The following is a 1,153,433-nucleotide window of genomic DNA, read 5'->3' on the forward strand; positions in this document are numbered from 1 at the left end:
CTGCCGTACGCAAATCAGCTCTGCTCATGCTCAAGCTCCAGTAGGAGCAATCTATCCCAAACTGCCAAGCAAAGTCTTTTCCAAGCAGCAAACACAAGCAACGAAAGTCCAGTTTTGGTTCATTTGGGCCTCTTCAGTCAGTTAGTCAGGTGCAGCTTAGTTCCAGTGGTACAGTGAGAAGAGAACTCACGTCTGGGTATAGCAGTTGCACATTGGGGCCACAGTGAAAAATACAAGAAAAGTAATGGATGGAATGTTTGAATTAATCTCAGTCACTAGTAATTACTCAGCCTTTATCCCAGTCCATTGTTTTTGTGCCCACAATAACACCTCAGAATAAACCCAGTCATATGCAAATCTGCCTTGTTCCTTGTTCCAACAGGAACAGTTCAGCTTGAACTGCCAAGTCAAGTCCTCTCTGGACGACATCCAAGACTCTTGTGGCTTATTCTATCGCCAGGGCTTAGATTAATTCAGGCATGCCACCCATCACCTAGTTGTTTCGTTGCAGCATACAGCAGGGGACAGTGGGTAAGTAGACTTCAGCCATAAGATACCAGTTTTTACAATCCTTGTGTATGTAAAACACCATAATGTTATTGACATCCATATTGTGCCCATATATTTAAAGCAACAGAATAATCGAGTGACTTCCACCTCAGGATCTGCATCACTGCAATCAGACTGTTACTGCCCATAGATAAAGCATCACATGTATGGTAGTATTTGCCCAGTGTAGTCAGCATCACAGCAAGACCTTTTTCTACAAATCCCATTGGGCCAGCATGTAAAGTACCACAACTAAGCGACTGACGTCACAGTCAAGAAGAACCTGAGACTGGAACAAAGTGGGGTGGTTTGGATCACACTTTAATACACATTTCTCAGCTAGGGGAGGTGGATCCACTGTCTCAAGAGTCAGGCCCAGTTTCAGTTGGTTCTCCTACAACTGTCCTTCACAGGCTGTTCTCCAGAGATGGCCTTAGTGTCCGTACATAGCCTTTATTTTAAAGTGATGCTTCTCAGAGCAGGTAGCTCTGGCTCCAAGTAAAAGCACACACAACAAAAGCACAATGAAGTGTGTGAGTTTGTTGCACATAGCTGTCATAAGCCTTCCAGAAGCAGTAATCAGAAATAGCAAAAAGCCAGGCCTGGCCTAGAAACTTCCTCACTACGAACAACAGAACCTGCAGTCCCACCGTTGGCCCCACCATCTACCAAATGTCAGTCATCAGGAAAAACAAATCAGCAACCCTCTGCTTCCTAGGGGCCTGATTTAGAACTCAGCAGATGGGTTACTCCGTCACAACGGTGACGGGTATCCCAACCACTGAAATCTGAATCCCATAGAATATAATGGGATTTAGTTCCACCAAGTTCTAAATCAGGCTCAAAGTCTTTAAGAAATTTCTAAAGATAGATCTATCTCTATCCTCCTCACTTCAGTGACTGGGTCTCCACTCTCCAGCCTTAGTAATGCAGGCAATGCACTTCAACATTACAGGGAAGCTACCCTCAACTTCCATCCTCTGACATACTACATTAAGGGTGTCAGAATCCCTTTTAGAGTGCCACAGGGCAAGCAGGAGCTCCTGAGCCCTATCGCGGAGACCTGACACCTTTACTCCTGATTTCTCAGGCCCTGACCTACTATGAGTACAATGAGTAACTGGGCCAAGTACTAGCCGGTGAAGCACTTGTGTCTCAGTGTTTGTGCAAGTCAAGCAGTCAAAGACTTAACAGGGTAGGTGAGTGCTAGGCATACTCAGGCTCATAACTTAACTCAACACATACACAGTACCATCAACAAGATGATTGTCCAGTATCAAATTCTCAAAAATATGTTATTCCGTTATCAATAAAAAATAAAATATACATATAAAATTTACAGTATATATATATATATCTATATATATATATATAGATATATATATATATACTAACAGTCGTCAGTAGGTAGTTATAGCAAGGACCCTGTTTCTATTGTTTCTATTGAAAAAGCGTTTGTTGACTTGCCTATTTATTTGGCCCTGTTTGACGAACCTTCACCAAATTTTTCCCCCCAAAAAGTGTTCCTGTAAATCATGTTGGACATGGGAAGTTTCGGGGTCATCTGTCAAGTGGATGCCAAGAAAAGGGTGTTAAAAATTCCCATAGGGATTATTAGACACGACTACAGCCCGAATCATTGGATGGAATTATACAAAATTTGGCAGAAAAGTAGCTCTTGGTCCAGAAAGAGTACTTTTTGTTATTTGGTGTAAATTGGTTCAGTACTTTTTGAAATATTAAAAGAAAACTAAATATGGACATCTAGAAACACGAAGGGTTTGCGAATAATAACAAGCTTGTGCAGGGAAATTCAGATCTCTGATTGGCTGCCAAACCTTCACCCAGGAAGTGTTGGCAGCCACCTTGGAAAAAAAGAAGGCAAAAATGCATTTTTTTCATTACATTTTTGCAGCTAATTCTCAGTTGATCAGCAAATTTGCAGCAAAAATTTTAAAAAAACAAGTGCGGGCTTCCCTGCTTGTTTTTAAGAAGCCCCCGGGTGGACCGGGCCCCGGGGCATTTTAAAATAATGAAGGGGGGTGCACAGAGCCCCCTTCCTAGCGAATTTTGATGCCATACACATTAAGGGTTCTAGTCCAGGTGAGTCTGTACTCATTTCTTCCTTTAGTTTCTTTTCAACTATAAATACTTAAGTTACATACTGAAAGGTGATCTCACTGCTTTTAATTGACAAAAACATTTTGCTTTTCAATTTGTCTGGAAATATCTCATTCTAAGAGTATCATTCATCAAAGCCTAAACCGCTCTCAATCTCTCACTTTCTCTCTCTCTCTCTCTCTCTCTCTCTCTCTCTCTCTCTCTCTCTCTTTCACTCACACACTCTCTCTCAGGCTTGGCTGGTTAGGGGGGTTGGCCACCGCAACTGGCCACAGGCCAGACCCTGTGGCTAACCCCACCGTGCATGGCCTAGTAATGAAAATTACTATACGTTAAAAAAACATAGAAATTCACTTTAAAAATAAGGGTTACAGGGACATTATAGTTAGGAATAGAATTTAAAAATACTTAGAAGTTCACTTAAAAACCCAAAGGGTACAGGGACATTATAGTTAGGCACACATTTTAAACGTACAAATCCATAAAAATTCATCTGTTATGGTTACAGTCATCTCAACTAACTGTAACTGGTATCCAAAGGTAACTATAGCTTGCACATTTGCCATGCACTGCTAATTACCCCACAAATTACGGCACTCATGACATCTTTGATAACATAATTGATAATGTTAATGTAATATTTACAGTAACATTTTTTATGAAAAAACTGTGCACGGCGGGGGCACAAATTTTAGTTACTTTAGGGCATGAGATATAGTTCCCTGTTACCTTTGGTTTTTTAAGTGGCTATATATTATATATATGCACTTGCCACTTTGTTCTTTTAATAACTTACTTATATTAACCCAGAGTTCCCTCCCTGCAGAATTTAAACCTCACTCATCTGAATTAGATTTTCAATCTTGGTGTTTTTAAAAGCCCTCATTACACCTTCACTATATGCAAAAGCTAATGCTTTTTGGAGGCTTCAAACAGCTTTGAAGCCAAGTCTGTCATTGAATCAGCATAAATATTGCACGCTTCTATGTCAGATGCCAGAAATGGTTATGTGAGTGTTTACAGAGCCCTTTACAAAGTTTTTCTTGTTTGGGGAGCAGTATTTGTTATCATCTTTGCCACATGCACTGAATTATGCCCGCGTTTATTGGATTGTAGTTCTTAACTCGCCTCTATGAAGATTTTATTCCACACAGTTGCCAAGCGCATTTCCGGTGTGTCATGCATGTTTGTTGTCTGAAGTTTTTATTTTGCAAAGGTCTAATACGCGATCAAGGAGTGACTTAATCACCTTTGTGTAGGGGGTGATTGTGCTTATCTTATTAATCTTAGCATTCTGAGAAGAGGCTTGTGGGAACTATGCTGCACAGATCTATGACTGAGAGAAAAGCAGGCAAGGGTTATCAGAGAATATGGGTTTAAACAAGAAGATACATTACCTTTGCAGGCATCCACATTGGTTTGTTGATTGTTTTATCTACTTAAACAATAGTATGTTGCATTATGGCATTTCTTTATAACTTTATGAGGCTGAGCATGGCTCCTAATCATTTGGGGGTGTTTGTGTAAGAAGCTACTGTGTTTGCTGTGCTTGGTGGAGCAGAGGCTTTTAGACTGGTCTATATGAGAAGTACTTGATCATGTGTGACATTCATAGGTGTGCTCTACTTGTGTCGTGACAAATTTGAAGTTAATAGTGCTGCTGGGATCACTGTGTGTATTGACCGTTCTCAAAGTCAATGTTAAGGTATTACTCTCCCTTCCTCTCTTTCGTCTGGACTTTCAGTTTAAAAAATACAGCCACGACATTGGGAAGCCGGTCCAAAGAGTTCCAAAGAGAAAGCAAGAGGCCAAGGAGACAAAAGAACGACGCTCTGCGCTGAATGTCAGGCTCTTCCTAAAGGAATTCTGAATAGACTTCCTGTAGAACTGCTATAACCTAGTTACCACAAGCAAGTATGGGACCGCTTGAGGAGCCTCTTTCACTAGGGCCTCCGCAAGATAGTTCCTTGCACAAGGTAGGCCTGTTCTATTAACGCACGATAATATCTGGTTTTTAGAGGGGAGTCTGATCTATCTGCATTTTGCATGATGGTTAGGGATCCTATGTCCTGAAGAATGCCCCGAGACCGTCCACGGCTCCCAGTAGAGGGCAGAAACATGTCGGCCAACTTTTAGTGAGTTGACCCAGTGAGTCCTTGTTCTCACCATGGTGTCCCGTCCCGTTTTTAGCCGCACCAGCAGTTACCACCATTAAAGTGTAGACTGCACACAGGTGACTGCCTAGGTGCTTTCATATCCCCGTAGTCTAACTGGATCCCATTATCTCTAGAGAAAATTTATTTACGCACTCCCTCCCGTTCTTTTAGCGGCGTGGTTGAGTCCGCTCAGGTGGTATTATCATACCTGGGTGGGGCTAGGTTGTGAAATGATGAAGCATGACACTATATAGTGTGTGAGACCACCTAGTCCGTAAAAGGAATTCCCTTCCCCCCCGACTTACCACTACACCCACACCACGCATTCTCTGACCCTAACGAGGTCCAAGAGCCCACGGACAGTCTCCCGTATACTGAGCTCTACACCTACCGGTGAACCCCATACTTGCTTGTGGTAACTAGTCTTTCGTTGAGGGATCTAGTATGGGCCGTTTGTCACCTAATATATATTTCTGATCTCCCCCACCACTCTCTTTTAGTGTGGTTGTTGAACTGCTATAACCGTCTCATGTATATCATGAAAGTGAGTTGGATCCTTTGGCATGCTGGAACCATGAAGGTGCCAGATGAGGATATGACTAGCTAATGGACAACCAATATCTCTGCCCCCTCGGTCAATGCATCTCCGTAAACCGCTAGAGCACGGACCCATTCTGTACATGATGCGACTATGTGAATGCTGCTGCCATTAATTTGCTCTTTTACATTGTTACTGCAGCACTGTTGTGAAAGAGTCATTTACAGAAAGTCTTTGTGGAAATGGCAGTGTGGTTTCAAGTTAGCCCACACTCTTTATGTTGGGATGCAGTTTTGTAATGAGTTAAAGCCTTCCCCTTGTTTAAAGTACCTGTCTGATTTCCGAAGTATTGCAACCTTAGTGTTCAGCATGCCTGAGGAGACTGATGATTACTGGGGCTTTGAGAGGTGGCACAATATTGTGTTTGTAGCTGGTGTGTCGGCTGGGCTAGCTGGTGAGATAGCTAACTTGATAAATGCCCCATTCTGTGAATGTGTGTCGAAAAAAGCAGCAATACTTATAACTGGCCTGTTTTGTCTTCCCTTTCAGTCTCCTGAGATAGGAAGGGGGTTCCAGTTGTGACTAGTAATTACATAAAAATGGATTGTGGAATATTCTATTTATGAAGTTCTGTATAGGTATTAATTTAAAATATTTTGGTAAGAGTTGTACACTGATGCTTAAAACAGAAAATGTTGACCCTCTGACCTTTGATCTAGGGGACAAGCATGGATGCCCAGATTAAATACCAGAGGCCCCTGTTGAGGTGTAACGCTGTCTGTTGTCTTTGATCCTCACAATGAGACCTCCTACATGTGGTCGATGGTTTCTTCATGTCCTTTAATCGTCTCTAGCGCTTTCGGCCTGAGCTGGCATCCGAGACAGTGAGCAAATGCATCTTGCCCTTCATTGAGCAAAATCTCACAAACTATTACGAGGTGATGTTAATGGACAAGAAGAAAGCATCTTCATGGTCTAAGAGGTATGGCAATATCAGCATGTTGACAATAAGTGAGAATAAGTGGCAATAGTATACTGCCTGGATATAGTTGGCTGGTGTGGAGGTTTCTCAGGTGTGATATTGGATTTAGGAAACCCAAGTTTCCCAAGTCCATGCATGATGTGCTTCTCCAGTCCAAGCTTTGTCCTTTGAATTCTGGGACTTGTAGTTCTGTTTTATAGTGGCATAAATAAAAACTACAAGTCACAGAATTCAAAGGAAAAACCTGGAATGGAACAGCACATCATGCATGGAACTGGTAAACTTGTCAGGGCTGCAAACCACAATCTCTCAATTTAATTGGCATGTAAAGGTGGTAGCATTCTTCATAATGACTATATGCTGTTGTTACAAAATCACCGATTCTGCTTTCTGAGCCTTACATTAGGGCCGCTACTCGGAATGACCTTATGGAGATGCACTAATTATACTTGTTGAAACCCGATACCCTGGGGATGCGCTATTTTCCATTAAGAGTGAGTACCATGGGTGATACATGGGTGTTCCCTTACAACCCCCATGGGTTTGGATGTAAATCTCTGTTTACTGCTTTACATGTGTGCTGTACTCTACAGCACAAATACTAAATTACTAAAATATTGAAGCATGTTTTTTATACTTGAAAGTCTCCTTCTTGTACAAATCCTATGCTTGCTAGATAGCACTCATCCTTGCACTATGTTGCAAGGTTATCTGCATTGGTGCATGGCAGCCTAAAGTGCGCAAATGCAGTGAGAGAAAAATAGCACCATATTTTTGTAGATTTGGCACTATTCTGCTCTCACCATTTCATGCAATACAGCGCAACAACTTTGGCTGCTGTGCAGTGTTGGGTAAAAAGTTAATAAATCTACCCCATAGTATATACCTCCTATTCTGAGTTTTCTACTTGCAAATGGTGAATAACATGGAGAATTGTTATTTGAAACAATAAATTCTACATGTTTTGCATTTTATACAGGTTTTTTTCCCTGATGTAGTTTGGCAGGTTTGACCAGCCAAAATCCTCCAGGTGGAGACTGAAGCGGTATGAAAACTATCACGCAACTGGTCATTTCAATTCCTGTGCAAACAGCCATGTAGAAATCAGAATTTAGCCCTGAACTTGTAATCGGGCCAGAGACTGTATTGCTGACAGGGATTACTTTAAGGGTTTTAATAGTCATTGTGGAAAAATCAATTTGCCGTTTTTGTCAAATTAAGCACACAATATAGGGCCTGGTAAGGACCCATTTCAAAACTAGCTTATAGTGAACAAACTGAACAAAGGGTGGGTGTTTAATGCTTTAAGTAATTAAAGAGTGCGGTAAATACCACACAGCTCAAAATTTCGATCCCTACAAAGAGGTGCTTGGACAGAAGTAGGGAACAACATATCACATATCTCGCAATTCCCAAACCTGTGCAAACTCTTGTTCTCAATAAGGATCAGAATTTCGTCCTTAGCTTGAAAGGATGGCCTATGTGAATGTTTTGTTTGTTTTTCTAAAAAATCAACTTCGGCGGTGCCTGGATGCTGAAAGAAGGATACATTCCAAATGTGCTCAAACCCACATGGTTTGCTGAAGTGTTAGAATTATGCGTAGTCAATGTCCCATAAGGTATGTGTGCCATCTCTCAAATGGCAGAGGTGCACCATACGTAACGGTGACAAAGTGAGGTAGAAAACAAATGATTCTGCTTTTTGATAACGGTTAACGATGCAGATGCCGCTTGCGTAACGACCTATTTCTGTACAGTTCGTACCAGCTTCATGCATAAGCATATAGCTCCCTCAGTTTCCTGTCAGGAAGAGTCATTTAAAAGTCACTCTTCAAATATTTTGTTATTGCTCCAGGGAGACCACCACATTCTATTCTGAAGTTTACAGAACTTTCTCCGTTTATGCCGAATTGGTTTCCTGTCTAAATACAATAGCCTTTGGGGTGAGTTGTGGGGGCGAGGGAGAGGCCTTAGGCTGAATAGAAGACTCTGTGTAATTACCGCCACCCCCTGGTCACCCACGTGGGATGCTCCACGCCAAGGTGCACATGCCCAATGTCGGCTCTTTGAGGACCCTGTCAATGGCCGGAACCCGTCTTTGAAAACTCCTTTTCCAGCAGAACAATATTATCTCGAGGCGAGACCGCACGAGGCGAACCTCACGGCAGCAGACCCAAACATGTGCAGGACGCTGAGCCCAGGCCAGCTCAGGCAGCCAACTGATGAAAAAAGACGCCAGCAGGACAATGGAAGAAAATACTGAAGAATCAGCCTGGCACGCGATCTGTCCAGCTCCGCCCTCACTCCAAAGGGTTGATGGAAGTAAAGCCGTAGCTCCTGTAGAAGGCAGATAACAATCAACATGACTTCACTAACACAAGCTTTAGTTAGAAACAAAAGGCGGTAGAAATATGGCCCTGAAAGAAAATATTGTTGGTACCTTTGCTGTGGTCCAAGCCCCATGCATTCTTAATGGCTGCAGGGCACCAGCGCACTGAGGGCCTCATTTACGAGGCCGGTGGCGCAGGGCGGCACATCAAGTGCCTTGAGGCGCCCTGCACCATTGGAAAAAGGCAGAAATACACCACATCTACAAAATAGGCACATTCCTGTTCTCTCCCCCTGCGCTGCTGCACAAATTGCTGACTAGCTTCAAGGCAGGCACCCGTTGTGGGGATGATTGTTTTTGTGCAGGAAGGAACACCTTTCTGCACAAAAACAAACACAAGATGTGTTTTCCTCTTTCTGTGTGGGCTGTAGAATGCAGTACACAGAGAAAGAGGAAAAAACAGGGAGAAAGAATGATATTTCTCCCCGTTGTGTTATTCTTATGTGGCATAGGAATGTGACACATTCCCAGACTTGTTAATCTGGCAATGCATCAGATTCCTTCTGGTTCCATGGATACTGTGTGGGCGACCCCAAGCAACACCCATGGAACGTCCGTTTCACGCAGTTTTAAGCATGAAAGGGGTCTATATTTACGGGGCCATGAAAATCTTTGTGTGGTCTTGTAAATATGGGCTAGCACACTGCACCACCAAAGAGTAAAAATAAATGACACTCCGGTGACACAGTGTGCCCCTAGGGCCTTGTAAATGAGGCCCTGAGTCCTTTATATGGCCACCAGTCGTGAACTGGCTACAGTGTGCGACCGGCATCAAGAATGCTTGTCTGATATCCTACTAGAGATTACCAGATAACCCGTAAATGTATGGAGGGTTATCAATCTCGATGACCACTCAAAAAACATCTTTATGTGATAAATCATACACCTGTTTTTAGAGGTTCTCTTTCAAAGAGAAGGAATCAAAGACGTGTATCTTCAATAAGATATGTTTTTATTATATCATAGAGTTTGGTTGGGAAGACCATTTGCTTGAACATAGACTTGCCCCCTGCTCAATCTTCCCAGTCCACAAGCATTATTCAGGGAGTTTGCCAATCAAGGGAATTGGGATTCGAAAAGAGCTTGGAAATGCAGATAGACTGACTACAGAAGTGTTAAACCTTTCTGCTTCGGGAAGGGTCATAACATTTCTGATTTTGGTCATTGTGGCTACTTTATTATATTTGGTTATTCCAAATATACTGCCATTGCTGTCACTACAATTATCTCTGTGTCACTGAACCTTGGTACATTCCAATGAATGGATGAACCAACATTTGTAAAGCGCAAACTTCCACCATTACAAGCATCATGGCGCTATAGTGAAACTCAACTGAAAAATTCCATTACCCCCATCCGTTGCCTAGGGACACATTCTAAAGCCCACCCCAATGCCTTCATTTCCACACCTTTTTTTTGGACAAGCCAACCTTTTAGAATTTTCCTAAAACAAACTAGGTTTGTATTGGCTCTAAGTTCAGCAGGTGAGTTGTTCCATAACTGGACTGCTTTAATCTTGAATTACCTGCCTCCTGCCCTGGCTTCTGAATTTTTGTATCTGGATTGAATTTGCTGTGGCATACCCTAGGGATCTCCTTGGTCTATGATAAATGAATGTATTTTGCAACAGTATTGGTCCAGAACCATTCATGGCTTTGTGTACTATACAGAGAGACTTAGGGCCTCATTTCGAGTGTGGCCATCCGAGGTATGAGGACCCACATGTTCTGCATTTAGGCAGAACTGCATGGGGGTGTCAACATAGCCTGGGGTTACTTCATTTGTGGCATTGGTGGTGATCTACACTTACCTAAAAGAACCAACCCCAGTTTAAGAGCTGAAGACCTCATAACACTACACTCCAAAGCCATTGATTGAGTGCCGCTACCATCCTTTTCTTTTTAAACAAATTAGAGAGAATGTGAGACTTATGAATGATCTGGAAATGACCGGGGTAGGACCATGGAGTTTTGTTTTTATTGAGGTTCGTGTGGACTCTGGCAGAAGGGCCTAAAGTTCCAACCTAGTAGTAGACATCGTACAAAGAACTGGATGCAGAAGTGATTTACAACAGTCTCTCACTTGGTTACTGCAAGAATTCCTTGGACGATTGACCCTATGACCCTATGAAAAGAGCTAGGTTTTCAGGCATGCAAGTCAGGTGCAACAGTGCAGATGATCTACTCCCTTCTCATAATTGAACTCTGATCTAGTATCATCATTCCAAGTTAAACAAAGTGGCACTTTAGAAAACAGTTATGGTTAGACATGCTACTATGGTGAGTCCTCCGTAGAGATGAGTGATGGCACCTTAGGCTGACCAGGATTGAGAGCCAAAGTAGAAATGATCCAGAAAGTAATTTGCATGTCGCTGGATTAGGATGATTACAGAGGTCAAAATTGAGGTAGCACTCCCTGGTGAGGAACTCCACAACATGGTTAAAGGAATCATTAAAGATAAGCTTGAAGTTGAAGACGTCAAAGCGCTCAAGGCATCTATATATCAACTGGTTGGCTCATCAGGGAACTTAAAGGCAGAATCAAGACTGCCACTGTGGGGGGGTGAGGCTGGCTGGTATAACAACTCTCTATTGTTGGCTTTCTAGAAAGGCTCCGCCAGGCCCCTCTTCTGAGTAGTTAATGGAACACTGATTCAGGCCATATCTCTGCAGGATGTATTTGTAGTACAGCAGGCCCCCTGAAGCTGATACCGAAACTCCACCTGGGACCACATACATGCCTCATATTTGTCAAGGTGCTGAAGTATGGAAACCGAGACAGCATTCTAAAGCAGCTCATCACCTGGACCAAGTTATTCAGGAGCCTTCTCACATCTTTCCTGTCCACTTCATATGGCCCAGAAGCAGCACAGGTTTGAAACAGTGAAGAAGAAACTGTGGGAAATGAAAATGGATTACATGCTTTATTACCTTGCAAACCCCAAATAACTTTTCAGTTCAAAAGCAAACTCTTTAGAAATTGACTAATTGGCTTGGGACTGCGCTGTAGAACCTATCTTGAAGTCACTATATGCAACTACAGCTGGAGCTAAGGCTACCATCACAAGAGCTCACTTCAAAAAAGGGAGCAGTGGGCCAATACCCTTACTTACTGTGTCACCCAAATGAGGATTCCATGGAGGAGCTCCCGGCAGTCAGGAAAACCTAGAAATAGAGAACAGACCAGAGTTAGGGAAAAGAAAGGGGGAGGACGAAGACAGGCAAAACCTAAAACTCTAAAAAAAAGAGTACTGCATACAGGAGAAGAGGGGTAGAGCCAACTGGAGAAAAGAAGAACAAGAGATACAAAAGGAGGACATAGACATACAAAAAAATGAAGGAGACGCGGAGGACTGAGGAAGGACACTGGACCATCGAGAGGGACGTGAGGTGACCTTGCAGGAAATCCAATTCAGAAAAAACAGCCGTCCGGGCCTGAACAAGGAGAAATCTTAGACTCAACTGCAGAGTTGGGAAACAGTCATGCAGATGCAAGGAGTGAGGAGGCGTAGGAGGAAGAGGACTGGGCAGAAGTACTGGTAGTTGCTGCCAATGAACGCGGACACCATGGCCATTACCCAGGAGAGTTGTGGCTACCAGGGTGACTGAACGGGGACTGAGCACCAGTGGATACAGAAAATGGGGTCGGGGTCATGTGAAGGCCTATGTCATGGTATTGATTTTTGTGGTACACTAATACTCTGCTATAAATACTACAAGAACGACCATGTGGTATTTCTGCAGGGTGTTAGTGGTGATGGGCTAGTTCTGATGTGCTTTACTCCCTGTGCCAGATCACATGTAGAGGCATAGGCACTGGGCTGATGAGAACTGGGGAGATAAAGAGGGTAATCCTGACCTGAAAGCACCCCAAGTGAAAGTTAAAGGCACCCATAGAAAAGCAGAATCACTGTAGACTGGTGACAGGAGCATGAGACACAACAGGAATAGGATTCTGAGTCATTGTGAGATACCGTGGAAACAAGAGAGGGGACTATCTCTCTATTTTTCAAAAGTTTCAGCCTATTGATTTAATTTTTACAACACTTACCTGGTTATTCTCCTGTTTTACCCGGGGCGTCAGTGGTACCACCTTACCGTCCTAAGAAGAAAGGAAGAGGTTGTTAAAGAAGACATTACCACAAAGCTTAGAGACAAAAAAATAGTGGAGCACACCATAACTTAATTATTAAACATGTGACTGTAAGAGATAAGTAATACAATCAAATTATTTGATATACTGTATAGATATATGAGGAAGTATAATAAGAAATGAATAGCATGAATGTCAGGTGTTTGGTACCCTAATTAATTGGTAACTACAATAATGATATATAAATATATATGATAATTTATTTATATACATATTTATAAATATACAATCCAATACAAATAAATGACACAAACAATATAAAAGACATATAAACAAAACCTATCACATTTCATTCCATATAAAAAATTTAGATCTCAGATGTTCCAATTTTGTAAAACCTCAGCCAGTGGATTTGAACTTCAGCCGACATGTGTTTCGTCCTGTCTCAGGACTTTTTCAAGGCTGATGAAATTGTAATACAAGAAAATTATGTTAAATGGCTTCTTCCATATATCTGATTAACCACAAAAATTTACTAAAAATCAAAATACTGCAAATATCAATACTCGTTTTTCTGACAAATCAATTTAGTAATTGATCCACCAAACTATATATATTCAATGTAGACTTGTCCAATCAGAATCCAATATCTCCAGACACTAAATTCCGATAATTTTTACATTTCAGTATCATGTCTACATGTTCCATCACAATCAGTATCAACTATAATTAATACTTTCTACAACATTATACATATCTATGTATATATTATAAATACAAAGACCTATCCCCAATCTGTCCAAACAATATAGATGAAAGAGTATATAATAAACGCACCCAACCCATCTCGTATATCCGAGAAATTCATTTGTACTTATAAAACAATAGAAGTGTGTGATGCGCTGTCCGATTATGTGCCCCAAGTGTTGGTACATTAGCGTTTTGGCCAACATTATATAATTGAGAAGAGAGAAAGAAAGTAGAAAATAACTCTCTCCAGCTTTAAATGCCTGTGTCACTTAACCTCTATTGGAGATCCCATACCACATTTTTCGTGCATCTGAGCAAACCTGAATTGAAACCCGCACGTCCATTTGTAAGATATCATGTCCAATCAGTTCACACAACATATTTTCTTCTGGTGGAGATATATTGACAACATATTGATGATTTGGACGGGATCAGAACAGTTATTATTGGAATTTTGGAACTACATCAATACAAACAATTTCAATATACAGATGACATATGAGTATAGCAAAAATTGCATACATTTTTGGGATTTGGAAATATTTGCAAAGGGTAATCCAGTCCATACAAAAGTTTTCCGTAAGCCAACTGCATGTAATGCATTTTTGCATGCAGATAGTGCTCAACTTAAGAACCAGATATCAGCTATTCGTTTTGGTGAGATGATCAGAATGAAAAGGAACTGTAGTGAAACGGAAACATGTGAGATTGAATTGGATCGTTTTGAAAATAGGTTCTTGCAAAGAGGCTTTTCGAAGCAAACTATAGGGGCAGCCAGAAAATAGATTAACCAAACATCTAGAACATCTCTATTGAAAAAAACAAAGTAAACTCAAAACCAAATCACTGCAGAAATATGTTTGTTTTTGTACCCCTTTTAGTCACAATAGCCAAGATATCTACAAAATTCTTTCTAAACATTGAAACATCCTACAGATAGACTGTACTCTTTTGAAGATAATGGCGGTCATTACAACATTGGCGGTAAAAGCTGCTTACTGCCGTGCTGAAGACCGCCAACACACCGCCGCGGCTGCGGAATTCCACCACAGCTATTATGACCCACATCTCGGAACCCGCCAAAATTCAGACACCCACACAAGTCCGCCACACCAAAGGTCAGTGATAAACTGGTGAAAACAAAACCTCCACCGTCACGCCAACAGAAATACGCCCACACTATCACGACACACGAATCCACGCAGCGGTCTTTCAACCGCGGTATTCCATTGGCGGTACACACCGCCTCGCTCAAAATACACACACTTTTACAAAACACAGCCACATTGGACAGTTCAAAATACACACACCTGATACACATACACACACTACTCCCACACACCCAATAAAATATAAAACACACACCCACATCACCCACAAACCCCTACAAAAAAAATTGAGGACGAAGCACAGAGAGAGACACCACCAGCAAGTACAACAGCATCCACAGGCACATAACACCATCACCCACACAACTTCCACGCACCTCACACAACACACCACTACATATCACCACACTTATCACCACACACACCACCCCACACATCACCTACACCACCCCATGGCACGGCAAAGACACCCCAGGTTCTCGGAGGAGGAGCTCAGGGTCATGGTGGAGGAAATCGTCCGGGTCGAGCCACAGCTATTTGGATCACAGGTGCAGCACACCTCAATTGCAAGGAAGATGGAGCTATGGAGAAGAATAGTGGACAGGGTCAACGCAGTGGGACAACACCCAAAAAATCGGGAGGACATCAGGAAAAGGTGGAACGACCTATGGGGGAAGGTGCGTTCCGTGGTCTCAAGACACCACCTTGCGGTTCAGCGGACTGGCGGCGGACCCCCACCTCCTCACCCACAACTAACAACATGGGTGGAGCAGGTCTTGGCGATTCTGCATCCTGAGGGCCTCGCAGGAGTAGCTGGAGGAATGGACTCTGGTCAAATCTTAACTATTACATCCCCCACCCTACCTGCATGCTATCACATACCGCCACCCTCGCCCCCACCCCTATAACTCCAACTCCTCACAAATGTACCAATATCACAAACCACACATCCCAACACCAAGCCCTGCATGCAACAACAAAGCATGGACGCCCATCACCAAAGCATGCACACTGCACATAGCCATACACCCCCCTAAGCCATCATCACACAAGCTCCCACACAGGAATGCCAGCACTGGGGTACACGGTCACGCAACCCATTGCACACCATGCCACACACAGATGCAATAATCATGCCTTTCCACCCCTGCAGGACCCCTACCCAATGTCACCAGACAGGAGGGTCCAGACATGTCCACTCCACCCACAGAAGAGGCCCACAGTGATGACAGCACCTCTGTCCAACTGGATCTAGATGACCAGCCCGGACCATTGGGGGCCTCGGGACAGTTGGTTCCCCTCACACAGGCACAGGCCACCACAGACCTTCCCCCCTCTGTAAACACCAGCCCAGCACCCACCCAGCGGGCCCATACCTCCGTCCCCAGGACACGTCAATCAGCTGTGTGTCCACCACTACAGGGAATCCAGGATAACCCACCACCCCAACAACAACAGGGACCTGGGGGCAGTGGGCACACGGTCCAGGGGGCAGAGGCCCAGGAACACAGGGGAACTGGGAGGGCTGCCGTGCGACAGGGGGCAGACAGGCCAAGGGAACCCACTCTCCACGAGACCCTCTCCTCCATCATGGGAGCATACCACCACTCCCAGGAGACGATGGTAACGGTACTGGCCAAGTTTCAGGAGACCCAGCGCGTGCAGGAGGAACAGTATATGGGCTTCAGGGAGGAACTTAGAGCCATCAGCTCCACCCTGGGCACCATCGTAGGGGTGCTGAAGGAACTACCTAACACCAGGAGGGACACTGTGGCACTCCAAGGGGCCCCTGACACTAGCATGGACGATGAACTGTTCACCACCTCCGCCGGCGCTCGTGGACAGGACGCCCCGCCACAGAACCACCACACCAGCACCCCACTCCCTGCAGAAGGAGAACCACCCCGCAAACTGTCCCTGAGATCCAGGAACAAGACAGAGCACGATGCCAAGACCCCCACCAAGAAATGAGACCACCCTGATTGTCATCCCACTGTCCCACTTTGTCACCCTGTCCATAATTAAACTGCCCCAGCTCCACTTCCTATGCCCATATGGGCAATGCACCTGTGAGACTAATAGACTGGACTCTGCCATGGACACTCCTCCGCCATCACCCCTCACCATTTAACTTCCCCCTCCAATATTTTGCATTTAAGTAAACACACCTAAAGCACAAAATGATCTGGAGTCTGTCTGTGATTTCGAAATAGTGTATTTGCAATTACAGTGACCAAATGTTCTTGAAATAGTAATGTCAACATACCTATGTCACACAGCTCTAGTCCATGAGGAATCTAAGCAGATGACACACGTTGGGACCCACATCTGTGAAACCGTAAGGGAAAGTGACAACTCAGTGACCATATACTGGGTGAAAACGACAGACAGTAGAGAGGTAGTAGTGTAAAAGTACATGTAGTAGGCAGGAATGTATTCTCACCTGCGTTTCAGTGGAAATATTGCTGGATCACTGAGTCCCTGTTCTGCATGTCTTCTTCCTCTGCTTCTTCCTCATCACTGTCCACAGGCTCCACAGCTGCCACAACACCGCCATCTGGACCATCCTCCTGCAGAAAAGGCACCTGTCATCGCAAAGCCAAGTTGTGAAGCATACAGCAGCCCACGATGATCTGGCACACCTTCTTTGGTGAGTAGAATAGGGATCCACCTGTCCTGTGGAGGCACCTGAACCTAGCATTCAGGAGGCCGAAGGTCCGCTCGATCACCCTCCTAGTTCACCCATGGGCCTCATTGTAGCATTCCTCTGCCCTGGTCCTGGGGTTCCTCACTGGGGTCAGTATCCATGACAGGTTGGGGTACCCAGAGTCACCTGCAAATGGCGAGGGACAACTGTTAGACACACACTAACCTGTAGGGATAACCCCAGACAACCATTCCCACTGTCTTGCTTCCAGGGGCTCACCTAATAGCCACACACGGTGCCTCTGGAGTTGACCCATCACATAAGGGATGCTGCTATTCCGCAGGATGTAGGCGTCATGCACTGAGCCAGGGAACATGGCATTCACATGGGAGATGTACTGGTCTGCCAAACATACCATCTGTACATTCATCGAATGATAACTCTTCCGGTTTCTGTACACCTGTTCACTCCTGTGGGGGGGGACCAAAGCCACATGGGTCCCATCAATGGCACCTATGATGTTGGGGATATGTCCAAGGGCATAGAAGTCACCTTTCACTGTAGGTAAATCCTCCACCTGAGGGAAAACGATGTATCTCGGCATGTGTTTCAGCAGGGCAGACAACACTCTGGACAATACGTTGGAAAACATAGGCTGGGACATCCCTGATGCCATGGCCACAGTTGTTTAAAAAGACCCACTTGCAAAGAAATGGAGCACTGATAGCACCTGCACTTGATTGGGGATTCCTGTGGGATGGTGGATTGCTGACATCAGGTCTGGCTCCAACTGGGTACACAGTTCCTGGATTGTGGCACGGTCAAACCTGTAGGTGATTATCAAATGTCTTTCCTCCATTGTCGACAGGTCCACCAGCGGTCGGTACACTGGAGGATGCCGCCATCTCCTCACATGTCCCAGCGGACGGTGCCTATGAAGGACAACAGCGACCACAGAGTCAAACAACTCAGAGGTACGTACCCACAGTTTACACAGAACACCAGTCATACACAAAAGGTGGCCTGTATGTGTGTTGAGACTAGGCCTACGTATGTGTGCCGCAGTTGGAAATTAGGCCATGTGGGCCCCTGAAATGACGGCTGCCTGACCTCTAAAGTGGGACAATGGGATGTGAGGTAACTGCGCTGGCGTTGTACACCGTCGCGGTAGGCGGTCGGAGACCGTGGCGCAATGCTGCATTGGTTAACATTGGACCCTATGGGTCCCAGGAGCCAATGCCGATGTACGCCGGCGGTGATGGTACGCACCGCCGCAGACGTGACTGCTGCGGACGTGACCGCCATTTTCTATCTGTTGAATCACTCGATACCTGATCTTCGACAGGAGAGGACCTACACTGCAAGTGCTGCTGTGACCTCAGTCTGGAAGAGACAATGGCTCGTGCGTCTGGGGAAAGGGCCCCTGCCTTCACATCGGAGGAGTTGGAGAAGCTCGTTGATGGGGTCCTCCCCCAGTACACGCTACTCTACGGTCCTCCAGACAAACAGGTAAGTACACAGGGAGCATGTTGTATGGGCTATGCCTGTGTGGAGAGGGCTGGATGTAAGAAGGAAGGGGGCAGAGTTCTGCGTGCATGAAAGACGGTGGGTGCATGTGCCACATGGCAAGGGTAGGGATGGGGGCCACTCACTTTGATGGTGCAGTTGGTAATGGCTTCTCTTCTTCCCCTGTACATTTCATGTAGGTCAGCGCCCACCAGAAGAAAGATGTTTGGCGTGCCATCGGCAAGGACGTCCGGACCCTGGGGGTCTACCACAGATGGAGCACCCACTGCCGGAAAAGATGGGAGGACATTCGCCGCTGGAGCAAGAAGACGGCGGAGGCTCAGCTGGGGATGGCCTCCCAACGTGGGAGGGGTGCCCGTCGAACCATGACCCCCCTGATGTTCAGGATCTTGGCGGTGGCCTACCTGGAGTTGGATGGGCGCTTGAGGGCATCACAGCAGACACAAGGGGGTGAGTACACTCTCATTCAGCTGACTTTGCTCGCAGTGGAGTTGTCTGGGTGGGGGAGGAGGGCTGTGGGTTTCCCTAGGCCAGGACGAGTTCCGTAGGCTAGGCCCCTCCGTAAGGCATTGCCCTGTGGCCCCCCACCCCACCTCTGTAGAGTGCCAAGTACAGCTATTCATGCCCCTGTGTCATCTATGTGTGCAGATGTCGTCCATAGCCTTGTAGGCCATTTCCCTGGAATTGCACTGTAGAGCCCAAGAGCACGGCATAGTGCAGGGGGCTTCTGTGTCTGTCTTGTCCGCCAACGGTAGCGGTAATCCATGCACTCCACATGTCTTTATTCTGTTCCCCCCCCCCTTTTTATGGTCTCCCTGTTCTTGTGTGCATTAGCATCATCAGGCGGAGGAGCAGTAGCACCGGAGCACGAGGGAGCTGCATCCCATATGGCCATGGAGGGCCACACTACGGACTCTGAATTCACCAGTCGGACGGAGGGCGAGGGGAGCTCCACGGCAGGGACAGGAGCTGAGACCAGCGACACGGACTCGTCTTCTGATGGGAGCTCCCTTGTGGTGGCGGCAACATCTGTGCCCCCTGCATCTACAGGTACAGCCGACACCCCCCCTACCAGCACCGCCCTCCCAGCAGCCCCTCAGCCTTCGCCCCGTGCCCGCTCACCCAGGAGGGTGGGCATCACCTTCGCCCCAGGCACCTCAGGGCCTGCCCCAGTCACCCCTGCTGCCCTCAGTGAGGAGGCCATTGACCTCCTAAGGTCCCTCACTGTTGGGCAGTCTACCATTTTGAATGCCATCCAGGGTGTAGAAAGGCAGTTGCAACAAACTAATGCATTCCTGGTGGGCATTCATTCTGGTCAGGTGGCCCTTCACCAAGCCCTTCAAACTCTGGCCTCAGCACTGATGGAAGCCATTGTCCCTGTGTCTAGCCTCCCCCCTCCAACTTCCTCCACCCAGACCCAATCCCCTGTACCTCTGCCTATCCCAAGCACACCATCAGACCAGCCTGCACACACCTCACCACACAAGGGAAGCTCAGGCAAACATAAGCACCACACATCCCACAGGCACTCACGCAAGCATCAGACACATGCAGGCACACCAACATCCACTGCCTCCACTGTGTCCCCCTCGTCGTCGTCTCCCTCCTCCCTCCCAGTCTCGTCTACACACACACCTGCATGCACTACCTCTACAGCCACTACGTCCCTCACCAGCACACCCACCAGCACACCCCGCTCACGTGCAGTCACAACCCCCACTACCATTCACACGTCCCCTGTGTCCTCTCCCAGTGTGTCTGTGACGCCCCCTCCCAAGATACACAAATGCGCACACACCTACGCAACAGCCATCTACCTCACAACAGCCTCCAGCGCATGCACCTGCACCCAAAGTCACCAAACGTACACCTCCTACTACCACCACCTCTTCCTCCACTCCCAAACCCCCTCCAGCTACCCGTCCCAGTGTGTCCAAAAAACTTTTCCTGTCCAGCCTTGACCTTTTTCCCACACCTCCCCCACCCCGTCCATCTCATAGGTCCCGAACTAGCACCTCACCCACGGAGCCACAGCACAGCCAGTCCCCCCCCTGTAAAGCATCAGAAGTTGGCCAGTGCCCGGCGGGAGAGGGGGAAGACTCCAGCCACCATAGCCGCTCCCAGGGGTCCCGGTGGGAGTGTGGACTCAGCTGTGACACCTCCCAAGGTGGGGAAGGGCCACAAGAAACCCGGCAAGTCTGGGAAGAGCAGCACGGTGGAGAAGACCGCCATCATCCCCGCTGCCCAGGAGGGCCCCGCCAGCCCCAGCCCAGCTGCCCCGGAGGGCCCCGCCAGCCCCAGCCCAACTGCCCAGGAGTGCCCCGCCAGCCCCAGCCCAGCTGCCCAGGAGGTCCCCGCCAGCCCCAGCCCAGCTGCCCAGGAGGCCACCGCCAGCACAAGACCCGCTGGGCCATGAAGGACGGACCGCCAGCAGAAGCCCCGTTGGGCCATGAAGGACCGCAAACTCAAGCACCGCTGAACAGGGCACCGCCAAATCAAGCACCGCTGAACAGGGCACAGCCAAATCATGCACCGCTGAACAGGGCACCGCCAACTCAAGCAGGGCTGAACAGGGCACCGCCAACTCAAGCACCGCTGAACAGGGCACCGCCAAATCAAGCACCGCTGAACAGGGCACCGCCAAATCAAGCACCGCTGAACAGGGCACCGCCAAATCAAGCACCGCTAACCCATGAGCGGCAGGGGCGCTGACCCAACTGGGACCGTCACAGGGTGAGTGATGCACTCTGGGCACCAGTCCCCCTCCAGAACCAGTGGAGAGATCCATCCACTACCTCTGTCCTTCACAGGATGAAGCACTCTGGGCACCAGTCCCCCTCCAGAACCAGTGGAGACTGTTATCAACTTGAGAGACCGTGGCTTTGCACTCCCCAGGATTGAACAGTGGGCAAACCACCCACTGGAGAGACTTGAGAGACTGTGGCTTTGCACTCCCCAGGATTGAACAGTGGGCAAACCACCCACTGTAGAGACTTGAGAGACTGTGGCTTTGCACTCCCCAGGATTGAACAGTGGGCATTGAGCCCCCTCGTGGATCTGGCGTCGTGCACTCATCCGGCTGAGGTGCCTCCCTTCCCTTCCCCCTGAGGTGCCTGTTGTATTTCTATCTGACGCCCCTGCAATGTTCTCTCTGTTTTGATCTGGTATCGAGTGTGGGCCTCGCCCATGCATTTTGGGCCCAGTGGTCCACGGACTATATATGGTGCAATACCTGGACTTGTATTATTGGTGTATATATTTGTTTATAGGGTATATATATTTTATAGTACTGTATTTTAATAGATTACAATAGTTAAAATAATTTCCTTTGGTCTTTGCATTCTTCCCGGGGGGTTTGGGGTGTGTAACTATAATGTATAGATATGTATTAGTGTGTGTGTTGTAGCGGGTGAGGGTGGGGGTGGGGGTGATGGTGTTGCATGTGTGTGTCCCTGTATTTTGCCTCCCCCTCCCCTGTTTCGTAGGTGCAGTACTCACCGTGGTCTTCGCAGCCGGCGTTCGTGCTCCTGGTACAGGAGCAGAAAGACTATTGCAGGTAGAATTTGGAGTTCCGGGTCCATGGTGTCCTCATTCCTCGTGGAGTGTGTAGAGGTGAGCGTTTTCACTTCGAAATTCCTGTTTCCGCCGTGTTTTTATCTGCGGTGAATCCGCCCCAGAAAAGGTGGCGGATTGGCCTTTCATAATAGTGTGGGCGGTACATTGTCTTCCACCTGTCTGTTGGCGGTGACCGCTGCACTGTTTGTTTGTACCGCCGTGGCGGTCGGAGTGTTAAGGTGGCTGTCTTTGTTGGCGGTTTCCGCCACGGTCGTAATTGCTAATTTTTTACCGCCGGCCTGTTGCCGGTCTTACCGCCGCATTAACACCGTCCGCCAGGGTTGTAATGAGGGCCAATATCTTCAAAACCCAAAATGATTCATAAGAGGGGGAGATCTATTAGAAATCTGGTCTGCAATAGCTATCTATCTCCTATTAAGGAGAGCAAAACATCTTGGCTCTCGGAAAAAACTAATGGATTTTATAAATGTGGCCATTGCAATATGTGTAGCATAGCATTACATAAGACTCTCAATTTTAGTTTTAATGGGAGTAGTACATACAAAATTGAGACGTTTATAGATTGTAACGTTAAATATATTGTGTATGTATTGCAGTGTGAATGTGGTCAGATTTATGTGGGCAGCACCATCAGGCCCCTTAAAGAGAGAATTCAGTAACACATGCGTTCATTATGGAACAACGATCTTTCCTCTCCTGTAGTACGACACATTAGTAAGATGCATCCTACTTCAGAGTTTCCAGTGATGAAATATATGGGTATTAGTCAAACTCCTGTGCATGCCAGAGGTGGTAATAGAACTTTGGAATTGTAAAGAAATGGGGCAAGATGGATAATCAGATTAAAAACTATAGAACTGGGGATGAATTTAGATGATGAGATGTATAATTTTCTGTAAATCTATAAATAACAAATGGTGAACGATGCATAGGTACATTACATAGTGGATATATATCTTGCAAAGATAACATGATTGTAGAATGAAGATAAATAAGAACGAACAATGGCACAAGTTGACAATGAATAATAATGTTTAATATTTGGTAGACTTCGAATGTTTATGGAAACAATGGGATATACAAATTAATATTTAACAACACTACTAACTTCCTGTGTCCAGTAATTAATAACTTCAACATACGACTAACACACGGATTAAATTATTTTCTTTTTCTTTTCTCTTTTCTAATGACGATGATTAAGACACAATATTGTCTATCATTGTGTTTCTTACTTAAACACATTGTGCTTCTGGAACGTACTGTACGGGTGAACCTTTCAATGGAAATAGACCTAGGGAAAAGGTTTGACGCGTATAGTTGGGAGCATAATTTATCTAAGTGTCAACTGGGATTTTTGTGGATAGTATTGGAGGAATGGTAATGGTATTTTAAATATGAATAAGATGTTATTCCCTTCAATAATGGCACTGTGTAACCGATTCATTTGGTGAATAAAGAAAATGTTACTGTAGGTCGTTGGAACGTAGTGTATGGGTGACTCCCTTACTATAAATAGATCTAGTTAAAAGATTTGGTATGCACTAGCTGGAAATGAAGGATCCATGCTACTCTGTTTTCGAGAATTACGAAGAAAGATGGATAGGTATATCAAATGGCTTTGAGGAGTGCCCCCTCTTCCTCTTTTTTAAAAGGGAGGTATATTTTGCCTCAACATGTTACAGTAGTAATTTGTTGGTATATTAGATATTTTTATAACAAACTAGATAATTGATTATACAGATGACCTTTAAAGGACTTTTGCCTGTTCTAACATGGCCAACGCATGTGTGATTGGTAACGCTGATAATGTTTACCTAAGTGTAAACATATGAACTGTGCCCTGATTGGGCATGTTGTTTTGCAAATGGACGGGTCGGATTGATTTTAGTTCTACTCGTATGCACGGAATCCGGTATTTTTGCGAGAAATTTGATAAATGAAGAGGTAGATAAGTTTTACCTGACTCTTGCATGTACCAACATGGCCGCCGCACTTGTGACTGTTAATGTTTGTTTCTTCTACCTGACTGATAATGCATGAACTGATTGGACATGTTATCTCACAAATGAACGTGCCGGTTTGAATTCAGGTTTGCTCAGATGCACGAAAAATGCAGTATGGGATCTTAAATAGAGGTTAAGCGACACAGGTATTTAAAGCTGGAGAGAGTTATTTTCTACTTTCTTTCTCTCTTCTCAATTATAGAATGTTGATCAAAATGCTAATGTACCAACACTTGGGGCAAATACTCAGACAGCGCATCACACACTTCTATTGTTTTATAAGTGCAAATGAATTTCTTGGATACACAAAATGGACTGGATGCGTTTATTATATACTCTTTCATTGGTATTGTTTGGACAGATTGGGGATAGGTCTTTGTATATATAATATATACATAGATATGTATAATGTTGTTGAAAGTATTAATCATAGTAGATACAGATTGTGATGGAATATGTAGACATGATACTGAAATGTAAAAATTATCGGAATTTAGTGTCTGGAGATATCGGATTCTGATTGGACAAGTCTACATTGGATATGTATATGATGTTTGGTGGATCAATTACTAAATTGATTTGTCAGAAAAACAAGTAATGATATTTGCAGTATTTTGATTTCAATGTAGATTGGGATCTTTCTTCTGCTCATTTTGTCCAGATGCGTGCCACTCATACGGCTATAGGTCACATCTCCTTCAAACCTTGGAGACCCCGTTGTGATAATTTAGAATTGGACCCATGTCGTTTTGGGATCCTTTTGTAATTATTGTGGAGGAATTCGCAAGGTTGGTGTATTTGTGTCCCATGGTCACACATTGGTTAATATACATAAGTAATAATGTGCTAGCTCTTGACGTATTTCTCATTCCCTCTTTTAGCTTTGTGTTTTCGTATTTACGATATACATTGTAAATAAGGTACATTTCGCATATAGGACCTTTGCTTTATGGGACTTTAGGATCTGTGAAGTACTGCCTGTTTCACTGTTGTATATATAAGTATGGTCTATGGAATATATTTTTCATATGGTCTCCTTTTCTGAGCTGCGTTTCTTACTTTGCATGGGTGCATGGGTGTTGGAGCACTTTTTTCTTTATACTTTTGCTTTACAAATATTGCAAAGGAATGATGCTTATAGGACACTGGGTGTTTATCTTTTAAATAAATTATTACAGTGTGTTTTTTGTATTTGGTGATCTTAATGTCAGTATTTTTAGTACATTTTTGTGGTTTATCAGGTTTATGAAAAAAACAGTCTGACATCATTTTCTTGTATTACAATTTCATCAAACTTGAAAAAGTCCTGAGACAGGATGAAACACATGTCAGCCAATATATATATATTCAATAAAATAAAAGCCGCAGCAAACTTGAAAAAGTTAAAAACCATATCGATTTAATTACTCATAAAAAAGTAAACAATTAAAAAAAGTACATTTTACTATATATTATATATTACAAACAAACTATATATATATATATATATATATATATATATTCCTTTCCAAAACGGTCCACGAAGCAGCACACCTGATTTGCCAGTGTTCCTGGGAGGTTGGACCAACTCCAACTATTTTTTTTAACCAAGAATCAGGGAAACACTCCGTAGCAGGCTTTCTGTTTATTAGATTATAAACCGTCAACGCATTTCAACACAACGGTCCTGTTCACGACTGTTAGTCCTACTTTCATGTCATCAATTAATACCTTTTAGTGACCCAAAGCATTCTGGATCTCGTTGTTTAGGTCCATATGTACATGAAAATAACAAAATAACACACAATTTTCTCCAGAACTGAAAATATGTTTTCCATTTCTGCTACATTCTTAGCAGTGGTGAATGCATTGCACCACTCTGTAAATACGACGCAGGGATTTTGGCCTCGCTGGGCCACATTAACGTCAAAACAAATGACGTTAATGTGGCAGAAGGTGGAGCTAGGGGCCTATAAATATGCCCCTAAGAGCCTTATTTAGAGTTATGTTGATTCAGGCATCTGACAAAAAGTGGCAGATGTCCTGTTCATCATATTAAGGGTGCATTTATGTTAATGGGACTCTAAACATGGCAAAACGACATCCGCCACTTTTAAGTGAACGTCCTGGTCTGCCAAACTCTAAGTATGCCTCGAGAGCCCTAAAATTGAAATAAATGCTTTAAATACATTTCTGCAACATACAACATCTTCAAAGGTAATCATTCACACTTCTTTAATGATCCTTGACAAGCATAATACTAGACTGGAAGTCGCAATACTGGAGGCAAGAGGAACACCATGTTGCAGAGCAGATGCTTCCACAGACGGGACTGAGACTTAGATCTTCACCTAAAGTCACTAGGTCGTTTTGATGTGCTTAAGAATGGCATTTTGGCATCAAGTGATTTAGAGGCTCTATCATTCAATGAAAAGTGATTTATATGTTGAATGTATCAACTTACACTGAAATGCAGAGACTGCCACCCATCTAACTAGATGTGAGACTCATATCATGGGCTGTGGTGGCACGTGTTGTGCACACTACACAAGAGTGGTGTACTTATGTATGTACCATGGTCATGCTTCACGTTCTGGACATGTAATGCTGTAAACTAAGGAGGGATACCTGAGAGGCGAGGTGAAGAGCATTAGTCACACTGAAAATTATAAGGTTTGTCCTCTAAGACGCTCCTGTTCCCCGCCAAGTATACCTCCCAAGCTAATGCTGAGTTGGCTAAATTGGGGATGCATTTTGCTCCTTGCTTTACAAGCAGCTTCAAGAAGAAACCCTGCATGCAATGGGGATACTCTAAGTTGCTGTCTTACTAGTTCATTTGTGATGTAGACTACACCCAGCTGTTGTATACTGTGGGAATGGGAAGGGGTGACTAGATATGGGATCCACTGTGTCTTAATGAATTGCTTCCAGGATGGCCATACTCGTGCAAAATCAATGATGCCATTTGGGTGAGTTACAGAAAAGTTGTTGCATAGTGGGAACATATATGTGGGGTCTAAGTTGGAGGAACAAACTCAACTGGGAAGCATTTGGGGGTGACACATGGGATCATACCTAGGACTCTCCTCGACTACTTCTACCATGGCTGATAGAATCCAGCTCCTAATGTAGCATTATAGACACATAATTATATCACGAGCGTGTGTGTGTTACATACCTAATTCTAAAAGTGAGCAAATAAATCGTTAAAAGGCAGATTGTTTCATTGTTTCGCTCATATTACTTCACATATTCCAAGAGAGTTTAGATTTGAAAAGCAAACAAAACCCAGTGTCCATCACTTAAATCTTCCCTTGATCCTAAGCATAGGTACTCGTCGCATTGCTAGGTGGGGTGAATAAACCATCTGCTAACTCATCATCTATGTTGGTAATACTTGTAATTGCATTTTTCCTTGTACTGGCCCAACCGCATACCTTGTACTCTAGGACCCTCAAGATTTGCACAGATTTGAAACTATGTGCTGAATGAACAGTTAAAGAGACACCCATCAGAAAACAACCACATTTAGAGATGTCTTTGCCTAGAGATATACCTGATGTGGAGCTGGTAGAGTTGGGGAGGGAGAGTCTTGTAAGCAAACCCTTTGCTACGTGTGCTCACAAAATTATTTTACTTCTTTGTTTCGACAAACTTTTTCTAGAGTTTCTTGACCGTAGACTGTCATGGAAGGGTACCTTCAGACCACTCAATGCTACAGACAACCTACACATATGGAGTCTGATCAAAACAGTAGTCCTACCTCAAGGTCAAAAGTGGACATGATGTAAGATTTGTTTTTCTCCATGGCCTATGGAAACCGGGGAAAGCACACTGAGACACTTCCAACACAAGAAATAACCGCAATGCACTTTCTTAAACATGTCTGCCTATATTTTTTTACATGATTAATTATAATGTTATATCAACCTGGGGTACGAGGCTCTGTGAGTTTCTTGTTGAGAGAGAGAGGGAGAGAGAGAGAAAGAGAGAGAGAAATAATGGAAGAGACATCGAGAAAAGAATGAACCTTGTGTAAGGCATAAGCGAAAGTGTATTTTAAAGGGAACGCGCTAAGTAATAAAAAATACAATAGATCACTTTTCTGAAATCTGTGTGGGTTTTGTGAAGAACAGGCTAGAGTTAAGACAGGGAATTGTCAACCCTTATGCTACTTGAGACGTCTTCATGTGCAGATTAATTCCTGGGTTTTTCAACTATGCACATTTTATCTGAGGGATAACTATTCTAAACCTCTTTTCACCTTTCAATGTTTCAGTGACTTTTTCACATTGGAAAGAAGGAGGGTGAAAGAGAGAATGCATTCTTTATATAGTGCAGTGCTTTAAGTGAGATTAATAAATTGGGAGAGGGATCTCTAAAAAGGGTATGGTCAAAGAAGTGCAACTAGGAATCTTTCATAAAAGACATAGCTGAGGTAAGTAAGGGCATGGTGAAACATATGAACTAGAATCCTCTTTATCAGGGTGTCTCCATATGTGCTTTCTCTTTCTTTTATGGTATTTGTTTTGCTGAGAGAAGAATAAGATAGTTACGTCTAAATATCCCATCAACACAACAATTACATATTATGGACACCAAGGTTCAATCATAATCTTGTTTAACTAATTACCTTACTTCTGCTCCCGTCAGTCTAAAGGTCCCCATGTTTTGTGAACTTTTCCTGTGCTTCTTACACTTTTGTTATTTAATGACAGCTTCCATCTGATAATAATGTTCACAGCATTGTGCAGTCATAGGTGGATTTTCTCTCCTCAATATCAAGCAATGCATAGTCTAGAGATAATTATTACGATATACAGAGGTGGTTTTGGCTGAGGGCATAGGGGCCCGTTATCTTTCTGCCTCCATCCACATATACATTAAAACATGCCCGCAAAGTGCAAGCACTGTATAGTTTCTGTCTCTCTCTGCCTCAGTACAAGAGGGCCAGGCAACCAGGCAGTTTTCAGAGGGACATGCACTAGTGCCATGTGTTAGCTATGATGGTTTATTTTTTGGGCAGTGGGTGGGTTCTGAGACTTAAGCCAAGGGCTGATCATGCACCAGCCCTGGAGTGCCGTACCCACGGGTGTTGAGGATCCACCCCAAATGGCGTGTGGGCAACATGTCTTTTCATGGCAGACCCGGACACTTAGGACATCAGTCCTGTACTTCATTGGGCTGCATGTCAGTCATTGCTGTCAATAACGTTGCCTCAACACCGCACCCCTTCCCAAGTCATCTGTGACAATTGAGAAAGGGTGTGGTTTTACACATAAACAGAATGCAGACTGGCTTTATATAAGGCATATGGGGCGGAGCAGTCTGTGAGCATATGACCTGATGTCACCGATGACTGTCAAGTCAGGTTACAGGCATGCTCTTAGATACACTGCCTCGCATGTTTATGCTGAAGCACATGTATTTGTTTACAGCATTTGCATTGTTCTGAGCCTCAGACTGGACAGGCTCTGCTCTCCACTGCCAGTACATGCGCCTGCTAAACAGCAGCATTCAGAAATTTGGTCAGAGCAGCTGCACTGAGTACTGAAGCCAGAGGAGTGAGCACACTTAAAGCACAATGCTTCGGGGGTCGTCTACTTGGAGATGGCAATGAGGCCAAGACCTGCCTGGGAAGAAAAGCTCCATGTTGGCCATCAACTCCTCCGAGGCAGCCTTGGTAAGTGACTTCATGTTTTAATGTGTGCCATCCTTGAAACAGCTAACAGGGGCCTTGCCGGGGGAATCTGGGATTCTTGTAGGGTGTGGATATTAAGGGCCAGATGTAGCAAAGGTTTTTACCCATTCTGTGTCTATGGGAAAAAGTGTTCGTACATATGGCCCTAAATACGAGTGAGTCTCAATATCACGAGGGGCCTCTTGTATTCAGAGTCACCGACTCCGTAACTCGCACATAATACATTTATTATTTGTGAATTGGAGGGTGGAGAGGTACGAACGAACAAATTAACAGTCAGCCAATGCACAAGCCTTGAAAATACTTGGCCTATATAAAAATATAAAAAGGTGACGTAAGTTTAGAAAATGTGTATTTCAGTAACATATGGAAGCGATTCACCTCTGTGCATCAGATTACTTAGGAAGTATTCATGAAAAGTGAGAGTTTTAAACATCATCCAAGAAATATTTCTGCCCCCACCCTGAACAAGTGCTACTGGCAAACTAGAAGCCAAATTAGCTGTAATGTGTGCCTTATATGTAGCATAGATTCCAACAATAGCTTGAGCAACATCATATTTATTAAATAAACAATAAAGGTTTTGTACAGCACACAGCCTGAACTCATATTTGAAGGTGCTCTCGTTTGTGTTAATTAACAAAAAGCATGCTTAGTAAAATAAAGTATTTGCTTAGGAACAAACAGCTCAGTCAAGGATAGAATCCGGGATTAATGCTAGATTTTTTGCCTTCACACTGTGTAGTTCAGCCACCAGAGCCATACCTCTTTCTGATATCAAAATTTGATGCTTTGTTCTTAACTCTCGGGGGATGTGATTAGAGAATGGACAATGAGCATAATCCACATTTTATTTTTGGCAGTTCTACATAGCACAAACCTTGCCAAAGCCAATAGTGCTCACCATACTACTTACACGTTTCAATTTTTTCCGCACAGGGAGATTTCCAGGATGCCGAGCCATGCCCAGGATTCAAACGCAGTTCCCCATGTTAATGGTTGGCAGCTGGAGCACCTTCCATGAAAACCTGTCTCCAAGAGCTTAGCCAGAGACATGTCTCTATTTGTGTCAGAAATCTAAGTGTGCTTCTTAGTATTACATTCGTGGAGTCTCTGCCACTGTGAATGATCATTTTCAATTCTACACCTCAACATCATATATTGTGTCTCCTTACTTCACAGGGCGTTTCCGGTACTCTGCCTAGTCATGTCACTCCTCAGCTGCACATCAAAGGGACCTCCTTTAATCAGGGGAGTATCCTGCACTAGGCATGTTTCATGTTTATACCAGGTTCCCCACAAGTAGTATTCTAAAAGGGGTCCTGACTCCAGATATAAAAGAGGGGTGACACCGACTGTGTCCAAGGTAGTGCAGATCTCTCAGGACCTCACACAGCAAGATATTCATGTGTATTCCACATTGACTGTGCCCTTGGGCTGATGGGGGAGGCGGCGATGCTATTTGCGCACCCGAGTGACTTGAGGCATGCTGCAGTCGAACTGCGGCCTGTGCACCATCCCCCAGCCTCGGAAGCCCCACAGTGTTAAGGGCTGTGGGCGGACTTGAGGCACAGGTTGTAGGGTCACATGGTGTGGCTCTGGGCACAGGCCATACGCTGCAGGCCTGCCTCCCCCGTTGCTCGCACATTGCGGGCCAATCAACGGACACCGATTGAAGCTACATCGGGCGGCACACCTGTCCCTCTGCTGGTGTGAGGAGGCGCCCACCCATAGCGGCTGTTGCAGAGGTGGGTTGTCGCTGTCCGCGGCCTGCCCGGGTGCCTGCCAGAGCACAGTGGAATATGGGCGCTGCAGCACCTGCGAGTTACCCTGTTGAACACGCTTCACCTCAAGGTGTTTGGCGCTGATGTGGGCCTCGGACTGCCCCGTGGCTGCTGCCTGTGCACAATAGCAGTGGCGCAGCAGTGTGCTGGGGCTTGCACAGTGGGTGTTGCTGCTGGGTGCGTGCTTTGCGTTGTGCCGCCCTATGCGTCTGGTGCCTGGGGGGCTTGTACCCTTACCCTTGCCTGGCAGCTGACATGCTGCATCCTGTCCCTCTGAGTGCACCTGGTGTTGGTGGGAGTGCGGTCTGGTGGTGAAGCAATACAAGATGAGGAAGAGTGATCCCAGGCAGCGGAAACTTCCTTTTGACAAGTAGAGAAAGACACTGCACCGAGAGCCACTTGACAAAATGGAAATGGATACCCAAGACGGGGGCGACACGGATACATCCATCACCATGGCTATGATCATGATGGAACTCCACGCTGGATTTGAGGCAGTGGACGCCAGATTTGACACCTTGGCTGGCCGCCTCAACTGCATGGGTGAACAAGTGGACAAACAAGACACGCAATTGGAACATGCGGAGGTCCATATTTCAGAGGTGCAGGGTGCCACCTCGGCACTAACCCTTGAGTTGAGGTCCTGGAATCTCGCTTACGAACAGTGGCTATCAAGAATGAGGAACTGCAATCGAGGAGACGATGTAACAATATTTGCATCATCGGGGTACTGGAGTCTACCAACACAGGACGTATAGATTTGTTCGTGGAGCACCTATTCACAGATCTATTTGATTGATCCAATCTCACATCCACATTTGTGGTGGAGCGGGCCTACCGGTCATTGATGCCACGTCCTGTTCCAGGGGCCCCTTTGAGCCCCATTGTCGCCCACCTCTTAAATTTTAGAGACCGTGACACTGTGATTTGCCTAGACCGGGAGAGCCCTCCCCTGCAGTATCAAGGCTCCATGCTCTCCATATACCCTGATTGCACCATAGAAGTGCGGGAAGACAAGCGTAAGTTCCAGGATGCTAAATCCACCCTCCAAAAACTTGGGCTCAGAGATGGCATGCTATATCCCGCCAGACTCTGTGTGGATGTGCAGGGCAAACCACGTTTCATGACAAACCAGCGGATGTGCTTGACTTCTGCAAAACATACAACAGACGATCTCTGTCTGGGAATCCCCCAGAACTGGGCCACTCCCCAGGCTGCACCTCTATTCAGGATCTCTTCTCCTTGCACTGAGATCCTAACAAATGCCCCTCATGTGCTAGATATGTGCTGCATTCCTTATAGATAATGAGGTGAGGGGAGGGGGGTCCCTCCTGGAAGAACACATCTTTCTCATAAAGACACAGAGCTTTTTCATACTCTTCCTCTGGTTGATGTTGCTGTACCGGGCTCCTCTATTGCATATTTCGCATTAGACACATGATTCCGTATTGGGCCCCGCCCACTACAGCATTGTCACCCCTCCATGGTTGACACCATATCCTACTGCATTTTGGGGTTTATTTTGTTATTGTTGTTGTTTCATATTCTCAGCAATATCACCAGTAACTTTTTTGTCAGGTGTAAATGGGGGGATTGGGACTGTTAGTAAGCCATCTGTTGTGATATTACTTTTCCATTTTGTTGATATGTACATCGCCATATTGTTAAACACACAATGCACTTCATAGTTCACACACCAACTGCATATCTGATACTCACTCAACTCTACACCCTGCCTTAGATGTGATGCTCTTATCCTCGAATATACGGCCTAAATAAACCACACAAAGAGAAGTTAGTCCTTCAGAACTTAAACAGGCATGGAATGCAGATTATTTTTCTGAAAGAGACACATTTGCCACCAACGTCACACTGCGGCTTTGCGAAACAATGGTGACCCCACTGCTATGTTTCAAACTATAGCTTCTATTCCTGTGGAGTTTGCACATCAGCGAACTATGACCGACCCAGAAGGTAGATTCCTGCTTATTGGAGGGGTACTTGCCGGGTGGCGTGTGGCCTTGCTCCCAACACCGATTCACCTGAGTTTTTCTGCATCCTTCAGGCACACTCAGACAGAGAACCTACTGAACATTTAATAGTCGGCAGGGATTTCAACCTATTGCGGGGTGAGGCTTTAGGTACCATGTCACTCACCCAACCACTAAAACACACTCCTGGTGAATCCTTAAGAACATTTGTAAGGTGAACTCTTTACGAGACCCCTGGCAGCTGTCCCTGGCATTGGCGCTCTTGTACACTTTTTACTCTGCCCGCACGACGTGTGGTCGTGGATAGACTTTTGGCTATTATTGTCATCGCTGCTTCCGTGGCTGGGCCGCACCACCCATCTTCTGTGTAAACTGTCTGATCATTCTCCTGTCCACCAAACACTCTAAATACACTGCATGGAATACATTGAACGACCTTGGCACTTTCCCGCCATGGCACTCCATGACGATATCTTTCGTGCAAACCTTCGTATGGCCATCATCGAATACTTCACCATAAACACTGCAACAGCGTCCTCTTGGGAGGTACTTTGGGAGGCATTTAAACCATGCATCAGGGGAACCATCATATCTACGCATTCGGGTGTTCTGCAAACCATTTGGCGCGAGATAGGTTGGGTCAAAGATGTGCTGGCCACTCTCAATCGAGAGAATGCTGCCCGATCTGAAGGGGTCTCATTACATGACAGATCCCAGCTACTGGATGAGTTCCAGGTGCTTGCAAACCATGAAATTGAAATTCATGGATAAATATGCAACGGTGAAGACGAATGGCTCGGTCATACACTGGCCGATGTCCTTCAATTCCCCAGGTCACTATCCGATATCCTTGAGCTGCAGCTTCCAAGGGGCAGATTGGTGTTGGGGGCAGCTGGGGTACAGGCTCATCTTCTTGAATACTACTCCTGTCTCTATATCACCCAGACCCCCTCTAACTGTCTTGCCCTGCTAAGCTACCTCGAAGAGGTGGCCATGGTGTGGCTGAGCTCACTGCAACAGCAGTTCCTTGGGGCAACCTTTAGGGAAGAGTAGATCACCGATGCTATAAATGCGCTGGATGGCTCCAAAGTACCGAGACTGGGAGCTTTCATGGGAATCTTCTACAAGACATTAAAAACACTCATAGCTCCTCATCTCCTCAAGATGTACCAGGAGGCCTTGGAGGTGGAAGAGTTGCTGCCCACTCTCCGTGATCCGTGAAGCAGTGTTTACCCTACTGCTGAAATCAGGCAAAGATCCCACACTATGTGGCTCTTACAGGCCATTGCCTCTCTTCAGTTTTGCTAATAAGATACTGGCGAAACTGTTAGCCACCCGACTATCCTTACGAGTAGAAGAAATCTCACCATACTAATCGGGATTTGTGCTGCATAGATCAACGTTCATTAACCTTCTAACTGTTTTTGCCACCCTACCTAGTGTTTTGCCTACCATTCCGGCTGCGATTGCCTTGCTTGATGCAGAGAAGACATTCAACTCCCTAGAATGGCCCTTCCTTCAGGCTGTACTCCATAAAATAGATATGCCCCACGGCTTCTCATCTTTAATTATGCTATTATATTCTTCCCCAAAAGTTCACCTTCGGATAACTGGCACATTAACACCCGCATTTCCAGAAGGATGAGACAAGGTTGCCCCCTTTCCCACTAGCTCTTCATACTTGCATTGGATCCACTTGTACAACATTTACACAACAAACATATTCATCGTGGGCTACAGTTCCAAACAGGCCCCTTGCTGATCTCTCTATATGCGGACAATGTCCTTCTGTTCCTAGGCTATCCTGCGGTCAACCTCACCCCAATGCTGTGAGAAATATCACGCTCAGGATTAACTGGGGTAAATCCGAAGTATTCCTTCTCACAGCGGCTGCTTCCCCTGTCACAAGCGAATACTCACTCTCTTGGTGGGACGACCAGGTCAAATACTTGCGAGTTTTTTATCCATAGAGATCGCAATCAGGTAATATGCCTTAATTACGGTCCAGCATTGGACAAGCTTAATGCAAGGATTGAACGCTAGATTTGCCTCCCCCTATCCATGGTGCGACGCATTGCTTTAATTAAAATGGTTGTGCTCCCACAATTCTTATACTTATTCGAAAATGTTCCATCCCCCCACAAATTCCTTCTTCAAGTCCTTGCAGACCTCCTTGATGCAATTGGTTAGGGCTGGCCAGCGCCAAAACATCCGAGGGGACGTTTTGGTGCTCCCATACGAGCAGGGGGGCTTCGGAGTTTCCCATTTCCTATTATATTATATAATAGCTCAATGCCACTATGCTTATTACTGATATCACACCGATTCATGGCTGCCCTACGCAGTCCCGGAAAAGGGCCCAGTGTTCCCCACTCATCTAAAAACTCTGCTCCTGATGGATGTTCTACTGGAACCCACAGACGTACAGCCCTTAACTATGACTTTCTGAGCGTGGTGCAGGTTGATGCACCTCCTGGGGAGCTCCATGCTCTATTCCCCTGCACTCCCTTGAAGGACAACGCATGGTTGCCATTCATACTTGAAAAATTGGTACACGCTACACATGACACACATACCTTGGTCAATATGGGAGTCCTTATCCCCAAAGACCATGCGGGTCATTACAACCCTGGCGGATGGCGGAGAACCGGCGGTAAGACCGCCAACAGGCTGGCGGTCTTACCTTGGTGTATTATGACCATGGCGGTTACCGCCATGGTCATCCGCCGGTTCTCCGTTCCGCCCGCCAGGGCAGAGACGACCGCCGGGCTGGAGACCTGGGTCTCCAGCCCTGCGGCCGCCAGTATACCGCGGGCGGTATTTGGACCCGGCTTACCTCCGTGGATTTCCAGCAGTTTGAACCGCCATGAAATCCATGGCGGTAAGCACCATCAGTGCCAGGGAATTCCTTCCCTGGCACTGATAGGGGTCTCCCCCACCCCCCACCCCCACCCCGACTCCCTCCCCTACACCCCCTCCACCATCCCTGCCACCCCCCAAAGGTTGCAGGGCCCCCCTCCCCACCCCGACCCCCAACATCACATTACACACACACACCCGACACCCATGCAGGCACCACCAACACACACATGCACACACCCCGACATACATGCCTACATCCACACACACATGCACACCCACATTCAAACATACACGCACACATCCATACAGACATACCCACAGCCATACACGCACTCATTCCCATACACACAACACCACCGCAAGCATACACGCACTCACACACCCCCTCTACATACACACACGCACACCCCCATGCACGCACACAACACACAACACTCCCCCACCCCCCTCCCCTAACGGACAATCAACTTACCTGGTCCGTCGATCGTCTGGGAGGGGACGGGAGCCATGGTGGCAGCTCCGCCGACACCACACCGCCAACAGAACACCGCCACGGCGAATCACAGGATGTGATTCGCTGGGCGGTGTTCTGTTGGCATGGCGGTGGAGGTGGAGCAACCTCCACTTCCCCGCCGGCCGCAAGTATGGCTGTTGGCGGCTCTCCGTCGGAATAACGACGGAGAGCAGCCACAGTCATAATACGCCGAGCGGCAAACCGCCTGCACAGGCGGTCTTCCGCACTGCGGTCCCTCGGCGGTCTTGCAAAAAGACAGCCGAGGTCGTAATGACCCCCCATGTCTTTTCGTGGAGATGCTCGGTTTTATGACGCAACTACGATGGACTACTCCATCCTTAGTCCCCTGTAGAGCACACTGCGAGAATGGATTGCTATTGCCACTTATCCGCTTGCGCCAGGCAACTTTACCCCCCTCACCCTACTGATCACAGGTGACAAGAACAGAAATTTAGGGGGTCATTCTGACTTTGGCGGGCGGCGGAGGCCGCCCGCCAAAGTCCCGCCGGCAGAATACCGCTGCGCGGTCAAAAGACCGCCGCGGTTATTCTGGGTTTCCCGCTGGGCTGGCGGGCGACCGCCAGAAGGCCGCCCGCCAGCCCAGCGGGAAACACCCTTCCATGAGGATGCCGGCTCCGAATGGAGCCGGCAGAGTGGAAGGGGTGCGACGGGTGCAGTAGCACCCGTCGCGATTTTCAGTGTCTGCATGGCAGACACTGAAAATCTTGGTGGGGCCCTGTTACGGGGGCCCCTGCAGTGCCCATGCCATTGGCATGGGCAATGAAGGGGCCCCCAGGGGCCCCACGACACCCCATACCGCCATCTTCTGCCTGGCGGCCAAAACCGCCAGGAACAGGATGGCGGTATGGGGGTCGGAATCCCCATGGCGGCGCAGCAAGCTGCGCCGCCATGGAGGATTCGCCAGGGCAGTGGAGAACCGGCGGTACACCGCCGGTTTTCCGTTTCTGACCGCGGCTGTACCGCCGCGGTCAGAATGCCCAAGGGAGCACCACCAGCCTGTTGGCGGTGCTCCCGCGGTCGTTGGCCCTGGCGGATTTTACCACCAGGGTCAGAATGACCCCCTTAGTCTCCAAACTGTACCGAACCTGTTTTGCTTTACTGCCTGTCCACGACCAAGGAGTGCGGGGCCTGGAAGGTAGACCTGGGGTGGCTGCTGCCAGACACGATGTGGTAACCCTGTTGCTCAATGATCCGCACTATGTCCCCGAACCACAGACATAAATTGCTCCATTACAAATTTATTAACAGAATTTACGTGACCCCCCACTGCACTACCCCCCACTGCAAAATCGATCCATTGTGGTCCCTCACCTGCCTGAAATGTGCTGCAGAAAATGCAGATTTCGTACACATAACATGGGCTTGTCCTTATATCTCGGCATATTGGCACAAAGTATTCACCACCTTGTCCTTCTTGGTTGAAGTCCAGGTCTTGCCAGATCCCCTGCTGGCCCTATTAGGGTATATGGAGTCCATACCTAAGTCTCTATGGTGCTACACAGCCGTGGCGTTGCTGCTGGCTAAATGCCAGCTAGCCGTATACTGGGGCTCCAAGACCCCTCCTCACAAGCTTACTTGGCTCAGAAGCCTTATGTATTGCGACATGACCAGCAAAGTGTATGCCTCTCTGCAACCACCTACTTCCCGTCCTAGAGATGTCCGGCAGCCAGTGTGCACTTACCTCTTGTCTCTTCAGGATGCAGAGCTCCCGGCATGTTCTGATATGGCCACCCCCACCCACCCAGTGCTTAAACACCTTGACATGATATTGTTATGTTTCTGTGCAACCCTGACCGGGTTCATTTCTTCATTGCTGCAATATTGATTCTACATTTATGGTCATTTGCACTTATTGTATTGGCGCACATCCCACGTGTCTGATGTAGTCCGAATTAATGGCATTGTTGTATTGTGAATATACCATTCCAATTATGGTGGTGTTGTGTATAGTTCCTGTATGTTTAAAATTTAATAAAAAGAGTTTCCAAAACAATGTAAGATCAGACTTGTTAATGAAAAGCAAACAGCACACCCATTTAGAAGGACCTTAATAGATCATTGTTAACGGAGTTAGTGCTTCAAGAATTCATGAACAAATCTAAAAATGAATTTCTGGAAATTAAAAACAGAACTGGCAGTTAAACCCTTCTGGGTTGCCTTAAAAGCTTACATAAAGAAAGATGTGCACTATTCAAAGTGTAGCCTGTGAAAGAAAACAGGAGGAAGAGATGGAAAAAGGAAGAATCAATAGAATACATAGATTGGAAGAGGTACATGCTGATGCTATTCAGGATAACATGTACAGTGCGGCAAGACTTTACTAGCAGTTACTAGCAGTAAGTGCAGAACTGGGTAGTAAAATAATACAAAAGGATGCAAAATTATTCTTGGCACACAAAAGGTAAAGAGCTTAAATAGTGGGCAATAAGATGGTTCTGACACATAAGACTAGGGCCAAAAAAAATCGAAATATGAGACTGGAGATTAAGGAAGAGCAAGGGAATTTCAGCAAAAACCCGGATAAAATATGGGAGCAACTCCACGAAATGTATGATAATTTATACAAGAACGACGTGCAAAGTTCACAGAATTATTGTGTTATTTATATGAGAAACCTGCCTACCAATACTAAAATAGGATATGCAAAAAATAATTAGATGAATAATTAAATGTTGCTCAGGTATTGCAAGCAATAAAACACTACCATCTGGCAAAACTGCAGGGGAAGATTGCATACCAATTGAATTCTAGAAAACATTTTTCATACCCTTCCTCCTATAGTTGCCAAGATAGGAATGGGAGTAGATGTTGGGGAAGGAGTACCAATAACATCAAATTTGGATAATATAGCAGTAGTTCCAAAGGAAAATAAGTGAGCAAATGAATCTGGGTCAGTCACATAGGCAAATATCTTTGATAAATGTTGATGCTAAAATATATTTTTATCAGCCTGAATGCAAGTAAACAATTGTTAAATAGGAAGGGGAAATAGAACTTAATAGAACTTAAGGGCATAGGATACCATGTCTCTAGCTTAATCAAGTACACTTCAAAGGTGTCCTATAACCTTGTTGTCTGAAGACTCAATATGATTTTATTGGGTAAACAGAAAAAATTCAATTATGTGTCACGGAGATTCTTATGGGCTATTCTAGAGCCCATGTGCTTCCCTAAATTATTCATTAAATACATACTGATATTAAACACCACACTTAGGGCCAGAATAGTAACCATGGGTTCGGCCTCACAGTGCATCAAAAAGAGTATGCAACAAGGAGCCCCATGTCATCACTTCTTTTAGCTCTCTCTTAAGAGGCATTTAAAAGGAATATATTAGATAATCCACCACTGGAGCTGCTGAAATTGAATGGAGTACAGAACAACGTTTCTACATATATAAATGATGTAGCAGTGTATCCCACTAAGGCTTTGCAAGCCCTTGAGGTTACTGAAGATGTGGCTGAGAAATTTGGGAATGTTACAGGATACAAGTTAAATGTGGGCAAAACGCAACCGCTTATTAATTACACAGAAAAGAAGAATGATCACTGTATCATTAAAGAAACAACATATTTAGGCATTAGAATAAGCAGTCAAATGAATACAGTAATAGGCATCAATTATGAACTTTTAATGAAAGGATGTGAACAGAAATTTCGCACTTAGGAGAGGGTGCCTTTATCAGTGGTTGGTCAGTGTAATATCATCAAAATGATTACACTGCCAACATTTTTCTAATTACTCCGTTCGAATCACCTGTTTGTCCCAAACTCCTTTAAAAAAAATGAAATCTGCTTTACATTAGCTTACATTGAACTAGCAGAAGCCCCGCAAACAACCAGATTTTTAAAATTAGCAAGATAAAGGGGATTGCCAAATCCAGAATTTAAATGTTATATTTGGGCGGCCTGGTTGCAGTGATACTGCTCAGTAGTTTTAGGTACTGAATGTGAAAATTTGCTGTTGTATCCAGTGAGCCTTAGAACTAATGGCAACTGTGCATTACTTGGATATTTTGATCCTGTTATTTTAAAAGGGTTAGATTCAAGGTGATGAAAACTGTACATATTATATGGAATGTCCTACATAAATGACAGATTCTGACCTTTGTGGGGCTCTTCATCATTTCCAGATATTTTTAGGAATACACAATGTCAGTCATAGACTCGTTATGGGATAACCAGGAAAGGTCATACATGTAGTTTATCTGGTATAATGCTGTCTTTTTCTTAATTGCAGAAGGAGGTTTTACTAGATCTAATACTGTCACTGTTTGGATACACTTATTGGAGTTACTGGATGAACAAGTGGGGAAGTTAACTGTAAGATGCATTTTTTTAGTTTTTTTCTGAGCTTTCTCTTATTAATACCTTGTGTATTACATTTCCAGCCACTACAACTACAATAACATTAGTAGAAAGTGGAATATTAAGGCTTCCAAAATTGCAAGGATCACAACAGTGGAACAGCAGTATCACTTATAGTCGTAATTTACGTTAAGACATGCATGTTTTAAATCAACCAAAGGCAGCATTTCACTGGACGGCAACACATAGGATCAATGAACTTTAGAAATATGTCGATTCTGTGATGATATACTTTCCTATATTTCTTCAATATCCTTTTGATTGCAGGGCTAAAGAGTTCTTTTTTACCATTTCACTAGGGCTATGTGATTAGGTAAACTATAGCATTCAGTATTCATTTTATATAAACTAGAAATTCCCCACCTTTCATGACTAGCTCGGTGAGTGGGGCAAACTCTTCCGGTTCATCAGGAAAGAAGGGCCAGCTACCTAAGCGGCATGTTGTAACCGGAGAAGTCTTGCCTGCTTGACCTGTAATTGTTCACAGCGTTCTGTTAGTTCTGCGCACAGTTTGTAATGACTGCATCGATTTTGGGAGTTTTACCGCAGTACTGTTTTTAATTCCCCTCCCTTCAACCTATCCTTCCATGGGGGTACGGCACATGGCTACCTGCCTGTAGTGGCGTAGTCAAGCCCCACGTTAGCAGTTCAAGCTGGAGCTACCTTTGGGCCCGATGGAATGGTGAACGTGGCCCCATTAAAACAATAATTAGCTGTTTATGATGGGCCTCGGTCTGTAGGTCTACAAACAAATTGCTCCATAATCATCACAGTTAGGGAATCCATGATAGATGACAGAGGGGGGTGGGCGATATGCATTGTGAAGGAATAAAAAAAATGAATGATGGAAAAAGTATGCATAAGCAAGAAAAAGGAAACAGGAAAAGCCTGGATGATAGGGCAAAGAAAAAGGGCAGGAGGAAGGAAGGGTGAAAAGAAATAAGGAAACGTGAAGGGCAAGAAGGAAGAAAAAGGTGGACGCTATAATTGAACGGCTTAAGGAAGGTAGTGTGTAAGAATGAATGTATCAAAGAGTAGAAGGATGGATAGGTGGAAGGGTGAAAAGATCGGAAGATGACAGGAAGAATCAATGAAAGGTAAAATTATGGATGTAAGGGTGAAAGGATGGACAGGTGAAAGGATGAATAATAGAAGGATGGAAGAATGAGCAGATAGATGAACGTATGGAGGAAGGTAGAGTGAAGGAGTAGGTTAATCGATTCAAGGATATACTCGGGTGGAATGGTGAAAGGAGAGGTGTTTATACGAAAGGGGAAAGGGTGGCTGGATGAAGAAGATGAAGAAAAGATGGCTGGATGGGCGGCTGGGTGGATGGTTAGATGGAAAGGTGGAGGGATGTATAACTGGTTTGATGATTAGATGGAAATAAGTAATGGATGGAAAGAGGATGTTCAGGTGAAGGGAATGCTTCTAAGAAGGTCAATTTTTGCTAATTTCGCATGATCTCTTCGATTTGAGGTCTGTTCAAATGGGGGGGGCATTTAAACTTTATGGCTACTCCCTTCATCTGTCTGATACCAAAATACTGTCTCGTGGGGTTGTGCAGCGTGATAATATCTTTCAAAAACGGGTATTGCAAAGCCCCTCTATCATAAGGCGGTGTCAGTGTTTCCCGGTTCAACCTTGGATTTCGTCCTCCACATTTCGGGCTAAATAGTAAGGATCTCAAAGTGAAGATTAAAGTTTTGCCCAACGGTATTGAGAGTTATGAGACAAATGAAGAAACCCAGGTAATACTAGTAAATCTAGCTAATATCTAAGTGAATGCTATTCTGTCCTCCATAGATATGGCAGTGTTATGCAGTGTTCAGTCTGGTTGTTTAACTAGTCAAATAAGGAAACATAGGTATTTCGATTCACCAGTTGTCTCTCCCTGTTGAAAATTCCCTAGTATCTGACATCTTCTCACCATCGCAGAGGAGATATGATTTCTGGCTTCTTGGCCGTCTTTGTCAGGGTCAGCATTTTGGATTTTGATCAATTGATGTGGATACCTGACATTTATTCATAGTTTATTATTTCATCCCTGACTGGTTCAATGTTTGTCCCAGGGTCCTTCACAAATAGCATAATGTCATCTGCATGTGATAACAGGATGCATTTGTTTGAAATTGCATGCCTCTATATAGGTGACTCTTTCTTCCCCCCAGATGTCAAGGGCTCCACAGCGAGAGCAAAGAGAAGCGGAGACAGAAGGAATCTCTGGCAAGTGCCCCCATAAACCGGGAACTGTGCAGAAATTAATGAATTGATGACCAAAATCCTGGCCACTGGGCCTGTATATAGTAATTTAACTAGGCCTACCATTGATTCGGGATAGAGTCAGATTCTTTGTAATACAACAAACAGGAAGGGCAATTTTATCCAACTGAAGGTTTCTCAGAATCCAAAACGAATGTGATGGCATTCACTTCAGGTCTAATTTGGTGATTCATAGCAAAGAGGGTTCGCAAGTTGTTAAATGTGTGACTATTGGGTTATATTTTGATAGCTCCAGTAACACCATCGCTCTCTTCAGTGAGTTAAGACTGTTTATAATATTACAAACAATAATTTTATTATCAAGATTCAAAAGAGAAAGGGGTCTATAGGATTGGCATTCCTGAGCGTCCTTCTCCAGTTATAATTTTTGTTCTCTAGTAGTAGGGGCAGTTCTCCTTCATCCACCTCTTCCTGTTAAAGGCCAGCCAGTCGTGGTGCAAGTATTGTTTTACAGGCCTTGTAAAGCTTAGCAGAGAGGCCATCTGACCCTGGAGCTTTGCCCCCGGGCAGACCCTCCATGGTGAGTATGATCTCATGCGACTCTACAGGTTCTTTCAGAAAGGCTCTGGAGCACCCCCCAACCCCTGGCTTCAAGCACGAGATATTCCCTCAAAGTAGTAATCTATTGTAGGGCTTTTTGGTTATTTCTCTTACTGGAATTCCTGAACCATAGCACTTCACCATTGGTTAGTCTGAGAGAGTGGAAAGTATTATGTTGCTGCGCCTTCTTTAAGTGCCATGATAGCATTCTACTAGGCCACTCACCCTCTACATGTTTTTGGGACAGAGTATATTTGGGTGGGTAGCATCTTTCTCTGGTCACTAATTCTCTATAATTTTGGATGGATCTATTTAAATCAAGAAGTGTTTTCGAGACTGCAATCTAATTTGTATTTCTTTTTAAGATCAGTCAATCTTGCCTCTGCTTTTTCCAATTGTGAATTCAGGAGAGAGGAAATATTTAAGAAAACTAAAAGGCATAAGGCAGGGATGGGCAGAATGTTTCAATCTGCCTGTTGACTTGTGGAATTCTGTGACTCCGCGTTGTTCTTGTAACATGACGTTCCGGGCAAATTCCTTCAATCACTGTGTGGCAGAATGTTTTGCCGGGAGGCTCCAGAAATGCGAGCAAGATTTGGTGTTGCCTAGTGCCATTTTCTAATGCAGGCGGTCGTCAGCGGTCATAGTCAGAGGGCTGTTTCTTAAGTAGCGGGGGCTCGAGTAAATTGTGCCATTTGTGCTGATTTTTCAGCACTGCTTGAGCTACTGGTGCTAAATTGCAGCACAAGCGTGCATCATGCATATTTCTGCCCATTGACAAAACTCCACTGAATCTTGCAGAGTATTTATACAACTTCACGGAATTCCACGGAGTGCAACTGCGTTTTCTGCCCACCCCTAGAATAAACATATACAAATGGCCCTGCATGGACTCAAACCAATTTGCTGTATATTCAAAAACAAACAACCGTAATAAATGCAATATTTCCACTGTAAAACCATAGTATTACAATTGGTGGGTGGCCATACAATAAATATCCAATCTGAAATATATATATAAATCCCTTTCACTTTTGTTTACTAGTTTCTCATGTCAAAAAATAAATATTTACAGAATAAACAACAATGAATTGTGTGGCATACACACATTTAAATAGCAAGAACCTTTTACAGAAAAAGGCTATGTTATAACACATCAGTCCAATAACACTGTAGGAAAATAGATTATTATTTGGGGGAGGGGCAGCTGATTCCTCACCTCAAGGAATATTTACAACCCTTGTCAGGGTGAACTCTCAAAGTCAATAAATTGCCCTGGCCCCAGCCCTCTGGTAGCTGTGGCACAGAGCATATAGGCTTAACTTAGGGCAATGTGTACAGTAGTTATACAGTAGCAAAACCAGTAATAAAGCCAAGGTGCAAAACAATAAAAAACCCATAGTGAATCAGTTAAATAAATTAAGCTTTAATAAACAAAATTAGACCAAACTGACAAAAATCCAATAAGGGGAACTAGAGGTATGAATGTTTAAAGTATTCAGTAACAATAGTGCCAAGAAGAACAAAATGGCAATGATAGTCAATTACCACAGTAGACCGGGGCATAGATGCAATTTGATGCTGACTGTGATAAACTGGGCTCATCCTGGTCAAAGATTTTACCCCTAAACTTTATTCCTTTAGGTCCCAATCCACCGTTACAGTACTATTCAAAAAGCACCAAAGACCTTAAGTTAGGCACTTGTAGATTCACAGGGTGTCAGTCAGAGGCCAACCAGCGGGATCTAATCCAGGTGCAGTTGTCACTGATCAGCTCAGCAGTTGCAGGAGAAGGCCTTTGTAGTTTGTTGTGTCCCTTTAGCCTTAACAGAAGGTCAGCCTTATGACCCTTGGAGTCCACTTTTTTGTCTTGTGTACACGATGGTGCAGGTCCAGTACTTCTGGGCTCCTCGCAGTTCACAGATAGCAGGTCCAGTCCTGCCGTGTTCTTCCTCAGGCGCAGAAGTGTTCTGAAGTGGGTGTTTGGAGAAACCACATTTAGCCTGCCATGAGCTAGTGGGTGGGAATGATTCCTGGGCATGCTCTAACCAATGAAGTAAACGTTTTAGGGGCCAACACTACTGATTTGGGCATTTTCAAGCTGGCAAAATTCTTCAGCCGCACTGAACTTGGGCTCTGAGGCCTAGGGGTGTGTGTGTGGGGAGTGTACTATGGTAATCTGTGTGTCCTCCCACATCTAACATTAAGATTCAGTTTGAGGTAGCCTCTCCACACACAATAAACCAAAATACAGAAGTCTGATAGAACAAGGTAGGGTTTCCCAGCAACCAGACAGTAGATACACAAGAATTGTTTTGACGTCCTTTTTTTCTTCATTTCAAGTGCTCCCTCTGTGATATATGTAAAAACCCAGAGACAGAAGTCTGGTAGGACAAATCAAGGTCTTTCAGCAACTAGACAGTGGATACAGAAAAAAATATCTTGGCATCCTGTTCTCTGCTTTTCAATTGTGCCCCAAAGTGTTATATATAAACCCAGCAGACCTGTCAAACAGGCTTTGACAGTCAAACAGGATTGTCAAAAAGGATGCTCATAGATTCCTGCATAGTCTGGTAGGTTTAGAGGAGTCATCTCTGTATATTCAAGTCAGCCTATTGTTTTCTTCCTGGGAAGCATTTCTCACCTTTTTCATTTGAGAGCAAATTGAGGCTGGAAGAAGGTATTTTTGGTAAAGTGATTTTCCCTTAATGCTAATTATTAACCCGACTTCAGCATTGAATTCGATTTTTAATAGCAAATAAAAATAGTTGCTTACTTTATTTCTAGTTACTCCCATTCCAGAGATACAGTTTTAGATTTCTGAATCTGCACCAGCACTCTGGTTTTCTAGATATGGACAGCTTTGCCCATTACAGCGAAAAGTAGCTTTTTAATACCATTCACTGTAAGGACATGTTAATATTACATTTCTACATGTCCAACTTTGCACTTGTGACTACAAGACCTACATAGGGACGACTTATTAATATTTAAACAGGAGGATTTGGCCTGTCAAAAGGGTTTAGTTTGACAGGTCTAGTTGCATTTTTACACTGCTACAGTCAGACTACCCATGGTAAGCCTGAAGCCTTGTTTGCACTATCACTGTAGCGGATGGCACAATAGGTGCTGTATTCCATTGGTGGCATTTAACTTCCAAGCCCTGGGCACACTTTGTACCATATACTACGGACTTAAAAGCAAATTAAATATATTAATGATGAATATGCCAATTCAACAATGTTTACGGGGAGCACAGGTATAATACTATTGATTAGCAAGGGGAAAAGGAGACTGTGTGACAGACTGAATGTTGATGATATAAAATTCAATAGCATATGTAAATCTGTCTTATAAACTATATCTCTAAGGGTGCCAGGTGGTAAGTGCCATAATTTCTGTGCTGATCTCTTATGCCAGGGAGTTTAAGCGTAAGAACTAATGGGGAATAATCAGACAGAAGGCCTGATTACGACCTTGGAGGATGGGACACTCCGTCACAAATATAACGGATATCCGTCCACCGTTTTACAAGTATATTCACATAGGATATAATGCAACTTGTAATACGACTGTCGGAATATCCGTCACTTTTGTGACAGAGTATCCCATCGGCCAAGGTTGTAATCAGGCCCAGAGTTCTAGGTAGATATTCAATGTCTTCTGCGGAGGAGAGTCAGAAATTAATTCATGAGTGTGTGCCATGGACACAGGTGTAGTATGAGTAGGACCTCTATGCTTCTTTCTTTAGCATCCAGAAGTCTCTTAGTCTGTCCTTATCCAACACGTGCTACAGTACTCTCTGTGCATGTGGGTGGTCAATTCTCCCAGGGTTTGTACTGTCCATGGTGTAATGAATAGTCAGATTAAAGTCTCCAGCCCAGATAAGATTGCATGCTTTACATTGACAACACAATGCACTTTCATTCCTCGAAGAACTCCTAGGTGTCAATGTTGGAGGCACATGTATTTATAAAACTCTATCTATCTATCTATCTATCTATCTATCTATCTATCTATCTATCTATCTATCTATCTATATACATATACATTCAATGAAAAAACAAAGGTTGAAGAGAAGGTATGGTTAGGAAAACATAGTTATTTGTATTCAAAACCAATTTTAATATAACTCGCGCCCCTCCATATGTAGTTTTGTCCACTCGCTACGTAGACTAAATGAAATATAACTCAACCCTCTACCATGCACAGCTTACATCCCTTCATATTGCATCAGTTATACCAAGTTAAATTATAGTATTCATAGCAACACTCATAAGATCTCAAATCTGACACTGGTATGTCGCCCTAGATGTTTTTTGGGCAAAAGCGTATGCCTGCAGCACCAGTCTCTGGGGAGCAAGCTGGAAGCAGCACTACCTCATCAGCAGCCCCATTCCAAACTAGACCCATACCCATGACTGGCACAGAGGCAGCTTCTCTAATCACAAGAAGGCCAACGAGCAGTGACATTGAATTGGACTTATGTCTTTCTCAAAGTAGTGCCCAATTGTTACCGGAAACTCAGGCCAGTGGGCAACAATAGCCGCAGCCAGCAATAGTATCCTCAAAGTAGGAGCACATCAGGATGTTGGGTTTCATGCTGAGGAAGCCGAAGAATCCACTCTTTCACAAGATCCACTGTCTTCCAGATCTCCGCCATCTTCTTCTTCACGCCCTCCTTCTGAGGATCAAGACTCCACTGGATGCCACCTCAGTCTGAGACCCGCCAGAAGAAACAAGGAGTGAAATTAAAGGATGAGGAGAGAGATAAGTCTGATGACGAGCCAGTCATCATGGATTTTAGTCCAACCCCAGTGGAATCAAATATTACCCCATCTTCTCAACCTGCTCAGAGGGAGGTGCCACAAATACCACTACCTCCACCAGCTTCCATATTTACAGGGCCCCAGTGGCAACCTACATCCACAGCAACCTGAGTAGAAGAAGGCACTGCAGAGAGGAAAACAACATAAAAATAACATCCACCTACCGCCACTTCTTCAGACATTGGTAGTGTCCCCAGTGTTAGAAAGTTGACCTCCCCAGTTTGAGACTTCTTTATGATGAGTGAAAAGGAGCCAAACATTGCCATATACTCCATTTGCCAAGTAAGTGGTAGACAGGGTAAGCTTGGTACAAACTATGGAACCTGAGGCCAAACAACCCATTTGAGAAAACATCATGCAATCCGCTAGGAGGCGCTCCTTAGTGGCCAAAAGCCTGCAAGTGGTGTTGGTGAAGGTGCGGAAAGCAGGGAATCGGATCTGATCATGGTGTCAGGTGAAGGTGAAGAAGAGGGTGGCTTTTTTTATACAAATCAGCCCTGTCCCCAGCAGTGCAGTAGTATCGTCACCCACATCAGCAACATCGCAATGGGACAGGTAGACTCAGAATCAGGTCGAAACACCAAGGCAAGAACATACAGTGGCTGCCCCTTGAGACACACATTGAGCATACCACCACTTTCTGCTTTGAAGTCACCTGCATCAGTGGCACCAGTAAAGAAAAAAATCCAGGCTACTATTTTTAGGCAGGAGGAACAGTACGAATACAACCACCCAACGGCACATTTGTACAATGGGAAGCTGGCTAAAATGTCAGTGTTTGACCTCTTCCCTTTTTTTGTGGAAGGAGTGAGTTTTCTAGAATTTGTGGTGGCCATCTGCCCAAAATGGAAGGTTTCCAGCTAGGCCTATTTCACCAGAGTTGCTGTACTAGCACTACATCATGATGTGCTGGAATTTGGTTGGACAAGCTTTGCAGCAGAGTGCTGTCTACACAATCCATCTGACAACAGATATGTGGACCAGTTGCAAACCCACTGATTACATGTGCATCACTGCACACTGGCTCTCTTTTGTGGGGTTATAGAAATGATATCTGCAGGTGTTGACACATTTCTAATTGTGCTCATAAACATGCAACAGTAGCTATGTGCGCCATGGAGAAATCCCATACAGCTGCAAACATTTTGGATGACTTTAACAATAAGGTCTTTGAATGGCTGATCCCCAGAGGGCTTAACGTTAGATTTGTTGCCACGGACAGTGGCAGTAATATAGTTGAGGCCATGTCAGATGGTGGCTATTTCAGGGTCCTTTGTATGGCGAACTGCGTAAACATCATTTTACAGGAATTTCTCAAAAAAGAACCCAGAGTCTGCAAATTACTCTCCACAAGCAGAAGAATCTGCAATTATTTTAGCCATTCTTTTAAAGCCCGCTAGCTGTTGAGGATTATCCAGCATGATAATAGAATGCCAGTTAAAGCCCCCATACAGGAGGTGCTAACACGTTGAATTTCTACTTATTATATGTTGCAACATCTGTTTGAGCAGTACAGACCGATCAATGAATATGGATGAAAAAACTGATGCGCAGGAGTTGACGAGAGCTTAATTTTTCACTTACCGAGGCTGCAAAGAAACATTGGCCCCAATTATGACTTTGGTGGTCTTTTTTTACAAGAGGTGGGGGGAGTGGGGTACTGTACCAGGAGGGGTGGGTGGGGTGAGGGGGCACTGTACCTGGAGGGGGGATGGCGCGCTGTACCTGGAAGGGGGTGGGGGGAGGAGGGTTGGGGGTATTGTGCTTTTTTGGGGGGGGGAGTCATCTGCCAGTGACAGGGAGGAAATTCCCTGTCACCAGTACCCTTTCCGCCAGGGTTTTCATGGCAGTGCTAATGCCGTGGAAACCCTGGAGGAAAGGAGGCTCCTAATACCGGCAGCAGTCGGCTGTGGACCGCCAGGTTGGAGATGCTTATCTCCGGCCCAGTGGGTCCGACAACCCTGGCGGTATGATCAGAGATGTGGCGGGTTGGCCTCACTCATAGTGTGGTGGTCTTCACTGCCAGCCTGATGGCGGTAAAACCGCCACCATGGCCCAGGCAGTCATTAGACCGCCAGGGATCATAATGAGGGCCACTGGGTCATCCAAACATTACATGTGTGTCACAATTCTTGACCCACGATACAAACAATTACTGGCTACTTTCATTCCTTTTTCAGATGGGGATGTTTCAACCTACAAGATGTGGATTGCTGAGCAAGCCAGAGACCTAGAAAAAAACAGCTGGAAATTAGAGTCCCACTCACAGGCACAGAGCCTGTAGACAGTACTGTTGGCTCACAGCAGCGAAAATCAACACCAGCAACAACAACAGGAGCAGCAGCCCCAAAATCTGCATTCGATTGGTTTATAAAAGCATGGCTTAAGTCCACTGCAGAGGCAAAGGCTAAAGAAGTTAAGCAAGGTAGAGCACCAATGGTTAGTCCAGGCCTACCTGGATGACCCAATGGAAGTTTACCTGGATCAAAGCCCACTGGTGTATTGGTATGGGAAGAGGCACCCATGGCCAGTGCTCAGCAGGCTGGCAATAAAGTATCTGGTTTGCCCTGTAACCAGTGTGTCTGCTGAGCATGTATTCAGTGCAGCTGGTGCAGTTGTCACAGTGAAAAGGACTAGTCTCTCACACCAAAATATCGAGGGATTGACGATAATCAAAATGAGTCAGCACTTCATACCACCAAATTACAGTATACCTGAAGTACAAAAGGAGGTGGATGAGGGTGATTGGTCAGACTCAGGTCATGGTAGTATATTAGCTGACCAACGTCTGGTTGAACCACCTGAGTTTGAGGACAAACTCTACTTTCCTGACTAGACATGAGGCACCATAGAGCTTTCTACTTTCTTCTATTGATGAGCTGCTTTGAGAAAAAAAGAATACAGCTAGCTGGGGAATCTTATTATTTTATATTGTTTTTTCTGTCCACATGACTAATGAATCCCAACTGTTTTAGGCACATGTATGGCAGGAGTGGAGTTGGACCAGTGTGCATTGAAGAAGCCCCCACCCCCAAAATCACTTCAAGGAGATTTGAGAGACAATCCCTGCCTCCATTCTGTGCCTATTCTTCCTTTTTGTCCCCTAACAGGGCTGCCCCAGATATTTCATTTACAACTCACTGGCCAATGTGTGTTTCATTTCGTGAATTGAAGAGGATCAGCATTGTGCCACTATGTTTGATTGGAACAGGTAAGTAATGCAATATGCCCCAATGAGTCATGTGAGGGATACTTGTTTCAATGTTGAGATGGTTCATGTGACTCATGTCTAGTGGTGGCAGATAGTGAGAGTGGATGTTTAACTATATTATTACGCTTGCTTGTGTTTTTGTCATGATTGATTTACAATGTTGGTGGCATAATGATGGGTGATATTTTTCCTGAAGATGATTTTTTTTCCTTTCCCCTTTGACACTTAGTGAAATTTGTTTGCTGGCGTTTTCACACAGCTTCGTTTTCTGGTGCTTTGTTTTCTGGTACACATTTGTCAAAGAAGATCTGACCAGTCCATTTAGCTAACAAACAACAAGCTAGTCCAGAAAAAAAACACAACTCAACGTTTCTCTTGTTGTTAAACACAGCTATGCTTTACAGGTCACTCTATCTCAATTGGGTCGGGAGACTGCGATTCTCTGGAGCAGTTGGTATAGAGTTAGACATAATAATCTTTAATAAGAGTCTGGAGGATGATGGAAGAAATCAGAGCGTGAATTGACAACTTGAACAAATGCCAGAAGAATGAAGTTATCAGCTTCATAGAAATCAACATGGATGATGATGAGTTAAGAGAGGTCTGCTCCAATCTGTGGACTGGTGGAGAGAGGTGCGTCAATTACTTGATTTGGGAAATACAAAGCTGCTGGCTGGCTCAAATTTGAAACTAAGTGGTTGGGTACAGGGCCTATTCTTGTAGGTAACTGGAGGAGACAGATATGTAATGGATGATGCCACATTATGCACGTGCTCTAGGCTAAATGTTATGATGGTCATGACAGTTTGAGTTGATCATCCCAATATATGCTGCCACTTGTCTGTGATTGTTGGTTGTTGTAATTGCATTCACTTAATTGATCGCACATCAGTCATAAAATCAATGATCACAAAGGTTTTTGCTCTTGCTCTGCCACCTCTGAGTTTTCTTGGTACACTACTCCTCATGAAGCGTACCTTCCATTCAATCTTTCTTGAGTGTACAATATCATGATAATCATTTCTATTTTACAATCTGCAGGACTTCTCTTCTTCTGCACCATAACACTCATGCTTACCTTATCAGACCGCTTCAGGCAGGTACCCAAGAAGATTGACAGGTCAATCCAAGAAGAATGCAGATGCACCACCCAATTTGACAATTCAGACTTGTATCATCTTTCTTTAAATAATCTTTTTTTTTTTAGAACTGTGTGTGTTAGCTTCACCCCAACATTCATTACATGTAATATTTTACAAAAGTAGGTGACAGAACATTTTTTGATATATATTATAAAAACTTGGGTCTCACTGGGGCTGACAGAATGTAAAGTCATCGGTGTCATACATATTAATGTTTTCTATTCCTCCCACAACAGGCTGTGATAATTTCCCAGATGAATATTGTGTTTGTTTAGTGATTGTCTTTTTATCACTCCCCTCCCCAAATCCCTTTCCCTCCATTCATCAAACCCTAATCCTCTTCCCCTGGGCTGTGTGATTTATTGAGGTGTTACTTAATAATTTACAACACTGATTAATCACACACTTGGTGGGACGGATGTGGTAGAAGAAACGCTAACTCAGTGTTCAGGATCTTCATTTGAGTTCACCAAGGTGGAGTGGGAACTCGATTCAATGCCTTCACTGTTAGTGTGCTAGCATGCTACTACTACACAAGTAAGATAATTATGAAGCATAATGGTACCTTTAGTTTAGGCAATATATTTGGAAATGGCAATTTCTCCGCCCCATTCCAATTGGTCAAATTTTGCAGAATGCACTGCAGAGACTATGAGAGTATCAGGACAAGGGTACCTAACCGCATAAATAATTGTCATACACTATCATCAGATTTTAAAACATGCTGTACTAAAGGAATATACTATCAGCAGATTTGAAAAACACACTGCATAAAGGCAGCAGTGCAAAGTAAAACTACCCAAAAAAGATTTTAGGCATAAACAACTATAAATAAATATTTATTCTCCCCGTCCCTAACAAAAAGAATAAATACCCATCTGTTCCACTCACAACTGGCCCACCCATACCCCCAAACAAATGTCCCTTTCCCCAAAGTCCAAAAAAGAACTGTCCAATGTCCATATTACACAAACCAAAGTAGAAAAGTCCCTAGCCCAAAAACCCATTCCCACCCTCTCCACCCACAATTCCTACCCACCAAAATAAAATGTTAAAAAAGGGGCAGAAGAGGGCACTGGAGACAGGCCAGGATTCGTCTGAGGGGCCCCTCCATGCATGCCTGCCAGGCCTCTAATAGCGCCAGCCTTTGGATGCGGCACTGGAAAATGGCGTCGGGGGGGCAGCAGGGATGGTATGACGGCGGGCATCTGCCCTGGAACTGCGGTTCTGGTGTTGCTGGGCTAGAGGTGCTGGGGCCTGGCTGGGACCCAGAGTACTGGCAGCGACTGCTGCTGCCGCCTCCTCCTCCTCGAGGACCAACAGTCATTGATACTCGGCCCGTATGGCCTCCAGCTTCTGCTACCACAGCCAGGTTGCTATTTTCTGCTGTGATGGTGGACCAGCAGGAATAGCTATATCAAGAAACAAAAAAGATAAATTGTAACAATGTTCTGCGCCAAACACTTGTTTAAAATCATCTAGTATAGTGGCACAGTAGCAGTTCATTTGGTGGTCACCTCAGGCTATTCAATTTAAGGGGATTGGAGTCACAGCCATTATGCACTATGAGTAGAAGTATTCTTCTCTTTCCTGTTGTTCTAAATTAATGGTGGCCTTGCTAGCTTATCTGGCACCCTAGTCATACTTCTTACTGTATGCAGCTGGGGCAGCTGTACTAGAAAATTATCTTATTCCAATGGCCCTGTTCTTTTTTGTACCCGGACTACAAGGCAGATGAATACTTAGAATGAACCACGGCACATGATATAATAAAATCAATCATGCAGACATCCTATCTGCCATAAGTAGACAGGAGGAAAAGTGATGCACCACAGTACAGAGAAAGGATTAAGCAATGGGATATATGTATAGATTTTATTTGGCGCTTTCGTCACAGACTATCTCATTCAGGAAAATCAAGGCACTTACTTAGTACCAATTTACTCACTGTCCTCATGACTGTTAGACTTGGCATCATTGACATGGTCTCTTCCAACTTTTTGCCTCTACTTCCCAGGTTGTTTCTGTGTGCTGGACTCTGTTTTTGCTGTTCTTGTTTGCTCTTGACAGTTTACCACTGCTGACCAGTGCTAAAGTGTAAGTGTTCCCTGTATAAATTATATGTATATATTAATGTATCCATGATGGGCCTATTTGATTTACTAGTACGTCCCTAGTAAAGTGCACTAGAGGTGCCCAGGGCCTGTAAATCAAATGCTACTAGTGGGCCTGCAGCACTGGTTGTGCCACCCACATTAGTAGCCCCGTAAACATGACTCAGACCTGTCACTGCAGTGTCTGTGTGTGTATTGTCAAACTGCCAATTCGACTTGGCTAGTGTACCCACTTGCCAGGCCTAAACCTTCCCTTTTTATACATTTAAGACACCCCTAAGGTAGGCCCTAGATAGCCCCATTGGCAGGGTGCTGTATATGTTAAAGGTGGAACATGTACTTATGTGTTTTACATGTCCTGACAGTGAAATACTGCCAAATTTGGTTTTCATTGTTGCAAGGCCTATTTCTCTCATAGGTTAATATTGGGTCTGCCTTTAAATATTATTAAAGCGTAGATTCCCCTTTGGGAGCAGAAAGACATGTGGAGGTTGGGGTCTCTGAACTCACAATTTAAAAATATTTCTTTTAGTGACGTTGGTTTTTAGATTGTGTGTGAAAAAAGCCACTTTTAGAAAGTAGGCATTTTCCTGCTTAAACCATTCTGTGACTCTGCCTGTTTGTGGATTCCCTGTTTGGGTCAGTTTGATAGTTGGGATGTTTGCACCACTCTCTAGACAGTGACACAAAGGGAGCTGGGGTGTAGCCTGCATATCCTGATGAGCCAACTGTGCTGGGTTGGAGGGTAGGAGTGGTCACTTACACCTGGAAAAGCTGTGCCTGCCCTAATACAATGCAGTCTCCAACCCCCTGGTGTGTGTCTGGGGCCTGGCCTGGGCACGGTAGGATCTTGAAAATAACAGAGACTTCTCTATAAGGTAGGCCTACTTCAAAGGCTGAAAGGGATTTAAGAAGGGCACCCACAACTCCTGAGAATTAGATTACTTCTGGAACCAAGAAGAACCTCTGCCAAGGAGAAGAGCTGGAGAAGCTGGAGGAGGAGTACTGCCCCTTTGCCTGTGACTGTGATTTGCCAGGTTGGCTTGCAGTAACTGCTTCTACCTGAGAGAAGACAAAGACTGACCTTTGTGTGACTTCCCACTGGTGAAGAATCTCCAAGGGCTTGAACTGAACTTGCCTCCTGTTGTTGAAGTCCCAGGGACAACAAAGACTTCTCTCTGCCAACACCTGGTCTTTCTGCTGAGAGTCCTGCCCTGCCAAGTGGTGCCCTAACCTGTCTCTGGGCCCTTGAAAGGTGAAGCAAGTGGAAAAGTACAGAAATCCACGCAAAGACCGCTATGCGGAGAAACCTATGCACCACCCGCCTCGCGGCTGATAAATGACACACCGCCGGCCTCACGGCTGTGAGATCGACGCAACACAAGAAATGACGTGCAACACTCACAGTGGCTGCTGTTAACGATGCAAGTCCCTATGCAGCGCGGTTTCTTGACACCGTGCAACCAGATTTCAAAGCAACAACACTGGGCACGGTAAATAACTGCAAAGCCTGCCCAGACCTGAGATGCCTGTCCGGATTGACGCATCGCTTTCTTGTGGGAGAGTAGAAACAATGCACAGGGACCCGACCGGAGAAACGACACACGTTCTCGCTTGCAGATGAGAAATCTATGCTTTGCTGGGCTTTTCCGATGCACGCTAGCCCGTGCAGCTTGATTTTGACACTACCCAGGTACTTTTGAGCAATAACAGCGTTCTCACTGTTTTCTAAGGATTGGGACTCTTATTCTTTTTTAAATTCATAACTTGACTTGTGTGTGTTGGTTTTTTGTCATTTTGGTCTTGTTTAATTTAGATCCATATTATCTATTTTTCTAAACCTGTGTTTTGTCATTTTGTAGTGTTTTCACTGAGTTACTGTGTGTGTTGATAAAAATACTTTACACATTGGTTCTGAAGCTAAGCCTGCCTGATCGTGCCAAGCTTCCAAGGGGGAGAGTGGGGGTTAACTGAGAGTGATTCTCCTATACCCTGAGTAGAGTGAGGGTCCCTGCTTGGACAGGGGGTAACCTAACTGCCAACCAAAGACCCCATTTATAACAAAGACCCTCATCCACCACACTTTGTAATAACTTCTTTTTTCCCTAAAAACACATTTTCTATGCAGTAACGGAAGGAATTTTCTTAACTTACTCAACTAAAGGTTAAGGTAGAGGGGATTAGGAAGGGTAGGTATAGTACATACTTTACTGATCAATCAATTCCTCATCATCATGTGCCTAAGGTTTGGCTAATTATGTGACTCACTATGGTTGGTAAATGTTGAAAGGAAAACATTTGAACAGAAGTAAATCCGTTATGGAAGCCATAATGAATTATATTTATATCACTTGGCTGGAAAAATGTGGCACAAGCAAAGATTGGATTTTTCAAACTATTCAGAAGTCTGGGACAGAGCTTAAGAAAGATTAAAGGAGTGAGTACTAGGAAGCGACTGACCCAGTGGCCACTGGGAGGGAAGGGAAACACATCTTGTTTTTGCATTGCCATGCACTGAAAAGTGTTTGACATATTAACTTAACTTAAGCAGACAGACACACATTGCACAGCCAACATTGCAGTGCAAATTCTGTTGAATTGACCCATGCAGCTGTTAGGTCATCCTGGGTGACACTGGTATCATGGGTAGCACGAGTGAAATGCCATAGCTAGGGAGGAAGGTGATGGTTAATGGATGCTGGGATACATATTACCTGTCTCACTTGAAAAATACTGTGAGTCAAGGGAATATACTGAAATTCCATCCAACTCTTTGAATCAAACCTTTTATTAAAAACCATTCCAAGCAAGAAACGTAGATGACAAGAACCCCCCTACCAAGAAGAGCTACCTTTTTTCTTCATTCCTATCTTTTATCTATTCATCATTGCAAATTTGTTCTTCCAGTGTTCTTATTCTTCAACCTTGGCTTTAATACATACCATTTAGGCTTTACATTTTCTCATCCAGCCCTTCACCATTTATAACCATCCAAATTCCAAACATGGCTCTCTACTAACTTTTCACCAACATCCATTTACCCAATACCCACCCAGGCATCCTTTCACCCATTTACCCATCCAAGAGATCCAACCCACCCGAGGAGTCTGTTCACCCATCCAGGCATGGAATCTTTTCACTCATACCCTTTCACACACCTGGACTGGCATCCTTTCACCCGTATACCTTTTCATCCATCCTTCACCCACCCATGCATCCCATCATCCTCATCACCCACATATATGATTACTATGCACCCTTTCACCAACACATCCTTTCACTCATTTTATATTTCACCCATCCTTTCTCCTTCCACCCATCAATCAATTTCCCAAAACACATCATAGTTCAGGTTTATTTTATGAACCTTAGTCTGCTGAGTTGCAGATCGAAGAAGCCATTAATACTTAACTCGCACTGCATCTGTTAAAGCAGGGTGTTGACGAGTGAGTCAAAAACACTAGTACACCCTTATAGTGACTATGGGTCAGATGTATCAAACAATCTTGCATATTGCAAAATTCCACTGTTTGCGAATGCAAAATAGCCTTCCAGGATTTATGAAAGGCATTCGTAGTACAATTTTAAGGAATTCCTAAAATAGCGATTCCCTAAAAGTGATACTCTATTTAGCGAATCGCAAACTGCGATTCCCTAAACAGTAAATCGCAAATAGAGAATACCTATTTGCGATTACCTATTCACATGTATCATGCATTTCCTAAATGCAAATTAGGCATTTAGGAAATGCAATTACCACCAAATCCAATTTGGTGATAACCATGTGCAATTTTAAAAATGCATTTAAAATGCATTTTTAAAAGTACCATGTAGCGCACACATGACCCTAGGGCATATGTGCGCTTGACATGTGCACCATTTCTTGGGGGGGGGGGGGGGGTGCATCAAAGGGGTACTTAGGAATTTGCAAATTGGGAAATGCAAAACCATTCTCACCTATGGGCCTTAGGCCCATGGGGATGAATAGAGTCCCATTCCCTAACAGCGATTCCCTAATAGCAATTGCGAAAGTTTAAGAAATCGCTATTAGGGATTGGCTATTTTCTTACATCCCATTTTGCATTTCTCAAATAGCGATTTCTTAAAATTTGCTATTTAAGAAATGCGAACCGGGACTTTGATACATCTGGCCCTATATCACTAATTGTCAATGAGCAAGCAATAGGACTAACCACCGCCCACCACTGCGGCGCTGAAACTACCCCCTCATCCACTCTTCCAGCTGAGTCTAAGCTGGCGCTGCTGGCCCCGGTGGTCAGTGCGGGTAGAAACAAAATTACAGAATTTAGACGCCAGATACGCCTCTCCCTGTTGTTGTTTTGTAATAGCAAAATACAACAATAATACATCACTATATTTCGGTTGCAGACTTCTCTTTTATCAAAATATCAGGTGGGCATTTTGTTGGTTGGCAATTTTTTAAAAGTCAGGTAGTCAAGTAAAAAAAAACTATTGGTATGAAGGGGCAGAACTGGCTATTGATAAGTCTGATTTTTGAAAGAGAAATAAAACGGTTCAACAATTGGTCAATAAAGGACATCTGGTCTTGATTGGCTAATGCAATGGGGCCATCCTCCTTATACTTCCAACCATGGTGCACGGTCATCAACTGCTAGTATACTAATAATACATACACAATATTGGAAGGTACAAACAATTACATGACCATGTGCAAAAACACCTTTTTTTAAATGATTGGGCTGGAGCAAGAAAAAGAAAGCCGTCTCACAAAGCATGTATATAATACCTTCCATGGGCATGCATTCTTCATTACATGGGTTCTCTGAGTCTTGCCACCACTCCACAAGATAAGATATATAAGGGGAGAAGGAAAGCTCATTGACAAAGCCGAAGAAAGGAAGCGACAGATAGACTAGTACAGCCAGACATTTTGAAGTGAAGAAACTTGAAATACAGAAAATAAGTAAATAGGATAATGCAGGGATAAGAATAATTTATGAAACAGATAAAATGAAGTGGAGTTGGAAAAAATTAAGAGACAAGCACAGTAAAAAGGTAGAAAATAATTCTAAATGTGGAGCAGTAAAAGTTAGGGAAATAAATATTAGGAGGCAAGCACAGTAAAAAGGTAAAACATAATTCTAAATGTGGAGTGATAAAAGTTAGGGAAATAAATATAAAAAATAACAACAACATGAGGACTTACTGGGGCCAGCAGAGCCATCTGCCCGGCACTTGTAGAGGGGGCACCTTCAGCTCCCTCATCCACCTCACCAGCCCTCTTCCTGCCCCTGGGTGCTGGATTATGTAAGAAAACATTTTACAAAAGATTAGTGGTACTGTTAATACATAATCTCTCCAAGAATATTATTTTTTTAAAGGAAAAGGCAAACACAGTAACATTTCAACATCAGCGGTTCAGAGCGCCTGTATAGTAATAATGCTAGTATCATGGACCACACTATTCCAAATTTCCAAACCCTATTTCACATTTCCTAAACTACATTTTGAAATTACTAATGAATTACAATGAATGATTTCTACAATTCTCATCTCATTCTCAATCTCTCAATGCATAAATTGGATGCATGCATGTAGAACTACCACACATCACTGGTTGCTTGGAAGTTGGCATTGTACGAGCTGCAAAAAATAAAGGCACAGAGAACTGAAAGAACATGCTAAGTCACTAATACTAATAATAACTATGAATATTTTAGTCCGGAGGAGTCTCTGCATTGCTTCTTAATCAGCCCATGCAAGCGCCAAAAACAAGTACAATTAAGTAGCGCCGAGCACCTGTCTAGTTCACGATCACATTTGTAACATAAAGTTAGCTTACCCTTGTGTGACCAGCATGCTTGCTATTTGGGAAGAAACTATTAGCATGGAACACAACTAATAATTAATTATTACTCACGAGCCCTGCAAACTCTACCCCTAGCAGGGCAAGCAGGTCCATTTCACTGTCCAGGATATCAGCTCACCGGTGCATTAGCTGTTGCTGGGCACGCTGGACCCCAGATCTGGGGCGCACAGCCCGGCTCATCCTCTCCCAGCATTGCTGGTGCTCCCGGAGGCCAAACCCGATCCTGCCACCTGCTGCCTAGGTGGAGGGGAGGTGGCGCTATGGTAAGAGATAAGGAAGAAGGAAGGAAAAAAAGAAAGTAAAGCAAAAAAATCAAAAAGTAAAAAGGTTGCAAAAAACAAACATATTAGGAGAAAAGTTAAAATATAGAAACACAAAGAGAAAAGGTAATATAATAAACAGAAATTAGGGGAAAATAGGTTTTAAAAGTGTGTGATGGGATAGATATAGAGGGATATAAAAGTAGGCTCCAGCACCATAACAAGCAAAAAAAACAAGATGACCGTGTCCACGCGAACCACGTGGTGCAGTTTGCGCGAGAATTCCAACACGAGGACGTAATTCGCATTGCCAGTGATGTTAAATGTCATGCGAACTGGCGTGGAAAGAAACTGCGTCCATTAGCGGAACTCCGCGGAACACAACAGAGTTTTTTTTAGACCTCGCTGGGTTCCGCATAGCGCTGCTATGTGAACTCTGCCCAGGCCTACTATAGAGTAGAGATGTGTGAGTTTTTGAAACACTGCTTGGAGCGTGAAGTTATCCAAAAAACTCCACCATCCACACCCGTGGAGCTCACCTGGTGCGCTTGACCTGTGCAGCCCATAACTGGGCTGCAGCATGCACCGGAGCATAGCCAGAGGGAGGCAACCGCTGAAGAAGGCTCGTCGCCATCAGACGAGGAGAAGAGGAGAACTCCCTCGAAGACCCAGGTAAGTCCTTATCTCTTTATTTTGTTGTTGTTTTTTGTGCACACTGGTGCACAAACAAGGACTGAAATGTCAGCTTTCGCTGCCTACAGGCCTAGCCTGAATTCAGGCCAGGGTCATTGGCAGTGAAAGCTGCCGTTTCAGGCCTCTTGTGCAGCGGCCTGTCCCGTCTGCACTGCACACAGGGAGACCGATGCACAGCAGGCCTGGCAGCTTTCACTGCCTACAGCCCTGGCCTAATTTCAGGCTAGGGCCATAGGCAGTGAAAGAAAGCTGCCATTTCAGGCCTCTTGTGCACTGGACTGTCCAGTGTGCACTGCTCACGGGACAGGCTGGTGCACAAGAGGCCTGAAATGGCAGCTTTCACTGCCTACGGCCCTCCTGAATGTACCAGATCTTGGAAGCGCTAAGCAAGGTCAGGCCTGGCTGACCATGCCCAACTCTGCTTAGCGCTTCCGAGATCCGGCGCATTCAGGACTCAACGGATCACGGGCCTCCTCAGAATTCCACAGAGTTTTTTCAACTCTGCAGAATTCCGCAGAGTCAGACTTCGTCAACTCCACCCAGGCCTACTAGAGAGTCCCAGGGTGAAGATCAACTGTTTGTTGGGTATTTGGGGTGAAGAAAGGAAAGGCTGTGCAGAACTGACCGTCTCATGATGGATAGTGCTCTGCATAAAAATATGCTACACATTGGCCAAAAAAGCAACCCCCAAAAAGCAACACCCTTAGAGTTTACATGCTCATTTCAGCAGAGCAAAGGCTGTCACCACTGTGGTAGCTTGCAGACTCTCTGTCCAGGACATCTGTCAGGCAGCATCATGGGTCTCTCTACACGCGTTCACAAAGCACTACCACCTCAGTTCTATCATGATGGGCACTTTGGCTGTTTGATCCTGCAGGACTTTTTGGTCTAGTCTAGTGTGGTCGCAGACCCACCTCCTTCGGGGTATTGCTTGGGTATCTATTTTGAGGTAAGGAATCTGTGGCTAGACGTCTCTAGCAGATGAACAAGTTACATACCTTTGGTAACAACTTATCTGATAAAGAATCTATTTACCTGCAGATTCCTTCCTGACTCTCGCATCCTTCCCACTCTACAAATGCATTTCCACATGGGGTCACCCTTAAGAGGCCTGTAGTGATGCACACTAGTTCATCAGTGTTCTTCATTGCTCTGCACTTCTGGGGTGTAAGGGTCGGAAAATGAAACTGATGTGAGCTTTCTGGGGTGGTGCCTATAGAGGCACCATGCTCATCACTTCTGACATGGACAATGCAGATTTACCAGCACGCAGGGGTACTGTTCAGTCTGACTCCAGGGGGTAATTTTAATGTATGGAGTCTGCAGCTAGATAAGGTCTCTACCAGATAAGGTGTTACTGAAAGTATCTGTTAGAGATGGGGTCTTTGGTTGGAGGTTAGTTTACCCCTGTTCAAGCAAGGACTCTCACTCTAGTCAGGGTAAAGGAGAATCACACCAGTTAAACCCCGCTCACGCCTTGGTAGATTGTCACGAGCAGGCAGGCTTAACTTCAGAAGCAATGTGTAAAGTATTTGTACCAACACGTACAGTAATACAGTGAAAACACTACAAAATGGACACCACACCAGTTTAGAAACATAGGTAATAATTATCTAAATCAAACAAGACCAAAATGACAAAAATCCAACATACACAAGTCAAGATATGAATTTTGGAAAGAATAAGAGTCTTAATCCATAGAAAACAGTGAGAACACTGTTCTTATACAAATTACTTGGTTAGCGTAAAAAATAAAGCCACACAGGTGAGAATGCATTGGAAAAGGCCAGCGTTGCATCGATTCTTCACTCGCGTCGTTCCTTCTCCGATCGGGTCTGCGTGCGTTGTTTTCTGTCTCCGGAAAGAGAGCAATGCATGGATTCCCAGATGGGGACCTTGGGTCCGAGCGGGCTTTGCGTCGATCTTTGACACCCACCGATGTTGCGTTGAAATCCGTTTGCACAGTGCCAGGAAACTGCGCTGCATGGGGTTTACGTCATTATCAGCAGCCGATAGTGGGTGTTGCGCATTGTTTCTCCAGTCGCGATGCATCAATCTTCCAGCCATGAAGCAGGTGGAGCATCATTAATCGGCAGCGTTGCGGATTGTGCATCGAAAATTTACCTGCGTAGCGGTCTTTGCGTGGATTTCAGTCCTTTTCCACCAGCTTCACCCTTCAAGGGCCCAGAGACAGGCTAGAGCACCACTTGGCAGAGCAGGAGCCTCAGCAGAGAGTCCAGGTGCTGGCAGAGAGAAGTCTTTGATGTCCCTGAGACTTCAACAACAGGACGCAAGCTCAGTTCAAGCACTTGGAGATTCTTCACCAGTGTGCAGTCACATAAAAGTCAGTCTTTTTCCTCTCTCAGGCAGAAGCAGCTACTGCAGGCCAAACCAACTAAGCAGAGTCACAGGCAAAGGGGCAGTGCTCCTCCTCCAGCTCTTCTCCTTGGCAGAGGTTCCTCTTTGTTCCAGAAGTTATCTGATTTTCAGGGGTTTGGGGTCCAATAATTATACCTCTTCCTGCCTTTGAAGTTGGCAAACTTCAAAAGGAAGTCTCTCTTATTTGCAGGATCCTGCCTTGCCCAGGCCAGGCTCCAGACTCCAGACTCACACCAGGGGGTTGGAGATTGCATTGTGTTTAGGGCAGGCATAGCCCATTCAGGTGTAAGTGACCACTCCTCCTTTCCCCTCCAGTCCAGATGGCTCATCAGGATATGCAGGCTACACCCCATCTCCCTTTGTGTCACTCTCTAGAGGAGATTCACAAACAGCTCAACTGTCAGTCTGACCCAGACAGGCAATACACAAACAAGCAGAGTCACAGAATGGTTCAAGCAAGAAAATGCCTACATTCTAAAAGTGGCATTTTGAAACTAACAATCTAAAAACCAACTTCACTAAAAGATGTATTTTCAAATTGTTCAGAGACCCTAAACTCCACATTGCTATCTGCTCCCAAAGGGAATATGCACTTTAAAGTTATTTGAAGGCAGCCCCCATGTTAACTTATGAGAGAGATAAGCAACAGTGAAGACTTAATTTAGCAGTATTTTACTGTTAGGACATGTAAAACACATCAGTACATGTCCAACCTTTAACATACACTCCACCCTGCCCATGGGGCTACCTAGGGCCTGCGGTAGGGGTGCCTTACATGTAGAAAAAGGGAAGGTTTAGACCTGGAAAGTTGGTACACTTGCCAGGTCAAATTGGCAGTTTAAAACTGCACACACAGATACTGCAGTGGCAGGTCTGAGCCATGTTTACAAGGCTCCTCATGTGGGTGGCACAACCAGTGCTGCAGGTCCACCAGTGGCATTTGATTTACAGGCCCTAGGCACTTCTAGTGCACTTTACTAGGGACGTACTAGTAAATCAAATATGCCAATCATGGAAAGCCAATTACACATATCATTTATACAGGGAACACTTAGACTTTAGCACTGAACAGCAGTGGTAAAGTGTCCAGAGCTACCAAAACAGCAAAAACAGAGTCCAGCACACAGAAACAACCTGGGAAGCAGAGGCAAAAAGTTAGGGGATACCATGCCAAGGATGCCAAGTCTAACATATATATATATATATGTTTGTATGTATATATATAAATATATATATACATACATACGCATATATATATACATATGTATATATATATATATATATATACTTATATATATATACACACACACATATATATATATATGTGTGTATATGTGTGTGTATGTGTATATATATATACATATATATATATACACACACACACACACACACACACACCACATATATATATATATGTAACCTACTGGAGGTCGCCAATAGTGGTTATAGTTAGGACCTAGATTCTATATAAAAAAGTTTTTTTATATTTGCCTATATCTTTGGCACCACTTGACGAATCTTCACAAAACGTTCCAGAAATATTTGCCACTCCAGTCAGCTGCTGCCTGGAAAGTTACCTACTGGAGGTCGCCAATAGTGGTTATAGTTAGGACCTAGATTCTATATAAAAAAGTTTTTTTATATTTGCCTATATCTTTGGCACCACTTGACGAATCTTCACAAAACGTTCCAGAAATATTTGCCACTCCAGTCAGCTGCTGCCTGGAAAGTTTCAGGGTGATCCATCCTGGGTGGCCGAGTAAAAAGGGGGGAGTCCCAAAACATGTTTTCCCCATTCGTTTTTCTAGAGGGATTTTGAACAGCGATAGCGCAAAAACTACTGGATGGAATTACACCAAAGTTAGCAGAAAGGTAGGTCCTGGTCCAGAAAGTGGTATTTTTTTGTTTTGGTGTAATGTTGTTCAGTTTTTTAGAGAAAATAAATACAATTCAAATTTGTATATATAGGAATGCGAAGGATTTGCGACCCCTCCAGATCTCGTACAGAGATCTGATTGGCTGACAACACTTCAACAACAGAAGCCGTTGAAGTGCTGTTCAAAATCTTGGGACTCGGCTGACGCTGAATCACAAAAAAAAGTATAAATTAAAGAAAGGGGCCAGGTTATGAACACCCTGACCCATTAGCTCTGTTGATGGGGTCCCTAAGGGACCCACAGATATAAAAAGCATTTTTGTTTCATTTTACAAATGGAGTCACTGTGGATCTGGGGGTCTGCCGTAAAATAAAAAAATAAAAACAATGAGGACAATGCGCGGTTCCTGGCGCTTCATTTCTATAAAGCCCCCAGGTGGGCCAAGTCACAGGGGCATTTGTTTACAAATGAAGGGGGCCTACCGCCACTTCCCCGGGCTTATAATTTATATGTGAGAGGGCCACGTGCCTCCTGCTGTCCTGAAGACCACCACTTCTCCAGGGTATTATGCTAATAATGTGCGGGGGAGCCGTGTGCCTGCCTGCTGCCCTGGGACCACCACCTCCCCAGGGCTTTGATTAAATATGCGTGCGCGTGTCACTCGCCCCTCCCCCGCTGCCCCAGGGACCATCACCTCCCTGGGGTGAAGTGTAATTGATTTGCAGGGGGCGCACCCATCCAACCCCTCCCCCCGCTGCCCTTGGGATCACCACCTCTGCAGGGAAATATTTTAGCGGGGGCTAGAGTTATAGTTACCTTAGGGTATGAGTTATTCACAGTAGCGATTACCTAATTGCAATTTTTAGCGAATCGCATTTAAGTCAGCGCTACTGGAATGTATGAAACTCCAGGAGTTTCATACTGCGATTCACAAGGGCTCTCAAATTCACCCACCTCATCAATATTCATGAGGTAGGTCGCAATTCGCGAGCAATTGCGAATGGCTACAATCACAAGGATGGTGGCCTGCTGGGCTCAGCAGACCACCATGTCTGTGATTGCTTTTCAATAAAGCAATCTTTTTTTTTTTAATGCATCCCATTTTTCTTAAAGGAAAACTGGATATGTTTAAAAATTAAAAGTTTTCTTTTCATTTTTGAAGAGTAGGCAGTGGTCCGTGGGACCACTGCCTGCTCTTAAAAAACGTTTTCGCATGCATTCACAAAGGGGAAGGGGTACCTTGAGGACCCCTTCCCCTTTGCGTATGGGTTGCCACCTATTTGAAGTAGGTGGTAACTGCGATTGTTTTGCGACTGCATTCACGGTCACAAAACAATCATACATACCTCTTCGATTCAGTATTAGGAAGGGACGACTTGAGACGCCCCTTCCTAATACCGAATCGGTATGTAGTCGCAAATCCAATTTGCGATTCGGTAACAAGTTAATGAATTGCAAATTGGATTTGATACATACCAAAATGCATTTTTACGATCGCAAACGGCCAAACGCAAAAATGTTTGATACATCTGGCCCACAGTTACTTGAAATAAGTCTAATTATAACTGCTGAATTTCTAAGGTTTTGTACAAGTAAGCTCAGAACCTTACTATAACATCCCTGTAAACTTTGTTTTTATAAGTGAATATATATGTATATATACATATACATAAATTAGCATTTTTTAATACAATTTCTCGCATGTACAAGTATGCCAAGTGCCTTGTGCCCCGAAGTCCTAACGGCAGTGGAGCGTGTACTGGTGAGGGGGCCTGCTTATATAAAAAAACACTTGTTTTTGTCCTTATTGGTTTCCAAAGGGGATGATGCGCACTCTAGTGGTGTGCAAAAAATATTTATTTAATTAATCCAGCCCCCAGATACAGCATATGGGATGGAACAAAAAACACCCTACGCATTTCAGAGTACCTGATGCCTTGCTCACGGATGACAAGTTATTTTTTTTTCTTGAATTTAAAACCACTGAGTGTGGATGTATCAAAATAAAAGTAGGACTTGCAAGTTTAATGTCACCATAACTTTCTATGGTGGCCATCTGAACACTGTGGGGGTCATTCTGACTCCCGCCGGGCGCGGTCACCGCGCGCCCGGCGGGAGCCGCCAAAATACCGTACCGCGGTCGGAAGACCGCGGCGGGTATTTTGAGTTTTCCCCTGGGCTGGCGGGCGGCCTTCAAAAGGCCGCCCGCCAGCCCAGGGGAAAACGACCTTCCCACCATGAAGCCGGCTCGTAATCGAGCCGGCGGAGTGGGAAGGTGCGACGGGTGCTACTGCACCCGTCGCGTATTTCACTGTCTGCAATGCAGACAGTGAAATACAAGCGGGGCACTCTTACGGGGGCCCCTGCAGTGCCCATGCCATTGGCATGGGCACTGGAGGGGCCCCCAGGGGCCCCACGACACCCCCTACCGCCATCCTGTTCCTGGCGGGCGAACCGCCAGGAACAGGATGGCGGTAGGGGGTGTCAGAATCCCCAAGGCGGCGCAGCGAGCTGCGCCGCCTTGGAGGATTCTTAGGGGCAGCGGAAAACCGGCGGGAGACCGCCGGTTTTCCTGCACTGACCGCGGCCAAAGCGCCGCGGTCAGAATGCCCTGTGGGGCACCGCCGGCCTGTCGGCGGTGCTCCCGCCGACCCTGGCCCCGGCGGTCTAAGACCGCCGGGGTCAGAATCACCCCCTGTGTTTTATATCTCAGCACAATAACCCACAATATATAATACCTGACTACACAAATATTTTTGCCCAATAAATCAGTGTCAACATTGTCATAAATCAACATATGTTCTTATTGCATCCAACTGGGCTGTAATCATTCAATAAATAACCAATATCATGGAAAATCAATATACAAAGTACACAAAAAAATACTCTGATTCATTTGGCAGCCTGTTTGTTCTTATATGCTGGTTAGACGTGAGGACATATATATTCAATTTAACTTATATTTATGACAATCTGCATCATTCTATCAGTCAACAGTTCCAAAACATTATTATACAGCATGTAGCTATTATCTAACCCTCAGGTTGTGGCTACTCAAATCCTTTTCCAACAGCCTGGCATAATTCTGCCCCAATGGGTCACATTAAATACTCTATGAGTTCCTAAACATGTATTTGCATCATATAATCTCTCTATGATAAACAAAGTTCTAATTATGTCCATGGTCATTAATCAAAGAAACTTCATTCTGCCCTAGTGGGCACATAATCCAAAATAATAGAACACCTAAAGATCTTAACTTGATGGTCGCCCTACCGTAATATGCTCAACTCTCCTGTATTTCACAGCCCTGTAAGAGAAAAAAGGAAATCATAAGAAACGTGAAAACAGATATGATAAAGGAAATTAAGTGTGCTAATGCAAAAAAAACAGATAAAAAACTGTATACCATGTTACATACAGTCAATAAAGTAAGAAAAAGGACAGATTGCTAGCATAAAAGGTCTGACACCTCAGGGTATACCATCTGCAATCATCCTAAATGGATATGCATTTCTTTGTTCATGTTAAAGCCGCTGGGTGTCTTGTTATTAAGTTCTAAAATGTATTTATATTCTGCCACAGTGACCTCACTCTATCACCCCCTCTTTTGTTTGGTGGCACTGTGTCAATTACAAAGAATGTCAGCTTGGAGGTTTCTCTGTTGTGAAATGTGTTGAAGTGATGGGCTACTGAGCATTGTTGGTCTATGTGTGTGATTGCTCTGCCATGCTACAATATACTTTTCTTGCTGGGATGTGTAGTACTGACACATAACTAAGTCCACATGGACAATTCAGTACGTAAATGGTGAAATCTGAAGTACAAGTGTAGTTCAGGTTTGTTTTCTTTTACCAGACCAGTTAGGGGAGATAGATATTCAGTAACAGCCATGCTGTGTTTACAAACTTTGCAATTGAGGCATGGGAAGAAACCCTTTATGTCTTTGTGTGTGTTTTTTCTTGACAAATGTTTTGCTAAGTCTGTCTTTGAGTGAGGGGCCTTTTCTAAAGGTAACCCCAGGATTTTCATCTATAAACCTGCTCAAACTGGTTTTAATCAATAGTATAAGCCAATGTTTACTCAGAATGGAAGCAGGGGGGGCGGGGCCGCATGGGAAGCAGCGGCTGGAAAGCGGGAAGGCGGGAGGCGGGAGAACGGGGGGCGGGAAGCGTCTGGGGAGAGGAACGGGAGGGAGAAAGAAAAAAGAAAGAGCGCAGCAGGAGAGAAAAAGGAGAGAAAGCGGTCACAACAAGAGAGGCAAAGGAGAGAAAGCGGTCACAACAGGAGAGAAAAAGGAGAGAAGAGCGGTCACAATAGGAGAGAAAAAGGGGAGAAAGCGGTCACAACAAGAGAGGCAAAGGAGAGAAAGCGCGGCAGGAGAGGCAAGGAGAAAGAGGTCACAACAGGAGAGAAAAAGGAGAGCGAGAAGAGCGGTCACAACAAGAGAGGCAAAGGAGAGAAAGCGCTGCAGGAGAGGCAAGGAGAGAGCGGTCACAACAGGAGAGGCAAAGGAGAGAAAGCGGTCACAACAGGGAAGGCAGAGGATAAAAAAAACAGAGTCACAACAGGTAAGGCAAAGGAGGAAGGAGCGAAAAAGGAGAAGGACGGCAACAAGAGAACCTAGAACTTACCAGACCAGTGGCAGGGGCCTGGGTAGGTGGAGCTGCAGCGGCGGGGGAGCGACCTACCCGAGGGTCAAGGGGTGTTCACAGTACAAACATTTTAAATTTCCCCATTCATTTAGTACCCTGGTCCTCCAATTTTGAATGAAAAGTGGGACGCGCATTGCTGGTGCCGGGGCGGAGCCACTTCCAACAGGGCAGGAGCCCTTTGAAAATCTCATCGCACTCCCGCCGTCGCGGGACGCGCATTGCTGGTGCCGGGGGCGGAGCCACTTCCAACAGGGCAGGAGCCCTTTAAAAATCTCGTCGCGCTCCCGCCGTCGCGGGACGCGCATTGCTGGTGACGGGGCGGAGCCACTTCCAACAGGGCAGGAGCCCTTTAAAAATCTCGTTGCGCTTCCGCCGTCGCGGGACGCGCATTGCTGGTGCCGGGGGCGCAGCCACTTCCAACAGGGCAGGAGCCCTTTAAAAATCTCGTCGCGCTTCTGCCGTCGCGGGACGCGCGCGTGTGGCGCCCGGGCAAAGCCCGGGCCAAAGGCGGGCCCGTCCTTCGCCCGTCAGCGCCCGGAAGAGGCTGGGCTGGGCCATACCCATTAATCTCTCGGTCTTTGTGCTGCGTCGACCAGCGGTGACCTGTGGTGCTGAGTAAGCTTCCTTCTTGTTTCTCTTCCCCATTCTCTATTCAGCATGGGAAAGCGCAAGGTTCGCTCTAGTCCTGACCTGGCTATAGCCAAATCCAAAAGCTCTAAATCCAACAGAGCAACGCAATTCCACTCCAATTGCGTCTCTAGAGAAATTGATAACTTAATTGAGGAAGTGGAATCCATCCTCAAGGAAAAAGAGGGCAATGCCTGTAAGAAACTGAAATCAGGATCTTTACTTCCATTTCTAACGACTAGCTCCACTAAACCTATTGACATTCAGCCTCAGAAAACTTTAGCCCAGGTTGCTGTCCCTCCCAGCTCGACTGGTCTGGCTAATTCCCCGCTTTCGCCTGGCACTAGTTCTAATTTGGACATAATCCGTTCTGTTTCTATTGTCAATGGGATTCCATGTACAAATCGGTTTTCTGTCTTGGACCAACCAGAATTAGCAAGTGCCATACAGCCTTCGCTCCCTGTGCCTGTGCCTTTTAAACCCATTTTTGATCCTCCTAGTGATGATGTCTTAGCTCTGGTATCTAGTGTAAAGTCGGGGAATTGAACAGTCTTTTATTTGAGGTCCTTAAATTACTCAAAAAACCTGACCTAACTCCTCAGCTTATCCTGAACTCAGCCACTGCACAAGAGTCTCGGCCATTGGCTCCTGTTGCTCTGCCAGTAGATTCCCCACTGCCACGGGAAACGGTCAAGGGTTCTAGTTATAGTCATCATCATGGAAATCACTCGACTTCTGCTCAAGCGAATTCGCCACTCTTTCCTTTTTATCCGGGCCAATCGGTGGCCCATTCTACTCATGTGCCCAACCGAAATTGCATCGACATGTGTAACGTCCCTCGACTTCCATCTCATACGAGGGAAGACACTTCCTCTCTTATTAACAAGGTGTCGTACTGGATTCGCCACACTAGGGGTTGTGGCTCTATCATCCATGCGGATATTGCATTTGCTTCTCGTGTGCGAGGCCCTGGTGGGCGGGACACTATCAAACTTCATCTTGTCAGCCCCGCTTTAGTTAAAGGGATCTTGCAGATGGAAGCTCGTAATTTATCAAGATCTGACTCTGACATTTTTTTCAGAGAAAGTCGGCCTGCTATGGGTCACAAGATCATGTCCTTGCTTCCACCCGGAGCCAACCCAATTCCTCGAAATGTCTCTGTTTCAACTGTCTCCCCTGGCTTGTTGCCTTTTCCAGGCGACGGGCTGCTTTGGTTTGCAACAACAAAGGTACCTTCATACAAGACCCCGTCACCTCAGGGGATACATCTGATGTGGATTGACTATCTCATTCTAATTCTTGCAAACATAATGTTCCACATGTCTGGGCAACGACACTTACAAGATCTTCACTCGGTTTGGGTGACAATACTATAAGGGCTTTACCCTGCACCACTAATGGGACTTCCAATTCTGCTCCCAATGCCGACTCTTGTATGCCAGCTTGTAGCATTACAAAAAGGAAAATTTTGTCTTGGAATGTGGCTGGCATCAAGAGCAAATTATCTGATCCGGACTGGGGGGCTTATGTTGAATCTTTTTCCATATGTATGTTCCAGAAAACTTGGGCTATGGATTGTGCGTATAGGCAAGGCTATTGTTGTTTCACAAAAAAGGCGACTCCGTCCACTAGGGGAAGGGCGATTGGGGGTCTATGCACTTGGGTCAAGTTGACTGAAGTGGGCAGGGTAAAGGAAATCACTGTTGACTCTTGTGATATCCTTGCAATAGCAATATGGCCTATTACAGGCACTCCGGTGTTATGTATTAATATTTATAATAGGCCAGGTCCATCTAACCGTCAGTCTGGTAATATTCATCTGTTACACAAATTTTTATCCGATCTTTATTCTAAATATTGTGTTATTATTGCAGGTGACCTCAATGCCCAAATTGAATTCGATTCAGCTTTTGTCGAGTCTATCCAGGCCGAAGATGAAGTATGGAATCTTCCCCCGCTTTCAATCCAACCAGTGCCATGTACTCCTCCCCTTAGGGTCATGCAGATAATAGACCTTGTAGTAACTTATGGCCTGCGTATTGGAAATGGCCGTTTTTTAAATGACAACTCTAGACCCACCTTCTACAGAGGCCACTATAGCAGCACTCTGGATTACGTTATTTTTGATCTGCGAGTCTGGCACTTTATAATCAATGTTGAGGTTGGTTCTCGGCACACTAGCGACCATGCCCCCTTACAAATTGAATATAATGCAACTCTTTTTTCAGGGCTCACTCCACCTTATGTTCTGGATGCTCCCAATGATTGGCTGGAATTATCCAGCAATAGGCGTGTGGTGAGATGGTCTTCGTTCTTGAAATCTAACCTGCTTAATGATAAGCTTCATGACCTAGTCTCTTGCCACCAGCTTTTTGCTGACTCTATTGTCTTATCTCCCTCAGAAGTTATGTCCTCTCATGCGACCCTTTTTATGGATCTCAAGGAGCTTTTTACTAAACCCCCCTCAACCCAAAACAATTCCTCCTTGCCCAATTGTAAGTGGTTTGATAAGGAGTGTCGGGAGGCTAAGAGCATTTTGCCCAAAGTTCTAAAGTTAAAGAGCCGGGATGCTATCATACATGCAAGAAGGAACTATGCTTCTACTTGTAAGTCATCTAAACTTAAATACGAAGAAAAATTGTGGGAGCGTCTGCTGGAAGCAGCTAGTGCCTGTGATCTTAAACTTTTTTGGACCCTTGTCTCACGCAGAGACCCCGCCCTTTCATCTACTCCTGAATGTCACATTGATGCAGAATCCTGGCTCTCCCATTTTCGGGAACTTTATGGGTCTTGCCCCAATCCGAACAACTCTCCTATTGATTCTTCACTGTGCGTTTCCCCTGTGTCACCCTTTACCCTAAAAGAAACTGAGCTGGCAATCCGTGCTCAAAGAACAGGGAAGGCTCCTGGCTTAGACAGTGTCCCATCGGACCTGTATAAATCAGATTTATCTGTTTGGACCCGGTACATTAATAGGCTATCGAATACTGTTCTGATAACTCGTTCTTACCCAGATACGTGGAAGGTGGCTATTATCGTCCCCATACATAAAAAAGGAGATAAGAGCTCCCCTGGGAACTACAGACCGATTAGTCTATTAGATAACCTGCAAAAAATATTCTCTTTCCAGTTGTTATCCAGATTAAAACACTGGATAACAAAAAATCAGGTTTTAAGCCATCTCCAGGCTGGTTTCCGGGACAAGGTCAGTACCATCGATCAGGTCTTCCGATTTACTACCATCAAGTGGAAGACCGTAGACGCAGACAAGGGCCATTTATTTGTGGCCTTTGTCGATTTGAAATCTGCGTTTGACCTTGTCCCGCGTGCTAAGCTCTGGGAGGTCTTGAGCAATATTGGAGTTCCAGGTTCTTTGATTAATGTTATCCAAGATCTTTACTCTGACAATTACGCCAGAGTGCGCTGGGGTTCGGCTGGTGACTTGACCCCAGCTTATTCTACAACGCGAGGTGTGAGGCAGGGGTGCGTCCTTGCGCCCACCCTATTCCTATTGTTTATTAACGCTTGCATCCCATACCTCTTAGATTGTTATGGTGATGCCCCGAATTTGGGTGGCCAGAAGTTCCCCTGTCTACTGTTCGCAGACGACACCCTGTTACTCTCGCGAACTGCCATGGGCCTTTCCAGATTGCTATCACGATTTTTGGAGTTTTGCAAAGACCATGGGTTGGAAATCAACACAGCAAAAACAAAGTATATGGTCTTCGGGGACAGTAGGTGTAAAATGAAGAGACCAGTATACCTAGATGGTGCTCCCTTGGAAAGAGTGGGCACTTTTGACTATTTAGGTATCAAACTGGAAGACTCACACCTTTGGCATGCACACCGCCAGAAATCCTTATTGTGCCTGAAGCAAAGGGCGCGTGGCATTGTAAGATTTGCTTCTAGATCTCCCAAGTTTGCAATGTCTCCCGCCCTTGAAATATATAAATCCCAAGCCCGGGCGGGGGGGCCTTATATGGTGCTGAACTTTAGGGCCATTGTAACCTGGTGGATTTGGAAGGGGGGAAAACCAATTTTTGAAATCATTGTTAAAAGTTCCTTCTAGCACTCCATCTCTGCCCATCCGTATGGATTTAAATCTTTTTTCTATTTTGCAGATTGCTGCTTTAAGGCCCTTGCTATATTGGATCCGGCTCTGGATAACAGATACACTTTCTCCATTTCGTTGTGGGCTTCTCAAATTGGTGGGCAGTAACACTATCAGCAAAACGAAATGGTGTACCTATGTCAAAGAATCCTTATTCCATCTAGGTTTTGGGTCCTATTGGTTGGACCCTTCTTCCATTCCTAAAAATGCTGTGCAGCTACTGTAGGATGCTTTTTGGCACAACGCTCAGACTGTGCAATTTACTAAGATTGTTCCGCTGTCAATGTCTAATAATTATTTATTACTCAAATGCCACTATGAATTTGAGCCTTATATGGATATAGCATTATCTCCATTTGCGCGAGCTCTTTTTGTTATTCAGAATAGGGTCCCTCCCTCTGTGTTCCCTAACGTACAATTGGCATTGTTCCACTAATAGTTCCAAGCTCTGCCCGATGGGCTGCCAACGTGAAGAGTCTATTTCGCATGTTCTCTTTTATTGTCATGCATATCACAAACAAAGAGTTTGTTGGATTATCTCGCTTTGCAAATTTATAGACGCCAGGTCTCATTTGTATACTGAGAGAATTTTTAAATCTGATCCATCTGCTGAGGTAGTTTTACCAGTGGCAAAATTCCTCGAATCAATCTGGCGCCTCAGACTAGCAAGTTTAAAGAATAAGACTGGGTGGCTAATTTTTAGATCTATGTATGCACTTTAATTGACTTTTTGATGTCTGATTTTAGTATTTAACTTTTAATATTAAGACACTGTTTTATTGCATTATTGAACACCTATGGGCATAGGGAATAGGGTCCTTGTTGTGTGGTACACTCTAAAATCTAGGAGATATATATTGTGATCATTTTGTTCGAATTTTAACTCTTTATTATCTCTTTTATATTTTTACTGTGCTTATATTTTTTAGTGTTCTACCAATTTCAAAAATTAACAATTTATGATGCTTGTATTGTACTTTTATGGTATGTTTTTACTTACTGAAATAAAGTTAAATGATGATGATGATGAATGAAAAGTACATTAGAGTCTTGTCTGTTGTTATGGTTGGTGGGCTCATAACCTTCAGTGTCACTGAGTTGTCAAAAGCCTTATTTGAAGTATAATTTTTTGCTAAAACAACTACGTTACCTCCCTTGTCTGATCATTATTGTGTTGTCATTCTGTAGGCTTCACAATTCCACCCTTTCGGCTTTGAGTAAATTGTCAGAGTACCAATGGCGTTTCACAGCTAATTTCTTGAAGTCTCATATTACCATAGCCTCAAAAGTGTCAATGGCGTTGTGGAGCAAAAATGAATTTAACTTTGAATTAATCTGGACAACTATTTTCCAAATCAGTTACCATGTCAGCCAAGTTTAGAAGTTTGTCGCCAATACAGATGGACTTAGAATCTAGTTCTGCTAGTGTAAATAATGTGTCAATGTCACTAATGATCACATTGCTGACTTTGTCTTGTTTGTAGAATTTCAGTGTGAGGTTTCCCTTTAGGAAGAACCACTGATGCAATGTTAGTTTCCATGTGAATTGAAATAAGTCAATGCAGCTTTGTGAATAATTCAATTCATTAGTTGGGAAAAACAATAATCCAGGTTTCAATTTCCCCACTTCAGTAGCATAAAGAGCACAGTTGTAGCTTCTTCCACCATGAGCCTGTCTTTTTCCCCTTATTACATTTCCCATTGGGGGATGATGTTCTTATTCTGTCTTTCACTTCTGGTTTTCTTGTGCCCTTGCTTTTGCCTCTGCCTCTTCCTTGTCCTCTTCCTCTGTCCTTACAGTGTTGCTGACTTCTTTCTTTACCAATCAGTCTTAAACTCCTCTCACAAAATTGGCAACTTTTTTGCGCTACTCTCTGATGGGCCACTGGTTGCTTCCTCAGATGTATCGCTTTCGCTAAATTCACTGTTATCGCTTTCTGCTATGGCACTTTAGTGATTGAAGAGTTTGAGAAGTTTTTAAATTTTTCCTCATTTTGCTAAATTTATGGCTGAAGGTTACTACTCTTGCTCTCTCTTAATCTTTTTGGTAATGTATTTTGGGGATATTGTGCTGAGATATGCAACATAGTGTTAAGATAGCCACAATAGAAAGTTACGATGATATTAAACCTGCAAGTCCTTCCTTTATTTTGTTATATTCATACCTGATTGTTTTAAAACCAAAAGAAAAAACAGCTTGTCACCCGTGAGCAAGGCACCAGGCACACCGAAATGTGTAGGTTGTTTTTCGATCCATCCTATATGCTGTCTATGGTGGCTGGATTAATGAGATAAATCTTTTCTGCACACTGCGGGAGTACGTGTCATCTCTTTTGGAAACTGATAAAAACAAAGAGGAGTGTTTTATTAACACACATTTAAATATAAATATATATATATATATATATATATATATATATATATATATATATATATATATATATATATAGTAAATATCACATTCGTATTTATATTTATGTACAAAAGGTATTACATATATTGTGAATGACATATATTTCTAAAGAATAAAATGAATAAAATAAACTATTGCGTGTATGTGTGCATGTGTGTGTGTGTCTATAAGTGTATAGCCATAACCTGCACTTTTTAGAAATGAAAAAGAAAAGGTCACTTGGACCGAGTAATTGCTGTGCCACCTGCATCTTTCTGCCTGCTGAACTAAAGAAAGTATGGTAATTTGGTAAAGGAGACTCAAAATGATAGATACATAAATACGCACACGCACATAAACTTACCTGTGTTCTAAAGCTATCTGAAATTTAATAAAAATACTATTTATTTTTATTTTTACAAAAAGCATCACTTACCTCGCCCCACCACTTCAACTCCCAGTTGGTCCTGCAGGTCCTGCTCGAATATGTCAGCCCAGTAGTGCATCAGTTGGTGCTGGGTGCAGGAGGCTCCGGTGAGGAGGTGCATGCACAGCCACACCTCAGCCGATGCTCCGCTAGGCCATTGCCCCAGCAGGGCCTGCTGCCCAATGTCAGCATGAAAGGGAGGTGAGGCCGCGCATAAAAAGCTAGTGCCACCACCTCTGCCTTGCTAATAATTTGGTGGACATCACCCCTTTTCTGCGGTTAGCCACAGTGGGTGCGTGACTCACCAGCGCTCCTTGTCTCTGCCATAGCTAGGGCGGGGTTGGGTAGGATGGGTACAAAACACCCTAATCGGGAAAATATGTAAAATAAACAGACAGGGAAGTAGGAAACTAATACAATAGTGAATAAATATTAAGAAAAGGGTGATGGGTGGAGCAGAATGGGGTGGACTGGGTTGGGTGGCACTCAGAGAGAAGGAAACACAGGGAGATGGCTAAGCAGGAGCAGGCCTTAGATAACAAAATGGCTATTTAGCTTGAGCATCATAAAATGCCTTGTGTGCTGTTTTTTAGCATCAACCGTGTCACTGGTGTCATTTTCTGAAATAGCGTGCCCAAGACACATCTTGCATAATTCTGTACATTCTTGAAGAAGTTCTGGAAAATTTTGTATGATTACACTACGCGGAATTACGTGAGTTACCTCACCAAAATCACAATTCAAAACTTTTTATATGCACTTCACCTTCTTGATGCAATGTGAAATAATTTTTACAAGCTAATCAATGCCCCATCTTCAGCGCAGCCCAGCACACATCAGTCAAAGAAATGTCGATGTCCTGGAAGCTGAAGCAGTGCAGGCTAAAACATATGATGTGAGGGGGTTGCTGTAGCTGCTTTAGTCCATAGTGCATTGCTTACCTAGTCAAGGATGCCTTTAGGTTTCTTTTTGTAGCCCCATTGTGTGCTTGTCTCATGCTACATCTCCTTCCTCGTCATTGATGACTTTTCTCTCTCCTACTGCAAGTGCTTCTTTCATTCTCCACTCCATCCCCACCCACTTTCTCCATTCATACACACTCCACACCCTGTAAACACTCACAATATGGGGCATATTTAAGTGCCCCTAGTGCTACTGGAGCATCACTTTTAGTGACGCTCCGGTGGTGCTTTGCACTGCACTGTATTTAGAAGGTGGCGTTAAACCACTTTTTGTGGCTTAAGGCCACCTTGTAAATACTGCCCCTTCACACGCAGCACTTTGCGTTCAAGGAGCGTGCAATGGGTGTTGCTGTGGGCCTGCCACAGCAACACCCTTTGCATTTTTAAGCTGCCCCAGATTTACGAGTTTTCGTAAACCTGAAGCAACGCCAAAATCTAATGCCCCCTCAGGGGTGACATTAGCATAGCGCAACGAGGAAAAATGTTTTCATTTCTCCTTGTTTTTTGCTCTTTCTAAGTGTGCTAGAGCAAATCAGCATTTAAGATTGTTTTTGTGCAGGGAGGTTTTCCTTCCTGCACAAAAACAATCTCTCCTTAACACAGCCATCCTTGCACTATGGTGAAAGGGTTGCTGCATTGGCGGATGGCAGCATACTTAGCGCCGGCACAGGGGGAAACAGAGGTGTGTCGTATTTTAGTAAATACGGCCCATCCCTGCATTTTGAAAATAACGGTGCGCGATGCTGCCAAATGTTGCGTAGCGACGTGCACAGTCATTTTTGCTTAAATCTGGCCCTATGTTTTTTGATACTGTCAGTATGTTGACAGCTGTGCACCTGTGTCGCAGACTAAGCATAATTATTAGAAATGTGACCACTAGTCCAAGCACTCTTCAGAGCGGCCAAGAATTTGATGTACATGTCTTCTGCACATCCTTCCAGAGCACTCAATCTCGACCCTCATAAATATCGAGAGGCGACTTCTCAGTTTCAAGACCAATACATTGCACAAAATACATAACTAAATACACTCAACATCTGGGAAAAGTAACACATTTTAAGGATTAGGGGCAGGTAGTTCATGCAACGTGAGGTAAATTTAAGAAATATAGGCAGGGATTGCATCGCTGACTCGGATTTCCTGATTGCTTGAAGGGTGCTTGTATAGGTTGTCGCTGAAGAGGTCACTGGTTTTGTTTTTAAGTTAAAGACAATAGTTTAGGCCCCGGGAGGAGCCCATGTCAGTGTTACTTACTTCACTGCCAACTTTGAATATTGTCAGTATTATCCCCCTTAAATCTCATATCTAGTGGTGAGGTCAGAAGACGAGTCTTACCCAGTGCTTTAAATGGGCAGGTACTGTTCGGTACTGAGTACCAGCACTTGTTTATTTTGAGAAGGAGAGTGCCTGCTGTTGTCAAGAAAAACGTAATACTTTTAATTGGAGAGAACTGGCACTTCTCAGAAACAAGCAGGTACTCTGATACACAGTACCTGCACTTCTATTTTTCCATCCTGGCACAGCCCCCACCCCATGACCCCGAGGCTTCTTCCGCCAAGAGATGATTTTACTAATCTCTTCGGGCCTTTCTTGGTAGAAGTCCTCACCTCGCCCGCTGCCGAGGGGATGGCAGCCACTCCCTTTCCTTTACCGGGATGTTGGCCTCTTGGCCTCGTTCCCAAGAGTGGAAAAGGTGCAGTCGCCCTGCGGACTGCTCGACCCTTATAAGAGCCGGCGCCAGCAGGAGGAGGACTCGCAGCACTATGAGCTCCGGGGTATCGGTGCGGAGAGGCGTCTTCACCGAGGAGCAGTTCTCAAAGCTCTTCAGCGAGCATGGCGACGACAGGCCGCCGGGTGGGAGCCTCCGGGAGCGTGTGAGGCACAGGTGTCGCTGCTCTGCCCAAGAGCTGCACCGCGCGCTGGTGGCGCGGGTGCCCCTGGCCGGGTGGTTACCTCGCTACAAGCTGCGGAAGTGGCTGCTGGGCGACCTCATGGCCGGATTGACGGTGGGCATCGTTCATATCCCGCAAGGTAAGACCGGGAGGTCCGGGGTGCCAGGCAGCCCCTGCTACAGCCGGTGCCCCTAGTTGTGTGACGCCCGGAAGCTCAGAGAAAAATCCAAAATGTACCCTATCCCAGGGGGTGGTTTAGAGGCAAAATAGTACTTCCGCCTGGGCGCCAATATCTCTAAGAGTAGATAGGTGAGATGTCAACAAATGCAAATACAATGGATGAATATATTTACATTGGATACTAGTAACATGAGTTATTTCCAGCGCATAGAGACGCCGAATCTCCAAAGGTACAATATGAGAGGATATATAAAACGAATTATAAAAATAACAGTATTACTTATTAGTATTATTTTATTATTATTATTATTATTATTATCATTACTATTATTATTGATATTATTTATATTATTGCGAGATTGAGTTCTATGGTGGCAAGAGGACACATTTTCAAGGGAAAAGCGGTTTAAAGGCTTAAAGTTGGAAGAAAGATGAAACTTGCCCCAAGAAAGCAAGTCAGGTTTTACTGCACCAGAGAGGAGGGTTAAATTGTCTTCCATTCATTTGCAACAATACTTAGTTTGTAAAATCAAAGCACTTCTCCATTTTGAGAGGTTTTCATTGGTATAGAGTTGTGTTCACAGCAAACTTGCTTGCATGCCCCGTGGAAAACATCACAGCTCAGTTATTATTGGCCACAATTCAGTGAATAATTTACACACGTGTAACCGTTTGCAAAATATAACAAGCATTTACAATGCAACGGGTCTCGCGTTTGCTCATGTTAGAGCTGATCGCGTTGTAACTCCTAACCAGACTTTTCACCTATCGGGCAAAAGTGCATTTATGTACATAACCCGAAAAAGTGAAATTAACTATGTAAAGCGCTCGACTTCTGCCAAGCGAGATCGCGCTCGTAAATTAGAGAAAAAGAAGTCCACGAGCCCGATGGAAAACAGCGAGCCTCGCATGTTTTCTGTACTTGGTCACTGCGCTCGAGGAGGGCTAGCTACCGGATAAGGCATGCCGTATGCGTGCCTTCGAATAATGAAAGCAAGCAGATTTTATTAGGCAAGCCCACGAACCAATAAAAAACACTGACGTGAAGTTGACAGGGCTCCGAGCCCTTTTCTAAATACTAAAGCGTCTCGCTGCGATACGCATGCGGGAGCGCATGCAACGCAGGCTCGACCCTAAAAATGTCTCATTAAGCTTCACCAATTGTTACTTAACTCGGCTGCACGATGTTTCATTGACTTCTGAACGATGGAAGCCAAAGTAATTCCCGCAGACATCGGGACTTGGGACCTGCAGTTTGCACTGACTTGCGACAATGGGATTCAACTCACAAGATTATCCTAAATGCTGAAAGGTGCTGGGCGTTAGTTCTTTCTGGGATACTTGCTCTGCAGGTTATGTGGATGCTAAAAAGAGGCAATATACGTGTGTCCGCTAGTAGTTTCTGCCGTGGTCAGAAGTAATTACATTTAAGGAGGCAAAACAAATAACAATCTTACTATTAGTATTTTTGCGGTGTGCCAGACCACACAGCTATTTGAGCACATAGGGAAGTAAAGCACTCAACACCTTTTCATCCCTCATTTATCTCACCTTTGACTCATCCAAAACCTCTCCTGTTACTATGATCACCCTAACCCTTTCCACAGACTCTCCCCTCTTTCATCTCTCCTTTACTCATCCCAAGCCTCATCCTATTACTATAAACTCACAATAAACACTTCTGGATTCTTCTCTCCGCTATCCCTCCATTACTCTAGTCAATTCATCTAACAAACTCACATATCCACCGCTCAAATTAACTCATAATAATAATAAAACTGTACTCATATTTCCCTATACTAATCCACCACTAATTCCTCTTGGGTTCTGGAGTAGCGTGCTACTCGCAGAAAAACATTTTTACGCCTCGTTAGTGGTAGTAAGCACTATATAAATACAATTACAATTACAATCCTTTGAATTTTGACTAAAAAGAGGCTCATTGACTTGGGTTATTACTGCCACTTTTTACAGCGCTATAAAACCGCCATCTTTGTTTGAAGAGCTTTATCAACGCCTGAAATACTTGAAAAAAACTGATTTTATTAAGAAAAATGATAACTGCAAAGAATAACATGTGAAAGATGTGTGATTGCCACTATCGGAATTCTTATTAGAAGGTGACAGACAAATAAGAAGTTTAATATTTTTTGCTATTTAAAGGAATTACTATACCTCTTACTCTAGGCTGTAGTAACCAAAATTGTGTACAGTTACACTCCTCGCCAAGCACAGCATCAGAGGTGCATTTTGGAACTTATAGTTGTTTCTTCCTATTAGCAGTTTTGAGGTTTTGCCTACTAGAAAGCCCAAGCACTACCAGTTGAGAGAAGCATTGTTAGCTTACCAATGAGTAGCTTCATTATTAGTCTCATTTGCTTGCTTCTTATTCTCTAGCTCGTGTGTGTTTTCCTTCTTCATCTTGTGTTTGTCCTTCACCCTTCACCTATAACAAGGAGGACTACTTGTGTCCTTCAAGTGCCCATTTTTTTAAGTGCTACTTATTTCGTTTTGTTTAAGCACTCTCCATGAGTGTAAGGATTTTCCAGCTGTCTCCTTAGTGTGCTTCTCTTCCCCCATCTTCTCTCTGTTTTGTGCTCTCTTTCTTGCCCATGTGCTTCTCTCCTGCCCACTCCCGTTGCTCTCTCGCCTGCTTACTTTTACCCCCCAAGCACAATGTTACTCTTTCTCCCTGTCAGTTTGTTTAATTTCGGGAATTAAATGTTACTTTTTTGTGAAATTCCTGAAATTAAGCCTTTACACCACCTTGCGTAATTACATGCTGTTAGGAATGGAGTCTCTAGTTGACATAGGTATTCATCTGTGTCCAAGTAGGGACCACAATCCTAGTCAGGGTAAGTCACACACAATCCAAATTATCCTGTGCCCACCGTGTAGTAACTTGGCACTGAGCAGTCACGCTTAACTTAGAAGGTAATGTGTAAAGTGCAATAAATCATACAGTAACACAGTGAAAACACTACAAAAATACACCACACAGGTTTAGAAAATATAAGATTTTTATCTGGTTAAATTAAGATCTAAACAATAAAGGCTCAATAAGCACAAGTTGAAATATCCCTTTTTCAGGATTAAGAAGAGTTAAATCTTAGAAATCAACAGTTGTTTTTTGTTAGTTCAAAGTACCTGGTTTACGTCACAAATAACATGCATGGAAACCGCATAGGAGAAGATGCGTGGAAAACTAGGGTGTGAGTTGGAATTTCTGGTGCGGCACAGGTGATGCGTCATTTCTTTCCACGCTGCAAGGGGCTTGCATTGATTTCCGGCATGAAGGCCTGGCTCCTCACTGCGATGCAGGGATCTTTTGACATCCAGGGACGATGCTGGGAAAAAAACTAGGCCTGCGGGAATAAGTCACAGCAAGAGCTGCATCGAGTCTTCACTCAGGAGGGCAGGCTGCGTCGTTCCAGCAGGTACTGTGCATCTATCCGGTAGAGCTGTGTGTCGAATTTCACGTCACAACGCAGGCACTGCGTCAATCTTTGTTCGGGAAGTCAGGCTGAGTTGTTCCGGTTTGGCTGTGCGGCGATTTTCTCGTCGCAGGACAGGCTGTGCATCGTTTCCGGCAGGCTCTGCGTTGATTTTCGGCCCACAAGGAGTTTCCTTGCAGAGATGAAGGCCCATTTATACTTTTTTAGCGCCGCATTTGCCGCATATGGTCCCCTTTCAGTACAGGTCTGTCTGCCAGGGTCCAAAAAGGGGGATGGCAATCCATTGAGTGAGGGCAGACCACTAGCCTTTGAAATGTAAGTGTAAAAACAACAGATGACGGATAGAATGCAGAACAAATGGAACATTCACCCCCAGTCACAGATCTGGGTTTAACCCGTTCGTTTTTTTGCTTGCCATGCAATTCCAGTTTAGACCCAGCCATATGCAAATCAGTCTTGACCCTGTTCCCCATGGGAACAGTCCAGCCTGAACTGCCAGGCCAGGTCTTCCCTGGACCAGAAACAAGCATCCCGGGACCGGTTTCAGGGTATCACCCTTCATCAGCCAGGCTAGCTTGAATCTGGTGGCATAGCAAGCACGGGACCCACGTCTGGGCATACCCTTCCCACCTAGAGTGACAAATGCAAAAACAACAGATGATGGACGGAATGCAGAACAAATCAAATATTCACCCCCAGTCACAGATCTGGGTTTAATCCATCATTTTTTTGCTTGCCATGCCATTCCTGTATCACCCTTCATCACCCAGGCTAGCTTGAATCTGGTGGCAACCCAGATCTGTGACTGGGGGTGAGTGTTTGAAAAGTTTCAACTCTCCGTCCATCATCCTTTTGTGTTGCTAAAGTTGCCCTAAGTGGGAAGGGTATGCCCAGACGTGGTCCCTTGCTCACTGTGCCACTGGATTCAAACTAGCCTAGCTGATGAAGGGTGATACCTTGAAACCAGTCCAGATGCTTGTTTTCGGTCCAGGGAGAACCTGGCTTGGCAGTTCGGGCTGAACTGTTCCCATGGGGAACAGGGTCAAGACTGATTTGCATTTGGCTGGGTTCAAACTGGGGTGGCATGGTGAGCAACAGAATGATGGATTAAACCCAGATCTGTGACTGGGGGGAGTGTTTGAAAAGTTTCAGGGCACAGTCCGTCATCCTTTTGTGTTTGAAATGTAAGTGTCAGGCCCTCCACCCTCCCAGCCCAGGAAGACCCATTCAGTATGCAGATGAGTGCAGGTGTGACTGAGAATCCTGTGTTTGTGGTTGTCTGGGTGAAATGCACAAGGGATCTGTCAGCCAGCCCAGACCAGACGTGGATTGGGCACAGGCTGTAAGTTACAGATGGATTTTAAGTGCAGAGAAATGCTCACTTTCTAAAAGTGCCATTTCTAAAATAGTAATATAAAATCCAACCTCACTAGTAGGCAGGGTTTTCTATTACCATTCTGGCCATACTAAATATGATCTGGTTACCTATTTTTGATCAGTCTCTACTACTCAAACGGTATATGAGGGTAGCCATAATGCTATCCTATGAAAGGAGCAGGCCTCACAGTTGTGGAAAACTAATTTAGGAGTTTTCCACTACCAGGACATATAAAACACACATGTACATGTCCTGCCTTTTAACTATATAGCAACCTGCCCTCTGGGTTACCTAGGGCCTACCTTAGGGGTGACTTATATGTAGAAACACAGGAGTTTAGGTACTTTGGCAAGTACTTTAAAATGTCAAGTCAAAGTGGCAGTGAAACTGCACATACAGGCCTTGCAATGGCAGGCCTGAGACATTGTTAACGGGCAACTTATTTGGAAGGTACAATCAGAGCTGGAGGCCCACTAGTAACATTTAATTTACAATTCCTGGGCACATGTAGTGCACTTTACTGGCGACTTACAAGTAAATTAAATATGCAAATTGGGTATGAGCCAAAGTTACCATGTTTTTAGAGAGAGAGCACATGCACTTTAACACTGGTTAGCAGTGGTAAAGTGTTCAGAGTCCTAAAGCCAGCAAAAATGAGGTCAGAAAAAGTAGAGGAGGAAGGCAAAAAGTTTGGGTGTGACCCTGCAGAAAGGCCATTTCCAACACATGCCATTTGAGAAAAATGTTACAGTGAACATGCTATTAGCTGTCAAAAGTTACTGTAAACTCATGAGAACAGCGAGCAGCTGTTGTTCAGAGTGTTTTTGGGTTTTTTGCATTTGTTTTTAGCGTGAAATGCATCCTTGCGTCAGACAATTTCTAAAGGGATGCATTTCACGATAAAATATAGCCTGAAATTCTGAATTTGCATTTTACTTAATTACGTGTAATTTCACTTAATTTCACAAATATCGTGCACCCCTTCATTTTACCCATTATAACTCATTGTTCCTTAGTTTCTGTCTGCTATGGACATGGGAATGGCATGCAATTATGGAAGGTGTGGGAGAGGCGTAATTTCAGGAATTTCACAAAAATTTAACATTTAATCCCCGAAATTACAAAATCGTAATTTAAATTTTCCCCAGGCTTAAAAAATGTGGCATACTCTGAGTTTGTGCCGCGGCCTTCATCCTGGAATGAGAAGTCTAGATATTTTGGTTTTACATTTCCACTTTTTCAAGTCGTTTTTACAGCAAAGACAAAAGAAGTGTGTAGGAAAGTGGGTACATTGGAACACTAGGCATAGTTGAGACAAGGATCAAGTAGGACACCCTACGTTAGTCAATACATACCAGCATCTCCACTAGGCTTTGGTTGTAGTAAACCTGTGCTCCCTTATTAATAAAGACCGCTTAAATAAATGCACAGTCCACTTCTATATCCTTACAGTCTTGTAGATGTCCCAGACTGCATTGCGCCCCTACTTTTGCCTTCCCTCTCACTCTACAGTAAAGTACACAGAGACACCTTGTCTCTTTCTTTCGGTGTCCCATTCCAGAAGGCCCACTTAGTTCGGCCCTTTCCCCACTCTTCTGAAATGTCCCAGACTCCTGAGTCGTCTGCACTTTATTTGCTCTGGCACTTGATTACCTTTTACGTACGGAATAGCTAAGCTGTTTGAGGTTGTGAGTTTTTTAACAGTGTACAGTGGATGGTGTACCATCCTACCCGTTCATCCAGATGACCCTACATATCTGAAAGTGCCACTCTATCTCCCTTACTATCTTACTGTCTTACTATATTCCTTACTCTTCCTTGTTTCACCTAATGCTTATGCGCAGCAACACTTTTTCCGGAGCACCAGTGGTGCTCCTCCTTTAAATTCACGCACTTCTTTCCACATAGTCCAACCTTCAAACTTACACTCCATCAATCATACACAACAAACGGGGTAGTCTCTCAGAAGGCCACCAACAACTGTTTTGCGGGTGGAATGTCCTACCTAAATGCTGCAACACCATACAAGGCCGGACATCATCATAGAGGTAAGTATTTGGTTTCCGCTACACTGATGAGCAGAAGGAGAGATGTCTTATTTATTTAGAGAGAGTTGTATACTAGTGTTCAATGGGTGTTTGGCCCCACTCAGGGGAATGTAAACAGGGATGTGATTCTACACTCATTCACAAAACATATACAGTTTTAGCCTGAGCAGAACACAGCCGTGTAGGAACAGGACTCCGACAATAAAAGGTAAATCTCATGTAATATGTCTGTTCACTTTTTCAAAACTTGCTCCCCGAATGTTTGGTGCATGGTTTATTCGCTGTTCATAGGTAGGATTTCTGGAATCCACCCTTTTTTATAAATAATAATGTGACCTTCATCACAATGGCAACAACAGCTAAATATTGATTGTGTATGCATGTGATATTTGTATAGCGCAAACCTATCAAAAAGTGGAGTTCTGAACAGGGTCAAAGGTACGCGTGCAGCAGGTGAGTGATTAGAGAGGTAGCCGGGTTCTGGAAGCGGAAGTGTAGTGTTACGGCATCATGATGCAGTGTTCTGTAGAGAGGCGAGGCTTCAACTCTTTCCTAAAGTGGAGTGGCGCTGGTGCAGTCCTGATGGATATTGTGATGTTGTTTCAGATCCTGGGTGCATAGACAGAAAAGGCCTGCTGCCCTGTTTTTTTCTTTATTTACATTTTTAGGTTCAGCGCACAAGCACTTTGACCTGTTGTAAGAATTGTGGGCTTTAACTTTGCCCACCTCACACCCATCACTTTCATTCGTTTGTGTGCTTGTCTTTCAAAAATCACTTGATGTCATTGGTAAATGCTTTAAATTTTTCCCGCCTTCGGGTGGTTTTGTTACTCCTTCCACACTGCCCTTGTTACATGGATAATTGCACGATTGCTGATATAGTTTGCTGTGAGCGAACTACTTTGTTTTTTGTCCCTCACCTTCGCACATTGTGGCCACAGCACTCACAGCACAAACTCGATCACCGCAATTGACGCACGTTCACTAATTTCTCCTTCAACGCTCACCTGCATCGTAAACTGCTCGCCCCCAAATGATAAATCGACATATAGATTGGTGAGTCAGTACTGAGAGATTTTCAAAAAGAAAAAGTATGAACAACTTGTTCCATTCTGGAACTTTATGTAAGCCTTTTTAATGTGCTGTCTAAAATCTAATCAAACATCATTTAAGGCATGTTTTAGTCTGTCCTCTGGCGAGATGGTCCCTCCTGACTCCTCGCCATGGCAACTGGTGTCGCATTTTAGAAGTGTCATGCCATATCATCATCTTGCTGGCTCACACACTCTCGCCTGACAAGCTCTCCATGCCCCTTGCCACAGCCGTGACAGGCTTATGCTGTTTATTTTCGGTGTCATGCGGGTACCAGCCAACTGAAACGCATATATAAGAATCATGTGGCAGGAAAAGATCGAATTATGAGGCGGGGTTTACGAATTTTTGTGGCAAGTAAAACAAGTTATGAATTTACAACTCCAATAGCGCTAACTCAAACAAATGGGTGACCCAATGCATTGCAAATGCTTGTTTTGTCTTCTTAGACTGCAGCCTTATGGTGTTCTGAAAGCCAATAGAAAGGGTGGGCTTGTCTACAAGATAAGTAGAGGAGTGCTGTTCATGATAGCTCATAAATGACAGCTGGTTTAGAAGATGGCGCAGCTAGCAAAAGGAGCCAATAGAGTTCCATTGGATGGATGGTCCGGGAAGTTGAATAATTTGCACCCTTCACAGGATGTTGACAAGATGTTGAATCTACTCTGAGACCCAAAACCAGGACCGGACTGGGAACCCAACGAGCCTTGGCAATTTTGTCAGTCCGGCCCTTGGGTCTCGAGTGGGGGGGGCTGCAGGGTGACGAAGCACTGCTGTTTTTGTTCTTTTATTACTGGGGAGAGATATTGCAGTACTGTTGCAAAACCGGCCCCCGTTACCAAACCCAGCCGCCTCCCTCCCAGCCAACCAGGAAAACACCCAGGGCCATATTTATACTTTTTGACGCTAAACTGCGCTAACGCAGTTTAGCGGCAAAAGATTTTGCGCCATCTAACGCCATTCTGAAGCGCCATGCGGGCGCCGTATTTATGGAATGGCGTTAGCCGGCGCAAGCGGACCGGCGCTGCCTGGTGTGCGTGGAAAAAAACCACGTAGACCAGGCAGCGCCGGCGTAGGGGGAAAATGGCGTTAGGGCGTCTTAAAATGGGGCAAGTCAGGTTACATCGAAAAAATCGTCGTAACCCGACTTGCGCCATGTTTTTTCGACGCCCATCCCCCATCAACATGACTCCTATCATTGTAAAGATAGGAGTCATGCCCCCTTGCCCAATGGCCATGCCCAGGGGACTTCTGTCCCCTGGGCATGGTCATTGGGCATAGTGGCATGTAGGGGGGCACAAATCAGGCCCCCCTATGCCACAAAAAAATAAAAAAAAAATACTTACCTGAACTTACCTTAATGTCCATGGGATGGGTCCCTCCGTCCTTGGGTGTCCTCCTGGGGTGGGCAAGGGTGGCAGGGGGGGTCCCTGGGGGCAGGGGAGGGCACTCTGGGCTCATTTTGAGCCCACTTGTCCCTTAACGCCATGCCTGACCCAGGCGTTAAAAAGCGGCGCAAAAGCGCCGTTTTTGGTCACGCCCACTCCCGGGCGTCATTTTTGCCCGGGAGTATAAATACCACGTAAAGGCCTGGGAGTCAGTTTTTAAGACGGGAACGCCTCCCTTGCATATCATTAACGCAAGGAAGGGGTTCACGCTAAAAAATGACGCACTCTCCGGGCACTTTGGCGCCCGAAGCGTCTAACGCCATAGTATAAATATGGCGTTAGTTGGCGTTAGTTTAGCGTCGAATTTGCGTCGAAAAAAACGACGCTAATTCGGCGCAAACGGAGTATAAATATGCCCCCCAATGCCCGCTACGGCCAGTCCGGCCCATGCTCAAAACTGGTTCTCATGTTTCAAAGTCTGTTACTCTAGTTCGTTTGCCCTCTGTCTCACAGCGGAGAACTTTAAAAAGTGTGCAACAAGAAGAAGTCGAACACTAGAAAGAGGTGTCAAATCTGTGGGGCTCTTATTGCTACCAAGAGAGTATTTTCGATTGGGAACGCGAAGAGAAGAAATAGCCACGCGTGTGTACATTGAGATCAGTGAGGACCGAGCACCATCTAGAGGAAGTTCAGAATCATGGTGTTCGTGAGGACTATTCTTAGACATTTTAATCATAGATTGGTCGCAGTTTCTAAAGTATTATTTTCGTCCTCCTGGTAGTTGTGTTTTTCTCACAAGCAACACAAAAACTGTGCATAAACACTTTAAGGGCATTACAAGCTTATACAGGCAACCGAATTTTGGCCAATATTCGGTTATATGTAGGGATATACTCACTTGGAAATGTCAGAATGCAGTTGCCAGATGGCTGTGCAAACTGGAGCTGTGAAGTATCCACCAGTGCGCCTTTTCCACTGAATGAAGCGAGAGGGGTTAACAGACATAGGCCCAGATTTATGGTGGCCTAGCGCCATTCCAACGCCACACTAGTGTCATATTTTTGACACTAATGTGGCATTGGAAGGGCAAATACACTGCGACATATTTACAAAGTGGCACAATGCAAGCATTATGCCACTTTGTAAATATGGCAAGGCGTTTTTGCCCTTCTAACGCCACATTAGTGTAAAAAATATGACACTAATGTGGCGTTGGAATGGCGGTAGGCCACCATAAATATGGGCCCAATTGTGCTCAGTGGGCCTGTGGGTGCTTTGCAGGATTAGCGTCATTCATTTTTAACGCTAATCCTGCAAAGGCCATGACTAGGGTAAAAAATTATGACGCTAGTCCACCTGACTAGCGCCATGGTGCGGTCTATTGTAAATACGGCCACACATGTTGGGGGGGGGGGGGGGGGGTGCGGCGCTAAGTCGCGCAAGAAAAGTGGTGCTGCACCAGGTGCAGCGCCACTTAACTTAAATATGCCCCCTTGAGTGAAGTTGAATTTAAAGCACACGCTAAAGCTTTTCTTGCCTTGTGTAAATGCATTCGAATTAATTACATCCACATGTTTTTTTTTAAATAATTTAAGACGGAAATTCAGAACATTGTCCTCCCCTAAGCAGTACTTTTAAGTTCCCTATGTATGCCGAAGATGGGTATCTCTCAAAGTTATTCATCAATCAATCTCAGACACCTTTGCCTTGTTTGCTGTCGCCGGCCTGTTTGGAAATTACTAAAGTCTCGATAGCTGCTTAATTCCTAACAGGTTACCCGATGTTGTGAGCAAGAATAAGGCAAAACAAATTCGATTTTGAGTGCACAATGGCCCATTTTTATACTGTTTGACGCAAACTAGCTTTAGCTCAGGTTTGCGTCAAAAAGTAGAGCGCCGGCTAGCGCCATTCTAGGACGCAAGCCAGGTGCCATATTTTAAGAATGGCTCAAGCCGACGCTAAGGCCTGGTTAGCATCAAAATACAGGACACTAAACGGGTAGAGGAGGCATAGGGAAAACTGAAGTTTGTGCGTGAAAAAAATGGCACTAGTCAGGTTAGAGTCAAAATAATGACTCTAACCTGACTAGCACCATTGTTAGACGCACAACCCCCATGGATATGACTTCTGTCTCAGTAAAGACAGGAGTCATGCCCCCCAGCTCAATGGCCATGCCCAGGGGACTTGAGTCCCCTGGGCATGGCCATTGGGCACAGTGCCATATAGGGGAGCCCAAGTTATCCCATCCAGCCCCCACTATGGCACTTAAAAAAAAAAAAAAACTTACCTGTACTCACCTCTACTTACCTAGGAAGGGGTCCCCCATCCTCCGCTGTCCCTCTGGTGCAGTTGGGAGTGTCCCTGGGGCCTGGGGTGGGCACCTGTGGGCTTATTCCATGGTGTTCCACCTTGGAAATAGGCCCACAGGTCCCCTAACACTTGCCCTGACCCAGGTGTTAAATAATGGTGCTAAGCAAGCCTAGTGCCATTATTTAGGCCCACCTCCCTCCCGTGCATGATTTTTGCACGGGAGGATAAATAAGGGGCTAGGGCCTTAGAGTAATTTTTTGCCTGGAAACGCCTACCTTGCATCTCATTGATGCAAGGTAGTTTTCCGCAGACCAAAAATGACTTTAACTCCATATTTTGCGCCAAAATATAAATATGGGGTAAAGTTTGCGCCCGATTTGCGTAATAAAAAATGACACAAATCCGGTGCCAGCAGAGTATGACTATGGGCCCATAAATCTTGTGTGATCTCGACATTCTTAATATAAAATAAACTAATCTACAGGTTCCACACTCCCACCCTGTGCACGGGCATTTCACCCACACACCAGAAACATGCGCTGATATTTTTCTTAAACTTCACTAGAGCTAAACTTTGTCAGGTTCCTGTGAGAATCAGCAATGTCTAGTAGGGGTGTGCCCCAGCCTGATTGCCAGAATATCCAACCACTATGTAAAAAAATCTCCCTTGGATTTATTTCAAATAAGTGAATCTATCATAGGTAGATATGCTAACGGATTGGCATTGGTCCAGTCTTCGTAGAAAAATGTTGGACCACCTTGGGCCAAATGAATACATCTAATTTGCTTTTTAAAAGCAATGCCAGTCTCGATGATCCAAGTGCTTTGAACCCTTCCAGATACGAGCAAGAGCATATGACAAAATGAAATGGGCCCCATTTGAGACTTTGTTGAGGGTGCCTAAGCGTTCACCTAAGCTGGCTGCTATCCAGGCATACGGAAGCTTTCGGCTGATCGGAGTACACACTTGGGTACAGCCGATGACTTGTTATCCTCCAGAAAATGTCTCCACTTCCAAGGACCCGCCCACCCTACCAATAGAGGCTCTGAATATAGGACTTCCCGGCTGTGCTCCTTTTCCCTTGAAACGCATTCTTTATCCTGCTTGTTGTATGGTTTTCTACGCATGCTTACGCTCATATTTTTGACTAGACGTTTTCGTCGATCTAACGCCAACTTGAAAATCCTCCTTTTTTTAGACCCATTTTCGTTTGGTGTCTTTGTTGTAGGGATTAGCACCGTAGCTGAGGAGGAAGAGGTCAGTCCCAGATTATCAAGATACTTGTAGAGGAAATCCGACATAAATTAGATCTACTTAGGTTCCCACTATGTAAATATACTTTGTGTGGATAGCAGGAGCATATGTTCTGAATCCTGGATCTACTCCGGCACCTCTGCTTTATAGCACTGAAAGCACCTCCTCCATTGTCTGGACCTTCCTTCAGTTCACCTTCAGTCTCCATTGCTATCTCTTCCGCTGCCAATATCTCCTCCTTTTTCCTGTTTCTTATACACAAAACACTTTGGAATGCCGTCCACCTCAATAGATATACAAATAAAATATAATGTCTTTTTTTAATGTTTAGTCTTGATCTTTGGCTTTGAAATGAGGCCAGCTTGATTCTTTTTTTAATCCAGAATCATATCTTTTTTGAGCATTCTACGATTTATCTTAACTGGTAGATGGGTAGGGCAAATTATGGTTTTAAATATGATACTTTTTCATGCAAATGAGGCCGTAATGGTTTTCAGAGTAATCAAATAGCATACATTTGCACTGGTTATGAGGTGGGAGATTAATTCCGATCCAAATGCAAACAAGAGTTTGTACAGGGATCACGTTTTCATGGTGTGCAACAATGATCACATCCCTACTGTTTTTCCATGACAGATTTCTGCAAGTCAAACTTGCCAACGTTTATCATAAGAAAAGGCCTGGACGTAACGGACTTTTGGGAGAATCCAGTCTATTAAATAGTGGGATCACTATTTAATAGACTGGATTCAGTCTATTAAGTGAAGCTCCAAGTGAAAACATGGGGCCTATTTATAAAAAAGTCACACAGTGCAGCAAAGCAAGTCACCTTGCTGCGCTGTAGTGCGCTGCTTGACAGGGAAAGGGCAGGAATGCACCATATTTAGGGCAATACAGCACATTCCTGCCTGTTCATTTGCAGGAGAAGAAACAACTTCCTTCACAAAACAATCCTGAGAGGCATATTCCTCTCTCTCTGTGAGCTGCAGAATGTTTCTCCTCATTATGCCTCTTCTGGAAAGACGGACCTTTTTGGCACATTCCCAGGTTCCCATCAAAATTGTGGGAATTACGTGGGAACACCCATGCAACACCCATGGAATGCCTTCCCAGGGCAGAGTGAGGCAACGCAGTGATTTGTGCTGCATTGCCTTACTCCAGGTTTGTGGAGCCACTCAGGTCCACACTAAGTGGCCTTGAGTGGCTTCATAAATCTGACTTAAGGTTTGGTTTGCTCTTGTGCCATGTTGCGTGGTGCAAGAGCGATGCAAACCAGCTTGTAAATAGGTGCGTGGAGTAGGAGCAGTTTCTCGCACCTGTAACTGCATCACTCCTGGCTAACGGCATTTAAATTGCGGTAAATACTTCCCCTTTTCTAATCTACTCAGAAATAGAGCCTGTCTGGGAGCTGGTAAACTCACAGCAGGAGAATGTATCTTTTCTAGTAGCACACTGCCATCTAGCGGTCTCTCCCTTACGATACTGCTCCATTTATATGGGGCCAGAATAAAAGCCGGGCAGAGCAGTATCCACAGAGGGGAAGGTAGGCAGAAGGGAGGGGTGAGAGGGATTACTGCTCAGCGCGATGACAAATTAACTCGTGTTCCAGCACCTGAAATTATCAGGTGCATGAGCACCAGGGCCAATTACCAGCTGCATAAATCCACCCTGTGAAATTGCTTGTGGGTCGAGCCAGGTAGGGGACTGCTGGCAGAAACACACCTGGCTGCCAACTGACAGCTACACTTGTGCAGAGGAGCACACAGTGTTCGTCCCTGACTGGTAGCAGCCTACTGTGAACTATGCTTGTGCTCACCGCCATTAGCCACGCTTTGGACCGATAGCACCACCTGCCCTATTTTTCAGCAGCTGAAAGGCGGTGAAACATGGGAGTGGAAAAGGTCCCGTTAGTCAGCCCGCAATAATAATGCCATGCGATCGTCACTTAAGCCCCATTCCATTCTGGGAAGAATGAACTTGTAATAACCAGAGTTAAGAGCAGGAATAAGGACCTGAAAAAGTAATTCCTTCTACCCGCTGTCTAAATCCGCTGACTTAGAATCGGTCCCGTGGAGTCTCTTTCCACATGTTGAAGTTAGCCGGCCCGTCCCTTGCGAATGATATATTATTATAGCGCTTACTACCCCTCACCAGGTGTTATTCTTGAAGCGTCATTCAACGTCTTTGTATGAAGCCCTCGCCAGGAATCCCAGTCTCCATCCTGATAATGTTGCTACTTAGTTGTCGGTTGCAGGTCACACATTGTGGTCTAGACAACTGCGGAAGAACAATGTGGCAAGTTTTGTCTTTTTTGCCTCAGACCAAGAACCCGTGTATGCAGCGCACAAGATTTTAAAAGTTATTTTTCACCACCATTAATCAGTGCAAGAAGGACAAGGTGATTATTTTGTGGTCTGATATTTTCAGCTAGCCTTTGTGCTGTTTTTTGACCGAGTCGGATCCTTTTTGACCAATAAATGTTAATTTGCATTGGTCCAGCCGAGAAGTAGCACGACTTACTCTAGGCCCATCTTGTCCTATGTGCTGTGACTTTGCAGTTTGTGCCGGTGGAGATCAGTGTATCTGTCAGTGCCGTAACGAAACTTGAGGGCCCCCTGGAGGGTAAAGGGAGCTCCCCGCTCCGGACTCACGCAGGAACTCTCAGGCAGAGTACTGTGCTGAGGGGCCTCCTGGAGCTCGGTCCCCCCACGCACTGCGGGGGCTGCAGGGGCCTCTGTTATGCCACATTGGTACCTGTCAGTGGCATAACGAAACTGGAGGCCGCACGCTGCACAGAACATGGAGGGGACCTCTCTCTGGACTCACTCAGGCCGGGTGCTGTGCTGATGGGTTCCGTGGAGCCCACCCACACCGCAGGGCTGCAGGGGCTGTGGGGTACTTTGTTTCACCCCTGGTACCTGTTACTGCTTTCGCTTACAAAGGTTGGGAGTTGAGTAAAAAATAACTCTACAATTTCTAACTTTTGTATTTCGAGTGGCAACGGGACCCAATGTTTTGACCACTGAAATTGTAGTTAGTTGTCATGCACTTCAGGGCATATTTACAAGCCCATAGCACCACCGGAGCTACACTTTTTGTGACGCTTCGGTAGAGCTGTGCATTATGCTTATTTACAAGGTAGGGCTAAGCCACTTTTTGTGGCTTAAAGCCGCCTTGTAAATATGGCCCACCAGATGCAGTTTTCTGTGGCAGAGGAGCAATAATGCGTCCATTTCTTACGATAATGGCATTACTCCTAGTCCTACTCCCTCGCCTTCCTTTCAACCAATGAGGCTTCCTGTCTCCTCCTAGACCCTCCCTTCCCCTTTTAAACACCCCCGCCCCCACCACTCCTGTACAAAAACAAGCCCAAGCAGCAACTCAGACGGTCCGTACCGGGGGGGCGGGAGGGAACGGAAAGGAAGGCGAGGGAGTAGGACTAGGAGTAATGCCATTATCGTAAGAAATGGACGCATTACCTCCCATCCCTCCCTCGCCTTCCTTTCAACCAATGAGACATAGCAAGAGAAAAACAGGAAACGTGACTGAGTTGCAAGAAGTTTATTACAATGCACAAAGACCATATCCTATCCCTATTACCTCATAGAGGATAAGACCCGGTGACCCAACACCGACTCCAAACTACCCAAGTCCGTCAGCCTATAATGCCGAACAAATGCTGAAGGAGAGGCCCAAGTGGCGGCCCTGCAAATTTCCACCACTGAAGCCCCCTGAAGCTCAGCCACTGTAGCCGCCATACCCCTGGTAGAACGGCCCTGAGTCCCCTGGGGAGGAACCACCTCTTTCAACGAATACGCCAACAGAATCAAAGATCTCACCCACCAACTTAATGAAGCCGTGGAAGGCTTCTCACCCTTCTGCGCCGGACCGAAATTCACAAAAAGCTAATCACCTTTACGGAATGGAGCCACCACACGCAGATACTCCAACAACGCCCTGCGCACATCCAAAGAATGTAACCGAACCTCCTCATCCGAGGAGGGTTTCGGACAAAATGAAGGAAGGATGACCTCCCGGCGAGCATGGAAAGATGAATTAACTTTCGGAATAAAAGAAGGAACCGGAACAAGTACCACACAATCCGGAAAATCTTTACAAAAAGGAAAAGAACAGGCCAAGGCCCCCAATTCCCCTAAACGGTGGGCCGAAGTAATGGCCACCAAAAAGAACGTCTTCAAAGAAAGATGGCGCAAGTCACAGTCCCCCAGAGGTTCAAAAGGGGCAGCAGTCAATGCATCCAAAACTAATGAAAGATCCCAGGAAGGAAAAGAACGTACAGGGCGAGGAAACAAATTAAGAAGCCCCTGAAAAAATCTAGGCATCAAATGACCCTCATCCGACAGATTACCCAAGGACCCCTAAATGCCTGAATAGCCGCCCACTGCACCCGCAGAGAAGCCACCGACAACCCCAGTTGTGCACCATCCTGTAAAAATTGCATAACATCAAAAATAGAAGTGAAAGTAGGATCCAATTTATGCCGGAAGCACTAAGAAGAAAAAACTTTCCACTGTCTACCATCCGAAATCAAAGTGGAATGCCGCCTTGAAGCCAGCAAGGTAGAACTCAAAGCCACTGGTACCCCCAGACCCGTCAAACCCCGGCATTCAACTTCCAGGCCGTCAAGTGTAACCTCCCCAGCGACCCCTTCGAGAGGCAAGGAAACTCCAGGGGAGACGGACAAAGAGGAAGAGGCCACATCCGACCGGATGCCATAGACTGCAGCAATGGAAACCAATTCGCCCTCGGCCAATGGGGCGCAATCAAGATAACCCTGGCTCCCAGATGCCTCACTCTCAACAGAAAGGACCGGATCAGCTGAAATGGCGGGAAAGCGTACGAAAGGCCCGAGGCCAAGGACACGACATTCCGTCCACCTCCCAAGCCTGAGGACACCGAAACCGGGAGCAGAAGCGACTGAGTTTCGCATTCTCCGGGGACGCAAACACATCCAGCACCGGAAGACCCCAGAGACGAACAAGATGAAGAAACAGCGACCTCCGGAGGGAGAAAAGTTGCGAGGAAGGAATCACCCTGCTTAGCAGATCCGCCCGAACATTGACCACCCCCGAATGTAGGTAGCCCGGAGAGAGGGAACCCATTCCTGAGCCCACACAAAAATCTTCCTGGCCAGACTGAACAAAGCCCTCGACCTGCCCCCCCCGTCGGTTTACTTAAGCCTTGGCTACTAAGTTGTCTGTCCGAATAAGAACCGCAACTCCCTTCAGGGACACCTGGAAATGAATCAGAGCCAACAACACTGCCTTCAACTCGTGCCAATTCGACGATCGGTTGGCCTCCAGCGGGGACCAAATTCCCAGAATCTGTGCCGACCCCATCCAAGCACCCCAACCTGAGAGGCTGGCATCCGTAGTTACCACCACTAGGCTCAGAGGAGACAAAGACACCCCTACCCGAAGATGATTGTACCCCAACCACCATCTCAACTCCCTGTGAATCAACCCTGACCCCGGAATCCGGGTCATCAGAGAGCCAGACCCTGGCGCCCACCTTCTCAGGAACCAGTTCATTAAGCAAAGAAGATGGAATTGCACCCAAGGAACCAGAAATATTACTGACGCCAAATGACCTTGCAGACGTAACCATAGAAGCGCACGGGGGGCAGACTGCGACACAACCTCCCTCACCAGGGACTGGAGTACACCTAATCTCTTTTCCGACACTGTCACCAAACCGAGAAGAGTCCGAAACCGAGCCCCTAGAAAAACCAGATCTTGGGAAGGGACCAAATATGACTTCCCCCAGTTGATCAAAAACCCGTGGTTTTGCAGGACCACCAGTACCCGGGCCACCTGCCTCCACAACAGGCCCTGTGAGTGTGCATGTATTAGGATATCGTATAGATAAGGATGAATAAACACCCCTTCTGAATGTAGCAGAGCCACCAGGGGGGCCAGCACCTTTGTGAAAATCCGGGGAGAAGACTTGAGGCCAAAATCTAGCACACAAAACTGATAAAGTTCCAGGCCTACAGCAAACCTTAGGAACCGCTGAGAAGTCTTTGCCACAGGCACATGTAGGTATGCATCCTGCAGATCCAGCGACGCCATAAAATCCCCCTGACTGACCATCAGAAAAATAGTCTGAATTGACAGCATGCGGAAATGCACCGTCTTGATCCAAGCATTCACTCCTTTCAGATTGAGAACAGGCCGAAAAACCCCTGACACCTTCGGAACTAGAAACAAGACAGAATAAGTGCCCCGGCCCCTTTCTTCTAGAGGAACGCGGGAAATGGCCCCTTTGAAAAGTACGTTCCGGACTCCGTCCAACAACGCCTCTCTCCGTGCCCCGACCGCAGGCAGAGGAGTGGGACGCACCCCTGAATCTGGAGGCACCACATCGAAATCTATGACGTAACCATTGGCCACAATGTCCAGCACCCAATGATCGCTGACACTCTCCTTCCAAGCAGAAAGAAAGTGCCTCAGCCTTCCTCCAACCTGCCCAATGCCAGGCCCACAGTGATTGTCAGGACCCCTCCTTGAACCCACCCCGGTTTGCAGGAGCAGCTTTCTTAGGGGAAAAACGGGGCTGAAAACGACATTTCCTGAAAGAAAAAGATTTTGCATCCATCTTGGGAGAAGAACAGGAATGCTTCTTCCACCCTTTGCAAGAAGCAGAGCCCCCTTTATAAGGTAAGGCATGCTTCCTTTCCTTAAACGCCTTGGAAAGCATTGAAGGCAACTGATCTTCAAACAAGCTATGACCTTCAAAGGGCAGTCTTAGGAGAGCAGACTTCTCCCCAGGATCCGCCTTCCACGACCGCAACCAGAGGGACCTACGGGCCCCAATCAAAGCCCCAGATGCCAGAGCCGAAGTACGGACCACATCCGACGATACGTCCGCCAGCAACCTGGCCTGCTGCTCCATACCAGCCAGAAGTTCGGAGCACTCCGCACCTTCCTGAACAGCAACTGCCAGTTTATCAAAGTCCTGTACCAACGACTGGGCCGCATAAGCAGAATATATACCCACTCTCAGGGCCAGATTCTCTGCCGCAAAAGCCCGCTTGAGACCAGAATCCACCTTACGGTCCGTGGCATCAGTAGGCACGCAATCCTCCGGATTGACGGCCGTCTTGCTAATCAGGGTTGCCAAAATTGAATCCAGACGAACAGAGGGAAGCAGTACATCCTCCCCTTCTAGCAAATAAAGTTTCTGAAGGAACCGTGGAACTTGAGCTTTATCCACATCCTTCCATTCCCGGAACACCATATCCTTCACAGGTCCCTGAAAAGGCATGGCAAACTTAGAAGGCGTCTGATACTGAGGGAACAAGTGGGAGTCAGAGCTCGTAGGCTGAAACACTGGAAAACCTAAATTGTCCCGTACATGTGACATCACCTCCCACATCTCCTCCCTGGAGACATATTCCCCCCAGAGGAGGTAGATGGAGCTTCCCCCTACTCATCATCTGAAGAGGACCTCTCCGCAATAGTAGGTGGATGTGTTGCTTTAGACCGAGTAGGCCTAGCCATCCCTGCCTGGAGAGGCCTAGAAACAGCCACCTCTATCATGTCCTGCACCTCCTCCCTGGACATGAGTGGCGCAGCACCACCACCCGGAACCTGGTGACCCCCAGGTGTAGACATGGCAGCAGTACCCTCCTCCCCTGAGGAGGAGGAAGAAACAATCCTGCGTCGTTTTGCAGGAACCTTCGGCATGTCAGACTCAAATAGCACTGCCACCTCATTGAACCCAACCTCCAAATATACTGGGTACAGGGCCTCCCACAAAAATCATTCAGCCAATCAAAAAATACCAATAATTCAAGATCTCAGTTAAAAATGCGGGCAGAACGCCCGTCCTACCAGTCCTGAAGTCAAAAATGCACACCGGCACCTCCGTGCGGCTCCGCGGGCCGAGGAACCGGAAATGGACGCCCCAGCCGCAAAGAGCCGACCGACCTCATCAGCCGACTCTCAGAACGCGTCTGTCAAGCAGCCCCACCTGCTCACAAAGACGCGACCGGCCAGAGCACACCTCGAGGAGTGAAGCAACGACGACCCCCAGGCCCCGCCGTGGAGGAAAAGTGAAAGGTAAGTCTAGCGGGGGCTAGACAGAAAAAACAGGAGGTGGTGGTGGTGGGGGGGGGGTTTAAAAGGGGAAGGGAGGGTCTAGGGGAGGCAGGAAGCCTCATTGGTTGAAAGGAAGGCGAGGGAGGGACGGGAGGTAATGGGTGTTGCTGTGGGCATTCCACAGCAACACCCATTGCTTTTGATGCTGCCCTAGATTGACAAGAATCTGTAAATCTGTGGCTGCGCCAAATACTAACGCCACCCCTTGGATGGCATTATCATGGCGCAATTAGGAGAAATTCTTTTATTTCTCCTTGTTTTTGCTTTTTCTATGCGTGCTGCACTCTGCAGCACACATAGAAATAGCCAAACCATCATGAATAATTGTTTATGTGCAGGAAGGTGTCCCTTCCTACACAGAAACAATCATTAAATAATGGCAGTTTGGTACTTCTATGTGTGCTGCATTATGCAGCACACATAGAAGCAGCAGATTGCCATTGTAGATTGTTTATGTGCAGGACGGGACACCTTCCTGCACATAAACATCCCTTCAACGCAGACACCCTTGCACTATGGTGCGTTGGTGCTGGCAGGTAAATTTAGCACCAGCATTAGGGGATACACATATGAGCGCCGTATTTTTGTAACTATGGCGTATCCCTGCATTTCAGAACTGACGCAGCGCAGCGTTGCCTATTTTGGCATAGCACCATGCTGCGCCACTTCATTGTAAATATGACAGTTCGTTTTTTGGTCTGTAAAAAAAAAACTAAGCTCACTCATCAATTCAATAAGATGCACTTGTGGCGGGCTTGGATGTCTAGGTGGCAGAAAACTATTGGCAGAAGCACAACTGCTCAACAAACTGTAGACGAAAAAGCAAGGTTAAAGCACTTTGTCCCACAAGTTTTATGGTTGGATTTTTAATATTGTATCAAGTTCTGCGGCGTTGCCTAGGCTAGATTTGCTACATTTAAATGCAATATTTTCAAACAAAAATGTCAGTCAAAAGCATTAAACAGCGTAAAAGTTACATTTTTAGTCCAACGTTTTTAACCAAAAGGTTTCTTGAGACAAACACAAAATGCAAATCATTTCAGTAAGTATAGGTGTTCTTAAGCATACTCTTTTTTCCATATTCCTATTACGTTACAATAAAGATATACAGACAGGACAAATTCAATGAAAGCAATATTGAAAACATTTAGACAGCATTGAGCTCGAGCATATTCATTCGCATAGTTCACATCATGAACACAATTTTCTCTTACCACTGTTGACAAACATACATTGATCACATATGACTGTTAAAAATATAAAAAAATATTTTTTCCAGAGGACCCTTTACTGTACTTCGATTAAAAAATTCAGAGAGTAACAATCACTTTTTATTATGACCTTACCGAGCAGAATGGTTTAGTTGTTGTTGTCTGATAGGCTAAAGAGGGATTGGCTAGGTTGATTTTGTTCAAAAGTTTTGTTGCCAAAATATTTCTTCATTATAGTGAAAAGGGTGTGGTCTGGAGGCCAATCCTCCACACCACATCTGCTCCTATTATCTTACGTGAATGCCTCTAAAGAGCTTAAACTTTAAAACAGGGCTCCTAGTACTTCTAGAAATAGATAACACAACATGGTATTGACTATGGCTAATTGTGAAAATTATCTTCACCCCTATATTTGCGATTAGTGTAAGTTTTGCAGTCAAACATCTGGGGGCATATTTATACTCCGTTTGCGCCGAATTTGCGTCGTTTTTTTCGACGCAAATTCGACGCATAACTAACTCCATATTTATACTTTGGCATTAGACGCGTCTAGCGCCAAAGTTCATGGAGTTAGCGTCATTTTTTTGCGTGAACACCTTCCTTGCGTTAATGATATGCAAGGTAGGCGTTCCCGTGTTAAAAAATGACTCCGATGCATATGCGTCGTATTTATACTCCCGGGCAAAAATGACGCCCGGGAGTGGGCGGGTCTAAAAAACCCGCATTAGCGCCGGATTTTAGCGCCTGGGTCAGGGCAGGCGTTAAGGGACCTGTGGGCTCAGAATGAGCCCAGAGGAGCCCTCCCCTGCCCCCAGGGACACCCCCTGCCACCCTTGCCCACCCCAGGAGGACACCCAAGGATGGAGGGACCCACCCCAGGGACATTAAGGTAAGTTCAGGTAAGTATTTTTTAAAAAAAATTTCTGTGGCATAGGGGGGCCTGATTTGTGCCCCCCTACATGCCACTATGCCCAATGACCATGCCCAGGGGACAGAAGTCCCCTGAGCATGGCCATTGGGCAAGGGGGCATGACTCCTGTCTTTGCTAAGACAGGAGTCATTTCAATGGGGGTTGGGTGTCGTAAAAAAATGGCGCAAATCGGGTTGAGGCGATTTTTTTGCCTCAGCCTGACTTGCACCATTTGTGGACGCCCATACGCCATTTTCCCCCTACGCCGGCGCTGCCTGGTGTACGTCGTTTTTTTTAACGCACACCAGACAGCGCTGGCGGCTAACGCCGGCTAACGTCATTCAATAAATACGGCGCCCGCATGGCGCTTCAGAATGGCGTTAGCCGGCGCTAATTTTTTTGGCGCAAAACTGCGTTGCCGCAGTTTTGCGTCAAAAAGTATAAATATGGCCCCTGGTGTTTTTTGTATAACACGAATTCGTTATGTCAGAAGTAGAATGTTTTCTGACTTATCTGCCTATCTAGCACTGTGTTGGCTCATCAGAAGTTTAGTATTTGTGACTCAGCTAGTCGTGTTTTAGATTGCTGGAAGGGTAGTGTTCTTTGATTTGTGTAGCAGTGTTTTTCGATTGCCTGGAATCTCATATTCAATGAATTATCTGACAGTGTTTTGGATAGCTACCATTCTAATGTTCAATTATTAAAGCTCCAGTGTTCAGAGCATCTGGAGTCTAGTGCTTGAAGATTCATGCAGCACTGCTTTGGATCTCCAGATGTCTTGTGTTTGGTCAGTCATGTAGTAGTGCTTTGGATCCTCGGGTGTTTACAGTTTGCTGAACCATCTAGCAGTGTTTTATATCATTGGTAGTAGAGTGTAAGGTGATTCATGTAGCAGTATTTTGACTTAATTAATCTAGCATTCAGGTAATCATTTATTAGTGTTTTGGATTATTAGAAGTCTAGTGTTCATTGATTGATTCAGCAGTGTTTTGATCATTAAGAGTCTAATATTTGAAAATTTGTGTAGCAATCTTTTCAGTATTCATTCATGATGCACCACTTTTCTAGCGCCCTATTGCATCCCCCTAACAACACCTTGGGCCAGATGTAGGAAACTGTTTGCGACTCGCAAACGGCAAAATTTGCTGTTTGAGACTCGCAAAACGCAGTTTCCTATGCAGAAATGCATTTTGCGAGTCGGAACCGACTCGCAAAATGCATTTCCGACTCGCAAATAGGAAGGGGTGTTCCCTTCCTATTTGCGACTCGCAGTGGGATGCAATACCATTTGCGACCGCGTACGCGGTCGCAAATGGCATCGCAGTTATCATCCGCTTCAAGTGGATGGTAACCCACTCGCAAATTGGAAGGGGTCCCCATGGGACCCCTTCCAGTTTGTGACTGGACCCAAAATTATTTTTTCAGGGCAGGGAGTGGTCCAAGGGACCACTCCCTGCCCTGAAAAAATACCGAAACTAAAGGTTTCGTTTTTTTTTTTAAGTGCACTTAAAAAAAAAAAAACTGCTTTATTTAAAGCAGTCACGAACACGGAGGTCTGCTGACTACAGCAGGCCTCCATGTTTGCGAGTTCCTTGACTCGCTATGGGGCCGCAATTTGCGACCCACCTCATGAATATTCATGAGGTGGGTCATTGCGACCCCATAGCGAGTCGCAGTCGGTGTCTGAGACACCGTACTGCATACCAAATTGCGAGTTGCAATTTGCGAGTCGGATGGACTCGCAAATTGCAACTCGCAATTTGGTTTGTTGCTACATCTGGCCCCTTGTGTGCGCCGTTTATACAGCATGGCTCACCATGACGGTCGTGTCCACATTAGTGTGATAATTTATGGCGTAATGTTGCGCTTTGCTGGATTAGCTCTATAAATTATGGCGTTAATGCAGCAAAGCACCGGGAAACCCTTTGTTTTCAATGGGAGCGTGGGAAATGCCACCTTAATGCCACATTTGCATCAAAAAATGATGCAAATGTAGCGCAAGGTTGTGCTAGGGGCATCATAAATATGCCCCTTAGTAATAGTGATTTGTGTAGCAGTGAAATTAGTCATCAGGGGTTCAGTTCAGTTTTTTTGTTCAGTGATTTTATGAAGCAGTGTTTCGAATTGTCAGGAGTCTAGTGTTTGTTGATTTGAGTAGTAATGTTTTGGAGTCTAATATTCAATGCTTCAGTGGACGTTTTTTGGACCTTACACCTTTGAATGTTTAGTGGTTCATGCAGAAGTGTTGAATATACTTTCCGATCAACAGAAATCCAGATAATTGTAAACCCTGCTATGTTAATGATCAAACAGTTGATTCAGAAAATTATAGCTGCGGAAATCAAAAAACAGTAGATTCTTTGCAACCACAATACTATGATTAACCAAAATAAATCTCTTGAAGAGCCAAATGTACAGCTTCATTAATCACCATACACTTCTGGAAGCTCAAAATACACTGCTGAATGAATCATTAAATACTCAGTTGTGGAAGAACCAAAATACAGCTTTGTGAATCAACAAAACAGAGGCCCTCATTATGTCCCTGACCGCCAGGGTTAATGTGGCAGTGTTACCGCCAACAGGCTGGCGGTACATACCGCCAAATTATGAGATTGGCAGGTTGGCTACAGCCAACCCGCCACTTCTCCACTCATACCGCCATGGCAGTATGAGCCACTGGGCCGAAGATGTCTCTTTCCAGTCCGGCAGCTACCATAGTATCGCCCATGGCATTATGAGCCGGCCTACCACCCTGGTTTTTGTAGCGTTAGCAACGCCACGGAAACCATGGTGGTAGGCCCTACCGGTGACAGGGACTTCCTTCCCTGTCACCGGTAGGCGGCTCCCCCACCCCCCCCAACACTCACCTGACGCCCCCCATCCAAACTCACTCCCACACCCATTTCCCCATACACACACTAACCCCCACCCCGATATACAAACTAACTCCCCACCCCGCTCTGTTCCACTCACTCACCCCTCATCCCCTCTGATACATTCAGACACACCCTCACCCCCCCATAAATGTGCACACCCGCAGACACGCACAAAGGCACCTACAAGCACCACGCATACACCCATTCACTTACACTGGCATACACACATTCATACACACACTGGCATACATGCATTCATACACGCATACTTCCAGACATACTCACACACGTTCTTGCACACAATCACACTGACATGCAGACTGGCACTCACTTCACCATTCTTACATGCATTCACTCACACGCATACTGCCATGCATACAACACAACACACACAGGCAAATTCACACAAACACTGACACATTCATACACACACTCAGACACACACACACACAACACCCCTCCCCCTCTCTCCCCCTCCCTCCCCCTCCCTCCCCCTCCCCTGTCAGATACCCGACTTGCCTTGTCCGGCGAGGAGGTCATCCGGCAGGGAACGGGAAGGGGCACTGCTACCGCCAGCAGTGTTCCGCCAGCAGAACACCGCCAGTCCGTGTTACTGGTCATAATGTGTCTGGCGTCGTTCTACTGGCGTGGCGGTGCTGGTGTTAGAAGCACCAGGTTACCACCTCCCGCCACTATGAACACTTCTGGATTTCCGCACTTATTGTGGCGGAAGTCAGGCAGTGCTCATAATATGGCAGACAGATGGTAGCCACTGTGGCGGTATGTTGGCGGCCGTCCTCGTGGCAGTAGGTGGTATTTACCGCCAATGTAATAATGCGGGCCCTAGTCTCTTGAGAAGTGCCATATGTGGTGATTCTTTGAGCAGTATTTTGTATCTTCAATAGCTGATTGTTCAGTGATTTATTTGGCAGTGCATTTGGAGCCTTCAGCAGGAAATGTGTGGTAACATGCTAGATCATCGAGAATCAATTGTCCTGTGGTTTGTGTAATAGCCTTATAGATCTTTCAAATAGGAATATTTAATGATTCATATAGTATAATTTTGGATCCTCTAGGTGGAAACTTTGGTGATTTGTGCAACTGTAATTTACCTCTTCCAGGGTCAAATAATTAGTAATTTGTGTAGCAGTGTTTTGGTACTCCCAGATCAGAATGTTTGAAGGCTGGTGTAACATTGTAACTGGATTTTCAGAAGTTGCTTAACAAGTTTATCTAACAAAAAAATAGATATCAACTTTGCAATTCAACCAAGTCTCACTTGAAGTTTTAGCCTACAGTACCTGGTATTCCCATATGGGCTCACATTCAGGAATTAACCAGGCTTGACCCCCCCCCCCCCTTAACGTCTGAGATCCGACAAGATTAGGTGCTTTCTGGATTATATGGCTGTAGAAGCTACTTTAGATTCAGTTGGGACAGAATTATTCCCTGGATGATGTCGTGAGCATGCATTCATACCGTGAGTTATCCAACTCCAAGATTCTATGGTACATTGCCATTTTTGTGGCTTATGTATTGACAGCTATATGTGTCCACTGGGATTAGGTTTAGTGCATGGCACTAAAGGCCCACAGCTGGGTTATGTGGTTTGGAGAAATGCAGAAAGTGTACCTTCCATGGAAATGGGACTACTGTCCTCGTGCCCAGTCACACAAGCTTGGCTTCATATGTTTTTATGAGTTATGATTCAATACTATTACTTTTTTTTAGTGTCTTAGTCTACGTTTTGCCTTGAGCGTCATACAATGTTTAGCTGTAGTGTGCTTTTATGTCATTATTGCAGAATAAAGTTTATGAATATGATCATGTGGTGCTTTGGAGCTGTCAGTCATGTGAATTGCTAAAACGGCCACATTCCAAAGTAATTGCACACTAATATTATAGAATTTAGAAAAACATAGATGACTTAACAGACAGAGATAGATCTACCAAGGGACACCACCAGCAGAGACAGACAGCTCTCTAAAATATTTAAAATATTTTCAGTTACACGTGGCCCTGTCCCTCTTAGCGGGTGGTAGGGCCGGGTAAGATAAATTACAAGCTTGGCAAGAATTAGCATGCCCAAACCAAGGGAGATCAGTATGAACCATCTACCCGCAGGTGGTTTTCATGCTGTGTCTAACATCCAAATCAGCAGCTGGAAAGCAAATGTATGTCTTTCTGTGTGGAGACTTTACCCCCCCCTTTTCCCGGTATGAAGTGAAAATCATTTTCCATCGTTCATTGATTTGTTTGGAGTCTGTCTGTAGGAGCTTGTCAGAGGGAATACTAAAGGTGTGACTCATCTAACGTGTAGCATCTTGATGCTACTTAGTGTAATAAACAAAAAGCCTACTTTGAAGTGTAATAAACAAAAAGCCCACTTTGATCTCATGCCAAGCCATCAACTAAACTAAAACTGCTCATCAAAGGGCGATGCCTATACATAGTCACTGCTTGTTTAATATTCTGTGTAGATGGGTAAGTCAAGCTAGTGATACATAGGAAACTTGCTAAAAGGTTTGCATCACAGCTAAAGTAAATAGCATCCTTGTCTTCTAACACACTTCCTGAAATTTAAGCAGTGGTATTTCTGAGTTGGCTTGCACTTTGATGTATCTACCTTTACATCTGTCTTTGTTTTAATGTTCCCACAGGGATGGCATTTGCTCTTTTAACTTCAGTGGCACCCATTTATGGCCTCTATACTTCCTTCTTTCCTGTGGTGCTATACATGATCTTCGGAACTGGAAGACACGTGTCCACTGGTAAGTGTGCGTTTTCATCCTTCAAACCCTTAAAGAGCACAGCAGAGTTTCTATTACTTGGGGAGTGGATCCCAGAATTGTCAATTAGCCTCTTAATGTATTTTTGCAAGCAGCAAGTTCCCAGTCGTATGTTCCTCAAGTGAGACCCCCTTTTCTTGAGAAGGATGCTCATCCATGGAGAGGGGAACCCTCGACCAGTATACTATTTTATGTCTTTTCTTAATATTCACTCTAGTGGTGGTTGATCGGTTTGAGAATGTAAGTAATGCATGGTGAAATATATAGGGACAGGTGGGCTTATGAAGCTATATGTAGCGGTTTTAGTGCCAGTGCTAAAAAGTGAAATGATGGTGCAGAAATAGTTGTTTGTTGTGGAAAAGACTGTCAGAGAGCAAGCAAACAAAAATATTGCTAATGCACACTGAGTAGTATTGCTGGGTGCACAGAGGATTCCACAAACATAACCCCTCAGGTATGTGTTGGACCTTTGTGTGTATGTTCGAAATGTTTAGGTTTACAGTATCAATAACCAATTTTAAAATTGAAATTTATGCTGAAGAGAACTCATGAAAGAGCAGTTTGACTACATGGGTCATCTTTAAGGTGGGCTAGCACAGACTCTGAGAAGATTTCTTTACTCTCAAGGTTTGGCCAATAATGTCCTGTTGAATTTATGACTCTTTTTTTCCTGGATTCTAATCAGATACAACAGTACCCTTATTACCCACGTTTTCTTGTGTCCTCAGGTACATTCGCTATTTTGAGTTTGATGACAGGCTCAGTGGTTGAGCGCCTTGTCCCCAGACCTGTAGATCTAAACTACACCAGCAATGTCTTGGAGGCATTAGAGGAGCAACGCATCGGGGTGGCTGCGGGCATCGCCTTCCTTGTTGGACTCATCATGGTGAGTGTCTCATATCTAATTCAACAATGCCTAAATCAAATACACCTCATTGACTCAATCTGGGGATCTTCAGTTGAGTGTTTTTCCAGGCAGGTTCAAACACTGTCTGTAGTTGAAAAAAGACACACAGGGGGTTATTATGACCCCAGTGGACAGCGTTATTATGGAGGAAAGTACTTCCAACAGGCTGGTGCTACTTTTCTCCATATTAAGACATTGCCGGTTTGGAATGTACCACACTGACTGTCATGGCGGTAACGACCGCTGGGCTGGAGACTTCAGTCTCCAGACCGGTGGCCGTCACTTGCCCGCCTGCGGGATTATAAACCCGCCTACCGCCATGGTTTTTGTGGCAACCTCACCGCCACGAAAACCATGGCAGTAGGCACTATCAGTGACAGGGAATCCCTTCTCTGTCACTGATAGGGGTCTTCCCCACTCCCCTCCCCCTCAGCAGATTCCCCCAACCTCCTCTCCAGACCCTCCACTACATGCACGCACCTTCATACACACACGAACACACACATACACACACTCATACCCACATTCAGCCATGCATGCATACATCCCTTCACACACACATCCACACACACTGACATACATACAAATACACACGCATTCACACAACACAACTTACACACACTCACACATCCATACAGGCACACACATACAACACACATCACACACCTGCATACACGCACGTACAGACATACACACACATATCCCCACACACACACACACAGCACCCCCCATCCCCCTCCCCTGTCAGAGCTCCCGACTTGCCTCATGTCAGGGGGTCCTCCGGCAGGAGACGGGACGGGGCGCTGCTGCCAGCAGCAGTGTCCACCAGCAGAACACCACCAGCCCGTATCATGGGTCATGATACGGTCTGCAGCGGTCTACTGGCGTGGCGCTGCTGCTGGCAGCAGTGCCACCTAACCGCCATCTGCCGGCATGACCACAGCTGGATTTCTGCCAACCTTCTGGTGGAAATCCAGCTGTGGTCATAATAGGGCATACGGCTGGTAGCTGCGGCGATGGTCTTTTAGCGGCTGTCGCCGTGGCGGTAGGCTGTTTTTCCTGCCAATGACATAATGAGGGCCATAATCCTGAGACAGATTACAAATCTCTAATGCCCAAAGGCTGAGATTTCCATGGAGGTAATGTAGGTCAGGAATCTGGGCTTTTCATATAAACCAGTTAAAAAAGGCATTTTTTGCTCAATTTTGTACTGAACTTTTAATTTCACTGAAAATAGCTTGCTTGCTTCTCTCAAAAACAAAGTTGATTTTGAATATTCTTCTCCATTTTTTCTAAATATTTTAGTTTTTTCTTCTAACATCTTAAACGAACATCTGAATACCTATGCCTGAATACATACACCTATCTGTGATTCTACCCTGGGATCCGCACCCAATTTTTAAATCTAATTTCTTAACTCAGCCAAACTTTCTTCCTAGTTATATAATTAACCCTACCACTAATGATAACTAATTTTAGAGACTGACCTGAATTCGATTTATTTAACTCCAGCCATGACCCTAATCTAACCTGGTTTTACCATGCCTCCAACGTATGGCTAGCCCTAATCTTTGATGTTTAATCTTACCCTAATAATAAAGCCTGACAGAAACCTGTACCTTGGTCACTACCCTAATACTAACTCTCACTTTAATCCTAATCCACACCCTGACCCGAATTTAACCCATACCTTTACCCCAAGATTTTCTTATATTTACCTTAAATGTAACATTAATCTAAGCACGTCTCTAATCCTTTCATGTCCCTATCCATTGTTTTATGATAAAGATGGGTGTTGCAAAGGTAAATATATCTTTTATTGGTCCAACACAGGTAATATTAGTTCAAAACAATGTATAACCTCTTGAGGTTCAAGACGACAATCGTTCTGACACAAAGTGTGAACTGCAAGTAACAGAATACAAATTACTTCTTTCATCCAGTTCTCCAGCTCTCAGTTTGAAACCCCTGGGGCTCTTGTTTCGGAAGCATTGTGGGACACCATCCTTGCATGCTCGGTTAACGCTTTGCTCAGCTGCAATGTTTGGCAGGCATTCCCTGCTGCTGGAAATGCATGGATGTGTAGAGAGCTGAACTGATTGTGCTGGTTCCACTTCTCCTCTCAGGTGGCCATGTTCATCCTGCAGCTTGGCTTTCTCTCCACTTACCTGTCAGAGCCCATTGTGAAGGCCTTTACCAACGCCGCCGCTTTCCATGTGATGGTATCTCAGATCCAAAACATGCTTGGACTTCCCCTGCCTCGCTTCACTGGCTCTTTCACCATATTTAAGGTATGTCACCAAAATCCGTACCCGAGTTCCAACAAAAAGACTGAGATACTTTATAGTTTCAACTAAAGAACTGATCTACTTTCTCTGTTTTAAATATTCATGAAAATGTGTTTTTTCAATCACTATGAAATTGAAAGGGGTACAAACCTCACATATTGTGCATGCTTTATTATGGTGTGGGAATGGCATTCATATTGACTTGTAGCACTAACAGGAGTCTAAGGCCCTCATTTTTACATTGGTGGAAAAAAACGCCTACCGCCGCAGTGACGGCTGCCAAAAGATCGTCACCGCGGCTACCAGCCATCTGCCGTATTATGACCAGAGCCGGCTTTCCACCACAAGAAGAGTGGAAATCTGGCTGTGGCCATGCTGGCGGATGGCGGTAAGGTGGCTCTGCTGCCAACAGCAGCGCCTCACCAGTAGACTGCCGCCAGCCATATTATGACCAATAATACAGCCTGGCGGTGTTGGGGTGCTACTGGTGTCAGCAGCACCCCGTCCCATCTCCTGCAGGTAAGTCGGGTCTCCGACAGGGGAGAGGGGTGGGAGGTGTTGTGTGTGTGTGGGTGGGTGTGTGAATGTTTGTGTGTGCGTAGGTGCGGGTGTGTGTTGCGTGTTGAATGCGTGTGTGCATGTATGGAGGTGTGAGTGTGTTTATGTTGTGTTATGTGAATGCGTGTCTGCATGTATGTTTGAAAGTGTGTGCGGATGTTTGTGAATGGATGTATGCATGCGTGGAAGCATGTGGGAGTGGGTGTGTGTATGAATGTGTGTGTGAAGGGGGTGTGAATCTAGGGGGGTGGGGGGTGTTTGGAGAGGTAAGGGGGGTGAGAGGGTACCTGGAGAGAAAGGGGGGAGACCCCTATCAGTGACAGGGAAGGAATTCCCTGTCACTGATATGACCTACTGCCATGGTTTTCGTGGCGTTACGAACACCACGGAAACCATGGTGGTAAGTGGGGTCATAATCCTGTAGGCAGAACAATGATATCTCCAGCCCGGCAGCTGTTACCGCCGTGGCGGTCGGAGTGGTACATTGGCGGATTGGCTTCAGCCAACCCGCCAATGTCATTAAATGGCAGTAAGTACTGCCAGTCTGTTGGCGGTTCTTACTGCCATATTAACGCCAACCGCCGGGGTCGTAATGACCCCCTAAATGTCTTCCAAACCTGGTTTTGAGGATTCCATATCAGAGCTGTGTCCAAATTGTATTGAGTTGGTTTGCATCAATTTCATGCTTCAGTCTGTTGCTCTATTTGATAAATTTGTCATACTCACTTGGTTGTTTGTGATAGTTCTTGGTTTTTGATGGGTGAGGCTGTAGGGCTGTCCTCAGTTGCTTGTGCATCTTCTAGGTTGGTAGGCATGCTCATCGCCCAGCAAATGAAGATGTGTGTAAGGCCACGGGTGGAGGTGAGTGTTGTTGGGTACAGTAATAGCCAGTTCATGAAGTATTTGAGCCATGTTTGAGGTATGTTTTACTAGAACTGTCTTAATGTGGTCTGTTGTAGACTAGTTCTGTTGGGGCATACTCTAATGGTGATTGCTGCTGTAAGCACAGCGATACCCAGCTACATGGCATTTCTGTACCGTGCTGAGTATGTTTACAGTGTTGTACATAATGTGCTCTGTTGGATGATATGAGTTTCAAATGTGTTAGAAATGTTCCGGAGGAGCTGCATGATAGGTTGATTTGTGGCATACATGAGCCGCATTGGGTGTACGAATCGTCTTCTGTCTAGTGTGTGTTTTATATTGTGTATCTTATTTCACAGTGATAAAGGGTCTTTGGGAGCTTTGAGATACCATAGACATGTAAGCAAAAAATTGGACTTAGGTGATATTCTTAGTCCGCTATACTATGTTGAGTGCTGAGTGTCCAGAGTGAATGCTGTGGACCCTGTTTGGGGGCATTAGTTCGGGGGCTGAGACCTCTTTGGCATTCACCAATCCTCGCTGCTAGGGATTACAGCACCCATAACTTCCAGGGCCCGAAGGCCCTGCAGCAAGCAAGGATTGGGGGTCGGGCCAGAACAGCATCACACTCATAGTACGCCCTGACTTCCTGCAGTATGGGACCCTGTTTGAGGGCATCAGTTTGGGGTCTGAAACCCCTTTGGCATTCACTAATCCCCGCTGCTAGGGACTACAGCACCTATAACTTCCAGCTCCTGGAGGCACTGCAACGAGTGAAAAGTAGGAGCAGGGCCAGAACAGCATGGTGCTCATAGCATGGCGCTCATAGCACGCTCCTGCTTACCACAGTGCAGGACATAAGCGGGATGTATGCAGGACATGCCCAGGCAAAGCCTGGGCCAAGGGCAGGCCTGTCTGCACCTGTCAAAGCCAGAAAGGGGCTGGGCGTGTGCCCGTCTTTTGGCTTGGATTTCTTTAAATCCCCAGCGGCTCATCTTTAAACAAGGAGGTGTGCAACCCAATTATCATCACTAGAGACTCAGTAGGTATTCAGTCTTAATTTTGTTTTACTTCCAAAGATGGGCAACCGCGAGGGGAGCTACTTGAGAGCTTGTATGAAAAAGGGGGAAGTTGGCTCCAAATCCATTGCCAGCTATATATCATCTGTTATGGGGGTTAATGAGATGGGGACTGGCTACGTGGAAGCAAGCATGGACTCCACTTTAAGGAAATCCGGTCTCTTTGGAGGCAATTCAGTGGATCTTACTATAGACCTTATTGATCCCACGCAGACTCCTCTAGATAACCTTTCTTTTGATTCTCCACCTACCTCTAATAGATCTACTGTCACTAGTGCTCCAAACTACGCCTGTGTCGCTCAAGACCCACAAATATTGACTATGCTTGAAGCAATAGCTCACACCAGTAGCCCACACCCGAAGAAAAGTAGACAGGAGCCAGCCAACACAAATAATGCCAGACCTACTTTTCCAATATCCAAGTCCGCTTGTTTAGCGATGCAAGGCCAAAGCAGCAATAAGAGTGCAGGGGAAAAGTCTAAAAAAGACTACAGTCAGTGAAACAGATTTATATATTGTTCTGGGGAAAGTACCCAAAGTAGAGACCCAACAATTTGAATCTTATACATTCTTACTGAATAAAGTAATGTATTGGCTGAAAAAGGATTTGGGTGGCTGACTGATTTATCAAAAAAGATTGTTTCTGTAAGGAGAGTTTCCTGGGTTGGCCTGCTGGTTAAATCTTTGCAAGGTGACTGCATAGTAATACATTTCAGGAGACCGGACATAGCGCTAGCCTTGTTAAACTGTCTTTCCCAATCAGTTGCTCTTCCGGAGGGTATTAGAGCACAACCTCTTTGTTTCTTCTACGGCCCAAGAATTTCTCATTCATGCAGCACCATTAACAGGGACCGACAGAATGGCCACATAATTGATAAGACAATAATCCTCCACCAACAGAGTAGCCTCCGCCTTTCTAATAGATTTGAAGCCCTGTCATCACTAGAGCAACCAGAATGACTATCTCACACAGCTGGATGTGCAGAGGACATTATTGGACCAACCACTTCCTTAATGCCTAACCATCGATTAAATAATGATGATAAAGTAGCTCAGAAAATGACTTGGGTGTAATTTCATGGAATGTGTCGGGTCTGCACTCCAAGTCACAAAATCCAGATTAGCCAAGAACAGTGGAGCAGTATTCAATCATTTGTTGCCAAGAGACTTGGCCTTTAGACCCACCCCACATAGATGGTTATATTACCTGCCAAGTTCCAGCTACTCCCTCAAAATGACGTTGGGAAAAAGGAGGTCTGGCGACCTTTATTTTTGTGGCCCTGGCTGCTGTTATAGTGCGGGAAGTTGTTACTATGTCGTATTTTTAAATGCTTTTAGTGCACTTGCAGAAGTCCTTTGATTTGTTATTGATTAATTACTATTATGGTTCAGTTATATTTATTAAAAGTTTACACATACACCTACCTACAACCATTCGCCGTCAGGGACATAGCATGTTTTCATCTGGGTGCCTATGCCAAAACAAAACCAATCCCCCCAAATCCCCCCCACCAACACCGAGTTCAAACCAAAAGTAGGGTATCCCATTTATGTAGCTTGCATATTATAGACACCTAGGGCCAGATGTAGGAAAAATAAAAATTGCGAGTCGCATTTTGCGAGTCAATGCGACTTGCAAAATGCGACTCGCAATTTGGTATGCCAGGAAATAAACCTGTCCGATTTAGCGACTCGCATCCGGACTCGCAACGCTGTGTGCGAGTCCGCAGATTGCGAGGTCGTTGTTTGCGAGTGTGCAAAAAACGAACTCGCAATTAGCGAGTGGGTGACGCAAATTGCGAGTTCCCTCAAAATTGCTTGCAGGTGCAGCAGAACACTCCAGAAAGCACACCAAAACACTCTGGAAACACTTCCTGGCACATGATGATGACATCACAGCCAGGAAGTTAACAAATACACCTGGGAGGAGGCTGGACCACACCCTTTTACAACTGCCAGTCTCCACACTGAGCAAGCTGCAGCAGCCATGGAGGGAACCCCCCGAAAAAGGAAAATGAAATTCTCTGAGAGGGAGCTTGAGGTGCTGACCGAAGAATGTTGTCAGCACCATGATGAGCTCTTTGGGAGAGCAGCCCTCACTGTTCCTGAGGCCACCAAAAAGAAAATCTGGCTGGAAATGCAAGAGAAAATCAATGCCCTGGGGGTGAGCCACAGGACAATTGAGGACATAAGGAAGAGGTGGTATGACCTCCGCTCCCGGACCAAGGAGAGGGTGGCAGAAAGGCTCCGGGAGATGAGAGGCACTGGAGGGGGACCATCATCTGTGCCACCACCCACACCCCTTGAAGACAGGATTGAGGAAACCTTTGAGCCGGAGGCAGTGTGTGGATTTGGGGACCTGGACACCTCAGAGCCCAGCACATCAACCGGTGAGTACCATGTGATAAGCCTGTACCCCTATCAATGTCATACCCCACCCACCATGTACACAGGTGCATGCACAACCAAAATAGCTCCATTTCAGGGTAGAAAAAGCCAGAATGATGCATTATGGGAAATGTAGTCCAAAAGGCAGTGCATAGGCAAATGTTTATTAGGAATTGTGCAAAAGATACTAGACACTGACAGTGTGTTCCCCATGTCCCACAGGTCACCAGCAAGACACCCCCTACACCCCAAGCACCCAGGCCCAGGAGGACACCCCAGGACCCTCCAGCACCCCCACATGCACAGTCAGCAGCATTCCTGCAGTTGTAACGCCTGCTGCACCAACAACGCCAGGAGCTGCCCCAGCAACAGCCAGGGAGGATACAGGTGCGAGGACAGGGCAGCCACCACTGCGCAGGCGTCGCAGGGCAAGAGCGTCTGGATCCCGGATTCATCCTCCAACCAGCAGTGAGGCACATCTGCTGCGGGGTCAGCGCCTGCAGAACACAATATTGGGCAGGATCAGTGGGGTGCTGCACCGCATTGAAAGACACAACCATGCAAGCATGCAGCACCTCAACAGGCGGATGGACCTGATGTGCCAGAACACTGGGGACATTGCCACTGCCATCAGGGAACTGGCGGCCGGACTGCTGGGCCAGGCAGAGGCTGGGCGGCGCAGGGATCGCCAGATTATGTTAAGACTGGACAGGATGGCCACATCAATCGGCAGGCTAGCCATCAACACAACAGGCCTGTCGAGGAGGATAGTTGGCCTGCAAATTGAGATGGGCCATTTTGCTGGGGATGTTGCCAGTGGCCTGGGACGTCTCACACATATCATAGAACTAATGGAGACACGTGAGATGTCGAGGGCCACCGGGGAAACACCCCAAGATAGTGAAGAGGGCTCCACAGTGAGCAGTGTATCTGCCACTGACAGTAGGGTGCTAAGGAGTGGGAGGCAGGGCACCATAGATGCGGCAGGGACCAGCCAGGCTGGCAGGAGGGGCAGGAGAAGTTAGTCAACAGCCCGGACAAACAAATGTGGCACATGGCGTTAATGTGCCACATGAGTGGTTGGCATTTCCCTGCCCATGGACAATTTCATCTTGTATATAGTTCATTCATTACATTATTAAAACGGTTATTTTTCTTCAACTTAACAAAATGAGTGTTTGGTTAATGGGTGAGTATGGTGGGAGTTTACACGTACCGTCCGAAATATTGCGTTGCAATGTGTTCCCGTCTCAGTCTGCCTTGATTAGCTAGACTCCTATCCCCATGATGGCGGTGTGGTTGTTCTTGCTCTTCCTCATCAGGATCTGGGTCTGCAGGGGTGAGAGGTAGCCCACGTCGGGTGGCTATGTTGTGGAGGATGGCGCATGCGACCACAATTTTGAAGGCGGTAATGGGGGTGTATTGGAGGGCGCCTCCGCTGCGGTGGAGGCATCGGAATCTTGCCTTCAGGAGTCCGAAGGTGCGCTCTATCAGGTTCCTGGTCCTCTTATGCGCACTGTTGTATTGCCTCTCTGAATCATTGCTGGGTGTTAAAAATGGAGTCATGATCCATGGCCTTAGAGCATATGCACTGTCACCTGTTGGGCACAAAAAGTACACTGTTAGTAAGTCCAGATAGTCGTGCACAGTGACCTGTGTGTATGTCTACAAGGTGTATGCAGCTCTACCTAGGAGGTATCCGTCTCCAAACTCCCCACGTTCCAGGCGTTGATGTATCCCACTATGCCTAAAAATGTATGAGTCATGGGTACTGCCTGGAAACTTAGCTACGATGTCCGTGATGACGTAATGGGCATCACAAACAACCTGTATGTTGAGTGAGTGGGTACACTTTCTATTGCGGAAAATATGTTCCAGATTAGCGGGGGGCATATTTGAATGTGTGTCCCATCTACACATCCAGTGACATGGGGGAAGTGGGCAATGCGGTAAAAGTCCAGCTTTGTGCTGTTAATTTCTGCCTCATTCCTTGGTAAGTATATGAACTGAGACCTGTGCGCTACTAAGGCATCTAGGAATGCCCTGAGGAACCTTGACACTGCACTTTGGGATACCCCACCTGCCACGGCAATGACCCCCTGATAGCTCCCTGAGGCCAAGAGGTGCAGTGCGCATAGTACTTGCACATGCGTAGGGATGGCGCAGCCACGCAGAGTTTTGTGTTCTAGCTGTGGTTTAAGTAATTCTATTAATTCTAGGATGGCAGCGCTGCTAAGGCGGTATTTATCATAGATCTCCTCTTCAGTTTGCTGGAAAAGGGTCTGCCTTGTTCTATATATCTTCTCCTGTCTGTGGCCCCTCCTCCTCCTCTGCTGGGCTGCGTAGACTCTCCTTCTCACTGCTATCAGGTATATCTCCGCCATCTTGAGTAACCCAGATGCCTTCTGGGTCTCCTTTTATACTTTGGTTAGGTTACCACATGCTCTGAGTTAGTGGTAAATGCGACTTGCAAACTGGGTTTTTTGCGACTAGTCGCAATTTGCGAGTTGCAATTGCATATGGGTTGCGACTCGCAATTTGCGACTCGGACACTGCGGGTCGCAAAAGGGGGTCGCAACGGATGCGACTCGCAAACGGGTCCCATCGCTTTTTGCGAGTCGGAAATGGGCTTTTTGCATCCCATTTCCGATTTTGCACTGTCGCAAATTGCGAATCGGCCCGTTTGCGAGTCGCAAACGTTTGCTACATCTGGCCCTTAATTCTAGTGGGCCTGTTGGCGTACAGAGTGAGATGTGATTAGGGGTCCGTAAGGTAGAGGAGTCTCAAATATTTCAGACAAGTTAGCTCACGAAATTCGGAGGACAGCACGGAGATGAGTAGGCTCACACTTCCTGAAAAGAGGCCGGAGATGCCCTGAGGGACAGTGAAGTTTCTCCATGCCCAGGGTATGCCACAACTGATCCATCCACGTTTTATGAGTTGGAAACCTATCCATCCACCACTGAGAAATGACGCTTGATGTGCAGCCCCTAAGGTGATACATTTTCTATGACCCATGAACGTCCAGAGGGGATAGCTAAGAGGGTTATGTAAGCCTAGTAGTGTGTAGGCCAGGAACATGGGAAGCGTGGTATCCAAGAATGTAGCAATGTCCGTCAGGATGGAGTTCCAAAAGGTTTGTATCTTGGGGCACTCCCAGAGAATGTGGAGCAGAGTCACCACCTGGCCACACTTCCTCCAGCACGCAGGACTACGCCTAAGGTTCCCCCTATGTAGTCTGGATGGTGTGAGGTACCAGTATGTTGTGATCTTTTTTGCCATTTCAATACTAGCCGTGTTGGTGGCTGCATGTTTAATGCGGTAATAGATATCTCCCCATCCCTTTTCAGTTAGTGTTCTGCCCAGTTCCCTCTCCCACCTTTTCTGATTGGAAGCTTTAGTGGGTGGTGGCGGTGGGGAGATTAGAACATAGAGCTCAGATACTATTTTGTTGTTATCTTTTTTGAGAATTAACCATTTTTCAAATTCGGTCATGGGGCGTCCGGCTCCCTGTTTGACCGTAATGTGGGAGCCCAGTGCTGAATTTGAAGATAATGGAGTCTCTCGGCCTCCACCCAGCCTAGGTGTCCTGTTAGTTGCTCAAAGGTCACCCGTCCCTCTTTGTCGAAGAGATGACCAATCGACCGACAATCGGCGTCCAGCCAGCGTTGGAATACTGCCTCATTCAGTCATGGAGTAAAAATCTGTATTCCCGCAGAGAGGTGTTAAGGGGGATGGGAAGGATGTCAAACCTTTGCCCATGGAGACTGCATTCCAGACCTTCATTGTCACCTTTGTAATGGGTAGGAATAGAGTCCCCAAGCCTGCTACGGACGGGACAGGAATGGTATTTTCCACAGTTGGGTAACGTCAATGGCATGATCCATGAAGGGCCAGTGTTTCTCTGACTCTCGTTAGAGCCATTCAACAAGATAGCGCAGCTGAGCCGCCTCATATTATTGTTGAAGGCCCAGACCTCCCTCCCAGGGTTGGCAATAGCTCTGGTGCCTGCTCATACGGGGACCCAACCCCCCCCCCCAAATTAATCCCTGTATGTTGTTCTGGAGGAGTGAAATTGTGCGGGATGAGAGGGGGAACAGGGTAGGGTCTGGAAGAGGTATAGAATACGTGGGAGAATCGCCATCTTTATTACCGCAAACTTACCCAGCCACAAGAGGCGGTGCAGGCATGAGGCATTAAAATTGCAGTAGTTTGCTGATGTAGACTGTTATAATTACAGAGCACCATAGACTCTGCTATTGTGGCCAGTTGTATTTCCAGGTATGTAATTGAATCGTTCTGCCATTAAAAAACAAACTGTTGGGCCAACACAGCCATCTACCCCTTTGGAGTTGTAAGATTGAGGGCCTGAGATTTATGGACATTCACCAGGAAGCCCAAGGCCTCCCCGAAGCATCAGAGCTCTCCGAGTAAGGCTGGGAAGGCTGTGACGGGGCTATCAAGGGTAGCAATCACATCATGGGCACATAAGCAGATTGTATGCTTTTCCCCGCCAAAACGGACCCTAGTAATATCAAGGTTGTCCCTTACTCTTTGCGCGAGAGCCTCCATGTTGAGAGCAAAGAGTAGCAGTGACAGGGGCCAACCCTGGTGCTACCCCTGTTAATAGCAAAAGAGGTAGATGTTACCCCAGTTACACAGACTGAGGCTGTAGGAAGACTATAGTTTCTCAACACCCAGTTGCTAAAGCGGTATCCAAACCCGAATCGCTCCAGGGTGAACGCCAAGTAATACCATTAGACCCTGGCAAACGCCTTCTCGGCATCAACTGAGAACATTGCGATAGATCTGGCGAAGCGATGGGCCTTGTGTAGGATATGCTGCAACCAATTGGTGTTGTCACTACATTGTCAATAGTGGGTGAACCCATACTGTGAGGGGGATTTCATTCTATCCCACAGTAGGGAGATGGAGATTTCGGGACAGTCGTTGTCATCTAGGAAGTTCTTAAGGGTGGTTTGAACCTGTTTCAGGACTTCAGGCTTGCCAAGGAGGGTCTCTCAGAGACCCCATGGCTGATAGGTGCGTGGTCGTGGAGTGATATCTCCACCTCCACCGCAGCATGATCTGAAAGGGATCTCGCCTCTATTTGACAAGACGTGGACAAAGGATAGAGTTCCTTAGAGCCCAGAAAATGGTCAAGCCTTGCATAAGTCATATGAGCATGGCAGTAGAATGTATAATTGCGAGTTGTCAGGTTCTGTTCTCTCCAGAGGTCTCTCAACCACTTGTCTCTAAGCCATCGTTGGCATACTGCAGAGAGTTACCCCGTCCACCAGTGCCTGCAAGCTGAGCAGTCAAGAGCATTATTGAACACTACATTCAGGTCTCCCCCAATAAAGATCTGCCTGTGTGGGGTCGCGAGGACTTCCATCAGGGAGCGGCGGAGGAAAGATTCTTGATCCTTATTAGGGGAGTATATGGTACCCAAGGCCAAAGTACGTCCTTGTATGTGAACTGTGTGGACCAGCAGCCTCCCCTTTATCTCAAGCAGTTTGTCCCCAATGACTCCTCGGAATGTGTGGGCTACAAGGATTGCCACTCCCGCTGTCTTCGTTGTTGCGGAGGAGAAGAGCTGTGTTGGGAATGCCTGGCAACGGAGCCTATGCCAATCCCAGGGCATTTTGTGTCTGCTGTGGAAGGCAAATATCAGCCTCAGACCTATTTAACTATGAGAGTATCCCGGCCTGTACGATTGTTCGTATTCATCTACCTTCGTGGGGTTTCGTCGGTGGGTCCCCCCCCTCTCATTTTTGGTCCCCCCTCCTCCCTTGATTCAAGGGGCAAGCCCAGCTTTACCATCGACCTCCATGATTTAGTCCTCTGGGTCCCCTTGTAGCGATGCAATAACCACTCTGCTCTCCTGCGCCATAGTGTCAGGTTGGGCTACAATTACCTAACTGCGGTCTTGGGGCTCCCCGCCCCGGCCTCCCTCTTGCTTTTGGGTCTCCGGATCCCAGATAGGGGCAGCTCAGTAGTGGCAGAATGAAGCCCTAGTAGTTCACAGACTATCTTAAGTGATCTTATCTGGTGCAGCTTGTCCCCCCAGCAGAAAATGAGGTGAAAAGGGTGCCCCCAGGAGTAGGATATGTTGTTTTCCCAGAGGAAAGTAGTCACCGGGTGTGGGAAAATGGCCCATTTTTTGCAGTACCCCCAATTTTTGCCTGATATCTGATGCTAACTTGACTGTGTGCTGGCATCCTGCAAACCAAGCCCCAGCACCTGTGTTATTTTCCTAAAACTATACGATTGTTCACAATTTGCACACCCTTGGCCCCCAGCTAAGTCCCTTGTAAAAGGTACCAGTAGTACCAAGGGCCCTGTGACCAGGAAGGGTCCCTAAGGGATGCAGCATATATTGTGCCACCCTAAGGGACCCCTTACCAAACACATGCCTGTGGCATAGGTTAGTCAACCATGTAACAGGCCTTACATCCCTAAGGCAGGGTGCACTATCCAACCGGTGAGGGTATAGCTGCATGAGCAAAATGCCCGTGTCCACATGGCTCAACCGACTAGAGCTGGTCTCGAGGCGATTCTGACCTAGTGTCCCCGAAACCTCCTGTCCAACACAACGTTGCCTGCAGCCTAAATCTGGAGGACCCTCGTGACCGCGAGAGAACAGGGCGAAGAAACATGACGCCCAAAGGTACCACTGCACCCGCAACCCCCTGTCCTTGAGGAATCTGACTATTGGTCCAGTGACATCCAGCAGGCGGCCCTCCTTCTTTTCCAGCTGTTGGTTTCCCAGAACCGACCTCCTGGACTAAGTCTGCAGCCACTTATGTGACCCCCTGCCCCCCAATTTGAAAGTATTGGGAGCCCGATGCTGTGTTTACACCCTGCACCCAGCTGCCCCTGTGCTGCTAAGTGTGTGGTTTTGGTGTTGACCTGTGCCCCCCCCCCCCGGTGCTCCTCTAAACCCCAAGGTCTGCCCTCCGAAGACATGGGAATTACATGCAAGCAGGCCTGATTTCTAGTTCACCCAGTCTCCATAGAAGCTGATGTTAAACCAACCTTAACTTTGACCTCTGCACCCGGCCTGACCGTGATGCTGGTGGTGGGTGTTTGGGGTTAACTTGAACCCCAACCTGTGGACATCCTAACCCCCGTAGACTAGAATTGTAAGTCTTGTACTTACCTCAAAACTGTGCTAACATTTCTTCTCCCCATAAATGTCTTTGAAAATTGCACTGTCGACTTTTGAAACAGATTATTGCTTTTTATTCGAAAACCGTATAGCTTGCCAATTTGAAACAAAATGACATTGATACATATGTTGGATACTTACTTGCAAATGTACTTACCTGCGATTTGAAACTTGTGGTTCTAGAAATCATGTAACAAAATATATTTTTGCTATATTAAAACAATTGGCCTGGTGTTAGTCATTAAGTGTGTGCTTCCTTTATTGCCTGTGTGTGTACAACAAATGCTTTGCACAACCCTCTGATAAGCCTAACTGCTTGACCACACTACCACAAAAAAGAGCATTAGTATTATCTACTTTAGCCTCTGTTAAGCCTCAAGGGAACCCCTAGACTCTGTACACACTATGGGGCAGATTTAGGGGAAGTGTTGCTGCACCTAGTGCAGCGCCACAATGCTTGTGCCCCTTAGCACCCCCCTACCGCCACCATGTGTGTGCCGTATTTAAAATACAGTGCACTATGGCGCAGGGTAGGGGGCAATAGCGTCATATTTATTGACACTATTGATGTACTCTGCAGTAGTAGTGCCAAACCTTTGGTGCTACTACTGCAGAGTAAATTGGGCCCATTATAAATAATGATATGTCCACTTTTAACCGCTGCTCTGAGCGGCAGGAAAAGTGCTGTAAAAAATGTCTTAGACTTCCTTGTGCCATTTTTTGGGCCCCCCTAACGGGGGAACCTCTCCTTTGCACTCATTGTGCTTGGCACAGGCATAATGTGGTGCAAGGGTTTGCAAAGTGGCGCAATGCCTGTTTAGCGCCGCCTTAGTGTTGAAAAAATTACGCTATGGCGGTGCTAAGGTGGCGCTAGGGGCTCTTAAATATGCCATCATATCTCATTTTGATAGAGTATATACAGAGCCAGCTTCCTACACCATGCAAAAGTGTTTGCGTTTCCGCAGAGTCAATGTGGATCAGACTTGGTACAATGTGACTAAATGAGCACGGAATTTCAGTGGGTGTTGGTCTCTTGCTTTGCGAAGTATCTGTCCCTTGATGGGAAATTAGTGCACAGAAGCGAGGATATCCGTAGTTCTCAAGGGGCTAAACCTGGTCGAATCCACTCTCTGGATAGGTGTCGGTTCTGTAGCCTGTAGAATCTGTGTAAAAGGGGCCTGTATGTAGGACTCAAGGTTTTCTTCCTCTGCTCCATTGGGGATTCCTCAGATCCTGATGTTGTTGCACCTGGATCAGTTTTCCAGGTCTTCGGCGTGCGCCTGGAGGTCTATCTGCAGTTCCTTAAATCGGAGGATCTCCTGTTGGAGTTGCTCTATCTCTTCATCTCTCGGGGTCTCCCTATCCTCAGCTCCGACATCTCTGTGTGGAGAACCTTCATGTTTTGGGAGAGCTCCTTCTTAACCAATTGGAGACCATCTTGGTTATGCCCCGGTTCATTACTATTATAACCTTTTTGATGCAGCTGTAACTAAGGTGGTGATGGTCTGGAGGAATCCCTACAGAAGGTTCAAAATGACCATAAGAAGGAGCTTTTAATTACTTGTATGGGAGATTTTACTATTCAAATATGGGATGCTAAAGTTATGGTGTCTTGCGGCATTAACGACGAGTTAGAACAACCTCTTACACGTTTCAGACATATCCTATATTGGGACACGTTGAATAGAGTTGTTGTTGCTAATTCCTTGCTATTTGTTCAAGATCTTGCTAGTATAGACATTAGGCAAACACCAACATTTGTGGGGTCAGGCTCAAGTTTTTTAGATTGACTATATATTAATTTTGAAGGAGCTGCTCTAAGTTTTTAAAGGCTGTAAAGTTCTGACAAGTTGTATAAGCGATCATAACCCACAATCAATGGTTTAAAACTGGACCTGGGAAGGAGAACTCATGATGGTGCCCTTCACTATAGGGTAGAACTTAGTAAAAATAAGAGGCTGCACGTCAAGTAGGAAAGATTGAAAAAGATAGTTTACTCAAAGATATTTTCATAAACATCAAAACCTAAATTGCTGGGGTCTTGCTGGATGATGCCAACACCACAGGTATTATACAGGCTTATTCCTCTCTAAATTGCTACTTGGCAGCAAGATTAATGAATGGTTTCACAAAGACCAGCAACAACCCCCAATGGTTTAGAAGCACTTACATGCAGGAAAACAAATCCCTTAAACAGACTCTCAGAACACAGCCGCAAAACCAGGTAGAGGTAAGGATGGCAAGGAAAGCCTACAAAGAAGCAATTGTTGCTAGATAGGGCGAAATAAGGAGAAAAGCCTAGGAAGACCTTAGAATGGCAAGTGCCCTGAAAGACTCTTGAGCCTTCTGGCAGGTTGTCACTTCTTCTAATCTGCTTGAAGATGAAACACCTAAAGTGGAGACTGTTATATTAGCCAAAGATTGTGTGGATTATATCTCTAAAATCTTTGGCCCTGGTGATCAGTCTGGCAGTATTGCAGGGGGTGTTGAAGTCTGCTATTATTTGAATGCTACTATAGCCCTCAGTAGGCCGATTGAGGTTTCAGATGCTATATAAAGTAGCCCCTCAGACAAAGCTCCAGGCCTAGATAGAATTCCATGCAACTTATACAAATCCCTTCTTCAATTTTGGGGCCCACTGATCACTAATGTTATAAGATCTGCAATCGTGGGGCCTTTAGTTAAGACATGGCAGGAGGCTATTATTGTTACTATTTTTAAAAAGGGGGATAAGAACCAGCCCCATTGTTATCGTCCAATCTCTCTATTGGGTAGCATGGTGAAGATTCTGGGCAGGGTAACTTTGGCAACGTTGGAAAACTGGGCAGCAGAGACTCAGCGACTTTCCATGTCCGATTTGGGTTTCATCCGATTCTAGGAACAATTGAGCAGACCTTGAACTTATCCTTTAATGTGCATAAATTCACAAAGGCCAAATAAGGCTGTGTCCATCTGGCAGGCCTTCATGGACTTAACATGTGCCTTTGATACAGCGGATCAATCTAGATTATGGTCTATTAGGGCACAATTAGGGGCTGATAATGCAATCATAGCACTGCTCTGTAGACTCCATGCACACACCAGAGCCTAAGTTCAGATATAGCAAGGAAAGGAATTTAACAGAAGAGCTTCCCTCTGCAGCTGAGGTAAGGCAAGGTTGTGTTTTGGCTCCTTTTCTTTTTTTATATATGGATGGCCTTGAGGACTATCTATACGGTACAGGGAAAGACATTCCAAAAATGAATTCACGTCAAGTCCCTGTACTACTGTACACAGATGATACAGTCCTCATAGTGGGAACAACCAATAGCCTCCAAATTGTGTTGGATGCTTTTAACCATTTTATGAACAACCTGGGCCTCAGGACTAACCAAACAAACGCCCTCATTACAACCCTTGCGGTCGGTGGAGAAATGGCAGTAATACCGCCAACAGGCCGGCGGGAAAAAAATTGCCATTACAAGCATGGAGGTGACCGCCATGCTAAACCGCCACTTCTCCACTCCGACCGCCAGGGTGGTAACGACCGCTGGGCTGGAGACTTCGGTCTCCAGACCAGCAGCTGTCACTACACCACCGGCGGTATCACAATCCCGCATACCGCCATGGATTTCGTGGGGTTCTGTACCGCCACGAAATCCATAGCTGTAGGCACTATCAGTGCCAGGGAATTCCTTCCCTGGCACTGATAGGGGTCTCCCCCACCCCGGAGTCCTCCCCACACATCCCCGACCCCCGTACCACCCCCAAAGGTTGCAGGATCCCCCTCCCCCCCCCCCAACATTGACACACACCCCCCTACACGCACACGGACACTACAACTACACATACCCGCACACATACAGACATTCCAACAGACACACACACAGACATACACGCACACATACATACACGCACACATACTCACAGATATACATTTTCAAAACACACAACACCCCCTCATGCAAACACGCACTCACACATCCCTCTACACACTCACACGCACACCCCCATGCAAGTACACAACACACAACCCCCCCCAACCCCTTCCCCTAACAGATGATCATCTTACCTGGTCCGGTGATCCTCCGGGAGGGAACGGGATCCATGGGGGCTGCTCTGCCGCTAGCTCCTCATCACCAGAACACCGCGACACCCAATCAGGGGACGTGATTCAGTGGGTGGTGTTCTGATGACGTGACGGTGGAGGTGGAGCAGCCTCCACTTCCCCGCCGACCCCCAGTATGCCTGCTGGCGGCTCTCCGTCTGAAAAAGGACAGAGGGCTGCCAGCAGTCATAATATGCTGTGCGGAAAACCGCCTGCACTAGCGGTCTTCAGCATGGCGGTACCTCAGCGGTCTTGCAAAAAGACCGCCGAGGTTAAAATGAGGGCCAAAATCTTTTATAAAGAAATGCGGTCCAAAACTAGCTAAAACTAGGAAATTGATGCTCTGTGGTACAGTGATCATTATAGTCCTCCATTATTCCTATTGAGGTGTGCCTGCTGATGTTGCTTTTAACTGGAAACTTTTACTGAACATTAGAGTTTTACAATTCCAAAGGTCTATCAACATTGTTTGTAGATTTTCTAAAAGGTTGGGGCATAAACAGTGAAAGATTCACTCTGTGTTTTTAGGAGTAAGTGCTTATCCATTGCCTCCTTTGGTACTGGTGTGTGGGGTTATGCCAACAGTAGTTCTCTTTGAACAGTCAAAAATACATTTTAGAGAAGGCTGCTGGCAGTGCCCCAGTCCACCCCATGCCTTTTTGTCTTGAAGAAGCTGGGCTTGGGTTCAAACAAGATCACATCAAATTTCAGCCTTTGTTACTCTGGCTTGGAGTTTGGAAGAACCCAGAGGACCATTTCTGTAGAACACTTCTCTGTGACTGCCTGGTCCTGGATAATGCCCTAGATATCCCATGGCTTATGAGGTAAAAGAGACCTTAACAAATTTGGACATCCCAGAATATTTTTCCAATCCTGGCGGCCTCACTACTAGCTCATTGTGCAGAGTGATAGAGCTTTCTGTAAACATATGTAATCTGTCTGTGTGGCGAACAGGTGTGTTGGGGTGGTAGAGGATTTGCAACAATTTCCATATGCAAATTCACACTCCTCATTGTACCTGCAGATAATTCCAAATGAAAGGCATAAATGTTGGCTGATCAGATTTCACCTTAATTTCATACATTTCTGTTGGCTTTGCCAGATCAGAGCACATGGTTCTCTTCACTGCTTTTTTGCCCCTGCTGTGGCTCTGCACTTCAAAGCACTAACCACTTCATTTCATTTTGCACTTTATATGCCGCACAGAGGAGACAATTCATCTGCCTAGTTTTAGTATAACCTGAGATCAGGTTCGATGAGCTGGCTCTTGCTTCTACAGTTTGGGAAGCACAGATGTTATCTCAGCTATGCTGAACTTCATTTTTAGTGCATTACGGATTTGCAGCAAATACTGAGAATAGTGATCTTATCAATTGTACTCTTTTATGATTTTACTGCAATTTGTATAGTTCTGTATTGTGTTGTATTCGATGCAAACTTTTATGACTCGAAAGAGTAGAACAAAGTATTAATGATGATGAATGATGTGTAAAACACTAAACTATTAGAGTACTTTTTTGAGATTGCAAACAAAGTTACGACATACAGTATATACAACTTTTAAGTGCATTCACAGCAATATCATGAGGAAAAATATTCTGGTAATGCCTCGTGAAACTCGTTTTTTTCTTTTCTTTGTGCTTTACAACTATAACAAATAACAATGCATTGAATGTAATAAAGTGCAGTTGTTTATTTCAATGTATTTGTAAAACGTTCTGCTGGTTTATTTTCTTAAGGTATTTCATTATATTTCAACAATGAGTCTTATTCAGTAAAGTATCTTACTGCATTGAATATGGGTAACTGCTTCCCGATAAAGACCCAGATTAAGGGTAGCTATATATTAGCTGGCAGAGAAAAGCAGCCTCTTCAGGAGGTCAGAAGATGGCCTGGCGATACACATCAATACAAATTTGCCCATTCAGATCTCAGAACACCATGTGGATGAGCCGTGCCTTATGGCTGTGCGCATGGATGGCTGGGCCAAGAATACACACGAACCCCTCATGCTTATAATTGTGTCCATCAATCCGAAGAAGACCATAACAGCTTACAAACTCACTGAACACCTGCTTTGTTTAAAAAATACAAGCTGCTCAGCATACTGGCTTGTCACAGGAGATTTTAATATCAATATAATTCATTTTCCAAATGAGGAGCACACAGAAATAATTGGGTTTGTTCCACCTCAAAGCATGCCACATTACATCAGGATAGACAAAACTGAAGAGAAGTTAATAAAAGCGTGTGAGCTAATTGGCTGGTTTGCCTTGAATGGTTGGGAGCCAGCAGATATCCCCCAGCATGGACAAGAACCTTGGGTGGACCAGTCTCACACGTAGACTACACAATGGTAAACTTCCCACTATTTAAGCAAGTAAGTGACTTTAGAGTATCGCACCATGAGGGGAGTGACCACCACCACCCACAGATAATCATGGCCCAGACAATTGTGCAAAAACAAGAAGCCATAGCAGCCTTCCACGGAGAGATTGACACCAAAATCTTGAAGCTCCTGAAGTGAAGCTCAGGTATGAGCAAGGCTCAAGTAGAGGTGGCAGTGACCAGTCTGGAGTGCATGGCTGTAGAAAGTGCAAACCTGGCATCAGTATGGGAAGTTTTTGCAAAGAAATTAATAAATCAATCTGCTGCCAAAAGAGGGAACAACGGAGACTGTCTTGGGTGCCATAATGGCATAACTATGCCACGATCTGTGCACCTGAGAAAATCCACCTCTGGTATGCTGCTGAGGCAACCTTAGTAAATCCCCTGAGGAGGAAAAGCTATTAAAAAGTCTTCATTAGGAGAGGAAACTATTAAAAATGGATAAATGGTCCTATCAAAAAACTAAACAGGAAACATTGTGAGCCAAACTGCTGTATGCTTCTAACGCAGCTGACTCAAAACTTTTTTAGAAACTCATCAGTAACATTGAAAAAGGTCCAAGAGCTGCCCAAAATGCAAATATAGGCGAAGATGTCTGGGTCGGTCATCTGAAATCTCATTTCAAGGAAAGCACCCTGGATAAAAATGTGCCAGAGCAATCAGAGAGAGACCGTTGGACTACAATGGCACACCCCTCCTTAGCATTCACTCCTACAGAAATATTGAGGATCATTGAAAAATCCCAAATCAACTGTGCCGTTGGCCCCAATAGGCTACCATAAGCAGTGTTTAAATATTCGACATCAAGATGGGCAACCTTCCTGGCAGCAATGTTTAATCATATCCTGGTAACAGGAGTCATCCTGGGTAGATGGAAGAGCTCATTAATCCATCCCATCTACAAGGGAGGTACCGCCTCTTCTCCAAATAATTACTGCTTAATCGCTCTTCTAAATGTAGACCTTAAGTACTTCTCCTTGCGCCTACTTCCAGATCTAGATATATGGGCTGTAGATAATGGCAGACTACCATTAATCAAACCGGCTTCACTAAGAATCAAGGCACACTAACAAATCTCCTGGCATTGGGACTGACCCTCAAGAGAGCCAAGGCCACTGGGACTCTGCTTTACGTGTAATTCATGGACTTTAAGGCAGCTTTTGATTGTCTCCCACGCTGTAGACTCGGAAAATTGCAGCAATGGGGGTTAGCGCCAAACATACTGAGTGCCATTAGGCTACTATATTCCAACACGTAGGTCAAGAAAAAGCTTGGGGAGGGTACCCACCTTTCAAGGGAAGTCAAAACATAAATTGGTCTGAAACAAGGCTGTGTTTTAGCACCACTTCTCTTTAAATTTATACATTGCAGACCTTTCCTCAGATGTAGACGGTCAGACAGCGCATGCACCCAGCCTTGGTGGTCAGTAACTTTCTAACATGCTATATGCAGATGACTTGCTGCTGCTCAGTAATACCAGAATAGATGTGCAAAGATTACTGAGCTGTCTAGGGTCATATGTAAAGAACAATGAGCTGGAAATAAATCGTAATAAAACGAAAGTGATCATCTTAAATCGCCGAATTTCCATCCAGCGCAAATGGCACCATAATGGAAAGATAATAGATGAAACCACTACGTATACATACCTAGGGGTCAAGATAGATGCAAGAGGCACACACACGCCCCAAAGGGAGACGGTAAAGAGAAAAGCTTAGGCCGTCAATCATGCCTTCGTGACACTAGCAAAGACTATTCGAAGGCATAATCTCAAACTGCTGGCATCAGTTATAAAGTCTAAGCTACTACCCATTTCACATGGCACAGAAATTATGATTGGTGTGGAGACTAAACTTCTGGACAAACTAACGGTAAGATCATACAAGCAAGCTTTTCGTCTACCTAGTTCGGCATCGCCTGCCCAAGTCAGACTAGAATTCTCGCTAGTAACACAGTCACTTGCTAGGCCTGCGGCACTTATAAAATGCTGTCACAAACTGCAGCAATCTGCCGAAGGAACACTGGCAAACCTAGTATGGATGGAAATCAGTCTTGAAAGGAGCAATGGTGATTAAAAAAAATATTTGGAAAAAAGTATAGAGATGCTTGAGTTGGGTGATTTGTAGGACCTTAACATTTCCAATCCAGCCTTCTGGAAAGCATTAAACAAATCCATCAAACTGCAAAGTCAGACAGAAGATAAAGAGAAAGTGTCTAAGCGGTTGCATAGGTAGCTGGTTCTAAAATCTTATGAAACCTATAAAGAGTCACTGATCCTGGACGCCTCCTACTCCCAGAAGATAAAGCAGAGATTACTGATGCTAAGATGTGGTGATATCCCAACTCTTGACTTTCAACCAAAGTGGAGGGAAGATGTCCAAAGAGGACACCTGAAATGCAGGTTATGCCATCTGGTTGACCAGACACTACTGCATGTTACTTGTATATGCCCAGCCTTGGCCCCACAGAGAAAAAGCATGCTGAAAAAAGAATTCAACGCATTGGGGATCAGATCTTGTATACTAGCACTTATTGAGTCATTTGACCCAAAGACTATGATGCAGGCTGGTCCAGTTTCTTGAAATCTTTAAATCACTTATCAGGTGATATAGGTGAACAATGAGGAGGACCCCTGACAAAACCTTTTGCGTAAGTCTGGATATAGTAAGCTAGCTAGCAGTCAGCCTGGACAGCTTTTTAAATCTATGATACTATGAACTATGTCTTATTATGATATATGGTTATAAGAGTACATATTGGCTCCTTTGCACAATTGGCATAAATCTGCACATTGTAAACCAACTTGGACAGTTCCTTGATAACCTGATATGTGATATATTGGCTAGTCAGCAAGTACCCTGATATTCACCTTCAAAATTAAGAGTGGTTCACTTGCACCTTTAGCGTAAATTTGCATATTGTACATGTTAGTGAATGTGCCAATATCGATAATCCACAGTGAATTGCACTTGCACTATGGTGGATCGCACAGGACCCTGATCACCAGCCTCCACACCAGGCTTTTTAATATCCTCAAACTGCGATAGCCTGGATAGTTATTTAACATTTTGGTATTCTTCTTAAAATTCAAGATTGGCTTCTTTGCACACTTTGCATAATCTTGCACATTGTATCCTTTAGTGAATGTTTTTTAATGCTGATAATCTGCACTGTATCGTATATAGTTAGTTTGGCTTATTTTTCCTCCTGGAGTTTAAGGTTTTTATTAACTAATAAACAGACCTTACTACTAAAGAGGAGCTATATATAGGTGCGGGGGCACTGTATAGCTAGTAGTAATGTTTCAGATTGGTATGCCCACACCTAAATATAGCTGTTTAGGTTAAATAAACCTGCTTCGACTTCCTGCCTATTCCTCCTGTGATTTTACCAGTTGGATTTTCCAGTTATAACAGGCAGACCCAGATCTACCAGGTTAAAACTTCCTAACCTGAATATCTCAGGTAAGAATATCGTTTTTATGGATACAATATCTTTTTTTAACAATATTACAGTATTTAACATCATTTACTTTAATATAGTTGTAATAAATATATCCTTGTTAATATAATATTTATATTTGTTTACTCTAATTTGATTTCTTAAATGGGTAATTTCTTTTTTATTATAATTATAAATTTATAATTTAGAAGTGGTTTGCTGGGCTTGTATGGCAATAGGGTAGGAAATTAATTAAATTATTCAATATTGTTTGTTAATGTTAATTCCGTTTTTAATGTAAATTGAAATGTAATTGGTTATAATTTATGTGAATCATTTAATTGTTTAATTGCTATTTTATTTTTTTAAGCTTAAATTGTTTTTATAATGTGTTTTTTGTATAGTTTAATTAGTAAATAATATGTTTGCAACAGAGTAGGGTGAGAAGGTATTTAAATTATTATTGTTTTTGTATTGATTTTCTAAGTAGATGCAATATTTAATTATAATTAATTGTGTCAAAATTTAATTGGCTATGTGTTACATAAATTTCTTGTTTTTTAAACAATTCATTAATTGATTGATAAGTGTAAATAATAATATACTTTGTAAAATGTATTTTGTTATTATTATTAGTTTTAATTATATTTGATTTAAGTATTTTAGTTTCATTTTTTTAATTTATAGTTTAATTTATTTTTTTGATGTTTGTAATTTCTTTGAGTAGTAGGTAGGGAGGTGAATTTTATTTACATTTATTTACTCAATTTATTTGATAGTTTAGTTATGTATTATTGTTTTAATTTAATCTTTAATTTATATAGTGCACATATTTTAATATATTTTCTTAAGTTTACATTGTTATATATTTAAATGTTTTTTTAAAAAACAAATAGGAAAGAAATCTGCAGTTTCCGGCCTTTTGTGCACCGGCCTGCCCCCTGTGCACTGCACATGGGACAGGCCGGTGCACAAGAGGCTAGAAATAGCAGCTTTCACTGCCTATGGCCCTCCTGAATTAACCCATCTCGGAAGAGCTAGGCAGTGTCGGTCTGTAGCGTAGGCTCTCATTATTCTAATAAGGCTACTGGATTTGAGTGGCAAATTTCCTGTGGTGTGGGAGACTGAGTCTAACCCACTACAGGTGACACCTGTCGCTCCAATCTGGGTTTCTGGTTCCGGCTAACTAGCAGTACCTCATCTCTACCCAAGAGCAGGGTTGATTGGGCAGCCGAGCGCATGACACAATTGACTCCTCAGGGAAATCGTGGTCACTTAGATCTCATCCGTTTCTCTTAGTTACATTAGTCTCACATATACAAGGACAAGCAGAGGCAGTATATGTTTCAATAAGATTTGAATGAAGCAACTGCATCTTAGATAATAAAGCATGTACTGCAATAACCAGGACGATAAAGCATGACAGGATTAAAATTGTGAGAAGGAGACTGACACATAGAAATAACGGTATCATATTGTCACTAGAGTCAATAGACTAATTCCTACCTAGGCTATATTAGAGCACAGCATGTTAAGCTCTAGTTCTGACCTTCAGGTTCACCTGGGAAGACATCATCCCCCAAACCTGAGCAAGAGGCCTGTAGTCTACACAACCAGCTGTAGCGAAGCCCTCAGCGATCAGCATACAGTTGTGGTCATCTGGCTGGAATCTCCCTCTAACGTGTACGGGACATGGAAGTGTTTTTATAATAAAACAGCTGATATTCTGAGAAAATTTCCCTACGTAAGGATGTGTATGTTTCTATGAATACCAGAGACAAAGCGTTACCATGTTTACCGGCAACCTATCTTACTGCAGCCTTGAGAGAAGCACAGAGTGAAAGAAATGTCTTGTTTAAGAACACAGTGCTGACCTAGGCAAAGGTCAGCTAGATAAAGAGAAATAAAACAAGACAGCAAATGTGCCTATTGTTAAAATAATAAACAAAGCTGAATAAAACATATCAAGGTTAAAGTTCACAGCAGCAGGCCTAGTGTGCTAAAATAATGTGCATGGAGCGATAACTAAAATGGCTACACAACAGGGCCTGGCTGACCAGGCCCGAACCTGCTTAGCGCTTCCGAGATGGACACATTCAGGAGGACTTCACGGGGCACAGAACTCTAGCTTTGAGTAACTCCACCGAGTTTTTTTTAATTCTGTGAAATTACGCGAAGCCAGACTCTGTTTACTCCACCCAGGCCTAGCAAATAGTAAATCTAACTTTTCAAAGACCAATACTTTCCCTACTGTTGCTTTGACTGGTGTGAGAATAGTAAATCTAACCTTTCTGAAGTCCAACAGTTTCACTCCTTTTGGTTACACTGCATGAGAATAGTAAGTGTAATCCATCTACAGAATAACGTCTTTTTTTAGTTATTTTGAAATTTGAGTTAGTTTTCTTATTGTTGTTGTTGTTATTTATTTATATTTGTTGCTATTTTTAATTATTTCTATATTGTAATATGTATACTTTTTCTTAAATGTACTTTTATTTTTAAATTAATTTTTATATTGATGATCTAATTGTGATATATCTTTTTGTTAACACATGGTTTTACTTTTTGCTTATGTTAATATTGTTAATGTGTTTTTAAATTGTTTACATTTTTTAAATATATATTATATATGTATTGCATCTCTATACTTATTTTACAATAGTCATTAAAACAGTTTTATATATATTAATTTTAATATTTCAAGTAGATTGCATATTTCTGTTGGTTATATATACGTTTGCTAATTTGTACTTTTGTGATATTGTTAATATTTTGAATTTAATCCATTTAATAATTGCCTAATGATTGTTTTCATATATTTCTTAAAAATAATGTATTTGTCTATATATATATATTAAAAATGTTATATATATATATATATATATATATGTGTATATATATATATATATATATATATATATATATAACATATAGGTATGTATACATACTGTCAGTCACTTTACAAAGCCGCATTTTACAGAGCCTCCAATGTGGGGGTGGCGCATGGTGCCGGGAGCATGAAGTACATGATGTCCCTAACCCAGCACCCGCCACCATGATGTTACGGGAAATCGTCTGGTGAGATATCGCCAAAGAACTCAGATGCTTGCTCACGGGCAGACGCTGCTGGAGCTGACAGGCAGCTGACCTCGAGGCTGGTGACGCGCACGCACAGTTTGAGGTGACGGACCCAAGAGTAGCGGCAAGGTGGGTGTGCCTTGCCTGACTGTCACCTCAAACCTGTGGGTGCACTGAGACAGCAGGAATTGGGCACATCTGAATCTGGTTCAGAAATGTATTCAGATTTGGAAGAGCTTCCAAGTGTTGGCAATAGGTATGGCGTGCCTCTACCCACCTTGGATGAGTATAATCTTTTATGTCAAAGCCGAGGGCCGTGACACAAACCTTGGCCAGGAGGAAAAGAGGTAGACAACGACAAAGGTGGAAAAATAGGAGAGGTGGAAAAAAGAAACAACACAGAATTGCCACATGGGAAATTAACACGGCACACAAAGAAAATATAATGTGTGAGAGTTCCCTGCCTGACTGGAGTAACACGCTGGCATGCACGTATGGTGAGATATCGCCTAAGAATTCAGAAGCCTACTCACGGGCAGACGCTGCTGGAGCTGACAAGCAGCTGACCTTGAGGCTGGTAACGTGCGCGCACAGGTGTGAGGTGACGGTGAGGTGGGTGTGCCTTGCCTGCCTGTAGTGACACGCTGGCATGCACGGCCTGAGCAGAGCCCGTTCTGCTGATTGACAGTTTTGTCTGCATAGCTGTGCGTTCCATGTCCCAATGTGTGGACCAGGAGGAGCATCATTTCCAGGATGGAGTAGAGAAACCGAGTGGAGCGACCCGAGGTCCATTTATATAAATGGTGATTCTGTCAGTTTATCGTGTTCAGTGTGAAAAATCTGAAAAATCCAGTGACTTTGGCACGTGCTATTATTAGTAGTCTCCCATCAGAAAGTCAGTAAGTACTTTTATAGAGAGTGTACTTTGATGAACTCTAAGAAAACAAAGACATCCTTACATATTGGCAGGGGTTTTCCTCTTTCTTTTTTCATGTACAGTTTGGGCAGCCATGGCTTGTGACTGTGATATTGTAGGATAAGAGTAGTGAATGTGGCCTATTTATTTAGTAAAAGCATTTTTTGAGAGAGGATTACCCCTTCCTCTGTCTGCCTGTTTTATTTATCAAAAAACTTTCTGTAATGGATGAATGGCATTCAAAACAGGTGGAAACAGTGCACAATATTTTTAATGAGGAACAAGAAGATCTGTCTCTCAATGGAGCAACAATGAGTAGCCCTCAAGAACTTTGAAACAACATTTATTTTTATATGAAAAGTTATTGAAAAAGAAAATTAAATCTGGTGGGAGACTACATCTCTGGATAATTATATTGAAGTGGGCAAGGTCCCTAGGGGTTTACATATTCTGATTACCCCCACATACCAAAATCCCAATCTGAAATTGTTGGAGCAGTGGTCAGCTTTATTGGCTTCCACCTGCAAAGGAATGTTGGCCCTGTTATCTAAATACGCAAAGTTGGTACTTGAACAAACGTGTGAAGAGATAGTGAAAATGAAAAAGATTTCAGATCAACATACTGAACAGGATGAAATGTAAAAACAAATTAACAGGTATTGAGCAAAGACTCACTAAATATGAACAGGAAATACAGATGAAGAAAAGGAAGAAATACTTGAGAGACAAATATGATTATGCATTTGGCCAAATCCTTACGTTTGGTAGGAAATATGATAATGCAGTGAGAGTTTTCAAACACGGGGGTGCATTGAGACAGCAGGAATGGGGCACATCTGAATCTGGTGCAGAAATTCATTTGGATTTGGAGGAGCTTCCCAGTGGTGGCAATAGGGATGGTGCGCCTCTACCCACCTTGGATGAGTATCATTTTTTACTTCAAAGCCGAGGCCTGCAAGACAAACCTTGGCCAGGAGGAAAAGACGTAGACAACGACAAAGGTGGAAAAATAGGAGAGGTGGGAAAAAGAAACAACACAGAATTGCCAAATGGGAAACTAACACGGCAAACAAAGAAAATATAATGGGTGAGAACCAATTGACTGTTGTTAATCTATCGTCTCATGAACCTAATCCAGGTGAACACTCTCTTTTGGAGCTAGGCTTATTATTCTGTCCTGTAACTAACATGGATTATTGTAGAACTCGTATTGATGTTTTCTTCTTCTGTAGAAAGCTGAAATTGTTGAAGATTTTCATGCAACAGAGGAATAGACCTTTACAAACTTCTGTTTTAATTCCGGGTGTGGCTCACACTTTTGACAATCTGTGTTTGAGTGACATAGAGGGCCTTAGAACATTCCACGATTTGGAATATGGGTGTAGAGTCTTCTCAATCAGAAAGGGAGTTTCTGGTGTCAATGAATCTAGAGGTGGATAGAACAAGTAGCAACTCATTTAAACCCAAATCTAAGTGTAACACTGATATTCCACATGACAACTTTGACACTTTTCAGGAATTAGTGACAAAGGATTTGCTGAAGATATGGCAGAAAAGTAAGAACCGTTTTGCCGAAAATCTTACTGTATCTCAGAAATTGGCTCTTTAATCGTTAGCAGAAGATTCTAATGTAGTTATTAAACCCTCTGATAAAGGTGGAAATGTAGTCTTATGGGATGTGCAGGAATATTTAAAGGAAGCAGATAGCTTATGAGATCAAGAGATTATGAGATCTGATCATATGAAACCTATAAACAGTCTATAAGATGTTACCATAGTAAACTTGGAGATTGGAGCGAACAAGGTCTTCTCAGTACAGAAGAATTTTGGTTCCTATATGTACAAACACCGGCAGCACTCTATTTTTATATGCTTCCAAAAATCCATAAAAATAAAATCAATCCCCGAGGAAGGCCAGTTATTTTGGCAATGGTAGTCTTTTGGAACTTACCTCCATTTATTTGGATTTTTTCCTGTTACCTTATGTGTTGAACCTTCCTTCCTACTGTAGGGACAGTGCAGATTTTATCTCTAGAATTGAGGAAATACCTTGGCAGTCCACTTATCCTTTGGTTACCATAGATGTAGTGGCTTTATATACATGCATTCATCATACATTGAGAATTGGAGCATGTAGACACTTTTTTTCGTGACAAGGCTATCCAAATGTATGATCATACCATGATGCTATTGGATATGTTGGATTTTTGTCTCAGTCACAATTTTTTTTATCTTCAGCAACAAATGGTATGGACAGGTTACCGGGGTTGCCATGGGAAGTTGCTTTGCTCCAAGTTTCGCTGGCATCTTTACGGCTGGTGGGAGCAACAACATGTTTGGACAGATGAGAACGAGCATTGGACAAGTCATATAGCCCTTTGGACAAAGTACATTGAGAATTTTTTTTTCATCTGGGATGGTTCTGCCAGTCTTTTGCTTAATTTTCTCGAGTAATGAGATACATCTAGCTTTTACTCATCAGTTCCACAGTACTGCAATTGACTTTCTTGATGTTCATGTGGAGATTCAGTAAGGCAAGGTGTGTACTAGACTTCATCGTAAAGAGACAGCAGGTAACAGTCTCCTGCATGCACAAAGTCATCATCTGACCAATTTGAAGTGGAGCATCCCCTACGGCGAATTATTGAGGGCCAGGCATAATTGTAGTGATGTGCATGCATATGAGAAAGAACAGGCCATCATGTTACATAGCTTATAAGTGAGAGGATATTCCCATTGAGGTCTTATGGCGGCTAGAGATAGAGCAAGAAGTGTCCCTAGAAAGAAATCTAGATTTTTCAGCGATGAGGGTAAGGTGAGACTCATTACCTCTTAGAATGCCAAATCAGAAGAGATCAGAAGGATGATCTTGAAACATTGGCATGTGGTAAAATCACATAGTGTAATTGGTGGTAAGGTCCCGCCTTCCCCCTTGATGACTTATCGTGAAGCAAGATCAGTGAGAGACTTTCTGGTCCATAGTGACATGAAGAAGGCTCCCAAACAGGGTAGTTGGCTGACTGAACAGAAAGGCTTCTAGAAGTGTGGCAATTGTAAAGCCTGTAAGAACAGTGTCAATGTTAAGACATATCCAATGCCAAATGGACAGGAGAGAAAGATTAACAAGGCAATCACATGTAATAGTGATTTCTGTGTATATATTTTGGACTGCCCATGTGGCTTACGATACATTGGAAGTACCATTTTTCCTGTCAAGAAGCGTATCCTGGAGCATTTGGGAGCAATTACGAATTGTGATCATAATTATCCAGTGGCGAGACATTGGGAACAAGAACATGCAAAAAATTCCGATATTCTTTCTTTTTTTGGTATTGACAGAGTGGAGGTATTAGAACACAAAGGGCTGATTCTAATGTTGGCGGGCGGCGGGAGCCGCCCGCCAAGCTACCGCCGCTGAATGACCGCACCGCGGTCAAAAGACCGCGGCGGCCATTTAGACATTTCCTCTGGGCCGGCGGGCGCTCTCCAAAAGAGCGCCCGCCGGCCCAGAGGAAATGCCCCTGCAACGAGGACGCCGGCTCAGAATTGAGCCGGCGGAGTTGCAGGGGTGCGACGGGTGCAGTTTGCACCCGTCGCGTATTTCAGTGTCTGCTTAGCAGACACTGAAATACTTTGCGGGGCCCTCTTACGGGGGCCCCTGCGGCACCCCCTACCGCCATCCTGTTCCTGGCGGGCGAACCGCCAGGAACAGGATGGCGGTAGGGGGTGTCAGAATCCCCCATGGCGGCGCAGCAAGCTGCGCCGCCATGGGGGATTCAAAGGGCAGCGGTAAACCGGCGGGAGACCGCCGGTTTGCCTCTTCTGACCGCGGCCGAAGCGCCGCGGTCAGAATGCCCTGCGGGGCACCGCCGGCCTGTCGGCGGTGCTCCCGCCGACCCTGGCCCCGGCGGTCTTAGACCGCCGGGGTCAGAATGACCCCCAAAGTGTGTGGGGGATGTCAAGAACAGGTCTCTTATGGATCAAATCTGTTTATTAGCATCTAAAAGCATAGAAACCAGACACAAAACACTGTGCTGTGACCAAAACAGGCAGAAGCATTGAATACAGACCAGTACCACTGTCATGGATAGTAAAAGACAAACTAGGCATGAGCCGAGGACAAGGCACGCAGAAGTTGTATTCCCTGCAACCCTATCCACTGGCACTGGCACCCATGCCGCATGTGTCCATATGACCAGTCCGTGGTATGCTGGAATGCAGCAAAACATACAAAAACACAGACACAAAACAGTGCTCCCCCATACAACCTTCTGCAATGCCTCTCCCTCTCATCGCCCTCCTCCCCGCGCTCCCCAGGAGGCCCCCCAACCCCATCACTGTCCCGGGCCGCCCATCTGCCCCCCTCCCCCAGACACCTCCAGCAGCCCCAATACCCATAGATAGGAAGGACAGGTCACTTCATTAAATTCTGTGGAAAGGATCTGAATGAAGGGTCACCAAAGTTCAGAGGCCTCCTCTGCCCGCTGCTGCGAAGCTAGTGTTAATTTCTCCATCGCGAGGATTAACCACAGCCTATGGAGCCAGGAGGTGTAAATCGGGACCCTGTCCAAACCCCACAGGGCTAAGATTGCCTGATGTGCTGCATTAAGGGCAAGAGCCATCTGTCGGCCCCTCAGTGAGCGCAGGGGATAAGTGCAGGGATTGGGTAAACCCAGTATAACATATGCCGGAAACCTAGGTATCTCTGAAAGAAAAACTTTGTCCATATCATCAAGAATGCCCTTCCAAAATCTATTTAACTTGGGACAGTGCCAAAGCAGATGTATAAGTGTGCCCGTGTTGCCGCATCCTCTCCAGCAAAGCCGCGTTCTAGAAGGGTCCCACACATGCACCCTGGCCGGCGTATAGTACCAATGTGTTGCCAGCTTATAGGCTGTCTCTGCCCCTGATGTATTGTGTGCTCTATGGTGTGCCCTATAGAGGATACCCTCCCATTCCTCCTCCGTCAGCCCTCGTCCCAACTCCTCCTCCCATTGCTTCTGTCCCGAGGTTTTCGGCGGAGGTGCAACCCCCTGAAAGTCTCTATACAGCTCCGATATCACCCGTTTGTCATCCTTCTTCACCTGCAGCCATCTCTCAAAAGGAGTTAGCACTCTGTCCACCAAGGGCCTAACCGCCGGCTGTAGGGCCCAATGTCGGACCTGATAATATGTCAACCTGTCCGCCTCCATGAGCCCATAATCCTCCCTTATCCGATCGAAAGGGATTATTCCCTCTGTATCAAATAAGCTCCCCACTCTTCTGCAACCCCCTTCATACCAATGACGGAAGCCCTCCGATTGCAGGCCCGGAGCAAAATCCGTGTTCTCACAAATCGGCGACAAGGGAGAGGGGAAGGTCGTCAACCCCTGCCTGACCGCCACTGCATCCCAAACTCGGAGGGTGGCACCCGTAACCGGGGAGGAATACAGCCCATGTGCTCTGTGCCTACGATGAAGCCAGGGCTCCTTCCATATGTGAGACCCAGCCACCGCCTGATCCATAAAGCACCAGTGCTTTTCTGTAAGGGACCGGTTCCACTCCAGTAGAAAGCGTAACTGAGCTGCCTGGTAGTACTTCAACAGACATGGGACTGCCAAACCCCCTTCATCCTTAGGAGAACAGGTCTCTTATGGCCTGTTTAGGTAAAGAGTACGCCGGATATGCGATCTCCTCCATGAACATCTTTGGTTGGGTCTATCGTGCTCCCAGAGGGGGCAAACGTACTACTCCAAAGGCGGCATCTCGTCAATACACCTAAGCGTATATTGCCAACTGGCCAAAATACATGTTTTGTGTATTTACACAATGGTAAGAGAACCTGATGAAAATGTGGTTGTACAAATTGATATTTATATCATGAATATAATTGGTGATTGTATACATTCTGATATGTCTTTCTTCTTGCACTTTGTCAATGGCTCATAATCTTTTTACTGTGTTTAAGGTACTTCAATTGTTTTTAAGGGAGGTGGTGCACATTATTTTTATTGGCTGTGAGGAAGATCTCTGGGACAACGAAATGCGTTGCTATTAAATTTCCTTATCACATAGCAACAAGCCCGTGGAGTGCGTCTTTTAGGTACCGGTGATGGTGGTACCTGGTATCCTTTTTCTGTTTTATTTTATATATATATATATATATATATATGATAGATAGATAGATAGATAGATAGATAGATAGATAGATAGATAGATAGATAGATTACTTACTAAAATCTTTTATGTTAAATTATACATTACTAATTCAAAACTGTATATGCATTACTTACAATTCAATACATATTAAAAATCACCATTCTTAACTTTATTTGGTAATATTCTTTTACACAATATTTTTGACACAATATTTTTGTAGTTTACATACAAAGGCCCTCATTACAAGTTTGGTGGTTTCCGGGCAAGACTGCCACCATACCGCCAGTGTTGGCGGTATAGTGACTGCTGGATTTCGAGTCACAAAACACAAACCGCACAAATTACAGACACAAAACCAAAAATGCCAGGCCAACCCACGGCAAAACAGTGACTGATCAACTGCCGGCCCCACCAAGCCGAGACCATTCCGACCGTCATATTAAAAGGCAACCTCCAGCACAGCAGAACATGCAGTGTAAACAGTTGGCGGTTTACACTGCGGCGGAACAAAAAGGCACAGCGGGAAGTAACCAACACCTCATTGGCTATTTCGAATATCCCACATCTGATAACCTACACACACCACGCACACCTGCACACCCCACTATATAACACACCCCACACACACACACAATCCCTTCCAACAAATACGAGCAGCCACAGCCACACTCGAGACGAAGCACACCCAAAACACAGCAAACAAATATCACACAGCACACATTGCACAACACCACAGCCACCAGAACACACAGCCCAACACCTACACATCACCAAACACCCCACACTGCACCCAACATGCACACCACGTACCCACCCCACAACATGTCACGCTAGAAGCACCCAGAGGTCAACGAGAATGAGTTGCAGGTCATGGTGGACGAGATCATCTGAGTAGAGCCACTGCTCATGGGAGTCCAGGTACAGCAAAAATTCATAGCCAAAAATACAGAGTTATGGCTGAGGATCGTCGACAGGGTCAACACAGTCGGCACATATCCACGCACAAGGAAGGACAGAAGGAAGAGGTGGAACAACCTGGGGGGGGTGGTCTATTCCATGGCATCCAGGCAGAGGATAGTAAGCAACAAGACCGGCAGTGGGCCCCCACCTCCTCCCCTTGAGTTGACATCCTGGGAGGATAAGATTCTGGACATCATGCAACCAGAGGGCCTGACTGGCATCAGCGGAGGGCTCAAATCTGGTAAGTCATCAATACCCCCCAAGCAACAACCACCCCTGGCCAGCATGTCTCCCTACCACTCTCCAACCCACTTCAACCCACCCCACTGCACGTCACAAAAACCCCACGCCACTCCTCTGCATGCCACACCACCCCACTCCCACGATCCCTACTCGCTCACTCCTAATGAACAGATGACAACCACAGTGTGAAGAACCACAGCTCCCACAATCCAATCCAAATCAATGTCTGCAGTCAGCAGCTGTCATTGCCATCACTGGGAAGCAAGTCGAGGCACTGCATACATCACAACAGGGACATAACAACTACAGTCACAAAACTAACATCTACAGTTTCTATCCATAGGTAACCCTGCCACTGACAACCTGCAGAGGATGCCAGGCTCAGACAGCCCTCCCCAGGATGAAGGCCCCACTGGATGTCTGGACGTGGACGTCTTGCCTGGGCCAGCTGGGGCCACTGAGAAGTCTACCAATGGCACACCAACCCTGGACACACTGGACGCCCCTATCCATGTGACAACAACACCACAGCCAGACCCAAACCCTAAACCTGTGTCCCAGGGACCTCTCAATCAGAGGTGTGCCCCATAGTACAGGGGCCAGAGTCAAGGGCACACCCCCCAGACAATGAAGGCCCTGCTGCTACTGGGAGTGGGTACACTGTGCCAGGAGCACAGGCACAGGGGGCCAGGGGTAGTGGGAGGAGAACCGTGGTCAAGGGCTCGGGACAGCCACACCAACTGACTGCCCAGGAGGCCCTCAACCAAGTCCTGGGTGAATACCAGCACACCCAGGACACAGTAGCCCAGATCCTCGCTACTGTGCAGGAGATTCAGCGGCTGCAGGGGCAATACCATCAGGAGGCCATGCAACAGTGGCAGGCCCTCAATACCACCATTGCCTCTATAGTAGGGGTGGTTAAGGACCTGACTACTGTCATGCCTGAGTCCACCACCTATCAGCAGGCCCTCACCACATCCCATCAGAGCCCTCTGCATCAGCAGCAGCCAGTGGCATGGAGGCCCCGCCACAGGACTCACAGGACACCAGCACCACTACCCTGTAGCTGAGGAACCCCCACGCAAGCGAGAACGTCCAAGTAGACATCCAGCTGGACATGATGCCCAGACCATGACCGCCGCCAGGAAGTGACCCTCTCCTGAACATTCTCCCTTGTGTGTGACTGTGACATCCTGTCGAATATCCACTCCCATATCTCTGTCTACCCATGACCAGCAGACTGGACCTAGACTATTTACAGCTGGCCTCACCACTCAGATTATCTACCCCGCCATAACCCCACTCATCACCCTTTACACTTGTCCATCCCAAATAAAAGACAATTGAGCAAGGTTCATGCCTACGAATTTATTTGTCATGAGTACGCATGGAACTGCCAATACCTGTACAACAGGCACCCCATCACCCAGCACATGCTTAGGAGGGTGACAGAGGGGGGAAGCAAAATGCTGGGAGGTCAATCGGGAGCAGCTAGTGGCTGGAGATATGTGTCAAGGGAGGCAACAGGCCAGGAAGGGACCACAGTACACCACTACATTGTCCTGAAAGTAGGGGAAGAAAGGGATAACAATCACTGTAGGAGTCACAGATGCCAACTCCACACAAATGCACTGTAGAAACAGGTATCCAAGGAAGATATGGCAGCCAAGTCCACAACCATATGGCCAGTACCAACACACAAAAACAATGCATACCAACCCAATGGTCCCACCCTCACAGCGCCCTCGCCAGACCTGACCCCATACCCATTGCCACCAACAACAGTGTAGCACTGCCACCCAATGTCGACTCCCAGGATAGATGCTGCACAGATGAAACAACCTTGTGTGGCCACATATGACACTTGAACTGGCAGCTCAGGGAACATTCTACATGCACGTTGATGGCACTAGTGCAGCAGCACAACAGCTGCCTGACTATAGGCCTGACCTGTACACTGTGACTACCTAAGTAATGGGAACATGTGACACCCCCTCCAACCCACCCAGAGCTGCAACCAATATCGTCAGTGGTTACAGACAACAGGTGGCATCAGGGACAAGGCAGACAGTTGTAGAGGACACAGACCACACAGTTTATACATACCTGCATCTCAGCCGAAGTAATGCCAAATCATCTCTGCCCTGGAGTCAGCTGCATCCTCGTCATCCTCTTCTTCATCACTCCCCATGTCCCCTTCATCAACCACTGGTACAGCTACCCCCTCCTCTGCATCCAGCAATGGGATCTGACGCCTCAGGGCCAGATTGTGCAGCATGCAGTAGACCACAATGATCTGGCACACTTTCTGTGGCTTGTAGAGCAGGCACCCCCGGAGACATGCAAACACCGGAACCTGGCCTTCAGCAGGCCGAAGCACCTCTCAGTGACCCATCTGGTACAACCGTGGGCTTCATTGTAATGGTCCTCTGCAGCTGAAGTTGGATGCATCACAGGTGTCAGGAGCCATGGCAGGTTGGGATAGCCAGAGTCACCTGTGTGCATAGAGGAAAGAGGCATGTCAAGACCGGGAGGGTGATACTACAGGGACACAAGGGTGCAGAGAGCTAAGGGGCACACATATGTTGGGGGGTAATACCGATGAACATTATGTGTGGGATGCTGCTGTTCTGCAGGACGAAGGAATCATGCACAGTGACTGGGTACCTGCCCGTCACCTGGGAGATATACTGGTCTGCAAGACACCCCACCTGCAAATTGACCGAATGAAGGTGTTTGCGGTTCCTATACACACCTTTTCACTCCTCCTGGGTGGCACCAAGGCAATGTGGGTCCCATCAATGGCCCCAGTGAGATGTGGGACATGTGCCACATTGTAGAACGCAGCCTTGGCAGTGGGCAATTCGGCACATTGGGGGAACCAGATGTAGCTGCACAGATATTTAAGGAGGGCACATAGTAAATCCCTCATGACGATGCTGAACATGGGCTGTGACATCCCAGCTGCCAAGTCCACTGTGACTTGGAAGGAGCCTGAGGCAAGGTAGTGGAGGACTGACAACACCTGCACTGTGAGAGGGGTGGCATTGGGATGGTGAATGGCAGGCAACAGATCCAGCTGCAACTGGCCATCAATTCCATGATGGTCAAACGGTTCAGGCGATAGGTATGGATGACGTCATGCTTCTCCAGGGTGGCAAGGTCGACTAGGGGCCTGTACACCAGTACATTCCTCATCCTCAACCGCCCTTCGTACCTGGTAACAGGAGAGAGTTGGTATAATATCATGCACCATAGAATGTGTAGAAGGTGTTGATCTCGCTGCAGGCCAGCATATGTCACCCAAGACGCTCTAACTTTCACACACATTCCACATTGGACATGTAAAATGGCAGCCGCCTGTCTGCATGCATTGGACAGGTGGAAGTGATATCATCCTGCTGTCGTAACACGTCATGGCGGTAGGCGGTCACGACCACTGTGCAACTCACCATTGGTTAACACTATTGCCTGTGGGAGGCAGGAGCCAATGGTGATCGCTGCCGGGGGTGACGGTGATGTCCGCGGCAGCTGTGACCAGCATTTCATGTACTCATGCTCACTTGACTCCTGAACCTGGTGCACTGAAGACCCCCACTGCATGTGCTGCTGTGTTCTGACTCTAGTAGCCAAGATGCCACGTCGTGCAGGAGACAGGGCCCCAGCCTTCACCCAGGGTGAGATGGAGCAGCTCGTGGCCGGGGTCCTGCCCCTGTATGGATAGTTGTATGGGGCACCAGAACAGCAGGTGAGCCCAATTTCATTGTCCTGTATGTGATTTGTGTGCATGGGGATGGGGGCCTTGGTAGGTGGCAGTGTGTATGGAGCATGGACATGGGTGAGGGGCCTAAAGCTAGGTTGGGTGAAGACATGTGGGTGTGGAAGTGTGATGTGTGCTGTCCACTGCTGTCCTAGGGATGCCGCTCTACATGACTGTGTTATTCTGTCTGTGTCACCCATGCAGGTCAGCACCCATCAGAAGAAGGGGTTTTGGCATGCCATCGCCAAGCAAGTGTGGACCCTGGGGGTCCATGCCCAGCGGAGCACCAACTGCAGAAAGCGGTGGGAGGACCAGAGATGCTGGGCCCGGAAGACCGCAGAGGCCCAGCTGGGGACGTCCTCCCAATGAGTGAGGGGTGCCCGTCGGACCCTGACCCCACTAATGGCCTTTATTGGCGGTGTCCTACCCTGAGGTGGATGGCCACTTGAGGGCAGCACAGCAGCCACATGGGGGTAAGAACTCACTCTCACTTGCAACATGGTTTGGCATGGTGGCTCTGTGTGGGCACCATTGGGTAGCTGTTGGGTGTGCAGTCCTCTACATGCCTGTCTCACCGGCCATGGGTATTCGGCAAGTACTGGACGGGTGTGGCGGATATGACACTCCTCATGTACATGTTTGCATCAGAGAGACCATCAGCAGTTGACATGTGCATTGTTGCGGTTTCCCCCATGGTGTTCCCAAGTTGTAGGATGTTCAAGGGTGGGCATAGTGTATCATGGCATGGCATCAATTGCTGATGTTCTACCCTGTGTCACTGTTGTGCTGACATTGACTGATTGAATCCCGTCTCTCTCTCCCTCCCTGTCCTCCTCTTTCTTTGTGTGCATCAGCATCATCTGACGAAGGAGAAGAGGCACCGACGAGTGGGGAAACTGCAGCCCACGGGACCCAGGAGGATGACACCAGCAGAGCCGAGGGGACCAGTGGGACGGAGGGCAAGGGGAGTGCCACGGGGGAGACAGAATCAGTGACTACATCTTTAGATCCCTCCTCTGATGGACGCTTCCTGGTGGTGGCGGATCCATCTGGGACCATCCCAGCACCATTCTTGTCTGCCACCCACCTTACCAGTACCGCCCTCCCTGTAGCTCCCCACCTAGTTGCCCGTGCCCACTCACCCAAGAGGGTGGGCATCTCCTTTGCCGCAGGCACCTCTGCCCCTACCCCAGTCAGCCCTGCTGCCTTCAATGAGGAGGCTATTGACCTCCTGAGGTCCATCTCTGTGAAGCAGACAACTATGGTAAATGCCATACAGGGACTGGCATCCTAGATGCAACAGTGCAATGCGTTCCTGGAAGGCATTCATGGTGCCTTGTCTGGCCTACAGAGATCGTTTCAGGCTCTGGCATCCTCCTTGACAGCAGCCAGTGTCCCTTCTACTTCCGTCCCCCCTCCAGCTGCCTGTTCCCATACCCACATCCCATTCCCCTCACCCATCCAGGGCACACCTACTGACCCACATACATTCACAACAACAAACACGGTACGCAAGGACAGACATAAGCACCACAGACGTCACCACCACTATGCACTCACTCAACAGACACATTCAAACATGACAATATCCACACCCTGCACTGACTCCCCCACCACCTTCCCCCACTCAGTTGGCACACCTCTCACACCGCAGTCAACACCACATCAGAGACTGATCCTGCCACATGTGCCCTCACTGCCACCGTCACCACATTCTCTGACCCACATTCAGGCCCCCGATACACCACTGGTGCAGACACCACAACTGTCAACACCCCCACATGCAGTTCGTCCACCCTACCTGCAGATACCACCCCAACATACACTTGCACGTCCCCCTGCCATCACCCTGAATCTCCTCCCCACCTCATCCCAGTACATCTAAATGCCCACACTAACCCACCCAACAGTCCCCCAGCACACACATATCATCCACTCACGCACCTGCACCCAAGGCACCTCCACATACACACCTCACACCATGCCCACTCCCTGCACTCCCAAACGTCCTTCCCTCAACCCCCCTTGTGTCCCCAAGAAACGTTTTCTCTGAGAGTTTTCCTTGTTCCCCACCACTGACCCAGTCCCTGTCCCCCCCAAGTGTCGTGCTACCCTTCCAATGGCCCTGCCTTCCACCTCCCAGTCTGCAACTGCTCCTGGGCATGCCCCTCCACCACCTGCCACTTCTGCCTCGTCACGTCCACTGCTTCTCTTGCCAAACCCAAGCCCACTCCCTCCACTTTCCAAGGAAAAGCCCTACCCCCCCGGCTAAACCCCCTTCAAGGACAAGCCCAAGGACACCCCCATCCAAGTCCACCCCTAGGGATCCCCACTCCAAGCCCTGACCAAAGGACCCCCCTCTAAGCCCAAGGACCCCCCGGCCCCACCTCCCTCATCCCTGAGGTGCCTGCACACTTTGCAGTCAGGAGTCAAGTTGGGGCGTCACCTTGTGCCCAGTGTGCTTGGGGCACTGTGGAGTTTTGGACTGGCCCTTGGGCCTGTGTCTAAATAGTTTTGATTTTTCGAATATACCTTCCGCTGTGGCAGGCCGAATGGTAACTTGGCTGTGTTCTGCAGGTGCCTTCCCAGTACTTGTGATATGGCGGTCTTCATTGCCGGCCCGCGGCAACTCCACCAACTCCACCGCGGCGGAACACTGACAGCCATACTTGTAATGAGGCTTAAAGTATGTAACCTCAATATTTTTGTTGACAATATTTTGACACAATATTTTGTCACCTGATATTGTACTTGATACTGTACCATGCAGCCATGCGTGTCTATAGCAACTGTCAGTCCTGAGCCACTTCTAGGCAGTTCTGGTCCTTTTGCTTATTCCAGGCAAGGGTGCAGTTGCAAGGTGCTAGCAGGATGGTGGGTCTATCTAGGAGCCTACTGTCAGGGGAGAGGCAAGATCATTCTACTACCTGTAAAAATCTGAGAGATAGCCTTTTAACTGAACAATAGGCCATGAAGTTCAGTGGAAACTCCCTAAGCTTTAAAGGAGCCCTCTTCTCTTCTCCACACCCAACAGCCTGACCCACTAAAAAATCCCTGGAATGTCGTGGAGGAACCCTACAATTAACATCTGCTGTGTTGGGCTTTCCTCAACCCTTCAGCTTAAGTAATTTCTGGATGCTGGAGACACAAAGTGGATACTAGAGTGGCAGTTGTCACATGCATCACACATGCTCCACACAAAGAAACCAGCAGTCGGGGTCAGACCTTTTTAATTCTTCAGCAGAATCACCCTTTACAGATCATCAGTTATACTGAAAGTAAAGCATTTGGTCACTGCTTCTGTTGATCATAAGCTGGCTTAGATTCATGTGAAAGTGCCCTTAAAGTCAAAGTAGAGTATGATGACATGCACCAGTGTTTTTGTCATGTGTTTGAAATTATCACAAATTGAGAAATTCTACAGAACTTTTAGGCGTGACAAGGAGAATGATGCCTACAATTGCAAATATGTGTAATGAAGTTGTGAATATGTGCCATGTAAATTTGTAATTTGAGTATGTAAAAGCCACATGTGATGGACAAGGGCATGCATCATCCCCTAAGCCCTTCAAAAACATGTAGAGCACTCTTGCTTCATATATGAAATACCAATATAGTGCTCTCAGGCACAATGTTAACCTTTGTTCTCAAGCAAATATAATTGTTAAGGCATGTGTCCTTTTTCTGCCTTACTCCTTGAGTGATTTACTCACTTAAGTGTATCAAGAAAGAGTAACGTGTTAGGCGTTGCCATCATTTCCATCCACTCATCAAAGGTACTGGAGAACTACCTTGTTTCACAGTGCACAAAACTGCCTTTACTGCCACAACCAAGATGGACAGCCCAGTATTTGTTGAGTTCTAATGCAACATCCAGAGATATCAGTCAGGGCACTGGAGATTCCTCTGGCATGAGTGGTGAAGCACCCTTCACGAATGGAGCATGTGGGATGTGAACAGTTTAGAACAGACAATTGGTTGAATTGGAGGAGATCCTCCACTTTTTCTGTCCCTGAAAAAAATGGAGGTGGGTGTCAACACTTAGATGTCTCCTTTTTGTTATGTGAGTTATGTTACATTACTGTAGTATCCCATTAGGAAACTAAAGGTCACGATTGTGGTGCAAATTCTTCTGTATTAGTTGAAAGATGCTTTAACATATTAGGAGTACATCAGTACATAAATGGATCAAAAACAGCAACATCTTGGTGGGGAGTTCCAGAAGAGCATTCATCCAAATAATTGGTAATCAAGGTTCTTATGCATTCCATATTAAAGACATTCTTTGTGCTTCACAGATGAAAGGCCAGACAACACGTGTTTTGCCCCCTGTGAGTTTAAAGGCCTAGTGCTTTTTCATGGATGGTACTGAACATTTTTGGAGGTGCTCAGCATTAACTACAGTATTGCTTAAACTGGTATAATTGCCATGTTCATTACTGACCACACAGGTGCCACAGCAAACGTGAAATAAATTGTGGGATAATTGTTCAGTTATATGCAGGGTCACTAGAATTATGGAATTGTGCTAGCGCAGTGTTTTTCGCATAATTATAAATTTGCCACATTTGCAACATAATCCATCATCTGCTGCATAATCTGCAGATTTCAACCAAAAAATTGTTTCTAGCTCAGAGGGTTCAAAAGCTACTAAAAATGCAGTTACACATGTTTGCCATATAGTGGAAGGCCCTTTGCAAAGGTTGACTGGTCACCGGTCTCTTGCTTATTGCTAAATGTTAGTGTTAAACTGCTACTAGTGAGGTGCAACCTATGTCCAGATATTGTTAACTAGTGTAAAAATGTCAAAATAGTGAAATAATACTATCACAAAATGTAGCACATTTATCCGCATAATTTTCCTTTTTGTAATGCATAATTTAGGCCATCATTACAAGGCTGGCGGCATTGAGACTGCCAGCCTCACGGTGGCGGTCGGACTGCCACTATCTAGACGGTCTAACTGCCACGCCGTCCCCACTAGGAACATGGTTCCCAGCAGCAGGACGGCGGTCGGAGGCGTGGTCAACCACAGCAGCACTGAGATTTGCATCTGCTACGCTGATCACAAGTCCAGTTTCCACCAGTCTTTCCATGACAGGGACCCCGCCATGTAAAGGTTGGCAAAAACCCAGTGCAGGGGGCCCACTGCACTGCCCACAACCATGTCGTGGGCAGTGCAGCCCCCCCCCGCCCACACCCTCGGAATGCACACTGACTGCTGTGCAGACAATGCACATTCTGAGGGTACCAGAGGCCCTCTCTGTGCAACGGCATTGGCCTTGGCTCCATGTGGAGCCGAAGCCAATGTCACCACACTGTTTCAGCTTGACTGACTGGCGGAAACGTCTGATTTCAGAGGTTTCCCCTGGTCAGCCCAGTGGTAACCTCGTAATGGGGGGGGGTGGGGGGAGGACCACGGCAGTCTCCTCCACAAAAGTTTGGCGGTCGGCTTGTCTGATCGTCAAACTCATAATGAGCCCCTTAGTCAACCTTGCTGCATAATTTTACCCTCTCCTACTTCATAATTCCAGAGCCCTGTTTATATAGGTGAGAAATAAGAAGAAAGTGGTGCAAAATACCTAAAGAGACAAATATTGCTTTGGAGCTAAGTTTGAAAAGAGGAGTGGTTATGTAAAGCAGAGAAACACTATTTCCATATATAGTTTATAAATGTATTTGAGATAGTTATGGAATAAATCCAATTGGTGCTATCACTGCCAATAGTAAATGTCCAATTTGTTTTACTCTAACATTGGGAAGACGAGGATTAATTTGTTAAGTGATTCCAAATTTGCCTTTTACTTGTTAAGTAAAACATATTATTCACAATAGATTATGAACAGGAGAAACAAAGAAATATAGTGATTTGATTTTTGTGAATATATTTATGGATTGTAGTAAGTTTATAATGTTCAATAGATCGAGACAGAAGGATTTGATTAACATATCTCAGAATTTTTATCAAAAACATTAGAATGGCATGTAATGGCTTGGCAATTGGTAAAGTATTAAATCTATTAGTGGTGGAGTAATCCTAAGAATACAGGCATCAATTATTACAGCTAATAAGTATCATTAATACACAATTACCTGTGGCCCTTTTCAGTAAATAGAACCTGAAACGAATGTCACAAAGTATTATTTAGATCCCGCTGAGTAGTATGAAGGTCAAGAATTAAAACATTAAATAAGGCCGAAGCCGATCCCGGTTCCATGTTTAAAGGGTGTCCAGCCCCTTGGCTTACCTCAACAGGTATGGTAAATGGCATAGATTCAGACGTCCGGATTCTTTGGGTGTCATGAGACAAAGCACAGTCTTCCTTCCCTATTTTAATGGATCTCAGAGGATACCAAGTAGTCCAGAACCGGAAATGACAGGACAACCTGTCCATGCAGAAAACGTGAACAGGAAGGTCATCCTGTAAATGCTAATGAGAGCTGCTCGAGAATTAGTACTAAGAGTATTATTAAGCCCTGTAGTGTGTACAGGTAATAGCCTAAAAGAGGGTTACACCATAATATATTGAATTGTCCATTATTAGAAGATTGTTAACATGGCCATTACACTCCAAATAAGAATATCTGGGATGATGGTCCTTGAATCAGATTGTTGGTGGTCGGCCATCTTGAGCTAGCAATGGGGAAGAAATGGTAACAATTTTGAGTTGCTATTAGTGATGGGTAGGATAAGCTGGTTCCCTTGGTTTTTTAGAAAGCTAACTGTGCCATGATGTTTATAGGCTCAAACTTCCTTTATTCTATAAAGGTCATGGCACTTTCCTCAGTGCTAGAGTACCTACATTGACCATTAACTGTTGGCAGTGATATCATCAATTGGATTTATTTCATAACTACCTCAAATACATTTATAAACTGCGTATAGAAATGGTGGCTCCCCGCATTTACAGAACCACTCCTTTTTCCTAACTTAGCTCCAGCTCCATATTTGTCTATTTAAGTATTTTGCACCACTTTTTCTTTTAAACCACACTATTTCTTCTCACCTAGCCACACATAACACTGAACAAATATCCCAGAATGTAGTTCACGTTTTCTGTGACACTTGTATTGTCACTAATGAACCTGGCAATTATAAAAGTTTAAGCAACACTGTAATTAATGCTGCGTACCTCCAAAACTGTTCGGTAACAGCCATGGAGACGCCCCAAGACTGCGAGCCCACAGGCAGCGAAAAGCATTTTTGCTGATATTTATCTGTGTGGCGCAAGAACATATTTAATATGGAATGAATAAGAGCGGTGTTTACAAATTATTTGGATGAACACTCTTCTGGAATTACCTACAACCATTTTGCTACATTCAAACCATTTATGTACTGATGAATGCTTAATATATTAAAACATCTTTCAACTAATAGAGAATAATTTGTACCACAATCACGATCTTTAGTCTTGTATTTAATTTATTGTCATCAATTTAATTGATTGTGATGTGGGATACTATAGATACTGCAACAATAATTTGCATAACAAAAAGGAGTTTTCTAAGTGTTGACACCCTCCTCAATTTATTTTCTTTTAACTATCAGCTGGGTTAGAGGGTAAACTCAGTACGGGAGCCTATCAAAGACAGCACTAAACTTGCTTATATTTATTATTAGGACACTGGAGGTTCCATGGGGTGTGAGGTCCGCCCTCCAATAAATACACATTTTTTGCCCCGTTGATGTTGAGGGAGGGGTCTACCTCACAAGGTTTTCCAGTTTCCTGGGCTGGAAGTGTGGTGTGTGCTGGGTTAGGAGTAGGTGTCTGTGAATTTCACTTACTTTGGATTTGCGTATTTACGCAAAAATTCTGCAAAATTACATGAAGTTACATGTAGCCATGCAAAATGCAAATCTGTCATTTTGCGCAACATTTTAACATGAAATGTATGTTCACGTCTGATGCAAAAATGCATTTCTATGTTAAAAAAAACATAGCATGACAAACACAATTGTCAGGAGCAACAGGTGCTTACATTCTCACTGTTTGTGTTATTACCATGAGCTTGAAAACACAATGTTGCTGCGAAAGTTGGATAATTACACAATGAGGCATAATTTTGTGAATTTGAGTAAGAAGCGTAACCTGAAATTCCCAAAAATGCCTAAAATAGACTGCCATAATTTATAATACGCCCCATCGAATTTTAGAAATGGTGTAGCCAAAGAAGTGGAGCCTACCTGCATCTTGCATACAATAAACAAGTAAATGAAAATATCCATCGGTTGTATTGATCGTGGGTGCTTAGAAAGTAGAGAGAACAGCCACCCCCTTACTCTCCACGTTAGAAAACATGTTCCAATAAATCATGTAAATAACTGCTCGCATACCACTCTACAAACAACGGATTATCAGGAGCCCGTCATTGAAGTCTTCTTTCATTCTGTGCTTGTTAACAGTAAAGAATGTTCCGGCCAGCTGACACGTGGTTCGTCAAGTGGGACTACCTCAATGACATCATCAGGTCTAGGGAAAATACATACAAGCAATACAATAAGTCTTCGATTACATACCCTTGCAAACATGTTTGTATATATTAGTGATTCCCATCACCAAAAAGCGCAGTAACTCTTGGATTCCTGAGGGTGTTTATTAAAGTGCTTCATCAAGAGTAAATGCAGTGAGGTTATTCCACCTGGGTGTGAGAAGGTAATATACATTAGAAGGCTGGTGAGAGCTTTATATGGCGAGCACTCAGTGCCTGGAATCCATTTTGGGTACTTGTTGTATCGGTTACATAGCACACAAATACAGTAGCGGCTGCTTCCAGGAAGGGGTGGGAAAGCGGGAGCAGCGCGCAGAGTTGGGTGGGGGTCATGGGAGGGGCAATAAAAATAATAATAAATAAACTCACCTGCTGCCTCGGTGCTCCGTCACTGCCTCGATCCTTCTTCTCTTCTTCCTCCTTCTCCCCACTCGATCCCAAACGCTTCTCTCGTGCCATTACCAGCATGAGAGAAACGCCGGGATTGGTCTGAGCGGCCAGAAATGCTGTTCAAAGAGGGGGAGTGGAAGCCTGCGCTTGGTCCTTCCACCTGGCTATGCAAGACAGCGGAGTGGAGAGTTCTAAGTGCGCATGTCAGTTTGCCCGGCCTCGGATAGCCAGCCAAACTAACAAGTGCAGTTAGAGGTGCACATACCACTACTTTCTGGTGACGTCGGGGTAGCTGGCTCCGCCCACCCTGACTAAAGCGAAAAATAAAGTGATAATAAAATACTGATATTATCACTTTATTTTTCTGCTTTCAGCCTCGGGTGACGCTCCTCCACCTTAGCCCCTGCACAAATATTCCTAGTTGGTAGTGTCCTCTCCCTGCTAAAATATAGCAAAAACAGATTAACAAAAGCAGATTTATTACTGCCTTGGTATTATTGATAGAAGATCTTTGGGCACTATGTGTATATTGTCATGACTAAAGTTTGATCTAAACAGATAAAAAGAACAGGTATAACCTAAAAAGAGTTCGTTAAAAAAATTCACAGAATGGGGCAGGCTAAAAGGTTATTCAACTTGCTTTCAAATAACAAGACTGGCATTTTGTGCTTTGTACTGCTAATAATATCACATAACGTCATTATTATTTAGGAAGATATTTCAGACAGAGCCCATTTTAAATTGAGTGACTGAAGTAGGATCAAAAGTCGAAGAAAGTGCCATAATGTTGTCAAGATGACTCAGTGAGTTAAACATTTGCCACAAACGTCTTCTATGAACTATAGTTCATGCAGGTGAATCTTGACAAGGCCAGCTCATCATTTCAATTTCGACACACTCAGTAATAGTGAAACCAGTTATTTTCAATGCCTAGAAATGCAGAAGTGTCGTGTGAAGTTCTACACAACAGTCCTTTACTTCCCCAGTGGCTCGAAGTTTCATACTGACCCAGGTCTGTCCTCACACATATTTCTGTATTTAATTCATAATTCTAGCTGCGCACATCTATGAGGTGGCACATCATTTATTTTTAAGCTTCAGATGTATAGTGCATTTGGCACGGTAAGAATTTATGAAACATTGGATGAACTCCTATGGTCAATATCAGACCATTGTAAGTGGCGACCAACAATTAAAGCTTGTCTGTTTTTTAAAAATTAATGTAGCACTCGTGGTTATTACTTGTGGATTGTTAGCATCTAAGGACGTTTGCAATGCGAAATGTGCTCAGTATTGAAGCGAATAAACCAGTGCATGTCCCCTGACACAGCTTTTAAACACCATATAAATTTAAATTCCCACTGATGCACCAGCTTAACTGCCAGCACCGAAGTTGCAGGGCAGAGGCAGCCCTAGCCTCCTCTTGATGACAAGCGAGTCTGGGCGGACCAAGCAAGTACTGGTGTATAAGTGCGGCCCTAACCCTGGCATTCAGTGCTTGTATTTCTACAGAAGTCTGTCTCAATCTGCTCTTCCTCCTCGACAAGTAGGTCTCTCCCACAGGTACTTGATGCAGATTGGACTTCATTTGGTTGCTGGACGTACAGTACAGTAGGGCTCCGGGGGGAACTGCTACGTGACACGTGGTAGTTAAGACTTCAGGAAGACCTTTGGAGTTTGTGTACAGGATTTATATTGAATACTTCCGGTCTCATCTGCCACCACCATATGTAGTCGTGTCTCGCAGGGCTCCCCCTGCCCCCTCCCAGGTAAAAAGGTTGTACATTTCGGAATGGAGAAACCAGAATGTCTACAACCACAAACTCTATCTCTCTCTCTCTTTTTCCAGACCTTGTCCTCGGTCTTCAATGCGCTATCCAGGACAAACATAGCAGAGCTCGTCATTTCCTGCCTCTGCCTGGCGGTGTTGTCACCCATCAAGGAAATCAACACAAGGTTCAGAAGCAAGCTGCGGACACCCATCCCAGGGGAGATTGCGATGGTGGGTGCCACAGCCATGGTCAAAGCTGCACTTCTAGCTAGGATCTCAGAAACATCAATAACCCGCGTGTGATATGCTGTAAACAGCGCCGCAGATAAGTTAACACTCTCTCTTCTTACACTTTAACCCAGGCCTTTGCTCCCAACCAAAACCTTATGTACTGCCAATAAATCCAGTGGTTCAATTCTCGTGTGAGTAATGTAGGCGCTGCTTGTTTTCCTCCTTGCTTTAAGCTGCATAAATCCACTACGTTTTTCATAGTAGTAGCATCAGCAGTGTTGTGAAAAAAGAAAAACAAAAAGTGATGGTTGCAGTGTTTGAATTAATCTCATTCACTGGGCTGCATTCCAGTCTATCATGTTTTGGTCAGTGTTATCACTAGGACTAACCGTAACAAAGTCACACTTGGTCGAATTCCAAAAGTGACCATCCAGCCTGAGTTGCTGGCCCATGTCCCCTTTGAACAGGATCACAAGCAACCCCAGCGGTGTTTCATAGTTGTTGGGCCTTATCAATGAGCTGGAGTTTGCGAGCTACCTGCTGCCCGTACCTGTCCCATTTACAGAGTCTCACTGAAAAATACAAAAAGTGGTTAATTAAATGTTTGAAATAGTCTCAGCTTTTTTAACGACTTTAGCCTACATTCTAGTCTGTTAATATTGTGCGGTACTTATATTGTTCCCTCATCTGAAGATGGCCTGTAAAATCCAACTACATTGTGCAATTTATACTTACTCACAGCTGTAAAGAATTTCTGGCTTCCATTAATAAATACTCACATTTCAAAATATAAATATATTTCAAACTCACCTTAAAGTTCTCAATTTGGTAATCAGTATTAAATAATTGTTATGTCCATAAAGCTTTCTACTAGCTACTTCCAAAATTAGGGAGCAGCATACCCGGGTTTGAAATTCTGGACTGGAGCTCTGATTCTGTGTCAGTATTCAAAGGTTAGGGACTGCTGCCTGACCGCGGGTCTTGCCTACTGTACTCTCAGTTTGACCAAACGGCACACAGCTTCAGTCATTTTCCACTTAAAAATGCGAATTTTCTACCTCAAAGTCACTTTTTGCCACATTTTCAGTATGGAATGTGCACATTTCTGGCCTACTCTAGACCGAGTTTCACATTGTAGGTCTGGAGTTAGCCAGTATCTTTTGACTTGTGTATACATATTCATTCTTACATATATCAGCTTTCCGTCAGGCTTCTTCATTCATTGCTTTGTTGTAGTGTCATTCAAATGTTTCCCTCCACTCATCACAGTTATGAATCAGACTACACCTGCTGTTGATTGCCTAAGCAGAATGTCGCCATTCACACAAAAAACAGTTGCCTGCAGTGCCAGGGACCGGTGCCGCAATGTGTCATTTTTAACATGAAAGAATACAAATCCATTTGTATGTGTGTGTTATTTTAATTTTTTTAATAACTGTATTTATTGACTTTATAAAACAAAACCAACAAAAACAACACAGTGCATATTAATGCAAGGTATCACAGATATCTTCTCTGAGGACAGCATTGATACAAAGTCAAACAATGTGTATCGACAGCAGCCAAATTGGCAACGGTTCACCTCAGCCTCCCCTTCTGGATAATATCCTTATGTAACCACTCCATGTGTACACAATGAGTACCAGGGTTTCAACAGAGCTACAGTTGGTTGCCACCAATATTTCTAACATGTACAATCCATTATTCAATCCTCAGTGTCCATGCTCCATTCAGAAGCCTAAATCCTCTGTGACCGTAAAACGTTCTAATAAACTTCCCCATGCAAGCAAGTCGATTAGTGCCCCCTCCTCCCTTCGTGTTATCCGCATATGTTGTTCCTCTGCAGCTCCCCATTCCAACGTATCTCGTATTCAGTAATGAGTTGATAGGCTCTTAGTGCTCATCCAACTTATGGCCACTCTGCGCTTAGCCAGTACTAGAGTTAGTTGTGTTAGTCTATATGGGGTTTCCGCACCACACCTTAGAGGCTTGTCAACAGGGCTGCCTCGAGCCCCAAATCTGTAACTTTTTCTGTCTTCCCAACCACCTCCCGCCAAAACTGCTGTAGAAAGGAGGTGCACAATTCACCACATCTGGGACACCTGGCCCCTCTAGTTGGGTCTATTTTGTTGAGACGATCAGGCGTAATATATGTAGATGTACTAAATTGAAGTGTAGAAGCTAAAACCTATTATTGCATGAAACTGTGTGCACCAGCAACAGAGCCTTAGCCCAGTCAGTGTCCTCCATTGGTTCCCCTAGTTCCCGCTCCCAAGCCCTCCACGCGACACAGACTACACCTGGTTGATCGCCCCGGAGAGCTCTATAAAACAGGGTAATTAAATGATTCTCATTACCCCAATTTATCAGCCCATTCAGCACCTTCGAGGGCGGTGAGGCAACCAGGAAATCGCACCAGATCTCCTGCACCACACTCTCCATCTTGGCATACTGCAAGAACTGACCCGGTCCCAAACCAATAGTATTTTGAGCTTCTTGAAAGGATATAAACTCCCTATTGGGATATAAGTCCCCCGCTATATTAGAACCTCCGGCTCTCCAGCTTTCCAGAGACATGAAATTATCCATATCCCAAAAGAGAGCCAAGTTCCATATCTTCAGTTCCCTTTCAAAGGGAGCACAACAAATCACTTTCTCAACGACCTGCTCCCAAATCCATGCAGTATTTCTAACGAGATATGGGACAGCTGTTTCCGAGCGACCACCTTTCATCAGTATGTGGGCTAATGTATCTTTGCCCATCAGTCATTAAAATAGTCACTTCTCCCAATTATCTGACTCAGTTATCCACTTAGCAGCATGTTGTAAGTGCACTGCATAGTAATAGTGGCTAATATTAGGGATTGCCAACCTTCCTTCTTCCAGCTCCCTCTGCAGTGTGGACAGCGCCACTCTACTATGACGCCCTGCCCACACCAATGAGATCAGTAAACTGTCCAGACAATTAAAGAGTCGAGCAGTTAAAGGAAATAAAGCATTCTGTACCCAGTACAGACATTCTGGAAAAAACGCCATCTTGGCTGTGGCCGTTCTTCCCATTACTGAAAGGAGCAGCCTATTCCAGAAGGACACAAAGCGCTCAAGTCAAGTCACAACTCTTTCTACGTTAAATATCTCATCTGCTGCCGTGGTGTGGGTAACCCAGATACCTAGGTATTTGAAACTCTCTAGCTCCCACCAAAGCTCCACTACTGGTAAGTCCTCCAGAGGTGCACCATAGAGGAGTGACCTATTCCTATTCACCTTGAGACCAGATACAGCCCTAAACTCCTCCCACAACTGTAACAACAAAGGCACCAAAATCCTCGGCTCTCGAAGATATATCAAAGCATCATCTACGTATAACAAGATGATGTGGGTGGTCTGTCCCACCCAAATGCCCCAGGGGGCCAATTCCTCATGCATTCATACTGCTAGCGGCCCCACTGCTAAGTCAAAAATCAGTGAAAGGGGACACCTTTGTCTAGTTCCCCTGCCAACTACCCAGGATTCTGATAGTTCCCCTCCCACCTGAACACACACTGAGGGTGCAGTATAAAGCAAGCAAACCCATGCACAGAATTGGGGGCCCAACCCCATTCCCCGCAGCACCACCAGAAGATAGCCCCACTCCCACCATATCGAAGGTCTTTTCTAAGACCAACGATGCTAGCACCAATTCGTCCTCTGCACCCATGGTTTCATGCAAGACGTGCGCTAGACGATGTAGGTTATAAATCGTAGTATGGCCAGGTATGAAACCGTCCAGGACAGCCTTCATGGCCTCCTGCTCCATCACTCTGGTGGCTGTAGTACCTCAATTTAGGGCTATGTAATCTTTAATGGTGACTGTCATTTTTTCACAACAGGCAGCATCTGTACAAATTCTGTGGGCATGCGCCAACTACATGGTACCTCGCCCTCCAATCCCCACTGCAGTTGCATCAATACCGGTGCATGATCAGATAGAAACTTCCCCAAATGTTTGATGTCCAACACCTGTGAACAGTTCAGGCGACCGAGGAGGAATAGACCCAGTCGGCTATACATATTGTGTGTCTTGGAGTGAGAGGTGTATTCCCTACTCTCTGGCTGCAGTTCCCTCCACCTGCCCATAATCCTAAATTTTGCATAACCGCTGTGAGGGATCCCGCCATTAATGTTTAGTACCCTGTTTAGATGGGTGACGATCCTTCTCACCGTCAAATATAGAGTTGTAGTCTTTAGCCCATACAATAGGAGACCCCACCCCAGCCCCCAACACCTCAGGTATGTTATCATAGAAACAATGATCATCTGTGTTGGGTGCATAAGTGTTGAGTACAGTAAGGGGTGCCCCATCTAATGTGCCCTGTAGGATTATATATCTCCCCTCTACATCAACTTCTCTGTAGACATGTGTAAACAGCACCCCTGGCACAACCTAAATTGCTACTCTTCTTGCATAAGAGGAAAAGGACAAGGAGAACACTTTGCCCAGCCATTTCTTAGCGAGCTACTGCAACTCCTCCTCCATCATATGCGTTACCTGTAAACAGGTTATTTGAACCTTATGTTGCTGCGGGAAAGAATGCACTGTATAGCGTGTTGTGTAGCTTTTCAGCTCCCTGACGTTCCATGTCAGTATATTGATCTTTTGACCCATATTAATGCTCCATCTTCGACCGCCTCCCCTCACCCCTTACCTGCAGAAGAAAGGCAAATTGAGTACTTATTCCATCTCACATACCACCATGCAATTTTGCTGTAACCATCAAACACATGCAAACATGCACTAAATAAATAATCCCAAACCCCCATTCCCAACCCGGATAAACAGTAAAACAAATACATCAAAGTGTACGGTAGATCCATATGTGTAAATGCTGCCAGGACAACAGCATAAAACACCAACACCCCAATTACAAGAGTCTATCACTGCAGTGGAGGTATCCACCCACCACCCAGTAAGCTAAATACATTGTGCCTGTTTGCCTAATCAATCATGTTTCAATAAGAACAGTTCCCCCCGCCTTAAACTGCAGAGTCAAGGAGCACCCTTTTGTTGCCAGCTTCACTATAGGCCTGGTACTCCTTGCTATTTAGCAATGAACACCCAACATAAGAACATGCCCCACTGAGACAAGTGTTACAATACTATCCACTCGAGTAAAATAAAGTCAACTGTCAACGGAAATCATCTCTACTCCCAGTTCAGGTGCCACAATCAGTCAGGGAGACAAACTAGGGGACACCACCACCATTGTACCATTGTGTTGAATTTCAATTCTGCCATCGTTGCTGGCTCCCCACCCTGCGGTGCTGTCCAACTGGTTCACCTTGTGTTTCCTCCAGTCTGAGCTATCCATACCGGAGACACGACCAGCCACTGAGCCAGCCCTTCCAGATTTACCCGGTGCAACTTTGTCCCACATCTCCAGCCATCTCCAGACCTCCTCGGGTATAAAAAAAAAAGGGATTTGCCTCCTGAGAGCACCTTTAAGTGCACCGGGTACAGCAGTATATATATTGAATTTCATGGCACGGAGCTTGGCTTTCACCTCCAGAAACCCCTTCCTAGAGGTTTGTACCTTGTTTGTATAGTCTGGATAAAGGGAAATTTTGCAATTTTCAAAAACAGCTTTGTCTGTTTCACGTGCAGCCTGTAGGATACAGTCTCAATCCTTATAGTTCAGAAGATGTGCAATGATAGCCCTCGGAGGGGCGCGGGGCCAAGGAGGGGTGCTCAGGGCCCTATGAGCACGCTCCACCACAAACACATTAGAGAGCCCAACAGGCTGTAGTACATCTCTAATCCAGTGCTCCACAAAGACCTCCACAGGAGAACCCTCTGCACACTCCGGGAACCCAAGGACGTGCACATTATTGCATTGGGACCTACCCTCTGCACCTTCCAGTCTCGCCTCCATCACCCCAACTTTAGAAGTGGCCTGAGCCATCTGCTTTCGTAAAGCACCAACTTCTGTCTGCAACTCCAAAATGGACCCCTCTGCAACTTTGACCTTCTCCGAAATGTTCTGGAGGTCCGCTCGGAGAAGATTCACCTCCACAACCACTGTGTCCATCTTCCCTTCAAGGGCCACCCTTGATCCCTGAATTTCCACCAGAAGTTCAGCTTGTGACGGTTCCTCTACAGCAGCTGGTGTGCCCAGATCACCTCCAAGCCCATCCTTCCGCTTCTGGCACTGCCCCAATGGAGCAGGGCTAATGTACTGCTCCATGGTGTTCCCCTGCGACGCAGCCGTCTGCCTGTGCCGCCCAATCTCAACTTAAACCAAAGGTAAGTGGGAGAATAACGTGTAAGGTGCAGGATTAAAGTTTCCTGGGACTACATCACCTTCCAGGCAATTCAGATCAGTCTGGTTGCCCAGCAAAATACCAACTTTGGGACACTATTATATTCACTTATCTGGCCAATCATCCCCCACCTGAGGCGCTATTACCGTTTTAGATATAGTCCACGCCACGGCGCCAGTACACCTTCCTACAATGGTGCCGCACCTGCACTTCAGAATTTGTACCGCTGACATCCAAATATACTCTCACCTCCTCTCTAAATGGTAATTTCTGGTCTCTCCTCCTCAGGCCAGCAACTCACCCCGTCTGGCCACTCCCCAGCCATTGACGTCCACCTGGAACCAAGCTCTGCTCGTCACCGTCTGTCAGCCTCACCCCGTGGTCCAGAACCCAGGCCGACCACCCGGGACAGGGCGCGGGGATAGACCCCCTTCCACTCAGGCTCCACGATCCCCTCTGCCGTCCAGCAGCTGCACAGACCAAACAGCACGGATCATGGACGTCTGGGCTGCCGCGGATCCACACCGCCACTGCAACCGTCAGCCCAGACGCCAACTCGTATCCCGGACAGGGCAGGAAGCCCACCAAAGACGGCCTAGCGGAGGTTGCTCCTCCTCTTCAGCCGGGCTGCTCTCCACGTGGCCCGAGCCAGGCTTCACTCGCTGCCGGGATCGAGGATCCCCCCAACCCCCAGAATGGGGGATGTTTTTGCAACAGGGGTCAGGGAGCTCTCCCCTACCGGGGGAGTGCTCAAAGTCGCAGGCACCTCAGGATTCCTGCAGGATCAGACCAGGATGGCGGAGAGTTTCTTAGAAGCGCGCCCCGCCGGCCATCTTGCTTGGCCATGCCCCGTGTTATTTCAATTTTGGTAGAGCCTAACAGTGCCCAAGAAACTTCTAGGAGACCCCGCTTGCTAAGATTTGAGGCTTGCCTACGCTCACGAGTAAGTGATCGCTATATGAGGCTAGAGGGGTATACTCTCGAGTAAAAGAAGGTAATATGGCATTCGATGAAGCATAGGGGAGTAACAAGGAGTTAGATGATATAAACCTAGATTGGGGAGGCCTAGTTGTAAGCAGTGCATTTTGAGAGATTGTGCACGACTCCAGAGTACAAGGGCACGATGTGAGATTAAAACAATTAGGTGTAAGTGCATGTGATGACAGTTTTAGACTTGTAGAGTCGTAGAAGTAGGGGACCAGGATAGGATGTTGAGGGATGACTCTAGAGTTTGAATTGTGATTTTTTTTGTTTCCATCTTGTGGGCCTGAAAGCCACACAGAATGGATTCACTTGAAGTTTCGGTTGGATAGCTCATGTGAAGCTAGACTGTAGGAAGGATCTCTGTGGTGCAGCCCTCCCAGATTAAACCCATGTACCTATACCTGGAGTGTAACCCTTCCTATCCTCTTCCCCAAGTATTAGGGTGAGTGACTTTTGCAATTGTCATTGCCAAGGGTAGGAAGACCGAGGGTGTTGATTCACCAACATGCCAGGGGTGGCGGAGTTAGCCTCACATAGGCTTTGTCCTTAATGACATCACAGGAAGTGACATCATGTGACCCTTGACCCCGACTTTTTCTGGAAGGCATGTCACATGTTCCTAAGATGACAACAATTAAGGATTTGCTTTGCAAAGCATCCCAATGTAACCCAAAGTTGTGTAGTGACTGTTTTGTGTTATTTTGTATCAAGGGGGAGTTGCATTAGTGCTGCATGAGTGTTCCCATGCAGCCATCCATGGGTTTTGATGCAAATACTGTCTACAATCATTGGTAGACATGAATTTGCTCCAAAATGTAAAGTCTCCTCTAGGCAGTTGTAACAAGGAGAAATGTTTTCATTTCTCCTCATTTTCCCAACTTTGCATGTATGCTGCATTGTACAACATGTGCAAACTAAAAAAAGCATTGTAGCATAGTTTTTGTACTCAAAGGGACTGCTTCTAGTGCAAAACCTATACACTATGGTCTAAGGGTTTGAGTGTTGGCACATGGCTGCCAAAAGTGTGCCAGTGCACGGGGAGAGAAAAAATGCACCACATATTTTTAGGAATGGCACATTTTTTCACAAAGCAGCGCAGCAACTTTGATGCAGCATTGCCTTGCATCAAAGATTAGAAAATCGGTGCCTCAACCTCACCCTATCTCGCTCTTAGCTGTCATGTGATTATCACTCACTTTAACTCATGCACACATGCTTCCACATAAAGACACACTTGCTCACAGATACGCATGTTCTCACTTAAACACACCCTTACTGACAAGCACGCATACAACATACATTTAAAACCATTTTTGCTTACCACAGTTACCACTGAACGTTCTAAAGTGTGCTCAATTTTCTTTAAACTAATAGCGAGTAATAGAATATTATTCACTATTAATATAAGCGAAAACAGTCAGATAAACATGAATATGGAGCCACCCTGGTGTACTTGGCACTTATTTTGCCATCTCCGATGTCAGGGATCCCAAAGGCAGTGCCAGGGGTTGCAAGGGGCAAGCCAGTGGTCATAGCTGCAGCCTCTGGCAGCCCTTAAATGACATCCATGTGGATGAGTGACATTTAAAGTTATACATACAGTGGTCTCATTTAGAAGCAAATCATCCTCACAACAGGAGACTAACAGGAGAGACAATCAGGAGTATCACTCAGAATATGTTTTCACTGACAAGGTAATCAATGCAATGGAAAAGAAAAGGTGCAGCTATTAGTGTTGCCACTGGTGGAGTGGTACTGTGTCCCACAGGTGGGATGGGGGTTCAGCCTGCCCTGCAGCAGGCTACAGTTATTTGAGAGGCCACTGTTAAAAATGTATAAAACACAGCTAATCTGGAGCCTCACTCTATGAGTACTGTTCAGGGAGGTTGAGTGAGATACAAGTGGAGAAGAGAACAAGAGTGGAAAGGGAAAGGGAAAGGGATGAAAGCATGGGTGAAGGGAATAACGAGGAACAAGGAGAGAAAAAGAGAAATGAGATGAGAAGTAAAAGGAAGAGAACAGGCCACAATTAAGTATGCCAGGAAGGAGATAATATTGAGTAAGGGACAGAAAAGCGAAGCAAGCCACAGGGTAAGGGGGAAGAGGATAGGAAAGTTCCTAGCTCAATGTCCCACTTCGTTTCCGTCTCAGTTCCCTCTTCTGTTAAACATAGTGTTCGATGTTCTTTATTCTTTACCTGACTCTTAGGAATCATCTGTTACCATCGGTCTACCCCAACTTCTAAACTCTCATCCTAATGCCTCTCTTATGTATACATTTATTTTATTTGCACATGTATTTAGGCCCAAATCTAACTTCGAATTTCTCTGGAAGACGGACTTTGGTCTTAATTGGCAAGTGTCTTTTTGGGAAAAACTCTGGCTAAAAAAATACAAAAACCTCTAGGACAGCCACTACCACTCAAACATTGTTCTTTATTTATAATGGGCTTCATATCACTCACTTCATGTCCGCTAAATATTCTCAAGTAACCACGAATAATCGTTGATCTCGGGACGAATCTAATAATGATTTATTGCATAAGTTATTTTGGTATCCACCTACTTTAGCATTTTGGCATAGAGTGTGGAATCAAGTCTAGATGGTTTTCCATAATTTGTTCTCTTTTAGTATCACTAACTGTTTTGTGGTAGTCTCGCTGATCCCAATGATACGATCTTATTTCACAATAAGTTGTTATATTTTTTATAGGCAATTGCTTTCCAGCAAATAACAACCAATTAGAAGTGCTTTTTTGAATATGTCATTTAAAGCTTTGTGGTATGTGATTTGCTGTCATCATAGATTGGATAGATTGTGGGGTCCTCAACATTGCAGTCAAATGAGAAATATTTTTTACTCCAAAAACAACCTTTTTATATACTGTTTGTAAAAATGTTTTGCATATATCTACAGTTACCTAAGAAACTTTCACACCACCTTGAACATATACTGCCTCTCTCCATATGCATTATTTACATTGTCATTCAATTATGTGTCTGCATTCTTTCTTTATTAATTGATATGACCTCTTCTCACTATTTTTGCTACCACTGTTTCTACCTGGTTTTCACTATGCAGTTCTGTTGTTTTCTATTTTCTTTTCTGTATATTTCTTTTTCATGTTATGTTTTTTTTCTAATAAAAGTAAAAAAGAAAGCTTAGGATGCTACTTTTTAATACAGTTGTACCTACAATGTACATCTTTATACCCCATTATTTTACTGCTTTCAATCGTTGCTATATGTTGCATTATTGTTCTTGTAATTTCTGAGTAGTGTGTTATCGATTAACTAAAGCTTTTACATTACGTATATAGCGACCCAAAATTGTCGGTGGGCAGATACCCATTCTAAGCCACTGGGTAAAAGTCCTCCTGTGGAGGAGAGCAGTGGCGTGACGAAACTTAAAGGGGCCCCTGCAAAGTACCTGTCGGGGGCCACCCCCGCCCCCGCACTGCGGGGCCTGCGGGGACCTTTAATAGGCCCCTGGAGGGGAGTGTGATCCACACAGAGTAAAAAACGCCAACAGCTTTTACCATAGGTAAACTGGGGCAACGACCCACGGTAACCCAGTTCTAGCAAAGACAAAAAAAATACATTTAACTAGTTTCTCTGTCCTCTTGTGACATCAAAAATATGCTTATGAAGAGGACAGTACAGTGGAAGAAGGCAGCAGAGCCCTTCCTGTTGCCTTTTCAGCTGCGGTTAATGTAAATGTCAACAAATTAGAACGAACATTATTGAAATTATTGTAGGGTGCTTTGCTGATGGGGAATTTGCCTGTGTGCGCAAAGAGAACCCCCTTAAAGTACAATTAAAGGGGCTGTACGTTAGTCACGACACCAGGCAAACATTGTCATTGCAAAACCTCGGCGATGACTGTATGACGGCGCATGATAAATACATTTCAACACCGGAGCTGGCAGCATCTGTTCTGGGGTCTTTTCATCATACTCAGCTCTTCGGTGATCCAAGGGTTCGTCACCCTGGGCTCAAACGTGAAGTATTACTATTTATGAAGGGAAGGGGTGTTCTGGGCGCTGCACTTTTTTGGTGACCTCTGATCTGAGAGGTCACGCAATATTCAGAGCTCTGTTTAGCGCCCAGAAGTGATCTGTATTCTATGAGGCACTGTGTCAGTGAAATACCCACTCACCCACTCTATCGCTCTCTTGTGCCCTTCCCGCCCACAGGTCCTGTTGGCGACTGGGATCACCTTTGCCTCGAATCTCGAAAGCCGTTTCGATATTCAGATCGTGGGGCAGCTGCCGGCAGGGTAAGAAGTACTGGACAGAGGGTGTCTGTGACCAGGATCTTGGTGTCAACAGTTGTGTTTATGTAGATAAGGCTTCTGCAGCCCCTGGGTTTGGGTCAGGTACACAGTGACAGGTACCATTAATGCCACTTGCAGAGGTCATGTCTAGAGGCTGTTCTGAAGCTATGGTTTGTTGGGTCCTGGAGTCTGGTCATTGGTCAAGGTAGGGAGGGAAGGTTTATGGAACCCTAATGCTTGTCGGTAATGCCACTCATGCAGCTGTGTACTCTGGTGCACGCCATGGCAGATACGTAGCTGTGTTTGCATGAATGAGTATGAGGAAACGCCACCCTTGGTCTGAACCTCTGGGACAGAGCTTTAAGTTGCTGTTTTTTAGTGTCTGTGCCTTTTGACTGTTTCATTGAAGGGTGCAATCAGGCATCTCCCCTCTTTTTCATCCAGATTCCCCGGCCCCACACTCCCTTCCATGGAGGTCCTGCCAGACGTCCTGGCTGACACGGTGGCCATCACATTCGTGGGATACGCAGTCTCTGTCTCACTGGCCATGATCTATGCAGAGAAGCACAGGTACACCATTGATCCCAACCAGGTAGGAAATTAGTGTGTATTTGTGACAAAGAAGGGTTGAGATGAAATGTGGGTTCAGATGCAGTGGGGAACTTTCAGCTTATATCCCAGGCCAAACCTCACTGCTGTGCTTTGGGGGAGGATGTGCACGGAACCAGGGAGCAAACAACGGCACTAGAATGTGGGCACAATTTGCAGAGCGGAGATTTAGGTCATAGTGGCAGTGAAGCAGGTGCAATGGATGGAGGAGCAGATTCACTGCCCTCATTCAGGTGAGTCATAGAGTCTCACTTGTTCCTATTACTTCACTGTTCCTTCACATGCATATTTAACCCCATTTTTATTTTCTAATGGATCACTTCATATATGTATGTTTCATTTGACTACTTACTATTTTTAAAAATAGAGAAAATGTTTTGCCTTCATCTATGCCTTATTTTTAATAATTAGAGAGATTTATTTATGTGAGCTAATTAAGCGTTCTCAGATCCTTCACTATGGCAAAGACAATCAGTAATTTTTAATTTAATAAAAATACCCGTAATGGTGAACTGATGTTACAGGAAACTCATTTTCACATTTGCAGCATTATTAAAGAGTTCTTAACGTGTGGCTGTGGACCCATGTTCTCTGCATACTCCTGACACCTAGGGCCAGATGTATCAAAGGGTTTTATCCATTCTGTGTCTATGGGAAAATGCTTTATTACAAATGGCCCCTAGTGTCTGGCCCAGTAGTTCGCAATTTGTTTTTTTCGAAGAAGTTTCGCCTGTTGTGACTCCTCCCAGTGCAATGCAGCAGGGCAAAACTCCACCTCAGCTTGATTTCTTCTGCCACAAGGTTCTTACGTTTGCGTGTCAGCATGCTTCGCTGCTTTCTTTGGGAACAGCTTTCGATTCTTCAAACACAGCAACTGTGTAAAAATAATCCCTGGCTAACCGCTCTTCCCTGTCGCTAAGGCACAATTTTCACACACAGCGCTTGATGAATTCTTAATGATTTGCAACACACACTGAACCCACAACTGGCATCAACAGGACTTTGACATATTTCAGGATGTATTCGGGAGAATAAGTGTGCGGGGTGTCATGGAATGGACACTTTTCCATTATGCCCCAGATGCAACTCCAGGTACCCCCGTTAAGACCAACATGGTGTATTTCACCTGTGCTTGTCGTCGAAACAATGCAAAGCTTCCTCCCACACATGCAGGGCTTATTGTTGTAAGTAAACCAACTTAATACAATGCCAAGCCTCCCTGAGACCGTCGACACCGTTGGGCCAGAAGATTTGTTCAATCCTGTGGAGGAAGAAGCAGGCCTGGCCAGCCCTCCAGCAACCAATTGTGTGGTGAGAATCCAGAAGTGGTGAAACTCTGAAACCTTCAACATTGAGCAGTAAGAGGCTGAGCACGCAGCCCCAAAGCACTTGTGACTTAAGGTCAGGTCCATGCCAAGGGCTGCAGTCTTGCTTCAGACGCAACAAAATCAGCCATCTCAACCTCCAAAGCATACTCAGACCAAGGTACACTGATTTTCCTGAAGGAGTTGAATATCGAGCCCCAAGTCCAGCTTGAAAAGTAACTGACCTTCAGGTCCACATCGACCAGCAGACACCGCTCAACCCTGAGAACCACTGCTGAGCAAGCCCCTACCAAAGGGTGCTGTGCCAAGTCACCCAAGGATGCCCCCTCGACAATGAGGTGTTGAATGCCCAGTGTGAGAGCCAAAGTTGATGCCAAATGGCCTGCCTAGACCCAACAACGATATCTGCCACCACTGAGGGGTTGATCATGGTACAGCTGTCCGAGGTCCTTGACAGGAGCCAACAAAAAAAAAAGAAAAACAAGACAAGTAAAAAACTTACATCTAGCCCTCTTTAGGGAAGATCCTCACAAGTATCCCACCAACACACTGTTACGTAGTCCTAAGAAGCAGAAGTTGACATCTGAGAGGAGTTACCCTTTATACTTTTTACACCTCCTTTGCCTAAGAGCGTTCGGGACAATGCCACAAACCCACCACCACCTTCCCCTGCCCCTAGGCATTTCCCTTCATCACTGCCAGTCGCACTCCCTCACACACCTCAACAGCTTTACTCTCCACAATCCCCTCCTGAGTCTTCTCACACAGATTCAGACCCTGGTAGCCCAAATCCCTCTCTAGACCCCTAATGTGTCCCCTACAATGAGCCCTTAGCACCCGGGAAAGGATCGAACTGTGGGAGCACTATTATGTTGATCCCAGTGACAAACCAGATCCAGACTCTTACTCTACCAAGGCCCCCCCACATGATGACACCACCATTTACCACGTGGTAATTCAAAGGATCATCCGCCATCCACACGCGAAGATGCATGTAGTGCATGAAAAGAGTGATTTCCTTGTAGAGACCCTGTCAAATACTGATGGTCACAGTGCCTCCCCCATGCTCATGTTGAAAACTCCTGCTAAAAATGTCTGGGAACCAGCGTTGGCAAGAGTCATCACTCTAAAAATGGAGATGGCCCTGTGTACATCTTAGGTCAGGTTCCTTCCGACTTACTGGTGGTACATGCACACAGACAAAGAAAGGTAACTGATTGACACTGCTGGCAAGAATGTGGCAGTAGTGACTGCCATACGTTAATTAATTGTGAAGTTCAAAGGCCTACACTAAAAGGAAATGGAAGAACCGATCAAAAACCTCCCTGAGGTGCACAAGAAAAGAGGATTGCTGGTCTCAGAAAGAGAGGTCATATCTAATGCTAATATTAAATGTGTCTTGGAAGCCGCTTACACTGCCTCCAGATCCATTAATACTAGCAACCTCATACTACACCACACTTGGCTCTACATTTCTGGTTTGCTGCCTTTTGATGAGGATCATCTCTTCGGCCTTTAGGTTGATGAGGTACTGGAAAAGATCAAAAGGGACACAGCAAAACGAATTAGTGAGGTTCATTCTTCCACCACAAGGTCCTCCTTTCAGGAGCACCTGACTAGAAGTGGCTTCAGAGCTCAAAGATCCACACAATGGCTAGGCTACCAGCACTACATGCCCTATTAGATAGGACAGTAGCTGAAAGGCAATGTAGTCTACATAGGTGTAGCCGCATGATGTCCTCTTGAAGAATGTGTGACTACAGAGGACAACATCTCCTCCCAGACTAGGGAGCTAATTGTCCTAGCTAATAGAGTACAAGTGTATGCATTTTCACGTAGGATTCACCTAGGTGCCTTTTTCTTTATTGCTTCAGGTAATTTGGCCAATCCATTAGGGATCCTTGCCCCTGACGAATGTCCAAGACCAGTTAGGCTACCATAGTGGAGGAAACTATTTGCCTAAGGTGATGGTCTGAGTCATTGCTCTCCTCGACCATCCCAACACTTTCCACAAGGTATTTTTAGTTTCTTCTGGATCCCAACATTTGTTCAGTCAAACTTTATATAAGAACTTCCTTCTTCCTTTCCATCCTACAGGAGGTTGAGTCTGCCCTGGTGGTATTGTCCTACCAGCCTGGGGAGAGGTTGCTAAGGATGAAGCATGTATTTTTCAAACAGGACATCCTCTTACTATAAGAATGGTAATGAAGTTGCTGAGGGTGAAGGCTTCATACATTGTCATTGTCCCACATGCCAGGCTGCACATGCGCAACACTTCAAGATTGCCTTGTGAGGCAATGATCTCCAGCAGCGGGTCAATGGAAGGATTTAGTGTAGGTAAAGGTCAAAACTCAACCTACTTTCGTATGATGGAATAGCAACAACTTGTTGTTCAACAGGCCTTTCCTCAACTGTCTGTATTGGGTGCACATTACCTAGGACGCCTCATAAGGTGCGGAGCTCACCTCCACCACATGACTGTTCAAGGAATCTGGAAAGCACAATGCTAATGGAGTCACCTCAACTACTTGGAGCGCTTGACTATTTAGCTTGCCCTAACAGCTTTCTGCAAGTTTATCAGAGGCAAGATAGTGCTTACAAAGAAAGACAACAGGAGGGCCATTGAGAAACAGGGGGGTCCTGCTTCCACTAGCTGTCTGCACTTGTCCAGTACATTTGGCATTGGGCTATTTGCAACAACATTCATCTGTTAGTGGAGCATTTGTCAGGGTGGACAATGACTTTGTGAATTTGCAAAGCAGGATACATTAACAAGCCCACAAATAAGAACTGAACCCGCCACTAAACTGAATCCAAAGGTACTCCATCAAGTGAGGCAGTTTACCACCCCTGAAAGTGCAAAATGCTAAAACCTTGCCCTCAGGTACTTGCATCCACTGTCAATGGGCAATGCTCTATGGGTGAAATGGTTAGAGATATCTGCTTATGTTTTTCCTCCTCTCTCTCATTCCATCTGTGGTGAGGAAAATTAGACAGTATCCTTGACCCTCACCTTAGTGACGCCGATCTAGTAATTCTGGTATTCAACGCTCCTGGAAATGTTGGTTAGGCCAAACAAGAAACTCCCAGTGAGGCTAGACATTCTCACTCAGCACCAAGGTCATCTCAGATGCCCAAAGCTCAAACAGATCAACACAATGATTTAGCTCCCAAGGTCCTAGAGCTTGAATACTTTAGGATCCGAGAGGAGTGTATGCTCATTCTGTATGAGGTGCGCCAGACCACTATGTCCACCTGCAAAGCAGAAAAGTAAAAAAGGCTTGTCAACTACTGCATCTGATAGATGTACTTGTTACATCTCCAGAAGGCAGGTTTAGCACACACTTCTATCCATCTATATCTGGCTGCAGTTCATCTATATCAGGCTGCAGTTGTAGCTAATACATGCAGAACAATAAACATGTATCCCTGTTCAAATCTATATCGTTAAGGCCTTCATGGGGGGCCTCAAGACAGTTATACCTCCCAAAATGCTTCCAGCTCCTATGTGGAACTTGAAAGTAGTTCTTACATGGCTCGTGGTTTCACCCCTCCAAACACTACATGCTAGTGATCTGCAATTCTTGTTATGGAAGGTGGCCTTCTTTATAGCAATTATCTTCCCCGGACGCCCAGGTGAATTATAAGCTTTTAGCCTAGAAATACCTTTCATTCAGGCCCACAGAGACAGGGTGGTCTTTAGAACCAGTCCCAAATGCTTGCCAAAGGTAGTCTCACCCTTTCCCATTAATCAAGCTATCAAGCTGTCTATCTTCTTCCCACACTCAGACTCCTTAGCAGAAAAAACTTTGCATACACTAGTTGAGTGGGGCCCTCATGTACTACATAGACAGACGTGTGTACTTTCCTAAGACAAAGCAACTTTTTGTAGCATTTGCTAAACCTCACATCTGACACCCCATCTCCAAGTCAGGCATTGTGGGGTGCATCCTTAAATGCGTACAACCCTGTTATGCCAAAGCCAGACACACACTGTCTTTGCCTGCTAGAACATATTGCACATGTAAAAAAAGGAGTCAATATGGAATTTTTCTGTAACATCTCTTCAGGAGACATCTGTAAAGCTGCCACCTGATCAACACTAGGGGTGGGCAGAGTTTGCAGAGTTTTTCGCAATCCACACTAGGCTTAGAGCGCAGAGCAGAGCAGAGTTTTTTCCTCGTTCATGCTCGCCAATGTTAAGTTGGCGACTGCAAGCGAGGAAAATCTTACTTCAGACCACCTCACGGCAAGATTTCTCAATGCGGGCAGTCACAGATGGTCACTAGCACTTGCGTTAAGAACCCTTGAGTTCAGGTTGAGGAAGCTGCCGCTCGAGTAGAAAATATTCTCGAGCGGCAGAAAAGAAGCAGCACCCTCTAGCGTTGCGCAAGGTGCCATTCGCGCTGATTTTTACTGTACTGGACAAACACCCGACACTAAAAATCAACGTGAACAGGGTGACCTAACGCACTCCACCACTTGCGGAATTCCACGTAGCGTGGTGTAGTTTTTTGGTCACTTTGCGGCATTCCGCGTAGCAGAACTCCGTGAACTCCGCCCAGGCCTAATCAACACCACACACATTCACTATACACTTTTCTTTGTTAATTCCAGCCAATCTTCTGGCTTTAGTTGGCTTGACTGTGTTAAAATCTTTTCCCCAGACGTCTCCATTTTCTACTCCTTAGGCACCCCTTTGGGGAGATACTGCTTTTCAGTCTACATAGACCATGTGTATCTACAGCCACACATGCTGTGAATGGAAAGTGCTATCCTATAACCATCTGTTTTTAGTGTGTACAGCTGTCGAAGCAAAGGCTGTATATTCACAGGTTGTAGGAAAGTCCTCCTTTTTGCCCTGGTCACCCCCAAATGTTTTGGACAGATACTGGTGATTCCTGACTGTTGGCTGTGACCTGGGTACTGCTAACCAGTCCCAGGGCCGGTGCTTTGTGTAAAGTGGAAATGCAAATTAGTCTAATTATAATTGGCAGTATCAACCTACCTAAATGTCCCTAGTATATGATAGGGCATGTAGGTTTAGGTACTCCAGAATAGGTACTGCACACATAGGTGCACTGCTGAGGTGCCCAGTGTCATTTTAAAGGCAGGCCTGCCTTGCTGGCTGCTTTTAAATTAAAGTTACCTTCAAATTCGACTTTGGAATTAAAAGTACTCCCAAAATCTTAAACTACCTTATTTATACATATAGGTCACCCCTAACGTGTGCCCTAGGTGCCCGCAGGGTTAGATGCAGTGTAACTATAAGAGGGAACCTTATAAAATATGTTTTGTAAGCCCTGGTGAGGAAAAATAGCCACATTCGGTTTTCCCTTATTGTAGTGAATGGGCTCCATAGGCTAAAATGGGCAGACTTTATTTTAAATCAATAAAGTCCCAAAAGGAGCTAAATATTCCAAGTTTGGTATCAAACTCATTGTTATAATAAATCAAACAACTTGCCATTGTTGAATTTAATTTATCTAGCTCAGGGAAAGAGTTTTAGAACTCTAACTGAAAGTTGCCAGACTTTCAGGATTTCACCGGGTGCTCCTGGAAAGACAATCCAATGACGTCGACTTGCAATCGGCTTGCTGTGGAGGGCCGTCAGCCGTCGGAGAGAAAAAGCTCCAAAAAACAAAAAAGTCAGAACGTAAAAAGTTACCCGGGACTTCCTATCCAAGGAGGACTCCAGGCACATTGGATCCAAATTCAACGCTGGTCCGTATGAAGATTTCCATCCTGAAAAATCATCTAAAGGTAGAATCCTTCACGAGGTCTCCTGCAACGCTTATCTGAAGAGGGCTCCAGGGAGATCAGATCGTATTGGTGACATTGTCCCTGTGAGAAAAATCTTCAAGAAAAAGACTAAGGCCCTCATTATGAACACGGCGGTGTTACCGCCGTGTTCATTCTGGCGGTCATTTAACTGACCGCCAGTCCTCCTGGGACCCCGCCAGCCGTATTATGTACATTCTGCTGGGCCGTCAATGCCTCTGTGCGGCGGGTGCAACTGCACCCGTCGCGCAGATCAGTGCCTGGAAATCACGCAGTGACCTGCGCAATGGGGCACGGCACAGGGGCCCCTGTACTGCCCATGCCAAGTGCATGGGCAGTGCAGGGGCCCCCAGGGGGACCTCGGATCACCCCTTCCGCCAGCCTTTCCCAGCCAGGGAAAGGCTAGTGGTAGTAGGGATCATTATCCGAGGGGCAGCAGCGCTGCCCTGTCGGATAATGATTCCTTCCACCGTCAGGCTGCCTGTCGGAGGCAGCCTGGCCGTGGAGGAGGGCCGCCTATAGCGGTCTCGATGTGTTCTTTATATGGCGGGTCAGCCCGCCATGCCGGTGGTGGTCTTTTCACCCGCCGCCGGCATGGTGGGCTGAACCGCCAGGGATCATAATGACCCCTAAGTCCAACTGTAGACTTTTGACCGAGGCCTTCTGCTTGCTGTAGCCGAGCAGGGCTCCATCGTGGTTGGCCTCAAACTTTGACTTTGTCCCGGTCGAGGTGCGACCAGATACCCTGAGCAGTGCTTTAAGTTTCTATGTGCTAAAAAACATGAGTTATTTAAAAATTCATATCTCTAATTCCTCTTATCCGATTCTATTTGTTTTGGTGTCAAATTAAAGGTAGAAATATTTCCTATTATTATAAATTGGTTTTGGATTTGTCAACTATTTCCTGTGTTTTCTTTTATTACTGTTTTGTGATATTTGAATGCTTTACTCACTTTAGCCCTCATTTTGGCTTCGGCGGTCTTTTTGAAAGACCGTCAAAGCCACTGCCGCCAACAGACTGCCAGTGCTGGTGGTCTGCTAACCGCCATATTAGGAGTAGTTGGATGACTTCTGCCCACTTATGGGTGGAAGTCCGACTCCAAAGAGGCGGTTGCATCGCCAGCACCGCCAAACCAGCAAGACTCCGCCCGCCCTATTACGAGTCGTAATACAGCTTGGTGGAGTCTTGCTGGCGTGGTGGTGCTGGCGGTGCAAAACCGCCAGGACCCATCCCCTCTCCGACGACCAGCTCACCGGATAAGGTAAGGTGATTGTCCGAAAGGGAGGGGGGAGGAGTGTTGGGTGCATGTGTGTGGTGTGTGTGTGTGTGCGAATGGGGGTGTATGAGTGCATGTTTGTGAGCGAGTGAGTGGGGGTGTCTGTGTGCAAGTCTGCGAGTGAGTGGGGGTGCATGTGTGTTAATGTATGCATGTGTGGAGTGGGTGGGGGTGTGAATGAATGTGGATGTGGGTGTGTGTGTGAGTGATTGTTTGTGGATAGGGAGGAGGAAGGGGTGTTTGTTGGTGGGTGCATGTGCATGTGTCTGTGTAAGTGGACAGGGAGGGGGTGCGTGTTTGTGTGAGTGAACAGGGAGAGCGGGTGAGTGTATGCATGTGGTGCAGGGGAAGTGAGTGTATGTATGCAGTGCAGGGGTGCGGGGAGAGTGAGTATGTATGCAGTGCAGGAGGAGTGAGTGTATGTATGCGGTGCAGGGGGAGGGTGGGTGGGGGTGTTTTGATGGATGTGTATGGTTGGGGGGTGTATGTAAGTGTGTGGACAGGTGGGGGGCTGTATGTAAGTGTGCAGATGGGTGGGGGGTGCATGGAGGTGTGGGGACATGTGTGCATGTCTGTGCTGGTGACAGGAATGAGGATTCCTATCGCCGGGTGCGTTACCGCCAGCGTTTTTGTGGGGGTGGGGGGCCACCATGGAAAGCCTGGCGGTCTGCAGTCTTGTAATCCGGCTGGTAGGCTGGGACCTGCCGCCGGGCTGGAGGTGCTCACCTCCGGTCCCGTCGGTGCTACCACAGCGGCAGGCCAGGCGGCATTGTGGCTGTTTGTCTTCTGCCAAACCCCACAACTTATAATGCTGCAATCTTTACCGCCGGGTTGACGGCAGTAAGACCGCCACACCGAGACTGGCAGTCGAATGACCGCCACCCTTGTAATAAGGGCCTTTTTCCCCTAAGTTAAGCCTTGTTTCTCGTTGCCAAGCTACCAAGGGTTGAGCTGGGATTAGTTTATTGAGACCTAAATGGACCTAGTGGGGGTTAGTGGCCTATTGCTAAGCATCGGTACTTACCTGTCCTTACCAATAATCCACTTTCCAACACAGGCTTGCATCCTACTCCCAGGAAGTCAGCAGTGATCAGAGATATTTTTCGCTTTCTTTCCAACTTAAAATTAAAAATACACAGTACACTACACTACACTTATACAACTCTCATGCTGAGTGCAAAACAATATCTAAGTTGAAATCTTTGTCTAAATTGTACTGTGTACTAAGAGAGGAGCCACAACAGATCTGATGATTAAAAACCTCTTTAAAGAAAAACAATTTGCAAACATCCGGCCTAACACTAGGTGGCAGGGGTACACAGAGAATATGAACCTAAACCACAATACACTTTCAACAGATGTGAACAGGGTAATATTTTCTTTATGTTTCACATTATTTGGCAATATTGTCAAGCTGAAATGGCATTTTATATTATTAGGTATTTGAATAAAATAGCAAATCATTTGAAAAATACTGACTTTAAAAAAAGAAAGAATAGTTCACAAACTCCACATGTAGCATACAAAATAGTATTCACTTAAATGTACAGATGCCATGCGAATCTTGCAATTTACTGTGTGCCTCTTGTGTTCTGAATGTGAAGGCTATGTTTTACATAATAGATATTAGCATCACTTAGGAGAGATTAGCACGTCTTGTAAGACTAAGAAGAGCTATTAACATATGAAGGATAATCAAGTAACTTTTGTATGGTGCCAGATGCAACAGTGTCTTTTTAGTAATAAAATTTATGAACAGCGACATGCTTTGCTGAAACCAAAATATGCAACAGTTGATCAATTATGTGGCAACTGCCCAAAATCCCAAAATATACATATTTTAATTGCTGCAAGATTACAGTTGCCTCACTATTGCAAATGTTAAAAAGGTGAAAAGGTGGAGAGTTGGAGCAAATATGTAGATAGATAGATATAAATATAGATATATATACATATATATATATATATTCACTTAAAAAACAAAGGTTACAGGGACGTTATAGTTAGGCTCACATCTTGAACTTACAAAACCATAGAAATTCACCTGTTATAGTTAGAGTTATAACACGTGCCCCTGCCATGCACAGTGTTTTCATCAAAAATGTTACTCAAATATTACATTGGTCTTATCAATGATGTTATCAAATATGTCATGAGTGCCCTAATTTGTGGAATAATTAGCAGTGACTAACTTTAACATCCCTATGGACTTAGGTTTTTTAAGCAAATGTTCATGTTTTTTTTATTTAATTTCCTAACTATACCACCCCTGTCTCCTTTGTTTTTTCAGTGAATTTCTATATTTTTTAATTTATAGTAATGTTAATTACTATATGTTAATCTAGCCACCGCCATGCATAGCCTTCAGTCGTGCATGGCCTTCAGTCGTGCATAACAGCAGTTGATATCAGGGCCTGGCCCGTGGCCAACCTCCTATAACCTCCCAAATTTGTGCCACGCATGCCTTCAGCTGTGCACAGTGGGGTTGGCTGCAGGGCCTGGCCTGCGACCAGTTCCTCTGGCCAACCCCCCTAACCCTGAGAGAGAGAGAGAGAGAGAGTGAGAGAGAGAGAAAGTGAGAGATTGAGAGTGAGAGTAAATTCGGCTATGGTGAATGATATATTTAAATGAGATATTTCCAGACAAATTGAAAAGAAAAGAAAAATGTGTTTGTCAATTAAGTGTACGCGTGAGATCACCTTTCAGTATGTTACTTAAATATTTACAGTTGAAAAGAAAATAAAGCAGTGAATGACCACAGACTCACCTAGACTAGAACCCTTAACTTTTAGGGTGCATATCTGAGACCTTATCTGCTAGGCCATAGGTGACTCATTACTTTGTATTCTCCAGACTTATCTATAACATTCAGCCCACAGATTTTGAGGGTAAAAAAACTTCAATGTTCCATCTGTAGAAATGTTAACAGAGGAAACACTAGAAAATAAACAGAGGAAACACTAGAAAATAAACAGACACACTACCAAGCAATACTAGGATTTGGAGTCAAGAGCACAAAAAAGGAAAAATGCTTGTAGAATAACTGAAATTGGTTGATCTATCAAATGTGGTCTGTCCATCCAGTTGAGGAACATTTCTATAAATGTTATGCTGCTGAGTCTTCAACACTAGAGCACCTTTAGCAGCCTTAACCTCTGAGGCACACACAAATTTCACAGTTCTGCGTGTTTCCCACTCCACCTATTCTTTGTCAAATTCTTGCAAAGGTTTAGCAGACCTTTTAATCAGAATCAGATCATGTTATTGTTTACTTCCTGTTGAAAATCTTGGTACTAAACTGTGTGTCAAAGCTGCATTATAAGTCTCTCAGTTCTTCCCTCCAACTTCTCCTGATTGGTTTTCCCAAATCTTTTCAAAGTTATAATGTTACTTTATGGAAACTTGAAATATGAAAATATGCTACTGGAGTCTCATGTCATTAGTACCGAAACATTTAAAGATTGGTCATTGAACCAAGCCTCATCCTTAAAAACAAATTATCAAACCCTCCCCTTTGCTATCAAAGCAAAGCCTCTGATACCCTGAGTCTTTGGAAGCCTCTTCAGTTGCTATGTACCATGTCTTAGATTCTGTGATTTTGTCTCTTGACAGGAGCTGCTAGCTCATGGGATCTCCAACTTTATTTCCTCTATGTTCAAGTGCTTTCCCAATTCAGCAACACTGGCTACTACCAATATCTTAGAAAGTGCTGGTGCCAACACCCAGGTAAGTAGACAGAAAGCCAGAAAAGATTTTCTCCATTCTTGTCCACAGAATTGTTCTAAAAAAGAGATTGATTGGCCTAAAGGAAAGTTGAGACAATTTTTACAAACAGTGCTGAATATGAAAGGTCATTTGGACTGACCTAAACCCTAGTAAGCTTTCAGACCCACTGGCGTTTTTTAAATTATCCCGATGATCCAACATTCCAGTTGTACTCTCCTCACTGGCTTTGTAAGTGCTGGGCTCTGAGTACCTTCTCAGTATTAATGTATTTTCTTATTTCCTCAGCTTTCAGGGTTCTTCACGGCTATAGTGGTCCTCGTGGTGCTTCTGTGGGTCGGTCCTCTCTTTTACTATCTTCCCAAGGTAAGCCATACTCCCCCAATCCATCTCCTCATTCAGTTAAGTTTGGGTAGCTACAGAATAGCATGAATAAGACCAGTGGAGGTTCCTCCATAGGAGTTTAGGAATGTCACCCCTCATACACACACATCTGCAGAAAGCATGAATTATTTTACTACCATTTTATTTTTTACTCCGTCTGCCGAACGGAGTGTGGGGGCAGGGCTAGTGCATCATTGCTGTTGTTTGGCAGCAGTTTGGCCACCATGAGGAGTGGCCTATTCCGTTTGAAGTGCACATGTTGGTTTGGCCGGCTGTCTTTCTACGGCCAGCCCGACATTGACAATTCAAGCCTTGGAGAGCAAGCACAAGCCTCCAGTACCTTTCGGAGCTCTGACCCGGCCTGCTCTAGCCAATCCAGATGCTTCACTCTTGCTGATTACTACTATTATTAGCCGCATGCTTGAAGCTCCTGGATTGGTTAGTTTAGGAAGTGGTCAACAAGCGTGTTTTAAGTGCCTTTGAGTGCGCATGCTGTTCCCTGCACCTCTAATATGGAGAGCCCACTCTGACGAATTGTCTCCTATGTCAGCCACTCTTTGCTATCATTTTCACAGTCTGCTTCTCGTACATCGTTTCCTCATCGGGCAGATCATCCGCATTTTCAAGTTGGCTTCTAAAGCTCCCAGGCTGCATGACTTTTGGGATAAGAAGAATAGATCAAACACTTTTGTTGGGGCCAGCTCAGCTATGCAGGTTTTGATTTCCATCATGTGGGTCAGTCTCACCCCTCCTCAGCCGGTGGCTGATTATAATAAGTTTGACAACCAGATTATTTTTAAATGTTGCCAAGAGCAGCTCCGTAGGCTCCCTGCTGGAGACTGTGAACATCATCGGCTTGCTCAGCATGTTCTGCTTCATCTATAAGGGAGAGTACATAATGCCTGTCATGTCATCGCCATCCTGTGCAGTCTTGTGGCATCTTGAGTGAATGGATAAGTAAATTAAAACTAATAGTGCCACAGTACTAATGAGAAATAGCTCACTATATATGCACTATAATTAGTGAAATGCTTGGGAGCATAAAACAAGTTCAGCGCATTTGTCTACAGTGAGTGGAATGTCAATTATGAACCAGTAATGCAGAAAGTTTTCTCCACAAGAGGTTCATTTTCTCTCTCTAGTCACGCAATGAGATTGCTCATAACTGTCGAAGTGGGTTAGGCTACAGTAACAGAATGCATCTGACAACATTTTCCATTTTAATTCCGCAAGTTTGAAAAAGGAGAATGCGGTAGGCGTCAGAGTGGTTTGTTAAATTTGCATAACAAATAACAGATGTAGGATAGAAATGTCCTTTTTATGACTAGGAAATGATTCATCTTGTTTTCGTAAGAGAAAATTGAGCATCGAGAACTCAGGCAGGATGTGCAGTTTTTCGTGGCATAGCAAAAAATAAAAAAGACTGACTTCTCTTCACATTCATTTTTAGTGTCAATAGGAAAATATTTAAAGTGACAATCCTTGTACATGAAATATTAAACAAATAAGTGGATTGCTAAAACAAACATCAAAAGAATTCAGTTGCCAAAATGTGATTTTAGGAAATAGAGCTGATGAAAAACAACCGAATAAAAAGTGCTTGGAAACTACCAGATCAAATGTTCTAAATGTGAGCAGATGACAAACACTTTCTCGTTAGTATTAGTAATTGAGTCCCACCATTTGAGAGCTTTGGAGCTGAGTCTGAGGGCACTCCGAGTTTCTCTCAGTGCCTTTGTGTGAGTTAGAAAGGTGTTCAGAAATCTTGTTGGCCATCCAATCCTGTGCCTCTCTGCAGAGCGCACAGGGCAGTGGCCATGTGTTTCAGTTGTATTTGTGATTTTGTGCATATGCCTTTGATGGGGGTACACTTTTTTTTCAAAATAATGACAGAAAAAGCTAAAGAAAATTTAGCTCTCACTCGCTACTTATACGTCATCCCTAACGTTTACGCCCTACCACTTTCAAATGTCACCAGCTGCTACTGAATACGCCATAAATGGTATCTCACAAATTTAGTAGAGGTTTGGGGGAAGCTCCACTCCGCTGTCAGAGATAACAGAATTTTTGAAACTCTGCGCTCCGCTTTGCTTCGAGAGCGGAGTTATCCAAAGACTCTTCTAGCCCCGCTAGCGGAGTGGAGCTCACCCGGTGCACTCTGCACCCAGGTATGGGATGCACAGCACAAGCGCAGACAATGTGTGTTCTCACCGAGTAGCCCATAACTTGGCTGCAGCGCAGTGCAGCATAGGCAGCTGCTGAAGACTCGTCGCCGTCGGATGACGAGGAGAGGAGGATCCCCTGGAAGACCCAGGTAAATCCTCATCTCTTTCTTTTGTTGTTGTTGTTGTTTGTGCACACTGATGCACAAACAAGGACTAAATTCAGGCTTGGGTCGTAGGCAGCGAAAGAAAGCTGCTGTGTCAGGCCTCTTGTGCACCGGCCTGCCCCATGCTCACTGCACAAGGGACAGGCCTGTGCACAAAAGGCTTGAAACAGCAGCTTTCACTGCTTACGCCCCTCTCCTGAATTTGCCCGATCTCGGAAGCGCTGAGTAGGGTTGGGCCTGGCTGCCTCAGCGGGTAACGGAACTCAGCCTTCGTGAAATTCCACAGAGTTTTTTTCAACTCTGCTGAATTCTACGGAGTCGGACACCGTGATCTCCGCCCAGGCCTAGAATTTATGGGGAAAGTTCATTTAGTTGGTACAGAGATGCAAAAGACCCAACACTGAGGCCCTCATTATGACTTTGGCGGTCTTTACCGAAGACCGCTGTGTTGACGGCCCCCAAACGACCACCGTGGAGGCGGCAATCCGCCCACCGTATCATGACCCACAGAGACAAAACTGCCAGAAAGCATCCATAAGTACAACACCACCAGAGCCAACAAAGGCGGGAGAGATTTGGTCACACCACCCACACTGCCACGCCTACAAGAAACCGGCCTCCCAATTACAACCCACGAATCACCACATCCGTCCCTCAACAGCGACAAACATTTGGCGGAGCGGACCGCAGTGGTCGATTTGAACACTCCACAACAACAGAAGCCAACATTGGCCAAATTGAAAAACCCACACCTGATACACATACATACACCGTACACACCCACCAACAGCACTATAAAATGCACCCCCACACAACCTACAATTCTTTGCAAAAGCCAAAAATCTGCAACACGTTTCCAACCCACATATCACCAGAACTGCATACACAAAACACAGCCACCTATACACCCTACACGCATCACACACCACACATCATACCAGTACAACAAACACACACAATACACTCAGTCAGTACGTTACGGCATCCCACATACTCACACACCCTGCACCCCCACCAAACATTCCACCCTTTGCAAAACACACACATTACACAACCACACAATCAGCATGTCCCCACAAAAGAACCCCCGTTTCACTTATGAGGAGTTGCGAGTCATGGTAGACAAAATCGGTAGGGTAGAGCCACACCTGTTCGGTGCACAGGTCCAGTAGATCTCCATTGCCAGGAAGATGGACCTACGGCAGAGAATCGTGGACATGGTGTACTCTGTGGAAACCAATCCATGCACAAGGGACGACATAAGGAAGATGTGGAAAAACCTACAGGGGATGGTGCATGCAATGGCATCCAGGCACCACATTGCCATCATGAAGACTGGCGGTGGACCCCCACCACCTCCCCCACTGTTGACAACATGGGAGGAGAAGGTCTTGGCTGTCCAACATCCAGAGGGTCTAACTGGAATAACTGGAGGGCTGGACACTGGTAAGGTACCATTACTTCCCTACCACCTCAGACACCTGCATGGCATGTCTCCCCGTCACCCTATCTCCATTCAACCCACTCCATCCCAAACCCAGAACCACCCCCATAACCACCCTCAACAATTTCCCCCTGTATGCCGAACTCACTGTCAGCACATCTCTCCGAGGTCATCAGTCACACACCTGAGTAATGCATGGTCAGCATGAAGCACTACCAATCCCACAATGCATCACCAATCACAAACAACAGTTGGAGAACTGTCACCCATTTGGTAACTCATAAATGCAGAGTATCTATCTGAGGATTAAGTATACAACTATCTTACATTACCACATGTATCCCAGCCAATGTCAGTCGGCTGCATGTGCCTTGTCAACACAGTCCACCACCAGAAGAAGGCCCCAGGGATGACAGCTACTCTGCATGTCTGTATCAGGAAGATATCCCTGGCTCATCTGGTACCACTGGTCAGTCGGACAATCTACCCCAGAGCACCCCACAACAGACTCCACGACAACAGCAGCCACCCAATGTCCCCAAACCTCTGCCCCAGGACACGTCAATCAACAGGGATCGGAGCCAACACCTCCCAGGCAAGACAAATAAGGTCCTGGTGTCAGTGGGAGTAGGCACACAGTTCAGGGGACACAGGCACAGGGGGTCAGGGCCAATGGGAGGATATATGTGTGCCAAGGGGTTGGCCAAACCAGGGAACCGACTGCCCAGGAGGCACTGCCACATGTCCTGGGAGCATACCAGAAATCCCAGTACAGGATGGCCCAGGCACTTACCATCTTGCAGGAGAACCAGAGGCTGCTGGAACACCACCAGGAGGTCATGCAGCAGTTGCACACCTACAATGCCACCATGGACTCCACTGAGGGATGCTCAGTGAAATGGCCACCATCATGCATGAGTACACAACACACCAGCGGGCCCCTTCCACTAGCCAGTGTACTGACTAGTCCTTCACATCTGCTACAGCTAGTTGACAGGAGGACCTGCCACAGAAATCACAGACCACCAGCACTCCTACCTTTGTAGCAGAAGAACAACCCTGCAAAAGTTCCCTGCGAGCCAGACATCCTCCAGGGACTGTAGCCAAGACCAAAAACACTGCCAAGAAGTGAGCCTCTCCTACATGTCTCCCTTGTGTGCCAATGAGACACCTTGTACACTTTTAACTGCCACTGCTCCTTTGTCCCATGGCCCCATGGATACTGAACCTGTGATATAAACTAACTGGGCCACTACACTGAAGATTTCATCCACCATCGCCCCACTCTATTACACTATCCATTCATATTTGTAAATTCAATAAACACACTTAAACACAACTGAAGGTTTTGTGCTTTTATACTATCAAAATGCATTATCTTGACCCTTATAATCCTGTGCAAATATAATGTAATGTGGAATCCATCGAATATACAGTCAGCTTGGGGTACACATTACCAGTGTAAGTCCTTGCCACAAGTCACAATCCACCAAACTGGTTGAAAGCAGTCTGTAGGCATTCCATGATTTCACTGTAGTGACCACACCAGCATTTGAAATAAGGGAAACCATTTGTCACATACCAATTAGCAGTAAAGAGAAGGAAAGCAACATGAGCCTTTGTAGGACAAGGCACCACAGTTTTCTCCAGGCCATGTTGTCAGTATGCCAATCGTTCCTCTGGTACACCTAGACCAGGCCAAACTGTCAGGGACAATGAAGTCACAGAGCTTTTGTGTAAGCACATTGAAACTCACACTACCTAGCAACAAATGCAAAGTACTGTATGTAACGAGGCCACATGTTGCCATGGGCATATATTTGACACTGCAAAACAGCTGGCACAGTGCATAGGCTAAATCAGCTTTTTCTTAATCATCATACCACTGGCATGACTTACCACAGATGGTACAGTGTCAGGGTACAGATTACACACATTTGAGTTTGGTACATCATAACTGCCACACTTCATTGACATGGTGGTATAGACAGAACTACAGTCTTACCTGACTGTCATTGGAAGTACTTGTGTATAAGATGTGTCCTGGTGTCTACATCCTCCTCCCCATCTCTATCACTGTCTTCAGTTTCCTCTGCTGCCACAGGTGCATTGTCTCTCCCCTCCTCCTGCAGAAATAGCACATGCCGTCTGAGGGCCAAATTGTGAAGCATGCAGAAGGTCAGTGCAATCTGGCAGACTTTTCCAGGGGAGTAGAGTAGGGATCCACCTGAAATATGGAGGCACCTGAACCTGGCTTTCAGTAGGCCAAAAGTTATTTTGATTACTCCTCTGCTCCATCCATGTGCCTCATTGTATTGATTATCTTCCCCTGTCTTCGGATTCCTCACTGGTGTCAACAGTCAGGATTGGTTTGGGTAGCTGTAGTCACCTGGAAATAGTGAGAAACTCACATTATACGTGTACAATAGCAGAGAGAACAACTCCAGGTAACCTACTGCGACATGCATAGTGTGAATCATCATGCTCACCAATGAGCCAGACTCTCTCTCTCTCACTGTAGTTGTGCCATCTATGGGATACTGCTGTTCCTCTTAACATAGGCATCATGTATAGATCCTGGAAACTTGGCAGTAACATGAGAAATATACTGATCAGCAAGGCACACCTTGCACATTTATAGAATGGTAACTCTTACTATTTCAGAACACCTGCTCATTTATCCTGGGAGGAACCAAAGCAATATGGATCCCGTCAATGGCCCCAATTACATGTGGAATGTGTCCTACTAAATAGAAAGCAGCCTTAACAGTGAGCAAATCATCACTTTGGAGGAATGTAATATAGCTGCTCATGTGTTTCAGCAAGGCTGTTAAAACTCTACTTAGCACATTAGAAAACATTGGTTGTGACATACCTGCAGCCAAGCCCACTGTCAATTGAAATGATCCACTGGCCAGGAAGTGGAGCACGGACAGCACCTGTACTGTACAAGGTGTGGTAATAGGACTACGAAGAGCAAGAGTGAGATACGGCTCCAGTTGTTGACACAGTTCAGTGACTGGGGCTGTCTAGACGATAGGTGAGTAGTATATGACGTTCCTCCAGTGTAGCCAAGCCAACTAGGGTTCTGTACAGGGGTGCATGCCTCCTCCTCCGCAGTTGTTGATATGTGTACACACAAAACATCACAAGTGTGTGATAGCAGGAAGGATAGGAACATACAACATCACAGTAAATAGAGCTGTCTCATACATTTCAGCCAACTAATAATTGGGATCTCCTCTGGTGAACTCTAAATGCAAACGGACTTCTGATACCATATATTCTCATTAATCTGTCATACTGCTACACAGATGTCGTCGCAGTTGTGAGACGTGATAACTACCATCACATTTTACATGTTTTGTCAACTACTCTTCTGCAAGCAGTGCACCCACAATGGCCTGTGCTACAGGGGATAGGGCTCCAGCTTTCACATTCGAAGAACTGGAGAAGCTCGTGGATGGGGTCCTACCCCTGTATGGACAGTTGTATGGGCCTCCAGATCAACAGGTGAGCACCTTTTAGGTAATTTGGATGCAACATGGCTATATGTTGATGGTTTATTTTGTTGGAGGAAACAACTGTGGATTTAATCCTGTTTAAAATAATATTTTGATTCAGTATAGTAGAAGGAACAACCAACAGGCTGCTATTCAGTCTTTTAAGTGTTTCTTGGATTGGTGTAATGGGAGATTTATTATCCTCTCTTCTTTCTTGAATCACAAGCACTTGTTTCATTTGCACTTTGTTCTGTCCTTTTTCTTTTTTTGTCATGATGGGGGATGTATATAGTGTGTACATATATGAAGAAAGTATATATTTTGTTTAAATAATAAAGGATGTTCTCCTAAGTGCTGCATATGTTAATATGAATGTTGGGATTGTTCCTGGTTATAAGTGATCCCTAAGGGGTCTTTGTTGATTTGTCAACTGGCAGACATTGATTAGTGAGTCACAGTAGGTGTGCAGATGGTAGTTTTTACTGAGTTCTTTACAGCTGTTGATCCCAGGCAATGATGTGGTTTTGTGGTTGTTATTGAATAGTGTTATATACCAGTGAGTTATTGTGATATGTTTGCCTTATGTGCTGTTACTGCTGTTTTTGACCCTGTGCTCCCTTTCTTTCTCCACCACCCTCCCTCCTTTTCTTTTCCTCTCCTTGTGTGCATTAGCATCATGTGGTGAAGGGGCAGGGGCCGCAGTGAGTCGGGGAGCTGCAGCCTACGGGACCGAGGAGGCAGTGACCCCCGATGCCAAGGGGACCAGTGGGTTGAAGGGCGAGGGGAGCACCACGGGGGAGACAGGAGCTGATACTACCGCCTCTGATTCCTCCTCCAATGGGAACTCCTTGGTGGTGGTGGACCCCTCTGGAACCACCCCGGCTACATCATCTTCTGCCACCTCCCGTTCCAGCACTGCCCTCCCAGTAGCCCCCCACCCAGTTACCCGTGCCCACTCACCCAGGAGGATGGACATCTCCTTCGCCCCAGGCACCTCAGCCCCTGTCCCAGTCAGCCCTGCTGCTCTCAATGAGGAGGCTATTGACCTCCTGAGATCCACCTCTGTAGGGCAGTCAACCATCGTGAATGTCATCCAGGGGCTGGCATCCCAGATGCCGGAATGCAATGCCTACCTGGAGGGCATTCACGTTGGCTGGCCTAAAGAGATAGTTTTAGACTCTGACCTCCTCTGTGAGGGCAGCCAGTGTCCCTAGTTCTTCTGTCCCCCCCTCCAACTACCTGTAGCCAGGCCTAGAGCCCTCTACCCCACCCATCACAAGCACACATTCAGACGAGCATGCATCCAAGACAAGAGACCGGACACGCAAATCAAGCACAAGCAGCACAGATCACACCACAAGCATACACACAGCCAACACACAGGAGCACACACAACAACAGCCACTGCCTCCACTGTCTTCCCCTCCACCTCCTCCATCACAGTCACATTAGCACTCACACCTGCAAGCACTGCACCCTCATTCCCCGATCCTGCCACCTGTTCAGCCTTGCCCACAGTCACCACAACAGCAGACACGCAGACTAGCACCCCATTCACCACATGCGCAGTCACCATCACAACCACATGCAGCACACCCACCTCACATGCAGACACCACCCCAACATACATGCACACGACATGTTTGTCCTCTCCCTCCCTGTCTTCCCACTCTACTCCCAAAACAAATAAACGCTCCCACTCAGACACTCAACAGTCATCCACCTTACACACGCACACTTTGCATGCACTTCCAACCCATGCCAGCACACCTAAACATCCTACGACCACTTCCTTTACTTCCACTCCCAAACCGCCTCCCACAGTCCGCCCCACTGTACCTAAGAAACTTTTCCTTGCCCGTCTTGACCTCTTCCCTCGTCCTGACCCAACCTGTGTTGCCCCTAAATGAAAAGTCCAGCTCCCCGAGTGCAGTCCCTCCAACTCCTAGTCCTCCCATGGCTCTCCTAGTGTTTCCAATGTCCTACCTCCTGCTAAGAAGGCTTCCTCTCTGGGACACAAGGCAGCCAGTCCCACCCCCGCAGACCCACTCCCTAGCCCCCCAAACAGAGGAGCAAGAGCACACCCCCTTCAAAAACCCAAGTCAAAGGTCCCCCTTCCAAGTCAAAACTCCCCCACCCACCCAAGCCCTGCCCCCTGAGATGCCTGCCCCCAACATTGATGTCCCTTTGCTGTCAGGAGTCTAGTTGGGCCTCTCACATTGACCTGTGTAGTGGCATGGACACTTTTGTACTGGCCAATGGCCCTTTGTTTATATGTTGTGTTTTGCTGTGGGTGATATTCCCGGCCTATTACAGTGTTTGCCTCACAGGTATTTGTCCTGACTTTTTTTCATAGGGCTTATATGGATGTTGTATTCCTCAGCGGATTGTTCTCCTTGTGTGGTATGTGTGTATTGTGTGTGCTGTGCATGTATCACTCTCCCCTCTCTCCCTGGTGTAAAAGCGGCTGTACTCACCATCGTCGTCTTCGTCGACGTCGCTGCTCCTGGACTCCCATTGCATGGTACAACATCAGCAGGACTTCCAGTTCGGGGTCCATGGCGGCCGCAGATCCCTCAGTGTCCCTGGAAGTGAGTGTCTCCTTTCATATGGGTCGTTTCCGCCAGACTTTTCTTGGCGGTGGTCCAGCCCTGGAAATCCTGGCGGTCTGGTATGTCATAATGTGGCGGCCGGTGAATGGTGTTCCTCCGGGCTGAAGATGGCAACCTCCGCAGTCGGTGGCTGGACCACACTGGTGGTTCAAGCGGTCCATTGGCTGTATATGGGAGGGATTACCACCGTGGTCATAATATGGCGGTCTTCACCGTCGGCCTGGCGGCTGTACTACCGCCTTCGCCGGCGTGGTTTTCAGCTGACTGCCAAAATCATAATGAGGGCTTGAGTCTTCTTGACCTCAAAATGGTATCTGCAATCATTCAGCAACATTCCAACTCCCAATATTTTCCAACATTATCCTGAAATCAGTTCAAGTTATATAGCTGTATCACGTAGTCCACTGCCGCCGAACCACAAGAAACACATGGTGCTGTTAGTCTGGATGGTTATCTTTTTTTCTAGTCAGAGAACCAAAATACTTCTTCTACAGACCCACTAATGCCAGGTCAGAGCACAACGGCAAATTTATAATACAGTACTGCCTAACAAATGGCAATATACTCTCTTACCACACTGCAAAGCTATTTTCTTTATTTAGTGATTTCAGCATTTAAAGTAACAAATCATTAAATATTTCCAAGAACAATACATTGCACTATAGTAGAGAATGTATGTGGTAGAAAATATAATCAGTTGATCATATTGGCTAAGAAGAGACAATATCAGCCTGCGAAAGCTACATCTGTGCGGACTGACCAACACCACAGAACATCGCCAGACACAACAAGAATACACATAACAATGCATTTCGTATTAATGTAAATTCAGCGCAAAATAGTATCAGGACCCCTTCTGGACCTGAGGGGTGGCTTTAATGTTCAGGAGGAGTTTAGCAAATATCTTTGAGTCAGTGTATATAAGCGAGAGTGGCCTGTAAGAATCTGGATACTGTGGTTGCTTACCAGGTTTTAACAGTGTAATTAGGATTGCCTCCTGAAAGAAAGGAGGGAGAGTATCTTTCTCTAATGCTCCAGCAAATAGAAGATGAAATCTAGGTGCCAATATATTACCATAGGCTTTGTAAAATTCAGACGTGAATCCATCACCACCAGGTGACTCGCCCGTGGGAAGGCCCATTAAGCCAAGCTGGTGTAACTTGGGCAAAGTAAGTTGGGTAGTCTGCTGAAGGGGTACAACTGTGTGTTGCATACAAATTGGTGTAGTGTTCTACAAATTCCTGTACAGTCCCTTCTTATTCCTGTAGAATAGTGCCACCTTCAATTTTAGCTGTGTCACCACAGGGGAACCCATGCTCTGCCCCAACAGCAGGGCCAGAGTTCTGCCTGAGCGATCCACCTAACCATATGCCCCGTCAGTGGTGAATCTATACATGTGTTTGATCTCCCTTTCTGCCTCTTGATTAAACTAATCTAACTTGGTGTGGATGTCTGTTTCTGTGATGAGGTTACTGTGGTACTGTTGCTCTAGGGTATGCAATTCCATCTCTAAGGCATTTAGCCTATTACAGATTTGCTTTACACACTCCATGTTGTTTTGCTATGCATATCCCTCGTGTGTAGGCTTTAAAAACCCTAATTCAAGTCAATACAAAAACCTAAGGGCCTGATTTAGATTTTGTCGGATAGGTTACTCCGTCACAACTGTGAAGGATATGCCATCCGCTGACATATATATCCCACAGGAAATAATAACCCATCTGTCGAAATCTAAATCAGGCCCTAAGAGTCAAACTCAGGAGGAAAATGGAAAGTGTCCCTGAAAAGGGGGGAACAGTGGAACCAATCTCAAGATCCGGAGATTTTTATAGACAATTCACACAAGCTATTGATAGATTCTGTGAATTCAGCATGGTATGATCATTGTTGGGGTCGCATTGGCAAAACAGAAACAGCAGCCTAATGTTTCAAATCTTTAGTACTAACCCATCTCTTAAGGTAAGAGAATTCTTCTCCCTCCTCCCTCAGCAAATGCACTTTCGAGATGTATGAAGACAAAAGAAAACATTTCCTAAACAATGGCTCGTAGAATTAGCACAGCTACAGCAGAACTTCCAGTGGAAGTCCTTGAAAATGATACCTTAAGTACACAATGGAAGCTTCATTCACAATACACACTTCCTAACACAGTTCCCATCTTTAAATCTTTTACATTGTTCACTTGGTGCTCCACGGAAATGAGGGGAGAGATGGCTTGCACCAGAACACTGATTGGCAGGAGGTATGAGCAGGAGCATGATGAGCAGAACACCAGACACTGCATCTTTTTTAAAAGAAATGGTGTTTTACATGAAAATGTGGCATAACTACTTTACAGTATTAATTACAATACAAAGTGACATAGCAAATTTGTTACAAGGGCAACATTGTTAATACATTAGTTACGACCTTATACATCATTAAAATCATTCATTTTGTTTAAATAATTGTCACATGATATTTCCACATTTTAAAAAAAGCTACTACAAATTCCCACCTCTGAATAATTTTTAAATAATCACAAAAAACTCTGTTAGTAACTTTATTAATCAGCCATTAGTCTTTTGAAGTCTTCTTATTCTTCTTTTTCTTCTTATTTCACTAAGCAACAATAAAAAAACAATTTAAAAAAAGAGCAATTAGAATTCACTTTTCAGTTCTTGTAAAAGGGAAAAAATCAAAAAGGGCTTCTTCAAAATGGGACTAGACTCTGTATGTCATTCTTTTCAGTTGTTTCAGTCTTTGAGCAAATTTCCCCTGTCTATGTTTTGTGATTTTCATCAAAACTCAGTATTCAAAGTCTCTAGTTCACTCTGAAGGTGGTTCTTCTTTAGTGTCACTCTTTAGATTTGATCCACTCTCAAAAGTATTATGGCACTTATTCATCTGAAAGTAATCCTCTTCATTTGTGTCATCCTCTGATACTGTAGCTAGATACATCCACCTTGGTGAGCCACATTTCTGATTTGGAACTCAGCTGGCCTTCTAGCACTCTCATCAGTTTCCCAGTTTAAATGCCTCTTTAGACTTTTCTCTGGCTGAAAGTGTTTCTATTTGCAAGTTCTTTTTCTGGGTATCTCGTTAACCCTTTCTTTTTCAGTGATAGCTTTTTGTTTTCTGTGTTTCTCAAGACTTTGACTCAAACCTGAGCTTATAGTGGGCTCAGGCTCTCTTCCCGCTGCTCTTTCCAAAGCAAATTTCCTTCTTCCAAATGAGGTCTTTTTGACTCTGATTTTCAATGGTAACTTGTTACTGCCTTGATCAGAAACTCCTTCTCTTTGCTGCCACCCACGCTTTGCTCTTTCGCACTGCAATAGCTCTTTACTCTGAACATTTCATAACTGGAAGTTAGAAGTTTCAGGCTCTTCATCTTAACTTTGGGTCACTTTAAACAATTGCCTTCGACTTTCTACTTAATCTTCACTAATTACAGAAAAATCTTCACCCCTCCACCCCCTCTCAATTCACGCTGTGAACTTGGATTTGGCTGTGATCTTCTTCATCAGACTGTGCATTTTGATCATCTGTTCTTGTCTCATCCACTCCTTCAACTACACTCACTCTTTGTGTGAGCAGTGTGTATTTGCTAGGCACTCATGCACACTTAAATGCACTATGGTAGTAAATATAACTTGAAAAGACTCATTCTAGTGCTCGTCGGGGGTAGCCCTTGCAAACCTTATTCCAGATAAATACCCAGTCTCTGGAGCTCAAACCATGGCAGGGCGTGTACTTGTAGTTTTCTGTGGCTGCATTCATCTAGTAAGAGACAAATTTCACCACATAAGCCAGTCCTTTACAATATCCCAGAACAGTGCCATCAGTTATTGAAACTAATGCAGGTGAAGGTACATGTGCAAGTCTCATTGCTCTGCTTATGATCTCCTTGTGGGGTGATAGGCCTGTATTACTGTTTGGAGTACTTCTCATATTCATTCACACAAGGGGAAGTGTGTCAAGCTACTTTAAACATGTTGAAGCACAAACATTTGCTAGTTTATTCTCTTGAGTGTTTTTCATCCGCTCCACTTCACTTGAGGATTATGGTCAATACCTCCAATGGAATCTTTGCTTTACTTTAAAAGTTGCAAAGGTTATCGACAACACTTCAATTGTGAAGTGCATCCCACAATCAGTCTCAAAAGAAGTCAGGAGCCCAAATCTTTGATGAATTCCGTCAACAACAATTATGCAACTGTAAGGCTATCTGCTCTACTGGTGAGAAATGCTTTGACTCATTTTGAGAGAAGGCAGACTATTACTAGGATATACCTCTGACCATTGCAATGTGGCATCTCAATAAAGTCTGATTGTATTCTTGTAAATGGGTCCTCTGATCTGCCAATGTGATTCATGATGGCAACAGTTTTCTTATCCTGATTATTTAAATGTCAAACTAGATTACAACTACATAAAATCTTCAACAACACGTCAACATCCTGTGTTCTCCTAACATTTCTTAACAGAACCAAATTATTTCTTACTGCATGGGTTTGATTATGCAAATATTTACACATACGTTGAAACATTGAGGACCTCATTTTGAGTTTGGTAGGTGGCAGAGGCTGCCCACCGAACTCTTTAGAACGGAAAATCACCACTTCGGGTTTCCACCTGCTGGCCCTATTATGAGTTTCACGCTGGGCCAGCAAGCGGAAACAACTTTTCTGCCCCCTGGCCCAGCCAGGAAATTCAACACAACATTGACGCCGGGTCATAATTGAGCCAGCTGCAATATTGTGGTGCATTGGGTACAACAGCACCCGAAAGCACGACAGGCTGTCCATGGGGGTCCCTCACTGCCCATGCCAGGTACATGGGCAGTGCAGGGGCCCCCATGGGGCCCCGGTGCCCGGTGTCCACCAGCCTTTGCATTGCAGTGGAACCAGCATGCAAAAGCTGGCAGAGAGGGGACTCATAATCCCCAGCGCAGCGCTGCCCTTGCGGATTAAGACCGCCGGCACCTCCAGGCTGTCGACCGGTGGCAACCTGCTGGTGCCAGCGGTCAGACCATGACGCCTTTGCCACGTCGTAATGTGGAGGCCGGACTGCTGATTTGGCGGCGGTCCGACAGCCATCGCGAGTCTGGCAGTCCCATGACCACCAGACTTGTAATAAGGGCCTGCGTCTAGCTTAATATATTTTTCCTCTACATTTACATACATCCCATGTGCCCTATTTTGACTGGAACATTTGCTGAAACTTGATTAACAATTTATTTATTACTGAACTCTACAATTTGGACTTATTTTCCTGAGAGGGGTAAGTTTGGGATTTCTACAGAACAAACTGTTGAATGAGTAGCTCAGGTATCAACCAGGAATGAAACAGAATGGCCATTCACTTCTCTGTCAACTTGTGGGCCACTTTGGTCTACCTCCAGAACAGTTCCAATTCAGCAATTATTCTCCCTCTTCAGGCACTGTCATTGTGAATTGCTTTTTGCCATCTCATCAACAGAGGAACAGATCCCAAGACCCAGGGATTTGTATACACTGTTCATGAAAGTTATCAATAGATTCTGTAAATTCAGCATGGTGTCATCATGTTTATGGTTGCGTCGGCAAATCAGAAACAAAAACATAGGGGCATATTTAAGAGCCCCTAGCGCCATGTTAGCACCGCCATAGCCTAATTTCTTTGGACACTAAGGTGGTGCTAAAGTGGCTTTTGCCACACAGCACTTTGTAACCCCTTGCTCCACATTGTGCTAGCACCAGGCATAATGTACGCAAGGGGGGCTTTCCCCCATTAGGGGGGGCTGAAAAAACAGCGCAAAGAAGTCTAAAAGATTTATTTGCGCCATTTCTTCAGCATTTTTTATGCCTGCACAGAGCAGGCGTTAACATGATGGCTCCCATTGTTCTCAAAGGGCCTCTAGGTGCTTTGCAGGATTAAACAATTTTTTATGCTAGTCTGGCAGAGCGTAAAAAATGTTGCTGCTAGTTCCCTAACTACCACTGTGGTGCGCTGTATGTTAAATATGGCACACACTTGGTGGCTTTAGGGGGCGCGAAGAGGTGCAACTTTTCTTAAATATACCCCATAATGTTTTAAATCTTTAGCGCTAGCTCATTTCTTAAAGTAAGAGAAATCTTCCCTCTGCCCCCTCACCAACTGCATTATGAGATGTACATCTCAAAAGGAAACATTTCTTAAACATTGGCTCATATTATTAGCACGCCTACAATCAAACTTCCAGTGAAAGTTCTATTAATGATACTTTGGGTACACAATGAAGGCTTCATTCACAATACACGCTTTCTAAACACAGTTGTCTATCCTTTAATCTTTGATGTCCTTCACTTGGTGCTCCTCAGAAAAGAGGTGAGAGATGGTTTGCAGCAGGACACTCAGTGGAAGAGGGATGAGCAAGAACACAATGAGAAGAACAACAGAAACTGCATCCAATTTAAAATAAATAGTGTCTCACATGAAAATGTGGCATAACTACTTCACACTATTAATTACAGACCCAAGGGACACAGCAAATTCTAAACATTTTTATAAACACTAAAAGCAGTTGATTTCCATCACACAAACATGAGGCTTAGCAGAATTGTTTTTACAGTATTATGTAGATCAAACGTGTCCCAAGAGCATTAGAGTGCTATTTATGAGAGACAGGTTTTCTTGCACATTTTTTAGACATGGGGATGATTTGTCCAGAATCACAGGATGTGGAGGAGAGGTCTGGATTCAAATCTGACTCCCCAGTTCCAAATTCAGCAGCTCTAGCCGTTAGTCCACATCTCCTCCCCAAGATTCTCTCCATGATGCTCTACAAATCTGAGAATTAAAAAGAATGTAGACAAGCCAATCACATTTGTAAGAGTTGTTGTATGAGAAAACACAGCAGAGGATCTCAGGGAGATGTTCTTGGGAAAAATGGCTGTCAGGTAATTTAAAAATCTTTGTATGACTTTACCCTTACAATGATGTTCAAAACACACTCACCACATTCTTTGGAGGTTTCTGAAGTTTTGGCTCCTATGATTAGACATTCTCTGGATTTTGCTAGGTATTAAAATCAGGCAAAAAAGACACTGCTGAAGCAATACCAGCTCACTTCACACTGCACTGCTCATAATGCTACCCCTGTTCTTCTTCGCAGGCAGTTCTTGCGTGCATCAATGTGGTGAGTCTGCGGCAAATGTTTCTGCAGTTCCAGGATCTGCCACAACTCTGGAGGATCAGCAGAATAGACTTTGTGAGTTCCTCCTTTATCTGACACACCTGTCTACTTCATCATGTAACCATCCTGTGAAGAACATCCATATCTAAGCGTAATTTATAAAGGTTTTTCAAGCAATCCCAGTAAAGGTGTGGAATACCCATCCGGCAGTAGAGGTGGCTTTAAATCAGTAAAGTTTAAAAGGTATTGAGATAAGCACAGGGGAATAATTATAGTGTAGAGTAAGTCAGAGGTATACAAAAATGCTCTAATTACGAGTGGTGATATTCCACATGGATAAGTAACTCCAGGTGCAATTTCACCACTCAGCATTTTGAGCTGCCCAGTGTCTCCGGGTCTGGAATCACCGGGTCCATAAATTTCACATGCAGTAATCCTCAGTCCCCAAACTTCTGACTCAGTAATTCCAGACCTGGTGACACTAAACCCGGTTTGGTGGGACAATGGCTGAGGGTCACAGCACAACCTGGCCCCCACCTAGCCCCTGCAGCACAATAAAAGATTCATAGAACGGTCCCCGCAGTTAGGCCCAGACTCTTCCTGGATCCCTCTCCCACACCCCTGCAAAGCAGCATGGCCAGGTAAAAGTGCACACTCAGTCACATTCAGAGCCCTAGCCAGATGCTGTGGTCCGGTCCCCCACTTGTCCCAACACCTATACCTGGGGAGCAGATTACACTTTTTCAAGCAGACCCAGGGCCCCTCCAACTTCTCATTATAGGAACAAAATATGTAATTACTAGTCAAACGTTGTAATTACTAGTTTTAGGTGTTGATATATAGTCTGGAGTAAGAGTTTCTGCCACCCTATCCTCCGATATCCATTCATCAACATCCACAGTACTCTTAGTTACAGCAGAACAGCAAAGTGGAAAGCTGTCACTCTACCAAGCAGGTAAGTACCACACTTAGGCCCTCATTATAACCCTTGTGGTCGGTGACCGCCAGGGCTATTGTAGCGGTAGTACCGCCAACAGGCTGGCAGTATTACGACTGTGGCGCTTCAGCCACGGTCATACCACCGGGACCAGCGGTCATAATCCTCCAGGGCAGCGCTGCAAGCAGTGCTGCCCTGGGGATTTCAACTCACTTTAACGCCAGCCTGTCCATGGCCAAGTCACATCAACATTGCAGTCGGCTCGTAATACAGCCGGCGGCAAAGCTGATGTGCAGCGGGTGCAGTAGCACCCATCACGCATTTCACTGCCCGAAATTCGGGCAGTGAAATGCGCGACTGGGCTGTGCCTGGGGGCCCCTGCACTGCCCATGCCAAGTGCTTGGGCAGTGCAGGGTCCCCAGGGGCACCCCGAGTCCCCTTACCACCAGCCTTCCCATGGCGGTGTATACCGCCATGGACAGGCTGGCGGTAAGGGGAGTCGAAATCCCCAGGGCAGCGCTGCTTGCAGCGCTGCCCTGGCGGATTACGACCGCCGGGACCACCATGGCTGGTATACCGCCAGTCTGGCGGTATGACTGTGGCGGAAGCGCCATGGTCGTGATAAGGCTGTCAATATTGCCAGCCTGTTGGTGGTACTACCACCACAATAGCCCTGGCAGTCACCGACCGCCAGGGTTATAATGAGGGCCATAATTTGTATGTTATTTATAAAGTTGTTTAGGTGTGGGAAGGCGTAAAGGAAGGCAAGGATATTTTAGGGTTTGGATGGGTAGAGTTAAAGCGAGGTAGGAGTTATTCTAGAGTTTAGGGATTGGTAGAGGTAAAAGGAGGTAAGGGTGATTTAAGAACTAAAGACTTGGTAGAGGTAAAGGGAGGCAAAATTGATTTTAGCACTTATGTGTGAGCAAAGGTAAAGGAAGGGAAGGGTGATTTTAAGGGCATACGGTTGAGTAGAGGTAAATGGAGGTAAGCACGGTTTTAGGGAATATAGGTTTGTGTTGAGGTAAAGTTAAGGGTGATTTTAGGGTTTACGGATGGGTAGAGGTAAAGGGAGGTAAGGGTAATTTTATGGTTTTGGGGATGGTTACCTGTAAAGGGAAATAAGGATAATGTTCAGGTTTAATGGTGGAAGTAAAGGTAAATTTGAGGTTCCATGGTTGAGGTAAAGGGAGGCAAGGTCAATTTTAGTATTAAGGGGAGGTAGAGGCAAAGGGTAGTATGTACTAAGCCACTATGTAGTTATAGTTAGGATGGGTAACCAGATATAGAGATTTTTTGTTTTTTTGTCCCTTTATAACTTTGCATCAGTTTGACAAATGGGTGTGAAACTTTGCAGACCTGCTGGCCCCATGAAATGTTGGCGGTACTGAAAGTTTTGAGACATTTGGTCAAGGAGGTGCAAAGAAAATAGGGGGTCCCAAAACAAGCTTCAAATCCAATGCATTTTCCATAGACTCAAATCTTGCAAAAGAAGTCAGTTGGATTTTTATGAAATTTGGCAGTATTACAAATTGGGGGAGGGAGGGCAGATGATCCTGTGGGATAAAGCAGGCAAGTACAGTAAGTAAATGTTAAGTTATAAGGGCTCATATTTATACTATTTTAGTGCCGCATTTGCGTCATTTTTAAAGCAAAAGCGGCGCACACTTACAAAATACAGTTGTATTTTGTAAGTGTGCGTCGCTTTGCATCGAAAAGCGGTGCAAATGCGGCGCTAAAAAAGTATAAATATGGGCTTAGGTTTTTCAACTTAGGGACATTCTGAGGCACAATACTACTAAAGGTAGCAAGGACGCCCAAAAAATAAACCAGACTGCATATTTAAAATTTCATATTTACTACATGAACAAATGAAAGACCCATTTATGGTCACATGCTAGTGGAAACCTATAAACAAATACATAACAATAGAATACATCTTAGTCTGAATACGTTTTCATTGCATGCTCTGTGGCTGACAAAATAAAACTGTGCCCAACAAGCCAAAAAAAAAACCACCTTCTTTATGTACTCCTGTGCAACAAAATGGAATAGTGGCCTAACAGTGATCTACACAAACTACTATATGGAGGGCATGATAATTGGCCATTAGGAAATAAAAATAATGATCTTTATTTTTATAACAACAATGATGGCTTTCATTCACTTTGGGCTTCATATGTACCAATATCCTACTAAAAGTAGCAAAGCCCAAAATATAAATTAAGCTGCATATGTAAAGTTTCAGAATTACTACATGAACAACTAAAATACACATTTATGGTCAAATGATTATGTAAACCAATAAACAAATATAGAACCAACATGCATTCTGATTGCCACTCTGTAGTTATAGTTAGTATTCCCAACGATAGGAATTCCAAGGATATTACCTCCCTAATAACTTTTCACCCGTTTGGCAAATCACAACAGAACTTTCCGTACCTATATCATTGTCTTCATTTTGAGATGATGTACATTTTTGTAGTGAATTGGTAAGGTTGTTCGAAGATAAAATGGGGTCCGAAAACATTTTACCAATGCATTTTCCATAGACTATTGCATTTGATGTAGCTCAAAAACAGCTGAATGGATTTACATGAAATTTGGCAGGATTATACATTATGGGGCAGAGATTATGCTGTTTGGGTATTGCAGTTAAGTAGAGTATTTTTAAGTTTTAAGGCATCTAAACTTATGACATCTGTCATTGGAGTACCATAGTGGAATTTCACTAAATTTTGTGAAACTACTGCTGTACATGTAAACCTATTTAACATATATCAAAATATATAAATAAACTTTCCTCCTTATTATGATTTAAAAAAAGGTGGTAATGGATTGGGACCTACTACTTACCTCTATATAAGGCCCTAACACTGAACACAGTCAAAGTGTAGTAAAAACAATTTGGCTGCCTTTTCATTCTAAAAAAACAGCCATTACCCAAATATATACTGGTTTGTCATCGCAATGTACCCCAGTACACTGCAATGTTTTCACGGGATACCATGGCACAAAAGATAACTAAGTCCTAGCTGTATTATTGGCTTGTGGTACCCTTGCGTCACTCATGGTGTCACATGGGCAATGCAATACTTAAGACAGCTTTACAAAGGAACGCAAGGCCACATTGCTTGGCCTTGCATTGATTGGTAAATCTGGGGAAATGCAAGGCAGCACAATTTGCTGTTTTGCATTTCTCTGAACACAATAATGTACATTGCTGCTACATTTCACCTACATTTGTAGGCAAATCCATTGTAGCCACATCACTATATGGTATTCTACTCTACGCAACACCACTGTATGTCGCCCCAGTCTACGTCACTCCACAGTAAGAAATTCCACTGGGCACATCTCCACTATATTCTACATCACTCTACGCAATTACAGGGAATGCCACTCCCCTGTATTCTACTTCTCTCTGCACCACCCCAATGTACGGCACTCCACTCTATGCCAGTTCATTCTACTCTATTCAATTGGACCTCACTCCGGTGTACCCCATTCCACTGTATACTATTACACTCTACCGAACGCCACCATACTCCACTCCAGTCTACACCACTCCCTTATATGTCACCCCACTGTACGCTACTCCACTATACACTATTACTCTCTATGCCGCTCCACTTTACAACACTCTGCTTTACACCACTCCACTCTATACTATTACACTGTACACATCTCCATTCTATTCCAGTCCACTCTATGCTATTGCACTGTATTCAACTCTACTATATGCCTCTTCAGTGTACGCCACTCCAGTGTATGCTAATCTACTATACGGTACTACATACTATTCCACTGTACATCATTGCACTGTATGTCACTCCACTGTATGCTATTCCACTGTGTGTCACTCCACTGTACGCTACTTCACTCTATGCCACTTCATTCAACGTCATTTGATGGTTTTCCACTCCATGCGACACTCCACTGCATGCTATTACACTCTACCTCACACCATTGCACACCTCTTCAGTTTGCACCACTCCACTATACGCAACTCCACTGTATGGTACTCCACTATACACTATTACACTGTACGTCACCCCAATGTACAACAAGTGACTCTACGCCACTCCACTCTACGCTATTTCATTGTACATAACTTCACTCTATGCTAGTACACTCTACACTATTGTACTGTGTGCAGCTCCACTCTATGCTTCTTCAGTGTATGCCACTTCACTGTATGCCACTCCACTAAATGGTATTCCAGTACATGCTGTTCCATTCTACACCACTCCACTTTATGCCACTCCACTCTATGCTATTCCACTGTATGCCACTCCACTGTATGCTACTTCACTCTATGCCAACCGACTGTATGCCACTACACTCTACCGCATTCCATTCTACGCTATTCCATTGGATGCGTCTCCACTTTACACAATTCCGCTGTATGCTATTACACTCTACCCTGTTCCAGTGTACACCACTCCAGTCTGCACCAATTCACTGCTCACCACTACACTGCTCATTACTCCACTATACAATGTTCCAGTCCATGCCACTCTACTGTACACCTCTCCAATCTATGCTGTTGCACTGTATACCATTCCACTATATGCTGCTCCAAGCTGCGCCACTTCAGTGTACACCACTCCACTCTACGCCACTCTGTTCTACACTATATCCATGGATGCTACTCCACTTTACGCCGCTCCACTATATGTTATTCCACTCCACCCACTCTAGTGTACACTACTCTGGTGTACACCACTCCAGTGTACGTCACTCCACTCAAAGCTATTGTGTTCTACGCTATTTCACTCTACACTGTTCTACTCTTAGCCACTGCACTGTTCTTCACTCTATGCTACTCAACTGTATGCCACTCCATTCTACCTTATTACATTGTACATAACTTCAATCTTTCCCTCCTTACTGTATTGAATTCCACTCTACCCCACACCACTGTATGCCACTCCACTGTGTGCTACTCTATTCTGCGCCACTCCAGTGTATGGCATTCCACTCTACGCCAGTTCACTCTAAGCTATTCCATTGGACCTCACTCCAATGTACTCCACTCCACTGTAAGATATAACACTCTACCCCATGGCACAGTACCCCACTCCAGTCTACACAACTCTATTATATGTCTCTCCACTTTACGCTACTCCATTGTACTCTATTACACTCTATGCCATTCCATTTTACAACACTCTGCTCTACACCACTCCACTCTGTGCTATTACACTGTACACCTCTCCACTCTATGCCAGTCCACTCTATGCTATTGCACTGAATTCAACTCTACTCTATGCCTCTTCAGTGTACGCCACTCCAGTGTATGCCAATCCACTATACGCTACTACATACTATTCCACTGTACATCATTCCAGTGTATGCCACTCCACTGTATGCTATTTCACTGTGTCCCTCCACTGTACGCTACTCCACTCTACGCCACTTCATTCTACGCCATTTGATTTTTTCCCACTCCATGCAACACTCCATTGCATGCTATTACACTCTACCCCACACCATTGCACACCACTTCAGTCTGCACCACTCCATTATACACAACTCCACTGTACGGTACTCCACTATACACTATTACACTCTATGTCACTCCAATGTACAACAAGTGACTCTACGCCACTCCACTCCACGCTATTACATGGTACACAACTCCACTCTACACCAGTCCACTCTACATTATTGCACTGTATGCAGCTCCGCTCTATGCTTATTCAGTGTATGCCACTCCACTATATGGTACTCAGGTATATGCTATTCCACTCTACACATTCCACTTTATGCCACTCAACTCTATGTTATTCCACTGTATGCCACTCCACTGTCTGCTACTTCACTCTATGCCACTCCACTGTATGCCACTCCACTCTACACCATTCCATTCCATGCTACTCCATTGGATGCCACTCCGCTGTCCGCAAATCCACTGTATGCTATTACACTCTACCCCATTCCAGTGTACACCACTCCAGTCTACACCACTTCACTGCTCACCACTGTACTGCCCGTTACTCCACTATATGATGCTCCAGTCCATGCCACTCTACTGTACACCACTCCAATCTACACTGTTCCACTGTATTCCACTACACTATATGCTACTCCACTCTACGCCACTCCAGTGTACACCACTCCACTCTGAGCCACTCCATTCTATGCTAGTCCAATGGAAACCATTCCACGCTATGCAACACCACTCCACTATATACTATTCCACTCTACCCACTCCAGTGTATACTACTCCGGTGCATACCAGTCCAGTATACGCCACTCCACTCTTCACTATTGTATTCTATACTATTCCACTATAAGCTGTTCTGGCCTAAGCCACTCCACTGTTCTCCACTCTACGCTATTCCACTGTACGCCACTCCATTCTACCTTATTACATTGTACATAACTTCAATCTTTCCCCCCTACTGTATTGTATTCCACTCTATCCCACACCACTGTATGCCACTCCACTGCATGCTATTACATTCTACCCCACCAGACAATACACAACTCCAGTCTAAACACTGCACTGTACACCACTCCACTGTATGCTTCTACACTATTATACTGTACACCACTCCACTGTACATTACTACACTATTACACTCTACGCCACTCCAATGTATGCCATTCCAGTGTACGCTACTCCACACTACGCTATTCCACGTTATACCACTCCACTGTGCGTTACTCCACTCTACAACAGTCCACTGCACTCTCCTCCATTCTCTATAACTCCACTCTACAACACTCTACTACACTACATGCCACTCTACTAGACTCTACCCCACTCTATCCCCATACACTCCACTGTCCAAATTTGCACTTAGCTCTATGCCTGTGTATTCTATTGTACAACACTCTACTCAACTCTCCGACAGTTTCCAGCACTGTTTGACACAGAACTCCACTCTATTGTGAGACGTCACTCCAGTTTATAACAGTTTCATCAACTCTATTCTACACCATTTCAATGGATGCCAACCCACTCTACGCTAATCCACTGTACTCCACTCCACTCTACGCCACTCCACTGTACATCATTCCACTCTATGCCAGTCCACTCTTCTACTCTCCATTGTACCGTATTCTAGTGAATGCCATTCCACTGTATGCTACTCAAATTTACGGTAATCCACTCTACGCTACTCTACTATATGCCTCTCCATTGTATGACACTCTCCTCCACTCTAGGTAGCTCCACTCTATAAAAATCTACCACACTTCATGGCACCCTATGACATTCTACACCACTCTATTCCCATACCCTCCATTGTCCAACTGTATACTCCACTCTATGCCCGTACACTCCAATGTACAACACTCTATTTCACTATGTAACACTTTTCTATACAATGCAACACTCCACTCTACTATACTAGATCCCACTCCAATTTATAACAGTTTATTACCTACAGTACATCACCACACTCCACTCCATACCACCCTGGTATATGATACGCTAATACTCTCTATTATACTTTACTCCTCTAGTCTATACTCCACTGTATGAGACTGTACCCCACTCTATGCAACTATACAACAATCCACTCCATGCAGCTTGATTGTTTCACACACTACTGTACTCAGTGCAACTCCACTCAATAACACTGTACTACACTGTATCCCACTCTCCACCACTTTACTCCTGTCTATACCGCTTCACTCCACTGGTCAACACTATACCCTCTGCCACCGTAAACACTGTACTCCACTTTACAATACCCTAGTAGATTGTACAACAGTTACACAACTCTTTGTTTGCCATTTTATCCCACTTTGCTCCTCTGTACTTTGACACAGTACTCTACTCTACTCTACCACTCCACCTTACGCCACTCTCTGTATGTCACTCAATGCCATTGTTCTCTATAGCACTGTCTTCCAATCTGCTGTACCACATTCTACAACACTGTACTGTACACCAATCCACTCTACAAGAATCAACTATACTGTATGCCACTCTATTCTTCTGTAATATGCATCACCTTCCAATACTGTATTACACCCCAATCTGCTGTACAACACGTACTCCAATTTATGACACTTTACTCAACTGTATGCTACACCATTCACTCTACTGCACTCCATGCCACTATAGTATGTGACACCCCACTCCACTCTATGACACTTAACCCTTCTTTACACTACCTCACTCCAGTGTACTCCATTCTACTATACTCCACTCTACTACACTTTATCCCACGCCACTATACTATACTCCACTCTGTGTCACTCCACTGTCCTACACTCTACTCCACTGTATGCAACACCACTGTACAACACTATACTACACTCTATGCCACTCTACTCCACTCTATGCCCATCCACTCTACGACACTGTACTACTCTGTATGACATTCGATGACAGGCCATTCAACTTCTCTCTACATTATGCTACTCCATTATATGACAGGAACCTCCACTCAACAACACTCTCCTCCACTGTACTTTACCACACTCCACTTGATGATACTCCACTCTATGTACACTCTACTTCACCGTAACCCTTCTAAAACACTCTACTCCACTCAATGACAGTATACGACACCCTGCTCTATTGTTTGACACACCATTCCACTGTACAAGTTGCTGCACCAGTCTACGATACTTGTCTCCACTATATGAGACAACACTTTACTGAACTGTACGATACACCACAACACTGTACTTCATTTAGTTCCAATCTACAATACTCCAGTCTATGACAATAGACTTTACAGCACTCTCCTTCATAGTACTGTATGACATTCCACATAACAATTCTCCACTTGCCACATTGGACTCTAGGATTTGAAACACATTTTTACTAAAAATTAAGAAAAACATATTTAAATTCAATGAAAAAAAATGTTAAATCTTAGTTATAGTTAGTAAAACTTATTTTCCTGTACAAACCAAGTTACCACACAAATTAAACATTTTAAAGTTATAGTTATAGCTTTGATTTACAATGTATCTACTAACTTCAAATTATAATAGGTAGTGGCTTTTGCAACAAACTTGATTCAGCTTGCTAACCAGGCAGCACTAATTATAACTCACCACTCTTCCATGCACTGTGTCTCACAAATAATGATACTCCACTGTACAACACCACACTGTACAAGAATCTCCTTCACTCTACTACATGACACTACACTCAACAAAACTGAACTACACAGCACTCTACTCCACTGAACTCCACTCTATGCCACTCCACTTTACAAAACTCTGCTACACTCGATGCCACTCTATAACACTCTACTCAATGACACTCCACTCCACCATGTTCCATTTTATGATTTTCCAGTCAACGGCACTCCACTGTACAACACTCAACTCTACTGTTCAACAAGCCACTACACTGTACAATACACTGCTCCACTCTATGATACGACACACGATGGCAATTAACTGTATAGTACTTTAATCCACTGTACACTACGTCACCCCACCTACTCGACTCCACTCTATTCTACATTACAATGATCCACTCTATGACACTATACTCTATGACACTCTCCTCCACTGTACTGTACTACACACCACTTTATGACACTCCAATCAATGACACTCTACACTGCGATTTAAAACTCATTTTTAGTAAAAAATAAAAACCATTGACATACAATGAAAACAACAAAGGTTAAGGATAATTTATGGTTAGAAATACCAAATGTATTCTTTCTACATAATCTCAACTTAAAATACTCAAATGCCTAAAATTGTATAAGTTATAAGTATAACTTCAATTTAAAATTTACGCACCACCTTCAAATTACTATAATTCATGCACCTCCGAACACCCTCTTGTCATCTAACTCACCACAATACATTAACTATACCTCATGCCTTTTCCTTGCCCCATTTATACCCTTGCATACTACATCACTTATAGCATGTGAAATCATAGCATTCATAACAACACTTCTCAGATTACATTATTTGTCACAACACAGTGCCTGGTAGAGTGGTGAGTTATAGTTAGTGTTGTCTGGTTAGCGAGATGAAAAGAGTGTTTAACAAGGTCCACAACTTATAATAATTTGAAAGCGGCGAATAAATTGTGAATGAAAGTTACAAGTATAACTTTAAAATTTTTTACGTTTGTTTAGTTTAAACTTCATTTGCATAGGGAAAGTACATTTTCATAACTATAACTAAGCTTTAACGTTTGCTTTTTTTCATTCAATATTTAACTATAAAAATAGGTGGAAAACTCCACAATGTAATGCCCTTGTTGTAACGGTCAATACATGGTGTTACATGCATTGTAAAGGCATGCATGGTAATGTCATATAACCATCTAGAAGTATTCCATCCCACTCAGAGCTCAAGCTTGGTCTTTAGAGAGGTTACTGCTTTATGAGGCTGGTACAAAGCACAGGTAATCTCAGGCTGCAGATAACCCATGTAAGTATTTCTGCATCAAGATCCCCCAGGCACTCCTTATAGTGAGTGCTATTCTGTCTCTACATGAAAACCCTGGGTAGCTGTCAATATTTATCCCTCCAACTTCTGTAACTTCATGCCATGTTGACATTTCTGAAAGCATGGTCTTCATCCAGTATTAAAATGCAATAGGTGTGGATGACCCTCACCTATCCCTTGCTCTTGAATGTCCAATGCAGGCTGGTGCCTACCAGAAATGGATGCATGTATTTACGTATGTATGTGGCATTTCTATAGCGTGAACCTAGCCAAAAGGCACTGAGGGTCAAAGACAAGCATAGCCAACAATTAATAGGAGAGAAAGATAGGTTGTGGATGGTTAATGCCTCTACCTTCTGCCCTGGAGGTTTCTTCTCATAGTTTACCCCAATGTATGCAAGCAGCTAATGTCCAACCTAGATGTTACACAAATAAGAGCTACAAGACTCACCTTTGACCTGAAAATCACAAGCACCTCTCTGGAGAGTGCTCTCTACTTTGAAATGGGCACTCATCAAATCACAAATCAAAGTGAACATTCATCATCAAGCACTTATTATCTCGTCAACCTCTTTCCATTGGCTAAATCGTAAAGATATCAACGTTACACTGGAACCTGAACCTGAGAGTTGCCAAATGGCACCAAAATAGTTGGGCCGAAAATGACTGTCAACACAAGAGCAGTTTTGTGGAATTAACTATCCCAGTCCTGTAGAAACACTACCAACCCAATGTGCTTCAAAACAGCAACAGGAAAGTACTTCTTTTAAAACTAACTTGGGCAACTCACAAGCACTCGAATTCTAAGTTGTTTCTATCAAATATGAACAGCTTTACCTTTCTCACTACTCATGGTATATTTCTGTCCTTCTTGGTTGTCCCCCATCGCTGTGTTTTTCTACTTATTATTTATTATGTATTTTGGGGCCACGAAACTCGCTTCTCTTCCGGCAAATTATGGACCTGCTTCACAAGGGTAAACTTAAACCAAAAGTCTAAGTTTGGACCTAAAGTCTAGCTTTAGTCATCATAAAGTTTCACTTTTGGTCTAAGTTCGGTCTAAACTTAGACCAAAAGTCTAACTTTACTTGTAGTAAAGCTACACATTTGGTCTAAGTTTAGACTTTTGGTCTAAACTTAGACCAAAAGGCTAAATTAAGACCAAGAGGCTGATTTAAGAAATGTGGTGCTGCACCCAGTGCAGCTCCACTTTCCTTGTGCCCCTTAGCCCCCCACCACCACCACCATGTGTGCACAGTATTTAAAGTACAGCACACCATGGCACAGGGTAGGAGGCAATAGCGCCAGAATCCCTAAAGCTATTGATGCACCCTGCAGGAGTAGCACCAAAATATTGGCGCTACTCCTGCAGAGCACACAGGGGCCCATTGTATTCAATGGCATGCCCCCTTTTAACACCTTCTCTAAGCAGGCGTTAAAAGTGCCGAAAAAATGGCTCAAGGAAATCTCTTAGATTTCCTGTGCCATTTATTCGGCTCCCTAACAGGGAAATGCCCCCTTGTATACATTATACCTGATGCAGGCATAATGTGGTGGAAGGGTTTGCAAAGTGGCACATAGCATGCATTATGCCACTTTATAAATATGGCGCATGTAGAAAGCCACTTTGGTGCCACCTTAGTGTAAAAAACAAATGACGGCACTAAGGCCTTTTAAATCAACCCCCAAAAAAGTCTAACTTTACTCATAGTAAAGTTAGACTTTTGGTCTAAACTTAGACTTTTGGTCTAAGTTTACCTGTGTGAATTGGGCCCATTTCGTTTTCTAAATAAATACAAAAATCATATACAACTTGACTTAAAGTCACATTCTTTCACTTTGTCTCGATAGCACGCCTAAATGGCAATATTGTTTGAGGTCACTACATTGACACTGATGAGAGATGCAAGACACCTGGATGGGCCTGCAGGACCAGCTGATCCCAACTGGAAAGCCCTGCCTAGGTCTCCTGTTGGGGGAATGTTTTTAGTTTAGGGATGTGCAGAGTTGGTCCAGGAAGGAGAATCCACGTCACATTTTCAGAAAAAACTACTTACTCTATAAATTATTACATTTCAGATTTAATATATGTATGCTTATGTTGGGGATACCTTAAAATCTTAAATGATCTGGCAATCCCGACCCAGTGTTGACATCTCCAGTTTTAGATTAACAACTGCTGTCTCTTCCTAAATGGAACATCTCATTTTTGGTATTAGACAGCCACCAGAATATTCTACACTACACTATCCTTGACAAGCAGCCTTCACCACCAATGTGGCTTGAAAAAGATCTTGTGCAACCGGTATCCAATGATGGTCCATGAGGACCAAACTCCTTACACAATTTCCAGGATGTCCACGTGGAATAAATGTGCATGAAGTGAATTAAAATAGGAATCCTTAAAATTTGGCATGGCTGTGGCTACTGTGGCAGATATCTGGACACAGCTGTGATGTGATCAGAAGCAGATATAAGTCCCTCAAGGCACGAGCTGGGTTCTTGCTCTCCTTATCCATCTTTCTGTTCTCACGTTTGGAATCCCTCTCTTCTTTTAGGCGGTGTGGGTCATCACCTGGCTGGCTGTGATTGTCCTGAATGTGGAGCTGGGGTTGGCAGTAGGTGTGCTGTTCTCCATGATGACGGTCATCTGCCGGACGCAGAGGTACAGAGCTGACAAACTGACTAAATATAAGTAATTGTATTGCTCAGGGATCTGGTTTCAGGTCTAGGGTACTTTTGAAACGATTTTGAGTTTTAATTTTAAATACCTGACATAAACAAAAATACTGCAAAATAACAAATGACCAACGTCTCAAAGAAATGGACATCCCTACCAAAATCGCATGAAAGGATCCAATGTTGCCTTGCGGGTTAACATTTTTCAGAACTTAGGGCCATATGTACGAACCTATGCTACAAATGGCCCTTAGAAACACTGTCACGATAACATGGGCTCCAAATATACTGCCAGTGAAATAACACCCCAAATAGTGTGCCATGCCAGTATAAAATTATTTTAAAAAAAACACAGCATGCAAAATGTAGGGTCGTGAAGCTTTCAACAGTGCTTAAGTTAAAAATGTGCAATTGAGGTTAGAATTCCACTGTCCCACTTAAATTGACAAATAATTTACCATGTGAAAACAGAGTTCAAGATTTTCGAAGTATGTAAGCAAAAACAGTGTGCCAAAACGAAGGCAGGCATAATATAGATGTATCAATGAGAAATATTTAGCATTATTTAAAAACATGCAACCATGATTTGTGTGCAAAATACAGAAAAAAGCAAACCAGAATAATTTACTCATACAGAAGTATGCAGCTGGGTGTAGAATGCACCATATAGATAGAAGCAATTCTGAATGGCATGCTGAACTAGAAAGATGTAGTTATTTCATTGCACGCCAACAGAGTAATATGCTGTCATGAACAGTGTGTTAATATACATGTATACAAGCAGACATGATCTGCCAATATATAAAAAGTTGTGTCATTTAGTTTTAAACTCAGCCTTCAACCCGGAAGATTTCTGGATGCTCCAAATACAGAAAAGAAAAAGGTAAAGCATCTATAGTGGAAAATAAATACTAATACTATTAGAACCTAGTAAAATGTAAAGGTAAAAGAATAAAAATACAAATACAGAAACAATAATAGTTCTTAAAAAGTTACTCATTTAAAAAGTCTAGAATTACTAATGTTAATAAAGGTGTTTTAAAAGCTTTACAAAATATAATAGAGGAAACACAAATGTCCCAGGATCGAGGTACTGCTGTCAGAGAAAACTAAGTGGAAGAAAATGCACGTACAAAAAATGTAAGGCTATCCAAGGGAACCAAATACCTCGCTCTTAGTATTCCTAAAATCTTCAGTGGTTTTACTTCCAAACACACGGAACAATGTGCAAATATATACATATACATTTACTATTAGTGTGTTAATAAAGTAATATGTACTTAAGAGTAGAGAGAGCAAAAATAGTGTGCAAATGCAGACATATGCAATCTGTAATAGTTTTTAATTTAAGAATATGCAACCAGGTATATGCCCAGAATTACTAAGAGTTCACACAGCACAGGGCAGCTAGCAGTGTTTCTGTGCTGCGTTGTGTGAAGTGGAGAGAACAGAACTGTGTCATATCTACAAAGAAATAGTGCAAATCTGCTCACTCCCTGTGCTGGCACACTTTGGGCTGCCGGGGGCCAACACACAGACCACCTTAGTGCAAGTGATGTAGAAACAATGATGAAGAAAATAAGGTAAAATTCAAAATAGGTGTGTCAGAATATAAATCCAAATTGAAACAAACTAAAAGGACCTATACTGATAATACAATTCTAGAAGCTTCTAATAAAAAGAAACATTCAAGTTAATGAATTAACTTGTCTTCTCTTAAAGGGTAACTAGTACCATCAATCCTTCAAAAAAACGTTGTCATTGTTTTAATTTTTTTTATAGATAAAGGGAATTAAATAGAACATCATTATTAGGGTAGGTGATAGTGCACAGTGTGAGGTGGATAACAGTACCCAGTACCTCACCTTTTTCTCGATTAGATAAATAGGTTTAAAGATAACAAAACCCAGGCCTGGCTCACCATTGAACCCCATGTCCACCAGCAGTCATTGCAGATCTACTCATGAGTATGTGGACCTCTCTAATGAATTTGTTGAATCTGTCCTCAGATCAGGGGAATGATCCAAAGGCATTTAACAGTGTGGTGATTATACCTTTGTTGTAAAACGTCAGAACTGATCCTACCATCTTAAAAAAGCTTCCATCTACCATCATTGCGTCCTTGCCCTTGAAGCCTATGTTGCCTGTGAAATCTGAAACTATCCACAGTGTGTATACAGTCTTCCTTTCGTCCTGGCCATAGTATAGAATCAGTCACCTTGTCAGTGGTGGACGATCTGAGTTTATATGGGGATGCAGGAAGGACCAGATTGTTAGTACTATTGTATCCCTCCACAGCCTTTGGGATGGTGGACCATACTATCCTTTCAAACTGCATGAATGCTGTGAGGATCCACAATACAGCACTAAATTGGTTTACATCCTCTTAGAAAATCAGGTCCAAGTGATACAGCTCAAACCATTCCTAGCAGAGGCCTTACTTATTAATTGTAGTGTATCCCAAGGATCTTCCTTGGTACCACACTTGTTAATCATCTATAGCAGACAACTAATAAAGGAATTAACTGCCGGAGGCTACAGATTATACAGTTATGCAGACAGCTCACAACTGCTTTTTCATTTCCACAGCTCACTTGCTGCTCAGTCTGACGAGCAGTGATCACTTGAAATTGAATGCTACAAGATGGAAATAGTATTTCTTAACAACAAAGTCCACCTTTGGCATAAACTCTGCTGGCCTGTTGAATTGGGCACACCCCTTCACCAAACACTACATCTAAAAGTCTTCTGATGGTTTTAGATGGTCTCTTTTCAATGGTATCTCATACAGGAGCTGTTGCATCTAATTGCACTAATCTATTAGAGATGATAAAGAATATAGTTTGTCTTCTTCCTATGAATGCTCTAAATATATCATTAAGGAAGTCATTACCTCAATGCTTGCCTACTCTGATGCAGTTTCCCTAATAATGCCATTCAACAATTGCAAGTTGTTCAAAATGAGGCAGCACCTAATTTTTCATTTGTTGTGCAATACATGTGTAATCTCTAACTTGACACAGCTCCGTTGGTTGCCCATTAGACAAAGAATACAGTTTAAGATCTGCTATATCACCTTTAAGCATTAAATAGCATGACTCCTCACTTTGTGACTAAGGGACTTAGGATATACATTCCTAGTCCTAAAATCATCAAATTATAATATTTTGGCAAACCCTAAATACAATAAGAATGCCTAGGAGGCTGTAGCTTCTCTGCCCAAGCTTCAGTGCTATGGAATTCCCTTCCAGATCATTTTGGACAGGAAAATATCTTTACTTGTTTAAGAAATTATAAAGAAAATGTGGTTGTTTAACCAGACACACCACTGTTGATTTTTTTTCTTCTCATTTTTCTCATTTCCCCGACTTCTCAGCCCCAAAATAACAGTGGTGAGCGTACGCTATAATAATATATATAATATAACATAACATAGCTTAACATAACATACCACAACATAAAACAACAGAAGAAAACATAATATAAAGTAATGTGCAAAACATGAAACATGCATTTGGTAATGACGTATATGAAATGAAAATGAGCAGTCAGAAAATGTGCATCAATGTTGGAATAAGCAATCAGGAATAGTATACAAAACATGTATTATGCATTGAGGAATGATGTTCAAAATATAACGTGTGCTTTCAAAATTAGATCATAGCAAGCCTTAATCTGTTCAAAAAGAAATTAAAGAAAAATATCGCTGGGACCTAAAACATTTTCAAGGAGAGTGTCACTCATTGCCTGTGTTGGTACCTTGCGCTTCCATCACTAGCACCCTAGTCTATAATTAAAACAAACAACCTCTACTGTAATTACTCGAGGCTGCATTGCAAGTCATATGCAAATCAGTCTTGGTGCTTCTCCAATAGGAACAGTCCATCCTAAACTGTCCCACAAGATCCTTTTAAGGTGAGACCACAAGCAACCCCAGACCATTTTCTGTCTGCTTAGGCATCATCAGTGAGGTCTAGCTCTATATGTCATCACGCTCTATAATTAAGTCATACGTTCTAGGTACACCTGGACCAAGATACATGTTTGTCGCTTAATGCTTTACAGGATCCACCAGGCACCTGTACACTGCAGTAGCTCAGCTGCCAAATGAATAATTACTGATGATTCCTTCAATCCCCTCATCAGCTGTTTCCACCCATTTGCTCAAAAAACTCTGGCTGTCAAATAATGAGTGCAAGTGCCCACAACCTGCAACCACCTGCAGAAATGAAGCATTGCCAATACCACCCATGTGTGCTGTTTATTGAGAATTTTACTTTTGGGAACAGGGAATAACCACAGGGTTCTTTTGCATACACATTCCCTCATATTTCCCTATATTCTGGACCCAGTCATGCACACATATTTCATTAGGGTTTTCCTTTACAGCTTAATCAAGATTATCACCTTTCTCATAAAGAGGGCTCAAGTATTAATGGAGGGTTTGTTTGCAGTTTCCATGTGTAAGCAATAGGTAATGTTTAGCACTAAAAATCATATAAGTTCCATGTTCATTTGCACTTCACAATAAGCTCACAAAACATCATAAGTGTACTGCACGCTTGGAATATTTGTGCCCATTTGTCTGTTGTCAAGACTTCCGTCCAGGAAAAATTAGATTCTCTGCACAAAACTGCAACAGATTGCCCATTTAACTACATTCGCTTCAACATAACCTGAAGATACAGTCAAATACCTGAAGTAAAATCTTGAGTGATAGATAGAATGTTTGCAAAATTATCAGCCACTGGCAGGTACAGAGGGCCACATTTCAATACATAGTTTTTTTGCCCTTCATACAGCTTTCAGACAGAGGCCAGTCATATGCAGATCATACTTGATCCTGCATCAATAAGAACATCCCAAGCAGAATTGCCAGACCAGGTACCTTCTGAATCACAGGCAACCCCAGACCAGTTTTAGTCTGTTTAGGCCTCGCCACTGAGATATAGTTAAGTTCTGTGGCACATCAAGCAAAGGGCCAACATCTGGAAGTACCTATTACATTTAGGGAATCTCACTGAGGAAAACACAAAGGTGATGCTTGCAAAAGTCTCAGGCACTGCAATCACTACGGCCATATTCCAGTCCATCATGCTATTTCCAAACAGACCAGCCATATGCAAATCATCTTTGTGAAGTGTTTAATACGAGTAGTCCAGCCCAAACTACCACAACAGATCCACTCTGAAGCAGAACACAAGCAGCCACACAACAGTGGATGATATTGATTCAAGCATTCTACCCATCAACATTTCCTCAGGGTGATTCCCTAAGTGCAACGGCTGCATGGAAGTAGATCTTGGTTGGAGTAGCACTGTTGGCAAAACGTATGGACTACAATGTGACATATTGTCACTACTAGTAACTGAGATTAATTCAAGCATTCCACTCATCATCTTTTTTGTCACCTTAGTATATCATAACCAGCTTACTAGGAGTTACATAAGAGTATTAACATAGCTTGTATGTCTTTGTATATAGTATGATGTTTCCTCTGGTCTGTAAGATATGTTGCACCAAGAATCTAGCTGCATTTCCATTGCAGTTCCTCAAATATTCTGTTTGTGTGTTTTCCAGGGCTGAATGTGCTGTACTGGGAAGGGCAAGCAACACTGAAATCTACAGACCAATGCAGCAGAATGGAAAGGTGACTTCTGCTGATGGTATATTGGGGCTCTGCTATGGTCTCAGGGTTTATTATGCGCAAATACTTGCATGTGTATATTACTCGGCAAATTGCAGATTCTTTCAAACAACAAATGATTTGGCCAAACAAATGTTAGCAAAACCTTGCACCGTCACAGAGCTCTCATGCCACTCTCTGCCAGTAGAGCTGAGGCATTCTTTGTAATCCAATGGGACACAGGCTCTAGCGTTTATTTAAGTCCATTCTCTGTAACGTTCCTAAACCACTTTAGCATCTTGTACATCTTGTTTCAATGTCACAATTGATGGATAAGCTCATCTATGAGTGTTCAATCCTTTCTTTACCATCTGCCTGCAGTGCTCTGAGATCCCTGGCCTGAAGATTCTCTCTTACAATGCCCCTGTATACTACGGCAACAGGAACTTCTTCAAAGAAGCTGTGAGCGGCCTGTTGGGCTTAACCCAGGAGAAGATCAGAAAGCGGGAGAAGGCCCTGAAATGCCTGGAAAAGGGGAGAGCAGCAGACATCAGCATAATTGTAAGGCCCTGGACCCCTGAGAAGATCCTTTAGATTACACTGGTGTTGCTGTAATTCAGATAACTAATGGTCAATCACTGGTGCTACCAGCACTGCAGTTTACTGCATAGGAAGAGTGCAGGGTGCTCTAAAGCTACTCTAAAGCTGAATGACCTGAAGGAAAATCGCACATACCTGATATGTGACTCAACCCAATTAACAGCAGCTATTTCCAACTGGATAGGGAAATATGACTTTTAGGGCCCGATGTACAAAGCATTTTTGTGTCACGTTTGCAAATGCAAAAAGGCTTTTTTGAAATGTACAGAGCCCAATTTGTGATTCAGTAACCTATTACTGAATCGCATATTGGGCTTGAGATTTGGTATTAGAAAGGGGAGTGGTTAGGGCATCCCTTCCTAATACCAAATTGCAGTGGTATGTGTGAATATTCTGCAACCAAAATGCGGTCGCAAAACATTTGCCTTTTACCACCAACTTCAAGTTAGTGGTAACCCACTTGCAAATTAGAAGGGATCCCCAAGGGACCTTTCCCATTGAGAATAGTTGTAAAAACATTTCTTAAGAGCAGGCTGAGGTCCTATGGACCACTGCTTACCATTAAAAAATTAATTAAAAGGAACTTTTCATTTTTCTTTGTGAAGCACAGCTTTCCTTTAAGGAAAACAGGCTGCATGAAAAAAAGATTGCTTTATTGAAAAGCAATCACAGACATGGTGGTCTGCCTACCCCAGAAGGCCACCATCTCTATGTTTTTTGCTATTCCCAGTGGGTCGCAAACCAATGCCTACTTCATTAATATTCATGAGGTAGGTCTATTCGTAACCCACTGGGACTCGCAACATTTGTAAAACACACATTTGTACATGGGTGTTTACGATTACCAAATAGGGATTTGCAAAAATGTGCTATTTGGTAATCTCAAACGATTACCTATGTACATCTGGCCCAAGACCCCATCCCATTTTTGTACAATATATAGACAATGAACCATGTTGTCTCTTTCTGCTTCTTGTCCCTGATTCGTACTTTTGCTGAACATATTATGTAGGCAAATAACAGTAGTAATCACATACATTTAGGAATTCTCACTGGCTGACAGATTTTTAGCATTCTGTATCGGATACTAATTTGAATGGTTCTATGTGATGATAAAGATGGGCAAGACCAATTAATCTTTTAACACGACCTAAAACTCAAGACACCAATATTACAAAGTCATGGTCTGATTTCGAATTTTGTGGACAGGTTACTCCACCATAAATGTGATGGATAACCCATCCGCCTTTATACAAGTGGATTATATCCTATAGAACTTGTGATAGGTTAGATGGGATATACAGTTCCTTTGTGACAGAGTACCCCTCCACCAAGCTCTAAATCAGGTACTTAGGGCCTCATTTGCAAGACCTTTGTGCCACTGTTGGGTCATTTTTTTATGCAACAGTGGCACAAGCAGTGCTTCACACTGCTCCACATTTACAAACTGACACATTTGGCCCAATGCGTCAGTTTGTAAAGCCTTGCATCACATTATACCTGCGCCAGGTATAATTTATGCAAGGTAGGCGTTCCCTCAGGAAAAGCCACGCAGAAACACGCAGTGAAATTTACCACATTTCACTGCATCATTCTATGACTTCACTGTGTCAAAATTGTAATGCCTGCTCAGAGCAGGCGTTACACTGATGCAGGGCTTTTCTCTATGAGAACCTTCCTCGCGTTGCCGGAGTAGCGTCACATTTTTACTCTAGTCCAGCAATGCGTCAGTTTAGCACTGTGAAAGTGTGCGCCATGAAGCTCTGTATTGTACAGTGCATCCATGGCGTCTGTAGGGGATCGTAGGGCAGTGCAAGAAATCTGATCCATCTGAGCCGATGCCTCAGATTCTTGTAAATGAGGCCTTTAGTTTCTTTCTATTGGAAGTGTTCAAAATATGAACCGCTAATAACAAACAGATAAAATTACATAAAATAAAACAGGTACAATTACATACAGTAACATTGCAATTTTTCAATACTTTTTGATACAATTTTTTTGTTTTTTGGGGAGGGAACCGTTCAATGTTTTTCCCTCCTCAGCAACACCACCTCTTCACTTCTTTGCCGTTTTCAAATTTTCTAGCCTTTTTCAGTGAGTAACCCTAAACATCTTCTCAACCCTCTTCTTTCCTGCCCCTACTCCCAAAGACTCTTTGATTTGTCTCGTTTTACCCCTACCCAATATAAATCATCATTTATTATTTCCGCAGGGCCATTCAGAGTAGCGAAAAACAGTTTCCTTTTCACAGTTCTGGTCACTAACAATCATAAGTATTCAGCATTCTAGAATGTTGATTTTTTTGAAGATGTCAGCTGGGGTTTTGATACGTATTGTGGTATAATTCACTGAACGGCTGTTTTAATTTTGTGTAGTGTTTCTTCTTATTTGGCATTTTTTATTGTTTACTTAATTTTGTTAGTATGCCATTATAACAAATAGTTTGTTAAATTGTTTAATCATATTATATTGCATATTATAATGCATTATAGCAACGATGATTTAGATAGTCCCCTTTATTGAACTATGAAGAAATGACTCGTGTATTTCCAGTGTTTAATATTTAACTTTATTATTACACTTTGAAAATGATGGCTATGGATTTTCTTTGTGTCTTCGTGAGTATGGGTTTCCTGTTTTTTGATTAGAGATTTTCACATATCTCCCTTTTTCCAGTGGAAATTTAAGTAGGAAAATAAATGTGATTCAATTTGTCACAAGACCATTACCAACATTTTCCACACATTTACCTATAATTATCACTTTACTCAGGTTTAATATTGATCTTAAGCCTCAGAAATAGCCCAATTCAACTTAACGTTTATCTTTTATTACATGAAAGATGTATAAGATACCTGTTGCAAAAACAAACCCTTGAAAGGGATTCATTGTTTTCTCTCTCTGTAGGAAAATGGAATAACCAATCCAGTGTACCTTCCAGATAGAAACGTCTTGGACTCAGATTCAGGTGCCCATTATGCCTTTATTGATCTATTATCTTATGCAGTATCTTTCCTCCATTTAGGAGAAACAATTAAAAGACTTTCCACCAGCAGACCTCAATAGCAAAACTGACTTGACTTTAAGGGAGAAATTAGTAATTCAAAAGCTCAAACCTTTTGATCTTCATGTATCCAACCAGATTTATCACACGCTCGATCAAGACGGCATACATGGTGCTCACATGTATAATGAGAGCTGGCTAGGGTATAGCAGTTAGTGGAGTAGCCAGGGGCTCAAGGACCCTAGTGCAAGCAGAGGAACTAGGCAGCTCAGCCAGTATTAACAAATTGCTATAAGTGAGGTGCACCCTCACCTCATCACACTCCTGGACCCCAGAATCACTGCACCTGCTGCACTAATGTAGTTTACTGGTCTCCAAGTTCCTCGTTATATTCGTCTTTCCTTCTTGCCTCCCTATCTCCTCCTTCATCCATTTAATGCTCTCCTCTCTAACCCATTCCTCAGTCACTCTCTTCCCCTCTTCGGTCTCTCACTTATCCTCATCACCTTCCTACCGTCTCTCCTTATTTCAGGTTCCTTTCTCTTTTTTCCTTTCCCGCTTTGCTTATCCTTTTCGCCTTTCTCTTTCTCACCAAACTCTGTTTTCTTCTCCTATTCTGTCATAGTTTCCTACTGTCTTCCTCGTTCTTTTTTCCTTCACCATCTCCTTTTCTTTCACCATTTGTTCTTTCATCTTTCCGTATCCTAAACTCTCTCTGTACTCCTTCTTGTACTGAAAGGTAAATACAGCCAAACCACTGGCACGCACTGTGTCTAAAAAAATCAGAACAGGTAGCCTCTGGAATAACATCAACTGGTGCAGAACAACCTGGGCCCGCTGCCACCTCTGGGCCCAGGTGCACCAATGGTAGATACCCTCAGTTAGCAGTCACAATGACTTTTGGAGTTGCTTTTGATTACAGGACCTGCTAAAAATATAACTATAACCTCTATGTGCTACATCACCACTTTTTCCTACTTAAGATCTTTGCTGTTCCTTGAAAAATACTATCATGGAGGCATAATGGTGTCTTTCATCTTAACCTAGCAAAGTATATTAAACAATTGAAAGTCAACTGATGCAAAATATACTACATCAGCATCAACATTTTTCCACCTATGACCTTGGGTTTCTGCATTTGTTTTTATAGGTACTGTGAGAGCCTGTTTCTTTTCTGAGAAACGGAATTCTAGATTTCAAGGATGTGTTATAAAGGAATGAAAGTGGGTGAGCATCCCCATCATTGCTCCCCAACTCCGTATGATCATCAATAGCTCCTTCAAGACCGCCACCTTCCCTGGGAGCTGGAAACACGCCGAAGTCAATGCCCTTCTGAAGAAACCCAAAGCGGACCCCAAAGACCTCAAGAATTACTGACCCATCTCCCTCCTCCCCTTCCCTGCAAAGGTCATCGAGAAGATCATCAACGGCCAACTGACCCGCTTCCTGGAAGACAACAACATGCTGGACATCTCCCAATCAGGATTCTGGAGGAACCACAGCACCGAGACCGCCCTCATCGCCACAACCAACAACATCAGGACAAAGGTCGACAAGGGCGAAACCGCGGCCCTCATCCTCCTGGACCTCTCGGCTGCTTTTGACACCGTCTGCCACCACACCCTCTGCACTCGCCTCTACGACGCAGGGATCCACCACAAAACTCTTGTCTGGATCACGTCCTTCCTGTTTGGCTGAACGCAGAGAGTCCGCCTTCCTCTCTTCCTGTCGTGTGCCACTAAAACCACCTGCGCGTTCCCCAAGGATCTTCTCTCAGCCCAACTCTTTTTAACATATACATGGCACCGCTCGCCAACATCGTCTGATCCCACAACCTCAACATCGTCTCCTACACTGACGATACCCAGCTGATCCTCTCACTCACCAAGGACCGCGCCACCGCCAAAACCATCCTCCACGATGGACTGCACGCCATCGCCACCTGGATGGAGGAAAGCCACCTCAAACTTAACTCTGACAAGACAGAGGTCCTCATCCTCGGCTCCAACCGCTCAGCATGGGACGACTCCTGGTGGCCAGCCACCCTAGGAACCGCACCAACACCCACCACCCATGCACGCAATCTAGGCTTCACCCTAGACTCATCGCTCACCATGACCCAGCAGGCCAACGCCGTCTCATCTTTCTGCTTTAACACCCTCTGCATGCTTCGCAAGATCTTCAGATGGATCCCCACCGGAACAAGAAGGATCATCACCCACGCTCTTGTCAGCAGCAGACTGGACTACAACAACATGCTCTACGCAGGGACCACAGCCAACCTCCAGAAGAAACTACAATGGACACAGAATGCCTCTGCATGCCTCATCCTCAACATCCCTCGCCACGACCACATCTCAGCCCACCTCAGAGACCTGCACTGGCTCCCTGTCACCAAGAGGATCACCTTCAAACTCCTCATCCATGCTCACAAAGCCCTTCACAACACAGGCCCGGCATACCTCAACAAGCAACTCACCTTCCACACTCCCACCCGCCAACTCCGCTTCGCCAACCTTGCCCTCGCCGCCGTCCCTCGCATCCATCGAACTACAGCCGGCGGCAGATCCTTCTCCTACCTCGCCGCCAAGACGTGGAACACCCTCCCCACCCACCTTCGACAAGCCCAGGACCTGGCTATTCGAACAGTAGCAGTCCTCCCCTCCCCCCCCCCCAGTGCCTTGAGACCCTAGCGGGTAAGTAGTGCGCTGTACAAATGTTTGATTGATTGATCTGTGCAACAGATCTATGATTCTGAGCATGTTACATGAGCTGCTGATTGGCAGAAGGGACAGTCGTTGAGAACTCCACAGATCAGGTCTTAGATCCATATTTCCTTTCCCCACCCTTCCCTTCACTCCCCTCGCACGCCCACATACATGTGGGGGCTAGATAGCTTCAGAACATTATGACAAACCAACTTTTATAGTGGCAATTAACAGGGATTAAAAGAGTATTTGGACCCACGTCTGGGAATTGGTGTTTCTGCACAAATTCCCATAGGGTTTCCCCTTGTCTTTCACATGGAGATATCTCCATGTGAAAAACAACAATTTGTAAATTCCTGTGGGCCCAATAACTCCTCGTACGGGCCCATCGGAAGCATAGCGCCACTTGTAATTGAGGCCCAAGTAGAGGTGATTTTGAACAGATGCATCTTTTCTGCACTGAAGAGATGCGGTTGAGATTTTGTTTTCTTGCAGTCCGGCAGTACAGCATTTTAGTGAAAATGGTCTTCAGCTGTCAGTGTTCACTCTTTAATTCTCTGTTTCCAGAAAAAGTGCTGAGAATTTCGGATGCAGTCTATGTTAAGAAGAGAAAGTCAGCTACACTTGATCGGAAACTGACATACGTTCCCCTAAGAGTTCTAGAAGGAGTTAGCAAAATATTGTTTGGAAGATCAAAAACACGTACACGTTTGTCATCAATAACAAACTCCCTAAAGTAAATTTACAGCATTTTAGAGAATGTATCAATGCCTAAGTTATGAAAAACGTACTACAAGCCACAGAATATCAGAGACAAAACTTATTGCAACTTGTATTTCAAAAACTGTAAAATTTGTAACACAATTGCTTTTAAAATCAGGGAGAATCACTCAGTGAGTTCAGCACTCGACACTGAAAAGTATGTTGTTTTAAATGACGTGACTTAAAGTCCGGCAAGGCAGACTCAGCCGCTCATCCTTCTGAAGTCAAAAAAGTGAGTATTTTAAATTGTCTAATAGTAACACCTTTTCCATATTATTTAGCTGGATCCACAGAAATCATTTATGACTTTCTTCAACCCAGGGCCTCAGGAGGAAATATCCAAGCTATGCCCTCGTTATGTGTGCCCCATTTATTTTGGGGTCTGTAACAAAAATTGCCGGGCTCAGCCAAATTATAAATTTTGGTGTTTTGAAAGGACATTTCAGATACAGGAATCGGACAGAAACACCAATTTCCACATGGTATTCCCCCCAAAACATGTAATCCCTTTTATTTCTCAGCTCATGGATTGTTAGCTCCAAGCATCTACTTTGCTTGTGGAATCATCTTGCATGAAAAAAGGTTTTTCCTTTCTTACCAGCAACATAAATACATGAATTCCTTTTTCCCTACCTGATCCCACATTGCTTAGTTTATGTGGCTACAACATATCAGCCTATCCTTGGAGCAAAGGGCTTGACTTATATCTTGGCAGAGAGGGAATTACATTGCAATGGTGACAGAGTTCTCTCCCCGCCAAGACTATTGTCCGCCTTCCTGATTTAAATAACGGCGGACCATAGTTAAATGATGGCAGATACTACCCTGTCCCCACTGTGGTCATACTCATCCGATGGCCTGACAGAGTAGGGGCCATTGGAGGTGTGGCTATATGTCAGACCATCTAATTTAGATGGGCGGACATGTAGTCGTTTTTCCGTGCCAGTTACCACCAGGAAAAGCCTGGAAGAAAAGGGGCACTGAAAAGCCATCAATACCCCCGTCCCCCTGGGAGGAAACTCCCATGTAACTTTGACGTGCGGTTCTGGTTCTGTCATGTTTGATGGGGCGGTCCATCAAGGTTCCAAAGAACTGGCAGAAACCATGGTGATGGTGGTTTTTCTCAATGCTTGAAATGTCTGCTGAGCCAGCAGACATTTTATAATTTGGCAGACGGCAACTCGGTTGGGGTGATGGAGTCATTTACTCTGTCACCCTGGTGGAGGATGGACGATCTGACAAATTATAAATCAGACCCTGACTGTGGAACCTCTGGATCACCAAGTCAGAGCTGGGCCAAGCCACTTCCTATTCAGGAGACTTTTTGAAACCAAACCTTTCATTGCTACATTTGCCTACATTCACCTGCTGATCAATTGAACATTACAATAAACAAAATGTTGCTCATTACCAGGAATCTAGCTCCTGGTGACTGTGTATGGTTCATCGTGCTCTGACGTCTGCACAAAAAACACAAATGTGCTACAAGTCATCACAAGATGATATATGCCTCTTTACAAATTATCTAAACAAATTACTAAAGAAATAATTTCCGGACACAAACTGTGTTCATTTGGGGGACATGTTTACATGTTTCCCTCTATTGGAAGCGACACTTTCTCCAGAAGAAGAATTGGTCAGTATTATAAATGGGGTCTCTAGTTGGCAGTGGTTTGCATCCAGTCCAATTAGGGACCCTCACTCTAGTCAATGTGAGTGAGCCATACAACTAAGAAAACCCCTGCTCACCCCCTTGGTAGCCTGGCAAGAGCAGTTAGGCTTATCTCAGAGACAATGTGTAAAGTATTTGTGCACACACACAGGACCACAGTAAAAATACCACAAAAGTACTCCACACCAGTTTAGAAAAATAGCCAATATTTATCTGAATAACACAAGACCAGGACAGCAAAAATTCCAACAACAAGGAAAGATATGAATTTTCAAAGATTAAAGTTCAGTATAGCGCTTAGAAACACAATAGCTCCAACTGGGGCTATCATGACGTAGCTGACGGAGTCATTCCCAACAGTCCAATGCCACTCACAAGGGAGTGCGGGCCGGTCATGGAGTTGCACTGACCCCAGGTACAGTACCTTTGAAAATGATTAAACAAAGACGTTGCATGGAATTGGGGAGGTGATGCATGGCTGGAGACAGAGAATCGGACAGCGGTGCCGGTTCCGAAGTCACACTGGAGTCGATGTACTTGGTTTCTTCTTGGTTTCACCAGAACTCACTCCCAGGGGCCCAGGAACTGGATTTGGCACCACTGGGCGTGTCTGGACTCCCAGCAAGAGAGCCCATGTGCTGGCAGATGAAGTCTTTGATGTCCCTGAGACTTCTAACTGGAGGCAAACTCTGTCCAAGCCCTTGGAGAACCTTTGGAAGCAGGATGTAAAAAGCAAAGTTCAGTCCTTTCACTCCCAGGACAGAAGCAGCAAGCAGCAGGCCAGCACAGCAAAGCAACAGGCAGAATGGCAGTCCCTCCTACAGCATCCATCTCGTTTCTGAGAAGTTAAAGAAAATCCAAATGTGTATATATAGGGAGGCAAAGTCTCCACAAACCCTCCAGATCTCGTGCTGAGATCTGATTGAATGCCAACACTTCGACAAGGAAGTGTTGGCAGCCATCTTGGGACTTGGCTTCAGCTGAGTCCCAGAAAAAAAAAGATGAAAAAGAACAAGAGGGGACAGGGTAGGAACACATTGACCCCTTAGCTCCTGTTCTGGGGTCCCAGAGGTAACCCCCTCCCCACCCCTAGCAAAAAAAGGATTTAAAAAACAGATTTTGGCGGAAGTCACAGTGGATCTGGCGAAATTTAAAAGAAACAAACAAGTGCGGGCTCCTGCTTTTGTTTGTGTGAGGCCCTCGGGTGGGCCCGGTCCCAGGGGAATTAAAATGATCAAAGGGGAGGCTGCCCCAGCCCCTCGCAGCCCCGGGGACCACCATCTCCCCAGGGCAGAACTTTAAATGGAATGTAGGAGGGGCCGTCTGCCCCCCCACAACCCTGGGGACCACCACCTCCCCGGGACACATCTTTAAATGGAATGTGGGGGGCACCTGCCCCCCCCGCAGCCCCAGGGACGAACACCTCCCCAGGTCAGAAATTTAAATGGAATGTGTGGTGGCTTCCCAGCCCCCCCGCAGCACCAGGAACCTCTATCTACCCGGAATGTGGGGGGCCTCGTGGTCCCTCTGCAGCCCGAGGACTGCCACCTCCCCGGGGATCATTTTAAAAAAGATAGGGGTGTCTGTTTTGGATCCCCAGGCCCCCACCTCACCAGGGCTGTTTTTTGGAGGGGGCCGTGCGGCCCCTCTCTTGGTGCCACTGATGGCCCTTGGGACCACCTCCACAGGGCCAGTTCCTGCTATGTCCGGTGGTGCTTTGACAGCTGCTGCCAAGTCAGAGTAAATCAGCAGCTTGCAGCAACAGAGAGCTGTCAAACAGCTCTCACTTGCTGTGAGCTGAGATTTTCGCTGCCTGCAAAGATGCAGGCAGAGAAACAAAGGTAACATTGCTCTCACAGAGAGGGAGGTCCCTCTCTGTGATAGCAATGCGGGTCCCACAGGAGGTGGGGAGCCGGCTAGGACCATGGGTGTCTTCAGGCTCCCCCTGCGGGCCCCAACATTGTCACTGGGTGCCAGGGGGGTACCCAGGTCACATTGCTGGGCCCAGGGAAATGGGGTCCCTGAGGACAAGATCGGCTTGGGGAGGGGGGCTGTGCAACCTCCCCCATTTTTTTTTTACATATTTAGGCCTGGAGAGGGAGCCCCGCGGCCCCATCCCCAAAACAAAAATACATATTTAGGCCACAACCTGGGTGATTGATGGGGTCCCCGGGGCGGAAGTTGGCCCAGAGGGGGGCCACAGAGCCCCTCTCCCCACCAAACAATCAATACATCAACACCAGGCCCTGGGCGATGGGATTCCTGAGGCTGAAATCGGCCAGGGGAATGGGGCCACACAGCCCCCCTTCCCAAACAAAAAAAATATTTTAAAAGGATGGGTCCAGGGAATAGGATCCCCAGGGCCAAAATCGGACAGGGGAGGAGGGGCCACGCAGACCCATGGCCACCTCCTGCTGCAAAGGCAGCGTGGGGTTGGGTGATTCGGGTGGTTGGCCGCAGGAACAGGCCGCAGGCCACACCCTGGGGACAACCACACCGTGTGTGGTGCAAACTTTGCGGATTATAGGGGGTTGGCCCCAGAACCTGGCTGCGGGCCAGCCCTGCGGCCAACTGTGGTTGGATTAACATATAGTAATGAAAATTACTTTACGTTAAAAAAAACATAGAAATTCACTGAAAAAACAAAGATTACAGGAACGTTATAGTCAGGAAATAGAATTTAAAAAAATAGAAGTTCACTGAAAAAAACAGAGCTTACAGGGACGTATAGTTAGGCTCACATTTTAAATGTACGAAACCATAGAAGTTCACCTTTTATAGTTAGAGTTATCTAAAGTAGCTATAACTCGTGCCCTAAGGTATAACTCACGCCTTTGCCATGCACTGCTAATTACCAAACAAATTATGGCACTCGTGACATCTTTGATAACATCACTGATAATATCAATGTAATATTTGCACTACAATTTCTGACAAAAAACTGCAATGCGGGAACGCGAGTTATAGTTATCTTAAGGTACCGGTTATAGTTACTCGGACTACCACACTTGTAATGAGGCCCTAAGTATGATTCATTCATAGAAATTCAGGAGTCAGTCAAACCTTAAGCAGGAATAATTGTAAGGTGCAACTACTCAAAGATACAGCTTTGTGAATCGGGGGCACAGGGCTGGTCTTAAAGTTCCTCATGGGGCAAATGCAACGGCGCCAAACTCTCGCCCATATACAGTTCTCACAACACAATGAATACATTTTTTATGAGGTTGTGGTTCCTTAGATTGAACCTTACTCCTGGAGATGTCCTGACTGGTTTGGTCATGATAAGATGGATTGTCCCAACCACATTAATGATGATTCTATTCTAATCCAGACTCTGAAGACATCAAATCTGTCATTGTCAACTGCAGCGGCATCATCTTTATTGACGTGGCTGGCGCCAGGCTATTCCTTCAGGTAATATACTGATATTTACGGAACATTGTATCACTAGAATTTGCTGCGAATAAGAAAGTCTGCTGATGGTTCACTAGTTGATTTTCAGTGCATTCTGTTTCTTTGAGGCTACTCACTGGAGTATTGTAATATGCAGATTCTGGAACTAAAAAGGCCAAACAAATCAACACAACTGTTTCAAAATTAAGTCTAGGTATCATTTGTGGAATTTTACTCTTTTATGCCTTTACCCAGAACCAGCTACCCTTTCACAGGTATTATCCTTCTCTTGGGAAACATCCTTGTTTCAACTGCCCCGAGGTGATCATATATTTATATTTTTCCTATATTCAGTGAACACTTTCCTTATGTTAAGAATCATCAGCGTTTTAAGACATTTAGGGCCTCAATACGAGTTTGGCGGTCTACTCATGATGGCGTTCAGAACACCACACTCCTGACGGTCCAACTGCCAGATCACAACCCTGGTGATCAGACCGACACCACTGCCAAGATCATGGATCCTGATGGGGTAGTGGCAGTCGGAGCCATGGCCAGCCACGGTGGGGCCCATGGCAGTACTGCCGTGCTAATCACAAGTCTACTTTCGGCCAGCATTTCCATGACAGTTTAACTACCATCGAAAGACTGGTGGAAGGCCAGTGCTGGGGGCCACCATGCCAGCACCCTTCAAATGTACACTGTATGCTCTGCAGATAGTGCGCATTCCAAGGGTGCTGCTGTGCGAAGACATTGGACTCGGCTCTCTTAAGGGATCTAAGGCCAATGCTGTGGCAGTGTTTACGCGGGCTTACCGGCAGAAACTTCGTAATACAATGTTTCTGCCGGTCAGCCAGGTGGAAACATCATAATACGAAGGAGGGTGAGGCAGTCAGTATGATAGTGGTCTCATTCCCTGTCTTTGGCGGTCCGTGTGTCGGACAGCCAAAGTCATAATGAGGCCCTTAGACTGGGAATGCTCTGTGTCATAAACTAAACAGGATGCACGTTACGGCTCAGGCCCTACTCCTTTTTTTTTAAAGAGACATTTTTCAGTACCGTTCTGTTAAAGGCAGAACAATGTATCAATTATATCAAGCACCCATGTAAACCAATAGACAAAATAGACTGAAGCCAGTGATGGGATTCGAGTGGACGCAGAAGATAGTCATACTACCCATCTGGGGCCTGTCGTACCCTGTAGGATATTAAGAAAATTAAAAAATCCTGTGGTGCCTGTAATATGTTGATGTAGGTAATGCAATGGTTTATATTTACTGTAATGGGGAGCTCGTGCTTGTATGATGTCACTTGCATCAGGAAGGTGTCTTGAGGGTTCTTAGAACTTCTGGTCATTTGACCTGGAGTCCTTGGAATCAGCTGGTCACTTCCTGGTTGTGGGTTTGTTACTTTGGATTCTTCTTCAATAAATATAATCACTTTTATATATTTATTCCTTGTGGGATTTCTTCCGTTCTACAAACCATCCCACTACAGTACCCTAAGGAGGTATGAACTCAAGCATTTAAAAAGATCCTACATTGTCTACAGTGGTTATGGATTTCTCCACCAGGCATGTTCAAGAATCCTAACATACACTGAGGGGCAAAACAGGTAACCTGCAGGACATTTTAAGCAAAAAATAATAAGAAAAAGGCACAATACACTTGGGCCCATATTTATACTTTCTTTGTGCCGTATTTGCGTCATTCCTTTATGCAAAAGCAGCGCAAACTTACAAAATACAATTATATTTTGTAAGTTTGCGCCGCTTTTGCATCAAAAAATGACCCAAATGCGGCGCAAAAAAAGTATAAATATGGGCCTTGGGATCTGGAATTTCAAAAGGTTTGGAAGGCCTATACATTTCTTAATCAGTTTCATGTTTAGGTAATTTGAAATTCCGACAAAAGGTTCACTTAGGATTCATGGTGGCACAGTGGTATGTCCTTCCTCCTTCATTACTGCCCGTGTTCTCTCTTTTGCAGATGTGCATTGAATGCAATAAGGCTGGTATTCATCTTTACTTAGCTGGCTGTAACGGTAAGAAAATCTTAATTATTATAAACTAGCTAACTTCTTCAATTATTATTATAGGTTTTTTTTATAGGGCAACCAACTCCTGATATGGTAACAAGATGCCATTTGCAGAGGTGTATCAAAGACATACGCAAGCTTTTTTTATTGTCCTTCATATAAAGGAACCAGGGGAAGTATACTGATTATCCCCTTTAGGGAACCGCAGTATTGAGGATGTCAAAGGCCTCTTAAGAATACAAGCTAGTGTGAATAGGTCAACAACTCTTGAGTAAAAATCGATTAAAGCGAAAATCCGAACAAGACCCAAAAGATGAAAACCCAATGAAGAATCCAAATTTAGATCGGCCCCTACAAGGTTTTTGTTTTCTCAATTAGGTCACCTTGAATTCTTGACTGTAGGTTAGACTATTGAGTCTATCTTCATGGGTTGATTTCTCGATCCTAGTAGGATTCTTTGATGAATTTTAACCATTTAGTGTAAGATGATTTGTTCTAAACAGTTTGACCTTTTAACTCTAGACATTATTGTCTCTTGGCTTTTCACCTACTGTCCCAGATTCAGCTTTTCAGGCCTTTACATTTCTCAACCCCGTAAAGATGCTAAATGTGTTGAGAACCTGGTAATTCAGGTTTCTCTGCCTTTGATTTTTAACGTCTTGGAAAAACAAGCTATCGATCTTGCAGGCCTTTGACTTCTTAATTAATTGCAGCACATCAATGGCCTTTCACCTTTCAACTCTATGTGAAGCTCTTTCAATACTTTCATACTTTTGCACATACCATGCCTAGGACATTTTCACAAAAAGGTGATTTACCTTACAGTTAAACATTGTTCTATCGTGAAGATTACCCAAAGAAGTAAATCAACGTTTCAGCTGTGGATGCAGATAGAGATGTATAAATGGTGCAACTAACGTTTTGCTGACATTATGTAATCTTTTTCCTTAACATACCAACTCATTCTCTGTTCCTTTAGACAGTGTCCTGAAGACCCTGAAATGCAGCGGACTCATGGAGCACCTTAGTGCCCAACAGGTCTTTGTGACGGTTCATGATGCTGTTGTGTATGTAGAACATGCCGCGGTAAGTGAGAACAATAGGACCACTATAGCTCAGTTCAGGAAGCCCCCAGACAAACATAGAAAATTATAACCCATAAAATATGCCCCTTTAAACATGAATATGCAAAATATGTCATTGTTTTTTTTCAAATTACCCAATAAGCTTACTTTTAGTTTCTGGATACATTTTGGGAAGGCTTTTTTACCTTTAATTTTTCAACACAACCTGATCTGTGACAACCTAAAATAATTAGTCCGTTGTTAAGTAGCAATATTTTTGATTGACATTTTTATAAGTAAATGTTGAAAGTGGTGGCTAGTAAAACAACATTACATTTTAATAATCGCTCATTTCCATGATTTTATTTATTTTGTACTTTTATACAACAGTGTCCCAAAACACATTCAGCAGAAATTAGGCCACACAAGATCATATAAAGGTATAAAACAAAATAAACAAAACAAAACAATTAAGGTCACCTTATACTAAAATATACCAGTGAAGAATAACAAAATAAACCAGTGCAGAGTAGTAAGATGGGTATGTATGGGTATATTCAGACATTTCACAAACTTAGAAGGTGTGTCACATTCATTTACCTAATATGTTTGTTCGCGACTGCGAGTACTAGTCTACAAGACATGCCCCTGGTTGAATTCATTGTGACAACTGCTTCAGAGCATGGGGAGACGAGCAGTTCCAAGTAAGACCGGTGGAGAGAGGATAGGGTTTAAACGTTTCAAAATGTGTGAATCAGAAATTCAAAAGTGGTATGGAGTGACAGCGCCGATGTGGTGTGAGTAGTCATTAGGAGCATCAACGGTGCCTATACTGGAGCGTGCGCTGGTAGGGATGATGGGACACCTGGACTGTTAGACTTTAGGTGGACGTGAAATCAAAAGTGTTGATTCTTAGACTGACCTGGAACTGTGAAAAGATTGTAGCATAGGCTGTAGTACAGAAACTCACTGAAAAACAGATAACCAGAGGGAGGAAACATAATTCTCTTAAGGGCCAATTCCTTATCATCTATTTGTATTACAGGCATGAATGGGTGGCTAAGATTTCTACTATCTATTTAGGGACCTAGTCACAAACTGAATATTGTATTACTACTAACATACTACAAAATGCTATTCACAAACCTTCTTGCTGAGATCTCCCCATCAGCGGCAGACATCTCTGCAATTGTATGCTTACATTTTATAGTGAATCTAGTAGGGACAGCAGAGTAGCTGGAATATGCAGAATACATGCTGCTAAATGGGAGTGGTAATGGAGAGTTAACAAGGGGTTGATAAGGAAGGAGTTCAGGAAGGGACATGCACCCAGCCAGATAAGCAAGCCCATTACTATTCCCAAACTGCCCTTCTATAGTTATTACAGCGAAAAATAATCGAAATCTGTAGTAAATGTACTCCAGCTCTGAGCTGGAGTAATTACAGCACCATCCATCGCCAAACCCTGGTACTGCAACACCCTCTAGTAGAAAATAATGAAGAAAGGGACTAAACAAAAACCATATGGGAAATAATGTCTAAATAAATAATACAATATATTTAAAATTGTAGATAGATTCTTTTTAATGTTAAGACAATTGTCCATAAATAAAACATAATTATTATTTTATTTTAAAATATTTATTGACTTGTTTTTCATTTAAAACCTAATGTAACATTAATATTTATTAAAAATGATATATATATATATATATATATATATATATATATATATATATATATATATATATATATATATTATTGACTTTTTGTGGGAATTTTGTCTTAATTTACACTTCAGATTTTATTAATTTATTATTTTTAATTTAAAATCAAGTTACTGCTGAAACAATTTTCAATAATTTTCTACATCAAAAAACATCATATTATAATATATTATTATTATATACAGTTATGTAATATTCCTATATAACATAAAACTGTTTTTTTCTATGTTTTAAAAAAGTTTTGTAAGCTTGTTCCTGTACTATACAATAAGGAGATCACTGCCCCGGTTACGAAGGTCTCCAGTGTGCAGAACATCAAATATGGTCATAACGTCAGTATTAACAAGCATTGGCTTAGCCAATGGGTCTCGCTTGTGCAGCAATCCGCGAGCTATTGGCATTGTCAATGTCAATGTCTTTTAGCCGTGGGTTATGGAGTGGAGTGGATGTATGTGGTGTGGAGTGGAATTATGTGGGTTGTATTGTAATTGTTTGTTGTGGAATTGTGTGGCATGGAACTGTGTGTTGTTGAGGAGAGTTATATGTAGTGGAATTATGTGGCATTCTGTGCATTGGAATTATGTGGATAGTAATTATGTAGTATTGAGTGTACTTGAATTATGTGGAGTGGAATTGTGTGACTTGGAGTGTAATTATGTGTAGAGGTATTGTGTGTCATGGAGTGGCATGTAGTAGAGTGGAATTAAGTGGTTAGGTGGTGAAAATTATGGCATAATATGTAATATTGTTGTGGATTGGATATATGTGGTGTGGAGTGGAATTTTGTTGTGGAGGGGAATTATGTTGTTTGGTGTGGAATTGTGTGGTGTGGAATTGAATTGTGCGGAGTCCAAATGTGAGGCGTGGAACTGTGTGAAATTCAGTGAAATTATTTTGAGTTGAATTATGTGACATGGTGTGAAATGTATTTATGTGGTTTGTTGTTATGTGGCATTGAGTTGATATATGTGGGGTATATTTATGTAGTACTGAGTAGAGTGTAATTATGTGGCGTTCAATTATGTGGTGTTGAGTAGTATTATGTGGAGTGTAAATATGTTGTGTGGTATGGAATTGTGTGGCACTGAATTGTGCGTTGTAGATTTGTGTGGTATGTGGAATTATGTGGCATGTGTGGAGTGGAATTATGTGGAGTTTAATTATGTGGCATGGCGTAGAATGGTATGTGGTGTGGAAGTACGTGGCATGGGGCAAATATTCATTTTGTGAAGTTTAAGTATGTGCTTTGGAGATGGGTGGATATATGTGAAGTGTAAATATGTGGCAAGAAGAGGAATTATATGGTTGGAGTGGGATTATATGTAGTGGAATTATCTAGAATTGAATTGTGTTGTGTGGAGTCTAATTATATGGTTTGGAGTGGAGTGAAATTATGTTGCGTTGAGTGGTATTATGTGGCATAGAGTGGATTGCAATTATGTGGCATGAAGTGGAATGATGTGGAGTCGAAGTTTGTGTAGCTGAATTGTGATGTGTGTAAATATAAGATGTTTAAATGTGTAGTTGAAGTATGCAGCGAGGATTTGTGAGTTGTGGCACTGTGTGGCAAATCGTGTGGTGTTGAAATATGTGAAGTTGAATGCTTGCTGTTCATCTACTGCAGTGCATGGGAGTGCATGCTTATGGGAGGTGAGATGTTGTTGTTTCCCTTTTCTAACCTGAAACTAGCATTCAGCAGCTGTTCCGGGCCAACCACCAGCCTCACACCCCCCTCACAACCACACTCCCCCCCCCCCCCACCCCCGTGAGAGCGCTTGAGTTTTGAGCTGCTTGCAGCTTCAAGCGGTTAGATTTATCACCGCTTTGAGGTTTTACCTTGGGCTCTGCTGGTGGAGGGGCATGGTGATAAAAGGTGAGGTAAGTTCTTTGGGTCTGTGTTGAATGAGGCATGCCTTGTTTTAGGATCCTGTATTGGTAAAGTCAAACCTGATTGCCCTTTGTTTAAACAGGGCTTAAGAGGCGGTGGTGCAAATATCCACGTGCAAGCTCTGAAAAGGCCAGGCAGCCTTTGTTTCTGCTGACTTTGTTGTGAAATAGCGCTTCATAAAGTATCTAGGCCTTTAGTAAACAACTACAAAGCAGGCAAAAGCAAACACAGATTTAGGGTCAGCCGTAGTAAAATACCGCACTTATTGCAGAACGGGCATGGTTTGGGAATTTGCATTATTTGCTAGGAGGAATCAGAAAAGCAGTTCTAAGGAAGGGCACATTTCTAATAAAATATCAGATATTTTTTATTATAAAACATTTCAGGGGAAATAATGTGGCGCAGCTGCTAGAGCCGCTGACCTTGGAACTGGGAAACCACCTTTTTATTTATTGTTTCAGCTACAAGCCTTACAATAATATAAAACAGTATACATAAAACAATAAAAACATAGCATATATAAAAACAAGTAATCATTAGATAAAAAAGCAACAGCGAAAGAGCAGCTCCACACAAGGCAGTTCACTGATTCATAAAACCACACCTTGCACATGTATATACAAATGCAGTACCGCCATCTACGACTACAAAGGCCAACCCCCATCTAGGAACTTTGAAAGGGGGACTGAGGGAAAAAGTGCTTGTACATATAATTGTTATCGACAAGACATTGAAAAAAAGAAATTACTGGGGCCAACACTCGTTGTACGGAAGATATTAAAAAGGAGATACAAGGCGAAGGTGCTTGTGCATACAACAGTTACCTACCGCATGACATTAAATGTAACTGCTGAGGCTGGCCACATATATACAGGACTACTTCCATCACACAGAAACGAAAAAGTTGGGGGCTTATAGAAATCTTACGATTCAGTCAACCTCAGCTTCGCTGGTAACTCCCTCAAGCAGGACCAGGCAGCCAATATATGAGGCTATCGAGTTATGTGCACTAATGTTGGTGGGCCTTACATAAAGTGCTAGTGCAGCTTCGACACAGTTTGCCCCTCTAGATTTAAAAATAGAGTAAAGCCACTCTTGCCGAGCCACATCAATTTTTTTGCAAAACAAGGTGAAGTGGGCAACATTGTCTACCTCTTCAAGGCTACAATTACAATACTCTAGTCCAGCCACTAGCCTAGGAGTATGGTCTAGATAACCTCTTAGTGGCAGTATTGCCAACTTATATTTTATAAACAGAGAGCACTTCATTTCAGGGTATGGCAGGTCCAGGTAATCTAAAGGGGCAGGATCAAAGCGTTATTAAACTAGTATCTTGTAATTGATTCAGGCCTAAGTTCCTGATATATCCTTGTCTTATTGAATGTGCGGAACTGGTCCTTGAAACGGCCTGAAGGGTCCTGTCCGACTCTGCTGGGTTCCCCCCACAAAGCCTCTAGATGAAGGTTTCCTGAGACCTTTTTAACATGAGACCCCCACGAATGCCCCCTAAATCTGCCACTCGAAGTGACTTCTTCGAGAATTTCCAGATGCACTACTGCCTTTAGAGTTACATACTAACCTTACCCAGTATGATACTGGCCTTAAGGCTGCTAATTCTGACAGGCTAAGCTCGGCAAAGAGTGCCTTCAAGGAGGTTCCCGGCCCTCACCCCAAAAAAGATCTTAGAAAATTATTCTCAACTACTTGTAGGCCACTGGTGTTTGCATATCCCCAAAGCTCCGCCCCATAGAGTGCTGCTGCTACTGCCTTTTGGGCGTATATTTCCAAGATGGTACTGATACTTCTGGCGCCAGCCTTGTGTCTAAACTTTAATATTACCTCAGCTGCTTACTTTAGGACTATAGCCGCCTTCTGTACATTTCTGTCCCAATTTAAGTTATCCAAAACCCGCACACCGAGGTAGTCAAAATGCTTGGTAGCATCAATTGGTTCACCATCAGTCACTAGTTTTCTCCTAAGGCTAGGAGATGGCCACAAGGCCATACTCATAGCCTTACTACAGTTAATAGTCCGTGATTTTTCCTCGCAATACGTTGCGAAGCAACCAAGTAGCCTGTGGGTTGCATTTTCTGTACCCACCATAAGCACAGCCTCATCCGCAAATAATAATATTGCGACCCTCCTACGGCAATGATAGGAACATATAGCTGCTCTTCTAGGAGATAGTCAACCACATCATTCAGAAAAAGGCTAAAAAGTAATAGCGCCAAGTTACAGCCTTGCCAGATGCTCTTTTGAACCTGGAAGGGGGCTGTACACTCCCCATCCGTCCTGTATCTCATTCTGGCCATATTACCCAAGTGCAGTGCCGCTATAGCTTTAACTAGGGAAACATCAACCCCTAAGCCTAGCAGTGACCTCCATAGTTTGTCCGTATCCACTGAATCGAAGGTCGCTTTTAGGACTATAAATACCAAGTACAGCGAAGACCTACTGATTACTGTAAATTGATGTGAAATCATATAGAGGCGAATAACCTGATCAATAGTTCCTATAGGGGCCCTGAAGCCAGCTTGCACTTCTGTCATAGCATCCTGGGCATCTACCCATCCCTCCAGGTGGTTAAGTAAGACTCTCCCTAAAACTTTCTCAGCTCCATCGAGGAGGGAGATCAGCCGATAGTTAGCAGGACAGCCTTGATCGCTGTTCTTGTGAATCGGGACAGTAGTGGCAGATCACCAGGACAAAGGCACTTCATTCCCCCCGAGGGCTGCATTAAACACTTTGGTGAGGAGACTAGCCCAATAATAGGGCACCTCACAATAACACGGGCACCAAATCAGGGCCAGGAGCCATATGCTTCTTCATAGCACCCAGTGCTCTGATTACTTCAGAATTAGTATTTCTATTACATTAGGACAGGGGGCAGGACATCTCGCATCAACATGGGATCCAAGGGGCCAACCGAAGTACTACTATGTAAGGTACTAAAATGGTGAACCCAAACAGATGGACCAATGCAAGTTTCTACAGCATTTACAGATGGACCAATGCAAGTTTCTACAGCATTTACCATCCCTTTCCCACCCTAGCTACCAATTCATAGAATTTATTGGAATTATTCTCAGCTGCGTCCTCCCTCAATTCTGCCCATAGAACCTTTTGGTAAAACAATTTCTTGGCGGCTAGAAGACACTTGTAGTCTCTTCTACACTCTTTAAATTTCTCTTCGCTAGTGCAGCTATCATGGCACTGTGCTAAGACATAGGAAACATCTCTTTACATCCTTGCACACTCCTTGTCGTACCAACCCTTCCACCCCAGCCGCTCCCCTCTGTTAATACTGACTACCTTAGATGCTGCAGGCTTAGACTACAAGGCTCTCAACTTGCTTACCATCTTGTCAGATGTTGCTAGGATCGGGGGCTATCACTGGTCAAAGTGTCAATAGTTGGTGGTCCATAGTAGGCCACTATATTTTTGAGTTGATTGCGTTCTTGCAGATACTTCTCACCATTCCACCTTATTCTCCTTCTACAATTGGATGGGACAATCTCACACCCATAATTCCTCTGCCTTGTCGCGCTTTCCAATGACGATCATCCTCATACTAAGGACAAGTGGGTTGTGATCACTCTCCACTCTATTAATCACAACCCTGTCAAGGATGGATTCCCAGGCTTCCACATTAACAATTGCATAATAAGTCCCTGAAGAACTTCTCCCATTGTTTAAGGTTGCCTTGGCAGCACCATCCGACTTGGTGCGGCCATTTACAAAGCGGAGTTGATAATTTAACAAGAGATCAGTGAATGTCTCAGCCTTTCTTGTGCCCATAAGGTGACTTATAGCTGACTCAGGGATTCCTAGGCTTTGATAATCTGTCAGGATTTCATTATTATTGATGGCATTGCAGGGTTGTGTCTTAACATTTCCACAGATCAGCATCAGATTCTTGACTCTTTTACCCCCCCCCATTAGTTTGTCATCTATCGCAGCCTGTATAACACTTCCAATATATGCAGAACAGTCATTCCAGAGCGCCTGAACCTCCGGCGACCAGCCTGGTGGGATATATATATTCAGGATGTCAACCCACTCTTATATCTCCCCCAGGCCTAAGTCTCACATGCTGGATATTAGCAGAAAGCGACAGAGATAACAGATCGACTTGCTCTACTTTACAGTTTAGCTTACACAAAACCCATACTGAGAGACCACCAGATGGCCGCCCTTTCCTAGAACGGGCAGCCATTATGTCAAACCCCAAGAACCCATGTACACTTATTTCACCCAAGGGCCCAGGTTTCTTGGAAGAAACAAATATTGTGTAAGCTGACAAATTCTAACCAGTCATTATCCTCAATTTTGCTAGCGAGGCTTGCTATGTTCCAAGACAAAATTTGTATTCATTCCCCTTCCAAGTTATTACAAGGGAAAGCTTTAGAAACGGTATATGCAGGGGAAATGGCAGATTAGAGGGAGGAATCCTTCTTTACTCAGTCAAATCTCACTCTAGTAGGGGCTCCTGTGTCTCTAGCCAGTGCTGCCTCTATCCGTGACCAGTCTGCACAGTTGTTTCCAAGTTTTTTCTCGCCATGGTTGGAAATCTGGCTTTGCCTACTGTTTTTTCAGTAGTAATCGTGAGGGTCTCAGGCACTCTATTTACATCAGCCGAGGACCCCCTCATTGTTCCCATTGCTGCAGATCCATAGCCGTATGGGCTGCCAGTGAGCTGGGAAACCAGATTTGACTATCGTCATCGGGTTAACATCCTGTGATTTTAGGCAAATCACATAATCTCCCCGGTGCTTACCAAAAACAAAAGTGTCCTTCTGTAACATACCGGTTGCTCATGTAAAGCACTCCAATACCTTCAGATCAAGTTTGAGCTACATAAAAAACTGCACCAAAAAAAATGTACCCCTAAAACATATAAAGCAAACACTATGAAGCTTTAGCAACAAGGCAACATAAAAATAAATCACCTGGAACAATGTGGCACCAGTCTAGAACAAGCCTGAGCACAAATTAGGCCAAATTCAAATAATACAGCATTATAAGGGAGGAAGTCTGTTCTGAAAAGCATGGCAGGGAACTATGTGACATTTCATCGGACATAGCACTGTACCTTCAAGAGCGCTTTTCAGCTGTGTATGTTCATGGCTGCAAGGAGGCTAAAAAGACTAGTGTTTAGTATGTTGCTAAGCTAGACAGGAGGCAGGGTTTCATGGAGGCAGGTTGCTCGGCAAGGAGCTCGGAAAGGAGAGGACAGCAGTCACCCACAAAAGTCAGGCAGGGTTTTGTGCAAAGGGGCACATGCAGGGGACTCTTGCTAGGTTTAGTACAGGGGCGACCTTGCCAAGTACCTGGAGGACTACATGTTGAAGCTGCCAATGTCCAACAGACAAATCTTGGAAAACAGGATGCCATTCACGAAGAGGCATGGAGGACAGCTAGTCCAGTTAAAAATGCACGCATAATTTGAATTTATTCTGCTTAATTATCATAAATGCCTTAAGTTGGAGAGAAAGAGGCGTTCGGACCCCAGCGGGGTGGATGGCAGCTAGTTTGAGGGCAGACCAAACTGGCAGTCCTCAGAAACAGTTTTTTTTTCTAATCCAACTCCTGGCATCCTTGGGCAATTAAAAGAGAATCATCCCTCCTCCTGCTGCTGCTATGTCACCCTACAGGAAGCTTGGACTCACAGCTCCGGGAGACAAAGTTGAAACAAACCAATTGTGGTAAGCACTTTGCAACTAAGAAAAAAGTAGGTTCAAAACCCATGTAGTAAGAGTGAACAGTGTATTTATCTAGTACTTGCTTCATGCTCTCGGGGAAGAGTAAAAACAGGAAAAGAATGACAAATGCATGCCATCTGCAACTTGTCCTCCTCCGTATTCCCCTCTAATTCACATAACTCATATGCCAGCAGACTCCACTTGACCACAAATGATGATTTTGCCCCCTGGACGGAGGTGAGGATGGCAACACTGGGGGACTTCTTCGGCAATGGTACCTTTATGTCCTACGCCGACATTACAGTGCTTTCCTCCTTGAGCCCGGGTCATTTCTTGACTTATCATGCTATTTGCCGATTAATCCGGTATACCTAAGGCACCGGAAATGCGGAGCCTTTGCAATGGCCCATCCTTAATACATTATTATCAAATATTGGCCAGATAAAGGCAATAACAGTCTTGTACAGAACCCTATCAGAGTCCGCTACCGCGAATATGGAGGTGGCACTTATTAGATGGAAATCCGTTCTTCCACAATCACTGACACCAAAAACATGGATGGGGGCTCTCCAACAGCTGAAGATGGTCTCTCGTAATCCCAGGGTTCTCTTCACACAGTTTAATTTCATTCATCAGGCCTACTTATCCCCACAGCACATTAAACACGTGTTTCCTGCCTCTACCTCTAGATGTCCAAGATGCCAATTAGACGATGCAGGATTCTACCATATGATGTGGGACTGCCCCGGCTGCTGAATGCATGGCAGTGTCACAGGTCAAGTGTCCAAAATAACAGAACACTTATTGGCTCGTACCCAAGAATCATGCTTATTGGGAATTCATCCCAGAGCCAAAGGAAACAAACATCTTCACAGATTGTTGGCTTAGCATTTATTTTGTATAAAAGTCAAAATGCTATGCAGTGAAAGGCACCCCTACCAGAGGAGATCTCCAGATAGCTTCAATTGGTACTAAAATTGGCAAGGGCAGAGTTTTCGTAAACCTGAGGCAGCGTCATCATTTAACGCCACCTCAGGGGTGGCATTAGCATGGCGCAACAAGCAAAAATGCTTTCATTGCTCCTCTTTTTTTGCTCCTTCTATGAGCCAGATTTACAAGGCCCTAGCACCACTGGAGTGACGCTCCGGTGGTGCTATTCACTGCACCATATTTACAAGGAGGTGTAAAGGCAGTTTTTGTGTCTTAACACCTCCTTGAAAATATGGGCCCCTCCAACGGACTTTTCTGTGGCAGAGGGGCATGCAATGGCTGCAGCTGTCGGCATTCCACCACAAAACCCATTGCTTTTGGCGCTGCCCCAGATTCACGAGAAATTGTAAATCTGTGGCAGAGCCAAAAACGAACACCAATCCAGGGGTTGCGTTCGTATGGCGGAACATGGAGGAATACTTTTATTTCTCCCCGTTTTTGCTTTTTCCCTGTGTGCTGCATTGTGAAGCACACATAGAAAGAGCAAAAGGTCATGAATGATTGTTTATGTGTAGGAAGGTGTCCCTTCCCGCACAAAAACAATCTCCCCCACAGCTCAGTCATCCTTGTACCACAGCGCAAGGGTGGCTGCATTGGTGCTCGGCAGCAAATTTAGCGCAGGGGGTCACGCAGTGGTGTGCTGTATTCTATTAAATATAGTGCATCCCTTTGTTTCGAAAATGATGGAGCGTGGCATAGCCAAATGTGGCACAATGGCTCTGTCATTTTCTTTTAAATCTGGGCCTATTATATTTCCTTCACTCAAAATATTGGAATTTTTTTTATCATTCCTTCAGTCAAAATATTGAAAAGAGAATTCGCTAGATGATGTCAAGGGTGAAGGTGTTAAAGAAGACACTTTGCCTTTCCAGGAAATATTAACCAAGCATTAGTGGTTGCAAGAGCATGTTTTTAGGCAAAGAAAGACATAAGGTTGCATGCTTAAAATCATTCAATTGGAAGTATAAATACTCTGATTCCCAAAATGTGGGAACAAATGCCTTCCTCAACAAAAGTGGAAGTAAAATGTGGGTGATGTCCCAGGAGGAATCTTTCTGATTTACTTTCTTATTTTTACTTTAGAGAGCAAAGCTGAAGAGAGAGCAGCAAGTAGTAGGGGTAAGGTCTTAGGAAGAAATGGAGGAAATAAAACTGGGTTTCTATCAGTTTCAGAATGCTTCTCAAGTTTAAAATATTTAATTCAAAATTTAAACACAATACTATCTATGCAAGTCTTTCACTTCCCGGCTAGTGTTTTTAGAGCTTTTAATCTTTTTGTAGCTTAAAAAATATACAAAAAGGCATATTTATAGCACCTGTTGTAACTTCACATTCATTCATTACCATATGTTGATCCTAAAACAAAATGCCATCTGCCTCTGTTTTTAGTAGTATGAAAAGAGCTCTGTAGTGGTCTGCTGTCACCTTGACCTCAGAATAACACAGGAGTAGCCTATGTTGAGGACTTTGTCTCCTCCCTGGTTAAATGAACATTTAATTCCCTCAGTGTGGAGAGAATACCACTCAGATTTCAGAACAATAGGATTCCAAATTGGTAGAATATCACTATTCAGTTATTTTTGTCCTTCTTTTTTAGTTCTGATGAAAGCACTCAACATGATGTGTGATGGAGCGCTGGGCCATTCTTGCTCTCAATTTTTGAAATTTCAGTTACCTAATGGAACTTTCTTGTTAAGTCAAAGGGTGAAGGGAGCATTAATCACAACAATTTCCAATTAATAGTGTAGCATATTAGGATACACAATGAGGATCAGGAATCAAGAATAAAATTAAGGAGTTTTATTACACGTTAACAGTCAGGTTGATGTACCTCAATCTCGAAAACATGCTATAGAGATACAGGATTAGAAAAGGATAATCAAATTTTTGAAGTTTAGGCAAATCAGCATAAGGCAAACCAAAAGTTCAGTTACAGCAATACAGAAAATTAACAACAACATCTGATGCTCAAGGAAAAGTCTTTGATCTTCTTTCTTCAACACGAGAAATAGCTAAGATCATCCAGCTTATGACCTTAATTAATCTGAACAACTTTAGCAGGAAAAATCTCAAAGATCATGTAAAAAGGTGAAAAAGGAGAAACATCTATATGCACTTGCATATCAGGAAAGGTGTCATCATTTTAGAAGCTCGGGCAAGAGTGTTCTAAAGAAAAATTAATATTAGCTAAGGGGCAAAAAGAGAGAAAGCATAGAGGTCTGCACCTCTCAAAGTCCAAAGGAATATTGTCCTCCCAGCAACCTGTGAGAGCACTAGTTAATACCACAAGAATTGTCTAAGTAACACCCCTCATTTAAGCCAACAGGGATTTTATTGTTTTCTCCATTCTCACATGTGAACTGCAACATTTGTGGACTCTCCCAGACCAGTCCTGTGAACAATGTCGACCTTAATCACCTGTGACATTTGATACATTACTGAATAGAGACTGTCAGTTAATACTCCATTTCTCCATGTTCCTCTTCAAGGTTTCTTTCTCAGGCTCTCTGTCACTTGGACAGTGTAGCATCCAGTGGTGGCCGGCAGCTTTAGGAGAGGGGGGGGGGGCGGGAAGTACACACACACACTCTCATTCTTTCACACACAGACATGCACACATGCACGCACATCCATTAACAACACTCATACCATTCAAACATGCGCGCACGCACCCAACATTCATTTTAAAACATCACTCACACTCATTCTTTCACACATGCACATCCATTAACACGCATAACATTCAAACATGCACACATGCACCAAACATTCATTTTAAAAGATCACACACTCATTCTTTCACACGCACGCACGCACATCCATTGACAACACTCATAACACTCAAACATGCACGTGCGCACCAAACATTCAATTTAAAACATCACACAAACACACACACACACACTTACCTTCAGCCTCCAGGTCCCAGGAGGGTTGGGACTGCTGCCTTCCCTCATTGGCTTCCCTCATTAGGTCAGCCAATGAGGGAAGGCAGCAGTCCCAGCCTCGTCACAGAGTGGGATGGGGTCAGTGAGACTGCTGACCCCACCCCACTCTGTGACGAAGTGTCACTGATTGACACTCGCCCTGGGCGCTTCTGGGCTTAACCTGAAGCGCCCAGGGCGAGTGTCAATGGGTGACGCCTTCCTCGTCACCCAGGGGAGGGCCTCGAGGCACTTTTGCTGAGCCGAGGAGGTCACGCCCATAGGAGCTGTGACCTCCTCCGCCCAGCAAAGTTCAGCTCAGGCAGCCTGGAGTCTGCGCAAATCGCGCATGGCTCACTCCTGACTGTCTGAGCTGAAAATGAAGAGTGTCTGTCAGGCTGGCCTTTGTTCAGCCTGACAGACACTCTTCATGAGGGGCAAAAGGTGGGGGGGGCGTGGCCCCTCTGCCCTAAAGGACGGCCGCTACTGGTAGCATCTATTCTCAAACTAACAATTTCATGTCGAAAGAAATTCAGGCCTGGTCATGTCAAGTTTAAACGTATAAATCAATGGTGCCCATTTAATATGTGTCAGTTGTGCACATATAACTACAAATATATGAAAATGCCAGTACATGAATTCAATTTAAGCCGAGATAACAGTTTTAGATAAAAGCAATGCAACTTTTGAATAAATGAGTGTAAATGCAACTGCAAATTATATTTTAAATGCAATGTGAAAACATTAGTGCACACGTTTACATGAACTCCTCTAGTTAGTAGCCTAAATACATTTCATTAATGTGAGGATGGTTTCTATCTCATTTCAAATTACTACATTTCATTTAATAAGGTTAAGGCACACAGAGTATATGATGTTCTAGTTCTATAGTGAATGCACACCAGTATTGTGTTCAAGGGCAACACTTTACATTAATAATGTTAGATCACACAAAATATGTAGCGTTAAATGCACATATATATTGCGTATTTTGTGACATGTAAAGATGGAGCCACAATTATGCTGCTCCAGGTGCCCCTCTGATCGTGAATCAAGTCGTCACATCATGATTTGTGTTTCTTATCAGATATACCAGTCAAAATGTTATAGGCGTGTTTAAAAATATTTGTCTGGATTTCTCCAGCTGCTTCATGTCATCGTAGTATCTGCACTGTCTGTTTTCTAATTCTATGTCTGCTCTTCTCCTCTTTACTCCTTTCTTCACCTGTGAACATTTGTACCCCTTATAAACGCCAAACAAAAATATTCCAACAAGAGCAATTATCAATATAGGTCTCAAGAGGGAAACATCCTGAACAACTAGGTCCTAAACAACTGGTTGCCTAAACCACTACTTCTAAACAACTAAAAAGTCTCTACAACGAAGTACTGAACAAATACTGTCTAAACAACGATCTTGCCTGAATAACGATTGCCTGAACAATGAATTTTAAGGGAAGTTTTTTTTTTTGTTTTTTTTTAATGGTCTATTAGTTGTTTGGAATTTATATATATATATATATATATAAGTTGTTTAGAATTGATATATATATCTATCAATTCTAAACAACTAATAAACCATAAAAAAAGAAAAACTTACCTTAAAATTTGTTGTTCAGGCAATTGTTATTCAGGCAAAATCGTTTTGCTCACCATGCCACCCCAGTTTAGACCCAGCCATATGCAAATCAGTCTTGACCCTGTTCCCCATGGGAACAGTCCAGACCGAACCGTCCATCATCCTTTTGTGTTGCTAAAGTTGGCTTAAGTGGGAAGGGTATGCCCAGACGTGGGTCCCTTGCTCACTGTGCCACTGGATTCAAGCTAGCCTGGCTGATGAAGGATGATACTCTGAAACCAGTCCCAGGATGCTTGTTTCCGGTACAGGGAGGACCTGGCCTGGCAGTGGGGGCTGGACTGTTCCCATGAGGAACAGGGTCAAGACTGATTTGCATATGGCTGGGTCCAAACTGGGTTGGCATGGTGAGCCAAAGAACGATGGATTAAACCCAGATCTGTGACTGGGGATGAGTGTTTGCATTGTTCAGCACTCCGTCCATCATCCTTTTGTGTTGCTAAAGTTGCCCTAAGTGGGAAGGGTATGCCCGGTTGTGGGTCCCTTGCTCACTGTTCCCCTGGATTCAAGCTAGCCTGGCTGATACCCTGAAACTGATCCCAGGATGCTTGTTTCCGGTCCAGGGAGGACCTTGCTTGGTAGTGCAGGCTGGACTGTTCCCATGAGGGACAGGGTCAAGACTGCTTTGCATATGGCTGGGTAAAAGCTGGGGTGGCACGTGAGCAAAAAAGATTGATTAAACCCAGATCTGTGACTGGGGGTGAGTGTTTGCATTGTTCAACACTCCGTCATCATCCTTTTGTGTTGCCTAAGTTGCTCTAAGTGGGAAGGGTATGCCCAGACGTGGGTCCCTCGCTCACTGTGCTGCTGGATATAAGCTAGCCTGGCTGATGAAGGGTGATACCCTGAAACCGGTCCGAGGATGCTTGTTTCCGGTCCAGGGAGGACCTGGCTTGGCACTTCGGGCTGGACTGTTCCCATGAGGAACAGGGTCAAGACTGAGTTGTATAGGACTGAGTCCAAACTGGGGTGGCATGGTAAGCAAAAGAACGATGGATTAACCCCAGATCTGTGACTGGGGTTGAGTGTTTGCATTGTTCAGCACTCCGTCCATCATCCTTTTGTGTTGGTAGTGAACAAGATAACCTGGTACAGACCACTTTACAGAGGCTCCAAGCAAGTTTTACGTATGTGTTTCTTCACCATAAGCCAGTCACTGGGACTAAGGTCATGACACTGCTCCTGTTGAGGCACAGCTGTAGCCTCTCCAAACTGATGAGACAGAAGGCACCACTACAGCCAGTCCTTTGCAGTAATCAAGAACCATGTCATCTGTAATGTCTGCAAGCGCATTTGCAAACACAGCTGGCAACCTCATGGCTCTGCCCATGATTATTTTATTGGGTGACAATCATGTCCTCCTATCAGGAGTACTGCAAAGACTCATCATACACAGGGCACTGCATCAGGCCATTTCAAAGAAGTGGATGCACACACTTTAGCCAGTCTGGATTTCAGCATCTCATTGACTTGTTCAACAAGACCTGAAATCTCTGGTTGATAACTGCAATGTATCCTCTGCTCCACTTACAATGCTACATACAATACACATTCAGTAGGTCACACCCTGGATAGCATTTTTACTAGCAATTCAGACCTTAAGCTAGATGCTGTACTCCCGCCCACGTGGTCTGACCATAACACTATTAGTTTCTCCCTCAAACTTTCTACCCCACGTGTCAGGTCAAGCTCAATTATACCGGTTATTAAAAGTGGAGCTTGAAATAAACTGAACAAAATGGAACTCATAGCATCTTTGGAAGTTTCAAAACCTTCTTTTACTGGTGACTCTTGTCTAGTTTCAAATATTTATTTTAACTGGATCAATATAGCAGCTACTGATTTAGTCCCTGTTAAACCTTTTAAAAACTTTAGAAATCAACCCACTGCTTCATGGTTTTCATCCAAGTTAAGAGGTCTGAAGCAAAAAATGCCATAGGCTGGAAAGAACATGGAGGGATATATTTGTCCTGCTGAGAGAAACATCTATAAGCAAATTTTGCAAAATATAAAAAATTTATAATTTTAGAAAAAAAACTATTATATTACGGATAAAATTACCTCCATAAAAAACTACACTAAAGATCTTTTTACCACAGTTAAAATTCTTTCCCATTCGAATATACCAAATCTATGACTCCTAGTCAATCCCTTTGTGATAATTTTGTGAATTTATTTCAAACTAAAGTAGAGGAAATATACTCTGAATTTGATTCTTGTGCAAAAATCATCCTATCAGGTCAGTTTCTGAATTACCAGGCACTAGGAAGAATCTGCTTAGGGAGTTCTCTCTTCCGGTGGAAGATGAAGTGATTAAATTAGTCGAAATCCTCAAGTCTGGGGCACCTTTTGATCCCTGCCCCCCCCCAAAATCCTTAATGAGATAGCAGCTACGATAGTAGACCCTCTTACCAAGTTACTGAATGGTATTATTTCGAGCAGCCTTTTTCCCAAGGCTTGGAAAAAATAATCTATCCTTCCATTGTTAAAAAACCCCTCTCTTGACCCCAATGAGGCCAAAAGCTATTGTCCCATTTCACGTCCTCTAATGGCAGCTAAAATCCTGGAGAGATATCTTAACTCAGAATTATCTATCTTCCTAGACAAAAACAATGTACTGGATAACACGCAATATGGCTTCTGGAGAAGCCATAGCTCTTAGTCAGCACCCATAGTTGCCTCTGAAGAAACTAGGTCAATCATTGACAATGGTAGAAAGGCTGCAGTGATCCTGTTGGATCTAGCCACAGCTTTTGATACAGTCAGTCATGCAGTGTTAATAGATCGACTCAAAGCCATGGGTATTGAAGGATCTCTCCTCAAACTGTTGCATTCATTTCTTTCAGAGAGAGAACAATTTGTATCACATGCTGATTTTAGATCAAATTCTTTCTCACTGCCATGTCGGGTTCCTCAGGGCTCTTCCTTGAGTCCCACCCTTTTCAATATTTATGTTGTTCCCCTGGACAGGCTGATTCGTTTCTTCGGCTTCTCCACAACCTTGTATGCGGGTGACACACAAAGTGTGGTGTCAATCTCAACAGGATGTGAGGCACACTGCTAAACAGTAGTTTGCTGGATGAGAGTCATCTGTCTTAAATTAAATTCAGAGAAGACATAGGTCCATCTGTTTGGAAAAGACACATCCTTTTTGGATATATCCTGGTGACCTTAACATCTGGGCCCTCTCCCAGCGCCGGTCGACAAGGTCCAAAACCTGGGAGTTATCTTTGAAGCATTAACATTAGTATGCTTATTTTCTAGAGTTACATAATCATCTCCCTTGCGATGTGTAGAGCAATTCACAATGGCAGTCTGATCAGGTCACTGTAATGCGTTTAAAAGATTATGCACAATTTCTCAAATTTTAATTAGTGAACCTTAAGAGGTCATAAAACTTCATTGTGACCATAACTGTCCAGTCGTGGACGACAACAAATCCATACTGACTATCTGTGTAAATGGTCACTTTCAGTTGGTCTGAAACACAGCATGCTCTAGGAAAAGTGACCAATTCAGCCACTTGTGCAGAAAACATTCCTTGAAGCCAGGAGGCTTCGTCCACACCTGAAAATGTACAGACTGCACAAGCAGCTCTCAGGCTTCCTTGATGTTCTCGTAAATAGGAGTCATCAATAAACCTCACATGGTCTGATTCTGATAGTAGCACATTTTGTATGTTAGGTCTTGGCTTGGTGCACAGTTCAGTAACATATAGATAGCCATGCAACTTTGTCGGAAATACTTTATGTCCATTCTCAGTTAAGTGGTTCATTAGGGAAAAGGTATCATGCTTCCAAGCTTCCAATTTGACGCCACCAATAGGTTGTCAATATGCTGGGCAAAGACTGAATGAAAAAGCATTTCCAATAGCTTCAGATTCTTTTTACGGGTCTGGTTCACAATAAAGGGACTCTTGCTATCACCCTGTGGGACTCGGTACCATGTCAAAATATGACTGCCTAACTGAAATGCTAAGAGGAACTGACTGTCCTCATGCAACCATATGGAAAATAAGGCTTGGCAAAGATCAGTCACAGGGAACCACTCGGCCTCTCATGCAATCTGAAACAATATCACAGCTGGATTCGTTACTACAGGACAGCAAGAAACTTCAATGCAATTAATCTTTCTCAAATCTTGCACAATGTGGTACTTGTCATTGGGTTTCTAGAGACTCATTATCGGTGTATTGCATGGACACCCTATAATCTCTTGCCTATGCTTTGCTGAATCATTGATTCAGTCACAGGAGTAATCCCAGCAATAGTTTCAGGGGTCAAATTATATTGCGGCGTTCTCAGCTACTCAGCATTAGGTTTTAATGTTATGCGAATAGGTTCAGCACTTTTGATGAGACCTATGTCTTTTCCTTAAAACTCCCAGACTTCAAGTAAACTGTGTCTCTCAGCTCTTGGGGCAAATCATCACTTATCAATATGGGGTACAATCTGATATCTGAATTCTGGCTTACAAGTTTAAATGAAATATCCTCATCATGAGTTTGGAACCCAATTACTTTTGGAGTACAATAGATGGAACAATAGAACTTGCACAAAAGGTCACATCGAAGTAGACTCACTGGACTCGAATCACACACCACAAACTGGTGATTCTCTTCAAAGGACCCTATTTTAACAGGTGCAGCTTCTGTAACAGGGTTAGTCAACTGTTTATTGGCAACTCCTACAGCTTGGATTCTTTTTCCTGAGAGTGGTAGGTTGGATTGATACTGGTGCTACCAGCTCGGCTGTTCTTGCAGTAGAGCGGGTAGCACCAGTATGAATCAAGAATTATACAGGGTGGCCATTTACTTCACCATCCATGAATGGACCACTCTAGTCTACCTCTGAGGTTGTGCCAAGAACGCAATTCTCATCCCCTTTCAGGCATCATCATTATGACAGGTCTGAATTGTAATCTTCTTCTGTTTGTACCATAGAGTGTTGTCGAGATATATGCTTATTCACAAAAGGATTTTTGTTTGCATTATGGGCCTGATTCATATTAGGTCTGGAAGCTTTGCATTATGTTGTGGCACTGGGCCTGTGGAACCTGCATTATCTGAGTTTGGAAAAGATGGACATTTTGAGTTCCCTGTCTCTGTACGTGTTGTGTCTGAGTTGAATTATTAGTGATCTCAGGTTGTACAAATCCACCACTTTGAACCTGGTTCTTATTCATCATGTTGCCAGCATTAAAAATGCATTATTGCTTCCCGTGCCCCATCCTGCCACAGATGTGGCAAGGATTCATTCTCTTCAAAGCAGCCACGCCAATCCCTGTACTCAGATCAATTGGGACACCACAACCTCTGCTCTGTTGTGGGTATATATTACTACCTTGCCTCACTGAAGCTCCCTGTTCATATACTAACTGCATAGAGTCAGCATTCCTTACAAACTGTTGATTCTGACTTTGTTGTGCAGCATTCATTTGTGCCATCATCAGTTTTTCTTTCAATTTCCTCTGCTTCATTTCAAATTAATTACTACAGTATTTGGCATGCCTCAATTTCTCAACAATGGACTTACTCAGTCAACAAATCAAATTCTTCTGAATCATCGTGCTAATATCAGATCTCAATCCATACACAAACCTGAACACAAAATGTCCAATACCTTTGGTCTCAAGCGTCTCTGTACAACCTTACTGTTTAATCACCTGCAGCAATCTTTCATAAATAAGAGTGTATCAACTCTTTGGTCTCTTAAGTCATTCTGTCAGTCTTGACCAATCAATGTCTTTAGGAGACACCTTTGATTTCAAGAATATAATTTACCTGATGACACTTCCTCTTCACCACCGGAGACGGAACCTTAGTTGCGGGATGTCTCATAGGTTCTTTGCAGGCCATTCCACAGTTATTTGCATTCAGCCCACAAATCACTTGGAACTACCATCTCAAACAAGGTATTCAAATCAAATCAAAAGACCTTTGATATTTTCACAAACCTGTCAACTTGTCCATACCATTCCACTGGTTTTTGCCTCAATTTTAGGAAAGCATTTGTGAATGACACAATATCACTTCCACTCCAGAGCATGTGTATGTAACCTCCACCAGGTAATTCCCGCATTGGGAGAATTTATATATCTTCCTCTTCCTCTTCTGTTCCAACTGAAGGCGGTACTAATCTTACTTTGTTTGGTTCCTTCTGTTTTACCCATCTGCTTCATTTATGAAATCCTCATCTGAATTGCTATTACTGTCCTCCCTTCTGTTCTTGATATCATCTATCTCTTCCTTCTTTTTCTTTTCCTTTTGTTTACCTTTCCTTTCTTCCTCACTCATTAATGCAGGTTACAGTCTAGTTTATTCAACCACATCAGTTCTCCATGTGTTTGTTCTGTGTCCCACCTAGCATGCACACAAGTGTATATTGCTTTCTTGACCTTTTCTTGGTAATTTTCCTTCTGGTGAGCTATTTGCTTCCAAGCATTAAGTTCTTCATATTGTGCAAGTCCAGGAGGTGGTTTTGTGTCATACAACACCCTCCTTAAATGTTCAATGATCCTCCATTTATGTGTGTCAGCTTGGAAATGTCAGTGCACCCTCTTTCTCAATGATTTTATGCCATTGTTCGAGCCAAATACATGCGTGGAGACCCAGATTTATGATCATAAAATGACCTGGCTTACCTTCTGGAGGTGCTTCTTTTCCATTCTAACAGTTTGTAGGAAAGTACCATCTTGCCTGGCATGTTACCCCCATTTTTCACTGTATATATGTTGTTTTAGTTGTATGTGTCACTGGGACCCTGTCATCCAGGGCCCCAGTGCTCATAAGTGTGCCTGAATGTGTTACCTGTGTAGTGACTAACTGTCTCACTGAGGCTCTGCTAATCAGAACCTCAGTGGTTATGCTCTCTCATTTCTTTCAAATTGTCACTAACAGGCTAGTGACCAATTTTACCAATCTACATTGGCTTACTGGAACACCCTTATAATTCCCTAGTATATGGCACTGAGGTACCCAGGGTATTGGGGTTCCAGGAGATCCCTATGGGCTGCAGCATTTCTTTTGCCACCCATAGGGAGCTCTGACAATTCTTACACAGGCCTGTCACTGCAGCCTGAGTGAAATAACGTCCACATTATTTCACAGCCATTTTACACTGCACTTAAGTAACTTATAAGTCACCTATATGTCTAACCTTTAGCTGGTAAAGGTTAGGTGCAAAGTTAATTAGTGTGAGGGCACCCTGGCACTAGCCAAGGTGCCCCCACATTGTTCAGGGCCAATTCCCCGGACTTTGTGAGTGCGGGGACACCATTACACGCATGCACTACATATAGGTCACTACCTATATGTAGCTTCACAATGGTAACTCCGAATATGGCCATGTAACATGTCTATGATCATGGAATTGCCCCCTCTATGCCATCCTGGCATAGTTGGCACAATCCCATGATCCCAGTGGTCTGTAGCACAGACCCTGGTACTGCCAAACTGCCTTTCCTGGGGTTTCAATGCAGCTGCTGCTGCTGCCAATCCCTCAGACAGCCTTCTGCCCTCCTGGGGTCCAGCCAGGCCTGGCCCAGGATGGCAGAACAAAGAACTTCCTCTGAGAGAGGGTGTTACACCCTCTCCCTTTGGAAAATGGTGTGAAGGCAGGGGAGGAATAGCCTCCCCCAGCCTCTGGAAATGCTTTCATGGGCACTTTTGGTGCCCATTTCTGCATAAGCCAGTCTACACCGGTTCAGGGACCCCTTAGCCCTGCTCTGGCACGAAACTGGACCAAGGAAAGGGGAGTGACCACTCCCCTGACCTGCACCTCCCCTGGGAGGTGTCCAGAGCTCCTCCAGTGTGCTCCAGACCTCTGCCATCTTGGAAACAGAGGTGCTGCTGGCACACTGGACTGCTCTGAGTGGCCAGTGCCACCAGGTGACGTCAGAGACTCCTTCTGATAGGCTCCTTCAGGTGTTGCTAGCCTATCCTCTCTCCTAGGTAGCCAAACCCTCTTTTCTGGCTATTTAGGGTCTCTGTCTCTGGGGAAACTTTAGATAACGAATGCAAGAGCTCATCCGAGTTCCTCTGCATCTCTCTCTTCACCTTCTGCCAAGGAATCGACTGCTGACCGCGCTGGAAGCCTGCAAAACTGCAACATAGTAGCAAAGATGACTACTGCAACTCTGTAACGCTGATCCTGCCGCCTTCGCGACTGTTTTCCTGGTGGTGCATGCTGTGGGGGTAGTCTGCCTCCTCTCTGCACTAGAAGCTCCGAAGAAATCTCCCGTGGGTCGACGGAATCGTCCCCCTGCAACCGCAGGCACCAAAAAGCTGCATTACCGGTCCCTTGGGTCTCCTCTCAGCACAACGAGCGAGGTCCCTCGAATCCAGCAACTCTGTCCAAGTGACTCCCACAGTCCAGTGACTCTTCAGTCCAAGTTTGGTGGAGGTAAGTCCTTGCCTCCCCACGCCAGACTGCATTGCTGGGAACCGCGACTTTTGCAGCTACTCCGGCCTCCGTGCACTTCTGGCGGAAATCCTTTGTGCACAGTCCAGCCTGGGTCCACGGCACTCTAACCTGCATTGCACGACCTCCTAAGTTGTTCTCCGGCGACGTGGGACTCCTTTGTGCGACTTCGGGTGAGCACCGTTTCACGCATCCTTGTAGTGCCTGTTTCTGGCACTTCTCCGGGTGCTACCTGCTGCTGAGAGGGCTCCTTGTCTTGCTCGACGTCCCCTCTGTCTCCTGACGCAATTTGCGACATCCTGGTCCCTCCTAGGCCACAGCAGCGTCCAAAAACCCTTACCGCACGATTTGCAGCTAGCAAGGCTTGTTGGCGGTCTTTCGGCAGGAAAATACTTCTGCACGACTCTCCATGGCGTGCGGGATCCGTCCTCCAAAGGGGAAGTCTCTAGCCCTTGTCGTTCCTGCAGAAACCTAAGCTTCTACAGTCCAGTAGCAGCTTCTTTGCACCCGCAGCTGGCATTTCCTGGGCATCTGCCCATCTCCGACTTGCTTGTGACTTTTGGACTTGGTCCCCTTGTTCCACAGATACCCTCGACTGGAAATCCATCGTTGTTGCATTGCTGGTTTGTGTCTTTCCTGCAGTATTCCCCTATCACGACTTCTTTGTCCTTTGGGGAACTTTAGTGCACTTTGCACTCACTTTTCAGGGTCTTGGGGTGGGCTATTTTTCTAACCCTCACAATTTTCTAATAGTCCCAGCGACCCTCTACACGGTCACATAGGTTTGGGGTCCATTCGTGGTTCGCATTCCACTTTTGGAGTATATGGTTTGTGTTGCCCCTATCCCTATGTGTCTCTATTGCATCCTATTGTAACTATACATTGTTTGCACTGTTTTCTAAGACTATTACTGCATATTTTGGTATTGTGTATATATATCTTGTGTATATTTCCTATCCTCTCACTGAGGGTACACTCTGAGATACTTTGGCATATTGTCATAAAAATAAAGTACCTTTATTTTTAGTATAACTGTGTATTGTGTTTTCTTGTGATATTGTGCATATGACACTAAGTGGTACTGTAGGAGCTTCACTCGTCTCCTAGTTCAGCCTAAGCTGCTCTGCTAAGCTACCATTATCTATCAGCCTATGCTGCTAGACACCCTATACACTAATAAGGGATAACTGGGCCTGGTGCAAGGTGCAAGTACCCCTTGGTACTCACTACAAGCCAGTCCAGCCTCCTACATTGGTTGTGCAGCGGTGGGATAAGTGCTTTGAGACTACTTACCACTCTTGTCATTGTACTTTTCATAAGAGAAAAATATACAAAACAAGTTCAGTGTATATACACATAACCAAAAAGTTTAGCATTTCCTCTTTTCACTCTTTTCTAAGTGCTGAAAAGTACTTCTAACTTTCTAAAAAGTTCTAAAAAGTTTAAAAAGTTTTTTTTTCTGTCTTTCTAAAAGTTCTAAAAACTTTTTTCTCTTTTTCTATCACTTTAACTCTCTCTAAAAATGTCTGGCACAGGCCAAAATGTTGATCTGTCCAAACTTGCATATGATCACCTTAGCTGGAAAGGAGCAAGGAGTCTCTGCATAGAGAGAGGTTTGAGTGTAGGGAAGAATCCTTCCTTGGAATTGTTACTTAACATGCTTAGAGAACAAGATAAGGCTAAAAGTGCCCCATCTGTTGAAAAAGTAGCTAATGGTTTCCAATCTGATCCAGGGACTCCCCCAGGAAAAGATTCAGGAAAGAAACTTCTTAGCCTGCCCATTACTAGACAGTCTAGAATAGTTGGTACTGAGGTAGAGTCACATCATACAGATGGTGTGCTCTCACATTACACTGTCAGCGCCAAGCTGGTAGGGTGCCCTCTGTAAGGGACAGGTCTCCTTCTGTTCATTCTCATCATACTTCTGTGTCTAGGAATGTCCGTCCCACCCACCCTGATGACAGATTGTTAGAAAGGGAGCTCAATAGATTGAGAGTGGAACAAACCAGACTGAAGCTCAAGAAGCAACAGCTGGATTTGGATAGACAGACCTTAGAAGTAGAGAAGGAGAGACAGAAACTGGGTTTAGAAACCCATGGTGGCAGCAGCAGCATTCCCCATAGTCATCCTGCAAAAGAGCATGATTCCAGAAATCTGCACAAGATAGTTCCCCCTTATAAGGAGGGGGATGACATTAACAAGTGGTTTGCTGCACTTGAGAGGGCCTGTGCTGTACAGGATGTCCCTCAAAGGCAGTGGGCTGCTATCCTATGGCTATCATTTAGTGGAAAAGGTAGGGATAGGCTCCTTACTGTGAAAGAAAATGAAGCTAATGATTACAAAGTTCTTAAGAATGCACTCCTGGATGGTTATGGCTTAACCACTGAACAATACAGGATAAAGTTCAGAGAGACCAAAAAGGAGTCTTCACAAGACTGGGTTGATTTCATTGACCATTCAGTGAAGGCCTTGGAGGGGTGGTTACATGGCAGTAAAGTTACTGATTATGACAGCCTGTATAACTTGATCCTGAGAGAGCATATTCTTAATAATTGTGTGTCTGATTTGTTACACCAGTACTTGGTGGACACTGATCTGACCTCTCCCCAAGAATTGGGAAAGAAGGCAGACAAATGGGTCAGAACAAGGGTGAACAGAAAAGTTCATACAGGGGGTGACAAAGATGGCAACAAGAAGAAGGATGGTAAGTCTTCTGACAAGGGTGGGGACAAATCTAAAAATGAGTCTTCATCAGGCCCACAAAAACACTCTGGTGGGGGTGGTGGGCCCAAATCCTCTTCTAATCAAAACAAGGAAAAGAAACCATGGTGCTATTTATGTAAAATAAAAGGCCATTGGACAACAGATCCCAATTGTCCAAAGAAAAGCACCAAGCCTCCTGCCACTACAACCCCTACTGCTACACCTAGTGTCCCTACTAATAGCAGTGGTGGTGGGAGCAAACCTACTAATAGCCAATCCAAGGGAGTAGCTAGGTTCACTATTGGTAACTTAGTTGGGGTTGGTCTTGTTAGGGAGACCACAGAGGCTATATTAGTCTCTGAGGGGGCTATTGATTTAGCCACCTTAGTTGCTTGTCCCCTTAATATGGATAAGTACAAGCAGCTACCCCGAATAAATGGTGTTGAGGTTCAGGCCTACAGGGACACTGGAGCCAGTGTGACTATGGTCATAGAGAAACGGGTCCACCCTGAACAACACCTACTTGGTCACCAGTACCAAGTAACCAATGCTCACAACAACACACTTAGCCACCCCATGGCTGTTGTAAATCTCAACTGGGGGGGGGGTTACTGGTCCAAAGAAAGTTGTGGTAGCCACAGATTTACCTGTAGACTGTCTACTAGGAAATGATTTGGAGACATCAGCTTGGTCAGATGTGGAGTTGGAGGCCCATGCAGCAATGCTGGGCATCCCAGGGCATATTTTTGCTTTAACCAGGGCTCAGGCCAAAAAGCAAAAAGGACAGGGAAGCTTGGATCCTGGAACAATGGACCAAGTGCTCCCTAAAGCTAGGGCTAGTAGAAGTAAAGCACTTCCTACTATCCCTCCCTGTACAGTGGATTCTACTTCTGAGGAAGAAGAATTTCCACCCTGTGCAGTACCTACACCAGAGGAGCTGGAAGCAGACACTGCTGAGCTTTTGGGTGAAGGGGGGCCTGCCAGGGAGGAGCTGAGTGTGGCACAGCAAACCTGTCCCACACTAGAGGGTCTAAGACAGCAAGCTGTCAAACAGGCTAATGGGGATGTCAGTGACTCTCACAGAGTTTACTGGGAGGACAACCTCTTGTACACTGAAGCAAGGGATCCTAAACCTGGAACTGCCAGGAGGTTAGTGATTCCTCAGGAGTACAGAAAGTTCCTCCTAACTCTAGCCCACGACATTCCCCTAGCCGGACATCTGGGGCAAATGAAAACTTGGGACAGGCTTGTTCCCCTGTTTCATTGGCCTAGGATGTCTGAGGACACAAAGGAATTTTGTAAGTCCTGTGAAACCTGTCAAGCCAGTGGCAAGACAGGTGGCACTCCAAAGGCACCCCTTATTCCACTGCCTGTGGTTGGGGTTCCCTTTGAAAGGGTAGGGGTTGACATAGTTGGCCCCCTTGACCCTCCTACTGCTTCAGGAAATAGGTTTATCTTGGTGGTAGTGGACCATGCCACAAGATATCCTGAAGCAATTCCTTTAAGGACCACTACAGCACCTGCAGTGGCAAAGGCCCTCCTGGGAATATTTTCCAGGGTGGGCTTCCCAAAGGAAGTAGTATCAGACAGGGGAAGCAATTTCATGTCTGCTTACTTAAAGGCCATGTGGAAGGAGTGTGGTGTGACTTATAAGTTCACTACACGCTATCATCCACAAATAAATGGACTGGTGGAGAGATTTAACAAAACTCTCAAAGGCATGATTATGGGTCTCCCTGAAAAAGTCCGCAGGAGATGGGATATCCTGTTACCATGCCTCCTTTTTGCCTACAGGGAGGTACCCCAGAAAGGAGTGGGCTTCAGCCCCTTTGAACTCCTCTTTGGTCACCCTGTTAGGGGTCCACTAACACTTGTCAAGGAGGGTTGGGAACAACCTTTAAAAGCTCCAAAGCAAGATATTGTGGATTATGTGCTTGGCCTCAGATCAAGAATGGCTGAGTATATTAAAAAGGCCAGTAAAAACCTTCAGGCCAGCCAAGAGCTCCAAAAGCAATGGCATGACCAGAAGGCTGTTTTGGTTCAGTACAAACCAGGGCAGAAAGTGTGGGTCTTGGAGCCTGTGGCCCCAAGAGCACTCCAAGATAAATGGAGTGGACCCCACACAATTGTTGAGAAAAAGGGTGAAGTCACCTATTTAGTTGACTTAGGCACTGCCAGGAGTCCCCTTAGGGTGCTCCATGTCAACCGCCTGAAACCCTACTATGACAGGGCTGATCTCACCCTGCTCATGGCAACTGATGAGGGACAGGAAGAGGACAGTGATCCTCTACCTGATCTCTTCTCTTCCACAGAACAAGATGCTCTGGTGGAAGGTGTAGTTTTGGCTGATTGTCTTACTGCTGAGCAGAGAGATCATTGCATAAATCTCCTGGGTCAGTTTTCTGAACTCTTCTCTACTGTGCCAGGTACCACTTCTTGGTGTGAGCACACTATAGATACTGGAGACAGTTTACCTGTCAAAAGTAAGATCTATAGGCAGCCTGACCATGTCAGGGACTGCATAAAGCAAGAGGTGCAGAAAATGCTAAAACTGGGAGTGGTTGAGCACTCTGAAAGTCCATGGGCTTCTCCTGTGGTACTTGTACCAAAACCCCATTCCAAAGATGGAAAGAAGGAAATGCGGTTTTGTGTAGACTACAGAGGTCTCAACCAGGTAACCAAAACTGATGCTCACCCTATACCCAGGGCAGATGAGCTCATAGATACACTGGCATCTGCCAAGTATCTAAGCACTTTTGATTTGACTGCAGGGTATTGGCAGATCAAATTATCAGAAGATGCTAAACCTAAAACTGCATTTTCAACCATTGGAGGCCATTACCAGTTCACAGTAATGCCTTTTGGATTGAAAAATGCACCTGCCACTTTTCAGAGGTTGGTGAACACAGTCCTGCAAGGGCTGGAAGCTTTTAGTGCAGCATATCTGGACGATATAGCTGTCTTTAGCTCCAGCTGGGATGATCACCTGGTCCACCTATGGAAAGTTTTAGAGGCCCTGCAAAAGGCAGGCCTCACTATCAAGGCTTCAAAGTGCCAGATAGGGCAGGGTAAGGTGGTTTATCTGGGACACCTTGTTGGTGGGGAACAGATTGCACCACTTCAGGGGAAAATCCAAACAATTATTGATTGGGTTCCCCCTACTACTCAGACTCAGGTAAGAGCCTTCCTAGGCCTCACTGGGTATTACAGGAGGTTCATTAAGAACTATGGCTCCATTGCAGCCCCTCTTAATGACCTCACATCCAAGAAAATGCCTAAAAAGGTATTATGGACAGCAAACTGTCAGAAAGCTTTTGAGGAGCTGAAGCAGGCCATGTGCTCTGCACCTGTCCTGAAAAGAAAGCCCTTGTTACTCTAAAAAATTCTATGTCCAAACTGATGCATCTGAATTAGGAGTAGGGGCAGTCCTATCACAACTTAATTCTGAGGGCCAGGATCAACCTGTTGCTTTTATTAGTAGGAGGTTGACCCCTAGAGAAAAGTGTTGGTCTGCCATAGAGAGGGAGGCCTTTGCTGTGGTCTGGGCTCTGAAGAAGTTGAGGCCATACCTGTTTCGCACTCACTTCATTGTTCAGACAGACCACAAACCTCTACTTTGGCTAAAACAAATGAAAGGTGAAAATCCTAAATTGTTGAGGTGGTCCATATCCCTACAGGGAATGGACTATACAGTGGAACATAGACCTGGGAGTAGCCACTCCAATGCAGATGGACTCTCCAGATATTTCCACTTAGACAATGAAGACTCTACAGGTCATGGCTAGTCTTATTGTCCTTCGTTTGGGGGGGGGGGGTTGTGTAGGAAAGTACCATCTTGCCTGGCATGTTACCCCCATTTTTCAGTGTATATATGTTGTTTTAGTTGTATGTGTCACTGGGACCCTGTCATCCAGGGCCCCAGTGCTCATAAGTGTGCCTGAATGTGTTACCTGTGTAGTGACTAACTGTCTCACTGAGGCTCTGCTAATCAGAACCTCAGTGGTTATGCTCTCTCATTTCTTTCAAATTGTCACTAACAGGCTAGTGACCAATTTTACCAATCTACATTGGCTTACTGGAACACCCTTATAATTCCCTAGTATATGGTACTGAGGTACCCAGGGTATTGGGGTTCCAGGAGATCCCTATGGGCTGCAGCATTTCTTTTGCCACCCATAGGGAGCTCTGACAATTCTTACACAGGCCTGCCACTGCAGCCTGAGTGAAATAACGTCCACGTTATTTCACAGCCATTTTACACTGCACTTAAGTAACTTATAAGTCACCTATATGTCTAACCTTTACCTGGTAAAGGTTAGGTGCAAAGTTACTTAGTGTGAGGGCACCCTGGCACTAGCCAAGGTGCCCCCACATTGTTCAGGGCCAATTCCCCGGACTTTGTGAGTGCGGGGACACCATTACACGCGTGCACTACATATAGGTCACTACCTATATGTAGCTTCACAATGGTAACTCCGAATATGGCCGTGTAACATGTCTATGATCATGGAATTGCCCCCTCTATGCCATTCTGGCATAGTTGGCACAATCCCATGATCCCAGTGGTCTGTAGCACAGACCCTGGTACTGCCAAACTGCCTTTCCTGGGGTTTCAATGCAGCTGCTGCTGCTGCCAACCCCTCAGACAGCCTTCTGACCTCCTGGGGTCCAGCCAGGCCTGGCCCAGGATGGCAGAACAAAGAACTTCCTCTGAGAGAGGGTGTTACACCCTCTCCCTTTGGAAAATGGTGTGAAGGCAGGGGAGGAGTAGCCTCCCCCAGCCTCTGGAAATGCTTTCATGGGCACTTTTGGTGCCCATTTCTGCATAAGCCAGTCTACACCGGTTCAGGGACCCCTTAGCCCTGCTCTGGCGCGAAACTGGACAAAGGAAAGGGGAGTGACCACTCCCCTGACCTGCACCTCCCCTGGGAGGTGTCCAGAGCTCCTCCAGTGTGCTCCAGACCTCTGCCATCTTGGAAACAGAGGTGCTGCTGGCACACTGGACTGCTCTGAGTGGCCAGTGCCACCAGGTGACGTCAGAGACTCCTTCTGATAGGCTCCTTCAGGTGTTGCTAGCCTATCCTCTCTCCTAGGTAGCCAAACCCTCTTTTCTGGCTATTTAGGGTCTCTGTCTCTGGGGAAACTTTAGATAACGAATGCAAGAGCTCATCTGAGTTCCTCTGCATCTCTCTCTTCACCTTCTGCCAAGGAATCGACTGCTGACCGCGCTGGAAGCCTGCAAAACTGCAACATATAGCAAAGACGACTACTGCAACTCTGTAACGCTGATCCTGCTGCCTTCTCGACTGTTTTCCTGGTGGTGCATGCTGTGGGGGTAGTCTGTCTCCTCTCTGCACTAGAAGCTCCGAAGAAATCTCCCGTGGGTCGACGGAATCGTCCCCCTGCAACCGCAGGCACCAAAAAGCTGCATTACCGGTCCCTTGGGTCTCCTCTCAGCACGACGAGTGAGGTCCCTCGAATCCAGCAACTCTGTTCAAGTGACTCCCACAGTCCAGTGACTCTTCAGTCCAAGTTTGGTGGAGGTAAGTCCTTGCCTCCCCACGCCAGACTGCATTGCTGGGAACCGCGACTTTTGCAGCTACTCCGGCCTCCGTGCACTTCCGGTGGAAATCCTTTGTGCACAGTCCAGCCTGGGTCCACGGCACTCTAACCTGCATTGCACGACCTCCTAAGTTGTTCTCCGGTGACGTGGGACTCCTTTGTGCGACTTCGGGTGAGCACCGTTTCACACATCCTCTTAGTGCCTGTTTCTGGCACTTCTCCGGGTGCTACCTGCTGCTGAGAGGGCTCCTTGCCTTGCACGACGTCCCCTCTGTCTCTTGACGCAATTTGCGACATCTTGGTCCCTCCTGGGCCACAGCAGCGTCCAAAAACCCTTACCGCACGATTTGCAGCTAGCAAGGCTTGTTGGCGGTCTTTTGGCGGGAAAACACTTCTGCACGACTCTCCACGGCGTGCGGGATCCTTCCTCCAAAGGGGAAGTCTCTAGCCCTTGTCGTTCCTGCAGAAACCTAAGCTTCTACAGTCCAGTAGCAGCTTCTTTGCACCCGCAGCTGGCATTTCCTGGGCATCTGCCCATCTCCGACTTGCTTGTGACTTTTGGACTTGGTCCCCTTGTTCCACAGGTACCCTCGACTGGAAATCCATTGTTGTTGCATTGCTGGTTTGTGTCTTTCCTGCAGTATTCCCCTATCACAACTTCTTTGTCCTTTGGGGAACTTTAGTGCACTTTGCACTCACTTTTCAGGGTCTTGGGGTGGGCTATTTTTCTAACCCTCACAATTTTCTAATAGTCCCAGCGACCCTCTACAAGGTCACATAGGTTTGGGGTCCATTCGTGGTTCGCATTCCACTTTTGGAGTATATGGTTTGTGTTGCCCCTATCCCTATGTGTCTCTATTGCATCCTATTGTAACTATACATTGTTTGCACTGTTTTCTAAGACTATTACTGCATATTTTGGTATTGTGTATATATATCTTGTGTATATTTCCTATCCTCTCACTGAGGGTACACTCTGAGATACTTTGGCATATTGTCATAAAAATAAAGTACCTTTATTTTTAGTATAACTGTGTATTGTGTTTTCTTATGATATTGTGCATATGACACTAAGTGGTACTGTAGGAGCTTCACTCGTCTCCTAGTTCAGCCTAAGCTGCTCTGCTAAGCTGCCATTATCTATCAGCCTATGCTGCTAGACACCCTATACACTAATAAGGGATAACTGGGCCTGGTGCAAGGTGCAAGTACCCCTTGGTACTCACTACAAGCCAGTCCTGCCTCCTACACAGTTGTAGTCACATCTCCTTTCATTAGACTTCGTAGTGTTTTAAAGAATTTAATTTTCAAGCAAAATATGCAGATTTCACAAATAACTTTCTGTTCAAACCAGAAAATTATCTTTCACCCACAATTCTCTGTTCGGCGTCCACAACCAATACCAGTGCAATTCTCTATGACTATCCAACCAATGCCAGTGCAGGTTAACACCAAACAACCAATACCAACGCGGCACCCTGTGACGTCAACGTCACTTCTTGCAGAAGCACACTCTCCTTTACAATTTTCCACGAACACACTCTCTCTCCTCAATCAATCCACAAAACCAAATGTAAGTAATTTCATCAACTAACTTTGCCTGCTCCCCTAAAGAAATTAAAGGATTCAACCACTTCAAGAAATGGTCTAGAGTAATGCTCTCTGAACTACCTAACTCACCCTCAAATGAAACCTCGACCAGTTGGATCCCACATGGATATATACAGTTCCTCCCCTTGCACTGAGATTTGCTATACCAACCACACCTCACAATCACGCAAAGATAAGGTCCCTATCCAATTGTGCTGTTGATGATGTCTCACGACTAGCACCACAACACAAGAGACAACTACAACACAGTGTATTCTACACTTTTCTCATATCATATCCCAGGATTTTTAGCCCATGACGGACCAAATACCCACTTCAACTTCTTTCCATTAAGCGTCACATTCACACTGCAATCTAAAACAGTCACTGCAAAACACCACAAGCTAAGCATAAGCAATTGCAACACAACCCTATTAATGCTCACACCTCCGCTGTCACAACTGAACCAGTCGAACTCTGTCAGTCCTCCAAATGAACCATGGGCTTTGGACATTTGTGCTGGGTTGGGACAGTTTCTGAATTGGACACCCTAACGCCTTCACTTCGCTGACAAACCATCCAACAATGGTACCATTTTGATGGAGTGCTGGGCCATTCTTTCTCCCAACTTTTAAATTTCCGTTCGGCAATGGGCCTTTCTTGTTGAATCAAGGGGTGAAGGGAGTTAGCATTAATCACAACAATTTCCAATTACCAGTGTAACACATTAGGCTACACAATGAGGACCAGGAATCAAGAATACAATTAAGGAGTTTTTATTGCAAGTCAAAAGTCAGGTTAATGTAAATCAATCTCAAAAACATGTTTCAGAGTTACAAGACTATAACTGGATAATCAAATCTCCTGAAGAAGTTTAGGCTGGTCAGCAGAAGGCAAACCAAAAGTTCAGTTATACCAATACAGAAAATTAGCAGTAAAATCTTATGCTCAGAGAAAAGTCATTGATCTTCTCTCCTCAACATGAGTAATATCTAAAGTCATCTAGCTTAGGACCTAAATTATTCTAAATAAGTAAATCAGGAAAAATCTCAAATGTCTGGGAAATTTTGAAGAAGGAGAAAAATCAATATGCACTTGCGTATCACGGAAGGTGTCAGCATTTTAGAAGCTTGCTCAAGAGAAAAATGAATACTAGCTTAGGGGCAAAAAATAGAGAAAAGCCCAATTAAAGTAGTCTCCTCCCAGCAACCTGTGAGAGCATTAGTTAATACCACACAAATCTTCTAAGTGACACCCCTCAGTCACACCATCAGGGATTCCATTGTTTTCTCCATTTTTATGTGTGAGCTGAAACATTTGTGGATTCTCCCTCACCAGTCCCAAGAACGATGTTTGCCTTGATCATCTGTGACATTCCAGACATTACTGAATAGAGACTGTCAGTTAACACTCCGTTTCTCCATGTTTCTCATCAAGGTCTTTTTCTCAGGCTCTCTATCACTTGTACAGTGTAACTTCTATTCTCAAACTAACAATTCATGTGAATTCTCCAGCAAAGAAAAGACATACAAGCAGAGATGGAAAAATACTACTTCATGTCAAAATAAATTCAGGCCTAGTCATGTCAAGTGTGAACGAATAATTCAATGGTGAATATTTAATATGTGTCAGTTGTGCAAATATAACTACAAATATTTCAAAACATCAGTTCATGAATTCAAATTTAAACTCACATGACAGTTTTAGAAATACAAGTGTAAATACAATGTGAAAAAAATGCCCATGTTTACATGAACGTTTCTAGTTTCTATTGTAAATACACTTCATTAATGTAAGGATGGTTTCTATCACATTTCAAGTTACTACATTTCATTTCATAAGGTTAGGACTCCCAGAGTATATGGTTTTCTAGTTCTGTAGTAAATGCACTCCAGTATAGTGTTCATGTTTAACACTTTATATTAATAACATTAGATCACACAAAGCACGTAATATTAAATGCACATATATTGTGTATATTGTGACGTGTAAAGGTGTAGCCAAATATTTCTCTTCTCCATGTGCAAGTCAGGTGCTGAAACTAGTCAGCGTTTGATATGAGTACTTATAAGATAGATAATGTCAGGAGTGAGCACATGCTTTTAAGCACTAAGAGACTGCACATGCTGTCTTTTGTTAAAATACTGACCGTGGGTGTGTCAAGGACCTATAGTGGTTACATAGTCACTTTCATTTGCTTGCTTCTTATCCATTGGCCTGCTTGCCTTATTCTTCTTGTGGTCTGTAGTCCAACACTTTTCCTACTATTGTGTACATTGATGTGTGCATAGTAAATCTAACCCATGTGGAGTCCAGCACATTTGTTACTGTTGTGTAGTATGGAGTGGTAATAGTAAATCTAAGCCCTCCAAAATCAAATACTTACCCTACTGTTAAGTAAACTGGAGTGTAATTAGTAAATCTAAACGTCCCCAAAGTCGAATAGTACATCTAACCCCTCGGAAGTCCAACTCTTACTTACTGTTTTATAGGAAGGAGTAGTAATAGTAAAATAGTTCTTTGTAGCATAAATACTGTAAGTATTGTTCAATAACCTGCATTCATAGTATTTGTTTTAGTGCTGTTTAATATTGTATGTTTATGTTTTTATATTATTTTAATTGTTTAGGGTTCATATTATTTAAATGTTTTTTCTAACTTTATTATGTTAGTTTAATGAGTTTTTCTATTCTTTTTTCCTTCTTGTTTTCATGCATATATATATTATGGCCCTCATTACAACCCTGGCGGACGGTGTTAAAGCGGCGGTAAGACCGCCAACAGGCTGGCGGTAAAAAAATTGCAATTACGATCGTGGCGGAAACCGCCAACAAAGACAGCCACTTTAACACTCCGACCGCCACGCCGGTACAAACAAACAGCTTGGCGGTCACCGCCAACAGACAGGCGGGAGACAATGTACCGCCCACACTATTATGACAGGCCAATCCGCCACCTTTTCCGGGGCGGATTCACCGCGGATAAAAACACGGCGGAAACAGGAATTTCGAAGGGAAAACGCTCACCTCTACACACCCCACGAGGAACGAGGACACCATGGATCAGAAACTCCAAATTCTACCTGCGATAGTCTTCCTGCTCCTCTACCAGGAGCACAAACGCCAGCGGCGAAGACCAAGGTGAGTACTACACCTACGACACAGGGGAGGGGGGAGGCAAAATACAGGGACACACACACGCAACACCCCCACCCCCATCCACTACAACACACACACTAATACATGTTGATACATTACAGTTACACCCCTCAAGCCCCCCGGAAGAATGCAAAGACAAAAGGAAATTAATGTAACCATTGTAATATATTAAAATCCAGTACTCCAAAATATATATACACTATAAACAAATATATACACCAATAATACAAGTCCAGGTATTGCACCATTTATAGTCCGTGGACCACTGGGCCCAAAATGCATGGGTGAGGCCCACACAAGATACCCGATCAAAACAGAGAGAACACTGCAGGGGCATCAGATGGAAATACTCAGGGGGAAGGAAAGGGGGGGCACCTCAGCCGGATGAGTGCACAATGCCAGATCCACGAGGGGGCTCAATGCCCACTGTTCAGTCCTGGGGAGTGCAAAGCCACAGTCTCTCAAGTCTCTACAGTGGGTGGTTTGCCCACTGTTCAATCCTGGGGAGTGCAAAGCCACAGTCTCTCAAGTCTCTACAGTGGGTGGTTTGCCCACTGCTTTATCCTGGGGAGTGCAAAGCCACAGTCTCTCAAGTCTCTCCAGTGGGTGGTTTGCCCACTGCTGCATCCTGGGGAGTGCAAAGCCACAGTCTCTCAAGTCTATCCAGTGGGTGGTTTGCCCACTGCTGCATCCTGGGGAGTGCAAAGCCACAGTCTCTTAAGTCTCTCCAGTGGGTGGTTTGCCCACTGCTGCATCCTGGGGAGTGCAAAGCCACAGTCTCTCAAGTCTCTACAGTGGGTGGGTTGCCCACTGCCATATCCTGGGGAGTGCAAAGCCACAGTCTCTCAAGTGGATAACAGTCTCCACTGGTTCTGGAGGGGACTGGTGCCCAGAGTGCTTCATCCTGTGTAGGACAGAGGTAGTGGATGGATGTCTCCACTGGTTCTGGAGGGGGACTGGTGCCCAGAGTGCTTCATCCTGTGTAGGACAGAGGTAGTGGATGGATGTCTCCACTGGTTCTGGAGGGGGACTGGTGCCCAGAGTGCATCACTCACCCCGTGACGGACCCAGTTGCGTCAGTGCCCCTGCCGCTCATGGGCTAACGGTGCTTGATTTGGCAGTGCCCTGTTCAGCAGTGCTTGATTTGGCAGTGCCCTGTTCAGCGGTGCTTGATTTGGCGGTGCCCTGTTCAGCGGTGCTTGATTTGGCGGTTCCCTGTTCAGCGGTGCTTGATTTGGCGGTGCCCTGTTCAGCAGTGCTTGATTTGGCGGTGCCCTGTTCAGCGGTGCTTGATTTGGCGGTGCCCTGTTCAGCGGTGCTTGATTTGGCGGTGCCCTGTTCAGCGGTGCTTGAGTTGGCGGTGTCCTGTTCAGCGGTGCTTGATTTGGCGTGCCCTGTTCAGCGGTGCTTGAGTTGGCGGTGCCCTGTTCAGCGTTGCTTGATTTGGCGGTGCCCTGTTCAGCGGTGCTTGAATTGGCGGTGCCCTGTTCAGCAGTGCTTGAGTTGGGGGTGCTCTGTTCAGCGGTGCTTGATTTGGCAGTGCCCTGTTCAGCGGTGCTTGAGTTGGCGGTGCCCTGTTCAGCGGTGCTTGAGTTGGTGGTGTGCTTTTCAGCGGTGCTTGAGTTGGCGGTGCCCTGTTCAGCGGTGCTTGAGTTGGCGGTGCCCTGTTCAGCGGTTCTGGAGTTGGCGGTGCCCTGTTCACCGGTGCTTGATTTGGCGGTGCCCTGTTCAGCGGTGCTTGAGTTGGCGGTGCCCAGTTCAGCGGTGCTTGAGTTGGCGGTGCCCTGTTCAGCGGTGCTTGTGCTGGCGGTCCTTCATGGCCCAGCGGTGCTTGTGCTGGCGGTGGCCTCCTGGGCAGCGGGGCTTGTGCTGGCGGTCCTTCATTGCCCAGCGGGGCTTGTGCTGGCGGTGGCCTCCTGGGCAGCGGGGCTTGTGCTGGCAGTGGCCTCCTGGGCAGCAGGGCTTGTGCTGGCGGTCCTTCATGGCCAAGCGGGGCTTGTGCTGGCGGTGGCCTCCTGGGCAGCTGGGCTGGGGCTGGCGGTGGCCTCCTGGGCAGCTGGGCTGGCGTGGCCCTCCTGGGCAGCTGGGCTGGCGTGGCCCTCCTGGGCAGCTGGGCTGGGGCTGGCGGTGGCCTCCTGGGCAGCTAGGCTGAGGCTGGCGGGGCCCTCCTGGGCAGCTGGGCTGGGGCTGGCGGTGGCCTCCTGGGCAGCTGGGCTGGGGCTGTCGGGGCCCTCCTGGGCAGCAGGGCTGGGGCTGGCGGGGCCCTCCTGGGCAGCTGGGCTGGGGCTGGCGGTGGCCTCCTAGGCAGCTGGGCTGGGGCTGGCGGTGGCCTCCTGGGCAGCTGGGCTGGGGCTGGAGGGGCCTCCTGGGCAGCAGGGCTTGTGCTGGCGGTCCTTCATGGCCAAGCGGGGCTTGTGCTGGCGGTGGCCTCCTGGGCAGCTGGGCTGGGGCTGGCGGTGGCCTCCTGGGCAGCTGGGCTGGCGTGGCCCTCCTGGGCAGCTGGGCTGGCGTGGCCCTCCTGGGCAGCTGGGCTGGGGCTGGCGGTGGCCTCCTGGGCAGCTAGGCTGAGGCTGGCGGGGCCCTCCTGGGCAGCTGGGCTGGGGCTGGCGGTGGCCTCCTGGGCAGCTGGGCTGGGGCTGTCGGGGCCCTCCTGGGCAGCAGGGCTGGGGCTGGCGGGGCCCTCCTGGGCAGCTGGGCTGGGGCTGGTGGTGGCCTCCTGGACAGCTGGGCTGGGGCTGGCGGTGGCCTCCTGGGCAGCTGGGCTGGGGCTGGTGGGACCCTCCTGGGCAGCGGGGATGATGGCGGTCTTCTCCGCCGTGCTGCTCTTCCCAGATTTGCCGGATTTCTTGTGGCCCTTCCCCACCTTGGGAGGTGTAACAGCTGACTCCACACTCCCACCGGGACCCCTGGGAGCGGCTTTGGTGGCTGGAGTCTTCCCCCTCTCCCGACGGACACTGGCCAACTTCTGATGCTTCACAGGGGGGGGACTGGCTGTGCTGTGGCTCCGTGCCACACTGGCTGTCCTGGTGGCCGGTGCACTCCACATACCTGTGACTACAGGCACCACTGGTCCCGGAGATGTTGTGGCTGAGGTGCTACTTCGGGACCTATGAGATGGACGGGGTGGGGGAGGTGTGGGAAAAAGGTCAAGGCTGGACAGGAAAATTCTTTTGGACACACTGGGACGGGTAGCCAGAGGGGGTTTGGGAGTGAAGGAAGAGGTGGTGGTAGTAGGAGGTGTACGTTTGGTGACTTTGGGTGCAGGTGCATGCGCTGGAGGCTGTCGTGAGGTGGATGGCTGTTGGGTGGGTGTGTGCCTGCGTTTGTGTATCTTCGGAGGGGGCGTCACAGACACACTGGGAGAGGACACAGGGGACGTGTGAATGGTAGTGGGGGTGGTGACTGCACGTGAGCGGGGTGTGCTGGTGGGTGTGCTGGTGAGGGACGTAGTGGCTGTAGAGGTAGTGCAGGTGTGTGTGTAGACGAGACTGGGAGGGAGGAAGGAGACGACGAGCAGGGGGACACAGTGTAGGCAGCGGATGTTGGTGTGTCTGCATGTGTGTGATGCTTGCGTGAGTGCCTGTGGGATGTGTGGTGCTTATGTTTGCCTGAGCTTCCCTCGTGTGGTGAGGTGTGTGCAGGCTGGTCTGATGGTGTGCTTGGGATAGGCAGAGGTACAGGGGATTGGGTCTGGGTGGAGGAAGCTGGAGGGGGGAGGCTAGAGACGGGGACAATGGCTGCCATCAGTGCTGAGGCCAGAGTTTGAAAAGCTCGGTGAAGGGCCGCCTGATCAGAATGAATGCCCTCCAGGAATGCATTAGTTTGTTGCAACTGCCTTTCTACACCCTGGATGGCATTCAAAATGGTAGACTGCCCAACAGTGAGGGACCTGAGGAGGTCAATGGCCTCCTCACTGAGGACAGCAGGGGTGACTGGGGCAGGGCCTGAGGTGCCTGGGGTGAAGGTGATGCCCACCCTCCTGGGTGAGCGGGCACAGGGCGAAGGCTGAGGGGCTGCTGGGAGGGCGGTGCTGGTAGGGGGGTGGCGGCTGTACCTGTAGATGCGGGGGCACAGATGTTGCCGCCACCACAAGGGAGCTCCCATCAGAGGACGAGTCCGTGTCGCTGGTCTCAGCTCCTGTCCCCGCTGTGGAGCTCCCTTCGCCTTCCGTCCCACTGGTGAATTCAGAGTCCGTAGTCTCGCCCTCCAGGGCCATGTGGGATGCAGCTCCCTCGTGCTCCGGTGCCACTGCTCCTCCGCCTGATGATGCTAATGCACACAAGAACAGGAAGACCACAAAAAGGGGGGTGAAAGACATGTTGAGTGCATGGATTACCGCTACCGTTGGTGGACAAGACAGACACAGAAGCCCCCTGCACTACGCCGCGCTCTTGGGCTCTACAGGGCAATTCCTGGGAAATGGCCTACTAGGCTATGGACGACATCTGCACACATAGATGACGCAGGGGCATGAATAGGTGTACTTGGCACTCTACAGAGGTGGGGTGGGGGGCCACAGGGCCATGCCTTACGGAGGGGCCTAGCCTACGGAACTTGCCCTGGCCTAGGGAAACCCACAGCCCTCCTCCCCCACCCAGACAACTCCACTGCGTGCGCGCAAAGTCAGCTGAATGGGAGTGTACTCATCCCCTTGTGTCTGCTGTGATGCCCTCAAGCGCCCATCCAACTCCGGGTAGGCCACCGCCAGGATCCTGAACATCAGGGGGGTCATGGTTCGACGGGCACCCCTCCCACGTTAGGAGGCCATCCCCATCTGAGCCTCCGCCGTCTTCTTGCTCCAGCGCCGAATGTCCTCCCATCTTTTCCGGCAGTGGGTGCTCCGTCTGTGGTAGACCCCCAGGGTCCAGACGTCCTTGACGATGGCACGCCAAATATCTTTCTTCTGGTGGGCGCTGACCTACATGAAATGTACAGGGGAAGAAGGGAAGTCATTACCAACTGCATCGTCAAAGTGAGAGGCCCCCATCCCTACCCTTGCCATGTGGCACATGCACTCACCGTCTTTCATGCACGCAGCACTCTGCCCCCTTCTTTCTTACATCCAGCCCTCTCCACACAGGCATAGCCCATACAACATGCTCCCTGTGTACTTACCCGTTTGTCTGGAGGACCGTAGAGTAGCGGGTACTGGGGGAGGACCCCATCTACGAGCTTCTCCAACTCCTCCGATGTGAAGGCAGGGGCCCTTTCCCCAGACGCACGAGCCATTGTCTCTTCCAGACTGAGGTCACAGCAGCCCTTGCAGTGTAGGTCCTCTCCTGTCGAAAATCAGGTATCGAGTGATTGAAGTTATAGAAAATGGCGGTCACGTCCGCGGTGGTCACGTCCGCGGCGGTGCGTAACATCACCGCCGGCGTACATCGTCATTGGCTCCTGGGACCCATAGGGTCCAATGTTAACCAATGCAGCATTGCGACGCGGTCTCCGACCGCCTACCGCGACGGTGTACAACGCCAGCGCAGTTACCTCACATCCCATTGTCCCACTTTAGAGGTCAGGCAGCCGCCATTTCAGGGGCCCACATGGCCTCATTTTAAACCGCGTCACACATACCTAGGCCTAGTCTCAACACACATGCAGGCCACCTTTTGTGTATGATTGGTGTTCTGTGTAAACTGTGGGTACGTACCTCTGAGTTGTTTGACTCTGTCGTCGCTGTTGTCCTTCATAGGCACCGTCCGCTGGAACATGTGAGGAGATGGCAGCATCCTCCGGTGTACCGACCGTTGGTGGACCTGTCGACAATGGAGGAGCGACATTTGATAATCACCTACAGGTTTGACTGTGCCACAATCCAGGAACTGTGTACCCAGTTGGAGCCAGACCTGATGTCAGCAATCCGCCATCCCACAGGAATCCCCCCTCAAGTGCAGGTGCTGTCAGTGCTCCATTTCCTTGCAAGTGGGTCTTTTCAAACAACTGTGGCCATGGCATCAGGGATGTCCCAGCCTATGTTTTCCAACGTATTATCCAGAGTGTTGTCTGCCCTTCTGAAACACATGCGGAGCTACATCGTTTTCCCTCAGGTGGAGGATTTGCCTACAGTGAAAGGTGATTTCTATGCTCTGGGACATATCCCCAACATCATAGGTGCCATTGATGGGACCCATGTGGCTTTGGTCCCCCCCCACAGGAGTGAACAGGTGTACAGAAACCGGAAGAGTTATCATTCCATGAATGTACAAATGGTATGTTTGGCAGACCAGTTAATCTCCCATGTGAATGCCATGTTCCCTGGCTCAGTGCATGACGCTTACATCCTGCGGAATAGCAGTATCCCTTATGTGATGGGTCAACTCCAGAGGCACCGTGTGTGGCTATTAGGTGAGCTCCTGGAAGCAAGACAGTGGGAATGGTTGTCTGGGGTTATCCCTACAGGTTAGTGTGTGTCTAACTGTTGTCCCTCGCCATTTGCAGGTGACTCTGGGTACCCCAACCTGTCATGGCTACTGACCACAGTGAGGAATCCCAGGACCAGGGCAGAGGAACGCTACAATGAGGCCCATGGGCGAACTAGGAGGGTGATCGAGCGGACCTTCGGCCTCCTGAAGGCCAGGTTCAGGTGCCTCCATATGACAGGTGGATCCCTATTCTACTCAACAAAGAAGGTGTGCCAGATCATCGTGGCCTGCTGTATGCTTCACAACTTGGCTTTGCGACGACAGGTGCCTTTTCTGCAGGAGGATGGTCCAGATGGCAGTGTTGTTGCAGCTGTGGAGCCTGGGGACAGTGATGAGGAAGCAGAGGAATAAGACATGCAGAACAGGGACTCAGTGATCCAGCAATATTTCCAGTGAAACACAGGTGAGAATACAATCCTGCCTACTACATGTACTTTTACACTACTACCTCTATCCTGTCTGTCGTTTTCACCCAGTGTATGGTCACTGAGTTGTCACTTTCCCTTACGGTTTCACAGATGTGGGTCCCACTGTGTGTCATCTGCTTAAATTCCTCATGGACTAGAGCTGTGTGACATAGGTATGTTGACATTACTATTTCAAGAACATTTTGTCACTGTAATTGCAAATACACTATTTCGAAATCACAGACAGACTCCAGATCATTTTGTGCTTTAGATGTGTTTATTTAAATGCAAAATATTGGAGGGGGAAGTTAAATGGTGAGGTGTGATGGCGGAGGAGTGTCCATGGCAGAGTCCAGTCTATTAGTCTCACAGGTGCATTGCCCATATGGGCATAGGAAGTGGAGCTGGGGCAGTTTAATTATGGACAGGGTGACAAAGTGGGACAGTGGGATGACAATCAGGGTGGTCTCATTTCTTGGCGGGGGTCTTGGCATCGTTCTCTGTCTTGTTCCTGGATCTCAGGGACCGTTTGTGGGGTTGTTCTCCATCTGCAGGGGGTAGGTGCTGGTGTGGTGGTCCTGTGGCGGGGCTTCCTGTCCACTAGCGCCAGCGGAGGTGGTGGGCAGTTCATTGTCCATGCTAGTGTCAGGGGCCCCTTGGAGTGCCACAGTGTCCCTCCTGGTGTTGAGTAGTTCTTTCAGCACCCTTACGATGGTGCCCATGGAGGAGTTGATGGTTCTGAGTTCCTCCCTGAAGCCCATATACTGTTCCTCCTGCATGCGCTGGGTCTCCTGAAACTTGGCCAGTACCGTTGCCATTGTCTCCTGGGAGTGGTGGTATGCTCCCATGATGGAGGAGAGGTCCTCGTGGAGAGTGGGTTCCCTTGGCCTGTCCGCCCCCTGTCGATCGGCAGCCCTCCCAGTTCCCCTGTGTTCCTGGGCCTCCGTCCCCTGGACCGTGTGCCCACTGCCACTGCCCCCAGGTCCCTGTTGTTGTTGGGGTGGTGGGTTATCCTGGGTTCCCTGTAGTGGTGGACACACAGCTGATTGACGTGTCCTGGGGACGGAGGTATGGGCCTGCTGGGTGGGTGCTGTGCTGGTGTTTCCAGAGGGGGAAAGGTCTGTGGTGGCCTGTGCCTGTGTGAGGGGAACCGACTGTCCAGAGGTCCCCGATGGTCCGGGCTGGTCATCTAGATCCATTTGGACAGAGGTGCTGTCATCACTGTGGGCCTCTTCTCTGGGTGGAGTGGACATGTCTGGACCCTCCTGTCTGGTGACGTTGGGTAGGGGTCCTGCAGGGGTGGAAAGGCATGATTATTGCATCTGTGTGTGTCATGGTGTGCAATGGGTGGGTGACCGTGTACCCCAGTGCTGGCATTCCTGTGTGGGACCTTGTGTGATGATGGTTTAGGGGGTGTATGGGTATGTGCAGTGTGCATGCTTTGGTGATGGGTGTCCATGCTTTGTTGTTGCATGCAGGGCTTGGTGTTGGGATGGGTGGTTTGTGATATTGGTACATTTGTGAGGAGTTGGTGTGATAGGGGTGAGGGCGAGGGAGGGGGTATGTGATAGCATGCAGGTAGGGTGGGGGATGTAATAGTTAAGATTTGACTTACCAGAGTCCATTCCTCCAGCTACTCCTGCGAGGCCGTCAGGCTGCAGAATCGCGAAGTCCTGCTCCTCTCATGTTGTTAGTTGTGGGGGGGGAGGTAGGGGTCCGGCGCCAGTCCGCTGAACCGCCAGGTGGTGTCTTGAGACCACGGAACACACCTTCCCCCGTAGGTCATGCCACCTTTTCCTGATGTCCTCCGGATTTCTTGGGTGCTGTCCCACTGCGTTGACCCTGTCCACTATTCTTCGCCATAGCTCCATCTTCCTTGCAATGGAGGTGTGCTGCACCTGTGATCTAAATGGCTGTGTCTCTACCCGGACGATTTCCTCCACCATGTCCCTGAGCTCCTCCTCCGAGAACCTGGGGTGTCTTTGCCGTGCCATGGGGTGGTGTAGGTGATGTGTGGGGTGGAGTGTGTGGTGATAAGTGTGGTGATATGTAGTGGTGTGTTGTGTGAGGTGCGTGGAAGTTGTGTGGGTGATGGTGTTATGTGCCTGTGGATGCTGTTGTACTTGCTGGTGGTGTCTCTCTCTGGCCTTCGTTCTCAATTTTTGTCGTAGGGGTTTGTGGGTGATGTGGGTGTGTGTTTTATATTGTATTGGGTGTGTGGGAGTGGTGTGTGTATGTGTCTCAGGTGTGTGTATTTTGAATCGTCCAATGTGGCTGTGTTTTGTAAATGTGTGTGTATTTTGAGCGCGGCGGTGTGTACCGCCAATGGAATACCGTGGTTGAAAGACCACTGCGTGGATTCGTGTGTCGTGATAGTGTGGGCGTATTTCTGTTGGCGTGACGGTGGAGGTTTTGTTTTCGCCAGTTTATCACTGACCTTTGGTGTGGCGGACTTGTGTGGGTGTCTGAATTTTGGCGGGTTCCGAGATGTGGGTCATAATAGCTGTGGCGGAATGCCGCGGCCGCGGCGGTGTGTTGGCGGTCTTCTGCACGGCGGTAAGCGGCTTTTACCGCCAATGTTGTAATGAGGGCCTATATGTTTTAAGTTGTGTACATTTTTAAAATGTTTAAATTAACTTTACTGTTACCATGTTACATTTAAATTTGAAATATATATATGTATTAAAACTATGTTGTTTGCATTGTGTTATATTTAGCTATACTAAAAAGTTACATATATTCCTTGACAGTTTAAATATATATTCAATAAATCAATATTCTAACCTTGTTTTGGGTGATAATCGCTTCCACAATATTTTAGTCACTATATTTTTGTCATTATTATAAGGATAGGATAGTACTATTAATGTAAGCAATATTTTTAACACAATATTTATGTGCCTTGATCATTTTCACCAGAATATTTTTTCATGGAACCATCAGGAGATCACAAATCAGATGGACATGAATTTATATGATGGGGACAAACTTATCCTAGATGTTACTTATTAACTAATATCAAAAGACTTCCAGGTAGACTTACAGGATATTAAGATACTTTGAATAAAATACCCAAGATGCTGAGAGGATTTGGAAATCTTTGGGGATATTTATAAAGCACATGATCCCAGAGCATCAGAACAAATCTAACCATTGAAAACAGACAACTCGCCAATGATTGAGAGATGAACAGCACTCACTTCCCTCAAGCAGTGCCTTTCCAGCAATGACTATATATAAATAGAACATGCACAGGGTCTCTTCAAATGAAATGTGGGCAAATATAGTGTGCAAAATCTTAAAGAAAGTAAGAAACACTCTATTGTGTACTCTGTAGGCTCTCCTCTGCACTCTTGTTTCAGAAAAGGGCCTGCTTTGTGAAGTCTATTGATTCCTAAAAGCAGGATGAGTAGCAAATGTTTCTCAGTGTTGTAAACCAGCCTCTGCGATCTGTTATGACTCACTATTTTAATCAAAGATCTTATCTACCACCAACTGAATAAATATGGTGAGCTACACTTTTTTCCCAAACATATTTTTATTGCTTTCAGAAAACAATATGCAGTGCATTACGAGGTAGGGCCTAAAGTATTCCGTTGTTATGCAATAGTAGCATAGACATATCAGATCTGGCACATTCAACATTGTAAAAGCAGTATAGTATTAATTGTACAATGTTTAGTGGTCACCTCGATTTGTGCACATTAAACAATCCTACTAACTCCTAATCAAACACTCTCCCTCCCCCATCCCCAACCATTCACAAGGGGCAGTGCTGTGTATCCTGCCTACACAGCGGTGGGCTGCTCCCAGCATTGATGCCATGAACTCCAACATCTAGGGCTTTCCCCACCCACCCCTGCAATATTCAGTCATGGTACAACTGGGTCTTGAGCAGAAATATGGGAACTGTCAGGGGAATCAGTATTTGGGTCTTTCAGGCAGTCTAACAAGGCATCCCGGGCCCTAGCTATATCTATTGTGCTTTGGACCCTCCTCAACTCATGGTATATCACTGCTCCCTCATATCCTGCCAATAAATTGAGAGGCTTCTATTTCTATACCTGGGGGCTCGTAGTGACTTTCCACTTCATTGTAATTTCACATTTTGCAAGGATTAATGCAGGTCTGCAAATCTAGTTGTTAACTAATGTTTGGCTGGTCGTCGGAACCCCCCAATAGACAAACCAGTGGAGTGCAGGGAAGTGTCCTACCTGTTACCTCGTTTATACATATTATCACTCCCTCCCAGCAACCCTGCAAAACAGGGAAACTCCAGACCAAATGGAGCATTTCAGCTCCCTGCTCCCCACATCTAGGGCAACCCACAGCCTGTGCCCCATAGGTGTGCATGTTTTTTCCTTGGTGTAAAGTATGCCCTGTGTAAAAAGTAATAATTCATTAACTTAAATTTGGCATTGCATAATACCGTGTAAATGCTGGTGAGGATTGTGGCCCAGTGTATATCCATAATGGGGAGTGCTACATCGTCTACCCGTTTCTGGTGCAATTCATCTAGCGGTGTCGTGATATCTGCCCTGAGCACTTGGTATATGAGTGATATTACCCAAGTTTTACCCACTGTGGTACATAGTATGTAGCTATACTGGTGAGCTGGAGGTTTTATCATCCTGGCACCCCAAAGTCATTGCACAGCCAGCCCCCCCACGTGATGTAGTAAACCGTTTCGGAGGCAACTCAAATATCTGTGATAGGTCCTAAAAGGACAACAACTTGCCATCTCTGTAGAGGTCATTTATTCGTGTTACGCCATAAGTTGCCCATTCTTGTACTCCCCGCTGCATCCTAGTTTCACTTATAGCTACCAGAGCCTGTAATGGCAAGTCTGAGAGTAAAGCAGGTGGGGCTGGGTGCACTGCAGGCAATGCTGCTAGCAATGGTGAATTGTTTTTTGTTCCCCAGGACTGCCAATAACCGGCTATTTAGGTTTCAGGAGGAACTGGAGAGGGATATTGAGTACCGGGGTTCCTCTCAGGGCCTTCCCCTCAGGGTGCAGCCATTGATTAAGCCATTGGATTTGGACCACAAAGTAGTGGAGCTCAAATCAGGTGCTGCTAGCCCCCCATCTATGATGGGTCTGAGCAGTTTGGACTTTGCCACCCTTTGTCTACCCACTCCCAAGTGAGTTCCACCATCAGTGAGTTTAACTCTATAAACAATTTGCGGGGTATTACTATTGGTAATTTAGCAAAAAAGGTAAAGTAAACGGGGAGTGCTACCATCTTTGCTACTGCTATTTGTCCTGTTACAGACAGGGGGGAGAGTCTTCCAGAACCCCACATTCGCGCAAAGTGCCCGAACAGCTGTTCCAATGTTAACCTCTAGGAAGTCTTTGGAATTATGGTACACTCTGACACCCAGGTATTTCATGCAGGATCCCCCCCATGTGAGCCAGTGTAAGTCTCAGGTTATTGGCAATTGTCGGCATAGGGGAAACACTAGCGATTTCTGTCAGTTTATACAAAGGCCAGAGATACTGCAGGATTTTCCAGTAGTGAGATTGCCCCCAGTGGATCCCTCTCCGCATTGGCTTGGAAGAGGATCATGTGATCCGCATACTGTGGGATACTGTGGGAGGTGCCTCAACGGCCCAACCTCTGGTACAATGTCCCCTGTATGTGCTCTGCTAGTCAGGGGATCAACAGCGATAACAACAAGCAGAGGTGAGAGGGGGCAGCTCTGCCTGGTTCCCCTCCCAAGCACAAATGAATCATAAATGATCCTATTAGTGTACACCCATGCTGAGGATCCTGTGTAGAGGAGCTTCACCCAGTGAATGAATCTCGTTCCCAATCCCAGTCCTTCCATCACCTGGTAAAAGTAATCACAGCATAGGCTATTGAACGCCTTTTCTATATCAGTCAAGACAATCCCTGCTTAATCTTCCTCTTGGGCACACTGTTTCCTTGAAAGAGAACAATCTACGTATATTCTGGCCTGTATTCTTTCCTTGGATAGACCTATTTTGGTCAGGGTGTATAAGTGTGGGCCTGTATGGGAGGAGGCGGGAAGCCAAAAATGAGACTCAGAATTTTATAGGCCATATTGAGCATGGAAAGTGGACGATATGCTCCAACATCCTGGGACAGTCGCCCTAGTTTCAGCAAGGGGATCCCCCCTTTGCATGTGGTAGTAGGCAGTCGACCAGCAGCATGGGCCGGGACATACAGTTTCACTAGTTTGAGTGCTAGTTCCTCCATGAAAGTGGCATTAAACTGCACAGGGAAGCCGTCGGTCCCAAGCACCTTTCCCCGGGCAATGACTTTGATAGCAGTAACCACCTCCTACAGAGTTACAGGACCTTCCAAGTCTTCAGTGCCATCTCCCATAGATTGACGAACTGTAGGGTCATCTAGCGCTTCCACACGTAGGCACCTATCTGGAAATCAGGGACATTCCTCGTGCCAGTTCAGTGCTAACAGTATCGAATTGTGTCCCAAGACCATGCAGGAGAAGTATTATGCATGCTTCACTGTTCTATGCACTTCCGTGGAGCAAAAGAAAGTATCCAACTGTACCTGTAGGTCCTGCATATTTGAATAAAAGGAGTAGTCCCTAGTTCCCGGGTGCAGTTTCCACCAGGAGTCTATTAGCCCCCATTTCTGCTGCCAGTTTTGGAATGTGTGTGCTAGCCTTATCACATGGGATTCACTCAAGGATGGTGATGCTATACTTATTAGAAAACCAATATATTAAGATACCAAAATGATATCTCTATATAACACAAAGTATTTATACAATTGAGTGATTGTAAGTGCATGCTGCTTATTGGAGACTTCTACCAAGGCCCGGATTTATAATGCTCTTTCTCTGCAGTTTATGATGTTCTCTGTTGATACAAAATAGTTTACTCATATTTTATTTATTTATTTATTTATTGGACAGAAGACTTCAACGGTTTGGGTATGAAACTTAAAGTGTAGTTTACCACTGTGGCAGGCATTGGGTTCCCGGTGCCTGTCAGAAGCATACATCTCAGCAGCACAAAAGGAGGACCATTCCAGACAAGGTTTTTGCCGAATCCAGCATGCAGTCGGGACAGTGCTATACCTGAGAAACCTTGCAAAGTTTAAAAGACTGGAACTCCAACGACAAGCTCAAGTTTGGGTGCAATGCCTTCTACTGGACATGAAATGGAAAAGGTTATTTAATATGTGAGAATTTAAATTCTAGCTCAAAAACACAAGGTTGAAAGATTCTGGTGATTCACAAACATCAGAATTTCTTTTAATTCTTGTATTTGTCAGGAACTGCTCATTCTTGTTTGCACTGTTTTCAGATTTCACCCCCAGATTCCTTTCTGTTTTCCTAACAGTTTTGTGTCATTTCTTCTCAAACTAGATGGATGAAATAACTCCCTCTGACAAAAAATGTGCATCCATCTTTCCGCTGCTGTCTCTCTCCATAAGTCCTAGTGGATTTTTCAAAATAACAGACAGTGTAGGAAATCGTCTTACTGCCATGTAGATTCAAGCACATGTACTAACTTAAATTTATCCTAAGCCAGACATCTAGAGTTTAGTACTCGGTATTGGAATTAAAAATGTGTGAAGTCTGAAGGAGTCTCCTGGTGGTTTGTGAATTTAAGACACAATCTTTGTCCCCAATTAAAATGACCCATTAAACTTGCTTTCAGCTCAAGTTAATTGTGGTATCCTCTCCATGTTGGAGAGGAATGAGAAATCATTTGGCCCTGGGTATACATGTGTAGCATCGCCTGACAATAGAATGTGATAACATCATAGTGCACATGGAACACATACTCTAGGTTTCTGTGGAGCTAGAAGACCATTGCGAGAGGAGAGCAGTTGGCAAGCAGAGACATGTGCGGTGGCTGAGGTGTTTGACTTCTACTTAAATAAAGATCATTGGATTTAACCTGTCAACGCCTTCCTACTTCATTTCAATGGTGATGACTTGGAGAAGGCCACCCTGTCATCTGTCATCTCAACTCACACTTTGCAGTGGACTGCACCTCAGTTCAACTGTATATATGTTCGATGGCTTCAACCCAGGTGAACTAATTTTCAGGTTTGTCACATCGGAAAAATAGGTGAGTGACAGCCAGAGGTACAGTCTGCTGTGTGGTTTAATGCTCGCAATATACACTTTCCTGATCAAGCAGTAGTTTGCCATTATGGGGATTAAAGGCCTCGTGGGACATTTAACTTAAGACGACCCTTTGATCGTTTCACCTTTTACAGTATCTGTGTAAAACATATAGCAAATCCCTGTTAACATTGACTCATGCCTGCCCAATGGTATTTGTGCAAGATAGTCTTAGACAGGCAGCATCTGCCTTCTCAAGCACTCTCGCCTCAAGCACGCATTACCTATTTCTTCAGTGCAGACTTGTGGAGCCCACCCATTGTTGCCATTGACACGTCTCACCATTCTCCACATGTGTCAGTCAGAACGTTGCCTTCAAGCTCTACTTCCTAAAGAAACCAGCATACTTTCAACATGCTTCAAATACAAGACCCATTGGTTATAGAAACTTACATGCCTACGTTACTGGGTGCCATCTTAACCAGTTGGGCTGCTCGCTATTTACTACAGTAGCAGTGCAAGTATAAAGTGCTTGGTGATGGGCACACCCCTCTCTTTCACATCAATAGGATTCCTCTTAACAAGCATCAAACACAGTTAAAGAAACAAAGACCCCTATGTTAATGAGCACCGTTTTCTTAGGTTGGGCAGCTCACCATTCTCTTTCAATAAGAGTGTGTGCTTCACACATCTTTTATCTTCACCATGCTGTGTACTGTGTGCTCGGTGACAGGCACACATATCAAACAACGCAACTAGTGCTCGGTGGTGGGCACACCAATATATTGACAAGTTAAAGGTATTTGCTTATTATATGTGGTATCCATTGTGCCTAACCTTGGGAGTAGTGCTCACAACACAACTAGTGTTCGGTGAAGGGCACACCAATATATTGACAAACTGAAGGTCAAGTCTTTGGTGGTATCCATTGTTCCATACATCAGGAAGAGTGCTCGTTGAAAGGCAGATCATTGGATAAAACTATTTTAATGTACTGCTCAGTGATGGGCACACCAATAAATATTAATCTGGTACAGAAGACACACCTAAGGTGGTTTAAATTGAATATTGGCACATTTAAGTTCTTTTAGTTTGTTCATAATGCAGAATGTAACTGTCCATTTTTTCTCAAGAGCCCTGGGGAACGACCAATACCTTGGAGAAAATTGAAATCTGTGTTTGCACATTATGCGAGAGCGTGTGGCACTTCCTTGGGTGTAGAGGGTAAAATGTGCCTATTAATGCATTGTTTGGGTTCTGAGGGCCAAGAAGTATTTGAGAATTTACCTGATCTCACTTCTGATGAAATTATTGGGTTGAATGACTATGAAATTTACCTGAAGAAACTAGATTTACACTATTTGCCCAAAACGTCTACAGTTTTGGAAACGTATCAATTTGGCAAATGTTACAAAGATAGGGAGAGTCTGTATTACAGAAGTTAGCCTCAAAATGCAATTTTGGGGAAAACAAAGGGGACAGCTTGAGGGATCAATTCATGTTAGGATGTAATCTAGAGAAGGCAAAAGAGTAATTTTGGCAAAAGGAGAATCCCTTGCTCCCTGAGGTTGTTACTATTGCCAAAGCTTGTGAACATAGCTTGGCATGTGTGGAAAAGATAAAAAAGTGAGGTATGAGTGAAAAGGAAAGTACAGTACAACCAGTTAGTCAATATAAAAAGGATGATCAAAGTACAGTCAGAAAACCAGAAAGGTTCCTGGAAAAGAGGCGAAAAATATAAAGAAAAATCAAAGGTGATGCTTCAGGTGTGGTGAATTTGATCATTTTGCAAATTACAAAGATTGTGTGGGATGAAAAGCTACTTATAAAAATTGTGGTAGAAAGGGACATGTTACTAAGTGCTGAAGGAGTTCTAACTTAATGAAAAAGAAAGTTTGTGAAGTTGCGTATGATGAAGACAATTATTCATGTGAGGAGATAATTTTACAAGTCAAGGAAGGCAATAGTCCCATAGAGACTGTACTAATTGAAGGGGAGTCAGTCTCCATGTTGTTTAATTCAGGGAGCAGAGATAGCACTAGTTCCCAGAGAAATGTTTGAGGAAAATTTAGTGGGCAAGGTCAAACTGTTTAAGCCTGACATAAGTCAGAAAGGCTAAGGAGGGGAGCCTATCAAGTTGCTTGCTTATTTTAATGGATCAATACTATTCAAGGACAGGTTAGTAGGAAAACTTTACGTCTCCATGAGGGGTTACTCTCTCATTAGATGGTTCCACCAAAGAGATTTGATGGTGTATCTAGACCCCAGCGAGAATCCCTCTGTAAGATTCAACCAAGTAGAACAAGTTGAGACTGTGAACAACAATAGGCTATTAGAACAAGTTGAGACTGTGAACAACAGTGGGCCAGAATATGAACAAGAATTTCCCATGGTGTTTCAAGATAAAATAAGCTGTTGAAGAATTACATACACAAAATCAAAATAAAGAAAAGGATGACACCAGTGGTGAGCAAAGGGATGGGTGTACCTTTGGTTGCTAAAGATAAGATGAAAACTGAGTTGGAGAAATTGATAGAGAAAAAAAACAATGGCGATGTCTGGCTCTTTGTGGACTTATGGGAGCTGAACAAATGTGTGATAGTTGACCATCATCCATTACCAAATATTAATGAGATGCTATCCATGCTAAAGGGAGCAAGGTGTGTCTAATATGTTGATTTAACCTCTGCTTATCATCAGGTGTGGTTACCTAAAGATACACAAGAATTGACAGTTTTTGTCACCCCTTTCAGTACATACAAGTTTATCCACATGCCATTTGGCCTGATATCAGCTGCAGCAGTATTTCAAAATGTGATGGGCGGTGTACTTAAATGGGTGCGTGGCATCAAGATATTCTGTTGTATGGACTGAATAAAGGAGAGCATAATGAGCATGAGTGTGAGGTTCTCCAGAGACTGAAAGAGAGTGGTCTGACTTTAAAAGAGAAGTGTTGGTTTAACTTAAGTGAAATCAATTACTTAGGACACAAAATAACTTCAGAGGGCATTGAACCTAAAAAAGAGTTTTAGATACATTGACAATTTAGTTAGTCTAGAATCTAAGGCGGAAGTGATTACGTTTGTTTGTATGATGGAGTTCTACAATACACTTGTGAGCAATTTTGCAGAAAATTCAAAGAACAAGAGATTGTTAGTGAAAAAGGGTGTCACTTTCAGGTGGACAGAAGCATGTGAAAAATAATTCATAGAAATGAAACAGAACCTAAGGAAAGCTTCATGTTTACAAAGTTTTGGACCCTGCCAAGAAACTGTTATAATGTCAGATGCCAGTGAAAAAGGGCTTGGAGCGGTTTTATCACAGAAACATAATAGTGTAGAGAGGACAGTTCTTTTTATTTCAAGAAGACTGAAAGGAGCAGAGTTAAATTACTCCGTCATAGAGAAGGAGGCATTGATGGTGTTTTAGGCAGTACAGGAGATAAGGAAGTTTGTCTGGAGCAGCAAAGTTCAGATAAAAACTGACCACAAGCCTCTAAAATAGATTTTTTTTAAAAAGGATTATATGCTATGTCTGGGAGACTTAGACATTGGGTTGTTGTCTTGCAGGAATTTGAATTTGCTGTGTGGTATGTACCTGGAATGAAAAATAATGTAGCTGATTGCTGTTTGCAATTCGTGGACAAAGTTGGTGCTGCTGAGCAAAAGAACATTGAATTGGAGGCGGAGAACTTTAAGGTGTGTCTGATCAGAGAATGAATTATCAAAAAGAAGAATGGTTGGAAGAATTAGGAAAGGATGAGGTGATACAGGAAGTGACAAACAAAATTAAAAAAAGGTTGGAATGGGCAAAAGAAGAATCATGACCATGTATGGGGATTTTGGAGAGTTAAAGATGAATTATGTCTACAGGGAGAATTGGTTTTGAGAGGGACCAGGTTAGTTCCCCAGCATCTTTAAGAGAAGGACTAGTATCTTTAGTGCATAAGAGCCATCCTGGAATATCAAAAACAAAGGAGAGACTCAGGCTAATGTATTGGTGGCTAAGGACAGACATTTAAGTTACGAGATGTGTAAGAGAATGTATGGAATGTGCCAATGTTGATACAACACTCAAATGCAGAGTTCAACCGATGAAGGTGAGAGAACTAGAAAAAGAACCCTGACAAGAGGTGGCTGTGGACATATTGGGCCCGATAAGACACCCTAATATGTATTCAAGGTGGACTGAGGTGGGCCCGATAAGGCACTTTAATATGTTATCAAGGTAGCCTGAGGGGGGAATAACTAACTCAGTGGAAACACGTGATGTGATAAATTTTCTGGAACAAGTGATTGAAAGAGAGGGATTTACTACCCCCACTCTAACAGATAATGGGGTACAATTCGGGTCTCATGATATGGAAAAGTATTTCGGGGACAGAGCTATCAAGCACAGAAAGTCAGCACTCTATCATCCCGAGACAAATGGCATGGTGGAGAGGCTAAACAGGATATTGACGGAAACTATACAAAGGGCAATAGCAAGTAATGGGTGTTGGAAGCGAGAATTATCATGTAAGATAAAGAATTATAGGTTGACACCTCACACTACTACAGGTATCTCACAGTTTGAATTATTCAAGAGAAGAAAAGCTAAGACAGCTGTTTGCCCTGCTGGGTAAATGACAAGACGGGGCAGGAATTGTGTCTAAATCACAATAAAAGAATAAAAAAAGTGAGAGAACAAAAGAGTTCATCTGAGAGAAAGATCATGTATGATAGTCGCAAAGCAGTGAAGAAAATAGTGATTCAGGTTGGAGATGTGATTAGTATTAAGAATTCCCGGTTGGGACTCTCAAAATCCCAGTCCAAATATTCTGCCCCTCTAAAAGTGATTAAGGTGTAAGGAATGCTGTGAAGACTGAAGATCACAAGATGTGGAATATGGGGAGAGTGATGAAAGTCAAGAGTGGGTTGGACACATCTAAGGAAAATAAGTAACTTGGAAATGATGAGTATGAAGAAAAAAGAGAAAATGTAGATAAACATGAGTTAAAGAGAAGTTCATGGGCTTCTAATAGACCACAATTTCTGTAAGAATTTGTTCAAAACACGTGTATTTTCTTTCAATTTTATGTCTTTCTTAACAAATACGTTCATTAGACAACTTTTGTCTTCATGTTTGTTTCCTGTTATATATTACATACCTTTATTACTTCAAATTAATTGATTGTGTTAAGAAGAGGGAGGTGTGTGGTATCCTCTCCATGTTGAAGAGGAATAAGAAACCCATTTGTCCCTGGGTATACATGTCTACCATCTCCTGACAGTAGAATGTGATACCATCATAGAGCACATAGAACACTCTAGGGCCCATATTTATACTCTGTTTGCGCCTGATTTATGTAATTTTTTTTTAACTCAAATTAGTCGCAAACTTAACCCTCTATTTATACTTTGGCGCGAAACCCGTCCAGCACCAAAGTTATGGAGTTTGAGTCATTTTCTGCACGTGAAAACCTACCTTGCACTAATGACATGCAAGGTAGGCGTTCCCGTGCAAAAAATGACTCTAAGGCATGTGCGCCTTATTTATCCTCTGGCGTCAAAATTACACACATGAGAAGGCGGGCCCTAAAACAAGGCGCCCAGCCGGATTTGCACCGTTTTTTAACACCTGGGTCAGGGCAGGTGTTAAGGGACCTGTGGGCTCATTTCCATGGTGGGAGACCATGGAAGCAGTCCACAGGTGCCCTTCCCTGCACCCAGGGACACCCCCTGCCACCCTGGCCCACCCCTGGAGGACACCCATGGATGGGGGGACCTATCCATGGTGAGTGCAGGTAAGTGCAGGTAAGTATATATATATTTTTTAAAGTGGCATGGGGGCCTAACTTGGGCCCCCCTACATGCCACTGTGCCCAATGGCCATGCCCAGGGGACAGAAGTCCCCTGGGCATGGCCATTGGGCAGGGGGGCATGACTCCTGTCTTTACTAAGACAGGAGTCATTTCCATGGGGGTTGTGTGTCAAAAAATGGCGCTAGTCAGGTTAGAGCCAATATTTTTGACTCTAATCTGACTTGCACCATTCTTTGGCGCACAACCCCCAGCCTTCCCTTCGCCTCCGCTGCCCGGTTACCGTCATTTGTTTTGACGCAAACCAGGCTGCAGCACCGGCTAACGTCATTCCATGAATAAGGCGCCCGGCTGGCGCGTTGGAATGGAGTTAGCCGGCGGTAAACTTTTTGACACAAATCTTCCCTGCATTGATTTGCACCAAAAAGTATAAATATGGGCCTAGGTTTCCATGGAGCTAGAAGAGCATTGCGAGAGGAGAGCAGTTGGCAAGCAGAAGCAAGTGTGGTGGCTGAGGTGTTTGACATCTACTTAAATAAAGATCATTAGATTTGACCCATCAACGCCTTCCTACTTCATTTCATTAATCATCATTTTGGTTTGAGGAGCATAAAGTGGGAAACAATATAAGCTGCAGGGGAAATCCAAAAGCAGTGTAATCCATTTGCAGAGCTGAACACGTTGAGTCAACCTAACTGAACGAACAGTGGTTGAACGACCTGTGGTTTCCTTTTACCAAAATATTTGGAATAATGCAGTTAATTTCACTTGTCCTTTGACTGCCTCAATGACATTACAGTAAGTAACATGTAAAGACAGGCTAGGTTACTTTTTCATATCAATATTTTATTTGAAATAGGGGTTGCAAAATGTTAATAAATAGGATTTCGGTCAGAAGCTAACGAACCAACCTCTGAAACTAGAAAAAAGCTCAAAGCAAACGTGATACAGTGGACTCTTAAGCAAATTATTTCTCCTTAAAAGCCACATAAAGCTCTGTGTGGTGATCGGAATGTTGGATAGCTACAATGGTAGTAGAATGTGGGGATGGAATGGTTGGGAAAGGAGAATGTTGTGTGCGGCAGTTGCTGGAGGATGTCGAGTTGGCGTTGCTCCCTTACGACGAACCTTGTTTTTTATTAAATTGATAGGAACAAATTCGTCTTGGTGATACCTTCTTTTCTCCACACTCTGTTTGACAATTGTCTGGCTCTACTTTAGCCAATAAATTGGCACACTCATAATTGATTTTGATATGAAGGATGGTTGACATTTTGTTCTTCCTCTGAACAACATCTTATTTGTATCCTAATGGTGTTGTGTTGGGATGTACTGTATCGTGGGTTGGAATGCACGAGAGGGTGGAATGTACGGGAGTCATGGGAACACCACGAGAGGGAGGGGGAACGCGGTGGTAACGGGAGTGGGAGACGGTTGAGAAGGGCAGAGAAGGAATGACTTGTTCTTGCTTACGGCTTGCTAATAAAAGGAAAATACCACTTACGAAGTTGCTGTCTGTGTCCTGGATCGAAGGAGCACAACAAAGAAAGTGGCGACGAGCGTGGGATCGAATTCCAGCGTAATCCAGCGTTTCCAATCTGCTGACGAACGCCGAGGATCTTCGTGGAAACGGGCTAATCATTGCAGTGAGTCGGGCTTGTGAGGGTGGAGTAGCAGTGCTACAGTACAAAGTTTGACATAATAAGCGGCACGCGCGACGTCCGTTGGGTGCTTGAGACAAGTTTCTTATACGCACGCCTTTGCTGGCGCGTGCGTTGCTACGAGCTCAACGTTAATGCGGCATGACGCACTGTGTGTTGACGGACGTTGTCTAGGCAACTACATAAACTGTCCAGGACGTTGCCAAGCTATATATATTTTTTTCTCTTTACATGACATCGCAATGAATTGAGCTACTTTGTTTCCAAGAGGTTCCCTTACTAGTGTGCTGAGTCGAACAAGTTATTAAAGAACAGAACAGTAAAGAACAGGTCATTCCTAATGGCACAACAGAATTTTAGCATAAGCCCACCACATGCATTTTGGGTTTCAGGTACTGAACCCTCAATCAAATGGACAGAATGGAAGGATTACTTTACTAATTACATTGAGGCTATAGACGAAGAAAAAAAAATGTCTCCAGAACAGAAAAAAAGAATCCTGTTACATTCGCTTGGTCTAGTAGGATTAAAAACGTATAGTAGAATGCAGAAAAATGTACCTATGGGAGATGGAAACATTTTTGATGCAGCATTAATGGATCTTGACAAGTATTTCGCACCAAAAGTATGCATTGGCATCACACGTTTCAAATTTTTTCAACGCAAACAGCATAAAGAAGAAGAGGTAGATGATTATGTAGCGGAATTGAAGAAGTTAGCCATTGATTGTAAATTTGGCATTTTACATGATGATCTCATTAGAGATCAATTAGTCATGCATGCTCATAATCAGTCCATACAAGAACGCCTATGGATAAATGGCGATGCACCACTGGAAGATGTTCTAGCGATTATTCGTAAAGCTGAGATTTCAGGAAGGTGTGCGACAGAATTGAAATCTTCAGATAAAGAGGACTGTAGTGTTTTCAAAATAAATATTCGCAAATCAACATCTAACTACAAAGAGAGAGAATCAGAAAAAACTCCAACGTTCAACTACAAGGAGAAGGTAGAACACAGAGATAAAAGGTGTTATCGTTGTGGCAGTAAAGAACACTTGGCATTTTCAAAATCGTGTCCTGCTGCGAAACAAAGGTGCAACAACTGTGGTGTAATTGGACATTTTGGGAAAGTATGTCAAAAGAAAAGAAATAGCGTCAAATGCGTGTATGAGAACAATGTCAACAGTGATACAGAAGATGAATGTGGAAGTATTAACATGATCAAGAATGTACAGAACAAATTCGTATTGAACATTAATGGAAGTTATTTGTCAAAAAAACCAATGTGCGAAATGAAGATTGGAGGGATAGATATTAATATTCATGCTGATTCGGGTTCGCCATTTACCATAATTAACGAGAACATGTGGGAAAATAAATTTTTACCAAAAGTAGGGAAACATTTATTCCCTCCTGACATTGAACCAGAGAGTTATACGGGCAAAAAAATCAATGTACTTGGGTACAGATGGTTAGTTTTTCAATTCAAAGGAAGGAGTGCCAGAGGCAAATTATATGTAGCAAAAAAAGGACCTTCAGTCCTAGGTTGGCAAGACCAAGGTAAATTACATATGATTTTAGATCCCAACAGTGAGGATAAAGTACTTCTGGCAGATTTAGGAAATTCAATGGAAGAGGAACTGGAAAAGAAGTTTCCTAAAGTCTTTAACAAACAACTCGGGAAACTATGCGGGTTTGAGCATGAGATTGTGTTGAAACATGATGCACATCCTAAAGTACATAAACTACGACCTGTACCTATAATGGTAAGAGAAGAAGTGTCGAACGAATTGGAGAAATTGGTACAATTGAACGTAATTGAGCCCATCGAGAGCTCGGAATGGGTTTCACCGGTGGTCGTAGCACGGCGCAGTAATGGGAAGATCCGTCTTTGTGTGGATTTGCGTCACCTCAACAATAACATTGTCATAGACCAATTTCCGTTGCCAAAAATTACTGAAATGGTATCCAGTCTTAAAGGCGCTACTTGGTTTTCTAGTATTGACTTATCAGCGGCGTACCATCAGATTCCTCTGTCACTACAATCGAGGAAATTAACAGCCTTTATCACTCATATAGGGTGTTTTCAATTTAAAAGAATGCCTTTCGGTTTGGCATCTGCCGCTGCTGTTTTCCAGCGTTTGATGCACAAACTATTTGGAAAGGAAAAAGGAGTAATGTTCTTTCAGGACGACATCCTTGTGTTTGGAAACAGAAGAGAATGTCACGATGATAGAGTGCAACGTGTGTTACGTATTTTGGAAAACAATGGATTGACTGTTGAAATGAGTAAGTGCAAGTTTGCAGAGAGAAGTGTGACATATTTGGGGCACGTTATTAGTGGCGAGGGAGTTAAACCTAAGCCATCTTTAGTAAGCACTATTAAGGAAATGTCACCGCCATCATGTAAGGATGACGTTAGGTCATTCTTGGGCATGGCAGAATTTTGTGCAAAGTTTATTCCAAATTTTGCAGAGAAAGTATTTAACATAAGACAACTGCTTAAAAAAAATGCAAGATTTGATTGGAACTCAGAGTGTGACGTGGAATTCAAAAACATCAAAGAATATTTGTGCGAGGTCCCTAATTTGAGTGGTTTTGATCCACTACTCCAGTGCTACTTGACCACAGATGCGAGCGATAAAGGTCTGGGTGCAGTGTTGTCACAAAAGGAAGATTGTGGTAAGAACATTATCCTGTTTGCATCTAGATCTTTAACATCAGCTGAGGAAAAATATCCCATTATTGAAAGAGAGGCGCTTGCTTGTGCGTGGGGTTTGGAGCATTTTCGTTCATTTGTGTGGGGTAGGAGTGTCATCATCCAATGTGATCATAAACCACTAATGAAACTTTTGTCTTCAGAGGGTAGCGTTGTAGCATCGCCGAGAATTGCGAGGATTTCTATGAGAATGAGTGAGTACATTTACAAGATGGTGTACGTACCAGGGAAGAAGAATGTGTTGGCTGACTGTTTCTCTAGGATGCCATGTCCTTTAGAAGAATGTGTGGAGGACCCTTGGGATCAGTGTAAAATTGCATTTATTTTTGATTCCGGCTTACCTGCTTTAAGTAAGGACAGGTGGGAAGTGGAACAAAAAAAGGATGAGGAATTGCAAAGTGTGCTAACATTTTTGCGGGTAGGGTGGCCCAAAAAAGATTTATTGTCCGAGGGGAGTAAACATTTTTGGGAACTCAGAGCGGAACTATCTATAGAGAATGATTTAATTTTGAGGGGCAATAGGTTTGTTCCTCCTAAGAACTTACGTGCAAGCATCATAGAATTATGCCATGAGGGTCATTTTGGGATAGTACGTACTAAAACAATTGTTAAAGAATATTTTTGGTGGCCAGGTATTGATACCGCAGTGGAGAGATTTGTGCGTAATTGCCATGTGTGTGCATCTGCTGACAAAACTTTACACACTTTGAGACCACCTATGGATCAGAAATTAGTTCCAGTGGTACCTTGGGAATGTGTGGCCATAGACTTAATGGGGCCTATTGGAGAACAGCAGGAGTATTTGGTGGTCATCATGGACCTTTTTTCAAAATGGCCTGTGGTTAAAGTAGTTAAAAAGGCGGATACTGCATCTGTGTTGGAATGTTTGGACCAAACATTTTGTTCGGAAGGCATTCCAGCTTTACTCTTAAGTGACAATGGGGTACAATTTGTATCAAACATGGCTAAGGTTTATTTCGATAGAGTTGGAGTTTCACACAAAACCACTTCATTGTACAACCCTAGTGGTAATGGTTGTGTTGAGAGGTTTAACAGAGTGTTAAAGGGAGTCATTCAAGCAGCTATGAGAAAACACTACGATTGGCATACGGCTGTTTGGAAAGCGGTTTGGGCATATAGGGTAACAGAAAACGAAGTTACTGGCATTAGTACATTTGTTGCCATGAGGGGTAGAAAGCCTAGGTGCAAGTTTAATCCAGCATGGTTATACAAATGTGGTATGGATTTTTGGTCTGTGAATGATGTACGTAAGAGGATGGAAAAAACGCAGGATAGAAGCAAATCATATTTTGATAAGGCTCATGGTGTGAAAAAAACCCAGGTCAAGGTTGGAGATTGGGTAAGAATTAAAAAACCTTTCAAAGTAGTCAAAGGTGAGAGCCAATATTTTGGACCGGAACAAGTAAAGGAGGTTTTACACAATGCTGTGAAGTTACAAAATGGAAAAGTGTGGAATTTGAAACGAATTGCATTATGTCCAGTAGTACATGAAAGTGAGGATGTGGAGAATCTAGAAAATAAGATGAATGACCCTTTTGGAGCGGATGATGGTGAGACTTATAACCCAGGCACACCAAATTTGAGAGACAGTAATTGTGGTACGTTTGGAAGTTCGTATAACGATTCAACCAGCGAAACGAACGGTGGCGATGATATGGAAGGAATTGGTGAAGCAAGGGATCAAATTCAGAGTAAACAAGAGTCACAATTGGTTTCACAAGAGTTGGAACACAACCAGATTTTGGACACTGATAAGAGAAGAAGAAATTTACCCCTGTGGCTAAAAGACTTTGTTTTAGATTAAGGATTTCACTATTCAATAGTTCTTCATTTGTATTTCCTTTTTGGGGTTCTTTTGTTCTATGTATTATTTTTTTTTTTTTTTTTTCTCTCTTTGATTGTATTAAGGAAGGGGGGTGTGTTGGAATGTAAGTCTTAGTCAAATCTTAGTGAACCAAGTCTTATTAAGGAAGGGGGATGTGTTGTGTTGGGATGTACTGTATCGTGGGTTGGAATGCACGAGAGGGTGGAATGTACGGGAGTCATGGGAACACCACGAGAGGGAGGTGGAACGCGGTGGTAACGGGAGTGGGAGACGGTTGAGAAGGGCAGAGAAGGAATGACTTGTTCTTGCTTACGGCTTGCTAATAAAAGGAAAATACCACTTACGAAGTTGCTGTCTGTGTCCTGGATCGAAGGAGCACAACAAATGGTAAGTCTTGTTTTCATCTTTATCAAAACAGGATGCTTCAATCTGACTTGTAAAATATATGTTTGTATCATGGCTCACGATTTTTCCAGTGAATGGAAGACATCTAGGTAATACTTTCTTAATTTTTAGAAGTTGTTTTTCGCACGCTTTTCAGAAGGATATTGTAGAAAATATGAAACACTCAAGGGAAAGGTGTGGCTCAGAGCATTAAAATCGTTTTAAAATGTACTATGCGGCAGCAGTGAATATCTACAACAGCTACAACTTGAGTGTTACATTTTTTTGTAATAGCCTTGTCAGTATCCTTTGAAAATCAGGACAGGTGAGAAAGAGGGTACAAGTTCCCTGACTGTAGGATGATGAGTAGGAGGCAAGAGAGCACGAGAACCATGAAACAAATGCTTTGCATTAAGAAATGATATTACCAGAATTTCGTTTGTTGAACAGCAGCATGCGAATTGTAAATCAAATTATTCTCCGAAATTTTAAATCCAGACAATGTTTCAGGCTGACCAATAAATATGCAGAGGACCTTTAAGGAAATTCATTAAATGTAAATTTCCATTATACATATCGAAGTCTGATTGGGTTTCACTATTGGTAGCCTCATCTAGCAGACCTGATAACGCACCCAAGTGCATTCATGTACGTTTAGTACTTAAAGCTTGAGTTTGTGTACTTGTAGTGCTTAAAGATTGCTACCTACCACCAGGCTGCTACTCATAAATAAGGTGTTGTGTTATGTTATGTAATGTCATGTTATATTCTGGTATGTTATCTAGTATTTCTATGGTATGCAGTTTCCATTATTGTGGTAGTGAATCATCCAAAACTTTCCAGAGTGATTATAGGTAGACCTGCATGAGACCTGCCAATTTCTGAATTTTTTTGCCATCTGAGTTGGGGTGGGGGCTTTGAAAAAGGGTAGTGCTTTGTGCCAAGCGCTAGCAAAAACACTTTAACTAGCCCCCCACACCAAAAAAACAAATAACTGGACATTGCCTGTTTAGACCCTCCAGATAATTGCTGCAGTGGTTTCCAGTTGTTTGTGTGCATTCTGTGAGATATCAACTCCTTACTGGGTGATCTTGAGAAGGGTGCCAATATTGTGTGAAACATGGTGACAGCAAGTGAGCTGGAAAGTCTGCTATATGTTTGGTGGGTGAATGCATGGTTGAAATATGTCCTGGCATCTAAACTGGATGGGGCACAGCAAATTTCTCTCAGCCTGTATGAATGCCAGTGCAATAGACATATGTAGGATGAACCAGGTAGTATATATATTTATAGATTACCTACTGGTGGTCGCCAGCAGGTAGTTATACTAAGGACCTAATCCCCATAGACAAAGCGTTTTTTGTTTTGCTTATAACTTTGGCATGTTTGACAAATTTTCCCTAAATTTTCAAAAGTAGTGGGCTGGTCACTTCTGCTGCTGTCTGAAAAGAATCGGGGTGATCCTTAACGTGAGGGCTCGGGAAAAAGGGAGGTCCCACAATGTGTTTTCCCCATGCAATTTCCCATAGGGATTTTGACTATGACTACAACCCGAACTGCTGAACAGAATTACACTAAAGCTGGCAGAAAGCTAGCTCTTGGCCTAGAAAGAGCCCTTTTTGTGATTTGCTGTAAATATGTTCAGCAGTTTTAGAGATATTAAAGAAAAAAGAAATATAGATATCTAGAGACACAGATCCTTCACGGATCCACCTGCGAGGATCCGCAGATGGTAGGGAAAAGCAAGGCCCTGATTGACTGGCTGAACCTGACAGAAACGTTGTGGCCACCATTTTCTTTGTCACTCGGCATGGGGAAGGGCAAACATATTGTGTAAAAACACATAGGGGGGCTGGATAGAGGTACGCTGATCCCATAAGACACATGCAGGGGTCTCTGAGGGATGCACAATGTGCAAAACATTGTCCAATTTGTTTTTTGCCTGAACTGCAGATTCGCAGACCCTCCACAGGACTCGGGGAACCCTCAGTGTAAATTTGTGATGGATCTGAAATGCAATGGAAAAAAAAAAACACCGACTTACACACCAAACACCCACTGCGCACAGCCGAAGGCTGTGCGCAGCATTAGCTTGGGTGTATGCAGAGGGTTTGGCAGCAGGGGCTGGTAGTGGTGGTTGTAATAATGTACGGTGATAATATAGGGCCAGATGTACCAAACACTTTGCGACTCGCAAACGGCGAAAATCGCCGTTTGCGAGTCGCAAATGCTTGTTTGCCATGTAGAAATGCATTTTGCGAGTCTGAACCAACTCGCAAAATGCATTTCCGAGTCGCAAATAGGAAGGGGTGTTCCCTTCCTATTTGCGAGTCGCAGTGGTATGCAATTCCATTTGCGACCGCGTACGCGGTCGCAAATGGAGTCGCAGTTACCATCCACTTGAAGTGGATGGCAACCCACTCGCAAACGGGAAGGGGTCCCCATGGGACCCTTTCCCCTTTGTGACTGGACCCAAAAATATTTTTTCAGATAAGGCAGTGGTCCAAGGGACCACTGCCGGCCCTGAAAAAATCCGAAACTAAAGGTTTCGTTTTTTTTTTTCTAAGTGCAGCTCGTTTTCCTTTAAGGAAAACGGGCTACACTTGGAAAAAAAAACCTGCTTTATTTAAAAGCAGTCACGGACATGGAGGTCTGCTGTTCCGAGCAGGCCTCCATCCCCGTGAGTGCCCAGAGTCGCTATGGGGGCGCAAATTGCGACCCACCTCATGAATATTAATGAGGTGGATCTTTGCGACCCCATAGCGACTCGCAGAAGGTGTCTGAGACACCTTTCTGCATCCCAAATTGCGACTTGCAATTTGCGAGTCGCAGGGACTCGCAAATTGCAAGTCGCAATTTGGGAATTTGCTACATCTGGCCCCTTCTCCTTTACATTAGAAAAACCATAGAAATTGATGGAAAAAACAACAATGGTTACAGAAACATTATAGTTAGGTTCACGTTTTATGCACATAAAACCATAGAAATTAAGCAGTTATAGTTATACTTATCTGAAGAAGCTATTACTTGTGCCATAAAATAACATTAGGCTATGAGTTATAGTTTCTTAACATAAGTATAATATTAGTATAACTATAACTGCTGAATTTCTATAGTATTTTGTGCGCAAAACGTGAACCTAATTATAACATCTCTATAACCTTTGTGTATATATATATATATATATATATATAGGTACCATATAACTTATTTAATGTTACACAAGACTGTGCATAATGTTTGAAAGCCGGCTTAATTATTTTAAAGTATCACAAAGCACAGAGAGTGTATTGGGGCCTGCTTCAGAAAGAAACAATTAATACTAAGGAAATTGCACATCATACATTTAAAATAATTAAAGTGAAACTGGAGTAGTGGCTTGGAGAAGTATTTTACCATGTTGTTTGTAACTAACTCACATGCAAAGAATATATATTAAATTAAGCACGGTGTCTCTTAGTTGATAAAGGCATTATAATCAGCCGAAATGCATTCTGAATTGGAGACAGTTCTTGCAAGAAGGATTGATTTAAAATTTGGCGCTACTATGAAATATAGGACACTGCTGAATGATTGAATAATAACGCTGCATCCTAGTTCAAGTGCAGGTGTTTTTCTGGATTGAGACGAATGAAAGTTTTGATGTTTAAAGTGCGTTGGCAGTAGCGCTTTACCATGCACCACCATCAGTTTAGAAGCACACAAAAGCCAAAGGTTACAGGGATGTTTTATTTAGGCTTACATATGGAAGGTACAAAACCATAAAAATTCTGTGCCCTAAGGTAACTATAACTCACAACCCACCATGCACAGTTATTCTCAATAATTGTACTGCAAATGTTACATCAATATTACCAATGATGTTATCAAAGATGTCATGATTGTTGCAGTATGCGGGGTAATTAGAAGTGCATGACGAAGGCGTGACTTATAGTTACCTTAAGGCACAAGTTATAGTTACTTGAAATAACTCTAACTATAACTGCTGAATTTCTATGGCTTTGTATGTTTCAATTGTGAGCCTAACTATAATGCTCATGTAACCTTTGTTTTTTATGTGAATTTTTATGTTTTTTAAAATTCTGTTTCCCAACTATAACATCCCTGTAATCTCTTTTTTTTCAGTGAATTTCCATGTTTTTTTTAACATAAAGTACATTTAATTACTATACGTTAAGCCAACAACTGCCGTGCACAGCCTTTGGGCGTGCACTGCGAAGGTTGGCTGCAGGGCCTGGACAGCCTCCAGGCCTTGCGTCCACCCCCCTATAGTCACCCAACCCTGTGTTCATACAGGCCTTTCGCCGTATGCAGCCAAGTTTGGCCACTGGGCCTGGCCTGCAGCCAGGCTTTGCAACCCACCTCCTATAGCTACCCAACCCTGCACCACGCACGGCCTTTAGCTGTGGGCTGTGGCAGTTGGCCACAAAGCCTGCACTGTGGCCAGGCACTGCAGACAACCCCCTTTAAGCTCCAAACCTGTGCCATTCACAGCCAAAGGGGTTTGGAGCTTAAAGGGGGCAACATTAAATGCATATATATTCAGGTGAGCCTCACAGGATGCCTAGGGCCCCAGGGACCACCACCTCCCAAGGGCTACAAATGCACCTCCCTGGGACAACACTAAAAACATATTTGCCTCTGCCACCTCCCTCTTGCACACAATGACCGTTGTGCTGCCACTAACCCTCCTTCTTGTGATGCATGGTCATGTGTGCAGGCACAGCCTCTCCTACCTGCCCTGTGTGGTCAGCTTGCAGCCCCTAACCCCCTCCCACCTTTCCTCTGTTGTCTGTGTGTATACTATTATAGTCCCACTGTTGCCCTCCATGGTGTGTTGTGCTTCAAGTGCCCACCCCGCCTAGTCTCCATGGTCAGCTTGCTGCTGTAGCAACGCTCCCTTGTCCCTTCTCCTCTGTTTTCCATGTGCAGGCCTCTAGCCCCTCCCTCCTTCCATGTCTGGTCCGTTGTCGTGCCCTAGTCCCCTCCCTCCTGCCCTCCATGGTTTATTATGCTGCAACTCTCCCTCTTGTTTGATCAGCTTGCTGCCCTTGCCTCTTTTCCCTCTGCTCTCTGTTGTCCATGTGCCCTGCCTCCTACCTATTGCAGGGCTAGAGCAGCAAGCTGAACATGTCCGTTGTGCTGCCCTGCCGTCTCGTTTGCCCTGTGTGGTACATTGTGCTGCTGAAACCCCTGACTCCTGCCCTGTAAGGTCAGTTTGGTGCTGCTGCCCATGTCCCCCTGCTCTCTATTATACTACTCCATGTCACTACCCCTTTCCACCTTCTGTCAGTGATCCAGTGTACCATACTTGCCAACAACTTGAACTTGGTAAGAGGGAGATTTTGAAAAAAAGAGAATTGATTTTCCCCATTGACTTACATTGAAAAAGAAGCGATGATCAACTTGTTGCCTCTATTGCCTCCTCCCTGCCCTCAATTATCCAAGTCCGTGACCCTGACATCTGCCTCCCCACAGTATCCTAATGAACAACTAGATTTCTAACATTCTATATTAATTACAAAAGTGTGGCAGGCCTGACATCATTTTAATGTAATCAAAACTGTAATACCTAAAGCATTTTCTTTATAAATTATAAAAATGAAAGGGTCTTAGTCCCATAGAAATTATGGTTAATGCTATAAAAAACCCAAATAAGTACACTTTTTTTGAGTTCGCAAATTCGCAACAATGCACTTTTAAGTTATTTGCTATCCTGATGTTTTTTAATCCAGTTCATCACTTGATTATATGTTGCACCTAGGGTAGAGAATGCGGCGTTATTGCCAGCGCTGCAGACTTTGCAAATGGGGAACCAGTTTTGAGTTTCCGCGTCAGCTCAACATCCTGTGATCCTGGGCAAATCCCTAAACCTCCAAAAGGAATGTGTCCTTATGTAATGTAACTGATGCTCATGTAGAGCACTCCAATACCTTAGGGTCAAGTCTGCGCTATCTAAAACTGCAAAAAAACAAAAAAATAAAGGCATGTATATACTGTTTGGTGCAAAACTGCTCTAACGCAGTTTTGCATCAAAAAGTGGTGCACCTGCTCCCACCATTCCTGAGCGCCAGCCAGGCACCATATTTATGCAATGGTGCAAGCCGGCGCAAAGGGTAGGCTAGCATAAAAAAATTGACGTCAGCCGGGTGGGAGTGGGAGTATGGGAGTTTTGTATTTTTTTGCACCAAAAAATGACGTTAGGCAGGTTAGAGTAAAAAAATGACTCTAACCAGCCTAGTGTCATTTTCTGATGCAAAACCATCCATACCACATGACTCCTGTCTTCGAAAAGACAGGAGTCACGCCCACCACCCCACCACTGGCCAGCACAGGAGACCAGGGTCCCCTGGGCATGGCCATTGCACCCAGTGCCATGTAGAGGGAGCCCATTTCAGAGCCCCCAATGGCACTTAAAAAAAATACTTACCTGTACTTACCTATACCTACCTGGGATGGGGTCCCCCATCCTCCGCTGTCCCTCTGGTGTGGGTGGGGGTGTCCCTGGGGCCTGGGGAGGACACCCTGTGTGCTTATTCCATGGTGTTCCACCATGGAAATAGGCTCACAGGTCCACTAACGCCTGCCCTGACCCAGGCATTAAATAATGGTGCAAAGCAAGCTTTGCACCATAATTTGACCCCTCCTCCCCCAGTGCGTGATTTTAGCATGGGGGAGTAATATGACGTTAAGACCATAGAGTCATTTTTTGCATGGGAACATCTACCTTGCATCTCATTGATGCAAGGTAGGTTTCCACGTTTCAAAAATGACTTTATCTCCATAAATTTGGTGGTAGACAGGTCTAGTGCCAAAGTATAAATATGGAGTTAGGTTTGCACTGAATTTGCGTAAAGAAAAAATTACGCAAATTTGGCGCAAAATAAGTATAAATATGCCCCTAAGTGTTCTGCACACTTCTGTCATTGGTCTATTCTTGGGCTACATTTGGACTCTTTTTTCTCTGGTGGCCATCTTGGGAGACTTATTTGATATGAAGCTCCCTAACCTCCTCATTTACTGCAGTATCCTCAGTAGAAAATGCTTTCAGTTTGCCACTTTGATTCCATCAAGATGGTGGTCAGATGTGCCACACGTTTGGCGTGAATTCAGAAGGTTAGCTCTCTAGTTACTCATTAGAACACATTAGTAAACTGACAGTCTGCTGGTGTTTAAAGTGCATGTTTCAGGTTGTCAGAATTTTTTTATTAAATAGAAGAGGAAGATATTTGAGAACTCACTTATAACATGTCCTGATTTTTCTTTCTACAGCACTAACCATAATTCCTATGACAAAATTAATTCCCTCATTTTGTTCCTTTGTAAATTAAGGCCCTGATTTATACTGTTTGTTGCAGAACTGCACTAACGCAGTTTTGCACCAAAAAGTTTAGCACCGGCTTGCACCAGCGGGGCACCATATTTATTGTCAGAGTCACCAGATCCTCGGGGTCTGTGCACGTTCCCAACACCTCCACCACAAGACAGCTCCAATACTCTGATTAGATTGTCACAGAGTCTAAGAGAGTCCATGTGGGGAAAAGGGGATTAGGAAGGGAACAGCTGGGAAGGAGACCTATAGGAAGCAAAAGGTTAAAACACACAGGGGGTCATTCTGACCCCGGCGGGCGGCGGGAGCCGCCCGCCTGGAGGGAACCGCCAGAATACCGCTGCGCGGTCAAAAGACCGCCGCGGGTATTCTGGGTTTCCCACTGGGCTGGCGGGCGACCGCCAACAGGCCGCCCGCCAGCCCAGTGGGAAACACCCCTCCATAAGGATGCCGGCTCCGAATGGAGCCAGCGGAGTGGAGGATGTGCGACGGGTGCAGTAGCACCCGTCGCAAATTTCAGTGTCTGCTGAGCAGACACTGAAATTCAGGGTGGGGCCCCCAGGGGCCCCAGGACACCCCATACCGCCATCCTGTTCCTGGCGGCCGAAGCCGCCAGGAACAGGATGGCGGTATGGGGGTCAGAATCCCCATGGCGGCGCAGCAAGCTGCGCCGCCATGGAGGATTCTACAGGGCAGCGGAAAACCGGCGGGAGACGGCCGGTTTTCCCTTTCTGGCCGCGGCTGAACCGCCACGGTCTGAATACCCTGTGGAGCACCGCCAGCCTGTTGGCGGTGCTCCCGCCGACCCCGGCTGACCCCCACAATATCAAGATTATATCATATTAATCATTACTAGGCTATGACTGTAAGCATTGTCATACTGGAGACATGGATAACTTAAGCATGGACTGAAATAACTAGGCCTCAAGATCGCTGGATACCTGAGAGGGAATCAAGAAAGATTAATACAACTTTTCCAATGGACCACTTAATGAAATGTTACACAAGAATTAGAGACATCAGAACCTTCTAGAGTTACGCTTTCAAATTCAAGTATAGTCTTTAGCATGAGGATCGGGAAATAATCTGAATGATTTCTATAACACCATATGAATTGAACTTGAGGGAATTATTATACACATACAATATAACATTTAGATTTCTAACACTTTAGTTTTCTTAAAATGCAGGAACATGAATTGCGCACATTGCAGATTTTCACAAAGGTTTGTAAATGCCAATGAAATTATTGTGCACAATGAATAACATGAGTTAGACTCGAGAAATGAATTGCGCGTCTTGCCGATTCGAAGGCCACCAAGTAAATGCCATGAAGTGGTAGCGCACAATGAACATCGTGATTTAAACACAAGAAATTAATTGCGCGTATTGCCGATTCGAGTACCACCAAATGAATGCCATGAAATGGTAGCGCACAATGAGTAGCATGGGTTCAGCACAAGAAATTAATCGCGTGTTCTGCCGATTCGAATGTCACCACGTAAATGCCATAAAATGGTAACACACAATGCATATCATGAATTAGACACAAGAAATTACATTTATAGCATTTATCCATAAAAACAACCACAAGAGGGCCTTGTACTCCAGCTGAAGAGCATGGAGCTCTATGTTAAGTTGTCCTGGGGTCATGGATTTCATGACCCTGGGGCTTTACTGTTTTTTATTATGTTGCTAGTGGGCTACTGCACTCCCTGTATCATCCACAACATTAAATGCATTGTGGTGTCCCTACCCATTATAGGGACATCACCAAGCTGAAAAATAAAGTTTAAAGAGCCCTTGCAGGGCATTTGTCTCCTGACGCTCATATATTGTTCCTTTTTTAAAATTTTAGGTTCCCAGGTGCCTTCCTGCGACACCCTTTTTCTAATAATTATTGTGGAGGGGGAGTGCAGCCCCCTCCCTGACTCTTTACCGGCTCTAGGGACCCCACAACCCAGGGACACACTCATTTCTTTATTGGAGGGGGTTTGTGGCCCCCTTCCCAAGCATCTATGGGCCCTGTGGGCCCTACCCCTGTGGCCATTTACTGTTTTATGGAAAGTGAAGTGCATGGCCCCATCCCACAATGTCTATATGCCCCCAGGACACCTCCCTTGAGTCTCTTTGTAATAAGGGGAATGTGGCACGTAGCCCTCTCCCCTAGCCACTATAGGCCCCTGAGACCCTAACCCCTAGTACTTTTTTTGAGAGGAGGAGGTGCTCAGTCCCTCTCCCAAGGCACTATAGGCACCGAGGAACTCATCGCCCAGGGATCTTTTTTTATTAAGGGGAGGGGGCATTTGCCACCCCCCCTCCATGAGACTCTACGGCCCCAGAAGCCCCATCCCCCGTGGCCTTAGGTGGGCACCCACTAAACACTATGCTAGGGTTCATGGGAGGAGCAGCCAGGGCTCCCGAGCCCCCAGATAACTCCCAACATGCATCCATCTTGGGAAATAGGGGGAGTCATCATTGCTCCCACCTGGCAGAAGCAAGTGTTTTTCACTGTTCCTGTCAGGTGGGAGCAATCTGAGTTTCCCTGCCTACAAGAACATGGACAGGGACACAAATGTTTGCTCCCAGTCAGCAGGAGCATTTATGCAGCTCCTACCCATGTGGGAGAAGACAAGTGTTCCATGTTCGTGCTTTTGTGGGCAGGGAAATGGGGAGTGGTGAGCTCCCTGGGGCACCACAGAGGAGCCAGCCCCACTAGCTAGGGTACACAGGGCCTTAAGAGACTCAGGGAGGTGGATTGTGTGCCCCTCTGAGACAGTCATTACCTCAGGGAGGTGGGGTGATGCTCCCCCTTCCCTTCACTATTTATGCCAGGTCCTGGAGATGGGTTCCCAATGCCATGACCAGCTCGAGGAGTAGGGCTGTGCACCCACCTCCCCATTGAATATTATGGAAAGGTTGGGAGTACCCAGGGTGTTGATTGGTTGTCATACTGTGCCTGGACTGGTACAATACTATTGTCATTTTTAAGTCGAGCATAAGTGTACGACCTCTTGTATATTTTTAGGTATACTTCTTCTGTGGGCTTCCAGCTATTTCATTTGTTAGTTTCAGTGTCATTTAACAATCTTTGCTTGCTAGTAGTCTGTCATGCCTCTGTGTCCCTCCTTCTTCTGTGTGGGAGCAGGAACCAACTACAGAATAATTATGCTTTGTCCTGTTTATCTGGTTTGTAGGGGACTTTTTTTTACTTTGTTCCCTGCTCCTGTCCAGGGAACCTTCCCTTTTCATTTGCAAAGCATTCTTCCTCTGAGCTTAGTTGTAACCAAGGATATGAATCAGGCTGTTATCTTGATCACATTTGGTCTTTGTGGGCTCTCTGCACCCTCTCTCAGCTGCCTGGCTTCCGCCCTTCCTTGGCTTGGATTTTCTTTACCAAGTGTACCTGCCTGTGTGCTGAGAACAAGGGGGAGGATCGCTTGTAATTGCTTACAGCCTAGGCACAGCAGCTCCACAAAGGCTCAGCAATCCTTAGAGACAGTGCCCACTTCTGCTCCATACTGGGATCCCACTCGCAGCTCCATCAGTGCACTTCAGTTCACACACTCCAAGCCCTCAGCCGTGCCAGTGCCAGGAACCCCACACATGCTGTCTGTCAGAGCACCTCAGTTCTTGCAGTCAGTACACTCTGCTGCTCCAGTACTGGGACCTCAGGCACAGCTCCATAAGTGCACCTATGCTCTACCCCGGCAATGTCACTTCCTTTCCTATACTGGGACCCCAATCACAAACAGTTTCATTACAGCAGCTCAGTTCTAATATTCAGTCCCACTGCAAAGCCAGTACTGGATCCAAAAGAGCAAAACACAGCTCGGCCAGTGCACCTCAAGTCTAACATGCAATGCCACTGTTGATGGGAACCACCACAGCGCTCAGGATCCATCAATTCTAACATTCACTGCACATTTCTTCTCATTACTAAGGTTCACACACATGCTCTTAAGGACTCCTCGCTTCTGTGGTTCAGAGGCAATGACAATCCCATACTGGGCCCCACTCTCTGCTTCACCAGGGCACCTCCAGGCTAACACTCGGCACACTAATACTAGGTTCCACATATAACTCCATTAACATACCTCACTTCTGACCTTGTGTGCCGGTCACTATTCCAGCACTGCAGCCCACATACAACTCTGTCAACCCTAACCTACAGCGCCCCATTATTCCAATAGCAGGAATTATGAGGCGCTCTGTTTCTCATTCCTCACCTGCTGACTTTCTGTTATTCCAGCACTAGGCCGAGACACAGCTTTGTCTTTACCCCCAATCCTGATCTGAAGCACCCCAATATTGCTGTTTTGGGGTTTACAAGGAACTCTTCTAATGCACCTCCTGCTGTTCTGCAGTGACCCCTGCTGTTCTGGGGGGTCTGTTTCACATATCTCATTCTGTTCTTTCCTTTACTCTGTTAACTCTCAATGTTTCCTTTCTCCCCCACTTTTCTCCTGATAGCTCTTAAAATCCACGCATAAACAGTTTTGTTCTTTCTTTCAACTGTTTATTTCTACTCCCCTCCCTTTTTTATTTCTCTCTTTCTCTTGCTACCTTATCTATCAAACTCGTTATTTCTCTCTGTTTCATTTCCTCTCTTTTTCCTTCATCAAGCGTTCATTCTTTCACTATTTTTTTCTCTTCACTTCATTATTTCTTTGTCTTTTTATTTGCTGTTTCTTTTGACTGGGTATGCGTCCTTTCACTTTTTTTTTTTAGATCGTTCTTCCTTCCTTTCTCTGGTGTTTTTCTTACCTTTATCTGTCATTTCATGCTTTACTATAAATCCCTCTTTTTCCTGTCTGTTTGTGGGACCCTGTCAGGACCTGAACTGTCAAAGTGGTTTTCCCATTTGTGTCAGTGCAAACTTGACCTGGTTCTGTCACTGCTTGTTTCTCTTACCATCTCTCTTTTTTAAATCCAATGTTAATTTTTCTCTTTCTTTTCACACTTCTTTCATTATTTTTATTTTCTCCTCTTGATCTTTTGTTCCTTAGCTTTCTTCCCTTTATTATTTTGTCTCACACATTTTCTCTTTTTCTTCTCTTAGTTGTGTTTTCATTTTCTCTTTCTTTCTTTGCCTTCTTTCTTTTATTTCTTTGTGACCCCTTATCTTTCTTCCTTTTGTCTGTTGTATTCCTTTCACCTCTTTTTTTCTACCCCATCCGGTTTCTCTCCTCAGGCCTAGTTATCAAAGGAGCAACAGGTGCAGTGACACTGGGGCCCAGAGTCCTATGGACCTCACTCAACTCTAATTACTGCTGTATTTTCCTACCAAAGTTCCAGTCAACCATTTTCCTTTCTTACTCTGGTTCCCATGACACCATTACTACGCCACTTGTCCTCTCCAGCTTTACTCACAGCTCCCTCTTTCCTTTCACCCTTTAAACCGTCCCAAATGATATTTTTCTTATGGTGTTTTTGGCATTCCACTCTAATGCCGAAAGTGTATTTCTGATATGATATATGATAATTGTGTATGTTTTAAGATAGAGGAAGAAGGTAATTTAATTAAATACTGGATACTGGAATTATATGGCAGGAAAAAACAAAATTATGAGGCAGGGTTGACCAATTTATGTGGAAAGAAAAGTCTAGTTATGAATTTACAATGCCAATAGCTCTAATTCAAGAAAATGCGAGACCTATTGCATTGCAAATGCTTGTTTAGCTTGACGTGGATTGCACTTCCTAATCCTGTTCTTGAAGACATTGTGTAAAAATGACAAAAGGCTTTGTCACTGTAGATCAGCAAGGGTGACACTGTGCTAATACTGTGATTAAAAACTCTCTAGAGAAACAGTTGAGGTAAGTCAGTTCAGAATATCAATGGTGTTGTAGAGTGCCCGGCATAAATGAGTTGCTTCCATCTAAGCTTCGGGACTTCTCAGAGTTCCCTGTTTCCTTTTTTGCATTATATATGTATATATATATATATATACATATATATATATATATATATACATAGTTGTGTGTGTGTGCATGCATGTGTGGTCATAGGTATGACCTAGTTACCATAGGAAATGATATTTGTGGTTTGATAAAAACCATGGTGCTGATGACGAATCTTCATGAAACCTTCCAAAAAAACCCTCATCCACCTCAGCTCTTTTCTCAAACATTTTGTAGTGATCCGTCAAGCGGGTGCCGAGAAATAGGGGAGGGGCAAAACACAAATTCTACATGCAATGTCCATAGAGAATTTCAGACACCACTACAGCCATAACAGCTGAACAGAATTACAGCAAATATGTCAAAAAGCTAGATCTTCAGTCAGAAAGTCTGTTTTTTTGTGAATTAGGGCCTGATTACGAGTTGGGTGGTTGAACTGCCACAACTCCAATATGGGATTGGTGAGGCAGCTGTCAAGGCGGCAGCATCACCACCATTGTTTTCGAAGTTTCCATAGGGCTGACCGGTGGAAACATCATATTACGATGTTCCCACCCATCAACCCGCTACAAACAGTGCGGCGGCATTGGCCTTTGCTCCCTCAGGGAACCAGTCTAATGCCATTTCACACAGAACCCTCGGAGTGCGCACTGTCTTCCATGGCAAACAGTGCGCAATTTGAGGGTAATGGCAGAGGGGCCCCTGCACTGCCCATATTGTGGTCGCTCATGGGCAGTGCAAGGACCCCCCCGTGGCACCCAACTCTGCCCTTCCGTCAGCCTTTTCATGGCAGGGACCCCGCCATGAAAACGCTTGCTGAAATGAAAGTTGTGATCAGCACAGCGGTGCCGTATGTGGCTCCACCATGGCTGACCATGACTTTGGCAGCCGCCAACCCATTGGGATCCCCGATCCTGGCAGAGGCAGCATTCTTCTGGCAGTCCAACTGCCATGATCTTAAACTGGTGATCGGACTGCCAGGATTGTGCCAGTCTGACCGCCACCGCAAGTTTCGAGGTCCTAGGACCGCCAAACTCATAATGGCACCTTACTTAAACGTAAACATGAGGATAGATCAAATGTACTTTTCATCATGTTGTTTTAGTCTGGTAAGACAGTGTCTCTGAGCTCTCTTTTATTTTGAAACATGAAATAGAATCAGTGGTCAAACGCTATGCAAACCCCAGGATTTGATCATTGATTACACAAGTACAGAATGAGCACGGAGCTGTACCACCTCTGGATTTAGGGATGAAATTAATGGGGAATTTTGAAACAGCTTCCTCAATCATTCTGAGCAACACCCACAGAGAAGCAGCAGCTTCGGCCATTCACCAGAGTTTTGGAGCAGTTCCTGCTCAGGAGCATGAATGGGAATTTCCAAAAATAATTTCTGAAAGATATACCTCTGAGGGTCATGACACCTTGGGATCATGAGCTAGCAAACCAAACACCAACATTCAGGTAAAGAAAAAAACAACACCTGAAACTAAAAAGAAACAATGGGTGAAACAGAAAAAACAGGCTGGATCTCCTTCCATTCTGGAATCCAGCAGGGTGATTACAATTTGAGGGGCTGTGATAAAATTAATCTGCTGAATCACTATCAATATGTTGATAGCCATTCTTCCCATTCTTTTTAGGATTCTGGCAGTAAAAGGAAAGGCTGACTAATGAAAGAAAGACAACTATAGCAAGCACAAAGGTGAATCAAGAAGTGAAGCCAAGGTTAGAGTAAAAAAGAAGAGAAAGGTCCCGATTCCAAGACACTCTTTAAAAAGATTAAAGTAACTGAACAAGCTAAGAAACATGCTGTGCAAACTACAGATACTTCTGCGGAACATGAGTTGGGTGACAAACCTCCAAGACAGCACAGCAGAACAGACTCTCTAGGAATTTCTGGTGGTCAATCTGTCTGCTGAATGTATATAGGTTAAGACATTTAAATCCTGCAGACATGGTTTATAAAAAATTTTTTAAATGGTGGGTGGCACACTGTGCCAAATTAAATCAGTATTCTGACTGCATCATTTTTCTGCTGCTTAGGACATCATTCTTGCAGGGGCACTTGCCCCTAGTCTGTTATAGGGACGCACCTCATGGTGAGGAGATAATAAAAATTACATTTTCCTCCTTTGTACCTGAAGATGTCAGAGGAATATATGCATGAGAGTGGGCTTTGAAACAAGCTCCACCCAAACCAATTCCATATTCCATATGTCATTCCTTTAAGGACTGAGCCCCAAATACAGGCTCAACAACCTCTGAAGCAAAGTGCACCATAAAAGCTATTTTAGATCAGCTACAGTATCAAGGCATATAAGTGTCTTGTATAGTTCAACAATGAATACACCTCTTTTGCCCTCTTGAAACCCAATAGATCATATGGAAAAGTCTTAGACTATAGAAATTTAAACTCATATACACATTTGTACGCAGTTCAAAATGTCCACCGCACAGGTCTCGTGATAAAACAACGTTGGACATTTCCAATAGATATTTTTAGTCAAGCCATTGCATCTAAAAAGGATGATTTAACTGCTTTTTTTAATGGGCAGTCGAAACATTAGCTATGGGATATAAGAATAGTCCTGGCTTATTTTCTGCACACATTATGGAGCACGTACGACCAACTCCTGCGGCACTATTTTACATTGATGAAATCAACATTACAGATGATGATTTAAACACACACTTGACCAGGGTGAACTGGATAGTGACACTACTGAAATCACACAATTACAAAATTAACTGAATGAATTTAAAATTGCTTACTTAAATTTCTGTAATGGCATGCAAAACAATGGACTGAAAAACACAGCTATATTGCATACACTCCAAGGAGACCTGCTACAGTCAAAATATTTACAGACTAGAGATAACAAGAGAATCCTAGTTATCTGAATTGTCCCTAGCACCTCAGGCCATAGTAACAGAGCATTCTTTGGCGCTGAGAAAACTATTTATATTTACTCCGATTACTGCACTAGAAATGGCAACAATCTTATGCTCATGCTCTATACCCACATTGGGTGCAGTGGACCTCTTAGTTCGATACAGATAATTTAACATTTGAATTTGATCCAGCTCTACACACATTGGAATTCATCCAATATCCACAAAACATACCAAAAAACTCCTAACAGCCTACCCATTGAGTCTTTTTAGAGTCTGTTTTATATAAACAGCTATGCTTGATTTTCGCACTAAGCAAAGGTACTCTGCTGCTTGCACTGTAGTGCAGGGGATGTTTGAACCTGGCAAATTCAAGAGACTGCACACAGAACCTAAACTTTACATGTGTGCACTGCACAATTAGTTGAAAGCCATTCCTTACTACTTGCTCTAGAGATGGGTGATCCAACAATTCCCACACTGATAGTGTTGGATTCATCATTCGGTGTGCAGGGCTACAGTGTTGAGATAGCACATTGGTGTTCGGACAGATTCAAGGATTCAAAACAGAAATCAACAAAGAATAACCAGCTCTGGGGAAAGGGGGCTGTCTTACCAGACAAGCGTCTGTTTATCCATGTGCAAGACTTAATGGTCCATAAAAGTGAAGCAATTCACTCCAAAGCGAGCTATGCAGCTGACTTATCCATAAAGGCAGCAGTTTAAATGTTTAAAGTAGCAGAGGTAACTAGATCGCAAATATAGGTTGACATAGACATTTTGGCAGCTATACAAGCAACAGCCAATGGTAAATACTCCTACACCCTTAATTCAGATAACACTCCTTTGGTATCTTTTGGGAAATAGAGTGATACCTAATGAGCAAGTTATATTATTAAATATAATAAATGCAGCTGATGAGAGGTTTTCCTCTGCCCGCTGGTATGAGTGCCACAGTAACCATGCTACAGCAGAGAGACTGGTTGCTGTCCTTACATAAGCAAGCTAAAAACTATGTGAGACAATTAAATATTTGCCAACAAATTAAACACTCTACTGTGAAAAGACCAGTGCAGGCTCTTCTTACTATTTCTAATCACCCACTTGGCATCTTTTATATTGATTATACTGGACCAATTTAATCTGCCAATCAATAGAAATATATTATGGTTGTGATTGAACAGTGCTTCTGATTTTCCTAGGTCTGGCCACAAAGTAATGCTGATGCTCAAGTGGTCATTAAAGATTTGCAGGGCTTAGTATTTGTGAGCACTGTTCATACTTTTCATTCAGACAATGGTCCTGTGTGTGCTGCAAAGGCTTTTACAAATGCTGTTCTGGGAGTATGTCTATAATACTTGCTCCTGTTTCATGTGGAGAGGAATGGCTTAATGGAGTGTATCAACAGTGTGGTTAATCAAGGCTTGACTGTTAGGATGTTAAGTTCAAGACTATGTTGGTTCCATAATCTGTACAGGTTCCAGAAATCCTTTAACTTGTCACCCGAACTTCTTGAAGAAATTCCACTATTTCAACAGTGCTAACAGGGCAGATACTTCTGCTTTCTACCATTCTCAGAAACCTGAATGGTTTTAGAAGAATCTCATTATTATTAATGTCTAATCTGTTCCCCTCAATCTAGGAAAAATCTTGCCATAAACAAAGTGTTGTTGAGAGAAGTATCTGTGGTACACATTTTAGCAGAGTCAATGTAAAAAAAAGCCCTGTTTAGAGCATGTATGGTATCTAAGGGTGGGCAGAATGTTTCATTGGCAACTCCACATTGCTTTTTTAACACCGAGTTCTAGCCAAATTCTTCCTTTTGCTGTGTGGCATAATTTTTTTCCACAAGGCTCCAGAAATGCGAGTAAAGATTTGGTGTCCCATAGAGCAATTTTTCAACACTGGTGGTCGTGAGCGCTCACAGTGAGAGGGCTAAATCTTGGACAGCTTTGTTGCCACTTTAATAGATTTTCTACTTGAGCGACAGCAAAATCAATTTGAATGGCCATGTGCTCTTTCTCTCTATGTGGTGCCATTTGATTTTTTAGCTCTTCTCATGCTACTGACACTAATTTGCAGCGTGGCGTGCATGGTTTCTGCCTGAATCGCACAGAGATTTTACAGACCTCCCCGGAATTCCACAGAGTGAAACTCCACAAGTTCTGGCCACCCCTAATATTAACCTGAGAAATAATCTTTTTCAGCAAAATAATTCAACAGACCACTTCTCTCAGACTCGGATTCATGAAGGATTTAAAACACTCTTGGGCTTATTTACAACTGCTCGTGGTGCAGGGCCCCTGCCCTGCTCCACAGGGAAAGGACAGAAATGGACCCTATCTACAAGATACAGTGCATTTCTGTCCTCTCCCTCTGCGTTGGTGGTAAGATTAGGTGCATAGCGTCAACACAGGCCACCCTGCACCATAGTGGAAGGGTGCCTGCGTTGCAGTGAATGATTGGTTATGTGCAGGAAGGTGTCCCTTCCTGCACCTACACAATCAGTAATGGCGATTTGTTACTTCTATGTGCGCTGCAGCATTCAGCACACATAGAAGCAGCAAATCGTCATTATTAAATAATTGTTCATGTGCAGGAAGGGATACCTTCCTGTACATACACATTCTTTAATGCGTTTTGCTTTTTCTATTTTCAAATTGGTGGATGAAAGATAATATCATTGATATTTATTTGAATGACATGGTCCAAAATGAAAATGGAACTTGCCAATGTTACACATTGAAGGTGTAGCATTATGACCCTTTAATATTGGCATATGCATGAATACATTTTATTTCTAAGACTTCTAGTCCTATAGTTAATCACCCAGACCCCAGATATAACTTTTACCATATACATTGTAGGTAAGCTGTGCCTTTGATGGGTAGCACGTCCCAGCTTAACAGCTGTGAACGAGCATTTGTTCAGAATTGGTTAAAACGGGGATTTCTCTGGTTTCCTTCCAGATCCAAGCCTAGCTAAAATGAAACATGTCATAACTACAGCAGATTATACAAAATATAATGAGATGCAAACATATTTAGCTAAAAAGGCTGCTAAAAGAATTAGACTAGCTGACAGAGAAATTTTACAGATTACATTTAAACTTATAGACAATGGTATGCAAACCTATTAAAGAGTGTATTCTTTAGATAACATAATCTCTTCAGCCCTTCACCTTCTAAAAGAAGACGTAAACACCTGATTTAGATGTCAGCGGTGGGGAATATGCCGTCACAAATGTGACAGATATCCTGTCTTCTGAATTACGATCCCATTTTATCCTATGGGGATCATAATGAGGCAGGCGGAATATCCGTCATGTTTGTGATGGAGAATTCCCTCTGCCGACATCTAAATCAGGCCCTAAGTCTTCTCTAATAAAGCACAGGCTCTTTTGCGAGCAATTACATAGCTAAATTGTGCCCTACAAACACTACAGTCCAGGAAAGTATAGTGGCAACTCATAACTGAAAGCACTGTGTTTGCATCATACAATTTGCCTTCAAAGTGAAAAACTATAGCCGAAAAGAAGCTACTTATACCCTATTATGCATAGAACAAATGGACGAAGCCCCATTCTCCACAGCAGAAAATCCACCTATCACTTCACTCCACCATAGAGTGATTTCCCTTTACTCCAGCATGGAGTGATTTCCCTTCTTATTGCCACTTTCTACAAATGTTGAAATACAAATCGTTAGGCTAAAAGAGCACATAACATATTTTCTCACCACATGAACAAGTTTAAATTCTCCTGCCTTATTCAAGACAATCCTACATTCTTGAGCACATCTGGATGCACATATCCTCTAGGTCATTCTTTCCTATGCAATTCAATAACTTTGCTTGTAGCTTGTAACCCTTTAAAACCAGGTCTGAGCTGCACATTACCAGTTGCACCCATTTCAACCATCCCAGCCCATCACACACTATTGAATAATGGTCCTATTTAATACTCACTAATGAAATTTGCTGTGACATGGCCCAACGCCACCCATATTTGTTAACTGTATCAATGATAGTGAAACAATTTGAAATACCTTTGTATCCCCCTCCTCGAAGAGTACTTGAAAATATACCTTGGCTACAAATTGAGACAGATAAATATGCTTTTTGATGGGTTAAATAAACTAGCTGCAATTTTAGAACAAAGAGTGGCTCCTTTGACTTTAGCTGCAGACACATTTGACTTACAAACAGCCCATTCTGCGTCAGAAATTCTTAATCTCCTGTGGACACAGCAACCTTCTCCTTTTAACGACTTTGTGTACAGTCCCTTCAACTCATCACACACCAGTGGAATACCTCACTTTATCAAAAACATTGAATTACTGGCTGTGGCATTTTTATTTTTCTCATAGTAAAGAAATAAACCAGTCCATCTGACAACATGAATTTCAATTACCCATCAGGGAAAAAATACACAAAAACCCTGCCATTCTATTTTGACTTTAAGTGGCTGTTAGTCTTAAATGAGCACTGTACTCTATATGTCCACAGAGTGACTGCTTCACAAGTGAGACCTGCTTTGTGGTGCATAACGTCCATGCAGGAAATCATTTTGGCATTGCCACTGGAAGCATCTCTTATGGCTTCCATCACCATGAAATAACTCCTATGGCCACTGAAGTTGCACTAAGCATATTGTCAAGATCTGAACTTACCCATTATGAAGTACCTTCAAAATAGTGGACAAATCTTAATGTTCAAGATAACAACAGCTGCAATGCTTGATCAACCTGTTTATACAGGAATTGGTGCACAAGCAGTGTAATCATTCCTGAGTGTTTCCGAACTGTAGGATCTGTTCCAATGCATCTGTTCATCACCTTCACTAGCAGTTGTGGCCAAGGCAAAGGGAAAAGGTTCCTGCATTGAACATTCAGTGCATTCAAATGAGAATACTCCACTCCCTGTGGCAACAGCATCTGAATACTAAGGAGAATATATGCACTGTCACTGATTGGTAAAAAATGGGTGCAATGCCTAATCATGTTTCAACAGGAAAATTACAAAGACCTGAGTCTCCGAGACAGAATGACGAGAAACGTACTTGTACAGTTTGTACCCTTTTCTATTTTTTTTTTATTTTTTTTTATCTTTTTGCACCTCGCGACATTAATTAGAAATAAAACATATTGCCTGGTTTGCTTTTTTATCAGCACTCATATATTATTCAAGTATTTTCTTTATAAAATAGTTTATGCTTTTATATGTAACCATTTCATATAGTGATTCATATAGGTATGTTTAATCATTTCATTAATATTTTTTATATTAACGTCTTTTATGCAAACCTAATCATGAAATTCTTTTTGGGCGTTTGCATTTAAAATTCTCCTTGTCTTTTTGTGAAACACCTAGTTTTACTATATGTCTCAAAGTATGTTATATCTAACCCACAATCCAGGAATGTTGTGATCACCATGATAATCTCAGCTTATTTGGCCTATTGCTCGTTCACGCTTTGCCTTCAGTCTGTTTCCTGTACTATACAATATGAAGTTCCCAAATGGCACACAAAAAGTGATGAGTTCATCAGGGCTGCTCACTGCTGCTGCATGTTTTGTCACTTTTCTCATCAACAACATGGCACCTTATTTGGACGTGGCTAGATCGGACATACTTTCCGTCATGTCCATTTATTCTGGTTACAGTGCCCCTGAGACTCATTTTATTTTGAAAACATAGGAGAAAATCAGTGGTCAAACCCTATTTAAACCCCAGGATTTGACGACTGAATAGGAGAGATCTTTGCCCTAGAATTATCAGCAGAGGTCACACCAGTTTGCTGATCTAGCCGCTTTCAGTCTGAGAGCTGACTTCTGCCAGGCTGAAGGTGTCCCTGACTGAATGCACACATTCTTGCTCCCTCAGCTGACCTCTGACAAGGAACGCTGAACTAACTGTTCAATGGGATGATGTGCAAAAGGTAGATTTGCTATTTAATGCTGCAACTACAGCTTAGCAAAGCTCCTAGAAATAGCATTAGGGTGTTAGGTTGCTAGGACCCGCTCACTAAAATGCTAATATTAATAAAGTCATAAAACCAGTCAAATAAGTGTTTTATGTCTATTGGGATGGAAGAATGGAAAATTGTATGCAGGATATCAGCAAAATGAGTTGGAAACTGATTTTTTCAACCTTTGCTGTTCGTAAGGCAAATGTCTCCGCCGCTGTGAGGAAAGACACCTCTTACTGCATTTATATAATATATCAAGAAGCATATTTACCATATCTATTTTCAACCTTGGAATACTTTCAAACAACCTTAGTGGAGAAGAAAACAAAGCGATACCACAACAATTTACTGTCCTTCCCACAGTTAACGTATAGGCAAACTCAGCTGCTATTCATCAGCATGTTTCATTTGTCCTTATAAGATAAAAACTATTACTTAGAAGTATGTGACAAGAAGGAATAAATGGGGCAGGTGTTGCTAATAACTTGCAATTTAAACCTGAGATCACAGAGTTACAGGCTCCATGCAGAATAACAGAGTTGCGGAGTCGTGACTGACCTAGAGGGTTAGTGCACCAAGTTGTATTTATGAATACAGGATTGTCTCTAGAGTAGCAATTGAATTTAAACAGAAATACCCATGAGTGATATAGGAATGCATTATGTATTTTTTCATACATCCCAAAAACGTGTAGTTTGAAAATCATGGAAGTCAAAGACAGCAGTGGCTTTCGAGGTACATGACGTGGATCTTATACTATATAAAATGGTGTACTTTCTGTCTTCTTAATACTTATAAAAATGTACGTAGCTTCCGTTTTTGCAATAGTTTTCTGGGTTGTGGTTAAATTATAGGGTTTAAACACATCTTTTTCATATATAATTTACCATGTCAATTTACCGCATGTAAGTGTTTTAATGCCCAATTTAGTTGTGTGAAAGTTAGCATCTTAGCCTGTCCATGTTGTAAAACATGGATATCTTCTTTAAGAAGATTAAGGGATGTTGACATAATAGCAGTGCTAATTGTGTACACTCTTTGTGACAGTGTTTGTAAGCCATTATTGATAACCTCAAATGTAAACTACATTATTTCCTTATCAGACTTTATAATTCTTTCTGCACCTTCTTATTTCTTTGAGTGTTCCTGCTTTCCTTTATTAATGGCATACATTAGCAAATGTACAAAGCATTTATTTCCTATAGGGAAAGCATTAAAATCCAGTTATTCACTAATTGTGTCATATTTCTAATACAGTCAAATCCCATGCAGGTGGTCTGATGTACCGTGTTATTTAGGAAAATAATTTCTCTAGGTATTATTCATGCTCTAAGAAAAACTTCTATAACTTGAACATCCCAAAACTGAGTTCCCCCAATACTTGTTTTCATGAATATTTTCTTTTCTAGAAGTACAGCCTCATAAAGCAAGATTCTCAATGAATTATGCAGATGATATGAGTTTGTAATTAGATTTTTCTGGGGGTTTTCTGGTCTTTGGATGTAGTAAAAGGCAGAATGGTCTGATGCTATTGAAAACAGACATTATCTCTGACAATTTTGTTTTTTTACTATTGATGGGGGGGCTTCACAATGCTCCCACTGTGTGTATTTGGGCACTTGATAAGAACTACTGCTTCTGTGAATGTTGTGATGATGATAATGATGAAAATAGAACAGTTCTTTGTGATTATCACCATTTAAATGTGACTCTTCTTTACCACGTGTGGTACAAGCAAATAAACCTGCTTAGCAGCATCAATTTCCCATGAATCTGAAAAAAATGATCTAATGGTACTTTCAAAACACAGGGATTCTACATAATCTCTGTTGGTCTCATGATCTGAAAAGGAACATTTTTACAAACGTTATCATACTGCGTAGGATACTCATTGATATTCATAACATGATAATCCTGGCGTGCTCTTTAAGAAGAAGAATGAGGTCACAGTTCTAAACCACAGGAAGAAGCACAATTCCATCAGGAATAAAGGTCTTATTTATTACCTGAAAAATCCTTATCAACATAATATTCCACATAAAAAGGTAAACAAGCATCCCAACAATAGGACCATGGTGGCAAAAGATATCTGCCATGAAGCTGCAGCAAGCAGAAAGAAGGCATTTGTGGCATTGAAGAATTGTAAAATGTGTTGTTAACGTTCTCATTGAAAAATCAGTATCAAACTCACTCTTGTATAGGGCAATTTCTTGCAGTGGCACTATTTCATTTGGTGTTGATTCATTTGGTGCCTAATAATCTACAGTACTAATTGGATTTGTATGAATTGTTAAAATTACAGCATCAGGTTCCTCAATGAAAACTGGTAGTTGGTGTGAAGCTAGAGACACAGCAGGCTCTGCAGTACCCAGAATGGGGCTCTAAGGTTTAGCATGGCTTTACTGTTCAGGAGGGTAATTCTTGCAGAGTAAGGAGAGGATCTGCGGTACTAATCAAAAGGCAAAATTGAGTCAAGTGGGTCTTCTAAACAGAATCAGCCACACAATGCTTTTTGATGTGATTGATGAACACCTTCCTATTTTTCTTTGAACCAGGCAATGGGCCAAGATTCCCGTCTAAGTGACTTCTACCTCTAGAGCTGTAACAGGTTGTCTGTAAGATGAATGGAAAATTGTTTATCTGGGATCTTTTCTTGAACCAACATTCCCACTTTTGGGAGCAACCCTTTACTAGTTGTAGAAACCTTACCTACGCTGGTGGCAGAAACACAATACTTCACATTAGATAATTTGGTTCTGACATCTTAGACATTCTGCAATAAACTGAAATTAGTCTCTGGAGCATCGCCTATTGCTTCTGACACTTTTCCAGGGATATTAAAATTAGGCACATATATAGATACTCCATTATTCATCTCATATGGAGTGTGATAACCTAATACTCTTCTATGCAGGTTTAATTCCCTCTGGATTCTATACAAATTATGCAGCCAACTCAATCCTGTACACAATACTGTAATGGACAAGGCATGTTTAATTGTACTTTTGACTCACACTATGACACCATTACTTTCTGGGCAGAAAGGGTGCAAGTACAGAATACATGCTCCCACAGCAAACAAAGGCCCCCATTACAAGTGTGGTGGCCTCAAGACCGCCACACTTGCGATGGCGGTCAAACCACCGCAGACAGGGCGGTCCGACCGCCCTATTATGACCGTATCAGATGGGCCACAGTCCGACCGCCGGTACCGAGAGGTTGCCGGCTATCGACAGCCTGACGGTCTCGGCGGTTACAATCTGCCAGGATTACAAGTCCCCTTTCTGCCAGCCTTCGCATGGAGATCTCACCACCATGCAAAGGCTGGAGGAAAGGTGGCATCAGGCATGTACTTGGCATGGGCCGTGCAGGGACCCCCGTGGACAGCCCTGTCACGCATTTCACTGCCCGAATTACGAGCAGTGAAATGTGCGACCAGTGCTGTCGCCCCGAAGCACCACAACATTGCTGCCACTGTTGCTGGCTGTAGCGGTCCATAATGAGACCCATAGTATTCCTGAATGCCTTAGCAGTAAACACAGGACCATTGTCTGACTAAAAGTTATGAACTACTCCGATTGCTACTAAGGACTACAAGTCTTTTATAACCACTTAGCATTAGCATTTCTTTGTTGCCAAGCCTATAAGAACCTGGAGCAGGAGCCAACAGCAACCAATATATATTTATCTCAGTTTAAATTTGTAATTGGCCCAACAGGGTTGAGGAGAAATTCTAAGGGAAGTCTTTGCTGGTTTTTCAACAGTAGAATGTTTTATCAGTTGATAAAGATTGCATTGCAGCATATATGTTTTTGTTTGTTTTAGAAAGTACAGTCACCAATCTCTTTGATGTAGCATTGATATGGTAGCTCCTATGCCAGCATCTGCAGGCACTATGGGAGTGTAGAATTCACTTAATTTTCTTTTGAAAAAATATGCAAAATTAGGGCAAAATTGTGCACAATTATGCATAATTATCCTAACTCCAAATCCATCACTTTGCACAAAATCAATCCTTGGGTCACTTTTTAGGTAGAGCACGCAAGCGCTCTGACGTGTTGTAATCTATCTGGGCTTTTAACCATGTCCACCGCCCTCTCATCACTATTACTTGTTCATGGGCTTGCCTTTCAAAATCCTTTGTTATCATTGGTAAATGCTTTACATTTGTCCCCACAGGAGGCAGTTTTGTTTCCACCTTGGCCATTGACCCTGTTACATGGATAATTGTACTTTTTGCCAATACGTTTGACTGTGAGCAAACTTCTTTTTCCTTTTGTGTCTCTACTTCGTGCTCAAGCTCATGGCAGACATGGCGGTTTGAATCAGCTCGCTTATGTCAACTGTTTTACTTTTCATATTCAATTTATGTGGCAAGAAAAGTTCAGCTAGGAATTTATGATGCTAATAGTTCTAACTCGAGCAAATGCGAGACCCATTACATTGCAAATGCTTGTTTGGCATGAGGGCACATTTGATCAAAAGCAATGCAATCATTACCTGCTTGTGTTATGTTGCTTGTGTGCACTCACACTAAATTTTTACTTCCAATAGAGCTGTTTGCCCTAAATTCTTACTGCTAATGGAGCATAAATATGCAAAGTGGCCTAAGGGCATAGATAGAAAATCATTTTACAAGTTGAGGGGGTAAAAGCCCCATTCAAACAGAAACTATAATTACTGTCATGCTGAAACTTAAGCAAACCCCAAATTAACCTGTGCCTATCCCTCTGGTAGCTTCGCACAAAAGCAGTCAGGGTTAATTTAGAGGCTATATGTAAAGCACTAAGCAGTACGTCAAACAGTAATAAAGTGAAAACACATCACAAAGAAAACCCACACCAATTTAGAAAAATAGTGTATGTTTTAATAAATTATTTGACACTAAAATGACAAACACACGGCACATAAAACTACATTCATAGTTTGTGAATATCAAAAAAATAAAGTGTAAGTTTACCTATGTGAATAAGACCCTTTTGGCCACATTTGCTGCAAAAACATTTCATAAATGTGACACTAACAGGCCACTACCATAACACCATAATTACAAGGTGGTGCAAACCAGATTTGTGCCACCTTGTAAACCCTTTGACCCACATCATGAATAATATATTCATGATGTATGCAAAGGCGGCATTCCCTTGTTAGAGGGTCGCTAACATGGTGCAATGGAATTTACAAGATTCCATGAAGGCATCTCTAGCATCATTTTTAATGCCTGCTTAAAGCATGCATTAAAATGAGGCTCCCATTGATTTCAATGAGCCTCTTAACACTATACTGGATTAGCATCATTTTTTTATGCTAATCCTGGATAGCGTTACAATAGTATTAACAAAATGACGCTATTGTCCATAACATGTGCCATGGTGCGCCGTATTGTAAATATGGCGCTACCGTGGTGGTGTTAGGGGACGCAAGTGGGGCTGCAAGAAAAGTGGCACATCACCAGTGATGCACCACTTTCCTGGAAATATGGCCCTTAGTCTCTAACATGTCTCTTGAATGTCTACATATAGTCCACATAAGATAACTATGTGTTTTTCCGTCCACTATTTTTAAAAAAATATTGGAGGAATCAAATCATATAAAGGGTTCAATTGCACAACATAGGCAAGTAAGCTCTACTAAAGTTAAGAATTCCACTTTTAATGTTCTTAACATATTTGGAGACTGCACAGTAGAACACTTGTGTAGAGAGTCAGTTGACAACCCTTGACCCACACTAGATATCTCATATCCAAGAAATATAGGGCCTCATTAAGACCCCGGCAGCCGACGGTAAAACCGCCAACAGGCTGGCGGTGTTCCGCCAGCTATTATGACCATGGCGCAATAGCCACGGCCATACCGCCGGCCCCTCCAACATACCTCCAGGGCAGCGGTGCAAGCACCGCTGCCCTGGGGATTATGAGTCCCCGACCGCCATCCTGGCCACAGCGGTAAACACCACCATGGAAAGGCTGGCGGTAAGGGGGACTCGGGGTGCCCCAGGGGGCCCCTGCACTGCCCATGCGCTTGGCATGGGCAGTGCAGGTGCCCCCAGGCACATCCTCATCGCGCATTTCACTGCCCGAATTTCAGGCAGTGAAATGGGCGATGGGTGCTACTGCACCCGCTGCAGATCAACATTGCCGCCGGCTCTATTACCAGTCGGCTGCAATGTTGATGTGACTTTTCCGCTGGGCCAGCGGAAAAGTCATAATAGGGAGCCAGATATACCACCAGCGGTATACTGGCGCCCGCAGCTTCAGTGATCTTGGAGAAAGACCACGGAAGTTGTAATAAGGGGGTATTATTTAAATATGCAATTTGGGATTTTTTAAGTTGATTTTGTGTCAGTATGTACTTTTTAATGCCACTATTCTGTCCTCCCTAGTCAGGTGTTCAGTCAAGTCATCATGTGTGATGTAAATGTCATCAATGTTAGATAGCTTCTCAGGATCTTCTTGTAAGATCTTCATGGTTCTTTCAGAAAATAGACCAGGACTACTTTTATAACCCATAGGAAGTCTCGTATAGGAATACTGAAATCACTTGAACAGAAAGGCAGTTAGACACTGGATTTCAGGTGCTATATTTTGGCTGAAACCCCATTGGAAATGTCCAGGGTAATTTTACATTTTTTCCACATGGTTTTTCAGTAGTCCAGTGCTTTGAGATTTTATACAGCATGCATGTGTGTATGCGCGTTTAAATTCCATTATCTAAAATGATTAAAATGAGCTGTTGGGTTTTACAACTGGAAGAAGAGATGTGTTCATTGTGGAACTGCTAATCCGTATAACGCATTTACACTGTAGTTGACCTAAAACAGCTTCTATATTGTGTTTAGCTTTTGACTGTAGAGAATAGTGAGCCTTCCCTTGGAGCTCACTTCTTAGGAAATGACATGTGGAACTCATTCTTTGCCCTAGTTAGTCTTGTTCTGTACAAGGCTGAAGCTTGTTTTGAAGCCCATTCGGTTGCATATTTTTCTCTGAGCTCTTCAGTTACTAAGGGGGAAACACCTTGCATTGTTGCCTTCTGATATCAAGGCTCATCCCTTATAGAAACTGGAATCCAATCATCTTCAGCAACAATGATACCATAAGCTTTCGATAAGTGTTGCTAGAATATTGCTTTTATTCTGCACAGTATGTCTCTCTCAATCTGTATCTCCACATTATAAATCCTAACTGGAGTATTTGAATGTCCATCTAGTGTCTTAACCTGTAGATACTTTACAGTTGGAGTCACCATCAGATGCTCTTTGAGTTTGGCAAAATATTGTCACTTCTGCTGCGCTGTCCAGTAGTGCTGTTGCCCAAGTCCCGTTCTGCATAAGTATATAAAGCTTGCAGGGTATATTTCTTAGTCGGTCCAGATACTTTTTTCTTTTTATGAGTCTTGGAGTCAGAACCTTTCTCCTCCTTCTTTATACTAACTTCAAAGCCATGTCCTGATTCACCTTTCAGCTTGATATACTCCTTTCCTATGGTATGTAGTCCATCCATTCCTTTCTGCTTTTTTACTGTCTATGCCCTTAGAATGAGAAGAGCATCTATCAGAATACTGATATCGATCCAGCTTTTCAATTTTATCACAGTCCTTCAGACTGCACGGCTTTCTCATTTTTGGAACCCTCAGTCTAGTCTTTCACGTTGAAATGCAGTTTATTGGCTCATGAACCTAAGGTATCACTATGCACACATGTAGAAACATCTGAAATAATTTTTGGTAGTTCCTGTTCGCAGTCCTGAACAGGAGCGGTTGCCATACTCTGGCGTACTGCCAGGGCAGATGCTTCTTTGCAATGTTACTCAAAAACAAATGTGGAAACAGTTTCAAACTTTCCCATTAATGTTACACCTAATTCAAGAGCAGGTGTAGCTCAAGAGATGTGCATCTCATTTACACATTTGGTAGCACAGCTAATAAGGGCGTGCCATGCGTAGTAGTGTAGATACTTGCAAATACACTTCCCCAGGTGCTGGACTCCTCTGTGAGTGGCACCATCCTAAGGAGAAGACACATAGCCAAATGTATGCTTATCTTGGGATATTGTATGGGAATAGACTGTTTCCAACTGCTTCATCTTGCAGGAATCCAGAATGGAATCTCACCTAATTACAAGGGTGCTTTGCTCATGATAGCATTTATAGTCTGTGAACAAATTGCTTGTATAGCCACCTGACTTGTTGTGTCAGTTCAACAGGAACTGCACTGGATATTGCTGCTTGAAGTACATATTGTTTAAGTCACCTATGTCACTTAGGGGCATATTTATGAGCCCTCTATCACCACCAGAGCATCACTTTTCGTGACGTTCCAGAGGTGTTATGTCCTGCGCCGTATTTACAAGGTGGCGTAAAGCCATTTCTTGTGACTTAAAGCCACCTGTACATGAGATCTCTTACACGCAGCCCTTTGCGTGGAAGGGACGTGCAATGGGTGTAGCTGTGGGTGTGCCACAGCAACACCCATTGCAATTTGATGCTACCTCAGCTTTACGAGTTTTCGTAAACATGAGGCAGCGCCAAAAATTAACGCCACCCTATGGGTGGCATTAGCAAGGTGCAACAAGGAGGAATACTTTAATTCCTCCTCGTTTTTTGCTTTTTCTATGTTTGCTGCATTCTGCAGCGCACATAGAAAGAGAAAAATGACAGAAATTATTGCTTAGGTGCGGAAAGGTGTCCCTTCCTGCACATACACAACCGTTTGAAAATAACGCTTTGGCACTTCTGTGTGTGCTGGATTCTGCAGCACACACAGAAGTGCCAAATCGCCATTAGCTATGGTTTATGTGCAGGAAGAGACACCTTCCTGCACATAAACAATCAGACCCCTCAATGCAGGCATCCTTGCATGATGGTGCAAGGATGTCTGCGCTGATGCTGGCAGCTAAATTTGGCCCCAGCACAGGGGACAACACAGGGGTGCACCATATTCAATTAAATATGGCACATCCCTGTATTGTGAAAATTAGGGAGTGCAGCGCTGCCAATTTGGGTGCAGCGTCGAGCTCCGTCATTTTCCTATAAATAGGGGTCTTAGTATCTGATATAATAGTTGTACTACTTCTGCAGCTCAAAGATTTCCTGCCTCAGGATATTGTGTTTAACCAGCCAGTATAGGGGACCCATTCTAAAATTCTGATGTAAATGGGGTAAATGACCTCCAAACCAATCTTGATGTTCCTCGTAAGTTAAAGAGAGTTCCTAATCCAAGTGGGGTTGATAATGTGGCACTCATGCAGATCTGTAAGTATCGAAGTACCCCATATTGGAACATACATCTTAAAACTCCACCCATGACCAATATTTCAAGTGCTGCTCTGCAAGTGCATTTGTAACGAATGACACCACACCCCTGTGTTAGGAACGCCCCTATTAAGTAGATGTGTGAGTGGTACTCTGAGGTTAACTCCTATCACAAGAGGAGCTGCCTATGCCATTATTATATAACAGAGTTATAAAAACATGAGATTTAAAACACAGAAATAAAAAAAAGGGGGAACAACATTTTACAAGCCAAGCTTGACAAACCTTTAACCTATGTGCTCCCTACATTAGGCTGAAGAGGGTAACCAACATTACAAACGATGTCTCCCCTAAACTGTAATAATCGGTTCTTTGAGTGTGTCATAAAAAACTACTCAAAGATCTAGATTAATCTGGACTCCATGGCTGGTGCCAAAATGTTCTCTCTGACTTCTTACAATTGCAGGGCTTAGTTTTCTGACCACAGTCAATGTGCCAAACCTAATCAGAAATCCAGCTGAACTGCAAGCAATACACAGCCCACTGAGCCCTGTTTGGGTAAGAAGTGATTTAGTGACCAGTCAGTCCTATAAGATGAGTCAGGGACAGTTAGTGGACACCCAAACCCTCTTTCTTAATTGAATGACATACTTGAAAACTACCAGGGAAAAGAATATGTATTAAAATGTTTATTTGTAATACCTTTCGCCAGATTATGCTTGTGCCAGGCACAATGTTTGCAGGGGGGGGGGTGTTTCCCTGTAGTGGGAACCGCAAAAATGGTGCAATGAAATCTAAGAGATTCCACTGCGTCATTTTTTTGCAGATACTTTTATCAAGGGGCACAGAATTGTTTTAAATGGGCCCCTATGTACTGTGCAGGATAAACACCAACGCAGGCCGTGACCATGCACGTGTTACCACACTTGTCCTGAACCACGCAAATGCGTGGTTAAGGCACCATGCATTTGCGTGCTTCAGGGACACAGGAGGAACAGCCAGAAGACTAATGCGGCGCCGGATCAGTGAGGCTGGGGCAGGTAGGGGAATTTTTAAGGACAGGGTGGGGTAGGTTTTAGAGTTCAGGACGGGGAGGGGTTCGGGGTAGTTTTTAGTACAGGGTGGGGTAGGTTTTAGAGCTCAGGGTGGGGGGTCAAGGTAGTTTTTAGGACAGGGCAGGATAGTTTTTAGGACAGGTGGGAAGGTTGTAGGGTTTAGGGTGGGGTGGGGTGGGTAGTCAGGGTCGTTTGTGGGACAGGGCAGGGTAGGCTTAGGGCAGGGGTTTGGGGTAGTTTCAGGACATGGGGGTAGTTTTAGGACAGGGTAAATTGCAGAGATTAGGGTGATTGTGGGGTCGGGTAGTTTTAAGGACAGGGTGGGGTAGGTTTTAGGGTTTAGGCTAGGGGTTGGGGTCGTTTTTAGGACAGGGTGGGGGAGTTTTTAGGACAGGGTAGGTTTTAGGGTTTAGGGCAGGGGTCGGGTAGTTTTTAGGACAGGTCGGATAGTTTTTAGGAGGGTGAGATAGGTTTTAGGGATCAGGGCGGGGGTCAGGGTAGTTTTTTAGACAGGGCAGGGTAGGTTTTAGGGTTAAGTGCGGGGCAGAGGGTCGGGGTAGTTTTGAGGACAGGGTGGGGTAGATTTTAGGGTTTAGGACAGGGTAGGTTTGGGGTTTACGGTGGGGCGTGGTGGTCGGGGTAGTTTTTAGGACTGTGTAGGGTAGGTTTTAGGGTTTAGGTTCGGGCAGGAGGTCAGGGTAGTTTTTAGGACAGGCTGAGGGAGTTTTTGGGACAGGATAGGTTTTCAGGAGGGGTGGTGGTTGTGGTAGTTTTTAGGACATGGTGGGGTAGGTTTTAGGGTTCAGGGCTGTGGTCAGGGTCATTTTTAGGACAAGGTGGGGTAGCTTTTAGGCCAGGGTAGATTGTAGGGATTAGGGTGATTGTGGGGTCGGGTAGTTTTAAGGACAGGGTGGGGTAGGTTTTAGGGTTTAGTGTAGGGTTCGGGGTAGTTTTTAGGACAGGGTGAGGTCATTTTTAGGACAGGGAAGATTTCAGGGTTTAGGGTGGGGGCAAGGGGGGTTGTATGACACAACCACGCATGGCATTACCAAATATACCATTGCTAAGCAAACTTTTACAATGAAATTTGTCAGAAAGGCATGCGTCGAGGTTCCTCCCGCGTTAAGCTATGTGTTGTTCTGCCATGCATTGTTCTGTCACACAACACTCAAGCTTAGATGTTTAAAGAATCATTTATGTATTTTTGATTATACCCATTTCATGACATATTTTCAGAACATACGAATATGCTAGAAATGTGCATTTAATGGAATCACAGTTATTCACTAGATAAAATCATTTGCATGACACGCATTACCCATCATTGGTTAACGTCTAGCCTTTGCATCGAATGTGGATAATTCTACACATCTTTGAGAGAATTCAAGGCATTATTCACACCATTGGTACAATGCTCTACCCAGCACAATGGGGGCCATTCATGCAATCTTGTCAGCATCCATGCATAGTGCCCATGGTTGGTAGAATGCTGGTTCTAATTCTCAACAGTGGTCGGGCATCTTGATGGTCCTTGGACATTGGTCGTAATTCTTGGCACATTTTGAGAATCCATGTTATGATGATGATGTCACCTCGACTCATACTAGTGGATCTGGCATAATGGCAGTAATCTTGAAATATTCTTCGACTTTCCATGAATATTCAAATAGACAGGCTGTCCAAATCAAATGTCTGCAATGAACACACTCAGGTGCATCTTTGCACACCTTGTATTTCCTCAAAAGGTATTAGTAACAACATTACTCATCCTCTCCAAATTTGATTATGATATCGGACTGTACCACGGCACTCCACACTCATCTATCAGAAGTATACAAATAATCCTAAACTCATTAGGGGTACTACTTCTAAATGCAAAAATATACAAACCTGCATCTCCCAGTCCTAAATGCTCTACATGGACTCTTGAGTATAAGAAGATTGTCTTTGAAGCTGTTATTCCATGCACATTAAGCAATAAATGGTAAAGAGTCAAAATTCATTCAACCAAAAAAATCCAAATACTCTCAACTCAGAAATATTTGTTCCAGGCTAGCATAATGCTTAAGAATTCCTACTTACTGGAAGAAACCTACTGGTGGCACTACCGTCCCCATTTAAGCCCCCTACATGCAGGGATCAGAACCATTGAGAATCATTTAGAGTTCAGAAGAATGACTAAGACGTGGTTATTGCCAACACAATCTCAATTCCAGGCTTCTCAACCTAGAGACACTTTCTAAGATCAAGTAAGAACCACATCAGGGGGATACCCTGTCCAACAATTCCTTACTAATTATAGGGAGAACCTCATCCCTTTAGAAGCACGCCACCTATATATCCAACTCATACTCATTCAGAACAGAATAATATAATTAAAATCCAAGAGCAGACTCAGCCCTCCAAATCTTACCAAACAAATTGTAAATGATCAGCTATCCATACACACCACACATCTCTGTACCTCATAGTACAATAAGTCAAGTACAAAGTCAAAAGAATTAAACAATCTACATTCAGTAAAATGGACAGACTTTGGCAACACCATCAACAGCCAAATGAAACAACCAAAGAAGCAATTACATGTATTAGGTCACCACAGGCAACTATCATCAATCATTCTTACTGCTCTTTATAGATCCTCAGATTGCATCCTACCTCGAAAACCGACTCCCACCCTACTTCTAAATTGCTGGATGAAAACCCAACTTGCTTACATATCTAATTATTATGCTCTGTATCCTTTTACTTTATAGAATTAGCCTCTTCTCACACTCCATCTTCTGCATTCCTTAATGCATCTGAATGTAACCAACTTTGACACTTGCCTGTCCACTTCAATCTATACTATATTTCAGCAACTTAACCATACCTCCTCTTACAAATCACAAAGTCACCTTCTGAGTCGCTTTTTCTTGTAGTCTAACAATATTTCACCTTGTTTAGCATATCCATGCTTCCACTTTGATTCATCACCCATCACAAATCACAAACTCTCCTTCTTTGTCACCTCTCCGTACTCTCTATCATTATTTGAACACGTCTAGCCTATTTACCCCATTTTCAACTTGAATGAACACTCACCAAAATTCTCATCTAACTCCTACTAACAATCTATCACAAGAAGCGAGAGGAAATGCCTCTAACAATATCCCCGAGCGCACATCTAACCTAATAACCAACAATATACATCAATACATAATAATCACTGGATTAACCACTAATTTTGAGATACAAAGTAGCATGCTACACACCATAAATTGTTCCAGTGATTCATAATGCCTGGTAAACAATATAAATATCTAATTACAATTAGAATTCTGGGAGTAATCTGGACATGCAAGGCAGAATGGTTGTGGTAATTCCTGACATATTTTGTGCTTCCATAGTATGATGGTGACTATTTATTTCACAGTGGTGTCCTGGGCAGGGCAGCATGGTATTAATTTGTCATCTAATGTTGGTAAGCACTGCATGATGGTACCCCCCCTGGCATAATACTGCCCTGGCTTGATGGCAGTATTTTTTAGGATATTGTAGACAGTGAAGGTATGATGGCCCAAGGCTTTCAATACATTAAAGTGAGAGAACCAGAAAAGAGGGGAACCAGCCAGGGCAAGTGAATTTATGTAAGGCATATACAATTGTACATGCTTAACCAACAGTGCATCCAATTCATCCAAAAAATAAGACAGATACATATCTACAAATGCACAGACTTTGGATTGAAGTTCACATTTGTAACTACTTTTTAAAATTAAAGTAGATCACAATTTGCAGACTACAAAATGAAGTCTCTCCTGGCTTGTTGCAGGGACCCTGCTTAGTTGTTCTTTTCAATGCTCTTGCAAAGATTTGTTTTCCTTCTTCCAGCTGCTTCCTCTGGTGCGTAGCCAAAAAAGCTTTTATAACTTAAGAAAATTGAGAGGGAGGTTAAGGAAGCTTTGATGTTAAGTAGGAGAGTTTTGTCATCCACAAGTACAAACATCTGATGTAAACTGTTCTGTGATTGGGGGCTGGTAAGCTGGGTCTCATCTGTTTGAATGGTCTTGTGGTCTCAACATAGTCTATTGTATGACCACTTGTAAATGCAGGGTGTGACTCTGTGCTACAGAATGTCAGAATGAGCACTATTCTTAATATGTTCCATCATTAACTCACCACTTCCAACTAGGCCTCGGCAAAATTTAAATAACAGTGGCATAATTAGGTTAATTTTATGAATTTCCTGTTGTGTTTATTACACAAAATTCCCAAAATTACTCCATTACACCATGTAACGTAAACAAGAATGTGTTCAAAATGTTATCAAAATGAATAGGCCCAGTTAATTCATTATAATACAGAGACTGAAAGACAGCAGTAGAGCAGTAACCGTATCAACAACTTCATTGCGAGTATATGCATTATGTGATCTCAGTCTAGTTTCTGCAAGCCACAGTGCATGAAAGCAGGACGTGACATGACAACTTCTAGTGACAAGCATTGGCAAAGCTGACAGGTCTTGGCAATGTCTTTGTGCCTTGTGGTAGAAACTGGTGGATTAGTTACAAACATTAATTATTACAAATTTGCATTACATGTCAGCAAAAATCAACAAAGCTCAAAATGTGGTCAGAAAGTCCATAGGAAGCTGTGAAACCCTCAAAAGGACAGCAATGGTAAATTACTTTTTTTTTTGTTGCGATCACCATCCCTATTTATTAGTTAGCAGCTCAGTACATGGCTGCAGGATTCCAAAAACAACCGCAGTGATAAAGTAGCTTCCATCCTTTGACACTCCTGGCCTGATTTAAAGCTTGGTGATGGTTTACTCTCATTAATGTGATGGATATCCCGTCCACCGTGTTATGATCTCCATAGGCTTAAATGGATAATACGATGGACGGACGGTATATCTGCCATGTTTGTGATGGAGTAACCCCATCCGCCAAACTCTAAATCGGGCCCTTAGACATGGATATTTTTGTAATCTCCGTGTGACTTGCGGCTCCGTACATGGAACTATTTTTTTTATTTAAAAGAGCTGCGTGTTTTCTTAGTCAGCAACTTCGTACAAGTTTAGGGAGCTTCGGAAAGCACCACAATGTTAATTTTCTTGACAGTATTTGCATTACGTGTCAACAAAACTCAAAATGCGATCAGCAACTCCATATGAAGCTACGAACCCCTCTAAAGAACATCAGTGGTAAATTACTGTTCTTTTTTTAAATCTTCATCCATATTTGTTAGTTGGCAGCTCTGTACGAGGCTGCAGCATTTCAAGCAGTAAGAAATGACTTCCATCTTTCAACACTTACTCATAGGTGTTTAATCTCAGTGCAATTTGCTGCTCTGTGCATGGCGCATTATTTATGTAAAAGCGCTGCTGCATGTTTTGTTAGTCAGCAACTTAGTATGATATTAGGGATCCTTGGAAAACACCACAATGATAAATTGCTTTGGTTGTGTAACACTTGGTCATGTAATTTAGCCTGCATATCAGAATTGGGTTGAGAAACTCCAGAATGAACAGCAATGGTCAATTACTTTCATTTTATGTTGTCTAACACTCGGTTATAGATGTATAAATGACCCCAATACAAGTAAAGGCGGCATACACAAGGCTATTTTATTAAAAATGCTGTATCAAATTAGTAGTCTGCAGCTCTAAAAACGAGGGGGATGGGTGTATGTGTAAGCAAGGACACCGGCATGATAGAAAATGAAACCAACATCTGGCACAAATCTGTGTCAGTATGAGCTGAATGAAGGGCCCTCTTGCTGCAGTGCAGCCACAAACATATAGGGAGCTGTACACAGAAAAAGCAACAAGCAATGATGGGGGCAGGGAAGGAGGATCAATGACAGGGATGTAGAAATTATAAACAATTATACACAGAAAAAACAACAAGCAACAATGGGGGTGTGGGAGGGACAGCTGACGGCAAGGATGCTGTAATAATAGAAAAGCAACACCGGGACCTTAATTTAAAATTCAAAAAAAGAAATCCTCTCACTTTGAAGTCTAAGAAAAGTAAACAGGTGCCATCTGACAACAGCACCTGACTTTTGACCTCGGTCTGTAAATGCACAGCAACTGTGATGAGATGACAGGATTTACAGGCCTGTTTACAGAAACCGAGCTCTGAGCGAGAGAAAACACGAGCGGTCATGTGAAGTGCTCTTCAACAAAGAAAAAAGTAGTTCCTAAAACAGTTACTAAGTTGGAAGCAGTGGATGGATAATAGTTGTTGGTCCATGCCCTCTGGGAAGGAAAAACATAGGGAGGGGCATGATGCATGCATGTCATAGACAAATTGGGAGAATGAATATGAGAGTGACGATGAAGCCAGCAAATGGGAAGCCTAAGGGCAGGCTGAAGCCCACATATTAAAAACAACAGTCTCTTGAGACAGCACATTCACAGTCTAGCCAAGACCTAAAATTAAAAGGAAAATGAAAGCTTCTATAAAACATCCTCACCTCGTCTGAAAATCAGCTAAGAAAACGGAGGTTACATAATAGCTTTAAGTGAGGGAAAAGGACAAAAGGGATAAGACAGTGAAACCTAGCAGCCTACTGCCAATCAGCATAGTGAGGTGTCTCTTGGGAACAACTCACATTCCCACATCAAGAGTTTATCACATGCATGTAGGAATAGCATAAATGGCCAAAATGTGAACCACTGTTGGTCATGCCACTTGTGTTTTTCGTCCTATATTCATTTACTGAACTATATTCCTTGCATTAAATATTGAAGAGAATACTTGCATTTAGTGCAATTATGTGTAGTTGTCCCAAGGTTTCACAGAATTCCTCGAAGACAAACTATACAAATTTCACGCACTCCTACTTTCAGAGAGTTCACAGCAAATCAAAAATATCCTGCATCAAATCAATCCTGAAAAGCATGAACTTGAGCAACCACACCTGACAAATTATTGATTTAAGTCAAATGGAGTTAAAGCTCATTCAGATGCAGTTTTTGCTCAAACTCCAACTTTCTGCAGCAAAATAACCTCCTCTCAGACAGACACAGACAGAATTCCAACTCTGAAGAGATATTGAGTCTACATTAGTTGGGGCCTGGTATGACTTCAAGAACACTGTTGATTTTGATGCATTAACTCCTCTCCTTCTATTCAAACTACCATCAGTTTGACATTTGCAGAATCCCAACTACTATTAACTAAGTGACACAGGAATTCAGGACAAGGACCTTAACTGGGTTAAGTTCTAACTTGCTTACAGAGGCCAAATCGTCACTCTACCACCACTCTATTGTTCACCAATAACCGATTGGGCCGATGCCTCTCAAGATTCCACAATCATTCACTTTCTCTTCAGCCTATACCCGTCCCCACTCCTAAAACTCATTTTACCCCTAAAACTAGAAAAGTCCTTGGACCAGGAGATGTCAGGACTGAGTTGATACCTACAGGCAATTGATCACTGGATGCTACATCACTACTTGAGCCTGAATCCCTGAATATGATAAACCTTATCTGTGAAATATATAAAAAAATATGACGTAACCACACTTGGCCTAAGGAGAATCGATCACCCCAACCCACATGACATAAATAAAGAATCTGAGTATGATCTTAGGCACTTACCTCCTAATACGTAAATTTTATGCCTCAAATCTAGGTGTTATACGGAGAGAATCATTCAGTATGTAAATTTATCTAAAGAACACTTTAAAACTGTTCAGTTTTTGGCTAAGCTCAGTTCTTTGACTGGTCTCCCCAGTCAGTTCTTTTGTGATAAACCTGTGACCTATTTCAAAGACAAAGTCGAATCAGTCTATGACAAATTGGACCTTACTAGAACTTCTCATGTTCGGACGAAGGATGTTGAGGTCGCATGAGCTGTACAGCTTCCCTCCTCTGACAGAAAACCAGGTGGTCAAACTTATCCTGCACACCAAGGCCCATATTTATACTTTTTGAAGCAAAACTGCGCCAACGCAGTTTTGCGTCAAAAATATTACTGCCGGCAAACGCCATTTCTTTGCGCCGTGCGGGCAGCAAATTTATACTTTGACGCACAGCGGCGCAAACCACAGGTGTGAGTCTTTTTTTTTTACTCAAACCACTGCGTCACGTCGTAAAGGAAAACAACGTTAACGTGGCGAAAATGACTGTGAGCTGGTTTACGACGTCGCAAACCGGATACATGTCGTTTTTTGACGCAATTGCATCGAAAAGCGCCGCAAACACTGCAAAATGTGCATAGGAGAGCCAAAATGGATCCCAGATGCTTGTACAGACCCCAGGAAGATGAAAACAAACCAGGAACCAGCCAGGAGTACCCACACAAGACCCAGGACAGGGAGAAGAAGAAAAGAAAGTGTTGCTTCAGTGCAGAGGAGCAGGAAATTCTGGTTAAAGAGGTGACGGAACGCCAGCACCAACTGTTTGTCACCTCAAAGTTGCCAATCAGTAGGAGAGAGGCAATATGGCAACAAATTGTTGACAAGATCAACAGTGTGGTAGAAGTTAGGAGAACAGTCATCGAGTGCAAGAAACGCTGGCATGACTGCAAGCGCAGGACCAAGGAAAAGATGGTCAGGAACAGGAAGGCAGCACTGCAGACTGGAGGTGGGAGTCCAGCACTGCAGGAGGCCTTGGACTACATGGAGGAGATAGTCGCAGCCGTCATCCCTGAGGAGATCGTCACAGGGATTCAAGGACAGGACAGAGAAGACTACCAGGAGACAATGCACATGCAGGGTAAGTCGCATGGGGAATTAACATGCACAAATGTTAACTGTAAGCAGGGGGGTTGGACATACCTACTGCATAATGCATGTAAGTCATGATATTCAGGGAGTGGAATGGGTAAAGGGGCACGGCACGGGGGCATGGCCCATTCTGAGGAAACCTGGGGCACACTACTACACAACGCCAACAACCTTTGCATGGGGGTATGCTGCCATGCCAAGGATGTTGCAAAGGTAAAGCCAGGCCAGGAGGGCAGGGTACAACGTAATACTGGCAGCCCGTCACACGTCAGCCAGTATTCTCCCTACATGAACTAGGGCCCAATTAACAACCTCTCGCCATACCTGCAAGTGGAATGTAACATTGACAACAGTTGCCACTACCACCTCTGCTGTGTGTGCAGGTCAAGTAGGTAATGGCAGTAACGTCCCCATGGATCAAACACACCAAAATTAGAGGGTTCAGGATGCCAACGTTATCAATCCCCTGAAATCAAGACAAATATCCTAATCCAGTCAAATGTGATTGTCCAAAGTTGCTACAAACATCAGCCATTGTCATTAACATTAGGAGTTACACAGCACTAATGCCATACCCATGCTGCATATGTCAGGGTCCACCCTGTGCCTGGGTCACAATAGCTCCAATGACACCATGCAACATCCCAAATGTCATACTGCTCAGACAACAGCATTGAGGGGGAGGACATGTAACTGGTTACAGAAATACACCTGCACAGTCAGAGGAGGAAATAGAACACTGCTACAACTATCAGTGCAATCCAATGTACCACACACTCCCCAACATCAGCAGTACACATTACCAATGCTGACATCCATATTGTGCCATAACAAAGCTAGACATAGTATATGCTACATCTCAACTACATATAGGTGGGTGTGAAAGATCAGAGACGGGGGCAGGTCCAGATTGTTAAAGTGTGGTGCCAGTGCCATCAGAGCACCCACAGCCAGTGAAAGGCCTCACCATGAGAATGGAAATAGACGGAGGGTTGAGTAGGACAAGAAGGTGGCAATTCACAATTTGGCCTGAACCAACACCTAGAGGATGTGATGCTGACAAGTCCACAAACTGGCCACAATACATGTGACATGCAGGTGGGGCATAGGCCTGGGAGAATGCTAATATTATAGACATGAACAATGAACAGGAACAAGATCACAATGTTAAAATAATCGGAAGGCAGCATGTAACATTACAAAGCCCACAACACAGACACACTAATTGTACCGTATCTCATTGCAGAGGACGATGGCTCTCCTGCGGATATGCCTGTCCAGGACTACCCTGATGACATGGATGATGAGCTGACAAACATCAGCCAGCAGACCCTCCAAGATGTCCTTGGAACCCTCCAGGCCCCCCCTTCAGTCACAAGGAGGAGCCTCGAACTAGCAGCCATCACAGAGGACCCGCCCACCACCCCAATTGTATGACCTGCCAGCTCCAACACAGCTGAGGACTCTGACGACCCTGGCACCAGCTTTGAGCGAACTGTAGTTGGAGTACAGCGGGAGCTGTCCAAGGAGGTGCGGGTGGGGATGCAAACTATGGCAGCCAGCCTAGAGGGGGTGCGTTCGTGCATGATGTCAACTGAAGAACAGGCAGCAGCTCTGCAAGGGCGAACAACAATCTTAGAGGAAGTTGAAAAAAGGTTGAAGGAAATCAGCACAGCTGTAATAGAGTTGACCCAAAGCGTGCACAAATGTAATATTGAACCCCTCAGGGCCGACCTGGCTGCCTACCACTGTGATGTGGCTGCTATTCTTAAGAACCAGCAGCTCCTCCTTGCTACAGTACTGCCCTTAAGACCCCCACAGTTAGCAGCTACCGGGATGTCTGACTCCACGTCTTCAAACACTGAGGTGTGTGTTGCCCCTTCACAACCACCACCACCAAGGGCAGAGGAGACTACACACACATCAGAAGATGAAGACGTGGAACAGATCACCTTCAACCGTAAGAGTACCCAGTAGCACTAGTCCCTGCCACATGGCCACCTATTACCAAGGTCCTGTGCTTTGTAACATGCCAGTCTTGGAACAACTGTACTCAAGCACTTTTCTTCAACCCACTGTTTATCTTGTCACCCTGCCCTGTGATTGTCTCTCACTAACTGATTGGCAAATCCTGTCCCTTTGCACTGTCTGACATTTCACCCCAGCATGTCCAATGACATGTCCTTTAGCACTTGTGTAGGATCACAATGGAAGATGTCACACTAATGGACTCACAATCATGAACAATGTACATATAGTACTACAGCACTTTTAAATAAATAGCACTTACACAACAACTTTGTATCTGTGTAATGTGACACATCAACCAGTGATGTTAACCTCAGGTCAAGGATCATTGATTGTCTGTACACCTGACCTGAACAAATCTTGGCTGATAACTATGCACAGTGGCCTGGATTGTACCATCATCTGCCCTCCCTGAGGGTTATTTCTGAGGAAAATATAAACTATACACCAAAATGCTGTGTTGTACAGAATAACGTCTCCTCAAGGGATGTCTAAGCCAGAAAATAGTGCCTTCGATTGTTACTGAAAGTCAAGACTTACGTATGTGACATTTTTTCCAATTGTTACCTAACACACACCAAACAGCATGAAGGGATGTGTACGAGTTTTCATACAAATAAGTAACCATGCTGAATATTGTAACAAATGATATGTGTGAGTTATGTATACCATACTACATGAGAGCATACTACCACTCACCTTATGAGGATTTGCTTGGACATCAGGCTGCAGGCAGACTTAACACAGTGTCCCCAATACCAAATCTGGTAGCAAAGAATGTGACATTGAAAACATACATCACAAAATGACCACACTTTGGGATCCATAGTAACCGTGAGTGGTGGGTGCAATGGATCTTAGCTAAGTAGCTTTGGTGTAGCTGCCAATGTAACAGCTCAGTTGGGATATGTTTGCAGCATGGGACACAAAAGCTAATACAATAGAGACACTGTTCACTCATGGAAAAGCCCTGATCTACAAGCATTTGACACATACTGTAAAGGGTTACGTAGATATTTATTAAACAGTAAAAACAGTAGCTAAAACCAGGGGAAACACCTTACCTAACCTAATCTACACTAACTACACATTACCCACAACTGTCCCTAACTAACCTAAGATAAACTTACTTATCACATTTAACGAAACAATCTAAACATCAACCCCCCCACCCTCCTTATAAGACGGGACATGTGGAGGACAACAGATACTAACCTAAACACATACTATCTAATACCAACAAATATATATTTTTGGGGATTTTAGTTTTTTGTATTTTCTTTTTTTTTAACACAAAAACCCCAACATTGCCCCCACCCAACCCCTCACACACATAATAAAAAACAGTAGAAAAAAAGTATGAAACCCCCACCCCCCACCCACTACTACTAACTAAACTAACAGCCTATACTAACCTAACACTAAGCCCCCTAAACCCACTAAGTTAAAGAACCAGGAAAGATGAGGGAGGGGAGGGAATCATGTCTGAGTATAGGCCAACAAGTTGGCCCTCCTCAGGGTCTTTTTGATGGCACGCACCCTCCGGTTAACTTGTGCCACCTCCTGCTGCAGTCTGGTCATGTTCCTTTGCATCTGTGCAAAAGCTGCAGGGTCTATGGCTGCAGCAGGGGTGGTCTGGGTGCCAGTGGATGAAGTATGGACCCTTGTCGGTGCCATGTCTGTAGGCTGAGGTGCAGGTGGTGCTGTGACTGGTCCTGGAGCTGTTGCTGTAGATGGTCCAGCAAAGTTCCCAGCTACTGTTGGTGCCATCTGGGTGGTAGTGGTGGTGCTGGTGGTGGTGGCTGTGGTGGACACGGAAGGGCCACATTCGGCAAGTGCCCTCCACACTCCGGTGGCTCTTTCATGGCAATATCGTCTTGCCATGTTGCGGTACCCAGACTCCACATCCAGAATGTGGCGGTAACGCATAGCCCTGTGCTGAAACTCTTGAATCTGGATGGGAGTCATATTGGCAGCTGTTAAGGCAAATCGAAAACCAAACATTATGTACTTCATTGTGTGTAATGGCTCAAGAAGTAAATCAGACAATACATCTAATGTACCTTAAACACCCCATATCATAATACAGATCACTGATAGTCCCTGAGGAATATATGGCAAGCCAGCCTACACATGCCCTATCATCAAACAGCACATCCAAACCCTACAAGATGGGTAACAACTGGAATGACTTTGGCATTATTGTTCTGCCACTTGTCAGGTAAAAATGATGCTGCAAATCCTCCACCACTGACAGGCCAACAAATTTCTATGTTCTGGATGGCAATCTAGGGCCACAAGATCTGGGAGTTTTAAATGGAATTGCCAGTACAGAATGCTTGTGCTAATCATGAGTGGGTATCCTAGGTTTGTACAAGTGATTTACTGATTTACATGTCTGTGTACCAAACATGGATCATCAGTCCTAGGTACACTATTCACAACCCTACGCCTGTGTCTGGGGGAGGTGGACAAGCAACTAATAATTTCTAACAACAAGGACACCCAGGAAGCTTTAGAAAGCTGTACATGGGGTTGGCCAGCACACCACAGGTAAGGAGGAACTCCAAATAGGATACACCCAAACCTTGGACAATCCCATCAACACTTATCTTTGGAAATGCAGACCATTGTCAACATCATTTCCTACCAGTAACCCATGACTTACAACAGATAGATGCAAGCACACCTCTGGCCATGAGTTGCATGCACACCTAGGCCATTGTACTCAAGTGCCTCATACTTGTAGCACAACATGTGGAGCTACATGCTGTTAGGAAGTTAAACATACCGTCAAACATGTTCATTAGTGAATAGGGAAGCTGAAGTCTGTGGGTAAGACATTGGCATCCCTATTCTGGGAGAATGAGGATCTGACTGGCTGACTAATTCACTAATATGGTCCACTGCTACATTTTCTGATTTCAAGTTTTATCCACATAACTCATCCCTATTCACATTGCCGTGCCTACAGGACTGACCTACAATCCCCAAATATGACAATACATTAAGGATTGGTCAACTCAAAGATGGGGAAAAATGATACTCCACTCAAGGAACAAAACAGATGATTGACCAGTGCATCACACCTTGCTATGTGTCCAACACACAGGAGTCAATCATACATCATCAGCAAACACAACACAGAACAGAAATATCAGCACTTACTGGAGATGTCTGGGTCCGCAAATCGAGCCACCTCTCCAATAGTGTAGGGTGCAGGTCCACCTGTAAGGCATGGAAGAGAGAAATGTGCTCAATGTCTGTGCACTGTACAACACTTCAAAATACAAATACTATGAGTAATAATATTAACTCAGAAAGTAAAGCCTCTCAGACTTGATGATACTGCATCCTACATACCACTGCAGACATGTACAGACCCGGCACTCCAGTGAGTGATACACACATATCCGCACACATGCAGTGGCCCTAACTATCATGTGGTGGCAAACATGCTCCTTCATTAGTGAGCAGACAAAATCATGGAGTGTATTCCTCTCATCATGTGTATCCATGAGATACATGCAAAGCTGCTTTCCGTGAGGACTGCAATACCAGTCACCCAGCTATTGTGGTTAAGACCAATTTTAGACACACAGGTACAGAGGGCCAGGGACAGTTCTTAGCCCTCAATTTGTATCATTTTCTTCATTTGATGTGCCACAGCTATGGTGAGTTGCACCAACCATAGAGATATGAACCCATGTGCATACTTTTTGCCAGCCATCCCTAATTGAAATGTGGCACTACAAACTCCAAGTATCAGTCTAAGATGTTACCTGAGGTAAGCTATAACTTGTTACGTATGTGTCAGAATCCAGTTCAGACAAGTATCCGAAAACAATTGAGGGACACAATATTTCTGGAAAAATTCTGGATTTCCAAGATATGTTTCCTGATACACTCACCGACCACACATGAAACATATGTTTGAGCCACATTGCCATCATCAATTGACGTGAAGCCAGCACAAATTCTCAGGCTCCTGTTGTATTTAGAAAGTTAGCCTAGCTGTGGCGTCAACAAATGACGGTAATGTGTAGGAAATTTGTATACCTCACAGGCAACTGTGGCCCATATCTATACATATTTTGCAGTGCATTTGTGTTGCTGTTTGACACAAAGGCGGCGCAAACTTACAAAATACATTTGTATTTTATAAGTTTGCTCCGCTCTTGCTTCAAAACAGGTCGCAATTGTGGTGCTAACAAAGTAGAAATATGGCCATGTATGTTTCACTAGCATTCCACACGTTCAAAAACATTGACGGCAGAACATAAAAAAATCAGCTACTGTCACTACAGAGCATTTAAATGTGCCCATTACTCTGATTTGTACTCACCAACAGGGCCACCAATGACAATCCCCAGGTGGTCCAGCAGGCCTTGCTCCCTGGAAACAAGGTCAGCCCAGCAGTGCTTCAGCTGGTGGTCATTTCCCGGTGTGTTGTATATTCTCTGCAGATGGTACAACACCTTTGCCCACCGGAGCCTCCTTGCCTCTGTGTGATAGCCTTGGATCACACAACCACCTGCCTCTATCATCAGGGGTAGGAAGTGGCACACCAGCCAAATAATCCCACCCAGCTCCTCCTCTCCCATCCTGCCAAGACGAGGCCTACACAACGTAATTGCACCAAAAATAAAGAGGGGATAAAGGGGTACAAAGGAGAATAGAGGGAAAGTAGGACAGGAAAATTCAAAATAACTACGAACACATCCCAACTATACCCAAACTACCACTATCCACAACAGACTCCCAACACAACAAAGACAAATGTTGACAACACAAATGCCCCCAAAAAACTCAGACAGGATACCACAGTCAGTTATTATACACAAAAAGACAAATACCACACTGGAGACAAAATCACAAAATGCACAAAGAAACAAGTCTAAACACAGCCACACAGTCAGGAAATATCACAGACTGCAAAGTGAATGTGAAAGTACACCCACTGGACCAGATCTGTAAACAGGATATCCTATTACATCACTTCCTGCCTCAAATGCGGTGCGTTTTTCTTGTTGTGCATCAAAATATTATGACGCTTACAGTCTGTGCGTCATTTTTTTACGCACATGATAAGAAATAGCCCTGCATCCATACTGTTAAATATGTTTCATACTTAACCAATTTCCGGGGGTACAGTGTGGGAATTACCAGTCAGGGCCAATGGATGTTTCAGGGCATTGTGCGTCATTTTTAGATGCATGTGCGTTTTTTGTTTTACGCGTATGCATCAACATTTCTGTCATTAACTGGGTTCTGGGTAATTTCTAATTTTTAATGGGACATGACAGTTGTGACAATACAGAGATAGGCTGATTGCACCCACATTGGGCATTACGGTGTATGGGCACATGTGACAGATCATACTACTGCTGACCATGATCCTCTACTTGGTGTTCCGGATTTTCACTCTTCACTGACGCAATAGATGGCCAAACGTGTGGGACACAATTATGTATTACCCAGTTTGGGCATGTTTTGCATCAAGAGAGGATAGCAAGGCGATGCAACTCACTACAATAACTCAATGCCTATGGGTCAATGTGTGTGATTTGGCTACTACTATTGTTGTTGACACACTGTGTGAACATCATAAGATGAATTTTTGCAAATATGCTCGTATGCATGTGGAGTCAATGTGTCCAACCCTCAGATGCAAGTCAGTGTGGAAATGAGAGAGGACATGTGTTAGTCATACACATAGCAACAACTGTTGTGTGCACTTCCTAGGTTTTTTGGAACATAAACACCACCAATGACAAAGCATGCACTGGATAGATAGCAGACAGTTGTTCATGTCAATGTTCCAAAACTTTGCCATCACATGTCCTGGAATGTTGGATACTACTTCCTAGGCACTTGTTTGTTAACCCACCATGAGTCAGGCATGGGATCATACTACGTGGGTACCGTGTTTGTGACATGGAGTCCCAAATATAATACACAATTGTAATGTTACGCCACAGTTGGAGTCATATAACTGAGCCATGTCTCTCCTCTGGCAGTGGAGGACCAGCAGACCAAGCAGCACGTGTTCACATATTTCCAGTGGTAAAATGCACAGAGGTGTCTGGTTCATGTGTGTGGGCCAATGTTTAGCCTGTATAATTATTGGGGTCTATGTTGTCACAGTTACGTGCAGGTTTAGTCATGAGTCTGTGGAGCCATTTCCTGTATCTACAAAGTATCCTTCGCAGATCAACAGGAGGAAAGCCAATGAGGATGTGAGAACACACATGGGGATGGTCCAACCCTGTCACTGCATGCATGTTATGAGACTGTCAACAGGGCAACCTTGGTGTGCTGACAAAGTTAATGTCTCAGGATTATTATACCGGCAGGTTTACTCACAACATTTGTACACAGGTTGGCCTCTAAAATTCCCACAGCATCTGGGAACATCAGTGCCTCTGTGCTGAATAATCTCACAGCTATTCACCACACGAGCCCAATATGTTGGGATCAATGTGAATCAGCGTATGGACTGTCAGGGTCCTGACGTGTGTAGAAATATCATGCACATTATCTAACATTGTTTGTTGTGCTGGAGGCACCGTACTCAATCCATGCATACAGCCATGGTACACTGTCACAATTTGTCAATCATGCATAAATGAGACCCAGACAAGGGATAGGCCATGATTTGGCTATTTGGAGACAAGTTCACCCCCATGGTACAATAAATAAATTGATCATGCTATACAATGTATTTGAGTATGCATTGTAGACCCACCTGACACAATACCCCAGGAGGAATATGAGGGTTGGGAAAGCAACTATGATACAAATGTAGGCCCAAGGAACCTTTAGGGTAAGGCAAAGACAGGAGCCAGTCAGGCTAACAGGATGCAGGGTCAATCAGGATCCAATTATTTCACAAGGTAAATACACAGTGGTCAGACTGAGAGTGGTCAAAGGAGGAACAAGACAGTGGAAACGGAAAACTGCGTTTGTCCTGTTTGTTGGAACGTAACACATTAACCCAAGGGCTGTGTTACACGGCAAGGCATAACAGTGTTATAGATAAAATGGCTGCTTCTATGCTGTTCCAAGCAGCTGCAAGGGAAGTGCATGTTCAAATGGCTGGTCTCCATGGAGGTGCTCACAGGTGTGTGCTGCATCAGTCTCTCACAAGTCCTGTAGGTGAGATTGAAGTTCAATGGGCCAACAGTACCTTTCACATAACAAGCAATGTACAGGTGATAACAGGTCTTAGAGACTACAAGCCAGTGCATTATTTAACCTGACGTCCATGCAGACAGAAGTACAATGACTATGTCATACCATATTAAAGAGGGAAGCACACTGGATTTACATTGTGAGTCTGGGAGTGTGTAGAGGAGGAATTATCTGGGGACACATATTACCATTCCACGGACCTCTGAAGAAGGGTAGGGTGAGACCGGGAAAATGGGTGTGTCTGGACTTAGGACATGGGCTGCCATGTGCAGGGAATGTCATGTGAGCAATGCTAGTCATACCTGGGGCATACAGCGACCCTTGATCCTAGGGTAGGTCGCTTCCCCGCCGCTGCAGCTCCACCTGCCCAGGCTCCTGCCTCCTCCAGTAGGCCGTAAGAGCTCCTTTGCGCTCTCTCTTGTCCAGTTCTTCGTTTTCTCCTCTCCTCTTGGCTCTCCTCTTGGCTCTCTCCTGTCCAGTTCCTCGATTTTCTTCTCTCCTCTTGGCTTTCCTCTTGGCTTTCCTCTTGGCTCTCTCTCGTCCAGTTCCTCGTTTTTCTCCTCTCCTCTTGGCTCTCTCCTGTCCAGTTCCTCATTTTTCTCCTCTCCTCTTGGCTCTCCTCTTGGCTCTCTCTCGTCCAGTTCCTCGTATTTCTCCTCTCCTCTTGGCTCTCTCTCATCCAGTTCCTCGTTTTTCTCCTCTCCTCTTGGCTCTCCCCTCTTCCCTTGTGAATTTCCCGTTCTTCACTCTGCCACTGCGTTTTCTACCCCCGTCTATCTCGCCCTTTTTCCCCCCTCTGACTCTTTCTACTTTCTGATTTCTCCTGCCATCCTCGCCTTTCTTTCCCACTTTTTCTCTTTTTTCTGCCTCCCCGCTACCCGCTCTCTGCTTTCCCGCCGCTGCCACCCCTGCGGCCCCGCCCCCGCTCCCATTCGTCACCCTCCCTCCTGCCTCCCACCCCCAGCTGAACCCTCCTCCCCCCCCTCTTATGGCGGCCGCTGCGCGGCAGAGACAGCGACCCTTGACTCTAGGGTAGGTCGCTTCCCCGCCGCTGCAGCTCCACCTGCCCAGGCTCCTGCCTCCTCCAGTAGGCCGTAAGTGCTCCTTTGCGCTCTCTCTTGTCCAGTTCTTCGTTTTCTCCTCTCCTCTTGGCTCTCCTCTTGGCTCTCTCTCGTCAAGTTCCTCGTTTTTCTCCTCTCCTCTTGGCTCTCACCTGTCCAGTTCAGCGTTTTTCTCCTCTCCTCTTGGCTCTCCTCTTGGCTTTCTCTCGTCCAGTTCCTCGTTTTTCTCCTCTCCTCTTGGCTCTCTCTCGTCCAGTTCCTCGTTTTTCTCCTCTCCTTTTGGCTCTCCCCTCTTCCCTCGTAAATTTCCCATTCTTCACTCTGCCACTGTGTTTTCTACCCCCGTCTATCTCACCCTTTTCCCCCCTCTGACTCTTTCTACTTTCTGATTTCTCCTGCCATCCTCGCCTTTCTTTCCCACTTTTTCTCTTTTTTCTGCCTCCCCGCCTCCCGCTCCCTGCTTTCCCGCCGCTGCCACCCCTGCGGCCCGCCCCCCCTGCTCCCATTCGTCGCCCTCCCTCCCACCTCCCGCCCCCAGCTGACCCCTCCTCCCTCCCTCCCTCTTATGGCGAACTCTGCGCGGCAGAGACAGCGACCCTTGACCCTAGGGTAGGTCGTTTCCCCGCCGCTGCAGCTCCACCTGCCCAGGCTCCTGCCTCCTCCAGTAGGCCGTAAGTGCTCCTTTGAGCTCTCTCTTGTCCAGTTCTTGTCCAGTTCTTCGTTTTCTCCTCTCCTCTTGGCTCTCCTCTTGGCTCTCTCCTGTCCAGTTCCTCGATTTTCTCCTCTCCTCTTGGCTCTCCTCTTGGCTCTCCTCTTGGCTCTCCTCTTGGCTCTCTCTCGTCCAGTTCCTCGTTTTTCTCCTCTCCTTTTGGCTCTCTCCTGTCCAGTTCCTCGTTTTTCTCCTCTCCTCTTGGCTCTCTCTCGTCCAGTTCCTCGTTTTTCTCCTCTCCTCTTGGCTCTCTCTCGTCCAGCTCCTCGTTTTTCTCCTCTCCTCTTGGCTCTCCCCTCTTCCCTCGTGAATTTCCCGTTCTTCACTCTGCCACTGCGTTTTCTACCCCCTTCTATCTCGCCCTTTTTCCCCCCTCTGACTCTTTCTACTTTCTGATTTCTCCTGCCATCCTTGCCTTTCTTTCCCACTTTTTCTCTTTTTTCTGCCTCCCCGCCTCGCGCTCTCTGCTTTCCCACCGCTGCCACCCCTGTGGCCCCGCCCCCCTGCTCCCATTCGTCGCCCTCCCTCCCGCCTCCCGCCCCCAGCTGACCTCTCCTCCCCGTTCCCCCCTCCCCCCTCCCTCTTATGGCGGCCGCTGTGCGGCTGCGCCGCTGGCGCGCCAAAGGCGCGCCAAAGGCAAGCCCGTCTGTGGCCGTCCGCGCCTGGACCGCGCCCAGCGCCAGAACCCCTGGCCCCCAGCGCTCCCAAAACCCCCAGCACAGCTACGATGCCGCCTCCCTCCACGCACTCAACCCGGGACGTACTACCACCTGCTACCAAGCCAGCCCGAAACGCACACATGGACCCTTCGCCTGTCAAACCTGCAAACATACCTTCCACCGCGACTGCATCCCGTCCACCAGCCCACGCTCCAACAACCACCTCAAGTGCATCCTCATCAACGCATGCTCCGTCCACAAGCACGCCATTGAACTATGGGACCTCCTGGACTCTACCGCACCGGACGTCGCCTTCATCACTGAAACCTGGATGAAAGCTTCATTGGCCCCCGACATCGCCATAGCCATCCCAGACTGCTACAAGATTACCAGGAAAGACCGCACCAACCAAGTCGGAGGAGGAATCGCCATCATATACAAGAGCTCCATCAACATCACTACCTCCACCGAAGACACCCTCCTCGCCGCCGAACACATGCACTTCCAGATCCACACCGACCCCAGGACCACCCTCAGAGGAACTCTTGTCTACAGGCCCCCTGGACCACGCGCCCTATTCAGCGAATCCATCACAGACTTCATCTTCCCGCACGCCCTAGCCTCACCAGACTACATCCTCCTCGGAGACCTGAACTTCCACCTGGAGCAGAACAACAACACCAACACCACCACCCTGCTCAACAACCTCGCCAACCTCGGTCTCAAGCAACTGGTGAACACGCCCACACACATCGCTGGACACACGCTCGACTCCATCTTCTCCGCCAGCAACCACGTATCCTTCAGCCACTCTACCGAGATACACTGGACCGACCACAGATGTGTCCACTTCACCTTCAGACGCAAGTCTCACCACCCGCGCACACAACCTATCGCCTGCAGACCTTGGAACAAAATCTCCACAGAACAGCTACTCTCCACCCTCAACCTCAACCAACCTGCCATCACCTCCGACGCCAACAACGCAGCCCTCAGCCTCACACAATGGATCACCAACTGCGCGGACAACCTCGCCCCCCTCAGACGCCACCCTAGTCAGACCAACGCCAGAAAACCCCAATGGTTCACAGACGCCCTCAAAGACTCCAAGAGGACCTGCCGGACCCTCGAAAAAACCTGGCGCAAAGAACACACCGCAGAAAATATGTCAGCCCTCAAAAATGCCATCCGCGAACACCACCAACTGATCCGCGCCACCAAAACGAAAGACTGGACAAGAACACCCACAACAGCAAAGAACTCTTCAACATCGTCAAAGAACTCTCCAATCCCAACGCCAGCTCCAACTCCATCATGCCCTCACAAGAACTCTGCAACTCCCTCGCTACCTTCTTCCATCGAATAGGTCACCGACCTGCACGACAGCTTTAGTCCACAGATCCCGCCGACCACCACGGAACTCACAGCCCCAGACGTCACCCTCAACGCCTGGACACCCATCAGTGCCGAAGAGACCAAAATCACCATGAACACCATCCACTCCGGTGCCCCATCGGACCCCTGCCCACACTACATCTTCAACAAAGCCGATGCCAGCATCGCCCCCTATCTCCAGACCATCATCAACAGCTCGTTTGCATCTGCCACCTTCCCCGAGAGCTGGAAACACGCGGAAGTCAACGCTCTCCTGAAAAAACCTACGGTGGACCCAAACGACCTGAAGAACTTCCGCCCCATTTCGCTCCTCCCCTTCCCGGACAAAGTCATCTAGAAGACCGTCAACAAACAACTGACCAACTTCCTCGAAGACAACAACCTGCCCGACCCCTCCCAGTCCGGTTTTCAAGGCCAACCACAGCACGGAAACCGCCCTCATCGCAGTCACCGACGACATCCGAACCCTACTGGACAACAGAGAAACAACCGCCCTCATCCTCCTCGACCTCTCGGCTGCTTTCGACACCGTCTGCCACCGCACCCTAATAACTCGCCTCCGCTCAACCGATATCCTAGGACAGGCCCTGGACTGGATCATCTCTTTCCTCTCGGACTGTTCCCAAAGAGTCTACCTCCCGCCTTTCCGCTCGAAACCCACCGAGATCATCTGCGGCGTCCCACAAGGTTCCTCGCTCAGCCCTACTCTCTTCAATGTCTACATGAGTCCCCTCGCCGACATCGCACGCAAACACAACATCAACATCATCTCCTACGCCGACGACACCCAGCTGATACTCTCCCTCACCAAAGACCCAGCCACCCCCAAAACCAACCTGCATGATGGAATGAAAGATGTCGCAGAATGGATGAAACTCAGCCGCCTGAAACTGAACTCAGACAAGACGGAAGTCCTCATCCTCGGAAACTCCCCGTCCGCCTGGGACGATTCCTGGTGGCCCACGGCCCTGGGCACCGCACCGACTCCCTCAGACCACGCACGCAACCTTGGATTCATCCTGGACCCCCACCTCACCATGGCCAAGCAAGTCAACGCCATCTCGTCCTCTTGCTTCCTCACTCTTCGCATGCTCCGAAAGATCTTCCGCTGGATCCCCGCCGACACCAGAAGAATTGTGACCCACGCCCTCGTCACAAGCCGCCTGGACTACGGAAACACCCTATACGCAGGAACCACCGGAAAACTTCAGAAACGTCTTCAGCGCATACAAAACGCCTCGGCACGCCTCATCCTCGATGTACCCTGCCACAGCCACATCTCCGCCCACCTGAGACACCTGCACTGGCTACCTGTCAACAAAAGGATCACCTTCAGGCTCCTCACCCACGCACACAAAGCCCTCCACAACAAGGGACCCGAATACCTCAACCGTCACCTCACCTTCTACACGCCCACCCACCAGCTTCGCTCCACCAGCCTCGCCCTCGCCGCCGTCCACCGCATCCGCTGAACCAACGCAGGAGGGAAATCCTTCTCCTTCCTGGTGGCCAAGACATGGAATTCCCTCCCCACCCACCTCAGGACCACCCAGGACCACCTCGCCTTCCAGAGACATCTCAAGACCTGGCTTTTCGAGCAGCAGTGACCCGCCCCCCAGCGCCTTGAGACCCTCACGGGTGAGTAGCGCACTGTATAAATACCGTGATTGATTGATTGATTGGGGCACTTGTGCTATGAATTTGCTGCTTATATGGAAATCTAGTCACACACAGTCCTTGCAAAGATAGGTGATGTAACACTTACTGTTGTCAAGGGCCTGGTCATACATTCCTATTACCAATGCAATAGCACATCCACTGCCTCTTGTATGGGGCATTTTTTTACCTTATTGACTGATGGTGTCTTAGCTGTGTGCCATATGCTGCGATGAACCATGTTGCAAACATGTATGTGTGAAATAGGTGTGGTCCTCTGCTATTGCCCTTCAAATGTGAAATGTACAGGATATATGTCATTTACTGTGTGAGTGAATGTGGTTGTACATTCATACGCATCAAACTAGTTTAGGAATTTTCTGTGTCCTAATCGGGATTTCAGCAATGCTCCATGAGGCTACACCGTGATTCTGATAGTTAGAGATAATGTTATGCAAAAATGATTACCGAGACCATGATATAGTGATTAGTATAGGTGTTTATTTACATATGGTTAGACAGTGGTGATGGGTGAGTAGAGTTAAAAGAAATTTTGGCCAATATGTTGTCTCCGACGCAATCCTGCAGCTGTGTTTGGATGGTCCCCCTCATGTTGATGGACAGCATCCTCCTCTTCCTCCTCTTCAGGCATTTGTGGGTCGGGTTCATATAGGGGAATGTTCACATATGTTGTGCAGGATGGCACAGGTCAAAATTATTTTGCATACCATTTCTGGTGAGTATAGGAGGCTGGCTGCCTCCGGTGATGTCGAGGCACCTGAATCTTGACTTCAGGATGCCAAAGGTCCTCTCGACTATAGTGTGTGTCCTCCTATGTGCCTCATTATAGGCACGTTCTGCTGCAGTGCTTGGGTTTGCAAATGGGGTCATGGATCCCATACCCCTGATCAGCTGAAAGAGAAAATGAGTGAGAACATGTTGATGTAGCTTGCACCATATATATCACTTTGCAAGGCAGTTGTTCTCTTGTGTTGTCTGTGACTCATTGGTGTTTGTGTTATTGTGTGGATTCCTAGGCTTCTAGGATGTACTATCAGCATTGAGTTGTTTCCTTATCTGAACGGGTGTTTGGCTGTTGACCGGATGTCAGCTGTATTTTTGTAGAGTTGCAGTACAGTGTGTACTCCCTTGCATTGTGACTTGTGAAATAGGTGTCCCTGTGTCTTAACTGTGAGTGAGATGATACTTCCATACACCGAAAAAATTCGACAGTGGTGGTAACACGGTTGCATCTATATACCCTGGACATCCCATACAATTTCACATATGCAATAGAATAATTTAACCATCAGTGAGACCCTTAGATTTTGCAAGGTGACAATGTGCAAAACATCTCCGTACGTTGTGAGCACTGACGTGTTAACAATTGACTATGCACTAATTTCACATGTGTGACAAGTTCACTGCAGACCTATTTCTCTGCCCTTGCCAAGTTGACTCAGGTTGTAACGTGTACCTATACTACTGAACATGTTCTAGTTCAGATGGATAACTTGGTTGTGAGGTTGTCATTTGGAGTTTCAGAAGGTCCGTATGCCAGTACATCTGTTGTGTGTGTGTTAATTTGTTGCAATGCGTATGTGTAGGAATGTGCACTTTCAATATTGTCCCATCAATATGTGTTCTTCGCACAGTCCACTTGCTTCTTGGTAGTGGGCAATGTGAGAGCAGGAGTGATGTGAGATATTGGTACAGCCTCAATGATCGCACGTGACCTTCATTGTAGTCATCAACATGCTATGTGTGTCATGGTGTTTGATCTGCAGCAAAACTCATTACACACCCCCTTACACAGTACGTATTGGTTTGAAGGGTGTTGGATTGAGTGTTATTGATGTGATATTGAAAGATTAATCTTCCCAAATGTACTGCCAGTTGGGGCCATGTCTTTGTCATTGTGTTGTTTTACATTTTTCCCTTGTGTCCGTGGAGTGACATCTGTTGTTATTTGGAACTGTCATTTGTCCCTAGGTGTGTCTCCAATTGGGTGAGGATATCAAACATGCCTAGCAGTGTCACAACCTCAGTATGTTCCTGTCAACGTGTCAATGTCGTGGTGTACATGTTGTGTGTCCTAGATGGTTGCGGTGCAGTGTGTATATAAGTAGGTTTCTGTACTTACCAACAAGTATGCCATTTCCATAACGTCCATCCTGGAAGTGTTGATTGATGGTGCAGTGACGGAAGATGAATGAATCATGTACACTCCCAGGATACTTTGCCACGATGTTGGTGATCAAACCCCGGTGATCGACAATGGCCTCCACATTAATGAAATGTGTGTGCTTCCTGTTGCAGTATAGATGTTCGGTTGCAGCAGGTGGCACAATGCGTACATGTGTGCAGTCAATGGCACCAAGGACGTGTGGGAAGCCATTAATTTGGTAAAACCCCTGTTTTGTCTCCTGCTGCTTCTGCTGTGTGTTGGGGAAGCTGAGGTGGCGGGGTGTGAGGGAGATGATGGCATCCAGTACCTTGGGTAGGAAGGCGGAGAATGATGCCTGTGAGATCCCGGCAACCAGGGTGCCAGTGGTTTGAAAGGAGCCAATTGCCAACATGTGTAGTACAGCTAGCAGCTTGGTTTCTGGTGGAATGGTGTGGGGTGTCTGCAAGCTGGGTGCCAACTATGGCTCAATGTTGCGCAGCAGCTGCTGAATGGCTTGCCAGTTAAGCCTGTACCTCTGAATGATGTCTTGTTGGCGGACTCCCAGAAGGGTTGTCCTGATGCGGAATATCCTATCCTGCCTTCTGCGTTGCCTTTGGGGTCCCTGCTGGTGTTGTGGAAGCTGCTGTTGTTGATCCTGTGCTCTGCGTCTGCGTGCATGCTGGATGAAAAGCACCTCCATGTCTTCCTTTTGGAGCTCTGCTATTGCTTCTGTGTGTTTTCATTAAGTACAGGTGTGTTTGCCCCATTTTAACGCCTGCCCTGACCCAGGCGTTATTTTTTTATGCAAATCGGGTTGTGCGTCATTTTACGCCTCCGCCTCCCGGCCGTGCGTCATTTTTGTGCGGTTGCATAAATAAGGCGCACAGGCGTTTAAGTCATTTTTTGGACGGGAACGCCTACCTTGCATGTGATTAACATAAGGCGTTTCCCCCATCCAGAAAATGACGCACACGGCATGATTTTGGCGTTCGCGGGTTCTGGTGTCAAAATTTAAATATGGTGCACGGTTTGCGCCGATAGTGCGTCAAAATTTTGACGCACAATCGGCGCAAACAGAGTATAAATATGCCCCCAAATCTGATGCTCCCTCAGACCTATTACCGCCTAAAGTAGTGCACGAAGTGGCTTACAAGATAGCACCTCCTATTACAAACGTATTTAACAAGGTGCTGAAAAAAGGATGTTTTCCTTTGGAGTGGGAAAAATACCTCGTTTTACCATTGCCTAAAAACTCTTTCCTTGATCCAGCGATGGAGCATAGTTCTCATCCAATATCTTCTCTTCATTTGCCTGCTAAGGTTATTGAAAAACACATTAATAAAACTTTTTCAGACTTTCTGGATAAAAATAAAATTCTGAGTGAGTCACAATTTGGTTTCAGATCTGGCCAAAGTACTAACACTGCTTTAGTTGCAGTGGCAGAAGAAATCAAACTCATTATACGATCACCGGTTCTGTTTATGGCCTGGTCTCCTTGTTTCTAGAAGATCGTGAGCGGAGGGTGACTCTAGGGGACATTAGTTCTAGAGCTTTTACTCTGCCTTGTGGGGTCCCTCAAGGGTCTTCTCTCAGCCCTACACTGTTCAATTTATATGTGGCTTCTCATTTATTAGTTTGGGTTCACCATTGTAGCCCATGATACTCAGATCGTAGTTTCGATCACTGGCAATACCAAAGAAGTGGCATACCTGTTCAACACCTGAATGCAGGCTATTGTAAATTAGCCAAAAAGTAATTGTTTACAATTAAATTCACAAAAAACAGATGTTCTTTTATTTGGAAAAGATTGCGCTTTCTGCAATCAATCCTGTTGGCTTCAGTCCTTGGGTTGTCCCCCGTGCTAGTTCTGAAAGTTAGGAACTTAGGTATTATTTATGATGCAGAATTATCTTTTGTGGATCAGATAAACAAACTGTCATCACCTTGTTTCTTTGTTCCAAAAATGTTAAGGAAAATGTTACCTTTTATTCCATCGGAGTTGCAAAAATTGGTCATCATATCACTAGTGTTATCTAAGTTATGCCATATTACATTAATCAGAGAACATTAAATAAGCATCAGTTATTGCAAAATTCTGCTTGTCGTTTGCTTATGAGACTGCCAAAGCATCATTTAGTTACGGAAGCTTTAGTGGCTCTTCACTGGTTCCCTGTCAGAAAGAGAATTGCGTTTCAAGCACTATAGGGCACATTTAAGAACCCCTAGCACCACTGGAGCATCACTTTACGTGACGTTCAAGTGGCACTAACTTCTCCTTTATATTTACAAGGAGGTGTGATGCCACTTTTTGTGGCGTTACGCCTCCTTGTAAATATGAGCCCCTTTGACACCGTTTTCTGCGTCAGAGGGGCGTGCAATGGGTGTTGCTATTGGCGTACCACAGCAACACCCATTGCATTTTGATGCAGCATCAAATTTATGAGATTTCGTAAATCGGAGGCAACGCCAAAATCTAACGCCACCCCAGGGGTGGGGTTAGCAAGGCCCAACCATGAGGAATACTTTTATTCCTCCTAATTTTTTGCATTTTCTATGTGTGCTGCTGCAGCACGCATAAAATGAGCAAAATGCCAGAAATTATTGTTTATGTGCAGGAAGGTGTTCCTTCCTGCACATAAACAATCATTTGAAAATGATGCTTTGGCACTTCTGTGTGTTCTGCATTCTGCAGCACAAATAGAAGTGCAAAATCACCATTAGTGATTGTTTATGTGCGGGAAGGGACACCTTCCTGCACATAAACAATCACACTCCTCAACGCAGACATCCTTGCACGATGGTGCAAGGGTGCCTGCGTTGACATTGGCAGCTAAATTCAGCGCAGGGGACAGCACAGGGGTGCGCCATATTCAACTATATACAGGGTAGCTCTGCGTTGTGAAAATGACTGCCAATTTTGGCACAGCATCGCGCTCTGCCATTTTCCTATAAATATGGGCCTCTGTTTGGCACATAAAGCTCTCTGTGGAAAAGGTCCTGAGTACCTCAAAAAGAAATGTACGTGATATATGCCACCAAGACCACTCATATTTGCCACAGCAAGAACAATTCAGATTCCTACGATCAAAAAAGCTACCTGGGGAGGTAGTAGTTTTGTTAATATTACCAGTCACCTTTGGAATAGACTGTCTCTGCCTCTTAAATGGGAAGAACATGTAGTCTGCTTTCGTAAGCAGTTGAAAACATGGCTGTTCGCAGAATCTTTTTAACTTCGGTATTTCAGATACATTTTTTGTTGCTGTTGGACAAGTTAGGTTGCTAGAGCCAAGACGCTCTAGGGCATTTGTGCGCTTTATAAATTAAAAAATCAAATCAAAGCTCCTACCCTCAATTCAGGTCAGTAAAGCAACCAAAAGTGTTTTCCTTACCAGACGATCACTAAGCCATATATTATCTGATATGGATCTTTCTCCAGGGGCCCTAATGCTATTGCTGCCTGACTGTGCCAATGGACCTTCATAGGGTTCCTGAGTACTCTGATCAGCAAACTACAACAAATCCAGAATGAAGCAATTAGACGAGTTCTAATGCTATTGTTGCAAGAATATTTTTTTCCAAAGCTCTCTGCATCATCTAGTGGGCCACTTGTGGGATGGGACTTATCTTCTAACAGTAAAAACTCATACTCTACTATCAAATGAGGAGCCTCCGATCCAGAATGGGTCCATGCTTGATCATTCCTCTTTTCAAAGCAACCTGGATAAGGTAAGTGTTCCTTTTCCAAACAATTATAAAAAGCCCTGGAACACAATTTTGAAGAAAATAACACTAATTAGCAATTATCTATAGTTCAGTAACCAAACAAAGACCTTGCTGTTCTCCAAAATGTGATTTCACTGGTCAACGCCTATATGCAAACCGAGTTCCTATTCTTCAAACTCTTTCACTTTTCACCTCATATAATACTGTACTGATACATGCATGCCACGCCATGATAAAAAAAAAATCCCTGAATCTCATGTAGGTCACACTTCAACCAACAGTCTTTCAATCATGCATAACAAATGGAATAGCTAGTTCCTCAATTATATAAAACCCCTTTGGGCCTTGTCAAAAAGTATTTAACAAAGGCCAATGTAACACAACATATCCATAAGGTCCTCCTTACAGGGGTTGCATACCTGTGTTGGTAAGAAGAGATATTGCATCTGACAGGCACCCATACATCACCTTTTTGAACATTCTGTGGTCAGATATTTTAGTATTATAACAGATCTTTCTTCTGCTACCACAACTCTATTGCTGCTCAGGCCAGGTATGACTTTCCCGCCTAGCTGTGACACTGTTGTGAAGTGTGGCACGCAGCCCGTAAATCTCTCCTAGCAGTCAAGAAAAAGCATAAGCAAGGAGTGGCCATTCTAATATGGTGTCACCTCCACAAAAGTGGTGGGGTAGGGGAGATGCAGAAATCTTGGTGTGCCAATCAGAACACTATGGGGCATATTTATACTCTGTTTGCGCCGAATGTGCGTAAACATTTTTGACGCTCATTCGGCGCAAACACTGCCCCATATTTATACTTTGACGTCCGACCCCGCGGGCGTCAAAGTTCCACCATGTGCGTCATTTTTTAGAAGGGGGAACCAGCCTTGCGTTAATTATATGCAAGGTAGGCGTTCCCTTCCAAAAAATGACTTTAAGGCCTGTGCCCCATATTTATACTGTGATGTCATTTTGACGCACAGGAGGGGGCAGGCCCTAAAAAACGGCGCCCAGCCTGATGGGTGCCGTTTTTTAACGCCTGGGTCAGGGCAGGCGTTAAGGGACCTGTGGGCTCAGAAGGAGCCCAGAGGTGCCCTCCCATGCCCCCAGGGACACCCCCTGCCACCCTTGCCCACCCCAACAGGACACCCAAGGATGGAGGGACCCATCCCAGGGAAGTTAAGGTAAGTTCAGGTAAGTATTTTTTTTCGGTTTTTTTTTGTGGCATAGGGGGGCCTGATTTGTGTCCCCCTACATGCCACTATGCCCAATGACCATGCCCAGGGGACGTCCCCTGGGCATGGCCATTGGGCAGGGGGGCATGACTCCTGTCTTTGCTAAGACAGGAGTCATTTCAATGGGGGTTGGGTGTAAAAAAAAATGGCGCAAATCGGGTTGAGGCCAAAATTTTGCCTCAGACCTGACTTGCGCAATTTTTTGACGCCCAAGCTCCATTTTCCCCTACGCCGGCGCTGCCTGGTGTGAGTCATTTTTTGTGACGCACACCAGTCCGCAGCGCCGGCTAACGTCTTCCAATAAATAAGGCGCCCGCATGGCGCTTTGGAATGGCGTTAGCCGTCGTTAAAATTTTTGACGCACAACTGCATTGGCGAAGTTGTGCGTCAAAAAGTATAAATATGGGCCAATATGCTTGTACACATGGGATGATGAGAATAAGGGGGTCATTCCAACCCTGGCGGTCATCGACCGCCAGGGTGGATGACCACGGAAGCACCGCCAACAGGCTGGCGGTGCTTCATTTGGGATTCCAACCGCGGCTGTAAAGCCGCGGTCGCCCAGCCGGGTCCGGCGGTTTCCCGCCGGATTTCCCCCGGCTGGGAGAATCCTCCTGCAAGCAGCGCCGCCATGGGGATTCCGACCCCCTTCCCGCCAGCCTGATGGCGGGAACGGGTGTCGTGGGGCCCCTGGGGGCCCCTGCACTGCCCATGCCACTGGCATGGGCAGTGCAGGGGCCCCCTAACAGGGCCCCAGCATGATTTTCACTGTCTGCATAGCAGACAGTGAAAATCGCGACGGGTGCAACTGCACCCGTCGCACCCCTGCAACACCGCCGGCTCCAATCGGAGCCGGCTTCAATGTTCCAGGGCCTTTCCCGCTGCGCCGGCGGGCGCTCCCTTGGCAGGCGCCCGCCGGCCCAGCGGGAAAGTCTGAATGGCCCCCGCGGTTTTCTGACCGCGGAGCGGTCATTTGACGGGGTAAGTTTGGCGGGCGGCAACCGCCGCACGCCAAACTTGGAATGACCCCCTAAGTCTTGTGTTTGATTTGTGACCATACAGCATTGAATACCCCTGGCACTCTGACTAGTTTGCTGCAGGACACCTTCTCCGCTCACTATCTTTGAGAAGTTTTCGGCATTAGCATTTTCTGGATCCATCCGTACCTAGATTTATTTTAGTTGGAAGAGAGGTAATTTATTATCGTTTCTTTTTTTCGAGCTGTTGTATGTACCAACTTTGACGTCCATAATTTCACATTACATTTTTTCATATTATTGATTTTGGTTTACCTGTAGGTCGACCTGCTATGTGCCTACACATTTATTTTTCCAACCTGTATTGTAAATGCTACTTATTGTTTTTTGTATTTAATATTAAATTTAATTAATGTCATGTTAACCCTAAACCTCGTAAACCTAACAGATACATTTTTACTCATTTCCTTTATGTATTTTAAATATGTATATATAAATGTTAACAGAAGGCAATCACCACTGAGTAGTTATGGTTCAGACACATATTCTATTGAAAAGACATTTGTTAATTTGCTTATAACTTTTGATCCCATGCGCACCCCCTCCAAAATGGTCTCACATACCTGTTTTGCTGAAGATCTGTGCAAGAGGAAAGTGTTAACTGAGGTGAAAAAAGTTGTGCTTTCCCATATTAGGTCCCATACAAAATTTAGCTTGTGCCTTCAAAAATACGCTATATGTATTTACAGTACACTTGACATGAAAGTAGAACTTTACTTGAAAAATGTGTCTTCATTAGTCCATTCAGAGATTTTAGAGGTATAACCACCACCCCCACCGCAAAATTAGGGCAGATGAGCATCGCCCCCCTGCTGCCGATTCAGCAAAAGTGAAAAATAAAATGATAATAAAATGAATTACCATTTTATTTTTCACTGCTTCCAACCTGAGCGGGAGGATTCTCACTGATTGCAATCAAGACCAAACAAGGTAAGTTTGTTTTTCATTTTTCTTTTTACCTTTTACACTCACTGACAGGCACTGTGAGAAACTCGCGTTGCCTTCAGCTTTAATTCCAGAGCTCTCAGTCATAGCCCGTTATAAAATACGTTAACAAGCAATGATTGAGAGCTTTTGAATTTGAGTCTATTGGCATTGTTGATTTATTACAGTGCCTGCCACCAGGTTTAGGGCTTGGCTCGACAACCCTCCACTGTTGAGGGTCACTGCCCACCACTGGGTATAATCCTTTAAAAATGTTGCATGGTGGGCCTGAAAAGTATAATTCTTTTATCTATCTTTGCCCTTTAACATCATAATACAAAAATATGGTGACGTCAATCAATACCATTTGAATTTTTGGGCAGGTATGATTGGCTTGAGAAGAACTGAAAAATTATTTTTGGGGGCCATTTTGAAACTCAGGATTTTTTTTAAAAAAGTTCTTAGTTTTGATCTGTGAAAAAAAACTTCCACAACCTTGGAGTGCTCCATTATAGATGCCTAACTCCAGGGGAGTGCTGGGAGGCACTGAGAAACATGGAAGAACATACCAAAAACTGTTTTTGACTTGAACATCATGGTTTAATTAAAATTGTGAGTCAAAAGCAGCCATTTTGTGAAAAGCTAAAGGGCATTATTTTCTGCTGAAATTCACAATTTTTAATAAAATTGTGAATTTTCACCACCCAAAATGGGGAAATATTTAGGCCATATTTATACTTTTTTAGCGCCGCATTTGCGTCGTTTTTTGGCGCAAAATCGGCACAAACTTACAAAATACAATTGCATTTTAAAAGTTTGCGCTGCTTTTGCGTAAAAAAAATGACGCAAATGCGGCGCTAAATAAGTATAAATATGGGCATTAATTTATTTTCCAATAAAAAACAGCAGGGTACAGCCAACAAAGAATGTGCGCAGCAGGGATTAGCCACCCATGGCGTGTTGGGTGCGGGGTTGGGGCTGCCAAGGCGCAGCAGGCTAGGTGCAGACCCTGCAGTGCACCTATCTGAAGAAAAACATTAAATTTGCTGAAAACATAACAGTTAGAAGTGAGTTATGGCCTTGGCTGAAACACCCAAAACTATTAAAAATCACCATGTGACTATCTGTAATGCACATGACACACACCATATCTTACACCAGCTGTTATGCTCAAAACAACAATTGAGTGACTGCACAGAAACTAAAAAAGAGGTAACAATTCAACAACATGGTGGCATAAATGCTTAGTGTTTGTAAGGTTGGGTTGCCTGGATGCCGGCTAACTTAGAGGGCAAATACAGCAGCCTTTGCCTGTGGCAAGTGGGAGGAAATTGGAATTTCTCTGGGCATAGTTTTGGCATATGGTCTAGCGGAGAGGAAATAAATGTCATTCTGCTTCCCCGTGGAGCACAATTACTGTTGTTTGCACAGTGCTGTGGCCCGGTATCTAGAAAGTCCAGTGTCCCACATCATTCATTTTCTTATTTTTTCTCTGGTTGTCTGGTGGAATTTCAGTCCCTTTCAGTGAGCACACTGGGACATTTCCCACCTATCTGCCCATTCCGGTGGGTGGAGGGGACTTGGAAAATCAGCAAGCCCACCAGACCATCAGGGAAAAAAAGAGAACAGAATAGGGTGTGGGCTTGCCCATCCTACCATTGAACTGCATCTCCAAACCCCAAGAACCAGAATGTCTTTTTCCCCCTTAAGGGGAAAGATTACCACAATCTTCCTGCCTGAGGGGGTGGAAAGCCCACTAGGCCCAGGGATTGATGCCTAAAAAGGAGCAGTGTGGGTTGCTGATCGCTCTTGGGATCTTGTTCGTATCCTCAGCACCAGATAGTCTTTTGGCACCTGGGTGAGGCAGAATGGGGAGGATTATCATATCTCATCTCCATATCTCAAAACGATGCCAAAAAGAATTACAATTTCCTCTCACTTGCCATTTGGATGGCTGCAGTATTCGGGTTCTAGGCCCCTATGGGGCAGAAGGAATGAGCTCAAGAGGTGGGAGTGGTGGCCTGATGCCAAAAGAAACCAGACATACCCCATTCTTTTTATTTAAAAAATAATTCCTGGGTCCTAATTACACATCAAACACATGTTCACAGTTTGCACCACAGTGCACCCTTAATTAGGTATGCCTGGTGCAGACCAGGGCAAGGCTCCTGATTATAAAACAAAATATCATCTGGACAGGAACAAATTCTGACAATTCTCTTCTGCACTGAGGAGACAGCATTAGAGAAAGACAGGGCTTCAAGTTAAAGAACTTGTTGTGTTTTTTCCTTGGAGGTGGGCTGACAACTCTGAAGTGTGCGGAAAGTCACCCGCCTGTAGGGGACAAGAAGAATGCACAAGGCCAGGAGCCCAAGAAGCCTCTGAACTATCCACAACAAGGACTAGGACTGAGGCTGAAACATCAGGATTATCTTGTAAATGTCTCAGACTCGCTGAGGTGGTGGAAAGGCTTTCAACTCTACCTGGTCCAGCACAGCTCAAATGAAGGGAGTGTGCATTGCGCTCAGGAGGGACTACAAACTTGTTGATGGAAAACCCCGTGGAGATCAAAAACCTGGTCTTTTGTTAAGAGGTTGTCTGTGACTGACTGTGGTGAAACTACCACGAACAGCCATTCTTCAAGGTGCAGGCATATAGGTATCACTGAACTTTGAAGATGAGTTGTGACCACTGCCGTCATTTTTTGTGAACACCTGAGGGCAGAGGTAAGGCTGAAGCACAGCAAACTAAAAGTGTTCCGACACCACTGTGAACCATAGGTAGCTTCTGTGGGACTGCAGACTGGATGTCTGAAAATATGTGCCCTGGAAGTCCAAGGAGACCATCCAGTCCCCTGAATCCAGAGCAGAAAGATTCTGAGTCAGACTGGGTATTTTTAATTTGTCCTTTTTAAGAATGGCTAGAGGTTCAGTAAAGTTCTGAGGTTGCCGTCCTTCATCACAAAGAAGTAGCACAAGTAATTACCCTCACCCCACTTCAAGTCCGGTGCCCACTCAGTGATGACTTTGGCCAGCAGGAGATTGACTTCTTGCATCAAGATAGATGGAGGGCCCAATGAAATTTGATCTGCTGTGGGGGAAATAAAAGGAGGGAACGAAATGAAAAGCAGGGTTTAGGCCCTTTGAACAATTTGCAAAACCAGTCAGTCTAATGGATTTCCAGCAGTGGAGGAGATATCATATCCAGCAACCCAGTGGTCAATCATGGGCTTGAAAGGTCAAATCAGAGTAGCTTAGGGACTGCTGCTTCGGGGGAGGAAAAACGGAAAGACTGCTGGAGTGAACAACTTCGACTGCCACTACCCCTTCTGTCCGAAACAGGTGAGTTTTCTGTTGCACAGGCTGGCAAGGTTGAAGCTGTGTAGTGTAATCCAAGACACTGGAAGCTGTTTCCAAACTCCTTTATTAGAAGTTTTCTTCATAAAAGCCAACACCTCTATTTCCTTTCAACCCCAGCTCTGTACTACCTCCCCCACATTCTATTCAGTCATAACATTTTCTCTTACCTCACACATTCTCTCCTACCTCACTACATTCTTTCCCATCTAAACCCTAATCTACATTTCACATAATACATAACACGCTGCCATTAAGCTAAGCCTCTATAATTGCCTTTAAACTTTATATACTCCTGATGGAATTGTTAGTCAACTGGGAATAACCCAATGGATTGAGCGGTGCTGGGACTATATTTAAACTGCTCCAGCACCAAGTCACCTTTCTCTCTGGCCAGTCTACATTCGTTGAAGGGTCAGTAAGAGAAGACATCTCCTGAACACCCTTTTGATCATAATCAGGCAAGCCTGCAAAGCACTACACTGGTGTCAAGAGCACAGCCTATGCATTCAATGGTGTTCAGGCCTGCTTGCAACAAATACTTTGCAGTGTCTTATCCGTCTTGCATAATTTTGGAGAAAGAGGTCCTGAGGTGCTCCAGAACTGCTGGCAAGATTTTGTTGGTCATGCCCCATAAGACACGGATGTACCCGCCAATAGGCACTTCCCATTCAAACAGCTTAAAGCCAGGCTAGCTGAGAAGAACATTTTCTTTACAGCTGCATCAATGTTTTTTAACTCCCACTCTGGGGGATACAAAGGAAAAACATTCACATTAACTTTTCTTGTGGGTGCCTGCCCCACAAGGCTTTCAAGCGTTGGGTATCATGTCAAAATGTTAGGGTCACATGGAGCTGGTCTATGCTGTCTGGACACAAGTTAACTGACTGAAGGAGCTGTGAAGGCATAGACTAAGTGGCCATGATGGTGTCCATAACAGGCTCATTAAATACCAGCATCCCTAACGATCTTATTTCATAACAGTGGATCAGATGAAGTATAATCTGGTTAAGGAATTTCAGTCAATAAATTGACTTTGGCTTCTAAGGTAGGCAATTGCAAGTCTAGCACTTCTGCTGCTCTTTGCCCTACTATAGTAAAAGAGGTACTTTCCTCCACTGGAACTCCAGCTCCAGTGAGGTATTTATCCCACTGGCTTTTTGCAAGTCTAAGTACAGCCTTTTATAAGTGTAATGAGAGGGTAAAGCAGGTTGTTCACCTTTTCGTCATTATGTATATTGTGAAGAACACAAGGTATTCCCTGGGCCGTCAGACTCAGAATGAAAAATATCCTCAGTCTTCTTATAGTACTAGTGTTGAGGGAGGCCAAGGATGAAGGTCTGGCTGTTCAAACACTGGTTGCCTTAGTTATGCTATAGCTTGACACAACCTGGAGCAAGCTGACATGGGTCCGAGGTCAGAGACTGGTATCTCAATTAGATCCCTTACTGGTGCCGGTGGAGTCAACATCGGTGCTTGCATGGTAGGAACCATCCGATATCCCAGAGCCGGACTGGAAATCCAGACCAACTTCAGAATGGGTCAGGAATGGGATGCCAGGGAGTATCGGGGGAGGGCCTTCAGGTAGATATCCAACTGGGGCCTCCTTCCACTCTGTGGGGCCTCAAGTCACTTGCATCTGGACAATTTACAGCATGACCTTCTTGAAGGATCTTTACTGTGGGATTGATGACAACCTGGGAAACTTATCCTGTTTTGGGACCTAAAGCAGGACCCAATTGGGTTTAAAAGGCACCAGACCCTTTGTGTGGTGGTTTTCCAGCTTCTTGACAGACTACGAATCACAGGATGGTGACATGTCCTGCTTGGCTTTACTGCCATTATGACAGTTTTTAGACTTTCCTGAAGTTTGTGAAGAGGAATGGGATTTAGTGCAGGACAGACCTCATGACAGAGATTTCCCATGTAATATGGAGTGGGAGCAAGACCTCTGTATGGAATGCAACGCCTTCTTAAACTCTAAAATATAAAGCTTCATCTACTGTTCCCTGATTGCCTTTGAGTGCACGGGGATGCATCAATCGCACGACACTGAGGTGTGACTGGAGACCAAACACCAGATGTCTGGGAGCAATATGTGTTTCCTGCAGTCGCACAACAGCTTGAATCCTGTTGTTTTCCAGTGACATATCTTCCATGGTGCACTGTCTATGGTAAATTCTTCATTGTAAATTATAAGCAGCTCCGCTCTGTCATTCCTGAGCCAATATGAAGTCACCACTGAGCCACACATAGTCATATACTAGCACGTTGAAATATTGCTGAAAAAATCCCCACATCCAGTCTGGTGCTTTGGTATATTCTAAAGGGGAAGAATCAGCGGTTAGAAGTATCAAGCAGAAAGAGCACCACCTGCTTAACAATGTTTAAATTCAGACGTCTCATGCATTTTCCACAAATGGTTGCCTTTAGCTGTGTGCGCACTGCTGCCCAAGGAACGGGGGAGCTGGGCTTCTGGGAGAACTGTAGCCATCAGTAGAATTATGCATGGTCTTTAATAATGGTTTAAGAAGTTAATATGGTAAGGGTCCAGTTAGCAGGAGTGCCTGAGCTTGAAATGGAAAATTCTAAGGGTATTCATTCGCTGTCTTGGGACCACTGCTTTCTGATCGGAAGAAACAGTACTCTATCTCTGAAAATGAGACAGGGACAATTGTAAGGCTAACTCTAGCACCCAATTTCCAACCTAATACAACACAACTGACGGTGGAATGTCCTCAACTCTGTTCTTTATTTCTCATTAATGTTTGCTCAAAAACCTTTTCCATTGGTTATTATTTAACACCATCACTTATGTTCGAAGGCATGTCCTTGTATATGGGTATATATATATATATATATATATATATATATATATATATATATATATATATATATATAGTAATATGAGTGAATTAACTTTAGTTAATATACACAGGTGCTATAAAAAAAATTACGATGATTGAGGGAAGTGTTTAAGCACAATTTTATTTATTTTCCACTTATATACCTAAGGTGAATAGTATGGGGAGTGTTATATGAAATTGGATTCCACTTACTTGTGGATTTAAATTGGAAAATTTCTTTCCCCATAGAATACCGAGTGTGTTGATGAACTAATGAGCAACTAACAGCACAATTTAATTAGCCTCCTGATCAGAGGACAGGTAGGTTTTTCTTTATAATAGGGGGACAGGGCGAAGGTCCTGATGAAGGGCGCATGACTCTTAAGGGCATTTAAAAGAGGCCGAAACATGTTGACCCTTCTCAGATATTGGGGTGTACAGGTGATTAGTTCCTAAAACACCACCAACAATATTTTATTCCTGTCCAGGCAACACCAGAATAAATTAGTGAAGTGATTAGCCTGAGTCAAGTTTTAGATATTTTTCCGGTTGTTCGTCTGTGATCCCTGTACCATAATTGTTGGTCTTGTCTTTTGTGCTTATATGTTACCCCACCCTTACTGCTCCAATCCAAAGGGGATTCATTATTTGGAGTGTGTTAGCAGGGCCCTATGATGAAGCATGCCACAATTTGTGGGCGAGGGCCGTTTTTTCCAAATATTATTGATTTTTGTCGGAGTTTACCATATTTCTTGTCCTTTTTGTGTGATGACTTATTGGTTTAGGGAGGCTGGCAGGGAATTCCTCTCACCCCTTCATAGTGTTTTGATGTCATTGTATTTACTATACTTTCAGGAAGTACTTTGTCACGCTGGTACTGCTCATTTCCTAAAGAAGTCTTATTTTATTATCCTTCAATTCACACAAGAATTGCACTCAAATATACTCACCATGCCATGTTTAAAAATACATATAACAATTCCAATGACTTAAGTCATAGCTGAGTTATTCTGTATGCACTGTTGCCAAACATGTTCACAAATGATAAACTATTTTGGATTCTATTAATAGTAGCATTCCTGTAAAGGTGCACGTTTGGGTATCAGTTCTACCATGGATGAAAAGCTATTAACATGCCAGGGAAGGGAAGGTGGCATCAGCAAGTACAGATCCATAACCTAAATGTGCTTATACAGCACCATGTGCTACAAATGTTCAAGTTACATCAGGAAAGTCTGCCCTAATCTCTGAAAAATGTGTTTTAAGATCTGTTATTATAGATCAATGCAACTGTCGAGTGTGTTACATAGCGCACCATTTGCCCATAATTGCGCCATGAAACAAGAATCCTAAATTTCAAACCATACTGAAGTGAAGGACCATTGTTTATTAAGGTTCAGCATTGGCCATTCAAACTAAAAAAAACAAATGCAACATTTCCTTTAGGGAGACTCTTTTATCCCTCATCACCATCAGAAAAATTACTCACAATATTATGCAATCTACTATAACCGTGAGTCCCCTCAAGTTCTGAATGTGACACACACATGACCCCACTGTTCAAATTGTTAGCACCGCCAATGTTTGGGTGTATTTGCATCTCTAAGTAAGTTTGTACATATATATTCACTGAAAAAAAAGTTTAAAAGTGAGTTCTGATTCTCGTTCAAACACGACAAAACACTGAAACCCACCAGTTAATGTTACCAGTGAACTCAGCAGATGCCATAACTAGTCCCCTTGCCATGCACAAAACACCATTTTGCCAACAGAAATATAAACCATGCAAGCAAGAAAGTAACATGGAGCTTGGCGCTAATTATGGCATGTTTTGTTTGCATCAATAACAATAACTGGCACACTTCAGTTGATTTTGTGTTTAAGCCAGAACCATAATAGCTTTGTACCGCGTGCACATCAACAATTGCCTCTGTGCCCGAGGCAGCCTTTAGATAGTTAGAAGAACTAGGTATTTCTTTAGATGATCCTTGTCCCAGTAATTTGAAGCCAAAGTCTACATTTTTACTGGCGATTCAATGTGATGCTATCAATGTATTTGAATGTGAGGTCATCAAACACTTGAAAAGAATGAGATACAAGGGGAGAGATGGCAAAATGAATCTATCAAAAGTACAGTGGAAAGCTCTTCAAGAATTAAAAAAAGATCGTACTATTGTCATCCGACAGTCTGATAAGGGTGGCAATGTAGTGGTTCAGGATGTTAGTAAATATGTGGCTGAAGGTTTAAGACAGTTAAATTTGAGCGAGTGTTATAAACAAATTCACCATGAGAATATTAAAATGATGAATGGTGAGTACTATGGTATGTTGGTTGACTGGAGGGAGAAAGGTTTAATAGATTGGGATGAATTCTTGTTCCTTAAATGTGACCATCCCAGGATTCCAGTATTATGCCTCCTACCCAAGGTCCACAAGGATAGGGAAAAACCCCAGGTAGACCGATAGTTTCGGCCATGGGTTCTCTCTTAGAGAATACATCAAAGTATATAGACTACTTTCTACGTCCTTTTGTTGAGGCATTACCATCTTATTTGAAGGATACAATGCACTTTCTTAAGATCATTGAAGGCATCCAGTGGGAGGATGATTATCTCTTGTTAACATTAGATGTTACCAGCTTGTATACCTGTATAGATCATGATGTAGGGGTGAATGCCACCAAACATTTTTTAAGGGCAAGATCATTGTCATTGTTTTTTCATTCAGAAATGCTGTGTGATATGATGAAGTTCTGCCTTAAGAACAATTTATTTATTTTTGACAATAAGCTGTACAAACAGTTGCAGGGCACAGCAATGGGTACGTGTTTTGCCCCTAGCTACGCAAATGTATTCATGGGCTGGTGGGAGGAACAGGTATCTGCAACAATGACAGAATTTGATAAGAATGTAATTTTATGGTGTCGTTTTATAGATGACATCTTTGTGATCTGGAAGGGGGATGAGAAGTCAGCAGTGCATTTTGTACAGAAACTGAATAAAAATGAGTACAATTTGAGATTTACAAAACATTTACATCCTAAACATGCAGAGTTTTTAGATGTGGAAATTACAGCAACCACAGAAGGTCTGATTTCAAAATTACATAGGAAGGAAACAGCTGGTAACAGTCTACTGGATGCTCGTAGTGCACATCCGAGGAGCCTGATACAGAGTATTCCTTATGGGGAGTTACTAAGAGCCCGTAGGAACTGTGGTAATGAGTTGGATTTTCACAAGAATGTGACAAGATGTGTGAGAGATTCAAAGAGAGGGGTTATGGGTCTAAGACTATTGAATTAGCTAGATGCAAGGTGGATAAATTGAGGAGGGAAAATCTACTTTACCATGTTGATAAGAACAGAAACAAAAGTGAGGATAAAGTTAGATTTGTAACAACCTTCAGCAATCTAGCCTATGAGGTACCGGAGGTATTTAACAAGAGCTGGCATATTTTACAAACTGATCCACTACTGGATAAGTGCATTGAAGAAAAACCACAAATAACATTTAGGAGAAGCAGGTCCCTTAGGGATGACCTATGCAAAAAAGAAATAGTAAGTGAGAGTGATACTAGAGTCAACCTAGGAAATGGATTTTCATGTTGTATGAAGTGCAAAGCTTGTAAGACGAGTAACAACTGTAAAAAGTTGCAAATACCAGGGAGAGATGAGGCCTTTATTATTAAAGGAAGCTACAGTTGTGTGACAAGTTACTGTGTGTATTGCCTAATATGTCCATGCAACAAATTATATGTAGGAAGCACAATACATACTGCTAAGAAGCGTGTGTTGGAACATAGGAGGGCAATTAAAAATCAGGATAAGAGTTATCCAGTGGCGAAGCATTTCTTCAGCCACCATGAGGGCAATAAGAATCTCCTGAAGTTGTGGTTATTTACCAGGTTAATCAGAGTAAAAGGGGAGGTAACAGAGAACGGAAGTTGAGGATATTGGAGTCATGTTATATTATAGACCTTGAGACATGGGACCCTATGGGGCTGAACTCCAGTGAGGAACTAAGTACACATTTGGGATGAATAAGGAAGATTGAAGGTGGATTTACATTCCTTTAAAATTTAGATGTGGGTTGAGTTTTTTAATTTTTTTGAGGACTATATTAGATCTGAGAAGTAGAGGAAGGTGTGAAAAAGAAAAAAAGAAAAAACAAAAGAAGGAGGAAAAGAAATATTAGGCAGAGAACAGTAATATGGTAAAGCAATCATGCCCACTTGGGCAGAGTTACATTATGTATAGATTTATTGAATGTGTATCTAGGTATACCATTAGTAATAATATTGGAAGTTTTGTGCAATAGGAAATATACCATGTAGTGAATTGTTAGGAATTGAAGTGTTTTGATAACAATGGTATTGCAAATGATTGAATTATAAAGGTATATTTCTTCAAAGAAGTTCTTTAGTAGGCAAATATAAGTACACCAAAATGGCCACCATTGGCAAGAATCGAACTAGACCTCTTTTTATGTTTATGTATTAGGATATTTAAATGAGATGGAGGAATGTTGCTCTATCCGTGATCAAGACTGATTGCCGAAACACATTGGATTTCATTTGTGGGTTTCATTTGTTTGCTGTGAATAAAATTTGGAGCAGTATACGGAGGTGTCCTGGCTCTCTTTGGAATTAACAAAGAGCTTCGTGGTATGATATATATATATATATATATATATATATGTATATAAGCACATATTAATAAAAAAAAAACAAAGGTTACACCGACGTTACAGTTAGGCTCACATTTTAAATGTACAAACCATAGAAATTCAGTTGTTATAGATAGAGTTATTTCAAGTAGCTATAACTCGTGCCCTAAGGTAACTATAACTGAGCCCTCGCCGTACACTGCTAATTACCCCAGATGTTACAACACTTATGACATCTTTGATAACATAATTGATAGTATCACTGTAACATTTGCAATAACATTATTGACATGAAAACTGTTAATGGTGGGGGTGAAATTATTGTTACTTTAGGACACAAGTTATAGTTACTTTAAATAACTCTAACAACAACTGCTGAATTTCTATGGTTTTGTGCAAGTAAATTCAAAACCTAACATAACGTCCCTGTAACCTTTGGTTTTTAAGCGAATTTCTATGTTTATTTTAATTCTATTTCCTAACTATAACTTCCCTGTAACCTTTTTTTTCAGTGAATTACTATGTGTTTTTTAACATAAAGTAATTTTAATTACTTTACGGTAATCCAACAATCGCCGCGCACATTTGCGTCGGGGCTTGGTCATAGGGCCTGCAGCTAACGCCCTATAACCACCCAACCCTGCACCATGCAGGCCTTTGGCCGTATGTGGTGAGAATTTCAGACCAGGTCCTGTGGCCAACCCCCTATAATCACCTAATTGTATGCCACGCATGGCCTTGGGTCTGTGAGTGTGTGCATGAGTACCTCAGTCGATCTGTAGGTGGGTGCATGAGTCTCTGAGTGGGTCTCTGAATGGGGGCATGAGTCTCTGAGTCCATGAGTGCATGCATGAGTCTCTGAGTGGGTCTGTGAGTGTGTGCATGAGTACCTCAGTGGGCCTGTGAATGGGTGCATGAGTCTCTGAGTGGGGCTGTAAGTAGGCGCATGAGTCTATGACTGTGTGAAAAAGTCTTTGAGTGGGTCTCTGAGTGTATGCATGGGTACCTCAGTGGGTCTAAGAGTGGGTGCATGAGTACCTTAGTGTGTCTGTGAGTGGGTACATGAGTGTCTGAGTGGGTCTGTGAGTGTCTGAATGGGTCTGTTACTGGGTACATGAGTGTCTGAGTGGGTCAGTGAGTGGGTGCATGAGTACCTGAGTGAAACTGTGAGTGGATGCATGAGTGCTTGAGTAGGTCAGTAAATGAGTGCATTACTATCTGAGTGAGTGTTAACCTTTTTTTCTTTTTTTTTGCCAATATTCATCAAATTGTTGCAACTAGACACAGGGGCTGTGCTGAGCATTGCGACATATTCCTGAATATCGCATGTGGTAAAAAAAAAATCTGATGTTTTGAACACATAATATGACTGTCAAACACCCCTATATCCCACCCCTGGGTTAAGGGTACCTCCACCCTGACCCCTTACACCACTTTTCTTCATAATTTGCAGCCCCAGAGACCATGTTTCATTACATAAAATGTCTGCCACAACTTTCTGCTCAGCTTGCAGCCAGCCCATCATGGCATTCCTGCGGGCGAATGTATTCATGAATTCGTCATGAAGTATTTGCGCTTCTAGATATACAAATAAGGATTTCCTTTAATATCGTGAAAACTACTGAACAGATTTACCCCAAATAACGAGTGTGATCTTTGGACTAAAAGCTACCTTTCTGCCAAATTTGGTGTAATTACGTCCAGTGGTTGGGGCTGCAGACGTGTCTAAAGATTCTATGGGAATTAATATGGGAAACACACTTTTTTGCCCACCCGCCCTCTTTATCTCTGTCCCCGCATGGTGGATCACCCAAAACTTTCCATGCACAGCAAGACCCAACTTGACAGTTTTTTGGGAAATTATCATGAAGATTCATCAAACAGCACTAAAAATATAGCCAAGTCAAAAACTACTTTTTCTATGGAAACTAGTTCCTAACTATAACTACCTACTGGTAACTGCTGGTAGGTAATACACACACACACACACATATATATATAGTTATATATATATATATATATATATATATATATATACATACATATAAATATATATATATATATATATGCTACTTCCTGTCACTCTGAATTCACTTTGGCAAAAAACACAAACAAACACTCCACAGAGTGCAAGGCATTCACATTGAATTTATATTTATTTACTTACCAGATATGTAGATTATTCAAAAAAAAAAATCAACTCAAATGAGTAAAAGGAATAGTGCCAGAAAATATGCCACATTATTTGATCCTTAGTGCTGCATAATCCTAATCCAGTTCACACACATACACAAATACTGTCACACATATGTGCATGTGCCCAGACTATAATATGCTATTTATTTATCATATTGGGTGTGAGGAGAGTCTATGATTCACTACAGGCTTGATTAATAAGCAAAGACTAAAAGAGTTAGGTTAATGCATGCATATGAAACCTATATAAGACTGATAAATCATTGTTGATTGTGTGAAGGGTCCATGATTCCCAAAATGTGAAGTCTCATGTGGTCATGATGCCCCTTGCTTCGTACAACAATGGTAAGAATAGAATGATGCTCTTTATGGATTATCCCAGAACACAAGGCGTTAAATCCATGTAATAAGATAAAATCACAATGGCTAGGTCTTGTGAATATGGCAACTGGTGTTATCTTCCGCACTGTGATTGTGGAATGTATTCTGTGAGGCATTAATTACTGTTTCCTCAAATCACTTTCACTATATATATATATATATATATATATATATATATATATATATATATATATATATATATATATATTGTACTCTACCTATTTACATATCTACATGTACGCTCACTGGTATGGATGGAAATGTGTCATCTGAAATTAGTTGATCCAAAATTGTTACAAATTTGATATTAGGTATTCAAAGTAAATGCTTTTCAAAACTGTGTTTTCAAGACTTTAGGGAGTACATGCAGCAAAACACCAGAAGAATCATGAGATGTGAGGCTCCGGTTCTGCCTGAATAAGTCTGGTGCAATGGATTTAAGTTATCAGGAGAAGCAGGGGTCAGTTGAAACAAGACTGTGGAGAGAGTTTATCCAATCAGGACTTTCTTTAGACCAGTTGATGCCAGAAAAGATGTTAAAGGCCTTATGGAGGATCAATTAATTAAGTTCTTCTTCATCAAGATATATCCGCTGTCAAAACACGCTTTGTATTTTATGCTACTCTGTCATGCCCATAACACTCCAAAACTCTCCTTACAGAATTCTTGGAAGCTTTAACTGACCTTCACAGTCTTCACCTTTTATTCTCAGGGATTTTAATATCCATTTGGACTACTTAGATGATCCTCATGCTTACTTATCTTATCTACATATCTTCTCCCCTCTATTTTTGCTCTTGCTAAGTTTCTAAAAAGCTGCTTCTCATGCAGTGGGGCATACTTTAGACCTATTTATTGGCTATGAAGACAGTCTGAATTACAAGTGCTACCTAGTAGTTGTTTGACTACCACTTACTAATCAGTTACATCCATCACTAAAGCTCATCGAGGACACCACCTCCTCAGAGGAGACAAGAGCATGGATTTAGGGGACTCTTGACTTGATGAAACCTCTCTTTATCAACAGTTTAGCCCAAAGACAATGTGCCTCGACTCTTTCAAATTGATACACCATCTACTGTTCCTCAATTACCTCTGCTCATGACATGGTCCCTCCAATAAAAACACATGCATGTGCCTTGTAAATCCACTTCTTGTTTTTCTGAGGCCTTCCGTTCTCTAAAGTTGACCTCTAAAAAAGCAGCAAGAAGAAGAATATGTTCTTTGGTACTCATGACAAGAAACTTTATAAGACAGAAATGTATAAATACATAGGGGCCTTTACATTTTCAAAACTATCCAATTTTACTTATAGAACACCTTTAGCTGCCAACAAAGGAAAGGAACTATTTATTCTCAATCTTAAACGAACTAGCTGACACTGAACCCCCTTTGTGCTACTAACAGTCTTTTTGTGAGTAGTTAGATAATTTTTGGTAAGTAAATTTTCTCAAATCAGAGAGTCTATTATCTGCTTTGGCCCAGCTACATAGCTTGCCATACAATGTTCCTCCCCTTCTCACAATGATGGTCTGATTTTGAACTTTTAGACTTCCCTGCTTCCCATTCTCTGTTAACATAGTGCAAAATAGGTTTGATTTTGGGTCCTATTCCTATTAAACGTATTTCAAAACTGTAATTTCTGGATATTATTAATTGCTCTCTATGCAAAGGCACTGTCCTGATCTCTTTAAAAAGTGGCATTGAGTTACCTCGTTTAGAAAAAACGACCTGGATCTCAAGAGCTTTGTAGCTGCAAAACTCAACATCTTCCTTGAATCCCACAACATTCTAGATGACTATCAGGCTGGTTTCCGACCTACCTACAGGACCAAGCTCAATCTGTTGGCTGTGCTGGATGATCTTTAACTTCCTGGCAATACAAATGAAATGAGAACCATCATCTAATTGTCAGTAAGTAAGTGAGTAATCTTTAATTGTGTGATTAATTGAAACGGTTGCAATAAAAGGTAAACAGGTCTAATTACACGTATTAGACAGCCCTAGATAATAAAAAAAACGTTATGTAAAAGATTCCAGTTGAATCACTTTTATCAGCCTGCTAGCTGCAGGTAAAATTTCTAGATGGGCATTGGATCCGGTGTGGTGCATAAAATCCAAATAACAGGCTATTAATGTACATTTCATTGTATAATTGACAGACCGATGGTTGTGCGATCAGCGTCTGTTATGAAAAGTCACTAGTAGAAGCTTGTAAAATACTTTGATACAGGCCTAGCTAGTTCTTGATAGTCCAATGATTGCCCTTGTTAGTTGTCTTCTCAGTCTTACAGCGCCAATGTGCAGAGGGAACCCTCCTGCAGAGTTGGCAGTACTTTAATATTCCTGTTACACTGACTATGTCTATTAAATAAGAGCACGCCCCTTATGTGGTTTGATTAGAAGCAGACAATGTGCATAGTAACTGTATTTGCTGTTCATAAATGCTTAAAAAAATGACAAGTCAGCAGGTCAGTTGAATGTCTTCACCGGCAAAAAATGCTATCACTGCCCCTCTGCATGTTCTTATTCCTTTTCATTAAAAAGTGGCTTTAGCAGCAATTTACGTTTGTGTCTGAGACCTTTGTATATACATAATAAGTGCAACATATACTCTTTCGCTGCCCTTCATAGTCGACAACTGTTGTACACCTGAGATCGTTCCATGGGGGTAGGTGGAGCAGAACAGGGAGGATGCTGAGCCAATACCGGAGATACTTATCCTTGGATCTTTTCATGAATGATACTCCTAAGAAGGATTGTGGTGAGCCAGTGACGTAGCTCTGCAGAGTGAGCCGACCATGGGCTCTTCCTGAAAGTTATGCTTTATCTTCCAGCAGCAAGAACCTTATGACGGCTTTAGCTGCAAGTTTTTTAAAGCTATTGTATGTCCCTGGGATATCCAGGAGGCCATTAAGACCCAATAGCTTTATTGACTCTTGTAGGTATTTGTTGCTGCACCTGCATCTTTGGTTATTACTTCGTTCCACAGGTGAGCATTTAGGGACCCTGGCTCTGCACTCTTGATCTTATACCAGCTTTTTGCATAGGTACCTCTGCACGCAAATTGTTGCAACTGTAAGCCAAATTCTAATCTTATTTGTGCTGATAAAGTGTAACTTGGTAGGCTGAAAATCATCCTTAAGGCCTTTGCTTTAATGCCATTCAGGGTGCAAGCATCTCTGCCCCTCACACATTCGCTCCCATAGGTGATAGTCGGGTGAGTTTTGCTTTTATTACCTGAATGATTCGGGTGAAGCTTGGTATGGCAGTTTATTCTGGGGATTTTTAATGCAAAAGCCACTGCCAATCCTCTTTGTCTCTTTATGAGTGGTGAACGTACCTTCGCTGTCTATTATTACCCCCAAGTATTCGTATAAAGTGTTTCCATCCTTTGATCTGACAGGTGCCAGCAGTGCTTCTGATTTATCTTGCTGTGATTCCGCTGCATGACTTTTGTTTAACAAGTTTATCTTCAACCGTTTTTTTACAGGGTAGTCATGGGTTGTGCCAAGAGGACGTTGGAGACCAACCGCAGTTCCGCTGATTAGTACAAGGTCATCTGCTATAATAAGTCCAAGAAGTTGAGCCCGCCCAACCTAGGTGCGTGGGAGTTGCATGCGTCTAATTCTGTGGATAAGTCTGCCATGATGAGATTGAACAGGATCGGGGCTAGTACGCAGCCTTGTTTCAGCCCCTTGGTGGTTGGGATCTTTTTTGTCAGGTATTCACCAGACTCTAGCTTCACTTAATCCCAGGTGTCTGTATGTAGCAGGATCAACTGCTTCAAGAGTCCAGACGGGATGTCTTTTTTTGCTAGTTTGTCCCACAGTGTCTCCCCGTCTATATGGTCAAATGCTGAAGCATAATAAATGAAGCAGAGGTACAGCAGGAGTTTGGCTGCCTTGATGGCGTCAATCAGCAGAGAGAGAGTTAGCATGTTTGTAGTATGTCCTTGCTGAATCCGATTTGATTGAGGGGGATTATTGCGTTTTATGTTGCCCAGTCCTTTAGTTCTTCCAGAATGAGCCCAGCAAAGTATTTGGCATAGTTGTCTATTAAGGCAACCAGCCTATAGATTTTGGGTCGGCTCTTGTCTCCTTTCCTAAAGATTGACCTCCTCCAGGATGCTAGAATTATTCCTGTTTGGAGGACTTCTTCAAATACCGGTTTCAATGCTTCGTGGAAGTAATCTGGGTCTAGTTTGAATAAGACTTGAGGAATCCCATTAGGTACAGAGGATCCATCTCTCGTACCCTTGGCTATCCGATCTACAGAGATTGTAATTGTTTTAGTGCAGTTAAGATCTTGTATAGCTCCTTCATCCACACAGTCTAGTTCCATTCTTCCTTGCTTGCATCCAGAATGGGCCGATTAAAATGTAACCCATGACTCCTCTGTCAAGTGGGAGTTTACTCCATGACTGCAGGGTTCAGTAAGTTGTTTATTGTTCTTCAAAATCTTGTGCTGTTGTTACTGTTTAAATCATGGGGAAGCTCTGCCCAGAATGTCTCCTTGGATTCCTTCTTTACTTGCCAAGTTATTTTTTTCTTACTTGCTTTTAATTCCCTCAGTTCCTCTAGGGTATTCTTGTTTGTGCCAGGTAGATGAAGGCTCCTTAGTGCCATGTTTATTGATTTTTTAAGGTCTTGAATTTGTCTGTTTTGTGAGATAAGGAGCACGGCAGGGGGCATAGTTTTAATTGTGGCAGAGTTTTCATTATAAGTTCTTCCTCTTGAAGTTATTCAAGGTCTTTTGAATGATTAATTCATTTCGCCCAATAATCTAATGGAGTTTTCCCAGCTGTTTGTTGCTTTTGAACCACCCTTGTGCTGTTCTTCCCAGAGCTGCCAGCAGTAGGTCTGGGTGTCGTGTTTTACACTTGATTATTTTGTTATTTACTGAGTAGGTGAAGCTAGCAACCTCAGCTGGGCAACTTAAGACAGCTCCTTGTTTACTCATTTAGGTGTCTTATGGTAGATGGTCACAGAGGCCACTTGCCATAAAACCTTAAAATCTAGATTTTACAGACCAGGGGATGTGTTATAAAGGTGTAATCTATTGTAGTGCTGACTGATATGATGTGAAAAGAGGCTGCTGGGGGCAATCCCCTGAGAACCATCCATTTTAGGTGCAGAGACTCAGATGTTCCAGATCCCTGCACAGATTTTGCCCTAATTTATCAGCTTCCCCCATTTCCCACTTTCCTGATGTGGAATATTCCATATAGAAAATTGCTCATCCAGAAATTAATCATATTCTGCAAGGCCCAGCAGGTGCAAGTTGAAGTCTCCTGATAAATTGAAGTTTGGCGTGACCTCTTTTGTTAGTAGCCTTGTTAGTTCCTCCCTCAGCAGTTTTGTTCCCTTGATCTTGTTGCGTGGGTGCAGGTACAAATTTATGAGTACTAGTTGTAGATTGTCATTGTCACCTCTTATTTACACTTGGAGTGCTAATATGACATTGGTTGAGGTTTTCTTCATGTTCAGTACCTTGGCTGCATAGATACTTTTTGTTGAGGTATATATAACCAGGCCACCTTTTGAGTGACCAAATTTGGCACTTTTTACCACTGGAAGGTGGTGGTTTGTGAAACCTAGTAGATGTAATGGTTGTTCTAACTAGGTTTCTTGTAGCAGTATGAGGTAGAAGTTTTGGAAGTACTGAAGCAATTGGGTGTCCATTGTTTTGCTACCAAAGCTGTTGATGTTCCAGGAGCACAGTCGCAGTGTGGTGCTCTTTGCTTGAGTGGTTTCTCTTTTGAGTCATCCGCTATTGTCCCGAGCATTTAGAGTTTGTGCTAACCAGCCCCAATAGTGAGTAGTTGAGATGACGTTCCTGGTTTTACTCTTCCTCGAAATGTCGCAGGCCTCTTTTGGTCTTGCAGTTGTACTGTGAGCCCCTCTGAGAACCGATTGTGTCCTCGTTGTAGTATACCTCTGACTTGGATTTGTCTGTTGTCTGTGGTTTGAGAGCATGGGTTCTGAGTAGATAGCCTTGTGGAGGGGCATCACTTTCATCTTTGTTCTTGCTCATCCATGATCCACTGTCCAAATAGTGGTGTTGCCCAGGTTGCCAGTGTTGTCTCATTCTGTGATAGAAATCTGTACTATTTAAATTTAATTGCTTCCAAGCCACAGGATCTCAAATACGTGAGCCTGCTGAGTGATGTTAGCAATCGGATAATGCTCCCTGTTTTGAGGATGTCTCCCTGGCTTCTGGACATGTACTCTGGGATGAACAGGATGACTTTAGATTCTGGCTGCAGATTGCTAACAGAGTGGCTTTGCATGTCAATACTTCCTTTTCCAGCGTGGTTGGCGGCCATCCCTCCCAGATTCAAAGGCTTCTCTTGTGGTTAGAGTTAGCCTTCGGGTTGCCTCAGCGTGACTGCTAATGCCTCTTCTGTTCTATCTGTTCTTTGGACGTTTTGACTTTTCTCACCCCTGCCCCCTTGGGTCTCTTCTATTATTTCGGGGTTTGCCCCTGACTTATTTAGAGCATTCTACGTACAATTATCTTCCCTTTTGCTGGTTCCTTCGCCAGATTCCTCCTCTGCTTTGCAACCTGTCTCCGCTGTTGAGGGGCATGTGTGGAAGAACACATCATCTAATTGGATTTTGTGTGCAGTATTCAAGCAATTGGCTGCGCTTTACACAATGGCCATCTCCATATTACTGACATCAGAGGCTCAGTCCTCAATTGATTTATCTCCTTTCTTTCAGGCAGGCATCACCATTGATGTTGGGTCCTCAATACTGCTCAGCTACTTGCAGAGTTCTTCAAGCCTCGTCCCTCTCTCCCTACAAATTCCACATTTATCTGAGACCTCTGGCAGCCATTGTTCATTCTTATAGTCTGATACTGTACTACTACATAGACCATACCTAATTAATATTTCAACTTAATTATTTTGCTATTGACATCCCCCCTCCCACAACTCCTCACGCATCCAGAACTGTTATGTTTTTATGTTTGTGCCTATATTGGTTTAAATTAAATATTGAGAAAACAAAATTTCTTATTTCTAAACTTGATTCTCAGGTAGTCATCTTTTTGGCCTGCGTCTTTCAGCTTCTGTTTCAGCCCCACAAAACTTGTTAAAAGTCTTGGCGTGAAAACTGTCTCCGCAGTTCATTTGGATGCACAGGTTTCAACCATCGTTTCCTCCTGCCCTTCCCATCGCCACCTATTTCGTTCACTTATTCCCTATATATGACTGGACAGCAGACAAATGATGGCCTCAGCTAATGTTGGTTCTAGAAAGGAGTATTGTCATAGCATTTACTTTAACATAAAATCTGACCTCTCACCCTTTGCTAGCCATTCAAAGGTAGCTAGAGCTGTTGTCGCCCCCCCTCGTGATAACTCTGCCTCTCTCATTCAGCACACTTCATCTCTCACCTTGCAGTCAGACATCTGATTTTATCACTAAGGGCCAGGTGTATCAAAGCTTTTTGCATTTGCAAACGGTGCGAACGGCCGTTTGCGAATGCGAAAATGCCTTTCAGTATGTATGAAAGGCATTCGCTATGCAATTTTAAGGAATAGCTAAAATAGCAATTCCTGAAAAATTGCGACCCCGTTTAGAGTATCGCAAATTGCGATTCTCTAAATAAGAAATCGCAAATAAGGAATCCTTATTTGCGATTTCTTAAGCACATGTATCAAGCTTTTCCTTAATGCAAATTGGGCATTAAGGAATCGCGATTACCACCAAATACAATTTGGTGGTAACCATGTGCAAATTTTAAAAATGCATTAAAAATGCATTTTTTAAATTGACATGTAACGCGCACATGCCCCTTTGGCATGTGTGTGCATTACATGTCCTAAAATAATTTTGGGGGGTGCAGCAGAGGGGGCCTTAGGCCCCCAGCACCCTGGGGTTTGCATTTCTGAAATTGCAAAATCCAGTTAGGAACTTGCAATTTCGGAAATGCAAAAAATTTGAAATATGGGCCTACAGGCCCATTGGTGCGAATGGGGTCAGAATCGCTATTTGCGATTCGGTAATAGCATTTGCGATTTTTAAGAAATCGCTATTACAGAATTGCAAATATGATACATACCATTTTGCGACTGTGAAATAGGGATTTCTTAAAAATCGCTATTTGAGAATCGCAAAATGGATTCTTGATACATCTGGCACTAAGGTGGTCATTACAACCCTGGCGGACGGTGTTAAAGCAGCGGTAAAACCGCCAACAGGCCGGCGGTAAAAAAATTGCAATTACGACCGTGGCAGAAACCGCCAACAAAGACAGCCACTTTAACACTCCGACCGCCACGGCGGTACAAACAAACAGCTCGGCAGTCACTGCCACCAGACAAGCTGGAGACAATGTACCGCCCACAGTATCACAACCTACCAATCCGCCACCTTTTCCAGATAAAAACACAGCGGAAACAGGAATTTCGAAGGGAAAATGCTCACCTCTACACACCCCACGAGGAACGAGAACACAATGGACCCGGATCTCCAAATTCTCCCTGCGATTGTCTTCCTGCTCCTCTACCGGGAGCACAAACGCCAGCGGCGAAGTCCACGGTGAGTACTGCACCTACGACACAGGGGAGGGGGGAGGCAAAAAACAGGGACACACAAACGCAACACCCCCACCCTCACCCACTACAACACACACAAATGCAAATCTATACATCACAGTAACACCCCCTAAACCCCCCGGAAGAATGCAAAGACAATAGAAAATTAGTGTAACCATTGTAATATATTAAAAACAAGTAGACAGAAATATATACATACACCATGTACAAAATATATACCAAGCATAGTAGTCCAGGTAGTGCACTAAGATAGTCCGTGGAACACTGGGACCACATGGTATGGGCGAGGCCCACACAAGATCCCCGACCATGACGGAGAGAACACTGCAGGGGCATTAGAGAGCAAGAAAACAGGCACCTCAGAGGGAAGCGAAAGGGGGGGCACCTCAGCTGGTTGAGTGCACAGTGCCAAATCCACGAGCGGGCCACATGCCCACTGTTCCATCCTGGGGAGTGCAAAGCCACAGTCTCTCAAGTCTCTACAGTGGGTGGGTTGCCCACTGTTCCATCCTGGGGAGTGCAAAGCCACAGTCTCTCAAGTCTCTACAGTGGGTGGGTTGCCCACTGTTCAATCCTGGGGAGTGCAAAGCCACAGTCTCTCAAGTCTCTACAGTGGGTGGGTTGCCCACTGTTCCATCCTGGGGAGTGCAAAGCCACAGACTCTCAAGTCTCTACAGTGGGTGGGCTGCCCACTGTTCAATCCTGGGGAGTGCAAAGCCACAGTCTCTCAAGTCTCTAGAGTGGGTGGGTTGCCCACTGTTCAATCCTGGGGAGTGCAAAGCCACAGTCTCTCAAGTTTCTACAGTGGGTGGGTTGCCCACTGTTCAATCCTGGGGAGTGCAAAGGCACAGTCTCACAAGTGGATGACAGTCTTCACTGGTTCGGGAGGGGGCATGGTGTCCAGAGTGCTTCATCCTGTTAAGGACAGAGATAGTGGATGGATCTCTCCACTGGTTCTGGAGGGGGCATGGTGCCCAGAGTGCTTCATCCTGCTAAGGACAGAGGTAGTGGATGGCAGTCTCCACTGGTTCTGGAGAGAGCATGGTGCCCAGAGTGCTTCATCCTGTTAAGGACCGAGGTAGTGGATGCCTTTCTCCACTGGTTCTGGAGGGGGCTTTGTGCCCAGAGTGCTTCATCCTGTTAAGGACAGAGGTAGTGGATGGCAGTCTCCACTGGTTCTGGAGGGGGCATGGTGCCCAGAGTGCATCATTCACCCCGTGACGGACTCAGCTGTGTCAGTGCCCCTGCCGCTCATGGGATAGCAGTGCTTCAGATGGCGGTGCCCTGTTCAGCGGTGCCTCAGATGGCGGTCTCCATTGCAGGGTCTCAGCTGCTGGCAGTCCTTCATGGCCCAGTGGGGCTGGCGTTGGCGCTGGCAGTCCTTCATGGCCCAACGGGCCTTTTGCTGGCGGTCCTTCATGGCCCAGCTGGGCTTGTGCTGGCGGTGGTTTCTTGGGCAGCTGGGCTGGTGCTGGCGGTGGCCTCCTGGGCAGCTGGGCTGGTGCTAGCGGTGGCCTCCTGCATGCAGGTGTGAGTGTAGACGAGACTGGGAGGGAGGAGGGAGACAAGGAGGAGGGGGACACAGTGGAGGCAGTGGATGTTGGTGTGTCTGCATGTGTGTGATGCTTGCGTGAGTGCCTGTGTGATGTGTGGTGCTTATGTTTGCCTGAGCTTCCCTTGTGTGTTGACGTGTGCATGTTGGTCTGTAGGTGTGCTTGGGATAGGCTGAGGTACAGGGGATTGGGTCGGGGTTAAGGAAGTTGGAGGGGGAGGGGGGAGGCTAGAGACCGGGATAATGGCTGCCATCAGTGCTGAGGCCAGAGTCTGAAAAGATCGGTGAAGGGCCGCCTGACCAGAATGAATGCCCTCCAGGAATGCATTGGTTTGTTGCAACTGTCTCTCTACACCCTGGATGGCATTCAAAATGGTAGACTGCCCAACAGTGAGGGACCTGAGGAGGTCAATGGCCTCCTCACTGAGGGCAGCAGGGGTGACTGGGGCAGGGCCTGATGGGCACAGGGCAAAGGCTGAGGGGCTGCTGGGAGGGTGGTGCTGGTAGGGGGGTGGCGGCTGTACCTGTAGATGAGGGGGGCACAGATGTTGCCGCCACCACAAGGGAGCTCCCATCAGAGGACGAGTCCGTGTCACTGGTGTCAGCTCCTGTCCCCACCGTGGAGCTCCCCTCGCCCTCTGTCCCACTGGTGAATTCAGACTCCGTAGTGTGGCCCCCCAGGGCCATGTGGGATGCAGCTCCCTCGTGCTCTGTTGCCACTGCTCCTCTGCCTGATGATGCTAATGCACACAAGAACAGGGAGACCACAAAAAGGGGTGGGGAGACAGAAGAAAGACATGTTGAGTGCATGCATTACCGCTACTGTTGGCGGACACGACAGACACAGAAGCCCCCTGCACTACGCCGCGCTCTTGGGCTCCACTGTTCACTTTCTGGGAAATGGCCTACAAAGCTATGGACGACCTCTGCACACATAGATGACACAGGGGCATGACTACCTGTACTTGGCACTCTACAGAGGTGGACTGGGGTGCCACATGGCCTGACATACGGAGGGGCCTTGCCTACGGAACTCGCCCTGGCCTAGGGAAACCCACAGCCCTCCTCCCTCACCCAGACACCTCCGCTGCGCGCAAAGTCAGCAGAATGAGAGTGTACTCATCCCCTTGTGTCTGCTGTGATGCCCTCAAGCGCCCATCCAACTCCGGGTAGGCCACCGCCAGAATCCTGAACATCAGGGGGGTAATGGTGCGACGGGCACCCCTCACACTTTGGATGGCCATCCCCAGCTGAGCCTCCGCCGTATTCTTGCTCCAGCAGCGAATGTCCTCCCGTCTTTTCCGGCAGTAGGTGCTCCGTCAGTGGTAGACCCCCGGGGTCCGGACGTCCTTGGCGATGGCACGCCAAATATCTTTCTTCTGGTGGGCGCTGACCTACATGAAATGTACAGGGGAAAAAGAGAAGTTATTACCAACTGCACCGTTGAAGTGATTGGTCCCCATCCCTACCCTTGCCATGTGGCACATGCATTCACCATCTTTCATGCATGCAGCACTCTCCCCCCTTCCTTCTTACATCCAGCCCTCTCCACACAGGCATAGCCCATACAGCATGCTCCCAGTGTACTTACCTGTTTGTCTGGAGGACTGTAGAGTAGCGTGTACTGCGGGAGGACCCCATCCACGAGTTTCTCCAACTCCTCCGATGTGAAGGCAGGGGCCATTTCCACAGACACTCAAGCCATTTTCTCTTCCAGACCGAGGTCACCGCAGCACTTGCAGTGTAGGTCCTCTCCTGTCGAAGATCAGGTATCGAGTGATTGAAGTGATAGAAAATGGCAGTCACGTCCGCAGCGGTGTGTACCGTCACCGCCGGTGTACATCGCCATTGGCTCCTGGGAACCATAGGGTCCAATGTTAACCAATGCAGCATTGCGCCGCTGTCTTCGACCGCCTATCGCGACGGTGTACAACGCCAGCGCAGTTACCTCACATCCCATTGACCCACTTTACAGGTCAGGAAGCCGCCATTTCAGGGGCCCACATGGCTTCATTTCTAACTGCGTCACTCATACCTAGGCCTAGACTCAACACACATACAGGCCAACTTTTGTGTATGATAGGTGTTCTGTGTAAACTGTGGGTACACACCTCTGAGTTGTTTGACTCTGTGATCGCTGTTGTCCTTCATAGGCACCGTCCGCTGGGACATGTGAGGAGATGGCGGCATCCTCTGGTGTACCGACCGTTGGTGGACCTGTCGACAATGGAGGAGCGACATTTGATTATCTCCTACAGGCTTGACCATGCCACAATCTAGTAACTGTGTACCCAGTTGAAGCCAGACCTGATGTCAGCAATCCGCCATCCCACAGGAATCCCCCCTCAAGTGCAGGTGCTGTCAGTGCTCCATTTCCTTGCAAGTGGTTCCTTTCAGACAACAGTGGCCATGGCATCAGGGATGTCCCAGCCTATGTTTTACAACATATTGTCCCGAGTGTTGTCTGCCCTGCTGAAACACATGCGGAGCTACATTGTTTTCCCTCAGGTGGAGGATTTGCCTACAGCGAAAGGTGATTTTTATGCCCTGGGACACATCCCCAACATCATAGGTGCCATTGATGGGACACATGTGGCTTTGTTCACCCCCCCCACAGGAGTGAACAAGTGTACAGAAACCAGAAGAGTTATCATTCTATGAATGTACAGATGGTATGTTTGGCAGACCAGTACATCTCCCATGTGAATGCCAAGTTCCCTGGCTCAGTGCATGACGCCAAAATCCTGCGGAATAGCAGCATCCCTTATGTGATGGGTCAATTCCAGAGGCACCGTGTGTGGCTATTAGGTGAGCACCTGGAAGCAAGTCAGTGGGAATGGTTGTCTGGGTCTGGGGATATCCCTCCAGGTTAGTGCGTGTCTAACAGTTGTCCCTCACCATGCAGGTGACTCTGGTTACCCCAACCTGTCATGGCTACTGACCCCAGTGAGGAATCCCAGGACAAAGGCAGAGGAACGCTACAATGAGGCCCATGGGCGAACTAGGAGGGTGATTGAGCGGACCTTCGGCCTCCTGTAGGCCAGGTTCAGGTGCCTCCATATGACAGGTGGATCCCTATTCTATTCACCAAAGGTGTGCCAGATGATTGTGGCCTGCTGTATGCTTCATAACTTGGCTTTGCGACGACAGGTGCCTTTTCTGCAGGAGGATGGTCCAGATGGCGGTGTTGTTGCAGCTGTGGAGCCAGTGGACAGTGAAGACGAGGAAGCAGGGGAAGAAGACATGCACAACAGGGACCCAGTGATCCAGCAATATTTCCAGTGAGACACAGGTAAGAATACAGAGCTGCCTACTACATGTACTTTAACACTACTACCTCTCTACTGTCTGTCGTTTTCACCCAGTGTATGGTCACTGAGTTGTCACTTTCCCTTATGATTTCACAGATGTGGATCCCACTGTGTGACATCTGCTTAGATTCCTCATGGACTAGAGCTGTGTGACATAGGTATGTTGACATTCAACTTGAAAGAGCATTTTGTCACTGTAATTGCTAATACACTATTTCGAAATCACAGACAGACTCCAAATTGTTTTGTGCTTTAAGTGTGTTTATTTAAGTGCTCAATATTGGAGGGGGTAGTGAAATGGTGAGGGGTGATGGTGGAGGAATGTCCATGGCAGAGTCCAGTCTATTAGTCTCACAGGTGCATTGCCCATATGGGCATTGGAAGTGGAGCTGGGGCAGTTTCAGTATGGACAGGGTGACAAAGTGGGACAATAGGATGACAATCAGGGTGGTCTCATTTCTTGGCGGGGGTCTTGGCATTGTGCTCTGTCCTGGATCTCAGGGACCGTTTTCAGTGTGGTTCTCCCTCTGCAGGGGGTGGGGTGCTGGTGTGGTGGTCCTGTGGCGGTGCCTCCTGTCCACTAGCGCCGGCGGAGGTGGTGGCCAGTTCATCATCCATGCTAGTGTCAGGGGCCTCTTGTAGTGCCACATTGTCCCTCCTGGTGTTCACAATTTCCTTCAGCACCCCTACAATGGTGCCCAGGGTGGATCTGATGTTTCTGAGTTCCTCCCTGAAGCACATATACTGTTCCTCCTGCAGGCGCTGGGTCTCCTGAAACTTAGCCAGTTCTGTTGCCATCGTCTCCTGGGAGTGGTGGTAGGCTCCCATTATGGAGGAGAGGGCCTCGTGGAGAGTGGGTTCCCTTGGCCTGTCCGTCCCCTGTCGCACATCAGCCCTCACAGTTCCCCTGTGTTGCTGGGCCTCCGTCCCCTGGACCGTGTGCCCACTACCACTGCCCCCAGGTCCCTGTTGTTGTTGGGGTGGTGGGTTATCCTGGGTTCCCTGTAGTGGTGGACACACAGCTGATTGACGTGTCCTGGGGACGGAGGTATGGGCACGCTGGATAGGGTGCTGTGCTGGTGTTTCCAGAGGGTGGAAGGTCTGTAGTGGCCTGTGACTGGGTGATGGGAACCGACTGTTCCGAGGTCCCCAATGGGCCGGGCTGGTCATCTAGATCCAGTTGGACAGAGGTGCTGTCATAACTGTGGGCCTCTTCTGTTGGTGGTGTGGACATGTGTGGACCTCCTGTCCGGTGACGTTGGGTAGGGGTCCTGCAGGGGTATAAAAGGATGGTTATTACATCTGTGTGTGTCATGGTGTGCAATGGGTGGGTGACCATGTACCCCAGTGCTTGCATTCCTGTGTGAGACCTTGTGTGAGGATGGTTTAGGGGGTTGTATGGGTACGTGCAGTGGCCATGCTTTGGTGATGGGTGTCCATGCTTTGTTGTCGCATGCAGGGCTTGGTGTTGGGATGTGTGGTTTGTGATATTGGGACATATGTGAGGAGTTAGGGTGCTGGGGGTGACGGTGAGGGTGGAGGTATGTGATAGCATGCAGGTAGGGTGAGGGTTGTAATAGTTAAGATTTGACTTACCGGAGTCCATTTCTCCACCTACTCCTGCGAGGCCCTCAGGATGCAGAATCTCCAAGACCTGCTCCTCCCATGTTGTTAGTTGTGGGGGAGGAGGTGGGGGTCCGCCGCCAGTCCGTTGAACCGCCAGGTGGTGTCTTGAGACCATGGAACGCACCTTCCCCCGTAGGTCGTTCCACCTATTCCTGATGTCCTCCCTATTTCTTGGGTGCTGTCCCACTGCGTTGACCCTGTCCACTATTCTTCGCCATAGCGTCATCTTCCTTGCAATGGAGGTGTGCTGCACCTGAACTCCGAATAGCTGTGGCTCTACCCGGACAATTTCCTCCACCATGACCCTGAGCTCCTCCTCCGAGAACCTGGGGAGTCTTTGCTGTGCCATGGGGTGGTGTAGGTGATGTGTGGGGTGGAGTGTGTGGTGATATGTGTGCTGATATGTAGTGGTGTGTTGTGTGAGGTGCGTGGAAGTTCTGTTGGTGATGGTGTTGTGTTCCTGTGGATGCTGTTGTTTTTGCTGGTGCTCTCTCTCTGGCCTTCTCTCTGTAATTGTGGTCGTAGGGGTTTGTGGGTGATGTGGGTGTGTGTTTTATATTGTATTGGGTGTGTGGGAGTGGTGTGTGTATGTGTATCAGGTGTGTGTATTTCAAATTGTCCAATGCAGTAGTGTTTTGTAAGAGTGTGTGTATTTTGAGCGCGACGGTGTGTACCGCCAATGGAATACCACAGTTGAAAGACCGCCGCGTGGATTCGTGGGTCGTGATAGTGTGGGCGTATTTATGTTGGCGTGACAGTGGAGGTTTTGTTTTCGCCAGTTTATCACTGACATTTGGTGTGGCGGACTTGTGTGGGTGTCTGAATTTTGACGGATTCCGAAATGTGGGTCATAATAGCTGTGGCGGAATTCCGCGGCGGTGTGTTGGCGGTCTTCTGCACGGCAGTATGCGGCTTTTACTGCCAATGTTGTAATGACCGCCTAAATGTCTTATGAGACAACTTCATTGCAGAAACGAGCAATTCACAAAGCTCCAGCTCTTCCAAATCCCATGATATTGAAAAGCCCGTAGAGGGCGCCGTTTTTACTTTATTTGTGCTCAAAGGTTGTGGTATAATGTTCCAATGAAACGCCAGAGGTGCTCTAAACCCTCCTATATCAAAAATACTGTGAAACCTCTGTGCTTCTGTTAAACTTTTGGGAATTTTACAGTAGCTAACCTTTAGTTTCTGACTCTGCCTTTACTTTTTAGCACTGGGAGACCCTTTTAGTGAACGAGCGTTTATAAATTATATTAACATATAAGATAAAACAGCACATTGAAGTACAGATCAAAGCTTGGCTGGTGTAGCTAGCTTGTGCTAGGTTTGTGACCAGGTTGACCTGTCCACGTTTACCAGGTGCCAACTAACTCTATAGGTACTTGGCATGCACTCCCATATCCATCACTCACACACCCAGACTTAAAGATGGCTCTCATACACCCCAGACATCAAGTGGCCGATCCCCCACCACATTATGGCGGAACCCCACCTCCTAGCGTAAAAGACTCGGCAAATGAAATACACGTGTACATCTTTTCTTCCCTGTTTAAATGAAAGAATACAAAAAAGCAGCTAATAGTTATTTAAAAGTTTGTTTTTTATTTTGAGACAGAGGACACAAAGCATTGAGGCTGCCAGAAAGATTGGAAACCATGAAAAAGTTACTAAATTCAATATGGCACAAGAGATGTACCGGAAGAAAGAAAGGAAAGAAAATTTGCTCAGAGGGTGCACTCAAGGCAACGGCTGACTGAGAATTAGATTGTGGGGTACAATGGGCAATACCTCTACAAAGACGATGGTTGAAGAGCATTTAATAAGCGAAAATACAATCACAATGAAACACAATCCTGTAGCAGAACAGGAGCTTGTGCAGAGAAAGAGCTGTGTAAACTTAGAATGGCATTGTCAAACGTTCCCCCTCGGGGACACTAACTTGGCTCCCTTTAAGGGATCTAGTCTAGCAAAGTGACTCAAAACCTCATCTTGGTCTTATACAAATAAGTAAAAGTCAAATGTAAGTTGGTTTCTCGTCTTTAGGGTTGTCTGTTGGTGTTTGGGAGTGCTTCTTTCATCCCCTCAACCATCCTGAAATACCTTGTAAATGTCACACCCCTCTGTCAACTTAATAATAAAAACAGATAAGATGTTGAGACAGGGAGTCATTTTAACAGAACATTTATTCCACAGCACTAAGCAAGCTGTGGTACAGTTGATACTGCCCATACTGAGGTAACTTTTGTACTGTTCAAAATGAGCAGTTGACCTTTGGCTCATTTGTTAATTATAATGAACAGAACTTGGCTATTCCGACAGCGCCCACCTCAAATTGAGTAGTCAGTTAATTAATATTATCCAACTTAATGGTGATGAGCGTGAGAGAATCAGAGGCTGAGTCCGCCCCGCAAGCACGTTTGCCACGCTCATCAGTCTTGCTGGTTATAACACAGATGGATGCTCCAAAGGCTATTGAGCGTTCATCAGTGGGAAGGTGCTCTGAACAGCCTGAACAGCAATGCTGCAAAGAAAGACTTTAAAAACATGCTGTACAATTATCAGATTTATTAAGAAGGTTCTGGAGGAGGTTAGGAAAAATGTGTCCTGTGCACAAATGTCAAGTTGTTTTCTCAGTTTTATAAGACCTGTAAAACTCACATACATATATTATTTTAAACAAACAGCGCTTGCAGGTATATAGGCATATTTGCACAAACAAGGTTTTGTTACTTCCTGAAAACCTCAGTGAAATCACCGTTATGGGCCGTGATAGTGAGAAGAAAGAGGCCAGGGCCATGCCAGAATTTTAGGACATTCTACATGTAAAAGAAGGCCCACAAAATCTGCCACAAATTGTTCCTTCTTTTTGAGGTCTCAAACGCAAGGCACTTGATTTGACAACTGAACATTCTACTACTTTCTATTAATTCACCATTTGATATTAGCACTCTAGGGACTCCTCCTTATCTCTCCTGGTAACATGGGGCAATTTTAGTTTCAAAGTCTATATATGTTTTCTTTAACACGTAGACATATGCTGTGTACCCAAGCATAAAATCAGTAAATAGTTTGTGCCCGCCACCTACATGATTTCGTTTTCTCCAAATTTTGAAGATACAGTAAAATATATCACCAATCGCAATTTACATTATACATAGTTTTTATAGGGCAATTATGTACTGACACTAGGCCTCCACTAATTCACTATGACCCAGTTTGTATTTACCATACCCTACTGAGTTTGGGGGAGCTGTGTTACCATCAAATATGTTGTTATTGTTGTTTGTTCAATGGTCCACAATACTTGTGAACACACTTGAGGCCTAGTGTCCATCCACAGTTGTTTTTAAACACTTAGAGACAGATTTTCAAGGGCCTTGCGCCACATTAGTGTCATTTTTTTACGCTAATGTGTGGTTAGGAAGGCATTTCTGACACGCCATATTTACAAAGCGGTGCAATGCTAGCATTGCGCCACCTTGTAACCTCTTGTGTCACACTATGCCTGAGCCAGGCATAATGTATGCAACAGGGGATGTTCCCCCGCAGAGAGGTCGCAAAAATGGCACAGTTAAATCTAAAAAAAATTACTGCGTCATTTTTTCTGTGATTTTTAATCCCTGCACATTGCAGGCGTTAAAGTAACGGGCCCTTAACAACCTGTGGGCTTTCCTAGTGCTTTGATGAAATAGCGCCGTAATTAAAGGAGCTAATCCTGCAATGCACCACAACAGCGTCATAAATTCTGATGCTATTGTGCTTACGTGCGCCATGGTCTGCTGTACTATAAATGGAGCAATACCATGGTGATGTTAGGGGGACTAAGGGCGGCGTAAGAAAAGTGCCGAACCAGGACTGATGCGTCACTTTCTTGTAGATCTGAACCTCTGTGTGTTGCATATAATGAAATGTGAGTTATATTAAGTTATCTGTTTAACACATACATTCAACAGTAGTTTAACATACCGTCTTTTATAATTCTGAAATGCTGGAAGCTTTCTTTCAACGTTCAGACGCCTGCAGGTCATTTCTGTTGTCTCCTCTTTGGAACCACCAATCCCTTACTGTAGAAAAAATAACATAGAAATGACCACCCTCAATAACACCAACTTTCTGGTGGAAATTGACCCGGGGCTGTATGTTGGAGGGGCCCTTGGTCAAAGGATTCCAGCGTGGAGCCTGCAAGGTCTCAACCTGGTGCTTGGGTCAACAGAAAATGGCATTTTTGGCAGATGCTCAGCATCTGTCGAACTCTAAATACCCTTTTATGTATTGATTTTATGATTGTGTAAACAGGACAGTTGTATGTGTTGAAAAATCACACAAAAATACAAAATTGCTAATATAATTGCCAGTGCAAATGCTGTGCTCAAGTGTGCTCTAATAAACGGTGAAATAATTGAAAGTTAAAAACACACAAATCAAGTCACCTGTACTTCCTTCCCAAAAAAGAACAATTTGCAACTGATTCTGAGATGCACACGTGTGTGTATGATATCCACAAAGGATACATTTAAATAGAAAGAATGTAAATAGGAATTATGTGCTTAAAAAGAGGTGATCATGAAAATCTGGTGCATCTCCAAGCCCACTTGATCCTACTTTTGACACATGTGCCCCAACTAGTGCTAATGGACATTGTGTTGACACTTTTAACTTCATAAATCCTGAACTAATCACTTTGTCACTCTACTGTGCACTTCAGTGCCTACTCTACTGTGCACCCCAGTGTCCTACACTTCAGTGCACTGCATGGTTTTCGGATTGCACAATGTCCCAGTGGAGAAACTCAAAGCGCATCCCGTTGGTCTTCGATATTTTGACTTTTTGAGGTGAGATGACCTCTCGCTTTGTAACTCCATACATGCTGAGTAGACGTTTAGTTCGAGGGCTGTGCATTACACAAGGTAGTGGAGAATTAGCCAATTTCCACAAAGATTTGCGAATGTGTGTACTTTTTCATGGCTCTTGACAGCTATTTGGACACCGAATCCACGTACACTTTGCGAGCTGCCGCATGCCAAACAATTCACAGTTTATCCTGACAGAGGTATGCAGGTGCCAAACGGAAGCTGCGCATTACAAAAAGACACATTATTGGGGATTCCCTTTTGTTTTCACCCATGCCGACATAGCTATATTTTTAGGCAAGCACATGCATGGACAATCCGCGGGAGTGCACCCTCAGTGCAAATTGCACCCAATCTCCATCGTCTGAATCAAATAGTTACTCCAAAGATTCGGCCATCTTTTTGCTCTGGTTCCGTCGCTAAGGAACTCCAAAGCCTTTCGGAGTGTAAAATGGTTTCTTCCCTGAGACCACCAAGGCACCAGCTCCTTCGCGCAAATGCGCGAGTAAACAGTGGTGCGGCGCAACCAATTGCGTTTTTTAAATGAACAAGGAAGATCAAAAAAAATTCTTTAAAAAAACAGAAGACAGTTAATTCTTTGAATGTGCTGTTGCCTATAAAAAAGGTCCATCCTCACTTAATTTTTCCATAAAAGGTCCATATAAATAAAAAGTGCAAAACGATATTTTTCCTTCACCGTACGCTTCGGTTTCTTAATTTTGGCAGCCGGAGTCTCTAATTCCCTGTCATGCACTGGAAACGGTTCTTAAAGTAAAAAAGCCCATGCCTCAGGGTGACAGTGTTATCCTTCGGGTAACGGAACTTGCTGTATTCTTTGCCTTTCTCATCAGTCTTCCATGGCAGCTTGATCTTGGATGCGTGGTCCACGATGACGTCATCACAGGAGCCCACGTGCAAGAGGCCCAGGCCGTCGATGAAAAACTCTTGAAACAGAAACAGAAAATAATATAAAAAGAGGAACAAGGTAAAAAACAGCTGTTACCCCTAGACACATGCGCACTAAGTCTACTATTACCTGCCATCATAATTTCGTTCAATAAAGGTAGATAACCAAGCACAGTGCCTCTGTTTTCTTCATGCCTCTGCCGTTAAAACTAGCTTGCAGGGAAAGAATAATAATGTCTACATTCTGACTGACTGAGCCACTCTATGTATGCAGAGTGCAAATATTTAATGAGCCCCTCTAACAACTTATTTAGAATGGCCTTAGGTAGTATCCAAGGCTGGGACCCTGTGCCTCTGTGATGGATTCTGTTGTCTTGGGCATAAACAGAGTCCACCTGGCACTGGCTGGCACACAATGTATGGTAGAACTTCCCTTGTATGAATAAGAAAGAGAAAAATCACAATTTCCATAGGAAAGGGAACATACTATTTTGTATCAACAAACTTCAAGAGTAAATTCTTCCTTGATTTGAGGGGAATTTAGTCCTAGTAGTATTCTTAATTGGGACCCGTTAATTTCTTATACACAAATGTATTTATTTTTGGGTTAGAGTAATAATTGCAAAGGTACCAAATGCATTAGGAAAGAAAGGGAAAGCAAGCAATAAAATATGTTGGCACTATTTCTAACCAAGGTGAGAAATAGTGTACCTGTGATGTGCCAGGTGTCCATGAACTAAAATAGTCTATTTTTCTCAAAGTGTAAAGTTGTGTAATATAAAATGTACCATGTACAGATCAAAATGTGGGTAACACTAGGTGATTTTAGATAGATCATCAAGTTTCTCCAGTGTTCAGCTGGTATTGTATGTATGATATTAGGCCCTCTTCAGGACAAAGCATGCAACAACCTACACTGACAGATTTCAGTCTTATAACAAAATCAGGTTATGTAGATTCAAATCTCACCAATTCGGAACGTGGAGTCAGAAGTAACATCATATTTACTCACAATCAACATCATCTGAAGTATTGTTCTCATAGACGCATAGGTGAATGTGCTGCATCGGACTCTATAGGAAGTTGAAGAATACTCCTTCCTCCCTAATATTTATGTGACGTCTACTCACGTCCTTAATTGGGCCTAGTGGGTATAATACAATGTTCTGTTTCAGTACTGCCACCTCTAGGAGACTTCTCTAATGAGTGTTTAGAAACTTAAGTTATTATTAATTAAATTATTATTTTAAAAGTAATACAATTGCCAATAAGCTACACACAGTACATTTATAATACTAACACTTGAAGAACATTTTCTTTTGGAAAAAGTTATAAAAAATAAAAATTAAAGGTAGTAAACCGAAGGCTGGAAATTTTATTTAATGCCAAGGAAAACTCTTGTTCCTTGTTTTTAGTGACCCACAAAAGGATAATCGGTGTGTAAATGCCACTGGAACCACTTTCCAAGTCATGTATGCATTTCCCCCAGAACAACAAGCAAGTGTATATGATAATAATGAGATTTCCATACTTTGAGGCCAAGTTAGTCTTGCTTCTCAGTCTGCCTATGCCATCAGAAATATTAAGTTTGCATGGCCTCATTTTCAACCAGGCAAATTTATCTGCAGGAGAAAGGCAATCAATATACTGGCACAATGCAAAATCTTACTGACCTTTTCAAAGTTTTGTGAGGGCCCCCTAAAATTTCATTTATATTAACCATTTCGTAGATGTAAAAGGACTGCCACGTGGTTGTTTGTAGATTGAACCCCACTGCACCACTGGATCTGCACAAGTCCACTTAATGCCCCTGGATGCAGATGCTTCATTACTAAAGTTATATGACCAACGTTTATGGCACCTACAACTATCCTGGCATGCAACGTCTGCCTTTAGAGGCAAGAGGTGAATTTGAAGCACACTAGCAAGAATGGCATGTCCGTGTGGAGTGAAGGTAAAAGGAAAGCTTTTACAAGTAGAAAATGTGTAGGGCTGGTGAAGGGTGAGAAGGGGTGGCAATTAATCACCTTTATCATCTGATTAATGTGGGTTTTCAGAGAGCTATTCAGCTCTAAGCAGAATCAAGGGACTTATCAGAAGAATCGTGAAACTTCAAACTATGGCTGTCCGTCTGCACTGTGACGCTCTGAAGAAATCTCTTTTAACCAATGATGGCACCTGTCTGTACTTATAGTGGCGCATTATCCACATACTGACATATGCAGACACCAGCTTCTCCAACAGGGTACCCAGGGGCTCCAAGTAAACCATGAAGGCCATGATCATCAATGGGAAGCAAAGTGGCACTCAAGTTTGTAGTAAATATGAGCTATATATTTTTGCTCCCAAACCAACAAGGTCATTCAGAGGACTCTATAAAAGCAAAACAAAATAAATGTACACAAGGCAGGATGGGATACCTGGACAGTGCTTACCTAAGTGTGCCACACGGCTAAGGCGAGGGTCAAATCCAACTTGCAGTACCTTCTCAGTCCGGGCGAGGAAGAAGTTCACCACACCATCTGTGACCACGCAGTGTGGAAACCCCTCAATCTTGTGGTGGAAGCCACGGCGAATGCGCAGGCAGTCCCCCTGCTCACCGCCAGGCTGTATGCTGATCTGTTGCCGATATGTTGTGGAGTAGCCCGTGATCTCTCGTACAGCGCCCCCAACCTGCAGCACAGAAGGGGAGAACGAGAGGCAAAAAATGTAAGGGAGCCCTCAAAGGCATTGCAGGTTCAAACAGTCACACGCGCACTCACAAAACAAGACAAGCTTTGACACTGTGATTTTTTAAATACAAAGCATTGTTTTTTTGTCTCATCAATCAAGGAAAAGAAAAAAAGGAATTAAGATCAAGAAATAACATCCTTCAAAAGGGATGCTAAGAATAAATACACTCATAAATTCGTAAAACGAGCGATACATAAGGGATGGCATTAACAATTATCTATCTTGAAAAAATTAGTCAATGAAATTCTTCTCGGTTAGCTATAGGATGAAATACAAATCGATAAGCTGATAACGCCTGGCTGTGGGTTTTCATGCATTTTTCTATATCTAACATGCTTTGAAAAAAACTACTGTTCGTTTTTAAAAACATTTAGCATACTTTGAACTTTTTAGCAAGATTGTGTAATTTAAAAAAAGAGCTTTACAGGGCTGTGGAGGAAGGAACTTCGCATTATCGCACACCCCTAGGGTAGTGGAGGAAGGAACTTCGCATTATCGCACGCCCCTAGGGTAGTGGAGGAAGGAACTTCGCATTATCGCACGCCCCTAGGGTAGTGGAGGAAGGAACTTCGCATTATCGCACGCCCCTAGGGTAGTGGAGGAAGGGACTTCGCATTATCGCACGCCCCTAGGGTAGTGGAGGAAGGGACTTCGCATTATCGCACGCCCCTAGGGTAGTGGAGGAAGGGACTTCGCATTATCGCACGCCCCTAGGGTAGTGGAGGAAGGGACTTCGCATTATCGCACGCCCCTAGGGTAGTGGAGGAAGGGACTTCGCATTATCGCACACCCCTAGGGTAGTGGAGGAAGGGACTTCGCATTATAGCACACCCCTATGCTGCCCCCTCGTTGCATTTTGGACTGTCTGCAGCTCCGATGGCTAGAATCTTGTTTGCCTACCATAAAGGAGGGTTACTACAGTTGAGCACGTGAAAGTGATGAGTGGTGCTTCAGTTTTATGGTAGCTTAGAAGGAGAGGAGGATTTAGTTTGCTTCGCCATTTCATTTACCGAAAATAAAACGAGTTAATGAATTTATTCTTATGCATTAGTAGTACAACCGGGACTCTAAATGACCCACAGGGACTTACAATGCGGTTTCATTTCTGCAGTAAAAGGGAACTGCAGTTATGCAGATTGTGTGATGAACTAGAAGCTAAGGATGTGCAAAACCGCAAAAGCATTGAAACTTTAAAACATTTTTTTCAAACCGTTGCAAGATTCGCTAACTTTTCGAAGGTATGGAAGTGTACATTGCAACAAGAAATATCCCAAAGTGCAGATTTTGCAGAAACAAAAACTGAGCAAAAACTTACCTTTAATGGTAGAATTCTATCCCAATACTTTGTTTGCTCCACAAGTCAAAATTTTGCAACCTTTGTGACGTTTGCAGGTGAAATTACATGTTGTCCAGCCCTTCGTGTGATTCTTATCTCTGACAGCGAGTAGAGGGCATTCTTACCAGGCAGGGGAGGGAAGTGGCTGGAGTGGCATTTTTCTTTCTTTCGAACACAGACGTTCAAACCCAGAAACAGGGTATGAGCTATGTGAGTGGCAGTGTGTGAGAGGTGTATTGCACCTACATTATGGCTGTCTCTTACAACTTCACCGGGCAGGAAGAACATGGATCAATTTTTCTTGCAAATGGATAATTGCACCATTGTTATGCCACTGCCTATAGTATTAGTTACACACGAAAATGTGACAGAGAAAATCAATAGGCAAATATCAGTTAACCAAGGTGTTGGATTTTTTTTTAGGAACCCCAGGGCAGAGGTATTACGAGGTTCAGATTGTGACAGAGGCAGTTACTACTGGTTCCCAGAAGCCTAGGGCCAGATGTAGCAAGATCCGATTTTGCGAATCGGAAATTGCGAGTCGATGTGACTCGCACTTTCCGATTCGCAAAATCATATGCAGAATGGTGTCTCAGACACCTTCTGCGAATCCAAGGGGGTCGCAAAGACCCACTTCATTCATATTAATGAGGTGGGTCGCAATTTGCGACCCCCCTGCGATTCCCTGCACTCAAAGGGATGGTGGCCTGCTGGAGACAGTAGACCTCCATGTCTGTGACTGCTTTTTCAATAAAGCAGTTTTTTTTTTTTGTAATGCAGCCCGTTTTCCTTAAAAGAAAACGAGTTGCATTACAAAAGAAAAAATGAAACCATTTGGTTTCGTTTTTTCAGAGTAGGCAGTGGTCCATTGGACCACTGCCTGCTCTGAAAAAATATTTTTGCCGACATTCACAAAGGGGAAGGGGTCCCATGGGGACCCTCCCTTTTGCAAATGAGTTAGCACCTACTTGACATGGGTGCTAACTGCGAATTGCTTTGCGAACAAAGCAATTCTGCATCGCGGTGCGAATCGCAAATAGGACGGGAACACCCCTTCCTATTTGCAAGTCAGTGCATCACTCTGCCTGTTTTGCATGGCGCAAACTGCGAATTTTCGCAGTTTGCACCATGCAAAACGGTTTGTACATCTGGGCCCTAATCTAGCCAGTAAGCTCAAACTGAATATTAGGTACTCTTCTTCAGCACTTGACCCTAGCAGTCCCAGGTTTAGTCCAGGAGGTGGTGCAGGATTAGAGACAAGAGCTCTACCTAATACAAAATAATATATCTACCTTCAATGTATTGATTTAAAAGAGAAAGTACTTTACTGTTTGCACACAACACATTACTGTACATAGATATCAGAGGGCACTGTTTACTATTCTGTACACAACTAGTATACTAGCTCTTCCTGGGTGACATCTTGGGCTGCTCCCGTGTGATAACAGTTATCAATAGTACCCTTCTTGGAAAGGAAAATCAATCTCTGGAACTCTCCTGGGTGGGTCCTGGATGCCCTAGAGGAGGCTGATCTGGTCCATGCTGCTGCTGGTGAATGCCCCTAGACAATATGAGCTTCTTTCCATTTGCACAACGCAGTCGCCACCTACAGTTTTCATTGGTCGGAGGGGGTAGTGCTAGTCTGCATGCAGTACGCATGACCGTTTGAGTGAGAATTACAGTGTCTCTATCCTGGTCCAGCCGACAGTGTCATTGCCTGCGACTAGTGTGCAAGCGTGCTCAGGTAAGTACCAACACAGCCAATTCCGCATGAAAAGGATGTTGCACTTGGGACACAATGCTTATGTTCCAATGGATTTTGCCACTTGGGTTCTTCCTCAGACTCAGTCATAAAACTCACAACTTTAACAAGGTAAGTGCCCACCTTGTGACGCATCAGCTGGTATTTAGGATTGATTGAAGTCCCATTTGCTGGTGCAGTACCACCTCCACACTGCTTCTTTCCCAGAAAACCAAGAGAAACATTGGAATGCCTGACCATCCAAGATGTGCTGCAACTACTGGCATCACCTTGGTGAAGACCTGAGATGTTGATATCAAGCCGACTGGCAGCAATGGGTGGAGCCCACCACAAAAAAAACAAGTACTTTTGGTGTGACTGCAGTACCTGAATGTGAAAGCAGGTGTCCTGCAAATCATGTGAGACAACCAGTCTCCTGCTTCCAGTGCCAACAGGATCTAAGCTAGGGTCAGCATCTTGCGCTTTTCCTTCCTGCGATAAAAGTTTAGAATGCTGAGGTCTAGGATTGGACATAGACCACCATCCTTCCTGGAAACGAGGAAGTATCGAGAATAACATTCTTGTCCAATTTTCTGCTCTGGCACCAGCTCCCTTGCTCCCTTCAGGAGCAGCACTACCATCTCCTGCTGCATGATGGAAACATGATCTTCAGACAGTGGGAAAGGTCAGGTGGGCAAGGGCGGATGAGCTTGTAAGAAGGGTAGGGCATACCCTCTTTCTACTACATATATGTCCAATTGGTCTGAAGTAACTGTCTGACAAGCCAGTAGAAAGGAGGACGCCAAACCTCCTGCAGGCTCCTGGTGCTCTGGTAGGAGCAAACAAGGACTGCTTTGCCAGTGTTGAAGAGGAGGATGAGCAGGAGAAGGAGACTGGATGCTGCAACCCTTGACCTTTACTTCTGCTTCTGCACCTATGTTGTCTCCCCAAGGGAGTTTGCTGCTGCTGTGACTGTGGATGAGTGGACTGTTGCAGACAAACACTGAAGTCTTTCAAGAAGCCCTGATAGTGCTGAAATTGCCTATTATCCCACTGAAGCTGTTGATGTTGAAGGCCTAGGGACCTAGCTGTATCTCTACTAGCCTTAATCCTCTCAAAGCAAATCTGTCATCTCCAATTAACCTGGTGCCATCAAAAGAGATGTCCATGAGAGTGGCTTTCCATCAGTTGAGAACCCCAACGTATATACCATGACAGGAGACCCCATAAAGTGAGCAACTAAGTTTCGGATATCCAGGCCTGACTTGATGATGTGCTATGAGGCATCCTGGCAACCCTTAATGACCTCTGAAACAGAAGCCTTGAGGTCACCTGGGACAAGCGGGTCCACTGGTTGAGCCATGTCCCATAGGGCATCGGTATATGTTGCCAAAATACAGGGGGCCTTCAAAGATTCCAAATCCATACTCCTAACAGAGAAATCTTTCTTTCCTCAGGCCTCCTTGTGCTTAGACGCCCTGTCTGATAGAGTTGATGGGAAAGTTCCTGAAATTTGTCCAGAAGAGCAAGAAGATTAAATGACCAAACTCTCTGGAAAATGATGAGTGCATAGGATGGGAAGGGGGCACAAGGAGAGGTCGGGAGCACCTTTGCACCAGTCTATTTACTGACGGTGCAGAAGCAGGTTATTCCCATGCTGACAGTACTGGCACTAATAAGGCACAATTAAAGAGGAGCAATGGTTCAGACGTTGGGGCAGAAGGCAGGAAGATCTCAGTGGGCACATTAGTTGTGATGTCAACAGAGGACAAACGTAACTCTAGGACCTTTGCTGCTTTCCTCACCACCATTAGGAAAAGATGCAACTTCAGTCTGAGGAGGTGGCACTGAAGTAGATTCTATCTCCACTTCAGATGAGGAATCCAGACAATTGGCTAAAGTGATGCTGCAAATTCCACAGCTGGATCTAAAGGGGCCTAGTCAAGTCCTTCTCCAGTCCTATGAAGACTGAAGGGATCAGAATCAGAACTGGGAAGCTCATGGAGTGGATGGTTATAGGAGAGGGATGTTTCCTGCTGGTACGCATCTTCTTCCAAGCGTCTTTGAGCCTCTCTCTTTGATCTTGCAGCAAGGCATACACAGACGGTGCTGGCAGTAGGACTAGCAGTGGTAAACTCTGCACCAGAGGAGTTGAGGATAGCTGGTGAGGTTGCATCAGTAGCCTCTGGAGTGGAGTCATCTATGGCACAGGAGGCAGAGGCAGTGCCATATTCCTTTGTACCAGTGCAGAGAGTGGAACCTAACCAGCATCTGGAATCAAAGGTGCAGCTCTGAACAACACTGTAGCTGGGGAAAAGTGCATGGGCATGCCATACTAGCCTATGAGGTCTGAAGGCACATCAGAGAGGGCTGCTGCCCCAGTGGGCATGATAAAAAATGGCATTAAGGAATAGTGATGCATCTGACCCTAGGTCCAGGAAATAAGGGTAGGGCGGTAGCAGCGCTGGAGGCTGCCGGGCTGGATTGGATTAAGTGCTTGTGCTGGGGATGAATCAGCCAGCACAGCCAGATCGGGAGGCAGTATGATGACTAACTCCAGCTCTGAGGATGAAAATCCTTTGGGAGTCAGAGGGCACATAGCAACATACCTGTAGATGAATGCTTCTGGTGTGTTTTGTGCTTTTTCTCTTCCACTTGGAGAGGGAAAAAGGATACCTCGAGTGAGCCTAGGACCGATTCTGCCTCTTTTGTTCATCATGAACCCATACCATGAACAGTTTTGTCTCTTGCTCTTTGATTATACTGAGGCACGGCTCACATGACTTAGGGTCATGATCCGACCTCAAACACCACAGGTAGACAGAGTGATGGTTAGTCATGAACATCTGGCCCTTGCAGTCCCCACAAAGCCTGAAGCCTGAATGCTTCATGGAAATGTTCTTTAGCGTTACACGTGTTTTTTGTGTAATTGTTTCTTTCAAGAAGATGCAAAAGCTCTCTCAGAGACAACAAGCTCCAGATCTGCATCATGGGTATAGCAAAAAGGGAATAGAAGTTGTTGCATAGGGGTGAGGGCTTTATGTCTTTGGCGCCATCACCGGGTGTAACTTCCACCTCCAACATGAAGCCAGGGCCCCTTTCCAGAATCAAAGAGCTGTGAAGTTGGCAGATCTTGTATGAAGCCTGGGATTGTTCAACAGGTGAGGAATCTGCAGTTAAAAGTATCTATCAGAACAGTGCATTTGAAGCTCAAGTAACTGAGCTCAAGCTCTATTGCTTATTGAGATCAGGCACACCTGGTATCTCAGAATTTTTATATTTGAGGCAGGGCATAAATAATTTTTCACAGCACCTGCTGTCCTAATCACTGCATCAGGAATGAAAGGCTAAGTAGCAAGATTTGAACTTGCAAAACCACAAATGGTAGAAACATCTCAGCACCATGTGCATTTGTTCCCTATATTGGCTTATCAGTTTAGGACCCAAGGAGTTACAGTGCTATAATCCATTTCTATCTACTCATGTGACATAAAGACATAGGGGGTTATTCTAACTTTGGAGGAGTGTTAATCCGTCCCAAAAGTGACGGTAAAGTGACGGATATACCACCAGCCGTATTACGAGTTCCATAGGATATAATGGACTCGTAATACGGCTGGTGGTAAATCCGTCACTTTTCCGTCACTTTTGGGACGGATTAACACCTCCTCCAAAGTTAGAATAACCCCCATAATTTGTTGGGAAAGAATAAATCCACAGTGACCAGCTAATTATATGAACAGGCTCAATCTTCTGCAAGCACCTCACAGAGTTTGAAAGTATGCAGGACAGTGGCAGCATGTATTGCCAGTGGTGTCACATTGTAAAGCACCAATTCTGTTCTTTGTGTAATGGGAACTACCACTGCCCCTACTGTATCAGTGTTGTGTTAATGAAACCTGTTTTCATTGCAGAAAAGTCGAAACATTTCTCACTTGCAGTGTTTTTTTCTTGAAGGGCCGTAAGTTAAGAATAGCATCACAATAGGAGACAAACAAACTACTACTAAGACATAACCTCATTGTATGCTCATTTTAATTACTTAAAAAAATAAAATAGTCTCATTGTTTCAGCGCATTACTGTTTTTGTATCTTAATTACTGCATTTTTGGAACTTTCAGCCTCTTTTGATATAAATTGTCACAGATACCTCTGCTGTTTACATGTGCATATTAATAGCTACCACCCCCACTGACACACTAAATGCAATGGTGACAGAGAAACATCTAGGCTGAGAAAGCAAGGCTACAGGCTCACTTGATTAATTACAACAATAACAATAGATGGGGTGGTTTTTGAATGAGCCTTGGGTGGGCTATGGGGCTAACTTTGGAGGAGAGGCGAGAGCCTGCCTTCCCGCCACCCTCTTCCACACCCTACAATCTGGCCTGGTACTCTCTTTGTAGTGCAATAGTGAAGAAGCTGGATTTGTGGCCAGACCAAATGACTAGAGTGGGGGTTTATGTTGCAGACATTTATGCAATGTTGGACGATCCTATCCGGGCTATGCCTTTAAGTCTGAGTAGTACTTATCAACATGATTTTCAGGTCTAGGCTCTTGCGAAGGTCAGGGAATTCTTTTCAGGGGGAGTTTAAACCATCTTTTAGCTAGTACTTAAAGTTCCAGATAAGAAAATAGTATCTGGGTGTGAGGAAGATGTATATGAGTAGAGCTGAGCAGAGTCCCAGTGGTGGAGTGCAGGAGAACATGTTGTAGATGGTGGTGAGAGAGGTGCTAGCGCTAAGTCCTATGATTTTAAATGTCATTGGTGGGAGGTTGTGGTGTTTATATTTTTTTTGCGCATATGGCTATGCCTCACTCATGCTGCAGTGCCTGTTCTGGTGTGTTACTGTGCTGTTTAAAGGAGGGAGCGGAGGTGTCTTTGAACCAGTTTTCGGTGATGATTATGAAGTCAAGGATGTTGCACGTGATAAGGTCATGGTCCTACTTGATGGCTCAGTTAGCATGTATCCGGTAGGAGCCCAAAAAAATCCAAAAACTGACACTATGCATCCCAAAATAAGTTCTACCAGACCTCAGGGGGCCACAACAATGGGGAGGCTGTCTAGTGCTGTTCCAACTGGGCGACACTAAATACACCTGCATAGAGGGGGAACGTAGCGCCCACCCCTCACTAGGAGACTTGTTTGGTCAGACTGAGGTTATGTCAGTGGTGAGGGCATAAAACGGGAAGAGGAAGAACAGTGGGGTCTTCTAGACAGAGTGTGCATGACGTATAAATAAAGGAGTGCAAGCCCGAACTGGCCTCCGTGTGCTCTATGTGAGGCCCACACTACATTGGCGCAAAAGGTGGGCCATGCATTTGCCACCGCTTGTTACTGACACCTGCTGTACCCCGGCCTGAGCTGCGCTATCGAGAGCGGCCCGTCCGACTGAGAGGGACGGGCTCATGGAGCTTCACCCCGGTGCCTCTAACCATGCCTCTCATCATCCCCCAGTACAACTGCCCCACCCTGCAATGAGAGCCGTGCCAGTCCTGAGTCGAGCCGCATCTCTCCCGGCCCACGCCAGAACATGAGAAACCATACCTGAAGCTGCAGCTCTCTTCACCCACTGTGGAACGCTCCTGTCCATGTGCTTCCCCGAAGAAGACCTTGTGCAGCAGACCGCCTGCAAGCTGCCATGCCTTCCAGGCTGCTCAGCCACATTCCACAAGGCATAGTAAATTGCTAGCTCGCCACAAAAAGCAGATTCTACTCACCTCTGAACTGTAAAAAAAACAAAACTGCTGCCCTTCCACGGGCCCCAAGCTCCCAGGTGCCATGTTCGGTTTGGCAGCCCATCCTCAACTGCTTCAGGGGAAATAAGACTGCCTGTTTCCAGCTCCCCAGTGCCGGCTGCCACAAAGGCCCAGAGACATCAACCTACTGTGCACCCCCATTACACTGAGAACAATGTGCAACCCTACAAGATAACCAGAATTTGAGGAGACTTACTGATTTCACTGAGAACTTAAAACAGTGAAGGGCACCCAGCGCTTAGTGGCACTTCCATCCACATTCTGCTTGTCCACCCAGGTGGTCATTCCATCCACCAGCGACCCACAATGTCCAGCATTCCTGGCATACAACCCTTTTTGACTATAGGGGCCCCACCCTCTCAGGAAGCCCAATGGAAAGCCTAGGTTGAACGCCTCAAACCTACTTTGAGGCCCTCGGCATAGAGGATGAAAGGAAGCACTGACTTTTCCTGCACCTGGGAGGAGCGGACACTGACAAAATCTCCAAAATAGTTGTTGAGACAACACCCCACATGTATACCTCCCTCTAAGAATGCCATCACAGCACATTTTGAACCCTATGCCAATCCCGACTACGAGAGGTTCCTACTGCGACAAGCACACCAGAAAGCAGGAGAGTCAGTGGACATTTTTTATGCCTACTTATAAGAACTAGCCAGCATGTGCACATTACCAGATGAAGAGGTTGAAGTAAGAGCTCAATTCATCCAAGGGTGTGCTTCTTTGAAGCTTCGCAGGTGCATCCTCCAGGAGCCGAACATGAGCATGAGGTACATCCTTAGTCTAAAGAGCTGTCAAAGGCACATGCAACACACATGGAGCAGAAACCATTTATCCAGTTTAAAATAGAGCCAGTCAACCCCATCCTCAAGGAAGCCACCAAAGCCAAGACTGAGCGACCCAAACCAAGGGTGAGGAACTGATTCTGCAGGTGGTGCAGAGGCCCTTTATCCCACCCAGGTGAATGCCCAGAGAGAGGAAAGACTTGCAGTGCTTGTGATAAACTGAATATTTTTTCGAAGGTATGTCATTCGACACCCAGAGCATTGCCAACTAGTTCCAAAAAGCCAGTCAGGACCATTGCTACTCTCTCTACCACGTCTTCAGACAGTGACATGGATAATGACAAAGAGGTGGTTCACATGGTGATGACAGTAGGCTCCACCAGGCTTAGTCAATGAAAATTGCACACTAGTGCATGTACACCCCATTTTAGGTCTAATCGCCACAGGGACCTCAATCAACCTCATTGCCCCAGAGGTGTATCGCAGTCTGTTTAACACTCCCACCCTTCGAAAAAGCAGGGTTCAAGTATTCACCTTTGGAAATGCTCAACCGCTACAAATGGCCGGCGTCTTCACGATGGATGTTACCCACGAGACCACGAGCCTCACTACAAAAGTATATGTCTCAAAAGAAGGATCTGGATTTTTAATTGGCAGCCAGACCATGCAAAGCTTAAACTTAGTCCAATTTGCGTTCAGTGTCCATACCTGCAACTTGGAAGAGTTTGCAGTCCTCTTCAAAGGCACTGGGTGCCTGTGGGCCCTACTGCACATTAATGAACTTGTCACCACGGTTCCCCTGAGACACCGACAGATTGCTTTCCACCTCCGCCAGTAAATAGAAAAGGAACTACAACTCCTGGAGCAGTCAGGAGTCATTGAGAAGGTGTCTGGGCCCATGCCATGAATATCCCCAATAGTTGTCGCCAGAAAGCTGAAATAGCCTGAAGCAGTGCGCATCTGTGTGGACATCAGGCTACAGAATCGGGCCATTGAGTGTGAGTGACAGCTGGCCCCGACCATCAATGACATCATCGGGAGCTTTTTGGCTCAAGATGGTTATTGGAGATGTACCTTGGGTTTAGCTATCACCAATTCCTGTTGCACCCCAACTCCCGGCCAATCGTGACCTCTTCAGGCCAGGCCTCTGGAGATACATCCGCTTGAACCTTGGCATTTCTAGTGCCACAGAAATTTTCAACACACCATCAGAGAAGTCCTAAATGGTATCCCAGGAGTCTTAAATGGCAGCAATGACATCTTGGTGCATGCCCCCACCCTAGAAAGTCATGTAACTCGACTACAAACTCTCTTCATCAGGCTGAAGGAATGTGGCCTGACTCTACATCGAGAAAAGTATGAATTCCTGAGGATGGACATTAGCTTCTTCAGATACAGGTTTTCGGAGAGAGGAATCGGCCCTGACCCTGCCAAGATGAAAGACATTCAGGAAGCTCCAGACCCAACATCCGTGTCAGGAGTGCTGAGTGTTTTAGGCATGGTAACGCACTGAAGGCATTTAATGAAAAACCCATCTGACGTCACCGGCTCTTCGAGAGACCTGACGAAGACCAATAATCCCTGGTTGTGGGGGGAGGACAAAGAATGCGCTTTCCAAAATACCAAAGATGCTGTCTCAGTGAACAAAATGCTTGTATATTTTGACTACAGCGGGAGTTTCAACTGCCCATCAATGCTAGCCACACCGGGTTATGTGCTGTGCTAGCCCAGAAACAGGACTGTGGCGAGTGAGCACTAGTGGCCGTTGCCAGCAGGACTTTGACACCTGCTGAACAGCGATATTCCAAGCTAGAAAGAGAAGCTATTGCCATCCACTGGGTCATCCTCCAAACCACCCCTGAGGACAGAAAAATGGATCTTGGAACTACAAGAATTTAATTTCATAGTTGTGTACCAATCCGGAACACATAACCCTGCTGGCTCTCTCTCGCGACATGCACGCCCAGCCACGCTGCTGGAAACTAAAGAGGCATGTGACACTGAAGAATAAGTCCTGAATGGACCATGCAAGACCACTTCCCATACCCCTCACAGAAATAATAGAGGCCACAAAACAAGATGACAGGTCATCCCGTCAAGTGATTGGCGACCTTCGCAACATCCGGCAACCCTCCGCACAGCCGAAATGGGTCTACCCTCCAGGCCTTCTACCATGCCCAGCATGAACTCTCCTTAGTGAGGATGGTTGCCTTCCGCAAGGATCTCGTCTAGTACTTCCTGCAAGCTCGAGGTCCTGCATTGTCCTGCTCGCCCAGGGTGCCCACCAAGGCACTGTGAAATCGAAGACCAGCTTTCGAGCAAAGTATTGTTCCCTGGCCTTAACCAACAAGTGGAAGAGGTCATCAAGGGCTATCTGGTGTGCCAAGCCAGCGGACAACCTGACCCGCCAGTGCCTGTCGTCACCGACGATGGTCCAGCTTCCCTGTGGCAGTGAGTGAACGCTGATATCTGGAGCCTCCCAGATGGCTCCTATATCCTGATTGGATAACTACTCCCGGTATCTGGAGGTAGGAATTGTTTCAACTACATCTGCAGCTGAAGTCATTCTGAAGGTAGAGGAGATGCTGGCCACCCACAGCCTATTTGGAGAGGCTCACACCGATAATGGACCCCCATTTAATAGCCATGAGTGGGATGAATTCCTACAGTCCCAGAACGTCAAACAATGATGTATCACGTCCCGGTGGCCCCAAGCAAAAGAGGAAGTGGAACGGTTTGTGAGAACTCTTTCCAAAACCATCCGAATCGCAGTGACTGATTCCATACCTCACCATCCATCATGGACCACCCAGCTGAATCCCACAAACCGACTAAAGGAACAAGATCCCATAACAATGATTATACGTCAAGAAAGAGAAGAGCCAAGAAGTGCACCATTCAAGCAGGCGACCAGTTGCTATGTGAAAGACCGCCACCTAGGTGGGAGAAACCGTTTGCCTTTTGAAATGGAGCCCTGGATCATAGCTGGTGTCAAAGGCACCATGGTGATGGCTGAAAGGAGAGGCGATGTTGTCACGAGAAATGTGTCTCATTTTAAGACAATGCCCACCTCCCTAGTCACTGAGGGACAAGGAAAAAGTTTATTGGGTGATCATCAGTGGGACAATGTCCCATCTGCAGACTCCTCCGCGGACCGTTCGACTAACAGGTCCCCCAATTCAGGAGTAGCACCCATGTCTGTGTCGCAAACTCCCTCAGAGGCCCCTACATTAGGTGCCTGTGGGCCAAGCCTGCCGCCAGCAGAGGTACCTTCAAAAAGTGGGGTACTGTGAAATCCTCGGGGAGAGCGGGAGCAGAATGTTACCAACTTAGATAAAATCCGAATCCCTCTAGGCGATATGCTGCCTTTCTGACTGAGTGAATCAGTACCTCGGCACTTCGCTGCTGAGATTCAGTCTTCATATAGTGCCTGTGCATATTTCAGTAATGCAGTTATGATGAATTTATATTTTGTTGCGTTCCTTTCATAGCTATGATTGTTTGTTCTTTTTCTTTCTGGTGGGGAGGGATGTAGTGTTGTCCCTACTCGACGACACTAAGTTACACATGAATAGAGGGGAAACATTGGCCCTCATTACGACCCTGGCGGTATAGAACCGCCAGGGCCGCGGCACGCGGGAGCACCGCCGACAGGCCGGCGGTGCCCCGCGGGGCATTCTGACCGCGGCGGCTTAGCCGCGGTCAGAGAAGGGAAACCGGCGGTCTCCCGCCGGTTTCCCGCTGCCCCCAAGGAATCCTCCAAGCCGGCGCAGCTTGCTGCGCCGGCTTGGGGATTCCGACTCCCCCTCCCGCCATCCAGTTCCTGGCGGTTCTCCCGCCGGGAACCGGATGGCGGGAGGGGGAGTCGCGGGGCCCCTGGGGGCCCCTGCAGTGACCATGCCAACGGCATGGGCACTGCAGGGGCCCCCGTAAGAGGGCCCCAAAATGTATTTCACTGTCTGCATAGCAGACAGTGAAATACGCGACGGGTGCAGTAGCACCCGTCGCACCTTCCCACTCCGCCGGCTCGATTACGAGCCGGCTTCATGGTGGGAAGGTCGTTTTCCCCTGGGCTGGCGGGCGGCCTTTCGGCGGCCGCCCGCCAGCCCAGGGGAAAACTCTGAATACCCGCCGCGGTCTTCCGACCGCAGTGCGGTATTCACGACGCGCAACTTTGGCGGGCGGCCTCCGCCGCCCGCCAAAGTTGTAATGAGGGCCATAGTGCCGAGCCCCTCACAAGGAGACCCGTTTGGTCTGACAGATTTATATCAGTGGTGAGGGCATAACACTGGAGAAGGAAGAACAGGCTGGTTTTTCTAGGCAGTGTATGCATGCCGAATAAATAAAGCTGTGAAAACCCCAACTGGCCTCCATGTGCTCTATGTGAGGCCACACTACATGCTCCACCTTTCTTGCTTGCCTGTGAGAACTCACATTCCCTTTATTCAACAACAATTGAAGCTGAGGAGAATATGGTTAGGAAGGTTTCTGAGTTATCCAAGGAAGGAAAACCCAGAAGGAAGAAAGGATTTAGGGTTCGATTTATTTTATTTTGCCAGTGGGGGGACTATCTGGTGAATGAGATGCGGTTCTACCTTATTCTGGAAGAAGTAGATTGAGGGTGTGAGGAGGTAAAGTTTTTCACCTTATCATGCTCACCAACTGGCCACTAGAGCTCCCCCGTGAAACAAATATAACTCGGTTCTGTAGCATGGCTACCTCACCAAGCTGTGTCAGAACAGTGAAACATTAATAATGTAAACTTGCGGAAATATATGAAATGGAGCTTGAAATCATTTCATCCCATCCTTTTTTTTAAAGCTAAACAATAAAACACATTAGTAAGTTATTTGTTTACTTGAGAGTCCCACTCAATATAATATAGTTTTACAGAGACTTGGATTTCTGATGGCAGTTTGGGGTTAAGGAGGGGTGAAGGGTTAATACGGTGTTTTATGCTTTGTTTTTCTTTCACTAATTCATCTTCCTGTTTCCCTACATAAAGCCAATGTATCGTCTGGAGTATATCTATTACGTTGTACATTATACACGAATGCTTGTAGAAGATGCCCACTACCTCTGATTACTTACAATCAGAACACCATATGGCTATATTTGAAATGTATGCGTTTCTTGTTTCAGAAAATGCAATAAAATATGTTGTAAAAATATTATTTCTTTACTTGTCTATTAAAAAATGTCATTAGGCGCTACAAGTGTCATTCAATTAGGCCTGGGTGTAGTTTGTGAAGTTCTGCTACGCAGAACTCCAAAAAGTGCAAAAATTGCTGATATCCACACACTGCGCTGTGTGGATATCAGCGAGAGGCAGAGTTTGGGTACGTAGCGCTGCTCACCCTGATTTTCAGCCCCAGAATTTTCTCCGGCGCTGTGAAATCAGCACGAACAGCATCATGCGGAGCGCCAGAGGGAGCTAACTTCTTTCTGCCGCTCGAGCAGATTTTCTCCTCATTTTCTACAACGCGAGGAGCAGCTTTCTCATCGTGAGCAGTCGCGGCTGTCAGGGCCTCTCACGTTCAGAAATCTCACTTGCCAACTTAGACATTTCTCTTACTTGCGCTCGCCAACTTATCATTGTGAAGCACAAGCCAGAGAAAAAACTTTGCTCCGCTTCACTATGCAGAGTTTTTCGGAACTGTGCCGAGATCAGAGTGGAGAAAACTCTGCGAACTTCACCAGAGGAGCAGAATTCTTCACACACTCCTACATTCATTCACTTGAGGATGCTACTTATCAGTAGAACGTTCCCTCCCTCAGCAAATCAGTACTTAAACAGTGGCTAACAATATAGTGCTCTTTAGTCTAAATCAAGAGGACATCGCAAAAAGTGGAGTTAGGTCGCTTTCTGCCAGTATACACCCCTCCCCTCCCCTCCCCCAGAAGTCAGAAACACATTTAGGGGCCAGATGTATCAAAAAAAGAAATTGCATTTCTTAAATAGCAAATTTTAAGAAATCGCTATTTAAGAAATGCAAAATGGTAAGCATGAATTTTGCGATTCGGTAATAGCGATTTCTTAAAGTTCGCAAATGCTATTACCGAAGCGCAAATAGAGAATCGGACCCCATTTGCACGGAAGGGCCTGTTGCGAATGTTTTTGCATTTCCTAAATTGCTAATTCCAGTTAGGAATTCGCAATTTAGGAAATGCAAATCCCATGGTGCTGGGGCTTAAGGCCCCCTCTGCTGCACCCCAAAAATATTTTTACGGACATGTGAAGCACACACATGCCTTAGGGGCATGTGTGCACTACATGTCAATTTTAAAAATGCATTTAAAATGCATTTTTTAAATTTGCACATGGTTACCACCAAACGGGCAAGAAACCATCTCTTAAGGAATCTAAAATAAGGAATTGACTACAAAACCTTTCATCACACCTTTACCTTGGCACCAACCCTCAACATGTTTCAAATTTCATGAATAAACTGCAAGAGTGGAAGACTTCCTCCTCATTAGCAGAAACCATGACAACCATAGTCAATGAAAAGCCACCGAGTTTACTTGTACAGCACTCTGAACTTTTTGCAAGACTCTGGGAAGAAGCGATATCAGAGGAAATGTAAGAGAATGCCTGATGGCCACATCAACGACAGTGCATTAACTACCCACAGATCCTGATGCAAGAACTCAAAACAAAATGTTAGTAGAAGGTTATTGCTCGGGGAGACAAACAAATCAAACCACGGACTGCCAAACATGTCAGCTGGAAGGACTGCCTGGTCAAACGATATGAGATTGAGGTCAGACGATTGTGCCTCACTCTGTCTGTGTGAATAGTTTTGACCCTACCAATATACGTCACATTAGTGCCAATAGGTGACATTCTGTCAATGCAAAACGCTATGACCACTTTTGCCAGGCCCTGTTTCTTGTACAGCCTTGCCTTTTCAAGTAAGATTTTGTTACTTAATTGGCTGTCCTGACCAGAACCGAGGAAAACTCTGGGTGGGGAACAATACTCTAAAGGGCATACCATATCACAATTAACTCTTTCGAACTGGAGGAGCACACCTTATTTCTCACTGACCAATTTCCTTTTTTTACAGACCCTCATTAGAGGCATTCTCCTCATTAAGCCACCACTGTAAATGGTCTTTCAACTCGCCTGCAATAAGCTTCTCGTATTACTGTGTCACTGGGGACCGATGATCTAGCAAAAGGTACACCACTAGCTTCAAATTATTTCAAGCACGAGGGGCCACTGCCATTGTTGCTGATGTCAGGCCCTAAATCTTCATCAAGTGCCTAGCTGTTGCTCCCTGCAGTGACACTAATTAAGCTACTTGTGTTTCCAAAGAATGAATGTTGTTTTCTCTGAGGAACATTGGCCCCCTTTGTATGTTGTTACAAATGGGGTCTCCAGTTGGCAGTGGTTTGCACCCTGTTCAAGAAGGGGCCCTCACTTTAGTCAGGGTAAGGGAGTAACACAGCTAAGATGACCCCTGCTCAGCCCCTTGGTAGCTTGGCTCAATCAGTTAGGCTTATCTCAGAGGCAATGTGAAAAGTATGTGCACATACACACACACACACACACAGTTACACAGTTAAAACACCACAAAAGTACTCCACACCCATTTAGAAGAATAGCCAATACTTATCTGAGTAAAACACGACTAAAATGTCAAAAAATCAACATACACAAGTAAAGATACAAATTTTCACAAATTAAATGTAGTATAGCTCTTAGAAACATAATAGCTCCAACTGCGGTTATCCTACCGGCTTGATGGAGTCGCTTCCAACAGTCTGGCGCCACCCACAAAGGAGCACAGTGGGCTATGGAGTCGTGTAGACCCTGGCTACAGTACCTTGGAAAATGATGAGGAAGCAAAGACTTTGCACGGAGTGGGGGAGGTGAGGCGTCGCTGGAGCCAGTGTGGCATTGGTTCCTTCCTGCCACTGGGGAGGTGAGGGGTCAGTTCCTTACTGCTAGGCGCTGGTGGTGAGGCGTAAGTTCCTTATGACAAGGCAGGGTCGATGAATCCAGCAGGTCAAAATAGGAGGCGTCAACTTTGCGGTATTGGGATCACACCACGGGGCCACCGGTGCTGTGGCGGGGTAAATGTCAGGTGCCATGGACACCGGTAACACAGCACTCTGGACTCATGCTGTGGTGGGACATTGGAGGTGCTGTGGTGGCATTATAGGTCGCAGTCGTTGAACTCAGCGGGGACCACGGCTCCGGTGCAGGCAGTGGCGGTGGTTCTGAAGTCGTTTTGGAAGTTGATGCACTAGTTTCTTCCTTTTTGTACCAGAACTCACTCCCAAGGACCCATAAACTGAATTTGTCACCACTTGGCAAGTCAAGACTGAGCAGGAGAGCCCAGGTGCTGGTAGGTGAAGTCTATGATGTCCCTGAGACTTCTTAACAAGAGGCAAACACAGTCCAGGACCTCGGAAAAACTTTGGCAGTAGGATGTAGAAAGCCTAGTCCAGCACTTTCACTCCCAGGGCAGAAGCAGCAAGCAAGCACAACAAAGCAACAGGCAGAGTGGCAGTCCCTCCTACAGCATCCATCTCTCTCCTTCCTGGCAGAATCTCCTCAGTCCAGAAGGATTCTGACTACATGGTGTCAGAGGTCCAGTACTTATACTCATTTCTGTCTTTGAAGTAGGCAAACTTCACAGAGAAGTCTTTGCAGTGCACAAGACCCTGACTTTCTCTGCCCTCACCCCAGACACACTACAGGGGTTTGGAGACTGCTTTGTGTGAGGACAGGCACAGCCCTATTCAGGTGCAAGTGTCAGTTTCTCCCAACATTCTAGCTCAGGAAAACCCATCAGGATATGCTCCCTTTGTGTGACTGTCTAGAATGAATGCACAAACAGCCCAACTGTTATCTTGACCCAGAAATGTATTCAGCAGGGGAAACAGACATTTCTACATGGCCAGAGCAATGCGTAGCGTAGCCACGCAAGCGTTACCACACTTGCCTGAACCACACATGTGCCTGAACCAAATGTGTGGTTCGGGCACACAGCAGGAACAGTCGGGAGAGCAACGCAGCAGCCGGGTAAGTAGGGCTGGGTTGGTGGTTGTATTTTTAAGAGTTCAGGGCGAGGAAGTCGTGGTAGTTTTTAGGACAGGGTGGGGTATTTTTTAGGGCTTGGGGGGAATCAGGGTAGTTTTTATGACAGGGTTTGGTAGGTTTTAGGGTTAAAGGCGGGGGCGGGTGGTCTGGGTAGTTTTTAGGAAAGGGTAGGTTTTAGAGTTCAGGGCAGGGCCAAGGGGTCAGGGTAGTTTTTAGGACAGGGCAGGGTAGTTTTTAGAATAGGGTGGGGTAGGTTTTAGGGTTTAAGACAGGGAGGGAGTCAGGGTAGTTTTTAGGACAGGACAGGGAAGATTTTAGGTTTTAGGGTGGGGGTCGGGACAGTTTGTAGTACAGGGTGGGGTAGATTTTAGGACACGGTAGGTTTTAGGGTGGGTCAGGGTAGTTTTTATGGCACAGTGGGGTAGTTTTTAGGACAGGGTAGGTTTTAGGGTTTAGGGCAGGGTGGGGTAGTTTTTAGGACAGGGTGGGGTAATTTTAGGACAGGGTAGGTTTTAATGTTTAGGGTGAGGCGGGGGTCAGGGTAGATTGTAGGGTAGGGTAGTTATTAGGACAGGGTAGGTTTTAAGGTTTAGGGTGGGGAGTCGTGGTAGTTTTTAGGAGATGGTGGGGTATATTTTAGGGTTTAGGGTGGAGCAGATGGTCAGGGTAGTCTTTAGGACAGGATAGGTTTTAGGGATTAGAGCAGGGGAGAGAGAGTTGGGGGGGGTTGTGTCACACAACCACGCATAGCGCCACCACATATACCTTTGCTAAGCATGCTTTTGCAACACAATTTGCTGTAAATGCATACGTGGTAAATGCATGTGTGGTAAAGATGCGGTCGTGGTTCTGACCGCATTGTTAAGCCATGCGTGGTTCTGCCATGCATGGTTTTGCCATACAGTCATTCAGCAGACAGGCAGAGGGGCAGGATGATTAAGCAACAAAATGCCCTCTTTCTAAAAGTGGCATTTTCAAACTCACAGTTCAAAAACAAACTTCACCAAAAGATGTATTTTTAAATTGTAGTTCAGAGACCCCAAACTCCATATCTTGATCTGCTCCCAATGGGAAATTACACAGATATTTCAAGGTAATCTCCAAGTTATCCTATGGGAGAAGTAGGCCTTGCAATAGTGAAAAACAAATTTAGCATTATTTCACTATCAGGACTTGTAAAGCACACTAGTACACGTTCTACCTTTTAAATACACTACACCCTGTCCATGGGGTTGCCTTGGGCCTACTTTTGGGTGACTTACATACAGTAAAAGCAGAGATCTGTGCCTGACAAGTGGGTGTACTTGGAAGGTCGAAATTACAATTTAAGAAAGCGCACACAGACACTGCAATGGCAGGTCTCAGACATGTTTACATGCTACTCATATGGGTGGCACAAACAGTGCTGGAGGCTCACCAGTAGCATTTGATTTCCAGGCACAGGGGACATATAGTGCACTTTACTAAGGACTTACTAGTAAATCAAATATGTCAGTTGTGGATAAACCAATAAAGGACACAATTTAGACAGGGAGCACTTGCACTTTAGCACTAGTAAGAAGTGGTAAAGTGCCCAGAGTCCTCAAGCCAGCAAAAACAAAGCTCAGCACAAAGTAAACAATAGGAAGTCAGAGGCAAAAAGTTTGGGGATAACCCTCCAAAAAGGGCCATTCCCAACATATGCCTATAAATCAGATTAAGCAGCACAAAAGAAAACTCTCTACCAGTGCCAGATGCCATGTATAATCCCGAGCATGTGCTTTAACTGAGCCACCCGTCGGGACCCGGAACCAACTCATGCAGCTCTCACACTACACAGAGCCCGCTGCTACCCACCCCATTCCAGCACATAGGCAGGAAGGATGGGGCCCCACATTGCCAAGGATGCCACCAGCCGAGGTGGTCACATCCCACAACATAATTTAAATTACAGCAAAAATGACATTCAACTTACTTTCACCAAGATTCATGGAATGCCAACAAGGACTATGCAAGAAGTGCCCAGAGAGAGGAAGAGAATTATATAATAGCCTTTGAAACAAGAGAAGTACTAAGATTACTTGGCAGAAAATGATGCAGGAAGACACTGGCAGGGGCAGAGCCTCTCAGGTGATGACTGATATGAGAAGCGACAATGAGGAGGCACCAAGATGTTTGAGATCTGAGGACTCTATAAGTAAACTGCAGTGTAATGGAATACGCAAACAAACCCCAGTGTGAAAGTGCTCTTGGCCAAAATGTTAGGACAGTCCAAAGGTGTCACGCTGTACACGTGGCCAATTTGCGGCAGTGTGATGAGTTGAACATACTTGTGATCAGATTCTGTTAACTTAACAACTGTCCAGGACACTGCAGTGGGAGATGTGACCAAATACATTACACATTACAGTGTATCATTATTTTTTTGCCTAAACTGCGGACCAGCAGCTTTACTTTTCCCAGAATTGGAGAAGCATGTCCTGATCTACCACAAGGTGGCATCCATCCAAATAGGATAGCCATGCTAGTACTGGTGCACATTCAGGGCCATATTTGTGGAGATTTGGCATAGGGCAAGTCACCTTGCTGCGCTGCCCTACACCTAAGTGAAAGGGCAGGAATGCATTTTATTTATGTGATACTGTGCATTCCTGTTCCTTTCCCCTGCACTGGCGCGGTTAGCAGCCTAGCGCCAACGCAGGCACCCTTGCACCATAGTGCAAGGGTACTTGTGTTGTCGCAGGATTGTTTTTGTGCAGGAAGGGACACCTTCTTGCACAGAAACAATCCAAAGAGATGTTTTCCTCTTTCTATGAGTGCTGCAAAATGCAGCACACATGGAAAGAACAAAAAGACGAGGGGAAATTAAAATATTTCTTCCGTTACAACTACTTTGGCAAGGTGTAAGATATTTACGGATTCCCAGGTTTACAGTCCTAGTAAATCTGGGAATGCATCAAAACCCACGGGATTTGGGTGGGAAAACTCACTGCAATGCCCATAGCGCGCCTCCCTGTGCAGAGCAGGGCAGCTTAGCGACTTGCGCTGCCTTGCCTTACTCCGTATCTATGAGGCAATTCAAAGCCACCCAAAGTGGCCTAATAGATATGGTTGAGAGGTTTGCACCGCCGCTGTGTCACTAAAAATGACATAAGGACAGCAAAAGCCTCTCATACACGTGCCTCTTAATATTTAACACACATATTCATTTGCACCAAACTATTTCTCACGTTTTATAGTTGAAAGCAATTAACATTCTTTATCATGCAGGAACTAGGGCAAGTGAACATTTGAAAATGTCACTGAAAATAAAGTACAACACTTTTAGTCCACAAGTTTGTGGGTAGGTGTAGCAAATATTTCATTCTTAAGACAGTATTTAGAGAATTGTGGCGTATTTGTGGGATCTCAATAAATTGGTAATTACTTTCGGCACCCCACAATAAGAATGTTCATTAAATTGATTTTTAAATGGGGAATAACATGCGGAAGTAGTGTTTTCCTGGGCGTACTGCCTTACTAAACTTTGAGCTAGGACCATAATTTCTCTTGTGATAATGGGCACGACGTTCACCTGCACTAAAGTGTTTTTAACCCAGTGCCCATATAATGAATAAGATGTTTCGAGTAGGAAGTTCCTCGGAGGCTAAGATGAGAAAAGACATGGGACAATATCAATTGAAGTCTGGAAAATCGCAGAGTTTTGAAGGCGCTCTGCCCAGGAAATTAGGAAGTCAGAAGACTACGGGCCAAATGTACAAAGCCCTTTTACATTTCATAACGGTCCAAATTGGTATTTCTGGCCGTTAAGAAATACAAAGTGGTCTTTTTTATGTAAAAAGGACCTTGAGGAATCACAAATTGAAATTTCTACCTTGTAGAAATCGCACAACTTGCAAATAGGGATTCCTATTCTGATGTACAAAGCATTTGCTAGATACAACATGGGCATTTCTGAGATGCAATTAACACCGACTTGAAGTGGAGGTAACCAGGTGCAATTTAAAAAAAGCACCCAAAGGTGCTTTTTTTAAAAATGCAATAAAGCCCACACATTCCCCTTAGGTATATGTGTGCTCTACAGGTGCACCCCTATTTTTGAGTAAAAATCAATGGGATTTCTTAATACCGATTTCCTAATAGTGATTCCAACTTTGTACGAATCGCCATTAGGTAATCGGTATCCCTGTACCTAGAATTTTGCGCTTCTTAAATAGCGATTACTACGAAGTCGCTATTTAAAAAAATGCAAAATTGCATTTTTGTACATATGGCCTTACATGTTAAGATCAACTACTTAATTTTCTCTTCTGTCATGCTTTGCAAAAGGGATAAACTGATTGCAAAGTATTTCTTAAATACTTAAATTGCTCCATTTATATATTATGTGGGAGTGATTCAAAACGTTTGATCCCATGTATACTGTTGAACAATGTTAGAATTTTCTTCGACTAAAGCAGTCATTCTAACTAAAGCCCACATTCTCTATGTTGCCTTTAACAGAGAGAAAGGTATTCTGGCAATAAAAAGAACGTTAAAAATGTTGTTAAGCAGGAAGATTATGTTTAACAACAACCAGAGCAAGACATGGCAGCCACTACATGGTCACAGCAAGAGGGAGTCCAGTCTCTAGGGATCTGATAAAACCCTACCTGCATCCTCCACAGCCACCTGGCATTTATCAAGGAGAAAACCGATTGTGGGATGTAAGGATTCTTCTACCTAAATACCCCCTTAGTAGATAATAAAACAATTGTTTGTGTAAGCTTTGGGGACCAGCAGGCCCATCAACAGAGATCAATGAACTACAACTTTTCCTACAAAAAAGCCTTTCTTTGTGGTCCAGGAAATCGAAAATTACTATATACATACATACATAGGCACTTTATATAATATCATCCGTTTATTATTTTTATTTACTTTATATTGTCAGTGTTACTTGTTCTATAGATAGTGAAGAGGAACGAAGAGACTTTTTGGAAGTCTGACCAACTCTTCCATTCTATGATGATCATCAGCATGAAGTGTAACTCACCAGGTCTAGTGAGGTTTTCTCCAGGATGTCCACCAACTTCTCCAACTTGGTTCGGGGGCAGAAGATAAAGTCATCATCAACCCATAAGACGTATTTAGTCGTGACTTGAGAAATTGCCAGGTTACGCCCAGCAAACCACCCCTATAAGATGGAGAGAGAAAACAGAACATTTAGAATAGTAGCCAATTGCTATCCTCCTATCAATGTGTTGTTGCCTCAAGGTTATAGCTGTGTATCTGGGCCAGGCTGAAGCAGCAGCAAAATACAAAAGCTACTCGCACTTTCACCAGGAGTATGTTATTTCCAAACGTTTCAGAAATGTATTCACCCGGGCAAGATCACTTACAATGTGAGATCAGCAGGGATCCCCTGCTTAACGCCTGATGCCCCCCTCCTCCCATAGATATTCCATGTAATTGGACTGTATTGAAACTTTTGCTAGTTTACAATTGTTATCAATAAGTGTCCTGGATACCTGTATTATTCTGTGTGTAACTGATCAGTAGCAGCTAAGCACTCCTTTAACCCCAGCAGCTAGAGCAGCATAAGATTTTGTTTTACCTATGTCTTTAGATCTGGGTTGTAACAAGGCCAAAAGAGTTATTACAGTGTCAGTAGAATTAGTACTGGTGGTCTCTACGGGAAGGAGGCTATCTATTCTTATACTGAATCTAGTTCCGATTTTCCTATGATTCATTTTGATACAACTAATGACTTATTTGTAATGACAAAAGCAATAAAAATAGTAATAATAAGCACAACAGTAATAATAATATAATGATGATGATAATAATAACCGTTTAACTATATGGAATTAATTTTACCTTTAGTGGTGATATTAAGACTCTATAATGTGTGGGAGACTACAATTTGTATATATTGTACTGTTCTTTCTTTCTTATTTTTAAGTGCCCCATGCTATATGGAAGGTAAGTGGGGGCATCATACTGAAAGATAAATGACAAAAGGCCGTCACCCACCTTTAGGTGTCATGCTTCGTCATTGGGCCAGTCCTTACACTAGCACAGATCATGATGGGGCAAGATACTACTCTAATAAAGGGGAGCTCTTGAGGTGCTTCCATAAAGCAGGCCAGGAAGGCATCTTGTCTCAGAGGTGCGGGTGTATGTAATAGGTTGTGTAATGAAAGAAATGCAAAGGGGATGTGTGTAGTAAAAACCAGGAACTTTATTTGCATCCAAAAATGGTAGATTAAAAAGGAAAATAGAGTTAATTCGACCTGTCCTGAGAGGTCAACATGTTTCTGTCCAACGGAGACCCTTAAATGAGGCGCAAGACATTTTTTCAGGACTGCATATTTTTCTCTGCTAATGGTCCTAATTTATGGTAAGGGGAGTGAAAAAGTGTAAATTAATACAATCAGTAGTCAAATGTGCCTTTAGGTTGGTCCAAGTGGTAGTATGACTAAATTATGAGATCTGTTGTCACAGAGCGAGGAACCGCTCTTGTTAAGGCAGCACACTCGGGAGAGGCACAAGTAATCGAGACCCGTGGTCGGGCTTGACTACGGAGTCAGGGACTTTTGCATTTGATGTTAGGTCATACTACCACTCTGATCAATCTGAAGACGCATTTAACCACTAGTTGTATTCATTTAATTCCCTTTATCAAATGACATAAAATTCCCCCTTGCTTTACATTACAGATGATGGCATTCCAGGCACTCGACCTGCAGCATCAAGGCGCTATATGGTCACAAATTCCTATGTGACTTATACATGCTCATAATGTACAGAAGCAGCGCTTTATCCCCTATACATACATCAGAGCCTGCAATCCATGTTTAAAAGCCCATCTTTCTTTTCCCAACTACATGCGACTTGTGATGTTTCTAGTCACACGGACTAAACAAATGCGGTAACCGCTCAACTGCAATAACTTATTACAGTTGAAATCTGATGTCACAATGCTTTCTGCCAAAGCCAGCAGCTAAGATCAAAGGCAGAGCACAATTGCAGCAAAGGTTTATAGAATGAAAACGGGAGCTGCATGTTCCTTCTTCTGGTAAGTTTTTCTAAAATTAAATGTATTTAGCAGAAAGAGGTACTTATTGCAACATATTTATTTATAGTTCATTATAGGAAAGATAAAAACTCTGCAACATTTTTAATTTAATTTACAAAACTTATCCTAATATCTTTTGGCAAAAAATACTAACTGGGTATTAAATTTTGCCGTTCCCACTTCTCCTTTTTGTTCTTCGTATCTGCAACAAACATGAAAGAGCAAGACACTAAAGATTTAAGCAGTTGTGTGAAGGATATTATAAGGAATAAAATATCCTCGACTATACATTAAAAAAATACTGCAAGTCTCCTCAGAGTTCCATGATCTTTTAAAGGAACTCAGCCTTCAGCCTCATTCCTCTATCTAGTCACGGAACTCCCAGTGGTTTGTAATATCTTTATAATATATGGCAGGGTGTTCTTTATCCCATATATTACTAACATTTATTAGTCATGATATCCGTAATCTGATGGTTTCTTGTTATTGACATTAATAATGTTATCATTAATATTATCACTAGCATGATTTATACCTTTACGTAGTAAAGGCATTATAAAACACGGCCTTAACTAAAATTATTGTTACTGTTACTGATAATGTTATTAGTGATATTGTATTATGATTGGTATTAATAGTGTTGAATAATATTGGATATATTAATGATTGTGTTGTAGTTGCTGCCATTATCAATTTTATTAGTATAAGTAGTATTACATCTATTACTATTATAATCATTAGTCATTGTATCAAGCGTGTTTTTTATTATTTCAATTATTGATGACTTATTTTTAATTGGTACTAGTAGAATTAGTGACGGTAGTATCTAATCTGATTTTGTTTTGGCTCACTCTCTCTTTACTATTTATTTCTGACTCAATGACACTTACATGCATTTAGGAGAATTAGTCTGTGATGTATGCTTTAGTCATAGATTGCGTGTGTCAAAGTCAGGTTCCAGAAATTTCCCAAAGCACACTGAATTTAAATCATGTGTGCATCTATTGAATTATGCCAGGAGATGAAAAATGCAGAACAGGAGAGTGGATGGCAGCTCTCCAGTAGCAAGGCTCAACAAGAATGTCAGATTAAACAAGTGAGGGGAACCAGATGAATAGTTTTAGAATAACATTGTTTCCCAGCAAAGTATCACCAATCATACTCTGTTATTTTACAAAACGTTTCTGGTCTCTATGTGAAGATGACCGCCTGTACGCTACTTCGGGGCAAGTGGAATGATGGTAGAGACTGACAGTCAGTACACATTTATAAGTCTGTTCATTGTAGTCATGCCTAGGATATGTGTAATATAACAGATTTTATTTGGTAGGTGAGGATCTATCCATGATCACACAAACCATAAATTGTGCCCCTTATGATGATGATGATTATTGTTAATAATACTACTACTACTACCACTTCTTCTTCTAATAATAATGTTTATTACTGTTTTTCAAGAGGAAATCCATAGACCTCTGAAATTATAGGAGTGTTTGGAAATGTTTCACACTCTATTTTTGAATATACTTATTATTTTTTTTACCCTACATTTAAGTGAGCAAACTGGGTCTGACTACCTACTGGGAAAGTTTGTGAATACCAAAAATATTAGGACTTTTTGTAATCTAATCACAGTTTTAAATTGACCAGCCACCCAACACACAACTCCTTCAACCCCCTGTGTTGCTCTTCTCCACCGAACTCTTATTTCCTCACTCATATCTCTAAACTTCCAAAGAAATTATGTCATACTTTCTGATTTTATGCCAGAATAACTTCCATCTTTACGTGTAAATGTTCACAAATCCTACTTCTATTACCAGGATGCAATACTTGCGCTTTTAAATTACAGTCTGGATTGGGGAACTGAAACTGAGGTGCACAAAAAGTTTTGAAAGTTTTAAACATACATTTTATCTTGCTCCAAGAACCTCTAACATTGTATTTCCAAAGGAAGCATCTCCGAAGACACACTTTTTAAACCCCTCAATTGAGGAACTATTATGCCATAATGGAATGTATGCACATCTCCATATACCACCTTTGGAATATTACTTTTTAAAATTACTTCGACAATTTAATATGTTTTATTTATGCAGTTTTCACACAGACATGAGTCAAGTGAAAAAATGAAAATGTTTGATTTACTCACAATAATAGACAAATGTTTGACTACTAAAAGTTATTTTGTATAACATGAAAAAAGCGATAATTAACACTTGAATGTTGACTGTCACCACCATGTGTCATATCTTAACTGATAATTTTAAAACCAATCCTGCACTAAACCCAAAAACTAAAATACACCTTTACGATTGATTAAAGGAGCATTATTTGAATAGTAAAGAAAAAACAACAAAAGCTCACTGGCCTAAATTACTGCAGCTTTTCTCGAGAGCTATGTTACAGGGGAGCTTGTACTCTGCTTTCTATTGTTTGTAGGATACAGAGTGCAGAAGGGCTTCCACAGACCAAAGCATTTGTGATGGTCTGTGACTCTGACCCTTCTAAACTAGCATCACCAAGCTGTCTCAAATGTTTTATTATACAACTCTATCTTTTTAGGATGGTAGGAAACTATGGAGTTCACTTTTACAAATGTCATCAAATTGTATGAAAAATATGATTTCATTTCACAAAATTTGATAAAACTTTTAGGTCACACTTTGAGACAGTTTTAGCTGTGTGTCCTTAAAATACCTACTTTGTATAATACCATTTAATACAGTGGGCTGTAGGCCTGTGCATTGGTTATAATTGGTTAGCTTTCTTGTGAATCTCATTTGCTTGCTTCTTTGTCAATTACCTTTCTTCAATTTCTTGTGTTCCTCCCTCTTTCTTAACCATCCATTTGATTGGATGACTTGTGTTCTTCTACTGCTTACATTCAGGAAACTACATTTTTCTTTTGTGTGCATCACTGATATGTAAATGTAAATTCATACGTGTAAAGCGCACTCCGACTCTAAGGTATCGAGGCGCTGGACGCATACCGCTGTGGAACCCCTCCTGGCTTTTTCCCTGTGAGGTGCCCACTCCTGGGCAACCCCCAAGGTGAAGCCAGGCATCCCAGCACTGTTGGGGCCATTGTGGAGATTAAGCAAGTTATTGCCCAGAGTTGCAGAGGGAGACCCATGAATTAGATTAGGCACCGAGGCGAGAAATATCCTGTCCAGGGAAATGGAGCCCAAGAACCGCTGAGGCAGGAATTGAACCCTGGTCCCAGGCTAGATCTGTGCATCAGGGTCTGCCTCTCTAACCATTGTGCCACACTTCTCCACTACAATATGATTTGCATGTGTTTTCTTGATCCCTCTCTTCTTCCCTATGAGCTGCTTCGCCATTCAAACCCCATGCCATCCCATTTTATTTATTCAATTTTTTAACTTTTAGAGGACAGCTGCAATTCACTTGATGGTTACCTCCTTTTCTTCAGATGTTCTTTTGTTTTTAATTTACCACTTTCAGTTGGCTGCTGTGTCATGATGTATACATCTGCATGCATGGTGACACATAGACATTGCATATATAATGAAGCTTGAACCAAAACTCAAAATGGCCACCACGTCAGCACCAACAACAAGCATTTTTCTTCTTTTTGCTGATGTGAGTAGGCACTGATAACTAGAATCAACAAATTCAAACGGTTGGCTAATGCCTTTCAAAAGCAAGACCGATTATCTTTGCCAATGCTTGTTTTAAAATAGTAACAGTCGGCAACAATAGGTGAGAAAAAACCCTGAAAGTTTAATTCAGCTTTTTTTGAGCAAAATATTTTACTGAAAAAAACTCAAGTTGATGTTGTGCAGAACGTTTCTACGCAAATGAAAAAAGTCACTAGAAGCATCATTGTAAAAAAGGCATTTTCATAAACCTGCATACAAATGACTTTTCTTCGGTTACATTTGAAGAAAAATAATTTGATAACCCCCTACTTTTCCCAAACTTTAATAAACTTATAGTAAGAGGGAAAAGCTGTGCTTTCCTACTGAAGACTCCGCAAGGGGATTTGTGCCAATGACTGATACAAAAACTGGAGAACACATTTGAATCAAATTTGGAAGGCAAATTACATTTGGCTCCATTCATCACCTTTAGAATATATGTTGAAAATCCCTTCAAAGGTTTTAACTAGATTCAGCATAAAAGGTGACAAAAAAGCACTTCCTTGTTACACACACTAACAGCAATTAGTAGTAACTGCCATTTAGGATTTCAAAATAGGTGCCATAAAAAAGATGGCAGTACCTTTGAAAACCTTGAAATACAATTTAAAAGCTATCACTGAGGGATGTTAAAGCCACAGAGCTTCAAATGTCATTGCATTTGCTAGTGAAAGTAAAAACAAAAATTAAATCAACTTTTCTGGGTGCACTTACCAATGGGGTACATCATCTACACACAGGTTGGCTAGTGAGAAGATGTGAGTTCCTAAAAGGGATGATTTTGTGATGTTTAAGGCTTTCACTCCTTAGCTCACTTAGGGATTGTTTTAGACTTTGGTGGATGGGATACTCCATCACAAACGTGCCGGATATCCTGTATGTTGTGTTACAAGTACATTATATCCTATGGCACTTGTAATACCCTGGACAGGAAATCCGTCGCGTTTGTGATTGAGTATCCCATCTGCCACACTCTAAACCAAGCCTATTATCGTTTACAAGATAAAAATGGTAAATTACCATCATTAACCGATAGGGCTTATATCTTGGCGGAGAGGGAAATCTGTTGAAATGGCAATGGAGTTCCATCCCCCCACAGACTATGGTCCATCTGCAGGATTAAAATTCGGGCAGACCATAGTTTGACAATGGGGGAGACTCCTCTGCCTCTGCTGTGGTCAAACTGATCCAATGTCTCGAAGGAGTAAGGGCCATCTGAGGCTTGGCTATATGCCTGCCCACCTAATATACATGGGCAGAGATATAGCTGGTTTTCAATGCCCATCACCAGTAGAAAAAAACATGGCAGTAAGGGGCACTGAAAAGTGCTCAATGCGCCCTTTTCATGGGAGGAAGCTCCTATTGCTAGGAGGGGTATTTTTTGTTGTTGTTGTTTTCAAAAAGAAAATCCCGTGTTGGGATTTTATTTTTGAAACTAAAAAAAAGGTAACTATATTGTACAGCTTTGTCATGTTTGACAGAGCTGTCCATCAAAGTTGTAATGCACTGGCAGAAACCATTGCCACAGAGGACATTGCGTAATTTGGAAGACAGCACCTCCATCAGGGCAATGGAGTAATTTACTCCATTACACTGGCAGAGGATCAGCCCCTAAATGCTTTAAGAGTTTTTGTACCAAATCAGAAAGGTGTCCACAGTTTCTACACGCCGCTTTCTTTGGCCTTCATAGCTTTGCATGCTGCACATGAATGAAAATGTCAGAAATTGAAAGCTTATGTTGGCATATATATATATATATATATACAGCATTCCATTGTGACATAAAACAAATTGTTCCCCTGTTTGCAAGATTTACACACCACTAGGTCCAAATGGGCCTCATCGGTGACAGATTTTCAACCTAACCTCCCGCTACATAAAATTTCAGGCTCAAGGTTATCTTATTTTAACAAACCTCCTGTGAATGTCCTGAAAATATGGCATGGGTTATTTTCTCATGTTCAAATGTGGAACAACCATGCTATATGGAGTCCCAGAGCAACGAACTGTCAACCCCCCTCCGTCTGTACATTCAGTAGTTTTAAGCACACCTGAAGAGGGCTATAAAGCAAGCCCCTACAGCCCCTGTGGCGTAGGAGGTTCGCAACATTTCAAGGGTTCCCCACTCTTGAGGGAGTCACCTTACAGAGCGAGGCCTAGGAGTATCAGTGGGATATGGAAGAGTGAGGGGCCTCTCTTCACAATCTGCAGCGGGCCCTATCATTTTGTGTTACATCACTACACACGAAGGTAGGCGTTCCTCACAATCAGCAAGTTAGATGTTGCTGTGGAGTTGGTTCCCAACTGCTTTAAAGGTGTCTGACTCATTGTCATGCATAAATGTTTCTTTCCTTTAGCTGCGAGCGCTCTTGTTCTTCAGAAGACAGGGGTGCCTCTGGCAGTCAGCTTCCGGCAGTGATCCAGGAATCCTTTGAGTGACAAGATAACAAAGCTTTCACTTTACCATTTAAAACCTAACCGGTTTATCCAGAAGCACCCCTTCAATGAAATGCGACGCTGTTCCTGGTAAGTGATTCACAGGTCTTAAAAGAGCACCAAGCATGCTTTCGATGGCTCTGCAAATTTCGCAAACATTATCTTTCATGCATCGTATAGACTTTTTGTAAAATAATTTTTATTACAATTCAAAAAATCACAGCAATAAAATGCGAAGTTCGCAAATTGCAGTATAGGTCCAAGTAAACGCATCATAAGATAAAACAGTGGCGAAGGCGAGCAGAGAAGGTAGAGTCCCATGTGTGCCAGAGAGGGCTTCAAAAGCAGCTTTCAGTAGGAGCATCTGGTGGATAACGACACAAATCAAACATCCCACACCTGTTGCCATATGTATTTACAGGACAGGTATTCATTGCATTCAATAAGTGCCCTAAAGTTCCAGGGCACTCCGAGTTGGCGGCCTGACAAAGTAGGTCGTTTTTTTATTGTTTAGTTATCATTTTCCAAAAACAGCAGGTTGCCCAGTGAAGTATATACACAGAGAGTCCTTATAGTAGGATCTTTGACCAAACCCATTATTAACACCAAATTGCTTAATTTGATATTACTATTGGAAAGGTACAATCCTGACGTGTACCCAGTCTATTCACGGCAGGAGGCTTCTACCAACTATCACGGAACGTGACAGAGGTGAGGTGGATGTCTGATGTCTGAAGTGGGCCTAAGAGGCCGCTGGCGTGGAAGGGAGGACAGTCACAGAATGCTTTACAACACGTCTACGTAGAGCAGCAAACAGCAGGTGGACATCAGCATCTTGGAGAGTACGGCAGAGCAGGTCAGATGGCTGATGTTAAGTGATGGTATTTCAGGCGGCCCCGACTGTCTCTGGGCCTACAAGACGACAGCATTAGCTCTGTAAGAAGTTCCATTGCTTCATTACAATATATCAAAAAGTTTAGCCATTGTTTGACATTCGGGCATCATCCCCAAACCCAACAGCAAGACTCCTCCTTCTTGGCCAGCGAAGGTGCAAGCGCAATAGTTCTTTTGTGTAGTGAGACAGTCTCCAACCCAGCCCAGCAATCTTAGTACCCAATTGTATTTCATAGTCTATCATGTGTGATAGCGCGGTCTGCACCTCACGCCAATATGAGAGAACTCCATTTCATGGCCAAGTCCTACAGCGCCACCCATTGCACTGGCCGTTGTTCTTGGTCGGGTGGTGTCTTGCCAAGCAGGGATGGAAGCAGTACAGGTGCTGCTTCATCTAGCTCGACCCCAATGTGCAGCATGTAAGGGGCGGAATGAAATCAGTAATGGGCAAAATGCACCTAATAGTTACTCCAGATAGGTTGCCAAATGTAAGTATTCCTTCCTGATCCAGGTAAGGCATTCCCTTAGATTTCTAATGCATAGAGTCATATTGTCCGCACACAGAGATAGCAGGATATGACAGCTAGTGTATCTCAGACCATATGTAGAGTAGTGCTGTCTGAGCCTAGCGGTCAGTGGCCCCAGTGCTAGTGCAAATAGGGCAGGTAAAAGAGGTCAGCACCGTTGCATCCTGCTGGAGCTATCAATAGCCCTTGAGGTGACACCATTGATAGGGACTCAGGCTACCAGGATGTATATAATAATCAAACCCAATCTATAAATGCCAAGGGTCTACCCATTCTATTTGATATAGTGAGGAAAAACTCCCACTCTAGGAGTCAAACGCGTCCAAGAAGATGGCTGTGGCATCCAGATCTGGGTTTAAGTCATTTAATATGTCATAAAAGAGTACTTGATTATGAGGTTTTGAGCTGTAAAATAGATAGCTTCTTAGTGTACTCCAGATGTATCAGGACCGTGAAGAGGAGGGTAGCAATTCTTCATACATTTCGAGCTGTTCATTGCAGAATACAGGGCCTATGAACCAATTGTCTTGGGTCGATATTCATCCGGGCCTCAATGCACGGCTTCCTGTAGTTTTTTTGAGCAGCAGTTCTAGGGCGACAAGCTTCCTACTGCCCACTGGAACAGACGTTGGGGTCTGATGTGATGGGGTGCCCTATAACTGAGACTGACTGATCACCTTAGTAACTGTTTTCCAGTATTTATTAATCTGCGGAGAGTCCCCGCTAAATGTAGGAAATTAGAGTCCATAGCCGTACTTCTATAGCAGAGAGCATTTTCCCTGAGGCCACTCTTCATTAGGCTAAGTAGGAAGTGATGTATTTAATGCAAACATTTGAGGTGTATAATACGTAGCCTCCTGTGGGGTGACAGTGCTCCGCTCTGTAAACAAGGGGAGGCCCAGTCAGCTTCAGAAATAGGATTATTTTTCAAGCATGCAGTCTTTTTTATCTCGAGAATGGTTTGAGGATAGGAGCTTCAGCTTGCACAGAGCTGGTCAGGCTGTGGTAAGACCCCTAGGGGATTTGGCAGAGAAAAGCAATATTAGAGTTGTGATGTGAGGGGCTCTTAAGTAGGAACTTGATGAACGAGCAAAGGCCGCCCCCAAAGGGGGCATTACGGGCCTGCGCCATAACAGCCACCTTGGACCCGTAAGGTACCGGTCTAACCGGTTTTCAGGAATCTCACGCCCGCCCAGAAGGGGCACCCTCCCACCTCCAAAAAAAAACACAAAAAAAACAACAAGCTGGGGGAGAGGGCGCGAAGAGCCGGATGGCCAATGGCCAAACCCCCAAATTAGGAAACAAGGTAACACCGGAAAGGGGCTGAGGGGGGACATTTAAGGAGCGCTCTGTCCTGGGGAAGGACAGACAGACGACCCAGGACGACGCGCTGGAAGGACCATAGAAAAACCACCCTGACAGCAACGCATCCAGTCGCGATGCAGGACAGACAGAAGGGAAGAAGGGGCAAGCGGAAAGTAAAGGAGGTTTTGCCAAAATTGACGGTAAGCACACCGAGTAAGGCGGTGTGCAAAGGGAAGGCCACACACCTGGGGATGCCTTATGGCAGGGTGAAAGGAGGCCGGATAAGGGGAGTAAGCGGAACATGCCACTCACAGCCCAGACCCGCCAGGTCGGATGGCAGGGCATAGGTACACGACAGGTAGCAGTTGGGCCTAATCCAAAACTATAGGCTACCCCCTCGGAGAAACATGGTAAAACAAACCCTATGGACTGAGCCCCCTCCAAAAACGAAATGTGGGATTGCCCATGGACATAATGGGTCAAAGAGACATGACAAACAGAGGCCAGGACTCAAAGGCCGATCAGTCACTGCAGTTTCTTTAATCCTATTTTGAAATCAGTTAAAATCTTTTGTTATTGAGTAATGAGACCACCAAACTAAGTGTGATGATATTATTTACAGAATTGTGATTGAATTAGCAGTGAAGTTAATGCTTAACGAATCCATTGAATGTAAGAAACTTACGGGCAATTACACATTTGTCTATGTCAATAAAAGCGGCCAATTTTATCCACTGTTAAGTTTTGCATAGCGCTTGGTCTGTTCAAACGCCGCTTGCATTATTGGGGCAATGTTGACAAGTGCGGGAGTTAGTAGCCCTGCGGGTGTCACGTAGTCTCTTCGCATGTCAAAGTGAGTCCTGTGTGGGACAGAAGGCCGGGCGATTAAGGCAGCCTCAACCGGGACCTAGAGCACATGTTCCCCACGCAGATGTCCAACAGCCAACAGTATCGATTTTAGAACGTCTGCTTGCGTTTTTTTTAAAGCATGAGAGGGGCTCGTGATGCGCTGTCTCCCGCTCTCTCTATTGCCAAATGAGGTAAGAATGTTCCCGGATAGAACCAGAATAGGGCACATTGCACATGGGCACAAAGACAGGAGAGCCCCAGGTCCGGCGCTGCACATCTACCCTCATGATAGGGCAAGGGAAGAATTTTTCATTTGATCATGTGTGTTTGCCGAACCAGGCCAGGTTATTAATCAGTAACAAGTGGAAGTGAAAAAGTGTCTGGATAGTGACAGCAGGTGATGTAATAACTCTAGGCGAACTTTGGAAAAACAATCATCTTTATGAGGGCAATCATGTCTGCCAACCATAAAGATAAAACAGCTTGGCAATTTATCTGAGCCTCTAGATTAATCATTGCCAGACAATAGTTTACTTTGACATGGTGTCAGGATCACAATTGAGCCATACACCAAGGTATGTTACAGACTATGTGAATCACTCGATTGGGAAATTGTGTGGGGAATTTCTGACTTATGGGCTTAATAGGGAAGACAAGTGCCTTTCTCTATTTTATGTTCACGTCAGAGAGGCAGCCAAACTTTATATATTCGCTTATAAAATACATTGAAAGTTGTCTCTGGGGTCTTAAATATAGATCACAATGTCGTCTGCGTATAATGATATGAGTAGTTTCCGGTATGTGAAGCTTAGAGCACACTTTTAGTAGTGTTGCCTTACCCTGCAAGCGAGAGGCTATAGTCTAGTACAAGGGCACACAAAATTGCAGATAAAGCCGATGCCTGCCTAGTGCCACACGTACTTGTCACAAGGTTACAAGAGGACTGCCGCCACCTCCAGGCATGGATCCAGTTGTCTGAATTCAAGTGAAAATTGTAAACAAGATTTGGTATGTAGATATTGTAGAGAGAAAACCTGATCAGTTAGGTGGCACAGGTCAGGATTTTAGCAGGTATTTTAGTATTACTATTAATAAGTGACAATTGCTTGTTTGGTTCAGAGAGACTTGTTGGTTTGTCAATTAAAGAAGAGTGACCAAGAGAGCCACTCTCTTATTGATGTAGAGAGAAAGCTTTTCTCCTCAAAAAGCACCAGCTTCAGGCCAAAATAGAAGTGTATTCTTTATCGAATTTACCCGGCAACTGCTTGTGTGATGAGGATTTGTATAGCACATAAATCACCTGAGGGGGTATCCAGGCATTAGGGCAGATGTGTAGGCTGGTCAGAGCTCTTAGTTGAACAATCAGATCTTAAGAGTCTTGCAGAACTAGAATAGAGATGTGGAGGTCCTGGCGTGATGGGGAACGTTGTTCCAGGGTTTGGCAGCAATGTAGGAAAAAGAGTATTCTCCTGTTTTGAGTCTGTGGATGTGTGGTATCTGTGTGAGCCCAGGTGTGGCTGAGCGAAGTTGCCTAGTTGGATGATGGTGGGTTAGGAAGTCAGGTCCAGTGTTGTGGAGGGCTTTGTAGGCATGGATGAGTGGTTTGAATCGGAAGCACTTTAGGATGGGTAGCCAGCATAGCTCTTTGAAGTGGGGCGTGGTGTGTGTGCTGCTTGGGATGTCGGGGATGAGTCTGGAGGCGGTATTCTGGGTAGTCTGTAGTCTTCGTATGAGCTGGTTCAAGATACAGGTATAGCGTGCATTGCCGTAGTACAGTCTGCTGGTGATGAGAGCCTGGGTGACAGCGCGTCTGGTGTTTATGGGGAGACACCTGAATATCTTGCAGAGCATACGTAGGATGAGGAAGCAGGAAGAGGTTTTGGTGTTCACCCGTTTGGACATCGTGAGTTAGTCGTCCAAGATAATTTTGAGGTTTCTGGTGTGGTCTGTGGAGGTGGGCTTGAGTCCCAGTTTGTGTGGCCATCAGGAGAAGTCTCATGGAGAACTCTTATTTCTGAAAATCAGGACTTCCATTTTGTCAGTGTTGAGTTTTAAGCTAATTCTGTTCATCCAGTTTGCCACATTGACATGAAGGTTTGAAGTTGATCCTGGTGGTGTGGTTGTTATCTGTGAAAGAGAGGATGAGCTGAGTGTCATCTGCGTAGGAGAAAATGTTGATTCTCTGGGATCTTATGATGTGGGCGAGTGGTGTATGTTGATGCTGAAGAGGGTAGGGCTCAGCAATGACCTTTGAGGGACTCCGTAGATAAGGTTCTTGGGTTCGTTGGTGGACAGTGGGAGTCTGACTGATTGCGTTCTATCAGGGAGGAAGGAGGCAAGTCCTCTCAGGGTGGGTCCTTGTATTCTGGAGTTGTGGAGTTTTAAGATGAGCGTGTCATGGAAAACTGTGCCAAATATGATGGAGAGGTCAAGTAGGATGAGAGCTGCTGTTTCCCCTTTGTCGATGATGGTCTGGTTGTCATCAGTTGCTGCGACGAGGGTGGTCTCCGTGCTGTGGTTGCCGTGGAAACCTGACGGAGTAACGTCCACGAGATAGTGCTGTTCTAGATGGTTAGAGAGTTGCCTGTTGATTGCATTTCCATAAACTTTGGATGGGAAGGGCAGGAGCCAGGTGGGTCTGTAGTTGCTGAACTCTTCCGGGTTTTCTGAAGGTTTCTTCAGGAGAGCAGTGACCTGTGCGTGTTTCCAGTTGTCTGCGAAGGTTCCGCTATGGATGGAGGCATTGATGATGGTGGTGAGGTTGGAATTAATCAGGATTTCTCTTAGGTTGTCCGTGCCAGGAGCTTATTACCCAGCAAACTTTGCATAGTTGCTACTATCTCTTCCATAGTTATAGGCTCCATAAGAAACTCCTGGTGACCATCACCCAACCAGGCAAAAGTGATGTTATCCAGATAGTATAATGTCTGACATACTACCGCTTGGGTTTTAGTTATATGCAAGTCTGTGTAGAAGGCAGAAAGTCCCAGAGTATACTCTCAGATTCATGACAGTATGGTCCTTCTTCTGAGAATATTTAAGTTATATCACTGGTAGCCACATGTGTTTCAGGGTGTCTGCTAGGGTCTTGCCTTGTCTCTCTCCTTCCACATAACCATATACTGTTACTCCCTGGTTAGGTGCTTACTCTCCCCTTCTACAACGACATTATATTCTTTTTGATTTTGTTTTGTTGAATGTCAGCTAATAGGACGTGGTTGGTGCTTGTCATATGCTTTATTTCTAGTTCATAGATTTCTTGTTCTAATCTCCTCATGTGGGCTGTGAGTGTTTAAAGTATTGCATTCTGTTTGGCTATGTAAACTCCCCTAATGACCACCTTGAAGGCTTCCTTCATTGTGCTTATGCTATTAGCAGAACAAATATTAGTACTAAAGTACTCTATGATTTCCTGTCTAAGGTCATCTCGGAACACAGCATCAGACAGCACCACAGGCATAGCCTCCATGAGAATAAAGCATGGTGGAAGTCAGAGAATTTCTGACACAACAGGGCGGTGGAGTGTTACACAACCAGTGAGCATTTACCAAGGTCCTTGTGGGCGAATAGCCCAGCCTGGACCAAGAATTATGTACAGAGGACAGGGATATGCCCTCCTGCGTCATGTGGTGCCTAGTTCTTCATTAGCTATCTGGTAGTGCACCCTAAGTATATCACTGAGTGCTGCAGAGTCCACCGTTTCTGTTTGACATGTCCTCTGCAGGGTATAGTACTATGCTGAACCCCCCTTCAAAAGGATCACCCAAGGGAACAGAGCAAGCACTTTGTTTTATAGTTAAGAGTCATCAATATTAGGGACATATGTGTTAACTAATGGAAAGAATTTTCCACAGAGTGCCCTGCACTACAACAAACTTACCTTGGTCATGTGATATTGAGCATTGAAGGTGAAATTTCCCACCCCCCAACTAAGATAATCGCTCCCTGAGAGTATAATGTTGCAAAACTAAACATGGTCCTTTGGGCTATTGACCCCGCCAATAACCTTGTAGGTGAGTTTCTTGAGTATGGCAATCTTCGCCTGTCAAAATACGCCAACATCTATCTAGTCTTACAAGGATTTTTAATCCTCTGCCATTCTACGTGATATATTTAGCAGACATACAACCTATGAGATTTGTGTTGCAATGAGTTAGGCAAAGAATGGTGTTCTTAGTGCCCACATTAAACAATAGTAAAATGCATCCCTTTGTGTGAGGTATGTGAAGAAATTGAACAGAGCAAAAAACAACCCAGATTAATCCACCCCACCTATACTGATATCCTAATCATGTCAGTGAGCAGCAAGAACCCCGCCCCTCAAAACAGAGATCAACAGATCCTTATTTGTGCAGAACAAACTTCCCATGCAGGTATTTCTATGGGGTGCACTCTGTGGTGAGAAAGCACATCCACCAAAGGGTGGAAGTAGGCAGAAGGGGAAAGGGGTAGCAGCGTTTTTATAATATACCCACAGGAAGGTGAATGGCACCTGCCCCTTAGTCACTGTGTTGTGGCATGAAGAATTATGCAAAGTAGTATGTAGACATTTTTACTACTGGCCAACTACGCTCAATATCAGCATGTAGGCAATATGCACACTTAAGTATCAACCAGGATAACTGATATTATTCAGTATTAGTTGGGTGAGCAGCTACAGATGTCCTGTTAGCAAGTGCGAGGAATCCAAATTTTAATAAACCTCTTTTAACAGGGAGGGCGTCTGATGAGGCTTGGAGAAGACATGCGGTTTTCTCTGGGGAGATAACTTTAGTTGGGCAGGAGATAACATAGCATATGCTATCCCAGTCTGCTGCAGCTGAATAGGAGGCCTTTTTAAGACAGGTCTTTTTTCTCCATTGCTGGCAGGAAACCTGTGTCTCTGTCTCTGAAATTGAGGAGATGGATGATCATGGGGTACGAAATGAGGCCCTGAAGGAGCCTGAAGTATGACACAACAATGTGCGCGCTCAGGGTCGGACTGGCCTACAAGGTAATCAGGTATCCCCTGATGGGCTGGTCTGAACAGCAAGTGTGTGGGACATTTTTTGGGCTCTTGTGAGCCTGTTTTATTTTCTTGTGGGCCAGTTTTTACTGTTTATGTAGCTGATATTACCACAAATATTGCCTACAGCGAGCACAAATACATAGATTTCCAGATACCTTGCTTAACACTTATATAGAGTGTCATTACAAGTTCAAAACTGCACCAATTTGCAATTTGAGCTGCTTTTTACCCATCTGATGTGCTACTGGTGGCTACTTTCATTTTGGTGCTTGCGCCTATTTCCTGTCTCAGCTCGACCTTATGTGCGATCTATCACAAATAGAGGTGAGTGTCCGCTCTAAAGAAGTTAATATGTCTTCTCCATAGGGTGTCTAGCACATCAAGGATGCCTTCAAATCTTCATTTTTAGACTTAATCAAATTCCGGACCTTGCCCATAGGAGTTTTTCATTCCATCCTCGACATCAGAAATACATTGGCCTGCCTCTATCAGATAGTGTTCTTGTTTATCCATTTTTGAATTCATGAGTTCCATCGTAGATGTGAGTGGATTAATTTTACTATACATGGATGAAGGCCTTTGCTGCATCACTTTGAAGAGTGATTTTACATCTTAGTTTTATCATCTACACTAGTCTACTGCAAGCCATGTCTACTCATTGCAGCATCTGTAGTCTGTCATTTTTGTGGATTTTGAGATTTAAAAGGCAACTTGAAGTCCTTATTGTCGTTTGTGCCCTTGGCTATGTTTTGAGTGTGTGTGTGTGTGTATGAAGGGTGGGGGGCTGGGGGCTAAAGCCAACGTACTACCAAACATGATGTAATACTAACAAAAGGAGATGATTGTGCTCAAGTCACAGGTCCCTTGACCCACACCACAGAGGAAATAGGACTATGAAGGCTATCCCAGACAATGCACAAAGGTCCATGCTTAATAGGCTTCAGCACAGGGGCAGGCCACCAGTGTTTCCACACACTGGAACTAAGAATCACTACAACCAGGGCCACCACTAGGGGGTCTCATCTATGGACTATCTACAAATGCGAAGAAGTCTGACAGCGAAGCCAGTGAAGCTTTAACACAGGGTGATTGTAAATATGTGCTTAATGGGCTGCAACAGTTAAGATAATGATGAGAAATGTTCTACCAAATCCAAAATAATCAACCGTATAGCTATGCACTGAGTGTACCCTGACCAAGGAGGCAGCACAGATCCCACCCTCGACTCTCAGCAGCGCCGCAGGACACCCCACTTCCTGGGCAGCACACTTGCTGTGCCCCAGGAATATGTGGGCAGGGAGGAGCCTGCTTCACTACACACCCCATTCAGCAGATATCAACAGTGTCACGACTCTGTCCCAGGGCGCCAGTCCTGTGTGGGCTGTCCAACTGCAGCTCCGGACCACTGCAGGGTACACTCTCACCCAGGTTCAGCCCTGGATTACTTGGCATCTGGTGGTCTTTACAGCACCATGGAAGCGAGGAGCAAGGTAGCACCATCCCCTTGGCCCCCCAAAAACCTACTTTTATACTCGCTAAGCCACTCTGCCAGCACCTCAGCAGCCATGCCCAGACAGGTCCAGAGCCAAGCAGTACTTGTGGAAAGGCCTGGCCCAGCTGCATCAAGATGCTGGAGAGCACCAAGAGCACAGAAGGGCAGAATTGCAGCTCCCCTGTGTGATAGTGCACACACAAAATGTATTCCAATATTGTCTTTTGTAAATGAAAATATTGTGGAAGACTGTACTGTCTAACCTCCAGGGCCTTACTAAAGAGCAGCCATCTTGGAGTACAGCACTTTGGTGCCTCCGCACTTTATAGTCATAGAATCACCAAGTAGGCCACATTGATCTCACACAATCCAGTCTTTCTTCACAGATTTAGCTACGAGAATGTCCATAACTTTGCACTTAAGTCTATCAGTGGCAAGAACAATCAATTCCAAGGTTGGAGTGAGTGTTCAACAAGTCTAGAGAGCTGTACCCCTCCATGCGACTGTGTGTTAGGCATATAAGAGATTATAAAAAGCATAAGGGGGTGAAGTGGCTGCCTCAGATCAGATACTTGCACCAGCTCCAGTGATCATTTATGCATCAATTACGTAAATTGGACTCCAAAACACAACACTGCTTTACCCTCTGCAAAAGAGGAAGCTTGTTGCAATGCTGGCCATTATTGCAATGCCTCAATCCTACAAAGTTCAGCATGTCATTGAAATGTTTGAATAAGCACCCAGAACCAATAAATGCTCCACCTGCCTTTGCCTATCTCTGATGACGCTCTGAAAAACCACTGAAAATTCACCATTTATGGAGTTTTGTGTCACGCTCAATAAGTGAGATAAGTACATGTTGACATTGTAAATGTGTTTACCAGACTGGCCAGTGCTGTCATAAGGACCTTGTCCCCCTCTGTGTCAGATACGGTTGAGTAAGTAGGTTCTTATTAAAAAGGGTCGTGGGGGGTCATGTCATAAAAGGATCAGCAAAAGAGAGAGAGACGTTTTATACACACTCATGACCAAGCACCGGAACGGAGAGGGTGGAATTACTCCCGAGGCCGATATAACGTTAAACACTAACCAAGAAATGAAAGTCCATTAGCGTATGTTCCCTAGAAAAATGCCTCTATGAATCATGTCGAGCACAGGAACATTTCTCGCACCTATAAAGGTATGTTGTCCTTAATATCCGGTGTAGTGTGCACGAGGGACACCGGGGAGGAATTAGAAGGTTGTACAGTTTGTTAAAATGTGGTCAAATTCTGCAATTGATCCCTCTTAAAAGGCGACTGGTTCTTGTTTCTAGGTTTTAACCCAGCGTCACCCCAGGCATGCAAAGGGGTACACTTTCGGATGAGCTAGGGGTTGCCATGGCTGTGTCTATTTTTGTGCTATGCCTATACTGCTGCTCCTATCCTGTTTTGTAAATCCTATTAGTCACTCTAAATGTAATCTTTTAAAAGTAGGAGTTATTTCCTAGTTGAACTGGCGTGCGTTTTCTCCGCTTAAAATCTTAAGGGTCACCTTCAAGTATGTAGTCATTGCGCAGAGGTCACGTTACTGTGAAGGCACATGGACAAAGCAGCGATGACACAAGATGTAAAGCTTGATTACTGGTTCTGGAAAGTATTTCTCTGCATACCACCGTCTCAAACAGATGTTTCAAGCTCTCTTAACATTACTACACATTTGGCCAGATGTGTGGCTGGCTCATTGGTACTTCTACCAAGAAACTGACATGTAACTAATAATGTCCGGGCCGTACCAGTCTTTCAAAGGCACAGGCCTTTGGGAAAATGATCAGTGTTTCTACAGCTAGACCTGTTTTCCTCATACAAAAAGACTAAACGCAGCATATTACTAGCTAGCCCGATGATTCCATGGAATCAGGGACACCATACCGAATTCTAGTTTTCTATTCTATAAACCTATGAAATTCAGAGCTTTAGTCTAGTTGTTCAATTGGAGTGAGTCATGACTACAGTAATCGTCTGCACTGGGTTGTTATCTCAAAGCCTGGGATTTCAACAGGTCGCCGCTGATGGCATGGAGTTATGTGGTAATCCTAATCGAGAATCAATCTGTGTTTGCGAAGCTAAGGGCTCACCCAGGATTCACACAGTTGGGCCTTCACCTAAACTCTGTGTGAGCAAAACATCAACCAATGACTTCTTGAATGCGGCAGCTCACCTTGTCACTCACTCATGTAGAGATCCTACTAGGACCACCAAAGCACCTCAGACTGGTTCAAAGACATAGATAAGTGAACACATTGTTTTGGTGGGTCATTACATCAGCTAATCAGAGTCAATGGTGCAGGAAAAAAAGATCTAGTCATGAGAGTGCCTTACAGTCAGTCCTGGTGTTTCAGCCAATGGAATACTGGGATTTGTAGTTTCACTTTTCAATTTATGGAAATAATTCCACAAGCCCCAACATTCTTAATGTTGTTCACTAGAAAAACATCACTGGCTGAAAGTTCCCTTAATTTGGCCACTGAACAGATGTGAATAAAATAAATGGACTTCCTCTATGATAAACAATTGCATCCAATCACCATCCATTCCACATTTTACTATTGTATTATTTTCATCCACTCTGTGCCATGCCAAACAGGACTATATATTCTGAAAACACTGTTTAGGAGCAGGAGCCCTCACACACCCCAAGGGGTGTCATGCTTCATCATCAGGTAGCTCCACCTTGGGCCGGCGTTGCAATGCCCAACGGGCCCCACTGGGGGGCTCTTTGCCAGAGATCTGTTCTGGTTGCCGATGTGAATGGTGAGGTGCAGTCGGTGTGGTGTTATGAGAGTGAGTAGATTGGTGCAGGAAAAGGTAAATTAAAAATGAATAGGGGAGATCCAAAATCAGTTTATTGTGTAGGAGTCCCTATCATGATTAAAAACAAAAGAGCAAGTCAGTAATGGGACTACACCTTCTTCTCCCATTCCCATCACACATACTCTCGGCTCAATTATACCTTTATAAGTCAGTCCCTCACATACTCTATCCTGAATTCCGAATTCCACCCAGTATCTCTTTCGGACCATGCTCCTGTAGCTATGACCCTGGAGTGGACCCTCCCAGCTCCAAAATACCGTAGATGTTTTTTGCCAAGCCCCTTAGTAAGAAACTGTCTCCTTAGGGATGACCTGGATAAAAACATTAGAGAATTTTACTAGGAGAATGGTCCACATGATACTGATCCGTCCAACAATTGGGACGCCTTCAGAAAAGTCATCAGAGGGAGATTAATTTCTCTCAAGTCCACCTTGACTAAGCAAACAACCCAAGAAAGTGTGGCACTAGAATCGGAACTACAGATAGCTGAATGGGCTCATAAAGACTCCCCCTCATTACAGGCCCAACGGAAAGTAACGGTGCTCAGGGGGAAACTAAGCGCCATATATAATATTAGGGCACAGCTTACCTTACTCCGCCTTAAATATGGGGCGTACAAACAGGGAAATAGGAGAGGTAGCCGTTTGGCATGCCAGCTAAAGGTTAGACATGAAAAATATATATTGTTCATGTTAATTTAGAAGATAGAGGGGTGGCAACTTCAGACATAGACAAGGCAAGCACCTTCAGGAATTTGAACAAACAATTATATATATAGCTGACCACCCAGAAGCCCCAGATCAACTCCAATATACCTCAGGAGATTAACCTCCCCACAGGTCACCAATGACCAAAATGAAGCTCTAAGCAGTCAAATTGAAGACGAGGAGGTTCGAGCAACTATTGCCACCATTAGGAACCACAAAATTACCTGGGTCAGATGGCTTCACAGCCCAATTCAATATAACCTTCAGTTCGGATTTGACACCACACCTGACTAAACTGTTTAAGTATATAGCCAATACATGTGGGGTTACAAACTCAATGAGCGAAGCCTTAATATCTGTCATCCCAAAACCAGGGAAAGACCCACATTATTGCACATCATATAGACCCATCGTCCTACTAAAGTTAGATGCCAAACATCACTTGTGGCTTTACAATAGGAGGTGGCTAAGTTTGAGGGTGTGGCGGGATATCACATCAACCTCCATAAATCATATCTCCTAAATTTGACTCTTTCTCCAGGTAGATTGAGACACTGGCCCTAACTACACCCTTCCACTGGGTCAAAAAAGACCTCACCTACTCGGAGATCAAAATTACCCCTAAAAATCTCTGATTTGTATAAAGCCAACTATCTCCGCTCCTTCAACAACTTATGACAGACATTAAGCAGTGGGCCTCTATTTATCTTTCTTGGCTAAGGCGCAATCATGCCAGTAACATGAAGGTATTACCATGATTCTTATATTTATTCCAGGAGCTTCCAATCGAATTGGAGAGTTTTTTTCAAAGCTGCGCACAATCCTGATTAAGTTTATTTGGCAGAATTGAAGAGCCCGGCTTCCTTATAGTCCTTACTACTCTGATGGTCTAAAGATGGGGACCTCGCTCTCCCAGACTTTTTCTCTTATTATAAGGCAGCCCAAATGAGAGTGATCACAAAGTGGTTCCTGTGCGAGTCAGACAAACAATGGCTCCATTTGGACCGGCGGTGGTGGGCCAATATATCTGGGACCTCTTTTGGAAGCCCAAATTGGACCCACCCATCAACACTTACCTAAGCACACCAACAAGAACGACTCTGAAAATCTGGGATGATGTGAACCATGCGGCATCCTACGCCACATTTCCCTTACCATTTACACCTATCCATTTCAACTCAGCATTCCTCGCTGCACTCTCTCAGGGGCCCTTTGATCAGTGGAGAAAAGAGAGCTGTCTTATGATTTTGGAACAATTTCATTGATTGTATATCCTTACCTTTGAAAATTGCCAAATAAATTTTGGGCTACCACATTCAGAGCGATAACACTACACATAATTTAACATTGGGAACTCCACCCTGATGTGTGGGAGGCCGCTACGAGGGACCTCTTCCCAATTAAAATATTTGTTAGACACCCAAGGGGAACAAAGGAAGCTACCTCCTTTTTATGCTCTTTTGATAGACACCTCCACTAGTACCCAACCCCGACTTATGGAATTCTTGTCCATTTTACAGGGGAAGACAATTCCTGAAGCTCAATATCCCACGGTTTAAGCACTCTACGGGAATGAGGGACAATCACTATAAAGTTTTATATGATTGCATCTTTATTCTAGCAAACTCAAGAGATTTTTCCCCAACACTTCAGATATGTGCTGGAGGGTTAGTGGGTTGCTTGGGGACTTCTGTCATATCTGGTGGGACTGCCCCAAGATCCTCCCTTATTGGTCTGACATTCTAGCACAAATCAAAGAGATTTTGGGTTATCACGTACCTGCTACACTCTGGGTTTACTCTCTTGGGACAGGTCTGTTAAATGCCAAACCTCAAGTGATCCCTCGATGATTTGGTTGTGTCTGAGAGCCGCTAAAACTGCCCTAAATTCAGCATTGATAAAAACTGATGTGCCCTCAATCACTCAGTGGCATGCCAGGCTATGGCAGGCTTTGACAATGGAACATATGGTGGAGATACTCCTGGATAATTTTAAAAATGTTGAATATACGTGGGGTCCTCTGGTGTCCTTCTTGACCAAGGGGTTTCTCCTCACAGCCTACCCACACACACTCAAGCACTTCACCTGTTACAGATATAGATGCCGGAGGGGGTTGGGATGGTCTTGAAGACTGCCAAAACTTGAAGGGCGAGCCCCTCTGGCCGGATCACATCATGCTCCACACAATATACAGCTCTATACAATTCACTCATGACGTTTATTAATTTTATTACAAGACCGGAGGCTCCTATTATGCAGTCTTTTCTTGCTTTAATTACGAACAGCAGCCAAGCAAGAACTACAGTATCCAGAAACAAAAGAACTACAAAATGACCTCATAGTGTAGTAACCAATGGGATATCACAATGCACTACTAATATCTTATCTGCGAGCAACAAGTCCTCTTTTCTTGCTGCTCGCAGTCAAGATAAGTACCTGCATTACTTGCTCGGTTGTTTATTGTGTTTTTCTATATTACCATTGCATTGTGAAACTTGTGTGTTTAGCGCGCGGTTATTATAAGGGAACGCGCGTCCTTTTTTCTGTCCTTCCGACACAGCGTCTCTCAAAGGCCGTCTTCGGCCGTTGAGGACGCGCGCTCGAGCGCGTCGCATTCCTTTCAGCGCGCGCGTAGCATTCCTCACATTCTTTGGGCCGGCATACCTTGTCAGCTGATACTCGCGTCGCGTCTTTATTTCCGACCGGGTTTGCTTACTATTTGAGCATAATTGGCTCACTTTGTCTCGTTTGGTATTCTCAACTCCTGCCCACGTCTGTCAGTCGACTTCGACTGCATTGAACCGCCTCCCTTGGCTCGGTCCCGCCCCTTCAGACACTCCTATTTCTTTTACCTCAAAAAATTAACCCTTCGGTGACCAGTGTGTTTTTACATTATGGCTGGGGAAGAGGATTCCCAGGTGTTTCAGGAGAGTTTGAAGTCCTTCATAAGGGACTCTGTACAGCAGGCAGTCTCAGTTTCCATGTCTGAGGTTACCAAAAATTTTGAAGCCTCGGTTTCAAAGATGATGTCTTCTTCCAAGTTGCCTCTTAATAAGAGCAGGAAACGTGCGACCACTCTCCCAATGACGTCCAAAGGCGTTTCCTCTGGTCCTTCCACCCGAGAGGTCTATAAATCGGGTCCCCCTCCTTCTCCTTTATATATTTCGCAGTTAAGAGACACGGATGACGATGATAATGTTTCCAGCCATGAGGGCGATGTGGAAGGATCAGAAGATCCAGTTTCTTATGGGCCTCTGGAGAAAAGGCATAGAATTTCTCCTCCTGACGGTGGTGACGTACACCTAGTGTCTCACGATTTAGTCGACCATGCTGGTGAACCCTTATTTGATCCCTCCTTCATGGTCCATCCAAATTCAAAGGAGTGGTACCCATCAGAGCATGTGGCGGATTATGTTTCTTTCTTTTTACGTCACCCTCTGGATAAGGCCGCTCGTAATAAACTCAAGTCAGAGTGTCCTCGTCCCTCTCTTCCGGATAATATAACAGCAACTCCGGTAATTGATCCTAACATGCTGATGTTCTTCTCAAAATTCGGCAAGGATCCCAAAAAGGGCGTGGATAGAGCCTGGTCGGGTTGCCAGGACAAGCTTCTTGATTTGGTGGGCCCTCTCACCAGAATTTTTGATTTGGCGGAAGAAGCAAAAATGGATAGTAACCCTATTGATCCGGAGGTCCTTTCAAACTGGGCGCAACGTGCTATTTGTATGCTGGGGAACGCCAACACTCAACTTTCGATTGAAAGGAGGAAGAGTCTGCTTTTAAAGATCGATCCCAAATTAACTTCTCTGGCCTCAAAAGATGAGGGTCCTTTGGCCAAAGGCCTGTTATTTGGAGATTCTTTTATTAAAGATTTGGGCAAATATGTGTCCACCTTTGCCTCTCTGGATAAGGCCCAGCTTTCGATGAAGAAATTTTTTTCGTCTCGGGTTTTTGCCAGGGCCGGCAAAGGCAGGAGTCGCTTTGCCGGCCGCTCCATCAGGAATCAATATTCCAACAGAGACTCCTTCAACCAGCAATCTCAACCTGAATTATATTCAGGATACAAACCGAAGTTCTATCCCCGTCGTTCAAGAGGCTACCGGTCCAGAGGTTACTCCAGCAGGGGAGACCAAACCTCCGGTAAGTATTTCCGCTTCTGGCCTTCCTCCTGTAGGGGGCAGATTAGCTCTGTGTCTCGATTCATGGCGTTCTCTCACCTCAGATCCCTGGGTGATTCAATCTGTTCAAGGGTACCAGTTAGAATTCTATCAGATGCCAGTTCAGAGTCGCGTCCCTATACCCCTAGTTTTTTCCCAAGAGCAAAACGAGCTTTTGCGCGTCGAAATCCAATCTCTCCTGGCCAAGTGCGCAATAGAGCCTGTTCAATTCGACTCTTCGGGCTTCCTCAGCACCATCTTTCTAGTTCAGAAGAAGAATCACAAATTTCGTCTGGTGTTGAATCTCAAGGCTTTCAACAATTTTATAATCTATCGTCACTTCAAGATGGAGACTATTCTCCATCTCAGGGACATTCTGCTTCACCGAGATTGGCTAGTCAGACTGGATCTGCAAGACGCCTATCTCACAGTCCCAATTCATCATTCACACAGGAAGTTTCTTCAATTCCAATGGCAGGACTCTTTTTACCACTTTCGAGTTCTTCCCTTCGGCCTTTCTTCCGCTCCTTGGTGTTTCACCAAGATTCTCAAACCCGTCGCAGCCTTTCTCCGGTCTCACGGGGTGCGTTTAATTCTCTATTTGGACGACTTCCTTTTGATGGCACAGTACAAAAATCTACTTCTAGATCATCTTCAACTGTGTCTAAACCTCCTTCGCGATTTAGGTTTTCTCATCAATGTGCAAAAGTCGGTTTTAGTTCCGACTCAATCTTTGGAGTTTCTCGGTTTTCGAATAGATACCACTCTATCGGTGTTGCAGCTCCCGCAACACAAGGTTTCATTGATCAAGAAGGAGATTCGCCACTCCCTTTCCCTTCCGCAGATCTCTCTCAGAAATCTGGCACGCCTGGTAGGTCTGTTAGCTTCTTCCATTCAAGCAATCTTCCCAGGTCCTTTACATTATCGAGCCCTGCAACGGCTCAAAATACGTCATCTTCACAAGGGTCTCGCTTATTCGGATCCCTTGGTCTTAGATGCCGAATCCAAAGAAGAGCTTCAGTGGTGGCTAACCCATCTAGATGCCTGGAACGGCAGAACTATCTTCTCTGCCGCCCCAGATCTTGTATTAGAATCCGATGCAAGTCGGACGGGTTGGGGCGCGAGATGTGGTCAGTTCTTGACTGGGGCGCATGGTCTCTGAAGGAGTCCTTCTTGCACATCAACAGTTTAGAGATGCTTGCAGGTTCCTTTGCCATCCGCACTTTTGCAAAGAACAGGGTAAGTTGCACCATCCTTCTCAGGATGGACAATTTGTCCGCGGTCAGATACATCAATCACCTAGGAGGTACCAGGTCAAAGATACTCTCCTCTCTGGCAAAACATCTTTGGGAATATTGTCTGCCTCGTCGGATTTCTGTCAAGGCGGTTTTCCTGCCAGGCAGATTCAATACAGTAGCGGATTGGTATTCCAGACACCTTCACGATTCCAGCGATTGGCAACTGCACCCTTCAGTGTTCAGTCACCTTTCTTTTGTCTTTGGAGAAATGTCTATAGATCTGTTTGCTTCTCGCCTCAATTCTCACCTTCCTTCATATTTCAGTTGGAGGCCAGATCCACAAGCCCTGGCCACAGATGCCTTTCTTCAGATTTGGCCGACTTCCCTTCTATATGCTTTTCCCCCTTTCCTTCTCATCCCCAGAGTCCTCGCTCAGGTGCGCAGGCAACGGTCGATTCTGGTGATTGTAACTCCTTTCTGGCAGACCCAACCGTGGTATCCGACTCTATTAGAGCTGGCGATCGCTCCGCCTCTTTGGCTGCCCCAATTTCCCGATCTCCTCTTGAATCCTCAGGGCCATCAACATCAGTTGATTCTCGACGGATCCCTGTTCCTCATAGCTTGGAAAGTTTCGGGTCGTCCTGGGGAGTCTCAGGAATTTCGGAGGACGCTGTTAAATTTATCCAGCAGGCCAGAGCCCCGGGAACTTCCAGGGCCTATAAGTCAGCTTGGTCCCTTTGGTGCAGCTGGTGCCTGGACAGGAATTCAGATCCCTTTTCAGCGAATGTAGTATTAATTATAAATTTTTTGGCTTCTTTGGCTTCTCAAGGTAAGGCTTATCGCACTATTAATTTGTATAGATCTGCCATTTCTGCGGAGCATCAAAGAGTTGATGGTAGGCCAGTTGGAGAGCATCCCCTGGTCTGTCAATTGTTAAAGGGAGTAAGATACGTTAATACACCGTCTCCTAAATATAATGTTATGTGGGATGTTACTCTGGTGTTGCGTTTTCTTACCTCGTGGCCTGATAATGAATTATTATCTCTCAAACAGCTTTCGGCTAAGTTAACCATGCTTTTATGTTTAGTTTCTATCAAGCGGATCTCAGATGTTAGAGCACTGGATGTTACTTCCTTTTTCTTTTCTCCCCTTGGTGTTTCGTTTCAGATCAAAAAACGTACGAAAACCAACTTGTCTAGTATTAATTATCCATATTTTCCCTCTCAACCCAATATATGTGTTGCAAATTGCTTAAAAACTTATGTAACCCGTACTGCAGATTTGAGATCGTCCTCTTCATCCCAACTACTTATTTCCTTTCAGAAACCTCACCTTCCTGTGTCTTCCCCTACCCTGGCTCGTTGGGTTAAATGGGTTATGTCCCTTGCTGGCATTGATATTAGTGCCTTTGGTGCCCATTCGGCCAGGGGGGCTATGGCCTCTCGTGCTTTTTGGGCAGGTTCCTCTTTACAGGATATTCTCAGATCTGCAGACTGGTCGAATGAAAATACGTTTAGAACTTTTTATTGTAAACCGATTTCTCATGTCTCAGATTCTGTGATTGCAATGCTTTGAACATGCATAATAGGAGCCTCCGGTCTTGTAATAAAATTGAGATTTTCCTAGCCTTGGTGTCTGAAAGGCTAGATTTTATTAAAGACACGGAGGCGAGTATTATCCCACCACGATTTAACCCGCCCTGTTTCTCTCTTTCAGTACCAACTCCCTCTTCCGGTGTTGGCTCAGCGTGATACACACCAACGTCTCTTACCAAGCTTGGATTTGTGCGACATCGACTATGCCTTCCAGTCGTCCTTCGGTCTCCGTCATCTTCGAGATGGTTGCATGGACTTTATGACTTTGGTTTTTATGTTCTATGTGATTGTTTTGGTTACTTCTCCTCTTTAGTTCGCATCAAGAAAAGAGGACTTGTTGCTCGCAGATAAGATATTAGTAGTGCATTGTGATATCCCATTGGTTACTACACTATGAGGTCATTTTGTAGTTCTTTTGTTTCTGGATACTGTAGTTCTTGCTTGGCTGCTGTTCGTAATTAAAGCAAGAAAAGACTGCATAATACTCGCCTCCGTGTCTTTAATAAAATCTAGCCTTTCAGACACCAAGGCTAGGAAAATCTCAATTCTGTTTACAGAATTTTATGGGGGGGAGAGCTGAAGGCAGTGATGTTATTGTCAGAATTACATGATGTGATGATAGTGCATTTGTTGAACTATTCACTTGCAAGATGGACGAAGCCCCATATTGAAACTGTGTAAATTGCTAGCACTTAGAAGTGTTATGCTGATGTCTACCTATGTGAACTGTTGACAGTGCCTGATGTTTTGTTATGAAAACTCATAAGGAACATTTTACTGAAATGTATGTGGAAAATGGGTTTACTTAATGGGCCTGTGTTGCGTACTTACTGTAAAATTCTATGTTTTAGTGACGTTTTTTACCATTAGGGTTCATTTAAAATTAAGGGTTGAAAATTGGCCCTAGACATGTGAACTTTAAGAAACAGGAAGGGAATAAGAATGTTGTTCAAGACTGGGTCTAACCTCACTCGTCACCATCTTATGAAATATATCCTCTTGCCTTTGTCAAAGGAAGACATTGTTGTCTAGCACATAACTACCCCTACTAGGGTCTAGAAGCACTTTGTCAGTCACACAGTGGCTATTTACATTTTCAAGGAACCCAGGAGACCTTGACAAGGGTGTATGGTCCCAAGGCGTGGGGAGGAGGAAGATCCGTTTTGGATTCTGTCCAGGGTTCTGAATGATAGTCTTCAATTTGTTGTGAAGTGTGCCCTTGTGAAGTGTGTTGCTGAGGTTACTGTACATCAGTGCACTAAAAGAGAGAGTTCATCATGATATAGAAGACAAAGGAGTGCGGCTACCCTGTTACTGGGTTTTGCCACCATAGGCTGTCCAGTAGCAACATTGCATAGTTGTACCAGGACAGGTAGGCTGTTTGTTGCGTAGAATAAAAGGCATACAACCATTTTCACATAAATGAAACACTGCATAGAGTCTGGATGGAGTGATTCCTATGGCAGAAAAAAACAGGTGTTATGTGTGGTGGTGCACAAAGTGTCACTGGCCAATTTGTGGAGCAATATGTTGCACAGGGAAATACATTAATAGCTAGCCATGTGTAGAGATGAAGAAATTAATAGTGCAAACATGGATTCCAAGATTTCTTCTGTCAAGATGGGTGATACATTGTGCAGCCCAGGAAGCCTCACTTGCTCCACAACCAAAAGACAGATGCATCTGTCACAGAGGACTGTGTGCTCAGAATCCCTTTTTAGTGGGTTGGCACAAACAAAACAGGTAATTTGCGTGCAAGAAATGTTTGAACAGCTTGACCTGTGGTTGCAGAAAGGGACATAATATGACCTCTTTTTAGACGTCTGGGCTTTAGGATCTAAAATGTGAACACCCGACAAAACACACTCTGTCCGTTCTAAGTTGAAAGCCCAAGTCTTTGTTAGTGCTATTCTGAGCAGAAAATGGGCGTACTGGCAATAACAAAGATTTGCAAAAGTTACAAATGAGAGACGTTTGTTAAGCAGGAAGCTCTTCTTTGGAGAAACATAAAGCAGGGAGGAACAGCTGCACCAGGGAGCAGCCATCTTGCTTACAGAAGAAAACACTCCCAACACATTCCCACGCTCAATAACCTGCTCCCCACTCGCCTTCTTCGGCACCTTCACAGATGGAAGAGGGTTCTGGAGACGACTGCAGATATTTCTGTGTTGAGAAGAATAATTAGTTTGCCTGTTTAGACCGTCTCTAAAGGTTACATGGCGTAGGGGAGGCTGCCTTGAGACAGTAGCCACAAGTTACATCTCTCTGAATCTCTTCTCGAGCACACCGAGTGATCTTGGGAAAATTGCTCACCTGTGAATTGGTAGTGCTAAGAATGATGACTGCCCGTGTTAAGAGGATCTAACTGTATCATGTTGTGAGATTATATCTGGGAGCACTCTTTTCTGAAGACGTATAATAACGCTGCAGGGGCCTTGAACTTGCAGCTCTGCCAATGCACCTCAGACAAAATCACAACTCTCCCTTTATCTTAAGTACAGATAAACCCAGCTCACTCCTGACAAGCAATGCGTCCTGGTATTCAAGTACTGGGGCCCTTACACAGCTGAACAATGCACCTAAATCATGACAGTCAGCATCACTGCTTTACAAGTATATGGATGTGAGCACGGCTTTGCAAGTGTACCTTCAGTTGTCATCAGCTGCACACTGTCGACAAACTGGGATCCATACACGGCTCTGGAAAGTAGCGTCCCCCCCACTCCCCAGCTCCACCGGTAGCAGAACTCACAACACCACTACTGGGGCAATTGAACCCTGCCCTTCAAAACCCTGCTATCCCAAAATCGAAAAGCTCCCAAACCTCGATGACTTGGGTTAGGTCAAATAGCAGGACTGTCTTGACTTTCATGACAACTGTTGGCAAAAAGGTGAAAAAACCATCTTCTGGGAGAAAAAAAGTCATATCTTTTGTATGGAGTTGCCTTCTGAAAAACATAATTTGGAGTGATTTTGTCACTTATTAAACTGGAACAAAATGGAAAGGAATTTTCCCACAAAATGTTATTGCACAAGAACTTCTGAAGCGTGAGTATACAAAAACACTATCATTTCAGGAAGTGCAATCACTACGAATTTCATCCAATTTCGCTTGTGGAATAAATATTTTGCAGACCCCCGAATAGATGCAGTTTTTCATGATTTTCTTGTGTTAAAAAAGGTAACTGCACAACTTTGTGCCCTGCAGAAATGTTGAATTTCTTAAAGTTTGTACTCACTGTACCCTGCTCCCCTTAGGCCACCAGTGACCAGTTTATTGTACTTCCTCCAGGTGCTTTAAATGGAAATATAGAAGTGCAGGTACTCACTTTTTAGAGTACCTGTCTGCTCCTGAGAAGGGACGGTACTCTCACTAAATTTATGACAGCAGGTACTCCCCCTCTCAATTTAAAGAAGTGAGGGTACTCAGTACCGGACAGTACCGGCCCATTTAAAGCACTGCTTCCTCCATGGGCCTCTTTTTCAGCACTAACAGCAATAACCCTGCGGAATACCCTGCCCACGGTAGGGCTGTGCGCTCAATGACGTAATCTAAGGATCGCCAGGGGTCGCTACTGCCTTTGCGACCCTTGGCCTCAGAGGAGGTGAAATGAGTGCGTGTAACACAGGGGTTGCTCGTCCTAATGGGCGTCGGTTGGGGGTTCCACGTTCCTGGTCTTACGCCAACTGTTTTGCTACGCAAGGAGTGAATAATAATATTCACTATTTGTGTAATACATCATGGAGTGCAATTAACTGGAATATGTCCCTCTCTGGCAGCTGAGTTTTTTTTTTTTAATGTATGTTGTATGAGCGCTTGCTGGTGAGTGTGTGTTTATGTGAGAGTGTGTGAATGTGTATGTGTACGTATGTGTGAATGCAAGTAAAAGTCAAGTGGCGTGTGAAGTCAATTGCACTACCCCTGACATTTTGAATTGACGTCCATGTGTGTGCTATTGATACTTTCTTTTCCGTGAATAATACATGCATCGCTGCAAGAAGTATAGACTTTTGAGTGTATTAAGATGGGAACGGTATCAATTTTAAAATAATAGGTAGCATGGAGCTATGCGCTTGCAAACAAAATCAAGAGAACATTGCTAGCCCCCCTCAAGTGGCTGCATCAAACATCTAGCTGCATAATTCCTGCACGCTATTCTCTGTACAAAATCTTTTGTGACAGGAAATTGCACGGTTGGCATAAGTGCATGGTAAAAATTAATTCTGCATGATAAATTTAGCCCAGTAATCGGTCTTTACCCAAGATTACCTCTGGTGATAAAAAAAAATCATTACGCACAAATCTAGCCCGTTCTGCCTCTGTGGGCCTTTGTGGTAACTGGAAACTCGCCCGCTGAGCACTAGAAACTCTCTGATTTCTAGCCGGAAAGCATTAGAAAGACTTACGCTGCTTTGCTATGCGTAGACTCTGTAAAATATATTGTTTGAGCGCATTGGTCATATTGGTGTTAGAGCAACGAGCAGGTTCTACCCACCCTAATCAGTGTGATGTACTAAGGCTTAAGCTAAATTATCCTTCTCGTTTTCTACTCATCCTCCCTGACTCTATCTGCAGAGGTGTCAGCACCACAAACCCTTCTCGCTATTTTACGAAATATTAATTTCCTCTTTTTGGAGCCAGTAGGATGGGATGGCGGAGGTCACATATTTCTATTCGGCTAACTCGGTGCAATGTTCACAAAAGTGTGCCAACTAATGAACAATGTACTACATGTTCTCTCACCGAGCACTAGAAACTAAGCAACAACTGACATTTTACTGCACTTAGAAATGTCAAAAACTGCATATAAGACTAAGCAACATAAATGTCATGGAGATATGATGATATAATTTATAATAGTACCACGGATAACCTGGCATGGTGTCCTGGCACTGGGAGACTGAAAAGATACAAGAACAGAGTATTTGGCCAGCCATGCCTTTAGACATGTGCAGAACCTAAGATGGTTACTTTCGCCTCTCTGGTCAATGGGAGGACCTTCCAGAGGTTAGGGCCCAGGAGTCACAGGTATCTCCCACTCTTCCGAACAAAATGAATCCGGGAGACTATGAACAAAAGACACTGGCAGAACCTAAATGTCCACAGGGGAGGTATTTCTGAAATGTATCTGATATGGTTTCCGGGCCCTGTTTATAGAAGGCTCTTTGGGCCAAACAAGCAAATTCAATCATAAATCTTTGCAGACAGGCAGCCAGTGCAGCTTTTTAGGTTCAGCATAGCAGCGCACAAGCTCTGCTTCCTGACGTGTTGTAATCTCTTCTGTGGGCTTTAACCACGCCCATCACTTATATTTAGTCCTGGGCTTGCCATTTAAAAATCCCTGGATGTTGTTGGTAAATGTTTAACGTTTGTCCCGCCTTGGGGTGGTTTTGTTACCGCATTGGGGACCGACCCTGTTACATGAATAGTTACATGATTGACAATATTTTTTACAGTAGGCAAACTACTTTTTTATTCTGTCTCTCTCCTTCACGCTCATGCTCATGGCGGATATGGTGCTTAGAAGTTTCATACAGCGTAAACTCGATCGGCGGTATTGGTGCGTCTTGCATGTCTATCAGGTACGTCACATTATTTATTTTGTGTCTGCGCTACGTGGAGGGCATGCCTATTTAAAGTTTCAAAGAGCGCAAAAGTGTTTGTGCTCCACACGATCCATGGGCAGACACAGCGCGCGTGTTCCACCAACTGTCAGCAGCTTCTTTCCTGCTGGACTAGCAGATTAGGGAGGTCGCAGAGAGCTGTTTTTCAGCGGCATGCACACTGACTTATTTTGGTGATTTCTACACATTTGGAATGCAGCGGGAGCCGGCAGGTTTATGGTGAGTGAGGGAGGCGTGACTGCCTGTGGGTGGCTGCATCTGTGCCTCCTCCCTTCACTCTTCTAGGATGCCTGGGACGAGGTTTGCTGTGCCTGCCTCTGGCCGGCTGGGGATTGTCTTGGTTGCCGTGGTACAGAGGGCTCCTTGGCAACCACCAACACTGGCTGTTCTGGGCTTAATTTCGATGCTTTCGCCCGGCCGGAGGTCTGAGGTGCCTTTTTCCGGCCAGGGTGAGCATGTCTGGGTTGTCACTTTGCAGTGCTTCTCGGCACCCAGCTGTTCAGGCCACTGAAATTATGTAGCACAAAGGACCAAAATATGCGGCAGGGATGACCAATTAATGTTTGAAAAATAAGTCCAGTTATAAATTTACAATGCAAATGGCTCCAACTCAAGTGAATGTGAGACTTACTGCATTGTGAATGCTTTTTAGTACTGGTGTCACTGTCTCAAGATGCTTATAGCCCACTAAGGGTCTCACCGTCTAATTTTGGAGTCCCCGTAGCTGTGTTATTGTTTTCATAGTTAGTCCTGAACAAAGGGCATTATAGTCCAGGTGAGATAAAATTGTAGCCTAGATATTTCTCTTGTGAGTTTGTTTTGGTTGCATTGGGAGCTCTTTGTGTAGCATCCTCAAAGGCATAAAACAGGAGGCAGAGTCCCTGTTTATTTACTTATTCATTGTAAGATGCTTGTTGACCATAACACCAAGATTTATTGCTGCAGGTAGTGAAGAAGGGACATCTCCATGTTATGTGGGCCACCAGTTTGGAGAGTGGTTAATTACCAGTGGCCCAAAACACAGCAGCTCCATTTTGTCCTCTTTTAATTTTCAGGGCGTTGCCACACATCCACTTTCTCAGTGAAGCCACACATTCAGGAAAGTTGGCAGCCACTTCCTATTTGTCAACCACAGAGACCAGACAATAGAATTTGGGTATCATCAGCAAATAATATGAGGAATAAACCACATTTTTATCAGCATAGCCAGCGCAGAGACATAGACATTAAACAGTGTGGGGCTCTGAATAGAGCCTTTCGGTACCCTGCGTAATAGAACTCTACTGTTTGAGGAGAACATTTACATCCTAACCATTTGCCTCCGGTTGACTAAAAAGGAGAAAGACAGTGTAAAGCTTTTCTTTGCATGGCCTGTGCACGCATGCAGTGCACCAGAAGGAATTGGGAGACGGTTTCAAATGCAGTTGCAAGATCTAATAGGATCTGTACTCCATTGCAACCTCCATCCAATAACATTCTAATATCATCCATGGTTGAAACTACAGCAGTCTCTGTGCAGTGGGACGATCTGAATTCCATTTGGTTTTTTTGTCAATCAGTTTTATTAGTCTCCAAGTGACTTTTCAGTTGAATATCAATGCTTCTTTCCAGAATTTCTGCAACAAAACGCAAACTCAAAATGGGTCTATGTAGTCTGATTGTTAGAGAACGTCGTGTGAAGGTTTTTGTTTTAGAATACGGATCCTTCCACTGTTGGGGGCAGACAGCTGAGTTACTTGACACATTACACAGATTTGTAAACATTGGTGGCAGAGTGTCCACCACCAGGTGGAAACAGGAGGCAGGACAAGGATCCATTGGCTACTCCAATTCTATTGCTGGGATTGATGATTTTACTGTGTTAATTTGTAATGGTTCAAAACATGACGGTGTCGAATAAGGAGGTGCCTGGGAGTTTATAAGAGTCATCTCCCCAAAGTTATCACAGTTGAAATGTTTACTGTTATTTATTGTCTCATAGAAGAAGACTGCAAAAGCTTCGCACATGTCTACAGATGCCACAGTCTCTGTTCTGGAGAAGGAGGGAAAAGATAGGTCTTTTACACCTCTAAATACTTCATGATCAAAGTTCTGAGCCTCTGAAATTCTATTTGAGCAGTACGTTTTCTTACTTGACCTGCAAAGTTCTCAGTTCAAGTTTATAATTATTTTTATCTTCCTTGGAAAATGGTATTCAACTTCACTCTAAATTTTGTTATGGTGTGTAGTAGATACCAAGTCTGTAGTATACCAGAGGATTAGGTAGTGCGTCTTTTAGTTGCTCTTCAATTTCTGTGGGGTGATAGATTCTAGTGCATCAGTAATCCATCTATCAGTCTACTTTGCCAGCTGGATTACATCCCCAGTGTTCTCACTCCACAAGTGAAGGAGGTCATTCAGGCCTTCATTAAAAGCATACGCCGTGACTTTTGTCCATGAGCGTCCAATTGCCTGGGGTCTTGTAAAGCCTCCTGGACTATGTAGTATTTTATCTTCCAGTTGGAAGGTATCCCATAGTAATCCAACCATAGCAGGTTAATCAGAATTCCCACTTTCACTGAGTCGTTCCCTGTAAAAATAGGGTCAATTAGATGTCCTTTCTTGAGAATGGGAGGAAGCACTTGTTACTGGGAGTTTAATGCTGACATGAAATTATGCAAATCCTTCAGATCACAATGTATGCTCATGCCCTGTCAAATATTAAAATTCCCCATAATACACAGGTTAGATGACTTTACTAGATGCGGGCTAACAAAATCTGTTAAGTTACTTCCAAAACTGGAGCAGTAAGTAGGTGGTTGATATATTAATAGGCAAGTCGTAGTTTCTTCCTCTGAGGCTTTTACAGAGAAAAGCAGTGTTGGAGGTGGAGCATACAGGTTGGCTGAGGCTGGGCCCTAGCCAGGCAGAACTCACAACTCCCATCAGGGGTGGGTGATTACAATCACTGTACAACCTGCGCTTACCCTTGGGTAGCTTGGCACAGAGCAGTCAAGCATATCACAGGGGCAATGTGTAAAGCAATGGCACAGCAATACCACTCAACAATTACACTGACCGTCACAAAAGTGACTTCACACGAGGTGTATGTAAATAAGTTTTGTATTCAATACACACTTTAATAAACACAGCATGAATAACATGTAACTCTGGGCAGGAATCACCATTTGAAACAACACTAGCAGTACTAGGCTCAACTGTGTTAAAACAACATTAGCAGTATTTACACGTGAGAAAAATATTTCAAACCCTCCTGGCACCCACAGGAAGTGCCAAACATTGTCAGCATGAGACCCACCCTAACGACAACCCAATTCAATTATACTCAGTCCTAGGGTGCATCCTGGCTCACAACGATAGCAGCAATATGTACATACAGAGCAAATTAGCTCTGCGGCCTGGGCTGCACATACAATCTAATATCAACCTTATAAGTCCTCTGGCAAGGATTAACCTGACTGGCAACATGACTGTACAGTGTAATAATCACCCGCAATTACTCCCACACACTCACTCCATACCGCCAAGCGGTGCCACAGGTATCAGGAGGCTCATAAATTACGCACATACATACCTTTTCTCCAAGCACCCTAATGCGGTGCACTGATATTCAGCAGGTTAGCTGCCACTGTGCTCGCAGACTCGCCCTTTCCTTCACCCTTCAACTGGCCCTACTACCCCGCAACCCACTAGCTGAAGATGTGAACAGCCTTTCCCCCGGGTGCTAGGGCACACACGGCCGGAGTCCCACTTGTTCAGGCACTCAGGCACAATATTGGAGGCAAGGAAGAAATACCAGCGGAGCAGATAATAGTCAACAAAGTGAGGTTTGGCCACCACTCGGGAAGTTCACTGAGATGTCTACGCACCATGTGTTCCGGCATGGACTCATGCCTGCAAAGCATGCTGGAGGGTCATTGGGGGACAAACACTGGTCACAGTGGTGCCCAGGCAAGCACTCTAATACACAACAGTTATCAAATCCTGCACCTCCCTGGGAGGAGGTGCAATGCCTGGGGCGCGATGACTTGAGAAGCCCCAGATGGTTCTGGTGGCACATGAAGACATACTGATCCGCTTTTCCCTGGATGGAGGCGCTTTGTCGGGTGTGCAATGGAGTCACACAGGACGATTCCAATCACAACCACATTTACTACAGTGGCCCACCAGTAGCCAAGGTTGTACCTGCCCCAGGTATGTGGTGTACCTTTTTACAAGGCACTCCTGGGTACAGCACCTCAACAGCCCACATACAAGCCCCTTCCTGGCCCATGTAGGAAGGGTGCAAGCACTTTCACATTGCAGTATGGTGGAAAAGTACCCAGAGTTCTAAGGCTATGCCAAAAGAGTCAGCAAAAAGCCGGGAGGAAAAAGCAAAACATTTCAGGGAAATCCACTTAACAAGGCCATATCCAACAAGCAGTGTTTCTGCCTCCTTAAAATCTGTGAAATCTCCATTTGAGATTTTTAGGTGTGACCAGTAAATTACTGCTAGGCCCCTGCCTGCCCCTATTTCTTTGTCTATCCTAGTCACTTTGTACCTCACAGGGATTGCAGCATGAAAGCCTGGCCCTGACCGTCCCGTGAGCCCTGCTTCTATTAAGTATTAAGGGGGTTATTACAATTTTGGAGGAGGTGTTAATCCGTCCCAAAAGTGACGGTAAAGTGACGGATATACCACCAGCCGTATTACGAGTCCATTATATCCTATGGAACTCGTAATACAGCTGGTGGTATATCCGTCACATTTGAGACGGATTAACACCTCCTCCAAAGTTGTAATAACCCCCTAAGTGTCTAGATTCTATGACTCAAGGAGGAGAGCAATCTCATCTGCATGCTGAGTCATTAAGCAGCAGTTAAGTAACATGCCCTTTAATCTCAGGTCTGCTGTTACACTACAAGTCTCGGCTTATATTCTAATTTGGCACTCTGGGGGTCATTACGACCCTGGCGGCCGGCGGTAAGCTGGCGGTAACACCGCCAACAGGCTGGCGGTGTTCCGCCAGCTATTATGACCGTGGCGCAATAGCCACGGCCATACCGCCGGCCCCTCCAACATACCGCCAGGCGGCATAATCCCCAGGGCAGCGGGCCTGTCCGTGGCGGTAAACACCACCATAGAAAGGCTGGCGGTAAGGGGACTTGAGGTGCCCCTGGGGGCCCCTGCACTGCCCATGCACTTGGCATGGGCAGTGCAGGGGCCCCCAGGCATAGCCCCGTCGTGCATTTCACTGCCCGAATTTCGGGCAGTGAAATGCGCGACGGGTGCTACTGCACCCGCTGCACATCAGCATTGCCGTCGGCTCTATTACGAGCCGGCAGCAATGTTGATGTGACTTTGCCGCTGGGCCAGCGGACGGTAACACTGTTACCGTCCACTGGCCCAGCGGAAAAGTCATAATAGGGAGCCAGGAATACCGCCGGCAATGGCGGTATTCTGGCTCCCGCAGCCTCGGCGGTTGAGGTTGTAATGAGGCCCTCTGTCTGCTTATTACTCCATTTAGCTCGCTCAATTTCTAATACATTTCTAATCTTTGGTAATTCCTCTCATAAATACCTGATAGGAAGGCTCAAATGGGAAGCATGTCTGGCGTCTTGCGCTTTTGAAAAACTGACGGATGCAGACAAGTTTGTCTCTGGCACAATTTCCACACGCCATTGGCTTGCTCACTGCAGGAATGCAGAGGGGAAGCCCCTGAATAGTGAAATGGTGGCAACACAAGGAATACTAGCCCACCGGAGACCTTCTCCTACAAGATGCCAGGGTTACCAAAAGAGCCCAACAGCTAAAGCTGGAGAGTGGATTTGGTCACCACTTGTGTGCTTCTTACATCCACCTTGGGCTCCTCAGAAAGATAAAGTGTGAAGTGCAACGTGCAAAGGGAAAGGTTACCAACTCATAAAACTTTCCTTCAACCTATTGCTTTGTCATAGATTGTTACCTGATCATAAATTATCTTCCCTTTCCGCACAAGTTAAAAAGTTAACACACACACCCTCACGGTTTTAAAGAAAGGCAGAAAATCCATACTACATAACATGTGAATGTGTCATATCTTACATTTAAGCTCTATTTTCCAAGAGGGGTGTTGAATTCTGCTATGTGGGGTAACACATTTTATCAGGTGCATTAAAGATCCCTCTCCTACGCAGGGTACTCGAAATTGAGCTCTTAATACCCAAAGGTCCCCACAAATATGCCTGTACCCAGGGCCCCCACGAACCTCATCACGGTTCTGGTTTATACATGCCCCCATTTATGTGATCTTGGACCACGCCGGGGGAGTTGTAGTTTCACTCCTCCTACAATTTTGTTATGTTCTCTCACTCTCAAGACTCGCATATATTCAAAAGGAACAGATTTTCTTAATGCTCCTTGTTATGAGTTTTGTAAAGTGCAACATTACTTAAGCTCTCAGCTCTGCTTCACAAGGAAGTCATATTCTATTTCTATATTTCCTCCTCTATCTTGAACCAAATCTGCCCCTCTGTCTTTACTGTCTGCAAATACACATTTTGCATCTATTGCTTGCCAGTGGCCTAGCACTGAACAATAGGAATATATTACCAAGGGTGAAGCTTCGGGGTTGTGGGGTCAGTGGATTTTAGGTGTTACACCCCTCTAATAAATATATTTTCTGATAGATAGTTGGGTTCAGGTGCTTTCAGTCCAGTATGGTGAGATGTCTGTCAGATTTCACCAGGAATGTTTCCATACACACAGACAAAAATGCAAACACACTCACTCTCTGTCTTGAAAGTCCACAAAAATAATAGCTATTTTACCAAATGTTTTCTCTTTGTATTCCTGCCCATCCACATTCCTCTCCCTTTCCACTTCCCCTTAGCCCCCTCTTACCCACCCTGATTTTCCTATAATGTATTTTAAGATTATATGCCAACCTGATTGTTTAAAAAACTGATGCTCACCCCTCCCCTGCACCCCGCATATTACTGACCAAGCTACGCCCCTGCACTTTGGACCCAACTGATCAGACCTTTTGAGCATTTGAGGCCTTTTTAAGTGTACAGGCCTGTACTGTGTATGGAGATACGGTCCCAACCATTCCCATATTTTCTCGGGGTGTAAGAGGGAATTCCCTACAAAGAAAATGTCTATGCATATGGAGAAAAAAAACATATGTTTACCTCAAAGCTATGCCTGCAGATAGCATGGCTGCTAAAAATCAACAAAGATAATAAAGTCCAGGGGAACAGATGGTTTCCCCAAACTTGATAAATTATTAGTTTTCAGTACCTACTTTAGGCTTAATGAAAATTCCCGGAAATTAGTAAATGTACAAAAATAGTAGGCCTCAGGCTGCTTATGTGTTTGAGAATCGGGATGTTGTCTCTATTTGCCCAATGGCTAAATGTGATTCTTTCGCAAAGTGCAAGTAGTTTTCTGCAAGGCTTAAATGTATTCAATTTCTCTCTACGTTTCCTCAGCCAAGGCAAGGGCTAACATGCACCCTACCTTCCCAAAAGGCATGAAGTACTGCTCGATGTGAGGGCCCTCCACCTTCTCTGGCTTCTCGCTGTCATCCGCAATGATAATCTTGACCGCAGGATAAAATTTCCGGATACTGTCTATCAACGTCCGCAACTTGTCGTAGCGAAGGAATGTTTTTGTGGCAATTGTAACCAGCGTGCTGATGTTATATTCCACTGGAAATGGGTAGGAAATAAAAGAGAAAGCGCCTGAGAACCACAAAGGCCATAAGGGGTGGGAAAGGCATATTTTACATTAGGAAAAGGCCTCCTTTCAAAAACCTGCACCTCCGATTTACCCTGATACTTAGGCCCATATTTATACTTTTTAGCGCCGTCTTTTGACACAAAAGAGGCGCAAACTTACAAAACACAATTGTATTTTGTAAGTTTGCGCTGCTTTTGCATCAAAAAATGACACAAATGCGGCGCTAAAAAAGTATAAATATGGGCCTTAGAGTTGGAATGGCCGATGCGAACATAAGAGGCTTCCCCAACATGTTTGAGCTCTGCATGCACGACTGGGGCAGGATTAGTCACTAGTGGATGACTCTGTGCCAATCCTTCTGTACTTGGAGAGGCACCAACTCATCTGGGAATCCCTCAGAGTTAGCCTATGAAACAGCTCCTAATTTTTAAATCAGGGGAATATAGCTTTCATTTCTAAAAACAATATCGTTATAATGGAGGTTTTTCATATTCTAGGGGACCAGCTTCTTTTCATAGGAGCATTCATTTACTCTCCAAAAACTCTCAGACTTTCGGATCTGCCCTTCTCCTGTCACAGAATTAAAAAAAAGTTAAGCAACAGCGCCTGAGATCTTACGTCGCTGGTTAAAACTTACAGCTGGAGGATCCTGGATTATACAGCTTTGGTGTGGCAGGATTCCGTATTCGGATGCTGAAGGCTGTCTGATGATTCTCAGTCTCAAACTGCACTGGAAAACAAGAAAGCACAAGAAGTGGATATGAAGGTACTCTAGACCGACAAGCGCCATCCAGTGAACTGATTTAGGGTTTGACGGCAGAGTAGTGTACATCGGGGTGGTAGAGGACAATTACCTCCACCATCCCGCCAGTACTCCGTCCCCCAAATTTAGAGATGAACACGGCCCAGCAATAAACTCTGTACATCAAAAAGAACTGTGATAATGTCAGCTCTTTTCATTGTAGTAAAGTTTGGTGGACAGTCGCCATTGGTTTTAACAGCTGTCCACCAAAATGTTAACATTTTTTTCTTTTTCAGAAACAAGTGCCCAAAGCTGGGGGTTTGTTTCTGATAAACAAAAAAGTAATGACACCCATACCCTGGGGGGTTTCTACCTGGGCGTGGGGGTCATTATTATTTTTAGATTGAGCTTCCAAGAACTCTTTTATATACTTTTGTATATATTTCTTTGTGGGCTTACTGCTTTTCATCTGTTTGTTTCATTGTCTTTTAAAAATCCTTGCTCGCTAGTGGTCAATCTTTGCTATTTGTCCTTTTTTTCAATCTATGGAGCAGTGCCCCAGTACTTGTACCCTTCCACTTGTCCCATTGTAGCATGCATTTAGGGACTACTTTTCCTTTTCTCTAAGAGCATTAGACCAGAGTGCTTGATTTCTTCCCTGCTCCTGTTACTGTTTGCCTGTGCTTGACTTCTGTTTATGTAAACAGGGCTGTAATTCACGTAATCTTCACACATTTGCTGTGCCTTCAAAGACAGGACATCAACTGCCAGGCTCAAGGTAATTTTCTTTCTCCAAAGTGAGAGGATTTTCCCAGTCCCCCAAGCCCCTCTACTTTGCTGCTTGTCGTTGTCGTGTTTGCCTGACTCCCCACAATGTCTGGTGCCTGCCCCTTTAACAATCTGCATGCTTCACTTTGCCTTTGACTCAGCTGTTGTGCTCCGATCGGCAAGTATAAATAGGATGATGCATTTTTGCAAAGCATATGCCTTGTGGTCCATAGCTGGATTATTAAAATATAACTTGATAGCTGATCTCTGAATTATTTGATTTCCCTCCTCAATAAGAAATTTTGTATTTATAGCTATATTTTATCACTATTTCAATTTAACCTTTGCACTAACAATCTACCATTTTAATGCGTCCATTCATTTTTCAATCTTATTTTACCTAAACATTTATTGTAGTGAAACATTTTTGCAGTTCTACTCCTGTAACTGTTCTTTCCGAGTCTTTTTTGTAAATGTTTTGAATGGCATTTCACCATAGTATCTTATTTGTAAAATGCGCACTGTCAGTATGATCACAAATTGACCTTTCGTCTGCGTGTGAACTCATTTTTGGGCTCCAGAAAGGCCCACAGGACAGCAGCAAATGTATATTATTAGCAGTCCTTGTTTGCTCTAACAGTTCGGTGTTGCTCTTTTCACCCGTTTGCTCTTCTCCAGCCCGCACCAATCGTTACCCCACCACCGTACACATGGCAGCAAATCGTCTGGCCAAAGCGGGCGAAGTAGCAGTCATAAAAGAAAACATTGAACGGATGATAGCACGAGCGGTCCTCTGCACATGGTATAGTGGTGTTTTTGTGCTTGGCTAAACATTTAGGGGCATATTTATACTTTTTGTTGCAAAACTCCACTAATGCAGTTTTGCAGCAAAAAGTTTAGCACCGGCTTGCACCACTTCTGAGCACCAGCCAGGCACCATATTTATGAAATGGTGCAAGCCGGTGCAAAGGGTAGGCTAGCGTTAGAAAAAATTATGTTAGCCAGGTGGGGCTAACAGTATGGGAAAACGGGATTTTGCACCAAAAAATGACGTTAGGCAGGCTAGAGTAAAAAAAAAAACACTCTAACCAGCCTAGCGTCATTTTCTGATGTAAAACCATCCATACTACATGACTCCTGTCTTAGAAAAGACAGGAGTCATGCCCACCACACCAATGGCCAGCAGGGAGGACCAGAGTCCCCTGGGCATGGCCATTGCACCCAGTGCCATGTATGGGGGCCCATGTCAGGGTCCCCAATGGCACTTAAAAAAATATATACTTACCAGTACTTACCTATACTTACCTGGGATGGGGTCCCCCATCCTCCACTGTCCCTCCGGTGTGGGTGGGGGTGTCCCTGGGGCCTGCGGAGGGCACCTGTGGGCTTATTCCATGGTGTTCCACCATTGAAATAGGCCCACCAATCCCCTAACGCCTGCCCTGACCCGGTCGTTAAATAATGGTGCAAAGCAAGCTTTTCACCCTTATTTTACCCCTCCTCCCCCGTGCCTGATTTACGCATGGGGGGATAAATATGGCGCTAGGGTCATAGAGTCATTTTTTGCACGAGAAAGCCTATCTTGCATCTCATTAAGGCAAGGTAGGTTTCCACGTCCAAAAAATTACTTTAACTACATAAATTTGGCGCTAGATGGGTCTAGCGCCAAAGTATAAATATGGAGTTAGTTTTGCACTGAATTTGCGTAAACAAATGACGCAAATTCGGCGCAAAACAAGTTTAAATATGCCCCTTAGTCTGTCAGAAATTGCTAGCATTAGACCTTTTCTTCATTTCCCAGTGTGACTGAGTATTTGTGGTGGGTGTGACTGAGTATTCGTGGTGAGCACAACATCAATAAGCATTTTCTTCGGGCTAGTAAACTAAGTATAAAAATGGATTTATGCGCAGCTTCAAAACATCAGTTGAGAAGCAATTGTGACACTTTTTCCATGGCTTGAATTTGTTACAGAAGTGATTGTTTTGAAGGCCTTGTGTTGGTTATTTTCTTTCTTACTGTGGGAGCAGAGAATACAGTAAGTGCACCACATGCCGAATTAATCATGTTTGTATGATTTAATGTATGCTAATAGCCGGACCTAAACTATTTCAAGTTCAGTTTTCAATTTTAAAATTTAAATACTGTCGTAATTTTTTAAAAACGTGGTGGTGACTGTCTTGGCAGTTCAAATTTTTAATATTTTATGTGGGTTAATATATTTTTAAAATGTTCTTTTTTTTTTTAATTCACATGAACACTGCAGTTAAAATTTAAATGCTTCAAATTTACTGTTAATGTTGTTGCTTTGAATTTTTTTTGTGAAGAATCTTGTCTGAAAATGTGTTCCTTGCCATGTTTTTCTTCTGTAACTTAAACTGTGTGCCCTGTGAATTTCTGGGGACTCAGTTTGAAAATGTTCCTGCCAACTGTTCATGGCCTGGTGCATTATCTGAATGCCCAAGTATCCCCCTGCTAAATGATTCCATTACGTGTTCTGCCCTGAATTCACACTGGTATGTTTGCACGCAATACCATTTTGCTGCAGTCTCTAATTCTGCCTATTAGTGATTTTTCTTGTCAATCTCCGCAGGAACCAGCATTTCTATGGCAGCCTTCTTACAATAGCTTCTCTCCTCTGGTAGGTGGAACCTTCTGCCTCTTTCTTTCTGTGGTAATTCTTTCTTTTGCCTCTGTGGCTACTCCATCCTGCCCATACACATAATGACAAGGAGCACCATAAAGGCTCCACTTATGTGTCCAAACATCAGTTTTCAATTTTTTGTAAATCCAAAGCTCCAACCTTTTTTGTTTTTTTTCACACCGAAAATACAAAGCTGTCCACACAGTTCCATGCCACACAATTCAACTCCACACATTACCAATCCACACCACATAATTCAACGCCAAACCACATAAATAAACTCAACAAAACAATCACACGCCACATATTTAATCCACTACACACAATTCCACATCACACCATATAATCAACCTCCACAATGCTTATTTAGGGGTGTGAAATCCCTGACACCTGATGCCCAGGACATATTGTTTGGGGTCAAAGACAAGTTCTCATGTCAATTTTGTTCTTGGGACAAGTAGGCCCAACCCTTGGCAGCATCAACCCTTTGGCTGCCAGTTTACAGCACCACACCATGGATCAGGGAAGGGCAGTTAAGGTAGTATTTGTGTCTGTAAGTTAGTACTGTTCAAACTTGTATTTATGGTTCATTAATGCAAAGCCTTTATTATTAGGGAGGGCAGTCTTAAGACAATACTCTAAGCTCGCTCTGCACTACTGACAGTGGTTCCAGTACAAAAATTTGATAGGCCCATTTACAAGGTTTAACAATCAGAGACTATGTATAATGCTCCCAGAATGCTCTCTGGGTAGATGCAAATATTTGCAAAAGCTTGAAAGCAAGAGTGATTCTTTGCTTTCAATATGAAATGCTCACTAAAAATGCAACTAGGAAAAAAGGTATGCTGAACTACTATGAAATTGTAACTGCCACTGCGTTGAAACATCATTTAGTCAAATGTGTTCATGCATGCTAGTATTTCCCAAAAATATTCTAAATGGAAAAAGTAGTGTAACCTGTTTCAACAAGATTATGGGAAACATGAAATTAAACAAGCATTGGCAAAGCCAAAAGATCTGACATTCGTGATCAGCCTTTTGCTTTTTTCAATGTGTGTCTTGTTTTGACATGGTGTTTGTGAAATATGTTTGTTGTGGGAGGTGCCGGGTCCTCACCATCATAATAAACACAGGCAAAAGGCAAAAATATTTATTGGGTCTCAAAAAGCACACATTGCCACAGTAGTTCCTGTAACTGAATAAAATGACTTTATGTGCCAATATGCTCCTTGGCTTGGTAAAGAGGTGAATGCTGTCACTCAAGGTGAAGCCAGTTGAAAAATAGAGAGAGATTTAATAAAAACAAAAGGTCTTGGATAACCAATTAGGTGCCCAATTCTTAATGAAAATCACAAAAGTGCGCCCATGGTATATGTCCTTGTATTAATGCAGATTTACAACTTTCATGAATTCACAAGAATTCACAGACATAGGCTTAGATATCGTACTCCTAGAAAATGTTTGTGAATTACATTTTATCACAGGCAAATATGCATAAGTAGATTTACTCACGCGAAAATCTGTTGAGCGATTGCAGGTTCACTTTCTCTCCTACCACTTTTTCCCAACCCTGGAAGAAGTTTTATTTCTGCCCACATAGGAAGTGAATGACCTATCTTTCTCAGAATAGGAAAGATTAGAGAAGAGCTGGTGAAAATCCCTAAAGGATGCAAGTTAGCAGGTTTGTACAGAGTCCAAAGGGCATTCCAACCTGTAACTATTGATTATCCTATCTCCAGCCCCAGTATGAAAATCTGCTGAAAGGTGCAAAATAAGTGATTTGCCTGTATTCAAACCCTACAATAGTATGAGCGCTGGCATAATCAGAGCGGCTATTATCTGAGTTCTTACATAATGAGATTGCTGCCATAATTTGTTAACCGAATTACATGGCAACAACAGGACAAGTAGATTTATGAAGCAACCTGTCCCATGGACAAGTAGATAGTTTATAAAATTCAACAACCCTGCCATTCCACATAATTACACTCCATAACACACAATCCCAGTGCACATAATTCCAGTGCACTCAATACCACATAATTACTAACCACATAATTCAAAAGCTCACCACCACATAATTCCACTCCACACCATTCCATTACACATAATTCCACAACTAATCCAATCCAACTCACATTATTTCTACTACACACCACATACATGCACTCCATAAAACATAGGTAAACGCCATTGACACATAATTCCACAACTAATCCAATCCAACTCACATTATTTCTACTACACACCACATACATGCACTCCATAAAACATAGGTAAACGCCATTGCCATTTACAATGCCAATAGCTCTAACTCAAACAAAAGCGAGACCTATTGCATTTCTAGTGCTTGTTTTCCTCTCCCTTATCACCAGTTTTTTCTTGGCAGTGACAGACTGGAAAAAAAGGTATGTTACACCATACATCCTAAACAGGGGGGCATCTAATATCCTCCCTACGACGGCCCCGTTCGTCAGGCCATCAGGGGAATTAATACTTAAGGACCTCCCATTTCTATATCAGGCTGGCGTAGCGAGTTTGTGACAGGCACAGTACTCTGTTGCTTTTGCCACGAAGTACCCTGTCTGCCAAACTCTAAATCGCTGTCATGGATTCTAATCCTGGCGTCCCCAAATAGACCAAAATGAGTGATCCTGGCAAATCCATTTTTCAGTTTTTGCTCACCCCTCTTATTTGCCAAAACTGGGATAGTTATTTTACACAACGAGTGCACCTGCACCCGCTGGTAGAGCTAGGGAGATCGCGCTCTCTGAACATTTTTTATTATGTGTCAAGGGTAATAAGTTTGTTAGCACTAGCTTGCAGGCAAAAAGAAATCTGCGGCTGTGTGTAACTCCTGGCTAAATACATCTTATTTTCTCGCCCGTCAACCTTTACTCTACGAGGGCGAGGCCTCACCCCGGAGACTGGCACGTCCCTTATCTTCAAAGCAGAACACACTTAGGGGGGATATTAATAGTCCCCTAGCACCACCTTGCGCCACATTAATGTAATTATTTATGACATTAATGTGGCCCAACGAGGCCTAAATCTCGGCGCTGTATTTACAGGGTGGCGCAATGCATGTATTGCACCACCCTGTAAACCTTTGTGCTACATTATGCCTGCGCCAGGCATAATGTATGCAAAGGGGGCATTGCCCCGTTAGGCGAGCCAGAAAAATGGCGTAAGGAAATCTATGAGGTTTCCTTGCGCCATTTTTATGGCACTTTTAACGCCTGCTCAAGAGCAGACGTTAAAAGGGGGCTTCCATTCTTCAGAATGGAGCCCTTGGTACTCTGTAGGAGTAGCGCCAATATTGTGGCGCTACTCCTGCACAGTACATCAATAGCGTAATGAGAAATGATGCTATTGCCCCCTACCCTGCGCCATGGTGCACCGAATTTTAAATACGGTGCACACATGGTGGCGGTAGGTGGGGGGGTGCTAATGGGCGCAGGGAAAGTGGCGCTGCACTCAGTCAGTGCAGCGCCACTTTCCATAAATCTGCCCCTTATTTCCTAGAACTAAAGGCAATTTTTAGTGAATTTACTTCCATTCCGTTCTCTCGCCACACGAGCCACCCACAACCTTTATATTTCGTTTTATGTAGCGTTAGCTTGATAAGATGGTTTTGGAGCGCGTTACATGCGCAGCAGTTCCAGTTACAATACACAAGGACACGTTTATTTTTTAGGCATGGAGCGATTAAGTGATTTGCCAATAATTGCAGGATGTGGATGTTGATATTGAACCGCCTGTTCCCCATGACCCTGTTGGTGTTGCCCTGACCCTGTATGTTTTTTCATCAGTCCTTTCCTCAGTGAATGAATGACCATTCTCCTGTCTGGCACTCCCCAGAGGGCTGGGGGCATTGGAGGCAGGCTGCTTTGGAAGGTCCGAGGCCACCTCAGTCACTTGCTCTCGTACCCCCGGGCTTATTGCAGCAGTCAAGGGGAGGAAGGTTTCATACGGAGAGACACAGAGAGGAAACAGAGAGAGGGGAGGGGATGCGAATGAACTGATAGAAAGTGAAAGGGGAGGAAGGGAGCGGTGTGGGTTGAACATTTTTGCTAGGGATGCTTTTGGTTCCCAATACGCTCCTTCCCACGATGGACGAGTGCTGTACTACTTGCCTGTCAGGGCTTCCAGTTGGGGTGAAGTAGACATGGCAATTTTGACATGTGATTCTCACGTTACTCGTCCTCTTGGTGTTTGGCTCTCTCCTCTCTCGGCTGCTCGTACTATCTGCTGTCCCTTTGGCAACGCTTAATTTGTAACATGATGAGTGCCGGTGCCAACAGCACTGCTCATAAGCAGTGGCCGGTGCTGTTAAATGTCCCCGCATCAAATACCAAGGTTGTGTAGTCCTGAGTTCACCTTATGACTCTTCAGACCATGCCAGACACTCCTTCCTCCTTTATTTTTTCACTCTGCAGGTTTCTGCTTTCCCCCTTGTTGACAGTTTTCCGTCTTATCTTCCCGTTTCTTTCCTCTTTCTTGCTCTCTGAGAATGTCTGTAAAGAAAAAATAAGTGCCGGTGGGACCCACCCACCGACAACCACCGGGTCAAATTAAGCACTGCCTTCTGGGCTGGTAATCTGGAGAAATGATTCACAGGCAGTGGCTTATGTGGGGAGTGTTGGACGGAGGGTTTTGTTACCGGATTATGGTGCTGTCCCATGTTGTGCAGGTTTTTCTGCTCTGCACTCCTGTTCTGTGTTCTTTCACATGAAAACTTGCATTATGCCTCGAGGGGTTCGTCCCTGACATACAGCCTTCTTGAGGGGCCCAAGGGCCTGTCTGTTCGTGCTTCCAAAGATTTCAGGACTCATTCACTGTAAATGACTCTCATCCATCAGATGGCCAGCTTAAGCTCAGAATACCAGAAAGTTAAATGTCCGACCTGATGAGAAGGAATAGCAACTGAACTCTGAATATGGTTCTCTTCAGAGCTCGGCTTTGTGAAGGACAGCGCCTAGAAGTGGTAAAGACTTCAGGATGAGACCACGTCAAATGGGGGCCCAGCACCTGATGTCTTAAATTGATTGGTGGAATTGCTTTGAACATATCACAGTGCCGCTTTGCTACTTTTCTAAGCCACACTTCTGTTTTGGTGTTATCCTATAAAATTTACCTTCATTATTATTTTTTTATTTTTACTGCTTGTGTTGCGTTGTGTTGTCATTAATGTCATTGATGCAAAGTAGTTCTCCCTCACCAGAATTTTCCTAACCTGAGACCTCACGATCTTAGGAGGTTCTAGGCCAGGGCCTTCCATAGTACAGGTGTCCTATGTGTTCCCCACAGGTTGGTAGACCCGGACAACCTCAGGTCCTTGTGGTCCATCAGTATGCTAACATTTATTAGCTAGTCAGTTCTCAAGGCTGCTTGGCATTTGGTTTGGTGGCGTCAGGCACTGTGGTGCTCCTCTTTCAGGATAGGTCAGTTGTGATTTTTGCTTCTGTTGTGAACAGTCATGGCCTCTCTGCCTTCAGAGGTTAGTTAGAGGCAGTCACTCATGCTCTGGCGGTTCAGCTCTCTGCTTCTTGATTTCAGGGCTTCAAGTGCTGTTCACAATGTTATTTCTGAATCTTTTCTTGTCAGCATTATTAATAGCTCCACCTGGGATAATCCTCTACTTAGAATACAGTCAACAACCATAGGCTCTTGTTAGCTTCTCTTCAATTTTAGTAGGTGATGACTCGGAATTGTCTTTCCTAATTGCTCTGCTGTGTACCTTTTCTGACTGCTTCAAGGATTTTTGTGTACCAGTCTCTCTTCCTCACATGGTGAGGCTCTGTGTCCTGCCTGGCATCACCATGAGATGACTGTATGTCCGGTGGGTTAAACAGGGGCGGCTCCTCCGTTAAGACTGAGGAGTGTCGCCCCGCTGGATTTTCCAAAAAGGAAAAATAAAATGATAATAACATACATTACGTTATTATCACTTTATTTTTCCTTGTAGTAAGGGGGGGGCGGGGCAGGGCTGGGCAGGAAGGAGGAGCCGGAGGAGGGCTATGCACTACAATAAGTGCAATAAGTGCTCATGTCTGCTTGGCTGGCCGTGTTGGGCCGGCCAAACAGACATGCGCACTTTGCATGTTCTCTACCTGCCTGTATTGCACAGCTGACTGGAGAACACACCCAGGCTCCCATTCCCAGTCTGAGCGGCAAAGCAAGCCACTCAGATCAATCACTTTCTTTACCATACAGCGTTACCACACGCACGCCGCATTTCTCTTTCCTCCCTGCCTCTAGGGACCGGTGAGAGGTCAGGTGTGGGCTTATCAGGGCCCTCACACGTACCATCCCTTAATTTTTGGATGCCTTTGGTTTATACAGTCCTTACATCTTCAAGGACCATTACTTCCCTGCGCAATAAAGGACATCTCTGGACACTCTTGTCTTCAACCATCTTTATGCCTTGAAAAAGTCTGTGTGGACGAAATACGTGTTGGCTGTCTCTGAACACTGATGTGATTTTTCTCAAACATGAGGATATGGCTATCTCTGAACATTGATTTGATATTTCTCAATACAAAGGAATAAAGAAATCTGCAACTTTCTTCATCGTGGACCTATTACTCGGAGTGCCCTGGTTTTGTTTTGTTCTCAATCACAATGCTGCTGTCATGCTGGTGACTGCAGGGTTGTGATTGAGTGAGTTTGAGAAACAGAATAAAAAATCCCAATCTCAGATGGTTTGCGTAATTCAACATTCCAACTTGAATGAAAAAATCAGAAGGATAATCCTCTCCAATTGGAACATCCTTAATAGTAACCCTAATCAGGTTTCATTGGAACGCCCTCTCCTAGCTTTTAGGAAAAATCAAAATATTTCCAACAAACTAGTGAGAGCTCTTCCACCGAGAAATGAGAACTTCTGTCAGAAATCCATCTGTGGGAACCAACCAATCATGGGTAACCATAAATGTGGCAATTGTAAGGCTTGTCCTAGAGCGATAGTGGGAGACTCCTTCCATTGGAAACATAGAAACTACAAATTCACTGATATGACCAATTGCAGAACAGCCAATTGTATTTATTTGATCTGCTGCCCCTGTCCCCTACTATATGTCTGCGAAACAGGGAGAGAAGTTAAAATAAGAATATTGGAACATATGTCCAACATACGTAATGACAAGGAGAGTGCCCCACTAGTCCAACACTGGAAACAACATGGACATAAAGTTGATGATCTCACTTGGACCGTATTGGAAAAGATTAAGAAATCAGGACAGATTGAGGATAATAAAATCAGGAAGAAACGGGAGGTCATTTGGATCTTCACCTTGGATAGCTGCGAAAAGGGGCTGAATCAATTTCCTTGGGAAAATGCCATTATATAATTGGTGTCATATATATCTTTTATTCACTCCTAGTGAACCATGGTGTTTCTTCATTTTATTATTCCTGTGTAGTCATCTGATGAAATACTGTTCTCTTTTTTTTCAGCTTTTTTACCTTGAAGATACCAGAATAATCACTTGCATGATACCAATAGTAGTATATATCCAAACTATTCTGAATATTCCTTAATATTTACTCTTAAGTGTTGAAATACCGAATAAAATATATTTTGGCTCACTGCTATATAAACTCTCTTCTTATATTTAAAAAAACCTCTCTAATCCAGTAAGTAATATGTAACTCTGTCCATTCCAACATTGGCGACTATTTGACCTCCATCTATTTTCTTTGTATTCACGGTCTAATCTAACATGTCATCTAAAATAGCTTATCAAATATAGTTTATTCTTTCACAGTTTTAATGCCTGCTATTCGTATATAGTTCATCCGCGTCAGTCTCCTCCGACACTCACGTTGTCTTCTGCTCTTCTTTTCGAGCAAGGCTCCGTTTTCCCCGGGTAATCCAATATGGCGGCCGCTGTGGATCGGCATGCCCCACTCTCCAAATGCGGTTTAGAGCTCTTTTGAGCCCACTAATTAGATCAAGGATAAAACTGAACGAAGCCGGCGGCCGCCGACAGTAATTATCGATTGCCAAGCAGTCCTGCACGCAGGTAAGCACTAGGCATTTCTCTTTGTTTCGAGAGACCTACTTGTAATTCTTTATATCAATAGATCGCTCTACATTAATTTGAGATTCCTTCCTTAAAAGCTACTTGTGACATTTTTTCTTTATCCTGTTCAGCTTTCCTATTTAAAACATATACCGTGGAATCGCTATGGGACCCAATCCGAGTTTGAGGATTTTTTAACGACCGTAGAACGAAACTTGCAAGCCTGTTCCATCTAACTGAGTCTCAGGTGATCTTTAGCTTTTTTGTATATAAAAAACGTTTTACATATTGGCTAAGCTTGTAATTTATCACTAACTGCAACAGTATATTACTATACTGTCACTCTGCATCTGAGTTTTTTTATTGATTAGAGTGTTTTTCTCCCACCTGTATGTTTCCCCCTATTGACAACAAAAGGTTTCTTCACGCCATATCATGAGAATGGAACAGCTTTATGTGAGTCATATTGTATAGACTGGTACAACAGGTACCACAAAGAAGAATAAAAATACTAATCTACTATAACTATTTTCACTATACACCTGGGTGCATCGTTTTTAGACTTGGGAATGGTAGTAGAGGCAGCACTGAATAAGGCACCTCTATATATAAGTTGATTGATTACTAGACTTTCTATCTTTATACCAAATTATTCATCTCAATAATTTCTAAAAAAAGTTTTTTATCTTTGTACTTCTTACTAACTCTACAATTGAATGCCAACTTTTGACTGTCCCAATACTTTCCCTAAGAGAGAACCATGTTTCTCCTCCATATAACTGGCCTATAACTTATTAACACTTGGTCTATCGCACGATAAAGTAAGGACCTACTATAGGTCCAAAAAATTCTATTCTCCAATAAGAACTTTTTTTCTCTGTTTTATAAAAATCAAAATTAGCGATTTCCAGGACTCTAGCATTATGGGGGTCATTATGACCCTGGCCGAAGGCAGAGAACCGGCGGTAAGACCGCCAACAGGCTGGCGGTCTTACCTTGTGGAATTATGTCACCGCCATGGTCATCCGCCGGTTCTCCGTTCCGCCTGCCAGGGCGGAGACGACCGCCGGGCTGGAGACCTGGGTCTCCAGCCTGGCGGCCGTCACTATACCGCCAGCGGTATTTGGACCCGGCTTACCGCTGTGGATTTCCAGCGGTTTGAACCGCCATGAAATCCATGGCGGTAAGCACTATCAGTGCCAGGGAATTCCTTCCCTGGCACTGATAGGGGGCTCCCCCACCCCTCACCCCCACCCGACTCCCTCCCCTACACCCCCTACCACTCCTGACACCCCCCAAAGGCCCCACTCCCCACCACGACCCCCAACATCACATAACTCACACACACCCGACACGCATGCAGGCACCACCAACACACACACGCACACACCCTGACATACATGCCAACATCCACACACACAGTCAGACACGCACACCCACATTAAAACATACACACACACATCCATACAGACATACCCACAGACATACACGCACTCATTCCCAAACATGAATCACCCCCGCAAGCATACACGCACTCACACACCCCCTCTACATACTCAGAGGCACACCCCCATGCATGCACACAACACACAACACACCCCCACCCCGCTCCCCTAACGGATGATCGACTTACCTGGTCCGTCGATCCTCTGGCAGGACGGGAGCCATGGGGGCAGCTCCGCCGACACCACACCGCCAACAGAACACCGCCACGGCGAATCACAGGACGTGATTCGCTGGGCGGTGTTCTCTTGGTGTGGCGGTGGAGGTGGAGCAACCTCCACTTCCCCGCCGCCCGCCTGTATGGCTGTTGGCGGCTCTCCATCCGTAAAGGGACGGAGAGCTGCCAACGGTCATAATAGGCCGAGCGGCAAACCGCCTGCACTGGCGGTCTTCCGCACGGCTGTCCCGAGGTCAAAATGACCCCCTATATCTTTATATATATATATATATATATATATACTTCTTCATTAGACATCATTCATGTATATCCAGGACTTACCATAAAAATGACCAGGACGCTCGGCTGCTAAGATTAGATTATTCTTGGACTGTAATATTGGGAATGGCCCTGAAGAAGGTGACCTTTAAAACTGAGGAACACCGAAACGCGCATAGGCCCTGTCCCTACAGTACCTCTCTGACAAAGCAATTTCATCATCGTTCTTTTCTAATTATGGATTCTGTTTGTATCAGAGGATAAATTGTTTTTGTATTTTCTTAGATCAATACACTTCTGTCTTTGCATTGATTTGTCATTTTTGCTTCTCAGGTCTTGTTTGTTATTATGTCAATTTCAGTATATATTGTGTGTAGTTTTTACTTGTGTATCTTCCACTTCATCTGCCTTTAGTTCAGTATGAGCGGGGTATGTCTGAGTCAGGTACCTAGTATTTTGTCTTCTTATATCCAGTTTTATGTCTTTCATGTATTTTAGCATTTTGTAAAATCATTTAATAAAATTATATTTTGGTGATAAAATACCTTCATTTGCTATTTCAAATCCATGTTCAGCCGTCCTGTTCTTCTATCAGTTATTGTTAGTTCTCGACATACCATGTTATAGTTATCCATATCTATAGCGATTTGTACCTGAGGATTATTTTTCCTACAGGTTTATTGTTGTAGCTCGTTTCGTAGATTTTCTCTACTTTAGTTACTTCCCTGCTTGAGCTACGCTCATCCAATCAAGGAACCCCCTTTGGTTATTTACCTTTGTGATTGAGTGGAAGCCTGTGCAGCCGGGAAGAGGACAGAGGGGAGACGAATGCATTTGCCCTCAAAGGTAACTGTTTTTGTCCAGTTGTCTCATCAATAATTTTATTGCAAATGCTGCAGTGATAATATGAAAGATGGGATAGAAGATGTCATAAATGATATGATATGTGGAATAATTAGATGTGCATGGCAGGGTACGAGCTATAGTTACCTTAGGGCATGAGTTATAGTTACTTGAAAGAACTCTAACTATAACTGATGAATTTCTATGGTTTTGTACGAGTAAGTTCAGAACCTAACTTGCACTGTGCACAGCCTTCTCCCATGCTCAGGTGAGGTTGCCAGCATGGGCTGGCCTGCAGCCAGTCCCTGCTGCCAACCCCCCTAACCACCCAACCCCATGCTGTGCACGGCCCTTTGCGCATGCATGGTGGAAGTTTACCTCGGCCTCTCTTGGTGTGAGAATAGGTGTGGGAGGCTGTATCTGGGGGTGAGAGTGGCTGTCAGAGTGTCTGGGTGTGACAGTGTGTACATCAGTGTTTTAGTGGTTGCGTCAGTATGTCGTGGGTCTGTGAGTGGCTGCATGAGGGTGTAAATGTGTCTGTGAGTGGGTGTGTGACAGTCAGAGTAAGTGTGTGAGTGGATGTGTAACTGTCTGAGTGGGTCTGTGTGTGGGTGTGTGGGTGTCTGACTTGGGCTGTGAGTAAGTGCATGAGGGTCTGAGTGGGTCTGTGAGTGGGTGTGTGAGTGGGAGAAATTGATTGAAAGAGAGACAGAAAGAGAGAAAGAAAGTTAGAGGGAGAGAGATAGAGAGTTTTCAGGCTTTGATGTCTGATATACTTATAATGAAAAATTTGTGTACAATTTTAAATAAAAAATGGAGTTCTAATTTAATTTTTTTTTAATAATGTGTACTTTATTTTTTTAAAAAGAGGGTAATGTGTCCCACCGGACTCAAACCCCCAATGCTCAATGTGAAGTTCTGAAATCTTAACACCGAGCTATGGCTTTTTTTTTATTTTTACTTTTTTGAACCCCTTATGGGCTATCTGGGTCCACGAGGGAGCTCTCAAGGGCTCCCCCATGGTCCCTACATATAGTTATTTATGTATTTATTTTTTAATGTAATTTAATTTTTACAAAATGCCCTTTATGGCTATCTCACACTGCAGAGGAAGCCTCATGGTGCCTTTGCTTCAGCAAGAAGGGAGCTGCTTTAACAGCAGCTCCCTGCCTCCTAAAGCATTTCATCTCTGTTCCCTGCACACATCAGGGGACAGAGATGAAAGATCCGCTCTTTGACAGTGGGACCTGCTTGACAGGTCCCGGTGTCAAACAGCGGAATGTTTGCTTTGGCTTGGCTGCAGCTTCAGATCTGTAGCCAAGAGACAACAAACAGCTATGTCCCAGGGGTGGGCACCCCAGGACATAGCAGGAGCCAGCCATGGGGGTTGTTGTGGTCCCCAGGGACATCTATGGCTCCATGCGGCCCCACTGCATTTATAATAATTAAAGCCCCAGGGAGGTGGCGGTCCCCGGGGCTGTGGGGGAGGCCAACGGGCCTTCCCCACACAGCTAAATCGATCTGTCCTAGGGAGGTGATGGTCCCAAGGGTTTAGGGGGGCCACGGGCCCCCCGCATGTATTGCAAAACTCGCCCCGGGGAGGTGGTGGTACCTGGTGCTGAGGGGAGGCCAGGACCCCCCCCCCTAACCACAAAATGATAAATGCCCCCAGGACCTGGCCCTCCCGGGGGCCTATCAAAAATAAGTGCGGGAGCCTGAGCTTGTTTTTTTAAAATTGTTTTGCCACAAATTTGTGAATATCATGATTTCACAGCAAACAAATAATTTAAAAAATGATTTTTTGCTTTGGGAGGGTCCCTTTGGGACCCGCCACCAGAGCTAAGGGGTCAGGGTGTCCTTATCCTGGCCCCTTTTTTTGTTTTTGTTTTTTACTTTTTTACTGGGACTTGGCTGAGGCTGAGTCCCAAGATGGCTGTCAATACTTCCTGGTTGGAAGTGTTGGCAGACAATCAGATCTGTGCATTGCCCTGCACAAGCTTGACTTTTCATGCAAATACTTGATGGCCAGAGATATACAAATTTGGATTTCCCTAAATTTCTCAAGCTGGCAAGCCAGCTTAAATTAGACTCATGTGCAGCTGCAGCATATTTCAAGTAAATTATCGAAAAAGGTTGGAAGACAAAAGCTTCTCTGCACATTATGCACCAGAGAAGTCTAAGCATCGAGCAGTTGGGTTCTACAGTGCCCATGACTAGCACACAAACTCCTGGCGTCGAGCCTGTCTTTCAAAGGACACCCACCTACATCTGCAGTGTTTGGGTGGAAGATGGTGTTGGTATAAGTGACGAACTGCAGCTGCCGGTTCAGATTGTCAAGGAAGGGGCTGGACACCACCAGGCGCATCTCTCCACTACCGCGGACCTCCACTTCATCCACAAGTGCGGCCACATCGAATGTCCCCATGGTTGCCGACAGGTTCACCTTGAAGAGTACGCAAAACAACAAATGTCTGTCAGTGTACATGTTAAATGACTACAAAATCAAGTGGTGGTTTTAGTAAACATGCTTAAACCACATTCATTGCATTAGCCAATCGGACGCAGCCTCTTCTAATTCCAGTATCCTATTTTGTGCCCAGGACTTGCTGTCTTCTCAATCAGTATATTCTAATGCATGTCGCTCCTTTGCAGTTAATCTTATACACAGCATCTCACAACACACATCAGACAATTATTATACTGGGAAGGTGGTTCTTCCGCAAAGAAATCATATTTTTTCCAAATATTGTAGAAGGTTTTCCATGTTTACAGAACGGAGCTCAAATGATTAAACCAATCACCTCAAGGGCAAACATTTCCAGGCAATAAACATCACCTCCTCATCTTTTCCTTGTCCCATTCCTTACTTATTTCAGTTCTGGCGAGGAACGCTCACCAAAGTCCCTTGTAGCAAGCACATCCAAAGGCAAAACATAAGCCCATCCCCATTTAACTATTAAAAGAGACAGACCTGCTGCACATCCTTTTCTTTTTGGTGCACGCCTTTGCGATCACACACTTGCACAGTGCAATGGCCTGCGTGTACTTTATTTGGACAGTCTGTGGTTGGCCAGCTGTCCTTTTCGTCACATAATACTTATTGGTTAGGAAAGATTTGGTCTGTTTCCTGATTTTTAATTTAAGTCGACTGAATAAGTCCCCATACGTTTCCCTCACTTTTTGGAGTCTCCGTGCCTTGCTGTGACTGCACTTTTCCAGCTGGCAGGAGAACAAGCAGGTATGTATTTTTATTTTGTTGTAGTGCAATGGACTGCAGTATATTAAGCTTTTCAATTGCTCTGTGCAAAGACCTGTCGGCTTTATGAACACCATTAATATTTTTCTGCAGGGCCTGTTTTATTTCAGATGACAGGTGGTGTTTTGAATTGGCTTACAGCACACATCTAGTCCTGTTTAGTGTATGAAAAGTGTTATGTAAGCATTTATTCTCATGGTGTGGATCAAGAGAATAATGCTATTTACCTTTATTTTGCTTGCAAGTCTGAATGTTGTTTCTGGGTTCAAACCAGTGGTAATGCATTATTTTGGTTGTATCATCATACGTTAAAGTAGTGACATAATAATGTAATTGACAATGCATATATCATTTGCTTTAACGTTAATAATGTAAAGTGGAATATCAAAATTGTATTACTGAGGACAAACTTGCAGTAGAGGATTAGAAATTCATATATATATATATATATATATATATATATATATATATATATATATATATATATATGTATTCTAATGGTTGATTTTAACATGCTGAAATGTAGTACTAATGCACATTTATATTTGTGTACTCTGATTATGGTGAAATTGCATGAAATCACATTTGATTTATAATTCTTGTTTCATTTATAATTGCAAGATGTACTTATAATAATGTATTTCAAATGTGCATTCAATTTCTTATTAAGTTAGCATAACCAAAGGCCTAAAGCATTTGATTTCCTGGGTTTAACCTTCAACGTGGAGTATGCTTGCGTTGCAATATTCATTCTTTGCAGGTGTGTCCGTGCGAGTCCACAGTTAATTAAAGGCCTATTGTGTATTGAAGAGAGTGGGGTAAGGGAGAATACTTTGGCAAGGACAAGGAGCACTAACGGACTGACAAGAAAAAACTGCTGTTTGAGTACCAGACACCGAGAAGCCTTCAAGGTCATTCTGATGTTTGTTTAGTGGGATGAGAATTTGAGGGGAGTTGCCAATCTCAGCTGTGCAGGGAAGATGGAAAATTACTGGTGTGGATGACATAGCTTTCTCGCAGATTCTGTAGGTTTAATTGGGATTCATCTAGTTAGACACGAGCAGATTCCCTTGAGACTTGGAGAGGTACGGACCTCTCTAACCTTTAGTCTTTTGTGTGGCTTTAAGCTATGCATCACCTCTCTATCAGAACTTCTACTGAGGTTTCTCCTAGTATGACCCTTTCCTACATTTCTTGAGACTTAATTGGGATTTAATTTGTCTTAGCTTAGGGTATTCAAATTAATTTATATTGTCCAATGATTAGACAAGAGGACCACAACTTTTATACAGATCATCAGAATCTATCTTCATTCAATGCTTTACTTCACATTTGGTGATTGATTTACTTATATAGCATGTTCTTGAGATTCATATACATCAGTTTGGCCCTCAATTTGTAAGAAAATTTAAACTTTATCCTCCGCCTCTTGGATTTAATGTGTGACCAAACAAGTTACACTTTTAATAGATTTGAAAGGTTTATTTTAACTCTCCTTTACTTCTCTAGCATCCTAAAAAGGTCAGTTGGAAGAAAAGCAATAAAATATAATTGGCCCAGAGCATCATCAGATGGTAGCAAAGTGAGGACTGTTTGGGACTAAAAGTATGGAGAGTTAGAACCACTTGTTTCTTTATTCTAGATTAGTTAGTCCCTAAAGCCCTGTCCCAAGCGCCCATGTCCAGAATTTGGAAGACTGGCGGAGTTATGGAGATTCCAAAGAGGGCTGTATCAGTGGGGGAGTGGGGGTCAATAGAGTTATGGGTTGCAGTTGCTCAAGCTTAGCTTGTGGTGTTTTGTGGAGTTTGGATGGTGCTTTGCAGATGTTTTGAATGTTGTGTGAGTGTAGTGTTTATCAAAAGAAGTTGAAGCTGTCATTGGGTTCAACAAAACCTAAGATCCTGGGATAGTATTAAAAAGTGGAGAAGACACTATATTGAAATTGTCTGCAAAGTTTGGCGGTGCTTGTTGTGAGATGTCATCAATGGCACAAGTGAGATAAGGACATTTATATTTGCATGAATGTGAGGTGTGGTTGGTATAGTGGATCCTAATGCACAGGATGAATCTGTACCAATCTGAATGATGCCCCGCAGGTCGAGGTTTTGTTAGAAGTGCTTGATTACTTTGACTATTCTGCTATTAGATATTGTCAGTTTCTTTAGTGGAGCAGACAAAAATTATTTGTATTGCATTTTGTACCACAATTTTGATGCAAAGAAGAGTGAGTGCGTGCAGATTGTAAAGCAGGGTAAACAGCTGCAAGGAGCGAGATTGAAATCACAGCGTTCCATGCTGGTATTGATCGGTAGGTATAGTGCCACGCTGGTATTGGCTGTCAACATCACAAGGGGATGCGCTGCGATTGGTTGTTGCTATTGAACGAGGAGTTATTTCCTGGTCCAGAACAAAAATGTTATCTGTAAATATTGATATTTGATTGTAAAATGAATTTTTCTAAAGACAGACAAGGCTTGTTTAGAGAAGAGGAGATGTGCCTGTGAGTATTAGAGAGGGGAAGAGGCACCACCCGAAGATACCCCAGGTCATATATGGCATAAGAACACAGAAAAAGAAGGTGCACTGAGGTTTCCACGTTATGGCACATTTAATCTGAGATTTATTGAAAACTTGAGAAGGGTATTGTATGAGATGAAACCAACTCCTAGACATACACAATATAAGGCGCTAAATGGTTGGGCATGTGCTGCTCATGCTACAGATCAGTGTGAGGTAAAAGCTCCAGAGGCTGTGTGTGCTGATGCAGATGCTAGATGCTGAACAAAAGAGATGGTGAACTGACAGGATAGAGGGAGTTAGATTGTACCCAGCCTTACCGAGTGAAGCATTCGAGAGAGAGAAGGAAAAGAAAATGACAAGGAAATGAAGGATGGAAAGCAAAAGGAGGCAGATTATGCGAGTGAGTTCAGTGACAATGATTCGGGTGATAGCTTTCTAGATGTATTATTGTCAGAGCTTCCACCTCTGTACAATGAGACCTAAGAAGAGGGAGGAAAAAGCCCTAGTGGTGGTGGGAATCTTGGATTACCTGCTGACCCAAAAAACTTGAATTTTGTTTCAGTGGGGCTTATTTTGGTGAATGTGCATTGTGAACTGATGGGAGACAGTTGAGGAACTCGAATTCCTGCTTACCCTACTATCCAAAATACTGCTGATACTCTTACTGTTCCATTTAGTATTGGTCGTGTGGTCCCCATGTATAAGCCTGTTTTCCCAGGGAAGGTAACTTATAATTTGGCGTTCCCCAGCGCACCAGGTTCTTCACATAATGTGGCAGCAAGTCCCTATATGAGAGGATTTGTTCCTCTAGTGCCAACACATACAAGCTCTGCATGAGTAGCAAGTGCTGATGCGACTTTGAATCTTACAGGGGGCAATGACCTGTTTAGGCTCCCACCAAGAAAATTAGCTTGTGTTCATGTGTAAAGATGTTACCAGATGTGCAGCACAAGTATATGACAAACGTTCTGACTTAACTTAAAAATATGAGATTGACTTGAACAAGACTAAAACTTTACAGAGGAGTTACCCCATATGCTTTAATGAAGAAGACATAGCCTGTATGAGAACTTCAGGGATGGAAATACAAATTAAAGAGCTAATTCAGAACATTCAGAAATGTAATGAGTTAGACAAATAGGAAGTCAATGGGTGAGAAAGAAAATACCAAAGAAACAGGGGGAACCATCTCCTCCTGTTGAAGGAGGGGCAAGCACATCAAATTTCACGCTGAGAGAAGTGCCAGGTAGAAGTTATGTTCATGTGCCTTGGAGCAGAAGTTATCTTGCATCATTCACTAATGACTTCCTGATGCTGAGGTAAAAGCCAGTAGAGTGGTATGAGCAGGATGAAGGATTTGTGAAGATTTCAAAAGTATTGTGGGTCAATTTGAATACTTTGTTTGACATTGTGATCCTGAGTGATTTGTGGGCAGAATGTAAGATACCCATTGAATGGCCTGAGTCAGAACTGCCGAAGAGCCTTGTGACAACAGGCCCTTCGGCATTGGTAATGAAGAAGTATCAGCAAAGTGACGACATTGTTAAAGTTAAAGGTGTCACCCAAAAATACTGATTGGACCAAAATTGTCAGAATGACTCAAGAACCTAGAGTCGATTTATGCCCATTATGAGAGATTGTTGCAGGCGTTCAAGCAGTACAGTGGAATGGAGACGCTCGAAACCAAGGATGTGGGACATTTTGTGTTGAGGTTTGTGACAGGATTAAGACCTGAAGTTAGCATGAGGATTCAGCAGCATTTGATTTGTTGGCAAAATAAATCAGTTTTGACAGTTTAGTCAGGGATGAGAGAGAGCAAAGAGAGCCTGAAACAGCACATACTCGGTCTGAGGGGAATCTGGAGAGATCAACAGTTGAAGCTGAGACGGAAAAGTCTCATCCTACAGTGGCGAATGAGTCGACTTGAGATTCAGACCCTGACAAAGGACTTAGGCCCATATTTATACTTTTTTAGCGCCGCATTTGGGCCGCTTTTTTTCAAAAAATGACGCAAATGCGGCGCTAAAAAAGTATGAATATGGGCCTTAGTGCTGTGAGAAAGCGAGTGGAAGCTGAAGGCCAGTGGCCCAAAAGGCAAGAAAAAAATACCTAAGGAGCATGTGCCTCAATTCCAGAGAACACTGAAAACTCTGATCTTAGTGAAAGTGAAAACAATAGACTGGCACTGAAGAGGCCTTATAGGACTAGACTGACCTGTTGAAGGCATTTTTCACCTGAATGGACATACGTTACTGCAAATTATGGCGAAAGAAAGATTTTGGAATTTTGGGATAACACTGCAGATCCAAATGAACCTTCTTGAACTGAACATTGTGCTTGAGACATTTCACACTGGGTGTGATTATTAGAGAATTTTAACTGTGCCTTATGTAGTGACTTTCCATTGACCTTTTTAGGGAATTAAGAAGAGTACTGAGGCCTGAGTCTACAGAAGAAGAGAGGCCTGTCCTTCAGAAGAACACAGAGTAGGGCTTATGAAGTCTCACACAGATCTTTGTGAATACATCTGTTGCAATTTATCACATGGACTTTGTTTTGCTGTTCTGTACAAGTGAAACTTAAGCAAACCATTCCTTCTGCTGCTTCATTTCACTAAAACAGGTCAGAAGTTAGAGCAAACATACAATGCCATTAGTGAATGTAGATACATACTTACAGTTTTGTTATTTGCAACATTTATAGTAATAATCGCTTTGCTTATAAGGTTGTGCTTACCTACACAGTCTAGTATAGAGGATTAGTTCTACAAGTGTCCATAAGATCCCATTTTCTACTGATGAAAGAATGCACTCACTAAATGAGAAAGATTTGTTAGTAGACACTTCTAAAAGAGATCTGTCACCAAATTTTTATCATTAGCTGCTTTGTGAGTGTACTGACACTATGGATGAAGGGGATTGCTACATTTGTACACAATCACCTGTTTCATTTTCACAAGGAAACACTTATCATCACAATCCTTTTACTTATGGAGTTTCTTGTAGGCTTTTATTGTGTCTATTTTGTAGACCGGGTAGTTTTTAATATTAGTTTAAACACTTGAAAATATTCTTTGTTTCAACAGTGCAGAAATAGCAGGTAAAGACACTGCATTTGCACAAAGACATAACCTGACTTGTGACGTGACAGAAGTAGAGAAGACATTTTAGAATCTAGTGAAAGACAGAAGAAGGGATCTAGCGTCTAAGCCTGAAACAGATAAAGACCTTAAAAGACAGTACAGGTGGAAAACAGAAGAAATTGAACACCAAGTGAAGGGAAACTGGCCAGCACTAGATTTAGATTGGCAGTATAAGGGAAAGTTGTGCATACAGATTGACCAAAGTTATTTGGATCCTCTATTTATGGGGAAGACAGAATGTGAACACATCTTTGAGGTTAGAGGAAAGAGTGAATTCTTTTTAGATGGAAAGGATCCTGTGATCCCCGGAGTATACTTTATTTATAGAAGGAATGCTTATTTTAAATTTCCCAAGGGATGGTGTGCTAAATGTTATTTAGGTATAGTATTTCCGAAGATTTATCATATGGAACATTTTGATGATCCTGTATGGGAAATGAAGACTAGAACTGGGAGACGTGTTAGTGCTGGGGAAGTAGTGGGAGATGTTTTTGGTGCATTGATTCCATCTGTAGCTGTGATTCTGAATGACTTGAAAATCAAGAAGTTGAACCTTGGGGGAACCTCCTACTCCAGAGCTGGGAGTCAGCTGGGGTAAATAGCGGGTAGAGGCACAGTCAACCCCAGTTTTTACCTAAAGCTACCAGTTTCCATAAAAAAACAGATCAGGTTCTAGTCCTGCTTAGGAGATGTTCTTGGGGCCTTGAGAGATATTCAAGATGTTAACGAGTAGCATAGTGAGTAGTTCTTTCCTTTGTATTCTAGAACTTGTAATCTTACATTTAGCACATCCGCCAATACCAACATAGGGTCTTTTATCTGGGCCTTGGTTTTGGGGGTCAGCAGAGGTTAATGAACATGATCCGTGTTGGATAATATAATTTACCACTGTTGTCTAGGGGCAGTCAATAAGTTTGCACTGCAGCTGGATTAACCATTTACTACTTTGTACTTCTGACTCTAGCTGTAGGTCAATAATTATTTCCGAGAGTAGTAATTGGTCTGGAACACCAATACAATAGACATGGTACTCACACAAAACAAAAATCAGTGTCCATCCAGAGCTATATTTCACAAATGTGAAAAAACAAAAAGGCCTTTCTTTTCGAAGTAAGGTACTATAATCATATTATAAGTAGAGGCTGTATGCAGTGTTTTCTGGAGCTGAGGGATCATTAATGCTACTGTAATCTCTGGAGCCCGCGGGTCTTAGTTCCAGCATTCAAGTCAATGCAATCTTGTGAAAATGCTTCAGCATGTGCAACCAAACCAACTATCGGACAGCCCAAAGTGTAATGGATACCCTAATTGATAGGGATTCGGACTACTTGTTAGCACAGGGATGCAACAAATGCTCACTGATAAACTTGCCACTGGATGTGAGGTGATAAGCCTCCGTGCTGATGAGGTGGCTAACTGACACCATTAAGGGGACGAGTAGTGACTCAATAGGTCCCAACTGCAGTTTAGATTCCAGTGGGCTCTCTAAACGAGGGAAGCACCTCAGAGTTGGGAGTTGGTACTCAAAGGTGTCCACAAGCATCAAGAGCCTATGTATCCAAAATTGCCAAGCTTTACCTTGTCAGAAGAACCCAGGAATCTAGAGACCATGTGGCACCTAAAAGGAAGGCAAACACCCTTGTGTTATGAGTAGGGAGTTGTTTAAAATTGTAACCTTTATAAAAGGGGACCATTAGGTCACAGGATGATGGTACAAACTGTTACAAGTTCATCATGACTAGCTTCACCTGTTGACATATACCTCAAAGGAACTGCCTGCAAATCAAGTAGAAAGCCTTTGCATTCCTCTCAGGCTCAAGAACAGAATGAATGTGGAGCCAGCAATCAAAGGGAACTGAAGTTACTTTCCATGGCCACATTACCAGTGCACTAGTGGAGATGGGCCTGGACACACACTCTTCTGTTTGAGAGCTGGTACATGGGGTAGGTAAATGGTGCAGAGAAGTCTTTCCACAGGGACATCCTTTTATACCTCTAACATATTCTTGCTCTTTTCAAAATTTAGGTTTAGTACCTAGCTTTAGTCAGCTGATCTCCAGATTATTGTGTCTCTAGAGCAGACTTTCAACTGGAACCAATGAACATCTCAGTCAACTGGTCCTTGGCTCTGTCCACCGTTGATGAGAGCAGTCCCCATCCTTTTCAAAACGCACAGCCCTTCCAAGAAACATTGGCACATAAGCTGTATTGCCCTTTAGTCGTAGGCTTAATCCCGTCAAAGTGGGACCCAGCAATGGTCTTTCCAGTTTTTGGCTCATCATCCCCATCAGCTGATGTAAGAGAGCATTCCCAAAAAGCAAAACTATGCCACATCTCATGGGAAACTGAGAGCACTGGTACAAAGAGGAGGGTCTAACCTACGAAGTCCAACTGCAATGCAACCAGTCTAGGGCCACCTTTGTTGGTATTTTCCTAGTCTTTCTATACTGGAAGGAGGAAAATCAACAAATGGTCCGTGGGATGTGGACTAGAGAGGCTAACATCATACATTGCACCAGTCGCCATTATAGTGCCCACTTTGGCCTAATGTTGGGATAGGAATGTCCTTAGCACGAAGTAGTCATTTTCATCTGCTCTGAGTGCCTGCCTTGGCTATCTGTATCCAGGTTTTTGATCTTGACCTAAGACTCACATTAGTTTAGTGTGTGTACAAAGGCTCAGGCCTTTCCCTTGGCACACGGGAGGTCCTGGACCTGCCCATTCACCTGAAAGGGAACGTAAAGCGTGTCCTAATTGCACTGACTGTGGGCTACCATCCATGTCATGGGTCTAGTACACAGAGCAGTGGTGGAAATGTACTGTGTTTTGTGAATCCATTTGTATGATTAAACTTTTTATCTGTTTCACTGGAGTGGAAAAAGGGACCGCTTATGTGAGGCCAGCCTTTTGTCTTTCCCATTCTCACTCTTCTGTGTGGCTGAAGTCAGGGGCAGAAATCTCACACCTCTTTGTGTCTCTGTTGTGGGTGCTCCAGGATGGAGTCCATCATGCTGTGGGGAACAGCACTCTACCTAGTGGCTGTGGCTGGTAAGCAGGTTGAAAAGGACACTTGAAAGGAGAACCATGGTACACCGGTTCTAAAAGTTAAGACAGTAGATCCACATCTATTGTCTATTTTGACTGTATAGAAGTCGAACTCGCTTGTTATCCTAGTTTCATGCTCTCAATGACCACAGAACAGAGTGCTCTGAAGAATGCTCAGACGATTGCTGTGCAACCAGAGCTAATGTCAGTCTGACAGCCAACATCCTAGAGGTGAGGAGTCATCATATGAGTCTGTCCCTTTCAGGTTGAAGCTGTTCCCCTGACTTGAAGTTCCTGAAAGCCAGCCTGCCTTCGGAGAGATGGAAGGCTTACCAATCTTGAAGGAGCACTGGTGGTCCAGGAGGAGCCAAGGGCAGTGTGATCCGTGTGTTAATGGAGTTTGTCAGAAGAGGAGAATGGAAATCAGTCTGTGTATCCAGATGTCACCAGGTATTATTATAGTTCCAGAAGTGAACCCTGAAAAGACGCTGCTTTACCTGCACCACTGTGACCAGAAGAGAGATGAGGATTGATCAACGCTGCTGCAACTAGGAAGAACATTGCGTCTTGATCTGTACTATTGAGACCAGAAGAACATTGCGGATGAACTACACTGCTGTGCCCAAAAGAAAAGTGCAGCCTGGCCTGAGCCACCCGCAGAAAGAAATGGGGCCTATGGGTTGCCTTACTACCTCTCAAAGTTTACCTGTGCGTGGGTACCTCGAAAGCGACTGTGGAAGGCCTCCTCGAGAGTGACTGCGGAAGTTCACCACAAACACAGGACACCTGCCCACATTTCCCAGTAGTGATATAAAATATGCAAAGACCACTGCTATTACCATTGAGATTGGCATCAGCACTCTTGCTGGAGATGTGACCGCAGTGCAAGTCCTCAGAGGTCGATGAAGCATCACCAGAGTTGCTGGTGAACTCACCCTCCCAGGAGAGAAGTGGTTCAGGAAAAAATTCAGGCAGACGCTTGACCATGCTGGGAGCATGACAAACTGATCACCAGTCCTTAGTGAGTGAGAACAAACCTGGTACTGTAAAAAAAAGTGCGCTTTCAATATAATTTGGGTAAACTACTCCTGAGCCTAATCACACTATGGCTTTATCCCTCAGGGAACTGCCTACACTGGAATTGGAGGACAGCAGGGGTAAATAGCTAGTAGAGGCACAGTCAACCCCAGAACCCGGACACTAAATTGCATCTTGCCCATATTGGGTGAGCAGTATCTAGTTATTGTGTGCACTGAAGTACTCTTCTTCTTCAAAGTAAAGCACAGGATTGCACAACTTGTTATTGCACTGCTGTATGATCGGGGAGTACTAAGTTTGAGCACCCCCACAAAACCTCACTGAAAAGCCTGTGCTTGCTCAATTTTGCTACTGCTGAGAGTCAAATGCAGAAGGGGTTATACTTGCCCAGTTTTGAATCGTAGGCTGGAACCTGGGACATCAGAGACAAATTAACCGAACCCTCACAGATGAGACCCAGTAACCCCTGTTTGCCTTTTCTCTCTCCCTCCCCATCAGCTTCCCCCAATGGGGTCTGACACCTAAACAATGAAGGAGGGAGAATGCAGGTACTGGGTTGGGCAAAGCTCTTCTTAACAAAATTCAAACTGGTCCATCCATCTAAGAGTGCTGTGGAGCTTCCAAGGTGCAGGATGCCAAACACATAGAAACAAAGGCCCTCATTCCAACCCTGGCGGTCTCTGACCGCCAGGGCGGAGGGCAGCGGAAGCACCGCCAACAGGCTGGCGGTGCTTCCAGGGCTATTCTGACCGCGGCGATAAAGCCGCGGTCAGAAAAGGGGGACCGGCGGTTTCCCGCCGGTTTTCCCCTGGCCCAGGGAATCCTCCATGGCTGCGCTGCTTGCAGCGCCGCCATGGGGATTCCGACCCCCTTCCCGCCAGCCTGTTTCTGGCGGTTTCCACCGCCAGAACCAGGATGGCGGGAACGGGTGTCGTGGGTCCCCTGGGGGCCCCTGCATTGCCCATGCACTGCATGCCACTGCACCCGTCGCAACCCTGCAACTCGGAGCCGGCTTCCTCGTTGCAGGGGCTTTCCCGCTGGGCCGGTGGGCGGCCTTTTGGCGGTCCCCCGCCGGCCCAGCGGGAAAACCAGAATGGCATCCGCGGTCTCCTGACCGCGGAGCGGCCATTTGGCGGTGACCGCATGGCGGCCGTCGACTGCCGCCCGCCGCGGTCAGAATGACCGCCAAAGTCTTTCTGAAATGGATTCTCCATCTTGTGATGCAGTCATAGTATTGGCTCGCTCACAAGTATAATGTGATCATAACAAACACGCAACACGCAAGGGAAGTGAAGAACCCCATTCTGGGGAACTGAACTGTTTTTACCAACTAGGGTTCCTTGGCTGCATTTCGGGAGAGTGCTGATAAAAATGGCTTGTGACTCTGAGTGGAATCATTGATATCAAATGCTACCCACTTCTCTGCCCGAATATGATAACATTTTGGTAAGAAATGTTTGCATACATTGAGTACAAATTGCCAGTTTCCATCCCCCACAATTCAATGCTAGCAGTTTCCGGGTACTCATATCATGCGGACAAATATCACAAGAGCGTTAAGCAGTTCATTTTTGTTTCAGTGCTAGTGGCAAGATCTTTGATCACATCCCATTAGAACTCACACTATGCCCTCAGTTTACTGAATGGCTTAACAAAATAGCAAAAGTATGTAACAGAGAAAAAATATATGTGGACAGAAGAGGCGCAATAAGAACTTTGAATTATTATGAGATGAATTCATGAAGAATTGGGTCGAATTGATTTTTTTGTATTTTAATTGTATTGATAAATTGTATATATCATATGAAGACTTTTTGTGCATATTTATGATACAGGTTTTAAAGTATTTAGGATGAACTTGATTGTTTGATGGCCCTATACCCTCCAACGAAAATTTACAACAACAAAAAAGCAAGGGATGGATGGCGGAATCTCCACAGAGTACTAATAAAAAAAAAAAAATTGACCTTGAGTGGAATCACAGATATCAAACCACCATCCACTTCAATGCCCGAGTGAGAGGATATTAACTACCTTTGGCTGTGCTTGAAGGTATACATTGAGTGCACTTCAGTATAGAAAAGCTTAGTGCTCTGCTGGCAGAGGAAATAAAACATGTGACCTCCCTTCGGTGGACTAGCAGATGACCAAGTCACTACTGGAAAACAGGTTCAATCAGAAAAGCCAAAAAAAGAAAGGATTGCACATCTGGGGACCTTTACCATCCTCCAAGCAAGCTCCGTTCTCTCTTGGACTGTCTCAGTGTGTTTATAAAATTAAAGACCCACATCTTCCCAAAATGCTTCGTCCTTAAATTTCCATCACACGTTCTTAACAAACTTCCAAAATACCAGCCCCAGGCACCCAAACTACAACACAATCGATGGACTAAAGACTAACAATAAGCTGCAACTACTAGTCGGGCACTGAGTGACCCACCTGAGGACATATCTGAAATTAGTTATCCATCTCAACGCCATTCAAAAAGGTTCTCTGGCATACTCCCAAGATATGCAATTGAAAGGTGCTTTTCTTATTTTCAAAGGTTTTCCAGCTGGACCTCTGTGCAAAGCTGTTATTAGGCTAGAGGAATTTGCAGCTTTGAGGGGAATGAATGAATAAGTATCCCAGTGTCCTCCAAACATGGATGGAGCTAAAAAAGGTGGGTTAAACAATAACTAAAATCTAGCGAAACGACCTGAAATGGCTGTGAGCACCTTAAATGTGGCTTGTATTTAAAATAGCCTTTAGCCAGCAATGCGTGTGTATTTTACTTGTTTGACAGAGATAGAGGCTTCCAAAAAATAAAGAAAATCATAGGATTTCTTACCGTATACTCTTTCCTTTGTGCAGCATCTTGTAGACTTAAACCTTGCAAGGCAAGATAACACGAAATGTCAGAGGTGAAAATACGTTCTAGAATATGTAAACAGGTGAAAAATGCAGATCTGAGTTTCGGGAATAAATGCTACATTTGACTAAGTGTGTTATAAAATCACATATTACTTTTTTTTATTTCTACAAATAGTAATTTCTGATTTTTTAATGGTTATAAATGTTTTTAGTTTGCTGCTGTGCTCAATATTTCCACAGAACAGCAATCAGTATGAGCATTTTGAAGGAAAAGCGGCTCAGCCAGGCACTGTGGTGTTTATGGTGGTTTGGTATTTCCAGATTACTTCAAAATATGTATTTAACAAGCATTTGCAATGCAACGGGTCTCGCGTTTGCTCACGTTAGAGCTGATACCGTTGTAAACTCCTAACCCGACTTTTCACCTATCGGCAAAAGTGCTTTTATGTACGTAAGCCGAAAAAGTGCATTTAACTATGTAAAGCGCTCGACTTATGCCAAGCGAAATCGAGCTAGTAAATTAGAGAACTAGTCCAGGAGCCGGACAGAAAACAGCGAGCCTCGCATGTTTTCTGTACTTGGTCGCTGCGCTCGAGGAGGGCTAGCCACCGGAAAAGGCATGACGTATGCATGCCTTCGACTAATGAAAGCAAGCAGGTTTTAATAGGCAAGCCCACTAACCAATGAAAAACACTGACGTGACGTCGACAGGGCTCCGAGCCCTTTTCTAAACCCTAAAGCGTCTCGCTGTGATACGCATGCGCAAGCGCATGCAACGCAGGCTCGACCCTAAAAAAGGAACAGCGAGTTATGAGTGTTAGCTGGGTGGGGTGAGTGGGAGTAGTGGGTTCCCGTATGCTAAACAAAAACTTGTACTATTTTGGTGAGGAGGCATGGAAAGCAGGAGAGGCATGGAAATCAATCGGTTCCTCTCACTTGATTTTAAACTGCTTATGCAGAACTCAAAGTTGAAACTGCGAGGGACAGAGGGATGTTTTGGTGGTGGTGTGGTAGGGGTGTTTCCTTCTGTTTGAAATTTGAAAAGTCATTTAAAGTGGGCATGTTAGTAGTAGGAGGCCCACAGAGAGACCAGGAGATTCGGGGTTGAATCTGATAAAGGAAGGGTTTCAATACATGAATGATTTCATGGGGCGATTTTTTTCTAAGGACTTTAATGCAATTTGCCCCTAATTTTGAGGCTCATCAGAATAATGAGGTAAGAAAACACTGCAGGTCTGCATTGTTTCTTCGGTACTTCCAGCGTTGAAATGAGCCACAATTCGAGCGGAAATGCAGGGAGGAAGGGGGATTAGAAGATGAATCGGACTCCGGATTACCAATTCACTTTGTAATTCCCCATTTTTCAGTGAAACCTCACGGTTCGATACCTGCGAAATCTTCACATACAGAATTATTGGGACCTTAAGTAATATTAACTCCTGGGGTGCAGAGTTGAGGGTGCAAGGTTCCAAATCACTCATAATGAGGTCCATCCACTTAACACATATGTGCATTTTCCACCTATTGACAGATTAAGCTGTTTGTGAAGCCTCATTAGAAGTTCTTAAAAAAATACATTAGGAAGTAATGTGACATAAGACATAGCTGCTAATTGCAAGCTGTAGTGTTCTTTGATGTATTTACTTAGCTGACAGATTTTTTTTGCCTTACAGTTTTTTTGTTTAGGGTGTTAAACTCTTTAGATGGTTAATCTGTCAAAAAGTAACAGTAGAATTAATTAATCACTCCTGCAAATTCGTTTTCTTTATTTTGCTGTCATGATAACAAGATGTCCAATTTACTTCCTTGTCCACAAAGTAAAAGCGTGCACATAGATATGCTTTCTTAAAAAAACACTACATCTTTATCAAAAGTATGTACAGTGCCAGATTTTGCTGACCATGGGACTGATTTAGAGTTTGGTGGACGGGTTACTCCGTCATAAACATGACAGATATTTCGTCCACGTATTACGATCTCCATAGGCTGTAATGGGATTATAATAGGGAGAAAGCATATCCGTCACGTTTGTGATGGAGTAGCCTCATCTGTCAAACTCTAAATCAGGACCCATGTCTTTTAAGTTCACTCTTTAAAAGGCTAACTTGACTGATGTACTCCTTGTCTTAATGCTCTTTTTGGTGGTACAACTTACTTTCCACGTTGTACCTTTGAGTTTTGATTCATAATGGCATTATCTTTCTAAGACAGCTGGAGGCAAACAAAGTTGTTTAACTATAAACAAACACTTCTCCTAAGAAAAGACCAAACTTAATGGCTTTGCAAATGGTTAGGCTCACATTAAGCCTTTCAAACAAATTCAAATACTTTGCCCTTTTAATGTTGAATTTAACACTTTTATTCTTTCAACCTTATTCTTTCAAACACACAGTATTTTGCATTAATTCATGTAACAGAAAGTGATCTGAATTGGAATACATAGGATTGGAGTGACTTCCTCGTTTGTAGGGCATTTGAAAGGGTCAGAAGAAATGGCAGAGTCAGTCACAAGACAGGCTTAACCTGGCATCCAATTCACTATGTACCAGTCATCACTGGCCTCTGATGCACTGGCCTGTGGGAAATATCTCTTGATTTTTCTACAAGCATTGAACCTCGGGCAATGTATTGCTAATTGCTACTGCTGTCGGCCATTTGTATGGGCAAAATCTGGCATTATTATGGCCTTGTAGCGCCTTTCTGTAGGCCAGGGTCTAAATTCACTAATGTTTTAATTGCAGACCAGGGTCTGATTTCCGTTTAGTGGAGGTATTGTCATAGCTAGCTGTACAAAAACATTCAAGGCATAAAAAGTCTTGTTTCGGTCCTCACCTGGCAGGAGGATGGTGGCAAGTGGGCGAACCTCCACACCTTGAACCGGGTATTCCAAGGGAGAGTTGGCTTTGGCGATGAGAAGTCGGTCTGCTGGAGACTGGGACCTGGAGACAAGAAACAAAGATACTGTTGATGATGTGGCTTGGGTGGTGTGATGGCTTTGGCGACAGCATAAAGAGGAATGTCCGTCCTGAAGGCATCATGAGTAAAAGGAATACTACTTATCACTCACTTTCAGACAAGACCCTCTGCAGAGAAAAAATGACTATGGCGACAAACCGTGATTTAATTCTGATCCCTGTACAAGCAGGTTCGTACACAAGGATAGGAATTCCGAGTTGTGTCAGAAGTATCACACCCACTATTTCCACCTGACGAATTTTGGCAAGTAAAACCTGCCAAAGGTAATATCGTATGCGGTAAATACTAATTCCGCATGTCATACCACCGGTGGTGTTTACTGCATTCAGTAAATAACCCCCCAGGTAATTGTATTTACCGTGTGCTACCTCAACCTTTTCCGACCTCCTTGGCATCTGGGTTTTTGCATTACGCACAAAAAAATACAGTGAGGTATAATTACAAATAACGACACCACACCAAGCAAAAAAATAGTACAAACAGGAGCGAACCAGACTCAGAACCCCTACAACTCTGAGAGTAATGCCCGTGATCAAATCACAAAATCCTTTGCTTCTCTAAGGGTTTCCAGATTGTTCAAGTCTGCATGAACCTAGATTTCAAGTCTTAAGCTTTCCTTTCAAAAGTTAGTGTTTTCGGTTGTTTCAGCCTAATCTTTTGATTGAATTCAAGCACGAGGGCAGCTCCCAGGAGGCACAGAGCCATAATATTGTGGCCTAAGTATTGTTTGACTTAAATATAGTATGCTAAATATAATTTATATCCACAATGGAGTTAAAACTAGAAAACCTCTAACAAATGCAGCAATATTTTTGTACACGATATTTAAACCACAATATTTGTGTCAGATTATATTTTCTTTATCAGTGCGCTGACACACACAGCCTCACAGAATGATAGACTAAGCGAGGAAGCATGGTATCTTGCCAACAGGGAGAAATCTGGTAACCAAATTTGTACCAGATTTGCACTGGACATTTTAAACTAGCACGGATTTGCTACAAGCAATAACTTTCAGCAATATCCTTTTAGTGAACCGCCCATGCAATTATAGCCACCGACCCTCCAATGGAAACATATCCAGTTTTAACACACAAATAAAAACAAGCCCGCAGATGTGCGAAGACTCTTAAACCATGTTCAAATCTCCCCTTCCATATGGAAGTTCCAGAACACAATGGCACCTCTCACTCCAGTATTATGTAGTAGCGACCTCCATGGCACTAGGCAATGCACTTGCCCCAAACTCAACATGCAATCAGCGTCATAGGCGATAGGGCAAGAGGCATCACCAGATGGGGAGCTAGCATGTTTTTAGGTCTGTCCACTCAAAATGTTCCTTGAACGCTGTGTGCTGCCACTGCAGCAAGACAGCACGTAACAAGTGTACTGCCCACTGCTATTGCGGTTTTGCAGAATGCTCCAGGCCCAGGTTCCCTGGTGGTCGACTTTTGGAGGCACAAAAGACTCAATAGGCAAAGGTCTGACCAGAGTCACTGGGCTTATGTGCTTTATACATACTGTTTGTCCCTCAATAGTCCTTCAACTCCTCCTACCCACTCCTTCCAAGATCAGAGCCCCCACAGCCCCAAGATGCACCAGTCTGCTTTCTGTAGTTGGCTGCCTCACTGAGCTAGCTGCACACCTTTTGAAATTAAACCTCATTCTAGCTCTTGATGGATAGCTCTCACGCAACCCTTATCCTGTCAGACCCAGGAGCAACACCTGATACCGTAAACCACAGCGAATGCTATCAAGCCCAATTATCCATGGGAATAAATGACAGTAAGTTATTCTTTGTAGAACCAATCCTCCCAAACAGTTGCCAATATGCCTAGTGTTTTTTAACTAATAGCAACCAAAAGTACCAAAGTTACCCTCGGTTCAAGACTGCAACCCTCCTTTTTAAGTCAACGTCTACCAGAAGGCATAGCTGTTTGGTTGCTAAAGGACATTCTGAAAGTTAACCTAAGAATCAAATTCACCCATGGCTTACCATTGACTTGGTGGTTTGTAACTCACATTTGCTTGCTTTTTATTTGCTGGCTTTATTTGTTTTAGGCTGTCCAGAATGTCCCTCCAGGGAACATAGCCTGTTTACTGCAGTCTTCCATGAGTGCTCGCTTTCTGTAAACAGGCTTTTCAATTCACATTTGCTGTCCATTCAAAGACAAGGGTCAATATCAGGTCCTGTCTTATGAGAGAGCTTGGGGTTTACTTTTCTTTCTCTGACTTCACGGTGAGAGGATTTATCTGGAAATATGGGAGTGTGAAATGAAAAGCTTTTTTCTAGCACACAACACAATTTAAATGTCCACAGGAGTAAGATAAAGGGGCAGGAACTGTAGGCAGGTGGATGAAAGGGGCATGAGGCAGAACCTAGACCAGGCAACGTTGGTATTTAGCAGCACTGGCAGTGGGCTCCTAAGAAAAAATGTAGGCCCCTGCACTTGTTTTCAGAAAATGTTCATTCAGTGGATAAATGCTACCACTGCAAACACAATATTTAGAGTAAGATCGATGCTGCTTTCTTTTTGACAGTGCAGAGTTCTGTACAGAACATTGTGACTTTTAGCATGGCAATGATGATTTCTAAAACGCATGTTATAGTGGGTAAGCAGATGTCTGAAAGCTGTAAACCGTTGTGAAAAGCACGAGAAGACTCTCCTGGCATGTCTGTATCTTCCGAGGTTGGCCACCTTACTTGTGACATCAATGACATCACAGAAGGAAAGGCTACCGATATACAAGCAAGCGAGGCAATTAAGGCTGAGTGATAAGCATCCCATCCCACGCTAAACATGCATTCTTGTTGTGCAGTTAGTTCCCACCTGCTGCACTCCCTAAAAATGTAAAAAGGTAAATGAATAATTTAAATTTGGTGGAGCGGGACATCTGCAAAAAAATGTTGGACATTCCGTTTGCCTGCATAGGGCCTGATTACGAGTGGGTTGTTGTTTTTAATTATGATTTGAGTACTATTTAACATAGCCGATAATTATTGGATGCATTAAATACCTCAACCTTCATTACAATTTGGCAGGTCAGACCTGTCCAAATTTAACAAGGGAAAAGCTTACTGTATTTACTGTATCATGCAGATTTTGGTGCGTTAACACCAAAATCTGCATGTTATCCCCCAGAAACTCGCAGTAGGTGCTCTTTAGTGCACCCAGTAGATAATGTACCCCGTGGTACTGTTTTTTATCGTGTGTGATACATAGTACCTACACTTGCAATCAGACCCCTAGAGTGCCTTTAACAATAATGCAATCAAAATACGCCAGAAGGAACTTCACCCATTTTTTGGAAAATGTCCCACACCTGCCAAATATTGAATAATCACTGAATATCAGATGTCTCTTTGGCGTGATTGGTCAGAAGAGCGATAAACCACTAAAATCCAGTTAAACTCCTTTGCTTTTATATGACAACCTAATGCATTCTGGGTGTTTCCAGTCGTGTTTTGCCCACTCCACTAATTAAACTAACTTGCCCAATGATAATGAGTTGTAGGATAAAAACGGAGGACTGGAAGCTGTGATGATAGGGCAGGAGGTGGTCACACTGCTGCAGACTCTCCTGTGCCCCCGGGTCATTCACTGTACATAAAAAAATGGAAACCATGCACCTGGCAGGCAATGGGTCCATCACTGAGAACCACTCTTACCAGGTCGAGGGACCTCAGGAGCATTGCTAGTCAGCAATACAACTGAATTTCACAAGTAGGCACTTCTGCTGCGCTAGGCGAGTGCTCAGCCTGCCTCGTGTTGTCCACGTACTGTTGCTGCAGGTCTTTTCTTCTGCCCTGCTCTGAAAAGTGGATACTCTAAACTTCTGATTTCTCCAGGACGCTGGGAGCTCCTTGTTTATGAAGAGGATTCCTGGGAACATGAAAGAAGCAAGTGATCAACAAACAGTGGTAGGGGTGGCTCCTCCACAGAGGCGGAGGGGCATCACCCCCCTGGTTGAGCCAGAAGATGAAAAATCATTTTATTTTTAATAGGGCCAGGGCTGGGCCACGGGAGGCAAGAGTGGGGAAGAGAGGAGAGTGCACTAAGTGCGCACATGTGTTCGGCCGGCTGTCTGAGGCCAGTAAAACACACATGCACACCTAGGTTTCTCCAACCCCGCTGTTTACAAAGCCAGGCTGTAAAAACAGCACAGGCCCCAGGTTTGCGTCTGAGCAGCAGTCACTACTGCTCAGACCAATCCCGATGCTGTTTACATGCTATGTTTAGCATGTGAGAAGCGCCAGGAATGATGAGGAGCCTGTGCTGGTGTCCCAGTGAATGTTGGGACACCACAAGAGGAGCAAGGTGGTAGGGGGCAGCGGGAGACGGCGGCACGAGAGAAAGGGTAAGTGTTTTCTTTTATTTTTTAAATCTTGTTTCCCCCGTCGCCCACCCCCCCCTTGATCCATACGCTGTATGAGCATTGGGGTCTCTGTAGAAGAGAGAGTATATTTCACAACAGAGGAGACTAAGCTTTTAGTTTTGCTAAGGAGCCTTGGATTTTCATGCCACTTTTGCCTGGGTCAGTAGGATGTCATTGCAATCAGAAGGAATAGTGATACCACTCTGGTCTGAGTGTACTGGAATGTAACTATGGTCACAGCGTGGGGTAACTGTGATGTGACAATGGGCGTTTATGATAACGGCATATGTATGGTCACTGGACAATGAGAAATTGTGGTGTCACTGTGGCCAGAGAGACTGTGATGTCACAGAACAGTGTAGCCATTTGATGTCACCGTGCCCATGGCTGTGACATCACAAGACAATGAGGGATTGTAACGCCACTACAATAATTGGATGGGAGTGTGATTTTGCTACAGTTGGAGTTCTGGTGAAGGTGATACCTCTGTGGATAACAAAGGGTTATGATAGCACTGTGGGGAGAGGGGATTGTGTCATTATGACAGTGATGTCCCTGTTGTCAGGCATGTGGAATTACGTTCCACGATAAATAGTTATCTCAGTGTGGTTGGTTTGTGTATCACAGTGTTCATGGAGAGATAATGTGATACGCTGTGGTCAGAGAAGGAGCAGTTGATTTATATAATGGAATTCAACATAGTCCTCTACACACATTTTCTAAGAGGTGTGAATACCACCCCTCCTCTCTCTTAACCACTGACTAGGCGAGGAGTTTAAACTTGATTCCAGTCCCTTTAAAAGAATCTCCTAATGGCCACATATATTGCATATCACCCGGCTTCAATTGCGTGCCAATGCCAACTGATTAGGTCTGGGAGGATGAAGCAAAACCTATTACTGAGTTTTCCACATGCCATCACCAGGATCATTGAGGACTTTGAGATAACGGATAGCAATACAATATAGCAAGCAAGTTGGTAGCACACAGATATTCACTCCCTTGAGGATTGTATGACAGAAAATCGACTACAGAAACATTCTCTGGTATATAGTGTACTAGTTTACAAAATATAATTCCATTAGGTGTAGATAGTCTATTATTTACTACAATGGGCGCTATTTCTGTGAACAAAATGTAGGACATAATCATTTATGACAGACAATAAGGATAATCCAGTACAACACAGCCCTTGAGTTCATCAAGCTGTCATTAAATCTTTCATGTTCTGTGTTGAATACCTCTGATAGGTCTACTGCACTAAGAAGACATGTCCCTCTTTTGCCAGGATGCACAGTTGCATCATCTATAACTTGTCAGTAGGCTGCCTTAGTGCAAGAGCCTACTCTGAGAACTGACCAATGGTCTTTCGGCAGGGTGTTTGCAGAAATGTGCCAGCTGAAATGTGCGCCAACACTACTTTCATCAGTTTCTCCTAGGAATCAACATTTGTTAAAAGACGTACGTTATGAATCTCTGATGCATCTGATTTTTTTTTAGCTGCGATCTAAATGTTGTTTTGGTTCTCATGGAATTTCCCCTAAACCCACCATCTACTATCAAGGTGTGACTCAGTAAAAGACAAACACCAAAATGAATACCGAGTCTAAACTGGCCTCTGGCTCCCTAAACACGATCCTCACTCCCACCCATTTCAGATGGGCATAAACCCTCCTAGAATCCTGAAAAGGGTAGACTGCACTGTCATGAGTCGTGCAAGAAGCTGGTTCTAGTGTTAAGGGCTGCGGCACGAGGGCTTCTACTTCGCTACTTTTACAAGAACCGAATTCTCCAAAGTCTCTTGTGGTGAGGAAACTCCTTCACCTTTGTTAAAGTGTCAAAATGTATTATATATCACAAATGAATTATAACAGGGATTCACAACAGCAGAAACCGTCTCATAATTTAGGAAAAAGAAAACCTTTTGGTGATAAAGTTTGTGTTTTGTATTGTTTGTATTGTCTTTAGTTGAAATTGTGAGGTTTTTTCAATTTTTATGCCTGGCTGTGTTTATTTTCAATAATTATTTTATTACAAACTATGTTTTCAAGATACTCACTTAAAACCTAGGTGGATTCACCATAGGAAGGCCACGAGTTCACTACTGATGGGGAATTTCTTTTACACTCCTCTGTGCACAGTTTGAGTGGAGAAGTGCTGGGCAAGGCAGTCCGCAGGAGGATGATGAGTGAAGTAGCTTCTTTCATCAAAAAGTTTGTTCTCCACAATCAACAAACTGGAATGGTATTTACGGAGATCTGCCTGCTAGAACAGCGGTAAAAGTTCAACAAGCATGAAAGCATGCAGACTATCTCATTGATGGCAAGAAGTGTACACATTCTATTTGACTTGTGGTGGTTTGACCTCATTTGGACCTGGAATGGCAAACCATCAACCATTTGCACAACCTTCCATTTCATGGTTGAACACTTGTATGCCTTCCAACATAATGATTCCGTACTAGCCAGCACAAGACCTTAGGTCATCCAGCCAGGAAAGGCCCTCCATCCACTCAGTGAGATACACAGTTTTGAAAGAAGAAGTTGTGTCTACAAGACTGATATTTCAGAAAGGATTGAATAATCATCTGTTCCACCAGCTAAAAGGTGACAGCAGCTACACTGGCTCCCTGACTGCTCCGGGAACCAGTGATCACTATTTGACATTATAATACAAAGTCACACACAGCCTATGGCTTTCAAACAAAAGCTTTTGACACTTGTATTCTGGCTATATTTCCAATTCTCCATCAGGTTTTCAACTTTGTAGCTTTCGGTCTGCAAGGAGTTTCCACCCATTTCAGTGCATAAGACTTTAAGAAACGACAGGTCGAAACTGGAGGCTTTGAATTCAGTGTTCTGTATGACTGCCCTCCTTGAAAGTATAAAATGTCATTATCCACTACGGAATCTGCACTGTGTTTGGTGTCACTGGTGGTGATGGCTGAGTCTACCTTTACAAATGTCTCTTTGGAGTCTTCTTCTGTTCTGCTGGTGCCAAGACTAACTATCTACGGGAAAAAAATCCTCTGGAGTCCTCCCATTTCTAGACAACGAATACAGTGACGTGAATAATTTGTCACCACCCTCTTGACTTTAATATCATCTTTCTGGCCGTCTTTTAGCAGGTAGGATGACAAGATACATCCCTGAAGATGGAATTTCCATTATCTGTTGGTTGATCCTCGAAGGAACGACCTCACGGTGTCTCTGTGATCAGTAAGGTAGATGAGATACAAATCACACATTTGCATTTGGAACAGACAAAATTCTCTTTGTTTAAACTGATTTCAGAGAAGGCCCTCCCATTCATTTATGCCCTTAGTGAGTAGGTAATGGAAGTTCAGTCAAAACTTTAGGTCGCCAGAGGAGTAAGAAGGAAATACTGTGCTATTCCTTCAACTCCACATTATCTGTTTGCACATCTCCCCAGAGATTATTATAGTCCAAGCATATCCGTGCAAATGTAAACAACATGCAATTCCATCTAATCTAGTTGACTGGAATCAAAAAAGTTAAATGCTTTGGGAAAAAAATGAGTTTGCTGTGGGCAGTCTGACATTAGGTGCATCCAAGATGAATTTAAGACCAACTGTGTCAAGTGAAGGTATGACCATGCCCTCTGGGAAGTAGCTCCTACTACTGGCCTGGTTCTGTGGGCTCAGGAGTAGTATGTCACTATCAGATATGGCTGGGTTTTCAAAAGGCAATCTCAACTCCTCGACGTGCCCATTGATATTAAGTAGCAACTTCTAAGAAGTCTGAGCATTTTCACAGTATGGACCACAAGACAGAAGTGGGATGTCGAGTGGTTTCTGCTTTTTGGAAAATGGAAGAATATTACCACCAACAATTGGGTCTTACAAGTTGTCGGAAAAAAAATTATGCCGTGCCATTTTAGAAGAAATCTCCACCTACTTTGTTTCAGCTAACTACCTCCTTCCCCCCAAATATCTTTAAATTGCTTTGCTTCCGCCCAAAAAGGCAATAGATGGGGCTCTGCAGTTGGAAAGAGGGATAGGTTCCACATGTTTTCTTATACTCAAGAAAGGTATACGGTTATATAACTTTTCATAGATTTTTGATTTAATTTCTTTAGGCTCAGTACTGCATACTGTTCCTAGATCTTCAGGATGCCTGTTATTACATTTAGAAACATTTAAGTTTTACAGATTTTTGATGGGACATCTTAATTTACAATTTACAGCTCTTCCCCAAGGTGTAGCGTGCTTCAAGAGGCATTTTCTATGTACCCTTAGCTCGATGACTGGTTCAGTTTTTTATCAATCTGAAGATATGTCATTCTCTTCACAGAAAATATAGTAGATTTGTGCTGTACTGCAAACTCCACTTATTAAACATTTCTGCCTGTGGAAAGAGTGCACAACATTAAGTGACTGATTGCAAAGTTTGAGTACTACTCTGTCCAACCAACAAGATCAGTATTAAGACTTTTGGGGTTAATGGTATATTGCCTCTTCCACATACTTCAACTGTTGCTGCTCATAATGCTCTTAAACACATACTACACCTCCTGTGGAACCAGTCTTATGGGAGTTTGAGGGGCATAATTGTTATTGCTCCACTTTTTCTCCCTTTGTGAAAGGAGAACTGATTCATCCCACTTATCCAGAATTGACAATGATTAGGGATATCTTACTGTAGGGCTGGGCAGCCTATCAAGGTACCTCACATTCAATGTTTTAAGGTACAGAAGGGTTATCACTCTCCTTGCCAACTTTTTGGAGCTTATGATAGTGGGCCCCTAAAAGTCCTTTTTTAACCATCTACAAGGAAGGCAGAAGCAGCCTTATGGACGCCACAATCATCATGTTCTTCCTGCACAAGCAAGTGAAGGAAGGTTTGCAACAGGTATGCTAGGATGCTTCACAGCTAACACATTGGCCTTCCAAAAGCTCATGTAGCGGTGATGGAGGAGACAACAAAGGACTTCCTCTGCAGGCTCTTTCAGCAAACCACAAATGGCAGCTTTGTATACAGGTTTCTAAGATGATCAACCAAGTTTTGGGGCACATAGGACATAGACCTGTTTACCATCTATCAGTGTGGGGGGAGTCATAGCCACACAAGATGGCCAACAGGACGCGCGTCTGAGGAGCTCCCGCATGGCCTTGATTAATCCTTCATTATCCTGCCATCATCAGGGACTTTCTGACCTAACCTACCAACCCGGCTACCCTGAGCTGCATCGGAGCCCAGGGCATGTGATGACAGGGTGGACTGTGGCAGCGAAGGGTTGTTTGCTCCCCCACCCACTGGTTCTGGTCTACGGTGTTCCCTGGGGCTGCAGACGAGCTCCAATTGAATCCCTGCGCCCAGGGGGGCCTGCAGAGCTGCTCTGGGGACTAATACGCACATCGCCGGTGCCTGGAGGGATCATTACAGGTGGCGGATGTGGTTCCTGACTGAGGCGCTGATCGGTCGCTAAAGCAAGGAGGCCTCCTGCTCCTGGCGAGGGACATCGTGGCTTGCCTTGGGCCGTGGGGCAGCATTGGGGCTGCGCTGCTTCCCGGGCCGGCCCGTGAGTGACTGAACTGGATCAGGCGACCCCTTCCCCCCGGAGGACTTACCATCAGGGGCTGGTCTGGCCTTTGACACCCCTGAAGCTGTGCTGTCGCCTGGCTGGAAACCTGCCCCCAACCAGGCTGCAGGGTGGGTCTGCTCGGTGGTAGCTGCTGATGGTGTTGCTGCATTCACAGCAGCTGGGATGCCGATCTATATGCCGTCCCGACTGGAGTAGTGGCCTGAACCGACCTCCCTCTGTCTGTGAATGGTGGTCTTCAGAGGGGCACCCATGCGGTGAGTGATCGTCAGGGGCCCTCCTGGAGCCATCACCTGACTGTGGCTGCTGCTGGGCCTCACAAAGCCCTCATGAGTCATCATGCTGCGGACCCTTGCAGCTGCTGCTTGGGATGACTGGGTGCTCTGGTTGGTGTTGCTGGGGGCCCCCCTCTGGGATGATTCTGTAGACTTGGCTCAGCATCCTGGGGCTTCACTGGCCTCGGTCTGAGGTGACTGGGGAAGAAGTGGATAGGCCCATTGTTCTCAGCCATGTTCTCATCATATGCTTGAGGGGTGGCCATCTGGATTGCACCCGGAGTCCCATTTAAGCACACCTATAGTGAGGCAGATATCGAGGGCCATCCCGTACTTTAAGGTGTGCCGCATGGCAAGGATAATATGAATTTGACCGTCTATGCCCCCAATGTCGATGCAAATATTTATTTGAATAAATGCAGGGTCTCCTAGAGGCCCCAATGATCATGGCAGGGGATTATAACTGTGTCCTTGATGGTCATTGGGATCACTGTCCACCTAAGCAGGGCAGTAAACCTTTGTTGACCTCCTCCCTCTACATGGTCATGTGCATTTTGGGGTTCAGTTGGCGTGTGCTGCATCCTGGGGATCGGGAATACACTTGGCCGTATACGTGCAGAATTTGGTCGGGGTCACATACTTGGGGCAGTTCCTCTTCGACCAGCAGCCAGTGCTGCTTTGGATGCGGTTTAACAGTGTTGGATGCCGAGCTCGTACCTGGAGCATGCCCACTGACCTCCTATCAGATGCAGAGTGTTTGGATGCATTGGCAACTTCTCTGACTATTTAGATACTAATTAGGGAGCTGCGTCCTCTAGGGCTACAGATTGGGAAGCCCTCAAGGCAGTTATGAGGGGAGCATGCATTGTAACCACTTGTGAGGTCCGCCGATAGCTAGAGGCAGAACTTCTGGTGCAGGAATGCCATTTGGTGCACCTTCAGTGCTCAGAGATCTCCTCTGTGGAGGCACGTGTGGGAGTCCTTCGGGCCCATTGGGATATGTACAAGATCTGGAATAATTTAAATAAATGCACCATTCGGATGTACAAACAGCACCTGCATAGGGAGGGTGATAAGGTAGGTAAACTGCTTGCATGGATTCTTCAGTGGGAGCAGAAGATACCCTCTATACTACATATTTGTGCCCCTAGTGGCGCCCTAATAACTAGATGTCAGGATATCCTGAGTGTATTCGTAGAGCACTTTCAGAAGGTGTTCAGTGTGGGAGTGATGGGCACCCAGTAGCTTGGAGGAATTCTTGTTGGGCGTAGGACTGCTGGTTCTGTCACCAGACATGGCAGGACCTGGAGGGTGAGATCACTGGCAAGGAGCTGGGGGAAGCAGTGGGATCCCTCAATGGATCCAAGGCTCATGGTAGGGATGAGTTCCCCATTGAGATTTATCAAACCTACTCCACGTCACTTAAAGAAATGTTACTAGAAGTTCTTTGTGAGGTGCAGAAGAGTGGAAGTCTCCTGCCTACCATGAGGAAAGAAAAATATGTCTAATGTTGAAACCGAGGGGTGATGTGGCTGACCCCTCCTCATACAGACCTCTTACTATGTTAAATTCTGATGTAAAAATATTGTGTAAAATCTTAGCAACCAGACTGGGAAGGGTGATTGGTGAGTTGGTACATGAGGACCAGTGTGGCTTTTTGCCAGCCCAGAGCACAACACTTAACCTAAGACAGCCCACTCATGTGATGCATGAAACAATGGGGAATGAGCGTGAATCGGCCCTAGTTTCCCTTGATCTGGAGAAAACATTTGATATAATGCAATGGGCCAATCTGATGACAGTGTTGAGAGGGCTGGGTTTTGGGGACATCATTAGTGGCTGTTTTCTCCTATTGTATACTAACCCCATGGTTCGCATGAAAACAGGGGGGGACCTCACGGAAGAGTGGTTGGTCAGAAGGGGAACCAGGCAGAGATGTCCCCGCTCTCCACTCCTTTTCGCCCTGGTGATTGAGCCACTGGCTCTGTTGTTGCGCAAAGGGTTGGAGTCTTGGGAGATTCAAGTGGGAGGCGGGAACCATATAATACCCTTATACGCTGATGTCGCACTGGTATATGTCAACTACCTGCGATAGGTCGGTGTTGGGAGACGGAGGGATTCTGATACATGGGTATGCAGATCATGCATACAGAGTTGTCACACAAATGTCTGAATGTTGTTAGAGTGGTGAATGGCTTGGAGGGATCTATACAATTCTGGAGCATGCTCCCCCTGTCCATCATAGAAAGGGGCGCAGAGACCAAAATGTTTTTTCTCTACCGCTGTATCTATCGTATTCAAAACGCAATGTTCCCACTGGATCCTCCATTCGTTTGTAAGCTGGATAGCTTGTTGACATCATTGATAGCTAGGTAACGCTGTGAGTTCTTAAGCACGATATGGAGCAGGGGGGCTTTGCTCGCCCAGAAATGCGATTTTACTACTTTGTGGTGACTGTACAGCACGCTGCACGTTGGCTAACTCACAGTGACAACTGTGAAAAACGATTATACACAGATATGCTTGGAGATTATACCCTGGCATGTCTACTGATGCAGGGGGCGATCAGATTGTCCCATCCCTTACCTGGCGAGGCAGATGACAGCGCTCTGGGAAGAAGTTGTTGGGAAGGTGCTATATAGGGCTCCATTTGACAGGGCAATCAAACTCTGGTACCTGGCACTGTTCAAGGCACTGGATGTGGACGTGTTCATGGATCGATGGATGGCAGGAGGGGGTCTGGTGGCAGGCAACTTGTCCCCTGGAGACATTGTTATTACTTTTCAAGAGGTGTAGGAAACCTTTAGGGTTGGACTGGGCCAATTTCCCCATTATGTCAGGTTGGAGCGCACTGCCAGGGAGATGTGGACTGGGTTTCCCGCAGCACCACAGCCCTATGGAGTATTAGATGGTCTAATTCAGTGGGGTTATGGGAGGCACCTAATCACCTTATTTAATAAAGGTCTCCATGAAGAAACGGTGAGTGCTCCCTATGTAGCGCATAGGAATTGTGAGAGGGAATTAGAAGTACTCATCACAGATGCTGATTCGGCACATACTGTTCCTCAAGGGTCTTACTGAAGTCCCCTATCCATTGTTGTAACTGCTATTGTTGCTACATGCATCACCACGACATGTGATAATGGTATATTTCCTACATTGTACTTAGGAACTTGCAATGCTCAAAGTTTAGCACGTATGTTTTGATGAAACTGAATAAAATAAAGTTTTACCATCTATCAACAATTTCATCTTTGTAGGTTGGCAGGTTTCTCTTCAATTGGCTTTCCATCTACTGTGTGTTTACAGTTATACCATTAAATGCAAAAGGTGAGACTGAAGATCCAAACTCAGAAAGCACGTGTGATTCTTATTGGTCCAGAATGGATTCATTGTCGATGGTACCCACACCTTCTTCAACTGAGCTTCGCTCCTCCAGTGGCCATTTCCCAAGAGAAAAACTTAGAAAACCAGGAAAGGTGTTGTTTATTTCCACACAGATAAAGGAACCAACATTTTCATTCTTCGAACTTGATAGGTCATTTCTCTCTTTAACACCAACCAGGAGCAAATGTATTCTCAGATCCAGTCTGGGTTCTTGGAACGTGGGTCGCTTAAACATTTGCGAGAGGTCTGATCCTTCAGTAAGAATGTTGCCAATGGCAAATGACTTGAACTTTTCATTGATTCACTGTTCAAACTACAAATCAATAAAGTGTTACAACACCTCCTCATCTAAATATTTGAAACATTTCCATACCATAAGCCACGAATAATTCCGTAAACCAAATTCTATCTTTTTGTTCCAGTGTTAGAGCTTTTCTAATCCTTCTATCATGGTTCACATAACTTGCCATGTTTATACTGACCTTAACTAAATCAGTTAATCTTAGAAGATCATAGCCATCACCTGTGAAACTTCATCATACACCCGTATTGTTGAAGGTAATTGGAACTGACTTACGTAACATAGCTTCATAATTTTTTAAGTTTATCATATTATACATTTTCCCCTTGTGTAGTGTGTTACATTACATTACGTTTCAAAGTTACATGTTTTATTATCGTTGAGCTCCACTTGCACACCATCGCTCTCGACTCCATGTCCAGGCACCTCTCTACCAGCAAAGCGACCGGTACCGGGTTCGGTTTGAGTCCTTCACTCCTGGCAAAAGTGTGATGAAGCAGATTACTGCACACTTGTGCCTTCATATCAAACTCGTAATTATGATGTAAAGCCGCACCGCATCATAGAAATCCTTTGACTGGTTACTACCGGCAAAAGGCTGAAGTAGACAAAGTGCATATCAATGTGGAACATGTTGCAACACACTTATCTGAATGATATTAAAATCCAGGTATTATACCATGCGCTTTGTTACTGCCAACCTAAAGTATTATCCTTGACTTATTATGGGACGGTACATGAGTTTTTGGATGTTTAAGTACCACAACAGATTTCGTGGTTGCTGTATCTGCCATGAGATTTAGCTAAATCAACCCTCAGCCCAACTCAAAAAGTGAATAGCCTAAATGATTGAAGTCGAGGGCAACCAGAGAGATCTCATCTACCATTTCCGTTCGAGAGGTGTTCTGTTGGGTGGAGTGCTTTAGTAAATTAACGATGACCCATCTAATGTAACTGGACCACCTTTCATCAGATTTGCCCTTCTCAGTGGCACGCCTCTCATTACACATTGTTAAAATGTGTTAGCTCAGCCATCATAGCAAACAGCTGGCTGAGGTGTAATAAAAGTGACTAATACAAATCAAATTTCTGAAAAAAACAGTACCCCTAATGCAAATATTGCTTATCAGCTTAACTTCATCTTAACTACTCCTGACGGGAAGCATCCAGCCTCCTTGAGTTTACCTTGGAGATCTTCCAAAAATAGGATATTTGGGACTGCGGTTAGCACACCATCCTGTAATGTTGGGTCATCTAAAGACTCCATGTCCTAAGGTCACCTTATTCCTAGATCTGAGATTTTCCTAGCAGACCAAAGGATTCAACAAACCTAAACCAAGAGAGCAGGTCCCAGAATGCACAGATGTGGTGAACGGAACCCTACGACTGGTTATGAGGTGCACTTGTGATATGAAGTCATGTGGTAATCCTAGCTTCAGTTTGTTGTTTAAGGGATGCGGGCTGTGACCTCATTCTCTTTCACTGCTTAATGTGAATCCACCCGCTCCTGAATGTCAGTGACCTGAACACCAAAGCTGTCTAGTCTTGATTTCACTTCATGTCTCGTTCATCCATCACCCTAAGCTCCCTCCCTTTCCATCTCACTTTTGCAGGTTAGTTTTTAGCCCTGCTTTTTCATGTGTTTACTGTTTTCTGTCTTTACCTTTATCCTTTCTCCCTTTACTAATTTTCTCTCTTTTGTTCTGGAAAAAAGGCTGATGATGACAAAAATGCTCATCTTCATAAAAAGAATGCTGGGTAGTCCCACCTGCAACCACCGGGTCAAATTAAGAACTTTCCTCAGTACCCATTAATATCAGGGGACAGGGGTTCCCATGTATTTCTCTAATTAAGTTCAGCAATCAGTAAACAAATGAATCTACTTTCTTTGTACAGTTTGTTTGGGATACTACAGATGTCTGTGAAAAATTGTTATTATAGCTCATTTGTATGTTGGGTGAAGTGCTTACAGAAGATAGATATATTTTGTGGTGGATTGGTGTAGGTTGTAATGAACTTCGGGGCTTATTTACGTGCCCCTCTAGTTGCCGGAATGTCACTTTTAGTGATGGTACGGTGGTGCACATTGCAGGGCCATATTTACTAGGCCACGTAAGGCCACATTGAGTAGCTTTTCATGGCCTTGTAGATATGGACTGAGGCAATGCAGTGCAAATTGCTGCGTTTACTCACCCTGTGACACGGAGGCATGCCACGGGCATTAGGGTGGGTGTTCCCACGTAACACCTATGGCATTTGACACATTCCCAGATGTATGAGGTTTCATAAAGCTGGGAATGCATCAAAAGCCTACATCGCCCCCATCTTTATTTCTTCTTGTTTTTCCTTTTTCTATGTGTGCTGCATTTTGCAGCACACATAGAAAGAGGAAAATGCCTCTTATGATTGTTTTTGGGTGTCCCTTCCTGCACAAAATAATCATCCCTGCAATGCAGAAACCCTTGCACCATGGTGCAAAGGTGCCTGTGTTTGAGCGTTGCAGCCCTTTGTGCGCCAGCACAAGGGAAAAGGACAGGAATACAATGTATCTCATAGCTACGGCACATTCCTGCCCCTTTCTTTTGACGCAGGGCAGCACAGCAAGAAGGTTTGTAGTGTTGTCTTGCACTGAAAACTTGTAAATATGGCCCTTCATGTTTTGGCTTTTTAAAATGCTTGGAGTACAGATCCATTTGTTTTAGTTCCTGATTGCTCCTGATTGAGCATGCTGAATTCACTTTGAGGATCTCATATGATCAGGTTGCATGGTGCACACAATACAGCACAGGTTGAGTGCCTCATCTGGCATGGAAGACGTTGCATCATGTCCTAGTGGGTGTGATGCTGCAGGCAGTGGAGCTCTAATAGGATCATACGTGAAAAGCCACCTGACCCACAATGGCTGCTGCACACATACCTTTCCCAAGTCACAGTCCCCAACTCTAGCTACCTCTAGCCATGAGAGCGCTAAATGTAATACCAATGAATGTCCATTGCCAAATCCCCCCAGAGGCGCTAGCAGTGGCGTATTACCTGGGTAGTCTGTTAATGTCTTGGTTGTGGGAGTCTCACACACATTGGCGGCATTCTGAAGAAGTTCACCAAAGGCTGACCACGTTTTTCACCACCCAACTTGCAGATGGCAGGGCCACTTTTCTATCCCAGCCTAACACGTTTAATGTTAACTGCTTGAGCATAGGGCAGTGCTACATACAGTACACCAACCTGTGCCGGACTTTCCTCGTACTCTAGTTGAGACGCATTTCCCTTGCTTTTTTATGTCCCTTTCGTCTTTGATTACTGATTTACTGTAAGTGTAACCCCCTTTTCTTTCCCCCAAATATGTATCTGGTATGTATGTGGTATTTGTACCTTTATCTGAAACAAATACCCAACATTTATTTCAAATCTTTGCTCGCAAGCGTCTATATTTTCTCTAACATAGTTCAGTGTATTCATTTTTTCCCTTCTAAGGTTTTTTTTCTTATCAATCATTTTGAACATTTTCCCTTGCTAAAGCACACCCGGCATAATATTTCTTTCCTTGTAATTCGGGTTTCTTAATAGCACACGTCTGTTCCCTGCCCTCATTGTTAACGGGAACTTGTTGGGGCCTGCTTGAATGTCAATCACAAAACCAAGCTAATTGTTCTGCTTTTATAATAACCTAATTGATTGTGTCTTTCTTACCTTTAATGACAAACGGCAGTTTAGCTGGGTTGCATCTTAGCAACGAAAGACTACCAATGCGATGAAATACTACACTATGCATTATCACCTGAAACGGCAGAAAATTGGGTGGGGTGGGAATTTACCAATTACTACACAGGCACTGGCAACGCCAATAGGTTGCGCTTAAAACTGAATGGTTCTCCTTATTGACTGATAAGATAAAGCATTCAACCACTCCTCAAGCTTGCACTCTGTCCTTCATTCTTCCACTCCATCTCTCTCTCCCTCTCTGCCTCTCTCTGTCTCTCTCTCTCTCTCTCTGTCTCTTTCCCTCTCTGCCTCTCTCTGTTTCTCTCTCTCTCCCTCTCTGCCTCTCTCTGTCTCTCTCTGTCTCTCTCCCTCTCTGCCTCTCTCTGTCTCTCTTGCTCTCCCTCTCTGCCTCTCTCTCTCTCTCTCTCTCTCTCTCTCTCCCTCTATGCCTCTCTCTGTTTCTCACTCTCCCCCTCTCTGCCTCACTCTGTCTCTCTCTCTCTCTATCTCCTTTTCTCACACAGACAGACAGACACATACACACACAATAGATAATTAATGCCATTTTCTCTTGTTATACCTACCGTCGGGAACTGTATAAAAACTGAAATATTTTCCAATACCACTCCTGCAAAGGTTGAATAATGTAGCGTCCTCCCAGGGGTATTCGTAAAGGGCTACACAACACACAGAGTTTGGTCTTGCACGTCTCTACTGCTCTGATAGGGTAACTGCAAACTCACTATTCTAAACATGAAATCTATTCACCCCACCCAAACAGTTATGTCACAGTTCCACGGAATCCATCAGGAAACAAATCTGTCCTGTCATCGCTAACTCACAAGACACTAAAAAAGGTTGCAACAAAAAATGTCCTCATCATTCAGACAAACATAAAACATGCTTCAGAGCAAAAGAGAACAATGTCTTTCAACATCTTAAAAGAGAAATAAAAAAAGACACTGTTGTAGCAGTGAGCAAACATTCTATCATTTAAAGCAGTGGTTCCCAACCTGTGGTCCAGGGACCCCTGGGGTCTGTGAAAGCTCCTCCACGGGTCTGTGAAAGCTCCTCCGCGGGTCCGTGAAAGCTCCTCCGCGGGTCTGTGAATGCTTAGAAAATTAAGTAATATTAACAGATTAGGTCCGCAGCTTTCAGTAATGACTTTTTGAGGGGATCCCGGATTCCAATAATGATTCAGTGTGGGTCCCTGAGTTCCAGTAATGAAAATGGGGGGGCCACAAAAGTCAAAAGGTTGGGAACCACTGATTTAAAGAGTTAAAGAAAAAAACTGTGTAAAATTGGTAAAAACCTGAAAAGTGTTGCCGTTTGCAGGTTTAACATTGATATGAATATCTAATTGTTTCAAACTGTTGTTTTTCTGATGTATTTTGTTCAATAAGAGTGGACCAGTCCACCGTTCAAGGCTCGCCATCATGCTTATCTGTTGTAGCCATGCCTAGTATTCATGCCTAGTATTCAAATACTACAAGCAGACTACATTTCCAAAAAAGAACCTAAAGATCTGCTATTTTTGTTTACTGCACTACATCTCTTAACTTTTCCTGTCTTCCTCAGTAGAGAAAATACAAATAACATTGAAGACGAGAAACTACATTATGAAATCACAATAAGCATCCTTCCCTAAGATTCTGCAAATGCTTCCTTCATGTTGTAATTTTGGGCCACACCGTTCCCATATAGCATGTGCTGGAAAGATTTTATCAACCATACTGGACCCAAAACACACTGTTCGTCTGGCACTATTGTACCATGCATTGAAATCACCACATTTTAATATGTTTATAATATCATTGTTATTTTTAAAAATATGTTATTTTGTTCTGAATGGTAACCTCTACACTTCAAGATGAACAAAGCACTAAGGGCGTCATTACGATTGTGGCGGTCTTCAGACCACCACACTTGTGGTAGCAGTCAGGACCACTGATGTTGCGGCAGTCCCACCGCCCGTTAAAATCCTGGCAATCAGACTGCCTGGGTTTGCCAGCACCTCCATGATCCACGGTCCCGGTGGCCTGGCGGTGACAGAGATCATAATGTGCTAAGGCAGCACTGCATGCAGCACTGTCCTACTGATTATGACCTTATTCTCCACCAGCCTGCATTTGGTGATAACACCTCCATGAAAAAGCTGGCAGATAACAGATGAATGGGGCCACATAGGGGCCCCTGCCCATGCACTTGGCCTGGGCAGTGCAGGGGCCCCCCTGCCCAGCACCGTTGTAATGTTCACTGTCTGCTTTGCAGACAGATAACATTGTGAGGGTGCCAGAGACAATGCTATAGCCTGTTTCCCACTAGGTCGGTGGGAGTAACTGAGGTTTATGCCCAAGGTGGTGGCCACCCGTCGGGAGTTTGGCAGACAGAGCTGTGTAATATATGGGCTAATTAACCCTCTGTAGTACATTATATGGATATTGCAAGTCACTGAGGAGTTTTATGACCACATAAAAGAATGAGGCTGAAGGCTGAGCACCTTTATAAGGTTATGGAACTCCGAGGTGACTTGCAATATCCTTATCATGTACAACACAGAGTACTTTATTCCTTATAATACATGATCACTTCATCACCTTTCACACAAATCACTTCAACTGTTAATGCACAGCGCTTTCATATGAAAGATTAAGCATGTTTGCAAACATGAAGAATAAAACTGAATCTGTGATGCAAAATTAAACACATCAAAAAAGCTGTTAGATGGTTGTAAAAATATATAAGAATCAGTTTATTGCAAGTAAGATTTTTAAAACAAATGTGTGGAAACATGCAGAAAGATTCCAACTTTTCTACAATTACCTAAGAAGTGCAAAAAATAAACATGTTGCACTAAATTTTAAACAGCATTTATAGGAAGTGTTGTGACTGCGGATCCTTCCAATGTTTTGAAAATTACCACTGGCTTTGCAGTCATCTCTAAATTTAGCGGATGGAGTAGTCTTGGCCTGGCAGATGGTAAGTCCTGCTACAGGCCAACGGAGATTACGGCTTTTGCCAAAACCTATATCTGGCCCTTAGGCCAGAGTGACTGTATTTGGCTGATGAATCTGACCTTCCTCAATTTCACCTCCTGAGCTCAACTTTTGGTGTGCCCCTGAGGACTTTGAGCAATCCTTTCCGTGCACTACAGACATATGCTAGGCAAATGAAATGAAGACAGGGCCTCCATCACACTCATGCATCCCACACAGGGCAGTAGGTATTGTAAATCTGTGAAGTACTTAATCCAAACATTTCAGAAGACACAGATTTAACACGCATTTGCAATGCAACAGGTCTCGCATTTTGTCGAGTTAGAGCTAGTAGCGTTGTAAACTCGTAACCAGACTTTTCTTGCCACATTAAATAGAGAAAAAAAAATGAGCACGATCGTGCTGTGTAAAACACAGCGCAATCGCGCTGCGAAATAGAGAGAAAAAGCAGTCCAGAAACCATACGGAAATCATGGAGCCTTGTATGTTTCCGGTAGTTGGTCGGTGCACTCGAGGAGGGCTAAACACCAGAAAAGACATGACGCATGCATGCCTTAAACTAATGAAAACAAGCAGATTTTAAAAGGCAAGCCCACAAACCAATGTAAGGGAGTGACGTGACATGGGCGTAGTTAAAAGCTAAAAGAGAGATTACATCAGGGGACGGAGCACTTTGCGCACACCCCTAAAAAGTCTACCCCACAAACATAAACTCCCTGCCAGCATTGCCTTCAAAGATTATAATCTTGAAAATTTACTTGGCTAAAATATGAACATTTCCCTCAAAATGAAACACTGCTGGTGGAGTCCATAGTGAAAAAAGAGCCCTTCTGTTAAAATTGCCCAGTAATTCTGTCCTCAAAAGTTCACTGTAATCAGCCATACTAACAGAGGCGTAAGGGCCTCGTGGCCTGCAGATGCCACACATGCCGGTGGCAGGGGTATGAACCTTGGGAACTACAGGCAGACATCTCTTACAAATGTTTATATCCTGCCCTCTTTTGAGTGGCAGTAAGGTACGACGAATCAACTTAAACACCATGAGGGTCTGGGTACGAGGGGCCATATATGAAGTCTTTTTTTCTCTTAAAAAGTGTCTTTGTTCCTTTTAGAAATGTAAGAATTTTGTCAGTATGCTTTTATGGTATTGTTTTACCGAAATAAAGCTGAAACTAACATATATGAATCCCTTTCATTTAAACAAAGAGTCTGCAAATGCTGTTTACCGGCGTTTTTCCAAGAGATGCTTACGGCCTAATTTGACAGTAATCAGTTTACTTTGAATGGACGAAGGGCCTTGTGGGAACTTGACATTAGGTAAGCAGATCACTGCCTCTGTTTGCAGCAGGTGCAGGACAACCAGAGCAATCCTGTTTGTATCGCATCACTCTCCAGATGTACATAGCAGTATAGACACACTACTTGTTTGCCATGAAAAGGCGGCTGTCAAGGGAAATTATTGTTTAGAAGTTAAAATGACTATACTGTAGACACTATGATCAGGAGATGACTACATTTACCTATACATGCAAGGTGTACCATCCGGACAGCATGTACTAGGAAGCATGATTTATGTTGCTAGGTAGCTCTCTTAGAGAAGCAGCAACCGAATGCGTACCCAACACGCTGAAAACTATAATCATTAGTAAATAACACGCTAAAGATTGTAATCATTACTAAATAGTGTAAGTGTGATATTTACATATTTTTCATCAACTTTGGATAAAGAAGGTATTTATCACATCAAGCTTTTATCTAGGGAGGGGGGGCGTGGCCAAGATGGTGGCCAGAGCGGCAGCTTAATCGTAGAGCTCCGCTCTCGGCCCACCGTTTCATCAAAATCCTGTGCCCTGCTGTGACCCAAAGCGCCTGGGATCACAGCGCAATCACTGCCAGGTATAAACAGAAGTTCTGGGAGAACGGTGCCCCGGAAGGCGCGGCCATCACGGAGGACCCGGTGATCTCAGATCGAAGCGTCCGCCATTGCGGAGGATCGCGGCCATCGCTAGAGCGCGTTGCGCGCTGAACAAAGAGGAGGTAGGGAGAGTGCCCGGCCCCCTCGCCCCTCGACGAGCGTCCCCGTCCCGACGATTGGACCGAGGAGCGGGAGGCGCTCCTCATTCCAGAGTGAGCGCCCCAACCGGGCTGGGCCCGGCCGCACGACCCCGAGGAACGATAGGTGCAGTGGATGCCAGCACCAGACGCTCAGGGCCCATCCTGCCCCAACGCGGGACCTTCGCTCGAGCACATAGTGCGCCGAAACAAGAGGAGGTAGGGAGAGCGCCCGGCCACCTCGTCCCTTGACGAGCTTCCCCCGACCCGCAGCCCGGATTGGGGAACAGGAGACGCCCTTCGTCCCTGAGAGGGCGCCCCACCCGGGCTGGTCCCCGTGGGATGATCGATAGTGATTGATGCCTACACTGAATGCCCGGGGCCTATCCAGCTACCTACGAGGGGAGAAACATCGTTCCCCACCACGGCACCACATGAGAGCCCTAGACCCAATGCGCATGGACTAAATCTCCCAAATGAGGGAGGCCTAAGGCACGGCCTCCCACGGCCTACAGATATCATCGTTGGAGCGCACAGTAATCATAGCTGCGGGTTTCCCCGTGGCCTCGGTTCATGAACAGCCCCCCCCCCCCCGGCGCAGGGCACCGTACGGTGTGCCGGATCCAGCTGAGGCCTCCATACGGGCCGTGGGGCCCGCTGCCGCACTGCAGGGGCATTTATGAAACAAACAGGGCCCCAGCCCACGGAGGCGCAAGAAACTTAAAAAAAACATCAAAATGAACACTAATAATAGCATGAGCAATGGAACCCCAAATTAATTTAGAAAGCAGATGAAACGAATATCGTGTTGGGTAGAAACCGGAGGTATAAGTGGACCCTCTCAGCAAATACCTGTCCACTAATCCCAGTGGAACGATTCAGTGCAAGACATCAAGGAAACATGGTCAAACCAAAACACCCCAAGACAGGGCCGATAGGAGATGGTGATCCTCCCCCGCCAACTGGACACCCAGACAAGCAATTGGCCACTTCCCTACAACTCACTGAAACACTCCGCACGCATTCCCTCCAATTCGATAAAGTAATGCAAGCAATAATGGACACTAAATCCTCGCTGGAAGGGAAAATTGACGCCGCAGTACTGGAAGTCTCACTGCTACGCGCTGACCACCGCAAATTAACAGAAAGGGTCCATGACACTGAAACGACCCTGAAAACCGTCCAACCATAAGTATTGGATATGAAAACTAAAATGCAACAAATGGAACTGGACATAGCTCAATTACAACGCAGAGCGGAAGAAGCTGAAGGACGCTCCAGACGCAATAACATCAGATTCCTTGGAATCCCGGAGCATATGGAATCCCCTAAGGCAGAGGTGTTTTTGGAGTCCTGGTTGAAAAACATACTCAAAGAACAGTCCCCTGGTACAACGCCAGTGATTGAAAGGGCGCACAGAATTCCGAGCAACCCACCGCGCCCTGGGGCTCCACCTCAACCACTAATAGCACGCTTCCTGAATTATAGGGACAGAGACCTGGTGCTCCAATGCTTCAGATCGTCAAACCAGATCCAGCTGGAAAATAGCAGGGTCACAGCTTACCCTGACTACACCATGGAGGTACAGCGCAGAAGAGGGGCGTATAACAAGGTCAAACAGTTGCTGCGTGAAAAAGGCATTACCTACTCCCTCATGTTTCCAGCACGACTACGCATAGTAATGGACGAGACAACCCTAATGTTCCCCACACCTGACGATGCATGGACATGGATTCACGCAAAGGGATTGGTAGACCCAACCAAAGAAGGCACACCAACTGAGGAATGGACTACCGCTTGCCCCAGAAAGAAAAGGAAAAAACCTAAAACGTCCTCTCGCCCCACAAAAGCGCAAATGGCGTTAGACCAAGCACAAACACTGAAAGACACTAACTCTTTTGCCCGTGCGATGATGGGCCTTAGGAGCCAATCGGACACTAACGACACTACCTCACATGGGGGCGACACAAGCCCTACTCCCTCCCCACTGCTAGTGAGCCCAGACCTTACCCCACGATCGGCAGACGAACTTTAAAAGGAAAAGATCGGCGTCCGCGGTCGCCCCCGGGCAGTGGCGACAACTGAGGTGCAACCCGCCTTCGCCATTGGGGCTCTCTCCTTGGAATCTTCAGCGGACAACAGCCCTCAACTTAAGAAACAATGATTGAATCTTTGATAAACCGAACAAATGCGCTTGGTACAGCAGAGGCAGAGACATATCCTGGCGGTGGGCCTCCCAAGGGCCCGACCTCGTCCATCCACGACCCCCTAAACCTGAACGGTTTCCGAATGGACCTGACTTCCCTGGAAGTCATCTTAGGCACCGGTTGTGCAACTTTGTTTACCGAACGGACATTGTCCGTAATATCCTTTTGGTTGGAATATTTTCTTCTTTATCTTTCTCGCTTAACCCACTATGGGATTCTTTTTCCTCTGCGACGCGCAGGAGATGGTTGGGCATTGGATGGGGTTGGTTGGGGCGGGTGGGTGCGGGCGAGACGGGGGGGGGGCCCCGAGGGATGGGGAGGTTTGAGCTGACACTGATTAGATAGCACCCACCAATTCCCACACAACGCAATGAACAAGGAACCTATATATAACTTAATAACTTGGAATGTGAAGGGCATGGCTGGTGCCAGTAAACGTCATAGAGTACATGCATATCTAAAGCGCCACCATACACATAGCAATATTGCAGGTAACGCACATTACAACTGCGGAGGCTGCCCGGTTGGAAAAATACTGGTCGGGCTCAATATATAGCGCTGGCGACTCATCCTTTGCTAGAGGGGTGCTGGTCTGGATAGCCCCGGGGTCCCCTTCACAGTACAACACAGCATAAAAGACAAGGACGGTAGGTTTATACAATTAAAAGGGCTACTGGACGGGGAGGAGCTCGCGATAAATTGACTATATGTCCCGAATATCAAGCAAGGTGAATTCTTACAAACAACAATATCACAACTAACCAACAACTTAACTACATCATGCATCTGGGGAGGGGACATGAACTGCGTTCCACACGTTGATAAAGATAGATCTCATCCCCCATTAGTGGCCACCCTCCCAATGAAAAATTCCCAAGCTTTAGATACTTGGATAGAAGAGCGAAGGCTGACAGATATATGCAGGCACTTGCATCCACATAAAAGAGAATATTCTTATTATTCCCCAGTACACCAATTGTATACCCGGATAGACCTCATCCTTACCTCAAAGAACATAACACATAAAATAATGAATGCAGAGTACTCTGCCAGGGTACTTTCGGATCACTGTCCACTCAAAGCACAAATCCGATGGGGCAAGCCCTGCTCATGTATCCCAACTTGGCGGCTGCAAACGCAATTATTACAAGACCCGCAATTCAGGAAGGACATAGCCATGCATATATCAGCATATTTTAGGTCGAACGCTGGGACAACTAGCTCTAGAGCTGTTGAATGGGACGCACATAAGACAGTTATAAGGGGGGGTATGTATCTCAACCACAGTCGGAGTACGTCAGACTTTAGTGCGCAATCTCCGAGCATTGGAACAAGAGATCCAAACCTCTGAATGCGAACTTGCTAAAGGCACCACAACTCTAGCGAAAATCACTGATATGCGCTCTAAATGGACTGACGTAGATAGCCGCCTCAGGCATTACGACTATCATCACTATTTAGCTCGTACACACGCTGAAGGCGACAGATCCGGCAAATTATTAGCATGGCTTATAAACAATGAACGCTGGAATCTCCCCATTGGGGCTATTCGCCTGGAATCTGGGTTGATAGTGAACACGCAGGCAGAGATAAATAATGCTTTCTGAGAGTACTATAGCTCACTGTATCAACCACGACCACCTCCCACTAACACGCAACTAAAAGACTTCTTCAGTGGTATTACCCTGACTCGTTTATCTGCCGCCCATGCGACAGAGTTAGACAGCCCAATAGAGATAGCTGAAATTCAGCGTGCACTACAACAGTTAACGCATGGCAAAGCACCTGGCAGTGATGGTATTCCCATCGAATACTACACCACGTTTCAACCCCAGATTTTGACACCATACCTAATAATGTTAAGGGAGGCTCTAGAGCGAAACCAGCTCCCCGACACATGCCGGGAAGCACTGATAGCGGTACTGCCGAAGGCGGGCCGCGATCCACTAGATGTTCGCTCATATAGGCCATTATCACTGCTAAATACTGATTGTAAATTACTCTGCAAGATTTTAGCCAACCGCCTGCTTCCAAGCATAGCTGAACTGGTCCATCAGGATCAGGCAGGCTTCATACCCGGGCGCAGCACCTTCAGCAACATCAGGAATTTGTTACACCTTATGGTAACTCCCCAGCAAATGATGAGCTGCAAGTTGCAGTCTCACTGGACATCGAAAAGGCGTTCGATACACTGGGATGGCCTTTCCTAATAGAAACACTCAATCGAATGGGCTTTGGGCGAACATACATCGGCTGGGTGGAAACACTATACGCTGGCCCAGTGGCCAGGGTCAAGACTGGAGACACGATTTCAGAAAAATTCAACATCGGAGGAGGCACCAGACAAGGATGTCCACTATCCCCACTTTTATTCGCGCTAGCCATCGAGCCCCTGGCCGCCCATCTCCGTGTAATGGCTCCCATATGGGGCATCCTTGATGGCCAGTCGCACCAGATAGTTTCCTTATATGCAGATAATGCGCTGATTTTTCTACGTGACCATGCTATGGCCATCACGGGCCTGCTGGAACTCCTTAAAAAATACAGCGCGGTAGCCGGGCTAACAGTTAACTGGGCAAAATCCTGTATATTCCCCTTGAGCCCGGTCCCCGAGACTCTCAGTACGCAATCAAGCCTGGGTGGCTTGAAATGGTGTTATACCACATTCAAATACCTAGGTGTAAATATATTTCACGACAATCAAGACCTAAGAGATGGCAACCTTGGTCAAGTGATCAGATCAACGAGGGGCTCCTTGCCCACCTGGTGCTCACTCCCATTGTCTCCCATGGGCAGAATTGCCATCGCAAAGATGATAGTGCTCCCACACCTCCTCTATTATTTCAGGGCATTGCCCCTAACACTGCCGAGCTCCTTTTTTAAACAACTGAATAGCCTATTAACAGACCTAATATGGGGCAAGGGACGCAGACGCGTCGCATTAGCAAAAATAACCCAGCCACTTAAACTAGGGGGGCTGGGCGCCCCCAAGTTTGAAGCGTACTATGCAGCCTCCCAGATACAATGGATAACCACCTGGATTGGAAATCCCACCGGCGCGGAAGCACAGAAGGCGCTGGCTGATCTTGACGGAACGGAAGTACTGGAATACCTCATGAATCGGACAAACCCTAGACACACAAGTAATATGCTACTGACCACTGCACACTGGGCCTGGGGACGCTATGCACTGCGAAACAGTAAAGACCCGCAGTACTCCCCCAGGATACCACTACTGGCACACCTGACGCTGGCAAATATTGCGGTCACGCTGGGTCTGAACACCTGGGTCAGGAGAGGTATACACACACTTGGAGACATTTACCAAGAAGGGCAACTTCAATCATATGGATCATTAGCCGATAAACACGAATTGGGTCAGGGGGGTTTTGTAGCCTACGGCGCAATCAGACAGGTAATGCGAGAGTCCTGGAGAAAAGGCAGCTCGGAACCAGAGTTCTCCCCCTTGCTCCATGAGCTACTGGGGAACATCAACGTTTCATCGAGCATTTCAAATATATATTGCATCCTCACCACCCAAAACGAACACAAACAGGAACAAGCGAAGAACAGATGGGATAGTGTGCTACCGGAGCCCTTAACACTTAACTTATGGGAACAGGCGATGAGAATGACACGCGAGGTCTCGCGCAATCCCCGCTTTCGATATACTCAGTTTAACTATGTACATCAGACTTATTTAGCACCACACCGTATTACACGCATGTTCCCCCTTTCACCTCAGACATGCCCCAGATGCAATACAGAAGAAGCCACCTTTTATCACATGACTTGGGAATGTCTCCTGGTTAGGAACACTTGGATAGCCATAACATCGTTATTGACTGAATGGACGAACATCACACTATCCCCCACTCCTGAAGTATGCTTACTGGGTATAACATCCCTCTCCAAGAAATACAAACGATCATATAAATGCCTCTCCCTGGCCTTGGTGTTATATAGACGCCTTATTGCCATGCACTGGAAGGCCCCGGGAGCCCCTACGATCGCCCAATGGCGAGAAGAGGTAATACGCTGGGCCAAAGCAGAAACACAGACCCTACAAAATATGCTCGAGAAGGGTATTCCGGTAAAAGGCCTAGAGGTATGGAATACATTTGTGATAGCTGCAGAAAACAAAGACGACGTTCGTCCTCCCTAAAACAACACAATAACACAACCCCCGTTACTTCTGCAGCAAATGGAATCATTACTACAAAGATTGACCGAAACGTTCGGTGAAAGAGATACACCAACACAGAATCCGTAATAACCTGCGAAGAAACCCCCAGTCAGTTCGCTGGAGATGCGGAAAATGAGCAGCGCTACCTCTCCCCCTCCCGACATCTAACTCACGCCGCTGCTGCCTCCCTCCCCCGTCTGCCCCCTCGCCCCCCTCTCTGACTGTACCTGCCGTGCCCACTCTGTCTCTCTGTTTAATCCCCTTTGCTATATTTCTCTGTTTATCTATTAACGTTACACATACTAAACTACTGTATGTCTTAAAAATATAATCTGTAATGCCCAAACTGGGCTGCGGCTGAACTGAGACATGTAGTATGTGCGAATAACGACAGTCATGAACAACGCGTCTCAAATATACTGTAATCTCGGTTATTTTATTTGTAAGTTGCCACTTGGCTGATAAAACAATAAAAATATATTTAAAAAAAAAAAAAAAAGCTTTTATATAGGGAGGCAGTTCTGCGGCATCTCAGGTTGCTACAGGAAAACTGAAAATACATTTGATGCCTAGTACATACCCAGCTAATGTCATTCCTTAAATGTGCAAGGTTAGTAATGCTTTAAACTGGCGACCTTCTGCAAATTAATTTTGAGGCAATCAAATTAAAATGTTACTAGTTTACCCAACATCCAGTCCGTCGCCATCATAAATTGATTGCCCCACTGAAAGAAAAGGTCTAGTGATGGTCTGGTAGGTGGACTTTATGTTTCATACGAGGTTCGCACGGAAAGGTAAATGAGAACCAAAATCCATGATGCTGGATAAGCAACTAGTTAGAGGTGACACATTCCAAACTAGGTGGGCAGAATTAGAGGTCTACCTCTGACATCTCCTACTCCACAAGGCTGTGAAAGGGGTTTAAACACAGTGAAAATGAAAGAGTCTCCACTGTGAATAAACAAGTGTTCTGTCTGCATCTAAATTAGGCGGGCGGAAACATTATGTTGGTGGTAAGCATACTCCGTGGCACTGACACGAATGCTTACAGCCAACATATACATCTGGCCTTTAATCTGGTTCACTTTTTCCTATTAGCACATTAATTCTCTGGATGAAGGACTTGCCTCGTCTGGAGAAAAAGAACTAGAGGAAGAAGAATCATCCTAAACGATAAAAGGGATGTTTAAAACTTTCACCTATTTCTCTTTGCCTCCAATGCTCTGGATACTGCTTCGTCTATAAAACAGAAGTCTGCTGTAGCACAGCTCCTAGCAGAGAGCACATATGTTAACAGATGTAGATCTTCTACATGCACTAAGTCCTCTATAGCTCTCTTCCCCTGAGAACAACTGCTTCGGGTGCCTGTGTTTTCCCTCTCTTCTTCTCCATGGCTCTTCTCCCACTAACATCATGATAGATAAAAATCACATACACTGGCACAAAACTGCTCATCATTTTATTGGTGATTTAACGTGACATTAATTTCACATTACACCCCCTGGACAGAATAAAAACCCTCACATTGTGTAGGTGTTTTGAAACACACAAGTAGAAGACCATGCCACTGAAATCCAGCTCCTGGGCCCCAACAAATACAAAAAAGAAAACAAGACTATCTGTAACGTTCGCTACTTGATTAGGCCATCCTCTTCTTTTCTTACATATATTTTTTTTTTACAATTCATCACTTTAATTCTTTACTTTCATTATTTAAAATAGGCCACCTGCACAATACTTACATTTGCACAGGTGACCTACCTAAACTTATGTTGCTGCCTCAGTTCTTGTTCTCAGTGCCACTCACTTCTGTTTTCCCCTCTTAAGCTGGAATTGCGGCACCCGACTCCTACAACACAGCCACATAGTGGGCAGTTGAAGCGGAGTACATGGGCAGGGCGCGTAGCGTGCGCCAGTCTGCACATCAGTAGCCACAGATCGCTGCACCACTGAGGTGGACTCCATGCCATCCAGGCTGCCATCATCGTAACACAGACGCTGCATGCTGCTCTTTCCTCGGACAACCCCTCCTTCCCCCTCGAAGACCCTCACAGTGCAGCAAGGGGGTCTATGTGAAAAACACTAGATTGTACCTGCAAACCAAAGTACAAAATAAAAAATAACTTAAATGAAAACAAAAATAGAACCTTTCTTAGCCACCTACTCAGAAAAGGGTCTGTCGAAGACATACTAACAAAAAAAGGAAGTGAATCTTGGGACAGCCCATTTATTTGGGGGGTGGGGGTTTCCAGCTTGTTTTTTTTTCAATTAAAAATAAAGATAGAACAAGAAGTCTTTTGGAGGAGATGAACTACTCAATATATAATGATTGGAAGAAGAAGTAAATGAGGAGCCAATATAACATAATCAGTGAACACTGGATACGCAGTACCACAGTCCAAGAGGAAAGTCCTGCCTCAGGCAGCAGCACAATCACTTATCTTCCCACTGTCTGATTCAGCCAGATCGGGAAAAGCTGGCCTCAGCAAGCTGCACTTAGAGTAGCCCGGGGGCAGAGGGTGGACACGAGCTCAAGATTGCCAGAGCGACACCATGGCCGAAGGGGTGTCTGCCCAGGCAGGGATACCACATGGTTAAGGCATGCAAGGCATGCCCAAAGACCCAATGGGTACATGTAATGCCAAGGCCCAGAGTGTTAAGTGTTTAACAAATTATTGTCTACTGTAAAATCTGTTGGTGGGGTTAGAGGGAAGGAGAGAAGGTGGTGGGCAAAGTTTGATAGTCCTTGCCTGTCATGCGCACACAACACCTGGAGTCAGGAGCACACGGTGTGCTGCCCCTTGGTGCCAAAGAGGCTGGAGCTCACACTAAAGCAGAGTCTGCTCCCCGGTCTCGCATTAATTGTGTGCAATTTCTGTTAGTGCCACAGCTTGGGCTGGGGGACATCAATGCACTGCCGTTCACTGACACAACAACGGTGAGTCTGCTCAGAGCAGGACAGCAGCTGACCCTGACGCTGCAAAGAGGCATTAACGCACTCAAAATATCACTAAGAAACAGGAGAGGTACTTTAAAATGTTTATTTTAAAATCCTAGTCTCTTAAATAAAATAAGAACAGGAAACACAAAGACTGCAAAAAGAAATGCAGCAAACCATGCCATTACCAGGAAAAACAGCAAGAACATTTCTGACACCATCAGAGAGTTCTTAACACCCTACAGCTATTTCTAGGTACTATGCTTAATTGTAGCAGATGCAGTAATTCCCAGGCCTGTATTTCCAGTTTCTTAAAATAGATCGCACAACAAACCTGTTTTCTCTAGAAATATAGCAGCGCAGCTATTCTCTATCATAGTGCTTTCCAGAAAATGACAATCAGTGCTAGGCTGAATAGTGAATATTTTCTGCCCTGCTCCCTTGGTAGCCACCGACTGGGTTTGGCTGGCACAACAAACCAGCATGACCTCTGGCCTGATATCCAAGAATGAGGTCTCTCCACGGTCAGATACCTGGGTTTTTTAGTATCTGATTACCAATCTTATATTTATAAAACAAAGCTGCACTTGCAGACACTGGACTATCAACATGGCCATAAATATGACATGATTCACAACTCTTATAACTAAAACAAGAAAAATATGTCTGTTGCTATAGCGTACATCAATGATTTTATGGCAGTGACGATAGCCAAAAACAATACGTCACTCTAGATAGTAAGCAGACATGATGCCATCATTTCTGTGTGCCTCTAGAGCTTCACACTGTCTAAAGAGTTCAAAGACTCTGAAAACAGGAATAGGGTAAAAACAGAAGCAACAAATGTGAACTGACGTGGTGCTCATGACAACATGAGGCAAGGCAGCAACCTTCCTGCAGCCAGGCACGCATCATATACGATGTTGCTGCACTCCCACAGGGGAGGACCTCTGCTGGTTGCTCATGAGGGACTTGGGCACTCATTATGAACATGGCGGTCTGGACCGCAATGCCGGCGGTGGCGGTAATTGCCCCCACGGCATGGCGGTCCAGACTGCCATATAATAAACATGGCTGAACTGCCACGTTTGAAACGCCGCCACTGCCAGGCTTCTGCCACCAGATAGCATGGCGGTGGTGGCGTTTCTGATCGGACTGGGCAGCGCTGCCCATGATGAGTCAGATTCCATCAGCCTGAAAGGCTTGTGGAATGAATGACTCAAGGCCCCCCTGAGGGCCCATGCACTTGGCATTGGCAGTGCAGGGGCCCCCATGCACAGCCCATCGCGCATTTCACTGCCCGATTTACGGACAGTGAAATGCGTGAAGGGTGCTGCTGCACCTGCCGCACTCCTACATTGCCACCGGCTCCAAAAGGAGCCGGCGTCAATGTTCAGGTCTTGCATCCAGCTGGGTTGACAGGCAGAAACACTGTTTCCACCCACCGACCCAGCTGGATGCTTATTATGTGGTCGGCAGGGGGTTCTGTGCACTGGGGGTCTTCTGTTGACCATCAGCACCAATCTCAGCGGATTTCCACACCGAGATCGTAATGACCCCCTTGGTTCGGTTCTAATAGCAGTGTGTCTGAATGTAGACAATGCACAGTCCCGGCACAAAGATAATATTTCTTAAAGACTGTGCCTCCAGACTTGCTCGGTTGATCACAGCGATGGGTGAAATTCATAAGCATGCAGACCTGGGATGCAGATCAAAGACAGGGCAGCGTGTGCTATATCATTCAGTCACTTTCCCATGTCACCACATTAATAAGTTTGAACATAGTGACCATCCTAGGTGGGGGAAACCCTGAATCAGTCATTAGGCTGCAACAAGCACTCTTCTTCAGATCAAGAACACAATATCTGCCCAATGAAATGGTGTGCTTATTCTAATCAACATTTGCTGGCAGCAAGCTCAGTAGTGCTTAATTAAGATAGTTTCCATTGATCACACAAGGTGTAGCAATAACTGCTCTGTTAGAGCCACACTTAAAATATCACCCAGGACTGGGAGTCATCAAGGTCAACATTTGATAGGACATTTCAAACTCCCCCTATGACAACTGGCATCCTAAACTATTTTACCTTAACTTAGATAAGTCATTTTCTAGTTCACCTGTTAATCCCACCCTGCTCTCGTTGACTGCTGTTCAGTTCCGAGACAATCAAGTTCTCAAAGTTTCATCTTCTGTTTATAGATTTGCCTTTTAACCTCATCAGAATACTCAAACAAGAGAATGTGACATGTCTTGCTAGACTGAAAGAATAGTTCTCTTGCTGTTTACTGGGAATAATAAGAAAAGCCTATTGCCACTGATAGAGGATCTGCTGGCGTTCCACCAACATTGCGCTGTGGCCTATTCCCCTTCACTGAGATCCTTATTAACACGGGTCTACAACATAGGATTGCGAAGGTTTGATCCATTACATACTTTCAGGATATTTACTGAGACCCGGATTCACAAAGATCCTCCACACACGAGTGCAGAGGCTCTTGGTGATTCGGGGCTTGGCTATGTAAATTATTTGGCACCACCGTGTGCACATTTATCTCTTGTAAGTAATTACTCTGAAATCAGGAGTGAATCCTGCTACTATCAACCATATCAACCAGTATTGGATAACTGTGCCCTACAGATGACACACTGCCTGAGTTACCAGGATACAACATTATAAATCTGCGGTGTCCAGCTTAGATCTGGGAGGGCTACAGCCATGCCAGATTTTCAGGCTAACCACTGGGTATGTAAAAAAAAAAATGTACATTCTTTGCATATAAAGGTCCCTTATCTGGATTGACTGGAAAACAGGTATGCATCCAGCCCTCTAATGTTTTATTCAGGACTGCGACTTAGGGTGCCTAAGCTCATAGGCCCCCTTTTAATTGCCTCCACTGGGGTGATGGCACAAATGAATTGTTTGGGACTGTATAGCTTCTGGCCAGGTTCTAGTCTGATGTCTCATTTGATCTTCTTTGGTCGCCTGCCATGGTTTCCATTGCTTTGCTGGCTGACACGTGGCACATGTGGATAAAGAAATGGGAATTGAATGGTGGTCACAGATCTCTCATCAACCACATGTGCATACTGGGTCCTAAACCTTTTAGCCCAGAGTTTTATTTTGTCTGTCCGCAGCCAGGTCTTTTTTTGCTTGTTATGCTCTCCAGGGGATATGTGAGGAAAGATGTCCTTTTATTAGCCATACTTATGGCCAGAGAGTCGTATTTTCAGACAAGTCCTAGTTCCAGCAGTATCCTTCACAACAGCCCCCAAGCACAACTATGCTATCTCTAGTGGCAGATAAATCTTTTTTAAGATGTGTGGCTGGACCTTATTCAAGGTGACTTGTTTTTCAACATTGTGAAATATGAATATTTTATCAAGTCAAACAACCTTCCAGTCAAATCTTGCTGCAGTCTGACCTTGTTGTCCTGGTCCCTGGTATGCCACCAGAACCTATTGCAGGGGTTATTTACTCCACTTCAGGCAGCATTTCCCGTGTTCCCCTGCTTCAGGCAGTCTCTGTGTGTGCTGCTGCAAAGTCATCTCAGGGCTTCCATCCCATCCTGAATCTGAAAGATGTCAACGGGTTAATTATTCTCATTGTTTTCAAGATAGTCAAGCTTCAGTCTAGGGGACTTTTTGATGAATTTCTAACTGCAAAAAGTCTACCTTCATGTCATAATCCATCCAGATAGTAATGTTTCCTGACATCTGGATTGGGGACCAACCACATCAAGCTCCCTGTCCTAAATTTCAGCCTGCCAGTTGTTCCCTGTGTTGTTTTCTCCAAGAAATTGGCCTTTGCCTTGGTTTATGTCCAGTTGAAGGGTGATAAGTATTCCCTTACATGAATGAGTCTGACACAAAGAAGATCAGTGATCACTTGGAGAGTCTTAACTTCCTCCTGAATCTGGGGAAGTCTCAATAAGTCCATGCTGGAGAATGCCTTTATTCTTAGTGCCTTATTCTGGACAAACTATCGGTCTGTCTTTCTGTCCAAATGGAGGAGGGTCTGTTTGCAGGGCAATGTGAAGGTTTGGTTGATAGACAGACAGCTTTAGCCAGGCATAGGCACAGGGTTTTAGACATCACAGCTTCCACCATGGCTATGGTTCTCAGTGTGCAATGTCACCTCAAGCCTTTGGTGCAACTCAATCTGTCACACTGTTATTTGGAAAGACAGGATGACAGATGCCTAGCTCCAGTGATGCCTGAGATAGGGTAGGGTATGACCTGGTAGTTGATCCCTGCACATCTGCAGTTCGGAGGTACCTATTTTGCCATCAGAACCTGTAGTTTGCACATTGGACACAAGCCACTAAGTTTTCTGGTCCACCCCAGAAGGTCTGAATTGTTGGGCCATTAGTCATGCATTGAGACTTACCAATCCTCAAGTTACAGGAGCTTTAAGTCATTCTCCAGGCTCTTCTGGACTTTCCCTCTTAACTTTGCAGGCTCACTGTTTTAGTTGATTTAGACAACCATGTGTCAAAAACCTGCACAAATCGCAAGTACAGCATACAGTAGCTGACATTTGCATAAGCTGCACAGGAGAGTGCCTTGTACCTCCTGGTTCGAACCATCTAGGAAGGGGTTTTTCGACCTCAGTTGGATACTATTTTTCCCGGCTGGGTTATCAGGGGCTATCAGTAAGCTCTGACCTCCCCTGGTAAGATCTTCTTCCTTCTACAAACAATGCACCTGTCTCCAGTTTTACATGGCAAGGCTGAGCTCAGAGGCTTGTGTGGATGCTTCTCCTTTTCCGTGGCCACCTATGCTGTCTCTCACATTCTCCTCCTCCTGCGGGTGCTTTAGGAGATTTAGGGGGAAAAGTGATATTGACTGTCATGGCCCATCTTTGCACTTGTCAAACCTTGCTTTATGGCTCTCCTCAGGTTTGACTGTGATGGTTCTTTTCCATCTTTGAGTTCATGCTTCATCCGTGATGTCAACTGTCGGTCACCTGCTGTTTCTCATCTTGCTTCAGCTCAAAGCTTGGATATTTGAAAGGGTGGAGTTGTAGAGGCAGCCATGCTCCTGAGAAGTGACCCTTTTTATTTAGAGGTCCTGGCACCCGTCTACTATGGTGTTGTAAACAAACCACTGGTTACAGTGTGAGTTCTGGTGCAGAGGAGGTTCACTGACATAATATTGAAACCATAAATATTGTACTGCCAAAATATCAGTCAAAAATATTGATCTAAAAAATATAGTTTTTCTATACATATAAAGATACGTGCACAAATATCTAAAAAAATATTGTTTTACACTAATAACGAAAAAATGTATATACATAATATATACATAGTTAAAAATAGTAAATATTAAATATTTTAACTTGTAGCATTAATATAATGGTATTTATATATGTTTAAATAATATTTAAAGATATATATAAACATATACTTTTTTAAATACACACTTGCCTATATATGTATGTGTGTATGTGTAGCTACACATAAAGTAAAACTATAATTACAAATATTAATTTCAATTGATACTATGATTTTCAATGTTTTCAAATTCACCAATATAAAAAAGTATGTATATATAAAAACTATAACAAATACATTAGAAAAAACTTTTAAAAACATTGCCAATTTAATATACATCAAAAGTAAGTAAAAAATCTGTTTTTCAAACATATCTGAAAAAATAACATGCATTTCTATATATAAAAAAATATAAAATTAAATACACAAACACAACATAATAATATATATTTAAACAATATTAACAAAACAATTACATTCTAGAAATGATAAATATACTATTCCCACTCCAGTCAGTGCAACAGTAGGGAACGGGTTAGCCTGCGTAGGGGTAAAATTTACTATTCCCACTCCAGCTGGTGCACCAGCAGGGAAAGTACTTCACTTCAAACACATACCATAGTTTAATACATGTATTAATTTAATAAAAATATATAAAGTAGTAATATAAAAATTACATATATATATATATATATATTGATTTTTTAAAAATTTAACAATTTACATAATTTTACAGTTTTTAATAATTACAATGAAATAAACATTGCTATTAATTAATTATTTAATTACATTTCCACAATATACTCCCAAATACCCAGCTGCCCAAATTTAAAATATAATTAAAATACAAAATGATAACACAATTAGCATATTAGATAATACATTATAAAAATAAATGAATAATGAATTATTAATTAATTATCACTTAACTTCCAACCCTATCCCCAGAACACAACACACACCTAATATATACCACAAAATATATATTCATTAAATAATTTGCATAAATATAAATAAATTACATATGTAATCAAAATGATTAATTAATTAAAATGTAATATTTACTTAATTAACTTTCCACCCTTCACTCCTACAGACCAATAACACACACTTAGAATATAAGTTAAAAATATAATTACAAAATTTAAATAATTATTTATCAATTAAATAATAATAACAATTACTTATTAAATAATTATGAATCAACTAGTACTTAGTTAACTTCCCACCCTATACCCCTACAAACCAGTGGCGTCATGAAACTTGAGGGATCCACCCTGCAAAATACATGAAGAAGGCCCCACACGCAGGGTTGACTTAGCGCTCATGGCACCTGGTGCATTAGTCTTTTTTTGCAACCCGCTCCCATGACCTCCTTCTCCACTAATTCCCTCTCTACGACTCTGCAACAGTGCCCCTCACCTCTCAATAGCCCCTCTGACACACATTTCTTTCTCTTTTTTGAAGCGCTACTTATAGTTCACTCACAGTTTTGTGATATGCATGGTACACGTTCTTTGTAGCAGGCACATTATACCTCTGTGATATTTTATGATGAGTATAAACTGCCACTAGACATAATTCGAATCTCTCACCAGCAGTTACATTAATTAACAGAGTTATATAGACAATTTGATTGTTGCCTAAAAACTGCTGGATGTACAAGCACATTTACGTGCTTCTAAACCCTTAAGTTATTTTTAAACACAGCACCCGCACCGGTTGTACCACACACTCCAGACCCAGTCAGGAGCCCTCAGGCCAGAGGCCAGTGCAAAGTGCCTGGGGGCCCCCTGGAGCTTAGGGGCCCGCAACACAGTGCTGCGTGGCCTATTGTTACACCACTGCTTCAACCCCAACAACCTGCATCTAAAATATAGCTTAATAAATAATAATTACAGAACTTATACAATTAATAATAAATTAAATAATAATAATAAATCAATAATTAAGAAATTATTCATTAACTACACCCTATGTCCTTACAAATCCAACAACCCACACCTAAAATATAACTTAAAAAATAATATTTGTACAATTTAAATAATTAATTATCAATTAAATAATTAATATTCACTAAAAATAATTTTTAAATAATTATACCTAATTAACTTCCCATCCTGTACCCCTACAAACCTCACACCCGCTACAACACAAAAAAATTACTATTAACAATTAAATTAAAATGATAAATAACTTAAAATTATAAATTATGTTTGAAAACATTAACAACAATTATACAAACAATATATAACATATACAATTAAAATATTATTTAAAAACATAAAGATCATTTAAAAATGATACTTTTTACAATGGCATTATTGTAAACGGTATTAACAACTATATTCTTGAAAACGATATTACTATTTTTATAACTCTGTTTTTATTGATTTTATAATACAGAACCAACAAAAACAAGACAGTGTTTATCAATGTGAGTCATCACAAATATCTCCTTTGAGGACAGAGTACAGACACAGTCAGGAATATGCTTTAACAGCGACCAATGCAGTAATATTGCCTCTCAGCTTCCTTTGCTAGTTAACATCCTCATGTAACCGATCCTTATGTACACTATAAGTACCAGAAGTGCAACAGAGGCACAGTTGGTGGTCACTATTATATCCAACATATCCAACTCATTATTCAATCATCATCGTTAGTGCTCCATTCAGAGCTTGAATCCTCCGTTAGAGTGAAATGTTTAATAGTGTTCCCCATACAATCAGGTCAGTTAGTGCCCCCTCCTCCCTGCGTGATATTCGCATAGAAAAAAAATTACTCACCTTAAAAAAAAAATATATTTATGTCAACGATCTTCCTGCATCTTGATATTTCTGTGACACAATATTAAAAATGTAATATTGGTGTCTCTCAATATTTATGACTCAATATTTTGTCCAAGTACCACAGAGAATCGGGGCTTCCCCCTAATTCCTGTGAGCTGTTTTGCATTTTGGATTTCCTATGTGATGGTACAGTTAAAGTGCTGGTTCACTACTCATTAAGGGACAGGGGGTTGCCAAACAGTGTTTCTGGGAACTTTGAGTTTGGTAGCTGAAATAGTTCCATTAGCAACAGTGTTGCTTCATAGCTTCCATAATCTCCACCCTGATCTTGACACCTTGATCCCTTCATAAGATCTTCCCTTGTTCTATAGTACATGCACTTCTAGTTTTTCTAATTTGGCAATCAGCTATGGTTGCTTTTCTGATATCTGTGACTTCAGCCCATAACCTCAGTGAATTAGGTTCCTTGGTGATGACTGTCCTTTACTTGAGTTCTTTCTTTACAGGGTTGTTCTGTGATATGGCCCGAATTTCACTCACAAGGTTATCGCCTAGTTATTTATCTTCCAATAAATTGTTTAGGTGACATTCTGTCTCTCTCCTTCATTGCATAGGGCAGGGTTTGCATTCCACTGACTTTCACAATGCTCTGCTCTGTTTTTTGGCTAGAACACTGGATTTCAAATGCACTGATTCTGTTGTTGCTTACAGTCTATCTGAATAGTGTAAGGCATTTGCAACTGCTACGCTGAGAAGGCGGGCTAGGTTGGCTATCATATAGGTCTGTTTGAGCTTGGGGATTAAGGCCCTGGTTTAGGGTAGGGGTACTTGACTACTGGCTTGGTAACCTTAAGGCCCGAAGTCAGTGGGGTTACTTTGCATGAAATTTATAGGGCTACAACTTGGATGGCCTATACTTCGTTTCTTCGATTTCACATTATCAGCTATATATTCAGGTGTCACGGGTAAGCTCTTTTGGTACTACAGTGGCACAAAGGTGTGCAGCTGTAGGTTTTTATGATAACTCTTCTTTTGTACTGTGTCCAGTGTCCCACTGTGGTTTAAGTTTCCAGAAGGGCACATCCTTACATATATAAGGACAGGGTCGAGTGCGGTGTAATGCCTTGATTACTTACCTTTAATCTTCAATGCTCTGAGTTCTACACCTTGGTCATAGTCCTCTTGGTCACCCCCAACCTGCCTGGGTCCTCCTCTAGCACGCCTCGTCATGCTGGTTGTTCTCTGTAGTTGTTGGTGTTCTCAGATAGTGCGCTGGGAATGGAATGTTGCTATGGTAATGGGAGTGGAGCCTCAGAACTAAAAAGAGAAGAAAATCTTATCTACAAACTTAAAACGGTCAAAAATCATCTTTCCATTCATGGGATAAGGGCTCACCTTTCTGAAGATGAGGATTTACACCACATACATGAGGTTATTGACTATGGTCCTGATTACGAGTTTGGCGGGAAGGAACACCCGTCTGCCAAACTCCCAACAGGGTGGCCGTCACTGTAGTAAGAACCTCCCCACCAGCCCCATTATGAGTTTTCCACTGTGCTGACTGGCAGAAACCAAGGTTTCTGCGGGTCAGTCAAGTGGGCAAGTGGCAGCAGTATTGTCGCCAGCTGGTAATAGAGTCAGAGGCAATGCTGCCTCCCGCAGGGGGCATCAGCACCAATGCAATGCGCATTGTCTGCACAGCAGACAGTGCCCATTATGAGGGTGCTGGGCAGGGGGACCCCTGCACTGCCTACGCCAAGGCACGGGAAGTGCAGGGGCCCCACTTTGGCCCTCTGCACCTGTACTCCACCAACCTTTTCATGGTATTGAAACCATCATGAAAAGGCTGGCAGTGTACCAGGTTGTAATCAGCAGGGTGGTGCTGTGTTGTGTCGCCCTAGCGGATTACAACCTGCACCTGACGTCAGCCCATTGGGATCGAAGTTCCTGGTGGGTGCAGTGGTGGTTGGCAGGGCTGCCCGCCAACCTCGTAACGTAGCGGTCGGACTGCCACAACCTCGGGGTCTGGCAACCACCGCAAGTGTGGTGGTCGGAGGCCCACAACACTCGTAATTAGGCTCTACGATAATGAAGATTAAAACTCAAAGTAATGTGCATTGATTACTTTTAAATAATTAACACATTCCCCACTGCTGGAATTTGCAGATTTCCAACTGTGGAGAATGTAAAGCATGTGGCTTGTCAGGAAGCATAGGTGGGGTGGTAAGCCATCCTATCGAGTGAACTTGCTGCTGTGCGTGGTGGAGGAAGCATTTCCACTGTTGCACACATCCCCTTTTTGTGAAATGAGCACATAAAAAAAAAAAGTACACTAAGGGCCTGATTACGATTTCGGCAGACGGGATGACCTCTCCACCGAACTACTGACAGGGAGGTTCTGCCATAGTGGCTACCTCCCCTCTGGGCACATTACGACTTTCCAACTGGGCTGACGGGCGGAAACCAAGGTTTCCACATGTCAGCTCAGCAGGAAAGTGGAGGTAGCATTGTCGCTGGCTCGAATCGATTCGGCGGCAATGCTGCTGTCTGCAAGGTGCACCAGCACCCTCTCAATGCTCACTGTCTGCAAAGCAGACAGTGAGCATTGTGAGGGTGCTGGCCAGGGAGACCCCTGCACTGCCCATGCCAAGTTCATGGGCAGTGCAGGACCCCCCCTGTGGCCCACTGCACCTGTTCTCCACCAGCCTTTTCATGGCATTGAAACCACCATGAAAAGGCTGGCGGAGAACAAGGTCATAATCAGCATAGTCGGTGCAGGGGTTCCTCGGCCCAGCACCCTTGAAATGCCCACTGTCTGCTGTGCAGACAGGTTGTATTTCAAGGGTGCTAGTGCACCCTGTGTGCAGCAACATTTCTGCCGGCTCAATTATGAGCTGGTAACAATGCTGCTGCACCATTCTCACTGGGCTGACCGTGGAAACTTTGGCTTCCGCCGGTCAGCCCAGTGGGAAAGTTGTAATAGTGCCGGTGGGGAGACTGCCAGCATCGCGGCAGTCTCCTTTGCGGGTGTTTGGCATATGTTTTTTCTGTCCGCCAAACTCCTAATGACACCCTTAGTGATGTGGCCTACCCCAGCCAGTTACTGTTTGCTGTTAATTATTCTTAAAAACTAATAAAGACATTTATAAAAAATATATGTATATATTCATTATTGGAATGCTTCCTCAACTCACTTATCTCCCTTCTCCCTCAAAGTTATAGCGTTCCGATATCCCAAAACACCAGTTGCAGTTGGTTGCCTGTAGAAGTAGTGGAACTGGCACACATGCACACTGCAACTTACACCCACCCACGAGTACACAAGTGCACACACATTCTTACATCCACCCATTTACCAGTACAAGCACACACACTCACACCCACCCTTTTACAAGCACATAATGCACACACTTTGACTCACCCAGTCACACAACAAACACTCATAAATACACACATGCACCCAAACATTCATTAGGGCACTTACCGAGCCCTAGCAGTGATGACAAGATAAACGGGTGGCAAGATGGAGATGCTTCACATCTCATGAAGTGCTGAAGGTTTATCATAAAACAGATGATCATACCAGCTTCTCTCACTGGCTAACCTTGTTGAAAGTTGGCCAATGAGAGAAGGACCTATCCTCGCTCGTCACACTATGGGGTTTGGTCAGTGAGCCTTTCTGATACCACCCCACTCCGGTGGTGTAAAGAACACCTATGGGTCCCCCTCAAATGTATTGTGAGAGGCCCTCTCATATACAATCACCCGAACACCTTATCCCTGCAATCTACTTTCAAGATATTTCAGGAGTTTCATTTATCTAAGTAGCTTCTAGGAGCCCATCATACTCTGCCATGAGGGTAACAACTATGGTATACCCTGTGTGATGCCATCCATGTGCCACTGATAAGCACTCTCAGCCTTGGATAGGATATTGCCTTATTGCTAAAGGGCTGAGGACCATTGCTAACAATATCCCAAATTCAGAGATCCTAGGAAGGTCCCAGTAGCTCCCTGTATCTTGGTTGCCTCATGTGCCAAAATGCTTAAGCTGTACAAACTGTTCTAAATAGTTGCTTATTCCAACACAATAGAGTGTGCCACAGCAACCAGAGGCAGTATGTCCCTGCATTAACAAATCACAAAAACATATTTTCAAAATGTTGTGTATCGATTGACAGGGTACACAAAAAACAAATATTTGTATTTGGGAAGAAGCAGAAATTGCTCCCATGTGTCCATTACTGCTTTCTTGGATGATGTTTGGCCATCAAAATGTGTGTTTTGAAGTATAGTACTAGCAAATCTAGTAGTGTTTTACTTTCTAGCATACAAGTTTATGCATACATTAAAACATGCCAAGGTACTCCCAATATGCAGTACTACCAGTATAGCAGGATGCTGTTCAGATTTTCAGAAGTGCTACTCTTAACATAATGATCAGTCTTTCAGACAGTCTGTGAAGGGTCACTCACAATTGACAAAGTGATGCTGAGTGTACCAATGGCAGTACTGCGAAATGTTTTGACTGCTTATGGTGCCTGGGTCTGCTCAAAGGTCCATGGTTATTTACTGTCACATAGTGCTGTTGTGCTACAGATCTTGCCAGGTCTAAACAGTTTTATCTCTGGATTACAGCTAATACAATGATGCCATTCTGCACATTGCCCATATTCCCTTACAAGCTATCTATTGCGGAATTATGTGCAAAGGGAGCAAAACTAGGGATGTCTAAGACATGTAATAAGCTTGTAGCCAGACACATAACAAAGTTAGGAAGAGTTTCAACTAGATATTTACATGGTCACTTGTAAAAAGCACAACATGTCTCTTCACAGACCTGAAGGGAGTACCTGCAAAGAGAAACCATTTTTAATATACCTCTTTGACAGCAGTGGATCAAGCCAAGCTCAATATTGAAGCACATGCTTAGAAGTGCTTCAAAAGAAGAAATATTTGCTGAGAGGTAGAGATCCCAGTGTACAGACATAGGGCAGTTAGCATATCAAAGATGACGGTGGGCAAAAGTTGTGTCATTCCTGCTATGGACAAGTACATTTGCAATGCATCAATACAGCTTGTGACTCATGCTCTCCCTTAGTTCTGTCTTCAACCTTTCCAAGTCTACCCTTAGTCTTTAGCTCTCATTCCTCCATCACTTTTTCTCCTCCAATTCTATCATCCATTCGCTCATTCTTCCACTTTTTCTAATGTCACCAAAGCACTCAAGCCCCCCTTGCAACGACACTGTGGTCTTCTTCCTCTATCATTCTAATATCTATCATTTCCAGTGTTTAATTCTCCACATCCTCTTCTCCTCCCTCTTCCAGTTCCTCTCTTAACTCCATCTTTGTCCTTTTATTAGATTGTTCTCTTCCTAGACCCTTTCACACTGAAATGTATTTCTCTCATTATCAAGCTCCTATTATGCTCATGCCCACCTTTCCTTCTGATTCGCACACATTGGTGACTAATATGTCTTGCATTTGCCTCCAAACCTCTCACGTTTCTTTGCATCTCCATCACCATTGTTTACCCTAACGCTTCCAGGTGGCTGGCTTCCTCCAACCATTGTTAAATTTAAAAAAAAAGTAAATGCCGGTTCCCAAAATTAGGGAGCCAGGTCTTACCTTCCTCACTTGTAATCAGCAGCTACCAAACCTCTATTGGCTGGAGCCCTTCATCACCACTGATAGCTGCAGCTTGTCGGCTTGGCAAGGACACTGTCCAGGAGTGTGAGAAACAGTCCTTCTTTTATTTCCACTAGGGTTTGTAGAAAAGGAGCAAGAGCAGCCGATACAATAAATGGAGATCATTGTATTGGTGTTCCTTCCTCGGTTTCAAAGACCGAAGTAAAAATATAATAGGGATTGACGATTTGCTGTCTTTTACTGCTCTGGAGATCAAGACAATGACAGTGTGAAAGGTGCCAAGGAATCCCTGTCACCTGAAATGAGTGCTAGTGGCGCCCACTTGCAATCACCAGCAAAAATGAAGTACTGCCTCCAACTCTCCAACTCTCCATTCTTAACTCTCTCGCTGCCTATCCCGCACTAACATCTATCTCTCCAATGTTCAAGCACACCCGCCTTCTTCCTGCCCATGCACCTTCAACCTATACACCTCACACGCTTTCATTTCTTAACAATCTACTCTCCCTGGCACATTCAACCCACCTTTGACCACTTCTCTTCAGTTCACCTCTTACTTCAAAGTGCATTCCTCTCATACTCTTGTCATCATCACTAAACACTACTCCCACCTCTTGCTTTTGCATCTCCCATTTCTCCACCTTACCCCTCCTTTGCCCCCTCTCGCTTTCATTTTCTGACTTTCTGACTACCGCTTTGGTTTCCTTCACTTCCATTTTTTTCTTTCCAGCACAGGCCTCTTCCTTTATCAGGCTGACACTGTAATACCCCATGATTTCTTTTTGATTTGGTAATTCCCAATATTTGTTTTAGGTCAGTAAACGTCCTGTTTCTTCCCTTAATGCATCTCCCTGTTTACTTCCACGTTTTACACACATCACTCACCTCTGTGTCATCCTTTTATCATTCCATCACTCCTCTTATCCTGCTATGTTCATGTCCACCCTGTCTCAGCTCCTTACTCATGTTGTAATGGATAGCTCCAGCTATTTTGCTTTCTCAATTGCCTTCTGCGTTGGTGTCCTGCTCAGGGTCTCCTGCTTGTGTTCTTTTTGCCACTATTCGACCTTTCTCTTACATTCTCTTTCCTTTCTCAAAAATGCTTTCTTTTTAATCTAATTTCTGTTTTTATTCAGATAGTTATTTTTTTCTATGCATCTATCTGCACCTTCCACTCTCCATTTTTGCTGTTTCTTCACCAGTCACATGACTTGATTATTTTTCCCCTTTGTCATATATCTCTATTGCTCTTGCTATAACATGTAATTTTCTTCTTCTATCACTCACCTTCTTTCTTTGCTCTTTTAGCTCTTCTGATCCCTCTAGTTTGAGCCCTATAGGGTGTTTTTGCTCTTGTTTCTTTCCATCCCCTTCTCATGTTTTCATTCGCCTTTCACATTCTCTACCTTTCCCTGTCCTCCACTGTTTTCGTTTCGGCCGTTCCTTCATTTTACTTTGCCTTATAATTTTGCTTGTTTTCCATCTGACCATGTGGAATCCTAACTCTACTGCAGCTGCTATAGTCAGTGGCTGTCAGTAATTGGAGGGGGGGGGCAATCCACACATGCACACACATCCACCCACCATTCACAAACATGCACACACCCATTCACAGCACGCACATAAGAATACACATGTAGTCATTCAATTACACACAATAGCGCACATACAAAACATTTAAAAAAGAACAGCTTAATGGTTGTAATGGTTGCAGTGGTGATCTCGGGAGGTGGGAGAGAAGTCTCAGTGGTTTCTAAAGGATTGAGCTGCCGCATCCTCTGATACGGGTCAGCCAAAAAAGGAGAAGGTAGTCATTACTCGTCACAGAGTGGGATGGAGTCTGTAAGACTGCTGATCCCACTTCTCTCTGTAACAAGCGTCACTGAGGACATTTGGCCCTGGGTACTTCAAGGCTTAAAACCAAAGCACCTAGGTCCAAGTCTATCAGTGACGCCCCCCCCTCATCATGAGGGGGAAGAGCTCCAATCACTCTGATGGGCTGAGGAGGTCACGTCCACAGGGCTGTGAAATTTTCAGTCCAGCAAAGTTCAGGCAGCCAGGCACCTTTGCATTTAGCGCATGTTTAGCACCAGGCTGTCTGACCTGAACTTAAAGACTTGAAGAGTATCAGTCAGGGAGGCCTTTGCACAGCCTGACAGAAACTCTTCATGTTTGCAAAAAGGTAGGGTCACAGGCTAATTCGCCCTTAGGGATTGGGCTGCTGATAGCTATACCCTCTATCAAAGTGTTGAGGTCACAGACGGCGGACAAATGATTCATTCAACACTTGCATTAGAGAGCATTACCAATAGTTGCAACAGACCAAGAATCACTCACAGAGCGAACAGGCAAGCCATGAATGACAGCTGTGTCGAATTCCCCCCTAAAAAAGAGAGCAGCATGGACTGCAGCTCGGAAAATCACTCTCAAACACACAACTGCTTTACAGTTAGCAGTAGCACAAGCCTCCCTAACAAAATGTGTCCAGCATGGGAAGGCGTCCAAGCTTCTCACACAAAACATGAAAACTCTGGGCAGCAGCTGAAGTCTCCTTCATGAAGCAAATACCTCACATGAGTCAAAGAGCAGAGCACACATCCGTAAGAAAATTGTTACTTTGGAAGCAAAGAAATTAGTGCCTCTTTCGCAAGCTAGGTGGAGTATTAGCAGCAGCTGTGCAAGTATCTCGCACCAAAACAGCAGCAGAGCGAGTGTACCCCACAAAACATATGATGCTTGAGCTGTGTGAAGGGACAGGTGTGCACAGCTCTGAAATGGCCAGTGTTTAATTTGTAAATAAAAAGGTGCCGGTGCTCAAAGCTCTCCTCTTAAACACTCGTCTGCTGCAATTAAAATTGCGAGCACATAATACAGAGGCAGCGTAATCCTGAAGCCACCTCGGGCCTCTTCAGTCCATTTATAGACACTCTCTGCCCCTTCAGGTCACTCTTGCAGCTTCCTGCTTTTCCCCTTTCTGACGCTTTTTTGTTTTTCTCTTCCTCCGTCTATCCCACGTGTCTTATGGTGGCAGTAAATGCTTGAGACAGAAAACTAAGTGCCGGTCCTCAGAAATAAGTGCCGGTGCTCCGCACCGGAAACAACAAGCACAAATTAAGAACTGGAAATGGCACTATGTTACTTGTAACACCATCAGCCAACTAGCTCCTTATCCAAAAGCACTGTGCAACCAGGAATGCCATAATCTTTGTTTAGAAAGGCAAACACAAGAATACGAGTACCAGAGAGCACAGTGATGTTAAAAAAAAAAAGAACTGAAGTGCCCCACATAACATGTAACGTGTGCGTCTGTACCTGTGTGTGAATTATTGTTTATATAACTCTGTCAGATGGACGTGGAAAAAATAGTACTGATAAATCTGCTGCAATGAGTAGCTGATCTAAAAATTGGCATCAGGTACAGTTGAATTACACCCTTTGAGACGCATGTTTTGATTTTAATAGGAGAGATCTGAGAGCTTTAATCAAGGCCACTGGAATTATGCGACAGAGGAACCCCAGATTATGCAGCGGGGTTGACTAAATTATGCAGCTAGAAAAGCCAAATGATGTGGCATAATGAAGACCTATTTTTTACATAGTAACACTGTGTGGGAAAAGGCTTCATCTCAATAGTACCAGTTTAACAAACAAATTGAAGAATAGGCTGGTGACCGGTCAGCCTTGGAGAATGGACTTCCACTGCACGCAGTCTCATGTAGCCATGTTTTTAGTAATTTTTGATCTAGAAGCAAATTCTTTTTTGTTCAGGTCTGCAGATCATGCAGCAGATGGTGGATTAGGTGGCAAACGCTGCGAATTCCTTTGAAAAAAAGATGCAGTCGCTGAATCATAATTCCAGTGGGCATGCCTATAATGTACAGGTTTTATGGATCCCTGCAGGGTCGATCTAACATGCGTTTTAAAGATCTATTTTTATGTTACTGATGTGTGCGATTCACGTCACCGTGCAATCACAGACTACCTGTGAAAGCGTCCCTATAGCCCTTAATGGATTGTCCCAGGTCATTTTATAGAAGTTAATCTACTGTTTTTGGTCAAAGGTCATTTAAATCAAAGATTAAAATAAATGCACAGCCATCACAATAAAGAGTTTGACTGGAGTCCTCGGGGGACCACGCTGACCTCTGGATGTGTCCCATGGATGAGTAATTAGCACTGTCTCCCATTTTCTTAATCCAATGCTCTGGTCAGATGCACTGCATGTGTGAATCAAAGAAGCAGTGAGGAAAATATAACTAACTTTCTGCTGCACATCATATGATCTGTGCAACTGAGCTGTTAGGCCCATCTAGCTCTCCTATTTCACTCATCTGTGCTGAATAAGCGCATTGAGTCCTGCTGTGCGAGTGGAATATCTGCCATCTTCGCACCAAAGACATCAGCCGGCCTTGCTGCAACTCCCAAATTGCTCTTTTTGTTTCTCCGGAAATGTGGAACTGGTTCCGTGGGGTCCCCTCTGACATGGGGGGCATGGGGGGGCACACTGCACGGGCTGCGGCACCCTCAGTTATGTGCCTACCCCATTCTGTGATGAATTAGAGAAGGGTGATGTCAGGCGTCACTGATAAACAGGCACGCCTGAGCTCTTCGGAGCTTTAATCTGAAGTGCACTGGACTCACTCTATCAGCGATGGTCCCCATTGTTACAAGGGGAAGGATCCTCGTAGGCCTTTGGCGGGGAGACAATGTAAACTGTCCTCAGAGCCCTGAGATCTTCAGCCCAGCAAAATTTGGATCAGGATGCCATGCGTCTGCGCAGTAGCGCATGTAAAGCAGCTGGCTGTCTCACCCTGACTTAGTGAGTGCCTGTCATACTGACCTTTTGCTCGGCCTGACAGGCACTCACCATGCTTTGAAAAAGAGGTGGGACTAGGGTTGGGATTTGGGGTGTCAGAACCTCTGTGCCCACACTGACAGGCCACCGCTAAAAATCACTAGCGTTTATAACTGCCACATTGAGAGGTGTTGGCAGCCAGGGAAGATTCCTCAGAAAGTTCAGCATCTGCAGCATATATTTATGTGTCACGTGTCACATGTTCTTACCCACAAAAGTAGCTCATGGGTTTTTGTTTTTTGCAGTGAATTTCATACGTTTTTAATGAAGTACTTAATTTCAAATCGCTGCTGAACAAGCCTTTGATCCGACATAGCAGCAGTTAGCTACAGGGCCTGTATCCAACATACCATGAACAGATGGCCCCCGCAGTTCATGGCCATCAGCCAACACCGTAGTACAAGGCCTCTGGACATGCTGCTGTAACACTCTGCCATCTGCCAAGCTCCTTTTGCACATAGTCAAGTACAGTGGAGGCCTTGTTCCAGCCCCATATTATCAGCCTTTGGCCATGTGCAGCAGGGGTTGAGCGCAGGGTCAGCCTATAGCCAGGCCCTCTGCCCAACCCTCGGCTATTAGCTAACCCGCGCTGTGCTTTGCCTTTGGCCATGCACAGCGGGGGATTGTCATCGGGCCAGGCCTGCAGCTAGGCCCTACACCACACCCCTGCCAACTAACCCCTACTGAACACAGCCAAAAACATTCTGCTGTGCAGAGTAAGAGATAGGTGGAGAGCTTGGCTTGCAGCCAGGCATTCCACAACCCTCTGCAGTGGGCAAGTTATGGTTTGCATGGCTCTTGTGCGAGATATGGATCATGGTCCTAACTATAGTTAGGAAACTTTTGTGTTTTTGAGTTTTAATTTGTAATATAACTGCACTTTAACTGTGTTTTTAAAGTGAATCTCTAAAGTTTATAAAACAATGATAATTTGCTCTAAGCAGAACTTACCAAACTTTTCCTTTATTATTTGATTTCTTCAGTGAATTTTGTATATTCTTTCATCATATATCACAACCAACAGTTATGTGTGCCCAAACAACCATGAGCAGCCTGCCCCGCTGTGCATTGTCCTTGGCTGTGCACACTGGAAGATGGCCGCATTAACTGGTCTGTGGCCAAGCCCAGTGCCCATTTCTGCACAGGCCTTCAACTCCCACTGTTCAAGACTTTTGATCATGCAAAGTGGCAATGGGCTTCAAATTCTGGCATATGCCCAGACCCAGCGTATAATCCTTTGCAAGAGGCCAACTGTCACTGCACTTGAATTTAGCTTGCACAATGAGGAATGGGCTGTAGGCCGCCTGGTCGTGACTCCAACTTGCAGCATGTGGTTAACCCTGCTGCACCTGGTCTTCAGCTGTATGCAGCAGAGTTGGTCCAGCGCACCATGGATGGGCAATTCCAGCGGCCTTTTGCACTGGGCCATGGAGGCTGGCACCAGGGACCTAACAGTGGCTAGGCCCTGCTCCTAATGTGCTTCCCCCACCTTGTGTGGCTGCTACCCATTCATTTTTCCCTTTTTTTCAGGATTAGCTGAATTTGCAAATCATAGAGACTCTCTTTGTCTGTGGACCCGGGGAGGGTCCAGGATTAGCAAATCCAGCATAGGATTTGTGACTCCTGCAATAAAAATATTTTTAAATATTTATTTTATTGCCCACGATCCCTTTGCAGCTCCACACATGGGCCAGATGGTCAGGGTAAGTCAGGGTAGGTTCACCCTGTCCCGTTTTGACTTTTTTCTTTTTCCAAACATGGTGCTTGTTGCACTGTGTTGGGTAAAGGTATTAGAACTGAATTTTTTCTGTGACAGCCTGACTCATTCACAAATTTACAGCCAGAATCAAAAATCAAAAATCTTCAAGGCAGTAAGGAAGAAATAGCGCATCTGTCCAATGGTGTGCCAATAATTATTTAAGGGATTCACAAACTTTTCCTGCATTTGCGAAACTGCAGACAGTCCACGCATTAGCAGTCCAGACATTTCCAAAATGTAACCTATTAGTGCCCAGACCTGAACACATTAAAAACAATAATTTCTCCAAAACTACTGAACAGATGTACACCAAAGGAAAGGAACTTCATTGAGTAAAGTTGTATTTGCATACCATGTTTAGGGATCCACCCTATTTTTAAGGTCCTGGTTGATGGTTCTGCACAAATTGTGTCATGAAAAATCTAACACCGTTGTACTTTTTTTTAGAAAGTTTCTTGGTGATTCATCAAACATTACCAAAGCTATTAAGAAAACAAAAATGTTTTTTTAGTGGGAACTCTTACATAACCGTAACGACAAATCAATTATTGCCTACTCAGTAAAACATATATGTAATATGATAACGTGTGCAGGCGCATGCATACACACACACGCACACAATAACAGCATTGCAATTGAATTAATAAATACATCCATTACAATTTACTAACAAACTAAAACTATTAACCAACCTCTAAAAATGAAAACACTAAGGGCCTAATTATGAGTTGGCAGACGGGAGCACCCGTCCACCAAACTCCCTACGGGATGGTTGCTACTGTGCTGGCTACCTCCCACCAACCGTATTAAGACTTTCCCACTGGGCTGACTGCCAGAAACCGGTCAGCCAAGTGGGAAAGTGGTGGCAGCACCGTTTATACAGAGCTCCGCCATCGACATATCGGCCGGGACACGGAGCGGGCCGCCTAAATGTCATTCCTCGTCAGAACTGGGGGGGGCATAGCAGGGAGAGACACATGAACCTGTGTTGGGCTCCCGATGGGGCTGAGCAGCGAGGAGAGGTGCTGACTGCGGGATCGGGCCCATGCAGCTGAGGAGTGCTGAAAACATGGTGGCCACCTGATGAGCGAAGTCCTGGGGTGCGGTGAGCCCAGATGGGGGCCTGAGGTGTTGCCCTGAGCGGAGGCAGCAGCGTGGGACGAGCACGCAGGCGGTGGATCCCTGCTCTCTGGTGCCTGCGACTCGGAACGCGGTGCCGAAGTGAGAGTGCAGGCCACAGGCTGCTCGTGCTCAGGATCTTGCGTAGCACCAGGATAGGCTGCGCTGGTGGTCCTGGGCATAGGGGAGTGGCCTGAACTGACATAAAGAGAGCCTGTAGCACTATAGAGGCTGTGGCGGGCACAGAGGTCCTTTGCTGATGCCTGGCCCCTCTCCCTGGGGGAACAGAGAGCCGGGACCTGCTCATGGTATTGGTGGACTGAGCCGGGTGTCCCAGTGTGTGTGCTGTGGAGAAGTGTGGGGTGCGGAGCACCTGCTGTGCCTAGCAAACGCCCTTCCTCGTGGTTGGCAGACCCAGCGTGGGGGGAAGAGGGCCATAAGTGGAGCGGGCCCAGATGATGGTACCACCCCTATAACAAAGGCCTTCCTGGAACCGCTGTTCGGGGTACTGTTTGAAGAATTTGCCACTCTCAAGCAGGAAATCGCAGCAGATGTTAAAGATCTAAAAAGGTAGATAGTGGAATTCAGGCAGCGAATGGACATGGTAGAAAGCACTCATGATACCCAGGAGGAGGAAATAAACCAGCACAGGAGGGAGATTCTAGATCTGCAAGACAGCAACAGAAATCTGCAGTATCGCCTGGAAGGTTTGGAAAATAGATCGAGGTGCAGGCGATTACCGGGAAGTTGGAGGACTTTGTGATCCGTCTCTTTCGCCATGTCGCTCCAGCACTCAAAGATCATGATATCCTGTTAGACCCCACACATAGGGCAGGTCGACCTGCCTAATCCCCAGGGCAAACCCAAGATATACTTATATGCCTACATCACTATCATCAGCGAGAAATCATCTTAGCAGCAACCAGAGAACAAAAGGCGATTGAATTTGAAGGGCATAGACTGTACTTGTTCCAGGACCTTTCGCCCTTGAACCTGCAGCAACGCCGTGCCCTTAGGTCGGTAACAAAAATCCTCAGAGATAAAGGGATTAGTTATAAATGATAAATGGGGCCATCCTTTCTGAATGAAGTTTGTTTGGCAAAATGAAACGTGCAACATCCGCACCCCGGAGGAAGCTACCTCCCTGCCAGACATGAATGTTGCCCAAGGGGAGTCTTCAACCCCAATCCTGAATCACACCCTGGCGACTCCCACAGAAGGCCGGCACCACAGGAACAAACAGCGAAAAGGGAAGCCGCACAAACCCTCCGAACATGAGAGCAGACAGGAGAGAGCGCCGCTGACCAGGGAGCGAGGGGAGTGAGTCTGAGGTGGCCACGGATGCCTAGTACTGGCACAGAGGACTGTTGTCTGTGCTGCAGTCAAAGCCCACGGAGCAGGCCATCAAGAGACTGTGGGCCTGATTCCATCCTTGGCAGATGGGATACCCCCTCACAAACGTGATGGATATCCTACCCGCCGTATTACAAGTTCCATTATGGAACTTGTAAAACAGTGGGGGGGATATCCGTTACATTTGTGACGGACTATCTCATCCACCCAGGCCGTACTCAGGTCCTGTGTCTTCTCTACTGTCGCTGTGGGTTTGAGGATCGAAGGGCAGTGGTGACCCAGTATGAGAAGATGGTGGAGCTCCATCCTCGGTGGATGGACGTGGAGATACAGACATCTTGGTGCACAATGCTCTACCCTGGAGTTGGACCTTGTGTTATTCCTGGGCAGGGAACTAGTTGGCTTAAATGTTGTTTGTTTGTTTTTTCTTTGTCAATGATGCACTTCTGGGAAACAGAATACATGGACATGTCCCCAACAGATCCACTAGTCGATAGTACGGACTGCACCCCACATGGACGGAAAGGACATTACCAGACTGCTGTGTAGTTCATAAATGACGATCACCGTACTTAGTCTTAATGTAAGCGGACTTAATGCACCAGTGAAGATGCTGGCTCTAATTTCACTCCTTACGGAATCCAAGTGCAGCATCTGCCTGTTGCAAGAAACACACCTAGTTGGGGCAGACTGGAAGAGATTTAGATCTGAATGATTTTATAGGCAGTACCACTCTTCAGGCCCTGGGCAGAGGGAGGGAATAGTGATACTGGGGCCACATATTTCCCGGGGAGGGTGCTGGGCACACAGGCTGAAAGAAAAGGAAGGCTGCTGGCATTAATGATGGGCATGCAGAAGTTTAGATTCACGTTAGCGAGCATTTTTGGCCCTAATAATCACCAAGAACAATTTCTTAGAGAAGCAATTGGTCAGGTACTCTCCACACCCGATAAGGACATACTCATAGGGGGGACTACAATATCGTCCTGGACACCCATCTAGATATATCAGCTCAGCGGCACGGCGAGGTCGGAGCCTTCTAAACTGTTTTTCGGGAACGGGTGGAGGGGGCAGGGTTGATAGATGTGTGGCATGTGAAAAACCTTGCAGTTAGAGGATATACCTATTTTTCATATTCGGACACCACCAGAAGACGATAGAGGCATACCTTGTTGTTAACGTCACCTTGAAAACCCCAGGGCAAGATGGCCCTGTGGCGGAATTTTACAAGTCCTTCGGGGTCCTCCTAGCGCCTATTCTGGCTCAACTATACAATGGGTTTGCTGTATCTGGCAAGCTCACTCCTACGATACAATTAGGCATGATTATAGTGATTCCTAAGCCAGGGAAAGACCCCCAGCTGTGCGCATCTTATGGACCGATCACGCTGTTAAATACGGACGCTAAGCTCTTTACGGGCATTTTGCCATCCAGGTTGAGGCCCTATATGCAGGGCCTGCTGGACCCTGATCAAACCAGGTTTATTCCAGAACATACACATTTTGATAATACTAGAAGGCTATGCCACATCCTGGACAAGACCCAGCATGCCAAGAGGCCTTCTCTGCTTCTATCGATAGATGTGGAGAAGGCTTTCAATTGAGTACATTGGAGATTCTTGAGTGCAATCCTACACCTGTATGGGCTCGGACCGCTGTTTTGTCACTGGATCTTGTGCAATTATAATTCCCCACAGGCAATAGTGAGCATGAATGGCTCTGTGTCCAAGCCAATTCCCATCTTCAGAGACACAGGACAGGGTTGCCCCCTGTAGCTGCTACTCTTTGATCTGTAAATAGAGCCATTTTCTGAACGAGTGTGCCAAAACGTGCATATACCTGGAGTTCCAATGGGCAGTAGGTCCCACAAAATAGCACTTTACGCGGATGACATGTTACTCTATGTGTCTCACCCACAACATTCACTCCTGGTGTTTATGGAGGAGTTGACAGCATTTAGAGCAGTGGCAGGGTTCTAAATGAACTTAACCAAGTCCTCTATCACCTGGAAACGGACTAGGCACAGCTTCTGAAAGTCCTGCCCTTCGCATGGGCGGTGCAGGGGTTGAACTATCGGGGCCTACAGATCCGTCTTACGCTGATAGATATAGCTAATAGCAACTACTCTGCGTTGCTAAATAGTGCACGTACTATGCTATTGCCAAATGTGCCTTTTCTTATGAAAACCCTCCTGTTGCAGCCACCTTCTGGATTTTTAAATAAACTGCAGAACTTAATCTGGGAGTTCATCTGGGTTGGGAAAAAGGTGAGAATGGCAAAGGCACAGGCCTATTTATCGGTGTTCGAGGGTGGTCCAGGGGTGCCTCACCTGCTGAGCTAGTATCAGCAGCCCAACTGCAAAATTTGGTAGAATGGTCACAGGCACGCACAGAGAAGCACTGGTGCTTAATTATTCAGGTAGTGGCAGGGCAACATATTTGGAAAACCCCTTGGCTACCTAGGGCATCTCGACCCCGAGGGTCTATATATCCCCCAATTTGTGAGCCACAATGGAGGCGTCGGACAAGGTGTATGTGAAAAAGGGCTTATCCACTCCTATATCTCCATAAACCCCACTCATTGGCAACCCAGACTTTCTTCTGGCACTCACTGGATCCTCGTTCCAGATCTGGCAGGATTCTAACTGTAAGAGAGTTGGGGATTTTTTTTACGTTGCCGGTGTTGTGGAGTTCCCACAGCTCCAGGAGGATTTTGGTATATCATTGATGGTGTACTGGAAATATCTGGCAATGTGCCACTGGGTGATTTCAGCAGTGATCTACCGGCATGCAAGCAGACATGTTACCCCCTTCGAGTGCTGGTTACTTACTCACATAACCGATAAAAAGCTTACCTTAGATCTCTATGATTTTTTGGTGAGGCCTCCTCTCTTGGCGAAAACCATGGCAAGACGCAGGTGGGAGAGGTAGTGTGGCTGTGTCTCCTCGGATAATGAAAGACGAGATGTCCTGCACAGGCCTGTAACATGAATACCAAGAACCTTTCCTAAAAATAGCTCATTATTGGTATTATACACCGGAGCGGATTGCCGCTTGCAGGTTGGGTACCACTGATCAGTGCTGGCGCCAAAGCAGCCAAATGGGTACGTTAATATATTTTATGACACTGCCCTAAAATAGCCTCCTTCTGGGACTCCGTACTACAGGCTATAGATGGCATCCATGAAACTACCATCCCAAGGCTACCAAGCTACGTCCTACTGGGGCTTCCAAACCCCCTGACATATCCTCCTAAATCCCAGAAGGAGAGAGCTATCACACTGGTGACAGGGGCCGCTAAACATTTGCTACTGTCTGGTGGCACTCAAGTGACATCCCTAAGCACATGGTCTGGCTTCATAAATTAGGGGATATTTTCGGCATGGAAAAGATCACAGCAAGGGCTGCAGGAGTGATGCTGCTGTTTGCTAGGACATGGGGCCCTTGCATCAACTACTTCTCCGACGATTTTAGGGAGCTGACCTGCCCACATTACCTCTGCATACTACACTTGACAGCTCACAACACCACCTGGCCAAAACGGCACTCACCCTCATTGAGTTTCACAGCTAGCCCCTATTTGTCCTTGTTTTAGGATCTGTTGGTAGGACCCAGAATAGATATAGGCATCTTATGTTGTTTTGTTTAGCTCTACCCCTGTTTATTTCCCTCCCTTTAGATAATTGGTGGCCACCAGATGAGGATGGTTTGAGAAGTTATTGTATTTGGCCTATTATCTGACCTTAATAAAAAGATCTTAATCCATACAAACTTGATGAAATGCTTAATTAAAAGCGATTTTCACCTGGACATTAAGAGGGTCATTCTGACCCTGGCGGCCGGTGGCCGCCAGGGCCACCGACCACAGGAGCACCGCCGACAGGCTGGCAGTGCTCCAATGAGCATTCTGACCGCGGCGGTTCAGCCGCGGTCAGAAGCGGAAAGTCAGCGGTCTCCCGCTGACTTTCCGCTGCTCATTGGAATCCTCCATGGCCGCAGCCATGGGGATTCTGACCCCCCCTACCGCCATCCAGTTCATGGCGGGAAAGCCGCCATGAACAGGATGGCGGTAGGGGGGGGTCGCGGGGCCCCTGGGGGCCCCTGCCGTGCCCATGCCAATGGCATGGGCACGGCAGGGGCCCCCGTAAGAGGGCCCCAAAATGTATTTCACTGTCTGCCTTGCAGACAGTGAAATACGCGACGGGTGCAGTAGCACCCGTCGCACCTTCCCACTCCGCCGGCTCGATTACGAGCCGGCATCCTCGTGGGAAGGTCGTTTTCCCCTGGGCTGGCGGGCGGTTTAACTGGAACCGCCCGCCAGCCCAGGGGAAAACTCGTAATACCCGCCGCGGTCTTTTGACCGCGGCGCAGTAATTTGGAGGGCGGGATCCTGGCGGGCGGCCTCCGCCGCCCGCCAGGGTCATAATGAGGCCCTAAGTGTAACAAGATAGAAGGGTTACCAAAGAGCGCACTGAACATTTAAGTTTAAAAGAAAAATGTGCGTCCCTGCGCTCTGAGAAGTTTTCTTTTTTTGCTACATTTTTATGTAGCCCAAATATTTGGAGTGCTTTACGTGAGCACCAGTTATACTACACAAGGATGAATTCACTGTTTCTTGTAGGCACAAGGAGCTAAAGTGATTTGCCCAGAATCACAGGATGTTGAGCGATGACAAGATTCAAACACAGTTGGCAGTTCTAAAGTCGATATCGCTGGCCATTAACTAACAGTAAAGTTCTGAAATGATTGCTACACAATATGTATATAAATGATGAAAAGTTTAATTTGAAAAGCAATGAGCACATTCAAATTTTCATTACTGCCTTGAAAAGAGAATTAATATTTCTGCTGTTAGTGAGATGTTAAAGAGGTCACTGGCTAAAGTGTTCAATAAAGCATAAGTAAAGCATAATGCAAGGTTAAATTAAGATTGCATAAACCCTTTTATCTTTGACAAAAGTAGTAGATATGATGCAGGTTGTAAGTTGAGTGAGAATAAATAAGTGGAACTAAGCCCATTGTGAAAGCTGAATTATTTGCTAATAAATTTGCATTGATTAATAGCTAAGACGTTACATGAATTATGCTAACATAGAGAAATCGAGTGTCTTTGAAAATGTGCCCACTGAAGTGACCACCAGACCATTTACAACATTAATAAAGAATTGATATTAATAGTTTAAATAATGTGCACATGTAGAATAAAATGTACTAGTGGTCCATACTAATGTCCTAACGGTATGTATTTGCTTAAAAATATTAGGCATAGAGTAATTATGAGATTTTGGGCCTATTCAACAAAGCCTTACATTAAGCTTCATGGCATAAATAAATGTTCGTAAATGTTTTTGTAAAAGCAGAGATTCATCACTTGCTCATTGTTCGTGCAGTGCTGACCAAACAGATTTGTAACCTTGCAATGTTAAACAACTTGATGTCATAAACTTTTTTGAGTGAAATGTAGTGTACTACCTACAGATACAATTGTATCCTTGATGTGTGAGAAGCAAATGTTCTCAGGTCTTAACAATAGCTTCACTGACTGGAGCTATGATTGCAACTGAAAAGTTACTCAACGAAACTGGTGATGGTAACAGGAGTAGAGGAGCCAATCATCGACATGTGAAAGAATGTCTAGTTATACCATACATTTAGAAATAAATGTTTATTGGTTCTACAGTGAACACATGAAATTCTGACCAGTGGCAATGTGAGGAAATACTTTATGGATTTTTGTTTAATCTCGACTACATGGCGAACAGGAACACAGTTGGTAGTAGTAGCATGCAGTATGCAGCTTAGCACTTAGTTGATTCTTTATTAGCCCCGTCTAAAGAGGAGCAGAGCAGTTTCTGCTGTCTTCCTAACTTTAGCCTCATCACGCAATTGTGTTTAATGCTATTGATGCTGTTTCCTTAGCTTGATGCCCTTTCTAAGTTGGTTCCGTTAACTTAGAGCCCAACCGTGGCTGAGCCAATCCCTTTCACTGTCCTTTGCTGAAGCTGACCAGACAGATGTCCAACTGACAAAGAAATCACAGTTTGCTGATCCACTCAGGGGAGGTATAACAAAATGTTATTGTTTCTGTTATTTTCTTTTAAGTACCAACCCCTATTTTGATAGAGCCCTAGTTAGATGTTTCACAAATTAACTTTTGATTAAATTGCTTTTGCATGAAGCCCAAACATGCTATTTATAATTGGAGGGTTAGTTAGTGTGCCATGTGTTAACAAATGTTATTAACAAATAATTGATTTTGTCCAACTGTTGAATGGATGTATGCCATCTCTATTTTTCAGTTATTTATGTTATTAATTTGTATGGTAACTTTTGAATGTTTAATGATAAATGTCTTGGTTACATTGAGATTCTTCCGTCGCTTTGGTCAGCCTGTGTTGTATATGCTTATCATTTGGTCTTGAGATTAATTTACGTGATATTAGCATTGCTAGCATAGGGTAATACACTTTCTAACTTTACTAAAAGATGAAGTTCTACATGACCACCTGTGTTATGGTGTGTAAAGATTAATGACTCAAAGTGTCTGGTGATTGATTTGTTAAACATGTTAGGTTGTTGTTGGTTAGGTCATGAGTACATTTTGTTCCCATGGTGGAATCACTCTAAGCGTAGTCAAAAAGTCAATCGAACCCCTAACACATCCCCTTATAAATAAAGTAATAAAGCCCAAATAAGGCCAGAAGCGCTCACAGAAATTGGTAGCAGAGATGGATGGTTACATCTCCTTAAGAGGCCACCACGATTTCCCAGAAATAGGTATGGAATGTATGGTTATGTCATCCTAAGAGGCCACTATAATTTTCCAGGTATAGGTAAGAAACAAATGATTATGTCTCCCTGAGAGGCTGTTGTGACGTCCCAGTCGTAGATAGTAAAGGGTTATGTCTCCCTAAGAGCCTACTATGACTTTCCCCAAACCCTAGACTTTGCCAAGGCTTGTTTCAAGATTTTCTCAGCATTCCTAGTGAGAGTCTGCATGGAATAGATTTTGCGCTTGCAAGGCTTAAGCAAATCGAAGGTGAATTTTGAGTAAATAAGGAGTTTGCATACTCCAATGAAGTTGTTTAAGGAGTTTGCATACTCCAATGAGATTTTTTAGGGAGTTTGTGTACTTCAAAGAGTGTGTGTGTAGGGAAGTCATCAAACTTGACATGTGTGTGGCGCTTTGTGCTAACAAAATTGCCCACGATGATGTTGTTGTCATACGGACTCTGCATGGTCTAAGACTCTGGAGTATTGTTTAAGTGCAGAAGACTCTTGGTTTATGTTGTAATTTGTCTGTTTAATAGGTCAATCAAGCTTGGTTGACAAACTCAGAGTGTGTGTTAAAGTGAATGTTAGTTTCAATGGAGATTTGGTGAATCTTAAGTGCACCAGGAGAATCTGATGATCAGTTGAGGGTAAAATTTTCTGGTCGAATTTTGCTTGCGAGTCAGGGAAACTGAGAGTGAAGGAGTACCTGTTAGAGCTAAAAGCCGCAGCTGAAAATTCAGTAAGGTTTCCGAAGCAATTGTGTTACCTACCTGTAGTAAATAGATAAGTTTGTGTATTTATTTTTATTTAGTGCATACATTATTTGCATTTAGTTTGGTGCAAATCTGAGTTGAGGAAGACAAGCCGGCGGGCTTTGTCAGCTGCTGTACATGTGAGTGCGGTGTCACTAGAGCCGCGCTGGGATAGGTTGGCTGGTGAAAAAGGCTGCAGATTGGTGGACAAGGCGTGAAGTGTTATTGGTTGAGAAGGCAAGCAAAAAGGATTTTGGGATTGAAATTTCTTCCTGATTTGATTAAAGGATAGCTTAAATACAGAAATAAAAATTTTCAAAGCATTATTCAGTGCCCTAAGGGGATATGCGTTCATTCCAGTTAGAGTAGGAGAAATTACACCATTAGAAGGTACATCCGCATATATTGTATTCTAAGAACAAGGTGCTGCACCATGTCTTTGGTTAAAACTATGGTGCAAAGACAAAGGAAGGGAGCTTATTGTTTCCTGCCCATGGAACCTTTATTTTGAGAATATTAGAGAATTTAAAGAGAGTACTGTATGATTCAAAACCTCCTCCAAGACCTGAACAATTTGAAGCATTAGCTATTTGGGAGTTAGTGGCCAGACAGCAACAGAAATTTGAGAGAAGAATGAGAAAAGCCGAGAAAACTTTAGCTGAGGCAAAATGGGATAGTGAACAGAAATTTTGGAGAACTGAGACTTTACAGGGAAGAAAGGTGTTTCATGCAATTACACGAGAAAATGAGAGCAATACCAAACAGAATACCAAGAAGAAGGGTTTGTACCCTTCTGAGGAAAAGGAGCAGAAGTTGACAGAGTCTAGAAAGTCTTTGACTTACAATGAAGGCTCAGATGATGATGAATTTATTTTGCAATTATTGAGAAATCGTTCCACACCTTATGCAACACATGAGACAGGCCAAAGTACTAGTGCAGATCCTGTTGCTCCAATACCCATTGAATCTGTACAAAGACAGGTACAGGTTAGCCATATTGTCCAAAACAGCTCCACAATTCAGACATCTATGCCGCAGGTTGACCAACATAGAATTTATCCAGATGTCCCTATTGTAAATTCCACACCAAGCCTAATAATGCCAACAGGACAAGTTCCACAGATGAGACAGGTTTATCAGAAGGTGACACTGATCCAGATAGAGACTACACCTAACTTAATACCTTCGATGCAAGCCCAGACAATCCCAAGATACACCCCGTAACAGTGTCACAGACAAATACCTCTGCATTGCCAAGTCAGAATACAGGAGTCATGTACCCTAGAGATCAAAATGTCCAACCGAGTCCAGACTCTGTGTCAGTACCCGTTAATATTGGTCCAGTCATACCACTGTTTGCTCAAGGAAATAATAAGAGTAATGAACAGAAAATTTTGAATTCAAGTGTAGAAATGGAGAGATTGAATGTGAACACAGGGGTCATGACTCCGATGAAACAGATATTTGATATGGCAGGTACATTAATTGAATTGAGTTATTCCAGGACTCCACCAAACAATCCAGGGAAAATAGACATAGGTCCTACCCCATTTTTCATGATCCCAGAGACTCCGTGTCTAATGTTACAACAAGTGCCCAATGTAAGTAATAATAATAGTAATAATAATATCTTGTTACAAGGTTTGACAGCCCAGCAATTAACTCAATGGCTGGAAAGGCTGAATAGCACACCAGGAGATTCAGATGGAGGAAGCCCATTGAATTTGACCAGACTTAAATTAGAAATAGAGGAATTAATTACGGGAACAATTGGACTAAGCAGAATTGACGCATACAGTGAAGATGAATTGCACGTCTTGTACAAACTAATTACCAACAAAGCTGGGTTGGTACACCAGAAATTAGTAGACCTGGCAGATTAGTAAACAAACCATTTGAGAAGCAGCTATAGATTTGAATTTGACTCAAAAGATATTGAAAACATGAGAATACCGGGAATGAAAATTCACATCAGGGAATTGATCCAGAGCATTCAGACATGGGGAGCCTTAGATAAATGGGAAGGCAGATGAGTAAAGAAACCAGACAAGATAAAAGGGATTCTGTGAATTTAACTGCTAGTGCGCAGCAGACTGATAATCCAGTAAAAATGTTACCGATTAGAGAAATTCCAAAAGGAACTTTTGTACATGTCCCTTGGAGCAGAAGAGACATTTTGTCATTTACAAATGACTACCCAAGATTGAGAGAGAAGCCACTGGAATGGTACCAGCAAACAGACATGTTCGTGAAGCTTGCAAAATGCCTGTGGGAAGATTTGAATACCCTATTAGAAATAGTAGTTCCAGCCGACTTATGGACTGAATGCAAAAGGAGTGTAAATTGGCCAACAAGAGAGACTCCACGAGATCTGGCTACCGGTGCACCATCTCCAGGGGTAATGAAACACTATTGCAAAGTGATTGAATTTTTTAAATCACAAATTTCTCCTAAGAATATTGATTGGCAGACAATAGACAGGGCAGCTCAAGAAGGAAAGGAGTCCATACATGCGTAATATGAGAGATTGTTACAAGTATTTAAACATTACAGTGGTACAGAAACAATTGAGCCGAAAGACATCATTCATTTTGTGTTACATTTGTTGAAGAATTGAGACCGGAAATTAGCCAGATGATTAAGAGTCATTTGATTTGTTGGCAAGCAAAGCCGATTGATGAACTATTGCAATATGCCAAGTACTTTAGTGATGAGACTGAATTGAAGCAGAGAAAGTTGAAAGAGAAAGCAATAGTGATGCTGATTAAAGCAGCACAATCAGGAATGCAAGGGAGTTTTCTGCAGCAGCAGCTGGGAAACATGTGGTTTCAGAACCTTGCAAAAGGTAGAGGTCGGGCTGGAAATGGAAATGTGAGTCGCGGTGTTGACTTGAATACTGTAGTTATCCAGAATGATATGCAGACTATGAAAAGGACATTAGCTTGTCACGCTTGCAGATGCCTTGGAGATTGGAAGCGGGAGTGTCCAGTGCTAAAACAGGAAGATGTTGCACCACAGATAAATTAAATCAATCCTTTTCCAAACATGAGAGGACCAAGAATGAGGGGTCAAAATGTTAATTTCCAAAATATGGTGAATCAAGTGCAAGGTCCTCAGCCCATGCAACAGATTCAAATGCCACGTTTGCAGATGCCACAGTCAGAGCAAATGCAACTCCAAGCTCAAATGGTACCTAGACAACAAATTCAGATTCCTCAGGCTCCAATGGAATAGCAGCAGGTGATGCTTACTCAGCAGGGCACAGGTCAACAGTTTAACACAAGTGAGAACACATTACATCAATACCCATTACACAGTGAGGATGAATCGAATGATGAATAGGCGAGTGAGACTTCAGATGAAGAAGAGTGCGTGTTAGCAGCTTCATTAGAAGTAGACCAGAAAGGTCCACACATGAAGGGAAAGGTAATGGGTCATTTTTAGTGAATACAGGAGCTACACGCTCTACTGTGAGGACTGCAGAAGTTCCCAACTTACCTCTTTCAGGGAAAACAGTACAGATTGTAGGAGTTTCAAACCAGTATTTGACAAACCCGATCACAGAGCCAGTTCCAGATAAAATTGGAAATTTCAAAGGACTGCACCAATTTGGGGTTTGTGACTCTATTCCGGTTCCCTTACTAGGAAGGGGCTTGCTATGTAAAACGAGATGGTCAATTACCTGTTCAAATAATGGGATTGCCACCCAGACAAATAATAATGATGAAGATGACCAGTCTGAGACAACTGATTGTAACTGAGTAAATGAGGAGTACCCCTTGATCCGTTTCTTTCCTGTTTTCACAATATGAGATCTTCCTTCTGACTTACAGGGAACAGTTAAGGTGAAAGTATGGGATTTGTCAGGGAAGGGCATTGGTCTAGTCAAAGGAGTTGAGCCATTTAGAGTCCCAGTCAAGCCAAACACAGTTTTCCCCAAGATTCCTCAATATCACATGACACAGGATACTACTGAAGGACTGCACCTATAATTGCAGAATTTGTAAGACAAGGTCTTCTAAAAGAAGTATTGAGCAGCCCATGTAACTCACCTATCATGGAACTGCAAAAACCCTGTGGGAAATTTCGGATTGTTCAGGATTTGAGAAAAATCAATGATATTGTGATTAAATGTTGTCCAGTGCTGTCAAATCCAGCAGTGATATTATTTCAGATCCCATGCAATGCTGAGTAGTTCATGGTAGCGGACCCATCACAAGCATTCTTTTTTGTGCCTCTTCACAAGGATAGCCAGTTTCTTTTCTGCTTTAAATTCCTTGATTGCGTATATTGTTGGTGCAGAATTCCTGAAGGTTTTTCAGAGTCCCTGTCCATTTTCATCAGATATTAAAAAATAATTTGGAGGCCTTGGAAATACCATCCCAATCGACACTGGTTCAGTACATTGATGATTTGTTGGTTGCTTCAAAAACAAAGGAAGCATGAAGGCAAGATACTATTGCCTTACTAAATCATTTGGCAAAGAACAGAACTAAAGTGCCCCCAGCAAAATTACAGTACTGTCAGAAAGAAGTGAAATATTTGGGACACTAAATTTAAAAGGAAGCTAGAAAGATTTCCAGAGAGAGAGTCACTGCCATATGGCAGATGAATCCCCCTGTTACTCAAAGAGATGTCAGAATGTTTCTGGGAACGGTGAGCTGTTGTCTCCAGTAAATTCCCAATTTTTTAATAATTTCAAAACCGTTGCAGAAGCTGACTCACAAAGAGGTTACTGATCCCCTAGAGTTAGACCAAGCTTGTATGAAAGCCTTTACTTAGTTGAGAGAAAGTCTGTGTAAAGCTCCGGCTTTGGGAATGCCTGACTACACAAAACCATTCATGTTGTTTTATCATAAGCATGATGCATGTTCCTTATCTGTTTTGACCCAGGTACATGGTTTGTAAACCGCCTGTAGCATATTTTTCAGCTACTTTGGACCCAGTCGCAGCAGCATTTCCTGGCTGTTTGCGAACTGTGGCAGCGGTTGGATTGAGCCTCACTCAGAGTGAGAGCATTGTGATGGGACATTCCTTAACTGTTTTGGTCCCTCACTCCAATGAAGTTTTGCTTACCCGAACAAAGACACAACATTTAACAAACGCTAGGTTGACCATATATGAAACTGTAATTTTGGGTTCTCCAAATGTTACTCTGAAAAGGTGTACAGTGCTTAACCCAGCAACTTTGCTTCCAAAGGAAAATGTTGAAATTGATAAATTGAAAGATGTTGAACATGACTGTCTTGAAGTAACTGAATTGTGTGCAAAACCTAGGCCTGATATTCGAGATACACAATTGGATGAAAATGACCAAATTATCTTTATTGATGGTTTCTGTTTAAGAGATAACATGGGAACACGAAAAGCAGGATCTGCTGTGTGCACAACTTCTGGTATACTCAAAGCTTCCTGGCTTTGGGAAGTGTATTCAGCACAAGTAGCTGAATTGGTGGCTCTTACTAGAGCATGCCATGTTTGTACACAGCTTAAAGTTACCATTTATACAGACAGTCAGTATGGATTTGGAATAGTGCGCGATTTGGCCAGCTATAGACACAGAGAGGTTTCATGACTTCCTCTGGTTCACCAGTTTGAAATGGTGAAAGAATACATGATTTGTTACAAGCTTTACAAATGCCTGAAAAGATTACTGTGGTAAAATGCAGTACACACCAGAGATCACAATATTTTGTGTCTATGGGAAATGTATATGCAGATCAAGTCACAAGGGTTTGTGCATTGAATTGTATATATGTCAAAGACTAATGGGAACTGTTGCCTGAAGAAGAAATTTGCTAATTGCGTTTTGACTGTAGTAGATACCTGGGAAGAGCTAAAAAGCCCCCATGAAAATGTTGACGAAGAAGAAAAGAAAATGTGGGTTAAATTGAAATGTGTACAGAGGGATGACAACATATGGGTGTCAGGGCAAGGCCAAGTAGTCATGCCTAATTGCCTGCTGACTCAAATGTCTAGATTTTATCATGGTCAAGTACATGTTGGGAGGGATGCCATGATTCGCACCTTTAAGGAGACTTGGTTCAATCCAAGGTTAGACAGGTTGCCGAAGCAGCTTGCCACAGTCCTATCATCTGCCAACAGATGAATGTGGGTAAAAGAACAGTCATCAACATGAGCCACACTGGGAGAATGGGAGGTCTATTTATACAAAATGCAAATGGATTTCATTGAAATGCCTGTGTGTGGGGATTGAGATATGTGCTGGTGATTGCATTTTTAGTAATTGGATTGAAGCATACCCCACATGTAGGAATGACAGACTTACCGTAGCAAAGTTATTGCTTAGGGAACTAATACCACATTTTGGTTTTCCTGTCTCTTTAGAATCAGATAGAGGAAGTCACTTCAATAATAAAGTAATAAAATTACTATGTTCAACCTTAAACATTGACCAGAAGTTGCCCTGCAGCTACCATCCGGAAGCCTCAGGACCCATAGAACAGATTAATGGAACCCTGAAGTCATGACTTGCAAAAATATGTACGTCCACAAATTTGAAATGGCCGGATGTGCTACCATTATTTCCAATGAGAAACACAAGCGACAGGAAAACTAGACTGTTGCCCAGTTGTACTGGGTACTACTACAGCTATGCAGAAGTTCCAAACAGGATACATGCCAGTCACACCTGAAAAGTACCCTGTCCTTTGGACAATGAAGAAAAGTTGTTGAGAATACCAGCAACCTCCAGACGAACTCCAGAAACAGAGAAGGAAACTGGAGAATCAGAAACAGACTCTGAGCAGACAGAAGAAAATCCAGGTACTCCTGTAGGAGTCGAAACACAGGACTTACAGGAAAGTGACATTGAACTAGCCTCAACTGAGGCAGCAGGAGAGTCTTGTCAGAGGAGGGCTCTCCCAGAAGCAGACAATCTCGAAAAGCAGACAGAGAAAACCCACAGATCGGGTAGAGAGGGTTGAGTTGGATCAAAGTCAAACCAATCTGACTCCTCCAAGAACAATCGCAGGTACTTCAAGTCAAAATCTTGCAGAACAAGGAGAAGCTGAAAGTCCAGCCCTGAAAAGAGCATAAGCCAAGGGAACACTGAAAGGAGACAAGTGGCCAGGATCACAAGCTAAGAGGAAAGAATCAATCATGGTATCCACAATCAAAGAGGAAGTAGACACCACAAGAAAAGAAAACTTGAGTGGTGGAGAATTAAATGGAGATCGAAGACTGAAAAGAAAACGAATCGCAAATCGAAACACAAAAACATGCTGACTAGTTTTTCAGGAGCCATGGTCTTAATGGACACGGAAATGGCTGTTGTACGTTCTATGACTTTTCAGAACTGCCTTGCGTTAGACATCCTTTTAGCAAAGGAAGGTGGAGTCAGTAAAATGCTGAAATCGCAACATTGTTGCACATATATTCCTGACAAAAGTAGAGAAATGAAAAGCTTTATTAACAATCTGACGAATATTAAGTCTGACCTAAAAATTCTAAAAGAACCTGCAGTTTGGGAAAAGGTTGGCAAATGTTTTGCTTCTGTGGGAAATTGGCTGGCCAACCTAGGGAAAGGTATAAGTGGGAATATATAACAAGTAATATTGATTATTATGATGTGTATCATTGGCTTATGGGGAGTTCATAAAGTATATACTGTAATTAAAAGGCAGAAAATGAAAAATGACCAGAGGAGGGAAGAAATTCAATTAGAAATGATGAGTAGGTATTTCGATGAAAATTGGAGAAAGAAAAGAAATGTCAAACATAATCATGAAACAAAATTTTAGATTAACAAAAATTGTGTTAAATGATGTAATGTGTGATGACACATTTAGTCATCACAGGAGGGACTGTGAAAGCTGATTTCATTACTAATAAATTTGCATTGATTAATAGCTAAGAATTTACATGAATTATGCTAACATAGAGAAATCTAGTGTCTTGAAAAATGTGCCCACTGAAGTGGCCACCATAACATGTACCACATTAATAAAGAACTGACATTAATAGTTTAAATAATGTGCACATGTAGAATAAAATGCACTAGTGGTTCATACTAATGTATTAATGATATGTATTTGCTTAAAAATATTAGGCATAGAGTAATTACGAGATTTTGGGCCTAGTTGGCAAAGCCTCATGTAAGCTTCATGGCATAAATAAATGTTCGTAAATGTTTTTGCAAAGGTAGAGAATTAACACTTGCTCACTGTTCACACAGTGCTGATCAAATATATTTGTAACCTTGCAATGTTAAACATGTTGATGTCTTAAAGTTTCTTTTCAGAACTGTCTGCTGAAATGTAGTGTATTACCTACGGATACAATTGTATCCTTGATGCGTGAGAAGCAAATGTTCTCAGGCCTTAACAATGGCTTCACTGACTTGAGCTATGATTGCAACTAAAAAGTTACTCGACGAAACTGGTGAAGGGAACGAGAGAAGAGGAGCCAATCATCGACATCTGAAAGACTGTCTAGGTATACCATACATTTAGAAATTAATGTTTATTGGTTCTACTGTGAACACATGATATTCTGACCAATAGCGATGTGAGAGAATACTTTATGGATTTTAGTTTAACCCCGACTACGTGGAGAACAGGAACACACATAATTGACAGTCGACAGTTAGTAGTAGTAGCATGCAGTATGCAGTTTAGTGGTTACTTGATTCTTCACCTGCCCAGTCCGAGGAGCAGAGCAGTTTCTGATGTCTTCCTAACTTAATTGTGTTTAATGCTATTGATGCTGTTTCTTAGCTTGATACCCTTTCTAAATTGGTTCAGTTAACTTAGAGCCCACCAGTGGCTGAGCCAATCCCTTTCACTGTCCTTTCCAGACAGATGTTCAACTGACGAAGAAATCTCAGTTTGCTGATCCATTCAGGAGAGGTATAACAAAATGCTATTGTTTCTGTTATAGACTTTTGTTCTTTTCTTTTAAGTACCAACCGCTATTTTGTTAGAGCCCTAGTTAGATGTTTCCCAAATTAACTTTTGACTAAATTAATTTAGCATGAAGCCGAAACATGCTATTATAATTGGAGGCTTAGCTAGTATGCCATGTGTTAACAAATGTTATTAACAAATAATATATTTTGTTCATCTGTTGAATTGATGTATGTATGCCATCTTTAGTTTTCAGTTATTTCTGTTATTAATTTGTACAGTAGCACTTGAATGTTTATTGATAAATGTCTTGAGTAAATTGAGATTTTTCCGCCGCTTTGGTCAGCCTGGGTTGTTTGTATATGCATATCATTTGGTCTTGAGATTAATTTACGTGATATTAGCATTGTCAATATTGGGAAATAAACTTTCTAACTTTACTAAAAGGTGGTGTTAATCATGGCCACATGGGTCATGGTGTGTAAAGATTACTGACTTGAAGTCTCTGATGATTGATTTGTTAAACATGTTATATTGTTGTTGGTTAGGTCATGAGTACATTTTGTGCCCATGGTGGAATCACTCTAAGTATAGTCAAAAGGTCCATCGAACCTCTAACATGTCCCCTTATAAATAAATGACCAAAGGCCAAATAAGGCCAGACACGCTCACACCCATCGAGGATCTTCTGAAATTAAACTTGACATAATTAAAAAAAACACTGAATAATCTGTGCCATCACTGCAACTTTCAATTAGAGCGTCACTTGAAAAATACAAACAAAATGTTAATGGATCGAAAGCTCAAATGCTTTAAATGGCCAAACGAGATAATTAAAATGGCATGCATAGCAAGGCTATAATCGTACAAATAATACTCTTAGATATACCTGCTCTAAAGCGTGTAGTCCATGCTAAATACTCTGTGCATCTTTTCACAATCCCCGGTAACTCCACCCTTTCTGAGCTTGCCACAGGGTGGGGTCAGTGATGCTTGTAGACCCCACTCTGTGACAACTTGTTAAAGAGGGGGTGTTTGTTTTTAGCCTGTGATTGACAACCAGCCCAGGGAAATACAGGGCGGATGACCGAAAAGCCTGGGGCAGATTTGAAACTTGACGCTATTGCACGTCATTAGAGGGTAGTCTCTTAAGACCCCCGAGAATGGAAGGCAAGGGCTGGCACTAGATCAGCCGGCCCTGCTGAAGTTAAAAATATATAAACTTAGCACATGTGCACCACCGCAAGAGCCTCAACAGAAAGTGCCTGGCTGCCTGTCCTGTCTCTCGTGTCAGTGAGGATGAGAGAAAGAAAAGGGAGCCAGGCTCTGAGGGCATCAACCAGCACAGACTTCGTTTTATTACCAATATTGAAAGTTATGTGGATGGATGGTAATTTCTCTGAGCACTTACCATTTTGCTCTAAACCATTGGCATCTGCATAACTTTCAAAGATGGGTGGGCGGAGCCCGACGCTCTCACCCAGGAGCCGCTGATTTTTCCATGCAACCTGCCACCTTTTATGATGCAAAGCCTTATCAACCAAAAGTGTGAGACAGGGTTTTGAGTAACAAAGTAGCACCTTATTCGGCTTTGCATGTGTGTTGCACTGTACAGCACACATGCAAAGTAAGAAGAGTTTTCAAAGTTGTCTAGGCATAGTATTTTGCGCTGGAAGGGAAGCCTTTGATTACAAACCCTATGCTAGACACACACACACCTTTGCACTATGGTGTAAAGCTGTGTGTGTGGCGCACTGCAGCAAAATTCTACACCACCCTTGGATAAAGGTGCGGAGACAGCTATATCTCTGTAGATATAGCACTCTCCTCCTCCCTTCCTGTCACACAACGCAGTGCAGCATTTTTGGCTGCTATGCTGCATTGGGTGACAGTTTAGCAAATCTGCCCCAAATTCTGTAGATATTGTAGGTCCTGTTGCCTGCGTGGCTGATAACAAAGCAAGTTCTAAATGAAGGAGAAGGGTTTAATAAAACAAATGTGTTTTATGTGCTACACAAAACTTTGGTACAAGACCCTTCTTATAGCTAGTTGCAGTCCAATCACTAATTAGAAGACAGGCAGGCAAAATGTGCAGATTTAATATAATTTAATTAAAACGTTATTAATCTTTTTGCAGGTTCTTTAGGAAAAGGACCACTTCTAGTCATTCATGTGAGGAGTGTGCAGCAGGAAATGCCCAGCACACTCTTTTGTACACAAGATTTTACTTGCTGACCTGTTCTTATTCTAATGGCCATCTACTTTAGTCTGAAATCACAAATTTCATTGGTATAAAGCACATCAGTAAGCAGGCAAAGTGCAAAATTAGCTTCGGAAATATTGAGTACTCACAATTGCTACTGTCGATGAGTCCAGAGGGTTTTCCTCATTTAGTCTGACTGGCAAGTTCAGATCTATAATGGAAGTCCTTCTCGAGAAGATGCTGCCATCTCTCATGACGAGAAGTATCCCAGAAACAGAAATCATAACCACATCATTGGTAGATTAGGGATATCTACTAGATATGGAGCCATCAATTAATTAGCATTGAGGAAGTGTATTATTTCTTACCTAATAAGCTTCATTATACTTTGGCTTACGATCTGGATGCAAGTTAGGAACTGCCATTAATAACTCACCTTTCAGGTTTTTTTCCGCACATGCCCCATACATAGGAGAGGCTCCTCCATAAGGGCAGAGGACTGTCGCCCCCCCCCCCCCCCCCAGCAGCGGCAGCTGCAAAACTTTTCTCAAAAAATGATGATAAACACTGTTTATTATCATTTTTTCTGAAAAGGGGCGGGGCCACGGAGATGACAAGCAATGAGGGGGAGTGTACAGAACTCCCCCTCAGAGCGCATGTGTGTTTAGCTAGCAGTCTCAGGCTGGCCAAACATACATGCGCACAGAGCTCTCTCCAGCTCAGCAACACAGTTGCCTGCCTGCAGCGAGGAGACAGACGGAGGAGCGGAGCAGCACGAGGCGGGAAGCTAAGTGGGTATTTTTATTTTTTATTATTTTTAATTTAATTTCCCCCACCCCTGTGTGCCACCCGTCCCTTCTGCTTCACGTGAACCGCAACTACCCATACAGGTCCAAAAGCACTCCAGGGAGGTGCAGCTTTTATTAGGCCAGCTGCCTACACATAGTTTGTAAATTTTATCATGAAGGGACACCGACCAAAGGTCAGTGAGTGCTTACATTTACAGCTGCACTGAACAGCCCGGCTCATAATAAAAGTATATAGCCAGTTTTAAGGACAAATAAGTTATGTAAACAAACAGCAAAACTAAACAAAATCTGAAGATCATCTCGCCAGACAGTCAACAAACATCACTACCCAAGGGGCCAGATAAAACCATGGTGTCCTTTTACACAACCACTACCTTTACTCCTCTGCAATAGAAGAAAGGGAGTTTATGCCATAGTGCAAATGTGTGTCTAGCATAGGCTTTGATATAGAAAGCTTCCCTTCCATTGCAAAATACTGTGACTGACTAAAAGCAAGAAAACACACAAAACGGAAAGAAAGAGAAAGACTGAAAACTGTGACAAAGGGAGGAAGCGGGGATGAGAAAGAACCTGCAAAAACGAGATAAAAGGGGCAGAGAGTGGCTAGTGGTGGATTAAAGAGGCATGAGGAAGAAGCAAGGGTAACGAAACTTTGGTATTAGGCATGCTGACATTTAATAGCACCTGCCACAGACTTCTGAGTAAATCGTTGGACTCTGACACTTATTCTTTTACAAATTAAGTACTAGCAACAACCTGTTCAGCCTAAGGATTGATCTGGAGTACAGAGCATTACAAGAGTCAATGCAAGGCAAAGATCCCTCCCTGATCAGCAGAGGTCTCCAATCAATACTGAGTGAGTATTCTGATTTACTGCGAAGATTATTTACTTGTTATTGCTTACAACTTGGAATCAAAAACACCGCCTATTGATAATTTTTAGTGTCCAATTCTCGACAACACTTAGAAGTAGTTGCAGGCTTAGGGAAGACGGTTCTTCGGTTATAGAACTGATGACAGCGTTGGAACCTGCCCAGTCTGTGAACTTACTTTGGACAATTGCCACTCGAGAAACATGTTTCCCAAATGGTCATTTGACAGTGTTGTAGTTCTACACAATGGACATATTACGAGCATTTTGCTGTGCCTGGATAACTCCTGGTGCCCTCTTCTGGGATTTCTCACCACCTGCGGAAAAAGCACCAATTAAGCATGATACCTGGTACCTCTACAAATGTGATTCCCACCTTTGCCGGTGGCTTCTGTACTCCTCCTCCCGTCTCCGGTGCAATTCCATGAGCTCAGTGGGATCGAAGGTGGTGGAGAAATCAATGGAATACGCTGGACTGATGAAGTGCTTCTGGAGCGGCAGGTTAAGGCTTGGCTCCACCTCACACTTGCAGTTGTTCTGAGGCAGTAATCTGGAAAAAAACAGAGAAAGGCCTGGTTAGGGCAGCACAGCTGAGATTACATAAACTTCTATGGAGTAACAGGCTAAGGAGTACATTGATCTAAGCACTGCCAAAGCATATATAGCCACACCCAAGTTTTGAATGGTCTATTGTTTTGTTGACCTCTCGCTTTCACCATATTGAGTGTTCCTCGCTGTTTTCATTTAGAAGAAGGTAATTAAGGCTCGTGGAGTAAGCCTAGGACGCCAAGGGCCAGACAATTTGACAAAGTGGCAGACACTAACATTAGAACTTGGGTCTAGTGCTTCAGATCAACAATATAGCCATTAGATCACATTTTATCTGCTAATGATATTTATTTAAATATTGATAACTGGCCTTCCATTTCACTCTTCTCCTGACACAGGGAAATGCCAATATTCTGTATGTGTGTTTTCTTTGTCATATTTTCACCTCCGTTTTGCATTTTGACAGTGTCAGTCATGTCACTTTCTTGTGTAAAGCTGGAAGATCAAATAATTTGCTCTTTGATATTTTTTTTCACATGGAAGATTCATAAACAACACAAACCACAGGATATGTCAAGGGGCACAAGTCAGGAATTTCTATTTATTACTGTTAATATTTCGATGCAGCACAAATGTAACATAAACTTGCATCAGAGAACTGTGCAAGATGGGGTATGTAAAAAAAAATCATAAAACTAATGCGAAAAACAACCGCTGAGAGAAGAAAGCAAAGTAAAACAGTGGTTTATAAAAGACAAACATTTGGGGAACAGTATTATAAACAAGGAATAATACGTCTTAGAATACTGGAATACTGTGAACTACATTGGGGGCGGGAGATGCCAGACAAATAACGATTGGTACAGGCTTCTGCCCCACCATCCCAGCGCTTGTCTGTTAATGGGCTTGCCTTTCAAAAATCCTTTATCATTGGTAAATGCTTTGTTGTCCCTCTTTATGGCAGTTTGGTTACCGCCTCGCAAACCGGCACTGTTACATGGATAATTGTACGTTTGCCAATATGTTTGACTGCAGCTAACTTCTTTTTCCTTTTGTGTCTGTCCTTCGCACTCATGCTCATGGTGGCCGTGGCGCTTTGAATTAACTTGCTTATGTCAACTGTTTTACTTTTCATTTTCAATTTAAGTGGCAAAAAAAGTCCAGTTAGGAATTTACAATGCTAATAGCTCTAACTCGAGCAAACATGAGACCCGTTGCATTGCAAATTCTTGTTTCCAATTGTCTGTCCCCAGATACAGTGTGTCATCAAGATATCACTTTGTGCTACTTTGTTATGCCCCAATCTTAACGCTCTCCCAATGGTTCCCTGTGAAGCCTTTAACTTGAATGCTTCCCAGGGATTGTGAACCGGAGTGTTTGTGAGGCTTTGCACAGCCAGTGCATACCTTAAAATAGACCTCATTCATCTCATGTAGAGTAGTTACTATTTTTGCTATTCTACACTTTTTTTTAGTAAATGAGAGGCCATATTTTGTGAATCACATGGGATCAGGTCCGCTTGACTACACTAAAAACCATCACATAACTGTTTATTAGTTAATGGGCTTAATAAAGACAATGGGCCTGATTTGAGAAAAGTGGCGCTGCATCCAATGCAGCACTACTTTCCTTAGAATCCTTAGCACCCCCCTACCACCACTATGTGTGCCCCGTATTTAATATATGGTGCACCATAGCGCAGGGTTGGGGCAATAGTGTCAACATTTTTGACGCTATTGATGTACTGTGTTGGATTAGCACCAACATTTTGGGGCTAATCCTGTACAGTACATAGAGGCTCCTTGAAAGCAATGGTGGCCCCCCTTTTACCACCAGCTCAGTTCAGGCGTTAAAAGTGGCCCCAAAAAATGATGTAGTAGAATCTCTTAGATACCACTGCAACATTTTTGCAGTCCCCTTAAAGGGAGAACACCTCCCCTGCTTACATTATGACTGGCGCAGGCATAATGTGGCGCAAGGAGTTATAAAGTGGCGCAATACATGTATTGCACCACTTTGTAAATATGGTGCAGCGATTTTGGCCTCAATGGGCCACATTTGCATTAAAAAAATGATGCTAATGTGGTGCAAGGAGGCGGTAGGCCCTCTTATATCTGGGCCAATCTTTTTTAAAGTAAAACCCTGGATTGAGCTTTGACTTTATCTGTCTGTTATAAAGTGTGTTATAGTCTATTTGTTGCCAACCTTCAAGGCACCTCCTTTGTATTTGGCCTTGTCACCTTGCACATTTTCACCCCTGGATACTAAAGTAAGCTAGAGCCATGGCTAACAAATGAAGAGTTAGTGTCCTGAATGTAAGACACTAGGAAGGACACACAACCTTTATTATGGCGCTGTTACTTGGTTCCTAATACCAGCAGAATCAGAAGCGAGCCACCTCTGCCTCTCCTGTATGTGTGGTTTAGCAGATTTGCTCTCTGTCTGACCTATACCTTTGATTTAAGAAAAAAGCCTGCTCTGACTGTCCTGTTTAAAATGTGATGTTCATGGAGACTCTGTGGATTAGGAAAGATTGTTCTACCTTATGTAAGATTGCTCTTGTTGACCTAAATGGGAAGTATGCCTTACTTGCCCTGCAGCTCAGGGAACTCTGATGGTCTGTCCTGCATTTAAGGCAAAGTGCACCTCACATTCTGTGTTTTTCTTCGTGGCCATTCCACCCTGCCTACATCATGCACAACAAGCATTGGTAAATATTAGGTCTCGCCTCTAGGATTGATAATAAGTTAAGAGGTGTGGAAGCAGTGTATGAGTGCAGGGTGAGTGGTGCATGAATAAATGTTGAAAAGTGTTCTTAATGCTTCTAAAACCCTCAAAATGTGGGCTGAATTCAGAAATATAAAATAGTTATACACTTGTGTCATCATTTTGTTAGGCAGACCATTACTCTTGGGTGATCAGCCGTGCTCTATAAATTCGAGTTGATTGAATGATTGAGAAGAGAAGCCGAACACAGAGTAAGGTGAATTATTTTGTAGTCCAGTGAAGGATAATTTAGCAGGTTTTATCAGATTATTCTGTTAATAAATAGCATTTGATTCCTCTTAGTTCTTTGTGCCTGTATTACTATGTTGGGCCCAGGGAAAGGTGTCTTATAATTACTACTAATATCATTGTCTGTTTCATTTTGTTTGCCCGAAGATCAATTATGAACCTGTGACAAAAAAAACCTTGCCAAAGCTAAAACCCCGTTTTTCTCTTGCAGAGAGCCACACAAAATCAAAGAATCAGGGAAATAAGTCTGAGGCTGTCCAATACAGAAGGGCAAGTTTCACATCTCCCAGGGGTCTGTTCTCATTCAAATAGTTTGTGTAAGATAATGTCAGAGTACAAATAAACCACGAAGCATGGCCACAAAAACAGAAAGTGGCAAGAACAGAGTTATAGGTCATGAGCAAGTATCTCTGCAATCAATCCGCTGTCGGCAGGAAGCAGTAGCATAGTCAGACATGAGGCAAAGACCGGTAGCTACTATAATGCAACTTTAAGTGTTAAAACAAAGGTTTAACTATCACATTTTGCAACTTAGCACCCCATGACGTGATTTTGAACGGCACAGCTGATGTATTCTGCAAGGGAAGAGCATAACAAGTGGGGATGTAGCCCGGCCCGGGTTCAATCTCCGGCATCGCCGTTTCTTTTTAACTGTTTATTTTATTTAACTGTTTATTCCTTTCCTACATGCATCTTTTTTGTGCATACACGTGCATCTTTCTTTTTGAATAAAGTACACTGGAGCCAAGTTCGCTATTTAGGAGAGGCTCGCGCTGAACAGTAAAATGGTCTTAGTGTCTGGCACCACATTTGCAGCGAAGGTTTGAAATGGGGGGAGCTGTCCTATTTCACAGCTATTCCGTCTAACCTGCACTTCCACCACAGGGTGACATGGAAAAGGACACACCATCACACACGTGACAGTATCGAGCCAAATGAAAAACACCTAAAAGGGGAGGAAATGTTACCAAGTAAGCAAATACACTGAAACATAGCTGCAAGGGTTTTTTTTTTGGAACAAGAATCAGTGGAAGACATGGCACATGAAATTTCAGCTAGGGGATGTAGCTCAGTGGTAGAGAGCATGTATGAAGCCACGGGTTCAATCCCTATTTTCTCTAGAGCAGGAAATATGTTGATACCAAGTTATTTTACAAATTTAATATAAATCACCGCATTTCTTTCCTGAGCTTGCACAAGTTATCCAATCTCCCCTCGCACAGCCATAAATAGTGTTTCACATCCATCTGCACTATGATGTCATGGTGCTGGACACGAGAGTTGCGCATGCGCCATGCACTCTTGCCGACGGCGTCGTGTCTGGCAAAAGGGATGAACCAAACATGGGATTAGTTGAACAGCCATGAGTAGCTGTGGATGCTGGCTGAAATGGAAATATAGAACCCCTCTCTGGTATATATTCAATGCTTTTTTTTTTTTTTTTTAGGAATAAAGACGCTTCATTGTTAAGACTATCAGAAGGCATAGACCTCTCCAGCGGGGTATAATACCCCACTGAATTCTGGGGTTTGTACTGTGTTGCACTTTAGGTGTTCCAGTAGATTTAATAAAACTGAAAGGGATCTTCAAAAAAATCCCACACAGTAGGAAACAGTACTTGGTCGAGAGGATAGTGATAAGAGAACCACATGAGGAACACCACAAGGAAGAACAGGAAACAGTATGCTGCAGGCAATAGAAATGGAGGAAAAGGGGCAAGCACAGGAACAAATGAAATGCAAGGAAAGCAACTGGTCGGGTTGTAACCCCTGTTAAGATTTATATTAAATACAATAGATTTCACAAGCACAGTGCAAGCGCTGTGCAGGTGAAACCTAAGAAAGGATCTTTGGTCCCTGGCTCAAACGCTGACTCTGAGTACTGTTACAGACAGTAACAGTGTGTGTTGGAAGGCATGACCGGCAGAATCTCATAAAACAGGAGCTGAAGAGGGATAAGAAGACACAGGCTTACTCTCCACTCAAAAATCAATCACAATAAAAAAAAACTGATGCTATTCACACCAGTATTTCTCATAGTAGAGCACTCAAAATACAGGCCCTATAACATATACTTAGGGCTCAGTTTTGCTCTGGTACAACTCAGAAGCAGACCTTGTGTCATGGTGTAATTGTTAAAAACCAGAGAATAGTTCCGAAAGACCCCATATGTATAAGGGAAAAAAAATAAAAAAATTATAGGAAGTGCCTCACATCACCATCAGCCCGTTGGCTGGTATATGTACCCCTGAGATGCTGATTATTAGTTATACAAACTTAGCATCAATAGTGACATTCATTGTGATTGTTCCTCCTGCCACTAAAGGAAAGTGCTGACGATGATACAGCAAACGAATTGGTGATTATGAGCAAACAGGCTCATGGTGGTCGCACACATGTGGCACCGCCTGTAATTGCTTGTATATTTTTTCTATGCACATGGGGTCCCTATTCACCATACACTGCTATTTAAAAATCACACAATGACACAGGGTCTACCTCTGGGTTGTACCAGAGGAGTATTGAGCCCTAAGTATGACATATGTTATAGGGCTTGGATTATGAGTGCTCTTCTATAAGAAGTACTGGTGTGAATGACACTAGGGGCTTTTGTTGTGGATGATTGGCACAATGCCAGGCACAGGCTGTAAAGTCTTGGATATGCATGCTGCCTGTTCCATATTCACTGTACGATAGTACTCGAGCTGCACTCACTGATGCCCACTACAACAAAACCATTCTGAGTTATTTGTGTTCCCGTTCAGAGGAGACCTGGCTTGCAGGTGTGTGCTGGACTATTTGATTTGGAGCAGGATCAACACTGATGTGCATATAGATATTCTCTGTCTGGGGTGGCATAGTGGGCGAAAAATTATGGCACTGGAACTAGTGGCTGAGACTTGTTGCTAGCATTCCACCAAACACCTTTGTGTTTTCCGCCATGCAATGCCCTAAGAGATGGGTATGCCCAGATGTTGGTGCTGCGCTCACTGTGCCATAGGTCTTAAGCTATAACTCACTGAAGGGACCCAAGTCGGGCGAAACACATGTGGAGTTACTTATGTTCCTGTTAAGATGGGACTCGGCATGACAGTTTAGGCTGAATTTTTCATACTAGAGCAGGATCAAGGATAATTTGCCTATAGATAAAAGCCTATCTGTCTCCAGCCCCACTACTCTGTCAATCTCCCTGAACCTCCTCCTTGCTTTCTCTTCTGTGAGTATCACTGAAAGCTCCCACCATCTCACTCCTGCTTTAAAGGTATAACGGGTTGAAGCCATATCCGAGCGCTCTCATGAATAGCTGTGAGTGGGCACAGGGGGGACAGGCCTATATGAGGAACACCCCGTTTCACGACATCCAGAGCATCCGAAGTGCTGGTATGGCCGGGAAAAGCCATTTACATGACTTTCAGGACCAACATACTGTCTGTACGTTTTGTTTTCATTTTACTGTTTAGGCAGGGGAGTTGCTATCACAAGTGCATGAGGTGCAGTGGCACCAAGGCTGGGGTGTACGAGGAGCTCGCGCATCCCTAGTTACATGTATCCTCTACTACCCAGCTAAAGGGCCTAGGAAGCTGTTCTTGCTTGCACCGAGGGGGGTCATGGCACCCTTGCTACGCCGCTGCTGAGACCAGCCACATACTACTTAGATTGTAAACGTGTCAGTCCTTTTCTTTTATAAAACAAATCACTTGCTCCTACATGAAATTCCGTTAGGGGGTTCCTCCGTGTTTTGACTGCAAGTAGTTTGCGTGCCCAGTTGCCTGCTGTATTTTTTCTTCCAGAGATAGAAGCTATTCGAATGTTCTCTGCCCGGCTGTTGCAGGGCTGTGCGTCTCTTTACAGCGACGCCCTCTCCAACAACGGTTTCAATGTACATATGAAAAGCTTTTTTTTCTATTATGTCCCTGGATTTTCCAGGGATGGTTGGCCCTGGTACCCCAAACTCTTCCTGTGCCATTGTTTCATCTTCCCGGCAATTCATGCACTCGTTTGTTTTTAAGTGTTTGCTTTTCCTTTTGTCTGCTTACATGCTATTTATTGCACTTTTCTTTTCAGCATTATCAGAGTGGAGTCTGTTCCCTTGGAAACATTTTCCACAACTCCCACAACGTCTTTCTTCTTTGTTTGCTCCACTAGCAAACTCACCACCACGTGCATGCGCACATCAGAATGCCACACCTTGGATGGGTGGCAGTCACTTCTTGGTGTTGTGGACCATTCGCACAGTAGGTACTGCCCTTATGCTCATAGCGTGTGTGCGTCTTCTCTTCACTTGTGCTCCTGTTAACATGCGTGACCTTCTTCCGAGTGCGTGCAGTTACACACCTTCCTTGCCAGCGGCCTAGGTCTTAGTTTCTGTTTCTAATTTTGGCCCACCGTACACATTCTTTGCATTAGGCCTCACTCAAAAACCTCTGTTTTGAATGGACATGCTTGTTTTATCTGCACCTGCCTCAGTCCGCGTGCTGTCTGCCACCGGTGAACTCGCCTGAGGATGCCTGATGGCAGATTGGAGTGTAGGTTCTTTTAACACAAAAATTTAATAGAACGCATACTATATTGAAGCCAGCGTTGCAGTTATCTTAATAGGTGTACGTCTTAGAAAATGGCACTTTAACAGCAGTCAGCTGCCATCTGACATAACCGCCTTACAATATATCGCCCCCCCCCACCCAACATTCCAGGAGCCTACACCAGGGTCAGACTAGTTTATAAGGCAGTCAGGCTGTATGGACTGGCTGGTTTGACAGGTCAGTGTTTGGGTCGGTGTTATGGCTATTTGTGGGCTTGTTTTATGGACTGCTATGCCAGTTTTTACTGTTGATTTCCTTGATCTTAAAACAAACATTGGTTGTGGCAAGCTTAAGTCCATGCAATCTTCCATACCTCACAAAACATGTATGCAGCATCTTTGCAAGTTCAAAACTGCCCCAATTTGCAAACATGGGCCACATTTTTTTTAGCTATCTGAGTCACTAGTGCCGGCACTTTATTTTGGTCTCCGAGCCTATTTGTTTTCCAGTCTGAGCCTGCACACAACTCCCAAACCATATGTTCGCACAACCCCTCCACACTCCAGTAGCAAGACGTGCATCATTACACATTCCACTTCTTTACGACTCTCTGCTAATGAATAAACAAGCACTGCAAATTACTTCTCATATCTCTTAGTACTTATGTAAGTTGGAAACGCCTGAAAAGGAATGTGTCAAAGACCTGGAAGTACAGAGAGAGAGTGGCGGCTCCTCCGCTATGGCGGAGGAGCATCTCTCCCCCGCCAGCAGCAGAAGCTGCAAACCTTTCACAACGAAAGGATACTAAACTATGTTTATTATCCTTTCATTGTAAAAGGGGCGGGCATTGGAGGTGACGAGAAGTGAGGGGAGTGCATTGTGCACTCCCCTCAGAGTGCATGTATGTCTGGTCTTCCGTCCCGGGCCGGCCAAACACACATGCGCAGTATGCTCTCTCCAGCCCGGCACTGTGTTGCCAGGCTGCAGAAAACACGCACAGGCTCCCAGTCTGTCTGGGAGCGCCCAGCTGCTTTGAGCAGACTCAGGATTGGCTGCAGGGCAGGCTGGGAGCCTTTGCCTGACTGCTGGGGAGACGACGAAGGATCGGCGGCGCGGAGGTAAGTTTTTAAAAATGTTTTTTCATTTTATTAATCCCCCTGACACCCCTCTGTGCGCCGCCTGCCCCCTGAAAGTCCCGTGAGCAGCGACTGCAGAGAGCCCTTGGAAAGGTAGTGCCATGATAGAGCACCTTTAGTGATGTGAGTGACCAAAAGCAGAGCTTACTTTAAAACAAACGGAAAATGAGGTGGAAATAGACTTGCAAAGATCATTTGTAATTAAGACCCTATAATATTTGGCTTTACATAACAGCAACTATTTTGGGATGGAGGAGGAACCTAAGAACATAAATAAAAGTAGAGGAATGCAATCCAGGCACCCAGACATATTGGTCTCCCTAGAGGGAGTCACACTTTCTGGTACTAAATAAAGTTATAAGCCAAAGAGATGTCTGAATTTGCCATTATGGGCAAAATTTTAGTCAGTTACTGTAGAATCAGATTGAAGTCACACTCTCTGTAATCTGTGCACAGACTCCACATCCTTGGTCTAACAATTAAAACAACAAATACAAATAAGTTTTGTGGAAACTGAACAACATGGATCTGTAACTGCTGCCTGGAGGTCAACAAGCATTGGAAAAGCCAATAGGTCTTGCCTCTGCGAAAGCTATTGGCTTTGCCAATAGCTTATAACCTTGTTATAGACCAGCATGGCTGCTGTTCAGCATGAGTAAAAATCACTTGCATAGAGGAAAGTGTTGTGTCGTAGAGTGGAGTGTTGAGCCATAGACTGGAGTGTTGTATTATGGACTGGAGTGTTGTGTCGTGTAATAAAGTGGAGTGTCGTGTCGTAAAGTGGAGTGTTGTGCTGCATGGTAGAGTGGAGTGTCATGTCATAGAGTATAGTGGAGTGGAGTACCATGTCGCATAGTGGAGTGCAGTGTTGTGCCGTAAAGAGTGGAATGTCATAGAGTAGAGTGCTGTGGAGTGAAGTGTCTTAGAGTAGTGAGGTGTGGAGTGCTGCGTTGTGTCCTAGAGTGTCATGGAGTGTAGTGGAGTGGACGTGAGTGGAGCGTTGTGTCGTAGAGTGCAGCCGAGTGGAATAGAGTGGAGTAGAGTGGAGTGGAGTGTCCTGGAATGGTACGGAGTGTAGTGGAGTGTCATGGAGTGGATTGGAGTGTTGTGGAGTTTTGTGTCAAAGAGTGGAGCAGAGTGTCATGGAGAGGAGTGTTGTGGGGTGGATGGAGTGTTGTCTGGTGTAGTAGATGGTTTCATGGAGTGGAGTGTTGTGGAGTCAAGTCGAGTGTTGTGCCTTAGAGTGGAGTGTCATGTCGTGTCTTAGAATGCAGTAGAGTATCATATCATAGAGTGGAGTGGAGTGAAGTAGACGGGAGTGCTGTGTCATAAAGTATAATGGAGTGCAATCGAGTGTCAAGGAGTAGAGTGTCATAGAGTGGACTGTCATGGAATGAAGTGTTGTGGAGTGGATTGTCGTGGAGTGTTGTTGAGTGGAGTGCTGTGTCATGGAGTGTTGTTTCCTAGAATGTCTTGGAGTGCAACGGACTGTTATGGAGTTGACTGTCAAGGAGTGCAGTGTTGTAGAATGGAGTGTGGAATATTGTGAAGCGGAGTGTCATGGCATGGAGTGTGGTGGAGTAGAGTGGAGCCGATTGTTGTGTTGTAGAGTGTCGTGGAGTGTCATGGAATGAAGTGTCATAGAGTGGAGTGTCACAGAGTGGAGTTCAGAATTGTAAAGGGTCGTAGAGTGCAGTAAAGTGGATTGTTGTAGTGTGAAGTGGCAAAGAGTAGTGTACGGTATCATGGAGTGGAGTGGCATACAGCTGCATAGGGTGCTGTTGTGTGGAGTGTCATAGAGTGGAGTGTCATAGAGTGTTGTGGCATAGAAAAGAGTAGAGTGTCAGGGATAGAGTGGAGTACAGTGTCATAGACAGTAATGGAGTAGAGTGTCATAGAGTGGAGTATCGTGGAGTAGAGTGGAGTGGAGTGTTGGAGAGTGTTGTATCACAGAGTGGAATGTCACAGAGTGGCCTAGAGTGAAGTGGCATAGAGTGGAAATGCTTGTCATAGAGGGGCATAGAGAGGAGTAAAGTTGAGTGGCATATAATGGAGTATAGTGTGGTAGAGTAGAGCAGAGTGTCATAGAACAGAGTATCATATAGTGGAGTGACAAAGAGTGGCGTGGCGTAGAGTGGCATAGAGTGGAGTGGCATAGGGAGGAGTAGAGTAGAGTGGCGTCGAGTGAGTAGCGTGGCATGGAGTGGAGTAGAGGGTCGTAGAGTGGAGTGGCATGCAGTGGCATGGAATGTCATAGAGTGGAGTGGAGTGGAGTGTTGTGGACTGGAGTCAAGTGTCATGGAGTAGAGTGTCATGGGGTGGTATGTTGTGGAGGGAGTGTTGTGTCATAGAATTGAGTGGACTTGAGTGAAGTAGACTGAAGTGGAATGTTATGGAATAGAGTGGAGTGGAGTGTTGTAGCTTATTATAGAGTGGTGTTGAGTGGAGTAGAGTGTCGAAGAGTGGAGTGTCATGGAGTGAAAAATTGCAGATTGTTGTATCATCAAGTATTGTGACGTGGAGTGTCACGAAGTAGAGTGGGTTAGAGTGGAGTGTTGTAAAGTAGAGTATTGTAGAGTGGAGTGTCACAGAGAGGAGAAGAGTGGAGTACAGAGCAGTAGAGTGGAGTGTTGTAGAGCTGAGTGGCACAGAGTGGCATAAAGTGGCACAGGGTGGAGTGGCATAAAGTGCTACAAAGTGGAGTGTCGTAGAGTGGATTGGCTTAGGGTGTGGTAGAGTGTTGTGATGTACAGTGGAGTAAAATGTCATAGAGATGAATGGAGTAGAGTGGTGTAGATTGCCATAGAGTGACATAGGGTGAAGTGGCATAGAGTGGAATAGAGTGTTGTGGCGTGGAATACAGTGTCATAGAGTGGAGTATTGGAGAGTGGAGTGGCATAAAGTGGCATAGAGCGGTGTACAGTGGCATAGAGTGGAGTAGATTAGATGGGCGTAGAGTGGAGTATAGTAGAGTGGCGTGGAGTGGAGTAGAGTGTTATGGAGTGGAGTAAAGAGTCATTGAGTGGAGTGTCATGGAGTGGAGTGCAGCGATGTAGAGTGGAGTGGCATTGCATAGAGGGTAGTAGAGTGTTGTAGTATGTTGTATAGTAGAGTTTTGTACAATGGACTGGCATAGAGTGAATTAGAGTTCTGTAGAGTGGAGTTGTGTAGTGTGGAGTATGCATGGTGTGGTAGCACACTGCCATTAAATACAATACAGTTTCAACTGAAATGACCATTACATATGCACAGACATAGTTTTACTGATAAAACTGTACAGCACACAAAACATAACGTGTGGAAATGCATCACCAAGTGAATTGATTTGTTTTGATTGTTTTAAAATATTGGTTTCCAGCACATTTCAGAATTACAAAAAAATGATTTAATTTGTGTTTTCCTAATCCTGATATATTCTGAAATATTTGCACAGTTCATTTACAGACATTTAAATTGTGCTGTGTGCTAGAAAAAAACACTCTACAGCCTTTCCTCTCGCATGGGAACGCAGCAGGATTGTCACATAAATCCTCTCACTTTGAGATCAGAGGCAGAAAAATAAGCACCAAGCTTCCTCAGGTATACAGAGCCTGACATTTGAGTTCAGTCTTCAAATGCCCAGCAAACGTGACAAGATAAGAACAACATTTTAAGACCTAGTTACAGAAAGCGAGCACCTGTAGAAGAGCACAAAGAGCAATGGTGAACAGGCTATGCACCAAAGTAGGAACAAAGACTGCTACACAGCCTAAAACAAATAAACAGAACAAATAGAAATTAAGAAAATGTGAGTTACAAATCCCAGGGCCCATTGTAAGCAATGGCCGGAATGCATTCCTAGGGAAGCTTTCAAAATGTCACCAAGATGTCTTTGCAAACCAGACAGCTGTTAAAAGAGATATTGCTATCCTTCTCCTGGAATGAGGTATGAAGTCTTCCTCTCATGACTTTTATTTACTTTTTTTAGCTACCCTGGCCAATGTAAGAGCCTCACTCTGGTCATGCTGCACTTCATCACTCCATAATGGGCACTTAAACGCTATAGCAATGCTGTACTCTCTAGGAAAATGTATTGGTTGGACATTGTGTCGATGTGATCTGTTTTGGGACTGTGCAAAGACTATAAATTCCTAAACGCATATTAATTGGATGTGACTGTGGCCATGATGCATGGGATTCCGTTTTGAAAACAACCAATCGTGTTGGAAAGAGATTATATAATTTCCCCTTTGCTTGTTATATTAACATTTGGCTGAACGGCACTGCCGACCCAACGTAGTAAGGGCCTCGGGGTCAAAGGTTTTACAGCCGAAAATTATAAGAAATTGAGAGGTAAAGGCCAAATGGAAACTGAAAACCGAGGCATGGGTTGCAGAAACCATCTTTCCGTTAGAGAGTGTACCGTTTAAGGTGCGAAACATAGCAGGGCTTTGTTAAAAACGAGGTGCATTCTTGACTGCTGTGATTACTCTGTGTATACTGAGACAGACATGTGATATCGACATGATCGCAAATAAAGACACCTGAATCATTCATTCTGAGGTTGCTGGCTTATTTCCTTTATTACTATTTTTCGCTATCTCTCGTACACTTGCATTTAATAGTTTTTTGTAATCAGTTTTATGTCTTTTCTTTTTTGTTTATTTAATTATGTATCTTCTCATACAATTGTGTATTTTTTATTTGAATAAACATTGCAGCTTTAAAGGATTTAGATAGTGAGTATTCCTACGACAGGAATCTCCCTAATTTAATTTTTAAAAGTCATGAACCATCTTAAGAAAGGAGAGATGGGAAGACACTTAATAAGTAGCAACCTTGTGCAACCTGCATTGTTCTCCGCGGTTAAGGATAAGCAAGGTTAAACACATTTGATGAGACAAAAAAAATAACACCAACAAATACAGCACCTAATCAAAAATTAGGCAGATCTGTTTCTTGAACGAAATTAGTCGAAAACAGAAACTGAATGGAAGCAATGGAAAACAGTGGTTGCCAAACCGTACAAGTTAGAAGTAATAAGGAAGGTGGAACATGTTTGAGATACAAAGAAGAATACACCAGGAACACTAAAAAAACACCATAACTGCTCCACACGTGGTGCCCAGTCTTAATGAACAAGGTGTGACTGGTGGAGTGGGGCACTGGTGAACATATGTGGGCAGGGGCATGGAATTATATAAAATATGGACTTGACCACAAATACAGGATGCTTCATAAATCTACTTATCCTGTAGAAAAGTCAGCTTGTCCATTTCGCAGCCATGCACTGAGTGAGAAACTCAGGCAGCATTATCTTTATATAAGATCTCTGATCACTCCCGCACTTATGATGTTAGGGCTCGTATTATATTAAGTTTTAGATTCTAGCCACCCTATTATTTTGCCACCTTACTGCAAATCTGCACACATGGGCTGGAAGTAGACAGGGAGTGTGAGATCCAGTGAAGATGGAATGCCCTATGAGTTTGTGAACACTAACACATTATCATTTTTAAGAGTATTAACCAACCCTCTCCAATTTCTCCCTAACTGGGAAAGGGTGGAAATTAACTAATGGAAAAGGCAAGAGTAAATTATTTTCAGGGTGGGATTAAAAGTGGATGTGGGAAAAGTGACACTGAAATTGCGTAGCAGATTCTCGCATGAGCAAGTACACGTGTAAATTTTTTGATGAGAAGATGTAATTTACAAATGTTTGCTAGCAATACAATTTAGGGGCCTACCTCTATAAACTATTATGAAGACATTAAATTAAAAATCTGTCTAGAATGGTACACAAGGGCAGGAAGTTCTGGGGAATTCTATTGACTTGTTACCTTCCATTCTCAGTGGGATCACGATTGAAATTAGCAATAGCTCCTGCCTTGCTCCTGATGACTCCCCTGTGTCATTCACTAAACTTGCCTCCTTGAACCTTGCAGTGTTAGCCTCAAATCTTCCCAGTGTAGATGGGTGCAAGAGTATTGACAAATTTGACATTTGTCTCTTTCAGGAAACCTAGGCTTTGTCCCATCTGTTCCACCCTGGTTTTGTTAATTTCATTCAGGCTGCAACTTCCTCTGGAAAGGGGCGAACATCGGGTGGGCTGACCATGTGGGTAAAAATCACTCTGTCCTGTCAGGCAAAGGAGATTCCCATGGGTTCACCTGTTGTCCAATGTGTCTGCATGCGGTTCCCTGGCAAGGTGACTTATTACATTTTTAATGTGTATTGCAGGCCTAGGCACAGTAGTTCAGAATTAAGCTCTATAAATATTGTAGACTCCCATATAGCAGGCCTCTCTGTTGACGCCTATAAAATCGTAGCTGGCAATTTTATTTGTAAATTTGAGAACTGAGAATTCACCCTAAGGGTCTGACTATTGACAAAGGTCAGGCTTGGTCAGCTCCTTGGCTTGTACTTCACCCTGTAAAGAAATGGACTGCTGCTATAGTCCAGTTAAGCCACCTTACACTGAACCAAGGCCTTTGAGCCTGCAATGGGCGAACAATTTCTAATGAAGAGGGAGGCATACGTTCAATTGTTCACAAAACATTAGTCTAATTGACTGCACCCTGTTGGATATTAGACTTTGGCCCAAATTGGTGGATATGAGTGTTAAATCTCAGCATGATAGTGATCACAATGCTCTAGATCTTAAGCTGAGTTAATTAGGAATTGGCCAATCCAGCACCCTCACGGAACCCTTCAATAGATCAATAGAAGGCTCAGACCCTCCAATAATTGGAGTACGCTAGCATGGAGCTCAATTGTAGAATCCCCATTGGCTCCGAGGGAGGTTACTAACACAGTAGCTGATGGGTTTGAAGCTGTGCAGAACATAGAAGCACCCTCAGATCATTTTGATGCCCTGAAGGCTATTAACACTATTCACAACTCTATGTCTATTGCCCTTAGGAATATTTTTTATGTTGAGTCATAGACACTTGGAAAAAGGAAAACCCAGGCACCGGGGTCTAACAAATCCCGTAGAGTAGCCAGACATTTACTATCCAAAGCTATTTAAGACCAGGATAGGCAGTTAATTCAAGAAGCCAGGATGTTTTACAAAGCAAAAGTTTTATGTACCAGGTGAGACTGGACATATACAGAATGGGAATCTATGCTTTGTGCCATTAAAGAGAAGGACCATTGTTCCTTCTGTCACATTCCTGCAAACAGTGGCATGGACGATCACTGTTTAATTGATAATATTTCTTCAGTTGACTGGGTCATCCATTTTTCTGAGCTTTACTCCACTGTCACAGAGCTGGGCACTTCCCAGAGGAGGGGATTAGTGCAGACGGCCACTGGGTGTGGTGCAAGTAGAGCTGGGACAGTAGCCTCCACATTATAGTCATTTGTGCATGATTCAACCCCATTTCACAGTTCCGAAATTAGGAAAGCTTTAGGCTGAAAAGGACATTTGGTACCCGTACTTCTAATTGCTTTTCAGTTCCATACTGAATGAGCACCTATGCCCCCAACTTGGACAGCGACTGAGATTATTCTGATCTTTAAGAAAGGCTCCAGGTCACATCCATAAAATTATAGGCCTTATCAATAGTAGCCTGAAAATATTTTACAGATAATTCAATCCCTGTGCATTTACTAGAACCAATCCAACACTAAGGGGGTCATTCTAAGCGGGAACCGCCAGAAGACCGTACCGCGGTCAAAAGACCGCAGCGGTCATTCTGGGTTTCCCACTGGGCTGGCGGGCGACTGCCAAAAGGCCGCCCGCCAGCCCAGTGGGAAACACCCCTCCACGAGGAAGCCGGCTCCGAATGGAGCCAGCGGAGTGGAAGGTGTGCGACGGGTGCAGTAGCACCCGTCGCAAATTTCAGTGTCTGCTAAGCAGACACTGAAATTCAAAGTGGGGCCCTCTTACGGGGGCCCCTGCAGTGCCCATGCCATTGGCATGGGCCCCCAGGGGCCCCACGACACCCCTCACCACCATCCTGTTCCTGGCGGTCGAAACCGCCAGGAACAGGATGGCGGTGAGGGGGTCAGAATCCCCATGGCGGCGCAGCAAGCTGCGCCGCCATGGAGGATTCCCCTGGGCAGCGGAAAGTCGACGGTACACCGCCGACTTTCCGTTTCTGGCCACGGCTGTACAGCCGCGGTCAGAATGCCCAAAGGAGCACCGCCAGCCTGTTGGCGGTGCTCCCGCGGACCCCGGCCCTGGCGGTATTTACCACCAGGGTCGGAATCACCCCCTAAATGGACTCCCATTAGACGAGTTCAAGTATTGAACTATTCAGGGGTTACACTCACCGAGTATTTTGAATAGACAACCCATTTTGTGAAGCATAGGTTAAAACTATAACAGTACTTTATGGGAACAGAGAGGTCACAGAGGGGTTCATAATTCACCCCATTTCTCCAGCCCTTCAGGTGTATAATCTGCAATTTAGACACACCTGGAGCCTGAACTGATGGACGGAATTACACCAAATTTGGCAGAAAGTTATGTTTTGGTTCGCAGATGAGCCTTTTATTTATTTGGTGTTAATTCATTCAGTAGTTTAGGAGGAATAAAAGGAAATCCAAATTTGTATATCTAGGGTTATGACAAATTTATGAATACTGCTGATCTCGTGCAGAGACCTGATTGGCTGCAGACACTTCAACCAGGAAGTGTTGGCAACCATTTTGATACTTGGATGCAGCTTTTTTTTAAAAGCAAGTGCTATCTCCCGGCCATATCCCAGGGACATTGCTGGCAAAATAGGAGGGGGAGCATGAAGCCCCCCTCCTAGGTCTTAGAGAAGCCACAGGGACCACCACCTAACTGGGGCTATATGCTAAAAATATGCAGGTGGGCCATGTGGCCCCCACACCCCGGGGACCACCACCAACCCGGGGCTTATTCACTAAAAATATAATACGGATCTCCCCAGGCCCCAGGGAGTGCCACCTTTCTGGGGCTATAGAATTATTTAGACAGGGGGTGCATCATGGACCCCCAGAGACCACCACCTTCCTGGGGAAAGATGAAAAATATAGAGGGGGCTGCACAGCCTCCCTAGTGGCGCCATGCATGGCCCTGGGGACGCCCACCTCAGAGGGCCAACTCTTCCTACCTCCCAAGGTGCCCATCTTTAGGAGGTAGCTGTTTGCTCTTGCTTGGTGGGAACTGACAGCTCCCGCCAAGCAAAGCAAACATGCTCTGCTTTCAGCAAGCGGAGCTGTCAAACAGCTTCTACTTGCTGAAGTGGAGTTTTCATCTCCTTCTGGCCAACCCCTGTCATGCATGGCTGGAGGTTGGGAGGTTATAGGGGGTTGGCCACAGGCCGTGCGTGGCATGGGGTTGGGTGGTTGTAGGGGGTTGCCCCAAGGGCCTGGCCACATGCCAGGCTCTGCGGCCATACTCTGCCTGGCAGGCCCAAAGGTAAATTACTTTGCTTAAAAGAACGTAGAAATTCACTGGAAAAAACAAAGGTTACAGGAATGTTATAGAAAAGAAATATAATTTTTTTTAAAGCATAGAAATTTGCTTAAAAAACCAAAGGTTGCCTGGATGCTATAGTTAGGATCACATTTTAAATGTACAAAACCATAAAAATTCACCTGTTAAGAGTTATTTCAAGTAACTATAACTTGTGCCCTAAGGTAACAATGACTCACACCCTCACCATGCACTGCTAATTACTCCAGATACTGTAGCACTCATTACATTTTTTATAATATCATTGATAATATCACTGCAACATTTGCTGTAAAATTATTCATGTGAAAACTGTGCATAGCGGGAGGAAACAGCCATTACAACTCTGTCATTACTATGCATGACTGCTACCACAGAGCAATAACAACGCATGCTACAAATATACCTTTACCCTGCAACAAATTTCATTGTGAAGGCATGAATGGTATATGCATTGTAAAGGTTTTAAAGGTAAGTAGAGTAAGTGTTTTAAGTGTTTCATGTATATATATATCTATCTATATATATATATATATATATATATATATATATATATTCGGGTGGGTATGTGTTTTGGGGATGGAAGGGCATTTTTAGGTTTTAAGATGGGTACAGGGTTTTGGGTGGTAGGGGCATTTTTAGGTTTTAGGGTGGATATGGGTTTTGGGGTGGTAAGGAATATTTAGGCTATAGGGTGGATATATGTTTTTGGGTGGTAAGGAGTGTTTAGGTTTAGGGGTGGTTATGGGTTTTTGAGTGGTAATGGCATTTTTAGGTTTTTAGGGTGGGTATGGGTTTTTAGGTGGGAAGGTTTTTTAGGGTTTAGGGTGGGTATGGGATTTAGAGTGGTAAGGAGGTTTTAGGCTTTAGGGTGGGTATGGGTTTTTGAGTAGTAAGGCCATTTTTAGGTTTTAAGGTGGGCATGGTTTTTTGGGTGGTAATAGTTTTTTAAGGTTTAGGGTGGGTATTGATTTTTGGGTGGTAAGGGGTGTTTAAGGTTTAGGATTGGTATGGGCCACGCCGCCCATCTCTCCAGGCCGATCTCAGCCCCAGGGACTGCCCTCCTGGGCCACGCCTAAATATGTTTTCTTTTTTTGGGGGGAGGAGGGCCCCCCCTCCCAAGGCTGCTCTCGGCCCAGGGGCCCCATCCCCCAGGCCCTGGCCATGTGACCTGGGTGCCCCCCAGAATTTTGTAAAGTGCCCAGGCTTCAAGGAAGGAGCACCATGTTAGTGATTGCTACTCTGCCATTCTGAAAATGTCACTTTTAGAAGTTGGCATTTTCTTGTCCTAACCATTTGTTGCCTGCCACCTGTGCCTGGGTCGCATGACTACGTGCAGATGGCAGTTGGCCACTGTATATTCCTCCCAGACTATAAGTCAAAAGAGGACTAACTGTTGGCAGAATGGGCCATCCTGACTTGACAGGAGGGGGTATAGTTGTCCCCTCCTCCATTTACATTTCAAAGGGCCTACCTCTAACACACTCCAAAAGAACTTCACATCAGTCCAGATGGGCATCTTTCAGATCTGCTGCCTCCGTGGTCAATATGTTGATCGAGTTGTCATTCCTCAGCGCTCTTTCATTGACCTATCAAAGGTCTGCCCTTAGGCGAATTATTCATCGGAAATAGAGTAAAGCTTATTTACCAGAGTTTGTCTAGATCTTTCTATTGCTGCCAGTAGGGGAGTGCCTGATGAGTGCAGAGAACCTACTGCGACCTGGAAACCCACCATGTCTATCTGCATTGTAGGCCTTTCTTTATACTGTTTGAATCTCGTGTGCTGCAATGCCTTTGATGACCTGTCCCGCCTCAAACCTGCTTGCTATTTCTCAGGTTAACCCCTGAAGTGAAGAATGAAAGGCAGCATCCCCTCGCGTATCCAATGCTATCCCAGAACTGTGGATTTTTCAGTAGCCACTTCTATGACTTTGCTCAGAAATGCATGCCTTATTGTAGTCTAAATCAGCTATGAGTAGTTCACTACAATGCGATGTGGTCTCTACATCACTTCCTAGTACTTTGCACTCCAAATCTTTATGTTCACCATTCCCCAGCAGGCCAGTGCATTTGTGCTGTGATTTACCCAATACTGACCACTGCCAATGCATGTTTGTGCAGTAATGCTTCTCATGCATAGCTCCAGTGATGTACTGTGGATGGGGTTCTTATAAAGCCAAGAGTTTGGGTTTTTCCTTTGTATCTGCGACTTGGGCCTCGCGTTTCTCGGGGGTGGGGTGAGATATAACTGCACTGTCAAATCACTCATATTTGTCTTCACTGCTGGGCACCTTATTTTCGGTGCAGCGGGCCCTCCATGCTTATGAGATATGCTGCTGACGGTTTCCTAAGCACAACTTCGCACCCGCAGCACACCAAAAGGTGCCACTCAGGATAAGTGACTGGACGTTGCCTACTGGGTCACTAATGTCAGGCTCACCAAGTCAGGGGCCACTCTGGCTTCGGGAAGACTCTTGTCTACTTGTCGCAGTCTTTATGCCCAGGACCAGACCGTGCCCTGTCCTTGCCCCGGGAGCTGATACTTCTGTCTTCTTTGCATTGCTCCCAGACAAAGACACCACTGTTGTAATTCACTAATAGGTACGCGTCGCTGTACCTTTCGCGAGGTGTTCGTATGCACCGGGGTAGGCCTACCACAGCCTCAACCAATAGCTCTACAGCCTCTGAACTCAAACAGATTCCAGGCCGCTGACCATCATCTTAGAGTACGGAGCTCAGCCTGGCACCTGGAACTATACTTCAGGGCACAGCATGGAGGGGACAAATCTAACTCTGTGTAAGTCATGATTTTTCTGGATTAAACTGAGGCACCTTGGAGACACGTGCTATTGGCCACCTTGTCAGAAAACACTCTCGCTTTCACAAGTTGTTATTGTTAGTTTCAAAGGTAGATTAGTTAGAAATAGCAAGTATGACAGGGGGACTAGCATGTAGCATTGCTTGTGGTTGTTTTGGATCACACTGTTTCATAAGATCCCGCTGTGTTCCATAGGAAACGCTTGCTCATTTTGTGCTGTGGAGAGAATGTATAACAAGCAGCTATAGTTTTATACCAAATAACTTCAGCTTAGTCCACAACAGTTCATGTTGAAGTGAGTCAAATGCAGGGCAGAAGTCAACAAACAAGGCTAATACATTTTCGCCTTTGGCCAGCTTCACTTCTGTGCTATGGACCCCAAAGCAACTATTTTAGCAACAGTGCTGAGGCCTGATTGAAATTCTTCCTCTTTTGAAAATTATTCTACTTCCAATTTTCATGTGCCTCAAGCACTATCTTCCCCCAAAATATATTCTGATTAAATGAGTAGAAATATCAGCCTCTATGCTGCCAGGTCACGGTGTTTCCCTACTTTAAAAGTTGCTTTCCATAACTAGGACATTTCACATGTATTAGCTAGCCTACATGTCTAAATAATGGTAGCTACATTTGAACCGAAAGAATGGATTTACTTTAACCAAAAATATAGCACTCCTTTGGGCCTGGGGATTTATTCCTAGTAATGGCTTTGGTAACATAATCTACTTTTCACAGCTAAATACCCTAACATATCTGCATTTTTTTCTGCCACCATTTCAACCTACAACAATCTAAATCGTACTCTAATGACCCTACATAGAGTCTATCCAGGTGGTTCCTCCGGCTGTTGTATCATGTTGAAGGAGTTATAAGAGATTTTAAATCCCTCTGACATTAGGGCCTAATATTTTACATCTTCTTTGATATTATTACCTTCTTTTTTTGCCAAGAATACTTAGCTATATATTATTTTTTCCTTTTCAATCAGGTCTCCAGTTTTAATGTCGAGAGCACAAGTGCTTTTACCTGTTGTAAATACTGTTGGCTTTTAACCACGCCCCTGTCACGCCCATCACTTTCACTCGTTTGTGGGCTTGCCTTTCAAAAATCACTTGATGTCATTGGTAAAGGCTTTACCTTGCAGACTGCCACTCTTACATGGATTAATGCACGATTGCCGATATATTTCAGATGGATGAACTATTTCTTTTGTCTCTACCCTGCGTGCTGCGTGGCGGCCATGGCGGTCACAGCACAAACAGGCACAACAGCGTGAACTCGATGGACGGCATTAGAGCACTAGTCATATTGTTCACAGTTACCTAATCTACCATCATTCATTATCTTTTTAAGCTTTCTTATGGCTGAAAATTTTGTTTTATGGTTGACAGAAGTTATATTTTATGTGCCTTGTTTGTAATATCATTGCAATAGTTCACTAGTCTTGAAAATGTGTAACACATTATGTTCTCTAGGGGCTAAATATATAGTTATTCTGCGTTGCTTTCTGCCATTCTTTTTTGATGTGGTTGTGCTCTCTCAGGGCTGTCTGCAAGGTTACATGACCATGCTTCTTCTAAATGCTATTTTTATTGTAGTGTCCTCTAGGGGCTGTTCTGAGCATTGTGGTCAACATACTATAATATTTAAGGCACGAAAACCTGCCCCATAATGCTTTGTAGGGAATGACTTCTACAAAACATTTTTACTAATAACTCAGCCTGTGGTGGCCCTAGGACAAATGGACCACCTTTAAAATTTTCTTTCTGTCTAGATCATCTCTGGGTCCCCACACTAGGTTAGTGAGTAAGCCAAAAATATTAACCCCTCCCACCATGCACTGTCTTTTATGTTTTTCATGGCTGCAACTCTTGCATTACAACTGGGAGAAGATTTGTTTCTAAAGGCCTTGTGTGTAATTTCATTGTAGTAGACATGCTAGCCCTAAAAATTTCCTCTACGGGCCAGGTATACGGCTACACTGCATTACTTTCACCTGTATTTTTTTCATGGGGTTATTTCCTCTTGGGGCTAACAATATAGTTACATGACCATGTGTCTTACAAATGATATTTTTGTTAAGGTGCCCTCTAGGGGCTGTTTTGAGCATTACAGTCTAATGCCAAAAGTTTATTTTTGATAAAGGTTTACATGATAATTGTATATGTTTTAATAATCTCTCTTTATTAAAATGATGCCCATAATTCAGGCCAACTCAACATCCTTATTACACTATGACTGTTTGAATACTCTTGATAGGTTTGGGTGTGGCTTCTAAATTATTTCTCTTGTCACTCCTCCGTGGCTGCCGTATGTCCTTTTTTGGGGAATTGTGTTAGCCAGCCAGCAACTCTGATGCTGGGGTGCTGAAAGTGTCATTCTATTGCAATTAGCATGGCAGATTTAAATTAGGATGCTAAATGGCAACATTATCGTTTTTTGCTGCAGATAGAGGAAGAAGGTAAACGGAAGTGCTTTCGTTATATGTAGGGCCACTGGAATTATATGACAGGAAAATACGAAATTATGAGGCAGAGTTTACCAATTTATGAGGCAAGAAAAGTCCAGTTGAGAATTTACAACGTCAATAGTTCTAATTCAAGCAAATGCGAGACCCAATGCATTGTGAATGCTTGTTAAATTAACCTTATATCTTTATCCTTATATTCCTCATCAAATCATATATTACTTTTGTGCACTTTAATGTATTTTAAAGCACCACTCTAATTATTTCTTTGTAGTACTGAATAACCTTATTTTTGATATTGGTCAGTGTAATTTTAAACTGAGGCTCCACATTCTCCCAATTCAAAACAGTGCTACCCACATACTTATCTTATGACCCTTATTATCAAAACCTTGAGATCTCACACCCTTGGACTTCATTGCTCTCCATCAAACTGACTGTTTAGTTTCTTTACAGAGTGAAAGCACCCAGGTAATATCAAAGAAACATTTAGCCATGTTTCCCGGAATAATTCCTGTTCTTATTCGTATTGTAGAAGTTCAACTTTTAGTAGAAGTTGTGTGCCCTTTCTAGAAATATAGGCCCAAGATGATGATTGTGTTATACCTGAAAGTATGATGAAGCAGTGTCATGATAGTTCAGAAGACAGCCAGTTCAGACTGGCACTAACTTTGTGAGTGGTTGAAGTAAACTTGTTTGAAGAGCTATGCTAAAGCTGAAATTAAAAAAAGTAGAGATTGTGTACGCAAAAGTGTAGTTGCTTTATAATTATGTTGCACTGGATCCCAGCAGGCTTAACAATAACGTTATAAGTTGCCCAAACGTTTAGAGGTTGCCAGTTGTCCAGACTACAACTTCAAAACTTTGGTGGTCCTGCGTGTGAGCAAAATTCAAATAAGTTGAAAACAGAATACCCTAAGCAGAGTCATCTTAAGGCCTTTGGGGTATCGGACAAGACATATTTTAGGGGCCCCTGTATGGAGAAAATATTAATTTTATTACCCATTGCCTGATAATTCATACCCCCATGATGTCAAGCAATGCTTTAACAGGGTTACGTAACAACAGTTGAAATATGTCATTCCTGGAACACCAACTATTCTAAAGATGACACTTGATAGAGAGACTCAGGGGGATCATTAGGAGTTTGGTATGCAGAAAAACCGTCCTCCAAACTCCTGATGAGGAGACCGCCACGGTGCTGGCGGTCTCCCCACCGGCCAATCGCAACTTTCCCACTGGGCTGACTGGGGAAAACCAAGGTTTCCACTGGTCAGCTCAATTGGAAAGGTACGGCAGCATTGTTCCTTACTCACAATTGAGCCGGCGACAATGCTGCCACATGCAGGGTGTTCTAGCTCCATTTCAATGTATACTGTCTGTATGCCAGACAGTGTGCATTTCAAGGGTGATGGGCAGGGGACTCCTGCACTGCCCATGCCATTGGCAGTGGCATGGGTGGTGCAGGGGCTCCCCTGTGGCCCCCTCCACCAAGCTTTTTCATGGCAATCAGAACTCCAGCACTGCCGTTGCTGATTACAACCACGACCGCCATCATCACATCGTGTTCACTGATCCTGGCGGAGACGAAGGTCTTTTGCCAGTTCGACAGCCAAACTCTTAATTTGACGGTCCGACCGTCAAACCCAATGCGAAACAGATCGCCACGGCAAGTCTGGTGGTCTAGTGACTGTTAGGGCCTGATTCAGAGTAAAAGAGAGAGAGAGACTGAGTCAGTGAGAGGTACAGACAGAGCAAAAGAAAAGAGATAGAGAGAGAGAATAGATAAAGGTCAAATGGAGAGAATATTTACTTTGCCAGACCTTGAAAGTTTGGGGCGTGGGCAATTTTCCACTTTCTATATGCATTAAAACATCTCTGCTAAGCACTGCATTAACAATGACTGTCATTAGAGAAATGCAAACAGACTATTTCCTTCCCAAAATCTGGCAAACCCCTTCAAGATAAGGTCAATCAGACCAACCTCAAAAGCAACTTTGTCTCCTAAATGGAAATGGGATCTTTAGAACAGAGGGAATGTGTAATGAAAGGGGGGGAGTTGAGTAATAGACAAAAAGCAAATATCAGAAATTGATATGCTTCATGGTCCCATGTCTCAGAATACATGTGCTATTTTTCCAAGTCACAGACCATGATTAAATATATGTAAAGACGCCCATTGACAAATAAAGTACAAAAAATATGCATTTCATCCAACAGGACCACATAAAAACAAAGACTATTGACCAAGAAACTACAGATCCCCCAAAGACACCCCTCTACTCAGCTGCTATGGAAGCCCTGGCATACGTCTGACAGGCTTACCCCAGCACATCTGTTCTTAGCTTGAATGAGATGTGGGCATATTTCTTGGAAGGCACCAGCACTCCATAGTCCAGCAGGTCCTCAGGGGGGACCCGATTACTGATGTCCACCACACTGTATAGGCGAGAGGTCCAGATGTGAAGGCAGAGCACCGCGAGGGACACTGCGACGACTGAGATGAAACACAGCGATCTCCGGACAAGACGTATCCTGCAAGATACAGACAAGTAAGGTTTTTACCAAGCTCCAGGACGTTCCTCATATGCTAATGCTGCTTCGTGTGTTTTTTGGTTTTCGAAATAAACATTAAAGAAAACCATAATTTGGAAGCAGGCTGCATGGCCCAGACATATTCTGGAATACATATCTAAACAGAAGTTCTAAAAACCAAAGCACGAGGCAGTTTAAGATTTGCTGTGTTCATAGTAAATCAGTGTGGAAAATGGTGTGTTAATTTCACTACTTTTGAGAATGATGACTTTATGTTGTGTGTCTTTTTACCTAATTACGCCTTTTGGCGTAATCAAACAAAAAAGGTCGAGTCTTCCTACACAAAACAGTCAAAGACATAATGAATCTTTTTTAAGTTGCACAAAACCAACTCTTAGCAGCACTGCAACACAAAGCACATAAACAGTGCAACAAATCAGTATATATTATCTATCAGGAAATCCTACTGTATTTTCGATTGATTTATTTCCTGTTATTCCAGAATCTTTCAAAACAGATGCTGCAAGTTGGGGAATTTGAAGCAAGTGCGATTTCAGCATTTTAAGTCCCTCATAAGTCAAGCAGAGTGGTATCTTCTGTATCATCGGGGGGGATACCACTCGACTTGATCACGACGTTTTCCCATTCCTTCCCCTTCCCTCCCTTCACCTCCACCTCGCACCTGACCCCAGCTCACATTTACTACCTGCTTAGTGCAGGTGGTAAACATAAGCAATAATCCCCACAAACAGGGGAACCATGCAGAAGAGCGAAATTGAGTAATATTTTGGAACTCTGCAGTGAAATTCATGGCAGCTCCTTTTTTAAATTCAATAGGGGCGTTCTGTAATAATCCACACAACCTGGAGGATAATCACATCACTCTTAAGCAATAGGTCTAGAGCACTTAGGACCTGATTTATTAAATGTTTGTGCCGCATTTGTGTCAGTTTTTGACTCAAAAGCAGCGCAAACTTACAAAATACAATTATATTTACATCAAAAAAAGACACAAAGGCAGCATACATTTTCATAAATCAGGCCCTTAGAGCCAGATGTACTAATTTGTTGTAAAATACAAACACTGGATACAAATTGCGACCGCTATTTCTGCGACTAGTGTGGTATTTTTCACCCGACCTATGTACTAATGGTTTGCAAAATACTAAATCGTAGTAGTTCACAATTCGACCTACATGCTTGCAACCCACTTCAGTTCATATTCTTCACAGGGATCATGGCCTGCCAGGGTCAGCAGACTACCATGTCTGCTATTGCTTTTAAATAAAGCAAGCAATTTTTTTTTAAATGCAGCCCATTTTACTTAAAGTTTAACTAACATTTCTCTGGTGTAGACAGTGGCCCCTCGAAACACTGCCTACTCTTAAAAATGTTTTTTTCAACATTCACAAAGTGGAAGTAGTCCCTAGGGGACCCTTCCCATTTTCAATGGATTACACTACCTCTGTGTAGTCGGTAATATACTAATGCTTTGCAATTGGATTGTGGTTGCAAAACATTAATTCGTCTTACCAAATCACAATTTATGTTTGCTTGTTACACACCAAAAAAGCTTTTTTATGGTCACAAATGGACTCCTTGAGAGAATTCTTTGCATCTTGACTTTCAAGTCACAGCTGCCTCTCTATTCTCTTGAAAGACTGCATTATCATTAGCAATTCCCTGTCTGCATCTTTTTGGACTTCAAAGGCAAAATTGCTGCCTTTGTTATTTTAATTCAACTGCTTTGCTGGTTTTAATATACATTTCTCCTTCTGAGCAGCAACCATTCGGAGTCAGGTTGCCAAGGACATGCTCCACCCAGCACTGTCACCTCTAGCAGCCATCTTTCCTCTGGGGCTATTTCAGGCGTATGCCTGTATTTCATTCCCTCCTGTTACTTTCAACTCTAAGTACAGTCATGTCAGATAGTTTTACCAATTTTCCACCTGCCTACAAATATGTTGTAGTCTCCAATGCTTCATTTCATATTTCATCTCATCTCCATCGTACTTTGGCAGATGCTACCAGCTGAGCATGCTGAAAAGCCTACATTTTTAGTCTTTGCTTTTCTCTTTTACGGGTTTTAGTCAACACTAGTTTAATGACTACAAATTCTGTTGAAATCCATGGTTTGTCAAGGGCTGGGCACTAATGTTGTTTACAATTCCAGGTTTGGTCTGTCTCAGGTAAGGATGATTCCTTCAAGAAGATACTGGGGGTGATTCTGACCCCGGCGGTTCCTTACCGCCGGGGCCAGGGTCGGCGGGAGCACCGCCAACAGGCTGGCGGTGCCCCGCAGGGCATTCTGACCGCGGCGGTTCAGCCGCGGTCAGAAGAGGAAAACCGGCGGTCTCCCGCCGGTTTTCCGCTGCCCTGGGAATCCCCCATGGCGGCGCAGCTTGCTGCGCCGCCATGGGGGATTCTGACAGCCCATACCGCCATCCTGTTCCTGGCGGTTCTCCCACCGGGAACAGGATGGCGGTATGGGTTGTCGTGGGGCCCTTGGGGGCCCCTGCAGTGCCCATGCCAATGGCATGGGCACTGCAGGGGCCCCCGTAAGAGGGCCCCACTTTGTATTTCAGTGTCTGCATTGCAGACACTGAAATACGCGACGGGTGCCACTGCACCCGTCGCACCTTCCCACTCCGCCGGCTCAATTCTGAGCCGGCGTCCTAGTGGGAAGGGTTTTTGCACTGGGCTGGCGGGCGGCCTTTTGGCGGTCGCCCGCCAGCCCAGTGCAAAAGCCAAAATACCCTCAGCGGTCTTGCGACCGCGGAGCGGTATTTTGGAGGGGGGAAGTCTGGCGGGCGGCCTCTGCCGCCCACCAGACTTAGAATGACCCCCACTGTGTCTTCCCCAGGGGTGGCTCCTCCATGAGGGCGGAGGAGCGTTGTCTCCCCACCAGCAGCAGCAGCTGCAAAACATTTATAAGGAAACAATAATAAACTGTTTATTATTGTTTCCTTGTACAGGGGCAGGGCCACGGGGGTGACGAGTGTGAGGGGAAGTGCTCAGCACTCTCCCTCAGAGCACATGTGTGTTTGGCAGCCATCTTGGTCTGGCCAAACACACAAGGGCACAGAGCTCTCTCCAGCCCAGCAACACATTTGCTGGGCTGGAGAGAGCCTGCACAGGCTCCCAGTCTGCTTGGGAGCACCCAGCCAGGGCTTTCCCAGCCAATCCTGAAGCAGCTCTGAGCAGCACCAGGACTGGCCGCAGGGCAGGCTGGGAGCCTGTGCCTGTCTGCAGCCAGCAGAGCAGCAGGATGCGGCACGGCTTTTAGGTAAATCAGGTAAGTTAATTTTTTTATGTAATTTTTATTATGTTCCCCCCGCCACCCCCCTGCTCCCCCCTCCCGCACGCCACCCTGCCCCCTTTAACACCGCAAGCCGTAACTAGTCTTCCCACATTATGAATAACTTGTGGAAGACAGAAAATGCCAAAATTTGAGGAAGAGTCAACATCACAAAGACTTCCAGGAAGTTTGAAGCTGGAGATAGAGGATCCTGAGTACAATGAAGAGGGAAGTTGCAAATGGAAGCAGATTAGAGATTGATCCAGATCTCCAAGGGACAAAAATCAGGGAGAAAAATGCAAGACAGAAGGGCTGACCTCCCTTATGAAAAATAATGAGGCTGCATTGAAATGCAGTGAACGATAGGGAAGGTTATCCTAAAATAGTGTACTAACAGGAGGAGGAAATGACACAGAAATCAAAGGAGCTCAGGCATAATGGACTGGGAAATAGGAATACATAAAACTGTGCACTTCAATCTTGGAATTACAAGGCAAAACATGTAACACCTGGACTGGATTTTAATCTTTAAAAGGATTCTATAGTCCTTCAGACAAGTGATAGCCCTCCTTCCCCAAGAAGGCTATATGACTGCTGGTGAGTATCGACTCCCAGAGAAGTTGAACTCCAAGATGGAGCAGACACGAAGCTGACCGAAGAGCTCCTGCCAGGAAAGCAGAAGCAGAAGCAGAATAGGACTCAACCTCTTTGGCCCGCAGGTAAGTGTGGACCCCAACGCCACTAAATCAACTCTTGCGGGAGCCTGTCGGTACCCCAAGCCTCCCACAGAAACCGGCTGGTACAGTGCCCTTCCAGCAAAAACCCTCTACTCTTGGGAATGTCGCCAGTGAGCGGTTACAGACGCAACATGATTTTATTATCGATTACAGCTTGATATGATTTTTAGGAGTGAGACATGTTTAAGAGATCAGTCGAATTCAGACATTGCTCATGCCTTATCAGATGGATTTAAGATAATATGGGAAAACCACCCCTTCCAACTTGGTGATGGATTTGCAGTCATTAGCAAATGTTTTTATATATATTTTTTTTAAATGAAAGCTTTTTGTTTTAGAAATTAGTCTTTAACGTTGGTTAATTTAATTTAATTTAAAAAAGCAAATTTTAATTCATTGTTATATGTTTTATTTTTCAATTTGTTTACTGCAATAAGTGATATATTTTTTATGCTTATTGTTTAATAATACATATTTTCTACAAAGTTTGTTATTTTGAATTGAGAATACGTCTTTTATTTACGTCAATTATTTTCACCAATATTGCTTAGTTTGAAATGGGAAAAGCAAATTTGATCCACCCAGACTTGAACACTGTCCCCAATGTTGCTTAGTTTGAAATGGGTGTAGGAAATCTTTTGTTTTGTAATATAAAATATATATGTTGTTAAAATAACAATTGCAAAATAAATCAATTTTAAGTATATAACCTATATTATTGAAAGTACTGCCAGTTTTTCAAAATTTAAATTGACTTTAATTAAATACAAGTCATATTTTTAAATTATGTTAATAATATTTTTTACACTATACCTTAGTTTTTTACATGTTTGTTAATTTTAACATCACTGCAGGTCCACTATCACATGACTCCCTGGCCATAGGTAAGAGGCTTATCTGGGTCTTCATGGCTTCACTGGGCAAACATTTTGGAATCAGAATACATAATCATGTACTTCTGTAACCTAACAGAGGAAGGTCGCATACTAGCATTTTGGGCATATTCAGGTCTTTTTGCTCTATATAAGGATATGAGGATAACCATTTTCTGATCTTACTGGATACCATAATTTGTGTTTTTTCAACCTTGATAAAGTCCATGGGACGAAACACCTGTCAGCTGCTGCTGTGAAAAGAATGTACCTACATCTGCTTTGATGCCTGAATAAAAGTTTGTCATAAGCAACACTTTTGGACTGGGACTTTCATTACTTATGTACAGTGTGCTTTTTGGGTATCTTACCTATTAATTTTAAAAATTCAATGTTACTGTAATCTATATTTTTTGTGTCAGATATTTTCCAAATTTAGGCACAGCTCCCACACCTCCCCTGCTTCCCTGGAGCTGGAGTGTCCCCCGCCTAACTCAAGGTGTTTTAAGAGGCTATGCACTTCATACTTGGGTGTCCAGAACCCTCTGGAGCATCTTCAAACCCACAAGTTTAGGAAGTGCACCGACTGGGTCTCCACCAGCGTATTGCCTTCAGCACCAATCGGGCCCTCTGAATTTTTTTCCTGGACCCAGTCTGCTCCAGAGGGTTCTGGACACAGCCTTCACCGGAGTTCAGTCCATTGGTACCAAAGCCATCATAATCCTGACTCTAAGATGGATCCGGACTGGCATCATCCGATGTCTCCCTCAGCACTGGCTAGATCTAGACCTGCCAGTTTGGAGGCAGTGCCTTCCTTTCCTGACAGGTCCAGTGAGGAATATGAATGGGTGGATCTGAGGATCTCTTTGGATACTCTGAGCCCCTAGTGTTGGCTGAAGACAACCGATATGAGGACCTGGCTGAAGCCAGTGCTCTGAACACGTCACCAGACATTGGTCTGGTCTCTTCTCTTGGTGTGGCTAAGAGGTAGGGGCCTCATTTGCTATAGTGATGAGGAGGGCAGCTGGGGTCATAGATCTTATGCTGCTCTCACTGGAGGTGAAGACCAATGTCTGTTCAATGAAGCCCTAACCAATGTAGTGTGTTGTCCTGGGCCAAAATCTGCACAGGTGCTCCGATGCTCAGGACAATCACCCGTTGCCACTGCCACACTCCTGAGGACCCAAGTTTCCTCACCCAGAACTCCACCCCAGAGAGCCTAGTGGTGCAGGCCTCAACATCTAAAGATCAACATGGTGCCTTCCCTACCATTCCACCAGACAGGGAATCGAAGAGGATGGACTCTTTTTGTAAGAGGATATTTTCTTCCACCAGTGGTCAGTAAACATCACATGCCTCTTTTGGTAGTACAGCCGCACAGTGTGGGAATAAGTTGTACAAGTTACAACTTGCAAGAGGGCCAAGCCCTCCTGACCAAGACTATTGCCGATGGCAGGAATGCATCAAAGTTCACAATATGATGTACACTGAGTACAACAGGCCAGCTGGGCAGAGCCATTGTTTCATTGGTAGTTGACAGTCACAACACATGGCTGAGATTGACTGGCATCTCGGGGGAACTCCAAGCATCCCTTATGGACATTCCCTAAAACGGCACTCGCCCATTCGGCGACACAGCTGACTCAGCGCTTAGGTGCTATAAAGAGAGTAAGACCACACCCTTTCATTGGGACTCTCCATGGACCCACTTTTCCTTTTGTTCCTTCCATGGCTATGTTAGGGGTGACCAGCCATATCCTCTCTCACCCAGCCACCATGGCCAGCAGGCTTGTAGGAACTGTACCTACAGCTTCTCCATGGCTGTAGGTACAGTTCCCACAAGCCTTGTGTGACCCAAGACCGGAGATCTGCCCCATCCTCAAACCAACCCGCAGCCATAGCCTCAAAACCCCTTTAGTATATCCTCACAACAACACAGGCACCCTGTTGGAGGTGGGATCGAGCACTACCTGCCCTAATGGCAAGCCACATCTTCGGTCAAGTGAGTGTTCCAAATTGATTGGCTCAGTTACGCATTACCATTCACAGAAACCCCTTCCTACTACTGTCCTTGGATCAGCTTATGAAGGACTATCTCTCCCTGCTGTGTTAGGAAGTGCAGGCTCTTTTGGCCAAAGAAGCTTTCATTAGGGTGCCGACATCAGAAGTAGGTCATGGTTGCTGTTCCTGTACTCCTTGGTGCCAAAGAAGGACGGAGGCCTCTGCCCTGTAATAGATCTGCGCTCCTTAACTACTTCCTATAAAAGGTGAAATTCAAAATGCTCACTTTGGCTTAGGTCCTGGCTGCCCTGGATCCTGGAGACTTGATGATAGTGTTGGACTTTCAGGATGCATATTTCCACATCCCTGTCCTGTCGGCCCATAGACGTTACCTGCGGTTCACAGTGGGCCACAAGCACTTTGCTCCCCTTTGGCTTTACCAGCACCCATCCGGAGTAAACGAAAGTGATGGCAGTGGTTGCAGCCCATCAGGGATTCCAGTCTTCCCCTACCTTGACACCTTGCTGTTGATGGCGAGCTTGCCCCAGGCACTTGTCACTCACTTCCAGATCTCTTGCATTTGTCGGAGTTCACTATAAATGTGCCAAAGTCACACCTGACTCCCTCTCAGATGCTCCCGTCCATCTGAGCCATTCTGGACTTCCTTGCAATTCCATGCCTATCCTCCAGAGTGGCAAGATAGGGTTATTCAAGCTATAATCCAGATGTTTCAGACTCAATCCTGGATTTTGGTGAGACAGACACTGAGACTTCTGGGTCTGATGGCCTCCTACATCCTGCTGTGAAGTACGCTCATTGGCATATGTAGGCTCTGCAGTCCCAGTGGGTGCAGCTCCAAGGGAATCTCTCCAACCCTGTCTAGATATTGGAGGGCAATGTGAAAAATCTGCAGTGATGGCTAATGAACCGGGATTGGGTCAGGAGCAGACCACTTTCCCTTTCCCACCCAGATGCATTATTCCTGGGTTGGGGTGACCAGGTGGGAGAGATGGAGATCAGAGGACTCTGGCCTTCAGTGGCGTCTCAGCTATACATCAATTTGTTGGAGTTGAGAGGAATTTGTTTTGCATCCATCAAGGGAAGGCTGGTTCAGGTGTTCATGGACAACACTACCGCCATGTGGTACTGCAACAAACAAGGCGGAGTGGGGTCATAAACCCTGTGCCGGGAGACCCTGCACCTCTGGACATGGATGGAACATCAGGACATTTACCTCATCATACAACACCTGACGAGCTCTCCAAATGTCAGGGTGAACAAACTGAGCCATTGATGCCTTGTGGATCACAAATGGTGTCTCCATCCAAAGGTGGTGCAAGTTCTCTTCCGCAACTGGGGAGAACTCTGGTTAGAACTGTTTTCCACCGTAGAAAACGAGCAATGTCAGCACTTCTGCACATTGGAGTTTCAAAGTTGGTGCTCACTCAGAGACACATTTCATCTTGAGTGAGACTTTGGACTCCTGTATTCCCTTCTGTGCATACCACTTCGGCCCGAGTACTGAAAAAGATCAGGACCAACCAGGCCCAGGTCATTCTAATTGTCCGGTTAGGGCATGGAGAGTATGGTATCCACAACTCCTGAGCATGAGCATCGATCTTCAAATCAGGCTGCCCCTTTGGGAGGATCTACAAACGCAACAGGGCAGGGTCCAACACCTGAACTTATGCACATTTCACTTTCATGCATGGAGAGTATTCAATCTCCCTTCCGAAGTATGTGATGGTACATTGGCAGTCAGGCATCCATTGACAAAAACTTGTTACACATGCCATTGGTACAAGTTTGTGGCTTGGTGCAATGAAAAAAACATGTTGACCCATTTTCTGTACCCTTGTCTGAAGTGTTGCTGTTTTCTCGTTCTTTGCCTGGCAAGGACTTGTTCAGGGCACAGGTAACAGATAACTTTCAGCCATCTCTGTTTCTTGCAGTTGTTGGGCCAACCTTTTGGTATGCTCAAATGAGATCTTAATTTAGTTTTAAAGCATCTGATATGCTCCACTTTGAACCAATGCATAGCTGCCCTCCAAGACTTCTGACCATCAAGGCAGTCTTCTTGATGGCCATCACATTAGCTAGAAGACTCAGCGAGCTACAGGCTCTTTCTATTCACCCACCATACATCAGCTTCTTCCCAGACAAATTGGTTCTCTGAACCCATGCCACTTTTCTGCTAAAGCTGGTGATGCCTTTCAATTTCGGTAAACCATCACACTGCTGACCATCTGTCAGGATTCTATGTGTGCTTCTCCGCACACGTTTACTGAACACTACTGCCATGACAGTCAGGTCTGTCGTAATGGGTACTTTGCTCGTTCAGTCCTTCAGGACAATTTATCTGAGCCAGTTTACAGACCCACCTCCTGGGAAGTACTGCTTTGGCATCTATTCCAAGGTGAAGAATCAGCAGCTAGAAGCATCGATCAGATGAACATGTTACTTACCTTCAGTATCGCCTTATATGGTACAGACTCTATCTAGTTAGTTGCATAGTCTTTAACAACCCTCCCATCCTCCTGCTCTGCAAACTGGACCTTTCAACCTAAAAAAGCCCATGTAGGCTCTTACAATCTGCACATTGGTTTCACCGCCTTCTGATTTAGCCTTGTGCTTCTGGCGTGGAAATAGTAATGTAAAGAAACTGACCTGTGCATGCTGGGGTTGTGCCTATAGAGGCACGACCCACATCACATCCGGTGTGGACAACATCTATGATACTAATGCAGAGCCGATCGGTGCCACCTACCGTTGTGCAGAGTTACTGCACAAGATTTTCTGAATCCAATCTGATGCCTTGGGAATAGTCTAAGGTACGAAATTTGCAGCTAGATAGAGGGTGTTATTCTAACTTTGGAGGAGGTGTTAATCCGTCCCAAAAGTGACGGAAAAGTGACGGATTTACCACCAGCCGTATTACGAGTCCATTATATCCTATGGAACTCGTAATACGGCTGGTGGTATATCCGTCACTTTACCGTCACTTTTGGGACGGATTAACACTCCTCCAAAGTTAGAATAACCCCCAGAGTCTCTACCAGTTAATGTGTTTCCAAAGGCAAGTAACTCGTTCATAAGGTTTACTATATTTTTTTGTAATCAATTATCTTGACATCAATATTTTAATTGGTCAATATTTTTGAGGCTAGGATTGCAAGACTACAATCCTCATGGTTCAAATTTGCATACTTGGTCCAGCCTTTATGCTTAAAAATGCCTTCTATCCATGATTCCTCTGCTTTTAATATAGCTACAGTCTCTTCCCTTCTTGGATACTGACATAAATGGTTATGCCATCTCTTTTAGCAACCATATTTCTGTGGCACCTTAGGCCATCATCCCTCTTGCACCCACTAAATCCCATGGATGGATGCTTTCTGCCCCTCAGCTTTACAGAGGAAGTGGTAGAATGAAAAGGGTTCTAAAAAGGCATTGAAAGACACTGGTAAGCTACCTTAGAAGGCACCTGTATCTAAAGGGAGCAGAGACACAAGTACAAAACAATTCTCTGATTGTCAGGGCATGCTTTTATCAAACTTTTGTTGAGAATGCAGATAAACCTATGAGGGATGTCTTCTCTAACGTTGTCCCCTTTCCCATCCAGTAGCTGGCAGTTATGCTGTCCTGTCTTCACAACAACTATGTTCAGACCTGACCAACTATTTTCATTCTAAAATTGATAACAACTTGAAACCCTCCTCCTCTACTGCCCCTTCTTCTACTAATGGAGAATGCTTGGTGAGTGCTAAGAAGCATTTAGATATGTTCTCACTACTCTTTTTTGCTACAGCCACTGACCACCTGATTTTATCAAAACTTGCTTCAATCTCCTCAGCTCCCCCTTGTGCCCATGCCCTGTGAAAACTACACTTTTACTTCTTCCAAGCAACACCACTCTTGCTACTTGATTAGTACCCAATAACTGATAAAGGCTATTGTCACATCCTTACTAAATAAACCTAATGGTGACAGCAAAGTATTGACCAACCACAGGCTAATTATGTTGCCATGGATCCCACAGTTATTTTTAAATCAACATTTTTATTAGCATTCAATATGTTGGCATGGTACAACCTGTGGTACATTTATAGAAGAGCAGAATATAATATAAGCCTTTGGGTTATGGCACCCTACAGTGCAGCCATTATCACACAGTATCTAATATCCAAGGTGCAGAACTGCTTTCCACATGGTTAGCGCAACAATCGTCCAACAGGTGTAAAAAGTCTGCCTGTGTACCACCCATGCAGTTGAGTGACGGTCTACCTACCACTCATCGAATCGAGATGTCTATTCCTCTCTGCTCGTTTAGCAGATGACCCATCTGAATGTGTTTGAGGCAACCATCTACCCCTCTCTGAAGCATCCATTAACTTGCAGACATCATTTAGTACCAACAAAGTATCAGTGGCACCTAGTGTACCTCTCTTAGCAGCGCACCCACCACCTATTCCGCCCAAAGTAGAAGGTCAGCCCTCCTGCACTCCACTCTGGGGCCTCCGGCATGCTTCTAGTGAATCGTGATTCATCTACTGGTGAGCACCAGTGCTAAGTCAATGAACCGTGATGTGACTTTTTGTTTAGCTGGACGGGGGATAAAGGAACAGCAAGCACAGCCTGAGGGAGGGGATCAAAAACATTCTGTGAAATTCTGGGAAATAAATTTTAGGTTTCTGGGGTATGAGTTAAGCCCAATGTAAAATATAATAGTGAATAAGCTTGAAACGAGCATTGTGGGATGTCTTAGGTTCAACCTCCTTCATTTGAGTCCAGTCCCCATCTGTCAAAGGTGATATCAGATCAGTCTCCCACTGTTCCTGCAGTTGTGTGAGAAGGGAGAGCACATCCGCATGCAGCGCCCCTTAGAGCCCCAACACCAACCTCTACCAACTTCGAGTATTAATCACAGGAATTGTGAACTATGAAGAGGCCATGGCTCTACCACTCGTCACCCCCACGTCCTACGCACCGCTGCAGTCAGTGTCCCATATAACAGGAACTACCCTGCTGGGAGGTCAAACTCCACACTCAGGTCATCAAAAGGGAGTAGTCTGACATCTATGCAGAGTGCACCTACTGTGTCCAGGCCCGCTGTCACCAAATCCTGCAGACAACCCCCTTCAACCTTTCCAAGCTGCATTAGCACGGCTTGAAGGGTGAGTCCCAGGGAATATGGGGACCACAGCTGTGCCTGGTGGACCACCCTCAGCCAGCAGTTATGAAGCACCACCAGGTCTTGCCGTCCCACAACAAAGACCCATTTAGGATTAAGCAAAACTGTCGCCAACAGGGTGGCTGGACATCCTAACGCACCCAGATTCTCTCATCCCCAAAACCACCCCATACACCACTGCAACTATGTAACTAAGTAGTAGAATTCAAAATCAAGAGCATTAATCCCCCCATTAGCAGATGGGTGCTGCAACTTAGCAAGCGCAACTCACCATAGGCCCTTGCCCCAGATCAAGTAAATCAGAATTGTGACCAAATCCCTAAAGACCATGAAAAAATAAAAAATGCAAGGTAACACAATCATTTTAGGTATGGCAATCTGGCCTGCCACCGGTAGCGGCAGTGTCCTCCAGAAACCCACTATAGCCCAGAAAGCTGCCACTGCTGCCCCAATATTACCCTCCAGTAATTTGTGAACTGTGCAGTACCTCCATGTACTGAACCACTTCTCATTCCAATCTAATGCCACAGAAATCAGGGGCATGCCCCGTCCTTCCTCAGAACAGAAACAGACTAGTTCTCAGACAGTTTATAAGCAGGCTGGAGGCCTCCCCAAAGGCTGTGAGGAGACGCACCACCCTCTCAGGTTACGTGCACTTGTCACCAAGGTAGGGCACCATATCATTGGCATAAAGGGAGAAGTAATATGTGGTCCGACGGGTATAAAGCATTCCACTACAGGCCCTGCTCACCAGTGTCTCTACTGCAATGGCAAAGAACAGGGGAGACAGCAGGCACCCCTTTCAGGTGCCCCGCTCAACCCTACATTGCCCAGATATCATCTGCCCTGTACCAATCCGTGCCACAGGATTCACATGCAGCAAGGAAGTGCACACCACAAATCGATGCCCCAATCCCATACAAGTCATGACAGTGCTGAGGAAGTCCCAGTCGAAACTATCAAAAGCTTTTTTGATATCGACAAACATGAAGCCAGACGGGGCCATCTCACAAAACTGTCAACAGGCACCATATATTGAGTGTTGTGCTATGGCCAAGGAAAAACCCCAACTGGTCAGCATGGCATTGGGGGGGCAATAAGGGCCTCTGCTTCAGGTTTGATCAGGGGCAATAAGGGCCTCTCGCAAAAAAGGTGACAAGACACGAGCTTCCAGCACCTACTGCTACAAAGTTGCCAGGTGAGGAGAAAACAGATCAATGTAAGCAGCATACAACTCCACAGGGAGGCCATCTTTCCCTGGGATTTTTCCTTTGGGCCATCTGCCACACCTCTCCTTGGATTTCCTCTTCTGTGATGTCCTCTCCCAATGCCTCTACCTCTCCTGGAGCCAGTCTGCAAAGTGGAATGTCAGTTAGCTAATTGGGTATGTTCTGTTTCCAAGCCTTGTCTTCGATATCATACAGCCTGGCATACTATTGGGCAAAGGATGATTTATTTTTTCCTCCACAGAGAGTCTAATCACCTCAGCCGTAATCAACTTTAGGGTCGGCGAACCATGCCTAGCAGGGTTGGCCAGCCACACCAGCAGTGTCCCCATGTTGTCTCTCTCAGGATGCGCATGAACCATTTATGCTTTGTAGTAGAAACAGCTGAGGTGCTCCACATGTTCTGCCACCTTTCCCTTGGCCTCCAGTAGGTTCTTTTGGAGGTCTGGTATCTCTGGCTTCAATCTCTCCAAATCCTGAAGGGCTTGCACATAGGTAATGAGCTCACTCAAGAGCATTTGCCGCACTCCTGCTGATTCTTCTATGCAATTCTCCCGGAGGACAACCTTGAAGGCCTCCCATTCTGTAAGCAGAGGAGAGGTAGTACCCTCATTTTCGACAAAGTAGCACAGGATCCCCTCCCTGATGGTCCAACGGAACGCCGGGTCATCCAAACTGGCAGCTTTCAGTCACCAACTCTGTATACATGCACGAGTGTCACCGCACCATAACGTTAAGAGAAGGTGATTGTGATCTAAAATAGGTCTAGCCAAGTACTCTAGTTCCGTAATTGCCCCCAGCATATCGGGTGAGCACAAATGGTATTGAGGTGGACATGGAGCAAGTGTACGGCTGAGTGAAAAGAATAGTCACACACCTGCGGGTGGTGATGTCGCCATCCATCTACCAGTCCCCAATGGCACTGCCAGACAGATAATCTCCCAGCTATTCAGATGGCTGGAGAGTCCCTAGGTCAATATCAGCAACACAATTAAAGTCTCTACCAATAAGAAGTGTCTGAGCAGTAGAGGAGCCAGAATGTGGGACAGTGTATCAAGAAACAGGAGCTGGTCAATACTGAGTGCATGAACAGTGACAATATAAATATCTCAGCCCTCCAAATGGCCTGTGAGAATGGAGTTGCATCCCTCCGTATCCACTTTCTTGCTGGGCATTTAAAAGGGGACGCCCGGTCTCACCCATATGAGTGTCCATCTAGCAAAGGCTGAGAACGTAGCCATAGCTTTCATAGTGCTTCCCTCTCCTGGGCATTCAGGTGAGTCTCTTGCAAAAACACTAAATGAACCCCTCGTCGCCACAAGAATGCCTGAACCTTATAATGTTTAAACAAGTTATTCAAGTCCTGCACATTCCAGGAGAGAATTCTGCAGGCATTAATACTTCCCCCACTGCAATCTCAACATCCAACTACCACCGCACCAGCCTTGTACAAGCAGATGATTGTGCCACTTCCACATTCAATATAGATCAAATAAAGAGCAGACATCCGATAAAACCCAACAATCAACACCCTAGCTCCCCTTCCCCAAGACAGCAAGGCAACATCCCTCCAAATATCAAAAACACTCCACCAAACAAAGCGGTAGGCCAAGGAATGACTTAGTCCACTCTCTGTGGTGTATCAGAAGAAGATCAGACCAAAGGAGCAAGCCCCCCAATTGTCCATCCAGGAAAAGGAAAAGAGTACGACTCTGCTGCATGGGCCCCCTTGGCAGTCGGCATGGATAGTCATTACAGGATGTGGAATCAAAGCGCCCCCCACATTGCCCTCCCAAAGTGTCTTCATTCACTCAAAGGGTCAGTGGATATTTTCTGCTGTTTGTGGGGTGAAATGGGGCAGGTCCCCACTCCGGGCAGTCCCACGCGTGGAGTTAGAATCAGGTCCAGAGTCTGAATCTCTGGCTATATCCCTGATTGCCATAGGTGCCACTCAGAGTCTAAAGTCATGATTTTGGCAGCTATGTCCACTGCATCCTGCTGGCAATGCTGTGCCTGTGCTATCGGAGGACCAACACCCCTCACCTGCTCGTTCAAGAGGAGAGTTTGAGGAAGTTATGTGCTCTTCCTCTCTCCCAAACTCATTTCAAGCGAGTCCCAGACTTTGCGCAGCTCTGAGCAGAACTTGGTCCCCTGGGCCATATTAACCAGAAGGTGCACGTGATACAGCATAGCATCTTTGATTTCAAGGTTGCAGAACTTCCGCTTCACCTCTAGAAATTAGGTCCTCTGCTTCCGGATTGTCAGGGTAAAGTCAGGGAAAATCAATACTGTACTGTTTTCAACACATAATTACTCCAGTTCTCGGGTGCACTTCAAGATGTGTTCCAGATCTTGCAAGAGCAGAAGGTGTACCACAATAAGAGGACAGGCCCACCAGGGCCACCACACGTCTACACCAGTCCTTCAGAAAAGCCAACATGTCTGTGCCCTTCATTTGTTCAGGCAGGTAGGGCCCTCTGCCACAGCCACAGGACCTTCCTCCAATAGCCTTGATCCTGCATGTTCCCTGGTGTGGGAAATGTAGGGACAACACTGGGTTCTTGAGTGGGAAGCAATGGGTGACAGCTACAACCCAATAAGGTCCCACAGGGAAGCCCCTCTCAGGGCCACATACAGCTCACGACCCAGGATGGGCCCACAGTTCAATGTCACAATGGAGAGTCACATAGGGCAGCAGGGGCCACAGCAATTGTCAGTGCAATATAAGGCACCCCACAAAGGCACACGGGAAGGAGGCTGAGACCCTCCCTATCAGCAGGGCCAAGAAGCAGCAGTTGCCAGAGGGCACAGCAGGCCAGCTCACATGTCCCCCACAGTGCCAGCTGATGACCACAATCACAAGAAGGTGCAGCAGGGCTTGAGCGTTGAGGGCTGTTGTCAATCACTTCCACCAATTCCTCCAGCAGGGACACAAGAGGGTCCACCAGGTTTTGCCCCAAGGGCAAGCAGGCAAGAGAGTCTCGGCTGCAGGAGAGGGCTCCTTCCACAATGCCACCGGGATGACCCTGCCACACTCTTTCATCACCCGCACAAAGCACAGTTCGGGACAGCCTGAGGAGCCTCCAAATGTCTACACCTGCTAGTAGTGTTCAAGCACCGAAGGGGAGACCGCCTCAGTGCCCACTCATGTGCACACGGTTCCTAGGCTCCACCTCCACTCAAAGTCCCCAGGGCCCTGTGCCACATGCATCATCAGAGGGGGACCATACCGTTTCCCGGGCCATGCATGAAGCCGTGCCTCAGTGGCCTTGCATGGCTTGCCCTGCTGTATCTTGGTCATCTGGCTCTTCAGGCCTCACTGCACTTCTCACTCCACGGGCGTCATACAGCTCACCTTGGAACTCCTCAGCAGTGATACACCTCAGGGGACGCCTCCCCTGTCTCTCAAGTGCACCCCCACAGCCCTCATACCGCCAGCCAAGGTGACGCGGACTTCAGGTCAGTAGCTGCTGGGCTCCGGAGGCATTGTCGTTGTCTGGACCTTACCACACAGTCCAGGTCTGACTATCAACGCAGGCTAGGGAAACCCACTCCAGCCACTTCACGTGATCAGAAAGGTGCACAGGAGGGCACCAGAGCCACCAGGAACCCGTATGCAGCGGGGGCAGCAAGGTACATCAGGATAAGGCTGAATGTGGGAGTCCCACCGGGAGCTCCTGCGATCCACATCCTTGAGCCATTGCAAAGAAGATGTACGGCAGTCCGCTCAACTTTAATACTGCTAAAGCAAGGCGATTGTCTTTGGGAATTCCATCGATCTGGCCCACTATATGGCGGCCTTAAGATATGGTTCTCCAAAATCCTGTACTCTTGTTAGATTTTCTAGATACCTTGGTGTTTTATTTTTCATAGTTCTAAACAAATGTATTGGTATTTTAAAACATCACAAAAAAAGGCTCCCCACGCACAATACAGTAAAACAGTTATTATCCATTGGTCATGCACAGGGAAGCGACATTAGGCATAATGTTAATAGATGGGCAAATATATGGTAAAGTAAACAACTCTTAATGACTGTAAAAAAAAACATACATTGCAGGCAAGATTATTCACAGCTTTCTTTCAACGCTTGCATTGTTACACTGACTTCTGCTGTCTTCTTATAGTAAGGGAGAATAAAAAATCATCCACATCCGTCCAGAACATATTCAGAAAAGTTTAGTTCAACCTTCCTACCTGTCTCATTTACACTACTGGAAAGTGAGCTCTATTTCAGTCTTCCTGCTTATGCTCTTGCCAATTCTTAATGCATTCAGAATGCAACTACATGCCTCCTTCGGGGACTGAACCGACGTTTGTACATTTCCAACCATCTAAAATCGTTAAAGTTACTTCCTATTCAAAAGAGTGGATTCTTCAAAACCCCGTGTTTTTGTCATAAGACATTGCTATCCACTCCAGACAACTCACGTCAAAGGGCAAGTGCTATACATTCCAGCTCATCCAATCTTTAGGCTATTCCCAGATATCATAGGTCATGCATGGGCGTCCCAGAATTATCTGTTATCAGCACTAAGGCCTCAAATTCACTTGTGCCTTACTTAAGATCAACCACTTGCGTTACTACATTTCGCAAATAGCTGAAACTCACTTACTTTCTTGATAATGTTTCCAACTTTCTCTCACCCTAGAAAATCCCTATCCTGAGTAAATGTGTGTTTCATAAAACGGTTTAATGCATTAATTCATTCAAAATCAGAAACATGTCCTTCTGAAAGGTCTCTTTTCTCGATTTTCAAGTTTCATTTTGCATAAGACATCTCATCCGTTTGTCACAAAACTCAAAACCAGGAGCTTACCTCTTTTTGTTTCTAGAAATGAACATCTTTTTCTAAATTTGCACAGCATTAACCATGTTCTTCGGTGACCTCACCTCCACCAGGTCACATTAATGAAGGAGGGATTTCCTACCTGTGATAGTAGCTCTAGTACAGGGGTAACTCCATTGAAATCTTAAGCTCTGAAAACTTCCGCCCACATGCGGGGATCTCAGAGCACTTTTTCAAAGTCACATTTTGTGTCACACCTTTGCCTTATTTTGGAAAGGCCAGGCAGTACATGCCATGCAAGTGCATAATTTGGCAGTCTAAAAAGGCTATATTGCCAATTCCATTATTGCCAGTTTCATATATTGCCATTTCCTGATTAATTTAAAATCAGGGAAAATTACACAGTCCTCAAATGACTCTTGAAAGGAAGAAAAGTGACATTTTAAAAGCATCATTCACAAATCCTTTTTTATCTTCTTTTCAAGTGAACCAAAGGGAAGGACAGGGCAAAGTAGCTCCATATGCTGCAACTTTTACAGAGTAAAAACGGCTACTATTCCCTGACCTGAAGGAAGCACTTACTTCAAATATTTTTTACACTGTAAATACATTTTAAGTGTATGTCGAATTGTATCTCTTCTATATGAGGGCATGGGAGGACTGCTTATGTTTTTAATAGAGATTCCATTAAAGTAGGAATACAGGTAAAAAAAAAACTTCTGCAGGGGATCTCAATACATATTTATAAGCAGAGTAGAATGGCAGGCTTGTTCCATAAGTCTCAATTAAGAGACAAGAATAATAGACTTAAGTAAAGAGACTTTTCTAGGAGGTTTGACCTACTTGTTCTTGAATCTTAATCCAGACAACAATGTCTTGTGAAGATCTGAACTCTATGTTGTTGCCTTGCAGATCTCAGAAATTGGGGCATTTCTCAGTAAAGTAGCAGTAGCTGCTTTACCTCTCATTGACTGAGATTTTGTTTTAATGGTAAGACTTTATTTGCTTTTTGGTAGCACTGGAGAATGCAAGAATATATCCACCTAGACAGAGATTGTTACAGTGTGGTAAACCCTGTGCTTAATAAACCAAAGTTGACAAACAACTGTATCGATTTTCTTGAGTCTTTGGTCTTTTCTAGATAAAACATTAACACTCCACTCACATCAAGTGAGTGTGGGACTGCTCTGCAATACACAAAAGGATTCTGAAAAAATGTTAGGTAAGATTTGATAAATAGGAAAATCAGTACAAAACACTGTAGTAAGGTGATTCCTCAATACTATCCTATTACTATGAAATGTGTAAGGTTCAGGGTAACCTAGAGCCCGTTTCTCACTAATCCTGTGTGTAGAACTTATGAAGACAAGTAAGGCAGCTTTCCAGAAAAAGATGTTGTAAAGAAGCCTTATGTATAGGTTCAAAAAAGAAGGGCTAACAAGACGTGAAATGACAATATTCAATTTCCATGGAGGAGAAGGACTCTGGAGAGGAGGTAACTTTTTTAATGTAAAAAAGGAAACTTTTAAAGGACATTTTCTGCAAACAGTGATTATTGGAAGGTGGATTTTAACAAACGAAAATGGCAGCTTTGACCTGGTCAAATGTAGTAGATAAGGAAGGACTGATTTTTCTTAGCAGGTGGTAGGGGTAAAATTGTCCTGTGCACACTAGATACAGACTCTCTTCCACTTAGAGTAGTTGGAAGCTTTTGTAGATGGTTTTCTGGCTTCCTTTAACATATTCATGTGTTCCTGAGGAATATTTAAGACCATATTATATGAGTTTAGGAGCTAGGCTGTTAAGTTCAAGGATTGGAGATTAGGGTGCAGTATCTGGCTTCCAAACGTATAAAGAGGTTCCGGTCTGCATTGAAGCGTCCTGTTTGGTAATTTTGATAAATGGAAGAGATCTGTGAACCACTACTGATGAGGCTACTCCAGAGCAATAAGAATCATTCTGGCCTTTGAGTAAGTCAGCTTGATAATTATTGCTGGCAAAAGAGCATGGGATGCATGGCGTCAATAACTTTGCCTGACCAACCAATACATAAGGCAATCCGAAATGTGCCTCTATGTGCCTCATTGGAAAACCCTTGAGGCAAAGGTTCGGCATTGCTTGTTTCTCCTTTGCAAAGAGGTCTATTTGAGGGAAACTCAATTGCAAAAGACTCCTTGGAAAGGGTCTAACACAAAGACTTCATTTATGATTCCTTTCTGGTTCTATTGGGTGGTTCTGCTCAAAGAGTTTATTTGAACATTATTTTGGATACTTGGCAAATGAACTGTTGTAATCCTGAACTTTCTACATGCTAGATATCCCCAGATTGTTTGAGTCTCCAGGGATAAGGTTCCTGATCCCCTTTCTCCCTGCTTGCTGTACTGTCTGCCTGAACAAGCAGAGATTTTGCCTTGAAAGATGGAAGAAAAGCCTTTGGGGCTAGATGCACCACATGTTGTTTTCATCAGACTGTGCCATTTCTAAAAGGTATATAATTTCTCTCTGGAAAGGGGTTTGTCATGATTGGCATGCAAGCTGAATCAGTTGATTGTGGCAATCACAATCTGGTAATGATGATTGTTGATTGCTGAAATACTGAATCCTTGATCAGACAATCATCTAGGTAGAGACAGATGAACATTTTCAACTCCCTGAGATTTGCTGTAATGACCATCAAGCATTTTGAAAATATCCTGGGAGCAGACGTCTACATGAAAGGGAAAACATTTTACTGGTAATGGTTGCTTCCCAATGTTTTTTGTGTATTGTTATATGAAATCAAACATCTTGAAGATATATGGAGCATAGCCAATTCCTCTGATGGGCCCAGGGATAGACAGAAAGCAGAGCCAACATCCTGAAATTCACTTGTTTGCTGTCTTGAGCTCAATAATTGGTCTCAATTTGATCATTGGCCCTTCTTTCTTCCAAAGAAAATAACAGGAATACATTCTTATACCGTTGTGAGGAGGAGAGATCTTTTCCACAGCCTGTTTTCATAAGAGGATGCAGACTTCTTGCTGAAGATGTTCTTGATGTAAAGTGGATTACTTCTTTGGAGGAATGGCTGGTGGGAGGGTATTTGAACCTGAGACTATCCATTTTGCACAATATTCAGAACCCATGTGTCCCTGGTTAAGGATTTCCACTCTTCCAGGTAAGACAATGTACTTCCCCCTGCTGGAATGGCTAAGGGAAGAGAGGGAAGTGAGAACTCATTGCTTGCGGGTAGGGGTGAGTTTAGTGCCTGGGTAGAAGCTGGTGACCAACTCTGCCTTTGGATTGGTGCCTCTAGTGTTGCTATTAACCTTGAGGATACTGAGGGGTTTGTGCCCTGTGAGAGCAATAATGTTGGCAGTATGGTTTGTAGGAGTGTTTCCTATACTCCTTTCTTTTCTCCAAACCAGCTGCTCACAAAGTCTTCAATTCAGCCTTCATCTTATCATCTGCATGTGACCCAAATATGTGCTCCCTAAAAAAGGGGGGTTCAAAGTTCTGTGTTGTTTGAGAGTCTTATGGAACCCATGAAGGAGCTCTATATGGAGAAAGCTCTGCAAGAATTACTGGTGGAGGAGGCAGTGGTGGATGGGTTATCATAGACATCTAGGGAGGTTGAGGCAGAGGAGGAGGTTTTGCTGGCAGAGAAGAAAGCACATCCAGTAAATGGACTGGAGCAGCCGGATTGATGGTGAGTACGCTCTAGAATACTCAGAATCTGATTCAAAAGGATGTTTTTGTGCCTTCATCCTTGTAAGTCACTCTGCTGTCTTCTGTTCAGAGCATGATGATGTCACAAAATTGATGAAGGAAGCTGCAGTGACGGCATCTTTTGGGGTTCTCAGATTGCTGCAGGCGTGGGATACAGATCCAGTAGGTATTTGTTTTAACCATGTTTTTGCCCCATTCTGGACATTTCGGAAAAAGGGTTGGACATTTTGATAAAAAAAGATATTTCTTCTGTCAGGAACAAACAACAAAATACTCCCAGTTCTTAAGGACGTAGAGTGAACCAATTTTAAATCAGTACTGAAATGTTTTAGATACACAAAAAAACCTTCAAAAAAGACTCAGTGCTATATAGTGCTATAAGATCCTGTCAGCAAGAGCCAGAAAAAAACACCTGAGGAAACCGCTACCTACATAGCTTGGTGGGACACTGGAGGTCTAGGTGCCCTTAAAGGCACAGTGTCCATTTTTGCACTTACATAACTGCAGCCTACAGAACTACTTTGCCATGTCCTTACCTTTTATTCACTTAAAAACAAAATAGAAAGTGTGTGTGAAGGATGTTCTAAGATGCTGCTTTGCCTACTTTCTAGTGACATTTCAGGACTTATTGTATTTTTTCTAGCTTTTAAAGTAAATTAATGGAATTAGCAATACAGTATTTTTAAACTGCCAAATTATGCATTTGCTGCACTTGTTCTTCCTGGTCTTTCCGAAGTAAGATAAAGACTTTACACAAAAAGTGATTTTGGAAAAGGTGTTACAGGATACCTACACATCGGGGGGATTACTGAGTGCTGATTGTCAGTGGAGATCTCTTGAAAGAGAAGTGTTATTTATTATGTGAAGAAATGGATTGCACATTTGTGAGACATTAAACCATAACATGCAGTTTTACTTGTCAAAGAAGTTAAAAAAACAAAAATGGTAACAATTGTAAAGGGTGTCATAAATATAGCTAGTTTTAAAATCTCATAAGTGTTGATTGTTTTTACAGATAGCTCATATTTCGAGAATACCCTCTATAAAGTTTAATATATATACAAATACAATATTTAATATTACAGATCCAGTCTTTTAATGACTAAGGGTCTTATTTATACTTGGGTGGACGGATTAAGTATCATCGTCATGGCAGAATATTTACTTTCGTCATGGTTAGGGTAATCAGTCCACCAAAATTAGAGATGTCCAGCGCACATCTCTGGTATTTACACAAACCACCGTCAACATGATGGAGCCATACGTCAAACTTTCATATTATTTTATCTTAAAAAAAGGAAATCCCAAAGTGATATTTTCTCTTTAGAAGTAAACAATTACCAACTCTCCATAGGAGATTTCTCTCATGAGGTGGGGGTAATTTTTAAGTTTTCACAATCAGTTACCGCTTGGTTTTATCTGGGGGTGACGAGCAGTGAAAACTGGCCATGCATTTACCCACTCTAAAGAGGGCAGGTGAACACATGGCTAAACCTCCAGAAGCCTTAACTCCATTGGGCCATCAGAGGGAGACAGAGTAGTCTTTGCCATCTATTTACTGAAGTTCCGCCGAATTCTAAATGAGCCAGACAAACTTCACTTTGACGGAGAGACTATTCCCTCCTCTCGGTGAAACTCTAAATCAGGCCCTAGGAGAGAGATCTCTGTTTTTGACATATGTGAAGCTAAATGGATCTGTATTATAGGAGTTAAAACTGTATTAATTAAAAACACCTGCTGCAAAAGCTTCTGAGATGCACTTTTTGCATGGAATGGCCAAAAAAAGGATTCTTTATTAACAGTGGTTGTGTGAGGGTAATCTATTAAGAAAGATATTACAATGAATGAATCATTTGGTTGGAGAAACAAAACTGATTCAAATTCAATTTGAGAAACAGTAATGTATTTGTATTAAAATGCAAGTGATCTGGATCAATTAGTTTGCACTTTTTATTTTCATTGTGGCTGTCCCTTTTCATCTCATTTATTCAAACTTTTCCTCCTCTCCAGCCACATTTCTTTTTTCATCCCTTTACCTGCCATATATCCATCAATTGTTGTGTTATTTCACTTCTTTGGTGTGTCAATATCTATTACAGTGGGTATTGCCTCCTGCAGATACCTTCCCTAAACCCTCTTATCAATGGCTTGGCCAGCTCTGTAATTTCTCACTCAGTATCTTGCACTAGGGACAGGTAGAACTGAAGAGTATCATTACTGGACTCACAGAGAACACTTGACACAATGTCAGAAGCATGAATAAAATGGCACAGTAGCTGATGGTGTCAGTTCCTTTTATCCTGTTCTTCTTCAGACACAACACCTGAAGCCTACTGATTTTGTCCCGTCTTTTCACTTATTTGAGGTATATTTTTCCAAACTACTTTGTGAGATAACCATTCAACAGAACAATGGATCAAGGCCCTAAATGAGGAAATGTAAAATATCATGCTATACTAACAATGTTTTGCTTTTCTTAAAACTAGATCCAGTTGTTGTAGTTACACTACAACAGGCCGTGTGATAGATCCTCAGTCCTGGAAGCAGTATAATATCTTCTCCTATAAGGCCTTGAGAGGTGTCAACTTTAAGAGGATGTTTTTTTTCTCCAAATTGGATGCTTTACTATACTCCTCTGCAGCTCAGCAAGATGTTTCCGTTGAGTAAATACTTTAGATGCCATTGTGATGTTGGGGATTGGCCTCATAACTGCCCCCTATCCTGTCATCACCAATTTCTGGGACAAAATCTTTAGTCGATTAGTGAGCAACTCCAGGTACCGTTTGTACCAGAACCTACTGGGCCCCTGTTTGGCATATCTAGTTATCCTGTGTTGTCAATAGAATCAAAGCATTTTTTTTCATTGCATCTTTAATTGCAAAATCTTTGAACTTGCAGCAATGGAGAACACCCTTGCCTCCGTCATATGAGCGAGGATACAAAATGAAATTGTTCCAATCTAAAGAACCAGTTTCTGCTAAAAAAAATCGGGCCACTTGGAAATATTATCGTATATGGGATAATAATGTACTAATTTCAAGATAAATAGGATAAAGAGAGGTTCTAGGGAATAGATGCTCAAAAAACAAAGTGCAAAAAAAAAGTGGTATTTAATTGCAAGGAATTACATTGGAAGCGCTTATGATTATTTTAAGGTTTGGATCTGTAATTTTGATGTATCATTATTTATGCCTGCACTAATATGCACATTGAATTAAAATGTGAAAAAATACCAAACTAGATCCAGATGTCCAGAGTAACGTTCTCAAAGCGTTTTCATGATTTCAAGAGCTTGGTGAGTATGAGATCAATAAAACCGACACTTTTCTTGAAAAATGATTTAGGAAACCCAAATCCAAAAAGTTATTTACGGATATAAGATCAATGGTGGAGGATTTACGCCTCTTATTGATAAGTTCAAATCCTTATTTAGTGAATGGAACACACTCCAAATTTTGATCATATGCAGAGTAGCTCTAGTCCAGACAGTGGTTTTACAACTTTTTAACTTCTTATTCTTTTCACTTCCATGTTTTGTTCACATGTAATTTTGTAAGCAAATAGAAAGTTTGATCTCGTCTTTCACCTGGGCTCATAAAACACCACAGTTAGCACTTGATGTATTGTATAAACTAACCGTAAGGGGTGCCTTTGGTCTTCCAGATCTAAAATAGTATTATTTTGTACATTTGCACATTTCACCTCTCATTTTTATGATAGAAACCCCACACGTGATAATTCAAAAAATGTTTTTATTAATCAAATGTTATCTTAATACATCTCAGATTTTATGCTTCTAGTGAAGTCATCAAAAAAGTAAGAAATAAAACTCTGTTCTGAGCCTCGAAAAGAAAGGATCAATTATTTCAAGAATTCTCTATACCTTATCAGAATTCCTCTACTTGGCTGAGAGATGCTATGCTGATAGACCAGCCACTTCCCGAGCTTCATATTGTCTAAAGATGGGTTTTAAATGGTTTTATTACTCTGGCAGATTTTCTTAATCAAGATAGGTAGAAATGTTGAATGAAGGTAAATCCACAGATTGATCACTTGAAGGCCTCCATTATCTTGTCATTTAATTGAGTGCATGTGTTATTAAAGAGACTTAATCCCAAAACAATCAAGGCTAGTTCAGTTCAGAGTTGGTTGAAGATCTGGAGGGAACATCACAACCAAATCTATAAATTACTGGAAAGCCAGATTAGATTATGTCAAAAAAACAAATTGTTCCCAAAATAGCAGATAAGTGGCATACATCTGAGGGAATTACCCTATCTCAGGAATCCTGGAACAGGATTAATTGTTGCAACTTTTCTGCATTAACTGAAGCAAACTTTTGCAGTAAGCAGTTTTTTACAAAATGGCTGTTATACAGGATTCCTCCTTCAATTCATAAAATTTCTCCTCAAGCACCAATTCACTGATTTAGATATTCGAAATGGAAGGTAACTGGACTCATTATTTTTACATGTCCAAATTTGCAAGGATATTAGAATGGAGTATCTCAGTTTTGCCAACCTTGATTGGGCATCACCCTCTTAGAGGAACCTCAGTTAATACGTTTTGGTCTTGAGCCTGGATTGAGCTAAAAACAATAAAAGGACTTTTATAATAACTTTAGTTGCCCAATCATTAATTTTGCATAATTGGAGAACTCCTGCTGTGCTCTTGTTAGATCAATGGAAATCTAACATGATAAGAATTAAAGTTTGGGAGAAGCTATATGTGTTGAGGTCTGGCTCAATGGTTAATATATGTTGAACTGTGGGGGGATCTTGTATAAATATCACTTGACGTCAGAAATTTAAAGGGAAAGGCAAAGAAAATCAAATTTTTTGCAGATGATTCAAGGAATTTGATGTGCTCTCAAAATAATGAAATTGTGGGGAAGAAAGTGATTTGGTAATTTCAGCTGTATGCTTATGAATTGGGAATTTAGGGCCACATATAGGAACGCTTTTTCCCATAGACACAGAATGGGTGCAATCCTTTGGTACATCTGGCCCTTAGATTTTTATTGTGCAATCAAATCGTGTAATATATTTCTAAATGTATGGACTTTGATTTATACGAAAAAAAACTAAATTAAGCCGCAGATATCTCCCCCAAAGTCCCTGGGCTGCAAGCCATGCAAGAGGTGCAGGAATCAGTTGGAATTTACAGAACTCTCACAAGTACTAAATCTGGTGTCTTGGTCTGTCACATAAGGCTTCTACCTGTGACGAGTGTGCGATGATGTACTCAAAAATCCACGAGGCTACGGTCAGCAGTGCCCTTCTGATGGATAGGTATTAGTCTCTATCAATGTCACCTCATTCCAGCATGCACCGTCTGTTATAGAAAGTACAAATGCAAGAGTTCTTCCTCCTTCACACAAGGAGAAAAAGAAGCACACAAGGTACGTGGAAAACGTCCATGCACTCTATCTTCAGCCTGTCCAAAAACTGGTAAGTATCCCCATACCTGGTGCCTCTCACATAGAAAGTCATGCTTTTCATAAAGCCATGCAGCAAGAACCTCTGTGGCATACCTACCCAAGTCACCATCAGACCCACTGCACTGAACACAACCTCTGTTTCCACTGCTTCACTGTCTACTTTGGCCCGACCCATGGACTTAACCTCAAAACCGAGCCTAATGAAGCTGGTCTCTTTCACTCCAGCCATACTGCGACTTCTACCAAACATTGGTGATCAAAATAACTTTCCTTTCTCCTGAACCACCCCACTTAAAAACATAAAAACACATATATTGTTTTGGTCATCATTCACAAATATCGGTTCTTCTTTCCCATTCAAACCACATTTAATCTGCAATGCAAGTTCTTAAATGCTTGTTCATTACCCAAACACAAAATGGAAATTGCTCCAGTCTATGAAGCCATCCTCCTCCACATCCCAATCAGTGGAGAGGTGTGTCTATTATTTATAAAGCTTTTTTTGAACTTTTTCTAAACTGGACCTACCTTGATGTTTTCAATCACCCTTAATTACTATGTTTTTTAAACTTGTATCTCTCTTGCCTGTACTCGTATGATTGTTCATTAGCCAAACACACAATGGAAATTGTGGACTACACTGTAGGCAATAAATTAGATATCTTCATTATCACTGAAGACCCATAAATGTTCTAATCCTGACGTGCTATAGCTTTGCCTCCAGGCTATGAACCTACCCATGTCCACATCCTAATCAGAGGAGAGGCGTGGTTACTATATGTGAAGCTTTATAATATTTTCTAATCTGGACCTCGATGCCTTCAATCTCCCTGAATTACTAGTCTTTAAAATGTGTATCTCTCATGCCTGTACTCTTATGAGAGCGCTGCTGTATTGCCCTCCAGGCCCAATTACCACATTTGCGGGATCTCTTGCTGATCTTTTAACTCCCGGCATGAGTATGTTCACTAACTTTACAGCCCTGAGCAACTTTGATGCCCGGGTGGACTGCCCTACCAAACCCAAGGCCTGTAACCTCACTGACTTTTCTTAGGCCCTTGGACCCTTCTAGCTAGTAACATTCCCTACATAAACTTCACACCATATTTTGACCTTGTTTTCACAAATAAGTTAAAATGAGAGATGTTATTATCACAGCAGTCTCATGGGTAGATCACTCAACTACGCTTCTGTGGTCAATTCCTGGCTTTACTGCACAACATATCAATCCTATTATGCTTAAGAGACATTTGGCAGTACAGAACAGCAACACTTCCAGGGCCGTTGATTCTAGCCCTTTCAGTAGTGCAAATGAAGAACACTACCTGCCATAGATTTGATTCTTAAATCTGTGCATCTCTCATCAAAATTAATCTTTTGAAAAGAGTTGACAACCCACCTGCATCTTCATTGGTGTACATCAGAGCTGAAAACTAAACAAACAGTGCTGTAAGAGGTCTTAATACTCTTGGAGAGGGGGCAATTCCTCAAACAAGAGACCAAACCAACAAGAAGCCTTAGGAGACGACAGTAAGTTGGTCATATGCTCTCAGGCTGAATGAAGATTTCACCATTAAATCCCATTGTCCTTCAAAATAATTTTTCAAAATTGTTAAATCTTCAGTGGATCACAGGTGTTGTAGTTTTTCTGTGGCATCTGATCAATCACTCTGCGAACCTCTTGCTGAACATTTTCCCCACAAGGTCACAAACTGTTGCAGTTTCCTTACATAGCCCCCCTTACCATTTAACACACCAGTACAACTTAGGTGGGACAGCCCATGTATGTGTAACCCTTCGTATTAACAATCTGAAGTCTGTTGCCCTTACAATAAAGTCTGAGTCCCTTCTCAATCCTTGACCAGGAAAGGTCTTTCACCTTAGTATAGAACCAAGTGTCCATACTGACATTTGTGATCTTTCTATTACCACAGCTAGAGTTAGACAAATGTTGAAACATTCACCTGTTGTTCCTTTGTTGTAAAAAAATCTAACACAGACTCCTCAGTACTAAGTACTTCTGTCTTATTCCACTCTTACTTTTCCTATCACAATTCTAGAGGAAGTTATTAATAGCCAACTATTGAATTTTTTATTCGACAAAATGATATTCTTTACCCATCCCAATCCGGCTTTGAGAGGCCTTCACACCAAAACAGATTATGGGCCTGATTACAACCTTGGTGGATGGGATACTCTGTCACAAAAGTAAAGGATATCCCATCCACTGTATTACAAGTTCCATTATATCCTATGGAACTTGTAAAATGGCAGGCGAGATATCCATTACATTTGTGACAGAGTATCTCCATCCACCAAGGTCCCAGCAAACATAGGTGAACAGCCACTTCCATCTGTATCTATCCAAATTCTTGTTTTTTATTGAGATCATACCCTTTGGAGGAGCAAGATAACCTCTGTTAGTTAGAAAAGCAGCTCCTTGTTTTGCTTTTAGAAATGTGACAGCAGATAGGATTATTAGGAAGTTGTGATTTAAACTGTGTGTGGGGATGAGGAAGATCCTCCTGAATCATGTAGTCCAGACCCATGATCCATCCAAAGATATGCAGCTGCATGCGCTTTTGTTCGATGAGAGGAAGGATGGGAGTTTACCTGTTCCAAGGAGATGGTGCAACCTGATTGCTTCCATTTCAGGGAAGTTGAGGGGAAGATGTTCTGGAGAAGGAATGCAATGTTTTAATTGTGTGTCTTATAATGGCTGTTATGAGATCCTAGCTTGACTTTGCTGAGGGAAGACCTTTCCCTAACTCTGCTGAGATTTCATATTCCCAGTTCGTGAGTTAGACTTTTGAACTCTTATGCCACATATCGACGCTGAATCTCAACTTGGTTCACTTCAGAATGGCACTTTCTACTTAGGATTTTCCCTTTCTTAGGTTGAGCGTGCAAGCGTTCTGACGTGTTGTAATCTATCTGGGGGCTTTTAACCACTGCCACCGCACGCCCACCACCATCACTCGTTCACGGGCTTGCCTTTCAAAAATCCTTTATCATCATTGCTAAACACTTTATGTTTGTCCCTTATTGAGGCAATTTTGTTACTGCCTTGGCCATCAACCCTGTTACATGGACTCGTTTGCCAATACTTTTGACTACAAGCGAACTTCTATTACCTTTTGTGTCTCTCCTTTGCTCTCATGCTCATGGCAGCTGTGGAACTTTGAATCAGCTCGCTTATGTCAACTGTTTTACTTTTCATTTTCAATTTATTCGGCAAGAAAAGTCAAGTTAGGAATTTACAACGCTAATAACTCTAGTTGAGCAAACGCGACACCCATTGCATTGCAAATGATATTTATCTTTAGTTGCTTTCTTTAGATTTGGAAAGTTCCTATATGGAATCAATACTTGTATGCTTAATCTGAGAAAATATTAATTAAATGAACAAAGCCCTGCAACGATGACTAATCTGTCAATAAACCTTCATGGTTTGGAAACCATCCTCTATGTCATTCTTGTGGAGCCAAATGGGTTTCAGTGAAATTTGACTTGCAATGATGTCACCTTCCAGAATACACTCCCAGCTGGTTTCTAAAGGTGCATAGGGCCAGTGGAGCAAAGTGTTTGGTTACACCAGAGGCCGCATGTATAGTAAATTGAGCTGCATCACAGTTCATTGCATAAAATGTGAGAACGAATAGGCAACATCCAAATCAAAGGTCTTTTTGTGGAAAAACGTTCAAGAGTGCTCTATACAACAAATTGAATGAAAATATTAAATGCTCCACAGAAACCCCTTATATCATAAAAAAGTTAGATAACTGCAAAAAAAGAAGAGTTTACGCAGCTTCTTAATGAGAATCAGCAATCAATGTGGATATTGTGATCCTCTTTATGACTTTCATGCTTGAAAGCATCATCCAAACGATGAACTCACCCTACATCTGTGAAGGAGAGAAGTAAATGCATGTATGCAGCAAATAACCAATGTTTATAATCCAAGCACATGCAGCACTAACGAACATCTGACAAATTATTTAACTTCCGTGTTTACTTCAAAAACTGTCTTGGTCTGGCCCTTGCCACTTCCTCACATACCCTGCAATGAATCTTAAATGTAAGGGTTGTTTTATCATGTGTTTTCTGTTATTAGCTGTATGTGTTTTTGAAATCTAATCCGAGGCTTCCATCTTGATCTGCTCAATGCTTAATCTATCTACCTCAGTTTTGTGATAAGTGTCACCAGGACATATTCATTTGCATCACGAGCTGTGCACGCTTTCATGCACACAGAAGGAGAGCACAGACGGCGGGAGGGCGTCTTTCACTCACACAACTAGCACACGACATTGGCGGAGCATTGCGTGGTTCCCATCGCTTGCAGAACAAGGGCAGGTTGAGAAACAGCACAAGCGGTGCAGTCTGTTTTACACACATGACAGGAACTACACAAGCAGCATGCATCTGTAGTGTAAACCTCTTTTACACAGGAGATGCACAAGAACGGCAGCAGAAATGGAAGATTCGCTCATACGAAGAGGTACAGAGCATAACACAACCCAATAATCTGCAGCATGCACACTTCTTCAAATGCAATATTAAAAACTTGGAATCCCTATTATTAGGCTGTGTGAAGTTATGCAAAGTTCTATGAAATTTGTCAGGAGTGTTGCACAGCTTTACACCTTATCACATCTGCACGGAAAGTGTCATTAGTGTGACAATTTATATCGTAAAACATAAATTTGCAGAGAAAACATGCAGAGAGCTACCACTGGGCATAGAAATATGCTGCAAAACGTAAAGCCGCAGAGAAAAAGCAACAGTTATTTTTAGGGTCGAGCCTGCGTTGCATGCGCTCGCGCATGCGTATCGCAGCGAGACGCTTTAGTATTTAGAAAAGGGCTCGGAGCCCTGTCAACTTCACGTCAGTGTTTTTTATTGGTTCGTGGGCTTGCCTAATAAAATCTGCTTGCTTTCATTAGTCGAAGGCACGCATAAGTCATGCCTTTTCCGGTGGCTAGCCCTCCTCGAGCGCAGCGACCAAGTACAGAAAACATGCGAGGCTCGCTGTTTTCCATTGGGCTCGTGGACTTCTTTTGCTCTAATTTACGAGCGCAATCTCGCTTGGCAGAAGTGGAGCGCTTTACATAGTTAATTTCACTTTTTCGGGTTATGTACATAAATGCACTTTTGGCAGATCGGTGAAAAGTCGAGTTAGGAGTTTACAACGCGATCAGCTCTAACATGAGCAAACGCGAGACCCGTTGCATTGTAAATGCTTGTTTCATCTTGAGTGCGTTCGATTAGAGTGAAAACGTATCTTGTAAGGCAGTGAGTGAAAAGTATGTCACAATCCACATATTACTTTGCAGAAGCAAGAATTTAAATGGAAAAGCATTTGCAAACTCCACAAAAGGTGAATATTATGATTTTAACAGAACCTCGCTGGTGGAAAAAATACAGCACTGCTATGTGAGTGTACCTACCTTCACGCTGCACCCTATTCTCTCAGTGGCATCCCCTTTAGTCCCAAACTATGTTTAGAGGGAGATTATGGTATTCTGTGTAACGCTCAGATATCCTTGCTGTGGCACCAAAACGTCATGTCATCACAAGCTGCACCCTCATTAAAAATATCCAAGTTTGACAGGAAAATAGAGCATAAAGCTTATGTGACCTATTTGAACAATTCAGTGGTGGTTCACTCCAGAGGAAACAGAACACTGTTTATAGCCCAAGTTACAAGACAGATGTAGAAAGAAAAGAATCTCTCTAGAACTATAGATTATTAAAATTGTCAGAAACACAGACTCTTAGCTCATTTGGCAAACACATCCCAGAGGTAAATCACACATTTCTAGTCCCTCCCCAGTGCTACAGAAAAGTAGAACCTTGGGTGTGCTTTGCAATACCAGTAGAGGTCTAGTCAGGCTACATCCCCAACACTTAGTAACCAGAAGACCTGCAAAGCCAGTTGTAAATTATCACCAGAATCAGTGCTGAAAATGAAACAAATCTACTCTGGGTTCCCCGGAAAGGGGGTGGAGTCATGAGGGGGAGGAGCTTGAAAAGCACTGTCTGACCGTCAACTTATACATTTATGTTTTTAAGACTTTGCCCCAAACAACTGCCAACAAGTACACAGGTGAAAGTAAATATGTTTCAGGTTTACATCATACATCACTGATACCCCCCCATTTGAAAATATCTTAAAGGTTAAATCACCTGCTAAAAAAAACAGTGGGTATTAAGTAATTCCTTGAATAGGATAAATGGTATCATAACTCCATTGGTTAATGCAGGTGCCGGAGAGCTTTATCTACATTATAGTCACAGGCTGGACTCATCCTAAAATATCACTGGGGGTCAATGTGCCTGCTGCCAAGCACAACTTATAAAATGCAGGTCAGTGACTTGTACTTTATGCACGTAACTCACATGGTTATTCATTTTGTCGATTTCATGTGTTACCTGCAAATCATAAGTTACAATCCTTATAATTCGGTACAGTTAATTATGAACTAGCAACAAGGAGCTACGCATGCACGGCAATGCATACGTTTAGAACCTTACTGTTTTTATTTGCAATCTTTCATTATAATTACTAAGGCTTCTAAAAAGGGTTCCCTGTGGTACTAATAAAGACTAATTTGTACAGGCAAACCCAGCCACTTGAGAACATTTTAAACCCTGTTAGATAAAATACTCAACTGTTATGTCTACCAGTATGGATAATATGTGACTCCTGCATCTTGTTACCCTCATTGTCTAATGTAACACTTCCTGTTTGTGACCTGCAGACTTGTATGTTTCATTGCCTCTGAATTATAGCTGTGGGATATAAAGCACTGACACCCTACACTGGGCTTAGTAGTGCTATATAAGATGTTTAATACAAAATAAATTAACAGGTGAATAAATTAACCCATCCTACTCATACGGACAGATACATCTGACATCCTCACAGTGCATGCACAACTCTTAGATGTCACGTTTCGAAAAGTTAAAACCTGCCTCCAAATTATGCTTTGCATCTTATGTACTTTTGATGTGACAACAAGCAGAGTGTATTTGTTTCCCTCCATGGTGTCACAGTACTAGCTTTCAGCAGGATCAGGTTTTAGCAGCAGTGGCACCCAATTTCTTTATCGACCTCAGGTGCAAATTTAGGTTTTGAATAATGCAGTGCTGACTATTTTCATCATGCTACCCTCTGGGGTGCCTCTGGGAACCGCCAGATGAGTTCTGATCCTTTAGCTTTGACTATGCCATGTCGAAGTTGGCAAGTTCTTCCCCACTTAAAGCTCTTCTGCAGGGAATGTTTGCGACCTATTGCCATGATCTTTAGACAAGCATCAGGCTAGTTCATTTTAAATCCCCAGAACACCTTTGCTCCAACTCAAAAATGTCTCCCTGTAAGAGTATTCGAACATTACTTGCTACCTGATTATGTCTGTGTTTTCTCTACATAACAAGACTTGTTGACACTTCCAATTTTTTTTCAAACTTTGAAACGGGTCACAGGAGAAATGACCTCCAGCTGCTTTTCAAATTCTGGATTTATTTAATTTCATCCTTTAATGGAGCTCCTTCTGAATTATAGTATTCTTGTCACCAGCAGTTCCTCACATTTTAGAATACACTTCCGTGAGCAATAATGTGTGCGCTTTAGGAGATTCCATGATATACAAATCCAGTCATTTCTACCAAAAGTATACAAAAAGTGATGAATGGAATACTTGAATTAATCTCGGCCATTGTTAATTACTCAGGCTGCATCCAAATAGATCGTTATTTTGCACACCATGCCACCTCAGTTTTGACCCAGCTATATGCAAATCAGTCTTGACCCTGCTCCAGGCAGACCAGATGAGCCTGAACTGCTCCCCAGGTCCTCCCTGAACCGGAAACAAGCAACACAGGACCAGTTTCTACTAAAAGTAGCATAAGATTCTCATGTCACCCAGGTAATACTGTTATCAGACTTTTTTTATTCCACCTCACCCATCCCAAGACAGACAAAGATTTCATAAGCTGGATCCCAGAAGAGCAATAAGTTGCTACAATTTCGCATGGATGATACTGTGTTAGTGAGCTTAGAAGACAACAAGTTCAGGAAACATCTCTAAATCGATTTCTCCGTTGGCTAAACATTGCAAACAAGCAGCCACTTAGAACTTCCATTTTCACTTTAAGAGAAACATGGATATGATTTCCGTCCTGTTATCAGCTCAGAAGATCTATGAAGAAGCTATCTGGGCTTTTGTGTATTCTTATATAAAGAACTATAGTATGTAGATAGACAAAAGAGACCATCTCAGTTTTGTGGAATGGTCCTTAACTATTTTCTGTTTTAAATTACTCTATGAATGTCACCCTGGAAGGATTCTTTGAGGCGGTTCATGCAGTAATCTTTAGGAGTCAACATGGATTAGAAGACCAAGGCACTCAATGGTAGGTTGTCATCGTGGTATTCTATAACATTGTTTACCCATAGATAGTTGATGAAAGAGCGGAAATAATGGCAGTGCAATGTGGAAGACATTAAAACGTGAAGAACAAGGGAATTAAAGTAGATAAACACAAAGTAAAATAAGACCAGCAAACTAGAACAAGTACAACATATACAAACTCCATGACATGATGCTTACTTCAATCAATCATAGGGTCCTGAAGATAAGCTGCTTTTTAAATCCATCTTCTGGTACTCCTACAATCACCACCTATTGACTCTTGAACTTCACCATGGAAATCCACTATGCTCTTTTTTTAGTAAACCATTCCTTCGGTTCACACTTATTTCTCTTCTCTTGTCTACTGTAGGTTTCACATCCAACTCGACTTTTCTTCTATATCCCACTATCTTTAGTTTTGACAGTGTTCTTTGAAGAGTTTATCCACTTCCATCACATTTGTGAATTTAGACAATTCACAGCAGCCTGCTGGAGCCTTAAATCTGACAAAACCTCCAACCTTGTTTTTAGTGCACAACACAAATTTTGTTCAGTCAAAACTCAATTTTCGCTTAGAATTTTGAAGCTCCTCTCTTGGACGCCATATGCAAATCCCATGGTTAAGCACCCCTTTGTTCCAAATCATTCACCCAGGCCCCATGGTGGTATATGGTATGGGTCCCTTTAACATTTTGAATGGGGATTTACCTGTATGGCTGTGAGAGGAAATACGATACACTGAAATGTGTTCTTGCATATTGTTCTCCAGTTCAAACCATTTGCCCTGGCCAACTGGATGCCTTGTGTAAGGAAATGCCTCCTTGGCATGGTTAACCCATGACTTTTTGCCTTTTGCTGATGCCAGTTATGATTGAAAGTGTGCTGGGACCCTGCTAACCAGTCCCCAGCACCAGTGTTCTTTCCCTAAACTGTACCTTTGTTTCCACATTTGGCACAGCCCTGGCACCCAGATAAGTCCCTTGTAAATTGTACCCCTGGTACCAAGGGCCCTGATGCCAGGGAAGGTCTCTAAGGGCTGCAGCATGTCTTATGCCACCCTGGGGACCCCTCACTCAGCACATGCACACTGCCTCACAGCCTGTGTGTGCTGGTGGGGAGAAAATGACTAAGTCGACATGGCACTCCCCTCAGAGTGCCATGCCAACCTCACACTGCCTGTGGCATAGGTAAGTCACCCCTCTAGCAGGCCTTATAGCCCTAAGGCAGGGTGCACTATACCACAGGTGAGGGCATGTGTGCATGAGCACTATGCCCCTACAGTGTCTAAGCAAAACCTTAGACATTGTAAGTGCAGGGTAGCCATAAAGAGTATATGGTCTGGGAGTTGATCAAACACAAACTCCACAGTTCCATTATGGCTACACTGAAATCTGGGAAGTTTGGTATCAAACTTCTCAGCACAATAAATGCACACTGATGCCAGTGTGTAATTTATTGACAAATGCACCAAGAGGGCATCTTAGAGATGCCCCCAGAATACCAGTCCGACTCCTAGTGCTAGGCTGACCAGTTTCTGCCAGCCTGCCACAACCAGACAAGTTGCTGGCCACATGGGGAGAGTGCCTTTGTCACTCTGTGGCCAGGAACAAAGACTGTACTGGGTGGAGGTGCTTCTCACCTCCCCCTGCAGGAACTGTAACACCTGGCGGTGAGCCTCAGAGGCTCATGCCTTTTGTTACAGCACCCCAGGGCATCCCAGCTAGTGGAGATGCCTGCCCCTCCGGCCACTGCCCCCACTTTTGGTGGCAAGGCTGGAGGAGATAATGAGAAAAACAAGGAGGAGTCACCCACCAGTCAGGACAGCCCCTAAGGTGCCCTGAGCTGAGGTGACCACTGCCTTTAGAAATCCTCCATCTTGAGATTGGAGGATTCCCACAATAGAATTAGGGATGTGCCCCCCTCCCCTCAGGGAGGAGGCACAAAGAGGGTGTAGCCACCCTCCAGGACAGTAGCCATTGGCTACTGCCCTCCTGACCTAAACACATCCCTACATTTAGTATTTAGGGGCACCCCAGAACCCAGGAAATCAGATTCCTGCAACCTGAAACAAGAAGAAGGACTGCTGACCTGAAAGCCCTGCAGAGACGACGGAGACAACAACTGCTTTGGCCCCAACCCTACCGGCCTGTTTCCTAACTCAAAGAAAACTGCAACAGCGACGCATCCGACAGGGACCAGCGACCTCTGAAGCCTCAGAGGACTGCCCTGAAACCGAAGGGCCAAGAAACTACTGAGAACAGCGGCACTGTTCACCCACAGCAACATCTTTACAACAAAAAAGCAACTTTTAAAGAACTCACTCTTCCCGCCGGAAGCGTGAGACTTCACTCTCTGCACCCAACGCTCCCGGCTCGAGGACCAGAGAACCAACACTACAGGGAGGACTCCCAGGCGACTGCGACCTCGTGAGTAACCCGAGATGACCCCCCAGCACCCCCACAGCGACGCATGCATAGAGAATCCAGAGGCTCCCCCTGACCGCGACTGCCTGAAACAAGGAACCCGATGCCTGAACAAGCACTGCACCCGCAGCCCCCAGGACCAGAAGGAACCGAACTTCAGTGCAGCAGTGACCACCAGGCGACCCTCTGCCTAGTCCAGTCGGTGGCTGGCCAGAGAAGCCCCCCTGTGCCCTGCCTGCACCACTAGAGTGACCCCTGGGTCCCTCCATTGATTCTAATACAAAACCCGACACCTGCTTTGCACACTGCACCCGGCCGCCCCTGTGCCACTGAGGGTGTGTTTTGTGTGCCTACTTGTGTCCCCCCAGTGCTCTACAAAACCCCCCTGGTCTGCCCTCCGAAGACGCAGGTACTTACCTGTTGGCAGACTGGAACCGGAGCACCCCTGTTCTCCATAGGTGCCTATGTGTTTTGGGCCCCTCTTTGACCTCTGCACCTGACTGGCCCTGTGCTGCTGGTGTAGTAACTTTGGGGTTGCCTTGAACCCCCAAAGGTGGGCTGCCTATGCCCAGGAACTTGTAAGTGCTTTACTTACCTGACAAACTAACCATTACTTACCTCCCCAGGAACTGTTGATTTTTTGCACTGTGTCCACTTTTAAAATAGCTTATTGCCATTTTAACTAAAACTGTGTATGTTATTGCTCCAATTCAAAGTTCCTAACTTACCTGTGGGGAGTACCTTGCAATTTTTTTATGTATTTACTTCAAATCTTAAATCTTGTGGTTCTAAAATAAATTAAGAAAATATGTTTTTCTGTATAAAAGCTATTGGCCTGGAGTTAAGTCTTTGAGTGTGTGTTCCTCATTTATTGCCTGTATGTGTACAAAAAATGCTTAACACTACCCTCTGATAAGCATACTGCTCGACCACAGTACCACAAAATAGAGCATTAGAATGATCTATTTCTGCCACTATCTTACCTCTAAGGGGAACCCTTGGACTCTGTGCACACTATCTCTTACTTTGCGATAGTATATACAGAGCCAACTTCCTGCACCTTGCTTAAGTGTTGTGTTTACCTATTCCACTGCCCTTTTCATCTCAGGGTGATGATACAAATACCTCCATTTGTGAACAGTTCCCCAAGACTTCAAAAACGTTTCTGTAACACTTGACAAAACTGAACTCTGTTATCAGAAAGTAGGCTCTTAGGATAGCTCTCATGTTTAAATACATTTCCCAAAAACCTAATAATGTCATATTTGGAAATATCTTTAACATATGAAACCTCCACACATCTTGAATACAAGCCTATCAGCAGCTTGAGATATTGAGTGGCATGCTCACTTCTTATTGGACCTACCAGGTATATGTTAACTTCCTCCTCCAGTTAATTCAGCAAATATTTCTACACACTAATGATGCCTCTCACTCTTAAACCTTTGTCACAATTGTTGTATTACAGGCAATACCTCACAATCTGCTGGACCTCCTCGTCAAAACCTGGGCACTGATAATCTGTTTCAGTCTCTTTTTTGTGTTTTGCCATCCTTAAATGTCCTTCAGCTCTAAGAATGTCTTGCGGACACCCTCTGGTTGTATCAGTTTACAGTCTCTTGACAAAATGCTTTTATCAGCGGATACTCATTTGACACCATCCATCAAGTCCTTCCTAGGTCATGTCCCAACTTGATCGGACACTTGTCCTCTTCTGAGGCTGAACTAACTTGCACAAGGTAGTATCTTTAAACCTCTCATTTTGGCATTCTTCTTCATTAATTGCACCCAAAATCACAGAGAAAAAATTTAGCACATCCTCTGCCACGTTTTCAAATGATCCACACCCTTGATCAACACCAACCAGACAAACATTCTGCTGTCCTGTTACAGGCAACAGGTGTGCATTCAGTGGCAAAGCTAAATCATTGAAGCAAACAGCCCATCTTATTGGCCTACATGATATCGAATCCAAACCTTCTTAAGAGATTGGTGATCATTACATACCTTGAATTTCAGACCTCTAATCAAGGTCCTGCGTTTATTCAGTGTCCACTAAACGGCTAGAGTCTCTTTTCCAAGTTTCCTAAAGTTTGTGATGCACAAGTAATTAACTGCTATTTACCATTCTCCATTTTTATCAATACAGCCCTACCATTTTGAAATGGACGTCTGTGATTATGTAACTTCATCTGGAGCAAAAGCATACAAACAATGTACCCTCTTTAGCTCTAGAATTACACGTTTCATGTCTCGGAGTTAGGCTCCCATTAGTTTCGCCCAAACATCTATCACCCACTCATCATGGTGAGTTTTGGTTCTTCCATATATCAAAAGGTCGTTTTGGTAGCACATCACTCCTGAAACACCCTTCACGACTGGGTCTTTGAAAGACTGACATAGCTGAGATCAGACCAAATGGCATCCTTTTACAGTCAAAAGTAATAAACAATCAGTGTTAATAACTCACCTTTTCCCCTCATCATCATGCCTCAACCTAATCCCAAAGAAACTGTATCAACTAACTCCTACCCACTCCTTCACCCGTAACTAACCACTGTGTAGAACGAAAAGAAAACGTCTTTGTTTTAAAAAGCTTTGAAGTGACCTAAATAAATATGTATACAGGCATGCCCCACTGAGGGTGTGTGTCTCTCTGTGCGCTCGTGCATGTATGCGTAGAGTTTACGTTAGAGTCAACAGCGAAAACAAGCCATAAATCAAAACAGATTACAATCAAACAACTTATCCGTACTCGCCTTCTATAGCACAAAAGTGTGGATACCTACCTACAGTTGTGGTATTTTTATGGCAACCCTATAGGTCCGGTTAACAAAGATGTTTGCAAGCCTGATATTTAGTTGTGGAAATAGTGGCATTTAGGAGGGCACGTTCAGTACTGTCATTCTCCAATATTAACATCCACCTATAAGTAGATTTACTTTCACGTAAAATAAACGACAGTGGCCTACAGTTGAAAGCAAAATGGAAAAGCGATGGTGTTGAAAAACATCGGACATGGTTACTCACAGTCACTGATTAGACGCTAACTTCACCTCAAACGATCACATTTACTCCATACCAGTCAGCACTGTCAAGTTATCAACTGAAAACACATAGCCCCTGACAACAATCCTAATAAATAAATGAATAAATAAATAAAAGTGGTGAACAGCCACAAACTTGCAATTTTGTAAGTATTCACGTTTTTTCATATAGTTTCCCACCTTGAAAATGGGATGGGATTTACTGTCAAATGAGTCACTGTTATTTTCTAAATGGGAACAGGGAAGACACATCCTGACACCAAATTGATAGAACTGAGGGGAAGGGATTTCTGCACAGGGAAATGTTATAGTTTACGCACTTATGCGTAACATTTATCCACTCGGAAATATACATATGTTGCATTCTGAATATTATTCCGCCTATGTTACTAAAAGCGCAGCTCAGGCATACTCTTGGAATTCCTTAAGAATTCCTAGAAATTTAAAATGTTTCTGAAAAGTTTAAGGAACCCCCGGGGAACAAACTTCCACTTTCTTTGTGAACTACTCTCAAGTACACCATTCCTCCCGCTCACATTTACCCTCCTCCTCTCTTGTATATCTTAGTTGATTTGAGCATATTTCCTATATTTTGCATCTTACAGTGTAACTATGGACACAATGCAAGCATTTTTGGCGGCCGAGGGAAACTAAAAAAAATTCTAATGTGATGCTTTGAGGAGAAATATGCTGTTTCTTGTACGTGGCACAAAAGGAGGCTTCCTGGTATTGTCTTGAAATACTTCATTTATGGTGGTGCTTGCAGTTGGGGGGCACTGGCACTTATTTTTCTCGACCTGGAATGTTGTCATCATCAGCTTTTGACAAAGAGCTGGACAGAGAAAGGCAAGAAGAGAGAAAGGAGGATGAACAGAAAAATAGGAAAACAACGACAAATGGAGAAAGCAAGGATGAAAAAAAACAAAAAAAATTGTAATGTAAAGTGACTGGCACTGAAGCCTGGTAGACAGTGGCATTCCGATGGTGCTTGGCAGGAAGGTCCCTGTACTGCTGCCCACAAGATGGTTGTGGGTAGTGCAGGGACCCCCCTGTGACCACCTGCACTACCTTTCCTTTGCGGGGTCCCAGCCATGAAACGGCTGGCAGAAAGGGGGGGTTTGTAATCACCATGGTAGTGCTGAGTTCAGGGCTGCCATGGCTGGTTACAAGCACGACCACCGTCATGCCATCGGGAACCATGATCCCGGCAGGGACAGCCAAAGTCGTAATTTGGCGGTCGGACCACCGCAAGTCTGGCGGTCTGTAGACCGCCAGATTCGTAATGAGACCCTAAGGGCCTGATTACCACCTTGGTGGAGGGGATTACTCTGTCTCAAACGTGACGGATATTCCGCCCACCCTATTACAAGTCCCATTATATCCTATGGAATATGTAATATGGCGGACGATATATCCGTCACATTTGTGACAGAGTAATCCCCTCCGCCAAGATCGTAATCAGGCCCTAAGTCTTTGGTGTGTATATGCGCTTGGCGTATGAACGCTTAGGTGTTTAAAATTAGCAACAAATGTTAACAAATATATTGTGCCTTAGGTGATTGCAGACAGCATCCTGTAAGTCACACGTGTTGCAATACTATGAACAGAATTTATTTGAACGAAATGGCAGAAATACTATTGTATTTTCCTGTATAAAGGAGCTTGATTCTCTTGACATGCGGCACTCAGACTCATTGCGTAGGTCTAGAAAGAGTGTCATGAGGGCATAGTAGGAGCTTTCACTGAGCTACAGGCACTATTGATGCTGTGAATAACAGAAAGACTGAAGAGGGTGAGGACTTGGTGAGGACTTGGTGAAGTGCAGTTTGTTTTAAGGGCCCTGCATACATAAATAAGTGGGAGCGTGAAAAGAGGAGCAGAAGAGAGGAAGGAGGGATAGATTAAATGTCGTCAACTCTTGCTAAGTAAAGGCAAAGCGTCTCAAGAGGCGCGTGTCTGTCTTTGCTCTCCCTGGATGGTATGAACGCTGGTAAAAAGACTGGGGCTGCTCCCAGGGCACCCCCTAACCCCCAATGCAGATACATTTTTTGGACTGGTGGATGAATGAACGAAAAGGTGGCTGTATGAAGTGAGGGAGGGCAGATGGGTGGATGGATAGACGGATGGACGAACAGGTAGTAGTATGAATTGATGGTGGGAATGTGGATGGATCGATGGATGGATATATGGACGGACTCTGCTTATCTATTGAGATGGAAAGAGAGCATCAACATCAACCTGTCTGTATATCAGTTCGCTGTTCTTATTGCCTCCCTTTCATTTCTGACGTTTCTTTGGCATTATGTTGTCTAGAATTTTGATAGCCCAAATGGTAGTGTATTATAGCCTGTTTTCTCTTAATATTTTTGAACGTGTACCCATAAAAACACTAGCATGTGTGAATGAAGAACAATATTGTGTAGCGAGCGGAATTTGAAACTCCTGAAAACACTATAGTATTACCCTTTATAAAATGCTACCTTTCTCCTGACTGCAAGCACTCCAACCACATTCGCTGCTCTATAAAGAGACTTTGAATGGAGGTCGTCAGGCTCCTGCCGAGTTACAAACATTCCTACTTCGTAAAATGAAAAGCAAGCATTGGCATAGCCAATAGGCCTCGGCAATGCGGAAGCTCTTGGCTTTGTCAATGTTAAGTGATGTGCCCAGAAAGACAGGATGTTGGACCTATGCTGAGACTCGAACCTAGTTCCACAGTTCCAAATTCGGAAGCTTCAATCATAATGCCGCACCTTAGGTAGAAGGAGGGAATGAGGCAGGCAGTGGCTCGAGAAACAAAAGCATTTTAGGAGCAGCTGCTTACTGCAGAAAACAAAGGACCATCAAGCGACCAGCAACCCCACCCACTCTTCTCCCTGCATGAGGGAGGATGTTGCTCTGAACGTCACTGTGTCTGATTTCTTCATACACAACAGTAAGGTGCTCTCAATGAGCCTGTGTCTACTCAAAGTGTACACAACCAAGCACATATTTATGTGTTATAGGCATGTGCATCAGAGTACACCGCCCCATTAGTACTCATTGAGCTTACACTGGAAAAAAAGAGGTGCAATATATGAGTGCTGTGGTAGGGAGTGATGTGTGTGGTCTGTGCACTTAATCGGACATCTACTTACAAGTATTTATGCACTGGATATATATATATATGTATATATATATATTATACATATACACATCTATCATGGGCATAACAGACATAGAAACACACAATCAAAACACAAATTAAGGAATCTCAGAGGTATGGGGTTGTGAGGGCTCAGTGTGGAGGGCAGGCATCATTTATAAAACAGGGAGTGGGCGGACAGGGGCGGAGAAGAAACGGACTGGGACAAAGGGGATAACACAACCACTCATGTGGAGTGCTGAAGCAAAAAAAAGTAGTTGCCCCCCAAAAAAAACAATGGAAAAACACAAGTACTTGGTCCATCCTCCAGGGGAGGGACAAACACAAGAAGAGGACGTTACGCAGGCATGGCTTGGCAAACAGGAATGACTCAACGAGAACGAGGCAGGAGTGAACCAGTGTTAAACAAAGGGCGGGCTGTAAGCCCACTGTGTATAAACAACATGTCTCAAAGAGACAGCACAAGTGTGGTCAAGCCAAGACCTAAAAACTGTATACAGCAAGATGTGGAGTGCCGTAGACTGCCATTGCCCTGAAAAAGCAAAGGAGCGAAGCAAGATTGTGAAAAGGGGAGAAGACGATCGAGGGATTGAAAGAATGCTATCACATTTGTGTTAAGTGAAAGTAGGAATGGCAGAGGGAACCATGTTTGCCTCCTCCATCCCAGTTAGTCTGTGTCTGCTAGCTGCCAAAGTGCAATGTCAGTCCCATAAATGTGCTTCATGCATTTAAAAGCAACACATTTTCTCTTGACTTCACAGGCTCAACCAGGGCCGGCTTTAGGGCAGTGCGACCAGTGCAGTCAGTGTGTGGCCAAGCTGGTGTGAGGGGCTGAGGGCTGGGACGACACTATGTTTTGGAGTATTTTTGTTTTAAACGCACCTGCTACATAGTTCCTTGTGTGCCAACAATTTCCAGACAATAATAAAAATGTCACAATATCTCCAAGCGATCAATACGAGGCCATCTCCTTCTATTGTGACCCCCTCATAATGGCCAATGCAAGGCCTGTCTGACCGCACGGTGCGGCGTACAGCAAAATAGACGTGCTTATGGCTGGTGAATGTGCTGTGCCCTGCTGTTGGAATATGCCAAATGCCATCCCACATGCGGTGAGCCATTTTACATGCAATCACTTGTTTTCATCTATTTGCTGGTGTACCAGTTGCTGGTTTGAGGGTTGGGCCCCATTTTTCTTGATGGAGGAAGCAGAAGGAGTCTGCTGGAAGTAGAGGAACTGTGGCCAGTTTGCTAAGCAGTGAGAGAGGAGAAAGACGCTCGGTGGTGTCTCCTGTGGCATTTCTCCTTGTAGTAAAAACTGGGCACAACTGGGCCCTGTGGTTCCTCTGCGGTTCTTGTCTAACTGTCGTTCCCACAACTTGATATCTGCTTAATGCCTGTTGTCCATTAAAACCCATTAAGCCAGTGGAACAGTGCAAGAGAGTTGCAGTAGGGATAGGTAGTGGTAGCAGCATTGGGGTACTGTCTGTGTGGTTGAGCCTGGTAGATGCAGAGGTGGCCTGCTAGGATTCTGTGCAGCTTGCACATTTCCATTGCGCTCCGCCTGCTTGCTGTGCTGTCTTTCTCTTGCTACCAGATCAAGGACCATACAAAAAAGACTCAGCAATCACTCTTCTACCACATAGAAGCTGGGGTGGGACTTCGTCCCACATCAGCCACCATCCAGGCTAGAACGAGGAGGAGCAGCTTGCAAACCTTGTTTTTTTAAGCGCTTTGTAACTCCTGCTTGGGAGAAGATCTGGCCAAGATCGGGCACGTCTGCTCCCATCTGAGCCCGGGCAAGATTGGACCAGGCCCTCTTCTAAGGTATCCTTTCTTTGATGTTCGTGAAGAGCTAAATGGAAAGCAACTGTTGGGACAGGAACTTCACTGGCAAAAAACACAGAAATGTCTAAGCCTCTTCTGGTAAGTTTAGTATTTTATCCTTTTTGTCCTCAATGGTGGGGGCCCTAAATGACAAGATTACTAATGTGGAGCAAAAGCTGCCCTACAGGGACAGGTGGAGCAGGAAACAATTAATCAAGGTGTGTCTTCTCCCTCTTGCAACAATTCTAACACAACAGGCCTACTGTCTGTGAGTGATCCTGTTTCCACGATTGTTCCAGCAAGCACTAGGGACAAGGGCTTATACTGTAAAACCAGGCCTGTGCAAATTAAAGCAATAGTTCACCAGGCATGTTTTGAGGATGTTTCTTTACAAGAGGAATTAGTGACAGAAATCATGACAGACACTCTACCCCCAAGTCGAAACAGGAAAAAGAGAGATTGCTTTGCTCCGAAAGTAAATCTGCCTACAGGTTGGTCGAAGGAAGTCGATAATAGAGCTGACCCTTTGGAGACCATGGTTAGTAAATAGGTCCAAGTTTTTGTGAATGAGCTTTACTTTAAACTTAAGTTGCTCATTAAGGGCTCTTTGAAACTTACGATCATCGTCTCGGCAATTTTGAGCAGTCAATCATGTCCATAAAAAGGGAATAAAAACACTTGTTTGGCCACAGCCACAGCCAGACCAAACATCTTACATTATAGAGACACCTTATGAGGATTCTGATAAGAATAAATCCAATAAGGGAGTCAGCAAGGTGCCACGTAAGGTGAGGCAAATGGATGAGGAGAGGGTGTTGAATCCCGCTTCAGAACATAATGAATCACATGCCAGCTCTGATGACGCAGGGAGTGGCTTTCAGTCACAGAATTTTCAAGGGTATATAAATAGATTTGAGCATCTTCCGTGGAACTCCCTGAGGCAGCCAACAAGAGATGTTGCTTTCTCAAAAACAGAGTCTACCAGTGCCAGTCTTCATTAGTTTAACCTTGATCAATCATCCAATGTGAATGCAGGGGTTGTTATTAACTTCCCCCTGAAGTTACTCCCTATGTGTTGGTCTTAGGAAATGTACAACCTTTGAAAGAAAATGTACCAGATAGTTACACACAACTTAAACGTAAGGTCACTCACTGGAGAGAGTTGCAATCTAATTTACAATCCAACATCTATCTGCGCATCAACATGGTAATAAGGGTAAGTTGTATGGCGAAAGGCTTGAAAATGTTTGAGACAAATGTGTGGTGATACATTTTAACAAGCCTATGGAAGCGGCACAGGTTTTAGCTTTTACTGGTTTCTCTAAAACCAGCAAACACTCTTCTTTACACACCCTTCGTTAGGTCATTTTTACAGGCCTGAGGGGATATCTCCATCTTGGAAGCTAGTAAATCACCATGGCAGCGTCCTTAGGAGAGGGCCTCCCCCTTCCCTTTATTGAAGATCTCTAACACATATGCACCTTTGAGATTCTTGGATTTGTGTGACTGACTGAATTTGCCTGAATCCTATGATAATGCCATTCAGAAGTCTGTAATTTGTCTTCCCTTGAAGGTCCTTATGTTGGTCCATCTGTATTTAACTTTCATTAACTTCAACTAAAAAGTTGGAACATTGCAGGCCTTAATTCTACGTTTCAGGAAACAAATTGCCTCAATAGCAGTTAATGTCAAAATTTATGAATTCTGCACTGGAATGTCTGTATGACAGGAATTTCCCTTTCAGGCATTGCAATATTAACCTTGTTGAATGTGTTCAATGTGAAAACTTTGTTAAATAATGTGACTAACGTCCACAAATTGAGCTCCTTTATCAGTAAGCTAGAGGGAAGGAGGAAGGGCGTGGCCAACTTAACTGTGGTTGGGGATCTTAATATTCATCTATACAAGAGCACCCTGGATGTTTTAAGCAAGCCCCTAAGGTATATGATTTCGGAAGATCTACACATCGAACACTCTATTGAGGGGAAATTGTTAAATGTTACTTTGAATAGGATTAATCTTGTTTTCTCCATTGATAAGTTGGTCACTTCCATATCACCGCATGTTCATCCAACCTTTACTTGCAAGGGCTGTGCCTCTATATTAGATTTTATTTTTGTTTCACCCTCCCTGCTTTTTTTGATCTCTCATAGAGAAGCAAAGTCTGTACAGTGATCACAATCTGGTTTGCCCACCATTGAGCTGGTCGCAACCCATTGTTAGGAGATCACAAGGGGACCAGGGTCAGTGGACAGCAGCCAACCAGCATAGAAGACTTAGATGGACCCAAGTGAAGCACAAGTGTTTTAAACAGTCCCTGTTTCCTAGTTGTGTACAGGACTTCTCCATTTGTTTAGACACCAAATCCTCCAACAAGGTGATCTTAGGCGCCTTTAAAAGTATTTCCCATAAACTGGCAGATCTCCTGCATTTGCCTATAGTAACCCAAACTTTTTCCGCATGTAAATGGTTTGACATGGGCTAGAACCAGGCTTTAAAAAGATTAAAGCAAACCTTGAAATCTGTACCTAGCGATACTGCCTGTATAGTTGCTTATTGTACTAAGTATACATTTTAACAAGCTCAAAAATGTCTTAAGAGAAATAGGGGGTTATTCTAACTTTGGAGGAGTGTTAATCCGTCCCAAAAGTGACGGTAAAGTGACGGATATACCACCAGCCGTATTACGAGTTCCATAGGATATAATGGACTCGTAATACGGCTGGTGGTAAATCCGTCACTTTTCCGTCACTTTTGGGACGGATTAACACCTCCTCCAAAGTTAGAATAACCCCCATAGTCAAGGACAACTTAATGCAAGCTAGTTGTCAGAAAAATAGTTTAAAAAATTGAGGCATTATCAATCTACCTCACTTCACTCAAGAGAATGCTCCTGTATTATGTCATAATATCACCGCTGACTCTTGGGTAGCTCATTTTGAAGGGATATACACCTCTGTATCCTCTTCAGTTGTTCATAAGGCATGGCAATCTATAGAGAGGATATCGAACCCAGTATTTATGTTAGGTGAAGTTAAGCAGGGTATTTTTAGGTCTGCCAAAACCATGGCCCGGGTCCTGATAGGATCCCTCCAGATTTGTATATATTCGATATTGAGTTATGGGGTAAAATTTTACCTCAGACCTTAAATGCTGAGGTCAGGTAGGGACCTCCTTCTTCCTAGGCTACCATCGTCATTGTACTGTTTAAAAAAAAAAAGAGATAAGAATAACCTGCAATATTATAGGCCTCTATCTTTGATTGACCCAGTTTTAAAGATCTTGGAGTGGGTACTGTTACACAGATTACCCTCTTGGGCAGATGAGAACGACATACTATCCAAATCAGGGCCGGTAGGTCCACTATGGAACAGTGTCCGAACCTGTACATGGTTACCAACAATTATACAGTGGCCCTCTCCAAATCCATCCATTTGGCCTTTTTGGATCTTACCTCGCTCTTCAATAGAGTGAACCAGGATAAATTGTGGTGAATCCTTTTGTCGATCGGGGCGGATGCGGATATTGTTTGAGGGTTCTCCATGCTAATACAGCAGTGGCAGATCAATATACCATTAACTGTGCCTGTACTCCATTTTTTAGAACTAGAAGGGAGGTCTGACGGGGTGTATTTTAGCCTTTTTTATATTTATTTTATACATAAAGAGGCTTGAACAGGTATTAGTTGCTACCAACATGGATTGCCCTCAAATAGGTGCATGTTTGCTTCCAATTCGGCTTTATGCAGACAATGCAGGTTTGAAGGCAAGGCCCACAAAAGGTTTACATACATTATTGAATACCCTTAATGGTGTTTATGGATGAGCTGGATTTATCAGTTATTTTCAATGAATCCTTTTTTATTGTGGTGGGTCCCCACTCAACCATGTCCAAAACATTTATGGTGGGGAGTCAAACTTTATCCAAGGTAAAGGCCTGCCCATACCTGGGGATCCTGTTTAATTCAAGTTTAAGTTGGAAAAAAGACGAGTTTATGAGGGCTAACTCGGCCGTGTTAGTTTTGCCTCGAAACTGGGGGAAAGACAGATACAGGCATTAGTGAAGGTTTATCACGCCAAATGTATTTCTAGGATTTTATCTGGCTGTGACGTTTGGGGTTACGTAGAAAATTAACAGCTTCAGATAATAGAAAATAAAAGTTTAAGGTGCCTTTTATGTGTTCCCCAAAGTACCCCTTCTTTCTGTGTCCGCAAAAAATTGGGTGTTAATGATTATACTGATCTGTGAGCCCTTTGTCCACTTCTTTGTTGAATTAAGGATTGGACAAGTGTGGAAGTGAAGCTAAACAAAGATATTTTAAGGGATTGTATTTTCCTCGATCATGCACTCAATATCCCATGGCTTAAATATATAAAGGAGTCATTTCAAAGTAATGGGGAGATATAGATATTTACTAACCTTGTAGATATGCTAAATGCTGACCGAAAATGGGTGAAAGAACATTTTTTAAAGGTGAAGGGTGTTGGATAGGGAACAGAAGGAATTACTAAAACCAACAGTCTGTAGGTATGTTTTGTTAAACACATCTCAGTTGATCGAACTCTATCTTATGTTTATGCCAAATAACATAGAGCCCTTCTTGCTTACCAGATTCAGATGTAATTTGTTGCATTTGTCATTAGCATCTCCAAGAGGGTGGGAGAGTTGAGTTAACTGGGTCCGTCCTTGCGAATGCGACCAGGTGCCTCTACATAATACAGTACACTTTATAATGTTTTATAGGTTTTATGATGAGCCCAGGAAAGATTTTATTGTTCCTTTACTGAATGCTATGACATTTTCACAAGTTTGACCAACTCTCATGTTCTTACATTTATTATCAGACGAATTTGTTATTTTTGATGTTGCTTGTTTTTAAGAGGTGCCATGAGATTGGGGCATACAGGGAAATATTGATTGTGCTATACATTGGAACTGTATTGAAGGATCATAGATTATTGTTTTAATATTGTGTTTTTATGGTTTTAAATGAAGCTGAATAAAGCTTGATTTGATTGACTGAGCTTCTGTGGTTATTGTACTTGCCGGAGGAACATCCGGTTTTGTCTAGTGGAAGTTTTGACTCATCATAAATTAGAACAGAGGGTTAATATGCCTCCTGCAGCGAATGTCTACCATGCAGTTCAAAGAATTGTATTTTATTTGGATATCTCAGTAGGATACTGCTTTTGCTACAGTTCATTTTGTTACTTGAAGTTCCTAACTTACAATCAATTCAATTCTCTTTATTCGGTCAAAATTTAGACCATTAGAGTGCAGTCAACCATACATCAGTACATAAAAAAAACAAAAAGAAAATATAAAAATAAATGGTAAAACTCTTAGTAAACACTAAAAGCAAGAACAACCATTCTAATCTAATCTATTATCCTAAGGAAAGACACATTTTAAGGCCAGAACCACTCGTATTAAAAATAGTTCTAGTACTGACAGTCTAAAGTGGAGTGTGCTGGCATACAGTGAGTAAATTTGTAAATAAATGCTATATCTCGACCGTAAATCATAAGAACTGTTCTGGTACTAACAGTCTAAAGTGCAGAGTAATGTTATACAGTAAATAGATTGATAAATAAATATGGTAGCTCAACCATTGATCATAAAAGCTATACAAAGAATATTAAAAGCAAATACTTTTGTTATCATAATATTAACACTTTAAATTATAATAAAATTTGGTATGAGAATATCATCTCTAAATCCATTGAATAAAAACAGGAAAAAGGGGAAGATCCATTCAAAAGTCATAAGCATCTATTGTTCCCCACTATTCCTACTATATGGCTCAACATTAAAAATCTGACACTAAGGTGGCCCTGTGACCAATGGACCAAGCTGCTGTCAAAAATTTGGTGACCGCACTTACTACCAGTGTAGACGAATCATATTTACAAATTCTATAGGCATTAGCTCGATCATATAATAGCAAAGCTTTGCACAATGGGATAATCCATTTTTCCCTAGAGGACGAAAAAACAGAACATGTTCAATTGATTCCTCATATGTATTGCAGTTTGAGCACTTGTTGGCCTCAGAACTATTCTTCGACCATCGAGCAGTAAAACTATTAACTGGTAAGGTTCCATATCTAAACTGGAGGAATGAAACACGGGCATATGCAGATATTGGGAGATCAAAACATTGCTCAGGGCGTGGTTCTTGTTTGGCAAGCAGGAACTCAGATGTTAGTCAGCCCACCCCGTTAATATGGAGGATGTCCTCATTATCCTTCTCCCAGTATCTTTGTTTAACTGGTGAGGTAGCATTGGTGGGGGTCGACTCAGGTCTCTCCCAGAAATGGGGGAAAGCCAGTTCGTCCCAGACCAATTTCATCTCTCTCAACCAGCTGACCTTTTTCCAGCTACACTGGGTCTTTATAAGATCATTAATTGCCGCACAAAAGGGTTCCAGTTCTTCCATTTTCCATAAGCGGATCCAACTTTCAATCCTAATGCAGCACAATGACGTATGAAATGTCAACCAAAAGCTGCATGCAAACTGCAGGGTATAGATTAGAACATTAGTTTTTTCCCAGTCTTTCATTATCCTAATGTTGCTAAAAAGGACTCATTTGAGTATAAATGCATTCTAATTAGTAAAGCCAACCACAGTGTTACGTTTTAAATCCTGTGTTTGTGCTTCTCCGGACCATGCACTCCTAACATATACTGCCTACTAGTGTGGATGGCATGTGACTCTTACACCTTGTAGTCCCATTGCCTTATGTAACATTTCTAATACACTGACTCACACATGTATAATTCATTGTCTCTGAGTAATGTGTGTGTGACTCCATAAACTGTGTGAGTAATGCTATAAACAAAATGAAATGTGTGATAGAGGGGCTATAGAGAGGTGAGGGGCACAATTAGAGGCTGGTAGTGAGGGAATCCATGAAGAAGGAGGAAGTCATGTGGGGCGGGTGCCAACAAAGGTTGGCGCACCTGGTGCCACTGGCTCTAAAGCTGGCTCTGGGCTCATCAATCATTCTGGTCTACTGTGCGGAGTACTTATACAGAAGTGCCATGGAAGTGTAAAACCTGTGCTTTGGTAGGACAATTCACGGTACACTGGGGCAGTTTCACTTGAGACAACAGAGAACAGCAAATATTGCTCTTTACTAGAGAAAGCCGGCCATACTGCTGCACTCTGTATTTTGGTTGAAAATGGGGGTGCAAATGCTAAAATGGTAAAGAAGCATTAGCTGGCATTGAATGAGCAGCTGTTGTGGTGTTTGGGTGATGTACCCTCAGATTTCAGTATTCGTCGGTGAGTGTGAGAATTATTGGGCACATGGACTAAGGTAGTTTAATCGCAATGGCTTGTAAAATTGATGCAGTCCATATACCAAATTTGTGAAGGCCTTACAGAACAAAAGATATGTGTAAATGATATCAGCAGCAAGCCAATAAGTGTCAGGCTGAAATGCAAGTCCTGAGGATGGTCCTAGTAAATGCATAAAAAGACCGAAACAGCGACTATTGCTATTACTGACTGGACTATAAATTTGATGTGATCAAATACATAATTTCCTACAGGGAATGTGTAAATAAGTCTAGCAGTGACTTATTTTCCCTTATACGCATAGCGGTTATTTGCAGTTTGTGTGTATAACCGATTTCACTTTTGTAATTAGCCACACATTGTGTGATATATGATATTTTGAAAATTCATAAATTCAGATATTTTATAACTAGCCCTACAGAGTTATTCAAATGAATATGTGTGGTGAAGTCATTCCTTCAGGTTTTCTGTGTGTTGTAGACCTAAAAAGACGGCACAATCAGAATCCGACATATCCCAAAAAGAAAAATCATTTGTCCTCTTTACTTTTAGCATCTTCTTTCTGATGCTCCTGATTCCATACTTTGCCAGAGAGCCGCCAGTGTGCCTGGGAGCCACAGCAGGAGTTTATTATCCTTCAACAAAGTCTAGTGACAAGACAAACCACCCGTGATCACCCATGTGCTCTGCAATAGAGCTCTATGTATTGTACATGTTTTTCACGGTTGCACTCCAGGGTAATTCTGTGAGACCCTTATTTAATGAGTACAGTACCACAACATTTTCCTATGACACTGCTACTATATTGGTTAACCAGAAGGGAGGCATCTATTAGAAAAGGTAACCCAAACAAGCAAGGAGCATCACTATAACATGCCTTTCTTTTTAAACCACATACCTACTATGCGTACCCAACGAATACATCAATCAACAGAACGCATGGATCAAGCAAGGATGGCTGAGTTCTCTTAAAGCATCAGAAAGTTAGAAGGAAATCCAAAGCTTACAGCAAAGACCATGTCAGACAACAACCACTTCAGACTAAGAAGCATGCATGAACTACTACACGTGGATCCCTTGCCTAAAGGTGAAGGTAACTGATGCAAAACAAAAGACAATAATCTCAGCATGCAGCTTTATGAAGAACAGCATTTTTGTGGGGCTAATCATGAATAAAACAATTTATGAGGAGAGCATTTCCGTAAACTATTCTGCTGAGCAGCAAAGTTAGAACAAGGGTGACAAGGAATATCTGTGGGACAAGGAAAGTTAAAAACTCCGTTCTGGAGGAGCTAAGACAGTTTGTGTAGAGCCATTCAGACACAGATCTGCTCAACCAAGATGTTTTACGATTGTCAATGAAGTTGGTCCTGGGATAAAGTCTGAGTGTTGGTGGTGTTCTTGTCAAAGTTAATGTCAGTGTCATTCAAGCAGTTCTCCAGTCACCCGCATGTACATTTAATGATAAGGGTGTAAGTATGTAGGTATACTGTTCAATGGAGTGGCATGGAGAAGAACATCAGTTGCTCCTATGGGCTTCAGTTTTTGGTTGTTGAGATACGTGGAGCATCAAGGACAGAGTTATCATCAGCAGAGTTGAATGCTGAGCAGACATCTAGCAGGACTAAGAGGCATGGCTCTCAACAGTCTAGGATTTTGGCGACATAATCTGCTAACTAGAGCAAAGTAGTTTATTAGCCTACACCTAAAACCTAATTGTATATCACAAAGTAGTCTATTTTCTCAGATGTATTTTTCCAGTTGCCTTGCCACACAGTGTTCAAAGAGTTTGGCAAGAAATGGAAAACTTGTGATGGGTTGCTAGCTATTCGGATTATGTGTTGCTCCTGTGTTCTCTTAAAAAGGCCGGATATTACCTATTTTAATTAGCATTGAAGAAGATTTTGCTTCACAGCAGACCACATTCCTGATAGAACCCAAAATGACCACAGTGACCACCTCATGTCTAAACCTAAGCAGACTTGACAGAGGATAATTCAATTTCCAGACACCCCTGAGATCCATTCCAATGAGACTCTAAGGACAACATTCTCCAGTTCGCAGATTCATACTTCCAGTCAAGTATCAATGGATTGGAGGCTGAGCTAGATCACCAGTGACTGAGACTTTGAAGGCCTCTCCAACGCCCCAGACAGTAAAGAACAACCTTAGGACTGCCAGAACAACTCAATTGAACCAATACTTAATAACATTAAGCCTAAAAAAAAAACAGGCCTGCGCACCAGTCGGGCATAACAGGTGTTGGCTGTCCAGATACTAAGAATATGCATAACATGGGACATAATACATAAAATACTGTTTCAGTCTTCCAATTATGTTTTTCCTTCACTGTACTGAGCTTATATTATTCTAAATCAACTAACAAAGGACCTTTACGGTACAAATTAAGTGTGATAGAATTCTTCTATAAAGATGGCGTCCTTCATGCAGGCACTGATAGTTACCATAGTTCACTTAGTTGATGGCAGCTTCTTTCAATCAACAGGCAGGAATGGTGTTGTCATTACACTAATGTTTCATTATTAGCTATGGTTCCATTTAGAAAGACATGGGCATGTCTTGCACGCGCAGACTACGTGCTGTCCTCAAACACTAAAAATGATCCAATGCTGTACAAATCCCTTAATGGACCTCCGCTTCTGCTCATGATACTGAAATATGCGATGTGCATTCATGACACTTCACCAAACCCATACAAAACTGTCATAGGCAGTGGTCTAAGGAGGCCGGATCAATTAGTAACAAAATTCCCCATCTTTTTTTTTTGTTTTACAAAAACAGTTCCCTTTTCGTTAAAAGAACAACCGTTGCCCATAGTTTACCGTCAACCTTGAGGTTGCCTCTTGCTGAAAGGGAAATCGAAACAGAGAGCTAAATAAGAAACAAGCGTTCTCACCAGACTGCCTAATACCTGAAAGAAATGTAAATCCAAACCCGCCAACTCATAGGATGCCACCGTGGAACCCACTACACTGGCTCCCATCACAGGCTCACCCGGTGAGGAACCAGTATCACATGGTGGAAGGGAAAACGCTGTAAACAGTGGGTTTCCGTTCATTTTCAGAGGCTTTGAATTGCCAACGTCCATTATTGGGTGTGAAACACCCAGGACATCAGCAGCAGCCTCAGCAAGCCTTTTTTCTGCAGGAGGACGGGGGGTTTGGAGGCAGGATGGGGGCAAAAGTGTGATTTAGGTATTTCTTGTGAGAAGGTCCCGCCCCCTCCTCACAGGGTGAGATTGTATTTCCAGTTGGCAGGTCTGGTAAATGTGTGCATTAGGTTAATGAACACATCTGAGAGCTTCTCATGAGCCAGTGTGTGGCTTTAAATGATGGAGTCACTTAAAGCTTCCTGTCAAAGTGATGTAGGGATGATGTGTTCTGTTCTTTATCAACGTGCCTGTACGTAAATGATCTTTTAAAGGTCACACTTGGTGGCTGTCATGGGCTTATAAATGATCTTTGAACTCAGAGCGCTTGCTTCATGGTTTTGGTAATTGGGCGGAGTCCATCACATTGCAAGCTATTTGCTTCCACGTGTCTGTTACATTTTCATACAAATGTTCACGCAATGCAATGTTATTAAGATTAAGGACAAGATGTGGTGTTACACAATCATAACTGGGAGACTGTCCATGCTGGCCGTTGCACGGGTTGGGCAACGCTTTCCTTTCAGGTTGGCTCCAGGAGGGGCTTGCACCACTCTTGTGCAACATAACTACACTTTGCCACCACTTCTGCAATAAATCAGATGAATCACCACTTCCCCAATGAGCCACTATTCAGATGAACTGCCAAACTCCTGATGAAAGCGAGTATTTTGTCAGTGAGCTCCGCACTGTGAATCTGCTACTATTACCAGGCCACTGGAATTATGGGGCAGGGAAGGCCAAATTGTGCAGCAGGGTTTAGTAAGTTATGCATCAAGAAAAGGTAAATTTTGTTTTGTTAAAATGTGAAGATTATGCCAAAGATGGTGCATTATGTAGTAAATGCAAAAAAACACTGCAGTCGCACAATTCCAGTGGCCTTGGCTATTACCAATTAGAATAACAGCAGTAAATCCAACACATACACAGTTCTGCATGGGCTTGGGGTTACCATAGGGCCCGAGAACCTATATCTGTTCATTTCATTGTTTTTTTTTTTTTAAAAAAGCCTAATCCGGTAACTGGCAATGAAGCACGTTAGAGCACAATATTTGAGAGGTAGGGAGAGTGGATACTCAACGATCTCGCTGTATTGATTAACAGGTTGATTTGTACATTTTATGGTCTGACTTAGAGTTTGGCAGATGGGTTACTCCGTCACATAGTGACAGATATCCTGTCTACTGTATTATAATGTCCACAGGATATAATGGAATCGTAATACGGCGGATGGGATAACCTTCACGTTTGTAACAAAATAAACCCATCCACCAAACGCCAATTAGTTATATCTTTGACTTTGAAATACGGTACAGCTAGGGCTAAGTCAGCCACATGTCAGGCAATAACCAGTTGGTAAGTATCCAATTTTCCTAATACTTTGTTGCCCATCTGAGAAAAGTGTTCTGATCCCTGCTCAACCAGAAATGTTTTAAAGTATGGCAAAAGTGTACAATTTCCTAGAACCCCCACCTTCTAAGGGCCATCGGAAAGTGAACTGTCTTTCTATTTACTCTTAGTTTAACCTCTGTCTATCCAATTTCTTTATCTAAAGTGCTCTCCCTTTCTGCCTACCACTACCTCTGAATCTGTCACTCTACCCTGTATCATTTTAAGGATGCTTGGGGTCCCAAGCAAGACAAGGCAACTTTTTTTTTTAACCATGTTCATGTTTAACATATAATTTAGTATTGTTTGGTATCATGCAGGACTCAATTAGCAGGAAATAGGTAATAAAATAAAATGTTGTTCCAGAGAGGGGCCCTTACAATCCTCAAGATGACACTAGGCTCCACGTGTCATCTGTAGCTGAACATAATTTCTGCTGCACTTGCTGCCCTGGAGACTGAAATTGTACAGTGCCATGTCCTACTTACATCGGAAGGTGCATTCATGAATAAAAGTGGGATGTTGACTTAGTTAGCTCACCATCACTCCACAGCTCAGCAAAAGATCTTTTGAGCATGTCATGAGGGAAAGTAGAATAAAGAGCAGGGCTGTGGTGCAGACAGGAGCAGGAACGGGCCTAACAAACCAACATCACTGTAGGAACCTCCACAATACCATGTCCTGTAAAGAATGTGCTCAAGTTCCAACAGTAAGAGGCCCAGTTGTAATTTGTCAGTCCAGCTCACCTCACAGGCCTATAATTGAACAACAGTGGCCGATGGCGGGGTTTGAAGGTGGTGGGATGCCTTGAAATACATGAGCTCAAGATATGCACTATACAAAAATGTTTTCTTTTATATTGTGCCCACCATTTCAGTATTCTCTCATATTTGCAGTAACTGCATTAGCATTATATGCATTATATGAGAACGTTTTGCTAAAATAATTATTGTTTTTGTTTTGAACCTAACTGTGATGTACTTGACCCCTAAATGGGTCCCGAATTGTGTGATCATAGGCAAATATTTTATTTTACAGTCGCCTTTTTCTTTATTCTCACATGGGAGCACCTTCAAGTGTGTGAGTTCAGCATTTCTGCTGTACAAGTAAACCTCTTTTGTTTGATTAAATAGACTAAACATTTGGCCCATGTATAATAAGAATCTAACTCACATATAGGGTACACATGATTCAAGACTTGCCCCTTAGTTTACTAAAAGCATTGCCATAAGGGCCGGAGTGTTTCTCAGTTTATGTTTAAACACTCACTTTTAATAAATATATTACTAAAGCTTGATGTGGTAGCACACTATCATTTACAGACAGTAAAATTCCAAGAAATGTCCAAAAAAACTACCCACTAACTTGCAGCTTTACTGATAAAACCATATAGTGTATTAACAATAATCTGTGAATATTAGGTTTTAGAAAACATACTTATAATTTGCATATCACCAGGTAAAGTGTTCTGATCTATTTAAATCTTATTAAAATATTTTTTTCATCACACAGAAGTACAAAAACTGGGCTTTCATAACTACTGAAATATATTTTGAAATGTTTGCACAGTTGACTTAGCTATTTAAATGTTGTGTGTTGGGAAAAACCTGACACCCGACAGCCTTTCATTTCACACATTTTGTACAGCAGGTGAGACAGTTCACCTTAGAAAATACTGGAACTCTACAGTCAGAAGGAAAAATAATTGTAAGAAGGCAAACTGACTTTTAAAAAAACCTCTGTCTTTGAACACAGGGCAACTGCGACAAGATAATAACAAGATTTAAGGGTGTATTTATTGTTCCTGCACTTTCTGACTGAACAGAACACCTGTTCTTTGTAAACTCACCAGGAGGCGAGCGGGTCTTTTAAATAGCTAGACCTAATAAAATGGGACTCACCACTCAGTAGATTTATCAAGGCCTGCTTTAGGCTGGATGAGAAGATGTCAGAATCCAGCCTCAAGGCCGAAAAGAAACACCAAACAAGTAGACTAGCAGGAGGCACAAAGTGAGGGAGTAAGATCTGATCCAGGCTTACCTGCAGATCCTGCTCTGATCTGGTCTTGATAAAGGCACTGCTGGGACACACGTAGGAACCATTTTGGAATCCCACCTTTTCTCAAGTTGTCACAGGGTGGGTGAGAATGTGATGCTTGCTGACCGCACCTCTTTCCTGTGATAACTTGGACAATGGAGGGTGTTTCATACAGCCTGCATGATTCACAAGCAGGCCCAGGAAACACAGGCTTATGCCCTAGATGCTCGGGAGGCTTTAAAATATGACGCTGCTGAGCATCATCAGTGGGTGGTCTCTTGAGACACTGAGAATTGCGGGCCAGAGTTGGCGCTAGGTATCAAAATCTTTAAAAAATCATGCTTATTCAATTCAAACCTATAGAGTGACATGAAAGTGTAAGGAGTTATCTAAGTGCCTGCCCTACATATCTCCTGTAGAAACATCCCGGCTGACTCCATCCATAATGTAGAAACTTGCATGGTAGAGTGCCCTCAAAAACCTTCTGGGACAAAAAATCCAGCTGAAGAATAAGCCTGAGAGACAGAGGCCCTCATTCTGACCCTGGCGGTCGGCGGAGAGACGGCGGTCGGACCGCGAACAGACCGGCGGTATTAAAAATGGCATTCTGACCGCGCCGGTCCCCGCCGCGACCGACCGCCACTTCTCCACTCCGACCGCCGCGGCGGTCATGACCGCGGGGCTGGAGTTTGCGCACTCCGGCCCGGCGGTCGTCCCAAGACCGCCAAGGGTATTATGACCCTGCCTACCGCCGCGGTTTCTTGCGGGCGGGAACCGCCGTGCGAACCATGGCGGTAAGCACTATCGGGGCCAGGGAATTCCTTCCCTGGCACTGATAGGGGTCTCCCCCACCCCCCACTACCCACCCGAGTCCTCCCCCCACACCCTCCACCCCCCTGCCACCCCCCAGAGGTGGTACGAACCCCCTCCCCACCCCCACCCCGACATGCACATACATGCACCCCGACATGCACACACCCCCAACATGCACATATACACACCCCCTACACACACATACACAACGGGGACACATACCCGCACACATACATGCCGACATGCACACCCGCCGAACTAAACACATTGCCCATAGGCACAGCAGCACTCCCCGCCCGCATGCACGCACTCACACACCCCCTCTACACACTCACACGCACACCCCCATGCACGGACACATCACACAACACCCCCCCACCTCCTCCCCTCACGGACGATCAACTTACCTTGTGCGTTGGTCCTCCGGGAGGTGACAGGAGCCATGGGGAGGTGACCGCCAACAGAAGACCGCCAACAGAAGACCGCCACACAGAAATGTGGGTCGTAATTCTGTGGGCGGGGTTCTGCTGGCGTGGCGGTGGAGGTTGACCAGTCTCCACTTTCCCGCCGACCGCCAGTGTGGCTGCTGGCGGTTTTCCGGCGGAACGCTCCCAGCGGTCAGAATGCGCACAGCGGCATACCGCCGCGGTCGGCGGTCTTCACCGCGGCGGTAACTCGGCGGTCTTGCGAAAAGACCGCCAAGGTCAGAATGAGGGCCAGAGTGTTTTATCCACCTATTCTAAGTCCCTGTTTCCTGTTTGCTGTATTTGAGGCCCTATGAGCTACAAATAATGTATTCAAAGAACAAAACTCTTTTGTGCTGGATAAACAAATCACCACAACTCTCCTGATGTCTAATGACTCAGGAAATCTCAGGTTTACCCCATTATCTACAACTGGCAGGACATTCTCCAACAAACAGTGAAACTGCTTCTGGACCTTAGGCCTGAACTTAGGATCAGGTCACCACACTATTCTGTTCAGAAGGAATTTTAGGTATGGATAGCTAATAACCAATGCATCTAGCTCCCCCAATCTCTTGTTGGTGATACTGCTAAAAAATAAAGGAAACCTTTGCCCAGACCAAAGCCATGTCTGCATAATCTAGTGGTTCAAATGGCTTCTGCTGCAAACCCTTAAGAACCACGCACAAGTCCTAGGTAGCCACAGGAGAATGGGTCAGTGGTCTTTTCAACTTGAAACTCCCCGAAAGCTTGAAAACAAAGTTATCAATCTTAAAAAAATATTTTCAGATGGTTCTCTGAAACCTCAAACTGCTGCCTAGGGGGCTGACAGTCAAAGGTGATAGGCATAAAACAAAAACATTTAGAAAATCGAAAATAAGGAATTGGTCACAAGACCTTCAATCTCCCCCCTTCTTTTGGCTCTAATATTTTATATTTCTGCATTGCTGGGCATGCGCCACATAAGGTGAATGCTTCTTACATGACTGAATATCATTTGTTACCTCTTTTTGTTACACCCTATGCCCTGGAGGGCTTACTATTCAAAGTCCAAGCCGTGAGATGCAGATATTCAACTGTGCTACTGACAGTGATGGAGACTGAAAAGGTAAGGGTTGAAGAAAAAGCTGAAGATATTGGCGGACTTTCTGCTAACATGGCAGGCAGTGGGAAATAATGATGACTGGGCCAAACCGAGTTATCAGAATTACTTGTACCAGCTCACTCCGAATCTTTTGCAGTATCCTCAGAAGGGGCGGTATTGGAGGTAATGCAAACAAAATCCATGATGACCACTGAAATAACACTGTCTAGCCAGAGCACCCCCAACCTCTTCACTATCAACTGAAAATTATCTCTGTTCAAATGGTATGAGATTGAGGTTGGAAGAATGTTCTCCACACTAGGAATGTGCATTGCTCTCAATTCTAACAGGTGACTCATTGCCAATGTGAAAATATTCATGACCACCAGACTTCTGTTCCTTGTGCATCCCTGTCTGTTTCGGTAAGCTTTCACTTCCTGGCAGTTGGTATCTACACACCAAGGCATTCTTTATGTGGGGTACAAAAATCCGAAGAGTATACCACACTGCCATCAACTGCTTCCTGTTCAATGGGGTCAGCTTTTCTCACACTGACCAACTTCCCTTTTCTTCTCACCGTTTCAGAGTGCCCCACTTCACCGTGTGCTTGTGTCAGATGTTATTCTCTTAGGCTTGGGTAATGAAAGCAAACCCACTTCCTCAAGTTTAACGGATTCAGCCACAGCTGCTAGTGATACTTAAACTTTCTTGGGTCACTGACAACCAATGGCCTAGTACATGATACACCATTGGTTTCAAATGGTGAAGTGCCGAAGAGACCAGAGCTATTGCTGACGACACTGACCCCTGACTCGTCAACCACTGTCTGGCCATGCTACCCGGGCAACCTTTGTCCGTATTGATTGAATACTGCTCTCTGGCACAAGCATTTGCCCCTTCAATGTGTCCATGAGTGCCCCAGTGAATGTTTTAAACTGTTCTGGTGTTAGACTGGACTTCAAATAGTTGACTATGAATCCCAAATCCTTGAGACAGGAACACACCATCTTTACACGTGACTCCACCTTCAAAGAAGAAGAGTCAGAAATCAATCATTCATCAAGGTGAGACAGCTCAATACCTGTTTAAAATAAACGACTGCCACAAGTACTGTTGTGAAAACCTTTGGGGGTAAGGCCAACCAAAGGGGAGTGCTCTGAACTGAAAAATGGTGTTCCTTAATTACAAACCTCAGGAAATGCTGTCTTCCCTTATCGGACACTGAACTATGCATCCCGCAGGTCCAGAGACTCTAGAAAGTCATGTTTTGACAGGATTGGAATACCTATATCTAGCATAGGCACCCTGAAGAGTGTGTACTGCACAAACATGTTGAGACGCTTTAAGTCCAGAATGGGCTTGTATTTTTCACCTGCTTTTGGTACCAGAAAAATGATTGGGTAACCAACTCACACTTTCTGTAGTATGCTACCTGCACTACGCCACCCTTTGTGAGCAGTGTCTGTACTTCCAGTGTTTTTATCGCATCCTTTGGCACCACAGTACTCCCAAAAATAGTGTCTAGGGGGTTGGCTTGAAAACTCTATGGCACAACCCTCTTATTACCCCAAGATCCTCTGGTCTGACACTACTCCAAACATTCTGGATAAAACTCCCTAAGCACAGCTCCTACTACCTTCCCCATATGGACAGGATTTACCAGGCTAGTGATTGTCATACTGTGATCTGGATTCTGAAAAGAGTCCAAACCATCCCCCCCCAATCTCAGGCCCTGCTTCTAAAGTGTGTCTTTTCCCCCCTGCAAAGTTTGCCCTGGTTTCTTATGAAACATTTACTTATTTGCGAGAGTGGCTAAAAAAGGAAAGTGCATCCTCCTCTCAGTGCTTAATTCATGCTGGTGCCTTCCGGTGCGCTGCACCGGCACCTATTTTTGAGGGCTGGTACTTTTTGTCTGCCTCAAGCATTTACTATGAGCAAAAGCTTTATATAGAAAGACGGAGGAAGAATAAAATGAAAAAGCATCACAAATGAAGAAGGGAAAAAACAGCAAGAGTGAGCTGAAGGGGCAGGGAGTGGCTGTAAATGGTTTAAAGAGGCCCGAAATGCCTTCAGGATTGCACAGCCTCAGTATTCTGTGCTCGCACACTTAATTGCAGCAGCTGCTTGTTCAGAGAAGAGCTTTCGGCACCGGCACAATTTTATTTACAAATTAAGCACTGCCTCCCCTCCTCTGCTGATTTCTTAGCCATTTCATCAAGTTGTGAATCAAAGAATTTGTCACCCAAACAAACTTGATGAACCAAATACCTGTGACTGTTCTGTCTTCCAAAGTTTATGCCACAGCAACCTTCTGCTAGCCATCAAAGTTCCTGAAGCTGTAGATGCAGGCCACAAGGAGCCAAAACAGTGCCTGACAAGAACTGTGCAAGAAGTTCAATTTTTACTAAAATCTCAGTTGTATCTTTTCCTTCTCGCAAACAGTCAAAGGGTAACTGAACGTCTTTTGGCAACACTTGCGAAGCAATTGCAGCATAGGTATTAGCTTGCATGGCAAAATGGGATGCCAAATTATTCCCTTTGAAGGCACTCTCTATTTTTTGACCCGAAAGAAGATTCTTCCAAAGCCAGAAATGAATTAGGTGACATGCTGGTCAAAATGGTATTCACATTTGGCACCTGAGGAAAGTTCACATCAAGCTAGTCCAGAGGATCTCTTTTTGGTATAAACCTCTGGAAAGGTCATTTCTCCATATACTTCCAACCTCTTAGACCCATAGCTTTAACAACCTCATGAAAGGAGAGCACATCCGCTTGTGGAGCAGCAAACTGTGCTAAGAAGCCTTCCACATCTTGTTGAGACTTTTCCTGACACTTTTACATGTCCCTAATTTGAGTAGTTATCTCTGCCAGCTGACACGCTTGAATATTTTTTCCTTTAGGTCTCTCATCCATGTCCTCCTCAGAGACCACCTTTGTTCCGCTTGTCACATGGCTCAGTTACCACACTACATAAAATAAAAGCACCTTCTCAGATTCTGCCTTAACAGGAGGTTCCTGATAATTTTTCTTCTGAGCACTTTTCTTATGCTTCATTATGACCTGCAGATACTGCTCCATAACACAAAATCAAACTGCAATCTCTGCAAGTGCACATAAGTACTTTATTAGCTATCTCATTAACTCATCAATGAAAAACTCAGGTCAATAAATAAGACCTTCTTAGAGGGCTTTCGTCTCTTTTTCTTATATAAGTACTAGAAGACATGCTGCTTGTAGGAATTGGGTTATTTGTAGAGCAGAATGCTTTAGGATGTCCAGATTGAGTTTGTCCCTCCCGTTGCCCAAACCTTGTTTACTGTTTTCTTCCACAAACTCTCTTTATGTAAACAGGCCTTTAAATCGTGTTCTCATCTTATCACATTTGATGTGCATTTAAAGACAGAGGTCAGATGTCAAGCTCCCTCTTCCCAGGGAGCTAAGTGTTTACTTATCTTTCTCAGACTTCAAAATGTGATAATTTATGTGAAATTTATGCTGAGTAGCCATGTAAGAGGAGAGGGTGTAAGATTTTGATTTCTAGCACACAAAAAATCAACTATGCTGATGATTCAGAATATATCAGGATTAGTATAAATGAAGCAGTTTTTTTGCAATTCTGAAATGTGGCGGAAACAAATATTAGAAAACGATCAAAAAACATTAATATCCTAGCAGGTGATGAAATTTCCACCCATCCTCGCTTGTGTGTGGTAAAACTGTATTTTGGTGCAACTATAATGGTCATTTCAATTGCAGTGCACAACCACACCAGGCATACTCCACACTACGCCACTCCACTCTATGCCCTTCCACTCTATGCCACCCCACTCCATTCTATGACACTCTGGGCCTGATTACAACTTTGGAGGACGGTGTTAAACCGTCCCAAAAGTGGCGGATATACCACCTACCGTATTACGAGTCCATTATTTCCTATGGAACTCGTAATACGGTAGGTGGTATATCCGTCACTTTTGGGACGGTTTAACACCGTCCTCCAAAGTTGTAATCAGGCCCTCTATGCTAAGACACTCTATGACATGCAACTCAACCCCACGCCACTCCAATCTATGCGACTCACTCTATGACACAACACCCCACTCCACTCTATGCCCCTCGACTTCACACCACTTACCCTAATCCACTCTACCCCACTCCAGTCTACCCCACTGCACTCCAATCTACCCCACTCTAATCTACCCCACTCGAATCTACCCATCCCAGTTTACCCACCCACCCCAATCTACACTATCTCACTCCACTCTACCCACTTCAATCTACCCCACTTTGAACTACCCTACTCTAACTCAATCTGCCCCACTCCACTACAATCTACCTCAATCCACTAGGATCCAGTCTACCCCCCTCCACTATAGTCTACCCCACTCCAATATACCCAATCCACTCAGTCTACCCCAGTCTACCTCACTCCACTCCAGTCTACCCCACTCCACTCCAATCTACCCCTCTACACTCAGGCTAACCTAGTCCACCCCACTGCGCTCCAGTTTTCCCCACTATACCCCAGTCTACTGCACTCCACTCAGATCTACCCCACTCTGCTCCAATCTGCCTCAGTGTAACCCACTCCACTCAATCTAGTCCCATTTACCCCAATCCATTCCAACTCCAATGCACTCCAGTTCAGCCCATTCCACTCAATCTTCCCAACTCCACTCCAATCTAAGCCACCCTACTCTAATCTGCCCCGGTCCACTTTACCCCACTCCATTCCAATCTACCCTACTCCACTCCAAACTCCATTGCAATCTATTCAATAACTCTCCACTCTAATCTACCCCACTCCACCACAGTCTATGCCACTCCACTCTACAACAATCTACCCCACTCCAGTCTACTACATTGTGGTCTACCTTATTCCACTTTAATCTACCCCACTCAACTTTACCAAAGTCCACTCTTCCCAAGTCTAACCCACTCCACTTCACTCCAATCTACCCCACTCCAGCCTACTCCACTCCAATATACCCTCTCTAATCTTCCTCACTCAAATCTACTCTACCCACTCCAATCTACCCACCTCCACCCCAGTCTATCCCACTCCAATCTACCCCTATCTGCTCCACTCCAATTTACTCCATTTCACTCCAGTCTACCCCTGATCTACCCCACTCCACCACACCCTACTGCAATCTATCCACTCCAAAGCAATCCAACCCATCACTCTCCAAACCAAGCCACTCCACTTCAGTCCACCCCACTCCACTCCAATCTTCCCCACTTCAAACTACCCCACTACAATCACCCCTCTTCATTCTACCCCACTACAATCTACAGCACTCCATTAAGGCTATCCTAATCTAATCACCAAACGTACCCCATTCCATTCCACTTCAATTTACCCACTCCACTCAACTCTTCCCCGCTCAACCTCACTCCACCTCCCTCCACTCTACTCTATCCCAAATTAGCACACTCTACTCTACACACTCCAATACACCCAATCTACCCCTCTCCACTCTACCCCAATCGACCACACTCAGTTTGATGCTAACCAATCTACATCACTCCACTTCACTCTAGTCTACCACATGTGACCCAGATCTATCCTAATCTAGTCAAGTCTAACTCATTCCACCAAACTCCTCACCACTTCAATCTACCCTACCCCACTTCATCCCAAACTACCCTATTCGAAATTACCACATCAATCCACCCCACTCCAATCTACCCCAATCTACTTCACTCCAATGTACCCCACCCTAACCCAATCCACCCCACTCCAGTCTACCCTACCCCATTCCAATCTACCGCACAGCATTCTATCCAACTCCACTTGTCTACTCCACTCTGCTCTGATCTACCCGACTCCAAACTACCACACTCCTATCTATCTCACTTCAGTCTACCCTTCTCTACTCCAAACTCCCTCACTCCACTTCAACCTACCACAATCCACCCAATAAGAAAAATATTGCAAACTTTTAAGGACTCTCCCAATGAACGTCATAACATATTAAACACACAAAATAACTTGCAAAATAGGTAGTGGCCTTGAGATATAAGTTAAGAAGATGAGTTAGAGAATCATGCACTTGGGCATTTTTAAAGTTAATTGGGAGAATCTTTACTGTTTTGTGATCATTTTCCTATGGCTACTAAAAAAAACCATCCTTCTAGTAATAATTTTTATAAATTGTTGTTTTTATAGAACAAATGTTCTCTCAGTGACCATTATATGAGTATATTATATTGATTCTGTGATAAGGGAAGATTTTAGCCCTTCCAAGATGGCCACTAACTTTTTGCAAGCTATTTTGTGTGTTTACTATAGTTAGGATACAATATCTGACGGATTGTCTTGAAATGGGTTGGGAAAGCAATATGGTGCTCAGTGGAAACACAACCACATTTGTGTGCTACTATTTCAGTTATGAGGTAAGAAGACAAGTTAGAAAAGCATATAATTGTGCAATTTTATAGTTCATTGGCAGAATCCTTAATTTTTTGTGATATTTTTCTTATGGTAATAAACCCCCATCCTTTTGGCGATTATTTTTATAATTAGTTTTTTTGCAAGTTCTGCTCTAGTAGGAATCTTGACTGGAGTGGCTGTGCCGATGTGCATTTGCTAACACGGTTTAGGTATTTGCATTATGTTGCCATTGTCGGAGGATTTGGTTGTGGCGATGATATTGTGGGATGTTTCATGTGATGCCGAGAATTCAGTGATCATGATGACTGTCAGCAACAATGGTGGTAGGCACTGGCTTTGAAATGGTGTTGCTATACTTCTTTTTGTCATCTTCTTTTGAGCTCGTGTTTACAGCACAATTTGAGGAGACACCTTGACCTGCTGCACAGGTGCAATTTGCTAGCCCAACATATTGCGTGTATATCTAATTTGTTTTGGATGGGTTAAGCAGTAAGACCAATGTCTAACCTGTAGATATTACAGTTATCGTGCTGTTAAACATTTGTCCATTTGTCTGGGTGAGATTGAGATGATGTGAGTGGTTACTTAGATGTGCTAATCTCATTTGTGGGTTTATGTATTTCTTTGTTATAACTAAATATTGAATATGGGAATGTTTGCATTACAGTGGACTCTCGCAACAATCATAATTGATGATAACTGTTTTCTTATAAAAAATATAATCAAGAAGGTTTTCTTTGAATTTAATAACATGTTCTAATATATATATTTATGTATTATATTTTGAGACTCATAGAAAATAGAAGACACATTTATATTCTCAGAACAATATGATTTAAGGGACAAGTTCAACATAACGCCTTTCATCTTTAGAATTTCAAGACAACCAATTTTGTCTTGTCATCTTGTTACAATTTAATATTTTAGGAATTATTTTCCGTTGTATCCTAGGCCATGTGTAATTAGACTATAAATATTATCATTTATCCTAACCACACAGTGGATTTAATTGGGAGAATAAATGTGTTTAATAGAATGGATATTTATAGATTTTATAGCCCATGTAGTTTGTGAAATTTGATCACAAATTATGAAACAGAAAGACTAGTTATTTTGTTTCATACATGTTGTGTGTTCCATAGTGCAATTATGAAGAACTTCATTGTTGTTTTATGTCCTTATATCAGTGGCTGTTATGTGTATATTGTATAATTTCCATTTTTATCAGTATATGTTTTAAGGATGACTTGTTCTTTTCTGTTTTGTGTATATGTCTGCATGGTACTGTATTTTAGCTTCTTATTTATTGTCTCGTTTATTTTTTCCTATCAGCCGTGAAGAAGTCCCAGTATCTCTGGGATGAAACAATGTTGACTATGTCCATGTGTTATGTGAACCTGACGAGATGAGAATAAAGGATAAAGGTTTAATCATATATGAAGGGTTGTCCGTTGTGGAAATTAAAATAATTGGAAAAAAGACAGTGTGGTTTTATTCGGAAAAATCTAAATTTTGGGAAACTATTTACTGGTGCTTCTCCCTTCATGCTTTTTGTGCACTCTAATTATGGTTGACGTTCTAATTATAGTTGAACCAACACAGAAGTCTGTTAAATCAAGCAAACGACAGGTGTTTGTAGAGCCCACATCCGTTACTCATGTATTTGAAGATACTCTCATGTGTAATAATAAACAAAAAGGAGGCTCGGGTAAATAAATTATTTGCCTAAAATCACAACATGTGGTCAAGCAGGGAAACAGGGATTGACCCCACTTATTGAAGTTTTACATTGTGCAAATCAGCCACCAGGTGGGTTTCTCTTTCTGACATCAACAGTTAATGCTTCATCCTTAATTCTTGGAGGATGAGATTAGAACGTGGGTCACAGGCAGAATCCACATTTTATTTCACAGTTTTACATAGCACAGAGTTTTCATAAGGACATAAGAGTGCTTCACAACACACACACAATGTTACAAGTGTTTTGTTTGACACAGAGAGATTTGCTGGGCTGGGCGAGCCAACACCAGGATCTGGACAATATTACATGGTCATTGGCAGTGGCCAGTAGGCCACACCGCCTCCATGAAAACTAGGCTTGTTTTGGACTTGAGGTTCAAACTGGCCCTTGAGCTGAACCAGAGCCAGGCACCCTGGCTCAAGTTTCCAGTGGCTCACCTATCTCTAGAGTCACTACGACTACAAAGAAGTAGTGGGGAGGCCTCTGGGCCACGTAGTCTAAGTAGCTCCCTGCACATAGGTGTGAGGAGTGAGCTGCGTGTGTGAAGACCGTGGTGTGGCACACTTAATGTGTGCCACACGCACCCTGACACCAGCTGCGGTTTCAGCGAGTAAATAAAAAGGACCTGGATGCACGTGTGTGTCTTGTGATCATGGAATCAGGGTGTGGGAGAGAGTAGGGGGGAAAATAAGGGAGACACACAGCCAGAATCAAAGACAAAACCCCATAAAGCAGCGACTGCTTGACTAAAATTGGTTTACTAATATACACCAACCGCTGCTGTTTTATCACACCTTCACATTTCAGCACAGTGGCCATATTGAGCAAGGGAAATCCCGCTAAGTGAATAGGATTACAACAGTTTTCCTAAGCCGCAGGTCATTATCTTTGAATAAAGTGGCCATGAAAGTTGAGGGAAAAAGCCTCAAAGCCAATACTAGTGTATTAAGCACTCTTTCCGAAGGAAGCATACAAATTCTGCCCAATTAAATACTTTACTCTGAGTAACCAACATGTGGGCCGAGCCACAGCTCCTCTTTCTCTAGTACTCCTGCAGGCTTTTTTTTTTTTAAGTTGATCACATAAGGTAGATAGATGACAGCTGCGCTGTCAAGCCAGACATAAAAACGAAGCAAATGTATGTCTCCATTTGGTCAGCTTTACTAACTTGTTTAAACCAGCAAGCTAACTTTATTTAAAAGGGAAAAAGCTGACATCTATATGGGCACTTGATTAGTTAGTTCTCCAAATCATGGGCTAGTCACAAATCGCAGCTTTGACAGAAGATATTAAAGTGGCCTCAGGGTGTGGGAAGTACCCAGTGCTTAATTTGTAAATTAGGAGGTGCCGGTGCTCAAAGCCCTTCTCTTAAAGACGAGGATGCTGTAATTAAATCTGCCAGCACAGAATACTGAGGCAGCGTAATCCTGAAGCCATCTCGGGCCTCTTCAATCCATTTACGGCCACCACCGCCCCTTCAGCTCATCCTGCAACTTTCTACTTTCTCCCTTTATGACGCTTTTTAGTTTTTCCTTCTTCCGCCTTTCCCATACGTGTCTTTTGCTCGCAGCAAATGCTTGAGGCATAAGAATAAGCCCCGACCCTCACAAATAAGTGCTGGTGCTCAGCACCGGAAACAACAAGCACAAATTAAGCACTGGAAGTACCCCATGAACCGTTGTACTCACCTAGATCCAAGCCTAAGGGTCATTTTCTTCAATGCAGTTTTCATTCTTTACTCATCAGGCTGCCCCTGAGGAAATAAAATAGGCAGAATCAGGGATTTGTTACAGTACAAATAGGATACTTCCGTTTTCATATTCTGTTACTTTAAACTTGTAAAGTTTCATTTTTGATTAAACTTTTCTTTCTTAGCATTGAGACATCCCTTCCTTTCCACCACCATCTCTCAAATCACATCTATAACATGTATACTATTAGTAAAACTATATGAATCGTACTTGGTGAATACCCACACAAGTCTCAAAATGTTGTTATTTCTCAGTCTTGGTGGACAATCCAAGTTATCCCCAAAAAAACGTACCTGATTGTAAATTTACCTATATCCTGACATAATTACATACGAACAAATGTGATTTGTGATGACAAAATTTAATTTTCGATTCTCAAGATAAATAATGTTTTTTTTCCCTTCACAAATGGTCTATAAATTCCTAATGTGAGGTATTGCTCAAAACTTTTAAGGATCGGGGCCCAGGACTCCCGATCTGGTATCCCTCTGAATACAGGCTGCCTGCATTCATATAATGTGTTCTTGGGAGCCCATATGGAAGAAGAAATGCTTAAGGATATGCAACACTGATTCGTAACAAACTGTGTTTCTGATTCACATTACCTGCTCCGCTCTGATGAAATACACCTATGTGACACTGGGCACTGGGTTTAAAGCGTGTCCTACATCCAAGCACCGTCTTGGGAGGAATGAAGCCAAACGTGTAGGCAGTTCTTAGTGAGTTTCTGATGCACTTGTGTTGTTGTTCTAGGGTAAAATGCTTTGAAGAAGAGCATTGTGCAGCATGGTGTTTATCACGCGCTACGCTTATTTCCTTAAGTGCCGGATGTGAAACCTCTCGAGTTCTGCCAATTAGTCCTCATTCGACCCCGGGCCTCAGGCACGGCTTCCGGTGGGCGAATGTGTGAGCTGGTTGCCACTGAAGGCAGTGCCTGGGAGCTGAAGCTGACCATCGGCTTTGCCTAGTTTATTATTTCAGGATAGAATCGGAATTCTGCGACAAGTCTTTAGAGAATGTTGAACTTATTGAAAGTCCATCCAACGCTGACAAAGGCACAGTTTTATGTTGTGCTTTTTTTGCTTGAAACAGCCATTCTAATTCTCAGTTGTGAAATTGCTTTCAATTGTGTGAGTTTAGGCACTTTCGTACATTGAAATCCCTTCCATTATCTAATGCTGAACTGTGGTTCTTTTTGCATTTTGTGCACTTGGCACATTGGCGAAACAACTCTCTTTATTCACTTCATGCAATACACCAGACGACGCCTCTAAGCTAGACACGGTACTCTGGGTGAGGCCTCTAAAAGTAAACCTGTTTTCCAGTTAAAGCCCCCAAAACAAGACATAAAAACCCTAGATAAAGTTTCTAGAACAGGAGAAAGAACTCCAGATGTGACATCCGGAACTGAACACAATATTCCAGATGTGTCCGCACCAGACCGACAGGAAGTGTTAATCTAAAGGTTATTGTTTCATGATGTTTCTGTTTGGAACACTTGGTTTACGTGACTGTTACCTTCTGAAAACACTATGTTGGAGCAGATTGCTTACAGTGTGTCCTATTCAGTTTTGTAAACCAAAGTGATTTGATTTGACTGGTCATCGCACGAACAATACCTTCAAATTTTCAGCATTGGGTAGGCAAATATGAATGCCTTCGGACGAATGTTGCCAAAGCTTCAGTCCATTTGACTGGTCAGAGCTGTATACCATTAGAGCACCGAGATTCGCCTGCTTTCTGTAGGGTCAACTGAGTTTCATGCTTCAATTTTAGACCGAATATCTACGTGTGATCTATTTCCTTCAAACAGTGTGTTGTCTGCATTGATATTTGCAGCTTGGTATATTATGTGACCCACTTGGCACCCATATACTCTTTTATTTTATTTACTTGTCTAAAATGTTTAATTGAATGCAGCCCTAAATCTGGAATTTAAATGGGCGTCGTACGAAAAACAATCTCAACAATAGAGGGCATAGCCTAAACATACACAGTGAATAAGAACAACCACTTAGGCAGTTCATCAATTTAGGAAGAGACTTATGGAAATAAGAATAACAGCAGCAGAGAAGGCGGCTCGAGAGCGTAGCGCTGCTCGCACCAGTGACCTGCATAGTGATAAGGAGAGTCAAGGAGTGCCTGGGGGAGGCACGAACACTGCACACGCCCATGAGCATCCACAAGTACATGTAGGGGCCAAGAACTCGATATATCCTGCGTGCAGCAAAGGCTTAAAGTCAGGGGTGACTCCTCCGCTATGCTTGAAGAGCGTCGCACCCCGCCATAAACTATGTTTATCATGGTTTTACTGTAAAAGGGGTGGGCCATGGGGCGTGACAGGGACAGAGGGGGAGTGCACAGCACTCCCCTTTAGTGCGCATGTATGTTTGGCAGGCTGTCTCGGGACAGTCAAACATACATGTGCACTAGACTCTCTCTAACTCAGCACTGTGTTGCCGAGTTGGGGTGAGCAGGCAGAGGCTCTCACTCAGCTTCGGAGTGCCCTGGCTCGGTGCTCCGTTCAATCCTAATGCTGGTTTCCTGCTGGCAGATGCACGAAAGCAGCTTTAGGATTGGACTCAGGGCAGGCTGGGAGCCTGTGTCTGCAGTGGAGGATCAGAGCGTATCAGAGCGGCGAGAAAGGACATTTTTTTTTATTATTATATTTTTTTGTCCTCCCCCCCACTGTTAACACTGAAATTTTACTAATGAATATTCATGTATTTTTAGTGCTGAATCTGCATAAAAAAATGAGTTAACATAGAAAATATGGCTATTTGAGTGACCAGCAATAATCACAAAGTGTACTTATTAACAACTTATTAATGTAAAATGTCGAACTTATGTTTGGATTAATGTAGTATGATGTCATATTAATGGCCATGTATTATGTACTTGCTTTATGAATCATATGCCTTAAGTGAGCGAGGTCTTGTGCCTAGTTGCACGGCCTCATGTCAAGCTGCATTGCTTAGGCGACTTATGAAATGGCTGCTTAAGAGAATTAAATTGCGATTTTCCATTGCATGGACCGAATGTTAGTAACTAGAATTCTTTCCCAGGAGAACTGCTTCCTAGAATTTGTTGTACTAGCTGAAGATACTTTGTATAATTTATTGTGTGTAAAGGCGACTTTCCCAGGAGCAGACAATGGATGCACTGACTGGAGTATAAACTGTTACAAATTCTTTATATGACGAGCCCAACGACGGGAACAGCAGGAGAAGAGGAGACAATCATCAACATGTGAAGTGTGGTCTAGTAAATTCTTAGATTTGGGTTTCTACTTTCACTGGACTAAATGTAAACGTATGATTCTTTGACCAATAGCAATGTGGGAAGTAGTTTTAGGGAATCTAAATTAGCCAGACTGCACCAAAAGGAGAGAGGCCATTCTCTCCGTTTCTTCTTGAGCGCTTAGATATTACTCTTTCCAAACTGTATAAAGAGACTTTGCTTTCCTGATCTTTAATGCTGAATTCCGATGCCTTGCTGACCGAACAGATGTCCAATTGACGAAGACTGTCACAGCTTCTTGAACCATACCGAGGCAAGGTATAAGACAATGTTTCTAATTGTTATGTATATTTGCTTTTTTCCCCAGGTACCAACCGCTAATTTTGATAGAGCCATAGTTAGATGTTTTCCAAATTTGTGTTGACTAAATTGTTTTGCATGAAGCCCAAACAAGCTATTCTAATCTGAAGGTTAGTTAGGATACTCACTGATAATGCTCGCTACATGTAATAATAGTTGATGTCTTTTCTTTGCTGAATCTAAATGTATGCCATTTCTCTTGTGCAGCCAGTATTGTTTCTGTATGCTTATCATTTGATTTTGAGACTAAGTTACGTGATATTAGCATTGTTAATATAGGGAAATAAACATTTTAACTTTTACATAAGGTGTGGTTATTCATAGCCAAGAGGTCATGGTGCGTGGACATTACTTACTCCTAAGATTTCTTGATGTTATTGATTGTCATTGCTATCGATTTATGTTGGTACTGAGTCTTATGGTGGGAACTACCCTAAGTGCAGTCAAAAGGTCCACCGGACCTCTAACGCGTCTCCTTATAGACTAATTGTTAGAAATGGGGTCTTTGGTTGCCAGTCAGGTTACTCCCTGTCCAAGCAAGTACCCTCACTCTAGTCTCGATAAAGGAGAATCACACTCAGTTAACCCCGGCTCACCCCCTTGGTAGCTTGGCACGAGCACGCAGGCTTAACTTCAGAAGTTATGTGAAAAGTATTTGTACCAACACACTCAGTAACTCAGTGGAAACACTACAAAATGACACAACACAGGTTTAGAAAAATAGATCATATTTATCTAAACAAAACAAGAAAAAAACAACAAAAACCCAACATACACAAGTCAAGTTAGGAATTTTTAAAGATTAAACTCAAAAATAGGGCTTAGAAACACAAAATGCTTAGATGAGGTGATAACACGGCATTGTGACGGAGTGATTCCCAATAATCCAATGCCAGCGGCGCCGGGTATTGAATAATGCATACCCCCAGGTACAGCACCTTAGTAAAATGTGAAAACAAGCCTGTTAGACCTGACAGCCTTAGGGTGGTCACCCCTAACCTTTTGTCTGCCTCCCTCCACTTTTTGGATACTGTTTTTGCTGGTTTTTAGACTCTGCGCACTTTGCCACTGCTAACCAGTGCTAAAGTGCATATGCTGTCTCCCTTTAAACATGGTAACAATTGATCTTAAACAATTGGACTATTTAATTTACCTATAAGTCCCTAGTAGAGTGCACTATGGGTGCCCAGGGCCTGTAGATTAAATTCTACTAGTGGACCTGCAGCACTGATTGTGCCACTCACTTATGTAGCTCCTTAACCTTGTCTCAGGCCTGCCATTGCAAGGCCTGTGTTGCAGTTTCACTGCCAATCCAACTTGGCATTTAAAGGTGCTTCCCAAGCCTACAACTTCCCTTTTTCTACATATAAGACACCCCTAAGGTATGCCCTAGGTACCCCATAGGGCAGGCTGTTGCGTAGGCAAAAGGCAGGACAGGTACCTATGTAGTTTACATGTCCTGGTATTGTAAAACTCCTAAATTAGTTTTTACACTGCTGTGAGGCCTGCTCCCTTCGTAGGCCAACATTGGGGCTGCCCTCATACATTGTTTGAGTGGTAGCTCCTGATCTGAAAGGAGTAGGAAAGTCATTTTTAGTATGGCCAGAATGGTAATATAAAATCCTGGTGACTGGTGAAGTTGGATTAGATATTACTATTTTAGAAATGGCACTTTTAGAAAGTGAGCATTTCTCTGCACTTGAATCTTTCTGTGCCTTACAATCCACGTCTGGCTGGGTTTAGTTGACCGCTCCTTGTGCATTCACTCAGACACACCCCAAACACAGGATACTCAGCCTCACTTGCATACATCTGCATTTTGAAGGGGTCTTCCTGGGCTGGGAGGGTGGAGGGCCTGCTCTCACACAAAGGACTGCCACACCCACTACTGGGACCCTGGCAGACAGGATTGAACTGGAAGGGGACCTGGTGCACTTCTAAGCCACTCCTTGAAGTCTCCCCCACTTCAAAGGCACATATGGATATATAAACAGGGCCTCTGCCCCTACCAACTCAGACACTTCCTGGAGATTAAACTTGTAACCAGAACCTGCATCCTGCCAAAAAGAACTGCCTGGCTGCCCAAAGAACTCACCTGATTGCTTTCTGTGAAAGACTGCTGCGATGCTGTTGCCCTGCTGCCTTGCCGCTCTTTGGCTGAGGTGAAGAAGTGCTCTTGAAGGGCTTGGGTAGAGCTCCCTCCTGTTCCCTGAAGTTTCAGGACCAAATAGACTTAATCTCTTCAAGAAGGACTCATTGTGCGGCGAAATTCGACGCATAGCCTGTCAGAAACGATGCATAGCCTGCACAGCGGTGAAACTTTCCACGCATGCCGAACCAGAATGACGCAGCCTGACTTCGCAACAAGAAGATCGATGCAGCGCTAGCGTAGCGACCGGAAATTCGACACACTGCCCACTGGATCGCCGCATAGCCGAGCCGGAATGATGCAACCCGACTTCCAGAGAGGAATCAACGCAGCGGCTGCCGTGCTCTAAAAATTTTACGCAATACCCACTGGATCGACACAGCTCCTGTGACTTTGTCCTGCCAGTGCAGAAAATCCACGGGGCGTCTAAAAACCCCGCAACCCGAAGAGGATCCACGACCGAGCGCCAGAAATCGAAGCACAGCCGCCCCTGCATGGAAACTAAACAACGCTTCGCCGTGTGCGGCCCGCTGCAGAGATTTTTCACGCAAACCAGGTACTTTGGGCTTGAAAGAGACTTTGTTTGCTTTATAAAGACTTAAGACACTTTATATCACTTTTCAGTGATATTCCTACATTTACTTATTGCATTTATCCAGATAAATATTATATATTTTTCTAAACACTGTGTGGTGTATTTTTGCGGTGCTATATGGTGTTATTGTATGATTTATTGCACAAATACTTTACACATTGCCTTCTAAGTTAAGCCTGACTGCTCAGTGCCCAGCTGCCTGAGGGTGGGCACAGGATAATTTGGATGGTGTGTGACTTACCCTGACTAGAGTGAGTGTCCTTGCTTGTACGGGGGTAATCTGATTGCCCACCAAAGACCCCATTTCTAACAAAGCTAGTGTGCAAAGTTGGGGATTGGGGCGGCCCTGGATCCGAGGCTGTGTTGGTTCTGGTGCTGCGGGGCTAAGGAGCAGAGGCGTCACGAAGAGGCGTCGGGTCTTTGCTGCGGTGCGGTGCAGGTGAGGCAGAATCGGTGCGAAGCATTGAATCCGTGCACTTTGGGCAGAGTCGATATCCGGGGGTCACGACGTGGTCCGGCGACTTCCACGGAGTCGCGGACTTCGGCGGTGCTGCAGCGATGTCTGGCCTGCGAGGGTCGTCGCACTCCAGCAAGGACCATGCAGTCAGTTGCAGGCGGCGTCACAGGATTCGGCAGCAGCTTCGGTCCAGAGTCGTCCGAAGTTAGTTTTCTTGGATTTGCACCAGCATCTCCTTTCAAGGGCCCAGGGACTGGATAGGGCACCACTTGTCAGGGCAGGAGCCTCAGCAGAGAGTCCAGGTGCTGGTAGGGGAAGTCTTTGATGGCCCTGAGACTTCAGAACAGGGGGCAAGCTCAGTCCAAGCCCTTGGAGATTCTTCTCAAACAGGAATATACCACAAAGTCCAGTCTTTGTCCCCTTTCACAGACAGAAGAAGCAACTTTAGGATAGCCCAACAAAGCACAGTCACAGGCAGGAGCAGCACTTCTCCTCAGCTCTTCAGCTTTTCTCCTTGGCAGAGGTTCCTCTTGATTCCAGAAGTGATCTAATTTTCATGGGTTTTGGGTGCTCTTCTTATACCCCATTCTGCCTTTGAAGTAGGCCTACTTAAAAGGAAAGTCTCTCTAGTTTGTGAGATCCTGCCTTGCCCAGGCCAGGCCCCAGACACACACCAGGGGGTTGGAGACTGCATTGTGTGAGGGCAGGCATAGCCATTTCAGGTGTGAGTGACCACTCCTCCCCTCCCTCCCAGCACAAATGGCTCATCAGGGTATGCAGGCTACACCCGAGTTCCCTTTGTGTCATTGAATAGAGAGAGAGTTGCAAACAGCCCAAATGTCAAACTGACCCAGACAGGGAATCCACAAACAGGCAGAGTCACAGAATGGTTTTAGCAAGAAAATGCCTACTTTCTGAAAGTGGCATTTTCAAACACACAATCTAAAAACCAACTTCACTAAAAGATGCATTTTTAAATTGTGAGCTCAGAGACCCTTATCTCCATATTTCTATCTGCACCCTAAGGGAATCTGCACTTTAATAATACTTAAAGGCAGCTCCCATGTTAACCTATGAGAGAGATGGGCCTTGCAATAGGGAAAACCGAATTTGGCAGTATTTCACTGCTAAGACATGTAAAACACATAGGTACATGTCCCTTAACATACACTGCACCCATCCTCTGGGGCTGCCTAGGGCTTACATTAGGGGTGCCTAATGTGTATAATAAGGGAAGGTTTAGGCTTGCCAAGTGGGTACACTTGCAGAGTCGAATTGGCAGTTTAAAACTGCACACACAGACACTGCAGGGGCAGGTCTGAGCCATATTTACAGGGCTACTTATATAGGTGGCACAACCAGTGCTGCAGGCACACTAGTAGCATTTGATTTACATGCCCTGGGCACCTCTAGTGCACTTTACTAGGGACTTACTAGTAAATCAAATATGCCAATAATGGAAAGTCCATTGTAAATATATTTTACATAGGAGCACTTGCACTTTAGCACTGGGTAGCCGTGGTAAAGTGCCCACAGTCAAAACAGCAAAAACAGAGTCCTGCACGTATCAACAACCTGGGAAACAGGCAAAATGTTAGGAGAGACCACGCCTAGGATGCCAAGTCTAACACTAACGATTAATAACCAAATAAGGTCTGACCCACTAACACCGCCTCGCATCGCGCCTCACCTTTTTCGTCCTGCGAGCCATGACTGCTTAATGTTGACTTCTCAAGAGCACTGTGCAAACTGCTTTTTACCAATGGTGTGGAGTGCCATAAAAAAAGCAAGAATAAGCAGATGTTTACGCATACAAACATCATGACACTTGTACACATATCCCTCATGATGATACAGCGACCAAGTGTAATTATTTGCACATGCATAACAATGCCTGCAACTGCATACAGCATGACACTGCCACCATTTTGTGCATGTGCTTTTTTTTCATTTACAGTTTTTAACAAGGCAGGCCCCAATCTTAGAGCAGTAAAATTTTAAAAATCCACATAAATGTGCCCAAGCTCGTGCTTTGAAAAAAGAAACATCCCAGCAGCAAATTGTAGCTGCTGAGCCTCGAAATAATTTAGAAAAAACTCATTACTTTAGTACTTAAAGACTGTAACTGGAAGCTACTTAGGAGCAGCATGGGGGGGGGGCTGAGAGTTAACTTGAACGAGGGAGAAATGGGGTGATATATAAAGGGAAAATGCTGAGTCGGTGGGTAAGCAATGGATGAACAGCAAAGAGCCCACGCTGGGGAGGCTATGCGAGGGTGGAAGCTGCACAAGAAGACAACAGGAAAATACATGTACTCCCATGGAGTATTGAAAGGAAAGATAACAAGCTTTGACAAAGCCAGTAGGTGTCACCCTTGCAAGAGATACTGGCTGTGCGAATGTGTTTTAGCCATGTTGTGCACCAGCGTGGCTGCTGCTGCTCAGCATGGCCAAAATACAGTGGTATGGAGTGTCACAGAGTGGAATGGCAAAGAAAAGAGTAGATTGTCATAGAGTGGAGTGGCATAGAGTGTTATCTATTGCATTGGTACAGATTGGAGTGCATTGAGTTGCGTACAGTGGAGTGGCTTAGAGTAGAGTGGACTGGTGTAGAGTGCATTGGCACATAGTGTTGCATAGTAGATTGCCATGGCATAGAGTGCAGTGGTGCAGAGTGGAGTGGCATTGAGTGGTGCCAAGTATCGTGCCATACAGTGCAGTGGTCTAGAGTGGATTGATGCAAAGAAGAGTGCAGTGTTGTAAGATGCTTTGACAGAAAATGAGGTAGAGTGGCATGGAGTTCAGTGGTGGAAAGTGCAGTGTTGCAGTGTGTCACATACTGCAATGGTGCAGAGTGGCATATAGTGTAGTGGCATCGAGCACAGTGGTGTAGAGAAGAGCATTGTAGAGTTCAATGGCATTGAGTACAGTAAGGCAGAGTAGATTCCAGTGGCACAGTGTGGGATATTGTGGGGTGGAGTGACAGAGAGTAGAGTAGAGTGGACTGGCGTAGAGTGCATTGTCATAGTGTGTTACCAAGCATAGTGGTCTAGGTTCAGTGACACAGAATTCAGCAGCGTACAAGGCAGAGTCTCAGAATGCAGTGGCATAGATTAGAGTGGTGCTTAGTAGACTGCAGTGGCATACAGTGAAGTGGTGCAGAATGGAGTGGTGCGGAGTACAGTGGCATAGACTGCAGTGGCATACAGTGAAGTGGTGCAGAATGGAGTGGTGCAGAGTACAGTGGCATAGACTGCAGTGACACAGAATACAGTGATGCAGAGTTGAGAGGCATAGAATGCAGTGGTGTAGAGAACAGTGGTGCATAGTAATGTATAGGGGTGTGGGGTGCAGTAGTGCAGAGTAGAGTGTAGTGGTATAGAGAGCAGTGGCATAGACTACAGCAGTGCAGTGGCATAGAGTACATTGTTTCAGAGTAGAGTGAAGTGGCATAGAGTGAGGTGGCATAGAGTACAGTGGCATAGAGTACAGTGGTGCAGACTAGAATATGGTTGCATGGAGTGGCATAGAGTGGAGTGCTGAAGAGTGCAGTGGAGTAGAGTGCAGAGGTGCAGAGTAGAGTGGTGTAGAATTCTGTGGCAGAGAATACAGTGTTATAGAGTGTAATTGTGAAGAGAGGTGTAGAGAGCAGTGGCATAGACTACAGTGGTGCACAGTAGAGGTCAGTGGTGTAGAGTACAGTGGTGTAGAGTGGAGTGGTGCAGAATGGCGTAGAGTGCAGTGGCATAGAGTAGATTGTTTCAGAGTAGAGTGAAGTGGTTTAGAGTGGAGTGGTGCGGATCAGAGTACAGTGACAGAGTGCAGTGTGGCAGAGTAGATTTGAGTGGCATACAGTGGATTTGGCATAGAGTTCAGGGGTCAGAGCGGAGTAGTACAGAGTAGAGTGCACAGTAGAATGGAGTGGGCTAGACTGGAGTTGCAAAGAATGCAGTGATGCAGAGTAGAGTGGCATAGAGTGCAGAGGCATAGAGTAGAGTGGTGTAGAGTGCAGAGTCATAAAGCAGTGCAGAGTAGAGTGGCATAGGGTGCAGTGGCATAGAGTGGCGTAGAGTGCAGTGGTATAGACCTGTGGTGCAGAGTAAAGTGCAGTGGTGTAAAGTGCAGAGTCATGTAGTACTGATGTGTGGCATAGAGTGGCTTGAGAGTTGAGTGACCCAGAGCGGTGTGGAGTGCAAGAGTGTAGTGGCTTAGAGTGGAGTAGAGTGCAAGGGTGCAGTGGCTTAGAATGGAATAGAGTGCTAGAGTGCAGTGGCACAGAGTGGAGTACAGTGCAAGAGTGCAGGGGCTTGGAGTTGAGTGGCACAGAGTAGAGTGCAAGAGTGCAGTGACACAGAATGGAGTAGAGAACAAGATTGCAGTGGAACACATCTGAGTGGTGCAGGGTGGATTAGAGTGCAAGAGTGCAATGGCTTAGGTTTGAGTGGAGTAGACTGCAAGAATGCAGTGGTGTATAGTAGATTGTTTCAGAGTAGAATGAAGTGGTATAGAGTGGAGTAGTGCAGGGTATAGTGCAGTGTTGCAGAATGGCAAAAAGGTAAGTGATGCAGGGTACAGTGAAGTGGAAGAGAGTGAAGTGACAGACAGTGTAGTGGTGTGGGGTAGAGTGCTGTGACACAGAGTGGAGGGGTGCAGGGTAGAGTGCAGTGTTGCAGAATGGCGTAGAGAGGAGTGGTGAAGAGTTGAGTGGCTTACAGTGCAGTGACGTAAAATACAGTGGGGTAGAATGCAGTGGTGCACAGTAGAGCAGAGGGGCGTAGAGTGCAGTGGTGCAGAGTGGAGTGCTGCAGAGTGCAGTGGCAAAGAGTGCAGTAGTGTAGAGCAGCATGGTGTAGAGTCTGATGACGTAGAGTGGAATGCTGCAGAGTGCAGTAGTGCAGAGTGGAGTGGCATTGAGTGGAGTGCTGTAGAGTGCAATGGCAAAGAGTGCAGTAGTGTAGAGCAGCATGGTGTAGAGTCTGATGGTGTAGAGTTGAATGCTGCTGAGTGCAGTAGTGCAGAGTAGAGTGGCATAGAGTGGAGTGCTGTAGAGTGCAGTGGCAAAAGTGCAGTAATACAGAGTAGAGTGGCATAGAGTGTGATGGCATAAAGTGGAGTGCTGCAGAGTGCAGTAGTGCAGAGGAGAGTAGCATAGAGTACAATGGCATAGAGAAGAGTGCCATGGCATAAAGTGCAGTAATGCAGAGTAGAGTGGCATAGAGTGCAATCAGGTAGAGTGGAGTGTTGCAGAGTGTAGTAGTGCAGAGTAGAGTGGTATAGAATGCAGTTGCATAGAGTCCAGTTGCTTAGAGTAGAGTGTAGTGGCATAGAGTGCAGTGGCATTGAGTGGAGGGGCACTTAGTGGAGTAGAGTGGTGCAAAGTGCAGTGGCATAGAGTAAATTGTTTTAGAGTAGAGTTAAGTGACATAGAGTGGGATGGTGCAGGGTACAGTGAAGTAGCATGGACTGGAGTGGTGCAGCGTAGTGTGCAGCGGCGTAGAGTAATGGCATAAAGTGGTATAGAGTGCAGTGACAAAGAGCAGTGATGCAGACAAGATTAGAGAGTGGACTGGCATAGGGTGCAGGGGTGGAGAGTGAAGTGGTACAGAGCAGAGTGTATTAGCATGGAGTGCAGTGGCATGGAGTGCATTTGAATAGGATACCATGGTGCAGAGTAAATTAGAGAGATAAAGTATAGTGGTATAGAGTGGAGTGGTGCAGAGTGGAGTTGCGTGCAAGGCATGTTGTAAAGTTGAGTGGTGCAGAGTAGAGTGCAGTGGTATGGAGAGGTGTAGACTGGAGAGGGGTAGAGTGAAGTATACATGATGTGGTAGCACACTGTCTTTCAGACAGTACATTTTCATTTGAAATCACTGTTACATTTGCACAGGTGTACAGTTTAAATAATAAAACTATATAGCACACAAACAATAATGTGTGGAAATTGCATCACCTAGTGCAGTTGTTCCAAACCTTTTGACTTCTGTGGACCCCCACTTTATCATTACTGGAACTCAGGGACCCCCACTAAATCATTGTTGGAATCTGCCCCCCCCCCACTGAGTCATTACTGAAAGCTGGGGACCTAATCTGTTAATATTATTTAATTTTCTAAGCAGTTGCGGACCCCATGAGGATGCTCCGCAGACCCCTATGGGTCCCCGGACCACAAGCTGGGAACCACTGACCTAGTGTATTGATTTGTTTTGATGGAATTAAAGTATTTGTTTCCAACACACCTCAGAATTAACAAAAACATGTGCATCATTTGTGCTTTTCTAATTCTCAACTACTTGCACAGTTCAGTTAAATGTTGTTATGTGCTAGAAAAAAAGCTTACATCTACCCCCAGTATCCAGAATGATTGCGACATAAATCCTCTCTCCTTGAAGTCAGAGAAAGAACAGTAAACACCAAGCTCCCTCGGAAGACAGAGCCTGATATTTGACCTCTGTCTTTCAATGCACAGCACATGTGACAAGATAAGAACAAGATTTACAGGACTTGTTACAGAAAGCAGCACTCCTGGAAGAATGCAAGGAGAGGTAGTGTGAAAAGTATTTGCTCCTTGGGGTGAACAAACTGAACCGCAAGAGCCTAAAGCAAATAAAGCCAGCAAACAGAAAGTCAGAAACTGTGAGTTGCAAACCACAAAGCCAATGGTCAGCAACTGGGGGAATGCACGGCCAGGGAAGCTTTCTGAATGTCCCCCAAATGTCTTTAGGTGTCAGGTAGGCTTCGACCTGAAAAATGATTCCCTGAATGTGAGCAGTGGAAAGGTACAAGCTATTCAGTCAAAAGGATGGTAAAGCAGATGTGTTCAAGGAAAGGGACAAACATTAGGCAACAAATGAAAGCCACCAAATAAGAAGAAAGGAAATGAGCCTGACAGAAAAAACAACCAACTGTAAGCAGTGGGCTGACCAAAGCCCACTGTAAGTATTGGTATTGTCTACCTCTAAAAGTAATCCAGCTCAATAAGGCCCAGTGCTGCCTCTTTAACAGTACTACACCTTTCAAGTAAAGTGCTAATACTGACCTTTGAAAAATACAAGAGAGCTATGGAGAAGAGATGCTACTGTTCTTTTAAAACTGTTACAGTCCTACGGAGAGGTACTGGTATTATCTTTTTAAAATACAGTTCTTCTGCGAAGTGATGGAACAAACTTTTACGGTTATTACAGTTCAACTGAGAAGAGTTTCTATATATTACAGCTACACAAAGGAGTGTCAGTACGAGCCCTTCAAAAATATTACTTGTACTGTAAAACGTTTGTACTTTCCTTCTAAATGTGTAATGATCCTGCAGCTGAATGCAAGAATGCTCCCTTGCTACCAGATGCCAAAGAAGTAATAAAGGATTTTGAGACAGCACATAATGATAATTCCCACTTGTTTAAGCAACAAACTAAGCAGTATTTATGGCTAGCTGTAATATGCAATTTTTTGGTCGTAAGCTCTTTGATGTGCCAAAATCACAGGTTTACAACCACAAAACCCCTTTATGTACTGCATTAACCCAATTTTGTGGCTCAGAGAAGTTTTTCCGAATTGCAAAATTGGGTTTCTCACCCCTACTCAAGCGTAGTTTCTAGGGAGCTTATTTTGAGATTCCAAATTGCGAGTCAGTATGGTATGTGTCAATGGTTTGCAACAACAATTGCGGTTGCAAGCCATTAATCGTTTGCTGACTCGCAACCTGTGCTGGTTATCTAGTTCACAAAGGGGAAGGGGTCCTCTTGGGATCCTTGTCCCCTTGGGATTAGGGTGGCAACTACGTTAGGGGTAGGCAGTAGTTTAACTGGCCACTATCAGCTCTTATTGAAGTCTTCCAATATTATTATTATTTTTTTTTTTAAAGCAGCCCTGTTTCCTTTGAGGAATTTAGACTGCTTTAAAAAACAAATTCTATTTTGAAATGCCATTACATAAATAATATTAATTAGACAAGTAATTCTGTGGCCCTTTGAATACACAGGCTGGTTCACAAGATCAGACTGAATTTGCAAAACTTCAGTGAGCAATTTGCAACTGTTTTTTGTTAATTTAGTCTCGGTTGTCTGACAGAATATCGAAGTGAAAAATATCATGTGGGCAATATATTGTGTCAAAATTAGCGGGGGCCAAAATATCGAAAAGGTACGTTTAAATAGGCTATTGTAGATTTACTATTCTTAACACCACTTCTATGTACCTTGAAGATACATATCGTCATCATATGTATGTGTGGAATTAACTGTGCTTTCCCATAAAAAATTTGCCTTCATTATATTTTTGCCCTTAATATTCTAAACGCGATATTCTATTCACATGATCCTTTTTCTTCAATATTTTGTCCAAACACCCAAATCTCAGTACATCTCGCTCCTAATTTATTGTTGCATCATAATAGAATAATTTATCGCATATAAAAGTGCACAAGTGTAACAAACCAGCACAAAGTATTATAACTGTAATGGGTTCTATGAGCATTTCCAGAGAGCAGTTTGTTGCAAAATATTTTACGCAAAACACCATTCTTAATAAACCTTTGGTAAAGTTTGCTGTATAGTGCAATTATGGTATGATAATTATGATGTAGAACTGCAGATAGAACAGTTTTGGATACCTTTGCATGAAGTGCTGGAGATAAAAATCAAAACGTACCTGTCTTATTTACTAAGGCCTGCCTGGCTCTCCACTCCCTGTAAGCAATGTACAATACTTATTGCAAGAGGGCTGAGCCAACTGGTGATGTTTAACCCATGTCGGTTGCTCCAATAGATGAGACACAGAGCACTTCTGTCACACTAACCATGATACTTCTTCCAGACTAGGTCAATCAATTGCCTATGCTTCTTCTAAGATGGCAGACCTAATAAGCCAGGCATCTTCCAGGGCAGTCAATCCAAAAAGTGATACTTAATCCTCAATGATCTATCCAATGTGTGATGCTTTCCCCTCAATGGTCGATACAGCAGACAATGATTATGATTATGTGATGATGATCTATTCAAAAGATGTTGCTTAATAGACGTTATCCAATAACCAAAGAAATAGGTGACATTTATCACACAGTGGGTGATCCACTTAGTGAAGCAAAGTTGGATCTAACAAGACATGTTTGTCGAATAGTGATTGATCCAATGGGTAACTTTTATTGCATGATGATCAATAGATAATGGTTAGCACAAACCATGGTAGATGAAACCGGCGAAGCTTACCAAGCAGTAGTCGACCAAGCAAGTGATGTTTATTACACAATGGTGCTTCTGTGGATGAAGTTGACTGTGCAAGATCCATTAAAAAGACTTCTCACTAGAAGGCCGATCCACCTAAGAATGATTAAAGCTTGATCTAATAACTGTCAGTGGACAACGCATGCGGAAATCCAACCCTACTTTTCGCTTTCCACACACATTGACAAACAAATTGTTTTCCTGTGGTCACCCCTTTGCAACACAAGCATGTTTTGTAAACCTAAATATTTCTTGCAGGTTTGTAACCTTGACAACATGGGAAGTTATGAAAGAGTTTAATCTCTTGGAATCCCAGGTAGGCTCTCATGCTCAGAAGAAGTGTAATGGGTGGTAGTGTCACAATCAAGTTCCCGTTATCTACAGAAAGTTATGTTGTGCTGTCTCCTGAAGGAAACCACTGTTGCAGCCAATGCTAAAGCAGTCTAAGGGAGTACCAACCTAAACGTTATTCAAGGCTCCCCCTTGGTAGGAGTTGAAAATAAAGATATGGGGTGCACCCTTGCTAATTATCTCCCTGTCCCCTTCTCTGCATGTGTCAACATGCTTCATCTCTTTATCTTTGCCCCTCGTGGTTACTGGGCCTTCGTAAGAATAATTGATTCCTTACCTTGAGAGACCCCTTACTATTTCTATACCTTCTCTGTCGGGTGGATCTGGTAGTTCTGGCTGTATACGACCTATTTCCCTGTAACACCTTGGTTAATCCTGTGAAGGGAATAAGGGGCATATTTAACCCATTGCGCCACATTAACGTCATTTATCATGATGTTAATGTGACCCAACAAGGTCAAATTCCCCACACTGTATTTACAGGGTGGCAACCCTTTGCGCCACATTATATCTGAGCCAGGCAGAATGTATGCAAAGGGGGCGTGCCCCTGTTAGGGGAGCCGGAAAAATGGAGTAAGGAAATCTATGAGATTTCCTTATGCCATTTTTTACGGTACTTTTAACACCTGTTCAAGAGTAGGTGTTAAAAGGGGCCTTCCTTTCTTTAGAATGGGGCCCTATGTACTCTGCAGGAGTAGTGCCAATATTTTGGCACTACTCTTGCAGAGTACATCAATAGCGTCATGAAAGATGATGCTATTTCCCCCTACCCTGCGCCATGGTGCGCCATATTTTAAATATGGCACACACATGGTGGCGGTAGGGGAGTGCTAAGGGGTGCAGGGAAAGTGGCGCTGTGCTCTGTGCAGTGCCACTTTCCATAAATCTGCCCCTAAGTGTATTTTAATACGCTGTTTATGCTCGCTTGAGAGTACAAAAAAGTTAAACATTTAATACAGGTTCCATGCTCAACCCCCAAGTACACCTCACATACATAGTGAATCTAGAAGACACACTGTCCCCTTTGTGAGAACTACATATTTAATCATTTGAATCTTCACTCTTACCAGAGGTTCACATTCATTTCTCCAAAACTGGGGTAATAGTGGGAGCGTCACCCTGTAGTCACACTCTGTACAGACATTTAAGGTGATATGATTAGTTTATTCACATCCCTATATTAGCACTTGCACACATCTTATATTCCTAATGAAGGCCCAGTGGATCCCTTCAGGAGACAGGGTATTGAACCCTTGCGTACACACTCCTTGCTCCACTCTGAGTGTTGGTTTGCACCAGGGTGTTGTAGCATGTCCTTTGATGAAGCATGACACTATTTAGTGATTTCTAACAAAAGACAAGAAAAGACAAAATTAGGAAGGATTACTTCACATTGCCTCTCTCCTGTCTAATCTTTGTGCTTTGAAGTTTAATTGGAGGATAAGGGAAGAGGAAGACTTCTCGCCCCCTCTGATGGGTTGATAATATGATACCATAGCCAGCCTATGCTTTTCGGGCATCAGCTTGTTGCATTGTGGAGCATGTAGTTTTACTTTAAGACTTTTGTTATGGGCTCAAAATACCAGCATGCAAAGTGCTGTAGGCTAAATGTTAGAACTGGCTGCATTTGCCATATATGACATGGAGCAACGTCTAGTCCTTTTGAGAAAACTGCTGTTTCACATGTAAATCCAAAAGTAATCTAACTCACATTGTTTTTTAAGGTTCACTCTTTCTCTCACATCCCACACTAAAACAAGCTTTGGTAATTTGAGTATTTATTTTCTTTTGTGCTGTGGAAAGGTTTAAACCGAGCTTCACAATACAGTAAAGGTACGGCATGGACAGCAGAAGTGCAACCATCCCTAACACAAAGAATAAGTAAAAGACAAATGGCAGTAATAGAAGGAACATCACAGGAATCTCTCACACATTCAGGACAGGTACAACACAGGTGTAACATAGTAAAGAGGCAGTGAGGTGAGTTAAAGGACTGTTGTATGATTTTTGTAAACAGACATAAATATACAAGAAGTACAAAACTAATGGAAGAAACAGTCAAACATCTTATGGAATTACCATACATTCATGTCTTACCTTCAATAATGCCTTATCTGATAGAGACAATATCTAGCCTCAGATTCCTTACCAACCCACCCATCCTCCCCGCTCTGCAGACAGATTTCTAGGGTCAAGGATGATCCCTTTCAGTAACTGATGTCAGCATGCCAAGGTGGCGCCTGTATAGGTGAAGTGGACCTCACTTCCAGCGCCGACGATGTCACTGCCACCGTGCAGAGCCAACTGACATCACCTACCGGCCCAAAGGGGTGTTCACAAAATATCTTCTGAGTCCAGACTGATGCCTTGGGAGAATTCAAAGGGAAGCAAGGTAAGGAATCTGCGACCTGATATTGTCTCTACCAGATAAGGCGGTACTGAAAGTAAGTAACATGTTTGTTAAAAGGATCCACTGCAGAACTCATGGGGTGACACCTTCACATTACCTCTCAACAACAAAAAGGCCCTCATTATATCTTTGGCGGTAACTGCCACTTACCGCCACAGTGGCGGCCGCCAACATGCCGCCACCTTGGCTACCAGCTGTCTACATGTATTATGACCGTCGACGGTATTCTGCCAGAAGGATGGCGGAATACCGCAGACAGTCAAGGCTGCGGACAGCGGTAAGGCAGCTCTGCTGACAGCAGCACTGCCACGGCAGCAAAACACCGCCGAACATATCATGACCAATGATACTGTCTGGCGGTGTTTTGCTGGTGGACGCTGATGCTGACAACAGCGCCCCGGCCCGTCTCCAGCCAAAGGACCCTCTGCAAGTAGGTAAGTTGGGTTCTCTGACAGGAGAGAGGGGTAAGGGGTGTTGTGTGTATGTGGGTGTGTGTGTATGTGGTGGGGAGTGTGTGTATGTTTTGGTATGCATGCATGCGGGTGTGAGTCGCGTTGAATGAGTGCGTGAATAACTGAATGTAAGGGTATGTTTTGTGTTGTGAATGCATGTGTGTGACAAAGTATGTTGGTGTGTGTTGTGGTGTGTGGGTATGTATGTGGGCATGCATGGGTGGATGTGGGTACGCGTGTGTGCAAGTGTGTAAATGGGTGCGCGTGTGGGTGTGTACATATGCAGGGGGATGGGAGAGGGAAGGGGGTGGGGAAGGCCCTGGGGTGGAGGGTGGGGGAGACCCCTATCAGTGCCAGGGAAGGGGTTCCCTGGCACTGATAGTGCCTACCACCATGAATTTCGTGGCGGTAAGGTTGGCACGAAAACCATGGCGGTAGGCTGGGTCGTAATCCCGAGGATGGAATTGTGACGGGTGACGGGCTGGAGACCGAAGTCTCCATCCCAGCGGCCGTTACCACCCTGGCAGTCGGTGTGTTAAAGTGGCTGTCTGTGATGGCGTTTACCGCCAGGGTCAAATGCCCTTTTTTTTTTACTGCCGGCCTGTTGGCGGTAATAACGCCACTTTAACACCGACCGCCAGGGTTGTAATGAGGGCTAAAATCTTTTTTAATGTGGAACTGCAAGAGACTCCACCAGCTAAAGTCTATACTAGCCCCAAACAGTCTTTATATTTGGTGATTAATAAATTGTATACATTTTCCTTCCAGGTAGCAGGCATCCTGGTGAGAAGGCTCTTTTCTTCTTCTGTTTTCTGGATCCTCCCAAACTACCCTCCGCACTTTTTACTTTCAGACAGAGGCATCACAAGATCAGCCTTAACCTTTAAGGTATGCTTGTTTTTGGTTTTATAAAAAGATGAAAGCAGGTAGTTGCAGGGAGGAGGCTGGCAGGCTAGCATTCAGATGCAGTGCCCAGACACCCCACGTCACCAGAGCCCAGAGTAATGGCCCAGGAGAAATGAGAAAGGAGCCAGATCCATGGATTGTGTCAAATAGATGTTGGGAGCTCATTTATTGTTTACAAATTAACAGAGACGCCTTCCCCTGAGAGATGCCCATAGGTATGGGTGGTGTTAAATCTATTGTTTTTTTTTGGAGGGCCATCACTATGAATAGTGCAGCCGGTGCTGTGGGACTGATGCCAGGGTTGTAAGTGGCCACTGCACACCAGCTTTGGTTGTCGCACTACGAAAAGGGGAGCAGCCTCATTTGCTAGTATTAGTACATAAGTCTCTCTTGCTGTACTTTGAACAGTCCCAAGTAAGGAAGGAGGCCTCAACATAATCTTCTACACAGATGACGCCCAACTTATCCTCTCGCTTATCGATGACCCAATCACCACCAAAACCAACTTCCACAGAACAAGCGTCGCTGACTGGATGAACGAAAACTGCCTGCAGCTAAACACAGACAAGACTGAATCTCTGATCTTAGACAAGAGCAACAACACATGGAATGACTCCTGATGGCCTTCAGAGCTAGGACCAGCACCCACCTCCTCCGAACATGCCAGAAACCTTTCAATCTTCATTGACAACAGGAGCACCATGGAATCACAGATTAACACAGTGTACTCCACCTGCTTCTTCACTCTGAGAATGTTACATAAGATATTCAAGTGGCTACCCCTGCACATGAGCCGCACCGTGATACAGGTCATCATCACCAGTTGAATAGACTACGGCACCACCCTCTACGTAGGAATCGCCTTGCAGCTCCTACAAAGTCTTCAGGCCATACAGAACGCCACAGCCAGACTCAACTTCATCCTTTCCCAATGATCCCACATCACACCACACCTCAGACAAGTCCACTGGCTTCCCGTGCAGAAGAGGAGCGTATTCAAGCTGCTGACCCACACACACAAAACTCTACAGAACCAAGGACTGGCCTACATTAACCACCACCTGAAATTCCAACAACCATCAAGAAGATTCTGCTCTGCCTCCCTATCGCTTGCCCATACTCCACGCATCCACTAAAGCAGAAGTGAAGGATTTGCCTTCTCCCACAAAAACCTGGAACAGCCTCCCCACGCATCTCCGGACCATCATCTCTCATCCAGAATTCTATACAGCCCTCAAGATCTGGGTATTCAAATTAGCCTTTAAGACCTGCAAGCACCTGGATACTCTCGTGGGTGATTATTCGCGCTTTACAAATCCTGTTTGGTTGATTGATTGAGGATGAGGTATGAGGCATTTTTCCTTTTTTCATTTTATTTTACACAAAGGAGCAAAAAGGCTAATTTGTGACTCAGGCCCGGGAGTGATTACCAAGTGGAGAAGGCAGGGCAAATAGCCTGCTTCTCAGAGGTATGGATGGTGCTGTAGATGCAGTGGCACCTGGGACCAGCAGCATAAGGACCCAACTAAACCCAGCATCTGTTTTACTATTGTTGCTTGCTTGCATTATGGCCCAGTGCCTACTTGCTATGCCGGTGTTGCTCTAAACCTTGGAGTAATAGTTTGGGGGGAGAATTAAAGCAGAGGAGATACCTTTCTTTGGTCATCAAAGAGATGCAGTCAGGAGGTTGGGGTAAGATGGGAGCCCATGTTTTTAACAAAGGGCAGAGGCAAGGCAGTAGCTATTGCCAGTGAAGTAGGTGCAGCATCACTGAGTTCCAGGTGCCTAAGGGGCCCACTGCATTATAATTCTGTCTGCCTTTAATAAAAAGTATGGGGCTCATTTTCCTTGCTATCTTTAGGATAGGGCACCTTTGCTGCAAAAGGAAAGCCAATACGTGGGAGCTCATTTTTGTCTGAAAGGGAGGAGTTGTGTCTAATGGTGAGAGCTGCTGCCTTTGAAGCTGGAGTACTAGGTTCAAGTTCCAGCGTTGGCTCAACATTCTGTGATTCTCAGCATATCACTTAATCTCTCCGAGCCTTAAAAAAAAAAAGGACCTTGTGTATTTTATGTAACTGGTGCTCATTTATGGAACTCCAATGCCCTTAGGCTGAGTTTGCACTATTTAGAACTCACAAGAAAAAGATAAAAAGGGAGAGTGAGCCTGTTGCAAGATTGGAAGGATGATCAGGCATGGTGGTGAGGGGGTTGAAAGAGACAGAGGAAACTGCTTGCTACACAGGGCCGTAGCTATCATTAGTGCAGCAGGTGATGTTGCACCGGGACCAAGGAGTGTGACAGGCTCTCAAGACCCCAATAATGGAGAATAGAGTATTTTTGTAAATTTCTGTAAAAGTCTCCTTGAAATTATCTAATAAACCCTACCCCCTGTTCTCACCTCTGACCCTCCAGCTCCCCTACTCCTTGCCATAAACGTCTAGAGGAATGCACTGACTTCAAACCATTTTTGTGGAAATCATAGAGCAAAATAGTTTGAAGACCTCTGTTTTAGGTGGATGAATGACTAAATATTCGAGTCCTGACACCATTCTGAGTTTACCCTCCACATCAGCACCTGAAAGTCCTGCTGCTGTCACTTCAAAGGCTGCGTTTTGTGTTGACTCTTTCATTTTCAACATAAGACTTATCCATTACCTAGTAGGTCATTGCATTTTTGGAGGTGCCTAGCTGCAGCCTAAATACCTGTGCTCTAGAAAGTCACACTGGTTACAACACCTCTTCGAAAAGACTTTAAATGCATGCGCGCCAGGTTCTATGCATCTCAGCCTGTTCGAAATGTTGAGGGCCTCCAGTGGCGAGGAGGCACCTGTTACTCATCTAATGCTCATATTAAGAAATGTTAGCATTTCTTGTCCTTTGCAATCCTAGAAAAGCAGTTCATTGCCACACCTTGTCATGTTACTGGTTGTTTGGACACCTATTTCACCAGGGGACACGGATTAAGAAGCAAACCACTCTAGGCAGTATCTTCAGCCTGCGACTATACTAAGTAGAACTACCAGAAGATGACTCGTATGTGTGTATGGCATTGCTTAGTTTTACATTGTGAAATTTCACTACATTTATTTAAAACTTTCAAAAATAATACTGTTACAGCAAAATGTGCATTACCAGTATATTTTGTGTCATCTTTTTTATGCAAGTAATCCCAGTGCCTAATTTGTAAACACAAAGGTGCCGGTGCCCAAAGTCCTCCTCTTAAACATGCGGCTTCTGTAATTAAATGTGTGAACATGGAATACTGAGGCGGCGTAATCCTGAAGCCATCTCGGGCCTCTTCAATCCATATGAAGCCACTCACGGCACCTTCAGCTCACTCTTGCAGATATTTACTTTCTCCCTTTGTGACTCTTTTTGGTTTTTCCTTTCATCCTTCTTTTCTATATGTGTCCTTGCTCGCAGCAAATGCTTGAGGCATACGAATAAGACCCAACCCTCAAAAATAAGTGCTGGTGCTCAGCACCGGGAGCAACAACCACAAATTAAGCACTGAGTATGCCCCTCACACAAAAAGTCTTGCGAGATACGAGCAAGAATGTCTTCTGGAGAGTAGGTTTCTGTGTGAACTAGCCTCAAGCTGGTAACCTACAAGACTTTTTTTTACAGGAGGTGCATCTTAACTTTTAAAAAATGGCAAAAAATACTTCTGCCAAAACTTCTCGAAATTTTGTGGAATTTGTTTGCCAAGAGAATTTCGTCCTGCCTAATTAAAATTGTGTACATCCCTAGTAATGCCCAGGTATATTGTGTGTTGTGAAAGATAGAACAGATATGGTTTTTAAGCCAAACAAAGTTGTGAACGCTTATGCATTCCAAAGCAGAGAAACACTATTCACTTGATGGCATACATTTGTTAGGCGAGGATAGCATAGTATAACAAAATACAATTTCACTGGAAGTTGCCTGGTAAAGCATTAGGCAAACCTTTCTTGTATGTACCACTTCAAGCGCTCGAGGTACTCACTTTGACAGGATTTGCTATGCCAGTAATGTATTTTGGCAACACAAAAGTATGATGAAAGAGTGCTGAAACGTTTCAAACACTCAGCCCTAGTCACAAATCTGGGTTTAATCTATTGTTCTTTTGCTCACCACGCCAACCAAGTTTGGACCCATTCATATGCAAATCAGTCTTAGCCTTGATCCCCATGGGAACAGTCCAGCCAAAATACCAGGCCAGATCCTCCCTGGACTGGAAACAAGGATCCTGGGACCAGTTTCAGGGTATCACCCTTCATCAGCCAGGCTAGCTTAAATCCAGTGCCACAGTGAGCCCGGCACCCACGTCTGGGCATATTCTTCCCACTTACGGCGACAAATGCAAAAAGTCAGAGAAAGAAAAGTAAATAAGCGCCCTCAGAAGACAGCACCTGACATTTGTCCTTAGTCTTTGAATGCACAGCAAATGTGATGAGATAAGAACAAGATTTACAGATCCGTTGACAGAAAGGGATCACTCAGAAGAATACTGTAAATAAGGTTTTGGTAAGGGAAGATATGCGCTCAAGCTCGACAGCCTAAAACAAATAAAGTCGGCAAATGGAAAGCAAGAAAATGTGAGCTACAAACCACAAAGCCAATGGCAGGCAACGGACAGAATGTATTCCTAGGTCAGCTTTCTGAATGTCCCCAAGCTGTCTTTATCAAACCAGACAGCTGTACTGTCTGGTATGCTGTGGCCTAAAAGGAGGCCTGATACTGCACACCATGTTCGCCAAGAGTTCTGACTCTGGGCTATAAGTACAGGGACCACACCAGAGAGGGAGCTTGGAGAGCTGTGGCTAGCTCCTGAGAAATACCAGGCAAGATGGCACTAGCCTATCCAGGTGCTAGCCTATCCAGGTGCAGGCCTTCATGCATGGACGGGCGGCTACTCTTCTAACTGGAATAAGCTGCTGCTGATCAAAAACCCAGAGCAGCTAGGAAAACAAGAAGCCCCATCTAGAGCTTCCTCTCACTCGTCTCCTCCTCAGCTGTGGGCACGTGAAGTTGGGGCAACAGGAGAGACCTGGCTGTAGTTATTATGGAGAGCAAGAGTCGGATTTCCTGTACTCCCTGGGCTCTCTCGCTGGTCTCTCTTTTCAATCTCTGTCATGCACTCATCCTCTCTGTGTGAAACCCCTGCCCTCTGACCTCTACCTCAATCCCTCTACTGTTCTCAGCTATCTACTCCTGATCCCCTACCTATTATCACTCCTGCTTCCTGCCTCATCCCAGGGGCATAGATTTAGGGGGGGGGGCTGTTTGGGGTGTCACAATGCCCAAATAAATGCATTTTTTGATTGGTAGTTGGCCTGGAGGGGCTGAGTTGTGTCTTCTATGCCTGTGTTGTTTTTCTTTTTTGCCCCCATTTCACCAAGTGGTTTTAACTTGGTCATTTTGGGGGATTTGGAGATTAATTATATATAGTGATTGGCTCATCAAAAAAGTAAATCTGCACATATAGAAGGACTCCTTGAATGGATGCAAATTAACTAATGTTTGGAATTCACAAGCATTTTCAGTAGTAGGCTTGGAAAACTGTCCCAGTCGTAGGTTTCCAGGACTACTACTGTCAAACAAACACCCAAAAGAACAAGTTACTTACCTTCGGTAATGCTTTTTCTGGTGGATACACTAGCTACCTGTGGATTCCTCACCTTATGAATTCGTCCTTGCGCCAGCATCCGATGGAAAGTCTTCTTCCTAGCTGTCCACATCGACGAGGACGTCATAATGGCACGGCTCCACATGACTCCGTCTGACGTCACCGTGCCAATAAGAGGTCCTCGTCGGCGTGCTGACGTCAGTTTCACTTCATTTTTTTCGTGGCTTTGAGGTGAACAGGTGAGAACAGACCCATAAAAAACGTAAAGAAAAATACATATACACAAGAACACTTCCCATTATCGCATATATTCACATGAAACATAAGTATTATTATATAAATACATATATGTATATATACATAAACAAATATAAACCTTTTGCAAGATATCCATGCCATCAGGCAGGCAACGGGGAGGCGGGAGGGACCGTGAGGAATCCACAGGTAGCTAGTGTATCCACCAGAAAAAGCATTACCGAAGGCAAGTAACTTGTCTTCTGATGGAACAACTACCTGTGGATTCCTCACCTTATGAATAGAGTCCCAAAGCCGTACCGCACTCGGTGGGGGGTGCCCGCCTGATTACACCAAGAAATCCTGTAATACCGAGCGAGCAAAATGACCGTCCCTCCTCAATTCAGAGTCCAAACAATAATGTTTTACGAAGGTATGGAGGGACGCCCAAGTTGCCGCTTTACAAATGTCCACTAATGGAACTCCTCTCGCTAGGGCCAAAGAGGCGGCCTTAGCCCTAGTAGAATGGGCCCTGATACCTTCAGGAGGAACTTTCTTCGCCAGAGAGTAACAAACTTTTATACACAGGATGACCCACCTGGAGATCGTTCGTTTCTGGACCGCTCTGCCCTTCCGCTGTCCAACATACCCAACGAACAGCTGATCATCCAGACGAAAGTCTTATGTTCTCTCTAGGTAGAAACTCAAAGCCCTCTTAGGATCCAACCGATGGAGCCTCTCTTCATCCTTAGATGGGTGGGGAGGAGGGTAGAACGAGGAAAGGGTAATAGCCTGACCCATATGAAAAGGAGTGACAACTTTTGGCAGAAAAGCTGCCCTGGCTTTCAACACCACTTTATCAGGGAAAAACATGGTAAATTGAGGATTAACAGAAAGGGCCTGAAGTTCCCCAACCCTTCTAGCAGAAGTAATCGCAATCAAGAAAACAGTCTTTAGGACTAAATATCTCAATGGACATGAATGCATAGGCTCGAAAGGCGAACCCATCCGAAATGTCAGCACCAGATTCAGGTCCCACTGAGGCATATGAAAGGGCCTGGGAGGAAACCTATTAACTAAACCCTTAATGAACCTATTCACAATCAGAGATTTAAATAAAGAAGGCTGGTCCGGAAGGCAAAGAAAAGCCGACAGAGCCGCCAAATAACCTTTAACTGTAGCTACCGTACAGCCTTTCTTTGCTAAATCAAGAGTACATCTGAAAGGGGGGCCTTTAAGGGATCTTTGTGATTCTCTCCACACCAAACCACAAATTTTGCCCACCTACCGGCATAAATGGATTTAGTGGAGTGTCGCCTGGACGATAGAATAACATCCACTACATCCGGTGGGAGAGAAAAGGATTTCAGGTTGCCCCGTTCAATCTCCAGGCATGAAGGTGCAGGCTCTGGAGGTGGTGGTGTAGAACCTGCCCCTGCAACTGTGAGAGGAGGTCTGCCCTGAGCAGGAGACGGAGCGGAGGGCACTGAGAGAGTTGAAGCAGGTCTGTATACCATACCCTTCTCGGCCAGCCCCGTGCCACCAAGATGACCTGGGCCCGGTCTTGACGAACCTCCCTCAGAACCCGAGGAATCATGGGTATGGGGGGAAATGCGTAAAGCAACTGGCCGCTCCAGGACATCTGAAACGCATCCCCCAATGCTCCTTGCAACGGATACTGGAGGCTGCAGAACAGCGGACAGTGTGCGTTCTCCCGAGTGGCGAATAGATCCACCTGAGGCATACCCCACATTCCGAAGATGTAGAGGACCAGGTCCGGATGGAGACGCCACTCGTGATCTACAGAGAAGTGACGACTGAGACCGTCCGCACGTACATTCAGTGCTCCGGCCAAATGATTCGCTATTAAGCAAATCTGATGGTCCTGAACCCAGGACCAGAACCGGAGAGCCTGAAGAGAAGGTACTACCCTACTCCCACCTGCTTGTTTATATACCACATCGCAGTATTGTTGTCCGTCAGGACCTGAACCGACCGACCGCGAAGGGAAGGGAGGAAGGCCTTGAGTGCCAAACGTATCGCCCGCAACTCCAACAGATTGATATGCAACACTGAAGACCAATGACCCTTGATCTCCAGGTCCCCCAGATGAGCTCCCCACCCTAGAGTGGAAGCATCCGATATTACTGTGGCCACAGGAGGTGGTAGTGAAAACGGTTTTCCTTGGGAAAAGTTGCCGTCCACCGTCCACCAATGAAGATCCGCAACAGCGTCCCTGGAGATCTTTATCGAATCTCCGAGATCTTCTTTGTGCTGGAACCACTGCCTGCGGAGGCACCACTGAAGAGCCCTCATATGCCAGCATGCGTGAGTGACCAACAGAATGCAAGAAGCAAACAGACCTAGCAGGCGTAAGACCTTGAGGACTGGAACTGCCGCTCCAATTTGAAACATTGGAATCAGCGCTTTAATGTCCCGGACCCGCTGAGGCAGGGGGTAGGCCCGAAACAATGTTGTGTCCAGAACTGCCCCGATGAACAGGAGGCGTTGAGAGGGCTCCAGGTGAGATTTGGGTACATTTACTGAAAAACCCAGATCGAACAACAACTGGGTTGTCATTCGCAGATGAGACAACACAAGCTCTGGAGTCTTGGCTTTGATCAACCAATCGTCCAGGTAGGGAAAAACCGCTACTTCCCTCCTTCTGAGATGTGCTGCAACAACTGCCATCACCTTCGTAAAAACTCGAGGTGCTGAAGTAAGTCCAAACGGAAGGACCGCAAACTGGTAGTGTTGCGTCTCGAACACAAACCGGAGATAATTCCTGTGCGACTTGATTACTGGAATGTGAAAGTACGCATCCTGCAAGTCGACAGACACCATCCAGTCTCCTTCATTCAACGCCAATAGTACCTGCCTAGGGTCAGCATTTTGAATTTCTCCTGTTTGAGGAAGAAATTCGAAATCCTCAAGTCTAGGATCGGTCTTAGACGACCGTCCGCTTTGGGAATCAGGAAATATCTTGAATAACACCCCTGACCCCTTTCCTGCAACGGCACCAACTCCATTGCGCCCTTTGACAACATGGTCAAAACCTCCTGTTGCAACAACAGAAGATGGTCTTCTGAACAAAATGAGGGACGGGGGGAAGGGAGAAGGGTACTCCTGAAAAGGGAGCGCATAACCTTTTTCCACAATTCTTAACACCCACAAGTCCGTTGTAATCGACTCCCACTTGCGGAGAAAAGAACTCAACCTTCCCCCTACAGGAGAAGTATGGACGATAAAGTGGGGAAAACTAGGGCTGCTTCTGCTGTTGTCCACCGGAGGAGGAGGATGAAGATGAAGGCTGCTAGACTGGCCCTCTAGCTCTACCCCTACCCCGCCCTCTAAAGCACGATAGGGCGGATTGGCAGGTTGCTGGGCCAAGTATTGGGATCTCCGAAAGGCAGAACCACGAGTAAACCCCCTGAACCTGCAAAAAGGTCTATAAGATGCAGTAGTAGCAGTCTGTAAGCCCAAAGACTTAGCTGTTGCCCGACTGTCCTTAAACCTTTCCAAGGCAGAATCTGCATCAAACGGCAGATCTAATAAGGTGGATTGAACGTCCGATGAAAATCCAGAGGACCTTAACCAGGCATGCCTCCTAGAAGCCACAGATGTTCCCATGGCCCTGGCTACCGAATCAGACGTGTCCAGGCTAGACTGTAAAATTTGTTGTGCAGCCGCCTGCGCATCCGTAAAAAGAGACCCAAAGGACCTTTGCGCCTCCTTTGGCAGATCTTTGGCCATCTCTTTAGTGGAGTCCATAAGGGCGTGGATATACCTGCCCAGCACACAGGTGGAATTAGTAGCCTTGAGCGCCATGCTGCAGGATGAAAAGATCTTCTTCGAAGACTGCTCCATCCTCTTGGACTCCCAATCAGTTGGGACTCCAGGGAATGTTCCAGGAGCAGACTTCTGAACTACTAAACTTTCAGGAGTCGGATGACGTGATAGGAAAATCGGATCTCCTGGTGTGCCTCTATGCATCCTCGCTACTGCCCTGTTCACTGCAGGAGTCGTAACTGGCTTCCCCCACAAATCCAATATAGGCTCAGTTAAAGCCTCATTGAAGGGCAGCAAAGGATCAGTACTGGACGCAGAAGGATGCAACACCTCCGTGAGCAGGTTAGTCTTCATCTCTGCCACAGATAATGGCAAGTCCAGAAACTCTGCTGCCTTCCTGACCACCGTATGGAAGGATGCGGCTTCTTCTGTAAACTCCCCTGGAGACGCAATGTCCCACTCCGGGGAAGAATCCAGCCCGCTTGCAGTGGCCAGACCTTGGAATTCATCCGAAGGCTCAATCTCACCTTCCTCCAACTGTCTATACTCTTCCTCCTCCAAAAGTCATAAAGCCTTTCTACGAGACCGAAGATGTGTCTCCAAAGCCGGCGTCGATAATGAATCCATCGTCGCCGAAGACTTCGAATCTCGAAAAGGCCCAGGAAGTGATGGGTGACTCGTAGCATCACCCGGCGCCGACACGGACTCCAACGATGACCTCCGCAGAGTCGGCTGGCAGGAAGGCAATGGAGCCGGCCTGGAAGGAGACATCATCGACGCCGAATGGTGCGGCGATGGCATCGGCTGACGCGATGGTGGAGCCACCGTCACAGGTGGTGAACTCCCACAAGGAAATATCCGATCCGACACTCTCCGCCGGACAAAAGGGCAGGAATGGAGCCGCCTTATACGGCGCCGGAGATCCCAAATCAAATGCCAATGGCCCCGTGGGACCCACCGGTGCACCAGCAGGGGCCATGGACTGAAACACGGCATACATTGCATTAAAAAATGCAGCCGGATGCGCCCCTGGAGCCGGGAAATCAGGATATTGCCGAGTAGATGACTGCTGTACATCAGGCTCCCTCGACGCCGGTGAAAACTGAGGGCTATGATGAGCAACCTCAAAGACCGACGGCGCCGGCAATAACTCCGGACTCCTGGGCTGAGGCGTCACAGTAGGGCTCATCTCCCATGTCTTCTGGCGTCGAGAAGACCTCGACCTCGATCTGCTCTGCTCAGACCTGCGCCGAGAGTCATGACGGCGCCGTGAATCATGACGACGACGCTTCTTATGCTTCTTTGGTGAAGCATGGGAGGAATCCCTCTTATGGCCCTTCTTTTTCGCTTTCGCCGGAAAAAGCTTCGCTTCACGCTCTTTAAGAGCCTTAGGGTTCATGCTCTGGCACGACAAGCATCCTTCAACATCATGCTCAGAACTAAGGCACCAAATACAGTCGGAATGTGAATCGGTCACTGACATTCAACCCCCACATTCTCTACATGGCTTAAAACTGGACTTCTTTGGAGGCGACATTGTAACCACCAAGAAACGCAATAGTAATCAACGAGCCAGGAAGAAAAACCTTTGGCGTCGAAGGCACGGAAAAAAGGAAAACTGACGTCAGCACGCCGACGAGGACCTCTTATTGGCACAGTGACGTCAGACGGAGTCACGTGAAGCTGTGCCATTATGACGTCCTCGTCGACGTGGACAGCTAGGAAGAAGACTTTCCATCGGATGCTGGCGCAAGTACGAATTCATAAGGTAAGGAATCCACAGGTAGTTGTATCCATCAGAAGGTGGTGGGACAGGTGCCTGAAAAATAGTTTAAAGTTTGGCAATCACTAGGGGTAGCATTTCAGGTCATCATTTTTAGCTAACTGTTCCACTCTAGGCCGTGGCCCACCTAATGAACTGATGCTCTTCCTCAAGGGAACAGTCCTTCTCGAACCTTGGACATCTCACCAGGGACGGCTCCTCCATAGGGCTGGAGGAGCGTCGCACCCCATCCCCCACCCCCACCCAGCAGAGGCGCTGAAAACTTTTTCTGAAAAAATGATCATAAACTACGTTTATGAGCGTTTTGGGGGGAAAAGGGGCGGGCCACGGATGTGTCTCGGGCCGGCCAAACACATATGTGTACAGGGCTCTCTCCAGGTAGAGAGAGCCTGCACACGCTACCAGTCTGCCTGGGAGCGCCCAGCCAGGGCGCTCCGAAATAATTCAGACGCACCGTTCCATTAAGCACGACCCGCGACTGCATCTCACCCCATCAATCTTGAGCTCACCACTTTTAAGTGCGGAATTGTGAGCTTCACATCCCCGACTATCAGTGACTAAACTACGTCCTTTCCTCCTGCCTCGCGACCCGCAACCTAAGCCCACCTTTCTGTTCTGTGAGGTAGTAGGTTTCATGAAAGTCCACTCCATTCCAAAGTTCCCCCCGGTTTTATGCTGTACCCGCTATTAGTCTCTCCTGCACCCTCTTTTCCATCTCTACTCCCTGCTTCCCCGGAGTTTTTCATCAACCCTAGTGTGGCCCAACATAACATCATCGCGTAACATACACACAACATTTATAACATAACTTACATAACATATGTAACATAAAGTAACATATGCAACATTACGTAACATATATAACAACATAACATATCTAACATAACCTATATAACATATGTAACATATAAGATAAGGTAACATGTAACATAACTTATATAGCAAATGTAGCATAACATGAAACATATGTAACATATATAAAGTGTAACATGTTTAACGTAACACTAATCCCTGGGGATGGAGCTGGCTGTTTTTTGCTCTCAGTTTGTGTTGAGGGAGCATCGCCCTTCCACCTAAGGTAGTAGTAGCCAAGGAATGCCAGGGGCTGGATGTCCTTCAGGCTTCCGGTGTCTGGGCTCTCTGCTTGACCACATATAACGCTTCTGACAAGGGGGGAGGCGGCCAAGTCGCTACATCATCATCTCGTTGGAGAGGAGACAGGTTCTGTTCCTGCCTACCTACTTGACACTGATTCTGGGCAAATCGTGTCTCTGAACCCCTGTACCATCTCTGGCAGCACCTTCATCAGGCATTGCCTGTTTGAACGCACTGTAATCGTTGACTAATCAGTTAATGTATTTGATTTATTTAGGTACGTTTTATATTTTTCTGCCTTTTTATCACTTTACAAATGAATGGGCTAGAGGGCACGGGGGAAAGAAGAAATAAATTAACCTTACGTAAAGGTACACTGTAGCAGGAATCTGAACCAGGATTAATGTTAATTCTCCCCTCCCTCGTGCCTGGCCCCGGTTTTTATGAATTAAACCCCCCACCCGTTCTCCCCGTTTACATTTAGAGCCTCTCCTCCTCAGAGGGCTCGTTCTACATAGAAAACACCAGTTCACTTTTCAAGGATTGCGCTCTCCCAAAGTCTTTAGCAATCTATTGACGTCTATAAACAAACGCTGTACTCCAGAGGTGGCCGTAGAACTCGGTTTGAACATCAGGAGAGCGCACCGTACCTTAATACTACGTTGCAGACATGGCCTTCAGAACTGGGCACAATAATCAAGGCCTGGCGTCTGGGACCGGATATGATCCTGCAGAAGAGGTCACATCACCAGAATGGGACACAATACTCTAGAAAGTGTATCCCGGAAAAGACACAGGCAGATTTCAAAAGCTAACAGAACTGGTAACATTATTCCCGATGTGACCTCGAGAAATGTACATAAGACTCCAAATGGGGTTTCAAAACCGGACAGAATCATCGTGCTTTGTTTTCAAGAAATGTACACAATGCTGAAGATGTGGCCTCCAGTAATGGGCTCACTGATCTACTTGTGGCCTTTAGAACTGGCAACAGTGCGACATAGAGACATTTGAAAATTGACAGGATACTATATACAGGCCCTCCAGCTTCACTAATCAATACCAAGTAACACTTTTGAAACATACAGACATATTAGTCCTTTGATGTACACACAGGCTTTGCAACCCAGCACATCTTCCATGCACAGGCAGCCCAAACTTTATTACATCCCACTTACCACATCATATATTAAACGCATTGTACAGACATTGTACCGCATGCTGATGAGTGTCCGATGAATGGCCATTCTCAAACAATGAACAGAGCAGAGAACACCAACCTTCTCACTGCAAAACAACAGGATGCCTATTTTCTTACACAGGCATTTTTCATGACAATTTTAACACACGTCACATATATGTGCCCTGGACTCTCAATACTACAACATTCAGCTAATTGAGCAGCTGAACAGGTTGAGGTATCCTGCCTCCTCATCTTGCTCAACACTTTCTGCAGCCTACAGCACCACTTACCACCAAATTTGGCCTCAGCACCATCACATCATAAATGGGCTTCATCAACCTCCAAGAGGTAGCTAGAGATGAGAGTCCATGAGCTGGGACACTCCCCATCGCTGAGTCCTATCTACATCCTCCTTGAATTTGTAAATGGAGCCCTTGGGACTTCAGCTGGTCATCCAGGTCAGAGTCCACCGATACATGATTGAAACACAACTTTATCTCAAATTGTGGTCAAAGTCAGTAACTCCAAACAAAAATAAGTAAAAAGCTGGCTGTCCAAGATTAATCTTGATGGCTTCACTTTTTAACACGTTGAAACTAGGCTTTTGCATTGGTTGCAACCACAAGTTCATGACCTGCATTTCATAAAAATTGCATAATGCATGCATCTGCTGTCCTCACCAAAGGTCTTTTTGATACAACAGGATCACATCCCCCATCTGAGAACTCCCCTGACTTCTGCTACCCACATCATGCTTGAAGTCCTGCTTCACCACCTAAAAGGCCACCTTGGCACTCTGCCGTAACAAGCAATCAACATAAAGGTTTCTGAGGAAGCTCGTAAGACATGCAGCAGCATCAACAGAGAGGGAATCAGGGAACGCAGCCAGTAGACGATGAGACAACAAGAGTACTATGATATGCTCCTGAACTGAAAAGCCATCAATGCAAGCAACACTATCATAGGGTACCCACATATTGATTCTCACTCCTGTAGAGTTCCCACTTCTTCCCAGCGCGTTATTGCTAGGTTTTTGTTAAATAAATTACAAGCATACATATCTATTTAAATACAGGGTGATTTTTATTGTCTTTTACAAAGTGTGATGTCCTTCTTTTGGTTTCAGTAAAATGTCACACTGGTTACGCTATATAATAAGGACATTAATTATCTTGAACGCTGATGACCAAAATGCCATACTTCCTTTAATAAGTTAACAATTGACTCCTTTAGGGATTCCAATTGAAAAGCTAAATTTGGCTTTCCTCAACTAAACTTAGGATGCCAAAATTCGTTTTCTGGAAGTTTTAAGCAGAACTGTTCAGTGATGGTCAGGTTGTAGACCAGACACATTGATTCAAAAACAGAATTACCTGCCCTATAGAGATCGTATGGATCCCATAACTGTAATGCTCCTCTGAAAAAGAAGGATCCCATGTGGCACGGCCTTACTGATGCTGAAGTCTACCATTAAGCATGGACCACCTGATGGTCTACCGAATTTACACAATGACGGGGACCGTTTGAAGATAGGATCAATACGGAGAACAGTCTTACATGATAACAGAGTCTCCACTTGTGACAAGGTTAGGGTATTAGCTAGGTCTACCCTGATGACCAAGCCCAACTAATGCAAAAGTCTACCTAAAGACAAGGTCTATTTGACGAAGAACTTAACCTAATGGGGTGTTCTAGTTGATAAAGATGTCTTGTGTAAACACAGGAAGTTTTAATCAATTCACAAAACACAAACGTTGGGTTTCCTTTGTGTAAATCATAGTAAACAAATGATTTAGTTTTATGTTGGACATAGAAAAGCTCACTCTAAGTAGCTTTACTGATTTCTGTGAAATTGCAGCATTCGTAGTTATAAGTCGTAGTTTCTATGCAGCCAAACCTACCTGTCAATATTTCGGGGGTGTGGGGCTGCATAAGAGTTTTTATAGACTAAATAACCAGCTTTCGTGCATAAAAGAGTGCACCGGCAGCTTGTGTGAAATTTTCCAGAACGGTATTACATAGTCCAACGTTTTACACATTAATTATCCCTAATATTCGAGAATCCCTGGCGTTTACTGTTAAAATTATTTTGGTTTGTTGGTATGATGGCAATCGTTGTAACCTGCTGGAGGAAGTGTGCCTGGTATGAATTACCCTGCAACAGTGTTTTGGAGCGAACATTAAATTACTCCTCTCAATAGATCGTAACTTCCTCGCATGCCTATCGCACTAAGTGGTGCTATCATAGTAATCAAACAACACAAGTAGAGTTCAAACCACCTCCAGTGATTCTTTACTCTCCCCTATTGACACAGCTCCTTGCTTTAGATGGAAGAGAATCCGCCCGTCAACCAGGTGGGTTGAGAATAATTCGAGTTTAAGGCTTCATAACATTTTATTTATAATTTCCCTCATGCTTACACACATTGTAACCCTATCTACGCACAACGGTCTTGTTTCCTTTGCGTTGCATTACTGTGGTGATATTGTGATACACAGTTGCTGTCGTCTGCGTATTGATGAAAGTGACACCCGCCCCTTCCCCTTCTGTGTTGCTTTGTAATCTAAAGCGTATTTATATTTGCCTTTGTATGCTCTGAATGTAAATGTGTGTGCGTGACGTGCGCGTGAGAGTAGTTTTTGTGCACACATAGCCTTCTATGTAGAATAAGGTCTGTTCTGCTGCTGCCGCGCTCCAATTCTGGTTCTTTCCCCAGTAATCTACACCCGGTCACACCTGTCATGTCGCGTGCAACACCGTCATCGTAAAATACGTCGCGAGGGCAGCTTAACCGCCTCATCTTTCGTTGACGGCCTGGTTTCTGGACATGCGGCCCGGAATGGAAGTCCTCTGTCACTTACTTTCTGTGTCAGACAGCAGGCATGGAATGAGTGTTTGCCGCCCACCTCTGACGAGCTTCTTCCCCCTGTGCTCCGGGCAATGGTCTTCAAACTGGGGGGCCTCAAATGATCCAGGGGGAGGGGCGGGGTGGGTGTTACAAGGCTCTAGCCAAGACAGGCATTACGCTGATAACAAGGCTTTGTTTTAAACAAAAAAAAACATGAGCAGCAGTAAACTGCTCGGTAATGGGCAATCATTAACATGCTTCCACATTTACATCCAAGCTGGGAGGATGTGTCAAATGGGAAGGGACTCCAAATACTCTTCAAATCCTCCACTCCACATTTGCTTCTAATAATCACACCGTGGATACTTTTACACATTACTAAGCCCTGCCTGACCAGAATATTATGTGTGGCATCACGCATTTATTTGCATTTTTAAAACAGTAACAGTTCATAACTGCAAAGTTTAAGTAAGTCTAGACATGTTTATACATTGACATTTCAATAAGATAATTGTGGAAAATTCATAGGGGGCCCAATGATTTTGATTTTGTTACTGTGGGACACATTAAAAGGTTTGAAGACCACTGCCTTGGGGCATGTACTGAAATGTGCATAATGTCTTAGAGAAATGTCCCAGCACTTGTAACGCACACTGTAATCACCAGATCACATGCTCAGGCCTGGGGTGACTTGGGTAAAGCGCCCCCCCAAAGTGGGAGTAGGGTGACCACCTGGCATTGAGGCAAATTCTGGACAGGACTGTAAAAAATTCAGGACAAAGGGTCGAAATTCAGGACAAAAATTCAAGACAAAGGGTCAAAATTCAGGACAAAAATTCAAGAACAAACGTCAGTTTTACAGACACACGCAAGAGAGGCCATGCCTCACTATGTTGTCAGTGCATTTATGTACTCTTTTTTAACACAGCACAATTTATTCACTGTGGACCTTTTGTGATTGCCTCCTGGTGTGCTACATTTAGGTGTCACATTACGTCCTTGTTCAGTAGTAAATTAATCCCCTTCACGGCAAGGCCATCACCCCTACCCAAATCTACCCGATCTTTCCTGCAGAGAAAGTAACAGCAACATTTTGATTATGTTTCTGAACATTTCAAAACCCCTGGCAAACAGTTTGGGAAACATTAAGGTAATTAACCTTATGCTAGTTTAAACAAATTGAACAAAAACATCTGGCTTACCCCAACCGCCCATGGACTTTCAACCTAATTTTTTTTAAAGAGGCAGGGCAGATGGTGTGGCTGATAGTCTCACACCTAATGACAGGATGTGATGTACCCATAACTTGTCTGTAGTCTCACTGCACTAGAGTGTATGTTTGGGACTCAACATTTATCTCAGAAATTGGAGCCCGGACTACCAATCAAAGATAATAAGAGTAGGATGAAATCGAGATCAAATGGGAGATCCACGGCAAGTAATTCAAAGGGTTGTTGCTAACAACTGGATAAATAAAGAAGAGAAGAACAAGGTGGGACAATTCCTAAAATCAGACAAGATGGGTCCACCAAGACTACTTGAAGGTATTGGGTGCCTGGGGAGTTGTCTGCACACAGGAGCGAAACAGAAGGGGCACTGTCAAGTGGCTGAACAATCAACACCCATCCACCTTGGCAAACTCTTCTGGTGCAATGGTTCGCTGTTAGTGCTTGTGAAGGGTGAGCAGGGGCCAGACCCCTTGCAAGGTTGTGCAAGGCGATTGCCCGCTTAGTCCATGTCTTTATATGGTTTTGAAATTGAGCAAAAGACAAACTAGAGATCTGGGTTATCCCTAAGTGTCAAGTACACATACAATCTTAAAAATATTTGGGATGTAAATTGCACAAACAAAATTTACAAATTTTAAAATTGAATTAGTGTTTCTTTAACATATGGCACTGTTTTCGCCTTCATACACAATTAGATCTCAGATTGAAATGGGAACCAGTTACCTTTTGATACCTAGTGATTAATATCTACCATTCTTACACTGATTTCCAGGAGGAAAATCTCGGCAGAGCGAACGGTCCCTCCAAGCCCAGTTTGCTTTTTGGTCTTCTCTTCTGCTTTCTGTAGAGGCCATGTGGCACTAGGGAAGATGGTGTGCTATCCCAATGATAGTATTATTTTGCAAACCTTCTCCTGCTCGTCCTTCATTCCTTCTTCAGACAGGCCACACATCTGATTTGGTCGCTGCGGCGCCATCGGGAGCTCTTTCCACTCTGAAGCTAACTGTGACTGCGGGTGGATTAGATCTTCTGGACTTAGAATTCTTTTATTCAGCTGCAGATGTCCAATGGGTGGCTTTCTGCCCACCTCCCTGCATGAGATGGGGTTTACCAGTAAAGACTTTTAAGGAAGGCTTAATGCACTGCTCATCGTTTCCTACTGACCATTCTATGGATCACCATCCGGGGTTATCATGCATGGCTTTCTCTTGCCTTGCCAGAACCTGTAAACTCACTTTCACAAAGAAACCCTATGCTCCTGCACTACCTTTGCTAAGCCTTCCTACTTGCACAGGATGGCTGTGCTCAGAGCAACTCCATCAGTGGCATGTTGCAGGTGTCTTAAAATTGGGGACTTTGTTTCTGAACAGTGAGCTACTAAATTTCCAAACCCTTGTGGCAGACTACCATCTTCACCCCGGTCAACTCCTTACTTACAACCACCTTAAATAATCATTAAATGCGCTATTTCATGTCTGCTACCTAGCACTAACCCTACAAGAGGTGTGCCAGAAGCTCTGTACCGTAGGAAATGGTGGCAAACTGATAGAATGGGTGTACAGACCTATCCTGCAACATGGAAACCACTCCAGGCCTTCTTGTCATACTGCCTGGGTGATTGATGTAGCCAAACCTCTGCAAGATATGGACTAAAATACTGGACTTTCCCCACAAAGTACCCACAGCTGTCACTTTAAGTAAATTCATAGTGCTTCCTTGTGAATGCATTCTGCCCGTCGCTTGCTATTGGCCTTGTGGTTTGTAACTCCCAATTTGTTGCTCTCAATTTGCTGGCTTTATTTGTTTTAGGCTATGCAGCTTGAATTCGTCCCTTCCCTTGCCGAAACCTTATTTACAGTATCCTGCCGAGTGCTCCCTTTCTGTAAACAGCCCTGTAAATCTTGTTCTTATCTTATCATATTTGCTGTGCATTAAAAAACAAAGTAAAATGTCAGGCTCTATCTTCGGTGGGAACTTAGTGTTTACTTTCCTTTCTCTGACTTCAAAGTGAGAGGATTTATGCAACAATCTTGCTGGATACTGGGGTTAGGATAGAGTTTTTTCTATCACATGACAACATTTAAATAGACTTCAGAATATATCAGAATTGCACCCTACTCTGTATCACTCCACTTTACGCCACTCCATGCCACTGTTCTCTTCTCCATTCGGAACCACTCCACATTATGCCACTGCTCTCTATGCTACTTCACACTATGCCTCTCTACTCTACTCTGTACTGCTCTACTCTAAGCCACTGCACTTTGTGCCTCTCTACACCACTACGCTCTGCTCGTCTGCACGCCATACCACTCCAGTCTAGGCAACACCAATCTAATCCGCACAACTCCACTCTCTGCCACTCTGCAATGCTGCACTGTACGCCACTGCACTCTAAGCTAATACACTCTATGCTAATGCACTTTACTCTGTAACACTCAACTCTATGCCCCTGCACTCTACATCATTACACTGTACATCATTCTAATCTACTCTGCACCTCTGCACTCTATACCACGGCACTCTACACTACTTTACTCTATGCCATCACACTCTATGCCACTTTATGCAACGCCACTCTAACCTGCACTTTTCCACTCTAAGCCACCTCACTCTACTGTGAAATAACCTACTTTATGCCACTGCACTCTGTGCCACTGCATTCTATGCCACTGCACTCTACCCTGCACCTCTCCACTCTATGCAACTGCACTCTACTCTGAAACAATCTATTCTACGCCACTGTACTCTATACCACTCTGACCACTGAACTCTAGTTCAGTGCACTCTACACCACTGCAAGCTGACACTCTGCAACACTGCTCTGGCCGCCCCTATACTCTACACCACTCTGCCCTGTACTACTGCATTTTGCACCAATATACTCTATTCCACTGCATTCTATGCCACTCTACTCTGCCCAATGCCACTCTATGCAACTGCACTCTACACCAGTGCACTCTAAACAACTGCACTGCCCTTTACTCTGCACCACTGTACTCTATGCCACTGTTCTCTGTACCACTCTACACCACTGCACTGACACTCTACTCTGCAACTCTGCATTCTACACCACTCTACTCTATGCCACTGCACTCTAGACACTATACTCTACTCTACAATACTCCACTCTGCACCACTCTACACCACTACACTCCATGCCACATGAGTCTACTCTGCACTCTATGACACTGCACCACTCTTCATTACTCCACTCTCTGCTACTCTATTGTATGCCACTCTACTCCACTCTATGTAACTCTACCCCATGCCACTCTATGCCACTGCACTCTGCGCCAATGCACTCTAAACAACTGCTCTGTACGCCACTGCCCTCTACTCTGTACCACTGTACTCTACGCCACTGCTCTGTGCCACTCTACTCCACTCTACATCACTGCACTGACACTCTACTCTGCAGTGTTGCACTCTCCACCACCATACTATACACCAATGTAATATGTACTACTGCATTCTATGCCACTGCACTCTATGCCACTCTACTCTGCATCACTCTACAGCACTTTATCCCTACTCTGCACCACTCTACACCACTGCACTCCCTGCAATGTGAGTCTACTCTGCAATCTATGCCACTGCACCACTCTACACTACTGCTCTTTCTGCTACTCTATTCTATGCCACTCTACTCCACTGCACTCTATGCCACTCTACTCTGTCCCATGCCACTCCATGCTACTGCACTCTAAACCACTGCACTCTACACTAACACACTCTAAACAACTGCACTGTACCCCACTGCACTGTACTTTGCACCACTGGGCTCTACGCCACTGCTCCTATGCTACTCTACTCCACTCCACACCACTATGCCACTAGCTTTAAGCCGTGCTGAACAGCAGCTACTCTGGTGTATAACATGGCTAATGGCTAAAACACATTAGCAAAGCCAATAACGCTTTCGTAGATGAGACCTATTGGCTTTGCCAATGTTTGTTAGTACTATGAGGTACCGAGGCACCTGAAAGAATTGTGAAACATACAATTACATCATAATAAAGGCTGCTACAAAATGCGCAAATAAATTTCGGTTAAATTTAAAAAAAAGTGTTTCTCAAATACAGATTTGAATAATATACAGTTTATACCTAGTGATAAAAAAAATTATAACACTCCATTAAAACCACACACTCCACAGCTCACCTTGGAACACCATTAAAATACCTCTCTCAAAGAAATATCTTTGCCACCAGAAAACTTCAAGTGACTCCTTTTAGTAAAGTCAATGCAGGTTTTCAAGCCCCTTTGTATTTGCAGATTTACCAGTTGCCCACATTTGCATGTCTTTAGGGAAGGAGACTCCCTGGCAAGAAGGTCTTTTCTTATCTGCCCCTCCCTCCCTCAGAGCACAGGAGACCCCCTGCCTTCCAGCCCAACTGGGGAAACTCCTCTGCCCATATTTTCGCCCTGCCTCCCTTGCCCTTTAGGTGAAAGGCTAAAATTACGGACAAATGCCGTCCGTTAAAGCTTTCATCACGAACAACGGACAGCAGGGCGAAATTACAGACAGTCCGTGAAATTTACAGACGGGTGGTCACCCTAAGTGGGAGGTGCGGCCCGTTAGGGGACGGGGCATCCGAGGCCCAACGCTCCCCTTACGCACCGGTGGTGCGCAGGACTGGCCGGGGCTTCTGCCCCCACGTCTTGCGAGGTGTGGGGGCGGAAGTACTTGGGAAGGCATCGTTGCGGCGACGTTGGCGGCCGGCTGGATCCGGCTGCAGCAGACCAGTGGGGGGCTATTTAAGAACCCCCCAAGAAGGCTTCTTCTTCGTCTGCGGTCGCCGGGTTCGCACTGAGCCCAAAGTTATTGCGTGCCTCTCCAGGATTCGTCAGAGGATCGGCTGCTGGTCCGGACCTGAATCTGCTCTTTTCCTTCGTCGACGGTTGTTGGGGCGTCCTCTGCTTCTAGGACCTGGATCGGGTGCTGCTCTCGTAGGCTTCGTTCTTTGGGCAGCAAGTTTGTAAGTATCCACTCGCATTAGTTGTAGAGTGCCGGGGTTAATTAATTTTGTATTGTTGCGCTTGGAACCCTTTCGCAGTAAAATGCGGGGTTGCTTTATTGTTAGTGGCTAAACACGGCTCTCTGCATCGGCGTGCTTCATGCGCCAGGGCGCCGGTAAGAAAAAACACGCATTGTATTATTATATACGTGTAACTTTTAAATATCATTCTCCCTTTGGTGTCCTTCGCGCGCCAAGCTCCCCCCTTTAACGAAACCCTCGCTCATGGTTTGAAAGTGCCATTATTTACAGGCTTAGAGCCTGGTTGCTAATTTTTTCCACAGGCAGGGAATAGAGAAAAAAAACCACGCATTGTATTATTTTATACGTGTAACTTTTAAACATCATTCTCCCTTTGGTGTCCTTCGCGCGCCAAGCCCCTCCCCCTTTAATGAAACCCTCGCTCATGGTTTGAAAGTGCCTTTATTTACGGGCAGAGAGCCTGGTGGCTAGTTTTTTCCACAGGCAGGGAATAATTCTTGTAGGGGCATCACTGAGCTCAGCGCGCAAGGGGGAGAGCTCTTCAGTTATTGCAATTTAGTTCTCTCCAGGACAGCTATGCTTAGCAAGTATATAATTCAAAAAGCATACTGTTCGTACTTTGTTTATTGGGGCAAGTTAATAAATGTGAAAGTGTACCATTTGTGCTTCATCTTTTGCAGGAAGCCGCTAACTAATAATAGTATTCATGCTTAGGTGACTGTACGCTATATGGCCATGTGTTAAGGCTAGTGCCTTGGTTGACTTGTTATTTAACACAACTATATATTGTTTGATTTACAGGGTCATCATCATCACCTCTCATTAAAAAACAACAAAAAAAAAAAACCTTACTTCATTGCTGAGTAGTTTTTTGGTATTTCATTTGCACCATGCCACCTAGCAAGGCTAGTGCTGCCAAGAGGAAAGGGAGGGACCCAGAATTGTCACAGTTATTAAAAATGGTGTTGGAGAAACTAGGAAATGGTGACGCGGACAGAAGTGAGACGGCATCTGATAATGAAGTTTGTGGGGAAATAGCCAGCCGTCCGCGGCTGTCCCACGTAGCCCCTCGTGCCGCGTTTCCTCCAGTCAAGCGTAGGAAGAATGGGAAGACAGCGTCCCCCGCACCCACTAGTCAGGTTTCATCGGGTCCCCCTAGTCAGGTTTCACCTGCAGTGGTCATTTCTCCGGTGCAGGTTGCCCCTAGAGTGACTCCAGTACCCGAGGTAGCGACTCCACCCGCGCAGCAGGGCCCAAGTGTAGGCGCACCCATAGCTCCGGCGCTAGGAGTAGAGGAGGTCTTAGCGAATATTCGTAATTCATTGGCTTCCTTGTCACCCGCAGGGTGGTCAGGGCCCCCTTCAGCCTCCCTACCTGGGGTGGCGTCGCCTGTGGCCCCACCTTTGCCTCCCCCACGCCCCCCTTTGCCTCCCCCCACGCCCCAGGCCCCGGAGCAACAGGCGCAGGTACATGACTCGTCCAGGCAGGCCTTATTAGAGGTATCCAGACTTTTAGCCAGCATTAGCAGCCCTGCCAGCACACCCCTGCCCACTACTCCCTGGGTTGCTAATGATTCCTTACAAAATTCATTATTGGAACTGAAACGCCAAGTGGACGCGTTGTCGGCAGTGCATCCCTCAAGTTCATCACAGGCACCATCAAACAGTCCGTGTGTCGCCCCGACACTGTGCACTGTAGTTACTGCACCCCCTGTACTTTCAAATGTGCTGCCCAGTACCAGCAACAATCCAGTCCTGGCTAATTCTGCAAAGGAAGGGTCAACTGATGCATTACTATCCAGACCAGGTAAGCTGGCAGCACACGTTAGTACAGAGGTAAAAGAAAACATTTGGAAAGGGGAGTTTGTAGATGTATTTTCATTAATTAGAGCAAGGAGAAGGGAGGTGGATTATAAAGATAAGGAGGCTAAGCCTTCTTCTTATGGGGACAGGAAGCCAAAAGTAGAGGAGAATATTACAAACAGATTATTTGGTTTTAATGTATTCATGTCGGTATTGTTAGAAAAGAAGCCAGAGTTGGGCACCGCTTTGATTTACTATACAAACAAGATATTGAAGGCTCAGCACACTTATGGGGGAACTGCCTGGTTAGAATATGACAGGGACTTCCGCTGGGCAAAAGTGGAAGACCCCTCCATAGGTTGGGATCAGACAGAAGTTAATGTTTGGTTGTAGTGCGTTCATAACAAAATCCCGGGGAGGCAGCCCTTTTGTGCGCAATTCTCAGGTAATAAGAAGGGATCATGCTGGGCATTCAACAGGAAGGTGTATTCGCGCCCCGCTGGGTCCTGCAAGTTCAGGCATAACTGCTCCTTCTGTGGACACCCTTCCCACCCAGAATTCAAATGCATCAAGAAATCAAAAGAAAGGGGTAGAGATCCAATTAAGCCCTCTAACTGACCCCCCCCTTGCCATCCCCTATTAAGTTGGTCACCTTACTCCCATGGCTACAGGCTTACCTGGCTTCTGTTTCTGCAAAGACACTTCTTCAGGGTTTTTCTTCTGGTTTTAGGATCCCAGCATTTAACATTCCACCGGTGAATCACTGCAAAAACGTAGTCTCCGCTTCACGGAACCCGCGCGTAGTGGCCAAGAAGTTAGCAAAAGAATGCGCGCTTGGTAGATTGGCGGGCCCCTTTCAGGGCCCCCCCCTGGTAAGTTTCGTTTGCTCTCCATTGGGTGTGGTTCCTAAGAGGGAACCAGGCCAGTTCAGACTGATTCATAATCTATCTGCCCCGCGGGGGGCATCAGTAAATGATGCCATTGATCCCCAGCTATGCTCTGTTCATTATGCAACTGTTGACAATACCCTAGAAAAGGTCAGGGCCTTAGGCCTTGGGGCCCTGTTAGCCAAAACTGATATTGAGTCCGCTTTTAGGCTTCTTCCCATTCACCCTGAGGACTACCACCTACTAGGTTTCCAATTTCAGGGGGAGTATTTCTATGATAAATGCATGCCCATGGGTTGTAGTATATCATGCAGTTACTTTGAGCAGTTCAGCACCTTCCTGCAATGGGTTTTTTCACTCCGCACAGGGCACCCAACATTATCCATTACTTGGATGATTTCTTGGTTCTGGGCCCTCCTAGGTCTGACAAATGCGGGTGGGCACTACAGGCATTGATCACAATGTTTAAAGATTTTGGGGCCCATTTGGCCCCAGACAAAACCACCGCCCCCTCTACTTGCATCACCGTTTTGGTAATTGAAATTGATTCTGTAGCAGGGGAGTGTCGTTTACCGCAGGATAAGCTACAGGTGTTCAAGGAGTCCATTCAAGCAATGCTATCGCAAAAAAAAGCTACCCTCCACCAGCTTCAGGTGCTGCTGAGGCAGTTGAATTTTGCGCTCAGGATCATTCCCATGGCTGACCCCTTTTCTAGATCTATTGCTCGGGCAATGGCCGGGCTTTCAGAAAAACATCACCACACCCGGTTGTCTGGGAAGATTTAAGGTTGTGGCAGTTTTTTCTGCGGGATTTCAATGGGGCTGTCATATGGCCTCACCAGGCAATTTCCAGCCCTGCCCTGGGCCTGTTCACTGACTCGGCGGGTAGCTTGGGTTTTGGCACAATTTTGGGTCCCCTGTGGTGCAGGGCAGACTGGCCAGCGGAATGGGCAAACTGTGGGTGGATGAAGAACCCCATTGTCCCCATTGTCGTTGCAGTAAATATATGGGCAAACAAATAGAAAAATAGAGTGGTAATCTTTTGGTCTGATAACATGGCAGTAGTTGAAGTCATTAATCGCCAACGGGCTACTTGCCCTCTAGTCCTACGCCTGTTGAAGAGTTTACTTCTGTCTTGCTTGCAACACAACATTACCTTTAGGGCTAAACATGTGCCAGGGGTTCATAACAACGCCGCTGACGCCCTATCTCGCTCATTGATGCAGGACTTTCTGCGGTACCACCCTCGGGCGATGGAGAAGATGACGGAGTTCCCAGAATCTCTGTGGAAACTTGGTGCCCCACCCTCCCAGATTTAGTAGCCACATCTCTAGCGCCACGTACTAGGATGGCATATGAGAACGATTTCTACCCTTACAGGCGTTTTTTACATGCGCAGCATATTTCTGAAATATTCCCTGAGGCAGCAGTCTGCGCTTTTCTACAGCACCTAAAAACCTTGGGACGCCCGGTGTCTCGTGCTAAGGCCTTCCTGTCTGCATTACGCTTCTTCGCTAGGATCAGGAGCCTGGAGGCACCCTTGAACTCTTTTATTGTAAAATGAGCCATAGCGGGCTGGGCCAGGTCGGCTCATGTTAGCGCGGGCTCTAAGGGTCCTCTATCCCCCCCCCGCTGGAGAGTCTTCTGCGCACACTCCCATCAGTCTGCTCCTCCCAGGCTGAGTCAGCGCTTTTTTCAGCGGCATTTTCTGTAGCTTTTTACGGGGCCTTCCGCATCAGCGAACTGGTAGGCTCCTCCAGGGGCGACCGTGCAGGAGGATTGCAGAGGGAAGACGTGTCAGTCAGCGCTGGATTTATAACAATAGTCCTTAGGAAATCAAAAACAGATCAGGTTAAAAGAGGGGTGTGCATCACACTTAGGTCTGCGATCGGCTCCCCCCTTTGCCCGGTCACTCTGATGAGTGCTTACCTCTCGGTTCGCCCTCTGTCGGGCTCCTCTGCCTTGTCCATTCATTCTAACGGGGACTGCCTCTCACGCTACCAATTCTTGGGGGTGTTCAAGTTAGCGCTGATGGCATTAGGGGTTGACCAAATAGGGTACTCCTCTCATTCCTTTCGCATTGGGGTAGCAACACTGGCAGCGACCGCAGGCCTGCCAGTGTCCACGGTGAAGGGTATCGGGCGTTGGTCTTCAGAGTGCTATAGGCGTTACATTCGGCCAGAACTAGCATGATGTCAGCATGTTATTCTGTATGTGTTTTCCTCACGCTGTGTTCTTTTAATTCAGTGCAATGTCTCAGCGTGTTGTTTGGGTTTTGGGGCACTCTTTTGTTCGACGGGCGGCATACCGGGTGCAACAGCTCTGTGGGTCAAATCCGGCGATGGCGCAAGGCGTGTCTTTCCGTTGGTGTGGAATTGGAGGAGTGGAATTGGTCAATGTAGCGAAGGGTTTTGGGGGGCTCCAGTCCCCGGATCTTATCATCATCCACTTAGGAGCAATGACTTGGTGCAGTTGGGTCGAAAGGCACTAAGAGAAACTATATTCTTGGAGATCACAAGGTTAGCAAAACAATTCCCTAAGGCAGGAATTGCCTGGTCTCACATGGTTCCTCGGCGCAGGTGGGGAGAGGGGATCAAATCAAGGACAATCAATGTTTCAGTACGCCGTCTGAACGCCGAGATGGCCAAACTTTGCCCGGGCCCAGGAAGGTTATGGAATATCCCCCACAACCTCTTAAAAGGCCCACACATGTTTCACAAGGACCAGGTGCATCTGTCAGATGAGGGCACTGACCAATTCATCCATGACATGTGGTATTTTGCTCGTAGTCTTTTTAAGGGTGGAGAGGGCGAAGGACCTTTTGGGCCCTGGTCGCCCTCATGGCGGAAGTTGAGGTATAAAAGTGACTAGAAATAACAGGGGGGTCCCCATGGTTGGGGCCCCAGGAGGACACCAGGGATAGGATCCTGAAGTTCTGAGCCAACCGGCGGACGTACACACCAGATCAAGGGGTAAGGGAGTTCAGATCGCTTGGGGGGGGGCCCATGGGGCACCCAGCTCTTGGCCGCCCCGGTACACCCCACGTTTGATTGATGTTTGGAGGGGGGGGCGGAACCCAGGGCGTGAGGACAAGGAACGGCGTAGTCAGGGTAACCGTCCCTCCTACGGATACAGGTGAGATATGGGTCACCTGTGTGGTCCAATGGTGGTTCAGGACAGGAAGGGATCCTGTCAAAGAAAGATTGATGGTCACTAATTAACTGGATTTGTAATTATTGTGAATATTTTTGCAAGGCTCTTTATGCTTGATTTATCAATGTGTTTGTTTTAAAGAATTAATTGGTGTTTAAATAAAACCTCTTCCAACAAATTAAGTTTGTCGGTCTGTGTGTTGCTGGTGGGGGGAGCGTGGGCTACCTGGAGGCCTCCGGATCCTAACAATTGGACGCATCACAAAGATTGTAACCTGCTGAGTTCAGCAGACCTCCATATCCGTGGTCACATTTACATAGAGTAAACTTTTTTATGCAGCCCATATTCCTTGACAGAAACGGGACTGAATTAAAAAAGAAACGTTTTTTAAAAAGTTTGTTTGAGAAGTTCCTTGTACCACAGTGTACTCTCCAACATAAACTTTTTTACACATTCAAAAAGGGGAGTAGTCCCAACGGTAACCTGCTACAATTTCTGCTTGGATTAAGAAAGGAAAACATTGATGCATACCATACCACATTGCTATTTGGATGGAATGCCATGAACAAGACCCTTCCAAACAGCAATACATTATGCTTTTAAACCCATTCGGCAATTTGTGACATTTACATGTAAAAAAGCCATTTTGAGATTACGAACTCTGTGATTTCGTGAAATGCAAGCTTTGCGCAGCTAAATGGCTTTGTATGTAAGACCCTTGCCCCTTCATCTCTCTTGATCTTTTTGAACTCATCCATCTGCTATTCTCACATCTGTTTCCTCTTCGCACATGATTCCAGTCATTTGCCACACTTCACTGTCCTCGTCCACACAAACCCATCCACTTACCTGTAACCAGTGAATTTGATTTTTCCTTTTGCGCTGTTAATATTTTGCCAGTCATGTCCCCCCTTCGCATACTTTTCCGTAGAATAGCAATTAAAATGGGTAATCATGTGACCAAACCTGTGTGTGCTCTGGAGAGAGGCCAATGAGTGGAAGAACATTTAATCTGACTATGTTAACCTCCCACAGACAAGCACTGTGAGAAACTCCCACTGCCTTCAGCCTCACTGCTGCACCTGAAGGACTGGAAAAGATGTGATTTTCTTTATATGGAATCTTGTAGTAACTAAGGGCCAGATGTACGTAGCCTTTTGCGCCTCGCAAACGGCAAAAAACGCCATTTGCAAGGCGCAAAAGGCCTCACACGATGCAGAAACACATTTTGCGAGTCGGTACCGACTCCCAAAATGTGTTTCCGACTCGCAAATAGGAAGGGGTGTTCCTTTCCTATTTGCGATTCGCACCGCGATGTAGAGTTGATTTGTGACCACGAAAGCGGTCGCAAATCAACTCGCAGTTACCATCCACTTGAAGTGGATGGTAACTCATTCGCAAACAGGAAGGGGTCCCCATGGGACCCCTTCCCCTTTGTGAATGCTCACAAACTTATTTTTTCAGAGCAGGCAGTGGTCCTATGGACCACTGCCTACTCTGAAAAAAACCGAAACAAAAAGGTTTCAGTATTTTTTTCTATTTGCAGCTCGTTTTCCTTTAAGGAAAACGGGCTGCAAAGAGAAAAAAAAACTGCTTCATTTAAAAGCAGTCACGGACATGGTGGTCTGCTGTCTCCAGCAGGCCACCTTCCCCGTGAGTGCCTAGACTCGCTATGGGGTCGCAAAACTGCGACCCACCTCATAAATATTTATGAGATGGGTCTTTGCGACCCCATAGCCAGTCGCAGAAGGTGTCTGAAACACCTTTCTGCATCGCGAATTGCGAGTTGCAATTTGCGAGTCGCTTTGACTCTCAAATTTCAAGTCGCAATTTGTGACTTACCTACATCTGGCCCTAAGAGTGAGTTAAGTCGCAACTTTTTATTGCATCCTTTGCGAAGGTCGATCGAAAGCCCTGCAAGTTCACAGGGGTTGTACAGTTTTTCACTTTGTCATATTTGCATGAAATAAGGAACATTGACAATTTAAGTGAGAGGTATCCTTATTTAAGCTAGAATATGGAGGACTGGGAGCCATGCTGTGTATTGGCTTGGCTACACCCCACCTAGCTTGGGGACTGCAGCCTCTCTTAGGGGTAGGTGAAGCAACAGATTCCTAGCAGCGGAGCCTATGGTCTGCTATTGGAAACCTTTGCCTCAGCGGCCTGCCCTCTGCACAGCCTTCCCTCAAGGTAGGTCAGAAGCACCACCCAACTTATGCTAGTCTTTCCAATATACATTTATCCTGTTCAGGACTGACAAACAAGCCTGGTGACTCAGAACAGGAAACCTTACAAATAATCCCTAGATGCAACAATAAAACTTACAGCACACAAGGACTATTTTATTTGTTTTCAAAAACCAACTTCAGTTTCAGAGATCTGTTGCTGAAAAAGACTAAAAATATGTCTAATTGGTGCCAACAATTAGGCGTCTACTCTGAATACTTCTTTAGGTCGACCACCACTCAGGCATATTAACAAAAGTGAGGGAAACCCTCACCCCACCAGGCAGTCGCAGTGACCTCTCCTCAGCGGGAGGAGCAGAGCCCATGACCTCTGCCAAGATCTTAGGACTCGGAAGTCGCCAGTGGGCCCTTACCCCCAACACCGGTCATACACCAACCGACAAGACAATTTAGTTTGATGGAAGAAGTATTTATTTTTATATATACTTTCATTAAAAATCATAGAAACAATTTATGCAAGTCATCCTATGCACATTACTCTAATAAAAACATTTCACTGCAAATTTAATATATACTGTTACAGAAGATACTTTTTCATTTGTAACCATTAATTATTTTGACAGGATCCCTTCCTGTCCTGAACCTCCTTTGGACCACACAAGGACTGGTCGTCACCTGTATCCCTAGGGGGGGCGGTACCCCTGCTTCCTCTGTTCCTTGCCCCATGCTCAGGGTTCCGACCCCTCTCCAAACACCAATCAGCCAAGGGGTGTACCGGGGCGGCCCAGGGCATGAGCCCCGTGACCACCCCCAGTGATCTGGGCTCCCTACCCCCAATCAGGTGTGTCCATCCGCAGGTTGGTCCAGGACTTCAGGATCCTATCTCTGTTGTTATACCGGGGCCCCACCCTTGGGATCCCCTCTGTTTACTTTATTCTCTCTTCCTCCTGCCTAATAATAAGGAGAGGGTGGGTGGGTTTCAGCAACAGGCCTGTCCGTTCGGGGGGGGTGGCGCTTTTATGCCCCCCCACTGGCTTGTGGCGGCCCAAACAGGTCCGGCACTGCAGCCGACCAACAACGTCATGAGTGCGGCATTACTTCCGCTCGGCATGCGAGTGGAAGCCACAGGCCAGCCCGCGCACAACTAGTGCGAGGGCCAGGCCCCCGGCGTCCCCGACCCCTAAGGGGCCGCGCTCCCCCCATGTTGGGGGGGGGGGTGCTTTTCCAAACTGCCCACCATCATTCTCTTCTCCAGCACAGGACACATCTGAACAAATGGAATCACTACAAAATGTAAACTTGCAGGAAAAACTCTACAAACATGCAGACAAATGTCTGTATGATTTGCAGTTTGTCGATTATAGGGAAAATATCTTAAAAGCCAGTGAAAATAGCTCTCAAAGCCTAGAAAGGTAATGCACGGGGAGAAGGTAAAGGTAAATCAGTAAACTTCTTAAGGTTCACAAAGGGTGAATCTCAGCAACTAGGCAACCGTTCAACTGCAGAAAAAAACGTCCTTGTTTTATGTAAACCGAATAGAGTCAACTGCAGGCTGAAGTGAAGGGGGGAAGCAATACCAAACCACCCCAGTAATAATGTCAGGGTCAAATTGGGGCGAGGCATCCGTGGTTGATACCGTCAAAATGAGTCCTCCGTTGTGAATATCATGCACTGCCACAACTGTGCGGCAGAGCTTTATCCAGGGGCAGAACCCTGGAATGACGTCAGATATGCACAGACTCATCTCACTCTAGGGCTGCTCAGCTTCCACTGACATCAGAACACTGCATACACAGAATTAGGCGAAGGTGTCCTTCAGTGGTCTAGAAGGACTGTAGCCACTCCGTTTCTTTAAGAAAACCACTGACTTTGTGAATGATTCCCATTTAGAGTCACTTTCATGCAAACTCAGCCCATCTGGAAATCCAGAAAATATGGAAGGAAGACACCGGGCATCAACAGTGCAACGAACATATTTTGGAATATGATCGATGCCTTTGAGAAAAAATTGAGTAAAATTTGCACTAGTGTGCAACTGTCTGTGCAGATAGATACTCCTGGGACCTCTTGTCTGGTATTTTGGGGTGTATCATGCTAGCTACTTCTTTGGATTTTTGGGGTTGCGGAGCATAGCAGTACCTTAGTAAATAATACTATGTCAGCAATGGAAGACTGGAAACGGGTAAAAATACATTTTGCTTATTGTTTTCTGAACTGATTTCCTGTGTTTAACCTGTTTTGTGAAAGGGTGGCCACATTAAAAGAATAGCCCCCAAATGTGAAAAACAAAAAACACTAATTCTCTTTAAAAAATAAAGGTGCTCACATGCGGAGAAGGTCTGAAGGCAAAGATGCTCACTCATCCTTTTATTTTTACAAGGCCAGTGACATAAAGTTCAAAATACAGGAGAAGTTACAGTTCTTCAAAGACATAAGCAGGGGCGTGGCTTAGTGAATATTAGGTGGGGTGAGCCTGGGATTTCCCGACAAGCACCAGTGTGTATCCAACTAATTAGAACAGGCAGTGGACAGTGGCGTGGGTTCGAAGGGAATAATGATCTGAAACAAAGGTGGGGCGTGGCTGAAACAAGATGGTGGGAGATGCCGATCCATGGCTAAAAACTTCCATTCCCTGCACTGTAGTAAAGGGCCCCTTAAGCAGTCGCAAATCGACAGGAGGTCAGAATTACCGAAAGGGTTCTGATGTGATCAATGGCATTTGGCGGTAGAACCACTCCCTCAGCAGCTGAAAATGTTGGCTGAGAACTTGTTCGTAAAGTGTACATTTATTCCTTGAAGAATTTTGATGCAGCCTGGAAGTTATTACACAACTCACTGTTACTCATGTTATCGACTTCAGAAGGTTGAAAGGCTAAGTGGGCTTTGTAGCTAAGACCAATAAATCAAGAACATATTATTGGATGCATTAGGCCACTAGGCCACTGAGCAACCACACCACCACCACCCACCCTGCTGCCCAAACATCTAGCAAGGACAAGCTAAGTGTGGTAAGGGCCTGCTCTCATTGCTCAGCTATCCTGGGGTAGTGGGGGTGAGTAGAGGAGAGCCAGTGTAGCAGCGGAGATCTCACCTAACTGGTTTGACCTGGCTTCCACGGGCTCTCTGAATCGGCGTCTGTCCGGAGTCCCAAAGCCAGAAGCACTACTTTTGAAAATAATCTGCGGCGTGCACAGCTCGGACTTGAGGCGTAGAGTATGTTTTATCGTAGGTTCGGCGTTCCACGTTCAATGCTGCCAGTATCAGTCTTTAGAACGCCTTATCCTTCTGGTTACGGACTTACAGAATGATACACACTACTCCACACATCAGCTGCAAATCTACACAAAGCTTCTGATGTAAGTTTGAGAACCGGATACGCTACAAAGAAGGCCATCAAAGCGGTAAACTACTGCTAAGTATCACCAGAACAACACTCCGGGGCCACAAAAGGGAGAATCCCACCCTAGTCTCAGCCATAAATGTCACCAGAGGCCTGCTGAGCTACGTCACGGAGTCTCTGCCGCCCAAATGTTTGCATGCATGAGCACAGGCATCGGATGGGCCTGACCCAAATGTAAAATGCGATGGGTGGGGTAGGCAGGGTTCCACCCCATAAACCCCCACGAAGATACACCCCTGGACGCAAGCATGTGGCAATGAGAACACAATATATACTCAATATTATTATTTGCTGGCCTACTGTCCAGACACCCAATAGCCGATGACACCCATGAGCTAGAACACCTGAAAGCAAATACCAAAGTAAACTTGCAACATGTCTATGTCAGAAGTGTAAAATGCGCACCACGGTAGATGGGCTGTGGTAAGGGGCAGCGCGTTTTACACTCTGGGACGTTGACTGACCAAAATGCCAGGCGTGGTGGAAATAACATCACACATATTTTTATCACAGTGGCTATAAAACACGTGGTATTCGGTGCACAATGGATTATAGATCAAACAACAAGTTTCTTAGGAAGCCAATCTGTAACTTCTTTTCACATCAGGTGGCATTTACTCACCCATCTTTCATTACTTTTTTTTTTTTTTTATCAATGATACGTTTCCAGCTACCACCTATAAAAACAACCTCAAGTAACATTAAGACACATTAAAGTTACTTTTTATTATGTGTAAATAAGCACGCAGCTTGTACTGAGTAAACCTAAGCTGTCACCCAACAGTTTGAACACAAGCACAACAGTAAAAATGTATAGAACGAAAATACAGTCTTTACAATGTTTCAATCAGTTCAATTCATAACATTTTTTTCGGTCCCTCATGTGACCATAAAAGCACATAAAAACAACAATCATTACTGTACTCACAATATACACCAATAGCTAAACCTTTTAAAAAATATGACATGTAAAAAACATTTTGAGCAAACATCCTTAAAAATACAGATCTAGGTACCATATGGTTTCCTAGTTTAATAGCAACCCTAATGTAACTCACAACAGAGAAACACATTTCCGGCGTAGCAGCAGATTGCAAATATCTTAATCCATCTTTGTGAAGTATAAAGTGCGCATGCTTTCATATAAAGCAAAGAAAGTCAGCCCGGGACACTGAATACAGTTTGCAAAAAAGCATAAAGGGCAGAGCTGACTGTGTTGATACCCCATCACAAGGGCAATGAGGAAAGAAAGGCTACTCTCGAGGGCGCTATAGGGAAAGCAACTAAATTGTGTATTAAATCCAACCTTAGCCTTTTAAGGTAAAATCTATGTTGAGGATTAGTTAACCATGTCAGGCACCCATTCATGCCCAAGCTGTTAGTGAGCTGCATAAGGTTTAGAAAAGAAACCATCTTAATGGACCTTACCATATGACCTTCATCTTTGTGGGACAGACAACATTTTTTAATAATATCCTTCAGTTGAGGCTGTTTCCCTTCGGGAAACTCAAAAAGTTGCTTCATCCAGAGCGTGCACAAATTGCTTTTAACTTAGGCTAACCATGGAATAGCGTGCCAATTATCCAAATTCAGACAAATCCACAATTACCTTCTGAGAGAATGCCGCCTTAGGAATACTCCAAATTTTGTCCCAAAGCAACAGAGGAGCCATGCCAACACAATCTTCCAAGTAATCCATTCCAAGTTCAAAGTGGGAAATAAAGCTTGCTGTACTTTGTGGTATTGCTAAAAGACGACTAAGGAACTTATTCCTAATTACTTGCAGTTTACCAGGCACAACATAACCCAATACACCTGCTCCATAGACACCAAGTGATAAGCATTTTCTCTTATACAACTGGATCAATTCCTTAATCAGTTTACAGCAAAACCGATTTGCAAATCTAAACAGCGCGTCACAGGCTACCACCATTTTTAATGCTCTTTGGGCAATCAGCCTCTACCATGAACACATGCATCAAATAATATGCCAAAATAGCTAAAAAAGGGAAGTCTCAAAACACAGGTTCCTCCTATCTGAAAATATTTGGTCTTAGTCGATTTAGGGCCACAGGTTTGAACAAATTATTTCTGATGATTGACCTTAAGGTTTAAATTCCTCATAAAATCATCAACCAGTTAATAGATTTTGAAGACCATTAGCAGTTAGTGCCACAAGAACAGCGTCTTCTGCATAGAGGAGGACTCGCACTGCACGCATGCCAACTTGTGTAATGTCTTTAATATAGGACTCTAGAAAGTTGCCTAAAGAGTTGATATATAATAAAACCAGAAACTGGGCTAAGATACATCCGTGTCTTGCGTCTCTTAATACCGCAAAAGGTTTGTACACTCTCCAGCAACAGTGTAACACACCTTGGTAGATGTATTCATATGTAAATGCTGTACCAGCGTCACCAGTGTGAGATCAATCCCTGCCTGGCCCAGTAACATTAAGTCCCACAATATTCCACAGTCCACTAAGACAAAAGCACAGAAGAGGTCCATAAAAGCCATGTGAAGGGCACCTCTCCTGACCTTGACATATTTATCCCAAATGAGAGTCAGGTTTAAGACCTGTTCGACCATCCCCAAACTGGGTGTAAATCCACATTGTAGTGGGAAAAAAAGGATGATGATTCAGCCCAGGTCTTTAGTTTTTCTAAAATAACCCTTCCCAAAATCTTTACTGTAGAGTCGTCAGCATCGAGGCCCAGAGATCGATATTGTGTTTAAACAGGTCAATAAGTACACCATTTGGACCCGAGCTTTGCCATTGGCTGCACCCTGGATTGCTTTAACAAATGCTGCATAGTCCACGAGGTCAGCTAGCCATTCCTCACTAACCACAGGAGGGGCAGAACCTGAAACATCTCTTTGAATACTAAAACATCCTCAGAGTTAAAAATAGCTGTGAAATGATCCATCCATTCCTAGGCACTAATCTAACATTAATTTCCAGAGAAGAAATCATTAGTAAAAAGGAGTTGATTAACAACTCCAAACAGGATGTACTATACCTTAGTGCTGCTGCTTTTTCTAAGTCCTCTCAGGCCTTGTTTCCTTTTTAATAGGGCTTGCTTGTGAACTTCTCTAGCCCTTCTCATAGCTACTGGGTTGCACAGAGTGTTGGAAGTGGTCTTTTTTAGTGCCTTAAGCGCTGTAGTGAAATCATGGCGAAACCAAGATATTATTGGGCGCTCTTTAACGCTTTATTTACCAGGGCTTGTGAATTATAGCTGGGTTGATTCCCATCCTTGCCATTATCCCTCTGAGCTTGGATCTGTTAACTATGTATAAGGCTGAGGTGAGGTCCATAAACGCTAGGTGAATGGAACCTCTCCTTGTCTTGACATACTTGCCAGTGACCAGAAAGAGATTCAAGCATTGCTCAACTGTCCCCAAGCCTGGGCAAAACCCATATTTGTCTCTGGATAAGGATGCAGTTTCCTTCAGCCAATCCTCCTGTGCTTTTGTTAAAATTCTGCTATGGGCCTTGAGGGAGCTGTCTAGGAGGGAAGTAGATTGGTAGCAGCGGGGATCATGCTGGTCCCTTTTATAAAAGATGGGGACCACTACCAATACCTTTCACATGTTTATAAGGTCCCCACTAATGGAAGCTTTGAAAACATTTGTCAAAATAGGGGCCAACAGCACAATGTTATCTTTGAAGAGATCTAGGGGGACACCACTGGGGCCGGGCGATTTCCTCGTCATGCTATGCCTAAGGGCGATGATTACAGCCTTGAATCTAAGTGGGCAAGATTGGAATACAGTTCTGGGTTACCATAAACTGTCTTTTCACACTCTTGAGTAGGGGCTCTATTATCTGGATTATAAATAATATTGTAGTGGGCAACCCATGCCTCCACTGGGATGAAAGTATCTATGGAGGGTTCCTCAAAATCTGAAAAGGAAGGCCGATTAACAACCTTCCAGAACAGTGCTTGGTTCTTCAAGGCAGAGGCTTCAGACAGCTCCTTCCAAGATTCTTTTAAACTTTAGACTGTCTCAACTCCTGGTCCACTGCAGAACATGAATTTCGAAAAGCATTAGAGATATTGTCTGGTGTCCCCTCCTCCCAGGTAACTTAGTTACTAAGAATGCCTCACTAGTCTCACACACAAGTTTACCCAGAAAGGCATCCGTGTCTACCCTCTCCCATTTCATCTGGACACCCCATGTTGTGATTAAGATTTACAGGTCAGCGAGCCGTGACTGCAGTTCTCTAACGGGGATATGGCCTAAGAATCCTTTCCAAGAGTTGTGGTGTATATAAATAACATCGCGGATTAAAACATGTAAACTAAAATCTGTGCTTCCCGCAGCACCACCCAGCCAGGATTTTGGTGCCCTCTGTGATTGTTCAGTTCTTGCACCCAGATGTATCACACAGTAACGGGGATGCACCTAAAACAAGCGAAATCTATTGGCTTAGTCAATGCTTGACCGCAGTATCAGAACAGTTAGTAACAACACTTTTGTTGTGAATAATTAGAAATAAAACATTTTGATTTTGAAAATGTGAGACTGTGAATAAACCATTAGAAGGCCTGTGGAAGGGGTAGTCATGGTCAGGATGGCTCAATCACGCACTCTCCCTCCATTTACCTCACTTTCCTCCGCAGCCTGTCTGTTAGACGCCCCCTGCCCATTTACTCCGCTTCTTGTTCTGTGATCCTCATCTGCTCATCTCACACCTTATTTATTACTTCAACACTTTTTTCATTCTCTCCTACATTTGCTTCCTTGCATCTCCTTCATTTCATCACGCCACATTACACACACCACACCCTCACCTGTAAGGACTGCATTCTCTTTGACTTTCGCCCTGTTAGTATTTGGCATGTTGTGTACCTCCTACATACACTTTGACACAGAATCGAGAGTACAATTGTCTTAATGATCATTGCTTTGTGCGGCCCGCAAAGAGGCCAATGAGTGCATGAACATGTATGCTGGCAACTTCTATGAGCCACCGACAGGCTCTGTGAGAAAGTCGCACTGCCTTTGGCTTGAACTTCAGAGTTCTCAGTTGTGCCCTATAGAAACACCAACCCACAACATGAACTGATACTTCGAGATGACTCAGTTCATAGTACTCACTAAGCTACAGTGAAATGCCGCACAAAAAAATACAGAAACTCATCTCGGAAAAAGCAAACACTCCTGGGGAATGCAAGATTAAGTAACAATATAAAATGTAAAAAGGAACTAAATCGATGACATAGATCACCATGGTTTTTACAGTCACTGTGTAGAAATCGATCAGTTTTTGTCTGTAAAGGACAAGAATACAGTGCCCGATGGGAACCCGTTTCAATGTCTGTGTTTAATTACTGGTGGGTGTGAGACCTGGACGCACCCTCCCCACTTAAAGCCATGTATAACACCACCTGCATGTGGTAACAGCATTACACAGCACTAACACATGTCACGTGACATACGGATTAACGCCTGTCCATCCTTGTGGGTTCCACACTGGGCAGACACCACAGATGACTCTCCGTTTTAAAATTAGCCCCTCGCCCCCTTGATTCGATTTAAGTTGATTTCTTCACTTATAGAGTGCATTGTCACTTTCAAAGGAGTATCCTGTCGCTTAGGCGGAACCAAGAAAATGAGAGGTAGTGCTATAAGGGCTGAGCAAGGATGCTTAAGGTGTCACAAAAAGAGATGACTTACAAGATGTAGGAGTAGCAGAGGGAGTCAGTCATCGTGTAGATCCAAGTCTTAAGGTGCTTTCTGAAAATAGTTTCACACTCAATGAGTCTGAAATGTCTGGGGAGGGAATTCCAGGCCTCGATCCCTAAAACAGTGAAAGCTTTCCCACCTTTAGTTTTAAGCCTAAAATGGAATGGCTGTAGTAGATTATCATGTGAGGATTTGAGTTTTCCGCTTGTGTGGTAGGGTATAAATCTTGGTGCTATTAGTTTTGTATCCGTATTATTATAAGCTCTGAAAATGAACATAAGCCTTTTGAACAATACTCTCTTATGGATAGGTAGCCAGTGTAAGCTCTTAAGTGCGGCAGAGGCTGATGTTCTCGTTGATAGTTTAAGTACTGCCTTTACTGCTGCATGTTGGACTACTTGGAGTTATTGAAGAACTTGTTTAGAGGAGCCGGCATAAAGACTGTTGCAATATTCCAGCCTTGAAGTAATTAGAGCACATGCTACTGACTTCCTAGCTACGGGAGGTAGAAGTTTGAAGATTTTTTTTTAAAGATTTTATGAGGTTAAAACAGGATCCTGCAATAGTCAAAGCATGTGGCATAAAGGATAAACAGAGTTAAACTTGACTCCCAGATTCCTGACTACTTCTACCGTGGCTGGAGGAAGCAGAGTATCTTCTGGCCACCAGAGAGAGGGAACAAAATTGTTCACCTTTCCGAATAACATGATCTGTGTTTTGGTGGGATTGCATTTTAGATGGTTCGCCTGCATCCATTTTATGACAGCACACAGACAGTTTTTAAAGTTGATTTCCGACCCCAAAGAAGATTTCTCTAAGGATAGAATCAGTCATGTATCATCGGCATAAGAGATGGTATTGATTCTGAAAGATGTTATGAGGGACACCGACAGTGTCAAATAGATGTTACATAGGACAGGGCTTAAAGAAGAGCCCTAAGGGACACCAGTGGCTATTGTGTTTTCCTTTGATGTATAAGGACCTGGCTTCACCATCTGCTTTCTGTCTGAGATAAACAATTTTAACCAGAGGTAGGTGGATCCTCCAATTCCACACTCTCTGATATGCTGAAGGAGGATTTCATGGGAGATGGTATCAAATGTCGCTAACATGTCTAGAAAGATCACAACAGCGTTCTGCCCTGCATCTAATGTTAATTTTGGTGTGTCAGCAACCTGCAACAAAGCGGTTTCGGTTGAATGTTTAGAATGGGAGCCTGATTGAAGAAAATGGAGCACATTATTTACTTCAAGATAGGAGTTTAGTTGATGGTTGACCAATTTCTCTATGATTTTACTTAAGGCTGTCAGGAGAGAGATTTGTTGATAGTTAGATAAAATGGTGGGGTTGGCAAGAGGCATTTTCTTTAGTGGTTTCACAACCGCCACCTTCCAGGCTTTCGGGATCTCTGCTGAGTTCAAAGTGTTGTTCAAGATTTGGTTGACTACTGGATTAACAATGTCAACCGGTTAATGTAAAATTATAGGAGGACACGAATCGTTAGTGGAGCTGAACTGACAAGCCAAAATGGCTTGATGTGACTGATCTACAGAAATCGGTTGAAAAGTCGACATTGTGTTTGTGGTATTCCCAGACACTATTTCTGTTCCGAGATTAGTTTCAGGGGGAACTGGTGAAACAACATTTTTACAAATTAATTGTATTTTTTCAGTAAAGTAGAGAGAGATCTCATCACATAAGACTTGGGATGGAGGAATCTGACTCTCTAGTGCCTTGGGTTTCAGGAATGAATTTGTGATTTTAAAAATAGCTTTTTGATCAGATTTAGCTACTTCTATTTGAGAATGGTAGTAAACCCTTTTTGCTGGCCTAGTACATTTGTGGTATGATTTTAAAAGATGCTCTGAACTTAACTAAGTCATCTGTTTTGTAGGTCTTCCGCCATTTTCTTTCAGATTGTTTACAGACCAAATGTTGCTCTTTCAGACCTGCGTCATACCAAGGAGCTGAAAGGTGCAGTTTGAAATTCCTCCTGGCTGGAGCTTTAGAAGAAAGCCTGTCAACGGTCTGGGTTGTCCATCTATTAAAGAGCTCCACATCATTACTAACATGCCCAGTTAGATGGGGCGATGAATTTACGAAAACCTGCACAAACTTAGGATCAGATGCCAACTTTCCCCATCTATGGGTGATTGAAACCCAGCAAAAAAGTGCCCGTACATGTGCCCTTTTTTAGTCTCTTGGTAAAGAAGGAATGGGATGAATAATGATCGGTTCAGCTCAACGGGGTGTAATTCTCAACAATCAGAGCTGGGTTACTGGTGCAGATACCATCAAGGGTGTGCCCTCCCTGTGTGGCCTGATACCAGAATGTATAGTCCCAGGAGATTTATGGTGTCCAAAAAATAGCTATCTCGGGCTTCCCTTTGCATTCTAAGCGGAGATTAATGTCGCCAAGCAAAGTAAAATTGGTGTTTTGAAGGACCAAAAGAGTAAGTTGTTCCCCCAGTGAGGCCAGGATTTGGGAACTAGGCCCAGGAGGTGGGGGGGACAATAAATCAAGAACCCAGAAGAGGATTGTGAGGGATTAATCCTAAAGCAGAATTCCAGACATTCCACTCTTCCAATGGGCTGGAATTTAGGAAATCCAACTGCAGAAAGTCTCTACAATGATAGTAAGACCTCCACCTTGATGGTTAGGTCTACCCTGTCTAGTAATTAGGTAGCCTGTAGGTAACGCCACTGCAATAACAGGGTTAGACCAATCTCTTAGCCAGGAGTCCGTAACAAGTAGGAAGTAAGGGTGGAATTCATAGATAAGGTCATGAATTTCTTGGGCATGTTTGCTTAAAGAATGTGCATTAAATAATCCACACTGCAGTCTACGCGTCCCCAATGACGAATGCCTGACTGGGGGAAAGGTCTATTATGCCAAGACAAAGCCTACATTCTCTGCAGGAGACAGGACCTTCTAGTTTGCTCAGGGGTAGGGTCAATGTCAAAATGGCCCAACTCTAGCCCATTCTTTTAGTGTAGTTATAAAATAAAAAATAAATGGTGCCGAAGAAGCAGCATGGATGGTCACGTACAGCTCGGCGGACGGGTGCAGACAGACTTGCCTTAGGTGCCTCTTCATTATTGGGCTGCTTAAGTATCAGCCAACTAAACCATGACGCTGCAAAAGACTAGAGCGCGTGAGAAAAAAGAAAAAATGGCGTCTGGAAATGACCCACCAAGGAATGAGGAAGTGGGTATGGAAGGAAAAGTGTGAGTGCAGCAAGTTAAAAATAGATAAAATCAGTATCAATGCCTCAAATCTCCTATTCACAGTGAAAGGAATTTATTAAAATTTTAAGAGTATTTTAAGTGGTCACAAGTTCCACACAACGCAACAGCGGCAGCACACCAAAAAGTACTGTCCGCTGCATGCCAGCATCATGGGGCTGTTTAAGTAACAGCCAACCAGACCCTGACGCGGCAAAAGACTAAAGCGCGTGAGAAAAGACAAAAAATGGTGTCTGGAAATGGTTCACCAAGAAATGAGGAAGTGGGTGTGAAGGAAAAGTGCGAGTTCAGCAGGGTAAAAATAGATCAAATTAGTATCAATGCCACAAATCACAAATTCCCAGTGATAGGAATGTATGGCATTTTTAAGAGTATTTTAAGCAGTCACAAATCCCCCACAATGCAACAGTGGCAGCACACCAAAAACTTACTTTCCGGTCCCTTGAAGGACCAGGAGGACTGCTCTCCATCAGCAAGCGCCTTATCCTATCTCAATAAGGCAAGGCACTTCTCGATGCTCCGCTCCTGCTTCCAGGGTGGGCATTACTAATATATTGTATCTTTAGTCTCCATGTAATTTTTTTTCGGGGGGCGCGAGGTGCAAATTAATTTAGAGCAGGGGTCTTCAAACTGGGGGTCGGGCCCCCCTATGTGGGCCTCCAGTGATCCCAGGGGGAGCGCCAGACTCTGGCCAAAAGAAGCATTATGCAGATAACCATGCTTTGTTTTAAGCAGAAAACAATGTATTGCATTTTAAAACTGAACTGCAATGTTTATATTCATCTAGACATGTTTAAACATTGCCAACTTAATAAAATAATTGTGAAAAATTCTGAGTGGGACCAATGATGTTTTTTCCCGCCACTGGATGGGCGAGGCATTACAAAGTTTGAAAACCACTGGTTTAGAGTCTTTCTGTAGGGTGAATAATCAGATCACGCACCCTGCACGTGCACACTAAGAACTGGACAAACTATCAATAAAGAATCTACTTTACGCAGCAGTGTCGGCGGATCTGGTTGGCTACTGAAATCTGTCGTGTATTTTTTCTGGGCGGGGGGAGGGGGGTTATGGGGGGTTGACGGCTCCCTGGTGAATCACATATATTTTGCATGCTAAATTATTATAACACCACCACAGAGCCCCACCTCCCACTTCTGCACATGCGCACGGAGGATGGGACATACTTATTAGTCTGTCAAGGTGGTATTCTCCTCGTTACCATTAATATAATGTGATTCTGACGACCCAAACAGGGAGGTGTCCTGAAATGAGGTTAATTGATAACCTGTATAAGACTATAAAAGTTATGTGAGAGGAAGTACTCAAAATTTCAGCCTCTCGTGCTTCAAAGTTCAGTAATTTGAGCCATGTAAATTCAATTATGTGGCTGGGGCGGGGAGGGGGACGGACATAGTCCTTTTACAAAAACAAGTGGGTCTTGTCAGTAGCGTAACGAAACTTGGAGGGGGGGCTGCAAACTACAAAGATCCCCCCTCCCGGCTCAGTCAGGAGCTCTCGAGACTGTGCCAAGGGGGCCCCATGGCGCTCGGGGGGAGGGGGGAGCACCCGTTCACCGCGGGGCAGCGGGGGCCTATGTTACGCCACTGGCTCTTGTTTTTATTGACATCTTTTGGCTGCTGGGATCTGTCTGCGGTGTCGGTGTAGTCAGTCTTCTACGCCGCTCCCATTTAGGGGTGCGTAATGTAGACAGCAAGCTGCTAGCTTTGAGTCCCGGCCACTTCATTCAATGCCTGCATTTCCCGCTTTACAAACGTGTGATCCTGTGCAAACCAGTTCCTTTCCCTGAGCTCCAGTCCCTACATCAATGACAGATGCTCTGCTAAATGCTGGTAAACATACATGTTGCACAATTGCAAAACGTCCCTTTTGTGTTTGCTAAAATGATGGCCATTCACTACATTTAACAATAATGCATTATTGTTCATAGTGCTTATGAAACAACAAAATCTGCGGACTCTTGAAAATGCCAGTTATGTTATTATCAATTGTACTGTTTTAATATTATTGGGTATATCGCAGGGCGCATACTGAAAGCAGAATCGTGAGTTTGTAGTCCGAATACCCGATTTGTACTCACCTTGAGAAAGTCTCGACAGTGCGTCTATCCAGAAAGCGCCTCAGTGCGCTGTTGGTGGTAATGCGGATAAAAGCTGGGAGCCTCGGCGCTAGCCGGCGCAGCGGACCCAGCAGCTCGCCTCGAGGACAGCCGGGCCCCACCGGGGGGCAGGAAGGGTGCGCTTGGGGCAGAAGAGTCCAATGCTCCAGAAGCCGCGCACCTGTCACTGCTGGAGGCAGGAGCACCTGCGGCCAAGAGGACATCTGTGCGGCTCTGGGCGTGGCCTGAGTGAAAGGTACACACCCCTAAGTGTCCTCGTGCTAACTCACTCCAAGAAGTGCCTTATTTCCAGGGACACTAGAATTATGCGGTCGGAGAGGGACAAATTATGCGGCAGGGTTCAGTAAATTATGCTGCAGGAAAATGCAAAATATGCGGCACAACGCGGAACAATTTGTAATAGTATTTCCTCATGATTTCATAATTTGTAAGCTTGGTAACACTGGGCATTGGCTGTCCCTCATTAGTTCGAGTTAAATACCAAAATATAACAAGCAACAGGAAAGTGAACAGTCTAGCTATACAAAGGGTCTCACATAGCGTGGCAAGACATGTCACTGCATTTTAAATAACCTTTGAACCGTTAGAGTCAAAAACATTTTTTGTGTGAAATCTGCAGATTATACAACAGATGATGCCTTATGTGTCAACTGCGGCAAATCTATAATTATGCGAAAATCGCCGCGGCTGACAGCAATCACATAATTCAAGTGGCCTTGCTTATTTCTAGGGTCTCGGAATGGTTGAGTAGGACCCACTCATAGAAACAAGCTTTTCGATCCAGACCACAACCGAGGCATGATTGCTGGAGCTGAGCTAAATTTCCACTATGTAAATGGATTCCTTTTAAAACAACTGTAGGCTAATTTCGCTCCTGGTAAGATTCTGGAAATGTTGCATGTCTTCCGCCATCTCAAAAAAATGCAGGGCAAAGGCAGCGCAGACTGAAAATACTTCACATGCAGATTTCATTGTTTCAAAAGAAGGGAAGTTAACCGGAAATCACAAGAGAGCTTGGTTGCCCCGCAGGAGCTCCAGCGTAGGACACATGCGGAAAATACCTCTATGTATCCCCAAACAATCACCATGTATGAAACACGATAATCTAAAACGTTTAACACAAACTATATAAAACGTGTTATGTAACACGCACAACGCAATGTGTGTAACGAACCATCTATAACCTGATCATGCATATTATATAACATGTTAGAATGCAATAATATGCATAGATAACTTGCACACTGAAACGTGTAAAATGAAAATATTCCTAGCTAATTTAAAGGAAAGTTTCAATTCTATGAAGGGAAGGGAGTCGAGGATTATGCATTTCTTTTTAAACTTTTTATTATTCAGCAGGTGCAAAGGTCAAAAGTAACACTGTGAACACTACATAGCCCATGAAGCAAAGAACGTGTCCATGACAACCATAAACCAATCATACTGCAGGTCGCATGTCCTATAAATCCATGCCCCACGAAGTCCTTCCTCTTCTTCATTGTAGGAGTTAAGTTCAAGCAGCCTCCATTAGTCTGGGAATCAGTGCTTAAGCAGTGCCTTATTTATAAAACAATGTGTCGGTGCCCAAAGCGCTGCTAAAACACAAGCGACTGGCACTATAAACTGTCAGCTTGCTGAATACCAAGGGTGAGCAGTACTAAATCCCTCAGGCATCTTTAATTCAGTGCCTGGCACTCCCTGCCCAGTTATCTCACTCTTACAGGTTTGTGCTTTCTCCCTTGGTGACTTATTATCTGTATTTCTCTTCCTCAGTCTTTCGGTTTAGATTGGTCTTCCCTCTGTTTGTCTTGGAGAATGTCTGATGAAGAGAAATAAATGCTGGTCCCCAAAAATAAGTGCTGGTGCCTGCCATTGGCAACCACCGTCTCAAATTGAGCACTGAGCCTAAGAATGAAACAAAGTCTATTAAACACTGTTCAATATCAGATTAGGCAACTCGTTTACATTATCACATCAACAGAATGACATTTTAAGTCTTGTAGAGAAATCACACGCTTGGAATAATCCCAAAATATAATCATATTTCATTAAAAAAAACATTATTATCTTTATAGCCATGGCTCTCCATGTGTGATACTACCTGTAATTCAAAACTGTTCCGAAACGAGTAGACAGCAGTATATCAAATATATACTGTGTATGCCCAGAAAGATGGGAGGGAAATCATGTTGCCAATATGTTAAATGTGGGATAATCCTTGCCTCCGTGTCCCTTAATAGAATTGAAACTTTCCTTTATTTTAGCTAGAAATGTTTTCATTTTATGTCAGGACCCAAGGCGAGGATTATGCATGTTTAAGTTTACTCACGACCAACCATGTGGCTCCATGGATTGGTCTGAAATAAAATCTTTTGAATGTGCATTGCAAAGGCCAATCGGTCACATTCATAATGTCTTCCAGCCTGCCACCTACCTGTACGGCCTTGGATGCCATAGCACCCATGATCGAGTGGACTCCAAAAAAGGTGAGTATCGATCCCAGCCTCCTCCATGATCCATCTTACCTACCTGGCAATGGAAGGGGATGCAACCGCCTTGTACGGTTTCTTGATGGCAATCAACAATTGTATCTCACCTGGCGGTCTTAACTCCATCGACATCTCCTTGTAAGCCTTAAGGCACCGTACCACACAAAGTTTAGGATGACTTTCAAACATTAGATAAGTTACTGTCCTGGTACTTGTTTTGGTTCTTCTACATACAGTGAAGGAACCCATTCCACTGTAAAAACTCTTGCCGTGATGTCCAAAGCCCTGACTTCCGAAACGTTCTTACAGGATGTAAGGCACAATAACATAGCCAACTTCATTGAGATCTCCTTCCCAGAGAGATATTGATTGTCTTGCTAATCTGAGAGAAGATGAAGAGTCTGATTGACATCCTATACCCCATAATATCTGGGTTCCGGGGATCTAGACATTCTGAAGCCTTTAGCAGTTTACACACCCTCAGGTGTATCCCTACCGGGATGTCATTGATCGACTGATGTCCCGCTGAAACTGTTGATAGGAAATAATTCACTGTCAAATAGGCAAGCCCCGACCTAGACAGCTCTGCAAGAAAATTCAATATGTCTATAACCGTGGACCCCACGGGATCCAGGTGTCTCTCTACACACCAACTAGCCCATCTTCTCCAGGCCAATCTGTACCACTTGGCTGTCCTGGGGCCCAAGCTTGCTGTACAAGTCTCTGAGCTTCTTCCAAAAGTCTGCAATTTTGCCATCGTTGCCTAAAATCCTCCAAGCCATGAGTGTTAGGTGACCCTATAGAACCAGTGAATGTGGACGGCCGCTGGGATCTCGAAAGATCCCTTGGAACTATTTCAGCTGCACTAGTGCCATCCACTACAGTTCCAATAGTGAGGGAAACCATGCCATCTTCAGAATGGAGTTATAAGGATCAATGACCCTCTCTGTTGCTGGACTTGAGCTGCTACTCTGGGAATTGGAAGAAAAGGTGGAAACTCATAGGCCTGACCTAAATCCCAATCTTGCAGGAAAGCATCTACCGCCGATGCTCCTGGATCTGGTCTCCAACTGACATTCTTGAGGAGTCGGGCATTCAGTCTGTAGGTGAACAGATCCATGGTGCAGAGACCCTACTGGTCCATCAGAGCCTGGAAGGTCGCTGGATCCAGTTGTTGGAATCCTTAAAAATGTCTAGAGTTCCAGTCCACCACTGTGTTCTGGGACCCCAGAAGATATTCCACTGTCACCGGGATTTGATGTTTAAGGCAATAGTGCCAAAAGTCTTTGGCCAGTTCCGCCAGTGCCTTTGAAAGGGTACCTTCCAGACGATTGAATACTGGACTGCTGCCGTATGGTGCATCCACAGAAGAACACAGCATGAGACCTTTCCCCGTGTCAGGGAGCGAATCGCAAACCATCCTGCAAGAAGTTTCAGGCAGTTGATGTGTAGATTCAACTCCTCCTCTGTCCACTGACCACCCATGGAGATTGTGCCACCCATGGCAGCCCAGCCCTGGCATCCGATTCTCTTATTAGGTCCGGCAGAGATACAAAGATTGCCCATCCGTTCCACGCCTCCATATGGTCTATCCACTGCTGAAGTTCTATCCTGACTTCCGTTGTGAAAGACACAAGTTCTGAGTAAGTGAGGCCCCTCCATAAATGGGTCGCTTTCAGTCGTTGCAAGGCCTTGCAATGCAGGGGACCCAGAAATATAGCTTGAATCAAGGAAGATAATAATCCAAATATCCTGGCTAGTTGCCTGAGGGAGATCCAGTCTCTCCTCAGGACTTTGTTCAGCTCCTTCTTGATCTTCGGGATTATCTGTTCTGGTAGCCTCAGCGTAACTGATTTTGTGTCTATCAGGAAGCCCAAGAAGGTCATGGCCTATGATAGGATAAGCTCTGAGTCCTGTCCATTGATGACGAACCCCAGCTTCTGTAGGAGCGCAATACTCGTGTTCAAATGGGACAACAACTGTTGCAATATTGATTCATCTGGAGGTTATCATTGAGGTAAATAATCAACCTGACCCCCTGCATCCACAAGGCCTCCACTTCAGGCGTGAGAAGCTTTGTGAAGCAGCATGGTGCTGATGAAAGGCTGAACAGGAGAGACTGAAACTAAAAAATCTGATACTGCCACTCAAATTGCAGAAAGTGGCAATGAGGGAGAAAAATGGAGACCACAGGGTAGGCATCCTTGAGCTCAAGGCGTACTAACCTGTGTCCTGTAGTAGAAGATCTCTCAGGAGGTGGATGCCCTCCATCTTGAAAAGGCGGTAAACCTGCTACTCGTTGAATCCTCTCAGGTTTATTACTGGAAGGAACCCTTTGTCCTTCTTTTCTACTAAGAAAAGATTGCTGTTGAGCCCACCGAGGATGAAGAATTGACCTCCAAATAGCAGCCTTGGAGAGTAAATCCTGTGCCTCGGGGTCTATCAAGCTTGTGTCTTGCTCCAAAAAGGTCAATGGTCATGGTCTTAGCGTTTGAAGTGGAGTTCCGTAGAACTCTATGTGGAAACCTTTCTCTGTCTCCAGTACCCAAGAATCTGAAGTGATCTCTGCCCAACTGTGATCCAAGAATCTCAACCTCCCTCCCAGTCTTTGTGGGAAGGAAAGAGTACTGCTTACCATAAAGTCCTCTGGGTGCATTAGCCCCTCCTCTGGCTGTGTGGTTGGCTATGCCTTTTACGCATCCCAAGCTTAGGAGAAAGGTATGCTGCCGGCCATCATTCCTTCCATTGTTCCAGCAGGTTTGGCCTCTGGTGGGGCCTTCTGGGAGAGAGTGGCCAGAGGAGGGACCCCTGCCTCTTCCAGCCCCATAGAAATTCTTACCAGGGAAGATCTTTTGATTGATGTTTGTACCCTGTCCAGCACTGAGAAAGTGGCCACGATTTGCCCAAGCTTCTTGCCAAAGGGTCTCCAAACAAATTACTGTGTTCTACTGGCTTGGCCTCTGACGATGACAACTCCTCAAGTTTACGGTCCATTTTTATCAATAGAGAACATCGTCTTTCAGGGGATAATGCGCAGTTGGCATTGCCTAAAAGGCACAATGTTCTCTGCACCCAACACGCTACAATTTCAGTGGGTAAGGGGGTTCCCGATTTCCTTGCCTTGCCTGTTCTGCTGTTTCTATGATTTTGGTCAGGGGCCCGAAGGCATCTACATGTTTATACTGACAACCCTCCAGAAGCGGTCACTCCCCTTCTTAGGGTCCTTCACATACTTGGCGTAAAAGGTACATAGTTTTGGGTCTATATCTAGGGTGGCAACTATCTTGCCTTCAAGGGCTGGTCTAGGGCACTCAGCCCGCAAGCGGGCATGCACCTCCTTCTAGGGGATGGCAAATCTTGCCAAGACACATATTCAGCAATGGTTTGGTGAGGGAGCTATTACAATGCTCTTGGGTGATAAATGCCATCAGGCTCAAACATATCAGTACTGGTGAAATCCCCTTTCAAGGATCCTGAGACACCCAAGCCTGGGTGCCACAGTCTGCCCGAATTGCGCCCCTCATCCAAAGAACCATCGTCCTCTGTGTCAACCTCCCCAAGTTGGGCTGAACCCCTCTTTGGGGCCAGAATCGGTTGCAACAGCATTGCCAATCTTCCAGGGGAAAACATCCTTCCGTTAGAGTAAATTCTGTAAATTGCGTGCACTTTCACAGAAGGCTTCTCTTAGTCAATCGAAGCCTTCCAGGTGCCCCGTGTCACATTTCTGGGCATTTGTGGAACCCACATCAGATAAGCTGCTAGACCATGCTCCCATGTCTCCACGTATCCTAGAGCCAGTGGAAACGTAGGACATGAGCTCCACACTCTCCTGCAGTGGTGTCAGTGCTAGGCAATGGCTTGTGATAGGGGCTTATCAATCCATTCAGAAAGGTGGCGCTGAGGGGGCCATTCCTCTTCAGAGGCCAAATTAGGTGAACATTCTATAATCCTTATAGGAATCCATTAGTTGGGGTGAGAGCACTACAATTGTTTAAAAATGTTTGCCCTGTGATAAATAAGGAAGGGCAGCCCCCTCTCATGTGCTCAAAATTTGACAGAAGGAGCCACAAGGTGGCACAGCGTGAGAAGGCCTGAGGGCCTGGAATAATCTTACAGTGTTCTTGGTGTGTCAGTGAGGGTTGGTAGGGAGCGTTTACCACAGGGTACCCAATTGCTGAATTAGGACATTTCCGCCTTCTTCCTAGAGCGTGTCCCGTGCCTGTAGAGTGCTGTGGAAGTGCACTGCAAATGGGGTCTCAAAGTGGCAGGATCCTCCAATGGTGGGAAACAGCACCACCTAAGGGACCTGTACAGAGTCAAATGTGCTCAGACCGAAACCTGCTGCGTAGATGTAGATAGCACAAGCTGAAAACAGTTTGAGAACAGAACACTGTTGAGATAATGTTCAGTAGAATGTCAGTAATGCTCTAAACCCCTGATAGCTCAGAACAACCCAGAGTTGATAAGGAAGTGAGGGACTTAACTGACTAGCAGCAGTGAAGAAAGAGGAAGGACTTAGTGGGGCATGAATTTATATGGACATTCAGACTGTATTATGATTGGTTCATGGTTTTCATGGACACGTTCTTTGATTCATGGGATATGTGGTGTTCACAGTTACACTTTTGATCTATAAACCTGCTGAATAATAAAAAGTGAAGAAAGAAATGCATCATCCTTGCCTCCAGTCCTGCAAAATTACATGCAAACGGAACATAACAATACTAGCTAACATACTGCAATCGTCATAGTGCAGCATGCATAAAAATGAGCATATCATTACCTGCCTGAGACAAATTAACCTGCGTAAAGTACTCTGTATAAGGAGTAACACATCACATTTCATAAAATAATAAGCAAAACGAAACATGCATAATGTAACAAGCCTGGCATAAATACTGTGCATATCATATCATCCACAACATAACCTCCACATAGTAACATTCCTGAAATAACAGGTAAAATGCATAACGTAACCTAACCCATGCAATACAACATGTGTAAAATAATGCAATATGCATATGAACAACATAATGCTATATGAACCACACATTTTATGATGTAACCTGCATAACAGAACATGTATCACATGATATACCAGACATAATATATACTGTGGTATGCATTCTGTAACATACATAAGGTACCTCATCATTCATAAAGTGACATGTAGAACATTGTAACATTTATAATCTAACCTACATAACATCCATAGGAAAACATGCAGAAAATAACCTACCAAGCACAGTATGTATGATATCATGTGTGTGGCACTTCAAGGAAAATCTATATCCTACTCAGGTTCAGGGTTTCTATTCCCTTTATTTACATATTTTGCCCTTGTTAATGAAGTCAGTCCTCTTACAGCTGTAACTGAATCACCCTTCAGAAGCACATGTGTTCTTTACGTGCAGGGCAGCAGAAGTCAGGTATGATCAGAGCAAATTATTATGTGTAAGCATTGTGGGTATTCATGCACATTACCTCTTGTTGCCACTTTGTTGTTCCAGCCCTTACATCCACCTTCCCAGAAGGGATGGGTTTCATCGCCATGCTATTTTCTTTATTGATACTGGGTCTGCTAGGAAGGGTCCTAAGCCTTCTGTGCCTTCTCTTACCACATGCGTCTGATCTGGTATTTTCACAAGGGGGCAATCTATCTCTTGGGCTGCAGTTTAAGGTGCCTGTGTGTTTGATGTCTGCAGGGTTCCCCTTGGACCATACTTTTCACTTGCATCCTCTATCATCCCTGTAGGAAAGTACCATCTTGCCTGGCATGTTATCCCCATATTTCACTGTATATATGTTGTTTTAGTGTATGTGTCACTGGGACCCTGCCAGGCAGGGCCCCAGTGCTCATAAGTATGTGCACTGTATGTGTTCCCTGTGTGATGCCTAACTGTCTCACTGAGGCTCTGCTAACCAAAACCTCAGTGGTTATGCTCTCTTTGCTTTCCAAATTTGTCACTAACAGGCTAGTGACTAAATTTACCAATTCACATTGGCATACTAGTACACCCATATAATTCCCTAGTATATGGTACTGAGGTACCCAGGGTATTGGGGTTCCAGGAGATCCCTATGGGCTGCAGTATTTCTTTTGCCACCCATAGGGAGCTCTGACAATTCTTACACAGGCCTGCCAGTGCAGCCTGAGTGAAATAACGTCCACGGTATTTCACAGCCATTTACCACTGCACTTAAGTAACTTATAAGTCACCTATATGTCTAACCTTCACCTGGTGAAGGTTGGGTGCAAAGTTACTTAGTGTGTGGGCACCCTGGCACTAGCCAAGGTGCCCCCACATCGTTCAGGGCAAATTCCCCGGACTTTGTGAGTGCGGGGACACCATTACACGAGTGCACTGTACATAGGTCACTACCTATGTACATCGTCACAATGGTAACTCCGAACATGGCCATGTAACATGTCTAAGATCATGGAATTATCACCCCAATGCCATTCTGGCTTTGGGGGGACAATTCCATGATCCCCCGGGTCTCTAGCACAGAACCCTGGTACTGCCAAACTGCCTTTCCGGGGTCTCCACTGCAGCCGCTGCTGCTGCCAACCCCTCAGACAGGTTTCTGCCCTCCAGGGGTCCAAGCAGCCCTGGCCCAGGAAGGCAGAACAAAGGATTTACTCTGAGAGAGGGTGTAACACCCTCTCCCTTTGGAAATAGGTGTGAAGGCTGGGGAGGAGTAGCCTCCCCCAGCCTCTGGAAATGCTTTGATGGGCACAGATGGTGCCCATCTCTGCATAAGCCAGTCTTCACCGGTTTAGGGATCCCCCAGCCCTGCTCTGGCGCGAAACTGGACAAAGGAAAGGGGAGTGACCACTCCCCTGCACCTCCCAGGGGAGGTGCCCAGAGCTCCTCCAGTGTGTCCCAGACCTCTGCCATCTTGGAAACAGAGGTGTTTGTGGCACACTGGACTGCTCTGAGTGGCCAGTGCCAACAGGTGATGTCAGAGGCTCCTTCTGATAGGCTCTTACCTCTCTTGGTAGCCAATCCTCCTTCCTAGGTAGCCAAACCTCCTTTTCTGGCTATTTAGGGTCTCTGCTTTGGGGGTCTCACCAGATAACGAATGCAAGAGCTCATCAGAGTTCCTCTGCTCTCCCTCTTCACCTTCTACCAAAGGATCGACTGCTGACTGCTCAGGACGCCTGCAAAACCGCAACAAAGTAGCAAGACGACTACTAGCAACCTTGTATCGCTTCATCCTGCCGGCTTTCTCGACTGTTTCCAGGTGGTGCATGCTCTGGAGGTAGCCTGCCTCCTCTATGCACCAGGAGCTCTGAAGAAATCTCCCGTGGGTCGACGGAATCTTCCCCCTGCAACTGCAGGCAACAAAAGACTGCATCACCGGTCCTCTGGGTCCCCTCTCAGCACAACGAGCGTGGTCCCTGGAACTCAGCAACTCTGTCCAAGTGACTCCCACAGTCCAGTGACTCTTCAGTCCAAGTTTGGTGGAGGTAAGTCCTTGCCTCCCCACGCTAGACTACATTGCTGGGTACCGCGTGATTTGCAGCTGCTCCGGCTCCTGTGCACTCTTCCAGGATTTCCTTCGTGCACAGCCAAGCCTGGGTCCCCAACACTCTAACCTGCAGTGCACAACCTTCTGAGTTGTCCTCCGGCATCGTGGGACTCCCTTTTGTGTCTTCGGGTGGACTCCGGTTCACTCCTCTTCCAAGTGCCTGTTCTGGTACTTCTGCGGGTGCTGCCTGCTTCTGTGAGGGCTCCCAGACTTGCTGGGCGCCCCCTCTGTCTCCTCATCCAAGTGGCGACATCCTGGTCCCTCCTGGGCCACAGCAGCATCCAAAAACCCTAACTGCGACCCTTGCAGCTAGCAAGGCTTGTTTGCGGTCTTTCTGCGTGGGAACACCTCTGCAAGCTTCTTCACGATGTGAGACATCCATCCTCCAAAGGGGAAGTTCCTAGTCCTCATCGTTCTTGCAGAACACCAAGCTTCTTCCAACAGGTGACAGCTTCCTTGCACTCTCAGCTGGCATTTCTTGGGCTCTTGCTCACTCTCGACACTGTTGTGACTCTTGGACTTGGTCCCCTTGTCTTACAAGGTACTCAGGTCTGGAAATCCACTGTTGTTGCATTGCTGGTGTTTGTTCTTCCTGCAGAATCCCCCTATCACGACTTCTGTGCTCTCTGGGGGTAGTAGGTGCACTTTACACGTATCTTTCAGGGTCTTGGGGTGGGCTATTTTTCTAACCCTCACTGTTTTCTTACAGTCCCAGCGACCCTCTACAAGCTCACATAGGTTTGGGATCCATTCGTGGTTCGCATTCCACTTTTGGTGTATATGGTTTGTGTTGCCCCTATACCTATGTGCACCTATTGCAATCTACTGTAACTTTACATTGCTTGCATTACTTCCTTTTGCTATTATCTGCATAATTTTGGTTTGTGTACATATATCTTGTGCATATAACTTATCCTCATACTGAGGGTACTCACTGAGATACTTTTGGCATATTGTCATAAAAATAAAGTATCTTTATTTTTAGTACATCTGTGTATTGTGTTTTCTTATGATATTTTGCATATGACACCAGTGGTATAGTAGGAGCTTTACATGTCTCCTAGTTCAGCCTAAGCTGCTTTTCCATAGCTACCTTCTATCAGCCTAGCTGCTTGAAATACCTCTTCTACACTAATAAGGGATAACTGGACCTGGCACAAGGTGTAAGTACCTCTGGTACCCACTACACGCCAGGCCAGCCTCCTACAATCCCCATGTGGGTAACAGTGGGAAGTTGGAGTTATATTCCAAGTTGTTATCCTTAGTGTCCTCTTGTTGAGAGTTGATCATCTACTATGAATTCTTGGTTACATTTTCATGTGTATTTGCAGAATCTCATGTGCTGTTTTTGTTTCAGTATTTATGAGTTTCCGGTCAGCTGCTTTGGAATGGCACATCCACATGACGTAAGTAAAGAGACAAGGAAGTGACCCTAGGAAGGAGTGGTTAAATTACTTATCTGAAACATTCATTACACCTCGATATGGGTATCTGTGCATGGTTTCTTAAAATCTCTTCTCTCTCTCCCAGTGTACCTGCCCTCCGGCTATATTGGTTGGCTTGATGACTGCTGGAAGTGATTCGCAAGGGTATTCTTGTTATTGATTTTCTCCACATTGAAAGGTTTTTTAGAAGGTGTTCAAAAAAGGGGTTGTTGAGATGCCTTTGTGAGGGAGGCCTTATCCTCATCAAGTAAAGAATGTGGATGACCATAGGAGTATGAGAGAGCAAAACTTGGCTGTGCCATTATGCGTTCCTGCATTCCAGAAAGGAGATCACATGCATTTGACCATAATATATAGCAGGTATTTAAATGTATTCATGTAAATGAAGAGGACTGAAAGTTGTGAACTGAAATGGGTTTATAATGAGAAATATAGAATGATCATATATAAAGCACGTGTATGCAGTATTATTCCATGTATGAATATTATGATTTCCTATTTAATCAACATTTTTATAGTTATTCCTTATTTATTTTATTAAAGTGAAAGGCATGTATAACCATGTATCCGAATGTGCATTGAGGTTGATGATAAATTGGCTACAGTTAAGGCCTTGAGTGTTTTTACTGTGTTTAATTTTTAACATGAACGTTTTCTATTGTTGTGTATTTATCTGCAGGTGTGTCAACAGAAGCCTTCTTTTAATGAAAAACGTATTATTAGTTAAAGATAAGTGGGTATGAGAAGACAGGTTGGCAAGGATGGGAGTGTTAATGAGGAGGTATGAAGGAGAATTTCCCTCTGGATTCCTGAAACAAGAAAAGATCCAAGGTCATCCTGATGGCTGAACCAAGAGATGAAAGCCTAATTAAAAGGATTCCATTCACGACTGTGCTCAGACTATGGAAAGTTGTTGGCAGTGATGTCAACTATCTGAAGTTTGAGGAGATAAGAGTGCTTTAACTAGTTAGAGATTTAGACCCTTTTTGCCCTTTGTCTAGAGCAGGCCTTAGAGAAGCTTAGAGAGGTTCAGATCTCTGTTTTTCCTTTGCTTGGCTGATGTGCTCTATGCTACACACATTTCTCTTGCAGGAACTTCTACTGAGGCTTCTGTAGAGCTGAAACTTTGTTAGATCTCTATTATTTTAGGTTAGAACATTTTAGGGTTTCCTGTATCTCACCAGAGTAGTTAGAAATATATAGGTTCAATGGTTAGGCAGGAGAATCACAGCTTGAACCTGAGAATCAAGTATTATTCATTATTTTCTGTAATGTGGCTACTGAAGTTTTTGTGTGTCTTATGACTTTCAATTTCATTTGACACTTTAACTCACCTTTGGTAATCTTGCACTTGTATAGCATGGTTTTGAGACTCATTTACATAAGTTTGGCTTTGAATTTGTAATAAATCTTTGGAACTTTAATTTTTGCCTCCGAGTTTTAATGTGTGACCAAATGGGTTACATTGAATTTTAAATTGAATTGATTAGTGTGTTTCTTTTCACCCCTCAGAACTTAGGAAAAGATCCATTGGGTCTAGGAAATCAGAAGTAGTGCCAGACATCAGATCGCTTATTTAAGATTATAATTCAGTAAATGAATCAGACATGTTTCAACTGTTAATGTCAGCGTTCAAGTCATTTGCCTATTTGTTTCAAAGTTTGACAGAGTGTCTTTGTGCCAAGTACCATTTTGTAAAGTGTGGAGACAGTTTCGCTATGATCACCTATGTCAACTGTCTCCTATGTATATTTTATTCCTAAATATTGAACATTTCTTAGATTCACAACATCTTGTTTCCGGCTAATTCTTCCTATTCACAATAGACTCCCATATAGCAGGAAGTGTCTTGGTTGTACATTGAATTCTTCCACGATGAATGACTTTTTTTAGCATAAAAATGGTGGTAGTTTCCTCCTCAACCCCTCTATATCCATACGAGGACAAAACATAGCAATCTACAAACCTAGATGATGTAAATCTGTTTTTCATAGAATCTCTAACTTGCATGGACCTTCACCAAGTTCAGCTGAAGTTTCAGAAAGAACACCACTCCCACTTTCACACCTTGCACCCTCCTCTTCTTCGAGTGAGATCTATCCTCAGAACCAGGGTTAATTGCATAAATAAATGTGCAGTATTGACGGTACTGAGAAATCAGTGAAGAACAGAATCACAATGGCACTGATGGTAATGAACAGTGTGACATCTGGTGTAATGGCTTTGATATCAAAATTCATATATTTCTTTGAAAAGCATCCATCTGCGTCCGAATTGGAGCATCATTAAGTACTTCAGTTAAATATCCATCAGAATTTGTGGAAAAAGGAGAAAAGAGGGATGGTTTTGACCACAGTCATGCCGTTCAAAAGGAGCTTTAGAACTCTACTACTCAACTGCTCCTTATAACACACTGTGAAGTGGGTCTGAAAATGGTTGCAAAATGTTTTGGCAAGTTTGTCCCCACCAGGGAATGTGGAATATGATGACAACAGCAGAGCCCAGACATGAGCAACACTGACCACAAGTGGCACAGTGATTAAACATATCCAGCCACAGTGTTTAAGTAGCTAGCAGTGAATATAACCTGCATAGCACTCAGGTGCCTCCAACAGAAATGCAATATGATGCAACAATTGTTAGGGACAAAAAACTCAGGCTGTTTCTGAGGATCAGGGAAAAGTTCAATATCTAGTCTTGTCCTTCAATGTGTTTGAATACAGAGAACGGAAAGGGGAGAAATGGGGAACAATGCTATGTGAACCCAAGGAAACTAAGGAAACTTTAGAACTTAAGACAGGACTGAACAAAGCCTTGGTGGGCATAATTGGCAGTATGGGAACTGTCTCAAACAATTGACAAGACTTTGCGGGACACAAAGGCCCTCATTTCGACCTCGGCGGTCTTTTTCAATGACCGCCGAGGTCCCGCCGGACAGAAGACCGCCAACCATATTATGACTGGTGGCGACCCTCCGCCATTTCTTTGACGGAGTGCCGCCAGCAGCCATACTGGCTATCGGTGGTGTAGCGGAGGCTGCTCCTCCATCACCGTTACGTCATCAGAACACCGCCCACCGAATTACGTTCCAGTATTCGGCGTGGTGGTGTTCTGGTGATGGAGTGCTGGCGCGGAGCAGCCCCCATGGACCCCGTTCCCTCCCAGAGGACCACCAAAGCAGGTAAGGTGATCGTCCAACAGGGGAGCGGGGTGGGGGTGGTGTGTGCGTGAATGGGGGTGTGAGTGTGAGTGTTTAGAGGGGGTGTGTGGGTGCGTATATGTTTGCGGGGGTGTGATGTGTGTAGTTGGGATGTAACGTGTATGTATGTGTGCATGTGTGCATGTATGTGCACGTGTATGTGTGTAAGTGGTGTGTGCCTACGTGAGTGGGGGGTGGGGGGTATGTCTGGAGGGCCCATGGAGGTCGGGGTGGGGGAGGAGGAGACCCCAATCAGTGCCAGGGGACGAATTCCCTGGCACTGATGGTACTTACCGCCATGGATTTCGTGGTGGTTCAAAAACCACGAAATCCATGGTGGTATGTGGGGTCATGATCCCACAGGCGGACTAGTAATGGCCGCCGGGCTGGAGACCATGGTCTCCAGCTTGGTGGTCGTTACCGCTGTGGTGGACGGTGTGGGACTTTGGCGGTTTGGCATGTGCCAAATCACCAATGTCAAAACGGGGCGGTAATTACCGCCAGCCTGTTTGCAGTCCTACCGCCGACATTGCACTGTCCGCCAGGGTTGTAATGAGGGCCAAAGTCATTTGTGTCTCAAGGTTAGAAACAAATGAGCAAATAATGTGAATACTGGAATTCTGAGTTAGGGTGTTTGTGTGCATGAACGAAGCACATACAGTCTACAGTGATAGTCTGAAACGGATTCAACTCAATTGGCACGGATCGCATCAAACTCCCAAGTGTATTATATGAGGTGAACACACCAGCTTTGGAAAGATGTGCACGGTACAGCTGTCAGAGGGCTAGTTTAATGAGTCTGTGGCAACGAGCAGCAGTGCAGACCTTCAGACAACAGGGCACAGGAAAAACTATGGCCCAAATTTACGAAGGCCTAGTGCCACATTAGAGTAATTTTTTTAATGCTAATGTGACATTAGGCTTGCAAAATCTCTGCGCCATATCTACAAAGTGGCGCAATGCGTGCATTGAGCCACTTTGGGACCTTTTGCGCCACGTTATGCAAGTGCCATGCATAATGTATGCAAAAGGAGCATTCCGGCGGAAGGAGGCCCGCAAAAATGGCGCAATTAAATCTACAAGACTTCATTGCGCCATTGTGGGCATCATTTTTAACATCTGCTGAAAGCAGGCATTAAAAGGACGCACACATTGGAATCAATGGGTCTCCTTGGACTTTGCTCCACTAGCGCCAACACTTTTAATGCTAGTGGAGCAAAGCGCCACAATAGCTCCAAAAATGTTGATGCTATCCTTCCTAATACTGCCATGGTGCGCCGTTTCATAAATACAGCACACGCATAGTGGCATTAGGAGGAATCAGGAGGGGCGCGAGAAGAGTGTTGCTGCATTGCATGCAGCACCACTTTTCTTAAATTCGGCCCTATGTATGTATGTGTTGGGATACCTGGTAACGCGTAGATTAATCTATTGGGATAGTTTACCAACATGCAGGGAGACTAATAGAAGGAAAAAAAATCCTAGGCTTAGCATTGCCACAGGTGAAGAGAAATACAGTTAAAGGAGGGAAGGGGCAGACCCATCTCTCAAAAAGGCCACTTCACCTTCAGAGCTAGGAACAGGCAACCCGACCTATCCTGTCGGAACTGAAAGTGTTGCTGCTTTCGACCGAGACAGCAGAGAGGAATCCTGCCGAACAGGCTTTCTCACTCTCCAAAGTCGAAGTCGGAATTTGTAGACAAAATAGGAAGATGATGGAGACGACAATGTGACTGAGGGCATTATGGAGTCAGACTCACACACAAGGCCGGCTCTAGGGCCGTGCGACCGGTGCCATTGCACCGGGAGCTCACTTGTGGTGGGGGTGCTTTGTTGCAAATATACTATGGTTTTAAAAGCACCAGCTGCCTGTTCCTTGCCTCCAGAAATTTTCAGGCCACAATAAAAATGTCAAAATTACTACGATTATTAATGTTCTTCCTGAAGAGAGACGGAGTTTTGTCTAGTAGAAGTTTTGACTTATCCTACGGTAGGGCAAAGGGTTAATATGCCTGCTGAAGAGAAGGTATACCATGCAGATCACAAAGTACATATACTGTGAAAAGGTCAGTGGGTTACTGCTTTTGTCAAAGTGATCTTTTTGTTACTTGCAGTTTGTAAGTTAAAATCTTAATATAAAGCAGTGAGCTATTAACTGTCATCAAAGAGCAGCTTGCAAACTTCAAGGTAAAGATTAGTGTTATGATTTTTCCAAGTCTTTCATTATCCTAATGTTGCATAAAAGGTTAATTTGGGGATAAATCAATTCTTATTATTAAAGAGAACTCTCAACCTTGGTGTTACATTTTAAATACTGAGTTATGGCTTCTCCAGACCAAGCACTCTTAAACTATACTGCCTACCAGTATGGTTGACGTGACTGGTACACCTTTTGGTCCTCTGTCTTAAGTAACATTTCCTATACACTGATTTACACATTTATGATTGATTGTCTCTGTGTGATGGGTGTGTGAAGTAAAATGCTCTAACACCTTACACTGGTATGAGTGGCACCATAACACTAATTAAAAGCATCTGAGAGAGAGTGGTTATGGAGACTTGAGGGGTACCGTTCAAGGGTGGGACTGAGGGAATCTGTGGTGGACATGGTCATTAGAAGGAGTGCCAACAAACATTGTCGCACTGGGCAACATCAGTGTTAAAGCCAGCCCTGCTTAAACTGAGTAAACTTTGTTCTTATGAACATGTTCTTGTTCTTATTTTCCATCCCTATGGATGAAGGCCTCGGTATTCCCACTCCTAAAGAAAGATATTCTAGACCCCAAAGATCCAAACAACTATCACCCCATCTCTTGTCTACCTCTACCAGCTAAAGTAGCAGAATAAAATCATGAACTCTCAGATTGTTGAGTGCATTAACCGTAACAACATTCTAGACTCCACCCAATTTGGCTTCTGGAATGACCATAGCACAGAGACGGCACTGATCAAGGCTACCGAAGAGATTAGGATAGCTGTCGACCAGGGGAAAGGAGGAGGGACCCTTATCCTGCTCGATCTCTCAGAAGCCTTTTGTACCGTTAACCATGGGTTACTACTGGGCCTCCTAGCAAATATTGGGATCATTGGCTCAGCCTTGTCACTATTGAAATCCTTCCTCCTGGGCCGCGAGCAGTTGGTCCACCTGGGTGATTTTACCTCACACTGCTTTTCTCTTCCATGTGGAGTCCACAGGGTTCCTTGCTCAGCCTGATCCTTTTTAATATTTATGTCACCCCTCCGGCTGACCTGATAAAAACTTTTGGTTTTTCTCTGACCTCGTATGCAGATGATACCCAGATCGCCTTCTCCGTAACTTACGATGTTGAGGGTAAAGGGTCCAGATTTTGCGGTTGCATGCAGGCAGTTAACTCCTGGATGGGCGAGAACTGCCAAAAGCTCAACTCAGGAAAGACTGAGGCCTTACTGTTCAGAGCTCAAACCTCCTTACTGACTCCCGTTAGAAAGACTCGCAACCTTGGAGTTTTGCTGGACGATAAACTTATCAATATTGAGCATGTCAATGCAGTGACCTCCTCCGCTTGCTTTACTCTGAAGATCATAAAAAAGATTTTACCTTTCATTCCAATGCACCTCCAAAAACACTTGTCACGTCATTGGTTATGGCAAAGCTGGACTATTGCAGTGGCCTATTTCTCATGGCCCCCCAATACTCAGTGAACAAACTGAAAACTTTGCAAAATGCAGCGCCAGACTACTTTTTAAGCTTCCTAAATACCATTCAGCTGCCAGTTCTATAAAAAACTGTACTGGCATCCTATAAGACACAGGAGTACTTTCAAAGCACTCTGCATTGCCTACAAAGCAATTCATGGCTTGGGCCCAGCTTTCCAACAAAACAGTTCCAGAACACCCCAGACAGGGCCCTATGCTCATCCACAGCCAAATTCACAGTGCTCCCTAGGTTTAAGAGAGCAGCCTAGGGAGGCAAGAGCTTTGTTTTGGGAGCCACAAAAGCGTGGAACATGGTCCTGTTGCATAATAAGAAGCCACCAAATCTTCTAGCCTTCAGGAACACTCTGAAAACCTGACTATTTAACACACTGTAGTTCATTGGTCCTTTCTCCTCACTGCATGTCTTTAAAGCCTTAATCGAACGCTTTAGAAAACCATTTAACATAACATAACATGAATTGCACTGGCTCATGTTACAATTGTTAATGTCAAAACCTAGGATGAAGCTATTTTACGGAGGTGTAGTTGAGACCTCTCCCCAAAGGGAATCACAAATTTTCTCATTCAAATACTTCCACCCCCTTGACAAATTTGAACAAGGCATGGAGGAAACAGACTTTACAATTCAGTCTGATGGGGCTCCATGTTTGGAGCAAATTGGTCAAAGAGATCAAAACGTATCAGGGGGTTTCCATTGAACTTAAGAATGATCTAAGAAGAAAATGAAGAAAATGACCGTAATTCCCTCTATAACTGCTGAAAGGAACTGCACCAAATTTGTGTAGCACAGTTGACTTTCAGTCATTTGGTGGCTTTTCTTGGTTTGATGAATTTTCATCCCATCGCTTTGGCACTGTTAAACAAAAAACAGAGTCTCCGTTGCATAAATCGCCATGATCACCAAATAAAATACCTAATCTGTGGTGGCAATGGCTATCCTCCAGTTGTGCTATCTCCACTCCTAGTTGGCCATCATGCACTGGAACACAGGGAGAAATAACAAATAGTGCTGACCTATGCCAGTTTTGTGAAAGCGGCATACTTTGGGACTATATAGAATTTGGATTTTTTTTCTCTCCCAGTAGTCACAACCACCAGAGATTAAAACAAAAACAAACAAAGCACCTTTTGCGTCATTCCTTTAAGGTATAACTGTTCTGTTGAGAAGAATAGCCAGATAAATTCATTTTCTTTTAAAGAGCGTTATGTTTGTTTAAAGTCTAAAAGGGATTGGTAAACCAATTTATCTATTTTTCCAGTTCTCCCTGAACCTTCCCAGCATTGCCCAATGGCAGGTAGATCAAAGGTGCTGTCTCCACAACCCTGGCAAAGAGCTCAAAGCCTGCCCACTTTGGCGTAATGCATCGTCCGGTTTTCCTGAGGGCAGCTTCTTATTCCTTTGTTTTTTTTCCTCCTAATATTAATGGAGATGTGGTTTTGCTTACAAATGGGTGGCTTACCCTCTATAAAATAATACCAGACACCACAGGCACCATTCTTTATAGGAGTAGCATGTATTGCATGTGTTACTTTACCTGATTTGATTTGTGAGTATGATAATGTTTGTGATTAAATGTGATATAAGATGAAAACGTAAAATGTTTAGAGGGATTTCTGTAAACTGTGCACTGCGCTGTTCGTGAACACTGATAACATTGAGCCAATCTAAAGACTTGTTTTTAGGTCGAGCCAAGGCAGCACGCACACACTGTCTACAATACCTGCTGTATTCAGTAAAGAGACTTTGGTCCCGCCTGCTGCTTACCATAGGTTGACTCCACTGTCGCTCTTCTTTGCTGCCTCCTAACTAGTGAATGCAGCTGATAAGTCACTTCCGTTCTCAGCTGAGGAGCACTGGCCAAGTACAGATGAATTCCTCTTGATTAGTGTCCCTCCGCGCGATGCAGGTCCTATTGAGGTGGATTTGGTGGGCAAATCGTTTTATGCACCGGTACATGAGAAATAAACTCTCTACATAGCCTTTCCTGTTACACGCAAAACAGACGGGCTATTTTAATGTGCTTTAGGGGCAGGCTTGTGCGATAAGATTTTATCATCCTTTGTGTTTTGTTTAGCTATTACATTTCTTTTAATTGCACTATATGAGTGTCAAGAGTATGGAGGAAAATATGTATTTTTGGGGGATTGCTGAATGGTATGGGAGGTCTGCAGAATGGTCCTTTTTGGGGAACACTAAGGCAGTTGACCCCTCTGTCCCTTAGGCATGTATCCACTTCAGTGCTTCGTTAGGGCCATGCCCTCACCATCTCATTTTGACGCTCTCTGCCGAATACCTATTCACTAACCCCGCCGCTATATACTGCAACAAAAGGGGACACTCAAATACAGTGGGTCACCATTTTAGAATGTATTTTTCAGCCTGCTCGCGGGTTGACATTAGATTGGTGCATAGTGTGCCACGAGGCAAGCAGAAAGTACAAATGATTTCCTCGAAGAGGGTCTGTTAGTCCCCTTGGGGTGTGATATGATGGATAATTTATCTCATAAACTGATCTCTTGTGGTGAAGCTTTCCATCTGTTAATGCCCCTTAAGAGTTTGATGATGACAGCTTGTGTTACAGCGTACAAGGTAAAACCCAAGAAAGGCCAACTAACCCCTTCAGCCTTCAAAGGTCGACATACTGAATACTGAGACATTTGGTAATAATAACATCTGATCCTTTAGAAATGTATTTATTTTCTACACCTAGTTCCTTTATCTGGCTAAACTAGTAGCGCTTTCATATTGCTAAATGCCGATATTGGGAGCTACATATTAATTGCCCTTTTAATAAGGGGACACCAGGGATAATTGTTCGTTTAGGCAAACAGTCACAACTGGAATTCCAGACTAGTTATATTTTTCTTTACATTCAGCACCACCTTGTAGCCAAAATATTATTTTCTCATACAACTACTGTATAATTGTACTTGGTTGTGAGCACCTGCGAGAGGGCTGCCCTTATTAGGTCTTCAGAGTAATTTTTAGGGTCGAGCCTGCATTGCATGCGCTTGCGCATGCATATCGCAGGGAGACGCTTTAGTATTTAGAAAAGGGCTCGGAGCCCTGTCAACTTCCCGTCAGTGTTTTTTATTGGTTCGTGGGCTTGCCTAATAAAATCTGCTTGCTTTCATTAGTCGAAGGCATGAATACGTCATGCCTTTTCCGGTGGCTAGCCCTCCTCGAGCGCAGCAACCAAGTACAGAAAACATGCGAGGCTCGCTGTTTTCCATCGGGCTCGTGGACTTCTTTTTCTCTAATTTACGAGCACGATCTCGCTTGGCAGAAGTCGAGCGCTTTACATAGTTAATTTCACTTTTTCGGGTTACGTACATAAATGCACTTTTGCCCGATAGGTGAAAAGTCGGGTTAGGAGTTTACAACGCGATCAGGTCTAACATGAGCAAACGCGAGACCCGTTGCATTGTAAATGCTTGTTTTAATTGGTGCTACCACCCTCTTTGCAATGAATCAGTCTACTGATCATAAATATTCATCCTTTCAGGATGAGAAAGAAGAATGTCCCCCCTCAAAACTTACCCGCAAGTGTAGATCAGCCACTTTCTTTTGCAATTTCCAGGGCATTAGCCCCCTTAAAGACCCTTTTGATAAGCTTGACAAAAGCATTCCGTTTTTTTTTTTCTCAACCTAATTTTTCTGAACCGGGCCCAAGCATTTCTGTTAAAGGGGAAAAGAAGGCCTATAAGCATGACGCAGGGCACCTGGATTTCAATAAATTATCGGAAACCTTCCGTAAAAGTGCACACATGCTTAATCACGCACCCTGCCGGGAGGATGTTCTCCCCAGAGAAAATAGCGATTCTGTCACCCTAAATTGTGACCTCAATTATGGGGTCCCCTTTAGGGGAGAGAATGATTCAGATGGAGATATTTCCTCTGATAACAATCAAGACACTAAGGGATTATGGCGTCCTGGATCCATTTCTTTGAAATCTTCTGAAGGGGACATAATTCAATCAGATATGTTTGACTCATCCACTATATATCACCCTCATTCTTCTGAGTGGATTACTGACCAAAAAGTGGCAGACTGTTTCCAGTAAATTATAACAACCTTTAGAGAAAGAGGTCAGGGCTAGGTTTAGGGCAGAGTGCCCCAGACCATCTTTACAAGGGAAAGTTGCAGTCACACCTGACATAGATCCAAAGTTATGTACTTTCTTTATTATGAGGAACCCCAAAAAAGGCATAGCTAGTTCCTGCAGGAATTGCCAAGATAAACCTCTTGATGTTGTTGACTCTCTTACCCAGATATTTTTGCAGTGCAATCTAAACCAACAGGCACTCCTTTATCTGCTAAGATTATTACTGGTTGGGCACAAAGAGCTATCTGTTCAGGGTTTTCACATCAAATTTTATGGATCCTAAATCCACAAAATTTGTCTGATACTTCTAATTTTCCCCAGTGATGAATCAATCCTCATCAATTCAGAGGTGCAAGATCCGTTACAGAAAGGAGACATTTGCAGGTCAGCACTTCACCCGCACGGGATCTTAAGCAATATATTTCTGGTACAAAAGAAGGACAAGGGCTTCAGGTCTGTAATAAACTTAAAATAATTCAAGGAGTGGTTAGTCTATTGTACCTTTAAAATGGAAGGCATACATCTCTTGAGAGACATTCTTCTGACAGGAGATTGGATGGTCAGGTTGGATCACAAAGATGCTTAGCTCACCGTTCCTATCTTCCCTCCTCACCAGAGATTTTCTCCAGTTTTTATGGAAAGACCAGGTGTAAGAATTTCGAGCTCTCACCTTTGGTCTATCCTCAGCCCCAAGGTGCTTTACCAAGCTCCTAAGACTGGTGGTGGAGATTCCTTGTACAATGCGTTTCTGATGATCATCTATTTAGACAACATGCTTCTAATGCACCAATCCCCTCAACATCTCAAATCCAACTTGAACATGACTATAACTCTCCTCCAGGACCACGGTTTTATCATCAACCAATAGAAGTCAGAACTCATTCCAACTCACCGGATTACATTCCTGTGCTTCCTTATCGACTCACTGAAAGCTTCCCTAAGTCTTCCTCCATCGAAAGTCACAAAAATTCGGAAACTCTCCGGACAGTTCTTCGGCGAGACAGAATATCCCTACATCAAGTGGCCAGATTGTTGGTCTTCTCTCATCGTCCATCCAGGTCATCTTCCCAGGACCCCTACACTGTCGAGCCCTTCAAAGGTTAAAAGCCACTCACTTACACAAAGGTTTAACATACTCACAACTGATCTTGTTGACTTTGGAAGCCAGGGTGGAACTCCACAGTCTTAGCCAGGTCATTTGCAATAAAATCTCTCACCAAGGACAAAGTGTCATGCTGAATCCTGATGCCGATGGACAACATCTTGGAGGTTCAATAAATCAATCACCTGAGATATTATTAGCAGACCTAGCCAAGGATTTCTGGCAATATTGCCTATAGAAACAGATTTCGGTGACGGCAGAATATCTACTGGTGACACAGAACACGATATCGGACTGGAACTTCAGGAACTTCTCACACAACAGCGATTGGCAATTAAACTGCTCTACTTTCCAAGCCCTCATAGAAAGGTGGGGTCATTGTGATTTGGACCTTTTAGCCTCTCGCTTGAATCATCAACTCCCTAAATATGTGAGCTGGAGACCAGACCTCGATGCAGCAGCAGTGGATGCTTTCCTTCAGGATTGGTTGATAAATCATCCATATGCCTTCCCACCTTTTCTAATGATTCCCAGGGTGGTGGCTCAAGTCAGATGACAAGCAGCATCCCTAGTACTAGTAATGCCGATCTGGAAATTGCAAGCCTGGTTGCTTGCACCCGATGATCCTTCAAGGTCATCTTTCCTTCATGGAATGGAGGATTTCAAGGGATGCTGGAAAAACAAACAACTTTCAGCAGATGCTGCTAACTTCATGCAACAAGCTTGGGCTTCGGGCACCACCAAGAGGTATCAATCGTCTTGGAGAAAATAGAATAGTTGGTGTGAAGAAAAACATCTGGCAGAAGTTCCTCATATAATAAATTTCTTAGCAGAATTAGCCGAAGCTGGTTAAGCCTACCATACAATAAGCTCCTTCAGATCAGCTATTTCTTCAGGACATAATACAGCTGACAGCAAACCTGTTGGTGAGCATCCTTCGATTTGTAAATTAATGAGAAGTATTCGACTCTCAAGACCTCCTGAACCCAGATATTCCAGTTTGTGGGAAGTTCATATAGTATTACAATTTTTATTAAATTGGCAAGATAATCAATATTTTGCTCGAAAGGAACTATCAGCTAAATTAGCCATCTTACTTTGTCGTATATCATGTAAAAGAGTCTTGGATAACCGAGCATTAGACATTTCAGCCAGAAGTTTCACCCCTGAAGGGGTCATATTTACTATACCCAGATTAACTAAGACTAATATCAGATTGGTAACCTATCAAACATTTCCTGATCAACCTAAATTGTGCGTGGTAAGATGCATCAAAGCATATGATGACATGACAATGGAGGTGAGGCCTCCGGGAGAAAAACAACTGCTCATTGCCTTGCAGAAACCATTCAAGGCAGTTTTATCTCCAACAATTGCCCGGTGGGTGCGATGGATCATGTTGGGAGCCATTGTTGATATTCATAAATGTGGTACTCACTCCACAAGAGGAGCATGACTTCTAAGGCCATCCAGGTAAGCGGCACTTTGGAGGACATCATGAATGCGGCAGATTGGTCATCAGAATCGGCTTTTAAAAAATTCTGTTTTAAACCTATCTCAGAATTCGCACCTCTAATGGTAAGTAAGCTTTGAACATGCATTATCCTCGCATCCGTTTCTGACACAGAATGAAATTTTTTGTAGCTAATGAGAAGGAAAGTTTAAATTCTATTAAGGACAAGGAGGTGAGGATTATCCCACTCTCAGGCATCAAACCCTGATTCCCTGACCCTCCCTATAACTTCGTAATTAGTAAGAAAGGTTCTTAATCAACATTATTTTCTAATGTTTTTTCTTGCAAGATATACAGCTATACATGTTTCCTGTTTTTATGAATATAGTAATGTAACATACTTTTCTTGGTGTGACAATAAATTGTACTCTACAATAGCTTTAAAACATGCATTATCTTTTATTGCATAGGGAATGATCAAAGGTTTGAATAGGATGGTCACTAAAGGCTTAACTTCCTCCAGTGAAGAAGAGGAACAGGAAGGGACATCAAGTTATTATATACATGAGACTGTGTTATGCTAGGGCTTTGGTTACTATGGACACATAGATCCCTAGGCTTCATGGGACTTGTAGTTCTGATGTTGTCATGTATTTTTTCTTTAGTAAATGCTTTGAAACTTCTGTTCTATTATATTAAAGCAAAGAAGGAAATGCATAATCCTCGCCTCTTTGTCCTTAATAGAATTGAAACTTTCCTTCTCTTTACCTAGGACATTTTTCATTGTGTTTCATAATTTAGTGCATCAGCAGTCCTTCTTCTTTTTTCATGAAAAACAGTTGCATAGAAGATGGACTGTTGCTGTTCTCCCAGAGGGTATGCAAGCTGCACACTGGCCTGGATGACTGCAATCCAGGGATGGACTGCTGACAGAGGTGGTCTGAGGCTCTATGTGGTAGCTACGCGCCAGCAGAATGTAAGGCCGGCCTACAAGAATCACTTATCCTGCTCAATAAAGTTTTGAGAAACAACATTTATTTTAATATATATAAATTAAGCACTGCCCTAAATTAACATCTCTGTGTCTGGTGACATTGACAAATCACGTTCCTTTGGCAATGTAGTTCACAAGGTCAATAGAGCATGTTAATTGTAGAACAATTAGCTTGAAAATCTTGTTTTTCTTCAATCAAAAATGCTTTTTGAAAACAATCCTACATATCTGACATATAAACAGAAAACATTTGGCTGCAGTAACATGAAAATGCTTAACAGACACAACAGACACATAGGGCCTGATTATGACCTTGGTGGAGGGGATTACTCCATCACAAACGTGATGAATATCTCGCCCGCCGTATCGCAAGTTCCATAGCACATCATGGAACTTGAAAATCAGCGGGCGGAATATCCGTCATGTTTGTGACGGACTAATCCGGTCCTCCAAGGTCGTAATCAGGCCCATAGTTTGTATTACAGTTACCACAAAATAACAATTTTGTCTTTTTTGATATGTTTTACTTTTTATTGCTCCGATTTTTATATTATATACTATCATGTTTCCACACCATTTTCTGATTATTATATTTTTCAGATATAGGGGGTTATTACAACTTTGGAGGAAGTGTTAATCCTTCCCAAAAGTGACGGTAAAGTGGCGGATTTACCATCAGCCGTATTACGAGTCCATTATATCCTATGGAACTCGTAATACGGCTGGTGGTATATCCGTCACATTTGGGACGGATTAACACCTCCTCCAAAGTTGTAATAACCCCCATAATGTACTTTCTAGTGTCTGACTGATTGCTTTTTGATATTTTTTTCATTTATGCAGATTTAGTATTCCATACCAGCTGATTGCCTCCTTCTCATGTGTGACACATTCAAATAATCTTGCCTTTCCGGGCAGGTTGGTATTTTTGATCCTATACTTAACAATATTAATAATAACAATGAAACCTATTTCCCAGGATACGGTCCTGAGTTGATTTAATTCATGATTAGCTGAAGGTGTAGCACAATATATGTGGGATTTGGTAGCTACAACAGTGTTGGACTGTACTTTAATATTGTTTGGCCTCGACTAGAGGCAGCTTTTAGCCATCTGTTGTTGTTGGCTTATCGTGGACAATACCAGTACTTACAGTGGGTTTGGGTCACCCCATTGCTTACCGCTGGTTGCCTTTTTGTCAGTCTCATTTGCTTGCTTCTTATTCAATGACTTTCCTTCCTCTTCTCGTGTTTTCCTTCACCTACAGCATAGGTCCCTTACGATCTTTTTGACGGTATGACTAGTGTCCTTCTGCTGCTTATTTCCATGGAACTACTTATCTAAATTTTTAGTTTTTACTCCAAGTGAGTGGTTGTGTTTTCTTTCTCTCTTGTGCGCCGTTTTCCCTCACAAATCCTCTCTCCACGCCCTCTGTGTTGTTCTCCACATACCCCAGCTCCTTCATTCCTTGCCTTGCTTCTCTCAATCCCCATTTAGTTTTGTCTCTTTTTTATTTTACATGTACACCCACCTTCTTGGTGACTGCCCCCACTGCTCCCATTGCTCATCAGTGCTTGCATCTTTTCCTGCCCCCTATCTGCTTCACAGTTGCTCCACAGTCCCTGTATCAATCGTTTTTCAATTTCTTTTTTGGAGGGCCCTGTGGATGCAATCGGCTGCCAGATCACCACTTTCAAAACAAATGTGCTTTGGCACGTTTTTTTCACGTTATATTTACTGCTCGAAGATAGGTCTCCACTGTTTTGGAATGGTAAGTAAAAACAAAAAAGAAAATGGGCGCTGAATAATGATACACACATGGGTATGCTTTGTCATCACTGCATCATGTCACATACAGCTTTGGAAGCGCTGACAGACCTCCTTTAAGCCTTTATCTTGAATTTACCACTTTCCCTTTGTTCATTCCTACTTTAAATTGTGTTTTTTTTTGTATATCTCCATTTATTGGGAATAAAAACATTTCATTGCAGTCCAAAAAATGATTCATGGAAATGACTTCTTTGCCATAATATATGGGTTTTATAACTACTGGCAAACATTAAAGCAAACAGGCACATCATGATATGTGTGGAGGATGTCAATTGGCAGAAGTGCAGAGTATAATGTGTTGAATATTACAATTGCTAAGTGTGGGGAGGAGCCATGATTCACAAGAGGCAAAACCTATATTCCTGTGTTTGTCTGTGGGTGTGTATTTATATATAATAAAATTAACATACACTTTTACTTACCGTACTCAAGCACAAAATATAAATTATTTCTCATGGAGATTAAACCTATGTACACATAAAGCAGGATTAGTTAGTTAGGAGTGGGTGTCTAGGTGCAAACTTACACCACTAGTTATGGTTTGTACATTTGTAATCTGGGACATTGCTGGGACACTACTCATTCAGGCACGGATTTATGATGAATGTGTTATAGTACATTACAACATCACAAAACAAAATAAAATGATGGACAGAGTGTTGAAACTTTTCAAGCACTCATCCCCAGTCACAGATCTGGGTTTAATCCATCATTATTTTACTTGCCATGTCACTACAGTTTGGACCCAGACATATGCAAATCAGTCTTGACCATGTTCCCCATGGGAACAGTCTAGCCTGAACTGCCAGGCCAGGTCCTCCCGGACAGGAAACAAGCTTTGTGGTACTAGTTTCAGGGTATCACCCTTTATCAGCCAGGCTAGGGTATGCCCAGCGTGGGCCCCTTGCTCACTACGCCACGGGATTCAAGCTAGCCTGGCTGAGGAAGACTGATTTGCATGTAGCTGGGTCCAAACTGGGGTAGCGTGGTGAGCAAAAAACAATGGAATAAACCCATATCTTCACTGGGGGTGAATGTTTGCATTGTTCAGCATTCCATCCATCGTCTGCTCTTTTTGCATTTACTGTACATTACTACAGCATAATTTCCCAATTAACTGTCCTGTGTGTGTGGCTTGATAGCATAGCTATTGCCAACCCTATGTAAAGAATCTTATAAAGAGATTTAATGTGTATAACAGAGAGGGGCTTTGGTTCCACCCACATGTTGGTGGACAGGAGTATGTGATTTATTTGAGCAGATGTGTGCTTTCACAGGAAAAGTGCTTATTCTCCAACAGCTGTAATCATTTGTTCATTGTCATGTGCACCAGAACGTATTTTCAAGTCCAGCTGTAGTGTTACAACAGAGCTTAACTTATAAACAAATGAAACAGCAAAACGATAAGTCGCCTAGGAAAATTAGATAATTATTAAGTTAGCTCTTCTCTAGATGTGGTTGAGGAATTCAACCAGGTGGAATGTGTTGCTGTGCTGCAGACACAACCACCTTCACCTTCTGCTTGTATCATAAATTTCAGAGTCACGTTAACTTTGCACTCCCTGAGAAAATTGGGTTTTGACTTTCCAATTCCTAGTTTTAAGATTTGTGGGCAGAAGAAACATTCCTTAAGCTCCTCGGCTCCCAAAAGTTAATTTAATTATTTTGTTAAAAATGAATTACTTATATTGTTTTTAACTTACTTCGCACTGAATGTGTGTATAATATAAAGGAAACTAATTTACTTAATTAATATACTGTAATTTTAAGTTACCCTTCCCTGTATTCTAAAAACCCCTTGCTACCCTTTAACACTAGGATTCCCTGAACAATACAAACTCCTAGCTACCCCATAACACTACCCTTTGCTGAACATTGAAAACCCTTACTATTCCTTAACACTAACCTTCCCTGAATGCTACAAGCCACTCAACACTACCCTCCCCTGAACCACTGTAACCCCTTCTGATCACTTAATGGTACCCATTCACGAACCCTAAAAATCCTAACTACTCATTAACTCTACCCAATGTGAACCCTAAAAACCTCTCCTAACCCCTTAAGGGTATGCATCCCTGAACCCTAAAAACCTAAACCACTCCTTAAGACCATCGTTCCTAAAAACTGTAAAAAAAAAACCTTGCTACCACTTAACACTACCCTTCCCTGAACCCTAAAAAATCCATATTACCTCTTCATGATACACTTCTGCAAACCCTAAAATCACATACTACCCACTAACACTACCTATCCCTGAACCCATAAAAACCCTTATCACCCCTTATATTTACCCATCCCTGAATCCCCAAAAAACCCTTACTACTCCTTGGTGCTACCCTTCCCCGAACCCTAAAAATCAGTACTACCCCAAATTGATACACATTCCTAAATCCAAGAAACCCTTACTACCACTTAAAGCTACCCTTTGCTGAGTGCCGCTTCTATCAATCAATCAATATTCTATTTATTCGATCACTTAAAAGCTGATCATAACATTTCACAAAATCATTTAGTAAACAATATAAAAAACATAAAAATATCTAATACATCATTTCATAAAAGCATAACATGTGATAACTGATAAAAATACAAATATATAGAGATTCACGAAAATAAAACCAAGTGAAAAATGCTAGATTAAACAATAAATTATAAAATACACTCTACGCCCGGAGCCCTTTATGAAAGTACAGGTCAGAAAATTAACGAGCTACGAAGGCGGATGGTGGCTTTTGAAGAGACCTACACTTCAACATACTTCAGGACAGTCTATTAATTGGAGATAAATCACAGCCTTGGAAAATTTGATCCTCCTAATAATTGGCACTAGAAATCGTTTTTCAATAGGCTGATAACATATACAAAAAAATCTAAAATGTACTAACGTCTGGGAGAAAACTTAGTAACAAGGGCTAGATGTCTTGTGTTGTTCTTGAGGAAAGCTAAGTATCTACGTAATAGACTGCAGTCTGAATCTGGCTAGCAGCACCCGTTACCAAGAGCTGGAGACCAGGTCCAGATAGGGCTCCACCCCAAAGAGGTTTTGATCAGGCAGTATTCCCATACAACTAGTTTCACTAATTCCATTTTGTTTTGCCTTTCGTTCCTTCAGCCAATGAAGAAATACTCCCTTATCCTTCCTTTATCCTTCTTATTTAATACAGAGGCGTTGTTGAAGATAGAAGGCCATGCAAAATGAAGGGTGGTTTCCCTAATGTACTGAAGCCAGGGAATCCTGTCACCTAAAACACTAGAGAGAAAACCATAAATTATCTCGTTAGTTAAAGAGGCTTGGTTATTACTCCAAATCAAGCACCAGAATTGTAAAAGAGCATATTTTATGTGATCCACAACATACTCTAGTCCCAATACGTCATGTAGCATAGAGTGTGAACTGCTCAATGGGACACCCAACAGGCATTTACGAACCCTGTTTTCTTCTACTTGAACACAGGCAATATCCATATAACCCCAAATACCTGCTCCACATGTCAAAATGGGAAAACATTCTCTCTTGTATATTTCTAATAAGGGGCTAACAGTCTCTTTCCCAGTGTTAGAGGCTAGAGTGAAAATGGTTCAGACTACTTGCAGAAAATGAGGCCCATATTTATACTTTTTGATGCAAAACTGGTCTAGTGTCAAAATATAAATATAGAGTTAAGTTTGCGTTGAATTTGCGTAAAAAAATGACGTAAATTTGCCACAAAAATACTATAAATATGCCCTTGAGTCTTCCTGTTTGAGATGCAGGGGGCCCCAAACACAAGATGTATCAAACATTACACCCAGAGATGGAACCTGATTAACTATGGTTATAGGCCTGCCCTTAACATTCAAGCAACCGGTCTTAACGTTTTAGGGTCACATGCCATAATACATGTTTTGACATAATTAGAGTCCAGGTTCAAAATCCACTAAACCAAAGAAAGGCATCAAGCAGTATTTTATGCAGATCGGAGCTTTTGCAAGCAAGACTGCATAGTCAGAATACAAGAGCACCGAAATGGGCTTATTGTTCAAAACTGGAACATCCTTCCCCTTCCTAACCAACACAGATTCCAGAGCATTACCATAAAGCAAAAACAAAATTGGTGCCAACACGCAGCCCTGGCGGACACACCGTGATAAAGAGAAAGGGTCAGTACCTTCGCCCCCTCCCTGTACCTATCAGAGGCAGTAAAATTGGCATGTAGGGCGTGCAAAAAATCTACCAGCCCTGCCTCAAGGCCCATCGCAGTTTGGATTTCCCATAACTTTGGCCTGTTGGCAATGTCAACCACACAGGAAAGATCCATGAAGGCTAACTGAAGCAAAGTACGTTTAGCAATGTTATAGGTGCTAACCAGCAAATGCAAATTAATTACTTTGCTCAAGTGTTCTTAATCCTTTTCTGAAACGATATAGGACCTCAGATAAGATATTATTCTCCTAGTTTCACAGCAACAACCTGTCCAAGCCGGTCCATCCAGTTATTTCTTACAGTGGAATCTATTAAGGATATTGTGCAATGGTATTTTTGTTCCTGAATGTTCCCCTTTTCAAAAACAGGGTTTATTATTGCCAATGGCTGGGAACACGAGAGCCCATATTTACACGCAGTGTTAATGCTATTGGTGAGGAGAGGTACCCAAAACTCCAAATTGCCCATACAGCGGTCCATAGGACTCTATCTGCCCTATCGCCTTTTTAGATGGACTATTATTTATGGCATCCATTACCACATCTAAATAAAATGAGATATCTATTGGGAAAGGAGTGAGATATGCACCAAAAGAATCTCTAGCACAATCAGGGGGGCATTAAATGGTACAAAAATGATTAACCCCTTATCAGACTCGATATTCACGATCAAACTATTCTTAGGGGTTCTAGGAGATATGTTAAAGGTAACTAAGCTAAAAAATGCCTGTGCATCTTTTAGTTTACATGGTTAAGTCAGCTTTTGCTCAGTCTCATTCTTCAGATCCACCTTCGTAGTTTTTTTACGCCAAGTGTGTACTCCCTTCTGCGTAGCACTATAGCATCTCTATTCCTCAGTTTGCACTTCAACTCCTTCCGCAGGAAGACACCTGGAGTTTGCACCTCTACATGCCTCTTCAAACCATGACAAGTCAGTTGGTTGACAGAAGAACACATGGACCAGTGGTTGTTTTAAGCCTTCTCTTACGAATAACAAGCAAAAAAACTAGAGGATTGTGGTAACTATACACATTCTCTTCTACGTCCCCATTTGATATATAACTCAGCAGGTTGATGTTACAAAAAATGTAATAAGTAGAGGAACAACATCCATACCAGTAAACTTAGGAAAAGCTTGCTCTGCATGGGGCAGAGCACTTTGAAAGTCATATAACAGTAAATATATAACATATGTCCCTTAACATCCTGAAACTTGAGTCCTGATCATGGTTCTCAAGCTTAGAAATGGAGTATGAATGCAACAAAGAAGTAGCTGACTTAGCAATAAAATCCCCTACTAGCGAGTGATTGAACCTTGTGTCCAGGTTGGTATACCTATCAACATCATTATCCCCAAAATCGAAAAGGTTAATCCCCTCAACACTACCCTTCTCTAACCCTGAAAACCACTCACTACCCATTAACGCTGTCCATCCCTGAGTCCAACAACCCCTCCCCAACACTGCAGTTCCCTGAATCTTACAAGCCCCTTACTACCACTTAATGTTACACATTTATTTTTCCTAAAAAAGGCTACTGCTTAAAAGTACACCTCCCTAAACCCTAAAATCTCTTTACTAACAATTAATGCTACTTTCCCCTGAACCCTAAACATGTTACTATCCCTTAAGGTTACCGATCCTTGAATGCTAAAACAAACCCCATACGTCAATATCCCTTAAAGCTAGCCATTCCTGAAACCCAAAAAACCCCTTACTACCGTTTACCACTACAAACCCTTACTACTTGTTAACACTACCCATCCTGGAACTCTAAAGACCCTTACTAGCCATTAATGTTTCCCACCCCTCACCATAATAACCCAATGATACCTCTTAACACTATTCTTCCATGCACCCTAAGAATGCCGAACTACCCCTTAATGCTACCTTCCCTGAACCCTAAAAGCTCCTTACTATCCCTGACACTAACGTTCCCTGAACCCTAAAACCCTCTTACTACACTTCCCTGAACAATATTAACCCTTAATGCCACCCTTACCACTTCCCTACTCAAAAATCTGTATGTGCCCCTTAAAGCAATCCTTCCTTAAACCATAAAGACTCCTTACTATCTATTATCAGTACCCACCCCTGAACCTTATAAACTATTGCTGCCCTAACACTACCTTTCTCTGAACCCTAGAAACATCTCAACACCCCGTATTGCTACTTGTTCACATACCCTAAAAACTCCTTAGTACCCTGTAATGCTATTTTTTTCTGAACCCTAAAACGTCTTACTATCCCTTAAAGCTATGTTTTTCTGATCCCTACAAACTCCTTGCTACTCTCTAATGCTACTCTTTCCTGAACTCTAAAAATCTTTACTACACCTTAAAGCACTAAAACACTAAGGGGCATATTTATAATCCCCTAACTCGACCTTGTGCCACATTAGCGTCATTGTTTTTTTACGTTAATGTGGCCCAACGAAGCAGAAATCCTTGCACCGTATTTACAGAGTGGCGCAATGCATGCATTGCCCCACTCTGTAACCCTTTGCGCTACATTATGCCTGTGCCAAGCATAATGTATGCAAAGGGGGTGTTCCCCCGTTAAGGGGGCTGACAAAATGTTGCAAGGAAATCTATAAGATTTCCTTGCACCATTTTTACAGCACTTTTAAAGCCTGCTCAGAGCAGGCATTACAAGGGGGCTTCCATTATTTAGAATGGGCCCCTATGTACTCTGCAGGAGTACATCAATAGTGTCACATTGAATGACGCTATTGCCCCCTACCCTGTGCCACGGTGTGTCGTACTTTAAATATGGCGCACACATGGTGGTGGTAGGGGGGCGCTAAGGGGTGCAGGGAAAGTGGTGCTGCACTCGGTGTAGTGCCACTTTCCATAAATCTGCCCCTAAATCTCAAACAATCCCTTAAAGCTACCCTTTCCTTAACCGAAAAAGCTTAATACACCTTAATGCTTCCCATTCCTGAATCCCAAAATATCTGTACTACTATTTTATGCTACTCATGACCGAACCCTAAAAACCCTTACTACCCCATAATGCTATCCTTCCATGATCCCTAAAAAGTCCCACTATCCCTTAACACTGCCATTTTTTGAACCCTAAAAAAACCCTTATAACCTCATAACATTAATCTTCTCTGAACCCCACAAACCCCTACTATCCCTTGATGCTGCTCATCCCTGAACCATAAAGACCCTTGCTACCCTTTAATGCTACCTATCTCTGAATCCTAAAAACCCTTACTACCCTGTAATGTTACCCTTCCCTGACCCCTTAAGTCCCTTACTACCTAATAATGCTACCAGTCTCAGAAATCTAAATTCCCTTACTACCTCTTAATATTACCTGTCTCTGAACCTTAAAACCCTTTACTACCTCTTAACCATACCCTTCTCTGAACCCTAAAAGCCAAACACCCCTTACTATTTGTTAACAATACCTTTCCCTGACATGACAAACTCTTTAACAGTACCCTTCGCTGAACCCTATTGACCCCTTTTTTATCCTCCGTACAGCAATACATTTCTTTGACACTGCTAGCCCCAGTTCCAATAATGTTTCTGCATATGTTGTGTTTTTAGCCCGTTTCACCAAGCCCAATAGGCATAGTTGGATTGTGGGCCTCAGTATGAGGCCTGTCAGGTCCTTGAGCACTTTTCTCACTTCCTCTCAGTATCACCTCACCCCCGGCAGAGCCACCACATGGGTATGTAATTCCATGTTGATAACTTGCATTTGGGACTGTGTTCTGCTTTAGAGTGGTCTATCCTATGCATCCATTGTGGTGTGACATAGTCACTGTGTACACACTTGTAATGTATTAGCTTTAGCCTCACATTACGTGTCACTCCCCTACAATTGCCTAGTATAGATACCCTGTTGCGGTTCTGTGTTCCTTCCCCTATGTCATTCTCCCATTGCAATTTCAGTGTGTCCATGTGAGAAGCAGTATGTGGCAACAGCAATGCATGTAAACGTGGAATCAGTTTGCCTTCTCCTCCCATGTCTGGTTTAGTATGTGAGTGTTTGGTTCCTCAGGAAACCCCACGCCGCCTTACGAATTGCTGCTGCAAAGCCCACACAGGCCAGAAAGCAGTCCCTCATCCTTTCCCATCTAATGCAAAAGGTTGCGAACCCGATCATACAGCGATCTTCATACAGGTCCCCCAAGGTCTGTGGCACCACTCAATCCCTGCATTCCTGCAGGAATAGGGGTACCATTGGGCTGATCCCAGTACACCAGGGGACCAGTTGTTGGGCATAGATATATTTTCCCCCTATTTCCGGGAAGCTTGTCCCCACACATTCAGGATGGTCCTAACCTGCAATGGCAACAGCACCCTTTTCTTCCTATGGACCAAAGTTTGTCCCAAGAGCTTGTGCGGTTGTAATCAATTTGTCCGCAAGCGTAGCCACCAGGTCAGTATCCCTCTCCAGGAACCAAGTCACAACATACTGTAAGTGATATGCCCAATAGTATGTATAGTGCCCAATAGTTCCGAGCCTGCAACCCTCCTCCATCCCAGGGCAATCTTAGGACCTCTAAACGTATGTGCGCCCTCCTAGCACCCCAATATAGCAGTTGGAGGAGTTCACCTAATCGTAAAATGCAGCTGTCTGAAATAAGAGTCAGTATATGTTATAGTATATATAGTACTCTAGGTTACATAGGGGGTCATTCCTAGATTGGCGGGCGGCGGTCGCCGCCCGCCAAGCAGGAACCGCCAGAAGACCGTACCGCCGTCAAAAGACCGCGGCGGTCATTCTGAGTTTCCCGCTGGGCTGGCGGGCGACCGCCAGAAGGCCGCCCGCCCGCCCAGCGGGAAACCCCCTTCCACGAGGATGCCAGCTCCGAATGGAGCCGGCGGAGTTGAAGGGGTGCGACGGGTGCAGTGGTACCCGTCGCGATTTTCAGTGTCTGCAAAGCAGACACTGAAAATCTTTATGGGGCCCTGTTAGGGGGCCCCTGCACTGCCCATGCCAGTGGCATGGGCAGTGCAGGGGCCCCCAGGGGCCCCACGACACCCGTTACCGCCATCCTGTTCCTGGCGGTGAAAACCACCAGGAACAGGATGGCGGTAAGGGGGTTGGAATCCCCATGGCGGCGCTGCAAGCAGCGCCGCCGTGGAGGATTCCCTGGGGCAGCGGGAAACCGGCGGGACACCGCCGGTTTCCCGTTTCTGACCGCGGCTTTACCGCCGCGGTCAGAATGCCCCCGGAAGCACTGCCAGCCTGTTGGCGGTGCTTCCTCCATCACCTACCCTGGCGGTCTATGACCGCCAGGGTAGGAATGACCCCCATAATCATTTTACTCAGTGCCATGCGTCCTATCAACGACTTCATGAATTATGGCCATCTGCGTACACTCTTTTCTAGCAAATCAAGTATAAGGCCCATGTTTGACTCATAAAAATCCATCAGATCCAAACTTAAATACATACCTAAATATTTAATAATAAGAGTTGTTTGCAGTTTTATGTTGAGCACATCTACGTTCAGCACTCGGCCATGTCCCATGGGGTACAGCACTCATTTATCCGTGTTGATTTTAAACCCCAAGTGCGTCCCCACTGGTGTAATTGCATAGTAAACTGCCTGCCAGGTAACCTCTGGGTTCCAATTAGTCAGCAAACTGTCATTTGCATACAGAGAAATTATTTCCATTTTGCCTCCCACCATCACCCCACCTGTTTCATGCTCGATCCGACAATGCGTGACAGTGGTTTAATATGATAGGGGAGACCTCTGTTGGGTCGGCCTCTCCACCTGCCAGCTGTCTGATACCCTGTTATCCACTTTCACCCTTTCTCTGCTACGGGTGTACAGTAGGTTGACCCATTTTAGATAATCCCCTCCCAGATTATATTGTTGTAGCACTTGGTCCATTCTCTGCTATTCGTATACAATAGGTGGACCCATTTTAGATAATCCCCTCCCAGATTATATTGTTGTAGCACTTAATCCATGAACACCCAGTCTACTGTATCAAAGAATTCATGAGCATCCAGGATCACCAGTGCACATGCCTTTCTCCCCTTCTCTATCTGCTCCATTATCAGAAATGTATCCTAGTGTTAGTGGTAGCCGTGCGGCCCCCTACAAATCCAGCCTGGTCCGAGTGTATGACATTTCCCACTACCTTGGATAAGCAATGGGCTAATAACTTTCCTAGAATCTTAGGGGCATATTTATACTTGGTTTGCACCATTTTAGCATCATATTTATTTGACTAGACCAGGTGTTAGGGTACCTGTGGAACCATTTCCATGGCTAATGGGTCCATAGGTACATATTCTATTATTGTTTATTTACCCTTTTTATTCCTGTGCCATTGGGCTCCCTTACATGGGGTCCCCTGTCTGGAACTGGAAATCATTGGAGTAGTGGGCATTACTCCTTCCTTTACTGAGACAGGAGTCATTGTTGGGTGCTAGAGTCAGAAAATGACACTAGGCTGGTTAGCGGCATATTTCTTGCCGTTAACCAGCCTAGAGTCATTTCTGACCCACTAGCGCATTCTCGCCTACTGCCACCCCGCTAGCATCTTTTTCACAAACACTAGCCTGTCCTTTGTGCCTGTCCTTTAATATGGCACGTGGCTGGCGCTATGGAATGGCGCTAGCATGAGCTATGGATTTTGCCTCAAAACTGTGTTAGCGCAGTTTTGCAGCAAAATACATAAATATGGGCCTTACTGTCTATATTGATCAACTGTAAAGAGCAGTATGATTCACATTCAGCTGGATCCCTGTCCGCCTTAGGGAGGACCACTATGGAAGCTTCCCTTAGGGACTCCAAGAACACCCAGTCTCAAATGCCTCCTTATACATCACTAAATGTGGTGCACATAGTAATTCCACATATTCCTGGTAGAACTCCACTGATAGTCCATCATTCCTAGGAGCCTTCCCTGTGTCCATTTGCTTAATAGCCTATCTGACATCTGACTCATCTATTGGGGTATTCTGTGCTTCTCTCATTGCATCCTTTACCTGAAGCAGTTGTGCCTCATTTAAGAATTCAGTTATACTTGCTAAGTCTTTTTGGCCTTGTTTCCCATATAATACAGAGTAAAACTGTGCAAAATGTCACAGAATGTCCTCCTGTGCCATGAGAGTCATCCCGTCTGCATCCTTTATTGTCACTACTGCCTTCCCTCCCCTCTCCCTGTTGATCAACCATGTGACCAGCCTGCCCAGTGTGCCCCCTTGCTCATGTTGGATTTCCATATATGTTTTGTAATCATATTTGCCAAGGGTGTTTCATACGTCCTCCAATTCTGCTTAAAATCTGTGTCTGTCCTCTCAAACCACTTCTGTCTGCGGTGTCTGCCTGTCTGTCACCTATTTGATGTTTGAGGTGTGTCACTGTGTTTGTTAAGGACCTACGAACTCCATAGATGGTGGCTATACCTTTGCCCCTTACAGTTACCTTAAACGATTCCCATAGTACCCCAGCAGAGGAACAGATCCTGTTTTGAGAGCGACTCTAATTTCTTCCCTGTACACTTGGTTCCCCCTGTGCAGGGGTTGAAATTTCGACTGCGGTATTGGTGGTGCGTATACGGGCCTCTTAACTCCACCACCAATGGGGCATGATCCAATAATGTGTGATCTAGATATCTAATCTCGCCAAAATCCACCACCTGTTCCGGGTGTACAAATAAGTAATCCATGCTAGGAAATGTACCATGTGGGTGTGATTAAAACAATTATCCCCTTGTGTTTCCATGTGTTGCGCCCCACAGCTCTAGGAGATTCATTGTGTCCATGCCTGTTATTAGTGCCCCTGAGGCCCTGCCCAACAGTGTAGCAGTCTGCCTGGAACTATCTAGTTCTTTATCCAGTACGCAATTGTAATCTCCCATCCACAACACATTGCAGTGGCCATGGGGTATCATCAAGGTCACCACCTTTTCAAAGAAGTCCGGAGTACCAACATTAGGAGCATATGTATTTAGCAGAATTGTGGGTATACCACCAACCTCTCCCACCACTGCAGCATATTGGCCATCAGCTGCTTTCAGTTTTATATCCACCCGTAAGGGAACACTAGCATCTACCCACAATAGTACTCCACAGGCTATGGACTAAAACTAGTATACCACAGTCTGCCTCATTTTTTTAATGCAATTTCTCGTTCTCCTGTGGTAGTAGGTGTGAATCCTGAAGCATCACTAGCTTAGCTCTTTGTTTTTGCACATAAGACCATATAGTTTGTCGCTTGATGGGATTATGAATCCCCTTTACATTCTAGGATAAGATTGTTACCCTCATGCGCATTTGTCATTAATCCATCCATGTCCGTGTACTGTTTTAGCTATCAAATCAGTATGTCTCCAATTGAGTGCACCCCCTCTTCTTGGGTTAATAACATACACATCCCCCTCCCCTCTCCCGTGTGGCCTATCCCAACCTAACCATCACAAATGACACATGTAGTGTCTGTCCCTCCCTCCCTAACATCAAAAATTACTTTCCCCGTCACTGTCCCCTCAGACTCCCTGAAAGGGGGCATCCCAGGGACAGCGTCATCATGAACCATGCACAAAATAAGGAGCAACAAGCTACTTACGTTTCACCTCCTCCTGACAGACATTTGTAACATACTCAATCAACTGTAATGTACCCCCCTTGGCTAAAACAATACTACTATAGTTAATTTTCTCCACCCATTATCAGAAACAAATGTACAACATAAATGTCCCTATTGCACAGCTAGTAACTCTCATTGACATATATATAAAGCTACTCAGCCAGCCTGTTCATGATTCTCCAGAAACTGCATGGCTTTTTCAGCTTGTTAAAAAAAATGCATTTTCCCTGGAAGTCAACTCTGAGTAGTGCTGGTGGTAGTAAGGCACATGCCCAGCTGTTTTCTCTATCGGTGTGGTCTCCATGTCCTCCGGTACCTCCAACATGCACACATTATTCCTGGGTGATCTGTCTTCAAGATCAGCCATTTTAGCTTCCTGCTGTTTCAAGCACCACTCCTGGTCTGCCAGTCGACTAGTGTGTGCTCCCAGAATCTCCTTTGCGCTGTCTGTTCTGATGCCCAGGTCCTTCACCCGTTCTCTCATTTTCTCCATATCCTGGTGCATTAATGCTACAGTGATGTCCAAACCATCTATTTTTTCAGTTATGGCATTGTTCCCTTCCAGTATCAAACTCTTGATGTCTAGCGTTGTCGGCGGCACTGTTTCTCCCATCTGCATCGCCTCCCTGCACCATTCTTGCGATGCCCTCTTCTATGGTGTGTCATGATTTGGAAGCCACCCTGGGGCCACCCTTAAGTTTTAGAGGCATTCTCAACTAGCTCTGTCGCATTGCAGGTTCGACAGCCTGGGTCTTCAAGACTCCCCCTTTCACACTCAGATACCAGCAAGTGGCCAGTCACAGTTCGGGAAGTGCTCCCCTGACCTTTCCCGCACTCATTTTGCCTATGTCGTCAGTCCTGCTTTAATGTCTCCAATGGAGGAGGGGCGAGGTGCAACCAGAGTGCATAAGCCAATGAGTCACATCAGTCCTAGAAGGGTTTTCTCCCCTTCGGCGTGCCACTAGTCATCCCCAGCCTGCAGATCCCCTGTGCTGCAACTGATAGGACCCAACAGCCCCATCTCACGCTGGATGTAAGCCTTCAAAGGCACCGGGTCTTTGTCTCACCCTCCAAAGTGCCAGTCTCCGCGCTACTTTTTTCTCAGTGGGGTGCCAGCCCCCACATGTAGTTGCGTGTATTTCAGCAGGGGGGTGTTTTACTGTTCCTTGCCCCCACACTGGCCCCAATCGAGCATGGCCTTCCGTCCTCGTGCGCAGCCCTCCTCAGTCCAAAGATCTGCTCAGCCACGCTTCTCACCCGTCGACCGCCTCTCTTCATGGCATCAGCCGTGAATTGCGTCCGCTGATCAGGCAGCTACTGCTGCCCGGCTCCCTGGCTCTCCAGGCACCAGCACCCATCTCTGTTTCCTGGTGCCGCACCCTCTGTTACAGTGCTGTGCCACATGGCTACTTCCTCTGGCAACCTCTGACAGCCTCACAAACACCATGCGGAGGCTCTATTTATAACTCCCACAGGCCGGTGCCTCCCAATCATATAGGGGCGCATCATCTCCTGTGTTGGGGAGCTCAGTTATAGTTGATGGGAGCTGGGGAGGATGGGGGGACTCAGCAGATATAGCCTGTGGGAGCTCCGTTCACCAGCACCCAATCAGTCAGCCATCTTGGCTCCTCTCCTTGGTTTGGCCACTGTACTGGAAAATTACATCACTAGTAGCCACAAGATCCAGGAACACACGTATTTAGCGACAACATCTAAACCAATGCACAATACTTAAGGAAAAGACCATACATGGTAGAGAAAGGTAAGAGAAGTAATTCAGAAGGACTCAATCCATATTTCGACCAAAGGTTCTCAGGCTCTTGCTCACAGGCATCGGTCAGTAAGTCAAATGCACTACCTCACATAACTGTAGTCACTAGAGTCTGCAGTTCGCCTGTTCACTAAGCAGTCCAGACTGAACACTCATCGTCACCAAGATAACATCAAAGAGACCTGAACTTTCATTGTGCAAATGTTTGCATTCTGGTTTTGATTCTCTTACTTGAGCCATTTGCGCCAATCAAGTGAACGCAGCTTGTAGCAATGACGAGTAAAAGTTGAAGACAGGAATGCACGGATGTTCTCTTACAGGTGTGGGGCAATCTGGCAATCCTGATTACTAATCTTCAGCACAGGGTTTGATGTTTCTCTGGTCACTGGCCTCTGCATGCATCCCCAACAAGGGGAAAGAGTCAGACTTTGGTGCATGTCCTACCCTAGAACGACACTGCGTTACAGTCCTGACACTTAACCCATTAACATTTCCCTGATTTTGGGTACCGATAAGTGGCTGCAAACAAAAATTCTGCTGGGGTATGTAAACCTACTCTGAGAAGCCCAAGAATGCTTAGGTTTTAGTCAGGGAATCCTATGGATTGATGGTAAGCCACACATGGTAGGGGAAAATGAATGTGGCCACAAGACTGAAAAGCATTAATCTATCGTCTTGGAGTTAATGGGAAATTCCAATTTAAGGCTTGCGAAGCACAGTGACATGTAGTGGAATTTCATTCTGATGCCACGCCAGGCACAGTGCTTTTAAGCATCTGCTTTCGTGTTTCATCATTGTGTTTATACATTGAGCAATAAATATGAATGAGGCTGTATTAATCTTATGTGTCTATGGTACAGGGAAAAAATACTTGCCAATCACTTGAGAATTCAGAATGGCAATGACACAATCTGGGCCTAATCCGCAGGTCTCATTTTTTATGGAGCCCTAACTGTTTACTGTTTGTATCGATAAGGTATTTATAAAGAGCTAACCTAGAAAAAATGCTGCGTAGTATTGTACATGATCAAAGACAATCATATAGTCACCCAATAAGAGGAGAGGAAGCTAAGTTGTAGATGGTTAATGCATTGTAATGTAGTGTTCCTTAAAGAGGTGAGACTTCAACTCTTTTCTAAAACTATTTCTCGATTTTTTTGTTTTCCATACCTTTTGGGTTTCCTTCCCTAGCATAATTTTAGGGCACTTTTCACAAAATGCTGCACACACTACCGTTCAGCCTGTTGCATTAAGCACCTTAAGGTCATCACCCACTCCGTACATCTATGGCTACGGTGCACGTCTACCGTGTCATACATCGCTCTATGATTTCATTTGCAAATTGTTCTTCTTATATAGAGTGTGGATTGAATGAGTTGCTTTTTCGTTAACACTTATTTATCCCCCCACCTCGTGGACAGAGAGGACTGGAGCTGTGGAGAACATCCTCACCTTCCTCACCTAGTAGAGACCTTCCTCACAAGTGCTCCTCGGTGACATCAAATAAATTTCACTGGATGTAGGCACTTTGCTCAGGTTCACACTCCTGCACGTAAAAAGATTGCACTGGGGCACAATGCCAAGTTGAAGACTACAACTGGCAGCCAGAGACAGCTACATTTGCAGGGGAATGGCCACTACTCATACTCACAAAGGTAAAACAAAATGGTGAGATACTCTATAATATAATCCATGTACATGGGAAATAGGCTTTACTCTGCTAGCAGCTCTCATGTTGGTGCTGGCCGCTGTTAAAGTGATCTACTTATTGAAGATTCCTTATTTCCTGTATAATACGAAACTCAATGAGCTTTTGATTTCGCTGCTCCTGTGCTCCCTGTCCCACTTTCGAGATAGGTGCTGGGTGGGGAAGAAGATCGTGGAAAGCAAAGTGCATTCAAGTTTTCACTGCTCGTGGCTTGTTCTGTGTGTCGCATGGCCAAAATATGCAGAATTTGTCATGAGCGCAGGTCACTGTGGTTGTCTTTTTGTCACTGAGCCATAGTTTCATATATGGAAGGGCTCATTGTTCAAGTGCCCCATCCCAGTAGGCGCCTAATGTATGTCCAAAAGGATACACAGGAAGGAGGGTGGGAGGGTAGCAGCTGGTTTTAGATCTAGTTTAAAGGTCTCAGTTTCTCTTCCTATCCATTTGTACTCAGGGAATAATATCTCGACTCTAAAAATGGTCAAACAAGTAAAACCTTTGGATTTTTTAAAAAAGTCCTCCCGGGGAATGATGGGTAATTTGTTTGCGGCCCATGATTAACCACTGGGTATCTGGCCCTGCTCATCATGGATTTCAATTTACATAAGAATACAACTCCACACAACATAAAGTGGCCTGGAATCGCGCATTACTTCATAAAATAACTAAAAGTCTAGTGATGTCTAAAACTGGAGCATACGGGTAAATAACTACGTATCCAACGATACATTATAATGTTGCATAGGCATACACCAAAGAAACACATTTATGCTAGGTCATCCTGTTTAGGGAAACGCTCTAATGTATTCAGATATCGTTAATACAAAAAGGTTAAAATATATTATATCATTATAAATGTAAAATTCATATACAGTATAATCAAACAATGGCAACCAATGTATATGTACGATATATTCAAATATACATGAAAAAACAAATAGCATAATACACAAAAATCATTAAACGTGATATCTGTAGAAAATAGATCCCACTAAACATAAAATGAAACATTATGCAATGCTATTTCCATTTCCATTAAATTATTTTGCTGAAAGACATCAACAAAACGTCAATTCAGTAGCGTAACCAAACTTGAGCTCCCCCTCCCCCTCCTGCGAAATACATGTAGGTGGGGCCCCCACGTTCCAGACTCAGGCCAGGGGCCTGCCGTCTGTGCTCGGCGCCGGGGGGGGGGGGGATCTGTAGCTGTGGCCCCCACACCACGGGGGCTGCAGGGGCTATTGTTACGCCCCCTCATCAAATTCTAACAGAGAGAATACTAGATCCAGACGAAAACTGTCCCTCAACTTTTTTTTATAAATGCAAAAAGGTGAGATTTTACAGAGTCATTAAACCTTATGAGGGCTTTATCTTAAAGCGCCTGCACTCTACTTCTCGACAGATTGTCGAACCCTGTACACATACTGTGCTTGGGAACGCTTCGTTTGTTGTTATTGATATACAGTGTGCTGCCAGATGGCAACTAATCCGCGGACCGGAAAAATGGAAGTAACATTTTTTAGGATTTTGTAATTGAAATTCCATTTTGTGATATTGGGAAATAAAAAAAAATAAGATCTATTTAGCAGTTAGTGCTCCTTTTTGTGAAGGTTGTGTACGATTTGTCCTGTTTACGTGCAAGTGTATGTTGGAGAAGGTGCGACACTCTCGTAATTTCACACACATCTCTCACCTCACAGCAATGGGCTGTGCTGTCTCCATTACGTTCTAATCCATTTTCCCACGTTTCTAGAGAGATAAAGCCACTATAATAAAAACACATATTAATTCGAAATTTTATTATGAAAATATCATCTACTTTCACGTCCCTGAAAAATCCTACACTACTCTAAAATCCTAGAGCAGTTCAAACAATTCAAATTAATTTTGTCTTCAGAAACTCGTTACAACAAATTCCTTTAGCACACATGCAATTAAACACATTGATGTTTGCAATGCGTTACATTACATTGTAGACCTTCAGTAATCATAATTGTAGTAATATATATGTCCTCTGGCCATTGTCTTTATGCAAGTAAGAGGCACTTCGACAATTGAGTGATGTGAACTGCTATTGTAGGTCTAACAGAGCAGAGGTGCAAAGTGTGCAATCAACATATTATATCAAGCTTGATGAATAGCATGGGTTGGAGCTGTTGAGCCAGGAAGAATATGCATACTTGAAGGTTGACTTCCCAGTTATACCAATATTTTTACCTTATACCCAAAGTGCTCGAAGATATTAATGTTCCGCCTGGTTGGCCAATAATATCAGCCATAGGAGGTTTGTTTGAGAACACATCCAGATACATTGATTTCTTCCTAGAGGAGCATGTACAAAACTTATCTTCATGTATCCAAGACACTGGTGATTTCTTAAGACACATCTATGATGTGGCACAAGAAGATAATTTCATTCTCATTGCCATGGGTGTAATTGCACTTTACACTAGTATTTCTCACCAAGATGGCCTACACGTCGTACAATACTTTATAGGTGCTAGACCTATCACATTTTTCAAGCACACTCAAATGGTCCTAACGATGATTCATTGGTGTTTACACAGCAATTTATTTTTGTTTGACAAAACTGTTAACAGACAAGTCAGAGGAATAGCGATGGGCAACTGCTTCCTCCCCAGCTATACAAATTTGCATATGGACTGGTGGGTGAAGTAGGTGCTCACATCAAAGTTTGCCACGGAATGGATTGATAAAGTGGTTCTGTGGACCTGCTTCATTGACAACTTGTTCGTCATTTGGAGAGGTACAGAGGCTGATGCAAAAGTATTCACTAACAAATTGAATTATAGCATTTCAATTTGAATTTGCATTTTACTTCCACCATTAGCCGCACAGAGGTCCACTTCTTAGACCCAACCGTATTCATGAAGAAAGGGGAGATCAATATGAAAGTATACAGAAAACTGACTGCGGTCAATTCAGTTTTGCATGCCCAAAACTAAAGCTCAGTAAACCTTATGCAGAAAATCCGAAAATGAAGCATTACTGTAATGATGAGAACCAACTGAAGGAGGCCCAGGAGGAGCTGGGTCAGCGATTCTTGCAAAGAGGGTATGGACAGGAGGTGATCAGCATAGCAAACACACAAAGTTAGTATGGTGAAGAGGGAGGCTCGTCTGTTCACAAGACAAGGCATGCAATAAATGTCTGACCATGATCTGAGAATGACCACAGGGTACTACAGGGAACATCATAGTATTAGAAACATCTTGACACAACACTGACATCTTATTAGAAGTGACCACGGTGATAGAACACACATTACATAATAGGCCACTGGTGACATTTTGCAGAGCAAGATTAATGCAACAAGATTTAGGGCCTGATTACGACTCTGGCAGACTCAAGACCTCAAGACTTGCGATGGCGGCCAAACTGTCACATTACCACCCTGAGAAGCCCTTCTACCGGAGTTGATTATAATCCCAGGGACCCCATCCTCTAGGGCCCAACATATCCATAAAAAAGGAGGGGCCTGCTGTCCCTCTCCCTCAGCTGATGACAGCCTGGGGACCCCATCCATCGGGGCCAACTCACTCGCTGTGTCCCAAGGAGCCCACCCAGGACACTGTTTCCCTGCCCGCAAGAATGCAGCAGGGAAGATTGCTACCACCTCCTTGGACACCCTGCCCCTCCCTGGTGGCAGCAGTGAAAAATAGCTGCTCCTGCCAGGCGGGAGCAATTCTGGCTTCTTCTGCACCCAGGATGGGTGCATGTTGGGAGCTGATGGTGCTGCAGAGGCTGTGGGGCTCCCATCGCAGGCCCCAACATTGAGTTTTGTGGGTGCCCATGGCACCCGGGCACCCACATTAGGCCCTGGGGGATGGGGTCCCTGAGGTCGTAAAGGTTCAGGGAGAGGGGCTCTACACTAACTCAACTTAAACAAAAAGGCCCCAGGGGGCTGTGTATCCCCTCCACTTTAAAAACAATTTGGCCCAAGGGAGAAGGTACCGGGAGCTTGTAAAGGCTCAGAGAGGGGTGCCCCATGACCCCTTATCTTAAAAAACAATACGGCCCTAGGGGATGGAGCCACCCGCCCCTCCCTCCTCAATAATTATAAAAAATGGGTGTCCCAGGTAGGCACTGGGACGTCCAAAAAAATAATAAACAAAAGAAAAGGAATAATAAATGATTTACAGTTCGCTGCTCCTTGCCAGTAGTGCCCCACAATGCCCTGCAGGGGCTTTTAGACAGTGTTTTTCAGCTTGGTGGTGCTCCTACAAGGCACAGGGGCACCATCTAGAATGTCTTTAATGTTGTGGGTGGCAGCAGGGAGTACTGCAGCTCTCCAGCAACATTAAAAAAAAGTATGTCTTCTTGATCACTGAATCCGTGACTATTTTTGAAGCACCCCTAGCTTAGCTCTATGCTCTTCAGCTAAAGTGCAAGACAATCCTCTGGTTGCTTTTATGATTGTATTTTGTGGGCTGAAAAATGTTAAAAGAAAGACTTCGAGACACGTTGGTTTTATTTTTATTTTTTTAAACAGTATGCCTCTGAGTATTTCTTTTAACATTTTTCAGACCAAAAACGACAATATTAAAAACATTTAATTGTGTGAATTACTAAAATATACATATGATTAAAAATATTGGTAATTTTGGAAGAAAGATTATAGTTTTGCTTTATGTATATTGGTAAAAACAAAGATTAAAGTTATCTTTGTAAGGTGCAAGTCTTAGTTACTTTAAGACACAAGTTATGGTTACTAAAGATAACTATAACTGACAAGTTTCAGGTTTTTCTAGTTTAAAACATTACGTTGTCACTGAAATGTTCACCATAACCTTTTTTTCCAGTGAAATTTTAAGTTTTTTCCATTTTTATCATGTTTATGTTCTTTTTCCTCCCGGTATTAAGAGCAGAGGACACCACACAGCATGCTATGAAAATGTATCTGTTTATTTAATTATTAATTTTTAAATGAAAAATGTCCGTTGGACCCTACAGACCACCTTGTGCAGATAGTCTTTTTTAAAGTGTTTGTGAATCACAAGGTCCTTCCACCATGGTAGTCAAAAATAACCAGACTGCTGGCTTCCTTTTATCCTGAGAGCTAAATTTCAATGCCTTTTTTTCACAGAGTCTTGTATTGCTATCAAATATATGTATTTGTTATTCCTCTATGTTTGGTAATCATTATTATTGGAGTATTCCAAATTATTTTCATTTCTTTAAGTTGTTATTGTTTATTTTCTGCATTTCTTATCACAACAGTTGTCCTCCTTTTGAAGTGTAGCCATTCATGGCTCACTGATTCAACTCCTGTTGATTTTGTATCAAGGCAAGAAAATAACAATTTCCGAGAATTTATAATTTTATATTTATTTTTCGTTTCGTATCATACCGTATGCTTAAATTTAAAAGCACTGACTGTCAAGTCTATATTAATTTCTATTAAGGTTTATTGTGCCAATATTAATATTTAATAACCTTAACACTGTTTCCCCTTTCATACTGAGGGATAAATCTGATCATTCTTTGTTCCCTAACTTATCAGCTGGTGGTAAATTCATAGTATTTTCTGTGAAGTACTTGATTGATCATTCTCATTTTTCATATTCTACTTAAAAAGATAAAGGACAGATTTACAAGCCCCTAGCGCCCCCTTAGTGTGATTTTTACAACGCTGAGGCTGCGTTAAATCGGCCATTCCTTACACCATGTATACAAAGTGGCACAATGCATGCATTGCGCCTCTTTGCAACCCCTTGCACCACATTATGCCTGTGCCAGGCATGATGTATGCAAGGGGCGTTCCCACGCAAGGAGGCCTGCAAAAATGGTGCAGTGAAATGTACAAGATTTCACTGCGCCATTTTTGCTGTCATATTTATGCCAGCTCAGGGCAGGTGTTAAAGTAACGCACCCACTAGGGGCCTACCTGTGTTTTGCTACACTAGAGGCAAACATTTTTACACTAGTGCAGCAAAGCGCCACAACAGCATCAAAAATTTTGAGGCTGCTGTGGTAACGACCGCCATGGTGCACCGTACTGGAAATACGGCGCAACCATGGTATCGTTAGAAGGGGGCAGAGGGGCACAAGAAAAGCAGCACATTGTGACTGATGCGCCACTTTCTTGTCAATCTGCCCCCTAATTCTTAAAGTGTCATGTGCAGAAAAGGTCATCCATGATGTGATAATGAAGTCATGATGTGTCTTTATAGCTTCCTTCTATCATCATAAATAATTACTGAAATGTTGTGTGCAAGGATGATAATCCATATCATTCTATTAAAAGCACAATGTGTTTCTTAGGTTTATTTATGTAATGTTCTTTTAAAATAAGAGGCCTCCATATAAGTTGAAATATTTCTTCCTATTGATATACCAAGAGTTCTACATCTTTTTTGTGGCCCCAAGATTCCTCTGTGCCCTTTAAGATGATCATTCTTGATTACACGTTCCTCAGTTTTACTTCTTGATTACTTCCTCTCTGTGGTTTCTCAATATGTTGTATTCCAAAGTACTTGTATATGGTGCTATTCCCTGCATGTTTCTCCCAAAAATGTTTTGCAATTGCGTAGATGAAATCTTTATTTGCTATGGCTATTAAGTGTTGCAATAGTTTTAGTTTCACTTTATTTGTGGTGCTTCCCACATATTTGTTCTTGCAGGTACACTGTAATACATACACCACATGGTCTGTACACTCACTGTATGTTCTTCAATTGCTTTTTTTCCATTAGCTAACTTAAGGGGGTTGTGTTGATTCCACTTTTGCATGCTTTGCATGTTGAGCACTTCCAGAACCCATTTTTGTTCCATCTGGTTAACCAATTAGATGGTTAATTTTGTGAAGTTTTAAATCAATAGATGTTCACATAGCCGCTAAAATTGCTACTGTACGATATGTGATTTGTGGGTTTTGTGATAATTTATTTCTCAGGTCTCCATCCATTAGTAATATTTTCCAATTCTTTTTCAGTACTTTTTGATCTTTTTATGTGATAGGTCATAATGCAGGATGAACCTTCAGCTTGATTCTTTCTCTGGATTCGTTTTTTGCAAGCCACTAATTTCTCTTTTCCTTTGTTTCTAGATCTTTAAAGAGCACTTTGGAGACAGATTCTGGGTATCCTCTCTCTGCAAAGCGTCATATAATCATCTGCACTTCCTTTTCAAATTCACTGTCCTCTGGGAATTACTCCTTGCTCTTAGTAACTCATATGGGATGATTCACTCGAGGGCCTTTGGATGCTCACTGTTGGCATGGGCGATAGAACTGTTTGCTGTGATTTTTTCATGTATTTTCCTACAAATCTTTTCATTTTGGATGTAGCCTTGAATATCCAGATAAATTATACCCTTGTCACCAATATAATAACTGTTCTGATTAATCCCTACAATCTTCTAGGAATGTTTTACTTCCCTTTCAGAGCAAGAACAAGTCATCACTATATATAACCCACCTTTTGACCAGTTTCATTGCTGATTCATTCTCTTCTGCCCTCATCACTTCATATTTCCAGAGTCCCGACAACAGATTTGCATTTGTTGAAGGAAAAGATGTACCCATGGTGGTACCCTGTTTTTTTATATAATATTTTTGATCAAAAGTGAAAACATTATGTCTCAAGTAAAATTGCTGCATTACCTTGTTCATTTCTGTATGACACAACAGACTGATGGACCTAGATCCCAAGAAGTGGTTGCAAGCATTTATTCTGCCCCCATGTTGGATTTAGTAAGTAGTTGCTCTCACAAAAAAAATTGTTTATTCTTGATTAGAAATCCATAAAGGCAATGTAGTTACATAACAGAAGAGAAACAGGTCAATGAATCTGGATGTGTTTTCTAGTAGTAATCCAAAGGAGATTACTGTAAACCTACTAGGTGGGTCATTCCTGTTCTTATGAATTTTCAACAAAAAGTATATTACTGGTGTAATGGCATCTTCATTTTTCAAAACAAAACATTTGTCATGGTCCAGTAGCGCCATTTTGACAATTTTACACTATATTCTGAGGCAATGTTTTAGGCGATCTGAGTGTTGCTTCTCAGGATGAATTTCATTATGCAGTTGTTTAATAGCTCCCTTGGTATTATGGCATCTGCCATTAACACAATACTTCCACCCTTATCAGATGCCTTCATTACTGTGTTGTGATCTTTACATAATTCATTGACAGCTTTCCACTCATTAATTGTCATAGTTGACTTTCTGATCTTCCCGAAAGGTTTCGCTTCCTATCAGAGGTCTTAAATGACAACCTCTTCGAATAAATTAATTTTGCTTCCAGTCAGTAATTGTGGCCGAACCTTTAATTTTAATTTACAACCATTTGTCTGAGTCGCATTTGTATTTATTCCACTTTAATGACATATTTCTAGATCTGTCATTCCCCGAGCTTTATCCTCTTGCTCTTGTGATGTCAACAATACTTACAGCATGACATTTCTCTGATATTTAAGTTTGACATTTCTGATCTTTGTTCCTTAGTTTCATTTCCAGGATGTTTTATGAAACATTTCTTCTAATTTAATTTTCTTGTTGATTCATATATATATATATTCTTAAAGATAGATAGATAGATAGATAGATAGATAGATAGATAGATAGATAGATAGATAGATAGATAGATAGATAGATAGATAGAAAGATAGATAGATTTTGTGGGTAGAAATGCCCAAACTCTCCTTTTTAACTCCTAACCTCTCTTTACTGCTCCCCTTCCTGAACCCTAGATTTACCCTTACCTCACTTTACTTCTAAACACGCCAAACCCTAAATTAATCATTTCCGCCCTTTACCTATACCCATCCCTAAACCCTAAAATTACCCTTAATTCTCTTTACAACTACCCCCAAGCCCTAATACAACCAATTCCCCCCTTTACCTCTACCCACATCTTTACCTCCTTATTTTCACATAGCATCAAAAAATTATGTTATTTTAAAAATTACTTACCAGTGTGGTAAAGTACTGCATGGTAAAACATGCTTGGTAAAAGTAAAAACCTATACCTTATTCTCACCTACGTGGTACTTACCTGTGTGGTGAAAACTGTGTGGTAAAGCATGATAAAGTCACCATTGTAAAGGCTGTATACCCTATTAGAGGCGCTAGTGAACAGAGTAAGAGATGGCTTTGTGCATGTCCCTGTGTCTCTACCATTCTATTTTTGTCTGCAAGTCCTTCAATACCTGTTTGCTGGCCTTTAACGTACTGAGATATATTACCCAGAGTACTCAAGCAACCCTGTTTTAGGTCAAAGTCTACTAAACAACACAGCTGTCTGCTTTTCAAAGACATGAGTGGGACATCATAAAAGATTCTCAAGAATGCATTCCGCCATTACTTATGATTGGTTTTGTGTTTTGTAAGTCATATTTGCTTGCTTTCAATTTGCTTGCTTTACTTTTTTTGGGGGGGCTCTTCAGCTTGAGATCGTCCTTCCAGTGGAGCCAGTATATTCACCATATTCTTCAACTACTGCTCGCCTTCTGTAAACTGGCCTTTAAATCTTGTTCTTATCTTGTTACAACTGCTGTGAATTCAAAGATAGAGGTCAAATGTCAGGTTCTGTCTTCTGAGGGAGCTTGGTGTTTACTTTTCTTGCTCTGACTTTAAAGTGAGAGGATTTAAATGACAATTTTGCTGTGAAAGCAAAGGCTTTTTTCTACCACTCTACAAAATGTAAATGACTGTAAATGAATTGTGCATATTTTTCAGAATATATCAGAATTAGCAAAGCACAAATGAAGCACATTATTTTGTAAATCTGAAGTATGGTGGAAATAAATATTTTAATATGATCAAATGAAATCAACACAAGGGGTAACACTTTCGCATATTATGTGTATGCTGTGCATTTTTATCAGTAAAACTGCATGGCTCAGCAAAGGTAATGGTCATTTCAGTTGAAAATGTGTTGTCTGTACTGACTGTGCAGTACCACATCATAGATATTCCACACTACTCCATCCACTGTACACTAATTCTCTCTATACCACTCTGCTTCACTCTTGCTTCTCCACTCTATACCATACCATTTTACAACATGCCAGGCTATTCTATGATTCTCCAGTCTACTCTACGACGTGCCACTCCACTCTGACACTCCACTGCATGTCACTCCTTTCCACTCTAAGCCACTTCACTCTGTGCCACTCCACTCTACAACACTCTATGACATGTCACTCTACTCTACAATATGCCACTCCACTTTACGACACGCCACACCACTCCTCGACATGCCACTCCACTCTAGGCCACTCTACTCTACGCTCTTCACTCTAAGACACTCTTTTACATGCCACTTCACTCTACTCCATGACTTGCCACTCCATTCCACTCTACAACATGCCACTCTACCCTGTGCCACTCCACTCAACTCTACACACACAAGTCCACTCTACACCACTCACTTTATGCCCACTCTATGACATGCTGCTCACCTTTACATTCCTCCATGCTATGCCCCCACCACTTTATGCCCTTCCTCTTTATGCCACTCTTTTCTATAATGTGACACTCTACGACACACAATTCCACTCTATGACACTTTACTCATCTCTATGCTATACCACTCCACTCCACTGTACTCTACTCCACTTTACAATACTTTAGTCCACTCTGAGACACTCTGGCCCGTATTTATACTCCGTTTGCGCCAAATTAGCGTCGTTTTTTTCGACGCAAATTCGGCGCAAAATGAACGCCATATTTATACTTTGGCGTTAGACGCGTCTAGCGCCAAAGTATGGGCAAATAGCGTCATTTTTTTGCGTGAACGCCTTCCTTGCGTTAATGAGATGCAAGGAAGGCGTTCCCGTCTAAAAAAACGACAGCGACGCAAATGCGTCGTATTTATACTCCCGGGCAAAAATCACGCCCGGGAGATGGCGGGTCAAAAAACCCCGCATTTGCGCCACTATTTAACGCCTGGGTCAGGGTAGGCGTTAAGGGGCCTGTGGGCTCAAAATGAGCCCACAGGTGCCCTCCCCTGCCCCCAGGGACCCCCCCTGCCACCCCTGCCCACCCCAGGAGGACACCCTAGGATGGAGGGACCCACCCCAGGGACATTCAGGTAAGTTCAGGTAAGTATAATTTTTTATTTTTTTTAAATAAAATTGGGTGGCATAGGGGGGCCTTATTTGTGCCCCCCTACATGCCACTATGCCCAATGACCATGCCCAGGGGACAGAAGTCCCCTGGGCATGGCCATTGGGCAAGGGGGCATGACTCCTGTCTTTACTAAGACAGGAGTCATTTAAATGGCGTCTGGGCGTCGAAAATAATGGCGCAAATCGGGTTGAGGCGCTTTTTTTGCCTCAACCTGACTTGCCCCATTTTAAGACGCCCTAACGCCATTTTCCCCCTACGCCGGCGCTGCCTGGCCTACGTGGTTTTTTTCCACGCACACCAGGCAGCGCCGGTCTGCTAGCGCCGGCTAACGCCATTCCATAAATACGGCGCCCGCATGGCGCTTCAGAATGGCGTTAGACGGCGCTAAATTTTTTGACGCTAAACTGCGTTAGCGCAGTTTAGCGTCAAAAAGTATAAATATGGGCCTCTGTGACACTCTATGCCACTCCACTGTACAATGCTCTGCTCCATTCAGTGCCACTCTGTGCCACTCTGTTATACTCTATGCAACTCCCTCTGAGCCAGTCCACGCGGCTGAACTCCACTCTACTCTATGACACACTACTTCCCTCTAATCCTCTATTCCACTCTTTGTCACTCCACTCCACTCTATGACACTCTACTCCACTCTATGCCATGACATTTACCCCACTCTATTAGTCAAACTTTTCGACAGCATACCCTACTCTACATCACTCTAATCTACAACACTCTACATACTCTCACTATGCCACTCCATGCCAATTTACTCAACTCTGTGCCAATCCACTCTACTCCACAACACTTTACTCAACTCTACACCTCTTCACTCAATACCCCTCCACTCCACTCCATTGTGCAACACTTTTCTCCCTCAATGACAACCTATGCCACTCCACTCCACTTTACTCTACAACGTTCTACTCCACTCTAAGCCACCCAACCATACGACACTTGACTCCTCTCTTCAACACTTTATGCCACTCCACTGTATGGCACTCTACTCTATGCCCCAACATATTATGTACTTCCATTATATGCCTGTCGACTTTACTCCACTCCTCTCAACCCCTCCATGACTCTCCATGCCACTCTACACCACTATGCTTTACGCCACACTGTGCCACTCCACACCACTCCACTCTGTGCCACTCCAAGACACTCTATGCCACTGCATTCCCTGACACTCTACTCCACTGCATGTCACTCCACTGTACGTCCCTCTAATCTATTCCCTTCCACTAGACTACACTCCTTCAATGACACTCCATAACATTCTATGCCACTCCACTCTATTCTGTATGTCACTCCATGACACTCCACTCTACGCCACTCCATGACACTCTTCTTCACTCTATGCCACCTCATGGCACTCTACGCCACTCTATTTCACTTTGTTCTACTACACTCTACACCACAAAACCCCATGACACCATTTGCCACTCCACAGCACTCCACTCTATGACACTCAACTGCACTCCACACCACTATCCTCTATGCCACTAACGTCCACCATGCTGAACAGCTGCCGCGCTGGTATAAAACACAGCTAAAACACATTAGCAAAGCCAATAGCTATTGCATAGGTGAGACCTATTGGCTTTGCCAATATGTATACTAGATTTTAGAATGATGATGACGCTAAGATTTTAGAATGACGATGCTCTAAAGATTGGAAACCTATGGAGCAGATTGGCTGCAGTGGGTGTAAGGTGCATCGGATTGAAGCAAATCAGAATCCAACTTCCGTTCACGGTGGGCCATGTTGTTTTCTCTGCACCGTAGGCTGAGATCAATAATCTGTGGACTTCATTTAACGTACCACAATCGCTATCAGCAGGACCACCAGACAAAAGTGATGGGAAGCTACAACACTTAGGCCCTCATTCTGACCTTGGCGGGCGGCGGAGGCCGCCCGCCAAAGTCCCGCCGTCAGGTTACCATTCCGCGGTCGAAAGACCGCGGCGGTAATTCTGACTTTCCCGCTGGGCTGGCGGGCGGTCGCCTTCAGACCGCCAGCCAGCCCAGCGGGAAAGAGGCTTCCACGATGAAGCCGGCTCGGAATCGAGCCGGCGGAGTGGAAGCTGTGCGACGGGTGCAGTTGCACCCGTCGCGTATTTCACTGTCTGCGCAGCAGACAGTGAAATACATGTAGGGGCCCTCTTACGGGGGCCCCTGCAATGCCCATGCCAGTGGCATGGGCACTGCAGGGGCCCCCAGGGGCCCCGCGACCCCCCCTACCGCCATCCGGATCTCGGCGGTCCGACCGCCGGGATCTGGATGGCGGTAGGGGGGGTCGGAATCCCCGCGGCGGTGCAGCAAGCAGCGCCGCCGCGGAGGATTCAATGGGGCCGCGGTACACTGGCGGGACCCCGCCAGTGGTGCCGGTCCGACCGCGGCTTTACCGCCGCGGTCGGAATCCCCATTGGAGCACCGCCGGCCTGTCGGTGGTGCTCCCGCGGTCCTCCGCCCTGGCGGTCAAAGACCGCCAGGGTCAGAATGACCACCTTATTGTGTAAATATGGATTTTACTCACAACATAATCCAACCTCATCTGCATAATTTACAGATTTCAAAAAAATGAGTTTCTGCTTTAAAAAGGATAAAGGTTATTAAAATTGCTGAACAATTGGTGCAGCACCACGCCAGACACTTTACAAAGGTTAACTGTTTGCCTTTCAACTCTGCAATGCTGTAAGCAAGCTCTAATGAGGTGATCATTTAGATTTGATAGTACAAAATGTTATCCTAAAATTGCAAAATAGTGACCTATTTATGTCACTGAGGGGCATATTTATACTCCATTTGCACTGAATTTGTGTCATTTATTTACGCACATTTGGTGCGAAACTAACTCCATATTTTGACGTTAGACACATCTAACGCCAAAATATTGGCGTTTGCACCATTTTTTAGATGCATGAACCTACCTTGCGTCAATGAGATGCAAGGTAGGCTTTCCCATCTAAAAAATGGTGCTAACCCCAAGGCCCCATATTTATCCCCCTGTGCTAAAATGACGCATGAGTGGGAGGAGCGGCTAAATAATGGGGCAAAGCTTGCTTTGCAACATCATTTAACGCCTGGGTCAGACCAGGTGTTAGGGGACCTGTGGACCCATTTCTATGGTTAAACACCATTGAATGGGCCCACAGGTGCCCTCGTCAAGCCCCAGGAACAACCACACCCACACCAGAGGGACACCGGAGGAAGCGGGACCCCATCCCAGGCAAGTATAGGTAAGTATTTTTATTTTTTTTAACTTAAAGTGCCATCTGGGGCCCAACATGGGCCCCCCTGCATGGCACAGGGTGCAATGGCCATGCCCAGGGGACACTGGTCCCCTGTACTGGCCATTGGGGTGGTGGGCATGACTCCTGTCTTTCCTAAGACAAGTGTCATGTTGTATGGACAGTTTTGCATCAGAAAATGACGCTAGGCTGGTTAGAGGCATTTTTTTGCCTCTAACCAGCCTAATGCCATTTTTTGGTGCAAAACCCCCTTCTCCCATACCGCCACCCCCACTAACGTCATTTATTTTTACTCTACCTCACCCTTTGCACCGGCTTGCACCATTCCATAAATATGGCGCCCAGATGGCGCTCAGAAATGGCGCAAGCCGGTGCTAAACTCTTTGATGCAAAATTGAGTTAGTGCAGTTTTGCATCAAAAAGTATAAATATGCCCCTGAACGTGCCAGATAAAGGTACATAATTTGCTGCTTCTTCCACGTAGTTTGGCCAACGTTATGGCATAAATGTTTCCTGAGCTGCTGCATAAATCCAGTGGGCCTGAATATCAAGCAATATGTTTTAAGAGGGTTTCGCCTTCTTATGGCCAATACGGCCACTGTTTTCAGTCTTCGGGTACAACCAAGGCAGAAAGCAGGTCATAGGCTGCGACAAGACAATCTTATTTATTAGAATGTGAGAAATGTGACTGCCCTGGACCCTGAGCTGCATGTGCATGCCGAGCAGGGATTACATATTAAAGAATGTCGCCCTGCCATAAACTGGCCATTAGCTCTGGTGGTATCAGCACCTTTTATCTTGAACTCAAGGGATATTTTACAAGGGCACACAAATATACCCGCACTTTGAAAGGCTAATTTAAACAAGCAGAAGTAGGTGGTTTCTTCTGAGAAACGACTGAGTTTTAAACTGGTCCAGGACAAGAACCTGAAGCTGACTGTTCCGCCGCCCGCAGTTCCTCTGTAGTCCTCCCTTCGCCAGAGCACAGAAATACTAGGGCAGCATTCCAGATCTCTCCCAGTTCCCATCCGTCCCCCTACACTCCCCTGTCTGTTGAGGTATACTCAAACCCCCTACTCTACACCCCAAGTCTACAGAGAGCCACCCTGGCGGCACGTTTAAAGGGTGACAACCGTGAAGGAACTGGTGCTTGGCCTGGTACCTTCCCCAACTAATCTGCAGCAATGTCCCAGGAGTTGAGTCAAAGGTCCTGCAACTAAGAGACACTCCTTTTAATTCAATTTACCAATGATGTGGCCATATCTTGTGATCCTGGCCTGCTCACTTTAGGCCTACACCTCGGTTTCCCAAGGATGTGATTGTGAAAATTCTTAAGTTTTGCTTGGCAAGATCTGGAGGGCGTGAAATGTGCTTCCCTCGCCTTGAGTGCCACTGAGTGCGAGGCCTGCCTTAAGAAGGAATTAATGATGCACCTTTTCTCTTCCAACTTACTCTGAGTGGTTGCTGTGATCTTAGCTGACTACCGCTGGGACACTCCTTTGGAATAGCTGCGTGTTAAATTCATTCATTCATTCATTATTCCCTTATCTGACAAAATTTCGCATGCCCGATCCAAGATAAACACTAGTAATTATCTTACTTTAACAATCTGGATATGTAAGGTTACCTTCTAAGTCTGTAACAGAGAGATTCGAAAGTGATACAACAAAAGTTACTCGGCTTAAGTTCTGCTTGAGATAGCTTATCCTCTAACCATATAAAGGGGTACCCCACGTGTACTTTAAAGTTCATGGGAAGGGGTATTGCAACGACAACAAAAAGTAAATACTCCTGTTCAGCCGGTATTGCTTCTATTTTTGCATCACATCACAAGATCGCGCCACAAACTGCAACATGCAAATTCATAGTTTTTATTCATTTTAACATCTTCTCTCCAACATTTTTTTACATCTCAGATCCTTGACTCTTTAACAAATATTAAAAAATTAAAAAATATATATAACTTCAAAATATTCGTTATCAAAAAACTTTATCAAAAGCACCCCGACTTCGTTCGCTCATACATTCACAATCATTTATTACACTAATGAAATAGCAAAGGGTCCAGACAACATCACCAACTTCCTCAGGACTAACCTCCAATTGATCCGACCTGTAACAAATAAGACAGTGCGGGTAGGATTGAGGGATGCTTTTGATACTGTTTTTTTTTTTTACAATGATTATTGTGAAATATAGTTTTGATATTTCAATATTTATTTAAGAGTCAGGGATCTGGGATGTACATTCACTGTTGAAGAAAAGATGGCAAAATGAATTAAAATATGAATTGACGTTGCACTTTGTGTAAGAGGTATTGAGATGTGAGGTAAAAACAGAAGCAAGGCGAGTTGGGCGGGAGTTTAATTTATGTTGTTATTGTAGAGAAGCCACCGACCATCGTGCATAATGGGCCCGGCACTTTCTTTGAGAACCTAATGAATCATGAGTCCAAAAGCCCTGGTTTGCTACAAATGAACTAGTAGACTACCACACCTGATAGCAATGATTCCTAAGTGGAAAGTAAATTACTGAAAACACGATGTCCATTATAGCACTGAGTAAGGTGGCCTACTTGAGGCCCATCATGAGGGCTACTATCACTGCTGTTCAATAGGTCACAGTCGCAATTCTACCTTGGCACTTTTGCTGCTTTGGGCAGACTCTTCTCTCCTGTTTCTGTGTACGTCTGAATAGGGGATGGTATTTACCGTACCCAGTAAATGATTGCATCCCAGGGTGAGGTATTTACTGAGTGCAGTAAATGCCTCCCATTTCTTCCCATTATTGTGAGGGTCTAGGAAGCTGATGAAAGTCCCCCGCTCCCGGCGAGTGGTGGATGTTACTTCTACAGGGTTGGATTGGTATCATAATTAGGCCCGGGCAGTCCCAAAAAAAGTGGCCCACATTCCAGGATGGTGCACTTTCATGAAATACTATTTGCTTCCTCTCATTAGACTATTTTTTAGAAAAATGTTTTGGAAAATAGGCACCTTAAAGCTGATGGAGCAACTAACAAGGGTGCAAACTAGTTGCACTGTATTTTAGCAGGGTGGACGAGGTGAAAAAACGCAGTCAAAGAGCCACAACACCTGATGAGTCTAGGGTTGCCACCTGGCAACATTATCAGTATTTTAATGTCCTGGCTGGTTGAAAATAAAGAAAATCACCCAAAGTAGGCATTTTTCCTTTGGTCATTGTGTACTTTAAACAGTAGCCGTAAGGCAAAAGCACTTAAAATGTTTTTATGCTGTCTTATGACTAATAGTTAAACTAAACAAAGACATAAAATCCTTGTTATAAAGAAATTTAGATGCTTTTGTATAAAAAGTCCTCTTTAGTTATCATGCTCTGGTCTCTACAGAATCTTAAAACATGGTCAACTTGCATTTTATTTATTTTTGTAGTTTTATATAGCCTGAATGCAGCCCAAGGGCACAGGAGCTATTGACTAGTTACATTACACAAGACCAAATTATTTTTTATTTAAGGTTTGGAATGATTTAACCAGATTCACAGGATGTTCAGCTGAAGCTAGGACTCCTGGAACATGGCTCCCAGTTCGAAAAGCTCTGACCTTAACACCACATGCTATCTATTTGTTTTCCTTCTGGGAAACCTGGTGTGGCAGCAGGTCTGTGCAAACTCCTCCCCTAAAAGACACTAGGGCCAAGGTGACAGAGGTGGTGTTCAGTTGAAGCACACAGCTGCTATTGCTTCGGCAATAGGAAGGTGGAGGCCAAAGGCCACAAAATCACCTAGCCCCAGTCGTCTTCTTTCATCCCACCAAAGCCACAGGGCGATCACCTGGCAGGGAAGGGGTTAAGAAAACCACATAGCTGCTACTCCGCTGGGCTGATGTGAAGATGATCCAATGGTCACAAAATCGTCTGCCCGCCACCTCTCCCCAGTGAGGCCCTGCATACAACCATGCCTTGAATGTAATGGCCCAGTGGGGAGTGGGGAGTGGGGTTTGAGAATAGAAACTGCTTCTCGGCAAGGCCAGTCCCATGGGGGGGCAGAGGTGAGATTGGCCCAATGACCAGAGCAACACCTGCCGAAGGCCAAATCTCAGACTCAACCCCTCCCTCACCCATCATATCCAGAAGAGAGTTGGCCTGGCAGGGGAGAAATGAAGCAAAGGGCATGCCATGGGCCGACAGACAGAGGCACTAAAGAATCACGGCCCATAAGTGCACCGATCCGACTCTGTAGTTCTAATATGTGACAGCAACGCAGTGACTCTGATTAATCTTGCTCTTACAGAAATACAATCATTACTACCATTTTCACATGTAAGATCCTGTTGCGTGAGATATTCTCACTGAGCCATTGTTACAATATCATGCTACCATGCCAACTGAGTCCAATGCCAAGAGTTGCCGTTGCTCCAAGACAGAACATTCTGTTCAGAGTTGCCAAAACAAGCATCCACTATGTTCAGTCAGCCCAAGAGCAGATGTCATGTGAACAAAACGGGATTTGTGGGCTATTAAAAGGAAGTTCTGGCAGATGGGCATAATAGCGACCAAAAGCAACACCACAAAAGCATATAATACCATGCCATTTTGCAGCTAGATACCAAATCTGACAATCTCTATGTGGGTGATTGATCAATTTCTGCCCAAGTACTGCTACAGTAGCCCGAAGGAATATTTCCCCCTGGCAACAAATCATTCATACAGAAAGAGATGTGTATTCCAAACTTAAATGAAAATGGACCCGAAGATGTGTAGGGTAATTCCAATATATGAGTGTGGCACAAACGTCCCATATTGTGCCTGTTTATGTGAGTCAAACAAAAGAAGAGAGTATTCTACTATGCCAAAGGGGACAAGGTTATAGTATCAACAAACAAAAAATAGTTTCCCTATTGTGCTTATTTTCATATCAAGTCCTTATCATACAAATAAAAAAAACATTCCTTCTGTTAATGCATTTAAAACATCTAAACAGAATATAACGTCACTTTCTGTCTTTTTACACTTAAAAAATCATTTGTTTATTTGAAAATCATATTACACTTAAAAACGTTACCACGGCAATAAATAAAAATGTATACAACTCTAATATGTCAAATACACAGCTCATTGTATAGTCATGTTATATACACAAACTTTCGTCAAAATTCATATTCCTACTCCTATTATACATAAAATCAGTAAATACAATTCTTGCTGATGCAGCGTTTGGGTGGGCTTGAGAACAACACTTCGTGTCCATCCTCTAGGCACACAGAGGTGCTGAATAGCAGTCCTTCCCTGTGGGAGTGATTCCCACTAAACCACCCAAAACAATATTGTTCCTTTCCTGTGTTTCTCAAAAGCTTTCCTGGTCCAAGCATCCCTCAGACACAAAGCATCATCAGTATTTGTATTCTCCCATTCATTTTAGGGTGATATGAGCTCTCTCCAAATGCACTTTCCTAATACATTCCCCTCACCATCTTCAAGGAAAAGTAGGGACTAGGGGCCAGATGTATCAAAGGGTTTTTCCCATTCTGTGTCAATGTCAAAATGTGTTCGTAGATATGGCCCAAGATCTCCTGCTCAGCCTTGACAGCGGGTTTCATCTTTAGAATACACCAAAACACATTGTTTGTCTTCCACAGGCACCGACAGGAGAAGAACTCGTTGCCCGTTTCATATTTATCGATTCCTGTTCTCTAGGTGAACTTAGCCCCGGTTAATGTTCACACTGAGTGTACAGCCGTGAGCCTGTTTCCTTATTGCCCCCGCCGCCCTCTCTGGCTCGCACTCTCAGGCACTCCGGGGAACAGAAAGGCACAAAAAGAGATCTGTATATGCCCGATCTCTTTATAAATATTGCAAAGTCGCTCTGATTAAATTAGGTGACCATTCCTAATAGGTTGGCACTCCCCAGGGCGTTACACAACGGTTCACACTCACTTTGCTTGGTGTGTTTGGCAGAAAAAAACCCTTGTCGCGTACTTTCCTTTTAACCTGGAGCCAAATCCTTGTAATGGATTCCCCGGAATGCCTGAGAGTGCGAGCCAGAGAGGGCGGCGGGGGCAATAAGGAAACAGGCTCACGGCTGTACACTCAGTGTGAACATTAACCGGGGCTAAGTTCACCTAGAGGAAAGGAATTGATAAATATGAAACGGGCAACGAGTTCTTCCCCTGTCGGGGCCTGTGGAAGAGAAACAGTGTTTAGTGTAATCTAATGATTAAACCCGCTGTCGAGGCTGAGCAGGAGATCTAGTCCCTACTTTTCCTTGATGATGAGGGAAATGCATTAGGAGAGTGCATTGGAAAGAGCTCATATCACCCTAAAATGAATGGGAGAATACAAATACTGATGATGCTGTGTGTCTGAGGGATGCTTGGACCAGAAAAGAGTTAAAGAAACACAGGAAAGGAACAATATTGTTTTGGGTGGTTTAGTGGGAATCACTCCCACAGGGAAGGTCTGCTATTCAGCACCTCTGTGTGCCTAGAGGATGGACACGAAGTGTTGTTGTCAAGAAGGAATATGCTGAAAAAATAATGTAGAGCAACTTCCTATCTGAGATCATCGATGTGATGTGATAAATGAGCGGTTTACTACCAAAATAATTAAATATAATCGTGTTTTCTGTCTTATTATTTGCTGTTTCTAGCGTTATGTCCTCACGAAAGTGGTGTGAACCATGCTTAAGTCCACTGAAACGCCGCATCAACAGGAATTTAGTTTAATGATTTTATGTATAATTAGGAATATGGATATAAATGTTGACAAAAAAAGATTTTGTGTATAACATGAATATACAATGAGCTGTGTGTCTTTGACGTATGAGAATTGTGTGAAAAAATGCTCTACTGCTGTGGTAACATGTTTTTAAAGTGTACATGATTTTTTTTAAATTGAGTATAAATAAACTAAATTATTGTTTAACTATTAAGAGACAGAAAATGAAGTTATATTTGGTTTTGACGTTTTAGCTGCATTAACAGAAAGAGTGTTTTTTTTTGCATAATATGGACTTGATATGAGAATAAGCAAAGAGGGAAATTATTTTTTGCCTATTTATGTTAGGGCACTGCTGAAGGATTCCTGATTGCTGCTGATAATATGAAGCTCAGTGTAGCTGCCTGACTGGGACCCCGCACACATATGTCAGAATATTGCTCGAGGTGCCATTCTAAGCAAATAATTACTGGCCATTCTGCCAGAGGATGACTCGGGTCTCCGAGCTGCTCTCCAGGGTGCTAGGAGGGTGCGAGTTACTTGTTATCGCTAAATTACCGGTGTTACAGAGTCGGGCCCCAGCGAGGGAAGTTATCCATCCGAATACAAATACTGTCATGGTGGCAGCATCTATCGAGAAAGGGAATTATCCTCAGAATGTAACACACCGACGTCATGCCACTGTTCACGGTGCCCCTGTAAGTGAAGACTCAATGACATGCCTCGTTCCATATTGTGCAAAACGCAAGGTAACTGCTTGTAATAACTGCTTTCAGTTTTCAAAGCACAACTTCCGGTCCCTGCAGGTGCCTCGTAAAACAATTTCTGGAGGCTCGCGCCTGTACTGCTGGAGGTCTTTAAAGCACCGAGTCCCTGCAGGGATTGACAACGCAGCAGAAGTATGGCGTCCTTCCAGAACTGTCGTCCGCATGCAAATTCTGCTCCTACTTTGCTTCCCTCCTATCACCACCTGGCGCCGGTCACGTCTCCCTTTTCCACTGTGTGTGTGTGTGTGTGTGTGTGTGTGTGTGGTGGGGGTAGCGAAAGACATACATAAAATCCCTAGTCTAGTAGATAGCGCTGAAGAACCAACCTGACAACTGTAGTTTACGTCAGATGGTGTAAAATGGCAGCACCCCTTACTGAACCCGACTCCAAATAAATAAATATGTGTCAACGAGATGAGCATTTTTCAATGATGTATGTTACCCTTTTAATGTAATCATTTCAACCTCCCTATCCATGCATCATACAAGCACTCTCTCACTCCCCTGTTTCCTGTTTATGTCCCAGCTTGTCACTCTTTATGAGTGTCCCTCCCATGGACCAACGCCTCCTTACCTTCACTTTGATTGACCCACATTTCTACTTCCTCTGCCTGCTGTTCAAGCACTATTTTTTTCATTTGTGTTGAGCACTCCATGAGAGGGCAAGTGTTTTTGATGTCTCCTTGTGTACTTTCCTACCTTTGCGTGTTTCTGTCTGGGGCCTGAGTGCTTCTCCCTTTTCTACCCCACCCCCCTACACACACACACCTGTTGCACTGAAGCGTGTGCTGAGTGCTTCTGCCCATTCATTCTCGGCTCCCTCAGCCTGCCCCAACTCCTGCATCCTCCGTGTTTCTTTGCAACAAACTCCGTTGCTTCTGTTCCTCCTACACCCCCGTCAATTTTAAAAGGAAAATAGAAAATATGTTGTATGCTTTTTATCTTTGTACTTACACAGCACTGGGCTGCTCGGTGGAAGTGGCATTTTGTGGTCCTTGCCAATCCCAAATCCCAGCGTCAGTCTGCCCTGCGGCTGTGTAGATGGACAGCTGATGACACGAGGCTCTCTTACAAAAGCGCTCCAGCCCTTTCTGAAAAGTAAAACTAAACACATATCCCCCACCCACACAGTAATGAGTAGAAAACATAAAAATCTGCTCTGAGAGTCGAGACACATCTATTCAAGCGCCGAGGGTCGCACACTTCAATGTGTCGCACGTTGTTTTTGTTTTTTTTGTTTTTTTTCAGCTCTGCCAGTGTACTTCAGAGGACCCATTCCAATCTAAAAGGGCTGGCTTGGCCTTTCGTCTTTGAGTCGGGTGCTCATATCACACATTTAGGCACTTCGATACAAAGGAGCTCGAGGTGTGGGCGCTAGACCGAGGGGCAATCCTATATCACTATAAGCCTAGTATAATCAGCATAACATTGAACTGCAACATGCTCCGTCTCTAAAGAATGATAGCGCTGAGCTGATACACACTCTCTGCTATCCTCGGACAGGGCCTTGTGTGACACAGTGGTCACCAGTGGTTCACTTACATTCTCCACAATCTGCGCAAACACGACACTTCTCGCAGAGCATCGTGGACTCTGTGGGGATAGTCCATGCTCCACTTCCAATGAAATGCTGCTAGCTGGGGCGCTGCCCTTATGCTGAGACTCCAATTCTGCTTTTGAAAATGCTCAAAGTGCCTTGAAGAGACCAACTTGACAGAACGGCTCTCTGTCAGGGGCGTAGCTTGTTCAGTAAGATTAGGGGGTGCGAGCTTCAGATTTTCAGACAATCATGTTGGCACATCATGTGTAAATACATTATATGACAAGCAGAGTGCTTGAGTGGGGGCCTAAGGGCAGGGCACAAGTCCTAAAAAAGAAGTGGGGGTATTAACCAAGTTAGGCAGTATGCAAACGACATCACTGCACGTGACCTTGCCCGTGGCATTACAGGACGTGACATCATAAGAAGTGACTTCAGATCTTAGGACCTCACGCATATGTTTAGCAGGCCTATCATAAGTACAGTTAAGTGCATTACTAATATAAGGGCAAAGACTCCCGATATAGACAAAACACTCACTTTTTGTAAGCTATACATATTACAATGTTGGCTTCTGGCAGCGTATAGCTTCCTTTCCCAAGGACTGAACAAACTATCCCACCAGGCATAACAGTCCATATGCAGTACATTTTCATGTAGATGAAATTCCTTTAGCTGCCTGCACATGTAACGCCTACCCGACGCAAAGTAACGCAACACAGGCAATAGGCTGCCTCGCTTTTGTGTTTTTTTTTTTAACAAATCAACGCAACCGGGATTTGTGTGGCGCTGTAAACCCCAAAATAGATTTTGCATGAGGGCTGTGCCAGAAAAGTAACACAAATCTGATGCAAAATCAGCACCTCAATTTATACCTTTTGGGGCATATTTATGAGTGGGTTGCACCATGCTTGCACCATGCAATGTGGTAGATGCATGGCATAAACCACAAAGTCGTATTTTTGAAGCCACGCAAAGCCACTTTGCATGGCTTTGAATGGCTTAAAAACTATAGAGTAAGGCAACGCAGCGCAAAGCGCTGCGTTTTCTTACTCTGTCCTGGGTAGGCGCTCCATGGGTGTTACGGTGGGTGTTCCTGTGCGCCTCCCATGGATTTTGATGCATTCTCAGATTTACAAGGTCTTGTAAACCTGGGAATGTGCTAAAACCTTACATCTACCTAGGAGAGGCGTAACAAAGAGAAATATCTTTATTTCTCTTTGTTTTTTCCTCTTTCTATGTGTGCTGCATTCTGCATCATACATAGAAAGAGGAAAACCCCTCCCAAGATTGTTTTTGTGCAGGAAGGTGCCCCTTCCTGCAGAAAAACAATTCTGCATGCAACGCAGACACCCTTGCACCATGGTGCTAGGGTCCCTGCATTGGCGCTAGGCTTCCAAAAGTGCGCCAGCTCAGGGAGAAAGGACAGGAATGCCCTGTACTGGATAAATATGGTGCATTCCTGTCCTTTCCCTGTGATGCAGGGCAGAGCAGCAAGGTGACTTGCTGCGCAGGGTGCTGCGCTGCCCTGCGCAGCAAAAGCCCATAAATATGGGGATTAAATTGCTATTTAGCGTAAATACTAGGACAGACCAACACATGTGACATTCTTACAGTGCATGCATATCTCTCATGTACAGGGACTGAACAAAGTCAAAAGTGCACCTCTTAAGTACATGTAAAGCGCTGACAAACTGTGTGCCTTTGTTTCCCCTCCGCTGCATTTGCATCTAGGTGAGAGGCTCCAGATCACTTCCTGAACAAGGGCACACCAACAAGAGGAGGCCTGATGGCCCCTTAAATTCAGCCTTTGTTATGGGCCCAGCTGGAGTCTTGAGTTGGAGAAAAGCCCTCCCCGTCTACATGTCTCTGCTCTCATCAAAAGCAGACAACCTGCATGTGCTGCTGAAAGTGTCCCAGAGTCTGAAAATCACACCAGGACGAATTCAGCATTTTACAATTGGGCCAAACGTCTTGGCAGGAAAATAGTGGGTGGACGCCGTCCACCCGCCTGTACCCCGACTTGTGCCCTGCCTATGGGACAGTGGAACGGGACAGCAATATGGTTTGGTGTGAGTACTAAAAGAGAAAATCACAATATTCTGTAAATATAACCAATATTTGTTATGACTTTCCTCAGAGTGTATTTGTGTTTTTTTGTCTGTGTGTATAGGTAAGAAATCCCTGCGGAAATCTGACTATCTCACAATACCCAAATTAAAGCAATATTAACCCAACTTTTTATATAATACATTTATTCGAGAGGTGTAACGCCCCAGACATCTCCAACCCCCTCCCCCCGCTCCCCCGTCCCCGCAGTTACGCTCCTACCCCTTATACAGTAAAAACCAATCGCAATAATATTGTAAGAAAATGCTGGTGGGACTGACGCCCTTTTCATGGTCTCTCGGTCTTTGCAGATAAGTGTACGAGGGTACAAGGGACACAGTTTGGAAGAAACAAATCAGAGGAGCTGCGTGGCACTATACACTTAGACTACCTGTGCTGTGCACCGATTGCTGCGTGCCTGGGCGCTATACTAGTAAACAGCACGTGGATTAAGACTCTGCCGCGGAGAAATGAGTCCAGGCCCGGCCTTAAATCCTTCCGCGGTAGATCCAACGCAACCCTATAACCGCCAGGCAGCCGGCCTCTGCATCCCATTACACATCTACCTCCGCCCCTCCCTTGGTGTAATGGCAGCTCTCCTTGAGATGCATAAACAGCGTTGAGCTGTATTTGTGCATTAATGAGTGTCTAGCCAGCAGTGACCATGTGCACAAGTCATGATGTGCAGAGACGTTTAAAGTCACGGGCAAAGTGGGCAATGGCCCAAGGCCCCAACCTTTGAGGGTCTCTGTCCTGCAGAGTGTCTTGGCCGGAGAACCTTGAATAATTATTAAACAGATTGATTTAAATACCGTTTACCTTCACTTTAGTTTTTATTGAGTGTGATGTGTGAGAGTCTGTTACAGGCATTTTGCAGAGAATTGTGCATGTTTCAAGCAACATCCATAAAAAATGTTCCCTTTAGATCAAAACAGGTCCTCATATATTAGAGATGAGAGGGTCTCACAGAAATTATATGCATTAATATTAGTGAGCTACTGTTGTGTTACAATATCGGAAAGACACATCATTATCCCTGAAAATGAGATGTCAACACAATTAGAATTTGGACAAATGTGTCTGTGCACTGGCCGCGATCTGGCCAAAGAGGGCATGAAAGAGCTGAAACTCGATAATAAATTCAAAGCTGTTCCGATCAGGCCCCCCTCAAAATACATTCGGCCCAGGACCCCCCAAACCCTTAAGATGTCCCTGGTGATTCGTCCAGGGGCCTGGTCTAAAATAACAGACACACAACATGAAACAAGCAGATCTGGGACAGCTCGGGCGCTGCACACTCTTCTGCGAGACCCCACACCGAATCAGCTGCCCAAAAGATGTGTTTGCGCCCGCAGCGGCTGCTTCGAGCATGCATGAGCGTGGATGAAAGGAAGGCCATCGAGCTCGGTAAGTATAGCAGATGGTACCAACCACAGAGACCTATGGCACTATACTTATCAGCGTAATTCACTGTGTAATATGCATCGTTGGTATTGTTATCACTTTGTTGACAGCATGAAGATGCATAGCTGCGGGGTATTTAAAGATACGTTAATAGGAGCCTTACTGCAGTCGCAGCTCATGTTTTCTTGGCTACACAGGGGTGCGCTTGTAAAGCGCCAAGTACAATCACGCTGCCACGCGCATCTTCGGTGCAGGATGCGCGTACAAACATTTGATTCCGGGCTAAAGGCTAAAGGGCACAGTGCATATGTTGATAGGAAGTGCTGAACTTTCTGCAGAACTTGTCCACGTGCTGCTGTAGTAACGGATGCGGTCACCCCCCCAGAGACGAAGAATGAAGATGGGGCTCCTATTAGAAATGTAGTGAGGGATTGTTAAGGGAGGGACTGCTGACTGTTCCTCTCAAGCACTGAAGGTTTGTTAGATGGTAAGTGAGGGGTGGGACTGCTGGATCTGTGGTTCAGGTAAGGAAGTTTCTAGGCAGGGATTTTCTTTTTGTGTGTTTGGTTAATGTTACAGGAAGGCTGAACTACAGATGCAAGTTGTTGCACTTCATTGTATCTATGATATGGGTACTCTAAATTTGGGCAAAAAGAACAGACGATGGACGGAGTGCAGAGCAAATCAAACATTCACCCCCAGTCACCAAGATCTGGGTTTAATCCATCATTTTTTTGCTCACCACGCCACCCCAGTTTGGACGCAGCCATATGCAAATCAGTCTTGACCCTGTTCCTCATGGGAACAGTCCAGCCGAACTGCCAAGCCTGTGACTGGGGGTGAATATTTGATTTGTTCTGCATTCCGTCCATCATCTGTTGTTTTTGAATTTGGAGACAGCCTCAGTGTTGCCCGCCCTAAGATCCATTACTTTACACAAATTCACTAAAAAAGACTCTGTTCATCTTTATCCCGCCCTGATCATCAGAGGGAAATGGGAAGAGCACCTCTAGCACAAGCATTTAAAATACAGCGCTCCTCTCTTCATGGTTTGCTTCCATTGGATTTAATGGAAAATGAAACCATATTTAGTTTAATTCTATACCTGTGGGTAATGGTGGTGTGGGTGTGTGCTGATGTTCTTATAGCCTGCATAGATATTGCAACACATGCAAATAATGTTGTATCTTTCTACAGTTTTGCATATAATCCCAAAAGCCTCCACAATGGTCCTAAAGACTAGGCCTGGGTGAAATTTTAACTATGCCTAAGTAACCGAGGTAGTTTCGGTAATTTGATGTTACTTGAAGCAAAATTACTGAGGATTAAGCGAATACGCACTTTCACATAATTATGAGTTATATGGCACAAAATCCTACTGCAGGAGCATGGAACAATAAACTTAATGAGCACAAGCGGTTGCTGGCTGCTGCTGTTTTGCGTGCTGTTGCATTTAGTACTATTTTCTTAGGTCAAAATGCATCCTCAGGTCCATTTTTGATGCATGAGTGCATTTAACACTACGAAAATATCACTAAATAGTGGGTTTCGTTCCTCACATAATTCAACATAATCTTGTGCAATTGTGCAGTAATTTCATGTAATTACACTACCGCAAATTACGCAAATTACGCCCACCTCTACTAAAATCCCGGCGTAAAACACTGACTCTGATTTAAAACCTCTGATTGTCAATGCTCCTTTTTCTTCTGAATGACTCTCTTGTTCCTTCCCATCTTTTGCATTTCTCATCTCTGAGGACAGCCTTCTTGGAGTCACATGCACATTTACCTCAATCCCTATTATTATATCTCTGCAAATTGGCCACAACTAATTTCCAAGATCACAACCTCTTCTTTAAAAGTCATATCCCTGCAACCTAACAATACCTAATCTCCCGTAGCTCATCTAGGAATGCCACCAACAAATACATTATTTCATAACATAAAACTGATAACGGAGCACTTATTGTATCCAGGTCACAAGTGTTTTGTCCCACTATGGACTTTTTCAAGGCTATGTCCATAGAGTGTAGAGCCTGGAAGAGTTGCGTTTAAGCCTAATAAGTAAATCCTTCTGGAGATTAAGGATAAATAAGAGCAGGATGCAGTCTTCCCAACTCAGGCTCTTCCTTAAAGTGACATTAGTAAGCACTGGTCCAAGTGGACTATCTTCCTCAACAATTGGCTACTTCACTTGACAGTCATTCCAGACAGTGAAGACGATAAAGCAGCCACGTGACCAGAAGTTCATGCTCAGTCTGTGTAGTGTAAGGAAGGAGATACCATGCTCCTGAGCTCTTCTTCTGAAGACCTGGATCCTATCCTCAATCCTCCACTTGAAGCCTAAAGAGTGACTAGGAGGGACATTACTTGACTCACCATTCCACGAGGGTGGCCACCGGCCTCTCTGCACACCCTGCCCTTGCAGTACATGTTCTTCTACATTGTCAATAAGTTTATAAGGCTAGTGCACAAAGACTCTATGTCCATTCCTTTCCACCACACATGCTAGAAAGATCCTAGCCCAAGGGAGGAGGCAGGACAGGCCACCCAAAGTAGGATCTACCATTGATATACACATGGGGGCCAGATAAGTGCCTGATCACATGAAAAAGAGTTAGGTCTTGGTATCCCTCCTGGTTAAAGGCAAAATATGAAAATAGTTGAAACGAAAGTTTGGGTCAGTGTGTGTGATGTGTTTTGTTCATCCATGGTCCTTGTTATTTGGATCTCCCCTCTTTCAGATAAGGAGCTGGCATTATGCACTCCATTGTCTATTCTGTAAGTGAGCCATAGTGCCAGTCCTGGATACATCACATTTAGAAATTAAAACCTCTCCTCTGACTTATTGTTTTTTTTTTGGAAGATTATCAAATTATTCCATGTCATCAGGGACACCAATTGCTTTTATTTTAGCAACCTATTGAATTCTGGAAATCATAGCCTTTGTTACTTTCAAATGAAGCAATTGAATTAACATACCCAGAAACACTGATTTGTAAAAGTGACGTGGAGAAATTGAAAGTGGTATTCCTGATGTCATGGAGTCATTTGGTATCTTCAGGGCCTGATTTATGAAAAGTTAGCACAGCCTTTACGTCATTTTTGTGACACAAAAGCGGTGCAAACTTACAAAATATAATTATATTTTGTAAGTTTGCACCGTTTTTGCATCAAAAAATGACGTGAAGACGGCACTAACTTTTCATAAATCAGGCCCTTTGCGTTTCTTTACAAAAACTCAAAACATGCAGGAGCCTGGATTAAGGAATTATAAAAACTCTATGTAATACGCTTCACAGAGGCAAACACAGGGGCATATCTCCAGGGGGGTGCTTGGGGGTGTTACACCCCCGCCTAATAAATATATTCATAAATAGTTGAATCCAGGTGCTTTTAGACGGGTATGGTGAGGTGTCTGTCGGATTTCACCAGGAATTTTTACACACAGACAACACATGCACACAAGGCTTCAAATATGTTGATTATTTCACAAAATAATTTGCTTTCTCTCACTTAGTACCCCTACCAATCCTCATTCCTCTGCCTTTCTGCTGCCCCGTGTGCCCCTCTCATGCTCTCTGCTTATCATATAGTGTTTTTTAACATTATGTGCCACCCAATCATACTGACCAAGCTACACCTCTGGGCAAACAGCCCCACTACACACCAGCATGACCCTGGGTATATGATGGTGTTCTGGTTCACGCTTGGAACTTCTTGAACTGCACTGTTTTTGTTTTGAAGTGTCTGCTTTTCCGATTGTACTGTATACAATCAAAGGCCCTCCGGTGTGTTGTCCGTGCAAGCAGCCAGCGGCATACGCGCGGCCGGCTTTGTTTTTTTTCGCTTTTCTAGGTTTACACGTTCATTGTGCGAAAGCTCCGGTTAGACTTCTGTCCTGGACAGTGGGGGTGGGGTGGGGCCTGGACAGAGTTCTTGGAAGCCTGGAGCCGGTGTACAGCTGCCAGGTAAAGTTATTCTAAATATCCTCTGCATAGTTGCAACTGGGCACAGGTCACGAGGATTACCTTCGGTCAAACCTGTTTTCAGCCAACAGAACTAAGCATGTGAGATTTAGAGTTTCACATAGTCATTGTAAATAATTGGTGGCGCAGAAACTCTTCTTCATGTAAACTGAATTACACCAGTGTCGAGATAAATCCGTTGGGGTTTAGGAAAAAACTACCAAAAATAAATACTATATTTTTCGGAACAGCTGTGCCACTACTAGTCAAGAAACAGTTCCTACAACTAATTCATTTCGCAGAGAAGCAGCAGCAATGTCCTTTTTAATTTTTTTTTATCCAATCTGTTTTTTTATTTTTGTATGAATTTATTTTTGTGCCGAGGGCATGCCAAGTCCCGGAGGCCTCAGAGCACTGTACATGCATTTGCAAAATGCAAAGGCAAAATCTAATCTGGTCAAATAACGGTGGGAGATAACGTAGAGGTATCGTGTTACGTCATAAAAAGACGGCAACGTGAAAGTCATTATGGAGAATTTTCTTCAAGAAAAAACTGTTTTGAACTACTCAAGAAAGTCTCTTCAAGCACACCTCATTGCAGTGTAACTACCCTAGTTACTGGAACCGACCTTCATGAATCCGCATGGGTAACCTTAAAACCCTCTACTGGCCTCGTTCCACAACACACTCCTGCCATCCCACTGATCCCAACCTTCCCTCCGTCCCACGTTGATCCCTCCCCTTCCGCTTCAAGTCTACCATGGCATCTTTTGATGCATTGTTGGCCCAACCACAAGGGTGTAGCTCCCATTGGTGCATTATGTGCAGTAGCACAGGGGCCCATAGGCCGGGCCCCAAAATAAAAGTACCCACATAGCAAATTTGCTGACTAAAAAAGTGCCCCACATTTCCAAATAGGGGTCTTTTTTAACTTGTAAGGTATTTGGGAACACATGTATTGCTGCTTGCTGCAGGCAATGTTTATAGTAATATCAGGGACATCAACAACAAAAACTATCCCAGCCGACCATAAAGTATGCCCACAAACAACAAGCCCACATACTGACCTTTCAGACCAGCCCATCAGCACAAAATCCATAACACATACAAAACGGAAGTAATAAGGAGAAATACATATATTTCCCCTTGTTATGCCTGGGTATAGGAGGCGTACCATTTTGATACATTGCCAGGTTTGCAATTCTTTGTAGATCTGGGAACGTGTCAAAGTCCATGGGTGGATGCGTGGGAACACTCACGCTCCACCTATGGAATGCCTCCCTGCCGCAAGATAAAGCAAAATGCAAAACAGCAAAATGCGCTGCCTTGCGCTACCTTGGATTTACTAAAGTTGGCTTTGTCTGGCTTAGTAAATCACAGTTAAGGGTATGCACTGCCTTGCGACACTGTCCCATAGGCAAGACCTATTGGTTTTCAATGCTTGTTGTAAGTGAGCCTGTGAGCTTTCCCCACTCACCACCCCCAAACAGTGGCCAGTACTCCATTGAGCTCCTGTTGGTCTAACAGTGGTCAGCAATACTGATATTCATAACTACACAGTCAATGCTTCCTATTTAAGCTAACTATATGTACCTAAATCTATTAGGATCACACAATGTGGTCAATGGGAAGCTGGGACTTATGCTAGGTTTTGCATTGTGCAATTCGGGCACTACACGGTTAACTCTTTTTCTCTCCCATTTTAGATCAATGTTTTAGGGCTTTGTGTTTCATTCTTTGAGGTGCTCAATCAGTGCATTGTTCAAAAACTAGCAGGCTATCGAAGTTTCATAAGTCTTGGTGGTGGTAGAGTTTGGGGAGTGCAAAATATTAATGCAGAAGCTAAAATGAAAACCAGATGACCCACCCTTAGTCGGTGCATTGAAGCTATTGGCTCGATGTAGCTAAAAGTGCTTATTGCTATCCATTCTTGTTGGAAGTGACAGATTGTAACCATGAGCTACGAAATATTCATGCTCCCACCTTGACTACCATGGTGACGGTGCTGTTGGTGAACCTGCAGGAGGGCTGTCTGTAGTCTCCTGTGCGTGGTTTGGAGTGAGGCTGTGGATGAAGTAACATTATGGGCTTTTGCTTTTGTGCTGTGCACACTCCAAACTAATGTGTTTCAAAGTGCTTTCATGTGGTGATGAAGAGAGGACGGCACTGTGGGAGGGGAAATTGCCTAGGATCATACAGTGTGCTCCGATGGGGGGCAGAATTGATCTAGGCGGAGGTGGTCCTCCATAGGGTCGAGACTAGGAGACAAAAGCCTACTACAAATACCCAATTATAACAGTACAAAAATTATGGTTATGTCTACTCTCTCCTTCAGAAATATTGTGTTAAGGAAATGCTATGAATGGAGATTTGTTGATGATCCATATTTAAGCAGTCTCTCTCAAGGCTGGTGAGTTTTGCGGTGTCTCCAAACATTTAGGTATGTAGTCTTTTACTGCTTGTAGGCAAGGTTGGGTTGTGTTGGTGTCCCTAGAGTTTCAGTGGTCCCGGCAGATTTGTGCGACTTGTCCTAACATCCAGTATGGATATAGCGTCCATGGGGCAACTTCAGCAAAATGGTTTGCAGTGGGGCTATGCGTAACGGTTTTTCCAGTTTGTCCCTGCATGGCCTCCTGCCGTACCGGCAAACAGAAACAGTTAAACCAATTGTGCACATGTAGGAAACTGTGACACATGATAAGAAGATGCTCTTGTCCTGTTATCATGCTTACTTGGAATTAAAGCACATCCACTGACTCCTTCCATGAATTATAGGTGGGGCCAAAACTGCAGTAGCCCCTGAAACCTGGGACATGTGGACTGGTTAGTCTGAGGGGCGCATTGCTTTAACTCTACTTCACTGAAATGCATTGTGCGGGACTGCTGCCCAACATTAAGACTAGTGGCCCAGTGATTTCTGGGATCCTGTGTCTTATTTGGATTTTAATTAACTTTTCATTCTGGGCAGCTGTAAAATAAATATTGTGCTTTGCTTTCAGATTGGTTTGGTATGTCAGTCAAATTTTATGTGGGTTTAGCCTCACGGTTCAGTCATATTAGCCACCCTACTTGACTCACACCATAGGCTCTCTGTATACACACTAGAACCAATTACTTTGGAGTTGTGTGTGCCAGAGCTCTTGATACAAAGTTGTGGTGAAAGCCACTTCATCACCCAAAGACTGATACAGAAGATTTTGGATCTGATAGGGGACCTACCTGAAAAGTAGGGATCCTGGTAAATAATTGCAAGTCTTATAGATTTACTGAACAAAGAATCATATCTTTAACCGTGATAATCAATCTGAAAAATTGAAAACATATATTATAATACCTTTCCTTTAAAATACAAATAATATTATTTGAGAGATTTCATAAAAATATTAAAAAAAAGTCTTTAACTTCATATTATATGCAACCACATGTACAGTTATAAACATCTTACAAGTTAGTTAAAACACATATCGCAACCCATCCGTGTTGGTTGGGTGGGATAATGCTAACTTCGTTGTCTTTAATAAAATCCTGATTCTTTGTTCAGTAAATCTATAAGAATTGCAATTTTATGTCAAGACAGGAGGCCAGCATTATGTATGTTCAAAGCCCGGTAAAGCACATTTTGAAACATGCTTAACTTCTTTGAAATGAAACTTTCAAAATGTCTTCCAAAGAACCTTCCAAGATGCATTCCTTACTTGCCATTGCACCTCTTATCAAATGTGCTGTAAACCTTGTCAAATCCACCCCAGCACCATTCATAACTGTCTGAATCCATCTAGCAAATGTCACATTTGCCACAGGTTAAAAGGTTTCACATATGAAATTAATAATTGAGTATCACCTGCTCTCCTGTTCTCAGACACACTAACTTCATACTCATTGAAACATCTCACCACACACAGTCTCAGAAAGTCATCAAACCTTAGATAGAATATTGATTAAGTCAAAGACTTGGTTCTTCTATAAGCTTCAAACATAACTCCTTCTGCTTGCAAATATTTATGTGCTATCTCCAAATCTCGCACATCTGAAACTCTCCTAAAAGATATTAAACTTAACAAAGTTGCCAACTTCATAGATAACTCCCTAATTTCCAGAAACCTGTTATCTGGCCAGGAACTGAAATATTGTAAAACCAGATCAACATCCCACATTGGCTGATATTTAGCTCTTGGAGGTCTCCTCAACCGAATCCCTTTCATAAATCTACACAATAATGGATTCCTTCCAATTGACAATCCCTGTTGCAAAGAATAACCAGCTGCAATTGTGGGTCTATAACAATTGACCGTTCTATAAGATAGACCGTTTTCAAACAACTCGGCCAAAAAATTTGCCAGCTCTACATCATCAACTTTCATGTGATCCAAATCCCTCTCCAAGCACCAACATGTCCATACTCTCCATGTGCCCCTAAACTTCTTCCTAGTTCCTGGTGCCCATGATTCATGGACTAATTCACAAGCTGTTCCCAAAAGGTCTGTGAATCTTCTGGAACACCTGATATCTTCCATACTAGAAGGTTCATACAACCTGCTTCCACCAATGGATGTCCCTTTCCTTCTGCCTCCACAGGAAGACCTTTGCAAGAGTATATAAGATACAGAATTTATACAGCCATTTCCTTAACTGTTGGAAACCTTACTTGAGTCTTCTGAAAAGGAGTGACAAGAACCAAAAGACATCTCTGTTTCCTCACCTGAACTAACACCCTCTGTACCATTGAAAAAGGAGGGAATGCGTAACCTTTCGTTGTTGACCAATCCTGACTGAACGCATCTATAGCGACTGCACCCGGGCCTGGCCCACAACTGATATAATTCTGCAACTGATAAAAACATCTGAATCCTCCTGAACAAGTCTTCCTCCAGTTTCCAGTCACTGAAATCCCTTATATTGCGCGAATACCAGTATGCCCTCACATTGAGAATCCCTTAAAAATACGCTGCCTTCAATCCTATCTTGTGATCTAAACAAAACTCCCAGATTTCTTGTGCCAATTCTGTCAACCTCCTGGACCTGCTGCCTCCCAACCTGTTTACGTATGTTACCGCTGTCACACAGTATACTTTTAGTAATACTGAGCTCCCCATCAAAAACTTCCTTTAACTACGAGTTGCAAAGAACTCCGCTTGAATCGCTAGACAATGTATGTGTTCTGATCTCTCTGACAAACTCCATCTTCCACCTGTCTCCTGATCCAAACAAGCTTCACCCCATCCTAGGAAAATGGCAAATGCGGTTTAGTTCCAAAACTTGCATGGCCATTCCAACCCTCTAAATTCTCCTTCTACCAACACAACTCTTCTCTTACTTCCTCTAACATTGTCCCTGTATCTTCATACCACAGACCTCTCCTCAGACCCGAAACCTTCAAACATTGAAGAGCTTTGTAATGTAAGGGTCTCGGAAATACTGCTTGAATGGAAGAGGACAACAGGCCTATTACTCGAGCCTTTCTCAACATTACTTTAACCTCCTCTCTAATCTTTTGTACTTTCTTGTCTGGTAATAGTAACTGACTTATATCCGTATCTACTGTAAACCCCCAAAATTCTAATCTTCTTATACAGAATACAATGGATTTTTCTGTGTTTATTACGAAACCCAAATCTGAAACAATTACATCACCATCCTCAACTGCTGCTGGCTCTTTAACATCTTGATTCATTACCACCACATCATCCAAATAAACAATCAACATTACTCTTCTTTCTCTTAAATACCCCACAATTAGTCTCACAACTTTTGTAAAACACCATGGTGCTGACGATAACCCGAAGGTTAGCCAAAGACATTGATATAACGTTTTTTTCCACTGGAATTGTAAAACATTCTGACTTTCCTTTGCTATTGGAACCCTGAAATATGCATCTTTGAGATCCAATTTCACCATCCAATCCAGATCATGAAGAACATCTCGTAGCAAATGTATCCCTTCCATTTTGAAGTGATGTAATGATACAAACTGATTCAACTCCCTCAGGTTTATAACATGTCTCCAGCCCTTGTCTTTCTTCTCCACCAAGAATAAAGTGCTCACATAACCCTTTTCTGTTTCTTCTACTTCCACAATAGCTTTTTTTCTCTAACATTTCTTTCTGCACAATGCTTTCCAACTCTGTTTGAAACACAAACTCTTCTGGCTCTTGTTTTTGGAGATGTTCTTTATCAAACTCTATACAGTAACCCTGTATTGTCTGCAAAACCCACATATCTTGGGTTATCTTCTCCCATTCTTTCTTGAAAAACTTCAATCTTTCTCCCTGAAGAAAGAGAAACTTGTAGAGATAAAAGTGGAAAAGATCTTCGTACTCATCTTGTCCTTGAGTTTGGGTAGCTCTCTGTCCTCTACCTCTGTTTGATCTACCTAGTCCTCTCCCTTTCTGGGGATAGAATTGAGTACCACTCTGGTTCCTAAATTAACCATATGATTGGTTTCCCAATTTAAACAAACAGGTGATCAAATCAGGGTCCAAGTTAGGAGTAATCATTAACCTTCTCATCATTTACCGGTCAAGAGCATCCAGCCCTCATTACATTTCTCTCCTCTTTCTCTAAAGGTTTTCACAACTTTGACTTACTATAGTCTGACACATGCTCAAAGGGCTACCGCTCCTTGCCTCTTGAATGACGTATGTCTTTGGGATCAAACAGATGCTCCCCAAATGGGCCAACAACAGCACTCTCTTTTTTATTTCAACTTTTACTTCAACATCCAAATCATCTTTATATTCTAAATCTAGCACATATTAATCTAAATCTGACTGTCTACTGTGTGATCCCAAATCATCCAAAGAATCACTTTTATCGTCAGTATGTAACTGATTTTTTTTATGCCGCATTGGACATCTTTTTTGTTTGAATTGCTTTAGGTTCCTTTCTTACTTTGAGTTTCATTCACATGCTTACGATTTTTATACATTTTCCATTTGGACCCCTATTTAATTCGTCCTCATCTGATACTGAATAATATTCTTTTTCTTCAAAGTTCTTTTCTCTCTATTCTGATTAAATACCTGCTGAATAGTGTTCTGAACTACATACTCTAGCTCCTTAATTCGAATTTTGATTATAATTTCCTCTTGTGAATTATTTTCCTCACTAGGTTCACTCATAATGGCAGCCTTGCACTAACGGTGTTTTTCCATCTTAATTCTATAGCAGGACCGGAGGCGAGGATTATACAGATCTTTCTTCACTTTTTATTAAATAGCAAGTTCAAAGTTAAACAAAACATGAACAAACAAAAAAACTACAAGTTCCATGAGTCCGCCGCCATGGTAACCAGTATCCAATGAGGTTCCCTCCTTAACGTCGGTATAAATATCCCCCAAATGCGTCACACTTCCTCTTTCTTCACTGCTCCGAACGTCAGATAAGTGCCTTTCTGCCTCCGGTTACAGTCTCTCACAGTGTTTTCTGTTGCTTGGCGCGTTGCTGCATTTGAATTGTCCTGTGTATCAACGAGCGTTGCTACGAGCGTATTCAGCTCGGAACGGGCGTTCCGCTCGAGCGCTCTCTTTGTTTTCTAAATACACGTCGGGCCCGACAGAGGGCGCGCGCTGTGTTTTTCGAAGTTTTTGAGCGCTCGTGTGTTTAAACACTCGGCGCTCGTTTGTAATGTTAGTTTGATGTTACTTTATGTTTCTTTTCAGTTTTTCTCTCACAATATTGTGTTTTTTTCGTTCCCTACCCCGTGACACCTAATGTGGGTAAGAATTACCCCCTTGGGGAAGAATTTTTGGCTTTCAATAGCTTCTGCGTGACAGAGGGGGTAGGGAATTACCCTTTATATATATATATTTTTTATAGGGTGTACTCTCTGTCGCTCTGTGGAGTCCTCAGCATGCAATCCTCTCAGGAACATGAGCCTTTTACCAACATGTCCCCAGGTGAGGGTCCCTCTCACCGTACCCTTCCCCCTGGGATGGACGCTTTGTTCTCGCAGGCGATTTCTCACGCCTTGGCCCCTCTTAGGGATACAGTAGCTAAACTCACGGAACAGGTGTCCAAGGTTACGGGCATGTTTGGTGTGACGGGAGCGGAGGGTGATACCTCTACCCTTTCGGCTCCCAGGAAAATGTGCAAGCGCGACGCGGGGCACCTGGAGGATAGCGATTTTTTATCTAACTCCAAGAGTGCGCGCGCGCATAAGCGCTTACCCTCCCGGGAGGGTCGCTTGCCCGGGGTAATGGGTGACATGCTTCACCACCTATGGAACCCTGATTTGGGGTCACCTAAAGGTATCATGGGAGGTTCAGACGAGGACTCCTCATCTTTGGATGATGACTCAGGTCGCCCTTGGCGTCCTGGTGCTACCCTGCCGGATCCTTTTGACTAGGGGGATTCTGACTCCGATATGTTTGAACCAGAGGGTATCTACCATCCGCGTTCCTCGGAGTGGCGTCCAGACCACAAGGTGGCTGAATATGTCGCCAGTAAAATTAGACAACCTCTGGACAAAGAGGTGCGTGCTCGTTTACGGGCGGAGTGCCCACGCCCGTCTTTATCAGATAAGGTCGCTTTCACACCTGATATAGACCCTAAAATGTGTACTTTTTTTGCTAAATACACCAAAGATCCCAAGAAGGGGATCGATCGATCCTGGAGGGAATGCCAGGATAAACTTCTCGATGTGTTGGGACCCCTCACACAGATAATTCAATTGGCGGAACGTGCCAAGCAAGCAAACACTCCCCTTCAGACAGACATTGTAGCAGGTTGGGCCCAGAGAGCTGTCTGTCTCCTGGGCAACGCGAACTGTGCCATTTCTGCTGAAAGGCGCAGGTCTTTATTAATAAAAATAGACCCCAAACTAGGGGAGCTTTCTAACTCGGAGGCAGGGGCTGTTGCCCAAGGCAATTTATTTGGTGACCCTTTTGTAAAAGAGTTGGGTAAATTCGTGGCTACTTTTTCGGCTCTCGATAAAGCCCAATCATCCATCAAAAGGATTTTCCCCAATAAGGTTTTTGGCGGGCCGGACGAGGCAGGGGTCGCTCTTCCGGCCGTCCCTACCAGCAAGGCCCCGGTTCTTTCCAAAACAACGGTTGGCGAGATGGCAGACAGGGAACTTTCTTCCCCAACAGAGGCAGGGGGAAAGGCAGGACTTCCAGGAATGCACGAGGAGCATCTAATGCCCTAGGAGGTCCCTCTGGTAAGGCTTATCCCTTTTTCCCCTCAAAATTTCGGAGGGAGATTGCGTTTTTTCAGGACCAATTGGGAGCGCATCACCTCCGACGCATGGGTTCTACAAACAGTTTCAGGTTTTCAGATAGAATTCTGGGGTACCCCGCTTCAAGAAAACCTGCCACCGCCACTAGTGTTCTCGGCAGCAGACTCCGAGCTCATAGACTTAGAAGTTCAGGCTCTTCTTCACAAAGGCGCCATTTCCTTCACATCCCTTCATCCCACAGGTTTCGTATGCAACATCTTCTTGGTAGAAAAGAAGGACAAGGGGTTTCGACCTGTTATCAATCTTCGTGCATTCAACGAATGGGTTGTTTACAGGCATTTCAAAATGGAGGGTATTCATATGCTCCGCGACCTCCTCTTACAAGGGGACTGGATGGTTCGTCTGGATCTCAAGGACGCATACCTCAACGTCCCTATTTTATCTCCCCATCGCAGATTCCTGCAATTCATATGGAACGACCAGGTATTTGAATTCACCACTCTCCCCTTCGGTCTTTCGTCGGCACCATGGTGCTTCACAAAACTCCTCAAACCAGTGGTGGAAGCACTGAGGTTGCGAGGCATACGCCTCATCATTTACCTGGACGACATCCTTCTAATGGATCAATCCAGGTCTCAACTGTTATCCAATTTGAACACAACTATTGCTCTTTTCCAGGATCTGGGGTTCGTGATCAACCAACAGAAGTCGGAACTTACTCCGACCCAATCGTTAATCTTCCTCGGGTTTCTCATAGATTGGCGATCGGCATCCCTCAGTCTTCCGACGACGAAGATATCCAAGATAAAGAAGGAACTGAGAAAAGTCCTTCGGCTCGACAAGATTTCGCTGCGTCAGTTAGCCAGAGTGGTCGGCCTGCTTTCCTCCTCAATTCAGGCCATCTTTCCAGGTCCCCTACACTACAGAGCCCTGCAGCGCCTGAAGGCTTTTCACCTTCGCCGAGGGGTGACGTATTCCGAGCTGATCTCCCTGTCTCAGGAGGCAAGGACGGAATTATTTTGGTGGCTGGACCACATGGAAGCATGGAATGGCAGGGCCATTTTCGGAGCCGCCCCGGATCTGGTGATAGAGTCAGACGCCAGTCGCCAGGGATGGGGGGCTCGATGCGGGGACATCTCGTTTGGGGGACGCTGGACCCCGCAGGAGCTCACCATGCATATCAATTGCCTGGAACTCCTGGCGGGATCGTTTGCGATCAAGTCTCTAACGAGAGACAAAGTCTCATGTGTAGTACTACTACGGATGGACAATGTGTCGGCGGTACAATACATAAATCGTTTAGGGGGGACGCGATCAAGGGCCTTAGCGGAACTAGCAAAGGATTTTTGGCATTTTTGCCTTCAACACCAAATCTCGGTCACAGCAGAGTATCTTCCGGGAGCCCAGAATATCTGGGCGGACTGGAATTCCCGTTTTCTCAAGGATTCCAGCGATTGGCAACTACATCGCTCGGTTTTTCAGGCAATCATGGCTCGTTGGGGTCCCTGCTCAGTGGATCTGTTTGCGTCCAGATGGAATGCTCATCTTCCCCTATACTTCAGCTGGCGCCCGGATCCGGGAGCTGCGGCAGTGGATGCGTTTCTCCAGCACTGGGGGACGCTTCAAGGTTATGCTTTTCCCCCGTTCCTTCTTATCCCGCGGGTCGCAGCACAGGTTCGCCGCCAAGAGGCGACAGTGATTCTAATAACCCCCTGGTGGAGGTCTCAGGCGTGGTTCCCGACTCTGCTGGAACTCTCTTGCGAGTGTCCTCTTCGTCTCCCGGTCTTTCCCTCGATACTCCGGGACCCGTCGGGATTTTATCACCCCCTGGTCCTTCAAGGTCATCTTTCTCTCATAGCTTGGAAGATTTCAGGCATCGTTGGCAAGACGGACGACTTTCGCAGGAAGCTAAAAACTTCATTGCACAGGCCTGGGCCCCTGGTACATGCAAGCGATATAGATCAGCATGGAATAGATGGTCTCGCTGGTGTGTGGGCAAACACTGCGATCCCATGGGGGCCAGTATTACCGACATCATCAATTTCCTTGCAGAATTAGCGGAATCCGGTCTGGCTTATTGTACGATCAATTCTTGTCGTTCAGCCATCTCCGCGGGTCACCCCCCTATGAACAACCATCTGATCAGCAAGCATCCCTGGATATGTAAACTTCTCAAGGGTATTAGACTCTCCAGACCTCCACAGCCCAGATATGCAGAACTCTGGGATGTAAACATAGTTCTTAATCTCTTAACCTCTTGGCAGGATAACCAGTATTTGTCGAGAAAGGAGTTGTCAGCCAAATTAGTCATGCTTTTGTGCCTCATTTCATGTAAACGGGTGTCAGATATCAGAGCACTGGATGTATCAGCTCGAGTCTTTACTCCAGAAGGAGTCACGTTTACTATTTCGAGGAGAACGAAGAATAATACCAGGTCAGTATCCTACCCAGCTTTTCCTCATTCCCCCAAATTATGCGTCATTAGATGTCTCAAGGTCTATGAGGACGTGACCGTGAATCTTAGACCTCCAGGTGAAAATCAATTGTTGATTTCCATAAGGAAACCGTTTAAGGCGGTTTCTTCTCCTTCCATTGCCAGATGGGTCAGATGGATTCTGTCCGAAGCAGGTATCAATATTCAGGTGTTTGGCGCCCATTCTACTCGGGGAGCCATGGCTTCAAAAGCCATACAGGTGGGGGGTAGATTAGAAGACATCATGCATGCTGCTGATTGGTCTTCTGAATCTACTTTTAAAAAGTTTTACTTTAAACCAATTCATGAAGCAGCCTCACTGGTGGTGGGTAAGCTTTGAACTTGCATAATCCTCGCCTCCGGTCCTGCTATAGAATGCGAAATTTCCTAGCTATAGTGAAGGAAAGTTTCAATTCTATTAAGGACACGGAGGCGAGGATTATCCCACCCACATACTACTCACTAGTTTGTTCCCACCTGAACACCTCTATCTTCGTATTGAGGTAGTATGCTTGCATTTCTCCCTTTATTTGTTATCATTGCTCATATTCTATTTTACATTAGGCAGAGTTGATTACTGTTATGCTTGCATTTATGATTCAAAAATTTTTACATTCGTATGTTCTTTCGATTATTGACATTGGAATGAGACATTGTCCTATCGGTTTAGCCTCTAATTACACCAGTTTTTGTAGGTGCCGAAACTACAATCAATTGACTCTACCAGGATTCTTTCCGCAGTGAAGTCGAAGAAGTGTAACGCATTTGGGGGATATTTATACCGACGTTAAGGAGGGAACCTCATTGGATACTGGTTACCATGGCGGCGGACTCATGGAACTTGTAGTTTTTTTGTTTGTTCATGTTTTGTTTAACTTTGAACTTGATATTTAATAAAAAGTGAAGAAAGATCTGCATAATCCTCGCCTCCGTGTCCTTAATAGAATTGAAACTTTCCTTCACGATAGCTAGGAAATTTCGCATTATAGCTAAATAGGCAATGTCCTAAATATATTTATAACTCTTACTCTCGCTGATGCTCTGTTGTGAGAAGTGCGGTTGAAATCGTAACCGATTGCAAACTGCTACTACTGTTCCCATGTAAACTGGCTTTAACCCCGATTTCCTAAAGAAAACCTCTTTCCTGTTCAAAATGAGCCCATCTCCTTCTGAAAAAGATGTATGTGGCACAGCATATCCGACGTAAAAAAATCAAGCTTTTTCACCTTCAAAAAGAGGCCCGAAAGACTTGTTCCCTTGAAAATGACGATGTTGTCTTTTACACTCACTACACACTTTGCCCTCATGTGATGATAGAATGCGAGCACAGGACTTGTATGCTCAATAATGGTAATTTCCTTTTTTCATGAATTAAACAAATCCTACATTATAAATGGCCATAACATTTGTGTTTCCTTACCTTATTAATACTTTTCAACGAAACCTATCAAGAATATAAAACCTCTAATATCTACACTTGAAAATGATCAAATCTAAAGAACAGTGAAACTCCTTATACACATTACCCATAAATTGGGTATGAAGAACAGCTATACAATCTATCACAAGTATATATTACCAAACCTTATAATTACACATGCTTTAATACTAAATATAAGAAGAGTAACAAAAGAGGGAGAAAATGGTGGACAAGCTATGTTTATGGGACTCAAAATTCTATTCCTCTGTGATATATGTGTACAGTCTACTACACGATTTTAAAGGTGCTGCTCAGAAGTAGTGAATAAAAGGTTATGCAGAATGCTAGTCTCCGGTCTTGACATAAAATTTGTTTAACAGACTTTTGGTTAGGAACCCCTCGGGGCAAAAGGGACAGAAGTTGGCCCAGCATGGCTCTATGAGAACCAAATCCATACCATATTATCAATATAGACACTTTCTTTGCGAATTATTTGATTTAAATAATTTATATGAAAATGCTTCCCATATATTTTATTTGTATCAAAATGTATCCCATTTGGATAGCCCAGAAATCTGGCACACATCTTGCCAGCTTGGACTAACTTTGTTCGCCACTGCTCTATTTTGCACTTCACAACTTTCAATAGGACTTAGGTATGTATGGAGTTTAAGTAATGTAGTGAAGAATCAGAACTTGAATAAGAGAGCTCGGATTTGAGTTGCCAAATAGGTGGGATACTTTTTCAGCACGAGTGGATTGTTGCCCACTAGAAAGATGCTCTTTCAAAAGAATTCCACATTTGAGTGAAACAGCTGCTGTCAAGGGGATACAAACGCCTAAACGAGGAGAGATGTGGGAATTAATCTTTTTTCCCCTTATGGCTGGGTCAGTTAATAAGTGCAATAATATAAAATCGTACTTGTAGGCGAGATTGTGCTTAATTATATATTTAAATGTTTGAATAACTCGAAAAAGTTCAAATATTGCTTAAATGAGGGCCGTCTTTGGCCTCTAGCCTGGGTCAGAGATCCTGCCTTACCGACGGACACCCTGTCTTCTCAAACTCCTCCTGATTTGCCCAGTTTAAGTAACAGCTTCGAGCAGGAAGAAATGTTGATTTAAGATGTTACACTCATTGATGTGCGTTTTGTCCTTCCTCTTTGTCTATTGTTTGCGTAAACAATGTGGGACTCGATTTCACTCTGCGTATCTTTCTTGTTTAAGATGACTAACTAGGCAGAGGGAGGAGGCGGGTGCCAATATACTGGGGACGGAATATTCAAGAATCGGCTGTCCAGCAACTAACAATGAGGACAAATCATCCAGTGCTACTGGAGGCTGTGGGATTGTTTATGTAGAACTCATAGTAAAAATGCAGCCGATCAGAAGAGTCTCCAGGCATTAAGAAAGTAATTGCTCTCCCCAACCCTGCACCTCACTTGTAGTGCACATTGTCAATTTCCATACTTATTTAACTCCTTCACTCTTCATGATTCCGGAATCTAAAGCTCCCTTTTTGGTGGAAGCCTACCAGACAGCACAGCTGTCTGGTTGTGAAAAGACTTCTTTTGGGCATTCTGAAAGTTTCCACGGGAATGCCTTCTGCCCATTACTTACCATTGGCTTTGTGCTTTGTAACTCACATGGTCTGGCTTCCTATTTGCTGGCTAAATTTGTTTTAAGCTGTCTAGCATGTCTTCGTCCCTCCCAAGAGTCAAAGCTTGTTCACAATTACTCCTGGTATTCTCCCACAAGTCCTCACTTTCTGCAAACAGGCCTTTAAATTTTGCTCTTATCTTGTCACATTTGCTGTGCATTCAAAGACAGAGGTCAAATGTCAAGCTCTGTCTTCTGAGGGAGCTTGGTGTTTATTTTTCATTCTCTGACTTCAAATTTAGAGGATTATTTGACAATCTTGCTAGTACTGGGAGAGAAAATGTTTTTTTTAGCCAATAATAAAATTGAGATGTCTGTAAATGAACTGTGCAAATATTTCAGAATATATAAAAATAAAGCACAAATGGAGCACATTTTTTTGTAATTCAGAAGTGTGGTGGGAAGAAATATTTTAATACGATCAAAACAAATCAGTACTCTAGGTGATGACATTGAAACATTTTATCATGTGTGTGCTGCATAGTTTTATTAGCAAAACTGTATTTGCACATGGATGATCATTTCAAATGATAATATGATGTTTGTAATGGCAGTGCACTACCACACCATGCATTCTCCACACTACTCCACTCCACCTTATGACACTCCACTCTACAACAGTCTACTAAATGACACTCCACTCTACGATATGACAATCCACTCCACTCATCTCTTTGCTATTCTTTGCCACTCCTCTCTATGCCACTCCATGTATGCCACTCCCTGTACACACTCCACAACACTCCATGCCACTGCCACTCTACTCCACTCTACCACACTCTATGCCACCTTACGCCATTCTATGCCGGATCATTCTACCCCACTCCACTCTGACACTTTACTGCACTCTATGCTACAGTACTCCACCCTCTACCACTCCATGTCACTCTATAACATTTCACTCTTCGCCACTCCACTCTACTCCACTCCTCTTCACCCTACTCCACTCTACATCCATCCAGTGTAACCCCCTCCACTCTGACACTCTACTTTACTCCACTTTCCTCCATTTTATGCCACTCTCTCTATGACACTTTAAGCCAGCTAATCCACTGTATGCCACTCCACTCTATGCCACTTCACTCTAGGCCACTCTACGCCAATCTAAGCCACTCCATTCTACACCACTCCACTCTAGGACTCTACTCCACTCTACACTACTCCAGTCTATGACTCGACTCCACTCTATGACTCTACTACAATCAACACCACCCTAGAAACTCCACTCTTCAAAACTTCACTCTGCAACACTGTACTTCTCTCACGCCCCTGCTCTATGCTCCATTCCTCAACACTCCAGTCCATAACACTTCTTGACACTCCACTCTTTGCCACTTTACTCCCCTCTTGACCACTCTACACCACTCTATGCCACTATACACCACTTCAATCTATGCCACTTCAGTCTAGGCCACTCCACATCACTCTATGCCACTTGATTGTACTCTGCTCCACTCCACTCTACGACTCTACTGCTCTCAATGCCACACCACTATCTGACTCTGCTCCACTTTACAACTCTGTGCCACTACAGGTCACTCTGCGGCACTTCACTCTATGACACTAAATTTCCAACACTCAACTCTATTGTTCGCCAGTCTACGCCACTCTTCACCACTCTACTCCCTGTTCACCACTCCATTCTATGACACTCCACTCTACACCAATCTACTGTACACAACTAGCATTTAGCCATGGGGAACAGCAGCCATGCTGGTTTACAACATGGGTAAAACACATTGACAAAGCCAATAGCTCTTGCATAGGCTAGACCTATTGGCTTTGCCAGTGCTTGTTTAACGGGGTGCTGAACCAAAGTGGGTTGAGCACCTAGAACACATTGCTGAGGAAAGACAGTGGTAGTCATTTCTGGAGCTGTCGTAGGCCCTCAGCAGTGACAAAATGGTGCTGTCCTGCTCAGAAAGGCCTTCCATTATGTATAACGAGATAGGGCAAAAAAACACAAAAACATTAGAAATAAGTTGCTATCTAAATCAGATCAAATACAAGTACTTAGAAGTTACTGAAAGTTTGTCCTCAAGTGAGCTTCACTTCCACTAAAGTTAGATAATACATTTTGTAGGGATAATCGAAAACTAACATTTCTCAAAATTGGCACTTCATAGAGTTTGCCAGTTTTGTATACTTCAGAAGGCCTGATAGGCTTACCAGCATAAATACCTATAAACGGCCCACCTCCACTCTCAAAAAACAACTTCCCCTCCAATCACTTATAGACTGTTTACTTGTCTTTAACCCTGTATAGTAGTCCACTGACTTTTGGCTAGGTTTATGATGTACAAAAACCACAATTGTGCATATCATGTCAGTTTTTTACAGAAAAGGCAATAAACTAATAACAAGCATTTGCAAAGCCAATAGGTCTCATCTATACAAGAGCCATTGGCTTGGCAATGTGTTTTTGCCATGTACACCCCAACAGGCACTTCCTCCCACTTACACAAGTCACACTTCTTGCCATGAAGCTTGGGGAGAAAAGAGCTATTGAAAAATTGCGCTGATCTGTGATCTTTAACCAACATTTCCCTCAGGGACGCATTTTAGGGGAAGGTAAGGGGAGCACGTTCTCCCTTAAGTGTGATGTCTTCAATGCCTCTGGACTCCTGTGAAACCGTTGTGAGTTAACCAATCTGACTACTAACGTATTTCTAGAAGTGTATTAGTTGCACATGTCATAACCGAGGCCTGCGATTGTGCTGCCGCGGCAATTTTCGCATAAGTACAGACTTGTCCCATTTGCCACACAATCCATGACAGCTGTTTATGAACGCATTACACACCCTGGCGCTTTCAAGAAAGCCAGTTTAAAAAAGAAAGCGGCGATCAGGAGGGGTCACGGTCAGTTTGTCACTGCTTGTGATGTCACAAGTGACCCATACGACGCGCAATGACACCGCCAATACCCTGCCGGGTAGTTTTATTTACATTTGTTATTATTGATAATGACGGCAGGATCGTTTCTTTTATACGTTGATATTTTAACAGAGTCAGCTCACTGATGCTGCTGCTGGGCACTATGAGCTGAAGTGAAATTTAATTAAAAAATCAAAGACGGAAAAGAGATAAGTAGCTGGTTTATAGTTGTATGCCATTTGTTATATTTTTGATGAAACTAAAATGGTGAACAAAGCCTGTTTTAAATGGCTGTGACTATTGTTCCCAAGAAGCAGGCCAAGACTAATACCTGACAGAATGTCACATGCCAGTAAAAAATGATGTTAAAGAGATTACATTTTATTGAAACCCCTTACAGGAAGTCTGACAAATATCAACCAAGGAAAAGTCCCCCTCCGGTTCTCTTAGTAATCGCCACAGCATACTTTTCCCCACGGAATGTCGCACCTTCTTTTGTCTTTCTTGTGGTAGTTTGTAAGGTGCTAGTGCTATCAGGGTCGGACTGGCCTTTAGGGCAATACAGGTCTGATAGGTGTGTGTGTGTTTGTGCGTGTCCGCTGTTTGTAAGCCTGTTTTATAGTCTGGTGGGTCGGGTTTAACTGCTGATTGACCTGATAGTACCACAAACATTTCCTTCAGTCGGCTCACATCTACGCAACCTTCCATGTCTTGCACAACACTTATGCAATGTGTCTTTACAAGTTCAAAACTGCCACAATATCTAATATGGAGCACTACTTTCTGCTCTCCAATAGATTAACGAGGGCCACATTTATTTCGGTGCCCAGGCCAGTTTTTTTGTCCCAGTCCGACCTTGAGTACTATTGCGTTAATGGAAAGTGGTGATAGGTATCTCGCTGTGAACGGGCCTGTGTGGCTGATGTTGATGCCTGTGGGAGACTAGAATGCCCTTATGAGCTATACACCCATCCACAGATCTGGTAAGAGGGATGCAGGCCCGTGCGGAAAGGTGTCACTTCTCTTTGTGGGAGACTTCTGTGAGTTGCAGGACGACAGAACCTCCTTGAAAGGATTCTCAAAACCATGATGCAATGTGGTACCTTTAAAAAGACTGACATGTTGGCATGTTAAGTGCTGGGGACAGTCTTTTTTAAGCTTCTCAACTCTCCTACACTTTAAATAATAAGCTTCAGTTTCAACTTATATTTACTTTTTTCATGACCTCATAAGAGGTCTACACAAGAGAAAGACATTATACTTATCACAGAAGAATTAACTAATAAAAATTCAATACAAGGGTTAGAGCAGTTTACAATACTGAAAACACTATAGCAATTCGCAATTGAGGAAGTGGGCCGTAATAAAATAAAGTCGTAGTGGCAGTCTGTAACTCATTCCTAATAAATATCGGACGTAGTAGGTTAAAAACAGCAATTTACAAGTCAGGGCATTTGAATAGGACATGTATAAGGTCCTGGAGCCAGTCTTTGCATGTTGGGCATGTCCATTATTTAATGTTCAACCCTTCCCACTTACCACTGAGAGATTTAAGAGGCGTGCCTCCCATCCTAAGTAGAAAATACAATCTATGCCCAACTTTCTAATATATTCTTAAGGTTTATTAAGGAGTCCTGTTTCAGCAACTATTTTATAGCCGCGTGTAATGCACAGAATTCACGAAAAAAATGCTCTTTCTAATCTTTGCTTTTAAAATCAATATCATTTGAATTTGAAATATAAAAGCTCAAGTTAAATGCAATTAAAGGACTGATCCAGGTTTTGTAGTACAAAGGCAAGATTAGTAAGAATTTGGAAGAAGTGCTCTTGATCTACAGCAGTTCTTCTCTGCCCAGTTAAGGAAGGGAGCTGCCAAGAACATTGCATATCCGATAACACCACTGTATGATTGCCACAAGTGATTTCTACTAGAAGATTCTGGCTCTAGTTCCAGACAGATGGGCTTCACCACTACTAATTGCCTGAGCCGATTATCTTGTTCAATATTTTGTCCTCAGTTCCGTTGACAAACAAAACAAGCTAACATTTACATATTCTGCCACATTCAATAATGTTAATTGGATTTTTAGGTCATACGCAATTAAAAAGTGTAAGATGTGTCCTCAGTCTTGGTCTGCCTCTGTATGGAATTTGTTTTTAAATTGTTCTAATTTGGTAAGCATACTTGATCCTCCTGTGTTAAGCAAATATTATTGGTCTGTTCCAGTTGGGTAAAGGGGGGGGGGGGGGTCAGGAATTGTTGATCTGTTCCTAATGAATAAGTATTCTTAATAAGCATGGTAAACAAACCATAATAATCATTCAGCACTCAGATGTTTCTAAGGGCTGTAAATACCAGTTGTTATTTTCCAGTTTAGTGATACTCTAATTATTGACGCTGGAAAGATGGAAGACTGAGCGGGCCCTGCCAGGATTCTAGCCCAGGGTCTGCAAATTACAGCAGTTGTGAGCTGCAAGTATTTTCCTTGTTGAGACATCTTGCCTTAGCATGGTTTTGCAAGGTCAAGTGTTGTCTCCCACTGTGTAAAAAAAAAAAAAAAATCCTGTTCTGTTATTGGGCAAACTGTTTCAGACTTCAGTTGTGTAGGCATTATTGGGCTGATTCTGTAAAGCCTGCTTCCATGGTTGAGTGTTATTGGTCTGTTTAAGTGACTTATATTTCTTCCTGTCCAGTAAACCTTTATGATTTGCTTCAGTGGGATAAACGATTGAAGACTTTACCTCCAACTCCTTGTATGTGAATAGTACTTACATAATAACAAAATATTTATAGTTTTGCTCAGAAGAAAACAAAGTTTGCATGATTACAGTTGTCTGCTTGTCACACTCTTGGCAATTTTGTTTCTGTGATAAAAAATATGGAGGCTCGTGTGAAATGCTTGCAATTTTTAACAAGGAAAAAAAACATTTCTTAATTCCTGACCCCAATAACGCTTGATTAGAACACTAGGACAGCCTCTTACAGATATTTGCAAGCTAGAAAGTAGATCAAAAAAAGAATACCCAGATGGTAATGTGAGAACTTATCCAAGCTGGCTTCAACATTAACACGGACAGCGGTATCTGCAGGGATACTGGTCTGAATGTAGAGTTAAAGAAGACAAATGGACAGATATACCAAAATACAGTACAAACGTCCTCACAAATTCCACACTGAGCTTGTGCTATCTGCTTCTGATTTCATGATGTGACCCCTGTACTAATAGGCCCCACTGCAAAATCTATGAGCTGACTGATGAACTGATGAATATTATTTACACTAGTCCCAGTTTGCCACCTCTGCCCCCCCACACCAATCTAGGCATCAAAGGGAGAGTTGGTGGCTTACAATTAATAGCATGTCACCTTCTGCATGTCTGCATTACCAAATGTGAAAGTTGTATTTTTTGAAGCAGCCCGTGTCTATTGAAGGAACCGGTACTGCATAAAAAAGTTACCCGTTTGGTCTGTATGTATGTACTGCAATACCAGATGCTAAATCTTCCCTTTTGCTGTTTACTTTGCACATCTTACAGTATAAAACTAACAGCTTGAAGTAACTCACGAGTCTGCACACCCACTTCCACCCTTTCTGTCCCATCTTTTCAGGTCCACTTCATAACCTGTACTTAGGCTCTTTTCACTGAATACGCCAATCACACAGAATACCATTCCAGAGTGTCTAAGTGGCCATGATGCATTTAAGGCTAATCAAAATTCAGCAGCTTTTGCCCCAGAAGTGGACAGTTCCTAGAGGCATACGTCAAAGCTATCATGTATGGTATAAGTACTCAGTGGCAACGGCGCATGGTGTCCCGGGCCTTACCTCCAGGTGTGATGTACCCGCCTCGAGCCCTGATTCATACCCCAGCTTGCCTTTGTACTTCAGTTTGGGGTCAGGACTGCATCTTTGAGTAGGGGCTGGTACCTTGCCAATGCACGCTTTTGTTTGTCTACGGTGGTCCAAGATTCACAGCATGCCAGTCTCCTCAGGGGCTGTTGTCAAAAGTCAGCCTCCTCGGCTACAAACTGTTGCGCAGTAGATGTGAACGCTGGCCTCTGGGTGAGGTAGCGTGTGTTTGAAGATTAGTAGTGGTGGCCTACTGCTGTCCCTCCTTCCCAAGCACTGTATGCTCTGGGGCCTCTTGGTGTCTCATGACTCAATTGAGACATAATATGCCAGGGCTGCCCCAGCTCCCTCCCTTCTCCTTCGTGGTTTTACATGGAGAACTTCCACTTAGAAACCGCCTGCCTGTTATCTGACCCTTCAGTAAGTCATGATGGGCTTGGCTTTTCTTATTGGCTCCTGGCAGCCCTGATACAGCCTGTGTTATCGAAAACATGAGCCCTTGGCCGCCTCTCCCCACCAAGGCATGACATGCACCCGAGCAGCCCTGTCAGAACAGTTCCCCAGCTAGGGCCTGGCTGCCAAATAGTGGAGGAGCTACTACAGAGGTATGAGGGCTCATTTCACCCCAATTAAGGTCGTCGCTTACAATCAACATGCAAAGTGCATCGATAAAATTACAGGAACCGTGATCCCGAGTACAACATTTTCTGCAACTGTTTTGCTGCCTTGCATTTACAAGTAACAGTATATTAATGATGATGTCCACACTTTAAATGAAAACTAAATGCAGCTTACATTTACCTTGGAAAATGTATTTTTCAGGTAGGAAAACTGGTTTGTAAATGTGATCACTTCAGATGTCGGTGGGTATTACAGGACATCACCGATTTGAATGCTGGTTGATGCACTGGGGAAAAAGTGACATGAATGTATAGTGCTGAGGTCCAAGCCTGTGGCAGAAAGCAATGAGAATGGCATACGTAAACAAAATGTATTACACGCAGTAAAGAAAAGCTGCACTCAGTATAAATAGGCTGTGATAACGAGTGTAAAAAGATTGTGTTTAATTGTTCACGGTGCTTTCAAAACGTTATGTCTCAGTAATGCTCCTAGTGTACCTAGTGCAAATTCTTTTCTGGTTTTCATTAAAATGACACATCATGAATATATCCATTAAAAGCCTGTACTGGCTCCCAAAACAGCTTTAAGAAGTGCTGATTTAGCATCTGCACAAGTTTACACTTCGTTCCAGTAGCAGACACCCCAGAGGTAAGTCTTGTTTCTTTTCTGTCTTTCACTTCACAGCAGAGGAGATCCTTCTTCTCCCCCTTTCAGCCTGGAAGCCAACCAATCAGGAACAGTTGGTGTTTTGTTTAAAAAAGTATGGGAACTGTTTTGATCAGATTAACAAAGGGTGGGACCATCGTTCCCTGTTGTCTGGCCCACTTAGACCTCTGCTTCCCCGTTACTTGTTAGGTGATTGTACTGTGCTTGCATTAGGGCCCATATTTATACTTTTTTAATCACCGCATTTACGTCGTTTTTTGACGCAAAATCGGCGCAAACTTACAAAATACAATTGTATTTTGTAAGTTTGCGCCGATTTTGCGTCAAAAAACGACCCAAATGCAGCGCTAAAAAAGTATAAATACGGGCCTCATTTCCCATGACACACTACTGTTTACCAGTGACCTTTTGATAAAGGAGGCCTGGGTATGAATGAATTCCGAACATGTGCTTGGTTTTCATCACACAGGAGCCGCTGTTTAATACCCCATCTTGTTTTCAAATTGGAAAACGTGTTAAAAAAAAAGACAAAAAAAACAAAAACTGGCAAGACTAATTCTGAATAGTGGCAAACACTCTAGTGAGCGGATATTTTCCTAATTAACAGATGGTGTTTGTATTTTCTTGGCTAAGACTTATTTACTTGAACCTGTACTTTTTTATGTTCCATTTTAACCTCTCTAGAATTAGGAAATCCTCTGACCATCCTCCCGCCCCTCACCTTGAACATCTGCATCTTTTGAATCTGTTGCTCTGAAGAAGCTCTATGTCTGGTTTAGTTTGCAAGATTCCTTTCGACCTCTGGTCAACCATACATGACGGTTTTGCACAGCACAGTTGCATAATTTTACTCACAGAGCTTCATCAGATCACACCTTGCAATGAGTTTGTAGAACAGGAGCTGTATCTTGTAAATACAGTGCATTTCTGTCCTTTCGAATTGGCGTAGGGTAGTGCAGCCAAAAGACTTGCAGCACTGCCCTATGGCAGTTTCTTGAAAATATGCCCCTTAGTTTTGTTTTAAGATTGTGAGTGTGGGCAAGTATTACTGGCTGGTGGTGTCACATATGAAAGGTATAACCGTGCCAAGGGCCATTGAAATTATGAAGCAAAGAAGCCCAACATTATGGGGGTCATTCTGACCCCGGCGGTCTCAGACCGCCGGGGCCAGGGTCGGCGGGAGCACCGCCGACAGACCGGCGGTGCCCCGCAGGGCATTCTGACCGCGGCGGTTCGGCCGCGGTCAGACTAGGAAAACCGGCGGTCTCCCACCGGTTTTCCGCTGCCCTACAGAATCCTCCATGGCGGCGGAGCGCGCTCCGCCGCCATGGGGATTCTGACACCCCCTACCGCCATCCTGTTCCTGGCGGGTCTCCCGCCAGGAACAGGATGGCGGTAGGGGGTGCTGCGGGGCCCCTGGGGGCCCCTGCAGTGCCCATGCCAATGCCAATGGCATGGGCACTGCAGGGGCCCCCGTAAGAGGGCCCCACTTTGTATTTCAGTGTCTGCTTTGCAGACACTGAAATACGCGACGGGTGCCACTGCACCCGTCGCACCTTCCCACTACGCCGGCTCAATTCTGAGCCGGCGTCCTCGTGGGAAGGTTGATTTGCCCTGGGCTGGCGGGCGGCCTTTTGGCATCCCAAAATACCCTCAGCGGTCTTTCGACCGCGGAGCGGTATTTTGGTGGGGGAAGTCTGGCGGGCGGCCTCCGCCACCCGCCGGACTTAGAATCACCCCCTATGTGTTAGGAATGACTAAATTATGTGGCAAGAAAAAGTGAATTATGCAACACAATGCAGCACGTTCTATGGCAGCTTCTTTCACTATTTTTGTTAATACACATTAATGCTGTCTGGACAATCTTTTCAACTAGAACACTTCCCAGAAAATGTTCTATTGGACAACAGAAGGTCAGTGAAGGGGACGCCGGAGATCTTTGCTAGATTGGCATCGGTTTTCATTAATGAATTAGCGGATGACTTCAAGTGTACACTTTTCAACAAGGAAAGGTGACAAAGGAATAATGTTGATCCTTTTTGAGCAAGTGGCAAGAAAAGCATCTGACTGTTGGGCTACCTACAAACCCCTCAAGGTAAAAGAATCAGTAGCCGGCATGAGTGGTTTGTTGTGGAGTGCTGGTAAAAGAAATGCAAGCTTCCACAAGCCTGGGTGACCCTGTATTCCTGTGAAATTAGCAAAGCAACACGCATCGAACTAGGGAAGAAGCGCCAGACACTAACAGTTGGAAAGAAATCTGCAGCCCAACAAAGACTGAAGTAAAATAACACAGGCAGCTAACAAATGGAATGTAAAACAAGCATTTGCAATGCAACCGGTCTCGCGTTTGCTAGAGTTAGAGCTATTAGCATTGTAAACTCCTAACAGGACTTTTCTAGCCACATAAATTGAAAGAAAAAAAACAAGCGCAATCGCGCTATGTGAAGCCCAGTACGATCGCGCTGAAATTGAAAAACAAAAAACTGAGCGAGATTGCGCTATGTAAAACCCAGCACGATCGCGCTTCGTGGAAAATAAATAGATAAAGTAGTGCAGAAACCAGGCTGAAAACATGGAGCCTTGTATGTTTTCAGTAGTTGGCCTGTGCGCTCGAGGAGGGCTAAACACTGTAAAAGGAATGACGTATGCATACATTTTACTAATGAAAGCAAGCGGATTCTAAAAGGCAAGCCCACGAACCAATGAAAGTGACAGGCGTGACATGGGCGTGGTGAAAATCCCAAAGAGAGATTACAACAGGGACGGAGCACTTATGCGCTCGACTCAAAAATGTTGTATCCTCTGGCTTTCGTGGAGAGAAACTCAAATGAGTATTATTCTGGTGTCCATCAATTCACTTCTCATTTCAAACAACTGCGCCTTTGATGTCAATTCACCAAAATGCGAGGGGTAGAGGAAGTGACACCATATACCATTTGACCTTAATGATGCCATAGGAGGTTGCATTATATGACCTTTGGCTGTGAAAACGGTTCACAAAAAGGACTGTGCTAGAGATGTAACACCTGCCAGAAAGAACGTTAGTGAAGTAAAGTACCTTTTTTCTTTTATAACCAGTGCTTTAAATGGAAAAATGGAAGTGCAGGTACTCTGTAATAGAGTACCTGCTTGTTTCTGAGAAGTGCCGGTACTCTCCAATTAAAAGTACTACGTTTTGCTCGAGATATGCCGGTACTCTCCCTCTCAAAATAAAAAAGTGCCGGTACTCAGTACCGGAGATTACCGGCCCATTTAAAGCACTGTTTATAACCATTACGAAGACACCAGCACAATCTAACATACTGCTGCTTAATGTAATTTTGTACCCTAACGCTCTTAACTTGCTGGAAGGCAACATGCTAGAACTCTGTATAACTTGATTAAGAAATAAACTATGCCAAATATGTGGAAATAAAAGTGATGGATTCATGATTCATTACAACTAAAGGCGGTATCTGTTTTCTACTGTTCAAGGCTGGATTGCTTCTCTCTGTTACAAAAGGCTCTTTATCTGCACATAAGCACTCTGTGTCATGAGACACACTATTTCTTCCCTCTCAGCTAAAACTGAACATTGTGGGACACAAAACTAAAGCGACAAGCCAGCCAGCCGCCCTTACACAGATTCTCGTGATCCACCCACCTCCACGCTTCCTAAGCGCACGGTGGGCAAGGCGTAGGACTGCCAAGCTGTATCAAGTCAGCTGAACATAGTGTTTCCAGTCCTCAACATTTCTGTCAAAAATTATTGTTTTCAGATGCCTTGTTGCCATTGATTTATTGAAGTGAATGGGATGGTGGTTGCATTTGCTCCTTGGGTTGTCATGTGGTGTGGGCTGAGGTTTCAACGGTTGCACCTGCCCTGTCCACCCCTTTGATTCAGGACTGTGACCCTCGCTCTACCACTTGTGCACTTACTCGAGTGCTAATGGCACAGCAGTAGCACTAGTAGGCGTGGCATCTGGACACACATTCATTACAGTAGTGATTGCTTTGTGTGGTTCACAGGAGGTTCCTATTTTCCCGTGAAGCAGTCAGGAAGGTGTTCTCTGGGGTTGCACTTCGGTTGCTGGTGGGGTGTATAGGAGGCAACGTTTTTCCCTAAAGTTGCAGTTTGAGGATGGGGTGTATTTCTTGCTCACAGAGACGATTGTCTCTTTCTTCATGCAATCATAGCAGCTGTGGGTGAGTCCATTATGGCTTGTTGGCAGCCCAGTTCTTCCTATCAAGCGTTTCTTTCTTTCAGACTATAATCATCAGTGGGTCTACTGAAAGGGCCGCAATGCCACTGTGATGGCAGACTGTGTGCTATGTACATGGGGAGCACCACACACTCCTCCACTGTATTGACCTTCTAAGCCATCTGATTCTATGCTCCAGGATACCTCCTTCTGCTCTGGTTCTTTCATGCGAGTCCAAACTAATAGCAATCTTTGCAGACCTGGCCGATCCACCGTTGCCATTTCCTGTGTCATTATTACATTCCTGCTCCAGCATCCCTTTGCCCCTTAACACTTCACTGCTGTGGTGACTAGTTGAAAGCTTTAGTCTGCTGCTTTAGTCTAATATTTTCAGGCCTTGAGCGCACCGTGTGCATGAACTGGCCCAGTCAAATGGCCTAGCACCCAGAAGGGGTCTTAAGCATTTGTAGCATTTTCCTTCTGTTGCATTTTGACATTACTTTCCAGGAGACATCTATATGTAATCTGTGCTATGTGCCTTCATTGAGAAGTTACCCTTAGAGTGTGCAAGCGAGGTCCCCTGCTTCCAGATATTAGACTCCCTCAAATGCAGGTGCGGCTCCTCCTCTAGAGCGGTGGAGTGTCGCCCCCCCACCAGCAACAGCAGCTGCAAACCTTTTAATGTAAAACAATAGAACCTACATTTGTTATTGTTTTATAGTAAAAGTTCAGCGCTACGGGCTATGACGGGGATGGAGGGTGAGTGCACAGCACTTCCCCTCAGTGTGCATGTATGTTTGGCCAGCTGTCTCGGGCCGGCAAAACACACATGCACACTGGGCTCTCTCTGAAACCCAGCACTGTGTTGCCGAGTTGAAAGGAGCAGGCAGAGACTTTCACTGTGCCTCGGAGTACCCTGGCTGGGCGCTCCGGCCGATCCAAACGCTGCTGTCATGCTGCCAATAGCATGACAGCAGCGTACGGATTGGCCGCAGGGAAGGCTGGGAGCCTGTGCCTGTGCCTGCAGCTGCAGCAGAGGAGCAGCATGGTGGTGGGAGCTAGAAAGGTGTTTTTTTCTAATTAAATCCTCCCTCCCTGCATGCGCTGCCCATGCCTTCAAAGCACCACAAGCCACTCCTGCTTAGATGATCTCAAAGTACTGGCGACTTCAGGGCTCTAATAAAAGAGTCCTATATAGGAAATGTGGTGTACGCATACCTGTGTGTGCACCAGGTTAAGGAAAATACTGCATCATCGTAGCCTTGGACCTGTAAGTCCCCTGACAAGAAGCAGCATATTCCGTCCCACCTGTGAGATCCTGGACCATTGTCTTGGAGGTGTTGGGGGTCACCAGGAATGATCATTCATGAAACAGGTCCAAGACCATACCCAAACCATAATTAATCTGCAGTTTCTAAATTCTCTCCTGCAATGTTGGAATTGTAAAGGCAACCAAAGACTGGACATGTGCAATCACACTGAACCTAATGAGTATCCCACGCAAATGTGAAGCATTTCCATTTGCCTTGAGTAGGGATCTTAATTCACCTGTGATAGCAGATGGAATGTCACATACCCTCGAACTTCTATGAATGTTGCAGCATTAATCCCTCGACCCATGGTTAGCCTGTTAAAAGTCTACTGTAAGTGGCTGAGGCGCTAGATCAAGGGCATGGCGTGGAAATTACCAGATGTAAGCAGGGCTCTTGGGTCTCTGTTTGACTTTTCCTGCCTTTATGAACCATGTAGACAGCAAGGGAAGTAAGTGTCAAGGTTACCAAAACGTAAGTTATCTCTAAACGACCTTCATGGGCTTGATCAAGCTTCCTACCTGGAATCCTTCCAGTTATAAGTTTGCAAGAAGGCACCTCGCACGGCGTTTCGGACAGCCTAATTACAGTGGGGCTAACAATACCGATTTGGGTTCAAACTCTCACTTATGGCCAAATCTGTATAAGGCACCAGACATAAATTATTCCTAACTATGGTGCTAGCTCCTGTATTTTTAGCAGGTAAAACCTATTGCAAACGATGGGAGGAAATAGCTCGCATGCAACATTTATTGCACTATAGTACGTCATTTCCCATTCTTTTCCCATACAAAGGTCTCAGATTCCCTGTACTAATGCAAATTAACGGCTGCCCAATCTGTAATAAAATGCAACTTTTTTCAATGGATGGCACATTTTACACCTGGAAATACGTGAGTAAGTCAAAGCAACGCTTCGAGAAGTCCGCAGCATGGCTCTGGAGTGCATGCATCCATTCCACTAGCAGGGGCAGGGATTCGTGCAAAATGTTACTCAAAGGGACACTAGTTAGATGTTCCATCTAGTTTCAGACATGATGCCTATATAGTTACACCCAGCCATAACATATATTTGAATTCCTTTATTGCATAAAAAACAGAGGCTTCAAAACTCATGTTTCAAAGGGACGTGGTGTTATTTTGCATATATGACATCATTCTCTTCAAATATGGGTTTCACATTCCCTCGATCTATTTAGGCTCCATTGAGTGCAGATCCACCTGGAAACTCCTCGATCCTCACAGGTTTGGGTGGATTCAGATGGATCCGCAGATCCAGACCCCAATTCAAACAAATACACCAACTCACAGATCCACACTCCTAGTCACATGCTCACACACTCACCCACTTACACACACAACCATACATACCCACTCAGACACCTATTCAGCCACTCACACCTCCACTTCCAGACCCATAATACCACTCATACACCCACTCACAGCACTCACACAACCACTTACACACTCACTCACAAACCCATACAGCCACTTACACACCCACTCACAGCCCCACACAGCCACTCACAACTGACTCACACCCACTTCCACACTCACACAACCACTCACACCCATACAGCTACTCACACAGCCACACACAGACCCACAAAAACACTCACACATCCACCACACACTCACACACCCACTTAGAAACCCACACATCCACTCACGCACCCAGGTAACAGGGATGTTATAGTTAGGAAATAGCATTAAACCATAGAAATTCACTGAAAAAAACAAAGCTTGCAGGAATGCTACAGTTAGGAAATACAATTTTTTTAAAACTGAGAAATTCACTGAATAAAACACATTTTACAAATACATTAGTTAGGTTCAGATTTCCCATACACAACCATAAAAATTCAACAGTTATAGTTATCTCAAGTATCTATAACTTTGTGCCCTAAGGTAGCTATAGCTCGCACCCTCGCAATGCACTGCTAATTACCTCACACATTACATCACTCATGAAATCTTCTATGCCATCATTGATGATATCTCTGTAACATTTGCAGTGCAATTATTGACGAGAAAACTGTGCATAGTGGGGGTGCGAGCTATAATTACCTTGGGGCACAAGTTATAGTTACTTGAGATAACTATAACTACTGAAATTTCATGGTTTTGTGCGTGTAAAATCTGAAGCTAACTAGAACATCCCTGTAAACTTTGTTTTTTTCCAGTGAATATATATATATAAGGTATTGAGTAGTAAGGACGTTTTTAGGGTTTAGGGGTGGTTAAGGGTATTGGGTGGTAAGCGAGATTTTAGGGTTTAGGGACGAGTAAGGGTATTGGGTGGTAAGGGTGTTTTTAGGGTATAGGGGTGGGCAAGAGTATTGGGTGGTAAAGGTGATTTTAGGATTTAGGAGTGGGTAAAGGGTATTTGGTGGTAAGGGTGTTTTTAGAGGGTGTTTTTAGAGTTTTAAGAGTTTAGGGGTGGGTAAGGGTATTGAGTGGTGAGAGTATTTTTAGGGATGAGTGATTTTATTGTAAAGGCATGAGTGGTAAAGGCAGGTGTGTGGTAAAGGCAGTACGTGGTAAATGCATTGCTTGGTAAAGGCATTCATTGTAAAGCCATGCAACCCATATAAAAAATAACCCTAGGCCTCATGGATTCGAAAGTTAACATAGCTCCTCCACATAAATAAATAGGACCACATTACACAGTAACCGAGTAGGCATATATCTCCGGAGAGAAAAAGCTGCAAAAGCTCTCTTCATTTAGGGATGAAGATCTTATTTAAAAAAAAAAAAAGCATAAGTGCAGACTGGTCGGAGAGCTGCTGTCATACCTTATTTCGCACTGAAGTGCCTTTTGCCATGGATTCACTGCTCACTTCAACAGAGAAATGGCTGTCCGGTGGATGTTCTAAAACTTTGGAAGGCTCCTTGTGCTCTAGTGGCAGAGGTGATGCTTATTTTTAACTATGAAACTCACATAATGCAAGGAATAACTATAATCAACAGAAAGCTGGTTGTGTCAGTGTGAGTAAACACATGCATACACATACATTAGATATATGTGTGTGTGCATGTATATAAATATCAAAATATACATATAGTCAATCAATCAATCAATCAAAGGCATTTGTATAGCGCACTGCTCACCTGGAGGGTCTCAAGGCGCTGGGGGGGGGGGGAACGCTACTGCTCGAACAGCCAGGTTTTGAGTTGCTTCCTGAAGGCGAGATGGTCTTGCGTTGTCCGGAGGTGGATGGGGAGGGAGTTCCATGTCTTGGCTGCCAGGTAGGAGAAGGATCTTCCTCCGGCGGTGGCTCTGCGGATGCGGGGGACGGTGGCGAGAGCGAGGCTGGCGGAGCTGGCGGGTGGGCTTGTGGAAGGTCAGGCGGCTGTTGAGGAACTTGGGGCCCAGGTCGTGGAGGGCCTTGTGTGCGTGGGTGAGGAGTCGGAACGTGATTCTTTTGTTGACGGGGAGCCAGTGCAGGTCTCTCAGGTGTTCGGAGATGTGGCTGTGTCGGGGGATGTCCAGGATGAGTCGTGCTGAGGCGTTCTGGATCCGTTGGAGTTTCTTCTGGAGTTTGGCGGCGGTGCCGGCGTAGTGGGCGTTCCCGTAGTCCAGCCGACTGGTGACGAGGGCCTGGGTGACCGTCTTCCTGGTCTCGGTGGGGATCCACCGGAAGATCTTTCGAAGCATGCGCAGGGTGTTGAAGCATGAAGATGAGACGGCGTTGACTTGTCTGGTCATCGAGAGGGAGGAGTCCAGGATGAAGCCTAGGTTGCGAGCGTGGTCCGTTGGCTTGGGGGTGGCTCCCAGGGCGGGGGCCACCAGGAGTCGTCCCAGGCGGATGGTGATGATCCCAAGATGAGGACCTCCGTCTTGTCTGAGTTCAGTTTCAGGCGGCTGTTCTTCATCCATTCGGCGACGTCTTTCATCCCTTCGTGTAGGCTGGCTCTGGCGGCGTCCGGGTCGCTGGTGAGGGAGAGGATCAGCTGGGTGTCGTCGGCGTAGGTGATGATCTTGAGGTTGTGTTGACGTGCGATGGTTGCGAGGGGGCTCATATAGACGTTGAAGAGGGTGGGGCTGAGCGATGACCCTTGTGGAACTCCGCAGATGACTTTGGTGGCCGCTGACCGGAACGGGGGGAGGCGGACTCTCTGGGTTCTTCCGGCGAAGAATGAGGTGATCCACTCCAGGGCCTTCTCCTGGATGCCGGTGTTGTTCAGGCGCTGTACCAGGGTGCGGTGGCAGACAGTGTCGAACGCTGCGGAGAGGTCCAGGAGGATGAGGGCCGCAGTTTCCCCATTGTCCATTAGGGATCTGATGTCGTCTGTGGCTGCGATGAGGGCGGTCTCCGTGCTGTGGTTGGCTCGGAAGCCGGATTGCGAGTGGTCGAGGGATCCGTTGGTCTCGAGGAAGGCGGCTAGCTGTCTGTTGACGGTCTTCTCGATGACTTTGGCAGGAAACGGGAGGAGCGAGATGGGGCGGTAGTTCTTGAGGTCGGAGGGGTCTGCAGTTGGTTTCTTCAGCAGGGCACTGATCTCGGCGTGTTTCCAGCACTCCGGGAAGGTGGCGGTGTTGAAGGAGGCGTTGACGATGTCACGGAGGTGGGGTGCGATGATGTGGTCTGCCGTGTTGAAGATGTGGTGTGGGCAGGGGTCCGTAGGGGATCCGGAGTGGATGGTGTTCATTGTGCGTGTTGTGTCTTCGGTGCTGACTGGGGTCCAGGTGCGGAGGGTGGCGGTGGGGGGCATCGGTTCGGTGGTGGGGTTTGTGGTTGGTGGGCCGAAGCTGTTGTGAATGTTGGCGATCTTGTCGTGGAAGAAGGCTGCGAGGGAGTCGCAGAGGTCTTGCGAGGGAGTGATGTCATTGTTTCCGGCGTCGGGGTTGGAGAGCTCTTTGACGATGCTGAAGAGTTCCTTGCTGTTGTGGGTGTTGTTGTCCAGTCGTTCCTTGAAGGCTGTCTTCTTTGTGGCGCGGATCAGTTGGTGGTGTTTGCGGGTGGCGTGTTTGAGGGCCGTCATGTTGTCTGTGGTCTGGTTGGTGCGCCAGGTGTTCTCCAGGGAGCAGCAGTTCTTCTTGGAGGTGATGAGCTCGTCGGTGAACCAGGAGGCTTTCTTGCTGCTGCGTCTGCTGGGGGGGTTCTTCTTCAGTGGTGCGAGGGCGTCTGCGCAGTTGGTGATCCACTGTGTGAGGTTGTTGGCGGCTTCGTTGGGGTCCGTTGAGCTGGTGGGGGGGTTCTGGCTGAGGAAGGTGGTGAGCTGGTCGCCGGTGATCTTGTTCCAGCTCCTGCGGGGGGTTTGTTGAGGGTGGTGGTGGGTCGTCGTTTTACTGAAGCTGAAGTGGACGCAGCTGTGGTCAGTCCACTGGAGATTGGTGGAGTGGCTGAAGGTGACATATTTGCTGGATGAGAAGACTGGGTCAAGCGTGTGGCCGGCGTGGTGGGTAGGGGTGGTTACCAGTTGCTTGAGTCCGAGGTTGGCCAGGTTGGCCAGTAGAGCAGTGGTGTTGCGGTCCTTGTCGTCCTCCAGGTGGAAGTTGAGGTCCCCCAGGAGGATGTAGTCGGTGGAATTGATGGCGTGGGGGCTGACGAAGTCTGTGATGTCTTCGCTGAACTGTGTGCATGGTCCCGTGGTCTGTAGATGAGGGTGCCTCTGAGCGTGGTCTTGGGGTTGGTGTGTATCTGGAAGTGGAGGTGTTCGGCGGAGGTGAAGGTGTCATCGGAGTTGGTCGTGATGCGGATGGTGTTCTTGTGGATGATGGCGATGCCTCCTCCTGTCTGGTTGACGCGGTCCCTCCTGGTGATTTTGTAGCCTTCTGGGACGGCGATGGCGACGTCAGGTGCTGAGGAGGCGTTCATCCAGGTTTCCGTCAGGAAGGCGATGTCTGGTGCTGTCGAGTCGAGGAGGTTCCAGAGTTCGACGGCATGCCTGTGAACGGAGCGGGTGTTGAGCAGGATGCACATCAGGTGTTTGTTGCTGGGGCTCGGTTTAGTAGGTGCAGTGTTGGGTCGTAGGCTGGTGAAGCGGCAGGTCAGGCAGGTGAAGGGTCCGTGGGTGCGTCTCGGGGTGGCTCGGTAGCAGGTGGTGTTTCGGCCGGCGTTGAGTGCGTGGAGGGTTTTGGCATCGTAGCTGTGCAGGGTGTGCTGGCGAGGGCGAGGACCAGGGGGTCTGGCGCTGGGCGCGGTCCAGGCGCGGACGGGCGCAGACGGGCTTACCTTTGGCGCACCTTTGGCGCTCAGTCGGTGCTCCCGCTGCGCGCGTCCGCTGCGCGGTCGCTCTGGGGGCGTCATAAGTAAGGAGCCGGGAGGGAGGAGCAGCTGGGTGGCGGGAGCGGTCCGGCGAATGGAATCACAGGGGGGCGGGGCCGCAGGGAGGCAGCGGCGGGAAATCCCAGGAGCAGCGAGCGAAGGAATCTGCAGGCAGGAGGCGGCAAAGGCAGGCAGGAGCGGCAGCAGTGAGTGGGGCGACCAAGCCCTGTGGTGGATAGTATTATGTACATATACGTACACACACATGTACTTGTGTATAAGCACAGCAACATGTCAGTTTGTGAATGTATATATACACACATATTTATGTAAGTGTGTGTGTTTGGGCCATTTTGTCGGTTCTAGACTAGGGGTGTGCAGGGTGCTCCGCCCCGCTGGCGGAGCTAAGGGAGTTTTTGGAACTCTGTGCTCTGCTTGGAGCGAGTAGTAGTCCAAACAAATTTGCTGGTCCCGACATCGGTGCGGGGCTCCTCTGGTGCGCACTGCAGTCCAGTTGGGCTGCACAGCGCAATTGCAGACAGTCTGCACTTGCGCTGTGCAGCCCATAACTGGGCTGCAGCATGCACCAGAGCGGAGGAGGGAGGCAGACGCTGGCGAGGAGTACCCCCTGGGAAGACCCATGTAAGCCCTCTACGCCTCTTCTCTTTTTTTGGTTGTTGTTTGTGCACACTGGTGCACAAATAAGGACTGAAATGACAGGTTTCATTGCCTATGGCCTCGGCCTGAATTCAGGCCAGGGCTGTAGCCAGTGAAAGCTACTGTTACAGGCCTATAGTGTGCCAGACTGTCCTGTATGCAGTGCACAAGAGGCCTGGCAACTTTCACTGCCTATGGCCCTGACCTGAATTCAAGCCAGCGCCGTAGGCAGTGAAAACTGCAGTTTCAGGCCTCTTATGCACCAGCCTGTCCTATGTACATTGCACACAGGACAGGACGCTGCACAGGAGGCCTGAAAGGACAGTTTTTACTGCCAAGGCCCTCTCCTGAATGTGCCCAATCTCCAAAGCGCTGGCCGACCAGGCATTACCCTGCTTAGCGCTTCCGAGGACTCTGCGGGTCACGGATCTCTGCTTCCAAGTTTTTTTCAACGCCGCGGTATTCCAGAGTCGGACTCCGTGAACGCCACCCATGCCTATTCTAGACACTGTGACTGTCTCACTGCCTGGATTTAAAGACTTAAGCTCTGGGTTCAGTTATTCAGCATTGTGTTGAACTATTTCACATGAAAGCACAGCATGACATAAACATACATGCATATCCACTGAATGTAGTGTACACACACATGCACTTGTGTATATGCACTAGAACATGTCATTTTGTGTATGTAAATACACAGAAATATTTATGTAACTGTGTGTGTGTGTGTGTGTGTGGGTGTGTTTGTTAGTCAGTCCTAGTCACTGTGACTCTGTCTAACTGCCTGGATTTAAATACTTGAGCTGTGTTTTTAGTTACACAGCATTGTGAACAGAGGGGGTCTGGGTTTCAAGGATCCCGTCCCTATTCCCGTAAATTAAATTTTGGGGTAAATCAGTGGCAAATATTACATTTATGAGTAAAGTAAGCAAGTAAAGTAGAGCAAAGCGTGACGTAATTTAACAACAGATTAAGAAGGTCTTGATAGTTCTTCCTAATGATGTTCGCCTAAATTAAATGGCAAATTCTGCATGTTACAGCAAATAGGTCATTAACATTGGTTAAAATCTGATACGATTTGAGGACCAGTCTACAGAAGGTGTTGTGGGGTTTCCAGCTGTAAGCGTTTTTGATGAATAGGCAACTTCTCTGTAGCAACTTGGACCTCAGTGGCAGCGGTAAACACTGGGCGCCAACATTGCCTCTTATGCCTGTGTTGACCAAAGCTACCACTTTTGCCAGGACCAGGCATGACTCTGAAGGTGGGCCATGGTCGGGAGCCCTTCCCAGTCTTCACTGTAGGGAAGCAGATTGTACTTTTTGACGGATATGTGGTAAAGAAAAGTACAAAAAGACTGATTAAAATATGTCTGTGTCAGTAGGCAGGTTTCCTTGTAGAAATCCCCTCCCTTGTCAGCCATCACTATGGTTTCTTACATTGCAGCTATGAATTTCCCAGGATGCAACATTATGTTGGATAATGGACTCCACCGGTGACTGAAGCGGTCATACACAATAGGGTGTGAATTGGCAACTGTGACTACTACTTAATATGTTATCTCATATAGCCTTAGCTCAAGTGCCCCTGCAACAAGATTGGTATCAAGGGGCCACGCCCTGACCATTTAGCTAACCAGTGCTTAATTTGTAAATAAAAACGTGCCAGTGCCCAAAGCCCTCTTCTTAAACACGCGGCTGCTGCAATTAAATGTGGGAACACGGAATACTGAGGCGGCGTAATCCTAAAGCTATCTGGGGCCTCATCAATCGATATAAAGCCTCTCCCTGCCCCTTCAGCTTACTCTTGAAGCTTTCTACTTTCTCCCTTTGTGACGCTTTTTCGTTTTTTGCCTTCTTCTGTCTTTCCCATATGTGTCTTTTGCTCGCAGCAAATGCTTGAGACAGAAGAATAAGCCCCGGCCCTAAAAAATAAGTGCCGGTGCTCAGCACTGGAAACAACAAGCACAAATTAAGCACTGGAGCTAACAACAAATCTGACTGCCATACTTCCAATATAAGTATCAAAACAGCATCCCTGGATCCAGGGAGTTAGTGACTAACATGACAAGGACAGCTATACAAGAAACACACATGAAACAGACATAGCCTGTACGCTATTTATAATGTGCAGAAGCCAACAGTTGTTTACACCCTGGGGAGAGGATGTGGCGTAACAGTCTGAGAAGCCAACCTTGGATCTTGGAAACCAACTTCGAGCTTCGACTCAACATCATGTGATTCTGGGGAAATCACCTTAATCTCCTAGTCCCTCTCAAAAATGAAGCTGTCCTTGTGCAATGGAACCGGTGCTCATGTAAAGAACTGCAATACCTTTGGGTCGAGTTTGCCCTATATATTACAGCGGGGGAAATAAAATACCTGCAGGCAGGGACAGCTTTGGCCCTGGTGGTGCCCGGTGCAACAGTTGTGTTGAGTGCCTACCCCATGACCTTCTTCTCAACCAATCCCCTCACTACCACCCTCTAACAGTGCCGTCCATCGCTCCATAGCCCCTCTGTGACATGCATCTCAAATTTTATAGCGCTACTCATAGTTCACATACTTATTTCTGTGACCTGCATTGTACACATTCTTTGCAGGGTGCATATTGACCGCTGGCTACTTTCTAATGAGTCAAAATTGCCACTATTCACAACTCTGTTCTCTCTCCAGCAGAAACATTAATTACTAGAGCTATCTTGAAATTTTTAATGTTGCCTGCATACTGTCTGACACACAAGAAACTCAGGGGCGCAGGGGGATGGGGTGAGCTTCAGATTTCCCAACAATCAGGCTGGCATATAATGTTAAAATACATTATATAACAAGCATGGTGCATGAGAGAGGCCTAAGAGGCAGCGGAAAAGGAAAGGTATGCAACATGAGAGAGTTAAGTGAGAGAAACACAATATTTTGTAAAATAATTAACATTTCGAGTGTGTGTGTTTTTCTCAGTACCTGTGTGCATAAACACCAGGTCAAATCAGAGAGACACCCCACCGTACCCTACTGAAATCACCTGTTCCAACTATTCTTCAAAAACTTCATTTAATAAAGGGGTGTAACACCAACAAACAACCCCCTGAAGCTACATCCCTGAAGAAACTCTGCAGTCTGCTTTTAAACCCATAAGTAAACACAGTGCCACCGCACCTCCCCCCCCCCCCCCCCCTTTTTAAGCTGGCCCTGCCTCCAGGAATAACAAAGAATAAAATCTTGGTGGAGGAAAGCAGCAAGTTAAACCTGTACCACTAGTTTGCAGATGAAGCATCAGCCCTGCCAAGTATCACGCATCAGGCGTGAGTCTAAAACATTTCAGTGTGTTGGTCTGCATTACCGCACTGCAATGGAAAATCACGCATTACAGTGCCTCCTCACCTGTTAAGAGGAGCACGCTATTGTGCATAAATCAACTGTGAGCTGCCTACTGGGCTGAGTGCGCAGTGCGCTGCCTACTCCCGGCAGGCTAAGGGTTGCTGGCTAGCTACGCTTGCAGATGAGTATACACTCTGTGTCGTGTTTCAATGAATCTAAAGTGAAGTTAGTGTAAACAGAGATGCAGTGACACCCCACCCCTGCCGCCTAGCGGCCTGGCCGACACACACGCATTACGAAACTGACGTCACTGTTAGTGAGCTTTCAATGGTCAGACAGTAGTTACTGAGCTTCTGCCATGTTGATTTGAGCTGCCTACATTTTGTTTTGCAGCAACTTCAAAGAAGTTTATGCTGCATTGCCTCTGTGCAGACCGAATCCTTCTCTGACCTCCTCCTTCACCTTAGCAGGCCCAGATGGCGGCCAGCAGTGGTGGGTGGTGTGAACCACAGTCGGAACCGCCAGTCAGATCAGTTTCAGTGGGAAATTAATGATCAATTATTAGCCCTCGACCCACCAGCAGGGGCCCGTCACTCTGGCTGACTCTGGTCTGGGGTGCTGTGGGTGGCCAGCTCAGCTCAGAGCTGGCCCTGGCCCAGCCGGACTGGCTGTGCTGAATTAGCAGCTTTAACACGGCTGTGGCCCCAGGAGAAAATATGTTGCCCCACGATGATTCATTGATTCCTGCCAAACTCCCTCCGCACAACACTCATCTCCTGACCCCGGTAGTGGCCAGCGGAGAGACTGGCCAACACTGATTTCGGAGTCAGTAAGTGCCCTTTTATCTCTGGCATGTTACAGCAAATTTAAGTTCTCCTTAGAGTTTCCCTTTGCTCAAATGGGTGTAATATCTGATATTTATATGTTTACCTCGTTTTCATTGCTTGATTCTGCTCGCGAGAAAGTGTCACTCATAGTCATTAAATTGTCACTTATAATTACACTGAGATTACGAAAATGTCACACATACCAGTCTGAAACCTTGACAGCTATGAAGAAACGTACATGGATGGCTTGCTGAACTGGAGTGCATGTTTTATTACATTGTGTATAAGTGAGTTGTAATTTGTTTAATAGCCCTGTCATTCTGAGGGACCACACCCACAGACTCAGTTTCAGTTTCTTACAGAGCCCACCTTGCTATGACACAGGGACTGTTCCGTCACTTACACTTAGGGGGTCATTATGACCCCGGCGGTCGGCGTTAATGTGGCAGTAGAACCGCCAACAGGCTGGCGGTACTTACCACCACATTATGACATTGGCGGGTTGGCACTGACCGATATGGCAGTAGAAGCCACTGGGCTGGAGATAACCATCTCCAGCCCGGCGGCTGCCATTGTGCAGCCGGCGGAATTATGACCCTGCCTACCGCCATGGTTTTCAAACCATGGCGGTAGTCCCTATCAGTGACAGAGAATTCCTTTCCTGTCACTGATAGGAGGCCCACCCCCCACTACCTCTCTAAACATCCCCCAACCCCCGACATCCACACCCCCTTCACACACACACACACACACACAGACATACATGCATGTATTCATCCATTCACACATACATCCGCACACACTTCAAAACATACACGCAGACATGGATTCCGAATTCCATACATTCATGCTCTTGCACTTCAATACATTCACGCACTCACACTTCAATACATTCACGCACTCACACTTCAATACAGTCACGCACGCAATCAACACTAAACACACACCCGCATTCATGCACACACTCACACACACCCACACACATACACACACAACACCCCCACCCCCCTCTCCTGTCGGAGAACCGACTTACCTGGATCCAGGGGGTCTTCCGGCAGGAGACGGGACGGGGTGCTGCTATTTTCATAATACGGCTGACAGTGGTCTACTGGCATGGCCACAGCTGGATTTCTGCCCTTCTTGTGGCGGGAATAAAGCTGTTGTCATAATATGGCGGACGGCTGGTAGCCGCGGTGATAGTCTTTTGGCGGCCATCACCGCGGCAGTAGGTGGTTTTAACACTGATGTCAAAATGAGGGCCTTAATTCTTCACCCACATTCTGCAGTATTGCTTGCATTCGAGTTGTAAACGTACATACTCTCCAATTAAAGTGCTCAATTACAATGCTGATTTGCATATCTGAGGCATTAATAACTACAAGTGCAGTCAATTCCAATCCTCCCACCTGTCACAGATTCTCAAGCAAGACTAGGGCCTCCCACCACACTGAAGGGAAAGCTCGGAAATAGCACCTTGCATCACGTAAGTTAGGATGAGCTCTGCCATGAAGTGTGTACTGCAGGGCTCTGCTTAGTGATGGTGGCCAGATAAGGCCTTGTGTCTGGGCCCAGTCAGTGGCGTAACAAAGGCCCCCACAGTGCAGGAGAGGAGGGGGGCAGTGCTCCAGGGGCCCTCCTCAGCCCAGCACCAGCACTGAGTGAGTCCTGAGGAGGAACCCCCCTCAATTGTTCTGTATATGGGGTACCCCCTCCAGTTTGGTACGCCGCTGGGCCCAATTGCATCATCAGTCTGATAAAACAAGGTATGCGTGGCTAGCCGGCTATCATGGCGGACGCGTAGCGCTTCTGCTCTGCGTTGGCCCAAAATAAATCCTGCCTACAGTACCACCATCAGGCACTATTCCTCACCCTTTTTGGACTGCAGTGGAGAGCAGAGCAAGAGAGGTGTTGGGCCTAACCCACTAGTGGCAGGGAGGATGCGGCTGGCTGTGTTTGTGCGTGGAGTCATCGTAAGAGGCATGGCGCCGACGGAGAGGCCCTTGCCGAACATGCGGCTGTGGCACTGGTTGAGTGCTGCCAGAGGGCACCAGGAGCACGGCTGGAGAGGACCCTGCTGGCCAGCGCGACAAAAGAACCTACTGACCTGGGCAGAATGCAACTCATTGGAGCCACGGTTGTGCGTGCGTCCCAGCGGCCCCCTTGGGAAATGGAGAGGCCTGGGCTGGGGAGGAGCTTGAAGCGGCACCTCGGGGAGATGGCAGTGATTCCCCCTGTTCCTGAGACTAAGGATGGACAGGTGGAGGTGTGGGGGGCCTCCCTGTTGCCTGATGCAGCCTGTGTGCGGCACTGAGGGCATTGCTGACTGGGCCCACCCCATGGACACTGGGGGACTGAGGCAGCCATGCCGTGGCCTTCCTGTTCTGTGTACCAGAGAAGATCCACGAATGCAGCCGACAGGCCATAAGCGCCACACAAGGAGGGACCCCTGATAAACTGCACGCCGGGGCCCGCACTGTCGACACAGCAATGGAGTAGCTGGGCAGCGCCGAGGCCTCCTCAGCTGGGGGCATGTGGGCCTGGCAGGAGAGTACAGTCAACGGCCGCAACCTGGGTAAGTGTTGGTGCGCTTCCCTGCCAATTGAATCAGGCATAGAACAGGGGATCACTGATCTGGCCTGCCTGGAGCCCCACCCCGCATGGGTCATACTTGGAAGTTGGAGCAGACAGGGGCTAGCTGACACTTGAGGCGAGTCCCCGGTGAGATGTGGGAATGCATAGCGCTGCCATCCAGCTGCCCAACACCCAATGCAACTCTTTACCTGATCCACCTGGCAGCCCAGTGGGGGCCCTCTGACTTGGAAGGCTTAAAGGTAAGGAGGGCAGAACAGGCCGAGCCCGCACAGAGCATCATCGGGCCCTGAGATCGGGCAGGGCCAGCTTTTACATAGTCTGCCTGCCCCTTGCCTGTGCATCAGTGCAGACCTGGCACCCGGGAGGCCAGCAAGTCTACATTGGTGGCAGGCGCCCGCCCCCCCTCTAGGTGGATGGAGTGGCTAGCGTTGGTTGCAAGAGCCCGCACCCCCTCCTGACTGACCACTTACCTGCTCCTAATTGAGCTCTGGACAATATGTACATTGAACTTGGCGCCGCATGCTGAAACCGTGACTGAAGAGGGTGGTCGACACACCAAGACCTCTCCCATTGAGTGCGCCTGTGTCCCCAGAGGAGGCTGGACTGGGGGACCTGCGGGGTGCTCCAACTTGCTTCACTGATGACTACCAAGGGTAAGGCGCAGGCTAAATCCCAAGGACAGTGCCAGGTGAATGTGACAGACCAGTTCGCCGTCGTGGACTGGATTCCTCCCGAGGTCCCCAACAGGCCTCTCTACAGTGTACCCTGGATAAGATCCTAGAGACCATCGAAGACTCCAAAACGACACTCTAGCTCAAAATCAGCCAAGTATCCATCGAACTGGGCCTGCCGACAGCAGACCACCAGAAACTGACAGGATTCAGAATACCGAAAATGCCATAGCAGACCTGAATCCTTCCCACCAAGCTATGAAACTCATCTTACGCAGCTGACCATGTCCACGGGTTGGAGCGCAGGGCAGAGGATGTAGAAGGCTGAAGTTGCCGCAATAATGTGTGCATAGTTGGCCTCCCGGAAAGTACCGAAGGAGCAAACATGGTGACCTACTTGGAGCAGTGTTTGAAGGAGGCAGTGGCACTGACACAACCTACCCCTTTCTTCGCATTGGAGTGAGCACACCAAGTACCAGCCAAGTCTACGGCTCCAGGCCACCCACCCCGACCAGTGGTGGCAAAGCTCCTGCACTACAGAAACAGAGACGTATTGCTGCAGCAAGCAAGAGAGTCTGGCCCCTTCCGGGTGGTTAATGGACAAGTTACTCTATTCCCAGATTTCACAGCTGAAGCCCAAACCCGATGGGCCTCGTACATGGAGGTGAAGCAAATACTCAGAGAGGAGGGTATCCAGTACTCGCTCCCGTTTCCCAGCCAAGCTATAGGTGATATTAGATGATCACAACCACTTCTACCAAACATCCGAGGATGTCTGGGTTGGCTGGAGACGTGCAAATCAGGCACAGATGGCCCTTCACGGATGGAGAGGGGGTCTTTGCAGAGCTGTAAAAAGTGCCACAAATCGCACAGCCGACCCTGCCCCCAATGGGTTTCCAAGGCCACCCCCTGCAGTGCTGGTAGAGGGGCCAAATATATACCACTACATATTTGCAATTGCACGGGGCACACTGATATGGGTGAGGGCAGGGGTCCCTTTTGAGGTCATCACTACAGAGATAGATGAAGAAGTTCGCTCCGTCCTCATGGAGGGCAGGCTCCATGGTAGACATGTGACCCTGGCTTGCATATACGCACCAAACAAGGACCAAGTCCCATTCCTACATACTCTCTTTGGCCGGCTGGCTTGACCGTCGGGAGGGCTGCTGCTATTGGGTGGGGACGTTAATTGCACACTAGACGCAGTTCAAGACCACTCCATGCTTCCATTGCCTGGGTCTGTAGCCCACAAAACGGCGAAGGGACTGATTGACTGGGTTGACCATTGGGGTAGGGAGGAACCCTGGCGCGTCCAGCAGCCCTAGGATAGGGACTATTCCTACTACTCGGGACTCCACCATCTCCACACCAGAATAGATCAATTTGTGTGCACTAAACCTCTCAGCTCTAAAATTGTATATACCAAATACTTGGCGTGCACCCTGTCGGACCATAGCCCATTAATGTTGACCTGGCGCTGTGCGGATGATAGACCCCTGATATCCGCATGGCTGCTTACGCTGATGACCTGGAGGACGTCGCCTTCAGAGACTTCCTTAAAGCCCACTTACTGGAATACATTAACATCAACTCCAAAGCCACTGTGACCCTTAGTACAGAGTAGGAAGCCCTTAAGGTGGTGGTGCTGGGACACTTCATGGGCCAGACTGTAGGTATCAGACTGACCCTAAAAGGAGATCTTACATAATTAGAGGCTGAGATCCATCAAAGAGAAAATGAGCAGGGAACAAGCCAAGAGGCATTGCAGCAACTGCTAGATGCGCGTGAGGCATATAATCTGACCTAGGAAAGGTTGCAATGCCATGACTAGCAGACATATCTGAACACGGTACATGAGGAAGGTGGCTAGTTAGGCAGATTGCTGGCCTGGCTGGTCTGTTCTGGCAATGAGAACACTCCTGTCACTAGCTTACGTATGGTGGATGGGACACATCTGTACTCCCCTCAAAGTATAAACACTGCATTTAAGGACTACTATATGTCCTTTTACTGACAGCCAGAGGATGCATTGCCAACAACATTAGATTGTCTCCTAGAGACACTGCCGTGCCGATCTCTTGGGCCAGAGGCAGGGAACCCCTTAAGTGAACCGATTACCATTGAGGAGGTCAAGACAGCCATTAAGCCGCTGGCAAGTGGCAAAACACAGGATTCCAATGGGCTCCCCAGTGAGTTCTATAAGACCTTTGCTGACATACTGGCACCTAAACTAGGAGACTTGTACGCAGAGGCATATGAGAGCGACATACTACCGGAGACAATAAGAGAGGCTCTAGTGCTCCCCTTGCCCAAAACTAAATCTAAGGAGGCCACAGTGACTTATTACCGACCATTATCCGTGCTGAATTGCGACTTTAAGATACTGAGTGAGATCATGGCTAACCGAATACTACCCCACAGGCACCAGCTCATGCATGAAGACCTAAACGGCTTCATTTCTACTCGCAACACCTCCCTTAATCTCCGGCAACTGTACTCACTCCTATTTGCCCCAAAAGACCCACAGTATCCCAATGCAATGCTATTGTTAGTTGACTTAGAGAAAGCATTTGATTCCTTGCAGCGGGATTACCTGAAGGCAGTGATTATCTGTGTCGGACTATGCGTTCAATGGGTGTGATGGGTGGACCTACTGTACAACCAACCCATGGCGAGGGTGAGGACGGGGATAATGATCTCTGATGTCTGTGAAATCATTCAGCGCTAGGGCTGCTCCCTCTCGCACCTCTTTTTTTGCATAGCCATTGAACCCCTCGCAGCACAGTTCCACATGCATGGCCGAGACCGGGGTGGTGAGTGGTGATGCCAACCACATCATCTCTTTGTACGTGGATGACTTGTTGGTTTATTTACGTGATGAGGTAACAGGGACCTACAACTACTTGAAGAATTTGGCAGCTCCTCAGGCTTGAAGGTGAACAGAAATAAAATGTACCTGGTCCCACTGCTTGCACACTCTGCCCACCCTACTGCCTGCCCCCCAATATAGCCTGGCCCCAACATACATTTAAATATTTGGGTATACAAATATTCTATGACCTGGTGGACCTCCGTGACGGAAACCTGGGTAAAGCTCTGAGATCCCTGAAATTCAGTGTAGTGTTCTGGCACTCTCTCAAGCTCCATACAATGGCACGGTGTTGGACCTGGCCCTTTTTACAGGATCATCCCCAAACTTCTTGCCTTCCTCCTCCTATTTTGTCTGACCCTTTTTTCTGATGTTAGCACTCTGGGCACTTTACCACTGCTGATCAGTGCTAAAGTGCATGCGCTCTCCCTTCTAAACTTATTATGATTGACTTACACCTGATTTCCACCTTTAATTTACCTGTAAGTCCCTAGTACAGTAATATCCATGTACCAGGGCCTGTAAATGCTACTAGTGGGAATGGAGGGCAGCTTGAGCCACCCACAGAAGTAGACTCTTAAACCTGTCTCAGGCCTGCTACCGCAGGGCCTGCATGCACAATTTACTGTCACAGGTACCTGGCATCTAAATTGACTTGCCAGGCCTGGAACTCCCCTTTTTCTACATATATGTCACTCCTAAGGTATGTCCTATTTAGCCCTATTGCCCATAGGTGCTGGGTATGTAAAAGGTAAGACATATGTCTTTATGTACTATTTGTCCTGGTAGGGACAAACAGCCTATTTGGTTCCTTGCTACTGTGGGTGTTGCCTCACACATAGGACTGCATTGGTAATTGTAGGAAAGTACCCTCTTTTTGGCATGGTTACCCCAACTTTTTGCCTGTAGTCAGTATGCTTTGACTGTTTTCATTGGGATCTTGCTAACCAAGACCCCAGTGATTGTGCTCTCTCCCTCTAAATGTGGTTGCCTAGGACTTTGCACACCCCTCAATTTGCATACTGGCACCCCCTTATAAGTCCCTAGTATATGGTACTTTGGTACCCAGGGCATTGGGGCACCAGGGGTTCCCCATGGGCTGCAGCATGTATTGTGGCACCCATGGGAGACCATGCAAAATGTGTCTGTAGGCCTGCCATTGCAGCCTGTGTGAAAAGGTGCATGCACCCTTTCACTACAGTTCACTGCACCAGGTCACTGTAAGTCACCCCTATGGTAGACCCTCCGTGCCCAAAGGGCACAGTGCAGGTACCTGTGTGTGAGGGCACCCCTGCATTAGCAGAGGTGCCCCCATGAACACCAGCTCCATTACACTGGACTTCGTAAGTGCAGGGAAGACATTTTACCAGTGTACTGGACGCAGGTCCAGCTGTGTCCAGCTAGATAATGGTAACTCCGAACCTGGACATGTTTGGTATCAACAATGTCAAAATCATACAAAAGTAATGTTGCCGGTATTGGTTGTATGATTCCATGCACTCTGGGGGCTCTTTAGAGGGCCCCCAGCATTGCTCCTACCAGTCTCCTAGGGTTTTCCGGACACCCTGTGCTACTGCCACCCCTTGGACAGGTTTCCGACCTCCTGCTGCTTGACCAGCTCAGGCAGAGGAAGACAGAACAAAGGATTTATTGTGGGATAGGGAGGTAACACCCTATCCCTTGGAAATAGGTGTTACATGGCTTGGGAGGGGTAGCCTCCCCAAGCCACCGGTATGCTTTGAAGGGCACTTTTGGTGCCCTCCTTGCATAAACTTGTTTGCACTAATACAGGGACCCCCAGTCCCTGCTATGCCCCAAAACTGGACAAAGGAAAGTGGAGTGACCACTCCCCTGTCCATCATCACCCTAGGGGTGGTGCCAAGAGCTCTTCCAGGTGGCCACTTGATTCTGCCATCTTGAATCCATGGTATCCATGGTGGGCAGAGGCCCCTGGGGGTATCTGAATGGTCTGGTAAGGTAGGTGACATCACCCCCCCTCCTGATAGGTGGCTACCCTGTTTAGTGACCAATCCCCCTTCCCAGGCTATTTAGGGTCTCCCTCTTGGGTGGGTCACCAGATTTGATGTGCAAGATTCCAGCAGGACTCCTCTGCATCCTTTACTTCATCTTCTGGCCACTGGGAACTGCAACTGGACCCTCCAAGAACTGAAAATCTGCAACCACAGAGATGACTCCACTCTGCAACATTGTTTCTCCGGCTCCTTCCAGCAACTGCAACATTTCCCTGGCTGTGCATCCTCTGAGGGTGGCACTTCTTCAGTCTGCACAAGAAGTAAGAAGGAATCTGCCTGAAGGAGTCACTCCCCTGCACCCGCAGCACCAAATGCAACGATGATCAGCTGCGTGGATCCTCTCTCCCTCAGAACTGCGTGGATCCTGCATCATAGGTGGTGGTCTGGAGTGGCCCCTTGGTCCTTTCTATTAGCTGTCCAACTTGGGAGATTGTAAGCCCTTGCTACAAGGCCTGTTTGTTCCTTCTCCATGGGATCTTCAGGCTCCATGTAGCCCTGGCCTCCAACACTCTTGCCTGCTGCTCCAGCGACGTGGGACTCCTCTTCAGGTGTGCTGAGTGGGCCTCACTGCAACTCCTGTGCCTGCTGCCAGTTGGTTGCCTGTGAGGGCTGCTGCCTCTTCTTGTGACTTTCCCAGCAGCTTAGGGGTCACCCCGGACTCCCCTCCTTGGGTCGAGTCCCCTGGACCTTGCTGGTCCGCTTCAGCCTTGCAAAACCTTCTTCTCCAACTCTTGCGTTTGCAAAGGCTTGTTGGTGATTTTCCAGCACTACTGACTGACTGCATCACAACCGCCGACATGGGACATTACTTTCATCACTTCTGGGACTCCTCATTAGCTCCTGTGCTGCACTGCTGACTTTCTTCATCAACCACATGGACCTGGTCCTGCATCCACATAACAGTGGTGGCTGCTGCCACAACCAGACACTCCAACACAAACTAGACTTGGTCCCCTTCCTTTGCAGATCCTCTTTTGTCAGGATCCATCTTTGGGTCCCTCCAGTCTTGTCTGGGTCTTGCACAATCCCCTACCAAAGCCCTCCTGTCGGTTCTGGGGAAAACCAGGCACTTAACTCAGGTCACCTGGTTGCTGGGGGCCACTCTGGTACTCACCTGTTGGGGTTCCTAGTTCCTCCAGCTCCCTTCTACTGACTCCACTTCTTTGGGAGGGAGATTGCCTTTCACATTCTAGTTTTTTAGTATATGGTTTGGCCCTCCCCTAGGGCCCTCACTATTTGCTATTGCTTTTACCAATTGCTTTCTATGCTATTTACTGACTGCTAATGTGTATATAATAGTGTGTTTACTTACCTCCAGATAGGGTATTGCCTGGGTAGTCCTTTCATGTGTGTAAGTGCTATGTGACTGTAGTAGTATTACGTAAGATTTGCAGGTCTCCTAGATAAGTCTTGGCTGCTCATCCACGGTTACCTCTAGAGAGCCCTGGCTTCCTAGACACTGCCTACACTTCACTAATAGGAAATATCTGGAACTGGTATAAGGTGATAACACCATAGGTGCTTACCACCCACCAAGTCAGCTTCCTGCAGTAGTGACCCAACATATGTTTAAGTGGTATTGTCTGATCTATGAGGGGCAGCGTAGACATGTTTGGTATCGTTGTAATGGTAGTGACAAATTCTGCTGACTGGTGTAGGTGGATTTTTTTATTACCATTATAGAAATGCTACTTTTAGAAAATAGGCATTTCTCTGTGCTTATGACTCTGGTGTTTTGCAGCTTGACTCCAATTCACGTCCGGGGCAGATTGACAGCTAGACTGCATACCTTTCATGCAGCCTATAAACAGGGAGGGTGGAGGTGTCACAAGAGTGCATCTGCATAATGGTCTTCCTGGGCTGGGAGAGGCGGGGCACACCTGCATTTGTAAAGGCTGTGCTCTGGCCTCACACAAAGGGCTTCTTTACCTCCCACTGATGTCTGAAGCCAGTGCTTGAGGAGAAAGGGGGCACTCGTATAACCGGTTAGTACTGTTTGGAACACCTTCTCCCCCTTTTGTGGAGGCTCCACAAAATGAGTATAAGTAATGGGGTCTTCCCCTACATTTTTGGACGCTAATGGACTACTGAAGTGGACACTGAATGCAGCTGGAAGGACTCACCAGGAACGGCCTTGGGACTGCTCTGCTGTTGAGCTGACCTGTGACTTACTAGGTCACTGAGAGGGACTACCACTGCCTGTGAACCCTTGAGCTGGCCTGTTTGCTTGGGCCCTGCAGTCGTGGGCTCCCAGTGCTGTCTCCAGGGGATGGGTGGTGTGCCCTTCCCCCCCCGGTTTGGATTACTTTGGTGCAGAAGGAGCGCCTCAGTATTCCCCTGCTTGAGCGTGGGGAAGAGTGCTCTCTGTTTTCCTTTTTCAGCGTGTGAGGAGCGCTTTATTATTGATTTCAGCACCTGTGTGGAGCACGAGGAAGTGCTCATGTGTCCCCGTGTGTGAGGCCCCCCCCTTCCTTGTCGGAAGAGAGGCCGTGAGGAACCTCTGTGTTGGGGCACTCGCCAGCACCTCCTTGGGAGAAATCACAGCCACGACCCAGGTGAAACAAAAGTGCAACCAAGGGAAAGCTACTGCCACGCACCAGAGCTACCACACTGCTGGTTTGAACAAGGCAGCAGCTCCATAAAACAGAGGGGAGCGTCCCAGGAGGCCCTGAAGGGATCCGGGCGCAAGCCCTCCCAAAGCTTGAGTGGCTGGATGAAAAGCCACAGAAGTGTGTGTCTGCATAGTGTGGACACGGGCAGCCACTCAATCAACCCAAGCGCCCACCGAGCCTGGTGGGAGTGCCGGGTTACACTTCCCTGAGCATAGGAGGGCTCCGGATGCCTGGAACTGGAAGGCAGTGTTGTGGTGCACCCCCCCCCCCCCTTTGGTCTCTGCACAGGTTTGGGGGTACTTGGTGCAGCCCGAGAAGTAGTTCCAGCTTCACGAGGAGAGACCTCATCAGAGGCCCCTGAGTGAACCTCATGTAATTACCTTTTTCGGCACAACATAGATGGTGTAGTGAGTAGGACGGGGTGATGACCTTCGATGACGGTCCCCAATCCTGCTAAAGTGATTATGTACTGTACCGTATTACCTGCAATAGGTGCACAGGAGTGCTACATTCTGTGTAATATAATCATCCGAGGTTCATGTGTTCCCCTGATTCATGGTGGTATGATATGTGGTGTGCACTACGGGTGGGATACTGAGAAATGTATAGAGGGTAATGTTTCCTATGACCTCTGCCTATAGGGATGTTTCCCTGATAGGTGCATCCAGAGTGATGTCTGGGTATTCATGATAATGTGTTTTCTATTATGTGCATTTATGGTAATAATGGCAACCTGACTGCTGCTTGTGTTGCAGAACTCCAGTAACCTATATGTTTTATCTGACTACTGCTTGCTTTTGCAGAGTACTAGTAACCTATGTGATGTTCTGGCAACTGCTTGTGTAGCAGGGTATGGCTGATACATGTTGTGTAGTGTAATGATGTTTTATGCAATGCAGTTTATTTTTAAATAATTGGGTGTTGTGTTTCCTTTGTGGTGTATTTATTGTGTCACATGTGCTGTGTGTTGTGCAAACACTTTACACATGACCTCTGGCATAAGTCTGACTGCTCGTGCCAAGCTACGAAAGGGGGTGAGCAGGGGTTATCTTGGGTCTGTAACTCCCTCGCCCTGACTGGAGTGGTGGGTTCGGCCTGTCTTAGGTGCATACCTTAGCCAACCAGAAACCCCATTTGTAACATTGGTGATCAGCGGTGATCATGGGACTTGTGCTTGCACAATACCATTGTGACTCATTACTGCACTACAAACTGCAAATAGACCATTACGTGTTTTACTTTTGCTGATTCTCTCATTTAGTCATTTTTCCTGTGTCAGCGCTTGCACTTGGGACTCTTGCTGTTTTACACTTGTATTTCACCTTGTCAAAATGGAATCTACCTTTGATCCTGGTAACCTGTTGTTCTACAATGAGGGGGAGTTAGAGGGATTCTGCAGGGAGAGGGGCATACCTATAAAGGAGGAAGCTGATATAGCGGACCTCCGGAGAGCCCTGTTTAATTTTGAAGTGGGACACTTAGTAACCACAGTAAAGGAGGACCAGGTGGGTTTGAGGAAGACCCTGAGGAGGACCCCAAGATTTGTGAGGACTCTTAGTGGGAGGGTTCTCAGTTCACACCCCAGGGGGGCAGTGACCCCGGTGAGTTCGAGGCAGAGGGAGAAGATGACTGGGCAGGACCCCACATAGATAGGAAGTCCCTTAATGGGTCCTGCCCTAAGAGCAGGATAGACAGGAGATTCTGCCAGCTAATTGAGCAAGAGCGGGAGGACATTCCCCATGTTCTATGCTTGTATAGTTCTCTTCTGGTGGAATGGTGCACGCTTCTGCACAGGAAATGGAAAGAAAGAGGAATAAGGTCTGTAGGGAGGCACTGATGTCCTGTTTTGAACCAACTGACCCCAAACTGAACTGTGCAATGGTGACATTTCTTCGGAGGTTTGGGAGACAGGCTGTGGCTAAGGATCATAAGGATGCAGTGGAAGCGGCAACTAGTTCTTACTGTCCAGCGGCCTGCAGAACTGGCAGCACTATCGTACAATTAGACACCGTAGTGCCAAGGACCATCTTAGCTCAATTTTAACTAGCACAGGGGAACATTTTGTGGGGGAGTATAGGGTGTGCATGTTGGGGAAGGTACAAGCACTTTAAGACACTTTTGCTTATGACTTTGAGGAAGGTCTATTAGAAAGTTATCTTGCGGCCAACTCAGAACTTGCAGAGAGCACTCGCCCCTCAACTCCCACTCTGTCCAAAGCTTTTTGGGTGGTATTATGGGGTGTGCATGTTGGAGAAGGCACAAGCACTTTAAGACATTTTTGCTTTGACTCTAAGGAAGGACCATTAGAACACCGTCTTGCAGCCAACTTGGAACTCGTAATGTGCATTTGCACCTTACACTCCCACACTGCCCTATGCATGTTGTAGGAGAGTACAGGGTGCACATGTTTGGGAAGGCATAAGCACCTTAAGACACATTTGCTTTTGACTCTCTTCATCTTTATGGCCGTGGGAAAGGGACAATAGCTCAAATAGCTAATTTCCACTGTTTTGTGGCCTTTCAACAGGAGCACTGCTGACGAACAGGACACTATAGAGCCTTGGGGCAGTCCAAGCTTAAGGTATAGGGGAACATTCTGCAGGGGGTGTACAGGATGTGCATGTTGGGGGAGGCACAAGCACTTTAGGACTCTTTTGCTTATGCACTTTAAATGGACAATTATTAGAACGTGACTTGAGAGCAGCATATCTAGAGTCTACATCATAAGGTATGGGTGCTGTACAGATCACCATGGCATTTCAGTGCTCTCATTTAACTGCTAAACATTATGGGGTGAGCATTTCTAGATTCAGGCAAAGTATGGCTTTGGGCTTCAGGGCACTCCTATTCACCAAGGGTTGTAGCTGGAAGGAGTGATTGTATCTTCGTTTCTTTTTTAGATATCGTTTGTTTTTAATGACGAGGAGAGACAACTCAAATTGGTTTTTAGTATACTGTCTGTTGGTCTAGTATTTTAGGATAACATATAGAATAGAGGGAAATGGACAGCTCGGTACATGTTTGATCGTCCTGCTCCTATTCACTTCTCCTAAATTACCTGGTAGGCGTCAGTGTATAAATGTTTTTTCTGGCCAACTATACTGAGTATGCCAAAGAACTCTAGCCTTGGGTCAGTTAGGTATATAGAAGGGTCGCTCACAATTTATTTAACGTTTTTAAGGATAAAAGGTTCATACGTCTTGCTTTGTTTATTGAATGTGGTATTTTGAATGGAATTACAGATGGAAAGTTTTGCAATGCATTTAAACAAACACTGACTTGATGAGAATTTTTTATGTGTTGTGTTTGTATTGTGCATTATATTGCAATGGTTGTAATTAATCAAGCAATATATTATATTCGATTGTATTTGATTTGACTATTACAGGCTCAGTGCGTGGAGCACAATTTACCTCAACCTTTCCAAAGCCGAATCTGAAGGAGACACAAAAAAAACCCTGTAAAGTGTTTTAAGTTATCTTCGATTTGGGCATCGTATGCCTTCCAGATTTTTGTTTTGAACCCGAGACTTGTAGTCCTATTTATGCGATAAAATCAGGTCAACAAGTTTTAGAATTCAAAAAACCTAGATTGGATAAGATACTGACATATAGACTTAGAAATAATTGAGCCTTAAAGTGCACTGCTCTTCTGCAACTTGGAAAATAATAAAAAAATAAAGCTTCCATTGGTAGCACTATGGGACATCAACAGTGTACCCAGATCGAATGTCAGACAAATGTCAGACACGCTGGTCTGTAAAAAGACAAGAATTAACACCTATTGGCTGCAATGTGCATTATGGTAGCTTCTGACATCACCAATAGTTTTCTAATCTTAGATTCCGCATTTTTATTAGTATGGTGTCAAAAGCAGCTGTGCTGAAAGAGCTCTGAAGTGTGCTGATGTTTCATAAGGGCAAACAGATGCAAATATAATGCAAATTTACAAGTTGTGTAGCCGAAGACAGGTGTTTTAGAGTGTTGCAAATTATTTATTTCCAGTTCACTGAGGTGTCCACAGAACAGTAAAAAGACACCACATTTTTACTGTTCTGTGGACACTTAAGGTTCTTGACTTATCATGATCATTACTGCATCAGGGACTACTATGTGCCTTTGCTGCATGAATTAGTGACCGTTTTTTCTCTCTACCTCCTGGTTACATTTTGCAATAGTGAGACATTGGAGTGCTCTTACCAACGGGCACAATTATGCTATCATGACTCATACTTCCTTTACCTAACTAGCCTTGAAAAAGTCACGATTGTGACAAAACACGTGTTGCCTGCGATTGTGGAACCATACTCATCTTGCCACATTGATGTTCATACCTACAAATAAATGGAGCCTACTACAACCAAACTCATCTGGATGACTTGTTGATTATGAACTATTTGGGAGTGCTGCAGTATCTTTAAGAACAAAGATGATTATAACTCACCAACAAAAAGTTGCAACCAGAAGCGCTGTAAGGCAGAGATCAGCCTGGGGTGAAAAGATTGACTGAAAATAAGATCAATCAAATACATAAATGGATCATCTGCTTACCTGAACCAATTTAACAGAATCCTCATCCTATGCCTGAGGGTGGCTCCAAGAGCAAAAGGTGTCCGGGGTTGTGCCTAAAGAGCTGCCCATTCCTGCAGCTGCAAGAAAGTTGGTTGAAGGTCATTCTGTCAATGGAGCCCATCAAGGACAACCCTGAGGCTGGCCCATCGCAAGGTCAGGGTAGGGGCATGAATGGAACAGACCTTAATTTCCAGCAAGAGGAGCTAGAGAGAGCTCCAGTCGCAATGTCAGCCAATACAGTTACAATGCGGCTGCTTTCCTAAAACCACCACCACCTTTCAATACCACCAAAAAGCAAAATATTGGTGACAGATGGACTGATGGATAGAGACGTGAAGATCTAATTGATACACTTGAAGAGTCTGATAACAGAAGGATTACCAAATATCTCAAAAATCTTGCTGGTGATGGTGTGAAAGAAGTCATGAAAAATGCGTAAAACTGACGAAGGAGTCACGTACCATTAGATAGAAAATGCTTTGAATCTCAAGTTCAATGCAGTATCAAATGTTGATCATGAATGATACGTTTTCAGTCAAGAACGTCAAAAAGTTGGTGAATCTATTGATGAGTTTGTGGAAAGACTCGATGCACTTCTCGATGAATTTAGTGATGAAAAATCTATGTGGCTTAGAGTTATTGATGGATGCTTGTCCAAATCACTCAGATGACGAATGCTGAGAGAAACTCTTGGTCTGGAGCGAGTGCTGATGGGTGCCAGAACTGAGGAATGTGCTGAGAGACAAGCCGATGACATGGAGGCTGGAGGTGCCCAGAGCAAATCAGCCATGAGTGTGAAAAGTAAACTGAAGCAAAAGACTGAAGGACACTAAGTGATGTCCACACATATAAAGAAGTTTTGTTTTAGATGTGCATTTTCGTTTCCACAAGAAGGAAAGTGTTTTGCCATTAGGCAGATATGTAAAGGTTCTGGGAAAGAGAATCATTTTGTGACGATGTGTAAAGCAAAGGAAAAAAGTAAGTATGTCATAGCGCGAAGACAAAATTGGCGCCAGAATGTTCCAGAAGCAACATTCGACGCACACCCACAAGGTCGAGCATCGACATCAGTTGAGACAAACTGATAATAAACAAAGTCTGTTGTCATCCTAATTGTTATCAAACAGTTAATCTGCCTAAATAATAAGGGAAAGTGAAGAAAGTGATTGTGCCATGTCGCTGTTCATCTCAAAGAAACATGCACATGTTGGATTGGTCACATGTGAAGAAAGATGTCAGTCAAAGAAAGATCGCCATACCAAAGCAGCAGATTCATACAAACACTGTCCAAAGATTACGTTGAAAATAAATTGTTGTTCTATACCTTTCATTATCAACAGTGGTGCAATGATAAACATAATGCCTGAAGAGAAATACAATGAATTGTCATCATTACCGCAGCTTACGCCATTGAATACCAAAGTGTATACTTGGGCTGCATCAACACCCATAAAAAATCAAGGTTCATTTGTAGGTACAGTGAAACGCGAGAAAACAAAGGTACAAGCACCAATCCATATGCTTCAGGGTGCAGTGTCATGTGCCTGTTTATTCAGCTTCAATACGGCTGCTGATATGGGACTAATTTCTGTGAATTACAACATGACGCTCATCACAAAATAGTAAATCAATTCCCTTTGTTATTTCATGGTTTAGGAAAGCTTGAGACTATGAAAGTAAAACTGCATATTAATGAAGCTGTCCATCATGTTGCCCAGAGACATAGACAAATTGCTTTTTATTTACAAGAAGCTGTTGAAAAAGAACTTGAATCGTTACTCAAGCATGATATTATTCAATGTTTCACAGATCCAACACCATGGGTTTCTCCCATCATAGTAGTGCCTAAAAAGGACAGTGAAGCAGCTATATGCATATGCCTTGACATGTGTCAGGCAAATAAAGCACTTGAATAAGAACAACAACCAGGTCCACACATTGCTGACATGATAACATTATTGAATGGTGCAAAGGTTTTCTCTCAACTTGATTTAAATAACGGTTATCATCAGTTAGAACTTGAAGAAAGCTGCAGGTACATTAGAACATTTTTTACACATGTTCACATGTTGGTTTCTTTAGATACAAGAGACGTAGGCCCAGATTTAAGAGGGCCTAGTGCCATTCCAACGCCACATTAGCGTCTTTTTTTTTTACACTAATGTGGCGTTTGAAGGCCAAAAACACCGCACCATATTCACAAAGTGGTGCCACTTTGTAACCCCTTGCGCCACATCATGTGCCAGGCATAATGATTGCAAGAGGGGTGTTCTGGTGATGGGGGGTGGAAAGGAATGGTGCAAAAAAATCTAAGAGATTTCTTGGCGTCATTTTTTTGGGGCATTTTTAACTCCTGCTAAGAGCAGCTGTTATTAGGGAGGCTCCCATTGTTTTCAATGGGCCTCTGGGTGCTTTGCAGGATTAGTGTCAACATTTTAGGTACTAATCCTGCAAAGCATCAGACTAGCGTAAAAAATGATGATGCTAGTCCCCCTGACTACCACCATGGTGCACCGTATGTTAAATACGGTGCACACAGAGCGACGTTAGGACGCACTAATGGGGCGCAAGAAAAGTGGCGCTGCACTATGTGCAGATAAACCTTTAATAAAGCTGCCTCTTAGTTTTGGTGTGTCATTGGCTGCAGAACTTTTCCAAGATGTCTTTCAACATATCATACTGCCTATTGTGAATGCACTCAATTATAGCGATGACATATTGCAATGACATATTCGTTTTCGGAGCTACACAGAAGGAGCATGAAAGAGCTCTCACACAAGTATGTTGTTTACTCAAAGATGCAGTTTTGACTTTGAATGCGACAAGTGTGAGTCCAACAAGACAAAACTAAACTTATTTGGCAGTAGATTTCCTTGCACCATATTTTCAACCCCTTTAACAAGGGAATGCTCCCCTTGCATACATTATGCCTGGCGCAGTTATAATGTAGAAGTTTCCACATATGCCTAGAGAAAGACACGACCACTCAAAGATAATGCTTTTTAAATCAGAACTCAATAATGAGGTGTATTTTATTTTTAAGAGTAAGAACTATTCCTGGAAAGGGTTTTGTGAATCCAGCCCTCTTTGTTTAGTCACCAACAGAGAGCTCCATAGCTTTATGGGGGGAACAATGGCTTGCAGTGGGTACAGAACCATGAAACTAAATAATACATTCAGCATAGGAACCCACCAGCCTCCATGTCTTCCCAGAAACTAGTGCTAAAGTTGAAGATTATTTTATAAAGTTCAGCATGACTGAATATTGTTTTTAAATTTTTGTTGCACTGGACTTATGACACACATATGAGTGAAACTGCTGAAGCTCAGCTGAGAAATTTGTGTTCAAGTCCTCTGGGTAAGCATTAATTAGCTTTTGACAACACTGAGAATACCTTTCAATTTCAGTAGACGATGAAGTGAAATTATGTAGCACATCAAATGGAAAAGAATATCTGTCCGCTATTTCTTTGTCTATCTCTCCTTACCTTGTCATCTCAGTTTCAAGTTTGTCAACAATTGTGTAAAAGGTGGTGATACAAAATTTATCTCTGACATTCAGCTATACTTCTACTGCTGCATCTTAGTCATTGGGTAGATTCTTTCTGATACATTTGTGAGTTGGAGCTGCGTTGTAATCAACATCTGGTAGCATTTCCATTGTAACTACTTCATAGATTTCAAATTAATCTCGGAAGTGCAAGGAGGGTCAGCTAACGATCCATAAAGATGTGCACCTGTTTTTAAGTTCACACCGTGTGACAGTCACCAGATTCAAATTTTGTTGTATTCCGAAGATTAATGTATATCATTAACCTCTATTATTACTATTATTATTTTTATTATTGTATATATATATATATATATATATATATATATATATATATATATATATATATATATATATATATATATATATATATATATATATATGTATTTTTTTCATTTATTATGGGACCCCCTTTTTTTGTGGAACCTGGTTCAGCTGCACCATTTGCAGTTTTGTACCATATGGTCCATAGCAAATCCGGCAATTAAACATTTTGGTGGTGCCCCCCCTTCCCTTGATGCCCTAAGCATGTGCTTATTTTGCTTGACTTACACAGACATAGACCCTCATAATTGTGCTTGGTGTTACTAAGGTCTGCTATAACAAAATCTGATCATCAACAATGCTGAAAGCATTCCATGAGGGGCTTGTAACTGATGTGGGGCAGCCTGCTATGTACTCCAGAGTAGTGTTTTTTTTAAATGCTATAACGAAAGGATTTGAGGTGCGGGGTTCTCATAAATTAAACATCCAAAAGAGCAAGTTTCTAAACTGTGATAAAGAACAGCAAAGCGCATTCTACGAATAATCATGTTTTTGATTTGTACATGTCGTCAAGGACAGGGGGATGGTGGGTGGGGCAGCCCTTGGCATGGGCATAGGAAGTGTGGGGGACGTGGAGGATTTATCCACCCCCCTCCCCAGATTTTGGAGTGGAGGTGACACAAGGGACAAGTGTTGGGGACACGGGACAAAAAATATCCCCTCTGTACTTCCACTGTTTGCAGGGCCATTGGAGCATTAAAACGCTACCTATGACAGCCCTTCTTTTGACCTGATAACCTGCCTTCAGTCAGGGTTGAATTAAGAAGGCAGATATTCACCCGTGTCTGAGGACAAATTCCTGAGACCAGATATAGGCTTTTTGTTTAGGTTTGGGGCAGGCTCACCACCTAGCACTAACTATTGGCCAGTTATTGTCATTCTATATAGAATAATGATAATCAGCTGGAGCAGGCACAGCATGTGGTGCACCTCCTCCTGTCCTGGTCTAAGGGCACAGTAGGGAGGCCTCTGCTGCTACTTCTGAATAGCAGAGTTCACACATCCCTGGCAAGGGAAAGTTCCATGGTTACAGAAGGAGTTCTTTGATCCCCAAAGTAGATGGCTACCCCCACATTCATGATGGTCAGGTGAGGTATTTTCTATGCAACCCACTTCAAATACAGAAATAAACAGGAAATCCAACCTGTTCCTTACCTGTTTATTGTAGATTTGCCACTTAATGGAAGTGCATTGCTAACAAATGTCCTGTACCTTAAGGCTACTGCTGTATAGCCTTAACATTATTTTAGTCCAACAAGAGGCCCCCAAGGAAGCATTTCAGATTTATCAAACAGATAGAATGTTTGATTATGCACTCCTTTTTGAGGAAATAAGCTCTTTCAAACCAAAAAAGTGAAACAGAAAGTGTTATGACCTGAGGTTTAATAGTTAAGACATCACTCTGATTTAAGTACTTTCTGCTCTGGTGTGTTGGCAAGGTCGGACTGGACTGTAGGCAATCTGGCAGTGCTAGAATGGCTGGTCCGACAGCTCAGTGTGTCAGTGTTTTTTGGCTGTTTGTCGGCCAGTTTTATGGTCTGTAGGCTGGTTTTTAGTGTTGATTTCCCTGATATTACCACAAACATTGCATGTAGCAAATGAACATGCATGCAGTCTTCTGTACCCAGGGCCACTGGAATCATGTGATTGTGCAACCACCGTATTTTTCGCACAATTATTGATTTGCCATATTTGCCACACAATCCATCATTCGCTGCATAATCTGCAGATTGATTTTAACGAAAAAAATGTTTCTAGCTCATATGGTTCAAAGGATACTAAAAACAAAGCAACATATGTTGCTGCACAGTGGAAAGCCCTTTGCAAAAGTTTACTGATCACCTTTCTGTTGCTTATTGCTGTATTTTAAAACTGAATATTAAACTGGGACTAATGAGGTGAAACCGATGCCCGGAGAGGGTTAACAAGTGTAAAAATGACAAAATAATGAATACTATTAAAAATGTGCTGTATTACACTGCATAATTTGCTGTTTCCTAACACATAATTTACTCAATCCTACCACATTATCTGGCCCTCCCCTCCTTGCAAAACACCTACTCTGTGTCTTTACAAGTTTGATCCTGCCCCAATTTGCAAATGTGGGGAACTTTTTTAGCGATCTGATTTGCTAACAGGGCCACTTTTCTTTTGGTGCCTGGGCCTAGTTTCTGTCTCAGTCCGACCCTGCTTCAAGTACTTATGACCACTTTGCAGGTCACACAATAAAGCTGGTATCACCAAGGTCCCTTCCAATTTTGTGCATATGAAAACTATGGGAAATTTGATCCTGAGTACAATGGAGGTTAGATTAGAGATGTGACAATAAAGGGCTTGCTACCTATTTCGACAGCACCCGAGAAAACCAGGCACTTTCAACCCTACAACTTCCCTGGACCTCCTACTGTACTTCAGTGATGCATTTTGTATCTTCACAAGCCCAGGGCTAGCCCCACTGCTGTTCAGCAACCTTTGAAGAAATAAGCAGATGGGCCCAAGCATCTTCACTCTTCTTTACCAACACACACCCTGGCAACTTTGTCAGACCAGCACCTGGGGGGTGGACTGAGAGGTGGGGGTGTGGGAATGGGTTGGGTGATCAAGTATGAAGCACTGCTGCTTTTGTTACTGAGGCCTGATATCACAGCAAAACCGGCCTCCAGTAATAAAGCCGGCCCCCAGTGCTGTAAAACCGCCTCCACCCTTCCAGCCTCCAGGGAAAACGTCTGATGCCCATTACGGCCAGTCTGGCCATGCATTCCTGGCTGCTCCACTCCGTTTGTTGTAGACTTTTGAGCAACATCAGGTGCTTGATTCTCTGATTGTCCCAGTCTGTGAGAAAAAAAAGACCACAAGAAGGAGAAAATATATCTGCTTCAGGACTCCCAAATCCAGGACTGGCTCAGACACATTTTGAGGGGTCTCTGTCTTCCTCTGTTGCCTCTCAGCTTTGAGCCATATTTAGTATATGTTTTGTTTAGTATCCAACTAGTCTATGCAGCCACTTCAGAGCACTTTGACATAATAAATTTTGAGTATTAGCGTACCATAAAGCAAGTTAAATTTATTTTCATGATCATAAATCCAGTTAGGAGAGCTACCTCCTTCCCAAAATACATTTCATTGTATTTTGTCTAACAGATAGGATGTGGCATTATGGCCAGAGATGTAAATTTAGGAACTGGGGAACCAGGTTCAAGTCTCGATGTTGGCTCAACATCCTGTGATTCTGAGCAAATCACATAATTTTTCTGTGCCAAAAAAAATGAATATGATCTTGTGTAATGTAAAAGGTGCCCATGTAAGGTCTCGAGTACCTTTGGGTCGAGTTCCTGCTATATAAAACTGCAAAACAAACAAGCATTGGCAATGCCAGTAGGTCTCTCCTATACAAGACCTATTGTCTATGGCAATGTGTCTTTGCCATATTGTACACCAGTGTGGCTGCTTTACAGCATGGTTAAAAGTTTGTGGTGTGGAGGGTCGTACAGTGGAGTGGGGAAGTAGATTGGAGTAGGGGGAGTAGAGTGTCATAGAACTGAGTAGAGGAGAATTCAGTGGTTCAGTGGCAGAGAGTGGAATAGGGTGGAGTGGGTTGGAGTGGATTGAGGTGGTGGATTGAATTGGAGTAGAGTGGGGTGGATTGGACTGGAGTAGACAGGGGTGTATTGAATGGAGTGGAATGGATTGGAGTGGGGTGTATTGAAATGGGTGAGGTGGATTGGAGTGGGCTGTTCAGATTGGATTGGGGTAGGTGTATTGGACTAAAGTTATAGGACTAGGCTGAGGTGGATTGGATTGGGGTGGTTTTGAGTGGTATGAACTGGAGTGGGGTAGATTAGAGTGGACTGGAGTGGGATGAGTTGGATGTGACTGAACTGAGGTTGATTTGATTAATTGGACTGTAGTGGGATGGATTAGGCAGGAGTGGGGTGAATTGGAATGGAGTGGTGTGGACTGGATGTTTTGAAGTGGAGTGGATTGAATTGAAGTGGGGAGAAATGTCGTGGGGTGTGCTGGATGGATTGGAGTGGGGTGGACTGCACTAGGGTGGGATGGGGTGGGGTGGATTGGATTGGATCGGGGAAGAGTGGGGTGGATTGGACTAGAGTGGAGTGGGTGGCCTGGAGTGATGTTGACTGGATTGGATTGAGGTGGGGTTGGGTGGGCTGGAGTGGGGAGGATTGGATTGGATTGGAGTCGGGTTGGACTGAACTGGAGTGGAGTGGATTGGATTTGGGTAAAGTGGGGTGGGATGAGGTAGAGTGGGGAAGGGTGGACTGGAGTAAAGTGGAGTGTGGGTGGATAGAAGAAAAGTGGGGTGGATTTGAGTAGAGTAGAGTGGATTGGAGTGAAGTGGATTGGAGTGGGGTGGATTGGATGGGGTGAACTGGAGTCAGTGGATTGGACTGGAATGGGTTGTATTGGAGTGCGATGGATTGGACTGGTGTGGAGTGGATTAAGATGGTGTGGGGTGAATTGGATTGGAGTGTGATGAATTAAGGTGAACTGGCTTGGACTGTGGAGAATTAGGGTGTATTGGAATGCGATGGACTGGAGTGAGGTGGGTGGACTTGGTTGCAATGGATTGGATGGGAGTGGGATGTAATGGAGTAGGTTGAACTGGGGTGGGGTGGAGTGGGTTGGACAGGAGTGGAGTGGGGTGGACTATGGTGGATTGGATTGGATTGGAGTGGGGTAGATTTGATAGGATTGGAGCACAGTAGATTGAATTGGGCTGGATTGGGGAGGATTGGATTAGGCTGGATTGTGGTGGAATGGACTGGGGTGGATTGGTGTAGGGTGGATTGTGGTGAATTGGAATGGAGTGATCTGGGATGGAGATGGATGGATTGGATTGGGATGAGATGGTCTAGATTCGAGTAGGGCAGACTGGAGTGGGGCAGATTGTTTTGGATTGGAGTGAGACAGGTTGGAGTTGGGGCAGATTGTTTTGGATTGGAGTGGGGCAGATTGTTTTGGATTGGGGTGGGGCAGATTGTTGTGGATTGGAGTGGGGCAGGTTGTTTTGGATTGCTGTATCGGAATGTGAAAGATTGTTTTGGATTGGAGTTGGGCAGATTGACGTAGAGTGGGTGGGTTGGGAGGATTGGAGTGTGGTGGATTGGGATGAAGTGAGGTGGACTGGAGTGGAGAGGACTGGACTGGAATGGGGCGGATTGGTGTGGGGCAGATTGTTTTGGATTGGAGTGGGGCAGATTGTTTTGGACTGGAGTGGGGGGAATAGGTTTAGATCTGAGTGGGGCAGGTTGGAGTGGGGCAGATTGTTTTGTAATGGAGTGTGGCAGGTTGGTTTGGATTAGGGTGGGGCAGATTGTTGTGGATTGAAGTAGGGCAGATTGTTTTGGATTGCTGAATTGGGGTGTGGTAGATTGCTTTGGATTGGAGTGGGGCAGATTGGAATGGAGTGGGGTGGGATAGGAGGATTGGAGTGTGGTGGATTGGGATGGAGTGAGGTGGACTGGCATGGAGAGGACTGGACTGCAATGGGGAGGGGTGGGGAAGATTGTTTTGGATTGAAGTGGGGCAGATTGTTTTGGATTGAGTGGGGCAGATTGGATTGGGGCAGATTGTTTTGAATTGAGTGGGGTAGCTTGTTTTGAACTGGGGGCAGATTGTTTTGGGTTGGAGTGGGGCAAATGTTTTTGGATTGGGGTGGAGCAGATAGTTGTGGATTGGAGTGGGGCATATTGTTTCGGATTGCTGTATTGGAGGGGCAGATTTTTTTAACTGGAGTGGGACAGACTATTTTGGATTGGAGTGGGACAGATTCAAGTGGGGTGGGCTGGGCTGGGAGGATTGCAGTGTGGTGGATTGTGATGAGTGGTTTGGATTGGAGTGGGTGGATTGAATTGGAGTGGGGTGAATTTGGGTATAGTGCACGATTATGTGTTAAAGTATGTTTCAAAAATTACACATAAGAAAGAAACAATGTCAGTTTTCAATATTTAGAACAAGATAAGTCATCTTTTGAGAACAGCACCCACAAGCAAAAATAAAACACAACATGAGCGAAAAATGAGAATAGAAGACTTGGCAAAATAAAAAAAAATTAACTATAGAGAATACAACTTTTCAATTTTGTTTGTCCTGTTGGGCAAGTTTTTGCCAGTCACATGCCTCATGTTTGCTGGGCACTAGAAGTGAAAAAGAACAAAACAGTACCTCAGTCACGCCTGGAGCAGCGGACTGACACTGATTAAGGTGAATCAATCAGTGCTTGGTCCCTGCTCCGCAGACAGGACAGGAAATGATGCTAGGCCTTTAGTGAGTAATTACGATGCTGTAAAAAAGAGTGCCACCAGGCCAACAGATGGTAAGTAACTGACGGGCTTCAAGCACTTTTTAGTGTCTAGAGTCTGGCAAGCGAGACGCATGTGCTAGCGCATGCTATCGCAGGCTCAACCCTAAAAACACCAGAGACCTGCCTCTGCTTATGAAGCACTTCCAGCCATGTTCTCTCTGCCTCATAGAAAATAAATATATAGGGGTAAATATCATATCAACTAAGTAGCACTCATGTTATGAACCTTGGAAGGATGAAAAGCAGATCCTGCAGAGTCTCAAACCTGTGACCTCCAGGTTGCTTGGACTTTTTGTAGCAGAAGCCTTGACTCCCTGAGCTACCGTACATTAGGCTGTGTTTGATAAAACTACATCTGAACTTTGTATAACAAATAGTGTATTTTAATATTGCTATTTCACTTCAAACCTCTGTGATTGTACAGGTTTATTGGAGTCAGCCATGTAAAGTCTACAGGGAATTTGCACTGGGGCCCCGAGGCTGACCATGTCCCCCTCAGACATTGGCTCCTACACTCCAGTCTTGAGGGGACCCACATACAGCCACACAACTATAAAAATGTGTAAGCTACTGAAGACTGGGGGGTCCATTATCACATTCTGCATTGGGGGTTGCATCATTTTGTATTACGCCACTTTACATACATTGTTATTTACATTCTGAATGCTTACAGTCACGATTCCAGTTTGACAGGCAGAACCGAGGCACAGGGAGAGAGGAAGTTATTTGCCAAGGAGCACACAATGTGGCTAAGGAATTTCGGATTCCAACTTGGGTTCCCCACTTTCATTATTGAATATTAGATACCCGATCATATCTTGTTGGTTACAATGTACTGTCCTCATCTATTCATGAATCCTAACCATCTACAACCTGAGATGGTTCCATGCAGTGTAGCGGAGCTGTCTGGTCTGAAAGTGTAACAGACTCAGGCCTTCATTCTGAGATTGCCGGTAAAAAATGCCTATCGCCACGGCGACGGCCGCCAAAAGACCGTTGCCGCGGCTACCAACCCTCCACCGTATTATGACCACAGATGGATTTTTGCCACAAGAAGGGCGGAAATCCGGCTGTGGCCATGCTGGCCATGCTAGTGGATGGCGGTAAGGTGGCGCTGCTGCCACCAGCAGCGCCACGCCAGTAGACCGCCGCCAGCCACATTATGACCAATAATACGACCTGGCGGTGTTCTCCTGACAGGCTCTGCTGGTGGCAGCAGCGCCCCTTACTGTCTCCTGCCGGAGGACACCCTGAACACAGGTAAATCGGGTCTCTAACAGGGGAGGGGGGGTGAGCAGGTGGGGTGTTGTGTGTGTGTGTGGGGGGGCTGAATGTTTGTGTGTGCGTGGATGCGGTTGTGTGTTGCGTGATGAGTGCGTGTGCATGTATTGAGGTGTGAGTGCATGTATGTTATGTTATGTGAATGCATGCCTGCGTATATGTGTGAAAGTCTGTATGGATGTGTGTGTGAATGGATGTATGCATGCGTGGATGCATATGGGAATGGGTGTGTGTATACGTGTGTGTGTGTGTTTGAAGGGGGTTGTGAATGTAGGGTGGGTGAGGGGTTTGGGGAGGTAGGGGGTTGGGGGGCTAACTGGAAAGGGATGGGGGAGACCCCTATCAGTGACAGGGAAGGAATTCCCTGTCACTGATAGTGCCCACCACCATGGTTTCCGTGGCAGTAAGAAAGCCACGGAAACCAGGGCGGTAGGCGGGGTCATAATCTTGCAGGCGGGACAATGACGGCCGCCCGGATGGAGATGGATTTCTCCAGCCCTGCGGCTGTTACCGCCGTGGCAGCCGGAGTGGTACATTGGCAGGTTGGCTTCAGCAAACCCGCCAATGTCATAATATGGCGGTAAGTACCGCAAGCCTGTTGGCAGTACCATATTAACGCTGACCGCCAGGGTCGTAATGACCCCCTCAATGTGCATTTCAAAATCAAGGCGATTGGGAAGAAACATAAGCAGCCGTTTGCCGTTTCCAACGACCGGCATAATCTTGCTCGTGCCAAAACAGAGAAAATAATTTTGATTACCTTTGACAACAGGACGTTAGATTTCGCAGGCATTGCTCCCCGATTACGCACTAGTTCTTGGACATGGCGACCGTGGACAGGACGTCTTCACTGTCTCACTCTTGGGCCACCGGTGCTCGCCTCCTGGGGCACGTGGAGGTACATGCTTCACACCGATTGTTCTTCTCGTGTTACAAACAACTCTGCAGATCCTGAGAATACAAAAAACAGGAAGACCGTGAGACACTCTTTCCGGCCAAAGACTTTGTTCACCCAAACCAGGGACTTTCAGCGCTGGCCGTAAAGGGCCAGATCCAAGCCAGATTTCCAACATATCCTCTGGCTATGAAACCAGCGGTGTTCACGATGGTCCACTGATTATAATTACATAAGAAGCAAGTATATGTGGCGTTAAGAGGCGTAAGTATGCACGTACCTATATACTTGCCTTCATGTATTGTGGTAGTTAATGTTTTGGATACAATATTTTTGTTAAACAGCATTTAAAACTGAATATTCTCGTGAAATACCAATCCCCATCTCTAACTCTTCTGTACCCGTAGCCCTGTTTACTTCCTTTAACTGCATTATGGTCTGGGCTCATCAACCCGCCGAATTGCAAAACATAATTGTGTGGTCAAAAACACCTGCAAATATGTAAATGATCTCAGATGAAAAGTACTGCAGGTTAATAAACCCCATAAAAGTTCCCTATGGATGTCCTGAAAACCAAACAGGATTTTTCTATGCACTCGGACATAATGGTAAGAAAAATGCTATGTGTTTCTATATATTTTTTTACGCATTTAGGTAAAATGAATCATTATTACTTATCTTCGCTTTGTCCTCATTTTAGGTTTCATATTTGTTTTTATTTTCGCTTCCTTGATTCTCTGTTCATTATTCCTAATGGCTGCCACATATTCAACTGGTTTCCAGCTGCTAAATCTTTTTTCTGAGCACCTGAATTACAGCCTCACTTCCGACATAGTAGGCATATGTGAAAGCGACTCCTGCAAGCCTCTTTCAAATGTGGAAATCCCCAGTTGATGTATACAATCTTGTCCCGTCCCCCAACAACCCTCATTATTGTACAGCACAGACGTGGCCAGAGAAGATGGCGGCAGAGGCGTAAGACTCCGAAGCCTGTCAAACAATCCCCTTAATATCTGGCAAGCCATGCAACAAAAATTCCCCCTCCTCAAGGGAAAAATTGTACACCTCAAGATCCCAGAGGGTGCTGCTGTGAAGATCTTCTGAAAGGAAGTCCAGCCCATGGAGAAAGAAAGAATGCTGCCTAGGTGACCAGTGAAGCCACTCAGGCCATTGATGCACGCCAGGTGGCCGGAGCCGGCATGCAGAGATCTTGTTGCCCAGCGAGACTGTGTGCCCATGGCCGGGTGACAGAGAACACATATGCAGTGAGACAGACCAAGGATGCGGCCTACGTGGATTCGGGCTTATGCAAATGCCAGCAGCCTGGAGTGGGAGGTCACACAGGTTGTGAGACCCTCAGGGCATGTGGCAGTGGAGTTCACCCCAAACTAGACAAAAAGTGAAGCAGAGACTGTGGTGCCACGCACAAGCACCACCACTCCTGCAAGCACCAGCAGCCCAACACAGGAGGACAGATGGGTGGTGAGAACCTTGGGAAATGGAGCAGTGAATTTTGCCCACTGGAAAAGTAAAGTAGAAGAGAGGACGGGGCCCGGCCTACATGGTCTCTGGATATCAAGAGCACTAGCAGTCTGATGGCTTCTACCATCCAGAAGAGGCACCCAGGGAAGGCTTCCCACCTGAGAAAACTGGTGGGAGGCGGTAGCGGATGTCGCTTGATACCCGTTTTGACACATCAGACACCCACTGCTGGGGTCACCATCCGGAGAGAGCTCCGGGCTCCAGCTGGATTACTAGAAGTGGTTGCGGACACAGAAGTGGTAGTATACCCTCACATCAAATAGAAGACCCACAGAGTATTGCAAAACCTATAGCATGAAGATGAGAACACACTGATGCTAAGGAGGAGAGCTGGCCTTGAAGTAGGCACAAATGCCTCTGCTAGGCATTGAAGCAGGATTCCTGTTAAGGTGGCAGCTGGGTGGCCGAGAGTGAGTAAAGAGGAAGAGCCAAGACATATGTAGTACTAGTCATGACTTAGCATGTGGTGGCATAGTCCACTGAGAGTCGATGAAGGATTACACTGGGACACATTCTGGTGCAGGAGGTGTAAGAGAGCCAGACTGGAAGTGATTGCAGTCAGGGAGAAAGAAGTGAGGAGAGAACAGGGAAAACAGTTAGGCCACAAAAGAGGCCCAGAGTGGCTGGGAAGCGTACCAACCCCTGTTGGTAGATTGTGGAGGTTACCTTTCCCCAAATCTGCAGAGGATCAAGAAATCTGAAGCGAATATTCAAATAGATAGGTGGTATGCAGGGAGACATCCCATAAATGGAGGGTGAATAAAAGACTGGCACCTTGGCTCGAACAACAAGATGGGATAAGACAAAGCTGGGAGATCGTCACAGCAAAACAAGGTTGGCAGATATACCTTCTTTCGAAAAAAGAGCATGGATGAGGAGGATAAATTGGGAAGACAGCTCCAAGGGGTTGCAAAGATGATGCAGAACCACACTGAAAGACATCACAGCAGCAGATATGTATGTGTCTGTTATGACTAGGGATAAACCTGCATTGATCTTGGTGTATTAACTGTGGTAAATAAGGTAAGAGTCTGTTTGCTAATATCTTCCCGAGTATGTTGTATGCTATGGCCAGTAAAAAAAGCAGCCTGAAGGAACGGCCTTCTAAAGGGTGTCTGCAAGATTTAGACAAAAATGGCTTCTCTTGGGAAGTCTCGAGCAGCTCTACTCACAGTGCCTCATTGCACATTTGAAGTAAAATAGGGGCCAATTTGGACTGATAAGATGTGTAGAACTGGGCAGGTAGTCCATACACCCTGGCGTCTTCCCTCACCCTAGCTGGTCCACAGCCATGTGCACTTCTTGCAGCTCTAGGTCTACCACCAAGGCCTTGGTATGTGCTGGGGTGAGTCTCGGCATCCAGTCTCACTGGAAAAATTGTGTGATGAGGTAGATCTGTGGGGTCTCTGTGGTTGAGTAGAGTGATTGGTAATATTTCACAAATGTGTGAATATTGTCTCCCTGAGTTCTGACTATATGTATGTCCCTCACACTTATTGACAGCACCTAAACAGTTTATGAGGAGTCTCTGGCCGCAACCGCCATGCCAGTATGTGACCTGCACCGTCCTCCTCCCTGTGTTGGCGCATGAGGTATTCTCTATAGTGAAAGCAGTGCAAGGGTTCTATGAGTGATTGGTGTGTTTTGCTTGTTCCAGCAGGCTCAGTCTGTCTCACAGGTGCTCTACCACTATCTGTTCTAGGTCCCTGCATCTATGTTCTCCATCTAGGAGTTCTCTTGTTAGTGCTGTCTTAACCCATTTGGAGGTCTTATTGCAAATTCCTCCTATGACTACCTTGAAAGCATCACATTCTATGTTGGGCTGTGAAGCCATGCCATCATTCTCCTTAAAAAAAATATCTATTGCCTCTCCTATAGGTTCCAGGAATGTGGTTCCAACAATGCCTCGGGCTACAAATACCATGTAAGGATAGCTGTCGGGGTTTCCATCAGTAGTGTCACCAGGAGATGGTGGTGATCTGTGGCAGTACGACTGAATTACATACCCACGCTATCAGCTCAGAGGAGCCCAGTATCTTGTCCTGAAGTGTGTAGATACAGTGGACAATTAAACAGTAGGAATGCTCATGATTTGTGGGATGTAGTTCATGCTAGATGTCTGACAGACCCCCAACTCATATTCCATCGCTCAAAGCCATGGACTAAAGTTGCATCTGGAACAGATGGCAGGGGTGGCACTGAAAGGTCTAGGAGACAGTCTAGGGCCAGGTTATATTCACCTTCCCACACCCTGTGCATGTCAATGTTCCTGGTGAGATAGGAGGTTAGGGTGTCTAGGAGTTGTCTGGTGCTGGGATGTGTATGCTAGCTATAGAGAGGTCTGTCCCATCCAGCGCCCCTCCAGTATTGTGACCTGCCCTCTGCATCTCTCTCAGTAAGGTGTGGTACCAGTGGCACTCTGGGTGCCATCCATTTCTTTCTCACTATCTTAGTCTTGGGACACTAGTAGTAAGTTGGGGTGTTGGGGTGACAGTTTCCCTATGAATTGGGGAAGCAAGCAGTTAAAGCCTGGCAGCACAGGGCGGCGGAGAGGTAGGAGGTAAATTGGGATGGGAGTTGTTGTTTGCAATCTCTATAGAGATGAGGTGCAGAGCTAAATTAGGTTATGTGAGAATGATGGAAAGCGCAACACCAGGAGACACAGACAATAAATGGCAGGACCCAAGAGACATAGTTCATAGCATTTGAATTTGGGCCTTCCATCCTGGCCTGGGTGGTCAGATGAAAAGTAAGTGGTTCACCAATATTTTCAAAGGCATAAACCACAAACAATTTTCCTACAGGAAACTCTCTTGAGAGGGGCGAATTGCAAAGTATTTGATAGTGGTGGATAAATGGTGATGGTGCATTCGAGATTCATGGTTGACTCACGAGGAATGGCAGTATTAGTAAGGGAAACAATATCCTTCATAGAAAAGATAAAATGAACTGACCCACTAGGGTGATATTAGGAGGTGTTTGCAACCTGGAATGGGAACTAATTTGGTGGCATGGGAGTTAATTTGTTGTGGGTATATTTGCCGCCCAAACTGTAACAGATGACACTGAGAGACATAGGACAACTGGTGTGCCAGTGCAGAAGGAGATCCTGATACCAGGAGGGAATCTACATTTGACACATTAACCTGATACCAATAGACATGGTCAAGGAAGAAAGAATGAGGGGGCACAGCTAAGAAGGTTTCTTTAAGCCTTTGGCCTGGTAGAATTCTGGTTGGCTCAATATCTACCAGATAAACAATACTCCTTCTAATTAGCGGCATACCAGACCTTCTCGCATATCAGTTGGGTTGTCACACAAAGACAACCCCTGGGTAGATTTATCACTCCTCCTTATCCAGGGCCAGACTGGCCATGGCGAGCATCGGGTTGTTCCTGGTGGGCCAAAAGGGTGGGGGGTAGTTTGCAGTGCTGCAATATCGGCCCCCAGCAACCGAAAAACAAAAGCAGTAGTGCTTTGTTCTCCCCCCATGGCCACCCCGACCAGGGGGCTGATCTGACAAAACTGGCAGGGCTGTCTTGGGCTCCCAATCGGGCCCTGTCCTTATCTGACCAGGGGAATATTTGACCACTCACCACTGAGGGTATATCTAAAAGAGGGAAATATGTTTGTACAGTTGAAGGAACCTTGATGCTTGGTTGTTGAAAGATAGAGGCCTAATGCAGCAATTGAGGGAAAGTTCTGAGTTATACTTTAAAGAAAACAGTGCAGCAGTAGAATCTTAGGTGAGAATGTGGATGGCATACAAGGCAGTCATCAGGGGGCAGGTGATACCTCTGATGGCTGCAAAAAACAAACCTAAAAGGGAGGAAGCTTCCCTCATAGAGGGGGAAATCTTACAGTTGGAAGCCAGATACATTAAGGGGGGAGACGAACAAACTAGGCACTTACTCACAATGAAACAGGAAGACTACCAAAACACAGTAACACATACAACCGGGAATAATTTTCTAGACAACTCAAAGCCAATATTCCCTATCTGATCGTAGGAAATCATTGCTGAAAGCATGAGAAAATATTATTAGATACCTAAAATGGGAAGGGATTCCAGCAAATAATACCCCAATATGGGGCTGCGCTATACTAAGGGTGATAGGCACTCTGAAAGGGTCAAAAATGGGACTTGATCGCAACACTTGTGCATGCCCGAAGGAAAGAAGGACCCATAACACTTGAAAGGCTAAGAGGACAATTATGAACTTGCAGACACTGAACTATATAAATACATACAACTCTGGCATGCTCTAGCAGCTCGTGTTCCGGAAGGCACACAGCTAGTGGATTCCACTCTTTTAGAAACAAGCATTTGCAATGGGTCTCGCATTTGCTCGAGTTAGAGCTATTAGCATTGTAAATTCCTAACTTGACTTTTCTTGCCACATAAATTGAAAATGGAAAGTAAAGCATTTGACATAAGTAAGTCAATTTAAAACCCCATGGTCGCCGTGAGTGAGAAGGGAAGATACAAAAGGAAGAAGAAGCTTTCTTGCAGTCAAACATATCGGCACTCATGCAATTATCCATGTAACAGGGTCGATGGCCAAGGCGGTAACAAAACTGCTCCAAGGAGGGACAAACGCAAAGCATTTACCAATGATAACAAAGGATTTTTGAAACGAAGCCCATGAACGAGTTATAGTGATGGATGTGCGGTGGGCGTGGTTAAAAGCCCACTCAGATACCAACACATCTGAATAGCAGCGCTTGCACGCTTCTATGCTGAACCTAAAAAGGAGCCTATAGGAGCCACTCCCCGAAAAAGCAATATCCCTCATATACAAAAACATGAGAAATAATTCACTGGACCTGCTTAAAAAATGAAACAAAGAACTGGGAAAGAGATGTAGGAATCATTAAAGGATAGAGAATGAAAGAGATGATCAGTTTACCAAAGGAGGTGTCAATAAGAACATAAGTTAGCATACCTCACTAGGGAGTTTCATACACACTATGTGGGAATTACCCCATCAGGCATCTTTTTAGAACTGAGTGCCTGAGTTGGCTCACAGATTTTGATGGGGATTTCTGTCCCAAATTGTTTGTTTTGGACACCTGGGAGGATGTCTCTTTCCAAGGGTGCTCGAAAATATTCTATAGTTGGGAACTTGTAATAGCAAGACAGAATATAGCTGACAATGTGATAATCACCATTGACTGGTATATGCTATCGGAGAAGTTCATATCTGAAGGAAGCGGATGTCCGAAGAAATGGGAAAAAATGCAAACTCAGTAGAAAACCTGGTGTGGGATTCTGTGGCAAGCACAGACATGGAAATTATAAGGGTGTTAAGAATATATACAGATCATCCATGAGGCGCTGAAGAGAAAGTGGATATTGTAGCACAAATCTGTGTTTTGCCAGGTGGTCCTGCTAAGACATTTGTGGCAAATTACCTAGTGTGCCTGCATCACTATGTGCTTCGTTAGTATGTTAAAAACCATTAAATTATATTTAAAAAGCAAATGTATAGAACTCTATTGTTCCCAAGCTGGCTTCACAATATGTAATTCTAATTTATCTCATTAATATTGATTCAGCTTGGCCTATGTACAACAAACCTAAAAAAACTGGATTATCAGGAGCCAAATGGTTAGAAAAAATAGTATGTAACAACTTGAAATATTCCTCTCACTCTAAAACTATAGTTTGTTAATAACTCATACCTTAAATTTAATATTTTATATAACGTGATGTCATATGTAGGAAATGCTTGGTAGATAGAACCTTTAAAAGGGACATACTAAAGGATCATTTGGGACGATGGCTCAGAGCTCCTCTACTGTTGGTGTTCTAAAAGTTGAGTGTATTCCTAAAGCTGCTTGTTCAGGACACTTGTGCAGCCATCCTCCCTGACAGTTACCACTATAAGGGTGGCTTACCTCACACGAGCACTTCTACAGTGCGAGGCGTGGTGTGAGGGACATCCAGCCTGGAAAATACTAAATAATTCACAATTTGTAAAGCACTGAAAATCACCCGTGAGGGTCTCAAGGTGTTGAATTGTAGGCAGTGGTAGATTAAGTGATTTGCCCAGAATCACAGGATGTTGAGCTGACGCTGAGACTTGAACCTGGTTCCCCCATCTCTGAAGTGGCCAGCTCAGGCCCTTACGCCACCTCCTCTCTCAGCTTCCAAGTATGCCCACAAGAGATATCTCCACAACCCAAATCAACTTGTAAGCCTGCAATGATCACAAGCCCAGAAAGCATGTTCAGTGCCCCCAGCTCCTACCCCCCAGCAAAACTGGCTCTTCACAGAAGAGGAGGTGGGTGCTATAGAGTTGGGTAAATATGGCCTCCTTCATCAAAGTACCCGCCGTCTTGTGCGAAGCTCTTAGAGTCATAATTTACGAGATCCTACTCCTTTAGCAATATTTATTTGCCTTTATTTTTTTTAATAGTTGATATAAGACTGGTCTTTTTCCTTGTCACTTGGCATACTAAAATGATGGCGCACAGCTACATAAGAGTAGGATTCCGTTGCATGAGGGTTGCACAATTGTATCCTCTCTGCCTGCTGGATTAGTTCACCTGAGCTTAAAGCACAATGTCACCATAGTAATACCTGAGGGAGCACATTCGGAACTCCACCCATAAACCATTATTCAAGTACCAACACATAAAAGAAGTCAAATACATGAAGAAGCAGAACCACAATAGTGAATGGTTATATCACAAGACAAACAGTCAGATGTGCGCTAGAAAAGAGGAATTTGTAATGTAGCAAAATTGGTGGTTAACTTGGTATCAGAAAACCCAGTGATCACATGTCTCATTGGGCAAAGCCAAAGCATTGTTTGGGTGCAATTATACAGTACCAGACAAGAAGTCCAATTGCACTGCGCACGCCAAAGCAGTGCAGCTTTCTCTGGTTTCTGCGTTCATCGTAATCCTGTAAGTGCTCTGCATTCGCCCAGGTGCCCATGAGAGTTGATAAAATAATTAAATTACCAGGGGTATTGGATATTAGGCACAACATATCCTCCACCTAATACATGATAGTCATTTAATAAATATCACCGGTGACCAAGCAAATTTTTGCACCACAGAAATTGCTGGAACACATGAGGCTCTTTCTTAAACAAAAGAAACATAAATATCATCATGAAACTCCCCTTTTTAAACTACTACAAAATTGCAGAAAATATAGAAGAAACTTGACCCAAAGGTTGCTTTACCAGATCACCGGATACATTATACATGGTCATATGCACTGCAGGGGTGGCTCCTTTTCTAGGGCAGAGGAATGTCGCCTCCCCACCACCCCCCGATAGCAGCAGGAGCTGCAAAACTTTTATAGTAAAAACATAATAAACACAGTTTATTATGTTTTTATTATAAAAGTGAGCGAGGCCATGGATGTGCAGGGGACGGAGTGCGCATGTATGTGTGGCCAGCCATCTCGGGCTGGCCAAACACACATGTGCAGTAGGCTCTCTCCAACACAGTTGCCGGGCTGGAGAGAGCAGGCACAGGCTCCCAGTCTGACTGGGAGTGCTCTGAGGAGCATCAGGATTGGCCGCAGGGCAGGCTGGGAGCCTGTGCTTGCAGCGATGGAGCAGAGCAGAGGGGATGGAGCAGCACAGCACAGAAAAAAGATCTGTTTTGTTTTTTAAACTTTTTTGGGGTTATACCCCCACCCTCTCCACCACGCGCCACACCACCCCTTTTCCCTCCTGCGAGTCGCGTGTGACGCATTGTTTACAGCTATGTGGCGATTACATGATTTGCCAAAATCACATGATGTTGAGCCGATGCAGCGATTTCATAATAAAATCCTTTAAATTTAGAAACGGGCCGAAAGTGTTTGACCCCGCAATTGCACAGTGTCTTGCATGCCAATTACATGGTATTTCGCAACACACTGGTTAACAAGGCTGTAATAGTCTCGTAAAAGAATTCCTAACAATTTTGTGTTATTGTCACATAGGAAGAATCATGCCATAAATCTCAACTGTACAAGAATCAATAAAGATGCTGCACTTTGTAATCCAAGTTGCAAAATCGCTGGCATTGCCATTTGGATTTTTCCCTCACTGGTAGTTTGAATATGCAGTGGTTCACAGATCTTCTGAAGTCTTTAGTTGTCTCACCCACTTTCTTCACTCGGTGCTCCTGCTTCACCCTCAATTTCTGCTCAGCATCCTTTGTCGCCCTTTCAGCACCAGCCCCTCCACAGCAGTCTCGCTCATTCACAGACCCATTCATTACAACTTTATCAGACCCTCTCCTTACCCTTTCACCATCCACCTCCTCACACCTCTCTTCACCTACCTCTCTCCAAACCCACTCAATACCTCTCACCTTATTTTTCTGTTAGTAACACACCATCCTTGTCCTAACCCCTCAATTAGTTCCTCTCTTTACCCCTCACCATACTTCATCTGTAAGTGGATCAATCTCCTTGTACTGACCCCTCACCTTGTCCCTCTATTTGCCCATCACTCAGTGCTTTTATTTCACTGCTTACCTTACTTGTTCTGTTAGTGGTTCACCCTCCTTCTTGTGACCCCCTCCCAATTCTTTACCAGTCACTCGCCGGAGATTGGCTAAAGCTCACTATAGGGGCTTTTATCCCTTACTACCAGCCCCTCTCCTCGCCTTTGTCTCCCGATCCTCTCCACACCCCCAAACTCACCCACTGTCTCCCAAACCTCACTTCCAAACTACCCCCTAATTGTTGTTTACCTAAGTGTTTCCCATCTCCTCTACCCTCTTCTGTTGCTGCCCCTCTGTTTATCCTTATTTAATAAGGTCCTTTAATCACTGCTCACCTTTCTAAATAGTCCCAACATCTTCCATTGTCCCCATATTACTTCTCCCCACTGGCACTCATTTGAGGGGCACAATATCAAACTGGGTGTAATTACACTCTTTTCTCCCACCCTCTCTTACATCCCTTGCTACCTATATCTTTCCATCCCTTATTCCGCTCCTCCTGTATCGCCGACTACTTTTTTCCTCTCTTCCCCTCTTCGCTCTTCGATCTGTTCGGCACTCTCCTTTTCATCACCTTGTTGTTGCCCTTCATTCATGCGCCTCTCTGGAGGAGATGTGTGCCTGTGTGTGGATGTGCCAGAAACGATTTATCCCAGTGTACACTGGCATGCAAGGACTTGTGTGTCGCTGAGGGTGACACCATGTGAGTGGTTGCGAGTATATCTGTATATTTGTGTTGAGAACACATTCGGCCATGTGTGCATTGAAGGGTATGTGTGCACGCCTGTGTGTGTGTCTGCTGAAGCAGGTGTCTTAACTAGAAATAATTAATGAGTGTTTATGTGTTTTGAATAATGAATCATGTAGAAAATGAATAACGTAGAAAAATAATGCACATGTTTGAAAAATCTGACCTCGGGGAATGGCCACCAATGTTCACGAAATGTACTAACTAATGAATAATACCTATGAAATATTGCAAATGTATTAGATTAATGTAGTAATATGTCATAATAAGGGTTATGAAGCATGCTTTAGCGTAATTAATTGTAGGCCTTAACTTAGCAAGTGTCTTGGCCTAGTTTTGTCAGGCCTCATGCAGAAGCTGTATTTCTTAGCGTTTAATACAATGCTGACAGAGTGAACTAAACTGTGAAATATCCATTGTGTTGTTTAAAAAAGTGCTTAACCGAAGCTTTCTGTGATAAACCAACGGATAGGAGACAATGTTCCTAGTAATGTAACAAAATGTGTGTGAGATATACTTTCCCAGGACGCAAACAATGAAGACACTGACTGGAGAGGAAGACGCAACAAATTTGTTACCTGACGAGCCACATGATGAGGACATCGTAAAATGGACCAATCAACTTCGAGTGAAGAGCAAAATATTAGAATTCATAGATTTGGTATAGAAATATTATTGGGTAGTGTATAAACGTATGATTAATTGACCAATAGGGAATTAGGGGATAGTTTAGGTGACTTTGATATAACAACGCGACAGAGGAGAATTACTCAGAAATACTTTAGGAGATTTTAGGGAATTACTGCGATATTGAGAGAAGAAGAGACTTTAGAAGAGATTTAATACTCTCTGACTGAGAGCCTGATGCCGTGCTGATCGATTGATGACCTGAGGACAAAGACTGATTCTGCTTGCAGACCCATACCGTGGATAGGGAGATATGACAATGTGACTGAATTGCATCTGTGACTTTTCTTTCTAGGTACCAACTGCGCTGTCTTGATAGTTTCCCTAGCTAGATGTTTTTCTAAATTTGTGCTCTAAATTGTTTTGCCTGAAGCCCAACATGCTGATGCTAATCTGGGTTAAATGAGGGTATTCACATAATGACGGACGAATTACAAGGACAAATCTTTGACAAGTTATCTTGCTGAATTCTAGGTATCACATATCTTTATTGCAGCTGACTCTGCTTTTGATTTGCACTGTTGCCTTAGAATATGTTGTGATTCAAGCTTTGATTAGATTGGGTTTCTTCTGTCGTTTTGGTCAACCAGTATTGTTCCTATATGTGTTTCATTTGATTTTGAGATTAATCTACATGAATTTAGCATTGTTAATATAAAGGAAATAAAAGTACTAAACTTTTACTAAAGGTGTGGTTATTCATGGCTGAAAGGTCATGGTGCATGATATATACTGACTCCATTGATTATTGATTTTGACTAATGATTACTGATTATTGTGTATTGAGTATATTATTGTTCATGTATTGGGGCTATGGCAAGAACATCTTAAACGAGTCAAAAGGTTCACTGGCATATTCGCTTCCCCTTGTAAGTTTACTTATTAAGGTCAGACGCGCTAACATGTCTACTGTGTATGCATTCAAAGATGGGAGTGTGTGTGTGTATATTTTAAGATATGTGTGAGGGTGTGTTAACCAATCTCTGTGTATGCATACAAGAATCCGTCTGTATGTGTTTCGTGTTTGCGAAGCATCTTCTTATGATAGTGTTATCTGCATGCTTCTTTTTGTGTATCCATGCAAAGATTGAGTTGGGTGTTTTTCTTTGAATGCAAGAATGTATCTTTGTTTTATGTGTGTGTATCAGTCCGGAAGTTTTGTATGTTGTGTGTAGCGCATATGACAATTGATCTGTTCAATTATGTTGTCTCACTTACATTTGTGTAACATAGATATGCCTTACGTATGCCTTGTGAAGATGTAGCCTGTCTTGACTGTCCATTTCCCCAGTGCTTTTGCATACTGAGCAGATCGATTTTGTTGCAGTTGCTCTGTCTAATACACTGTGGGTCTGATTTATGAAAAGTTAGTGCCACCTTTACATCATTTTTTTACGCAAACGCAGCGCAAACTTTTCATAAATCAGGCCCCATGTGTATTTTATCAGGGACAAATAAGAGCCATGAGTCGTTCGTTATGTGAGGTCCTCTCGAGATTGCAATCTGTATAGAAGGAATAGTATGTCATTCAGCGACACAATAATTATTATTACAGCTTGATAAATACTGTTAATGAGACGATGGGCACCATTTAGATTTAACAGAGCTGGAACCTCATTAAGAGTGAAGAAAACACCAGGCTTGCAGCGTTAGAGCCTCCGCTGGCTGTGCCTGCATAAACATCTGACCTAATGAGCCACTAAGCCACCTGGTCGCAGTGATGGTCACCTCTCCCTACTGCTGACCTGCTCTACATTACCATATCCTGGACAGCCAGTCAAAGAATGGCGGTCTGGGGCAGATCAATCAAGCAATGACTTGATGCATTGGGGCCTTTTTTTGTTTTCAAGAAACATACTCATACTTTGGGAGCTTGTTTCTTGGAAACATTATTTTCCGAGGTAAAGCAACAAACATGGCAGTTGCTCAGTAATGTTCAATACCTTCAAAGGTCTACTAAAGGCACAGAGGTCCTCCACCATAGAAGCGGAGGCCATACCCTCCAATGACCGATGGGCGATTGAACTACCCTCTGGGGTATAAATGGCATTTACATTTTCATGCAACACACTATGCTTCCATGATGAAAAATATCACCACTGATATAGGCGGTCATTACAACATTGGCGGTAAAAGCCGCTTACCGCCATGCAGAAGACCGCCAACACACCGCCACGGCCGTGGAATTCCATCACAGCTATTATGACCCACAGTTCGGAATCCGCCAAAATTCAGACACCCACACAAGTCCGCCACACCAAAGATCAGTGATAAACTGGCAAAAACAAAACCTCCACCATCACGCCAACAGAAATACGCCCACACTATCACGACCCACGAATCCACGTGGTGGTCTTTCAGCTGCGGTATTCCATTGGCGGTACACACCGCCGCACTCAAAATACACACGCATTTACAAAACACCACCACATTGGACAATTCCAAATACACACACCTGATACACATACACACACCAATCCCACACACCCAATATAATATAAAACACACACCCACAACACCCACAAACCCCCACGACAAAAGAGAGAGCACCAGCAAGAACAACAGCAACCACAGGCACACAACACCATCACCCACATAACTTCCACGCACCTCACACAACACACCACTACATATCAGCACACATATCACCACACACTCCACCCCACACATCACCTACACCACCCCATGGCACGGCAAAGACACCCCAGGTTCTCGGAGGAGGAGCTCAGGGTCATGGTAGAGGAAATCGTCCGGGTAGAGCCACAGCTATTCGGAGCACAGGTGCAGCACACCTCCATTGCAAGGAAGATGGAGCTATGGTGAAGAATAGTGGACAGGGTCAACGCAGTGGGACAGCACCCAAGAAATAGGGAGGACATCAGGAAGAGGTGGAACGACCTACGGGGGAAGGTGCGTTCCGTGGTCTCAAGACACCACCTGGCGGTTCAGTGGACTGGCGGCGGACCCCCACCTCCTCCCCCACAACTAACAACATGGGAGGAGCAGGTCTTGGAGATTCTGCATCCTGAGGGCCCCGCAGGAGTAGGTGGAGGAATGGACTCTCGTAAGTCAAATCTTAACTATTACAACCCCCACCCTACCTGCATGCTATCACATACTCCCACCCTCACCCTCACCCCCAGCACCCCAACTCCTCACATATGTCCCAATATCACAAACCACCCATCCCAACACCAAGCCCTGCATGCAACAACAAAGCATGGACACCCATCACTAAAGCATGCCCACTGCACATACCCATACGACCCCCTAAACCATCCTCACACAAGGTCTCACACAGGAATGCAAGCACTGGGGTACACGGTCACCCACCCATTGCACACCATGACACACACAGATGTAATAACCATCCTTTTATACCCCTGCAGGACCCCTACCCAACATCACCGCACAGGAGGGTCCACAAATGTCCACAGTGATGACAGCACCTCTGTCCAACTGGATCTAGATGACCAGCCTGGCCCATCGGGGACCCCGGGACAGTCGGTTCCTATCACCCAGTCACAGGCCACTACAGACTTTCCACCCTCTGGAAACACCAGCACAGCACCCACCCAGCGGGCCCATACCTCTGTCCCCAGGACACGTCAATCAGATGTGTGTCCACCACTACAGGGAACCCAGGATAACCCACCACCCCAACAACAACAGGGACCTGGGGGCAGTGGTAGTGGGCACACGGTCCAGGGGACAGAGGCCCAGGAACACAGGGGAACTGGGAGGGCTGCTGTGCGACAGGGGGCGGACAGGCCAAGGGAACCCACTCTCCACGAGGCCCTCTCCTCCATCATGGGAGCCTACCACCACTCCCAGGAGACGATGGAAACGGTACTGGCCAAGTTTCAGGAGACCCAGCGCCTGCAGGAGGAACAGTATATGGGCTTCAGGGAGGAACTCAGAACCATCAGCTCCACCCTGGACACCATCGTAGGGGTGCTGAAGGAACTTGTGAACACCAGGAGGGACACTGTGGCACTACAAGGGGCCCCTGACACTAGCATGGACGATGAACTGCCCACCACCTCCGCCGGCGCTAGTGGACAGGACGCCCCACCAAAGGACCACCACACCAGCACCCCACCCCCTGCAGAGGGAGAACCACCCCGCAAACGATCCCTAAGATCCAGGACAAAGACAGAGCACGATGCCAAGAACCCCGCCAAGAAATGAGACCACCCTGATTGTCATCCTACTGTCCCACTTTGTCACCCTGTCCATACTGAAACTGCCCCAGCTCCACTTCCTATGCCCATATGGCCAATGCACCTGTGAGACTAATAGACTGCACTCTGCCGTGGACATTCATCCGCCATCACCCCTCACCAATGCACTACACCCTCCAATATTGAGCACTTAAATAAACACACTTAAAGCACAAAACAATCTGGAGTGTGTTTGTGATTTCGAAAAAGTGTATTAGCAATTACAGTGACAAAATGCTCTTTCAAGTTTAATGTCAACATACCTATGTCACACAGCTCTAGTCCATGAGGAATCTAAGCAGACGTCACACAGTGGGACCCACATCTGTGAAATTGTAAGAGAACGTGACAACTCAGTGACCATACACTGGGGGAAAACGACACACAGTAGAGAGGTAGTAGTGTTAAATTACATGTAGTAGGCAGGTTTGTATTCTTACCTGTGTCTCACTGGAAATATTGCTGGATCAGTGAGTTCCTTTTGTCCATGTCTTCTTCCCCTGCTTCCTCGTCTTCACTGTCCACAGGCTCCACAACTGCAACAACACCGCCATCTGGACCATCCTCCTGCAGAAAAGGCACATGTCGTCGCAAAGCCAAGTTATGAAGCATACAGCAGGCCACGATGATCTGGCACACCTTCTTTGGTGAGTAGAATAGGGATCCACCTGTTATATGATGGCACCTGCACCTGGCCTTTAGGAGGCCGAAGGTCCGCTCGATCAGCCTCCTAGTTCGCCCATGGGCCTCATTGTAGCGTTCCTCTGCCCTTGTCCTGGGATTCCTCACTGGGGTCAGTAGCCATGACAGGTTGGGGTAACCAGAGTCACCTGCAAATGGTGAGGGGCAACTGTTAGACACGCACTAACCTGGAGGGATATCCCCAGACCCAGACAACCATTCCCACTGACTTGCTTCCAGGTGCTCACCTAATAGCCACAAACAGTGCCTCTGGAGTTGACCCATCACATAAGGGATGCTGCTATTCCGCAGGATGTAGGCGTCATGCACTGAGCCAGGGAACTTGGCATTCACATGGGAGATGTACTGGTCTGCCAAACATACCATATGTACATTCATAGAATGATAACTCTTCCGGTTTATGTACACCTGTTCACTCCTGTGGGGGGGGGGTACCAAAGCCACATGTGTCCCATCATTGGCACCTATGATGTTGGGGATGTACCCCAGGGCATAGAAATCCCCTTTCACTGTAGGCAAATCCTCCACCTGAGGGAAAACAATGTTGCTCCGCATGTGTTTCAGAAGGGCAGACAACACTCTGGACAATACGTTGGAAAACATAGGCTGGGACATCCCTGATGCCATGGCCACTGTTGTCTGAAAGGAACCACTTGCAAGGAAATGGAGCACTGACAGCACCTGCACTTGAGGGGGGATTCCTGTGGGATGGCGGATTGCGGACATCAGGTCTGGCTCCAACTGGGTACACAGTTCCTGGATTGTGGCACGGTCAAGCCTGTATGTGATAATCAAATGTCGCTCCTCCATTGTCGACAGGTCCACCAGCGGTCGGTACACCGGAGGATGCCGCCATCTCCTCACATGTCCCAGCGGACGGTGCCTATGAAGGACAACAGCGAGCACAGAGTCAAACAACTCAGAGGTACGTACCCACAGTTTACACAGAACACCTATCATACACAAAATGTGGCCTGTATGTGTGTTGAGTCTAGGCCTAGGTATGAGTGACGCATTTGGAAATGAAGCCATGTGGGCCCCTGAAATGGCGGCTGCCTGACCTGTAAAGTGGGACAATGGGATGTGAGGTAACTGTGCTGCCGTTGTACACCGTCGCAGTAGGCGGTCGAAGACCGCGGCGCAATGCTGCATTGGTTAACATTGGACCCTATGGGTCCCAGGAGCCAATGGTGATGTACGCCGGCGGTGACGGTACGCACCGCTGCGGACGTGACCGCCATTTTCTATCACTTCAATCACTCGATACCTGATCTTCGACAGGAGAGGACCTACACTGCAAGTGCTGCTGTGACCTCGGTCTGGAAGAGACAATGGCTGGAGTGTCTGGGGAAAGGGCCCCTGCCTTCACATCGGAGGAGCTGGAGAAACTCGTGGATGGGGTCATCCCCCAGTACACGCTACTCTACGGTCCTCCAGACAAACAGGTAAGTACACTGGGAGCATGCTGTATGGGCCTGTGTGGAGAGGGCTGGATATAAGAAGGAAGGGGGGAGAGTGCTGCATACATGAAATACAGTGAATGCATGTGCCACATGGCAAGGGTAGGGATGGGGGCCAATCACTTCGACGGTGCAGTTGGTAATAACTTCTCCTTTTCCCCGGTACATTTCATGTAGGTCAGCGCCCACCAGAAGAAAGATATTTGGCGTGCCATCGCCAAAGACGTCCGGACCCTGGGGGTCTACCACAGACGGAGCACCCACTGCCGGAAAAGATGGGAGGACATTCGCCGCTGTAGCAAGAAGACGGCGGAGGCTTAGCTGGGGATGGCCTCCCAACGTGGGAGGGTGCCCGTCGCACCATGACCCCCCTGATGTTCAGGATCCTGGCGGTGGCCTACCCGGAGTTGGATGGGCACTTGAGGGCATCACAGCAGCCACAAGGGGGTGAGTACACTCTCATTCTGCTGACTTTGCGCGCAGTGGAGGTGTCTGGGTGGGGGAGGAGGGCTGTGGGTTTCCCTAGGCCAGGGCGAGTTCCGTAGGCAAGGCCCCTCCGTATGTCAGGCCATGTGGCACCCCACCCCACCTCTGTAGAGTGCCAAGTACAGCTACTCATGCCCCTGTGTCATCTATGTGTGCAGATGTCGTCCATAGCCTTGTAGGCCATTTCCCATAAATTGAACAGTGGAGCCCAAGAGCGCGGCGTAGTGCAGGGGGCTTCTGTGTCTGTCGTGTCCGCCAACGGTAGCGGTAATGCATGCACTCAACATGTCTTTCTTTTGTCGTTCCCCCCCTTTTTGTGGTCTCCCTGTTCTTGTGTGCATTAGCATCATCAGGCGGAGGAGCAGTGGCAACGGAGCACGAGGGAGCTGCATCCCACATGGCCCTGGAGGGCGACACTACGGAGTCTGAATTCACCAGTGGGACGGAGGGCGAGGGGAGCTCCACGGCAGGGACAGGAGCTGACACCAGCGACACGGACTCGTCCTTTGATGGGAGCTCCCTTGTGGTGGTGGCAACATCTGTTCCCCCCGCATCTACAGGTACAGCCGCCACCCCCCCTACCAGCACCGCCCTCCCAGCACCCCCTCAGCCTCTGCCCCGTGCCTGCTCACCTAGGAGGGAGGGCATCACCTTCGCCCCAGGCACATCAGGCCCTGCCCCAGTCACCCCTGCTGCCCTCAGTGAGGAGGCCATTGACCTCCTCAGGTCCCTCACTGTTGGGCAGTCTATCATTTTGAATGCCATCCAGGGCGTAGAGAGGCAGTTGCAACAAACCATTGCATTCCTGGAGGGCATTCATTCTGGTCAGGCGGCCCTTCACCGAGCTTTTCAGACTCTGGCCTCAGCACTGATGGCAGCCATTGTCCCCGTCTCTAGCCTCCCCCCTCCAACTTCCTCAACCCCGACCCAATCCCCTGTTCCTCAGCCTATCCCAAGCACACCTACAGACCAACATGCACACACGTCAACACCCAAGGGAAGCTCAGGCAAACATAAGCACCACACATCCCACAGGCACTCACGCAAGCATCACACACATGCAGACACATCAACATCCACTGCCTCCACTGTGTCCCCCTCCTCCTCATCTCCCTCCTCCCTCCCAGTCCGTCTACACTCACACCTGCATGCACTACCTCTACAGCCACTACGTCCCTCTCCAGCACACCCACCACCACACCCCGCTCACGTGCAGTCACCACCCCCACTACCATTCACACGTCCCATGTGTCCTCTCCCAAGATACACAAACACAGGCACACACCCACCCAACAGTCATCCACCTCACAACAGCCTCCAGCACATGCACCTTCACCCAAAGTCACCAAACGTACACCTCTTACATCCACCACCTCTTCCTTCACTCCCAAACCCCAAGCTACCCATCCCAGTGTGTCCCAAAAACTTTTCCTGTCCAACCTTGACCTCTTTCCCACACCTCCCCCACCCCGTCCGTATCATAGGTCACGAACTAGCACCTCAGCCACAACATCTCCGGGACCAGTGGTGCCTGTAGTCACCGGAACCTGGAGTGCACCGGCCACCAGGGCAGCCACTGTGGCACGGAGCCACAGCACAGACAGTCCTCCACCTGTGAAGCATCAGAAGTTGGACAGTGCCCGCCAGGAGAGGGGGAAGACTCCAGCTACCAAAGCCGCTCCCAGGGGTCCCGTTGGGAGTGTGGAGTCAGCTGTGACACCTTCCAAGGTGGGGAAGGGCCACAAGAAACCCGGCAAGTCTGAGAAGAGCTGCACGGCTGAGAAGACCGCCATCATCCCCGCTGCCCAGGACGCCACCGCCAGCACAAGCCCAGCTGCCCAGGGGGCCACCGCCAGCACAAGCCCAGCTGCCCAGGAGGCCACCGCCAGCACAAGCCCAGCTGGGCCATGAAGGACCGCCAGCAAAAGGCCAGTTGGGCCATGAAGGACTGCCAGCAAAAGGCCCGTTGGGCCATGAAGGACCGCCAGCAGCTGAGACCCTGCAATGGAGACCCCCATCTGAAGCACCGCTGAACAGAGCACCACCATCTCAAGCACCGCTGAACAGGGCACCGCCATCTCAAGCACCGCTGAACATGGCACCGCCATCTCAGGCACAGCTGAACAGGGCACTGCCATCTGAAGCACCGCTGAACAGGGCACCGCCATCTCAATCACCGCTGAACAGGGCACCGCCATCTCAAGCACCACTGAACAGGGCACTGCCATTGCTAGCCCATGAGCGGCAGGGGCACTGACGCAACTGAGTCCGTCACAGGGTGAATGATGCACTCTGGGCACCATGCCCCCTCCAGAACCAGTGGAGTGCAGTGAGCATGCCTTCAAAGTGAAACAGCAGCTATTTCATGACTTTTTTGGTGGGGAGGTTTAGTCGTTTTTGTCATACTGCACAGTAGCCACAATGCTCTGCAGTATGACTAAAAAGAGGGACACTAAGGTAAAAAGAAGTTTGCTCACAGTCAAACATATCGGCAAACGTGCAATTATCCATGTAACAGGTTCGATGGGCAAGGTGGTAGCACAACTGCCACAAGGAGGGACAAATGTAAAGCATTTACCAATGATAATAAAGGATTTTTGAATGGCAAGCCCACGAACGAGTGATAGTAATGGGCGTGCGATGGGCGTGCGATGGGCGTGGATAAAAGTCCACATAGATACCAACACGTCAGAAAAGCAGAGCTGGCGCGCTGCTATGCTCCCCCTAAAAAAGTGAAAGGACACCATATTTATATTGTGAATGTACGTGTAAATCGGCAACGTGTATCCAGCTTAAAGAGTTTACTTATCTGGCAATGTTTAGTTGTAAGATTTGAACATGGAGAAAAGAACAAGGAAAAAAGAAAGATGAAAAAGGTTCCTATGCGTTTGTTTATTTCTTTTTTTTTCTTTCAGTGCTCAGGATATAGCCAAGAGCAATGCTAAAATAATTTGAAAATCTCTTAATTCCACTTCAGGTGTGTGAGCAGACTTAGTGCATGTTTACACCCCAGAAACAAGTGGTGCCGCTCGCATGTTATCAATCCCATGACTTAAAAAATAAAGCAGGCAGCGTGCTGAGTGCGATCGGTGACTGAATATACAATGGTCCCTAAGTATTCTGGAGACAGCTTGCAAACATTTGGAGCGAAAGTATTTATGAACTGCAATTGGAAACACCCAAACACTTCACAAACAAGGTGAAGGTTTGCGTGGGGTTTTGCATTTCGGCTTTCATTTATATGCTGCACAGCCCGTGTAGCCAACAGTCAGCCATATATTGTCATTACACATTTTCTCAGCTATCCGCCACCAGGAAATCGCTTTTGTGGGGTCCATATAAAGTCAAAGTCCCCTTTGCAGCAATATTATGAAAGTCCTTAGCTTTTTATACTGTTTGTTGTATAAACACATTTCACACAAATAAAACAAAATGTTTAGGGGCTGAGGCTGGAACTGTAACAGCAATTTGTGAGCACATCCAATCCAACATGTAATGTGTGATGATATTTTCTCCAATCCCTCGATCCTTTTCTAATTCAATTCACTTACCTTTTTATATCGAGCGTAAGCATTCAACCTTGAGTATACTTTTTGTACACTTCTTATGGTTTAAACCAATTTAATTTGTTGGTTGCAGTGACCTTTAAAAATTCTCGCTCGCTAGTGGTCAGTTCTGTCTTTTTCTCCCTCCTTTTTCTGTTTTAGTGCAGTTGGCAACTACTGTATTATTCCACTTTGGTTTCTTGATCCATTGTTGTGACAGACTATTTTTATCATTTGTTTGGTGCTCCCCTTTTACTGTGGGTGGTTTAGGCTGGTAGCTGCCTGCGCTTTATTACAGCATTCTGTTCCTCCCACCTCTTCCCATGTCACTTACATTTGTTTTGGCTTTATTCCAGTGCTGTCCTTGTTTACCTCTGGCTCCTAAAATAAGCTTATTTTACAAAAGAAACATCGGGTTGTTTAGCTCACTGCTCACAAAATATGCCCTTTCTGGTAGAATGTAGCTAAACCTAGAAGCAATGATGTGAAACTTACTGAACCTGGCACTGCAAATCGAGTCTCACTTTCCAGGGCCCCTCCCTGCCAGCACTCATGTCATTGCTTATCTCCTCTGTAAGGGCCATAAATCTTCTCAGGTTGCGCTCCTCCTTGAAATGCAAGGCAAGAATGCTTGCAAGACTTTTCATTCTGTTAAAATTAAAATAAAACACTTTTCCAGCCTTATTTTCCAATTTTTGTTCAGATTTCTGATGTCAGTAGCTGCCATTGATCACCAAAACATGGCAGGAAAAAACTAAATTATGAGACAGGGTTGACCGATTTATGTGGCAAGAAAAGTCCAGTTCAGAATTTACGATGCCAATAGCTCTAACTCAAGAAAATGCAAGACCTATTGCATTGCAAATGCTTGTTAAACTTGGCAACACTCTCTGAGCATTGGTTGCACCTCATTAGTACCAGTTTAACACCCAAATAAAGTAGTAAGTAACAGAAAGATAACCAGCCCATCTTTGCAAATGGAGTTCCACTGTGCAGCGACAGTGTTGTTGCATTTTTAGTCATTTATGAACCATTTTAGCTAGAAAGATTTTTTTTTTCTTCAAATTATTATGCGGCAGGTAGATTGATTGTGTGGCAAATGTGACAAATCTATATTCATGCAAAAATCGCCACAGCCACACAATTGTATAATTCCAGTGGCCCTGATTATAGCTCAATGAGTTGAACGTTCAGTGCTGGCAAAATGTAGTAATTGGCAAGTTACGAGTTGAAATCCCAGCAAGGCTGTCTCAGCTTTCCATTCTCTTGAAGGTTGGCATATTGAGTATAACCAGCTGGGTGGTGGTGACATCTGTTATTAAGAGTGCTTAGAAATTGCAGAAGAGCGATATAAAGCACTACATTATTATAGAACTGATGCAGAAAATCCGCTCGTTGAAGTAGCATTTTTGCATTCTGCTGCAACTAGCCTCTTCATCTGTGGTGCTTAGGATGAACAAAATACTTTCACCGATAAGCGTCTGTTCGCCAGAACCTGGAAACGACCTGCCTCATGAATATTAAAAAGAGACAATGCTAGGATGGATGTGTGCATGGTGAGCAGACCTCCACCCTAGCATTCACATTCACGGTGTGTCTGCACTGCGACACACGAGGGAGAGAATGCAGTGTTCTGGGCCTGGCAGCAGGCAGACAACATTTCAAGGGGTGTATCTTACGTAAGAGACAAGCTCGAGGCCCGGACTGCATCCACCCTCAAGGGGAACTTCTGACCCCCACAGGGCCCCCCCTGAGGACCTCCGTCCCCCCTCACAAATGGTGTGGAGACATGCTGATTGTAAAGCACTTTCTGGGGAAAGCACTTCCATACACGTTCTTTCCGTCTTTCTGCTTGCAATATTGTAATACATATTTTGCTTCGTTTGACCTGTCACATCTCCTTTGCAGCCTCAAGTTATGAAAAGAAAGGCGCAAACTCCCATTTCAAGTATTCCTTCCTGAAAAATCCCACCTCAGAATTGTTCAATGAAGTGGACATTTAAGAACAATTTTCCAGTTTGTGACATAGTCGGCATGCTTTCTTTTCGACTAAAATTACCATTGTTGGTCACCAACTGATGGGCACTAGCCCGCTATCAAACGATTCTGTAATCACCAGAAGTGATCTGGAAATATTTTGCGCCAAAAATTCCAGAGTTTGGAGTGCTTTCACTTTACCTTTTAAGTGCCTTGCAAGCTGTACACAAGCATCTTTACATCGCATCTAAATACCGTCCTTAAGGAGGGTGTGTCAGTGCTTAATTTGTAAATAAAAACGTACCGGTGCCCAAAGCGTCTCTGAAACACGCGGCTGCTGCAATTAAATGCACAAGCACAGAATACTGGGGCAGCGTAATCCTGAAGCCATCTCGGGCCTCTTTAATCCATTCACAGCCACTCCCTGCCCCTCCCGCTCACTCTTGCAGCTTTCTGCTTTCTCTCTTTGTTACGGTTTTTCGTTTTTCTCTTCTAAGTGTCTTTTGCTCACAGTAATGCTTGAGGCAGAAAAATAAGTGCCGGCTTTCAAACATAAGTGCCGGTGCCGAGCACCGGAAACCACCAACACAAATTAAGCACTGGGGTCTGTAGGCATGCCAGTTTGTGTTCTATACTTTAGAAATCAGGGCACGAACTGATAAGCCGAATGATAATATCACTCATACAAGATGCACTCCAACAGACTTCCTGCTTCAGAGCGCTGTAAACCGCAGGTGTTTTTCGGATGACGCCCCACCAAAGGACTGTCTGCATCGTTCTCAGTCCTTTCAGTCTTTCACAAGCAGTTGCCTTTCAGTAAACATCTCCATTTTTCTGCAGGTTGGTCCTCCCCTGATTTGTTTCTAGCAACGGCGAATCCCCCACACGTTCACCCTTTTTTTTTATCTACCTTTCAAGCCCAGGACAAAAGCGTTATGTACGAAATACCCGTGTGTTTGGGGAGAGTCCCTGCTCACCACGAAGAACATCCATGGTTCATGGTGACAGAGTATGTGTGTAGGCGGCTCATGGCTGGTGCAGATGGGAAAGGTCAACCTTCAAAAGTACTTCTCTGGTTTCAGGCCCATAAAACGCACATTCTGCAATACTGTCAGGTGTCCCGCCCGGGTCTTGGCAGTGCCGACTCCTTTACACTTGGGAATTGCATACTAGTGTGAGTATGCATCTCGGTGCGTGTTGGCAAGGCCAGCGCCACCGCCTGGTAATTAAAGGGTATCACCAACTAGGGGCATCAAATTGCTCATATAAGCATCAAATATTGTCCCATTGTATGGGCAACATAATGTAAGTTTACATAGGGTGCTAAAAATATAACATTGGCCTGTGTCCTATTAGTTATGGGACATGAACTTCGCTGGGTGCCATATAGCTATGAATCAAGGGGGTGGCAGACAATTCAAGATCGTGCACATCAACTTGGGGAGGTCATAGAGAGTTGATAACTGTGTTTAGTATTTCTAACATTACAAAAGAGGCCCAGCTAAAAGAATTACCACAGGATGGACATGACATTTTTTTTCCTGTTAGAAAAACCCTCACCCACCAGGGTTACCCCTTGGTGGCATGCTTCATCATTGGGTTTCTTACTGTTCCGCTACGGAGCGGGTGTGCTACGACCTGCGGGATACGTAGGAACACTGATGTAGTCTTGCCAATGTGAATCACAGGAGGGATAGGAGTGGTGGTGTGTTAAGTGAGTTAAAAATACCTGTCTCCTAGTAATTCCAGTGATTACATAGATCTCTTGGAGGCGGTATGATTAAAAAGTGGCTAAGGAAGAGGGGGATGTAATGTACCTGACTTGCTACTGGTCTACATGTTTCAGAGCCTTACCCCTAGGCTTTTACTTGTTGGATTTTTGTTCTTTTTGTGTAAATGTATTTATTAAATTATTCTCTATTTTTTCTAAGTTGGTTTGGGATTTTTCTTCTGCTTTGGTTTCACTTTATTACTGTTTGAGTGCTGCATAAATACTTTACGCATTGCCCCTAAATTCAGCCTGGCTGCTTTGCGCCAAGCTACCAGAGGGCTAATCACAGGTTTATTTAGAGACTTTGGTTGTTCATCGTGACAAGGATTGTGATTGTTATCTAAAGTGGGTTCTCTCTTTCTTCAAGAAAAAATACAAATTGTTACAGTTACTATTAAGCTTTTTCTCAAAACCTTCAGTTCATGGAAGTGGACTGACACAACTAAATTTACTTGCGCTTCAACTGAAGGCTCCTTAGTCAATCAGAATCCAGATTCTTGTACTATGCTGTCCGAGAGTAGGGGAATTAGAGTGAAATGGTTTGGGTGGTTGCAGAACAGAGTTTACTAGGCCAAAAATGTACACTCTATAAGTAATCTGGCCCATAGATTGGACGATCGTCATTAGGGTGGACCAGTCTGAAAAGGTGCTTGGCATAATGTACTTAAGATATGCAGTCAAGACCAAAAGATTGGATGGTATTAATGAGTGGTCGTATATATATAAATGTCTGCACAATCGCCTGAACAATTTTCCTTATGCACTTGTCAATGTATTCTTCCATGTACTGCAAAAGGGGAACAAAGCCCCAGATTTAACAAGCTCTAGCACCACATTAGCATCATTGTTTTATGCTAATGTGGCATTAGGCTTAAAAAATCACTGCACCAGATTTATAAAGTGGTGCAATACATGCATTGCATCACTTTGTTACCCCTTTCATCACATTATCTTGGCACCAGGAATAATGTATGCATGGGGGACATTCCTTAGGGGGGCTGAAAAAATGGTACAAAGAAATCTAAAAGATTTAATTGTAGCATTTTTAACACCTGCAAAGAGCAGGCATTGGAAGGCATTGGACTTATTTATAATGGTCACGGTGCTTTGCAGGATTAGTGTCACAGCAAAAAATTTTGACGCTAATCCTGCAAAGCGCCAAAGTAGTGTAAAAATGTTGATGTTAGTTCCCTAACTACAGCCATGGTGCACCGTATCTTAAATACGGTGCACATATGGTGGTATTGGGGTGGTGCTAAAGGGCGCAAGGAAAGTGGCGCTGAATCCAATGCAATCCAATTTTCTTAAATCTGTCCCTTAGTGTAAGAGGTTGTAGTAACAAGGCCTGGGTGGAGTTCACGGAGTCCGAATCTGCGGAATTCCACGAAGTTGATTAAAAACTCTGTGGAATTCCGCCGGGGTGGAGTTCAGTGACCCGCGGAGTCCTGAATGCAACCTATCTCAGAAGTGCTAAGCAGGGTCGGGCCTGGTATCCAGGCCCAACCCAGCTCAGCACTTACGAGATCGGGTGCATTCAGGAGAGGGCCATAGGCAGTGAAAGCTTCCGTTTGAGGCCACTTGTGCACCGGCCTGAACCCTGTGCAATGAGGCCTCAAACAGCAGCTTTCCTCCGCTGCCTATGCCCCTAGCCTGAATTCAGGCCAGGGCTGTAAGCAGCAAAAACTGCCAGGCCTCCTGTGCACCGACCTCCCCAGTAGCATGAACAATAAAAAAAAAAGAAAATAGGGTACGAGGACTTACCTGGGTCTTAGTCATCCTTCCTCCAGCGGCCTGGCTCTCTCTCTGCCTCCCTCTGCCTCCTGCTCCGCTGCTGGCAGAGGGAGGCCTGGCCCTTCTTGGATCTGTTGCCGGTTCGCACTGCAGCCCAGTTATGAGCTACACAGCACAAGCGCAGACTGGGCTGCAGGGTGCACCGGTTGAGCCGGCTTTCCTGGCAGGGCTAACATAGTTTTTGGGGAACTCCAAGCAGAGCGCGGAGTTCCAAAAACTCTGTTAGCTCTGCCAGCAGAGCTGCCCGCCCACCCCTGGTAGTAAAAAACTGACTAAAAGGGCTTTGTGGGCCTTCTGTTCTCTTTGCCTTTCTTGGCTACCACTAATGCAGCCTCTGGGTAGACAGTGAAGTCAAGATTTCCTGTCTGGCATCAGCTGGTTCTGTGGTTTTGTCCATCTTGCTGTACACAAGATCTGACGCAGCCCTGCTGTGGTAAAAGATGCACCATGTCATTTGTGAGGTGGACAAAGCAAATCACAGTACATCTCCTCCAGAGAACTTTGAGGACAGCTGTCCTTTTTCACATGCAGCACACACATTCTGAGGTAGATACGGCTTCCATTCTAGTACTCAAACACTAAAACTTAGCAATGCCTCATTCCGGGACTGTAGAACTCTTAGAGCCTTCTAGAACTGAGACAACACATAGTTTTCCACAACAGTTCAATCTCAACCCATCAACCCACTGCGCCTGGGCCACCCCATTACACAGTTCACTGCTGCTCAATCCTGACCAGAAACACCTACTATTATTACTATTATTACTAAGACTCTGCCAATGCACATCAGTCATTCAAATCAAATCAAATCAAATCATTAACATTTATAAAGCGCGCTACTCACCCGTGCGGGTCTCAAAGCGCTAGGGGAAAAAGGGGGGTTATCGCTGCTCGAACAGCCAGGTCTTTAGGAGTCTCCGGAAAGCGGAGTGGTCCTCGGTGGTCCTGAGGCTGGTGGGGAGGGAGTTCCAGGTTTTGGCCGCCAGGAAGGAGAAAGATCTCCCACCCGCCGTGGAGCGGCGGATGCGAGGGACAGCAGCGAGTGCGAGGCCAGAGGAGCGGAGGAGGCGGGTGGGGACGTAGAAGCTGAGGCGTCTGTTGAGGTATTCCGGTCCCTTGTCGTGGAGGGCTTTGTGTGCGTGGGTGAGAAGTTGGAAGGTGATCCTTTTGCTGACTGGGAGCCAATGCAGGTGTCTCAGGTGTGCGGAGATGTGGCTGCTGCGGGGTACGTTGAGGATGAGGCGGGCCGAGGCGTTTTGAATGCGTTGCAGGCGATTTTGGAGTTTGGCTGTGGTCCCGGCGTACAGGGTGTTGCCGTAGTCCAGGCGGCTCGTGATGAGGGCGTGGGTCACGGTTTTTCTGGTGTCGGCGGGATCCAGCAGAAGATCTTGCAGAGCATGCGGAGGGTGAGGAAGCAGGCGGAGGACACGGCGTTGACTTGCTTGGTCATGGTGAGAAGAGGGTCCAAGATGAAGCCGAGGTTGCGGGCGTGGTCTGTGGGGGTCGGTGCGGTGCCGAGGGCCGTGGGCCACCAGGAGTCGTCCCAGGCGGACGGGGTGTTGCCGAGGATGAGGACTTCCGTTTTTTCAGAGTTCAGCTTTAGGCGGCTGAGCCTCATCCAATCTGCGACGTCCTTCATACCCTCTTGTAGGTTGGTCTTGGCGCTAGCGGGGTCCTTGGTGAGGGAGAGTATAAGTTGGGTGTCGTCGGCGTAGGAGGTGATGATGATGTCGTGCTTGCGTACGATGTTGGCGAGGGGGCTCATGTAGACATTGAAGAGTGTCGGGCTGAGCGATGAGCCTTGAGGTACGCCGCAGATGATCTCGGTGGGTTCTGAGCGAAACGGAGGGAGGTAAACTCTTTGGGAACGGTTTGCGAGGAAGGAGGCGATCCAGTCCAGGGCCTGGCCTTGGATCCCGGTGGAGCGGAGGCGGGTGATTAGGGTGCGGTGACAGACGGTGTCAAAGGCAGCCGAGAGGTCGAGAAGGATGAGGGCGACTGTTTCACCGTTGTCCATCAGGGTTCTGATGTCGTCTGTGACTGAGATGAGGGCGGTGTCAGTGCTGTGGTTGGTTCGGAATCCGGTTTGTGAGGGGTCGAGCAGGTTGTTGTCTTCCAGGAAGGTGGTCAGCTGTTTGTTGACGGTCTTCTCTATTACTTTGGCTGGGAAAGGCAGAAGAGAGATGGGGCGGAAGTTTTTCATGTCGCTCGGGTCAGCCGTAGGTTTCTTTAGTAGAGCGTTGACTTCGGCGTGTTTCCAGCATTCGGGGAAGGTAGCAGAAGAAAAAGAAGAGTTGATGACGGTCTGGAGGTGCGGGCGATGATGTCGTCGGCTTTGTTAAAGATGAAGTGCGGGCATGGGTCCGAAGGGGCGCCGGAGTGGATAGAGTTCATGATGGATTTGGTTTCTTCCGTGTTGATGTGGGTCCAGTTGTTGAGGGTGATGGCCGGGGATGCGGGTTCGGTGGTGTTTGGTTGGGTCTGGTGTCCGAAGCTGTCCTGTAGGTCGCTGATCTTGCGATGGAAGAAAGTGGCGAGGGATTCGCACAAATCCTGTGAGGGCGTGACAGCGTTGGCGTTGGCGCTGGGGTTGGGGAACTCCTTGACGATGCTGAAGAGTTCTCTGCTGTTGTGGCTGTTTTTGTCCAGTCTGTCGGTGAAAAAGTTCCTTTTGGCAGCGCGGATCAGGTGGTGGTGTTCGCGGGTAGCGTTCTTGAGGGCGGTCATGTTGTCAGCGGTGTGGTCCTTGCGCCAGGCTTTCTCAAGGGCGCCACAAGTTTTCTTAGATTCTTTGAGGGTGTCAGAGAACCAGAGAGGTTTTTTGGTGTTGGTCTGTCGAAGCGTGCGTTTGAGGGGAGCAAGGTTGTCTGCGCAGTTGGAGATCCAGTTTGTGAGGTTGAGGGCTGCGTCGTTGGGGTCGGTGGTGAGGGTGGGTTGGTTGGCGGCGAGTGCGGAGAGGAGTTGCTCTTCAGGGATCTTGTTCCACTGTCGACGAGGGATGGGTTGAGTGCGGAGGTGGCGGGTCTCGCGTCGGAATGTGAAGTGGACGCAGCTGTGGTCGGTCCAGTGTAGGGCGGAGGTGTGGCTGAAGAAGACGTGTTTGCTGGCGGAGAAGATAGGGTCGAGCGTGTGTCCGGCGATGTGGGTGGCTGCAGTACCTGTACTGTTACCAAAAAGAGGCCGCACATAGAGCTACTCTGCCATTGCATCCATTCCCTTTGCTGCAGCAGTCCACATATTCCAGAAATGAGACCCACTTCCAGTGCTTTTGGTACATTTTTGCCGAGCCTGCAGCAGCACCAGGCATTCTCCTTTTGAGCTAACATACCTCACAGCTGAGCTAACATACCTCACTTCTCTGTAGCACGTTTTACAAAAACTGAGCCTCACACACTTTATAGTCTGCACAGCTCTCTGGTTGGTTTTCATTTCAATCAGTTCACCAAGAGAGTCTCTGGACAAACGGATGTGTCTAATTTCGGATGGAGGAACATGTTTCCCAATGACGCAAAACATAGCATGAAGATGCCCCTATTTCCTGCATCACTTCCTAGTAAACAGTAACCAAGGCACATTTCACTCTTGCTGCCGCTACACCCTGGTTTTAGCCTCCATCATATTTTTGACTGCTACTCTTTGATGCCCTGGTTTATGGGAGGTGTTCTCAGATATTCATATGGCTCCCAATCAGCAATCGGAATATGGTCATGTATGGCCTGGTCAGAAGCAAGCTGGCTATAACACCCTCCACGTGGGGATCAACAAAAAAACTCAGCAGAAGGATGCCGACTATTAAGAATTCCTCTGCCAGAATCACTCTGAATCCTCCACCCCACACTCACATCACACCAACACTCAAGGAGCTCCATTGCCTCTCCATTCACAAATGAACACAATTCAAACTCCTCACCCACACTTTCAATACACTACTTAACAATGACCCGGCATACCTTAACAATCACACTTGCTTTCATAAACCTTCCAGACACCTCTGCTCATCCACACCTATGGAAAGTCAGATCCGGCAGTAAAGTCTTCTCCTAAATTGTTCCTAAAGCATGGAATGGCCTGTCACTACACATAAGAGCCTACTCACTTCTTGGATTCCGTAAGACTTGGAAGACCTGGCTTTTCAAGTAGTCTCACTGGATCCTAGGTGTGGTTAGACTCACACATGCTCAGCTCCAGGATGCCCTCCGAGGGACAGCGCGCTATAAAAATTGCCAAAACAAAGATTGCTTCTCCTAGCAGAGGTGCTACACTTGAGGAGTGATCCCAGTCACCAAAGAACACGGAGGAGCTGCCTTGTCGGAAATGCAACTACCCAAAAAGGCCTGAGATTGTTCGGCTAATGTTCACTCAGAAGTGGGAGAGTAGGCAAGCAGAGGAGGAGCCCGTCAGCAACCCAAGTGCGGGAGACCAAACATGGGCTGAGAAACCTTGCATTTTGAAATAAGGTAAATTGTGAGAGAGACTGTGCTTCATTTAATTTGGGTAGTATTTAGTTCTAGTGTGCAGGAAAGCACTGGGGAGGGTAATCCTTTATTGTGCTTATGTTTTTTGCTGCGTGCTGAGCTACTTCCCTGACATGCCTGTGGCTGATTACCATCACTACCACCGAAAGCAGGAGCTCCTTGGCAGCTTAAGCAGGGTCTATGTCTCTGGGTAATTATGTGTATCATACAATATTTAAGTTCTCATGTATGGCTTCTTTAACTTGGATCAGAGACTCTGGTCTCCTTGAATCTATAATAAAAACAACCTCTTATGGTCAAAGAAGGAAGACTGGAACGGTGAAAAGATGAGAGTAGGATGGAGTAGCGTAGCTGTCTGGTTTGCTAACGTCTTGGGGACATTTGGTAAGCTTCTCTGGGAATGCATTCCGCCTGTATTTTTATCCAGCACATAACACAATTAAAATGTCTGTAAATGAACTGTGCAGATATTTCAGAATTAGAAAAGCCCAAAGTGAAGCACATTTTCTGGTAATTCTGAAGTGTGGTGGAAACAAATATTTTAAAATGATCAAAACAAATCAATACACTAGGTAATGACATTTCCACACATTATCGTTTGTGCGCTGTATGCCTTTATTAGTGAAACTGTGTGTCTGTGCAAATGGAATCATGATTTCAATTGAAGACGTGTTGTCTGTAATGGAATGCTACCACACCATGCATATTCCACTGTACGCCACTCCACGCTAGTCTGCACCACTCCAATTTACACCTCACCACTGCACTCTACTCCACTCTGCCCTATTCCATTCTACTGCACTGCAGTCTACACCACTTCACTCTACTCTGCATCACCCCATGCCACTGCAATCTTCAGCACTGCAATCTACACCACTCCAGTTTAGGCCACTCCATCCTACTCTGTACAAATCCATTTTACATCTCTATGCTACACTTGTCTCTATGCCACCGGTACTCTATGTCAATACACTCTTTGCCAATGCACACTACTCTGTACCACTCCACTTTATGCCCCTGCACTCTATGCCAATCCACAGTACGCCACTCTAATCTACTCTACACAACTGCACTCTGTGCCACTACCCTCTACACCACTTTTCACCATTACTCTACGGCACTCTATTTTATGCCACTGCACTCTACCCTGTACCACTCCATGCCAACTCACTCTACTATGCACCACTCCACTCTATGCCACTTCACTCTACTCTGAAACAATCTACTCTATGCCACTGCACTCTATTTCACTGCACTCTACTCTGCACCACTGCAATCTATGCCACTCTACTCTATGCCACTGCATTCTATGCGAATGCACTGTATGCCACTTAACGCCACTGCACTCTACAACACTCTACAGTGCAACTCTATGCCACTCTACTCTACACTACTGCATTCTTTGATAATGCGCCCTACGCCACTCCACTCTATGACACTCTACTTACATCACTCTACACCACTTCACTCTGCAGCATTCCACTCTATTCCACTGCACTGTATGCAACTGCTCCCTATGGCACTATACTCTACTCTGCACCACTCTATGCCACTGCACCCTATGCCACTGTATTCTGCACCATTGCACTCTACGCTGCACTAATGCACTCCGCACCACTGAACTTTACTATGCAACACTGTAATCTACACCACTGCCTTCCATGGTGCTTCATTGAACACTGTTGAATTATATGCTGCTGCCCTCTACGCCACTACACTCTACACCACTTTACTCTGCAACACTCTACGCCAATGCACACTACACCAGTCCACTCTACTCTATGCAACTCTACTGTATGCCATGCTACACAACTCCCATCACCTTTTGTGTGTTTCATGTACCTCCCTTAGTGGCATGGGTATGCAGGACATGGGTCCGATGTTCACTGTGTCACTGGAACCAAGTTGTACCCAGCTGATGAGCCCATAACTAGAGCGAAGCTGGTCCTGGGTTGCTTGTGTTCTGGTTCAGGGAGGACCTGGCTTGGTAGTTTGTGCTGGACTGTTCCCATGAGGAACAGGGTCTAGACTGATTTGCATATGGCTGGGTCCAAACTGAGGTGGAATGGTGAGCAAAAGAACAATGGGTTGGAGTGCTACCCTGAGTGAATGCCAGTGATTAAACATATTGCAAGCAACCTCACATCTCCTTCTGTGTATGCCATGCTGCATGTCGCCAGTCTATGCCACTCCAATACACAACACTCTATTCCACTCCACTCTACTTCACTCTTCGCCATTCCACTGTGACACTCCATGTCACTCTCCTCTACGCCACTATGTTTTAGCCATGCTGAACTACAGCCACACTGGTGTACACAAAGCCAATAGCTCTTGTTTATTTTGTTGCTATTCCCTCTTAACATACCCACCAGCCTAACTATATTCTGCTGCAAACCTTTGCTTTAAATGTTCACCAAATGCTCTTATATTCGTTAATTTGTTTTTTAAATGTTTCCATATTAGATTTCTCTTCCAAGTGTCATGCTGCATTAGACTCTTTCTGACTCTGTGTCCTCGGACTTATTGCTGAGTCTTTCATTTCCCTTAATTCTCTATAAAATGTCAGAAACAGCTTTACATGCCCAGATTGAGACTTACAGGCATATCTGAAGTCTCACGTGCCATTGTATTTCCTCTTATACCTGGCTAGCCACACTTGACGAACGAATTACATATTGTCATTCGATTTCCACATTTACATGCTCATTTCATATTTCCCCATGAATCTTCATGAATCTTTGTGAGCTATTTTGATTTCATGATGTACAATTTTTTGCTATGAAGTAAGATGATGAAGTTATGATTTGGCCCTGAGAATTTAAAAAGCAATGCTGGAATAAAACATTTGATGCAGCGATGGTGTGTACAACATTGCCAGCTTTTTGCATTTAGTATATCCACCCAAGAACCCTTTGTGATATTAGTTGTATATGAATATAATAAAATTACCTTGTCCTTTGGAAACCTCTCTGTGATATGAATCTAGACTTTTACAGCGTGCATATTTGTTATAACAGAACTAATAACAAACTGCAAAAACTGGGCAGATTGTGTTTTTTTGCTTATTGCAATGTTTGTCTCTGCATCTACGCAAGCGCCTCCACACACACACATGTTGATTTTCAGCTTTAGCTCAGTGCAATCCATGCAACGATTAATCCTTTTGCAGCAGATGCTCTGAGGTTCTCCTCTCTGCCTCCCCTCACAGCCTCTAGGTGTTTTCATATATGTGTGGTAAATATCACTTATGTTTCCTCGCCATGGCGATATAGATACACCAGAGACTGACCTAAAGACCTTATCCTGTCTCATGCTGACGTGTTTCAAAGGAGCAGGCACTCCAGATGGCACTCAAGAAAGAGGCTGTTTGCTAATAAGACAGTGCGGCAAACGCCAGAGTTTGGCGAAGGTCCAGAGTGTCCCACTCCAATGCAAAACATTCTGCCCACTCCATTCAGCCCCCACTCCAATCCAAAACAATCGGCCCACTCCAATCCACCCCAATCCAATCCACCTCACCCTATTTCAATTCGCCCCACTCCAATCCAATCCAATCCACCCATCCACTCAAATCTAACCAACTGCACCCTAATCCAATCCACCAACTACCTCTATCCACTCCAAACCACTCCACCCTATTCCACCCTACTCCATGCCACTCTATGACACAGTACTTCACAACACCCTCTGCCACTCACTTCTGCTCACCTCTACTCAACCCTGTGACACTCTACTCCCCCTGCTCCACTCTATGACACACTACTGCAACAAATCCAGTCTACAACACTCTACTCATCCCAATCCACTCAATGACACTGGCAACTGCACATAGTAAAACACCACATAAATACACTCCACATTATGTCACATAATTCCAATCCGCATAATTTCAGTCAGCACTGCACAGTTCCACACAACACAATTCCCCTCCACACATTTCCATTCCACATCACCTAGTTCTGCAACAAACCACATAATTCAACTCAACACACTCACACAACACACCACATACATCCAATCCACACCACAGAACATGCCATCATGCCACAAAGGTTAACGCCACGCCACATAATTAAACCCCACAAGATACCACTGCAAAACACAAAATACAATTCCACATAATTACACTCCATGACAACCAATTCCACTCCACGTAATTCGAGGACACTCAAAACCACATAATTACTATCTATATAAATCCACTTCACACCATGCCACATATTTCCACTACACACATCCACTCCACACCACACAATTCCACAAGTAACAATTCCAATCCAACTCACATAATTCCACTCCACACCACATACAGCCACTCCCCTCCATAACACATGGGTAAAAGACATTGTCATTTGCAAGGCCAATAGCTCTAACTCTCGCAAATGCGAGACCTGTTGGCATTGCCAATGCTTGTTTGGATTGAAAGATTGTTGTCGTTTCCAGACTGAATATTCTAGATTGTCATTCTATTACTGCTCATATCCTCGTAGGAGCGAGAGAACTTTCCTTATATTTTTTCTAGAGCTTGTATCAGTCAGGTGTTAAATTGGTATGGATATCTAGGCTAGAAGAGTGTTTTTCAACATGTTGTTACTGGAGCACCCATTATATTAAGATTTACTTCATTAACCCGCTTTGATGAACTTTTGTGGATTTAGGTTATGGCTTGCTGCTGTTTACTGCAATTGCTTTGATGCACTGCAGTCTCAGTTTTCCGAGTTCTTTTTAGTTGGTCTTTCCATGTTCCTTTACTTAAAGTATTGTGCATATTCCAGGACGAAAATGTTATTCGCCTGATGAGCGATATTTGCCAAATAGAAGAATAAATTTACCTGTAACGCTCTTTGCAACGCTACGTCTACCTGGTTGCCTAGGAAACATACACTTATGATGTAGGCTTTCTCAGTACGCAGTTCGTCACCGCTCTACATTCAAAAGCCATTTTATACAACTCGATTATGTGACAAATTTGAGATTGTTAAATTAGCAACGAACACATTAGCACTTTCGCTCGCACACACTCATATACACACACTCAGGCTTACACGAAGGCAGCAGGGGCGTAGCTCGGTCAGTAAGATGGGGGGGGGGGGTGGGCTTCAGATTTTCCGACAGACTGTCATTTCATGTTTAAATGCATTATATGACAAGCAGGTGCATGAGTGGGGCCTAAGGGGTAGTGGAAAGGGAGGGGAATGCGGTTTGGTAAAATTACTAAGAGAGAAAACATAATATTCTGTAAAATAACCAATATTTTGGATGAGTGCGTTTGTGTTTTTTGTCTGTGTGTATGTAGAAATACCTGCTCAAATCCGACTGATATCTCACAACACCCTACTGAAAGCACCTGTAACCAACTATTTAAAAGAAAATACATTTATTGGGGAGGGTGGGGTTTAACACCCCCAAACAATTCCCTGAAAATACATCCTCTGTAGGCAGAGGCTCACACCGCATCACTTCTCACATACACCAACTACACATATAAATACCAAAAAGTCACAGTGTACTCCCAACCATAAACTGTGTGTACTAAGGACAGACCTCGCGCAGCATGTAACAGCTGTTTTTATGTGTGTTTGGCCAAATGTCTGTTTGTACACATACACATTTGTGTCCATACTCAGTTTTTGTGCCATTGTGTAAAGGGTACATGTGTGCCTGTCTTTCACGTGTTTGTGCACACGTGTGTGTTTAATTACAGGGACTCACTCTATGAGAGATTAGAGAGAGCACAGAAAACTTAATGCCTCATTTACAAGAATTTTTGTGCTTCAGCTCTGATGCGTTAGATTTCTTGTGCTGCCCTGCGATCCACTAATGAAGCATGTATTAACAACACAGAGCTCCATGGAGCAGATTTTCACAGATGCATCAGAAATTATGACGCATCTGTGGCCCCAAAGTCACACATTGCTGGACTAGCATAAAATAATGACGATACTCCAGCAATTCGAGGAGTCTCGCATAAACAAAAGCCCTGCCTCACTTTTACCACCTGCTCTGAACAGGCAGTAAAATTCTGACGTAATAAAGCTGCAAAATGACGCAGTGAAATGCTGTAAATTTCGCTGCATCAGTTCTGTGTGGCTTTTTTCCTGGGAATGTCTAACTTGTATATCATTGCCAGTAGCTGGCGCCCAGGGGTGAAAGTGACACTAGAGGCCTATAGCGTCACTTTGTAGATTTAGAGTTGTCTTAGCGCCGCCGCAGCATAAAAACAATTATGCTGCGGCAGCGCAAGGGCCTTGTAAATGAAGCCCATAGAGTGCCACCCAGCCCACTGCGCTGTGTAGTCATATATTGCAGTGTAATCGTTTACAGAGTGTAAGTACCAGATTCTCTGTAGCACATTGACACCTTTGCCTTTTCAGTTGGAGAACAAGGTAACGTTATACCAAAAGTAGCTGGCAGTCCATGGGTACAGTGAGCTGACAAGTCACTAAAGAAGGAAGGAGGCTGCCTCTGAACAGGTTAGCTTTGGAGCCTCTAGAAGTGCAGGCAATGTTAGGATGAAGAACAGGAAAATCTACTTAAAATAGGTCAGCTCTGCTGCCAACTAACCCCGTCCCTGCAATACACAGTGTTAGAATTGAGTGGGAACCAGCCAGTTTCCGGTACTGGCAGCTATTCGAGCCAGAACCTGGTTCTGGGCTGGCTCTAGTGATTTATTCCGAATGTGTCCTAAATCTGCGTGCAGTGACTGGGAGGTTTAGCGGTCTCGTTCACATTCAATTCGCTTAGATTACCAATGGGCTCTTCTTTTCCCTGCCTCTCTTCGTTAAATGATTGACTTTGTGGTTCTGTTTGCCCAGGGTGTGTGTCCTGTTGTGTCTAATGAATGACAACTGGAACTTTGCTTCGAAATCCAACAAAAAATCTGCACTTCAGTGCAGCCGCACTAGGCTGCAAGAGATGAAGTGAGATTTAAGTGTTTTGTCACTCAAGCTCTCCCTATAATTAAGAGTGTGAGCTTTGTAAGCATGTCGGGTATGTCTGTATCTGTAAGTAGCACAATACATTCATACAGCACATGATAAAAGAGGAATGCTTTTCACCATTCATAACATAGATACTGGGCTATCTTATATAGGGTAGACCTCTGTGAGGTGCATATTGTATTTAATTCCCTGTAACAGACACTTCACCATCTAAGCACGTTAATGATTCTAACCTATGGATGGATACCTGTCAACTCAACCTCATTTGGCAGGTGTCACCCTCGCTACAGACATTCAGCCTCCTAGAGAAATGCTTCCAGGTTTCTATGGGGACATCCTCTTTTCACACCTACATCATCCTTCAAAAACATTTTAAACCACTGAGTTCATCCTCATTTAAGACTCATCTAATTAGGAGGTATGCCCAGATGGGATAATACTATAGGCCAACCTCTCCAGCAAGTGCATCAAACATCTCCGAGTTATCCTATTAGTGTGACCCCTGTGGCTTGCTTTAAATAGGAGGCAAATGGGCTTACGTTGACTAGTAGCTGCTACATTGCAAACGTTAAGCAAAAGCTGGGGCTGCCAGAGTTGTACAACACATCATCTCATATCCAGGATCACTGGAATTATGCGATTCTGCGACAGTGGCATTTTTCGCATAATTGTGGATTTACCACATTTGTTATACAATCCATCATCTGCTGCATATTTTGGAGATTTAAAAAAATGTTTCTCGCTCAAGAGGATCAAAAGTTACTAAAAATGCGGCAACGCTTGCTGCTGTGCTGAGGAAGGCACTTTACAAAGGATGACTGTTCACCTTTCAGTTGCATATTGCTGTATTTGGGTGTTAAACTAGTACTAATAAGTGAAACCTTTGTCAGGCAGTGTTAACATGTGTAAAGATGACAAAATGAAGATCTGGTGGTATCACAACAAGGGGTGCACCATGCCATATAATTTGCATATTCTTGCTGCTTAACTTAGTAAACGCTGGCACATAATGTGGTCCTCGCTTGCTGCATAATTCCACTGGCCCTGCCCATAACAAGGCACACCCACTGAACTATATCTGATACCAACGTTAACCTGTCAGATATCTCATCTAATACAACACCAACTACACCATGATACACCACAATCACCAAAGTGCCCCTATCCTCGTCAAGAAGATGAGCTAAAGTAGGCCCAGTTATACAGAAAAGGACGCTCGCCGACTATCAATACCATCTCAGTTGCAGACCTAACCAAGAGTGACACAGCAAATCAATAGAAAATAATGAAAACACAAAGTGGTTGTGGACACTAGGAGACAAACAGGCATTGGTAAAACTAATGTCTCCTCTAAGCAAGAGCTTTTGGCTTTAGCAATCTATTTTAACCATGTTGTACATCAGTGTGGCAGCTGTTCAGTATGTCTAAATGTTAGTGACGTGAAGTGGGGTAAGACTGGAGTGTGATAGATTGGGGTAGAGTAGATTGGAGTGGGTTAGGTTGAAGTGGGGTAGGCTGTACTGGAGGCGGGTAGACTGGAGGGGGTTGGGGTAAACTGGGTAAATTGGAATGGAGTAAGGTAGACTGAAGTGGAGTGGAGTGGGGTAGAGGAGATTGCAGTAGGGTAGATTAGAGTAGAGTGGTCTAGACTGGGGTCGAATGGGGTGAATTGGGGTAGACTGAAGTGGAGTGGAGTACATTGGAGTGGGGTAGAGTGAAGTGGAGTAAACTGGAGTGGGGTAGAGTAGAGTTGAGTGGAGCAGACTGAAGTGGAGTGGGGTGACTGGGGTAGACTGGAGTGGAATAGGGTAGACTGGACTGGGGTGGGGTTGATTGGGTTAGATTGTAGTGAAGTGGTGTAGACTGAGGTAGAGTGGAGGGACATAGAGTAGAGTGGTGAGGAGTGGCATGGCATGTTGTTGGTTGTCATACAGTGTCTTAGAGTGGGGGGGGTAGAGTGGAGTGGCATGTTGTAGAGTACAGTGTCGTGGAGTGGAGTGGCATGTAGTGTGGTAGAATGGAGTAGAATATCGTAGAGTCGAGATTCATAGAATGGAGTGGCATAAGGCAGAGTGGAGAGCCATACAGTGCAGTAGAGAGTTTTGAAGTGGTGAATAGTGAAGTGGCATAGTTTGGAGTATGCAGGGTGTGGTAGAACACTGCCATTAAATTCACCTACGGTACTGATGGGTTTTGATCATATTCAAATATTTGTTTCCACCACACTTAAGAGTTACAGAAAATAAACTAAATATATACTTTGCTAAATATGATATATTCTGAAATATCTGCACAGTTCATATTTTTGTGTGCTGGAAAAAAAGCCTTTCATTTCCCAGCAGGATTGTCATATAAATTCTCTACCTTTAAAGTAGGAGAAGAAAAGTAAACACCAACCTCCCTCTAAAGACAGAGTCTGACATTTGACCTCTGTCTTTGAATGCACAGCAAGTGTGACAACATAATAACAATATTTAAAGGCCTGTTTACAGAAAAACAAGCACTCAGAAGGATACAGTAAACAAGCAGTTCTGTGCTGAATGGGCAAACTCAAGCTGGACAGCCTAAAACAAATAAATCCAGACAATTGAAAGCAAGCAAAGGTGTGTACGTAACCACAAAGCTAATGGTAACCAGTGGACATAATACATTCCCTGGGAACCTTTCAGAATGCCCAGAAGAGGTCGTTAGCAAACCAGATAGCTGTTCTGACTGGTAGGTTTAGACCTAAAAAGGACCAATGAATGTCCACCATGATTCTCCAAGAGGTTAAAGTTTATGTCAGATGGAGTGTCCTAATACACTAAATGCAGCACAGATGAGACCTACAAGCAAACCATTTAAACAGAGAGCAATGGGATGACATAGAGTCCTGTTGAAACAAAGGCGTTTTGAATATTTTCGAAATCTGCTGTAGTGGGTGATATCTCTTGGAGGCCTGCAGTAAGGGTTTTCCAGCCCTGGGCTCCTGTAGCACTCAGTAGCCAGCCTCCTGATCCCTTTGTGAGTCATTTAGTTATAAGAGGTTATAATATGGTGCCAAATATGGGGTTCAACTAGCGACATATCTCAGAATGTGTTAATGTCCTCTTTCTCACAATGCATGGTGGGCCAACAAGAATATCCTAAGAAGCAATGGTGCACAAAGCTGCAACTGGTGTAAACCACTGAGTGCTGCTTGGATGCGATCTCTGAGTCTCATGATAAAAACCGAACCTGGCAATCTTATTCTCTGCTTTTTGCTAGGCAGCGGTGGCTCTGGCATGGGTGAACTTAAAGTGTTTACCCTGGAAAGTGCAAACTTATAGCCTTTTTAGTTGTTATAATGGTTGATGAACAATCGACCCCCACACATGATAGTAGCATTGATAAATGGACCAGTTTAGCCACAAAGGTGCTGGGCCTTTGATGAGAAACTAACCGTAAGCTTTGTTTATTGCAATCTCGTAGTCTATATTATCAGTGAGACCAGGCACATCCAAACGCATCAAGCCTGCCTGAAGCCAGCTATGTTAAGTGCGAAGCTCCTTCCAAGTATTTACAGTTGTGTGCCTATCCCCTGCAGTAAGGGTCCTACTTCACTATGGGTCAGATTTATCATGTATTTTTACAGTCGCAAATAACCCGATTGGGCCGTTTACGACTAACATGTTACCGAATTGCAATTTGGAATTGCGAATACATACTGATTTGGTATTGGGAAGGGGCATGTCAAGGGCGACACTTCCTAATACCAAATTGCAGCGGTATATAGGAATGTTTTGTGACCGAAATGCGGTCACAAAACATTCGCATTTTACTATCTACTTAAAGTAGGTGGTAACCCATTCGCAAACTGGAACGTTTTTTAAGGGAAGGCCATGCTCCAGTGGACCACGGCCTGCTCTTAAAAAAGGAAAAGAAAACTTTACCTTTTTTTTTGTTTGTTTTTTAAAATGCATCCCATTTTTCTTCAAGGAAAACGGACTGCATTTAAAAAAATTAAAAAAAGAAGAATCACAGACAGGGTGGTCTGTTGAGCCCATCAGACCACCATCTCTGTGATTTTAGCATTTCCTAATGGGCCACAAATTGAGACCTACCTACCTCATGAATATTGATGAGATAGGTCGATTTACAGCCATTAGAAAACGCTAAATGAAACTCATTGAGTTTCGTACATTCAAATAGCGATCACAATTGTAATTTGCAGAGAATCATAATTAGGCAATCGCTATACAAAATAATGATACATCTGGCCCAAAATCTTATGGCAATACAATCGCATCCACAACATTGATCTATTGCTACTTTATAAGTATTTATTTACTGTTCCTAATTCTACTTATACTTTAAATGCCCAAAATAATTACAGCTAGAGCTAAGACTAGTAAATGGAAAACGTTACTTACCTGTAACTTTCGTTTTTCAGCTTTTAGTGTTCTGTTCACATGCTTGCACTCTTCTGCCATCTAGTGCTGGGCATAGATTTTGCAACTTGTTTTTATTCGAAGAAATCAGATTAACATAACCTTTCCGAATACACATTTCTATCCATCTAACAGGACCTGCTGTGGAAATTGGTTGGTGCGGTTGGACAAATATGAATTAACTTCATACAATCAATACAGTACATAATGCGTCTTCTAACATCTAAACTATGTAAAGCTCTTCCTCTAAGTGATTTCACTTGAGGGAAGTAAGAAGGTAGTTTGATGGACTGATTAAGGGAGACGCCACTTTTGTATCTTCTAAGCACAGCTTTGTTCTGGTACCAATTGGGTTCTTATATTGCACAAGGATGTGCATGCTGCTATGAAAACCGATTTCTATGAAAAAAGGCACAAATGTGCGGCTCAGAGAGAGGCCCCATAACAGCCCCAATTAACAGAAATATTTCGATCCCATGGCTGTAAAGGAGATTGTTAGTACCCGACCTAATCCTTTCATGAAGGTTTTGGATACTGGAATCTAAAAAATAGATTTGATGTTGTATATTTTGTAGATACACAGCTTTTGCCACTAGTTGTACGTGTACAGATGTGTAGCTAAGGCCTGACTTTTGTAAATGTACTGAGTAGTTTGGACCCTGACATTTAAATGCTGCAAGTTTAAGCTTTCGGACAGTAAAAGAGTCCTTTACCTGCATAACAAATCTATCTAGTTGCATAACATGCCCTAGTTTATGGTTTTCTAGCCTCCTTTAGTATTTACATATATTCTGCAGGAAGCTCCCTATGATTCAAATGCCTTAAATTACCCCACTGTTGAGTAAGCATGGCAATAGCCTCTCAAGTGTATAAACTGATATTTCCAGTAGCAACAAGAACTATGCTTGTTGTGCCCAGACTGGCGCTATAAGGATGCGTCGCACTGAAGTTAGATCATTTACTTGATAATATAAGATAGCAGTGCTAGGTGGGGGGGAGGAGATAAGCAAATATTCCTGACTTGTTGATCCATAAGTCATTGCCTAGGGACCGCTGGTGAAATACATGGATGTGAAGCTTAGGCATTTTGCTTTCTTGTTTGTTACAAACAGGTTGACTTTAGGTGTGCTCCAACACTTGAAGTAAGACTTTAGCATCTGATTGCTAATTTCCCACTTGCAGGATTGATTATAGCTTCTTTTCTGGAGAGCTGCACATCATTGTTTACTACAGGGATGTGGTCAGTTAACAAGTGTATATGGCGGCGGAAGGCCCACTCCCAAATGCAAATGATTTGTGTCGAGAATAATACAGACGTGGCAATTGCATTGTGTGTGCCTTCCTACTTTTGAATTTAGTGCACTGTTGTCATGTTGACTGGACAAATCAGCACTACGTTGTTATGGCTATGCTTTTAAAAATGATAGGTGCACTGTTTAGACCCTGCAAATTGATATCAGCAGATGTGGTTGTGCTAACCGCTTGCACTGAACTGTTAATGTGTTCATGTGTGCTCCCCATCCCATTGGAGATGAGTTTCTATTGATGGTCACTTGAGGTTGAGGGATGAGGAACAATCTGCCCAGTTAGAAGATGTTCCACAATTCCACCATTTGAGTTTGTGCTGAACATTTGGCTCTATGAACACTAAATCCTCCCAGTTTCCAATCTCTTGAGATTACAGTCTTGCCAGGCACTTCTAAAAAGGGCAGATACGTAGCCTTGCCTTGGTAACTGTGCAGTAAATGACACTATCATTTCAATATCACCCTCACTGTGAGATGAGGTGACTTCTGGTCAAGATGAAGCAATCTTTTAAATGCAAGTAGGCTCTTTTTACTCAGGCAGTCTTTGCTTGTCTAAGCATGGATCCCATGAATACCGACATTTGATTTTGGCAAAGAGAGAATTTTGTTTTCATTTAGCAGGAAGCCCACTTTGTGAAGGAGACAGACAAGTGTTTCCATGTGTGCTAGACATTGTGTGAGGCTGTTTCCTTTGATCAGCCAGTCTGAATACAGGAAGATGTGAATGTGACTGCGCCATATATGTGCCACCACTAAAGAAAGGCATGTTGTTGACACTTTCTGGGCTGTCGTCACCCAAAATTGTAGAATTTTGCATTGGCAATGAACTCCACATAACGCAAACCACAGGTGCTGGCGAACAACAGAATAAATGGGTTTGGATATGTGGAAACAGGATCCTTCAGGCCAAAGCTCATCATAAAGTCTCCCACTGTGGGACAGCATCCAGGGCACTTATTTTTTTAAGTAGTTTTATGTGCTGTAGCTTTTGAGAGCTTGAAGATTGTCTATTGGCAGCAAAGTTCCACAATTTTCGGATGTAAGGAAGTACAGGGAATAGATCCCATGTACGTTTGATGTAGTGGGACATTTTGTACAGCTCCTTTGGACATCAGTACCAGGACTTCCTCCATCAAGACTGTGCAAAGCATCTGGATGATGTTTGTGGGAGAGGTGGGATGCTGGATGTGGTTGTGTGGAATTCTAAGCAATGCCCATGGGCATTTGTGGAAATTATCCACTGTTCTGAGGTTAATTCCTCCCATTGTAGAAGGTACAACCTCATTCTTCCCTGATAGGTGTTTGGTGGTCACAGGGGCGGTAATAAGGTCATTGCTTGGTAGTGAAGGTGCTTCTAATTTGCACCCCTGCCTTTGCCTCAATTGTTACCTCTAAATACATTACAGGCATACTGTTCCTGTTTGGCATGCTGATGACCTTCCTGAAATCGCTTCCACTGATGCTGCGACCTTCCAGGTGTGATTTGCAGCTTTTACTGCTGCACGTGTCTGTGGCCAGTCAAAGCCTTTTTTTTGCTGTTGATGTTTTAAAATGCCCATGACTCTGGGGGGTAGCTGTGCCCCTTTTGATTTTTTGAAACATTTTGCTCATTTGGAAGACAAAAAGATGTTGTCCATCAAAGCGTGAAACTATGAGATATTGTTGGTCTGAAACTAGACACTGAAACCACGCATGACAATGGAGTAACACACTGGTGTTACCTTGCCTTTGAGGCACTGTTGGGGGTATCTGAGGCACGGCAAATAAGTGCATTAGAAATGATTTCCCCCTGAGCTAATTTCCTTAGCCCTTTTCTTATGTGTATCAGGGAGATACTGTTGTATATCCTTTGCTTCTCGCACTGATCTCTATCATAGCAAGATAGTAGAGCCATTGAGCTTCAAGGCACTATTGTGTTCACGTACCCAATGACACATGTTTCCCAGAGCATGAATGGGTGGTGGAGATTCCTTTGTCCTTTCATTGGCACTTTCTTCCTTGCTGCTTGCCCTACAAACTAGCCTGGACCCTTACCTACAGCAGGTCTTGTGGTGCTGGTCTGTACTTCTTTTTAATTCTTGCGTAACAACTCTACATTTGAAGGGGTGTCTAAGGTTTTCATTTGCACATTCTAACATTATTTTCAACATGGGCAGGAATTGAGTAGTGTTTTCTGTTTTGGAGAGTGTCTTTATTAAGAATTTCTCTTCCTATAATCCACATGAAATGGAACCAAGTGAAGTCCTGCTGCTCTTTGACTGCATTGTGGGGATGTGGCATCTAGTGAGGATGCTCTCACTTGATATGGCTCCAGAGTGAGGTCATCCTTTAGAGTCCCTCAATAGGCATACCTGACAAGCTCTTGTTGATCAGAAATGCAGGGTTATCATATAGCTGCAAAGGGTCAGTACTTGTATTGAAATCCGAACCACTAGGTATGACGTGAGCTGGAAGAATGTTTGGAGGGATACATCCTCCTCCGTTGTCAGGTGCAGATGTTGTCCCTACCTCTTTTTTCTTTGGGAGGGAATATGAGCCATAGTCATTGAAGATTGCCTCCTTGAATATTGATCCATGCTTTTTATGTAGTGCCTTGGTGTTGGAAGGATGTCTCTGTTATTAGATCACTGTATATAGAGCATTGTCTGTGGTCCGGTTGATCTTCCGCCTCTGTGCCAGGCGTCGAGGTTTGGTTAGCGTCATCTTCAGGGTCAAAGTTAGCTCCATATCTGCTCACTTTTAAAGCTATGTTTCTCGACTCTAATTTCGTTGCAAAGGATGGGGTGCTCAGCCCTTCATGTCTGCCCTGGAACTTCAAGGTGTCTTGTCGATCCTTTCGAACTGATGCAGGTTTTGGTGGGGACTTTGGAGATTACCAAACTTCATAATTGGAGTTGTTGGTCCTCTGGGGGTACCAGATTGACCTGCCCTATCATTTTCACAATTGATTCCTTTAATGTCTTCAGTGACTGGGGTAGAGGAGACTTGTAAAGTCTAGGGGGCAGATTTATGAAACGGGGTGCTGCACATAGTGCAGCGCCTTTTATCTTTCACCCTTTAGAGCCCTCTAACGCCTCCATGTGCACGCCGTATTTAAAATACGGCGCACCACGGAGGAAGTCAGAGGTACTAGCATCATAATTTTTTACACTAGTCCGGCACTTTGCTAGATTAGCGTCAAAAACATTGACGCTAATCTTGCAAACACCCAGAGACCCTTTGAAAACAATGGGAGCCTCCCTCTAACGCCTGCTCTTAGCAGGCGTTAAAAATGCTGATAAAAATTATACAAAGAAATATCTTAGATTTCTTTGTGCCATTGTTTCGGCCCCACTAGCTCCGGAACATCCCCCTTGCATACATTATGCCTGGTGCAGGCACAATGTGGCGCAAGGGGTTACAAAGTGGGGCAATACAAGCATTGGCGTTCCATTTTTGGCCTTACAATGCCACATTAGCGTAACAAAATGACGCTAATGTGGTGTTGAAATGGGCTAGGCCCTTTTAAATCTGGGCCTTGGTTCTTCATGGTGGAACAGTGTCAAAGTCAAAAGTCAAATATTTTATTATGTTTCGGCCTTCCAAAGAGGGCCACATAAATACAACCTAAAGAGGACTATACAAAAGCCAATAAAACAAAACTAACGGGGAGGGTGTCCTGCAAGTTGGCCGACTAGTCTCACTCACCGTGAGCTCTTCCAGCCCACAAGTAATCCTGCAATAATCCTGGCTCAGCTTAGACATCCAACCACGAACTGGGTACCCCTGGTCTGCCAGCGATGTACTCTAGAGCCACTGGGCACTGAAGCGGCTGCCTGAGCCCCGTGGAGGCAGCAGGGGCACTGCAGAGGTGACACAGCACAGGGCGTTATTATGGTGACGAGACACCCGGCATTTAACCACCCTGACTATCGGTTCTGATAGTGGCTGGTGGTGCCGGTGCCCCTGGCCGAAAACAGGCCCCTGGGTCGGCACGGTGTGGCATGTAGGGGACGGGGCCAAGAACATGCATGATGTGGCCTGTCTGGAGGTGAGTGCCCCCTGCCCCCATCAGACAGGCCGGGAGTGGGACCTGTGCCAGCAGAAAACCTGGGCCGCAGACCACAGCTCCTCTACAACTGCTGGATTCCCATCCGCCATGATGGGGGCACGTTCACTGCGCACCTGTGATGAACACTGAGGAAGAGGTGGGCAGCCTGCGTGCAAAGACGACTGAGGCCAGCAACCACGTACACTGCGGCTGTTTGGTGCTGACTCCCCTGCCCCTCTGGGTGAAACTGGGGGCAGAACTGCCCGACGGGGAGACCTGAGCGTCAGGCCGCGGCTCTGTTGTAACTGAGGGGACAGTCGTGGTCCCAAGGACTGCCCCTCCCTCTCCCTTCACCTGCATCTGCTGAACACCGGCCTGCCCCAGATGCCTGGATGCTCTGTGAGGGGGAAAGGAGCCTCTGGGGATTGATCCGGCAGGTGTGGGCTGGGAGCCGCATCGGCTGGGTGCGGCCTGCCTGATCTGACCGGCACTGCTGGGAGTGCCCACTGAGGACCCCAGGATGCCTCCCAAGGGCCTAATTGACTGGCGTGTGTCGTTGGGCCCATGGCAAAGGGGCCACCAGAAATCTCCTAGTGCAGGCTCCCCGTGTTTAAAACTTCTCCCTTCCTGGAATGACTGCCTCCTGCCCATGGGGCCTTCAAACTCCTATATGTGGCATGTACTGACAACACTATCATTTGAGCCCAGGTCAGACTATGGACCCAGCCTGCTGTCCCTTCCACCTGTCACACCGCTACACCAATTTCACTATTCTCCTCTGGGCCATTGCTATCATTTTGTTGTGCCTGATCGAGGCAACCGGGCAGAGGGGTACCAGAATTCCTGAGAGAGGGGCGAGTGAACCCTGAGTGGCACAGAGACCAATTCAGTGATGCTATGTACTACACAGGTGAAGCAGGAATCGAGAAAGACCACTGGTCTTATAAAGTGCTGACCCACTGCTCTCCCCTGCAGCAACACACCCAGAAACAGTGGGACCCCCCCCTATATTTTTCGGGGCACTGTCCAACAACTTCTATACTACCTCCTCCATGTGGTGGGAGACCCCATCGGGGGCCTCTCAAGGGGGAGACTAGAAACTTTGTTGCCCACCCCATCCTCTGCCTGTAAAACAGTGGCAAAAAACAAGGACACCAAAACCTCCTGGCAGGGGAAAATGAACCACCGCACTAAGACATTAGCTCCACAGGGAGATCCAAAAGAACATGTGTCACCCATGCCGGACAACGCTGCACTCCTGCTGGCAAGTCAATCCTCCCGAGAGGCGATGGAGGGAAGAATTGGGGAGTTACGATCGGAAGTCACCCTCCTTCCTACGCAGTGTTTTGGAGAGGGTCGAAGCAGCCGAACATAACATTTCTGAGGTGAAGGATACTACCTGGGGCCACAGAGAGGAAGTGAAAGGCCTCAGCACTACTATGAAGGAACTGGTCTGGAGAGTCGATGATGCAGAAAATCACCCAAGAAGGAACAACTAGCGTTTTGTGCATTTTCCAGAGGGTGTCGAGGGATCTAACATGGGCTCATTTCTGTAGGGCTGGCTGAAAGACACTCTCCCTCTGGGCCAGTTCTCAATCTGTTTTGTTATAGAACATGCCCGCAGGGCCCTAGCCACTAAACTCCCCACCTCTTCACACTTGACCCTAGCGGGAGATACGTGGGAGTACAGGGGTTCTGGGGCTGAACTGAAATGACCCTGGTGAGTGTTCATGCTCCACCCAGACTGCAAACTCTGACACTGGCCAAGCTCATGGGTATCCTTCTGGAATCCACCTCAGAACTGCCTGTGGTGGGGGAGACTTTAATCATATTGTGGAAATGGCTCATGACTGTTCGGGCCCCCAATTGGCACCTCATCAGACAACTGCACTTTCAAAATTCATGTGCCATATGGGTCTGAAAGACACATGGCGTACCCTACACCCTTCGGTCAGGGCATATTCCTACTTCTCAGGTGCCCACAGGGTCTACTCCAGACTTGATTATGTCCTCATACTTAGGGACGAAGTGGGTGAAATTACCAGGACCGAATATCTGGCGCTGGACTTATCAAACCATTTACTCTTGCTGGTCCGCCTGGGTAGATTCGGAGACGGTAACGCCACTAGGTGGAAAATGAACGCATGGAATCTAAAAGATCATGCAGTGGCCTGGGGCCTACGAGTAGACTCTGGATTGTACTTTAGTGAAAAGGAGCACCCAATCACTTCTAAGATAACATTATTGGAGGCATTTAAGACACTGCTTACAATATTACAAAGGAGACTCCCCCCTCTCTTATGGACCGAGACATGATTGACGGAAATCTCAAAACTCCAGGGTTTCAAGTCATGGAACACTAAAGGCATTTTCAACATCAGGGACATCCTTGACGGGGGAAATATGTCCTTTTCCGCTGCCCAAATTACCTATGATCTTACCCCATCCCAATATCTTAAGTATGCACAGCTCCGACACGCATGGCGAGTAGAGGGATTACATGAGATGGAATTCCCAGAATACGCCCGGCTGGAGGGTCGCCTACTAATGAGGACCTGGGTGGTAAAGCAATATCCCAGATATACCGCACCATTAACAGTATGCCGGACTCCATTTCCGGGTTGCGACAAAGATTGGAATGTGATCTGGGTGAATTTGGAGGACCTCGACTGGGAGGCTGCCCTGATGCACCCTCATGAAGTTGCTATTGAGGCTCAATTCCTTCTCCCCATACAATTCAAAATCCTCCATAGGATTTATTTTGATCGTAGCAGACCATTCAAGATTGGCAAAGCTGCTTCCTTGAACTGCCTTGCTGTGCCACGGCTAAAGGATGCTTCCTGTACACACTATGGGAATGTCCTCACACACAGACCTTCTGGACCAGAACTACACAGGAGCTCTACCGAATACTCAAAGTCCAGATTCCGCTTGATCGTAAATTTGTTCTGTTAGGTATCCGAAATGATGTTGACCTCACCAGATATAAACTCCTGTTTAGTACATTGGGACTCGTGGTGGCCAAAAGGGACATTGCGAGACACTGGGATGCAAATGAGGCTCCCTCTATAGCTGAGTGGAGAAACGGAATGGACCTTTACATGGCAGCTGCAAAGGTGACAAATTGGAGTAGGGGGCTTTCATTTTACAAGGTCTGTGGCTGGTGGAGGGCCTGGAATCTACCAGGGCTGATTAAGGATTGCCGACTGACAATACCCCCTGGTGAGTTTTGGGAAGAGGAGAAACATAGCCTATGGCTGCCATTGCTTTGTCCTGCTCATATTTGTTTTTTTAGTGCTCAGATACTAGGTGCATGGATGATAGGCCTACTGTGTATGCTGCGTTACTTGTGCTGCTGTATCAGAAAAAGTTCTGACATTGGCAACTGTTGCATTAGACCATGGATACTCAAAGTACGGCCCTGGGGCCGCATGCGGCCCCCCTGCCCTTTAAATGCGGCCCCCTGGGCAACAGGAGTACAGGGCTGCTGTTCACTGGATTCAGCTCTAAAAATAAAAAATCTTAAATATTTTGTGGTTAACTGGTGGAAAGGAAGTAACTAGACAGTCCTTAGCTTCACTTAAGAAACAGGTTCATTTTTAAAGACATCTTGCCAGAAAAGTGTAAAAATATAACAGTTGCTTCAAAATTCAAAAAGTTTATTAAGTTAACATGATGAACCTTTCAACCTAAGTATAAGTTATTATATCATTGCAATGAGAAGTATTAATTTACAAGTGATAGCTTTCAAAATTGAATTCAGAAACATTAATTCTTACCCTACCCACAAAAATATGCCAATAGTGTATTAAAGAGGCAAGTCAGATGTTCTGTGCACGTTTTGAGTGGCCTGGGCTACTACTGTACATGGACAATATTATAGTTTTTAAATCAAACACAGGAGCATCTTTTTACAGTGTAGATGCTGAACTTTTGCTGTCCTCATATGTGATAATGACAAAAAGGAGGGAAAGTGAAAGTAAGCAATTGTCTAGGATCACACAATTTAGAAAAGTGGGGAAGACGAGATTCATCTCAGGTTTCCTAGTTTCATATTGCTCAAATCAGTCACTAGGCTATATCCTTCACTTCGCCTACCCACACCTAGCAGCCAATCCCCCTAATTCCCTCACTCAGCCACCATTCCTCTGGCATCGATGCAGCCCTCGGGCACATCACAGACCAACCTTTTTGGCCCCTGTGAAATGTTTGTGAGTACCCATGCATTAGACAGTCAATCTGTCAATGTTTTGTTGAAAATAAAAATAAAAATAAAAAACACTAACAATAAAATAATACAAGTTTATAAAATACTGAGAGGGTCATGCAGGCTCTTGCCTTACTTGGCAATAAAGACTCAAATGCGAGAAAAGTGTGAATGCAAAAATGTCAAATCAATAATGAAATGCAAAACTTAAACAATACAATGAACGATGCATCCTTAATACAATATCAAGATAAACAATACAACTTAGGCATAGTACACCCAGCATTCCTCGTACTAATCGAACATCCAGCTTAAAACATAACATATGAGATATCCTTACGAAGAGCAATTGCAAAGGGTCTATGCTACCCTCATCAAGCAAATACAAAACCACAAAGCAATTAATAAAAAATATATATATTTTTACAATACATGAACTCATTAAAACAAATGTTTAAAAAGTGATGAAAAATGAAAATATTTTTGTGCAGTCTGTTTCCATTCAAGGGGCAAATAAGCATTGGCGAGCTTCCACTGCAGAAGTTATATTATACTTTATAAACAGTGGTCTTAACAATTGGCGACAGAGTGAGTGAAGGAAGTTACATACAAATATCACTGTACTTAGCTCTTGGACATAACTCAGGCAAAGATCACATAGCCTCTCATCCCTAGGTATACACTCCTGAGGTCCAGTAACAACTTGTAGCGGAAGCAAATACAACCTTAATAATAAAATTAATTCTACTCACACCATGAAGAACGTTCCATAAAACATAAGGTTGAGGTTTTTCACAAATGCTGCTCTCTACAATGATTTCTGTGGGTGCTGAACACAAAGCAGAATATCACGTTTCTGACTCACTTCATAGATGGATTTTTTAATGAAGTTTTTAAATGAAGTTTGGGCAGAGGTGTCATTTCATTCTTACCAATTTCAAATACATCAAAAGCATTCGAATAATTTGAAAAGAGGATACTCATTTCTTTCAAGCTGTAGAATATTTCATATTTTAATGCTGCACGGATGGAATCCGGATCACTATTCAATATGTTGTTCCCCCACCTCCGAACAGCTGCCACAGCAAGCACAGTTGGAGAAAGAAGACCAAATTCAAGCCGGAGGGTGAAAGGGGTAGCCAGATGGTTCAAATTACAAATTTGGCACCAAATACACCTTTCAACCTTCTCGCAAAAGGACGAATACCTCTTCTTTCCTCTCTGTTACTTCACAAGCATAATTCAGTGAGGGGGGTATATTATTCTTCTAGACTTTAAGAACATGGGTAAAGTGCCTTTACCTGCAACACTTATATAGTCTAACAATAGCTGAGGCCTGGGACATTACCTTACTTCTACACCCACTAATATGATCTTTATTTAGATAATTCCAAGAGAAAATTAAAACCATAAATGTGCTCTTAAAAATGTTTATTTTTAGGAAATTCATCAGCGTAATTTTTTAGCACAGCAAGATGCCTCTGTACACCTATTGGGGTTAAATCCAAAATGACAATGCCATCAGCATAAAGTAGACAACTAACATTCATGAATCCCAATTTAGGCGGATCTCCTTTTGTTTGCTCAAATCTACAAGGTGAATCGTGAATATAAAGAAAAGAAGGGGCACAAGTAAGCACCCTTGCTTCAAGACATTATGTATCTCCACTTTACTGGAAAAACCCTGATTCCCTTCCATCAGCACTGGAGTCCAAGTGGAAGAGTGCAGAGTAACGATTAGCCGAAGAAGATGAGCCGGATTCCCCAGGTCAGACAATTTCCTCCACAGCGTCTCACGGTCAACCCTATCGAACGGTGTGGAGAAATCAATAAAGGCAGAGTATAAAGTCATGCCCTTTCCCACAGGATACTTTTCAGTCAGCATTTGGAGAGCTGTAATATTATCTAGGGTTCCACAGTTCTTACAAAAAACCAGCCTGCTAAGCGGCAATGATGTTGTTACCAAAAGCCCATTCCTAGAAATGAAAAAGAATACTTTTGGCAAACAATTTCCCAATCTGCCTAGAACTGGTGGTAGAGGTTTTGGGACCTTTTTTGTAGAAGGGTACAACAACACTTCCCTTTCAAGAGGATGGTCTGACCTCAGTCCGATAACAATAGTGAAACACAGGACACAAAAAAAGGAGCTCATGCAGAGACTTCTTGTTTAATTAGAGATATCTGAAGCTCACCAAGGCCCATTGCCTCTGAGGACCTTGCTCCTTTAATAATATCCTCTATCTCCTTGGGACCGTAAGTATTCAGTGAGTCACCCTCAACTTTAAACTCCAGCTCAACATTACAGCTAGAATTAAAGGCATATAATTGTGAGATATATTAAGTCCACTCTTCATCAGAAATGTGAATGGCCTCGGCCTTAACTCTAGAATCACAGTACTGGGCAATTAAAGTCCAATATCCAGATGAATCACAAGAGTAGGCAGCTTTTCTCAAATTAATCCATTCCTGATCCTCCTCCTTCCTACATTCAGTCACCTTCAATCTAGATCTTACGCGCTTCAACCGATTGATTTCTATTTGCCTCAATACTGACAGCAACGGTTTCCTTACCAAGGAATTGATTTCACGATTCACCTCTTTTACCATCCAAGGAATAATCACAAGTGGCTTAGCTCTAATACTTTCAACTTTACTCCCAAAAGTACGAAAAAGGGGCGTCTGATTTTCAGACCAAGGAATAGGATTATCTGAAGAGGTATCAAATGAGCCTAAAGTCACTGTCTTTATACAAGAAGCCAAATTCCGTATATTACTACTAGACCAAAAGGTACACCCATTTGTTTTATTATAAACTACAGCACCTTTCCTGAAATTCCAGGAATCAAGAGCCTTGAACTCTATATCAATGGCCACCGAAAGAATACCATGATTACTTAAGTCTATCCTCGTTACCTGAAACTGGGTACAGGCTCCAAACATTTGGAAAGATACCACCATATAATCAATTAATAATTGCCCTTGAGAGGAATAAAAAGTAAAAGAAGCTGGGGAATCCTTAGGGAATATACTATTTAGGGAAATATTTTCATTTGATCTCTGGGTCTCTAAAAAAACATATACCCTGCCTATATGGTCTAGTTTTTCCCGAAAGAATAGCCTCAGAGATACACCTTACCTCTTCCAGCTCGAAATTTCCAAAGGTCACACACGCAGAGTTCGAAATGTTAGCATTAAAGTTCCCCACAATGATAATCGGGGAATGATCTCCCAAAACACTAATATTGTGTATGAAAGAGAGCATAGAAGGGTATCGTAAAACCTCCCAGGGGGGGTGTTTATCAACAGAAAACTTGAATACGGCCCACCTGTCACACTGGACAAAGCTAACTGTAAGCAAAGGCATAGTTTTGAAGGATGAACACTTTAGGATTCTAATTTGTGTCACTTCTCAATAAAATAGCAATACCTACACTGGCATGGCCTTTTACCAAAGGTATTGTTTTGCAGGAATAGATAAAATAAGTCTCATACTTAAGATCAGCATATAACCAGGTTTCCTGCAAGCAAACAATCAACGGACTGAGGCGCATTATAAAATATAATTTAAGAATTAGACTGTTCCAGTCCTGCCATATCTCAGGAAAGAATTTTGCCCCAAGGTGTAACAATGTGTCCAGAGTCTATCCATTTGGTACTGAATAGTCTTATGCTGTAAAATGCAAAAAGACAACCTCATTGTGGTCACACAGTATTCAGAGGTTACAGACCTGATTCTTGCCTGACCATGAAAATGTGCTGTTATTTGAGGGGCAACAATTAATTGGTCGGATCCTCATACCCTTGCTCCAGCCGAAATATTCCCATATGACTTTGCCCTAGCCTCATCTCATCAAAAGGCTAATCTTCAATGTGGTCACTGAGGGTTGGTTCCTTGGTGTTTTCTGTTGAATGCTGCTTGTCTCTTTGCTAAGAGGTACTCCAGTTATCCCGTGCCCAGATTAATGCTTTTTCCATGCACAGTCGTCAGCTCTGGAAACAATCTGAACCAGTTGGTGAAAAATCAACAGCCTTAGGTGAGGTCTGTGTCCTGGTGCATTGTGGGTTTCATGCGAGGTATCAAAAGTCACCTCGAAACAAAAGGTATTTCTTCAGAGAAAAAACAAATTACAACATCTAGGTTCAACATCCGATTACAGGAATGTGCACAGCATGTGACTTGCAATTAGCACATACTGCAAATATACATTTTTTTATCTTACAATATATTAGTAGGTGGCTGGAGTGGTGAATGGAATATTATTCCGGGTCAATATTACCTCCTTCGATGTAGCGCCCATAGCCTCTGGAGAGTCAGTGTTTAATTTGTGCTTTTTGTTTTCGGTGCGGAGCACCGTCACTTATTATAATTTTCTGCCTCAAGCATTTACTGCGAGCAAAAGACACATATGGGAAAGATGGAGGAAGAGAAAAACGACAAAGCGTCACAAAGGGAGAAAGCAGAAAGCTGCAGGAGTGAGCTTATGGGGCAGGGAGTGGCTGTAAACGGATTGAAGAGGCCCGAGATGGCTTCAGGATTATGATGCCTCAGTCTTCCTCACTTGCACATTTAATTGCACCAGCCGCGTGTTTAAGAAGAGCGCTGTGGGCACCGGCAGGCTTTTATTGACAAATTAAGCACTGCGGAGAGTGATACCCGACTGATAACTGACTCATTACTAAACTTTAAATTATTGTTGTCGTAAAGACGGGGCTCTAATTAGACTGAGGTTTGAGAGCTGAGATGCAGATTCTACAAAAAGGTGGTACAGTAATGGAAGAGCGCACGCGTGACCTTCTATATCTTGAGAGCTTGTCCTCCTCACGGGAGCAACATGGGGGTTTTAGAGGGTAGTTGGATTGGCCACAGTGACCAGTTACAGAACAATACCGTGCAAGGGGAAGCTGACGGGACTAATTTATACCTGATTCCAGGTGAATCCTCCCTAATGATAAGCACAGTACTCAGCAATATTAGACATTATGGGGGTTATTCTAACTTTGGAGGAGGTGTTAATCCGTCCCAAAAGTGACGGAAAAGTGACGGATTTACCACCAGCCGTATTACGAGTCCATTATATCCTATGGAACTCGTAATACAGCTGGTGGTATATCCGTCACTTTACCGTCACTTTTGGGACGGATTAACACTCCTCCAAAGTTAGAATAACCCCCTATATTCTCTCTGAGTTGTCATTATTGAAGGAAACATTACTCCTGGTGTGGTCTCTCCTAGGATTCCCCATAATATTGCAGAGGTCTCACTAATCACAGATACTTCAGCTGAGGTATCACTAGAGACTACAATATGCCAGGTGACGTTTCACGAATATGTAAATACAAAACTCTAGCTGGGATCTTGTTGGTGGACACAATGCTACAAGTGAGGTTAGATAATCAAATACTCTGGGCAATGAGGTCTCAGAGTGAGAGACAAAACACTGGTGCTGTGATTTCACTAATGAGTGGGCACGTTACTCCAGATGTGGTCTCACCAGTATGTGGATTCAAGGCGCTAGTTGACATTATGCTAAAGCTTCAGTTTTTGTGCAGCCCTTTTTTCTGGTATGGTCTCACCAAGGACTGATTAGGATTCTCTCTCTGCAGTATCACAAGTGAGTCCTATTATGCTCTGAGGTTCCATTAATGATGGTTAATTTACTCCAGATAGGATCTCCTTAATGAGTGGACGCAGTACTCCAGGTCAGGATCTTTTTTACTGAAACACTCTGGCTGAGGTTTCGTGAATGACAGACACAACGCTTTGGATGGAGTCTCACTATGAGTGAACAAATTCTCCAGATGTGGTGTCACTGATACTTGTCAATCTTCCCAGGGTGAGGTGGCCTCACTAACATGTGGATTTTATAATCTGTTGCGATCTCCCTAGTAAATGATTGCAGTTCTCTAATTGATGTCTCATTAAAGAGTGTATTCAGTTTTACCAATGAGGTACACCAATGAGTGGACACAACACTCAAGGTCAAGATTCACTAATAAAATATAAGTGAACATCCAGGCGAACTCAACCTCACATATTATTCTCTGGCTCACGTTCGTCATGAGGTCTCACCAATGATGGTTTGCAATATTCTGTCTGAGCCTCACTAGTGACAGACACAGTATTCTCTGGCGAGTTCACAATAATGAGAGGATTCAACACCGAAGCTGAGACCTCACTGTGTGGATGCACTAGTGCAGCTGAGGTCTTTCGAATGAGAGACACAATAAAAAGGATTATGTCTCACTACTAAGTATTCTAGATGAGGTCTCAAAAAATGACCAACATCGTAGACTGGCTGAAGCCTCCAAATAGATCAAATACAATGGCTTTGGTCTCACTAGTGAGTCGACACCGTACTGCAGGTGCGACCCCCTTAATGATAGACATTATAAAGTGGTAAGATTGCATTACTGATGGGCTCTGTGATCTTGGTGAGGCCCTATGATTGGTAAACCTTTTAACTTTCAGTAATGATACTGGTGAGGACTCACCATGGATTGTTCACAATACTTTGACTAAAGACCCACCAAGGATAAAGATGATCCTCTGAGAGAGGTATCATTGTTGATAGACACTTTACTCATGGTGAGGTCTCGCCAAGAATTGCTCACCATACTCGAGCAGAGATTATATAAATGAGTAAATTCAAGAATCCAGTGGAGGACTCACTAATGAGTGGACACGGTTGTGAAAGTGGGGTCCGCTAATGATTGGATTCAGTACTCTATGGGAGATAAAAGTACTGAATGAATGCAAAACTCGAGGGGACGCCTGACTAACGGTAGACACTATAATCTGGATTATGTTTCAGTAGGGAGGAGGAGCACTTCGAAGGGTTGCTCACAATGCCCTGAGGTCGTAGTAATGAAAAACACAGTACTCCAACTGAGCTCTCACAAACGATTACATATGGTACTACTGGTGAGGTCTCACCAATGAGTGGCTTCAGTGCAACAAGGTAAGTCTCACTACCGGTGGGATACAATATGTCAGGAGCGGTCTCACTAATGTGCAGATTCAGTACTACGGCTGATGTGTCACCGAGGATTGTCCAAAGTCCTCCTGCTGAGGTCTCCCTACTCTGGATGAAGCCTAACTGGTGACAGACACGTACTCCGGAAGAGATATCACTAACGAGAGAATGCAGCACTCCATATGTGGCCTTGATAATGATAGACACAATCGTCTGGCTGGGGCCATTCTCCGTATAAGCACAGTATCCTGCCCCAGGCTTCACCAGTGATACACGCTGCACTCACCGTGAGGTTTCAGTTTTGGTGGATACTTTACTCCAGATGGGGCCTCACTAGCGAATGAGTGCAATAATGCAGGTGCGGTCTCATTTTTTATAGACACTATACTTTGTATGGTTTCCATTGGCGATAGCCACGGCACTCCTGAAGAAATATCCCAGAAGAATGTTCACGATGGCTTGGCCTAGGCCTCACTTATGACAGGCATTACGCTCTGGGCACGGTTTCATTGCTGATTGACTCTTTACTGCTCTTGAGGTCTCACTAAGGGTTGGTTGTTCTCCTCTAGCTGAAGCTTCACCAACCAGCGGACACAATACAGTAACTGAAGCCTCAGCAATGATATGAGTCGACACAATGCTCATGGTGCGGTCACACCGGTGAGCTGACACAGTACTTGAGGTTTGGTATCTCCAGTGAGCGGACGCAGTACTCTAGCTGTAGCCTCAGCAATGAGATGAGTGGAAACAATACCCGTGGTGCAGTCTCACCAAGGAGTGGCACAATACTTTAACTGAAGTCTCACCAATGAGCACACACAATACCCAAGGTGTGGCCTCAACAAAGAGCAAACACAATTCTCCAAATTGAAGTCCCCACAATGATCGGACACAATACCTGTGAGGTCTTATCAGTGAGTGAACACAATACTCCAGCAGAAGCCTCACCAATGAGTGGACACAATATTCACCGTGAGGTCTCATCAATGAGCAGACAGTAATGTCAATGAACAATGAGCGGTCACAGTACCCAAGCCGAAGCCTCATCGATGACTGGACACAATATTCACTGTGAGGTCTCACTAATGAGTGGACACAATATTCCAGCTGAAGCCTCACCAATGACGAGACACAATACTTGCAGAGAGGTTTCAACCATGAGCAGACACAATACTCTAGCTGGAGTCATCAGTGAGTGGACACAATACTTGTGGTGAGATCTCATCAGTGATTGAGTTACTCCAGCTGAAGCCTCAGGAATGAGCACACACAATACCCAAGGTTAGGTTGCACTAATGAGAGGGCACACTACTCCAGCTGAAGTCTCACCAACGAGAGGTCACAATATTCAAATGCAGTCAAACCACTGAGTGGCACAATACTCCTGTTGAAGCTTCAGCAAAGAGCGGAAACAGTGCTCATGGTGTGTTCTCACCAATGAGTGAATACAGTTCTTCAGCTGAAGCCTCACCAATGAACAGGCACAAGACTTGTGGTGAGGTCTCATCAGTGAGCAAGTGCAGTACTCTAGCTGAAGCCTCGCCAATGAGCAAACACTTTACCAGAGGTGAGGTCGCACTACAGTGTGTGGCCAAAATACTCCACCAGAAGCCTCACGAATGTGTGGGGTCAATGCTCGAGGTGGCTTCTGAACAATGAGCAAACACAGTACCTCAACTGAAGCTTCACCAGTAAGTGGACACCAGTGCTTAATTTGAGCCGTTGGAGGGCAACAGCAGTGGTTTTTTTAGACTTGCACTTTTTTTTCCCCATCATTTATTTACCGAACGCAAGTGAGGGAAATTGCACAGATCCGAAAGACAGAGGAAGAGAAAGATAGCAAAACCTTCACAAAAGGTGGAGCCTGCAGAAGTAAGTTAAAGAGAGGGGGAGTGTCTGGCAGTAGATTTAAGAGCTATGGGCTAGTTTTAAAACTACCAGCCTTGATATTCTGTGCACCAACCTTTAAATAAATCAGGCTTCTGAGCAGAGTTTCAGGCACCAGAAATCATTTTTTTACAAATTAAGCACAGCTGGGCACAATACTCGAGATGCAGTCTCATCAGTGAGCGGGCACAACTCTCCTGGTGCGGTCTCACCAGTGAGATGCACAATACTCCTACTGAAGCCTTAGCAATGAACAGACACAATACTCCTGGTGCAGTCTCACCAGTGAGATGCACAATGCTCTAACTGAAGCCTTAGCGATGAACAGACACAATACTCCTGGTGCAGTCTCACCAATGAGTGTCACAATACTTGTGGTAAGGTCTAAGTATGAGCAAACACAATACCCCAGCTGAGTTCTCATGAATAATTACAGTATGCCAGGTGAGTCCTCTCTACTGACTGATATCTCATTTGTTTTAGATACATTTCCCCATTGATATGTGTCTAATGACGAGTTCTTACTTACCATGGTCCTGAAGATCGTGTAGTAACTGAATATAGTGCTCCAGGTGTTGTGTTTCTAATTAGTTCTGGCTGCAGTTGTCACCCTCTACAGTCGCCAAGATTATGACTTTCTTGTTTCTTGTTTCAAGGCTGTGGTTGTGTCAGGGGCGGTGACCCCCCACACTGCATGCCACTACACTCCTGGCCTTTTTCTTTAAAAAAAAAAAAAAAGACCATATTAAAATACTTTCTCCCAGTACCACGCATCATTCATTGGTTATTAATGGGGGTGGGGCCGCCACAGAGCTGTCTCTCCCAGCAGTGGGAGTGGTTAGTTGGGACAACCATCTGAGGCTGTGTAACCGAACCTCGACTGTCAGAATGACCAGTATTTTGCTGTGGCCAGCCTGTCATGCACAGCCCAGGCTTCCAAGCGCAGTAGCGACAGGGAGCTGGTGAAGCAGGGACACAATCCCAGCAGTCTTGGGTGAAGCTCTGTGTTCGCCTGTCTCAGCCAATCCTGACACTGCTCTTATACTTATGTGGTGCTTAGTTTAGGCGGGCCTTGCAGGCATTCCATTGCAGCCAGGCGTAGAGGAAGAGGTGTATTTTGGCTCTCAGCTGCGTAACATTTCAAAGAAGAAGATTGTCGAGGTATTATTGTATTTACTTCTAGGCTATGGACTCAATCCACAAACACCTCTACGCCCTTCACAGTCACCTCAGTAAGTGGCTACTTTTCAATTGACACTGACATATCTGTACAAAATGAAAACACACAAGGGCACCTTAACAAAGAGTGTGGTGCTGAGGCACATACGAAAAGGCACAACATGGCACACTTTGTGAAATAATTTGTAGCAACTCCAATGTGTGTGACTGATTACTCAAGCTGCCCATTTCTAAGTAACAAAAACACATGGCCCAGAGTGGCCCCCACTGCCCCACACATTCTGCAGTGAGCTCTCCTCTAAACACAGTGTGCACCTGTTGGCCAGACTAACAAATAAACGTACTGGTACAAGTCTGCAACTTCCAATTGCAAGCTTCAACAAATATTTAGCAGTCAATATTTGACCCAAAAAATCATAAAGAGCTTTTGTTCTTCACTCTAAACTACAGATAGCTTTAATAAAATGCAAGAAAAAGAAAACAAACGGTACTTTATGGATGAGGAAATGTTCGGTGCACATAGATGCAGGTGAGGCAGCACCTACCTTGTTAATTTCGTTTTGTTTATAGTTTGGAGTCAGTTTGGAGTCAGTGCTCATTGTACTTGTGATATCAAGCATGGCCAGTGTATTCGTATTAAAATATGCAAACAGTTGTTTCGCAAGTTCTCTTGCTCGCAAACATTCTAATGCTTCCCCGCCCCAATGCACCTGTGCCCACAACAACAGCTGCACAGGCCGGCCCGAATTTACACACAGCTATTTGTGGATCCACATTTTGCGCGTTTTTCATTGTAATTTGTGGTTTTATTCTTACACAGACACGCAGCAGGCGCATGACTTTTTAGGTCTCTGAACAGGTGCTGATGTTTTATCACTCTATCAAAACGCAAACCAAAGACAAAATTCATTCCTACGGCTCCCACACAGGGGAGGTCAGTCAGTCATTTATCTGAGAAGTATACACGTTTTATAAGTCACACTAGAGCCCTACATCACTCCTGATAGCACAGCAACTTCCCAGGCTGGGCTTTCCTTTTACAAAGCAATTTGAACAGGTTTGTATGTCCAACTGCTTCATTTTAAGTTTAGTAGGTGGCTAACTCCCAGATTGCACTGATAGTGAAAGGAAAGCTATGGACAGAAATATTAGTGAAGCGCTGGTAATTCTAAAGGTTGATTAAAAAAATTACACAATACAAATTAAAATTGCAGTTTCCTTATCATTAGTTATTGGATCCTGAGAGTTTGGAATGCCATATGCGAAGACAGTAATTTTTGTATTTTGATTCATAATTATTGATTGGTTCGATTGCTCAATGCGTATGCGAACCGATCTCAGATTGGTTTGTGATTGAAATCATTGCAAACGTTTTGTTATTGGTAACACACTTTGTTTCTAACAGGTGCAATAAATAATGTTACCATGAATTCCCAATTATTTTATTTTACCTAGCTGTGAAGGAGACTACTACAGTGCATATAATTATAACAGTTTCAGTTTGATGATCACATTTATGGTGCACTTTTTAATGCCACAGTCTGGTGTAGTGAGCATTGTTTTAAAGGGTAAGCCAATCATATTCTCTTTACTATAATAGCTTACAATTTACTTTGATAACTATACTCCTTCTTCTAATACCCTTTAGTCAGCACACTCCAAAGAGATGTTCTCTCCATTTGCATAGTATTACACGAGTACATTTGTGAACAAAATATGTTGAAATGGAATTCAGATCTATACATCTGCAGCCCATGTGCGCAATTTTGTTTACTTCCATCCATTTTGCAGTGTGTTTTTTCTCATATCCCTGACAGAGTGGCTGCTCGGTGATGGAATTTGGGCATGAATGTTGATATGCAGAAAACTGACTTCCATGCAATCAGAAATCTCCTATGGCAAAATGGTGCAGTTTTATATGAATGTGAAAGATGTGCTTCACATATACAGAGCAATATCATTTAATGAGGAGAACCCTTTCCTGATTAAGACAATAGGCACATTGAAAATATTTAGTGCCACAAGACATAGACACCATCTTCTTTCCAGTTTTCAAATATTTACAGGAGACACTCTAAGAATTGCCTTATAAACCTTACCATTTTTAAACCAAATTCTTTACCACTTTTTTCTCCTAATGTCCAATTTGGCCATCCATTTTCAAAAATGTTGAGGTAGAACACCTATGACTGTCCCTTATGATAATGTAACTTGCTAATTTCACACAGTTCATGCGTCAGTCATCACCAACTTTTACACCCCACCACTTTCAAAAGCCACCAGCCTCCACTGGGCTGTGCATGAAAAGAACACTCTTTCCATTCCAATCGCTGTCTTCATTCAGATACGGGAAGGGTTTACTATATTTTTCAAAGTGGAAACCCTAAAAACACTTGATTGTGTGGGCCCAGGAATGCAGCATGGGGGGATGCTGAAGTTTATGCTTGAAGTCTATTAGCATAGCTGAGTGTGAATCCCAAGACTGGAGCAGGTCATGTTTGGGGTGCATTATCAGAACCTTGTATGGGCCCAGAACTGGAGCATTAGTGTATCCTGCAGGCCAGGCTTGGGGTGCTGTGGCAGAGCTGTGTGTAGGCCATGAGTCTGGAACAGCAAGAGGTTTGGCTTGGCGCAAAGGCAGAGCTGTGTTTGTCCCAGTTCTGGAATAGTTATGTGTGCACAGGTAAGGTTTTGGTACTTTGTCAGCAATGTGTGTGGGACCCAAACCTGGATTAGCAGGAGGTGGTGAAAATCAGTATTAGAGTAATTTGTGGGGCTAAGTGTAAGTCCCAATACTGGAACAATAGGGATGCAGTTCCGGGTTAAGCTGCACTTCCGGAGCTCAATACCCCCCAGGACTTGAATGGCAGTGTCTTGTGCAGGTCACTATCAAGGTTGAGTTGCAGTGCGGTGTGTGGCTTTGGTAGTTGAATAGCAGTGATGCTGTAGATCAGGATTTTGGTGCATTTGTGACACTGAATTGCGAACCCAATGTTGCAATACTCAGTGTTTTCAGTTCTGATTGAGCTGCTTTGGCAGAGCGCCACCAGAGTCCCATCCCTGGAATAACAGAAGAAGTACTTTCAAGTAAAGATGGGGCAGGGAGTGTGTTGGCACAGCCGGGATGCAGGTCACCATTGATTATAAAAAAAAATCTGTAAATATTTAATAATGTAGCAAGCCTTTGAATAATGGAGAAATGCAGTATATCGCTAGGCATGTCATCGTTTCCAGCGCTGCAGAGAGGTACAGCAAGCCAAGGTTGATGCACAGTGGGTAAGTGCATTAAATTGATGCAGATGTGCCTTGGCAGAGCCCTAGCAGCTGATTGCCAGAGTACTATAGACACTGAGGGTGGACTGAGATACACACACCATTTTTTTTAAAATATATTGCGCAAATGTGACCCTGAGGCATTGAAGCACTTTACAGGGTAAATTGCAAAAGGACACATTCAGCTGTCAGCAGCCAATTATGTGACCATCACTAGGAAGGGACTTTGGCTCCGCCCAAGTGTTGGGAGCCAGGAGTACGGGTTTTCTTTGAGCAGAAGCTGTGTGATTCCACAAAAAAAGTGCTTGCCCTTCACACAGCTGTGATCATTTCTTTATTTATGCAGCTGTCTGAGCTTGAACTTTCACAAGCACATGCATGACACTGTAATGCTATTGAAGCACCTTAGATAGCTAGATTATTTATGATATTTTTCTCTGGCAGCAGCACAAATGGGATGAAGTCAGCCATTAGCCTACATGGATGTTTAGGTCTGGGCTGACAGTACAACTGCTAGCTGACCTTTTAACCTGCACCAATATTACTCCTATCATATTTACAGGCAATGCTTCACATTACTAAACAAGATTCCTTTAAAAGCTAGACCTATTGGCATTGCCAATGCTTGTTGTTTTCAGGCAAGGTTGATTAAGTGATGTGTCCAGAATCACAGGATGTTGAGTTGATACGATACTGAAACTGGAACTTAGTTCCCCGGCGGAAAAGTCAGCAGCTCTGGCCTAAGACCACAACCTCTCCCCGGTCTGTCTGCGGTGGATCAGTCAGGCCACCCTGGTGCTGGAGTGATGCCAAAACGTCGACAGCAACTGGAACTGTGACAGGGCTTTACAGTAAAGCAGATAATTCAGGCAAAAGGGGAATTTTATTAATTCCTAGCTCTCATAAAACACCAGCCAAACACAAACATGAATGAGTGGATTTAAGAGGCTCCCTGGGTAGCGGGCAAATCACAATTGAGAAAAGTGCGGCTGTGTATGTGAAGATTGAGAGCGAGTGCAGATGTGTTCCAGTGGCGTATCTGAAAAAGGGTGACACCTCCCCCTCAAAGACTGTTGTGTGGGCCCTTGACACTCCCATATGGTACAGCTCCTGGGTTCAATGAGAGTGGGCCTGACGGGTGCCCGGCCAGTGGGGAGGCGGGGGGGCTGTTAGGCACCTGTAATGGTTGTTCTACCGCTCTCGGTACTGAGAAAGCCACGGCTCCGATGGTCCGGCCGCGGTGCATCGCCAGAGCTGCGTGTGGTTCCCCTGCATTAAAAGCAGAGGGTGCTGCTGGGCCGCGGCGCACTGGCACCAGCGCGCGTGGCCCGGGTGGGAAGCCGTAGTATTTCAGAGTGAGGTGCGAGTCCCATTACTGGAAGTCTGGGAGAGCAGCGATCGGGGCCGGGGCGGAGGAGACCGAGAGGATTATAGGAGCAGGGGGTGTCACGGGTCATTGGCAGAGCGGAGTGTGAGTCCCATTGTTGGAGCGCAGGGATGTGGCGGATGAGGACCGGGGTGGGTGGTGGGGGCAGAGAGAGTATTGCAGGGTGTCATGGTTGAGATGCACTGGAAGAGCTGCGAGCCCCCCCTGTCTTTAATAGCAGGAGACGGCCTGTGAAGGAGCCAATCACCCAACCACACACCGCAATGCATTTCTGGCAGAGGGACATCGTTGTTCACGTTCAGTAAACAGCCCCTGATCTCAGAAAACATAAGATAGCTAAGGTACGGAAAATACAAATGATTTGGCTGTGGCTGCCTAATAGCTACGAAATCTTAGCTCTGATCTCAGCCCCCTCCCCCAGTTTTTACACAAAGCCCGTCGCATGCACATAGCCTGCGCTCACATCCTGCGGACCACGCAGCCATCTGCCGTCTTCCTGCAGCCCGGGGAGGGGGCTTCCCTTCTAGCCCTCGTGCTGCAGAGGGCCGGAGTCGGGGGGTTAATGTAGCGGAAATCAAGGCTCGGAACGGCGCAAGCTTCACTGGGCCACTGAAGCTACAACGTAGGCGGCTAAGCCTGAGCGGGCACAAATATGGGCTAAAGAGGATAGCCTCCCCCTCAAAGAAAGTGTTCCGGGGAGTACCCGTTCACCCTCACTCCCTTACCAGCCCCTCCCTTGTCCCCTCTAAACAAGGGACAATGGAGGGGCGCCCCTTCTTTTCAACGCAGCGAACACAGACCTCGATACACTCGAGCAACAATGGCGAAGTCAAATCTTACACCCGATATAGTTACTGGAAAGGCCCTAACTAACACATACAAATGGGGTCCACGGGTGGGGCATGGGTTACCTCGCAGAGCGTCGGAGAAGCATCCAGGCGCTAGCCAGTCGCTCACCCCCCAGCTGTTGGGGGTCTTCTCAGACCCCGGCAGGTGAAGTCCCTCGGATGCTCAGGGTGGGCGACGCTCTCGGATGCCAACTAGGCACAGCCCTCCTCTGCTACGATAAAGGGGGATAACGTCAGAGCTACGGTGCGGCAGCACTTCGTGCCCGGTGAGTGTGGGGATGGGGGCTGTCAGGCCCCAGGTAGTGTCACCCCTCTAGTCCCCTGCTGCTTTCTCGGCACGGGGTGATGCGGGATGCTCTGGCCATTGCAGCCTGCCGAACGCTGTTGTTAAGGTACCGATCTGAAGGCCACAGCTCCACCTAGTGGCCGCCCTGGGAAAGCCTGCGCCGTCTACTCTAGGCCAGCAGAAGGCGGGGACGCGGAAGGTGACGAGGACCAAGGAACGCTGGGCTGGAAAACGGGATCTCGGATGCGAAGAGCAAGAAATGATAGGAAGGGAAGAAGGGTGTTTAGATAAAGGAAGAACGTTAAGGAGAAAACTCGTCTGCGGTGTAGAAATGTTGAATGTGATTGGCCACGTAGAGAAATGTAAATGAGAAAATTTAATTCAGAATATTAATTTATCATTTCATGTATTTATTTCGAAGAACTGCAACAATCTACGCGTTCTCCTCCGGTTACTTCAGAGCTCTGTACGCCCAGGCGCCCATCTGCAACTAACTACCGTTTTTATGGTAACTGTGGCATGCAAATACGTGTTTTCCCTCTAGTGTTTTTCTACGCGTAAGAAATAATTCCCATTCTTTGTCCTGTTGCTTGCTTGTAAAGGAATACATGTATTCCCGCGGCTGCCTAACTTAAGGTCCACTCATGTTCTTAGAAATAAAGAGATGCTTTTTCTGTGAAGCAAGGAATGGCAATACTTCTTGCTCTAGCAACACAAAAAGATGATGGACGGAGTGCTGAACAATGCAAGCACTCACCCCCAGTCACAGATCTGGGTTTAATCCATTGTTCTTTTGCCCACCATGCCACCCCAGTTTGGACCTAGCCATGTGCAAATCAGTCTTGACCCTGTTCCTCATGGGAACAGTCCAGCCCGAACTGCCAGGCCAGGTCCTCCCTGGACCGGATACAAGTATTCTGGGACCAGTTTCAGGGTATCGCCATTCATGAGCCAGGCTAGCTTGAATCCAGTGGTTGTTTGGGCGCAGACAATATTTTTTGCTCACCTGCTTTTCAATTTGGCACAAAAGGATTTTCAGAATAGGGCACAGGGATAGATAGAATTTCTCAGAGGCTGAAAGAATGCTATGAAGAGGAATAGTTTGATCTGGACAGAAACAGCGTGGTAGAGAAAAAAAAGAGAAGGCGACGCAGCAGAGCAAAAGTAAGATTTCTCATACAAAAGCAGAATGTGACAGAAAAAAATAAAACATGGCAGAAAATTGGACGTGGAAACAAAACAAGGATGGATAACAACGGAAAATGACGTGAATCAGAATATGATATTGAAAAGGAAATGTTTCAAGAAAAAGTTGAATGTGATGAGGGAAATAAATTGGGAGGTTGCAGAAGCATATTGAATTCAAGAGCTAGCCCTTTGTCCGCACTACTCCTCACAACACAGGCCCGGCCTGCCCTCCCAGGTTACCTTCACTCTGCATCTCAGAAGCTTCGCTCCACGCCTGATGTGGTAGAAAACAAAAAGCCGATGGTCTTTCCTGGGCAGAACTCTTCCCTATGGCACCCTCGTTCCCTCACTATCCTTTCTGAAGAAAACCACATGGTTTTCAAAAAAAGTTTTAAACATAGCTCTTTCCTGGCAAAGATCCAGTCCTGACCGAACAGATCATTTTACATGCTCTGGAAGCAGAATTCAGATTGTGTCTTGGGGTGTCAGTTGACAGCATTAGAGCGGAGAGAAATATATGAATAGAGCCAAATGGATGGACCTGTCATGGATGCCTATGGTAGAGAGATGGCGGGGAAGGAGATAATGGGTAACAGTGTCTGTGGCCACAGAGATCCAGCAGGATCCCAGCCTGTCCAAAGAGAGCAGGGAGATCTAGGACGCTCCTGACGCATCCAAGAACATTTCAGTTTAGTCCATTAGCAGACAGATTAAATGTACCAGCTGATACATAGGAAATTCTACTTTACAACAGCGCAGGTGGAGTTCATTCAAATGTGGGCAAAGTAGGAATCCATTTCTGTTTTGGTTGGCCTTTTGGGTCCACCCATATTGGGAACAGATTGACCCATAGTAATTTGCATTATACCCCAATTTTTAGTCTGTGTCTGTCCAGGAGTGTAGGATGAGGTTTCCTAGGTTGACTGGCTGCCAGTAGCATGGCCAATGAAGTGTGGCCTGCGGGTGCCAATGAAGGAAGTGAGGGCACGGGTAGTCATAGCAGTAATGCACAAGGTCAGACTTGGCTATAGGGTAATCAAACGGTGCCCAATGGGCTGATCTGACAAGTTAGTGTTTGGGCCGTTTTGGGCTGTTTGTGGGCCTGTTTTATGGTCTGCCAAGATGGATATTACTATTGATTTCCCTGATGTTAAAGCATACAGTGCAGTAAGCTGAAATTCATGCAGTCTTCCAAACTTTGCAAAACATTTTCACACCCTGTCTTTACAAGTTCAAAACTGCCCCAGTCTACAAACAATGATCATTTCTTTAGTTGGTTCATTCACTAATGGGGGCCACTTTTATTTTGGTGCCTGGGCCTATTTCCTGTCTCATTCCAACCCTGGAACACAAGTTACACCTCAGTGGAAATGTTTACCCTGCCCAGAGTACAGACAATCCAAGACTACATTTGATTCAGACAAGGTTTAAACTTTGATCAATTAATTGATGAAATAATAGTGGGACAGCTAGTTACATTTTAGGGTACTGGTGCAGTGCATAATAACATGAACATAAAATACTATTTCAGTTCACGTGGGCTGCAAACAGTGTGGTTTTGTTTGGCAACTGAGTACCACAATTCCGTGTTATGCCATTGGCGTGATTTACTGAGCTTTTAGAGATGGTAGCTGCCTGTTTGAGAATGGGTTAGCACCAGTTTGAAACTCATGCTAGATGCGATTGTTTTGCTACTGCATTTGCGGTCACAAAACAATCATACATACCATCTGGATTCAGTATTAGGAAGGGACGCCCTTGTCACGCCCTTTCCTAATACCGAATCACAAAACCCAAACTGCGATTCGGTAACAAGTTACCGAATTGCAGTTTGGGCTTTGTACCTCCCAAAGAGCATTTTTCAAGTCGCAAACGGCCTGATTTGCCATTTGCGACTTGAAAAATGCTTCCTATATCTGGCCCTTAGTGCCTTGTCTTTGGTACCAGTAAGTGTTATAATGCTCATCTTGTGTTATTTTTATTGTACTGAGACCCCTTGTCACGCTAACCTCCCCCATGTGACACCCCAGGCCCTGGCTGCAGATGGCTAGCTCCTTTAGAAGTGGAGCTGGTGTATTTATTCCTCATGAAACTGTTCCAAAAGATGAGCAGAGTTTTTGCTCGCTTGCAAAATGGATCCAAATATCCAAGTCATGCGCAAGGGGAGAAATACCTCCTTACAGCAAGGGCAGTTATCTGCTGTATGGCATTAAAACTGGCCATATATTGACACCCTTAACATTAATACCAGAAACATGGATTTATATGCAAGCAACGAATGTTAAAATGTGTGTAAGGTGTGTCAGCCATTTAGTTCCTCTTATTGCACACGTTTTACTTAATGTATTTCCTGAGAGAGTTAGCTGTTTCATCATACTGTGTTTCTGTGCAGTGTATTACTCTTACAAAGTCTATGCTTTGACTTGTGCCAGGTGTTTATGAGGGGCTTTGATTGAGAGCAGTGATTCTGAGGCTGAAGGCACAACAAAGTGCCTGACAGTGGGATGGCCTCTCTGCAGAGCACACAGAACAATGGTCATGTATTCCAGTTGCAAATGAAATTCAGTTTAAGTGTGTGTGTGTGAAGGGGTGCCTAGAGGTCAAATTATTTAGAAGGCAAAAACAAAACAAAATGTGCTTAAATGTGAATGAATGCTGTGTATTTTTGAGGTGGCAAAATGAGGGAGATGTGAGGGAGTGCATTCAGAGGAAAGGGAAAAGAGTGTGCTGAAAAGGAAAGAGAGGAAGTTGAACATGTGTAGATGGATGAGATGTGAAGAGAAAAAGGGCATACATATCTAAAGTAAAGCACACATAACTGAAGGCCATACCCCTTCCAGAGGCCTCAATAATATTTAATTCACAGTCTCACAATTTAGGAATTGAAACATTTCCAATGTCAATTATTTATAACTAATAATTATTGTTACTCATTTATTTAGACAGCTAACAACCATTGACAAAGTCAATAATACTGACAGGTTAAAGGTGTATGTCACGAGTTATATTTCTGGATGCAATAACATCTCAGAGAGAAACCAAAATACAGTCCCGGTGGCACACTATGGGAATCATAGAAATTTATTTTACATTTTCCCTTTTAGAGAGGCCCCAACTTTTTCATCCCACTTAAATACCTGCCAGCACATATTTCCGTATGATTGATTTCAGCCAGAAGCTGTGGGTGCTTCCTGATGCCTGGTTAGAGCATTGTTTTCCATAGTTGATGCTGCATGCTGTGCAAGACACTGGGCAAGCACACGCTTGAAAGGGCCTGAAGTTGTTGCGTTGTACAATTTGCACGCTAAAGTAACTGTAGAACGTATTAAAGATATGGTACTAAAGATATGGGACAGCTGTTAATGAGTTTAGTATTTCAAGACTATACATTCCCATTGCTTTCTCACTAAATTAATTTGCTTTCAAATGCACCACTTGTCAATCTTTTTTCAATTTCTTCTTGGGAGGAGGACTCACCCTGGACCCCACGTTTGTCCATTATGCCTGCTCGCTTGACTCACTACATAAAAGTCATACCCAACTTTTGCGCCCCAGCACTTTCAAATGTCATATGCTTGGATAATGAAAGAAATATGACAGTGGTCTAGTTCTGATCTAATGAGATTGTTAGAGGTTTCAGCATTTAGGATGACTTGAGTGGCATCTGAATAACTGCTGGGCTCAGGTAGACACTCAATGGACTTAAGTTACACATTCCTTGATGCTTAACGGCTCCCAAGTTAGAACAATGATGCTTGATCTGTGGGAAAGAAGGAAGGAGCTTTAGTCCAGAGTAATTCCTGTTTTGCAAAGCTCTTCCAGTCTTTCTAGAAGGGTGCTGTGGTGGTTAACTGTGTTGAATCAACCGATCCAGTAGCAGAACTGCAGCAATGCCGTTTCTATCCACTGTTGTCTTCCAGTCATCCCCAGTGGAGATTAAGCTCTTACTGTATTTCATTCATTTTGCAGGGAGGAACCAGGTTTATTGGCCTGAGAACAGTTTGTATTTTCCAGGAAAACAAATAAAAGAATGAATGCTGTTTTCCAAGACACAGACCAGTTAAAATTGGTCAATTACTGTTCCAGACCATTGCACCAAAATTGCTGTTCTTGATCCATGGTTGTATGTGCTATGCCTTGAGTTGTTTCGGAAAGGGACTTGCTGAGGGTACAAGTCCCTGGGGTTGTAGCCTTCGTTGATTGATGGATGTTTGTGAGAATTCCAGAGTGGGCAGACGTCTGAAGGGTAAGTCGCAGGTACATTGGCCTAAACAAGTTCTTGAATTCGGAACTTGAGAGTCACTTAAAGTATGCAAGTGGTGGATGTCTATTGTGTGGCATAGTCCTTTTGCCTGTGATTACTGTGAGTTTGGTGTCTTTTTGTGTTGAAATGAAGCTCTAGAATGGATCTTTGGCCACAAAATGACCTATGATGGAGTTACAAATTCTTGGGACTGAGGAGTCTTTGTGGATCTGCAGTACAGGGTCTGAAATTCTGTGAGAATCCTGTGGAGTTCCCTATTTAGACACATGGTCCTGGATATCCTGACTGAAAATGGTCCATTCTTGACAGAGGCTTCGTAGATCCTCTGGAGGTGGATTTTTTCAAGTCTGCTTCTGGATTTCTTGTATTCTTATTAGGTCACCCTCTCCCAGAATTCTGCTGCTTCATTCCAGTGCAGGCTTTCTCATTGTTTAGGGTGCACGGATATTTTCAGAGGGATGAGCTATCCAAACGCTTTAGCTATCCAGTTGTACAGTTGGTTGACATCTTAGAGCAGTGTGAGATAAGCCCAGAGAGATGAGTGTCGAGTTCCTGAGAGGTCTTAGGACTTAATGTATTGTTTGGCACATGGGCCAGCTGAGGCCATAAACCACCCACCTTAGCAGAGGTCCACTCACAGTTTCAGAGATCCCCACTTACCTGGCACAGATCTCTATGGTACAGATTCTTCTGCCGGATGCACTTTCATCACTATTAATCACCTATTCACTGTCAAGTCGGTCATCATGGTTTCTGGTCAGCTCAACATTTTTCTTTGTTTTTTTAGCATCAACCCTCAAATAAGTTTCACGGAAGGCATAGCAGTTCCTGGTTCGTCCATGAAGCCATGAATGGTTTTCGCTTGACGTTTAGCCCATCCATTGAACTCTCCTGCAGAGGGACATGCTCCGATCCTAATATAGGACAAAAGTGGCAATGGAGTGCATTGATCCTTCTCCTGTACGTTAGCCACACTGCACTGAACCTCTCAGCCATGTCTTCACTGATGGCAAGGAATGAAGAATCCATGTTGGGGTCTGTAATATTATCCTGTACATTGTTCCCAAAGGGATGGGTATGATGATAGACCATTTCTCAGGAAAAGAAGCTCTTCATCCATGCACCAGGTGGGGGATGTAAAGGGTCCCCTCAAGAGGGACGTCTCTTACATATCGAAGAACCTCACTAGCAGGTGAAGGAATTCCTGCAATGTTCATATGAACTTCTCTGGTGTGCTAGATGCGAGTTCCATAATCAACCTTCGGGGCCTCTAGAGAATGTTATTTACCTGGAGTCTTTCTCAGTGTAAAATTAGTTGCATATATTACTCAAATCACCTCAGAATGTGTAGAAAATTCATTGTTTTCTAGGTTCCGTGCTGACTTTTATAGCTTTTTAATTTACTATGTGGTTTTATGGATGCAGCACATCAGCTTTCTATTACTGAAGAGCACTGTAGTTGAGCAAAAACACTACAATGTGAGAGAAAAAGGAGGCGGTTACATTCCGATCAGTATAGAGGAGACAACAGTCATATCCTTCAATCGATATCACTGAATGGATGGAGATCAGTTCTCAGCAAGTCAAAACGGTTGAGTTTCAGCCTTTCCCTGATTTTTCCATGTTTTTTTCAGCTTGCCGGATTTGGCTTCATGACATTCCAAGCCCTGGAATTCACAGAAACCTGTCTTCATTTTGTATTTGTCTGATGACTCTTTGGGTGATCAGATGTGAAGTGGTTAGATCTTTTTCCACAGGAAAAGATTTTTCCATATAGAGAAACAATTTTCTAGATTTTCAGGGTTTTTGACACGAAAATATCTCCGTTTTATATGTTTACTAAGTGAAAGGGAATTAAAACCATCCTGGGTTATACCTTGTAACCATGTTGTGAGGTGTGATCTGGACCACGTTTACGAGTTATATGAAGTGAGAAATCTGCCCCCGCACGAGGTCGGAAATGTAAGCGGGCAGGTTTCCGACTTTTGTGCTGATGATGAAATGTAGCGTGGCCAGTGTCATGGGTCCTAATGTAAGGAAGGAAATGGACCCCATGGCTGCTGTTTGATCTATAAAAAAACAGCAATAATCAGGGTTCATTAGGCCCCGCAGGCTTCTGGGTCCCGGTGCCACTGCCCCTGCTGCTTCAATGGAAGCTACGCCCGTACCACCGCCAATTCACCTGACACAGTTCTAGGGTGACCAGACATCCCGGATTTGCCAGGACAGTCCCAGGTTTTTCACCTGCTGTCCCGGCAGATTCAGGCAAATTTGACTCATGTTCCGGTTTTTGGCGAGAGTTGGCGAAAACTAGAGGTAGTTATTTCTTTGTGCGTTACAAAGCAGGGCTACTTAGCAGCTGTTATTAGAGAATAATTTAATTAAAACGTATCTTGCTCGGTTTAAAAATGCATTTTATTTACCTTATTAGTAGCTCCTATGTGATTTTAGGTTGACGAGTGCTGTCATTCGATGTTGCTTGGTTGATTTCAAATGGTAGTCTCTCTTTTATTTTTGTGAAAAGTCCCGTTTTTTAAAATTCAAAATCTGGTCACCCTACACAGTTCTCTCTCGGGTTCCTCCCTGCTACTGCCTGTAAGTTAACAGGGACCTGAAAGAGTCAACCTCATAATACACTCTGAATGAGTTCCCAACGGAGAGAGAGAGCCCGAGTGCCATAACCACAGCAAAGAGAGCAGCATCTGCTGTGGTTCCCATGGGGCCCCAGGAACGGCTTCTAATACTCGCTGCAGCACACAAGAAATTAATAACTTTTACAGATCCATCTAAATCATCTCACGGGCGTCACACTTAGCCAGGGCCGCAATGTTACCAACATTTCTGTATCAGCATCCTTTGTGATTTACCTATTATATTTTAAAATATTAGCCTATGCTAAGTTGTTTTTAAGGAGTGCGTGGACAACGTTGTGTGTTTGTTTTTTGTTGTTGTTGTTGTTGCAAGGCTTGCAACGGATCGCTGTCTTAATGCACAGAGTAACATGTCTTAACCTCATCCTGTAACAAACATATTTTTTTACTTATTCATTTGTTTATTAATCTGTTGTGAGATCAGTTGACTTCTGGTTAAAACGTGTGACATCCATGTGTTATCTGTCTCATTGGTCGGTTGGTTGTGCAGAATAATAACTCAAGGGATCATTGATTCCTTAACCTAGCTGCCACGTGCCTTCATAGAATAATGGTCTGGGGTGCGTCATAGAGTAAATACCAGTGACTGACATTAGTTCAAGCCTGCCATTAATTTTTGTTTTCCTCTGTGCTAATCCTTAAGTGTGACAGGTTTGCCCAGACATTGGCCTTGTGCTCACTGTGCCATAGCACTCATATTATATCCGTACTGAAAAAAAACCACGTAGGCTGAAACAATAACAGGGTTGCTTGTGTTCCGGTTGGAGGAGGCCTGGCGGTTTGGGTTGGATTGCTCTTATTGAAGCAGGACCAACGCTGATTTCCACACAGACTTCTACACTCTGAGGTGGCATGGTGGGTGCAAAATGTTGGAATGGTATACGGCGCAGGAAATTTGCAATGGCTGTGATTAATTCAAGCATCCCACCCTTTACTTTATGTTTCCGAGGTGTACTGCACCAAGTGCTAAAGGTGGGCTTAGATGTGAGTCCTGTGCCCTCTGCGCTACTAGAACCAAGCTGCACCCTATCTGCGGTTGCTTCATAGGGGACCAGTGGCTGAGATCAATTTATGTATTCCACCTATCACTTTTTGGTTTTCTCTACAACACGAGTCACATTATTTCTTAATCCCAAACCTCACTTTGCAATCTAGGACTTGTATTTATTTCTTCTTTACAATACAAACCCAGAGCTGGAACTCCCTAAATACAAACTGCTGGTGGGGGAAAAGTAAAAGCGTCATCACTAGTGCCTGGAGGTAGTGTCAGAGTAGACGCTACGCTGGCCCAACTCTATGGATCACAGCTTATTTCTTACACAGTTTTTTAACATGTTGAACAAACTACTATATACTTGTTCCACATAAACAAGTCTAGCTTAAAGTGCAACATAGCTTAAATGGTACAACACTATTCATTTTATTGAACTTGCCTTGTTTAATGTACATTTTCAGAAAGTACCCAACCTTCTTTGTAACAGGATAGATAAACGCTGAGAAAAACCCTGGTGACACATGAGGGACAAGACCAACCACAAATGACTGCAGGGGAAGAAGGAAAACATATTGTCAATATTCTGGGGTCATTGGTAATATAACAAATGTTAGCAAAGCTAATACATGCAAAAACAGACATTAAAAATATTGTTGTTTACATGAGTTGCATACACAAATGCATTAAAGTCAGACCTAGAGGATTTACACATGCTGGGGAAAAAGAAGGGAGCAAAGTTTGATTTTTATAGAATGCATATAGGAACTTAAATAACTGACTGTGGCAAACTGTGTGAAAACTGAATGTTGTTTTTCGATGTAAAAGAATCATGCATGAACTCCAATGGAAGCACTTCTTAAAATGTTGACCTGATACACAAACAGCCAATGGCATGCAGTGAAAAAGAATGCCCAATAGAGGTGGAGCCAAAGCCATGTTTATGTATGTATTAAATAATTAGTAACAATAGGATGGTAGACATCTGCGCTGTCAAGCCTGTTCTAAAAACTGGACAATACGCCTCAAGATACAACTATTTTCTATAGCTACAAAATTTGAGCACAGATGTACACACCCCCTCTCTCAGAGAGTATAGAGAAACTGACAATTTCATGAATTGGTCTGTGATTATTCTGCTTAAAGTATGAAAAGCGAGCTGATGAGAGATCAGAATGATATTTTTTTCCTTTTTACATCGAACCTATTAGACAGCAAAAGTTGAGTGTTTGCAAAAGACCTATTGTGGGCTTACCGAGAACTGACATGGGCTTAGCTTACAGCCCACCCATTGCCTACCACTCTTATTTGCCTGCTTCTTATTCTTTAGCTTTCCTTTACCCAGGTTGGCAATGTTGTGTTTGTCCCTCCCTCGGAACATAGGGCCAGATGTAGCAAAGGTTTTTCCCCATTCTGTGTCTATGGGAAAAAGTGTTCGTACATATGGTCCATAGTCTCTTTACCATCTCTCTGATTGGCTGTCTTTTTCTTTTTTTTCTGCTAAGCAGTCGATGATAGTGCATGCATTGTCCATCTGTCTCCTACTCACAATGAATACCCCCTCTGCACTGTTTCTCTGTCCTGTTCTATAACCACCACCACCTTGTGCTGCATGTTGTTCTTACCCTCATGTGCTTCTTCCCCACTTCCTTGTGTTGCTGTCACTTTCTTATGCTTTTTGTTCTCTTGCTTGCTTCTTGCTCTCGCCCGCGCTCCATGTTCTTATCTACCCGTCCCAGAGTTCTCATCTCTCCATGTGTCTTTCTGCCCCACCCCTCGTGTTGCTGCCTCCTTCATGCTATGCTTTTTCTCTCCTCGCCCGTCTGCTGCCCCCATTCACTCTTGTTACACCTGCATTCCAGTGATCCCTTTTCTTAAAAAAATATGTACTTTCATGCTAAAACAATCTTGAATTGTTATATACAAAATTGAAGAAAGTGGTGCCAGCGTCATCTCTCTGGTGTGCTCATGCATTCTTGCAAATAATTGCGCACGCGTCATAATTCATACCTGCACTCATGGAATAGCAAACTGTCACGTCATAGCGCCCTTTATTTATTTATTTATTTATTTATTTATTTTACAATACTGCACAGTGTCCGGAAAAAGCCCAACACTATAGAGGATCGCCAAAGAACCTGGCAAAACCAGTAGGTCCAAATGGCGAGACATACTGGCTTTGTAAATGCTTGTTATCATTGGTTTGGGGTATCAGTTTAGAGGTGGAAATGGGCCAGAGCTTCCGTAACTCTGTTCAATGTCTAGCAGCCCAGCACCTACCATGAACTGTGATTATCTTTTTCGTATCAATTTCTATATTATATTTTACCAGTGACTCCTTAACTGGTTTTTGCATTTCTAGGCGGCATCAGAGCGCTGGGAGGGAAGGAAGAAGCTTTGGGGGTAGCTGAGACGGCAAGATCAAATAACACATCCCAGTGCCTGTGCACCTAGTCAGGGGGCTTCAGAGAGGTTCTTCAGCTCGTCTTGCCTCGGTGGTGGGTTGGTGAAGCGCTGAGACACCCAGGCAGGGGCGGCCCCTCCACGTGGGCGGAAGAGCCTCACCCTGCCAAACAAATGCCCCTATATCTGAAAAATAAAACCGTAATAAACATTGTTCATTACATTTATCTTTCAGCGCCCCGCCCTGAACCGCGCACATTGGCCCTTTGGCCAATTGTCTTATGACGGCCAGTCACACATGCGCACTTGAAACATCTCTAGCCCAGCTGTCTTAAGACACCTGGGATAGGGAGGGCACAGGCTTCCAGTGCTGTGGTGAGCACTGAGAGGGCATACTCCCACCAATCCTGACGCTGGTTTCATGCTGGTCATCAGCATGAAACCAGCAACGTGATTGGCTTGCGCAGTTTCCTGGGTCCCCCGACCGTCGGAGCTGGGAGAGATGACGTGACACGAGGAGAGAAGATCATCTAAATGTAGATGCTTTTTATTTTATTTTATGTGTAGTGTATTCCCTCCTCCCACCCCTCCCTGTAAATGCAAGCTGGCCACCACTGCACCCAGGCCCTCGCAATTGTCTCAGATTGGTCGTCAGCATTGCTCCTTTATCTGATAGTGCATGTCCCCAGTCTCCCTCTGAAGCCTTTTACTGACCATGATGTTTTTTCAGCACTGAGCTCGGTTTCCAAGCCCCAGGGCCTGAGTCTCCCCGGGGTTTGCTTCTGTGCGTGTTCTTGTGGGAGGTCACTGGGGTGATTCTGTCGTCAGTCATAGATCTTAGGTTGCCAATTGTTTTCTTATCTGTATTTAATTGATTTTGTTTACAACGTACAGCAAAACATTCTGTGCAGGTTGATAGAAGCATATTGGTTCTCTACAGTTATACATATTACAAAGGGCTCCTTACATGAACACCTTCGAAATGACAAACAACTTCACAACCAGGGGTGCAACTAGACACAGACTTCGAACACATGGGTCAGAATAAGCTTTTCCAGAAGTGTGGTCAGAGCTATCCACATAGCCAATATGTGAAAAAGAAATGAGAAAATGCAATTTAAACATATTTGACACACCTGAAATTATTACATACATGTTTTTGCAGATTTGACACTGTTCTCAGGCTACTCCCAGTGATCTTTAAAAAGCAGACTAAGGCGGTCATTCTGACCCTGGCGGTCAAAGACCGCCAGGGCGGAGGACCGCGGGAGCACCGCCGACAGGCCGGCGGTGCTCCAATGGGGATTCCGACCGTGGCGGTAAAGCCGCGGTCGGACCGGCACCACTGGCGGGCTCCCGCCAGTGTACCGCCGCCCCATTGAATCCTCCACGGCGGCGCAGCTTGCTGCGCCGCCGAGGGGATTCCGACCCCCCCTACTGCCATCCAGATCCCGGCGGTCCGACCGCCGGGATCCGGATGGCGGTAGGGGGGGTCGCGGGGCCCCTGCAGTGCCCATGCCACTGGCATGGGCATTGCAGGGGCCCCCGTAAGAGGGCCCCTAAATGTATTTCACTGTCTGCTGCGCAGACAGTGAAATACGCGACGGGTGCAACTGCACCCGTCGCACAGCTTCCACTCCGCCGGCTCGATTCCGAGCCGGCTTCATCGTGGAAGCCTCTTTCCCGCTGGGCTGGCGGGCGGCCTGAAGGCGACCGCCCGCCAGCCCAGCGGGAAAGTCAGAATTACCGCCGCGGTCTTTCGACCGCGGAACGGTAATCTGACGGCGGGACTTTGGCGGGCGGCCTCCGCCGCCCGCCAAGGTCAGAATGAGGGCCTAAGTGCATTGACAACTAAAAAACAGTGTCTACGAATTTTAATCCAAAGCACATTAGACAAGTTTTCGCAAAGTTACGCTTTGGTCAATTCACTGATCTCTTCTGCGACAGGACAATTTCCTTGTGAAATATTTATCATTGCAAGTCCAGAAAAATGCTCTTGTCCCATTAATGACTGAAGGTACAATTAAGTTGATCCTATTGGATGTTGCAAAATAGTCGTGGATGAGGCTGCCCTTACACACGGTTGTCAAAAAATTGGGCTTAGTAGTAGTGCCTAATTTGAGCCGGTGGATGCAGGTGGAACCCACTTGCACTAATTTTTGGGTTTCCTCATTAGACTTTGTTGCAGAAAGAAAAACACAAAAGGAGGAAAGGAGAAAGAGAAAGATGGAAAAGTTGTAGCAAAGGGACAAAACACAGATAAAAAGAAACTGCAAGAGTGAGATAAAGGGGCAGGGAGTGCCTGGAGGAGGATGAAAGTAGCACACAGTAGAATCACATCTAGGCAGTCTTTGTATTCAGCTCTTCTAACACTCAAAATTGCCAGTCTTCTAGGCTTCTGAGCAAAACTTTGGGCCCAGCATTTATTATTTTACAAATTAAGGACTGCTTAGTATGCTGCAATACATTTAGTTGGAGTATGTAACTGGTAAGTCACAGGTTTAATAGAAAAAAATACCATTCCTTCTTCCTGAGTTAATCGTGTGCCAATTAATTGGTAATATTGTTGCCTGTAAATGAACTGCCACACACCTAACGCCAGTTATTATTAGCACACCACAATGCGCAGTGCTCATATATGTAGCATATTGATTCACATCCATACCGGAATACACCCAGCTGGTATTGATGAGCTGGCAAAAACATTGCCTTGTAGGGAGTATTAGGGGAAGAAGTGTCAGTCCCAGTGTTAAAGGTCTAGCTAACTACAGATACAAAGTTATTTTTGCAGGCGATTTGTCCAATTACAAGACCCTGTACAGATGAACAGAATAAAAGGCAAGGCAGCGGTCAAGTTAAATGCATGTCGGTACTCTTTTTGAATCCATCGTAGTGTTTCAATCATCCCTTGTGAAAGTCAGTGTTGCTTTTGTGCCACAGTGTTATCGGAATCTGTTTTGGTGATCTATGAGAAGGCAACTTTCTTCCATGAATGTAGCTATTTATCTTGACGCTGATTTTTCGGTCTTTTTGCCTAGAAACAGTTGGTTATTTGGTATTAGAAAGAGGCCTTGTTTGAAGAACGTTTTGTTTTAGGGAAGCCTTCTGAGAAGAGACCTGTATCCAAGGAGTTGTAGCTGCCTCTGACTGGATTAGCCACAGAGCTATTAATGAGTATATTCTTGCATATATGAGTACAGCATGGGTATGAACACAAAAAGTACACTGTTCCACGTCAAAAGCAATAGGGAAACCTGAACATTCAGGAGTGAAACCCTCAAGCCTTGATTAAATTATGAAATATGTAGTGATGTAGAACCAATTTTATTCCCATTTCTGTGTTCTCTCCTTTGTGCGTCTGTGCCTGAATGTAGACACGATCGTTTAAGATAGCTGAGATTTATTAATTACCATCTAGAACAATACGGCTTGCTGCTCCCTTGTTGGGGAGCCCGTCAGGCATTGCACTGCCAGCCTGGCGTGGAGTATTACCCGATGATGATGCGAGTCATCCATTGTGATGCTTGAGGGTTTCACTCCTGAATGTTCAGGTCTCCCTATTGCTTTTGACGTGGAACAGTGTACTTTTTGTGTTCATACTACGGTTGGGAGAGTGTACACTGGACCAGCTTAATCTCCCGGTCCCTCCCCCCTCTTTTTCTTATATACAGCATGGGTATGCCAGTGATTATGCTGGTCTACAAGATTTTGCAGCTTTGAAAAAGTTTTGTGTGATCAGGAGGTTGAAGGTGAGTAAGTGTTTTCGTGATTTGTTTTCTAGTTACCTGTGCAGCACTGCTGAAATTGTACCTGAGAAATGATTGAGCAACGGAGAGGGAAGAAGGGGGTGGTGTCAAACCATTTGGAGCTTGGGAAGAAATCCCGGTGTGGCAGGCACAGCACAGGCCTTTGAGGCCTTTGGTTGCTAAGGCACAGTCAAAGGCCTCAAAGGCTTCAGGTTGTGCTAAGTTACTTCCGTTTCAGGTACTGTGGTTAGAGAGCCCTTTTCCATGTGAACTCTTCTAGAGTATTTGTTCTTGTGCTCTTGAGGCCCCTTGTCTGCTCTTCCTGTTTAGATCTCCTGTCTCATGTTCAGGTCTCTTGAGAAGGGTCTGCTTTTCAGCCTTAGGTCATCTCTTCAAGACATGGGCAGGTTCCTCTGAAGCGAGGCAGGCATCCGGAATCTTGGCTCCAGTCAGCTTTCCCAGCTACCTATCCCTGTGTTGTTCTTCAGAAGTACAGAAAATGAAACATCCATGCTGTTCACCATATAAAGGTTGAGCAGTGCTCAGGCTATTTGTGTAGGCGTGTGCTGTGTAAACACTGACAATTATTGGAAAGAATATATATTGAGTTTGATGATTACACATTAATGATTATACATTGAGACAAAGATGTACATCAGTTTAGTATCCATGCAATGATGCATTTAGCGGAGTCCACTAAACATGTACAGAGTGAACAAACCATAAGAGAGCCTATAATAATTTAGGAGAAATATATTGCTTCATAAATATGCACTCTGCTAGAAAGGATACGTTTTCCGTCAGAACAATTGTGCACTACCTAGTTTCATGTATTCACTGTCATTTACTTACTAAGATTTCAAGGGGAGTCAAAGACACAATGGGTGCAGATAGGAACTGTGCAAGATTATTGTCAATAAATGCATGAAAGGAAAGAAATGAAAACAACGTGATTTTGAATAAAACTAAGAGTGTTATAAAGCCACTGCACTGCTCCTGGATAATGAGTTATGTTATGGCAAACTAGTAAGTAAATCTATGTGGTAGTATGGAAAAGGTAGATACTTATATAGTGTTGTGATGCACTTTATTTAAAGCAACATGGTTAATGGATGTTCAGGGACTCAGATTTACTTTTTGGGTCTGGTTTCACATTGCAGCAATCACTTGACCTTATGTTATCAAATGAAAAAGAGCTTTAAGAAACACAACTGAGGAGCTTGTCTTCTCCCACACCTTGGTTACCTTGAGTACAGTATTTGATTGGGCAGAGAGCGTGTGCTGCCATCGAGAAACATTGCTTGTCTGACTCCGGTTGGCTCCTGAGAGGAGTTTGGTCAGCAAAAAAAAGTAATAATTCTGTAGGTTGCAGTGGAAAGACTCATTTACTATGCTATAGTATTGGCCAGTAATATTGCTAAAGCACCATGACATGCTCACTGTATGCATTAACTACAGTGTGGAGCATGTTTTTATTGATAGGCTAATGCTGTTGGCAAATAGAGCTTCTTAAAAAGGATGTTCATTCTTTCGAAAAGGCAGTGGCCACTATAATAATGCTGCAAAGGCATCTGTGCATGTTTTTTTCTATCATATTTTTGTTTGTGCTGTGCAGAATAAGCAGTTTCTTCTGCCCTCCCATCGCATCACTCTAACGGACATGCCAGTCGCTGTAGCCTCAACAGTCTCATGCCGATCCATTCTCCGGCACCAACACCCTGTCTCAGTTCTCCCCCCATCTGCAGCAGCCTGCACATAGCCAGCTCCCCTCAGCCTTTCAAGCCAGATTCACAGAGTTCTTGGGATAGCCTGGACCACATGGCACAGTTTTGTCTATAAAACAGGAAGAAATACTGGAGGGAGAGGAGAGCAACAAGCTTAGCCACTTTTGAAATGTATGTGATTACATCAATTTTATGATTAGACAATGCTATTATTTCATTTAGAAACCTCTGCTCCTGTCCCTTCTGCAGACACGGTATGCACTCTACCCTTAAACTGCTCCATCTGCACCCTGTTGATTCTGTCACTAGTGCTGGCTAAAGATCTCTGTAAGTGGTGGGATGTAATACTTCCCCTGAATTTCAGCAAGCAAAACGAGTAAACAGTCTTCTTGTTCATGATTTTGGGGACAGTGGGCTCCTCTCCCAAGAACATTTTAAAATATTTTTGGTCAAATTTGCTAAAAGACCATTTATCCTGAAATGTCAGTTATGAAACATTCCTCTACTTTCATGTTGTGTGAGAGAAGCCTTGCCTTTCCTATGAGTAGATCCCATTTTTAGGTCACTACCTACCAGACAGCGCACCTGTCTAGTTTGCTAAAGAAATCTTGGGGACATTCAGAGAGTTGACCTAGGAATGCATTCTGCACTTTGTTTGCCATTAGCTTTGCGGTTTGTAGCACATTTCTTCCTTTCCATTTGCTGTCTTTATTTGTTTTAGGTTATCAAGCTTGAGTTTGTACCTTCACTTGCCCAAATCTTATTTACAGTATCTTTCCGAGCGCTCCCTTTCTGTAAATGGGCCTGTAAGCTTTGTTCTTATCTCATTACATTTGCTGTACATTTAAAGACCGAGGTCAAATGTCAGGGACTGTTTTCTGAGGGCATTTGTTTACTTTACGCTGGTATACACACAGTGCCGAGGCATATTTGCTTTGCCAATGCTTATTTCAAATGTCAAAAGTCAGAAACTACTTTCACCAAAGTCACTATTTTTGCATAGGTAAGCCCCTTATGCCAAGGATTAGGTATAATATGCCAGTGCCAGAATGTGGCCATAGATCCATGGATACTCGACCCAATAGTCATGGGTTCCTTCAAAACTATCTCTGTACACAAGGGTCAGAATTTTGCCAATAGCAGCCCCCATAAAAGGAGTACAGGGTCTCTCATGACAAGTATGATGTACATGAAACATTGCACTTCCTTAAAATAGCTGTATATGGCTTATATTTGGTTTCATATGTGAATCAAGCAGCAGCACTATTGGAAGTTAACAAATCCACTTTTTTAAAATGAATAGCACAGAATCCAATTGATCTTATAAAATGTTTGACTCCTTTAGCAAACGTGTTTTATCCAGTAACACTTGTTACACGCATGTTGGAATTTTCAGACCTAACTTATAATGCCAAAAAAGAAACAAATAAACGTTCCAGAACGAAGCATTGTGGTGAATGCAAAGCTAGGACTGGTGGAAGGTGTCACACAATACAATGGGCAACTATGTAAAAAGTTTATAAAGTTTCAGCTTCTGATTTTTAACCTATATTTTTTTAAACAATCAAAATTAATCAGTGAAGAGTTGAAAGGAGGAACATTGCATTTCACGTTCAGACGTTAGAATTCAAACGATAACTGTCACGCATTCAAACTCCTCTAAAAGATTGGAGCTTACTAAAACATGACTGTCTACCACAATGACAGCCCAAGGGACTGTAGAGCCAATGTTACAGCATCACCTGCAGCCCCACCCCTCCTTTCATCATGCTGATTCCCTTAAGCAACTAAACATTTGAATTGAGTAGATGAACAGTAAACCTCAATGTTGGTGCTTGTGTTCCCAGGCTTTGGTGTACTTTCATGAGTCCCAGGCTGTCAACCAAAATATTGTTGGGGCTTGAACCTATGCTCATAGCCTGAGTCTGCTCTGCACTGTGGTACCTGCTTCCACAGAGCAGTGCCATCAGGCAGGCCAACAGGGTCCAAACACTGATTTATGTCGCTGCTTCAGCAGCAACGAAAACACCAGGCGCCTATGTAGGGCAAGGAGGGCCCAGGTGAAGGATTAAAAAGTACATTTGGAGCAGCCAGTGCTGCTGCCCCCACCCACAATGCACCATCTGCCTGAAGTCTCCATTCGATTCCTTCACCGGTACACATCTGTCAAATTGCTTCATCCTTAGTCTGTTGAGCCTGCTTCCCCCTTCTGCAGCCTTTGCCTGCCTTCTCCTTCGGTATCACATAATCCCTCACTCCCAGCTCATCCCCACAGCCGTAGACCACTCCTCAATCCTGCACTATCCGCCAAAGCCTCAGCCACGATCTCCCTGCTGTGGCCATCCCACATCCTCAGTCCACTCTCCCCTCTTGCACTGGCCACATAGTTGCAGATGGACCAGAGTAGGTATATACTGCTACAGAAAGAGCTGGTATTCTGTAGGTGCCTTTATAAAAATGTGTATATTCATGAGAGTCAGGTCATCCCCCACGACAGCGCATGAGTGAATGCAGCATGAGTAGTACAAGTGCAGGTTGAATGGTGTGCCAATATGAGTGCAGGTTAAGCTGCATGAGTCCAAGGTGAATGGAGAGCTCATGTGAGCGCCAGGTGAGAGAAGTGCATATAGGTTGAAAGGAATGAGTGCAGGGTGAGTTGCGTGAACAGTGTAATTGCAGGGTGACTGGTGTGCCTATGTGAGTGCTGAGTAACCTTTGTGCCTGTGTGAGTGAATAGTGAGCTACACGAGTGACTGGTGAGCCATGATGAGAGGAGTAAGTGCACAGTGAGTGTTGTGTCCTAGTGAGTTCTGGCAGACTACTGTGCCTATGTGCAAGCAGGGTGAGCCATGTGAGTGATGGGTGAACAGAGTGCCTCTCTGAGTGTAGGGTGAGAGGAGGAAGTGCAGAGTGAGTGGTGTGCCTATGTGAGTAAAGGGTGAACTATGTGAGTGACTGGAGTGCCTTACCGATGTGCCCGTGTGAAGTAGGTTGAGAGAAGTGAGTGCAGGATAAGTGATGTGAGTGTAGGGTCAGTAATGTGCCCATTTAAGTTTGGGTGAGGATGAAAGTGCAGATTGAGAAGATTGACTGCATGGTTTGTAATGTGCTTGTTTGAGATTGAGTGCAGGGCGAGTGGCGAGGCTGCAGGGCGTGACAGGGACAGAGTGTCAAGTGAATGCAGGATGAGTTCATGTGACTGCAAAGTAAGGGGAGGGTGAACGGCATGAGTCCATTGTAAGCTGTGTAAGTACAGTGTGATCACTGTGAGTGCAGGCTGAGCGGTGAGAGTGACAGGTGAGTGGAGTGTCGTGTGTGTGCAGGGTAAGCGGTGTGCTTGTGTGAGTGGATGGTAAAGTGAGGGTGAACAGTGTGAGTGCATGGTGAGTGGTGTAAGTACAGTTTGATCGCTGGGAATACAGGGTGAGCAGTGAGACTGACAGGTGAGTGGAGTGGAGTGTGAGCGGTGTGATCATGTGAGTGTAGGGTGAGAGTGTGAACTGCGTGAGTGCGAGGTGTAAGTACATTGTGATCACCATGAGTGTAGGGTGAGCTTTAAAGCGAAATGTGAGTGGTGAGAATGATGGGTGAGTTGTCTAAAAGCAGCATGTATTCCCTGACACTCGGATTAACTCAACATGTTATCCTCGGTTGGTGAGTGAGGCTTCAGATATAATTTAAACTATTGCTAATATAGTATAAAGCAGGCCTGAGGGAGGACAAAATAAATTATGTGCAGATTCTGCATCAAACTTTCAGGCTCTTGATATGCCTTAAAGACAGGCCCACTGGAATTATGCGATTGTGCGGCCGCAGCAATTTTTGCATAATTATAGATTTGCCGCATAACACATCACCAGCTGCATAAGCTTAAGATTTGAAAAAAAATTGTTTCTAGCTCAAACAATTCAAAGTTACTAAAACTGCGATAACATGTGTTGCCGCTCAGCGGAAGGCCCTTTGCAAAGGTTGACTGGCAACTTTTCTGAAGCTTATTGCTATATTTGGGTCTTAAACCAGTACTAAAGAGGTGCAACTAATGCCAAGGCAGTGTTATCAAGTTAAAACATTTGCAAAATATTGAAATAATTATATCAGAAAATGTGTAGCTTAATGCTGCATAATTTGCCTTTTCTTTACGAATATTTTACTCAACCCTGCCACATAATTTGGTATTCCACCGCTGCATATTTCTAGATGCCCTGCTTATAGGGTTGCTACCTTCCTAAGAGAAAAATGTTGGCAATTTGTTGTTGTTTTAAGAGTCAACAAGGCCTGCACGATATTGTATGTGTACATTTGTTAAATTATTAGTCAGGGCTCCATAAAACTGTTCCAGAACACACGTAAAGGTGCTTTATATTTATATTTTCTGTTTAAAGTAGGTACAAATACGATCTAAAAGTTCTGGGCATTTGGTCATTTTGCTTATTTTTAAAATAATGGTTTAGAGAATGGCACCCCCACCCCTCAAATGTCCACTGTGGCAGCAAATGTAACTTACAAATGTAAGGAATAGGCGGAGTGGGACGCAGGGGGTCTGGCAACCGGTGCACAAAAACAAGAAAGCCTAGTTAAAAAGTAAATGGTATTTCAAAGACCTGTCAGAGTCTTAGCTGAAGCTGGGATAAGGCAGCAGCCACAGCCCACAGCAGCAGTCCATGGGCCGTACTTTTTGTGACGCTACTGTGGTGCTAAGCACTGCGTCGTATTTACAAGGTGGCGTTAAGCCACTTTTTGTGGCTTAAAGCCACCTTTTAAATACGGCCCCTTCCCACGCAGCACTGTGTGTGGAAGGGGCGTGCAATGGGTGTTTCTGTGGGCATGCCACAGCAACACCCATTGCATTTTGACAGTGACTCAGATTTATGAGGGCGCAACGAGGAGGAATACTTGTATTCCTCCTTGTTTTTTGCTTTTTCTATGCGTGCTGCATTCTGCAGCAAGCATAGAAAGAGCAAAATGACAGAAATTATTGTTTATGTGCGGGAAGGTGTCCCTTCCTCACACCCCTCAACGCAGACATCCTTGCACGATGGTGCAAGGATGCCTGCGTGGGCCCTGGCAGCTAAATTTAGCGCCAGCGCAGGGGGAAAAGCAGGGGTGTGCCATATTCACTTAAATACAGTGCATCCCTTTGTTTCTAAAGTGACGCAGCGTGGCGCTGCCAATTTTGACGCAGCACAGCGCTGCACCACTTTTCCTTAAATCTGTCTGCATGTGTCTTAGCCCAGAATAGCTAAGAAACACAATGGGGAGGGCTAAAGCCCCTTCAGCCCTATGGGCATTGCGCCCCTGTTCACAACAGTATAGAGCATATATCTTAGGTCGATTAAGGAACCCAGACCACAGGCGACACGACACTGAGAAAGCATTGCATTATCTTACCTGGTCATCACATGTTTACTTGCAGCATTAATTCAGTATCTGATCACTCCTCCACACCTGAATCACTCTCGGAAGTTAAATCCACATCCCTGTTGAAATTATCTAATAACTGTGCCCAGAGTTCGATCTCTTCAGAAGCCTTATATTCAGATTGGGTTGTTCAGAGGTGCTGCTCCTCTGCCGCCCCCCATCCAGAACATCCCCAAGCCATTGAGGAACCCGTGGATTCCCCTTTGCCATCCATTGAATGGCCACATGGCGCTTTGCTAAAACTACCATGGCTACCATGTACATGTTCAGGGCTCCAGTGAACAAGTAAGGGGTGTCAATGGCATTGCCATTCCTCTGGCTCTCTCAATGTGTGGCACCACATGGTTCCAGAAGGACTAGACACCAACACACTTTTAGTGGGGTCTATCCTGTTCAGCTTGTAGGGTGTAATATAGGTGTGGTGTAGGTAGTGGAAATGCAGCATCTTAAACTGGTGGTTGCACAACACTGTGCGTACCAGTGCGGATGCACATGACCAATCCGTATCATCAATGGGTTCCTCCAATTTCCGTCACCAGGTTCTGCGGGTCCTTAATGGTGTTTTACTCATATCCCCCTTAGGGTCCTGTAAAACAACGTGATCAAATGGCATCCCTGCCCCCACCCAGTAAGTCCTGCCAGTACTTCCGAGGGGGGCGGAGCAACGGGGAATTCAGTCCATATCTCCTTTGCCACACTCTCCAATTTGGCATACTGCAGAAATTGACCAAGGTCTACCCCAAAGTATTCTTGGGCATCCTGGAAAGTGATAAATGTCTTGCCGTGGTATAGGTCCCCCACCTCTTGACATCCTACCGCTCTCCAGAGGTCCAATGACGTGTCTATGGCATGAAAGGATGCAATGTCCCATATTTGTAGGTCCCTGCCAAAGGGGGCTCTACAGCCCTTCTGGACAACCTGTTCCCAGACAGTTGCTGTAGTTGTTGATAGATATGGCACTGGATGTTCCAATCTACCTCCTTGCATCAATAGCCAGGCCAATGTGTCGCCCTCTGCCAGTGTCCCCAGCAACCTCTTCTCCCAGTTGCCCGGTTCCGCTAGCCAACGAGCAGCGTGTTGTAGATGAGTTGCATAGTAATACAGCTGTATGTCTGGGACAGCTAACCCCCCCCCATCCACCATATCCCTCTTAAGGACCACCAGCACCACCATGCAACAACCACCCGCCCACACTAAGCAGAACAACAGTTTTTAAAGAACCTCGGTTCAAGAGGAAAGAGTGGGTTTTGGACGAGTTAGAGATAGCACAGGAGAAAGACCAGTTTTTCAATGGCTGTTCTACCCATTACTGAGAGAGGGAGCCTATTCCAGAAGGCAAGTGAGTTTTAGAGTCCTTGTATTACCCTATCCACATTTTTGAGCTTATGTTCTGCCTTGGTGTGTGTGACCTACATACCTAGGTATTTTTAACTTCCTGTCTCCCAGCAGGTACCCTCGTCAAGCAGCTGATCAAGGGGTTTCCCAACCAGATCCCCTAGTGGGAACAGAAGTGACTTACAAATATTCACTTTTAGGTGGGAGACCTCACCAAATTCTCTCAGCAATTACATTAGGAGTGGAACATAAGCAACTGGGGATCGAACATATATCAGTGCGTTGTCCGCATACAAGGATACAATGTGTGTGTTATCACCCACTCTGATTCCCCAGCATTCCATTTCACCTTGTAACAATAAGACTAGATGCTCGATCATGATCGCAAAGAGGAGAGGCGATATGGGGCAGCTCTGCATGGTTCCCCTACCTACCTGCCATCGCTCCAAGAGGTCACCTCCCACCCTGACACAAATAGAGGGCTCAGTTTATAGTAACTGCATCCTGGCACAATATTTAGGCCCGAACTCTATGCCCTTCAGAACGGCCATTAAATAGTCCCATTCTACTGGGTAAAATGCCTTCTCAAGGTCGAGGGAGAATAGTGCCATCCCCTCATCCCCCGCTAAAGTCATGTAGAACATGTGTCAGCCTGCGTTGATCGTGGGAAGTACTCCCTGCAGTCATAAAGCCACACTGGTCTTCGTGTATTAATTCTGGAATCGCTACCTGTAGTTGAGTCGCCAGGAGTTTACATAATATCTTGAGGTCTGAGTTGAGCATGGCCAGGGGTGCAAGAGGAGGGCTCTGCCGGAACGTTACCCGGCTTTAACATAAGGCAAACAATACTCTTATGCAAGGACAATGGGAGGAGTCCCCTTTCTTTTCCCTCTAAGAAGACCTCCAGCACTTTCTCCCTGAGAAGGGTGCTACATGTTTGCTAAAATTCTATGGGGAACCCTTTCTTGCCTGGGGCCTTCGATCTGTTATGAGCCTTGATAGCAAGGCTTAGTTCCTTGATCGTAATATAATTGAGGTAGTTTTACCCATGTTAAAAACCTATCGTCCCCTCGAGGTCTACCGGACCCGCCTTATACACCACTATGAAGTGGTCAAGGAAGGTAGCTAGGATATTCAGCCTGTTGATCTGCAGTTCCCCGTGTGCATTTTGGATGCTTAAAATGGGGGGAATCTCCTGCTCTCACCGGAGAATCCAGGCCAACCACCTGCCTGATTTGTCACCTTCTCTGTGTAGCAGTTGAGGATAGGAATTTTGGGTCATCTTACCTACATAGTTTATGTATACCTCTACAGAGCTCCAGCAAGGTCGCACGAGCTTCAGCTGAGGTCACTTTGTGTTGTTGGAAGTCCGCTAATTGTTCCTCTTGTGCTTTCAGGTATGCTGATAAACACCAATGCACCCCGCAGACCATACCTATGCATTCCCCTCTAGCCACCGTCTGAAGGGCTTCCCATTCCAAAGCCCTAGTGTCCATGGCCAATCGTTTTTTAATGGTGAATATTTTTGCTGTCATACTTGGGATGCAGGACTAGACTGGTATCATTTGAGGAACTGGCAGGGCACTTTAAAGTTTAAGACACCTCTTGCCTCCCTGGCTGAACTTGCCAGGGAATCCCTCGACGCCCCTTGGCACGTATTCAGTCGTGAATAATGAGCTCCCTGTGCCCTGCTCCCTGATGAAGCACAGCTGCCTAGGGCATTGGCAAAGGGGGCATTTGCCATGGACCCCACCACCCAGGGGCCCAATGGTAACAATGTGTATAAAAGCAGTTTCTATTTTAATTTAACAGTTGGGCATTAGCCCTCTCACTCTTAAGTGGTAATTACATGTTACAATACTGTTTCTGTTTCTCGCTCCTCGATTCACGTCAGCACTTCAACCCCTCTTTTCTTTCATTACTTCTCTTTCCCCACCTCCCTCTACATCTCTGTGTATTTACTCCTTGGAGTGGAGTGTTTTTCCATTATTACACTCTAACTCACCTCTCTCTACCTCGTTTCTCTCTTCACTTCAGACCCCTGCACTACGTCATCTCTCCAGCCCCACTCCTCTCTATCACACTGCCCGATTGTTTGTTTCCTTCCCACCTAACCTCTAACCCTTCCTTCCTCTCCTTTATCTACCTCAGCTCTCTCGCTACATTACTCCTTTCTTTCAAGCACATTTTCCTAGATCCTCTCTCTGCACCTCTTTTTCTAGATCAGCTTGCCCCTCTGCACCCCACCACTCTCTAGCTCACTCCCTCATTGTCTGTATCAAGCTCACCTCTTTCTCCACCTCTTCTCTGTTTTATTTCACAGCATCTCTCTCTCCATCTTTTAACCTTTCTCCTTATTCTCTGGTTCACCACTATCTTAACCTGACCCATTTTCTATACTTCTCATTTTACCCCTTTCCTTATCCCATCGCTCTAACTTGCATCACTCTCTGCTACTCTCACTAAATCACCTTTCAACCTGTCTATTCCTGCCTCTACCTGCCCACACTCTTAATTTCACTCCCCCTTCTACCTTACCTCTCTCACTCCACCTCACCCCTCTCTCCAGTTCCTTCTCATATGTCTAGCTCTTTCTAATCTAAAATCTTACCTGTCTCTTTACCACTCTTTCTCTATCAAGCGGCTCCTTATTCTACCTTTCTGCATCCTTGTGTGTGCCAGTGTTTCTTTGCCTTATGTCATGTCCTATCTCATCATCTTCTCTCTCACTGCACCATTTGATTTACCTCTCTCTTCTTAGCCAGAGAGGTGTACATATAGAGGAGAGGAGGGACAAGGCAGGGGAAATAATTAAGGACACTATGGCCGATATTTATCATTTTTCATGCATAACTGCGCTAACGCAGTTTTGCGTGAAAAAGTTTACTGCCAGCTAATGCCACTCCAAGACGCCGGCTGACGTCTTATTTATGGAAAGGTGCAATCCGACCCAAAGGGTGGGCTAACATCAAGGAAAATTACGTTAGCCGGGTGGGGATGGCAGTATGTGAAAAGGGGGTTTGGCACCAAATAATTACGTTAGGCTGGTTAGAGTAAAAAATGATGACTCTAACCAGCCCAGCATAATTTCTTGATGCAAAATCTACCATACCACATGACTCCTGTCTTAGCAGACACTGAACTCCATGAAAAATCTTGTTGTTGCACGAAAAAAAACAATCTAAACAGAAAAGCTAAAGGAAACGTCTTTATCAATTCTTATTTCCCTTCTACTGGTATTGTTTGGAGAGGGGGCACGGGCTGATGGAGCTTTTGGCTGTTTTTGAGTGATGCAGTGTCTTAAGGGTTAACATATAACTCTCTACTTCTTGGAATCACGTAACTGACTAAAAACACACACGCACAGGTCTTCCACACCTCCCTCCTCTTTCTGAGGTCTGAGGAAGGGAGAGGACTTGACAGCCCTTTCCACCCTCCCTCCCGCTCCCCTTTCAAGTCAAACAAGAAATTCAATAAATCAGAACACAAGAAAGAAAAGGACAGGTTATTTCAGTATCCCTGTCACCCTTCCAGCCCTTAGATCTGTCACGGGGAGGGATGACATGACGGCGTGGAGTCATCCCCCTTTCTTTCTCCCCCTCCCTCCTTTCTCCCAGTCCAACCATACATCCGGGTATTATCAGGAAGGTGCTGCACGAGCGGGGGTGGGCGCTATATTTGTCAGCCACAGGCCCTGCTTTGACCACAACCGCCCTAAAGCAGTGTTCGGGGTATGCCTGTGGTTCTAAATGGCGGGCATCAGCACTCTATTTTGGGTACCGGGATATAATTTTCATGATCAGAGTCTGACACAGAAAGAGAGAGAATATTAGAGGAGGGAGTAAAGAAAGGTAGGGAAACAAGGGAACATCAGCAAAAGAGAAGGAAACAATGACCGAGGTAGAAAGCATGGATGAATGGGAAGTGAAGAGTAAGCTAAGGAGACAGGAAGGGTAGGGAGGGTGAAGAAAAATGTATGAGGTGGAAACAAGATGAGGCAGCCTTGGTATTTGGCAACTCTGGCATTTGTCACCGCAATTGCAGACTTCTAAGAACATTTTCGCCCCTGAACATCTTTTATTTTACAAGTTAACCACTGTGAGGGGAAGAGGAATCTTCTCCCAAGCATTTCCAATACACAGTTCATGGCACAGTGAACTCAGCTTCATATGACTGAGGTGGCTGAGAAGTACTGGGTAAAGATAGATGGTGCCCTGCTGACAGTGTGATTGAGCATGGGAAACCCTCGTCTTCTCACCTAAACAAACCAAGTAATAGCTATGCCATAATGTGTTTGTGTGCCAAGCCTTTGCATTGCCAATGCTTGTTTGTAAAGTATTATTTTAAGCAAATGCTGAAAGAAAAGCAACAATACAGCTTAAGGTATGGCATAACTGTACGTTGAATGCAATAGTTGTAATCTTTCTAAATTGAATGGTTTATTTTTCAAGCACGTTTCACTCAAGACTCTGTGAACAGACTAAACAAAAAAGAACAAGGAAGTTTCAAAATTTCAAGGAAAACACGTTCCAAGGCTTTATTTACTGCAAAGGGTGGCAAAGAATCTAGATATACTTCAGCAAGAAACAGGCAAATGAGAATGACAAGAACCCAACCAGTGGAAAGCAACAGACTAACACAAAGCTCACTGGATGTTTTCGATATGGTCCACAAGATGTCTTTTGACAGCAAACAGCAAAAAGATGTCTGTTGGCTAGACATAAAAAGAGATTTTCCTTTCATAGAAACGAAAAATGGTGCAGGCCATAGTCACAATTTATCGTATGTATATCCCAGAATGGGTTCCGTGGAAACTTAAATCAAACACTGGCGAAGGATCACGCTAATTCTTAGATTCAACCATAAATGGTGCCGAATAGCAGATTGTCTGCCGGACTCCCTTAATACAAGGAGCAATTTTCCAAAGCCTACATCGTTGCATTCTCAGAGTACACTTGTAGAGCTGAAGCTTAAAAGAATTGCCAGAAGGCTTCACCAACAGTGAAACCTGAAACTATTGGAGATGTTTTTAAAACTTCAAACCGTTTGTAAAGCTCAAGAGTGCTGCTTTGTGGCCAATAAGAAAGTATTCTATGGACACAATATTTGTAGCTATTTCGGGGCACACGTATGTACCATTTTTCCTGTCACAAACGGCCTGATTCACGCAACAGAAAAAACAATTTTGGTATGTACAGAGCCTATTTTGCAATTCAGTAATCTATTTACCGAATCGCAAAATAGGTTTGCGAGTCACAATTAGGAAGGGGGGTTCCCTTCCAAAATGCGACTCGCAGCACGATGTAGCATTGTTTTGTGATCGTGAATGCGGTCACAAAACAATCTCAGTTAGCACCAGTTTCTAACTGGTGCTAACCCATTCGCAAACGGGAAGGGGTCCCAAGAGACCCCTACCCCTTTGTTAATGGCAGCAAAAATATTTTTTCAGAGCAGGCAGTGGTCCCACGGACCACTACTTGCTCTGAAAAATGTAAAAGAAAAGTTTTCATTTTTGTTTTTGAAATGCATCTAGTTTTCCTTAAAGGAAAGAGGCTGCATTTTTTTTTTTTTTAAACTGCTTTATTGAAAAACAGTCACAGACATGGTGGTCTGCTGTCTCCAGCAGGCCACCATCCCTGTGAGGTTGCAAATTGCGACCTACCTCATGAATATTCATGAGGTTGAGGTTGGTCATTTGCGACCCCATTGGGAATCGCAAACAGTGTAAAGTACACTGTTGTACATCCGGTTTTGTGGCTCGCAGTTTGCGAGTCACAAAAACGGATCTTTGTCCATGTGGCCCCTAATCTTGTGAATGTGGGAAGCAGGACCCAAAGGAACATCTGCAAATTGCGTAGTCTTTATCTGTTTTGTGTGTATTCTAATTATGTAGCCATCTGGTATGTTTGCATGGCATTAGGAAGCACAACAATACTTCTGTTGCCCCTCGTCTCATACACGGTAGTGTGATGCAGTGCTGCAGAACACCACAAGTTATTTGCTGTCTCCAACATCACAGTATGGAACACTACAAGGAGATGTTTTTAATGTCTCCTGTACTGCATAGGGACACCACATGGCTTGTAGCTTAGCTCCTACTCTGTACTATGGTGCACTACGATTCAGCATGCATCCATTCCTGAACGGTACTGTGGGGCACTACAGTGGTTCAATCATAGTCCCCTACCCTGTACTACGGGTTGTACAGTGTTTTGTAATGTCTCCTAAACAATACACTGTTGCACCACAATGGGGCACACTTGCTGCTTCCTAAATTTGCTACTGTGCATGGCAATGTATAATTTCCCGTCTACTCCATCATGCTAGCACCAAAGTGGCTTGTTCCTTATCTCCCAGACAGATGTACAGTGTACTACAACCAATCGTTTCTCAGTGCCAACAACTGTACTCTTTACTACCGTGCCCTATGGTGGTGCATTTTTCATCTCCTGATCTGTAGTACGATGCACTACATTGGCCCCTTACTTGTCTCATACAATGCACAGAGGGCCGCACAGAGGCTTGTTCCTTTTGTCCAACAAGGTTCTCTTAGCTTCTACAATGGGTCAGTCACCAATGCCTACAGTGTACTATGGTGCACTACCATAGGGCACTTACCATCTCTCTCAGTGTTTCAAATGGGAAAAAAATAAGTGCCGGCATCCACCAAGCCGTGGCCAAGAGATGGAGTTCGGGGTTTGGCTATGGGCAGGGCAAGAGGCGGTGCAGGGGCCACCACTGAATACGCAACAATGCTTGGTGATACAAAGACATTCTGTCAACTGTAAACTATTCATTATGACCATATGTTTATTCATGATTGACATGTTAGGCGTGCCTTTGTGAATCTGATGGTCTTTGAAATCCGTGTTAATTCCTAATAATGGAACATAACTTCATCAGGTCTTCAGACAGCGCCAACAGCGTAAGCATTTATAGACTATGCCAAATGCATTTTCAAATTCTGAAATTTTTCTGAGGAGTGTTGTTTATCATCTTCCCTGCAGTTGAGTCTTATGTGGGAAGTTCTGCCTGGCCCATTACTACCCTGTTGCAGAACAATGCTCTTTGGCGGTATGACAGTGTTCCTAAGTTCTCCCCTTGAGCTTCCCAAGACTGTTGCTGCCTGGAAATCATAGGGGACATTCAAATGCCAATGTGTCTTTCGAGTCTGAAAGGGGTCACTGAGAATAAAGCATTCACCCATTGGGTTGACTATCTAGTGTAGGAATATCATGGAACTATAATATCGTAGGAAAAATATTGAGGGACAAAATATCAACAAAGAAAAGGAAAGTGCATATAGAGGACGTGTAGAGTCACAATTATTAACTCCTCAGTGATGTAACGTGAAGATTTGAAGATGTATATATATATATACATATATATATATATATATATATTTTTTTTTTTAACAAAGGTTATAGGGACCTTATAGTTAGGCTCACATTTTTAATGTACAAAACCATGGAAATTTACCAGTTACAGTTAGAGTTACCTCAAGAAACTATAACTCATATAGGTGTAACAGGGTTTATCTGAGGGTGAGAGTGGCTGTGAGAGTCTCTGTCTGGATGTGAGAGTGCGTGCATCAGTGTCTTAGTGGCCGCATCAGTGTCTGCACAGGACTGGGAATGGCTGCATGAGGGTGTCCGAGGGCTTGTGAGCGGGTGCATGAGTGTCTGAGTGTGTCTGTGAGCGAGTGCGTGAGGGTCTGACTGGGGCTATAAATGAGTGCATGATGGTCTGAGTGGGTCTGAGAGTGGGTATCTGAGTGTCTGAGTGGGTATGTGAGTGGTGTGTATGTGTCTGAGTGGGGGTATGAGAATTGATTGAAAGAGAGACAGAGAGAGAGAGAGAGAGGGAAAGAAAGTGAGAGGGAAAGAGAACATTTTTAGGCTTTGATGTATGATATACTTAGAAAGAGATATGTCTGTACAATTTAAAATAAAAAATGTATCTGTAATTTTAAAAAATGCAAATAATTTGTACATTTAGTTAAAAAAAAAAAGAGGGAAGCAAGTCCGGCTGGACTCGAAATATAAATGCACCATGTGAAGGTCTGCAACCTTAACACTGAGCTAGTGCCTTTTTTCTTTTTTTTCTTTTTTTAGCCCTTTATTGGCTATCTGGGACTGCAAGTGGGCCCTCAAGGGCTCCCCCACGGCCCCCACATATGTATTTATTTATTTATTCATTTTATATTTAGAAAATTGCCCTTTACAAGTTATCTGGCACCGCTTGGAAGGCCTCAAGGATTACCTCGAGGTGCCATTGCTTCGGCAAGCAAGGCGCTGCTTTCAACAGCAGCTCCCTGCTTGCTGAAGCATTTCATCTCTGTTCCCTGCATGTGTGCAGGAGACAGAGATGAAAGCTCCACTTTTTGACAGTGGGACCTGCTAGACCGGTCCCTCCATCAAAAAGTGGAGTGTTTGCTGTGGCTTGGCTGCAGCTTCAAAGCACAGCAGCTATGTCCCAGGGTGGGCACCCCCCGACATAGCAGGAGCTGGCCCTGAGGGGGATGGTGGTCCCCAGGGCCATCAGTGGCCCCTCGAGGGGGGCACATGGACCCCCCCCTCCAACCTAGGAATAGTGTAGGGGAGGTGGTAGTCCCCACGGCTATAGGGGTCCAAAACGGACCCCCTTTGTTTTGTTTATTCTTTGCCCCGGGGGTGGGGGTGGTGGTCCCTGGTGCAGCGGGGGTCAGAGGCATGGCCCCCCCAGCACACTAAATAAATATAGCCCCGGGAAGGTTGTGATCCCTGGGGCTAAAGGGGGTCTGGACAGACCACCTTTTTTTGTTCATTATAGCCCCAGGGATGTGGTGATCCCCTGGGCTACATGGGGGCTGGGCTGCCTCCCCGCACAGAAAATGACAACTGTCCCGGGGAGGTGGTGGTCCCCGTGGCTGTGGGGAGGCCATCGGGCCCCCCTCACATGATAAAAGCATTTTTACCACAAGTGTGGGGGCGCATGTCCCCTGCTCATATTTCATTATTCGCCCCGGGGAGGTGATGGTCCCCAGGGCTGTGGGGGTGCCAAGTGGCCCCCCCATTAAAAATAAAAGAGTGCCCCTGGGACCTGGCCCACCAGGTTTTTTTTTTTTTAAAGCGCGGGAGCCCACGCTTGTTTTGGTTTTGAATTTTTATCAAAGATCGACGACCTCCTCAGGGTGTTTGCAACCTGGCCCCTTTTCTATTTTTAATTTTTTTATTCTTTGTTTCAGTGAATAGGCTTCAGCCGAGACCCAAGATGGCTGACAACACTTCAATTGCTCATAGGTGGGTATATTTTTGACTCCCCACATTGCAAACTTGATGTTCTGACTCTTTTTCAAAAAACCTTTCTTTGAGGGTGCAGGGGCTCCTTCGTTACAGGACAATCTTTCTAGGACAGCTGGTGGTAACACACAAAGGTGACAAGCTCTTACCAAATACTTCCACTAACAAAAATGTTGACCTATTGGTTTTGTTAATGCTTACTGATGAAGGCATCCTCCCTGAGATCATCTAGATTTCCTGGGCCACAGACAAAATGGAAAGCCACTAACCTTCTCTGGAACACTGACTCCCTCAGGGAATGTACATATTGTATGGACATTGACTTTTGCTGGGGAACACATAACCTCACTGAGACATGCAGAAAGTCTGTGGAAAACCCAGGGCCTTTGCTTTTCGGCTCTACTCACAGTTAACATAACAAAAATCACCAATACATTGATTACACACAACTGTATTGAATTCTCCTCTGATCCAGACACCCACCATCCCAAATATTGTTTAAACCTTAGCTTGACCTATCTAGCAATTATCAGAAGCTTAATTCCATCGACACAGAATTAATGCTGTATGTCAAGATCAACAAGCAACAACTTGTTCAAACCTTGCTTAAGAATATGAACCTGAACAGATTTAAACCAACTTTCATCCTGTGCCAGGTTACTTGGATTCACCTTACACACCGATCTTGCTTTCTAGAAACACATCACCAAGAAGATGAAAAAAGCCTTCCATAACTCACTCTGCTAAAGAAGGTGAACCCATTCCTCCCTAAAACTGATGCTTGAAATGGCATTCAAGCCCTTCTACTCTTGCATCTAGATCATGACAGTGACCTCCTCAAAGACTTCATATATATTCATCTTAAGGGAATTCTAAAAGCAGGGACACACCTCATCAAAAACGTGCAGAAATACCACATGTGCCCTGGCAGAAGTCCACTGGCTTCCAGACTGTCACATCAAACCAATTGCATTATCTACAAAGCCATGACAACTGCTCCCAGGCATATATGCTTGACAATCTGACTATCTCCTGTGGCTCTCAGCTCATCTGAAGCCAAGAGACCCTCAGATTAGAGACAAAAAAAGTGCAAAAAGGAAAATAAAGAAGGCAGCAGGCTTCTCAATTTAGGCACCCAGGATCTGGGACTCCATCCCCATAGCCATCAGAACTGTCCAACCCCTCTCCATTTTAGGAAAGGGCTTAAAACATGCTTCTTTGAGGAACAGTACATTTTAATGTAGGAACATTGCACTCTAGCTCTCAAAAAAAGTTACCCCTCGAATCCCACAATCATTGTGTATTTGCTTAGGTCCCTGCATTGCACACTCCAACCAATTGGCTAGGTTCTCACTATACAAATACCACATATGTAAACATTCCCCAGTTCTTTTTCCCTCCTTCGTGTAAAATTCCCAGATATGATGCTAAAACCAGCCAGGCGACTGTCCAAGGCTGTGCTCTCGGTTCTACCCACTGGCCAGGAGTGAGGAAAGAATTCATTGTCACAAAAACATTTATTACTACGCAGGAATTCAGCTTGGGGAAGGTGGAAAAAGGACATGTTTTCTCCACTATGTAAACACCTACATGAGGATATAGGAAATCATCAAAAGGTTGTATTCCTTCACATGGCATGTGCAAAGTAAAACAAAGGTCCAGGGTGTTTTGCCAGCCTCTCCAGGTGTCCACAGTCCATTTAAAGGATTGACAGGCATTGTGAACCTGCGTAAGGGGATCAGCAAGTATTAACTTGAAGGGGCAAAACCTTAACGGGCACCAGTGGAAAGATGCACTGCAGAGCTCTCTAAAGAAGTCCCTTTGACATCACTCATAAAGTAAGCAGAAAGCAATGTAGAGCCCCATAAGGTGGCAACTACCATGAGAAGATAGAAGATAAGTGTTGAAGCAGATATTTAATTAGAAATTATTAATGAATGTTTATGTGTTTTGATTAATAAGAAAACTAAACGTAGAGAAATTTATGTGCACGTTTGAAAATGTGCCCACGGAGCGTGACAGACAGTTTATACGAATTTGTACTAAAATGATAAAAAAATGCATAACATATTGAAAATGAACAATAATAATGTAATAATATGACATATTGAGATATATAACGTGTGTTTTGCATTATATCGTAGAGTTAACTTAGCCAAAGTTGTGGGCTAGTTTTGCCAGGCCTCATGCAGAAGCTGAATTTCTAGAACTTTAGAGGAAGCTGATGTATTGAACTGACCGTGAGCCATTCGCTGTTAAAGTCTGCTTAGCTAGAATTTTCTGCAATGTACCAACGGACAGGAGATGAGTGAATCAAATCGCTGCATATGTTGTGTAGAGCAGACAAGATGTACTTTCCCAGGACTTCAACAATAGCAGCACTGACTGGAGAAGAAGATGCAACATTTTCGATACCTGATGAGCCGGATGATGAGGAAATCATACAGTGAACCAATCAATGAACTGAGAACGGCGTAATATTAGAATTCATTGATTAAAAAAATTAAAGTTATTGGTTAGGGTAATAACTGGTGATTAATTGACCAATTAGGAATTAGGGGTTTGGCATGTAAAACCTCAATAAAAAAGTCATGACAAGTGACTAAAACTTCAGATGCAAGGGGAGAATTTGTGCAGATATTGGACGCCAGAAGACGTGATTCGAGATCCTGTCATTGGGCTCATGCTCTTGCGAGCCTGATGCGTTGATGACCCATTGATGACCTGAAGACAAAGACTGACTTTGTTGCTGATCCATTCTGTGGATAGGTAGCTATGACAATGTGACTGTTAACCTTTTTGTACCTTTCTTTCTAGGTACCCACTGCCCTGTTTGAATACGTTTTCCTTCTAGCTAGATATTTTTCAAATTCATGTTTTCCAAATTGTTGTGCATGATGTCCCACATGCTAATGCTAATTTGGGTTAGGTAAGGTTTTCTTTGGGTGACGCTGACAGTGACAGATGATTGACGAACTGATTGCTGAACTCTGCTATTAATGTCGATATATTCATCTTTGTTAGCTTATGATGAAATACTAGAGCATATGGTTTCTCAAAGTACTAATTAGATTATGTTATTGGTGGTCACTAATTAGTTAATTCTGAGCTGATTAAATAAAGTTTGAATTAACCTTATGACTTAGTATTGTAATTAATAGGGAAATAACATTGATAAAACGTATAATTGAGTTGTGGTTATTCATGAAATGATTGATGATTAGTGTTTTGTACAATGAATTATTGATGGTCATCAATTACTACATAGCTAGGATACTCAATGCGATCCAAAAAGTTCATCAGCCTATAGGCGTCCCCTTGTAAGCTTACTTACTAAGGACCAGGCACGCTGGCATAAGCATCTCACATTTCTGGTTTCTGTTGTGAAGGCAGTCTCTCAACATGCTGAATCTTCAAAAAGGGTAAAGTCAGAAGGTTCTGGAGGGTGATATATTTGAAATGAATGGAGATGAAAAATGTTTTGGAAACTGAGAAAGTTTTGCAGGGAGGTTGATCCCATCAAATTCACAATTAAAAAAACTCAGTTTTCCTTTTGCCTTGAAGAAGAGTCCAAGGAAGGTGGCAACCCCCAAATAAGAGTGCTGTTTTGAGTTATGAAAATACATGTTGCATCCAGACAGGGTCATTGTAAAAAGTAAACATGGATGGAGGATATAGTTTAGAGAAATATTGTATCTGAGCAGAGACTGACTTTGGTTAGCTATAAAATTTTGAGGACGGTAGGCAAAGAAACATTTTTAATTTTTCTGTCAGCAGGATTTATTACCAAACCAATATTTATGTTCAAAATATTAGTGCAGAGTTCACAAAGACTTTACTGTCGGTAGGTGTCACCTGTTCAGCAAAATCCAGCGCACCCAGCAAAATATAACTTGCCACAGCCCACCATGTGGTGCCCTAAGTCTGCTAACAATGGGGTTAAACTTGATGTGCTCTCGATCTTCCCGAGTTAAGTCAAATCAGCTCATTGTAAAAAACAGATTCTTGAACTGGGCACACGGTATTTCTCCTTGGCTGGAATGCACGGAGATCAGTTATGGCACGAGGTGGTTCTTCTGCTTTCTCTTCCGTGCAGTGCAGCTAACGCTTAAAAGCTCTGAAGCTTCGATAATAGTTTGCAGAGCTACCCACACGCCTCAGTAATTCATTAACCCCTGCCTGGAGTTGCTGTTTGCTCCTGGCTGGTATTTTGCCCACATCGATTGGCACCGGTCATGGGGCAGAGACGAAGAGTCATCCTCTGCTTTCCTGGCAAACAATTAAATATTAATGTGGTGACCAGGCTAGCCTCTCCAGAAATGGATGACTGAGTAAATAATGCAGCCATGATAGTGGTTCAGGAGTAAGGACCACAAGCATGAGTCGGAATGGAATGCCAGACAGATCTGAAACTTCATTGGTCAATAAAAAACATCCAGTGCTTAATTTGTGCTTATTGTTTCCGGTGCTGAGCACCAGCACTTATTTCTGAGGGCCAGCGCTTATTCTTCTGCCACAAACATTTGCTACGAGCAAAAGACACATATGGGGAAGACGGAGGAAGAGAAAAACGAAAAAGCGTCACAAAGGGAGAAAGAAGAAAGCTGCCAGAGTGAGCTTGTCGCGTAGGCTCTCATTATCCTAATGAAACTACTGGATTTTGAGCGGCAAGATCGTTCACAGGGTGTGGGACTAAGTCTGACCCACGCTGAAGGACATTTGTCACTCTAAATCCGGGTTTTGCTCCGGCTAACTAGCAGTGCCTCATCTCTCCCGAAGGGAAGAGACAATTGGGCAGCCGAGCGCATGACATCTTAGCACTTCCCAGGGAAGTCGTGGTCACTCAGGTCACAATTGGTTCTCTCATACACAGTGCAGTCTCACATAGAAATGACAAAGGCAGTTTAAGTTTTAAAGATTGGTTTAATAAAACGACTGCATTTTAGATAGCAAAGCGTGAGCTGCAATAACTAGAACTACACAACACAGTAGGATTAAAATAGTAACAATGAGAGTGAAGCACAAGATTAAGGCTATCATAGTGCCACTAGATTATGTTCTCTCTAAGTTATATTCTTAGCACAGCATGTGAAGCTCTAAGCCTGCCTTTCAGGTTCCCCCGGGAGGACATCAACCCTCACACCTGAGCAAAGGCCTGTAATCTGCATCAGCATCTGCAACGGGGCAGTCAGCATCTAGTTGTAGGTTCCTGGGCGGAATCTCCCTCTGACCTGTACTAGGACTAAGAAGTGTTTTTATAACCAACACGCAGATGTTCTTAGAAAATATCCCTACGTAAGGATGTGTATTTTCTACGAATACTGGAGACTAAGGGCCAGATGTATCAAGGTTTTTTGCATTCTCAAACGGTGCGAATGCCCATTTGCGAATGCAAAAAGCCAGTTCAGAATGTATGAAAGACATTCTGAACGCAATTTTAAGGAATCACAAAAATAGCGATTCCTTAAAATTGCAACCCTGTTTAGAGAGGCGCAAATTGCGACTCTAAATAAGAAATCGCAAATAAGGGTTCCTTATTTGCGATTTCTTAGCACATGTATGAAGCCATTCCTAAATGCGATTTGGGAATTTAGGAATCGCTATTTACCACCAGGTTAAACCTGGTGTTAACCATGTGCAAAATTTAAAAATGCATTTAAAATGCATTTTTAAAATGTACATGTAAAGCACACATGCCCTTTTGGCAAGTGTGCACCTTACATGTCCCAAAAAAATGTTTGGGGTGCAGCAGAGGGGGCCTTAGGCCCCCAGCACCCTGGAGTTTTGCATTTCCATAATTGCGATTTCTGGTTAAGAAATCGCAATTTTGGAAATGCAAAATATTCGCAGATATGGGGAAACAGGCCCATAGGTGCGAATGGGGACAGATTCTCTATTTGCGATTCAGTAATAGCATTTGCGATTTTTTTGAAATCGCTATTACCGAATCGCAAAAATCATACATAACTTTTTGCATTTCTGAAATAGCGATTTCTTCAAAAACGCTATTTGAGAATCGCAAATCGGTTGAATGATACATCTGGCCCTTAACTTCTACCACGTTTACCGGCAATGTACCAGACTGTAGCCTTGACTGAAGCACAGGGCGATCAAGAATGCATTATTTGAGAACACAGTGCTGAACTAAGCTAAACAGTGTGATAGAAGGAAATAAAAACAAGACCGTAAAACTGGTCATTGTAAAATAACAGTGCGAGGCTGAATAAAATGTATCTAGGGCAAAGTGCACAGCGGCCTAGTATGTTAAATGAACGTGCATGGAGTTATATTAAAAATGGCTACACTACAAGCTGAAGGGGCAGGGAGAGGCTTAAATGGATTGAAGAGGCCTGAGATGGCTTCAGGATTACGCTGCCTCGGTATTCCGTGCTGACACATTTAACTGCAGCAGCCGCGTGTTTAAGAGGAGGGCTTTGGTCACCCGCGCGTTTTTATTTACAAATTAAGCACCGGAAATATCATGTGCACTGTTCAGAATGTTCCTTGCAGAATTAGTAAATAAGCGTGGCCCGAAGCACTACTGAGCTGTAGCTGTCTTCAGTGAAAGAGGAAGTGTTGTATTGTTTAGGGCTGAGCGCTTTGCGCTCTGTCCCTGATGTAATCTCTCTGAGGGCTTTTAACCACGCCCATGTCAAGCCCATCACTTTGGTTGGTTAATGGGCTTGCCTTTTAAAATTAGCTTGATTTAACTAATGAAAGACATGCATACGTCATGCCTTTTCCAGTGTTTAGTCCGCATCGAGGGCACCGGCCAACTACTGAAAACATACGAGGCTCTATGTTTTCCGTATGGTTTGTGCACTATTTTTTCTCTTTATTTCATAGGCAGCGTGATTTTGCTGGGCAGTAGTAGAGCGCTTTGCATGACATCGACCCTGTTACATGGATATTTCCACTTTTGCCAGTTACATGGATAATTGCACTTTTGCCGGTTACATGGATAATTGCACTTTTGCGATTACGTTTCACTGCGAGCAAACTTCTGTTTCCTTTTGTGTGTTTGCTTTGCGGTCATGGGGGCCATTGGCTCGCCTATGTGAAACAGTTTTACTTTTCAGTTTCTGTGGCAAGAAAAGTCCAGTTAGAAGTTTACAACGCTAATAGCTTTAACTCGAGTAAACGCAAGACCCATTGCATTGCAAATGCTTGTTTTCTCAGTTGTTTTACAAGCAGCGGCAGGGCCAATAGATTTCATCAAAGAACATTGCTTCTTTTGTATTTTTATTTGGTCGGCTAGGACACCCTGGTATTGCTTGCACCAAAGCTAGTTCAATTGCAGCACAAGCTTTGACAAAGGTAATAGCAGGGTCATCCTAAAATGTCATCTTATTTATGCTTGTACCTCTCCAAGACGGCTGTCGCATTGTGCATACGTGTCAACTTTTTAGAAGAGTAAAGTGGGAGATTTCTAGAAAAAAAAACGGGAGAATGTATTTCCCCTATTGACTTCTATTGGGCCTGAATCGGGTTACTGTTATGTAAGGGATCTGCAAGTCTGGAAAAAGCGCTATGGCAAGCAGAGAATGCGAATGTTAACATGTAATGAAGACAGAATATGATGTACTTTTTGGAGGAAAGCATCTAATTGTTTTTGGTGAGTTTTAACAACTTACACCTGTAAAACGACAGCCTGTGTCCTTAAAGCTCCCTTACATGGAGAAACTCATAATTCTTTAGGAAGCACTGGAAATGTTAACATTTGGTTGACTTTCCAACACAAAGAACTAATTAGAAACATGCACCAAGCATCTGATATTCAATATGGAAATATTCTGAAGGACATTAGAGTAGGAATACTATCAAAATAATAGGAACGTTGCTTGGAAACCCGACTTATAAAAAACATTTTTCTTTCAAAAACTGCAGCATAGGTAATGTTTAAATCCATTCAACAGGGAAAATCCATTGTGTGTCTAATGCCTACCCTTAAAGAATGTAACTCTTTCAATGAAGAGTTACTACAACTGGAGAAAGAACAAATATTTGAATTAATATCAACTGATAAAATGGAACACTAAGGAGTGACAATACTTTTGAGTAAAAGAATTCAATCAAAACTTAACTCTTTGGAAAATTCAATTTGAAAAACTGCAGGACTAGAATTTTTGGACATGTTTGTAAGAATTCTAGGATAATTGTGCAGCATAATTCAAATAGTGAAGAAGGTTTGGTTAATGGAGCTGTGGGAAAAATAATAGATTTCATTTTGTATCCAAACAGAAATGAGGTTCAGTACCTAGCAATTAAGCTTGATGATCTTGAAGGTGTAAAACAGATAGCAAGGTTGGTTGCACATTGTTTACTTTTAAAAGACGTGTTTGCTCACAGAAAGCAGTTTCCAATATCTCTAGCATATGCTGTAACAATAAATAAGTCTCTGTTTAAAAGTGTAAGTGCAACATTTATTAATATTGGTAGAACTGAATTCAAAGAAGGTATGTCTTATGTAGCTTTGTCACAGGTTAGAACTTTGTCTGATTTATATATAATAGAGGTTGATGGCACTAGAGTAGATGCTGATTCCAGATGTGTAATTTAGTAAAGCCATTTGAGAAGCCTGTATGCTCCTCATCTAGGGCAGTATCCAGTGTACAAGAATCCTACAATCTCACCAAAATTACAGATTGTAAAGGATCCTTGTGACATTCCTGAGAAAAAGAAGAAAAAAGTCAAGAAAGAAGTATTGCACAAAAGCAGGAACAAAAAAGGTGGTGAAATTGTAGGCTACCAGTTCATAAACATCTATGGTGTGAATGGGAATGCCAATGTAGTTCTCAATGCACTATTCCCTTTATCAACTCTGGCTTATGAAATTAAACAAAATAATGATAAAAGATTCTGTTCTGCTCTCCTTACCTTGTTAGAACGATTGTGGTGTGATCCAACAAAAAACATATTCTGCATCATCTGTTACAGATCTTGCAAATTTCTGCACTGGATCTGTACATTTCACTGAAAGCAGTCAAGAAGATGCACAAGAATACTTATGTTCATACTTGGTATCTTAGAAGAAGAGATGGTACCTATTGATGACCTACTTGGACTAAATTATTCATGCTAGCATAATTGCAACATCTGCTCCTTTTCTCCAAAAACAGAAATACATTTGGAAATATTTATCTGCATAACTTTACCAGTTTGTAAAACTGTCAGTTTTCACAAACCAGTTAAAGATGCATCACATAACAATGCCTGCACAAAATGCAAGTCAGATCTGCTGTCAACTTTGATCATAAGAAAAACTGACAAATATATCATCTTAATGCTACAGCAATGCAAAGCAGATGCCACTAAATTGGAAACTCAAATTACAAATTTCTAAGCTTGTCCAAACTCAATTTCTAGTAAAACATATGCTTGTACAGTCATTATTTTCCATGAAGGAGTAAATGTTATATCTGGACATTACACCATCTGCATAAAAATACAACTGGATGGCCTGACAGTAATGACAGCAAACTTACATTTAAGCGGAGATTACCATATACACTGCCAAATTCATACCTTCTCTTTCTTGAACCAAAATTCTACGAAGGATTAGTATTGAAAAAAGGAATACTACACTTCTAGGACGTCTAATACAATAAGTTAAGATATAATTCGGCCTGCCAGTGGTGATGTCTTTATAATACACTGGTCCATACACTAATACAACCGGGCACACAGTTATACATAAATTGACACACTGATGCATACTGTTACACACCCAGGCACTCAATGATGCATACCCTAAAACACCAATGCACACATTAATGCACACACTTACACACCCATGCACACACAAATGCACACACTGAGACACCCAAGCACACACTGATGAAGAGACATAGGGACACATTAGCCCATACACTAATACAACCAGGTGAATACTGATACATACATTGACACAATCAGGCACACACTGATACATGCACTAAAACACAAATGCACACATTGATGTACAGTTACACACCCATGCACACACTGAAGCATACACTGACACACTCAGACACACACCTAAGGACACACTGATGTATACACTTACACATTTAGGCACACACTTATACATACATTGACACACTGAGGCACTCACTGGTACACACACTTCCACACCCAGACACATACCAATGCATAGACTGACACACCTAGAGACACACTGATGCATACATTGACTCACCTAGACACTCACTGATGCACGCACGTACACACTAATGTATACACTAACATACCCAGGCACACATTGATGCATTCACTAAAACACCCAGGCACCCACAAATATATACACTAACATAAACAGGCACACACTCATGCATACACTGACACACCCAGGCACACACTGATATATACACTGACACACTAATTTACATACTAATGCACACACTGGCACACCCAAACACACACTGATGCATACACCAATACACCCAGGCACACACTGATGCTCACACTGACGCACCCAAACACACACTGATGAAGACAATAACCCACCAAGCAGCAGACTGAAGCACATACTGACACACCTAAGTACACACTCATTCATACACTGAAACACATATCAACACATTAATGCATACATTGACACAACCAGATACTCACTGATGCCCACAGTTACACACCCAGGCATACACTAACATACTCAGTCACACATTGATGAATTCACTAAAACACCCAGGGACTCACTGATATATACACTAACATATCCAGGCACACACCCATGCACACACTGACCCACCCATGCACACACTCATGCACACACTGACACACCTTGTGGCACACTAATGCAAACACTGACACACCCAAGTACACACTGATGTATACAATGGCATACCTAGGGACACACTGATGCATACACGGACACACCCAGGCACTCACTGATACACACACTGACAGACCTAGGCAGACACTGATGCATACCTTAACATACCCAGACACACACTGATGCATTCCCTAAGACAGCCAGGCACATACCGATACATACACTAACACACCCAGGCTCACAGTAATGCATACACTAACAAACCCAGGTACACACTGATGCATACACTGAAACACTCAGACCCACATTGATGCTGACACTAACACACCCAGGCACATAATAATGCATATACTAACACATCTAGGTACACACTGATACATACACTGGCCCACCAAGTCACACAATGATGCACACACTGACACAGCCAAGCACACACTGATGTACACACTGACACACCCAGACAAACACTAATATGTACACTGACATACTCATGGAAACAGTGATGCGTCCAGCAACACACCCAGTAGACACACTTTTCTATACACTGATGAACCCAATTCTCACGAAACAGATGAGACAGTGATTGTAGTTGTTGCCTGTTCTTGTCCACCAGCTGGAGATGACGTCCCTCCACCAGCATCCCTGTCTCTTATCATCCTTTTGTGTGTTCTCTCATGGATTGTGAAAGGTGCTTTCACATTGAAGATGTCCCGTGAGAGTACTTGTTGCTGGTACCTCTTGACAGCTGCTTGTCACAGATGGTGCGTGTGACAAATTTTGCAGACACATTTCTTTTTCTCTTATGGCAATTGTGAAGAATTGACAATCTTCACTTGCCTTCTTTTGGCTTTCTCTACTTTCCTCCTCCTCTATGCTAGAGTCTTCCTCTTGATGTTGTTGAGAAGATGCACTAGCCATATTCCAAATCTCCAAAACAAGAAAACTGAAGAGAGAGACTAGATGTCACAAATGCATCCACAGTGTTCAATCTACAAATGAGTAGTCTAGGGTGTGCCTACAGCAGTTACAGGGTGTGATCCAAATACAGCCAATGAAATAAGAAGATTTATTTTTCAGATCGGACCGATCCGCGGGTAACATATGTACACTTACATATAGGTGCACCTTAACACCTATATAAAAAACAGATGCCCATATACACTAAAGTAACTTAAAAAATAGGGAGATCCGCAGATCCGCAGACCCACTCTGATCATGTGATCAGAATAAAATCCATAGGGTGCGAAGGTTCACAATTTCTGGCACCGCGGATCCTCAAAAAACTATACAGTACAGATATCATACCTCCATACAAACAATTGTACATCCACACACATAACTACTCACACACTCATTCATACACCCATAAGACACACATGCAGTCACTCAGACAGCCACTAACACAACTCACTCACCATACATTACTAATTCAGCTATTCATGTACCTACACAGCTACTCACATACCTACTCACACACTCATATAGCCACTCAGGCACCAACTCATATACCTGTAGAATCACTCACAAAAACAAATACATACCCACACAGCCACTGCTATTCCCATTTACTCACTCATACTTGCAGTCACACACACTCAGCTATTCACTCCGAATACAGACACTTACACACAAAGTAACTCACCTGCACAACAACTACCACACCTAGTCGCTTTCCCGTACAATCACTGACACACCCAGTCACTCACCCATGCAGCCACTAAAAAAACAACTCACTTACTGAGAGCTACTTACGCATCCACTTACTCTCCCATACAGTCACTGATACAGCTTGTAACTTATGTAAACAGTCACTCACACACTCATTTAGTCATCCATACAGTCACTGACTCACCCATTCACTCACCAATGCAGTCACTAACACACACACTAACTCATCCATACAACCACTCACACACCCACTCACTCACCCATGCAGGAACTCATACACCCACTCATTCACCAATGCACACAATGACACATCCAGTGACTAAAGGATAAAGCTACTCACACATCCATTCTCTCTCCCATAAAGTAACTGACACATCCACACACCTATGCAAACACCTAGTGATGCACGCACTCACACACCTGTACAGGCACTGACTCACCCACTCACTCCTGATACAGTCACAAACACACTCCGTCACTCATCCATACAAGTAAACATGCACCCAGTCTCCTGTACAACCACTCATACTCACACATCTATACAACCACTTACACTCATTGGATGAGGTCATCAGTTATGTCATGAGTGATGTCATCAGTGATTTTACTGACCATATCATGAGAGATGTTATATGTGATGAGATAAACAGTGCATTCCGAAGGTTCACGTTATAGTTAACTGAGGTAACTATAACTGCTGAATTTCACTGGTTTTGTATGTGTGAAATGTGAGCATAAATATAACATCCCGGCTATAAATTTATATATACAGTTAGGCCCTCATTATGACCGCAGAGGACAGCATAAATATGGAGGAAAGTACTGCCAACAGGCTGGCGTTACTTTTCTCCATATGAAGACATTGGCGGTTTGGCCAAAGCCAAACTGCCAATGTACCACACCGACCACCACAGCGGTAACGACCGCCGGGCTGAAGACTGCACTCTCCAGACCGGTGGCCATCACTTGCCCGCTTGCGGGATTATGACCCTGCCAACCGCCATGATTTTCCTGGCATCCTTACCGCCATGAAAACCATGGTGGTAGGCACTATCAGTGACAGGGAATCCCTTCACTGTCAATGATAGGGGTCTTCCTTTCCCCTTCGCCCCTCGCCCCTCCACAGATTCCCCCCACCCTCCCCCTTCTTCTCCAGACCCCCTTCATACACGCCCCTTCTTTCACACACGCACACACGCATATACACACCCATTCCCACATTCATCCACGCACGCATACATCCATTCACACACACATCCACACACACATACATACAAGCAGACACGCATTCACACAACACAACATACACGCACTCACACAACCATACATGCACCCACATACAACCCGCAACACACACCCGCATTCACTCACGCACAGACATACACGCACACAACACCTGTTGTAAGGGGGTCCTCTGGCAGGAGACCGGATGGTGCGCTGCTGCCAGCAGCAGCGTCCGCCAGCAGAACACCACCAGGCCGTATCCTGTGTTAAGATATGGTCGGCGGCGGTCTACTGGTCATCCTTCTGGCGGAAATCCGACTGTGGTCATAATCCAGCAGCCAGCTGGTAACTGCGGTAACGGTCTTGTGGCGGCCGCAGCGGTAGGCGGTTTTTACCGCCGGAGTCAAAATTACCCCCATAGTTAGAACTGACAGCCTTAGGGTGGTCCTCCTCCAACATTGTGCCTGCCTCACTCCACTTTTCTGATACTGTTTTTGCTGGTTTTGGGACTCTGCACACTTTACCACTGCTAAGCAGTTCTGAGATGCATATGCTCTCTCTCCCTTTAACCTGAGAACATTGGTTCATCCCCAATTGTCATATTTAATTTACTTATAAGTCCCTAGGAAAGTGCACTACATGTGCCCATGGCCTGTAAATTAAATGCTACTAGTGGGCCTGCAGCACTGATTGAGCCACCCACATAAGTAGCCCCTTAATCATGTCTCAGGCCTGCTATTGCAAGGCCTGTGTGTGTAGTTTCACTGCCACTTTGACTTGCCATTTAAAAGTACTTGCCAAGCCTTAAACTTCCCTTTTTCTACATATCAGTCACCCTAAGGAAGGCCCTAGGTACATATGTGTTTTATATGTCTTGGTAGTGAAAAACTCCTAAATGTGTTTTCCATTACTGTGATGCCTGCTCCTTTCATAGACTAGCAGTAGGACTGCTCTCATAATCTTTTGATTGGTAGATTCTGATCTGAAAGGGGTAGCCAGGGTATTTTTAGTATGGCCAGAATGGTAATAGAAAATCCTGCTTATTGGTGAGGTTGTATTTTATATTACTATTTTAGAAATGACACTTTTAGAAAGTGAGCATTTCTCTTCACTTAAAACCATCTGTGCCTTACAGCCTGTCTACAATCAATGTCTGGTCTGTGCTGATTGACAGCTCATTTGTGCGTTTCACCCAGCCAACCACGAACACCGAACACTCAGTCACATCTGCATTCATCTGCATACTGAACGGGTCTTCCTGGGCTGGAAGGGTGGAGGGCTTGACACTTACATTTCAAAGGCCAATCCTCTGCCCTCACACATAGGATTGATAGCCCCCCACAGTGACCCTGGCAGACAGGACTGGGCTGAAAGGGGAACGTGTGCTCTTCAAAACCACTCTTTGAAGTCTCCCCCACTTCAAAGCCATTTTTGGGTACATAAACTGGGTCTCTGACCCCACAGACATGTTGTAGTTTGGACTCTTGCTCTAGGCAAGACTGCTGGTTTAAGGATGACAGTACTTATGTTTGTAGGCAACTATGCCTATCCTACAACTCGCAGCTGTCATCCCAACCCTTCCGGCTCACTAGCAGCACCTCACCAAAAACCCCAAATAGTAAAAGGTGATTTGTGGCAGCCTTTACGCATGGACTCGAGAATAAAACATCTCAGGGGGTGTCGTGGTTAAACGGTGATGACCCCTTTCTCCCAGATACATCATGTCTCATCCAAACACAGACAATAAAGAAGATGCAATAAAGTTTTAATTGTTTTTATTTAACACAACTGCAATCTGCGATAAGATGCATGGGCTGGAATGATTAGGATAACGAACAGTGCAAGAAACAGAATTGTAAAGACAAGAGTCATTATTACAAAGACCCCCACCATCTTGCAATAGCATGAAATGACACAAGGTGTGTAATATTTCCTGATACCCTAATATGATAGGCCTAACCTCCTACCTAAAGGAGAGCTGGGTTTGTTAAACCTAACTGCCAATGTCATGTCCATGAGAGGAGCCCCCAACCCTCATTACCTTGGAATGAGGTCTCTATCTCAGACTCTGCAGGGACACGAAGACTGGGTCAGCGTCAAGACGACTGCAGCATCGATATCAGCGATATCCTCTGGTCGGAATCCCTGTGATTATCTGTCTAAAGTGTGATGTATTTATACAGATCTACTAGGACCCCTGACGTAGGTGTGTTCCCAAACAATATATAACAGACATTCTTGGGGCGGCGATTATTATAAACAATTCCCTCAAAAGTATAGAGACGGAAAGTCTCTAAGTGTGAACACCTACTGTTTGTTTGTCTTTGTCACTTGATCTTGACGCTTTAGCGCAGTGGCACTGATAATGCAAAGCATAACAAATGGCCCAACTATAAACAAGGCAGCCATCTTAGAAGAATTAAAATATTAAATTGGCTAAGACAGAGCAAGCTAAGTAGGTTAAAAGTCACTAGGTGACGGGGGCATGAGTCTGCAAGCCAAAGACTAAGCTAACTGCTGTTATCCCATTAAAACAAACTAGGATTCACTACAGACCCAGACACTTCTGGACCTACACCTCCACCCTGTCAAAGGACCTGCCTGGCTACCCAAAGGACACATCTGGTCTGCTTTAGTGGAAAGGACTGCTGCCCTGTTGTTGCCCTGCTGCCCTGCTGGCCTCTGACTTTGCTGGGAGGACTCTGCCTTCCCCAAAAGTGCTCTCCAAGGGCTTGGATTGAACTTGCCTCCTGTTTCTGAAGTCTCTGGGCCAACAGACTTCACTTCTTCAAGAAACTCCTTGTGCATTGAAAATCAACGCAACGCCTACACAGATCGACGCAAAGCCTGTATTGCGGGTGAGAAATCGCCACACAGTCGACCTGAACAACGCAGCTCTGACTTCCTGACTGGAAATTCGATGCAGCACCTACCTTGCGAAGGAAAATTAGACGCATTGCCTACCGGATCAATGCAGCGCCTGCTCCTTCTTCCAGCGCATCAAGTATTTTCCATGCATCATCCCTGGGCATCAAAATATCCCTGCATCGCAGTGAGGTACCTAGACTGTGTGCCGAAATATGATGCCAACCCCTTGCAGCGTGGAAAGAAACAAAGCATCATCTGTGGCGCGATGGAAAATCCAACACAACACCTTATTTCTCCACGCATTTCCTCTTCTGCGGTCTCCGTGCATCATTATTTTTGACGCATTCCAGGTATTTGTTTATTATCCTTGTTTATTTCTAAGGATTGAGACTCTTTTAAACCTTTTAAAAGTGATATTTCAATTTGTGCTTATGGGATCTTTGTCAATTTGGCCTTATTTTATTCAGATAAATATTATCTATTCTTCTAAACCTGTGTGGTGTATTGTTGTAGTGTTTTCACTGTGTTACTGTATGATTTATTGCACAAATACTTTACACGTTGCCTTTTAAGTTAAGCCTGACTGCTCAGTGCCAAGCTACCAGAGGGTGGGCACAGGACAATTTGGATTGTGTTGTGACTTACCCTGACTAGGATTGTGGCCCCTACTTTGGACAGGGGTGTATACCTCTGCCAACTAGAGACCACATTTCTAACATTTATATATATATATATGATGAGGGGCCCTTAGTTCAAAATTACCACTAGTATGTCAAGGCCAGAATTTTGTTGTGGTTGCCTCCGTTCCACCTCCCCCACCCAATATGCCATGGTTGTCCTACCCAATGCCCCAAATTATCATGAGTATGGTAGCACCAGCATTTTGCTATAGGTGTCCCATATGCCAAGACTGAGCTCCAACATGTTAGTGCCAGCATTTTACCAATGGCATCCCAACTAACTACCATCCCAACTAACGACTATGCCAGCAAGAGTATTTTGCCATAAGTGCCCCATCACATATGCCAAGAATTATCTCCAGTATGCCAGTCAGCTACTCTAGTTCACACGCTCTTGCACTCACTTTTATTCTCTCTCATATTCTTAATTAGGGCCTGATTTAGAGTTTAACGGAAGGGATTAATCCATTGCAAATGTGACAGATCTCCTGTCCGCCGTATTATGATCCTATAATAGCCTATGGAGATCGTAATACAGCGGACGGGCAATACATCACATTTGTGATGGAGTAACGCATCCGCCAAACTCTAAATCAGGCCCTTATTCTCACTTTTTCCCACTCCCTCTGACTCACTTAATCTCACCTAGTTACACTATCACATATATACACACACACATATACTCTCACACAACATCTCACAGGGTTTTATTTATTTTACTTACCTTCAGCTACCCGACCTGTTGTGCTTCAGCTGATGGTACTGGGTAAACTATCAGGGCTGGTACACAACTTCTTCCATTCTTGAGAACTGAAGCACAAACTTGGAGTCTGCACAGTGATGCATAGGCTACAGCTGTCAGATTATTGCCTTTTCACCTCACCTCTCCCATCTTGTCATAAGATATGGTGCGGTGAGTAAGGAGGTTCTTGCCAACTCTTCTTCTCTGTGATGAGATGGGAAAGGATGAGCTGACAACATGACTGATGGGCAGCCTTGGGCAGGGTAGGGATTATGATAAAAGTGCCCAGGGCCACCTATACCAGTGACAAAACAGCATGTTACTAATGGGGGGGTCTTGAGGCCTGGCAGAATCCAGAGGTCAAGGCTAGGACTTTGCTAGCCCTGGTTAAGCACTCTGATAGCTGTAGCTGTTGCCTCTGTGAACCTTAGTCAGCCATCAGATTGATTTACTGCCCCAGGCTGCAGCAAGGGTGGGCATATTTTTTATTATAATAGTGAATAATAGGTTATTATTAATTACTGGTATTATGAAAAAAGGGGGGCAGAAACAAGGGTGAGAACCACTGAAAATTCTATGAAACCCCTCTGTAGTAGATCATCAAGCAGAGGAATGTCAAAGCTACTTTTTCTCATTCTTTTGTCATTGTAGGTTATTTTCCCGGGGATCCTGATCCAACACGTTTTGCCCTTTGGCTTTGTACTTCTGATTGCTGTTATAATCAGGGTCGATTACCTAGTTGATTACAGGTGGGAATCTTGCAACCTTGGACAAGGTGTTGAGACTGGAATAAGTATTACGTTTTTACAGCTATGGTATATCCAGTCTTCACCAGTGCTACAGATCCTTCGAGCTTTAAAATGTTTAATGTCCCACACATTTCTCCAAACAGCCTCCTGATACTAACCAAGCAATGTTTTGGGAAGGGTCGCACTCCTCAAATGTGGACCACTTTTTTGGGGGTGCCTGAGCCCATTTTTGACCACAAACCATCACTGCTAAGCGGCCCCTTCTCCTGTCACCTCCCATGCTGCCAAATTCCCAATCTTTAAGGGATGACCCTAGAGCTTAAATTGCCATGTAAGACTCCCATGGGGAAGAACTATTAACGGAGCTAAAAGTGAGTTAACTGGACATGGTGGCTACACGAGATGACTCACAGGCTTCCCTGCCTCCCTTACAGCCATTGCTGAGCCAGTGTCCTGCGTCCACCATGCATTTATAAATTGTTACAATTCAGGACATAAAATAAAAAGTAAGCAAACTAAAAAAATTGACGTGTGCGGTGGGAGTGAGCATTTGCTTTGCAATGCCAGCAACATAGCCTGAGCAGTCTATTTCCTTGACTTTATGTCTCAGCGCACCCCCAAAGCCTGGTAAGGTGGCACCTGTTACACTACCCTATAAACGCCACTGCTCCCACAGCTAAATTAGCTGAATAAATGGACAGAAGCTGTCCAGTACAGGACAACCGAGCCACGGCTGCAATCACATTTTGTACATGGCAGTTTACAGACTTTCAATATTATGAAGTAAAGGCCTCTGGAAAAGGTGAGTGTGAGACAGTACACAACTGTGGACACAAGAGAGCATGGAATAGTGTTATTTACGTTGATCCTGTCGTGATGCTCAGCTACAGATAGGCCAACAACTACCATTGGGTTGAAAAGGCTTCAGCCTCCTGCAGCGTCCCGGACACAGAGGGACAGACTTACAAGAAACTGGCACAGCACGGTGCTGCACCAAAATTAGCAGCACATCACGCTACGCCAGGTTTGAAAGACAGGGATGCACTGAATTTACAATATGGAGCACCCCTGCATTTCCCCCTGCGCCAGTGCTAAATTAAGCAGCCTGCACCAACACAGGCATCATTGCACCATAGTGCAAAGGTGTATGCGTTTAGGAGTGTGCTTGTTTATGTGCAGGAAGGTGTACCTGCCTGCACATAACCAATCATACATGGCATTTTGCTTCTTCTATGTGTGCTGCAGATGCCGCACACATAGAAAAAGAAAAAACAAGCTGGAATAAAAGTATTCCTCCTTGTTGTGCCATGCTAATGCCACCTCTGTGGTGGCTTTAAATTTTGGCGCTGCCTCAGATTTACATTTTCTTGTAAATCTGGGGCAGCGTCAAAAGCAATGGGTGTTGCTGTGGAATGCCCAATGCAACACCTATTGCATGCGCCTCTGACGAAGAAAACTGTGTCGGAGGGGCCCATATTTACAAGGAGGCGTAAAGCCATAAAAGTGGCATTACACCTCCTTGTAAATATGTAAAGTGGTTAGCGCCACCGGAGCATTGCAAAAAGTGACTCTAGAGTGGCACTAGGGCCTTGTAAATTTGGCCCAGAGAGTTTCTAAGCTGGAGTAAGCTGGGCTGGTATGCCCTGGAGATGGAGACTCTATAACAACCTAATTCAAAGGTTATCCTGTTATCTAGAGTTTGATGTGCATAAAAAGCATGGGAAATGTGATCGTGAGTGCAAGGGAAATGGGGCCAGAGACATGGCTAAAATAGGACAACATATTCTACTACTGATCTATTTGCTTCCACATTCAGGTATGTATACACACACACACACAAACACACACACCCTCCACACATACCACACACACACTTTAAAGGAAAAATAAATGCAAGTTAAAGTAAATCTGTTGGAATGCATTTTATGTTATGAAAGCTCAGTTAATGCTATCACAGCAGATGTCTGTGTGTGTGTCAAACCAGGCCGTCACACAGCTGAATCTTGGTTGGTGCACTGCGTAATACTGAGGGGAATACTGATATGCATTTATAGTGCGAAGATGATCCAGCCTGCGACTGAAAGCACTCGGAATATGAAAGCCATTATTTTAAATTTGCATTACACACAGTATAAGATAGGCTTCCGCAGAATATGCAAATACATTTTGGGTATGATGTAGAAAGTTATTTTGCAGTTGCAAAGCTTGTGATTTGTAAAACCACGGGTTTTAAGACTGTAAAATGACTTTTTGTAAATAACAAATCGCTATTTGGAAGGGCCGTGATTAAAGCATGCCTTCTAAATAGCAATTCATTATGGTACGTGTGATTGTTGTGGAACCACATCTGGTTACACCACATTGAAAAGTCACAGACTTATGAGTTGGGGTGGTAACACATTTGCAAACGTGCAGGTAAAAAAAAGTTGTTGCGAAGTACACAGTAGTCCAGCGGCCCTGTGCAAACTCTTTAAAAAAAAAGTAATTAATTTTTTATTTCAAACATAACCACATTTCTATACGGAATATGGGCTACATTTTGTATAAAAAAATGTTTATTTCATTCAAATATGATCAAAAACATGGTGGTCTACTCTACTGAACCCAGCGCTCCAGCATCCTGGTGATGGCACCCAATCATAGTGAGTCACAATTCACATTCTACCTTATGAATATTGATGCGGTAGGACACATTACGACTCACTATGATTCAGAATTTTGTGATTCAACCTAATATTCAGTCAAATTATTTTCCATTTGCTTAAAGTTAGTGTTTAAGATAAAACAAGTGCAATAAAATATACATTTCTAGTAACAGGCAATCAGATTGCCCCCTAGTACAAACCTTTACCTAATAAGTTTCTATTTGAAGGATGAACTCCAGAATGCAGCTAACACCCTTACATTACTTTCCAAAAAGATTACTCCTTTACCTCCATGAGGCCTCAAATTGCTCTATCAATTAAAGCCATATACTGACTCCCAAAAAGCCTTTCGATTTGCTGATTAACCATTTGTACACATGTCCATTTATTTCAGGAGCAGCCACAATGTTGAGACGGCTTGTTTCTTATTTTGCTGTCTGCCTCTACCTTGGCTTCACAGAAAAGCAAACCACTTCCCCCTTCCATTTCAGCCGGATGCATTGGAAGGCTGGCATTATCCATTCTGGAATGGTTGTTTTTTTCCTAAAAAAATAATTGGGAATGTAATTCCTAATAGATCAAGACTATGCCAACTACTTGAGTTTTCCAAAAGCCATTTACAGCTAGAGGAGACTATGGGCCTGATGTAGATCTTGACGGAGGGGAATACTCCATCACAAACATGACGTATATTCCGCCCACCATATTATGATCCCATTTTATCCTATGGAGATCGTAATATGGCGCACGGGATATCCATCATGTATGTGACAGAGTATCCCATCAGCTGAGATGTTGTTGCCTAATCTATTCACTTGCAAGGTGCCCATAAAAGGCATGAGTCCTGAAAGGGAACTGTGGGGAGTGGAATTCTTGTGAGTATTTCCATTCCGCACATTCATAAGAGGTGCAGTGTTCCTGTACCTGAAGGAAAACACACAAAAGGGAAAGGAGGAGAAAGAAAGATGGAAAAATCTTTACAACTGGAGAAAACAGGAACCTGCAACAGTGAGATAAAGGGACAAGGGGTGTCTGGTAGTAAATTAAAAGGGCATGAAGTGGATTTCAGACTTCCTAGCCTTGGTATTCGGCACACCGATGCCCGTCGCAGGCTTTTGACCAGAGCATTGGGCAATAGCAAATTAAGCGCTGCCCTCTACCCAGATTATGCATGTTCAGTCAGTATTCTAAAATTGCTATCTGCATTCTTTACACCTGTTTTTACCTTAATAATTGTTTTCATCTGGCACTGTCTCTTGTAAGAGGAAGAATAGGGTTGTCAAACCCTTTTAAAAAAAGTCAAACATTAACCACAGGGCAGCTCATCTTTCTTTTGCTAGCAGTCACAAAAATTGATGAGATTCTAGCTTACAAGCTTTCTAAACATGTGTAAAAGCATTGGTTAATAGATGCTAGGTAGATGAGTTGAAGGCCTGTTTTAGGCCCAGAGACTCCCCCTGTGGCTATATTAAATGATGTCAGACAAGCCTACAATGATGGCATTTTCACTTACCTTATCCTGCTGTTGCAGTTGTGTCATCCTGTTACCTTCAATTAAAGATCTCAAAGTAAAATCGTTATATTCTGTCTTTCAAACCGGTCATAAAATTACCGCTTTGACTTGTCATGAATTTCAGGATGTTTGATAGGTTCTCTGAGGCTTGCGGTATGTTGCACTGGTTGCCAGCTTCAAGAAGGATCCATTGTACAGCACTGTGCTGTGCCCATAGAGCCTATTTTGAAACAATCTCCAAGCTACTTATCTGTTTGCTTCTGAGTCTAAGTGATCCCTCCATCTTGGCCCTTTCTTCCTGCTATCAGTCCACTGATTTAGCAAGGCTTTGTGTGGGAGTATTTTCCTTCATATTATTTGTGCACTCAGTCTTATCCTGCACAAAATAGAGGGCCATTCAATGTTTAGGAGGGCTCCCGAAATGCATCTTTTTTTTATAGCATATTTTTATTAGTTTTATTGTGCAAGCAGAACACAGAAAACAAACCATCTTAAGTACAATAAATAAATGATTGTATATTGCATACATCAACCACAGGGCAAATATGGGGGGCAATCTCAACCTGCGGAAGACCCAAGTCCAAAGTACACCCACCACTTCTCCCAAATCTTATGGTGTTTCTGCAGACATCTCCATGCCTGATAAGCTGGATGCTCCATCATAGTGCACCAGTCTACACCCTTTCGCCAGTCAACCAAGGTGGGAGCTTGAGGGATTTCCACCTGCAAGTGCTGTCCCTCTTTGCAACCAGGGTAGCCACCTCCACCAAGATCAACTCAGCACGGTGTCCTACCAAGTCCTCTAAGATACCCAGAAGGCCAACTGTAGGTGACAAGTCCAGCTTTTTGTCTAGAACTCGGGAGAGAGTCTCCTCAATTCTACGCCAAAATCCCTGCAGTTGGGGACAGGACCAGACACATAAAAAAAGCCAACATTTGAGTCAGAGCAGTGAAAGCAAAAGTACACATGCATGCCACAAGCATTGGGGTGTGAGGTATGAGGCATGCAAGTAGTACAATGGGGTTGGATGCAGTTCGGAGTAGACAGCGATCTACCGGAGCGCTGCTCCTACGCCCTGACTATCCACCTCCTTCAGGGGACCCACCCAACCCTCCCACTTCTGCTCACCTGTGTGGAATTCTTCCAGGGGACTAATGTCTAACATGTGATAAATGCAAGTTATCGTCCCTTACCAAGACAACCAATGTGCACCATAGCCTCAAGAGGGCTGAATTTGGGGAGGATGGTGTAATCCCACAAGTGATAGGACAGGGCATGGCGCAGCTGTGGGTATTTGTGAAATTGGAAACGTGGTAAGAGGAAGTGATGTTGCAGGTCTTGAAGGAAGCAGAAATGTCCACCTTGCCACAAATATCTCCAAGGGTAGTGAGCCCAATCGTGTCCCATCCCCAGAAGCCCTGCAGCATGGCCGCGTGCTGCAGTCAATGCCCAGCCCACAGAGGGGTAAACTGCGTGCCTTGTCCCAAGCGCGATGTCGCCCGGTATACCTTGGTAATCACCATGGTCAGGCAAAGAAGGTGATAGGGCATTGGATTACCACAGAGCAACCCCAAGGCAGCATCCAGGCCCAAGACAGTGAGTTCCAACCGATTGGCTGGATCATCCAAACTCCCGGCTAGCCGGTTGTTAATGACCACTAGTTAACATGCCAGGTAGTAGAGTCAGACAAAAGCTGTTCAGAGACCACCCTCATATGTCGACTGCCTACTCATACTGAACGCTATACAAGGACAACGTTTCGCCCATAGGAAGTTGCGGGTGGTAGCAATAATAGTTCAAAACCAGCTATGTGGAATGTCATATGGAAAGTGCTGAAGGTTATAGAGAAACCTGGGAAGGATCATTATCTTAAATAAGGCCACTCTCCCCAGCACACTAAGCAGAAGTCGGTCCCATTTCTGAAATCCACCCTTCTTATTACAGACTAGGGGCACCAGGATGAGGCGCCAGGGAAGGCCTGGGTCTGCAGAGATATGAAAGCCTAGACATTGAAAACTCAGCCTTTAGACAAGTATGGACTACAAGCAATGGTCGCTCCCTGCATGACCGCATCCTCTGGCGTGTTCCGGGCTGTGGGTGGCAACTAGAGTGGCCCAACTGATGCTGACACTGACGGTGGGCTAACCTACCCTGAAGGCTCAAGCGCCCAGTTGCAAACTCACTGAGGTGTCAAAGAAGTAGATCTTAGAGCTGTGAATAACTTTGAGCCATGCAGGGAATATGAACATATATTGTATGTTTGTGGCCTGTATCTTCTGCTTGACCTCCTCATAGAACTTCCTCCATTGCTGGACAACCCGGTTGTAGTCAGGGAAAATAATAAAGTGGCTGGAGTCATGAGCCAGAGTCCCCGCTAGCCGGGCTTCACAGAGGATTGTTTCCCTGCCTCTGTGGTTAAGGACTCATGCAATAACGGGACAAGGGGGAGTCCCAGGGGGAGAACACTGGGCCAAGGAGCAAAGCTCCCTCTCGACAATGAATGAGGGCGACAACTTTCCCTTACAGTACACATGATGTGAGCCAGTGTAGGAAAGTACCATCTTCCTTGGCATGTTACCCCAATTTTTACCTGTATGTCAGTATGTTTTTGCCAGTCTCACTGGGATCCTGCTGGTCAGGACCCCAGTGCTCATAGTTTATGGCCTAATGTGTGTGTTTGTATAGTGTTTGGCTGTTTCACTCAGGCTCTGCTAATCAGAACCTCAGTGCTTATGCTCTCTGCTTTTAAATTTGTCACTGTAGGCTAGTGACTTCATTTACCAATTTCAGTTGGCACACTGGACCCCCTATAAGTCCCTAGTATATGGTACCTAGGTATCCAGGGCATTGGGGTTACAGGAGATCCATATGGGCTGCAGCATTTCTTTTGCCACCCATAGGGAGCTCAGACAAACCCTTTCACAGACCTGCCATTGCAGCCTGCGTGAAATAACGCGCACGTTATTTCACAGCCATTTTCACTGCACTTAAGTAACTTATAAGTCACCTATATGTCTAACCTTCGCTTGCTGAAGGTTAGGTACAAAATTACTAAGTGCGAGGGCACCCTTGCACTAGCAAAGGTGCCCCCACATAGTTCAGGGCCATTTCCTCAGACTTTGTGAGTGCGAGGACGCCATTACATGCCTACGCTACATATCGGTCAATACCTATATGTAGCTTAACAATGGTAACTCCAAATATGGCCATGTAACATGTCTAAGATCATGGAATTGTCCCCCCATTCCAAATCTGGTATTGGGGAGCAAATTCCATTCATTCTGGGGGCTCTACCATGGACCCCCAGCACTGCCAAACCAGTTCTCTGAGGCTTGCACTGCAGCTACAGCTGCTGCCACCTCACAGACAGGGTTATGCCCTCCTGGAGTCTGAGCAGCTCAGTCCCAGGAAGGCAGAACAAAGCATTTCCTCTGAGAGTCTGAGAGCAGGATGTCACACCCTCTCACTTTGGAAATAGGTGTTACAGGCCGGGAAGGGGTAGCCTCCCCCAGCCTCTGGAAATGCTTTGAAGGGCACAGATTGTGCCCTCCTTGCATAAGCCAGTCTACACCGGTTCAGGGACCTGTTGTCCCCTGCTCTGGTGCGAAACTGGACAAAGGAAAGGGGAGTGACCACTCCTCTGTCCATCACCACCTCCAGTGTGTCCCAGACTTCACCCATCTTGCTTTCCAGGGTGTGGGGGCACTCTGGATGGCTCTGAGTGGCCTGTGCCAGCAGGTGACGTCAGAGACCCCTCCTGATTGGTCCATACCTGATAAAGTAGCCAATCCCCCTCTCAGGGCTATTTAGGGTCTCTCCTGTGGGTTCTCTTCAGATTCTGCTTGCACGTTTCCTTCAGGAATCCTCTGCAACTACTACTTCATCCTCTGATCTCGGATCAACCGCAGCCTGCTCCAGAAACCGCTGTAACAGCAACAAAGTATCCACAAGGGATACTTTTCCTCTGCAACTTCAGCTCCAGCCAGCAACTGCAACAGTTTCCACAGTGTGCACGCTCTGGAGACTCCCTGTCTTCATCCTGCACCAGAAGGACCGAAGAAATCTCCGGTGGGGTGACGGAGTCACTCCCCTGCTCACGCAGGCATCTTCCAAGATGACGACCAGTACTCTTGGACTCCTCTCACAGCGACGAGCATGCTCCTAATCACACAGAGGGTGGACCCCATCAACATAGTCTGTCCTGAGGTCCTGCTGACGCAATTTGGAGGAGGTAAGACCTTGCCTTCCCTGAGAGCAACAGTACCCCTGTGTACTGTGCCTTCTTCACCTCCCGAGGCCTCTGTGTACTATTTGCACTATTTGCTAAATTATTTTGTGCACAGCCTGGCCCTGGTCCCCAGCACTCCATCCTGTGATGCTCAACTTGCTGAGTTGTTCTCCGTCAGCGTGGGACCTTCCTTTGTTGTACTGCACCAATTGCATTTTGCCCCTCCTTTGTCCCCATCTCCTGGGACTCCCGTAGGTGCTGCCTGGCATCCTGAGGGCTCTCTCAAGTGCTGAGAGCCCTCTCTTCCTCCTCACACAGAGTTGAGGCCCCCAGATCCCTCCTGGGTCTAGCCAGTGCCATTTTGATGCAAAACATATATTTGTCGTAACCAAGGCTTGTTGACAACTTCCAACACAAAATCACATCTGCATTCATCTTCACATCGTAGGATATCTTTTGCATTATGCATTATGCAGGAACCTTCTGGGATCTTCCGAGGGTGCATTCCTGCAGTCTTTGACTACCCGGGGACTCTTCTTTTGCACCCTCTTCTGGGTTGGCAGGGGCTCCTGTCCTTCCTGGAACTTCTTTTGACTTCTGGACTTGGTCCTCTTCTTTTGCAGGTCTTCAGGTACAAGAATCCAGCAGTTGTTGTTTGCAGACTTGGTTGGTTACTGCAATATCCCAATCACAAGGTGTAGTGTGTCCTAAGGAAACTTACAGTACAATACTCCTGCTTTTCTGGGCTCAGGGGTGGGGTAATTTACTCACCTTTACTGTATTCTTACTCTCCCAGCGATTCTGCACACACTACACTTGTCTGGGGGGAGTTTGTGATTCACATTCAACTTTCTTAGCATATGGTTTGTGTTGCCCCAGACCTATTTTCTCCCATTGCATTCTATAGCATTTCCTATTGTTTGCACTGTTCTCTGACTACTTACTTGTCTAATTTTGGTGTCTAGTGTATATATTGTGTATAATACTTACCTCCAGAAGGAGTATTGTCTCTAAGATATTTTTGATACTGTGTCACCCAAATAAATACCTTTATTTTTGGTAACACTGAGTATTGTCTTTACTTGTGTATAAGTACTGTGTAACTATAAGTGGTATTGCAGGAGCTTTGCATGTCTCCTAGTTCAGCCTAAGCTGCTCTGCTATCTCTTTATGCTTAGCTGCTAGAACACTACTACTTCACTAATAGGGGATAACTGGAACTGATATAAGGTGTAAGTACCCAAGGTACCCACTACAAACCAGGCCAACGTCCTACATTGGTGGTGCAGTGGTGGGATAAGTACTTGCAATTGCTTTACCACTTTGTTATCTGTGCTTTTCACCATAAAAGCTTGCTCCAACACTTAGAGCATATATAATATATACCTAGAAGTAATTTAACTAACTTTCTAAAAATTATTTAAACTTTGCAAAAAGTTTTACAAAGTCTTGAAAAGTTTTCTTCTTTTCCCTAAAAAGTTAGCTCTGTTATTCTACTAACTTTTTACTCACTTTCCCAAACTTTTTTTTTCTCTTTCAATATGTCTTTTGTAGAAGCTCCCCCTAGAGTTGTGAAAACAACATATGAAAGTCTTAACTTTAAAAGTTTGAGGGTTCTCTGTATTGAAAGAAGTTTGGGGATTGGGAAAAACCCAATAAGGAGTTCCTCTTAAATCTTCTCCTCCAAGATGACCAGGGGCTCAGCACTGGTCCAGATCAGACAGGGAAGAGGTATAGGATGATTCCAACCTGGAAGATTCAGAGGAGCAAACTGACAATCCTGGGGCGGGTCCTTCCACAGATCTATCTGTCAATACGCCACCTAGTATAACTGATAGTGGGAAGGGTTCACACACAAGTAGGGCTCCCTTCACCCCTAGAGGCCAGGTCACTAGAGTGGCTCCTTTTAGAGATAGATCTGCCTCTGCACACTCTCATGTTACCTCTGTTTCAGAGGCTTCACATAATTCTAACCCTGAGGACCAGTCCCTAGATAGGGAACTCAGAAAGCTGAGGTTAGAGGAGGCCAGACTGAGGCTAATGCAGCAACAGTTGGCCATAGACAGGGAATCCCTTGCTGTGGAGAAAGAGAGGCAGGGTTTGGGATTAGTTCCCCATGGTGGCAGCAGCAGTTTTAGAAACTCAAATGTTAGGGAACCTTCATTTGATTCTAGAAATCTGGACAAAGTTGTCCCTCCTTACAAGGATGGTGATGACATCTACAAGTGGTTTGCTGCACTTGAGAGGGCCTGTAAAGTTCAGAGGGTCCCTCATGTACATTGGGCAGCTATCCTTTGGTTATCCTTCTCCGGCAAAGGGAGAGACAGACTTCTTATTGTCAGAGAGGATGATGCAGATAACTATCACATTCTGAAAAATGCACTCTTGGATGGTCTGGGCTTACCCATTGAACAATACAGGCTTAAGTTCAGAGAGACCAGAAAGGAGTCATCACAGGACTGGACAGACTTTGTAGACTGTTCTGTGAAGGCCCTAGAGGGTTGGTTAAATGGCAGTAAGGTGACTGACTATGAAAGCCTGTATAACTTGATTCTGAGATAGCATATTTTGAATAATTGTGTGTCGGACTTGTTACATCAATATCTTGAGGACTCAGATCTGACCTCTCCCCAAGTATTGGGAAAGAAGGCAGACAAATGGGTCAGAATAAGGGTGAACAGAAAAGCTTATACAGGGGGTGACAAGGATGACAAGAAGAAGGATGGTAAGTCACATGACAAGGGTGGGGACAAAGATAAAAAATCATCAGAGTTTTCATCAGGCCCACAAACATCCTCTGGGAGTGATGGGTCCAAATCCTCTTCTCACAAAGATAAGCAACCTTGCTGTTATTTGTGTAGAGCCAAAGGCCACTGGGCAACTCACAGTCATTGTCCAAAGAAAAACACCAAACCTACCACCACCACAACCCCAACTGCAACCACTAGTGCCCCTAGTAATAGCATTGGAGGTGGGAAAAGCACCACTAATAGCGAATCAAAGGGTGTAGCTGGGCTCACCATTGGTAATGTAGTTGGGGTTGGTCTAGTTAGGGAGATCACTGAGGCTGTTTTAGTCTCTGATGGTGGCATTGACCTAGCCACTTTAGTTGCTTGTCCCCTTAATATGGATAAGTACAAGCATCTACCCCTGATTAATGGTGTTCAGGTTGAGGCCTACAGGGAAACAGGTGCCAGTGTCACAATGGTGATGGAAAAACTGGTTGCCCCTGAGCAACACCTCCTTGGTCACCAGTACCAAGTGACAGACGCCCATAGCAACATTGTAAGCCACCCCATGACTGTTGCAAATCTCAACTGGGGGGGGGGGGGGTTACTGGTCCAAAGAAAGTTGTGGGAGCCACTGATTTACTAGTTGAATGTCTGCTAGGCAATGATTTGGAGACTTCAGCGTGGGCTGAAGTGGAGTTGGAGGCCCATGCAGCAATGCTGGGCATTCCTGGGCATATATTTGCTCTTACCAGGTCTCAGGCTAAGAAGCAAAGAGGAAAGGGAAACTTGGATCCTGGAACAATGGACCAAGTGATCCCAAAAACTAAGGGTAAAAAGGGCAAACTCTTGTCCACTATCCCTCCCTCCACAGATGATTCCCCTTTTGAGGAAGAGGAATTCTCTCCCTGTACAGAACCTACACCAGAGGAGCTGGAAGCTGACACAGCTGAGATTTTGGGTGCAGGGGGGCCTGCCAGGGAAGAGCTGAGTGTGGCACAGAAATCTGTCCCACATTGGAGGGCCTCAGACAGCAAGCTGTCAAGCAGCAAAATGGTGATGTCACTGACACACACAGAGTTTATTGGGAGTTTATCTCCTTTATACTGAAGCAAGGGAACCTAAACCTGGTGCTACCAGAAGATTGGTCATCCCACTTCAGTACAGGAAATTCCTCCTAACTCTGGCTCATGACATCCCTTTAGCTTGACATTTAGGCCAGAGTAAAACGTGGGACAGACTTGTTCCACATTTTCACTGACCCCATATGTCAGAAGACACAAAGGAGTTTTGTCACTCCTGTGTCACCTGCCAAGCCAGTGGCAAGACTGGTGGCACCCTAAAGGCCCCCTTAATGCCACAGCCAATGGTTGGGGTTCCCTTTGAAAGGGTAGGGGTTGATATTGTTTGCTCCTTGACCCTCCAACAGCTTCTGGCAATAGATTCATCCTTGTGGTGGTGGACCATGCCACAAGGTATCCAGAAGCTATCCCCTAAAGGACCACTACATCTCCTGTAGTGGCAAAAACCCTCCTGGGAATCTTTTCCAGGGTGGGTTTCTCTAAGGAAGTGGTGTCAGCCAGAGGTAGTAACTTCATGTCTGCATACCTAAAAGCAATGTGGAAGGAGTGTGGTGTTACCTACAAGTTCACCAACCCTTATCATCCACAAACTAATGGACTGGTTAAGAGGTTTAATAAAAATCTCAAATGTATGATTATGGGACTCTCTGAAAAACTCAGAAGGAGATGGGATGTCCTATTACCCTACCTCATTTTTGCCTACAGGGAGGTACCCCAAAAAGGAGTGGGCTACATCCCCTTTGAACTCCTATTTGGTCACCCTGTTAGGGATCCCCTTGCTCTTGTTAAGGAGGGTTGGTAACAGCCTTTAAAAGCTCCAAAACAAGACATTGTGGACTATGTACCTGGCCTGAGAAGTAGAATGGCTGAGTACATGAAAAAGGCCAGTAAAAACCTTCAGGGCAGCCAAGAGCTCCAAAAGCAATGGTTTGACCAGAAGGCTGTCCTGACAGAGTACTACCCAGGACAGAAGGTGTGGGTATTGGATCCTGTGGCCCCAAGAGCACTCCAGGACAAATGGAGTGGACCCCATCTAATTGTAGAAAAGAAAGGTGAGGTCACCTACCTGGTGGACCTGGGCATTGCCAGGAGCCCCCTTAGGGTGCTTGAAGTCAATCGCCTAAAGCCTTACTATGACAGGGCTGATTTAACCCTGCTCATGGCTACAGATGAGGGACAGGAAGAAGAGAGTGACCCTCTCCCTGATCTCTTCTCCAACACTGAAGCTGATGGCTTAGTGGAAGGGGTGGTTTTAGCAGACTGCCTTACTGCTGAGCACAAGGAAGACTTTAAACATCTCCTTGATCAGTTTTCTGAACTCTTCTCCCTCACACCTGATATAACTACTTGGTGTGAACATACAATTGACACTGGAGACAGTTTTCCTGCCAAAAGTAAACTTTACAGGCAACCTGACCATGTCAGAGATTGCATAAAAGGAGAAGTTCAGAAAATGTTAGACCTTGGAGTTATTGAGCCTTCTGATAGCCCCTGGGCCAGTCCAGTGGTGCTTGTCCCCATACCACATAGCAAAGAAAGAAAGAGAGACATGCAGTTGTGTGTGGACTATAGGGGTCTCAATACAGTAACCAAAACAGATGTTCACCCTATACCCAGGGCAGATGAGCTAATAGATACACTGGCATCTGCCAAGTATCCAAGCACTTTTGATTTGACTGCAGGGTATTGACAGATCAAAATGTCAGAAGATGCTAAAGCAAAAACTGCATTTTCAACCATAGGAGAGCATTATCAATTCACAGTTATGCCCTTTGGTTTGAAAAATGCACCTGCCACTTTTCAGAGGCTGGTGAATACAGTCCTCCAAGGTTTGGAAGCTTTTAGTGCAGCATATTTGGACGATATTGCTGTCTTTAGCTCCACCTGGGAGGATCACCTGGTCCACCTCTGGAAAGTTTTGGAGGCTCTGCAAAAGGCAGGCCTAACTATCACGGCTTCAAAGTGCCAGATAGGGCAGGGGAAAGTGGTTTATCTGGGCCACCTGGTAGGTGGAGAACGGATTGCACCACTGCAGGGGAAGATTCAGACCATTATGGACTGGGCTCCCCCTACTACTCAGACCCAGGTCAGAGCCTTCTTAGGTTTCACTGGGTATTACAGGAGGTTCATTAAAAACTATGGCTCCATTGCAGCACCTCCTAATTACCTCACCAGTAAGAAAATGCCTAAAAAGGTATTGTGGACAGCCAGCTGTCATAAAGCTTTTGAGGAGCTTAAGTAGGCAAAGGCTCTGCACCTGTTTTAAAGAGCCCAAACTATTCCAAAAAATTATTGTTCAAACAGATGTTTCTGAATTAGGGGTAGGGGCTGTACTATCACAACTAAACTCAGAGGGCCAGGATTAACCTGTTGCTTTCATTAGCAGGAGGTTGACCCCTAGAGAAAAACGTTGGTCAGCCATAGAGAGGGAGGCCTTTGCTGTGGTCTGGGCACTGAAGAAGCTGAGACCCTACTTGTTTGGGACTCAGTTCATTGTTTAGACAGACCACAAACCTCTATTAAGGCTTAAACAAATGAAAGGAGAAAACCTTAATTTTTTGAGGTGGTTCATTTCCCTACAGGGAATGGACAATACAGTGGAACATAGACCTGGGAGTACCCACTCCAATGCAGATGGACTCTCCAGATGTTTCCACTTAGACAATGAAGACTCATCTGGGCAAGGTTAGCCTTATTGTCCCTCGTTTGGGGGAGGTTGTGTAGGAAAGTACCATCTTCCTTGGCATGTTACCCCCGTTTTTACCTGTATGTCAATATGTTTTGCCTGTCTCACTGGGATCCTGCTGGTCAGGACCCCAGTGCTCATAGTTCATGGCCTAATGTGTGTGTCTGTATATTGCTTGACTAGGCCAGCCTCCTACAGCCATGCCTCTGAGTGCAGACCCTCGACTGCTTCAGGGAAGCCAATGAACTGCAAATTATTCCACCTTGATCTATTTTCAGTATCTTTAGCATGTGATTCAAGATTGGCAGATGTGGTAGTCAGTTTAACGGTGGAGTGCTTGAGTGCAGCCACTTCGTCTTCCATGGTGGAGACCCTACACCCGCTCCAGAGACCCTGCCAACAACAGTAGATAAATCCTGTTGCAGCAGCGCCATGTGGATCTCAACCTCACCAATCTTGACCTCCTCGACCTTCTTGGACATCTGTACGGCTTTTAGGATGGTGGTCTAGTGTACAGATGCAGGCCGCTGCAAGGCTGAGGGTAGATCCACCAGAGGATCGGGGCACAGAGGGGCATGAACCGTGATTAGCTTGGGTGCCTTGGCCCTTGTCTGTGTCCATGGTTCGAGGCTCTCAGAGGTCCTTTTAGGGAGATCAGGTTCAGCAGAAAGATGCAGGGAGCCCGCCGGAGGGGGGGTTATGAATTCACGAAATGCCAGTACCCAATGTACTGCTCTGCATCTCCCATAGCCATGTGTGTGAGGCCAGTTACCAGACAATCTTCAGCAGGGGGGTCTCCCACCCCCACGTTCACTAGGGAGCAAGGCCAGAAAGTGCCAAGATGGGAGAGGCAGCCAGGACCACAGTACATCCAGGTAGTCTGAGTCTCCAGGGTCCCCCCAGCCTGGATCAGGCAAAAGAAGTCCACAGTGGGGAAGAGGGCAGGACACACAGGCTCTTCAGGGTGACCAGGAGGCCCACAAGGACCCAGTTCACAAGGGCCTCAAAAGCACGTGTCTCACCGCTGATGCAGAAGCTCCCTGCTACCACACCTAGGGGCCGGGCAGCATATGCTCCACATCCTGTAGGCAAGCAGCAAAGCATGGACCCTATTGCATCTAGTGGGCTCCAGCTGCTCAGCGCTTACAGCACACAGTCAGGCTCACTCCAGCAAAATCCATAAGAGGCGGGAGGGGAGCGGGTCAGTGGGGGGGATCTGCTCCTTACCCCCCCCCAAGGCTCACCAGCTTCTGCGTCCCTGTGCCTCTCGTCCACCAGCTCTGAAGCTTCACTGGTATGAAGCAGGTCTGTGCGGTCACCAGGCTTAGCGTGCTCCAATTTTCTTGCAGAGATAGGCTGTCACAGACCAACACTGGTCGCATTTCACGATCAGAATGCCCAGGCTAGTTCAGGGGGTTCCAGGAGCAAGGAGACCCCCCGCTCCACTGTTGCTGCTGCTTGGGGCAAGGAAGGACCCTGCAGCTGGCAGGATCATGGAGGATTCAGGAAGAGGTTCCGGAGCACATCTAGAATGCGTACACCATCTTATCTTGCTCGGCCACTCCTCTGTCCAAAATTCATCCTTCAATTATCTTCATAACCTTTCTGATGTTGTTAGTTAGACAAGGTGCCTTAGGGCATTTGTTGCACTTTATAAGTAGAAACTCAACTTTGCTCATTTTCCATGTGTAGGTTTTCAGTATATTTAGTGAGTGCCCTTAGGTACTGAACACAAGGTTGGTGGCAACTGTAGAAGAAATCAAGCAGAAATGGTGGGCTGTGGCTCTGGTCCTTGGTGATATTTCAATTTTCAATTTCAGCTTTATTTCGGCAAAACAATACCATAAAAGCATACTGACAAAATTCTTACATTTCTAAAAAGGAAACGAGAACACTTTGAGAGAATCAATAAATCAGACCCATCATAATGAAGATCAGGACCAGGGCTCCCCCAGGGCCAAACAATACAGATAGGCAAGTTATAAATATGAGTGTTAGAAGAATAAGCGGTTAATCAATAAAAACACTATAAAGATACAAATACACATCATCATACACATCACCATAAAAATATTCTAAAATACCTATAAATACGAATCTTTATACAAAAAACAATTAGGATTGTTATCTACCTATTAGTAGAAATGACTGTGTGCTAGCACAAATAGTGACCATTGTAAAGATAGGATTCATGCTTTTTTGAAGGAACATTTGCCTCTAGCATATCAAATTGCCTCTACAAATCTTGGCAATATGCATACCACCATCACATGAGGGATTATTTTGCTAATTTTAAGAACTGGTTGACAGTCCCTGGGACCCAACAATACCATAAAAGCATACTGACAAAAATCTTACATTTCTAAAAAAGAAACGAAAACACTTTGAGAGAATCAATAAATCAGACCCTTCATAATGAAGATCAGAACCAGGGCTTCCCCAGGGCCATACAATATAGATAGGCAAGTTATAAATATGAATGTTATAAGAATAAGCAGTTGATCAATAAAAACACTATAAAAATACACAATACACATCATCATACACATCACCATAAAAATATTATGAAATACCTTTAAATACGAATCTTTATACAAAAAACAGTTAGGATTGTTATCTCACTATTAGTAGCAATAACTATGTGCTAGCACAATTAGCGACCATTGTAAAAATGGGATTCATGCTTTTTGGAAGAACATTTGCCTCTAGCATATCAAATTGCCTCTAGAAGTCTTGGCAATATGCATACCACCATCACATGAGGGATTATTTTGCTAATTTTAAGAACTGGTTAACAGTCCCTGGGACCCAACGATTTCTTTCATTCATACATGCCTATATTCAATTAAAGGCCATAAAAGGGGTACACTCATGTAATACAATAGGCACATTATTCCAACAGCGATTAATATTCACTTAACTACTAAAAACAAACTATCTGGTGTTGGTCTTAAAAAGAATAAGTAAGAATCGATTACAATATTTCATTTATAAAACCCCTAAAATTTGCCTCCCGTGACATGAGGCACTTGTTTGTTTAGCTAAGGGGGGATTTTTTAGAAAATAAATAAATAAATAACTGGATCTAAGGACTAGTTTCATAGGTGTCAAATGACCATTCTAGGTAACTTGAAAAACCTCCCAATGACTAATGACTACGGTCCTTATGCCAGGGGGCAGGATAAAGTTATAAATCAAGAACTTCCCGGGTAATGTCAATATCCCCTGGGCTAAATATATCCTTGGCTAACTGTATAACCAGAGACCATTGGATTACCAAAGGTGACTCCCAATTATCAGTTTAGGGACCGTAGATTAACTGTGGGAGTTTTGCCTGGGTTAGAGCACCTATAGCCTCAGGCCCGCCTTGTCTCTAATGAATGAAATTGCTAATAGAAACCGGCTTAGACCAAAAACAACATAAGGTATCGTGCTGGATCTCAAGAATCTTGCTGCTTCATTGCAGTTCCTGATTCCAACATTCCTACAAATAGGTCGAATCCATTTCCTCCTTGGTTTACCATAGGCATTGCAGATTAAGAGAACATGATCCGCCGTTTCAGGAGTCTCCATATTACACAGCTCACAAGTCGCCTCATGATTTCTCCCATTCGAAAGGCCCCATTTAAAAGTAAAGGCCTTAACCTGGAGAGTCCCATATCGAAGCTTCATGAATAAAGCTTTTGCTCGTCTAGGTTGGATAGTGTCGATCCATTCCTCAGCACTCGGTAATGGTTTAATATCCAGGAAACTTAGGGTTAGTCTACCTAGATCCTTGCTATAGAAAGGGCTATTAAAGGTGAAGTCCCAGAATACTTGCTTTAGTCGGATCTTGGATTGTGTTGTGAGCGTATGCGGTTCATCCCAATAAAATTTCAGCCCTAAATTGTAAAAACATTGCCTTATATAGTGGAGCCACGGGAGGGAGATGACCTTGTCCAAGTCCATGATCTCAATTAGTGCTTGCCTGTATTGGATCAATTCCGGGGTTGTCCAAAGTCTACACCAGTAAAGCAAGGGCCTCAGGGCTGTCAATTTACCTATTTGTTTCATGTTAATATCATAGGTTAAAGGAATCAGCGGGGTGGATGGAGGGAGAGCCAGTACCCCCCTCATAAAATTATTTTCCTGAGTAACCAATGGGGTTAGTTTTGTGAATCCCCAGAGTTCGGCGCCATATAGAGCAGCAGCCTGTGCTTTGCACCTATAGATCTCAAATACTGGTGACACAATGCTAGACCTTGAGCATTTGTAATTTTTGCTAATTGCCATGGAACTATGAGTTAGGGAGATAGCAGCTTTATTGATGTGCGGTGCCCATGACAAGTTGGCATCAAGCAGTATCCCTAGATAGTTGAAGTTTTTTACTCTTCCAATGCCTGCCCTCTAATCTGAATGTTTCTCTTGAGTGCTTTATGGGGGTTAACAGTCAGGTATTTGGTCTTGTTTGTATTTATTTCTAATCCCTTCATGCTGCAATACTCACTAAATTTGTCTAATAGAGTTTGCAAGCCCATGGGAGTTTGAGATAATAGAATGGTATCATCTGCAAAAAGGAGAGCGGGGACTGGATCACCGTTCAATCTTGGTGAGTCATGGTTACTTTGTTTCAGATGATAAACCAGATCATTAATGTATAATGAGAAAAGTGTTGGGGCAAGCACACAGCCCTGTCTCACCCCCCTCTTGATAGGTATTGGGTCTGTCAACTCTCCCTTTGGCCCCCACCGAACCTTTGCAAATGTATTTTCATGTAACCTCTCTAGCTGGCTCAGGAGGTTCCCTGGCATGCCCTGTTTTCCTAATGCTGCCCATAAGGAATCTCTTGGCACCAGATCAAAGGCTGCACGCAGATCCACAAACGCGATATAGAGGTGACCTTTCCTTAGTCTAGTATATTTCCACATTATTGTCAATAGCCTAAAAGCCTGGTCAACTGTACTCGTCTGCTGTCTGAAGCCTGCTTGATATATAGTCAATATGCTGTTTTCTTCTATCCAGGTACTGATTCTATTCAGCATCTGTCTAGCGTAAATTTTCTGCATGGCATCTATGAGGCTGATTGGTCTATAGTTCCCTGGGTCTTCCCTGGATCCTTTTTTGTAGATTGGGATTATTTCTGCCCCTTTCCATGTCTCGGGCATTAGACCTCCCCTTGCTATAGCATTACTTAAAAGATTTAGATAAGGTGCCCAAATTTCTATGCTATGTTTAAACATATCCCCCGGGATCTTATCCAAACCGGGGGCTTTTCCTGGCTTGATTACTTCAATGGCATTCATCGTCTCCTCCAGACTAAATTGTAACTCGGTAAGATGCCCCAGGTAGCTAGGGTTTTGTGTCTTGAGGGATAGAAATCGAGAGTGGGGGGATCAGAGTAAAGCTGTGTAAAATAGTTAACCCATGTTTTGGGATCTATATGATGATCTGTGGTAAATATCCCCTCTTTGCTACCATGGGTAACTATTTTCCAAAAGATCCTAGTATCATTGCTTTTTGCTGCTTCCAGCAGATCTTGCCATTTTTGATCCTCCCAATTGCTTTGGGCAGCTGCCAGCGTTTTCTTGTAGCTGGCCCTTGCCTGTTGTACGGCTAATTGATTTTTTTGTTTTAAAGCCTCTATCGATACTCTTTTCCTCACCCTACATTTGTTAGTGTACCATGGACTGCTTGGGGTGGTTTGCACCTTCTCCTTTTTGTGCTTGTTCTGTAGCTGTTTGGTCAGGACGGGTCTTAGTGCAATACTCATTGATTGGTGGATGGCCGTAATAGGGATATCAATAGATTTGTTTTCTGCATAAGGCTCCAGGAGATCAGAAAATATGTTATAGATATTTGTCATAATATCCAGATTGCCTAGTATTACTGGCCATTTTACAACCCTTCTATTGTTACTGAGGGTGGGTTGTAACTCCACCTTGTCATGTTCTGTATATTTCAAATCCAAATCTAGGAGGTGGGCCCTGAGTTCAATTATTAGCGGGAAGTGATCGCTATCCCTTCTTTTATCTATTTTAAAAGTCGCTAATCTTCCCCATGTAGTTATACTATGCAAAATGTAGTCTATTTTTGAGGTTGAATTGCCTCTCTGGAAGGTATCCAAATTAAGGCCTCCTTCACCCACTCTGCCATTGCACGCCCTCAGTCCGTGCTTTAATGTAAGGCCCATGAGTTGCAGTGCGGCCACTGTGGCCGGAACAGTTTTTTCTATTGTTAAATAAGGAATTGCTCTCATTCGATCTTCATCTTCTGCTAAATATTCAAATCCAGTTATAGGTTCATAATTACAATTAAGGTCACCCCCTATCATAATTGTCTCTCCTACTGGGATCTTTTTGAGCAGGTTGTCTAATAGAGTTATTTCAGGAGACTCCAAATTTGTCCTTCTAGGTCTTATATATACATTGAACAAGTGGGTTATTATCTTATTTTTTTTCCCCACTACCAACCATATAATGTCCTCTGACTCAGTGGCTTGCATACGTATCTCGACATTTAATGAGATTTTCACCCATACAACCAACCCCCCAGACGGTCTCCCTCTGGCAGCTGCAGTTGCACTAATAAAGTAGGTTTTATATCCTAATTTATACGGTGGATCTTTAAGCCTTTAAGCCAGGTCTCTTGAAAGAGACAGACATGATATCGATCAATATAGTCCTGCCATTCGGGGTCTATAAGCTTATTTTTTAAGCCGGCTACATTCCAGGAGATCATGGTGATAGGACCCCTTCAGTTTAGGGTAATGACATTGGAAGTAGGACTCAAATAGGCTGTCGAATCTTTCCTACTATGCAAAGACTCCACTACACTCCCTGCCCCTGTAACATGAAGATCATTCCCTTCGTGGGGCTCACCTACTGTTGGGTCCCCGTTTGGTCCCACTAGTGCCTGATCTATCTGGATTAGTCAATCTACTCTTTCTAGATTGGAATCACCATTTCTCTTTTGCAATCCCTCATTGTGATTGTACTTATACCTCTGGACTCGGGGTTTGGTAATTAATGGATCCGAACTAAACCTCATGGCATTGATTTTGGGGGCGGGGGTTCTCTGTTCCATGTCAATCAGGCCTCTGATTAATCTTCCATCCTTAAATGTTAGTGCAATAACGTCATGTTGCCCCTTCTCTCCTGGGATTCTTTCTGCCCCCCTGATATCTGATCGAATTATGGATAGACAGTGTCTTTTGGCCCTAATCCAGTGTGTAAGCTTATTTATTAAGGAATCCTCGTCTTCTCTGCTATTTAAGGGCAATTTTGGAACATTTAACAGATAAACAACATTGGTCCTAATAGGAAACCTGTCCTCCTCAGAATGTCGATTCCATGTAGTGTAATGGTTGTGATCATTAGATACTTGGGGATAGGGGTTCAGAGTAGGTTCAAGATTTCCTTTTTGGGGTCCTTTTATCAAACGGGGTTCTCTTCGTGGATTCCCTGTTTCTTGGCATAGATCGCTAGCATTTCTTCTAGGGTAGTTGCGTGAACCAGTATTTACCCCATTTACCCCTCTCATGCATCCCTGTGGTTGATGTAAAATCTTAGCTATAGCTGAGGTAGAGTTGGATTTAATATTCAAATTTTGAGAACATGTGGGTCTACCTTGTGGATGGAATGATATAGGGGGGGACTCCTTTTCGCACTGAGCTCTGTGAGTACCCCTACCCCCCTCCTTTTCCACAATTTCTGTTAAGGTTCTTACTTCAAGTTTCAAATCCCTAACTTCCTGGATTAATCCAGTGACTAGGTCGTAAAGGTCTACTATAGTTCTTATTTTGTGTTTTAGAGGTTTCACTGGTTCTAAATTGAGAGGAGAGGTCCTCTCTCTATCTAACTGTACAGTTGGGATAAATGGGTGTAACTCATCCACAGATCCCCCCTCTTGTGCATTCTGTACATTACTACTATCGAGTTCTGTCAGGACTGCATATTTATTGGAGCACACAAGTTCGCACTCCTGCGTATGGCCCTTCTTCCTAGTATTATCAATGGTGCATGGATGTATGGAACAAATTGTAGCATCCTTAGGGCTGCCAGTCCTAGTATCGGAAGATGCCTCCCCCGCTTGCTGGCAGATAATCTCTATCACTTTATCATCCTCTGGTTCGATTTTCTTCATGTAATAGGAGGTAATCTTTTTATCGGGACCCTCCCGGATGGTGACCCTGCTACATAGTAGTGACTCTACCTCCTCGATAAGATCATCAATTTCAGCTATAGTGCAGTTCTCACCCGCATTCCTAAGTTTTTTTATAGATTTCTCCTTCCCCCTTGGGGGTTCTGATGCCTTACGTTTTCCCATGACTTGAGCCGCCTATATAGTGCTTCGGCTCTATGAACCAGTCCACAATATGTATTTATGAAAGAGATTAGAAGAAGGACTGGAGGGGGTAGACCTAGTTAATACTATTATCTTCTCGTGTGATAACGTTAGCTATAAATATTGCACTCTAGATACAAGCAGACCTCTTGCAGAATGTAAAGAGGCAGAGACCCAGCCTAGCCCCACTCCAAAATCTATCAGGTAATGATAAGAGCGTTACAACAATAAAGGGAGAGTACCGACCTGAGGCCCTCTATAAAAAGACCCTTTTTAGGGGTAAATGGCAACACAGTACCTTCAAGCAACCATACATATAAGTTGCCAAGTCCGAATGACTTTGGATGAATGTCAGGGGGGTGGGCCAGCCCTGCCTCTTCCTGGCAATGACGGGCAAGGACGGGCCCGCCCTTAGCCCGGGCTTTGCCCGGGCGCGTCCCGTGTGGCGGGAGCGCTGTTATTGGAATTAAAGGGCTCCTGCTCCTGACACACCTCCTGGGACCTCTGACGCTCTTCCTGCGCTTCCCGCGACGGCAGGAGCGCTGTTATTGGAATTAAAGGGCTCCTGCCCCTGACACACCTCCTGGGACCTCTGACGCTCTTCCTGCGCTTCCCCCTTGGTGATATAGCTTTGTCACCTGAGAGATAGCTCAGGTGTTTAACACCTGATTGATAGGAACATTGAGAGATAGCTCAGCCATTTAGAGCCTGAATATGTTATTTACAACTGACCAGAGGCTTATCTCTGCAGCCTAAAGCAAATGCCTCCAAAATCAGTTTCTAAAGTGCATTGTAAGACAAATATAAAATTTGTGTTATCATATGCCCCAGGTGCTTTTTCTCTGGAATAGTGTGTATGCAGAGGCAGTACACCAGCACCTCCACTCGTGGAGGCGTTGAAGTGTCCTGTCTCTTAGGTGCTGTAGTTTGGCAGCACAGTTCTTCTGAAACCTTGTTCAGCTGTCAAATGAAGCCTGGGCTGGTCAAACACAGCACAGGTATTACATTGTGTATCATAGGTTACCAATGAAAAAATGTGGCACAATGAAAACAGTACTTTGTGCACTACGTCTTGCAGTGCACAGTGACAATCCAGCAACCATGTTGTCTTTCTGCTATGCCTCTTATGTCCCATTCAACGTAGTCTCTTTCTCTATCCAGGCCAGACTTCCTGCTATGATTAGTATAGGCATTTACAAACAGCTATCATAGAGAATTTGGTCATTCTTTTCAAAGGTTTTTTTAGAAATCTGTAAGAAATGTGGCAGTTTATGACACACATTGCCATAGCAAGATTCACACTTTATGTTGTTATTATAGCATATGTCAGTGGTTCCCAACCTTTTGACTTCTGTGGACCCCCACTTTATCATTACTGAAATCCGGGGACCCCCCACAATGAGTGATCACTGGGAGCCGGGTACCTAGGCCTAAACACTGTTGATGATTTGAACCTCAACCAAATCACAGAAACAAGCTTTCCATCAAACATATACAGAATTGATAACTCATTTTAATTATTTTGCAAAAACAAAAATTAATAGGGCGGTTGGGCTTCTCTAAATTAAATTGAAGCCACACAATTCCTATGTGATATTCTGTTTAATGCACCTGCTATGCTCCCACAAATTAATCTGAGTATGCTAATTTAATTTTTAGTCTGCAATTTCAAATTCACGTGTACATTTAGCCACTTTATTTATGTACACTGTATTAATCTGTTAATATTAGTTAATTTTTTAAGCAATCACAGACTTCCTGAGGAGGCTTCGGGGACCCCAGGGTTCTCCAGACCACAGGTGGGAATTCCCGGCACATATTATTAAGAGGCACTGTTTAGTTGGAGGACATTGCCCATCAACCACACATTTTCTGTTCTGAAGCTTTAAGGAATACTTGCATTCTTTGGGTGATAGAACACCATTCATTGCAAAGTTATTTCAAGGCATCTGCCAGTTTTGACAGTTCTTTAGCCTGGTGGTTTCCTGCTTTGTATGTTTATCAGTCACCTCATACAAGAATTGCTTAATGTGGGGTGCTAACAACCACCATTTTGTTTTGAATTAAAATAGTGCAGATTCATGCCAATGTAAATAACAGGAAATAATACTGACAACTGATTGGCACTCACGTATTCAGTCTCAGGAGGAATGGAAGACGCATTAGAAATCAAACCTGAGATTTTCCAGTTACACATCCTGAAATCAGACGTTTTAACCCTCTTGACTCAGTATTCTGAGATCTGTACATATGCACGGTGTCAAACCAGCATATTTTGCAATGTCTCAGTGAGCAGATTAAAAATATATCATTGATCTACAGTCAGATAGGAGTGTCTTTCAAAAGATGGAATTAAAATGTTTTAATGAACTCGTCATTTCACATAAGGTATTTTTGCAGACTTGTCAAAAAATGCTTATCATCTAGAAGTTCACATTGCAGAAACCTGTTGTGAAATTATTTGTATTGTAATCTGTAGGAGTTGCTTTTCAGTCGTCAAATTACTCATTCATCTTTTTGAAGATCTCTCAGTGGCCTATAAACACAGTTAAATCCACTAAAGCATATTTGTCACGATTGTATTGGTTTTGACCAATATTTTTAAAATGCACAATTTATCACTATATTTTCTTGTATTGGCTCTAAGGATACCTCCACCCAATCATTTGAAGTGTTAGCCCCAACTCCATTGGATGACCTGAATGCTCCCCCGCCTCCAAAGTATGGGTCTAGTTGCACCCCTGGTTACAGCAATAAAGCCGTTCCAGCTGTTCCCTACACTATTAAAGCACAAAAACTATGGAGGCAACCCACTCATAAAAAAGCAGGATATGGACACTGGGGTCAGCGAAGTTCTAAACTCAGAAGGAAACACACATATGCATTACACCCCGGCCAAAATAAAGGGTGTGCTTCAAAAGTCTCAAGAACAGCAGTCACCTTACTGATAAAGCTAACTTCAAGCAAGAACAGTTTTATCCAAGAGCATTATGCCTTCTGAAACCTGCTGTTTCATTTTATAAGCCACAGTATGTTTAGTGATGTTAGCTAAATAAATAAATAATAATGTTATTATGCGTGATTAATAGAAACCTTTGCATAAACAGTACTTAACATTAGCATTAATAAAAACACAGTGTAAAACAACGTGCGATAGTAATAATGACAAGAGCCCCAGAACCTCATTGTTTTTCGCTTTGTGGTCAGAGATGGAAGCTAAAAATTTCGTGCTGACTACTTTTCCCTGAAAAAGTATAATGGTTCTCACGGGTTCTTATCCCAAATGTTAGGAGCTAAGTGTGCTCCAAAGCCTAGAATTTTTAAAGTTGAGAAAGAGTGCAGTAAAAACTGATGGAAAATTATATAAGAAAAGAGCACTGATCTATGCCTCACGTTCGGGGATCTATTTAAGGATCTCTGAGGAGCCTTAAAACACAGCTGCTGGAGTGTCTCCGAGCGCGGATCAGTAAAGTCCAGAAGCCATTCAATGGGGAGGAGCGATTCAACTGGGTGGCTTGCTGGCGTCTTACAGCATGTTTGAATAAATCCCTGATTGTGAGATGTGAATCAATACTCTTAAACAGTGCTTAATTTGTAAATAAAGAGGTGTCGGTGCTCAAAGCCCTTCTTTTAAACACGAGGCTGCTGTAATAAAATCTGCCAGCACTGAATACTGAGGCAGCATAATCCTGAAGCCATCTCGAGCCTCTTCAATCCATTTACGGCCACCCCTGCCCTTTCAGCTCATCCTGCAACTTTCTACTTTCTCCCTTTATGACGCTTTTTAGTTTTTCCCATACGTGTCTTTTGCTCGCAGCAAATGCTTGAGGCATAAGAATAAGCCCCGCCGGTGCTCAGCACCGGAAACAACAAGTACAAATTAAGCACTGCTTTTAAAGCAGTAGTCTACTTGTTGGATTCGATTTCCCTCCTTTTAAGACAGTGCAGCTTAGGGCCAGTCAGACATCGCTTTGCCTGCTAAGTTTTTGGCATTGAGTCCTTAACCATCTTTCTCAGATATTGGGTGCTCACACCCTGTCCTGATGATGTCCTAATAGCACCAAAGGTCGAAACATCGTCGACAAGAGACAGATACAGACTCAACTCATATTGTGTAAAGGATCTTTATGGAGCCATATGTCTTTTTGTATATGTGATGCATGTTTTTCTGTATAATTTCCATCACTTTTATTGCACCCTTTTTCACTATCAATGTGAACACTGTATCTTCACGAAAACCTTTTAAATCTCTTCAAAAACGTTTTTCAGACTAGAAAAGTATAAAGTGTATATCAAAATAGTATGCAATGAATACATGATTCACTAAAGAATTGTTTTTCTCTATTTGGTTCTGTGCTTGCCTGCGTTGAATCTTTTATTTACAAATTGTAGGCTTTGGAGCACACTTTGCTCCTAACGTTTGGGATAAGAGCCTGTGAGAACCATTATTTAATTATATTTCAAAGATTATATTGCCTCAGGTTCTGTAAAGTTGTGGGGTCACTCTTGTACTTTAGAGATGGCTTTTCCCTGGGCAAGTTCTTAGGGTAGTAGGCCAATAAGTAAAAGAAACAGAAACAAGCTAGTTGATGTGCTTAGTTTTATGGTTTAAAGTGCAATGTGCGGGTACGGCAGATGTCGTCAAACTTTTTGATGCCAAGATCCCCCTGTAAAGAATTTTTAGGTGTAAGGATTCCTCCAGACAAAAATTTCTAGAACCTGATACTCCTCTTTGCCATCGCCAACCATAAACACCCCCAATTCCCTCAGCAAATCATTTTTATGGTGGGAAAATAATATTAAACAGTGTTTAGCAAACTAAAGGTTAGGGGTTGACAGCGATTCAGTGTCAGAGGCTTAACACACAGGTCAAACAAAAAGTCTCCAAAAAGAAGTACTCAAAAATGCACAATGTTGCTTTATTTTACACAAACAAAACATAATTTGACAAAACGTATTTTGTTGATAACACCTTCCTGAACTAATGTGATGGGCATGTCTGTTTTTTTGCCAACGAAACAGTCAATATGTGATTGCACCTCATTAGTACCAGTTAAGCACCCAAATATAATACTACGCAACAAAAAGGTGACCAGTCCAGCTTTGCATAGGGCCTTCTACTACACAGCATAGTGTTGATGCTTTTTAGTAGCTTCTGAACCGTTTGAGCTATAAACAACATTTTTTTTCTTATAATCAGCAGATTGTGCACCAGATGATGGATTATGTGGCAAATGCAGCAAATCTATAACTATGCTAAAATTGCCATGGCTGCACAATCACATAATTCAAGTGGTCTTGGGTATAATGGCTGTAATGCATGGGCTGCAGCTTTAGTGAATGGCATCCGAGGAGAACCATTCCATATTTCATGGGATGCTGACGGCTTGGCTTTTACAGCTGCCTGGAATTGGAGGTTGGTAAATGCCATTCATCATAATTAAAACATACCATTTACAATCAGTAATGATGAACTGTAAGGTCCAAGTAGGATGCTTTCTTTAATTCCAGAAAGTGGTCCCTTAATCTTATCTCACATTATTTTTCTAAAAAAGGTTTTTATGTTTAACATTATGAAAACAGATGTTACGATTTTAGTAGAAACTGAGTCCTGGTTATATTAGTTTGGTGCTGTAGTTGACTTCAGGTTTTATGTCTTTCATCGTCAGGTAGATACATATAAGATAACAGGCAGCTTAAATAAAAAATGTATTAAAAAAGTTTAATATAGGACATTAAGAAACCTCTATTAGTTAATGCACTGCAGGGGTCTGTGTGTAACCAGAGAGCCACCGAATTGGTTGGTGCAGTAGAGAAAAGTGACTTGTGTTTTTTTAGTGCTACGAGGTCACACACAGCCTGTGATAAAAAGCACTGTGAATATGTAAGTCATTGTTTTATACTTGCATTACACACAGTATAAGATAGGCTGCTACAAAATGTGCAAACGTTTTCATGATAAGATGGTTCCTCCAAAATATAGATTTTAGTAACACCCAGGCTATATTTAACTGTCCCTTCAACACCTCCTCAGGGGTATAAGCTCTATGTACATACAATTAAAAGCACACACTTCACAGCTCAGTTGTCAACTCTTTGTACTACGGCTCAAAAATAATAAATCTTTGCTGTCACAAACCTTCCATTGATTTGATCAATTAAAGCCAGTACACGCTCCCAAGCATCCTTTACTCTTGCAGATTAACTCCATAGCGCACATTTGCATTTCTTTCAGGCAAGCAAGGCCCCTGGCTGGGCTTCGGTTTCACAGCACAGGACACTCCCTAAATGACACTCCTGGTAAAGCATTTAAACTATTGGATTCAATCACCCTGGATGATTGTTTTTTCCTAAAACAAAAAGCAAACGTTTCTGATTTCAGGCAGAAGTGAGGGTGGGGGAATGTGTGATCGCCTTCCCTTGACTCTATTCCCCCACTGCCATGCTCTCCCCCTCCCCACCAACCATGTTTGATGGCAGAATGCTTAGTTGGTATTTCAGATATTGTCCTTTCTGCCTTTTGTTAAAACCTTCTGCCAGGTGTTGCTGCAGCTTGAGTGACTTGTAGCTGTTTAGGACCCTCAAGGCATAGGATTGTTCTTCAAACGTTTGTCTGTCCTCCAAGGATGATAGAGTGTTAGTTGTTTTGTTTATGACTCTTTTAAAGATTTCATAGCTTGTTGTTGCAGACAATGTTTTTGATAGGCCAAACTTACCAATTGTTGAGTAAATATTTTCTGCAGGTGAGTGAGATTTGTTGCTTACCTCCAGCCGTATGTTATAAATTATGGCGTTCTTGTCTGAGGATTTGAAACCATAACAAGAACTGACGAAGGCCACATGCTCAGGTAGTATCTACTTAATGAACCCGAGCTCCAGCCTAAACTGTGCTGGTGATGTATAGCTATGGAGTTGTAAGGTTTGCTTGTATATCCTTGCTATAGTTGTGTCCAAGATGCTTGATTCTCTGACCCAAAGTGCTTCACTGCCATATACCAGGGTGACCACTACCTTTGCCCTCACAATTTTAAGGATGGGAGTATACGATGGACTCTTAGGTTTTTAGATAGGGTCCTCGGCCTCATTGCCACAGTGATCCATTTCTTTTAATATCCTCCTTCTGGGCTTGAAATGTGTATAAATATATTTATATTAGTAAGCTTTGTCGATTTTGGCTGAGTCGATTGGCCTTTCCTGTATCTCTCCTCCTGATGGTCATGATTTTCGTCTTCTTCATATTTCCTCCATATAGTGCACCATTGTCAACAACACTCTCAGATGACAGTGGATCTCCTTTACAAATTAGGGTTCACTCTCAGCATTCCAAAATCCCATCTCCAGCCACTACAAGTTCAACCTTACCTAGGGGCAATTTTGTATGCAGAGTTAGGATTAGCGTACCCCAATTTAGCTTGCCTCCAGAGTTTCCAGACACTTCTTCCTCAGTTTCAGGAAAACCAATCCTATACATTAAGGACCATTATGTGTCTTCTGGGTATGATGGCTTCTTGCATCGCCATAGTTCTCCGTGCCAGAATACACGTGCCTCCTACAGCAGTGTCTGTCTCGCCAATGGTCTCAGTCACAGGGTCAACTGGAAGATCTAGTGTTTTTAGACCATCAGACTCACCGTTCTCTGCAATGGTGGAACACCAACAACTTCTTGAAGGGGCGGCCTTCTCTAGATCCTGTGCCACACATCACATTGATCACAGACATATTACGGACAGGTTGGGATGCTCACCTACAAGACTTGACAGTCTCTGGGATGCCAAACACCAGTTGCTACACATTAATAGCCTACAACTTCAGGGTGGTTTACTAGCCCTGAAAGCTTTCCTTCCTCACCAGTCTCACAAGGCTGTGCTAGTCCGAACAGACGACATGACAGCCATGAATTACATACAAAATCAGGGGGGACGCGTTCTTCACAACTTTCACACCTGTAACAGACCATATGGAATTGGGCCCTACACCAGCACATTAACCTGTGGGCAGATTATCTGCATGGAATAAACAACAACTTTGCAGACCTGCTCAGCAGGATGCAGCAACAAGTCCACGATTGGGAACTCCACCCGCAAGTCCTCCAGTCATACTTAAAAAAGTGGGGGACTCCTCAAAAAGATCTTTTGGGCAAACCAGAAAAAACAAAATGCCCAAACTTCGCTTCCAGGTATCAACAACCACTATCCAAGAGCAACGCTCTATGGATGAGTTGGCCAGGGATATTTACCTATGCTTTTCCACCTCTCCCTTTCATTCCATTTCTGGTTCGGAGGATCAGACAAACACCTCTCACCATGATCCTTGTGGCTCCCACCTGGGCACTCCAGCCTTGGTTCACAACACTCTTGGATATTTCAGTAGTCCCACCCGAGAAGCTGGACCTTCTCACACAAAATCAGGGACAAATCAGACATGCAGACCCCAAGTCAATCAACTCTGCAATATGGCTCCTGAGGTCATAGCAGTTGGCTACCTTGGTTTACCTGAAGAATGTATGGAAATTCTCAAGAAAGCATGCAGACCAACCACTAGAGCTTGTTATGCTGCAAAATGGAAACGTTTAGTTTGCTACTGCCAACCTAAACACATTGATCCTATCAAAGCCACAGTTCAAGAAATTGTCTGCTACCTGCTACACTTGAAGAAGGCAAATCTCGCCTAAACCTTCATCCGCTTACATCAAGCAGCTATAGCTGCATATCTCCAAATCAGACAACATATTTCTTTATTCAAAATTCCAGTCACAAAGGCTTTAATGGAAGGACTCAAATACTCCATCCCACCTAGGGTACCCCCAGCCCCCTCGTGGAACCTTAACATTGAACTCACAAGACTCACAGGTCCCCCATTTGAGCCACTTCACCTGTGTCCACTTCAATTTCTTTCATGGAGGGTGGCTTTCCTAGTCACCATCACTTTACTCAGATGTGTAGTGAGCTGCAGGCACTAACTGTAGAAGAACCTTCCTTCCAAATTCATAGGGACAAATAGTCCTTCAAATAATCCCATATTTCTTCCTGAGGTGATTTCTCAATTTCACCTTATTCAGTCTATTGAGCTACCAGTTTTCTTCCCACAACCAGCATTCATTGTGGAAAGAGCCATTCACACACTAGTTGTCAAAAGAGCACTCATGTCCTATATAGAAAGAACAAAAGAGTTTAAGTGGACCAAACAGCTCTTTGTAGCCTTTTTCCAACCACCTCACAAAGGCAACCCAATAGCCACATCAGGAATAGCCAGATTGATTGTCAAATGTATACAAACTTGCTATACTAATGCACAAAGACCTTTACCTGTTTCTCCCAGAGCTCACTGTAGTCGACAAAAGGGACTACTATGGTCTTCCTTTGAAACATTCCCATAGCTGACATTTGTAAGGCAGCTAAAAACACTACTGTGTGGATGTTTTAGCACACTAACAAGCTAGTGTAGGTCAGGCTGTGCTACACACACTTTTCCAGTCAACTGCCACTCTCAGAACTTTGCCATCGCTTGTACGGAGGGACTGGTTTGCAGTCTATGCAGATCATGTGTATCTACAGCCACACATGCCATCGAACAGATTATGTTACTTACCCTGTAAGCATCTGTTCGTGGCATGTAGTGCAGTAGATTCACATGCACCTATCCTCCTCCCCTGATGCTCGTGGCTGTTACAGTTAAATTATACTTGCATATATTTGGACAAATGTATTTACACTTTGCATGGCCATCTCATTTCTTACACATTCCTTCCACTCCTTTCTCACCCTCCTATGAGAAAACAATCTAACAAAGGAGTCGCTTCCCATGCGCGATATCACCAAGAGGGGGAGTCACTGTTAAATAAAGATTACAACAGGGCAAAATCTGAGTTGCAACATGCCCTAGAGAGAGAGGAGATGCCACTGATATTAGAGTCAGCAGGAGGGGCACTACAAACAGGCCCATTCAACACCACACCGTGCATGGGACACCCAACTTTGGGAAGATATGCACAAGGCTGCAGTTAATAAAGACACTAAGAGATGTTGGCAGCCATTAAACAACCAGGGGCAGAGCCCTGCAACCCACCTTGTGGACTCCATTCACCCTGAGACCTGGCTCAAACACTTCTCAGATCTGTATGGTATTCCCACAATAAAGAGCGCAGACATCCAAGGCCCTGCTATATTTAGCACCACAAGCCCCTATTACCACATTTAACTTTTGGTATAAATTATACAGTGAGGTCAATCAAGTCTATAGAGGCCGGTATAACTGCTGGGCCGGCTGGGGTTCCCGGGAATCTCCTTCTGTCAGATAACAAGACCTGGGCCCTAAATGTAAAGAAGATAACCAACCTTATTCTCGGGGGATGGAAATCCCGTGCAGCTGGAAAGCTGCCCAAATTGTCCATGTTTACAAGAAGGGCCCAAGAGATTCTCCCCTGAACACTAGACCGATCAACCTTATTGATGTAATACAGAAGGTCTTTAGTAGAAAAATCTTGTACCAGCTTAAATACTGGATAGAAGAGCATGCATCTTTGTCACATTTGCAGGTGGGGTCAGAAGCAAGATAAGCACTGTTGCCTAGGTTTTCAGATTCTTAATTGTTTACTGGGCAAAGGTTATTATTGAAAAATCACACCCAAATTAGCATTTGTCTATCTTAAATCAGCATTGGGCCTGGTCCCTCACTGCAAATTATGTGAGGCTTTGAAAGGCAGTAAGGTGTCTTCCCATCATTTGGACATCCTCATCCGCCTACATCAGGGTACGTATGCACAAGTCCAATGGGGTTCCGGGGCAAACTTCCTGAATGGATAGGAGTAGACAAAGGTGTATGTCAGGGGTGCATCCACGCTACAACATTTTTCTCTCTATGCCTCAGTGATGGGGCTGCCTATTTGGAGGGCAGAGAGAGCGACTCCCTTAGGGTGGCGGGCAAGAAGATCCCCTTATACTCCTGTTCGCAGACATACCCTACAGGTCTCTACAACTCCAGCTGGCCTTCAAACCCTCATTGATAGATTTATGGCATTTTGTGATGATTGAGGTTTGGCCATTAATCACTCAAAAACAAACTTTATGACCATCTACCCTCATAGGACTTTTAGAGGCTCCATCATGCTCAAAGGGCAACCCCTAGAGAGGGTAACTGAGTTGAATTATCTTGCAATCACCCTAACCAAGAACATGAGTTGGCTTCCCCAGGTTAGGAATAGTGCCTTAAAACGAATGCACCAGAATGCTGCGATTTCAAAAATCTAAAAATCTTCCAAAGCCAGGTGCTTATCTGTTGGAAAATGGGTTATTGGTAAGGGCAGGTAAGTACCTACACTTAGCAATAGGCCACTAACCTCCACTTAGGTCCAGTAAGGTCTCAATAAATTAAACCTAGCACAACCCTTGGTTGCTTGGCAATGAGCGACAAGACTTAACTTAAAAGACAAAGCGTAAAGCATTCAAATATCACAAATCAGTAATTAAATAAAACATAGGAAACAGTTTAAAAATCCAAAACCAGTTTATAAAAATAGGAAATATTTTTAGCTTTAAAATGACACCAAACCAAATAAAAGCTGATAAAGGGAACCAGAGATATGATTTTTTAAAGAATTAAGGCTTTTTAGCACTTAGAAAAGAATAGCGCCAATCTGGTCATCTGGTCGAACCTCAACCGGGGCAAAGTCAAAGTTTAAGGCTGACTGTAATGGAGCCGGCGGGAGGCCTCGGTCAAAAGTTTACTTTCGGACTAAGTCGTTTTCTTGAAGATTTTCTTCAGTGGGACTAAGTCGCCAGCCCAATCTGACCTCCTGGAACTCGGATACGCGTCCTGGGAGCCCTGAGTAGATTTTTACCTTCGGACTTAGTCACTTTTTCGTGGATTTTATTTGCTGGGACGAACCTGCAAGTCAGGCCGGGTCACGGTTGAGGCAAGCCGGCTAGAGTTGTCGTGGCGGGTCAGCCCCATAATGGAGCTTTTTTCCAGAAGTTCTCCAAACGTCTCCAAACTTCTGGATATACTTCCAGATGTTCTTTTAAGGTTCTTTTGAGGTCCACAGCTCACACCAAGGTTTCAGAAGCTCTGAGATGCACCTTGAGAGTGTGGACTACAACTCCTAGAATGCTCCTGGCGCAAACTCCAATTTGGCCACTGGATAGGGGACAGTTGGTCAGTTTTGTCAGGAGTTGGTGCAGGGGACTCTGGTTAGCAATTTTTCACCTGTAGCAAACAGGGAGTCCCTCCTTGAACCAGTTGAAGCCAGGCAAAGTCCTTCTTGTGGTGAAACCCAAGTGTGCAGCTGGTGCAGTCCTCCAGAGTGCAGTGTCCAGGTGCAGGTCAGGGGTCCAGCAGGGTAGTCCTTCTTCTTCTGTAGTTCTTCCTTGTTGGAATCTGGCAGGGATCTGGTAGGGAACTGAGGTGTGGGTGCAGGTCTGCCAGTTGTATCCCTGCTCCTGGGTGAAAAACCAGGGGGGTCCTAGTTCTCCAATCAGGTGCAGGGTCCTTCCCCTGTGATGACCACTTCTTGGGAAGTGTGGCACAAATCAATCACAGGGAGCAACATTCCTCAAAAATCCATCCTGGCTGAAAGTGATTTTTGGAGGTTACATCTGGCTGAGCCCACCCAATGGTGTGTCTACAAATCTTAAACACACCCTTCTCCTGCCCTATCCTAATCTAATCAGGAGGGCACCTAATTGTCGGGTTTGCAGGATGTGAGAGAGGTGCTCCAAATGTCCTTCCCTGCCTTTGAAGACCAATTTGGCAGCTCTCCCCCCTTCCTGCCTTTCCATCTGCTGAGGGAAGATCTCTTCCCCCAGGCACATCTCTTTGTGTTTATCCCAGGCTACTTCACACCTCATCAAAACAGCCTGGCCAGGCTGCCAGAGGCAGGCCAATCAGAGCAAAGCACTACAGGACTGAAGTTGGCAACTTTTTAGGTGAAGTTCAAAACTCTTTACCTGAACAAGTTATATTAAATCCAACAACTGGAAGTTGTGGGATTTGTTATAACAATTCAGTTGATACCAAACTTGAGTCATTTGAGACTTAAGGGGACATTATAAATTAAAATAAAGTCTCCCTATTCTAGCTTATGGAGGCCATTCACTACAATGAGGGAAAACAAATTTGGCTGTTTTACCTAACCAGAGCGTATCAAACTATTTTTATAAGGTCCCTGCTTATAGTTATGTGGCAGCCAACTCTAGGGGTCATAGGGCACACCTTAGGGGTGACGTATATTTAAAAATAAGGTAGTTTAAGGCTTTGGAACTACTTTTAATTCCTAAGTCGAATATTCATGTAACTTTAATTTAAAAGCAGCAGCAAGGCAGGCCTGCCTTTAAAATAACACTGGGCACTTCAGCAGTGCACCTATCGATGCACTACCTATTCTGGGGTCCCTAAACCTACCTCCCCTACCATAAACTAGGGGCTTATAGGTAGGTTGACGTAGCCAAATATAATTAGCCTAATTTGCATACTGATTTTATCCAGAGCACAGGCCCTGGGACTGGTTAGCAGTACACAGGGCACCACCAGAGTCAGGAAAACACCAGCAAAAAGTGAAAAATGGGGGCAAAATATCACCTGCCCTAAAAGTATACAAGGCCAAGGCTGAGGGCAGTGAATTATATGGGGTGGAGATTTGGGGTACGTCAAGCCTGGCTGAGCTTGGCGTAGCAGAGAACAATTTTCTTAGAGCTCTAGCCAGCCTTCCTAAAATCACCCCCTTATTGCTATTACAACAGGATGTGAGTCTCACCCCAATGGTCCTTAAGGCCCAGCCTGGGCCATTGCTATATTGGCACAGATTAAAGTACACCCCAGCCCTGGGCAACTATAATCACGCTTTTAGAGAAATAATCACACTGGACAAATTCTGTAAAATCAAATGGATACAGTAAATAAAAGATATGCACTTTTCACTAAGGAAGCACTCAAAGAAGCATTTTGGGGTTGGAAGTGGGAACAAGACTTGAGGAACACTACTTCAAGGCTCTCTTTCTAGCGCCTTCTTTGACATCAAACACCATGCCGAATTTGAACCATTTCTTAATTATCTGATTACACCGGCTGCCAGAATTGTACATTACCGCTTTTATCTTTCCACTGATCTTTCCATCTCTCTGATAAAAATGATGGGTTCCCAGCTTGCCTGTAGGTGGCAGAATTCTTGCCACATTTTTTTTTTTTTTTTTGCCCCGGCTATGCCAGACCGATGAAAAACTGGATTGCTGCAGTCTGCAGGCAGTTTAGGTGCAGAAGGCACCTTCCAATGCTCAGGCTCGTACACACAGAAACTAGGGAGTTGATTGTCTGTGCTGTTGCCAAATACCTTCATTGGAGTTGGTCTTTCAGAGCAAAAGCACTGGGATAACTCCCAGTGGTGTCTGGTAACAGCTAGGTCTTCTTTTGAGGCTACTGTACATGCCATCCCATTACAGGAAATTTTAGCTACGGCCTTGTTCCCACTGTTATACTGTACATGCTTTGTGCTTTTGAACCGTACTGTGGCACTCACTTTTTTACTATAACATGCTATGTAATATGTGTTATGTATTAACCGTCATATGTTTTTTTTACACAACTTTTTAAACTATGACCGTTTCATTTGACTGTTATACTTGACTGATTTTTAAGTGTATTTATTTGTGCTGTATAGTCTTGTGCTATGTGCTTTTATTGTTGTTCAAACCGAATAAAGTATTTGATGATGAGAACACCCCTCCTAAAGAAGAACAAAGAAAAAATCAGCAACACATGGCGGGAACCCACACAAAAAGAAAAAACAGTGGAGGAGACTGATGTGCTCTTCTAGCTGCCAGGCTACTGCTTTATTGAGTATACATCTGGGGTGCAGTCTGCCTTTTCCAAAAACATAGAAAGCCACTCTTCAAAAAAAGCAAAATCAGCGAATAGTAGGGGGATGGAGACAGGCATCCATCAAAGATACTTGTCAGAGACATAAAAACAAGAGAGGCATTAATCCTACAGTAAAATGTTCTAGAAATAATACAGTCAACCATCCAACTTTAATCAAAACATTGAAAACACCCATGGGACTTTTAGGCACTATCTTGAAACGGTTCACATCCTAACATCCTACATTACCAATGACACCATCTTATTCAAGTCAGTTCCATAATATCATGGAAACATCCTGTCTCTTGCAGCGGACACCAGGGTTCCATCGTCTGTCCATCACCTAAAACTGCTTTGTGGAATCCCTTGGATTCATTCTTGCAGACAGAAGTAGCATGATCCATCAACAGCAGCTGATACCCAACTCTAAGCAAAAATACACTCACCCACTGAGATAGCATACAGAGACTCAAATCCTGCTTCAAATCTATCTAATCTTTGATGACACCTAATGTACTTAAGCCAAACCCAAAGAAGACAAAAAATCCTCCTGTTTGCCAATGGTGCCACACAACCCAGATTACAGTCTCTCTTTCCAACTTGAACCTACCAGGTTCCCTTGGCCAGCTAACAGACAATATAAAAAATCTAGGATTCATGCTCAACAGAGACCTTTCATTCAAGCAACGCATTGCCAGGATGACCATGACAGACTGATTCCAAGTCTCCTCTTTGAAGAAATTAAAGCAGTTTCTCCGAAATGATGACTTCAGAACAACCCTACAAGCCTAAGCTCATGTCAAGCTGGACAGTGGCACGCTCTGTTAGGTAGTCTCCTCGGTTCCACCATAGCATCTCTGAAAGTATCCTACACGCAGAAGCTCCGTTCATCAAGTGCTTGAAAAAATTCAACCCCATCACCCACAAAATAAAAAAATATCTACACTGGCTCACCCTTTCATCCCAGATCATCTTCAAGACCCGCTGCATCACTCAACAATAATATTCCTGCTTACCTGGCAAACAAACTCGCCATGTCTGTGAGACAACGCCAGACCAGTAGCCTGAATATTGGCAGATGGAGACAAAACAGTGAAAGAAAGAAAAAGCACGTCAAGCCTTCTCTGTTCATGCTCCTGGGAGCTGGATCAGCATCTCTATTAACATTAGGTCAGCTCTTTTCTACAATTCAGAATGAAAGCTAAATGCACCTATCCTCATGGTGCACTGCCCCGATCCAGCAATCTATCCATTAACTTCCTCCAATTACTATGTATTCCCAGGGTCAAGCCTGCTGTTCAGTGCTCTGTTGCTCTCGAGCTAGGGTTGGACTCTGAAAATTCCAACACATATGTACATACCTATATATACAGCGCTATGCTGGAAGGGAGCAATATTACTAAACTAAAACCTGAACAATCATGTCACACACAAACTTCTTGAGTAAGTGCATTAACACACTGCTCAACCTTACTATGTTTGGAATTTATGGCCAATAGATCAAACACGCATATCTCACAGAGGCTTCTTATTGTGATGAGAGTCTATGTCCTGTGGGACACATACAAATGTCATTGCCCATCTCAGTTTTCTGACTGGAATTAGAATATGTGACCTGCAGTCTACACATGGGTCTCTGCAGTCAAAGGTGGTAGGGAGTAAAGGAACTTGGGACTAAGGAATGTGTTGGGCAGAAGGCCAATCTTGGGAGATGAACCAACTTCAGAGACTGTCTTTGGTGCGTTGAGAGCCTGTGATTTGCAAGCACTTTATAATTTCTTCCATTAACAAGCAGTTGGGAAGGAGAAGGCTGATATGGAAAATAAAGACTGGCAGGTCCTATGCTGATCGAATGTCATACATCACCCAACAGGCAAGCGAACCAGCTGAGAACAAAATGAGAAACTTAACCTTCAGCATGCAATGTTCCCATGCAGAGATTTGTTTTTTTTTGTCCTCATACACCTCACAAAGACTTCTATATCAGCCCCATAGTTGACCCTGGTACCACTTCCCAAAAAGAGCTGTTCCTGCCGAGGAGCCCCCAATTTCTCTCATATAGGCTTCCAGCGGTAGACGATGTACCCGTGCCAGCCAGACCATGAGAGATGGGGAGGAGAAGAGATAATCATTGGACCTGAACAAACCAAACCATTTTTATACGCTCGCTGTTAGGCTATAACCATATTCAACGTCCTTGCCCATCAAGCAGGGGGGCCCACATTCCCTCTTTCCTCTTGCATGAGCCTCCCACTGCCAAGTCCATTTTTGCAAAATAAAAAAGGGCTTGCAGCCAGTCCTTGAACGAGGGAGGTGTATTCGCTGTCCATTTTCAACAAATTTCCCTTCTGGCCACCAAGATGGAATAGAAAATTAGGTCCTTGTCTGCTTTACTAATGTTATAACTTCCTCAAGCCGCTCCTTGCGAGATCTCGGAGGATTTTCAGTTGCATTTTTGTAAAGAATTTTGGGTCTCCAAACTTAAAAAGAAATCCCTTAACGGCTCCCCTAACCGAGCTCAACATAGCTTTAAACATTACACCGATCGCTGAGGCATCGGGAACAGAAAACAGCATTTTTACTGAATTCTATTGAAAAGCCCTCTGCATAATAGGCCAAATCCGGGAGCGCTAGCCCCCCTTTTTCCCTCTTTCTCCTCAGTTGTTTTCATGATATCCTAGATCCCTTTGATGGCCAAACAAAAGAGGTAAACCTGTTGAAGCTTTCACAAATACTGCTTATGCATTAACAAAGGTATAGAGCTTCACAAAAAGTTGAGTTTAGGCAGAATCATCATCTTCACCAAGTTAACCCTCCCTACCAGTGTCAGGGGCAGGTACATCCATCTCTGAAGGGATCTGCACCCTTCCTCTATCACAGGTTTTAGATTTGTAAGTGCAAGCAGCTGAATATCCTGAGTATTTAGAATCCCTAAATATCTCATTTCTCTCTTCAGTTGTATCTGTCCCACCGACAAATGATTCCAAGCCATAACCTCTGTCTTCTCTGCATTTACCCGAAATCCCAAAACTCTACCAAAATCATCAGCTAAAGACAAAAGCACAGGCAAGGCAGAAACCAGGTCAGCCGTGTAAATTAAAAGGTTGTCAGCCTACAGAGACACCTTTTTCACCCAGCCATTACACTCAAAAGGAGCAATAGCGGAGTTGCCTCTTATTTTTCTGGCAAGAGGCTCCATACAAATCAAACAGCAATGGGGAAAGAGGACAACCCTGCCTAGTACCCCTCGTAATCTTCAAAGGCTCAGTAAGATTACTGTGTACTAAAACTCTAGCAATGGGATCTCTATATATTAAATCTATAACTCCGCAAAAGTTTCCTCCGAAACCAGCCAATCTCAGGATGAATGTTAAGTATCTCCAGTTCACCCTATCAAAGGCCTTCATTGCATCCAAAGTAACCACAGCCAGAGGCGTTTCAAATGATGTAGCCATATCTATTGCCACCGCCAAATTATAGGTCAATTCATAGAGAAACCTACCCTTGATAAATCCCTTTTGGTCAGGGTGACCCATCACTCTGCTAAGTCTATCAGCAAGAATCTTAGAGAATATCTCATAGTCACAGTTGGGAAGGAGAAGGCCGATATGGAAAATAAAGACTGGTAGGTCCTATGCTGATTGAATGTCATAAATCACCCAACAGGCAAGCGAACCAGCTGAGAACAAAATGAAAAACTTAACCTTCAGCATGCAATGTTCCCATGCAGAGAAAATTGATGACAAAATGGTCATATAGTATGAGGGAGTAGTTTATGTTTAAAATGGGGAGAATAATGTTCTTGAGATTGGCAAAAGAGGGTGAAAAAAATAAGCAAGCATTGGCAAAGCTAGGAGGTCTGGCCTTACAATGCTAATGAATGCAATTACGGCATTCCCTAACGCAGTTTGCATGTGTTAGCATGCAAGAGCCAGAACTGTTGGCATTGCCAGCGCCTGTTTTTATGTTTTCTAAATTACACAAAGTCGTCTCTGTGTTGTATAAAGAAGCACATAGCTCAGTGTGTTGAGAGGCTATTATAGAGTACTGTGGATTCAAATCATATCCTATCTTACTTCCTCCCATGTTTGACAAAATGGTTACCATTCAGTTGGATAACAATGCAACCCAATGTACAACACCTAAGAGGCACTTGGGTTTGTGGTGCACAATAAAACATCTTGTCTTCACTTTTCTGTGAATTAGGAGAGTAGCTCAGTGGAATAATGTGCTCCGTGTGTAGCCATAAAATCACTTGCCTCAGTCCCAGCAGGACTGTCTTTGGCTTATCTCATCCTGAGGTTAAGGCGAAGAGCACCTCTTGTTTCGGTTACAGATCTCACTGCGGGGATTCTCAGTTAGACCGACGACAGATCCCAAAGAAACTTCACTCTTGGATTAGGACAATGAGCACCGTGGTATCACATTCAGGCAGTGACACAATTAGCAACTGGGGTAGAAGCCAACGGCGCATAAAAAGGGTTTTTAAAAAAATAGATAAGTACCCAAAGGGGTCTAAAATAAAAATTCAAGACTCACAGAAAATGTAGCTCATAAATTCTTGAAAGGTTCTACTTATACTTAATTGATGCTCTTCAGGGGCAATTAAAGGAGCTCCTCGGGGAGTCTAAGGCCCATATTTATACAAATTTTGCGCCGTTTTTGCGTCAAAAAATGACGCAAATGCGGCGTAAAAAAAGTATAAATATGGGCCTAAATGTGCATTGTGAACTACATACATGGATGTACGTGGGACACATAGTTAGAAACACATGCACATTTTTTAAATGAAGTCTTGTGATCTTGGACTTACAAAAGAGTTCACGGTTCTGCCCTTACTAAAGGACATGCCTTAGGTAATTTTGGAAGTGCAAAAACTACCAAAAACGAAAGTAAATTTCTGCGATTAATCTTTGTGTATTGATCGAAAGCTTTTCTGTTTCAGTCTGACATTCGCCACTTTAAGTTTCTGAAAATCAATCAACATGTCTACTTTCCTTTACAAGTAAACTCACCTCATGATTCAGACTCGCACTTAAGAGCACAGTGTTCTTTTCCAGCTTTTAACAGCTAAGCATTTGTCCAGTACTGTGGCCTCTATCTGGCCTTTACTGCCAGTCTGTGCTTGAGAATATGATACATATCCTTCCACTTTCAAGGCTAAAACACAAACATATACAGCCCCATTGGTGTCTCCAAAACTTAAGGCCTTAAAACAAAAAGCATAAAGGCTGGAAAGAAAGTGAAAGTAAAAGAATAAAAATCACGATAATTTGCCCCCAAAGAAGAGTACCTAGCATCCATAAAGGGATACTATAGTATCTGCCAAAAAAACACTTACTAGGAATGCGAAAGCTATAAATGCACTAATGAAAACCTTCTAGGTTAGTAGCTTCTGCCACTAACAATACATCGAGTCCCTCCAAAGTCAAATATTCATAATATTTCTATTACATTCTCAATTCCTGCCTGGGTAAAAAGCAGGTATCGCTTGCTGATAAATGACCAACAGCCATCTCTGGTACCAAGGATGCTTCTTGTAGTGACATATCTACTGTGTTATCCTGTCACCCTCAGACTTGCAGTCCCAGCACCAACCTGGCTCATGAGATAATCCCTGGCCTTATCTGCCCCTTGCCTTTAACAACTGGTTGTCCATTATTGAATCTGCTACCCCTGGGACTTTAGAAAGGGGGCTGAGAAACCTAATCTACCTTCTACGGACCAACAAACCTCAGTCCCAAAGCAAATTTGCCTGTATTGGCAAAGATTCTTGGAAATGTGGTGGTTCAAGAAATCGAATCTTTTATTTACTTCTAAAATGGTACGTTATTGATTCAATTAGGTTTTAGGCCTTTGAGTAATTGGAGATAGAATTATGGGATGGCACCCTGGTGTAGTTTGGCCATAGAGCAGCATGCCTTCTGATCAAGTTCGACCTCTCTGCAGTATTTGAAACAAATGGTCATGCTGTCCTATTGGAGCACATGACATCCATGGCAAGAGCTTCACATGCCACCATTCAATGGCTTAGTTCAACCCTTGTCTCACAAAAGTCTTGAAGGGAAACTGGGGCAGTAGTATTATCAAGCGCAGGGTTTCCCAAGGCTCTGTCCTTTTACTAGCACTATGTAATATTTATTTACACCCCATTATCGACTTTGTGTGGGATCACCAATCCTGTGTGACTTAAACACAGGTTGGTATCAGACTCTAACCACGGTCTGGCATAGATATGCCAAGATTGGATGATCGCCACGTTTTTTCAGCTCAACCAATCGAAGACCAGGCTTATTGTATTTAGCAACAAAGGTCAAGCTTCATCATTATCACTGAAATAACCAATATCTTTGATTTACAAATGAAGACATTGAGCTAAGGTTGCAAATCTGTGGTTCTGCACTTGGAATATTCTTTGGTATTTGGATATAAAACCTGTTTACTTATATCGAAATCCAGAAATATTGGAAAAAATATTGTGGTACAGAAATATTGTGATGCAGAAGTATCATTGACAAAAATATATATATTTTTTCAGGTATGAAATGTCATGAACAAGAATATTGTTGTTGTTGTTAGTATAGTTTCCAATAATATAGTTGTAAAGAATGTTGCTTTTAAGCTATGTTAATGTGGTTTAGGTTATATAATAATTTTATGTGTCATTATTGCTTGTATAATTGTTACTATTTAAAAAAAAATAGTTTCTAATTCTAAGTGATTTGGGAATTTTAATTTAATTGTTAATAGTAATTTATAAAGTCGCAGTGGGTTGTGGGCTTGTAGGGGGTTAGGATAGGAAGTTAATTAAGCAATAAAGAATTAATGATTAATGAATAATTTTAAAGTAAGTATGTGATTGATATTAATTATGTTTATTATGTAATACAGATTGAATTAACTATATTTTGGGAGTGGGCTTCTGGGTTTGTAGGGGACAGGGTGGGACGTTGATTAGGTAATAATTAATAATGAATTGCTTATTAATAATGATTTAGTTGATCATTAATAAGGTGCAATATGTAATCATTTATTTTACTTACATTTTAGCTGTGGGTTGCAGGGTTTGTAGAGGTGTAGGGTGGGAAGTTAATTAGATAATAATTTGTTAATAATTAGTTAATAATTTGTAAGTATTTGATTGATATTAATTATGTATATTATGTAACACTGATTTAATTTATTATATTTTAGGAATGGGTTGCTAGGATTGTAGAGGTATAGGGTGAGAAGTTACTTATGTAATAATTAATTAACAATCAATTGTTTATTATTAATTGTGTAATTGATTATTAATTATGTAAATTATGAAATCATCATTTACTTTAGTTACATTTTTAGTGCTGGTTGCTGGGTATTTAGGGGTATAGGGTAGAAAGTGAATTAGGTAATAATTAACTAATTAATTATGAATTTCTTCATATTTAACTAATTAACTAATTATTAACCATGTAAATTATGAAATAATCATTTATTTAAGTAACATTTTTGATGTGGGCTGCTCGGTTTGTAGGGGTATAGAGTGGGAAACTAAGTCATACTGTATAATTAAATATATAATTGAATAATAATGTCAATTGTGTAACAATTATATATAAATTTTAATTATATTTTAGATATGAGCTGCTGGGTTTGTAGGGATGTTGGGTGGGAAGTGAAGTAATTATTAATTAATAACAATTGTTAAGTCACTATTCATTTGTTTTCAGTTATTTAAAGTGTGTTATACATATTTATTTTTGTTATGGTTGCTAAGTTTGTAGGGTTGCAGGGTGGCAAGTTAATTACGTAAAAAAAAGATAACCATTAGTTTTAAATTGAAAACTATTACATTGTTTATTATTTTGAAAAGTGGTTATTTGAATTTAATTTTGTATTTTATTTAATAGATATATTATGTTAAGCAATAATGTTTATATTAAGAGTTTTATATTTTTTCTAAATTAATATGGTTATGCAGATATAAATTGTGTTTGAAGTAAAGTAGTTTACCTACTGTTGTTTAGACTGGTGTGGGAATAGTAAATCTTACCTCTCTGAAGTCCAGTTCTTTCCCTACTGTTGCTTAGACTGGAGTGGGAATAGTAAATGTCACCCATGTGAAGTCCAACCTTTCCTTTACTGTTGAGCAGACTCAGTGGAAATACAAAATGTTACCCCTCCAAAGTCCAGCAATTTCCATACTGTTTCACAAACTGGAGTGGGAATAGTATGTTTAACTCTTCCAAAGTCCAATACTTTTCCTATTGTTGCAGAGACTTGGGTGGGAGTAGTAATGTATCCCCCCCCCCACAGTCCAGCGTCTTCCCACCTGTTGCACAGACTGGAGTGAGAATAGTGAATTTTACCCCTCTGAAGTCCAATGCTTTCTCTTTTGTTGCATAACTGGAGTTCAAATGGTGTGTGTTATTCTTGGAATTAACCCGTTGGGTGCCCGGGACGTAACCGTTACGTCCTGCACCAGGCCCTCGGGAGAAACACTAGCGCTCCCCAACCAAGGGCCTCCCTCCCACCCCCCAGGCCAGGGCTGGAAGAGGAATTGCTTCCCCTTCCACCCTGCCACCCCCATTTAATGACAGGATTTTTCTTTCACTCAATATCTCTTTCAGTATTCCTGCTGTCCGATCGCATCAATGCCCACTAGACACCAGGAATTATTGTTTATGTGTTTATTTTTATGTTTTTTGTGTTGGGGAGTGGTCCCTTAGGCACTCGCCATTTGTGTCCCCTTGGGGGCAGAAGAGCCTATTTGTTTTAGTCCCATAGCCACCAAGACGCCAGGGATTGTTTTTGTGTGAGTTTTTTTGGTGGGGGGCGGCCCCTTGGGCAAGGGTCACCCCCCAAAGGGGACAAAGCACTGTTGGACAGTTCTGCCCCCTTGGGGGCAGATCGGCCTTTTTTTTAGGCCCATCTGCCCCCAAGGAGGGCAGAATCCACTTAGTGCCAGGGATCTTGTGTGTGTGTGTGTGTGTGTTTTGTGTGTGGGGGGAATATAATTTATGACATTTCTGCCCCTCTTGGGGGCAGATAGGCCTATTCTTTTAGGCCCATCTGCCCCAGGGGGGCAGAAGCTACCAAGACGCCAGGAATAATTTTTCCATTATTTTTTTGTGCTGAGGGGGCGCCGCCTTTGGCAAGGGTCACCCCCCAAAGGGAGAAAAGCACTGTTGGGCTGTTCTGTCCCCCTTGGAGGCAGATCGGCCTATTTGTTTTAGGTCCATCTGCCCCCAAGGGGGTCAGAATCCACTTAGCGCAAGGGATCTGTTTTGTGTGGGGTTTTTGTGTGGGGGGCAAAGCACTGTTGAGCCATTCTGCCCCCTTGGGGGCAGATTAGCCTATTATTTTTAGGCCCATCTGCCCCCAAGGGGGTCAGAATCCACTCAGCACCAGGGATCTTGTGTGTGTGCTTTGTGTGGGGGTGTGGCCCCTTGGGCAAGGGTCACTCCCCAAGGGGGGGGGCAATATTATTTACACCATTTCTGCCCCCCTTTTATTTTTAGGCCCATCTGCCCCTTAAGGGGGTTGAAGCCACTAAGGCGCCAGGGATCCTTTTAGTTTTGTTTTTTTGTGGTGGGGGGGGGGGGTGGCCCCTTGGGCAAGGGATTCAGCACAGTACTGGTGCCATTTCCAGATCAAGCTAGTTTTTTTATCCCCATCTGCCCCTAGTGGGGCAGAGACCACTAGACACCAGGGATAATTTGTAAATGTTTGGTGGCAGGGTGTTTGTCAACTGGCAAAGTATTTGCATTTGTGATTATAACAGTTTATTTCTCCTTTTTGTTCTAGTTCAAAACTTTTGCTTCCTTTGCTATGGCTCGTTGTGGTTTTGGCAGTGGTTGACCTGTGGTTTGCATAGTTGCATGTTTTAGGTAAGTAAAAACAATTTACTCCAAAGGAGTACTGTTGCCATTCATGAATGACATGTTTGTAGGTGCTGTACTAAATGCAGGATTGTGTGTGAAATTGTCCTTAGATTTGTGCACAATGATATTTGTGTTGTCTTACGTCTAATTTGCTTTTCTTTTTTCTTTTTAGTGGGATATCATTTGGTGATTGCTGTGTCTGTGCAGAGTAGTTGATGGTGAGTCTAGCTTTTTCAGGCAAGTGAGTGGTATAGTTTTTGAGCATATAATTCTTTGTGATAAAGCCACACTTTGTTTATAACTTATTTTAGACAGTGCTGGTTGTTGTTGTCCCATTTGTCAAGTTAAACTTCTTAGAAAGGACCATGGCTAGCCACAGAGTGACCGCTCAGCAGGCTGTTGGCATGCTTTTTGAGTCGTCTTCTGACCATGATTAAGAGACTGACTCTGCATCTGAGGCAGAGGAGGGAGTGAGAGAATCTGGCAGTGAGTTTTCTGTCTGAGAGGAATCTTCTGATGAGGAAGCCACTCTCAGTGCGGATGAAGGGCCTGTTTTAAAGGAGGACACTAATGTGTCAATAGTGCAGCAGCCTGGGGGTTAAAAGTTTCCCATTGGAAGACCTGACACCTGGGGTGCCCCAAACATGGAGCAGCCACAGTTGCCTGACTTTACTGGTCTCCCAGGGTGTTGAGTGAATACAGAAAATGTTTTGCCTGTCAATGTCTTTGAGTTGTTTATGGATGATGTATTTTTGAAAGAGATTGTTGAACAGACTAATTTGTATGCGGAGCAGTATTTGAGGGACAACGCTGCCGGACTTAGGCCTCAGTCTAGAGCTACCCAGTGGATTACCACAAACCTGGAAGAGATGAAAAAGTTCTTGGGTTTGACTTTTTTGATGGGGTTGATAATGAAGCTGTTACTGGCTTCTTATTTGTCTACTAATCCCTTGATGGCAACAGCTATATTTCCTCCAACCATGACTCATAATCGGTATTTGCTTCTTCTGCGGATGCTGCATTTTGTTGACAATGCTTTAGCCTTGCCACAAGATCGCCCTGATTATGATCGTCTTTTTAAGATTAGGCCTATCTTTGATCACTTTGTAGATCTGTTTTCAGAGTTGTATGTTCCAGGCAAAGAAATAAGTGTGGACGAGTCTTTGGTCCTGTTCAAGGCTTGTTTGGTTTTTAGGCAGTACATTCCTAGCAGGAGGGAACAGAACGGAATTGAACTGTATACGCTGTCTGAAAATAGTACAGGATATGTTTATAATTTCCGGGTCTACATTTGTAGGGATTCAAGTATTGACCCCCCTGGTTGTCTGCCCATTTTTGGAGTTAGTGAGAAAATTGGGTAGGAACTTGGAAGACGACTGTTTAATAAAGGTCACCATTTGTATGTAGATAACTTCTACACTGGAGTGCAGTTGTTCAAGGAATTGTTCAGAGTGGACACTGTTGCTAGTGGCACAATCCACTCTAACCAGAAAGGCTATCCAAGGGAGCTTGTCTGTTAAACACTTGAGAGGGGACAGTGCGGTGCCTTGCGCAATGATGAGCTGCTAGCTCTGAAATTTGTAGACAGGAGGGATGTCAACATACTAACTACCATCCATGATGAGAGTACTTCACCTGTGGCTGTTTGGAGTCAAGTTGCTGAAGTGCGCAAACCTGTGTGCATTTCAGGCTACAATAAGCACATGGGTGGTGTTGATAGAGTAGATCAGAGGTTGGAACCTTATACTACTGTTCGTAAGTCTTACATTTGGTATAAAAAGTTGGCAATTTGTTTAATCTAGCAACTTTTAATGCTTTTATTGGGGTCAAGGATTGTTCCCTAGAGTCAAGGATGAAATGTGTTAAAGTTCAGGAGTCAGTGATAGAGAGCCTTGTTGTGGTGGATCATGCAAGAGTTCCTAGAGTAGCAGTGGTGGAGGATGTGACTAGATTGAAAGATCTCCTCTTTCCTCAGATTCCTCCCACTCCCAAAATAGACTTTCCTGCTAAGAAATGTAGAGTCTGTGCAGAAGGGGTATCAGGAGGGAGACTCAGATGTACTGCCCCAATTGCCCTTCAAACCCTGGGCTGTGTGTGGCCGGCTGTTTCAGGAGTTACCACACCAAAAATAACTTTTGGGAAATACCGTGAGTGTAAACTGCCTGTTTTATATTGTCATATGTTCAGTTTCATGGTTGGCATTACTGTCATGTATTTAGTTAGAGCTTTTGTGTTTGTAGTTTTCTACTTACTTATAGTTAGTTAGTAGTTTCTTTGTTGTCTAAAAAAAAAGTGATGGCGGTGTGCGTGGAGTGGCACTTGGCTGGCAGTGTAAATAGTGACTTGCTGTTGTCCACTGCAACACACTGCTGGCCAAACGCCAGTCCACACACTCCAATCAGCTGGTGTGATTGCTGTATCAGGCATGTGGGCGTATGAAAGTGATGGGCCCTTGAATAGCGCTGTCTGTTGATGCGAGTGTTGTAATGTGCTAAGCCCGTGGCTGGTGGCATCAATGGTCTTGTGCATATCATGTATGAAAGGTGTGTAAATGGACTGTAAAGCGGTTGGTGTCTTGGCTCGGCTTTACAACTCACAAGCTGTGAGTCATTGGTTCAGTTCTTTGGCCTTTCAGTTATTAACAGTGCATTTCATTTTTGTGAAATCTCTTGTTAATAAAATTTGATCTATTGAACCATCACTCACCATTGTGCCAAATCCAACCAGTATGTGTGGTAAAAATGACAAAACCTGCTCCGCCGTAATCAAGCGTCACAGCACACCCGTGACATGGTAGGTGTCTCGTTGGGACTCCGATGATGAAGCACACCACCAACTTGGTTGGTGGGTGTGGGGTCTTTTTAACATAAACTAAGTGCATTTCTTTTCACAATTTTAGTGTTTGGAACACCACAGACGGTTGTGGATACATCAAAATGATCTATTACAAAACTACCTCTTTTTCTGGAGGGGGGCACCTGCGTTTTTGGTCCTGGGTGCGGCGTTCATCTAGGGAAACCTACCAAACCCAGACATTTTTTAAAACTAGACATCTGAGGAATCCAGGTACGTGTGGCTTGCATGAATCCCCAACATTTTCTTACTCATACTCCCTGCAAACCTCAAAATTTGCTTAAAAATACATATTTTCCTCACTTTTCTTTGTAGGATTCCCTGTCGCAGACACTAGGCCTACCCACACAAGGGAGGTGCCATTTTATATCGAGAGACATGGGATAATGCTGGGTGGAAGGTAATTTGTGGCTCCTCCCAGATTCCAGAACTTTTCATCACTGAAATTTGAGGAAAAAGTGTTTTTTTGTGCAAATGTTGAGGTTTGCAAAGGATTCTGGGTAACAGAACCTGGTGAGAGCTGCACAATTTACCCCATTCTGAACTCCCCTAGGTGCCTAGTTTTCAGAATTGTATTGTCCAGGTTTGCTAGGTTTTCCTAGGTGCTGGCTGAGCTAGAGGCCAAACTCCACAACTAGGCACTGCAAAAAAACAGGTCCGTTTTCTTTGGGAAAATGTGATTTGTCCATGTTGCATTTCCTGTCACAGGCATTAGGCCTACCCATAAAAAAGTGAGGTATAATTTTTATCAGAGGACCTGAAGGAACACAGAATAGAAGAACATGTGTTATTCCCCCTTGTCTTTCTCAATTTTTTTTCCTTCCAAATGTATGACAGTATGTAAAAAAGAAGTCTGTTTGGGAAATGCCCTGTAATTGACATGCTGGTATGGGGACCGCAGAATTCACAGATGTGCAAATAGCCACTGCTTTTCAACACCTTATCTAGTGCCTATTGTGGAAATACAAAGTTTCCTTGATACCTATTTTTCACTCTTTATATTTTACCAAATAAATTGCTGTATACCCGGCATGCAATGAAAACCCATTGCAAGGTGCACCTCTTTTATTGGCTCTGAGTACCTAGGGTTCTAGATAAACCTACAAGCCCTATATATCCCCGCAACCAGAAGAGTCCAGCAGACATAACAGTATATTACTTTTGAAAATCTGACATGGCAGGAAAAAGTTATAGAGTAAACGTGGAGAGAAATGGCAGTTTTTTTACCTCAATTTCAATATTTTTGCATTTCAGCTGTTATTTTCTGTAGGAAAACCTTGTAGGATCTACACAATGAACCGTTGCTGAATTCAGAATTTTGTCTACTTTTCAGAAATGTTTAGCTGTCCAGGATCCAGCATTGGTTTTACACCCTTTTCTGTCGCTAACAGGAAGGAGGATCAAAGCACAAAAAAACAGTAAAAATGGGGTATGTCCCACTAAAATGCCAAAATAGTGTTAACAAAAACCCCTTTGTTGATGTCATTTTCAGGGAAAAAATCACAAGCATTCATCTGCAGCCCTTTTTTCCCATTTAAAAAAAAATGCAATTTTTGCTTTATTTTAGATAATTTCTTGCTCTCGTTCAGGGGAACCCACAAACTCTGGGTACCTCTATAATCCCTAGCATGTTGAAAAAAAGGACACAAATTTGTCATGGGTAGCTTATGTGGACAAAAAGATACAAGGGCCTAAGCACGAATTGCCACCAATAAGCAAAAAAAGGCCTGACACCTGAGGGGGCAAAGGCCTGGCAGCGAAGGGTTTAAATACATTTGTTATTATTGTTTAAATATATGTATTATCAATATTTGTTTACATTTGAATTGTATAGGATTTGTTTATATTTTTATGCTTGTAAACATTTATATTTTTTGTAAATGTTTTTATATTTGTTATTTTTAAATGTATTTCTTCAGTAGTTTATATAATGTTTTGGTATGTAATTGTTAATATTTTTTATGTTTTTATATATATTATTTTAAAAGCAACAAAGGGAAGGCAGTTCAAAATGGAAAGCCAGTGGAGCAGCAGGAGGGCAAAGTAAACTGTGTAATGTAGTAGATGGAATAATTCTGGCACAAAAATGGTAACAAGTCACAGCCTAAACGGCAAGCATTACAAATTCAAATAACTCTGAAGAGGTAAGAAACAGTAACAAGCTTCAGCCTAAAACGGCAAATGGAGAAATCCAAATAACTGTCTAGAGGCAAGACAACAATTGGAAATTATATTTTCCTTAAGTCTTTTGTTTGTAATCTGTTTCTTTGTGATTTGTTTATTAATAATTACAAAACAGAGAAACAAAATAACAATGTATCCTGTGCTCCCTACTCTTTCAATGTTATGGATTAAGTCTTATGTTTTCAGGGAGCATATTCCAATTCTAAATCACACACGTCTATTAAACTAGAAGTGAAAAGCTGTTAGCACGTTAAGTTCAATGCGTGTTGTCAGTTTATTGGATCTGATCAAATAAAACTGTGACAGCAAATTAACAGGGAAAGTGCTTGATGGTGAAGGATTTTGATCTGTTTTTCAATTAGTCACACAATAACCGTCAATCTTGACATTATGGCTGAAAGAATGCTGAGACGAGAAGAAATGTGCAGAACTCTTTTTACTGAAATTATAATGTAAATAGATCAGAATGTTCTACTACCAAGAACTGTGAAGTTTCACATAACATGTTGATAAAGAAACTTGAACAGGCTAAAAGAATGGAAGTTAATAAATGGTGGAAGAAAACAACTTAAAAAAAAATACATAGCTTGTGGAAGAATCCCGAGACGACTGAGGATATTTGTATTGCCCACACTTAATGATATGGATGCCGATCTACTTAAACCGTGGCAGTCTGACACAGTCGAATGTTCTATGAAATTGATGCAAACCTAATTATTCAAGGAGAACGAAAATGAGATAAAACATTACAAAGGATAAAAGAAATTGAGGATCAACGGAAATCTGTAAATCCATCAGAGGACATTAAAACATGTTAAGTCAAATGGAAAAACGATTGGAAAAACAAGAAAAAGAGATACAAGAGAAAAAATGTAAAACATTTAACAGAGACAAGGCAGATTACTCCATTGGGAGGATATATACATTTGCAAGACTCTTTTATTCCTTCTATACTAAACAACACATAGATAAGACAGTTGAGAAAGATAAGATAATGTCAAGTGCTGAAAGCTCAGATTTGAGTTCGGGGGATGAGGTCCCCTTAATGAAAGGTCCAGCATTGGATTTCTCACGACAGATGCGCCTCTACAATATGGAAATGAGACAGAGAGGAAGAGGTACACAAAACAAAGTGAGCACAAGCTCACTAGGAGATCAAAGAGGAAAAGGAAGAGGCAAGAAAAGATGAAGCGAACAATCAACAGCAATGAGGTGGAACAGCTAGAGAACATAGTTATCAATATGTCCTCAAGATCACTAGAAGATAAACAGGGTTGAAATGGACCTTGCCACTGCTAGGATTGATTTATACAATTTTTCCAGAAAGTTAAAACTAATAAAAGCACTTTGCATCACAAAAACAATAAATGAAATTAGAATTACAGAGCAAATCACAGGAGGTGTCCCTTATCAATATTGGAGAGATGGAAGAACTTAGATGCCTCATGGAATTGGAAGGAGAATTCAAAGAAAATGATATGTCAAATTAGTAAATTTTCTCTGATCAAGAACTATGCAATAATATCAGCATCTCAACAGATTGTACTGTCTCAAGTGGATGTAAACTTAAATCATGATTTTGTCCTCAACTCCCTATTGGTAACAAAATAGATATGTTTCAAGAAGTGATGGTAGAAGGACTGTTGAGAATTGCCCTGGAGACAAACAAATATAAACAAGCAAACATGATGCAAGAAGATTGGGAAGCAGTAAAAGATTTGAGAAATGATGACACAATCATTATTAAAGCATCAGATAATGGAGTCAATATTGTGATTCTCGACCGTATGGACTACATTAAAGAGGCAAAAAGTCAACTCAATGTCAAAGTGAGTTACTTTAAGTTAAGTAAGAATCCTATGGCTGACAGCATGGTGGAATATCTTGACAAACTAAAAAACTGGCAAGAGGAAGGTCTCCTAGAAGAAGAGGGAGTAAAGTATCTGAAGGTAGACCAACCCACTATTCTAAGAATATATTTCTTGCCTAAAATACATAAGAATAAAACAAATCCACCAGAGCGTCCAATTGTAAGTTCCATAGGATCCTTACTAGAAAACACTTCAAGATTTGTTGACATATCATTGTTCCCCTATGTTCCTAGTCTTCCCTCATATTTGAGAGACTCTATGGATTTCCTCAATCAGCCCAAAAACATCCCAAGGAAGAAAGAGTACATCATGGCAACGATTGATATGGTCTTCCTTTATACCGCCATAAGACATGAAGATGGCCTTGAGGCCTGTAAATATTTCTTGAGAGCTAGGTCTATCAGTCTATTGAAACATACAGAGATGATTTTAGAGATGCTACATTATTGTCTAACTCATAACATATTTCTCTTTGATGGTCAATATTACTTACAAAAGATAGGAACAATGATGGGTACTTCTTTGGCACCAATGTATGCTAATCTAGTCATGGGATGGTGGGAAGCAGAAACTATCTGATGCGATAATAATGAAAAAAAAACTGGAGCACGTAATATTATGGGTCTGTTATATTGATGACTGGTTCCTGATCTGAGAAGGAGAGCAAGAAGCATTGGAGAAATTCATCATTTCTTTCAATGATTATCCACAACAGCTGAAATTCACACATGAAATAAGTACAACCAATATCACTTACCTTGATGTGAAGGTTTATGTAAAAGACAAATGATATGTACGCAGTTTCATAGAAAGTCCACAAGTGTGAACTCTCTTTTGCCTGCTACCAGCGGTCATCTTTGAGCTCTCAAATGGAGTATTTCGTATGGGGAATTCTTGATGGTTAGGCGCAACTGTTCAGATGAGTCTGCGTTTGAAAGACAACTGGAAGACATGTATATACGCTTTGCACAAACAGGATACCCGCATGTTGTTCTGAAGAATGCAAGGACAAGGGCAAAGTAATGTAATCGGAATGAACTTCTGACACCAAAGAAAAATCTCAGTGACAGCTGAAAAGATGAGATTACATACATTATGAGACTTGACCCTGCTAGTCTTGAAATCAAGAAATTGTTGAAAAAGAATTGGAACTAATTGCGACTAGATGATACATTGAAAAGGATGTTACCAGCTCACCCACAAATTGCATACAAAAAAACATTCCTTAGGGGAACATCTGTTCAAGAGTTATATGGCTTCCCAAAAGAAACATATCTCGAATTGGTTAGAACAGAAGAAAATTGGATTTTGGAAATGTGGGAAATGCAAGGCATGCTAAATTGGAAAAAACACATCTACATTTCAAACATATAATGGAAAAACAATGAAAATCAGAGAAAGAATCACTTGGGAGACAACATTTGTAATTTACGTATTGGAATGTAGATGTGGTAAGAAATACGTGGAAAGCACTGTGAATGAATTAAAACGTAGTTTACTTTAGCATCTGAGAGCAATCAATAATAAAGATATGACATACTCCATGGCAAAGCATATTTGGGAACAATATAATGGAGAACACACAGGATTACAGTATTATGGAATACAATACATCAAACCCAATCCCAGAGGGGGAAATCAAGAACAACATCTGCGGAGAACTGAGTCAAGATGGATAATCTCAATGGGAATTGAGAGTCCCCGTGGTTTAAATGCAGACGCAAAATTACATGTTCATCTCTGATATGGGGACAAAAAGACACTGTTTGGTTTCATTAGAAGTAGGCAGTGAATCGGAGTAAGAAGAAAGTTGTCAGGAATTTGTATAAAATAAGCATGTCAATAGAGATTTCAGCTCCAAAGTATGATTTGCAAAAAGCTAAGCACTTTGTTAAACAGAAAAGATATATTAGGGAAATCATAAAATGGGGTAATTAATAACATTTAAAAATTGGTAATATTAGTATAAGGGAAAAGCACTTTTATCTGGTACTTTACCTGAATAAATTATCTTAGTTTCCTTTACAAAATTCAAAGGCTATAAACATTGAAGGCAATAAACAATGTAATCTTCTTATTTGAAGTTAGTGTATTTCAATAGCCTGTATATGTTGAAGGCTGTTGAAGTGCTATATTTTGTATAATTAATTTATATCAGCGACCCTTGACCCAAGAGCGACCCTTGACACTGCAGCTCCACCAGCCCAGGCTCCTGAGACCTCCTAGCAAGCCCAGCGAATTCACATTAAGTACCCCCCCCCTCGCCCTGCCCCGCGCTACTCACCTCCTCTCCTGCTTCTTTTCTTCATCTCTGTTCTTCCTCTGTGCTCTTCTTCTGTATTCTTCATCTGTACTCTCCTTGCTTTCCTGCTCCCCGTCTTCTGTCTTCATCTGTGTTCTTCTTCTGTGTGCTTCTTTCTCTCTCCTTTGCACCGCGACCTGCGTGTGCTTTCTTCTTCTGTGTCCCTCTTCTTGGTTCTTCCCTCTGCTGCTCGTCGCTCCTCTTCTTCTTTACCTTCTTCTGTGTTCTTCTCTCTTCTGCTCTTCCGCTCCTCTTCTTCTTTACCTTTTTCTGTGTTCTTCTGTCTTCTGATCTTCCGCTCCTCTTCTTCTTTACCTACTTCTGTGTTCTTCTGTCTTCTGATCTTCCGCCCCTCTTCTTCTTTACCTTCTTCTGTGATCTTCTGTCTTCTGCTCTTCCCTCTTCTGCTCCTCTTCTTCTTTAACCTTCTGCTTGGTTCTTCCCGCGTCTGCCCTCCTGCTCCTGTCTCGTCTCCCTGACCTCCCTCACTCGCCACCCCCTCTGTAACGCCCCCATCTACCTATCGCTCTATCTACCTATCTCTCTATCTTTCCCCTTCACTCGCCACCTCCTCTGTAACCCCCCCTATCTTCCTATCCTTTCACTCTATCTCTCACCCTCACCCTAATCTATCTTCTACCTCTCACCCACCTACACCTCTATAACCCCCCCTCCACTATCTTCCTAACTTTCCTCCTAACTTTCCTCCTAACTTTCTTCCTAAACTCCCCGCCACCCTTAACCCCCCCATCTTTTCTCCCCTCTACCTGTCCTCCCTCCCTCCGCTTTCCCGCCGCCATCCTCCTGCACGCCCCCGCCCCCCCAGCTCCCATTCGTCGCCCCACTCCCGTCCCCCGCCGACCCCTTCCCCCCCCTCCTCCCTCTTATGGCGCCCGCTGCGCGACAGAGTTAGCAACCCTTGACCCAAGGGTAGGTCGCTCCCCCTGCAGCTCCACCAGCCCAGGCTCCTGAGACCTCCTAGCAAGACCAGCGAATTCACAGTAAGTACCCCCCCCCCACTGCCCAGCCCCTCGCCCTGCCCTGCGCTACTCACCTCCTCTCCTGCTTCTTTTCTTCATCTCTGTTCTTCCTCTGTGCTCTTCTTCTGTATTCTTCATCTGTACTCTTCTTGCTTTCCTGCTCCCCGTCTTCTATCTTCATCTGTGTTCTTCTTCTGTGTGCTTCTTTCTCTCTCCTTTGCACCGCGACCTGCGTGTGCTTTCTTCTTCTGTGTCCCTCTTCTTGGCTCTTCCCTCTGCTGCTCGTCGCTCCTCTTCTTCTTTCCCTTCTTCTGTGTTCTTCTCTCTTCTGCTCTTCCGCTCCTCTTCTTCTTTACCTTCTTCTGTGTTCTTCTGTCTTCTGATCTTCCGCTCCTCTTCTTCTTTACCTTCTTCTGTGTTCTTCTGTCTTCTGATCTTCCGCTCCTCTTCTTCTTTACCTTCTTCTGTGATCTTCTGTCTTCTGTTCTTCCCTCTTCTGCTCCTCTTCTTCTTTTACCTTCTGCTTGGTTATTCCAGCGTCTGCCCTCCTGCTCCTGTCTCGTCTCCCTGACCTCCGTCATTCGCCACCCCCTCTGTAACGCCCCTATCTACCTATCGCTCTATCTACCTATCTCTCTATCTTTCCCCCTCACTCGCCACCTCCTCTGTAACCCCCCCTATCTTCCTATCCTTTCACTCTATCTCTCACCCTCACCCTAATCTATCTTCTACCTCTCACCCTCACCCACCTCCACCTCTATAACCCCCCCTCCCCTATCTTCCTAACTTTCCTCCTAACTTTCCTCCTAACTTTCTTCCTAAACTCCCCGCCACCCTTAACCCCCCCTCCCCCATCTTTTCTCCCCTCTACCTGTCCCCCCTCCCTCCGCTTTCCCACCGCCACCTCCTGTATGCCCCCGCCCCCCCAGCTCCCATTCGTCGCCCCACTCCTGTCCCCCGCCCCCAGCTGACCCCTCCCCCCCTCCTCCCTCTTATGGCGGCCGCTGCGCGACAGAGTTAGCGACCCTTGACCCAAGGGTAGGTCGCTCCCCCTGCCGCTGCAGCTCCACCAGCCCAGGCTCCTGAGACCTCCTAGCAAGCCCAGCAAATTCACAGTAAGTACCCCCCCCACCGCCCAGCCCCTCGCCCTGCCCCGAGCAACTCACCTCCTCTCCTGCTTCTTTTCTTCATCTCTGTTCTTCCTCTGTGCTCTTCTTCTGTATTCTTCATCTGTACTCTTCTTGCTTTCCTGCTCCCCGTCTTCTGTCTTCATCTGTGTTCTTCTTCTGTGTGCTTCTTTCTCTCTCCTTTGCACCGCGACCTGCGTGTGCTTTCTTCTTCTGTGTCCCTCTTCTTCGCTCTTCCCTCTGCTGCTCGTCGCTCCTCTTCTTCTTTACCTTCTTCTGTGTTCTTCTCTCTTCTGCTCTTCCGCTCCTCTTCTTCTTTACCTTCTTCTGTGTTCTTCTGTCTTCTGATCTTCCGCTCCTCTTCTTCTTTACCTTCTTCTGTGTTCTTCTGTCTTCTGATCTTCCGCTCCTCTTCTTCTTTACCTTCTTCTGTGATCTTCTGTCTTCTGCTCTTCCCTCTTCTGCTCCTCTTCTCTTTTACCTTCTGCTTGGTTCTTCCCGCGTCTGTCCTCCTGCTCCTGTCTCGTCTCCCTGACCTCCCTCACTCGCCACCCCCCTCTGTAACGCCCCCATCTACCTATCGCTCTATCTACCTATCTCTCTATCTTTCCCCCTCACTCGCCACCTCCTCTGTAACCCCCCCTATCTTCCTATCCTTTCACTCTATCTCTCACCCTCACCCTAATCTATCTTCTACCTCTCACCCTCACCCACCTCCACCTCTATAACCCCCCTCCCCTATCTTCCTAACTTTCCTCCTAACTTTCCTCCTAACTTTCTTCCTAAACTCCCCGCCACCCTTAACCGCCCTCCCCCATCTTTTCTCTCCTCTACCTGTCCCCCCTCCCTCCGCTTTCCCACCGCCACCTCCTGCACGCCCCCGCCCCCCCCCAGCTCCCATTCGTCGCCCCACTCCCGTCCCCCGCCCCCAGCTGACCCCTCCCCTCCTCCCTCTTATGGCGGCCGCTGCACGACAGAGTTAGCAACCCTTGACCCAAGGGTAGGTCGCTCCCCCTGCCACTGCAGCTCCACCAGCCCAGGCTCCTGAGACCTCCTAGCAAGCCCAGCGAATTCACATTAAGTACCCCCCCCACCGACCAGTCCCTCGCCCTGCCCTGCGCTACTCACCTCCTCTTCTGCTTCTTTTCTTCATCTCTGTTCTTCCTCTGTGCTCTTCTTCTGTATTCTTCATCTGTACTCTTCTTGCTTTCCTGCTCCCCGTCTTCTGTCTTCATCTGTGTTCTTCTTCTGTGTGCTTCTTTCTCTCTCCTTTGCACCGCGACCTGCGTGTGCTTTCTTCTTCTGTGTCCCTCTTCTTGGCTCTTCCCTCTGCTGCTCGTCGCTCCTCTTCTTCTTTACCTTCTTCTGTGTTCTTCTCTCTTCTGCTCTTCCGCTCCTCTTCTTCTTTACCTTCTTCTGTGTTCTTCTGTCTTCTGATCTTCCGCTCCTCTTCTTCTTTACCTTCTTCTGTGTTCTTCTGTCTTCTGATCTTCCGCTCCTCTTCTTCTTTACCTTCTTCTGTGATCTTCTGTCTTCTGCTCTTCCCTCTTCTGCTCCTCTTCTTCTTTTACCTTCTGCTTGGTTCTTCCCGCGTCTGCCCTCCTGCTCCTGTCTCGTCTCCCTGACCTCCCTCACTCGCCACCCCCTCTGTAACGCCCCCATCTACCTATCGCTCTATCTACCTATCTCTCTATCTTTCCCCCTCACTCGCCACCTCCTCTGTAACCCCCCCTATCTTCCTATCCTTTCACTCTATCTCTCACCCTCACACTAATCTATCTTCTACCTCTCACCCTCACCCACCTCCACCTCTATAACCCTCCTCCCCTATCTTCCTAACTTTCCTCCTAACTTTCTTCCTAAACTCCCCGCCACCCTTAACCCCCCTCCCCCATCTTTTCTCCCCTCTACCTGTCCCCCCTCCCTCCGCTTTCCCGCCGCCACCTCCTGCACGCCCCCGCCCCTCCCAGCTCCCATTCGTCGCCCCACTCCCGCCCCCAGCTGACCCCTCCCCCTCCTCCCTCTTATGGCGCCCGCTGCGTGACAGAGTTAGCGACCCTTGACCCAAGGGTAGGTCGCTCCCCCTGCCACTGCAGCTCCACCAGCCCAGGCTCCTGAGACCTCCTAGCAAGCCCAGCGAATTCACAGTAAGTACCCCCCCCCCCCACCGCCCAGCCCCTCGCCCTGCCCTGCGCTACTCACCTCCTCTCCTGCTTCTTTTCTTCATCTCTGTTCTTCCTCTGTGCTCTTCTTCTGTATTCTTCATCTGTACTCTTCTTGCTTTCCTGCTCCCCGTCTTCTGTCTTCATCTGTGTTCTTCTTCTGTGTGCTTCTTTCTCTCTCCTTTGCATCACGACCTGCGTGTGCTTTCTTCTTCTGTGTCCCTCTTCTTGGCTCTTCCCTCTGCTGCTCGTCGCTCCTCTTCTTCTTTACCTTCTTCTGTGTTCTTCTCTCTTCTGCTCTTCCGCTCCTCTTCTTCTTTACCTTCTTCTGTGTTCTTCTGTCTTCTGATCTTCCGCTCCTCTTCTTCTTTACCTTCTTCTGTGTTCTTCTGTCTTCTGATCTTCCGCTCCTCTTCTTCTTTACCTTCTTCTGTGATGTTCTGTCTTCTGCTCTTCCCTCTTCTGCTCCTCTTCTTCTTTTACCTTCTGCTTGGTTCTTCCCACGTCTGCCCTCCTGCTCCTGTCTCGTCTCCCTGACCTCCCTCACTCGCCACCCCCTCTGTAACGCCCCTATCTACCTATCGCTCTATCTACCTATCTCTCTATCTTTCCCCCTCACTCGCCACCTCCTCTGTAACGCCCCCTATCTTCCTATCCTTTCACTCTATCTCTCACCCTCACCCTAATCTATCTTCTACCTCTCACCCTCACCCACCTCCACCTCTATAACCCCCCCTCCCCTATCTTCCTAACTTTCCTCCTAACTTTCTTCCTAAACTCCCCGCCACCCTTAACCCCCCTCCCCCATCTTTATTCCCCTCTACCTGTCCCCCCTCCCTCCGCTTTCCCGCCGCCACCTCCTGCATGCCCCCACCCCCCCAGCTCCCATTCGTCGCCCCACTCCCGTCCCCCGCCCTCAGCTGACCCCTCCTCCCTCTATGGCGGCCGCTGCGCGACAGAGTTAGCAACCCTTGACCCAAGGGTAGGTCGCTCCCCCTGCCGCTGCAGCCCCACCAGCCCAGGCTCCTGAGACCTCCTAGAAAGCCCAGCGAATTCACAGTAAGTACCCCCCCCCACCACCCAGCCCCTCGCCCTGCCCCGCGCTACTCACCTCCTCTCCTGCTTCTTTTCTTCATCTCTGTTCTTCCTCTGTGCTCTTCTTCTGTATTCTTCATCTGTACTCTTCTTGCTTTCCTGCTCCCCGTCTTCTGTCTTCATCTGTGTTCTTCTTCTGTGTGCTTCTTTCTCTCTCCTTTGCACCGCGACCTGCGTGTGCTTTCTTCTTCTGTGTCCCTCGTCTTGGCTCTTCCCTCTGCTGCTCGTCGCTCCTCTTCTTCTTTACCTTCTTCTGTGTTCTTCTCTCTTCTGCTCTTCCGCTCCTCTTCTTCTTTACCTTCTTCTGTGTTCTTCTGTCTTCTGATCTTCCGCTCCTCTTCTTCTTTACCTTCTTCTGTGTTCTTCTGTCTTCTGATCTTCCGCTCCTCTTCTTCTTTACCTTCTTCTGTGATCTTCTGTCTTCTGCTCTTCCCTCTTCTGCTCCTCTTCTTCTTTTACCTTCTGCTTGGTGCTCCCGCGTCTGCCCTCCTTCTCCTGTCTCGTCTCCCTGACCTCCCTCACTCGCCACCCCCTCTGTAACGCCCCCATCTACCTATCGCTCTATCTACCTATCTCTCTATCTTTCCCCCTCACTCGCCACCTCCTCTGTAACCCCCCCTATCTTCCTATCCTTTCACTCTATCTCTCACCCTCACCCTAATCTATCTTCTACCTCTCACCCTCACCCACCTCCACCTCTATAACCCCCCTCCCCTATCTTCCTAACTTTCCTCCTAACTTTCCTCCTAACTTTCTTCCTAAACTCCCCGCCACCCTTAACCCCCCCCATCTTTTCTCCCCTCTACCTGTCCCCCCTCCCTCCGCTTTTCCGCCACCACCTCCTGCACGCCCCTGCCCCCCCAGCTCCCATTCGTCGCCCCACTCCTGTCCCCCGCCCCCAGCTGACCCCTCCCCCTGCCAAAGGCAAGCCCGTCTGCGCCCGTCCGCGCCTGGCTCGCGCCCAGCACCACGACCGCTGGCCCTCAGCACTCCCAAACCCCGCTGCACCGCTACGACCCCATCACCCTCCACGCCCTCAACCCAGGGCGCTCCAGTACCTGCTTCCAAGCCAACCCAAAACTTACCCACGGACCCTTCGCATGTCACACCTGCAAACTTACCTTCCACCACGAAACAACCACGACCACCAGCCCACGCGCCATCAACCACCTCAAATGCATCCTGATCAACGCTCGATCCGTCCACAAGCACGCCGTTGAACTCTGGGACCTCCTGGACTCCACCGCACCAGACGTCGCCTTCATCACTGAGACCTGGATGAACGCCTCTTCGGCCCCCGACATCGCCACAGCCATCCCCGAAGGCTACAAGATTTCCAGGAAAGACCGCACCAACCAAGTAGGAGGAGGAATCGCCATCGTCTTCAAAGACTCCATCAGCGTCACCACCTCCACCGAAGACACCCCCTTCGCCGCCGAACACCTGCACTTCCAGATCCGCACAGACCCCAGGACCACCCTCAGAGGATCCTTCATCTACCGTCCCCCCGGACCGCGCGCCCTCTTCAGCGACTCCATCACCGACTTCATCTCCCCGCACGCCCTCGCCTCGCCAGACTACATCCTCCTCGGCAACCTCAACTTCCATCTAGAACAGAACAACGACTCCAACACCACCGCCCTACTCGACAACCTCGCCAACCTCGGCCTCAAGCAACTGGTGAACACCCCCACCCACATCGCCGGACACACGCTCGACCCCATCTTCTCCGCCAGCAAACACGTTTCCTTCAGCCACACCTCCGCTCTACACTGGACCGAGCACAGTTGTGTCCACTTCACCTTCCGACGCGAGACTCGCCACCTCCGCACTCAACCCATCCCTCGTCGACAGTGGAACCAAATCCCAGAAGAACAGCTTTTCTCCACGCTCATCGACAACCAACCCACCTTCTACGCCGACCCCAACGACGCAGCCCACAGCCTCACGAACTGGATCACCAACTGCGCAGACAACCTCACTCCCCTCAGATGCCTTCCAAGACAGTCCAACACCAAAAAACCTCTCTGGTTCACCGACACCCTTAAGGAATCAAAGAAAACCTGCCGCACCCTCGAGAAAGCCTGGCGCACGGACCACACCGCAGAGAACATGACTGCCCTCAAGAACGCTACCCGCGAACACCGCCACCTGATTCGCGCAGCCAAAAGGAATTTCTTCACAGGCAGACTGGACAAAAACAGCCACAACAGCGGGGAACTCTTCAACATCGTAAAAGAGCTCTCCAACCACAACGCCAACGCCATCACGCCCTCACAAGACCTGTGCAACTCCCTCGCCACCTTCTTTCATCGTAAGATCACCGACCTACACGACAGCTTCGGACACCAGACCCAGCCGACCACCACTGAACCCACAACCCCAGCCATCATCCTCATCAACACAGAAGAGACCAAAACCACCATGAACTCAATCCACTCCGGTGCCCCCTCGGACCTCTGCCCACACTTCATCTTCAATAAAGCCGACGACATCATCGCCCCGCACCTCCAGACCATCATCAACTCCTCGTTTTCTTCTGCCACCTTCCCAGAGAGCTGGAAACACGCTGAAGTCAACGCCCTACTGAAGAAACCTACGGCTGACCCAAACGACCTGAAGAACTTCCGCCCCATCTCGCTCCTTCCCTTCCCTGCCAAAGTCATAGAGAAGACCGTCAACAAGCAGCTTACCAACTTCCTTGAAGACAACAACCTTCTCGACCCCTCTCAATCCGGATTCCGAGTCAACCACAGCACTGAAACCACCCTCATCTCAGTCACAGACGACATCAGAACCCTGATGGACAACGGTGAAACAGTCGCCCTCATCCTCCTCGACCTCTCGGCTGCCTTCGACACCGTCTGTCACCGCACCCTAATAACCCGCCTCCGCTCCACCGGGATCCAAGGCCAGGCCCTGGACTGGATCGCCTCCTTCCTCTCCAACCGCTCTCAAAGAGTCTACCTCCCTCCTTTTCTCTCAGACCCCACCAAGATCATTTGCGGCGTCCCACAAGGCTCCTCGCTCAGCCCGACACTCTTCAATGTCTACATGAGCCCCCTCGCCGACATCGTACGCAAACACAGCATCATCATCACCTCCTACGCCGACGACACTCAACTGATACTCTCCCTCACCAAGGACCCCACCAGCGCAAAGACCAACCTGCAAGATGGAATGAAGGACGTCGCAGATTGGATGAAACTCAGCCGTCTGAAACTGAACTCAGACAAAACGGAAGTCCTCATCCTCGGTAACACCCCGACCGCCTGAGACGACTCCTGGTGGCCCACGGCCCTTGGCACCGCACCGATCCCCTCAGACCACGCACGCAACCTCGGCTTCATCTTGGATCTACTTCTCACCATGACCAAACAAGTCAACGCCGTATCCTCCTCCTGCTTCCTCACCCTCCGCATGCTCCGGAAGATCTTCCGCTGGATCCCCGCCGACACCAGAAAGACCGTGACCCACGCCCTCGTCACGAGCCGCCTGGACTACGGCAACACCCTTTACGCTGGGACCACTGCAAAACTCCAGAAACGTCTGCAACGAATTCAAAACGCCTCCGCCCGCCTCATCCTCGACATATCCCGCAACAGCCACATCTCCGCCCACCTGAGACACCTGCACTGGCTTCCCGTCAGCAAAAGGATCACCTTCCGTCTCCTCACCTACGCACACAAAGCCCTCCACAACAAGGGACCAGAATACCTCAACCGTCGCCTCAGCTTCTACGCTCCCACCCGTCTTCTCCGCTCCACCAGCCTCGCTCTCGCCGCCGTCCCTCGCATCCGCCGCTGCACGGCGGGTGGGAGGTCCTTCTCCTACCTGGCGGCCAAGACATGGAACACCCTCCCCACCATCCTCAGGACCACCCAGGACCACTCCGCATTCCGGAGACTCCTCAAGACCTGGCTCTTCGAGCAGCAGTAACCCCTTCCCCCTAGCGCCTTGAGACCCGCACGGGTGAGTAGCGCGCTTTATAAATGTTAATGATTTGATTTGATTTGATATATATAATAACGCACTTGCACTTTCATGAGGAACTTTACTCATAAACTTCATAGACAGGAAAACCTATAGAGTGCCTTTTTCAATAATACTGTGCTTTAATTGTTGGTACTTGTATATATCTTATCACTTTTCAATAGAAGTGTATCCAGAACCTTAACAATTTTTATGGTATAGTTATGGAATTCTTAATAAAATCAAATGAAAAGATTTTCTTTTTTATGGACCCATAGATAATGATATACAGATACAATTAGCATAAAAGAGATAATCAATAGGTTTGGCAGTTTAATCAAGCATTTGACCTTTAAATATTTTTGGATATGAAATAATATAGAGATAGATCATTTTACCCCTATTATACCTTTGAGGAACATTAAGTAAATCGTATAAATACTTTGGCGGGATTGTAACAATCTAGAGGGCACCCCAGTCTCAATTTCCAGAGAAAATATCGGAGTGATAAAAAGATGAATGATTATAAAGAAATGCAGTGAGGAAGGGGTGTTAAAGGCATCCTATTATCCTTAACTGCTTCTGTGCCGCGGACGTAATGGTTACGTCCTGCGGCACAGTGCTCGTGTGCCCAGGACGTAACCATTACGTCCTGGGCACAGAGCAAAGAGGGAGCGCTAGCGCTCCCTCTGTGTTCTTCCCTCCCACCCCCCAAAGGCAGGGATGGAAGGGGAAGCCCCCCTGTGATGTCAGCATGCAATCACACGCTGACGATCACAGGGGCCTCTTCCCATCGCGTTGGAAGCTCAGCGACCCATCATGTGGCGGAGGCCTGAGAGGCTCAAAGGGAAGGAAAGGAATTTCCTTCCCTTTGAAGTCTCTCTGAGCATTTTAGCAGCCAGATTGCAAAGCAATCCGGCTGCTAAAATGCCCACTAGACACCAGGGATTTATTTTTTAGACGAAATTGGCATAAGGGGAGCGACCCCTTGGGCAAGGGTCGCTCCCAGGGGGGCATTTTTTTTTTAAGGCCTTTTCTGCCCCCAGTGTGGGCAGAAACCTTTAGGCGCCAGGGATCATTTTCTTTAGGCAAGGGTCGCTCCCCTTTGGGGGAAAATTATATTTAGGCCATTTCTGCCCCCCTTGGGGCAGATTGGCCTATTTTTATGAGGCCAATCTGCCCCCAAGCGGGACAGAAACCACTAGACACCAGGAAGTTTTCTTTTTTTTACGTGAATTTCACGCAAGGGAAGCGACCCCTTAAGCAAGGGTCGCTCCCCCGGGGGGAAAATTTATTTTAGGCCATTTCTGCCCCCCTGGGGGCAGATCAACCTATCTTAATTTGGCCGATCTGCCCCCAAGGGGGGCAGAAACCACTAGGCATCAGGGATTTTTGTTGTTGTTGTTGTTTTACAGATGGGGAGCGACCCCTTAGGCAAGCGTCACTCCCCTGGAGGGGCAAATTGTATTTAGGCCATTTCGGCCCCCTTTGGGGGCAGATCAGAGATTTTTCCTACGCTTATCTACCCCCAAGAGGGGCAGAAGCCATTAGACACAAAGGATCTCTGTTTTTTTGCGTCAATTTCACGCAAGGGGAGCGACCCCTTAGGCAAGGGTCATTCCCCTGGGGGGGCAAATTTATTTTAGGCCATTTCTGCCCCCCTTGGGGGTAGATCAGCCTATTTTTATTAGGCCGATCTGCCCCCAAGGGGGGCAGAAACCACTAGGCACCGTGAATTTTTGTTTTGCGCCAATTTCACGCAAGGGGAGCGACCTCTTAGGCAAGGGTCGCTCCCCTGGGGGGGTAACTTTATTTTAGGCCATTTCTCCTCCCCTTTGGGGCAGATCGGCCTATTTCTATTAGGCCGATCTGCCCCCGGGCGGCAGAAACCACTTAGGCACCAGGGATTGGTGTGTGTGTATGTGTGTGTTTTATTTGGGGGGCAGCCCCTTGGGCACGGGTCGCTCCCCATGGAGGCACATTACTTTTGACCAAAGGGGGCAGATTGGCTTATTTTTGGAAGGCCCATCTGCCCCCAAGGGGGGCAGAAAGCCCACCAGAGACCAGGGAAGATTTTGTTTTCAAAATAAGAGGGTGGGGGTATGGCCATACCCCCACCCCAAATATATGTGGACGAAGTTGTTCTGCCCACCAGTGGGCAGATGGGGCAATTACCCCAGATCCACACCCTGGGGGGGCCGAAAGTCTACTAGATGCCAGGGAATAAAAAATAAAAAAATAGTGGGGTGGTGACAACCAACAGTGTGGACCTAGTTATGCCCCCACCCCAACTGAAGGGGGTAACAGTCTTTCAGCTCTCCCCCGCACACTAAAACATCTTATCCCAAGGCAAGCAGAGGACATTTGATTATTTTGGGTTTTCGTTTTACATTTGGGCCATGAGAGCTTGGCTAACTCTCAAAATCGTCCCACTTGGAATGGTGAGGGCTGCACTTTATGGACTTTGGGACGCTGCCATGTAGAAAAATCCACAAGACCTAGACACATCTGAAAACTAAACATCTAGGTGATTCCAGGGTGGTGTGCTTCACAGGCACCCGCACCATTTTCTTACCCACAATGCCCTGCAAACCTCCAACTTTGCTGGAAATCACACATTTTTCCAACATTTTTGTGATGGAACCTTCCGGAATCTGCAGGAATCCACAAAATTCCTACCACCCAGCATTGTCTCATCTATACTGATAAAAATTCTGCTGCACTTGTCAGCCTAAAAATGTTTTTTTCTCAAACTGCCCTTTTGGACCCGCTTTGGTTCCCCCTCAATTTCGACATGTTTTTGACTCTTCCCTGTCACAAGCACTTGGCCCACCTACACAAGTGAGGTACTATTTTTATCGGGAGATTTGGGGGAACGCTGGGTGGAAGGAAATTTGTGGCTCCTCTCAGATTCCAGAACTTTCTGTCGCCGAAATGTGAGGAAAAAGTGCTTTTTTGGCCAAATTGTGAGGTTTGCAAAGGATTATGGGTAACAGAACCTAGTGAGAGCTCCACAAGTCACCCCATCTTGGATTCCCCTTGGTGTCTAGTTTTCAAAGATGCACAGGTTTGGTAGGTTTTCCTAGGTGCCGGCTGAGCTAGAGGCCAAAATCCACAGCTAGGCACTTTGCAAAAAACATGTCTGTTTTCTTTGGGAAAATGTGATGTGTCCACGTTGTGTTTTGGGGCATATCCTGTCGCAGGTGCTAGGCCTACCCACACAAGTGAGGTACCATTTTTATCAGGAGACTTGGGGGAACGCTGGATGGAAGGATGTTTGTGGCTCCTCTCTGATTCCAGAACTTTCTGTCACCGAAATGACAGGAAAAAGTGTTTTTTTGGCCACATTTTGAGGTTTGCAAAGGATTCTGGGTAACAGAACCTGGTCAGAGCCCCACAAGTCACCTCATCTTGGATTCCCCTAGGTGTCTAGTTTTCAAAAATGCGCAGGTTTGCTAGGTTTCCCCAGGTGCCGGCTGAGCTAGAGGCCAAAATCCACACGTAGGCACTTTGTAAAAAACAGCTCTGTTTTCTTTCTGAAAATGTGATGTGTCCATTTTGTGTTTCCTGTCGCGGGCGCTAGGCCTACCCACGCAAGTGAGGTACCATTTTTATCGGGAGACTTGGGGGAACACAGAATAGCAAAACAAGTGTTATTGCCCCATGTCTTTCTCCACATTTTTTCATTCCAAATGAAAGACATTGTGTAAAAAAGACGTCTATTTGAGAAATGCCCTGTAACTCACATGCTAGTATGGGGACCCAGAATTCAGAGATGTGCAAATAACCACTGCTTCTCAACACCTTATCTTGTGGCCATTTTGGAAATAGAAAGATTTTCTTGATACCTATTTTTCACTTTTTATATTTCAGCAAATGAATTGCTGTATACCCGGTATAGAATGAAAACCCATTGCAAGGTGCAGCTCATTTATTGGCTCTGGGTACCTAGGGTTCTTGATGAACCTACAAGCCCTATATATCCCCGCAACCAGAAGAGCCCAGCAGACATAACGGTATATTGCATTCAAAAATCTAACATCGCAGGAAAAAGTTACAGAGTAAAATGTGGAGAAAAATGGCTGCTTTTTTCACCTCAATTTCAATTTTTTTTTATTTCAGCTGTTATTTTCTGTAGGAAACCCTTGTAGGATCTACACAGATTACCCCTTGCTGAACTCAGAATTTTGTCTACTTTTCGGAAATGTTTAGCTTTCTGGGATCCAGCATTGGTTTCACACCCATTTTGGTCACTAACTGGAAGGAGGCTGAAAGCACAACAAATTGTAAAAATGGGGTATGTCCCAGTAAAATGCCAAAATTGTGTTGAAAAATGGGGTTTTGTGATTCACGTCTGCCTGTTCCTGAAAGCTGGGAAGATGGTGATTTTAGCACCACAAACCCTTTGTTGATGCCATTTTCAGGGGAAAAACCACCAACCTTCTTCTGCAGCCCTTTTTTCCAATTGTTTTGAAAAAAACGAAATGTTCGCTGTATTTTGGTTAATTTCTTGGTCCCCTTCAGGGGAATTCACAAAGTCTGGGTACCTCTAGAATTCCTAGGATGTTGGAAAAAAAGGACACAAATTTGGGGTGGGTAGCTTATGTGGAGAAAAAGTTATGAGGGCCTAAGCGAGAACTGCCCCAAATAGCCAAAAAAAGGCTCTGCACAGGAGGGGAAAAGGCCTGGCAGCGAAGGGGTTAAAGAGGTACTTTACCAGGTTTATGTAACAAAACTCCTTCCTATGTTTAAGAAATGATATTAAAGAAATTATATTTAATAGATTCTGACATGACTCCCACAAAGAAAAATAGAAAAATAGAAACAACATTGGAAGATGAAGACATGATGGTTAATGCCCAATTGGTTGTACAAACTTTGTGTGAAGAGGGAGTGGTTTCTTTAAAGATAAAAGGGCACTCTAGTACAATGACCTCTATGACCAGTTGAAGGCTTTGGCCAAAACGCTTTGCCATTATTTTTCTACTAGCACCGAGCACTTTGTTAATAATTAAGGAATTTTTATGAATCCAGATCTGTTGGTGCCGCTTTATTTCTCTTTTTTCTTGGGCCCAGCACAAAGCTTGGAAGGAGAGAGGCCCCTGGAGGGAGAAACAAGTTATGATATATATATATATATATATATATATATATATATATATATATATATATATATATATATCTATATCCAAACAGCAATCTCCAAATGACGGGAGCCCCCATCCCTGCAGGGCGGCTTTGATATGGGTTTTGGAGCGTCCCATAATTCAAATCACACACAAGAAAAATTATCAAAGCTCGATGAAATACTGGCATTTATTGTAATCAATAGCGCAGTTTTCTTGGCAGTCTTTTCTGTCCTGACGCGTTTCGGCTTAGCAGCCTTGTTCACAGGTGAGCAGAATCAAGTGCAAATTGGTGTGTGCCTTAAATCATCATAAACACGTGACCAGATGGAAAATCCTTCTATTCCCATAATGCACCAGTAATGTCAATACAATATAACACTCTGTAATGTCTTTTCAAATATTGCTTAATAGCGTCTTGGCATCACAGTATAAATATTTCAACCGAGTGCATGTTTCTTCCAGTAAAACAGTCACGAATATTATTTCAAAATGAAGGCTACATAAATATACTGCCAGTCTTGCTCGATTTCACTATTGCCAAGAATAAATCCATATCTCTTTTGAAAATACAAGTAAGTCAGAGTTGGCAGAGGGAGTAAATCTTCCCCAGTCTCCCTTTCTCACCTCCGTGCTGAAATAACAGGATAATCCTTTCGTGTAACACGTAGGCAAGCAGGACATACTCCCCAAACAAAATCCAAACAGCAATCTCCAAATGACGGGAGCCCCCATCCCTGCAGGGCGGCTTTGATATGGGTTTTGGAGCGTCCCATAATTCAAATCACACACAAGAAAAATTATCAAAGCCCAACTCGATGAAATACTGGCATTTATTGTAATCAATAGCGCAGTTTTCTTGGCAGTCTTTTCTGTCCTGACGCGTTTCGGCTTAGCAGCCTTGTTCACAGGTGAGCAGAATCAAGTGCAAATTGGTGTGTGCCTTAAATCATCATAAACACGTGACCAGATGGAAAATCCTTCTATTCCCATAACGCACCAGTAATGTCAATACAATATAACACTCTGTAATGTCTTTTCAAATATTGCTTAATAGCGTCTTGGCATCACAGTATAAATATTTCAACCGAGTGCATGTTTCTTCCAGTAAAACAGTCACGAATATTATTTCAAAATGAAGGCTACGTAAATATACTGCCAGTCTTGCTCGATTTCACTATTGCCAAGAATAAATCCATATCTCTTTTGAAAATACAAGTAAGTCAGAGTTGGCAGATGGAGTAAATCTTCCCCAGTCTCCCTTTCTCACCTCATATATATATATAAGAATGGGTGACGTGTTTCAGTGTCTGCTTTGAACTGGCCCATAGAGGCTCAATTCTTGAGCAGTGTCTTAAAAGTACCCATAACCAATTCATTCCTTTATTTCTTTTGACATAAAACAACTAGTGCGTAAATCACTTTAGAGAATCTCATATTACAGTCGCAGTTTTCGTAAATCATCTGTGGAAAAGGAAAAACAAACAATTTAATTAAATTATTTTTAAACTCCTCAACACCCCAATAACTGTTATAAAAAGTATAACTGTGAAATACAGTTTTTGAAAAGGAGGAACATACCTTTTCAACAAATACAATGTGACATAACAATGCGTGTATTGGCAGACTTTGGTATGCCTAAGTATAATGCCACAACACTAGGAAATATGTTTCAATTTTAGCAGGTACCATACCACCACATTGAATATTTCTCACTAGCAGAAAAATTTGCAATATACTAGCTATTGGTTTTGCACGTTCCCGATATTTCATATGATAAGGACATTAAGTTAAAAGTGGAGCATTGCAGTAAATCAAAACATATAAAATGCCACTTTATCTTATAATCAAATGATGCCTCACATGATTTGAACAAGCAATTAGTATTTCATGCTCCTGTTATATAACCTGATGAAAAGTTTATCATCATTACGAGCAAAGAGCAACAAGTACAGTATTACAATGTATGTAAAGTGCTACTTACTCACATACAAAAGATGCCTCGCATGGTTTGAACAAGCTATTAGTATTGCACATTCCTGATATATCACATGATAGAAAGTATATCATCATTATGACAAGCATGCAACAGTGCTATGATACAATACCTACAAAGTACTTTTTTTTATCTTATAAGCAAATTATTCCTTCCATGGTTTGGACGATGACAGATGTGACCAGGAGGCCCAAGGGAATTAAGAAAAGAGAAGAGTGACAAGTTCAAAATAATTCTCTGAAAGTGCATTGGTGCTAATAATGGTCCCATTATGGGGTTACATTCTAAGATGCAAGAACTTCAAGGGTCATTTGAAAAATATATAAATTACACACATATTATATTGTTAAGTACTCACTTTCTACAAAAGTAGTGCATACCTCAATATGTGCCTAACTCTACCTAAATTCAAGATATGATTGAACTAAAGTGCACTGTGCATATAATCAGATCGGACATGTTCAAAAACCCCAACCACATATAAAAGCAAAAGTGTTGGTAAAAGAAATATGAATCAAATCTTAAAAAGCGTAAGAATAATAAATTAAATTCTAAGGTATAATTTTCATCTAAAATCTCCATTGCTTCTTGGCACATAAAAGTTAATCAATACATCATCACAAGACCATTCTTATTAGATCCTAAAGATGTACAGGTAACTCAGTATCAGAATTATGTCCCATTGATATTTCTGTCCGCAAATAGATAATCATTCTGGATTCCATTCTCCGTAATGTTATTTCCTGGTTTCCAACTCTTTCATTTGGTCTGATGTGTCTAATTCCATAATATTTAAGACCACTTATGTCACCTCCATGATGTTCCAAAAATATTTGGCTACTGGATACAAGAAATCTTGGTTTTTAATGTCTTAAGTGCCGTAGGATACGGAGTTTGGTTTTGCTAATTCTGCTTCCAACATATAATTTATCACAAGGGCACTCTAAGACATAAACAACAAACTTGGATTCACAGGTAATATGTTTTCTGATTTTCTCAAGTATGCAATTATACAGCGTGTAAGTGGTTTTGTTGACACCATATATTGAGGATTTACATTTTGTACACCTCCAAAAGCCTGGTTGACAAAGCCAATTTGATGTTGTCTTTGCTTCCTCAGGTGCAAAGTGACTTTGTGTAAGGAGATCACCCAATGATGCAACTTTTTTATAAATCATACTGGGGCGTTCAGTTAATATATTTCTGTATATAATCACAAAATGTGCTTTCTATAGTAGTCAATTTAAATAATTAAAAAATAATCTAATGTAAAATATATATTTCTAACAATTGTGATATATTGCCTATATATGTATATATATATATATATATATATATATATATATATATATATATAAACATCAAAATTATTTTGTAACAGCCGCACACTCAGGAAGTCAAATAGAGATAGTTTATTTAACACTACGCGTTTCGGCTGACTAGCAGCCTTGGTCACGTGTCCAAGTCAGCCGAAACGCGTAGTGTTAAATAAACTATCTCTATTTGACTTCCTGAGTGTGCGGCTGTTACAAAATAATTTTGATGTTTAAATAAGATTAACCGGAGTGCTCTGCCGGTTTATTACCGCACCACCCCTCAGTGGCCGTTTGGAGCTCTTTTTGTGAGCACAATTGTCGAAGAAAAAAAAAAATATATATATATATATATATATATATATATATATATATATATATATATATTATATATATATATATATATATGTATATGTGTTTATATACGTGTATATCTTTATTAGTATTAAATATTATCCGAAGATAACAAGCTCTGACACTGCCCCGATAACTTAGGGGAGAAGCGCAATGGCTAAAGAAGCATGCTAGCCTGCAGAATTCGTAGTCCACCACAAAGCTAGCAGCGCTCACATGGGGAAGTGGGAAAATAGTGCTATGTTCTTAATCACACAAGACGCTTTTCAGCCTCCCTGACCTTGATCACAGGGAGGCCGAAACGCATCATGTGTGGAAAGACTATGAGTATTAAATATTAGTGAGATTTATTTACCTAACATTATATTTTCATTATATTATTGGTATATGTTAAAATATTTAGCATTTACTACTTTTAAAACATATTTTTGTATGTTTTTAATGATCAGTGTGAAAATATTTATTTTTTATATTTTTGTACTTATTTTTTATATTTTTGTACTTACCTTTATAAGTATATGAAAACAATATCTTTGTATTCAATATGTTTGACACTATGGCCCATATTTAGGGTTGGTTTGTGCCGCGTTAGTGTCATTATTTGTTTTACGCTAAAACGGCGCAAACTTAACTCCATATTTATATTTTGACACTGGACCTGTTTAGCGTCAAAATATAGGAGTTAGCATCATGTTGTGGATGTGTCAAACTACTTTGCGCTAATTAGATGCAAGGTAGGCGTTCCCGTCCACAATATGACGCTAAACCCCTACAGTCATAATTATACTCATGCACAGAAACGATACGCACAGAGTAGGCGGACCCAAATAATGGCACTGAGCCTGCTTAGCACCATAGTTTAAGGCTGGGTCAGACCAGGCACCTGTGGAAACCATTTCCATGGCCAAAAACTATGGAATGGGCCCACAGATGCCCACCCCAAGCCTCAGGAACACCCACACCAGAGGGACACCACATCCTGGGTAAGTATAGTTAAGTATTTAATTTTTGGTGGGTGTATCATTGGGGGCCCCTGACATGGGGCCCCCTACCTGGCACTGTGTCTTATGGCCTTGCCCAGGGGACACTGGTCCCCTGTGCTGGCCATTAGTGTGGTGGGCATGACTCCTGTCTTTACTTAGACAGGAGTCATTTTTGGGTGGTAGTGCATATTTATTGCCGCCAACCAGCCTAGAGTCATTTCTGACCCACTAGCACCTTTTTCCCTACTGCCACCCCCCCCAGCTTGCGTCTTTTTCTAGGACGATAGTTATTCCTTAGCGCCAGCGTGCCCCATTCCATAGATATGGTGGCTGGCTGGCGCTATGTAATGGCGCTACCAGGCGCTAAGGATCTTGATGTAAAACTGCTTCAGCGCAGTTTTGTGTCAAAAACCATAAATATGCCCCTATAGGTCTCATTAGGACTTTGGCGGTCCTTTGGGAAGACCACCGCGGTGGCGGCCGTCATAAGACCTCAATGTTGGCGGTAATCTAACCGCCGTATTACGACTCAGACTGTGAAAACTGCCAAAAAACTGCCAAAAATCCGAAACTGCCAGGAACCTGGAGGACGGAAAAGAGGCAGCCCCACCACCAGCACCGCCAGCCCCACAAAAATGCACCTACCAGATTACGAGCCACAAATCACCACAGCTGTTCTTCCATAGCAGAAAACCATTGGTGGTGCGAACCTCTGCGGTCTTAACTCACATCAGTTAGAACACAACACACATTGGGTAGTTTGAGTATCTCACACCTGACACACATCCACACACCGGCATACCTACTTGCTGCACCATATAACACACACCTACACCACCCACAATCCTTTGCATACAAAACACCATTCAGATACTCAGAGAAGGCAAAAATATAGAAATAGCACTGTTACACTATAGATACACATACACATCTCACTCAGCACACAACCCACATAAGCACAACTATCACAATACACACATCACTAGCACACACAATCTGCTACAACTGTCTCTCACTCACAACGCACCACCCACATCTCACCAATTACCCAACACTGCACCCTTACATTCACAACACACTGTCTACACAACCACTACCATGTCCCCACAAAAACACCCATGTTTCACTGATGATGAGTTGAGGGTCGTGGTGTGTGAAATTGTCAGGGAAGAGCCACAACTGTTTGGAGCACATGTCAAACAAACATCGATTGCCAGGAAAATGGAGTTGTACCAATGGATAGTCGACAGGGTCAATTCTGTAGGCACAAGGGACGACAGCAGGAAGATTTGGAACGACCTCCGGGGGAAGGTCTGTTCCATGGCATCCAGACACCAGATAGCCGTGCAGAAGGCTGGTGGTGGACCCCCACCTCCTCCTACACAGCTCACATCATGGAAGCAAAAGGTCATGGACATACTGAATCCTGAGGGTTCGACTGGAATACCTGGGTGACTGGAGTCTGGTAAGTACCCACAACATTCATGTCACACTATTGACTAGCCCTGCATGCTTCCTCACCACCCAAATCCTCCCTAATTGACTAATTGTGCTGCTACACCTCTCACCTAATCACCTAATGCCCATCTCTTGCATGCCACCTCTCCACTCAGCCCAACTGCCCAAACAGGCCTTGGCAATGGCATGTTAACTATAGGCTGATCAAGATCACTACGGCTCCCGGAATGCACTAATCCATCATTGTGAAAACCTGGATTGTGCACATCGCATCACATTTCATGCATGTATGACTAATGTACTAGCTACACCAACTAGATTGTTTTACCGAGGACCAGTGCATGGCAATGACAGCAATGTGATGGCACACACACAATAGCAACCAAAGCAAAACACAACTGCAGCTCAGTGACCATTTCCAATGGCCACAGATCAAAGATCCCAAATCTAAAATAGACAGGCCTGGGTTGGAAAGTAAGATGGCGGACTCCATGCACATGCACATCTGGTTACAAGTTAATTTTCCCTGCATACTCACATATTGTGCACCCACCTGGACATCATGGTGCATTGTACAGCTCTAATGTGAGACAACTAGCAAGCCTGACTATTCACTAGGTAGCAGAGCTGAACAGTCATGTCATATATCAGACATAATCAGATTGCATCTGCACAAAAACCTATACCCAATTAACATGACAGCTCACAACATGGATTAAGGAAAACAAGTCACAGAGTTGTATGTACAACTAAGGTATGCTGTGCTGGATCTATCAATGTCATTGCAGGGAATCATGTAAAGCCACTGTCTGCATCTCACAAGTTTAGCAACCAAACACACATTCTAACCTGAACTCTGTGTCTCACTCCCTCCACAGGTAACCTTGCCATTGCCACCATGAAGAGGATACCTGAGACTGTCAGTCCCCCTCAGGATGAAGGCCCCAGTGAGGACAACACCTCTGGATGTCTGGACACTGATGAACAACCTGGCCCATCTGGGACACCTGGTCAGTCTATGACTCTCAGCCTCACCCTGCCCACCTCAACCCTTCCCACCCCTGTTACATCAATATTCGCCCCAAAACCTGTATCCCAAGGACTGTTCAGTCTATTGTGTGCCCCACAGTACAGGGACCTGAGTCTAACCTTGACACCCCTGACAATGACGGACCTGCAACCACTGGGAGTGGGCACATCTACACCCTTTTGACTGTTCAGAAACCAAACTCCATTTTCCCATGGTACAAGGACACAGCACTTGCGTAACAAACTGGTGTAACAGCTACCCTGATGAATACATCAACCATGACTTCAATCATAATTTTTATTTTCCTTATTGCACTTTAATTGTTACTGATAGTCTTTTTATATGCGCAATAAATCAATCATTCTTAAACACAGCTATGGTGTATGTGTCCTCCTATAATACATGTACAATAGTCATGCTTGCCAACTGTGGTCTGGTCAAGCCCCCCCTGTATTGAACAGCCAGTGTAATGGTCATCAGACAGGGGCTCCCTCAGCAGGAGACACATTACAACAGAAATGTCACAGGACAGATGTCAGAGAGGTTGAAATCCAGGTCAACACAATTGTATAGTCAGTATTCCTATCTGCAAATAGAGCATGACAGACAGTACCACCGGGATGTAATCCATGGTGTCATACATTGCACAAATACAGGTTATAGAAGTCAGACTCATGGTAAACGACCTACAATGAAGGGGCATAAAGACAGGTCCTCTATATCACCAGTTAGAGGCTATTCACATATCCATACCATAGCTATAAATACACATATCCCATGGAACACACAAAGAACATGAAAGAGGAACCCAGTACTCAAAACATGCACTAACATAGGCCCCATACCTTTAGGAGTGTCAGTCACCTATCTCAGTATACAGTTACATGCACCTTGGACAGCAAAGTTAGAACACAAACATATCTAGGTCCCATGGCCATCACAAAGTACTCTACTCATTGTGAAGCGAGAGGTCATGATCCAAACTTTACACATGTGCCACCACCTTCACTTGACACGTCATAAAACATTTTACATCCTCTTCAACCCCACAGGTAAATGAAAAGGTCCAAGCATTTACCACTCCTCTTGTATGGACGATAAACTATCAAGGTACCACCCCACTGAAACTAAAATCACTTAACCAGGTATCTGTCAGGTACACCTCTCATCTCTGTCAGCAATTACCATTGGCTACTGACAATGAATACCTCAAGCTTAGTTTGCAGAGCCAAACATGACACAGCTAAATCAGTGAGTGGAAGGAATAGAGGATAGGAGAGTGAACGAAACATACATCAAATCTGAGAAGTCTATACCAGAAGTGTATGTAAGCATCTGCTGTAACAATGCATGAAAAAGAAGAACATACTGTTCTGTACACATTACAAACTATCAGCCCGATTCCACAACTCACACATAGGTATTGGAGCTCATGACACCCCCACTGATGAAGCAAGAAAGGATGTGTATTAGTAACCATCAACTTCAAGTTGTGCACATTCATCGCAACAAGAGATCCACTTCACATACCTGTGCATCAGCTGAATTACTGATTGATGAGATCTACCATAGAGTCACCTGCTCCTTCTTCCTCAGACTCTTCATCACTTGCCGTTTCATCATTTCCAGCTACTGGTCCAGCTGCCCCTCTCCTCATCTGCTATCAATGGTATCCGACATCTCAGGGATAGATTGTGGAGCATGCAGCAGGCAACGATAATTTAACATACCTTGTCGGGCGAGTAGAGAAGGGTTCCTCCAGATAGGTCCAGGCACCTGAATCTTGCATTTAGGAGCCCAAATGTCTGCTCGATTACACACCTTGTCCTCCATGGGCCTCACTTTAACAGTGTTTCCCTGGCGTGGTTGGGTACCTCACTGGTTTCAAAAGCACTGGACAGTTTGGATAGCCTGAGTCACCTGTGAACAGAATGGTTGAACAACTCACAAATGTACATGGTACTGGCTATGTGATGGCAGGAGACATAATGCACAAACACACACTACAATGGAAACTTACCAACCAGCCAGACCCTTTCTGTTTGGAGTCGCGCCATTTGCTGTGGGACAGTGCTGTTCCCAGATACTTGGCTGTGATTTGTGAGAGGTACTGGTCTGCCAGACACACCACCTGAACATTGATTGAGTGGTAGTTCTTCCTGTTCCTATACACCTGTTTATTGGCACTGGGAGGGACCCAGGCTTCATAGGTGCCATCAGTGGCTCCTACCACACGTGGAATGTGTCCCATCGCATAAACGTCTGTCTTCACATAGGCCATATCCGCTAATTGGGGAAACCTGATGTAGCTGTCCAAGTGTCTCAACAATGCACACAGTACATACTTCAAAACCAGACTGAACATGGGCTGAGGCATCCAGGCTCCTAAAGCCTATGTATTTTGAAAGGAGCCTGTGGCCAAGAAGTGTAGCACTGACAAGACCTGAACGATGGGCAGTATGCCATAGGGATTGCGAATGGCAGGAATCAGATCTGGCTCCAACTGAGTGCAAAGATCCATGATAGTATGACGATTAAGATGAGATGTCTGGATGACATGAATTTCCTCCATGGTGTCCAGGTCTACTAGTGGATAGTACTGGTGGCTGTCTCACTCTCCTCATGGCAGCATAACTATGTTGGGGGAAATGGAAATACAGGGGCATATTTATACTCTGTTTGCGCCGGAATTGCGTAAAAAAAATTTTACGCAATTTCGACGCAAAACTAACTCCATATTTATACTTTGGCGTTAGACGCGTCTAGCGCCAAAGTCCATGGAGTTAGCGTCATTTTTTAGCGTGGACACCTACTTTGCGTTAATTATATGCAAGGTAGGCGTTCCCGTCTAAAAAATCGACTCCGAGGCATGTGCGTCGGATTTATACTCCCGGGCAAAAATCACGCCCGGGAGTGGGCGGGTCAAAAAAAATGACGTACGGCCGCTTTTGCGCCGTTTTATAGCGCCTGCAAAAGGCAGGCGTTAAGGGACCTGTGGGCTCTGAAGGAGCCCAGAGGTGCCCTCCCATGCCCCCAGGGACACCCCCTGTCACCCTTGCCCACCCCAGGAGGACACCCAAGGCTGGAGGACCCCATCCCAGGGACATTAAGGTAAGTTCAGGTAAGTGTTTTTTTTTTTTTTTTTGTGGCATAGGGGGGCCTGATTTGTGCCCCCCTACATGCCACTATGCCCAATGACCATGCCCAGGGGACAGAAGTCCCCTGGGCATGGCCATTGGGCAAGGGGGCATGACTCCTGTCTTTGCTAAGACAGGAGTCATTTCTATGGGGGTTGGGAGTCGTAAAAAATGGCGCAAATCGGGTTGAGGCGAAAAAATTGCCTCAACCTGACTTGCCCCATTTCTTGACGCCCAAGCCCCATATCCCCCTACGCCGACGCTGCCTGGTGTACGTCGTTTTTTTTAACGCACACCAGACGGCGCCGGCGGCTAACGCCGGCTAATGTCATTCAATAAATACGGCGCCCGCATGGCGCTTCAGAATGGCGTTAGCCGGCGCTAATTTTTTTGACGCAAAACTGCGTTGGCGCAGTTTTGCGTCAAAAAGTATAAATATGGGCCACAATGAGTTATGCATTATGTACACATCATGTACACTTTATCTCACACCTAACATCTTTGGAGGATGCCTAGCACATCAGGCATATACAGTACAGCCCATAGATATTCACCAATTTCACCCTCCTTGGTGCACATTGGCAACTATGACAATGGGATTGTACATATGATAATAATGTTACACGATATGCACTTAGCTGCCCTGCCATAATCACACATATGTCTTAGAATAGATCAATATTTTCCCATGGACTATGAACCTCTGAGTAGCTGTAAAAAGTTATCACCATGTGTACGCACTCAACACAACTTTTACTTTACATTTGCACGATATGTTGCACAAACATGTTGGCAGTACATACAGATATACAGCATTTTAGGGGAGTAAATATATGACGCAGATTAGTATACACTGCCATCTATGAAAAGTGCTCAAAATGGCAGGCATCTGATCTACTGTACTGGACAGGTGGAAGTAACCTAAGTCCACTGGCGGAAGTCGTCATGGTAGTAGACGGTCGCAACCGCCGTGTAACTTGCCATTGGTAAACATTGCTGCCTTTGGTGGACTTGGGTCAGTGGCGATGTCCACCGGCAGTGACGGTCATGTACGTAGCAGCTGTGACCGCCATCTTCTGCACTATTGCTCACTTGACTCCTGAAACTGTTGCCAGCAAGAACTCCATGATGAGAGCTGCTGTGTACTGCCTCTGGGAGCCATTCCACGTCCTGCAGGTGATATGGCCCCTGCCTTCATCCTGGAGGTGCTTGAGAGGCTAGTGGAAGAGGTCCTACCCCTGTATGAACACCTATATGGGGCACCAGAGGAGCAGGTGAGTCCAATGTCCTAGCCATGTGTGATAGGTGTTCTGTGTGATGTTGCATCGGGCATGTGAACTTGTGAGGGTTTTGATGCTTGCAGATGGCATAATGTGAAGGTGAGTGTGCCTACTTGCTATGACTGATGTGTACTAACCACTCCTATTGTTATAGCGCATATGTACATGACTTTCTCTTTTTGTCTCTGTCATACATGCAGGTCAACGCCCATCTGAAGAAAGGGATTTGACATGCCATTGCCAAGCAAGTGCGGACCCTGGGGGTCTGCAGCCGGCGGAATATCCATTGCAGAAAGCGGTGGGAGGACCTGAGACACTGGGCCCGGAAGACTGCTGAGGCCCAGCTGGGGATGTCCTCCCAAAAAGAGAGAGCCACAAGGAGGTAAGTACTGACTGACTCCATGGACTTTACTCAGATAGTTAGATGTTTCCTGTCACACTTTAGCAGCTGTGACACTGTAGTAGGTGCTACATGTATGTTGACTACTGAGAATACATAGTACTCAAGTTGCCTGACTAAAAGATTGAGATCTGGCCTTAGGGATGTGCATGTGTATGTTTAGATCACCTGTGTCAAGGATTTCTATGTCTACATGTGGAGATGCACAATTCACAATGCCACATGTTTGATTCTACCCAGCCATATATATGTATGTAAGCTGTGGTATCATCCTACTCACCTAGTATTTCTAGATCCATTATTCTGTATGTATATATATATATGTAGCTCTATGGTGTCTGACCACTTCCATCAGTGAAGATCAGTTGTATTTGTTACATAGTGCCTGACCTATTTGTTACAGGGCCTAGTTACCTTTAGTCCTGGTACATATTTTGACTCCATGTGAGGCTGGTATCTCATTCAGTCAATAGGTATGGCCAGTATTGGACTGTTCATATGGGTTTGTGGAGGTGTCCCCATTGTCCCTTTATAGCCATACAACGGGGTATGTGAAGGTTGTAACGGAATGACACCCAACTATGGGTGTCTGATTTTGTCTATTTGCCCTTACCATGCATTTCTGTGCCATTGAAATGTGGGCAACTCACTTTTAACCCAATGCCTTTGTTTTAGAGGAGGTAAGTGGTTAGTCTGTCCTTCCCTTTGACAATGTGCAATGTCCATGCTATATGTGCCAATGTCCTACCAATAACAGTGCAACATGTGGTATTAGCTGCCTACATCATGTCACAGTGGTTACTTGTAGCGCAGATCTTGTTGAGTGGGGCAATCATTGCTACCCTTAGCCTAGCCGATGTGAACAGTTTGGACAGGAATTGGTTTTGGCTCACCTCATATTTAGAGATTTCATTGTTTGGCTGTACTACTATGTATTCTACATGTGTTGTTGTTGTGGGATATGTTGTCAGTGCAATGGCAGTCGTGTGGGTCCATGTGTACATCATGTGCACATGTCTTTTCAGTGGGATATGTGTGTTGTCTGGACTTAGCTACTGGAACTCACGTCAGGAATGGTGTGAGTGATGTTGGTGTACTCAAGATGTCATGACATGGCTCTGTATCTGCATTTCAGGTTGAATGTAATGTGCCCTATTAGGAATTAGTAAGCTGTCCATTGTTTAGATGTTGTAACACTACTCTCTGTGATAGTCTGTGGATTTCTCATGTGTGCTAGGTAGGCCACTGTAGCTGTACATTCATGTATGGTGTGATATTGAGTATCTGTGAATAGTGAATGCTGCTATTCCTCTAAGATTTGGTACATGTAGTGACATATCTGTTCTCAAGCCATGGAATGTAAAACTGTGATGACACTCCTCTTCTTCTTTACCTTCTTCTGTGTTCTTCTGTCTTCTGCTCTTCCCTCTTCTGCTCCTCTTCTTCTTTTACCTTCTGCTTGGTTCTTCCCGCGTCTGCCCTCCTGCTCCTGTCTCGTCTCCCTGACCTCCCTCACTCGCCACCCCCTCTGTAACGCCCCTATCTACCTATCGCTCTATCTACCTATCTCTCTATCTTTCCCCCTCACTCGCCACCTCCTCTGTAACCCCCCCTATCTTCCTATCCTTTCACTCTATCTCTCACCCTCACCCTAATCTATCTTCTACCTCTCACCCTCACCCACCTCCACCTCTATAACCCCTCCTCCCCTATCTTCCTAACTTTCCTCCTAACTTTCTTCCTAAACTCCCCGCCACCCTTAACCCCCCCTCCCCCATCTTTTTTCCCCTCTACCTGTCCCCCCTCCCTCCGCTTTCCCGCCGCCACCTCCTGCATGCCCCCACCCCCCCAGCTCCCATTCGTCGCCCCACTCCCGTCCCCCGCCCCCAGCTGACCCCTTCTCCCTCTATGGCGGCCGCTGCGCGACAGAGTTAGCAACCCTTGACCCAAGGGTAGGTCGCTCCCCCTGCCGCTGCAGCCCCACCAGCCCAGGCTCCTGAGACCTCCTAGAAAGCCCAGCGAATTCACAGTAAGTACCCCCCCCCACCACCCAGCCCCTCGCCCTGCCCCGCGCTACTCACCTCCTCTCCTGCTTCTTTTCTTCATCTCTGTTCTTCCTCTGTGCTCTTCTTCTGTATTCTTCATCTGTACTCTTCTTGCTTTCCTGCTCCCCGTCTTCTGTCTTCATCTGTGTTCTTCTTCTGTGTGCTTCTTTCTCTCTCCGTTGCACCGCGACCTGCGTGTGCTTTCTTCTTCTGTGTCCCTCGTCTTGGCTCTTCCCTCTGCTGCTCGTCGCTCCTCTTCTTCTTTACCTTCTTCTGTGTTCTTCTGTCTTCTGATCTTCCGCTCCTCTTCTTCTTTACCTTCTTCTGTGTTCTTCTGTCTTCTGATCTTCCGCTCCTCTTCTTCTTTACCTTCTTCTGTGATCTTCTGTCTTCTGCTCTTCCCTCTTCTGCTCCTCTTCTTCTTTTACCTTCTGCTTGGTTCTTCCCGCGTCTGCCCTCCTGCTCCTGTCTCGTCTCCCTGACCTCCCTCACTCGCCACCCCCTCTGTAACGCCCCCATCTACCTATCGCTCTATCTACCTATCTCTCTATCTTTCCCCCTCACTCGCCACCTCCTCTGTAACCCCCCCTATCTTCCTATCCTTTCACTCTATCTCTCACCCTCACCCTAATCTATCTTCTACCTCTCACCCTCACCCACCTCCACCTCTATAACCCCCCTCCCCTATCTTCCTTACTTTCCTCCTAACTTTCTTCCTAAACTCCCCGCCACCCTTAACCCCCCCATCTTTTCTCCCCTCTACCTGTCCCCCCTCCCTCCGCTTCCCGCCGCCACCTCCTGCACGCCCCTGCCCCCCCAGCTCCCATTCGTCGCCCCACTCCTGTCCCCCGCCCCCAGCTGACCCCTCCCCCTGCCAAAGGCAAGCCCGTCTGCGCCCGTCCGCGCCTGGCCCGCGCCCAGCACCACGACCCCTGGCCCTCAGCACTCCCAAACCCCGCTGCACCGCTACGACCCCATCACCCTCCACGCCCTCAACCCAGGGCGCTCCAGTACCTGCTTCCAAGCCAACCCAAAACTTACCCACGGACCCTTCGCATGTCACACCTGCAAACTTACCTTCCACCACGAAACAACCACGACCACCAGCCCACGCGCCATCAACCACCTCAAATGCATCCTGATCAACGCTCGATCCGTCCACAAGCACGCCGTTGAACTCTGGGACCTCCTGGACTCCACCGCACCAGACGTCGCCTTCATCACTGAGACCTGGATGAACGCCTCTTCGGCCCCCGACATCGCCACAGCCATCCCCGAAGGCTACAAGATTTCCAGGAAAGACCGCACCAACCAAGTAGGAGGAGGAATCGCCATCGTCTTCAAAGACTCCATCAGCGTCACCACCTCCACCGAAGACACCCCCTTCGCCGCCGAACACCTGCACTTCCAGATCCGCACAGACCCCAGGACCACCCTCAGAGGATCCTTCATCTACCGTCCCCCCGGACCGCGCGCCCTCTTCAGCAACTCCATCACCGACTTCATCTCCCCGCACGCCCTCGCCTCGCCAGACTACATCCTCCTCGGCAACCTCAACTTCCATCTAGAACAGAACAACGACCCCAACACCACCGCCCTACTCGCCAACCTCGGCCTCAAGCAACTGGTGAACACCCCCACCCACATCGCCGGACACACGCTCGACCCCATCTTCTCCGCCAGCAAACACGTTTCCTTCAGCCACACCTCCGCTCTACACTGGACCGAGCACAGTTGTGTCCACTTCACCTTCCGACGCGAGACTCGCCACCTCCGCACTCAACCCATCCCTCGTCGACAGTGGAACCAAATCCCAGAAGAACAGCTTTTCTCCACGCTCATCGACAACCAACCCACCTTCTCCGCCGACCCCAACGACGCAGCCCACAGCCTCACAAACTGGATCACCAACTGCGCAGACAACCTCACTCCCCTCAGATGCCTTCCAAGACAGTCCAACACCAAAAAACCTCTCTGGTTCACCGACACCCTTAAGGAATCAAAGAAAACCTGCCGCACCCTCGAGAAAGCCTGGCGCACGGACCACACCGCAGAGAACATGACTGCCCTCAAGAACGCTACCCGCGAACACCGCCACCTGATCCGCGCAGCCAAAAGGAATTTCTTCACAGGCAGACTGGACAAAAACAGCCACAACAGCGGGGAACTCTTCAACATCGTAAAAGAGCTCTCCAACCACAACGCCAACGCCATCACGCCCTCACAAGACCTGTGCAACTCCCTCGCCACCTTCTTTCATCGTAAGATCACCGACCTACACGACAGCTTCGGACACCAGACCCAGCCGACCACCACTGAACCCACACCCCCAGCCATCACCCTCATCAACACAGAAGAGACCAAAACCACCATGAAATCAATCCACTCCGGTGCCCCCTCGGACCTCTGCCCACACTTCATCTTCAATAAAGCCGACGACATCATCGCCCCGCACCTCCAGACCATCATCAACTCCTCGTTTTCTTCTGCCACCTTCCCAGACAGCTGGAAACACGCTGAAGTCAACGCCCTACTGAAGAAACCTACGGCTGACCCAAGCGACCTGAAGAACTTCCGCCCCATCCTGCTCCTTCCCTTCCCTGCCAAAGTCATAGAGAAGACCGTCAACAAGCAGCTTACCAACTTCCTTGAAGACAACAACCTTCTCGACCCCTCTCAATCCGGATTCCGAGCCAACCACAGCACTGAAACCACCCTCATCTCAGTCACAGACGACATCAGAACCCTGATGGACAACGGTGAAACAGTCGCCCTCATCCTCCTCGACCTCTCGGCTGCCTTCGACACCGTCTGTCACCGCACCCTAAAAACCCGCCTCCGCTCCACCGGGATCCAAGGCCAGGCCCTGGACTGGATCGCCTCCTTCCTCTCCAACCGCTCTCAAAGAGTCTACCTCCCTCCTTTTCGCTCAGACCCCACCGAGATCATTTGCGGCGTCCCACAAGGCTCCTCGCTCAGCCCGACACTCTTCAATGTCTACATGAGCCCCCTCGCCGACATCGTACGCAAACACAGCATCATCATCACCTCCTACGCCGACGACACTCAACTGATACTCTCCCTCACCAAGGACCCCACCAGCTCAAAGACCAACCTGCAAGATGGAATGAAGGACGTCGCAGATTGGATGAAACTCAGCCGTCTGAAACTGAACTCAGACAAAACGGAAGTCCTCATCCTCAGTAACACCCCGACCGCCTGAGACGACTCCTGGTGGCCCACGGCCCTTGGCACCGCACCGACCCCCTCAGACCACGCACGCAACCTCGGCTTCATCTTGGATCCACTTCTCACCATGACCAAACAAGTCAACGCCGTATCCTCCTCCTGCTTCCTCACCCTCCGCATGCTCCGGAAGATCTTCCGCTGGATCCCCGCCGACACCAGAAAGACCGTGACCCACGCCCTCGTCACGAGCCGCCTGGACTACGGCAACACCCTTTACGCTGGGACCACTGCAAAACTCCAGAAACGTCTGCAACGAATTCAAAACGCCTCCGCCCGCCTCATCCTCGACATATCCCGCAACAGCCACATCTCCGCCCACCTGAGACACCTGCACTGGCTTCCCGTCAGCAAAAGGATCACCTTCCGTCTCCTCACCTACGCACACAAAGCCCTCCACAACAAGGGACCAGAATACCTCAACCGTCGCCTCAGCTTCTACGCTCCCACCCGTCTTCTCCGCTCCACCAGCCTCGCTCTCGCCGCCGTCCCTCGCATCCGCCGCTGCACGGCGGGTGGGAGGTCCTTCTCCTACCTGGCGGCCAAGACATGGAACACCCTCCCCACCATCCTCAGAACCACCCAGGACCACTCCGCATTCCGGAGACTCCTCAAGACCTGGCTCTTCGAGCAGCAGTAACCCCTTCCCCCTAGCGCCTTGAGACCCGCACGGGTGAGTAGCGCGCTTTATAAATGTTAATGATTTGATTTGATTTGATATATATAATAACGCACTTGCACTTTCATGAGGAACTTTACCTCATAAACTTCATAGACAGGAAAACCTATAGAGTGCCTTTTTCAATAATACTGTGCTTTAATTGTTGGTACTTGTATATATCTTATCACTTTTCAATAGAAGTGTATCCAGAACCTTAACAATTTTTATGGTATAGTTATGGAATTCTTAATAAAATCAAATGAAAAGATTTTCTTTTTTATGGACCCATAGATAATGATATACAGATACAATTAGCATAAAAGAGATAATCAATAGGTTTGGCAGTTTAATCAAGCATTTGACCTTTAAATATTTTTGGATATGAAATAATATAGAGATAGATCATTTTACCCCTATTATACCTTTGAGGAACATTAAGTAAATCGTATAAATACTTTGGCGGGATTGTAACAATCTAGAGGGCACCCCAGTCTCAATTTCCAGAGAAAATATCGGAGTGATAAAAAGATGAATGATTATAAAGAAATGCAGTGAGGAAGGGGTGTTAAAGGCATCCTATTATCCTTAACTGCTTCTGTGCCGCGGACGTAATGGTTACGTCCTGCGGCACAGTGCTCGTGTGCCCAGGACGTAACCATTACGTCCTGGGCACAGAGCAAAGAGGGAGCGCTAGCAAAGCAATCCGGCTGCTAAAATGCCCACTAGACACCAGGGATTTATTTTTTAGACGAAATTGGCATAAGGGGAGCGACCCCTTGGGCAAGGGTCGCTCCCAGGGGGGCATTTTTTTTTAAGGCCTTTTCTGCCCCCAGTGTGGGCAGAAACCTTTAGGCGCCAGGGATCATTTTTTTTAGGCAAGGGTCGCTCCCCTAGGGGGAAAATTATATTTAGGCCATTTCTGCCCCCCTTGGGGGCAGATTGGCCTATTTTTATGAGGCCAATCTGCCCCCAAGCGGGACAGAAACCACTAGACACCAGGAAGTTTTCTTTTTTTTACGTGAATTTCACGCAAGGGAAGCGACCCCTTAAGCAAGGGTCGCTCCCCCGGGGGGAAAATTTATTTTAGGCCATTTCTGCCCCCCTGGGGGCAGATCAACCTATCTTAATTTGGCCGATCTGCCCCCAAGGGGGGCAGAAACCACTAGGCATCGGGGATTTTTGTTGTTGTTGTTGTTGTTTTACAGATGGGGAGCGACCCCTTAGGCAAGCGTCACTCCCCTGGAGGGGCAAATTGTATTTAGGCCATTTCGGCCCCCTTTGGGGGCAGATCAGAGATTTTTCCTACGCCTATCTACCCCCAAGGGGGGCAGAAGCCATTAGACACAAAGGATCTTTGTTTTTTTGCGTCAATTTCACGCAAGGGGAGCGACCCCTTAGGCAAGGGTCATTCCCCTGGGGGGGCAAATTTATTTTAGGCCATTTCTGCCCCCCTTCGGGGTAGATCAGCCTATTTTTATTAGGCCGATCTGCCCCCAAGGGGGGCAGAAACCACTAGGCACCGTGAATTTTTGTTTTGCGCCAATTTCACGCAAGGGGAGCGACCTCTTAGGCAAGGGTCGCTCCCCTGGGGGGGTAACTTTATTTTAGGCCATTTGTCCTCCCCTTTGGGGCAGATCGGCCTATTTCTATTAGGCCGATCTGCCCCCGGGCGGCAGAAACCACTTAGGCACCAGGGATTGGTGTGTGTGTATGTGTGTGTTTTATTTGGGGGGCAGCCCCTTGGGCACGGGTCGCTCCCCATGGAGGCACATTACTTTTGACCATATCTGCCCCCTTGGGGGCAGATTGGCTTATTTTTGGAAGGCCCATCTGCCCCCAAGGGGGGCAGAAAGCCCACCAGAGACCAGGGAAGATTTTGTTTTCAAAATAAGAGGGTGGGGGTATGGCCATACCCCCACCCCAAATAAATGTGGACGAAGTTGTTCTGCCCACCAGTGGGCAGATGGGGCAATTACCCCAGATCCACACCCTGGGGGGGCCGAAAGTCTACTAGATGCCAGGGAATAAAAAATAAAAAAATAGTGGGGTGGTGGCAACCAACAGTGTGGACCTAGTTATGCCCCCACCCCAACTGAAGGGGGTAACAGTCTTTCAGCTCTCCCCCACACACTAAAACATCTTATCCCAAGACAAGCAGAGGACATTTGATTATTTTGGGTTTTCGTTTTACATTTGGGCCATGAGAGCTTGGCTAACTCTCAAAATCGTCCCACTTGGAATGGTGAGGGCTGCACTTTATGGACTTTGGGACGCTGCCATGTAGAAAAATCCACAAGACCTAGACACATCTGAAAACTAAACATCTAGGTGATTCCAGGGTGGTGTGCTTCACAGGCACCCGCACCATTTTCTTACCCACAATGCCCTGCAAACCTCCAACTTTGCTGGAAATCACACATTTTTCCAACATTTTTGTGATGGAACTTTCCGGAATCTGCAGGAATCCACAAAATTCCTACCACCCAGCATTGTCTCATCTATACTGATAAAAATTCTGCTGCACTTGTCAGCCTAAAAATGTTTTTTTCTCAAACTGCCCTTTTGGACCCGCTTTGGTTCCCCCTCAATTTCGACATGTTTTTGGCTCTTCCCTGTCACAAGCACTTGGCCCACCTACACAAGTGAGGTACTATTTTTATCGGGAGATTTGGGGGAACGCTGGGTGGAAGGAAATTTGTGGCTCCTCTCAGATTCCAGAACTTTCTGTCGCCGAAATGTGAGGAAAAAGTGCTTTTTTGGCCAAATTGTGAGGTTTGCAAAGGATTCTGGGTAACAGAACCTAGTGAGAGCTCCACAAGTCACCCCATCTTGGATTCCCCTTGGTGTCTAGTTTTCAAAGATGCACAGGTTTGGTAGGTTTTCCTAGGTGCCGGCTGAGCTAGAGGCCAAAATCCACAGCTAGGCACTTTGCAAAAAACATGTCTGTTTTCTTTGGGAAAATGTGATGTGTCCACGTTGTGTTTTGGGGCATATCCTGTCGCAGGTGCTAGGCCTACCCACACAAGTGAGGTACCATTTTTATCAGGAGACTTGGGGGAACGCTGGATGGAAGGATGTTTGTGGCTCCTCTCTGATTCCAGAACTTTCTGTCACCGAAATGACAGGAAAAAGTGTTTTTTTGGCCACATTTTGAGGTTTGCAAAGGATTCTGGATAACAGAACCTGGTCAGAGCCCCACAAGTCACCTCATCTTGGATTCCCCTAGGTGTCTAGTTTTCAAAAATGCGCAGGTTTGCTAGGTTTCCCCAGGTGCCGGCTGAGCTAGAGGCCAAAATCCACACGTAGGCACTTTGTAAAAAACAGCTCTGTTTTCTTTCTGAAAATGTGATGTGTCCATTTTGTGTTTCCTGTCGCGGGCGCTAGGCCTACCCACGCAAGTGAGGTACCATTTTTATCGGGAGACTTGGGGGAACACAGAATAGCAAAACAAGTGTTATTGCCCCATGTCTTTCTCCACATTTTTTCATTCCAAATGAAAGACATTGTGTAAAAAAGACGTCTATTTGAGAAATGCCCTGTAACTCACATGCTAGTATGGGGACCCAGAATTCAGAGATCTGCAAATAACCACTGCTTCTCAACACCTTATCTTGTGGCCACTTTGGAAATAGAAAGATTTTCTTGATACCTATTTTTCACTTTTTATATTTCAGCAAATGAATTGCTGTATACCCGGTATAGAATGAAAACCCATTGCAAGGTGCAGCTCATTTATTGGCTCTGGGTACCTAGGGTTCTTGATGAACCTACAAGCCCTATATATCCCCGCAACCAGAAGAGCCCAGTAGACATAACGGTATATTGCATTCAAAAATCTAACATCGCAGGAAAAAGTTACAGAGTAAAATGTGGAGAAAAATGGCTGCTTTTTTCACCTCAATTTCAATTTTTTTTATTTCAGCTGTTATTTTCTGTAGGAAACCCTTGTAGGATCTACACAGATTACCCCTTGCTGAACTCAGAATTTTGTCTACTTTTCGGAAATGTTTAGCTTTCTGGGATCCAGCATTGGTTTCACACCCATTTTGGTCACTAACTGGAAGGAGGCTGAAAGCACAACAAATTGTAAAAATGGGGTATGTCCCAGTAAAATGCCAAAATTGTGTTGAAAAATGGGGTTTTGTGATTCACGTCTGCCTGTTCCTGAAAGCTGGGAAGATGGTGATTTTAGCACCACAAACCCTTTGTTGATGCCATTTTCAGGGGAAAAACCACCAACCTTTTTCTGCAGCCCTTTTTTCCAATTGTTTTGAAAAAAACGAAATGTTTGCTGTATTTTGGTTAATTTCTTGGTCCCCTTCAGGGGAATTCACAAAGTCTGGGTACCTCTAGAATTCCTAGGATGTTGGAAAAAAAGGACACAAATTTGGGGTGGGTAGCTTATGTGGAGAAAAAGTTATGAGGGCCTAAGCGAGAACTGCCCCAAATAGCCAAAAAAAGGCTCGGCACAGGAGGGGAAAAGGCCTGGCAGCGAAGGGGTTAAAGAGGTACTTTACCAGGTTTATGTAACAAAACTCCTTCCTATGTTTAAGAAATGATATTAAAGAAATTATATTTAATAGATTCTGACATGACTCCCACAAAGAAAAATAGAAAAATAGAAACAACATTGGAAGATGAAGACATGATGGTTAATGCCCAATTGGTTGTACAAACTTTGTGTGAAGAGGGAGTGGTTTCTTTAAAGATAAAAGGGCACTCTAGTACAATGACCTCTATGACCAGTTGAAGGCTTTGGCCAAAACGCTTTGCCATTATTTTTCTACTAGCACCGAGCACTTTGTTAATAATTAAGGAATTTTTATGAATCCAGATCTGTTGGTGCCGCTTTATTTCTCTTTTTTCTTGGGCCCAGCACAAAGCTTGGAAGGAGAGAGGCCCCTGGAGGGAGAAACAAGTTATGATATATATATATATATATATATATATATATATATATATATCCAAACAGCAATCTCCAAATGACGGGAGCCCCCATCCCTGCAGGGCGGCTTTGATATGGGTTTTGGAGCGTCCCATAATTCAAATCACACACAAGAAAAATTATCAAAGCCCAACTCGATGAAATACTGGCATTTATTGTAATCAATAGCGCAGTTTTCTTGGCAGTCTTTTCTGTCCTGACGCGTTTCGGCTTAGCAGCCTTGTTCACAGGTGAGCAGAATCAAGTGCAAATTGGTGTGTGCCTTAAATCATCATAAACACGTGACCAGATGGAAAATCCTTCTATTCCCATAACGCACCAGTAATGTCAATACAATATAACACTCTGTAATGTCTTTTCAAATATTGCTTAATAGCGTCTTGGCATCACAGTATAAATATTTCAACCGAGTGCATGTTTCTTCCAGTAAAACAGTCACGAATATTATTTCAAAATGAAGGCTACGTAAATATACAGTACTGCCAGTCTTGCTCGATTTCACTATTGCCAAGAATAAATCCATATCTCTTTTGAAAATACAAGTAAGTCAGAGTTGGCAGATGGAGTAAATCTTCCCCAGTCTCCCTTTCTCACCTCATATATATATATAAGAATGGGTGACGTGTTTCAGTGTCTGCTTTGAACTGGCCCATAGAGGCTCAATTCTTGAGCAGTGTCTTAAAAGTACCCATAACCAATTCATTCCTTTATTTCTTTTGACATAAAACAACTAGTGCGTAAATCACTTTAGAGAATCTCATATTACAGTCGCAGTTTTCGTAAATCATCTGTGGAAAAGGAAAAACAAACAATTTAATTAAATTATTTTTAAACTCCTCAACACCCCAATAACTGTTATAAAAAGTATAACTGTGAAATACAGTTTTTGAAAAGGAGGAACATACCTTTTCAACAAATACAATGTGACATAACAATGCGTGTATTGGCAGACTTTGGTATGCCTAAGTATAATGCCACAACACTAGGAAATATGTTTCAATTTTAGCAGGTACCATACCACCACATTGAATATTTCTCACTAGCAGAAAAATGTGCAATATACTAGCTATTGGTTTTGCACGTTCCCGATATTTCATATGATAAGGACATTAAGTTAAAAGTGGAGCATTGCAGTAAATCAAAACATATAAAATGCCACTTTATCTTATATTCAAATGATGCCTCACATGATTTGAACAAGCAATTAGTATTTCATGCTCCTGTTATATAACCTGATGAAAAGTTTATCATCATTACGAGCAAAGAGCAACAAGTACAGTATTACAATGTATGTAAAGTGCTACTTACTCACATTCAAAAGATGCCTCACATGGTTTGAACAAGCTATTAGTATTGCACATTCCTGATATATCACATGATAGAAAGTATATCATCATTATGACAAGCATGCAACTGTGCTATGATACAATACCTACAAAGTACTTTTTTTTATCTTATAAGCAAATTATTCCTTCCATGGTTTGGACGATGACAGATGTGACCAGGAGGCCCAAGGGAATTATGAAAAGAGAAGAGTGACAAGTTCAAAATAATTCTCTGAAAGTGCATTGGTGCTAATAATGGTCCCATTATGGGGTTACATTCTAAGATGCAAGAACTTCAAGGGTCATTTGAAAAATATATAAATTACACACATATTATATTGTTAAGTACTCACTTTCTACAAAAGTAGTGCATACCTCAATATGTGCCTAACTCTACCTAAATTCAAGATATGATTGAACTAAAGTGCACTGTGCATATAATCAGATCGGACATGTTCAAAAACCCCAACCACATATAAAGGCAAAAGTGTTGGTAAAAGAAATATGAATCAAATCTTAAAAAGCGTAAGAATAATAAATTAAATTCTAAGGCATAATTTTCATCTAAAATCTCCATTGCTTCTTGGCACATAAAAGTTAATCAATACATCATCACAAGACCATTCTTATTAGATCCTAAAGATGTACAGGTAACTCAGTATCAGAATTATGTCCCATTGATATTTCTGTCCGCAAATAGATAATCATTCTGGATTCCATTCTCCGTAATGTTATTTCCTGGTTTCCAACTCTTTCATTTGGTCTGATGTGTCTAATTCCATAATATTTAAGACCACTTATGTCACCTCCATGATGTTCCAAAAATATTTGGCTACTGGATACAAGAAATCTTGGTTTTTAATGTCTTAAGTGCCGTAGGATACGGAGTTTGGTTTTGCTAATTCTGCTTCCAACATATAATTTATCACAAGGGCACTCTAAGACATAAACAACAAACTTGGATTCACAGGTAATATGTTTTCTGATTTTCTCAAGTATGCAATTATACAGCGTGTAAGTGGTTTTGTTGACACCATATATTGAGGATTTACATTTTGTACACCTCCAAAAGCCTGGTTGACAAAGCCAATTTGATGTTGTCTTTGCTTCCTCAGGTGCAAAGTGACTTTGTGTAAGGAGATCACCCAATGATGCAACTTTTTTATAAATCATACTGGGGCGTTCAGTTAATATATTTCTGTATATAATCACAAAATGTGCTTTCTATAGTAGTCAATTTAAATAATTAAAAAATAATCTAATGTAAAATATATATTTCTAACAATTGTGATATATTGCCTATATATGTATATATATATATATATATATATATATATAAACATCAAAATTATTTTGTAACAGCCGCACACTCAGGAAGTCAAATAGAGATAGTTTATTTAACACTACGCGTTTCGGCTGACTAGCAGCCTTGGTCACGTGTCCAAGTCAGCCGAAACGCGTAGTGTTAAATAAACTATCTCTATTTGACTTCCTGAGTGTGCGGCTGTTACAAAATAATTTTGATGTTTAAATAAGATTAACTGGAGTGCTCTGCCGGTTTATTACCGCACCACCCCTCAGGGGCCACTTGAAGCTCTTTTTGTGAGCACAATTGTCGAAGAAAAAAAAAAAATATATATATATATATATATAGATATATATATATATATATATATATATATATATATATATTATATATATATATATATATATGTATATGTGTTTATATACGTGTATATCTTTATTAGTATTAAATATTATCCGAAGATAACAAGCTCTGACACTGCCCCGATAACTTAGGGGAGAAGCGCAATGGCTAAAGAAGCATGCTAGCCTGCAGAATTCGTAGTCCACCACAAAGCTAGCAGCGCTCACATGGGGAAGTGGGAAAATAGTGCTATGTTCTTAATCACACAAGACGCTTTTCAGCCTCCCTGACCTTGATCACAGGGAGGCCGAAACGCATCATGTGTGGAAAGACTATGAGTATTAAATATTAGTGAGATTTATTTACCTAACATTATATTTTCATTATATTATTGGTATATGTTAAAATATTTAGCATTTACTACTTTTAAAACATATTTTTGTATGTTTTTAATGATCAGTGTGAAAATATTTATTTTTTATATTTTTGTACTTATTTTTTATATTTTTGTACTTACCTTTATAAGTATATGAAAACAATATCTTTGTATTCAATATGTTTGACACTATGGCCCATATTTAGGGTTGGTTTGTGCCGCGTTAGTGTCATTATTTTTTTTACGCTAAAACGGCGCAAACTTAACTCCATATTTATATTTTGACACTGGACCTGTTTAGCGTCAAAATATAGGAGTTAGCATCATGTTGTGGATGCGTCAAACTACTTTGCGCTAATTAGATGCAAGGTAGGCGTTCCCGTCCACAATATGACGCTAAACCCCTACAGTCATAATTATACTCATGCACAGAAACGATACGCACAGAGTAGGCGGACCCAAATAATGGCACTGAGCCTGCTTAGCACCATAGTTTAAGGCTGGGTCAGACCAGGCACCTGTGGAAACCATTTCCATGGCCAAAAACTATGGAATGGGCCCACAGATGCCCACCCCAAGCCTCAGGAACACCCACACCAGAGGGACACCACATCCTGGGTAAGTATAGTTAAGTATTTTATTTTTGGTGGGTGTATCATTGGGGGCCCCTGACATGGGCCCCCCTACCTGGCACTGGGTCTTATGGCCTTGCCCAGGGGACACTGGTCCCCTGTGCTGGCCATTAGTGTGGTGGGCATGACTCCTGTCTTTACTTAGACAGGAGTCATTTTTGGGTGGTAGTGCATATTTATTGCCGCCAACCAGCCTAGAGTCATTTCTGACCCACTAGCACCTTTTTCCCTACTGCCACCCCCCCCCCCAGCTTGCGTCTTTTTCTAGGACGATAGTTATTCCTTAGCGCCAGCGAGCCCCATTCCATAGATATGGTGGCTGGCTGGCGCTATGTAATGGCGCTACCAGGCGCTAAGGATCTTGATGTAAAACTGCTTCAGCGCAGTTTTGTGTCAAAAACCATAAATATGCCCCTATAGGTCTCATTAGGACTTTGGCGGTCCTTTGGGAAGACCACCGCGGTGGCGGCCGTCAAAAGACCTCAATGTTGGCGGTAATCTAACCGCCGTATTACGACTCAGACTGTGAAAACTGCCAAAAAACTGCCAAAAATCTGAAACTGCCAGGAACCTGGAGGACGGAAAAGAGGCAGCCCCACCACCAGCACCGCCAGCCCCACAAAAATGCACCTACCAGATTACGAGCCACAAATCACCACAGCTGTTCTTCCATAGCAGAAAACCATTGGTGGTGCGAACCTCTGCGGTCTTAACTCACATCAGTTAGAACACAACACACATTGGGTAGTTTGAGTATCTCACACCTGACACACATCCACACACCGGCATACCTACTTGCTGCACCATATAACACACACCTACACCACCCACAATCCTTTGCATACAAAACACCATTCAGATACTCAGAGAAGGCAAAAATATAGAAATAGCACTGTTACACTATAGATACACATACACATCTCACTCAGCACACAACCCACATAAGCACAACTATCACAATACACACATCACTAGCACACACAATCTGCTACAACTGTCTCTCACTCACAACGCACCACCCACATCTCACCAATTACCCAACACTGCACCCTTACATTCACAACACACTGTCTACACAACCACTACCATGTCCCCACAAAAACACCCATGTTTCACTGATGATGAGTTGAGGGTCGTGGTGTGTGAAATTGTCAGGGTAGAGCCACAACTGTTTGGAGCACATGTCAAACAAACATCGATTGCCAGGAAAATGGAGTTGTACCAATGGATAGTCGACAGGGTCAATTCTGTAGGCACAAGGGACGACAGCAGGAAGATTTGGAACGACCTCCGGGGGAAGGTCTGTTCCATGGCATCCAGACACCAGATAGCCGTGCAGAAGGCTGGTGGTGGACCCCCACCTCCTCCTACACAGCTCACATCATGGAAGGAAAAGGTCATGGACATACTGAATCCTGAGGGTTCGACTGGAATACCTGGGTGACTGGAGTCTGGTAAGTACCCACAACATTCATGTCACACTATTGACTAGCCCTGCATGCTTCCTCACCACCCAAATCCTCCCTAATTGACTAATTGTGCTGCTACACCTCTCACCTAATCACCTAATGCCCATCTCTTGCATGCCACCTCTCCACTCAGCCCAACTGCCCAAACAGGCCTTGGCAATGGCATGTTAACTATAGGCTGATCAAGATCACTACGGCTCCCGGAATGCACTAATCCATCATTGTGAAAACCTGGATTGTGCACATCGCATCACATTTCATGCATGTATGACTAATGTACTAGCTACACCAACTAGATTGTTTTACCGAGGACCAGTGCATGGCAATGACAGCAATGTGATGGCACACACACAATAGCAACCAAAGCAAAACACAACTGCAGCTCAGTGACCATTTCCAATGGCCACAGATCAAAGATCCCAAATCTAAAATAGACAGGCCTGGGTTGGAAAGTAAGATGGCGGACTCCATGCACATGCACATCTGGTTACAAGTTAATTTTCCCTGCATACTCACATATTGTGCACCCACCTGGACATCATGGTGCATTGTACAGCTCTAATGTGAGACAACTAGCAAGCCTGACTATTCACTAGGTAGCAGAGCTGAACAGTCATGTCATATATCAGACATAATCAGATTGCATCTGCACAAAAACCTATACCCAATTAACATGACAGCTCACAACATGGATTAAGGAAAACAGGTCACAGAGTTGTATGTACAACTAAGGTATGCTGTGCTGGATCTATCAATGTCATTGCAGGGAATCATGTAAAGCCACTGTCTGCATCTCACAAGTTTAGCAACCAAACACACATTCTAACCTGAACTCTGTGTCTCACTCCCTCCACAGGTAACCTTGCCATTGCCACCATGAAGAGGATACCTGAGACTGTCAGTCCCCCTCAGGATGAAGGCCCCAGTGAGGACAACACCTCTGGATGTCTGGACACTGATGAACAACCTGGCCCATCTGGGACACCTGGTCAGTCTATGACTCTCAGCCTCACCCTGCCCACCTCAACCCTTCCCACCCCTGTTACATCAATATTCGCCCCAAAACCTGTATCCCAAGGACTGTTCAGTCTATTGTGTGCCCCACAGTACAGGGACCTGAGTCTAACCTTGACACCCCTGACAATGACGGACCTGCAACCACTGGGAGTGGGCACATCTACACCCTTTTGACTGTTCAGAAACCAAACTCCATTTTCCCATGGTACAAGGACACAGCACTTGCGTAACAAACTGGTGTAACAGCTACCCTGATGAATACATCAACCATGACTTCAATCATAATTTTTATTTTCCTTATTGCACTTTAATTGTTACTGATAGTCTTTTGATATGCGCAATAAATCAATCATTCTTAAACACAGCTATGGTGTATGTGTCCTCCTATAATACATGTACAATAGTCATGCTTGCCAACTGTGGTCTGGTCAAGCCCCCCCTGTATTGAACAGCCAGTGTAATGGTCATCAGACAGGGGCTCCCTCAGCAGGAGACACATTACAACAGAAATGTCACAGGACAGATGTCAGAGAGGTTGAAATCCAGGTCAACACAATTGTATAGTCAGTATTCCTATCTGCAAATAGAGCATGACAGACAGTACCACCGGGATGTAATCCATGGTGTCATACATTGCACAAATACAGGTTATAGAAGTCAGACTCATGGTAAACGACCTACAATGAAGGGGCATAAAGACAGGTCCTCTATATCACCAGTTAGAGGCTATTCACATATCCATACCATAGCTATAAATACACATATCCCATGGAACACACAAAGAACATGAAGGAGGAACCCAGTACTCAAAACATGCACTAACATAGGCCCCATACCTTTAGGAGTGTCAGTCACCTATCTCAGTATACAGTTACATGCACCTTGGACAGCAAAGTTAGAACACAAACATATCTAGGTCCCATGGCCATCACAAAGTACTCTACTCATTGTGAAGCGAGAGGTCATGATCCAAACTTTACACATGTGCCACCACCTTCACTTGACACGTCATAAAACATTTTACATCCTCCTCAACCCCCCGGGTAAATGAAAAGGTCCAAGCATTTACCACTCCTCTTGTATGGACGATAAACTATCAAGGTACCACCCCACTGAAACTAAACTCACTTAACCAGGTATCTGTCAGGTACACCTCTCATCTCTGTCAGCAATTACCATTGGCTACTGACAATGAATACCTCAAGCTTAGTTTGCAGAGCCAAACATGACACAGCTAAATCAGTGAGTGGAAGGAATAGAGGATAGGAGAGTGAACGAAACATACATCAAATCTGAGAAGTCTATACCAGAAGTGTATGTAAGCATCTGCTGTAACAATGCATGAAAAAGAAGAACATACTGTTCTGTACACATTACAAACTATCAGCCCGATTCCACAACTCACACATAGGTATTGGAGCTCATGACACCCCCACTGATGAAGCAAGAAAGGATGTGTAATAGTAGCCATCAACTTCAAGTTGTGCACATTCATCGCAACAAGAGATCCACTTCACATACCTGTGCATCAGCTGAATTACTGATTGATGAGATCTACCATAGAGTCACCTGCTCCTTCTTCCTCAGACTCTTCATCACTTGCCGTTTCATCATTTCCAGCTACTGGTCCAGCTGCCCCTCTCCTCATCTGCTATCAATGGTATCCGACATCTCAGGGATAGATTGTGGAGCATGCAGCAGGCAACGATAATTTGGCATACCTTGTCGGGCGAGTAGAGAAGGGTTCCTCCAGATAGGTCCAGGCACCTGAATCTTGCATTTAGGAGCCCAAATGTCTGCTCGATTACACACCTTGTCCTCCATGGGCCTCACTTTAACAGTGTTTCCCTGGCGTGGTTGGGTACCTCACTGGTTTCAAAAGCACTGGACAGTTTGGATAGCCTGAGTCACCTGTGAACAGAATGGTTGAACAACTCACAAATGTACATGGTACTGGCTATGTGATGGCAGGAGACATAATGCACAAACACACACTACAATGGAAACTTACCAACCAGCCAGACCCTTTCTGTTTGGAGTCGCGCCATTTGCTGTGGGACAGTGCTGTTCCCAGATACTTGGCTGTGATTTGTGAGAGGTACTGGTCTGCCAGACACACCACCTGAACATTGATTGAGTGGTAGTTCTTCCTGTTCCTATACACCTGTTTATTGGCACTGGGAGGGACCCAGGCTTCATAGGTGCCATCAGTGGCTCCTACCACATGTGGAATGTGTCCCATCGCATAAACGTCTGTCTTCACATAGGCCATATCCGCTAATTGGGGAAACCTGATGTAGCTGTCCAAGTGTCTCAACAATGCACACAGTACATACTTCAAAACCAGACTGAACATGGGCTGAGGCATCCAGGCTCCTAAAGCCTATGTATTTTGAAAGGAGCCTGTGGCCAAGAAGTGTAGCACTGACAAGACCTGAACGATGGGCAGTATGCCATAGGGATTGCGAATGGCAGGAATCAGATCTGGCTCCAACTGAGTGCAAAGATCCATGATAGTATGACGATTAAGATGAGATGTCTGGATGACATGAATTTCCTCCATGGTGTCCAGGTCTACTAGTGGATAGTACTGGTGGCTGTCTCACTCTCCTCATGGCAGCATAACTATGTTGGGGGAAATGGAAATACAGGGGCATATTTATACTCCGTTTGCGCCGGAATTGCGGAAAAATTTTTTTACGCAATTTCGACGCAAAACTAACTCCATATTTATACTTTGGCGTTAGACGCGTCTAGCGCCAAAGTCCATGGAGTTAGCGTCATTTTTTAGCGTGGACACCTACTTTGCGTTAATTATATGCAAGGTAGGCGTTCCCGTCTAAAAAATGGACTCCGAGGCATGTGCGTCGGATTTATACTCCCGGGCAAAAATCACGCCCGGGAGTGGGCGGGTCAAAAAAAATGACGTACGGCCGCTTTTGCGCCGTTTTATAGCGCCTGCAAAAGGCAGGCATTAAGGGACCTGTGGGCTCTGAAGGAGCCCAGAGGTGCCCTCCCATGCCCCCAGGGACACCCCCTGTCACCCTTGCCCACCCCAGGAGGACACCCAAGGCTGGAGGACCCCATCCCAGGGACATTAAGGTAAGTTCAGGTAAGTGTTTTTTTTTTTTTTTTGTGGCATAGGGGGGCCTGATTTGTTCCCCCCTACATGCCACTATGCCCAATGACCATGCCCAGGGGACAGAAGTCCCCTGGGCATGGCCATTGGGCAAGGGGGCATGACTCCTGTCTTTGCTAAGACAGGAGTCATTTCTATGGGGGTTGGGAGTCGTAAAAAATGGCGCAAATCGGGTTGAGGCGAAAAAATTGCCTCAACCTGACTTGCCCCATTTCTTGACGCCCAAGCCCCATATCCCCCTACGCCGATGCTGCCTGGTGTACGTCGTTTTTTTTAACGCACACCAGACGGCGCCGGCGGCTAACGCCGGCTAACGTCATTCAATAAATACGGCGCCCGCATGGCGCTTCAGAATGGCGTTAGCCGGTGCTAATTTTTTTGACGCAAAACTGCGTTGGCGCAGTTTTGCGTCAAAAAGTATAAATATGGGCCACAATGAGTTATGCATTATGTACACATCATGTACACTTTATCTCACACCTAACATCTTTGGAGGATGCCTTGCACATCAGGCATATACAGTACAGCCCATAGATATTCACCAATTTCACCCTCCTTGGTGCACATTGGCAACTATGACAATGGGATTGTACATATGATAATAATGTTACACGATATGCACTTAGCTGCCCTGCCATAATCACACATATGTCTTAGAATAGATCAATATTTTCCCATGGACTATGAACCTCTGAGTAGCTGTAAAAAGTTATCACCATGTGTACGCACTCAACACAACTTTTACTTTACATTTGCACGATATGTTGCACAAACATGTTGGCAGTACATACAGATATACAGCATTTTAGGGGAGTAAATATATGACGCAGATTAGTATACACTGCCATCTATGAAAAGTGCTCAAAATGGCAGGCATCTGATCTACTGTACTGGACAGGTGGAAGTAACCTAAGTCCACTGGCGGAAGTCGTCATGGTAGTAGACGGTCGCAACCGCCGTGTAACTTGCCATTGGTAAACATTGCTGCCTTTGGTGGACTTGGGTCAGTGGCGATGTCCACCGGCAGTGACGGTCATGTACGTAGCAGCTGTGACCGCCATCTTCTGCACTATTGCTCACTTGACTCCTGAAACTGTTGCCAGCAAGAACTCCATGATGAGAGCTGCTGTGTACTGCCTCTGGGAGCCATTCCACGTCCTGCAGGTGATATGGCCCCTGCCTTCATCCTGGAGGTGCTTGAGAGGCTAGTGGAAGAGGTCCTACCCCTGTATGAACACCTATATGGGGCACCAGAGGAGCAGGTGAGTCCAATGTCCTAGCCATGTGTGATAGGTGTTCTGTGTGATGTTGCATCGGGCATGTGAACTTGTGAGGGTTTTGATGCTTGCAGATGGCATAATGTGAAGGTGAGTGTGCCTACTTGCTATGACTGATGTGTACTAACCACTCCTATTGTTATAGCGCATATGTACATGACTTTCTCTTTTTGTCTCTGTCATACATGCAGGTCAACGCCCATCTGAAGAAAGGGATTTGACATGCCATTGCCAAGCAAGTGCGGACCCTGGGGGTCTGCAGCCGGCGGAATATCCATTGCAGAAAGCGGTGGGAGGACCTGAGACACTGGGCCCGGAAGACTGCTGAGGCCCAGCTGGGGATGTCCTCCCAAAAAGAGAGAGCCACAAGGAGGTAAGTACTGACTGACTCCATGGACTTTACTCAGATAGTTAGATGTTTCCTGTCACACTTTAGCAGCTGTGACACTGTAGTAGGTGCTACATGTATGTTGACTACTGAGAATACATAGTACTCAAGTTGCCTGACTAAAAGATTGAGATCTGGCCTTAGGGATGTGCATGTGTATGTTTAGATCACCTGTGTCAAGGATTTCTATGACTACATGTGGAGATGCACAATTCACAATGCCACATGTTTGATTCTACCCAGCCATATATATGTATGTAAGCTGTGGTATCATCCTACTCACCTAGTATTTCTAGATCCATTATTCTGTATGTATATATATATGTAGCTCTATGGTGTCTGACCACTTCCATCAGTGAAGATCAGTTGTATTTGTTACATAGTGCCTGACCTATTTGTTACAGGGCCTAGTTACCTTTAGTCCTGGTACATATTTTGACTCCATGTGAGGCTGGTATCTCATTCAGTCAATAGGTATGGCCAGTATTGGACTGTTCATATGGGTTTGTGGAGGTGTCCCCATTGTCCCTTTATAGCCATACAACGGGGTATGTGAAGGTTGTAACGGAATGACACCCAACTATGGGTGTCTGATTTTGTCTATTTGCCCTTACCATGCATTTCTGTGCCATTGAAATGTGGGCAACTCACTTTTAACCCAATGCCTTTGTTTTAGAGGAGGTAAGTGGTTAGTCTGTCCTTCCCTTTGACAATGTGCAATGTCCATGCTATATGTGCCAATGTCCTACCAATAACAGTGCAACATGTGGTATTAGCTGCCTACATCATGTCACAGTGGTTACTTGTAGCGCAGATCTTGTTGAGTGGGGCAATCATTGCTACCCTTAGCCTAGCCGATGTGAACAGTTTGGACAGGAATTGGTTTTGGCTCACCTCATATTTAGAGATTTCATTGTTTGGCTGTACTACTATTTATTCTACATGTGTTGTTGTTGTGGGATATGTTGTCAGTGCAATGGCAGTCGTGTGGGTCCATGTGTACATCATGTGCACATGTCTTTTCAGTGGGATATGTGTGTTGTCTGGACTTAGCTACTGGAACTCACGTCAGGAATGGTGTGAGTGATGTTGGTGTACTCAAGATGTCATGTCATGGCTCTGTATCTGCATTTCAGGTTGAATGTAATGTGCCCTATTAGGAATTAGTAAGCTGTCCATTGTTTAGATGTTGTAACACTACTCTCTGTGATAGTCTGTGGATTTCTCATGTGTGCTAGGTAGGCCACTGTAGCTGTACATTCATGTATGGTGTGATATTGAGTATCTGTGAATAGTGACTGCTGCTATTCCTCTAAGATTTGGTACATGTAGTGACATATCTGTTCTCAAGCCATGGAATGTAAAACTGTGATGACACTCCTCTTCTTCTTTACCTTCTTCTGTGTTCTTCTGTCTTCTGCTCTTCCCTCTTCTGCTCCTCTTCTTCTTTTACCTTCTGCTTGGTTCTTCCCGCGTCTGCCCTCCTGCTCCTGTCTCGTCTCCCTGACCTCCCTCACTCGCCACCCCCTCTGTAACGCCCCTATCTACCTATCGCTCTATCTACCTATCTCTCTATCTTTCCCCCTCACTCGCCACCTCCTCTGTAACCCCCCCTATCTTCCTATCCTTTCACTCTATCTCTCACCCTCACCCTAATCTATCTTCTACCTCTCACCCTCACCCACCTCCACCTCTATAACCCCTCCTCCCCTATCTTCCTAACTTTCCTCCTAACTTTCTTCCTAAACTCCCCGCCACCCTTAACCCCCCCTCCCCCATCTTTTTTCCCCTCTACCTGTCCCCCCTCCCTCCGCTTTCCCGCCGCCACCTCCTGCATGCCCCCACCCCCCCAGCTCCCATTCGTCGCCCCACTCCCGTCCCCCGCCCCCAGCTGACCCCTCCTCCCTCTATGGCGGCCGCTGCGCGACAGAGTTAGCAACCCTTGACCCAAGGGTAGGTCGCTCCCCCTGCTGCTGCAGCCCCACCAGCCCAGGCTCCTGAGACCTCCTAGAAAGCCCAGCGAATTCACAGTAAGTACCCCCCCAACCACCCAGCCCCTCGCCCTGCCCCGCGCTACTCACCTCCTCTCCTGCTTCTTTTCTTCATCTCTGTTCTTCCTCTGTGCTCTTCTTCTGTATTCTTCATCTGTACTCTTCTTGCTTTCCTGCTCCCCGTCTTCTGTCTTCATCTGTGTTCTTCTTCTGTGTGCTTCTTTCTCTCTCCTTTGCACCGCGACCTGCGTGTGCTTTCTTCTTCTGTGTCCCTCGTCTTGGCTCTTCCCTCTGCTGCTCGTCGCTCCTCTTCTTCTTTACCTTCTTCTGTGTTCTTCTCTCTTCTGCTCTTCCGCTCCTCTTCTTCTTTACCTTCTTCTGTGTTCTTCTGTCTTCTGATCTTCCGCTCCTCTTCTTCTTTACCTTCTTCTGTGTTCTTCTGTCTTCTGATCTTCCGCTCCTCTTCTTCTTTACCTTCTTCTGTGATCTTCTGTCTTCTGCTCTTCCCTCTTCTGCTCCTCTTCTTCTTTTACCTTCTGCTTGGTTCTTCCCGCGTCTGCCCTCCTGCTCCTGTCTCGTCTCCCTGACCTCCCTCACTCGTCACCCCCTCTGTAACGCCCCCATCTACCTATCGCTCTATCTACCTATCTCTCTATCTTTCCCCCTCACTCGCCACCTCCTCTGTAACCCCCCCTATCTTCCTATCCTTTCACTCTATCTCTCACCCTCACCCTAATCTATCTTCTACCTCTCACCCTCACCCACCTCCACCTCTATAACCCCCCTCCCCTATCTTCCTAACTTTCCTCCTAACTTTCCTCCTAACTTTCTTCCTAAACTCCCCGCCACCCTTAACCCCCCCTCCCCCATCTTTTTTCCCCTCTACCTGTCCCCCCTCCCTCCGCTTTCCCGCCGCCACCTCCTGCATGCCCCCACCCCCCCAGCTCCCATTCGTCGCCCCACTCCCGTCCCCCGCCCCCAGCTGACCCCTCCTCCCTCTATGGCGGCCGCTGCGCGACAGAGTTAGCAACCCTTGACCCAAGGGTAGGTCGCTCCCCCTGCTGCTGCAGCCCCACCAGCCCAGGCTCCTGAGACCTCCTAGAAAGCCCAGCGAATTCACAGTAAGTACCCCCCCAACCACCCAGCCCCTCGCCCTGCCCCGCGCTACTCACCTCCTCTCCTGCTTCTTTTCTTCATCTCTGTTCTTCCTCTGTGCTCTTCTTCTGTATTCTTCATCTGTACTCTTCTTGCTTTCCTGCTCCCCGTCTTCTGTCTTCATCTGTGTTCTTCTTCTGTGTGCTTCTTTCTCTCTCCTTTGCACCGCGACCTGCGTGTGCTTTCTTCTTCTGTGTCCCTCGTCTTGGCTCTTCCCTCTGCTGCTCGTCGCTCCTCTTCTTCTTTACCTTCTTCTGTGTTCTTCTCTCTTCTGCTCTTCCGCTCCTCTTCTTCTTTACCTTCTTCTGTGTTCTTCTGTCTTCTGATCTTCCGCTCCTCTTCTTCTTTACCTTCTTCTGTGTTCTTCTGTCTTCTGATCTTCCGCTCCTCTTCTTCTTTACCTTCTTCTGTGATCTTCTGTCTTCTGCTCTTCCCTCTTCTGCTCCTCTTCTTCTTTTACCTTCTGCTTGGTTCTTCCCGCGTCTGCCCTCCTGCTCCTGTCTCGTCTCCCTGACCTCCCTCACTCGTCACCCCCTCTGTAACGCCCCCATCTACCTATCGCTCTATCTACCTATCTCTCTATCTTTCCCCCTCACTCGCCACCTCCTCTGTAACCCCCCCTATCTTCCTATCCTTTCACTCTATCTCTCACCCTCACCCTAATCTATCTTCTACCTCTCACCCTCACCCACCTCCACCTCTATAACCCCCCTCCCCTATCTTCCTAACTTTCCTCCTAACTTTCCTCCTAACTTTCTTCCTAAACTCCCCGCCACCCTTAACCCCCCCCATCTTTTCTCCCCTCTACCTGTCCCCCCTCCCTCCGCTTTCCCGCCGCCACCTCCTGCACGCCCCTGCCCCCCCAGCTCCCATTCGTCGCCCCACTCCTGTCCCCCGCCCCCAGCTGACCCCTCCCCCTGCCAAAGGCAAGCCCGTCTGCGCCCGTCCGCGCCTGGCCCGCGCCCAGCACCACGACCCCTGGCCCTCAGCACTCCCAAACCCCGCTGCACCGCTACGACCCCATCACCCTCCACGCCCTCAACCCAGGGCGCTCCAGTACCTGCTTCCAAGCCAACCCGAAACTTACCCACGGACCCTTCGCATGTCACACCTGCAAACTTACCTTCCACCACGAAACAACCACGACCACCAGCCCACGCGCCATCAACCACCTCAAATGCATCCTGATCAACGCTCGATCCGTCCACAAGCACGCCGTTGAACTCTGGGACCTCCTGGACTCCACCGCACCAGACGTCGCCTTCATCACTGAGACCTGGATGAACGCCTCTTCGGCCCCCGACATCGCCACAGCCATCCCCGAAGGCTACAAGATTTCCAGGAAAGACCGCACCAACCAAGTAGGAGGAGGAATCGCCATCGCCTTCAAAGACTCCATCAGCGTCACCACCTCCACCGAAGACACCCCCTTCGCCGCCGAACACCTGCACTTCCAGATCCGCACAGACCCCAGGACCACCCTCAGAGGATCCTTCATCTACCGTCCCCCCGGACCACGCGCCCTCTTCAGCGACTCCATCACCGACTTCATCTCCCCGCACGCCCTCGCCTCGCCAGACTACATCCTCCTCGGCAACCTCAACTTCCATCTAGAACAGAACAACGACCCCAACACCACCGCCCTACTCGACAACCTCGCCAACCTCGGCCTCAAGCAACTGGTGAACACCCCCACCCACATCGCCGGACACACGCTCGACCCCATCTTCTCCGCCAGCAAACACGTTTCCTTCAGCCACACCTCCGCTCTACACTGGACCGAGCACAGTTGTGTCCACTTCACCTTCCGACGCGAGACTCGCCACCTCCGCACTCAACCCATCCCTCGTCGACAGTGGAACCAAATCCCAGAAGAACAGCTTTTCTCCACGCTCATCGACAACCAACCCACCTTCTCCGCCGACCCCAACGACGCAGCCCACAGCCTCACGAACTGGATCACCAACTGCGCAGACAACCTCACTCCCCTCAGATGCCTTCCAAGACAGTCCAACACCAAAAAACCTCTCTGGTTCACCGACACCCTTAAGGAATCAAAGAAAACCTGCCGCACCCTCGAGAAAGCCTGGCGCACGGACCACACCGCAGAGAACATGACTGCCCTCAAGAACGCTACCCGCGAACACCGCCACCTGATCCGCGCAGCCAAAAGGAATTTCTTCACAGGCAAACTGGACAAAAACAGCCACAACAGCGGGGAACTCTTCAACATCGTAAAAGAGCTCTCCAACCACAACGCCAACGCCATCACGCCCTCACAAGACCTGTGCAACTCCCTCGCCACCTTCTTTCATCGTAAGATCACCGACCTACACGACAGCTTCGGACACCAGACCCAGCCGACCACCACTGAACCCACACCCCCAGCCATCACCCTCATCAACACAGAAGAGACCAAAACCACCATGAACTCAATCCCCTCCGGTGCCCCCTCGGACCTCTGCCCACACTTCATCTTCAATAAAGCCGACGACATCATCGCCCCGCACCTCCAGACCATCATCAACTCCTCGTTTTCTTCTGCCACCTTCCCAGAGAGCTGGAAACACGCTGAAGTCAACGCCCTACTGAAGAAACCTACGGCTGACCCAAGCGACCTGAAGAACTTCCGCCCCATCTCGCTCCTTCCCTTCCCTGCCAAAGTCATAGAGAAGACCGTCAACAAGCAGCTTACCAACTTCCTTGAAGACAACAACCTTCTCGACCCCTCTCAATCCGGATTCCGAGCCAACCACAGCACTGAAACCACCCTCATCTCAGTCACAGACGACATCAGAACCCTGATGGACAACGGTGAAACAGTCGCCCTCATCCTCCTCGACCTCTCGGCTGCCTTCGACACCGTCTGTCACCGCACCCTAAAAACCCACCTCCGCTCCACCGGGATCCAAGGCCAGGCCCTGGACTGGATCGCCTCCTTCCTCTCCAACCGCTCTCAAAGAGTCTACCTCCCTCCTTTTCGCTCAGACCCCACCGAGATCATTTGCGGCGTCCCACAAGGCTCCTCGCTCAGCCCGACACTCTTCAATGTCTACATGAGCCCCCTCGCCGACATCGTACGCAAACACAGCATCATCATCACCTCCTACGCCGACGACACTCAACTGATACTCTCCCTCACCAAGGACCCCACCAGCGCAAAGACCAACCTGCAAGATGGAATGAAGGACGTCGCAGATTGGATGAAACTCAGCCGTCTGAAACTGAACTCAGACAAAACGGAAGTCCTCATCCTCGGTAACACCCCGACCGCCTGAGACGACTCCTGGTGGCCCACGGCCCTTGGCACCGCACCGACCCCCTCAGACCACGCACGCAACCTCGGCTTCATCTTGGATCCACTTCTCACCATGACCAAACAAGTCAACGCCATATCCTCCTCCTGCTTCCTCACCCTCCGCATGCTCCGGAAGATCTTCCGCTGGATCCCCGCCGACACCAGAAAGACCGTGACCCACGCCCTCGTCACGAGCCGCCTGGACTACGGCAACACCCTTTACGCTGGGACCACTGCAAAACTCCAGAAACGTCTGCAACGAATTCAAAACGCCTCCGCCCGCCTCATCCTCGACATATCCCGCAACAGCCACATCTCCGCCCACCTGAGACACCTGCACTGGCTTCCCGTCAGCAAAAGGATCACCTTCCGTCTCCTCACCTACGCACACAAAGCCCTCCACAACAAGGGACCAGAATACCTCAACCGTCGCCTCAGCTTCTACGCTCCCACCCGTCTTCTCCGCTCCACCAGCCTCGCTCTCGCCGCCGTCCCTCGCATCCGCCGTTGCACGGCGGGTGGGAGGTCCTTCTCCTACCTGGCGGCCAAGACATGGAACACCCTCCCCACCATCCTCAGGACCACCCAGGACCACTCCGCATTCCGGAGACTCCTCAAGACCTGGCTCTTCGAGCAGCAGTAACCCCTTCCCCCTAGCGCCTTGAGACCCGCACGGGTGGGTAGCGCGCTTTATAAATGTTAATGATTTGATTTGATTTGATATATATAATAACGCACTTGCACTTTCATGAGGAACTTTACCTCATAAACTTCATAGACAGGAAAACCTATAGAGTGCCTTTTTCAATAATACTGTGCTTTAATTGTTGGTACTTGTATATATCTTATCACTTTTCAATAGAAGTGTATCCAGAACCTTAACAATTTTTATGGTATAGTTATGGAATTCTTAATAAAATCAAATGAAAAGATTTTCTTTTTTATGGACCCATAGATAATGATATACAGATACAATTAGCATAAAAGAGATAATCAATAGGTTTGGCAGTTTAATCAAGCATTTGACCTTTAAATATTTTTGGATATGAAATAATATAGAGATAGATCATTTTACCCCTATTATACCTTTGAGGAACATTAAGTAAATCGTATAAATACTTTGGCGGGATTGTAACAATCTAGAGGGCACCCCAGTCTCAATTTCCAGAGAAAATATCGGAGTGATAAAAAGATGAATGATTATAAAGAAATGCAGTGAGGAAGGGGTGTTAAAGGCATCCTATTATCCTTAACTGCTTCTGTGCCGCGGACGTAATGGTTACGTCCTGCGGCACAGTGCTCGTGTGCCCAGGACGTAACCATTACGTCCTGGGCACAGAGCAAAGAGGGAGTGCTAGCGCTCCCTCTGTGTTCTTCCCTCCCACCCCCCAAAGGCAGGGATGGAAGGGGAAGCCCCCCTGTGATGTCAGCATGCAATCACGCGCTGACGATCACAGGGGCCTCTTCCCATCGCGTTGGAAGCTCAGCGACCCATCATGTGGCGGAGGCCTGAGAGGCTTCAAAGGGAAGGAAAGGAATTTCCTTCCCTTTGAAGTCTCTCTGAGCATTTTAGCAGCCAGATTGCAAAGCAATCCGGCTGCTAAAATGCCCACTAGACACCAGGGATTTATTTTTTAGACGAAATTGGCATAAGGGGAGCGACCCCTTGGGCAAGGGTCGCTCCCAGGGGGGCATTTTTTTTTAAGGCCTTTTCTGCCCCCAGTGTGGGCAGAAACCTTTAGGCGCCAGGGATCATTTTTTTTAGGCAAGGGTCGCTCCCCTAGGGGGAAAATTATATTTAGGCCATTTCTGCCCCCCTTGGGGGCAGATTGGCCTATTTTTATGAGGCCAATCTGCCCCCAAGCGGGACAGAAACCACTAGACACCAGGAAGTTTTCTTTTTTTTACGTGAATTTCACGCAAGGGAAGCGACCCCTTAAGCAAGGGTCGCTCCCCCGGGGGGAAAATTTATTTTAGGCCATTTCTGCCCCCCTGGGGGCAGATCAACCTATCTTAATTTGGCCGATCTGCCCCCAAGGGGGGCAGAAACCACTAGGCATCGGGGATTTTTGTTGTTGTTGTTGTTGTTGTTGTTTTCAGATGGGGAGCGACCCCTTAGGCAAGCGTCACTCCCCTGGAGGGGCAAATTGTATTTAGGCCATTTCGGCCCCCTTTGGGGGCAGATCAGAGATTTTTCCTACGCCTATCTACCCCCAAGGGGGGCAGAAGCCATTAGACACAAAGGATCTTTGTTTTTTTGTGTCAATTTCACGCAAGGGGAGCGACCCCTTAGGCAAGGGTCATTCCCCTGGGGGGGCAAATTTATTTTAGGCCATTTCTGCCCCCCTTGGGGGTAGATCAGCCTATTTTTATTAGGCCGATCTGCCCCCAAGGGGGGCAGAAACCACTAGGCACCGTGAATTTTTGTTTTGCGCCAATTTCACGCAAGGGGAGCGACCTCTTAGGCAAGGGTCGCTCCCCTGGGGGGGTAACTTTATTTTAGGCCATTTCTCCTCCCCTTTGGGGCAGATCGGCCTATTTCTATTAGGATGATCTGCCCCCGGGCGGCAGAAACCACTTAGGCACCAGGGATTGGTGTGTGTGTATGTGTGTGTTTTATTTGGGGGGCAGCCCCTTGGGCACGGGTCGCTCCCCATGGAGGCACATTACTTTTGACCATATCTGCCCCCTTTGGGGGCAGATTGGCTTATTTTTGGAAGGCCCATCTGCCCCCAAGGGGGGCAGAAAGCCCACCAGAGACCAGGGAAGATTTTGTTTTCAAAATAAGAGGGTGGGGGTATGGCCATACCCCCACCCCAAATAAATGTGGACGAAGTTGTTCTGCCCACCAGTGGGCAGATGGGGCAATTACCCCAGATCCACACCCTGGGGGGGCCGAAAGTCTACTAGATGCCAGGGAATAAAAAATAAAAAAATTGTGGGGTGGTGGCAACCAACAGTGTGGACCTAGTTATGCCCCCACCCCAACTGAAGGGGGTAACAGTCTTTCAGCTCTCCCCCGCACACTAAAACATCTTATCCCAAGACAAGCAGAGGACATTTGATTATTTTGGGTTTTCGTTTTACATTTGGGCCATGAGAGCTTGGCTAACTCTCAAAATCGTCCCACTTGGAATGGTGAGGGCTGCACTTTATGGACTTTGGGACGCTGCCATGTAGAAAAATCCACAAGACCTAGACACATCTGAAAACTAAACATCTAGGTGATTCCAGGGTGGTGTGCTTCACAGGCACCCGCACCATTTTCTTACCCACAATGCCCTGCAAACCTCCAACTTTGCTGGAAATCACACATTTTTCCAACATTTTTGTGATGGAACCTTCCGGAATCTGCAGGAATCCACAAAATTCCTACCACCCAGCATTGTCTCATCTATACTGATAAAAATTCTGCTGCACTTGTCAGCCTAAAAATGTTTTTTTCTCAAACTGCCCTTTTGGACCCGCTTTGGTTCCCCCTCAATTTCGACATGTTTTTGGCTCTTCCCTGTCACAAGCACTTGGCCCACCTACACAAGTGAGGTACTATTTTTATCGGGAGATTTGGGGGAACGCTGGGTGGAAGGAAATTTGTGGCTCCTCTCAGATTCCAGAACTTTCTGTCGCCGAAATGTGAGGAAAAAGTGCTTTTTTGGCCAAATTGTGAGGTTTGCAAAGGATTCTGGGTAACAGAACCTAGTGAGAGCTCCACAAGTCACCCCATCTTGGATTCCCCTTGGTGTCTAGTTTTCAAAGATGCACAGGTTTGGTAGGTTTTCCTAGGTGCCGGCTGAGCTAGAGGCCAAAATCCACAGCTAGGCACTTTGCAAAAAACATGTCTGTTTTCTTTGGGAAAATGTGATGTGTCCACGTTGTGTTTTGGGGCATATCCTGTCGCAGGTGCTAGGCCTACCCACACAAGTGAGGTACCATTTTTATCAGGAGACTTGGGGGAACGCTGGATGGAAGGATGTTTGTGGCTCCTCTCTGATTCCAGAACTTTCTGTCACCGAAATGACAGGAAAAAGTGTTTTTTTGGCCACATTTTGAGGTTTGCAAAGGATTCTGGGTAACAGAACCTGGTCAGAGCCCCACAAGTCACCTCATCTTGGATTCCGCTAGGTGTCTAGTTTTCAAAAATGCGCAGGTTTGCTAGGTTTCCCCAGGTGCCGGCTGAGCTAGAGGCCAAAATCCACACGTAGGCACTTTGTAAAAAACAGCTCTGTTTTCTTTCTGAAAATGTGATGTGTCCATTTTGTGTTTCCTGTCGCGGGCGCTAGGCCTACCCACGCAAGTGAGGTACCATTTTTATCGGGAGACTTGGGGGAACACAGAATAGCAAAACAAGTGTTATTGCCCCATGTCTTTCTCCACATTTTTTCATTCCAAATGAAAGACATTGTGTAAAAAAGACGTCTATTTGAGAAATGCCCTGTAACTCACATGCTAGTATGGGGACCCAGAATTCAGAGATGTGCAAATAACCACTGCTTCTCAACACCTTATCTTGTGTCCATTTTGGAAATAGAAAGATTTTCTTGATACCTATTTTTCACTTTTTATATTTCAGCAAATGAATTGCTGTATACCCGGTATAGAATGAAAACCCATTGCAAGGTGCAGCTCATTTATTGGCTCTGGGTACCTAGGGTTCTTGATGAACCTACAAGCCCTATATATCCCCGCAACCAGAAGAGCCCAGTAGACATAACGGTATATTGCATTCAAAAATCTAACATCGCAGAAAAAAGTTACAGAGTAAAATGTGGAGAAAAATGGCTGCTTTTTTCACCTCAATTTTAATTTTTTTTTATTTCAGCTGTTATTTTCTGTAGGAAACCCTTGTAGGATCTACACAGATTACCCCTTGCTGAACTCAGAATTTTGTCTACTTTTCGGAAATGTTTAGCTTTCTGGGATCCAGCATTGGTTTCACACCCATTTTGGTCACTAACTGGAAGGAGGCTGAAAGCACAACAAATTGTAAAAATGGGGTATGTCCCAGTAAAATGCCAAAATTGTGTTGAAAAATGGGGTTTTGTGATTCACGTCTGCCTGTTCCTGAAAGCTGGGAAGATGGTGATTTTAGCACCACAAACCCTTTGTTGATGCCATTTTCAGGGGAAAAACCACCAACCTTCTTCTGCAGCCCTTTTTTCCAATTGTTTTGAAAAAAACGAAATGTTCGCTGTATTTTGGTTAATTTCTTGGTCCCCTTCAGGGGAATTCACAAAGTCTGGGTACCTCTAGAATTCCTAGGATGTTGGAAAAAAAGAACACAAATTTGGGGTGGGTAGCTTATGTGGAGAAAAAGTTATGAGGGCCTAAGCGAGAACTGCCCCAAATAGCCAAAAAAGGCTCGGCACAGGAGGGGAAAAGGCCTGGCAGCGAAGGGGTTAAAGAGGTACTTTACCAGGTTTATGTAACAAAACTCCTTCCTATGTTTAAGAAATGATATTAAAGAAATTATATTTAATAGATTCTGACATGACTCCCACAAAGAAAAATAGAAAAATAGAAACAACATTGGAAGATGAAGACATGATGGTTAATGCCCAATTGGTTGTCCAAACTTTGTGTGAAGAGGGAGTGGTTTCTTTAAAGATAAAAGGGCACTCTAGTACAATGACCTCTATGACCAGTTGAAGGCTTTGGCCATAACGCTTTGCCATTATTTTTCTACTAGCACCGAGCACTTTGTTAATAATTAAGGAATTTTTATGAATCCAGATCTGTTGGTGCCGCTTTATTTCTCTTTTTTCTTGGGCCCAGCACAAAGCTTGGAAGGAGAGAGGCCCCTGGAGGGAGAAACAAGTTATGATATATATATATATATATATATATATATATATCCAAACAGCAATCTCCAAATGACGGGAGCCCCCATCCCTGCAGGGCGGCTTTGATATGGGTTTTGGAGCGTCCCATAATTCAAATCACACACAAGAAAAATTATCAAAGCTCGATGAAATACTGGCATTTATTGTAATCAATAGCGCAGTTTTCTTGGCAGTCTTTTCTGTCCTGACGCGTTTCAGCTTAGCAGCCTTGTTCACAGGTGAGCAGAATCAAGTGCAAATTGGTGTGTGCCTTAAATCATCATAAACACGTGACCAGATGGAAAATCCTTCTATTCCCATAATGCACCAGTAATGTCAATACAATATAACACTCTGTAATGTCTTTTCAAATATTGCTTAATAGCGTCTTGGCATCACAGTATAAATATTTCAACCGAGTGCATGTTTCTTCCAGTAAAACAGTCACAAATATTATTTCAAAATGAAGGCTACGTAAATATACTGGCAGTCTTGCTCGATTTCACTATTGCCAAGAATAAATCCATATCTCTTTTGAAAATACAAGTAAGTCAGAGTTGGCAGAGGGAGTAAATCTTCCCCAGTCTCCCTTTCTCACCTCCGTGCTGAAATAACAGGATAATCCTTTCGTGTAACACGTAGGCAAGCAGGACATACTCCCCAAACAAAATCCAAACAGCAATCTCCAAATGACGGGAGCCCCCATCCCTGCAGGGCGGCTTTGATATGGGTTTTGGAGCGTCCCATAATTCAAATCACACACAAGAAAAATTATCAAAGCCCAACTCGATGAAATACTGGCATTTATTGTAATCAATAGCGCAGTTTTCTTGGCAGTCTTTTCTGTCCTGACGCGTTTCGGCTTAGCAGCCTTGTTCACAGGTGAGCAGAATCAAGTGCAAATTGGTGTGTGCCTTAAATCATCATAAACACGTGACCAGATGGAAAATCCTTCTATTCCCATAACGCACCAGTAATGTCAATACAATATAACACTCTGTAATGTCTTTTCAAATATTGCTTAATAGCGTCTTGGCATCACAGTATAAATATTTCAACCGAGTGCATGTTTCTTCCAGTAAAACAGTCACGAATATTATTTCAAAATGAAGGCTACGTAAATATACTGCCAGCCTTGCTCGATTTCACTATTGCCAAGAATAAATCCATATCTCTTTTGAAAATACAAGTAAGTCAGAGTTGGCAGATGGAGTAAATCTTCCCCAGTCTCCCTTTCTCACCTCATATATATATATAAGAATGGGTGACGTGTTTCAGTGTCTGCTTTGAACTGGCCCATAGAGGCTCAATTCTTGAGCAGTGTCTTAAAAGTACCCATAACCAATTCATTCCTTTATTTCTTTTGACATAAAACAACTAGTGCGTAAATCACTTTAGAGAATCTCATATTACAGTCGCAGTTTTCGTAAATCATCTGTGGAAAAGGAAAAACAAACAATTTAATTAAATTATTTTTAAACTCCTCAACACCCCAATAACTGTTATAAAAAGTATAACTGTGAAATACAGTTTTTGAAAAGGAGGAACATACCTTTTCAACAAATACAATGTGACATAACAATGCGTGTATTGGCAGACTTTGGTATGCCTAAGTATAATGCCACAACACTAGGAAATATGTTTCAATTTTAGCAGGTACCATACCACCACATTGAATATTTCTCACTAGCAGAAAAATGTGCAATATACTAGCTATTGGTTTTGCACGTTCCCGATATTTCATATGATAAGGACATTAAGTTAAAAGTGGAGCATTGCAGTAAATCAAAACATATAAAATGCCACTTTATCTCATATTCAAATGATGCCTCACATGATTTGAACAAGCAATTAGTATTTCATGCTCCTGTTATATAACCTGATGAAAAGTTTATCATCATTACGAGCAAAGAGCAACAAGTACAGTATTACAATGTATGTAAAGTGCTACTTACTCACATTCAAAAGATGCCTCACATGGTTTGAACAAGCTATTAGTATTGCACATTCCTGATATATCACATGATAGAAAGTATATCATCATTATGACAAGCATGCAACAGTGCTATGATACAATACCTACAAAGTACTTTTTTTTATCTTATAAGCAAATTATTCCTTCCATGGTTTGGACGATGACAGATGTGACCAGGAGGCCCAAGGGAATTAAGAAAAGAGAAGAGTGACAAGTTCAAAATAATTCTCTGAAAGTGCATTGGTGCTAATAATGGTCCCATTATGGGGTTACATTCTAAGATGCAAGAACTTCAAGGGTCATTTGAAAAATATATAAATTACACACATATTATATTGTTAAGTACTCACTTTCTACAAAAGTAGTGCATACCTCAATATGTGCCTAACTCTACCTAAATTCAAGATATGATTGAACTAAAGTGCACTGTGCATATAATCAGATCGGACATGTTCAAAAACCCCAACCACATATAAAAGCAAAAGTGTTGGTAAAAGAAATATGAATCAAATCTTAAAAAGCGTAAGAATAATAAATTAAATTCTAAGGCATAATTTTCATCTAAAATCTCCATTGCTTCTTGGCACATAAAAGTTAATCAATACATCATCACAAGACCATTCTTATTAGATCCTAAAGATGTACAGGTAACTCAGTATCAGAATTATGTCCCATTGATATTTCTGTCCGCAAATAGATAATCATTCTGGATTCCATTCTCCGTAATGTTATTTCCTGGTTTCCAACTCTTTCATTTGGTCTGATGTGTCTAATTCCATAATATTTAAGACCACTTATGTCACCTCCATGATGTTCCAAAAATGTTTGGCTACTGGATACAAGAAATCTTGGTTTTTAATGTCTTAAGTGCCGTAGGATACGGAGTTTGGTTTTGCTAATTCTGCTTCCAACATATAATTTATCACAAGGGCACTCTAAGACATAAACAACAAACTTGGATTCACAGGTAATATGTTTTCTGATTTTCTCAAGTATGCAATTATACAGCGTGTAAGTGGTTTTGTTGACACCATATATTGAGGATTTACATTTTGTACACCTCCAAAAGCCTGGTTGACAAAGCCAATTTGATGTTGTCTTTGCTTCCTCAGGTGCAAAGTGACTTTGTGTAAGGAGATCACCCAATGATGCAACTTTTTTATAAATCATACTGGGGCGTTCAGTTAATATATTTCTGTATATAATCACAAAATGTGCTTTCTATAGTAGTCAATTTAAATAATTAAAAAATAATCTAATGTAAAATATATATTTCTAACAATTGTGATATATTGCCTATATATGTATATATATATATATATATATATATATATATATATATATATATATATATATATAAACATCAAAATTATTTTGTAACAGCCGCACACTCAGGAAGTCAAATAGAGATAGTTTATTATCTAGCAGCCTTGGTCACGTGTCCAAGTCAGCCGAAACGCGTAGTGTTAAATAAACTATCTCTATTTGACTTCCTGAGTGTGCGGCTGTTACAAAATAATTTTGATGTTTAAATAAGATTAACCGGAGTGCTCTGCCGGTTTATTACCGCACCACCCCTCAGGGGCCGCTTGGAGCTCTTTTTGTGAGCACAATTGTCGAAGAAAAAGAAAAAAAAATATATATATATATATATATATATATATATATATTATATATATATATATATGTATATGTGTTTATATACGTGTATATCTTTATTAGTATTAAATATTATCCGAAGATAACAAGCTCTGACACTGCCCCGATAACTTAGGGGAGAAGCGCAATGGCTAAAGAAGCATGCTAGCCTGCAGAATTCGTAGTCCACCACAAAGCTAGCAGCGCTCACATGGGGAAGTGGGAAAATAGTGCTATGTTCTTAATCACACAAGACGCTTTTCAGCCTCCCTGACCTTGATCACAGGGAGGCCGAAACGCATCATGTGTGGAAAGACTATGAGTATTAAATATTAGTGAGATTTATTTACCTAACATTAAATTTTCATTATATTATTGGTATATGTTAAAATATTTAGCATTTACTACTTTTAAAACATATTTTTGTATGTTTTTAATGATCAGTGTGAAAATATTTTATATTTTTGTACTTATTTTTTATATTTTTGTACTTACCTTTATAAGTATATGAAAACAATATCTTTGTATTCAATATGTTTGACACTATGGCCCATATTTAGGGTTGGTTTGTGCCGCGTTAGTGTCATTATTTTTTTTACGCTAAAACGGCGCAAACTTAGCTCCATATTTATATTTTGACACTGGACCTGTTTAGCGTCAAAATATAGGAGTTAGCATCATGTTGTGGATGTGTCAAACTACTTTGCGCTAATTAGATGCAAGGTAGGCGTTCCCGTCCACAATATGACGCTAAACCCCTACAGTCATAATTATACTCATGCACAGAAACGATACGCACAGAGTAGGCGGACCCAAATAATGGCACTGAGCCTGCTTAGCACCATAGTTTAAGGCTGGGTCAGACCAGGCACCTGTGGAAACCATTTCCATGGCCAAAAACTATGGAATGGGCCCACAGATGCCCACCCCAAGCCTCAGGAACACCCACACCAGAGGGACACCACATCCTGGGTAAGTATAGTTAAGTATTTTATTTTTGGTGGGTGTATCATTGGGGGCCCCTGACATGGGGCCCCCTACCTGGCACTGGGTCTTATGGCCTTGCCCAGGGGACACTGGTCCCCTGTGCTGGCCATTAGTGTGGTGGGCATGACTCCTGTCTTTACTTAGACAGGAGTCATTTTTGGGTGGTAGTGCATATTTATTGCCGCCAACCAGCCTAGAGTCATTTCTGACCCACTAGCACCTTTTTCCCTACTGCCACCCCCCCCAGCTTGCGTCTTTTTCTAGGACGATAGTTATTCCTTAGCGCCAGCGTGCCCCATTCCATAGATATGGTGGCTGGCTGGCGCTATGTAATGGCGCTACCAGGCGCTAAGGATCTTGATGTAAAACTGCTTCAGCTCAGTTTTGTGTCAAAAACCATAAATATGCCCCTATAGGTCTCATTAGGACTTTGGCGGTCCTTTGGGAAGACCACCGCGGTGGCGGCCGTCAAAAGACCTCAATGTTGGCGGTAATCTAACCGCCGTATTACGACTCAGACTGTGAAAACTGCCAAAAAACTGCCAAAAATCTGAAACTGCCAGGACCCTGGAGGACGGAAAAGAGGCAGCCCCACCACCAGCACCGCCAGCCCCACAAAAATGCACCTACCAGATTACGAGCCACAAATCACCACAGCTGTTCTTCCATAGCAGAAAACCATTGGTGGTGCGAACCTCTGCGGTCTTAACTCACATCAGTTAGAACACAACACACATTGGGTAGTTTGAGTATCTCACACCTGACACACATCCACACACCGGCATACCTACTTGCTGCACCATATAACACACACCTACACCACCCACAATCCTTTGCATACAAAACACCATTCAGATACTCAGAGAAGGCAAAAATATAGAAATAGCACTGTTACACTATAGATACACATACACATCTCACTCAGCACACAACCCACATAAGCACAACTATCACAATACACACATCACTAGCACACACAATCTGCTACAACTGTCTCTCACTCACAACGCACCACCCACATCTCACCAATTACCCAACACTGCACCCTTACATTCACAACACACTATCTACACAACCACTACCATGTCCCCACAAAAACACCCATGTTTCACTGATGATGAGTTGAGGGTCGTGGTGTGTGAAATTGTCAGGGTAGAGCCACAACTGTTTGGAGCACATGTCAAACAAACATCAATTGCCAGGAAAATGGAGTTGTACCAATGGATAGTCGACAGGGTCAATTCTGTCGGCACAAGGGACGACAGCAGGAAGATTTGGAACGACCTCCGGGGGAAGGTCTGTTCCATGGCATCCAGACACCAGATAGCCGTGCAGAAGGCTGGTGGTGGACCCCCACCTCCTCCTACACAGCTCACATCATGGAAGGAAAAGGTCATGGACATACAGAATCCTGAGGGTTCGACTGGAATACCTGGGTGACTGGAGTCTGGTAAGTACCCACAACATTCATGTCACACTATTGACTAGCCCTGCATGCTTCCTCACCACCCAAATCCTCCCTAATTGACTAATTGTGCTGCTACACCTCTCACCTAATCACCTAATGCCCATCTCTTGCATGCCACCTCTCCACTCAGCCCAACTGCCCAAACAGGCCTTGGCAATGGCATGTTAACTATAGGCTGATCAAGATCACTACGGCTCCCGGAATGCACTAATCCATCATTGTGAAAACCTGGATTGTGCACATCGCATCACATTTCATGCATGTATGACTAATGTACTAGCTACACCAACTAGATTGTTTTACCGAGGACCAGTGCATGGCAATGACAGCAATGTGATGGCACACACACAATAGCAACCAAAGCAAAACACAACTGCAGCTCAGTGACCATTTCCAATGGCCACAGATCAAAGATCCCAAATCTAAAATAGACAGGCCTGGGTTGGAAAGTAAGATGGCGGACTCCATGCACATGCACATCTGGTTACAAGTTAATTTTCCCTGCATACTCACATATTGTGCACCCACCTGGACATCATGGTGCATTGTACAGCTCTAATGTGAGACAACTAGCAAGCCTGACTATTCACTAGGTAGCAGAGCTGAACAGTCATGTCATATATCAGACATAATCAGATTGCATCTGCACAAAAACCTATACCCAATTAACATGACAGCTCACAACATGGATTAAGGAAAACAGGTCACAGAGTTGTATGTACAACTAAGGTATGCTGTGCTGGATCTATCAATGTCATTGCAGGGAATCATGTAAAGCCACTGTCTGCATCTCACAAGTTTAGCAACCAAACACACATTCTAACCTGAACTCTGTGTCTCACTCCCTCCACAGGTAACCTTGCCATTGCCACCTTGAAGAGGATACCTGAGACTGTCAGTCCCCCTCAGGATGAAGGCCCCAGTGAGGACAACACCTCTGGATGTCTGGACACTGATGAACAACCTGGCCCATCTGGGACACCTGGTCAGTCTATGACTCTCAGCCTCACCCTGCCCACCTCAACCCTTCCCACCCCTGTTACATCAATATTCGCCCCAAAACCTGTATCCCAAGGACTGTTCAGTCTATTGTGTGCCCCACAGTACAGGGACCTGAGTCTAACCTTGACACCCCTGACAATGACGGACCTGCAACCACTGGGAGTGGGCACATCTACACCCTTTTGACTGTTCAGAAACCAAACTCCATTTTCCCATGGTACAAGGACACAGCACTTGCGTAACAAACTGGTGTAACAGCTACCCTGATGAATACATCAACCATGACTTCAATCATAATTTTTATTTTCCTTATTGCACTTTAATTGTTACTGATAGTCTTTTGATATGCGCAATAAATCAATCATTCTTAAACACAGCTATGGTGTATGTGTCCTCCTATAATACATGTACAATAGTCATGCTTGCCAACTGTGGTCTGGTCAAGCCCCCCCTGTATTGAACAGCCAGTGTAATGGTCATCAGACAGGGGCTCCCTCAGCAGGAGACACATTACAACAGAAATGTCACAGGACAGATGTCAGAGAGGTTGAAATCCAGGTCAACACAATTGTATAGTCAGTATTCCTATCTGCAAATAGAGCATGACAGACAGTACCACCGGGATGTAATCCATGGTGTCATACATTGCACAAATACAGGTTATAGAAGTCAGACTCATGGTAAACGACCTACAATGAAGGGGCATAAAGACAGGTCCTCTATATCACCAGTTAGAGGCTATTCACATATCCATACCATAGCTATAAATACACATATCCCATGGAACACACAAAGAACATGAAGGAGGAACCCAGTACTCAAAACATGCACTAACATAGGCCCCATACCTTTAGGAGTGTCAGTCACCTATCTCAGTATACAGTTACATGCACCTTGGACAGCAAAGTTAGAACACAAACATATCTAGGTCCCATGGCCATCACAAAGTACTCTACTCATTGTGAAGCGAGAGGTCATGATCCAAACTTTACACATGTGCCACCACCTTCACTTGACACGTCATAAAACATTTTACATCCTCCTCAACCCCACAGGTAAATGAAAAGGTCCAAGCATTTACCACTCCTCTTGTATGGACGATAAACTATCAAGGTACCACCCCACTGAAACTAAACTCACTTAACCAGGTATCTGTCAGGTACACCTCTCATCTCTGTCAGCAATTACCATTGGCTACTGACAATGAATAACTCAAGCTTAGTTTGCAGAGCCAAACATGACACAGCTAAATCAGTGAGTGGAAGGAATAGAGGATAGGAGAGTGAACGAAACATACATCAAATCTGAGAAGTCTATACCAGAAGTGTATGTAAGCATCTGCTGTAACAATGCATGAAAAAGAAGAACATACTGTTCTGTACACATTACAAACTATCAGCCCGATTCCACAACTCACACATAGGTATTGGAGCTCATGACACCCCCACTGATGAAGCAAGAAAGGATGTGTAATAGTAGCCATCAACTTCAAGTTGTGCACATTCATCGCAACAAGAGATCCACTTTACATACCTGTGCATCAGCTGAATTACTGATTGATGAGATCTACCATAGAGTCACCTGCTCCTTCTTCCTCAGACTCTTCATCACTTGCCGTTTCATCATTTCCAGCTACTGGTCCAGCTGCCCCTCTCCTCATCTGCTATCAATGGTATCCGACATCTCAGGGATAGATTGTGGAGCATGCAGCAGGCAACGATAATTTGGCATACCTTGTCGGGCGAGTAGAGAAGGGTTCCTCCAGATAGGTCCAGGCACCTGAATCTTGCATTTAGGAGCCCAAATGTCTGCTCGATTACACACCTTGTCCTCCATGGGCCTCACTTTAACAGTGTTTCCCTGGCGTGGTTGGGTACCTCACTGGTTTCAAAAGCACTGGACAGTTTGGATAGCCTGAGTCACCTGTGAACAGAATGGTTGAACAACTCACAAATGTACATGGTACTGGCTATGTGATGGCAGGAGACATAATGCACAAACACACACTACAATGGAAACTTACCAACCAGCCAGACCCTTTCTGTTTGGAGTCGCGCCATTTGCTGTGGGACAGTGCTGTTCCCAGATACTTGGCTGTGATTTGTGAGAGGTACTGGTCTGCCAGACACACCACCTGAACATTGATTGAGTGGTAGTTCTTCCTGTTCCTATACACCTGTTTATTGGCACTGGGAGGGACCCAGGCTTCATAGGTGCCATCAGTGGCTCCTACCACATGTGGAATGTGTCCCATCGCATAAACGTCTGTCTTCACATAGGCCATATCCGCTAATTGGGGAAACCTGATGTAGCTGTCCAAGTGTCTCAACAATGCACACAGTACATACTTCAAAACCAGACTGAACATGGGCTGAGGCATCCAGGCTCCTAAAGCCTATGTATTTTGAAAGGAGCCTGTGGCCAAGAAGTGTAGCACTGACAAGACCTGAACGATGGGCAGTATGCCATAGGGATTGCGAATGGCAGGAATCAGATCTGGCTCCAACTGAGTGCAAAGATCCATGATAATATGACGATTAAGATGAGATGTCTGGATGACATGAATTTCCTCCATGGTGTCCAGGTCTACTAGTGGATAGTACTGGTGGCTGTCTCACTCTCCTCATGGCAGCATAACTATGTTGGGGGAAATGGAAATACAGGGGCATATTTATACTCCGTTTGCGCCGGAATTGCGTAAAAAAAAATGTACGCAATTTCGACGCAAAACTAACTCCATATTTATACTTTGGCGTTAGACGCGTCTAGCGCCAAAGTCCATGGAGTTAGCGTCATTTTTTAGCGTGGACACCTACTTTGCGTTAATTATATGCAAGGTAGGCGTTCCCGTCTAAAAAATCGACTCCGAGGCATGTGCGTCGGATTTATACTCCCGGGCAAAAATCACGCCCGGGAGTGGGCGGGTCAAAAAAAATGACGTACGGCCGCTTTTGCGCCGTTTTTTAGCGCCTGCAAAAGGCAGGCGTTAAGGGACCTGTGGGCTCTGAAGGAGCCCAGAGGTGCCCTCCCATGCCCCCAGGGACACCCCCTGTCACCCTTGCCCACCCCAGGAGGACACCCAAGGCTGGAGGACCCCATCCCAGGGACATTAAGGTAAGTTCAGGTAAGTGTTTTTTTTTTTTTTTTTTGTGGCATAGGGGGGCCTGATTTGTGCCCCCCTACATGCCACTATGCCCAATGACCATGCCCAGGGGACAGAAGTCCCCTGGGCATGGCCATTGGGCAAGGGGGCATGACTCCTGTCTTTGCTAAGACAGGAGTCATTTCTATGGGGGTTGGGAGTCGTAAAAAATGGCGCAAATCGGGTTGAGGCGAAAAAATTGCCTCAACCTGACTTGCCCCATTTCTTGACGCCCAAGCCCCATATCCCCCTACACCGACGCTGCCTGGTGTACGTCGTTTTTTTTAACGCACACCAGACGGCGCCGGCGGCTAACGCCGGCTAACGTCATTCAATAAATACGGCGCCCGCATGGCGCTTCAGAATGGCGTTAGCCGGCGCTAATTTTTTTGACGCAAAACTGCGTTGGCGCAGTTTTGCGTCAAAAAGTATAAATATGGGCCACAATGAGTTATGCATTATGTACACATCATGTACACTTTATCTCACACCTAACATCTTTGGAGGATGCCTAGCACATCAGGCATATACAGTACAGCCCATAGATATTCACCAATTTCACCCTCCTTGGTGCACATTGGCAACTATGACAATGGGATTGTACATATGATAATAATGTTACACGATATGCACTTAGCTGCCCTGCCATAATCACACATATGTCTTAGAATAGATCAATATTTTCCCATGGACTATGAACCTCTGAGTAGCTGTAAAAAGTTATCACCATGTGTACGCACTCAACACAACTTTTACTTTACATTTGCACGATATGTTGCACAAACATGTTGGCAGTACATACAGATATACAGCATTTTAGGGGAGTAAATATATGACGCAGATTAGTATACACTGCCATCTATGAAAAGTGCTCAAAATGGCAGGCATCTGATCTACTGTACTGGACAGGTGGAAGTAACCTAAGTCCACTGGCGGAAGTCGTCATGGTAGTAGACGGTCGCAACCGCCGTGTAACTTGCCATTGGTAAACATTGCTGCCTTTGGTGGACTTGGGTCAGTGGCGATGTCCACCGGCAGTGACGGTCATGTACGTAGCAGCTGTGACCGCCATCTTCTGCACTATTGCTCACTTGACTCCTGAAACTGTTGCCAGCAAGAACTCCATGATGAGAGCTGCTGTGTACTGCCTCTGGGAGCCATTCCACGTCCTGCAGGTGATATGGCCCCTGCCTTCATCCTGGAGGTGCTTGAGAGGCTAGTGGAAGAGGTCCTACCCCTGTATGAACACCTATATGGGGCACCAGAGGAGCAGGTGAGTCCAATGTCCTAGCCATGTGTGATAGGTGTTCTGTGTGATGTTGCATCGGGCATGTGAACTTGTGAGGGTTTTGATGCTTGCAGATGGCATAATGTGAAGGTGAGTGTGCCTACTTGCTATGACTGATGTGTATTAACCACTCCTATTGTTATAGCGCATATGTACATGACTTTCTCTTTTTGTCTCTGTCATACATGCAGGTCAACGCCCATCTGAAGAAAGGGATTTGACATGCCATTGCCAAGCAAGTGCGGACCCTGGGGGTCTGCAGCCGGCGGAATATCCATTGCAGAAAGCGGTGGGAGGACCTGAGACACTGGGCCCGGAAGACTGCTGAGGCCCAGCTGGGGATGTCCTCCCAAAAAGAGAGAGCCACAAGGAGGTAAGTACTGACTGACTCCATGGACTTTACTCAGATAGTTAGATGTTTCCTGTCACACTTTAGCAGCTGTGACACTGTAGTAGGTGCTACATGTATGTTGACTACTGAGAATACATAGTACTCAAGTTGCCTGACTAAAAGATTGAGATCTGGCCTTAGGGATGTGCATGTGTATGTTTAGATCACCTGTGTCAAGGATTTCTATGACTACATGTGGAGATGCACAATTCACAATGCCACATGTTTGATTCTACCCAGCCATATATATGTATGTAAGCTGTGGTATCATCCTACTCACCTAGTATTTCTAGATCCATTATTCTGTATGTATATATATATGTAGCTCTATGGTGTCGGACCACTTCCATCAGTGAAGATCAGTTGTATTTGTTACATAGTGCCTGACCTATTTGTTACAGGGCCTAGTTACCTTTAGTCCTGGTACATATTTTGACTCCATGTGAGGCTGGTATCTCATTCAGTCAATAGGTATGGCCAGTATTGGACTGTTCATATGGGTTTGTGGAGGTGTCCCCATTGTCCCTTTATAGCCATACAACGGGGTATGTGAAGGTTGTAACGGAATGACACCCAACTATGGGTGTCTGATTTTGTCTATTTGCCCTTACCATGCATTTCTGTGCCATTGAAATGTGGGCAACTCACTTTTAACCCAATGCCTTTGTTTTAGAGGAGGTAAGTGGTTAGTCTGTCCTTCCCTTTGACAATGTGCAATGTCCATGCTATATGTGCCAATGTCCTACCAATAACAGTGCAACATGTGGTATTAGCTGCCTACATCATGTCACAGTGGTTACTTGTAGCGCAGATCTTGTTGAGTGGGGCAATCATTGCTACCCTTAGCCTAGCCGATGTGAACAGTTTGGACAGGAATTGGTTTTGGCTCACCTCATATTTAGAGATTTCATTGTTTGGCTGTACTACTATTTATTCTACATGTGTTGTTGTTGTGGGATATGTTGTCAGTGCAATGGCAGTCGTGTGGGTCCATGTGTACATCATGTGCACATGTCTTTTCAGTGGGATATGTGTGTTGTCTGGACTTAGCTACTGGAACTCACGTCAGGAATGGTGTGAGTGATGTTGGTGTACTCAAGATGTCATGTCATGGCTCTGTATCTGCATTTCAGGTTGAATGTAATGTGCCCTATTAGGAATTAGTAAGCTGTCCATTGTTTAGATGTTGTAACACTACTCTCTGTGATAGTCTGTGGATTTCTCATGTGTGCTAGGTAGGCCACTGTAGCTGTACATTCATGTATGGTGTGATATTGAGTATCTGTGAATAGTGACTGCTGCTATTCCTCTAAGATTTGGTACATGTAGTGACATATCTGTTCTCAAGCCATGGAATGTAAAACTGTGATGACACTTTTATGGGACTGCCACATGTTGTGCCTTCATTAGAGATTGTATCCATTGTGTAATATATGTCCAGAGGGACCAGCTATTCATGTGATTGCAATGGCAGGTGCTGTGTCATTTGTGAATAGAGTTGTCTTTACCTAAATGGAACATAACTTATGGACATGGACTTGTCAGGTGTTGATTCTGAACATGCATGATATGGTGTTATCAGTCAACTGCATTTCCTAACGGTGATAAGATTATGGAGAGTTATCACCTGGATTAGGACGGAATATCAGCTTTGACCAGGGAATGATGAGCATGCTGACATAGGTTTACAGGTGATTTGATGAAATGCTCCAGTTGTGCAACCTTACATGGATAATGATGACGGTGAGAGAGACGACAATAAGGGGTGGATAGAAGTGACATGGTTCGACAGGATCTGTGGTTTTCTATATGGGATTCCCTAGCCAGGAGATGCATAACTACAGTTGTGCATGTTGAAATGTGTGTATGTGAAGAATGTGATGACCCTCTCTCTCCCTCTCTAGCTCTCCCTCCTTCTCTCTCTGTTTGTGTGCATCAGCAAGAGAAGGAGATGGGGCACAAGCGAGTGGGGATGCTGACGACCATGGGACCCAGTGTGCTTATACCACCATCAGCGAGGGACCCAGTGGCCTGGGGGGCGAGGAGAGTGCCACGGGGAGACTGGAACCACCACATCATCTCAGGAATCCTCCTTCAGTGGACACTCCCTCGTAGTGGCGGATCCATCTGGGACCACCCCAGCACCATCTTTGTTCGCCACCCCCCTTTACCACCACCGCTCCCCTGTAGCTCCCCACCCAGTTGTTCATGCCCGCTCACCCAAGAGGGTGGGTGTCTCCTTTGCAGCAGGCACCTCTGCCCCTGCCCCTGTAAGCCCTGCTGCCCTCAGGGAGGAGGCTATTGACCTCCTGAGGTCGATCTTTGTCAGTCAGTCGACCATCATGAATGCCGTCCAGGGACTGGTAAATCAAGTCCAGCAGAGTAATGTGTTCCTGGAGGGCATTCACAATTCACTCCCTGGCCTACAGAGATCCTTTCAGGCTCTGGCCTCCACACTGATGGCAGCTAGTCACCCTTTCTCTTCCATCCCCACTCCAACTTCCACTTCTCAATCCCAAATCCCTCTTCTCCGATCCAGCCAAAGCACACAAACAGACAAGCATGCATTCACCTCAACATCCATGGGTAGCGCTGTCAAACACAAGCACCACAGGACCTACCACCAGCATGCGCACAAGCAACATCCACTTGCAGACACATCAACAGTCACTACCTGCCCTGACACACCCAGCATCACATACATAACACCTGTCACACCTGCAGTCACCACACCAATACGCTGATACAGCCACAACACGTATGTTACTCACAGACATCACGACAGCAGACCTGCAGACATCCACCCCAGTCACCACATCCGCAGCCAACACAACCACAGACACGCTACATGCGGTACATCCACCATGCCTGCAGTCACCACCACAACAGACAGTCACCCATCCACCACGGCATCTCCCAGCACCTCCATGCTCCCTCCTCCCAAGACACATAAATGCCCACACTCAGCCACCCAACAAACACCTAGCACACACACGCACCCATGACAGCCACCAAAACAGACCTCAGACAGCCACTCCCTCCACACCCAAACCCTTTTGCCACAACGACACCATATGTCTAAGAAATGTTTCCTCTCGGAGTTGAACCTTTTCCCTACTCCTCTCCAACCCCGAGGGACCCCTCAAATGTTCTTTGTCCCTCCTCAAGTCCAACCCTTCCACCTCCACCACCTCCCCTGCCCCCTCTGCAAGTACCCATGCACCACCCCCTCCAAGAATTCTACCCCTCCCAAGAGTTCCCAACCCTCCTCAAAGCCTCGACCTAAGCAACCTCCTTCAAAGCCAAGCCCAAAGGTCCCCCTCCTAACCCTAAACCCAAACCCCCCTATAACTCCCCTAATCCCTGAGGTGCCTGCCTGCCCCCTTCATGCCCCTACCTTTGGAGGTTCCATGGCAGTCAGGAGTCAAGTTGGGGCACTTACAAGTCCCATATGTGCAAGTTAAACATGTCTATTTGGACTGGCCTATGACCTTATTCTTTGTACATTTTGAATTATTTATATTTATATTTATTTATTGATATATATCATGGCCAACCAGTTGTTGGTTCAAAGGGTACATCTTTGTCCTGCTTGTATTTTCTTAGGGCAGTCTTGGTCTTGGCTAATTTTGTTTGTGTGTGAGTAAGTTTTGTGTGAGTAGTGGTTGTGCTACCAGTTGTGTATGGGTAGCATATGTGGTTGTGTGCATAGCATCTGTACCCCAGTGATGGGTGTATATTGTGTGATGGACATGTGTATGTTGGGGGCATGTTATTGTATTGGTATTGTGTGGTGTTTGTGTTGACATGTGTTATTTGTAGTGTGGTGTGCCTTTGTGTAGTTGTACTGTCTGCGGTAGTGTGTGGGGATTGCTATGTCAGATCTGTTGTGAGGTGTGTTTGCGGGGTATGATGAATGACTGATTGTGTATTTTAGTTCTCTGGTGTTGTTATGTTGTTTTGTTTGTATGATTATTCAAGTGGTGGTGTGTATTGTGGGTGCTTAACGGTGCATGGCTGTGTAGCGGTTGTGGAGTAGGTGTGTTGTTTGGTGGTGTTGTGTGTTGTTGTGTGTGACTGTGCTGGTGCTGTGTATCTGGGGGGTTGGTGTGTGTTTTTGGTGTGTGTGTGTGTGTGTGTGTGTGATGGCCGTAGTGTGTGCACTATGTATTTGTGGGTGTGTATGTGGCTGTATGTGAGTGTGTGTGTCAGTATGAGGTTACGTTTGTGTGTTGCATTCGCCACACGTTCCCGATTGCTCTGTTGTGAGCGTAGATACTTAAACATTTTGTAATAGTGACAGGTAAGTGTGTGTGCTCAAGGTTGCTGTCATTGTTGTTGGTTCCAGAGTTGTTGTGTGAGCTGGAGCAGCGGGAAGACGTGTAGTTCTGGTTCAATGGCAGCTTCAGACCAGTATGGTTTCCTGAAGGTGTGTGTCTCCGTTTATACTGTTGGTTTCCGCCAGGGTTTCTGTGCTGGTGTGAATGCAGCGGAAACCTTGGCGGTGTGCAGTCTCATAATATGTCCGACTGAAACATGGTCTGCGCCAGCCTGCAGGTGGCTATTGTCGACCATGGTGGTCTGACCACAGTGGCGGTGCCGGCGGTGGTTTGGCTGTATTCTGTTGTGAATACCGACAATGTCCTAATTTGGTGGTCTTTTCCGCCAGCCTGTTGGTGGTACGACCCCTACCACCGACATGGTGGTCCTTAGTCCACCAAACTCGTAATGACCCCCTATATTTGTGGAGCATGATATTGTTGGTTCCAATATTATGTCAGTGATCTGATTCTTTGCTACCTAAGAGAATGCTGTGGCTGGAAGTTTTTTTCACCAAACTAACAGGCTCAAATCACTACTTTCTCTAGTGATATCAAGGACCATACTTTGGTATTGGTTTCCACGATGGAAAATATCTGTTAGTATAACAAATAGCTTCTATGTAGGTCTACTCAAAAACCTCCTGGATAGCCTGCAGCCGGCGCATAATGCAACTGTTTGTGCTGTCTTTGTTACTTGTAAACACAGATAATGTTTCCCACGCCAAACCCTCTGCACTGGCTTACACTGTTGTAAAATGCAACCTATTAACATGGGCTGCACACAAGATGTGAACAAAGATTCACTGTCTAGGATAAAACAACTGCTTTCAAAATAATTTTAGTAACACACAATCAGAATGTACCTCATGCAAACCTTTATTTAATAAGTTTCTATTAAAAGTACTTACCCCAGAACTCAGCTCGGAACACCTAGCTTCTTCTTCGACTTTATTAGCTGTCTGCCTCTCCCTCGACTTTACAGGCTGTAAGATTAAGGCCCTCATTACACCTTCGGTGGTCTTTTTGCAATACCGCTGTCATTGCGAGAGCCAGAAGACCGTTGTATTATGGCTCACCATCAGATTTCCACCCATTTAATGGTGGGAATCCCACAACATAAGCCTGACCACAGGGGGTGAGAGGCGGTTCCACCACCAGCACTGCCACATCAAAAGGACTCCGCCCGCTGTATTATGAGATATAATACAGCACGGCGGTTCCTGCACAGCGGTGCTGCGCTAGCGGTGGAAATGCCGACACCGATCGCCTCCGGGATGACCACCTCGCCCAGACAGGTAGGTGGACCGTCCAAAACGGGGAGAGAGAGGGGATTGTTGTATGTATGTGTGTGTGTGTGTATGTGTATGTGTAGTGGTATGGGTGTGCGTGAGTGCATGTGTGTATGTATGTGTGTGTCGAGGGTGTATGTGTCTGAATGGAAGCAGAGGAGGTGTTGGGGTGCGAGTGAGTAGGTGTATGTATTGGGATGCATGCGAGTAGGGGTGTTTATAAGGGTGAGTGCAATCGAGTGGGGGTGTATGTCTGGGAGTGTGTTGATGAGTGGGGGCGCGTGTATGTCGGTGTGGGCACGAGTGTGTAGATGAGTGGGAGTGCATGTAGGAAGGTGCGCGGATGAGTGGGGTGTTTGTCAGTGTGTGAGCGAGTGGGGGTGTTTGTATGTCAGTGTGTGAGTGAGTAGGGGTGTTTGTATTTATGCATGCGGTCGGGTGGGGGTGTTTGTATGAATTCGTGTGGTCAGGAGGGGGGGTTGTGTGCAAGTGTGTGGACATGTAGGGGTGCGTGTGCCGGAGACAGGAATGGGAATTCCTGTCGCTGGGTGCGTTACCGCCAGGGTTTTCAACGCGGGTGACTATCACAAAAAGCCTAGCGGTGTACCGACTCATAATACTGCCGGTGGTCTTATGGCTGCCGCCAGGTCGGAGGTTACCTCCGGCCCAGCAGTCCAACCGCCCTGGTGGTATTGGCCGCATTGTGGCTGTTAGGCTTCGGCCAAACCACTGCAGTTATAATACGTCAGTCTTCACCGCTGGCCCGGTGGCGGTAAGATCGCCGCTGCAAGTGTGGCGGTCTTCTGACCACCAGACTCATAATGAGGGCCTAAAACTTCCCTTTCAGCCTCATGCAAGTCAAGAATGGCATTAAGCCTTCTGCAATGGTTATTTTTCCACAAAAAAATATAGGTACTGTTTTAGAGGAATAAAAAAAAGTTTGAGACGGTTGTTCCCAATTGTTCCCGCCCACTTCGACCTCTGTGAACAAATTAACATTATGTAAACTGTAAAGGCAGACATGGGGCAATGTATGAAGTGTGTCTCCCAACATAGGCCTGCACTCACCCATTGGAACAACAATATAATAAATATTCCCCTTCCGAACTGTCCTTTTTTCCTTAACCTGTGTATAAGAGATAACATCTTATCTAAGTCAACATTGCTCATTGTGTTGACCTTGAAAAGAAGAAAGGATGGTCCTAATCTGTGTCTTTCTTCTTAAGCACGACATCACTGCATCATATGCATCAAATCACTCCACTATCTTTGAACCTTCCATTTAAATGGTCCGCATTTCATCACTAAAGACATGTTTTGGTCTCAAGCAACTTTCTATGAAGCATTAGGTGACTTTTTAGAACTACTTAGGGAAAGTTAATCGTGCCCTGTTTTGTGTGGTGATGAGGATCTCACCACAGCATTGACAATGAGGGAACTTTAGCAAAATATTTAATATAGTAGCGATATATTGAGCCAAATGTGAAAACTGCGTCTTTGAGGCTTCAAGAGGCAGGTGAAAGGTATAGTCAGTTTTGTTACGAGGAAAACTTGATAGTCAGTTATCAGGTAACTAAAAGTAAAACACGAATATTAAGAACTAAACAAATGAAAATGGAGCATAAGCCTATAGAGTAAGCGTCTGGAAAAAAATCTGACAGAAATCCAAAGTGACACAGAGAAGAAAATCTGAGAAAAAAGAAAATAAATATACCGAAGGCTCAAAGAAAGTAAATGTAGTGGTGGAACGAAGAGAGTTGAAACGTGAAAGATGAAGAAGGGAAAAGGGAGGAAAGAAGACAGACAAAAAGTGATGATTTATGTTAAAATGAAAATCGACAGCTCCTAGTTTCAGTACAGTAGTTTTTCCGAATTTCAATAATTACTCCTGACGTTTTGTACCGAGGAGCTCTGATTTCAGATCGTATACATTACAATTATTTGGCAGTTGCCTAATATCTATAAATTAGTAAAACTTTTATATTTCAGAGATGCTTTCGCAACTGTTTGAGCTGACTTCGGCAAGAAGTGGAGTGGACTGGGCGGTCAAGTCTGAAACAGCACTTTGCTTTTTCAATCCTTTCGCCTAAATTCCGACCCTAGGTGGCATTTGAGTCATTGATTCTAAGTGAGAAGAGCCTAATACTGCAACATACCTAGCAGTGTTTTTTTTTTTTATTGAAGCTGAGATAGTTTTAAACGATTTCTAAGGTTAGGTTGAGATGGGTTGAGAAGTCCTGATTTTTCTTTCCTCAATAAACAATGCCCTTGCACCTCCTGGTCCTCATTCTGAAAGGTATTTGTGCACCAAGTAGAGCTGAGACTTGAAAGTTTTCACTCGAGAGAACAAAATCCCATTCTTAAATCGCACTAATAGCAATGGTGTGATTTTACCTTTGTATGCTGCATGTCGTGACTGGACAGTTCGCCAATATGGTGGAATTTGCTTGTGAGAAAATCTAGCATTAGGGCAGGGTTTTGAATGTTCTTGGTGGGGGCACCAGTACAAGTTACTGAACAGCCACAATACCACCAGTTGGTAGGGTTTGCTGTTTTCTTAGTACGAATTGAGGGGCCCATAAAAAGCTATCTGATAAGTCAACAAATCAATACATTTGAAAAACGGGAAGCACATTAGGTCCCATATTTATACTTATTGGCGCTGCATTTGCGCTGTTTTTGACGCAAAAACGGCGCAAACTTGTTTTTGCGTCAAAAATGACGCAAATGCGGCGCTAAAAAACTATAAATATGGGCCTAGGATCCACAATAAAGGCAGAATAATTATGTTTTCAAACCTTAAAGGTCTATTGAAGGTTTGCAGAGGCAAACTCGTCAAGTCATGGTCAATCAATACATGAATGCATCAGTTAATATGAAGTTCGAATCATTTCAAAGTCATAAAGAAGAGGACAAACTACTATGGTCTCCCTCAAAGGGAAGAGAAGAGGAAAGATGGCTCTCTCAATAAGGGAATACCATAAGATCTCCTACTTTGGTCTGCTCTAACCAAGCATATATCTGCAAGCATTCTGAATTGTAATCTCTTCTGTACAAGTTTACATCACACAATTCTAACATTTGCTACATCTACACACAGTCCGCATGAAACTATCCAATCAAGTTAATGTAAAATTATACAACCGTTTAGTCAGTAGCTCCTCAGGTCGTTCCATGATACAGATTTCTCTCCTTGTCCTTCATACCTACATAATCTGGAGCAAGATAAGGTACATGGATCCGCCCGAACTCTTCCGGTGTTTCTGCAAGTATACTACCAAGTATAGCATTCCATGATTAGCACAGTGGAAAGAAAATATTTTACATGAGAAAGCTGGCATAAGCACAGTGTGTTGGTTAATTAGGACTACATCTTGGCAAAGAAATAAAATGTACATGTCACAAAGCAAGATGGCAACTAACATTAGCCATTTTGAAACGCAGGCCTGTATCAGCTACGGTTAATCTAAATGTGAATAACACACATTTAATAACATTTGTGTGTTTACATGTTAATGTCCGTCTAATGCAAAAACATTTAATATTAAAACTCTTTCAGTGGTTTCCCATCCGAAAATATATGCATACGTACTTCTTTCAAGGGCAGCAGTAAATGCATTTTCAGGGTAGGAACATGAAGGGAAAACCCTGAAACTAATGGGAGTGCAAGGTAAAGGGCCTCCCAATATGGAAAGATATTTCCCCATGGAGGATAATATAAAAGGATGTTTTTGGGTGTAATAGCACTTTTTCGTCCCATTTCCATAATTACACCAGTTGCATTCCAGTATAAAGCGATAAAGAGCGTGTGGATATTACTAGGAACTCAATACATTGTAGATTCATAGGAGTTCTGCAAGAATTATTGGTAAATTCTTGGGGAATAAAATGGAAATTTGCTCTAAACGTTAGGAGCAACCATGCACTAGGAAATTTAGGATTACAAGCCCTCTTCGGGTTATTATTTTATATTATTTTCTCTTACAGAATGATTGTGGTATATCTGATACTTTCATCAGCTTCGAGAGAAATATTCTTTTTTTAAATACATTATCTTGTATCCATAATGTATTGATTAAATTATGTATATCTGCAGAGACATTTGCATGTTTTAGGGACAAACGGTATGAAATAACCATCTACTGTACAGAACTAAAAATACCACAAAAAAGTAATTGGCAGAATTAAAGAAAATCAAGTATCACATTTATGTAATATCCACAACAGGCCTGGGCAAAGTTTCAATTATTCTGGAGTAATCTGAGTAATTCTGTGTTACTCTTTGATACTGAATTTCCCACTTGCGTAGTTAAGAGTTATTTGTGGGAAAAATCATACAAGAGCACATTATAGCACAAAACGGTTCCTCACTTCCATTTTGGATGCAAGGGTGCATTACGTTCTAATAATCTAGAGCTAAATGCAGCTAAATTGGAGGAAAATCCTACCAAAGTGCACATTTAGTGAGCATGAGCACAGCTACTCATGTTTTGTTGCATTTCGCACTATTTCTTAGTGAAAAATGCACCCTCACACTGCCACATTAGTGACACAGTTTTTAATTACATTGCAACTTAATTTATGATTGAGATTAGGTATATCGGAATAGGGTTGGTAATGTTTGCAAACAAAGGTGGCAATCCTAGCATATAGTTATAAATCGGCCTCCACCTTGGTATTTGATGGGCTATCTCCAAAGGGGATTTGTTAAAGCCTTGGAGAGGATTTGGGATACAGGCTCATGCGAGTATTGGCTGACGGTCTAGCAAGACCTGGGTGTCCAGCTCAAGGTTCAGCCAGATTGGCAGCAGGGTAGAGTTATCTGAGCATAGGCATTATCTAGAGGCCTATCCTACCTTCGGAACAGGAAAAGCACAGCCCATTCTAAGTATCAGCTAAGAGTCCATCCTGTCCGGATCCCCAGTAGTACCTTTTTTTAGTGACGAAGAAAGCAGAAAACCTGACCAAGGGAATGCAAGTGAGCATCAGTGCCTCAGGGCGGCCCTTCTCTGTGTCAGTCCACACTTGCGAGGATCCCTGAGGACGAAGGGCGCTATGGAAACATGGGTAGGGGGAGAGAGCTTCCACGTCCTGGTCTGCTAGCTAGGGGTAGAATATGTCCTAGTTAACGAGGGGTTGTCGAGAAGGGGACACAGACTTTCCTGGAAATGTTTCACTGTTGTTGTTGATAAGAGGCTCCCCATGGGATGTGCTTGGCAACAACTGCCAAGATCATTTGACTGGCGCTTGGATTAAAGGCACAGGTGTGCTCACGAAGAAGAAAATACTCCCACAGCGTAAAACTGCATGAAAATCCCTACTGCGTCAGTAGAAAGCCCTATGTCAGGGCGAGATAGTGACGTTCAAACTGCGCCCAGAAGTTATTGTTTGCGTAGGCTTAAAAATGGTCTAAATGGCACTTTTGGCACCACAATGTTCCAGGTGTATTTCTCAAAAAGTCACAGGTGGCAAGGATAGCTGTTCAAGAAAAAAAATAAAACATCTTTATAATCACGGACTGCGAGAGAATTCAAGAGCATTACTTCGTCAAACGAAATGATCTAGTGTGTACCGATAAGGAGATTGTGTGCCAAAGGCAAAACAACTGGAAGTTCATTAGGCAGACATTTCTGCCACAGGAGGTGCAGTTGTTACCTGACACAGTGGGCCGCACGGAACAAACTGTCCCAATGACCAGTGCTTAATTTGTATAAGAACGGTGGCCTAAATATTGCTCAGAGGCCGAATACCAAGGCGGTGTAGTATTGATAACACCTCTAGCGTCTTTAATCCACCACAAAACACCCCTCTATCTCACTGTCGCAGGTTCCTTTTATTCTTGTTTTCTTCTTTATCATTTTCTGTTTCGTTTATCTCATCTGAACCTCTTTCTCTCGTGTTTTTCTCTCCCTTGCTCTGGGACAAAATTTGATGAGGAAAAATAAATGCCCCCCAAAATGAGTGCTGGTGGGCCCATGTGCAATCACCCCCTCAAATTAAGCGCTGCCCGCAACACAGCCTACGCCAAGATAAATAATACGATTTTTAAATTCTGCTTCACAAGGTAATACTCATTGATATTTCTGTGCCAGTTAGGAGCCCAGCAGAACATATCTAACGCTAATCATATGAACGTAAATATTCCGACCTGCCACAGGTGTGCTCATGTATACAAAAGTGTGTCACCCTATTCCAGCTTGGTAGGCATAATCACTTATACATAAAAAGGTAAATGGTACTCATTTGACAAGGACCAAAGTAATTAGCGACTTCGGGCACTATTATAGAACATGCCCCAGGGGCACATGGAGTATGTGCACCTGCTTTTCGTGTCTCCAGAGCATTTTGTTAGTATAAGAGCAATTACCTCATAAAGATAGCACTGGTGCAAAATGTATGCTGGCGTGACCCCACGGGGACGTGCCCTCGTTTGCATGGCCCTGTGCAAATGAGACAGTTGTATTTACGGGACAAAAACCAGGGTCCTTTAGAAGGCTCACGGTGAGTGCACCACATAGAAGGGGTCCAGTCAGGGCACCCCTTGGAAGTGGACGAAGACGGTCATATGGAGCCCACAGATATCCCCTTGTAGGCAGGTGCAGTCACTCACAAGGGGTCACTCTCAAGGAGATCTCTGCTCCCCTTTCTAATGCAGGCCAGGGTACCCTCTGCACGGTGGCTTCAAACAGCTGGGCTGCCTCTCACTAATGTACTGCCGGCGGGGCTGAGGCTCACGAGTTCTCGCCTTCACTGAAAACAGCGCACATAGTATAATAGGGTGCAATGTCCACTTCGGCATCCAGCGCAACTTGTTAAAAGTGCACCCTTTGTGTAACAAGGGCCCTGAATTTCATAAGTGATTGATAGAACATCTTTACAAACCACAGTCCGTCTGAATAACCCCCCCCCCCCAGCACCAGAACAGAACTGAATCCTAACATTTACCCTGTTAACAAACCGGTGTCCCCTACTCTTATTCCAGAAGTGGCAATGAAGGTGTCCAGTCTGTTTGTACTGCCCCCTGCCCCTTCACAACACTGTGGCCACTATAGACACAGACGACAGAGTTTCTTTCCGGTCTGTTTGCAGGTCGGGCTGATTCCACCTGGATTCTGCTCGCCCCCGACTCCCTCTGTTCCTGCTCCGAACTTGGAAATGACATCACTTTCCTCATGCGACTTCTAATGAGCTAACTACACCCTGCAGATGTGGGTGCATAGTGCGGTCCTTGACCAATCGAAGTCTATCAGTGTCCTTAACCAGTGTAGCAGTTCTGGTCTGTTCCTGGCACAGATGAAAAAAAAGTTTTGCAAAGCATGTTCTAATCACAACTTCTCTATCTGAAACTAATACTTAGTTTGCGTTTTATCTGCTCTTTAAATAACACACTTGGGGTAGAATTTGTCATCAAAAGAGAAAGTGAAAATTGATTCCGTTCATGTACTTGGCAAGCTGCACTGGGCTTACACAAAATGATGGGTCCTTCCTGCAAAATTTGGCGATTACACTACTCAACTATCCAAAAGCGTTTTAGGCCTCTCAAGAGGTATGGAAAGCACCATGCAAAAAAACATTTAATACAGTGCATAGATGCCTTGCACCTTGGGAGGGTTGCCCTCACCCCCTGCACTGCATTGGGCTTGCATTATGTCCCTAACAAAATGTTGTCCTTGAGGATTTTCCATGGAAGCCAGATGTATGCCAAATGTTCGGAATATCCAGGGCCCATATACATATATTTCGATGCAAATTCATATAATTTGGACATGCTGAATATCTGGCATGGGTCTGGATTCTTGGACCTAGTATCAATCAATCACATTTTTTATGTAGCTCATAAACCCCCAAAAGTATAGTGTCTAGGTGTTGCTTAAGTGTTAATAAAGTGCCCAAATAGGTGGGTCTTCAAAGCTTTCCTGAATGCGGGCAGCTGTTCGCTGGGCCTCAGGGCAGCGCTACATACAGGGCACACTGTAGCACTCTGCACGCACTCTTAGCGGAGTGTGCTGAGTACAGAATCGAGAAAGTGCACTCTATTTCAGCCAATGAGCTACTCCCAGTGCAGGCACTAACACGCGACTGCACTGTGAGCAGCACATTAGTGAAGGGTAGACTCGCTCTATGACATCACTGGTCTGCCTGTCACTTCATGTGGAGAAGCAGCCTCACAACTTAAGGGGGGCAGGGTTCTCCTTGCAGACAGGTGCAGTGAGTTGCCTGCAGAAAGAAACCTGAGGATTTTCAATGGATCCCCTCTTCCCCTTCCAAGGGTCGCTCTCCGGGGAGCACTGACTTTGGACCACGTCTATTTGGTGCACAATCAGTGTGTCTCCTAATAGCTTCTTTGCGAGCGCGCGCATATCTGTAATATGGTGCATGAACAATGACAAGGGGTTCCATCCTGTCCCCCTTGCAAATGATGGATAACCCTCTTTGGATTGTGCTTTCCAACATTGCAACTCCTTCTGTAACACCAAAGAGCCCCACAGTCGCAAACAATAGAGCACCTGCCTAGGGTCGTATTACAAAAAGTGCCACTAGTGAACAATGGGCATTTGGGTCTATTTCTTGCGTCCCAGGCAGTTTGGTAACACTGAAGGAGCCGCAGACGACTACGTGACTCCTTCTAGATTAAGGCTCATGATGGCACACATTTTGCACTAATATTATTTGAAAGTTTGAACAAATTGAGAAGTGGCCCTGGGTGCCCACCCACAAATGTCAGTTTGTCCAGCTGACAACAGTTATATAGAATCTATTGAGGATCGCGGCGGCTAAAAATCTACACGTAATAAAGAAATGTAAATCACACACAGTAAATTGTTGGTATAGTATTACTATATTTCTTGTTGATGCATAAAGTATAATTATTATAATTAACTGAATATCAAAAAGTGAAGATCAATTAGAAAAAAATCACAATCACAATATTTGTATATAATTAATGCACATTTGAATAAATATTTTAAAACAAACATAACATTCGGGTACAAATATAATCATAAGTGCCAACAGTAGCCATATCACGGAAGTAGTCAACATGCGTTTTGCTGAAACACCGCTTCTTCAGGGCATTGAATGCAATAAGGCACAACAAAGCCCAGTTGTGCCATCCAATACATTGCATTCCAGGGAAGAATAACCATAAACCAAATGTAATTCATAAGAAAGACATAAAGCATAAAAGGCTCCCAGATGAAATGATTAAGCAACCTCTGTCCAAATCAACTAAAACAAGTGGTGTCATGGATCCCATTGAAATCATCTCCCATACATAGAGCTAGCCTGATTCACCCAACATTAGTGTGCGCCCAATGTGCAACTCGGCCCCCTTCCAAATTTTTTTTTTGTGACAACTTTAAAGTGTGTGGATCATCCACAAATACCCCTTTCTATTCAAGTAAAAGCATATTAAATCATCATATAGCATATGCAACTTGCAATCAATCGACCCAAAGACCCCAAAAGGAATAGCAGAATTCAACAGACAATAACTTAAGGTATCAAAGACATGAAAAATATGACTTCAAGCATTTTTTACAAATGTACAAGGACAGCAGTCAGCAGATTGCTTACAGCACTCATGGAGACAGTCTCTTGCCACTAAGGCTGCAGTGCGCACTGTGCTGGCAGGCCTCAGCACGCACCACCACCCGGCCATTTAAGTAAAGCAGCAGAGGGCATTTTCAGAACGCCATTGGCACAACAACTTTGGGTATCTCTCCAATCCAGAAGGGTGCTCCCAACAAATACCAGGGCACTGCATAGCGCATCGGCCTAGCTGGGGTACCTGAATACAGGCATAGCCCCCAAAGGTCCAACCAGACATCTAGGGCAGGGCAAGATAGTCCAGGGCCACTGGCAGGTCAGCCCCCTCTCTCATCAGCCCAGTGCCCACACAATTACACCCCGCTCAGAAGTCAGCCCAGCCAAGAGTACATACAAATGTTTGGTTTTAAGCACCAGGGTTGTGGCCATCCGGTTGGGGGCGATGGGGCACCAAGCTTCCATAACTGACATCTTCTCATCCGCTTGCAGCCACAGTGCTCTGAACTCTGTCAAGTTGGGACGAGACAAGGCGTCAGCCACTGCGTTATCTACCCCTGGGACATGATTTGCTGAGAAGAAGACATTATGCGTCAAACACCTGTGAATAAGGGCCTGAAGCAAGAGTGCAAGCGTAGCACAAATGGGCACTTCGCACTCTGGTTGTTGGCCAAGTCGTCTTCCTGGATCTGCAGCACTACTATAATGGAGAACGGCTCAAAGAAGGTAATGTTGCGGGTGAGCCCAGAGGCCACCCATTCTTCTGGCCATTGCTGCATACACCATCTTGTGCCAAGAGTGCACCAAAACCCATGCTGCCAGCAGCATCCGTGAACAGAGACAGCTCAGTGCTGGACCGCGGCAGCTGTCGCCATAAGAGGGTGCCATTGAAGTCATCCAGGAAACCCTTCCAAGTCAACAAGTCCTCCCTGACCTCGGAAGACAGTCTGGTGTTGTGATGTTTGGACTAAAGGCCTGCCATCACCCTGCCAATATTCTTTGAAAAGGCCCTCCCCATAGAAATCACCCTTCATGCAAAATTCAACTGCCCAACCAACACCTGCAACTGATGCAATGTGACCTTCCTGCATGTCAGACAAGTCTCAATGGATGCCTTGAACATCATGACCTTATCTTCAGGGAGCCTGGACACGCCAGCCATAGAGTAAATTTCGATACCCAGAAATGTTATCAGCATAGAGGGGCTCTCCGTATTGTCAGCTTCCAATGGCACTCTCAGGGCTCAGGCCAACTGGTGGAAGCCCAGCAGGGCCTGCGCACAGTCTGTGGAGCCTGAGGGTCCCATAAACAAGAAGTCATCCAAATAATGCACTACCCTGTCTGTGGCCACTACATCCTTCACTGCCCATTCAAGGAACCTGCCAAAAGTCTCAAACACCGAGCATGCAATGGAGCACACTGTGTGTGTGCCAGACTGTGGCCACGGTCTTGAATGTGGAACCTCCTCATCATGTGATGTAGAGTCTGAGGTTTCCAGGGGAAGAGTGCATTGATCCCGGAAGCCCGAGCAGGTGGCTGGTGGTCCTGTGACATGCAGAGAGCTACGAAAAAACTGCCCCTCAAATCTAAACCCCAGTCGTCAGGTGTCCTCCGGTTGCACTGGCAGGAGACGGAAAGCAGATTCAATGTCAGCTTTGGCAATCAAGGCCACTTCTGCAATTTGCCCAGGGCCTCATCAAATATGGTGTACCACGCAGTGCAAAGGTCTTGGGCTAAACCATCATTAACTGATGCGCATGCCTGAAAGGAAAGATTGTGGATTAAGCAAAATTTTACCCGGCACTCTCTTCCGGACCAGACCAAGAGGTGAAAAGACCTAGTTAACGGAAAAGGGTGACAGAAAAGGGCCAGCCACCAGCCCTCCTGCACTTCCTTCATGATTTTATCATATGCCCTATGACAGTTGATTCCTAGGAGGGATCAGGGTAAGGGTGCACTAGAAGGTAAGCGGAAAACATCTTTAAAAACATGGTATGAGACATGGCCATCCTTAGAATTCTTGTACCTACCTAGAAGATGACCCAGAACATGGTGATGGATGGGCATGAGAAGCTTGCTGGCATGTTTGTTATTACTTGCTTTTGGTGGGCTGAGACTCCGTTGATTTTCCACGCTTCTTGAAGCACTTGCTTTCGGGGTGGCCTTGAGACCTACAGAAGGAGCAAATGTGTTTATATTTGAAAGCGGGGCCCCTACTGCATTCCTTTTTGTTATATATTGCCAACAGGTGAGTTTTTAGTCCCCAGAACTTTTATCAGACCAAAAGGTTTGCACAGCTTTTGACCCATAGGAGGCCATGGTGAATTCAGAGTGCCATGAGTTGATCTCCCTTTTATCCCATGGCATTTCTGGCCTGACCGCCTTCTTCTGTCTAAAGTTAACATCATATTCCGGCCAAGCAGAACCCTCTGAAGCCTTGCTATGAATTCACGAGATGTACGCAAACAGCTGGGAAGGCAGACGGCAGATGTTTCTTTGCCATGATCGCTGGGTAAATTGAAAACCCTGTCACCCAGTTCTTCAGGGACCACTTCACCCAAACCTTCTGTTGGCAGAGTTCCCCTTTTTTTCCCTGATCTGTGCCACCCAAACCTTCTGTGGCCTGAGTTCCCCTTTTTTTCCTGATCTGGGTTTCCCCAGGACCACACCTGCGCTAATCAAGTCAAACACATAAACGTATTCTCCCTTATAAATCTTTTTCTTGGTCTTTGCCGGTACGTGCCAGACAACTGCCGCGGGAGGAGCCAGGGTGGGTGCTCTGGAGTCAAGAAACAATGGACAGGTCGATGGTGGAGCTTGCACTGGGGCGGTTGACACAAGGAGGGAGTACTGCCCGCAGCTGCGCCCATACTTGTTCTGCAGCGCCACCTTACCGTGCACCTAAGGGCACCCCTCCCCCAGGTACTGGGGGGCACCTAGGTAGGAGTTTCAAGGTAAAGAGTTCAGCTGGAACTTCAAGACAAAAGCTAGCAGCGGGTTCTCGCATAAACTTCCTAATCAGCAAACCCACATTTTGTCCTAACATGATCACAAGAGGGAATCCTCTCATTTGCATGGGATGTGTCCCCAAGCTAATGAAGGACCACTTTGCATAAGCGCTAGCTTTTGTATTACAGACGCAAGAACGAAGGCAAAGGAGCTTTTGGGAGAAGCAGAGATTGGGCACCAAGATAGGTGGTGCACAGTCAGGCCCTCCTTACCCCCCACCCCGAAGGCCCCACAATGGAGAGAGGCACGTGGATGCCTCTGCAGGTGAGTGCAATAAAGAACTGCGGATGCCAGTAGCTGGGATTCCAGCCCCGTCCTTGAAACTGAGGTAAGG

General features: G+C 44.5%; 2 protein-coding genes across 7 annotated transcripts; one reads left to right on the plus strand and one right to left on the minus strand.

The window, feature by feature from the left end:
• Positions 1–81,659: 81,659 nt before the first annotated feature.
• Positions 81,660–289,668, plus strand: LOC138292306 (solute carrier family 26 member 10-like). 2 transcript variants are annotated; one of them, XM_069230842.1, is made up of 18 exons: positions 81,660–82,045; positions 110,796–110,906; positions 111,653–111,810; positions 113,958–114,122; positions 161,923–162,075; positions 173,552–173,634; positions 174,076–174,223; positions 186,236–186,349; positions 186,635–186,712; positions 203,733–203,828; positions 217,650–217,756; positions 223,351–223,420; positions 223,778–223,957; positions 226,904–226,964; positions 235,474–235,556; positions 237,524–237,578; positions 238,552–238,658; positions 288,675–288,837. In XM_069230842.1, exons 1-18 carry the CDS (start codon positions 81,670–81,672, stop codon positions 288,693–288,695), a joined length of 2,166 nt encoding a protein of 721 aa, XP_069086943.1. In that variant the 5' UTR covers positions 81,660–81,669; the 3' UTR covers positions 288,696–288,837. The 2 variants fall into 2 exon arrangements, with proteins under 2 accessions (XP_069086943.1, XP_069086942.1); XM_069230841.1 differs by having other exon boundaries at positions 81,661–82,045; positions 288,672–289,668.
• Positions 289,669–397,245: 107,577 nt separating this feature from the next.
• Positions 397,246–953,525, minus strand: B4GALNT1 (beta-1,4-N-acetyl-galactosaminyltransferase 1). Of its 5 annotated transcripts, none has more exons than XM_069230843.1 (14): positions 953,165–953,512; positions 946,944–947,133; positions 884,654–884,844; positions 677,437–677,501; positions 605,021–605,230; positions 579,153–579,326; positions 503,570–503,676; positions 500,715–500,755; positions 487,146–487,326; positions 470,560–470,652; positions 469,701–469,891; positions 427,846–427,986; positions 403,855–404,092; positions 397,246–401,457 (listed from the first exon to the last, which is right to left on the minus strand). In XM_069230843.1, exons 4-14 carry the CDS (start codon positions 677,478–677,480, stop codon positions 401,249–401,251), a joined length of 1,629 nt encoding a protein of 542 aa, XP_069086944.1. In that variant the 5' UTR covers positions 677,481–677,501; positions 884,654–884,844; positions 946,944–947,133; positions 953,165–953,512; the 3' UTR covers positions 397,246–401,248. The 5 variants fall into 5 exon arrangements, with proteins under 5 accessions (XP_069086944.1, XP_069086946.1, XP_069086945.1 ...); XM_069230845.1 differs by lacking the exon at positions 946,944–947,133 and adding an exon at positions 796,388–796,516 and having other exon boundaries at positions 953,165–953,459; XM_069230844.1 differs by lacking the exon at positions 946,944–947,133 and having other exon boundaries at positions 953,165–953,525.
• Between the last annotated feature and the right edge of the window lie 199,908 nt (positions 953,526–1,153,433).

The sequence above is a fragment of the Pleurodeles waltl genome, chromosome 4_2, assembly GCF_031143425.1.
Source record: "Pleurodeles waltl isolate 20211129_DDA chromosome 4_2, aPleWal1.hap1.20221129, whole genome shotgun sequence".
NCBI lineage: Eukaryota > Metazoa > Chordata > Amphibia > Caudata > Salamandridae > Pleurodeles > Pleurodeles waltl.

What these genes read in the sequence shown, in the direction of transcription:
- B4GALNT1 (XM_069230844.1), bottom strand. Translation starts at nt 677,480, where the DNA reads ATGAAAACTGCATTGAAGAAAATGACCCTTAGGCTTGGATCTAG. An exon ending in CTAAGAACAGATGTGCTGGG is followed by an intron (nt 579,327 to 605,020) that starts GTAAGCCTGTCA and finishes GTTTTTTTCCAG; the next exon opens with ATTACTGCCTCAGAACAACT. An exon ending in TAGCCGTGTGGCACACTTAG is followed by an intron (nt 401,458 to 403,854) that starts GTAAGCACTGTC and finishes TTCTGTTTCAAG; the next exon opens with AGTTTTTCATCGACGGCCTG.
- LOC138292306 (XM_069230841.1), top strand. Translation starts at nt 81,670, where the DNA reads ATGTTGGCCTCTTGGCCTCGTTCCCAAGAGTGGAAAAGGTGCAGTCGC. An exon ending in CATCGTTCATATCCCGCAAG is followed by an intron (nt 82,046 to 110,795) that starts GTAAGACCGGGA and finishes ATGTTCCCACAG; the next exon opens with GGATGGCATTTGCTCTTTTA. An exon ending in GCTCTTTCACCATATTTAAG is followed by an intron (nt 114,123 to 161,922) that starts GTATGTCACCAA and finishes CTCTTTTTCCAG; the next exon opens with ACCTTGTCCTCGGTCTTCAA.